Source organism: Nasonia vitripennis, chromosome 2, assembly GCF_009193385.2.
Source record: "Nasonia vitripennis strain AsymCx chromosome 2, Nvit_psr_1.1, whole genome shotgun sequence".
Classification (NCBI taxonomy): domain Eukaryota; kingdom Metazoa; phylum Arthropoda; class Insecta; order Hymenoptera; family Pteromalidae; genus Nasonia; species Nasonia vitripennis.
In genome coordinates this window covers 24,141,350-25,294,782 of record NC_045758.1, presented here as the reverse complement: position 1 = coordinate 25,294,782, position 1,153,433 = coordinate 24,141,350, and the positions used below count along the sequence as shown (strand labels likewise).

Below are 1,153,433 nucleotides of genomic sequence, written 5' to 3'. Positions count from 1 at the left end.
CAGTACACTCAATCTCGCGTACGTATATGCGCCTCCGCATCACAGCCTTAAAAGATTTAAGCGACGGGAGATCTCTCACGTCGCGCGGGAGAGAATTCCAGAGGCGCGCGCCCTGGGCTTTAAAGGATTATAGCCCCGCATCGGTACGCGCGCTAGGCACCACTATTTCTTGCGGATCCCTAGCTGAGGTTCTAGACTGGTTCCTATCAAAAAGGGCAGCAAGCCGCAATCACCGCCGCAAATAACTCCCTTCTTGCCTTCACTGGAACCCAGCCTATCTTCCTCTTATAGGGGGAGATGTGCTCGTCCCTTCTAGCACCACATATGTATCTCACACATGAGTTCTGCAATCGTTGAAGTCGTGTGCTTTGTTGACCTGATACGTCAAGGTAGACAAGAGAGCAGTAATCCAAGTGCGGGGTGGCAAGAGCGCCCGCCAGCTGCTTACGCAGTTCCTCGCTGGTGCAGGATCTAAAGGATCTAAGTCCATAAAGGACTCTATTAACCTTTCGGCTAATCGCATCCACCTGCGGTTTCCATGTCATCTTCGAATCCATTACAACACCAAGGTTGGTTACAGTGTCGGCAAAGGGTACGAAGACGCCATCCTCGATCTCAATGCCAGGCAGCTTTAGACTTTGCACCTTGTTAATATTACTGTCCGACCCAAAAGTAATAGCTTTAGTCTTCCCATCATTGAGGCGAAGCGCGTTCTCGGACGCCCATACCGCCACTGCACGCGCCACAGCCGACAGACGGTCCACACCCTCGCTCAAATCGTCCCTCGCCACCTGCGTATAGGTTTGAAGGTCATCAGCATATAGCAAATGCTCGACACTATCCGATAATTCGCCCTTAGGGCCCTTAAAAGAAGCCAAAATGTCTCTGAGATCGTTGATGTTAAAGAGAAGAGGACCCAGGACCGAGCCCTGTGGAACGCCAAGATTGGTAGTGAGCCAATCAGAATTGCCAACTGTTTTCGTAACCACTTGATGGTTACGCCCTGTAATGTATGACTTGATCCACAGAACTACAGACCTAGAGAAACCCATTCCTATTAGCTTTCGAAGAAGTTTCTAGGGTGAGATCGCGTCGAACGCCTTACTGAAATCAAACATCAGGAGGATAGTAAGCAGTTGTTTTTTGCTATTAATACCCGCCCTAATGTCCTCTGACAGACTCAGTAGTGCTGTTTGCGTGCTGTGATAACGCCGAAAACCCGTCTGACGTGTATCAAGAAGCTTCTCCGACTCTAAGTACTCGGATATCTGGTCGTGATCAATCTTCTCTAGAACCTTGGCAAGAGAACATAACAGAGGGATCGGACGAAAGTCTGAAGCGGCTGATGGAATTGCCGTTTTTTTGAGGGGCACTAGACAGGCCTTTTTCCAGGCTCCAGGGAAGATGCCACTAGACAGAGAGGAGTTAAAAATAGATGCAAGGTGGTGGCCCAGGACCGAAAGGGATGTAGCAATGACATCCTGAGGAATGCCATCCTCCCCTTTTGCCTGTGATGAGAAATGCGCAACGGCCAGGACCACGTCCGAAAAAGTGATTTCACTGAAAGTGAAACCAGCTTCACTGGCCGTCGCCACAATCTCATCCAAGTTCACCTCGCTCTCTGATTCTGATACGGAGACCCCGGCAAAGTGGGCATTGAGCTCGCCTGGGGAGAAACCGTGCAGTTCCTCATTAGTCGTGGACAATAGTCCAAGATTACGAAGCTCAATCCAGATGTTTTTGTTGTTGTTCAGGGCCTCCGAAATTCTGGCCTGAATAAAAGCCTCTCGCGCCTCGATTGTGCGCTGTTCTGCTTGAGCCGCAAGAGACTGGAATTCCGACCAGGACCTCGAGTCGCGGGTCCTTTTAAATCTTCGTTCGACCGTATCACGCTTATCATAAAGGTCTTGAAGTTCTGCGTTGACCCACGGTGAAGATTTTTTATTTTTGGGTTTAAATTTTTTTAAAGGGGCAAGTTTTTCAATGACAGTCATGATGTTACCACTAAGCGCTTCTAATTTACTGTTTGTGGTCATGCCCGGGCAACTGATGGTCGACCAATCGCAGGTTTCGAGAAGGGAAAGAAGCTCCTCGCACCTGATGGATTTAAAATCTCTATAAAAGAATGGAGTTAGAGTAGGAGATTCCGACTTTGGAGTCCGAAACGTAAAATCAATGATGTTATGCCTACTCGGAAAGGTCGCCATCATGTTGTTCGCATTCAGCACTACTTCATTGTCGTCAGCATAGATTACGTCAATCCACGTATGGGACTCCCCGACGTGGTGCGTCGTGCCATGTTCAACTAATTTGAGATTCAACTCACAGACCAAATCCCTGACAAAATTCGCATCCTGAGACGTCGACAACATATTTGCGTTCAGGTCCCCCATGACTATACGATGATTATAGTCATCCGCATATAGTTTTAATTTATCCACCAGGTCAGAGTTGGTCATGAAAGAAATACCTGATGGTCTGTATATAACGGCGACAAAAATGGGGGGCATGCGCCCTTTTGAATTCTACACATAAGGTACTCTGGAATCCCGGGCTTTCTACCATCCGTCGTTGTTGGAGATGAGCACAGTATGGTCGCCTTGTAACTATTGTGGATGTATAGTGCCACACCTCCTCCCTGGGTATTCCTGTCCTGCCGAAGGACAGAGTAGCTCTTTACTTGAGCAAATACATCGTCGACGCTTGGCCCGAAACGCGACTGAGCCACGCCAAAAAGATGGTAGAAGGGACGAGCAGTCACCAGGAATTGACGAAACATCTCCATGTGCCTGTTCAGCGAGGTAGCGTTGACAAAACCCGCCCTCAACCCATCACACCCTGCTCCTCTCACCTTCACTCCGCCTAGTCAGTTTTTCGTACTGTCTTTATCTAGCGATCCTGAGCATGACGCAGTCTCAGTGATCGCGTTACCGTTATGTACCGCTGTCGCATTATTTACAATATTGTCGTTACCCGTCATACAAGAATATGATGCAGCGATAGCTTGCAAGTCAGCTGCCGTTTGAAAATGATGTGACATCTTCCCGTCCCGCATTTTTGCCAAGAAACGACCGCCTCTATGACAGACGTACTTGAAACCAAGACCGCTAGCTACACTTTTAAGACTTTTAAACTGCAAAAACGATTCTTTACTTAACAACTCATTTATGAAGATTTTACTTTGAACCAGGCTATTACTCGTTTCCTGGGATAAGTGCGAGACGTTAATATGGCGCGTGTTTAAGCCGGTTATCTTATGTTTTGCTCGCATAATATTTTTTTACGATCAAGTGGCTCGATAGACGGACAACCCATGGCGATGGGCGCCCGCCGACCGTTGCCACTTGCGTATTTGGACGGAGTAACCTCGTAGACACAACGTCATCCCTAGCGACGGACGGCAGAACAGTAGCGAGGACTGCGTGGGCCACGTCCCCACGTTCTTGTTCCGGACAGTCAGAAATACTAGAGATGATTATCTCTGCAGTCGACTCTCCACTGCTCATCCCGTCCGTCGGACAGGAGCGCACGCCAGCAGAGTGTTCCCGACCCTCCCCTCGACGTTTACGAGCCCGGGTGTGACGTCGACCTTTACTGACCCTAAAGCCATCTGTATAGCCGACGTGGAGGCGCCCGCGCCACCACTCGCGTCAACAGATTCACAATCCCTGAGCGAGACGAAGACTCGAGACGACTCCGCTATACATATATCCGCGCTGCTACTGTCTCCATCATTATCATTTTTGTTACTACTATTACTAGACTAAGACTAAGATTACGACTAAGGTTACGACTAGTACAAGAACCGCCATCATCAGCATTTATGCGAGTCTCTACTCTATGCATCACTCGCATAGCGTCATCAAGACTCTCCCGAAGGGCTTTATTTTCTTGAGAGAGCAGAAGGCGATCATTTTGCAGGTCTTCCAGCTTAGACACCTGTTTTCCAATTGTCTCCTCGAGTAATGAAACCCTCTCCACCAGCCTGTCAATCATCTCCAGTGCTGCTGGGGCAGGATCTGATCTCTGGCTGATGGCATCAAGCCTCCTCACAAGCAGAGTTTTGAGATCATCAACTGATCTCTCAATGAGCTCGAACTGCTTACTAAAGAGAGTAAGCATGGATGATGGCAGTGTGCAATAGCGAAGCGCACCCATATCTACCGGAGAGTTGATCTGGGCGCGCTTCCCATCACTGGCTTTACTAATAGAGACGGCCGGCGTCGAGGCAGAAAATTCTTCCCTCAGGGAAACATTGTTGTTTGTGTCATTCGTAATCGAGATGTCAGTCTTGTTCACATTAGAATTATTAACATTTTCGCCAGTATTATTTACATCAGTAATATTTACATCAGTCTTTTTATTTTTAATGTTATAATCTCCTTTATCTTTATCCTTTTCTAATTCTAGTCTAGGCGCAGATTTTCGTTGCGTTTTTATCGTGTTGTCGTTTTTTTTAATTTTACAAGCTTGACATATATAGTTGCCTTTGTCTGTGACATGCCAAGTCATGCAAACATTGTGAAATATTGCAGAACAGATATTGCAGTGACGAATTATAGCGCCTGCGCGTGTGACATTCCTACACTTTTCACGCGAAGCGCGAGGCATTTTTAATAAATATTTACAATAATAAATAAATAAATAGATAAATAGGTCAATAAATAAATAAATAAGTGTCAGAGAGTAAAACAAAATAGGCAACAGAGTTTCATCAAGCAATAAATAAATAAACAAATAATTACATAAATGAATGGTGACTAGAGACAACTAGGTACTGGTTACGAAACAGTTTTTTTTACGAAACATTTAAAACAGATGGTTTTAATGAGCCCACGCAGATACCACAGAATGTGCAAATAAATCACCGTCAATCTTCTAGTGAAGCTAGAAAGTTATAATCAATTTTCGGAAGATCTAGAGAAAAACTTATATATGGAAGAAGATTCTCCAATTGAAAACATTGCTTCATATCATATTTATTATTCAGACCACTGCAACAGTTCTAGTGAAAGTAAATTTGACAGTGATTCAGTTAATTAATTATTTATAATAAAACAAATCTTTTTTATTGTTTTTTTTTAACATATTTATTATTTTAATTACAAAAACGGGCTATATGTTAAGGATAGAATGAGGATAAAATGGACGCTCATAACCTACAATTTCAAATTTCATTCGCTAGACGGGTTTTTCTCGAGTTTTTGAGTAGTTAACATCGTCAGGTGACGAGGTTTCTGGAGATAATGGCGAGCATAAATTGGCGTAATTTTCTAAATTCCAGATAAACTGGGCAACAACCAGTCAAGATTTCTACCAGGGTTGCGCATGCAAGAATTTAAAATTTCTTGCATAAAATTGTGAATTAAATATATAACTGAAGTGCAAGTGTAAAGGTCAAATTGAAAGATGTGGATTAGAATATAAATAATGCTTTAACAGTAAAAAAACCTGAATAGTAGTAAAATAAATGAATGTATTCCCTGAAATACAATATACGAATTTCACTATCTCTGTATCTTTTTTTATTATTTGCCATGTAACATTATACACAGACCGAATATAGCGATATTCAGTGAGACAAGCAACAAGCAGCGATAAAATATCAAAAACATTGCACGCCCACCTGTTAATTTGGCTGATTTATCAAGGATCGTATATACGGGTCCAATGTTGGGCAAGAGACAAATTTTAAACACCTTCGGGAGAGACTCCCTGGTGAGCGACGCATGGAACGATCCGATATAGAGAAGTGTGGAGGAGCGAAATAAAAGTATAAAGGTGCAGATATTCGTATCGTATCTTGGTGACGATTTTTAAACTTGTTTTAAACGTTTTGACGAATACTTTACAAGTGTGCTAAAATAGCGTTCAATGGAATGCAAAAAGCGAAAGTTGCAATAGGAGGAAATCTTAGAAGATAAGTTAAAATTTAACCGTATACCTTATCTTATACCTATCTTCATATGGATAAAAAAATCAAGAAGTCTAGAAACCCGATCGTTTGGTTACAAGAAACTAACGAACGAAAATTTTTCGATCACCTAGAATCGTCATCCATCGAACTCGCCCGCTTCAATATATCTCAAGTATAAGGATGAAATTTCAGGAGTTCTATATACGAGTGCATTCACTCCATCGACTGCTCCTCATCCTTATCGAGGGAGAGACAGAAATGAGATGCTTCCATATAACCGTGGAACAAACGAGCGTATGGGCACGAAAGGTAAGCCAGAAAAGGAGAAAGAGAAGGAGAGAGAGAGAGAGAGAGAGAGAGAGAGAGAGAGAGAGAGAGACTGCAGTGGTTATAGGTAGATGATGAGACGAGAAAGAGAGGATTCTGGTTTGTGGGCACAACCGTTGCCTGCAGCCCACAATTATGATAATAACCCCCCGAGACGCGAGTCCTGGAGAGTCAGTCTCGTTAGGCCAACGCGAAGTCAGCTCCTTTTATCTATCTCCGTTTTCCTTTTTTTAAACCCCCTCCGCTCGCGTTCGCTCTTATTCTCTCTTCGCCATTCTACTGACCTCTCCCCGGCGCATACGACTGTTCTCTCTTTCTCTCATTCCTATATCCTTCTCGCGCTTTGTCATATCACAACCACTTCTGCCTGTCTCTTTCTCGCACACGTATACTTTTCGCGTGCAGCAGAACGAATGTTATATGCATAATTCCGTCACGCGCTGCGAGGGAAGGAGAAACTCCTCAAATTGATAACTGTGTATAGCTATAGGTATACATGTGTGCGAGAGAGCGAAGGAGAGAGACAGCGAGCAATGTAAACAATGACTCGAGCACCGCAGGCCATTATGAGCTTGAGGATCTTTTTTGCCGGGCCGCTTCGCTGCTGTGTTTATCGAGTTATAATCCTCGAGAAGGATGCATGTGAGCGTGTGCGCGCGCGCTTGGTTCGCGGGGGGAATTACGAGGTTTCGAGATTCAGAGTAATGAGATTTTATTAGGACGCGAGGCATCTTATGCTCGGACTGAAGTTTGCAATTTGTAATTAGGATCGTAATTGAGATCGATCCACCAGAAGAGAAAATTGGCCACGATAATCAGGCAGTTACATAGTATGAGCGGTCCAAGCTATATAGGCTCAAAAAAGCAGGTTTGAAAGAGCTGGCACAAGGCTATATATATATATATCTAAACTCGGCAGGCAGATTTCGAGATGGGAAAGAGGAACGAGCCTACGCGCCACCTATCTTTGCTTTCTAGAAACTGAAGAGCGCCGAAAAATTCAAGTAGTGAGACAAAGACTAGGCCAAAACTATTTTATATTTTGTCGTGGCCCGTATAGCGGCACGCCGTCAGCGAGTGTCGGATCTTTATTCACTGTGTTGATGAAAAAAGCTCTGTATCCAATCTCCGGCAAAAGAAGTACACACACTCGTGATAAAAATGGCGAAAAGAGCGACGAAGACAAACTCACGCAGATCACGCCCTATAAAATCCCAGCAAGAAAGACAGGAAGCAGTTTCGCTCTACTTGTATAAAAGCTCGCCACATATCAGCATCACCCAGATTAAAGCTCTGCGCGCCGCACATAAACGAGATTTCACTCGTGTGCGCGCGTGTACCATCGATGTTCGTATAGGTATACAGCAACTATACGTAACAAAACGTCGTCGTCCATTGAGCTTACGATCCCGTTTCTTAGCTTTCCCATCGCGTCGTCGTCGTCGGCGGTGGCGGTAGGATGAAAAAAAGCCTCATAAAAAAAGGAGGACGAAAGAATGAAAGAAAGGCAAACGAGCGCAAAGCCGCAAAGGAATATCCCGCGCGGGCGCGCGCATCGGGAAAAACACGCGTAAAGGTGGTAGCTGCGCGCAACGTTATAATCCGCTTGGTGTGCCGCGCGGCCCTTTGAAGCCAGTGCTGCGCTGATGCCGCGCGGCGTCTTTCAAAAAGGAGCGACCGCGGTTGCGGCGGCGACGGCGTTAATTGCAGGTCGCGAGATATCGGCCGGAGAAAGAGGGAAAGCCCGCTTTGCGATAAGCTTTTTTACCTATGCACGTGTGTGTGCATGTATGTGATGTGCAGGTCGCGTCCGTGTGATGTTGCGAGTCGCGAGCTTGTGTATACACTCGGCGATGCAAAGAGAGCGCGTTCGCGGTATATGTACACGTGCGCTCTTTTTTATGATCTGTTTATATGCTCTCTTTGGATAGGATCGCGCAAGGTATAGCTTGTTGTCTCGGCGCGACTCCTCTCTGCGGTGGCGGTTGCCTGCCTTTTTTCCTGCCGCCAAGCGTCCCACTGGAAATGTAGGTCTTTATTATCGTCCGGATTAAGAGGTTTACGCTTTTAGATTACTTGTTTACTCTCGTATGTGCGCCCCTGCGCTTATACTTACTATATAGAATGCACGAGGAGTTCTATTATGAACTTGGAATGTGATTACGGATGTCGGAAACTTTGAGCGGATTAAGGAAAAAAGTTTCTGCGCGGAAAAATTTGTAAAGAAAGTCTTATTGATGTTTCTATACCAAAACGATTTCACGACAAAAAAATGACTGCATACGTCAGCATCTGCTCTGGAAAGAATTGTTATGCATTGCCAGCGAAAAATGTTAAAACTTCAAACCCTGTTTACATAGTTCGACAGGCATGAATTTAAAAAAATACCGTAAAAGCGCCAGCTGTGCTCCGTAACATAAGCTCAGATCCATACGCGCACACACACTCTAACGCCGCGCACGCAACCGCCGAAAAAATTCATTTTTCGACAAAAAAATTCACGCTCATCCACATGCCAGCACGCGAACCTAAATATGCATCTCTCTCTCTCCCGTAAGGTACATAGAGGGCCGCCGCCGGCTGGCCAAATAGCTCACGAACAACGAATCCGTGGACTGCACACGTAGCGCAGTTGAGAAACGCGTGCGCTCTCGCGGTAAACCGTCCCTGTATACAGCTGCTATATGTATAAAGTCGGTGAGTCGCAAAGTCTCGTATCCGCGCACGCGAGGATTTCTCCCGAGATGTACTCGCGAGCAGTCGGCTGGATTAGAACCGACAAAGCGCGGGAGAGACTTCCTTCTTGACCCGCTGGAAAAGGGGAGAAGAGCGATGTGCTGGAAGAACCGTTTCATTATTTTTTTTAGAAATTTTTTTTACTGGATCGTGCGATACCGATGGAGTATGCATCGATTTGATTTTTCGAGGCGATTTTATGTAGAATAAGAGCTATTGCGATCTTGAGCACATAGAAGAAGCGAAGCGGGTAAACGAGGAAATGCCGGTGCACCTGCGCGCATAATTCGCGAGCACAGCTACGTTAGTTGACTCGGTAAACGAGCGTCAGGATACGCATAGTGCGTTTTGTTTCTTTAAGGAGTTTGGCGCAATCGCGAAACTGGAGTTACGCGATGAATTATCCTTCGTTCATGAATGTTTATGATTCACCGAGTTCAAAGTCCGTGCGTAGAGGTTTGTTTGTAAGGATAAACTAGAGATTTGGATTTACACTTTTCCCATCGCATACGCGTACTAATCACATAATACTTGTTCGTTATTCTCCTCTCTTAAAAAAATGATGGCCTTTGTTGTGAAGCATTTAATACGTGATTCTGATTGGTTGCTGGTTGGTTGGCACAAATGGCCCAAGTAGGTCGAACAAAGCCTTTTAGGCATAGGTGGTCTACATCTATATGTACATTTCGCGCGCAGGTTATGATGAGGGAAAAGAGAAACGCCTATGCGCCACCTATCGCTGCTAGCCGGAGACAAGAGAGCTGAAAAGATTTCAATACATTACTAAAACAACGATGCTTCTATACTAATACGTGACGACTGATTCTACGTGCTTGTACCACTTTCAGGGTGGCGGGGCTTTTATCTCTATGCGTTTAAAGTGTGGTATTAAGTAAACGGATACTCGTCAAGAAATGATAATTATATGCTGTTTCGAGGAATCAACTATAATTTTACTGATGGATGAAATGCCAACTTCCGTCGCAACGAGTTTTCCATTTATCAGTGCGTGATGGCTCAAAAGTGATTGATGCTTTTTATTACTAAGAATGGAAAAACGTTTGTGAAATTAAATTGAAATTTCTTACATTATATTGATTAGTAGCAATTTTGCATTGCTCGTTAAGGAATCATAAAAGCAAATCTATTTCGCATATTAAAGTCTATTTACAAGTCGTTTTGCTGTTTTGACATAAATCAAATGCGAAATGGCATATAATAGGTACAAACCGCGACGAACAGCTGAGCCATAAAGCGTAACTGGGACTTCATGCGCTACGTTACTCTAATCAAGCGCATCACGAGGCACATTGATTCGCCTCGTTACCTCGGTCGTTACTGTGCACTGTTACAGTTTTGAAACTTTGCTATACCGTCAACCTCGGATATAAAATTAATTATTTTTTTATCAATAACTGAACAACTGTTCTTTACTAAATGTGTGACAGAACGAGAATAGAGTGGGTTAAAAAAGGCTTTTTTTATGGAATTAGACAAAGAATAGTTTTCTCACTGTTTAATATAGTATCATCGCTAAAATAATTCAATCACATTAATTACTCTTGGAGAATCAAGACCAATCTAACTAAATTAAAATTCCCAGCAAGCATGTGAACCTTCCTCCCCCCAGGTATATGAAAAATTAATTATTTCGCATTCCATTAGGTAACGACCAAGTCGTTAAAATTTTATAGACCAGAGTATGTACGCACAGCTGGAAAGTCATCTGGGGAGTATACAAGATTGAAAAAAAAGATCGTAGTAAGAAAAACGAAGTTCGACATGCAAATCGAAAACGAAAGTCAGCAGTCGAGTACAATAATGCCTTCTCTCCTTCGCACAATGTAACGTGAGTAATCCTCGTGAGAGAGAAACCATTCCTCGTTCCATCATATTCTCTCTCTCTCTCTCTCTCTCTCTCTCTCTCTCTCTCTCTCTCTTCAGCCTCGTGTGTATCCTCTGAGATAGGAAAGCGAGAGAGGACGAAAAAAGGAAAAGCAAAGATACGAAGAGAGAGAAAGAGAGAGGGAGAAACAACGCGCGCAGCACACACCTTATCTCCCGGGCAGATAAGTCCTCGAACAAAGAAGCTCACCTATACAGCACAGTCGGCGAGGGAGGAAGAAGGAGATAGGACTCTTTCTCCCTCTCTCTCGGGCGCATTACCAGGCCAAGGAAAATAATGCCCCCATAAAGCAAGCGATTATCGAAATTATTTATGGGGTCGCGTTTCAATACTCGCGCGGGCGCTCGCACGCGTCGCAAAACAAATAAGCGATTACGCGGGGCAGAAAAATGAGCAAGCGCCGAGGAGAGCAGCCTGAAATTTAATTATTTGCATCTCTCTACCCCCCCCCCTCTCTCTCTCTCTCTCTCACTTGACGTATAACGAGCTGCACTCGCGCGGATTGATCGTTCAGCTGCTACAACAGCAGCAACAGCAGCAGCGAGCGCTGAAATTATTAGGAGCGAGCGAGTTACTCTCTTGCTCGCTTCCTCGTCTTCGCTGCTTCTTCTTCTCGTTGCACGGAGGGCTTTAATAACTGGCTTCGGTAATCGAGCGCGTCGTCGTGCAGCGCTCGAGGAAGAGAGATGGTTCCGAGGGATACGTCTTGCGAAGGTTGAGCTGAGGAACGAGGCTCAGACTGAGAGCAGAGAGAAAAAAAGGAGAGCAGCTATAATACACGGGAGTGGGAAAAAGCGAGGATGTTCGCGGGATGTGAAGTTCGACGTGGGAGTTCCACGCGATATTTCGTCGAGGCTAATTGGCGAATTTTTATTGAGGCGCTGCCGCAGCGCAGATCGGAAGGGTTGAATGTGCGTGTGTGTGTGTGCATATTGGGATAGAGAGGCTTTGTATGCGTTATTTATGATTTTTTTCGCTCGCGCTTGAATGGGAATTATTGATCGTTCGTTCTGCTCGATTTTTCTCGTTCGCAGTGGTGCGTCTGTAGAACTCAATTAGAAGGAGATGTAGGTCGCTGAGTGTGTTTAGTTAATTACGCGAGATAATAGATGAATGATTTGTTGTGATTTATAGCTTGATTAACATTCAGAAATGAGCGTTAACCGGGAATGCTCGCATGGGAACCGTTTTGACCGATTTGCATATAATTAAATTTTTAATCCTGATCTGTAATGATAACTTGAAAGCTATTGTAAAATCTAGAATCTAATGATTGAAATGTCGAATAGAAACTATAAAAGTTGCAGCTATTTTGAATCTATCTATATAGATTTAATAACTATAACTGAAATAAATTCCACCATTTAATGTAAAAAAATAAAACGGAAATCATACTAATTTTACTTAATTCTTTGCTGACAGGAATCATCAATAAGGCAATAGGTAAAAAAATATAAATACCTATGAAGATGGATGAAATGAATAAATTTGCAAGGTGTAATAATTCATACAAAAGAAGAACGTTTATAAGAATCTTATCAATTTAAATATAGCTTGAATAAAATAACACTGTCCACTAATAATTCTCTAACTTGACTGGAACGGCGTTCAACACTTACGGACAGGTCATAACCTATACAATAGGGTCAATAAATAATAATACCTATATTAACACGCATCCTGCAATTTTAATCAAAACAAACGTCAGAAGCTCTTTCTCAAACTGTAATCATATAAGTCTCCGTAATCTAATAAGACTGGAAAAACGAAGTCACTTTGCCAGGCAATAAAGTTTCATAACAAATACCAAGTGGGATGAGCTGTAGCACTCACTCTCAGGCGCACGCTGCAGCAACAGCGCAGCGGAGCAGCAGTACTTGATAGTAATATTCGTATATGCCGCGCGGCGCGTCCTCCTCTCGTGTATAATCTCTCACACATCTCCACAACGCATTCATGAATGCAACACGCGGACCGAAGTCGAGAGAACGAGAGAAGAGCGAGAGAGGAGGACGGAGGTATGCAGAGCGAGCCACCCTAGAGCAAGACAGAAGCAAAACCACTAAACCACTCGGGTCTGCGCATACCTTTAAGGCCGTTTCTCCACTCGTCTGTATATAACTATACAATAGGCGGAGGCTGTTGTTTATACAAAAATTCAGGGCGCGATATTGCGGTGCGCCGAAGTTTGGAGAGCATCGCAATCGCCTGGGAGTTTGCAGATCTGACTCGTCAATGATCTGTCCGTATAGACACTTTCTCAATGTTTGGCGATGCGCGATTAAGTATTTCTCACTTAGCGCTTTCGCAGTTCCTTCAGGCTGATCTGTGTAGAAGGATTATCAAATTTTAATTGCGGTTTATACTTAACGTTTAAGTTAACGATTCGGTTAGTCTATTGGAAAAGTAATTGTTATTTCAAGGGGTTTCATCGATCATAAAAAATATACGAACCATCGCAAATATTCATAAATAGTATGGCTCTTTACGAGCCTTATTTCAATATAGCAATATAAACGAAATACAGTAAAAAGTAACCTTCAAGACGCCGTTGCCGTAGATGCAAAAGACTCTCCGTTCAGCACAACTAACCAACAATGCAGCTCCTTCCTCACCTGTTGCGAGAGACACACAGAAAATTCAAGTATATTAGCATAAACGTTCAAACGGCAGCGACAATAGCATAGCAAAGCGCGAGACTTACAATAAAGTTCGTTCTCATCTCTCCATCGTAATAAGACCGGCACTTCCCTCGCTGTATCGCTCTAATGGCATTCCGCCAACTGTCAACGCGCGGCCGTTCCTGATCCTTCGAGAAAATTCACAATGCGTTTTCCTCCCCACGCATATATGTTATACAGCCGGGCATCAGCATCCATAAACCTAAAAACGATATTTATCAAACATCTTTGTCGGCTGTATACGAATGCCATATTGAGCTCGCGCGCGTCCGCGGCACAATACACTTTACCTACCCAAAAACGCGAAGAATAAGAAGAAAGAGCACTGCCTCGACTCTCTCCCTCGTTCCACCTTGGCCGGCTGCCTGCACCTCGTTGGAAAAGATGCATTAACACACCGTAACACAACACATCGTTGCCTCTCGCTCTCTCTCTCTCTCCTTAGCGAGAGAGAGAGAAGCCAAAAGTGCTACAGGCCGAGCAGGCCAGTAGCGGCGCGCGAGACGAGAAAACGAGCCTCCTCTTTCTCTCTCTTTCTCTCTCCTTCGCACGAGAAAAGGACGCAGCGAACACAGCCGCACGCACACAGACTAACGGCCGCTCGATCGGCTCACACCGATGCGGCGCTTCGGGCGTCTTCGGCCGGTTCCGCCGGCAGCGTGGCGGCGACGCCTGCGCGCTGCCGCGGAGGCACGCGGCGGCGGCCGCTTCTCTCGCCTCAGTGCCCTCAGTGCAGCAAGCGACCAGTCCGCCGATGGCGGCCGCGGCACAAGCGTTCCGGGTTTCCGCGAGCGAACTCCTCGTGCAGCTGCTTGGCTTCTCCTCCACTCGGACTCCCAAGCGCACCTAACCTCTACCGAGGCCAGGATGTAAACTCGCGGCGACGACTTAACCTTTATCTCGATAAACGACGCTCGCGAGTGCACCGGAGAATTTCCTCGATTCGGATTTTAGTGCAGACTCGCCGTGTATAGTATAGTGGCCGCTACTACCGCCGCTGCTGCTGCTGTGCCTGCTGTATAGCTGTGTTGTGGAGCTGTCAAAGAAGCCGCTCTCTGCGCGCGGTATACGTGGAGTTCTACCTTTACTCGGACAATCGGGGAATCGCGCTCTCGTTGTTGTTTCCCTTTTTAATCGCGGAGAGAGAGAGAGAGAGAGACCGGGCTCGTGCGCGCATATAACTATATACGCCTGACGCGAGAATAATAATCGAGCAGCGGCAGCTGGAGACTCGCTTTCTCTCCTTCTGCATACAACGCGCGCCAGGCGTAAGGAGAAGAGGAAGGAATAGAGGAGAGTGTCTGCAGCAGGCGCAGGATGCGAGGGAGCAACTCCAGCGTAGAAATACCACGACGACGACGAGGCTTCTAGTGCGTTTTTTCGGACTTCTTTCGCGCGTTTTGACACCGCGGATAATTCCTTGTGTCAAGTTTAAACAGTATATAGACAGTCGTCAGGATGTTGGGCTCGACGAGAACGTGGACGTTGCTGCTGGCCGCGTGTATGCTCGTCGCACCGGCTGCCGGCTTCTTCAATCTCTTCCTGAACCAGGTGGAGGTCCGCAAACTCATGGGTGAGTAGTACGGCTCTGTTGACGTTTATTTGGACTTTGAACGGCGAATGAACTGCGTTTTACGCGTAGTATTATGTGACCAGCCGTGTATTTTCGGATTTGATTGTTTTCACGGGTACGGGGGGGAATGCTGCTGTTTTCTTATTTGGGTTCGGCGATTGTGTTCGACGAGACTGAGATGCGTTTCCGAATCGATTCTCGCTTATTTTCATGCACACGTGGATTTCGAAACAGTATAGGGCGGATTCTGCGCGCAGTTATCTGGCGCATAGCGGTGTTTGTTTACAAGCTCGTTTGCCGAACACTGCCGTCGACTTCTTTGTGTTTATACCGGGAAAACTGAGTTGGTGTAAGCAGTTGCTTGTGCTGTAAGGAATAAAAGTATTCGGGACGTGGAATCCGAAAGATTTCAGTGAAAAATAAAGTCATTAATCCTATCTTTGAATTGCTCTTCATTATCATAAAATGAAGCTTTTTCCAAAGTATCTTACCCATTAAGCAGCTTATAACAGTAATGTCCAGTTGTAAATTTTGCACAACAAAGTATCGTAAAACCAGTTTTTATTTATCGACGAGTTGTCAAAGTGCCCATTGGCTTTAGCTACTGTTTACATTAGCATTTTTGCACGTCTTTCCGTCTCCGCACACGGAATTCGTGACTGATCAAGCAGAACTCGACTCTTCGTATCAGTATTACTGTTTATCGAATAGAGTTATTTTCAAGCACTGATTATACCCATTTAAAAGCTTAATACATCTAATTTTCACTTTCGCTCTCCTCGCGCGCACGCGCCAAACTATTAAGTGCATTTATTAGAACCTCGCGGCACGCGCGCGAAGGTAGTTACTGTTACTGTGCACTAAGTAGTGTACTTTATAACTTTATATTTATACGCATCTATTTAAACGCTCCCCGATGCGCGTAAAGCAGCATCGTAATGTCTCCTTAATGCGGCAATAATTCATTGATCGCCCCACGATCGTTCAATAATTTTCAACCTACTTGTAATACTTTGGGACCTAAATCACCGACGGGAAACTTTTTATCGACAGTCCGTGCTGCCGTAAACCAGCTTATACGCGAAATAAATCCCACAATTACTCGAGAAAAACTTGCCAATTTATAGCCCTCGCGCGCGAGGTGACCGCGGTCGAATCGTTAAATTAGTTCGTAAAACTTGGGAGACACTTGGGCAACATCAGCCCTTAAAAGTGCCTCGAGCAAGCAAGCAACTCCTTTTCCGACCAGCGACTTTTCTCGTTAAAAGTATAGTTTCCTCTCGACAGGGAGAATCCAAACCTGCAGCGAAAAAACACGTCGCAGCTGAGCCAGCTGCAAAAAGCCAAACTCTCTCTCACACAAACACACATTCAAACGTTCTCTCCTGCGCGTAAAAAGGGCAAAGGTCAAGCCTTCGCCGAGTCGTTAATTTTTCGAGATAATGGAGTGCGAGAGGTCCGCGTCATAAGTCGCGCCGGGAGTCGGTAAACGGATAAGACAGCAGCGCTGTGTATATGTATATAGTACGGTGGGTACAAGGCTCAGCAGGCGAAAGAGAAAGAGAGAAGGAGGAGGATAAAAATGCAAGGCGCGCGCGAGCGCGCGAAAACGAGCCGAAGAATTCGAATTAACGGCCGAGCCGTCTGCTGCGCGAGCACGAGAGCACCTTGTCGTCTCGATCTTGAGCAGGCGGTTCGCGAAGGTATATAACGCTGCAGCGATGGGGGAATTAATCGGTATGGACGGCTGGTGTTTGTTTAATGTTCCCCGTGCGTGGATGTAGGCAGTGTTTTTTTCTCGTAAAATGAGATTGATTGATTGTTTCTTTAGGATGTTTATGGCCCGAACGAGGAATTTTTTAAATCAGTCGTTGTAATCTGCTTTTTTTAAATTAACGATTCGCCGAATTCCCTGAAATTCGAATTAATAATATTTATAGAAGCGGCACTCGTTGACTGTACGCTTGATAGAACGCAAACATATTCCCGCTCGACGCTGCCGATGAAACAAAGCACAAACAGACACCGATGCATCATTATCGTGCCCCAACAATCAATTAGCCCGACTCGCTCGCGTATTCCCTCGAAATTAAAAGCCACGTATTGCGATTAGCCGAGCAAACAAGCGCGGCAAAAAGGCGAAAGGCCCCTCCCTGAAATAATTTACGACAGAGAGAGCAGTCCTGCATCAGCGACGCGTATTTCACGTGCGCGTAAAGCGGTGCGTGGGTGCCGCCGTCGGCTCTCTCCTGTTTATTTTTCGTGAACCTCGTCGTCGGCGTATACGGATCTAATAAATAAACCAGGGGATAGCGAGAGCGAGTTATTACACGAGAGAGAGAGAGAGAGAGAGAGAGAGAGAGAGAGAGAGAGAGAGAGAGAGAGCGGAGAGAGAAACCGGGCAACGCGTTTTTCTCTCCTCTGCGGTCGGCCTTAGAATAGTCTCGAGACACAATGAGGCAGCGGAGCGGATTAAGGAAACGCTTTGCAGCCGCTGGTCGTACAGTGCATACCTGAGAGAATCCGTGGGCAGAGGTGGAAATGGAAAGGAAGCTTCTCTCTCCCTCTCCCGGGATCTTTGAAAATCTCTGCTCCGTATAGCGTTAATATTTTTTTCGAGCCTCAAGGGTTGGAAAAAGGATTTATACTCCGGGACGCGACGAAGGTCGAGGATTACGCGATCGGCTGTGAAAGACGCGGGCAATTTTCACCTGAAAGAGATGGCGCGATGATAAACGCTGGGAAAATGGAATTATTTAACGGCGTGAATGATTTACTGCAGCAGTATACACGGCGCGCTCTAAGACCCGAGGCTTTTCTGGTGCAGAGCGTATAGAGGACTTTATTCATTCATAGAACTGGATGAATATTGGAGCGAGAGGAATTTCGAGATTGAAAAAGTTGCAGCGCTTCAATCTCGACGGTTATACGTATACGCGCAGGGAACTAATCTCTCTCGAATTAGCACATTCATTTTGCCCGGAGACAGAGAGAAAGGAATCGCTTTATTTAAAAACTTCCTTCCAGAACGACATTAAAACGCGCAGGCGAGGCTATAATAACGAAGCTACTGCCGAACGCTGACTCAATAAGAAAGCAATGTCAAAAGGAAGAAGACGAGAGAAAAAACAGCGGGTATAGCGCGTGCGGGAGATCGAATATAAAGCGCACGAAAAACAAACCTGTAGAAGCAGCTTCTCTCTCTCTCTCTCTCTCTCGTATTTCGGAAGCAATCGTCCCTTAACTCGATTAATTGCAATTGCTCGTGACGAAGTTGTTTACGCTCCGGGAGCGCAGCTCTATATACACTGCCGTCGCTGCTGCAGTAGCGCACAGTCAGGGCAAAACAAAGAGCAAACTCGCTCCCCCGCTAAGCGGATTAAAAGACGAGAGAGAGAGAGAGAGAGAGAGAGAGAGAGAGAGAGATCGCGTTCGAATCCAGCTTTATTGGAACGCGCTGCGGCGGTGTGTTGTGTTTCCGAGGACTTCCTCGGGAAATATCCGCGACGATATTGCTCCGCGAATTTTCGCGCAATATCGACGCCGTCGTCTGGATGAAGTGTGTGGGTGTAAGAATGGGAGAGAAAGGCGCCGGGAATTCGAGGGGGAGGAATTTTTCCGCTGATGAGAATCGCGCGGAAGGCGGAAGGATAAATAGTGGAGCGGACTACCCCGCGCGCGATTTTAATGGGACGCCGTAAATCAAATTATTTTTAATTTACTATACCGTCGCGAGCGGCAGTGATGAATCTTTGATTGGAGTCGGATGGTGGATCGACCTGTTCCGTAATTTCGCCGATAATTGGTGGTCCTTATGAATGAGGAAAGATGTGCGAGAGCATTTATTAGTCAAGACTGGCAGCGATTAATATTTCGTGCGAATCGTGAACATCTCGAACGCAGGGATGGATCAGCAGTAGTGCCGTGCTGCTATGAACTTAAACTTGTCGGCTCTTTTGTTACCGGCTAGCGAAGATAGGTGGCGCACGAGCATTTTTGCATTTCCCTCATCTTGATCCGTAAGCCCAAGGCATATATACCAGTATGTCACCTATGTCAAAACTACGCCTTCTACTGAGCATACTTGAGCCGCTTAAGCTGTAACTGCCGTTACAGCAATTCAATATGCTTAACAATTAGTGATGCTCGTGATTAGGTTTAATATCGATATTGAATATCGATAATAATCAATATATAAAGAATCGATATAAATATCGTAAAAAATTTTAAAAATATGTTAAATTTTAATTTTTCTTCCTAAAAATAAGTATTATAATAATTTTCAATTTATTTATTATTTATAAATATTTTACATATGCAATTACAAGTTTCATTCAATGTAATGACTGTCAAGTAATTGATTGCTAGTTTTGATAATTTGGAATCTGGACATCAGCCTCCGCGAGCCGCGGCTTCGCAATCTTCGCGTTCGCAGTTCGCACACTGAATATACTTACTTCACAGTTCACTCACGACCGTTACGACGCGAGTAAGAGACGCTAAATTTGACAAAAAAATTGGGCATTGGGTTAACTAAGATATCGATATTTACGTGAAATATATCGATACGTTCAATAATCGGTTAGTTAAGATATCGATACAAAATTTCGATATATCGAATCAAAAATATCGATATTTACAGTTATCGATAATTATCGAACATCAACTATTAATAATACGTTGGCCGGTTTTAAATATAATTAACAAGTTGTTTAAATATAAATTTCAAACTTACCTAGAAAGTAGTATAATTCTTGATATCAGCCACTGATAACCGCGCTCGATCGTGGAGAAAGCGGCAGAGGGAAGAAAAATTAAAAACAAAAACCTACGCTCCCTATAGAAATCGAAAGAAGCAAAGGGATGATAAACGACGAAGCCTGCTACAGCGGAGAAAGAGAGAAAAAAGAATTTACGATCCATTATTACGGGGCGCGAGTTGCGCGCGCTCGCGTATTGTGCAAAAGAAATCCGAGAAGTGCGCGTATACAGAGTCCAGAGGAAGGAAAAGGACTCCGGTGTGCAGCACAACGCATACGCGGCTGCGCCACTATACATACTCTTTTTCTCGCGTTATTTTGTTATGCGTCGTCGCGGCGCTTAACAATTGCCGAACGAATATACGCTCGCAATCCGCGAAAGGAACTCCCTGCACTTTATACCGCTGCTGGTCTTTTTCTTTCTTTGTTTACGTTTCGCGCGCCGCCGCCGATTTGCATGATGATGAGCATGATGCCAGCGGGGGAGGCAAATGAGGGACCATAGAGAGCATGCGCGTCTTGTTTATTCGCGCGTTCGTTGCTTTGCGCGCTGCTTGAATTTCAATACGCTCGTCCTCGATATTCCAGTGCTGTATGCGCGCAAGGAGAAGGGAGATTTGCATGAGGAGTAGTTTGAGAGAAAGAAAGCTTCTTTTTATCGCGTGAACGTAAGGAGGTGAAGATTGAAAGGAATAATAATCGGCACTCGAAAATTAAGCAACTGTACATAACGAACGAGATATACCGGAATATGGACGCGAAAACAAAGCCGGGAGTAATACGTCAAAGAGATAAACGAACTCTCGGCTCGAGGGACCGTAAAAAAAGCAGTCAAGGGCGATAACTCGGGAGAATCACCCAAACGAATTTCTACAAATCTTTCCTCTCGCTGTTCTATCCGGACCCCTCTCTCTTTCTCTCTCTCTCTCTCTCTCTCTCTCTCTCTCTCTCTCTCTCTCTCTCTCTCTCGCGTCTCATTATACGACCTTAGCAAGGTCCGCGCTCATCAAACATACAGTCTTCCGCGCGGGCACACACACACACGCGGGCCCCGGCTATATAACACACCATAACGAGGTCCTTGTTAAACGAAGGAGGCGTGCGGCGGACTAGCCTCGCCCGACTGCTGCTGAACCGGCTCTCCCTCCCTTTCCTCCCAGCTCCTTCTCTCTACACATCTCTTCTCTCTCTCTCCTTCTCTCTCTAGTTTATTTAGACACCGAATAATCGACAGTCACTTCTCCCTCTCTCGCGAGGAGATCGGCCCCGCCGATATATACCGATATATAGCCGGCTACGTTCTCCTGGATGCAGCGGGTTATATAGCTCGACGACCCGGGAGAAGGTAAGCGTCCGAGAGCCGCCGTTGCTCCTATATGTAGCTTAGGTTACGAAGCAGCAGCAGCAGCGACGGCCTAAGCGAAGGAGAGTCTCGTCTTTTCCTCTTCCTGGAAGCCGATACTCGCGAGCGCGCACAGCCTGGCTTTTCGCGAGTCGAGGCGTTCGAGCGACGATATCGTGATGCTCGCGGTGCGCTGCTGCTGCTCCGGGGGAGAGATAAGTGAGTGCGATGAAGCCTTAGCTTCGCGATTATTCCTCGGGAGGGGAGCTCGAGCTCGAGAATTACTTAGGCTTAGAGTTAGCTCCTCTCCAGAAAGATTTCAGTCGGCCTAATCTCGGCTTTTTTTTCAAAAATATTTTCACGCCGAGTAGCAACCCGGATGTCTCTCTTATGTAATAAAAAAATCCATTAGAGGACTGATCCAGCACTCCGAGTCCGACGAGTAAAAAAAAGTTGTTTACAACTCGCAAGAAACCCCGCGACTGAGAGAGAGAGAGACACACACACTCGCGGAAATACACTCTCGCCCGGGAATTCGAGCAAAACTGGCCGCGCGTGCGCTCGGCGTCGAGTGCGAATCCACAAAAGAGCGTTAAAGCCATTTTACCACTTCGGGGAATGTAACTCGAGCAGTACTACTACTACTACTACAACCGCTGCTATTCTTCCTCTTCTTCTGCAGCTCCGATTATCTTTCTCGCACCTCGTTGTGTGTTGCAGAACAGGGCAAAAAGCTCGCGGAGATAGGATTCCTCGCGAGTAATTCTCCCGTGCGCGCGTATACGTTTCCGCCTGTGGTGACTCTCTCGTAGACCGAGTAACTTTCCAGGTGGTCTAAGTAGCTGAAACAGCGCGTGTTTATATACCGATGATCGATTTCGGCTGTCGAAAACCTTGTGAATTTATGAATAATTAATTATCTGTGTATAATAAGCGAGCCGATGCTCGGATAGTGTTTCGCGCGCCCGCTCTGAGAAAAACGTTACAGCGCGGGCAAGAAGCACGTGATAATCTTGATGCTACGCGCCATTAAAATAGCAATTCTGGTAATGCCACATATCCGGTGGCTCTCTGCGCGCTATACATACATAGAGAGCAGAGAAGAGAGTACGTATACGAGTGCGCGCGCAACACTCCGAATGCAAAAACGCATCTCTCCAGGATAATTCCTCCGCGCTTCCGGCTGAAAAATGCAGCGGAGACTCTTCGTATCACAGACGTTGCTCACACGCCCTCGAACGTATACGTAAGCGTGCGTGTAACTGTGCTGTTAACCCGTCCATCGGGTAAAAAGCCCTCGCGCGCGAGCGCTCGGTTTTAAAGTGAGATCGTCAAAAGGGCTCCTCCACTCGCTTTCCAGACGCACTACTACACCGGCAAACCAGTTATCGCCCCACGCGGTCGGAGAGACTTTCGAAAAAAGGTCAGGTATAAGCTCCTTCTCTCTCGCCCCGGCTCTCCTTCGCCGAGCAGACGGCCAAGATTAAATTTCTCTCTCTCCCTCTCTCGTCGTCTTCAATTTTGGGGGCCTTGTCAGTTTGTAACTGCTGCCGTTGCTGCTCCTATTCTATATCTCGGGTTCAGTGTCGGTTGCCCCCGTGTCAAAACACGACAATGCCGATTTTCTGACTGGAATTTCCCGTATAGGGAGAGAGACCAAATCAGCAGCCGTCCTTGAGCTTGCTTTTTTTTCTTCGTGCGGGGATATACGTACACGGTAGTAGGTAGATGGACGTTTCTCCAGAAGGAGCTGTTGTGCTGCGCTGCAACGCAAACTTCTGACAGCCGGATTACGATTTTCGAGCTCGGGCTTAGCTGTCGCTCTGAATGGACGGATGGAAATTCGGTTTTAATGATTTTTACAGTCGGATGGAATGGTTTTCAAAACAGTGGCAGCTGCTCCTATGCGGTGTGTACAAGATAAAGTAAGCGTAAAATTGTCGATTGTGCGTTTACGAATAATTGTATACGAGAAAAATCAAACGTGACTCGATCGGATTAATTTTATTTATTTTACGCTATAAGCTCGTGTCGCGACTTTAATAAAATATACGAATGTATGTTTAAAACAGAAAACAACAACATCGTTATCGCCTCAATTCACTCTCGGCGCAATAAGACGCTTTACAGGCCTTGTTACTCTCTCACTCGAATCTACATTGAAAAAACTTGGTGATATATATTCAAAACGGTTCCCCAGCTCTCGCTGTACCTCTTCCCTCCACATAACTACACACCATACACCTTTTCAGCGACGCAACTGCGGGCACGCGCTTTTGCATCGTCAGGCCCTCGGCCGGTGTGTTTTTTAACGATGCTCGAGAGAGCCGCGCGCAGGTGGAGCTCGAGAGACTCGAAAAAGAGGAGCAGCAGCGAGCGCTTACCTTATGCACCGTGAAAACGCTGTATAACACACTCACGTATACGCGCTCGCAGCGGTAAGGCACGCGCTCTACGAAAATTGAATATTTATCTCTCATTTGAATTTCTCCCGATGTCGCGGATCTTCGACTTACTTCTCTTGCCTATACCATACAGCTCATCCGATGTTTGTTTTTTCTCTTCTGCTCGTTTGGAAATCCCGGTTTGTTTTCTCATTGTTATTCGCCGTACGGGTAGACCGAGTAAATTATCGTCTCCGGACACGACTGACGAGAAGTGCGTGTCTAAGTGTTCGCGCACACCACATGTGCTGCCGGAATGGTGTTTTTTGTTTTTTTTTTCTTCGCTTCGTCGACGACGACGCAGGTACAAATGCGCGTGTTTGAATAACAGAGCAAATATTGACGCCTGGCACGAAATCGTAATTATGCGTTCAGAGAATTTTCGAGCCGTCGTTGACTCGATCACTTAGCGCCTTTCAGATCGAAGGCCTCTACGCTTGTTATTTCAGACCTCTGTACTAATTTCGTGTTTCCGTAACTTGTTTGATGCGCATTTGTCTCTCGAGTTTCGAGCAGCCTATATATAAGTTACGTAAAGTCACAATATAAGGCCGACTGAAGAAAGGAAGAAATTACGTATGCACAAATAATAATCCTCTGCGCCGAACTCCGAGCGACGACGAAAAGAAAATGAAAACGACAAACCAACCGCCAGAAATACAAGACCGTTCGGACGTACGCGATAACGAAAATGATAGATTGTGAGGCTCGACTGGCAAGCGAGGATAGCAGCGGAGCATGATCGATCAGGAGGACGTCTCTTCGCGCGACCGCAAATCCGTCAAGCGGCCGCTCGCCATTAATTATATTCGACTCGTGTGCATGTAACGTCGCTGCTGCTGCTGCTGCACCAGATGAGCGATTTCGAGGGCTGCTGCGGCAGAGAGATATGGGCTCGTCATTGTGCGCGTGAGAATGCGTGAAAGGACGGCTGATTATGTTTTGAAGTCGGAATATACAACGTTTTGTGAGCGTGTTGCATATGACGAGTTATTTATCTCGGGTACATATATGGATCTCTTCGGTGCGACGCGTTACGCAAGAAGTTCGCGGATGTTTTTTTTTTATACTCGGAATAAATAAATCACGAAAAGTTCGTTACATTCTATTTAAATATAACTCGAAGGCGATATGCAAATGACGAGCGTTATTTTTCACGAATAAATCAGCAGCCACCATATCACGCAAATCACCGGCTCTCGCCTCTCTCGCACTCTCTCGCGAAGAACGTATTTACCCACGAGTTTACAGAAATTTATCGACCAAGCGCCGCCGCTAAATCAACTCGCCTTCCTCTCCTCAAGTTTGAAAAATCTCCCTATAGTGTATATACACGCAGAAACTTACATACCCACGGGCTCATTACCCTTTTTTTGCGCGGCGTGTGCAGCTCGTCGTCGCGGGCAACGGGATAATTTCCACTGAATAAAACGTCCATAAATCAGACACAGCTGTCGTGAATCCGCGGAAACCAGCTCCTATACACATACTCGCACGCGTAATCGCGCTCTCTCGGTTTTATATCGCGGGAGAAGCGTATTAATAAAGCTTGCGCGCGCTCGCGTGACCAAGAAGAAAGTGACTAACGAACGCGCCAGAGAGAGAGAGAGAGAGAGAGAGAGAGAGAGAGAGAGAGAGAGAGAGAGAGAGAGAGAGAGAGAGAGAGAGAGAGAGAGAGAAAAATGAGCAGAGAAAGGGAGAGAGAGGGAAAAATGAGCAGAGAAAGGGAGAACGATTACGAGCGCGAGAAGATGCATAAATTCTGCCGGCGAAACGGCTCTCGGCCTCCGGCTCCATCAATCTCGCGGGGCCGCTTCTCGTTAAGAAACGTACACGCGGAGACAACAACGAAGCCGGGAGAGAAGAGTTGTACGTATATGCAAGGGAAAGAAACCGAGAAGAAAAATAAGGATATACACACGCTCTCTCTCTCTCTCGCGTGCGAGTGCGACATTTAAATGAAGAGAGCCGAGCGCGTGGACCCCCGTCGATTTCTATGTAAAAACAACTTTTTCTCGCCTCCTCGCGATTCGTTCTCTCTGCGTGTATGTGTGTGTTTGTGGGTACGTATATCCGAGATACCGCTTAAAAAATAGCCCTGCGAGATATCAGAATTGAGAGAGAGAGAGAGAGAGAGAGAGAGAGAGAGAGAGAGAGAGAGAGAGAGAGAGAGAGAGAGAGAGAGAGAGAGAGAGCTGTGTAGCCGCCTCGCTGGAAGTGTCGAAAAAGGAGCAAGACGATCGCGCCGGCGTCCGATGGAAATCGGCTGCTGATGTTGCTTATCGTTCATTTTTTTTTTCGACTCGTTTCGCTTAATTTATGTATATACTTGTTTCGCGTCATTTTATGTGAGAATCTTTTTAACGAGCTTTTTTTGCTTCTGCTTTTCGTTTGTTGATACAGCGTACCTTTGCCTCGTTTGTTTTTTCGATTTCAGCTCTCGGGCTTCGCAGAATTTTTATATGATTTTAGCCGTGTCGTACGTTCGTCCCAACGATATATTTGCTAATTGGAACAAGCAGTTCGCGAACGTTTCTAGCTCTTTTAAAACCTGAGAGCTGGAATCGCTAATGAATCGACGTTACAAATTCGAGGTGCTGGCCTCAAGTGTATGCGTATTTATATCGAAAAGATGAACTCGGCAGCTGTTTAATTATGTGTTAATTTATTCACTCGCCGATAACGAAAGTGCGTTCCAGATAAACGTTTTCATTTCGAAAATAAGTCATCATTAATCGATTTCGTCCGTACGCTAACCGCCCGATTAAAACTCCGTGCATGAAAGTTTTTCAGTTGTCCGCAGCCTCGTTAAAAAAATTTACAAGAGCTCGTTTCCAGCCTGGTCGTTCTCCGAGAGTACTAATGTCGAAAAAAATCGTTGTAATTTCATACCTGCTCCTCGGAACACACGTCTCGTCATACATATACTTTGCATAATGGCGCATGTAAACAAGAAAAGCGCGAATAATTCGCTGTACCAATCAACCAATCATCGAGAGAGAGCGAGCCAATCAACGGTATTTTTAACTGTAAACGCAGGCTCTCGGATATTACATCCGCAGAAATCTCAATCTCATCATCTACTCCCGTCCAGCTTGTCATTACCTGCTGGTATGTATCCGTCGGTTAATGGATCGCGAATTAGATCGCTGGTAATCGAATTTGCTTTGCGCATAATGAAACTGGCTCACTCGAGACTGAGTACACACACGCGTGTACCTATACACAGGCGCAATCTCGTGTCTCTCCTCCGCAGGAGGGTATAATGGAGAAGAGGAGCTGCACACGGTATCGGTGTCTGTGTGAAGAGCTTAGACACACGACGATAGTGTCTAAGGCTATCTAGAATTCACCCCTCGTGTCTCTACGGAGCACTTGAGAATTTCGATTGTCTTTACACACACTACTTTTCCTCTCTCCGCATTCTCGGAAGTGTTTCGCACATCCATTTTCATGAATGAAAATCGAGGGTGGGATTTTTCTCTGCGCGCCGTTTTTCTAAGCTTTCTTCCCTTTTGATTGATGGGAAGAGTAATCGTCGTGATGGTTTTCCTTTCTCTCTTGAAAGAGCTTGTGGGCCGTTTTTTTTCTATTCTTTGTTGTTTCCCTTTCGAACTGATTGTCTCTCGAGTTTTATATTGTATTTTTCCATTTAAAAGAGGAAAAAACAATCTTAATCACCAAAACTTACTAGAACTTAAGGATACGAGCCAGACGAAAAAATCCATAGGCAGACGCACAATACGAGGACGAAGGGCTCGAGGCATCTGGCGCAATCATTATTCTCTCTTCCGTCGTCTCCCGCTATCGATTGCTCTCTTCTCTCCTCTCTCACGACCGCGCCTCGTCCGCACGCAAGAGACGAGAATAATTTAGACGTGCTGCTCGCGTCCCAGTGAGACCTGAGCTCAAACCCTTCTCTTATAGATATACGTATATAGCTTCTTCCCCCGTGCATTCGACATCGCTCATCCGTCTCTTCGGCTGCATGCCCATCGATATGCAGCGTTTCGACTGCTATCTCGAGGAAAAATCTCTCAATTCCATCGGCGCGCGCACGCCTGCACGGTGACAGGATCTTAACGAGCATCTGACCGAGTGACTCGAGAGTGTATGCGAGTACACGCACCTGAGGCGTGTTTGAGATTTTTGGACGAGAGATAGCGGATAATAGGTACACGACGCTCGCATAGGGACTCGATGATGATTGTTCTCGTGTTCCATCCTTTTTTATGGCATTTTATTAATTATTAGAGGCTCCAGTGCAGTGTACCACTCACTGCTCTCTCGAGGGTTTGATTAATGACTTTTCGACGCGACAGTGGTCACGAAGAGAAGTAGCGTTCCGCTTTTTTTTCAATCAAGCCTGTACATGTTTTCGGTTTCTACGGTCCTCTTTTTTTCGAAAGGTTTTCGTGTACGTGTGCGTTTTGGTCGGAGGCTTATCTCTCGCATACAGCGAAAAGTGATTATTCCTGCGGCGATGGCGAAAGCGACTGATTGAAAGTTGTTCGGTGAATAATTGTTTACGTAATTTCTTCTCACGCTGGAAGATGAAAATAAAATGAAAACACTCGGAATGAGAGATACGTGGATGCGTGTTTGCTTGATGAGGGAAGTTATCGTTCTTAATTAATTTTGCGGACTTCTGCTTGTTTACGAGCTTGATTAATGGGTCGTGCAAAAGTTGTTTCTCGTCTTGATTCTGCGAATATGTATTTTTGATGAACTGTTCTTTTTTCACCCGCAGCATCGATAACAGGATACCACTGCGATCGGAAATACGAGTTTGCTTTTTTGATGGATGTATTTTCGTGTCCTCATTCATTATCGATAAAGAGCTCTGAGAATCGAGAACTCGTTTAAATATGCGCATTTTATCTTGTAACTTTATTTCCAGACCTGTCGATTTACGCTGTAATAACGTTTACTCGTAAGTCTGCAGAGTTCAAATTTCATATCATATTAGTTGAATTATAAAACCGACAGTCGGAGACGATGAATCTATATGAAATTTCAAAAAGTCTGACCTCATTTGGGAAGATGTATACAGGCGCAGAAGAAACAATAACAGAATCCCACACGTTCATTTCGAGAAACAAGCCTCGTTCAGCTCTGCTCCCTCATTCAATTCCCGGCTACAACTTCTCTTTGCCGCGTAGGACTAACCTTTGCATCTAGATCCCCTCGAGTCTCGCGTGTCCGAAGGCCCCTTACACGCGATGAGTCGACGAGAAAATCCAGAGAGGCAGGTTCGAGAGTCTCTTAACGAATAGAACTGCTGCTGCTGCTCCTTCGAGAAATTATACGACGTCGCGCCGTTTTCGATTTGTTCGGCTGCAGCCCTCTGGAAGACTTCACCTTTTTTTCGAGCGTCAGGGAGTTTTATGAGAACGAGAGGAGAGTGTTTACGGAAGTCGAATTCTGACTTGTGAGATCTTTTATTATATTTCGTTGGATATGACTTTGATATTTTGACTGAGTGTATATTACGTAAAATAATGAAACACGCCGTTGAAACCCTTTTATCCAACAACTTGCCAGACTTGGTTCGTTTTGGTCTCGGTGGATTGATTCAAAAATAACTTGATAAGACGAGCATCAATGAAGGTGAGACAATTTTGAGAGTTCATTCTGTTAACGTGGACTCAATACCTACATTCGATGACGTAAATATTGAACGATAACAGGTGCTATAAACACTAGTGCTTCTAGGGAATCGATCGGACGAAAAGTCAAACGTTGAATAAAATCTCAGTAAAATTAAAATCAAGTATAACTTTCAAAAAATCCATAATCTTGGTTAAAAATAAATAATACTCTTCAGCACCTGCTTTGGATAATTGGCGTATCTCAGAATAATCGTATAAACGTAATTCATCGCCGTAAAATACTCATAAACTGAAATCTTGATACCGACCTATAAAATTAACGATCCAAGTTATACTCAACACGGACTAAGAATAAAAAATCCCTCGGTCACAATTATAAATACGAACTGTGGAAAAATTTCAATAGCTCCAGTAGCAATGGGAAGGTTATTATAGAGCATTAAAGTCGCGCAGCTTCCGTTATATCTATAAGCCGTAATCAAAAAGCCTCTCACGAAGTATTCATCCGAGCTCCTGAACTCGACGTTATAAAATAGCTAATTCGTAAAAAGCGCATAATATCGCTCGTTAAAAAACAAAAGATGAGAAAAAATCCGGTAGTCGAGACTCTTAGCCCTCCCCCTCGACAGAATTTCCAATAAACTGCTACCTCTTGTGATGCGCAGATATTGCAGAAAGAATGAGGGCGTACTTCATTTAAATGCTTGCAATGACGGCTCTGTTGAGAAGACTTATTTTAAGAAAGCCGATATTGAAATGCGCCTTCAAACATTTTCAAAGATTTTTAGTACATAATATGAATCTTGTTAACTTGTAATTTTCTTTTTGTTACAGGTAAGTCTTGGTGACATCTCCTACTGCGTCCATTGTTTGTATCCCGTCACGTGAGTTTTATTCGTAAAATTTTGTGCATCAACGCACAATACATCGAAAATTCCATCTCCATTTAATTTCACGTAGATTCAAGCGTCGCAGTTTCCTACATGGCACGTCTCTCGATCAAACTTTCTTCGAAATTTGTTTCGCCGCGTTCATCTCGAAAACTGATGATCTTTCAAACGGCAAGAGATCGCGCGCTGCATCCACAATTTTCCGCTGCGAGAACTTATATTGCGTAGCGGCTTTCCGGAGCCAAGGCGGACGAGCACTTTGTAGTCTCTCGGGAGGAGAAGAAAAGTACCTCTACATGTATACGTGTCTTGAGGACGAAAAGCAGAGAGAGATCGAACGTGTGTATCGAGGAATCGGCGGCTAGGGACGACTAAAGGCCGAAGAGAGATATGCGCCAGCAATGGGACGTGTTCCGAGATAAAGATATTTCGAGGATGTGTGAAAAACACAGGGACGAGAAAGGTTTCGAGATTGCATACGTTATACGAGGTGACGACGAAGTTTTTTTCTTTTTCTTCTTCCTCTTCTGCTTAGTGAATTTGGAAACGGCGTTTGCCGAACGTTTGTCCAGGGTTTTATCGCACCCGAGCTGATATAGATGAAGCGCTGAATAAAAAAAGAAGTGGACACTTTTTGCTGAAAGAATCGAAAATCGTACGTTGAGGGAATATGAAATTTGAACGCGTGTGCGTTTCTTTGAATCGTGATCAGTTTCCATACCAGACAGCCGTATTTAGCATTCACTGCTCGATTTTATCCGTAATTTATGCAGCGGTGTACAAATTGAATATCTTAAAATCATCTATACATTGGTATAGATCCAGAATCAGTCCGAAAACTCACCGAATGCAATAACTTACACTCAGTCTTCAAATAAGAAATGAAAGAAGCAAGCTTCCAAAACACACCAAAACATCATCAATTCCCACCTGAAAATCTGGAGAACCCCCGCGTCTCCTCTTACCTATTATCGTATCGTCTGCGCATTACCTTTTCTCTTCTCCCATAACACGAACCTGGGACATGTTCACGAAGCCACTCGAGGGTATAAAAAGAGAAAAAAGCCAAGAGAAGAAGTCAAACGAAGCAGCTCAGGTGGCGTATAGCAGCAGGAAAGTCCCGCTGAGTCGAAAACACGTATACCTGTATGCACACGCACACAGGATCAACTGCTTAAAATTCGATCTCTCGCGCTAGCTACACACAGCCCGAAGAGGTTGAGAGAGAGAGAGAGAGAGAGAGAGAGAGAGAGAGAGAGAGAGAGAGAGAGAGAGAGTTGGATATGGATGAGGCAGATGGCAGAGATCTCTCGTCGTCCTGTGCAGGTCTCCCGCTGCGTCATCCTGGGACCCGGTCGATCTTTCCGAGGTTAGAGGCCGATAAATCGGTCGGGACGATCTTCGCCGCGGGGCTTCTATATAGCTCGCGCGACACGATCTATAAGCGGGCAGGTAGAGCCCGGGGACATCGAAACACGAAATGAGATATATACGCTGGGTTATTGGCGGAGAGAGGCCGGAGCGTACAACTCGTTCGCGCAGGAAGATGAAGTGCTTTACGGAGGAACGGGATGTATGAATATTCTGCTAGGCTGATTTCGCGCAGTTCCAAGTGAATATCTTCACACTGCTGCGCTTGGCTGGAGCTGAAACAGACGGTTTATGTGTGCGGGTTGTAAATTATTTCGAGAATGGCTCGTATGTGCGATTTGTTTGATTGCAATGGTTTTGCATAAGTTGAGGGACTGATTTGTCACGTTAATAGGCTTTTTTTCAAATTGATTCTCGAGATATTTGAATTTTCATCATCGTTGTAATATGAGATAGTGTTTTCAAAGAAAGCTAACTATCACACTGATAAGCTTCGGTGTATGCTGAAGAGAAGACCAACGTATATTTTTTCTGCGAACTTCACCTTCCTCTGAATGAGATAAAATCTTTTTAAAACGTCGACTGTTCTCCTTCAAGAAGATTCATTAAAAAATACTTGCTACACCGCTCAGCTGGTAAATCCTCCCCGAGTCCTCGCCTAATGGACACAGCAACAAGCCGAAAAAAGGTGCGAAAAGGCAGTACTCGATACTGGGAAACTATACAAAGTGCAACCAAGAGAGAAAAGCCTGGAGAGCAGAAGAAAGTACACATCCTTCCAAATAGAGTCGACTAAACCTCGACGCAGTAGTTCTTCGTGTCGCCAAAAGTGAGAGGACCCCCCGAGGGGTTCAGAAAAAAAAGATCTTTCGCTACTCGACAATGCACCCGCGCGTACACACTGGCAATATTTTGCTCCCGCTGCATTCGTTTTGCGGGACCTCCTACGCAAACAGTGAAGCGAAAGGTATCCCAACTCCGAGGAGGGCCTCTCTTCCTTTCATGGGGTGCTCTCGTCTTTGTGCTTGACGTGTTTACGCCGACGGAGGCGAGAAGCGTCTTTTGAAAGCTTCGGCGATCCCGCTGGCCCTTCTGTTCACGGAGAGAGAGAGAAAGAATCGGATTCCTTCGAGGTGGAAATTTCAATGAGCGTACGTGGGCGATGCGCGACACGCTCGGAAGGAGCCACCGCGTGTTGAGCAGGAATGTATAAATAATCCGATTCCTCTCGCGCCGTTTTTTTTACGAGCGAGGACGATGCTCTTAACGTTGCTTTATCTCTAATTGGCGTATTCACGAGGCTTTTTTCATAAACTTTTCTGCCTGATGTGTGTACAATACACTCAAGTTTGTGATAAGGATAATTTTGAGCGTCACTAAAATATTCAAACGAATCATCTCTCGCCAGAGCGTTTGGTCGTTTTTTTGCAAGCGCATAAAAACGCGACAATGCGACACAACAACGCCAGAAACATATCAAATCTAACGGGCCACTTCACACAGCGCCGCGTGTGAACGGAATTCATCGAGCACAATGGCGTCGAATCAATCTTTAAAAAAAGACAGAAAAGGGGAGCTTTGAAGAGGCGCAGGCATTTTGACGCATCACAGTCAGAACGGAAACAACGTTTCAAATGCAAACTCGTTCGAGAGAGAGAGTCTCGCCACCTGAAAAGGACTCGTCAGAGTTGCGCGAGAGTGGAGAAAAAACAGCGGCAGCAGTCGGGGGCGTGAGGGGGATATGTGTGTGCATAAATTCGAGGCTCAAGAAGCCTGTTCCACGACGATGACGAAGCTGCTTTTCTCCTGATGACGTACTATTGTAGCAGTTTTCTCTTGCGTATTTTCGCGTCGCTCTAACAAGTGGCTGTTCGCCTTATTTTTAGCTATACAAGAGTTTTGCCAAAGCTCTGAATTCAGCTTCATTGAAGACGCACTGACTCACGCGCAAGCGCATAAATCTCCATCTCACTCAAACGCAAGGGAACCTCCTCTCTAAAAAGCCCGGAATCCTCAATCACGAGTGCAAAACCGGCTCCCGACGCAGCAAAAAAGGACACGTGGATTTATCGCGGCAGCAGTCGACAAAGAGAGGCGCGACTCTCCGAATTCCCGCGACTTAATCCTTACATAGGCGCGTGTCCCCGCACAAATGCACACATGGACTGGACCCATATGTCGACGGCTTAATCACTGTCGCATCTGTCGCGTGCGATTGACGTGTAGTGCACTCGTATAAGACGCTAAGAGAGGAGGAGGTGATTATTCGGCCGTATGTGCGGTTGGAAATTATTTGGGCTGACGAGAAGCTGGTGTGGGATGAGGGAAATTGAACTTGGCGTTGCTAGGAGATAGGAAATGAATTTTGGAGTACCCTATGTCGCGTCGCATTTAGCTTCCGATTACATATTCTATAGATACGACCGAGTACATCCAGTTCAGTTATCTCGTCGCGCTTCGGGACCAGAGACTCGTTCAGCTCTAAATCACGATTACAAATGTTTTCTCGCTTATCGCCGTTAACAATCCGAGAAGCGATCGTATCTTAGCCAGTCGGTAGCGCGTCCAGCGTTGCTAATCTCGGATAAACAAAAATGAGCATCATATCGCGCGCGCGAACGGTTTATCTAGTATCCCAAAAAGATAACGGCTTGTATTGTAGGTGTATGCAGTATGCGTAACAGAGAGCAAATTCCTTCCAACGAGCTCTCGTACACGTACGTGTACGTCGGCACGAGAGGCAATATTATTTTAGCCGTGTTCCAATCCTGGAAGTCTCTCCCTCCTTCTCCTTACTTTCGGTTTGTTTGCCGGACTGGCTACTGCATGGCAGCTCAATTTGTTCGGAATGCACAGTTGATTGGAGTGAGAGAGAGAGAGAGAGAGAGAGAGAGAGAGAGAGAGAGAGAGAGAGAGAGAGAGAGAGAGGAGGTGATTCTTCCGAGGTCCGGTGAGCTCTGCAATTTCTCGCGTTTCGCACGCGCGCTCTGTGTTTCATTTCCTTTCTTCGGCTTTTGTTGTATCCGTCGTTTCGCTCTCCCAAGAGGGTGCACGCCGCGCACTTTATTTTCGGCTTGGACAAATAACGAGGACAGTGATCGAGGCTGATATCATTGGGTGAGAGCCAAGCTCTGAAATGTGTGTGTGGGTATGACTTTAATGGAAGCTAGGACTGAGTTTATATACAACTTGGAAAATTTAGAGTCTATTGTGCTCGAATCCTTTCTTGCCATCGTATAGCTCCTATATTACAAATTTTTAGTATAGAGAAAGAACAGATAGGTTCTATGCTAAAACCGAACTCATTATTTTTCCCAGCCGAGCAAACACAAACGATATCGAAGCAATGAAAGAGAGCTTCGTATATCGCTTACAACAACTCTCTCACTCTCTCTCTCTCTCTCTCTCTCTCTCTCTCTCTCTCTCTCTCTCTCTCTCTCTCTCTCTCTCTCTCTCTCTCTCTCCTACGTATACGACAAAAGCGTCAAGAACAGAAACACACAGAGCAGCACTGCATCGTTGCACACAATGTGCCCTTGCATCAACGGCGGCACTGAGCCGCGAAAAATTTTTCGACAGGTTCAACGCGCGCGCGGTCTCTCGCCTCTCCTCCCTTTCATACCATTGACGCCAGTAATTCCGTGACAGGACCCAAACGCGCAGCGGCGGTATATATACAGAACCCGAATAACGGAAAGCAAAGAATCGAACGCCTCGGTCTCATTGTAACGGGGCGTCGGTACGTGTAAATCCAATATAAAGTGCGCGCGCGCACACACACACACACACACACACGTGGAGTATAGTTCCCTCCTCTTTCTCTTTCTCTCCACCTTTTCTTGTTCCCCTCTTCGCGCGAGGACTCCGTCGTCTTGGTCTTTTGTACTCGTATGCGCAGCCCTCGCGCGTATTACAGGCATAAAAAGCAAGCGAGGTCTTCGCATCACCTCGTTATAAGCGCACCTATATGTGCCGGCGTATGCGTGTATAAGAAAACGCGCTAAATAAAGGCTCTCGTGTTCCGCGGCGAGGTGTTGGATTTCTGACCCAAAGGGCGCTCTGTGTGTAGAACTTGAGGACACGCTTTTTTTCGCCTACGTTCTTCTTGCACACGTACTTTCTATCTACCGGATTGGACATGCGCGCGATGCAGCTTCTTGTTTCTTTTTCTATTTTAGCGAGCATTCAATATATCCCTCTCTTATTGTTTGATTCTGGGGTTGCTTTGTTTAGCCGAGGTGTGAGATTCGCAGATTTTGGTTGTTGACCTAAAAACTTTCGAATGCTAAAATTCATCTAGAGGCCATAAACCTTCAAGTTCGGAGAAGACACCCATTTATTTTTTATAATAGTATTTATCAGCGTTGCACAACAGAAGCCTGACTGTGCAATCGGCCAACAGAACAATTATTATCCAATCCATCAGCAATTCGGCAAGCTTCCGCACCCCGATCTCTCTCTCTCTCTCTCTCTCTCTCTCTCTCTCTCTCTCTCTCTCTCTTCTCCCGTCCGATTCGTCTCCTTTTGAGAGCGAACGATTTGCATCTGCCTCATTCTTCGCAAACCAGAGACACTGCTCCCCTTTCTCGCTCCTCCTTCTTCTTCTTCCTTTTGTCGGGTGGCCACAACTGCAGCCGGAATACATGTCTGCTTTCGCGCGTTTCTTCCTGCCGCCGTGTGCGTCTCTTTTGCGAGCACAGCTCGTCAGACCGATTGAATGGCTTATTTTGACAGCAGGGGACACGTTACGCCTGCGAAATTTCGACCGGCTGCTTCACGCCTCTGCTTCTGCGCCAAACAAGGTGCTCTTACTGTCTATAGCAACAGCTTCCGCCGCCAGCAGCAACGGCGGTGTGACGAACACGCTCTCCTTTTCTCTAAATGTCCTTGCGTTTGATTTTTTTTCCTCGCTTCCGCACTATAGTACTTTTCTAGGTATACACGGGTATATCGCGCTTTGTGCGTTTGATGGCTGTTTGAAACGAGGGGGAGGATCCTGCGGTGGTTTTTATACGCTTCAAAGTGTCGGCGTTGACTTTCGTTTCGAGGCGTTGCCGGAGTCGATTCCGCAACTTAAATGTGATTTTTGTTCTGTTTGTATGTTTCCGAACGATATAGCGACGCGGTTTTTAATGTTCGCCGCGTGGCAACAGCGATGCAAAAGTCATAACGGAACTCTCTGCTTTCGAAGAAGTAATTCGAGGATAGTTTCGAAGCGGAAAAAGCCATTGTGCTCTGTGGAGGACAGAAGCCGTAACCGCATAACGAACGAAAAAAGTTTTTCATTACTGCAAAGCAGCGTAAACTCAGATAACTACTTCTTCTGTTCGAAATTGTGCGTTCTGCGTTGCACTGTAGTAAAGCAATTCAAATGTTAACTCGAATCTCTGTAACGTCTGATTTAAAAAAATAAAAATATATATTACCCAATTAAAAATAAAGCATTTCAAAATAAGTATCTTTGAAAATCATCCAAGCCCCGCGGGCGTCTAGACGATAAACGCGTAATTAAAAACTAAAAGCCAAAGCCGCAAACAGCTCTAAAAACCATCCCACAGAGTGAGAGAGCTAGCGCGCAGCATTCAAAGCAAAAAACTCTGGCAGCAGCAGCAGAGTTTCGCTCACGCACCCGCATAAAAACACACGGCTGCAGCAGAGAAATCTCGCGTTGGTTTCCTCTCTCTCTCTCTCTCTCTCTCTCTCTCTCTCTCTCTCTCTCTCTCTCTCTCTCTCTCTCTCTCTCTTTCAATCGTTCTCTAGCTCTCTCCCATTTCCACCCGGCAACAGCTCTAAGTTCAAAGTCCGCGCGCCACGAGCAAAGGGTTCGCGCGGCGCCGCGCAAAAGAAACTCCGCTCCGGCAGAGAGAAACTCTCGCGTTTTCCGCGCACGCCTCCTCACGCGTGTACAACAGTGCAGTAGGCCGGGCTTTGAGCGAGCTTTGAAGTCCTGGAGTAGGCTCTCCAAGCGTCGTCGTCGTCGACGTCGTCGTGGTTGAGAGCTAGCTTTGCCTCCCCCGCGAGAAGAAGCTGTTAGATCGAGCAAAGGTTCCGGCTCTGCCGAGCTTTTGTCTATGCGCGTGTACGTGTGTAGACGTACGAGTCAAAGAAACTTATAGCGGCCTTTCCTTCTCGCTCTCTTTTCGGGGAAAGAGAGAGCAGCGCCGTCGGCTTTTCTAGTAGTCGTCGTCGAGGGGGTGCACGGAGCGAGGAAAGGGCCCATGCACACACGGGGGCGCGCGTTTGAAGCCGCGAGGGGGATCGCGAAAAACATCAAAGGCGCCGACACCCCGTCCCCGCATCAGATTCCGCGTTGTCGTCGACTATGTGTTTAGCAGTATACAGTGGCTCTTTCCTCTCTCTCAGGGATGCGCGCATGATAGCGACTCAAAAAGCGAGAGAGAGAGAGAGAGAGAGAGAGAGAGAGAGAGAGAGAGAGAGAGAGAGAGAGAGAGAGAGAGAGATGGAATGCTCTTTCTCTCTCTCTCTCTCTCTCTCTCTCTCTCTCTGTTTTTGGATTGATTAAAGACATGCTTTTTTCATGCACACAGCGCCAGTACATGTGTACACATGTACCGGCGCGTCGTCGTCTCGAGAGATGCACTTCCGAGTCGAGAGTGGCAATTTCCCTAGGCCCGTTTTGTTGTATAGCCAGCTTACCCTGTGTGTTGTGTACACGACGACGCGTCTGTATACCGCCGCATGTTAATCTACTCTGCACTGGCTTGTGAAGCCAAAGGCTTTTCTCTGCGCGCGCGAGCCTTTGTACATAGCTTATTACGTATATTCGCGACGCTATGCTATGGACGGCTCTGGTTGTTTGGCGTATGCGTACGTGAAATGCAGTTTTGGGGGGGGGGGGGGGGGGGGGGTGAAAAGAATTGCTTTGGTGCAATGTTTCGTTGCCCGAGGAGATGCGAGCTTTTTAGACAATGTAAAATTTGAGCAGCTTTGGTTTGAAATTACACAGCGTAACAAGCGAAAAAATTATTCTTTTATAACAACGTACACTTTATAATTATAAAAGAACAATTACGAACGATGCTACACGTAAAGATCCGAGTATACATCAAGTGTAGTAAATTTTTTTTCGTCCCGACTCATCACTATATAAAGTACACACACAGCATTCTCAAATTATAATCCAGCTGTAGCAATTTAACAACGCTAGCAGACACGATCTCGTATTTACCTTATCCCTCATCGCAACACATACACACATCAGCTCAACAACAAGCTGCAGTATCGGAGATTCGAGTTCCTATAGCTGCAGACATGCGCGCGTATCCTATTTCAATTCGCTCGCGTGTGTGCAGACCGCACACACACGTCTGACTATGCAAATTCAGGCCGCATCCTTAATTTCCGGTTAATACCATCTAATTAAATTAACGAGTGCAAAGCGCAGGAACAAGACGGCAGCAAGAGTAGCCTGCTTACATACCCCCTTGGAAAAAGAAGAAGATCATCTTCTTCTCTCGCTGCTGCGCAGCTCATGTTTTATTCCGCGTCACGCAATCGTCTCGCAGAAATCATCCCGCCAAAATGAAAGCTCAGAAGCGATCGACGCTGCACGAAACAACAGCGAGACACTCTTCTCGAGGAAGAACGCACGCGAGGAGCTAACGAATACCCCTGGGCTATCCGCGAGTCATCGGGTGCCGCTGGGGCTGTTAATTGCGCGCTATCGTCTGCGCAAATCTAGAGGACTACTCGTGATGTTGGCGTTGCTTTCGAAGGGACAGTTTCGTGTAACCTCGACCTGGGCCGGATTTTCTCGTACGATGCATTAATGTACGGCGAAGCGTTTGGGGAGTCGATTATTTTCTAATGAGATCGCCGTTTTGGATTGGGATCGATTCTTGTATTTTCAGAGAACGTCGATGTCGGGCTGCGTTCCAGATTAGTTTTATCGACTCTTGTTAAAATATTGAAAAGCACATAGCATAATTCATTCAGCTGGCATTCAGCATTAATACATTTCAAAGTGCATAGGATTGCTCCATGCATCGATCAGCTAAAAATACATCGAGGTTAATCGAGAATGAGATATTCAATTATTCGCGGAATATAAAATCCTTGAACATCGAAGAATCTCGCAAATAATTCATTATAGGAATAAAACTTATCGCTTGAAATAATCAGCAGCGAACGTACGCTTCCAATAAAATTTCAAATCGTTATACCTCCCGGATTGTGTTATGAGCGCATAGAGAGATCCTCGATGCGCTCACGATAAAAGAGTAAACAAACTCCTAAAGGCGACTCGATTCTCTCTCTCTCTCTCTCTCTCTCTCTCTCTCTCCCAACGACATCACGAGCAGCATCGGCCAAGAGGACAGAGGGCACACGAACTTGACCAAAAGGTGGAGGACGGAGCTCTCTCCCTCCCGAGGCCCGTAATAAAAGGGGTCCGAATGACGAAGAACAAAGTGTATAAGTATAGCTATACCCAGCGTGCGCACGCGAAGCATCGAAGAAGCCAGCAAGAGAGCCGCGCATGGCCAGGGTCGTGGATACGGGATATCTGATGCAGAAAACCGGTAAAGGCCGCCGTAGAGAGAGAGAGAGAGAGAGAGAGAGAGAGAGAGAGAGAGAGAGAGAGAAAGAAAGAGAGAGAGAGAAGGAAACCACCGACCGATCTCCTCCAAGCAGGAACCCACACCAACTTCAAAAGCAAATACACGGACGAACAGAGGAACGAAGAAGCTGCGCGAGAAGAGAGAGAGAGAGAGAGAGAGAGAGAGAGAGAGAGAGAGAGAGAGAGAGAGAGGAGTCGCGGAGCATTGTCTTCCGGGGGACTTAAAAATTCACTCGTGCCTTGTTAACCGTCCTATCAGATACTCCCCGCGCGCGAGCGAACGGAAGAGAGGATATATAGGATGGAAACTGAGCACGGAGGCCGCTTGTGTATGTGCGGAGGTGGAGAAGAAAAAGAAGAAGCAGAAGATCGCGAAGAGGAGGAAGAAGGAAAAAGGACGAGAAAGAGAGAGAGAGAGAGAGAGAGAGAGAGAGAGAGAGAGAGAGTCGGAGGAGGACACGAGGAGGCTGTTGCAGGAAGATAGTCCAGAGATAATGGGAAAGAGTGCGAGGGAGAGAGAAATCGCGCTCGCACGACTATTCTCCCTCGTGCGCTGTTCTATCTTTCTCTCCTTCTCTCGCTCACAGCCCGCACGAAATTTCCTCCGTCTCTTATCCTTCTTTTTTTCTATCTTCTCTGACCCTCTCGTTTCGCGCGAGTCGCTCCGCTGTAAGGATTTATCCCGGCATCGGCTACTGCCGAACGCGACACACGAGCCGCCGCTGGGAGAAAGTGTGGGAGAGCCTTATAAAACGGTGCTTGTGCTTTTTTCCAACGTACAACAGTACAGCGTTTGAAAACGAGACGCTGCTGCTATTTTACACTTCGACATTGCGATTCTGTACACTATACTTTTTCGTGGTGATTAATAGCTTCCTCGAAATTCTGATCATACCGCGCACGAAACTCCCGCGGAAGAAACAAACGCTCGCGAAGCACGCGGTCGCGCGCAAAGGTGAAAGGGAGTATTGTATACACACACACACACACGATACACACCACCTGCCAAACGCTTTCTCGAGACCCATCTCTCTCCCCTTTCGCGATCTGTGCAGCCCTGGCGGGGAACCGGCCAGAAATAATACGATTCCTCGCTGATTCACGACCGTCTCCTTGATACTCCCGGAGATTATATGTTTGTTTATATTCGGCTCTCGCGTGCTCCGCGGGCTTCCTCTCGGATTTTTTTCCTTTTTTTGCGCGCGGAAGCGACGACGGGGCAGATCGAATTCATCATATCTTATCGCTATTCCCTATCTCGCTTGTGCACGTAGGGTTTGTAGCTTGCCTCTTTTACCGAGTCTATCACCCGGGCTCGATCTGATGCGCTCCTGCTGCGATGATTCAGGTGATGCATACGATGTATATATGTTTGCTTTGTGATTTAGTATCGCGATTTTTCGAATTTTTTGCTTTTACTCGAACAAGCAGAGACCACACGGTGCATAGTGCAAATATGTGCTTTCTGGTTCGCGTTAGTTTTGACGAGAATCGATCGCGGAGATATCCAGGTCGGATTCTATTTAGGAAAGAGTTCACCCGGTGACTGAACAATCCCTGTAACTGAATAAACTTTAATCAAAAGACGATCTAAAAACGGAAAACCAAGCGCCAATTCCAGGTCGCTCGATCGATGACCTCTATTCGTTCAAACGTCGCCGCCGCTGCGCTTACGAGAGACCGCGAGAGACAATAGGCGCTTTATTCGCGCCGTCTCGTAGGCGGTAGCTCGCGCGACGATGTTATATTCCGCAAAGACACGACTCGAGAGTTCGATGCTTGACTGACGACCCGTATTACTCTCGCGGTACTTTTGACGTTTGAATTATTGTTATGTACGCGTAGAGATGATACTCTATTGAAACTTTGTGTGTAGGAGACACAATGAGTGTACGCGGCGGTTGCTCAACGAGAAATCCGTCATTTTTATTCGCGGCTAATTGAAATTTATCGCGTCTCGGGAGCGGCGGAAGAGTTATTTATGTGTGCGCGGATATTGTTTGTTTTCCTGGAATATAATGCATACAAGAGAAAGAAAGAGAGAGACGAGGTTGGGTGGTAATGAATATTGATACGATGCACCGCAAGCGGGAGCCGAGGCGACGATAATATAATGGAATCGGGGAAAACAATAAAGCTTTATTTGCGAAGTGTAATTACTCCCTCGTTGATTTTTATTCATTCGACTGTCAGCTCGATTGCGCCGCGATGATGAGACGTGTCCAATTATAAATTGAACGACTAACGGTTCGATTGAATTCCTGGTATTTTCCCAGCACACAGTGTATAGTGAGATTAAAAACGCACATGCGCATCGTGAGTGTAGGCGATAAATTATAAACGAGAAGCCGATCTCGTTCCGCGAATCCATAAAGTACGAACTTCTCGTTCTATCTTTCCCTCTCGCCTACGCGCACAGGGGAGTGAGATCCAGTACATAAAGTATCGCCAGCCCGGACAAACAGCCGAACTTCATAAAGCAGCTAGGAAACGAGCTTATACGGTCGCGTTCTCAGTGTAGCGCGAGAGAGAACCGGTATAGATTTACAGTCGCATTAAAAGTCGCGTTCGCGCGCGTGTAGTTCCTTCCTTTGGACGGTCCTCTCTACGGCTCTCTTTCTGCTTCTCTCTCTCTCTCTCTCTCTCTCTCTCTCTCTCTCTCTCTCTCGTTTCGTCCTCTCTTAATAAAACGCGACGCAAATTAACGAGCGCCAGATAACGATCTCTCCTCTCGTGCGACTACACAACGATTTAGGGCCGCTTAGAGGGGGGAGGATGCAGCAGCGAGGGTCTACGAGACGAGATCTCGTCTGGAGATCTCTTTCTCTCGCTGATGGTGTGTCCTCCCGTGTGTCGTTGCTGCTGCAGCCGAGAGCGAACGATAGATCAAGGCATTAAAGCCTTCGGGAGAGTTATGGCAGACCGTGACTTACCGGTTACTTGGCTGCTGTAGTTTATTCGCGTCTTGTGCCATGATTTTTATACGCTGTGTACGTATAGTACTCGGAGAGTATATAGCGAGTCGTTCCGTCATTCCGGAGAGCAAACTCCGCCCGGGTACACAATACGGCTTGATTATAGGCAAACAGCATGAAAACTTTCGCCCCGACGTGATTCCGAGCGAAATCAATCTCGAAAACTCGCAGCTGAGAGCTGTACAAGCAGTGTAAAGCGAGCTCAGCCGTGCGGCGAAGCGAATAACGCGACGCCCCATCCAATTCATCTAAATAAGGCTCTCTCTCACGTGCGCTTATATAGCCTATATACTCGGGCATATAGCGCGACAAACGGCACCCGGAGGACCTCCGCACCCTCGAAATGGAAATATAAGTGAGATCGAGGGCGCGGTTATGATGCGCCAAACGAGCCGCTTAATAGCCATCTTGATCGATATTCGATTTTGGAGAAAGTCTTGGCGACGCACAGCCAGAGAGAGAGAGAGAGAGAGAGAGAGAGAGAGAGAGAGAGAGAGAGAGAGAGAGAGAGAGAGGTATAAGCTTCTAGGAGAGAGCACGAGGCGATAATCGAAATCGATGGTCCATTACCCGCAGCGAGATGCAGTTTACGCCGACTGAGGCTGCCACTGAGAGAGAGGGATTTTTAAAATACCTTTTTGGGGAAAATGGCTTTTTCACGCTGTTGATATGGCATCGTGGTCTTTTTAAATTTTAAGAGACGACTTAGTCCAGCGTTCAGTACTACTACTCTGATAAATAATGATGTATGCGCGTGGCAACTCTCAATTCGTATTCTAATGGACACATTTTTTTCTCGTCTGTTTCAGGACTGAAGGCTGAGCTGTACTACGTGCGCGAGGGAGTGATTAACGAGTATGCGATGAAGTTTGTGGTGCTTGTGTCAGCGCAGGTTCACAAGCTGCACTTCACGTGGGAAAATCTCGCCGGCAGGCCGGTAAGTTTTAAACAGTTGGCTCGTTATGCTGTTTGTTTGCTGAAGCACGAACGTATACGCGCCAAGAGAGAGAATCATTATTACCCAAGTTATTCAATTATACAAATGCGAGGGTAGCTTCATTTTTTTTCAACTCTCTCGTTGAAAGCTTCTATTCAATTTCCAGACGAATACCAATATCAACGTAAAATTGCAACAAAACGCTTGCACTACTCCCTTATGAATAATGTTAATCGCGCGTTCCCATCGCACGCAATTCCCTTTCAAAAAGCCCTTGCGCTAAAAAATAACCAAGACTTTGTTAGCGTAACGAACTCGCGCGCGGCTCTGCTCTTATGCTAAGCAATGCAAATACCCGCGGAGAATATAATTCGCGCTCCACCTACTCCACCCGTGTATATGTGTGTATTATACGTGCACATAATTTGACTCCTGTGTCTCTCCGGCTCGAAAAACGAGAAGAGCATCGAAGATCGCGCATCCTTGAAACGCTCGACCGAACACAGAGCTGCTGTTCGTTATATGTATACGTTATACACGTGCTGAAGCATCATCATCATCTGCACTCGCGGTAGCCGTGCGATCGGTTTAAGTGTTTTTCTCGCCTCGCGCGAGGAATGACGTTCCAATTTGGCTCGTTCGCTGCATATAGCGGCATGGCAGCAGCAGTGAGAGAGATTTCACGCTCGTAAACGCGAGCCTCGCGCCTCTCGATTATTTGCCTGTCTTATTCATGAGATCAGCCGCTTCCTCGTCCTTTATACATATACACATACATGCCTTTTGCTCTCTTTTATTTTGTCGCTCGTTTATTACCGGAGCTGATTCTCCGCTTTTCGTGGGACACGAGGTAGATCGCGCGGAAAACGGATATATTTCCTTTGTTTATGCGTCTAACCTTATCTTTCGCGCATAATTTGGCTGCCGAGAGTTTATACTCCTTTTCATTCAAACGTGGCGCGATTATTACACTTGAACGAGTTTGCCGCGTGTGAGGATCGAGGGAAAAAAGACAATTTATAAATTGCGCGCGAGCATTTATACGGAACCAGTTTATGAAATATACTGCAGGCTGTACTTTCATCGCGTAACGTAGTGCGACACTACGCGAACAAATTACACGTTATCGGCACTCGATACAATGACACTTCGTACTTAATATGCTAATGACCGTCGTCCCTCCATAAATATGCTAATGTCCATAACAGACCTTATCACCTATACCCACTCGCGACGACGCTACCGCCGTACATTACAAGAAGAACCTCAGCCGCGGGGAGAAAACGAGAACAAAATATACGCGATAAGCTCCCATATACACACAGAGCGCAAAAAAAGCGACGGGAAGAAAAGAAGAAACGAATAAGCGTCGGAATTGACTCGTCGTTGCAGCATACGGCAAAAACTCTCGAGATAGAGAGAAAAGGCGATCGGAGAGAAAGAAGTCAATCGCGCTACGCTGCGCGGAGAGAGAGCAGTCGGACAAAGTGGTCGGGCGACTTGTCTCTTCGCTTCTCTCCCTCGATACCGCGTATAACCAGAGCTGCAGGAATCGGGAGAGAGAATCGCGAGAGAGGAGATCCGTCACTCGCGCGCGACAAAAGTCCGTGTGTGTCCCTCCTCTATATGTATATACGAAAGGTTCTCTCTCGATTCTTCACCGTCCGTCAAGCAACGCGTCGTCCGTCACTCATGCGCCGAGCGTGTGCGCCTATATCCCTTGGGCTCTTTCTTTCTCTCTCTCTCTCTCTCTCTCTCTCTCTCTCTCTCTCTCTCTCTCTCTCTTTCGAGGGGGAGTATGAGATGCGAGAACGATCCGGTCCTTTTACGTAGGCCTTCTTCCTGATTCCTTTCCTCTCCCGTAAAGCGCGAGACTCGACAAATTATATTGCGATGCGCGCGTGATTTATTTAGTCCCTTTTTCTGGACGTGCCTTTGCTTTTTTCTCCGATGGCTTCCGAAGTTTTTGCGCGAGTTTCGGTGCTGCTCTCGGTGCGTCGGAATGAAATCTATTTCGAGATCGAGAGAGTGAGCCGTGTAACGAGGTTGGATTGAGTTGTAAAATTTACGGGGTGGTTGAACTGCAGTTGCCCGGCCGGATGACTGACGTTTTGACACTGCTGTAATTGTAACCTATTCATGTTTGGAACGGACGTATTCGAAGTTCCAGATATAGGTATACATCTTTCATGATGTAGGTACTACATTAGTATTACACAGAAATATACAGTGAATTTCGAACATTACAATATCTCACAAGCTTCCGAACTGCAACATCAACGAGCGCTAATTTTCCAATTAAGACTCTCGTCGTTCAGAGAGAGAGAGAGAGAGAGAGAGAGAGAGAGAGAGAGAGAGAGAGAGAGAGAGAGAGAGAGAGAGAGAGAGAGAGAGAGAGAGAGAGGAGAGAGAGAGAGAGAGAGAGAGAGAGAGAGAGAGAGAGAGAGAGAGAGAGAGAGAGAGAGAGAGAGAGAGAGAGAGAGAGAGAGAGAGAGTAAAGTCGATCTCGTTAGAGTCGAGAGTTGCGAAAAGCTGCGAGTGAAACTCTCGAAAAAGACGAAGAGCAAAAGAAAGCGGCCTCGTCAAAGGCATTAGCGCCGAGATGCGTATCGATCTTCCGCGAACTCGTTAAACACGCTTTGAAAGAACGCGCTCATAGACACCTATATATACATCTATACGGCCCCGCGAGGAAAAGGCTGCGCGTTATCGATGCTCGAGTTGTATTCCGCACACGCTCTGTGTATACATCGTGGCTCTCCTGATTATGATCGGCTGCGGTCGGGCTGCAGCTTCCATACAGTCTGAGAAAGAAGTGAACGTGTGTAAATCTAATAAAAAGTAACGCTTCGCTTTTTGTATAGTAACGATGCATTATCAGCGAATGCCTGCGAACTATCGTTATTTGAATTTTCAATTGTCGTATAGAAACTTATTGCACCAATTATTATTCATGGGCAGGTTTATATACGCGAAGAAACTACAATACACCGTGATTTACGATAGTTCTAAACCATTCCGAATTGAAACTCGCGCGCAACACTATACAGCCGGCTCTCAAAATCGGAATAACAAATTTCAAATTGTTTCCACGCGTATACACATCTCGTTATAGCCGACGCCGTTCTCCGCCGATAAATAACAATCCAGATCAGCCGAGAGAGAGAGAGAAAGAGCAAAAGCAGCGCACAGCGAGAAAAATTAGCATAGACACCGCGAAACATCGAATAAATCACCTGCTCACGGCGCGCACTCACTTTTGACACGGACTACTACCGTTCTCTCTCTCTCTCTCTCTCTCTCTCTCTCTCTCTCTCTCTCTCTCTCTCTCTCTCTCTCTCTACCTCTACCTCGGAACATCCTTAAACGTTCGACAGCTCGTTCGCGCGATCGCTCGCGGCTCCGCCCTTATACCTTCTCTCTCTCTCTCTCTCTCTCTCTCTCTCTCTCTCTTCCTCCTGCTTCGTTCCTCGTTCTTTTCGCGCGGCGCGACGGTTATGCTCGAGAGCTCGGCAAACACTTTTTCGCCTCGTACACACCTGAGCTAAGCGAAAATCGCTTTCCCGGAAAAGCTCGATTATGACGGGAGAGAGCCGTTACCTCTCTCCCTCGGATTTTACGATTAGAACGGATTCTTCCTTCTCTCGAACTGTGTGGAGTCGTAATCTTTTTCCGAGAGTGAGAGAAAAAGCTGGGCGGCGAGAGAATCATTGAATTTCGGTTATTTGATCTGCGGCTCGTCGCGAAGAAGTTTTACGCGCGTCGACTTCGGAGAGAGCGAAAGTTCATTTGCGGAATCCCGTGATATTGAATCGAAGATGCAGATCGCGCTGGTTTTATACGCTTGGTAGATGCTTCCTGGCACTGCTGCTTCGCGTTCGCGATTGGAATATTGAATTTGCGTAATTCGATACTTGGAAACGCCGCGAGAATTCCGTCGAGATACTTGTTACGTGTTGAGTCACGTCTGCGGTATTTCCGGATTATCTATCTTCCACTGTAAATATTAACGTTGACTCCACCAGATATATCTGTGGCTGTTTTTGTTTTCGAAAATATTATTCTCTCAGGGCGTACGTTCGATGCAATCTAAAATTTCATAACATCTCCGAAGAATCATTTTACTCATAGAATTTCTCCTTTCATTCCAGTTGCCGTACACCGTAGCCGTGGACATCAGCAACCCCTCGGCGTTGAGCAGTTCCCTCAACATCTCGGACGCCGGTGAGATCCCAGTGGGCGGCCTCCAGACCTGGGCGGTAGCCCTCCACTGCGGCCCTTACGACGCCGAGATCGACCTGGCATTGCGCATCAACGTCTCGCTGTCCCGACGCAACAACACCTACCTCGAGTTCAAGCGCAAGAAGATCTGTCTGAAGGACCAGAGCAACTATCCCGGACCCGAGGAGGTCTCCGTCGCAGCTTCCGGTACCACTTCCGGCGGCCAAGTCTTCTACGCCGCTGTGGGATGCGCCTGTGCTTTCATCGCCGCCATCTGCGTCCTGGTGCTCGCCTACTATGTCAGAGACAAGAAGGCCAGGAGACACAGGGAACCTCTGCAGTGAGTGTTTCCTTCAGTTCGTTAATCTCCTCGCTGCGCGCTTTATTTACGCGAACGATTATAGAGACAGATTTTATTGCCGGATAAACTGCCTGTAAAATATTCAACGCGTCCCGCGTATTTGCTATTTCAGCCGGTCCCCGCATGTATTTATCATCGCGTCTGCGCGGATAATTCATCCATTCACGAATTTAATCGAAAGCGCGTCCATTAAGTCAGTACAGTGGTATCCGAAAGGAGAGCGAGTGTCAGCTAATTTATCGCCGGCAATTAGTCCGTTGCCGGGCCTGTATATTCACCCACACTCCAAACAAAGCTCCTATTTATACAGGCAGAGAGAGAGAGAGAGGGAGAGACAGACCATGCGCGCGCGATGTTCCCTCGCGCCGGAAATAAGTCTCGCGCAATTTAAAAATGGAACGCAAACAAACCATCGGCCTCGACGCCGTTCATCGCAGTGACGTTCGAACTGAAACATCTCGGCCGCAGAATTGAATTCTCGTATAAACTTCGTTCCGCGAAACCCGATTACCTCTGGCAGCTCGCAATGCGCGTGTTCTCATTTTGCGTTTCCTTTTTCATCTGCCCCTAGGGAGTCCAGGGGACTCGGCTCAGCTTGCAGCGTCGAACGCGGCACCGGAATCGGACCTGCGCAAACTTTCCTCTCGCCGGAGACGCCGCCACCGGCATCCGCTGCCTCCGTTTCGACCTACCGGAGACTCGACGACAGGTCCAACCGGGAGCTCTACGAGAGGATCCAGGAGATTACCGTTCAGAGGTAAGACTCGTTGAAAAATAGATTTTATATTTTATTCATCAGCGATGAATGGACGAGGATAAAAGTGCGAGTTTTATAATTTTCAATAGAAGCTTCGCAAATTGCCCTTGAAGAAAACTGAGCCACCTTAATGAGCATAGTCTCACGGCTCGCTGAATATTCGATCGTTCGCCGAAAAGACAGCCGTGCCGCGCCGAGGGATCTTTCGATCGCTCCACTGAATACGTATGCCTCCGGGAGCTTTGAATCGGACAGAGGCATCGATTTTATTGCTGCGACTTGGCGCTGAAACGCTCCAAGCTCGAAACTTTGTTTTTTATGGCTTTCCGCAGCCGAGAGCTGCAGACGCGCGCCGCTAATTGGCAGAAGTTCAACGCGAAAGCTTTAGCTATCCAGGTATAATAAAACAGCTGCTCAAATTCTCAGCCTCGGAGAATTTATCGGTTATTCGTAGCCATATAGGCGAGCAACCCTTTGATTCTTCGAGCTGAATTGATATGCGCAACCTTTGTGAAGTCTATAAAAAAAATTCCACAAATTTTTCAATAACCTTTTGAATGCCTCCAGCGTTTCCGCACTCGCGGCCTATCGCGCGTCACTGGACTCGTGGCCGAAAAAATAAAGGAGATCCGAGTCAAGTATCGCTGCAACAAAGGCCTGAACTTTCCGCTTAGAAAGCAAACGCCGAACAACTTGGTCGAGTGTCATCGCGCACTTTATCGCGAGCTCGAAAGTTTTGCTCCGCTTTCGATTGCTCGTCACGCAGAGAAAAATGTATACATCTCGTGGGAATTATTATTTCGACGAAAGTACAGAGAACGCGAATCTCGACTGCAAGGAGTTTAAATAAAATAGAAAAGACGCTTTACGATTTCAAGAGCACTTAAATATTTACGGTTGGAATTAATGCTCGGAGTTTTACGAGCTTAATAAAAGCATAAACTCTCCGAGGATACACATTTTATTCGCCAAGAGATTATATCACCGGAGACTCTGCGCAGAAGAGCTTGATGACTTATGCAGTACTACGACTCGAAGTTATAAAACCGCGCATTTAACGAGCGGAACTACTTTAACTTGAGGCATAACGATGTATGCAGCAACGACGATCTTTCCTTTTTCTGCAATTTATTTATTTTGTCCTATACTGTAAATATTTTCCGTTGAAACACGAGTTGTTCTTAAAAACTGATACTAACGTCAAGCAATTGTACCTGTAATACAAGGAAGATTTGGACTGGTCTCTGTCCACCGCTTGAACTTTCAAGCTCGATAAGCTTTTGGCTGGTGAAGATAGGTGGCGCGTAGGCCTTTTTCATTTCCCTCATCACTATCAGCGCGCGCTCGTAGATATATATAAGAAGCGTATTAGCTATGCCAAATATTGCTCATCCTGCTGCTTTGGCCGTTCATGCTATAACTGCCTGAGTTTTCTCAGTATGGTTTTTCAAAAACTTTTCCTTATGTACTCTATATATTCGAAAAAATTGACTCGACAGACTGCACAAAGTAAAATTCATTACTTTACATCGATATTTTTATTTATAAAACAGTCTTCAATATTTAAAAGCTTAGCATCCATCGAATCTCGTGCATAACTCTTTGAAATACCAGGCGCTTCTTTAACTTTAACACCGCGAGCGCTCGAAATAAATCCTTTGGAATCGAGAGCTCCGCACTGTCGACGACCCAACTCACGGATTCTAATTCGAGTGACGCGTCGCGCGCACAGTCGAGCGTTCGATATACACCTCTGCGCTGGAAAAAATGCGCCTCGTCTGGCTCTCCAGCTTTGATGAGCCGTAAAAGCTCTCGGAAAACTCGCTTTTCCAGCAGAAATTGCGCTTCAAAGAGCACACATTATAATAACGCGTGGCTCCTTTTTTTATTTTTATTCTTGAGCGAAGATATAGACGAAAAATAAACTGGACGTTTGTTCCCGTTCAGCATCCTTTCCTTATTTTTAGAGTCGCGGGCGTGTAAGCAAAAAAGGAGCTCGTTTAGCCTCTCGTTCGGTTAGTTAAACAAGCGGAAACTTTTTTCCCTCCCCATTCGCGAGTCGCGCAGTCAAAGTTAATTAAAAGGGCTGCGCGGAGTTTTGTACGAGTTTTTTTTACTTTTTCGCGAAACGAATTTAGTTATACGCTTTTGCTCGCTGGCTTTACTTTGTCGTTCAGTCAATTAGCGGAGGAGTTTGCGGTTTCGAGTAGTCTCCAGCTCGCGCGGGCCGGCGTCAAAGAAAATTACGAAAATGCATATTTTATAACACAGCCAACGATGTAGCGCTTGTTAGAGGGCACTTCGCTGAAGTTATCGGGCTTCGCTGATTGGACAAAGGCAATGTCGAAGCGTAGCGATTTTTTTTAAGTGTACGATAACGACTTGATAAAGTTTTGAATGGTTACAATATTTTTAATCAATTTTTTTCTTTGATTTTCGCAGATGTAGAGTACGTCTGCTGAGCGTGGAAATGGAAGGAACCTTCGGCCGCGTCTACCGAGGCAGTTACCACGAAGAAGGCGCCACGACGCCGAAGGACGTCCTCGTCAAGACAGCCGCTGAACACGCCTCACAGCCTCAGGTAAGCTTCATTCAACCCTACAACAACAAAATTAAAACTTGCGTAGAGATAAATAAACCACGACTAACATTCGAATTGAAATTTCCAGATGGCCTTGCTGTTACGGGAAGGTCTGGCTCTGTATGGCCTGAGTCACCCGGCACTGCTGCCAGTGCTCGGCGTGTCGATCGAGGAGAGGGGCGCACCCTTCCTGCTCTACCCGCACACCGGTTACAAGAACATGAAGAGGTTCCTGCTGCGCTGCAAACTCAGCAGCGAAGGCCCGCCTCGCGCACTCACCACTCAGGAGGTCGTCGAGATGGCCCTGCAAGCTGCCAAGGGTGTCCAGTACCTGCACCGCAAACGGCTCGTGCATCGAGATCTGGCCGCCAGGAACTGTGTGTAAGTATAGAAGGCAGATCTATTGAGGAATGAATGATTCGCCGATAGCTAATCGATTCTTTTTCGCTCTCGATGAAATTTCAGAGTCGACGATGAGCTCCGTGTACAAATCACCGATAACGCACTGGCGCGTGATCTCTTTCCTCAAGATTACTACTGTCTGGGCGATAACGAAAACCGACCGATCAAGTGGCTGGCGATCGAGAGCCTGCTCAGCAAATCGTTTAGCACTGCCTCCGATGTGGTAAGTAGAGATTCGCATTGACGCATCGTCCGTGTGCAGCACACCCTGTGCTGTCACCGATGCTTTATTATATCTGTAAATATTGAACTCTTGTTTGCGCCGGCCCGATGATAAGCTACCTGATAGTATAAGATTCCTCGGAGCTGCTTCTTCGTGCGTGCTTTCTCCTCTTATCGAATTTATGTGTTTATTAAATGAAACTGGCGTTGATAATATTGCGGATATTTTTTTTTTATTTGTTGACTCATCAGTTGAATTGAACGTAATTGATTCTCGATTTTCTTTTTCAGTGGGCGTTCGGCGTACTTCTATGGGAACTAACGACGCTGGCGCAGCAACCTTACGTCGAAGTTGATCCGTTCGAGATGGCGTCCTATTTGAGGGACGGCTATAGGCTTGCCCAGCCCGTCAACTGTCCAGACGAGCTTTTCGCTGTGATGGCTTACTGCTGGGCAATGTCGCCCGACGAGCGACCCACCTTCAGCCAGCTGATCGTCTGTCTGCAGGAGTTCCACGCCCAACTCACCAAATACGTCTGAAGCGATTGCGCACTGGCAAACGCCAAGATTAATCGGAGTAGTGACTTTAGTCATTGTAGGATCGCTCTTTGATCGAGAGGGCCATGCGAGCGTAACTTTTTGCGAATTGACGGATTCAGTGCTGATTTTGAGATTTTTGTTTGTAATGACACTGCTGTATTCTTTGAAAAATCGCAAAAAAAAGAAGCAGCGTTATACTTAAAAGTACGTTGTTCTTAGACGAAGAGGATTGAGATAAAATTGCGTTGCTTTTAAAGCCAAAATTCTTGATAGTGGATATTAAGACTAAATATTTTTTGTCATTCTCTTATTGCAAACACTGATCAAAACGAACGGTGTACAAACAGTATGTTTGAATGTTCGTAGGGTACACTGAATCTTAATACGAGTAAATCGAGTTGTTATTAAATGATAGATCAGCTAACAAAGTATGTTTATTCTATTAATCTTAAAATCAAAATAACCAGCCTAGTGCGAAAGATATTTAAGATAACTTATGACCTTTCAGCAAAGAGTGATTCGATTGTTAAAAGACTCGGGAATGTCGAAGCATCACAATCATAAAACTAAAACAAAAGGAGCTTACAGAATAAATTATAAAAGATGTTATAAAGTAGATCGATAAATATTTCAAGTTTAAGGGAATCATTAAAATTAGGCTAAGGTTCGAATTTTGAAAATGACTTAAACTGGTTCTTTGATTTACTTGAATTGCATTCAATTTTTGCGGTTTTCATCATTCTCGTTTTATTTTAGTCTCTTGTCTGTGTGTAATTCATCTCGAGCTTGTAAATATTTGTAACGTATTCTGACTTATTTACTAATGTAAGTGATTTATAGCATTTAAGATTCCGAGACTTTATTATGATTTAAATATTTTAATTTTGTTGAAAATTTACTAAAACGATATGACGTTTTGTGAAAACGTTGATCTCATCGAAGGAAAGTTAGAACTGATGAAAAAGAAAACATTTTGTTGAGGGCTCTTGCCCGTCTTCTTGGGACCTCTTGTGTCATCCTATTAGAAGGCGTCAAATTCGAGCGTGCCAACACTTTCTTTTGTATTTTTGTATATACTTAGATAAGATTTAATCGCCGCCGTCTAGCCTGTAGTACCGCGAAAGTAATCGAAATTTCCATTTCGTTCAAAAGACTATATGACGTAAAAGAGAAAATCAAATCATTGCTTGCCAAAATTTCAGTTCATAACAAATATTCACGAACTCTCTCTGACCATTTCGAAGCGCACAAGCTAAAAAAAAAAGTAAACGTCCGATTCGAAATAGCGAAAGAGAGTCCATAACTTATTGCTCTCGATAAATATAATATCTCTATGTGAGTTGCACGAAATGATTACCGAACATGCCACTGCACAAACTCTCGCTTCGAGTATGGAGATTGTCGAAACCACGACTTTCGCCTTGTACACCAGCCGATCACACACTGTAAATATCCAGTAGCCTAAAAATAAAGAAGCCTGTACAAAGACGAAGTAATAAAACAAACTAAACTAAACTGAACTGTTGAAATTCTGACATTTTCCGCATCCGTCCTCCGTAGTTACCTTGAAACTCCGCCCAGCGCATCCCGGTGCACCGATAAATCTCGCTTCTCTCTCTCTCTCTCTCTCTCTCTCTCTCTCTCTCTCTCTCTCTCTCTCTCTCCACTTTATATTTCGGTCTAGCTACTCCGCCCTTGTTACTTATACATAGTTCGTCGCGCGTTGCACGTGCCTTCGGCGATAAACAGGAGCAAAAGAAAGAGTTAGGAGAGGCAGCGCGCGTGAGACAGATATTTCGACTTTCCTCGAAATCGTCCGTCAAACGAGGCCTGACAAAATTAATGGGCGACGCGACGACGACGTCTTGTTTAAAATGACTAACGAGCCACCCCTCGTGAAACCGGATAGTGTGTCTTCTCGCCTTGGTGGCTTTGAACTGCACGCGCCAGCGACGAGCGCCATCCAATTATACTGCATTACTCGAATGAGCGGAAGCATTCTCGCTGTTTTGTTTTCTCGATGCTCTTGCCTTTTTGCTCGGCACACTCAGGGCTAGAATGTATTACGAGCAAGATAGAGACACCGAGCGTTTAGATTAACGAAATTCTTCAGGTTGGCTTTCTATTTTTTTGTCAGTAAGGTAAACATTTTAGATTCTAATTGAAAGCGTTACATTTGTTTTTCTTGCTCGCGTGGTTAATGGAACGTCCCTTTTTTTGTCATTCGTTAGAGCTATTTTAAAGCACCATCTTTCTACTCTCGCGTAATCAATTTCAAGTCTGTTCAATCGATTTTACGTTTCATGAAAAACATGTTACGTAAAAAATAATACGAACACGTGCGCGTATGCGTGGAATTGGAAATACCTTTGGAAAAGGGCCGGAATGCAACAGTCAGGCATATCACGCGGGACATCGGCCAGCAGGTAAACGCAGCCCTGCGCTGTATTTCAACCTGTGCACATAAGAGGGGCCCATAGTACCTAAGCCGACCATCCGAAAATGACGTGCATCAGTAGTGCAACAGCGACTGCCTGCGTGTGAGTTTGTCTCTGTCCTCGCGTTACGTTCAAACTTTTAATCAACGAAAAATGCTGTGCTACCAACGATCTTTCATTGTCGTACTTACGATTTTGGCCTTTTTCACAATAGGTACGACGTGTACGAATTTATTTTAAAAACGTCTTAAAATATGCTCAGATTTTTTAATTGTAAAAAAGAAACCGGTGATTCAAAATTTCGTTTAAGAAAATATGCATACGAGGAAAATAGTTGTTGAACAAATAATTGTGTATTTCAGGCAGTTTTGGCATAAAATGCTACCAGTGCAGCAGTGACTCAGATCCGGAAGGTGTGGACAACTGCGGCACCTATTCGAAATTCGACAAAGAGAGGAACGTTCCCGTGGAATGCACTAGCGATGACTCCAAAACGCCCGGCACATTCTGCGTCAAGCTGACGCAGCAGAGCCCTCGTGGATTTATATGTAAGTATATAGGCGAAGAAAGCTACAACTTGATTTCATTAGTTTGCAACTTTGTCAATTTTTTATTTTTCTCACGATTGATTAGAAATTGCTTTGTTACAGTTCAGTAAAAACAAAGTTTTATTAATGATTAGTATAGTATTTCATGGTATTTTTGGTTTTTAGGGGACGGAAGATGGAAGAAGGTGATTCGTCGCTGCGCTTCCGTGGCAAGCACGGGTGTCACAGGCGTCTGTAATTGGGGCGTTTACGACAACGGCGTCTACTGGCAGGAGTGTTCCTGCTCCAATGATTTATGCAATTCGGCTGCGAATCTCAATTTAAGCTTTGTTGCCATTCTCGCTATTTTCGCGACGTTTCTATTCCTCAGATAATATTGAACGAATGTTTGGAAAGAAACGACCCAAGAGAATTATGTGCTTTACTGTGCCAAGTGAATCTCGATTAATCAAGAACCAATGAACAAGTGAAATTTGAACTTTGTAAGCGTTTAAAAAATAATTTTTGATAACTTTTTTAGACAGTTAATGTTATATCTACGAGATTAACACTCTTCTCAAATACTGTGATTTAAAGAAAAATATAGTTTTATGTCATAGATTTTGTAAAATACTGAACTGTAATTTGAATCCTCCCAACTATTATCTATATAATTGTTTTGAATCTTTGGTGTGAATACTACTACTTTAAAAAAGATGTTTCAATTATTATATAAGTGCTCTTAAGCAACATCTTTCCAAAAATATAACGACAGTTGCGAACTCCATATTTACCAAAAAATGTCACAATACACTCCGACAATCCGCAACGACCCACTAAATTCCCATCAGTCCTCAACAAACACCATATAGTCAAGCTGATCAGTCATGCGAGAGGCGAAGCGACGTCCAACCAGAGAAGCCATCAGTCGCAGTATAAATATTTGCGACGCGAGTCGTGCATTAGACGCTGATCGTGTACGTCGGAACAAACAAAAAAAGGACACTCGCAGGAAGAAGCGGATGAAGGAGGGAACATGCGAATAGTAGCGACGCGTCGAGCAACATCAGAGATCATTCGTCACGGCCCATTAGTCCGCCAGAGTCGCTTCCTTCTCTTTTCGCACTCGGCGGTGTATGGTATAAGGGGTAGCACAATGCCCTCGCTCTTTTATAGAAACAGTTATTTTAAAATTCGAAGTGGCATTTGATTTCGATCGAACGAAACGCTACAGATTGATAAAACAGCAAACTAGTTGAGTGGTCGCCTTTAAAAAAACCAAACGCTTATCCGCAGCCTGTCATATACACCTATCTCGAAAATCTCGCAATCGCGGAAATTGCAGAAACTGCGCGCGCGAAAATCCAATTAACCCGTTTCCTCCCTAACAAGCTCATACAGGCGCATGCACAGAGACCGACAGGCGCAACATCTCGCCTCTAACCAGCGTTGAAAAGCCTCAACTGCACGCACTCCGCACGGGCGCGTGCGAGAGCCAGAAATAAAAGCCTCACGCGCGCACGAAGAGAGAAAAAGAGTATACAGCGCACACTGGAGCGCGCGTGCGAACGCTCATTTGCATAGCTGGCACAGCCTCGCGAGTGGATTGATTTCCCCTCAAGAGAGCATCGATCTGCCGACTTTTTTTTGCGTCCGTGTGCGAACTGTTTCGTTTTTCTTATTTGCACGCGATTTCACCTTGTTGATAACCTAGTGATCCGAATGGATAATTAGTGCGTGATGTATTGATGGGATGATTAACGTTGGCTGGAGTGAGTACTCGTGTTTTTTTTCTGCGCGAGTGTCGCCGGGAAGAATGTTGATTGTATAACGAGGCAAGAGATGATGATGATATAATTTGTATTGCTTATTATACATCGTATACAGAGAAGAAACGTGTATCGCGTGCTAGAGGAATTATTCCGATGCGAGTGTCTGGGAAAGGGAATCGCAGAGTACTTTGCCAGTCGCATGAGAACCATGTATGCCTTTATGTAACTCGTTCGTTATAATTTTTTTTTTTCGTCTGGAGAGCGAGGTAACGTTCGTTATATTTAACTTTGTTTTTTATTTGTTTATACGCGATGAATGGACATAGTGATGTCAGCGGTCTATAACCGCTCGTTGATAATGAAATTTAGAACACCTGGATTTATTAATATCTTCCGGAATCGATTAATGAGAGATCCTCGCTTGGCGCGTTTACCTAGAAGCTCATTTTTCCACAAAGCCATTTCCACTTTGGAAGAAAATTAAGCCTAGGGAACAAACGACATCGATCACCGGGCCGGAAAGCTGTGATAATAGAATTTTTCAAACACAACCACGCGCCATTCACGTGGCAACAATAAGCATCCCTCAGTTGTCGATCAATCGTCCCCAATTTATGACGTCATTAAATTACAAACTCATCGCACAATGGCTCGGAGCAGTCAAAAGCTTTATTTCCCGCGTATTCCTTTTCTGTGTACAAGTAGTTATGATCAGAATGACGAATTACGATTGTACGATGACTATAGTGATGGATCTGACGAAAGGTTAGTTAATTGAAACGGTATAACGATTGCACACGCGAATAAACTATTCAATTCAGTTGCGCTCGAATGGGTAAGCACTAAACCAGATCTATAATTTCTGCGTAAACTCTGGTGAAAAATTCAGATATCCCGTTACGAATTGATATTCAAATGAGGCGTTGATCACAATTATCGTTGAATCTCTTTGTTCTTGATACTTTTAAATAAAAAATTGTTTTCAATCGCTTCGTGAAAGCCGTTTGATCTTCCTGAACTAAAACGCTCGGTCTAACTTCCCTCTTTACAACTGCCACTGTACACAGTTTTCCTCAAACTGTACTAATTCCTAGCGATGGGTGCACACTCTTACAATATGCTACTTCGTAAAGAGGTCTTGGCGCACAACTCCGGGGCACTTACGCTTCAATCGAGGGGCTGTACAATCTCTTATGAGAGAGAGAGAGAGGCAATCTCATTGACCCCCTCCCCTCTATTATATATAGTCTACGTCTATAGTCTACAGCATGCGCCATAACTTATTTATCGGCAATTCTCGAAAGCGTCGCGCACGCGAGCGCTTTGTTAACGGTTGATTGTCACGTATTTGGGATCGACTATTTTTGAAAGATGCAATGATTACGTTTACTTTTAACTAGTTACATATTTTTGGAGGCCCTATTTGATTTCAATTGTGGTTGTGCTTCATATGAGAAAGCTATAAACGCAAAATAGTATTTTTATTATCTTATACGTTAAATTCTTCCATGTGAAAGTCTGCCCTCGGTATACTATAAAATAGTAAACACTTCTACTTTTTGTGATTTCTATTATTAAATTTTGTCCTATCGCGTGGAACGAAGAGAATCCACCTATCCACATCCCTGTCAGTCTGAGGTGGAGAAGGACAGGGTGGACCGAACCAGAGTATACATATAATATAAGAATATATTTCTCAGTCGTGATATGGGGAGGAGTCTATTTATATGCAATAACTCATCTTTAACAATTATTGTTGATCTTCCCGAAACGATTGCGTTCATCACGCGTTCCAATAAAATGCTAATGAAATGTTATCTTCCGCCAACGCAATTGTATCTGATATAGTCCTCTAGATGAAAAAATAGGATCACCGAGGTCATAACCATCGTTACCCGCACGAGATTTCTAACGTCAATAGTATCCACATTTCTAATGAGACGGCGATCGAAACGTGATCTCCGAGATCTTTCGATCAGTCCACTGATATAAAATCCACGGTGATCCTGAAACTTAGTTACAGTGTTCCTCAATCCCTCGCCAAAAGCAGTGTCGAACGATAGAACCAACTTTCGCACAAAATGTTTGTCAAACTCATTTTCGTCGCTTTCGCTCTGCTGATACTAAAACCAGCGCAATCCGCCGAGATACTGTCAAGGCTTGAAGTGGACGATTCAGAAACAAGCGTTGCTGAACCAAGCATCGAAGCCGATTCGAATTCAGAGGACGAGGAGTTGACTACGATCACGATTTTGATACCTACCGTCGTTACGGATGGCGAAACAGCCAGTGGGATAATCGATGATAATCCTTCCGAGAGTAAGGAGGAGTTGCCGTTTACGAGCAAGAGCCAGATGAGCAACGAAAACGTAACTGATTGCTAACACCTTATATTCTATAGTTTAGCGGACAAACGCTTTGTTAACACTAGGGTCGATGGCATTTCTATTATTATTCAATATGTTTGATACTACTGATAATTTACAATAAATCGTTTTGAATCGTAAACAACAAAGTCTTGATTTTTTTTTAATTCCTAATTTTACACGCTGTCTGATTGCAAATGCAATTTTAATATTTTTTGTTAAATTTTTGTATACTAATTTATTGCATAATATTTAAAATATACTTATCTTTCATTCTCAATTCAATGTTGAAATGAGTAACGAAAAAGTAGCGTCGAAATTAGCAGTCGCTAATTACAAACGCAAACGTATAAATGCCACCAAAACAGAATCGTTCGCAAAAAAAAGCACCATCCTCGCGTACACCCATAACAACCGTTTAGCAGTTCGACGTTATTTTTCCGCGCGTCTCTTTTAAGGAAGCGCCAACGTATTATTTCGGGACCAACCGGTTTCTCCGTACGCAAATGCCCAGCCCGAACGAGGATAATCAGACTCGCGTGTTTCGCTATTTCTGCCAAGCACGTAATACAAGATCGTTAAAGAATAATCTCACGTAATGCTTTTTCCTGCCTCACGTCTACTCCCGCAGAGCGACGATTTCGACCTGTTGCCGATGTCCCCGATGAACGACTTGCGGCTCAATCTGGCCCGCACGAACGATTCGGAGACACCCGGTGCTGGAAATCTGCAGTTCAGCATCTTCACGAGCAACGGAAACGGCTTGCAGATATTCGACAGTATCGACAGGCAGCGCCGAGGAAACAATCACCCGGACTCACATCTGATCGATCCGCACGAGCCGCCGCAGATGCAGCTTGTCGACAACACCCTACGGGTATAACGAGCGTTTTTGCGGTTGTTATAGTACAGTAGTTTTGGTTAGATTATTGGTTGAAATAACGTTGACACAGAAGAAGTATTAATTTATGATTGTAGAAATATTTTTATTTTGATAATTTCATCGGTCGAGTAAAATAACCTTAGAGAAATTAGTCAATTTCTGGAAAGTTAAATCACATTCAATATCGTATTTTCCTAACAGCTAAATAGGATATTTTACGCGCCGTCTGTACAAAATTACTTAAGAGTATATACTTTTTATCATCGTCGTAATGAACGTCATTCGTTGCTCGGAAAGTTATTTCGTGTATTGTATTGCACGTTTATTATACGAAACTGAATTATGCGTAGAAATAAAAAAAAAATAGCGTTGTACACGTGGCAACGGCAATTTTTATTCGTATAAAATTTATTGCTTTTTAATTTGAGAAAAATAACGTTAAAAGTTCATTCGGGGATCCTTTTTGATTGATTTACCTACTATTATTATGACGCACGATATATCTTTCAATCGCTTGACATTGCAAAGTCAAATACTGATTCTTCTTAATGACTCTAAAATAGCTTTATCGTCTCTAACATTTGAAAAGTAAATTATTTACGAGGAAACTGCTCGGTAATTTAGTTACTTTACAATGGACTGGCATAAAATCTCTATTGCGTAACAAACCAGGAGAGAACTGCATTCTTGCGTAGAATGACATTTGTATGTTCGCAAATTTAGAAAAATTGAAAAGATCCCAGTTACTAAGGAACGAATTTTTTTGTCCTAACAGTTGGTGGCGATAAAGTCATCAGTCGACGACCTGGCAATGAGGTTCTTCCCGAATCTACACGTAGTTAGACGCTCGCCCCAGGATCATCAGTAAAATCAGAACCAATGAACGTTAAAAAAAGTCCACTCGGATGTCAAAATAAAAAATCCGCGAATCTCGCATCGTGTACAATAGTAATAAAAAAAAGAAGGAATGTATGTCTCTCACAATAATCGATAAATACAAATCATAATGTAAAATATATAAGCGTATGTAACGCGCTCCCGTCGATCGAGAGCGCAAAAACTCATCGTCGTCTACTTGGCATTATAATTATATTGAGGAGTATATAACGTGAGATTACGCGCGTACGCAACGGGCATTGGGTACTCAAGGATCGTGGACGGTCTTGTAGGTGACCTTGCCGTTGTCGTTGACACCGATGGTGGCCGACTTGCGCGAGGTTTGCTTGCCGTCTGGGCCGACCGCTGAACTCGAGCTCGAGCTGCTGAAGACGCCGTAGCTGTTGCCTGACGGAGGAGGAATGCTGTCGCCGAAGCGAGAGAAGATTCCGGGTGCGGCCTTAGGGGAAAGAGGAGAATTGTTAGATTCGATTTCACAACGGGAATACTTTATTTATAGCACAGTGTGGCTAAAATCCGCTGTTAAGTCACGAATAGGCGAGACTTGCGGATTTTTTCAGTATGTGCTATAAAATTTTATACGATACTCTTGACTTAAATTTTAAGTCACGCGTATCGTAATGTACAGTTATTTCTCTCGAAGAAAAATTAAATAAAATAATATCCTACCGGGTTGATTTGAGCTGCTTGGAATCCTCCATTTGGTCCAAGACTGGCACTGGCAGAAGCCGATTGTGGTCCTGTGGAGATGGAACCTCCGGAAACGGGAATGCCGCTAGGAATACCAAAATAACTGTCAACGCGATTGCTCTGGTCCCAAATTCTGTTCGATTAAATAACAATATGCTGGTTAGCACTAGCATTAGCTGCGAAAATGTGGATTATATACATGAAGTATGCGTGTTTATTATGCTGTAATCAATCACATGCCGTGAGTGATAACAAACTGAAATATGGTTGCGTATTTTTGCATTGTGCTGTGTTATTGACACTAAACTAATAACTTAGAACTACTTGTCATGTTTCTATAACTAATCATGACAAACGTTTATCTGCGAACGTTTTTAAAAACACAAATAAGCGTATAATGAACACAAATAAGTGTTTTCGCACGAAGAATGTCAGAAATTATCGATGCAAGAAGCTGCTGAAAAAATTGAGTACATCGAATGCAGCCTTGACAGTGGTCGATGATCATGTAACGTTATTAATTGATGCTACATGTTGATTATGAGATGAGAGTCGGTTGCATCGATTTGAGAATCAAAATAGTACCCATCACCTATTATTATTATCATTGCTTGTGAAGGGAGAAGCATAAACTGTGCTTTTAGCGCCACCAAAACCAGAACGAGAGTTGACTGAAGTAGCAGAAGACGCGGAATTCGGCGAACTGTATGTGTTCACGTAAACTTGAGCATTAGGATCGACCATTCCTCGATCGTTGGTTATAAAGGCACCGCCAGAGGCAAAAGTACCACCGCTTTGAAATGGAAAATTACATCGTATAATAAAATCTGAGAGTTCATCGTAAGTCAATTTTTTTTCAAAACTTATTACAACGTGGTTTTATTGTAATCTTTTCCTCGTTTGATAGCTTTTACATCAGAAAAAAAACTGCTGGAATCTTTGAATTCTCGGACATGACGCTACATCGTCAAATCGTCAAATCCAGTGTAACTCTTTCAAAAATTCGAATCTTATTTGACGATGTTAAATATTTCAATCAAACTAAGAATATTTAGTTAGTTTACACAATAACCATAAACCTGTTACCCTCATACACTTAAACGTTACTCACGCTTGTTGTTGAGCCTGGATCTGGGCCTGAAGCTGCTGCTGGAAAGCCTGTTGTTGGGCCTGAAGGTTAGCGAAGTACTGCTGGAAAAGGTTCTGGAAGTCCACGGGGTTGTAAGCGTTGTAGGTAGGGATGGTGTTGAAGTAAGGGTTCGCGTACGGGGTGTTTCCGAACGAGGCACTCGCCGAGTATCCAGGACCGGAAATTGAGCCGTAGTTGGGTCCGGCATTGGTGTAAGCTGGGAAACCTGTGAAATATGAAACATTTGCTTTAGGTGGGTTGAGAAAATTAGGTCTATAAATGATTGTATATACACAGAAAATATATGATTATTTATATATGTGGTACTACTGTACAGTCATATTTACAATGTGAAGTTTAAAAAACTTCTTTTGGTTAGGATATTACATAGATAGTTATGTATTAGTCACTGGTATTCTATAACGCACAGCATGTTGGATTTTGCAATAAATTTACAAATCATGCAACTAAATCCAGAGGTAAAATAATTCCTCTTCTGCAAAGATCGCACACCTGTGCACCCAAACTATATACACACATATTTCCTTAAGAACTAAGAACTACAATCGTTCATTGTTAGATTACAATTAATCACTAACTACGGATAGCTCACAGGATGGTATTGGCGAATACAATTACTTGCAAACAATAAAATGTTTTAAATCCACAGGATATATAATAATACCGATGAATGATGAAGTATGGAAAAACATTCAACGATGATAGTACGAGTCAGAGCCAATTAACAGAAATAATCAAGCGTCGAGTGCACCAAAAATCCCCCGCATGTTACGTTCTATACAGCGACGATTACACAAACTCCGGTGATATCTTCTATTGTTCTAAAGCCCATCTACTCCTTGATTACTCCTTTTTAATATTTCTGCACCACATCCTACCTGCACCAGGTGCACCACCAGCGGGACCATCGACTTCTATGGCGACCGATTCGTCGTCATCGGGGCCGAAAGAGCCTCTCACGCCAATGAACGAGTCCGACACGACCTTCTCGATCTTTCCACCGGGAACCTTCTCGCTGGTGTACTGAGGTGCTCCACCACCAGATCTGCTGGGGAACGACGACGAGGCCGATACCGATCTGTTGGGGAAAGCCGGTGCGCCTCCGGATCTACTGGGGAAGGAGGACGACGAGGCCGATATCGATGCACCAGATCCACCGGGGAAGGCTGAGGTGGAGAAGGTTACTCCGTTGTTGCCGGAGCCGGAGACGCTGCTGCTGCTCGAGCCGGGGAATCCAGAGCTGGAGACGCCACCGCTCGAACCGGGGAAGCCAGAGTTGGAGACGCTGCTCATCTCATCTGATCCGGGGAAGGTCGAGGTGGAGACGGTTCCTCCCGAGCCTCCGGCGCTGGCACTGGCGCTCGCGCTAGCGAAACCCCCGGCGAAGGCGTTACTGGTGCCAACGTTGGAGTCGCTGAAAGCTGGCCCAGACGGGTAAGGATAGTCGTAGGGACCGGAGGGTGAAGCGGGCAGAGGATTGAAGCCCCAGGGTGCAGCGAAAGCTGGATTCGGCGGGTAGAGGTAGGCGGGGGGAATGTTGTTGAAAGGCATCGGTGGAAGAAGATTCGAGGCTGGCAAACCGCCGGCCGCTGGCTTGTCCGTCGGCTTCTCCTCTTCCTCGGGCTTTATACGGTTGAACAGCTGGGGAGCGCCGGGTTTGGGCTTTTTCGTGCTCTTCGGCTTCTCCTTCTCGCTGACCAGCGGTTTCACCGTGGGAGTCTCGTCCTCTTCCTCCTCCTCCTCGTATTCGTAGTCTGGCGACGGCGTCGTCGGGGCCGCGGTAGTCGACGGCCTCTGACGCTTTCGCGTTTTCTTCGGCTTCGCGCTCGTCGTTACTACTGGAGCCGGCGTGGTCTCTTTGACCTCGTCTTCGTCCTCTTCCTCGTCCGGACTAGTAGTGGTCGGCTCAATCGTCGTCGTCGCAGCTTCTTCGTCTTTGCTCTCCTCGTTAGTGTCGCGCTTTCTCAAGACGAGAGTTCGCGCCTCGCTAAGCTGGTCATCCTTGAAATTTTCGTCCACCGATTTGCCTTTGCCGTGCGGAAAATAGAAAAAAAGCGTTGGTCTAATGATTTCGGCGTGGAACACCGCAGCCGTTTAGCGGGCTGTTTACGTAAAGGTTCGTATGTGTATGTGTGTATTGCTGCGATGGTTTTTTCCGTGACCGTTACGACGGTTGGTGCTTTGGATAATTGGCATTGGTTTGGCAGTTATTGCAGAATTGTATACGTCAGTGCGAGTCGTAAAGAGAAAAGTTATGAGAAGTTTTTGGCTGATATTCATGAATAGATCATTCGTAATCCTCGAAAATACTACCGTTGCTCTACGTAAGTATTCGTGATATTCTATGATGCATCACCACGCAGCAATTAGAATAGCTTTTAGTGAAGAAAACGACTTTTTAATAGCTGCTAGTGAATTTCTTTAAAGCAATTTAAATAGTTGAATTCGTTATACACGTTCTGAAGCCGATAAAATTGTTTCTGACCTAAATTATTGCAATTTATCGGTAAGTAACTTTCATAAAATGTTAACTTAATCTATGAACGAACTCTACCATGCAATGAGCAAATTTTCTACAATCTACAAAATTTCTCCTACATTATTGCTATCTATTCACTAAATATACTCTACATCTGTCAAATCAAACATACTTTGCAAACCCCCAAAGGCAAACGAAGAGTGAAGAAATGAAGCAAACAGACGAAAAATCCCATATATGTATAATATATACGTTTCTTGTTTGACTTTAGATGTAATACAGGATAGGGTCAACAGAAATCAAATAGAAGCAAGAGAAGGGACTACATAAACGTCTGTGTATACAGCGTGAAACGAGACAGAGACAGCAAGATTGCCGGGTGTCAAGGTGAGTGTTTGAAGAGGTCGTCGTTGTCGTCGCGGTGGCCTGTTCCGGTACATACGCTGCTGGACAAACGATTTTTACGCGCCGTCGCCTCGACAGTATGTATATATAACCAGCATACGCGAAACTTTATTATTTACTCTGACTCTTCTTCTCGCGAAGCTCGCGCAATCTGGATGAAGGATCTTTTCCCGCTTTTTTGCAGCGGAGCGCGATCTTGAAGTGAATCTCTATAATTAGAATGGCTTCATCTGCACTTTATCGCGACTTCGACGCGCGAGTAATGTATTTACGTAAAGGAATTTGTTGTATCGGCCGAGGCAGGTCTGCGTTTTTTTTTCTTATATATAGTTTTGTTATGTGTGGCGGAGCGATGTTTATGCGCGAAAAATCGGTTTACATAATGGCTTCGCTGCGAGAGCTGCTGGATATACCCAGGCGTTACAATTATCTACTTAACGATATCGCTGGTGCAGAAATAATTAGATTAACTCTTCGTTATGAAATAATCTGAAGTATATTTATGCGTAACTATATAGTTTTGTAATAAGCATTTGCTTATATTATCGGTATAATTGACGGATGATGAATCTACCTGCCCTTGGCTGTCACAAAGGGATTCGAACCGCTTCAGCATACATAAATCATAAAAAGTCAAACGAAGGCATTTTTTACTCGTCAACATCGTCCAACATCACAGATCGGTAATAGCGCGCATCGGTATGAAAAACGATCGCAACGTTTCCGCAAACACTCGTCAGTCAGAAAAAGTGCGTGTACGATTGCTCCCCAAGAATAAAAGCTCAAAGAGCGACAATAACTTTTAATAAAAAAAAATAGCTGCAGTTGAAAAATAAAGCTCTAAAAAGCACACTCACTTGTCGCCAGCTGAGTGCCCACCAGCAGCATCAGCGCCAGCAGATAAGTAGCCCTGATGGCAGCCATGACTATTCCTTGCCTCTTCTATTTCACCGTTAAAAAACAAAAGAGGAAGCACATGTATTCACAGACACTGGGGGCTTTTCGCACGAAAAATCTCGGAGCTGCTGTTGTATAGAGGTGTTGTGCGTTGTACAAACCGTTGTGCGGCGCGCCGGTTCGCAACGGAATGACTAAGTTGCCGCGTCCCGCGATCATCTTATATAGCATTCGGACGCATTCGAGCGCCTCGGGGTATGTGTGTACACACATACACGCGTCGAGCTCTTCCTCTCCGACCGGCTGTATTATACGACTATACGCGTGTATGTAAGTATAAGTACGCGATGATGGGAAGGTGTGGAGACGTAACGAAAAAAAACGGGACTGTTGATTCTTACACGTGGCCGGTGTACAGCGGTGAACTGCGCTGCGGCGAGTTTATAAACAATGGAGACGGTGTTAACAATGGAGGAGTTATCGTTTTGAGAGATGGAGATTATTTTTTTTCGTGGGTTGGAGGGCCATGCACGTGGGTCGTGAGCTCGGAATAAGACGGCTCGGTAATTACAAAATACTGACGAGCGAAATCGGTAAACCGGTATTTCGGGAGCTAGACTTTCCGGCATTCGGAATAGTCGATTTTATGTTTGTTTTGGAATTTTAATTTTATCCAACTCGTAATAGCGGAAAGATCGGGTGCTTTGGATATTTGAAAACTCACTTTCTCACGTGTAGAATTTTTATTTCGGTGTGCGGTTTTTTTTTCATGGAAAATATTTTTTATAAAAGTGATTAAAAAGATTTTTTCAGTGCTGTTTTCGGTACTATATTTATCCACTGCGTGTTTATTTTCTTGAGATTTGCAAGGATAATCAAGATACATCATTGTGAACAAAAAAAATTTTATGCGAATACATTATTGAGACCAATTTTTAATCAAACAAACAATTGGCTCCACTGAAGCTCAAGATATGATCTCTGAAATAAGCAATTAATTTTCATATATCCTTAAAAAAAATTGTTCCGTACAACGCATAACATCATCGTATTGCGGGTGTATACATCGCAAGATCATGGCCAAGGTTACGCAAATAAATAACACATAACGCGGCTTGTTCATCCTCACGATTTTTTTTCTTCTATCAATTGATTTATTGGGCGCGAATCAATGGCTCTTTTAACTCCTGTAAAGTCAACGTCGGAATCAAACCGTGTCGAGATGCAGGAGATAAAGAATATTAAAAGAGAAGAATCATCGGGACAAGTTGCGTTCCAGGAAACGTAGTGGATCTACGTCACGAGTTTCCCGAGTTCTCCCCATTGTCCAGCTTCTCGTAATTTTTTTTTCCGAACGCGGGGTAAAACACTCAGCGACTCGTGTGTGTACATAAGATACGCTGTTTATCGATGACTGATGGGGAATTGCGGCTCTATTCTGAAAGTAATTGTTTTGCGTCATGCTTCGAAAGAGAAAAGTTTGAGTGAGCGCGGAAAATGGGTTTTCACGGCAAGATTTTGGTGTAAACGATTATGCAAAAAATTGAAGCTGAATAAAGGACAGGAAGTTATAGTGAATCATAAATTGTAATAGTGTAATATTCTATAATATGTTTGATTAGTACTGATAAGAAAGTTACGTGAATATATGGAACTATTTATAAGTTTAACTATTGTCTCGATTCACAGAATGTTCGATAAACGCCTATTCACTACTTTTTGCATGCGTATGATTCCTTTAATATGAGCTGATCGTAATTCGATGTACTTCTCGTTCATTTCAGAGTATCGCATCTCATAGCGGAAAAAGTTAGTTCGATCGTCATTTAAATGCGTAGAAAACACCACTATAATAGCATTATGAAAGTTTAAAAAATTGGAAATTAAATATCGAAACGTTTCAATGACTTGCGAAGAAGTAAATAAAATACGAGAAGGAGTAAACAACTCACAACAACTTCAATATTTCCTGCCGATCGCAAGCCTATTAAAAGCAAGAAGCGCGCCGAGAGAAAAAGGATACGCTAATGAAGTTCAATTCTAATCGAGCACGTTTTTTCCGCGGCCACGTAAGACACCAGGCTCGAAAGCCCAGCACACGGCGAGGCCATTATCGCGGCGCGCACATCGATAATAACAAGCTGTACGCGAACCGCCGACGCTGTGCTATACAGCCGCAGCAAGCTGCGCTGTGAAGAGCTGCTGAATCGCGGCGCGAACTGCCGACGTAATCGATGAGGGGCTGTTATAGCGCTCGCGCGAAAGTGCCAAAAGGGCCCGAGGAGATGTTCTCGCGCCGTAGAGCGCTTGAGAACGTGAGCAGCAGCGAAGAGATACTTCTGCGATTTGCTGACTATTGCGAGTGCGCGTCGGTTCGTTTGCAGCGCGAAGCTTCTATTTTATATTATATAGGGTCTTGGATAGAGTTTGTGATGATAAAAATGTTGTTTCGTTATGGAGTGGAAGATTTATCGTTGACAGGGGACAGTAAAATATTGTGTTTTGTGATTGTATCGATCGGAGTGAAGGGTCGGAGGTTTTTCCTGCCTAACTGCAGACCATGATACACATTATGAAATATCTAAATGATGATAAAAAACTAATAGCAATGATGATTTCGAAAAATTATAATGCACGAGGAAACTTTAGGCATGACGCTATCGCGAACCTACCATAAAAATCCGCGTAAACACGCCACGAAAAATAAAACTTTCATTTTTAACAATGACTTTACCCAAAGACTCAGTCACCTCGGCAACATCCTCTGCGCGCATCAAAGAAGCGCAGGGATTTCCATCTTTTCGCGTCATTTATCATATCGCATCCAACGGTTCCCTTGAACGCGCCACGCCGTCATTTTTCGCGCGCTCTGACCCTGACAGTGAGCTCTATCATCTTTTTCTCTTCGCTCCTTTTTTTTCGCGAAATGCGCGATGAGACGCGTTAGTCGCAGAATGATATTTCGACTTTATCAGTCGCAGAAAATCTCGTGTATAAAAGCCTGCGGCGGGAGTTTATCGCGGCTCTCGCGAGGCGGAAGAGCAAATTTCGTCATGTGTACGTTCGCGTGAGTGGAATCGCGGGCGAATGGGGAATCCCCACTTTTGCGTTGGAGAATCTGGATAGGACACGGCGGTAGGTGTAGCTACGGAGAGAAGTAAGTTCATTGATCTTGGGCTAGACCGCGAAAGTCCAAACTCACGAGTTTGTGCAGTTATACTTATACGCGCTGTACATTTTTTGCGCGCGATTTGCGGACGAGAGCCAATGTCGATCGAGTTGCGAGAACGGAATAAATTAAGCGCGGTGAATTTTTTTTGCTAGCGTAGAATTGCTGATTGGGTTTTTTATTGACACATATTATAATTGAGAGGATTTAGGTTGCTGGTGACCGCAAAGACTTAACTATTTTGTAAATGGGTATATTGATAACGGATTAAAAATATTCGGTCATCCGAAAATCTACTTTGCGGTTTATTACAAAATCGTTACAAAATTCCAAGGTGAATTTATTAACATATGAAAAGGACGAGTTGGTTAGATAGCGCGAAACCTCTAAAATATTTTCGTTTGTAATGTTGATTTAAATACTTCTGCCGTTTTTAATTCAAGACGCATTATATACATCAAGATGAGTTTCGCTATAATTGTCGAATACTTTCTTGAACTTTTCCATCTATTTATCAACCTACGCATTGCATGGATACGAGATAAATTTATGCAGATATTTTATTACAAGATATCTTTCGGGGAAATACAGTTCATGGAAGAGAATATTGATTTGCTAAAAAGCTTATATAAGACTGTAATATCATTTTTAAATCAGGAGTTCACGCGGTTGCGTATTTTGATTTTTAATCATTTGTAAAGTGTAAAATACTATGATGATTATCCAAACTCTGATACTTAACCGACTGCCAGATATTGGATAAATTTACAGCATCGGAATGCGCAATTTAATTGTAAATTTTGTTGACATAAACGAAGCAAGCAACAGATAAAAAAAGTAATAACAATTCAAGCCATTTCGAATTCTGGGCCACTAGGCGAACAAAAGGTTCTCCCCATACATCCCCATCAATTATCCCGACACCCAGACGAGCATTAAAAAATCCTCACGTGCCCTTAAGTCTCGTTCCCAACGTACTGCATTCCCGCAGGTATAAAGGTTACCAAGTCGTACATATTTCCAAGCTGTGTATAGCATCTCCCGGAATTTCCTTCGGCCTTTATCTTCTTCGGCGTATTGTAATGAAACGCCGGGAACGTTCCGGAGCGAAGGAAAACCTGCGCTGCCTGCTTAAGTGTTTGGACCCACAGATGGAACCAGCGATACGTTGCAGGGACTGGCTGGGAGTCGACTCCCTAAGGGTTTTCAGTTTAGAGGTGGAAATACTCGTAGGGATAGCTATATAAAGTGTGGATGAGCAAGAGCCAGCTTCAGTCAGAATTCCATTCTCGCACCTGAAACTTGTAGTCGCCACGTTCGGAAGAAAGATGATTGGAAAGACGATTGTACTGCTTTCGCTGCTGTTGCTGTGTGTTGTGTTTACACCGGCTCAAAGTGAGTATTGCTTCGAAGGATTTGCTTGTGAAGTGTAAAATCATGTGAAACGTATACACTTTTTAATCGTAGTTGGAAATTTTAATAAGCTTAAGAAAAATAAATTGGAAAATTTCATTGCAGGTGATCCTTTGCGAAGAAAAGCAGAAGATAGACCTACGACGCTCAACCGACAAGGCCGAACATTCGGTTTCAATTGGTTCGGATCTCGCGATTGGCCACAGTTTCGTCAGATCTGGAGGCTGCCAAGTTTCCCAACGATAAACGGCATGTCGAGCTTCTTCGAGGACGAACAGTTGCACGAGAACTTCCACAAGAGAATCTCAGACCTGGAAAATGGACAGCGACGCATCGTCAACTATCTTCGCAAGCTTAGCGGTGAGTAGTCTAAAAGTCGTTCCTACAAATTTTAAACAAATCCGTGAATTACGATTTATTTTATACACACGACTGACATAGAATTGACGAATTACCATACGCACCTCTAAAGACCCCACAAACACCTAACAGTACACACCGTTTCTCTCTCTCTCTCTCTCTCTAATTACAAAAGCCAGAAAAATGGCGCCTGGCGTATTCTCATGCAAAGCCCATTATATACACGCGCACACTACAACGCCAACAGTCAACGACCATTATAACGGACAAGCTTATGTAAAACCCCCGTGTCATCTGTCTGCGCAGCCGATAAGAATGCAAATGGACCCAGCAGCAGCAGCAGCACTACTACACAGCTGCCGGAGTGTCTCCCAACACCGGTCGCGGATTCCGTTGATCCTCCAGCGGTTCCCATTAACGCCACGGGAATTGCCCCAGAACCGCAAACTTCGACCGCCGCATCCACGACGACCACAGTCGAGACGAGGCCGAAGGACGAAAAAACCGAAGCCGCGACGACCATCGACTACGTCACGACGGAGAGCACGACCAGCGCTGACAAATTCGCTGATAAGAACGTGGAAGCGGTTACTGTGCCCACGAAGGTTTCGGAGGAGTCATCGAAAGGCGCTGACGAGGAGACCACCGTAGCGCCCGAAAGTTACGATTCCGAGGAAACGAATGAATTGTTTGTGTGAGATGGTTTGGGGGGAACTTCTGTATTGACTGATGGTATGAGCGAATCTTGACTGAATGCGATGTTTACTTTTAGAAATTTTAGTTCGGTTTAACTTTTCGATGCGACTTTTGAGACTGCGAACGATTATTGTTTGGATTTATTTGTTAATTAAAACTCAAGACTGACCGAAGAGTTATTTGTAAATTGTGGATTGAAGGGATACACGACTTAGTTTTTAACGATATAGATTATAAGAGTGGATTTTGTATGCTGTGCATTGACTGAATTTGATTACTGAAACGAATAAAAGGATATCATATTGAAATGCTCCTAATCAGTATTCGTTATATTACCCTCAGGTCGTTTTATTTTACCTCGTTTAAAAATTAGGTCACTGTAATAATCCTCATCATAATATTCTCGATCGCGATAAAATTTTTCCAGAACTCATAATTGAAAGTAGGTTTCGAACGTCGTTAAGAATTTCTAAGAGATTAAAACGTCATTAGTCTGCGGAATCGATACACACTAGTACATTTAGGATCAAACTTTGTATTCAATATACTCTTACGAAGGCACTTGAAAATTTTAATATTTTGCGTTATTCAATGAAACAAATGATTATTCACTTTCAAAACTTAAAAATTTCCTTCTACAATTTTCACGCGTAAGTATCCGTTAATTGCTGCAATAATTATAAGAGCCAGTAAACTTTGCCAACAATTTCCTTCGATTTTATGGTTTAAAAATACACGTTGAGTGCACTATGACTGTGCTGGGGTTTTCCACAGCTTAGATTGCAATAGATAGAAACAATTTTCACGTCCGATTCTTTTTTTTTATAACTAATTTATCGCTAATGAATTTCATGTATTACAAAGTAGAAACTTGTTCGCATTGAAACACTAGCCTCGCGCGTTTACAAAGCCTGTGTGAGAAAAAAAATGCTTTGAATACAGCGATATATTTTCTTCAAAATTAACTACATAAATACACGTGAAATCCAGAAATCCGCAACCTACAAACGCGAGATCTATAATTACCATAAATCGTCGCCAAATCGAGTATCCTCGAGAACGACAATGAAAATCGTATCCTGCCCCCCCGCCTGCGATCTCGCGAAAATAATCCGATCTTCATCAGAAGACAATCACATTCGTGGGCGTAGGCCGAGTAAGAGCCAGTTCCGAATAATCGTTACTCAAGCAGATAGCCTTAGCCCAGTCTCTCCTGAGGTGCTTCGGGATTTCTCAAGGACTTGCTCGACGTCGTCGTTGCGGTGTGCTCGCGCGGAATGTAATTTTCGCTCGGCGCGCATCGCCGATCGCGCCTGAACAAGTGCACCTGAACGGTTTTCCCCGGCGGTTGACCGATATGCGCAAGATCGGTAGCAAAAACCAATGCACCTACTGTCTCGCTGAGGGAAGGGGAAGGGGATCGTTTGTGCTTATGGGAGTGCGCGTACAGCGCGAACGAAAAGGAAAGGTGTCGTGGAAAAAAGAGAAGAAAACAAAAGCCGATCGGCCGGCGGCGATTCTCGTAACCCGTGAATGACACGGAGCCGCGTGCGCGCGCTGCGTATGAGTCTGGTTCGCGGTGTCACGAAGTAGGACGTCGCGCGCATGATAATTAAGAATCTAAGGTCAGTCGCAGTCTTTAAAAAAGGGTCGCCGATCGCTAGACCGGCGTCAGAGCGAATTCAGTCATCATGCCGTGCATCCACAGGTGGTGCGTCGTTCTTCTTGCGATTTGCTTGCTGCAGTTCGCCCGGTGCGGTGAGTGTTTTTTTTCTGTTTTGACGATTAACCGGTGCATTAGTGTTTGGTTGTTGTGTGTTGAGTGATTTAAAGTGAATATTTCGTGTGCGATTATTTTTTGATTTCGCAAGATTTTTTGTGTGATCTGAATTTAGGATTCCATCAAGGATTAAATATTGTGTAATTTTGCTATAGGAATAACCGAAGTTCTTGATTACTAATAAACAGCTTCGTTTATTTTTTTCTTTAATTAATTTGTTCGTAGTTGATGGTAATAGTTTATGGCATTACTTAAAAAAAATAAATTTATACATTTAAAAAGAAAATATAATAATATGTGTTAAAATTTTGCACACATCTAAAGTATCCTTGGAACTAAAATAACATAGCTATAAACCACGAGTCATTTTAAATAAGAAAACCAGTGTTGACTCCTTCGGCGGCTTGTACTCTTAGAAATGTAAAATTCACGCAAGCTAGTAAAAGTATTGCTTTAAAAATCATAGATAAGACACTCTCCGAGCACAAAGATATCAGTATTCCAGTTCTCTCGATATAAAAATTCGAATCTAAGTAGAACACACTGCGAAAATCTTTACGACTTCTGTACCGCCTCGAACCAAAAGCTCTTACAAAGATAGCATCTCTAAAAGCATTTCACTTCGGAATCCACTTCCACAAATCGATCACAGCAAAAACCACCGCATCGCGATAAAACAACCAAAGCTATCCTCGCCTATAACATCCTAGCAACAAAAAACCTTCCGCTATGTATAGTCCCGTGGCAAAAAGAGAAAGAAATCAATAACCGTGCGGTCCGACAAAAAAAAGAAAAAAACAAACCACGCCGAAGAAACGTCAAAGCCCGTGTCTATCCGCGTACGCACAATAGAAGCGCAAGAAATTTTTTTCTTCTCTCCGCGCAACAGCGATTTACGGGCGTGCAAACAAGAGCGCCGACAACGCGCGCGAGGAACGAGGTGTCATGAATCGCGCCGAAAAATCTCTTCGACAGCGCAGCAAGGCGCGATGGCAGAGAACCGGTTCTCCGGGTCCATAAACCCGCGCGTATTATACGCGCGTATACGCTGCTTGTGCCTTCGTTCTCGGAGTTCGTGTACTGGCGTAACAGGCTGACGTCAACCAGGTGTGCGTATGCGCGCGTGTATACACACGCGGGCGTGAGCGCGTGCGAGACGAAATTCGAACGAGCGTGCCCTTGTTCGCGCGTATAACAATGCGAGGGGAGGTGCACGCGCTTCGTTTTCGTCGTTTTCTTTTTTGTACGCGATCGAGTTATGGGATTTCATAGAAGGGCCTTTTTTGTTCTCGCTTTGGGGGCCTCTCTCTCTCTCTCTCTCTCTCTCTCTCTCTCTCTCTCTCTCTCTCTCTCTCTCTCTCTCTCTCTCTGACGCATCGTCGTTAAAGTATAGCTTATGGCTTTTGCATTTTTGAAAACTGATGCGTATTATACAATTTATTTGATGCAACTTTTATTATTTTCACAGAGGATCCCCAAAATGCGGAGGCGGAGCGGCTGCGGAATACACCGCCGGAGCTCAGTTCGGTTGGCGGAGACCCGGCGTTACCGGGTCAAGCTCAAGCTCGATTTTTGCCGTTCTCCGCGAGCTTTTCCCTGAGCGCTGGAGGCAACAATGCCCAAACTTTCAGCATTGCCGGGACCCCTGACGGCATCGGTCTGTCTCAAAGCTCGAGCCATGGATCGGCGGGAACCAACGGAAATCCCGGGTAAGCATAAGTATGTTCATTGTTTGGCGCTTCTTGTATAGGTGCGTAGAAGATGTTTTGCAAAATCACGTGTTTATCGAGATCGGAAAGATTCGGGGTTGGACAGTGACTGTGAGAGATTGGCTCGTCATCGGCTTGGTTCACAAAAGGAAGTGATATTCAAGGACCAGGGTGATGTTATTTTTAAAGATTACAATATTGTTATGAAGATTCGGGAGCGCTTGTTTTTGTTTTGTTTTTTTTTTTTGTATACGAATGTGCGGTTTATAGCAGCGTGACTTGATTATTAGATCGGTATCGGGTGCGATGACGTTATTGTGTACGATGTACAGTGTGGGACGCTTCTAAGCGATCAAAAAAACATTATATGGATCTTCAATAGTTTTGAAGTACCCGATGTTACCAAATTTTTACAATTGTTTATTCGAACTTTAGCTCATTCTCGGCGAGTCAGTCGTCGTCGGTAGCAGCCGGTCTCAACGGCATTTCCGCCTCGGACTCGAACGCCTTCGCTGCTAATCACCCGTTGTACGGGCCAACTGCGCAGGCTAATGGCAATTCATTCGCCGTGGGTCAAGCGGCTGCCTCTGCTCACGGAGATGTTGTCAATGGCCAAGCAGTGTCCGGTGCGCAATCTTCCGTTGGTGGAACTCACAGTCAGGCCTCTTCATCGGCTAATGCAGCTGCGTCAGCTGCTAACAGTCAGAATTTAATTCATCTGAGGCCCGAAAGACCAGCGTGGGGTAACGCACAGCCGAATTATGCCAGTGGGAACAATAACGGTAAATTATAATATTAAAAAAATTTAATAAGTAGTTATGATCTTTTAAAACAGCACTTTTATTTTGCAATAAAATTGTTATACTAAAATCTCACCATCAAAAAATCATTAACAGGTGATTATTATTACAACTCTCAAGGCAAACCATCATTGACGATAACCGTAAGCGATGATCGCAATCGATTCGGCACGAAGCCAACGAACGGCTGGTACGAAGTTCCGGAGACTCCTTCTCGCGAGTCCTGGAGACGCCCTGCTTATTGCGATCAGTACAACGGCTGGTACCGCGATCCACGATGCCGTAGTCCCAAGGTTGTTGTTACCAAGCCCACTTACAGGCCAAGCAGACCTGTGTACTTTGAGAATACTAGGGATCCAAGACAGGAAGGTGGAAGGGTTCAGATCTCCGCTGCTTCGGCTGCTTCTTCGGCACAGTCAGGACCCGGTGGATTATCCATCGGTCAGTCGTCGGCACAGTCGCAGAGCTTGGGGTAAGCTTTTTGTGTTTAGTGTGCCTCACCTGATCTAGAAAAAAAAACGCCCGTCAAAAATGACACCCCGCCCATGATAATGACACCCCATCCACCATAATGACACCCCACCCATCATATAGTAGGTATATATACGGCTGTTAACACAATCGTAATCATTTAACATTTGGATCTTGTTGGAGCATCACCAACAACAAAACCTTGAATATGACTTCCAATACTAACAGCCCATCAACTTCGACTAGCCCAGTCTCAGACTTGGCAAATAATTTGAATAAACAAATGCATCTAAAATCGCCATCACCTACACAAAAACGCAGAAAAATAACAATTAAAAGACGCCTGAATCAAATCTGCGAACAAGTATCAAAAATCAAGCTTTCGCCACCACCGCACCAGCAACCGCAACAGAAAATTGTCGACAAAGACGCATTAGCCATGTTTTGCCAAGCTACTACCGTCAAAAAAGGCTCAAAACGCGCACTTACGCTACCCGAAACTCTTGCTCCTCCTTCCCGAAATGTACGCCGAAAACTAAACTTTTAGTTTAATGGGTATCAAATTTTTGCTGACAATATAATGCTAAGTAGTGATATAATAATATATGCTAACACATTATAGAAAATAACCCTCATATATTAATATTAATGTATATTAATGTACAATATACCCTAACAAATTATTAAAAAAAAATGCTTAAGTAGGAATAATTTTTAGCTAAGATCATAAACCTGCGCTCTTTTAGTCTTGACCTTTCGTTTGTTGTTGTTAGTTTCGTCATCGAAAATGACCATCGTTATTAGCAAATGATAGTCCACAATCCAGCAAGGGCCATCGCTATTAAACAATTAACTTTTATCAACTTTTCCAACAACTTTATTCGAAAAACTGAAATCCCAAACCAAAAGAAAGAAGAACTCCAAAAATTACTATTATAAGGCTTCTTTACGAAGGTAGCAATTAACAATTTATATTTTTAAAACACTCAGCGACCGTCAACCTGGTTCCCTGACCATCAATCGCGTCGAAGCATTTGGTAACGCCCAAGCTCACGCTCAGGGTGCCGCTGTACACCACCACCTTGGCCGTCCTGGCAACCTCCAGGCGAGTCTGGGTTCCGGTTCCGCGTCGGCGAGTTCGCGACCTGGTGGTTTTGCTCAGGGAAGCAGTGTCAGCTCCTCTTCGGGAGGCAATACCAACAGCCAGGTCAACACGTCCAGCGGAGGAGGTGGTGCCGCTCATGGTGCCGCCAGCGCTGGATCCGTGGTCACTTTCCCGGGACCCAGCAGTGCGAAGCAGATCATACCCAAGGAGTTCATCAGAAGCAAAAGGCCGAAGGACGAGGATGATTTTGACGAACTGATAACTGACTTCACTGATACTGTTTACGAGTTTTTGGATGTTTGATTGGAGTATATCGGTATTTTTGTATAGAAGTGTGCGATGTAGGAACGAATGAGTGCGGAACTGAATGCATTATTTTGTAATTTATGAGTACAGGCCATTGATTGATTTGCCATTTTAATTTTAAAGAATTGTAAATATAGAAATGTTGTGATTTCTTGAAGATTCGTGACGATTGAAGAATAGTTACCTGCACTGATGAAATGTTCAATATCAGAAAACAACTTATTCAATATATTATGTAGTGTAATTAAATTCTGATATAATATAGTGTATAGTTTAACTCATTTTTAATAAATTATTGTCAACTATCATAGAATTAATTTATTTTGTAGCTTAAAATCGTCAATTGAACAGCATAGATAAAGTAAAATATAAATGCGATGGTTACTGCAAGCTTTTCCTTTCATAACAAAAATACATTGATACGCAAAAATACGATAATTTTTCATACATCAAGCGCGTCAGAGCAACATACACTACACGCATAAAAAGTTTGCGATGACCTGTATCCAACGCCTATTCGCAGTAGGTAAAAGCGCCGCGAGAATCTCATGTATCGCCGTAGTCAGCCTGCGATTGTAATCGCTTCGTGACGTAATTTAACTTTTAATTACACGCGGAACAGCATGATTCTGCTCTCGACAACAAGCATTCTCGGAAACTGATGTCGAAACTGCGAACTTTGCTTACTTGGACTATCCGCCAGTGCTAATCGTTTATATTGAATATTTTCATTGTGGTATTAATAAGCGGTCATGCGAAAAATCCATCACTTTTGATGCTATTAGATTTTCAGATAAAGTCTCATTTCTCATCTGGGCAATTAACTGGCTGTCGTCACTCTTGGGAATTTTCTTATTTTTCGCGAATTATTTTCCTGCTCCGTGTGCCCGTTTTTAATATTTTTGCAAAGAGTGCTGTTAAATTTTAATTTATAGAGCGGTGAATGAAAACAATATTTAGAACAAATACAAATAATACAAATTTTCAATTACGGTTCATTCACCTTCTCTATTATCTATGTTTTTGCAAACAAAGATTTCAAAAAATATCTAAATGGATACATCTCAAATCTCGAGTCACAACAAAGTCATTAAAAAAAGGAAAATCAATCCTGCATCGTATATACATAAAGCGATGAATCATGGAGCATCGCAAAGTCAAAAATATTAGCAACAAAAATATCTTTCCATCGCCTCAACAAGTCTTGATTATACAAAGCCAGACGATGAGCCGACTGAATACAACGTCTTTCTATTAACATCAACAAGCTCGCAGTAGATAAGCCACGCGATTATTCGCGCCTTTAAACAGAGAAGCGTTCAAAAACTCGCTTCTATCTCTACATAGGAGTATATGAGCCGCAAAATCACGGCGAAGGCTACTCGTCGAGGCGAAGGCTGAAAGTGAGGGTCTCGACCTCGACCTTGGACGCGTCGACCTCCAAGCGACATCTGGTGAACTTGAATCCAAGGCGAGTCTCTGCGATGTTGACGGTCGCGGCGAATAATCTAAATGAAGAAATCTTGCTTACCGACCGACGGATATTCTCTTACATCTTATACCTACGGAGCGTAAACATTACGTTATCAACAGAATTTTTCGATATCGTTTTCGCGCCATTCTATTCTTGTTTGAACGAAGATCATTATTTTTATATAGTTTGATAGTTGATTGTAAATATACGACTCTGCACTTTGTGCACAAGTTAAGTCGTGGAAGAGCAAAAATAGATTGAAGTTCGTCTTAGGCAAGAGATCGTATCGGTGGAATCAAGAATTTGCGCGCGTTCTTTTTTTCTCGCTGCAAACGAAATGATGCGCAGTGTTATGAAAGTGAAGGCTATACGCGCACGAGGAGATAATTACTAAACGCAGCGAGAAGATGAGCCGAGGATGAGATACGACCAAGGATTCTCGATGCGATTGAATCACCTATGTGCGCGAATAAAAAGAAACTGTGAAATGATCTTTATTCCTTAAACATTAAGAACTAGCACGACTTACCCTTCTTTTAGGTGCTGTAGGATGTGCTTTATGTCTGAAAGTAGCTAATGTATCAAACTTGTATGAAAACAACATGTTAGATTTTTGTTTGTATTCATAAAATTAGGTTAGGGCACCGCTAAAAGCAGGAGAACTCTTTTTTTATACATGCATATATTATCGACCTTGTTTAATTCATCCCAAGTGATCTACTGTTGATTTTCATTCGGACACCTAAGTGGATATTATGTGCTTCTCGACTGAATACGAAATAACAATATACATATTATCAATAACTAAAAATCTGATTTCATATTTACAAATAGGTGCCAAAATAAGATGATTTTGTATGAATAATATCTCCTACGCGTCTACAACGTATTACAAAACGTTAGATATAGGAGTAATTTTGAATAGATTTGTATAAATTACCTCTTGCTTTTTCCATCCCGCAGAAAATAACAAACAAAATAATTCCAACCGCACGAGGCTGAAAAAGACATCGTGAAAAATTCATAAAAATTACGCAGGATCGTATGCTTAGCTCGTCGAGAAAAAAACATTTTGAACACGCGCGCATTCGTGGCTCTGAAGATAATGATTGATGTTAGCGCCGCAAAACAAAAAAAAAAGGAAAAATATGACTCTGAACTATAAAAAGCCAAAGAGAGAAGCTCTTCCATTTCCAGCATCGGCGCAATACGCGCCAGCTGAAAAGCACAAAGGTCAGAACCGGTTGAATATTTTATCATCGATGATCATCGCGGTGTAACATCATCGTTTAACGCGATTATATAGCCGCGAAGCGCGGCTTTACGGCTGCGAGAGCGTGTGCGTGCGGGATTCCCCTCGTCATTGCGTTAAACGCACTGGGAATATAATGGAGAAAATCGAATACATAAATGCTATTATGATGGCTATACAGGTGGTGGTGTGCGCGGGCTTACGTGTTCTAAGACGTGTTGTTGTTAGAATAAAATATCGATACTGAATTAATAAACTGCAAATTCATGCGACTATATTATACCAGCTTAGGCTTACTGCGAATGCATAAGCCAATCGACACTGCGTGATTAAGACATGAATGTAACATTGAATTGTACCAAGTTCTTCGTCTATTGGTTGATTTGTTATGTTTGTTACAATATTATTCAAATTTTGCGGTAAATTGACTCCGGTTTTAGTGTGATATACTGAATTTGGAAACGTGTTGTTCGTATATATGTTTTTTATTCTTAAGCATTTTACAATTAAAATAATAATTTATTAACCTTCGCACAAAATTACGAGAAAATAAGATGTAACCGTATTTCTTTTATACTGCGGTATCAATTTACAAAATTTTAATGTTTTCACATAGTCAAGTATTTGAAATAAATAATAAATTTAATAGGACAAGATCTACTTGTAATTAAAACCGTTTTAACACTTAGCCAGTGCTTGTCACTTTCCATTACATAGTTTAGGACTTGCTCGACTTTCAAGTTCTTCCAGCTACAAAGGAGAGGAGTGCAATCATTCATTTGTACTTTTGAGAAATAATCTATCAGATAATTAACGTACCTCTCAGCTTTCTTTTATATACTTATATCTTTATGTTTAAAAAATAAATGCCTGATCAAATTATGTTTCATCTTGGTTTTGTATTCACAGTGCGCGCAGTACTTAATGGCTATGAATATATTTAAATTGTCGATGACATTTGGGACATTCATGAAGTTCGCCTTTAATTTTCGAGCCGCAGTTGGATGTAAAATGAGCCGTGATACCACTATGTAATTTGAAACCTAAGTTGCGTTTTTGACATTGGAGTAATAATTTTGTCTTGCATTGTAGACAATAATACCAGTCGTTTCTATGTTCCGAATTTTCTTTTAGTTCGCCGCATTGTTGGTAGAATAGATCGTAAAGCGGACCTAATGAATTGAAAGATGAATTTAATTTCAAAAGAATGAAAAAGCCAGTGCCAGTGCCATTAATTGGTAACATATAAAAAACAAAGAATACCCCTAGAATGGCATAATGATTTCTTTTTTTAACGGGGATTTATAATCTTGTTCGTAGATAAAATATTACAAATAAAATTATTACCTGCGCAGTTTGTACCTTCGTCTCGAATTTTGTCAATGATACTGCAATCATTTTTTTGATGTCTTTTTAAGTGAGCCTGCAAGAAGTCATTACTTTTGGTTTTAAAAGGGCAAAATTTGCAGTGCACATTTTGATTCTTTCCACAATGTTCCCTAAGTTCAAGTATGTTTGAAAATGCTTTTTCGTTGCAAACGGAGCAGTGGTCATTTTTAGAAGTGTTGCAAGTCATTTTGATGCGATACTCAACATTTGTTGGCGACAAAAATTCTTTATTTCACTGTCAACATCGTTAATTATATCGATTTCCACACTTTTTGCAAATACTAGTATCAATTCTGGATCCCTTTTTAACTAACGTTTCATCGCATGTGGAACAGTAGCAAATAGTCGTTTTATAAAGAAGAGCTATAAAAAATCAAAGAAAAACAAGCGAGTCTCTAATATATTTTGTAAACAGAGAAAATTGAGTAATTAATTTTTGATTTTATACCTAATAATACTACTACTGTCCCATATTCTACAAGTCAATATGGCTTACATTTTTTCTTTGTACGGTTACACTCCTTTTTTTGCATCAATTCTTCTGCAGAAATGCCGGTTTCTGGTTGACTGTTCAACTTAGGGGCATGTAATTTTAAATGAAATTGAAAGGTATGGTTCAGTTTTACTCCATAGTCACAAAATGAGCACCAAAATTTTGGAACCTCTGCACAATCATTAACATGTTTAGTAAATTGAACGATATTTTCTAATGATACATTACACTTCGGACAATTCAGTTTCTCCCACTCATCATCATTGAATCCTTCCAGATATAAAAATCTTTTCCGAGATTTACAAAGGCCTTTCGTATTAATATGTCTCTGCATACCTCTATAGGTAAGCAAATGTTTATCGCATCTCATACACTGATATGCCAAAGTTGGTATACATTCGCAGTTTGGGCGATTAATTATATTCCGTGTACTTTTGGTGTCAACAGTTTTATCACATTTTGAGCAATAGTACGTGCATGCATAATTTATAGCGTCGACTATAAACATTTTAATTTCAATTTTATAGAAAAGTGTACTAAAAATTATAACAATAAACAGTCAGAAAACAATAAAATTTTACCGTTTAATCTATAAGTGCAGTCCAAATCTGTTGATTTTTTGGTTAATTTTAAAATTTGCACTATTGACAGACGTTCTAAAACAATTGTTGCTTTTTTCAATTTTGAGAGCAAATCATCTGCAAGAAATTATAAAATGATGAAATTTAGCGACGTCTTATAATTTTTGTCTTAGAATGTACATTTTTCAAATAAAGAATTATCAAATCACCTGAACCAGTATTATTAACATTCTGTATGGAATGATCTTCTTGCGAGCAATTTAATTCTTGTTTAGTTTCAGAATACCCTTCGAAAGAAAAAGGTGTGCTACTTATATGTTGATCAATTTTCTCTAAAAATATGAGTTTGTTTATGACTTAAACAAAATTGATCATTTGCTACTTTAGTATAATGTGCATACTTACCCAACTTTATGTTATTTATTTTTTCATCTATCAACGACAGATTGTCAATGTGAAAATTTTTTTCTATAACAGAAAAAAGTATGACAGTTGTGTTATCGATATTTAGAGAGTTTATAATTCAAATATGAATGTTTAAAATTGCGAAATTACCGGAATCATTGCTTTTGACTTTGTGAATCTCATGACCTTCATAAGACCAATTCAATTCTTGTTTAGTTTCAAAATAATTTCCAAAGTAAATAGGTGTACTACTTATATTGTTGTCAATGTACTCTGAAAATATGTCAACATTTTTATGGTATGAGAAATAATCGTTATTTTCTTATTCTCGTAATGTACTAACCCAACTTTATGTTATTTATTTTTTCATCTATCAACGACAGATTGTCAATGTGAACATTTTTTTCTATAACAAAAAAAAGTATGACAGTTGTGTTATCGATATTAGAGAGTTTATAATTCAAATATGAATGTTTGAAATTGCGAAATTACCTGAATCATTGCTTTTGACTTTGTGAATCTCATGACCTTCATAAGACCAATTCAATTCTTGTTTAGTTTCAAAATAATTTCCAAAGTAAATAGGTGTACTACTTATATTGTTGTCAATGTACTCTGAAAATATGTCAATATGTTTATGGTATGAGAAATAATCGTTATTTTCTTATTCTCGTAATGTACTAACCCAACTTTATGTTATTCGGTTTATCATCTATCGGTGAATGATTGTAAATGTTAACAACTTCTTCTGTAACAGGAAAATAAAATTCGATTGGAATTCTTAAAACTTCTTATTTTTGGCACTGTCATTAATTCTTACAAACCTATTTCTTGATGCCAATACGGCTCTTTTTTAATCAGGATTTGCTCCATAATAAACAACTAATTTGTCGTAAAATGTTTCGCTACCATGATCCAAAAGGTCAATATTTATATAAATGAAACTGCACAGATTATATAAAAATAGAACGAGTGATTCGTCGAGGCGCCCAAATGTATCTGACGTTGATTATTTAATAGTCTAAGTAAGTGTTCACAGTAAGATTATTACCGCACACAAAAGTAACGTAGACTGTCACGATCATAGAGTTAATAAATATGAGACGACGGTTGACAGCAGGTGAACTTTCCCTTCTACTCTAGGCACGACTATTTCTATTGGGTCACTGTCGCTAATCTTTTATAGCGCATAAAAGCCTTAAATTTCTAATATTTATCAATCCTACTATTAATTATTATTAATATTATGTCGTTGAGTCTCTCATAAGTATTTTGATTGCTAAAATTTCTAATATCGAGATAGCATAAATATTTTAGTACGAACTCCAGTGTCTTTTAAAGTCTGCAAATTTAAATTGGAAATGTATAATAAATAATTGGCAGTAACGAATCGTGTAAATGTTAATATCAACTATTCGAAAATCCATGATTATTATTATGTTTTCACAGCGAGTATTGGATAGGTATAATTGCAAAAGACATATGTTTCCATCGAGCTTGAATAAATATTTCTCATTGATTATGTTGCCTATATTTTTCAAAATGAACAATATTTAAAATGTCGAACACCTAGCCAGTCTCGATATCGAGCATATGAGTAGAGATTCTTAATGTCCTTAACCTATCTTTCAATTATGCAGTGACCCTCGCTGTGTTCACCTCTTCAAAAGATAAAAATTGTGGCCGTTGTATTCTATCTATCCTCTATATAATTACAACAGATTTTGAAGGCTCATATTCGACATTCAATGCTCATGATAACGAATCATACAAAAGTAATGTCAAACAATGTTTAGAGAAATGTAAACATTGTTCTGCTCGTCAGAAAGTAAGAAGACAGCTCGAATTAGCAGTAAAGTTGATTTTTGCCGATCACGCGCGCCAGCGCCGGAACGTCTTCGTTTCGCGCGGCTCCACATCCGAGTCGGCGCGTGAATCCTCGAAGATCCGACCAAGGCTACAACGGATTAACATTCCTCGAGCGTCAACAGGAAGACTGGCCACTGAAGGGGGAGTGGAGCGTAATGAGCTAAGCTGTTCGAAGCGCGGCAGATGCGATTTCACTTTTAATTGTCGCGGAACAATGATCTCGAATTTCCGCGTGCTCATCTGTCCGAGCCTTGGCGTGGATTCTCGAAAACATGAACGCTATGTATAGCGGTTCTCGAGGAGATGCCTTTCGTGATTTTCGACGTGATGGGCTCTGCGGGAGAAATTTAATTACCTGCTCAATGTGACGTATGTTACACTGTTAGGTTACATATTCAATGAGGGGGTATTTATTCGTTATTCAATTTTGACGATTTCTTTTTTTTTATATTTCGCACCCTTGAACATGTAAATTAAACTTGAATCACATGAATCATCACAATGAACCCAAACGAAATAAATAAATTTCCATATACCAACGAATGAATACAGCGAAAAAATGTCGAAGTGAATCACACACAGCATTGTCGTCAACGTTCGCCGAGAACAATGAACTCCGATATATCCTTCGACAACATCGAAAAACCACAACAACAGAAAGCGGAGCGCGAATGAACTCGCCTATATCCAATATTCCATTGACACCGCGCGCACGGCTCAGCAAAGAAAAAGCTTCTCGCAATTACGTGCTATACCTCCAGCGGGCGCAAACCGCGCGCAACCGTTAAATTTTATTAGGCAGCTTTTTCATATCCCGCCTCGTTATTATCTCCGTCTCTGCACGCGTGCAGCATCGCACAAAGGAGAGCGAGAGTAAAAAGCCGGGATGCAGCGCGCGGCGACGCGGTCATTATCCTGATGAGCACGGGATAAACGCGGGCTGCTGGTTGGCTGTTGAACCTCGAGGGAGAAAGACTCGCCGCAAAGCTCCCTTTGACCGGATGAATTTCGCCAGTGCCGGCGGGCAAAAGGTGCGCGTTTCGAGGCAGGAGCATCGAGGAGATGCTGCGTCTGCGAGACCCTGCGTGCGGCTGTGTTTTAGGGCTTCGCGCGAGACTTCGCTTTGGTTCAACGACTGCGAGTTGAATTTTAGGATGTTTTTGTCATGCTTGTGGCTGATGCTGTTTTAGATGATTTCTGCATTTCATTATAAGTTTTAGTAACGTTACGAACGCTGTTAACAATACTTTCGATGCAAACCTGGACTTTTACTGCATGTTAAGGAAAATTCTGGCCAATAAAATCAAGGATTGTCATGATAATCAAACGATCCAATCTTTTTTTAACGATTTTTATTCGTAAATGTATGTGTTATGTGTAGATCTTTAGCTCCTATTCATCGCACACACACACGCGCGTTGAGTGTAAAAAAAGTACTATTTTAAAATGCAAATTGCAATAGTACAGTATGTTAATACATGTTTTTGAGAAAATATGTAAAAATCTCAGTTCGAACAATTTGACTGAAATACTTAAATACTGAATACTTGCAATATAATCGAATTATTGAAGAACGATTGTCTTTAAGTACATCGGATTTTCCGTAATGATCAATTTCGCAAGTTCTAGAATCAAAAGTTTTTCATTCTGCGGCGGTATCGCGTTTTCCTATAGTTATTAATGACGTTTGTTATACGTTTGCTGGTTCTCGAATATATGTCTGCTAGTTCTGGAAATAGGAGATAATTGCAGCTGTAGCGGGGATCCTTCGGTAATTTATAGTTTTTGGAATTTCCAAGATTTGTGAAATATGCAACTCGCTATATGAGTCAGAATGAACAGTGTAACTTACTCTTTCAACTTTAATTTACCAGGTTGGAAAATTATGGTCAAAGTCATAACAGCAAGTTTAAGAGGCATAATAACAAAAATTGTTGTGTGCAACGCAGACATTCAACTACAATTTATTATTATTGATGTGATTCAATAAATTGACAATCGAAACACATACAGAAAACCAAACTGCGTAGAACATAATTCGTCATTTTTTTATACAGCCGAATAACATATTGGAGTAACTAAAGAACTCAAAACAAGCCGGTACCAACGATTAAATGCTAATCCCACGCAATCGGTTAATAACTCTCTCGCCGCTTAATTCTACAGAATCATTATTTACATCATCATCATCTGGAATCAGAAAAAAACTTAGTTTTTTTCCGGGTAATCGCGTATCGGATATTCCCGTACACATTCTATATCTGCGCGCTTCCACGCAGCCCGTCTATAATTTCCAAATGAGTTCGGCGTTTTTCACGGCAGCTGCACACGCGAAAAATCACATGCACAGCCGCATATCTACAGTGCCGCGGAAAACCCCGAAAAACTCGCCGCGAGAACAATGCATCATCGAGTGCATATCTGCGTAAGTGTACACACGAACGAACGAGAGAGGCAATATCGCGGGGATGAGCCGTGTGTGGCGATCGGATGCGCGCAGGCGCCGATCGCTGCCTCGAATTACGCAATGAGAGAAGCAGCGATTGAGCGCTATAAAAGCGGTAACTTCAAACGTCAGAGCTCACAGTTCGTTTTTTACCGGATTCCTGGATAGACGCGATATTGTTGGCGAGTCTGTTTTTGTTCGATATTTGATATAGCGTTAGGTGAAAGATGTCGTGGATCACCGTAACCGCGACGGCGATATTCTTCGTCGTAGGCGTCACGTGCTCGCCTATCGATGTTTCCAAGCCAGCGACGGGTGAGTCTTTTCTCTTTGTTTCTCGTTATCGTTTTTTTCCTGATGCTATACATTTTACCTCCTCGATCATACGGGTTCGGTATAGTCAGTGATTTACGGATTTTTTCAAGAACTCGACGTGAAAGTGAATGTTCGGTGGCTCATAAATATTTTAGATAATAGTTTTTATTTCGCATTGGCTGCAAGGGTCAAATTTATGACCTGCTTCTCGAAATTTCACGATAGCTTCTTAATATTTATTAACTGCGAATAGTATAGTCTTTTAATTATAATAATTATAAAATTAACTATATACGAAAATTATTTTTATCACAATGCGAAAGTATACGTAGTGAAATCCTAGAAATAGCTACGTAATAATCATCTTGTCGCTGCGTATGTTATTATTTTGAAACGAGTACGCGATCACTACTTATTACACTTGATGGATTCATCGCTCAGAAAAAGCACGACTCAATCTCCTAAATCATCAAACCATTGATCGACAGCTTCACGATACTATTAATCCGATCCATTTTGGCGCACGCATCTCGCTATAATCGGCCGTTTGATTGATCGACATTTTTTGCTCCTCTCCTACGCAGAACTATTGCCACCTAAGGTCGACAGCGTCCCAACGCTCGCCACTGAGTTGATGCCACCGTCAGAGTCGGCAGAGAAGCCGGAGAACAATTGGCCCGCCACAGATTTGGTACCACCGCCTCTGCCGGAAGAAGAAACGCACGTAAAAAAGGTACCCGCCACGCTATTCCTGATCAACATCTACGCGGTGAAGAATAGCACCGCCGAGGACTCGAATGACGTGTTGCACGATGACGTCATCGAGGAAGTACCCAACGAAAGCTCAGGTACGTTGCTTTTAATTATAGCGCGTGCGTGAATCGCTGTTTTCATCCGTATACGAACGTAGACAGGCTTACGGCCAAGGAGAAGACAATGAAACGGAGTAATTATAGACTCCATATTATGCGGGAGCTTGTTTGCGTACAATAATGTGCCTGGAGAATTTTTGATGATAGTTTCTTTGGAAAACAAGTAATTTTATGTAAACTGCTCGCTGTTTTGTGAAAATTTACGATAATCGGTTCGCTATTTTAATTAATTCAGAAATTAATTAACAATTTTAATTCAGAACCCCTGGCCATGTTCATTCTGGTGGTCGAGGAGGAAGATGAAGATCATCCAGTGAGCTTGGACGAGGTTGCCAAGGATCTGGAAGAAGAGGGCTTCAGCGTCGAAAAGGTCGCCAAGGATGGCGAGACGCGCCTCGTTAAGGTTGACCTTAACTCTGTCGAGTCCATGGTGAAGTTCGATGGTGAGAACAAGAACAACGCTATCGAGCAGATCATCGCTGAAGCCGCAGAGAAGAGGGTCCAAGAGGCCCAAGAGGCGACAGAACAGCCCGAGCTTGACGACTCGAGCAAGCTTATGAAGGTCCGCAGGAAGAGACATCTTTGCCTGAAGTGCATGCTTGATGAGGTCAAGCAGTACAAGCACCACAGTTCCGGTGGATGCGGAGGTGGATGCGGAGGTGGTGGCGGTAACTATTACCAGCGTAAGTTATTACCCACGAACTTATTCTATATTTTTCTGGATAAAGTAACGCCACACATTTTGAAGACATGTCTTTTTTATTTTAGCTCAACCAGTGCAGTATCAACCAGTCGTAATGGAACCAGTACATGTACAACCCGTCATTGTCCAGCAACCAGTCCAAAGGCCCTACTATCCTCAGCCTCAACCTCAACCTCAACCTCAACCTACTTGCAACGTATGCGGAGGAGGGTAAGTTCAAAATAAAATATAGTTTTTAATTTTGCTTTTGTTGTACTACTTGCATCATTTAATAATAATTTATAAATAATTTTTCAATTTTTAGTAATAATGGATATGGTGGACACGGAGGCGGTAGCTCTTATGCTCAAGCATCTGCCCAAGCTTCTGCTCAAGCTTCAAGTTATGGAGGATATTAAATGACAAATATATGAGTGACTGCAAAGGATTTCATGTATTGTTGAGTATTTTTACGAGACACTTGCGAACACGCCAATGCTTCAGACTGTATATATTTTTAAACTTTAGAGTTTTTAATATATATTATTTTCAAAAAAGCATTTTTTAAATATAATATAGTTGATGAAGCTTGTACAGTAAATAATAATTTATTTCGAATGCAGGTGATGCAATAATATTTAAGTGATACTAATTAAGTGCTATGTTTACTGGAAGTAATATTTCTTTTGATATCGCTGTTAAATAAAAAATATTTTTGTACTTGTTGTTTTATTATTCACAGACGTCAATATATAAGTAATATTGATTCCTATTGTAAGAGAAGTAAAAAACAAAAAAAAAATTGAATCCTCAATATCTTAAGAGCCATATGAACGTTACGATTTAATATGTAAGGCTTTTTCTCTATTAATCGTTGGATATAGAAAATTTATTTGTTTTCACTTTTCTATTTTTCACTGTGCAAAAAATAGTCAAGTTACATGAAATATATTTGCGACAGTGACCCACCCCACTTGCCAATATGCTTTTAACTAATAAAGGAAGACAAAATGATAATCTGAGCAATCTTGGAAATTCCAAAAACTTTAAATTACCGTAGGATCTCTGCTATACGGATGCAATTATCTCCTATTTCCAGAACTAGCAGACGTATATTCGATAATCAGCAAACGTATAAAAAACGTCGTTAATAACTACAGGAAAATGCGATAACGCAACAATGAAAAACTTTTGATTCTAGAATTTTCGAAATTGATCAGACTACGGAAATTTCTATTTCATTATAAAAACAATCGATTTTCAATATTTCGATTATATTATATTTTAAGTATTTCATTCAAATAGTTCGAATTCAAGTTTTTACGCATTTTCTCAAAAACATCTATCAACATACTACACGATTGCAATTGACATTTTAAAATAGCACTTTTTATACAGTCAACGCGTGTATACGTAGAATAACTCGGCTCCTAATTCTATAAAACCATTATTTACATCATAGCATTAGGAAAAAACCTTTTGTTTTTTCCGAGTAAACGCTTGCTGTGCGTACGTAAACGAAATCGGCGCCATGCAAAATACACGTAATCAAATGGGAGAGGTCCGGAAATTTCAATTTCGTACGCTATGGGATAGCCTATAACGCTATCTTTTTTCCGCACACAGTAAACACCCGCGCTTTCACGGCAGCTGCAAAGCGAAAAATTACATGCATAGGCGCGCAGCCGTTGCCACGGGGAAGCCCGGAAGAATCGCCCATATCTGCGTAAGTGTACACACTTGCTACATACAAATGAACGAGAGAAGCATTATCGCGAAGATGAGCTGTATCTGTGTGAAGATCAGGTGCGCACAGCCGCCAATTGCTGCCTTGGATTACGCAATGAGAGAAACAGCGATTTACGCGCTACAAAATCGGTAACTTCAATCGTCAAAGCTCACAGTTTGTTTTTTCTCAGATTCCCGTGTAGACGTTACATTATTGGCGATTCTGTTTTTGTTTCAAATTTGATAACGTAAAGTGAAAGATGTCGTGGATCACTGTCACCGTGACGGCTGTATTGCTCGTCGGAGGTGTCACGTGCTCGCCTATCGATGTTCCTAAGCCAGCGTCAGGTGAGCCTTTTTTCTGGTGGTATACATTTTACCGTCTCCAGATAGTCGATGATTGATCGGTATTTTTTGCTTGTCTTCTATGCAGAGTTGTTGCCACTCGAGGTCGACAATGGCTCACTGCTGGCCACTGACATGACGCCACCACCAGTGTCAATGGGGGTGACCGAAAAAAATGTACCTGCCACATATCTGGTATCTCTGCCCCTGCCGGAAGAAAGGACTGATGTCGATAGCAAGAACGAGAACGATGCAATTAAGCAGATCATGACGGCTATGGAAGAAAAGAAGGTTCTTGAGGCGACAGGCGAGCCTGGACTTGATTACTCACTCAAACTCGTTAAGGTCCGTAGGAAGAGGACCTTGAAGTACAAGAAAAAGTACTACGGTGGAGGATGCGGGGGTGGATGTGGATACTATCGACGTAGGTTAAAATTCGAGAGTTGTACCTGCGTTGCTTGCAACATTTCGAACGTCACATGACACAGTTGCAGTTGTCTGTGACCTCTCTCTCTCTCTCTCTCTCTCTCTCTCTCTCTCTCTCTCTCTCTCTCTCTCTCTCTCTCTCTCTCTCTTTTCTTTTCTCTTTTTGATACATCCCTCTGTTTTTGAAGAGAGTAGTCTTTGCCTGCAATAATATTTTTATGGTTCGTTGACATATGATTTTTCTGTTTGGATTCACATTCTGAAATAGATAATATACTCAGTTTATTAAAAAACAAATACAATGTATAATCGTCCATTGTCCAAAATGTCAAAACGATATTTGTTTATAAGTATAGGATCTGAGAGAGACTAGCACTTACATTAATCATAATTTTTACCGGGAATCCTTACGCGTTTTTTTCTAAGAAAAAGTAACAAATCTGATAAAATTCTTTTTTTAGCTCAACCAACATATTATAAAGTTGTTGTTGTACCAGTCGTTGTACAGAAAAAGCATTACTATCCCCAACGTACTTGCAACGTATGTGGACATGGGTGAGTTCAAAATCTAATAAAATCTTTTATTTGCCTCTAGTCACAATTCATTTTATTAATAGTAATGTATAATATAATTTTTCAATTTTTAGTGGTGGATACGGTGGCAGCTTCTCTTATTCTCAAGCATCTGCTTCATCTTTTAGTTATGGAAAAAAATGAAAGACAAAGGTTTGAGCAAACGCAAAGAAAATTCTTAAGAGACACTTGCGAACACATTAATACTTTTTAAAAAATAGTGTATCTTAATACTAATAAAGTTGTCGTTATCTATTATTTTTAAAGAAGCATGTTTTAAATGTATTGTTAGTTCATTGGGGTAGTGCAATAATATTTAAGCAATACTTGAGTGCTATATGAGATAATATATGTATTTTTTTATATTACTATTGAATAAAATTATCAATGTGAAGTTATTAATGTTTTATTATTTATCGACGTCATTATTAATAATATCAATTCTCATCCACGACTTTGCTGAAAAGGACTTACTAATTTAGAATAATAATCACAGAATTTAAGAATTCTATTACCATCATATAGACAATATTATATGATTTTTATTAAAGAAAAACAATAGCAAATAGCTTAGCCTAAAAGCTCATTAAAAATCTACCAACTGAAATTACCAACCTTTCTCAAATTTTTCAGTGTATTAGCAATTTTGTCGACTCTCGTAGTTGTTGGACAAAGAAAATACAATTTTTTAGTTTTTTATTTTTTGTTGCGAAATAAGTCAAATCACTTAAAATTTTTGTGGTAAATAGTTTAACCCATATAAATAGGATTATTTTGAGAGAATCTGATACATAAATTAGAAAGCATGACTTACTAAAATAAATAAGTTTTTTGTTATAACAATATAACGAAACAGTAAATTCGAGAAAACTGTTTTATAAAAATCAAAAATAGTTTAATTACATTATATCTATATTGACAGAAAAATAATATGCTGGTATACATATCATATCCATGGTGCTCTGAGAAACTGAGTCACATTTTTGTATTTTCGAGAGAACTTACGATTTTAATCTTAAATTAATATTGATTAGGACGTTAAAATTACTTTGAGTTATGCCGTGAAACTTTTCTATGCTCTTCGATTAGCATCTTCATGCGGAAACATATTGATGTTGAATTACGAAATTCATTATTTTTATAATGATATCGAGTTTTCCACAATGTGATTGGTTATTGAAATTCCGGAAACTCTATATCCAGAAACAAAAGTTTTTCATCGATTCGGTATTGCCAATTCGTATATTTGTTATGACGTTTGTTCTCAGACAGATATTATTTGATAATTCTCGAATCATGTCTGCTAGTTGTGGAAATAAGAAATAATTGCATCTAGCGGGGATCTTACGGTAATTCAATGTTTTCGAAATTTCCGCGATTCGTGAAATACGCAATGTGGTATGAGTCAGAATGAACAATATAACTTATTTCTTCAACTGCCTTTACTTAATCAGGTCGGAAAATGATGATTATAGTCACTACAACAAGTCTTAAAGGCATTAACGATACTTTTTATGTGAAACTGCAATATTTAAAACTGATGTAAGTATTACTTTTAGAGCATGGCGTATATTCGACCACTCATACAGTTTCGAGACAACGTTTACAGTTTAACGATATCCTATATACGCAAACAGTTAATAAGTCTCTCGCCTCTTAATTCTACAAAATCATTATTTACATCATCATTCATATCTGGAATCAGAAAAAACTTTGTTTTTTTCCAGGTAAACGCGTATTAGATATTCCCGTACAGTTTATACCCGTGTTTCCACGCAGTCAGCCTATAATTGCCTAACGAGTTTGGTGTTTTTCTTATACGGCAGCTGCACGCGTGAAAATCTACCTGCATCGTTGCTACCGCGGGGAATCCCGAAAAACTCGCCGTGAGAACAATCAATCAAGTGCAAATCTGTGTAAGTGTGCACACGAACCAAGCCATCGTAGGGATGTGTTGAGATGTGATCGGATACGCGCAGGCGCTGATAACTTCCTCATATACTAATTACGCACTGAGAAAAGCAGGGATTGAGCGCTATAAAAGCGGTAACTTCAAAAGTCAGAGCTCACAGTTCGCTCATTACCGGATTCCTGGATAGACGCGATATTGTTAGCGATTCTGTTTTAGTTTGGACTTTGTCAAAACTTCGAGTGAAAGATGTCGTGGATCACTTCAACCGCGACAGCGATACTGTTGGTTGTAGCTGTCACATGCTCGCCTATCGATGTTCCCGAGCCAGCGAGGGGTGAGTCTTTTCTCTTCGTTTATCACATTATTAGTTTTTCTGATAGTATACATTTTGCTTTTTTTAACGTACAAGTTCAGTGTAGATAGTAATTTGCGGATCTATTTAAGGACTCTAAAGTAAAATCTTTTCAATATGAATGATGTGCTAGATGAGAAATTACAAAAATAAACATTTACAAAAATTATTTTTGCCATATATAATAAGTAATAATGTTCGATGATTATTGATTGATAAAACTGATAAATATAGCAAACCTATAGTAATCGCAGTATTATATAAATAGTGAAATCCTAGAAATTGCTACATAATAATTATCTTATCGTCGCATAGTTATTATTTTGAAACGATCCGTAGCAAATTTATTAGCAAGAACGCAATTGCATCTTATTACGTAGTTCGATTCATCTAGGCGCCCACATCTCTCGCTAATCGTTGATGATTAATCGGCATATTTTACTTTTCTCCTACGCAGAACTGTTGCCACCCAAGGTCGACAGCGGTCCATCACTAGACACTGACTCGGTGCCACCACCAGTGTCAGTAGACATACCGGACAAAAACCACGCGTTCGAGCAAAACATCGCTGATGCCGCAGAAAGTACAGCCCAGGAAATGACAAACTTTGGCAAACTCATGAATATCCGTGGAAAGAGGCATCTCAAGGGCAAGAAATCCTATGGTGGCGGATGCGGAGGTGGATGCGGTGGTGGATATTATCAGCGTAAGTTATTAGTCATGAACTAATTTTACATCGCTCTGCGAGGTGCAATAGGCATAATACAAGTTCAACACTGAACACTTTTCACTTGCATCAATTCACATCCTTGTTTCTGCTGGGTATACCGAAATGAACACGTTTTTCTAAGAAAAAGTAATACAGACTTTTAAAACATATTATTTTTATTTTAGCTCAACCGGTGTATCGACCTCAACCTGTTTGCAACACATGCGGAGGAGGGTAAGTTAAAAATCTAATTTAATTCTTAAATCTTTTTCAATGTCTCAATCCACATTATTATTAATATATAAAATCATTTTTCAATTTTTAGTGGATATGGTGGATATGGAGGCTCTTATTCTCAAGCATCTGCCCAAGCTTCAAGTTATGGACGATAATCAAAGATAAATGTCCGAGTGACAGAAGAGGATTTCGTATATTAATATAGATTTTAAGAGACACTTGCGAACATGTTAATGCTTGAGACTGTCATATGTATGAAAGTTTGAATATAAATATTTTCAAAAAAGCACTTTTTTAAAATAAATAAAGTTGATTAGGCTTTTAAAGTGAATAATAATTTATTTTGAATGCTGACAACGTAATACTTAATTACTGTATTTATTCAAAACAATAACGTTTTTCATATTCACTAGAAATCAGTATAAGTAATAATTTCTATTTGCTGCTGCTCGCATGAAAGTATCTACTAATTTTAAATAACGAAGTCGTGAGCCCCTGCCAACATGCTACCCGCCCGCCAACAGCGTTACAAACTATATGCAGAATTTTTAAAAAGCATACAACTTTTGACTAATACGTACCAGAAAATCTCTTAGAAATGCTGCAGTTAATTATAAATAGTTTTTAATGTAGATTTAGGTATAATCACAACGTTGTTCCTTGGCAACATTCTAATTTTGATTTACAATTTTAATTTCACAATTCTACAAACTTGAACGTATACCGGGCTGACCTAAAAACTGAAGGAAAAAATTTAAAACTGTAAAAGCAAGTCAATGCTTCTGTAGTTATACTGTCGCTCTTGAAAAAACTGCAATTACCGAGCTACTTTACTGTAAAGTATATCTATACTGCGATAACGGTTTTGATTCTACTGTTTTTTCTTTCACTTTACGACTGGGTGTTTCGGTTGAAGAAACTTGCGAATTTGTAGCTCGCGTTATACTTACTTTACGTTCTTTCCTACAATGTAAATGTATAAAGTACTTTTTAAGCAAACACATGCATTCCATTATTTACAAAAAACAAAATTTAAAACTTTCTATTGAACTTTGCGATAATAGGTTCAACGAAGTAACAGATGTATCTTAAGATTTTATCGTAATTATCACTTAAAAATTAACGTAGCAAATTAACAAGCAAATATGCAATCATTTGCGTAAGTTTTAGTCGAATCGGCAAGGGAATTTTCATTGCACATATTTTATTAGTTCTTGAAAATCCTTATAAACCCATTCATTAAAAGTCAGTTCTAAAGTTAAAATTTTCAAGCTGTTGAGTTTTAACTGATAAACTTAATTGTCACTTAAAAGGAAAGGTTCTATAAGTTGCCTATTAACGTGTCTCGTACAACGATGAAATTTATGGATGCAGAGTCAGAGCCTTAGGATATGTAAGCATGAGTTCTCGGTCAAGATACACGATATGTGGGTTTGCGGGTCATTTGCTCGTTGTTTTCTATACCTTATTTGAACGTAAATAAGGAAGAAATAAATTTTCGTTTACTCATTATGTAATCTATGAAAATGGATAGTTAAGAGCATACAAACAGTAATCTTGCGTTTTATCGAGTACAAGCAGTCATTAGCCGATCAAATGCTAAAAAGAATTTTTCTTTATTTTCTGTAAACTATAATTCAAGCACGCAAGGACTAAGAATTTGGCCAATTTTATATAGAAAGATGGAAGTGATGAGAGGAAAAGATAAATCGTCTACGCTATTACAGCAATAAAGATGTTTTTTACGGCAGCAAAGGGAAAAATGATAGCCTGATCCAGCTTGATCGTTTTTTTATGTCGAGCAGGTGTAACCTAACGATGAATAGATTGGAAATAAAATTGCGCGGTTAAATGAAAAAAAAATGTAAATAAATATTTGGATCTCACTTTTCATTAACGTATCAAGTTTCTTCAATAAGCAAAAGCTTTACTACTAGAAACAATCATTTACATTCATCAAGAAGATTATACGGTGTTGGTCGTAGGTATTTGAATTTATAACACAAACATATTTTAGTAAAATCTATGCATATAATTGAATAAAGTAAAATTTTCATAATTGCAAGCTTGTGCACAGTAAGTATATAATAATTTACTGTGGTATACACGTGTGATAAAAGTCATCACTCTAATGGCATTATTAATCTCGTCAAAGTCGTCATAAATTGTGAAGTGAGCAACGAACAATATTCATACCATTCTAAAATTAAGTATGTTCTATCATACTAAATATTTTACTTCATGTGGAATACTAATCGTTGTAAATGCTCGCCGATAAAGTATATGAGGTGCGGAATATACACTTAGTTTCATATAAACAATCTTTTAACGTTTTGCTCTTCTATTTAGTTATTCCAGGTCGTATAATGGAAGTAACAATAAATTTACAATATTGAATTCATCATTTTAATGTTTTTTATTCTAAATTTAAAATAAGTTTTTAAAAGAAAATTAGTACTTTAGCTTTTTTGCCATGATGCGGAAGCGCGTCATTAATTTAAAGAAACAAAAAAGTGTACATTTTTTAAATCGGGATACAGAACGACTCGATGAACGTATTCTCCCTGAGGGTATATGACATACAAGCGAGTTTACCCCTCCCCTTGACCACAGATAAAAGAAAAACCAGGAGAGGGAAAGTAAAAAAGGAAGAGGCGGCGATTGCGACCAGTATAAAGCTTCACGAGAGCTGGATCTGAAGTTTAGTCCGTATCCAGAGGTGCGACCCACTATCATGATGCGAAAAGTGAATGCGTGTACAGGCGTGATTGTGCCACTTCTTATTTTAGTTATAGTGAAAAATGCTAGTGAGTTTTAATGTTGCGAAGTTTATTTCACTAATGTATCCAAATTATTAGTATGTCATTTGCAAAATTTGAAAGTGTGCTTTAAAAATTAAAAAATTATATTACGTAAAGTGTTGTGAACTGTTTTTTGTTTTATATACATGAAATTTAACTATTTTAAATTAATTCCAATTTGTGAATAAATTTGTGCTTTTATGTGTTCAGATGCACTGCCCATCCAATATTTACCTGAGGTTCCCGGTTTTATACCTGTGTATATAAGATATGGCGACCAACCTTTGGAGGAAATTAATCCCATGCTAGCTGAAGCTTTTCATGAATCGACTGGAATTTCAAAGGTAGAATATTGTAAAAGAGCCTACATACAGATAGATTCGTATAAATAAAATAAATTAATTTATTTTTGCATAGAGTATTGGAGAAAACAAACTGGATGAGTCTGCATCTGAAAAAACAAAGAAAGATAGTCCAGCCCAAGTGATTCCTTTAAAGCAATTAATCTCTGCTTTATCCCAAGATCGAAAGGATAACATTAAAAATCCGTTATCTGAAAATGAATCAATCGTGGAAAAAGTAAACTACATTTATTTATTTTATAAGTAAGAAAAAAATCCCCATTTATTTCGAGAAAGTAATTGTTCATGTTTGTTTGCAGCTGAACGAGTTTTTACCGTTAGAAAATATTGAAGTTAAAATAATTATGGGTGATCAAGCAAAACGATAAAACATCATTTTATTAGCATTGACCTGGCTATAACAACATTTATACAACGGATTTAGCTATATGACTTGATATCAGCCATGACTTTTATTTGAAATGTATTCATCTGTGGAAGATAAATACTTAAAGCTAAAATGCGGTGAGGAAATTCGCATGCAGACACATTAGTTTATAAAAATATGTTTTTAAGTTAGTCGCAATAACGTTGAATATAAATTGAGGTTACTTTCTACGCTGATTTATAAGTGTAAAAGCATGTATAGTTATTTTATGAAGCTATACGTCAAAGATTTACTTGTATCAAGTATCTGCGACGTGCGAAGCTGATAAAACCAAAAAAAGAAATTGTCTGCGGTTTTCGCGGCCAAGTCAATGACTGCCGTAGCTGTAGTTGATGTGACGTCGTACCACTGGCCTTTACCAAGCTGATTCGCTGAAATTGTTTCAGTCTCAAAAATAGAAAACAATGTAAAGATGAGTATGCCAGAATTATCATTAAAAGATTAAAAACATAATTTTGTATATTTTTTCGCATAAAAGTTTTTTCCGCATGGATGTTATTGGATTTTACCATGATACGGCGCAGCTAGTTTATATCGGGATTATATTCATTTTTTAAATAAAAAGCTATCAATAATAGATAAGCTCATGTTAATTTATATCAAAACTTGTGTGGCATTTTATAACAACGAGCAATAAATAATCTTTTGCAATGTTCCGAAAATTCGTTTTAAAATTAAAAATATTTCATTCAGTAGATTTATTAGTATAAATCCAGAAATAAATTGTTGCGCACCAGTGAATAAAAAGATATTTTTTGACTATATTATTATGTATTTTAAATTGCTTCAAAAAATACGTTGCAAATGAAACGCAAAGAAAAACATAATCTTATTCACATTCTGAATCTCAATAAAAATGATGATACATTGATGAATAATCCTCTTTATCGTAAGTTTTCAGCGTAACGTTTTCATCCATTTCTAACTATAATCCATTGCTTCCATCAGTCAAATTTAATCACTTCCGATGAAGCCTCTTCTCACCTGATTCGAACTGCCTGTCTCGCGATTAGCGATAAGCTATTATATACATATAGACAACGCCTGAGGACACACGAGTGTAGGTCTCGGTCAAGATGTCCACGATATCTGGGTTTGCGGGTCGTTTGCTCCTTTGGTATATCTATACAAACGATCGCCTGTATAGAAGCTCGATCCGTTTGCTTTCGAGAACAGACATAAGGAACGGGCTGAGATTCATTGCAGATTGATCGATGTATTTAAAGCAAAAAAGGGATACGCTGATTTAATAGGAGTTATGAGTAACGTCAAGAAGTACTTAATCATTTAGGCTGATCTCGGCTTTAGCTCTCTATTTTGAGTTCTTAATTAACTCATCCTGCAAACTTATAATCATAGAATTATAATAATGAAAAAGAGATTAAACAGATATACCGTATTCTTAACGTTGAAAAGTTTCACGATAATCGAGTTGATAAAATCTAAAAACTGAATGTAATAGTTTGGTTGCTTTTATCTAGTCATGCGAATTTTCAAATCTGCATATGTTTTGATCATAAGTTTCATACTGATTGAAGGAAATCGATTACTGCCAACAATGCCCGCAATCAGACATTAGAATCGCGCAATCTTTATCCAGCCAATGCGTGGAGCATGCAATTATCAGATTCTCATCAAACTTATGATGCACCTAAAAACCTCATCAGCACACACTGCAGAATTAAATAACTCATTTCGTCGTAATTTTTTAATCACCCAAGGAAACGCTTAAATTACTATCATCATCAATGGCCTATTAGTCTTGTGCGCGTATTATGCTGCACACTCTCTTACGAGGAAAAAGGCATGAGTAATTCCTCGCTGGTTTCGCACACGCTCAGCTATAGCTCTCCATTAAAACGAGTTAATAACAAAAGGCCTGTTCATCCGTAAACTCGATCCGCGTCGTCTTCTCCGGTGACTGTACGCCGGCGCTGCTTAGGTAACGCCATTCACCGACAATATTTTGCGGTAAAACAACTACATCTACACTCGTGCGTACACATCGGCGAAGGGCAAGCGCATAAACTCCGACGACGTGTACAACAGAGCGGTAAGTCAGGTGTCGCGCGAATGGAAATTGTACTCCATACGAAGAAGCCTGCTAACTGTAAACCTGCCTTCTAGTCGAAGATTTTGAATTGATATTTTTTCGCTGTATATAGTTAGGAAGAAAAATGGACCCTGTTGACGCGTGGGTAAAAGTTATTTTTTGATGAAAGTAGATCTTTCTGGAATCGTAAAGTGGAAAGTGGAAACGTGTATGGATGATGTTTAACACTTAAATGTATTCTAACAAATTCTATACTATGTACAAAGTTGTGTTCGGAGACCCAGAGGTCTTGTGTGTTCAGAGGTTACATAGTTCTGTTTTGTATCCGTCGGGTAGATGTTGCTGAGGACTAGCGATGCTGTAGTTGGAATAGGTAAAAGAGGGGATGATGGCGGAAAAACGTGCTATTTGCGTCAGCGAGAGGATTAGACCAGGTATGGAGTTTTTGAGAGTATGAACCTTAGAGGGGCTCAGGTAGGCGGAGTAGTTCGGAGTAGTTGTTGGGTACAAAATCCTCGTACTGCTATGGATAATGGCGCTGATCTTTTTATTAGGGTCGAAAAACCCCAGCGACGGAGATATTTTATGATACCTAGAAATGACGGTTGGGAAAACCCAAATGGCGGCTAGACTTTACGCTACCTAGCCCGGTATACTATAAAGTGCGTCATAATGAGCGTCTGTCTAAAGATTAAAGCGTAGCGCTTTACATGTAGGGACACAACAGACCCGTTGGTCTCAATTATGCCTGCGTATACCTTCGAGAGAGGCAAAAAGATCGAATGTACCTTGAATAATGCAGAAGTCTTTCCAGCATCTCCAACAGAACGCATAATGGCTGCGGAGAATCGCACAAACCGTCGACAAAAATCACTACTTAATATCGGCTAATCGCAGGCTCCTCGATTTTGTGATGCAAATTACACGCTTCTCAGTCTCTCTTTTTACCGTTTTTTCATAAAGGGGCGAAATATCAGTAGCAGCCGGTCTCCGTGTTAAGAGCGGCGGATGACCGGGCAATTGGATCTGGATCGCGAGAGAGAACCGGTTTTGCAGCGCACGCGGTTAGTGGCCGATGGATCGATGCGTGTTAGTTGAAACAAAAAATGAACACGTCGTTTCCGAAATTGCTTGGCTCGATACTGCCGTATTACGCCCTGAGGTCCGCTTTCGCATGCGAAAAATAAGCGTGTATGCGACTGCGAAAGAAGCTTGTGTATAGAGAGGTTTCTTGGACAGCCAATTAGTTGGTGCCCAATTTGACAAGACAGTGAGGTAGGAAATTGCTTGTTTTGCAGAGGCGAAACAGAATTAAGTGCACGCTTGTGAATCGGCGGGGCTGCAGTATTTATGTTCGTCTACCGTAGAAGCTTTTTCGTACGGTTTTTCTTGCGTGTTTTTGATGCATTTTTAGTCAAAATATGCAAAATTTTTATTAAATACAAAATGACTTTTCGAAGCACATTGTATTTTCAATAAGGATTTTGTTTGATATTATAAACTATAGAAATTTTGTAATCTTTATTAAATAGCCTTTATTAAATAATCTTTATTAAAAGCAGTCAAGCGTATTAAAGCCCATTCTTCCGTACAAAATTAGATAGCAGGACAAGTTTTCACATGATTTTCTTCAATACGTTTGATAAAAATTTGTTTACAAAAACCTATGTACGCATAATTAATTAGTATTTAATATTTTTTAAGCTATATTCGGTTTAATATCCAAATATGTTTCTTGAATTCATTTTTAAACTGTATTATTTCTTAATATGATGAACCCATGTTATACATTGTATGTATGCAATTTATTATATTACTTTGTATCATTAACGTTTCGATCAATTCAGTAACTTTTTGATATTCCTCTAATTACTTTAAGTTCGGATTCGTCATTTTATATTCTAAATAATTATAATAAATAATTTTTAATTAATCGTAACAATATAACAATAAGCAAATAGTAGAAGATTAAATTAATATTATCTTACGGAGTTTGAATTTCTTAATCAAAGTTAAAAGACCATTTTCCACCTGGATGTATTGGAGCTCGTACAATAACAATACCAATGTAACCAACTTCATTTTGACTTTTACTGTCTGGCCAGAATAGGCGATTTAAAATGTTTCGAAAAGTTGAACGTTGTGGAAATCTTCAAGCTTTAGCAGTTTTAAGTACTAGAAAGATCGTGAAGTAAAATCATAAAAAAACGTTAACTTAACTAATAAACATCTTCTGCAAAGCAACTCAATATTTAAACAATAATACAAGGGATTCGCTGTCAAATGATTCTATAAAATTAAAACAGCTATGGATGTCGATTCTCGATTTCAAAGAATTATGCAACTACCCCTGATTTAAAAGCTTGCAAATACTATATATAAGGCTCCTAAATCTACTAGAGTTTTAACATACTAATAGAACTCTCTAGAGACAATTTTTGCGTACGTAACAAATTTTCTGACATTTTACTCAATTTTTATAGTCTACTCTCGCAAAATATTGAACGGTGCTGTTCACATTTTGCAGTAGTGAATCAGAGCCTTGAATAATCAAACTATAACACTTTCTTAATTAAAAATAAATTGATTCCTTAATAAGGGACCAAATTTTTCCTCTCATCGTACACTTTCTAAACAATATAATGCAACTGACAGTCTTCTACTTACAACGTAGTGTCCCATTGAAAATAAGACAAACTTAGCTAAACATAAAAAATTATATTATAATAGTCAGGTCATTGTTAAGAAATATTCAATTACGTAATACTTAATATGTTCTATCATTTGAAACTAGAAACGTTTTAGAATTAAATATCATACTTTGCACATGTAAGTATAAAAGTATTGCAAATCTATCAATTTTAAAAATTCCAGTATCGCGTTCAAAATCGAAATATATCAGTACTTAAATGCTAATACATGCACATTTATTTGACTGTATTTGAGGTTTAGTTCCCGTTAATCATAATAGTGAACTTTCGCCTGACACACATCGACACCTTTCACCTTTCTAAGCAACCAAGTAGTTTCTTCTTACGTCCATTTAAATTTTCATTTTTAAGGCAATTAAGCTCAAGTTTTAACCTTTTCTCAAGATATCAATCTCCTCCATTGTACGAACAACGATTTTTAATCGTCGTTCCGATTCCGCCTCTAAAACACACAACGATGTAGGTCATACTCGTCCTCCTGCACCTACTTACGTTTACACTCAGTATTTCCTTCTTTTCGAATTTCGAACTAAAGCGGCTCATTCGAGATCCCTATCACACACCAATTTACCTTCTAAAGAACTCTCAAATGTATACAAAGCAAATTTCTCCACTCGCGAAGAAACGTTTCGAAATCAATCGCATCGCTCTACAACGAGCGATGCGCTGCACACTTGGAAGTGAAAATTAGCGACTCTCGCCAAGAAATCCAAAGTAGACAGGTGATGGCAGCGCGCGAACTCTTCCCGCATACATATGGACTCGGGCACACCTGGAGGAAGGAAAACTCGACGTGGATCAAAGAAGACTTTCGCGACTTCGGAAGGAGGATGCGGCGTCGAGGCCGAAAGGGGAGCAGCCGACATATCGGCGTTAAACTACGAAGGCTAAAACGAGAGAGAGCATCCTTATAATCTCTTTGGCAAGGTTATATGGCAGTCGTTCTTTAACGAGTCTATATATCCCGCCTCGCGGACTCTCTTCCAGCATCTCTCCTTCTCTTATTACCCGCGAGAGCGAGAGAAAGAGAGAGAGAGAGAGAGAGAGAGAGAGAGAGAGAGAGAGAGAGAGCTACCGTTACAAGCCTCTTGCTTTTTTGCCCTCCCAGCGTTTCTCTCCTCCTATCGTCTGTTTCCTTTTTTTGCGCTGCACACGCACTCACACCGTCTAGCTCCGACGATTCTATTATGGGATATGGCCGATTTGCGCGGACTTTTAGCCGTGAGCTGCCGCTGCACGCGGTGTAATACCTGCAGCGCTTGTTATTTTGCGCTCGCAGGTATCACACACACATATATAGCCGCCGTGGTATTATGGGTTTAACGGCCGATCGATTATCTTTTGTTGTCCAGGAAATCCAAGAAGTTTGCTCGGCAATTTCGCGCGTTGCGAGCTTCTTTCTCTTCTCTCTGCCGTGTTCGCCGACTCTCTTTTTCTCCCGCGCGCTAGCGCACTTCCTCTATATATCGCTTTTAATTAGAGCAATGGCTGTGTGAGCTTATCGGACGATCGATTAGGATTTTCTGAAAAGTTTCTGCACGTCCGTGAATTTCGTTTACTTTTTCTGTACGGCGCAAAGATAAAACGATTGTAGATCGTTTAACTGTAGACGTTTGCTTCTATGGTACAGATACTTAGAGATTTAGAGACGATTACAAATCGAGGAAAAAGGATTGGACGTTTCGCAGTAACTGTACACCGATTACGCAAGGATTACACTGATTACAATAACGCAATAACGATTGTAATGCCCAATGCTTGGAAATCAAGATGTGTTCTGTAGAATTGAAGTTATAAAAAAATTCCTCGAATCAAAAAGCAGTAAAAGACCGATGCTTAATTTAAATTCGAATACACATAATGACGAAGATGATGACTCTGATCTATTTTAAGTCTCGTGTTTGCTTAACGCGGCCTTTGACCTTAGCTGTCTCGGTTCATCCTTATATTTAATCGCGCATCATCTTCCTGTAACCTTCGATTTCTACTTAACGGTTTAGGAAGTCGTAGAGCTCAAGATATCGTGTACTTTTTTTCATCGCAACTTGTTTCGCGAACGAGCTGTAATAAATTTCATCATAGGGTACACAATGTACGGCTGTAAAAAGGAACAACGAATTCAACCGAACGAATCTTCCACGAAATCTCATGCGTAGCTCTTTCAAAAAAATAAGTAGCGAGCAACAGCACGAGAGCTCAAAAACAAAGAGACTTATTGCGCATTGTTCGAAAACACCTTAAGTCGCGCGGCGCAAGAAAAAGACGCCTTGTGCCGACGCGAGAAAAGCCTTTTCTCCGCAAGCCGCCGCCGTCCAATAACTCAAGCTCTCTGTATATTCCTAGCTAGCTTTGGCGCGACACGAGAAAAAAATCGGTATAATGAAGTCATTATCAATCCCGTCAAACTCCTCCTGAATCATCGCGCAGGGATGCGTCGCTCGCGCATAGCATGAGACAACCGACTAGGAACGCGAGAAACCAGACACGCCGACGTTTCGCGCGCATAGTTACAATATTCCTGTCTAGCGTATACAGTGTGAAATTATTCCTCGAAAAGAATTCGTCGGTAATTACCGATCTCCTATCGGTACGCGCAGCTTCCTCTCTCACTCGATGCTTATTTTTCTTATCGATCGAAGGATCGCGCGACCCTGGAGTTAAAAAATGCTGTTACAGCTGGAGAGACTTTCACTCGATCAGAGACATATAGGTAGACGGATGGTAAGGAGACACCGCGGAATCCAGGCTCGCGATCGATTGTGAAAATTACACGCCGATTGTGCTGCACTTAACGTCTCTGTTTCGCGCGCGCGCGCGCACGCTCGAACTCTAATATACTCTATAATCGATCGTCTGCTTTTTCTCTCCGTTGCGAAAATCCAATTTAAGCGTTATACGACTTTCGGATACCAAACTCGTGGCGAATTTTTTAATTAAACTTTATGGGCCTCGCTACACATGGTGAGCGAGTTTATAGCGTCGGGCTTTTTCTCTCAAGTATACGTGTCTCGCGAGATTGAGAAAACTTCGAGGCGCAGATAAAGAAGTTTTATACTCCTCTCTATGCGGTCAATATTTGAGTAGCATACTTTTGAGTGCTCCATTTAAGCTCGTCGATGTATATGCATACAATTTACGCCTTTCTAGCTTCGGAAAAAGACAACAACTCTGGCACGAGATATATTCTGGTCGCTCGCGGCACAGAAACGACGCGTACGCGTACAAAAAGTCGTTAATAAAATCGTGCAAAAAGCGATAAATCACGCATCGGGGCGAGAGCAATGTAGTCTAACGGTGTATCGCAATCGCCGCTTTTATATAATTGATATACACTAATGAGCGGCGCTAGCCGTATTCCCAACGTGTGTATAGGATTTAAAATCCTGCAAATTACTTCGCGCGCGAGTGTGATATCGAGCTGAATTCTGCTTAGCAACGCGCTTTAATTTGCGGTACAAGAGCTGTGTGCATGAATACACATGGAATCTTTAAAAAGCCCGTAAAACTCAGGCGCAATCGCAGCAGCGGTACTCGTTGGTCGATGACAAAAAGCTTACGTAAGAGTAAAAGTTAATCATCGCGCACACAGTACTTACACACCCGACTCGCAACATAACGCGCCAACTTGTCACATAACTTACGCAAAGTACCGGCGCGCACCAATTCCAACCTTAATTCGTTCTCAGCGACAAATCACGCGGCTAATTAAAGCACACGCGAGAACTGCTCCCCGTCTCTGGAAAACCGTCGAAAAATTATACCCGCCAATTTACATCCTCCCCGAAATCGGCTCGGCGAAACCGGGTATTATGCGCTTGTCGGTCATCGCCGAAAACAACCTCCCTCGAGTCGAGACGAACCAGGCCTGCGCTCATGTGTGTAATAACGTCGAGGATATCGGAGAGAAGAGAGACGAGGGAGAGAGAGAGAAAAAAGAAGAGTCTCTCTCAAATGTCTTTTTGCCGAAACATTAACGGAACTCCGGGGGTACATTATACGCACCGGCAGCGGCAGTCCCTCCTACTCTCCTCTCTCTCTCTCTCTCTCTCTCTCTCTCTCTCTCTCTCTCTCTCTCTCTCTGATGCGCGAAAGAGAAAGAAAGAGCGCGCGCGAGTGAGAGAGAGAGAGAGAGAGAGAGAGAGAGAGAGAGGGCGAAAAAAGGGAGAGACGGTATAAAGCTGAAAGTGCGCCGGTCCAGCGGCCCAGTACGAAGGCATCCCGCGGACAGGAGAGATGCGATCCGGCGGCATGCTGCGTGTGATGGCGTTCTCATCACCACTTTTCGCTAGTACTCTTCTTCTGCTCCTTCTCGCCCATGCCAGTGAGTTTTGGATGCTGCTATGCACCGACTGGATTCGTTCGGTTTTGCTTTCTAATGCTGCGGGGTGTGCTCCTTTGGATTGTGGAGATGCTTTTTAAACGCGTGTTTTGTGATGATTTCTTTATTTTTTCCTTTTTTTATTGTTATTCGTGCAAGGCTTGAGACAAGTGCTGCCTGTACGGTATTGAGTTTGCAGTGTCTGTGAATTGTGGGCGTTCGGAAGTGAATGTAGGTCGAGATGCCGGTTAAATAGGCCATCGGAACGGCTTGGCTTGTGAACGAGATTTGTACATCCGCGATAGCGGAGCGAAACGATGGACGCGATTTTGATATTTTCGCGTTAGTGAATTTGTGCGATAAGTAACTGTTTAACTTCAGTGCGATGAATGAGATTCTCGGTTTATCGCTGAACGCAAAATTTTATTCAAATGGATTCATTATGATGTCACAGTAATCATGATTCTATGAATGATATCACCTCTGTGTAATTTTTCGAGATTTGTCATGCGTTATTGTTTGTACTCGAAACGTGGCATTTATGAAATTTATATTTCAGAAGTAGTATCTAACGTGAGGTATCTCTTATCGTTTACTTAATACTTTCTGCTGAACAGTGAAAATAACTTATGTAAACATCCTCGATGATTTAATGATTAATAACGAGAGGTCAATAACAATGCATTGAAAATTACAATGCGTACACTCGCTTAATTGGTCAAAATAGTCATAGAATAATGCATACGAATGCGTAAGAAATTTTGAAAAAAAAAAATTATAAAATACAATAGCAGCATTTTAAATCTCAATACTAAATTCTTACAACTGAATAAAATAAGTTTGAATTCGCAGCTACTGAAACTTATAAAGCATAAAAGTAGTAACACATTAATCTTCTTCCAGACGCTCTACCACTGCAATATTTACCAGAAATTCCTGGCTATATTCCTGTGTACATAAGGCATGGCGACCAGCCCTTAGAAGAAATTAATCCAGCTTTAGCCGAAGCTTTCCACGAATCTTCTGGCATATTAAAGGTAAACAAATTTCCTGAAAACTCCCCTTCCTATATCTAATCCTCTATTTTTCAGACTTGTAACTTGAATTTCTTTCTCTGTTTGTGCAGAATATTCGGGATGACTTGAACGATAGAAACGACGTCTCGTTGCATTCCAATGAAGAAAATTCATCTCGTGAGAACGCCAATCCACCGATGCCGCCGAAACAATTAATTTACGATTTCCCTCAAGAGAAGAGCAATTTTCCACCAAAAGACAAACCCACTGAAAAAGAATCCGTTGTTATGAAGGTGAAGAATTAATAATAGTTTGAATATAGTTTTATATCTTGTTCTTTACAACAAACGCGTCTTTTGCATTTGTTTCAGCTCGCCAAAACTTCGCCACTGGACAAAATCGACATCAAGAAACTCACGCAAGAGATCAAAGAAAAGAAAGAAAATAAATGAGTTTTATGAATACTAGTCAAAATGTTGTAGTTTCTGAATGTTCTGATATTTTCCAATGTCTATACGTATAAAATCTCGGAAAAAAACTTGCAATTATCTGCGAGTAATTATATATACGAAAGTTATAGCCCATTATACAGTGCTTTATATAGAGAGGTACATTAATACTAAATTAAAATTGTGCTCACAGACTAAACGGCAATAAATTTAGAAGATGTACAAAAAAAGTTAATGGCTAGGACACGTTAGGATATAATCGACTACTTATACGACTCCAGCTTTGCAGCTTCGGGAATGTTTCAGTTTTTACTTAACAGAAGAATAAGTATTCGTCTCTCTGCAAGCATCAAATGTTTTATAAATACCAACGATACATATAATTTAGTACAAAAGTTTTTATTATATTCATCAAGTATGTAATGAATTAATTGATTTGAATGTGAATATTTTGTAACTGATTTTATATATAGTAAAGCAATTCTAAAAGAATTATTTTGATTTTTTATTGTTAACACTATTATAAAATTTAAAATATTTTATCTATGGCCGAAAATCGTTTTTATCATCCAATTCTTCATCATTGGATGTTAACTATCCAGCGCGCTTAATTTATTATTCTTTTTATAAAAACATGAACATCACACTGTAATACAACATATTTGATTCATTTCGATTTTTAAAATATTCAAATCGTATCTTATTACACAAGTCAAATATTAAATAAATATCAAAGCGTTTCAAATATAGGCGTCATTGAAACCATCAGCTTCACGTACAATATCCGATCATTACTTTTTTATAAAGATCGCTTTTTAACTCGCATTTGTATAAAGAAAAGAAGAGAGGTAAAGTAAATTAGATTCAAATAGTTATTCTTCAACACATTTTGAAAATTTATTGCCATCGAATGTTACAACTGTTATCGATTGTAGATTTGAAATGACGAGTTTCTACTTTACCAGTGTTTTTTACCTCGGCCACTGACGCCAACGTGTGGCGACAATCGGAGACTCGAAAGTTACCAAAACACCGACTCAACACCGCTACGTCAAATATAACCTCAAATTTCATTACTGACAGTGGTCAGTAGAATAGTTTGTAATTTAAAGAGAGATTCCATAAAAACTACCTAAAATGTAAATAAACTCGAAGTTTAGATACTTATTAAAGTGGGGGATTGAGGCGTAGCACAGGAAAATTCAATTTTAGTAAGTAAATCGTGCATATTAATCTGTTATACTCACAAAATGATCTGTCCTCTAATGATTTTGTAGCCTGCCTAAGTTATTGATTTTTCTGCTTTTTACGTAAATTTACTTAAAAAGAATACTTGAATTTAATTTGAAATATAGCTTCAGCTCTACATTAATAAAACTTGTCAAACAGTTTAATTTTTATACATGAATTTTTTAATCATAAAACATATCATTCGCAGATTTTCCAATTACTGTCTCGAAATGGCTGGGCAACAGCATCCTTTCCCCACGGGCTTCCCAAATGCCCAGCAAAACACAATGCGTAATCAATTTGGTGGAGGACAAATGGTTTCTGGTTTAATGGGTCCTCAGCAAGGTGATATCAAAGTATACACTTTTGCTTTTCTCATAAAAAGAAAAACTAATGATAAATATTTGCAGGTATGGTGAGTCCTCAACAGTTTGGAGGCGGAGTAGGAGCAGGAGTGAGTCCAAATGCATTAGGCATGCTAAATGCTCAGCAAGTTATGGCTCAACAGCAACCTATGCAGCAGCAAATGCAGCATCAGCAACAAATGCACTTGCAACAGCAGCAGCAGGCTGCATTAGCACAACAAAATAATCAGGTGGTTGGTACGCCCACCACACCTCAAATACCAGTTCCTCAGTCTCAGCCTCCTGCTCCAAGGCCGCCCACCAGAGATTTGAACACAGCCAGTCTATGTAAACTGGGACAAGAAACAGTGCAGGAGATTGTTTCCAGAATGCAGGAGCTCTTTCAAACATTGAAAGTCATTCAGCCTCCTAATGGTTTGTCAATTTTTTGTGAAACTCTAACTGTGATCTCGTGTGTTAATACTAGTCACATATTGAGCTAGATCTAATCCTTCATCAAATTATTTCAGGCACATCTCAAGGGCAAAATCTATCTAATGATAAGAAATTAAAAGTCCAAGAACAACTAAAGACCACAACTGTACTTTTCAAGCGTTTAAGGGTCATATATGAAAAATGCAATGAGAATTGTCAACTTCAAGGCATGGAGTACACTCATATTGAAAGTTTGATTCCTATTAAAGAAGAGTGGGATATGAAGTCCGATGAGAAAAAGGCCTCTGAAGCCTACAGACTTGCTTGTGAGGAGCATAAAGAGGCAATGGAGGTATGTACTTTTTATAGTTTATTTAATGCATGCAACTTTAATTAAAATACCAGCACAGAACTTCTAGTTGAAAGTTGCAAAATTTATTAATCTAGTTTAGCCAACATTTACGTACAATTCATTCTGTAAACCTTATAAGTAAAAATATTTTATACAACTTATACATGAATATATTTCTTATTGCAGCAACTTGTTCTTAAAAACAGACAGCTGAAAGAAATCATCGATCATCTAAGACGTATTATTTCAGAAATCAATACAATGATGAGTATGCGTCGCTCTTAACCAGACCAAATGTAAATAAAATTCTTATTTTAGTTATAATACGTTATGTAATAAAATTTTTACACGATTCTCATAAAGTTATTCAATTGAAAAAAGTACAAATCTATTATTCACACTTTTTCCATTTCTAAAAGGATAACATCATTGGTTCTCAGTACAGCCTCTGGAATTGTACCTAATGGGGTGGTCAAGTTTCTGACATATAGTTCCAAAAAATCGATATCACAGCCTCGGAATTCAGCAGTGACGCTAGTATTCTCATATAGGTGAAACTTTGCTGGCTTACCTGCAATAACATTTATTGATTTGTATTTCTTTTAGGTTAATCGTATTCGTTTGTAAAAACTGTTTTGTTTTCATCGCAATGTGCGATTGGAAAATTGAACAGAATCAATTTACAACAAAAAGAAACGTCAAGATATTAACAAAATGATGCTTACCCACAATGCCGGTAATTACACGCAGGAACCTTTCTCGTAAAAAAGCTCGCGCCTCCTGCTTGTCGGGGGTTGCAAATTCGTTGGCAGCAGCTTCTGCAACTGATCTCAGTTCTTCCTTTACTTCATCATTGGCAGACGAGGAACTTGAATTAGAGTTAGGCATTTTGAAGTCTTCTGATGTCAAAGATGCAAGTGCTATCTGAAAATAACAACAAATCGCCGGCGTGGTCTGCGCCGTGCGCGTTCCGCACGCCAGTGATCGCGTTCGTCTGCTGTTGCAGATGGCGCTGCAATCGTTTTGCGCGCGAAATTTAAAATTCATGAACAAAATTATTCGCGATAGGTATTTACTGATTGAATTGAATGCTTTACGAGAGTCGATTGTTAAGAATAAATCACTAATTCATATTCACGTTTTGTGATTTGTTATTAGTGCAGTAATATCTAATAAGCAACTTTTTAGACAATTTTGAAACTTTTCAAATTATTAAATTGTTTACCCTTAACGGTTAACGGAAAAAGTATTTATCTAAAAGTAATTTGCTTACTTACTCATAAAAAAGTTGAAAATTGTTACTTTGTAACGATCTCATTTCACCGCAACAATATAACTTTAATGTAATATAGATGACCAACATCAACGCGTGGACTACTTTAGAAAAAGAAAAGTAACGCGTGCGCACGTAACTACTGCGACAAATAAGGAAATTTTAATAAATTTATCTTGAGCTATGGTGAATATTTTATCAAGTGCTTACACTTTCTACAAACCTTTTTTTGAACGATGGGGGCAGACGAAGCCCGCATGTTTCGCTCCTTCTCAAAGTGTTCCGCGTTATTTTCTCTAGTTTCTCAGCGCACCTGACAGAGTTAAAATGTCGGCAACCAAAACCTTGTCGAGTTTTTTGTTCCTTGCGCTCGTTTTGTCGCACCAGTTGAGTGAGTATTTCAGTTTGTTTATTTGTTAATCAGATTTGTATAGTATTATATTTCAGGTGAATATACTGTGAAATAGCTTTGAGTTTTACGTATATGTTTGTAAAATCATGCAAAATATTATCTTTCCGAAACACTCTTAATTATGTAATACAATATTTCTTCCAAAGCCAACTTCGTCGACGCAGTGCCGACGTCAAACCATCCCAAGAAACTCTCCACCACTCTCCAGCCGCCGAACAAATCCAGCTACAGAAACGCTCGGTTCCTTGGAAAATTCTCCTTCCTAGCAGGACTGGGACTACCCGACACAGTTCCACTGCCCATAAAACGCGAAGATCTTCTCTACGAAAGAGTACCAACGCGATTCTCGGCGAGTTACAACTTTCCACCGGTGCGTTGGGGTCCGTACTTCGCCGCCGTATACGAACCCACGCCGATCTTCTTCCGCAATCCCTTGAGCTACATCGCTGCCGCCCTGAATCCCTTCAATTGGTTCGCTGGTACCGGAACCACGAGTAGCACCGGCAGACCCGAGACTACCACTTCTGTGCTGTCCACGAGTCTGCCTATAGCCGTGAGTAGTCAGCAGGACGGCGACGTCGTGGTGCTTCTTCAAGAACCGGATAACGAGATACCGAACGAGGATCGGATTTTGAGCAGCGATAAGGTGGAGATGCAAACGGAGAAGCAGGACTTTCACACCGACAAGGTACATAGATAAATGTGATGGATTTTATTTATTAGTGTATTAAATTGTATGCACTGGTCTCACGCGTTAACGTTTATTTCAGACCACGAAAATCATGAGCACCGATGGTCCCGAAACAACCTCTACGTTCGGTGACGTGTCTACGATAATAGCCGACAACGAGGACACGAGTATGGATGATCTGACGGCCGAAGAAACTACGCTCAAACTAAACCGCGGTATTAATCAACGAATCAGTGACGAGAGCCGCCAAACTCATGAAAAAAGGCCTCATAGAAAAAGACCACACACGACTCACAAAGCCACACGTCCGACTACAAAACAGGCAACAACTGCATCGACCAGAGCTACTACTACCACTACGACTACGACCACGACCGAAACAAGTGGAGAGGCAGAAGATGTGACCGACGAGACCTTTTTTCCACCGGAGATCACGGAAAGCCCGATGACGACCGAAGCTAACGAAAACGTCACCGAAACACTTCCTCCGCCAACTAGTTCACCGACCAGTCCGCCAACCAGTACCACCAAACCAAGTCAACCAAGCTTCTATCCAGGCTACTATTACGGCGGACAGCCACAGGACATTTCGAATGTCCAGTTCACGACCCAACAGCCCGACATCATCACCAACGCAGTTCCAGCGAGACTTCAGGGATTCAACAGTGGCAATCCATCCCGCCAGCAGTTCCAGCCCAACTACGACAATTACGATCAGTCGCAGTCACAGTCGCTCTTCGACTACTACAGCCGCTACGACCAGAATCCCGCGGAGAGCAAAGATTTCTTCGGCAAACCTCTGGATTTCCTGAACAACGGCATCAATACCATCGATCAGCTGAACGGCTTCAAGCCCAGCTTTCCGTATTACCACTAGTGTTGAGATTAGTATTTGTACATTTCCTAATAAAAGGGAACGAATTCTCACCTTATAATATTATCGACTTAAAAGCATACGTTTTGTATATTTCAATAAAAAGGTACCAGTAGGCTGCACATGCGTGTTCTTCGTCGAAAAACCTAACGCACATCATGATCGTTATATATATTTGAACAATTGTGTCCCAACGATTGCACAGTTGCCGAGCAGCTCGCTCCCGATAAAAAGCAAACAAGCATATCATCCTACAGCGTCGACTCGTTAATCACAATACACAGCATATCGAAACGCACGCGTGGCTGCCGAGAGAGGAGAAGACAGCTCTCGAGAGTGCGCATACTTAACGATTATTCCTCGCGCCTCCACTCGCGCGATCGTTTTTTCTCTTCTTCTTCTTTTTCCTCTCGCTCTGCACTAGGTGCGCACAGCAGACACTAGTCGCCATACCCCGACGCAGAAATAAACGACGAGAGTGAGCATCGCCGTCGTCGGGAGGAGAAGGAAGAAAAAAGCCGCGGTGAGACGTATTTTTGGAGAAGATCGGCAGCCGAGTCGCTAGAAACTATTTCGGGAGCACGAGCTCTCTCTCTCTCTCTCTCTCTCTCTCGGCATTGTGCGCGCGCGGAATGCTCGCGGTCTTTCTCCTCAGCTCTACATCGCCGGTACTTATACTCTCTCTTGCGCGCGCGTACTTCAAAGCGGGCCATCTTTCACGCGGACTGTTGCTTCTGCATAGGAGTCGCGCGAGTTCCATTCGCGAAGCGTGTATGGTTTTCGGAGAAACGAGTCGATCTTTGTGATTTATCTACAATGTTGGGGTTGAGACGACAGTCTCGGGTAATGGCGGGGTTAATGACGCGGGGATTATTGTAGGCAAAGAAATCGGTTGGATTAATTCTACGCGATTGATTAATCGATCGTTAATCAAACTGCGTATTGACGAGTGTCTACGGCGATGCATCGCGTGAACGAGTTATTTAGCACAGCAGATCTCAGGATTTTTCCAGAAAGCTTCGCGATCTCGAAAATCGGATTAGACCTAGAAGCAGAGCTGCAGAAACTCTAAGCGAGTCTCGAAGCGGGTCCTTTTAAATCTAAATATACGTCTCTCTCTCTCTCTCTCTCTCTCTCTCTCTCTCTCTCGCGGGTGCGCATCAGGGCGTCAGGGTTGAACGGCCTGAGATTTCCGGTTCCTCGCGCTCTTTTTCCTCGTCTCTCCCATATACTCGCTCTCGTCGTTTTGTCACATCGTCGCTAGCTTTTTCGTGGTCGAGCTCTCCCTTCTTCCTTCCTTCCTTCCGTGCCATTCACTTCGGGGTTTACTGCAGCAGTGGCCTCAGACTCTGGAAACCCAATAGCCCTGTATCCTCTAGGATGCTTCAGGACTATTTCCTGTGTACGACGATATCGGCCGCAGTGGTTATATGTGTGTACGACGTTCTCTCTCTCTCTCTCTCTCTCTCTCTCTCTCTCTCTCTCGCACTCGTCGAGTCGAGCCGGATGAGAAACCGCAACTCTCGCGCCCTCGAGGCAAGGCGACGCATACACGGACGCGTGGATGGGTATATTATTATGCAGGAAAACGTATGGACACGTATCCTATATGTATGTATAGTGTGACGTAGCTTTTATTGCCGAGACGACGGCGGCGCTTCTCGTGTTTCGCGCGGCTACTGCTACTGTCGCTTTCTTGGCGCTCTTTCTGGGGTAATGAGTGTTATCGCGCGTTCGATTTTTCAGGTGTCGAGCTGTCGATTTTTCCGCGTGAACTGTGTCAGTAGAGAAATTTCAGAGCCGATTTTTTAAAAAGTGATGCTAGACAAGAACGATATTATAAGCAACGTCCACGAGCGAAATCACACGGTGCGGTTTCTATAAACGAAGCGAAACTCGGTCGCATTGTTCAACAGGTATACAATATACGAGCGTGGATTATCCATATGTATGTGTACCTGGTCGGTCTGGAGCCGGTATTATACAGGCTATGCGTAATTAGTCGCCGGCACGATATACGGCTGTTTTGCCTCTCTTTTGATGTTTCGCATGCGGGGAAGGGACTGTTAGTGCTGTCAATCAGCTTATACTGCTAGCTCGAGAGTGTACTTCGCACGAGTGTGCAGCAAAGACGCACTGCACGCTGCTTTCTTTTTGTTACGTTTTTGCTTCCAAGTTCACTGATGCGAAAGGGAATTGCTATTTATATATTCGAATTGGATTTATAGTCAGGGAGTAAAAGAGAAGCGTTATGGATAAACAGGGGAATTCGATTGACCTGTGGATGAGGAAATTTGAATTTACTGTATAAAAAGTGTGATGAGGTTGAACGATCAATGCCTGAGTAATATTTTTAGATTTTTAATTTCATAAACACTAGTTTGAAACGTGATTAAATTAACTAATTGTCCATTTACAAAACTATAGCGAGTTCTTAAACAGGCGTTAGTTGAAAAAAATATAGTTACAAAACAGGAAAAAAAACATTCAAGGTCAACGAAAAAAATACGCTTAAGCGCGACAGTAGTTCATGGGGTGGTGCGGTAGTTTAAGATCCGCGAACCGGTTAACCCTACAGCTACCCTGATACAGTGCCACTCAGGGCTGCAGCAAGCCGGTGTTACGAGCGCATACCGGGTTCTACTTCTCAAATGTAGAATGCTCTTTGAATTCAGTGTCTTTTCTGTTTTAGTGAAATTTATATTTAAAAAATTGCTTAACATACTCTGCAAGTAACACAATAATTTTCATTCACAAATTTTCTCATAAAATAAAAATAAAAGTGAAAAATTGTTCCAAAATAATTCTGCTGTATGTAAGAATGCTGTACAAGTGAAGTACATCAGCATAAAGATAATGCATTCGATACAAAATGAAATATTTAACTCCTGTCTCTTTTGACAAAGTATATTGTGCGTCCAGAAAAAAATCAATCCTCAATTTTCGTAAGCTACAGAATTCTCAGTAAAATGAAGCCAAATCAATTTCTACGGATCATATCCAACCGAAACGCATGTCCCACATATAGTCGAGCTCCACAATTCCATCGGCACGAAACTGCAGTATAGCGAGTCTTCGCAGCGGCCGTACACACAGAGCAAAGGGCCCATCGGACGGTTCGGCCCTGTTCGCGCGCCGAGACCCCATAGGTTCGTGGCACGCGCACCGTTGCCAGCTGCCCCACAGCTGTCTCTTCATGCAGAGCCGAGAGCTGCCCTCGGAGACAGAAGCTCGGAGAAAGAGAGAGAGAGAGAGAGAGAGAGAAATGCACGCACGTGCACACGCGCCTCGTTTCTCGTCTCTCTACACGATCGTCTACAGCGCGGGCTGTACCGCGCGGTATAAAAATATGCGCGCGAGTTGCAGTGCGGCCCTTTGAGGCCCTTTGCGACAATAATACGGTATTTCATACACGTTTTATACACCGCTCGCGATGCAGATCGCGGCCGGGTATGTGAACTTCATCCTTGGGAGGGATGGGTTTTTGGATTCCTATAGGAGGTTTCAGGATCCGGGAGAGCTGCTTTTTTTCTGGGGGAGGCTTCGAGACGCCTTGTAATAGGAGAAGTGTTATACGCACGTGTTAGCGTTTGTGTATTATATTTGATATTCAACGCTGACTTATACACTAATATTCTAATAGACTGAAAAGCATAGGCTCGCTCTCTGAATTATTGAAAATCGTTGGGAAATTGGCATACACGCCTTTGAAAAACCGCTGCACTCTATCAACACGTGTCCATCTGCTCGTCGATAATTTCAGAAAGTGTGTAGTATAAGTACACGTGAATAATAACACACATACGAGTCAGTCTGGCTTTCCGCGAAAACGCAAATTTTTTACGCGTTACACACGATATTCCCCCGCGCGCTCGTGCACTCCGCACCGACAATAACATATTGTAATGCGCTCGTATCGTCGGCTTGTATGCACCGTCTGTCCGCGACACACTTACATACTCTGCGGTCTCTCGTATGCACGTACGAGCAAACTACTGCCCTTCGCAGTGCGTATTCGTGTGCGTTTGCCCTTGCGCGCATTCTTTTTTTCGAATAAGCGCGGCGGCGGCTGCGTTTTTCTGAATCGTATATATATAGTGTGCACTGCAGGCGCGTGTAACGGAAAATCCGACCGGCTGTGCAGACCGATGCGTGTGTTCGACATCCGGAAAACTTTTTTGCTCTTTCTTTGCTGTGTGTGTGTGTGTGTGTGTGTGTGTATGTAGAGGGTGCCCTTTTTTACGGATGTTCTCGGGGGCGTTGCGGCGTGTTTGGGAATCGTTTGTTTTCTTGATTTTCCTCGCTTCGGGGTTTGTGCTGGGGAAGGAATTTTATATTTTGTTTTTGGGGAATTTTTTCGAATCGCTGTGGATTCATTATTTTGAGGATAACAGTGAGCAAATGTTTCGCGGCAATTTTCGCCATTCTCTATATTGATATGTACATATTTGCCCGGGACTCGCACGCAAATCAATGGCATTGATTAAATATATATTTACGAGTTTCGCGCGCGTCAGAAAATATGCCGGGTATGTAACTTGTATTATTAACTTCGTTCGTAAATAAATAATCGGCTCTGCGTACACAATATACGAACAACAATATCAATTCAAGCTCCTTCCATAAATCAAACAAAAAATCAGCTATAGACGTCAACAGCGAAACATCATAATCCGAACGATTACTCTCGGCAGAAAGATCTCATCTCGAGATCGATCTTCCAAACCGATCTCCCGATGCATCAAGCCGAGGCGTTAATACAGTCAAAAGTATTTCATTTTCGAAAATCATGCAACTGCCCAATACAATTAAGTACAAAGCGCTGCATAAAGAAGCGAACGGAAAAAGGTACACAAGCAGCGCAAGAAACGTTAAAATGTGCAGCGCGAGAGAGAGAGAGAGAGAGAGAGAGAGAGAGAGAGAGAGAGAGAGAGAGAGAGAGAGAGAGCAACAGAGCAGCGGCGCGCGTCCAGGTTGCTGAACATCTGCCGCGGCGGCGGCCAACGATAATACATAATTCGAACAGCTGATGCTCCTTTATAAGAGAAGGAGACCACCACCTCCCGTCGATGAGTTTGTATACCTATATACGTGTGAGCACACGCGCCGAGAGGATCTCCTTGGTCTGTTCTTCCCGTTTATTACAATATTATACTCTCGTCTCCCCTTTTTCTCGTTCCCGATGTGCATCAGTAGAAAGTGATCCCGAGGAGGAAACTCGGATGTGTGTACCTATTTAAAGGGATGGATCCTCATCGGTCGCTGATGGTTTTATTTTCGGAAATCGGCCGACGCGCTGGTAATTGTGTAATTTTTCTTGAACCTTGTGTCTTTTATTTTACTACGGGGCGACACCGCGGCGAGGGAGGAACAGAAAAAAAACTTTTAACTCTTGAAAATATAAGCCATTTAATCACCTCGGAAAGCGAGGCGTCACTCTCGCTCTCGACTGAAGTCACACACACGCTTGAGAGCTAGTCTTTAGCCCAATTTGACGAAGCAAAGATAGACCAGTTGTAAAATGCCGTAAAATTTCTGACGCTCGACTTCGCCGCGAAAATATAAAAAATCGTTCGTAAATTTATTAATAGCGGCATCTATTATTGTGCAGCGAGTTTCGAGTTCTCTCTTGTTGTAGTTTCTTTGAAATTTTTCATATTGATCGACGAAAACTGCTCTATTAAAAAAGACACGTATGGGAAAACAAATAGCTTCGGATTATCTTGACTTCTCTGCGAGAGAGTTACACAATAGACACGCGTGTGTATCATCATCGCGCATAAGCGCTCTATATGTACTATTTGATAAAATGTGAGTTTCTCTAGGATACCTATATCATTTACCGCGCGCCGCAGTTGATTTATTTCCCGGCGGCGAATACGATCGCGTATACTTAAATAGGGTGTATTATAATCGTTAGATACTCGATAAAAGCTCGCTCGCAGCGTGGCTTGACTGCGATTCAATTCAACTTTGCGTATTTTACAGAAAGAGAAGGTAAAGAAAAAATTGTCCAAGCAACAGCGAAGCGTAAGTATAAGAGTCCACGCAGAGCAAAGAGGAAGAAGACCCGCAGCCCAACTGCAGGGCCGCATATTTACAACGTGCATACACACACAGACACACAAGCGCACGTCGAGCCAGGCTTATTCATGAAAAACCTTCGTGCGCAGGTATATACAACAGCGGCAACAGCAGCCCACATTATATCCATCCACCCGAGCGCAGTACAGCATATAACCATAGAGAGCGACAAGCGTGTATAGCTCACTGTACGCGCACGCGAGGGAGAGAGAGAGAGAGAGAGAGAGAGAGAGAGAGAGGGAGAGAGACGGGCGCAAAAGTAAAAATGGAGGAGCCGCTTCGAGCCAATGGTGGGCTGTGGCGGCGCGAAACCGGCAGCGCGCCGAAACTCGGGCGCTCGCAGCAAGCGTAGTCCTCGGCAGCTCGCAGCTCAGCTAATGCTCTCTCACAATCCCCCGGACTGCCGCGCGTGCACATAGCCAAGAGCGAGTGAGCGAACGAGCGAGAGAGACGAGACACGACGATCGGCACTTGCACGTGGAGGCTCGACGCGCTCGCTCGTATACACGCGCAGTATATTCTCTCTGTGCTGCTGCGACACACACGCGCGTCTTCTTTTTTTTATACTGTATAACTATTGTTGATACGTAGAAATCGCCTGGTGCCTTTTGTTGGAAGACGACGACGCCGACACGACAGTGATATAACAGTGCGGGAATACGAGAATACGAGAGAAGCGTCGCTCTGCAACGCACGACATCAGTTTGTGATATTGCCGTGTTCTCGAGGGAGAGAGGGAGAGTTTTTCGAGAAGCAGCAGAAGAAGAAGAAGCCGCAGCCGTCGTTTGTTGGCCTGGAGAAACAGCTGCTTCCGGTGAGTGTGTACTGCTGCGACGACGAGCGCACGAGAAACAGAAGCTCTCGATGCCCCGCGTTGTTCTTCGCGTTGTTCTTCGCCGTGTGTAAGACGTGTGCGGACGGCCGTGTACCGTACGAAAAATGCGCGAGGAGGAAGGAAAAAAGAGAGGATCGAGAGCTTGCGTTGCGATGCTTGAAGTTTCTTGCTCTCGAATCGGTCTGTGTAATGTGGGGGGATCGTATAATTGTATTTCGCAAGCGGAGACAAGTATTTACGCAGTCGCCTTTTGTTTACGCTTAATTGAACTCGTGCTGCACGAATAAGAAGCCGCAGCCCGCCGAGCGTGTGATATCGGCTCGTATACTTTACTCGCTTGCTCGTTTTTATACAAAAAATTGCGATAATGGCCGCCGCTGCTGTGTTTCTCGTATGTTTAGTTTTTTAACGCGCGTATACGGGTTCGAAACTTCAAACGATCGCTCGCTGTTTACCGAACGAATTCGGTATAGATACTTACATCTATTACTCTGAATTTGATTTGGAATAATTCAATGGTCGGCGTGACGCTGTGTTGTGAAACGTCAGAGATAGATGCTAATTGTTTTTGATAGCGGTGTACACTTTTCGCAACGGTATTCGAAGCTCTTGTTTGTTAATTCTAGGCTTATCTCTGTTGGTTACCTCTGACGATGCAACAATCGCCCGATTGTACGTAAACGTAATAATTGTCGCGCTTACCCCCATAAGAACACCCCTATTCCGTTGCATCGCGCGATTTACTCTCGTCCGATTAAACGAGTTATTTATCAGAGTTTTGAAACAGCCGACTCTTCGCGTTGAAGTTTCAGGGAATGACGAAATGAAAAAGAACAACGTTTAACGCGATCGAGAGATCGATTACCAAGCAAATTAATTCAGGACAATCGATCAGCCCAAAGTTTACGAAAAAAAACTCAAACGCCAACAGTAATCCAAAACCCATCAGCCGCAAAGTTCGCGCGCGACAAGCTTGCGAAGCTCTCTCGCACGTCCACTCGAGCGCAAAAATTAGTCCTTGCCTCGTCCAAGTTTTCGCGTTTCTCTAACGTTCGGGGCTGGCTCGACTGCTGCTGCTGCTGCTGCTGACGCTCGAGACGTCGGGGCACGTGTTCCCTTACGACGCGTGTTTATTAATAAACCCGCGGCGGCCTGCCTGCGTCTCGACAATCTCGACCCACGTTGCGGCTAGCGCAGAGAGAGCAGCACACACGCAGAGCTTCTGCCGTTTTCTAGCTGCTGATGTATACATATACAGTCATGTGCAGCCTCATGTCTCTCTCTCCCTCTCCCTCTCTCTCTACCCCCCAGGCTTCGACTATTCCTCACGACTCTCTCGCTCTCTCTCTCGCCTGGTGCCTCTCTATATTTGTGCCGGAGTGATGTTTTAACCTCGGCTTTAACCCTTTAACGGTCAGGCTTGTGGACAAGCTTTGATATTACGCGCGCGTGCATACTCCCTCGCTCTCTTCTGATATAATCGCTCTCTCTCTCTCTCTCTCTCTCTTTGCGGCATCGGCTTCACTCGCTCGAGGATATATGGGGAGTAATTAGGCTTTGGCTATTTTTGCACTAGGAAGTTCCGTTGATTTTTGTCCGGTGCGCCGCCGACCGGAGGTTTGTTTTTCCAAGATCGATCGGCATAAGTCATCCGATTTATGATACTAAAATTAAAACTGGAATCGAAAAACAATTATTCCAGATGACGATTTGGATTTTGAAGAATATGCGTTTAGTTTTTACATTGCGAGGGAAAAAATACCGTCATCAGATTAGTTTAGGAAATAATGAGCTTTCTTATTGGAGCAATTTATATTGCCCGCCTCATGGTGATACATTCTGGACACGTGCTCGAAATTAATTCAAACGACGAAATTCAACGATCATCCAGCTCCTTCGGCTCTAATTCATAAATTTTCTTCTCTATTATTTATACAGCTTTGTAAACTCGGCGGCGAACGATGTCATAGATAGGTCGCGCGCGATACGCGCCGAACACGCGAAATAATTTCTCTTTCCTTCTTCGCGTCATGAAGATATTACGACAGAATAGAATCATTTTTTTCCTTCAACTCGATCGATAGTTCATACGTTCTTTGATAATAATTTCTAGAGACTGTCTTTAATGATGCAAAAAAAAGTATTTCCAAAAATTATCGTGCATAATCGATCTCTACTTTAAAAATCCACTGCAGCAGTAAATGAACAGTCCATCAATCCAGCAGCAGCACAAAAAATCGCGAATTTCTTTTTCTCGAGTCTCGCCGCATCCGAAATCGTATACGCACGCACACATAGTATACATATAAGAAGTAGTCATCAGGGGGCCGAGTCGGCTTCAGAGAGCTCGGAGCCGCGCACCACCGCCGCGGCGTACTCTATTTATAGAGAATTTTGTCGAGTTTCGCGCGAAGTCGTATCCTCCGCGCTCTTTATTTTCATTCGGAAACTCGCGCGAGTCTCGGCTTTTCTCCTCCACCCGGCGCGCGCTCTGCTGGGCCACTTTATTGCGCGTTAAAAATCGGCGAAAATACATCAGATTTTTGACAATGTCGAGTCTGACGCTGCTCTTGTTTTTTTTTTTTTTAACGAACGATAACGTTTGCTAGCGATTGCGATTCTTTTCGGACTAGGATTGTAATTGAATGTTTACGCAGGTGGGAATTCTTTCTTCTATATGGAGCCGTTTGAATTTTAAGATCTGTTGCTAATTGATACATGAGAGAGTATTGGAGGAGTGAAGTTTTTTGAAGAATTGCTTGGTATCGGATGTGGTAGCTTGTGAATTCCGAAATTTCTTCTATCCCACGATTTTTGGTGTGTAATTGGCCTGAATTCGGTAGAAAAAAACGATATCCCAAGAAGCTGAATAGAAAACTTCAAGAGAATGATATTATCCGAGGACCGCATCGAGAGAGCGCAACGGTCCTTTCGCGTTGTACCGCTCTATGCTGCAACAAGAGACGACGCGGTGAATCTTTCAGTATAACACGCGGTGTCTCTTATAAAACTCCTAATCATGCTTTGAATTGAATTTTACTTCATAGCCATTATGAATGTATAACGTTAGCTTCAACCCAATTTCTCACACGCACTTCCATAACAGCTGAGAGTCCAGAGTCCAACTGTCAAAAGCAAAAACAGGAACCAGAAACATCCAAAATGCAAATTCAAAACATCACGCGCGCGAAGCAGCGCATCAAAAACATCCATCCCTCTTCTCGATATCCCAGTTCCATTCTCACAAATTTACAGCCAACCTCGGACTTTCAGCTATCCCAATACCGAAGGGCCCCCGAAGTATATTGCTATACCATCGCTGGCAATAACGGGCCCCACAGCAGCGCACGAGTGTGTAGCCGTACTTATACACACACAGGGAGTGAAAAATACGAGTTCCTCCCTCCTTTCTCTCTCTCTCTCTCTCTCTCTCTCTCTCTCTCTCCCCCTCTCTCTCTCTCTCTCTTTCGCCACGAAGGTTTCTAAGACCTTTACTTCGCGTGATGCGTGCGTGTATACCTATGCGCGTATAGAGCGCACAATGCTCACGCGCGTGCGATATATTGGCCCGTTCGGAGGGAGCGCGCGCACCGGTTTTTCTGCAGCGGCCCGCAGCTGCTCGGCTTTGGGGGATAACGCTCGCGCGCGCGCCTTTACGGTATACGTATACCGCTCGCTCGACGGGGTGCGTTGTTCTCCTCTCGACAGAGACATCGCTTGAGATATTTTTGTAATTTTTTTCTGGAGAGATCTCACTTTGCTCGCTCGAGGATGCGCAGTCGACTGTATTGTTTTTTCTGCACGTAAGTTTGCGACGGGAGGTAATTAGGACTTTATTTATTCGTTACTACTTTTGTCGTCGTGATTTTTCGTTTTTTTTTTAAATTTGTAACGTATTTCTACAGATCAAAAATTGCTTCGGCAATCATAAACCTATAAGATTTATTACTCAGTCTTTGTTTCTGAGAAATTTTCCTAACATTAAAATGTGTGCCCAGTTCGTTCTGGGCAGTACCTCTATATAAATTACGCGCAGGTATATCATGTGCAAAGACAGCTACGCCCGGAACCACCTATATAGAGCAGTACCGCTTCTTCTGTGAACGGAAAAACAAAGCAACAGCGTCCGCAGCACATTGCAGACCGCGCGTGCGTGCTTGGGGAGGGGCAGCGCAGAGGGGCGAGAAAGGGAGAGAGAGGCCTTTCGCCCCTCTGCGGGCGCACAATGAGGCCCCCAATAAACCGGAAGGGAGAGGGTCGTGCTTCCCCAGATCGAGGTATATAGATATAGGTTAATAAATACCAGGGGACGACGGATTTTCGGTATGCAACAGCCGCCGCTCTCTCTCTCTCTCTCTCTCTCTCTCTCTCTCTCTCTCTCTCTCTCCTCTCTCTCTCTCTCTCTCTCTCTCTCTCTCTCTCTCCTCTCTCTCTCTCTCTCCTCTCTCTCTCCTCTCTCTCTCTCTCTCTCTCTCCTCTCTCTCTCTCTCTCTCTCTTCTCTCTCTCTCTCTCTCTCTCCTCTCTCTCTCCTCTCTTCTCTCTCTCTCTTCTCTCTCTCTCTCTCTCTGCCGCTCGCCCCGCTAGTCACGTGCGGTATACCTGAAGGGGACGAGGAAAATTCGGCGCGCGTAGCGTTTCTGCCGGCTGTCGTTGATCCACAGCTTGGCTTAGCTTTCTTGCCAAAAGAGGGAGGGGGGAGGGCATGGTGCAGGCTACCAGAGCTCTGTGGCGTTGAGTCGAGTGTCGACAGACAGTTGTTGTGGAGAGATTTCACGCTGACGCAGGGAGAGAAAAGTTTGGTTAGGGTGCGATCGTTTAGTTTGGTTTTTCCGAGTGTGAAATTGTGTGGTGTGACGCCCGAAGCTGATAATTAATAGTTTGCAGACGACGCTCGACGAAGGAATAAAGTGCGAACGTGTGAAAAGTTGTTAAAAGTGAGTTGGAAATTTTGACTGTGACAAGTTTTGTAGAGGGGAGACTTTTGGTCATTCGCTGCTTTGCGACGCTTTGGCGTAGAATTTCCGAGTGCTCGAATGTTTGGTAACTCATACAGACATCTTTGCGAAACAGCTGATTACGATTGTGAACATTTTGGCGCGGGTGTACGTTTCGAATCAAAATTTAATTTGCAACATGCTATCTACACGGAAAAACTTTTGGCACTCCGGGTAGTCTGAAACTCTTGGAGTCTAAGAGGGGCCCTCATTCTGGCATGCAGGCCGAGACGGGCCGAGATGCAGGCTTCCCCCACCACCGTTTTCTTCGCGTGGTGGGGGAATGGCTTACATTCGGGAATTGGAGAATCTCGGATGTACAGAGACTCCAACTTTGAACCCTGGGAGAGCTTCCAAAATAATATAGCGTAGAGTTAAAACCGCATCGTGAGGACTCCAAATAAATTATGTGTATAATTTTTAGTGCTCCCAGGATACCAAAAGTTTTTCCGTGTAGATATTTAACCGTTTTAAATATAACGTCGCTTCTGTCATTTTCGTAATTTAAAACGGAAATGATAGGCGAACAAAAGAAGCTTCATTTTAATTTGCGAAGCTCTTGAATAGATTCCTCAATTTGAGAAGCAAGATTATTATGCTAAACTTCTGTTATCGATCTGCTAAAGAAAGAAATTGGTTTTTTGCCGCGTTTTATCTTGAACAGGTGACTATTATGGAAATCGAGTACAGTTATAATAACTTCGAGATTCCCTTATCGCGAGAAGAAAACGATCAATTTATAAGCTCGTTTATTGGACTGGAAATCGATCGAAGCGTATTAGATCAGCGATAGATGTGTTACGTTTTTGAAGTCAAGTCGATCATAAAAACCAAAGAGTCATAGCACTGAAAAGAGAAGAATTACGCGAGTTTCGTTCCCTCTTCGAGTTCAACGAACCGTTAAATTTAATTGAATAGCATCTCCGTTGAAAGTTTTACGAGAAGAGGTTCAACGATCCTCCTAAGCTGATAACATGCCTCGATTCATACATTTTCGATTATTTCTTCATTTGAGAAGTTTCAAATCCATTCACTCGATGCACGAATGCTACCATAAAATTTATGTAGCGAAGCTGTTTCAAAATATTAAGTTACCGGTTACGATCAGGATTCCCCGAGATATTTTTAGATTTAACGTAAACACGGGAAATTTTACGTCAAAAAGATCCAGCGAAAATTAGGTCATCCCTATCTCACGTATAAAACTAGACACAAAGATTCGATCGATCCATCAACGTCGGAGTTACTTCGTTTATTAATATCTCCCACTAAGCCATACAAATCGCCGGCTAAACACTTCCGTCACAGCGCTCTATATTACACAAATAGAAACCTTCTAATAATGAGAAAAAAATAACGAATTCATAATTTCTAAAATTTCAGTTCTCGTTGAGGCCTGAATGCCGCAGCTTTCCTAACGGCCAAGCAAACGACACCGTCTAGAGTTCGGCGCTTCGCTCCGTTCTCGCGTGAAGAGTCGGCCATCACAAGCTCAAGCTTGCTACGGCTCGGTGCAGTGCAAGCCTCTGCTGCTGAGCTGGAGGCTAATCGTGCTTACGGTCGAGGCGGTGCCGAGATAGGCAGCGAACTCTTGAGGATGTTGATGCCAGCTGCAGCAGCGGCGGGTCTGAGCGCCGTAGGGGCGCCTGGACCCGAGGATCTGGTCAGCGGCCTTGGCGCCTTGGCCGGTACCACGCCACAACAGAAGGACACCACCTGGACCAAACTGTTCGTCGGTGGTCTTCCCTATCACACGACCGACAAGAGTCTCAGGGAACACTTCAACGTTTACGGAGACATCGAGGAGGCGGTGGTCATCACCGACAGACAAACCGGCAAGAGCAGGGGCTATGGATTTGTAAGTTGAGACTGCTTTTATTCCTTTTACCGTTTTTTTACTCTTTTTTCGTGAGTTTTTTCTTTGTTGGTTGTTGTTGTTGTTGTTGTTGTTGTTGTTGTTGTTTGGTGGGCTGGTAGCAGGAGTTTCGAGTTTGAGTTCGTGTTATTAATGTTGGGGTCATAGATTGAAAGTTTTGCGCTTTTTCTGTTGTTTCTTCCTTTTATTTCAATTGATTTACATACGCATTAATCGTTGGAGAACCTTTGCTTACTTATATCAACTAGTCGATGCGAATTAATAACACACCAAATGTTTGTTCTAGAACACCATACTTGATTTAATAAATAAATTTTCAAGCTCTTCCACCGCATAAAAAAAAACGCTCCGCGCGAGCACTTCCGACATTGAAGCGCCACTCGTACGTGTGGAATCGATCTATCACTCGACGACGATTACAAAAAAAGCCGCGGAATAAGAGACGAAGCCAGCACACGTATATAGGGAAATTAGCGATTCCGAGCTCGTCGTAGACGTCATTGATAACTCGACGCGATAAAGCCTAAAAGGCACCTCGCCGAGGATAGCTCGTCTTCCTGCAACTCTCCGGCCGAATGTGTGTGTGCGTATTATACAAATAGCCGCGTGTAGAGTCTTTGTGGGCCGACCTACCTACGAAGAGACACGCTTCGGCGATTTAAACGAGCGCCGTACTGGATAAAGAGAAATATAAAAGAGCGCGACAACAACAACGGTACACACCTCTGCGCGATGTCGAGCCTGTGTGTATACAGAGCGTATGTGTGAGTGTACCTGTGTGCCCACGAAGGAAAGAACCTGCTCGAGCTTCGCCTTATCGGCCGCGCGATAATATGAAAATTCTGGTTTCCAAACGTGAGAAAGAACAGTCTTCGCTATAGGAATGTATTATTTTAAGGCCTTATCGTATACGCTGCACAGGCAGCTATGTGCAGTAGTGGGTAGAATAGCTCGTCGGTTTATTATTATTACATGGAAGAAGGTATCGCGATTGAATTTTTTTGAAACAGCAAAAAAATAAACAAACAACATCAAAGAAAAAGAAAGAGATAAACACAGATCGCGGAAGTATGAGGCGAGTGAGCTTCGTGGTTAATAAAGCGATGCCCTTCTGGTTGTGTGCTTCTCCAGGTGATCATGGGAGACAGGCCGGCGGCGGAGCGGGCCTGCAAGGATCCCAACCCCATAATCGACGGCCGTAAAGCCAACGTCAATCTGGCGATAATCGGCGCCAAACCCAGAGGCAATCTACAAGCGGGTGAGTTTTTTTATTAATAACACTATACTATACCTCGTGTCAAGCTATACTCACCTTCGTCTACACAGACACACTCAACACCTGTGATCTTCTTCCGCGTGTGCACCGTATATGGGTTACGAGTGGTCATGGTTTGCAGCTTGTCTTCGTACGTAATTCGGATCACATGTGTCGAGTGTCGAAGACGAGTTTTTCTATAGCTGATGGCAGAGTTTTTTTTACAAGACGGTTGCTCGCATGCTTTGCGTATTATTTGGAATTGTTCTTCTCTATACATGCGCCGAATAAAAATATTCCGAGGAACGATGTGAGCAAATATTTTTATTCGGTCGTTCGAGTTTGTCTTTATTTATATGTATACGCTGAAGTACTATATACTAAGGAAGTGATGTTTTTTGAGCAATCTATTTTTCAAGTGTGTTTTGTATACTTTTGTGTGTTCGCGTGAGTATGTATTGGTGCTTAGAAGTGACTGTTTGCGCTTGAAGCTTTAAATGAACTCCTTTTATACTCAATTTTATTAGTCTATTATTGTCGAATCTGAAGTAATAAAAATCGATTAAAAAAGAAAGTAAGGAAAGGGGAATTTCACCTGACACTAACTCTTCCGCTGTTACATCGCTCGCGTTCAGCAGCTGTTGCCACCCAATAACGCAACGTCGCGCGCGTGTATTGAGCTTTATTTTGAAAAAACTCGAGAGCGCTCCGCCAGGCCATTAGCTTTAGCCCGTCTTCCTGAATATTATGTCGCAATCTTTTACTTTGATCTTTCACGCTCTCTCTCTCTCTCTCTCTCTCTCTCTCTCTCTCTCTCTCTCTCTCTCTCTCTCTCTCTCTATCTTTCTCCTTTTCGCTCTTTCGCATAGGGCTCAGAGCGGACAGAGCTACGGTTTATTTTCGACTCTTATCGAGACGCTCGCGTCGGCTATTATAATTATTGCGATGCGTCGTTGACGCGACGCCAAAATCGTCGTGCAGTGAAATCCCGAGTAGTCGTAGTCATTCTGGAAGGTCGACGGTATAAACTTTATACACCGCTGGAAATTTTCAGCATTTTGACTAAGTTCAATTTCACGATTCGAATCGGAATCGAACGAGTGTTTAAAAATTGCCGAGCTTTCTCTTCTTTGCAAGGCAATAAATCGTTCGCGCAAAGCCAAGGCCTTACACAGCACATTACCGCGAGCTAAATCCGCGACTCACATATAAATACTTTTCCCCAAAGCGAGAAGCGCCGAGCGGGAACAAAGAGCGAGCTTCTCTCATTTCGCGCGACTTTTCGGCGCCTCGATCCGCGTGAAAATAATACGTGTTATACGCGAGAGTAAAGTGCAATATAATTTCGTCAGGCTCTTTTTCCCCAGTATCGGGACGCGAGCCAACGCGCTTCTCGCCCTTAGTCTAAAATTGCGACTCTCGATGCGGTGCGACGTCGCCCTCGGCTGAGAAGCTTCCGAGGAGGAGATGAGCGAGTTGCTGAAAAGCCTTGCCATGTCGCGCGCGAGCTTAGAGCGTGTTTTCCCTCTCGTATGCAGATAGATATTACTCGCTTTAGGAAAGATGATGCGCTTTGTGCAAAGACGAGCCAGTATTGTGCGAAGCTGGCGAGACGCGCGTAAGAATTTCCCGGTGATGGATGACTTGTTGATTGAGCACTGATTTATGCATTTTAATGTGAATCGCTGATGGCGTTTTGTGCAATTTGTTTCGAGGTTTGTGCGCATGCGGGAATGCGATGCTGGAAACGCACCGTTTAATTGTATAGTATAAATACGCGATGCATCGTGTTTTTGTTGTATTAATAACTTTAGCGAGTCCTAGTCATTGAACAAATATTAAACAAATAAGAGAGCGATAAATCTCGAAGAGCAATATTATCGCGCGTTGCAGCCATCATACCGAGAAGACATTAATGCACCGACCGCATCCAAATATCATTGATCGAGACACACACACACACACACATAGATAGAGCTGATGCGCACGCGCGATCATCGTTAAAAATAAACCAAAATAAACAAAGCTTTCGCGCGAGTTGTGAGAATGATGTACGACTGTGTGGTGAGTCGAGACATGCGCGCATATTATAGATTATATAGATACGAAATCTCGCGCATCTGACATTAGCCCTGATTTTCGACGCCCAATGATTTTCTTTACTATTTTCATTTGCAGCATTTCCATTCGCCGCTGGCATTCGCGCCGGATATCCTGCAGTTCTGCCTGGACAGTATGGGTAAGTTTTCTATTTATACCAAGAGATGATCAAAGTGATTATGTTACAATATACCAGAAATATTAGCAATTTATTATTATTGATGAAAGAATGTTTCGAGAGAGATGCTCATTTCATTGTATTATTTTGATTCCTTCATTATTTTATGACGAATCACATTATATTCTATGTTCCTTTTTGTTTCTCGATTTATAAACAAAGATTGTTTTCAGAAAGCGTCGATATCATAAAAGGGATAGAATATTTATCTCTTTTTATGTTTAAAATTTTTCAACTATCCCCTTTCTCTTGAAATCAGATCGAATACGTATTATAATATTGAATAGAAATTTTGGCAAGCCCTTGCAAAATTGAAAAAAAAATCCATACTTTTACGATGATTTTCTCAAGTTTGAATCATCTATGATATTTCAGCATCCTGACGCGCAGCGATAATCTCGTTACCTGAAAAAGCTCACCTTAAAACGAAAGTCGAGCGATGATAGTGAGCGCAATAAATTGAATAAAAGAGAAAGAGAAAAAAAAAGTCAGAGAAAGAGGGAGGGAGAGGGACAGGAAAATGTCGCGGCACACGCACACGTATAACGAAGCCAAGAAGTACCTACGTACGAATATTTTCATACTCTCCGTATTTATAACGCCTTATTTACTATATATCTATACATATATATTGCAGTTTCTTACTAGTTGTGAGGATCGTGATTTATAGTTTTTTTTTGGTTGTGTTTTTTTTTCTACTTTTTCATTGTTTATACTTCTTTTGTTTACTTTAATTGAGGTGAAGTGATGGTGATTGATATAATTTTTACGTAATATTATACGACTACATTTACATAATTTACTACAATTATTGACATGGTTGAGATTGTTGAGAGACTTGGAATTTGTTTGTTTCTCTTTTTTTTTTGTTTTTTTTTCACGTTTTTCTTTTTCTTGGTCTTCTTTTACCTTCTTTTTGACATTTGTTTCTCTGGTTTCTCTTATATAAACGTTTTTTTTTGTTCGTTGTTACATGACACACACTATTATTTTTTCTCTCACTCTTAATCAGCATATAATACAAGATGCAACAATGAATAACCAAGAGTAATGAAATAACAGTATAATAATAATAATAACGATTAATACGAATTAACCAAAAAGGCGGCATCAATGGACCGGCGGGCTTGTCTTTTTTCGCTCGTCTGCGCGAGCGCACGCGTATAATGGTAACGAGCCGGAATAAACGTACTTGACCCACTGTCAATACCCAATCGCCCTGCTCTGCAGTATATACTAATCGCGAGCGTCGTTTAACTACCTTTTCTATGCTATACTCTCCTCCTTCGCGTATATAGACATTTTTTCCTCTGTATACCTCATTACTTTCGTTTACAACACACGTTCGTTCGTACTTTTTTTCTTTGTGTATGTTTTCTTCTCTCTCACACCTGCATCTCAAGCTCATATCTCGCACACGTGTTTTATGATACAAGTGTATTATATAAAATATAGATTCATTGTATAATGCGTGTCACACTCATGTAGTTTCATTCGCTTTTATCACGTAGCGTGCTTCGAGGATTGTTTGTTTGTGTGTGTGTGTGTGTTTTTTTTTCTTTTTATCATCATTCTTTCTCACCGCACTCGTGCAACACAGTAGAGACGTATGTACCATTGGATTTCGAAAGAGTGCAAAAGTATGTTGACGAATGATTCAGGTATGTCGCAAGTGCTTTTGATGTTGTTTTCGATACCGCATACAAAAAGGGGCGTAATGTAATATACACATAAATCATACTTTCATCCTCGCAAATCCGGCCCGATCGACGCGGCGTCAAAATAAACTTCGCGGAATTTTCCCCCGGCCGAAATGCGCTTCTCGGGAAATGACGCTCGCGCGCGCGCCAGCTCTCAAGTCGCGACATGTACAACATTGCTCGCAGTTGGCAGAAGCGGACATCTCGTTAATCAGCCTCTCCTCCTCGGGACGCCGTCCGTCACAGACACACATACACACATACACCGAAGAAAGACGGCGCGAAAGTGGCAGCTATACTCCTCCCTTTCCCTGCGCTGCGCTGTATACGTACTAACCCGCGCGCGGATTCTTATCGGCTTCTCTTCCTCCTTTTGGCCAGTAGCCCCGAATGCTATATAGCCAAGCTCAACCGAATTAGAACTAGACGCGACGCGACTCGCTAGACAGGCTTGCACACACACACTCACATAGACGTGTGCGTGTGCGACTGAGCGGCCGGGGCATGTGCATTAATTTTTCAGCGAACCTCCGCCAAGGCTCTCTTCGCGGTAGTGCTGTGTGCTTGCGCCGCGATCGATTTTATTGCTGGCTCTCCTGGTTTTTTTTTTTTGTACAGCCGATCGTTCCTGCTGTCTTTTGCACAACAGATCGTAAAGATGCCTTTTTTCTATTTTTATTCATTATAAAAATTAAGCTCGTTGCACAGAATTTAAAAGCTTCAAAAAAAAAAACTATGACAATTTTTACCGATCGCAAATCCGTTCGGTACTTTCAAAATCGAGCTTGCGCGAAGCACTCTGCGCAAATGAATCCGCGAATCCCAAAGATTCGCGCCTTGAAATCGAATACTTCATACTTCACACGGAAAAATACGACACAGCCAGTAGGAAAGTCAGAGAGAGAGAGAGAGAGAGAGAGAGAGAGAGCAGCAATCGATATCGAACGTATCGGTATCGTGACCTACAAAAGCCGGAGTCCACATCCCCGCGCGCGCGCGCACGAACCTCGATAGATATAGCGAAATTCATTTCGCGAGCGTACACACTACGGCCAATAACTATATTTCCTTATCGGCGTCGGCTGCGGAATTATACACGCCTAACCTTTAACGATTAATAAATACACGTAACAGCGCCTATATGCGCAGCGGCTGAGAGCTTGTGCGGGTAGTCATGTTGTACTTTGGTGTTTTCCTTAACACTCTTATTTTTTCCCGTGAGATTGTTCTCTTGTTGTTGATGTTGTTGTTGGTGTTGTATACGTGGTTGTTTTTTTCTGCTCATCGACACGCGTCTAATAATGCAAATAGTAACCATCAGCAGCTAGCTGTCGCAGGATAAAGTAGCGCAATACAATATATAATATGCGTCAGAGAGAAAGGCGTGCACACGTGGGGTGTAAAATCGAACCGCTATATGCAAGATAAATACACCCCCGCGTTGATGATTTAGCCGTTACAGAACTTGCGTGTGCTGTTTTTCTTTTTTTACAAACTCATCGATTTTCTTCCAAAGCCTTTTAAGCCAATTGAGTGGAGATGTGCCGTACACCCATGTCGGCTATTCGCACGATAATACATAAAGCGAGGCTTGATTGATTTTTCCTCTATTATTTATCGTCTAATAATGATTATTGCCTACTCCCGCGCGCATACACACACACACACACACACACGCTATGTGGGACAGGTAAGGAGTGTATAGTTATTACCGGAGCTTGTAATTTTAATCAATCACTTAGCCTCTATACACGACCGCGTGACACCAGCTCAGTTCACGCGTCTATAAAATATCGATGCGTCGAATAATTTCTAAATTCACCATATCCCGTTGACAAAACCCAGCCGAAAAAAGCTCTTTACAAAAATAACCCACCCACAATAATACATCCAATGCACACGCTCGCGCGTCACTCGCTCTCTTCTCCAAAAGCAACAACGAACTCGCTGAACCCTCGGCAAACAAAAATACACCAGCTACATAAATTACAGAGCAGCGGCTGCCTGCAGTGCAAGTCGAAAAAGCCCAAAAGAAAGCGCAACTCCAGAGAGAATTATTAATAAGCGGCGCGCAGTCATTAGGCTCTTTTTTGGTCGCGAGAGACAGCGGCAGCGACATGGCTCGCAAGTGTAACTCAACACCGGGAACGCGGCTGGGGTCGCGCATCGCTCCCTCCGAAAAATCCGCCGCCATCTTTCCCTCTGGCCTGGGTCCAGCTCGAGGCTTTATTTAGCCGCCACCTGTCCCTGCCGTGTCAACCGCGCTCGCGCGCGCGCGCCAGTGAGCGTATGCTCCGAGAGCATTTTTTTTCTTTAGATTCTCTTTCGGATGCCCGCGTATAAGGGGGGCTTGACTATGCGATGCGCATTGTGTTCAGGGGAGTGGGTATCGAAACGCTTCTGTCCTTTGGGAGGAAGGGGTGAGGAGAAGGTTCGCGAGATCGAGTTTTAATTGATCGTTGTTTATGCCACTGCTGGGTAGAAGCTCGTGTTTTTATTAACGAGAGAAGAGTAATGCGTACGGCTCACTCTTCGCTGCCAGGATGAGGCAACTTTCGGCTGGCGCGGATGAGTTCGTTATTCCGCTTGATTAACTTGCGACAATCTTACTGTTCATTATATACGTTCGAGTCGAGAGGCTGAAAAGGTTGCCTCGCGAGCGTACTTGAAAATTTCTCGTTTTCCAAATTTATTGGACTGTAAACGCTCGCGAACGCGGTAAACAAAACCGCGCGACTCTATTGCATACCGCCTGTTGCGAAAATAGAATCTTACTCTCTCTTTCCTTTTCCTCGCGCGACTCGTTCGAGTTTTGCACGGCGTTTTCCGGACCGTCTGATTGGAATCTCATCGCGGCGATAAATCTTTGCTACTAGAGTCAGATGCCAAATCCGTTGATCCTACGATTCAATCTTGTCCTTGGACTAAGGGTACGAAGATGTTGAAGCCAAGAGAGAGAGAGAGAGAGAGAGAGAGAGAGAGAGAGAGAGAGAGAGAGAGATTACAACGATCTCGTTCACTGCCAAACGGTTTAGAAATATTATTAGCGATGGCCGGAGAGGATGCGTTCGTTAATTTCGTTGTATTTTTACAAAGCTTGTTTTCGAGAGAGATCTTTCCGCCCGGACGTCGCGAGTACTTTACCGGTGGCTTTTTGCGATCTCTAATTTGTTTTTCTAGTTGTTTACTTTGGTCGGTGTGGGTTATTTCGTTACTTCAGGTGATTTGACGAATTAAACGATACGACTCTCTTGAGTCAACAGTTTGCCAAACTTTCTAGGCAACTTGTCGGGCGGATCAAACAAAAAGTTCGAATAACGTCGCGCACACCAGAAATTACATGGAAAAGTAACTTTACAGCTATACAGCCGGATATAAAAAAGAGAAAAAGAAATATCACGAGCGAGCGTGACACGCGTGTCGCGGTTGTAATCGCGTCGCTTACCTTTGAACACACATGCATACGAGCACACGCATGAATCGACGAAAACGGCACGTGCCCGTAAAGACGACCTAGGCGGTGATTGCGCAAGGAAGCGAGCGTTACGTACCACGAAAATTCGTGTACGAATGCAGGAGGAGTAGATGGTTATCGTGGCAAGACGACTACGCTTATTAGATATTCAGGTAGAGCTTCTATTTGAGTTTACCCTCTTTTTTGGCCCGACCCGTTATCACTTACGTGTAAGGTGTAAAAGACGTATCGGACGTTATAAGCGAATTCGATTCCGCGTCGAAAATTCGCAAGCTCCCGAAAAGCTCACACGTGTCCAATCGGCGCTCGAGATGCTAAGCTCTCACACGTCGAGGGTGTTAACCGCGTAGCCGAGGGTCTATTGGAGCTTCAGCACAACGGGGGGCGGAGGAAAGCCGCGAAGCTCTTGCCGCATTGGCGGATCATCCCATTGGATTATCCTCGCGCCGGCGCGCGTCAGGACCCGAGCTGCGCCGACGCGAATCCGAGCTTTGTCCTTACCTCCTCTCTGGGCTCTCTTCAGAGGTGCAGCGATGGATTTTTGACTGTTCCATTTGTACGCGGGCTTTGGCTGCCGGTGTGAAAATGACGTGGAGGAAAAATTGTTTTTAGTGTGGATTATCGATTTGAGTCGTTTTTGGAAATGGACGAACGGAAAATTTTTCAATGCTTCGGGCCGTAAAATGTGGGACACGACTGTCGTTTTGAAAAATACGTTTTACGAGCTTAAAATCAATATAAATACGTCTCTATTTGCGCTCTTGCTCGTTCTCTTTTATTTAAAAAAGAATACACGCACGCTTCGAGGTCGGTCTATTTCCAAACTTTGCCGGTGATGCACAAAATTGATTTTAGTCTTCTTGACTCACATACGTTCTTTAAAAAAATTGCAGCGACGTTAAATCGACAATAATTTGTCACCGCCTCCGAGCCAGTCGATCCATTAAACTGCGTCCTAATTTATTAATTTACGTCGTCGAGCTTGCGAATTTCCAATTCATTATCCAAACGCTCGCAATCCACTTACGAACTCGCGCGCATACTACAGGAAAAAAAGAGCACACAATGAAAAGACAGCCATGCAATACGTGTCGTGCGGTTACATACCCCCCTGCGCGAGAGCGATTACGCGCGACAAGTTCACTCGGACATGCGGCGACGGAGAGAGAGAATACTATACACATGCCTTCTAATCGCGTAATAATTCAGCCGGGCAGGTGCACGCGAAAGAAGCGACTTACTGCCGAGTCACCCTAAAACAAGCGCGGATGCGTGGGTGGTGGAGTCTTTTTTTAGGGTTGATCCCTCGTGCGAGTGCGCTTGATTTTGTTGTTGGGAAAACAGATGTCGCGAAGCAAGGGTGGAAGTTTGGAACAATGTCGCTTCGGAACGAAATTCAAGCGCTGTAATAGAACACAGAAGCCGTGTAATTTACTCGGGATAAAAATAGCCGCGCGACATTTCTCAAACGCTTTTCCCGCGGCGTATTCCGGCTAACAGTCGTTAGACATTAGGCTTAAAACTCCTAATGACCTGCGCCGTCCAACTCCTTCGCTGTACTATATATATATATATATATATATATATATATATATATATATATATATATATATATATATATATATATATATATATATATAAAAGTAGACACAGAACGTTGTGCGCGAGTGTACGCGTGTGGTCGCAAATTAGCGGCCACCCTTTCGCTGGAAAAGGGAGCAAGACACACGTGGGAGATCGTAATCGGGCCGACGGCCACTTTGCGCCGGAAATCGAGGGGCGGCGGCATCACGATGCACTCGACTCGTTCGCAGCGCGCGATGAAGTTTTGTGCATGCGTATCGTCTTTGCGTGTGGGAAGGATTGGAGAGAGAATCGAGGAAATCGGTTTGTCGGCAGGGGGTCGATCGGATGTGTGGGAAAAGGGGAGCTTTCTCTCTCGTTCTTTTGTGCTGCAGCTTTGATGCCTTTGCAATTATACGTCTGCGTGTGACGAATACGATTTACAATGACGTTTATACGTTAACGAAAATCTCCCAAAGTCCGGTCTCGTGAGCGAAAAGCAGGCAGAAATTGCGCGCGGAAAAAGCGAATTGTATGCAGAGAAACGTGCACAGCGAAATAGCCTTCGGTCGGCGAGCGAAGACACGCGAGCCATCCATAATGTAGAGACGAGCGGTGAGATGCGACAGAAAGATAAATTCGATAGAAAAAAAGAGAGAAAGAGTAAGAGAGAACCGAATGCACGGAGCTTGAATACACTGGCGTTGCTTTCGTTGCTACGGTATATGCATCTATACGGGGTCGATTAGGGCTCGCTTCGCGTAATTACTGTGCGCGGACGCGGTGTAATCTTTGCCGATTGAATTCCTCTGTGCCAGAAATTCATGGCGATTTGCTTTGGCCGATACGCGCGGTAGTAAACGTGTTCGGGAATTATTTATGCAAATGATTAATATTGATAGAAAGGGTGGAACGGATGTTATAGGGGATCTAGGGCTATAACTACGGCTACTGCAACTTTTCACATTAGTATTTCGTCGAGGAAACGTAAACCGTAATTACTAATTATACAGGCTTGTACGCTAATGAGCCTATTCTCGCTCGCAATCGATCTACCTCGGTAATGAACGGTGTACGGCTGTATTCAAATTTTTATCCTCAACCTCCGTACTCGAGTGGGAGCTTTTACTGAATTTACAAACTAATTAAAGTTTACAACACATTACCAGAGCTAAGTTTGCCCTGTACACGTATCCTTACACACCACAGCCACAAATTGCATTTCCGCCCATTTCCGCATCGATCCTCCCACTAATATTCTCGAAAATGAAAAAGGAGAGCCGCGCAAAAATCGAACTAGCCTGCCGGAATTCCCCGGTCAGCAAAAGTCCACGTCGCGAGGTCGCAGGACGCACACACGTTGCCTCGCGTGTGTCTCTTTGCCTATATCGATTCGGACCTGCGACCGTCATCGATCCACGCGCGACAGGAGAGAAGAGAATAGTACACGCGCGCGTACGTAATAACGCGGCTGAAATAAAGAGCTCAGGACTGTCCTCGGGAAAGGCATTTGGGGACACTTGCGCAACGAAAAGTACCGCTGGTGAGAGTGAAGGGAAAAAAGGAAAATGTCAACATGACTATGAGAGCTTTTCGTCCACCTGATGTGCAGGACGCCTGTACAACGGGCCGTCCGATTTATATCGACTTGTAGGGATGGACGCGGACGTGGGTGGTGTCATTATGCGACGGTTGGAAATGAGCTGGCCGAAGGGGTATACCAAATATTCAGCCGGGAGACAGTTGTGAGAATTGATTTTTTTTGTCGAGCTTTGAAAAATTGCTGGGGGAAGGGTTATACTCGGTTTTGATTGCGCAATTATTTTTGCTGATATTTATTTTGGTGTGATTCATTAATAACACGAGCGTGAATATTATTGATTTGGAGCAGTTTTTGGGAAATATTGGAAGGTTGATCGTTAGCGTTTGGGGGACTTAACTGGGTTTCGAGCTTTCGGAAGCAGAGAGTAAAAATAAGCCAGTAAATGAGCGGTGAAATGAGGTTGCAGAAAGTATGAATTGCGTTTGACTCATCCGTGAATTTTTTATTATTCTGACCCTGACGATTTTTATAGGTTCATTTAAAAGTTTTGCACTTATTCACTTTCAAATGGCGCTCGTGCAAACATTTATAGAGAATCGAATACTTGAAAATTATTTCTTAAATTAATACGTGTTTGCAATTATAGCACACAATTTGTACACAACTTAGCTCGTACACAGGAAGCCTATTGACATACATCCTGTGCAATACTACTTTTAGGGTTTCTGGAAAAGTGAAAGGCTGCCCGCAATAAAATATGACGTCCACGTGCTGGGAATATGTAGAATCGATACTGAATTCAACTACTTTTAGTAGATGCATGCACTTTCATGAAATATTTCAAACATATTTTTGGTAGACAAATTTTTTGAACATTCAACAAGCTCGATTCGTTCGTAATTCGTTCGATGATACTAGAACCGATTGAAAACAGGCCTAAGAATAAAGCTCATCAACACCATTGAATAGGGATCAATAAACATTTTTGTTAAACAAAACCAATCGAGCTACTTAATCACATGCATATCCAGTAATCATTAACACAATAATCACAACATTTTCATAATCATTAAAAGCGTGCGCGCTTGAAATCACTCACAACAACAAACTTTGAGAGTTGTCTCATACACACTAGTCACCCCCCTGTATATCCATGCCAAGAAAAAAAAATTTTTAAACAATCTATCTAAAATGGCGCTGCACACAGCCCTGCGGCAAAGTACAGCGAAAGAGCCCACGATAAAAAAAGTACAATAAAATTTATCCGTCCTGCCTGAAAGTTATCGCGACTAAGGTACTAACGTTGGTGTTAGATAATCGTGTGTCGTGTGCCGTGTGCCGACAAGTATTTATCATGCAGTACCTACACGTTTGTCGTTGGTTTGCTGTTTCTTGTTTTTTTTTCTTTCTGTTATTTGGCGACTTCAGACTTCTTTGATTGTTTTGGTATTCGCCTATCACAGTGTTTTCATTGTTTTTTTTTTTTTAATTTTTTTAAATTCTTTTTGAACATGCGAGAGAGCGTCGATCACGCAGCCTGTTTTCACGTATGAGAAGCTTAAATCTCTTGTTGCGCTTCAGCACAATAGCTCGCATTCTTTCAATCTTTTATTCCCTGTCTCCCTGCACTTGTGAAGAATTGATCTCATTATATTGTTTTCTCATCGCATCTTTTTTTAATTATCGCGATGCAAAAGTAATTTTAAAATTCTAAAAGCCTGAGGATTACGCGTCAGTGTCAGCGTAAAAAAAGGCTCATACTGCTGCGTGCCCCTATCTGGAATCTGTATACAGTCGTTAAAATACAACTCGGAGAATCGATTAAAGCCTCCGCCGGTACACATTTCTGCCTAAAAATATATATATATATATATATATATATATATATATGTTCATAAAGAATGAGATCAAACACTCGCTGCAATAAATTTTCTTTATTCGGTCTATCTGAACTATCAATCTCGCGATTGGAGACACGAACGGGACTAAAAGGGCAATAAGCGTAATTATCCTAGTAATATCGTACAGTATACCAAGCAAACGCAATACACCGTCCGACATGGAAAACCGGTCAGGATCGACGCTCTTTGCAACGCTCTTTCACTAAAATTTCACGCGCGCTCTACAAACTGTTTGCTGCTTGCTCCGAAAGCCCTTTGCTCGACGTCGCACTCCGATTAATGACAAAAGGCTCACACGTACAAAAAAAGAGTCTAGTCACCTTCGTCGAGGAAAACGGCTCGGAAGCACCAAGCATTTGCAAGAGTCGCAACTACAAAAAAACCAACCCCCACCCGTGATGACAAAAGAAAAATCACGCTCAGAACCTATAGAACTTGCTGAACTAACCTGCAATCGAATCCTGCTAATTTTCAGAGTACCACCAGGCTACATGTACCAGTCGCCCTACCTGGCAGCAGCGGCACCCGGAGGCCTGGTCCCACTGCCGGCGACCCAGCTGAGCCACGCGGCAGCGGTAGCCGCGGCCTCGCAGTTCTACGAGTACCAGAACGCCGCAGCAGCGGCGGCGACCTACCCGGCAACGTCCTACAACTTTGCGGACGCCTACCCCTACACCAGCGCAGCAGCAGCCGGTATGTCGCTCAAAGTGGCGGCCAAAGCGCCCGAGCCGGCCCAGCTCGTTAATCCTGGCGGTCACTTGAGACTCGCTCAACAGCAAGCTCAGCAACAGCAGCAGCAACAGCTAGCTCACCAGCAGCAGCAGCAGCAACACCACCACCACCACCACCACCACCATCAGCAGCATCAGCAGCAACAGAGCAACGGAAGCCCGACTGGGCTGCTGATGCACCATCACCTGGAGAAGGCGCTACTGCCACAGTTTCTGCCCTCTATGCTGCGCGGCAACGGTAGCCTAATAACCAAAAATAGCTTCAGAGACAAATGCTAAACGATTCTCTCGCGTCTACGACTCTTCTTTCACTCGACTGTACTTTCTGCTGTCTTTTACTTTTTTTATCTTACTGGATACTCGTACTGTCTTTATTCTCCGTGTAATGTAATTGCAATATTTTTCTGTTTTTTTTTTTATTTGCAATCTTCTTGAAAGGGTAATACACCGTACATGAATTACTTACACCTTGTAAACTGTACTGCTTTGGCACTATTTTAGTAAAGTATATATTTTTTAATTTTTTTTTCTTCAAATGTAACCATAAAAATTTTATCAAAGAAGCTGATACAGTGTCCAAGTTTAAAACTCATACGTATTTAATAAGTTCTGACAAAAAGTATACTAAGGAAGTATCAAACAATCGTATCCATTAACACATGGTAATGGTAGTAACCCGTCTTATACTGTACAATTGTTATGTTTCTACACTCTTATTTTTACTTACTCTAATTTTTCTTCTTTTCAATGGCTCTTTTTTTCAAATCCGCTATTTTTTTAAAGGGGAGAGATGTTGGTTTGCTAATATTTTTCCAACACGGAAAATATTACATCGGTTTGTAAATATTTCATTATTCATTTGATTTCGGTTTTCTTACGTCAGCATTCAAGTACATAACTATTCTGCTCAGTTGCGCGAATCGATTTTTCAAGGTGGGGAAAAAAGGGGCCATTCGCAAACTTTTATTTAACAATTATTGCATGCACATTTGCACGTCGGAAATACATAAGTAATGTTCCGTCATTGTATGTTTAAGCAAAGCATGACATTATAAATATATTTGGTTTTGTATTTTTACAGTAAATTATCTTTTCGAACAAAATTAGAACATTGTTGGAAAGCACGTTTTACGTCGTGTTTTCGTACTACTCGCTGAAAACATTCACGGCTCAAACGTAAAATGCAAAACAAATACAAAGCTATATGTTTACAAAAATCTCGTCTCTCCCCCCCTTCGCATTGTATTTCCGTACAACCGAGTCACACCAGCATTTGTCTCTCATACATAAGATCGTCTATGCTTTATTTGATTCGAACAAAACAGCCGTCGCTTGCACCTTCATCTGTGGAAAAAAATGCATGTCTTTAACTGAAAAATCGCGATGTAACCATACGTATTCCTAATCTTTGAACGGTGCAATCGAATATGTATACAACTAAGAAAAATTGAAGCAAAAAACTTTTTAACAAAGAAACTACGGCAGACTGAGGAAAAAAAGGCTCGATCGTGCATGCACACATCTCTAAGTTAAAAAGGCTGGCCGAAAAATGCACAGATCGACCTTGTGCGGTTTTCTCCTCTCAGCATCTCGCCTGGCATCTGTTGTTGTTGTTGTGGTGGTGGTGGCGGTAAAATAAAAAAACCAGAATCTGTCTGCTAAGTAAAGCTCCCCGCGGGCTCACTGTATTAATTATGCTGTGTAATGTGCTACTATCCGGTCTTAATGGATTAACTTTCTCTTTGTGCAATTGTCGTTGTACCAGTTCGTGGCTGTGCGGTGAACGTTTTTCTCCGCGAATCCTTTATTTGCAATGTTTAACGAATACTTCTTCATAATTGGTAGCGAGAAACGTTAACTGCGACAGCCACTATCGAACTGAAAACTTCAATCTCATTAACAATATTAGACAATGAATTAACATTAAGACCGGTAAACTGATAATCGGCGAAGAGAGGGAGAGAGAGAGAGAAATAAGTATACGAATATAGTAAACGCGCTGATGGAAAAAACGAGATCGTATCGCACCTTTGTTTCGCTTCTATGCATACGTACGTACGAGTAGTACGCACGTGCACTTTCGCGACGTCATAAGTATTGCAAAGGTTGCACACGCGCATGCCATATAGTACGTACGTGTACGCAGGTATAGATTTTTTCATTCAGTAGATCCACTGTATTTATTTATTTTTTTTCATTTTTTCGCTAAAATCTCGCTGTACATTATGCTAATAGTATTATTGTAATTATCGATAATAGCGTGTACGTAGTATATATTTTCTGTTGCGCTACATAGAAATGGGTGATTCTCTTTGCAACTCTGCATAGTCGAGTAAAACAGTTACTCTTACTTTGTGCTCTCTATTCCTCTCATCGTTTATGCATCGTTAAACTTTTCAATTATATTATTATTATATGAACGATGGTAATATTTGCAGCTAAGTTACATATCATTTTTACGAAGGATGCAACTTCGATCGATTTTTGCAATGTTAAAGTTATCTTAAATTTTGTTAGATTGAGAAATATAAAATATTACCTTCGTTCGAAATTTTTGCTCAGAAAGATCTTGTGTATCATGCAGACCGAAAAAGTACAGCAGAACTTGAAGCAAAATCAAAATATTTTCATACGATCTTTCTCAAGCTCCTCGAATAAACATGTACACCAAACTCGTCCCAAATAACTAATTCCCTTACGTTTATTTCATTTTACAGCAAACGCAGCAGCAGCAGCGAGCTATGTAACGCCGTACACGTACGCCACGTTGCCAGGAGCCGCAGGTCTGCCCTCTGCAGCGACGGCTGGTGCTGCCTTCCCCGGGCTTCCCTACCAGACGACGCCCCAGGAGGCAAGGCTCCAGTAATGTCGCCATCCCGGCGACTCGCACGTCAAGGAAGAATCGCCGCACGAAACGGACCGACGAATTTTCGCCTACTCAGCGCATCGAAGATCTTTCAAGCTACCTGACGAAAAAGAAGCTCTGCGCTGGGAAATGACATTAGAAACGTTTAATACCGAATTTGGAATTTCAACTTCGAAAAGAATCGTCTCGCAGTGCGAGCTTCGACGAAGCAAAACTATTGTCGTCCGCGTTCGATGCTTATGCCGTCGTTTCTTCTAAAGATCGGCAGATTAATTGTGAAAAGGGAGCGCAAAATATGTAAAAAAAAAGATACGTCGAGATGCAAATGAGAAAAAAACGTTCGCTCGCGCACGATTCGGTGTCGATTCTCGTACGCGCAACTCGCGCTCTCGATCCGATCTCTTTCTTCCTCATCTTTGATTTGTTTTCTTCCTTCCAGTCTGTAAGATCCTGATATGAGAACCGAGTCGCCGCAGTCGAGCGAACGCCTCCCAAAGACACCTAGACACTACTTAGTATATTAGGCGCTTAATCTATTTATATACGACGATACGAGGAAAGGTGTTAGAAATAAAGACAGACATGAACATGGATAAAGCGCGTACAACTCAAAACTGAGGGAAACCGGCGCGAACAGCAAACGCGAACGGAAAGAGAGAAGAGCGTTGTGCGAATGTGCGAATGACTGGGAACGAGGATAAAAGAAGAATAACGTAGTTTTTAACTCTTGAAATATATTCGAATAATAGCTGCAGTCTAGACTTTTTATTATTATTACTCTATCTTCCGAATCTCGAGGCTCGCGAGAGAGACAATCGTCTGACAAATCTTATATTCTCTCCTTATCGCTCGTTGAACAGTAACTTTTCTCTCTATTTGAAGATTAACGACGAATACGTATAAAGTTGGATCATTTAAATGTTGTTGCCGATAGCGAATTTGAAATCGCTTGCCTTGGCTTTTTAATACTGTTGAAAGTCAGCCATTATTTTTCATAAATTATACACCACTGTAGACAAAATTGTTAAAATATATATTGAAAAGAAAAACATTTATTACTAATCAGATACTATCGGCAAAATATTTCAACCAATATCCTTCGTTAATTCAATTCTAAATACCAATGGTGCGCCCCATTCATCACGGCAAGGGGCGATTGAAGTTACCTGATGCTTGAAAAAAAAAGTAATGAAGCAACGATGTGTTTGTTTAATTTATCGCTAGGCCAGAGACGCGATAGTCGATTAATTGTTGCCTTATACCGAAGAAAAGAACTGAGCCTCTGTATCCTACTTGATGTAGTATACAAGACCAATCGCGGCTCCTTGCCAAGGTATATACGTCAAAGAATAGGAAACATGTAGTAAAGTGTATACAGAGACGGAAACTAAAATCACTGCGTGCCTGGTAAATATCGTGGGTTGTAGTAAACTAGTCAGTAATGTTGAAAAAATTTCCATTGAAAATATTGAAGCAAGAAAGTTGTTCGATCAGAGCCTAGGAAAAAAAATAAGGGAGAAAGAGAGAGAGATTCGACGATGTTGATGATTGATTGAAAGAAAATATAAATATGAGGCTGTCTAGTCTTACACTTAGAGGCCTTGGTGATGTTGCTACGTTTTGGTGAGAGTTCGATGTTGAAGTCTTATTACTTATAATCAAGCGAAGCAGAATCGTGGAGCTCGATAACCTGTAGCAAAATGAAATTTTAAGTAATCTAGTTAAGAGATACGAGAAAAAAGTAAAAGAACTAAGTAAATCGCGTAGAGCATATTATTACTTGTATCGCCTCGTATTCGTAGATCGGTTCGTTTCGCTCGCGTTTAGCAGACGCGAAAGAACGCGTAGAGAAAAAATTTTTAGCTGTTAAGTATTACATTATACACTAGTGGCGAGCGCGATATCGAGCGAATTAGAAATACTTAGGAATTTAAAATTAATATTTCCTATATATTAATTTTTATTATTATTATTATTATTATTGCTATTTTATAATTCTATTATATTATTGCTATTATTATTCTCATCTTTACTATTTTATTATTATTGATTATTTTATTTCTATTATATTATTTCTATTGACTAATGATAATTACTCTTGTACTTAATAACGAATATAACAGTAAAAAAGGAAAGATTAAGCAACAGAAGGAAAGAGTTCTAGAGCGGAGAAATCAGGGCAAACCGCTGCTAGGCGTCTTTTTCAGACGTCCTATAATCTATTAGGATAAAATAATTATAATATATATATATATATTGCCTGTTATCTACAATACCTATTCACATTACGCAACGAAGCATTAGATTAAAGAGGAGAAAATACGAAATATATTGTCTCTGAGAGAAAAAATTGTGCTGTATTTATTACCTTTTTTATCCTACATCAATATCACCGCTCTTCGAAATTATTTTGTTAATTATTGTATCTTTCATATATTCATTTTATCGCGAATGAAGATGTAAAGGAAACTTTTCTAAAAATACGGCGAGGATGGAATGACAAAAAAATCGTCGAATCAATTGCGATCCACGTCTCAATCTGCGGAGCTTCTCTATAAATACAAGAGTACGAAGTCGAAAATGTTTGCAGACGCGAGACGAGTCACTTTATATTTTTGTCTGTTGATCACATGTGTGCGCCCTGCGACTGCTATAGCGTCGTAGCTTTTTTGCTGACAGTCGGACGCGCGCACAGGAATGACACGAAACGCCTCTTTCGTTTTGTCTCTCTTTGCAGTCATTAAAAAAGAGTCGATAGGACCGCACTGATGCCTCGCAATATATATTTGGAGTGTGTACACGTACCGTGAGCATCAGTCATTCACTGAGCCTTTACGCCTTAGTCATTGCTTCGTGTAAATAAATACATTTGATCCAGACGATTTAGATGATTTTTTAAAAATTTCGAATTTAGAAAGGTAATGTGCATAATAATATCGATTTAACAGAAACGCGTTGATGAGATATTTGTTTAAGTAAACGCATACGTAATATTTATAACAATCAGTATTCAAGTGGTTGATTGCGTTCAAGGTAGATACACTGATATGCAGGATGCAATGAAATGTTTTGGATGGAAATCTACTATTGAAATCGTTATTTCGTATATGGCATAAATAAACGAAAAGTAATTAGTTTATAAAAAATACAACTAATCGGCCTTGCAGTTAGTTTGGGAAACATATTGCTCCTTTTGATATCTCTTATATGATTATATAAAACTAAAATTTCATTCTCTCTCCAAACATTACATCATTGCAACAATACCAGAATCTAAAAATAGCAATTCCAAAGTGCTACCAGTGCAACCACCGGTACCAAAGCTCTCCGCCACAAAACTCATCCAACTCACTCAATAATAAGCTCGTCATTCTATACACAGCAAAAGTTTCCGCCTCCTCCATCGAGATGGTAGCACAGTGCACTCGCTTCGTCCCCGGCAATTCTTGAATGACGCACTCGGCTCATCGTACAAAACGCTCTCGATCGTCCGTCCACACACACGCGCACTGACACACACAAAGAGACTTGCGGTACTCGACATCAGCGTCAAGTCCAGCTATTTCGTGATTATCCACCTAATCGGCTGTCGCCGCAGCAGCATCGGATAGATAGAGAGACGCTCGAGCCGCGAGTCCAGTTTCGATCGGCGCCGAGGAGAGTCGACGGCTCCTCCTTTCTTCCGTTGTTCTTAACTTTTTCACCGTCTCGTCGTTCTCCAGGAGAACGCGTCGGGCGAAAAGCTACAGTCGCGGGAAGGAGGAGACCGATAGGGAGGCGTCCTTGACCGCTGGAGACTCGTTCCTTGCAGGAGTTTCGTGCGCACAAGTGAGGGCTCGGATGCCTGTATGCAGTGCCAGACTTTATTGACGCCGGGAGAGCTGTGAGTATGTATAGGTATAGTTTGCATGGGTGGTCGATCGGACGAGTGTACGTTGATGGGATGTTGATTAACCGTTTGAAAGTGTAGCTCGTGACGGCAGGGGAATCCAGAATTTGTTAACTTTGTGTCGATTTGTTTCGAGGCTTTGAGATTTTACTTTTAACGCAGGATCTTCGAGATCATTCAATAAATTAATTTCAATCGATAATATTTTATCGTGCACAGGTGTTGGCAAGTTTTGAGACCTCATAGAAATTGTATGATTTGTTCTGATGGCATCTCGATTGAATTTTTCCTTTCAATCATGTTAAGTTAATAACAATTATCATTCTTCTCAAATGTTTAAGAATCGAGAAAAAATACAACTTCTTGCCACGATTATACCTTCGCCTACTCTTAAAAGTTTTGTAGACTACTTCGACGAGATAAACGATTTTTCATCAGATAATAATTCGCTAAGATTATATTCCAACTCATCATCATGAACATCGCAAACGCATACGATTCCAATGAGTTTTCACGATTACACTCTTACGTAACACACACCGGACTCATTGTAACGACAATACGCTTCCAATATTTATATCAAATCGCATATAATTCACGTTTAATCGCAATGTTTTCTTAATTATAATGGTCCTCTTTCCTCATTTGTCTGCAATGTCGTGCGGCTGAAGAACAAAAAAAGGCATATCGATCACGAGAAGCAAATTGCGCTCGTCGAATAAATATTAATCTCGGCGCCGATCGCGCGTCAATGAAAAAACATACACTCCAGCCTAGAGATGCACACAAAGATAATTGCAAAAAGCCAATATAGTCGAATACTTATATAGACCTGCACTTTTTCGCAACGCGCATTCCATAAATAATTATAACACACCGGCGCCCACACAACAACACACGTATCGAGACGCTGATGACACATCCTGAAGATATAATAACAAAAGCCGGCCGTAAGTTTATTATCTGGATCCTACACTCGCGAATTTTTATTGCACGACGGCGAATACGTGCGTAATCGATCATCGCGTGTCCAGCGCTTTTATTGTTCGCTCGATAAGATTCGACGAAAATTCGCGGCCCTTTTATGCACGAGCTTCTGACGTCATGCGAATGCGCGTTTTTGAATTTGCGCGCGCGCGCGAGAAAGTTTTCCGGTGGGCTATTTCTGTATATTAATACGTGATGGGGGAGCGCGCGCGATCGGGGAATTTAATGCCAATCGGCGACTGCCGTTATGCAGATTCAGAATGAACGAGGGATGACACGTCTTTGTCGCGATCATTGTGTCGCGACGCGGCAGGATATTTGGGTCGTTGATTGTAGGCATTAATTATTTATTGATCACGGTTATGCGGAAGTTGAGTCAGTTTTTTTGAATCGACGTTCAAGTCGATGCCTGATGCACATTGAAAATGTTCGCAAGTACAAGCTGATGGCTAATTATCATGTCTGTTGCTGTTTACGTGATGCGCCGTTATACGATTGAGCGGATTATTTAAATTTCAAGTAAATTAGGCTAAACTGCGTTCAATTGATTAAGTGTACAAGATGATCCCATCTTGTAAGCAAGCGCTTATACTTTCAAGTGCGTGGCATTGACAAAAAGAGTGTTTTCGATTTAGCGTTTGAATTAATTGAGCCTAATTATCTATTTACTCGCGATACATCCTTAATTGCAACGTATTCATATTATCAACAATCTATATATTCGTCAAAAAAGTATCAATCCACAAGATTTAAAACAGGCGTTATACACTACTGACTGACTGCCTCAAATCCGTATATCATTTACAATCAAAGTGAATTACAGAGTAGCGATTCTAATCGCGCCTAATAAAACAAAAGCTGCATCTCAATCTAATCGCCCAATAAAAAGATCTAATAAGATTGCATACGCATTATACAATTATAGCGCATAAAGTGATAGATACGTCTCGCTCTCTCGTAAAAATGGCTAATTAATCCAAGTGCATCGTATAAACACCCACACGTTCGCGCGCGTAAGTGCTAAACGCACGTGCGTCCGCAGACTGTTTCTCAATGCAGCTATAAGTACGTTACATGCGTATATAGACGCAGAGACGCGGCAGTCGTTCACATCGTCGTTTGTTTATAAATGTTTCGACGTTCGTTTATTGCGATAATCACACGCGCGGATTTCATTGCGACGAGGTGCTCGACTTTTTTCACGCCTTTATCGGGCGAGAGAGAGAGAGAGAGAGAGAGAGAGAGAGAGAGAGAGAGAGAGAGAGAGCTGACGGTTTTGCAACGCGTTTATTGCGCACGCGTGATAATGCGATTCTCACGATAGATATAAGAGAGTATTGTACAGATGAAGAGTTTTGTTACAGTTGATGTTTTTGTAAAATGAGCTTTCGCTTCTGTTAAAAGGGTAAAAAAGCTGGAAGGATGAGTTCGAGCTCGAAATGCGGCTTCTGCGGCTTTCACCCGAAATGGCTGCAGAATTGGGCGACTTCGCGCAGCTTCATCGCGGTCTACGGACTCCTCGGCACCGTACAGTCGATGGCCTTCATTTACATTGTCGTTAGCTTAACGACTTTGGAAAAGAGATTCAAGATCCCGAGCCGAACTACCGGTAAGTATAAGCTCGCGCAGCCTTCGCTCTTATATCGCTTGTATTCTTTCTCGGTGCGAAATTCAGGAATCGAGTCTTTGTATTCGAACTTGTATTGGTTATTTAGATTTTCAATTAGTATAATAGTCCTTTTATATCGTTGTGATAACCCGAAAGTTGATTTGGGTTGACTCACAAACAACCAAACGGTACATGACCTCAGCGCAATAAACAGCCGAACAATGCAAGATACACTGTATCAAAATTTTAAGTATATAATGACGTTGTGGACAAAACGTAAATATTCCATTTTATCACTGAAACATATGCGAGAGGCACTCGTTTTAATGTGACCGCGCGCTCAGAGCAAAGCGCGCTAAGTAGGTAAGTGGTCGGACGTAATTGAAGAACTTAAAAATCTGCCGTGTCTAGCGGCGATGTCCACTACTCTATAAATGAGAATTATATTCCAGGTTAGTTTATCGCCTCGTCTCTAAACTATCTCACACTGCAGCCTTATCAAAATAAAATTTTATAACCGACATTCCGACATCCGCATCAGGTCTTGGAAAAGATCGGAAAAGAATATGCACGACTTTATAAATCTTTTGCTTTCTACGAGCTCACGAACGATAAATTCAATTTGATTCTTCCGTTCGGACAAAGTAAGACGCACTTTATTGCGCGTGACGTTTCCTTCCCAATGCTTATTATGTCGCGAATCCGAGCACTGGGAGAACAGACCGCAAGTGATCGGTTTTCTCGCTTATTTTGTTTATTGCTACACTTGTATTATAGCCTCTTCTGTGCTCCCTCGGCCTACAAGACGGCGATGATAATTCAAAGATAGAATAGTAATCTCGGTAGTACAAAATTTATGATTAGCTGATGTGAGAAATCATCGAAGAATCGTGATAAGCGTTCTCTTTTGTGCAAGTAATTCTTGTTTATGTTCTATAAATAAATTTCAAGGGAATCTGACGCTCTTTTAGTATAGTCTGCATTCGAACCTTCAATCATTAGTATACCTAGATTACAATGCTTTTAACTTTTATTTACGATAACAAACGATAAATTCTAGATAAATATTCATATCAGAAAGCGTGATTGGATTAAATAAAATGAACCCATTTTAAGTTATTCTGAGATTTATTTTTGAAAAAATCTAAATAAACAGCGACAATTGTCACCTTGATGCTGCATTTATTTCTGTACATCACATGTATCTATAATGATCAATGAACAAAGAACTACGATTAATCATACAGTTCCGGCATTTCATAAACACCAGAGGCACATTGCTTCCACATTCCTTGCATATAGCCAGCGCATAACTCATAAATACCGCTAAACCGTCACATCCTTCATTCCACAGGACTGATTCTCTCGGGCAACGAGATCTCGCAGATCCTCTCGGTCCTTCTGATCTACTACGGAGGTTCGGGTCACAGGCCTCGTTGGATCGCGATCGGCGTCGGCTTCAGCGCACTTTCCTGTCTAGTTCTCGCCCTGCCTCACGCGATCTACGGTCCAGGTCAGGATGCCCTCGCCCTGACCAAGGAGTACATGAACGCGACCATCTTGACCAGGGGTAACGAGACCAAAGAGCTGCCGATATGCTCGAGGAACAGTCAGACCGAGAGTTGCAACGACGGCGACCTTACCGATACCAGTATCGTGCCCAGGCTGCTCGTCTTCTTTTCGCAGTTCATACTGGGAATTGGGACGACTTTGTACTATGGCCTGGGACAGACTTACATGGATGACAATACGAAAAAGAAGAACACGCCCTTGCTACTAGGTGAGATGTAATATGATGCTTTGATTTAAAAATTGCTTTGGTATATTTTTGTGAATTTCGTATGTGGAGCTATAATTAGGAAATCAGTTTCTTAAATTCTGACAGTCAATCAACAATCACAAGTTCACTCTGAAATTTTGCAGGCACGAAGCAACTAATTTTCTCATGACAATCAATAGGAACTTAATAAAAATTAGTTGTTTATATCCATCTGCGATACTGTGATTTCCTTTCAACATTTCATTTATTCTTATGATTAAATTCCTGTATGTATTTTTTTGTCGATATGAATTCATATTTTATACACTGAGTATTTATTTAGTAGTAGAGAACCTATGAGTATACATCATTACAGAAACTGAAATGATGTCAATATAAAACTCGTCAGACATGTATTGCCGACGATGCTATCCTAACGGAAATCACAATAGTGAATGGATCGATACCGTTGCACCAAAAATTCTTCTTCGGCGTGCACTCACTTTATATACGACACATCTTGATGTGAGGACCTTAATCCTACACTATAATTCTGTCCATTAGTCAATTAAAAGTTCAGTTATAGATTTAAGTTGTTTTTATTATTAACGATACGTGCTGGCGCGATAACAATGACTTTACAAGAGTTTTTCCCACTGATACCAATCGTAGCTATCTATAGGCTGATCGATTTCTACACATTATCAACCGCTTGTGATTATCGTGTGTCATTTAATAGGAACAACTGCGCTATGAAAAAATCCGTGAGTTTTTTTCTCTTGCTGAATTTATACTTTATTGTAGATAAATTCACTGGAATCTCTTCAAATAAGAATTATGAAAGAATGTATTATATAACTTGCATTCGCGAATTCTGACGGTGTGAACTTAATTATATTTAGTTCAAAGCGGAAACAATATAATGAAACTTTGCAATTCATTTGCTTTATTACGGATGAAAAGAAATCTAATAAGCGATCTTTATGCAGTGCGAATTAAAAAATAAGAACTGCTTATTCGCGATAAGATAAACTGAACAAATTTGAAGTAATCTTCACTGGAAGCCGGAAAACATCAAGCGCAGTGAAATAATAAAATCGATAAGAAACTAAACACAAAAAAATATATCTCATACTCTTATACTTACTTAATTAAGATATTACATAAACTACTCTAAACTTGTCCATAATTATTATTCGATATGCCTGCATAACAATGGAAATATTTTTCGGCAGGTTTCACTTTTGCACTGCGAACGGTTGGACCGGCCTTTGGATTTGTTTTGGGATACTTGTGTTTGAACGTCTACATCGATCCAAGTTTGCATCCTATCATCGAAAAGAAGGATCCGCGATGGTTAGGAGCCTGGTGGCTAGGGTGGATAATTCTCGGTATTACAATGGCAGTATTTGCTGTGCTCTTGTCGATGTTTCCACACGAATTGCGTAAATCCAAGAGGTTGAAGAAAAAAGAAAACGCTTTGAGTGTGAGTTGAGTATCTTCTGTATTCAAGTAAATGGGAGGATAATATCATATAAAATTGATGTTCCTCTTTTATCTAGGAAAGTGAAGTTCCGTTAAAAATCGAGACTTCTCAACCGGAAAAGGCTCCAAGTGTCGAAACGACTTTGACTCCAGTAACAGAAAAGCCATCTCTAAAAGACTTTCCAAAGACTGTCAAGCGAATTTTGAAAAATAAATTATTGATGTTCAACATATTCAGTGGCGTTTTCTACGTTCTAAGTGCATCTTCTTTCATGAACTTCATTGCGAAGTATTTGGAAGTTCAGTATCAAACTTCTCCAGGTGGAGGAACAGTGGTGACCGGTAAGAAATTAATAACGTTCTTGTATTACTCTATTGCTGATGTCTCACTGTTGATTTAGATTTCTAATAATACTAATTTGTAAACAGGTCCACTCAGCTTACTCGGAATGGTGCTCGGTTTTCTGATCTCTGGTATCGTGATCGGTAAATATAAACCGGCGCCACGACCCCTATTATTCTGGAACGTGTTAGTAGGCTTTGCCTTTTTCTTTGGAACGATCGGATTCGTATTTCTGGGCTGCGATAGCGGCAAAATTCAAGGAATCGACTTCGACACCAAGATGTGAGTCTCGTGAGTGCCACTTATAGACGATATAAGAGTGCTCTTAATTTTTTTTAACAAGTATAAATTCAAATATAGTCGTTATGCACAATAATTGCATGAGCATTTATTATAAAATCTAACTTATCAGACAAACACCGAATCCATGTCTAAATCCGACGATACTTTCAGAATAAACCTAACAGCTTCCTGCAACGCTGCATGCAACTGCGAGAACGTTAAATACTCGCCCGTCTGTCATGAAGCTTCGAGGACGACCTTCATCTCAGCCTGTCACGCAGGCTGTACCAGTGTCATCAACGACACAGTCTTCGGTCAGTGCAGCTGTGTCGCCGATCTCGAATCGAGCTTCCGAGAGCGCAGCATCGTCGGCGCTTCTCTGCACCTGGTCGACGATTTCTCGAAAACCTTTCAATACAACGACGACTATGTCGGCGGACGAGTCACGGTTGGTCCCTGCAAGCAGGACTGCTTCGTACCCTGGATGATGTTCGGTGCCCTCTCAACGTTTATAAATATTCTCGGCTGCTCAGGGAGGATAGGCAACGTTCTGCTGAACTTCAGATGCGTTGAGATCAGGGACAAGAGTCTGGCCCAGGGGATCGCTCTGATGATGGTGTCACTTTTTGCACTGATCCCTGGACCGATCATTTTCGGGGCCATCATGGACTCCACCTGTCTAGTTTGGGACTTTTCCTGTCAGAAAAAGGGAAACTGCTGGTTGTATCATAGAGAAAACTTCAGATACTATGTTAACGTGACTTCAGCAGGTTGGTATTTTTTAGAGTTAAATATAGTTGTTTGTCTTTTATTACTTTGACTATAAGCTTCTTTACATAAAACGCTTTCGTTCGTTACAGCCCTGTGTTTCATCGGAGTGCTTTTGGACATGGTCGTGTGCTATCTCTCAAAAGGCATTGACTTATACGGAGACGAAGAGGAAAAAGAAAAACGAAGAGTTTCTGCACTGAAGAACGTCGAATTGAAATTAAACAATGACGATCCGAAGCAATCGTCGTAACGACTGCGTGACTTCGTTGTTTGTAAACTGAAGACTATGTTTTCAACGATATTTTGTACATATTATTATACTGTATTATACTGTATTTTGGATACACTGTGCATAACGTGCAACTTTATGCATTTTACAAATTTTGATAGAAGCAATTTAGGCACAATGTATCTGAAAGTACTATTTTAGAATTGTAATTTTTATCTTTTAAGAAAATATACGAGTAAACTATTTGTTTATTAAAATTATGAGAGTGTAGCATTTTTTACTTATTTTCCAAAAGTTAATGAAAGAATTAAGGCTAGAAAGTTATTCCACGAATGCTCCTTTTTTGCACTTTGATTCGTTTACTTGATTGACCGAGTAGAAGAAGACTGCTTTACCGACGTGCGCCACAATCAGTCAAGAATTACGTCGTAGGTACTCCTATTACTGCCTAGTATCTCATTTGGTCATAATATGTAAAAATTGATAATTCTTCAACTACCCACGAGTATTTATATACAATTATCACTACGGCAAGTTTAAAAGTTGTAACAATTTTTGTTGTAATAATTCTCGACGTCGTTCAAACTTCTAATCTACTCCCCATCTAATTGAAACAGTGAAAAAGTCAAGCTTCCGCAACTTGGCGCTGTTCTTGAAAACACAGTACCTGAAACGTCAATTGAATCTAGCCAACTAAGTCCAACAAGAGGAAAAGCTCAAGAGCAGCAATATCGCTCAATCTGACAGAAATCTCCACGGCCAGGAATTTTCGGTCTTAAAACCGCGAATTACCTCATTAGCCAAGTCAGTCTGCGCGGCATGACGAAATCTATCAGCGGCTTACGGGGGACCGTCTCTCTCTCTCTCTCTCTCTCTCTCTCTCTCTCTCTCTCTCTCTCTCTCTCTCTCTCTCTCTCTCTCTCGGAGAGCTTTTCATGATCTCCTCGAGCTTGCATCGGACGCTGCTGCGGCTTCTCGAGGAAAAGCTGCTCGCTCGCGGAGTCTAACGATCTAATTTCACTCGTCCGGCCTTGATTCTGGCGTTTGCTAGAGCGCACACGCACACGATCAAACAGCTGAATGCCTCGGCAATTTAGTACGGCGTACGGCAAGTGGGTGCTGCCAGGCCGTGTACTGTGACGGCTGCTGGACAGGCGCAAAACCATGCGCTTCTTCGTTTTTTTTGTCCGCGAGCGTTTCTTACGCTGCTCGGGCTTTTCCCACAGTTTGTCAGGTGTAAGAACGATCGGGCTGTTTTGTGTACTTTGCTACTCCCTTATCGCGGAAATCAGTTTTATCGGGAAGGAATTGCATCGTGTTACACGCGTTTTCTAGAATTAGCGCGGCGTCATTGTTTTTAACGTCGTAGGATATAGATAAGAAGTTTAGAAGAAATATTTTTTTCACGCCTTGGCTCTTAAACGACATTTTTCTTCGATTACTTTTGGGTGCAACATTAGTCAGTGTGTATTCGTTCGTTTACCATTATTAGATTTTGTTCTGAGCAGAATCAGATGTAAAATTTTTTAATACATTATCGACAGAATACACAGCAGAATCACTTGTCCCGAGAATGATCAGATAATAGTGTGCGCAAGCAAAGACAGACGATACATTTATCGTGTAAACAACTAGGTGCGATGCATTATTGCACTCGTCTAAGAGCCTCTATGTGTCATTGAGTTCATTGACACGAAAAATGAGAGCTACTGTTTGCTATAATAGAAAATCACAGAAACAACTTTTATTTCGCACTGACCTTTGTTTGTAGTAAAAAAAACAATACTTTTAATGAAGATCAATATCAACGGCGTGTATTTAGTAAGAGGGCAAATAAAAGGCCAATAAACCTAGTATTTAAAATTAATTTTGGTCATTTACTCTCTCAAAAATATTATACAGTATCGAAGTGCAGTCGAATATTTGGAGTCGCAGGTAATTTTTCTAAAAATGTTTAAAACAATCTTTAAAATTTATTACCTTTATCAGAAGTGCGAGCTTCCTTCTTAGAGTATATTTATGAATAAAGACAAACGACGCTGATAAGTGGCATATCGTTACCATCGCGGCGCCGCTCGGAAAAACTGAGTATAAGATCTATCTCGCACGTCTGTGGATATTTTAAATTGAGCAGAGTCATTTTGTTTCTGAAATACATCTTAATTGCTTGTACCGATGCAATGATAATGATTTAAAAAATTCATAACAATCTTTGTGTTTGAGTTTTTATGGCTGAATATTATCTCAATACTAGGGTAAACAAACCTACTGACAACTAATGTTTAAATTTTAGAACGATTTCATCCTCGTAGCAACCCCATCTTTTCTCTCCGAAACAATAACGCCCTCTCTCTTCTTCCTTGCGCTAAAGCGCAGGCGGTCGAAACTCGCTTCATCGCGCTCGTGGTTTCTCACGACGAGGAGACGAGGTGGAGCATCGAGTGCAAAGAGCTACTCATCTGCATAGTCACCGCACCGACGTCGTTGTCGTCAAACGAACGAAATTCCGGCAATTAACTAACAGCTATTAGCTGCTAGCCATTTAATGGGCTATTATAGGAATACAAGAATAGTAGGTGTAGAAGAGCCACCGGAAAGGCGTACGTCTATCTATACAAGAGGTGCGCAGAGAAAAAGAAGACAAATAAAATAATAAAAACAATCAATCAGGCACGAAGTTTGAAGAGACGAAGCACACACAGAAAGAAGTCGACGCGAGAAGAAAAAGAAGGTCCAAGCATGCAATGTATGTAAGAGCATAGGTAGAAGAGAGGAGATAGGCAGCAACGCTTTTCTCGGCAACACAAACAGCAGTAGCAGCTAGAGAGCGCATAGACTAACACAGCGAGCCTCTGTCCGTTCATTGAATCATAATGGGCGCACAATGCTACTGACATACGTGCTCGGCGGATGCAAAGTCCATGCGCGGAGGGAGCCTAGCACGCGCGAAAGAGACAGAAAGAAAGACATGGTTTAGAAACTAGATACACTGTAGTTCGGGCCCCTATGCGTATACATTTTCAACCCTCAAACTATGTGTGCAAAGTGTCTACGTGTGCTCAGCTAGGCCGTTGTACTTTGCAGATCGATTCGCGGCTTATCGATCGGATCGTCATTTTTCATTCCCTTTCTACTGTTTGCTCGCGGCAAACTGTCGTCGCGATTATGATAAAAATCAACAGATGCGTCGAGAAGGCTGCAAGGTTGATGCTTCAGCCTTGTGAGATCTTTCTTCGTATTATTCAATTGCGATACGTCTGATGAGTATAGAAAATCTAAAACTTGCAAGCTTTCAACCCTCTCCGTGTTCGCGCGCATCTTGTCTATATACACTCCTGCGTCTGCGACTCGCCGATGTCACGCGACTCGCTATACCTATACACATACACTGCGTCTAGTCTAGTTAAGAGCCTCTCCATCTCTCTATCTCTCTATCTCTCTCGCTCCGGCCGCCTATCATACGACGATCATCTGCGCGAAGACAGCTACTGCGAGCAGCGCTACCGGCACTGCTACATACTCCAGAAGCTGGTGGGGGCCTTATTCGAAAGCGCGCCTAATCGCGCGCCCGCCCGCGCGCCTTCGCTCAGTCGTCGAGGTGTAAGCCGCGTTTTCGGTCGCGAAATCATCTCCGTGTGTTTTTTCGGCTGGACTCTGGACTATAAGGACTGATAAGTGATCTCGTTGCTGAGACTCGTTGTTGCGATGAGTAGTCGAGGCCCGGCTGATTTAGATCCCGGCGTGAGACGTTGCCTTCGAGACACGTGCTTTCTGTAGTGGCCGACGACGATTTTGTGCCGAGGAACTCTCTCGAGGGCATCGCCTAGATACACGAATATCCGATTTGTGCTTGGAGTTGAATTCATACGAAAACATACAATTATGTAATGTCGTGATTTTTAGTACGTACGTTTCTCTTGTGTCCCGGGATGTGAACATTGGTGTCACGTACGTGATATGAGTTGCTGCTTTTTATTACGAGATCTCTATTTTCTTGATTAATGTGGCCGTAAACGAATCATAAGATTGATATTGCATGAACCCGTTCAAACAGATCTGGATGAAAAGAAATTGATTTTTTGGTTCTATATGAAGTAGACTTGAGTGCTGGATAAATAATAATCAAGATTAAATTCAAGAGTCGCGAGTGTTATCAAAATATCATGAGTTATTGATATGTAAAGGATTATCAAATAGACGGAAAAATATGTTCGTTTCCTCTACATTTTGCACGTTTGTAAATTAATCAAAATAAGTAAAACGGTTCAGAAAAATCTTCGTTCATCTGTTATGCATAACTTCGTACAAGGAAAGCTGCAATTATAAGTAGTACTGGGCGGAACTAGTCAGACAATCCAAACCATTAGAATCTTGTCGAACAATCACTTGATATTTTTCTAAAGTTTGATCGTGCTAGAAAGCAGTCCTAAACAAATAAATATATTCAGAAGGCATCGATTAAAGCTTCGCTGATCATTCCGCAGCATTCGCCAAGGTGCATCAGCGGTCCGATAAAGCGCCCATGCGTCAGAGCATCCTACTAGCGTGCAGTTCCTCGCGGCCCCCAGATACGATGATAATAATTGACGCGAGACGGGAAAAGTCAGAGTCTGGCCGGATCCTTCTAACGTCGAGAGGCGCCGGGCCCTATCAGCGGAGAAACTGGTAAAATCGAGGTGAGTCTGCGCAGTCTGTTACCCCAATGTGTGCGCGCTGCAAATATTAGCAAATATTAGCTCGCACTCGTATACTCTCAATTATCTCCTCTTGCCAAGATTGCGATCGAACTTTTTTTCGTCTTCTCTCCTCTCAAACTTGCACGCAGGCGATATATCGTTGTCTCTCTTACCAGCGATAAAACGAATATTCTCGCGGAATGATTTTCCTTCCATAAATCATTTTTCCTCACGAGACTCGCGCGTAGCTGCGACGTAAGTATTGTACATCGGCATTTTAAAAAGCGTTTTCGACAGAGTCATGAGGAACTCTAACAAGGACGACAGGCCGGCCAGCAACGAGCGTAATGGTCCGGAGAGCAAGAAGCTGCTCAAGGTACCGTCGACGCCGACGACACCGCCTTCGAGTCCGGTCACGCCGACGAGAGCTGTCGACGATCTCTTCCGGCAGCTGCCCATCACCGAGGAGACGTCCTGCGGCATTTGGTGCTTTCGCGGTCCCAACCTCCAGAGGTTCGCCAACAAGAAGGCCTACGTCTTCCTCTACGGCGTCCTCGGCTGCATCTTCTCCGCGAGTTACGCCTACTTCAACGGCACCATCACCACCATCGAGAAGAGATTCAAGATTCCTTCCAAGACTACGGGTTCGGCAAACACTTTCTTACCAGCTTCTTCTTGCGGTTTCATTCCTTAGAATCAATACGATGGATTATCGTTTTCGACAGGGTTCATAACTGTGGGAAACGACATATCGCAGTTGCTCGTGTCGGTGGTGCTCTCCTACTACGCAGGCAAGGGTCACAGGCCCAGATGGATCGCAGTTGGGATTTACACGGTAAGACTTGCACTGTTTAATGTAGGTATAATAAAAATAGAATTTAAGCCCACGACAATGGGACTACTTGCGCATGAGCATTGAAGTACATAGATTTCGTTGCACATCACATTCATATAGCGTTTGTCTTCAAAGTGACGGAACGATCTAACAAGAGATTTTGATAGCTCCATAAATCTTACTCTGTCGAAACTGCGTGTTAACCTGCTTCTACCGGCACGTCGCGCGCCTTTTAGCCGGTTGCGAATTTTAATTTCCCGGTGGGACATCACACATGGAAATTAATCCCTACTTGCTCATACGAATATTATTACAGCCAAATTCAGTCTATTTTCGTCGTACACCAGTCAACGGTCACATACGCACACTGCAGTATCAGCGAATGTAGGTCGGCTATATGCGCGAGAGAGGAACGAAAAATAAAAGAAACATAAGGCTTCAGAAGGAATAAGAGCACTGCAGTGACATGCAGCACGGTATCTGTATACAACAAAACGATATACTCGTCGAGCGCCTCGCGCATGCTATAGACATACTTAATTAAATTAGGGAGACAGCTCCGCATTGACGGCCGGCTACTCTTGTATTATATCTACAGTACTTATAGTTACAACAGTAGCTGCAGCGAACGACGCGACTGCCGCACGCGCGGAACGATAGCGCGATAAGGAGCTCTTAAGCGGGGATTATTTCTCTCTTTCGCGCTAATTTTGCGATATATTCTTGTGACATCAGGAAAAACGAAGTATCCCACGTTTTTCGTCAAACGAAGTAGCGATCGTCATCGTTGCGCGAATGGGAGAGACGTGATTGAAGAATGATTAGAACGAGAGAGTGTAAGCTTATTCAGAGCTGACACGTTACATCATGTCGAGAGAGAGAGAGAGAGAGAGAGAGAGAGAGAGAGAGAGAGAGAGAGAGAGAGAGAGAGTATGCTCTTAGCTCGGATGTCTCCTAAATTATAACGCCATAAATATAAACTAATGAAGATTGCTTTGTTTACATCTCTGGAAGTCGTGCGCTTGCAGCATCTTACTATACGTTTTTCAACTGCTGTACATTAGAGCTCCGAGTTGTACCAGCTATTTTATTCTAAAGTGTTATGTACGTACTCAACGTCGAAATGTGCCAAATGTGTGCCACTCGAAAAATTCGTACAATTTTTCACACGGCGCAATCTTATCTCGCATGACACTGGTCGTTAATTTGACACGCGGTGTCAAATTAATCGATTCAGGAACAATCACTCTTCATCGCAGAAATCGAAATTCCTAGAATCAAGAACTACAGATCTAAAACTTCCAATTTCCCAGGTTGTCCTCTTCTGCTGCCTCACGATGCTGCCGCACTTTCTCTACGGTCCTGGCGAGGACGCTTTGCTCCTGACAAAGGAGTACGGCGCCCAGGCGGCCAGCAATCAGACGACCACTGTCATCCACGACAAGCAGCGCAAGTCCCTCTGCCTGAACCGAACGAATTACGACCACTGCGAGGAGGCGGACGGCAACTTTGCCCCCCAGGTGCTCCTCTTCATCGCTCAGCTGGTCTCCGGTATAGGCGGCTCGCTCTACTACACCCTCGGCGTGTCCTACATGGACGACAACATTCAGAAATCCAAGACACCGGCTCTCATCAGCTTCTCCTACTTTCTGAGGATGCTGGGACCTGCGATCGGCTATGGGCTGGCATCGTTCGCTCTCAAGTTCTACATCAGTCCTACGCTGACGCCGACCATCACGATGCAAGATCCGAGGTGAGTAATTTGGAGGCTTTCCACTGAAAGTGCTCGTGTGCGTTTTATCGTTATCGCTATTATCGTTGTTTTGCTATGAGTGTCGCGAAGAGGTAGATTAATTTATTTCTGTTGATCTTTTTTCCCAACCGAGAGTTATGTGGAACGATAGTGGATGGCGATAGATTAAATTTAGTATGATGCGTTATGAACTTTCTCTTCGAGTGAATAATATGCATTTAAGATGTACATTTCAGAAAATACTCATGCAAACTTGAAATATAATTTCGAAATTTTGGCGCAACAGATGGCTCGGAGCCTGGTGGCTCGGCTGGATAATCCTGGCGATCCTGCTGTTCATCTTCGCGAGCATTCTCGCCCTCTTCCCAAAGACTCTACCCCGAGCAGCGGCTCGCAAGGCACTGGCGCTCGAAAGAAACAAGTCATCCGCCAGCATTAAGGACCAAGAGCAGGAGCCCGAGCTACCCGCTTCGCTCGGCGACATGATGCGAACGTTCAGGCGACTGCTGACCAACACGACCCTCATGTGCAACAACCTCGCCGCGGTGTTCTACTTCATGGGCTACATGCCTTACTGGATCTTCATGCCCAAGTACATCGAGACCCAGTACAAGCAGTCGGCCTCAGTCTCGTCCCTCATCACCGGCACCGTCGGACTGGTCTTCAGTGCCTTCGGCATCCTCCTCTCGGGTCTGGTCATCTCCAAGTACAAGCCCAGGGCGAGGTATCTGGCTGGCTGGAACGTCATGGTGGGGGCGATCTCGGTCCTGGGCATGATCTCCTACGCGTTCCTCGGCTGTCCGGCCAACGACAACCAGATCGCCGTAGCCGATGACGGATCGCTCAAGACCCTGATGCCCTGCAACGAGCACTGCCACTGCGATTACGTGACCTACAACCCGGTCTGCTCCGAAAACGGACAGACCTTCATATCGGCCTGTCATGCCGGCTGCAAAACCGTTCGAGTCAGTCGCTGCTGCTATACTCATTGCTTCGGTGTATTTGTATAGACAAGCTAACCGTCTGGTTTTCCAGGTCGACGGCAGCGGGGCCAAAGTCTACACGGACTGCAGCTGTATCAAACCTAGTCTTTCCCAAGTCTTTGCTCAAGTTTCGACTAACGAGGCGATGACGACAACGACGACGACGCAACGAGCTTTCATCGACCCGTCAGTTCCTTACACGTTAGGTTCCGCCGTTCCCGGTTCCTGTAGCATAGACTGCCTCGACAAGTTCTACATATTCCTGGCGGTCGTATGCCTGCTCAAGTTCAGCGGGGCGACGGGTCGGGCCTCCAACTTCCTTGTGTCCGTCAGATGCGTCGACGAGAAGGACAAAACGGTGGCCATGGGATTCAGCTTGACAATCATGTCTCTCTTCGCATTCATACCGTCGCCCATTCTTTTCGGATTCATACTCGGTTAGTTTTTGCCGCGTGCCATACTACCATTATTGTCCGTCTCATTGTGTGGCTGATCTATGCGATAATTGGATAATTTGCTTTTTTAATAGACAAAACTTGCCTCGTGTGGGGGAAAACGTGTTCCGGCACGGGAAACTGCTGGCTCTACAACGGCGAGACGCTGAGATACCTCATGAATTTCACTGCAGCGAGTGAGTATTCGATTATTTAATTTCTTCAATTGCGAGAGTTTGATTAAAATCTCATTTATTCTCGGTTGCAGCATTCGTTACCATGGGTACGCTATTCGACGTAGGCGTGTGGTATTACGTGAAGGACGTTAAAATCTTCGACGAAGAAGTCGAGCTCGAAGATATTGCAGAGGAGCCCGGCGACATATGAAAAGGCGATTAACATCTAGAAAGAAAGTCAGATCACAAACTTCGATGACAGTGAAAGCAAACTGAAGACTTCAGCTTTCAAGTACCTTAAGGAGACGTTTCTACAACTCCAACACGATGAAAAGAAAGTGCATCTATTTTTCTATTGAAATATTTAGTTTTGAACCTTGAAAGATATTTCAATGGAAAAGTCGTTTTAAGAACTGAAACTCGCGAAATTTTCAAAATCTCAATTGGCCAAGTATTTAGTGTGTAAGTATTGATATATACTTGTTGATTAATGAAGATTTATTCAAATAAAATATAAATATAAAAAAATATTACATTTAAATTATGCGCGTTTATGAATTATTGACATCCGAAGCATTGTAGTTGAATAAAATGGAAATAACATTTCATAATTCGAATACACGTATCCAGAATTAATTATGCCAACGATACAGTTATTGAGAAAAATGCAAAACACTGATAGAATAAGTACATTATCGCGTACACATGAATGTTGAATCAATGATCGTTACTGGTCAGTATACGTTTCGTATAAAAGTAAAAATTGTCTTTAATACTCGCAATGAAATCCTTACGAAAATTTCCCTTACAAATCTGTACAGAGGGGACCTCCTTTCTTCGGCGGTCCTGAGGTCGAAGATTTCGAACTTAAACTATCTCTCGAATCCGAAATCTCGCTAGGAAGTCTCGCTCTTTCGCGCATGTCTTGAAGACTTCCGAAGCCCGAGGAGGCTTGATCTCGAGACGGTGGTCTGGCAGTAGGTTCTAGGTAATTCATCGGTTGCATCAGTTTCTCTAAACGAAACTTGCGATTCTCTTCCATCTCTTCGGTGTTGTGTTTCCTCGAGGGTGCATAGGTGAAACGGGTCTGTTCGAGTATCTCCCGGCTTGGATTTCTGTCTAATTGTGTTATGGCCATCATTATTGTAGGTGATCGTAGAGAACTCATGGAGCCTTTGGCAGCAGTTTCGAGAGGTTCTACTACGGGAATGCCAACTTCGTTGAAGTCGCCCCTTGATGCGGACAGAGGCTTGCTGTCTTTCCGTTTTTTGGAATATTCGAAGCTGTTCGTTTTTGATGAACCGTCCGCGGCAACATTCGGACTGCTGTCTCTGGAACTTCTTACTTTTCTGGGGTCTTCGTAATTTTCAGGGTTTGGGAATGGCTTGTTGCTGAACGGCGCTCTGATCCCCACTTGAAGCGTACCTGGATCATACGCGTTTGGAATAAGTTTTTTGGATCTGGGTAAAGTTCCACTCATCTCACTTTCTACATCCGAGTCCAGCTCCAACGGCTTGTACGAAACTTGGGAGGCTGAACCTTTTCTCAAGGTCTGACTTCCTTCTGAACTATCCAAGTCATCGTCCGTATCGATATGTGGTATACTAGCATTAAACTGGGTTTTAAGGACTCTTCTGTTTCCTGGTCCAAGTGGTCCATACCTCAATCTCGATGGTTCACCTTCATCGACGTTTGCTACTGGACCATTTTCTTTGCCTAATTTGTTACTCTCTATCACGACAACTGGCTCCACCACGTCGTCCACTGTATCTACTTGAATGAGAAATATCGCCATTAGAAAAAGTTGAAAAAATATTTGAAACAAACGCAAGACAGTGTTTTTAAATACGCATACCTGTTCTTTGGTTCGACTCCTCTTGTTCAGATGTGGCTTGCGGTTGAAGCAGTGGCTCAGCTTGAGTTTTGGACATGTCCTTCATTTCTCTCGGTTGCGATTCTTCTAATTCTGTCGGATCGTACATCTCAAGATCCTGACAGAAAAGCCAAACTCCAACTTTGAACAATGCAGCAACGACAATGAGACCAGCCGTTAAGAAGCACAAATAATTGCCTAAGTCTGTCGAATGATGTAAATGGCAAATTCGATCTTCCAAACCCCAGTGTTGACACGTTGATTTAGCTAATTCGTCGTACGATATTTTACCAATGGCATAAGTGAAAAATGCTAAAAGAGTCATACTGTATCCAATGGTCAGAGCTTTATCCTGAACATTTACGCTCCTCAAACTTATTAACAAATCTCCGACTATGGTGGAAGCTGATGCAGCGTAAACTACTATTGTCAAAATCTAAAAAGTTAATAAGTATGTTATATTTATTAAATATTCAATTCCATAAGAAATAAAGAGGCTAATATACCAAACAAATTTTACCTCATAAATGAGCCATCCAACCTGACAACTGTCAGAGCCACATGGGCCTTCTCTAGCTTCGGTGTTTCCCTGTCCTGTGTCGTCTTCGACGCAAGAGCAATTCGAAAAGACTTTATTTGTCCCATCATAATCCATCGCTGTACATCCAGCATGACAAGGACTGTAGAACGTAAGCGTTCCTCTACTATCGCAAACTGGCCGAAAATCGGCGTCTCGAGAACATCCACATTCTCTGTTACAAAATCTGTTCAGTACGATCCTGAAAAAGTTCATAAATTTATAATCAAGTTATTTTTATCCACACAACTCATAAGTGCTGTAAAAATGCTCTTACGATCCTCTGTGAGCGCCGACAATAGGTGGTTTATCGCAGTTATCGAAGGCAAGCCCAAATATTATCAAGGCCGACGAAATTAATGTTATGAGGCTGTAGATAACGAGCATTCTTGCGTTGGGCTTTGCTCGAGCAATGACCAAGCCAGAAATTATTATGACTAAACCAGCTAACAATGGTTTGATGATTGCTAAAAAATAACAAGTAATATTACTCATCGCCCGTCAAACGTATCAAATTTTTTGATAATACTCACTGGTGACTGTCCGCGAAAGTAAAGGATCTCCGAAGCCTAGCAACATTCCTGTAGGACGTGGCGCATAAAATCTTGATTCGAGAAAAATATTTTCGTTCGCCATAAAATTTATCAGAGCAGTTAAGAAAAACGCAGCAGCCAGAACATTACAAATGAGGATCTTATTGGTGAGCAGTCTCAATATCGATGGAAAGAAGTCAGGACTGCCAACTTTCTTCACTGCGTTTCTCTGAGATCCTCTCAAGGTACCGGATTGATCGATGATCGTTGCTGCAGCTTCTTCTACCAGCTAAAACAGTCGATATTGTACGCGATATTCGTGCATTGAAAAACGGAAAATTTTCATCAATTACCTCTGACGGCAACTTCCGAGGAAAGATCGCCATGAAGCCAGCGGGGATAGCCAGCATGACTGACAAAATCGGCCAGCCGAGCCACCATGCTCCGATTTGATCCCTGTACGATCTTATCGAGCTTAAGTCTTCAGCATCTATTCTAAGAACGAATTAAAGAGTAAATGTGAATTTCTGAATCTTTTTCTGTAATATAAATTCGACATCGCTAATAAACTACCGTAAAAACGACCAGCCAAGTATGTATCCCAAAATACTGCCCAGTACTTTCGTCGCCAGTACGACGCCAAAGTAAACAGCCACGTGTATTTTCTTGGTGTTATCATCGAGGTAGGATATACCGAGAGCGTAGTAAGCGACATTGGCCATTCCGGTAACGATCTGCACGGCGATCAGAATAAAGAGAGTCGAATAATGCGGCGGGTCCTCCAGTGCGATTAGTCTCGAGGACATTCTCATGCAAAGGTCCGGACTTTCCTCTGCAAAGAAAGTGGCTAATTTTAGAATTCTGTAAATTAATGGAAAAAAAAGCCTTTCCTCTCTGCGCGATGCCGCAAACCGAGTGCAATGGCTGAGCAAGTGCTCTGAGAGATAAGTAAGATAAGGGCTGAAGATAAGATGTTATTTGGGTCATATAAAAAAAGCAAAGTACAACTCTGTCAATTTCATTACCTACGCTGTTTTTATATCGTATAGTACTTATATTTTTGAAAATTTAAGAAATAATTGGAGGTGAACGATACCTGCGTAAATAGACATGTGAGTCACGTTCACCGGTTCATCCGTCGATGTCGTAATTTTGAGCCAATTGGATCCATGCGGAATCAGAAGTGTCAAAAAAGTTGCGCACTGAATGAGCGTAGTACCACCCAGCCAAGATGCTCTGTGAATCCTGTCGCCCCAGTAAGCGACGGTCAGAGCCACGATCACCAGTACGATTTCTGACGTACACAGAATCCATTCTGAAAGTCATGTATTTGTGTTATACGTAGTGAGCCAAACTTCATTTTGCATGAAAAGTATAAACAGTTTATAAAAAGTTAACCGTAGATTAAAAGGTTATACTATACTGATTCTTATCATACTGCAAAAAAGCTGTGCATATATTTTCGTGCTTACCCATGAGGTAGGGATCGAACTGGAACCTCCTGGCAATGGTAGAGCTGGTGACGTGAAGGTAAGCCTGTGCGGCGGCCTGTAGTACTCCGATGCAGCAGAGAAGGGCTAGAAAGCTCTGGCGCGTCGCGAACTTCGCCAATCGCGGCAGTTGATAGCGACTGCAGCCGCAGTCTATCGATTCCGGAGTCAGGGAATTCGCCGGTCCAGAAAAGCTGCCCTCGACCTCCGAGCGCACTATCTCCTGAGGTCCCAGCGTCATGTTTTGGCTGAAAATAGAGAGAGAGAGAGAGAGAGAGAGAGAGAGAGAGAGAGAGAGAGAGAGAGAGATATTATTTTTAAATCAATGCTTTTTATAGCATAAGTATCTGAATTGTATGACTTCATCCGCGATGGCGTTATCGAAGTTTTTACAATGGATAGTTTCCCGAATTCCTCGACAGGTTTCTATTATCACTATGAATCATTATCGTATCTGTGCACTTCCGTTGAGAATTAGCAGAGAAAGCGAAATCTATAAACACGAGCGATCACCTCGGACACGACGTTTCAAACTTTCCTAGAAGAAAGTAGCCAAAATACGTGTTTTCTAAACACAAGGCTTATACAGCCTCGAAAAAAGTAACAAATACTCATCGAAGAATAAATCGAGAAGGTACCGAGAATCCGTCTATTCACTTTATCTGTATAGCGTCGTGCGTACATTCGTGAGTCACACACAGTCCGTTATGCAGGATTAGAGTTGCGTGTGCGGCACCTTGCGCTTGCACCCATACACCTCAACCGCACACTGTTTCGAGCCGACGATCTCGAATCTATGTACGCAGGCGATAAAAAGCGTAAAGCGGTCGCGTAGACCATCACAATGCGGATCAATAAAATACGCGTAGGGACACAGCGGTTATCGCGACGAAACGATCGATGCTTCGTAATCAAATTCCGTCGATGAAAATTCAGAATTAATAGCGCATAAGTACGCTTTGATACATTATTCGATGAATTTAAATACACTCGCGAGGTTATATCACTCACGAATCGATCGGATCGACCCAAAATCGTTGTATCCATCCAACTCACACTGTATAACTCAACGCAAATCAAATCACACTCCAACTCACTTTCTATGTCACTCGACGTACGAAAATTAATCAGAATCGCACTCGTCACTGTTAAACTTCACCGAAAAAAGCCTCCTCATGTCAACGCGTACGGACACACGCGACCGGTGAAAAAAGCCATCGGCGTATGGCTCGTCGCCTCGTCGGCACCTTCGCGCCGCGCGTTATCTCGGAGCACAGATAACGCGATATATCTCGGACCCGATAAGACCTCGGGACGCGCCTAGATGTATGCGAGCGCAATGTGTACGTGGATTCGTGTGACGACGTATTGCCGGCTAGCCGATCACCTGGTTTTTTTATGGGTTGTAAAGCTGTTCGGTTTTTACTGGCGCATGTGGGTCGTTGATTGTGTCGAGAACGCGCGTGGAAGTGTGTTGCGATTGTGCGACGCGCTTGGGTCGAGTTTTGGTATATTGCTGATTGAACGTGGAGCAGTTATTCTGAAACGATTATATTTTTAGTTGTTTTTATGATGACGGTAATTCTGTATATGAGTGGAATCACTACCTTTACTTGGAACCAGATTAGGTCAACAATAAAATCGGCCGATAGTACCGATTACGTTACAGTGTCTACACCTTCTGATAATCTCGTAGATCGATACAAAAGTGATATGTGTTTCCTATCCAACAATTTTAATTCAACAGTCTCCTGAAAAACCGAGCAGTCCCAAGATTCCTCTTGACACACAATCTCATCGCTGTCTATACCGTTGGACGATCCTCTCGTCCAGCTTCTCTCTCTCTCTCTCTCTCTCTCTCTCTCTCTCTCTCTCTCTCTCTCTTTCTCGCAACTCCTCGTCCTCGTTGCCGTCGCGAGTTACCTTAAGCACACTTAAGTGGAGGTCGTAAGAAAATGACGAATGCCAATTAGCATATGAAAAGCCCCGTTCGGGTCAGCCCGTAGAGTAGCCCAGCTCCTCCGGCTCCTTATTCCTCTTCTTCTTCGTCTTCTCTCGCGCTCTCTCCTTGGCAGGGCGATCACGTTTTTGAATATTAAGGGCGGGATTACGCCGAGGGCTTAGCGCGCAAAATTTAGTCCTCCCGACAAGCGAGGCGAGCTAGCGACTAACGCGCAAAAAATAGCCCTTAAGTCCCGACGAGCCATCTTCGCGTCGTCGTTTCTCTTCGTTTTTTCTCTCTCTCTCTCTCTCTCTCTCTCTCTCTCTCTCTCTTTCCGAAGAGCAGTGTATATACCCCGTTAGGCTCGATCTAAGTCTCATCGGGAGAGCAGAGACGACGGCGGCGGCTCGAGATGAATCTGAAAAATATTCAAACCATCGCGAGCTTTGTTGTGTAAATTTTTCGCTCTTCGCGTGGGCTGAAAAGCTCGCCAAGCTCTTTTAATCAATCTAAAATGACGGAGTAATTTTCACGCGCGAGACACGAGCCAATCATAAACGGCAAAGCTTCCTCCGAAATCAAACTCGCTTCCCGCGCGCAAATGTAATGAAAGCTCCCGCGGGTATATGCCGGCGCGACGTCGAGCTTTTCAAGAAACGAGAGGCGAAATCTCGACGCTGCTCGATGTCCACTCGCTCTCTGTATTTATCTCGATAATTAAAGTCCGCCCTTTCACGCACAGCAAAACAAAGTCTCCGCGACTTTTCGCCCGTGTCGCCGCGAGAGAGCGAGTATATCATATATGTATACAGCGAAGGGCCGGCGAAAAGCCGTGAGCGCAAGACCAAGTCGATATGTTGACGATACAAATATTTAGAGGGCTGCGGCGGCCTCGGCATCGTCTGCGCTGCCCGGGCTGGTCAGCGCGAGCCGATGTTATTAGTAAATTAACCGACATCAAAGAAAATGCGCGCGCGAGTGCGTCGTCGGTCACTTACTCCGCCTAATGGAAAGCTCACATTCGCGTTCTGATACTGTAGACTGTCGTACGAACGTGTTCGATTTTGCCGTTCGGATGTGTCTAAATGATCTGCGGAATTTGTAGAAAAATTCGTTGCTGTGACAGTATACTAGTCGCTGATTAAGGAGAAAATGTTATCGTTACCTGGGTCTCGTGAGATTTCGGAAAGTTCCAAAGTGCAGAAAAACGGACAAGTGGTATCGGACATTTAAGAAGAAAGAGTTTAATCGCAACGCGTCAAAATAAAGAATCCCACTATACCCAATGAATCATTGTTTGTTCCATCCTTGTTCCCCGCAATCAAAGCAGAAATCCCGGTCCGAAAAAATAATGAATAAATTTCCGCTCACCCTAAAATATCCTTTCTCTCTTTCTCTCTCTCTCTCTCTCTCTCTCTCTCTCTCTCTCTCTCTCTCTCTCTCTCTCTATCCCCGAAACTCAAAGAATCACATAATCCTTTGAATCGCGGCATCTAAGACGGACGCACGCGCGCCTCGTCCGTGCGTAAGTACACATCGGAGTAAAAATCCTCGCGTAGCGGGAGATTAATCGGCGCAAAAAAGTTAGGGGCAGCAAAAATGATAATCGGTATATAATACACGCGGGCGTGTTCTCTCTCTCTCTCTCTCTCTCTCTCTCTCTCTCTCCTCGACCCCGAGTCCTGCTCGCGCGGGCTGCCGGAAATCTTCGAGCGAGCTCGAGGGATTACGCGCGGGAATTAAGTCCCGAGAAGGGGCCACTGTACTCCTCGACCCCGTAACGCTTAATTTTTCCCTCGATTTTTTAATCTCCCGGTAAATATCGTCTAGAGAGCCGTGCTTTCTCTCTCTCTCTCTCTCTCTCTCTCTCTCTCTCGATCCATTTTCTTTTCGCGTTCTACTCTTCGCTACTGCGCAGTGTACAGCAGCCGCGACGGCTTCCCTTCTTGCGTCCGTCGCGCGACGCGCCTGTATATATATACGCGCGCGAGTATAAGAAAGAGAGAGAAAGGAGGCATCAAAGGAGAACCCATTTAAAAACCTCATCAATGCCTAAGCCCCGGTGCTCCGCCGTACGAACTAATCCCTCCTATTTTAACGCGGGGGTGGGCCGAGGCGAAGGGGGTGGCGGCACGAAAGGTACGCGCTGCTTTTAAAAGTAAGACTCTCTCTCTTTGCCGCGCGCCTTTGTTGGCGGATACAACGGTTTTATTATTTCGACGGGGGTGGACCTTCGACGCCCGGCGCGTGTTCGCTGAGAGCGAGCGGGAAGAAAAATTGTGGAAAGTTGCGTTGACGAGCTCCGATTATTCTGGAGTCTCTGGACTCTGGCGCGGGGACAGTCCGCGCGATATTTAGGAAATGTATTTGGATGCAAGTTTGGCGGTTGATTTGTTGACTTTGAAGAGATTTACAAGTTATTAGGTTAGCTGAATGTTTTTTGAGTTCATCAAAATCTGTTAGCTGGCCTCCAGAAAATCTTGTTTGTTTCAAAAAACCTGCGCCAAAAGTCTATATATGGAAAGAACTGAACCTTCTGGTTAAACTTAAGTGTTAAAACTTTATAAATATGCTAAAATACGTGCAAAATTACTTAAAAGTGGAGCATTGTTTACACTTAAAAATTCCACAGTTATAGCACGAGTGGTGCAATGCAGACGAAAAGTAATTTTGGCATAGGTGGGAAGCCGTTGAATTTATATGCACTTGATGCGCAGATTGCGCTGAGGAAAACTGGAAAGCGCCTATACGCCACCTGTCGTCGCTGACCAGTAACTCTGAGAATTTGAACTGATCCAAGCAGAAATCGGAATCTAGTTCAGACAAAAAACACCGCAGCTTTGAATATCAATTTCGAGTTCGTATATAAACTTACAATTTTTTCGTCAGTACAACTAAATTGAAGGGATTCAAAATTAATGGTTTTTCATTTTAATATTTTCATTATTTGTAAGTGTTACAATTTCATTGACATGTACAGTTTACAAAAAACTTTCAGAAGATTACTACAAACGAGATTTAAAACAAAAACAGTCGATTGACCCTCTAAAACGACAAAGGGCTTCGCAAAAACCATCCCCTCATCCATATAGCAAACTCGACGCAAACGCACACAGCTCGGGCATTTTTTCGCTTGACGCTCGGCTAAAAAGGCTGTCGCACGAGCGCACCATACTGTGTATAAAAACCGAAGCCTTATACGAGGGGGAGGTCGCGCATCCCACACACGAGTGGGTGGATAAGTGGAGCAAAGGGTAGGGCAAAAAGCGCAGTTTTTGGACGAGGACTGAAGGGTGCGCGCGGGCGGCGAGTGATTTAATCTGAGCCTCGAGCTCCGCCACGCGGGGAGCCATTGTCGACTGCGCGTGAAGGGTGTTTGACTGTCCGGCCACGAATCTCGAGTGTTGGGCTAACATTCATAATGAAATTAATCTGTCCGCGGCGAAGTGTAGGGATGGTCTCTCGCTCGTTTTGGCTATTCGAAAGGTTAGCCCGTGTTTCGTTCGTTTGACCCTGTGCCTCTGCGTATGTGTGTGTATGTACCTGTATGCGATGTGCCTGTCTGTACGAGCTCGATTCCGATAATTGCTTTACATACACAGAGGCGTGCGCGAGCGGTAAATTTCCGATCCAACTTTCGGAGGGAAAGGCTGAGTTTGCGGGTTATTTGGAAGCTGTATGCAGATAACGAGGTTTTTCCCCGAGTTGTGTAATACGCTGTTATGGAGTTTACCGGTGATCGATGCCGCAGAGGACAGGCGCGCATCTGGGAATTTTATGGCATTCGTTAACCCTACGGTGATCGAGTTATTTTTTCAGCTCCTGGAAAATTTCATTTTCCGTCATGAACTCGTCGAATTCGTCAGTGCTATCATCGCAAACTTCCACGTACATAAAAATCGTGACGAGCAAAAAATAACAAGACCGTCAAATTAAGCGTGAATCTCCGAAACGTCCCCACAGCGCAGTTATCGAAAGCTCTCCTTTCACATCTCGACGACGTTCCTTTGAGCGGCGCGTTTTTCAACTGCGTAAGCATCAGCCCGACGACCGGAGAGTTTAAAAAATCAACACAGAGCTATACCCGAGGAACGTTTTTTTCTCTCTTCTCAAGTCAGCTAAAGTACGAAAAGAGCGAGTGGTATAACGCAGCCTTTGCGCGCAGATCAAACGAAGCTGCTATCGATAATTGGTTAAAGATCTTTCATCCTCGGGAAGAAGGTATAGGAAAGAAGGAGCGTCTCTCGTTTGAGGATTACACAGCGGTCGCTCCTCCGCAATGAAAAAGCGTCGCAAGACTCTTTCACCCGTATTTATGTTGTCTTACGGCTATATCGTCGTGAGATCGTCGTTCCTGCTTTGCTTTTACTCTCGGCTTTTATCTTTTTCTTTACCTTTATCTTTCTCGTGATTTTTTTTGCTCGTATTATGTACGCGCGCGGCGAAGAGAAGAGGGAAATTTGCGAGGAAAGTTGTATGGAGGGAAAAAAGTGTACGGCGTTTGAATTTCCGTGCCAAGGTAAAAGCGGAACGATGGCGGAGGAGTGGAGAGAAGCTGTGGAGTAGGAGGGGAGGTTGTGTCAGAGACGGTGCGCGCGCGCCAAAAGTCCTTGCCAAATAACGACGTCTTTTTTCGGGTTGTTTGTTTGCTGCTTATACAGTTTTTATTTCGCTTGTGAGGATTGAAGAATTCAAATTTTTTTAAATAGCTCTATTTACATTTTTTGTTTGCACCTTCAGAGATTAAGCACACACAGTTGAACAATGGCTAGTTTTCGTTGAATTTGCGAGTGGCCGGGAAAGCAGTGTTACAAGGCACTCGTTGTGTGTTTGAAAGTGGCCCAGGTAAGCCTAATAATGAGATGAAAGAATCACGCCACCTATGCGCCATCTATATTTGATACGGTTACCCTAGTGAAAATAAAAAATGTAATAAAGTGTAATAAAATATAAGAAAATGTAACAAATCGTACCATTTTGTACGACAAATGTAACAATATGTAAAAAAGTATAACAAAATGTAAAAAATTGTCTGTAAGCGTAATATTATATAAGAGAATGTCGACTTTTTTATTTTCTTACTTCTGCTTACATTCTTTTACTTTTTCTTACAATTTCTTATGCATTGTTACATTTTATTATAAAATTAATAATTAAAAAAAATATATTGACTATATTAGGCGGTAAAATAACATATGTAATAAAATGTAATCAAATGTAATAAAATGTAAAAAAAAATTAAGAAATCTGAAAATGTAAGAAAGTGTACAAAAAAGGTATGAGAAATAAGGTCCGAAATCCAACAAAAAGATACAGTTTCTTACATTTTCTTATATTTTTTTGTACGTTTTATTACAATTTATTACATTTTTGCTTTCTCCCAGAGGAAGCTTTGTAATAGTAAAATTTTGAGTTTCGTCAAAACTTCTAGAAAATACTTTTTGGTGTGTGAGAAGTTCAAATAACGTCTTTTTAGAAAATGTCCGTATGGATGTGTGTATGTGTGTGCGCGTGTGTGTGTGTGTGGATGTGTGTGTATGTATACCGTAATATTTCTGGAACTACTCGGTCAATATCAATAAAATTTGACATGCATGTATATTTTTGGATTCTCAATTCGGGAAAAACATTTATTTTTTATTTTTCTAACTATCTTTTTTATGGCCAATTTTTGATTTTTGAAAAACACTATTTTGCGTTTTTTCAATCATCCCATCGTTACAAACAATTCAGCTAATATGCATTTGTAAGAGAATAAAATTACCTACTTTTCCCCGTTTGGTCTTCGGGACCGCTTTGTTCGGCAGACAAAATGAAAAAAGTGATTTTTCTTTTTAAATTCATATCTCTGAAACTAAACATCATAACCTCACGAAAAAAATAATGTCGATGGGTCACGTGTCAAACTATATCCCATTAAAAGTGATTTGACTACTTATTTTTTCAGTAAAAAATCGAAAACTCGAAAAAATGAGTTTTTTTTTGTGCCTCGATTACGGAAGTAAAAAGGCTTTATTGCACTTGAGATTTTGGGAAAAAGTAGATATGTTATGTGTCTTGGCTAAGTTCATTGCGCAGCTTTCAAACCCCTATGGTTCTTAAGATATCAAAGTTTCAATTTTTTTTTGAAAATTTTTTGATTCCTCATATCTCTAAAACAATGCAATCAAATGCTTCCAAATTTTATTTGGTGACTAACCGTAAAAAAGCTATTTGCTACTAAAATTTAAAACGATTTTGTCGAGGGTTCTCAAGTAAAGAGCTAAAATGTAAAAACTGATTTTTCTTAAAACTTTTTCTTCCTCTTATAGGTGTGTCGTTGCACGTCGTTAAAGTCCCTCCCTATTAATTTATGTCCAAATGATATATATATATATATATATATATATATATATATATATATATATATATATATATATATATATACACACATCAGTATGACATATAGTACATGAGTACTGCCAACCTTTGTGCAGATGGCTTGCTTAAACGCAGTAAAAATACTTTTTGGAAATATATTGAACTCAAATTATATTTCATTAACATATATTGTATGTTTATTAAAACAATACATTTAAAATTTTTGAATTATAATTTTAAACTTTTTCGACGATTTCATCTGTTTCAGATCCACAAGATTTGGAACCTGACAATTTGATTGATTTGGTATTCGGAGTTCTGATATACGACACTGTGTATGAATAATGCAAATGGTGAATCAACGTTCTAAAAGAAGTGGCGTAGAGTAAAAAAAATTAAGTCTCAAGAGATTCACTTGTTTTTTTTTTTTATTAGAAAAATAATAAAATATACATTTCTCTTTTGTTTATAATCTTTGTTGTACATAATACACTAGTTTTATTATTGAAAGTTTATCAATATGATTATGTATAATTAAAGAGGAAAGGGAACGAGTCGTTGGGTTCTTGAAATAAGAAACACATCAATTTCGCGGGAAAATTTTGCGGAAAAAAGCAATTTGATTCGTCACATAAAGTTTCATGACAATGAGAAACAAACATGCAGAACATGTGGTAAACAAGTGCGTAATCTATAATATAAACATGAGCAAGATGTGCACTCTTCTAAATGGATGAGGTGCGAAAAGTGTAAAAAATATATAAGGAGTGGATCAATGAAACGGCACGTTGCTACTTGTGGTTCAGTTTGTACCATTTGTGATCGAAAATTTACGTCTAAGAGATATTTGACGCAACATATTAATCACAAATATTGACATATTGTAAAATATTAATAATACAATTGAAATATAAATAAAACTTTTCTTTTGTAGTTGCCCTGTACTCAATTCCAACTTATTCAGATCCACAATATTTTGTATTATTTTTTAATTGCTCCTTCAGCAAAATAATCGAGATTGAAAATATTTAAAAAAGCATTATTATTGTATATTTAAATAATGTTTTATCTATTGGAACTATAAATTTAGTTGGAGGAAACTACGTGCCAATGAATTGGCAGCGGTTTTTTTCCACTAGGGTAGTGACTAAAAATCTAACAAGTTTGATCGGCCGAGAAAAGGCCAGTCCAAAATCGCTTGATCTTAATTATTTTACAATATCACAAAACTTTGTAATTCCGTTTCAAAGCTCATATTAGTACATTAGAGAACTGCAGCGAGCAAGCGGCATCTCGATTTCAATGCTCACTCGAGACGGTCCGCGGTACACAGCAGCAACCCCGCTAATTCAAATGAAATCTCCTCCAGTAATCCCTCTTTTTGCGGGAAACTCGATTCGCCGCACGAGAGCAAGAGAGATAGAATGAGAGAAAGCTCCCGCAAGAAGTGAGCGAGCGCGAGACTCGGAAAAAGGTTATATAAGGCTCGCCTAGAAGAAGAAGAAGTAGAAGAAGAAGAAGAAGAAGGAAGGGGTTAGCTTCTAATTGTTTTGTTAAATGACGCGCGAGTAAGAATCCTCCCACGGAAGGACTCGTTGAGCCCCCGTAGCTCCCCTCCTCCCGCTTTTTCTCCATCTCGTCCGTCTTAATTCTTAGCTTTATTCTCTCTAAGACTCTCTCTTAATTTCTTATTTCTCCTGGCCTCAATCCCGTAGCCAGCGCACCGGCAATTTATACTCGCCGCTACGTATACCCCGCGCGGGCAGAGGAAGCTAGAGCGAGAAAGAGAGAGGGAGAAAGATTGGAGAGAGAGAGAGAGAGATAGAGAGATAGAGAGAGAGAGAGAGAGAGAGAGAGAGAGAGAGAGAGAGAGAGAGAGAGAGTGGAGACGAGGGCGGAAAGGGACCACTGAATGCCAGGCTTAGGGCGGAACAATGCTTCGCTTTCAAACGCTCGGCGCGCTCGCGTCGCTATACTGCGCAGCTTCGAGGACCTTTCTTGCCGCGCTGGATACTTTAATTCTTTAAACGTGTCCTTTTCTACTTCGGACGCTTTCTGCACCGCCAAGGATCGTCGCTCTTTTTCTCGCTGCTCTGACGATGTGCTTCGAGACGAGTAGTGCTGAGCGAGCTTCTTCAGAGAGGTCTAAGGCTGTGTCGTTGTTTGTTTTGTTTTTTTTTAATTCTCTTGTTTTCGTAGCTATCTCTTCGCAGACTCGACTTTTCAGTTTACGCGCTGTTTTCGCCCCTCTCGCTGCTAGCGTCGCGATGAAGAATCACACTCGGAGCTGTTGATAGCTCGAGAAATTTAATTTTTAGGATATCTAGTGTTCCGGTCCCTCCTTCAGTTCTCAGAGAATAGATGAATCATATCTCGCGTCAGAGTCGACACCAATCAATTCGATAAATTTTTAACGAAAAGGGCCAACCGATTCTACTATCACATCTGTCCCTTCTCAAACCTGTCAGGCGTAGCCTAGTTTCAGAAAAGGGTCCGCTCTTTCGATACTCTCGCGCGTGCGCGGACCAGCGGAAAAGCAAAGTAGCCGATATTCGCGCTTTGCTCGATTCTCTGATGGCCCACCAAAGACGTTGGTATATGGCGCTCGGTAACTATCGAGAAACTGTCCGCGTTTGCTCTAGATCCAGAAGACTTTCGAATGCGGCAGAGCTGGGCTCTTTCGACCCAAGGGGAAAGAAAGGACGAAGACCACTTACGCTGCGTAGTTTGGAAGATGTGCCCGCAACTTTGAAGTATACCAAGTCGGAGCTTACTTTGCGCCGGACTCGTGCATCAATTATCAGGTGTAAAAGCTTAGGGACCAGCTACGCTTCGCACAACTAGGCACAAAAGCATTACCGCGTAGTGCACATCGACTATACTATGATACTCGCAGTTGGATCTCGCTCAAAAGGAAAAGCCGCGACGGGCCACACGCGCAAGGGCGAAGTCAACCGCAACTCGCAACGAAGAACCTATCCATTCGCGCGCTAATTGGCTCGAATTACTCGGCGATGCTATACGCGCCTCTCGCGGCCAAAGATTTCCCCGGGAGTAGGCACTGATCGAGGAAAACGGGACCGCGAGACCATTAATGGCCACTCTGAGGCGGGAAAGACGCCACTCTTGCCATCTCCTTCTAAAGTCAATCTCGATACGCTGTACTGCTGCGCAGTTGTATGTGTAGTTTGCCTCGACGTGTATAGGTGTATGTACGAGTGCGAGGACAGAAACGGGAAGAGGAGGTCCAGACTGCTAAGTGGACTTAAGTCAATGTTTCATCGGACGAAAGGAGCATACCGACGATATAGCTCCTCCGGCTACTCTCGCGAAATTGACCCCTAATTGGCTGGGATATCAATTTACGGCATCGGCCCGCGTCTTCTTACTCTCTGAGGCTACTCTTCTACGTGTGTGGCTGTGTGTGTGTGTGTGTGTGTGCGAAATCGAGTTCTCTGATACTTACTCGGGAAAATCGGATGAATGCGGCTTCTCTCGGACTAATATTAGTTCTCCTTCGACTAATATTGCGCTGCATGCGCGCGTTTTGTAGTTTATATATCTTCGACGATCTGCGGTTACGGCGAAGATAATTACGTAGGCGATAATTACTCATTATATTATACTACACGCTTTATACACTTCGTATCCGCGCGAGCAGCTTGAATGCATTAGCACAGAGCCAATAAAGCGCTGATATACATCGAATAAAAATCAAGCGGCCCGCACGCTGGCGCTTTTCAAAGCGAGCGACACAAATTTTTCCATCGAATTTGGCGAGCGATATAATGTCCTGGAATTCGATATTCCAAAAAATGAGAGGCATGGCGCGGGCCATTAGCTCGAGGCTTCATCGAAAAAAGCTCGCTGAAAGCTTGCGCGCCAAATCCAATTGTCCGCACTCAAAACGCCTCGCGGATCAACAAAGGCAATGAGGTTATACATGCTGTATAGACCCTCGAGCGCATAAACTACACCGGACAAAACAACGACAAGCGCGGCTGTGTATAAAAAGAGAGAATACCGCATATACGCGTACGAGAGAGAGAGAGAGAGAGAGAGAGAGAGAGAGAGAGACGGCAGCTATGATAATAAATATCGAGCGTTTGGAGTAGGTATATAACGCCGGAGACGCTGCGCGTCACAGAGCTACGGGAGGGAGAGCTAAATGGAAGTGAGCCGCGCGCTGCGAGAGGCAAGGGTTAACTCAATCAGAGGCCTAAGTGAATTACTTATCGCGCGCAGCCGCCGGTACACAGCGCGGGACGACTATGGGTTTTAGCTACTGGCAGAAGAGCAAGTCGCGCGCGCGTGTATATGACGACGTCGACGACGACGATGGGAGGACCTGACCGTTCAGGCTTCGCCTGCTCTCCTCTTTCGCCGCTATGCGACGGACTCGCGAACGATACGACGGAGCATCCTTATTCGATTTATCCTCTCTGCGCGCCAGCAGCCCTTCCCTCACCGATCGCTTCTTCTTGTGAGGCTGCTGCCTGTATAGTGTTTGCCAGTGGTGTAACTCGCGAGCGTTTTGTTCGAAAAAAAAAACGTTTTACTGGAAAGATTCACACACCTAAACGATAAACGTAATTGACCCTGCCTGCTTCATGAAGAGCCTTCATCCGCGAACTCTTTTCGATACCCCTTTCCCCGCAGCTGTCCTTAAGAGAATCTTTGATGGACGTTCGCTCAAGAAAATTCAGTTACCTTTGTGTCTCGCGTTGTACGTAGGTCGACTCCCCTTCCGATGAAGATGCAGATCGAACGAGTGCGCCATGGACTTCGCCTAGGATGATGCTGCTGCTGCTGCCCGAGTCTTTGTCCTCGCGCGCGCGCGTGCTCGACTCTATAGCGTGGCTTTTCAGCGAGCGTCGGAACTTCGTTATAAACGTAGCAGTCCCTGCTCGCCTGATGCTCGGCTTAATTGCAACGAGACGCGGCGCTGCTTCGCTCAATTATACGCCAACTATAGCAAGAGAGAAAAAAAACTCCGGGAAAAGAGCTTTTTCTGACAAAAGTCTGTGATGCTGAGTGATATTTTTTTTTGCGAATAGTAATTTTTGGAGTTTGTGTAAAAACGTGTAGGAAGTGTGTTTTGATGCGTCTTTAGTCGAAGACTAGTGTTTTTGGAAAAGGTCCGTACGGTTGTGTGTGTGTGTGTGCGTGTGCGCCGGCGTATCTTAGCTTCTACTTACTGGATTTGAATCCACTAACTCCAACTCTCTTTTTTTGTTTTTCCTATATCATGATGGGAAAACAGTCCGTTTTTTAAATTTTATAGACGCATTTTTTATAGCGATATTTTAGTTTTGAGATTTTAGTTTTTTCTAATAAAGTTATTAACAAAGTTAGTAAAACTAAATGTCGAACCTTTCTAAAAAAACACGATTAATGAAGGTTATAAGAACTATATATACCACTTTGATTTAAAGCACGTTTCATTGAGCAGATCCGGAGAAAAAATAAAAAACTGAATAAAAAGTCGTTTGTCTATGGAACGCGATAACTGAAGTAAAAAGACAATGATCAAGTTCAAAGTTTGGATTAAGTAAGCAACCTATAGCACCTGAATTACATTATAAAACCAATTAGTTTCAAAGATATTTAGGTTCGAAAATTTTTTTTTAAGAGGGAGAGTGATGTTTTTTCGAGCTTAGTTTCACGATTATAGCTGAGAGAAAGAGAGAGAATTATAATTGATTATCTGTATGTAATTAATTAGAAATAATTTCATCTATCAAACGAAAAAGTATAAAAACTTTGAAGAATTATAAATGAAGTGAAAGCAATTTTGACATTAAAGCAATACATAATGTTGAAGGAAGCTAAGTGCTGAAGAATTGGCAGCGTTTTTTTTTTGCTTTGGATAAGAATTATGATTCAAGGAGTATGCAGCGCCAACATGTATTTGCTATGACTCGAACCTTGATTGGGGATATCTTTTTCTCAACAGTATCGGCATTAGACAAGCTCAACATGCGAAGTCGTCTATAATATTCTAGACGTGTGACGTGTAGCAATTTCTTTCAAAATCACAATGATCTAGATTCAAAGCTATAAAATACGATTTAATGATTAATCATACTGCTTTTCACACTTGTGTTTTCATTACTTTACTTTTTGCAATTGTGATATGTATGAAGAGATCTACAGGTATGAGATTGGGTTTAGAGGAAAGAATTGGAAAATACATTTGATTTATACATTTTACACATCTATTTTTATTTCTATACACATATATACATATTGCATTATACTACATATTACGCTGCGTTGACTGGTAGCGAGTACCGGCGCTCGCCGCCCCAGGCACGTGAGGATGATGCGGCCTATGGTCCGCCGCTCGTGATACGAGCTCTTGGCTGATAGCGATGGACGACGATGCGGCTGCACTGTAATGTCGGTCGTTGAAGTGCTTCTTGAACCAGCCCATGAGCTCGCTGAATCGCGTGAAGGTATATCCCCTAAACTGGAATCCTTTCGACACGACGGCTATGTACTCGTGTGCGCATCGTGTCCTGGGCAGGTAAGACAGAAGAAATTTGCCCGGGTGACTCTTGGACGGCGATAGTATGTAGTGCGTCTTGCTGGCGTCTCTGCTCTGACGATCCCGTAATATCTCTTCGGCTTTCTCTTTCAGCCCCATCACGCGCGGCACGTAGTACTCCCTTCGAAAGCTGATCAATTCGCGAACAGAGGCAGCCATGGAATCGACGTGTCTGGCGAGAATTTCGTCGAGATCATCGAATTCCTCGTGGCCGATCCGCAGAGTGCGACCCAGCGCGTACGGCTGCTCCTTCCTTTCTTCGAGCACGTCAATGTGCTGGTGCACGTCATCCGTGACTTTCCAGGTGACCGTGAGGTGATTATCGCCTTTGCTGGAGGGACGAATTATCGCTTCACCCTGTGACATCGTTTTCAGCAACTCCTCGGCCTCGGCATAGGTTGCGTTTCGAAACGCGGGATGCACGATGAGTCGCCTCGCATACGCTGGCCGCTGCGCTGTTTTCTTGGCTGCTGCTGCTTCCGACAGACGATAGACGTTCTCTGCCGCGGTGTCGTAGTAGCGATCCTTTCTTGGCCTCCATCTGTGACCCTCGTCTGCGAGATCGTTGCTCTTGCTGGTGGCCTCGACGCTGAATCTGTGAGCCTCGATTTTTGTGATGCGACAGCGAATGCGACCACCGACGCGCACTCCTTCCTCTGGATTCGTTGCGTACTCGTCCGACAAATTCCTCTTGTGGATGAAGCCACGAATTCCGTTGTCCAATCGCAACTGGACACCCGCGGCTGTGCCCCTAGCTTTATTGTAGCTGATGCCAGTGACAGTGGCTTCCACGAGCTTGCCAATGTGGAAGCTTTCGGGCGTTTCCTTCGTTAGCATGTTAAAAAGCTTATCCGGGTCCGGAGATCGGTAGGGGCTGCGCGCATCCTTGTACCCAGCGTCGAGCTCACGTCCGATGTCGCGGAGCGTGATGTGCTTGCTGCCAAAACCTTGTTTTTCCAGTTCCTTAGAATATGCGCCTAGATCCAAGTCTTCTATTCTTCGTGAAGATCTCCGTGCATCCGCGGCCATTTTTCTGGCAAATTCGTACGCCTCCGGGTGGACGCGCGAACCATCGAGTTCTTCAACGTAGTCCTCTGTACTGTCGGCCAGACTGTCGGTATCGATTTTTATAAAACCAACACAGTTGGTAAAAACTTTTGGACCCATGTGACAGGCCGTGACGAGCTGGCTGCGGTTCTCCAGGCATTTGTTCTCTTTGTGCTTGACGATCCTTATGAGAGTCTGGGCTTTACGCTCGCCCAAGCCGCAGACGTACTGCAGAAGGTTTTCACCGTGATGCTGCTGGATGATTTTGTTGATGTCGACGCCGACTTCGTTGACACGATTTACAAACTCCAATTGTATGCTTTGTAGAAGCTCCTCCTTGGCTAACTGGTCTTGCAAATCGTGGTACTTTAAACAGAGTATCTCGTTCTCGCTGTTGCAGAGTTGAGAAAACTCGACCAGAGGATCCTGCAATCGTCGGGCTAGTGAAATAGCTTGACGGAGCTCCAGCGGATAGTCCCTGAACTCCGAGCGAGCTTGAAGACTATTGGCGAAGATAACCGCTAGGTGGTTGTCCATGATTTCCACCTTGATCGCAGGGCAGCGTTTCTCAGCCACCAGAGCTGCGATGCATTCCCTTATTTCGTCAGCAATCAGCAATGCATCTTTCGATTCTCCTCCAATGACGACGACGTGAGGCCTTCTACCCGCGATGAAATTTTTTATCGCAGCCAGATCGGCCTCTTTTGCACTTCTCTCCAAATTTCTGTAGATGTTCTTTCTCTTCAGGAGGTGCGGCAGTTTCACGTAATCCGTGCACTCGCCTTTAGGTTCTACGAGGCAAGCATATGCAGCGATGGAAAAATCGGGCACGTAAGCCACACCCATCACTCTTAGCCCTTCGCTTGCATCCCGCTTATCATCGTCCGTCTTCTGAGAAAATAAGTCGCAAGCATACGGGGCGACCTTTATCCAATTGTGCGCCTTGCGAACACACGAACGCATCACACATTCCTTGGCCTCGCTCAGAAGTGTAGAGTGCAATTCTTTCTTCAAATCCGGGAGCACAATCTTTTCAAGAGCTATCTCCACGCTGCCGACACGAAGAGCGTTCCATTCCCGGACGCTCTTACTGAATTCATCCTTGACATAGAGTTGCTTCATCTGCTCGACGTAGTTTTTGCTGGTATCTCCTTCTATTGTATCCGAGAAGGATATCACTATTAGTTTGTCCGCCTCGGCCATCGCTAATTTTAAAAACTGATCGCCGACCAGATCCGCGACGGGTTTGTCCTTCAGGTATTTCATGCTGTAAATCGGGTGGTTTCCGTCGATTGACTTGATGCCCTGTTTGGTTGGTCGTACCGATATCTTCGCCTTCCGTTTGAAAGTCGCTCTTACCGACTTTCTTAACAAGGGCTCCCTCGCCAACTGTATGGCGACCATATGCTGTACAGCTTTGAGCACCTCGTCCGCCGACTTGAAATTTTTACCGACGTACTCGGCTGCTATAGTGCCAGGTTCATTTGGATCCTGTTCAACCTCGAATATCTGGTACTCTTCGCTCACGTTCTTCGAGAACTGCTCAGGTCGTAGTCCGAACCTCTTTGCTAGGTTCTCGAGACCCGCACGTTTATAGATCGAATACTGCCCAGAGCGGCGGACTGCTCGCTTGAGTTTTTCTTCGGGTTTACCCTTTTCCTGCTTAAGCTCGATCTCTTGCATTTCCAGGATCTCATCGGCGTGGTACAGCATGAAGTGTTCATAACAGTCGTTTAGTTCTTCGGCCGTTTGAGCAATTTCCAATTGCTTCTCATGTTCTTCTTTGTCCAATATCACTTTTTCCGACGACGGCGAATCTTTCTGATATCGCTTTAACTTGCGGAAGAGCGCAAGCAGCGCTTGTTTTCGTTGCACCATTTGGCACCATTTAGCATCGAACTTGTACACTTTCCATAGGTCCTCAATGTCTAGCTCCGGTAGTACGTATTCTTTGCGATAATGAGAAATGAATGGCACTTCTAAATATTCATTTCTGATAAAAAATAATGAATTATAGATTTTTGATGCGGTGTGAGGGCCTTTATCGGGGTTTGTGCGATCCTGCTGACTCGATAAACTTCTTTTCTTGAAAGCTTCGGTGTAAATCCATTGAGCCTCGGCGGCTAACTCTTCTTCACTCGCAGCGGTGACTGGCACGGATCTTAGTTGAATCCGCTCAGGAACGTCCGTCCTACGTATCTCGTTGTCTAGGTCGGTGAAATGGCCGCGTTTAAGTTCAATGGGCTCATATATTTCGAAGATACTTTTTTTTGTTGATTTTATCTTGCCTAAATCCCTGTCCTTTTCCGTTTCGTCATAGTCAAAGTCGTCTCCAAAAATTTCATAAGCCTCTCGAAGCTCCGAGCTGGCGAAATCTTCATAGCTACATTCGCCATTATTAAAAATCTCCACTTCAATAGCTTCTTTTTCATCTTCCTCCTCAGATTCCTCGAATCTTTTGACGCGCTTGAACCGCTTTCTTTCGATTTTCGTTCCCCAATTTTCTTCAATCAATTCGTAATCTTCCTCATCCAACTGATCATCTGAGTCACTGATTTTGCGTTTGGTTGAATTTGCATGTCCATCATCTTCTTTTTCGCTCTCCCATGTAGTGTTGTTCTTAGCGTCCAACTCGTCCTCACTCACCTCGGCCATCGAGTCTAGGAAGTTGACTCTAGTGGGTTTCATATTGATATTGCTTGCAATTTAGATGTGCGTACAAGCTAGAAAATAAAAGGGAATATGTATTTTAGAGAGTGACGTGATAATTGGCTTTTGCAAAATAACTTATATAAAATAATGCTTAATTGTAACTTAAAGACAAACAATACTATGCGTCTCTGCTCAAGATTTAAAAAGACTAAGAAGTGAACGCCAGCGTGGCTAAAGATTGACTGACTAGTGACTAGGTCTGTCAAAACTTTCAGCTCGTATACCTGCGCACTACTGCACGTTACTCCCACTTTACTTCCGTAACGTTACCCCCACTTTACAACTATATATACAAATTCACTACATACGTAAAAACATTACTATATTCAATATTAATAAGAGGTTATACGCGTATTATAAACATCTTTACTATTTTTTTGTAGAACTTGTAAAACATGGTTTGAAAATTGTTATATGTGAATAAAAAATTGCTACAGGATGCAGTTGAAATTAATTATGTAATTTTTTTAACGCCCGAATTTGATGTTATGTACGCTTATAAAAGTTGGCCTTTACAATAATCGGCGTTTAAAAACTATAAATTCATGTCCATCTAGTATTATCAATCCACATTTTATTGATTTATCATTATTCTTGACTCTTGAATAATAGTGATTATTTCATTACAGATTTGAAAAACGCTCCATAACATTTTTGTTAAAGTAAGTTCACATCGCACTCGACTATTATGCCTGAGGTCCAGGTTCGATTCCCGTCGCAGCAATTAAATAGCCCTCATCGATTAAAGTATTTTATTCAGAATGCTACCCTGGTAGAAAATTAACGGTTCGAATTTGCTAAGACTTTTAGACTTAGCTAAATGTTTTAACGGTTGCCAAGCTAAAATTTAACAAAAAATGTGGCTCAGGAACCGCTAAGTTTCCAAGATGTCTGCCGGAGGCTAATTTGAGGTTACGAGGTTAGGATAACCACCAGCTAAATGAATCAATTAAATTTTATTAATATTTCAATTTTTTACATTTAATATAGTCCTATTTTACTATCTGAACAAGATTTGTATGATACGCATGCACTGCACTTCATTTTACTTGACCGTACCAAGTCATGAACTGTTATTTCATAATGTCATGCTGTCTGATCGAATAAAATAAATAAAAATGGTTTGTAATAGCCAACTAAATAGTTCAAAATGCCTTGTTCAACAAGGCTAAACTAAAAAAGAACCCATTTAAACATTCATTGTGGTTTTGAGTACATAAGATAAGAATTTCACATTTTTCTTGGCATCGGTGATTTTTGACCAAAATCTCAAATCAATTAAAGTAATAACACAATAAAGATTATTGATGTGCACTCTTTTTGAAAATGCCAAGAGCTGATTAATAAGTTCAAGCAATCTTTATTCTATTATTACTGATTTGAGACTGATTGGCCATTAAGCCAAATAAGCCATTGAACCGTTGACATTTCTACCAGGGTATATTAAATAACAATAATAATATCTGATGGGCGTGTAAAATGAATCAACGAAAAAATAACTCAAATTTTAAAAATGTTATCCAAGTATAAAAATGACTATTATATAGTAAAATTTAATACAGAGCAAGCATGACCTTCTGTTAATTGTCAATATAGTAATTTTTCCAACTTATGTAGTGATTTTTGATTTATATTTTCTCGGAGTATTATTATTTAAACTAGAGGCGTATGATAAACTGTAGTGGCAATGTTCGACGATTGAAGACTACTAAATGCGCTCCCAGCTCTTACTGGATATTTCATAACTATAAAAACTTTACCTTATTCTCTAGTAGACGTTGATGAATCCGGCCTGAAGCTGGTATGGTAAAAATGAAACGAATCGAATAAGCAGGACGTAAAGCAGTGCAATATGACTCTTTGCAAGGTTTGAATAGACTAAGAAGTGAACGTCAGCGTGGCTGAAGATAGACTGACTAGGTCAGTCAGAACTTTCAGCTCGTATACCTGCGCACTACGGCACATTACCCCCACTTTACCTCCGTAACGTTCTCGAAGGCCGGGGCGGGGATGCGGGTAGGTGAAAATTTATTACTTCTGAGAAAATCCCTTTCCAAGTAGAGAGCACCTAATGATACCTAATTGCGTCACCGGCGCCGACTCTGGTCGTTAAAGTTATGGGTTGGGCAGTTTTGGTGTCAGGCGGGGATATACAGGTGGATAGAGGGGTGCGTCCGTTCCAGGTAAAGAGCGCTTAATGACACTGGCGCCGATTCTACTTGTTAAACATGCGCCAAATATGTGTTCGTTTTCGTCGGATTTGTTATTTAAAGAAACATGACAACGGAAACTTAAGTTATTGTTGCTAAATATCGCATTTTAATAGAGTTATTGTTATGTACCGTCTTTCACCTTCACTCAAAAGTTGACATTAATAATTATTTAACGAACATTCATAAATAATAGCAGCAAATAATATATAATGGCTTGATAATAATAGATTAACGAAAATTAATAGTTTTTAAAATCTGATCATTGCAAAAACTAACTTATATAAGGACAAATAACTTCAAGTTCTGACACTGAAAGAAATTTTCAAAATAATTTGTACGGTACACTGTAGAAATTTTTGATTTGCATAATTATTAATGTCAACTTTTGAGTGAAGGTGAAAGACGGTACATAACAGTAACTCTATTAAAATGCGATATTTAGCAACAATAACTTAAGTTTCCGTTGTCATGTTTCTTTAAATAACAAATCCGACGAAAACGAACACATATTTGGCGCATGTTTAACAAGTAGAATCGGCGCCAGTGTCATTAAGCGCTCTTTACCTGGAACGGACGCACCCCTCTATCCACCTGTATATCCCCGCCTGACACCAAAACTGCCCAACCCATAACTTTAACGACCAGAGTCGGCGCCGGTGACGCAATTAGGTATCATTAGGTGCTCTCTACTTGGAAAGGGATTTTCTCAGAAGTAATAAATTTTCACCTACCCGCATCCCCGCCCCGGCCTTCGAGAACGTTACGGAGGTAAAGTGGGGGTAATGTGCCGTAGTGCGCAGGTATACGAGCTGAAAGTTCTGACTGACCTAGTCAGTCTATCTTCAGCCACGCTGACGTTCACTTCTTAGTCTATTCAAACCTTGCAAAGAGTCATATTGCACTGCTTTACGTCCTGCTTATTCGATTCGTTTCATTTTTACCATACCAGCTTCAGGCCGGATTCATCAACGTCTACTAGAGAATAAGGTAAAGTTTTTATAGTTATGAAATATCCAGTAAGAGCTGGGAGCGCATTTAGTAGTCTTCAATCGTCGAACATTGCCACTACAGTTTATCATACGCCTCTAGTTTAAATAATAATACTCCGAGAAAATATAAATCAAAAATCACTACATAAGTTGGAAAAATTACTATATTGACAATTAACAGAAGGTCATGCTTGCTCTGTATTAAATTTTACTATATAATAGTCATTTTTATACTTGGATAACATTTTTAAAATTTGAGTTATTTTTTCGTTGATTCATTTTACACGCCCATCAGATATTATTATTGTTATTTAATATACCCTGGTAGAAATGTCAACGGTTCAATGGCTTATTTGGCTTAATGGCCAATCAGTCTCAAATCAGTAATAATAGAATAAAGATTGCTTGAACTTATTAATCAGCTCTTGGCATTTTCAAAAAGAGTGCACATCAATAATCTTTATTGTGTTATTACTTTAATTGATTTGAGATTTTGGTCAAAAATCACCGATGCCAAGAAAAATGTGAAATTCTTATCTTATGTACTCAAAACCACAATGAATGTTTAAATGGGTTCTTTTTTAGTTTAGCCTTGTTGAACAAGGCATTTTGAACTATTTAGTTGGCTATTACAAACCATTTTTATTTATTTTATTCGATCAGACAGCATGACATTATGAAATAACAGTTCATGACTTGGTACGGTCAAGTAAAATGAAGTGCAGTGCATGCGTATCATACAAATCTTGTTCAGATAGTAAAATAGGACTATATTAAATGTAAAAAATTGAAATATTAATAAAATTTAATTGATTCATTTAGCTGGTGGTTATCCTAACCTCGTAACCTCAAATTAGCCTCCGGCAGACATCTTGGAAACTTAGTGTTGCGTCGCAACACGGCTCACGAGGTGGTGGCAGCACCTGCCGGGCGCTTCGTTCTTGCGCGCGCATTCGCGCCACGTTTTTTGCCATCTTCCCGTGCGGGTGCATGCCGGTCAGTCAGTCGACAGCCATTCCAACGAGCGGAAGTCTTCCTCGTTGTTGACTTTGCTTTACGCGATTACGATTATAAAGTTCAAAACTAATATCGCGAGTTTAATATTCAATTAAATCGCATTTTATTCATAACCGACCCACGAGCGGTTTGCCTTTGTTGTGGCCTAGCGACGTATATACGGGACCCCACGAGTTGCGTGTTGCGTTCATCAACCGACCCACGTTCGGTTTTCTTTTCTTTTGTCAAACTGTGACAGCAACAATAAAATTGAACAATCGTGTGTGCATGTGAATGTGTGATTTGCGTGTACCGCGTGTTGCGTGCGCGCTCAACGGCGTTTTTCTTTGTGTCGACTTCACTCGCAGTTTTGTATTCTTAATCAACGTTTTTTTTTTCTTGTGTTCTTCTTAATAAATTGGGTTTTTTATGTCTGCGGACTTTTTCCCATAAAAAGTGTTATTTTATTTTAATTTCCTTCAAAAATATTAAAATCAGTGAAAATCGTAAAATCAGTAATAATAAAATCATTCGAATCTCAATATAGCTAAAAACTTAATTCGGTCTTGTCTGCTCTCAAGGCAAACAAAGACTTCGCGAAATAACTTCTTTTTTTTGATGTTGAATTTATTTTGCAATTTCTTCATGGTGCCTCCTGTGAGGTCTTTCCTCACTATCGTTCGCGAGTGACGTCACACAAACAAGTGCCGACCCGTTGTGCGCGTGGCAACCGGTGTATCGGTGGCGATTCTGCGAAAAACTCTCGCGTCATAAAGGGCCGAAAGTTTCGTCGAGCGTGACGTCATCCAACTCTATCAACATCATCATTGTCTTGCCGCCGTCACTCCACGACCAGGTCACCTCTCCACCCAGCTGGCCATCTCGTCGTGAAGGATGTCCAGGATTGTGATTAAGATAAGTTTTTGTTTCAATTCTCTCGCCTCTATTAATCATATACTTGCATTCGTTTGAGTTTTCCGCAAGCGTTTTTTCGAATAGTTATCCGATTATTATATTTTGTTTTCCGGAATCGTTTTCTCCACGGTTTCGGAAATTTATTAGGACGTTGCGTTGCTTCGTTATTCGAAAATAACGATTCGCAATTAGTTATCTTTTCTTGGTCAATTTAATTGAATTTTATAAAGTTTTTTTTTTTTTTTTATTTTTTATTGCCTTGTATCATCCTTTCACTTCGTTATAATTTAAATTTTTTATAATAATTAATCAAGTTCTTGAATTTATTCCTTTGCTTGGACTAGAGTAACTTCAGTAAATTAAAATCATTTTGTGTAATCTAAAGGCCAAGCAATTTTTTCGTATAACTAGCTTTTTACGTTATTTAAAAGTTTATTTTCCTTTTTTGGTTACATTCATATTTTTCAACAATGTCTCTCACTGCTGACCAAAGCAAGCGTGTTGCATACATTCAACAAAAATATAAGTCACTCGAATCTCAAATAACGAGAGTCGAAACTTATGTCAAGGGTGCCAACCCAGAGGCAACCAATGCGAAGTTAAGGTTTGATATTTTGTATTCATTACACAAGGAGTACATGAAGTACAATGATGAACTTTCCCAGTTAGATCCCGACAATCCTTCGATAGGTTCGTTTCCCGATCTCTCTGATCGTTATTTTGAGGTTGGCGCTGCTGTTGAGAAACTTCAACGGAGTGTTGATCCGCCAATCCCAATTGCGAATTCCACTCTGAATGCGAGTACAATCGTTCTCGCGGAGCATCAGGCTCTTCCCAAAATTCCTCAGGTATCACTGCCTATGTTTGACGGTAATCGTGAAACTTGGTCCCATTTCAAGAGCAAATTCACCACGCTCGTTCATACTCGTACGGACATATCGGATGCCGTGAAGGCCGGTCAGTTGTTTTCTCTGCTCACAGGAGCGGCTTTAGCAAAGGTGTCCCATTACGATCCGTGTGAAGCCGATTATCAGAAGGCTTGGACCAGTCTTCTCAGTTTTTACGATCAAAAGCGTATCGTCGCTAATCAACATTTAGATGCTCTGTTAGATCTTCCTCGCTTGCAGAAGGCGTGCGATGAGGATTTGTCATCTTTGGTGGACAACGTTCGCCAACGTCTCAATATTCTTGAGCGCTTGGGAAGAGCGCCTAGCGAAGATTTAGTTGTTAGGATAATAGAGAGGTGTCTACCTCCTGCAGTTTCTAGTAGATGGCAAGATAGACTAGAACCCAATGCTTTCCCTAAGTTGGACGATCTTCTCAAGTTTATTGACAATACAGTGTTCAAACTGCAATCTCTGCATGGCACTTTTTCGACTGCTCCCAATAGCAGAAAACGTTCTGGGGAAGCCGTTCCGCAATCGCATTCTAAGAACCCGAAACAGAACGCTCGTTCTCTGGTCACTTCTGGAGTGTCTTCAACTTCTCAAGCTTCTCAAATCACTTGTCCAAAATGCAAGGGCGAACACAATTTATTCAGATGTGTTGATTTTGAGAAGCTGTCCGTTTCAGAACGATGGAAATTCGTAAACAGCAATAAGGTGTGCCGCAATTGTCTCGGAAAACATCCTTTTCCATGCAAGAGTGAACACCGTTGCAAGAAGTGTTCGAAGGCTCATCACACAAAACTCCACAATGATAAGGGTTCTGGATCGCAGTCGTCGAAGGCGCCAGAGGCGTCAAAGACTTCTGAATCTTCAACTAAAGAGGTTCCTAATTCTTCGAATCCTCAATCATGACTCCATGGATACACATATACTTCTGTTGCTTTTCCCATGGACTCTCAATTGATGACAACTGCTGTTGTCAAGATTCAAGATTTTCGAGGAAATTTTATCGTGGCACGTGCTCTGCTTGATACCTGTTCCAACGTAAATCTAGTTTCAGAAAAATTTGCTAAAAAATTAAATTTAATAGAACATTCTTGCCTCGTTAACATAGGAGCAGTTGACCAACTGTGCACTGTTTCAAAGAGTCAAATTTCAACTACTTTGCAATCGAGTTATAACAAATTTCAAGCTAATTTACACCTTTTGCTAGTTCCAAATATCGCAGAAGCCGTGCCTAACGAAGCTTTTCCTCGCGATCGTTTTGACATCCCGAAACATATTCAACTCGCCGATCCTCAGTTTCATTTGCCTAAACCCATCGATCTGCTCCTTGCTTCTAAAACTACTTTGTCCACCTTTGCGGTAGGACAGATTAAATTGCGTAACGAGGAAACTCGATCGGAGATCATCCTACAAAAAACTAGGTTAGGATGGTTAGTAGCTGGAGGTGTAGACCCGCTTACTTCTTCAAAACAAGCTTCATGTAACATCGTTAAAGTGGACAAACTTCTCGAACGTTTTTGGCAAATCGAAGAATTTCCTAATGAACCCGTAAGATCTCGGGAAGAAATAGCTTGCGAAGAGCATTACGTCGCTCACACCACTCGTGACCCTGTCTCCGGTCGATACACGGTTCGCTTACCCTTTAAGGACAACAAGTTTGAGTTAGGTAGTTCTCGATCACAGGCCCTTCGTCGTTATTATTCTCTTGAACGAAGGTTTGAGAAAGATCCTAAGTTAAAGGCTGACTATTACAAAGTTATGGAAGAATACATCACTTTAGGTCATATGACTCCTAATGACGACACCGAAGACGGCTGTTATCTGCCTCATCACGTTGTGGTCAAGGAGTCCAGCGAAACCACGCAGTATAGGGTTGTTTTCGATGCTTCCTCTAAAACTTCGACAGGCATTTCGCTTAATGATATTCTCCTTGTGGGTCCCACTATTCAAAACACCATCTTCGAGCAAGTTTTACGTTTTCGTAGCCATCTATTCGTTGTAACAGCGGACATCGAAAAGATGTACCGTCAAATTCTTGTCCATCCAGAAGATCGAAAATTCCAAAAGGTACTTTGGCCTGATCCAAAAACAGGAAAATTGAGAACTTGGGCATTAAATACCGTCACTTTTGGCATGGCTGCTGCCCCTTTCTTAGCAATACGCACAATTCATCAACTCGCTCACGATGAAGCGAAGGATTTTCCTCGAGCTAGCAAATTGCTTATTCGCGACTTTTACGTCGACGACTTTGTATCCGGAGCGGATTCGTTCGAGGAGATTTTAGCCATTCGTGACGAAATGATTGCGTTGCTGCGTCGAGGCGGTTTTCTGATTCGAAAATGGGCATCGAACCATCGATCTATTTTGGACAAAATAGATTCAGGAGTTTTCGAGTTGGATCACATGGTCAAAGAGACTCCAATCCAGAAAACGCTGGGAATCATTTGGGATTCCGAGAATGACCAATTAAAATATACAGTTGTAAAAATGGATAACGAGACTACTGTGACCAAGCGAAGGCTCCTATCAGAGATATCCAAGATCTTTGATCCTCTTGGATTGTTAGGACCAATTATCTTGTATGCTAAGGTGTTGATGCAAGACTGTTGGAAATCTAAGGTAAATTGGGATGAATCTCTTTCTCAGGATGTCTATACCAAATGGCATTCGTTTTCTATTCAGTTGCCTCTTCTTACGGAATTCTCAATTCCTCGCACGATTTTGATTGCGAATCCCATTAGGAGCGAGCTTCATGGATTTTGCGATGCTTGTATTTCTGGATACGGAGCATGTCTATTTGTCAAATCATCTGACGCTCTTGGACATGTCTCTATTCGATTGCTTTGCAGTAAATCTAGAGTGGCTTCTCTGAAGGGACTTACCATTCCTAAGCTAGAACTCAGCGCGGCTGTAGTTCTTCGAAAGCTCCTTTCTGAGTCTAAATCTCAACTCCATTTTTCCATTGATCAGATCTACCTTTGGTCCGATTCAACCATCGTTCTCTTTTGGTTAAAGAAATCTCCTCACGTATTGCAAACTTTCGAGGCTAATCGGGTATCGTACATCCAATCGTTACCAGACATCGTGCATTGGCGACATGTTAAGTCTGAAGACAATCCAGCTGACTCACTTTCCAGAGGCCAATTACCATCTGAATTTCTAGCTAATTCTTTGTGGAATTCTGGTCCTGATTGGTTACGTCTTCCCGAAGGAGAATGGCCTGAATCATCCACTCCTTGCTCATCGGTAACTCTAGGTCTCAAAAGGGCTGGTTGTTTTCTTACCAAGCCTGCATACAGCGAAATCTATTTGCGTTTCTCGAGTTTTGAACGATTTGTGAGGGTTGTTGCTTTTATTCTGCGTTGGAAACGAATCAGATCTCAAAAGAAACCAGAACGGTTGTTCCCAGAGATCTCCGAATCGAAGGATAGGATTTCCAAGATTCTCCAGTTGATCCGACCATTGGAGGTCTCTGAATTATTAAATTCAGAAGATCAAATCATATTCATGGTTCAATCCGAAAATTTTTCAATTGAAATTCGTCAATTGAAAAAATTTCCCAATCTCAAAACTTGGTTAGGCAGTTTACATCCTTTTATCAAAGACGACAAGTTACTTCGGGTAGGGGGTCGTTTGAAATTGTCGGATCTTCCATACAATCAAAAACATCCAGTTTTACTTCCTAGTAAACATCCGGTTACAGATATGATTATCCGCCAGGTTCATCGTGTCAATCTCCACGCTGGAATTCAATCCACTCTTTCTTCCATCAGATCGAAGTATTGGATTCTCAATGGAAAAAACCAAGTGCGGAATGTTGTTAGACATTGTGTGGAGTGTATTCGTCAACGGCCAACAATCGTTCATGCTCAAATGGCCGATCTACCCAAGACTCGAATAAATGAATCGCCAGCTTTCTCTCATGTAGGAGTAGATTTCTTTGGTCCAATCTTAATCAAAGAAAAAAAGGATCGAAATAGGTCGTTCATCAAAACCTATGGCTGCGTTTTTGTGTGTCTAGCTTGTAAGGCCGTACATATCGAACTGGCGACCGATCTTTCCTCTGAAGGTTTCATGGCTGCCTTTGATCGGTTCATCAGCCGCAGAGGAATCCCCGAACATGTTTATTCGGACAATGGCACTAATTTCGTTGGGGCTAATAACGAACTTCGTGAAGTTTATGATCTTTTTGAAACTCCAGAATTTCGAAAGACAATAGGCACTTATGCCATTGCCAAACGGATAGAGTGGCATTTCAATCCACCTCTGTCTCCTCATTTCGGAGGTATTTGGGAAGCAGCTGTCAAAAGTTTCAAACACCATCTTAAGCGTGTTCTCAAGGATCAGAAACTCACTTACGAACAGATTAACACTCTTCTCATCCAAATTGAGGCAATCCTCAATTCTCGTCCTCTCTGTTCGCTTTCTACTGACCCCAACGATCCTGTGTCCATTACTCCTGCTCATCTATTAGTAGGACGTCCATTCAATGTCTTACCAGAAAAATCTGTCTTTTCAGTTCCAGGAAATCGACTCTCGACGTACAAATTCCTTACCAAAATGCGCCAGGACTTCTGGAATAAATGGCATAAGGAGTACCTGCATGAATTGCAAACCCGCCAAAAATGGCATGACTCTACTGCGGAACTCATCGTTGGATCGGTGGTGATTCTAATGGACGATATCACCTATTGTTCAAGATGGCCACTGGGTGTGATCGTCGAGGTACATCCTGGGAGTGACGGCATCGCTCGAGTAGCTTCTGTCAAGACTTCAACCGGCATCTACAAGCGTAACATCACCCGTTTGTGTATTCTTCCCACGACTTAGATTAACAAATTGTTATGACCGTTAGCGACCGCATCGGAACCTCACCATTAGCGTCGTTTTGTAATGCCGATTTTTGCCACAGATGTGCGCGATTTGGCTTGCCATAAATGAGTTGAGCCACGTCGTATTCTGTGTAGCACCTTATATACCTGGCCCGCGAGAAGTAGATCCGGAATTTCTACTGCCAGAAGCTCAGGAGTCAAGCGCGAAGCTTGGCTTTTGCGACGCGATGCTTAATACGGAAAATTCGGGTATTAGGTTTCAAGATGGTTGAGGTTCCCTCTAGTTATTAAGTAGTATTTTATCTTCATAGGTTTAAGCTATCTCTTGTAAATATTGTTCATTAGGATAATCATCTGTGATCAACAGATCAGTCACTCCAAAGGAAACTGATCTTTTACTTGTCTAGTCTGTTCCTTGTCAAGTAAAATCAAGATTAGCGTTAAAATGTAAGTTTAACGTTTGTAAATATGTTATTGTTCGTCGATATAATTAGTTATAAACTTCATGTTGCGATTAATTAAGCGTTGCTTGTATCTTTTTTGAACTCTATTTGCGTCATCTCGTAAAATTATAACTCCGATTCTGCAATCTTCCCCGGGAGTATGTTGCGTCGCAACACGGCTCACGAGGTGGTGGCAGCACCTGCCGGGCGCTTCGTTCTTGCGCGCGCATTCGCGCCACGTTTTTTGCCATCTTCCCGTGCGGGTGCATGCCGGTCAGTCAGTCGACAGCCATTCCAACGAGCGGAAGTCTTCCTCGTTGTTGACTTTGCTTTACGCGATTACGATTATAAAGTTCAAAACTAATATCGCGAGTTTAATATTCAATTAAATCGCATTTTATTCATAACCGACCCACGAGCGGTTTGCCTTTGTTGTGGCCTAGCGACGTATATACGGGACCCCACGAGTTGCGTGTTGCGTTCATCAACCGACCCACGTTCGGTTTTCTTTTCTTTTGTCAAACTGTGACAGCAACAATAAAATTGAACAATCGTGTGTGCATGTGAATGTGTGATTTGCGTGTACCGCGTGTTGCGTGCGCGCTCAACGGCGTTTTTCTTTGTGTCGACTTCACTCGCAGTTTTGTATTCTTAATCAACGTTTTTTTTTTCTTGTGTTCTTCTTAATAAATTGGGTTTTTTATGTCTGCGGACTTTTTCCCATAAAAAGTGTTATTTTATTTTAATTTCCTTCAAAAATATTAAAATCAGTGAAAATCGTAAAATCAGTAATAATAAAATCATTCGAATCTCAATATAGCTAAAAACTTAATTCGGTCTTGTCTGCTCTCAAGGCAAACAAAGACTTCGCGAAATAACTTCTTTTTTTTGATGTTGAATTTATTTTGCAATTTCTTCACTTAGCGGTTCCTGAGCCACATTTTTTGTTAAATTTTAGCTTGGCAACCGTTAAAACATTTAGCTAAGTCTAAAAGTCTTAGCAAATTCGAACCGTTAATTTTCTACCAGGGTAGCATTCTGAATAAAATACTTTAATCGATGAGGGCTATTTAATTGCTGCGACGGGAATCGAACCTGGACCTCAGGCATAATAGTCGAGTGCGATGTGAACTTACTTTAACAAAAATGTTATGGAGCGTTTTTCAAATCTGTAATGAAATAATCACTATTATTCAAGAGTCAAGAATAATGATAAATCAATAAAATGTGGATTGATAATACTAGATGGACATGAATTTATAGTTTTTAAACGCCGATTATTGTAAAGGCCAACTTTTATAAGCGTACATAACATCAAATTCGGGCGTTAAAAAAATTACATAATTAATTTCAACTGCATCCTGTAGCAATTTTTTATTCACATATAACAATTTTCAAACCATGTTTTACAAGTTCTACAAAAAATAGTAAAGATGTTTATAATACGCGTATAACCTCTTATTAATATTGAATATAGTAATGTTTTTACGTATGTAGTGAATTTGTATATATAGTTGTAAAGTGGGGGTAACGTTACGGAAGTAAAGTGGGAGTAACGTGCAGTAGTGCGCAGGTATACGAGCTGAAAGTTTTGACAGACCTAGTCACTAGTCAGTCAATCTTTAGCCACGCTGGCGTTCACTTCTTAGTCTTTTTAAATCTTGAGCAGAGACGCATAGTATTGTTTGTCTTTAAGTTACAATTAAGCATTATTTTATATAAGTTATTTTGCAAAAGCCAATTATCACGTCACTCTCTAAAATACATATTCCCTTTTATTTTCTAGCTTGTACGCACATCTAAATTGCAAGCAATATCAATATGAAACCCACTAGAGTCAACTTCCTAGACTCGATGGCCGAGGTGAGTGAGGACGAGTTGGACGCTAAGAACAACACTACATGGGAGAGCGAAAAAGAAGATGATGGACATGCAAATTCAACCAAACGCAAAATCAGTGACTCAGATGATCAGTTGGATGAGGAAGATTACGAATTGATTGAAGAAAATTGGGGAACGAAAATCGAAAGAAAGCGGTTCAAGCGCGTCAAAAGATTCGAGGAATCTGAGGAGGAAGATGAAAAAGAAGCTATTGAAGTGGAGATTTTTAATAATGGCGAATGTAGCTATGAAGATTTCGCCAGCTCGGAGCTTCGAGAGGCTTATGAAATTTTTGGAGACGACTTTGACTATGACGAAACGGAAAAGGACAGGGATTTAGGCAAGATAAAATCAACAAAAAAAAGTATCTTCGAAATATATGAGCCCATTGAACTTAAACGCGGCCATTTCACCGACCTAGACAACGAGATACGTAGGACGGACGTTCCTGAGCGGATTCAACTAAGATCCGTGCCAGTCACCGCTGCGAGTGAAGAAGAGTTAGCCGCCGAGGCTCAATGGATTTACACCGAAGCTTTCAAGAAAAGAAGTTTATCGAGTCAGCAGGATCGCACAAACCCCGATAAAGGCCCTCACACCGCATCAAAAATCTATAATTCATTATTTTTTATCAGAAATGAATATTTAGAAGTGCCATTCATTTCTCATTATCGCAAAGAATACGTACTACCGGAGCTAGACATTGAGGACCTATGGAAAGTGTACAAGTTCGATGCTAAATGGTGCCAAATGGTGCAACGAAAACAAGCGCTGCTTGCGCTCTTCCGCAAGTTAAAGCGATATCAGAAAGATTCGCCGTCGTCGGAAAAAGTGATATTGGACAAAGAAGAACATGAGAAGCAATTGGAAATTGCTCAAACGGCCGAAGAACTAAACGACTGTTATGAACACTTCATGCTGTACCACGCCGATGAGATCCTGGAAATGCAAGAGATCGAGCTTAAGCAGGAAAAGGGTAAACCCGAAGAAAAACTCAAGCGAGCAGTCCGCCGCTCTGGGCAGTATTCGATCTATAAACGTGCGGGTCTCGAGAACCTAGCAAAGAGGTTCGGACTACGACCTGAGCAGTTCTCGAAGAACGTGAGCGAAGAGTACCAGATATTCGAGGTTGAACAGGATCCAAATGAACCTGGCACTATAGCAGCCGAGTACGTCGGTAAAAATTTCAAGTCGGCGGACGAGGTGCTCAAAGCTGTACAGCATATGGTCGCCATACAGTTGGCGAGGGAGCCCTTGTTAAGAAAGTCGGTAAGAGCGACTTTCAAACGGAAGGCGAAGATATCGGTACGACCAACCAAACAGGGCATCAAGTCAATCGACGGAAACCACCCGATTTACAGCATGAAATACCTGAAGGACAAACCCGTCGCGGATCTGGTCGGCGATCAGTTTTTAAAATTAGCGATGGCCGAGGCGGACAAACTAATAGTGATATCCTTCTCGGATACAATAGAAGGAGATACCAGCAAAAACTACGTCGAGCAGATGAAGCAACTCTATGTCAAGGATGAATTCAGTAAGAGCGTCCGGGAATGGAACGCTCTTCGTGTCGGCAGCGTGGAGATAGCTCTTGAAAAGATTGTGCTCCCGGATTTGAAGAAAGAATTGCACTCTACACTTCTGAGCGAGGCCAAGGAATGTGTGATGCGTTCGTGTGTTCGCAAGGCGCACAATTGGATAAAGGTCGCCCCGTATGCTTGCGACTTATTTTCTCAGAAGACGGACGATGATAAGCGGGATGCAAGCGAAGGGCTAAGAGTGATGGGTGTGGCTTACGTGCCCGATTTTTCCATCGCTGCATATGCTTGCCTCGTAGAACCTAAAGGCGAGTGCACGGATTACGTGAAACTGCCGCACCTCCTGAAGAGAAAGAACATCTACAGAAATTTGGAGAGAAGTGCAAAAGAGGCCGATCTGGCTGCGATAAAAAATTTCATCGCGGGTAGAAGGCCTCACGTCGTCGTCATTGGAGGAGAATCGAAAGATGCATTGCTGATTGCTGACGAAATAAGGGAATGCATCGCAGCTCTGGTGGCTGAGAAACGCTGCCCTGCGATCAAGGTGGAAATCATGGACAACCACCTAGCGGTTATCTTCGCCAATAGTCTTCAAGCTCGCTCGGAGTTCAGGGACTATCCGCTGGAGCTCCGTCAAGCTATTTCACTAGCCCGACGATTGCAGGATCCTCTGGTCGAGTTTTCTCAACTCTGCAACAGCGAGAACGAGATACTCTGTTTAAAGTACCACGATTTGCAAGACCAGTTAGCCAAGGAGGAGCTTCTACAAAGCATACAATTGGAGTTTGTAAATCGTGTCAACGAAGTCGGCGTCGACATCAACAAAATCATCCAGCAGCATCACGGTGAAAACCTTCTGCAGTACGTCTGCGGCTTGGGCGAGCGTAAAGCCCAGACTCTCATAAGGATCGTCAAGCACAAAGAGAACAAATGCCTGGAGAACCGCAGCCAGCTCGTCACGGCCTGTCACATGGGTCCAAAAGTTTTTACCAACTGTGTTGGTTTTATAAAAATCGATACCGACAGTCTGGCCGACAGTACAGAGGACTACGTTGAAGAACTCGATGGTTCGCGCGTCCACCCGGAGGCGTACGAATTTGCCAGAAAAATGGCCGCGGATGCACGGAGATCTTCACGAAGAATAGAAGACTTGGATCTAGGCGCATATTCTAAGGAACTGGAAAAACAAGGTTTTGGCAGCAAGCACATCACGCTCCGCGACATCGGACGTGAGCTCGACGCTGGGTACAAGGATGCGCGCAGCCCCTACCGATCTCCGGACCCGGATAAGCTTTTTAACATGCTAACGAAGGAAACGCCCGAAAGCTTCCACATTGGCAAGCTCGTGGAAGCCACTGTCACTGGCATCAGCTACAATAAAGCTAGGGGCACAGCCGCGGGTGTCCAGTTGCGATTGGACAACGGAATTCGTGGCTTCATCCACAAGAGGAATTTGTCGGACGAGTACGCAACGAATCCAGAGGAAGGAGTGCGCGTCGGTGGTCGCATTCGCTGTCGCATCACAAAAATCGAGGCTCACAGATTCAGCGTCGAGGCCACCAGCAAGAGCAGCGATCTCGCAGACGAGGGTCACAGATGGAGGCCAAGAAAGGATCGCTACTACGACACCGCGGCAGAGAACGTCTATCGTCTGTCGGAAGCAGCAGCAGCCAAGAAAACAGCGCAGCGGCCAGCGTATGCGAGGCGACTCATCGTGCATCCCGCGTTTCGAAACGCAACCTATGCCGAGGCCGAGGAGTTGCTGAAAACGATGTCACAGGGTGAAGCGATAATTCGTCCCTCCAGCAAAGGCGATAATCACCTCACGGTCACCTGGAAAGTCACGGATGACGTGCACCAGCACATTGACGTGCTCGAAGAAAGGAAGGAGCAGCCGTACGCGCTGGGTCGCACTCTGCGGATCGGCCACGAGGAATTCGATGATCTCGACGAAATTCTCGCCAGACACGTCGATTCCATGGCTGCCTCTGTTCGCGAATTGATCAGCTTTCGAAGGGAGTACTACGTGCCGCGCGTGATGGGGCTGAAAGAGAAAGCCGAAGAGATATTACGGGATCGTCAGAGCAGAGACGCCAGCAAGACGCACTACATACTATCGCCGTCCAAGAGTCACCCGGGCAAATTTCTTCTGTCTTACCTGCCCAGGACACGATGCGCACACGAGTACATAGCCGTCGTGTCGAAAGGATTCCAGTTTAGGGGATATACCTTCACGCGATTCAGCGAGCTCATGGGCTGGTTCAAGAAGCACTTCAACGACCGACATTACAGTGCAGCCGCATCGTCGTCCATCGCTATCAGCCAAGAGCTCGTATCACGAGCGGCGGACCATAGGCCGCATCATCCTCACGTGCCTGGCGCGACGAGCGCCGGTACTCGCTACCAGTCAACGCAGCGCAATATGTAGTATAATGCAATATGTATATATGTGTATAGAAATAAAAAATAGATGTGTAAAATGTATAAATCAAATGTATTTTCCAATTCATTCCTCTAAACCAAATCTCATACCTGTAGACATTTTTTCATTGTTGTGATTATCACATTTTTTAACGTTTTGCTGGCAACATTTTGTTATAAAAACTTGAAACTTAATTTAGAACATGACAGATGACATAACGGAAGGTCACTAAATCTTGATTTGTTTATATATTTGCTTTTATTAATCGTTAGAAGTATATTAATTATTTTTCCGTCTGCTATTTTGTGGCGCGAAATTTAAATTATTAATTGACTATAGGACTTCTCTAAGCAACATATGCTTAAGATTCCTACTATTATAGTTAATATAATACTCTGGTTTTTGGATACACCCTGTCTTGATTTATTCCGGATTTTTCTCCGTAGTTGTTCTCAAAGTGCTGAAGAGGGATGCGGGTAGGTGGATTTTTTTGTTCCTTTGCTATACCGGACAAAATGTAATGGTAGAAATCACAAAACATGGAAATTCACATTATTTCTTATTGAATTAAACTGAATACAGACTTGCAGATAGTAGAATTTACTTAGTAAAAACTACGTATATTATTTCGCATATAATTCCGCATATCCGACATGCGATATATCATAGCCCGGCATCGCGAAAACTTGTCGAGCGTATAGATAACCTACTTGAGAAGTTAGCCCGCGTACATGCAAATTTCTGAATTATTACGCCCTGGCGAAGGAGTATATTACGCTCTCCCTCTTTCAGCTCTCGACTTTTACGAGGAGATGCAGTACGGTTAATACTTATAATTTTTTTTGCACCTAGTAGAGTGAGTCAGTTAAACCTATTTTATAATATATGATTATATAATGCAGAATTAAAACAGTCTGTACGCGTAACAAGGAATCTACGTTATACCGAGCTTGCGAGTTAATGAAGGGTACATACGAGAGTTTCCGATAAGCCGTCTATCAAAGGCAAATGTGTGAGCAGGATCGGAAATTTGGATTAGAGAGTCTTCTCCTTTCAGTCCTCTCCTGAGAGAGAGAGAGAGAGAGAGAGAGAGAGAGAGAGAGAGAGAGAGAGAGTAAAGCAAACACTATAGTATAGATATACGCGGATTGATGTCGCCCTTTTGCACAAGCATACGCACATAAGCGTGTGTGTGCTTGCGACGATTTGCGTTTTCGGGTAATATCTCGGAGACTCTAAGTCTCTCTCTCTCTCTCTCTCTCTCTCTCTCTCTCTCTCTCTCTCTCTTTCTCTCTCTATGGAAATGGAACGGAGTACGAGGGGTTTCGCTGAATTCGACCGGACGCTCGGAGATAGAGACTACATCAAGCTGCTTAGAAGCACGATTGAAGTGAGCGTCTGCAACGGAACTGTTATACTCTCTGCTGGAGCCCGGCCAACTGATATGCCTTTTTGTCCGCGGGTACGCATATCTATCTATCTCCTCGGCTCTCGTGTGTGTGGGCTTGAATAATATATGAGTTCTGGTTTAACAAGGAGATTTCGGCTAGACTATCAGACGGATGTACGTACGTGTATCCGAGTAGGTATTGAAATCGAATGAAGTTTAATCGTGAAAAGTGCAAGTTCTGAATGAAATAAGTTTGTTGTACTAAAATTTGTTGAACTAAAATTCCATTAAAGGTGAGACAGAAAATCTGCTGCGATTTCATTTCTATTTACTCAACTTTCGATTCTCTCTGCTCGCGTCTACCTCAAAGGTCTTATTCGTGCTCTAGTTAGGGATTACGCCTAATAAACTCCATACGTTCTCACCCCCAGAATCTCTCGGTGGGATGGGACAGAGCGACAACGTGTGTTTTGCGACATGTACACAAGTTCTGCGGTTCAGATATGAAATAGTATACATTTCGTTACGGGTGTGGAAGGTGATTATTTACCTCATGTGACGTTTTTTGCGCGAGAACTCGCACTAAAACTCAATTTAAATATCTGCTTTTTGGGTTGAGGTGCAGGTATGAATTCCATTTACACGATTATTTCTATTCGTTTTCATTTTCAAAACTCATCTATAAACAGGTTTCGCATAAGAATTTCGATAAATGCGGGGATAGATAGATGGAGAAGAAAAAAATAAGCGCACAAACGAGCCCAATCGAAAAAGAGCGAATCCCCGCGCAATAAAACAGCGCCGCACGCAGGCTCCCGCTCCATCGCTTCCGCATAAAGATCGAATCCAGCGCGGGAAACATCTGCAACCACGGCTGCGCTCAACATCTCGTGCGCAAAGCTCGCGGCCTGTATCCGTATCAGCGTATACACGTATATACTTTCATAGCAGCAGCAGCGCAGCAGCCGCTCTCGTCGGTCTTTTATGTCTAATGTAAAGCAGCGTACGGAAGAGAGATCCATAACGACGAGGAGCACCCTCGTAAACCCGAATTTATTAACACTTGCGGAGCCGCCTCGGGTCGGGTGGAGAGTATATTCGCTGAATGGTTTTCAATTTGTACCTTAACGCCGCCACGCTACACCCCGAGAGAGAGAGGCTCACGTGTGTTTGCAGCCACCGCAAGATATACTATATGTATATATATATATATATACACATATAGTATATCTTGCGGTGGCTTGTATATATATATACAAGCTACTCGCTTCATTTCGCGAGTTGCGGCCTGGGGGCGGGGGAGTCTATAAACGCAAAGAGACTCTGCCCTGGGTTTATCTATAGAGAGAGAGAGAGAGAGAGAGAGAGAGAGAGAGAGACTGCGACTGGAGGAAGAATGGGAGATATGGGGTATGTATAGGCGACTTATGCGCGCAAGAGAGGGAAAGAGATGTAATAAGCGGGTCGAGAGGTGTGTGTCGCGGCTATTTGCGCGAAAGCGATGATTTGAGTTTTAATGCTATGGTCTTCGGGTATAGGAATGCTTTTTTATAAAGGATTCGAAATTTCGTTAAGTTTTTTTCTTTTATATTCTATGTAAAATTTTTCTATTATAAATATTCAAATCAAGCAGTCAAGTAAAAACTTCTATAAGCAGGATAACTAAGAAAAAAATTCAAGTATAGTCTATCCTATCCGAAGACATTAAAAACTCGAGTAGTAGAGTTGACGTCATGAGTGACGAAATATTTGCACGTTTTATGCAGGTTGGCATTTATTTTACTTTAACGAATAATACAGTGTCATAGAATATAAATGTTTATACATATTATTAAAATTTATCATAGTCTTTGCTGCACGGTGACTCGGTGAGGAGCTAAGCTTCCGAGTGTGTTGGGTTGCATTCTGCAAGGGTCGGCGAAATACCAACATTGAATGCAAACGTCTTTTACGACTTTTTTTATGTAATAATAATTGAAAAAATGGTTAAAGTACATTTTCACGCAGTTGATCAACAATTAAGCGATTTGTGCCTAGTGCTTAAAATATTAAATTGCGCACACTGCATAATAGAAATACTTATACATATTCACCATTCTTATGAAGTACTTTACTATAAGAAAATATTATAACGACGTGTCTTGATGTTTTCAACGGCAACGATCAAATTGAATTCGCCGTAAAACTTTTCAATTGAACTAAAATAAGATCTGATTATGCTCGTTGCAGGGAAGCCAGAATTCTCTGGAAATAAGGGACTACGCTAAAATATAACAACAGTAAATTTCAAGACGAAGTAATGATGCAATCGAAAAAAAGAAGCCGGAAAAGAAAAAAACTGGGACACTCGTATACACAATGCTTGTGGCAAAGCAACGCGTTACACTTTCCGTTCTAAAACTCTTTTTTACGATCTCTTTTGGTTTTATTATATTATACAAGTTATTATGCATACACTACTTATTATTATTGTTTGAAAATTCTGTTTAGTCGTCCAAAAGCATCTGTTAGAATAGAACTTGCCAGTGCATAAAAATTCCGTAGAACAATTTAATAAATCAGAGCAGAAAAGCAATAAATACGGCGAATCTGATAACCCAGCTCAGAACTGCAGTAAAAGCTGCAGCGGGTGTGTACACACAGACACGAGCGTTGGCAATGGCTCACGGCTACGACGCAGGTATACAGCCATCCTCCTCCTGCGCTAAAATCGAGCGAGACAACCTCATCCTCCTATAGACAAGGTATATACGCGGAGCGCGCGCAGCTTTTCCCGAGATTTCGCGACCGAAAGCTCCCTCTATCCTCCGTCGCGGGACAAAGGCGTGCCTCGCAAGCTCCGCCTTGCAAGCTCGCTCGACGAACCGCCTCGAGTACCACGCCTACGGCTCCCTCCGCGGAGGGATACGCAGATATCTCGCTAGAGCTTTGGTGGAGGGAGCTTTACGCGCGCTTGCGATCGGATGCAATCGTTATGCTCGCGCCCTTCTCTCCCGCGGAGCTTTTCTTCTCCCTCTCGCCCTCTCTCTCGTTCGCGAATCGCGCGTCTGGCGTCTTGTATTTGCACGGGTTTTATATTTATTGGGAAAGAGCGACGACGCTTCTCTCTGCGCGTAGACGCGGTGCCTTTTTTCCAGGGGGGAGAGATCGAGCACGAGATGTATCTGTATGCCTCGAGTTTATGAAGACGAGACGAGAGTTTTACCTGCGCGGGAGCTTTTCTTTCCTTTTGGCTCGAGCTTTTTCACGGAGCTTTGCTGCGTCGATCGCGCGAAATATGGCCGGATGTCGCTGCCGCAAGCTTCTAGCGAGGGAGGGAGAAGCATTTTTACGGATCGAACGAGATTCGACGTTTGCCTCCGCGTCTCGCGAGCTTTGCTTCTTTATTGAATTCCGAAAGAGACTAGTCAGTGCGAATCTCATGCGACAGAAGCTCTAACGATTCTCTAATTCTCACCAGCTCTCGAGTTAAATCAGAAATTTTAAAATTTTCCAAGAGTCACCATTTGGAAATTCGACGCTCGTGCTCGATATCTCGTATAGATAGATAGGTTTATGTTTCCAGTGCAGGCGCAACGAACCAGCGAGCTAGAGAGAGAGAGAGAGAGAGAGAGAGAGAGAGAGAGAGAGAGAGAGAGAGAGAGCCGCAGACGACGCACGTCAAAATCCTCGTCAGCTCGTCCTCCTTTCCGCAAAACTCGATAACGTGCCGGAAACGCCGAGAGAAAGAGCCGAGCACGGGATTGCGGACATCATCGGGATGCATCAGCGAGTGACCGCACACACGAAGCTGATACGGCGAGTACCCCGTTTTGAATAGTTTTTTTACGATGTCTTTCTTCATTTTTCTATATTCATAGAGGCACAGGGGCATTCCCCGGTTGAAATGATATCATTTTCAATTTTTCAATCTTCGAAGACGAAATGACTCACGATAATCACGACGCTCAATACCGTTTGTATATTCATACGAATATTCACGAGAATCAATCCACTCGACGTTTATCGGAACATTATCAGCTTTCTTCGCGACAATGTTATTTTCAATCAAGGCACATCGACTTGTTTTCACTGCGCGGCCAAAACTCGCTATACCATTAAGGTAATCTCATACGTAATCCTAATTATAGCATTATTTCAGCGGCGCGCGGTTATTTTCACGCCTCGCGCTCGACATCCGCGATAATACATTTTGTAATAGCCTGCATTCGCGAGCCGCGTTATTTTTTCTGCTCGAATAAACATACGCGCAGCACTAATTCAATCTGCGAATCCGTGCATTTCCCCGGAACCCGTTCAGTTCAACAACGAGCGCTGAGAAAATTCCTCCGCTGGCAGCAACATCCCCCAAAAAAGCTCTTTCTCTCTGCGCGCGCTCCTCCCCCTCTAATCTCTCCCGTCGCTCTGGTGTATCCGGTACACAGAGAGAAGTTGCAGCGCCGGCATCCTCCGCATAGCCGCGGGCTCTCCTCTCTCCTCCGCGGCTTCTTATCTCGGAGGGCAGGTCACACCCCCGGCGTGGCGGAGCGACCAATCCAGCGAGCTCAGCCGGGAGAGGGGCCTGCAGCATCCACCGGACGCCGGCAGATAACCGCCGCGCCTGAGAGGAGAGCGCAGATAGCAGGGCTGGATTTCTCTACGTATAAACGCGGCCGCGGCTCCTGTGCACACATACACACACACACACACACACACGTACGCGAGTATACGCGGAGAGTCACGTTATATACAGCGAGAGGAGAAGAAGCGAAGAGGAGCGAGAGAAGGAGACAAGGGTGGGGGTGGCTCTCGGTCGGTGGCGCGCGCGCGCGCGCGCATGGGAGGCCCGGCGGCTGCACACGCTCGGCTCTCGGGGGATCAGTCGCGGCTCGAGCGCCGTACGCATCGCACCGATGTGCGTGCCGCTGCTGCTGAGACAGTAGAGAGAGAGAGAGAGAGAGAGAGAGAGAGAGAAGCCGACTGGAAGCTGTAGCGCGCGAGATATTCGAACCGTTCAGTGCGATGTAATAACTCCATGGAGCGCGAACCTACCGAAACTCGAAGAGACAGTGGTGCTATCCATCGCTGAGGTGGGGAACAGTATACTGTATAATACAGCAGTGCAAAATAACACAAAGTGCGTTGTATAGAAAGAGTGACAGTCGGCGAAGAGGGACGATTCCGGTGGCGTCGTCGAGTGTTTGATTTCAGGTGTTCGGGCCGCTCGCGTATAAAGACGCGCGATAACGACTCTCTCACACACACCCGCACCTTATAATCCGCCTTATCGAGGCGCGAGCGATTATGAAGCAGCCGCAGCAGCAGCAGCCGACGATCAGCGAATCATCGGGCCGCAGCAGTGATTCGCGAGCCTCCTAAGCGAATGGAGCAGCTTCCATAACGCCGAGACGAGCGAGACGAGCGGGAAGAAGAAGAAGAAGAAGAGAGAAGTTCGAGACGGCCTGCGGGAAGGTGATGGATTTTCAGAGCGCGATGGAGACCTTCGCCGAAGCCTGGGTGGCTGTCAGCACGAAAAACGATCAGGTTCAGGTAAATCGAGTAGCCCCGCGCACCGGCTTCTAAATATACGCGCGCGCTGCTGCACACTTGTGTTACATACTACTGTGCGGGGGCATTGGATCCGTTTTCAAGGACGTTCCGAGATTTTCGGGGGAATATACTCTTTCCAGGGGGTTTAGGGTAACAGGTTGTATCGGGGGATATTCGATTAGGAGTCGATGATGGGGATCGAGCTCGAATCTTGTTCGATAATTCTTTATTATTATTTTCGATCGAGCATCGGTTGCCGGATTAACTGATAAAATCCGACTTCGATCGAGTCGACGTTTGTTTACGCGTTTCCGCAGGACATATGGACGCGCCTATTAATCGCGATCGTCTTGAACGCGATACACTCGTGGAATCGGGAACGGATTATTAACGATCGCGGGAAAAGTACAGCCGACGCTTCATAATTCGCGACTGTACGTGAAACGCGTATTCGAGGATACGAATTAATGAACATAAGCAGATTATCCCCGCGTGTATATTTGTGTCTGTTACGGAGTTGCATGTTTGCGATTCGCGCGAATTATCGCCGCTTTGCCGTTATTGACGATTTACGTGCGCCTCTGTAATCGCGGAATTCTTTCGGACTTCGGAATTATTATTCGGTTCGTCTCGGGAACGTGGTATACTCGTAACTTTTACGCAACAGTATAAGCTACACATGTTTCTGAATAAACCCTTACCCCTCGCCAGCAGCCCTGATAAAAAATTCATCACGCCAACGCCAGCGCGAGAAACAATAATTCCCGAACCGCACTAATAACGATGCCCTTTTCCGTCGCTGCGCCCATTAAAAATCTCCCCGACGCGCCGGTGGGGCTTATCCGCAGAGGCAATTTCGCGGAGCGAGTTATCCTCTCCCTCGCATGGCGATGATCCATCCCCTAAAATGCTAATACAGCAGAGGGGCCAAATTGAGTGCGGTGTGCGATGCGTGTACGAAGTACGAGGAAAGACGTAAGCGAGAATGTATAAGGAGGTAAGCACACACGGCTGTGCTGGACTGCATCGGAAGCCGGTCTGTGTGTAAGGGTATTCGGAGATCAACCCCTTTGAGCATTAAACAGCCAATTGGCCACCCCTGCGTGTATGATTTCCGCGGCGTGTCGTTCTAATAATTCGACGTTATGCGCTCGCTACGGCTGCTTCCGGCCGTAATGTTCTTGTACGCATATTACAGCTATGCGATATCGAATAGGGGGTGATACGCCTGTTTGTTTTGACAGGGGCTGCTCATTCGATCGCGTTACGAGGTTCACGTTGTAAATAAAATACCTCATCGATTCGACAGCATTGCAACCACACCCAAAAGCGCGCGCGAACCTTAAACGCGCCGTAAGCAGTGGAAAATCGTCTCTCTCTGCCCCGCATGAAACAACGTGAAAATTCACTGCGATCCAAAACATCGACACGCGGCGAAGAACGACGCGGTCTGCCGACGTCGAAAACACACGTACACGCACACACGCTGAAAAGCTTCGCGTCTCCACGGCTGAGGGTCCGGATAATCCTCGGTAAAACCGCGACTGGATCTCGCCGACTTCGCGGCGGTATAGGTGCGCATACACACATATATCTACACGTATGTATAGCCTGAGCGGAGTATGTGGGGGGTCACGGGCTGTGACCACGATACGGATGTGCCCCTGCCTTCTTCCTGTGCCGCCGCCGCGACCACGTTTATGGCTTGCGGCGCTGCAGAGGAGGCCGCGGTTTAGCGCACACCTTTCCCGGCCGATCGCCGCCACCGGTCTGCGCACTAACGAGTTGTGATTGTATACATGTGCTATGTTTCCCGGGACTATGGGATCTGGGATTTGGAAGATCGCGAATATTGCAGCTATAGGAGCCGAACTGGGTTAGGCGCGCGGCTGACCGATCCACCTGTAACTACTGATTTCGGAAGTGTTTGACAGTACAAACGTTCCAAAAGCGAATCGACATTCCAGCCGCGAAAGAAATCCGTCCGTTGCGATTCCGAGAGGGTCGCGCGCGTGCATGAGAAAAGAAAGCAGCGAGCATCGCTCGCACAAAGGGCCCCGCGTATACATATATAGCTCTCGGAATAACAGGCGTACGTATACGCGAGCGAGCGTGTGCAGTAATCCGCTAATCCAGTTACCTGCGCGCGCCGCGCCAACGGCTCGTCCCTGCGTATAACACTCTTTCGTGGGTATAGCTCTCCATCTCTCTCTCTCTCTCTCTCTCTCTCTCTCTCTCTCTCTCTCTCTCTCTCTCTCTCTCTCTCTCTCTCTCTCTCTCTCTCTCTCTCTCTCTCTCTCTCGAGGCCTTACGCCGCGTGTGTGCGTGGATTAGGCTCTGTCGGCTGCGTAAGAGAGTCGCGAGCGATTTTTCATAGGATATTAGATCCGATTTTTTTACTATAGAAGGGAGGACATCGATATACATTTCTTCACGCTATTGAACTCCAAAGCGCCTGTCTTCTCAAAAATTCCTCCGCGCAACAGCCGTCACTCTTATCACCGTTCTCTCTCTCTCTCTCTCTCCCTCTCTCTCGCGTGCACACATGTCAGCGCTCAGCTCTTCTCTAAATTCATTTTTTTGTTCTCGCGCGGCATGTGTACACACGCGCATAGCAGTCGTATTTTTTTCTGGCTATACGTGTTTGCCTTATGTGCTGACTAGATTCGAGGGGATTAGGCCGCCGCGCTGACGAAATTTCACGAAAACACTTCCGTTTTTATATTACGCTCTCACTCACGCGCTGCATATACGATATACTATAGCGGGACACGGAGATAATTCGAGCGTATAGCTCTTTCTCCGCAGCAGATGCCATAAATCTCGCTGGTGTCTACCCGTCGCCGGGAGTAAGTATTGTGGATTAGTGGCTGGTTAACGAATCGATGATAAGCGGCGTCTTCTGACTGATTTTACTGTACTACAGTACTGTGTACGCGTGTATTAAAGCTTGCGAAGCAATTTTAACGAGTCGTAATAAGCATGTTTACAATCAATTTTCGGAAGTCGAAACACACATCCCGGGAGAAATCACCGCTAAAATAAGCCTCTTTTTCCGAAAAATTCTCAACTGTGTCCGCAAAGTGGAGCGGCTGCCGCGAAGAATTTCCAAACTCACGTGTGAAAACGCACGCGGACACGCATAAAAGCGGAATCATCCGTAATAATTTGGTGCGATTATCTCTCGCAAATTGCCCCCGGTTAAACGTCTCTCCTCGTGCGCTCCTGTGTCCGCAGGAATCCTGAAAAGAGTCGCGCGCTTTTTTTCTCCTCTCTCAAAACGCCGATAATTGTAGTCGACATATCCTCGCTCGCGACGCGAGGTATCGCGTGCGCGGGTAAAAAAGTAAGCCGCTCATTGAATAAAATTCGAGGAATGACCGCCGAAAAATCCTCGCGAGTGAGTATAACGGATCAGCGATTCTCTCTCTCACTCTCTCTCTCTCTCTCTCTCTCTCTCTCTCTCTCTCTCTCTCTCTCTCTTTGTCCCGATGATCGCGCGCTCTGCAAGTACAATATGCGCGTCGCGTATGGAAATTTTCGCGACGAAAGTTTTACTTTAGCTCTGACGAAATCGGCCGCAGGTTTATCTCATCTGGTCTATTTTGAATCGCCCCGCGCAGATTTGCTCACACAACGTCTTTTATTTCTAACTTTTAAGCTCATACGCGGATCGAATAAACATTCATCGCTCGAACGACGCTTCGTGTATTTGGCGGGTATGTCATTGCTTCTATCCCTGGAAAGAAGCCGGTACATCGCGGAAAAAAGAATCGCGCGCAAAACCGCATACGCGAGCGGAACCACGGCAGCTCCTGGAATCCAGAATTACAGAGAGGATCGGCATCTATAGAGCAGCAGTAGCAGCAGCAGCAGCTCTGCATATAATACGCATGCACGTCGAGTCGTCCTCCTCTGTCGTCCGGCATTGTGAGCTGGGCGCGCGCGGTCACGCTGTTTGACCACCCCTTGCGCCCGGAATGATTGTAATCCATCTATCCGGCCTCCACCACCAGGCAGGCCGGAGGTTCGCGTATGCGTATGTATGCGCCAAGTCGATACGTCGAATCGAACGAGACTTTTTCCCTCTTCCTGTTTTTCCCATGGACTATAGGTATACTGCTGCCTCATGGATGGATCTCTGTTTCGGTTGCAGCTCTCGCTTCCTTTCCTGCCTCTACCACTGAGCGATGCTTTGTTGTGATTTTTTCTTTTGCTTTACACGCTTGGGATCCGCTCGGGAGTATCGATTTGTTTATCTGCGTGGCCTTACGTTCAAGTTTTAAATAAGTATATAATAAACTAAGCTTTCCCTTCCCTTTCAGAAGATTACGCTAATTACTTCCGGCTTCCGAAGGTTGAACCAGCTCGTTTTGTTAAAAAATTTTCTTTGCTAAAAAGCACCTCTCATTTAAAAAAAAAATCGCATTCAAATCCTCGCACCTCTCGCTCCAAAGGTCGATCTCCTCGCTCGATGTATAATGCCTGAGAGCAATCGCGCGCGGACACACACATACGAGGGAATAACAACGCGGCTAACTTGCCTTTCGATTCATTAATCCCTTACGCTCGGAGAGTGTCCGAACCGGACGTGATTTACGTAACGTAATCGCAGATGTTTCGATCCGCGGATTATCTCCGAGCGAGCGGCTCCAATTATCGGCGAATATCGGCCATCCGATATTTTGATAGCGCGCGAGCAAACGCTCCAACCGGCTACGGCTTCGCTTTCTACACACCAGTATAAAGGCTCATTCGTTATAATCGCGGACTTCGCCTGTTTCTTTTTTCGTTCGACGAAATTGAATATTGGCGAATGTCTCTCGAATTTTATCCAGTTCACGAAGAGGCTATACGAACATTATTATGGTAATGACGCTACTGTTGATACTTCCATCTATTAACTTCGCGTCGCTGCGCGTATTATCGCATTACAGTGCTGTAGCTTTTGTTTTGTTATCTCCTTCTCTCTCTCTCTCTCTCCCGCTACTGCACGCGCTTTGGTGGTATAGAGAGATACGCCTCCAACCTTATGATACTTGAGCGATGTCGCCTATCTTAACCGTGACCCGAAGCGTTAAAAACTCAAATATATGTGGGAGAGTGTAATAGACGCATGCATATTTTTTGATCGTTTGCCTGTATCGCGACACACCTCGTATACATGTATGCGGCGAGATAAGATTCGTAGTAATTCAATCGTCGATTTTTGCACTTCCAACAGCCACAGTTTTTCACGATTTTTTTAATTTCAGAAACACGTGGGTCTTATACTTTCCAATCTTTTCAGCGATCGCTGTAAAAACAATAACACATAACAGAGAGATCGAACGATCGGGGCAATGTACGTCAGTGAAAATTCACACAGCAGCCGCAAATAAGACCACTTTTACAAACGCGGTATAGATTATGAAATACAACAATAAGCCGATGAAAAATTTCTTAGGATTTGACGTTCTAAATCCAGCGCGAGAGACGCGTATGACGCACAGAGTCATTCAATTGCCAAATATCAGTGACGCGGTGACGTCTTTTCGGCGAGAGTGAGAGAGACAGCTCGCGCGCGCGAGTAATTTAAGCGCGTTTGCATATTAGATCGTTTGTTTGAATCGATCGGCGCGCACTCATCATTGGCTGGGTCAGGACACTTTGTTGATGTATACTCTCTCAGAACAGTGTACTGCTGCGTCAAATTGAGACTTGTCGATAAATAATTGCCGTCGTTTGAATTTTCGAAAAGAAGAATGTATATACACATTGGATTGCATAGTAACGCATTATTAATAGAACGTCGATAGCGCGGAGACGGCTATTTTTAAGTTCAAAGTTATGATTGCGCGTATAGTCGATTTTACTTTTATGAAGATTTTCAGATATAGAACGCGCGTTACTTTCGGAAAATTTGCGCGCGACGGTCCCCCAAATAATTTCAATAATTTCAATAATTTCAACAAAGCCGGAGATCAACGGCTGCGAACGATTATCAATTGTAATTTAACGAGACCAATAAATCTTCGCAAATCACACACTCATCGTGAAAATCGGAATAATGACTCTCCAATAATGGTCGGTCGGGGAAACTTTCAAGGTGTATGGAAGCTAATCTACCGTAGCTTTAGTCAACTGTTTTATCGCGCGAAACGATTGAAAAATTTTCTATTTCACTAAGTTGTGAATAAAATTATCCCCGAAAAGCCGATCGATCCGAACCGAAATCCGACTGAATGGAGATATGTTAAACATACTCGGCGTGACTGACAGCGGTAGGTAATTAATAGACTTTGGAGAAAAAATTTTGATTTCGGAAGATATAACAGTCTGGAAAGGTTTATCCCTGCGTAACTCGCGCTGCCTTACACGCCGTCGCGATAGATATCACTCGGGGCGTTAGCTCCGGATAAACCGCTAACCCCATCCACCTGTTGCCCCCTTCTTCTCTCGTATACACGTCGCTTCTCTCTCTTTCTCCTCCGGGCATTCTCTCGCTCTTTTTGCGCTTCTCATTCTCCGCTCTTATCTTTTGCTCTCTTTGTCGCTTTCTCATCTTCTCCGAGCTTCTCCTCTCTCTCTCTCTCTCTCTCTCTCTCTCTCTCTCTCTCTCTCTCTCTCTCTCTCTCTTCTCATCAACCTTCTCTTCTTCTCTCTCGGTCCTTCACAGCGAACTACTGTGGCCTGTTAGGGCGAGAGAGAAGAGAAGAGGAGAGGAGAGTATTCCCGTCCTTGTCGAGCCCTTCGGCAATAATTTTGGACTCTCGCTTCGCTCCAAAGGGTTTCCGAGCCTCCGTATATAGATATATTATACGCGTATGGCTCAGGCTGAAAACAGTAGTTAGCGTTTTTTTTCTGCTCTATTATTTCGGCTTATTGAATATCTTGCCGTGGGCCCGATCACTTGATCGAATTGATTATTAATATCAGAACTAGTTTCAGTCGCAGGAATGTTGAATCAAAAAATGGACTCGCTTGAGTTGAAAATTCTTTTTTGCGAGCATCGATTACAAGTTGACAATAACGGATTCTCCGTATCATTCAAAGTAATAACATCTCTCGCAAAGTCTCGAAATCGGTCGCGTCGTTCGAAACTTCAATTCCAAAAAACAAAGACGTCTCAAATTTTTGTCGTTCCTCATGAGCAATTTGAAGAAAACTATCAGCGCGCGTATACCCTCTCTTTGCTGGCTCCTTCATGGCGAGGCCAAATTCAAGGCATCGGTTCTCCTTATCCTCTCGTTCTCTCTTTCTTTCTTCTTTCTCTTGCTCCTGCACTTGCCGTGCGGCGCTCGCGGGCAAAACGGGGGGCTCGATTCGTTCGGCGGTCCGACGTGTTTTTTGCGCGCGCATACCATACGCGACTCGCGAAAGAGAGAGAGAGAGAGAGAGAGAGAGAGAGAGAGAGAGAGAGAGAGAGAGAGAGAGAAGGAGAGCAACGACGCAGAACAGCTCCCGAAACAGTAGCTCCGTTGCCCGGGGACGTACAGTCGGCCGCAAGATAAACAGCTTTGGGAACTGATCGCGGTGGCTTCGGGTGTGGGGAAAGGTCGGGCAAGATGGATGTATGGCAAAATATAATAAACAGTAAAAAATAGGATTTGTAAAAATTTGACATTACGTATTATAACACATTTTTTTATCCTTTACAATTAGGCATTCAGAGCGTTGTTACTTCTTTGGCACGTAGCTTCGTGCAATCTTGTGTGTATAAGGATTAGATTGTTAAATTTTTTAAAGTTATCTGAGCCAATCAATTATTTGAGCGATGGATGACCAGCGCAATATGTAATGAGTTTTGGATTGACGTGTACCAGTGCAAATGAGCGTTTTCGAGGCTGAAAACTTCTCTTGTTTCACGCCGATCTCTAATCCTCAATCGCGAAATTTAAAACCTTGTACGCAAATTACTTACTGCTATCTCAGTAACACAAAATTCGTCTCCTCCAAAAAACGTCCAAATCACCGAAAGCAGTTATTCGCAAAAACAAAATCACCAGCTAAGAAACAATAACAAAGCAGCTCATCCTCTCGCACTCGATCATCGCCGGTGCAATCGCACCAGAAGCAAGGAATAAAGAGAACAGAAAAGTACATCACAGCCTCGCATCGTATCTCTCGCACGCTCGCACTCGTCGCAAAGTCTATAAGCCGCGAGACGTCGTATACGGATTGTCGCATTCTGGGCCCAGTTGACCCCAGTTGACACGGGGCCACGGCTTAGCCGTTAGAGAGCGTTAACGCCGCGCTCTCGCGCCTCTCTCTCTCTCTCTCTCCAATCCTCACCGCGCGCGACTGACCGCATAAATCTAAGTCCGCGAATTGAGCACGTGCCGCGCTCAGATTTCATTCGCTTAGATCATCCGCCTTTAATTCTTTTCCTCGAGAATTCACTCCGCTATACTAACTTCTTTATACTGCTACCGATACACACAGTGTGCGATATCCGCGTGAACCGCTTTCTTCTGGATATTTTAATCGTCGCTCGTGCGGCTGCTTTGTTGATGGAAAAGATTAATCCAGTTTGTATACAGGTTATATACAGTCAATTGTATACAGACTTTATACAAAAGTGATCGCTTATTTTATCCAGTCTGTATACAGGCTATATAAAATTGAGAAAAAACAATATAAATTTTCCTTGGTTGCCATGGTAATAATTATCGTTGATAAGTCGTTGCCAGGGGAACCGCACATCCGAATTTTTTTCTATACAGTCTGTATATAGACTGTATATAGACTGTAGATAGTTTATATACAATAATTTTTGTATATAGCCTGTATCTAACCTGTATACAGACTGGATAAATCTTTTCCACGTGGGCGACTCGTGACTTTTATGACGCGCCTCGTGTGTTTCCAGTGAGGCTTGTTTTTGGACGAAATATATTTCTGAAATTGTTCAGAAAATACTTAATTCGTGGAAGGAAAATCCTTTACGTGATCGTACGCGAACGAAGATTTACAACGGACAGAATTGAACCGAAGGTTTAAGCGGCAAAGTTATCAGCGACTCAAGGAAATAATCGACGAGCGCGCGATTCGGCTTAACAATTACCCATTAATCGCAATAATCGACCGCTCGGTCGTCGTCCATCTCGCAATAAGCTATACACGCATTCATCGTCGTGAGATCATCGCGCGATCAGCTCACTCTCTCCCGATTACACAGACGTACCTATAGCCGAATATGTACATATACCTATATATCAGCCGATTGATCCGACGCCGCGCAAGCTCCCCCACGGCTTTTGTTTTCAACGATGCTTCTGCTGCTGCTGCTGCTGATGCAGAGCGTGTATCTATCTCGAAGCGATTCGCAAGTACCTATATATATATATATATTATACTGTCTACGCTTCGCGAAAGAAGCCGATCTTATAACTGGTGCAACTTATCTTAAGCTGCGTCGCGTATAAGCTCGAGGAGTATCTAATCTTAATCGACTCGGATAGGATTGTGTGTATAACGTATGTATACGTACGTCGAGCGGAGTATAATCGAGTGGATTATTCACAGGAAATATATATATATATATATATATATATATATATATATATATATATGTATAGGCGTTCAAATCACTGATTATTGACTTTTGCGAAATCACTCGCGACTGTAATACCTCGCGCTTAAAGAGTTGTTGTCGTGATTTCGATGCCGATTTCGTCAGAGCTTGTAAGTGTCGTATCATTGGCTGGTTAGTCATGGTGCTTGATGATATGAGGTGAGAGTTCCAGTTCATATTTTAGGCACAAATATAATACATACGGTTTGTGCGATAAAATATGGTGGTTTTCAGCCGAAAATTTTCAAAAATAGACTCCACGTGTATGGCAAGGTTAAACTCTGAAGTATTTATTGAATTGGCCTTGTGCAATCGCCCGCAGATTACGATACGACTTCTCGTGTAGCTATGAATTGTAATGACGATAACAAAGCCATATACGCGATGTCACGATGGAAATGGCATAGAATCAATTTATGTAAATGTCTTACACACTCTCAGTTACTGAGTAAATTAGAAATGGCAATAAGGTCGATAACCCGTATCGATCAAAACGTACGCGAACTCTCAGCTCTTTCGCTAAATTAATCAGTCAGATCTCGATCGATAATCGTCGTTAAAATTAAACTTACGAGTATAACCAAGTTCACCATTGCAAAACAATATATACTTACACGCAAATTACTTATCCGTTTTCAGAGCCAGGCTTTGGCGCTAACGCACAAGGCATCACCGCCCTCTCGGCCGAGCAGCGAGCCCTCGTTGCCGCGCAGTCCACCCTCATCTCAGTCCCAGCAGTCCCAGGCGTCGTCCCAGTCGCAGTCGCGCGAGCAGTCCCAGTCGAGGGAGCAGCGAGAGTCTCAGGCCCAGAACGTTCCGGTGTCAGCGCATCAGCAGCCCTCGTCGGTCAGCGGGAACAACGCTCACCAGGGTCAGCCGACTGTGACGGCCGCGGCTGCCAATGCGGTTGCTGCCCAGCAACCTTACGCCGCCCACAATCAGCATCTCAAGCAGGAGCTGGCCAGTAGTCCGAAGCAGGAGGGATTCGATCTCAGCAAGACTGCCTCTGGTCCCGGTGAGTTTGATTGTGATGATCCATATGTTTTTGTTGATGTTACATATCGCTGACGGTAAACGTGAAAATTTTTAAAAACACCAATTTGAATGAACAATGGAACAATCTTTCCGATACACTAGATGACTGAACACACCCCTTACACCCCGGATAAAAGAAAGCAAACTTTGCTCGGTCTATGGGGTGTATAAGTAGCCCCGTTACTGGTCTACACACACGCACACACACACACACACACACAGAGTGGCGCCATAAATCTCGAGCGCAAACGAATTAAGTCACCTTCCGCTGGCAGCGTTTTAAAGAAGCCGAAAGAGCGCGCGGGACCGTGCGAAAATCGCTTCAGACATCCAGCGCGCCGGATTAGGACTTTTTAAGGGAAAAGCAAACGCTCGGGTGAAAAGCTCCGCTCGCTTATTACGTGCGCGCGAGGATGTTTTGGGCGATCGATCATCGCACGCTGTATTTAACGAATGGGGAGATTATAATCGAGAGTCGAGAAAGCAGAGTTTTTGGAAAAATCAAAACAATTTCTTGCAAACGATCGATTCGTGCAAATCAAGTGAGCAAACGTAAATCAATATATTGACACCAGATTACAAGCGGCTATATACGAACTTCGATCGAGTGGACGCTACGATTTCAAAACTAAAGAAGACGATCACGCACCCTGCCTCTCACATATGCAACGAATCTGGATTACGCACTTCTCCTTTTTCATCCGCATTTCGATCATCCCCCCTTTCGCTCCGCGCGATTGCTGCAGTGGTATAGCGGCGCAAAAAAATAACAGCCCGACAGGATGGCATTAGTCTGTGGATTAAGGGTATTAACGGATTATGGCATTTACGGCTTAAAATCATGCTCGGGGGCTAATTATTGCCGGCGAAAGCTGCGCTCGCGCCGGATTTAAACCCCTCCCTATAGCCTTCGTATAGTCCCGTCCCAGGGACGCGCTCACGATAATCCGCGTGTGTTTTTGCATCAATTAGTCGACTTATTTTGCTAATGACTCCTTTGCTCTTCACTCGTTCTCCCTTTTCTTTTTCATCCCGAGCGTGTGCGTTTATTGCGTGTGTAACTCCTTCGGAAAACTTCAATCGCCACGATGCACTCTGTCGAGCCTGCGTTTATACGATCTTCATTCCACTCCTTTTTATTGGGATTTTGATTTTTCGCCACAGTTTCATCTCCGAATCCCAGCGATAATCAGCCTCGTGAAACAGCTCTGTTTACACATCGCGTCAGCCGTCATCTAATTCTCGCTCTCGGCCGACTGCGCACGCACAGATGTCCTGATGAAAAAAAAAACCTCGCACACACACACGCACGCACCCCTCCGACAATCCTCTTCGAAGCCGACAACGAGGCAGTAGCTCTCTCCCTTCTTCCGTCGCGATTAGCCGATTAAGACGGCTTAGGCATGCAGTAGTCGGGGCTGCACGTGTGCTCAGGCTCTCATTGCCGCTGCGGGCGCACGAGATTTACTTCTACACGCATGTACGCGTGAGCTGTGTGCCTATACCTCCTATAACGTCTCTCAGCGTGTACTGGACATCGACGAGGATGAGCCGAGTCTACATACGCAGAGACCTCGATGTGTACCTTACACGCGTAAGGAGGTTGACGCTCAGGGAGGGTATGTAGGTTGTATAGGTGGGGAGACACAGAGATCGAGGACAAAGAGCGAGAGGAGATTGAGCGGATAGGTATAGGGGGTTGGTTTGCGCAGCCACGTGGAAAGGCACCGAGAGATGCGCTTGCGAGAGGATCGATGCGATTAAGTGGATATGCGTCGACGGAATTTTGAGTGCGTTATAGCCGTAACGAGCGTTGATTATCCTAAATTATGCGCGGACGGTTTATTCAATATCTCGCTCTCGTTATTATAATCGCATATAGTTTCCCGATAACGCGAACTACCCCTCGACGGCCGATTCCTCTGATCCACTTTGGCGAAAGTTGGCCTGTATACTATACTCCAAGAATAAAGCATCGACGCACACGCGCAAGCTCACTCGGGACGCGAAGTGCGAGAGGAGAAGACGCCGTAGTATACCATACTCACATGCACGTCGGGGATAAGCCAAGGGACCGATACTGTGACCCTCGCGCGGTAATCCGGATTTGGGGCTGAATATATCCCTTCAGCCGGAGCCGACTCCACGTATAATACATATACATACGCCAAGGTGTACTCACAGTCTCGCGTGTGTGTTCTTGTTTCGTCACGCGGGGAGAGAGCGGAGTTGTTGGGAAATAATCTACGCGAGTACGTGTGTGTGTGTGTATGTGCGTTGGTGACAAAACTCGCTCTGGTGTTAAGGGATAATCGCCGCGTGTGTGTGTGAGTGCGATGGGGTCGAAGGGATGCGGAACCGAGACAGATGCATTAAACGGATTCGTTTTTATGTATGCGAGAGAGAGAGAGAGAGAGAGAGAGAGAGAGAGAGAGAGAGAGAGACGAGGACCTGCTCGCCGACGACGATCGGATTTTGCTACTGGCCGTGACCCTATATACATACGCGCGTGCTTTTGGATAATCATGATGCCCCGCCGGGTTTATGGGATTAGGCGCGGGAACGTCGACGGTTGAGATTATGACTGTATTATGCTATATTTTTATTTCTCTTCTTTTTATTATTATTTTAACGCTAAAAATTAGATACGCGCCGAAAAGCGCTAATCTTCTTATTAACAAAGAAACCAACGAAGCCATCACACCCTAGTATACACGGAACTCGCGCCTCGACAATCGAAAACTTACAAGGTTACACCATACAAGGCTAATCTCCAAGCGTATAATCTCTCTCGCGCCCTTCCAACCAAATCAAGTCGCCCTCTATCCGCGCACACATGCGCGGGCAAGAATCGTCGTCGCTGACACCGAAGCTGCAGTCGCGTCCCGAAACAAAACGAAACGAAAAATCGGAGCATCAGAGCTATAGAGAGCGGATCAAGCGCGCGAGCGCATCGACGCTGAAAAAAAGACACTGCAAAAATCCGGAGCTCGCCTCGGCATATGCGGAAAAAGGGAGAAGAGTAGACTCTCCTCTTTATACACACCGACAGACACACACACACACGGGGGATGGCATCACGAGGATTATCCGAGCTCCGTGTGTGCGTTGGATTTCGGATTCGGCTCTACTCCCACGCGTGCACGTGTGCTCTCTGTGGAATCCTGGCCAGCCCCCGTCAATAATCCCCGCATTAATCCGCAGCCACACGCGCGCGCTCACACACATACAGGGGAAGTGCGCAAAACACGCGTATCTTGAACAAACAGGGACGAGAGCTCGCCCGCTCTCGCTCGCTTTCGGTGTGTAAAAGGCCCGTTTAGGAGAATTCGCGAGTTTATGGCGCTGCCCGGCCACTAAAGGATTTGGCTACACTCACGCGCGCGCGTGTGTGTGTGTGTGTGTGTGCGCGCGCCCAGCCCGGGAGATAATCCCAGCCGCGAATACAGAGCACGGATAATCCCTGTGCTTTAACTCTCGCCCGCGCACTTGTCCCACTCGTTTTCCCCCGCGGTGTACGTGCATTATATGTGTAGATATGCGTGCATGTGTGTGTGCAGCGTTCGCTCTTTGTAGAGCCCCGGTCGAAACTGGCGGCGCGCTGCATATGTGTGCCGCAGCCGCCGCAGCGTTTGGAGGCTGGAGAGAGAGGGAGCACACAGGGTTTAGAGGCTAAGCGGCTCATCCCTCGGCGAGGCTTTACATCCCGGGGGCCGCCGACGTCGCTCCCAGAGCGCCCGGATACAGAGCGACTATCGCCGTACGCCCGATACGAGGGATATGCAGACTGCGCGATGCGCGACTTTTTGAACTATTTTTATTTTTTGTGTTTTTCTTTTTCGTTTTTAGTTTTGGATTCCGATCGAGCGAGGGGATCCTGGAGTGATTTTTCGAATGACTGTGTCCGGGTTTGATAAAAATATAATACTTGTTTGTAATTTGGTTTTGCTCGCAGTTATTTTAATGTATTCGAAACAGTGTCATTTTTTCAATTAGCAAATTAGTTGTGAAAAATTATCGAACGTTCCAAACTTACTTTTGTACTCGGCCAATTCTTTTTTATCTCAATCCTTCATTAGAGACTATTTTTTAACAAAGGTTCGTTTCAATCAACTCAAACAATCTAAAACGTACAGCTACTATGTTTTCATTGAATCGAGGTACCCTCGTGAATAAAAGTATCTTTCCCTCGCCGATCACATAGGGCAGTGCGCAGTCGCAGAGCATAACTATGGGGCTGAAGAATTTGGTCGAAGTATTCCGAGGCGTCTCGAGAGTTTCACGTGCCAGGGTTGCAGCGACGCGCAAGGGGTGGCACACTGCTCGCGCTCGTATTCTCTCGACGGGTTGTACATCCACGCGTGCGCATGTGGCTAGGAACGGATGTGCTTTACGGATTACGAAGGAACGGATAAGGTACAGTGTCCGCAGTTTATCGTGCGAGTAAGGCTTTGCTATACTTGGAGTTGGTAAAATAATTATTCATTTTTTAATAAAACTGCTAAGTTCCTATAGCAGAATCAAATTGTTGTCTTCACCTGAACATAATCGATGCTCATTGCAAGAACATCCGAATCGTGCCCAACCGATAAAACAGAGCCACTCCGCGCGCAAATAGCGTTTCCACTCCATCGTCTCACCCTCGGCAAAAGCTCTCCATCTCTCTATCTCTATCCCCGCAAGCTCAGCCAAGCACGACACTCGGATTTCCGGCCTCGAGAGCGGATATTCCGCAAAGGCGCGCGTGGGATAAGGAGCGGACTTAGCGATCCGGCGCGTAGACCCGAGCAGCAAGTCGCCCCCTCTCGCGTGCTACTCGCGTGGCCCGCAAGCTCGCGAGCTTACGCTGCCGCGGATATGCCGGCCTGTTCCGCGGGGATCGGGGCGAGTCAGCCCACGCTCCCTCCGAGACACGCTGACGCCAGCGTTGGCTCTCCTACTCCTTCTTCGCTCGATGGCACTGCTGCTTCTTCTATACGCACGCCAGATCTCGCTGAGCTTTTTACACGTCTTTGTTTGGGTGCGGGGCGAGCTGTGTGCGTGTGGCGCGGAAGGTTGGCGCGAACGGAAAGCCGAGGCGTCGCGTCCTTGACACCTCGTTCTGAAATCCTGATGTTCAAGGGTCAGTGGCTACCCTTTTTTTGCCTCTTCTTTAGCCTCGTCTTAGGCGCTATGAACGTTGTTGCGATGGTCGGGTTGCGCCTTGATAGCCACGGTTCGCGAGGAGCTTGCGATGTTGGACAGCTGTTGCTCGCAGGAGTCGAATAACTCGGAGATCTACAACTTTAACCATGCATTTGTTATAAAATTTTTGTTTGTTTTTATCGTTTATTCTGCAAGTATATGATATTTGTGGACTTAAAACGTTTTAAAAGCTTTTGCGCATATTGGACAGTAGATGTGAATAAATTACACTGTTAATTTGAGAATAAATTTACAAAAATGTTTCTCAGTCAACATGTAATCTGCATTCCCTTCTTATTTAAAAAATAATTAATAATTATATATAAATGTAAGCTCTCAATATTTTTACTTACATTCCTCAAACTTGTCACCCACGATTCGCACTCAGCATCGACCCCCTAAAAGTATACTATCTGCATCTCGCTCCTCGCAATCCACAATCCAAGCTCACCCACTGCGACGTGAGTCATTCCTAAAAACGAGCAATGAGTCAACAAACTCAGTACTAAACACCGCTCGCATGTCCTAAGATCCTCATCCTTTCCTAAACCCGATCGTCACTTCCTCGCATTCCGACCCGTGTACGTGCACGTACGCCCACATTCGACGCAATCGCGCGACTATGTCGAAGTCAAAAGCCTTCGAATGCAGTTGGCCGAGGGTTAAGGTCCGATCAATGTCGGATAATTTGTAGGCCTACCAGACGTCTCATGTAACAGGGGAGCAGCTGCGCGAGGAGGTGTATCTGGGCCAAGCGGTGTGCTACTGTGCGAGCCTGCACACATCCGAAATCGCTCTGTATATAGAGAGACTGCGGGGGCGTGTATTGGTGATGGAGACGAGCCTATAGCCGGGATATAGCATGCGGTCTCGTGTACGATGAGTATAGCATTTTTCTTATCTGGAATCGAACTTTTGTGCATGGATAACTTATTTCCGAGCAAAAGGTTGTTTATTAGAAAAAAGTTTTTTTAGGATAATTGTTTTATTTTATTTTAAAGTAATTTTAATTTTTTTTACCATAAGTTTATATGGAAAAAGAGGCATCTTACCAGTAAACTTTAAATAACAATTTTTCTTTTCTTTTTCATCAAGAGTCAAGTTGTATTATAAAAAATGATGCATTTATTGAATAAATCGATAGCTTCGTTTTCGCTCTATAAACTTAAATAAGATCCACGAGTTACAATTCCACGCAGAAGTAATCCAAATCAATTTTTCACAACTTAAACATTTATAAATAAAATATAACAAACAGAAAAAAATTACCTCTCAAAGTATCTGCACAGGTAAAGAGCAAGAGCTGAAACATAAAATCGCAATCACCCACCTTATTCAAAAATTGCTACATGCTTCTTCCTATATACGTTTCACACATCCAACTCTCCCCGCCACCGTCATCCTCCCGTCGAAATATGCAAATCAGCCTCTTTGTTCGATACCTGCCGGCTTATTTTTGCCTCCCGGGTAGCAGGATCGACGCGTAGGTCTTCGAAACTCGCTCCTTGAGAATTGGAGCGTCTGCGTACACGCGGACCCTCGGGATATGCCCCGTGACCCGAATAAGGGCTTTAGTAGGACCCCTACGACCAGGAGACCATCCAACGTGTCCTTACGCACTCTCTCCTCTCTCTCCATCTCCATTTTCGCGTTGGCAAACCAGCTCTTGTCTCACGCGCACGCACACGCGCTGTAACGAACGCAGAAGCTTCGGACGCTTAGTCCTGCGCGACCCTGCCGGGTCAGTCGTCTTCCGCATCCCGCAGGAGGACTATGCTATCCTGCTAGTTGTTTACGCACGAATCTTTCGAAAAAAATGCGAGCGAGAAAAGTGGGTGGTGCTGGCTTAGGCCTACTGTGATGGTGCGGGGAGAGAGGGTTGAAAAGAGTGGTTTGGGGTGAGAGTCAGCTGTAGTCGGCGTAACTGCTGCGGGGGATCGAGTGTAGATGCAAGTTATGTTTTTTTTTAATATAATGTTACGAAATTGAAATTTCAGGTACATTACATCGCAATTGCGGGCGAAACATCTTTTTGAAATAAAATTCCTTCGTCATAGTTATTCATTGCCGAAAGTAAACGTAATAATTGTTGATTTACGACTATAATACAATGCAAATACTTCTCAGAATTCAAGAGCCCGAGCCTCGTCTCCGGTACGAAGTATCGTACCGTAGCCGATAACCGCCTTTATTAAAAAATTCGAAAGACATTATTTATGAACGATGAATAAAACCATAAACAAAAATATTCAAGCAAATGTTGCAAAAAAAAAATCATTTAGTACCTATGACTCATTTTTTTATTGCAAAATAACGCTCGCTTATAGCGGGAACACGCTCATAAAAAAGTACATTCGTATGCGTCGCGCGAAGCTCGCGAGGTGTACAGCAAGTGCAAAGGAAACACGGTAAGATCAGTTAGACGGATTTAGACAGATTTGTCGGGGGTTTCTCGACCAGGATTTCAGGAAGCGGAGAATTTTCGTGACCCGCGAGGAACTTATCCCTCGGGATCGGCTTAAGCGTCTACCGCCCACGCAACGTAGGCACTGCTCACAGGAGCTGATAGTCGGGAAAGCTTTACTGTTCTTTTCCTATGAGGACTCTTTTTGCTGTATTCGCGGTAGAAAAAACGAAGAATCAAGCTTTGCCATAGAATTGTAATTTTCTTTCTTTAGTTATTATAATTGAATAATGATTTTTTGTAAAACAAATGCTAAGTTCGATCCGCTCTATTCTGATGTACTTTTCTTCTTTAATTATTCGTATAAATTAAAAATTTTGTTACTAAAAAATGATAAGGTTACACCATTTTGCGGTAGCATTTGTTAATCAACAATAAATATTATTTTTAAGGGGTTGCATACACCTATATTATAAATTTTGAATTTTCATGCCAAACTACCAAATATTCTTTAAAGACTTGATAAATTATTCCGTTGCATTTCCTTTCAATGCAACTTCTTTTTTTTAACAAAATTTTGCATAATCTGCCTTCACATGTACGCAAGTGAAAGTATACAGCAAGCTCCGAAGACTTGCATCTCCATCCACCCCTCAAAAAGAAAAAGAAAAAAAAATACACCAACTCAGCCAGCGCACACGCTACAAGCGCAACCAGATCCTTCCCTCAGGACACACAGCAGCTCGTCCTCTTTTCACACCGCTCCTGTCAACACACGCCACTCACCTGTTCTCCTACTCCCTCCTCGCACGTATATCCCTTCTAAATCGCCCTGGGCTGTCCCGCTTCGCCCCGCATCAGCGTATCGCGCATCCGTGTACATGTATAGGCGGTATAAAGCGTGAGCGCGAAAAATACGAAGACGGGACACGCGCGAATCCTTCGAGCGCAGCACCCCCATGGGAATGTGGGTAAGGCTGGCCTGTGACCTCTCCATCCCAGGGGAGCAGGACGTTGCCGGAAGGAAGGAATCACGCGGCGCGCAGCAAGCTCAGGGTTTCGGGCCAATATAGACTGCGCGTATACGTTGTTCAGGGTTAGTGTTGGACCGGCTGGATACGTGTGCGAGCGAAGGAGAAGGCAGTGAGAGAGCTGGACGTGAGCTGGCAGGTGATGACGCTTGCGAGATGAATGGCTGTGTACAGGGCTGGATGTATGGTGCGACTGAATTATGGGATGGAAATTGTAATGGCGATGCTTGAAGTATTGACAGGTGTTGACTGGCCGATAAGGATGCTGGTTATTGATTGGGAAGGCGATTCCTAGGTAGCAAAATGCGTTTCGGTAGTGTAACAAGATTTTTTATTTGAATGATATTCCTTACCGACCATTTATACGGTGGATTTTTTTCGAGTTACGTTCATAACACTTAACAGTATAAATGTTGAGAAATTAGTAAATAGTATAGAAGAGTGGAGCAACCCAGTCTTTCAAGATATACACGTATATGATCAGCACTTTTTCTTTTGGACGTGCATCAGATGCAATCTCGGATGACAGGGTTGTTTACTCAGGCATTAGGAAAGCATGAGCTTTGTACGACATTTTTCAGGACGATAGAACGCAGTCCTAAGATATTCCCCATTCGTCGTGAGGATATGATTCTATACATCATTTTTAAATCTGCAGGATAACCGGCTGATTATTGATAATTTATTTACAAAATTTTAGCACGCAATGAGGTAAAATTATTAAAAACTGATAAGCTGTAAAATCATTATTACTTCACACATCGTCATGGCGATGAACCATTTTTGGTAAATAAGCTACCGATGAATTCAGTAAAATAATTGGGTCGGTACCGCGGATAAAATAATTACTTATTCATATAAAAGCAAATCCTTGAATTTTCAAGTCGAGCTTCGTTAATCGTAAATATTTAAACGTAAATCATTCGTAAATCGTTACGATGATTCTCATAAATAATGTCACGATAAATTTTGTAACAACGAAATTACAACAATAGATTATAAACACCGCAAAACATGCTAACTTCTATAATAAACAAATCCCGAAACGAAACAACGCAATCTCGTCATCAAGCTCATCAAAAGCATCCACACCAACATCGAACATAGTTTACAGAAAGCATCATCGCGAGACTCGTCCTTGCTCCGGTAGCATCTCGACTCCTGCTCTCTCGGATTTGGCACATAACAAATTAGGACGTGTGCGGGGGCCGAGAGAGCCAGCCGGCGCTCGAGAGCTCCGAGCGCCTCCTGTTCTCCTGATCACGGTACCCCCTAAACACTGCCGAAATTTCAGGATCGAGGTCATCGCACCTCCGCGTGTGCCGCTGCGAAAAAGGTCGTCACGCTCTCTCTCCCTCTCTCTCTCTCTCTCTCTCACTCATCCCCACCTCCTTTCTCCTTCTTGCGTGCGGTGTATGTATATATAGCTATACACACGGGCAACAGGTTCGGCACACTGCAATGCGTGACGGAGGGGGGAGAGCCGCTCTCGTCCTTCAGCGCCGAAATTCGCCGCCGATGGCCCTGTGCGCTATTGTGTGTATCGCGCACGTATAGACTAGTAGTTCGTGCACGCCGATCGTCCTTTTGCGCGTCTTATGCTCCCCTGCTGCCTCAAGGATTCGACTATCCTTAAAGAGCTCGCGCAGGACCGGGGGATCCTGGTATATTCCGTGCTATGCTATGTCGGCGCTGATCCTGCGGATTTCACCGCGGCATCCTGCTGAGAGGCTTTTTTTATATGCTTCGAGCTATACAAGAGAGAGGGATATCGTTGAACGCGCGTCTTTTGGGTTGTTGTTTTTTTTTTTTTTTTTTTTTTTTGGTCGGGGATTATTGATATTGGGGCGGGAAAACCGAGTGACTTTTCGCGTAAATCATGCGTAACTGCCATGGTTTGGGAGAGGATTAAGGGCTTGGGAAGGAGATGAGATTAGACGGAGGTTTGGCGTTTTTATTCTTTTTTTTTGGATCTGATCTGCTAAATAGAGGATAAAAAATGTATAGGTTGCAATGTTGAGATATTGTGTCGTAATGGGAATTCCACATGCGAGAATTCCCCACTGCTTGAACGTCTCAATTCTCTAGTCAGCCTAGTAACTTCTTGTTGGCGAAGGTAGGTGGCGCATAGGTACTTTTTCATTTATCTTATCGAAATCTGCGCTCCGAGTGTGCATATAGAGGTGTGCCAAAATTGTCTCATTCGGCCTACCGCTTAGGCCGCTTATGTTATAACTGCTGGGCGTGATGATTGTGGAAATATATATCCATTGATCGAATATGTAATCCTATTAAAAAATTTCTTTTGGAAGAAGGCAGAGGGTATTTCGACCACGAACATCCTACTCGGATGAAAACAGCTAATTCATGTATGATAGACTTGTCTGCGCGCAGCATCAAGACCCGAAGAAGATCCAAAACGCACATAAGACAGAGAAGGAGAGATGGATCGAGAGCCGTAATCCTAATGCCATCGGACGATTTCGCGTTAAGCAAGCACTTAATACGGGATTATAAAATGCGTCTTCGTGTATTTTATACACATTGGCGCGACGAGTCAGAAATAACCCCAGCGAGGAAGAGAGAAGCGTCGACCTTAATTCCACGCGACTTTGATATCCTGGCCGTCGACACCGAAATCTTTATTTCAGTCGTCCGGGATTCGTCGTCGGCTCGAGAAGCTATGCCGATGACAAGAAAGGCGCAGGTGATGAGAGATGAGATTTGTCGCGTGATTAGCGAAACTGAGTTATGAAATTGAGATGTTCAAGGTGAATAAATTTGTAAAACTCAATTTTTCATTCCACTCTACTATAATATTATAACCAGCTTCGCAGTTTCACGAGCGATATCGAATAATATAATTCATTAGCTCTCGGTATAGTCGCAGCCGATTAGGCCGCGGCTCTCGAAATCGGCTCTCACTCATCCTCGCAATCAAACAAATAGGAAAACGTAAAAAGATAATACAGAAGGCTCTGGGTCATAAGCCGCAGTCGTCCGCGTATCTCCCCCTCGAGCGGGCTTTTTTCTATTTCCAATCCCGGATCCAAATCGCTCCTCAACTCGATATCCCCGCAATCCAGAAAAAAAGCTCCTCTATTCCGGAGCAGATAAACTCGATGCGATATATGTATCCCGATCAAACAGCAAAATTAGCGGACTCTCTATTTCATTATAAGCGACGTCGCCGCGCTGATGCGTTCGCGTCTATATAATATACGAAAGCCCGCAGTCCTAAAAGCCAAAGGGAGCGTCAGCCAAATCCTTTGGCGTAGGCAGGCCGGATATGCCGAGGGGAGCGGCAAAAAAATCATAGAGAAAAAAGAGAGATGCGCGCGCGCGTACAGTCGCACACATACAGAGAGAGAGAGAGAGAGAGAGAGAGAGAGAGGACTTATCCTTTGATCCAGGATTTATTTAACTATGTCCCGGCGAGCGGCTTATCCCGGGGGAGGATTTCAGCCCTGCATATACAGGGGGAGAGAGAGACAGAGAGGCGTATTGATTTTTAGCTCGAAGATTAAAGCATAGTTTCTCTGTTGCCGACCATCACATACACACACACACACACACACGCGCGCGCGCGCGCGAGTGGACGTCGAGTTTTGCGTATACCTGTATGCAGAGGAAAGAGAGGAGGTATGAGGCTGATGGATAGATTTCGAAAGGATGTGTGGAAGAGAGAAAGCGAAAGAAGAAGGAAGGGGGGTATGAAAGGCTAATCGAGGCTTTTAGTGCCATTTATATTTGACGGGCGTTTTCCAACATTTATTACGCCGGAGCTGCGCCGGGGGGATGAGCTGTCGATGAGCCCTGCTGCGCTCGCGAGCTTTACCCGTATGCGCCGATTTCGAATATTATCTCACGTTAAATTCGCTGCCGAGAGAACCCGCTGATGCGAATTTGCCTGATTACGTCGAGGATCACTTGTTTAGACTTTGAGAATTAATACTTCCATACCGCGTATTATTTGCACAGTAGAATAAAATTTACAAAATACAAGTTTTCTCATCGTCGCACTCGCGCAAGCAGTAAACAGTCGCGGCATCGTTAATCGAGGCTGATGCACTAAGCAGAGTGACGCTGAAAGAGCAACGAACGCTCTCATCGCAAATCGGCGGCGTCAAATCCAAGAGATGTATACAACAACAACAATGCATCGATCTCTCGGTAGCTATATCCCGGGGGTTGATAAAAACCCCGTATACGCGCGCAGGCGTGCTTATAAATAGAAAAAGAGGGACCGACGACTGAAGCGGCTTTGCCGGATGATGACGCTTATCTTCGCGGGTCACCGATCGCTCGGCTCAATCTCTCTCTCAGCTGCGCGCGCGCGCACTTGGATGTAATGAGCGGGGAGGGATTGGCTTTTTCAAACGCATATAGGGTCTACGGTTATATTGTGTTAGCTGTATGGAGGGGTGGACTGTAATTGGGATAAATCGCCTCGCAGTTAAATAAAAACTGTATAAATGCTAAAAATAGAAAACCTGCACTCGGTAAATAAGACACGCTCGCGATACAAACAATCAACTCGTTTCCTGACTTTCTTTCTCGGATTAGCCTCGGAGTTTTCGCACTTTTATCGTCGAACTGCGCAATAATGATTTCTGTATAAACACACACATACGCATCGATCGCCTTTAGCATAATCCCAAAGCCGCTGTGGCCGGTATAATCTCCCGACTAATTTCTCCTGCGCGCGCGAGTATTTTCCGATGCCCGCTTATGGTTCGCGCATATATATACACACATATATATGTACGACGTTAATGCGCCCGCTTGCGCAACCGCGCGCATATAATATATACGCGATTTATCTCGGATTTTCTTTTGCCGCCGTCGCCACTAATCCGACCGGCTCGGATTTGTGTCTCGAGTTTTTTTTTCGCCTCGACGATTGTGGTTTCGCCTGGATTTTTGGGAGTTCAGTCTTTATTTATAATACACTTACGTGTATGTTTGTATAGCTGAGCTTGATTAATTCGTCGGGAGAGAATCATGGTAATGACGATTGCATAGCGTGCTTATATCAGATCTGCATAAATATTGCAGAGAAAAAAGGAAGGATTTATTTCGCGAATCGAAAATAATACACTCGTGTAAAGATACGAAGCATCTAGCAGCTCCTGTGTAAACACTAGCTCAGCGCAAAACAAAAAAAAAGAGCGCAACAAACAACGGCAACACGTGAAATAATCGCGGGGGCACGAACTAGGGCGCAAAAAATCGTTTTCCCTCTCTCTCACACAGACAGTCGGGCAGAGGTGTAAAATTATATAAACGACTTTTCGGATACGCGCGCGCGAAATCGCGTCAGTCGTCCAAGCTCCATGCTGTCAAAAATCGCATTCGAAGCGGGATTATACGAGAGCAGGGGCGGCTTTTCGCGTGCGCGAATCCTTGATTACGCATTTGCAGCGCGCGCGAACGTTATATGTGTGTATATACATATATACACACGCGCAGAGGCGAGATACAAGCGCTCGCGAACGCTCGCGAGCGGCTCGACGAAGCAGTGTAAATCGTATTAGGGATTATTGCGCGATCAAAAATATCCCCGGAGGATAATCCCTCGCTCTGCTGCTGCTGCTGCTGCTGCCGTCCGGTCGTATGTATATGCCCGCGTGGCATTAAGTTGAACCGTGTGTGAGTGTGTATCCTCTGGCCGATCTCTCTCTTTTTACACGCGTGTGTGTGCTCTTAAAGCTCTTAATACAGGCGCGTATAAATTTTAGTATACGCACAGCTGATAACGCAAAAAAGGTGTATTCTTAAATCTGGCGCGCGGATTTAGCTCGATCCTCTCGCTCGCTCACGACTACCCATCGTTGCTTTTTTTTTCATTTCGCTTATATTTTATCGCTTGTTTTCGATGTGGGTTAATCCCGCGCTCTTGTAGATGAATTATGAACGTTTTATGGAAAATATTGTTTTTTCGTTCTGGCATGCAGGAGTGATGTTCGTTCGACCTTTTGGAGGATAAAGAAATTTAGGAGATTAATTATTCATGCGAGTCTCTGCGATTTTTGCGGAATTGAACGTATGTATTTCGAAAAGGGATAAAAAGAAATTACAGCGTCTCCAGGGATCGGTGCATTGTACGAAACAGCGGATTTGCAAAGCAGCAAAAGTTTCAGCTGCCGGAGGCGAGCTCTATCTCTCTCTCTCTCTCTCTCTCTCTCTCTCTCTCTCTCTCTCTCTCTCTCTCTCTCTCTCTCTCTCTGTATGGGCGCATTAACGCGACTTTATCTCTTAATTCTTTTAGAATTCCCGGTCCACATTCGCGAGCTCAGCCAAAGCCGCTGCCAACGATTATCCCCTCCACATACGTATCCCTGATCCTGAGTCATATAACGAGTTGGAAAAAACGCGCGAAATTTTTTTTATTTATAATTCATTTTTCCAGCGTATAATAGCGTACCTACGCAGAATAGCATCCCTCGCTCAAACAATGGCCGCGGGAAAAACTTAAAAGTCCTTAGCTCTCTCCGCGAGTTATTAATCGACGCCGAAGACTCTCCTCCATCATACCCTCATTGTTGCCGGGATATAAATATATACCCCTCCACCACAATGCCGTCTCTCCCGCGAAACTCTCTCCGCGACGTTCTAATACTCTTAAACAAAAATGCAGACATCGCGGCACAAAGAGCCTCCGCGGAGAAGTATAAATATGTATCAAAGAAGAGCCGCCAATCTCTCTCTCTCTCTCTCTCTCTCTCTCTCTCTCTCTCTCTCTCTCTCTCTCTCTCTCTCGCTGTCTATCCATTTTTAATAGGATTTGCCAAATGATCCGGGCGACCCGCGAACTTTCCGCCCTCGGACCTTATATAAAACACGCAGAACATAACGGGCTATTATCTCGCCGCTTCTTCCACGGCGGCCGAAAACAATGACGGTGATAATCGTTTTACGTGGCTGAATTTTCCGCTTGTAATACAAGGAGGCGAAAAGTTTACGCCAAGACTAGGGGAGGAGCTTGCGATATTAAGGATCGCGTAAAAGTTCGAGTACGGCTATTTACGCGCCTTCTGTATACAATTTGCGCAAACTGGACAGTAAGTAGACTCTTTCAACAATTAACGTTTCCAGCGCAACGAGCAAAGATCCTTAACTATACTTAGCGGCTACTTCGTCGACGGTTATGTAAAAAAGTATAGATTCGACAGAAGAACAGCAGCTGACAGCGAGCGTAGAATAATGTATAGACAGTGCAGAGAAGGCCCGTTACGCGAACTAGATCTCGCGCTCGAAAAATAGCAGCCGGGTGAATACATAATGTGTAATCCTCGGGGTATGCAGCGCGCGCGCGACTCGACGTCTTAAGGCTAATCTTGTTAGACGCCTACTCAAGACTCCCGAGCGTTAGGCTGACCCTTAGACGCGCTAGCGCGACGAGACATACGCTTTTTAATCCCTTAACTCGCGAGCGAGCGCTCGGCGTTTTGCATAAGAAAGAAATAGGATTGCAGTCAAGCTGCGCAGGCTGCCGCTCGATGCTCTGCGCTTAGACGGCCTAAGATCGATGATAGCGCGTGTGTGACTATGATTTTGCGAATTCAGTCTTTCGAGATCCTGATTACACTACTACGGCACTTGTGTTTGCTCGCGTTCGGCCGTGATTAACACTTTTATCGTGGCTAATGGTCTATGCGCGAGACGCGAGTTTTAGCTTTCTTTCCAATAACAGTAGCGCGTCGATTTTATACTATGCATGAGCCGAAGCGTCGGAAAACAGTTTTGGAATTCCCTCTATTTAGACAAGAGCGTGTCAAAAGCTCTGATACCGGCGTCTTATCGTCGGCTATAATTCATACATTTCAAACGGCGACGACGACACAGTCGCAGCGACACTTCTCGAATAGCAGAAAATATTGCGTATCGCGCGTCTCTCTCTCTCTCTCTCTCTCTCTCTCTCTCTCTCTCTCTCTCTCTCTCTCTCTCTCTCTCTCTTGAGTGAATGGGAGCTGAGAATAAGAGATTTATACAGTTATTGACATTATAGCCACTACTACGTATGTCTGGTATCTCGGTCGCGTCTTAAGCGCGTGAGTGCATATAATTAATAGATTATTTACGCGAGGCTATATTTAAACCTCGCAATCGTTGCTCTTGCGTTCGCGTCGGCGGTCCTTGCGCTCAGCGTAATCTCGTCTTTCCCGCTCGGAGAGCTTGGTCTATAATTATTGCCCGAGTGTACTAACATTGTCGGCTCTCTGTATCGTGAGAGTATCTTAACCCCTGTGCGATGCGTTTTGTTCCTCTCGCAAAGCTTGACTATTTATTATAACATAGGAAGCGCTTTTTTTAAAATACGATCGATCAGGTAATGAAGAGCCAAGAGCATCTCCAATATGCTTCTAATACAGAAAAAAAAACGAAGAGACAGCGCTCGTTACTCAAGTGAACACCGGAGTCACCGACGAGGGAGAGCTAGCCTTATCTTCCCCCTGACTCTCCTCCCACTTCTCTTCGCGCAGCATTGAAAAGGAGGGAGCGAGACAGATAGAAAGCGTGATGCTTTTAATGTCTTTCGCAGTTTTGATTAAGAGCTAGCTGCAGCGCAGAAGCAAGTTCGGGCGATGCCGCGAACGAGACACGAGAAAGAATAAAGAAAGGGAGATAAGGAGCTGTAGTGCGCGCAGGAAACGGAGATATACACGAGGGATCGAAGGGAATGTGTGAAACGATGGAGGGGTCTTGGGATTATTGCGAGAGGGGGGAGAGATTAATTGATTCATCGACGAGTTTGCGGTTTAGAGCATTTTGGTCGTGGAGTATAATTGTTTGCGAGCTTTGCGTTGGAAAAAAAATTTACTTCGTTCTTATCTCTGGACAGAAAGTCGTAAAAATTAAGAAAGAGATAGAAGGACAAAGACGAAGAGATGAGCGTGCAGATAGAGAGGAAGAATAGAGAAGAGAAAGAATAGGGAGATATCTTTGAGTAATTGTCGGCTTATGGCTGCGAGATCGTTAAAAGCTGGTTTCTCGACTCGCGGAAAAGCGCGCGTATAATACGAGCGTAAAGCGCAATTACTCTCTTTTATCATTAATCTCTTTTATTATGATTCTTCTCCACGTCGTAAGCAAAATATTATTATTCGATCTTCTTTACTATGCGAGTGCTGTTGTATGCTGTAGAGATTGAATTCACTAAGGAGCGACGTTTTCGGAAAAGCCATTGAATTTGAATGTTATTAAATATTTTATTGAAATTATTTGTGTGGTGTTCACGTTCGTACGACCAAATAATGTTGACGAGCGTACATCGGTTATTGCGTTTCAAATTTATTCTTTGATCATTAGGCGTTAGCAAAACGAGCGCAGCATTCACTTCAAGTAGTCCATAACCTATTCGTATAAATGAAAAATCTCTCTTTGGAACAGACGCAAACCCATAGCTTCGCGCTGACGAAACCGCGTATCCGGCATCGTAAAAGTGACCTCTCCAGAAAGCTTCATCCTCCTCACCAATAAGTCTCTTCTCAAGACGAGCTTGATCGGGAAACTGTAAAATTTAGTTTAGCCAACCCTCCTCTGGAGTACACAGCATCCACCTTGGCTGCCGCTACTGCCGGTCGGAGTAAGTGGTGGTTTCGGTAAGTGGGGGCGAGTAGCAGGCCCTGATGCGATTTCACGCTGGATTTGCCTAAGATCTCCGCTAAGGAGCCCCTTTAGCCCCTACGCGCGCAAGCTCGCCCTTCTGCCTATCTCGCGTCTTGCTCGCGCCGCGTGTAGCGGCCGAGATTACGTGCAACGCGGCGCGACGTTGTAAAATTGAAGAATAATTGCGAGAAGAAGCCCGAGGAGGAGCTTGTCGCGAAATTTGGACGGACAAGCGACGTTTTGACAGGGGAAGTACTGCGCTTGAAAGTTCGAACTGCGAGCTTTTGTTGCTTTATACCAGCTGAGATTTACTTTTCCTGAGTATAATATTTACACAAATTCGAACTATCATCACATTTTGCTCTATCCGGAACAGCAACGCAAGCACCCCTTGAGTAGATACCGCCCGAACACGGTAAGACGCTATTACTCCACAACCATCGACGATCTCTCGGTCATCGGCCAAGCGCGAACATCCCGCAGCTATAAACAGCCAACCGCAAGAAAAGACGTCGCGGAATATATACGTGCACGCTCGCGTCTGGAGCACAAAGAAGTAGAGCTCTCCCTTCGGCTCGCGGCCAGAGATAAACGGAATAAACGCTGCAGCGGTGGTCGGAGTCCTCCGCAGGATGACGTAGTAATCCCGCGAGGGGCTAGAGACTCGGCCTTAGCCCGCGGGTTAAGCCGCAAGGGTTTGCATATAGTCTCAGAGCTGGAGGGCTGGACGCAGGGGTGGGAAGCAAACGCGGGCGGATTCTACACTCGTCGTCGACGTCGTCCCGGGACGCTTAAGCGCGGCCTAATCCGAGAGCGGGAGGTCTTATGTAGGCCGAGACTGACCCCTTAGACAATCGAGCTGGCCTGTATAGCTCTGTGTGACGTGTGTTATGCGTTCGTATGTGTGCGTGAAGGATCTGTTGTTGGGTTGCCCTTAATTTTTGAAGCTATACTGTGACTAATTACTCGAGCAATGTGACGAGCTTCACATACGAGTGAGAGTCAAAAGCAAACAAAAATGTGGCACACGCGCGCTCGCACAAAATCGATAAATCAGCCAACAATAGCAGCAGCAGCAGCAGCAGCAGCAGCGACGGCCCCCGCGAACGAGTTTGCGCTTACAATAACTCGTTACCGAAAATCCCAAATTAAGCTCCTTAGCCGAGAAATTTACGAGAGAGGTTCCTTCCCTCCTTACATACGCCATAGCGAGCCTCTCGAGTTTGCCCAAGTAATTTTAATCTTCGAGGAGGCGCATAGGCCAGACGTGACGCCTCTGCTCTTCTCGCGCGATACACGCGCACACGTATATTACACACGGCAACTTCACGCATCGGAAGAACGCTCGCGCGAGCGACAGCGTGTCTTTTCGGCCCCGCGCATAAGAGAGCTTACTTCCTAAGCGTCTTACGAGCCGAGAGAGAGAGAGAGAGTTTTAACCCTTCCTCGTGTGGGAGCTTGCAAGCACGAATGGCGAGTGGAGTCTCGCGCCAAGTTTAAGGGAAAATCGCGAAACGCTCTCGAGGATTTTCGCGCACAGCCGCGCTGCAGAACTGCCGAATACGTATAAGTTGTCGGGAAAGGCTGTTTATAAGCTCGCGACGCAGATGCCGCCTACGCGTAGAAGTTAATTGGATATGCGGAGCGATCGTTTTATTGTAGTTTGATGAGACGGCCGGGCTGTATCGATGTGCTTGCAAGCTCCGCTACAAACTTTTGATAGCTTCGAACGAGCACGACGAGACACTTGGTCAGACAGTACATGCCCGTAGGCCGAAGCTTCGCTCTCTCCGCCGTACATCAACTCGCCGTCAACACATCGAGAGCCACAGCTCTCGAAGAGCTTGTGTACAGCTAACGCCGGGATTTGGAGGGTTTCGTCGCGTGGCCGGTGATCTCGTAAGCTGCCGAAGGTTATCTCATTACGCCTTATCTGGAGCTTGCGCGCAAGCGTTAAAGCTGCTGCTCCGCTTCTTGCGCGCGGCGCAGCTTCGCGCCCAGGCTTAAATCGCACGCGAGGCCCGGTGTACACGCGAGGATGATGTGCGCAGCTATGCACACACATTATGCAGGGAAAAGAGTTATACCTATGCCCCGCAGATTTGTGCTTAACTCGATTGTTCGACTGCGATGTGTCGAGGAATGCCTCGTTATACACCCTCTTGTAGGAACAATTAATTATAAACGAGCTAGCGTGGAACACATTCGACAAAGAGCCGGCTGGATATCGCGTTATCAGCTGGGTATTATGAAGCTCGCGACGTTAATGAGCTCGACCGGGAGAATAAAAGCGAATAAGAGTCCGGAGCAGCTACAAAAATTAATAAAGAAAGTTCGCCGCGCTTATAATATAACGAGATGACGATGAAACCGGGCGGGAAGATAGATATAGAGCAGCGGGCCGACGCGGGCGATAAAAAATCCCGGACTTCGAAAAGAGTTATCAGCGACATCCGCCGGATCAGCCTCCAGATAACGCGAGAACTGCGTACGCCCACGCTTTCCTCGAGTTCCCTCTTACGCTCGGTGATAATCGTTTTTCTACGTTTATTTTTTTTTTTTCGAATTAAGCAAACGCACGACGAGATGTTTGCATCGAAGAATGCATAGATGCACGCGAAACGGCTTCGAGAAACGCGATTAGATTCCGAAAGACTAGACTGAGCAGTCTTAGATTACGAGAGAGGCTACGAAGACGCGGGGAAGAAACCTTAGGAGCCTAAATCCCTCGCCTACATTCTGAGCGCGAGCCCGTCCTTCTCTCTCTCTCTTTCTCTCTCTCTCTCTCTCTCTCTCTCTCTCTCTCTCTCTCTCTCTCTCTCTCTCTCTCTCTCTCCGGCAAACAAAACTCGGCGGCGATAACTCGACCCCCTCGGGACGAATATACTCGAGTTGGGGACGTAAACTGGGTTAAGCGTATATTTGACGTTTTGCGAATTGTATCGCGCGAATTCGCTGCAAAAATATTGACGCGAACGAAGCAATCTCGCCTGGAGGAGAAGAAGAAGCTGAAATTCAGCGACGGAGCGAGAAGCAGCTTATCTTTCGACGGGAACAGCCACAGCGCGCGGCATCGCGTCAAACGGCGCTTCCGTCACGCTTCCCGTCAGTCTCTCTCTCTCTCTCTCTCTCTCTCTCTCTCTCTCTCTCGGCCAGCGATAGATAACGGAAGTCAGATAGAGTCGGCCCTGCCGGGCACCACCAGAAATGAGAAATGTCTTTGGTCTCCGGATGCCGCTGGAGATTAAAGATTCTCTCTCTCTCTCTCCGCGGCAACTTCTCTCGCGCCGCAGACAGAGAGGAAAGTGGGAAAAAACGATGATCGAACTCGCGCTACCCTTCGCGCTTCTTAATAAACTCGCGGCGGCGGAGGAGCTTTTATTGTGTCGGCGCCGTGACAACCTCTCACTTTTTCGATAATGGAAAGACTGGCTGGCTCTGCGCTCTTCCGATTCGCTCGGCTCTTTCTTTATATACTTTTTATCGGATATCGCTTTAAACCAATTGTGTAGATCGAGGGAATATTTATATTCTAAATCGTCGCGTCTGCGCTTGATGAATTCTCCATTACACCGCTATGTACATCGCAGTTCCGGAGCTAAGCTCCTCGCAAGCACGGGCCGTCCATCGACAGCAACTAATAACCGACCAGCGCCACTGCATTATATAAGCTATAGGTAAACATATACACACGCGTATAATACTCGATCGTCTTGACCTCTCTCTCTCTCTCTCTCTCCCCCTCTCTCTCTCTCTCTCTCTCTCTTTCTCTCTCTCTCTCTCTCTCTCTCTCTCTCTCTCTCTATCTCTCTCTCTCTGTCTCGCAGCGCATCCATCGCGAGTATTATATACGCGGGGCGTCCAGTACACCAGTAAAACAAGCTCGCGTCACAAGGTGTTAAGTCCTGCCTAAGATGGCCAACAAAGGATTTAGTGGGTTGGCTCCGGCGTTATTAGGTATTAATGCCTAAACTTCCATCTAATACGTTCGCGGGCTACTATAGCACTACTAGCTTGACCAGCGGCTAGCTGCACACCCCCTCGCGCAGGTAATCCCGGGGCTCGGTACTATAGTTTTCATTAGAGCCGTACTGGCCTACGATCTCCGGAGGGGGTAGAGCAGCACCGTCTTTGTGCCGGGAGCTTTTGCCTTCCGCGGTCAATTTAATCGGCATCTCCTCCTCCCCGACTCGACGCGATTGGATCCACCTGACCGGTGGATATGGTCCTCAGCTTTAGAGGTAATATCTGTCCTTGTATAACGAACGAAATCGCGATAAGAGTTCGAGCCGAAGCCAGACGCTGTAGAGCTATATACTCCCGTAAGAAGCTTTGGATACGCACGCGTGCCTTTGAGTAGACGCAGCGTTTTCGCGTGTAGTATAGACTCCGAGCTCTCTCTCTCTCTCTCTCTCTCTCTCTCTCTCTCTCTCTCTCTCTCTCTCTCCGAGTTTCGGCAGATTCGACGAAGCTGAAGGAGCTGCGCGGAAGGCGAGACCGTGGGATTACAATCGCAGAGTGGGATATACGGCAGCCGAGGCAGAAGACTTAAGTCAGGGTTAAACGAGGATCGTCGCCATTGTGTCGCGAAATGCCGAGGCCCATTGTCTCGCGGGGATAGACGCGAGTGGATCTGCATATGCTTAGCGCAGCCGCGAGGGTTATATGCCTTGCCACCTCTCTTTCTGCAACCCTTTCTCTTAGACTTGCTCTTACTCTCTCGCGGATGAAAGCGCACATCCGCATTACGAGTTTTCCTCGAGTTAGCGCGGCGGATCTCAATCGCCTGTTTTACGCGCGGTTGACGCGAGTATAACGATTGTCTGTTCTGTAGAACGTTATTTATTCGGGCAATTCTGGTTCTCTGATTCCAGGCAAGAGTCTTCCAGTGCACTGTGTGGTCGAGGCGATCCACAGCATCGTCGAGACGCGGCCGAGTAGCGGGAGAGATAATTGGCGACGACCACACGTCGAGATGGACACGTACGTCTTCATCCCCGCAAACATGCCGTTTCAGGTTGGTGAAACTCTCGATCCTTGCCAATCGACTATTACACCCGATTACATCTGTAAAATTAAAATCAATCATTCTTCCACATCGCAGGACTTGGTGGGCGAGGCGCTGATGCGTCTGAGCTACTCGAACGACCTGATCCTGAGCGCCCGAGGAAGCATCGTCATTCGAAACTGGAAGCCTCTGCCGACGGAGAAGGTGGCCGAGGGTCCGCTTCTGACCGTCGGTGACATCCTCGCCGAACTGATCAACGTGGCGACCCTCAAAATACAGGTGTACAGATCGAGACCGCCACCTCCGACACCAGCGTCCGAGGTCAGAGATAAACTGCTCAGGCTGCTACTGCTGCGCAGCCACGCGGTTCTCGTTGCTGCCGGCTGTCCGCTTGACGAGGTGTGTATTCGATACCAGTTTTTGATTCATCTGTGAAAACCCAAAACTTTAAAATAACACCGAAAAATCCAACGAATCTGTAACAGCCCCGCCTGAAAGTCCGCTAATCTCAAAAAATACAAAGTCAGCGATCGACAAAGCTCGACATCCTCCCAGCCACGAGCGAAGTAAGTCCAGCGACTCGGCGCGTATAAGACGCGACCGCTTAAAAATGTATAAAATGTAAATCTAGCCGAAGAGTGTTTGTCGCCGGTCTCGCTTAATCTCATTAAGAAGTCCTCCGGCTCCATCCACTCTGCAGCGGCGGCGCTGCCTAATCTTCGCCGGAAACGGAAACTCGCCTGCGGTTTCCTGATCCCCGGCCGCTTTTGAATAAATGCTTCGTCGCGCTATACCACTATACAGCCTCGTTTTTGCTTTTCTTTCGGAGCACAGTCGTTATTCGACGAACGAGAAATGATTCTTATTTTTCTTTTAGCGCGAAACGAATTATAATTAGACGCGGGTTTCGCGCGAAACGCTCATCCCAAGATTACGAAAAGGAAAGGTAAATCTTGACGCTTCTCGAAAAAGACGCAAAAGCCGTAGATAAGAGCAAGTATATACGTTCCAGAAGCAACACCGTACGCATATCTTTAATTTTTAAGCCTCGCTCTGAATCATCTCTCGCAAACAACGAGACCGTCGAATAACAAGCCATACTTGGAATAGCTCCGTCGATGCGAACATCAGGAAAAAAGCACAATCCCATAAAAGTTAGCATCCATTCCTGAGCGATCGGCAAAGTCGATTTCCCGAGCATTATCATCAGTCCCGTAAGCCAAAATCACAAAAGACGCTCTCCTCTTCCTCGCAGTCTACACACCGCATAGAGACGCATGTGAATCCGAAGAGCATCTGTCGAACCTTGGAATCTTTAAGAGCCTGCGCAGAGGTCTATATAGCGCGTCGCCTCGTGCATCTCGGCGAGATCTCGTAGCGCGCGTGATAGGATTACCCTTTACTCAACCGAATTCGCGGAGCCTTCATCAAAAGCCTCTGCCTCGACGACGATATCAGCTGCTGCTGCTGCGTCTCCGCCCTCCCCCCCCCCCCCTACGGGCATTATCTAAGTGCACTCTCTGTCTCGCTTTGAAGACCCCCCGGTCCGGAACTTTAATGCCGCGGCAGCCGTCTTTCGCTTGTTGCTCTATGATTACCAATTTTCCCCGCAGCGGACCCTTTACTTCTCCGACTATCCTGGGCCACTTTCATGCGGTGTACGGCTCTGAGCGACGAAGATTTGCCGGGAATTTCGGGCCAAGTTTCGCCCGCTGATGGAGCGTAGAGGATCTATTACGTCTACGCTGATGGAATATTACGAGCTCGCGCAAAACTCGCTTATCTACTGTAGCGTCTACTGAGAGACGATAGTTTAACAGCGGTGAGGAAAGAAGTCAGCCGTAACATGTACATATTCTGCATCGGGTAAACAAGGCGAAACACCGGTAGCATCGAATAATTTTCCATCCGCGTTCGCGCGCAATAACAAAGGCCTAGATAATTCGATCGTCGATGAGCAGCAGAAGTAAAAGACTGCATCGAGCGGGTGTTTTTCCTCTCCTAAAAATCCGAAAAAGATTCCTCACCCGAGAGAGATCCGCTCGCGCGCTGCCGATTGATTTACTGTAATAACTCGCATAAATACCTGTAAATCAGGCTTAGAAGCGCGACGCTCTCCCGTGCGCACGTCTCTGTGTGCGAGCGCAAGATAAGCCAGAAAACGCGGCTCCTGTGCTTGTTTGCCCAGTGATTTCTCGCTCGCAAAAGTGTGAGAGAGAGAGAGAGAGAGAGAGAGAGAGAGAGAGAGAGAGAGAGAGAGAGGAGTTTAAGTAACCCGCGCCGCCGCATCGCCGCCGCGACGTTGAGTGAGTGATTAAGTAGAGGGTTGTAAAACTCCGCTCGCGGAAAGAGAGTATAGCTCGCATACGGCTCGATCCACAGATTACCTCGTTAAATGGCGTCGCTCACGCTGATCCCCGCGCCTCGGCAGCCGCATCGCTGTGCGTCGCTGTTTGTTCTTGTAAATCAAGCGGCGATAAGGCACGCGCTTCTTCTTCTTCGCGAAGCGAGGGCGCAAAACTTTTCCGTAATCCCGCGCGACGAGTCGACGTCCTTCTTGCTCTTCTTCTTCTTTTTTTCTCTACACGTTGTGTGCGTCAGAGGCTCGATGCATGTAGTTAGCCGAGAATAGAGAGAGAGAGAGAGAGAGAGAGAGAGAGACGAGGTTTTTTGATTATTGTTAGAGGATTTGCGGCTTTTTTTCGGAGTCGGGATTCTGCGAAGATAAGACGCGATGGTAATCACCGAGCTTTACGAGCTGATAAGCGCGGATTTAGAGCTATTTTTTTAGTTTTGTATCTGTAACAGCGCTTTTGATACATCGCGAGACGTTAAAAATACGAGGATCAATGCTGATAACGCCGAGTCTTGAACCCGGACCGTAAATCAATCCCAACAACGGTTTTACACGCCAAATAACGTAAACGATTTTCGAAATTTCACTTTCAGACGACCCTGTCATCGCTCTGTCGCGGTGGCAACGACCTGACGGAGGAGACGCAGCGCAACTTCGAGTCCTGGCTCCAGCAGCAGCACCTGGGCCTCGGCTTGAATCCTCTCCTGCAACCGAGCGCCAATCACCATCACCACCAGACACACCCGCATCATCGCAGCCAGTCGCCCCAGACGGTCGGCCCGGAAGTCGTGAGCTCGGGCACAGCGGCGGCTGCGGTGGCTGCTGCTGGTCTCGGCCATCATCACCCGGCGCTGCTGCCCTTCTCGCACAAGTCGCGCATGCGCACGAGCTTCGATCCGGAGCTCGAGCTTCCGCGACTTCAACGCTGGTTCGGCGAGAACCAGCATCCCACGCGCCAGCAGATACAGCACTACGTGAACGAGCTAAACGCGCTGGAGTCGAGGAGGGACCGGAAGCCCCTGCACGTCAACAACGTCGTCTACTGGTTCAAGAACGCGAGGGCCGCGCAGAAGAGGGCCGAGACCCGGGGTGTCAACGGCTACAGTCCGCCGGGACTCAGTCCCAGAGGGGCCAGCAACGTCAGCGAGGACTGCAGCGACGAGGAGGAGGACTCGAGACACCAGGTGAGTCGATTGCATCGATTGATCGGAGCTTTTTGAAAATCCACATTTGAACTCGATATAACGAAAACTCCAACCCTTTCCAGTCGACATCGCCGTCGCCTCTGCCGCCAGCGAGTCCACCGGTGGGCCCGCTATCCCTGACGACTCGGCCCGAAGACCAAGCCCAGCAGCAGCAGCAGCAACAACAGCAGCAGCAGCAGCAGCAACAACAGCAGCAACAGAACCAAACCCCATCGACGACGTCATCGTCAGTGAAGCAGGAAGATGTGGTCCGCGGAGGCGTGTCATCGGGTTCGGAGGACGACGAGGCTAGTCCGACGGGTGGACCACTGCCGGGCTTCTCCCTCGTGCCCAGCCCCATGTTTGGCCACAGCGTCATGTACATGTCGCACTATCTGTCGCCGCGAGGACCCACGGGATGTCCCACCAGTATGCTGGACGAGAGGAGGAAGCGCAACAGGACCTTCATCGACCCGGTCACCGAGGTTCCCCGACTCGAAACCTGGTTCACGCATAACACGCATCCCAGCCACGCGGTAGGTCGAATTTTAACAACATAAAACTATAATATATTATTGCTTGATATAAAAACTTATGCATAAACGTTGAAATCTGTCGCCACAGCTGATCCTCAAGTACACGGAGGAGCTGAACCGCATGCCCTACCGTCAGAAGTTCCCCCGTTTGGAGCCGAAGAACGTGCAGTTCTGGTTCAAGAATCGCCGGGCCAAGTGCAAGCGGCTGAAAATGGCTCTGTTCGAGGGCGAGTCACCCCAGCCCCATCCGTATCACGCCGAATAGCCCCTGGGAAGCTCGTCCGCAGCTCTGCTCTCGGCCACTGCAGCAGCGAGATTGTACATTGAACGAGAGAGCGTTAAAGCTCCCGGCCGCACCCTTGATACTTAAAAAGCAGCGCGAGGAGATTAGCCGAGGATAAGGAGAAGAAAACTTATAGCGAATACTCTGCGAGCTATACACACGTACACATTACACATACACAGGCTGAAAAAATATAAACACATAGACACACACGCGCGACGGATACTGCGATGCGCGCGCAATTATCTCTTAGCGGGAGGTATGACCTACTACGCTGTAAAACACGTTACACGCGACGACGATTCGCGTGAGACGAGTATATGATATAATTGTCATGATATATATGTAAATAATGAATATACCAACTATTAATATTTAAGTAATTAATTATTAATTATTATTATGAATGATAAGTAATGATCTCGAAATAAAGTATAAACCATGCTTACTTCGTTCATCCTTTGGTTTTCATTCGACGATCCTATTCCAAAGAAATAACTCCGAAAAGGCAGAGCTAATCAATACACGCATGCATATCTCATTAGAGCCGGTATAGGATCGAGGAAACCTCGAGGCGGGATTTTCTTGAAAAATAAGCCTCTGCCGAGATAACGTCAGCTAGCTCGGCTGTATACAATGCGCTCGCGAGAGAGCTTGCGAGGCCGAGTCAGTATACGCGCTGCGGCGCAATCTCGCGGAGCAGATAAGACACAGAGAGCGAGCTGTCAGCGCAATAACGCCGACACAACAACCCTAACTCGGAACGAAGCGTCTATAGGTGTATGTAGATGCGACAATAGATCTATTCTCGAGACTTTGCCGCGATCTCTCGCATAATGCCGGCTTCGGTACGTCTATTGAAATTGCAGTCCTCGACGTGTGGGTTATTTGCTGCGCGCGAAAGCCGGAAAATTAGCTGTTAGTTGATGTCGTTGAGGAGCTATACGATGTGGGGAGAAGTTGTACAGAGATATTGCTCGAGAAAAGTGGAGCATTTTTTATTCGAGATGCGAGCAAATATAAGCGAGTTAAGCCGGTATACGCGAAAACCTTATCAACGAGATTAGTCGCAGCCGCAGCGAAAAGGCGCCCGGTACCTCGAAGGAAAAGTGGCCGGGGTAGATAAAAAGCCGAGACGGGAATATGATCGAGCGCAAACGAGGGTAAGAAAAGAGACGCAAAGCCGAAGAATCCCCCGCAGATATAGAGGCTACGGCATAAAATACACGCACACACGACACGCGAGATTTTCAATTTGGTACAAGAGAGAGAGAGAGAGAGAGAGAAAGAGAGAGAGGGAGAGAGACGAAAAAGGAGCCACGTGTCTCGAGCGAAGGAAGAAAAGAGAAAGAGAGAGGTAGTGAGCGACAGCAAAAGGCAGAGAGAGCCGTGGAGTTTCTGGATTTAATGAGGATAGGCGGATTTGTCCAATTAAAACGTCTTACAAGGATCCATATTCCTCGCCACGCTCTCTCTCTCTCTCTCTCTCTCTCTCTCTCTCTCTCTCTCTCTCATTCGCAAAACATCCCTCTCCGACTCTCTTCTCCTAATGCGAGGCCACAGCAGCACCAGTCCCTTCTTATCCTTAGAGAAAGAGGGACTATACCTGCGCCGCGCGTAATACCTGCTGACGCTTTTATCCTTATCATTGTTATACTACGGCCGAACGTGTGTGCGTGTATCTATAGCAAAGCTGATCATGCGATCTCTTAGAGGAATATCGCTCGCTTGCGATGTTTCGAGAGATCGCGCTAAGGCGTCTTCTTATTTTACCGCAAACTATTCATAACAATAATAAAAAAGGTAGATTCAGGATCCTTCCTCAAAATCAAATGGATACAGCCACGTCGTGTCTTTCTCGGATAAGAAAATTGAACCAAACTATAATACGCGGCTGAATATATTATAATTTTGTATGTATAAGTAAGACAGCTCTCTCTCTCTCTCTCTCTCTCTCGGCTCACTGCTCGGAATTTAATGCGCGAGGCAGCGAAAAAAAGTCCGAAAGTCAGCAGGAGAGATCATCCCTATATCTGATCTTCATTTGTCAAACGACATCGGCTTAATTTAATCGCGCCGACAAACTTACCCCCCGACGACGACGAGACCTTTACTGAATATAAGAGGTGGGGGAGGAGGAGGAGCTGAGCTCGCTGAGAAGAAAGAAATGCCACTCGGAGATATTTTAGGAGAAGCTGCTGATTTATGCCGCGAAAAGACGCGGAGGCGAGAGAGAAAGAACGAGAAGCGAATGGCGTTAATTTATTTTTCCAAGTTTTCCCGCGGCGAACTCGTCGCCGGATTTGAGCTAACCGAATTCGTCCTGACGAGTCAGAAAGAGGAATCGGAGTCGGCGAGGGGGTGGCTCAGCGGCTTTAGATCCGTAGGAAAATTTCTATTTCTATACCGCGTGCTGACTCTTATTTTTCGTAAAGTCTGATTAAATAATTAATTCGATTCTGTTCTACTTCGTTCAACTCTTAAGCTTCTGACGCATTGACTCACGTGCACAAAAGCGTTGATAAAAAGCACATCAGGATTCTTTACGAGGACAAATGCAAAGCATATAGAGCAACCCTTCTCAAAATTACATCCTGGTCTCGTTCTCCCTCAAATTTTTCATCGCCCATACTCGACTGCACGGAGCAGCGAGGGAAACGACTCTGACGCGTCCCACAAAGGCGAAACGTCGGCCGAGTTTATCATATGTTATATTCCGGCGAGAGCGTCAAAGGCACCGCGAAACTAAACTCTCTTCGACGTGCGATTCGCGCCCGCGCTAGAGCAGCAGCTTCCGCGCCCGGCGAGCTTGCGGAGCGAGTGCCGCCTATATGGCTCTGTGTGTATGTGTGTACGCCGTGTAGCATTGTGCGGAGCTTCGGCATTCAGAGGACGTTCTTATCTGCCTATTCGGCCAGAGCTGTCAGCAAAGTTCCTGAATAACGCGGTCTACGGGACACGACGCTTTGCGATGACTCTACGTTGTTTTCTCGTGTATGTGTGTGTGTGTGAGTGTGTGTGTGTGTAGGTGGAGATATTGTTTTTTGTTGCAGGATGGAAGTTAGATTGTTTGAGATCAGTCCAGTGCGGTGGTGGATGAGGGTATCACGTTTAGCGAAGGTCCTTATGCGAGAAGACATAGATATGATACACGTAAGATTATCCTAAGCTCCTGAAAAAAATTCACACTCATAACATCGAATCGCTTCATTCTAACGCTTTACACCTCCCTCTCTCGCATTAAAATTCAAGCATCTCTCTTACACCCATTCCACCCCCCTCCGATTCCAGACTCTCCATCTCGTAACTCAGACTCCACACAGCGTCTATGTCGGACCGATTGGAACACATACATACTCTCAACTATTCTCTCCGATTCCACGTTCGTCTCGACGACTGCCGGACGCTTCGTGACAGAGATAATGTTCGAGCTTTCTCCGCAGCTGCTGTACGTACACCACAAACACTCCATTCGATGAAGGTCGCTGTTGACATTCGCCGAGACATGCGTGTGTAGAGGAGACGAGCCGGCTGCGTGACAAAAATCCGATTACGCGCCTTTCCGCGCTTTCTCAGCGACAAATCGCGTACAACAACGGGAAGCGAACGTGTGGTAGATATATGCTAATTGGATTTTATATCCGAGATTTGATGGAAATGCGGATGTTTTGCTGCGGTAGAATTAATTCTCCGATTCGCGTCTGATTTCTATAGCGACTTGCGGAGAGAGAAATCAATTGATTTTATCTGCAACGTTCATAGTAGAATAAAACTAAGTCGATATTAGATCTATTATTATTACGAACATCGAAATGCGTAAGAGAGTTACAATTGTGTAAGAATAGGTTTTTTGTGAAGTACTAAAATACAAACTATCTCCATTCGCATCCGTATTCCTACAGTTCCATTCATTGTTGTGTGAGTTGAATTCCCCGACGAATATCGTATTGGTGTTGTTATTCACATTGTCAATGACTAAATTCCAATCTGTCTGTGACGATGTGCTTCCAGGAATTCTATAGCAGACTACTAAGTCCAAGGCCGGTGTCGTGTATTTGTGATTCGTATTCCTGCTGAAATATACGTTGATTGCACTTTAGCATCTTTTAAGCTGTTTCTATCTTCGCGAACATAAGTGCCTTCTGCAAAATCGGTACGTGTATTGGTGCGCAAAAGACAATGCGGCTAAGATGTCATCGCTTGTGACTGAAAATTGAGTCACTCTTTGCAAAGAGTGACTTAATTTTGCCTCTAATTCGAGTGATTTTTCACTCTTTAGAGTTATGTTTCACTCTTTCAGTTTTAAAAAGTGAAAAGACAACTGAAAGCCTCTTATAAGACTTAGTTGCAGTAATAGCACGAGCGGCATTGATAGCAGACCTAACTGTAGGCACTTTTGGTATGGGTGACATACGGCTATATGTGCACTGGGCTCTCAGATAGCGATAAGGGATAAAGAAAAATGCTATGCGCCACCTATGTTTGCTCGCCGGAGACTCGGAAAGTTCAACTGGTGAGAAAGTGGGGAACCAGTCAAAAACTGCTTCATCTTAGAGTGTATTGAGGTCTATATACCGAAAAATATTTTCACGATCAAAACTTATCAACAAAATAAAATGAAACGAAAACTCACGCTGACAAATCAGCATAATTTACAGTTCGCTATTCGATCGCGTAAGTTTAAGAATTACTGCGAGACAGTACGAATCGATAAAGTTTGATAAGCCGATCAGAGCTAATTCCATCGTAATTATCATCAATCCATAAAGCAAAGCGGGCCATATTATATAACTCGGTAAAGCTTGAAAGAAAAATCCTTCGAGCAAGACACAGCCAGGCTGAATTAATGAAAGATCGAGGTTTTGATAAAAATTACTTTACGCTGAAACATGAGCGGCTCCGGGGGAGCATAAAAGAAATCTCGGCAGCGAGGATCAGCACTCGTCTCCCTCTCCATCGGCCAACTCTCTTAAGTGACTTTATTCTCGAAGCCAAGTAAATGTACTTTTTAGAGCTCGGCGACCAGCGAGAGAGAAGAAGCGCCGGCGTGTCTCCTCGCGAGAATCGTGCGGAAGAGAAACGAGCGTTTGAGGGCTCGCAAATTAGCGGCAAGATTGGCCGCACGTAATCTGAGGGGTGAAGCACTGCAGCTTCGGAGAGAAAGAGAGTGTGTGTGAGTTAGCCAAAGAATGGAAGAAATGAGTGACTAAATTGAAATAGCAAATGTATTATGTAAATTCTACTGCAGTCTGTCTCTTTCGAATATAGAATCACAAAAAATCCTTATTTCCAAGTTAAAATTATTCTTAATGTGAAAAAATCATGACTTTTCTAAACTTCCCAAACCCAATAAAAATTAGCTGAAACCCGCACGCGACAAATCGAGCCAACAATAGAGCTCTCTGTTTTGTCGTACACGCAGCGATCGCGTCTATCCGGCGGCGCAGAAGAAAGGCTCGCGCGACTTACCCCCGAACAAATGAACTCCTGACCCCCGGCGCTTTCTTATTCTTTAATCCCACCCCGCGCGGGGGCGATCGCGCGGCTATAAAAGCCAGTCTCTCGCAAAGTTATATAGCTGTAGGGGAGGGAAGAGGCGACCGAGAGCCATCTTCCCTCGGCTGCTGTGCCGCGCGATTGAAAGTAATGAGACATAGCGACGGATTTTCCGCAAAGTCCCCCGCTATACTCGCTCCTCATCTCCGAAGGGATAGGCGCGCCATTTAGGATTTTCTCCGTTGCGGGCCGCCGCCGCGCTGTATGAGCAGCGTTAATTAATCTCGCGATTTATTACTATATTACATTATTATATATTTATATTTATATTGAAAGTAGACTCTCGCAAACGTGAATCCAATACAAAACATTAACCTTATACCAAAAGTCTCGTTTCTAATCGAGAGCTTGCGCCCCGCACACGCGCTCGAAAAAGCTCTCGTAATCAGGTCTAATCCGTGGAGTAAATCACGTGAGGAGATTACAGCCGCTCGCGTCGAAAAGTCCAGTCGGCGCAGCGCGCGCGAGCGACGAGATAGGATCGTCTTAATTGATCTACAGCCGAATATTAGGCTCTTATACGGAGGCTCTTAAGAGCTCGACTCTCCTATATACGGTCATTCGGTAAGATGTATCGCGCGCGCGTGTACCGTCCGTACAGCGCACACTAAGCGCTCGGCGATGGTGCCACTTAGCCCCTTGGCCGGAAAAGATGAGAAGGCGCGCGCGCGGGGGTTGCGCGCGACCGTAAATAAAAGAAATCCTTGTAATGGCTCTCGCCGAGTGGAGCCTCGAGGTATCATCTCTCCTCCGTATACACTCTTATTCTTCTTATATACTCTTCGCCCCGTATCGGAATTCGCATTACAGTCCCCGACGTATTAATTCCTTAACCCTTTTATCGGCTATACCGAATCACCCTTTTTTATTGTTGCATAGAACTTATGAACAAAACTCAAATAACCAAATGCATTTTTCATCTACACGCACAGCAACAGCACATCAATTCCACTAATCTCCCGGCGTAACTCGCTTAAGGAGGGATAGCAGCCACAACTTGTGTAGGCGAGCACTCGGCAAGAGGGTAATTCGCGCGCAAGAGCTCGACGCAGCGCGACAATCTTAGCAGCGCGTGCGCGCGCGTGCATCTTATATTATACCGCGCTCGCGCAGGTGCTCGCGGGATCTCGAGCATCTTACGGACGATACATAATTTATGTGGCCAGGGGTAGGCTTAGGACTTAAGCATCCAAGATTGTTCCCCTCCTTTATATGCCTCGCGCGCGCATAGTGCTGTCTTCCCGCGCATCCGCTTCGGCAGATCCTTAATACTGCAGTCAATTATGAAGTAGGAAGAAATCGAGCCGTATGCGCGTGAGCTTCGTTTGGTTATATGGCGACGACGATGAGAGAGCTTGGACCTATAATTAGAAGCGCGTGGAAGTTCGAACTGTTCGCAGGGGATCGCGTTGCGGCTTTGCGTGCGAGTGAGGAGGCGGATGTGTGGGGTGTAGACTTTATCGGGCGTCGTTTTTGATTTTACGAGCGGGGGGTATCGGTATTGCGAGTTTAATCGGAGCTGGAGTGATTTGTAAGGAATTGTGCTACGCACTGGACGAGTTTTCATCCATTATTTATTTAATACGGGTTAATAGTTTTACATATCAGTGCGGAAATACACTGCATTTTATTTTATACAACTTTTGTGACATTAGAAGTTCGTGTCGCCATTTTCGCTATTTTACTTTTGTTCTTTCGGGGTTAAAGTTATATATCCATCGATTTTAAGTTAATATTCACTAAGTTTTATATTCACACTGGAGTATAGACTATAACTAAACACTAGCAGCGACCCTTGTTTCTCCTCGACATTTTTAAAAATATTTGCAAATCAAAAATGCGTTTTCATAACGATTACTGTTACTTAGAAACCTTTTTTAGAGTTTACAATAGATACATAATATAGAATATACATCAGTATATGATTTACTTTATCGATTTGCATATGCGACTTAAAATATATTTCTCAAAATCAAACCTTATCTTTCCTACTTGAATCCTAAAGGCACCGATTAATATTTCACAACATGCCACAATTATTCCTACCACCCGACTAACTATCAAGATACGAAAAATTCCAATTACATTTTTAATGCAGGTATAGTTATTCAAAACATTATTGTTTATTCAGTTTTTGTTCTCGTAAGTAAGCGTTGACTAAAGTAAGTTTTGCGAATGACTGGCAGTTAAAATGAAACAAAAATTGTCATCGTTGAATATGATGAGTGAAAAAATTCTTTCAGAACAAAAAAAAAGTGGGGAAGCGATCTTGAGAAAATCAATATGATGGACTATTATTGAAAACTATATATTTTGAAGTAAAAATTGCCGTTAAAAAATTTTTTCTATTCATTCTATGTGACTGAATCTAGCGAGAACAAATTCGAGCGCTTACTTTAAAAATTAAAATATTTTCAAAAAGTTTTCGCCAGGCAATAGCTTGCCCATGACACAATCAAGCTCATAAGCAGACGATTAATAGCTCCAGACTGCTCTTTCATATCGTCGAAAAAAGCCGCATCCCATCCAGCTATGGACGTTCGACCAAAGAAAAAGGTCACGAACCGATCAAGGGTACATAAGGCGAAGGGAAAACAGCCCTCTCTCTATCTGAAGGATGACCTTTTCTTGGCTTTCTTACGCGGTCTGGCGGACACAGGATTACAATCGACCGCATACAAAGCTCTTATCGAGGATTTTCGTGGGACGTTCTTCTTATGAATTATACGATTGGTCAGCGTATTATTCTCCGAATCGAGTATATGCAAAACCGATAAACTTTTCTCCAGCTCGTACATTATTATACAGGCTCTCGGAAAAGCGAAAGCTCGCCCCCCAAGCCGGCGTATACAGCACCTCCTCTTCAGCGCTTCCGTCCCTCTTGGCGCACGAAGAGGCTGCATCTTGACGTCGCTGCTGGCCAGCTCGCGATAAAGCAAAGAGCCGGCCGAGCGCTAAATACTTACATAAATCTGTATTGCCGGCGCAGGAGCTGAGGAGCTTACGCTGCAGCCGTTAGCTGCGCCCAAGCGGTCGTTATACACGCCACTACTGTATACGGCGTATATACACGCGCGAGAGGAGGACCGGGACAGCGTAGCTCTGCCCGGGCGAGCGCCAGCGCCGCGAGACATTGCTGCTGCGATCTCGATGCCGGGAGTGTTGTGTCGTCTGCGCGAACTGAGAGAATTTGTCGAGTTTAGACTGTTGCGGGATGATCCACGTGTAAGTTTAAGGGAAAATGTATCCGGAGCTTTCGCGGTCCTACCATACTGGAATATTGTAATCGTGGCAAACGATACATAAGTCACACGCACCTTAGCATAAAAATGAGATCGCGACGCTCGTAAATAAAGCACGTTCGCCTTATTGAAATCCATCCTCCCCCCGAAGCTCGACTTCGGTATAAAAGGGTTGAGACACCTCCCACACCCCGACGGTCTATATCTCCCTCTCTCTCTCTCTCTCTCTCTCTCTCTCTCTCTCTCTCTCTCTCTCTCTCTCTCTCTCTCTCTCTCTCTCTCTCGCGGAGCACGAGATAGCGAGTGCCAATTCCGCTCGGCGAGAAAAGGTGGAGAGAGAGAGAGAGAGAGAGAGGGAGGCGGGGGAGGGAAATCCGAGCTCGGCAGGGCGCGCAGTAGCGGGCAATAAATCTAGCGGGTATATCTGAGCTCATGAATGTTATTAAGATACAACCCCCGCCTCGTTTCTTCGAGCCGAGAGAGAACCCATTGCCGCGGCGTCTGCGGCGCGCGAGAGATCTAGCCGGTTATGTGGACTCGGTTTCGGCGAAAAGCCGAAAAGGAGCGGATAGCTCGCGGAATGATATCACTCGTCAAAGCGAGTAGTCCAGATAAATAACGTAGTCAGACGCAGCGGAAATCTCGCGTCGAAAGAAAAAACACCATCAAAATTAGCCTGCAAACTATACCGCTGGGAAAAAAGGCGCAAAGAGTAATCAGACCACCACCGCAGAAAGCGCAGAGCGCCGTGATATCCTGCCACGTTATACCTACCTGTGCAGCAGTATATAGCGTCGAAGGAGTGTATAAGGAGGACGCCGGCGTGAGATTCTGGGCGCGAAGGCGAAATTTTATAAAGAAATACCGCCGCGGGTAATCCTGCCATAGATCACCGTCGCCTACTGCCGGCCGCCCGCCTCGCTTTCTGACGCCGTGCCGCTCTTCTATATATACCAACTCGCCCGCGAGCGTTCGCGTCTTAATGCCCGGGGACTTAACTCATACTTAACCCGCGCGCGAAGGAAGAAGAAGAAGAAGAATAACGCCCCGCTGCAACGCGCGGATTGAGAGACGAACACGGCCGTCAGGTCGTTGTTGATTTTTCTTCATCGTTCTCTGAGCTTTATACTGCAAGTTTGAGCTCTTATCGAAGTAACGGGTAATGCTTCGAGAAAAGCTCGACCAAGCTTTACGGCGAATTTGATCAAACTCTGCTATACGTCCGCGAAAAGTTCATCATCCGTATAATGTATAAAGCTCGTCCCCCGTCTGGAGAACGAGAGACGCACACGGCATCATCAGAGAGAAAGCGTCTACACACGCGGCTACTTACGCGAGGGTTTTATCCCTTATCAATCGACGGAGAGTCTCATCGCTCTCTCTCTCTCTTTCTCCCCAGCGAACGAAGCCTTATCCTATACTCTCGGATCCGCACCGGTCGAGACGACTGTGCCCTCTCTCTCTCTCTCTCTCTCTCTCTCTCTCTCTCTCTCTCTCTCTCTCTATCTCTCTCTGTATTCCGATATTTATGCTTTTCCTTCTCTCCCGGTCCGTATTTACCGCACGTATGTATAATGCAGGACCGATGCCGCCGTAATACGCGAACAGAGAGAGTAGAGAAATATATATGGGTGTATTGCAGGGTATCGCTCGGCTTCTCCGGCGCATTAGGATGACATAGAACGTTCGGCGTCCCTCATGTGTATACGTCGTACAGTATACCGGAGCGGAAGAATAATATTTTTCTCGCGATTGTCGGAAAGCTGCCGCCGGCGAGTTTTGGGGGGATTATAATTAAGCTGCTGGATATAGGCCGGGTTTTTCCCGTAAACGATGTATTTATGGACGCTTTGCTAATCCCGCGCTGAGCTCACTTGTACCTGCGCTAAGTAGTACAAGACGGGTGTGGTAAGACCCGCTTTTCCATTACTCGATAAAAAAATATCCGTAGCGTACTGGAGATAAAAGAAGCTCCTCTTTACACACCGACATAAAGAAAGTCCAAATGGAAGAGAGCACTCTTCAAGAAAATATAGTAAGTACGCGAGTACAGCGCTAACGAGATTTTCCGTCTCTCGCGCGCGCGCGGTATCGCCTGCACCCTTTTGCTCGCGCGCGGGCGCGCGTCAATTAGTTAATTGGCCTGAGAAAATGGACCCGAGGGTGCGCGAAACATCAAAGCTCCGCGCCGCGCGTCTTTCCGACTCGCGAGAGAGAGACTCGGACGACCAATTAATATCGGGACTTATGGGAGTAGGTATTTGCCGTCCTGGACTCGAGACGTCTTATCCCTGGGACGTAATAGTATGTCAACAGAGGCCATCGGTGTGTACACTCGATTTCGTCAGGGAGGGACGGTGTATCGAGACTATGATACGCTGCGCGACGGTCTTGTGTGTATACTTTGAGGTCGTGATTATTAGTAACATATTATACGTAGGTAGATAATCCAAACAAATATAAGGAGAAATAAATCGCAAGCAGAAACATAAAGTCACCTGCAACGCGGCGTTATCTCGACGGAGCAAAAGGACACTTGCAGCCCGGCTGTACACCCCCGCAGTCTTCTTCTAAACTCGCCCATCCCCCTGTGTATATCTATATACAACAAGCAACTTCTTTACCCGTCGAGAGATAGCGCCTCATACACACAGCCACTATATATAGGCTAAAGCCGTGAAGGGTGGTTTATGTATCACGAGTAAGATATCCGATGATTTAGCAGCGGTTCTTCTCTTTCTCTCGCTCTCCAGGAGACGCCTTATCGCAGAGCAGCGTAACCGCGCCGCGGCGTCTTGTAATCTTTTATTAATTCAGCGACTTAGGAAATTTATCGCGGTCATTGTTTACCGGTGCAGCGCACGGGCAACTGCCCTCTTCCGTACCTTCTTTTCCGGCGGCGTTCGCCCTTTGATTTCCCGTCGCGACGACGATCGCCGTATATCCGCGAAATATTAGCTCATACAGCGCCGTACATCCTCTCCAATCGCTCACAGGCGTGAACTATAGCTATAAGAGAGAGAGAGAGAGAGAGAGAGTTGGCTCGCGCGAGCTCCGCAAAAGAGAAGGAGGTAAGGAGACGAGGCCGGTGGTCGGGGGGTGGCTGGTAGCGCGCGCTATATTATTATTAGAGTCCCTTAAGTCTAAGAGCCTTAAATCTGCGATAAGTTATGGGCGGCGCGCACTTTCCTTCCTTCCTTCCTCTCTCTCTCTCTCTCTCTCTCTCTCTCTCTCTCTCTCTCTCTCTCTCTCTCTCTCGCTCTCTGTCTCTCTCTCGCTCGCTCTTACGCGGTGTATATAGCACAGTGCGCGGCAAAGCCTCCCCCGCAAGCGCGAGCGTCTTATATACGCCCATTTCCCTATAATATCTTAGTCTCCGCGCTCGCGGGCCTTTATCTCGCATACATTATAACGAGCGCGCGGCAGCCGCTTCTTCTTCGGCACACGAGGGTAATTGAAAATAACTGCGCTCGCGGTAAACCGAATTTACCAAATCCGCCAGCAGGAAAGAGAGAGAGAGAGAGAGAGAGAGAGAGAGAGAGAGAGAGAGAGAGAGAGAGAGAGAGAGAGAGAGAGAGAGACGGCTATGTCGCGCGCCGAGAGTATAAGCGTTTAACTATGACGAAGAGCCCGGGGATCATCCTCGCCTTCGTTTTCTTTTTTTCTCTCGCGGGGACGGGTTATTGTTTTTTCTTTCTTTATGAGATCTGCCGAGAGCTTCGGTATAGATATACTCGTACTTACGGGTTATGTAATTTATAGCTGGAGGATCCGCTTTTATATCCCAGATGCTGGATTGAAATTCGTGTTTTACAAGCGCAGAACGCTATGCACAGCGAAAGATTCGAATTTGAAAGAAGAATAGCCGCGAAGCTGATCCTCAGCCGCGCCTACATAATTAATCTGAGACAACACGCCGGCAGAACTTTCCCGTGCGTCGGCTAATTTACAACTCAAGTAGATGCGAGAGCGACTTCGCGAAACTGTCGGATTACGTTGGTCTAAGCCGGCGAAGAGTCCCCGCTGCTGAAAAATAAAGCAAAATCGGCCATAAAAACAGCTTTCGCCCCGGTAACCGCAGCGTCCGATAAAAAAAATCATTCTGTATCGACACCCCAGCCCACAGCCATCCCGGCAGTCGGCGAAACTCCTCCGAGCGCATTACGATCCACCCCCGCGCGCTGCACAGACCTCCCACTCGATTTACGAGTCTCTCCACCCCCTACATAAAGTCTCCGCCGCATAAGAAAGGACCTCTCTCCCGCCGGTGTACAGCGTCGCGTATACGTACAGATTACGCGTGTAAGGCTTTTCGGCTCTGTGTGTGTGTGTGTGTATCGAGAGGAGAGAGTACCGCAAGTCGTTTATCGGTACCGGGCAATAAAGAGGCAGATGCGCGTGTGCGGGAGAGGCCCGTGGCTCGCGAGATAGCGCCGTGAAATATGCTCATCCGCGGCGCGGCAGTGCCGAACTCGTTGCAGCCTGCGCAGGCGCTCTCGTGCAGTCGTGCTGCGATGCAGCTGTGTGAAGAGACGAAAAGTATAGCGTAGGAGGATGGCTCGGGGGTGCGGGCTCTTGTTCAGCACTTGTAAGCGCCCGGCTGTCGTGAGGATGAGTTGGGGAACGGGGTTGTTGTAAATGTCGTTGTAACTGCGTTGTAAATAGTGGTATTTTGTGAATTCTCGATTTGGGGGGGGGGGACGGGGGTGCTTTTCTATTTCCGACATCGTTGTTTGCAATAACCCAGACTGCCTTGATTAACCGCACATGCCATAATCGAATCTACTAATACAATTCAACATGTCATCCAAAACAATCCTTTCAACTAGAAAGAAAATAAAACACATTTCGCTCGCCTCGATCTCGTATTGCCGCACCCCATCTTCTCATCGGCAGAGCCCCAGTATATAATTCCTACTCGGATGGCGGATTTGTCTGACGCGATCCGCAGCGACGAGAGCACAGGCGACAGCAAGGTGTCAGGGGTCGTCTCCTCCTCGCTCAGTGCACACTGCGTATTACTCTCCGATGCGACCTGATGGGTGGGACTTGCGGCCACGATTAGACAATGCGTCTATCGAGACGCAAAGCTCACTTTGGACGAGGAATCGAACTGGGAGAGATGAGATTTCGCACCTATTACAGCATTGTGTTGCCTATGGTTCGGTTAATGCGACGATTTACGATGTTTAGTAACTAAAATTATCGCACAGATTATAATACTTATAGCGGTTGGATTTAAATTGATTCTTTTCGGTGTGTTTTACTTATATTGTACAGGTTACACGAGTTTACTGCAAGTTTATTAAGCAAAAAATATTCTATCTAGGTGCAAACAATTTTCCTTATTTTTACTGTGCAGTAACAGCTTTACCAGTATGTTAAAAGTAATACGTTGAAATATTTACTGGCTTGGCAAAAACCGACGTAGAAAATCGATCGTAAAACGTTGACATAAAAACTTTATGAATGCGCAACGATACTGGTTGACCTTACTACTACGTGTTAAAAGTATAGGCAAAATTTTTACAATAGTAGACGTGAGTACGTTTTTGTCCTTTATAGATACTTGCTTATTTCTATGCACTACTATTACAAAATAATAAATACTGTTCTTACCTTTTCTAAATATGTTATAACGGCGCGATGTTATTCTCCAAAAATGCGAATAAAGCTTACACAGTAAAAACTTTGACTCCTGTTACCCATCGTGCGCAGTCACCTCGTTGTTTCCCGCCAGTTAAGCCTTCGTTTCAACGCCGGCTTTCGCCCCGTCCCTCTCACGCTCCGTTTCTACTTACGCATCTTTCGTCTCCGGAAATCACACGCGCAGTACACGGCGAATCAACAAGGAGAAGCGGGCGAGAGTCTGCAAAAGAGCTTAAGCCCTCGAGAAAGGCACTGCGCGAGAGACAGGAATCCCGTCTCTACTTCCCCGCGCGTGTGTATCTGCCGAAAGGTATAATACGCGAGGCGAACTCGGTTTATAAACGCCGACGTCTCTGTGTGTTACGTTCGTCGGATTTGATTTAGGTAACGCGCGCACATCCACGGCAATTACTCAGTGGCCCTTCAGTCGAGGCGAGAAGAGAAAAAGCGCGACCAAGCGAGCGCGAGCTTTTGACGGCTGTACCTCGCTTTTGTGTGAACGGATGAATGTACAGTCGTCGCGGATCAGCCACTGTTTGAATAATACGCGGGAGATGATATGAAGAGGGGAGTTTCGGTGACGCGCGGGATACGCTTCACCTGAGTTGTGTCGGTTTATTACGTTCTGTGGAGCGAGTACAGCTTGTTATTTCGTTTCGAATATTTGATGTGTTGCAGGCCATGTACAAATCCGACCGTGTGAAAAAAAAATGTTTAATAGTTAACTAACATACTATAAGCTTAGTAAGAACATGTTAGGAATGTGATTTGTCGAATTGATTTTGAGATGTAGGATTTTGATAGCTTTATTTTATGGGATCATTATGAAAAATTCCAATTACGCAGAGAGATGTGAAGTCTATATAAGTTTATTATCTTCAATACACATATACAATCGAGTGTCGCAGCATAAATATAAACGTAGTTTAAAAATAAGGTGACAAGTATCACTGAAGCATCTGATCACGTAAAATACATATCTGTTAGATCATCTTCTTCGAGAACCACCGAGAGCTTTCGTATCGATATTTTATTGGTATTCTGTTTTTTCTTATAGAATAAGATCATCTCAACAACAAACGTTATAGAAGAAATAAAAAAACCAACAGTTATAATAAAAATAAGATTCATGACAAATAAATGATCAATAGGCTGTTTACCTTGATCATTATCAACAGATTTAATAAGTTGCGTTTTGTTGCTCAAATGTTTAAATATACCAGATTCGTACTGTCTTCTGAATATTTCTTCAAATCGATCAATATATGGAGATGCACTCTCAAAAACGTATCCTAATGTAGCACATGCAAATGAAGCTTGTGCAATTTTAAGCGAATTTACACCTTTGACTGCTTGTACGGCATCTACGTAGGAACTGATACAAATAGACTTTTCATGTTTGAGTATAAAGCTAGAACAGTTTACCTTCTCTAAAACCAAAGTTTTTCTCTTTATGCTGTCATAAACGTCATCATCGCCGACATTGTTGAGCGTAATAGCATACATCATTTTATTCGTAATTATTTTAAACTCTACTGATTCACTGATTTCTTTCAGGGTATCGAATGATAATTCATCATACAACACCATAATTTTCATTAAAACGATGCTCAATTCAGAAGAATAGATGGTTGATAATAAAACTATACATAAAATCATAACTCTCTTAAAAGATGTTCTTGGTTGCCTGCGCAAAGAAACTCGAAAAAATATTTTAACGATAGTCAGTTGATTTAATACATCAAATTTCAGTAAAATTATAATGTAATTAAAAAGATGTAGTGTTCCAAGAATTAATATTAAATTTGTAATGATTTCCCATGGTCTATCTAATTTTACGATCGGTTGGATTTTAATCAATCCAACGATTTTTCAGCAATCTTCATTTATTAGTAAACTAAGGTCATCCTCAAAAAACGAAATTGCTGCTGGAATAATCATCATATTTAACTCGCCCTTTATTATTTTTTTGTTGATTGCAATATTTCTTTCATAACTGGTAGTATTTTTTTCCATTATTCCTATCAGATCCAGTGAAAAGTTTATTTTCTTAATATCTATTTGCAGTTGAGGAAAGTAGAATTGGCTGTTAACTTTTTTGTTACCTCTGTTATCCTTAGTTGAAACAATGTAAGGAGGAAAGTTGAAGAATGGTAATCTTAATGAATATCCATTGACATTACGCAGCTTATTAGGGAAAAGCTGCGTATCACTAATAAACTTCTTTTTCCTTACTTTTTTAAAAAATGGATTAAGGTAGTAAAAATAGCTTTGTTTGACATTACTTGAACCCTCCAATATGGTAAGTCCAACAATTTATTTTTCCATGCGTATTTTAAAATGGTATTCAACGAATTTTCAACTAACGAGTGATTACCAAAATAAATGATCAAACATTTAGGTGGTGTAAATTTTGGGGTTAGCTTCACTACAAAATTTATAAAAAACTTCGTCTGTTCATCAGTACTTGCATTATTTTCATGGAGAAATAATACTATTGAATTAGAATTTAATAAGCTGTTGCGCTTTGTCAGACTCAATTGCTATCGATGTTTTCAATTGTCGACAAATCAAACGTTGAACTTGGAAATGTGTGTATTATTTCGTAAAGAAAAAAGCTACTTTCCTTTGACATGACTGTTTCACTACTTTTTACTAAAATTTTCGAATGGTATGGAGATATATTAGTAATTAGCTGTTTTAAACTTGCATTCATCCACATACTTGCTTCACCGAAAATTACAAAAAATCCAGAATGTATGAAAAAAATTTAAACTGTACGACAGCTAATCAACATTTTTTCAAATAAGTTAGGCCTACTTTACAGCTTGCTGCATATTTTTAAACTGAGTAACTCCTTAGCTGTAGATTGACATAAACGCGATATTATACATAATGTAGCGATCAATTTTCTCTACATTATGTTCAAAAATCAATACAATGCTTTGCAGATACTCTAAAATTACGAAAAATTTCACATGCTTCGATTATATTTACGAATACCCTTGAACTTTGTATTTATTTCGTAACAGCACGTGTTTACGACACGTTTTAAATACGTAAAGGAATTCAGAACACACTAATAACAAAATTCATTTAGCATGCTTGGCATTGATTCTTTGGAGTTTTTAATGTTTTTTTTTTTAATTCTGTAAAAAAATTTCAAAAATACGAGATCCTCGACGGCTGTACTATCTCGCGGAGATGGTAGCAGCAACGACGGTGATGGTGAATGTATAGCCGGGTACATCGGGAGAGAGGAATGAAAGAGGAGACCAGTGGGAGGAGGACGATGATAGTGGCGCTGCTGCAGTCCCTCCTCGAACTGATCAATACTTGAAACACCGGTGCGAAGTATATCTCGCGCTTCGCTATTTCCGGCCTCTCCTTCTTATACGGATAGCAGCACGACAGCCGGCACCGCCGGAAATGAAGGCGTTAAAAATATATACGTCTATACGGACCTTGCGCAACTCGCAGAGGTGGATCCAAGAAGAAAAAGATGAAGAAGGGGTAGGGAAGAAAACGAGCGATGACTCTTCGTTTTAAAAGGCTGGGAGTTTCTTTATCGAGGGGGTAGAAGAAGCTCCCGGGGTCGCCGCTCTCTGATCGACTTTTAATTATAGCTATGTAGGGGAGCTTGCGCGGTCGCAGATGAATCGGAGAGCTTTTTCTACCAGTGCTTCGAAGATCATCGACTGCTACTGTATACTCGAGAACAGCGAAGATGGCGAACATTGAAGCTTCGGCTTTATCGGGTGAGGTTTCGGTTTGAAAAATATGTCGAGTAGTTTCATCAAATACTTATTATAAAGAATAGCATGGATCTTTATTTTGAGCAATTTAATTGTTCATATTAAAATAACAGTTTTTCAATCTTCAATAAAGTGGTAAGAGATTTTTAACAGCGTCAGCTATAGTCTTCGACGCTTCGGAAAATGGATAATCCAAGTCGTTCATGTAACTTCCAGATGGATATTTGAATTTGTATATTACAGAGGAAGGAAATCTATTCTGTAGTTCATTTATATCCTGAAATGTTGTTTTTACAATCACACGTCTCCAAATCGGCATTAATTTGAGTGTTCAAAATTAATTATTCATACCTTTTTATACAGAAATTTTTCATCAGGCCCCACAAAAACAGCATGAGGAAGGGTTATTTTACTCAAATCATACTCCTCACCACCCAATCCGTCGTCATATTCCTGAAAACGTCCTTAAAAAAGCAATAATAAACCATAAACAATAAATATTGGTGAGCGATAAACGTTATACAATGTTTAAGTCGAATTCTATTCATTTGGATAATATGAAGTCATATCCCTACGGGTTTTTTTCTGCAAACTACCTGATTTAATGAGCTGAAGTAAATGAATAAGATTTTTCTTTGATGTTCCCGCTGGCATGTGACGCATCAGAAGTGAGCAAGTTGCCTAGATAAAAAAAAATCATTTTATGCGTTAATTCTAATCAGCATAGCATTTTGTGCAAAATAAATAAGCTAGAAATTAACAAAATTTACCGTGTCGATTCTTATATGCAAATCTCCAAAAATAGTTGATAAAGTTTCTCCACATCTTTCCCGCACATGGTAAGCAAAATACGCCATGTACGAAGATAGTGGATAAAGTTCATCAGTGCGAGTATCATCACTGTCGCCTCCGTCAAAATTATCGCCCAGATTCTAGTACATGTGCAATTAAAATTAAAGTATTAAAATACGACTAACAAAAGTTAGCATGACAAACTGTAACAATCATATTAGTCAATTGGCCCACCTCGATTTTCTCAATAATTTCGTCTATTTGAGTATCATCATCGTCTGGTCGTTCCCAAAATAGTAATGGAGAAATACTGATTAGTAAACGAATTTTTTCATTGAATTCAGGGTATTTTGAAATAAGCACATAACTCTCCGTAGCTCCTATTGAATACCCTATGAAACTTAAATATCGTGATTTTGTCTTTGTTAAGACATAGTCAATGGAATGTCTCAAATCCTGGACTCCGACTTCATGAAAGCTAAAATATTATATGGTATTGAATAAAGTAATTTTTTAATCCATAGATAGATCTATAATGATTACCTGAAGTCCCAAAAAGCTGATTCGTTTGTGTTATAAATTGAGTGTGATCTGGAATATGAATTTCCTCTAGCATTTCCTAGCCATACGTCGTAATTATTTTCTACTAATGTATGTACTGAAAAAAACAACAAAATACCTTATAATCTGCTGCAGTGATTTTTCGCAATACATTTTTTTAGTGCTCGTAACGTAAATAATAACGTTTATACAAAGTAACATTGGAAAATAAAGTTACCAAGGTTTTTTTTACGGTTCTGAAGAACATAGGCATCAGAAGACAAAAGTAATCCGTGCTGTATAAAAACTACGCCATTGCCTGTTGATTCAGAAGGCTCTTCATCATCACGTATGATTCTGTGCAGCGTTAAGTTATAGCCATCGTCTGTTTCTACAAAGTGTTCTTTAGCCTTATATCCACTGCTCGACAAAATGGCATTCTAAAATGATTACAATTTTTCACATTTTAGCGTATAACACCCACAACATGTTGTATTATATTTAACAGATGTTTCTAGAAATGTATTGTAGTAATAATGATTATAATGTACTTACAATATCTGCAGTCATCAAAGGAAGCTTGTGATAGTTTTGTTCAGGATCCCAGAATGAAGTCTGATTCTCAAATTTCTAAATTATAATTAAAGAAAAAAATTGTAATTACATGAAAAACATTTCGATGATATTAAAAAAAAACTGAATAAACGTGTAAAAATTTATATACTTTGCGCCTCTCTAATAATCGTCGATTATGTTCTTGATCGTTATTAAAATCCCAGTAAGAGACCCGCTCCAAATCGAACTCTGGTCGCCCATATACAGGATTATTTATAAAATCTATGATATCAGAAGAAAAATTGCGAATCGGAAAAAACACCTCTTCAACTTTCAGCGCGAATGCTTCGGTGAAAAAAAGCAATGCCCAACAGCACAAATTAAAATAATGCATTGCGAATTGTGTCTTGAAGCACTGGCGAATGAATGTGAAAATTTAGTAAGTTCAGCAGTCAAAACGGAATATACAATCTGAATAATAAGGCACGAGCTAGGCGCAAGTCTACATTTACGTCAACTGCATTGCAATGAAAACGCGAAAGTTCAGCACGTTTTGTTTGGTTTTATAGCTAGTTTCACTGACGCGGAGTTATAAAATATTCACGATAATATACAAAGAAAAATATTGCTTCGCGAAATCTAAGGATAAATTTTCAAAAGCATCCGAGAGATATATCGAGACATTGAGTACATAGACAACCATGTGTTTCTCGCATTTAGCACTGTATAATGCAGTTATAAAAAGTAACGCATCAAGAGGTAACTATGTATGGTAATCGTATTTTAATATTTAAAATTCGTGGAATGCTCGAAGACCCCTCTGAGCATAAGTGTATCACTTTGGTTTTAAACGTGCATAAAACATCAGTTAAAAAAATTAAAATTTTACTAAATTCGCGGTGCAACGGAAAACATCTGAATCGCACCCTCACCACTGCGTCATACTAATGCCTTCGGAAATCCGACGCAATACCAAGTAGGCGTGACCATGCAGTCCAGCCTCGGTGGATTTGCGAAATCTCGATAGCACGAAGCGACGAAGGGGTTGGCTGATCAACAGGTAGATTCGCCCCCCCACCGCTCGGATAAGCCGCGAGGCTAAGCGCCGGCGCGAGAGTCGCGGCTAAGCCGTGGCCCCTCCGAGAGAGTGAAAGAGGGTGTGACCTGCGTAGGTCTGTTGGCTCGATTGGCTCAGCTGCTGGACGTGTGAGGATGCTCCTCTCGATGAGGGTGGAGTGTTGGGTTTTATTGTGTCGAAATGTTTTTCTTTCGTGAACCAGTGAGTTATTTTGGATACAGAAATTGAAGCTCATTTAAGTCTGCATAAGAAACTACTTAATAAATAAGATGTAACACTTGAAAAATTATATGACAACATAACGTTTGACGGAAGACAATTGATACTTTTAAAAAAAGATTACAAAGCTTATCTGTAAATAAAACAATAAATTCGATACGTCAGAGCCTCGCTATACAATGCAACATGGTTCGAATGAAGCAACTCATCAAAATTTCATCGGCCGCATCAAGCCAGCTGTAATACATGAGTAATCTTCAAAAATCGCATGATCCTCATCAATCTTTTACTCGTAGGAAGTCGGTAGCCAGTCGCTCATCCTCGATGCTTCGTCCTTTAACCGCAAAGAGAACAAGACAGAGGATAAAAAAAAAGAAAAAACGAAAGAAGAACGAGAGAAGACGCTTCGCTTAACCTCGTCGAGCGCGGAGCCGGCCGTGTATAGCTCGAGCGGATCGCAAGAGGTCGTATTACCGGCGAAGTGGACGACGACGTCGTCTCGAGAAAATATCCGCATGGGTCAGCCCGAAGAGGGGCTTAGACCGCGGACACGGAGAGAGAAGAGGACGCTCCGGCAATATCGGCTTTGGGATACTCGAGGTATTAATCTAATGTCCTGCAAGAGAGATCTGCCGTTTTCCAGCGAGATGCCCCTTTAAATTTTCCTGACGCGCGTGTATGTGATATCGAATGGACGCTCGATGGGCAGCTTTAAAGTCCGATCCTTTTGTTTGATGAGACGATTTTCGTTTGATTTTTAAAAGAATATACTGTATTACATGGTGAAAAAAAGTTTGATGAAATCGAGCTACTTGCAGTATACAAGTGCTAATCTGCGATCGTTATCTCGCGTGCTTTACTCTGTAAGAATAATAAAAAAAAAATTAGATTCGCCTTCTCGGATACATGGAAAGAATGCCGAGTCAACAACAAACACGCCTCCGAATCAACACTACTTCCAAAAGCAAAGAACAGCGTACATCCGAGCACAAAGCCAGAAAATTTCTGACTCAGCGAAAGGCACTGCCATAGAGGCAGTCGTCGAAATAAAATTATCTGAGCGCGATATCTCGCGCTAAGCACGGCCAGCTCGCGCACTCGGTTATCTCCGATAGCGCGTCTGCTCTCTTCCGTCTCTGTCCCTCGCAGTCGCTATCGGCGCCTGTTGACGCCCGCACCTCTCTCCCTGCACAGGTGCGCGCGACTCGTCGTCTCGTTTTTTTCTCTTCTTCTTCTTCTCTCCCGTGTGTACTCGACATGAGGCTCGTGCCGATTTCCATCCGGTGATGCGGCCGAGCTTCTGAAGATCGTTGGATTCAGTGGTGTGCGGGTGCGACAGAGGATGGCAGAAGAGACGTTGGGAAAAAGTGCTGTCTCGTGGCTGGTGGTTGTTTTGCTGCTTTTACTGGAAGTGAAGGCCCGTGGCTGCCCCGCGAGATGTCAGTGCGACCTGGTTCATGTGCCGCGCACAGTCAACTGCGCCGGCTTGGGACTGCAAGCTTTCCCGGAGAACATCAGCGATGTCGTAAGTTTGGAGGGAAAAATACGGTGGATTTGGAAGCCGGCTGATTAGGCGTCGGTTTTATCTCTCGGAGGTTTCCATTAGGACCGGTGATTCGTGGGAAATTCGGCTGTTTGCTCGACGACGAAGTTGAAAAATTACAGCGGAAAATTAGTACGGGAATCGATACGTTTTTTCTCTCTCTCTCTCTCTCTCTCTCTCTCTCTCTCTCTCTCTCTCTCTCGGCGAGAGAGGTGCGCGCGAGCGCGTGAGTAATGCGATTTCTACGTGATTCACAGCTTATCGCGCAGCTACATCTGATCGTATACTTAGTTGTCTGGAATAAACCACAAAAAATTAGAGTCTATATAGAGTAAACCAATAGGTTTCGTTCCGCTGTGAATTACTGAATCTTATATGCACTGATTCTGCGGTCATTGTTTTTCTGCTTGGTAATATCTGTGATTTGCAGATAGTAGAATAAAGAAAAATTACGTAATTTTCGACGCTTTACAACTATCAAAACAGTAATGTTTCACAAACGAAATTCTCTCTCGTCTACATAAAGCCTAGTTTTAAGAACATAAAAGACCTCGATCGCTCCGCACGACACTCCCGCCTATACAAACACGCCCACATATCTGTTGACAGGTGGAGCACCTGGACCTGTCGGGTAACCTGCTTACGGAGCTGCCCGCGGAGGTGAATCGGCTTACGGAGCTCCAGCACCTCAATTTGGCGCGCAACAAATTAAGCTCCTTGCCAGCGAATCTACGGGGCCTGGGCAATTTGCGCAAGCTCGACCTAAGCGAGAACGCGCTGAAGGATCCCCAGCCGGATCTCGCTGGGATCACTCACCTGGCACGACTGAAGACGCTCTATCTCGCGGGCAATCCCTTGACCGAGCTCGACGGTCTCAAAAACGCGGCGCTGCAGTTCCTCAGCGCTGACTCGTGCGGTAATTTGAGCTTTTTTCCAATGACTTCGAAGCTACTTTGAAAGCTGGAGTGGATACTTAAAAAACTTACCGATGGCGTTTTTACTTTTTGCAGGCATCGAGAGGCTTAAAAATACATCATTGTCGGGTCTACCGGAGCTTACGAAGTTGAGTTTGTCCGGCAACCCGCTGAAAGACATCAAGGATCCTTACAGTCTGAAGCTGAAAGGGCTCGATCTCTCGAAATGCCAATTGAAAGTCTTGAGTCCACGCGCGTTTCAGGGCTTTCCGGAGCTTATTGATCTGCGCTTGGCCGAAAATCCGACCTTGGTATATAGCACTAGGTGGGTGCTCTCGGAATTATACTTACCCGCATCGAATGTCGACTTGGCTATATCGCCGAGTATTAATTTGATCGCGTGACTTTGAAGAAATGATCTTATTCGATTGTATTAAAACTAAAAACATGTTTCATGCTTTAAAATTTGTCGAGAGTAAATTTATTAACTATGAATGCTCTACGCTGTTTTTGATGGTTGTTTTTAAATACTATCGAAAGTTGAGTCTGTTTGTACTCTTTTAATTATTACTGAAAATCGACACTTTTATTTAGACTTGTAGTACTTAAATAATTTATATATTCATATATAAAGAAGTAATTTCAGCGATTACATAAAAACTCCTCATTATTTTCAGATACGAGACGCTGCGTCACCAGAAGCTTCAAAAGATCGACGTTTCTCGTTGTGATCTGGACCGACCTGGTCTCCATGGCTTTCCATCCCTGACCTACGCCAGATTATCCAGCAACTCGATTCGAATGCTGCCCGATCGAATCTTCGCCAAGAACCGCGAACTGACTCATCTCTTTCTCGACTACAACCACCTCGAGCGCCTGAACAGGAGCACCTTCGCTAACCTCCTGCGACTTCAGGTCCTCGATCTCTCGGCGAACGGCCTCAAAGCCGTGCCATCTATGGCGTTCCGTGACAACATCGAACTGCAGTTTCTGAATCTTTCGGACAACTACATGGTCGATTTTCCGAAACTGTCCACCTCGGTGATCAGTCTGGATCTCTCGGCTAATCTGATAAGCAGAGTTGATCCAAACAGTTTATCGGGGACCCCGAGCCTGTACCATTTGAATTTGAGCAAGAATCTTATTGACGAGATGCCCAGTGGCTTAGATTCGGGGACTTTGAGGAATCTGATCCTGAGGAGGAACAGGATCACGTCGTTGGAGAACGTTAGCCTGAGTGGTCTTCCTGAATTAGAAAAGTTAGATCTTTCTGGTGAATATTTTGTTTTTTAATGCAACCAAATAACGACAGTATAAGTACAGCTTTCAAATCATAAAATTTACATTGTTTCCAGGAAACATGTTGACCAAAGGCGTGACACCAGAAATATTCTTCGACAATCCCAATCTGCGCCATCTCTATTTGCACGACAATCCCTGGATATGCGACTGCACACAACTCTATCCAGGTTACATGTTTCTGACCAGTTTGGCGGCTAAAACAGAAACGCTGATATGTCATAGTCCGAAAAACGTGACAGGCTTTTCCTGGAAGCTTGCCTGCGCCAACGAATGGAAAAGAGAGATTCTGCACAAAAGCAATAACAAAACCTGGGGACTCATCCTCGTGAGTCTTCTGACCGTGGTCGTGCTCACGGGCACGATTATCTCGATAAGACATTCGATGAAATTAAAGAGACAATCGAGAAACCAAAGACTGGAAGTTGAGAGAGCCGAAGTCAGAGAGAGATTAAGACTTTTGCAAAGGAGGTTTGTACCGTAAGTTCGATAAAAGTAACATAAGTCCCTTCGTAGTTTATTTATTCTCACGTTTCTCCTTAAAAGAAGCCAACGACTACAGGAGGAACTGCGAGAGGTCGCCTCGGAGCCGCGTATCCATCCCATGGAACTGATCGGACCTCCGAGTTACGAGGAAGCGGTGACGATGCCGCGTCTAGCTCGTTCCCTCGATGCCCTGGATACCGTGACCACCAATAGCCGCAGTACGACGGTCATCCGGATGACCGGTTCGTCGGAGAGTCTTCGAGCTGGTAAGAAACGATGCAGACCTCGTCGGTTGCGTTCCCAAAGCGAGGACAACCTGACGCGACGAGAGATGCGTCGTCAGGAACGTCTGAGACGAGCCAGAGAAACGGGTCCTACAGCTGGACAGAACGACAACGTTGATAACAGACAAGAGGATGACCCGGATGACAAAGAAGGCAGGTCTAGGAATAGACCTCCTACACCCACGGCTGCCAAAAGGAAGAGCATCAGAAGGATGTCGACGAGAAATGGAACTTCGACTGACGACGAGGACTCGGAAGGTGGAGGTGAAGCTGGAGGAAGAAGAATCGGAAGGACGGTTATAAGGCATTTGGACAGGGAGCCCAGAAGCGGATACAGACCCTCCACAGACGGCGATAGCTGAACTGCTGAGTCGATTGTTTATCTCTGAAAGATGGTTATAATTATATATTATATATAATTATAAAGGAATATTTGTAGAGTGCGATAGCTGTCGCGTGATTTCTTCTTTAAAGGTTTTGCGAGAAGAAAGTTGTTGCACCTCGTTGGCCAAACTTTGGTAACTGGAAAATGATAAGATGTGGTGCGCAAACGTATTTTGCTATTTCGTTAATAATTAACTTATCAACCGTCATTGTACCAATAAGATAGGTACATTGATGAGATCGATCTATAAAATAGAAACTAATTTTTGAATTCTAGCATAAAAATCGACACTCTTTCTGTAAGCGTGATTATGTATATACATAGCATAAACATTTATTTTTTATAAAATTCAAATGAAAATCATATAATTCAAACGATCATCGACAACCACAAGCAAAAATTATGCAAAAATAAGAACAAAAATTCATAAAGAATGCAAATCATAGAATAAAACTATTTTTAAAATTGATCTACTGCGGTGATAGTTTTCGAAAGCCATGTAATGTGATATGATTACTCAGATATACTGTAGAGTTGAAAAACAGTAAAACGTTTTTTAATGGGAAAAAATCTATGAGTATCTTCTTGCATAATAGAATTAGACTAATGAATTAAGTCTGTTGGAATGCAGCTGAACTATTTTTATTGCTTCCTGGAAAGTTCTAAGTCAAATGGGATTTAAGATGGTAAAAATAGTACAAAGACATCGTTGCGTGTTCATTAGTCATCAGTTTCATTGCCTAATTAAATTCAATCAGTAATGCTGCATTCTTATAAGAGACGTAATTGGATTGCAAAACATTTTATACTATTGAACATATATAAACGCATGGCTATGTCTTTTACTTGTAAAAAAAAATAATTTTATCTTTTTGTATACCCGTATAATATATTAATGATAGATATTGATTATTGTTTTATGAATAAAAACATTTCTAAAAATGTTGCAGTGTTACAGAACGATTTGCGACTATTGTAACGGTTTGAACATTTATTTATTAAAATCTTATAATAATATATCGTTCGTTTGTAAATTTATAATCAATAGTATAAAGAATCGTTTGTGTAAAATAAATAACAAAACACTAGGTGTATAATATGTAGATTATCGATGTTTATGTAAATAAAATATTATTACAAAATTTAAAGAAGTATGATGTATAATTTCTGAAACTATTTAATCTCTAAATTACATTGGTTTTTCGTTATTACAAAAATATCTATAACCATCGTTTTTACGTACAAATATACAGATACATATAGCTACAGTCATTAAAAAATATTTCAACTCTAACGTAGCGTAAAACTTGTATAGTACCTACATTGTCACATACTTTACGTATACATATACATATATGATGTCGCGCTTCTAACGATTATACAAATAGGCCTAGGTGTATACGTACAGCTTACGTATATACGCCTATACCTATTTATAAGAAGATGGCTCACTTTTTCCTTGACGCAATAGTAAAAGCTGCGTGTATTCTGCCTTATCCGATGTAGATACGCCGAACCGATAAGGTCGACGAACTCGATGTAGGCTGAAACGAAGAGATAACGAATGAAACGTGAAAAGGCTCGCTTAGCAACGCACCGGTTCAGCGAGGAATTGGAAAAAAAGAATCTCCATTTGTTTTTTGCAACAAACTAAAATATTGATTCGATTTACTGATTTAAGGCAGCCATTATATTTATAAATTAAAAGCCTTACGTTACATTAATTGTACAGCCTATGTGTTACTATTTTGTTGTTTCTTGGATGAAAAGAGAATCTGCTTACTATTTCTACTTCATTCATGCAAATACCTTCGCATTTTAAAAAGATAATTTTGTCTGAGTAAATAGTTTTTGCGCAACTTTATTCGATTTTCTAGAGAATTAATATAATTAACTACATTACAATTTACAGAAGAATCTAATGATGCATATTAAACAGACAGATAAATGTATAGTCGAATAAGTTAATATACAAATCTCAACCTTACAGTTATGCGCGAGAACTGTTAAAAAAAGTCACAAAAATATAATTGTTATACTATTCGTATTTCTTACACACCTAATGATCTAGGAAGTTTATACCTCAACGTCTATAAGGTAAAGTTACTAAATAAGATTAAATTTATGGAATAGTTGCTTATAGTACATGATTTATTTAGTTTTGAGCACGATTTATTTACATTTGAATAAAAGCAACTTTGATATACCTTCAAGATAGATAGGATGAAGAGGACGAGTGCGCGCGCTCGCGAAAAACATTGTTTTTATTCAAATTTAAACGTGTACTTAAATATATATTTTACATAATTGTAAACTCGTTATTGTTTTGACGTTGTTTTCGTTCCGTAATACCGAAATACGAAGAGCGAAAGATGAATCTTCAAATGTACGTCAGCATCAAAGTATTGCAAACTTTCCTCGTACGCAAACATACAACTTTAACACATCGTCGTGCTTCGTGTCCGAAATCGAAATGATCATAGTCAACAGTGAAAAAGTCTCTATTCTTCCATACGTGTATGCGTATACTCACTAATACAAACTTATCTCTCATATTGGCTCGTGAAAGAAATATATAGAATCGTACAAGGAGTGACTAGTGTCCGCTCATCTTTGACAACAATTAAAACAAAAAAAAGGAGAAGCAACGTCGTACTCGATATTTCTTCTATAGGTGTACAAGTGTACAAAGGCACATATTGCACTGTATATCTATCTCTCTCGGATTACACACTTCGATCATTCGCAGTCGAGTAGAGTTTTCGCGGAACTGAATGAAAAAAATCATCGTCATTTCACTTCACTGTATGTACGAACGTCACTCAAATCCTCGCACGCGGCGTTTCAGGGCGTCTTGACTAGGTTCTCGCCGCCCTTGAGCCGCGTGATGAGGATCGGCGTCTTGGGTACGCTGTCGGGGTTGTCCTGCATCGTGATCTTGACGCGCTGCGCGCCGGGACTGAGAGGTGGCCCCTCGCCGTCGTAGTCCCCACCATTCTGCAGCAGCTCGTCAGAGCAGTTGCTGTGCAGACTCGTCCTGGGGTCGTCGACGGCGTCGATGGCTTCCATGGGTGGGTTCAGTCCGTTGAGAGGAGCCTCGATCTCCTGGCCTTTCCTGGGTGGTTTGACCGGGTCACTGGTGTCCTGGGTGACGCCAACGGCTCTGCCGTTGCCGTTGGTGAGCGGCGCCGTCGGGGTGATGTCGTAGCTGCGCTGGTTGTCCTTGGGTTCCTCAGGTGGAGCGCAGGTCATCAGAGGCACGTTCTCCATGGTGTTGCCGTTGGCCTGGATCTTGGGCGGTACGGCCCCGGCGTTTTGTTCGAGGAGTGAGCGCTGCATGTCCTTGAGCTCGGTGCCGCGCTCGACGTCATTGCGTTTCCGCTTCTTCCGGCAGAAGTCACCCTTGTAGGCGGCGATACCGATCAGACCGGCGAGGATCGCCAGTAGAGCCGCTAGCACGATGTAAGATCCCATGCCCTTCTTGGACTCGGTGGACATCTCGGGACCGGTCAGGTCGTTCGTTTCCTCCACGGCCACGACTTCCTTGGGCGCCTCCAGAGTCCTGGGGCTCTGCTTCAGCGCCTCGTCCGGCACGACGATTTTTGGCGGGAGTACGGGATCCTCGACCACGTCGAAGACCTCAGGCTTGGGAGGCTCTTGCCCCGCTGGGATGAAGCCGTCCTCCTTGATTTCCTCTTCGGCGCTCTTCTCCGGGGACTGAGGCTGTTCCGTCGTCTCGGACGAGCCGAAGGGATTCAAGTTGCTCAAGACGCTGCCCAAGTTCCAGCCACCCCAGATGGAGCCCTCGGTCGTCGTCGAGGTGGACGTGGTCGAGGATGGGCTGATCTGAACCTCCTCCTCCTCGGGGCCCGCGCCGGTCTCGTTAAAGTCGATGGCGGGCATCCGGGCGATCATACCGGAGCCTTCGGATCCGGAGCCTTCGTCCACGTCGGCGTCGGTCTCACCGGAGCCCACGTCCGGCACAATGATCTCGTCGGTTTTCTCGGGCTTCGTCGAGCTGGACGAGACGATCGGCACGTCGGTGGTATTCTTCTTCTCGGCGACGGCGTAGACAAGGTCATCCATGACGCCCTCGGGTACAGTCTCCGAGCTGGACGAGACGATCGGCTCGTCGCTGGCGTTCTTCTCCTCGACGGGTATCGAGGTCGTGGCTTCCCTCTCGGTGTCGTCGAACGTGATGTCGTCTCTCGAGGCGATGGTCGTGACCGACAGGTCCTCGCTCGACGAAACTTCGGCTGGTTCGACCGAGGAGCTCGGCTCGGGAGAGGAAGCCGGGGGCAGCGTCTCGGCTTCGTTCTCACCGATCTCGGGCTGCTCCACGTCCTTCTCCTCCACGTCGAGATCCTTCTCGGCTTCGTCCAGGGTCTCGTCCTCCTCGTTGATGGGCTCAGCCTCTCCGGATCCCTCGTCGATCGGTTGGTCGGCCTGCATCTCCTCGTCCTGCTTCTCAAACAGACAGGTCATCTTCGTGTCGGGCTTGAGGATCGAGGCGTGCTTGACGGAGGCCGGCTCGGCGCAGGTGGTCTTCTTGGATATCTTGACCCCCCTGGCCAGCAGCGCATCTCTGAGCTTCAAGCTCGGGCAGTTGCAGTTCAGCGGATTGCTCGACAGGTCGAGGAGCCTCAGCTCCTTGAGACTCATCAGGGCGGAGGGCAGCTGCCTGATGGCGTTGTTGCCGAGCCTGAGGCTGTGCACGTGCTTGAGTCCGTCGAAGGCGCCTGCCTCCAGATGCCTGAGCTTGTTCTCGGCGAGGTTGAGGGTCTGCAGGGAGCCGAGCTTGGCGAAGCTGCCGCTCTCGATGCTCTCGATCCGACCGCCGGATAGGTCGAGGTGGCGCAGACTCGTCAGGTTGCGAAAGTTGCCGGGCGCGAGGACCCTAGAGTAGGAGGGCGCTCGGAGCGTGTGCAGGTGGTAGGTCTCGATGTAGCGGGCGTCTTCGAGGTCGTGGCATCTCGCCGCGGTTGTCTGGTCCAGGGAGCACAGGCAGCTGACCTCGTCCCAGCTGAGAAGGAAGAGCAGGAGCAGTAGGTGGACCAGCTTGAACGACTTCATCTTGAATCTGACGGTTCTGCAACAGAGGACATATCGTTGTATACCACTTCAATCGGAATCAACAGAGAAAATAAATAAGCGGACAGTCGGGTAAGCGATCGAATTGCATAATTCATTGCATACACGAAATATGCACGATTAAATCGTGCGGGATTCCCGGCTAATTGAAAATTAAAATTAATCCACGCCTCGATACAGTATCGCGCGAGCGCGAAGATGAGGCACGCTCTCGCGATTTCACTTTATCGACCGCGCCTCGGTTATTTTCGTGTACAATCTCGAGCAAACAGATTCGAGAGAGACTTATTCTTCTTCTCGGAATCCTCCTCTCACGCGATAATGGCATGCAAGAGTCGTCACGAGTATAGTCACGCGCTTTTTTTCGATCGGAGAGCCTACGTCAAATATCGTCGCTCAGAAAAAAAAGTGCACGCGAAGACGATAAAAAAAGAGACGGAGGTTAATGCCATGCGCTGGAACTTTCGTCGTCGTGCACGAGTCGCAGCGAACGGAAGGGTACACTGTATATATACTGTACATATAGCACGTAATGCACCTAGACATCATTACGCGGCCGTCAGCGATGATAATTGCAGCCGGCGTTAGCGTTAATTTCCAGCGGCACTATGCCGTTGATGCGCTACAATGCCCCCGTCACCTTTTTCTCGTCCGACACTATACTGCCTGTGATGCTAGACTCGCTGCAAGAGCCACGAGCTGTCGACGGCAGCCAAGACTGTCTTTGTTTTATGCGCTGCTTCGAAGGAGATAAATCGGTGATGAATTTTTCGAGAGAGTTAATTCGCAGGTGATGGTGATCGAGAGCGGCAAAGTGGCTGTTGTGCGGAGATTGATCGGTGCTTTTACATGATTTTGAATATAAGCTGACTGATCATATTTAATGGGCCGAACTTTTTCCTCGACGTTCTTTCAAGCTTCGAATCGAGCAAAAAGATTCGATATATTAAAGAATCCGAGTGAAATCACGATTCAAGAATACACCTCCTTGAGAAGCTAATCTATCCTTGGATGCCCAGCAAATATCACCTCAAAAATACACACACCACTGGCATATAAAAAAAAACCAACAACAACACTCACTGAACTGACTACAACAAAGCCAACGCCGAAAAAAGAAGAACCGCCCGACCACCTTATCAGCCCAAATATTTGACCTGCTCCGAGTCGTACGCAGTTATCACGATAAACCATGAATTACAGCCGGTTATCTCTCGAACGCCGCATATCAACTCACACACGCGCGGAAATCGGCGCCGGGCAACGCGCGAAGCGACACTGCCGCTCACGCGCGCGGATGAAAATAGAAAGCCGACGCTGCAGAGTGGCCGCGAGCAATGAATGGAGAGAGCGAGAGAGGAAGGCTTAGGATGGAGAGTATACAGAAAGAGTCGCGCGCGGTATGGGGATGAATAAAGCGAGGAATGCCGAGGAGGATGAAGATCGCCGTTCCTGGAGAACGATTTCGCCGGGCCGTCCGGGAATCAAAGCGTGAGTGTGTGTGTCGTTAAATGTCAAGGGAACTTATTACACGTACATAAGCTTTGCTTAGATTGTCGCCGCCGCCGCCGCCGCCGCCGCCACGCGGTTCGTTTATTGTTTGCGCAAGTGAACTATCCGCGCTGCGTACGGCGCTAATTGACTTTTGCTGTTTGCTTCGCGGGAATTGAATTATTGCTAACGATCGTGATTCTTCGCCTATCTTTACGACGAGTTAACTGTAATCGCATCTTTGAAATTCCATCGGGTTTCTCCTTTTTAAAGCTGCAGGTGTATGAACGGAGAAAAGAACGGATTCAGAAAAATGAACGCGTTAGAAAAGAGAGACGGGACGTGATTCTATACATAGCGGTCGAGTCGCGCTGGAGTTTCGGCGGACTATTTTCACTGTTTTGCATACTGCCCGCGAAAGCGACAGTGGCGTCATCGGAACGAATTTCGCGGTCATATGCGGAGCAAAAAAAAAGAGAAGAGACGAGACGACGGTCGAGGAAAAAATTCGCGAGATTGAGAAAGCCGGTGTGGTACAAGGGAACGAGAAAAAATGAAGATTTTTAGAGGGAGAGAGAGAGAGAGAGAGAGAGAGAGAGAGAGAGAGAGAATCTGACGGATGATGGATTGTCCCGGTTGCGTCACTTTGCCTCGATTAATGACTCGAAAAATTCTGCCCGTAGATATTATAGGAGGCGAGTTGTTTGTTTGACGCGTCGTCCGCGAATGTCTGTGTGTGTGTGTGTGTGTGTGTACGTGCATGAAATGAGTATCTCATCGTTGTGTGCGAAGGAGAATCGAGCGCGATGATCCGAGAAACGAGTTTGTCCAACTTCTTTTTTCTCGCCTACTTTTTGTTTTGATTCGTCGCTGTGCTAGTTCTTTCGGCCGCGTATCCTCGAGGTATTTAAAATTCAAAGGAGGAAAAATACGTGAGTGTATGCATATAGGTGTAAGAGTAAACTTCTGGTTGGTTTAAACTTACTCGATAGTAGATACCTATGTTAGTTTTGCATTAGAACGCCGACTGTTTATTTAGGAATGGACTAGTGCATATGGATAAGGAAAATATCTGTTGCAAAAAAAGAGCGAAGCCGCGAAATGTTATCAGGATAGGACACTACATTTGCATTAGAGGAAGTATCTTATGATTTTTAGAGGACAACCATTGCGGCATTATGCTTGTTATATTTGTATTGTATAGTATATTTGGCAGAAAATGGACTCAAGTTATTGCCGTTTCCTATAATTAAAAAAAAAAAAATTCAAGCAGCAGAAAAATATTTGAACTCGCAACTAACACAGATACATTCCGGGCCTACCCCTACCGATCTATCTCCGTGTTTCTGACTAGCGACGATAGATGGCGTATAGACACTTTGGGATAACCCTCTCATCAAAATCTGTGTCCGGAATGTATACATGGGAGTGTACTGCCTTTTATTGGACCTGCTACTAATGCCTCTCGTGCTATAACTGTCCGAGTCTCTTATTACTTTTTACATTTTTTCTGTATCGCGTCAGAAGTAGTAGCGGCTACAGCTTTGCGATTTGGTGCAGCGGCACTAAGTAACGGCCTTCTCGTTTGCGCGCGTACGCTTCGCGAGATACTCTCCACGCCGAGTCGACATTGAGATGACTTGGCGCACATTTGTATAGAAACAATATTGACCGCACAATACCTTATTTTGTTATTTTATTTTATAATCGGGACTAGATTCATTTTCCCGGCTTGTTTTCTCCCCTTCCCTAAGTCCTCACCGCGAATACCGCCGCCTCCGCAAGCGTTGCAACAAGCGGTTGCAACGCAAAACTGAGAAGCGGCTCCGCACAGGAGAATACGTGCGAACACGACGTTCGCGAAGCAGCTCTAGCAGCGAGCTGCATTGCAACGCGGGTTAATCGCAGACGTTGAGAGAGTTCTCCGTCGCACCGAGGGATTGTAATCCAGTCGAGTATTGCCGAGTTTTCCCCAGAAATCGAGTCGTTACAGAAGAATTGTAAAAGCTTATTTAATAATAAGTGTCTGGATTCTTCTCCATATTGTACAAAATAATAATAAGGAAAATTCAAAAGTGGGACGATAACCCTGGCTTAAGTAATAATATTTCTAATTTTGTAAGAATCCACCTGATTTTAGAGCATTTGAAATTAAAAATGAGTTGAATTTCTTAGTCCGTCTATTCAATGCTGCAAAAATTATTTTTTTTTTTAATATCGAATGCAGACTGATATTAAGTGAGAATACACAGGATGCAATACGAGTTTTTTATTTTTTTCATTCGCAGAAAGTCGTTTAAATGTTATTATTGAATATGCCTATAAAAATAAATAATTTAAAGCTATAGGCAATTTATTCATTGTTTTATTTTGCAGTATTCAATCCAGACTCCCTAAGTTATTTATGTGTCAAGAAAAACAGGTGTTATATTACAAGTCCAGCTATACATCTCCATGTAAGTTATTTTGCATTTGTCGTGTTTGCACACTTTCAACGTGAAACACATCTTTAGTGTCTCATTCACAGCAGAAGTAAACAAGCCGTCTTTACACTCGTCTATTTCTCTTCATTAGATTCCATAGAACTCTGAATAAGCGTATAGAGGAACGTGTAAAACAGACGTATGCAAAAAAGTGAAAGAGAAGAGTCTCAAGTTGAAATATACTCACGGATTGTTTACTCAGACGTTGGCCTCAGCAGCAACGCGGTCCACGTACCATCTGTAACATATCAGCAAAGCGTGCACATGTTACTCGGATTTTTACAAACATGATCTCGTTATTACGCGTTCTATTAACCTATATTTTAGATTATCTCCGGACCCGAGTCGCAATTAATACCCAATGTATATAGCATCGACGAAATTAGCCCTTCTTAATCAGCCCAAAATTGATTACAAAAATAATTTTTTGTAAAAATCTTGCGATAAGCCATAATCGGTGTGGGAAAAAGAAAGCAGCGCAAAAATTGTGCACAACACCGTTCACACACATCGTGAGTCTTTGAATACTAAAAGTCAGTCATAAACGAGATGCTAACGAGTAGGTGTATCCCGCCTCTCAGGTGTAAAGTTTCCTATCGTCTAGAAGAGTATTAATCGTGAAATACACTGTACACTGGTGCTGAAGTTTTATTATGCCCGGAGCGTCATACCGTCTGACCGACAACACCCCGTTTCTACTGATTTAATGCCCACATGCAAATATACGCAATTTCAATGTAGCAATTATTAAAATTGAATCGTCATCGTAGGTTATTGCATCGAAACATTAAATTGCAGATCGTATACTTGAAAAGTTTAACGCCTGAATAATTACTAAACAAATTATCTGGCAAGTAATACTTTATTTCGCGAAAGCTTCGTAATACACACGTCGAGACAGGCTTAAATATTGCCGCAGAGTCACATTTTTAAATCAAAAGCTTGTCGAAGCATACACTCTCGATGAGAACTTTTTTTCGAAGCTCTGAGTCTGCGTCTTTCGAAGCTGCATCAGAGATGGACTTATGGTTCAAGACAGCGTCGGTATACCGGAAAAAAGAACGCTTCGTACGCGGAAGGAGAAAGCCAACAAATACAGCTAGATTATTGATGTAATAAAGCTTTGATCTTATTGCGGAGCTGATTTATTCCCGAAGCATATCCAAGCCGTCCTTTTTCATCGATTTCGCGTCTTCGGCTAATGTTTGTCCAGTATAAATTTCGAATTTAAATCAATGCCTACATGCGTGACGAAATTACTTTAAATCCATAGCAAACAAGATGGAATGTCCGGCGTGATATGGAAAAGGGCGTTAAATTATGAATCCAGTGGACTTTATCGCAAACTTAATATGTATCTAAAGCCTTTCCGGCTGCTCTCATTATAGAAACATCCTGTATCGAAATTTATTCATGCGCATGTTCGTACATAATATCATAACGATTTCGCTCGCGTTGACTTATTTTTCAACATTACTCTCTCTGCAGCCGCATATCTTATTACCATTCGCTAAGGAGAAGAATCCAAAAAAGCAGCGGGTCTATTTCTGTTTTTTCCGAAACCGAAACAGCTCACTCTTGACGCAAGAGTCGAAGAAAGACACAGTGTAGGAGAGCGGAAATAAAAAAAGTGTATTAGAATATCACCAATATAGCCAAAGAAGAACGCAAAAGCACATAGTCGGCTAGGAAGTTCCAGAAATGCGCGAATCAACAATTGTAATGAGAAGAGCTTCGAACTCGCTCTTTATCGCGGCGCACAGTGTCGACGACGCGAGCTATTAATAAACTCCGTGCCGCTCTTTCTCGTGCGAGCTATCGGTACCGATGCCGCCTTATTAGTGTCTTCGGCTCCGTGAATCGCTGGTAATAATGCGCGAGTATAGACTCTCCGTATACACTTGTTCTCTCGACGCCTGTTTGGTTAGGTCTCTTTTTTAGGGCGAGGGGATCGTCTGACTATAAGTTTTTTTTTTTGCAGAGAGAGAGAGAGAGAGAGAGAGAGAGAGAGATTACGCCCAAGGTCGGCGAAGCGCCAGTGTAATCTCGAGGTGGGATTTTTGTTTCGTTTTTATGCGAGGGACTGACGCAGTTGTTCACCTGCGTGAAAACAATTTTTTTCTCAGTTGACAGAGGTTGTTGAAATAGAGCAGGATCATCGATTCTCACTAGAATACGAGCGTGAATAGTTACGATGGAAGCTTCTCTGAAACATTGATATCATGAGAATAGAGGCTATCTGTTCTATCCGTTATGTCAAGCAAACATCGGAGTAATCGCAGATTACGCTCTGATAAGAGATAACAAAAAATTCTGACTTCTCGGTATAATACCTTTGCACGCGATTAGCCGCTAAAACGCGACTCATGCACCGTAATCATTTCATTCTCAAAATAACTCCACAGCATTCTCACAAACAAGTAGCAAGTAGTTACATTCCCGCTCGGTCCAGACACCGGTACTTCCATCCATCCCCGCGTCTCCATCCCGCACATTACGCAATGGCCCCGTCATATCTTCATCATATAGTAAACCGAACGAAAAACATCCAACAAACAGAACACACATCGCAGTAGAGGACAAGAATCGCGTAATGGTCGTGGACACGCGTCGCTCGACAGCAAAAAGGAAAAGATCTGTCAAATGCAACCCGAGATATAGCCGCGCCTTTTTCGAAAAATCCTCCACACTGCGCTATCACGTACATATACGAACTGCCGTGTGCGATGCTAACGGTACAAGCCAACGACGGTCCAGTTCGCCGACGCCACGTGGGTTTGCCGTATACCCGTCGTCGTCTGATAGATAGCCCGAGCCCACGATACGTACACGCGTTCTCTATACGTCTGCGAAAAATTCAACAGGTTGTCTTGCTGCGGAAATCGTGCGTGGTAATTTGACTTATCGGGAGGCTTTATTATTTTTTCTTCCCATATCTTGACTCGAATGTAGTCGATGTATGGCAGGTGCGATATTAATGACTCGCGCGCGTGGATGTCGCGATAGAGGGTTTTTCATTGCGCAACGTTTATAAGTAATTGGCTAATGAGCCTGTTTGCAGAGAGGAGGAGTACAAGTGCGTTAATTAATACGGATGGTGGGATTTCAATGAGAAATCGGCGATGATTCTGTATCGAGCGGGTACATCCGTTCGGCGACCACATATGTTGTTTCACAAAAAGTTCCTCAACGGTACACCGTCGGATTCATAGATATTCGTTTCAAAATTACAATACTCGAGAAGTTGCGCAACGATGAAACAAACGTTTCATTCAAAGAAAATCCAGAAGTACACACAGATACACACGACTCCGCGCATTATCTTCATGTAATACTCGTGTCTGCCTGTACGTACGTGTATACTTTCTCCGACGGATGTATAGTAGTCAGCACACGATTTGCAAAGAGATACGCATCGCGTGTACAAGAAATGAGCGATGAGCCAGACAGTCTCGGCTGTGCGGAGTACGTAAGTCTCGAGTCTCGGAAGCTGATGCACAGCTTGTACCGACAAAAAGCCGCGTAAGTGAATCTGACGCGAGGCTTTTAATTTGAATGTCTAATAATGTTTACGGTTTTTCAATGCATATATGCGGCGTTCGACAATGCGAAAACGCGAGTATACGTGAAGTCTCGAGTGTATCGTAGAGCAAACATTGTACTCGGCGGAGCTGTCACTCTGTTTTATTATTCGGTGGATTCTTTTATTGTTGATTTTCAGTGTGCGCAAAGATTACGTCTATCAAGCGGACTCTATCAACGAGTCATGCTGCCTAATTACACACTTAGATTGACTATTAATATTCCCAAACGTTTTATCTGCAATAATCTCGATGCCCTACGAAAATAAAAGTTGACGCAAACGATGCACTACGTAAAAATCATTCCTGCGCAGACTCGTGAACAATAAAGCATGTCAGCTTCGAAAAAAAAAAATAAGCAACGCGCACTACTCTCCGCAAGAATTAAAATAATCAGTCCGCGAAACCACGAGAGCGATTTCTTGCGCGCCGTCTGATCGTTCCCCGCGCGTTTTTTCTTCCGCGATTTCATTTCCCGCGCGGGGCACTTATGCGCACGCGCGCACCGCGCGCTTACATAAAAATACACTTACCCGCCGCCGGCGAGAGACAATAAAAGAGAGAAGTTTTCGTTTCTTTTTTATTGCAGCCTCTCTCGCTTATGTATACGGTATTTTAATTTCACCCGAAAACGGGAACCACCGCCTTTCACAGCGCGCGCGAAAAAAGGAGCAGATATATCAAGCGCGGGCTAATTAGCTTTTTGTCGGCGTTCGAGGTTCCGCGAACTTGACCCTATGGAGGAAGTGCGACGGAGCAGTGGAGGAGAACAGAAGATTCGCGATTTTTGACCAACGAGGGAATAATTCATATTTAAATATATACGTTGAAAAAACTCGCGTGTGACGTCGCTGTTGCGCGCGTCACACGTGTATAGCTCTTACTGCGGCGAGCAAGCGAGACTAGACGCATTAATTAAATAGACTTAATTTCACGCGTGTGTATATGGAGAGCTTCGAGATCACGTCGTGCGCCGATTTTTCATGTTCTAGAAAACAGCAAACGAGATCGGGATGATTAATCGAGCCATTCCATCACTTTTATTTGACTTTCATGCGATGATTCGAATACATCAAGATGATTTGCATAGAGTTTTATATAGCTGTATAATCAGTCGTCGTAGTGTCAAGTCACTACAGTAGCTGTAAACGAAAATAGTTTTTGAACTGGCCATTTCCCTACCATACTTGAACTTTCCGACTCCTCGAGGCTGATTACTCGAGTGTATCGATTGCATTATTACGGGTACGTCAGGTTCAACAAAAACAAAAACAGAATTTTAACGAACTGGTTTTACTTGTTCCCATGGGCTACAATATAAGTAAATGGTAATTATTCGGAACTAGTATAATCTTCTTTCCTACGGCTCTTGATAATGTGCTCTAGTGCTTGACATTGACGAAAAATAGTGAAGATTCACGCCGTTGATTATTTTATACTCCATACTATAAAGTGTATACTTTTATTAGAGGAGCAAAAAAAAAATTACGCTGATCATGGTAATAAGCCTTGATCACGGTTGGCTTTCGGGCGCTTCGGAAACAGTGTCATCATTAATTAATCGCTCAAGTCTATCGTCACTAAGAGAGAGAAAGAGAGACTTGAAGAGCCAACTTTTTTTCACCACCTCTCGGACGACAGAATTCTCAGAGTATCAATGAAGCACCGGTTGCTCGTGTCCTTAAAGGGCCACGACGCAAAGCTCTCCTCGCTCCCGTTATGTGTATATGCGTATACCTTATACACACACACACACACATACACTTGGCGACCGGTGGAGCAACACTTCCTGATGCGAGAGAAAAACACTCGTCGCTGAGAGTAGAGGATCGAACTGCACTCGTCCATTATTAATTATACGTATATACACCGCGAAGCATCAGCGGCGAGTGCGTTTCGGTCGACGACGCGTGAATTCTCGCCTAGACGCGGACGATGATCTCCGATGTCGCTGTCATGTCTTTGGGTTTCATAGTACACATCGGCTAAGCAAAGGCGTCTGCGGTATTGAGCGTATAATATAGTGTGAGAATGTCGTGTCGATATGTAGTAGTGGCATAGCGGTCGAGCACGTAAATCAGTATATTTTCTTTTGAAAAAATCGTGTACATAATCAGAAGCAAAAACACAGCCGAACACAAGGCCCCGACACACTCTATAATATTAGCAGCGAAAAGAAACAGAAACCACTGCATGACGGCAAACTTTTTTCCCACCTCTCTCACGAGGAAGTGCGAATTCATGAGCTCAGGGTCTCTAATCCAGTTGGAATATACGTTTGACAAAAACTCTCGCGCTCATGCGGCGGCGCTTTTTAAACGCTTATTTATCCGCCTCACGCTGCACACTTATCCACGTACGATAAATCGAGAGAGAGAGAGAGAGAGAGAGAGAGAGAGAGAGCATATTTTCGTCTCAAGGATCAGACGCGATTTGCTTTGATACCGAGCGATGAGTTTGCCGCGCGTCTGGAGAAACTCCGCCGTTCGCGTGTATGATTACTGTACACATCGTAATTACAGGTGTCCGCGAACTTTTTTGTATTATACATCGAGCGCAAGCGTGCCCGCATACACGCGGGAATCGATTTTCCGCTTCTGTTTTGCGAAATTCGCGACGCCGGGGTGTTATTAGCGATTGCACGGCCGCGCGCTTAATTGAATGATGGACTGCGGGGGTAATATGTGGAAAAGAAACGCGCTGCGCGCATTACGTCGGAGGCAGGCTCACTATTGGGTCGTAATCGAGTGCTACTGGTGTTTTTAGCGTGTATAGCTTGGAGTTTTTAAAAATCGTATAGCGGTATACGAGGTATGTCTTCGTGTTATAGTCGGCACGATGACGTCAAGTTTTTCTTGCATTTTTACACGTTCTCTCTGAGTACACTGTTCTTTGAAGCGAACGTTTATCGCCGCGGTTGAATCGCCAGGCGCTGAGAGCGTATATTTTAACGCTGCACTGTGATCTACGTGGGTGCACAATTTTTGTACAGCGAGTTAGTCGCTGAAAATTATTTAACGATCGTCTGAAAGGCTATAAGTCGTCTATCCACGATGATGCTGAAAAAAATCGGAGAATGAAGTGAAATATTTATGAAGCTATTCCGTAAATACCGAGTTTTTGATACTTCATATCAATAACCTGCCAATCATTACAAGATAATTAAGAAAAATCAAAATAAACTGACACTAATTACTCCAAGTATGTACTTAACTCAACTCTTATTATCGATTAGCAAACATTAACCATCGTCCCGTCAATCAATAAACCGGCGCTTAAATCGGCCTTCAATATCCACTTAAACAGCCGATTTCCCCTTAAAAATCATTGCCCGATCATATCCGGCGAACGAAAAAAAGAAAAATCCAGCCGTAAAACGTAAAGTCCCGCGAAATGAGAAATTCGTCAGCGCGACACATTCGCGCGCGAGAGAGAGAGAGAGAGAGAGAGAGAGAGAGAGAGAGAGAGGCCAAACCAGTCGGTCCGGTATATACCACACCACATCGCACAACGCTTATTATAGTAGCCGTCCGCGTTGGAAGGGGATTAACACATCTTCGCGCGACGCTATTCTACTTTCGAGTCTCCTCTCTTTCTCAACGTCGCGTCGGCTCTCCCGATGATAATCAGCCGGATTATAAATCGGCTGCGAGTTCGTAATGTGCCCGCGTGTCGTTCGTCGGCTCTTGGCTACGGGAAGCGTTCAATGGCCCGCGTTTCGTGCGCGAATCGGGCGGGAAAAGTTTCTGGCCTGATTCATCGACGAGGAAATAAAGTTTTGAATGCTGCAGAAGTGGATTTTTTGAAATTGAGAGAAACAACGGGCTTTACGGAAAAAAATGTAACGACACGGTGTGCAATAATCGTTGTAAGAAAATCCAACGAGCTCGCGGTTGAAGAATTATTCGAAAGCTTGTAAACGCCTTCTTTAATTTACTTTGTCGCGTGTAATTTATCAATCAAGTTGCGTAATTCAATCTTGAACTGCAGAGCTATGCGGAGAATTGAAAAAATTAACGAAGATGTTTCCTCCTGTTCCGCGCGCTATTTTTAAAATCTTATTTCTGTATATATGGCTGAATTTATTTATCGATTGCATCGCAACGATCCTGTTGACTTCAAACGCAAAATTTCAATACTGCGCGTGACAACTCGTTGGAAAAATTTAAAGGTCTCGCTACACTGGCTCGCGAGTTTCAACGCGTGTGGCCAAACCTATAATTATACATATACTTTTCACAAAGATACCTATATCTAACTAGTAATTGAGAAAAAAAGTACGTGAAACAATTTTAAAACCTTTGACCGCATAACATCCTTGCGTAAATAATAACATAATGAGCATACTTCTTTTGAAATCTTCTAATCAGACGGCATATTTCACCGGTGATTTTCACTGTCTCATATCCATTTCTTGCGATTTACAACATTAAGTGCTGAATGGAAACATGTTTTTTTAGAAAATTAATTCCGCTTGAAATGCTTAATCTGCAAATCTTGTGTCATAAACGATTCTGCGTACTACAACGTCTGCAGATTAATCCTGTTTTTCTTTTTAAAAAGGTTAATGAGCGTCTTGATCACTTTATACGTACGCGTGTTTTTTCGCAATTTTCTTGAACATATTCAACACGTAACCCACTTTTTTGTCGTCTCAAACTTTATCGTGCATATTTAATTTCTTTTTCCACGTGCTTATAGAGCGAGAACATCCATACAAGAATCCAACTGGCCTTAGAACATTAACCTTAGACTTGCACGACTCGGTTTCCATAGGTACACGATAGAATGTTGTCACATAAAAAATAAGGTATTTCAGCAAACTAATTGTTAAATAAAACGATTTGATCCAAAAAAAGCCTTTGTATCGCATATTTTTGTGCTGCCCCGAGTGTGTTATAATTTTAAAAATAGAATACAGCTTTTCACGTGGAAGATTAATGGGCCTATAAACATCACAGATATTCAATACAAGATAATTGGATTATAATAGTTTATTGAACTAACGCAATATATGTATAGCAACTTCTTTGTTGAATGGTAATAGTTCTCCTTTTACAAGCCAAAGTAAAAAAATAAAAATATAATTGGCATATAAAAAAACTTCTTGCATTCATACAAGCAGGTTAACTTTACAGACCGATAACCCCTGGTATTTAAATCGTTGTGTACAGAAATTATGTCAATGAAGTGAGTCAACAACGGAAATTCTCCCACCGCCAACGTCGAATCGATTCGAAATCATTAGTAGCTTTAAAAGCAAGAGCGTAGCTTTAAATCCGAACTGTTATTTAATTTGACGGACTACCAATAGCCTTCCCCGCATCAGCCCTTATTTTCCTCATCGCAATCTGCGCGCTAAGTATAGATATAAGGCCGCATCAAAACTGCCAAACTGTTTCTTGGCTACATTTTACATCGATTAATTATCGGAGCTAATACTGAAGAAGAAAAAACTTCGATAAGAAGTATCACATCCAAACACAAAAGTGAATCGAATCATCGCTAAATCGCAGAGCTCAGAGCTGAATGGCTGATGCAAAACGTGTATAAGCAGCGCGTGCTCGCGTACGCGCGGAGATAAAAGGCAAATGCGCGTTGCGGGGTCAGAGGCCATCTTGACGGCTCGCGGGGGCATCAGCAATGCTAATGTGCCTCTGCTGCGACGACCTTCGCTGTCGTGAAATCGAGACGGTGCTCGCGATTCAGGGCCTCTATTGCGGATGACCGATCAAATCGCTTATCGCCACATTGAGAGTGTATGAAGGCGCATTTGGGGAAATACTTTGTAATTAAAAGCTGTAACGACATTCTCTATGCTGTATGAAGAAGAGGACGTTAATTTGAATTGAGTCATGCATCAGTATTCGCCCGAAATAACCGTGATACGCATTTTGTTTATTCTGGTTTTATAATACAGCGGTAATTTATGGAATTAATGCGTGATTCTACATATTTTTCGTGGGAAGCGTCCCCAAGATTTATTGTGCCAGTGTGTGAATGTGAATTCAGGGTCGGGCATTACACGATTTCGGAGCGTGAAACAAGCGAGCAGTAATCAAAACCGAAATCTACCGACTTTGCGATTAATAATATAAAAAATCGAGCAATTACGCATTAGTATGTGTAGACTTAATGTAATCACGAAATTTTCATCGCCATAATTACAGCCTAACTAGACAAGAAAATTATAGTACTCTAAACTATTAAAAACCGTAATTTAATCGCCGATGCCTCCTCGCCGTCATTCAGCAACAGATAACAACTATGTACATTTCAGCTGAAAACATCGAGCGAGCATCCAAAAGCCCCCGATCGATCCACTTACATATCCTCGGTTTTCTCGTTGGCCGAGAACGTGAAACGTTGCAAGATCCCGAGCGGCTCGCGACCGACAGCTCAAGGCCCGGAGTCTCTCTCTCGGCCGATCGACTTTACTTTGGTCGAACCGATTTTCTCCGCGATCCGTCATGTGGATAATTATTAATACTCTACACTATAACCGCGACAATGACTGTAGGGAAAACATTCTCGGCTGCTATATCACAAACTTGTAGACGCTGTATAATATTTTTGGCTTGTGCAATATCGCGTACGTAAATTTGGATTGTGCGCTTTTTAATTTACTCAATTCTATACACGCGTGTAATTAATGCATTATTCAATCGAGGATTTATATTGTTGTTTTCACGTGCGGAATTCAGTCCAGTCGAGTAGATTGAGAGCGTGAATGGCAGTTTTATCAGTTATTTCAAGCGAATTAAGAGAGCTGAGAACTTGGCCAAATTGATTGATTACAATTAATCCGTATACACTGTCTGACAATTTCTCGAGAACATCGCGTTTTGTAAGTATTCCATGAGAATTCGAATATACAGCGATACTAATAAACAAACATGCCAACAGCACGTGCATTTTTTGCAAATCCAATAAAGTTTGTGCAAACGAAACTCTCGGCAAACACAGCTTTTCATTATATCACACACGCGAGGCTCGAGCATAACTCATCGTAAATTTCGTAACCTCCTTCGCCTCAACTACGATGCATCGATAAATTTACAACACACGAAAAGCTGTATTTACCAGGGCAAAAGCACAGCTTGTCCTCGGGGGGGCTGTGCCTCGGCAAAAAGTATAACGCACGCGTAAACGCAATTAAAGCCGTTTTTTCGCGCGTGTAATCGCACGGCCGGCAATAAAACCTCGTGTGCAGTTTCACCGTTTTTTTTTCGACGCTCAATAACCTCGAGCCTTGTGCACATGCCATCGGCAACAATAACAGCCCTCGAAACGTCGCCGATTAGCCAGCCGATGTGTATAGGGATTGCTTTTTGAAAGCACGAGATAGAGACGCGGGCAAATGCACGCGGACGAGATAACGAGGGATTTTTTGTCGGGGGGTATACACTTGTACGCGGACGACTTACTCGGCACTACTGCGCGTGCGGGTATACGGAGTCGATAAAATCGGTACTGGTGCAATGAAGAGTGACGCCGGAACGTGCGCGTATGCGCGAGTGCGGCTAACGACACTAATTCTCCGCTTTTTTCGCGTGTGTATATAAGCCTGCTCTTGAGTTTTTTTTTTGTGAGGGGTTTGAAGATGCTATTTGCAATGGGAGATCGGCTGTGTTCGGTGCAATTAGAATTCGCTTCGGTTTTGCAATTAAATAATTTGAAATATGTCGGTCTTAATCCTACCTTACTATATACGTCCACAGATCCTACACAAGAAACCTACGCCTCGGAGCGAAAGAGAAAGAGATAGAGACTCGTCCAGCCATCCGCCTTTCCATAAATCGATCTCCAACCGAACTCGACGCGACTGCTCTTCGGGAAAGCAGCAACGCGAAAACACACTCGCGACACGGAGTGCGAAGGTAGGCGCCGCGAAGATAGCCGCCTCATCGATCGTGATAGTCGCTCGAAGCTTATCACACGAACCACATGATTATATATCGCGCTGAATCATCCACGTGTGTTTTTTTCGCTCCGCGAGCCTGAAACTCTCGCCTACGCGTTATCGGCACTTACATAGGTATTTTCCCTTATCGGCTCGCTTCTTTTTGGGAATTTCCTCTTTGAGCTGCACTCGCGGCGATTCCGTCGGTGCACGACAATGTGTAAGTGACGCAATAATATTTAAAAATAAGACACGGAGCAGGAAGCGTCGTTCAAGGTAGTCAACAACGTTGGGTCTTTACGCTAAAATTAGCCCGACACGGGCAAATATAGAATTATCCTCTCGTTAACGTCGGAAGATCCCTCGTCGCTTTTTCAGCCCTTCGAGAAAAAAAAAGCGCAGCCGTGGAGTTTTCAATGGAAAGGCTGAAAAAAAGTGTAATACTTGCATACGCGTCAAGAGCGTCATGCTTATACTTTGTATTACCTCGGGAGGAGAGTAAAAAAGCGACAGTCGTCGTCACGGACGGACGCTTTTTATATGTAGCTAACATGTGTGTATTATACCAGCGCACGCAAATCCACTGGCTATGTACACGCGACGATTGAATGACAAGTGTGTTTGGCTTTTCTTGCACTCGCGCTTGGAGTATCGAGGACCGTGTGTGTGTATAAGTTGTGACACGGAGCGTTTAAGTAGTTGAAGTAGTGGCATTTTTCACTTTTTTTGCGGGGGTGTTTCGATACTGGATGAAAGAGTGTCGCTTGCAATAATTGGCGAAGTTTGTTATCGATTTGAGGAAAATGTTTATTTATAACTCCGCGATGCGATCCGAAGTTATTGAGGAAAAATCGCGTGAAAGTACGCGAGATTCGCGCAGGAATACTGCAACGGAAGGACGTTAACATTTCTGAACGATTTCAAGTTCATCGATAAGGTTTCTATACGTATATATCGCAGCGAGTCGTTTATTTATACAGTCGAAATTCAAGGCCTTCGAATTCAGTCTGCGGACGAGAACAAAGTGCATTTACATCCTTATCGCGAGCGAAGTATAGCGACACTTCTTACCGCGCGCGACGATCGGTGAATCGGAATAAAAAATTGACCCCTAAATACACTTTATTGACGTTTATTTTTACTTCGGCTTCTTGCTAGCATGACGTGACTCTCGGTGTCGGTATTCGAAGGCGATTTTTTCGTGACTTGCTTTTTTTCAGATCGTTAAAGCTGCGCATAAATGCATTTCGAATACGCTCAAGATCGATGGGACATCCTTGCGCGCATAGAAGAGCTAAAGTTTCCTAAAATTGTGAACCTTCGTTCTTTCGTTACGTTTCGAGGCATAAGCGCGTGCTGAAATTGATTTGCATAGATTGCGAGGTGAAAATCAATTAACGGTTTCCCGAAGAATAAGAAGAAGAAGAAGCAGAACAAAGCGTTTGTCACAGTGAACGCTTTCAAAACTACTTATTTTAACAAGTTTATCGCCTCTTTCACGAGGCTCCTTTTTTAGCGTTCGGCGCAGTCGAGGAGTACAGTTATTTATTTTTTTTTTTTTTTGCGAAACTTGCATCGGTTCAAACGAGTCTTGGTATTTTTTTTAAATCCGTCTGTGCATAGACACATTTCGTAATAGAATATAACACAGTCGTTATACTTTTGAGATTAAAATGAAAATTGATAAACAAGCCGAGCCCGTATCCCTCGAATACGATTAAAAGAACGAGTTCACCTCCCATATTCTAATGCGAACAATACCTCACGTTGCACAATCGTTTTTCTACAGAATTCAAACTCCCCTATCATACCCTTGCGACACTCTCCTCTTCTCCAAAAATAACATCGAGTCACATCCTGATCCCAGCTGATCCGCGTGCATAACAGCACAGTAGCCAAGAGTCGAGAAGACCCGTGGAGAACAGGCGCCAAGGTCGATGTATTTAATTTCACGAGAGCTGCAGCCGCCACTTTTTTATATTCTCTTTCACCGATTTGCCCGCGCACACGGCGGCGGCGCGGATTACCTACTTTTCCTTATGTAATGATTTGCGCGCGGCAACTGTTCGCAGAAGTCGTTCGCACGAGAAAGAGATGGATTTCGCGAGATTCCATGGAATTTCCGCGCGCGGTTTTTATATTATGCACGGATTATATAGCGCACGGCTGACACGGTTTGTCTCTGACTACTTTGGCGCGACGATGCGGTTTATAAGGAGAAGTTCTGCTCGCGCGCAGGGACTTTGATGTGGCAAGGAGTTCGGAGAGCATTATCTTTTGTGTGTGTGTGTCTGCGCGCGGATTCATCGAAAAATGCGGTTTCGAGCGCATGCAAATTATCTATATACTCTCTCTCTCTCTCTCTCTCTCTCTCTCTCTCTCTCTCTCTCTCTCTCTCTCTCTCTCTCTCTCTTGAAACCCATTTCGCCCGCGCGGTTATATAAATTGCTGCAAAAGCTGCGCTATAAATTGTATAAACGCGACTCGAAGGTCATCTTACTCGAGAGAGTCGTATCGAGGAGATTTTTTAGCGGAGCCGAAAAGAAAACGTAAACAGGGACATAAAATAGCTGTATCAATTATTAAGCCTCTAATAATAAGTTGAGCTCCTGTCGCTGCTGATACAATAACGCATTTAACGAGAATCGTGAGTGTGCGTGAAATGTATCGGTGAGAGTGAGAGAAAGAGAGAGAGAGAAAAGCGTCTGATGACACAACGCTGATAATTTACGAGGATCAAGGCCTCATGAAAGAGGAACATTTTCGAGCTTTCTTAATCTTTTTCTCTGACGAATTACTTAATTATCGACGGATGTCATTTTTGACGATTCTAATGGTACACCTAATTTATACGCGCGCGTTCTGAATGGAAAATCTGGACTTTCTTTCGGGGAAAAATACAATGATTCACCGGAGCGAATCGCGCTGACGTCTGAATTATTATACACGAATCTCGCCGCACAATATAAATATAAATTAACTCCGGACGTCGCGGAGTAATAAACCACTCGCTAAACGTAATGTATGAGGAAATCTGTTATTACATAAACAAACACTCGACGTGAATATTTTTGCGTGATGTGATCCAGATGAATTCCTGGAGTTTGTTGGAGAAACTTGGGCATTTTCCGCATTGCCAACGTTTTAACCATTATGGTTCACTATCCAAAAGATCTTATCTGACCGGTGGTATTTATAATGACGCTTCTAATTACCAAATCCTAATATAAAAAAAAAAACAAGCACATTGATCACGATCTCCACGAATTCTTCCGACATGTCACAACATACACCTAGCGGGGAAACCCAGAGCATTCTCTCTCTCTCTCTCTCTCTCAAGAAGGCAGGAAAAGTGACAAAACAATCTCTCCAGCGACGCATTTCGCGTCCGGAGAAAATTTCTCGACGTTGCGAAACGACACTCCCGGGTCAATCTGATCAGTGGCTATATCCCACGATAACGGCCCGAAGAATGCGTCTGCCCCGAAAGAAAGGATCGGCTGCAGAAGGAAAAAGGCACACCTGCGAGAGAAGGAAGGAGCTGCACCAGATTTAATACACTAATGCGACGAAATTCGAAAGTGTTACGTGACTCGCCGCATGCATCTGCTCTGAGGGAGACGCTAAAGAGAGTACGCGCAGTCGAGATCCCTGGTGTTACCTAACGAGAGTCTGGTTCTCTACACGTATGCATATAGTGCTACATTGAGGTGGTCTACGCTGACGATGGAAATGGATTGATTGCGTTCCGTTTATTGGGCCGCGACCGTGAGTGTCGGATTGGCTCTGATGGGGCGATTTTCCACCGCAGTCCCCGAAACAGTCGACGTCAAGTTCAAGAATACGCTGGAATTCGTAAATCGGTATCCGCGAGCTCGAGATGATTTCACCGCTAAAATGTCCCGAAAGCTCGAACCGAGCGAATATAACTGCAACGACTGGAAAAAACGCTATTGCTCGAGCTATTATAACGATCTCTAAAAATAGAACAGCAAAATTTTCAAATCAGCGCTCTCTGAAAACGCGACTCAAACGACGACGTTGATCCCCCTGCAGCATCAGTCGCGTCCTCCCGTAATAACGGCAATTTCAATCTGGCTAATCGCAGAAGCGACTGTATAGCTACAAAACTACGAGCATTCATGTATAATGACGATTACGGCGTCGGCGACATGTACCGAGTAGCAAAAAGAACATAACCGCGGACACAGTGCAGCAGCGGCAGCATCGATGCGTAAAACGAAAGCCGCGAACAATGGTCGGTAAAAAACGAGGCAAAAGGCCACTTTAGATTACACGCACACTCGCTCGTGTGTGTGCGAGACTACACAAAATGCGAACAACTCGCGCTTTTCATATCGACTGAAAGACGAAGGGAGAGAGACGTTGATCGACGATCGGGCGGACAATGGACAAAAGGGGCGCGCGATAATGCCATTCCGCGAATCGCCGTAAAAGCTGCGGCAACTTGTCACGCTGTTGCATGCCCGCGTAAATCCTGCGCGAGGAGAGGCTTTTCTTTCGATGCGTTTTCATCTGGAGCGAATTCCGCTGGAAATTCGGGTGTGTTATATGGGAGAGAACTATATGTTACTTCACAATAAACAATGCTATCGTCGACGATACGAAAACAAATTCTTTCACCAAGTTTATCTCGTTACGGCTAAACTTCAATTACACACGCCAGCAGAGAGAAAATTAATAAATTAATTAATTAAAAGCAGCTATGCACGTATACAAGTGAAATCTAATTATGCCGGTCAGGTTTCGCTCTCGGCGGCAGTAGCCGATGAGCGGTGGACTTTTTAACGCGACAGTTATTATACGATTTCACCGTCCTTCTCTCGAGATGATGAATGAAGCGAAAACGAGCGCGCATATCGCTCATTTTCTTTTCTCCGAATTTAGAGCTCGTCGCGCGTCCGCGCCGCGAATTTTCATGCTCGAATTAAGCAAACGACCGGTAAGTTCCGTACTGATCATACAAACGAGCAAATTTACCGGAGATATTATTATTTTTGAAATCTTCGAATCCGCGCGTATCTCGACTTTCGCGTGTATGATGGATAGTTTTCTATCTCGACTCTCGAAGACGTATGATTTTTACTCCTACCCTTACGTAACGCAGCGTGTGTATAATCCTCGATACCCATGAAAAAACCTACTTATCGTCTGCTGCTCTTCCTAGTCAATGTCAAAAATCTGTTTGCTAATTATTCGAGGCTGATCGAAGAAGCGCATTTTTGCACCTCGTTTTTTCTTCGCGTTTCGTAACTGCGAGGATAATTAGTCTTTTTATATCCATCGCTCGTCTTATATACGTCAGAGAAGTCGCGCAAATAATTTTTGAAGTTGCCGAATCGTATACGTGTCTTTCCGACTATATAGCGCTCGTTTTAATCGAATCAGCTACTCTCGTTATCTTTTTTTACAACAATAAACGCTAAGGCCATCGCCCAAAAATATTTTTAATCGCCGGCCTATCAGCTCTCATTCCCTGACGCGTGTAATCGAAATTCGCTATACATTCGTGAGATTTCCCGGCGGTTACGTAACGCTGCAAAGCTTTTTAAATAAAGTTGGGGTGAAGATATAGAAGTAGTTATTTTTGAAAATCCGACGATGAAGTTACGTCTGTACAGATTGCAGATAGCCGCGCTATCGTTAACTCATTTTTCCACGTTTCCGAGTAGAATAAATTAGCAAGTCAGCGACGCTAACAAAGCCTGTATCGATGACTAATGAACGACAATAGCGCGATGCTCTCGTCAACCCCTTTCTCTCGTTACAAAGGAAAAGAAGCCCAATTGCAGCTCGAACAGGTATACATAATCACTCCCCGAACGACACACCTCGCCCCGACAACAAGCATCGTTTTTCAGACCGCGTATATATAAGTACGTTATACTCGGAAGCTCGCACAATAAACGCAACAGTCCGAATAACACCTTTCACTCTCGAACCTGACATAATCTACTCGCAACAAGTATGCCGCACATTCATCCGCTTGCGCGCGAGCATACAAGAAAAAAGCGCCGATCGACAACACACACACGCGCGGATACATAGAAACGTGAGATCTCGCGCATTTTGCAATCGAGAATCCCATTCCGCGGGTCAAGACTCGAAAGAGAAAGAAGAAAAAAGTCCCTTACCTCCGTCACTCGCACGAACACTATACAGCCGGCGATTCTCCCAGCACAAGACACTTATCCCCCGCACTTTGAATCTGCCGTCTCCGCGCAGCCCTTCGCACCCCCGCAGAGGGCACTGGCAGTGAAGGCGCGGGAAGGAAAAAAAATTCAAATTTTACAACAACAAAACGCACTGGTCGACTTTTCCTCTCAGCGATCGACGCGCTCGCGGAGAGAAGAAGCTAACGTGTGTGTGTGTGTGTGTGTGCGTGTGCGTCTGTGGGTATATCGTCGCGCGTAATCTATCACAGCCTGAAGTCGAGTTAGGACTGTCAGGCACTTCTGAGGTCCGCCGATGTCTCTCTTTCTTTCTCTCCTCCTCCTCCTCCTCCTCCTCCTCGGCAGTGGCAGTCCCCCCTACTCTTTTCCGCGGAGTCGCTCGTTATACTCGTCGCTCTCGCGGTATCTCCGATCGGCTGTCTCTTTTCTCTCGCTCGGTGTACAGATCCCCACCACTTCGGCTGCGCTGCGTGTGTTTCGCGTTATGCCGGTTCGGAAGATCGGTAGCGACGATCGCGCGACAGAGACGCCGCGACGAGCGGGGAGGATGCGTTGGGAGAAGGTGTTATGGGGTGGTTTACGGATGTGGGAGCGATCGGTTTGGGGAGGATCTGATGAGCATCTCGACCGATTCTACGTATAGGCGATTGACTGCGAATCGACACGAAAACAATATACTCAAGTGACATAATTCGAACATTATCGGCTTACGAGATTACCATCGATCCTATACCGTAAACGAGTTCGACGACTTTTAGGATGCAAGGATTTTTCGAACCGTTAATCCGATTTTTATCCCTCGCAGCTTATTTCCTTCGGTGGGAAAAGCGACGTCTCAAGACGCTTCATACTCGACCTTTTTTACTTACAATTATAACTGCGATGGTACGAAAATTCTTACATATAAGCCCATTGTTTCCCCAACCGACCGTCTCCTTATTTAAACCAAACACCGAAAATCTCTGCCACCATCAACATCACATACCTGCATAAACGCATACCATCGGTCGGATAAAAAACGCGGGCAGCAATTTTTGATCAGCTCCGCGAAGAGTAATTTATTTTAACTTTGCATTGTGCGTCCTCCCTGCTATTATTATTTTCCAAACAATGCGACGAGCGCGGCGCGATATCTCTTTTTGCATACCTACGCCTCGCGCGCGATTGAAAATAGTTTCATTTAGCTTTTTGCGTTCGCGCACGATTGAATTCTCAAACGGATGTTACAAGCACGCATACGCGCGACGTTTTGCGTATAGGGTATAGGAACAATTATTCGGGTTTTAAAACCGATCGCGAGAACAAAAAGCAATTCTGTCTTCGCTACGGAGTCGTAAAATACGCTCCATCGAGTGCGCCGCGCGCTCATGACATAACGCGTCCCTTTTTCGAAGTGAAATTGAAAAACTGCGAAGTGTGTACGTGATTTCTGGGAAGAAAACGTCGGGTGTATATCGAACAACACGTCGGAAACTGTTGCGCAACATCGAAATCTTATCTGCAGTATGCGCTCGATCGATGATTAGAGAATTTTAGAAAAACAAACCGCACCTGCATAGCCGAACTCGTATAGTAAGTAGGTCAAACGCATCATCCATCAAAGATACACGGATGAATTCTCACACGGAATCCCTTCGATCCCTGCCTATAAGCCATAAAGTTCAGAACACACGCACACCTAAACGAGACGTCACAGCAGGAGCAGCGTCGCAGGTAATCCAGCGACCAACCCATCCGTAGAAACAGACGTCGCAGCTGAGACTGACGCGTAGAGCGTCTCGTAAAAGAGAGCAGAGCAGAGGTAAAGAAGTAACGTCGAAGAGGAAGCTAAGAAGCCTTGGGGTCCTTTGAAAAGCCCCGGAGATTACAGTAATCCAAGTCGGCCTTACCGGCGACACGCACACACGGCCCAATCGTTGCGTCTTCGTGGAAGCCAACGCTGCTACTTATATACTACTTGGCCATTGTCACGGCAGCGGCGCAATTATGCAGCGCAGCGCATAATCGAGAGAGGCGCAAACTCGCGCGTCGATTAAAAACGATTGGGCGTCTCCGCTGCCCCCAAGGCTGTGCATAGATGTTTCTGTGTTCGTAGGCGTCTGAGTCGTGAAGAAAGTTATGCTTGTTATTAATCGCGGCTGATGTTGTATATCTATATACAAGCGAGAGGTGCAATAGTACCCGAGTTTCGTGGCGATAGGTGGCGCACGGGCGTTCTTCTGTTACCCGAATGACTTTGATGAAACTATTACGAATACGTTTTAATACAGAGAGAAATCGTAATGGCGTTATAAAAGCCGTTTTGGCTATGTTCGCGAAATAAAAACCACGAAAATCCGAGAAATAAATCATTTCTATACACGTACCGCAGAGAGACATTACTTAATCACTATAATGACTAATCACGATAGTATTCCTCGCTGATAAGATAAGACGTACACACGCTGTTCATCGTCCAGTCGCGCGCACATTTCTCAAAGAGTCTAGCTCGATCCGAATAAGTGATTTTAAATTACACACAAATAAAATTATCGGTCGATCACACCAGCTTCTCTCAACATCCACAAAACCTCGCGTCCAGCGCTGTATTTTCCATCGAATTTCCCTCTCGCGTCTCCTCCCATCATCGACCCCGTCGTTCTCATCCGCAAACCGTGTCTTTCTGGGTCAATAAGTATAACAGACAACGACGACATCGTCTATACACTCCGGCGAACGAGAATCGATGTGACTAAGCCAGCGCGCGGAACAAGTCGAGAGTATATCGCGAAGCAGTAGCCGCCCGCAGCGAAGAGAAAAAGAAAGCGACTCTGTATAGATGTAGTCGAACAGGATTGATAATAAAGCGAGCAGCGCGCGATTGATCGAAATTGGTGGCTCCCGTTTCTTTTTTTCATCTATCGCCGCAGCCGCCAAAGTCGTTACTCTCAACAGAGAGGGCTATTCAGCTGTGTGTCAGCGCGCACATCCTACGCGTTTTCATTGGCTCGTCGAGAGCTGCTGTACATTTTTCGAGAGAGACAGAACGACCCCGTCGGCGACTGATTGAGATTGAAGCTGCTCGTCGCGATTGAGATTTCGTATCTCTCCGTATATGAGTTTAATATACACACTGCTATATGGCTCGATTGATGGACTTAATCGCGGCCTATTGAGACTTTTCGGGCTCGGTCCTCCGCGACAAGAGAATCTCTCGCGTGAGAGAACACATAACGCGATCGCTTTCATTGGCCGGTGAAAGGTGGCGCGAGAACTCTTTGTGATGTACGCGATACATCGATGACGATGGGCTGTTAGCTAAATAAATTTTAAGCGCGAGAGGATAATCGGGCAAATTACGCAAGCGCGCGGAATTTCGCAATTTTGCCGGCGAGATTCGAAAAAGAGTACATACAAGCATAAGAGAGAATGAGATCTTACGCGAGCGAAACTGCAGCCGCGCGAGTAATACGATCCGCGGCGCATGCAAAATGTTGCCGACCTTGGAGATACATCAAAGACTCGATTGACGCTCTATCGACGCCCTATAAGTAGCCCTCGTTATGACGGCGGCAGAAAAAGGCAGTTAATCGTCAGCGTCGCTTCGCCTCAGGGCTCGAATTGTTGTGGTGGTCTAACGCGGAAAAAAGATCGTCTTTGGACGAACGTGTAATTTTGTGGACGACTCGGAAGATTTAGGCGTAGATACATCTTGTTTTCCTCGATGCAAACGTTACGCGACAGAAAGGTATCATTAGCACTGCTTATGCGCATTATGCGCATTATGAGATGTTGGGATTAAAGTTGATCGAGCATACTCACCGCAGTTTTTTGCATGCAGTGGTGAAAAAAAATATTCTGCAAGCTCTCAGTAAATGCGTTCTGCAAAACTTCGGAAGGACATAAAAAATCGTGTAAGTATTCGAATTTTGCTTGCACTCGTTTCCTCTTACTCCCATCTCGGTCGTGAAAACGTTCATAACGCGAATTTAATCGTTGCAATAAAAAGTACGTTAAAAAGAACAGTTACAACCTTAACTGCTCGGCCCGTTGACAGTTACGTGCTAAAATTTAGCGATCAAGGTAACGCGTGATAAGAAATCATAAAATCCCTGCACCGCCTAATCCACCTCATCCAGCAATACGATTGCGCAACGACAAATAAGTACACGCCACCTATACTAAATCTCATTCATCCACGGCATATACCACATACTGGAATACAGGAAAACTGCGCAGACGACCTTCCGCGAAAATATACACCGCGCACTATCAGAACGGATCAGCGCATGCAAATGTAACGAGATCTCGTCGCATAGGAAAAATGGCCAGAGTCTCGCCGAAAGCATCTACATAGCGCACAGACAGTCCAGCGCTGATGTGCCGACTCCTTGCTGCAGTGCATTCGTAATACGCCGCAGTCGCGATTTATATATTAGGCGCGAACGACGCGGCTATTATCTCTCGCGTTGCGTAGCGGCGAGACATTTGCCGATCTCGTCCCTCGCGCGGGTTATAATTGGGCTTTTATGCGGGAGCTTCAGTTTTTTAACCTCGAGACTCAGAATATTTTTAGACGCGATAATTGCGCCCGACATGCTGAAAATCGCGCGCTCGGGTTTACGAGCGCTGTTCGACGCGGTGTGAGTACCTGGACTCGGGAAATTTATTAAGTTGCACGAGGGAAAAAAGCCGTTTACATCGAGTGGGACTACTCGCGGGGCGAATTTATTTAACGCCGATTTAATTTATCGAGCTTGTAACGCGCCGGTTTTACGGCTGAAAATGAGGGATATGAGGAAGTTGTTAAGTTTTCGAGTGAAAAATTCTGGGAAAATCAAGGCGTTTTCGAAGACCTTGATGCGGGTTGATTATTATTGCTTGGACATCGACAAATGTATAGGGAGGATCAAAGTTTGAAATAAAAAATACTCCACTGCGTCCAATTAGTGCGTGTCGATATAGAAGTCCGAGCTTTCTAATACTCGAAATCGGTATATGGATACAAACTGAAAACCGACGCGCGAAGACTGGTCTCAACAAAAACAGCGCAGCAACAACACAGAAAAGATCTCAGCGCAGTATCATAATATTCAATTAAATCATATCTCGCTCTCCGAAAGGGTCAACCCGATATCTCCCAGCTTTCACAACTTACACGCTCTCATTATACAGCAGCCTCACACCGCAGAAATCTTCCATCGCGCAGGACTTTTCAATCGGCTGCATCATCGATATACCGCGAACCCGTATAACCGCCTACATCGCCTCCTTTCTCCATTATAACCGGCGTCGTCGCTCTCCGAAAAAAGCAACGAGAAGCCTCATCGTCGCGGCGTGTCATCGGCCGAATGAGAGAAAAAAGCTAGCGCGAGATATCGAGCGTCCATCCGAGATTGATGAAAAGCCACATCGCGCGGATCAGGAAAGTGGGTCAGCCATATATACCTATATAGAAACGTACGCGTATACACATCTCTCTCTCTCTCTCTCTCTCTCTCTCTCTCTCTCTCTCTCTCTCTCTCTCTCTCTCTCTCTCTTGGCTCTCGGATAGAGCTCGCGCGCAAGTGCTGCAAAATCGCAATTATACGCACAATGTACACGTGACTGCGTTTCAGTACAGCACTGCGCGGCCGGTTTAAATTTGCGGATGCCTGCAATTGGCATCGCGCGCCTGAAGCGCGCTGCTGCACCTTCTATATAAGCAGGCGTAAGCGCGGCTACGTGCGCCGGCAATCGGCACTTATCAAGCGGCCGGTCACTCGGTGCGCTGTAATGCCCCGCGTGCAGTTTGTAATGCGATGCACCTCTGCAGCAGAGAGAGAGAGAGAGAGAGAGAGAGAGAGAGAGAAGGTGAGAGATGACCTTGCAGGGCAGTCCCTAGGTCAGCGCTGATTCGTGGCGACGACTGTTATTGGGAGGAATGCGTCTCCTTGTCTGCGTGGGACGATTAAATTTATGAAACTTTTCTGTACGTCAAACATTTATTTCAGAGAGTAACTTTACACGAGCTAACAAACAATAATTAGCGTAGAGCTAGCAAAACAAAACCGACACCGCTGCCAACTCAGCGTCGGTTCGCACAGCTTATCAATATCAGCCACATAAACGACTCACGTGAACGAGTGCGGCGAATAAAAGCAAAATCATCGTCGTCACATTGCGCACACGTGCATCGCACGAAGGGATAATTCTCGCGGATTCCTCGCGCGAAAAAAAGGGTCGGCGCGCCATCACTTGTGATGTCAACAAAGAGCGGATATCCTCGCGCGCATCAATCGGCTCTTGTGTGTATACGTAAGTATAATGCGTATACGAGCGGACGGACAAAGAAAATCAAAACCGCCGCGCGCTTTGCCGATACACAAATCATACTACGATAATAATGTGTGCGATGCATACTCTCTCGTGCGCGGACAATGACGCCGCGCGACAAAGTTATAGTCCAAGAGGACGAGTGTATGTATATATATAAGTGCGCGTCGCGGCGTGCTTTGCACAACAATGGCTGCTCAGTTCAAAGATCCTTAATTAGATGAGAAGTTATACGCTCGCGGGTGATTTTGTATATCTATATACAAGCGGGAGGTGGAGTAGTATCCGACTAGTGGCGACAGGTGGCGCACGGGCGTTTTCCTGTTACCCGAATCACTTTGATGAGCGCTTGGTGCATATATCCCAGTATGTCCCCGATGACAAAGCTATACCTTTTGCTCATGCTTTTAACTAGACTAAGAAGTATACGTCTGCACAAGGCCATGTAAAATGTAGTCGGTAAATACTTATGCATTAATTAGTTATGCGCTCAAACGAATAAAAACAAAGAATTTAGTTACGCACTTGGCCAAGTGTCACGAATACTCTTTAATACTTTTTCTTGGGACACACTGCTGTTTTGTATTCTAATAGCAGGATGAATAATCAAATACGCGCAAATTTCATCCCAAAATAAATTGTTCAATCGCGCTCTCTTACACTCTCGGCTTTCGATTATCCGCCAAACTCCAGCCAATTACTCCGATGAACCCGTCGGCGCGTCTCCCTCGATGCGTGAAACATCAACCCAAATAGTCATCGAAAGCGAGAGGCAGCTCAATAGGCTACACTCATACCCGCGTCAAAGTCCGCCCGTGCGTACGATCCGGTAGGGAGATTCGCAAAGTCTGCATGCTATGCAGCAGCGAGGCAGCGCAAAGAAAGAGTGCAACGCACGAGAACGGCTCGCACTTCCGCCTCGAGCTCGCGCGACCGTTTAAAATTAGCCCGAGAACGAACAGCACGCGCCGCTGCGATGGAAAAACGTGACCTGCTATGCTGCGTGTGTGGGATGTGTGCAACGACTGTACGGGGGTTATGCCATAGGTATCACGCGCTGTATACTTTTTTAAAGTGTCTATCGCTTGGTTTTCGCGGGAAAATTTGTAGATTTTCAATTTTGCTACAAGTGATACATCTTTATTCTGAATATAGACAACGGTTTACAACTACAGTGGGTTATCTGTCAAATAAATAAAAAATAACTCGCTGCTCGTAGTGTTGCGCTGATGGGCGTTAAAAAGATCAACGTGACCGAACCTGGCACGTGCGTATAATAAATAAAAATCGATCGTATCTCACTTCCTTGATAATATTCTATGAAGCGTACATGCATTATACATCCGAGGCTTCACGAAATAAATTCTCGACTGCATTTGCATTCGTTCATCTGAATAAGTTATCGCGAGGTTTCGATGCTGCATATTATACTGTTCAAGATTGCATTTTCAACAGCAATATTGAAAGAGAAGTTCAAAAGTACCGAAAAGCAATTCGAGGCCATACTAAATATCTCGTTGAAAATTCCATCAGTCCACACGCAAACTATACTCCCCGCTTATCAGATCCACGAAGATCTCGATCAAGGCAAGCTCCATCGCGCCAATCCGCAGAATCATCAAAATGATCAATGAGCCAAAGCTAACAAGCATTAGCTACGTGCCGGGAATGCCTGAGACAGTCGTCTCCTCGCGCTGCGGCGGGGTTCGTTAACTCTCTCCTCTCGACGGGACTTTTTAGACCCGGCGCCCATTGACGGAAAATTGCGCGACGCGACTGCCAGGCGCGCGCATACGCGAGCGGCAATGTCATTGTCATAGAGCGAACGACGTTCACATAATCTAAGCGGAAGAGAAGCGAGAATATTACGTGGGCGACAGACGCTCGACGCGAACTACTATTCCGATGCGTTATATAGCCAGACTGGGAAAACGCTTATTGTGATCGCTCGGTGGACGCGGTGTTATCTTTTAGTAATTCATAATCTTGAATCATTTCCATGATTGATTTTTTACCAAATTACATTATTTAATTCAACATAGAGTGCGTGTGTGTGTGTGTGTGTGTGTGTGTGAGAGGGGAAGGTGTTGTGTAGATCGCAGTAGTATACATATATTTATTTAAAAATAATACTCTGGATTCTCAACTAGTCGTTCTTCTTAATACTGATAAACTTTATATGCGGACGCACCGTCGGCAGTAGTACTACGTGAAGTGTAAACTGCAAGTCCTTCGTGTAACTCACGGGTTCGAGGTAAAAATTGCGCAGAACGCAAGCAAGCAGAGATTTCAGCTCAGCAATGGCAAACTTTTGACCTAAAAGCATGAAAAAGTTAACGCATTGCTTTCGTCTGTGCATCGATATATACTCACCGATGCAGTTGCGGGGCCCGTGACTGAAAGGCAAATAAGTAAAGGGGTAACGCTTCTCAGCTTCTCCTGGCAGGAATCTGTCTGGATCGAATTTCAATGGATCTGACCAATATTTCGGATCTCTGTGAAGAATGTGTATGGGAACGAATATGTCAGTTCCAGCAGGTACCATGTAATTTTCTGAAAATTGAATTGTCAATTATAAGTTGTGGCCTATTTATTTGGGGATCTTTGGGTACGCGATAAATGACGGTTTACTTAGTTGTATGTCCTCGGTTACAGCGCGAACTATGTGTGGTGCAGTTGGAAACAGTCTGAGTGATTCCTTCACGCAACGCTCTATGTATTCCATTTGGTTGATTTCTTTCATCGAAATTTTACCACCCGATGCGTCTAGTATTCTGTTAGCTTCTGCCCTTGCCAATTCCTGAAGTTTAATTAATTCACAAATCATCATTTTAAAAACGTCCTTATACAGGATTTATTTATTTAAATATCTTACCTGCTGATCTTTGTTTTCAGCCATCAACATTAACAAGTAAACCATTTCCATTCCCGTAGTGTCATAACCCTATAAAATGTTTAACGCATGATAAAGTCAAAGTAAAAGAATCAGAGTAAAAGAATCACTGTAAGAATTTTCACCGCTGCTGTGAATGTATCCACCTCCTCCTTGATTCCTTCCTCGTCTATCAAACCCTCTTTTTCAGCCATTAATAAAAGGTCGAGCATGGCCAATCTCTTTTTGCGCCCTAAAATAATAAATATATATACAAATTAATATGACCTTTTTACAGGAGAATATGCTTTTGTTTACCTTCACCGTCGGTACACTCGTGTTCCATGTCGTCATCGACGTATTTTTGGAAGGATTCTTGTTTTGTTTGCTTATGATACTCTCTCCTTTCATCAATTATCTATTGAATGATGCACGAGGAAACCGTTTGCTTTATTCAATTACTTTTGACATTTTAAAAATAAAAAGCAGTATCGTTATACCTTATCTGTAAATTCACGAAGAACTTTAACGGTGGCTAGAATACGGCGTCCCTCGCTAAAATACCTCAGCATCCAGTCTTTTATATATGGCCTAGTCGCTCTGTAATTGTAGGAAGGTATTTGAAATTATTGTTTCGAATAACTTTTATCAAAATGTATAATTTTCAACTTTCCACACCTGTACGCAATGGAAGAAAAATAGTGTTCAATAGCCTTCCTGTATTCTTCTGCCTTGTTTCCAATGGTTTGAAATTGAATGCCCATTGCTGCTTCTATATATTTCAAAAGAGCCTTTGAGTATTTACAGTGCAGTCACTGCAGTAATAAATTGATATTTTCCGCTGTATGTATAAACAATTAATTTACCAAGAATAATGCTTAAAGTGAGATCCGAGCAAACTGGTATAAGACTCTGTACAGTTTCGTCTCCTTGAGCTTTTATTGATTTCACAAACCGTTCTCCTTGTTCAAATGTTATTTTCATATATTTTTTTATAATATGTGTGTGAAACGCTGGTGTAAGGATTTTTCGCCTGTATTGCCATTTTTCACCTACAAGCACACAAAAGCTTTTCAAGCATAAATCATTGCTAATCACAAATATCATACACACCTGTACTCGTAATGAGGCCGGTTTTTGCCATAAGGTGAAAATACTCGTACACAAATCCCTTGGTGATATTAGTTTTATCCGTTAGCAAGATCTATATTGAATCATCAAAAATACTTTGTGTAAGACAATGTTTTTTTTTCAAAGAATTATAAAATGATAAGAAAGAAGATTATAATAATCACTCGGAGATCATCTGGGTCTTGAGTTATAACTACTGCGCATGTAAAAAACCAAATTCTTCCACATGGATAGTATATTTTTATGGCATCTGCTAAATAGTTCCAGAACTCCACTAAAACAAATAGAAACTCTATCTTTAGATTTCTTGCTACGCACTTTTTATTACAGGAAATAATGACTCGACCCACCAGGACCACAGTTAAGAGATAACATATTTCCAAAAATCGGTAAAGCTGGTGGTCCACGCATTTTACCAATTGCTCTTCCGTATTTGCCATGCCTAACATATACGTGAAAACACGCTAAACTGCACAATGCTACGATCAAGAAATAAAGCAACATTGCTGAATTTTCAAAGTACGAATGTACAAGTCCGATTTTACACACCAAGTTGAAACATCGAAACGTACTGATCACAAGCCGAAGGATAAATAGACGCTTCCACGCTTTGTCTTCGAATAAATACCAAAAGGTGCACTGGCATTGAAAATTAAAATATCTGAAAAACTAGTATAGCTAGATGAATATGCAGCATTTCACTTTTTACTCGAGGCTCAAATCATTTGCTTTTTTAAAGATTCACCTCATTAACTCGCACTTTTTGTCATATCCATGTTTTGCTTCCTCCTAGAAGAAGCTTTGTAATAGTCAAATTTTCAGTTTCTACAAAACTTTGTAGAAACGCTGAAAAATGTGGAGGTGTTTAGAGTTCAAATCATGCGTTTTTAGAAAATGTCCATGCGGTTGACTGTGTGTGCGCGTATGTACGTATAACGTTATGGTTCTGGAACCACCCGACTGATTTTTTCTGATTCTGAATTCGAAAAAAGAATGTTTATGATTTTGACCAGTTGATGGCTATATTATAGTCATTTTTCGATTTTTGAACAAATATTTTTGCTTTATTTTGATTATATGTTTTGTACAATATATTCAACAATAGTACCTAAAAAAAGCATAAAATTGCCTACTTTTTCCCGCAAGATTTTCCAGATTGACCGTTCCGTTAGCTTGTAACATAAAAAATAAAAAAGGTGATTTTTATGTCACGTCCGCTGTCTAGCAATAGTATTAGGATCTTAAATTTTTAATCTAGTTTTTATTTATTTATTTTCGACCGTTCAAGGATAGTCGGAATAGCGCTGCCAGCAGACGCGTATCGTGCGACAACCGAATACTAGATAAATTTGCAGAGGCGATCAATTCAAAGAGAGAGAGAGAGAGAGAGCCCTTTTGTTAATTAAACAATTGACTTAACAAGCTATGGTAACGCGAACTTTTATTCTTCGGACGTGGTGGTTACGGGATTGCTTCTGTCTTCCCCAGGGAGTACTCAAAGGATAGAATGTGTTTGAGAAATAATGCGAGACAGATAGGTGTCAAAGAATTGGAGGCGGTCTTTTGCATTGATAAGGCAATTCTTATACTGGTGAAGTAGTAGCCATATTATGCAACATTTTGAAATTGAATCTACACCTCGCAAACGTAATTATAGGCGTTTTTTTAAAGAAAAAACGACAGTAATAGCGTACTATTTTTGCGGCGGCTCTCTGCTTGCTTTAATATGCGTCAACTAATTATCTTGTGAGCATAAAGTAGAGATTATCGTAAAATCGTTAATAAGAAGTTAAATTCCAATTCGTTTGAGTATCTTTGTTGAATTATATATATATATATATATATATATATATATATATATATATATATATATATATATATCGAAATGCCTTCCGATGACAAAAAAGCCTATCGTCACATTTTTATCGCGTTCGCAACCCGGCATAAATTATGTAAGGTTGATAAACCTTTTGAAAAGAAATTTTTCATTCAATATCGCATTCCCTCTGGAAGCGTATACGTGTTTTGTATATCACATTCCATACCCTGACAATAAATTAAGCGTCAAATTTCTCTGACATTCCATCAATTCTAATAATGAAAATTCCTATACATTTGTATAAGGCAGAGTTAGAAATTGAAAATAGACTTTCACTTGATAAAAATAGCAGTGGAGACATGATCAACGGTTAATTTAACGACTTTTGTATCGATCACTTTTTACTGGCTCGATACACTCCGCATCCATAAACAATGACTACGATCATGAAACTCAAGGTTGTCTTTGGAATAACAATCAGGTATTTGTACAAGCCAAGACTAGATAAAAACCTGCGTTTTAAGTATTAAATAAATATTACAATAGGATATAGTGCGCTTATTCTTATTCGTTATTAGTGATCAAATAGAATATTTTAAAATAAAAAAAATTTCCCTTTAATCTTTCCCCACAAGCTCGCGATATGACGTTCCCAGATTTTCCCAATTCCAAAGCCATTGCGCGCGTATGCTTTCCGCGAAAAAGACCTCGCGCTTACGCACACACACAGCGTACCAAAAGGCAAATGAGCGGCAGTATAAATATAATATATTCCCTCACCTCCCATAACGTTGGACAAATCCGGTATCAAGAAAGCGTGCGCTTGTCTCTTTCGAAATTTCAGTCACGGACGAGTCGTGCGTAAATACGCGCGTAAGTGCGGCGCATAGAGGCACCGAAAGAAGGACAAAACGAAGCGCGGGAGTGTATATTATATAGAGGATATTGTCACCTGGACGACGTCGCATGAATCAAGATGAAGTATATGCAACGTAGAAGGAAAATACGATCGATCATATACGAGCAGGTTTTTTCGTGGTCCAAGTGGTGTCAAAGGCGCCGAGATAAGAGCCAGTTTTTTGAACCCGTAGACCCGTAGTAGTTTTCCCGGTGTTTGACATCTCATTTGTACTTCTAATCACGTGTCCCATTCGCGAGATGCAAAGTGCTCTGTATTTAAAGAAGGATAAGGGAGCCTTGATACGAATGTGACAACGGGACACAGTATCAGACTGTGTCAGTCCCGAATATGATGCACTTCGCAGTGCATTTCCACGAGCAAAATAACGTATTATACGAAAGTAGGGTGCGCAGTTGAAAAACACGCGTTATCGGCCGTTACTTGGTTTACAGAGCCGTAAACTATTTGCAGTATGAAACTTTGGAGAAAAAGCAAAGATCATTGATCCACTGGGCATGATCGATAAACCTCGCCACTATACACACTACCAGATAAGTCGGTTGCTCGAACCTGCCTGTCGCTCGGTATTCCGACGACGCCTCGAAAAACGGAAAGCAACGATAAACGAAAGCTCGCATCCGGAAAGTGAATTTCAATATCCTCCCCCCGCAGCGCTTTAACGACAATCCGCGAACAATGCAACCAAGCCGCCGCTCGTTACGCGCTGCATACGTATTATCCCATAATATACAGCCAAACAAATCCTATACTCCGTCCCTCTCGCTTTTACAACTTCCCCTGTGCGCGACGCTTGCGGCCCTTTGTCTCTCTTATACTCCGCGCGTCAGCTCCTTTATATTCCTTTCTCCGCATAGCTCTTTTGCATCTGCGCCTGCAGTTTAGAAAGCGCGCGTATTACGCGGTGGTCTGCAGCGCAACGTGTACACACGTTGCAGAGAGGAGTGTCGCCCCTCTTCCATCCGGTCGCGCGTCGATAAATTCGTGACGGCCATCCTCGAGGCTCTTCCTTCCTGTGCGCGAGCATGTGACACCGTAGGTGCGCGAGTTCGGCAGTATCGAGCATACGTATCGAAAATCAACTACGACGGGGATTTGCAGGGGGCATGCAAATGCAGCGCCGGGCCGAGTTTTTACGTAGGTCCTCTGGATTCAGAGGAAATTTGAATTTTAAAATTTTCAATGATCGCTCGCCTTCTGCAAAAACTAGCTTCTCGTAAGAACGAGAAAAATTATTTATCGATCGACAAAATCGCAACGCTCCTCACGCACTCGCATTTATCTTGCTCAACTATATGTACGCGAGAGCGAGGTCGTGCAGAGCGCTGCACTTTTTCGAATCAAGCTGTCTGCTGTGCCACGGCGACGATGTGGATTAAAAAAACGGCATTAAACTCCGAGAGGGAGAAAAAAACACAACAACATCAGCCTTGGCCAGGATTTCTCGCGCACAAACTTGATTTACACGCGAACTTCAAATCGCCGGAGAATGATGTAAATACCGTTTAAACGTCCTCATAAAACAGCAACTTAGCCGGCATGTAAAAAGGCAAGTCGACCAGCGCGTGGAACGTGTGCCGCATAATCTTGTAAATGTCTCGCTCTCACTCTCCGAAACGCGCGCGCGTCAGATGAGAAAAAGAAAAGGCAACAACAATAAACGCACTCTCTTTACACTCGCCTGAACTCGTATCCCCGAGGGGGTAGAGAAAGAAATCTCTATTCGCGAGCTGCGAGGAAAAATGCGAGTCGTTAGCCGTTTGGGCCTAGAAAGCGAGAAATACCGGCTCCGAGACGGAACCCCCGAAGCGGACTTGCTATATACCGAGATGCTGCCCGTTTAGCGCTTGTACGACGAGGAAAAAGTCGCATCGCTAATGCGATAGCTAGACATTTCTCCGCGACGCGCTTGATCTGTTGTATCAACAAGAACGTTGAAAACGTCGCTGCTACTGCTGTGGACTTCCGTCTGAGTAAACAAAGTGTTTCGATTGGGTTGTTCGGTAGGTTTTCCGAGAAGTTTTTGTCCGGGGATATTCTTCTTCCGTTTGTTAATTGACTGTGGCTCACTTACATTGTATTAAGTCGGTAGTGCAGTTCCTCACGTTAGCCTACTTGACGGGTTATGTGTCCGATGCCAATTGCATATTTTTTTCATGCGGATATATTAGCGGAATGATTAACATTTTGTGTTTTTTAATATAATATTCGGTTCAATTTAATTTCTCAATGTCAAACTCGTGGTCGAAATAACAATTGCTATGAGCCTTTTTTTTGTTTTTTTTCTTTTTTATGAACGATGATGAAAAGATTTAATTAATTTTATATGATTCTAAATTAAGTATACACAATATTCTAAAATTGAAAATTATAGATTGAGATTCCATGCACGCATGCGGAGCTTTATTTTTTTATTACCTGCCTACGCACTATGCTTTTCGTGAGTCGTTTCAACGAACGCAGGGGTTTTTATCGTGATGCACAAAAAAGGAAAACGAAGACGTCATTATTACATTCGGAAGAGGCTTTGACGTTGAATCCGACAGGATTCGTTTTCGTCGAGTCATGAATTTTACGAAAAGAGCTACATAAATAAATTGATATAAGGATGAGCAGGAAAAAGCTATATAAAATGAACTTAAATTTTAACATTACGTGACTTTCATAGTTAACTTCTACATGGACACACGGAAATACATTTAGGTTGGCATTCTTGAATCATGGATGTACTTTGTTAAAATTAACATTTAATATTGCTACGCTAGTGTGCGTACGTGACATTTGTTAAAAACAAAGTCTGCGAGGTGGCGGGCGTCATTACTGAATCTAGAAGCGCAAACTTCCTCTGCCGAGTCATGGTTTTGCGAAGATCCAGACTTTCCGGATATTTGAGAATGTAAACAGTAATCAAAGCGGTTTACTTCATTCGCGTAAAAGTGAAATTTCTCGCGATTTTTCAAATTTGTTTTCAAAATAAAGTCAGATAGTCAGAAAAAATAAAAAAATATCACTCTTATCTCACAAAACTCCAACGTGCAAAGTATCGTGATGGCTTACCGAGGGTTTAACAAACCCGCGAAACTAAAAACAAAATAGCTTTTAATATTTATCCGTCACTATACCCATCCTCCCAAAAAAATCAAACATTCCACGGCTGTAAAACGGGCTCCCCACTGAGTTATTCTCCTAAAAACATAGCATCTAAAATACTACAACATAGACCTTGAGATATACAGCTAATATCCTTCCACTACCTTTTATAGACTATAAGTCGACGAAAAAAAAACGTCGACGGCGGCGACCACCAGGTGTCGGAAAATATCTCATGCGCGCATTATGACATAGGTGTACACAATATATCGCGCACATCATCGGCCATGTGTATTATAAGGAAAAACCACGAGCGCAAACACACGTGCGTGCGGTGATCTTCGTTTTTCACGCGCTTGTGCGTGCATATTTGCACCGCTCGTCTCTTTTTTCTCCCAACGATTTATGCTAACTAGCTTCGCGACTTGCTTTGAAGAAAGCAGCATCAGACGCTTACGTAGTCGAGAATCGAATATTTTTTTTCAAAATTTTTTTTCTTCCGACGGCCGCTTGGAGATTTAACGCGCAAAAACTGACGACGGTTTTCTGGTGCAGCTTTTTTCAAAGCTCCGCGAAGCGTGTTGTTTCGCTTCTTTTTGCTATCGAGACGCATGTCACTCGCGATCGGTATAATCGGCGTGCTGCGATGAAATGCGCAATTTAATTCTGGTGCGTATGTGCCATTCAGGTGAAGTTGGAACGTGATCGGGTATAGGATACGAGAGAGAGAGAGAGAGAGAGAGAGAGAGAGAGAGAGAGAGAGAGAGAGAGAGAGAGAGAGAGAGAGAGAGCGGGAGATAAGTCGCAGGAGCGAAGGATATATTTTCAGCGCAATCGGAGCGATAAGGCTGTTGTTTTTCGTCGAATATGTTTCACCGTGTCAATGATTGTTCGGCTCGATAATGCGAGATATATAAGCGTTGGAAAAAATATGGATTCTATATTGCAGCGTGAAATCGGTATGCGAGACGGATGTTAATAAAAAAATGTTTATAGTTTGAGAGTGATTTTGAATTTTTGTCTAATCTTAATCGTTCAATGGCGAAAGTACAATATGACATTTAAAGCGTGTATTGCATTTGCTGAAGCCAACGATGCTGATAACATAGTGTGTGCACAGGTTGCATTGGTTGGGAAATATTTACCTGGTAGCGAGGTGTCATCGCGGGAATCGATTTCATTTTTAAGTATACTGTGCACATACTTTTATAGCCGAATATACTTATTGATTTCAATAATTATGATGATTGAACAACTTTTTTGAGTAATCTTAAACACTTTTGTCAAAAATACGTATAGTTCTAACAAGAAAGTCAACAGAATAGTTGAATATTAAAATCAACATTAGTTAAAACGATGATAAAAATGAAATTATGAAATAAACATTTGAAATTGAAAATACAGTAATCGACCTTATCAACCGCGTCTCTAGAGCACTACTACCACTCACGCTCACAAGATGGCTATACTTACTCTATACACGGGATACTGATAAGGACTCAGCGACTCTCGATACAACAAGATTCCTTCTTTATCGGAAAAAGATCTTTAAAGCGCAGTTGTGATAATTTTTTAATATATGTAACGTTGATTTTTATAAATGCACATGCTCCATTAGTGTCTTACATCGTTCAAGTACAGCATACAACTACAGATAGCATTTCAATCACTTATCACGTATCGGTACTGAAGTAGTAGTACGTACCGATAGTTAGCATAAATAATAACAATTTTACTTTCACCGCTGCCCAAACTCCACTTATGGCATTGATGTATCAATGAAATAAAATTTGCATGCCTAATATCGTTGCAAAACTACTTCAATGAATTTCGTAAGGGAATTCAAACTTTCTCATCGTTGCAACAGATGACGTTATAGCGAACACCTGTCAATTCATAAAAGCTTCATCAAGGTAAACGCATCATAACAACCAATATTTTTAATCGCATCTATTTTTTACATCGCTCGCAAATGCCCCCTTAAAAAGAATAAACGACAATCCGAAATAAAACACCGGACATGTGTTAGGCGATGTGTTAGCCCCAGTTTCTCCGAGAGCTCAGAGCGATAAGCGATAAGTATCGCCGGTAGAATCTATAAACACGCCCAAAAATCGCTGCGCATCCTATCCAACAAAGCCCATAGAGCACTACCTGTCGTCAAAAACACCTCGCCAACGCGCGCGATCAGCGATGTTGTACAATCGCTTCTCCGCACAAGCTGCTGCAGCAGAACTCACGGTGCACGTCTCGATCCCCCCACCACAGCTATGTAGGCATACACAACAGTAGGCTGCAGCTCTCCTCTCTCGCGTTCTCTATACCTATAACGTACAGTGCGCTCGAAAGCCGACAGCGGAGAAAGAGAGACGGCGGACCCCTGGTCCCTCCCCACCTCCGGCGCAGCCTGGCCCCCGACACACAGTATACACAGCGCTGCCTACGTAGATCGGAAATTCTGGCGCCGCGGCAGTCCCGGACGAGTCTCCTGACCGTGCAGATATTACGTATCGTCCCCGCCGCGTATATTTTCCGTACTACCTATAGTACAGCGTATACCCACGAAGAGACACGCGCGTGCTGTGCGCCGTAGCCAAATACACAAGAAGTTTTTTCGTTCTCCACGCCTCGATCGATATATAATATAGCCCAGCCGAGCTCGTATACGAGGGACCCACCGCGTGTACGAGAGACAAGCTTCGGAGAGGAAATCGAGAGAGGCGCACCTTTAGGTGAGTGCTGCGCTCATGCGATGCCGTGTGTATATAGTTCCAACAAAGAGCGAGTGCAAGAGTCGTGTGCGTGACTGTGCTGCCGCTGCGGCTCTGCGCGCCTGTGTGCAGCGCGCTTGTATAATGCGTGCAATCGTGTACACCTATGCACGACTGCGAGTGTGTAGCAGCGAGAGGATAATCCAGACTCGAGAGCGTACACGCAGCGTTACGGGGATTATCATGTAGCCGCGAGTCGCGAAACGATCTTTCTTGCCGATTTTTTCAGGACTCTTCTGCGCGAAAATAACCGAGTATACGCGATAGTGGAGAACGCCGATATTTATGCAATTAATATTGTGCAAATAGTTTCCGGTTTTTTTTTTTCGTTCGCACACCTACGCGCGCCGAAGCGAAAAAAAAATACTCATTACAATAATGACTCATCGAAACATTTCGGAGCAGCGGTTAAGAAACCGATGCCGATTTTTCGGTCGTTCGAGCGATCGGTTCGAACCTCTCCTCATACGCACCGCTGCATGGCAGATTTTTATCTTATCGACGCGTCTCTCTTTCTCCCTGTGTGTGCGCACTTTTATCGCTAATGTAAATTCTTCGTCGCCGAGACGTCGCGAGCTTATACACGGCTTGTTTTTTCTCCTCTCTTCCCCGTTCATAAACAAGATTGCCGCTCGTGCATTTATTGGCCGCTCGTCCTGCGTTTGTTCAAGATATTAACGATAAACATTCCCTCAGACGACGTGTCCGCGCGTGTTCACGGTCAGGAGAGTTTCCTCGGTTTTACGTAACGCCGAGCGCCGGAGATCGGTATATATATATATATATATATATATATAACATAAATCGGTTCGGTTATCCGATCCCCGCGAGTGTATAATAGAAACGGTATCTGTGTAGCAGAGATGCGCGACGCAGATAATTAGAAGGTTTATCTGGCTAATGGAAATGAATATCGGCGCAGCCTCTCGGGAGGGAGTCCCAGTTAGATAAGGCAAATTAAGGCGACGACGACAAGCGCAAAAGGGGACCGGCTGCGATGCTGCTCCGAAATGAAGAAAAAGTCGAGGAACCCACCCACCGTTATACATGAATACACGCGTGTGTGCATATACTGGAGGGGATTTTATCGACCCGCGGCGCGGCTAAGCTAAGAGCCGAGGCCGTGAACCGTTAATCGGCTATATATGACGAAATATGGCTACCGATCTTCACCTCGAGAAAGAGAGAAGCGCGCGCGCGAGGTATACCTTCCGAGAACGGCTTTCCTCTCTCTCTCTCTCTCTCTCTCTCTCTCTCTCTCGGGAGTGGGCCTTGTTTTAGCGAGTTTTACACGTCGCGAGAAAGAAAGAGACGATTGAATTCATACCGATCGCGGACGTGATGTTTTCGCGATTCGCCATAGGTGCGCGTCGCATATTGCACTATGGATAGCTTACGTTAGCGCATTATCTGTGTGTTTTGGAATTCGGTTTTATCTATATCGGACGTATGTATTCGTACGCGCGCGTATGGGGTATGCGAAGATAGCGGCTTATCGGTTAAACCTGAAAGCATGATTCTCGCAAAAACGATATCTCAAACTATAAAAACCGTACTGAAAAAAAAACATCCTTCCACGCGATTGTCAAAGCACGCGTTGCATCCCGGCTCAACTCCCTCGTGAACAAAAAAAAGTACGACGACACGTTCTCCTCTCTTCCTCTCGACTTTATTGAAAATTGTCCGCATCCTCGACTCGCCCGCGCAGCACGCAGGAGTTCGTGTACAGACCTCCCGAGTACACACACACACACACACACACACACACTCTCCTCTCTCGCCTCCGCGTGTATGTGTACACACACGAAATCGAGAACGGGGACGCGAGGCGAAAGCGCCCGGAGGAAAGTCCCTCTTTCTCTCAAAGCTCTGTGCGCATACATACGTGCATCGAGACAGAACGAGAGGAAAGATTGTGTCTCCTTGGTTTATTTTTTCTCTCTTCTCCGTTCGTTCTTTCTTTTATATCGAGTGAGATGCGTCTTTCTGTGTACGTACGCGGCATTCCACGTCGCATCGAACGGTTCGTATATAAACATACGACTGGGCGTAAAAATACATCGACTACATACCTTATCCGAAAAGTCAAGAGAGTATAAGTAGGACGACGAGAGGGGGTGTGCGCGGTATTTTGTATATTTTCGATTCTCCTCTTTAAATCGAGACGCGAGGACGTCTTATTTTTACCTGCGATCGCATTATGCGTAGCTCGTGAAAACAAGAGCCGAGAGAAAGAATCACGTTATAATACCAGCATTACGCTGCATCTCTCTCGGCAAGAGTATACGGCCCGATTTGTCACGGAATACCAGGCCCGGTATCGCTGGCGCGTGATCTTGAAAGCGGCGACTCACGAAAAATGTTTTCGTCCACATATACATATACCTGCGAGGCGTAGTTTCGTCATCAGGCCACTCTGTACATGTCGCGAGATAAGCCCTCGCCGCGACTGTTTACACGCGAGTTGCGTTTTTTTTTCGAGGCTTCTCCTTTCTTTCCGTGACGCGCCCGGTGCGCAGTGTATATAGTTATAGCGTGTAGACGGTAATGAGAGCTGCTTTGCTGTTTTCGATGCAGCTGCGCGCGAGGAGTTCGGGAAAGAAATCAAGTTTCTCAACGGGAGCCTGCTACACGGGTGATTTTATGGAACGAAAAGCGACGTTTTTACGCTCGGAGCTCTTTACGATGATGAGTATAATACGCATCGGATGTGAAGTAAATATACGGCTCGTTATGCAAATTACGGATCGAGCGCTGTGTAAAATAGAGACGAGTCGTTAAAAAGTCGAGATCGGCGAGATAGCGGAGTATTCAATTAAAATAACGATTCCAGAGAGTATACTATACATTTATCAGTCATTCAACACAAGAGCGCGCGAATTTCTCTGATAAGCAGCTCTTATTTGTCACTTTTGAAGAAAGACTGCACCTCTTTCGTCGCATCTTTCTAGTGTATATGCAATAATGACGCATCAGAAGCAGCAGACGTGTGTTTTACGAAGGATCTCGCGAGAAACGACTCGATGATTTATACATGAGACACGAGTATGTTTCTGCAGAATTTCGCTTAATCGGGGGCAGCGCGATAGCGACGTTGTCGTGTTAAAGGGATAAAAACGCCGGAGATAATTGCGTACATACCGCGAACATCGAGCGCAGCGCTTTTATCGATACTCCATCGAGGAGATACCAGCTACGTGATTTTTCAGAGCTTTTTTTTCGTACCGGCTTTGTCTTTTTCCGGACACGCGTTATCTCCGTGTGTATAAGACCTCGATGATGCTTATCGCTGTGATGTTCCTGATGACGGCGAGATATCGAACTCTGGACTTTAGCGAAAATTGTCAGCTTTTACACGAGGATTTTATAAATGACACTCGAAAAAAAATCGTCCAAGTTTCATATTCTAATACACCGTTAATGTTTCTATATCGCGAATATCCAACGCTTGTACTGTTATTACACTTCCTGTGACCTCCTCCTCTAACGGAATCATCCTGGCGGATTCGAATAGACGTCCCTCGTCGTGCCACCTCGAGATCGCATAGAATATTCTCAAATTATTAATAGCTCACACTAATAATGCATAGAGCAACGAGTGTAGGAAGTCATACCTGCTATGACGCTATAAACGCAGGCGACGTTCTGAATACAAAAGCTTGTACAAACAGCTGTATAATGGATTTATGATCACGCGCGTGCGATTTTCAAAGGATCGATTCGATCGTCATTGCGCGCGTGAAGTGCATCGCTGAAAATATAGACACCCCCGGCTGTTGCAGAAGTATAGAATGAAGTATCAATCATACGCGCGCACGTGAATATAACGGAGTCGTTCGCGTCTATTTGAAGAAGTGTTCAGTCATTCTGTGCTACATAATACCATACGCCTTTGAAGAGCGCAATTAATTGGGTGTATCTGGCACGTTAGCTATATACGAGTGCACAATCGATTATGAATTATATACCGTCGCTTAAAGGATCGTATCGGATCAATTAGCTCTTATATGACGCTTTATCTCGTCTCTCAAAAGTTCGTTTAACTCGCTTCCCCTGCAATACACAAAAAACGCAATCCTCTAAAAAGCGAAGGAAGCATCCATCATCCGCACTAGAAAACGCACTAGAAGCGTCATCTCACGCATCACACACCTGCGTCGTCTCGACGATTTCCGCAAAAACAGGAATATTCCGTCCGCACATCCTATGCACGCACGTCCGATATCTCGCTCGGGTTTATCGCACCGCGTACGACTACATTTTACAAAATAACACACTCGCGCGACTGATGCAGCCGGGACGTTTCGACGTGGGCAGGTGGTAATATAGTACCTCCCCGTGTATAGTATATAAATATTAATGACGGTCAACTATTCTACACGAGAGCTCTAATCCCGTATGCGGGGGGATAGATGCGCGCACGGGAATCTTAATTGCCGGCGCTTTTGGGAGTGTCTCTCTCAGCTAAGCGCTTGGAAGACCGATGGCGTGTCGATCTACAAGCGCGTCCCTCTGGAATTTCGGGAGTCTCTAGACTGTCGACCCGAAACCGTTTTTTTTTTCTACTATGGTGCAGCGATTTCGTATGCACGGGAGCTGTAAACTGTATTTTAACGTTTTAGAATTACTGGTTGACGAAAGCCGCGACGATCGATCTCGAAAAACGGCGCTTTTAATTGGTTTGCGCGCAGAGAGGAAGCGTGACTGCTTGCTAGGAAACTAGGAAGCAATGACGCCGGCAGAATCTCGAAGTTTTCCTCAGGGGATCGTCGAGCGCTGTGCAGAAAGTGGAAAAATTCGGCGGAAAAGAGTGTAGAAAGCCAACTAGAGCTTTGTGTATGACTCATTGTTTGGCCGCGGGTCATCGTGAGTTTGGAGCCTGGTTACACAATGATTCGACGACTTTTCCTTCGAGTCAGCTTCGAGTTGTAAAATCCTCAAGAAAAAAAAACGATATGCCGAAGCCGCTTTTAGAAAGTTTCGATTTTCCAGCAAACGGCGTTTACAGTAATCGAGTGTGTTTATCCACGTAGAATAGTAAGCAGGCGCGCGTTCAAAGCTCGCAGTTGTTCTCCACTCCGGCGCGAAGGAAAGCCTTTTTTGGACGAAATTAACGATCCCCCACACGCGTGACTCACAGCTGCACTGATATTATTATAGTCATAACACTCGCGTCGGTTTCTTCCCTTTAGTTTCGTGCACCGACACTATACACCATTGCATCATCGATCCTTACGCGAGAGGCGTATCGAAAAAAGCGACGCGTTTAATTATTGTTTTAACAGCTCAAGGATAATTTATTCCCTCGACCTTAATGCTTATTTAATCTCTCTCACTCAACTATACATAAAATACACCCGATATTCAATAACGCGAAAAGCGTCAGACACTCGAAAATAAACGCTCACCTCCCGAAAGCTCATATAAATAATACGAGAGTGCAGCATCTCTCTCGCTCGAAAATTCAGCGCGTTCGACAAATTGTAGATTATTTGCCGGGGCTCGATAAGGAGCCGGCTTTTTTCCGAATGAATAATACCCCGCAGGCGGCCGCGGCGAAATGCAATTCGAAATCCCGCGCCGCAGCGCTCGTGTATGAATAAACGTCCGCTGATGCATATGGCCCCGAGCTATCTCGCTCGCGCGCGAGCAGATAGAAAGTCGAGATCTATGCTACATGCATCTATGTATATAACGCGTGCTGTATATAGGCGGACGAGAGCTCCGGGAAAAATCCGCGGCAACAGGCTCTCCCGGACAATGCGCGCGGAGGCTAATATTTGAATAGAGCTGGGATACGCTCGGTGAGTTTTCATTTTTGTTTTCGAATTTTTTTACGCGCGCGTGACTCGTCGTCCGGGTTGTAGGAGTCTGGAAACTAGTTTACAGCTCCGTAACCCAGTTGTGTACAGCCTGAAAAGCAGACACTCGCCGCGGGTTATTAAAATACGAGCGCGCGCGGGTTGGCCTAGAAAGTCGGGTATATAATTTTTCAATAAAATCCTTACCCCTCTCTCTCTCTCTCTCTCTCTATCTCGGCGCACAATCGGATCGTCCGGTGGCACATCGTGTCGCGTCTCGTTGTCGCGCCAGCGTCTATTATGCCCGCAATGAAAACAGGCGAATCATTTTATCAGCATTAGTTATATACAGCGCGTCGTGTCCACTCCGAATGAAAAATAAATCCGGCATTCTAATCCCTTCGGTCAGCAGCAGCGCGTTCCGAGACGTACAAGCGATGCATCATCGAAAGGAGCGAGGAACGTGTATTACGGTGCAACACTCGACGAGGACGCACAGCTTGAAAAGCCCATTTATTAACATAATCCCATTAGGCAGGCCAGGCGGAAGTTGTGTCGACAATGACCTCCTCGACGTGTTCCGCTCAATCATCGGCCGTTTATTTTAATGCTCCTACGCGCACTGTACAGCGAATCTTCGTACGCGACTTTCGAGCGTTTAAATTTTTTCCAACGAGAGAGAATATCGGAGAGATAAATCACTCTCTTCGTTCCGCTCCGCATGTTTAGCAAACAGTCCGCACGCGTCGGTCCCTCGAACTTCCTGCGCGAAGTAGGCATGACTCGGGTGAAAAAAAAAAAAGAAAAGAAACTGCGGCACTGGAGGTCGACCCTCCAAGGCGTCGGTGCAAAAACGCTCGCGCGCGCGTTTACTCGAGTTGTGACAAGCCGGTAATTTACAAGACGCTCCCCGCCAGGCCCAAGGCGAAAAGTCAGGAGGGAGCTGCGCGCGCAGCTGATGACCGAAACTCTCGGACCTCCCGTTGTCTCTGTTTGCCAATACAACGAAGCCGCGCGTTTTCCGACCTGCGGACTTCTTGTTTTCCCTCTGTATACTCTGTATACAAAAGTGCGAACACGACCTTTCCACGGTGCGTCTCGTGCCGAGAGCGAAGCTGTCAATATAGCGATGAAGGCGAGTGTAAATCTTTCGAAAATTTCCTTCGATAATTGCCGCTCTCACTGCGCACTGTTAAAGCTCGTACCGATCCCAAGCCGATCGAGTAACCTCGTGTGTCGTGTCCTCTGCATCCCTTTTTTGCTATACGCGGAGCCGTGTCGCGGTGTTCTCTGCCGTTTCGTGTCCTTTCTCGAGCCCCTCGCGAGCTGAGAACTAGATAGCCCACGACCCGAGATATGAGCCTAGGCTCTCGCGGTGAGGTCCTTTTTGCCGATCCGAATTTTTCTCCGGTCTTGTTAGCTCGCGAGATACGGAGATCTTTTGCTCTTCTGCTCCTCTATAGCATAGGAGAAAAAGAGTTTGCTTTATTATTCGCGTGTACTAGACGTTCCGGGAAACGAGAGAAAAATCGAGAGATAATATACTTACGAAGCATTTGTGTATTTTTCACACAGCTCATTTACCGCGCTCTATACTTAGCCGTACACCCCCGGCAACACTCGATAAACTTATCAAACGCCGCGCGCCTCCACTCGCGTACCCGAAAAATAGAAAACTTAATGGCTCTTGGCGCTCTCTCTCTCTCTTGTCTGTATAAGAAGGCTCTTGAAGCCTACGCTCGCTCGTAAAACTATCCGATCTAAAGCCGCACTCGACACACGAGGCCAGACGTGCGCTTGCTCCTCGGAAATTTGTCGCACCCCATAAAGCCCTTCTCCTCCTCCTCCTCTGCGACGCTAAACAGTTCGTTCGGAAAAAATTCTCACAGTAGAGCGAGAGGGAAAATTTAAAGTCGAGCAGTAGTAGCTCAGCGTGACGAACGGCGCGCAGTTGGAGATTTCTCAAACACGGGAGTCTTGGGGAGAGAGGATACGGGGTATAGGGAAAAAAAACATCGTGGAGCTAGAGGAAGGGACGGTTGCGTCTTTTTCGGAATTTTCGCGTGTGCGGCTTCTTGTTGGCGCAACAGGTTGTCGCCTGAGAGACGGGGGTGCGGACTCCTTTGTTTTCCGAGTTCTATGGCTTTTTTATCGATCCCTGCGATTTATGGAACATTGTGCGCGCGCCGAGACTTTTTGACTTTTTTCTCTATTCGGGATGAATGGCGGACGTTCGAATTGGTCTCTTTGAGTGATGCTTTTCAAAAGCTCGAGGTATCCTCGCACAGAGTATTACGTAGTTTCTTAGCAAGGAATATTGAAAGGATTTCAAGAACACTCGTACTCGAAATATAAACGTAAATCTTTGACTGAAAAACAGGATAATTGAAAAAATCTCTTTTCCAATCCAATTTGCCATCAGCATAATAGTCGCGCAGCGCAGAGACTGACGTCAGTATATAGTATATAGCGTATGCACAGCGCGCGGCGCTAATCGAAAAAGGAATAAATTGCCCGTACACAAACAAACGCGCTAATTGATCAATTACAACTCGACGTGCAAAAACCGCCTGCTCGTCTATATCTCTGCGCAATAAGGCGCAGCGCCAGTGTCTCCTGACATTATTATATAGCCTTTATCTCTCCGCGCCTATATGAATATTTACCTCCGGACACCGACGATAGAGCGGGGGGACAGACTATAGTGTCATAAACTGCGGAGATTAGCATGCGTTGTTAATGAGATAATGTTAGAAAGGAGTGGAAAATTCTGCGACGAGCTCGCGACAATGCGGCTCGGCGTGTGTCATTATTCGCGCGTAAAAATCGCTTTTATAAGTGCATCACTTAATTTTTTTTCTTCTTCTCTTCCTCGTCTCTTTCTTCTCAACAAAACGAGCCGGGCCTTTGTCAACTCGAAGACACGGAAACCATATGCTCCTCTCGCACACGCGCTCCTGTGCTGAACTATGCGCGTCGCCGGCCGCTTTCTCACAATGTATTTTATCGACGATGAAACACGCGAGAATTTCGTCATGCGATATATGGCTGACTAATTTTCGACGCTTGGCAGATGTCGCATGCACTTTGTTTTCACAACAGCTAAAGTCTCGCGTGATACGATTAAAGCGTTATTAACTTTTCACGTCGAGATCGGTGTATGGAAAAATGCTTACAGCCAACGACTTAAAACCCTCCGCCCCCTTATAACAAGTGCGTAATACATAGCCGCCTAGATAACCCTCCATTAAAAGCATCATCTCTGCGCGAGCGCACACACCGAGAGAGAGAGAGAGAGAGAGAGAGAGAGAGAGAGAGAGAGAGAGAGAGAGAGAGAGACGAGCTAGGGGGATTCGAGCCATCAGTCAGTGCAAAATCCATGCAAAAAAGAGCAACAACAGCGACACCCGATATCATCGCTCTCGGCGCGAAATCGATTTTCAATATGACTTATATACGAGACCAGCAGCAGCATCTCACCGGAGCAAATAAAAGCTGATGCTGATGCAGACTCGTTTTACCGCGGCGATCGTCTATCGGGTTTCATTCTGCCACCGACGACGAGAGAGGCTGCACCGCAAGCGAGAGAGAGAGAGAGAGAGAGAGAGAGAGAGAGAAGGGAAGCAACTGCGCCATATGGCCAGTGTGTATAGGCGCAGCGAGGAATGATGCGAGCCGATGTGTTATAATGGCTGGCGTTGCAGCAGCGGCTCTCTCTCTCTCTCTCTCTCTGCGGGTATACAGCGCGGCGTGGGCTTCGCTTTTTCAGTTTCCGAGGAATCGATAATGCTGCTTTTGTCGCTATATGTGTACAGTCGAGTGTGTGTGAGTAGCGCTTTTGACGATAAATCTCTGGAGAGTATTTATTCGGGAAATTGTCTGTCTCTCGAGTGAAAGTTGGATGTTATGGACTCTTGAGTTTCTATTTTCCTTAGGAGTGAATTTTCATACACGCGTTATTTTGGCCTCGAGGAAGATTCGTTTATATCGGCGCGTGATTTGTGATTTCCCGTTCGATCTATTATACATTGTTTAAGGATTGCATAAGAAAGGCCGATCCGTAATGTATGGGATGGATTTTCGAAAATTAGTCTCGATCCAGAGTTAAAAGCCCTATTGAAAGAGAAGCTCGATAAAAAAAGAGCGGAAAAAGGGTTTCAAAGAAGCCTCTCCGGCGATCATTAGGACCCAATAAATCACCGAATCTCCCCAATAGAAAAATGAGAAAATCACTCCTTTATACGCGCACCGATCATATTAAGCTAGACTCGCAACCCTGTACACGCGTAACATACAAAAGAGAAACTTCCTCTCCGCAACACACTTACACATCTCGCGCGAGAGAAGGCGGAAGAGCGCATAAGCAAATGAGAGAGAGAGAGAGAGAGAGAGAGAGAGAGAGAGAGAGAGAGAGAGAGAAAAGGGAACTCCCGCATATAACCGCACGTCCGGGGACCAAAGTCTCTCCGCCTCCGAAACTTCCCTTCTTCGAGGAACAGGACACGCGAGAGAGTATAATAACAACACAATGAAAGAATTTCTATTCTCGTATTGCCGAGGCGAGCTCCTTTTTTCTCTCTTCGGGCCTCCCTTTTTTCCTACCTCGTGTGCCGCCGCCGCTGTGGCTGTGTTTAGGGAACAATATAGCCGGGGATCGGGCCGAGACGATTGTTCGATTTGGCGAGAGACGTCAGAAATGCCTGCTCGGTTGGCCCGAGGAATTTATTAGGAGGCTCAAGGAGTTTTCGACTTTTTCTCTCCAGGCTGCCGTATTTTATCTCTATCGAGGCAAGCTTCCGCGTATACCTGTATATGAATGATTTTTTGAGGCGCTTTGTTGATTTTTCGATGCATAACTATGAGAGAGCGTGAGGGAAAAAGCGTTTCGATATATATATATATATATATATATATATATATATATATATATATATATATATATATATATATATATATATATATATAATTGATGATCGGTATCGTGTCCTGTCCTGTGGGAATATTCGTCTTCGCGCGTGATTCCTCGTGTTTTCTTAGCTGTGTTAGCTCTTGTCACGATGACTGTTCGAGATATTGGATATTTTGAACGAATTACGCTCTGATTGGGGAGATCGCCGGGTGTGTGTGTGTGTGTGTGTGTCTGTGGGGAGGATGTGAGAGCCCGGCGTAGAAAATCGTAACGCGTTTGGACGTGCTCTCGCCGATATTCGACCCTGAAACTCGATACAACGCCGTCTATGCTGACGTAGTTTGGAATATTTTGGTGACAGCCCTGTCTTCTGCGGATAATCGATGCTCTTTGTGGGTCATCTGAAAAAATTGAACACCGTTGCGATCAGTCTAAAACATAAACTTAATTTTCGTCTGAATTATTATTCACGTGCGCGGATCGCTACAGAGTGATATCGATAACCAAAACAAAGCAGTTTTGGACTGGCCTTTTCGTGAGCTCCTTCGTTGCCGCCTAAAGTCTCCGAGCCTGTGGCAGGCGACGATAGGTGGCGCATGGGCACTTTTCCATTTCTCTCATAAACGGTATGCGCGCCGAGCCTTGATGTATAGTGGTGTGCCACCCATACTCAAACTACTTCGGGCGATTATGCTATGTCTGGGGTTCGTAAAAAATGCTTTAATAATTTTAATTCTCCATGAGTTCGGCTAACAATTTCTCCAGGTCTTCCTGATTGATCAGCTGTAATAAAAAAAAACTAATAATTAATACAAAAGTATGCGTTGAACATCGTGATTCACAATTCAATAATCATATTTTTCTCCTTACCCCCGGGTGCACATGAAGCTGTGCATAGAGAAGACTTTAAATTAAAAAAGGGCTAAATTAAAAATCAAGAGCAATCCGCGAGGCAATATAACATCGCTTCGAGTATATACACATGCGTCATTGTGTACTGGCCGTACAACGATCGGTTCGCCGAAAACCCGCGCCATGTAATAAAGCGCGATAGTGGCTTTATCTGTCGTTCTGATTCACCTGGAAATTCGATTGTCCCGACAACGCGATAAACATATACGCGCTTCGCTCTCGACTAACCGTGAAAGCGGCGCATATGTTCGATCTTCGATAATCCGTTCCTCGGCAAACCGGCACATATGATTTGTTCATACATAACGCAGAATCTGTAATCCCAGACGGATAAATTACAATATTCTCGATAAGTTTCCAAGCTCACCGCTCGAAAAAAATATCAGTCGTACGTATGCCTCTCGAAAAAGCACTAATTGCTCGAGTAAACATCGGCAACCGCTAAACTCGCCATTTGCGTCAGAGCCGAAAAGTCACAAGTGCCTTTGATTAAACTCGCTGTATATCACGGCGAAATAAGTTTCACAAGAAAATTAACATCCGATCTTGACCAGCAGCAGCTGCTGCGATATCCAAAGGTTTTCTCGTTCGCGCGCATATTAAAAAGCCAGCATAAGAGGCGAGCGAGAGAGAGAGAGAGACGCGCATAATTACGCGGCGACGAGAGGCTCTCCAAGGCCAGATAGCTCGAATCGCGGTGAACGCGCGTATGCGTGTAGGACAGTGATAGAGAGAGAGAGAGAGAGAGAGAGAGAGAGAGAGAGAGAGAGAGAGAGAGATAAAAATGGAAACGCGTCGACGGCCGATCATCGATTGCGGAGATGGATAATACAGCGCGTTGTGTGTTAGCGGGGAAATTCGAGAGGTTTATCGCGTTCTATGCTTGGACTCGCTTAAATTGGATGATATTTCAAAAAACCTGTGCTCGTCGTTTGATAGAGATCTGGAAACCGTCAGCGCGCCTGACGTAACGCGCTCTTTAGCCGAATGACGTCAGGTCCTCGACAGATTTTCACCGTGTGTATACGGTGCCCGGATTTCCCGCTTATAACATAGACGAATGGCCCAACGAACAATTAGCCAATTAGCCAACTATAAGCATCAACACAACGCACGCGCCCGTCCCCAAATTGTCGCTCGATGACTCACTTCATTATCATCCGTCATAATTATCTCAAGCAGTACAATATACACCTAACAAAAAAAACAGCGTCGACACCTGCACCCCCGCACTTAACATCGCGCAGCTCCATCAATGCAGAAAAACAAACGAGCGTGCTGAACGTTGCGCAAATGCGGCTCATACCTGAACCGCCGACGTAAGCGCGCCTCTCTCGAGAAACACATACACACACTCGTGTCGCGAGGGAAGCGCGCATTCCGTTCTCTCTCTCTCTCTCTCTCTCTCTCTCTCTCTCTCTCTCTCTCTCTCTCTCTCTCTCTCTCTCTCTCTCTCTCTCTCTCTCTCTCTCTCTCTAGGCGCACTTTGAAATCGCGAAAACCGGTCGCGCCCAATGACTTCGTCGCCGAGTCGCGAGAGACTACTTGCATTGCGCGAAAATTGCCGGGTTATTTACCTACGAGGAAACGCGACGCGTATGTGTAGGAGAGTTTGCGCGAGCGGACGTGACGTAAAAGTGTGCGACTGATGCCTTTTTCGGGGGAGGGTTAATTGCGAGCGTGGGTGGATTATTGCGAAGTTGAATTGGGCCCGCGTTTCTGGAGTATTCGCGTGTGTGCAAAGGTGAGGTGAAGCGAACATTTGGGTTATCGAGTGCGCTGTACGTGTCGTTCACCTTCTGTCGTGGTGATACGAGTCTTGGTTTATCGCACCTGGGTTTTCCCGGCGCGCTGCTGGTTTTTCGATGTTTTGAAACTGAGATTGCTGTGTTGTTCGGGTTTGCCTAATTGCCTTTTCACCTGCGAAGCTACTCTAGGTATAAGAGAAAGTAGTTTATACTTTCCAATTCAATTTATATCAAAGCAGCATCGATTTCCTTCGAAATTCAATCCAATTCATCAACGTTTCAATTATCAAAAAACCTACTACTATACATAGACACTCATCGGCACAAACTGCACTTCAGACCCCGATCCAATTTCGCCGATAAACAAAATTGTTCTCTCTATCTCGTCGCACGTGTCTACAGCTCTCGAAAACACGATATCGACGATTTTCGCCGACGAAGAATTACGTAAAACAAAAAGCAGAAGAAACTCGCTTAAGCGCGGGCGTATTATTATAACAACCTCGACGACTCGTGCCGGTTACGATCCTCTATATACTATACACAGCGTCCTTCGCGTTTAGCGCTGTATATATCTAAGCAACGCGACAAAAACGAAGGCGAGACATTTATCGCTCGAAGGCGAAACTCGAACTATTTTTTTGCGTGAATGCCTGCGAAATAATTTTCGAACCAACTCTAATCCGAATCTTTCTGTTCCAGGTGAGTTAGCCGAAAAATCTCCCACAGTCACTGTCGCACGACGTAAGTTGAACAAAACGACATATCTCGCGCCGAAAAACGTGTCTCTTTGTCCGCGAGCCGTAGTCTCGCAAATGTATAAAGCTGATCCCGTATACACCACGATGGTCATATGCAGAGAGAGAGAGAGAGAGAGAGAGAGCCGGCGATCGAATTTCATCTCCTCCCGCGCGCTGCAGCAAATAAAACAAAAGGGGGGAGAGCTATGCTCTCGCGTGTAATTCAGCTCGTATATAAACTCGCGGATACAGAGGGTCAACGGTCCGGCTCTTGCCCCTTATAAACTCGGGGGTAATACACCGAGGAGAAATTCCGGCGATTGACTCGGTTTTCCAGCCGGTGATGCGTGTGCGGAAGGAAAATTGGCCGACGGATTAAGTGATTCGTTATTGGGTAAACTTTGCTGTATAACGTTATTTCTCTCGGGGGAACGACGCCTTTATTTATCGCCTTGGGTTGTATTTCTGGATGTAGCCACGAATCTAATGAAAGACTCCCGCTAACGTTCGTTAAATCAATTAAAACGACCTCCTCGACTGCATCCCTCGCTTCACAAAAAAAAAGAAAATGAAATCGAGAGAACCAGTCGTAGCTATAATCCTCGATAATCTCCAGCGGCTCTTGCACGCATAACCGGAGAGAGAAAAACCGAGCGACATGAGGCGGTCGCGTGCTCTTATATATACACTCGCATTATGTACCAGGCGCAGTCGCGACGTTCGCCACGGTCGATGACTCGCTGAAGGGAAAGAGAGAGAGAGAGAGAGAGAGCTTGTATTTATGCTCCAAAATTGGCGATGCCGAGACGGCCCTGGCTCCGTTCTTTTTCCCTATCCGAGCTGCGCGCGATATCGTTTCCGCGATCGCGACGCCAGCGCCGATTGTCTCTCTCTCTCTCTCTCTCTCTCTCTCTCTCTCTCTCTCTCTCTCTCTCTCTCTCTCTCTCTCTCACCGCGTCGTATTGTACTGTATACGCACGTATGCACATACAGCTGAGGCTCGGTACGAGCCGTCTATTTTTAGCCGCTCGACGACTGCAGCCGAGCGAGAGGTGAAAAAAGAAGCGACGATTGTTGTCTGCCTGTGTATAATGCGCTGCGTGCACATGCCTACGCGAGTGTTTAAATTCGATCGCGGCTCGCGCTTTAACGGTATTATAATACAGGATCGCGATCATCCGCTTCTCTCTGCGACGAGAAGCTTCGGAAAAATATCAAATACATACCTGAGCTTCCTCGGAAAAAAGAGCAATCATCGTCGCGACGCAAATCGAGAGAGCCGACCTCGCAGGAGAGAAAAATATATTATGCTCTCGTAAACCGGCTCCGCAAAGCCGCGCATGTATGGACAGAGCTGCGACGGTTAGTTTTCCACTTGGCATATTCCTCGTTTCCCAGAACACTGATGCACATGCGTACACACACAGAAACGACAGTTTCGCCATTCTTCAAACCGTCAGCTCGCACATAGCCCCGGAAAGACGAGCGGACAGACCGCAGCTTGTGATGCGATTGCAAGCAGTCGTCTCTTTCATTTTGCGCGAATATTATCGAGTATATTGTCTGAAAACGGAGACGACGGAGGATCGATGAGATGAGATTCTCCGCTTATTGTGTATAGCCTTGGATTTTTAGTTTCTGAATAAATTTCGCGACGATGACCTACTTGCGGAGGAGTATAGTAGCTGCTCGCTTGATTTACAAGTTTTTCTGCGCGTATGAAAGAGACAATAGAATTATGTCACTGGCGCTAATGCGAATCGCGTCCTACAGTAGGCTGGCGATATAAATTATACCTACGGTCGTATCTCGTTTTACCCTTGTAACGTCCGTAATTTATCCTTGTAACGTCGAGCTTTTACGAGTTATTCAATATAGATAATAATATATAAGGGAATCGTTTTTTCCATTCGAAATATAAGCTGCGCCGTCGTAAAATCGAGCTCTGATTCGTTATAACCTCGTAAACCGGCTGTCTTCCAGCAGACATAATCAAATGACGCGAAATCCTCGTCGTAAACCTACTTAATGCTTGGAACGTCGTTCTGCAAGTCATCACAGAAACGTACGGTACCTAAAATATGACAGCGATAGAATCATCTCTCGAAGGATCGACGATGCATTAACGCATTGATCGCCCGATTGATCACGATAACGCGGACCACTGGTCTCGTTATTATACGACTACATTATCCTACTTCTTTTGGTGGTCGCTCTTTCGGACGACCGAACACGCCGCGCGGTCAGCCGCACGACTTTTTCGCCCACTTTTGCAACCTATAGTTTCATCTCGCTTCCTGTATATATGTATATATGTATATATGTATATATATATATATAGCAACTATAAAACTATCCGCGAAAAATAAAAGAAAAACCGCGACGTCTACAGTCTCTCCGCAGATTCGCGCAGAGCTGCACCGCAAACTTGCGATGCGCAGAGGAATGCCGGCGTCAGACAGAACAAATATATGCGCGCGACTCTCAACGGCAAACATTCGGAGATATGTGCGCGGGTGTGCAGTACACACTCGCGCGATAAGCGCGATACGTGTGCGCGCGATAACGAAGCGGTGACACGGACTTATGGCTTTTATTATTAAGGGCGGACCCGCGACTGCACAGCGTTATGTGTACACGTGTGCGCGCACCAGGTGTAATTACAATGTGCGAGCATGCTGCGGGATGAATAGCTTTATTATGAGTCGATGAGCGAATAATCGCGGCTCGTCGCTGCTTTTGTTTGGCGTGGGAGTAGGGAAGGGATGTGCCATAGGCCTGATGATGGTTGTGGAGAAAAAACAGTTGGTTTTACCTATGCCTGCAATTTCCTCACATTTTGAGCATACCGTTAGTTTGTGTTTTTTACGTCAAAACACGACGCAAGAGCCACCTGTTCGTCCGAACCTATTCCAGAAAGTAGAAACATCGCTTACACAGCTCCCGCACTGAAATAAAGTCTCGCGACATCGTTGGCGCACACGACGCTTTATTTATCGACGATCGCGCTGATGCCCGTCTCAATCTTTCTCTCTCGCTATATACACCCACGCCATATTATAGACTCAGTCAGTGCAGTAGCCAACGTCGCTAATTGCATAAGCGGCGTTTCCTCGTCAGTTTCTCTCTCGGTGAGTACTTTTTGCGCGCGCAGTGTTTTTTGTTTTTTCTCCGCGGTTATATTTTGATTGATCGACTCTGTTTGATTTACCGCGTGCCGCGTGATTTATTAGGTTTGCGCGTGGCGTGTAATTGGTTTTTTGCCGCGCGCGGGGGCGTGAGGTAAATTTAGCGGCCTGCGGTTTAAAAAGCTCGAGAGCAATGACTTTTTTCAGTGACGAGCTGATGCGGCGCAAAAAGTATATGTCGTTTCATTTCGAATCGTTATCCGATGTTCACTTTTTTGCCTTTGTGTAATGTACTCGCTACTTTTTACATACGTATAGACATAGAACTCTACACAACACTACAACACTATATCTGCGTTTATGGAAAAATGAGAACGGAACAATAAGTTATAGAGCTACTGTTATATGCAGCAGCCTTGCAGTGTTTTACGCGCGTTAACTGTGACCGCTTCATTATGCTTCTGAAAAATTAGCACACTGCTACTTTTGCGTTTTTCAATAAACAGTGATAAATCTCGAGACGAATTCCCTCTAGGCTGTATATCTGGCTAATCGGCGCTAAATCATTTTAATTTCGAACACAGTACGCCTCTCCCGACGACTGACAGTCGACTCAACCGCAGCTGCTCGTTAAGATCGCGCCGATCGAATATGTGTACAAGAGACTTTTTCTCCAGTTTTCTCAGGACCTTCCAAAAACTCGGCGCCGCTCCCCTGTTGTACAACTCAAAGAGGCGCCGCCGCGCGCGAGATTATAAAAAGAAGCCTCGAGAGCCGAGTCCTAAAAGCTACGCTATTAACCGATTTCCCGACTCGGATACGCGTTCCCTCGTCATCGGAGCCGTATACCCCCTTAAACGAGATCTCGACGCGGAAAGTGATTATACGATTTTCTTTTGTTCCCCAAAGTTGTGTGGAATTTCAATCGGGAATCGATCTACCGGGTGCATAACGACGCGAAGAAGTCAAGAATATTACACGAAGAAGAGAATCGGGGCCTCGTCGACGTTTAGGCTGTAGCATGTACGCATTATACACGGACACACAGACACACAGACACACAGACACACAGACACAGGGCAAGGCGTTCCTCTCGAAAAATGGGACTGGAAGGGACCACCTGCTTAGCGGAGCTGCCTCGACTCCCTCTCCTCTCTCGGTCCGGAGTATATAGGAGAGGAAGCGCGCTGATCGCGGCCGCGCAGGTAACTCTACCTGACCGATCTCTCTCTTCTCTCTGCGTGCGCGCAGGCGCGGCTCCGGACAAAGAAAGGGCTCCCCGAGACCCAGCTGGTCCACTTCTCTCTCTCTCTCGCTTCTCCTTTTTCCTCCGGTTCTCTCTTCCTCCCTCCCTTCCTCTGGTCGTTCGCGCTATTGTCTCTCTCGCTCGCTCGGCTTCTTCGAGCTGGCCCGATCTTTCATTACGTTTTACTTCTGATTCGCTCTCTCTCTCTCTCTCTCTCTCTCTCTCTCTCTCTCTCTCTCTCTCTCTCTCTCTCTCGTCGCTCGCTTTTTTCCTGCGCTTCATTACCTCTCCGGTGTGTATCCGATCTCCCGATCGCGCTCGTTTTCTCGAGGAGATCCTTTTTTCGTACACACGGCGCGTTTCTCTCTCTCTCTCTCTCTCTCTCTCTCTCGCTTATGGAATCTTACGTCCCCGACCCTTTCGTGCTCTATGCACATTTCGCGGTCTACTACTGCTTTGTTACCCGCGATTGTTTCAATTATATACGCGCTTTTCATTCACCGCTAGTATGTTTTCGATGTGCACGTTAAAACAGCCGCTGTATACAACACATATTCTCACGATCGCCGACTCGAAATTTCGCGAAATTAAGAGAAGAGCGATAAATTAAACGCTCAAAAACCTGCACGCGCGCAGCGTGAGAGAGTACAAAGAGGCCGTTCTTCGCGCCCGACTATGTCTTCCATTCAATTTGCTCGCCGCTCTCTCTCTCTCTCTCTCAGCTCGCGCAATTTACTCCGCGCGCCAAATCTTTTTTCGCGAACCACACACACACACACATACACACACACACACGAGAGATGATTGTTTCGGAAATTCTCGGCCCGAAGAAGAAGAAGCATCGTAGGCCCTCCGGCAGACGGTAGTGGCTCGGCTACTTTATTCGATTCGCCTTTATCCCGAGACTGCAGCACGCCAAGAGTATAGTCGACTCTCCTTCTTTTTCCTCTACTTTTATTCATCCCGGCATACCTGTCTCTCCACATATGCATGTGTGTCTGTGACTGTACACAGACAGACAAACACGATTGTTCGCGTTTCCTCTGCGCAGCCTCCGGGGCTGTGCAGTCGTGTGTCCGAGAGAGTAGCTGCGCACAGGATGACATAAATAATCGCTCCCATACGGACGCAGGACTCCGCGGCGATGATTATTGTTATTGCGCGCGAGCTCTGTCTGTAAATCGCGCTTTTCTTAATTACCGCCTACCGCGAGCTCTAGGGATTTCGGAGTCCGGCTTCCTTCTTTTACGACACGCCTTCGCTCGAAATATGACTCTCTCTCTCTCTCTCTCTCTCTCTCTCTCTCTCTCTCTCTCTCTCTCTCTCTCTTTCTCAATATTTTATTTCGTGTGCGTGTGTGCGGATGATACGCGCAAAAGCTACGAAGTTATCTAGCTGCAGACGAGGAAAAACGAGGCGACTAATTATACGCACTCGTAAAAGCGCGCGGGGAGAGAGTAAAACCTCGAATAAACGTCGGGGCAATTAAATTTCAGCACTCGTAATAATAATAATGACGTCCTGTATACGTATACACTCTGGGCACCCGGTGAACCGACTACTAAGCCGGAGTACAATTCCATCTCTTTTCTCCCGTGCACACGGATATACCTGCGCGAGTTTCACGTTTTTTTCCCTCGTCCCTGCAGCTATACGGTGGATAATCCTGTTGACTATGGAAAATCCGAAAATCGCTCTCTTCCCCAGGATTACCGCGCTCCGAAGTGCAGGCACGCGTGGAAAAAGATTTTCCCTTCGACGAAGAGAGTAGTAGTATAGTAGGCTATAGTATAGCTGCTATTTTGCGCTTTTAAAAATCCGAAAAGTTTGCACTGCTCTCGGGAGTCGACGTGCGCGCGTTAATTCCTCAGCCTCGCTGAAGTGTTGTCTAGAGCCCTGACGAGAGCAGCTGTGACGGCCGCCGCCGCTGCGATGGATGACTCGGTGGAAATATTAGCCGAAGGGATGCTGCAGCCGAGATGCACCTTGTGCTGCATTATGCTTTTGTGCGGGGGTTTCGGCTGGCTGAATGGTGAAAATTCATTACGAGTGGAAGCTTATCTGAACCGCAGCGATTGTAATTAGCTTATCGAGTTCGTGTAAAAAACTAGTATACGTGACTCGATCGGAATCATCCTTCGATGATAATAACGAGCGTAAAAATTACAATGACAAAACAGCTTTTTTTCACTACACAACACACAACGCGATATGAATATAGATTCTCCCTTACGTCCGCATTAGACAATAAAAAAATTTTATCGCCGCAATAAACTCCGTCACGTCGACGCTTGCGCGTACGCCGTCAAAAGGCGCGGCGAACAAAACGTCGTCCGATCGATCAGACGCCCGCGCGGGGCCCGTATTCGTATAAAAAAAGAAACAAAAGGAAAATCCATCGTAAAAGCGCCGCGAAGAAAAAGTCGCGCGTGACCGGATTGAGCAATGCCGAAAAGGAGCCGGAAAAGGGGATACAAAGACGCGATGCATCCTCCGATTAAACGCGCGTATGTGAGAGGGGAGGAAGAGGAGGACTACTTTTCGCGCTGCGAATTTGCCGAAATTTCGGATCCAACTCGGGTGAATTTTTGAAGGAAAACGCTTCTGTGGTCCGGTGTCGCGCATCTCCCTCGCGATTTTTTCTATAAAACCACACATATCATAATTATAGTATCGCAATTCTAAAATACGCATAAAATTCATCAGCGAATAAAACTCGCGCACACATCAGAATGACGCCATCGCAGTGGAATCCATCTCGACTTTTCCTCCTCCACCTCCATCTCTCGCACAGAGTATATATACCTATAGGAAAATGAAAATACGGATTCAATCCGCGTAAACGTTTCGCACCCGTGCGTCGTCGGCGCTGCAAAAAAGCAGTCGTCCGACCGAACGCGATATGAATATTAACGCGCGAAAAAAGCGCGCAACTTTGCATCGCCGGCGTCTGAGATTCCGCGAGGCTCACGTACGCGCATATAGCTATAGCTGCAGTGTGCTGCATCGCGTATACACAAGAGGCTCATTGTCGCCCGCAAGCGAGAGACGATCTCGAGGGGGATAATCGCGAATTTTTCGGCGCGAATCAAAGCGAAATTTATGACCGACTGCGTATATAAGTGCGGACGGCGCTTTATGTATATATATATATATATATATATATATATATATATATATATATATGTGTGTGTGTATAAGGTATAATACAAGGTGTGCGGGTCGACGAACTCTGCTGAACTTGACGATCTCGCTCTCGGCGTTATCGGACACGACGACTGCGAAACTGCGAGCGCTTCTTATTCTTTCTTCTCTATATTCCTGCAAAAATCACAAAGATCGCCGAACCTCGTGTATATTATCGGCCGAATTCCGCAGCTGCGTTGCGTGAGAAAATTAAAATACACACACGTGCCGCTATCGCGTCGTAAGGGGGACAAAAATTATATAAAAATCCAGCCTCCGAGCGGCTGCATATCAGGTCGCCCAGGTAGAGAGACTCGAGTCATTCTCCGGACACGATAAGAGCGCGCGCTGATAAGGCTGCAACGGCAGAGAAATGAGAGGAAATTCTCTTCGGCGGTGGTTCGCGCTTTTCTTCCTCGACGCTATAATCTCCCTAAACGAATTAAATCTTCCAGCTTTTCGAGCCCTATATGATACAAAAGCTAATTACGCGATTGTTTACACGAGATTGAATTCTCTTCCATAAGCAGAGCCTTTCAAGCTGATTAAATCCTCTCTCCAGCCTCAACTCGGGCTGTGTTCAAAGAGGCGAGCAAAAAAAAATTCTCTCTCCTCCACTCGAAAAAGTAGGCAACAGCGGAGCTCCTTTAAAACTCGCTCTGAAATCCCGTCGAGTGCAGCAGCGGCTCTCTGTTGAGAGTCAGTCACGCGCTTGGATTATCTATTAGCGGAGCGAGAGCTGCAGAGGGAAGAAGCGAAGCTCTCGGCGCTGTAGTCGCTTCGACGCTGAATGAACGCCGCGGCGCCGATGCTGTAGCAGTCGTGTCGGTGAAGTGCTCGAGTAAGGAGTGCGACTCGCGCGTTTTATGCTCTGATGCGCGCTGTTTAGTGGGTAGGCTCGGTTATAGTGTGCGGTGAAGATATAGAAAGTTTTGTTTTTCTACCGACTGGTGTGCTTTGTTGTACGCAGTGAGTTTTGTTTTGCAAATTAATTTATATATAGTGAAGGAATGGGGTGTACAGATGGTGGGCGTCGATGCAGCTGCGAAAAATCATCACGATCGATCGGCGCGTAATTGCGCAATCTCGCGGCGCACAAACGACCCGCATGCGATTCATCCCGCGGGATAAATCAAGCGAAATGCTTCATAAAACAGTCGTCGCGTCGTTGCACGCAAGCGTATTATAAACAAGGCGAAAACCGCCGCGACGAATACTTATACGCGCGCGCAATTTTCAACTTAAAAACCATACAGCCGGCGATGATTTACTCGCGGGCAGATCGCGGCTCTCTCTCTCTCTCTCTCTCCCGAGATGCGAGCCGAGTCGTATTTTACGGCCCTACTCTCTCGCTCGGATACCCGTGGTTCGAAGAGAAGCAAAAAAATAAGGAACGAGCGCAGGAAGAGTAGGTACAGAGAGAGAGAGAGAGAGAGAGAGAAGATATATGTACGTAATGCTCGCGCCGCGAATAACGGCTCGCGCTCGCGCGCCTGTAAGTATCGGCCGATAAAGCCTACTCACCGCGCGAGTAAGTATAGCCGAGCGCGACGAATCGGCCGCGAGCTCGGAAACATTCATTACGCGCCTCGGGATCGGCTGCGAGATGCTTCTCTCTCTCTCTCTCTCTCTCTCTCTCTTTCTCGGATGATAATTAGGGGGCTTTCTGCGCAACGGCGGGTCCTGATTATTCCAACAACGACGCGGTGTGTGTGTGCGATTGTCGTTGTTGGATGACGCGCGTAACGATCGCATCGTGGTGAGTTTTATTGTCGTCGTGGATTTTCAGCGAGTATTTTTCATCGGATAGCCGATTGATCCTTCCCACGCAGTTCGTCTCCGCGGAGAACAAAAGGATCGTCGATTTTTTCCGAGTCTTCGATCGACAATCGCCTTTAATTAATCTCATTATCCCGAGCGTCCCTCTCTCTCTCTCTCTCTCTCTCTCTCTCTCTCACGCTTGACTTGGAAGCTCACGCATATCCACGAGAGACACTTCCTGTTTTAGCGATGCGACGAATCTCCAGTTTCTCAGGGCCCGATACCCGATCGGGGACCGAATTTTAATACCCTGGCGCCGCGCGCTACGTGCGGCTGACGTTTTTTCTTCTAGGAAAGCCTGTGGGAATGCCCGTCCCGATTCTCTCACTTCTTCAACGTCGTTATGTTATCGTTGCTCCGATGGCTTTCGCGGGTGTAACTTGTATTCTTTGTCAACTGCGGCTGATGGGTTTCAGTGGATATGCTTTCGGGGATCTTCGTGTTTTTTTTTTCCCCCGGAGACGATGATCGATGGATCTCTCTGCCGACGCTATTAATCATCGGATGCTTTTTATTGTTGCTGCGCGCGTAGGTGTGACGCGATCAGGATGGATGTGGTGATTTTATATCCTATAGTTTAAATTTTGACTTTTCTTAACCGTCGATTCGTTCGCTTACAGAACAGGAGCGCCAGGATGAAGGGACAAGCAGCCCTGCTGCTAGTCCTGCTAGCGGCCTCCTCGTGGGCGCAGACGAGCGAACGCGTACCCTCGAGCACAGCTGTACCCGAGGTTAAAGCCAGCGTCAGCACCACCAGCGAAGCCGTCTCCTCTATCCTCAGCGGCGAGCCCAAGGATGTGCTCGTCGAGAACATGCACTCCGACGACGACGACGTCGACAACAATGAAAAGGTAATAATACACACTGCACACGTTCTCTCCTCTCTCTCTCTCTCTCTCTCTCTCTCTCTCTCTCTCTCTCTCTCTTTCTCAGCGCGAGCAATTTACTCGACCCAACGACGCGCGCTCGTTTACAATGGTCGTGAAGCAACAGCCTCGCGCTCTCTTACTTTTACGGGCATACGCGGTACAAGAATCACGAATTGAAATGCGAAGTATACTTCCGAGAAGAAGCGACGAAAGTTTTGACGCAACACCGCGTACGCATGGCGAGATGTTATATTCTATAAGTGGAACGCGGAAGTGCTGACACCATTGCGCGACGCTTTTTATCGGCATACCTTCACGATCGGCCGGGGATAATAACGCAGAGTCGACATTCAGATCCAGGAGGAGCTCGCCAAGGTGATCAAGGCCCAGGCGAAGAAGACGACCAAGCCCGCACTGGTGCGCGTGCCCATCAGCAAGTCGAGCACCATCGCAGCGAGCCATGGAAGTTACAACACTACCGATAGCCAGGCACTTAAAGCTCTGCTCGAAGCAGAGGACATGGTCTACAACGAGGACATCGATGCGGATGACGAGGACGACGACGAAGACGAGTACGACGATGACGACGAGGACGAGGACGAGGACGAGGACGACGACGACGACATGAACGACGACGAGGAAGTCATGTCAGGATGCCCCGACTACTGCAGATGCGTCGGACAGTACGCCGCTGCCACCACTGCCAGGTGAGTTTTTCATAATCCTTTAGTTTCGTTTGGAAACGCAGTACAGTATAATACTAACGACGATTCGATCACAGATGCAGCAAACTGCTGGACGACCAGGGCTTCGGCTCGGGCATCGCCCACCTGAAGATCGAGAACGCCGGGGACATCCGGCTGGGACCGCACGCCCTTCGCAAGCTCGGCCTCCGCCAGCTCGAGTCCATCAGCATCGTCGACACGAAGATCGTCGAGCTCGACCGCACCGCCTTCGACGGCCTCAAGGAGCTGTTCGTCGTCAACCTGACCCGCAACGGACTCACCAACATCCATCCCGACACCTTCCAGAACAACTCGGGCCTCAGCCTCCTCACCATCGCCAACAACCCTCTGAAGCTTCAGGCCAGCAAACGGAGCAGCAGCGACTACCTGCTCGATGCTCCGAGTGTCACGGAATTAGGTAAGATATTCTGACATGCCGGAACGATGAGTCGACCGAGTGACGGATGGTATTTATTAATTTGAAAGATAAGCATCGATTTGCGAAACCGCACAAATATCGATAAAGCATAATCGCGCGAATCAAACTGTGCATAACAAAGACGTTTTATATTGCCTATCTGCTCCACGCGCGTCACACGCGGAGAATGCAAAAAAAAATGAAACTTCGTCCAGATTATGTACGCTTTCGCAATTAGCGTCGATACGTTAATTTAATATACGATGTATCGTATATCTCACTGAACAGTATTGCTCTAGAGATTAAATTCAAAGTTTTTCATTGATATATTGCCTTATCTGTCGACGCTTGTGCTTTCCTTTGAATCGAGAAAATTTCGATAATCATATTGTGCAACGAATTAATCGTCGATTTGACCTGCCCAGACGTCTCGGGCAACCAACTGTCGCGCCTGCCCAAACGCGCCTTCTCCAAGATGACGAACCTCGCCTACATCAGCTTGAAGAACAACCGTCTGAACTACGTCGACGAGGACCTGTTCGCCCCGTTGGATTCGCTTGTCGAGCTCGACCTGTCCCAGAACTCGCTCTCCGGTCTGCCCGCCGACCTGTTCAAGGACAAGGGTCTGCAGACTCTCCGCATCTCCGGAAACAAGATCACCAGTCTCAAGACCATCAAGTAAGATCCTAAAATGATCGTAAATACATTCGTGAATTGCCTTGGTCACGATTCCTAATCTGATGTTCCGTCGAATCTTCAACAGGGCATCGAAACTCACGACCTTGGATGTGTCGATGAACCGTCTGAAGCTGATCGTCAAGGACGACCTGGCCGGTGTACCGTACCTCGACCAGCTCTACCTGAGCGACAACAACCTCAAGAGGATCCACTCCCACGCTTTCGCTGATCTCGACCAGCTGACCTACCTCGACCTCAGCACCAACAACCTGGGCAACCTAGGCGAGCACCACTTCCGCACCAACTCGCGACTCCAGGTTCTCCTGCTCAGCAACAACCCGGATCTGGAAACCTTGCCGGTCTTCAGGACCAACGCCCAAGAGTTCGAGAGATACAGCATCTACCGTTTCGAGTGCGAGAACTGCGGCCTGACCTTCATCGAGTCCGGCACGTTCGACGCCATGCCAGCGATGACGCGTCTTAACCTGGCCCACAACAAGCTGACCAACCTGCCGAAGGACCTTCTGCGCTCGCTCTCGTCCCTGCGCGAGCTCGACCTGTCCAAGAACCGCTTCGACAAGCTCGAGGACGACGTGTTCGAGGGCGCCACCTCGCTCACCAAGCTCAACCTTGCCATGAACTCGTTCGTCTCCGGACTCAGGGTCACGCCCTTCCTCAAGACGCCGAACCTTGCCCGCCTGGACGCCAGCTTCTGTAACATGCAGCGCGTCTGGAGCGAGGCCCGACTTCCCTTCAAGAGTCTAAGGTACAGCGATCCCTCCTGTGCTTATACAACAGCTTACGATAACGCTCGAACGTTACAATTACCGATCAAGGAAACGGCGATGCGAAAACGCGACTCGTCGACCTTGTGCCATATTCGCCGACTCGTACACGATTATCGCTACATTAAACACTTAAACTCACTCTTACCTCCAACAGATTCCTCTCGCTCCACAAGAACCGTCTGACCCGCATCACGGTCGAGGAGCTCCGTGCCATGCCCCAGCTCTCCGTCCTGGACATCTCGCGCAATCCTCTGCGTTGCGACGAGGACCTCAGCGCGGCCGTCCAGTGGCTGACCGACAACAACGTCACACCTACCGAGTCGACGCGCAGCTCCAACGGCGAAGGCTTCAAACGCGGCGACTACGACTACGAGGGTTACGCCACCGGCGACACCGACGCCGTCAGCCAGTGGACCGACCTCGCCAAGAAGCTCTGCGACTCGTGGGAGGGCGGCCCACCACCGAGACCGGCACCCAAGAAGCCCGTCAAGAAGGTGCAGTCAGCCGGCGCCCAAGCCAGCAGCGCTGCTGCCCAGGACTCCGCCGAGGAGGGAGGCCTGCCATCCCTGTCCGGACCTTTCATCAAGTTCGACTTCAGCGACGACGTCGTGTTCAGCGGAAAACAGGTGAGTGCAGCAGACTCCTGCTCTGTTGAACGATCTCGATTCCACGTGACTAACCGCGAACTTACGCTGCTTCGCAGGGCGAGTACGGCCAAGGCCACAGCTCGAGCGCCTCGAAGGACGAGGAGATCGAGAACGCGTGGAACAGCGCGGACCAGGAATACGAGGAGCTCGCGAACGTGCACTATCGGGAGTGGTACACGGACGCCTTGTGGCCGGTCGTCACCGTCGTCCTGATCACCTTGGCGGTACTCCTGCTATGTGCCCATGTCGCCGTTTGCCTGGCCAAGCGTCGCGGACGTGGTCCCGTCATCCGCACGCCCATGATCCTTCGACCTGGTCTCATCGACAGCAAGAACTGCGGCCTCGTCTACAAGCCCCTCCAGGAAGAGATCGCCACGCCGCACATGCCGAAACGCGGCAGCTTCTACTCCAGCAGCACCTTCCACTACGACAAGATCGTCCCCGAGAGCGTCTAAGTCTCGTAAGCACGCTGCGATCGTCCTCGTGTACGCCTTTCGAGTCTTGCGTCGAGTCGTTACTCTCTTCCTCTCGATTATGGTTTTTCCTTACTTTTTCATATCTTGCACCCACTGAACAGTTTGACGTACGCGATTCTGCGCAAGATTTCGAGCAGCTATGCGAAGACAAATTTGAAGTGTTGAGGAGCGGTGATCTTCCGATTTACCTTCGATCGGTAGCTCAGAGCTGCTCGAAGACGATGTAGGCGGAAATTTCACGCTTCTGAATTTCGGAGAATCGTGGGTCGATAGGGGCAGACCGGATTACGTTACTTTGACGCTCGCAAAAATATAAACATTCCATTCACGCATAAAATACTAAAGTAGGCATTATTGTTGGTTCTATATGAAAAATCGTCTTCAAAGTGACGCGATCGGTAGTCCAGGTTGGGAGCCTTACGGAAAATATTTATTTGGCGTTGCGGAGGATGCTGTTCGTTACCGAGTGCGCGGTAGCTTGCCGTTGTTTATAATTCTGTAATCGATGCATAGAAAGGCAAAGTGTCGTTAACGCGTAAGCATTGTACTTTAATATTAACTAATAGTATTTAAAAAATAACGATAACAACGACCATCGGAAGAGAGTGTCGGTTTGCTATTTCTTACGGGCGTAAAAGATAGCAAAGAATCATGTGTATGTGTTGGAATAAGGATTTTCCGTAAGGCGCTGTTGTCTATATCGTGCAAGAAGAAATTCCAAATTAGCGATTGTTCCATTGAAAATTCGCGCACTCTTTAAACACGGACCAAACAAACAAATTTTTACGAAGATATATTTATAAATATATTGTGTACATGGTGGATGATTGCGAACAAATTATTTTTTAATCTCGTTGAAAGGTTCTGTCGATCGTTTATATCTGTCTGGATAATTCATGCCGAGAAAAAAAAAATGATAATGATAATAGTGTATAAGTGGACGGCGCAAACTTATCGCTTTACTGCATATTTGCTGATATCGCCATGTTGCGGGATACCTTTACATATTATATTTTAGTTAACTTAATACATACTGTATCAGATAGGAAATCCATTGAGAACGTAATGATTTTTTTCTTTTCCAACTACTTGTATGATATTTTTTAAGTTTCGTGGAAATATAGTCCTGGGCGGGATGAGCAAAAACAGGTTATTGGCAAAGTTTGAGTTGAAGAAATTACATATACGATTCTGTTTCATGTTTTTATCCGCATAATCTTTTAAAAACTAACTGGAAACAATCCTCTTTCTCTGATGTAACACTACTTAATTTTAAATCGAGTATATTGTTTTCTTCAACGCGCAGAATGAATGTAAAGAAAAAGCATCTTGTTGTTTCGGTCATGTTAAAAGCGTTGAAGAGATCGTAAAAAGCCCAGAAATAGTATACATAAAACATAAAGCAAGAAATTCAACTGCAGTTGTTTGTACAAGTCCATGTGACGAGTTCTGTTAAAAAAATATACGGAACATTATATATTATATGGCATGAAAAAAAGTACGGGCGTTCGCACAACGCTTCCCGCTGTAAATAATATTCTCATAAAGTTTTAATAAAATTTTAAATAAGTGAAAAAAGTATCAAACGCTTCTGTTTCTTTTGCCTGTGCCAATACACGATAAGCATTCGTCAATAGTTCTGTTATCTTCGTTTAGACGGATATGTAACGGATTTATTTTCTCTCCATACCTATTTCTATCTACATACACTTGATATACAATATACTACTTAAAACATAATTTTAAGCATTTATTATTTACTTATTAAAGATGATATATGTATATAACTATATGTGAGACAACGTATTGATAAAAAATAAATGTTTTTATAAATTACAGTTGAGTAGAAACAAGTTATTTCTTGAATTATAATTCCTATTAGATTTTTTAAATAAAAAACATACTAGCTGTGAGTAGGAATAAGAAGTAACCACATATTAGAACACCCCAGCAAATACATAACTTATTTCTAACACACTTGTATAAAATAACGTTCGCCACATGGCGAAATGCACTATTTCAGGTTCGCATGAACACGAAAATTAAACGAAGTTTTCTGCAAGAAATTGATAGGTACGGATTATTAGTATAATGGTACAAATTCACCGTGGCAAGCTGCTGTGCATCTGTCATTCGTTTTTCAACTAATAACATTTTACTCGTTTACATGTCGTCCTCTATTCTTTAATGTAAAATTTGTGACATTATTTTTACGAATACCAATAAGTTTTCTAAATGAAAATGATATTTCTATTGAAAAAATTATTACTGCATGTTACTTTCGATAAATAGATTCGATAAATTACAAAAATGTCATCATATCAAAACGAAATAGTCTCAATCAATTTCCTTCTAAAGCAGCGCAACAACCTGTAACATTTTCTGCGCGTTGAATCAGCCGATGGGCTATATACCTATATGTAGCAAGCATTTGTCTATAAGTCAGGTCAGGCTAATGAGCAAATAAGTAAAGAGAACTTGCATATTTTTTTATTATAAAGAAAACAAATGGCATGAACTATAAACTTTTTAGTTTTATTAAAATGTTGAGATTAAAAAAATTGATCTATTCTGAACAAAAAATGGTCTTATCTTGCAACTACCTATTCTACTGAACAGCTATCTATTCGTTATCTCTTCAGCCTCTAGTCATTCACATTATATTGCACGACAAATTCTATCTAATCCTACAAAGGTTTCAATTTAAAAATTCGCGCCATCCCGTGTAGTTTCCGCGAAACATATATCGCGAGGCGCGGCCGTCGCATTGGCAAATCTGCGCGCGCACCCGACAATCGTGTCCCCCCGCCGCGCTTATATCGCCGCTTTGTGCCCTTCAAATGACACTGCTTCTGTGGTGAGCATAGTGAACGGTTCTACTTCGTCTCCGTAAGTACGAAAAAGAATTTATTTCAAACTAAAACTCCATCCCTCGTTTTCCAATTTAGCCGTCGATCTCTAGCCTCGAGCTAAGCCGAAGCGTCGTCAATTTGCGCGAGAATATCGCGAGGTAATATCGTGCGAAAATTCAAGATTTCATTTTCGCTGTTCGAGGGGGCAAAATGCCGGCGTCCGTTTCGCGACTTGCTACGTGCGCAAAATATGGCCGAGGTTTTTTCGGGCAGCTCCTCTCGAATTTACCTATTCGACAATAAGCATACGGACTCACCCGAATTAACCGTCTCATCGATAATCCACGTCAGGCGTAATATTTCCTCTCGTCTCGTTCGATCGGAATTTTCTCGAAGGTCATTTCACGGCGCATGTGCAAATCGTGGATCTCCTCTCAGCTCCTCCCTCTCTCTCGTCGCCTCCGCGTTCGCCTATTGTTATCGTTTCTTCCGTAAAATCAGCGGTTTTCCCGAAAACCGGCTGCCTCCCCGATTTCGTATAGGTTAGGTGCGTACAAGCTTGCGATAGCCGAGCGACAATTTTTCGATCAGGGCCGCGACTTGACCGTGACGAGGTCAAAATGCCGACGAGAGAGAGAAACGAAAAGAAATAGATCGTTGCGTGCAGCTCTAGAAATGAGATAGACTCAAAGTGACGTAATAGCCGTGTAGTGCACGCGTCGTCGTGTGTGTGTATATATATATATACACACTACTTATATACGTGCACTCCGCTGCGTCTCGCGGCCTCGGAATATTCTGCGCGCTTTGCACGGGAAAGAGCGAGATAGAGAGACGAAAGGGTACGGCCGTGGATCGATCCGTGCCCGAAACATGGCGACGTTTCTGTTGGCACGTATAGCCGGGAATCATATTCTTACCTTGAGAGATGTCAGTTTTGCACCTGCATTTTGCACTTTAAATCTTTTTTCTGTAGAGTATTTATCGTTGATAGCTGTAGTACTTCGATTTCGTGTTTATCGCCCGGTTTTATTTTCGGAGCAATTCACTGTAGGCACAGCATACTTGCACTTGTAATTTTTGTTATTTTCGCCGATGCGCTGTGTAGATATGATTGTAAATTATCTCATTGGCTTCGAAATCTCATTTTCAGAGCAATTGAATTTCGTCATGTTTGTTAATAATATGTAGAGACTTGAAGAATTGAGAGAAATTTCAATTCAGACGACATGAAGTTCGGCTAAATAGATTTTCATAGAGGAGTATTACTTATAGCGTAATGTCGGGTCAAGAGCGTTTAAAAAGCTGACGGCAACCTTGAAATTTAGCACAATCAACTTGAATATAAGTATATTGAGCAGACCCAGAAAGTATACTCTAAACAATATAGATTCTTATTTGAAATTTTCTATTTAGCGCACAATGTTTTTTTCTTCTTATTCAAAATTAAATGATCAAAAAACGCGCAAATCATTTAATTTAAACTCTTACATTGTGCAAAAGGAATAAGTACTTTCGTGGTTCAGCTAAGTAGAACGAGGAGTATAACGTTCGAGGTCTGGATTATTGACCGCGTTCTCGAACACGGCCAAGTTGGAGACGAGCCCCCCGCACCGTATCGCACTATTTCAAGGTCGGACGCGTCCCCTCCCTTCGTAACCTTGATTGACCTCTAACGTCGGATCACAGTCTAACAGAGTAATTCTGGGATTCAGTATAGAGCTTGAACTGCTGGCGAAGCAAATTTTTTTATCCTAATCTAACTGTGTATCTATATTTTGTATAATAACATTTAATTAAGACTAGCCGACTTTTAAGTGCTACACACATTATATAAACATTAGTAGAAAAGGTGCGCGTTTGGTTAGACAAGCCGGACGGACTAACACGTTTGATGTCTATTGTGCATCTGGACGTTTAAAATTTGAAAAGAATTCTGATTTATCTTTGCCTCGCTTTGCAATAAAAAAATGCCCTTGTAAACCGATATCCATACATTTCATGCGCTATACCTACTTTATGAAATTTTTCAAGATAAGGCAATATCTTCTCATTATACTTACTTTTTTATCCCGAATTCGTGCATAAGTTCAGAATCCGTTATTCTTTGTAATTTTACGCTTTTGTTTTCTTGTGTGAATGACGGCGATGATAACAATTGAAAAATTCACGTCGAAAATAAACTTGATTTAACGAACAATGTTTTATCGCCAGACAATGGAGTTTCTTAGAAAACATAAAGTTAAATGTTTTTGATATGGGTATGAATGAAGCATCGTTAATCAAAGCATAATTTTAAATGCTTGTTTACTTATTAACTATTATCACTAGGGGGCAATGTATTTCGCATGAACTTGTTTTCGCGGATTTTGTGTACCAATCTATATTCTAGGAAAATAAACTGATAACGAAAAAATTGCATCATACCAACCCAGATTATACTTGATCGAGCACGACACTGCATTTAATTCATTTCCCTCATACACATTTAAAAATACTTATTGAAAAAAACGTTTCAAAAAATAGTTACTTAAAATATACATTTTTCCGCTTTCAGGTCTAACAAACAAACAATATGAGTAAAATCGGAATCAACGGATTCGGCCGCATCGGTCGCCTGGTCCTGAGGGCTTCCATCGAGCGCGGAGGACAGGTAATTTGTACACATTATGAAATAATCTAAAAATCTTCGTAAGGTTGTGCAACTTTGCATAACCCGATTTCCTGGTTAACGTCAATGCAATTTTGATATTTTTTTAAAGTCGGTTTAAAAGGCAAAAAACAGGCTACATTTAATTCAATTTGTGGAATAAACAAGAAAAAAAATAAACCTAAATTAAAATTTAACAAAGGAAATTTTTATAAAAGTGAAATAACAATATTGTATTTCCAATTTTGTCGCAGGTTGTAGCTGTCAACGACCCGTTCATCGGTCTGGACTACATGGTCTACATGTTCAAGTATGACTCTACCCACGGTAGATTCAAGGGAGAGGTCAAGGCCGAGGATGGTCACCTCGTCGTCAACGGCAACAAAATCGCCGTCTTCAGCGAGCGCGACCCCAAGGCTATTCCATGGGGCAAGGCTGGCGCTGAATACGTCGTCGAATCCACTGGTGTCTTCACCACCATCGAGAAGGCCTCCGTAAGTTTTCTCCTTTACTTAGCTCTAAATTAACTTGCGCAGGAAGATCTTGGCAAAGAATCTTCTATATTCGCAATTTTGCAGGCTCACTTGGAGGGTGGTGCCAAAAAGGTCATCATCTCCGCCCCATCGGCTGATGCACCTATGTACGTCTGCGGTGTGAACCTTGACACTTACGACCCAAGCCACAAGGTCGTCTCCAACGCCTCGTGCACGACCAACTGCCTTGCTCCCCTTGCCAAGGTTATCCACGACAACTTCGAAATCGTTGAGGGTCTCATGACCACCGTTCACGCTACCACCGCCACCCAGAAGACAGTCGACGGACCGTCTGGAAAGGTTTGTTGACCTTTCGATACCTTCAAATCTATTGGTAGACAATACTTGAAAATGACACTAAAGCAAAAACTCATTCTTTAACCAGCTGTGGCGTGATGGACGTGGTGCCGCACAGAACATCATCCCCGCCGCCACTGGTGCCGCTAAGGCTGTCGGCAAGGTCATTCCCGCCTTGAACGGCAAGCTCACTGGTATGGCCTTCCGTGTGCCAGTCGCCAACGTCTCGGTCGTCGATCTTACCGTTCGTCTTGGCAAGCCCGCGACCTACGACCAGATCAAGGCCAAGGTAAAGGAAGCCGCTGCCCCCGGTGGATCTCTCCACGGAATCCTGGGATACACCGAGGACGACGTTGTCTCGTCGGACTTCATCGGTGACAACCACTCCAGCATCTTTGATGCCCAGGCTGGTATCCCATTGAATGATAAGTTTGTCAAGCTTATCTCGTGGTACGACAACGAGTTCGGCTACTCGTCCCGTGTCATCGACCTCATCAAGTACATGCAGTCCAAGGATTAAACAGACTGGCTGCGTGGAGACTTAGAGGAGGCGTGGTAAGTTGTAATTCTTACTTTAAACAATACAATATTTAACTTTGCTAAAAATATTTAATGGCGTCAGTAACGTTTTAAAAACATTTATCCGTGCACTAGGCGTATTGACATTTACTTTTGTCATTGAATTTCTAAATGACGGGCTTCGATTAATGCGCTAGATCAAATCAGAAGGTTAATTAGCCCGATTTAGTCCTTTTAGCTAATTTGGGTCAGTCACCTATCTACAAATGCACAATAAATTCGAACCAGGACTATATATAAACAACATACAGAAAATTTTCAAAGCATTAATCAAAACAAACTTTTGCTTATCATTTACAGCTGAATTTTCGAACAAGGGTTGGAAGGAAGAGTCTTGGCAGTAAATACAATATTCATTCAACGTAGAGCTCTTCCCAACATCCCCGACGACGACGACGACGGCCGTTTTTTATTGAACGGGACGCGCAAGTCGAAGTTGTTCGAGATTCATGAAGGCAGCATACAGAATAAAAAAAAAGATTCAATCTAAAAAAATATATAAGTAGCAGTGTTACAGTGTTGTCGAATCACGGAAATGAGGAAAGTGGCACTATATACACAATTCGGATTTAGAGGCAGGCTCTCTAGGATGCTCACTTTACTCGCTATAGAAACGTATGTTGTAACTTTTAATGCTCACGCCTGATGAAAAAATCTTATCCTTCCATTTCCGTTTCGACATGTTTAAAAATGAGTATCCAAAGTATGTAAAGGTGACATCGTTCAATCGATATTCGCCTGCATTCATTCGTCAAAAATAATGTTTGAAACATAAATTATTCGATGTACTCAAAGAACAAAAACCTCTTGAGATGTTTTTTTGTGATTTTAATTCTCGTCAATTTTATTTTTCATTATTACGTTAACTTCAATAAACGTTGTTATCGTCATAATAAATTGTGTAGACATATCTTTTCTTTCCAATTTCCTTCAAGATCAAACACTTTATTTGAAAAAAACTAAATTCTCAAAAAATGCAATCTTATTTAATAATGGAAAATGAATATTAACCAGTATTTAATTTTAACTTATTTTATTTCTATAAGTCCTCCGATTTTAATTATTGTTAACTATAGTTTCGTAAAATGATAAATGACATTCTATTCTCTCATAACATTTATTCATATTTTAATTCTATAGCATTTTGACTTAAAGTTATTTGTGTCATAGAGTGCGTTGAATGACTACTAATATTAATATATTGTCTCAATTTTTTATAATTACAAATTTTTTTAAATTATAATTCTCGCGACTAATAACGAAGATTAGGTATATAATACGAATTAACAATATATGTGTTATTATCAAAATCGCTATTTAACAGTCTCATTAAATACTTTCAGGAAAATTAAGAAACCAATATTTCGATTTTACTTTTTTGTTGTAATGGGCATCAACTTTTTATATATAATACAAATGTATTTATATAAATACAAAAAGGCGACTTGTTTCCATAGGTATTGAACATTTTTAAGCTTGAATACTAAAACGATTCTAACAAATTGATTAATTATAAAATATCGCATCGTAGTTATGGCACAGACTTGAATATATATATATATATATATATATATATATATGTATAATGGATAATTTAAAACGCACATAATTATATTCTTTTCTGTAACATTGCTAATTGATCGCATTTTTCTGCCTATAATTATAATAAAATGATTCAATAAATGATCCAATGTCGGTACAACCAGCCGACAAGGCAGTTGCAATTAGATTTATTTCAGGATTTTGTATAGTCACTTTTGTCATTCTTATTTTAATATCCTCGTCGGTGATCGCTGACGTCTACGTCAAGAATTCGAAATCATGTATATTTACAACAGCGAAAAGAACAAAAAGGTAAACTTAACATGTAAGCACTTAATTCCAACGCATGTATCTCATTTTTTCTTACGAGCTACAGTTAAGATCAACTTTAAACCTTTGCACGACGAAGATTTGATTATGTAGCATTAATTACGAAAATATGATTTTTTGTTTTGTTTCTGCAGCATTGACTGTGAAGTTCTTTAACCGAACTTCACAAAGCATTGAATACCTTATATAAATTTACAACAATATTTTGAAGACTCTGTGACTTTAACAAACAGTAAATGTAGATTTATACGTTTTAATTTTTCTGATATGCAGCTTTATGCAATCTCTTTAATAATAAAGATTCTTATTTTTTTAGTGCCCTCGGAAGAATTGTTTTATTTATTCAAATATTGTTATGGATTATCATTCATTATATATTGTGATAGTGTCGATGACCCAAAAAAGAGATTACGATATTTTTTTTCTGAGAGTTGCAAGTAATAGTATAAGAAAGATTAACGAGCATATAAATATTATTATACAAGGACGACTAGTATCCGAGTTTTAATAATCGATGATCAAAGATGATGTGAGAATGAAAAAATGTGCGATGTTCGCGATTTATAATAAATGAAATAGAATAAAGAAAGAAATAATCAAATTGATATTTTGTGATTTGAAACGTACCGTTGAAGTTATTTTCTCTTTAAGAATTCATTTTACTCCAAATAAAGTATAGACAAATAATTTAATCATAATTATATGTTAAAACAACTACAGATTCCTCGCAATGGTAATTTAAATTTGATTTTAAAAATAAATAAGGAAACACATTTTTGTTCTAATACCAATAATTACTGATTCTCAATAAACTATATTAAATTTTGTTAGTAATCAACAAAATGTAAACTCCCCCGGATTTTATTTTAACATATTACGAAAAAATGGTTAGTCAAACAATAGAAAAAATGATAATCCTGCAAAGTCGACGAAAAATAAAATGTTATACTAAAATTGTTTATGTACCATTTTTTTTTGCTTTCATCAAGCAAAAGCGTTATCTAAATTCTAAAAGAATATCACTTTTTGTATTGTAACTTAAATCACGCATCATAGTTTTATGTCTGATAATTTCGAATGGTACGTTTCAATCGTCCATTGCACGCGAGTGCAGTACCTCAGTACTTGATAACAAGACAGGACAAAGAGTGGGATCATGTTAAAAGTAAAAGCTTTGCCCTGAGGTTTATTCGTTCCTGAAGGGCACCCGCTAGTTCACGAGTCAATTCTTCACAGACTTGCCGCAGCTCCGCATTCTTTTCACGCAACTCCTGTAACGTCAGTTTTTTGCTAATTTCATCCGTCTCGTCTTTTGTCATCTCTTCTTGTCCACTTCCCCTTCCTTAAAAAGATAAAAGAGCATGGATTAATTTGATGAAAACGTTCGATGCGTAATGGGGACTTTTTTTAATTATTGAACTTACTATTACTAGGTTTTTTATAAATATGGAATGCACCGTAAACTCCAGTAAATTGTTGCGAGGGAGGAACATTGTTTTCTACAGTCTGACTCTCTTCTGTTCGTGGGGCGAATTGCGAAAAATCGGCAATGAAACCTGGTTCGTCGTTGTGTATCCTTGGGCCTTCGCCTTCACTCTTTTGACCGACTAATTTTCTCGTTGTACTCGTTGTCTATAAATATTCCAACAATCAATAATATAACTCTCTTATAAAAGAAAAAATAATTTTAAGTGTTATTTGATTTTTTATCAATATTAAATTTAAATTAATTGAATGCTTGAACAATAAACATGAATTTATAGTGATAATATAAAATCTCACAGAGTTACACAGGAGAATACACATGTATACGTAGGTATACATTAAGAAGTATAGAGGCCAGCAATAACAGCGTAAAAATAATTTAAACTTACGATTCCTGGTGATACGCGTGGCGGTACAGTAGGCGGAGCTCCTAGAAAAGTTTGTCCATTTTTTCCTATCATTCGAAATATACATAATTTTAATGCAAAAAAATAAAGAAAACAAAAGTGCGCCAAGGCCCTATAGAACTCGGACAATCCATCGATATTAGAGACTCATTAAGATTTTTAGCAAATGAAGAATAATTTTAGTTTATTGGTAATTCATCTACTGACAGAGCAAAATTAAATAGCCGAATTACCACTGAAAGATAAACAAGCTTTTGTTATTTGAAAACTAATCAATGGGTCCTTTAAAATTTGCATTATTTTAATTTCGATTAATAATATTATCTATTCAGTTCAAAATTTTTAAGAAAAAAATGCTTAAAAGAACTAAAAAACTAGTAATAATGAAAATTAAATCAATTCGATCAGTTAACCAACCTAGTTTGTTTAGATCAAGACTGGAGCTCCTGGTGTGGGTCCTATAGGGTCTAGGCGGTGGCGGTGGTGGCGGCTCCTTTTTCGGCGTCGCTATCACAGTCTCGTCTGGCAGTGGCAGTCCCCCCGGTTTTTTGGCTAAGGGCCTTTGCACCAATCCAGAAGTGAGCGATAAATCATCGTCACCAAGGATCGGTACCACACCGTTGTTGCCGTTCGCATTGGAAGCCAAAATAGCAGCCTCGGGCGTCAGTCTAAGAGGCACTGGGTGGAGAATCTTCGGATCGCGCTCCAGAGCCGCTTTCTGAAAATCAAAGTTCACAGGCTTGGGGCCTGGACTAGTTAGCGAACCACCGTTGCTGCCCCCGCTGCCGCTGTTGCCGCCACCATTGTTGTTTCCAGCACTCGTGCCTGTTGGCGAGTCCACGAACTTCGTCCACTCTTTGCTTTTGTCCTTGCCACCGACGTTGTGGGCTGAGTGCACAGCTGCTGCGGCTGCCGCGGCGGCTCTGTACATATTTATAAAATATTAATTTTTTATTCGTATAACTACTTACACAATTTGTTACTGACGAATAACATTCCATCATCAAAATATTTTATTTGTCATATGTCATATTTAAATAACTATATTCTATTCCAATAATAGAACAACTTATTCATTCTGATAGAAAGAATACACTTTTTCTTGGGCAAATATCTATATGATAACTGGGACGTGACGATTAGATTTTTTTGCATTCACAATAATGTGCATTATATGAAAATTCCTAAATAGATATCGAAAAATCTCACCTTGCGGTTGGACTACCTCTGGGTGCAGGCACTGGCGGAACAACTGCTGGCTGTGGTGGTGGCGGTGCCTGTTGCACCGGTGGCGGGACTTGCGGAGCCACAATCGGCACTGTAGATGTCTGAGGAGTGACGATAAGCATGGCCAATGAGGGCGGCAGAACGTCGGGCAAGGGTACGTGATTTCGACGCAATACTGCCAGGTGCATAGCCACATAAAACTCCTGGAGGCTCAAGGCGCTGTCGCGAGTCACGTCAGCTAACTGCCATATGCGGCGAAGTTCTTCCACCGGCAACCGTGACTTCTCAAAGAATTTGCGTGCCAATGAGCCAGCCAGCAGACCTTCAGGATTCGGTTGAAGTTGAGCGAATTGAGCCGCGTAGTACTCGCGTTGCTCCTCGCTGATCGTCCAGACTTGCTCAGGCGGAAAACTCTCGCCGTCTTCGCCTTCACCTGTATCAAATATTGTAACCGTTATTTTAAAGGTTTATCAAATTGCATTTATGTTTCTGAATAATAAAATGTGAACTTGTTATATTTTTAATTATGAACTAATTTTTTTAATTACCATCATCACTGCTATGACGTTCCGAACTTTCTTCCTCAGTACCCAATAATTGTCTTTGTTCCTCAGAAACAAGTAGACTTTGCCATCCCCCAGTTACTGAATCCAGATTGGCTTCACCACCTAATGCACCATCATTTCTCTCTTGAATCACACTATTGGTTGGTGTTGGTGAGTCTGTACTACCACCTTCAGTCTCTCTCGGTGATTCCGCCTCACTTTCACTTTCAGTTGTACTTTCAGGCATATGGCCAGATCTGATCTTCGAACTTTTTTTAGAGAAGCGCTTTTTATTTCCCTCCTCTTCATCTCCCGTTGAAGAAGGCCATGTAAATTTTGGCAGAGCAAGTTCGTCCACAGAAGCACAAATTAAATCCTTGTGAACTTCGAGGCCAGCTTGATGTGCTGCTACCAGTTTTAATGCAGCATAAAACTGCTTTCTGTTGAGTGTATTACTTTTAGCACCACCGCAAATATCTAGTATCTACAAAGTACAAATATAATTATATTTTTGTAATAATATAATAAATCATAAATATTATTTATGCATAAACTGAAAAACTGGGTGTGTAAATTCACTCCTGTTATGTTACAAAATGATAATTTAATATGCAAAAAATACATAAGATGAATCAATGATGAATCATTCTTCCAGCAGATATCAATTTTTTTTATATAAATATTTTTTTCTGATTTCATTCTCATACCACATAAAGTTAACGATGACATGACTAATCATCATCATTTAATTATGTGCATTATCAATGTACTGATTATTTGGCTTTGAATATGTACAAATAAAATCTGCATAACAACTGATTACAATAATAGAACATATTGATCAAGTACTGCAGTTGGAGTGATCAGGAAGAATTCCAGGTCTGCAATGAAGACTTCTCGATTATGAAATTGCAGATACCTATATTGCATTATAGCACTGTGCAAACATAAGACCAAGCTATGCGTCAGTGCATGAAAAAAAAACATACTGTAAATAATAAGAAAGGGCAACAAATATGATGATGAAGATAAAATTCTCCATGCTCCAAAAATCATAAACTTTGAGACAGCTATAAATTGCAGATTATAATTTTTGGAAGTAAAAATCAATTAAATGGGCTTAATCATAAGATTCATCAAAAAAATTTAGTAGTCCGTTAGTAAGTTAATTATACACAGAAACCAAACCTTATTCCAAGAACCCATTCAAAGGCAGACTAATTTGAAGTAATTACAGCTGCAGTGTTTAGTTTAAAAAGATTCAATTTAAATGTAGCTTGGCCTAACATAATTTCCTGTCTACTTTTTGCTTGAACTTCAATGAGTCAGTGCCACCAACATTTTCTCTATACCTACTTACATAAAAGGCTAAGCAGCGAATCCAGTAAAACTACAGTATATAACTTTAACATAACTGTACTCACATATACGCCCTGCAGAGATAATCAACACAAGGCGTATAGTGAAAACAGAGCAACAAAACTCAGCAAGCAGATTAGATAAACCAGGTAAACAGAACAGGGAGAGCAAGACAGAGAATGAAAGAGTGAGAGAAAAGGTATAGATGTTTCTGTACCTGGAGGGTAACCTCGGAGGGTAGATTAGCAGACCTAAGGAGCTTGCCAACTTTGGCCGTGGGCACGAGGTCGGTGTCGGCGTTCTCGCAGCAGTAGATGAATATATCGCCGTAGTATCTGTGCTCGGGCGTCGTCAGCTGCAGGCTCGACAAAGCCATCGTTTCCCAATCGCCCATCGCCCTCGTCGCCTACCTTCCGCACACCTGCTGTGCAGCACCGGCTCCGGGTAGCCGATTATTCCGTCCTCCTTGCTCTTTATTTCTCTAATCTTATCCAAGAGTCCTGCTCGCTCTCCGGCACTCACTACTCCATTTGCAGAGTCGCACTTCGCCAGCGTAACCTCCAGCTGATGCACCTGACGACACGATCTAGCTTTGGATATATATACACTCACACACACACACACACGGCTTTCACCTCACTCGTCGTCGCGGAAGAGCAATTCAGACAGCGACGATTCCGACGAACCGCCCTCGGAGCATCGCCATTATGTTAGTACGGTATCCTCTGCTGCTGATGGCTATACTTATATTTTGCCCGCGCTCGAGTGAGAGAAACACCTTTTTGATTATCTGCTGGCCGGCCGCGTATGTGTGTTGCGGGGTGAGCTCCGCAAACGTTATATATATATATATATATGTGTGTGTGTGTGTATATATATATTACGCCTGTGTGGGTTCGCGGAACCGTGTTTTTTTTTTATTTTTTGACATATGGCACTTTGCGGCAGCTGCAGCAAGTCAACGACGGCGGCTCTGTAGTCCCGGTTGCCGTCGTTGACGTCGTACCGGTCGACTCGGTTTGTTGCGTTCTCAAGTCGCCTTGTTAAGTATCCATCAACGCCACGAAGTACGTGTAAAAGTAAACGGAGTGGTAAAGTTAGGAACCCTGAGTAGGTTGTCGTTAACAAGGCGAATTGACCTGCATTCGCGTTTTCGCGGCTGCGACGTAACTCGCGGTTCGAATATTGTTTGATGACGGTCATTCCGAGAAACTTTTATCGCTCCGTTCTGCTTCGATAATCTTAATATAAGTAATATATAATTTGAGAGTTTGTTTTCGATAATTTTTGTAACGAACGAAGTTCCAAATAGTTATTTGAAATAAATACTCATAAAAGTGTGTTACCTACGACAAACGCAACAAGTTGAGCTATATAATCACGTGCTCATATGTCATATCCACTACCTATATGTAATTATAACAATATTTCGGTATTCGTTTATAAGTATTTATTTAATATGTATTTTTGCAAAACAAGTACTTAATTTTTCCAATTTATTTAGGTACTTCTTTAACACAAAATCCGAAAGCTTTTCGAAGTAAAGAGTAGTAGAGAAAATGTGTGACAGTCACAACGTCAGGTTTAGTAAGTTGCTTATTGCACAGTTTTTGCAGACAATTATGAAATAAACTACATGCAGTATATATATATATATATATACATATATGTATAAGCGGCTGCTGTCGGCACATGTAGGTATAATACCTAAGTATAATCTAGCTGATACAGTTCGTGGGACAAAATACACACATTGCGGGATCGCAAACGTTTAGGTTAGAGTGTGTTTATACTTTTTGATATTTTTGATGCGTTTTTTAACTTATCACTAATACTTCAATCGTATGATATGATATAGCGAGACTACGGCTTATTATACTTGATTGCAGTTGTGCGGATGTTGCCATTGTGGTTAATGTTACTCTTGACAGTAAATTAGTTTCCACTTTAATTAGCATAACTTTAATTGATTTCTTTTCTTTTCTGTAGGATCCACCTAGTCTATTGAAAACGAGATAAACTGTTCGACAAATAAGAAGATGATATACTAGATTGGTGCTCTGTTCCAAGTTTATTGGATTATTTTTCAAGTACTGAGATTATTACAGTTTGCTTTTTAAAATGTTGCGCTCAGCAAGGATATTTGCATCAAAGCACTTGAGACCAAAGAAAGGACAAACATTTCATACAACAGGAGCTCAGCAGAGTGTCGAGGTATCGCTGAGCCATCAAGATGCGGAAAAAGTACAAGCAGCACCGCCTTCTCTTGGAAGAGCACTATATCTGGATGCCCAAGCAACAACACCCATGGACCCAAGAGTTCTGGATAAAATGATGCCCTACTTAACATCCTACCAAGGAAATCCTCATTCCAGGACTCACATGTATGGATGGGAATCAGAGGCAGCTGTAGATCATGCAAGGCAGCAAGTGGCAGACTTGATTGGTGCAAATCCCAAAGAAATTATCTTCACCTCTGGAGCTACTGAATGTAATAACATAGCAATCAAGGGAGTTGGAAAATTTTACAAAGAGAAAAAGAATCACATTATTACAACGCAAACAGAGCACAAATGCGTATTAGATTCCTGCAGATACTTACAAGGAGAAGGATTTAAAGTTACCTATTTACCAGTGCAGCCTAATGGTCTTATAGATCTCGAAGAACTGGAAGCATCGATGACACCAGAAACTTCTTTAGTTTCAATAATGACAGTCAATAATGAAATAGGAGTGAGACAACCTGTAGAAGAAATTGGTTCCCTCTGCAGAAAGAAAAAAATTTTTTTCCACACTGATGCAGCACAAGCAGTAGGCAAAATTCCTATAGATGTTAACAAAATGAACATTGATCTCATGTCTATTAGTGGACACAAAATTTATGGTCCAAAAGGAATAGGAGCTATGTACATCAGAAGGAGGCCAAGAGTACGTTTAGAACCAATACAGAGTGGAGGTGGACAAGAAAGGGGAATGAGAAGGTAAATATTTTCTTCTAAATTTAAAAGTATGCAATAAAGTAAAATATAAATAATGTTTGATTGAATAAAAATAACGTTTGTTTGTAGTGGTACAGTACCAGCCCCACTGGCAGTTGGGCTAGGAGCAGCTTGTGAACTAGCAAACAATGAAATGTCATATGACCATGAATATATCACAAAACTCAGTAATAGGCTGATCGATGGCATCATGTCTCAATTAACCCATGTAGTACGAAATGGTGATCCAGTTGCATGGTATCCAGGATGTGTAAATTTATCTTTTGCATATGTCGAGGGAGAATCTTTGCTCATGGCCCTGAAGGACATTGCTTTGAGCAGTGGCTCAGCCTGCACTAGTGCTAGTTTGGAGCCAAGTTATGTTTTAAGAGCTATTGGAGCCTCTGAAGATTTGGCGCATTCAAGTATAAGATTTGGAATTGGTAGATTTTCAACACAAGAAGAAATCGACTACACCATTGAAAATACCGTGAAGCATACCATACGATTGAGAGAAATGAGTCCATTGTGGGAGATGGTTTGTGATGGAATCGACTTGAAGACGATAAAATGGACGCAACATTGAATTGCTAACTTGGTAATTGAGTTAAGAAAGACTGTTTATCATTGTTACAACATTAAATAAAAATTTTTAGTTTTACACATGTAAATATATTATATAATATCATCACAGCCTTGTTTGTTTACACTACGCTTTTTAACTATAATGTATGTACAGTAATTAAATAAATTTCTAGAATAAATAGAACAGCATTTCCCAATTTGATTCCGAATTATCAAGGCAAAACTTAAACTTCCCAAGTACGATTCGATTAATTTATGTTAAAAGAATAATGAATATTCCTCCGTTGCGCTTCTTCAACAAAGACTCGGGAGAATATGATGAATAAGCGCACCGATTTGCTAATTTCCCGAAAAATTTGACATTTAAATCGACCTCGCCTATGCACTGACATCTACCGGTTCAAGGCCGAATTTTTCAAAGATTAAAGGAGCACCAAACACGCGTGCAGTTGCAGATATCAGTCAATGTGTATACTCCACATTTCTAGACGGCTTTGTATACATATAGCTATAGGACCCGCCGCATCTGCGCCCAGCGTATAATAAGTAGTCGGAGACTCTGCCTCTGCGAGAGGAGAGAGAGAGAAAGCTATTCGTATGTGTACCCTATACTCTGCTGAGTCTGCTCTCTGATGCTCGGATTGGATTTGGAACGAAGCCAGTGTCGTTTCGCCGTTACGAAAATGATGTTTATACGTTACCCGGAGGAGTAGATTAAATATCCGCAGCTGGGATCATCGAAATTGCACAAGTGAAGCGAAGGTAAAGCCATCATTTAGCCTCTCTCTGACTGACTTTCCCCGTCCAAACTTGGCTCTCGCTCTCTTCTCTTTTTCCTCTTGTAACGTTTAGGTTTGCGTTTGTCAAAAAAAAAGCAGCGACACACAGTGCGCACGTTGTACGCGGTGCGTGTGTCTTTCTTTTCTTTCTTTGTTGCGCGACTTGAATCTATTACAACGCCGCGGCGTGCATTTGCTCTTTGGTGCGTGCGTGTGTGTGTGTATATATATATGCATATATATCTGAGCGAAGCCACGAAATTATGCATAATTCGCGCATGGATTGAATAGGATAATGGGATAATACATCTTCCGTGTTGCTTTTTCATTCAGTTTTCCTCGTCCGATCGTCTTGGCATATTCACCCGCTGGCAGGGCTAGGCTGGAGGCATTCGCGTGCGGGCACCCGACGCGGACAGCGATAATAGCGATAATAATTGGCAGCTGGACAACCGTACTTCTACACCGAGGGAGAACGAGTCGAGTATTGCATTTGGAAAGATGGAAGACGACCGCATCGGGGAAGGGCTTCGCAACATTTTGCATAGGCTCTGGACCATCAACATGAACGGTTGGTTGGATGCTTTTTTGACTTAGTGTGTTTTTATTCTACCTGTATAGATATAACGTAGATTATAGTGTTTTGTCTATAATATACTTTTCTCATTAAATGTGAAGATAGTTCTTATGCGCTTAGTTTCAAATTTTTTCATTATTTCGTAAAATTGTATATTTCCTTGAATATATTGTTGTACTAAGCAGTACAGAATAATATATCACAAAGCAATAGTCTCATGATTCGCACACAGGGATTCAAAATCAGTTCCATAATTAGTTACAAGAATTCTTCACTTATGTTTGTATAATCTCTTAAATTTATACAAGGTTAGTTCGCCACATGCTTTCTTATGCAAATAAGATAAGAATAACAATGTAGCTAGTGATTCAATTAATAAATATCAAATTAATATGATTTTTGAATATTTTACGAGTCATTGAACTTGTATAAAAAAAATGTTCTTAATCAATTATCATAAAAATGAGTACTTTTTATGTATGCTTGTATTATATTTATTACCATTTCATTTTCAGATTTATCACTCTCAGATGATTCTTGCATAGAAGATTCTGTAGATAACATCAAATCTGTTACTGTTGATGGTGTACCAATACGAAAGCTCTTCATTGGCAATATCGCACAAAGGGTAAGTTAGTCATGTAATTTAAAAACTAAATATTTATAAATTATCTACGTGCGTTAATTTTTATTTTGTTACATTTTAGACAACGCACAAAGATTTGGAGAAATTATTTTCTAATTATGGACAATTGGATAGTTGCTACTTGAAAAGAAATACTGGTAAAAGCAACTATGCTTTTGTAACCTTTCACAGTATTGATGATGCTCTCAAGTATGCATACAAAATATTTTTATTGCATGAATATACAGATATGTATAAGTATCAAAAATTATTTGTTTCTAATTAAATTTTCTTTAAATCTAGAGCATCAAAAGATGGTCTTAGAAAAAGAATACATCTTCACAATCGAGACCTAAGAGTAATGCCAGCTGACTCTTGGCATCAACCAGACAGTATTGAAAATCAAAATAAAAAATCACAAAAAAATTCAGATGGTAAAGAAATGTCCACGGATTACATACTAAATGAAGATGCTGAAATACACAAATTAAATGATGATTGTCTGATGCACGTATTCTCATTTCTTCCTATAGCAGACAGAGTCAAAGTAGAAAGAGGTATGACGCAACCTAATTTTACCGTAGCATTTATGGATTAATATTCATCAGGTTTAACATCTAATGTATAGTTTGCAGACGATGGCTAAATGTAAGCCAAGAATCGTGGCGAACTTTTAAAAAATTAAATTTAACCCAAACTACCTGGGGATTTCAGTGTAAAACTTATGGCCTACGAGAAATTGACACACCTACGTTACGAAAAGTTCTGCTGCGTTGCGGTCAGTTTCTTACACATATCGACTTTTCTACATTTGCAGAGAAACTAAGTTCAAGTACTCTGACTGTTGTCGGCAGAAATTGCCCGAATTTACAGTGCATCGATGTTACTGCACTAAACGTTTCACCTGCGGGAATAAAATCCCTAACAGATAACTGCAGTAATATTATGGAATTCAGTCTCGGTCATTGTTCGAGCTCATGTGATAATGACTTGTCACATTTATTCTCCAAAAATAAGAAACTTCGATACCTTAAACTTGTACATAATTCAATCACTGGTAAATGTTTACTAAGTTTACCAGTGGAATCTATAGAAACGATTATTTTAGAAGAATGCACGAATGTATCTCCGTGCCATTTTTCTAACGTAAGTTACTAAAAATATTTTAATTTTTTATAATATAATGACTTATTAAAATTAATTTCATTTTGAATACACTTCTTCTACTATTTTAATAGGTTGTTCCAACATTTGAAAAATTACATACACTCTCGCTTGAAAAATGTGTTAGTTTCAATGATCAGGCTGTGAAAGCAATTAGCTTATGTTCTAAAAGTTTGAAAGTTTTACGCCTCTGTGATTATTATCCAATGATAAAATTAAATACTATGCCACAACTTGCAGAATTAGTTAATCTTGAGAGCTTGGATGTTTCTCAAAATGTTTTAGTACAGGATAAGTTTTTAACTGTTATTGGAACACAATGTAAACTGTTAACAAGTGTAAATATCAGTTGTATGTATACACTTATTATTAAAAATTATTGTACTTCATTATAGTTAACGTTATGGCTTATTTAAAATTTTTTGTATTTTTGCAGCCTGCCATTCAGTCACAAATGAAGGTTTAGCTGCTATTACATCTTTACCAAAGCTCCAACATCTCTTCATTAACTACCTCGGGAAAATCACTGATGAAGTACTCGCGGACATGCCAAATTTGCGTACAATGGAATGTCGAGGTTGTCCGAACTTAAAGGATCAAGGACTCTCTACTCTTATTGAAGAATCGCAACATATCGAGCTTCTTGACCTCTCGGGTTGCAATCACATTTCGAACGAGCTCATTGAAGTCGCTATTAAATCGACAATCAATCGCACAAACAACGTTATACTCAAGATGTTCGTGGGCGATACAAGCGTCCAACACAGCAAAATAACAAAAGTATCACCATTCCTGCAAGTGCTCAATGTCGATCTCTCAGAGCCTTACTTACGTCCGGACTTCGATCATGATGAATACGATTTCTTTCCAGACGACTACGATATGGATGAACTAGATGATATCGATGATTATGATCCCTTTCTCGCTACTGACGATGAATACGACGATGATTGTGATATTTATTTTGGACAAAATATCAATGATGATAATTTTTGAATAGAATTTTAAAGTAAGAAAAACTGAAAAAAGTTAAAGAAAAAATTGCCCTGGATGAAATATTTCTTTTACTTAAACGTGAGACTAAAGACTTGTAGAGAGATAGAAGCATTTTTCAACTTTACTTAAGATTGATATACAACATAAAAGAGTCATATTATCGCTAAAAAATAATCGGTAATTAATAATAATCTCATGCTTTGCTATATAGTTTTCATATTTGAATTTTTCATGCGATTTATAATGTAATATTTTATTTGTTTATAACTTTTACAAACTTTGTCAAGTCACCAATATATTTTTCCTTACATACACAATTCTTTCACGTAGATTTAATAATGTGATTAAATCTTATTTTCGATTAACAAATTGTTGTGCATTAATCACACTTTTTTCCTATATAAATAATGCTTCAACAAACGAAAAAAATTATTAATTTTGACAAAACAAAATGTAATATTTTTAGTATGGTTTTCTATCCAGGGATTGAACAACGAAGACATGAAACTTGTTCAGCTGCGATAATCTAACATTACCGATTATAAATGAAACATTTTGAAGTTCCAAGTCCATCAAATATCCAGTTAATGGATAACTCATAAATTAAAACTAAACAGCATCTATATTTGATTCTCATCTGAAAGAACGTAGATTAATATAGTAAAACTAAATTACAAATTACTCTTATTTTTGATATACGGTTTTTTCATAAGATTTATACAACATTCAGCAGAGTTAAATGGTTTCATTTTTTGTTTATTAATTTCATGAAAATAAAAACATTTTCTTAAGTTTGTATGCTCGTGTAATGTAAATAGTTCATTTAACATGATTTTTATAGAATTTTGGAGACCTTCTTTATTGCTGTTACTGAGAAGTTAACGAATGTATGCGGGTATTTAAGAATATATTAAGCCAAAAACATGAAATTATAATGATTATTTCAAAACAGCGTAATATGTTTTTTTAATTATCATTGTTAAATTTGTGATGCATATTGAAAGAAAATGTAAACCATTAAACGATTTATTAATATAAAGTATCAACTGTACATGTAAGAAACTCAACTTTTTCACGTTTCAAATTTATCGAAAGTATAAGAATCTGAACATTATGATGATCATGCGACTCATTTACGCAATAAAACTATATGAGTAAAAAGTGAAGAATAAAATAATGTTTCTATTACTTCTTTATTTCTGAATGAAAGAAAACAAACTGCAGTTAAAAAAATGTTTTTCCCGCCTCGGACTGCCTAGCAATATAAAATTGGGTATATCTATAAATGCTTTACGCCCGCTTCATAGGTACAAAAAATACAAAAATCATGCGTATTTTACATAACGAAAAGAACTTTTATTCATAAAACACATAGACAATACTTGATCGACGCAACCTCCATAGGATGGTCGTACATCTAGGAATGTGCATGCTTTTCAATAAGTGCCATAGGATTGATGGTGATTTTTAACTCTCGGTTCTCTCTACATATAGTATCTATGTGTTTCTGAGAAAAATCATGTATCTAAAATTTGACTTATTGAATTTGCTTTGAACAAGTTAGTAATCTTTTCTTATTCATTAAAAAAAAACTAAAGTTGTGCAAACACATTTAATAAAATGATATTGATGTTCAAATGCATATATTTTCCCAGGTATTCTTTAAATTTAGCACCTTTATCGTCATTAAAATATAAAAATTACACTTGTAACGCTTGAGAGTTAAAAATTTGAGAGGATGATATCTTTATGGTTTGTTTTGGGTATTTACTTCGCAAGAGGCACATCAGCGGGGATTAGATCACATTGCATCAGAGTCGATTACAAATTATCCTCGACCTTTGTGTCTTGTAGTGATAACGTTATTTTTGAGACACGTTTTAGTAAATTTCATTATTTTCTGTATACATATCGCGTACAATAAGATAAGATAATCTCTCAAACGTAATTGATGTACTTATTGTATATCCATTATTAGTACACTAAAAGTAGCTTGAAAGAAAATATAGCAGAAAAAAATGAAGTTTATTTCGGTGAAAAAGTTTTAAAATGTAATATGTTATTATACAAATATTATTAAAAAAAATACATGTATTTGAATTTGTATAGATTTAGCATTGCATTTTAAAAATATATTTCAGTCATAATCAAACGTAACTCATGAAAATAGTCTTATTTAATTGGATATTATATTACAAAATATTTAATTTTTATGTAACAGAGTATAACAGTGAATTGAATGACATACATTTTAACACTTCTACAAAAAACTTTTAGAACCTACAAATGGGCTAATTATAAAAACAGTAAATATTTTTTACATGTATAAAATTTAAATTCTGAAGATACTAAACTATTCTTCTGAACATGCAATTTGTTAAGCTAGCAGAAAATTAAACGTATTTCTATTAATTCGATATATTAATTAATTAAAAAACTGCATTTGTATATATCAACAAATATACCTAGCATATATTTATTTATTTCTTCGCCTGCGAGCCACTTAATAATTACATTTTATCAATTATTTGAATTTTTGTTTGCCGTTTCCAATATGACATTTTTTAAAAACATTTTGTATACAGCACATTGCAACAGTCAACTTATAGTTGACATTTCTACATACGTACATGATCTTGACATGTGTACGAATATGATAACATATATAAAATGATTTGCTGCCGCAAATACTTTTGAGTGATGAAGCATATATATTTAGAAGAGTTGAACTCTTTAATACCTTTTCACTATTTGTGTAGCACGATGAGTTTAAAACGTTTCAGGATGAGAGGCCACGTTGAAATTAATTTTTTTCAACTTTATTATTTTACGTATGTTTTTACAATAAATTGTATTTTTAAACAAAATTTAATTAGATTAGAAAAAGTACGTGATTACATTAAATTATAGGAATATAAAGTTTAATCGACTTTCTTTATTACATTTTTATACAAATTCGCGTCGATTGAAATAGTAAATTTTCGAAACGCAATTTAATTTTTGTAAGCACACCTTTTTCAGTATAATTAGTGCAGTAAAATTTATGCAAACTACTACAATCATACTGTTAATTTCTTATTGTGTATGCTTCATATTTTTCTTTGTAAATTTAAGTATCATGGCAGAAATGTATCGAACATGCTACACTTTATAGCTACAAATCGCATAGATACAATATTTATATATAATAGTATGTATACGCACAAGTCCTAAATTCAGTCCTTTGTCGTGTGCTTGTGAAGTTATATCGGAACGAGAAAGTTTAGCACTGACGTAGTTAGGTATATTATAATAACGAAAAATGACGTCGTACAATTTTCAATTGATTTATTTCGTCTCAAAGATACGAAGCTTATACTATACAACATTCAGGTACAAATCTCAGAAAATCAACTCATTTTTCAATGCATTTAATGCCTTTATAATTATTTATTTTTCTCTATTTGATGTAGGTTTTAGTAAAGTTTTCACAATGTTATTCATGTTTTTGAATCTTAATCTCGTTTTTAAGGAAGAAACGTTGAATATTCATAATAACACTAAAACTATTCTAGAACGATTCTTCTTACATACTTTAAAAAAACCTCATGGTAAATTAAATTAAAATCACGAAAGAACTGAAATTCAGTGGCGAGAAATACATATATTTATCATAGAGGCCGAGTAGATCGACGGTTCGCATATTTGATTGATCCTTTTTCTTTTTTTATTCATATACAGCGTCTGTTTCGATCGCACAATCTACTAAGTTTTCACATTTTTTCTTCTACATATATATATATATATATATATATATATATATATATATATATACACACACACATATTAAACGGATAAGACATCACATACTGATTAACTATATGCATCATTCTGACGATAATCATATTTGTGTACTAACTATGCCATCATCACAAAAATTGACATTATCTACGAAGCTCCCACACCTTGACTTGCTACAATTATCATTTGTTGCTTTCTCCGAGAGAAGGCTTTGTATTTTTTATCGTTACTATTGTTAGTTCGCGCATTTGCATTATGGCTTATCCGTTTGTGGTTCCTCCTCAACTTCTGTATATTTATAAAGAAATCATGAAAGAGCTTAGAGAGAAACGATAAAAATAAAATAATTCGCCACTGTAGTACAAATCGCGTGGGAACTAAAAGCGAAACGTAAATGTTACTCAAGAGTACTGAACGTGAATGCAAGTGGTCAAGTATGTAAGAGTGACATTTATTCAGGATTGTACGTTCGCTAAACGCGTCGGAGTTGTCGGCTGTATATCCATTGTTCGACAGACCCATCCGGCAATGTCGACGTTTTCAGATTCTGCCTTTTTAATCCATTCATGGTTCTAAATGAAAAGACGAATTATTTAGTCACGTTATGCTATTAAATATTAACGCGATCAAGAGAACATATCAATCTGGGTAAAACTTACGATTAATGTTTTTAAATCTGCCCTTTCTGCAGGATTCTTTTTCAAGCAGCGATTCACAAAATCGGTAAACGCGTCGCTGAATATCCCGGATGGCAGTTTCGGAGGTGGCTCGTTCACGATGTAATCCAACAGTTCGAAAATCGCCATTGGTCTAGGACTGTTAGGATCTAATGGTAAAAGTTTTAGTATCTTTCTCATTTCAATTATGATTCGATTTCAAAGAACTGGATGAAAGAATGAGTTTAACAATGAATAAAGACAACGTCGACTTTCTTATTCATGCCAGCGGTCGATCACATAAAGCTACGAATAACAATTAGAGAAGCGCAGCTTAGTGAGTAGAAAACCTCAACGCGAATTCAATGATTGATTGTTAACAATTCAACATGTTTTTCCGTTCACAAAATACTTCACAAGCCCAACAACAATTGAGAATAGAAAAGCGTAAAATCTGAAATCAACAAGATGCCCACATCACAACAACATATTAGTATACAACTTTGATCATTACCCTGATGACACTCGTACTCGAACCGGCCGGGATGTCGGCCTTGAAAGATAAAATGAAAAAAAAAACCGAGTAAGAAACGAGAACGTTTTAAGGTCTCCGCCTGTACTACAAAATATATTACAACAGTATCATCAAGCTTACTGTGCGAGGGTGACTGAGTCGTGGGTGTAGACACGTTATTGCCGACGGTGTGGTCCGTTGTGGAGCCCGGTTGCACGCCAAAAATCGCCGATATTGTCTTGTCATCGGGCGGCGGTATCGGGTACATGCCTATGGCCATTTCCACCAAGGACAGTCCCAACGACCATATGTCACTCTGCACCGAATAGTGCGTGCCTTGAAGCCGCTCCGGCTGAAGATTTTTTATTATATTCATCACAACATAGCATAGAAGTTACCAAATTAATCGAAGCTTTCGCCCACTCACCGACATGTAACTCCTGGTACCGACGAAAGAGTTGGCCATGGAGTCGATCAGCTGGCCCGAAACTCCAAAGTCGCATATCTTTATCTCCCCCGCGCTGTTCACCAGGATGTTGCTCGGCTTGACGTCGCGATGCATAATCGCGTGTTTATCCCTTAAGTAGCTCAAGCCTTTGAGAACCTGGAAATTACACGCGAGCAAATTAAATTCGCAAGAAAGCACTCTGCGAGCTCAGTTTAAAATAAAGTTACACGTTGTAAAGGGTGACGCAAAAATACAACGGCTGCATAGATTTTTATTTATGCTACAAGATTACAAAAGATTATTGATTATCGATAGCTTTGGTGGGATATAATTGTAATATCGCGTATCATACATTTAAGTGGAAAAGAGCGAGTTTGGCCCGACACTTGTCTCGCCTTGATGTACATCGTCAGACAAAAAAAACAAAAAAACAAGCGAATCCGGCAAAATAACACCTCCTAACCCCGAAAGTTTCATCGAGAGAAACACCATGGCGAAGGACATACGGAACAAGCTACCGTTGGTGGGCAAGCAGCCGTCGTCGGGTCACCTGGGCCCAAAAAAATACACGGATGAGCAGATCGACGACCTGTACCACGAGCTCGAGACTCAGGACCACGTGATCCCGATCCAGCGGCTCTGCGAGAAGCTCAACACCAGCGTGAGTCAGGGCATGAGCAGCGAAAACGCGGCCCAGGTCTACGCGCAAAACGGACCCAACAGTCTGTCACCGACGAAGGCCACCCCGGAGTACATCAAGTTCCTCAAGTGTCTGTACGGTGGCTTCGCGGTGCTGCTATGGGTGTGCGCGCTGCTCTGCTTCGTCCTCTACGGGGTCGAGATTATCACTGGACACGAGGAGGAGGGCATCGAGTGGTTCGGAGTGATCATCGTCGTCATATGCCTCATATCCGGAGTCTTCGCCTACATCCAAGAGAGCAAGAACACGAAGGTCATGGAGTCGTTCAAGAGGATGGTGCCGGTCATAGCGACTGTCGTGAGGGACGGGATCAGGTTGCAGCTGCCTGCGGAGGAAGTCGTCGCGGGCGACCTCGTGGAGATCAGACTGGGGGACAAGATCCCTGCGGACATCAGGATCATCGAGTGTCACGGACTCAGGGTCGAGAACTCGAGTATCACGGGTGAGGATGAGTGTGCAGAGTTTTTCGAAGTTTAACAGGCTGTGCTTTGTACGCGCGTTATCTGGAGATAAGGAACGAAGCGACGAGATTTATTTTACGAGATTTATTTTACGAGATTTATTTTACGAGATATGAAACTACGTGTGCGAATAATTTGTAGTATGGCTAATCGGACACAGACACTGCGCAATGGTAGATTGAAAGAAAACAAATTTGACAGGCGAGAGCGAGCCGACGACGCGTACAGACTACCCGACGGACAACAACCCTCTGGAATCGAAGAACGTGGCCTTCTTCTCGTCGTACGCCGTGGCAGGCGACGGCAAGGGAATAGTCATAGCTACGGGCGACGACACGATGATCGGCCGACTGGCCGGGCTGACGACCCACCTCACGAAAACGGAAACCCCCATCGCCAAGGAGATCCGGCACTTCGTCCACTTGATCATGTTCGTCGCGATAATCTGCGGCCTCGTCTTCTTCCTGCTGTCGCTCATGGTCGAGGGTGACATCATCAAGGCGTTCACCTACCTCCTGGGCATCGTCATCGCCAACGTGCCCGAGGTCCTGCTCATCACCGTCACCACCAGCCTCACCCTCACCGCCAAGAAGATGGCTGACAAGAACTGCCTGGTCAAGAACCTGGAGGCCGTCGAGACTCTAGGCTCTACCTCGACGATCTGCTCCGACAAAACTGGCACATTGACCCAGAACAAGATGACGGTATCCAACATCTGGTTCGGCAACACGAGGTTTAACTTTCCCGCCAACACCATGCTGGGCGTCGAGAGAGATCTGCTGCTCGAGAAGCCGGCCTTCAACAACTTTGTCAAGGATGCCACGCTGTGTCTCAGGGCTGAATTCAAGGATGACTCCGAGTCTGCTCAGTACACGCTCATAGAGGATCGGGTGGTCATGGGAGATGCCTCGGAGACTGGTGATTTGCTGCGACTTGTTGACCGAATTAACGAACGATCGCTGCTATGTTATCGTCACCGAAACTGTGCAGGGATCCTGAAGTTCTGCGAGCACATACATCCCACGAAGAGCTTCCGCGCGGCGTATCCGAAGGTGGCGGAGATCCCGTTCAGCTCGGTTACCAAGTACCAGCTGTCGATCCACAAGGACGTGAACGGCTTCATCGTGATAATGAAGGGTGCGCCCGAGGTCATAATGGACTTCTGCTCGACGATGATGACCGCCGAAGGAACCACTAGGGAAATGACCCCGGCGGACCTCGAACTCTCGAGGAAGGCCTGCACGGAGATGGGATATCTCGGCGAGAGAGTACTCGCTTACTGCGACTACGTTCTTCCAGGTTATTTTTATTGCTGCACCGTCTGGTTTTCAATTATTTCACATTGAAGTCTCGATGCAGTCGATCCCTACGACTCGGAGTACGTCTTCAACACGAGCAGCCCCGAGAACTACAACTTTCCAACGAGCGGCTATCGATTCGTCGGTCTGGTGAGTCTGCAGGATCCACCTCGACCCTTCGTCTACGAGGCTGTGCACAAGTGTCGCACAGCCGGCATCAAGGTGATCATGGTCACAGGGGACCATCCAGTCACCGCTATCGCCATCGCCAAGAAGGTTGGAATCATCGGCGAGGGCCACGAGACGAGGTACGAGCGAAACCTCCTGCTCGACAAGACGTTTTCCCAGAAGAGCGGCTCCGAGGAGGAGGCCATCGTCGTCACTGGCAGTGAGCTCAGGAACATGAACGAGGAGGAGCTTGACTACATCATCAGGAGCTACGAGGAGATCGTCTTCGCTAGGACCTCGCCTCAGCAGAAGCTGCTCATTGTCGAAAGCTGCCAGAGACTCGGAGAGATCGTCGCCGTCACAGGTAAGATAGGCAGAGATGATAGAGGTTCGGAGTACAATGCGAACTCCGATGACAGCGGTTCTTGTGCCTCAATACAGGAGATGGAGTGAACGATTCTCCAGCCTTGCGGAAAGCCGACATCGGAGTGGCCATGGGCATAGCGGGCTCAGACGTGGCGAAAAACGCTGCGGACATGATCCTGCTCGACGACAACTTCGCCTCCATAGTAACGGGTGTGGAAGAGGGTCGACTGATATTCGACAATCTCAAGAAGTCCATCGCCTACACTTTGACCTCGAGCGTGCCAGAAATGTTGCCGATGCTGGCCAGCATCATCTTCTCCATACCACTGCCATTCGTCATAGAGCTGGTCTTGTGCATAGACATCGGAACCGACCTCTTGCCGGCTGTGGCACTAGCCTACGAGAAAGCTGAGTCGGATATAATGCGTCGAGCACCAAGGAATCCACAGTACGACAAGCTCGTCAATAAAAGGCTCATTTCGATGACTTATGGGCAAATCGGCATGACTCAAGCCATGGCCGGGTTCTACACGTACTTCAGCATTCTCATGTATCACGGCTTCCTGCCTAAGGATCTCTTCGGTCTCAGAGTTGATTGGGAGAACCGGGCGATCAACGACTTGAAGGACTCGTACGGGCAGACTTGGGACTACCAGAGTCGGATGGATCTACTCAACGAAGCGAGAACCGGCTATTTCCTGTCGATCGTCATCACGCAGATGATAGACTTGATAATGTGCAAGACCAGGAAAAACTCCATTTTTCAGCAGGGAATGGACAACTGGTCGCTCAATTTTGCCTTCGTTTTCGAAGCGATATTAACGAGTATTCTGCTCTATGTACCCGGCACGGAGAAGGTGCTCAAAACCATGCCTCTGGATCTTTTTTGGTATTGGCCTTGCTTGCCACTAGGGCTCTTTCTCTGGACGTACGACGAGTTAAGAAGATTGTGGATACGAATGCACCCGGGCGGTTTTATTGAACAAGAAACGTATTATTAAGATATAACCTTCGCCTATAGATTAATGTTAAGTTACTTAGTGTTGGAGAAGAGTGTAAGAGTTGAAGTATACTTTGACTGGGTACTTACTGCAGAAGTTATAGTTCCCAAAATAGGTTCTGGTATCCGCCCAGCTTTCTTCAGTATAAGATCTAGTGATCCACCATCCATGTATTCCATACATATACTAATTTCTCCATCACTGTAAATTCAGAGGCAATAAATATTTGCTGCAATACAATTATGTTTGAATAATATGAGATACTAATGATTACCTGTAGAAAGCGCCATAGAAACCAACAATGTGTGCAAAATTACATTCGTGCAAAACTTTGAGTTCTCTAATTATTTGCTTCTTAATAGCAGGCTTGACTTCTAAGTGGATTAACTGTGAAAAATGTGTTATTATTAGAATATGATTTAATGCTAAAAATGGAGGCATGGCTCAGTGCTGCTTTAGTCCTTGAGAAATATAAATGAAATTCCTGACAATGACCAAATCAGTGTGGAATAAAGCTTTGTAATTTTCTGTGAAACTTAAAGCTGTGTACCTTTCTTGCCATAATAAGTCCATATTTTTTATGTCTAACTTTCATCACTACACCACCATTTCCTGCTCCCAATTCACCAAGTTTCTCAAAATCTTCATCGCAGAGTTCACCAACTTTTTCTTTTTGTCCCAAAAAGCTCTCTAATCTCTTTCTCTGCTCCTCATCCATGCCCAGCTCTTCGAGTCTCTCCTGGATGGCATCAATGCTCATTTTGCCCATAACTCCACTGTGAGAAAACAGAAAACAAGAATTTCATGAGTGCATATTTGCAATACGTTGAAATAGAATAATAATAATAATATCATAGAATGTAGAGATGCATTGATTTCACCACAAGTAATTTGCCATGTTAAAAGAGCATGTAAAGCTTGCAACAGCTCTGACAACGCACTGTTATCGAGAGCTTGTCGTTTCATCTATTTACAGACCCTTTTTCCACAGGCAGCCTTGAAACTATAATAAAATCAATGAATCAATTGAAAGGAAAGCGGTAAACAGAGACTGCATACTCTGGTATGACCGGAGGCTCCGTATAGGTTGGTATGGGTGGCACAGGTGGCGAAGGTGAGACTGCTGGTGCAGGCTCTATCGAGCCAGGTGGCAAAGTCAAGTTCAGCTTGTTCTTGGACATGTTTTCAGCTGATTCGGCGTCCACGGCAAATGCTGGGCAGCGAGCGCAGGCACGTCCCGAAGAAATCGTCGTTCCTCACGACGCACGCAAAGAGCACCTGCACACAAAGACCAGTTCAGCAGTGGTCGTTGCACGGATGCACTCAGGTGCACAACGAGGGTTGCTGCTCCCGGGTTGACTGAGTTTGCGAGTGCGCGTTTAGAGAGAGAGAGAGAGAGGAAGAGAGGAGGCAAATATCGATCGATTTCGAACGCAGGATTCGCAACGGTGGTCCACAACACGTCGGGTGGCCGACTGCAGCACACGCACGCACACTTGATGCAGCGTCTCGCGCCTCGCTGACGAGCTCCTCCCCCTGCTATGCGAGAGAGCGCTGACTCAGTTGCTCGACGGCCGACGCCGTGTAGTACCTCCGCACGACGACGACTCATTGACATTTCAGTCTCGCGCGGCGGCGCTATCGGCTCTTCTTCGCCAAAGGAAGTTCAGTCGTGTGACGTGTGCGCGCGCCAGCAGCTAAGCTAAGCGAGAGGAAGGTTATATTATTACCTATACTTATATCCGCGCGCGGGCCAGCCCGGGCAGATATAAGTTGCTCTCTTCTAAGTTCTATACCTATTAGACCTATATGTGCAGACGTCGCGCAAAAATGATATAGGCTCTGATGAGAGCGATGTCTTTGAGAACACAATGTTGATCAACGCGGCTATTTTGAATGTTCGCGATAATGCCCGTCTCCCAAACTCATTGTATATGTTACTGATGAAAGAGTGGTGTTAAGGGCGTGACCTTGACTAGGGAGATCAAGTTCTCTCCACCCAAATGGTGTGGGAAAGCTCTGCGCGGACTTACAAAAGCATCATTTTGGACCTACGCCCTCGTAAAAAATCGATCGTCGGGCCTCTCAGCCCCGGATTTTTAATTTGAGAAAAAGAATCGTAATGAAAAATCAGATTCGTCCCTCGCCGCATAGCTCGCCTCTCCCGCCTGCATGAGTTGCCGGCTCTGCGGCCGTGCGCGCAGGCTGGCCAATCCTTATTGATATGGCGTCGAATATATTCAAATCTGAAGAGGAAGAACGGCGTGAAATATTTAGGCCTCCTGACATTTGCAAATCTTTCTCCATTCGAGTCAATTAATAAAGGAGTCAGGACGGCCGGTACAGTGAATAAGATCGCACGATGCTATCCAACGAAAAAGCCCAAAAGCAGGGGGAAACGCCCACGCATCTTGCAAATGCAATCAAAGGAGCGGCCTGTTTTACCGGCGGGCCCTTGCTCACGCGGCCTTTCCTCCCCCTTGACCCTCCCGCCCGCAATCGTAACTAGTTACTAAACGACGGCGGCGCGCCGCCGCCAGATCCATTCAGTGCGATCAGTCTCGTCTCGTCTCAACAGTGTTGTCGTCACTCGTTGGTTGGCTGGCTGCGGCAGTCGTGATAGTTGCGTGCGTTACATGCTTGGCGGCGGTGCAGCTGCAGCCTTGGAGCAACCGGGTGACCGATAGAGATTAGAGTGATGTCGTCGCGTCGAGAGTGAAACTAGCAAGCAGCCGCTGGAGGAGAGAGTGCACGAGGACATCAGCTGGAGCTGGATAATCGTTTCTCTCGCAGCGAGAAAGTGTTCAGCGACGCCGACGCGTCGCCAACTCAAGGAAGTAAGGATGCTTCCCATGTGTCTCGCTCTATACCTATATACTAGCATACCCACTCGTATTATGCACGTCCACCCTCGCGCGCGGCTCGCCCCTCCCTCTTGCCTCGCTGTACAAACAATGAGCGATCTTATCTCTCTTTCTCGAGGGGTCTTTCTCTCGGTACAGTCTGCGGCTATGCGAGAGCGCGTCTCGGGAATACGAATCGCGTCCTGCGCGAATTTATAACGATGACGGCATCGTCTTGAGAATGCTTTGCTTACTTAGCTGTCATGTGCAGCCTGTCGGCCGCAGAGACTTTCCGCCGGCTTTTTTTGGGCTCCCGTCCGCAACTTTATCACGTCCGCTCTTCTCGAGCTATACTTATTATAAAGTTTGATTTGGAGTCGAGGGGCAACGTGGAAGAGTATAAGCGCCTAGCGCACACATTACTTCTATGAAACTCAGATACGAAACGTAGGACTTTTCGACCGCACCTCTCGCGAGTTCGCTGAACCCTTTTCTTTTTCATCGGTCGATTTTTTTTTATTGGCTGGGGGATAAATAAGTAGAACGTTTTGGGATGCATATATACAGTTCAAGGCTGTTGATAGCTATATGGAACGCGCGACGATTGTGAGAAAGGAAATCTCAAGTTCATACAAACTATTGGGTTACAAGGTTTCATATTGTTTTTTGGTCTAAAAGATAGTTTCAAGAAAAATGTATATTTGGTGGGTGAGAGATATAATGATCAATATTATTAACTCCAAAAATACATGTTCATTAGTCTGGTAGCCTTTAGTAATTACTAGATGTTCTGGTTAATAGCTGTTTCTGGCCTTCGTGGTACTTAAAACTTCTTTGCTACAGCATCTTAGTATTTTAACACCTACTTGTCTTTAGAAACAATTGTTTTTTCCATTCTTACAACTAGTCATGCTTTCCTATCTCTTTTGAGAAATACACAACTCTTAGTCATCAGGATTGTTTGTATTTTTTTATTCTATTCTACTAATTTTTAATAATTCAAATTTGTGATCCTTCCAAAAAACTAGAGCAAACTATGCATTGATAGCTATTTATAAGTTTCTTTCTTACCATAAGCTTTTTTTATTTTGTCAAAAATAGTATTCGTATCATTTTATATCATACTCTTATAGCTTCAATTTAAAATAAGTGGATGACCTTATTATGATAAATATAAGCCAAAAGTAACTCAGATATTTGTATATATTCCATAATCTTTATCTTTATCACAATTATTTTGCATTATGCAAGCTGTTAAGAGGAATTTCACCCGCTCAGCAATGTGTTGTACTTACAACGTGTGCACTGATAAGCGCTTACTCTTGTAACTCCTTCCTACCTATATAACACACGACTAATTGGTAAAGCACATTCGTACCAAATATTTTACTTAACTAGATTAGTTGAAATTATTAGATTATAATCCAAAAATATATTCTCATATCAAGTTAGATTATATCTAAATAAATCTAGATGCAATATTATAAGTTTTTACTAACTTTTATGCTTTATGAGTAAAAAAAATATTATCATAAGTTAATTATATTTATATGCATTAATGAATACCCATAAATAATTGATCTTTTTTTATTTTTCTAGAGATGATTATTACTTTGAGATGGAGCTTTGCATTTCTATTAGTAACATGGTCAACAACCAGTTTGGCTGTCAAGACTTCATCGGAAAGTAAACTAACTGGTTTGAATGCTTGTAGCAGCAAGCAGACATGTCATGACTGTATCCGCACGCCAAGCTGTGCTTGGTGTTCAATGCCCGTAAGTTTGATCCAAACACAAATAATTTCAATGGTATAAAAAATTGGTTGCACGTGATTGTATAAAAATATCTTTTATATTTCTTGTAGGGATATAGTGACAAACGATGCTTTCTTCCACATATTAACAAAATCTCTATGGAATGCCCAAATGATTATACTATCAACCCAGATAATGAATATAAAATGGATAAATACAAGGAATTAACAAAAGGAAGTTATAATGCTGTTAAAGGTTTGGAAGAAAAAGTGTCGACTGAATCAAAGGGACATGAATCTTCAAGTGCAAGTATACATACAGAGACGCATAGTAGCAGTAGTACAAGTACTAGTAGTAAAAATGAAGCTGTTCAACTTTATCCACAAGAAGTGACCTTAAAACTAAGAATAAGTACGTTATTCATGTATTAAACATTTAATCTTTGTTATTTTATGAGGCTCATTCTCATGGAAAAAAAGAAATAAAATTAAATATTTATTCACCATTTTAGATGAAGTTCAAAAAATTAAAATTGAATTCGCACAAGCAGAAGATTATCCTGTAGATTTGTACTATCTTATGGACTTAAGTAATTCCATGAAAGATGATAAGCAAAAGTTATCAGACTTGGGCCAACTCCTTGTTGAAAGTATGAGTAAAATCACAAGCAACTTCCATTTAGGGTTTGGTAGCTTTGTTGACAAAGTTGTCATGCCTTACGTTAACATGGCATCTGCAGCGTAAGTAACTTACTATACAAATATCACTGAGTTTTTTCAAGTAAATATTAAAAATTTTTTATACTTAAAATTTTTTAATTACAGTCTTAAGCATCCTTGTGATGGTTGTGCTGCACCATATGGATATCGAAATCACATGCCACTGTCTAACAATTCCACAGATTTTGCGGTAAATTAATCACAATCACATTTAATTACACACACACACACACACACACACACACACACACACACACACACACACACATATATATATGGAAAAAATATTAAAACTTTTTTATATTCAATTTATTGCTAACCCTCAACAATTTTTTGCAGAGCAAAGTGCGGGAGGCTCCAGTTTCCGGTAATCTTGACGCTCCAGAAGGTGGATTCGATGCTATAATGCAAGCAATTGTATGTCGTGATGAGATTGGTTGGCGTGAAAAGGCGCGTAAGCTTCTTCTATTTTCAACGGATGCAAGCTTCCATTACGCGGGTGACGGTAAACTTGGCGGTATTGTCAAGCCAAACGACGGCTTGTGTCATATGGATAAGGAGGGATTATACACCCATTCGACTCTTCAAGATTATCCGAGCATTTCGCAGATAAATCTCAAAGTCTGTATTAAAAGAAATAAGTAATGCTGTCCTTCAAGTCATAAATGTATTTGTTCACAATTTTAATTTGATTTTATTAGGTAAAGGAAAATTCAGTGAATATTATTTGGGCCGTCACAGAAGAACAAATAAGAATTTATTCAAATTTAACGAACCACATTCAAGGTTCATATGCAGCTAAGCTCAGTAATGATTCCAGTAATATTGTCGACTTGGTTCGTGAACAGTACAATGCTATTTCGAGTTCTCTGGAGATGAAAGATACAGCAAGCAACTACATTGATTTGAAATACTATTCTAATTGCCTAAATGGTGGATCATTGATTGAAACTAATAAATGTGATGGCCTTAAAGTTGGAGACAAAGTTGAATTTACGGTTGAAGTTGAAGTGAAGGCTTGTCCAGAAAATCGTGCGGATTGGAAACAAAAGTTTATGATTTATCCCGTAAGTATTTTATGCCATCAAATGTGTCAAAGCTTAATTTTTTTTCGTTTTTGTACAATAACATTTGAAATAAAAATCAAACGATTTGTAGGTGGGCATAAATGAATCGCTAACTGTGAATCTGGAGATGATTTGTGATTGTGAATGTGAGCGAGCCGATTCGATAAACCAAGGTTTCGAGCCTCATTCCCAACAGTGTTCTGCTCGCGGCGATTTGAGCTGCGGCATCTGCGCCTGCGATGACGGCTACTTTGGTAAACAGTGCGAATGTGGAACAAATGATCGAGGTATAATTAGTAACAAAGAGTTCGCCTGTCGTAAAGAAAATACAACGACGTATGACTGCAGTGGTAGGGGTAGCTGCGAATGTAACGTGTGTCAATGTTACCCAAGAGAGGATCCAAACGAGGTAAAGTGGTTTTTTTTAAATTCATTCAAATACATTAACCTATAAATAACTACATTACATCACATCTGAAATATGTATGATGATTATAATTTCATTAAGTTTATCATTATTATTTACTTATTACATTGTATCTCATTTGCCTTTAGACGGTTTGGGGAGATTTTTGCGAATGCGATAATTTTTCTTGTGATCGACGCAACAAAGAATTGTGCTCAGGACCGACACATGGAAAATGCAATTGCGGTGTCTGCGAGTGCCAAAAGGAATGGTCTGGCAAAGCTTGCGAATGCAGCACAAAAAGAGACAAATGCGACGTTAATGGCGTTGAATGTTCTGGACACGTAAGTGAAAATTCGTTCGTAATATAAGTCACCATATTCAATATTTTTTTTATAAAAATTGATATATTTTTCAATTGTCAACGTAAAATTCTATCTATTTTTTTACCGCATTCGATACATGAATACAGTACGCTATTATATAGCTATAATATAAGAATTTACAAATCTTTGATTTAGCACTTGGTCGCTAGATGGACGCATGATGTTTCATAATTCGTGAAAGTGATAGAAACTCTCTTTGATTAGTATATAAGAAACCGAAAGCACTATGTATACTACGAGTATTTATCAATGAATTTGATTTCGTTGTGGATAATTCTCATGTGTGTACGATGCCTCTCAGAGAAAAATGTACTTCGCTTATACTTCGCACACTGATCGCATTCTCGGTTCTTCTGAAAAGCGGAACCCAGCTGTAGAGGCGGCTTTGACACACTTTTTGCTACTTTTATTTAAATATTTGAGATACAATTTTATTCGTGATTATTATTATTGTTTGTTATCTAGGTATAATTAGTAGATTCTCGTGATTCTTGTAAACTACATACATCGATTAGTCTGTAATTTGTGCAGTATAACAATTTTCACCCCCCAATGATGGTAACTAATTTTAGAGAAAAAAAAATGGTTGATCTAATATTTTATACTTCCTACTTGAAGCTCGAAAACGGAAAAATGTAGTGCTTACTGTCATTCACATCTCAGTCGCTAGGTGGACAAACGATGCTTCATATGATTCGCGCAAGTGATGAAAACTCTCTTTTATTGGTATATAAGAACCGAGCGTAACTCGCTTTCGTTGTCGAATTTCGCTTGTGTGTACGATGCCTCTCAGAGAAAAACTTTGTAATCTCTCTCAGATTCTCTCTCTCTATGTCCTTCTGAAAAGGGGACACAGCTGTAGAGGCGACTTTGACACACTTTTGCTATTTTTGTTTTTATACTTTTATAATAATTTTATTAACATGTTTGTTCACAGGGTGTTTGCGAGTGTAACCAGTGCAAGTGCCAACCAGACGGTGACACGCGTTACTCAGGGACGTTTTGCCACATATGTCTGACTTGTCCCAACCGGTGCGAAGAATTGAAACCTTGCGTCCTGTGTACGGCTTTTAAGGCGGGTAATCTGACAGAGGTCGAATGCAACAGCACTTGCAGCCAATACGATTATGAGATTGTTGAAACGATTGATGTCGATCTTGACAAAGAAGAGATCGGCTGCCATGGCTACGACGAACAGGACTGCAAATACTTTTTTGCCTACATACATGACGTCTTAAACAATACCATGTTAGTACGTATCCAGAAGCAGAGGGAGTGTCCGCCTCAGGTATACGTACTGGGCATAGTGCTAGGCGTGATTGCGGCCGTGGTGCTTATTGGCTTGGCGCTCTTATTGCTTTGGAAACTGCTCACGACTATTCATGATAGAAGAGAGTTTGCCAAATTCGAAAAAGAGAGAATGATGGCTAAATGGGACGCCGTAAGTGTCCTTAATTTAAATTTTTATGTGACTATTTTATAAGCGGCCTTCTATAATGGTTTCTCTTTGTATTACAGAGTGAAAATCCAATCTACAAGCAGGCGACATCGACTTTCAAAAATCCGATGTACACAGCCAGTAATATCAAATGATTGGATATGAAGAATCAAAAAGTTTTCATTGTTGACAGTTTATATAGAGTTTTTTAACCAGACTTGGGCAGCTATTCAAGAGTTGGTCAAGCTATTATCAATACACATCCAAGTGTATCGTACACATGTACTGCCATAATACTTACTTTTAACTAATGACTTTTATTACTTAAATTGGATAGAATAATAATTATTATTTTAGCTTGGCTAACTTTTATATAGAATATATATAAAAAAATTATGAAAATATTGTGTTAGTATAAACAACAATGCGAATTATAGAATTAGAGTTTGCATTTGTAAGTTAGATTTTATATAATTATTACAAGTATTTTATGACTCGAATATTTATGCAATTTTACTGTGACGTTTCTATTCTTCCTTTTATGATCTGATAAGAGAAAATAAGCGCAAATTTATTTTGTAATTTTAATTAACATTAAAATAATAGGTATAAGTATATTTTTCCAAGAGAGAAGAAAGAGTTGGATAGAATCTGTATGTTAGATTGTAACAGTGATCAACTTCAACTGAATAACCTGTGTAAATATCTGATTCTTCGAATTTGTAAAAGTGCCTATAGGTTCATAATAATCGAAGTGTATTTACATTTTAATAGTGCACAATTGGCTGATTGACTTTCAGTAAAAACTCTAAAATAATATCAGCCATTGATAAAAAAAGTTCTTCCGAATGTACTTTTTCCAAGAGTTTGGAAATGATGTGTTACATATATTTTTTTTAAATTAGTATATAGTATATTACAACGATACAAAGCCTATTAAAGAGACTGGCCACTTTTTAAATAGTTATAACAAATTAAGAATTACAACGAAATGATGTCTACAAGTAATCAAATGAATATGAGATCTTTACAAGACATACTTATATTAACATTTTGCGATACTTATTTAAAAGTGTTTACAGTCGTCCCGTCTGAGTCACTTTGATTTAGAGAATATTTTTGTACTAGTTTGAATAAAAAGTTTTATACTGTATACAAAAATTCCATAAACGCAGAATTCCATGTGTTATTAAAATTTTTATTTTTAAACACAAATAAAAGGCTGTAAAGTTCTTACTATTATCTTGCATTTTTACATATTGTAACTCGTTTAATGTTTTTTTACCTCCCATTTTACCTCCCATAGTGCGTATACGGTTTTACTTCCCGGTCCTGGGGTACGTAAAATAGTATACGCACCACGGAAAGAGATTTGGACAGTGCATATCTCGTGAAAATTATCACCCGAGCCGATGGCTAGTTTTTTCCTCCCGAGGCTCGTGATATACTATTATTTATATTTTTTAGATATTCAAAAAATCATTTGTACTTGTGTATATTGTCTTAACTGCATTGAGATAATGCAGCTTATGTATTTTAAATATTTTTATTTATAATTTCGCAGTTTAAAGATGCAGAAATAAGCCAGGAGAATTGGACCCCAAATCTTTGAAATATGGCTGTGTCGTGACGTAGCTTAGATATTGATTGGAGTCGCTCGGGAATCATCTAAGAAAACAAAATATTAACGTCCGCCAGCTGAAAAAGTTGTGCTAGTTGCAAAAATCGCTCATTTTTTTCCGATATTTCTTAATATAACTCCTTAAATATGCAAAATAGAGAAAAAAAGTATACATACGAATTTGTTCTTTATGAAATTCTCTACAAGATAGAATTGGTATATTCAATTTTTTCGTTGAAAAATGGCCATAAATGAAAAAAAAAGTAGGTAAAAACGAGGTTATTCTAAAGTGTTTGTTTCGCAAGTAAGAAATCATTCAATCACGCTATAAATTGGGATTTAAAAATTTTATTATAGTATGAAATAATACGCCAAAGGTCGGTTAAATTGGCCTGATAGTTTTTGCTGCAAAGAATTGTTAATTAATTCCCGCGAAAAAATTAACGTCATTTTCGCGTTCATGCCGGGCTTAGATTGTTGAATTTTAATTGGCGCCAATTTTTGTACACCTATACTTAGACCTCCAAACTATAATACACAATAGTTATAATAAACAATTTTTCAGTTTTTATCAATTTTTTACGAGATTTCTAAAAGTTGAAAAACTTCGTCTTATAAATAATTAATTTTTAAAGTGGATTTGGCTACCGGAAAAAGCACTCGAAGTACCGAGAAAATGTTATCGGAAAGACGCTTCTTTTTAAAAAAATGCGTTCAATTTGGCCAAATAGGTGCTGAGATACTAAACGTTAAAGATCCAGAGTGTTTGTGGTATAATTATTAATGTTGTAACAATAACAAATATTCCACCAGATAGGTTTTTCCGAGAACTTTTTGTATGCGTGCTTTGAGATATAAGATCGCCCTTGTGCATGAAGTAGGAAAATTCAATGAATGTTGTAGCAAGCATCAGCTGCAGTATATATATATAGCGTTCGGCGCGTCAAATCTAAGGAGAGTGGGGATAGAGTGCGAAACCTGAAATCGAGCGCGGCTCTTAAAGTTACTGTAACTCGGCTTCTACAATCAAAATCAGAAATTAGTATGTATGAAGATAATAATTCAACCTACTACAAACATTTTTTATGTAAAATGCTTTTATATATACGTCAATTTATTTTGTTAAATTAACTGTAGAAATCAGTTATGACAGCTAAAAATAAATTTATCAGGCAAAAATGCCCTCACTATCATTGATCCTTGTTAAAATTCAAGTTGCGCTACAACAATGCTGTTCTTTATATAGCTATATACTCATTGCTACACTATCAAATGTTTTTGCTGCGTTTTCTTTCACAATATATAGTTCACTTGATGACGCACGCTGCGCAGCATAAATACTGCAGGTTATAAGTAAGTATATAAACCGTTGTTTATACTTATTCGCGCATCAAAGTTGTACTAAAGTTTTGTTTTAACCGAGAATAGATGATATGTTTGTCATGATGTAAATGCTACATATTAAAGTATACGTTTAGTTGGGATTGTAAAATAAAAACTGTGACAAGTATACTTATAGTTGCTTTTCTTAATTTGCTGCAACCATAAAATATGTTGGCCTGGGACGACTACTACGACTCGTGGACACCAGATCGGGTAAGTCTTAAAACAAAAAAAAAAAAACGAATTTAGATACTTTAAATATTTTTAGAAATTCACATTTTTGTAAACTAGGTTATGTTTAAATAATAATTTTGGATTCAAAGTATTAAAACGTTTTAAAAACTTCATATACAAACCAGAACTCTTTGTTTAATTCGTTGTATATCCTGTTATCGTGTAATTAGCATTTTTCTTAATATTCAAGTCAAGAAACTATAAAATTAAAAATATATTAGAAAGAATTGGGTAATAATTTACATATACAAACTTGTTGCATGTGTGTACATCATATTTTATGTGTTTTGTTTCATGTAATGTGAAAAAACTCAGCATAGGGAGCGTGTATATCATACAAAAAATTTTAATACTGAGGAAATTTGTGTGTATCATGGGTCACAAGAAACTTATGATCATTTACCCATAAAGAAAATTCTCATTGCAAACATAGATCAAGAGGTATCAAAACGAATATACATATTAATGTTAAAAAAATAGTATATCATCATTATTATGAAATACTAATTCTTTTACTTAATACTTAGATCACTTATAAAGAATTGAAATCAACATTTTCAATCTATGGAGAAATAGTAGACTGTATTTTAAAAAAGAAAAGTGGTAAAAAAAAAAGTTATGCTTTTATTACTTATGATTGCGATTCTGAAGCTCAAAGGTATAAAATTAAAATCTTTTCTACTCGTATAAATGTATGTACATTTAAAAATTTTTTAAACAATTGTATGTTACAGCGCCCTTGATGCTGGATATAAAAAAGAAATTCGTTTGAACAATGATTGGGTAAGAGTAATACCTGCTGCTTCATGGAATCAACCAGATAGTATTGAAAATCAAGCTCGTAAAACCAAACACTTGAACGAAGAGGAAAGCAAAGATATATCTATTTATAATATTATTGTAACAGATGAAAACAAAGATACAATTCATGTACTAAATAATGATTGTCTTATGCACATTTTTATGTATCTTCCAATAGCTGACAGAGTGAGAATTGAAAGAGGTACTGAAATGAAGTTTTTCTTAAAATTTGTTAAGACACATAATGCATACATATAAAATTACCAATATATCTTTTTAATACTTTTGCAGTTTGTAAACGTTGGAAAGCTATTTGTGAAGAATTTTGGCGTTGCAATAAAAAGTTGGATTTAAAGCCCATTACTTGGGGTTTATCAGAACAAATTAAAGCTCATCATGTTTATAAAGTTTTACATAAATATGGAACTTATATTAGTAATATTGATTTATCTAATAATGAAAATACAATAGGAAATGCAACACTTATAAGTATAGCAAAGTTATGTCCAAACGTTCAGACTGTCAATATTAAAGGATTGAAGCATTCATCTTCAGGAATAAAAGCATTAGCAGACAATTGTATAAATATTAAAAAACTGATTATAAGTCTATCAGACGGACAAAATTTTACTAACAAGGGAAAATACTCAAATACTCCTACAGCAAATGATACTTATATAAAGGAAATTTCTCGGTTATTTTCTAAAAATCGTGAACTTCAATATCTTGATCTTAATTGTGATAGGCTAAATGTAATAGAATTTTTATTATGTCTACCTGTTAAATCTGTCAAAAAATTGATATTGAGGAATATAAGTTATTTTTACATAAGTGATGTTTGTACTGTAAGTAAATTTTTCATCTATCCATTTATGTGTATATTTCTTGTGGTTAATATCTTTTTATATACAGGTGTTACAAAAATTACAATTGCAACTACTATCCATAAATAATATCCCTCCAAATAGCTCAATTATTGATGCTATTATGCCATCAGCAAAAAATTTAAAAATATTACAAATACCCGGTTATAAGTGTTTTAATCCGTCTGATGAGAGAATTCAGTCACTTTCATTTGACTTAACACGTATTTGTGAGTTTAATAATCTTACAGTATTGAATTTAAAAAATAACTATTATGTAGATGATGATTTTTTGATTAAACTAAGCGATAAGTGCAAACTACTTTTGAAAATCAACATAGGATGTAAGCAACTTTTGTTTTTAATATTTTGTATACATCATTATACATCATAATAACTTGTACTTTCATATTGCAGTTTGTCATTACATGACTAACAAAGGTCTTAAATGTGTTACTACTCTACCAAAGCTTCAAGTTTTATTGATAGATGGCATAAAAAACATTTCAGATGAGGTGCTCACTAATATACCAGAATTGCAAACATTGTCTTGTACTTTATGCGATAATATTCATTATGCTGGGCTTACTACATTGATAACAACTTCTGAGAAACTGAAGAATCTCTATGTATGTTTTTGCAAACTTATCACTAATGATTTTCTTGATGCTGCTTTAGAAGCTACTAAATACAGAAAAAATACTGTATTAACAGTATTTGTATACGGAACAAGAATAACTAAATTTACCGAATCATCATTTTTAAAAATATACAAATATGATGAATTACCCATGGATGAATGTGAACTTTTTGAACATGAAGAAATTTAAGATATGTTTTTTTCTTTTGAGTCTCTGATACCTATACAGTGTATAATAATACCAAATGAATATAAATAATAATTATATTTTGTTAAACGATAAATGTATTTTAGTAAACTCGTTAAAAACAGAATAGAATGAAAAATGCCCTACAAGTATTGTATATTCCAAACGGAAACGCGCCTGCGATTGAGCTAGTTCTGTAAGTAATTGTGATATCTAATATTTCAGAAACATTTGTATTTTATTAAAAATTTATAAATAAATTTTTCTACAATTTTATCTGTCAAGCGAAGAATTTTTTTTAGTCCTCAATAAGCTATTGGTTGCATTACAAGCGATATACGTGCATTAAAAAAATGTATTCAAAATGACTATATCACGTGGTTTCCAGCAACTGCTGCCACCTCGCGCCAAAGCCGGTCGAAGGAAGTCGACTGTGGGCGCCCGCTTCCGTCCTAGCCTTTTTCTTTTCGATCTCGGCTTTCCGAAGAGGTATGGTATAACCGTGTCTCGACCTTTCGCGAATCCGTTTGCATCGCTTGTAAAAAGCCCCGAATCCCGTGAATTTCAGTGCAACCGATGATTCGCGAGTCCGACTCACCGATTTCCGCCCGAATTTCCCGGACCCAAGCAGTTATTTGCCCGAAAATTGAACTACGAAGTCGCGTGACGTCTACGGCCGTCCGCTGAGTCGGCCCTGTGTGTCGTGTCCCGCGAATTATCTACGTACGCGAAAAATCATCATCGGGGCTTTTCTGGCCAAAAGCAACGAACAGCCTTATCAAGATTTGTATTTTGTTTTGCAGGGCAAAATGGGCCGATACTCGCATGAGGCTTCGAATCCTGGCAAGTCGTGCAAGGCGCGCGGCTCAAACCTCCGTGTCCACTTCAAGGTGAGTTCTTTTTATGGTTATAAACAATGTGCCGCATTGAACTGAGTTAGAAAAAAGTGCTTTGCCTCAACCTGGTCCTCGATGCATCAGAATTTTTTCAGTTCAATTTGAGGCTTGTTCCTCAAACCACAGATAATTTACTGCAGTCCACTCTTGCATGTAAACAAATGCTCCACTCCGAAATCTTCAAGTCTAACCTTCAAATTGGGAGTGTCGAGCACGTTTTGATTCGAGCAGATGGTGTTTCGCGATTTTATCACTGCTATTTTTTGTGCTGAAAAAAAACTGATTCGGAAAATTGGTTTTCGTTTGTAAAAAGTAGATAACTTTTAACTGTCGAAAGTTTTAACTTGTTGATTCAAGTAGCATGCGTGTTTTCATGATATTTGATTTATGAATCTTATTAATAAATTGATTTTGTTTACAGAACACCCATGAAACGGCACGAGCCATCAAGAACATGGCCCTCAGAAGGGCACAAAAGTATTTGAAGAACGTTATTGAATTCAAAGAGTGTGTTCCCTTCAGGAGGTTTAATGGTGGTGTTGGAAGGTGTGCACAAGCCAAACAGTTTGGCACAACTCAGGGTAAGTTCACTTTTTTTCTTTTCTTTCAAGGAGTTGCAAATCTTTTTATCAATGCTTGACTGTACTTGTAAATATTTATTTGTTGTGGAGATTTACGGTGTTTGATTTATTTAATTTCACAGGTCGATGGCCTAAGAAGTCTGCAGAATTTTTGCTTCAGCTCTTGAAGAATGCAGAAAGCAACGCTGACCTCCGAGGTCTTGAAGTTGACAGGCTTGTCATTGAACACATCCAGGTGAACCAAGCGCCTTGCCTTCGCAGGAGAACATACAGAGCTCACGGTCGTATTAACCGTAAGTGTCTAATATTTAATTTTATAAATTAGTTTAAGCATTTGAAAACACAAATCACATTTAAAATTTTTTTTTCAATTTTCATTTACAAACACATTTACATTTTCATTGGAATTGTTGGGATAAAATAAATCAAGGCCCTGATGAACTTGAGATATCGTATCTCTTGGATAAAATTACAAGTCTCAAAGGGCCTTGATGAATTTATTATTATTATTTTTTTTTTTATTAGCTTTGAAAATAAAGATATAAAAGAAGGCTTTTTTTAATGTCCTAGTATTTGTTATAATTTTAGTAAAACTATTTTAAATCCTAACAAATTGAATTTTTTCAGCGTACATGAGCTCCCCATGCCACATTGAAGTCATATTGACTGAGAAAGAAGACGTCGTTGCCAAAGCAACAGAGGAAGAGCCTTCCAAGAAGAAGTTGAGCAAAAAGAAGCTTGCTCGCCAAAAGGAAAAGATGATGAGGGAATAATTTGGAGGTACATAATGCGAGATCTTATGTATTCGGAAATAATAAACTTTAAATGGTTCTCTAAATTTGGTTTATTAATCACTTATTTATGATATATCCATTAATTCAACATCTTTTGACAATCCTTATATAATAGGATAAAATATTCAAGAGATAGATCTTTCATTTCAAAATATTTTTAATCGTGCTTATTTAATTATAGTGTGTATTCTGGATGTATGTTATTTTCTTTTGTTGCAAAATTTTATTTACAATCTTTAGTTCTTTGGTGTGATGAATTAAGGCAGTTCAAAATGTGCTTTTTCGACTATGAAAGTCTTCATTGTTTTATTTTCAATTGAGTATTCTAAGAATGAGTACAAATTAGTGCAGATATACATAAATTTGACTATTTTAAGTGGGCAAGTTTGTCCCTTATTACTGTAATCGTATCTTCTTTCTTTCACTTGAAAACATTAACATCTTACAAGGTAACTACAAAATTTCAACGATAACAAATATTTTACATTCTATCAAATAGTTTAAACGAGATTGTGCGCAACCACTATTGAAGTTTCTACGCGAGACTCGAATGTAACGTAATACTTCGTTTCAGTATATTTAAAATTAATGATCCCATATACACGCTCGCATACGTCTGCTGTCCATCTGTCAACTTTTCATCAACCAAAAATACTTTTACAAAATTTTGTGAAAAAACAACGATTGACAAAATTCTGTGCATCTAAGATAGGTAATAAAATTCATTTTTTGTTTTGTTGCTAATCCATACATCAGACATTGTGCTGCATGTGCACTTTAAATGTGACATGTAAAAATACTCGTCGCACAGCTTTTAAAGTGAATTAGAGTAGTAACAAAAAATAAAACGAAAGTAGCTAATAAAATAAAAAATACACTAGCATACGTTTATAAATAACAGTACACATGCATAGGTAGTATTAGTACAATGGTCGAGCGTTTCACTGCGATATACTCAATCCATGAAGAGAAGCTTCTTGCTGCACGAATTTTTTTCAAAAGTACACATTTAAAGTAGCGGCAGATTTTTCGCTTACAATCACACGTACAGTTCTACTACTCGTTCTCTGTGTCGTTGCGATCACATAAGTTTGAAAATTCTCTATTTTTCAGGATTATAAAAGGTTAAATATGAAATGTACCATTTTAACTTGATTCTTTGGTTCATTGTTGTCGATTGAAAAAAAAAAAAAAAAAAAAATTAATTTACACTAATTGTCGATTTCCACGTTAAATCAATGAAATAAATTACAGAGTTTAGCTTTAGCTGGAAAGCAAGTAAAATCTATTGTGCAAACTATGATAATCGAAATAACAATTGCAACAACCCAACAATTTGTTTTCTTTCATCGATGCACCAATAGTCAACAACGTATATGCCATTGCATTCTGATAATGTTCATTCTTTTACGCACTCAATTCGTGAAATATCAAAGACTTTTATAGTAATTGGTTTAATGAAATATCTGAACCAGGATAAGCCGAACGCGCTTGTGGATTCGCATCTTAAATAGAAAAAAAGATATAAATTAAAAAAATGTCGGGAGGGAAGGACGATAAAAGTTGGGCTTACAAGATGAAAAGTTATTCGCTGTGTGTCCGTGTGTTTGTTCTAAAAACTATAAAAACGTCTACTCGTTCCTCTTTGCGGCTGCAGCAGAAGCGCGGCGAGCTGCATCGAAAATGAGGCTGGACGCGAGACTCGTTCGACGGCATCCTGCTTCGTCGTCATCATCATCTTCTTCTCTCGGCGCTGTCAAGAAAGTGGTTCGCGCGTGGTATTCGGTAAGAATAAGCAGAGAAGTCCGCCACCTGTGCGCAGGATAAAAGAAAAGGTGGTCATAGAGGTACATATTCGTTATTCTAATTATTACAACTGAGTGTGGCGTATAGCTGCTTACCGATGAGAAGGGCGGCGACGATGAAGGTTGGCAACGGACAGTAGAGGTCGAGCAGCTGAGCGATGACGATGTTGCCGATGATACCGCCAAGACGAGCGGCTACCATAGAGATGGCGATGCCAGTGGCGCGCAGATGCGTAGGAAAGACTTCGGTGATGAGGCAGTCCAGAGCCGCGTTGCCGCAGCTTATGACGCCGCTGAAGACCGCCGAGACTGTCAGATTTTGCATCTTGTTTCTCACGAAGTACAGCCCACTCGAGCATGCGCCTGAAGAGAGCGTACTGAAAACTGAATGGGACGCAATTAGTATCAGAAGCGGCTTAACTTTTTGTAAAGCGGCAACAAAGAGAGCGCGCCTCTTACCCAAGAAGAATTTGCGACCGAGTCGATCCATGAGAAGGACGGCGACGACGTTGGCCGGTATGGCCGCGGCGACGGTGATGAGCGACTCCTGGAACACGGAAGCGCCGATCTTGTCCGTGCAGAAGTTCTCGTCGCTGTGCGAGCCCTTGTTGACGACGTAGTTGGTCACCTCGCAGACGCTGGCCGATTGGCCGGGATGCTCGCGGTGGAACTCGTCGAAGCGGTTGAACAGCTCGGGGAACCACATCATCAGGCCATAGTAGCCGATGTGGAAAGTGAAGTTGATGATGATGGAGATGACGGTGAAGCGGAGAATCGGCTTGACGAACAGCTGTCGGCTGTTCTCCATTATGTCGCCGAGTATCACCTTGTACTTGTTCTTTTCCGGAGCGCCGGGTTTCACCGGCTCGTTGACTTGGAACTCGTCGAGTATGAGTTCCTTAACCTGCGAATGCGAATGCGAACCGCGAATGAGCGATGCCAAAAGAATAGAGGTACGTTCAACTTTCTGTAAAACAACGCATGCGGCTTACTCACCGTATAGGTATCGCGGGGTTTGCCAGTGTTAGTGGCGTAGATGCCGCGGAAGATATCGAGGGCCTCGTCATATCTTCCGCGAGTTATTAGGTACTTGGGGGATTCGGGGAGCAGCAATAACAGCCCCGCCACGATGAAGGAGGGAGCAGCGCAGATCAGCAGGAAGATACGCCACGAGTTGTACGTGAAGGACGCGCTCTTGACGCCGATGTCCGTTGGGATTATCAGCCAAGCGAGTCCTGTCGAAGATCGCATTGTTATGAGCACATTATTAAGCTTCGATCATTCGCGCGTTGACTTACCGGCCACGAAGAGATTGCCCAAGGTCCAGAAGGCCGCCATGAAGGACAGCATCGAGCCTCGCTTCGATTTGGGCTGGAACTCGGCAAAGTACGACCAGATAACCGGTCCACTGCCGCCAAGACTGCCGAGAAAGTCGAATCGATCAATCGTCGTCGCGGAAATGCGGAAACGTAGTCATAGTCGAAATTGAAATAAAAGTACTCACGCGGCACCGTTGAGGAAACGGAAGAACATGAACAGTTCATAGGACTGGCTGAAGCTGGAGGCGACGATGCAGAGTGCGTTCATGAAGGAGATGGCGATGAGGACCTTGCGGCGTCCGAGTGCGTCGGCGACCGAGCCCCAGGCGTAGGCTCCCGCCATCATCCCGATGAAGATGATGGAGTTGAGCCATCCTTTCGCCTGGGTATCGAGCTTTAGGTCACATTGTGCGCTCGGCAGGATGAAGGACATGGAAATCACGTCCATCTCCTCGCTCGTGCTGACGAACCCGCAGACCGCCAGCAGGAAGTAGTGGAACTTGCCATAGTCTGCGGAGAGAGGGGGAAACATTCAAAAATTTACTTGCTGGCCTCGATTATATTTTAACAAAACAATTTCGATGCGTGCGACCAGTTACTCACCGGTTAGTTCGATTGCCTGCTCGAAGTCAGCTTTGATGTGTGCTTTTGTGTCCGGTGATTTCTCGGGGTCTAGGGTTTTGCCCTTTGACCCAATGCCTGTGTTTCCCAAAACCGATGAATCGATGAATCAGATAACGTGCATTCGGATAAGGTAAAATTAAACTATAAAAAACACTCACGTGCGAGCTCTAGGTCCTTTGAACCGCAGCCGTTTAGGCGATCGTCTTTTACATCACCCTCTGAAAATGAGAAGTACGTTAACTTTTGCCGCAAACTAAAACCGACTCGAAAATCCTTTGCGCGCGAGATCGAGACACTTGCGGCCGTCGCTCGCGCGCATCCTCGGCTCTTGCAACAATTAACGCGCGACCCACTTGTTGAGAGCGATTAGTAGAAGAGACATTGCAGAGCCGCGAATGGAACGATCTGGCTCTCCTTTCTCGGAATCACGCGCCACTCGCTTTCACACTTTTCTTTTTTTTTTTTTTTGAAAAAGTCAGTCTTCCAGCCGAGACTCCAGAGTAAACAAACACCGATCGTGAGGCGATATTTTTGCGGCGAAACAGAGCTAAATCAGCTGTACACACAGACCATCAGGAGAGAACGATTCCACAGCTTCCGACATATCCCAGCGAAAAGTGTAAAAATTCCAGGAACAACAACGAACCTCACAATGACCGTCGAGTGTGACGAAAGAGCCGAAACTGCTGCGAAGAGATGCACTTTCGCCCATTGACTCATTAAACGTACGATAATATACGTACGTAAGAAGCGTCGAGGCTCCTAATCTCGGATTAGTCCTTATCTTCTAGGTACAACGACTCGATTGTTTGGAGAATCGAGAATCGAGCTTTGTCGATGTTATCGGCCTTGTCGCGCGCCGTTACACGCGCTAATGCGATTAACGCCCGTTGAAAACGTGATTGTTTGAATTACTGCCGGCGCGGATTCAAGGAAACTCGTAAAACATCGATAACAATTAGCATATAACAATGTACTCACTATGATTTTGCTTTGAGTCGGGTTCACCTTCTACCATCCTACGATGTCGGCGCGGTGGAGTGAATCTGGCTTGGTAAAACTCGAGATCTAGAGGCTTTCGGCTGGTCTCGATCGGCTGTCTTGCGCGACGAGAGCTTCGGGCTGGCTGGCGCTGACTTTGTCGTTGAAAGAGCTGCTCTGGCTTCCTGCTGATTCTGCGCTGCTCTCCTCCTGCTGCTGCTGCTGCTGCTGCTGCTCGACGGCGGGGCTAGGTTTTGCGCTCACTCGAAAGCTGCAATTTTTTTCATCGTCATCGTTCGATTCGTGTACGGTATACGTATCGTATTATTATGGGGACAGAGAGCGAGGTGCGAAGAACGATCCGAATTGCGAATAGCGCCGCCGCAGATCCTCGTAACGCGGAGCTCAGCTAGCCTTGAAGATCTCGTATCTTGCGGCTGCGCTCGAGACCCTGAGGAGACGAGCTCACGTGTCCGAGAGCGAAGTTCTCATCGCTGCGGATTAAGCGCAAAAGAGCGAGTACTCTTATAGGAGGAATATATTGCGCCTGTCGCGTGCAGTCGCTCGAGCGAGACACGGGCTTTCGAGAAGACGAGTAGCGCATCTTCCGGATTATATGATTATGATTCGAGTGGATTCATCGAGAGGTGACGTGTTAATGTTCGAGATGATATGGATTTTTTGCGATGCATAGGTGCGTCGTTGCGCAATCGCTAGACATTATATTCGCGTATCTGTGGGTACAATCGCGATGCACGTGTCGTCGATTAAAGCGCGCGGCTATATATATTCTCGAATGTTCATACGCCAAGTGCCATAGCCATATGCAGCCGAGTGTCAATAATACACCGCGCGAGTGTTAAATAGGGTCAATTTGCAATGAGGCTGCTCGGATGATCGAGACGCGCGACGATTTGAGAAGGAGGGTGCGCGCGAGACGCGTTTGGATTTCCATCGATCGACGATTATTTCTCGCGCTTTCTCCGCTCGTACGATCGTATACTTGACGGCCTGAAATCGAATGTAAACGATGCCGCGGCGAGTTTGCTGTTCTTTCGAATTTTGCTCACTGAAACAATGATTTCTTTCGAAAGGATGCGTGAGGTATAGCGTAATAGTTAAAAATAGCGCGTCAACAACGAAAAAGCCTCTCCGGAGTACAGAGAGTCGGTGCAAAAAAGTTAGCCGCAAAGCCGCACACTTTTACGAACGTCCAATTACGAAGGATTGGGATTCTCACAATTCCGCAGCTTTGTGGAGGACGGAGCTACTGCGCGCGAGATGCGCCGCACACGTAACTCAAAGTCTGGAAAGAGTATGTTTGTTGACTTTTGTATAATAGGAGCTGGCTTTATTTCGACATTGCACTTCAAAAAGGTTCGGTCGTAACGAACGAGACGATTTCTTCGTTACCGACGACTTCGATCGCACATTAATTACAATGTTGCGAAATCTTGGTGTACAGCTTATTTAGGCGATCAAGGTAGCAGACGAATACGCACGTATATTCCTAGCATAAATTAATAGCGCGCTTATCTGATTTCTCACGTCACACTTTGCGCGGATCATGCGATCGTTTCAAGTGGTTGAAAAATCATCTTCTCGGTAATAATTCATCCGTAAACAAATTACGAGAATGAGCCGATACCGTGAAGTCGCGTAAGCCTGCAACTTTGCTTATTATTTGAACTCATAAAATTTCAGTATCCTGAAAATATAGTTGTAAAATCGCTTAATATTTATGCGTTTATTTATTTATCGTTATATCTGAAGACATTAATGCGATGTATTTTATGGATTTTACGAAAAACTATCCGCAACTATGCGGGAAATCTGGAACGCTCATTATAACTCTCTCGAAGACAGATTATTTTTCTCGCAACGCGCGAAGAGGCGCGCGCGCATCTAATCACAGGTTTTCGAACTCGCCTCGACTTTCAAACGACTTTTGAAAAAATCCAGAACAAACAAATTCAACACTGTAAGCGGAATCTTCTAACTTAAGCGAGATTATAATAAAAATCAAAATATATTCGCATATTGGTGCATTACGATATAATGCAGCTAAAAATAACACATCTATAAATTGATTAAAATGCAAAAAGTGTAACTTTGTGAAATTCAATTAAAACATAATACCGCGGATACTATGCAGAGTATCAATGTTACTGCTACAATTGGCTGAAAAAATTCCTTTGTACGATGCTAACATAGTTTCGGGAATAATTATCTCGTACGCTAATTCAAATTCTTGAATGCTGATGGTTATACAACCTCGTGTATGCGCTTGAAATGGAATCTCTTCGGTATATTAATTACAGCCTTAATTGAATTTTCCGTTCACGAACGATATCCTAATTTAATTAAATTTATAATTGCGCGATGTATCCGAGCTAAACTTAGCGCTGTATTTCCCCTCAAAACACGCGAATATAAAAAACAACATTTTTAATCGAAATTCGAAAAAATAAGCCGGTCGTGAAACTCAAAAAAAAAAAACAAAGTCCGGTTCATGGCTACGGCTTTGCGGGATTCGAAAGCAAAAAAGAAAAAAAAATTTTCGACCGTGACAGGACTCGAACCTGCAATCTTCGGATCCGAAGTCCGACGCCTTATCCGTTAGGCCACACGGTCGCTGTGAGGGTAGTTTCCCCACGGCGAGTGTAGCGGCAAAAGCAGAGGCCACCCCTATCGATTATTACCCAGCCGCTCGCGGTCTCTATGCAGCGCACGCCGCTAGCCGGGAGATTTGAAGCGCTGCAGTCGACTGCACCGGTGCATTCGAGTGGATGCGTTTTCTGGAGTGCATTTTTTTCATACATTTTTTTTCTCTTTTTAGACGTGGTCGAAGACTGGGAGATTTTTTATACTGTTTGCTGAACTTGCTACAATATAATATAGCAAGGCTAAAATTAAGGTTGTGAATATTGTAGGCTAATCGTCTCTCTTTCTCTCTTTTATTCATGGAATTAAATAATTATGCAACTAAATTTATTTTTATACAGAAGCATGATTTGTGCTTACGATCATCGAATAGAATTTACAAAAACTACAATAGCTGCTCGGCAACGTTCCTAAAATATCATTACAAAAAACAATGCGCATAGGCCGGCATACATTTATAAAACAATACAATATCGTATAATATACCGACCAAAGGTAATTTTCTATTCTCTCGTGACCTATTCGCTACATTTAATTCCACCGTTGGGCGATACTCGCGCACACAACAGAGAGTGGCGCGCGTGCCATCGGTGACGCATCCGAATTATCTCGCTTACGTAACGGAAATTCGTCAAACGTTGGCCAGCAGTCATCAGGCCTATATAGTGTCTCGGCATTCTTAAGAGTATCTTATCTTATTATGTATAGTCCGGAGTACACACACACACACACACACACCATGACCATCGCACGTAACCCAATACACCGCGCGGGCGATTCTTCAACTCCGAAACACCGAAGCACTGTGACCAAGAGAGCAACAATTCAGCCGAGATTGTTAATAACGCAGGATGTAGTTTGTTGAAAATGATTAGCGAAAAAAAGTGGCTTTTAAAAATGGGATTATGACGGCCAAAGTCTCTCCGCGCTCTCGTGATTTGTTATTAGAGATAATTTTCTCAAGTGTATGTGTGTATACGCGCGGAGTATTTACGTTGGATAAAAAGGCTCGTAAAGTTGAAAATGGGTCGAAGTTGGCATTAAAATTTCAAATAAATCCTTCCTTACCGGTCTGACAAACGGAGAAAAAAGAGCGCGCGCGCGAGTTGAATAATATACGGAAAAACAACGCGGTATAATCATAACGATCGATCGTTTGTTATTTATCGTTATTGTTTCAGCGCCGAGTCCGAACGAGAAAACAGGTTAAGCGAATCGTTCGTTTTATAATTAAGAGAAACCTGTCTATTATACTTATACAGAGTCGCGGAAAAACATTTTTATCGGGTTTTATTTTTGGTAACAACCCGACACCAATGTAGGAACAGTGCACAATTGCGGCTTCCGAAAGCTCGGGCTTATAACGAGATAATGGACGCAGAGGTGGGCGCGGAGAGTAGTCGCGTCTGCAGTTTTCAGAAAACGACGAGAAGCGCGCGCGCGCGGACACGTTTAATGGCCTGTAGAGAGCACATTGACGGACATCCTGTACTAAATACCGACTAACAGCCAGGCGTCACGCGTTCTCTCCTTCTCCGCGATTCCAACAGCGAAAAACTACATTTTTTTTATAGCGAAGGTATGCGCTAGCGACATCGCGTGCGAGATCGGAATTGTCGGCAACGAGAGCGATAACGAGGAAAATTGAACGAGGATTATTTTAGATTGTGTATAAGGAAGTTGTTCTTTTAATTATAAAGCTGAGCATAGGTAATGAGTAATATTCGAAACTTTCCTCTGTATATGTATTATTATTCTTCTTCTGTAACGGCAAGTGTGTCGGCGTTATTCGACGATTCGAAAAAAAGCGCGAATCAATCGTCAAAACGCAATTATCTCTCGTATGCGTTGTTATACTGCAGTCTCTCGACGCGGCGTCGGTGTGTCGCGATTAATTAAAGTCTAAAACGTTCTCTCTTGACAATTGCGCCGATCGCAATGGAATCGAGTTCAACGATCCGCTTATATAGAGGCGAGTTCAATGAATGCGTGCGGCGAATACGGGCACCTATATTTGGGCTTTTCGTGCTTTAATTTGCAATTTTCGTAACAGTTTGATTTACAATTTTAACGCGAATGAGCGCGCTCCTTTTTTTATACCTGAAGCTCCTCGCGTGTCGTCGCATCTGATGATTATAGTCGATCGAGAGTGATACATCCGATCGGGCCTCATCGATGTTCAATCCACCGTCGATCGGATGTGCACGTGTTGCACAAACCGCGCGTGAAATTCTATAATGTTTTCTTTGGCGATGGATTTTTGAGTTTTTACTAACTTATACGTACAGTATAAAATTTTTTTTTGTACATCGTCACTAACTGGATTTTATGGATAACGCGATTAGTATGCATTTATGCGCGCGACTGATGTGGACTCTATCGATTGGAATTTCTTTTTACAATGCGCGAACGTGAGTTTATTGCTTGTTTGCTTGAGCTTATTGTTCATGTTATTGCCTCGCGTTGGAATGTATAACGAATGGACATATCTATGATCAAATGATCAAACTTTATTACAGGTTTTTATTACAGGTATAATGATTTCACTGTACTGGCAAATATACTATAAAGCTAGTAAAATAAGCAGGAATACGTATGCGCAGGGCTTTAATAGCACGACTGGCCCAAGCTGCAGGCCCAGAAAGGCAGTTTTGGCATAGGTGGCACATAAGCTCTCTCAATACACAGAGACTATCATAGCAGAAAAGCTGACTGCTGAAGCGACTGGTGGGCGAAAGGCAGCAGTCCAAAAGTATGTTTAGTTTCACGACTACCATAACGTGTAACAGAAATCACATAATTGCACATTATTAATAATTTCCTCCATCATATCGCCGTAACAATCTATACACCGCTCCGTGAGCTGATCCGTCTAATCGCTGGAGTCATGCGATAACCCGATTGTGTGCTTCAAATATAATGAATATTTATTTGACCAAGCTTATTATGTAAATTAAAACAATTGTTCTTCCTCGCATCGCCGCAGATAATATCGTGGATGATTTCAACACGAACGAACAAGACATGTCGCTCCTCTCGGATAAGATAATAACGAGCCGCGAAAATGGCGCGCTACGACACGATAACAACGTCAGAAAGGACGCGTCCAACACGTTGTACCATTACATCCAGCCAGTCGAGATTAAGTACGAAAGATTATTCGGATCCAAGTCAATAATCGCAACAATGAGGCTATGGACCTCGCAGACGTACACACATAGATTTCAGAGGCGCGCAGTGCGCCAGAAGGCATTGAAATCACCGCTAATTCAATCGTTTAACCAGATCTGCAATCAGACCAACCCCTCGTGCTGGCGGACGCGTGCGCGGCATTACAAGACGCAAGAAAACGAGGCTGATGCTGTCCTCGCGTAATGAGCCAATCAAAAATGCTGATGAACTACGAGAGAGAAAGTATGTAATAGTCGCACTTGCGGCAATAATTATAGTATGAGCTTTATATGCTACAGTGATTGTTAGCCACGCCCGTGCAGGCGTATAGGCTCAAATGCGCCAAAAAGTGAGCAAAAAATCCGAGCAAAGCGCAGGAAAGATGAGAACGGAAGCAGGAAGGTCACACAGAGCCAGCGTAATGCCGGAAGTGCGAAAGAGCCGCGCGAGCTCGCCTATGTATCCTTCGGCTTATTACTGCCTCGATACATTGTATTTTTCACGAGGAATACGAGACGCTCTCTCGATTTGGAAGAAGATCAGTATAGAGAGACGCTACCGTGTGTATGCCATGATGCCGAGATTACTCGCGTCTCAAGGCTGGCAAAAAGTAAGCGCAGATAACGGAAACCAAGTGGAATAAAGTCGAGAGAGTAGTCGAGATTCGAGACAGTGCCAAGGCGTCTGTTTACACGTGATACCGTATACAATCGTCGTGATAGTGGTTCCGCTCATTTGTTTGAGTCGAGAGTGCAGGCAACGAACTCTATCATCTCGAATACTTACGTCGACCAAAAGGCGACCTCCAAGTCCAGAAGGCGGAAGTGCGCTAATCACAGGAGGAAGCGAGCTCGCAAATTTTCGGCGAAACTGAACTTGAACGGCATCGGACTCGCACTCGATCAACGATTTATCGTTTTGATCTTCGTTTTTTGGCTTGTAGTCCGTAAGCGACGAGCAATTTTCAAATTCATGCAGAATACTACTACTTTCACGCCGATCTTAAGACCGATTGCTTTTACAGCAGAGCTTATCGATTTATCTCTCGATCTAGCGACTTTGGTCAAACAGCTGTACACACTTCACTTCGATCGTGACCCTCGCCGCACCACAAGAGCGATCGATCGATTCCCGAAAACGGAAAATCGCTACAAGAAAAAGCTCGACTTTCGCGCACACTTCACTTCCGACGAGTCGCCCGCGATTTCCGGCTACGACTACGATGACATATAAGGGATTGCAATATGCGTTTAAGCCAAGAGATCAGTGCGTAAAGCTTGACCCGCGATTGCCGGCGCTCGGAGATGAAGTGAGTGAGTCGCTCGGACGTCGAGCAGCCGGCCAAAAGCCATCACCTGCCACCTCCCACTATATGGCCTTCGTCCCTCCGCGGCTACTGCATGTATACTGTGTACAGCGTATACGCGATGCGATGCTGATGTACTGCGGCGAACGATCGTGTACGCGTGTGTATTATTGGAGGAAATTTTTGGAAACCGATGGAAAAGTTCGACAGGAGGAAAGTGTGATTATGTATTTAGGGGTTGAGGCAACGTTCGAGAATAGAGCTTGCATTACTTGAAGCTTTATTTCGAATTTTTTTCGTGAACTTTGAAGTAGACCGTAAAGATAGGAAAGGCTCTAAAAACAACGTTATGCAGCTATATCGAAGATGTGAGGTAATTAGAGTCGAGTGATGTCACTTATGCAAAATAAAAATGACACCTTTCGCGCTGCAGTCGAGTGTCGACGAAATTTTCTATGTTATTGAGACAGCGAATAGTATGTGAGAAACTAATGGATTCGCAACCGGTCGCGCAAAGAAAAGGCTTTAGCGAAGCTGCGTATAAGATTTTTTTTAGATAGATTCACTGCTATCATCGCTGGATATCTAGCATTTTATTAGAGAGGAATCGTTAATAGGTAAATTAGAATACCGACATTAAAATGAGGCGAAACGAGATTTATTATGCAAGTTATAAGCTCCGGCAAAAAAAACACACACACACGCTGCTTTGCTGCCAGGATCGAGCGTTTATTGTCCGCTGAGTTGTACACTTATCGGTTAGGAATATTTATCGACTTTTAAATCTTCCTCTAACCTCTAACGAGACTTTTTACGAATTCGCGGAAAACTTTAAGAGAGTGTGCATTAAAACGTGTTATAATCTCTCACGTTACTACTCGTATACTGGAAGACAATTCAAAACAAATTAATCATACACGTCTTTGCGGATTTTTTTACTTTCTAAATTGAACAATGAAGTTATTACTTTTGTATAAAGTACTTAGCAATAAGGATATAATAATAATGATGTTACTTTAGTCGTGCAAACCTTCGGACACACGCTGCCAAGATATTGCGCAATAACGAAGAAGTCAATATTTATCCTGTCAATACACATTCCTAAAGTAAAAGAAAAAACAGCTGTCACTTCCGCAAAACTTTGATTTTACAATCCATATCCCACACTGGTTATCGTCGGTTTCGATCAGACTCGCTGCTTCAGTTTTGTCTCAAGCGCGAGCGCAATAAAATTAATTGTTACGAACTACCGTGATCCAGTTTAATCCCAGGGTCCATATCACCGCCCTTGAAATATAAAATCCGACCTTCCAGAAACCGATGGCAAAAATAAAATCGACGTAAATAAATGCGACGACTTTCTCAACGATGTTTTCGCACAATCGATTTACGATACCGATCATTTTCTTTATCCATCGTTCGTCCACCTGGAAATTGTTAACGCTGATTGCGCTTTTTCTCAAACGAATTTCGCTGGAATTTTTACGAAAAAAATGTTTGATTCATCCCCCGGATCAACGTGGTTGGGTATCAAGAAACTTTGACATCGTAAAATTGAAACGCTCGTTTTTTCGCGCGCACCGATCGAAACGTATATGCGCGCGAAATGCAGTGCAGTTTAAGAGCTGTACGTAGAATCAATGTTTTGCGAGTTTCGTGCGCGAAATAAAAGAGGCCGTGAATCATCTCTCTCTCGCGGTCGGTGTAATTCTAGCGTTTCGCCTTTGCGCGCAGTCGAAAAAAAAGAACTTGAACAACTGGCTCTCTCGAGAAGACGAGCTTGTGCGGCGTCAACATATCAATTGAAACTCCAAATAGCGGAAGATTTTTCGATCGACGCGAAAGTCTATAGAATCCTCATAGTAATCGCTGAATCGATCATATTTACGGATTCGCTTAGAGAGTGTGCGCTGCAAGTTAGCGTGGATACTGTAAATCGCAGTTATGTAAATTTTGCAAAGGTCAAATTACGTAATGTCCGAACGGAGAAGAAAAATCAGAACCTAAATTTTGTTAAGCTTATGTTCAAAAATCGTAAGCTCTCGGAGCTACGAAGGTTACCACCGATCCGATCGTCAATCGAACAAGCGATCTTTATACGAGATCATCTCGTGCCGGAGTATAGTATAGAAACGTACACTTTGCGTAAGCTATATACGGCAATTACAATCGCCGGCGCGAAACTCGCGAGCGCAATAGGAGAAACATCGAAAAAAGGATTACGATCCTCATACTCGCAGACGAGCTCGAACCCGGGTATAACAGAGCGATAAGATACGTATATAATATTCAGCTGCGGCAGCGCGCGAAACACCATGAAAGGACGCCGCTATTTCGAATCGATCGAAGCAATTGTTCGAGCTCGTTCAACCCTGCGCGCGGCTCTCAGCCTCGTGACACTCACGAGATCATGTATTTTAGAGAAGCGGTTCGAACCGGTTGCGTCTGGATTCTGTTTTCCCGCGGCGAGAATTTCAATGGCATCTTTTTTTTAAACCGTCTCGGAAAAAGCTCCAGCTCGAGCTTTCGAGAGAGCTTTCAGCGAAATCCGGCGATGGAAATCTTTGGTGCGTGGGTGTATTAATAGACGGATGTAGATATGTAAAGCGAGCTTTGGGGTAGGTCGCATAAGCTCGAGCTTTCGCCTTGTTGCGCGTGCACTTTCGGCCGAATAGCACAAGCGCTAGCTCGAGATAATGATTATCGAAGTTCAGAGATTGCGGAAGAAAATATAGAGGCGTTGTTGTAAAAATTGCTGGGCGTATTGAGCAAGCGCTGTGTTTGCCGAGCGATACGCGGGCCCGTATTTGAATAGTTGTAAATGATGGCTTATTGAGACGCAGTAAAATTCGAAATTGTGTACAGCGAATTCCGAGCCGAACGCTTGATTAGTTTGCGTCGTGTCGCTCGACTGCCTGATAAGGCTGACATCATCTCGATGTGTATTACTGACGAAATATATCGTCCGAAGAATGACCATAGGAATGTAGTTGTCTATAGGAGTAAACAAACTGTAATCTGCATAAACGTTACTCTTCTGTTTGGACGAAATAAATGTACCATGTGGTTTTCCAATTCGAACATACCTGTGTACAAAGACACTTGGGGAACTCGTCATCAGCACACGAGGAATTCGTAAGAACGAAAATGACGTTTAGATTGCCCAAAATGTCGCTGTGCAATGCTAAACCTATTATGACTTCTGCTGAGTAATTAAACGGCAGTTACTCATTCGTAACGCAGTCGATGCTTTGAAAAATCATGGTCCAAGGTTTCCATGGTGCAACTGTTTAAACTCAGCCGCACCGATGAACTACAACGATGATACTTTTGTACTTTCGCGCAAAGCGATAAACGAAAGCAATGGCGCATCATCGGCGAGATGCGATTGGGAATATCAAAGCGACGTACACACAGACACGCTCAACTTCATTGTCGTTGATTAGCTTCGAGTTGTAGAGAGGCGGAGAATTATGCGGACGAAAATAAAAACGATCGCGCACACGTGCCTGACTTGTTTTTTAAGAAGATGAGAATCGTGTTTTCAAACAACATATACTCGATTGTTTTTAAATTGAATTATAGGCCTCGCGATTGAAGTGCAAACAGCGCTACTGTAAAATTACGTCGCTGGATTATCAGTAGTGTATAAAAAAGCTCTATTTTCGCGCGCGCGAGCATAAATCTCATTTATAAGTGCAAATAAGCTCCCACACTCGAAATGAAACCTCAAAAGACTCCTTCGAAGAAAGCGGCAACAAGTATAGCACCGACACGCGCGAGTATGAACCGTATTCCGAAAAAGAAAGGCGCATAAAACAGGTGGCAAAATTAGAAGAACGCAAAGAATCCGACCGAAATTTCTCGCTGGAGATGCCCATGTCTACAAGGCACTTATCACCAACTCGCGCGCACAAAAACCAGCCTCGAGTGTAGTCCGCACTAAAAGGCATAATAACACACACACACACTCTCTCTCTCTCTCTCTTTCTCTCTCACACAGACTCTCTCACTCTCTCGTGTCAAAGCACTTTGCGCTGCGGTAATTCCTGCAGTCTACGGCCTCGGCAAGGCCGCCTCGTGATAGTTTTTCTTCTCTCCCTTTCTCCCGCGCACTATATTACGAGCGTTCGAACTATAACAACAAGGACGGCGACGACGATCACGAGGAGTAGTAACACTATAAACTTAGCTCTAAGCATGTATGACGAACACAGGTCGATGACGATAATGATGAAGCGGAAAATTGAAGATTGACTTACGGAGTGCGGTTTGCCAAGTCTCGGGAGAGTTGCCCGGATGGGGAACAACCTAGAGTGAGACGAACCGAGCCCGAAAGCTTATATACCCGAGCCGACGGCTGTGCCTCGGGGTTGAGTCGCGGAGACTGATGCCGTCGCTGCTGCTGCCCCCCACTTCCAGCCGAAGAACCTCTGTGGCTCTCTCTCTCTCTCTCTCTCTCTCTCTCTATCTTCGTCGATCCGTCTGTGTTTAAACGCTCGGCTCTCGCTCTCTTTACACTCGGAACGATACGTGTACGCGTGTACACCTACATACCTATATATCATCCACGCGTCAACGCAGCGAGCGGATCGGCGACACGTTATTAAGATGCACGTATACGTCTTCATTCTGGGATCGGCGTGTTTAATTACGCTTATTCGCTTTTTCTCGCTCTGTCCCGTGTGTTTGCTCGCCGAGGCGTAGGCTCGGTTCGGCTCCAGCGGATTGGCCGACGATATGCGCGCTGATTGTTTGCCGCCGGTTTTGTTTGATCTCCGACGCGATCGCGTGATTGAAAATTCGGGCTGCGCGAGAGAGACTGTCGCCTGGGCGCACGTGTGTGCGATTCGACGTCAGAGTGATCCCCAAACACGCGCAGAACGCAAAAAATCGATATAGCTGCTTACGACACATCTCAACAGCGGCATAAATCAAAGCGGCCCTATAGGTGCAATCCCTTCGCTATCAGCTGCCTTACGCGCAAGACTTCGTTTTCCCAGTAAGTATAGCGTCGACGGCGAGGAGAGGACCACGACGACGGCTCTCCTCCACGTGTTTTATCGGCCGAGCGCGCGCGACGCGTTGCGCAATAAAGCGTAATTTCGCGGGAGTAGAGCAGCGCGATCGGAAAGGCCGTGCGCGCGGACGGTGATCGTTCAACGAACCCGAGCTCGGCACTGCTGCGTCCTTGTTGGTTGCTGCAGTAGAGTCTTGTTATTTTTTTTTTATTTGCTCTCGTGGGGAAAGTTGCGAGAAGTTCGTCATGGGGAATTTCGGTGATCTTACAGGTGGAGGGATTACGTTGTTACATAAAAATGTCGCGTCACTTGCGCCGTTGTGCAAGTCGCTGTGTATACTCGATACTGTACACTGGGCTTGATAAAAGTACTTTGCTCTGTTTGCACAGTGCATGAGATGGGAAGAATGTTCGAATTCTTAATTAACCCCTATGTACAATTTCATAATTTTTCTATTTATTTGTTATTTTTTTCGAAAAAACTTGTTTTTTGTGACACAAATAGATTTACAACGTTTCGTCTGCAATGTCAATTAATAAATATTCATATTTAAAGACGTTCGCGTGATACTCACACTTCGATGCATTAACGACGGCGCGAGCTTTTTTGATAAGGAAGAGAATTTTAAATTTATGCCGTACAACGCATGCGTCTTTGAAAATAAAATTAATTTCAATGATCACGTGTGCCGATATCGTTGTTAATTCAAATTAACTGACTGTCGGTCGTTATGCAAAAAGTTTTTATGACGATTAACTTACATCCACTTTTAACATTCTCCTAATGATAATGTAACGCGATTCTTATACATTTCAATTAAAATCTTCCTCGATAGTCTGATATACGGAAACCGACGTTTCACTTCATTGCACAGAGGTCTTTAATCTTTTTTCACACTTGAGTAAACAGATAATTGGCCTTTACTCTTCATATGTACGCTGTAAGTCCGATTGGGATGTGTGACTACGTAGGCAATTTTTAAGTGCCTTAAATAATGATTTGCTTGTGGGTCGCAAAAATTATAAGTGAAAAATCTGAAAGGCAAAATTTTTGTCTCTTTACGATATGTGTACTTAACAAGATACGCGAACTGAATATTTGAGTCGATTGGAATCTACCTACGTTATAAAAAACGCATTTTAATTATTTTTTTTTTAACTTTGAAGAACTGATATAGTTTTTGATCCATAAAGGGCTCAAATTACTGATCAAATTTTTTAATTTTTACAGAGACATTCATTGAAGTTGTATCAAATTGATTTTGATTACTCATATTATTTTCCGTAGAATAAACAAACATACATAATTGATAATTCAAAGAATAAACTAATAATTATAGTCCGTGTTTTTCCATTGAATTGATGAGTCTGATTATTTAATAGATACGATTTTAAAAATAAACAATAATATTCTTTAAATAACCATGTAAATTATGATAATGAGTGTCTATGGAAATATTAATGTAAGTTACGCATCAAAATGACTCTCGCTACGTTAACAGGCTATTTCTCGGCAAGTTTCAATTCATTGGGTACCAGAAATCAGTTTCCAAAGTTTCGATTTTCGCAGCCATAATTCGTAAATCAGTAAACTCTCAAGACCTTATCCGCTGTGCTTAGAGTCGATACTAAGGACGTGTTTTTTAGTTGGAAAAACCGTTTGCGGTAAAACCCGGGGTGTTTACTATCGTCCACGTGTGTGCTTACTTTAAAAATGTAGATCGCTAACGAGTTGAACAAAGAGGTCATTTACATTTCGAATGCCGTTTTTACAATAATAAGATCGAGATATGCGAATCCTTGCTCGCTCGATTCGCAAACAAAAAATGATTTATGGCCAACTTGCACGTGTGATTTTTCAATGCAAAAACTTCGCAGATGCGGAAAAGCCTTAATTGCCTATAAATTTCACCTTACAATTATGGAGTATTTTTATACATCTTAATGACAAATGATCATTGAGATAATTTATTGCGCCTCGAGTTGCGGCGCGCAAAAAAGAAACTGGAGCAGTTATGGAAACAACAAGGATTATCCTAGAAACGCAGGGATCAATCATGATAAAACGAAACTTTTGCTTGAAATTTGTCAAACGACTGTTACAATCCAAAAATTGTAGAAAAATACGTTACAATCGTAAAAAATCCAAATATTCGTAATAAGACATATATACGTTTTAATGCCAAAAAAAGGGAAAAACAATTTTTAACTTAATAATAATACTGATGTGGTATGATAGATACGCATCACTAAAATATTAGCAATATTTTAATTTATTTTTTTACATTAAAATTTGATAAAACTGGATAAAATTAAACTTAACTTTTACACGAATTTCAACCGTTAATTTTCTACCAGGGATCACTCGTATATTAGAAGACCATTTATTACAAAGTCGCTTACTGAAATCTTATAATCGTGTTGCGATAATCTAACGCTTGCAAGGCCGTAAATAAACAGTCATTAGTCAGAGCTTTATTTCAACAAATTGAAATAAAGCTCTCCTCCTCGCACCCAGAGTAATGACACTACTGGAAATGTTTGTCCCCCTGTAAAACGCGCATTTTTCTCTTCCATCTACTCGATCGTTTTCCGCGCGCTCGCCCTAAATTAATCGGGATTCGGGATCGAGGCGCGCGTGTAGCTGCCTATAATTGCCGCAGCGCGCGAGGCGCAGAGATACGCGTGGGACTGATTCGATTATGAGCCTGAGGGACTACCGTGGCTTGTTTATTGAGGCTGTTTGGAGGAGCGCGATCGGAGAAGCGCAGGTCGCACATCCGGCCGACGAGAGGAGGTATAGACCGGATGCGAGCGCTGACTAAACGCAATAATTCGCGCAGAGATAAGGACGAGGAGGAATGCGATACGCGATACACCGCGCCCTCGGAGCGATTTGTATAGAAGCCGAGAGGGTCATCGGACACTCGGGAGAGAAAATCGAGAGGCGGAAGAATGCATGCTTTCGGAGAGAGTGCGATGATGCGTTATCGAAATGACGCTGTATAGTGGAATATTTGATTGGACGCTAAATCATCATGTGTAAAAAAAACACAAAACTCATCGTGAAGCCATTCGTCACGCCGAATGTTTCGCTCGTACGCATACAACGCAGAGAGCTTTGGCAAAAAATCGAAAATTTCGCACGATAATATCACGATGTGCATCGCGATATTATACACTATATTATTCGAAAATAGAGAAAGAGAGAAAAAAACGGTCGCGCGTGTCGCAATGATTTATGAAAGAGTATACGCGGCGATAGAGCAGCGCGCAATTGAGCATGATTTGTTATAATTTATAAGCCTTGCGAAAGAATCCTAGGCTCTGAAGCATCGAATTAACGCCGGGCGCGGGAGCTGCCGCCGATCATTAGCGCGCGGTTACATATGGCTGCGTGTATTTTCGCTGCTTCGACATGATGCGCGCTCGATATGGTCTTTGAATTTCAATCGGATACGTATGCTCGGTCTGTAGTGTTGCTACAGCTAATGCTTGACTATGAAAACAAATTTTCGTGAAATACATCCTGAGATTACGGATTTGCTAAAACACGCTCATCAATGCGCTGCAGCTTTATCGCCGCGCACAAGAACGGTGCACGCTTGTATATACTTACATGGGCAAAAAAATTATGCAAAGCGCGAGAGTCTCCGCGTGGATGGGAAGAAAAGGTCGCTTATCGCATCGGCTTAGCTGCTAAAGCGCGAAATGCGGAATTGCCATAACTCGAGTTACGCGCAGTTACGGCTGCGATTATAAGTCGATGAAAATCCTGTAGAATCAGGCTTGATATAGTAGTGAGAGAGAAATTTCCGCGCTTTAACGTCGTTATCTCGAAATTATAATTGAATCGTTCTTAGAAGCTTCGAGGAATCACCTTATCTCGTTGATTCGGGATCTCGGTGTGCTATAATAAGAGGCGACGAACGATGAAAACGTGATATTTTTAAAATCCTTTGACAAACAGCAGACTTGACTTTTTTTATTCTCATGACAAACGGTTCAAACGTTATTGATGAATGTCAGTATGAAACCTTGTCAGAATTTCATTTAACAAGAAAAAAATTTCATTCGATTCCAATGGAGAATCAATACATGAGCGGAGAAGATATTTTTGCAAGTTGATGCAAATCTGCAACCATGTTTCAAAGCCGTTTTTCATATATTAGTCAACGATTATTTACTAGCTTCATCCGATTCCAATTATAATTATAGCTTGAATTGTCAGAAATATATGCTATATAGAGGTTGTAGTGCACGCATATTTTTCAACAAGTTCAGAAGCAATTAAACCGTAAAAAAAAAAATAAGAAGAAGAACAAAGCCGCGAACGAGGAAACTTTTGGCTTCGGTCCTGTGACGATTAATTTTCACATCACATCGTGTGTCCAAAGATATATAATTTTCGCCGACCAAGCGGATGTTCTTAAAAAAGGGCGCGAGAGTCGATGGGCTATATCATTAAAACCGGATCGTTCCCGTTGCCCTCTATATAGTACTCACACGCGTCTCGTGAATTGCTCGTGGCGCATTAATTGAGCCGAATGTTATTTGACATTTTCATATAATGCGTCCTATATAATGCGTTCTCTTATTGGTCCGGATTTGACTTTTTACACATCCCGATTATACACCTACACGTATAGATTGTAAATCACGAGCGGAAGATAATCTGACTATGCAAGAGAGCCGCATGTACGCTTCTAAAACGTTGACTCTTCAAATTGTAATTGTCTCGCGTATGTATATGTGTGTGTGTGTGTGTGTGTCTGTGTGTGTTTATGTTAGTGAGCCATACACGCGCGTGGATTACAAGCGCCGCGGATTTCTTTCAGCTTGTTTAACGAGCAGGCCGTCGTTACGTTAACAGCGTGACAATATATCCGCGACTAATTACTTATATTAGATCTGCAAGCCGTCGTTCCACGAGTCTATACAGCCGCCACTGCTGCTGCTGCTGCGGTGTATAGGAAAACATTTGTGACAGGATGTAACGAACATTTTTCCTGCGATAAATTTGACTTGAATATGCAACTCAGGAGTTTGTAATCAGCTTTTTTACGACATTATTTAAGGAATGCCGCGTTCTTTTTAAAAATCCATCGGTGATGGATTAAGTCGCGGTTAATTTATTGATCCGGTATTATCTTTTAATGAAAATCTCAGTTAATTATTGCGTACTACATGTATGTATCCAGATAATAATGGAAACATACTTTCAAGCTTTCTTCACGTAATGGCAGAAATCGAGATAGAAAATTCTTTTAAGGTTTCGACGAACGTTATTGTTGTTCTTCTTCAATGTCCGACTCTGACTTATAAAATTTCAATCCCGTACTTCCACAACGCGCGCACACACGCAGATTAAATACTCCTAATTTGACATCCAAGTAGCCACGTAAGAGGGATTCCCAATCTGTAACTAAACAGCATGTACAAAATACAAGTCGCCAATACTTGGATATCGAAGCGCGGCACTATAAAAGCAAGCGCTATATAACCGAAAATGTATAAATCAGTGATGCGTACGTCGCGGCGATGTGTTACGCGGGCTTCTTCCGCAAACATGTCATACTCGCAGATGCTGTTTTTCACGATCATTTTGGTCGTAGAGAGTTGTTTTATATTGCTTTTGTTGAAAAAAAGTTAGCTTATAGTTGCGCGTATAAATCGTTTAGTAGTAAAAGGCGAAATCGACCAGACCAGTGGAGACTTATATAATTTGTGATAACGATTTTTTTTATTGCGGTCTTTTTTTAATTAAGGACAGCTGGAGGTAAAATCCACATTCGTTTGTAAAAATTCTTTTATATGCAGGTACCTCGTATACGGCAGCAAACGTATGTAAAACGCGTCGTTTTTACGACGTTTCCTTAATAACCGATTTAAGCTAAGTTTAAGGTCGAATTTGTCGATCAATCCTTAATATCCAACCGAAATAAACGCGATGTCACGTTTAGCAGTGGCTGTAAAGCAATCATGCAACTTCTTTCTACTCTGATTATTGCTCCTGCTTGCGCCTATGCAGTTATGATATTTATCGTTTTCGGAAGATACGACGCCGCTTATCTAACCGCGACGATCATCAATGTTGATTATTATTGTATCTTCTTCGTGGCAATAACGATTTTGCATGTAATATCAATCGTAAGCTAATTTTCACAATCTATATCAATCAGCGTAAACAAATCAGACCCGCCGAGGTGTGTTTATTATGATCAGATTCTCAGAACTTTGCTATAATTAACCTACTTTTTTTGTGACAGCATTAAAAACTAAATATTCTCAGGTAGCTTTTCCTCGATCCAACAGCAGGCTTCTGACAGTCTATTAAGATCTCGTTGGCAGTAACGCATGTGTTTGCACAAGCGTTCGCGAACTTAATTTTGTCGCATGCAGATAAGAAGACACGGCACAGAGACGTCGTAATCGTGAGACTTTCCTCTTTCATCAACGCCATCAAGTCGCAATTCGAGAGAGGGAGATTCTCTCAAGGCTGCGCGTAATTATAATACACAGTAGAGCGCAATAAAGTTAAAGGAAGTGAAGAGAGAGAGAGAGAGAGAGAGAGAGAGAGAGAGAGAGAGAGAGAGCGAGCGATCACGTTACGAGCGAGAGATATGCAGGTGTGACACCTGTTGATTCAAGCCCGGCATCACGTGCGCCGCCGCGCTCGAAATAAGCGTCGGTGGAGTACACAGGCCTTTTAAACGCGCCGCCCATTTGGATTTCGCGCGCGTCGTCATTTGATCAAACATTGCGATGAGGTTGAGATTTTTAAACAATTTCGCTCGCGTGAGCCGTGAAGAGGGACGAGAAGAACGACTTGCTCTCCCGTCAGGGCAGCGATGAAAGAAATGACGGAAAAAACCCTCGGAGCTATCCGACGAACAATGCGCGCCGCGCATCAGGGAGAGAGAGAGAGAGGGGGGGGGGGAGAGCATAAGAAAATTAGAGAGAAGATAAGCGCGCGACTGATGGACCTTTTGAATGTTTGAGCAGCATCTCGCCGAGATTGCCGATTAAATCTCGGCCGTTCCCTTATAATGCTCTCCTACTGCTCCAATCGACGAGAGGAGTCACCAGCGCCTCAGAAGACGGGGCGGCGGCGGCAATCAGCAGCCTTGACCTCCCCGCGCGTCGCTACGAGGCACAATATAAACACGTGTAAAGAGAAACGAGTTGTAATCGCGAAAAACGCGACATCCTGTTTCGATGCCGAGCCCGCTCTTTTTGTCATGCAAATTATCGCAGCCGAGCAATTGGACGGTGCTGCCCCATCAGAGCGCGCACGTATATAGCATATAGCCATTGTGGCGCTGGACGCGGCTCTGATGCCTTGTTTTGTTCACTACTGTGATGCTGCTGCTCTCTTTTTCTGTCTCTCGCCAGTGCGAGATGAATAACGTCGACGACACCGTGGCCCCCTTATAATGGGCCCGGCTGTGCTTCTTAAGTCTTGCTCAAAGTCCATCAGTCGCCAGGGCTGCGAGCTTATGTGGATTAATAAAGCGTACTTGCGGTATAGATAAGGCCTCCATCAGGCTCTGCGCTCTTTGGAGGAGGCGAAATTTGATTCAATGGCTGTTACGATAAGAAGGATAAGAAGACAGGTACAGATAAAAATATTTGTACGAAAACTGCAGCAATTTCGTGATTAAAACCTTATTACCTCCATATTTTTACTTAAAATTCATATACTATATTTCCGCAGAATATGATTACACGTGTTTTTGTCTTTTTTTTTTTTTTTTTGTTCCACGATATTACATTTTTTACAGCGAAAATCATGTGCACTTGTTCCGCGTCGTATTATCTCTAATAACATAATTGTGCTAATAAAACACAATTCATCAACGAAATTTACTATCTTTATATATAATCGTTAAAGTTCATACACGCACATCCGGATATGCTTAAATAACAGCACACACCGTAAAACTCCCACTAAGCCATCAGCTAAAACGGTAAAAAGCGCATAAATTGTACAGAACAATGGACCATCGCACAATCCGCTATCGACTTTCCACGCGGTACAACGCAGCGATCGATTACCATTTTATCGGCGATCACGTCGACTTATTCCATAGACATATGATTTTTTTTCTCTCCCGCACGCATAGTTCGCTCGCAGCGCGCGTTGAACACCTTGAGAAGGTCGTTGGAAAACGTGCGCGCGAGCGAGCGCGAGTTTATTACACCACTTTTCATTTTCTCGGACGAGTTCGGCTCTCCCTGCGCGCACAAGCCTGCGGCGCATATTCCGCGCTCTTTTTTCCCCGTCACAGCCCCGCGAACGTTAGCTGTATGCAATTTATCTCCTCTATACTCCGCATCGGCATTTATAACGAGGACTCGCGCGATAGCGAACAGATAAGAACGATCGTAAGGATACGGGAGGGAGGAGGGGGGGGGGGGGGGGGGGAATTGTGAGAGGAATCGGATTGATTTACGACTGTGCTTTTGCGCTGGACAGTACGTTCATTTGCATTTAATTGAGTCTCGAAGTCGCAGCGAAAAACTAGAGAAAAACTTTTAAGGACTTCGTGTGGAATAAAACTTTACTGACTAAGATTCGCGTTTTAACGAACGTTTTACGGATTAAACGACGGTAATAATTAGTTAAAAATACGACGATACATTCGTATGGACTGCATTAGAAATAAGGACGAGTATAGTACACGCACACACATAGCAAGGCTTTATGGTAAAAACATCAAATTAATATTTAAGGTGTCAATTTCGTGCAATTGTATTATAATGATTGAAAATTGTACATTTTAACGTCCGTCTGCTTTACGACAAATTAGTTGCTTCTTGGATTCCTGTACTTTTTCAATTGCTACAAACAAGTACAAATCACCTATTTCCGCTTCTCACTTTCGAGTCTTCCGACTGACATGTCGTCGCTCGAATTATTATTTCAATTTAATCATTGGCACTCCGCACGTCACCGTTACTTGCCACGGAAAAAAGTCAGATTTCAACGATTTACGTCGCTAAATTATCCATTTAATAATGTAGTTCGATGTGAGAATTAGAGTAACTTTTCATCAAACTATTAAGACTATCTTTGATTTTTTTTTCACAAATACGAAACTAGATTTTACTTATTTATCAGTGCTTTTATACTGTTCTTCTTTATATACCCCTAGCGAATTGCCTCAACGGTATAAAAGAAAAAGAGTCGCACTTAGCTTACTAGAAAAATGTAAAATCTAATATACATCGAGCCTACTCGCACTCGTAAATAAGGGAAACATTCTGAAAATTGGCTGCAAAACGCGGAAGCGTACAATTTTTGCACTCGTTATTTTTTACAGCGCATGACGAAACAATACAACTATTTCGTAATCCTTTTGAAAATCGCTGCCTCCCAACGCGAGAATTCAAAGTTAAAAATGCAGTTGTCACAACAGCGGGAAAAAATGTTCATAATACGTTTCCTAAACATCTCAACCAATAGAGAAAAAAAATATAATACAGGTAGCAAAAGATTGACGATAAATCGTACACTCACCTAATCATAATATCACACCTGGGCTCGATTGGCTCTTCAGCAAAAGCTCACTTCGACAGCATCCAGATAAGCGTCAGACCCGAAAAATCGCGACTCACTTCCGGACTCTCGTTCGGGCTCCCCAAGCCTGTCATTCAAGAAGAAAAGAAAATCAGCAAACTCGGATGGATAATCGCAAAAGGATTATCTCTGTATATCCCGAGGATATCGCGCGGATTGAGAGAAAGAGAAAGGAGAGATGCGACTGCGCGAGGTGATAAGAGTGTGTATAACCGCGGCGAGCTGGACAAGTCGGTGGATGTAACGATAACTAAATAAAGCAACGGGCTGATCGGACTGTCGAGGGGTCAACGCTGGCGCGAGCGGGCGCTGCTGTGTGCGCAGCTACTCCCGCGCGCGAGCTCGCCTCGCACCGTGTCAATCTCCGTGGTCACGGCTGCAGTATTAGCAGCGGCGACTCGACTTTACGGGCTTAATTATAGCGCGAGGTGTTTTTTCGCTACCTCTGTGTGTGTGTGTGTGTGTGTGTGTGTGTGTGTGTGTGTGTGTGGATTATTTTTCGAGGTTTCTTTTAATGGCCGACTTGGAGTGGGAGGGCTACAATGCACTCGTTTTAATTTTTCGAAAATTTAAAGTCGATGAAAAGTTTGCTGCTATGCTTGTTGATATTCGCGAGGAATAGAATCGGTATTTGGATTTATTCTGTTTGTTAAATTTTATAAAAACTATTAAAACAGTATATCGCACGACATATCATCTTTCTCCTTCACCACTACGCATGCACACGCACAAGGTAACGAAACACCACGAGGACGTGAGGAATCAAGCGTGACTCTCTCGTCATCTCGCTACAACATCGAGATTCGCTCAGGTTTTCGGAAGACCAAAGTATCAGCGACGATCCCGAACCGGATCCAGCCGGTCTTCGGCGGAACGCGTGCGTAGGTGTACGCGCACCAGGATACGCGTCGACGGAGAGAAAAAGTGCGATAGACAGCAGCAGCTGTAAATCAAGAGCGATTTGCATAAGAGAGACAATGACACTTGTCCCTCTCTCCGGCCGTTTCTCGCCCCGAGCAGGCGAGCAAGCCGTGGCAAATTGGATAATACGTTGCGCGACAGTTGGAAAGGACTTGAGATTCGCGTAACGCCGCGCGCACGCCGACTGCGAGACCTTATCTGTTTTCTCGCTCTTCTTTTCCTCTTTAGCATTGTACGGGGAGGACAAATTCGTCGCGACATAGTGATGTGCGAGCCATATAGCCATATAGCAACCGCAATTGGACTGTCTTTTCCTTCGACTTTTCGACTCTGGCTATCAGCGATAGGTGGCGCATAGGCAGGTTTTCTATTTCCCTCATCGGAATCTACGCGCCGAGTCTATAAGACATGGTGGTGCGCCAGCTATAGGCCTTGTTCAGCCTAGTACAGCTTGAGTCGCTCATGCTATAACTGCCCGAGTATATTTATACGTGTGGATTGAGCATTTTTGAAGCTATTTCTCGCTCTCTATTGCTCGAAAATAAGAATTGCAAACAAGGATAATTCCACAGCCGAATGAATTTAACATCTGCTTGATTTCGAACGGATGCGTTTTATAGCTGAACGAGATGAGAGCTTTACTAATTCTGATGATGTTGATGTACTAGATATAGAGACGATGCCTGGAAAGGGAATCATAGCTCTCAAGCGACACGGAATAATTGTTTATAGAGTTCATAAAGGCCTTCAAATTTGATGATCATATTCAACCTCCTGAATTCCAAGGGAAAATTGAGAAAACGACCATTAAGTTTTCACGGTTGTAATAGAATTACACGCCAGTATAAATGTGGCAGTGCGCGAAGAGAGGCGTTATAACAATCAGCTTTATAACTTTCAATTTCAACCCTGTGTGTGTGTGTGTGTGCGAACTTGCAGCGAGATAGTTGATTACGTCGTATACAGCCAACGTTTTCTGTGATCTCACTAGACTCGGCATTATCCACTTCCTGCGCAGATCTACTTTATTCTCTGTTCCGTCTTTGATAGAATCGTCATCAAGAATATCGTAAGCATCGACAAAATACATCAAAAGTCACTGAGGAATCGTCGGGGAAGAAAAAGCATCTTTGCAGAGATCCTCATCCTCGTGCAGCCCGACGACAACGTATAAGCTGTGGCTCTCGACAGCCGAGTTTAAATTACATATACACTATAAAAGACTTTATCCACTTGAACGGGCAGAGGCGACCGTCGGGGGGGGGGCAATCATCCTATTGACGTGCCATAGTACATCTCGCATGAATGGCCGCGTGTGCGCTAGCGAACCAAGAAAAGCACACACCACCGGAGCAGCGTCTCTCTTTCTAAACGTCTTTGTCTCATCGCGGTTATCGGCCACGATTATATTCCTCGGAGCCAGGGATTCCCACGGCACGTCACACCGCGAGCTGCGACTGACCAACCGTATGGGGAGTGAAATTTAACAATGTCCTAAACCTGTATGTTCCGGATAGATTAATCCTCGCAACAAAGTCAACTTTCGACACAGGTCGTACTATTAGTACTCGAGTCATCTAGGCGGACCATCGAGCAAGCACTCACTTCCCCTCGGTAAAAGCGGCAGCGCGCGGCGGTCATTACCTAATTACCAAAACTTGAACAAAATAGCAGCAGCAGCAGCAGCGGCAGTACAAAGCGTCCGGAATTATGTCTCGCTTAAGAGCCTTTCTACTAAAGCATCACCTTCAATTACGCCCGGCTCTCGTCGTCGTCGTAATATAAATCCAGCGCGCGAGATAAATAAGTGGTCAACAAAAAGGATCCTTGAGAGGATGTACTATTCTCTTCCTTCTCCCCCTCGGCGTAATAATACGCGACTACTACGACAACGCTGTACACGACAATAATCGCGATAGCGCGAGAGCGTATTACGTATATAAGCAGAGCGAGATATCAGGCAGCTCGGAAAGGCGTCTTTGAGAGAAGCGCACAGCATCCAGCGAAATAATGACCCACTTAGGTGTCGTTTGCACATGAGGTACAGTAGTACGCGTCCACGCAGTAGTGACTCACGGATAGCTGGTTGTGCTGCTGCCTGCGCTGCGCTGCTACTGCTGCAATTTGCCTCTGCGAGTGCATAGTGCGTATGCGCGTCCGGCAAAGCTGCCAGAGCCTTCTAATGAGCGATTCCGTCTGCGGCGATTATCGGCGCCGCTGAGTTGAGCTCGGCAACCTAAAAGCATAAGGATTGTGTGAGCTTTTCATTTTCCATGGGACGTGTGTCGTTGACGGATATTTTAATAGAGCCAGCAATTTGTACATTTTGGCGAGGGATGATCGATTGGATTTTTTCGAGAAATATATCAGAGCGCGTGAATGAAACTTTGGCTATACATGAGAAATTATTTATCCTCGGCTTGGAATAAAAGGGACGGCAAGTTAAGTCAAAGCGATCATCAGCAGGATTTCGACGCGTGCTGCCACCTACTGGAGATAGCGGGCCCTAAACTCACTGCCTTATCTTTGCGAGTATAGTGCACGCGACGCTTTCTTCGAGCGACATACTTAATCCTCTCTTCCTACGCAGTCGGCGTCATCTACAATTGCACAAAAGTTACGCGATCGAGCCGTCGGAAAAACAAGAAGAGCATAGAGTCGCCGACAAATTAACGAGCCGCGAATATAGAACAATGCATAAACCACTACGCTATACCGACAGATTTATTACTCGTCTCTTTTCTTCCATCGACGCTTTATAATCGCAGCGTTAAATTCCTGCGGGAAAAATTATACAATCCCCCAATAAATCCTCTCCCGCTTGCGCAAAAGTCACCTCGCATTCCGCTTTTCATTCATTTCCATAGAGTCTCTCTACAGAGGAAAAGTGTCCCTTCTCGCTTTAATAGACGCATACGCGCACACATACACGCATGGGAGAGTCGCTTGCGTTTATGAATGAATCGTGACCGCGGCGGCGGCTGGAGGAATTTTATACGCGGCCGGCGCGCCGCAAGCAGAGCGCGAGAGAAACTCCCGGGGAATGTGAATTTTTTCACCGGCATCAGCCGTTCATTCATAAACGCCGCCGCCGCCGCCGCCGCCGCTGCTGCTGCACCGAGTATACCTTTCTCTTTCCTTTCCTTCGTTCCCTCCTTCGTCTGTACATATAGTTGCGCGCGGAGTCTGCACAGAGAAAGAGATACTGCGCTTGTACAGAGGTAGGGAGTACAGTCTGTTGATTTCTTTTTCTCTTTCAGGCGTTTATTTTCTAGCGACGCGGTATGCGCGATCGGCAAGGACTGTCGGCATTCCTTGCGAGGATATATTTATGCCGAGATTGGACTCGAGATAGTGTATATGCAGGATTGCCGGGCTTTAGTTGCAGTGTGCATGTTTTTTTAGAAAGAGAAAGTCATAAAGAAATGTTCTCGCAACGATTTCTCGCCCACAGCGCTGCAGAGAACTGTATAGCTACAACAAACTTCCTTCCGAGAGGATACGAGCGCGAGCGCAAGCTTTCAAGGATCGAGAACTGGTTCAGTAGACGACCGGCCGCATACCTTCGCCATCGGTGCAGCTATATACAATAGCCCCGCGCACACGAGCCTCTTATCACTATGTGCGAGAGTGTACGCGTTGTTCGCGTCGCGGTGGTGCATTACTGCACACATCCGGCGGCTGCACAAGAAGTCCTTCTCTCTCTCTCTCTCGCTTCATTCACTATGGCGCGCATTCAGCGGCCTTTGAAGGTTGCAGCCGAGCTATGCATTGTCGGTGAAAAAAGAAGATGAGAGAGAGAGAGAGAGATGCAGATAACGAAGGTCGGATCAACGGTTTTCCGAGAAACCGCGGGAAAAATTGAAATTCGAATGGCTGTATGAAAAAGGAGGAGCAGCCATTGCTTTGCATAATTTATGCCGACGCGAAACACACATACAGAGAGAAAGAGAGCCGAGATTATCAATATACGGTGTATTGCCTGGCCGGAGAAACAGTGCGCAAGAGAGAAAGACCGCTCTGCGAATGCGCGCTCACGAAGGCAATGGAGTATGTCTGGTACATATCGGCGAGCCTTCGATTACACTGCGAGCGCTTTTTCCTCGCGGCCTTCCTGGCATTGCATAAAATTACGGTGCGTTACGTGCGCTTTTTTTCTTCCAGACCGACGATGTCGCTTTCTTCTGCTGCCGAGCTGCTCTCTGAAAATTCAATGGACCAATTAGACCTATAAGTAAACCACTGCTTGGAAATGCGAAGCGGACGGATATTAAGAAAACGTTATAAGTAGTACGGCTTCAGCGATTGTTGTTTGCTGAAATGTCTCTCCGCGGTCATTAAGTATTCAGGCGATCGAAAAAGGTTCGGAGAAACGAGCGTTTAAACGGAGAGCCAGGAGGTCTTTAAATTCGTCCCCAGAGTTATACGCGCTCTCGCGCCCACGCTGAAATTTCAGTTCCACGAATCGACTCCTCGCGTACCGATCGGTACAACGTGGGAAAAGCTTTCCGAGCCGTTCCGATGCATATCGACACGACTTTTTTATGCGCCAAACGTAAAATTCTGGAATTTGAAATGAACTCCTCCAATACACAGCAGGAGCGAAGAAAGATTCGCCGGGCGAATATAATGCACGGAGGCGGCTGGTGCGGCGCGACTCTCCGTGCTCTCGCGAGAGATGTCAGTGACCCAGAACTTCTTGTGCAGCGCGGCAGCGAGCGCGGGAACGACGACTTTCACTGCGCGCAGCTCGCTGGTTCATGTTGCGAGAACTGCTGCTCTGTTGCTGGGCCTTTTAAACGCCCGAGCGCGGCCGACAGTTCGCCAGATATCTGCTTGCGAATCGACTCGATGGCTTCTTTTACGAGCGAGCGAGAGAGAGAGAGAGAGAATGTGAAAATCTGCACAGAAAGTTTTTTTTTAATGATATGAGAATTGTTATACATATGTTCTAATGAACAATCGAGTATACAGATCACCTGTTGCGTTGCTATGCAGTCCTGGTTTAGTTCTGCACCGCGATATGATCGTGAAAAAGTAGCTACCGGCAATTATCGCGAAACCGCGCTGCCCTTATAAAGCGACTTCTCGGCAAGAATGTTTACCTCCGTGTACATAGAAGCCCCGTTAGGACATAAGAGCCTCTTACAATCGATTTGAGACCATATACACACACGCAAGGCTCCTCCTTCCCTTCACCCCGATGCACGGAAAACGTCCGAGAAACTCAGTGCGCTCAGCAACTGGTATACGTGATGCAACCGTCCTGCGAACCTTTTCCGTCACTATTATCCCCTCATTTTTCCCTCGTCTTCAACAAGTCATATGTACTCTCGACACGGTGTGAACTAATCCACGAGATTTTCGGCTCGACGTTTACTCATAACGATTTAATTTTTTTTCTGCTTCCAAACGGCGAGAGTCACCTTGACTCATTGCCTCTATTTTTATGCAACGTAAGTCGGGCTATTTTAAGAAAATATCTCGCGGATAGCATTGAGAGTATATGCATACACGGGTAAAAAATGTGTTTGCGCGAGTCATTTTTTTTCAGACCGGCGCTTTTTCGAGATTTGCTTTCTGCACGGCGGATGGACTGGTTTTTTCTTGATGCTAAAAATTGCGCAGATTTCTTTTTTTTCACGCTGAGTTTGGATGTGATGTGTGTAGGAAACTGTGCATCGTCTCAAAAAGATCGAGGTAAGCACAATTCTAAAAAGTACATACAAAAATAATAAAGAAGCGCTTGCATATGAGTATGAACCTATTGTGGAGTATATAGCTAGTTTTTTTGGTGTAAAATTTTATAATTTGTGATTGGTTATTTCAAAACCCCATATAACGAAAAGAATTATTGAAAAATTAATACTGCATACATATACTGTATTAAAATATTAACTTTTACTTTTGCGCAAGATTTTAATAATATATTTTAAAAGAAAAAGAATTAAAAAATCTTGGCTAGGCCTTTTCTCTATTGTAAAACAAAAAGTGAATATGCAAAAAGTACTACCTAAAAAATTACGCTTGATTTCTTTAGAACACAAGTGTCGGTGAAATTTCGTACCTAAAAGAACAGAAAATCCCAGAAAAGATGGAAGTTCAGAGCGATCTACATGTGCATTGGTTGATGATTGTCCAAAAAGTGGGCTAAAAATAACATCCCTGCAGCTCAATAATCGAACGTTTCTTCATCACTCTTATGGCCGCCTCGGGCAGCTTTTTCGATATAGTCTCGCAATCCTCCAAGTAGACGTTCCAGGGTTTGGGACTCCTCAATAAGCTTTACAACCCCAGTGTTCCGCATATTCATCAAATCCCTGCAGTCCGTCTCTTGGAGTGCATGGTCATTAATGTTTTTCAGGTACAGGACGAGCAGAGATTCTGAAGCAAAAAAGACACGATTGAGGTGCCGTTGAATTTTGTTTGATACACAATCATAGATAAAGGATTGAAGATTTCTTACGGTAACAGGTGACCTTCTTAAGAGGCTTGCGGTTGGTGCCGATTGCTACCAGAGAATTCGCATAGCCATATGCCAGAGTTAGATACTTCAACACGCTTTTGCGGTATGAACTGATGTCTTTCATGAAACCTTCGTCTAACGAAAAATTTTCTTCCAGAACCAATGGCTCCGTTTCACAAAAATCTCTTATCACCTGTGAACAGGTTTCAAATTGATTATACCACAGAAAATGCAAAAATGGCCATCTTTAAGTCAAGCGCCTCACATGAAAGTTGCCCAGCGTTATCATGGGACAGTGTACGAACACGATGCTCTCAATAGAATAGCAGTACAGATTATTTAGAAATTCCCCAGTGACATTTGAGGAAAAGACGTAGAGCCTCTTCAGTTCCCTATTCTTTTCGAATAATAACGAAAGTTCGCAGTCCGTGCAGTCGCTCACGGCAAAAGAAACGAGTTTACTGCAATTTTCGTACAAGGCACTCCAGCTCCGGAGCGATATCTTGAGACGCCAGACGTCGAGGTGCTGAACGTTGGGGCAGAATCTTGCCACGCTACTCACAACGTTCTGATCCAGTCTTTCGTTGAATTTCGAATTGAACTCTATCGAGATCAAGTATTCGCCGCAGCGTTTCAAAACCTTTTCGATAATTCTGTGGTTAACTTCAGCCAAAGTGAAGGGTGCACTGAATCCCCAATACTTGTTGTTGAAGTTGAGCTTTTTGAAGTTGTGCCACGCATTAAGACTTACCGCCTGCCAACGTTTACAAACTGAAATGAAAAGATAGCGTTAAGTTGAGGAACTTTATAAATTTCATCATTTTTGCGTAAACTGGAATACCTCGTTCCATTCTCACTCTGTCGACAATCGGCAAGTACTGCATAATGAACGTCAAGCAGTCGTCGTTCAACGCGTTTATTCCTACTTCCTCAATGGTTCCAACGTGTTCCTCTAAACTCGCTAGAGATGAATCGAGCGCCGGGCTCATTTTTACTCTGAAAATTAAATGAATCGATTAAAAAAAAGCTTCTCTAAAAAGTGTAGCAGAATCCAAAGAGAGCAGATGACGAGCCTCAAAGCGCGGCCTCCCTACAGCAATATACGTATGCGCAAGTAATCCCGCACGAAACTATCCGCAAGCAATCTTTCGCGGGCCGAAACAAGCTCGTAATCTCCTCTCCCCGCACAACAGCGCGCGCATCTCTCGCAATCAAGCCGGCTCTTCGCGCAAGCATCAAAGCCCCATAATCTCGGAAGCATATCCTCGGCGGCGGCCACTTACGCGCTCTCCTCATAGAGACTATACGGTAGATCCCGATCGGCTTCACTGCAGCCCAGAGGCTAAAGTGCGCTGCTGCAGCAGCAGCGTGAGAAAGAAGAGCCGCGGAGGAACTCGCGGTTCTATTTCTGGCCTTTCCCTCGCAGCAGTTCCTTGGCTCAATGGGCTGCTGCGCACGTATAGGTGGCTATAGTATGGCTATAGTATGCACTCCCACCTCCTCGCTATACACTCGCGGACACTGGCCGCGAAGGGATATATTATGCGCCTGTGTATACACAAGTATATAAGAGTGAGTCTGCACTGATGCAGCTTGCGTAGAGGGAGGTGAGAGAGGAGATTCTCTCTCTTCCGCGCGTCATGTTGTTGTCTTCGTTGTTTTGGCTGATCCGCGCTGCAGCGCGGATGAATGAAAGCGAGCAGCGAGCTGCTGCTTCTTTTTTACGTTTGTTTAGTGCAGCGCTCTCGCGATGAGTCACTCGAGGATAAAGTATATGCGCGTTTTGATTTTACATATAGGATATATACTCGTGGCACTTTCCGTCTATCTAAATTACATTTTTAAACATTTAACCGGTATCGTTCTTGAACCCTCGATCGAGACAAAATTCTCACGTCTCTCCCGCTCTTGCGATCTTCCCCGAAATACTCCTCGCGCGCGCATAATCCCTCGTAGGTGTCTCGTATCATCCCCACCTGAGAGACATTCCAAAGTTCCCCTCCGCGTGTACCGAAAAGAAAGCTAAAAATCCCTCGCGCGTAACCCATATGATGGCTTTTGAGAGACACGGCCGCCGAAAGCCGTATTATTACCCACTGCACTGTTCAGAGAGCCCGGCGCTCGAGGGGCGCATACGCGAGGAAAAAAAGAGCCGGCGCCGCTCTCTCAGGTGAAAGAAATGCTTTTCGGCGCGTGTCCGGCCCCGAGGGACTCGACGGAATTCGCGACGGACGCGCGCGCGCGCGCGCGCGTGTGTGTGTGTGTGTGTGTGTGTGTAAGTGCCAGACTGGCACCGGTCTGCCCTGTTACGGACACGGGAGAGGGTACGAGGCGATTCCGCGAATTTCTCTTGCTACGCTGGCGATTTTTCTGCAGTCGCAGTTGAATCGAATAAATCCATTGTTTTGTCTTTTTGTCGCCGAGATGTAGACGCGGTTGATTCTGGAATACCTGTTGCGTTCTGCAGAGTCGTGACGATAACCGTTTTGCACTGCACTTCTCGAAGTAGAAAGGTCTGGAGATAGCTCGTCACTGAAAATTCTCTGTCAAAAATGCATTGTAATTAACAAATTAAACGACTGCGTTTCTCTGCGGCAGTTTTCTCACACCGATATCGAATGACAGCCGGTTTATTAACCAAGATATTCCAACGGTGCATCGTCTACCGCGGAAAAGCGCCAAAACGCAAAAAGAAACCAAAATCTCTCCATAAAAAAAGTTAGGTTAAAATCCTCCCTCGTGCGCGAAGATCCCGCCGAAACCACACCTGTTTACGAAAACAAAGCTTCAGAGAACAGCCGAACGTCGATCCATTATACACCCACAAATCAGCACACATTCTAACATCATACAAACCTTCTTCTTCTCTTCTAACTGCACCCTCGAGCGATGAAAAAATGTGAAAAAGCCTCCGCGAGTAAGTATAAGACTGTGCATGCCGGGGGTTTCATGGGAAAACCAAGAACGTGCACGAACTCGCTATATAGACGAGCGAGGCGGCGACATATAGGTATACCCTCTTATAGATGAAGAAAGAAAGAAAACGGCGCTGGTTCCTGCAGTAGTGGGGCGCAAACGTGAATGATCCATAGAGTGAGGTCCGCCAGGTTGAAGGGAGACGGAGAGCGAGAGGACAGTCTTTCTCTCTCTCTCTCTCTCTCTCTCTCTCTCTCTCTCTCTCTCTCTTTCTCGCGTAGAGCAGCGCCGCCACCGTGAACGGCTCGGAAATGGCCGCGGGAAAGTAGAGTGCTGCTGCGCGCCGCCGAGCCAACACACACATCGCGCGGCCTCCGCTTCTCTCTCTCTCTCTCTCTCTCTCTCTCTCTCTCGTTCTCTCTCGTTCGTCGAGCGTCAAACTTGTATTGTATGCTGTGCGAGAGTGGCAGCAGCCCAGGATCGATCCGTCCCGGGTTAGGTTATTATATTCGAGGACAAGACCGTCCGTCTAGACGTGTGTGTGAGTGTCGCGATTGCACTGTATACTAACTGACGCCGAGTGCATCGCGCCGGAGGATGATTCGGCTGGACGAGCTGCTTTTGGGTAGGTACTTACGTTGCCGCGCTGGAATGCGCCTTTTTCTTCTGCATGTGCACGGGTGCGCGAACGGTGTCGAGCTGAACTCGGGCTATACTTTCCGAACTTGGCTCTCGCCGTGGCTCGTCGTCCTTATTTCGTGAACGTCTGTCCTCGCTGAAGTTTTACGTATTATCAACCCCTCGTGATTTTGAACTCTGAAGATTACACCGACAAAAAGACCGCCGTGAACTTTATCTAGGTAGACGGCTTTCCCGAGCAAGTGTTGCTGGCTATATAGGTACTGCTACTATCTGCAGTATACAGTGCAGAAAAGCTTAACGGTTTATGCACGGCAAACGAGTTTCCGATCCGCGCCTTTCAAAACAGTTGGATTTTCGAGCTCACAGCTGATCAAATACGTAACGTGGTACTTAGTAGTATGCGCTTTCGCGAGCCGCTATCGACTCGCAAACGACCCCCGACGTGCATACCTATACGACAATTAAAACTGCATAAGAACGCTGCAGAACGTTAAAAAAATGCTCTCGTTTTAGGTTAGCTTCAGCGTTCATTTCGGAGCAACGAGGGGCACGCAGGACAGCAGAGGAGTCGCTAGCTACCCTCCTGCAGGAAGCGGACTCCCCCTTTTTCTGCGGAGCGAAACAGAATGGAAGGCGCCAGCTGTGCGGAGAGTCGACGTTTCCCCAGGACCCCAGGCCGACGAGACTTGAGAAGCTGAGCGTCGCCGAGAGAGGATTGGGGAAGAAAAAGAAGTTATAGAGGCGAATAAGAGAAGAGAGAAAGCCAAGCGGTCGACGCACTAGGTCGCGCGGTTCCCACACGCGCCACACAAGTCGCCGCCGCTCTAAAGAGAGAAAAGAGAAGCAGAGAGCGAGCAAGAGAGCGAGAGAGCTGCAAGAGAGAAAGAGCGATAGGTAGGCGCAGGAGAGGATGGCCGGCGAGCGAGCGGCGAACAATGCGGAGGGCCGCAGCGGAGGAGGCAGCGGAGCGCGGACCGGGCCGACGATGGTGGAGGGGCTGGTGGCAGTCGCGCGGGGGGAACCGCATTCCAGAGTGGGCGGCATTCTGGAATGCGACCCGGCTGCGGCTGCGGCGGCTGCGGCGGCTGCCCCCGGTAACAGCACCGGCAAGAGCACCGACGAGCAGCAGGAACAGCAACCCGCGGCGGCGGTCGTCGACGGACTCTGCCGGTACGCCGCTGGGGCGACCAGCGGCGGCATGTCTTTCGTCGAGGTCTGCCAGGTAAGAGGGAGACGGAGAGAGAGAGAGAGAGAGAGAGAGAGAGAGAGAGAGAGAGAGAGAGAGAGAGAGAGCGAGAGAGAGAGAGGAGGACTGCTTTATATACCTATGTATCGAGGGGATGGGCGGGTGGGTGGCGAGGGGGAAGCGGGTCGCCTGCACGCGCGCGCTTTCTCACGATGGCTTTTTTACTCGCTTTTGAATGCCTGTCCCACTGCCGGACACTCCGGTTGCGAGCTACAAGGGGTTTGTTTTCGGAGGTACTTTTCATGTGTGTGTGTGTAGGTAGCGCGTTTTCTAACAATATGTTTTAGATTACATGGTACGTCGGTGGTCTGGCTGAATCTTTCAGTTTTCTAGACTATTGATTTATTAATTGCTAATGCACATACGTGAGGATTGCTGGTCTAAAAAGTAGCATTAAAATCTAACAGTATACATCTTGTACTTGTTCTCAAGCTGCTCTACTGTTTGTTCTTTGGGAAAGGAAATTCATTGTCTAGATCAAAGTTGTGTGAGATATTTGATACCATTTATGTACAGCTTGAGAATTTTTCTTAAACCTGATTTCTACACAGCAATTTTAATAATCAAGCATCAGAATATAAATATACTTTAGTATATTTTTATAACAAGAAAATTATTTGCTCTGCCATAGATTCGATTGCAACAGCTGTTTCCACAATTGACACCACCTCCAAGATCCAGTCTCTGCGAGGATTCCATAGAACTGACAGCAGAGTGTCTCGCTAATGATGTGATCAGATATCTCTTAAAGGAAGATATTTATATGATATCTAGAGATCCTATATCTCGCAGCATGCGTCACAATGTTTATCAGATGCTCAACAAACATAGTATACTCTTTACAAGTATGGTCAATCGACTAAATGTGGTACCAGATACAGCTTACGAAGCATTTATGGGAGTGGCAGACGAATTGTTCCACCAAGGCATTACATGGGCTAGGATAGTCTGTTTGTATGCTTTCATGGGCAGGTTAGCACTGTGGGCACGAGATAGACGAATGCACAGCTTGAAGCAGAAGTTGCCAATGTATGTTTCCAGATATATTGGTGAAGAAATTGCACAGTTCATTAAAATCTGTGGAGGATGGGTACGTATTGCATAGATTTTAATTTTCATATTGCTTCCTTTAAAACGGAAAATATTTTGATGGTGCAAAATTAACGAACTATTTTCCATTTCAGGAACAATTATGTATAGAATATCCAGTAGCTGAAGAAGTTAGTGGTGCAGTTTGGAGAAGTTTACTGATGACTGGGGCCACGCTTGGGCTGGTCGCCACAATACTGTCAGTAACGTCTTGATTCACAATCTCGAAAGATTTTGACGAAAAGAGCGAATAATGTTTTCGTCGCGTACTTACATCCTGTGATCCTACGATAAAAGAAGTGTGCTCGCTTTTTAGCATCGAGAGACGATTCAGTATTTTCCCAAGACTCGTGCTCGCTCGAACTATAGAAATGGAAGATATGTAGCGTTCGTTAAAAACGATAGTCTTTATACAATTTTCTGTCTATTTTGCATTCACGAGAGAATCGCTCAAGTACTTCATGTGCGATAATAGTACATTACGATACGTGTGACTTAAATACTCGCTGCGCTCGGGTGCTAACTGCGCCGTGTAAAACTGAACCATTTAAGTCAAGAGTATCGTATAAAATTTTATAGCACAGACTGCTAAAATCCGCAAGTCTCGCCTATTCGTGACTGAAGTAGTCCTTATTTGCACCGAGAGGTTAGCGCACGAGCGTAGCGAGTGTGATAAACACAGTGCAAAAAAGGACTGATTTAGTCACAGATAGGCGTGACTTAACAGCGGATTTTAGCCACACTGTTCTATAAAGCAAATTTAAAACACGACAATGCAAGTTCCCTATTAATGTAATATCTTATACCACGTATAATCGTCTAGTTCAATTCCTAAGATGTCATTATTTAAACTAAATATTGCAAAGATATTCCAATTAGATTTGGAAAGAAATACTCGGAATCAATGTTTAGACGTCTATACTCCAAAAAATTTTGAAATTACGATAAATTTAGGTAGGCGCAAACTATTTTGTATTTATTTATAATTTATTTTAGGTAGAAAATAAATAACAAATTTAGCTCATACGAGCGACAGTTGCAAAAGCAATTCTCAGAATTGAATGACTATAATGTACTATAGTCCTTAAATTTTCACTACAACACAAAGTTACTATTTTAAAAATTGACAGCTGCAAACGAATTTTTAATCTGGTATACGTTTATCGTTTTTTTGTACCTTTATACAAATTTTGTACGAATTTCTGGTGATAATAAATATTCTTTAAATAATTGCTCTCCAATTTATTTACAGTTTTCTGGTATTAGAATTAAGAAATCGTTATTTTTTTGTTAGTCAATATTTATTTTTTATATGTATAATCAGCCAATAAATCTACTAAAACTAAGAATTTTTATACACTACAGCATCGGAATTATTAAGGTATAGAAAGATCTACCAACAAATTTGCATTTCTTTTTACGCGCTATAGTACAGCACCTACATGCAATGTTAATGTATACGCATATGCTGAATAAAACATAGTTAGTTTGAAACTGAAATTAATTTTACACGTTATATGATACAGAGTCAAAAATTATGTTACAAAATGCTTTGCATCAAATACTCGTTACTTGTTTACTCGCTGATGTTGAACGTACAACATCTATAGGTACTCGCTATTTGGTACTAGGACAAATTAGAAACCGATCAAGTGGTCTTATAGCTCTAGCGTGCATCGATTGGTTCAATTAATATAGAACTATTATGATTTATGGAAATCCAGGAAAAATAAATTGTCCGTGATGATTTTTCGCTTATTTATTCAAAACCGGTTCAAAAAGCTATATGTACATAATTCTATTAATTTTCATATAGATCGTCGGATCTGAAATATATTTTTATTAATATATATAGTCATATTTTTCTTCTATATATATTTATGAAAACTACAAAGATTACAGATAATTTAGTATGACTATATATATATATATATATATATATATATATATATATATATATATATATATATATAAAAGAAATACGACTATGTAAAACTTCTTTTCCTCTGGAAATCCAAAGGCATATATAAATAGCTTGCGTACCGTTCCTGTGTTTGCAAGAACCGTAAGCAAGATGCGATATAATTTTAAGTTAAGTAAAATATACAATAAAAATACATTTTACTTATTAGATAAGTTTTTTCACTGTCCAAATTCCTTAGAATATGGTCCACATTATAATCATTGGCTAGTTTTCATTTGCTCCAATTGCCTACATATTACAATTCATCAATATTTTTTACTGAGTTTTACATAACATTCATCATGCTGAACGCCTTTACGGTGATATTAATTGATATCATTAAAAATATACACGAAATTTTACATGTTTTGTTTTTCATTTTATTCTAAGTTAAGTAAAACGTTTCTTTTTATTACAATTACGCTTATAGACATATTATGAAATGTTAAATGGACGTATCACGATTTCAAAGTTATTAGAATAAAAATGAATGACTGGATTGTGCATGATAATACACTGTGAAGTTTAGCTAGTAAAAGGAATATATCAACTACTTTGAAATAGTTTATGGAAACCTTTCATTACAGAGATGCAATACGAACAAAATCAATTTTGTATTATTATGAAATATGATATAATTTGACGCTATAAAAATAAAAAAAGGTATTTCTCTAACTTAGACGTGAAATAGTCCCTTTTTTATACCTGAAATTAGTGTAGAAAATCGTACGTTCCGAGCAAGTTTCAAAAAGTGTTGCAAATTTTTTAATTAATGTAGGAAGTAATCTGAGATTTCATTGGTTCATGTTTATTATTTATTATTTATAATAAAAAATTTAAAAACGAGAATTTTAAAGTATCGTCATGCACGATCATCTGTTCAACTTGTAACTGTCAAGCATGAAAAAGACTATTTCGTGGCTTGGTTGGAAAAAATACGGTGCATAACGTGGGAAATCACTATTTCAGACGCGGGTTAAGTGTTTTCAACACTCGTCTAAACGTTTTGACTCCAACTTGTGATGAACACCTTACCCTTGAAATATCTTATTTTCTCCCCGTGTCGCACAATGTACTATTTCATGAGCTTATTTTAAACGCGATGTTATACAAGATATTGTTCTCTACGAAAAAAGCGGTACCGATTTTAAAAAGTCGAAGAAAATAAAATAAGTGTCAACTTTAAGTATAGCACTTGTTGAATAATGACCAAGTAATAAATATATTTTATAGTATACCAAATACTGGTAATAAGTCCTACTGAATTGGCTTTAAACCATTACGATAACGTAAGATCCGTTCATTAGTCTCAGATTCTTTTACGAAATCGTACGATCAGAAGAAAACAACAACAAGAACGTGTTTTATCTTATATCAGTTTTTTCTTTAGACCATAATCAATTAATCAAACAACAATTTTACCAAGTTCTAATGGAACTTGCGCTGTACCAAAACAATCTAATTTTCGTATATAATTCTGATTTGCTTAAAGACAAAGTAATAATACGAATCAACAATATTTATTTCGATCAAGTTTTACAAGCTTTAATTTTTATTCAAGTCTTTTTATTTTTATATCTCGACGCATACCTTTTTAGTATTATGCATATATATACGCGTAAATTGTCATAAATACATATCTATATTTTACTGTACACGGAAACTCCGTCAGAGTTAAACTTTACATCGACGATTAGCCTGTCGATTATTCACAAATACCGTGAGTTGTTACATTTTTTACCTTTACTATTCGCTCGCACCTTACACAAATTGTCAACATCATGTACTTAAAATTTCATTGCAATGTTTAAACTTATAATCTTTTAGTAGGCACATTTACAAACATTTTTAAAACATACGAGATGTAGATTTTATTGAGTTTGTTCTTAAACTTTTCCAATTTCGTTCATTTCTCCAACATTCAAGCTCAAAATTTAACATAGAAAGCTTGTTTGCTCAGAAATATACGTATCATTTATGCAACATCTACCACGTTACATATACAACAAATTTTCATGAAAATAACTATAACAGAATTTATATAAGTTCACTGGTATAGATTTTTCTTTTTTTGTTTACTCTACTGGTTGAGTATTATTTTCAATTTCAATTTTTAGTTGTACAAATCATTCAAACATATACTTAGAAACTTTTATATAACTGCCAGTCACTGTAATAAAAACTTAAATTATAGGCAAATAAATAATATGAATAGTAATTATTCTGAAGTATCTCAATGAGCTACTTAATTATCTAATTAATCTTTAGATAGTTGAATTCAAATATTTACTAATAAAGAAATTGTTGTAGAGACTCCATTTTTTATGCACTTTTTTTTTGCGCGCGTGAGGCCTTACTTTACGCACATGTGTGAAAATAGTAGTTTTCGATACTAGTCGAAAGGGAAGTCAAAAGATTCATTTCTGAGGGGAGAATAATCTTTTGCACGTGTATCGAACACTGTTTTTCGATCCAGGGTGCATAATTGCAAATTTGAAAAATTATAAAATTTTGCACACTGTATCGAAAAGGTAGTTTTTGGATCAAAGACTTCTAGAAGTACAATGCTGACAGTTTATCAGTAATCATCGCATTTTAAATGCGAGTTTTGTTTCGCAGTCGAAGCCTAGACGTAATCTTGTCCAATTACAAAGACATTGCTTACTAAGTTATTCAGCCACTGTTTATTCGTTCATTTATTTTTTGTCAAATACCGTAGAATTTGACATTAGACAAATAACAATTTTTTTTTAGTTTTGTTTGTTGCACGTTAATACACCAATCGGACAAATCCCATGCGTTCTTAAATTAAAGTGGTTCATGCATAGAAAAATGCAATTCAAAGTAAAATGTTATCGAAATCTAGACCATTGGGACCATCACGGAATATCTTACTATTATTAGAAGAAGCATCTATTTCTATTTTCCGCTTTAAAAAAGTGATGGTCGAATATTTTGATAAAGCGATTCAATTGGTTGAGAAACAAATATCAGGTCTGAATAATTATAGTTACGATTTTAAACATTTAACCTTAAGAAAATCAGCCGCGCGAAGCTCACGCTGAATTTAGTTAGTCAATAAAATTCAACATTATCAATAAATAGTACATTGTGCAATCAGGGAAGAATGACATTATTGCAGATGTATCAGACCGAATTTTTTAGACGCCACATTTCTCTGTTGGTACATAGTGATTTTGTTTAAAAGCATAAACAGATCTTTTTTAAGAATAAAAGGTAAACGGTGATTCGGAAATTTAAATATTATCAAATTTCTTTATCTTTATAGGTATTAATAAAAACTCGCTACGCTCGTGCGCTAACCTCACGGTGCAAATAAGGACTACTTTAGTCACGAACAGGCGAGACTTGCGGATTTTAGCGGTCTGTGCTATAACATTTTATACGATACTCTTGACTTAAATGGTTCTATTTTACACGGCGCTTAGCGCTCTCGCTACGCTCGGGTGCTAACTGCGCTGTGTAAAAAAGAACCATTTATATCACACGTATCGTAATGTACTATTTATTCCACTTTCGGCCGAAAGTCCACTATTTGAGCCAAAAAGCGGGGCCAGAATTTTCCATGATTAAAAAAAAAAATTCAATTTTTTCCCGCAAATTTCTCATTTTTCTGCAAATTCCATTTAAGTGGGTGTCGTCGCTAAAGCTTCGCAAATCTACCACGGGGTATTTTGTATTTCTAAACTTTTAGAAAAACAAAAAGTCCGATCGAAATTTCCTTCGGTAGAATGATTTATTAAACCTAACACGAGAGCGCTACAAGCTTGGTTTTTCATTAAAAGCTTTATTTAAAAAGTTATATGTAATAGAAAAAAAGTGTTTTTAGTGATGACATCCCCTTAAATATGCTACTTTCACCCTGCATTTCAGGGACAAAAAGTGGCCATTTTGGGCGAGTGTAGGGTACTCAATACGTTTCTTATTTTCTAATAAACCAAACTCATTCGTCTGGAGAAGTTTGAAAATCTAAACGTTTTTACACTAATGTTTTTTCACAAACTAGGCGGATACGGTTTTAATTAAAAAAAGAATGTTGTGCTGATTCAATTGTTTTTAAAACATACATGAACCACCTTAGAGAAAATAAAATAAGCCATTTCGAGAGTGTATAATAAAAAAACTTCGCAGTTCGTGGTCTTCCGGATTACAGTATCATCCATACGTGTTTAAAGCATCTTTTTAAATTTTGTAATTATCAATTTATATACTCTCATAATAGAAAAACCGATCAAATTAAGATTATTGCGATAAGTCATTAAATGATGCATAAGTGATTGATCGTTATTACATTTTTACTTTTAAATTTATATTATAATTTGTCCAAATTGAAATCACTGTAGTAATGAATGAATTACGTTAAATTAGTGAAGGCTGATCACCGCTTAATAAAATTTCACAATTTTAACGGTGTTTGTTTGCAGCATGTGTAAGAATATTGAATTCAATGTATTTTTTCAAATCGGTTGAAATTTTTATTGTTATATTATTCACTAATATAGTAGTTCCGCTTCTTCGCCAGTCAAATTAGCCTCTGGAGACCTCGTTTTCTGCAAAAATTCCTGATAGCAATTTTATTGTTGGAAATGGTCAGGAACGGTATGCAGAACAATAATATCTGGAAGAAAGCTGCCAATTTTGTACGCTAAATTTTTTATAAACAATTAAAGTTCGATTTCGGCACTTTTTTTCACATTTTCCTCGGCGGTTCGAAAAGTATTGATTTTAGCGTAAAAAGTTTGCGAAAGAGTTATATTTCAATAAACTCTTTCGAAAACCACGAAATTTTAATTAGGAGCGCCCCTGGATGCTAATATTTATAAAGTGCTTAATTAACTTTCCTCCCAGAGACATGATTTAAGTCTGATCAAAATCGAATAAAGTCCATTCAAAAGCACCGATTTTTATCTAATTTAAAAAAAAGTCGTTTGTTTACGAGCATTAGGAGCCAAGTTACGTTTTTTTTTATAGCAAGCTATTACTTCGTGAATAAAAAAGATATCGTCATGTTTGAAATTTGAAAATGCAGTTAATGATTTGTAGTTTATGCATAATTATTAGTTGTTGCTTTCATGTGGATTTTCAATTGTCAAAACTGTAATGGAAAAACGTGATCGGACAATTACGCCCGACGGCGCCGTGGGAAACGGAGTGGGGGTATGCTCGCGCGCTCACAGTTCGGAACTGAAAAGTAAGTTTCAAATCAGGACGCTCGGAAAAAAATGGCGTAATTTAGCCAAAAATGATTCTTTTTTCATCTTTCTTTTTTTAATTTGGGGTAGCGTAACAAAAAAATAACTATAGCGCCGTCAGATATAAGATTTGAATTTATTTAAACAATAAAAAATTAGTTTTTTCCAATTTTTCATGTTTGCGTGCAATTAATTTATTTATTGCAATTTTTAAATTTGAGAAACGTCTTTTGTTATTTAAGTTATTTTAATAATAGACAATCAAAATTCAATATCAACTACTTAAATATTATTCGTACAGTTTACTTATTGAAGGTATATAAATTGGCACCGAGGTGCTTTCACTTTAATCACAAGCTACGGCGCCTAATCAAAATAATTTTTTCACATCCAAATCGTATTGTGAAAAAAAAAATTTTTTGAAATATCTATTTAACAAAAACTGTATTTGATAGAAGCTTGAAACTGGGCATGCTAGTTTGGACTATAGAGTAGTACATTTTCCTAAATTATCAATAAAATAAAGTAATTTTTTCAAAAGTTATTAACAAATTTTGATTTTGACGAATTCTGTTTTTTTCCAATTTGCAAGTAAACTAATAGACTTAGAGGGGCGCTCTCGCTGACTTTTTTTTAGAGAATTAAATAATGAACAACTTTTACTTCAAACTTTTTACGCTAAAATCAATACTTTTCGAACCGCCGAGGAAAATGTGAAAAAAAGTGCCGAAATCGAACTTTAATTGTTTATTAAAAAGTTAGCGTACCAAATGGGTGGCTTTCTTCCAGATATTATTGTTCTACATACCGTTCCTGACCATTTCCAACAATAAAATTGCTATCAGGAATTTTTGCAGCGAAAAAATCTAATTTGACCGGCCTATTCTCAGAATAAAGTGAACGTACCGTGAACTCATGTTATATTTACTAACATAATTAATATGTTAGAATGCACATTATCTTTTTTTGTTTGGTTATCTGTGATGCTTTATAATGTCTCTCCTCAGCTTTTATGTTTTATCACAGCTGGATTGAAGTGTGGAAGTTGTCTTCTCATTTTAAAGGACAGAACGGAATTAATTTAAAACTATCTAGTCCATATACTCCCACCATTCTTTTTCATAACCTTCATGCACATGTTCTGAAAGCAGTTTCCTTCGACTGTCACAGTATCTGTTATTAGAAAAAGGAAGATATGTTAAAACAATTTCACTGAGTTTTGTTTTATAAAATAATAAATGTATTCTTACCTGTACTTATCCTGAACCTTTTGCTTAATATCTGCCAAATTTTCACTAGTGATATCTCTTTCTAGATACTCCGAAAGAGTTTCAGTTGCACTTTCTAAATCCTTTTGGTTATCTTCAAACATCACAGACTGATTATTTTTCTTCAGATAATAAGCAAAGACATAGGTGTACATTAGTGTCTGTCTGCACGAGCATAAAATGTCTACAGCCTTCTTTAAAAACTGAACCTGCAAAGAAATTCGTTAATATTAAGTATTATTTAAATATCTACATCATTGCAGATAATAAAAAAAAAAAAATACCTCTATCCAAGACATATTGTGCTGCTGCATCTCTTCCATCTTTTCTTTCACGCTTGCGTACAGCTTGTTTTCGAACTTGAGCGACTGCATGTGGTTCATGTATCTGTTACAGTAGAACAGATATCTTTGCAGGGCTGCTCTTGACTTCTCTTGGGCGTCCCTGGCCGTCTTCGCATCTTCCGCGTCGTATCTGTTGCAATTGTACCAGCTTGAACCATGTGGTTCCCATGGTCCAAGACAAACCCAACAGAACTCAGTCTTGCAGTTCTGGTTCTTGCAAATCATGTGATTACACCCACCGTCTTTCTCGATTGTTACTTTACATTTAATGCACTCTTTTGTGTTAGCCGCGATCCAGTTAGATGTTTCCGAATCATCGTCGCACTTCTTTATCCACTTGCGCAAGAGATGGCACTTTACTGGGTCATGCCAGTTTTCGCCGCAATGGAAACAGAAGGTATGATTGCACTTGCAGGTTACAGGCTTTGGCTCCACATACTGAACTTTGATCGCATTGTTGCAATCCGGAGATGGACACCACCTTAACAGTCTGTTACACTGTGGACAAGTAATGTAGGTGAAGTGACTGGTAATCAATTAAAGTTGATATTGCAAAATTTTGCACTAATGTACTTACCTCAACAAAACTATTTGTGATAAGATGCTGATACTTTAATTTAACTTTTGAATCTTTCACTAAGCGCATAACGCTGGCATCATCTACTAAAATGTCACAAGCGTGAGCAGCACAAGCTATCGTTTGACCCACTCCCTCTTCCATGATCTTAGTTTGAAGGTATTCACCCCAACAACCGGTACAGAATCTGTGGCCACATTCTAACCCAGTCATCATCTAAAAGTAAAAGAGAATTTTTAATATTTGCTAACTGTGTAGTAAGTTATAAAAGTTAAATATTAGTATTTACGTATGTTGGTAAAGTCATGAAACAAACTCCACATTCTTCTGTTCCATTTGTTGAATTATGCCTTGACTGTAAATTAGATATTGTTAGAAAACTGGTGTTAAAGTATGAACCTGTAAATTGTTAAATGATAGATACATACCATTAAATTTTGGGAAGAACGATTTCTACTAATTACAGGACCTTTTCTAAAAGGATTTATAACATGAGCTTCTGCAAACAATTTCTCCTGATCTCCATCGTAAAATCTCTCCATTAATTTTTCTTTGTCCCACTTAAAGTGATTTAGCAAAATTCGAGTTGTTGTGGCTGGAATCTGAAAATTGATCATTTGTTATGTTGATGTTCAAAAGCCGTTTTTTAAATCTTTCTTTCAGGATTATCTTTTAACTTACTTCTACTACTGTGTTAACTTCTTTTATGGTATCTACCATATGTTGAACAATTTCTTCAGTTGAAAGAACTTCGAATGGATATTCATCAGCTTCACTGGCTCTTTCACGAGGATTGTTCGACTCAATTTCCATGGCAAAGTCAACGTCATCTCCGCTGGATTCATTGCCAGAATCAACGTCGTCATAAAGTGTTTCCTCCTCGGAATCCATTTTTTATCTATATTAGTTTGGTCAGGCTTTTTTATCTCCCTCCTTGAAACATAAAAATGAAAAATCACATTAATAAGTCTACTGCATTAAAACAAATTGCCTCCATGGAGCTAAGTTCTTTACATAATACACATTCTCAGGCATTTGCACTGCAGTTTCATAACAGTTTTTACATACTTGGCTAATAATCGACAAACAAAGCTAGAAGGAGCAAAAGATCCAGAAGCGTCCAAAGTAGAGCATCCAGACCTTGAGCAGTCGAGTGTGGAAATATACCAGAGAGCAGAAGCAGTCTCAGTGAAGGTTAGAACGACGTGGAAGAAGCTTTCCAATATCCGAGAGGAAAAAGAGGAACGGAAAAACGTCGACGAGGAGTAATAGTATATATACAAGAACGACGGGAGACGCGATTTCTTATCACATAAGTAAGCCGCAGGAAGAGAACGAGAATACAGACGATTGATTCTGATACTAGTCAGCAGAAAGCGACGTTATGGACACAACCGAGTGAAAGCGATTTTTTTCTCCTTCCCTCTCACGGCCCACTGTCCTAAAAAGTATACAAGTATATCTCGTTCGAGGAGATGCACACACATGTGCAGTAAGATGCATATACGAACAGACGATCCCCGTACCTTACACTTTAATTTCTACACAGGGTACTTGTACCAAAGCTTCCGAGCAAGCATCAGAGGCTCTAGCCAAGACACTTTATTTTCCACACTGCAGTAAGTATAAAGTACTCGGCCTCGGAAACCCTAAACCGTCCTCCGACTGAGTCACGCTCGACGCGCGTTACACGAGACTGCGTCGTCCTCGAGCACTCGCTTCCACGGGAACAGCGAGCCTGGGGAAAACCAGGAGCGCGACTCCGAGCTGGACTTTCCGAGAGGCTTCGAGGACGAAGGAAGACTGCTCTCCAGCGACTATGAGTATACCTCGCGCTCGCATCGGTGCGATGCGCGCGCGCGCCCGATCAACTCTTCCACCATGTTTGCTTTTTCTCCGTCTCGCTCGCACTCCCGCGCGCTCGTTCACTTGCGCTCTTTCTCTCTCGGAAGTCGGAGTCTCGGCGTGCATGTGGATATACAGCTATATAACGCTCGAATCGTCTTTTCTCTGTGTATAATAAGAAGGGGGATCACTCGCGGGTTTTCCGCTGACTTTCACTTGCGCGAATCCCATTGACGAGAAAGCGCCGCTCTAATTCTGCCGGGGTCTATGTTTTGTTTTTCTTAATGAACTCAAGATACTATATTAATTTTGCATATCAAAGTCAAAGCAAAACGGCCTTTCGGAACCTTCTGTGCTATACTTATACTCGGTACGCGAAGGCTTTCTATACATATAGGTATAGTGTGCAGCTTCGATGCACGCGTACGGCCCTGCGCGCCACCAACTGCACTATAATATGTGCAAGGCGAATAATTACAATCGCTTCTGGAAATCGGTATAACTCTATAGAGAGCGAGTCGAAATTTCGAATTTTTTTATAGAAAGGACGGATATTTCCGGATGATTAAAAAAGCCGACGAGCGGGTTATTTACGTGCGATTCACCGTTGTAATACTCTCGTCCTCTCGTCTCGTTGCTATCAGAGTGCAGGGTCGTCTCATCGTCCGAGTTTATTGTTCGCTTCCGTTGTTAATTGGCGATAACGCGTCGTTCATAAGTTGATTCCGTATCGCGGTGGCCGTCGCTTCATTGAATGAAAATATGTTAGTCATACCTCAACACTGAGCGCCAATTCGTCCAAGTACTATATTATTATCTGCGAAAAGCTTCAGAAGTAAGTAAGTATTCTCTTCTTATCTCGGCAAAACTTCACGCGCACTTGGCAACTCGCGGTGATTCACAGCCGATTTTATTGCAGTAAAACAAAAGTGTTGCGCTCTCGCGTTCGCTGGCTCGACAAAAGCTCCGCAACAACGAAATCGCGCGCGATATTTCAGCAACACCGTCGGCTCAAGAGAGAGAGAGAGAGAGAGAGAGACAGAGAGAAGCCTTTTGTCCGAGCCGAGCACAAAGGAGAAAAACTTGAAAAAAAAAGACGAGAGCAGCAGCACCGAGTGCGCGCGCGTTCTTTGATGAAAAACTGCGAAAACGACGATGACAACAACAACGGTATAGCAGAGAAAAAAGCCGTGATGGTCGAATCTCAAAAATAAACGATGAGAGAGCGGCTGATGCACTCAAAGCGCCACCCAACAATGCGCGAGAAATTTCGTAAATAGCGGAGAGGCTAAATATTGTGCTTTGTCGGCGCGCTAGCAGAGGCCACTGCCTGTCCCTTTAACCGCGAAAATTAGAGAGAAGTCAGCGAAGACTCCTCCGCGCTCCTATTCTCTACAAGTATATCAATTATAACCTCCTTTAGCGAGTGCGCGCGACGAGAGAGATGCACTTGATACGAATGTATAAAAAAGAGGCGCGGACGAGACTTGAGCCAAGACCTACTTCTCTCGTTTTTCCGATCCACGCAGGGCCGCGAGCGCCTCGATTTTCAAACTATATACTAAGTATTACAGCATCCAGGATTTTCTTAACCTTCAAGTGCGCGCGTGAAAAGTTTTCGTCGATCCCTCTTTTTCGGACCGCGAGGCCGACCCCGCGACGACGAGCCTTGACCGCCTTTTGGGTCCCCGAGCTCTCGAAAGAATGCGACCTTTTCTGTGCTCGATGTACGTACACGCAGGCTGGCCTACCTACTTACTCGAGCAGCTTGTGTTGCTCTCGAAGGACTCGAGCGATATCTTTCGAATTTTTCTTCGCGACCACTAACTTCGATGATTCACGAAGGAGCAGAAGAGTTTGTTTACGTAATCGACCGAATGAAACGTTTGGAAAGTCGTCGTTTTATATAGGCTACATCCACGCAAACCGCCCGTAAACATCGAACGCCAGAACTGCAGCGACAGATGTGCTTATTCGAAAAGAGTGAGAGAGAAGAAGTAAAAAACACAAACAACCCGCACCTGACTTGAGCTGTCCAATCTAGCAGACTCTTTTCGACGATAAGCTACACACAGCTTTGCAGAGACACTTTCTCGTTTTGTTTTCTCTCTTTCTCTCTTCAGCAAAGTATCCAAGCGCAATGGCTGCGAGGATCGCAACGGAACAAGTCCATGATACCGTGTAGTGTATACTTAACGCGCCCGACGACGAAGACGACCACGACGATGGTTCACAAGCGATGCAAGCGATGGACTCGCAGCTAACTTCAAGGCGCTAACTGTCAATATCGGCCGCCCCTGCGCATGCTAGTGTGGCTCGAAGCTTATACACGCAAGAAACGCAATAAAAGCAACGCGGACTACTTATTTATTTCTTATCTCAGTCGATAATTCGGAGCAGAGCCTCGACACGTTTACGATTCTCTCTAGGTTTCGCTCTGCCGACCGTTAGCGTAACTCTCACATATGCGCACGCTGAGCTCAAGTTCAGAAGCAGTATTTCCGTTTAACCTTGACTAGACGCACGCATACACAGTACACACACACACAGCAGACACTTCTGCGCGATATCCTCGGCAACTGGCGAAAACAATGCGGATAGAAGTCTGGAGAGCTTACCTTGGCTTATGCGCTTATCTGCTCCACTATAATACTCGCTCGGGCTGCAGCATGCACAAAGAGCACGAAAGCGAGAGCACTTCCTCGACGTTGTAGTGCACACAAAGAAAACTGCGAGAGAGAGAGAGAGAGAGAGAGAGAGAGAGAGAGAGAGAGAGAGAGAGTGCTGAGTGTCTCTCTTCTTTAGGGTGTACACTGCGGAGCGCTCAGCGCCCTTGAGTCTCGGATGTGCGCCTGGAAACAGATCGAACGTCGACTGCGGAGCTGATGCCTCTGACGATAGGTGCAACCTAACACTCGCGAGAGATGCTCTGCTTCTTCATGGCTATCCCAGTGTCATACTGGCTCTCTCCTCGAGTCAGTCCTCCGCCTCCCTCTGTCTTCCAGCAGCGCCTGTATGTGCAGAGAACAGCGAACACAGGATTGAAACTTGGCTCGTCGTGCGTTATTTACATCGAGCTTTTGTCTCCAACGGCGACGGTAACTAGACTCGAGGAAAGTATAGGACGAGTTATACACACCGAGCGAGCGAGCGAGAGAAAGAAATACACTGCGAATTTTGTTGTGGTGACCGCGTTGAGACTGCGTGAGCTGCTGCGCTCTCCACAGTCCACACTGGTAGTCGGTAGTCTGCAGCGTCTCGTCCCCCTCCCCGCTCCGCTCGCTCTGCGTGTGGTCTCCCTCTCTCCCTCTCTCTCTCTCTCTCTCCCTCTGTCCCTGTCTCTTTCTGGCTTTCGATTTTTCTTCCAGGGCCTGTGCCTGTATGATGCACACTTGTGTACTTATGCGCAAGCGTAGGTATATTAGTATATACGGGAGACACAGGGAGATTTATCGAATCTGCATGCAGTGTACGTTGTGTTGTTAACGGGCTCTCGTATAATACGTGTCGACGCGTGTGTGGAGTCTGAAGTGAGCTGCGAACAAGCTCTGGGGCGTATCTATAGATATACGAGTGCAGGTATAACGCTCAGCTGATGGAACAGTGGTGTAGTCGCTTGGGGACTGGGCTGGGCATTTAAACTCATTTAAAGCGTTCTATTTTCGAAGCAACGATGCGATTCAAATTCTCAACGTTGTTTTAAGTTCTAAGAAAAAAAATTTCGTCGAATTAAAAAAACATCGATAAATAGACTGCAGATTTATAGAAGCAAAAGCAAGCTTTTATAAAGAAAGTTACAACTCTTGCGCGAGTATACAGGCTATTCACTCGACAAATCAGTGCACTATTCGAGCACTCAACAACGAAATCGATTTTAAATCACGTGAAATCGGCAAATCCACTTGAAATCGCTTCGATGCAATCAGGTTCGACTTGTGCAATCGGACTTTTTGTGCGAAAACTTGGTGGAACGCTTCATACCACATCGGATTTTTCGCGAAGTAGTTAGATTCTTTTTTTTTTCAAATTGACGAGAGGCATCGCGGGCGTAACGAGCCGGAAGGAGGACTAGAAAAAAGCTGTGCGTATCGAGCTTCTTCGATTTTTTGCTGAGCGCATTGCATATTTGTGAGTCAGCGAATGCATAAAAAACGATGTCAGCTAGTACAATGTGCTCTTATGAAACCGATTTAGCAGAAAAACTGTGCACGTTTAAATACAAAAAAAAAATCATCCTAGCCAAAACCTTACATTCTAAAAGCTCACTATTTGAATTTTCAATAAGTATGGTATTCTTTCAAGCAACTAATCCGAAGTTTCTACTGACCGCAGACTGTAAGAAGAAACCGAGCATATATACTATATACTTCCTGATCTAATTATAAGATATTCTTTCTTCGAGTGCATTCAACTCTTAGATATACCAGATTTTTAAAATCTGAAAACAGCGGCGTACGGCAGCTTCGAAAATGTATGGTAAACGTTATTCCTCTGAACAGTCTCCCGCAAACCCTGAACAAAGTCCCGGTAATTTTAATTCATCGTCGACGCTTATAAAATTTAAGCACGGAAACAAAGAAATACCGCGATCGTTCACAGCCCTGCGGAAACGCAGTCAGTGCCGACGACACCGCACGGGCGCTGCGAGAGTCCGAGAGAGAAAGAGATACAGTGTGTATAGCGCGAGAGCACATTGCACGATGATCCAAAGAGGCGCGCGCACCTCTCGCCTCTGCAGCTGTCAGCCGTCGCGTCTCTCTTCTGAAGTCGCTCTTCTTGCCCGTAATATACACACTCCGATACTGTGATATATCAGCTAATTTGTAGAGTCGTGCTCGTGTTTTCATTCAAGATTCGCGGGTGAAAAATGCTGTAGGGAAAAAGATGAGTCTGCCCAGCGTCAAGGACTACACACTGCTGGAGAAAATCGGGGCTGGCAGCTACTCCACGGTGTACAAAGCCTTCAAGAGGGTGAGTCGACTATATTTTGCTCGTTGTTTATTGCGCCGAGTTGTTCGTTTGAATGATAACGCGTTCGCGGTGTTTGTTTTGAACGATAATTTTAATGGGTTGCGACGACACGTGGGAGTCGAGTGTATACGAGTGGGAAATGTTCGATGTGTTGGAAAGTGCTCGTAACTCGCGTTAGAGGTTAGAATTCGTGCCGTGGTCTATATTTACATCTATTCAGCCGGGGTGGACGTGTACGCTATGTCTAGGGTATCGATTCGAAAGTTGTTTTTTTTTTCATCGGTGAGTCATAAAGCAACGGGGTGCATATAAATTATTTGGCGATCGATGATGCTTACATTTTTTTTGTGTTATAAACCCATTCGTTGATGATTTGTTGAATAAAAACAAGTGTTGGTTTTATGCAAAATGCGAATAATATGCACTTAGCGAGATTACGTTCTTAGTATCGAAGCATTAAAGTCGTATTGTTATACAGTTAAAAACGTGTAACTATTAATTTGTAAACATACTGTTTTGTTTACGCGCTACAGACTTCATACATTTTACCGTCTGATTAATTTAATTTTGAACTCCTACATATTTGGAGTTAATACATGTAGAATGTTGCATACATTGAATTTTATAAGTAGCTCGATTCGAGAATTTCATTAGCGAGAAAACATCCCAGATAAAAAATTCAAGGAACTCGCGCTGACATACCGACAGATTCCTGAGCCTCGCATACCGTACAAGGTTCTTGTTTTACTTGAAGTTTATTATCGTTCTTGCCAGAACTCCACTACGCGCCGTTCTAACAAATTCAAAATGAATTACGAACAATAAACATAAAGGATGCAAAGGGTGCACTTATGATATGTATTTACAGATACGATAACAACACTTTAGTTATGCACCGGTGTTTTGTTTTTTTTTTGTCTGCAGGATGGCTCTCGCGAGGTGGTGGCGATCAAGTGCGTGGACAAGTCGACCCTCTCGAAATCGGCGATCGACAATCTCATTACGGAAATTAATTTACTCAAGATACTCAAACACGAGCACATCGTCGAAATGCGCGACTTCTTCTGGGACGAGGGGTGAGTTGAGTGATAAAGTGGACAATCCAGTATACGCGAGCCCCCGTCGCGTATATTAGGGTTGATGTAGGTATCCGATTCCTATATCGCTTACAGCGGATAATTACGGAATCGATCCATACGATTTTGAATAAATTTCCTAACGAAAAACTAGTTCCACCAAAAAGTTATTGTAAAGCGATGCGTAATGCCTTTGCCAAGCCGTCACTCAAAGTATTGATTTTACAACGAAATAGTTCAACCGCGGATATTATTCGTTTTCGTTTTTGAACTAAAAATAATTTTAATACAGCGTACACGTTTATTTGACAAGCCATATGAAGTATTGATTTTTCAAAGTTATTATTACAACGGACTGCAATTACGTGGAAGATATATGTGTGTGTGTGTGTGTGTGTGTGTGTGTGTACTGTATTTTGATATAAACGAGTGTCCATTTATAGGCACATCTATATCGTGATGGAGTATTGCGACGGTGGCGATCTGTCGAACTTCATCAAACGAAAGCATAAGCTGGCCGAGCACGTCTGTAGAAAGTTTTTGCAGCAGCTCGCGCTAGCGCTCAGGTACCTGCGCAACCACAATGTCTGTCACATGGATTTGAAGCCGCAGAATCTGCTGCTTATCAAAAGGCCCGCCCTCGTGCTCAAAGTTGGAGGTTCGTTAACTTTTTTTCATCGGTTAAAGGAAAACAATTAATTTAGTTTATATTGATTTTTAACTTGGCAGATTCTAGATTTTGTTCGATTATGCGCATATTGTAACGCATTCGCGCAAAGCTAACGAACGACGTTCATAATTCACTAGCTGAATTCGCCCGTCACTTCAAATTGCATTATTGTAATAAAATGCACAGTCTATAGATTTTCGAAAAGATTCGAATAAATCAATTGCCCAAATTTAGTTATAGCCGGCGAGAATAATTGAGTAAAAACTCGAATTGATTTTTCACATCCACAGACTTCGGTTTCGCCCAGTACCTGAGCAGTTCGGAGACCAAGTTTTCGATACGAGGCTCGCCTCTGTACATGGCACCGGAGATACTGCTGCGGCACAAGTACGACGCCAGGGTGGACCTGTGGAGCGTCGGCGTCATCATGTACGAGTGTCTATTCGGCAAGGCGCCGTACTCGAGCAACAGCTTTCCCGAACTCGCCGAGAAGATCAAAGACATGAGGCCGATCGAGGTGATTATGACCCTCTTCTCGCTGCTCCTCCCCTAATCCACGTAACTGTATTGTCAGCTGCTGCTCGCTGCGCGACTGCACAATGTACCTCTCGAGCCCTTTCGTCTTGATATGGTTTCGCGCGAGCGAAACGGCTTTACACATGGCGTACAGCGGCTTTTTCTTTTTGAGGAAAAAAAGGACGCGGCGGGAAATTTGGAAATTCTTGGAGAAAATTTTTTTTTTCGATTTTACATTTTCCGCAGCGATATTTTTTAATGTCCTCTTAAATCATAAATTTTACGACGCGAAACAACAATAATTTTGAAACGATAAACGTGTAAAGTGGACCGAACACTCCGATAATCGATAATTTTATCGCACTTCCTCCGCTTCCCATAGATCATACGTTCGGCATTAAACGATCGCATTTCAGTGTACAATTTCAACGGAAACCTGAGTAAACTCATTAAAAATACAACTTCACATATTGCACTCGTATCTGCGTTGCAATTTGCATTCATCCTACGAACATTTTTTCCCAGTCGAGTCGCTTGCGGTTGCGAAAAATACCAATATTTGCCTTGCTTGACGAATAGCTCCTTTTTACGCCATCAATGCGGCAATTTTAAAATAGACCATCACGTCATCAACGTAAATGAAAATCAGCTCGGAATCGCTTTTAAAAATTAAAGAAGCCGTCTTCGAGACTATAAATGCAATGCAAGCGCGAAGTATATAGCTGAAAAATAAAACAAAGAACGAGCGTCATATGATTTGCGTGTGTGCATGTGTGCTTCCGTCCAGCGTAGCTGCCCAAGGGATGTCACATATCCGGCGAGTGCAAGGACCTGCTGTTGCGGCTCTTGAAGCACAACCCGGACGAGCGGCTGACCTTCGACGAGTTCTTCGCGCACGACTTCCTCGACCTGGAGCACGCGCCGACGCGCGAGAACTTGGACAAGGCCGTCGCTCTCGTCCACAAGGCTGTGAAATCCGACGCGGACGGCTGTCGCAGGGAGGCCTATCATCTCTACTGCGAGGCTCTCCGCTACTTCATTCCTGTACTCACAAGTAACTATTCACACTGTTTACATTATGTATAGCTTATGTATAGCTTTCATGAGCGTTAAACAGCGGCTAATTTACGTAACGAGGCGATATTTCGATTTCTTTCTTATTCCAGATGATTAGATTGTGCTCTCGTTTCGAGGCATATTTTATCTGCGGTGTATAACCGGCGTTACATTCTGCTAAAAATCTTATATAATACAGATCTTCTTGAAGTAGAGGTCAAAGTCCGAGTCTAATTATAGGACTGAGTGTGTTACAAAGTGTGAATATTTGCGAGGTATCAGCGAATCGCTGCTCTATAGTCGCTACTATAGCATGCTACTCGATTTCGGAAGCGCGCTCGGCCGATATATTGATTTTGAAGAATCAAAATGGCGCAGTGTAAGCGTGCAATAGGCTAAACGAGAAAAATTTCGTTATCTTATCTCGCCTTATCTTTTATCTTTAAACAATGATAAGATCGTTTACGACCGAAAAGATAACGAGTGGGAATTTTCCGTGTATTCAAATTTGCAACTCGACGTTTTCATCGCGTTCGAGAGCATAACGATTCCTATACGGCTCACATCACACATCCGACGTTTTTACAACTTTCACTCGGCCTGCAGCCCGCGTTTCCATACTACACCGGCTATACAAATAGTTGGCCAAACTATATAATTACAAGCGATTTCCACGAAACAGCAAAATATCAGAACAGTACACAAATTAATTATTCCACAACAATGTGCGCGTGATTGCCCGAATGATAAGCGTTGAATATGCGCGCGAAATCAGAAAATTCGAAAGTGGCAAAATGCAGTTACGCAAATAACGCTACTTTCCAAAAAAGCGAATCTCTGCATGCGCTTATACGCAATCGCCTGATTTTTTATAACAGCCGCTCGAATCTTCCGCTACCCTCGAGCACGTAAATCTCCGTGTGCATTTTGGTTACCTATATAATTGCCTATCTATCATATTTGCTATAAAATCCTTTTGGGCGCTCGCGAAGGCGAGACTGATTTGCAGAAGAAGGAGGCGCTGAGACTGAGGGTGAACGAGTACATCAGGCGAGCGGAACAATTAAAGGACACGTGTGCGGAGGCTGATCAGAGGCGGAAGAGCGAGAACGGGGCGCATCAGGCCGCGGAGACTACCAACTCGCAGCAGCCAGTCTCGAGGTGCGACTCGCTCGAGAGAAACGCTGCGATCAATTTTCTCGAACTACGTTAGTATTGCGCTGCCTTGTTTTTTATCGACACTCTTATATCGCGAGTTTTTTAAATTTTATTGCTAATTTTATACAATCCTAGTAAACGGGTTGCACAATTCAAAAAATTACCCATATTAAATATTCCATATTACTCGAAAAGAAATATTCGGAGAATCCCAAGGGATTAGGCTAATATCGAATAAGAATAACATGCTTCTGTGCGTAGAAGCGCGCAGTAAAAGTTGGGCACCCTCGCTGTATTCCTTTTCACTTCTCCAAGTCGTAAAACGTTATTGCTAAGCCACAATAAAAGGGCCCCAGTCTCAGTCGAAACAATATAAGAACACAATGTTCATCGTCTCGGCCAAGGAAACAGCGGTCGAGCCGAGTATAATAAGACAATGGAGGTAAGGTCTGCTGGCAATACATATGAAATGACTCCGCGCGCAGGTACGCTAAGCAAGAGCACGACGGGCATGTCGGCGGCGCTAGAGATCGGCGAGTCGGCCGAGCAGTACCTGGCTGAGGGCAACTACGATCTGGCTCTCGAGAAGTTTCAATCCTGCCTGAAAGTCCTGGTGCCGCTGCTGGGCAAAGAGCCGCCGGGGCGCAGACGCGAGCTCCTCTCCAAGCAGGTATAATCTCGATGATTAATAACTCTCCCTCTCGCTTTTTTCTCGACATTTTATTGTATATGCTCTAATTTCCAAGGCGGCGCGCGTTTGAGGCGAATTTTTATTCTCGGCATTTTTTTTTGCAATTTGAATGATTAAAAGTTTCTTGATAGGGTCCGGACTGGATTACACGTATTCCTGCTGATTCCACGGCAGCCGGTGTAATGCCGTTAATTGAATTTAGAAAAGAAGTTTTTATTTACGTTCGTTGTTACGGGCTATGCTCGCCTGAATGCGGAGTAATTGCTTTTTACGCCTTTTGTCTACTCGAAGTACGCACGTACTGAAGAGGATTTAAGGAAGCTCCTGTAATTCAAAAGCTTTTGAACGCTAAATTAAGTCTGCATAGGAATGAGTCGAAATTGCAAATTACGCAACACTTCATCTTGCGCGCGCTTTAGTTCAATAGTGCCATGAAATTCGCGTCTCGCTGACTTGATAATTGACATATTAAAATTACTTAGTTTCGATGCACATTCCGAGAAGTAATGAGTATCACAGAATTTCCACTAGCATTATGAATCATGGATGACGGAAGTTTACTTGTGTACGTGTGTGTATATTGAAACGTGTGCTTTCTATAATTTTTTTTCCACGCGCAAGTGCATGAATTGCCGTGTAGCGGGGCATGTTAGGCACATAATTTATGCCTGATTATTCACGCGGGTTTGATTATTGCGTTAACTTAATTTTTCGACGCCTCTTCTTGCAACGATTGTGATCAATAATTTTGGTAGTGATTAAACGGAAATTGTAATATTCAAACGTACGCGTGCTTCGCTAGCACACTTTTTTCCGAAAAAAAAAACAACTGAAAATAAGGAACACGTTTTGCATTTGATCAAACAGGTTCACAAATGGATGAAGGAAGCAGAAAGCACCAAGGGCCTTCTTATCACGAAAGAGATGGAAAGTAACGCGCAGCGCACCTCAGAGTCTCAAGAGCAGTGTTCATTACAATGAGAGCTTTTCTTGATCTTTAATAAATTTTTGATGATTCTTAATTTAGTTTAATAAATGTTTTTAAGATAAATATATATATACACGATATAGATATTTTTTTACTCGATACACAAACTTTTTTCCATTAACGTTATTACGCATGAGCTTCTATTTCGATTAGCAATTTTTTGAAGTTACGAAAGTTTCAACTCAAGTAAAAGCGAAGTTAACAACTTTAGCGTTGACTTTTTTTTCCTAATTAACTGATAATACATTTTGTATTCAAGCTCGAAGTGTTGTCTACGTTAAGCAAAAACTGAACACCTATATAATGCGCATTTATAAATTTCGAAGTCGATGACGTCACCATTTTGTTGCGTAACAAGAAGGTATGTTTCGTAATAAAGACTTGAGTGTTTACACTCACTCTATTTTCAGCTTGCAAGAAGTACACATATATTCTCTTTTTATGTAGTAGAAGAATAAAAAAGTGAAGCAAAATGCATATTGTTTTTATTTTTATGATACATGTCCTTGAAATAACTGCGATGATATATCATTTATGTGCTTGTTCTCAATAAAACCAAAGCAAAGAATATTAGTTTAAAGATCTGGTTTATTATGTAAATGTTTATTTTCAATGTAGCCATCAGATTGAAAACAAAATATAGCTGTAGTTTCACCTTTTTACTATTTCTTGGATTCATGCTATATTGTACACAAGTATTTTTGACGCGGAACGCGAACGCCATCTAGACAATGGCAGAACGGAGAATTGTTCCGAACAAGCTATAGCGCATTCTGCCATCCCTAAAACAATACTTTACTTACTTACTTTTATTAAAAAAAAAAAAAATGAAGGTACCGAAAAAGGGTGCTAATGGCTGCACTTATCTAAGTATGAGTGTGTGGTGAGAGTACTAAGTACTTATAATAAGAGAGATTTATACTTATACATGAGTTTCAAGCTGTAAGGCGTCAACACATGAGGTTACCGCTAGACGGCGCACAACCATGAAATGGTTTCCCGCAGTCGATTTCTTTGATTACTTGAAATAAACTTTTTCATTAAAATGATTTTTAGATAATTGTTCAATACTTGTTGATGATGTTTTTCGAGTTTCTCTATCCGATGTATCCTGATCAACAAGGATCAACATTAACACCTCAACCCATACCGTAACCGTTCACAAGTCCAATATCAAAGTCATGTAATTTACTAGAACAAAATAAGAAAAGAACTATTGATAATGTTTAAGTTAGTTTCACACACAAGCATCATCGAGCCATTACGTAAGTTCCAACCGGTTCCGCTTGGTTCATTAACTTCATTTTTTTACGCTCGCGAATAAACACATATCAGAGAGCTGGAACACATTTGAGTATTCCCATGAAATCCAATACTTAGCACCGATACGTCGAAAAACGTTACCAAGATTCTTCGAAGTACAGTCGTAAATATTCCTTTGTTCTTTAGTACCATGGCGTCCCTCAAGATCTGAGTGGGGCGCTAGCGTCGCGCTCCCCGCGTAATGGCCACCGCGTCTGCACGGTTGGGATAATATAATCGCTCTCTCGGCACCGACTTCCGGTGCTCGTGCTCTATGTATAGGCACCCGTAAAAAGGAGTGCCGACCTAACCTAACGCGAGCCGTGGAGCAAGCGCACCCACACTGGCGCAGGCAATGCACACGGACGGCACACGCACAGCACACACCCTCGCGCGAGCACACAAGGCCTTGTGGAAATTTTCCACTCCCCAGAAAGAGATGAAGCGAGAGAGAGCGCCCGCGGCGAGAGCCGCCCCCTCTCCATCCTGTTTCCCGAGTCTCTCCCCCCACCAGAATGCGCGGCCCCGCTCGCTCACGCGCACACACACGCGCGCACACGCACGCACCGGGCGAACACGTGACATTGTTTATACAAAGACTGGCCACCCCCACCACCGGGCGAAATCGCTCGCCACTCGCCGCCGTCAGTTACCGAACCCCCCCACCACTTTAGCCACGGGCGCTTCAACCGGATGTGCGGCAACGTCGCAAACCGTTAAGTACATAGGTGCTATATAGCCCGAGCTCTCGAGGGTGGGGGGAGAGGCGCTCGAGCGAGACGCTGCAAAGCCACGGACCACGAGCGCGACAGAGACAGAGTGCGAATCTGCGAGGGGCGGGAGAGAGCGAGCGCCGCCGAGAGAGACAGAGCGATGTGGCAACGTTCCACATTCAAAATCCTAAGGCCTGCAAGAGAGAGATCCAGTCTGCCTGCTTCGTCGCTCGCTCACTCAGCCAGCGCGCGCAGTGGCTCTGCTCCTCTTTTTTCCTTGCCGCCACCACCGCCGCCGTCGTCGCTTGCCGCTCGCTCTAGCGCGGGTTATTATAAGGTAAAGCCAGATACCTTCGTTCTACGCTCGGAAAGACGTGCGGGCTGAGAGAGTGCAGTGTAAATAAGCATCAGAGAATTCAGAAGAAGATAAGAAACGAACGACGGTACAAGCTAGTTACTACTTATATACATCGCAAGTTTTGAAAACTTCGCAGAAATAGCACGAGCTTTTGTGCATACAGATACGCCAAAAAAAAAAAAAAAAAAAAGTACGGATGCAAAAGTGTTGCAGAACGGCATGACATGTAAAATACACAACGTGCGGGAAGGGTGAAAAGGTGCGCGCGCTTTTTTTTCCACGAAAAAGCCTCGTTTCAACGTGTTGGTGCTTGCACGCGCGAGTGTTTTGTTTCTATACAAGTTAACGCGCGCTCGCGCCGCATTCGTCGTTCGTGTTTTGTTCGAAACCTTCCAGTTGATATATACAATCCAGCTGAGCGTCAGTGAAGTCTCGACATTCGACGGATGCAGGTGGAGTTTTTCAGACGAGTGCGCGCTAAAAAAATACAAGTATCCAACCGGTCTGCAGAGACAGAAGTGACATGCGAAAGCGGTGTACACAAAGTGCAAAGAGCGCGCGAGTATAACTATTGACGTCCAGAAGTCAGACAGTAGAGAAACTGTAAGAGCATCAGCGGAGGCCGCGAGTGTAAATGTTAAATGTCAAGGAGGCGCGACAGAGGTTGGCCCGTTGAGTGCATTTCGTCCGTGGGAAATTATGTGCATGGACGTCCAGACTAGCGAGAAGATGGGAGACAAGAACAACGTCGACGAGGATGTACAGATAGTGGAAGCACACATCGACAAAGGTAAGCAGGATTGCACGGCATCTTTTTTTGTAGGTTATGTGCGCTCGCGCCGAAAACTTTTCCTTCGCTGTTTCTCCCGCTTGGCCAGCCCCTCACTTTCGTACTTCACGACATGTGTGCGCTGACTTTTTTCGTCGTTTTTCGTCGCTTTCTCCGTGTCTCACTCTTTCGCGCAGCTGCAAAGCGGCTCCGGGCGCGCGCGTTCTCGCATTATTACTGCAGCCTGTGTTTTCGATTAGCCGCGCGCAGCGGCGACTGCTGCAGCAGCGATCGGAGCCCGGCCGCGTGCTGTGCACGCAATGAGCGCACTGGCGCTCCCCCCGGCAAAACGTGGCTTTTCCAGCTTCTAACCTACCGTGAGTTTCGCGCCACGCCGACGCTATAGCGACAGCGACGGATGGATTGCAATTTTATAATGCGCGGAGGAGAGCGCGCATACACCAAGGCGGCCTGTCAAAAGCACGGCTATATTATTATCAAATAATTTAGTGCTCGGTAGTGTTGCTTTTTCTGTCTTTATATCCGGCCGTAAATACTTAAAAATGATAGTTGTTTTTTTGCTTTTATGAATTTTTACCGCTTTCATGTCAATGCTGTTGCGGCAGTAAAATTTGACGTTTCCATGTGTTTAAGGTTAGGACATTTATTATAGCTTGCGTTCAACGATGATTCCACACAATTTTTTTTCTCATTGTTACTCGTTAATAAAAATTGTTTTCATTTCATTGTTACCAAATAAAATGTCACCCGTAAACATTGATTTTAGGAATAACATATTGTATTTCGTCTACATCTTAAAAACATTTATTTTGCAAGTTTGGATTTACTTCTTAGCAAGTTTATGTAAACATATTGCGGTATGCAAAAAGAATGTCCAAGTGAAGTAAGGTTAACAACCTTGAAAATCGCAACCTACTTTCTAGACATTTCTTTTGAGAAATAAAAAAGATAAAGTTTTGTTGCGCTGCACTAAAAAGTACACATTATATTTTTATATTTGATTCAGATATTGTTATTGACTAAGAAATGTATTAAAGCAAAAATTTTTTCCTAAATTTTAGCATTTTCCACTAGTTCGTGGTTGATTATGGCGCTGCAAATTCTTCACAGATTATTAAACATATCGACGCTTGAGAGAAATAATCACGTATCTTGGAGCCTGCTCTGAAAATTCCGTACTTGTTTAGAAGTCGGCTCAAGCCGCTTCAAGAACCCCGTATCTCAAGATCAGCTTCAAGAAGGTAGTTTTGGTACTAAAGCGGATTATGAAATACGAGGTTCATGAAGTTGATCTTGAGATACGGAGTTTTCAAAGCGGACGCTGATATACGCGATTATTCTAATTATTCCTCTCAGGCGTCGATATGTGAATTTGATGTTTACGTCGCGATTAATAGACTTGGGTATGCCTGAAATCCGATGATTGTTAAAACATCAACATTCTAAAAAACAATTTCTTTCAAATTTACTGAGAGTCAAAATCGATGGAACAATTAAAAATGTATGAGTTCTAAGTAACACTTTTACATTATAACTAGGTTTCACATTATATATGCGCAAAAAATTTTAATGATTTCACAAATTATATTTATACTAGTAAATCAACGTTAATAATTAACTCATAGAAACATTTATTATGTCTGGTTAAACCAGATTATTTAGTACGAGTTCCGTAGACTTTGACAGAATACACAGAATAAGAAAATCGGAAATAATAATAATAATCGCAGTTAGTGCGCAAAATGACTAATTTTCACACAAGAAAAAACAGCTCACAAATTACCTTGCGCACGAGATTGTGAAGTTCATAGTATGATAACAAGCAAGATCACAAAAATCGGCCATTATAATATACTGATATTGATAATAATTTTCGCTGATTGCCGTGCAATAAGTATACACATAGTCTTCACACGATGAGCCTCTGAAGCTACGAGACAGTTAGTAGCATTTGGTGCCCCGCTTGGCACAGCACATGGCCCTCTCGCGGCTGTCAACTTTTTCATCGATACCTCGTGTTGCGAGGTAGAGGTTATGTTTTCGAGTAGTAAAAGGCATCTCTAACGGAATTTAACACGTCTTAAGGGAGTTCTCTTTTTATTGGTTATTTTGATGTGTGATTCTTATTTAGTGTACTGTAATTTGTATGGCTTCTTAAATAAACTCTACTTCGTAAATAAACAAAATACATAAAAAGTCTTCATTTTGACTAGTTTAGTATCGAGAGAACTCGCTTAAGGGGCGGTCAATCAAGGAGCAGCCGAACGGTGCCACCACAACATCCAAGTATCGCTCCGGTCAGGTGGCAAACTTCCGATTAACTAACGAATACAACACAACCGGGCACTTTAAAGTAAGAGTAACTCGTGCAAAACATGGTCTTAAGTGCATATTTTTTACGTGGCATTGGAATTACGATATGCCATACTGAGGCGCAGTGACTGTATATAAATTCAAGATGGCCGCTTGTTAGGCTGCTCTGTTGTCCGCCCCTTAATATGAAAGAAAATCAGACGCCGTTCACCAAAAGTCTGCTGTGCCCTGCAGAGGGCAGCAGAAGCGCGTATCCTTTGTCCTTTGCCCATCTCTCAAGGTGACGTGCATGCAGACGACTGGTACACATGTCTGCTGAGCCTACACCTCGGTCCGCATTCACGTGGATTCTCTTCTAAAAGCAGACATACATTCCAAATGAAAGGGCAAGTATCGAATTCTAGTAAGAGTAGATTAGTCTATTGGCTCCGTGCCCATCGCGGACAAATCACGAAGCTTTGGTATGCATCCCATATAACCGCGTGGAAAGTGGCGCCATGATGACGTCATTGCGCACAGAGCGAATAGCGCCAATCTTCTTTTGAATGTTATGCTTGATTGTTTGTGTCCACACAATGTGAGTGCCTGAGCCTCGGTCTGTGGTTAAAGAGAGCGTGAAATATTTTGTATCGCGTTGACCTGGGTTTTAGTGCGAGAATCGAGTACTTAGTGCATAGAACTTTATTCAAGTATAAACGGTACATCGCAAACAAATAACGGCCGTCTAAATTTAGCGACAAGAAACCAACTGTAAATATGCAGCTAATTACAAATCGATTTTCACATATCAATCAAATTCATTATTGTTAACATTATTTTCATCAAGATTTCTTTTTATATTACTCTAACCAGATTTTTTAATCTTATTTTTAAATTGGACATCTTATTTATTACAAATAATTTCTATCAAGGATTTGCCAATTTTAAGAATACGTATAAGATTTATCTAATGCTACGTGGTGTAGATGCGGTAAAGGTAAAACGCCTCATGTAACATGGGCTTAACTTAAGCGCGCACCGGTGCTCCCACTACCTTCTCCACCACCACCACCACTACTACGGCTACCACCACCCCTCTGATATGCGCGCGCACTCATAAATGTGCGGAGTCAGACGCTCAGCCAGCCTAGTATATAATACCCAATACACAACGACAACAGCGAATACATCGGATAGCATGCGCCAGTACCAAGCGTATCCGCTGTACATACATACATAGCCGAGCGTTCACTTGCGCCAGTACCTAACGCATAGAGAATGTGATGTAACAAAAGAGGCAGTACACGAGGAGAGCCGAGTATATCCGAACAAGCTTTCGGGCGATCGGTATAAAAGGCGCTTTATGTACAAGAGTGAAAGAGATGGATGCCGAAGTGTAGTGGCTTGCTATGCTATTGCCGTTGGTCGACGTGTCAGCTGCAGCTAGGCTGCTGGCTGCCATCTTGTGAATCCGTGAATGGATCACCTAGATAAATGACCGAATACAATTACCTTTACGTATGTCTTGATTTTGCACCCACATTCATTTGATTTTTCAAAACTTTCATTATTTTGTATCTTCTTTCCGTTACTTTGAAGAATATATTAAGAAGTTTCGAGATTCTTCCTCAATGGCCTTGTTTGTATCAAATGGCGCGATCAAAGGATAAGAACGCGCGAGAGAGATAGATGCATCAGTATACGAAGACGTAATTGTTATTGTTATCTCAGTGAAATATTCCTCCAGGCTTACGTAAGCTCTGTCTTGTGTTCATATTGGTCACTAATTTAAGTATAGAGTTTATAGCTTAAACATTTTAAGGATTTATAATTGTATCTAAAGTGCATATTAAGTCAAATAATACGTTAAGAATTAGCAGTACAGAAAATGTATTGAAATTTGTTTTCCTGAGCCGCCATCTTGATGGGATTGGGTAATCTTTTCCCACTAACGGCGCAGTAGCGGCTGCGCACTCGTCCACTTTTCTGCGTAGCAACCGGAATTGTGTATCATCGAGATATAAATATATTTATTGTAATATATGGATCTTTATACTTTTCTTATGAAACTGACGTGTACTGTTAGCAGTATAAATAAATTAGAAACTAAAACTAGTTTAGGATCTGTTTAAGTTAACTCAAACGGCTGAGATGAGTCACTCAAAGAGGGCGCCCGTTACGCCATAGCAACAGTTGCTGAGTCATGTGACTGTAATCCCAAGAAAGTACCTTGTCCTTACAGTGTACAATTAAGGTCAATCAAGTGTAAAAGTTTCTATTGAAGTAGCCATTAAAAGAGAGGAGAGATGTAAGAAGCAAATATTTCGTATATAAAAGAATAAGAGTAAGGTATGCGTGTGGGCGGCGCTTCGCCAAGACTTTCGGAAGAGATCTGGCAACAGCGCGCAGTCGTAAATCAACTTTAAAATAATCCGTATAATATGTACGCTGGTCCAGTACATGGGACTCGATGTGGCGTACCTCCCAGTACGTGAAGTAATGCGCAGAGTTGTTGTCAGTGGAGGCTGGTTGGGTTCTGCGCAGCTTCGGTTCTCCCACCACTCTCGCGGGCTTTTCAATCCCCCTATAAACGCCGACAACTCCCCCACCATTCGGGAAAATCTCATTTACCGAGGATGTCTGGTGGGGATGAGATGGGCGAGAGAGCAAGCTATATCTATATGGCTCACGAAACGTTTGCCAATCTTGGCACTTTGCCTGAAAGAGCATATCGACCGTGCGACGTTGTCACATCGCGGCAGCGAACGTGGAGCTCGGGCTAGCGCTCTTTCTCGCTTTCTCTCGTTCTCCCTGCCTCCCTCCTTGTCGCACTACCTTGTTGAAACCTAGTCGCTCTTTGAACTGTATGTACATGTATCTTCAGGCAGGTCCATGGCACACGATGCGGAGTCGATTTAACTGAAATAATCGACAAAGTAATATCGAATGCGAAACACACTGTTATTTTACACAGCAACTCTTAACATGCATTATTTGAAATTTTCTTTTATAATAAAAAAAAAATTCAGTTGAATTTTTTAAGTCATGAGTATACTTGCAATAGCCAGAACGATGCTCTAAAACTGGTTGAAATTTGATTAGCCATCATAAAATGAAAACTTAATTTAATATGTTGAAGATACAAAATTTCTTATGTACCCATAATTGGTTATATACAAAATCAATAACAGTTGAAAAACAAATAAACAATTTCTTGTTTCTTTGTAATGTTTATATGGAATTTTTCTTGAGTATTTAAAGCTATATTACAGATGGCATGCTACGAGGAAACACTTATCTATCTTTAGGACGAAATGACCTATTTAAAATCAAAATAACTCAACTTTATTATTAACAATATTATTTCATGACTAAATCAATATGCACTACTAAAGTAGGCCAATTTGAAATGTTTTTATGCTTTCATTGCCTCAATGTTGTGGTTTTGGTGATGCAAGTGGTTTCTTAAAGTTTAAATGACTTTTTGTTAGAAAGGAATTATCAGCCGATAATTTGACAATTACCAATTACTAAAAAGTACATTGCAATTAATATTTTCAAATTTCCTCAAGTGTCCATGTTTCAAATTTTTGCGTATCTGTCCCATAATTTTTTTATTTAACTTGGTAATAAGCAAAACTAAAAAAGTTAACTTTTATGACTATTAATAATAAAGTTTTCCGAGTATAGTCCGATATTGATATTTACAATATTTATGAACATATAATTATAAATGTTTGAAAAATGCTGTAATTGTTTGCTTTTATCAACATCTATACAATGCACTATAGCATTGAGCGTAATTAAACTTTTCTCAAAACATTTTCAACATAAAAAACAGTCTGTGCTGGGCAACCATAACTCGATTTTTATGAATGGGCAAAAACATCTTTCACTACATTTGGCGCTGCATCTGCAAATTTGTAAAAATCGAATCAGTATGAATACATAAAAGAGCTTACAAAATTACTCTATTGGGCAGTTAACATTTAAGATTTAAAGATATAGTGCAACAAGCTATATCAAAAGTTTCTCATTAGTAAACATTGAACGAGATCAATGAAACCACTTTTTCATTATTAAAACCGGTTTATCTATCCGTTCGAGTATTTTTCCATCATTTTAAATTGAAATCAGCCTAACGGACTGTGCAAAAATACGGCAGTTGCAAATTTCTTCAGATATCCTTTAAAAGCGCTCGGGTACGGAAGCCCAGTAAAGCCAACGAGGAATAAATGGCTTGCTGCGAACAAATGTAAACAAACTGACAAATCGATTTTACTCGTGATGCAACGAACGGGAAAAGGAGGGGCAGAGGGAAGGGAAACCCAAAAAGCAGGAAAAACGCGTAGAGCGTTAACAAAACATATGTTTCCCTCATCAGAGGGACGAAACCGTTGTAAAATTGTTATATCGATGCAAATAAGTCATTTTTGAACTATGAGCTATAAAGTGTCTTAAAAAAAGTACAAGTTCTAAAAGTTCTCTGGTTCAACAGCTGCATGGCTGTTCCAGCGCAAGGCACACTTATACATACTATTACTTGTAGAGTGTGTACGTGAGTATGCTGGAAATCTGAATTGAAGGTCACACTTGGCATTTAAAACGACATAGCACGGAGCCACCCTTTTGAATGTTCCGACCGAATCTTACCCTCGTAGATTCTGTATATCTAATTAAGCGCCGAATGCTCGGGGAATAGGAAACAAATAAATGCGATAAGTCTAGATCGTTCGATTGTGTTTATTATTTATTTGTCCCTTGGCATATTCTAGTATACATTTACAATTTTTTCCACATCGATCCAGTATTCAGTTGTTTCACATCACAGTAGAACACACGTTTTTTACTCCCAAAATAACAATACATTTTTAATCAGTTCTGAATGTATGCTACTATTTACGATTCAACACTTTCAGTGGTTTCTGCGGTTACTGTAGCGAGTAAAAGTTTTCCGTTTGCGTTGTTTGTGCTAGAATATAAAAGAAAAAATTTTGAAAGCGGATGAGTCATGAAGAAACACGCAAGAGACGACTTCGTGTTCCATTTCTTCTAGAGTTGATTCGCGAATCCATAGTTAATGCAACGACTATCGAAAATCTAATTTTAAATGGGGTCGATTCGATCTATGTTGAAAATATGAAAGAGTTCGTTTTCCCCTCCTGCTTCATCGATTGCACGCATTGTTAAAACAATCTGGTTATTCGCGAATCACTCGCACAGTCGTGGAGAATAGTGGGGGGATCATTACGACTCACCCCCTACTCCAGGCGTTCCTAATGGCGATTCCATAGTCCCCCCCCCCCAGCGAAGCCTTCTTTTTTCTCGTTCCAGATTGGCGCAACAGAATTATTCCTCGTTTTGACGGCGGAGCCGCGCATGCTCGGGACTATGTGTCGAGCAAACGTTTTACCCCGTTTCGCGCAGGTAATAATAAGACGGAAACGACGCGTGTCTACATATCTATATGCATTCGAGTATGTATACGGTGTGTATAGCTTCATCTCTGTCCCATTATCTGCTGCAAAACCGGAAAAAAGGACAGTTGCGCGGGGTGGGGGGTGGAGCTTCAGGGCGCATGCGCATCCGTGCCTCTCATCCTCTGTATTAGTAGAACGGATATAAGTGACTCCAAAAAATTTGCGACATTCGATCGCGACCGACTTAGTATGCGAATTTAAGGAAATGCCTTGTATAGACGCCTTAATCTCGGCTCTACGGCTGCGGGGATCGATGAACCCGATCAAACAGCCCCGCGGCTCTCTCGCTTACGCCTCCACAGCGGCCGAGCGACACGAGTACAGCCTTGTACATACAGAGTTATATATCTATATATAGAGCAGATTCGCGAAGATGTCCTGCGTCGCGAAGGAGCGAAAAAATAAGCTATAGACGAGATGAAAGCGCAGCAGCGGCTCGACTGCCGAGAAGGGGAAGGGGGGGGGGAGAAAAAAACGGTACAACTCTGCAAAATCGGCCAGCGAAAACATGCCAAGAATCCTCATGAGTATAGTTGCGCGCGCGCGAGAGAGAGAGAGAGAGAGAGAAAGAGAGAGAGAGAGAGAGAGAGAGAGAGAGAGAGAGAGAGAGAGAGAGAGAGAGAAGAGAGCGAGCGAGCAGCGCTGTGCGCGAAAAAAAGTCCGGAGAGAAAATAAAAAAGCGGTGCTGTAGGTGTAGTAGTAGTACCTACACGGCACGCGAGAGAGCGAGAGAGAGAGATTGAGAGAGAGAGAGAGAGAGAGAGAGAGAGAGAGAGCGCTAGGCGAGGTGTGTACCCGCCGGGACAAGAGCGTGTGTATGTACCGCGCGCACGCAGACACGAACGCGCGGAGAGCGCGGCGCGCCAGTACCGTGTGTGTGAGTCTCTCTCTCGGCCGTGGCCGTCGTCGCCGTAGCCGCGATACACAGTCCGCGCGTCGCGAGAAGCGAGGGAGAGCGGCCCGCAACGCGAGAAACGCCGATCAGCCTTCTGCACCGGGAGTTGGCGGTCCTTCCGATCGTTCGCGTTAACTTTCAAGATCAACTCGCTGTCTCGCGTTCACCTCGCCTGCATCACTGGCCCCCCAAGGTGTTTACCTCCGCCGCCAACTGCTGGCGTGGCTCGCCGCAGCCCACTGTGCAGCAGCAGCAGCAGCAGCAGCAGCCGTCCAGCGCCGTCCGGGCGTTATAACCTCAAAGCCATCAGCGCAGGCATTCCGATCGACCATCTCTCTCCATCTCTCTCTCTCTCTATCTCTCTATCTCTCTCTGTCGGTTGGCCGCTCAGCTACGCTACTACTCAGCAGAGTCGTGGGTGCGCTCGAGGAAGGTGTGGTTGTGCTCGGGGGCTAAGAGGATGGCCCCGTACTGCCGTCCACATGTCCACGGCGAAGCCGAGCGACCCGGGTAGACGAGGTCACCGGATTTGACGCTTCGGAGCGGAAGATGTACTATTGGTTCGGAGCTGCGGACGCGAGCTTAGGATCGCCCGGTGCGGCCCAGGAACGGCGAGACGACTACTACCACTGCGCTCGACACCGAACTCTCTGCTGCTGTGCTCTCTCCTTTCTCTCTCTAATTGAATTATCATACGCTTTCTCGGTGTAGTGCGCGCTTTCTGCCCGGATCTATCTATCCGTCGGAGGCTGATTGTGCGCGCGGGGAGTGTGCACGCACGGGCTGAAACGCACGGGCTGAAACGCACGGTGCTCCATAAGCATCTCGCGGTTGGAAGAGAGCGAGACGGACAGAGACAGAGCGAGTGCAAGGGTTGACTCGCGGACGGACCCGACGCTTGCACGCAGCGCGACATATACCTACGTATGTAGGTACCCCCGAGTGTATACACACACTGACTCTCCGCTCGGCGGATAGCAGATACATCTATAGACGAAAGAGTGAGTGAGAGAGAGAAAGAGCTATAAGGCGCAGGAGAGCGAGAACCGGAGTTTGGGAATAAGCAGATCGCCGCAGCCGCCGTCGCCGCATCCCCGCTTTCCCGATGTATGTTACGGATGACGGTACGTTTCTCCGGCTCCATGGGTCCGTTTATTTTTTTCCCCTTCAATCCAGCGTTTCCTCGCTCGCGATAGAAAACGACGCGTTGCGAAAGAGCTCTTGGTGAGTAGTTGCGCGGCTGGCGTTTCTCTGCCTGGGAGCCGGGCTGCTGGCTTTTTGCGCCATCCCCGAGAGCTGTGGCGAGTCGAAAAAATTATTGTGTATATAGAGAAATTATACTTGGACATTTGGTCCACAGGTGATGATACACATACTGTGTATCTCTTGTTGCTCGCTCATTGCTTTGCATAGGTCACTCTGCAAAAGTTGATTGGCCTTTTGCTACTGCTGCCACGATATTTTTGGCAAAAAGGTGCCTAGAGCGAATAAACTTTTGGACTTAGGCCTGAGCATGCTGACCAGAGTCTGATATCAAATACGCGTTCTTCTATAAGTACTGGTGTGCTATGCACTTTCCTCTAAATTCACAGTACAACTGAAAAATATAGCCTGTATAGATTTGAAAAACATTTTATCATTTTGAATAAATCCACATTAACTTTGTGTACCACGTGTACTGAAAAAACTTCTATGTTGGAAGTTCAGGATTACAGTTTCTTATTCATTAATTTTATCTAGTTCTGTTTCAATACTTAAAAATATTTTCCAATCCCTATGCACATTATAGTCTTATTTTTTTATAATAGCAATCATCGCTCAATAAACTAATATTCAATTTTTGTTACAGGAGCATTGAACAAGGTAGCTGTAAAGCAAGAACGTCCAGATGAAGCGGAAATCAGGGAATTGGCTGCCAAAATGGTGGAAGCACACAAGGCGAAAATGGGTACTGCGGCTGCCCAAGCAGCAGCCGCAGCAGCTGTTATTCCAAGATCGCCTGGGTGCAATCAAAATCTATCAGGACTGCTTGGATATTTGAACAATGTCAGGCGTCCAACACCAGAGACCACCGTGGTCAAGCCTGCCCCAGAAGGTAAAGCACCACTGGACGACGAAAGCCAAAGAGGTCGGTTTGGATGGACAAGCTTCGGCGACAATCACATACCGTACATATTTAGGGCCAGTGAAAAATACTGTGCGGTTAGGATTCTGGAATCCAAATTATTAAACAAGTACCTCAGTTATCTTCATTCAGATATTTACAGCTGTACATGTATACGAAGCTACTACATCACTGAGGCCGAAAGCAAACTTCTGAATGAAATCAATCTGAAACACTGTGAAAATCAGTTTGGTCGTGAGCAATTCACATGTAAAGATTTAGTAGTTCGTTTAGCAGATGCTAAAGAGTTCTACACCTTCTTAGATGTATGTTACACAAAGTTAACTGCTGGATCCAGTCAAAATGTGGTAGTTGGACACAAACCAGATAAATGTGGATTTATACGCATCAACAAAGAATCTGTAGTGCCGTATACCATAAAAGCAGGCCTCAAATATGTCCCATTGTTTTACTTTGAAGGAGAAACTGAGAATTTGAAACTTAAAGCAGAAAAACTGGAAGGTTGGGACCTATCGTACTTAAAGTTCTGCTGTAAGGTACAGGGTATACGCAATGAACTGTTTGCTAGTGAGACGTGTTCGGTGATCAGTTTAAATGACATTAAGAGTTACTTCCCTCCGGGTACGGGTTTCGAGGACTATTGGCCCAGTAAAGTGATGGACTCCCAGTTATTAGTGAATTGCAAAGGTAGCGGTAGTGGTGGAGGCTGGACAAAGCAGCCACCGACTCCACCGGTTGTGAAACAGGCAGTGCAACAAAACAACGTCTCCAAAAATTCCATAAATGCGCGAGGCGCGTCGTTACAGAATATGCTACCGCGAAATTCGCTACCCGCAGCTACTCTGCAAAGAGTCAATCAGAGGCCTGTGGTCACAACACACCCAGTGCACTCCTCTCCCACAGCCGTGTCCTCAGTGAGAACCAACCAGGTATCTCAACCAATGATGAATGCTGTTCAGGCTGCTACAGTCAACGGATGGTCTGGACTTGTTGGAGGGCAACCAACTTTTCCAACACCACTTGTTTCACAGGCCAATTCTATCATAAGAATGAGTGCAGCTAATTTGAACATGCATAATGTAAGTTGGTTTTTTTTTTTTTAATTACTGATAAGTTGACTTTAAACAGTTCAATGTATAACTGACTTTAACTTATCTTAATAGAGATAGAAATAGATAAAATCCATAAAAATTCAAATTAATTGTAGTAGTGCGATTTATGTATGATTCGATATCAAAACATATCTGTTACTAATTTTGTTAACAATTCAATTGTAAAGTTGCATAAAAGTCTAGTAGATTCCTATGTTGAATGATATTTTATAAAAACAATTGCTATTTACAGCAGTTATCATCAGCAACTAAAACGTATACACAACAATCATCTAGAAGTAGAGGGAGCTCGGGCACTTCTCAGCAGTATCCAGTTTATCCCAATACAACTATGCAAACAGCTGTACCACCACCTCTTATTCGAGCAACTGCGCATTCCAGTCAACCCAATCTAGGGTAAGGAAGAATATTCACATTTTTGTTGATACTTTTTAAGATTACAATATATCCATAGTTCTTTACTAGCATACTACACATTTTTGCATTAATTTCAAATAATTTATATAGTTTATGTACAATGTAGTTTATATAATATGGCAATGGGAAACAAACATAAACTTGTATATTTGTTATGTGTTTGATATTTCATGAGAAAATTATAATTGAAAGTACTCCTATTTTGCAGAAGCATTATTAAAAAGTTTATTGTATTATATTATAAATTAAAATATTGTTTGTTTGAGGAGAGTGATCTTTTAAGTGTCTCTTTAATAAGATTAAAAACACGTAGTGGTTCTCTTACTGGTCAATTTAATGGTTACCATATCATTATAAAATAAACATAACATGCCAGTGTATATAACCCATTTCTTGAAATTTTTGTTTCATTGAAAACCTGTTTAACTTTCATTTAAAAATTGAAAATTGGAAATTGGATTATTGATAATTAATAAAGTGTATGTCTATTTCCTATGAATATTTAATATTCTTTTTTATTGCATACATAGAATCAATGAGTATTACTGTAATACACATAGTTACCCCACTGTACATTTTTGTACCTTGTACATACAATATCATTTTTTTTAATATAGTTATCCAACCTATGGGAAGGATGACTGGTGAGTCCCCATATGATGTGTACTAATTATACATATATGAAGCAACAAAAGCATGGATGGCCATATTTAAGAATATTATTTAGTAGCAGAACTTTTGTACCTGTTTTCTTTTACTATATAGTGTTATACAAATTAATGTTTCTTTGAGGGAATGATTTAGTAAAGATGTATATTTTTTCTTTAAATTTTATTTTATAAAACGGTTCTGATGATCAAATTTCCATTTTTCTTATAAAATTACTGAAGTTTAAATTAAAGTTTTCCTTAAAAATGTTGCATGATATGTGAGCTCATATCTCACGTTGAAGATATAAATTATTTATTTCGAAGTTATATTATTTCGGAAGCTCATCAAAGTACAGCCTCTGGTTTAATTTTAATCTAAAAGTACAAGTTGTCTCTTAAGTACTATTGTTGATATTAGACTTTATGTATATTGATTTATGCTTGGACATATTTATCGACACAAGTCTATTTTTATTATTGATCCATGCTATGTATTCAATAATAATTGGAAAACTTTTTATAAATTCTTTCTCAATTGTTGTGTAATAAATTTAATTCTTTCACTTTCAGGGTATCTACAACATACACAACTCCAAGTTTAGGTGTACCTAATCCTGTAACAGCAAGCACATATCCACAAATGCTTGGTCTGAGTGCAGAGCAGGTCCAAGCTTTGATGCCGCCACAGACGTCGGCAGCTTCGCTGATGACGCACCCTCAGAGACACACGCCACCCATTTTGAACACCAGTCACGCCGGTCATACAATCCACACAAGTCAAAACACAAGTCACACAAGTCATGCAAAGTATCCACCTCCTCTCATACCAGTGAACGGCAGCAGCAATAACAATAGGTGAGCCATTGAAAATCGTCATCGCTGTTTGAGAGTGGTGGTTGAGGAAGTCCAAATAGTTTTATTTAAATTCTGATTTTATTCTATTGACTCACTAAAATCAGCTCTTTTTGTTCATTTTTGTAATGAAGAGTATTTGTAAGCTTGTTGTAAAGTCTAAATATTGAGTTGCTTATTGAAGCATTATTTATGACTATGGCATTGTAAATAAAAAGCTTTTAATAAAGAGTAAGATAAAAGAATTATAATTTATTTGACTATTATCAGTACTGTTATGAACGCTACGCATGTGCAAACTGTAAATTAGCCACCATGAATCAGCATAAAAACATGAAAAAAGTTATCTTATGATACATTAAATTGCTTTTAGGGATGCCAGAGGTAGAAAACCTTTAATACCCATAGTTGAAACGCACCCTTCTATCAATTGCCACGTTCAGCCTTACCAAGTGCAAAAGGCATTAGTTGAGGATAAACTGGTACCTTGCATCAATTTCAAGCCATACGTTTATTCAGAGCTCTTGATGACGTTGCCTGATTTTGTGGCTCAGTATTTTCCTGCCTGTGATGTTGATGATTGTAGGCAAGTTCTGACCGACGTTTTGATGGTGGAGCTTTATCAAGGAAACAGGTAATTATAATGATAATTATCAACTTATTGACAAAAATACTATTATTATATTATTAAAGTTAAATTGAATGGAATATTGTACTTTCGACCTCTTGAGGCAAAAAATAATACGCATATTATAACCTTTACTTTGATTTGGTCGATAATTTACTAGTAACCTAGACTGGTTAACTCTTTTTCTCGTTGCATAAGTTACTAGTTTTCAATTTCAAAAACTTAATCTTTCAAATAAGCTTCTGATTTAGATTAGGTGCAGGAGTAAACAAATTATGACTTTGATCTTTTTAAGTGAAATTTCAGTGCAATATAAGCTGATATAGGTTCTAGTGTTTATCAAAATTATTTAGTATTAAGTATTTTACGATCTGTATCATTGCAGTTTTTTATTCTTATAAAGCAACTTTTGAACTAATGAACGAATGATTTTTTGTAGACTGCAAATGGAAATGCTGATGAAGAACGGCAAGTGTTCTTCATTGACGGAAGAGCTTCCATTGATTCAAGTACGCAGTATCATGAAGTACATGCCACAGCTGAAGTATATGTTAAACAACCGTAACATGGGTATGCCTACGACGCCGCAACCCGCTCACTCGTCCGAGGAGCATCCGGCGAAGAAACGTCAGCGTACCAGCTAGGATTGGCTACAGCCTTACTGGCCGACCTATGACTATTATCACTCCGCCTTCTAGAATGTTCGAGGGCCTGGAGCATGCAAGGAAAGAGGCTTCTACCAAGTGGAAATAAACGGAAAGAGTGTAGAAGTGCGGGATTTCTTTTATTTGTGTTTAGAGAAGTTCTTACGTCAGTGTCGAAATGAACGATATATTCGAATAAAAAAGGAGGACCCTGTCAGTGCAACGAACATGCCCGTTTTATGTTCTTTTTATTGCATTGGAAGACAATTGGCGGTGTATTGCACAATACTCGCACATTCGCGTTGAGTTATCCATTAGAAACGGGGTAAGAGGTATTTATATCTCGAAGGTGAAGGTGTGATAGTGGAAAACAGGATGATGAGTATGGAATAATGTGCAGTCTTTCCTCCTCTTAAAAGAAAGATCCACTATGACAAGAATGTAAATAAAGAATGAGAGAAAAGAAAAAGCAGAGGCTGAGTAACGGACCCTTTGAATCTTTACTGTTCAGTTTGAATTTGAATATCAAGATTTTGTTAATTGATGGTTAAAATATCATTCATTTTGTTTGTAATAGGTCTTAAAATTATATCAGAATTTTTGTAATCAATGAGTGCGATAGCGCTCCGATGGCAAGTCTAAGTATAACGTATCTTACACTGTGCCATTGGTAGCCATCCCACGTAGATAATATTTTGGTTCATTATTACAAAAAAAAAAGAAAAAAAAAACGTTAAAATAGTTTTCTCTGCTGATTAATTCTTTTATTACGTATAAATTAATTAGACAACTCGTTGTAGTGAATTGAATTGAACGGATTCTGATTCAAAGCGCTGTATGCCAAAGCCTCACCAAGTTCCTAGTTATTACATATGTAATCCGATTCAAATGTCACAGGCATTTTTCTGCTATCTGCTCAGATGTGCAGTGTATTATTTATACGCGTAGATTAATTGAACGGTTTCTTCAAAAAGTAAAGTTTTTCTCAAGGAAAAAATTATTGAATTTAACGACTTAATCTTGAAAACTACATATGTACTGTTAGGTACCAAGTGAAGTTTACTGTAATGCGGTGGCGTCAATTTTTATTTTATACAATAGATTACAGTTTCAAACAATTAAATTTTGATTTATTTATTGAAAATTTAATTAACCACATTTTAATTATTTATTGCATTTTAATAGATTTTTGACTACTGTAATCAAATTGATACACTGATATGATCATGGTAATTAATAGCTGAACGTTAATATAATGTTCTGAAGCTTCAAATTAAAAAAATGAGTTGTATTTATTATTTATTTAACATGCATTCGTGTATATTAAATATTAGTAGTCTTCCGCCAGAATCGCGTTGCATTTAAAAGCACGCGAAGACTAATGATTGGAATCCATAGCTTTTAATAAAGACCACTTGAATTGAAGAAACCGTTGTCAAAAGTTTTCCATGCTACACGACCCTATAGGTAATACTGAAAAAAAAGATTGCCTGATACAAAGAGGCTATATTGACCTGTCATAATGAAATGGACTATTGCAAACAGGAATGGGAAAGAAGACAAAAAGTATGTAACTAATGTCGACTGACAGTTTCTGAAGTTCGCTAAAGAAATTGTAAAAAGCTCTAAATATGTATATTTCGAGACGAGAAATAAGTGTATATATAAAAACTTAGACTATGGTATTAAATTCACGCACGCCTCGCGCGCCTGAATTCTATATCTGTCGGTAATAAAGACAAAAAAAACAAAAGACACTTGCTTAGTAAAAAAAAGAAGATAAAACAAATATCCTGTTACGGTGAAAATGGTATATTTTATTTATAATTGAAGTCAAAATGTGACTTGAAAGATTCTATTTGCCATTAAAAAGATTACAGGAAACGGACTGGCTTCGTTGGAAAATTATCCGCGTCGTCGATCACACCATGTCTTTTTATGTATCGTTTCACCTCATAGTTGTGTTTGCATAATTTGAAAATAAGCAATTTACAAGGTTACACAGACAGAGTAACAAAATAAATTCCTTCTTTTATTATTTTGTTACTTTTAAAGAAGCGAAGAATCTTTGAAGAATTTCCTTTGGATTAAATAACAAAAAAACACATAAAAATGAATCAGAATAAAAATAACAGTTCTCGTTTTTTATATGTGAAAATAAAATTTGCATAAATTTGTTTGATTACAAAATTATTTTAAATGCAAACCTATAGTACAGAAAAAAAAAACAGTTTTGAACGTGTACTACCAGCTACAGTTTTTTAACCAAGTTAAGAAGAATGTTTACTTTTTATAATTGAATATTTGAAATTGTGTGACTGAATAAAATTAATAAAATCAATCGGTTGATGGAGAAAATCCACAAAGACTGCTAATAGACATCAATTATATAAATCTTGCAAAGTGTAGGAATTTCTTGTGTTTCTACAATTTTTTAATTTAAACGCTCAATTATAATCTATCTATCTCTGTCACTCTTATCCAACTTTATAATATGGTATTTCGGTTATCGGCTCTATTTTAGCTTAATACTGTCATAGTTGTAATTGAAAGAAAAAAATAAGTAAATAAGAAAAACGAAGAAGGTGCGATAATAAACGTAGAAACCACTAAAGGTATTTTGTATATCACTGAATCTCGAGAGAACAGAACTGTGCGAGGCCCTTAAGTCCAAAATTTAGATTTTAATTGTAATTATTAAGTAACTCGTTAGTTTAGAGCATTTATTTGTTAAACGAAACTTGTTAAAATAATACGTGTATTATAATTTATCACTTCGTCGTCTGTAAATATAACTCATAAGAAGTAAACTAGAAATAATAGATATTTCAAATAAAATCGTGATAAATGAAATTCTTTTTTTTTTGCTTTTATTTTCATCGCCGACAAAATACATTCCTGTTGATGACGTGTGCAACGATTGCTTAACAGTTCCCTATATTATGCTAGATAATCGAAAAGTTTTGTTTGTTCCGCAAATGATATGATATGATAATTAGCCTTTAAACATAGATACTATAAATTTTTGTGTAAGAGCCTTGATTTTATACATTTTGGAAAAAAAAATTTTGTTTAAACTGGGCATTAACCGAGTATATATTGTTTCGCAGACAGTTATAGGATGATTGACAAATAAATTCGATTTGATATTATTATTGAACATTTGTATTTGTCATATTGAAAATAACAAAATTTATCAGTACGTTTCACTACTAGTCCGAGAATATAATTTGTTTCTACACTACGTGCAAGGTTCATACATTTCTAGCGATAGCTAAGGCGCACACTTCACGCTTGGTGTGAAAAGAAAAATTGCATATATATGCACCGCGAGAGAAGAGAGGGCCACCCAAAAGCATGTATTTACCAATTTACGCGAGCAATGAATTTCAGTAAACATTATTTTATCGTCATCTGGCAATGGCAACATAGAAAATGCGTGGGAATTACTGTGGGTACCTGCGTGGAGGCGTCTTTTTTTTATAGTCGATCAACTCTCGCAGATGTGGCCATATGGAAAACATGTGACGCCCGTCTGTTAATTTATATCGCTAAGAATCGTTAATTTCAGGGGTATACTGTTTAATGCTACGTTCGTGACATTTTTCAAATTTCTAGGATTACTTTTTTTTTCAGTTTACGATGATTCTAGTCTACAAAAAATGTGCGCGCTGTACTGAAGCATGACGCACGTGTATGTACGTAGTTACGGTAGTAATAAATCACATTTTCATGCAGTGATACTTGCAAAAAACAAAATTGGAAAACAATTACTTAAACCGATTTGTAATTCGATTTAGTGGCAAAATTCCTTATGCACTTGGACTCTTTGACTGACTGCTTTCCAATCGTTCAAGCTGACTCGAATGCCGCAAATATTCCAGCTTTTCTCTATGAAATAATAATAGTAATAACGTAAGCCGTTCGGGGATTTAAAAATTTAAAGGGACCCTATAAGCGTCCACGGTACCACACAGCTTACCGCGTTTTCTGACGTCAGCAGTCCCAAGTTTCGCTTAAAACAAAAAACAAATTAACGTCAGAGCAACAATTCAAACGAACCAACGAAATCCCTCCAGAGACAAGGAGAAAAAGAGACCTTGCGCGAATTTTTGAAGGAAAAGCAAAGTCAGAATCATGCAATGGATTCGGAGCTGTACGCGTGGAGCGAGTAAAACTGCGGGTCAGCGCCATCTGGCAGAGAAACAGGTCTACGAGTGAACCTGCGATGCGGCTCGCGAGTCGCGGTTGCTGCTGATCAAAGAGCTGAGGCCTGAGCGAGCATCCCTCTGGGTTGCAGAGAGCAGAGTGATCAAGTCGGCGGGCAGGTACACATCGGCTGTACCGTGCGAAAGAGCACACGCGCGACAGTGGAGTAACAGTTCAGCTCTCGGAGTCGTACGAGGACGTCCGAAGCAAGCGGTTGGCCGCTGTAATATCGCCCTAGCTATAGCCTGGCGACTCACGCAGTCATCGGCCAGACACCGCTGCTATACCTCGCGGAATCGTACAGTATACGGTGTTGGTGCGGCGAGTGCGCGCTCGTCGCCATTTTCCTCGGCGCTCTCGTTCACTGTTCGCGCAGCAGCGGCCTGCGGCAGCTACTACTTAGACAGCCGAGTACCTACTTGGCACAAGGCGACGGGAGCGTAGAGAACGAGCCCGCGAGTCGAGCAGCCGAGGAGTTAAATCCGTTTACGGCTCCTAGCCGAGCAGCGCAGCGAGAGGCCAAGTCCGTTGCTTTGCTGCTGACGCGCGCGCGCGCGCGTGTGTGTGTGTGTGTGGGTGCGTGCGTGCGAGAATATACATAGCGGAGTAGTGCCTATACTCTGTAAGTTCGGAGTGCAGCGAGGTGCACCGATGTGCTGCGGCAGCGAGAGCAGCCCCTAGCAGAGCCGCGAGAAGCAGAGTAGGACTCGGCCCGGTCGGCGACACCTGCGTCCAGCCGTGGACGGGGGTCTCTGTGTGCGGAGCGCCGGTCACGGCGGCTGCGGCGGCGGCGACGACCCAACCCAACAAACAACCGACGAGCTGAGAGGACGACTGGGACAACGGGAACAGCAGCCTAGCGGTTGAGCAGCTCCAATGGCTTGTCTCAATACCCTCAAGCAGGAGATCAGGACTCTCGAGTCCGTCTTTCCCAAGAGCCATGAGCGCTTTCAGATAATGTCGGCGAGCGTCGACGAGCTCAGCTGTAGGTTCGTCGGCAAGAACGGCAAGAAGTACGAGATTCACGCCAATATCACAGTGAGTACATAACGCATGCATCTACAGTATGCATGTGTGTGTGTGTGTGTGTGTGTGTGTGTGCATATATATCTGCCCCTATACGGCGCTTTTATTTCTTCCTTTTGGCCCGTTCTCTCGCTCTCTGCTTACACGCGACGAGAGATGTGCGCAGCAGAGTATGGGTGTATAGTGGGAGTCACACAGACGTGCTCTGCTGCTGCTGCTGCTGCTGCTGCTGCTGCTGCTGCTGCTGGGCCTTTGTTCGGCCAAATCGCGGTGAAAGAGGGCCGCCGCCGACATTTCCCGTCGATTATTTCCCGTCTCTTTTTCGCTCCCTCTCTCTCCCCGTCTCACTTTGCGAACAGCAGCGCCCAAGTCGTTCGCGTGCAGCGATACTCTCCTTGGCCGTCGTCTCGGTGCAGGCTCGTCCCCCGCGCGCGTGTGACGCGTGTATATAGGTATATAATATATAACTCTCCGTGTCTCTCCGACACGGGACAAAGACGGGGCCGACGATTTCGACCGAGACGCTGCTGATGCTGCTGCTGCTGGCTGGCTTCCTTCTCTCCTCTCCTCTCCTCTCCTCTCCTCTCCTCTCCTCTCATACTCCCTTTTTCTCGCGTTCTGCATCGGCCTGCCTTTCGTTCGACGACGTCTGCCTACATGCACGCTGCGCGTCTGGCGCAAAGTTTGCGCGAGATTTTCGCGAGGGTCGAATCGATGGGGTTCGCCCGCTTTCTCTCCCCTTCGCCTCTCCTGCTCTCTCCCTCTGGATATAGCGCCCAGACCGCCGTACGTGCGCGGCGAGGGGGTGGTGTTGCGCGCGAACTAGAGGTCAATGCATGCCGTCGAGATTAGAGGGTAAGGCCCTTCCGAGACACGAGCGAAGAGAGCCGCGCGGATATTGGATTTGAGTGGATGAGCAAGTTTCCGGGATTTCGCTGGGATGTTTTTTTTTTTGGTCGATTGATTTACGTGCTCCTGATGTCTACAATGGAGCTTTGTTTTAATGTTTCTTGGAGGGTACTGATAACTGATCTAGTTAAAATTTCGCCAAATTGCAATGTGGTTTGTGTATAGGATATAGCAAGAGAACTGCTGGAACTTGGGAGAAAATGGCTCTATTGTCTAGGCAACCTGTAACCACAAACTTTGTTCTAGCTGATATCGAGCTTCTATACTCTCTTGCAATTGGATGGATATTATTAATTTTTTTGGGAGTGCACCAATTTAAATTCATGTCTCTGTTTATTACATAGTTTGCTTCTAATTTTGTACCATCTATTTTCATACATACAAGTAATACACTCTATATTTATAACATAACTAGAATCAAGACTGATGCTGCTCAAAATTTATTCATATCATTTCGTCATTCATAGTTTAGTTTATATAAGTACTGCTATTATAGGTGCTTCCTTAATCAAGTCCCTTTAATCAAGATTCCTATGTCCAAATACATATTTGACACGGTGTCATTTCAAATTTTAGACGCTTGGTTTTGCGTTGTATATTCTCAATAACTGTGATTGATGATTTCTTAGGATTGGGTCACTGCATTGCCAAACCAAAAAAGTTTTGTCTCTGATCGCATTGCATTTTATTAATGATCAATACATTTATCAAGGTCAAGTCAAGGATTAACTTTCTTTTCTATTTGCCTACAGGAAACTTATCCTTCAACACCTCCAGTATGGTTTGCAGAGTCAGAGGAAACAAGTGTTACAAATGCTGTACAAATATTGAGTAATACTACCGGTCTTGACAACCATGTTATAAATCAAGTAGGGATCCTCCTGAAAGAATTATGTCGACTCCATTCCTTACCCGAGCCTCCAGATGTTGAACGCCTTAGAACAGCCTTTGACCCACTCAGATTGGGTAATGCAACAGATGCAGTACCTCAGCGAATGGAGGCTGAAGATACTGAAGATCTTGATGAAGATGAAGAAAGCGAAGCCGAAGAAGATCTTCATTTAGATATGGATGAAGGAGAAACCAATGCTAAAAATAAGGTAATTGAGTAACCCTGCTCAAAATTTAAATTCATGAATCAAATGTTAGTTTTCCAAACACTTATTCAATATGATATTTATATTATTTTATACCAAAGGGAGATGAGATGGCCCTAGAACACCTAGCAACACTGGAAAGGCTGAGACAAAATCAGCGACAGGATTATTTGAAGGGTTCCGTATCTGGAAGTGTACAAGCCACCGATAGGCTTATGAAAGAACTGCGTGACATTTATCGAAGTGACAGTTTCAAAAAAGGTACATCTTTATGTGACTTAGATATACCGTAAAAACAATAGATTACTTAATACTAACTATTTTCTTTATCAATATTAGGAATGTACAGTATAGAGCTTGTGAATGACAGCTTGTACGAATGGAATATTAGGTTGAAGTGCGTTGATCCTGATTCACCACTGCACAATGATCTAGTACTTCTAAAAGAAAAAGAAGGAAAAGACAGCATACTTCTTAATATGCTTTTTAAGGTTTTCATTTAATTTTTCGATAATGAGTATACGATAAGACTTTACATAAATATATTTAGATAAAGAATAAAACTGTCGAGTAGCAGTAAGCTAATATTGTATCTATTTTCGTAGGAGTCTTATCCATTCGAACCACCATTCGTAAGGGTGGTTTACCCCATGATATCCGGTGGATACGTCTTGATTGGCGGAGCCATATGTATGGAACTGCTGACAAAACAAGGCTGGAGTTCCGCATATACAGTGGAAGCTGTAATAATGCAGATATCGGCGACGCTGGTGAAGGGAAAGGCACGCATTCAGTTTCAACCAACCGGCGGTGGCGGCAAAGTTTGCAGCGGACAGGGGCAGTACAGCCTTGCACGAGCGCAGCAATCTTTTAAATCGCTCGTTCAAATTCATGAGAAAAATGGTACGGACTTTATTTATCATAAACCCTTTTATTTTTGCTAATCATGCACCAATGATTTTATGTAATTCGTCAGTCTTTTTAGTATTGCAGCTTATATTTTTTGTCAGTTTTTTTTATGTTAATACATTGTAACTTTGTTTAGTGCTATATTCCATTTTAAAATTGATGCATCTTTGAAATTAATTTAATATATTTGGAAGTAATATAAAATTATTATATATTATGTTGCAGGTTGGTTCACACCACCAAAGGAGGATGGCTAATGAAACATAGTGTGAAGGAGTGACAATATTGACGCGTGCTTATATTTGAGACTTTATCGGTGATCCGAAAAAATAATAGTTACGATAAATGATTTGATACACAAACACAACATTAACTAGGTAACTTAAAATTTAAGATACTGAATTAATCGTATGTATAATTCCTTTGATCGCAAAAGGATCGTCGCGCAAAGCAAAGTGGTGTGTTTGATTTTCATATCTATTATACTTTCCTTAGATGAATATTGGGACAGTTAGTATTGATCGATCTAGCAATTTCTGTTGGGCGGGAACAGTTTTATGTTCGTGAAAATTGTGATCGCTTTTATTATTTTCATGAGTTCCAGTCAAATGTGCCCGCTCGAAAATATGAAATTATAACAAAAAACATGAAACTGCGTGTATGCAAATGTGCTTCCTTTTTCACCGAAATGTAGGCTTTCGATAATAATTTGTAGATTATATTGTGTAGCAAGAGCGAGTATCTTTCCGTTTATAGGGTCTTTTTGACCAATTGTAGTTTGCAGAACAAGTTCAAGCGAGTGCTTATCGTTTTTCGGAGAGAAGTACTGCAAACAATACTTGATGAAGAGCTCCAGTCTCGCTCTTGGCGTACATACAAATTTTTGTAACACATGTGATGATTTTTGCATTTTTTTCATACGTGGGAAGCAGACGATTTAACTAACTTTTTAGCGGGTCATCATGAATTTTCACCGACTGCTGACAGTTAGTTTTGCTTGGTGGTTTGAATAGATCATTTTTAAAGCCCGCTACGTTGAAATAAAAGTCTCAAAAATCATAAATGCGTTATAAAAATAATTTTTTTTATTGTTATCTCTCTTTTTTTAATTTGAATTAGATAAGTATAAGCACTACGATTTATGACAAGATGAAACTAACCGCGTTTTTAGTAAAATTTTATAATCAAATTTCTGATGGGTAAACAAGTGAGTCTGATGAGATATAGTGGACGTACATTTTGTTGCATTATGGCTCTTATTTTCACGTTTAGGGTAAAGTTGATTTCGCTTGTATATGTACGATAATATTGTATAAGTGATGGCATGAATATTTGTGTGTATAGCTCCAATATATATATATATATATATATATATATATATATATATATATATATATATATATCAATACATATATAATATAACTTTTGATATAAATGGATCTAGCTGTATTTAATCAAATACACACATAAGTTAAATTCCAGGTGCCTTTTTTGAGTTTTGCAGAATTACAGAATTTAATGTCCATCTTAAGTAAAATTTTTATTAAAATTCATTACAAAATCCGGATTGTGAATTTAAAAAAAGCTGTACAGGTTGTTCAACCATTATTTTAAGAATACCAAGCTTTAAATTACACTCAGTTGTAATCATTAGGTAACAACTTATGACATTGATTGATGATAAATATAACATATATTTTGCAATCAATAGTATAATTGGTGTAGTAGCATAAGTACATAAGTATACTGTAAAATACAATTTTGCACAATTTTAAAACAGGATGTGTTAATCGTTTTTCTTTCAAAAAATAATACAGTTTTACAGAGACTACAGATGTATATTGAATTTTCAGTTAATAGATTTTTTTAAAGTTATGAAGTAGCAGAAAAATTGATCACATTGTATGCTCTAGTGCCGTTATACAAATACAAAGTTCAGTTCTTACTTAAACTTTTCAATTATTTGTTTTTTAATGCTCACTGCCTCAAACCATATCCTTAATCTCTGATGAACTTTTTTTGAAAAATTCTTTTAACTCCGAGTGTACAGCTTAGTGCAATATAATTAAAGCTTAACTATAATATTTTCTCAGAATGCCAATTATATAAAAGTTGTAGATAAAATCAATTATGTTACATTATTTCTTCCTTAATTTCGCATCGTATTAGATTATTGTTTAGCTTTTATACATCGATGGATTTTCTATATTATCAATTGGCATATTATTGTGAATAATTAGTCCTAAAGTTTACAAAAAAATTCTGATGTCAATATATAGTGTAGTCAATACTATAAGAATTAGAGTACACGTGAATAGAGCCATTATGCATCATTTATCTTATAAAAAAAAAAGAAGCATTAAAGAAAATGTCGGTTTATGATAAATAAGATTTCTTATATTTTTTGCGTCTTAAATAATTTCCGTTGATGCAAAATTTTAGACTTAGAAAATTGATATAATAACTTGAAATTGTTTCTTGATAAAATGCTGTACTATTGAAAATATGAATTTTGAACTAATTATAGTTTGTTGTATTTGTAAGTAAAATACATGCACTTCATTCTATTTAATTATTCTTATTTCAATTTCGTTCCATGCTAAAATATTAAGCAGAATTGTTCTGATTAGCTATTCAAAAACTGAAAAGTGTTAGTAAAAATCAGTAGTAGTCGGATTGTCCTTATTCATGTACGTTGTAAATTCCTTAAAAGTAAAATTCGATTCAGAAGTAAAGAAGGAATTATGTAAAGGGCAAAGCATATCGAATCTCATGAACTGTTAGAAAAAAATTATCACTTGACATAACACGAGCATTATTTTTTGTACGAAGAGTTTGCCGGAGCATTGTAAATTTTTAGCGGAAACATTTTAGAGAAATAAAAATATATAACGATACAAAATAAAGTAAAACTAAATTTCGCGTTAGACAAGACAAGGGTTGGTGCAAGCTTATTTTTTGCTATACGCAGTGATTCTAAATTTCGTAAATATTGTACAGAAGAAAAAAGAGGAAGCCCATGCATACATTAATTTCTTGCAATCAGTTAAAAATGTAGACAATTGTCGCAGTCTTAAAGTAAAATAAACATAAAAATAATGAAACTAATTATTTGGCGTAATAACTATGGCTCTATGATAGTATATTACGCAGCAAAAGAGGGAAAGAATTGACGAGTCCGCAGTACATGTAAATAAACCGTGGCAAACTCGTTCTATGGGCTTGTCATTTTTCCTCTCGAGTGCGGTATACTATTTTTCGCAAAGACTGGCCAAAAGCACCACATTCCCTTTTGGGTGCCCGAAGAAAATGCGGTGCTTTCGGTTCGACGTTGCGAAAAAAGTTTAAAGCTTACCGACATATAAATACATGAATTTGTTCCTTTTTTATTGTTAAAGTGAAATATGAATCGATAGCGATTTTAGGAAAAGGTTTTTACATAAAACTTAAATGTTACAACACAAAATGGTGAACAAAGCGTAACAGATCCGAGCGTAGTGGAAACTTGACATTTTTAACGACACAAAAGATTAAAGTACCGCCGTTCATTTGTATTGATATAAACAATATCTATAGAGGTAAGCTGTCTTTGATACGCATTTTGACTTGTAATGGAGATTATTATGTATATTTTGTATCCACCAGTAAAACGCGCTGAGTTATATAAATTTGTGAGAGACGATTGGAAGTTTTGTTAATTGCGTTTTCCTTGGCTAAAAAGAGTAAATTTTAAGTATGAGCGTATGGTCATTTCGAACTTGAGTAATTTGAGTGTCATTACAAGTATGTGAAATTTTCAAATCCAACCATTTCGATATTTATAGTCTTCTAAAGTTCCCTATACTTGAATTGAAAAACAAGAAAATTTTCATTACATTTTTACTTTATATTCGTGGTTCTCAAAATGCCAAAATGATGATAACCGTACATAGCTTTAGTCACATGGATGCTAAATGGAGTTATGCGCCCGTGTGACGCTCGACGTACATCCGAGTTACAAACATTATTTTCTGATCTAGTGGATGTATATAATATTCAATTTAACGCCTGCTTTGTGGGTGTAAAATCAATTTCCGCATATGGATCAATAACAAAAGTTGTGCTAAAATTCTACCTAAAATTACTCTTTGTACAAAATTCTCATTTTACGCGCCGGTGTGCGCAAGATTGTATTAAAAAAAATGAATTTTGCGTTCAGGCTGATTAAAACCAAAATTTTACGCGATGCCTCATAAACTACAAGTGTAAGGCCGATGTTTTCCATTTGTAAAGTGTACTGACTTTGAGAAACATTTCAATATATATATTGCAAAAAATCTGCCAAAAAATCATCGTCACTCTTGTCAGCCGTCCCCGTTGCAAAAGAAAAAAAAACTAAAATCTGCAAACAAAGTTAAGAGGCTTTTTTATAATATACTTTGGATTAAATACATATTACATTTTTTTTTCAAGTCCTTGTAAGCGTGCGTACGTATGCCGGTGACCGAAAAGACGCGAAGACTGATAACAAAGAAGCCAGAAGGTAGAAGTTTAAAAAAAAGGTCAACGGAGAGCGACTCCTCTTTTCCTTTTTATGAATATTTGATCGGTGTCCGTTATTAGGAGGATAGGAGTGGAGTCTCGCTATTATGTAATACTACATGCTGAAGATGTATGTTTTAGATAAGATAGTAAAACAAAAAGTGATTGTAAAATGAGAGAGAATGATCAATTGATTTATATGGATGGAGAGAGTGCAATACGATTATTAGATCGTGGTGTTTGTTCGAAAGCAGCCGCACAATTATTGACCACATACGTACGCGTACATTGTGTATATGATGCAGCGTCGATCGGCTTTTTGTAACTTCGAAGCTTTCGCAGGTGCTAAGATGAGACATTCTTCATTTTTTAAGTGTACAGAAATGAATTGTCGCTTCTTTATGAAATTCGAAATTCGCTTGGAAAACAACAATAAACTAGCATGCAACATATTTATTTGAGTTAACAATTGTGAAATTTGTGTAAGTCTCAAACAATGTAGAGATAGGTTTGACAACAAAGTAGAAACGACACCAGCGTTTCTATTCTTCCTATACTCTTCGACACTGAGAAAAATTACTATCTCGGATAATAATTTGGTAACAGACTTGGAAGCTAGTAATTTTTACTATCTTTTATAGTAAAATTCACTATAAGAGATATTAATTTTTACCATCTCAGATAGTAAAAATTGTTACGGCTTTCAAAAAACTTAATTTTTACTACCTAAGATGGTAAAATGCACTATAAAATGTGGGACAAATTATAATATTCTCAGTCGGTAAGGTTTAAATTTAATTTTTTTTTCTGCGGTAATCAGTATTTTAATTGACATTTTACGTTTATTTTGTTATAATGAGTTTCTGTGTCGATTGATTTAACTTTATTATTTATTACTCGTCGTTAATTTTTATTAACTTTAGTTCGTACGTCAATTAATGCATCAGCTAGATCTGAAATTTTGTACGTAACAGATCTGTTTAGGTAAATGGTCAGCGCACTCGACTCTCATGCCGGAGCTCCAGGTACGATTACCATCGCCGCAAAAAATTTAATCTCTTTCTTCCAAACAGCATAATAATAATCAATAAAAATTATAAATAATAAAGTAATAACAGCGCAAAGTACCTAAGAGGTGTAAAATATAGAACTAAGCGAAATTGAAATTAAATTTTTAAAAATCGATTTCATCAAAAATTACTATCTTTGGATAGTAAAATTTAATATCTTAAAAGTCTGTTACCAATTTATTATGAAAAGCAGTAAAAATTACTATCCCAAATAGTAATTTCTACTATCAAATTTTTCTCAGTGAATGTTCCGTTGCCTGGTATGTGTCTATATTGTGTTTCCATTCACTTATTCCTCTGAAAAAACGAATTGCACAAGCGAATGTGCACTTGTGTGTGTGTCAGATTTATCAAATCGAAGTCTATAGTAAAGAGCAAACTATCGATGTGATTGTAAATTTTTTTCGTTTGTAAGCGCACAGAGGGCGAGAACGACGACAGCGTGAGTGTAAGTAAGCACCGACTATACCTTTTCTTTCGTTTTGTCTTATAACTTCTTGAAAACTATACGGTAAATATACTAGACACAAAAAAGGGCCGTAAAAATTCGCGAAAAAAGAAAAAAAGAGAACGGGCGGCTTCGCGCAGAAAAGCCAATCGAAAAGTTGTAAAAATAAGGATAGTTTTGTGTATAAAAAGATATGAGAGCGAAGCAAGTTTTTCGCGATGCCGTCCGTCTGAGGATTGTTCTTTTTGCATCGCATAACATCGAACATCAAGATGAAGATCGAAGATAAGGCAGCGATTGAAATGCAAACAGAAACGTGGCCCGATTTATCAACGACGTATGCAAAATAAACTCATGGTGGACTATTATTGTTATGATTATTATTATTATGATTATTATTATTATTATTATTATTATTATTATTATTGATTATTGATTATTAATAATTATGATGAAAATAATAACATCGATGCACGAGTCAGCGTTTCAATGATTTTTCCAATCCGCCTTTACGCAACGACGAAATAACAAATCAAAGAAAAAACCTGTGGCCATGTCGGCTCTTTGGTAACTGTAGATTTCATATAGAACCTGGAGTAATGCGCCGAATGTAATTATACGATATTAATATTTTTTGATCCAACGTTCATTTACGTTTTTATTTTCTTAGTGATTTCCGGAATGTTGCAGCATTGTACAGTTGCCTAATTCAAAAAATTTGAATTACCTTTTTGTACTAACAGACGAAGCACCGTATAATAAAGTAAATTATTAAAATTATAAATTTTTTAGATTAGTTTTATATCAAAGGTCTTAACATTGTCACTGATGGGAATTTTTTTTTTTTTGATTCATTATATTTGAAATAAAAATTTGCAACCGTTAAGAATGCGGATTTCTATTTTATTTATTGACAAATAAAATTTCCTACTCTGAAGGCGTATTTTTTTTTTTTTGAGTTAGGGTATCAATAACAAACGTGTACGCTCAGCTGGAATTCATATAAAATTTTAACAGCCTCCTTATCAAAGCGCCATCAAACACTCAGCGGGCGCAAAAGCAACAGGTCTGCAGCTAGCTATATATACCAAAGCATATACACACATACATACTTCTGATGTGTAACAGAGAACAACAGAGTGTTGGCATCTCTCCGTAGTTCGCGCACACATTAGCTAAGTATTTATAGGATGCAGAGGACGATTCCCCTCGCGTCAAAAAACTTTAAGGAAAAGCAGTCTCGTTACGGTATTTTGAAGGTGAAAATTTTGCAAGAACTAATATTAAAGTCAAAATGTTCAAAATTAATTGTTATGACATTTTCTTATTAGATCCGTGCTCAAAAATCTGAGAAACCTTATACGTGCATACAGTTCCAGAATACCAATTTAAAAAATGAGAATTTTTCATGCAAGTTCTCTATTTCACCCCTGGGAGGGCCTTTAGCACACTCGATGTATGTACCATCTGCATGATTTGCTATGTACAATCGATGCATTGGGTTAAATAGAGGCAAAATAAAAATTGTAGAGTGTACTAGCTTCTCATTCGTTATCAACTGACGCAATATGAATAATTTCCAATTATGTATATTATAATTCATTTTATTAGCTTTTCAACTGACACAAAGCAAAGATCCACGCAAAAAACACATTTTGGAGTACAACGCCTAGGAGATGTCCTCAAAGGAAGTGCACATTCGTTTAGGCAATTCGTTTTTTTTTCAATGTAAATGAGAATACAACTTATACACATACCAGGTAGCAGAACATTATAGGAAGAGTAGAAATGCTGCTGTTGTTTCTTCTTTATTATCAAATCCATCTCTACATTGTTTATTGTTAAAAGTTTTCCACTTAAGTAGGTGAGGTTTATCTGGAAAAATAGACCGGTATTTTTCACGGACATTCACATCGGGATCATAATAATCAGTTATTGTCATTACTCGGTAAGACTTCCCCGCATTTAAAATTACACGTTACTGTTGTTACTGAGTGAAAAAATCATCCTAATATCTCAGTTTATTACAAGTATTATTGTTTTACTTATCATTCTTATAAAATTTAAAATACGATATACGATATGACAATCCAGACGACAAATAGAACTCCTTCAAGACGGAGCGATCGAAACATAGGAGGATAAGCGAGCTGAAGCGTCGTCTGACCTTACGCGGAACGCTACTACTTGACCAGCTCGCGCGAGTTTTGTGCGTGATGTACCTATATTTAGGAAAGTCGCTGCACGAAATAGGCGAAATAACAAACGTTCGTGGGCACAAAGGGCAGTTGCACGCCGCACCAGTAGAAATCCTCACCAGTACTCGTAAATACCCGCGTCGACGAAACATCAAAGCGCGCGGCGCAAACTATATTACTCGTGGAATAAAACGAGCCAGAAATTTCGCGCAGCCGATCGACAGCCACTAATCGGCCTCGCGCGTGTACCGTTACATCGGAATTAAAGCAAGAGATATTTTCGAGTCGAAAACGAACGGCTTGGTTCGCGCATTATATCTAGGTATTGTCAACGCGAGGAGCGAGACAAGTCAACGGTAAGAGTCGAGCAGCTGAGTCGTACTGCGATGCAGCACTTCGGATGCATCGTAGACGTTAGCTCAGTGGTTAGAGCACAGGCCTCTGGCTCTCGGGTCCGCGAGTTCGAGTCCCGTCGTCTACTTTCATCTCGCTTTCGACTCTGTCTCCTCTCCGGTTGTAACAGTATGCCGGTTATACCGGGTAGGGGGGGGGGGGAGTCCTAATTCTCATAGCACAGCTGCTAGCTGCGCGGCAGCCTTATATACGTTATAGGTACATAGATATACAGAGAGGGAGCGGGGCGAAGTGGACCGTGGCCCGGGCATCTGTAATAATGAATGGATGAATTCCATCGGCGAGCGCACGCGCGCGCATCTGCACTTCCGCCGGATTGAACGTTCGTTCGTGCTCCTGCTGCAGGCGTTTCAATTTGTAAGCGTTTCGGCGCTCCAAGCTCTCTCTCTCTCTCTCTGCGCACTTGTTATCGCTTGGCTAATTACTATGAAGCGCACTTGTAAGCGGATTTATACCGGCGGCGGGGGAGAGCTGCGAAATTCACGTTCGACGTGAGTCATTGTGCGCGCGATGACGCCGAGAGCTAGCGAGAGATGCGGCGAGAAAGGGGCGGGGGGGGGGGGGAGGGCGAGATCGTAGTTGCGGACACTATGGTGCAGATGCATGGCCTCGATGCGCGAGGCTTATATAATTATGGGCGGACGCGTTCGCCAATGGTAATAACGCGGATCGACGACGCGCGCGAGTGCAGCCGGGAAATTCGCGAGGTTTGGTAATAATATGCTCTCTAGTTCAATACCCGTGTGCCAAGGGATTTGTGTAAAGTGTGCGATGAGAGTTGGCAAAAAATGCTATATTGCTATTCGCGTTGAAAAGCTTAACTTATACACATTCTGGACATCGCATAGAAGAATCATAACGTAACGGAAAAAATATTTTAATAATTGCATAAAATTCATTAGAATAATTCAGTCGTATGTGCAATAAACGAATATCTCATACTTAATTATTACCTCGTTAAAAAATGTAAATTAGAAATAGGATTACCACTGCGCATGCGCCGCAATCTTGGTTAGTCGCGCGAGTCGCGGCCGGGCCGGCATATCCGGCGACGCGACCGTTACGTTTTAGAACGTTCGAGTAGTTGGTCGCGTTCGGGTTGCAACTCGCGTTTCTTCCCGGCCCTCTCGCTGATATCGCAGTAAGTTATACTCGTCACTCATCAGTTATACGCTTATAGATATCATCTCGCGAGTTCAGAACAAACAAATCATTCTCCCAGACCGCGTATTGCACGCGTTATATCTTCATTCCGTTTCGCAGAGCGATAGTCGTCCGTCGGTGTCGCACTTCCACTCTCACGATTTTGTCGAAAAAAGCGCTGCTGCTACCTTCATTGGGCACTAAAATGCCAGACCTGCATCTCAGGTCGCAGCTGCCAACAGCGGGGCATCGGGTGAGTATAATTTATCATTTACACCGCATCCCGTGATATTGCCAAGGCAAGAACGAGTCGACGTCTGTTTCTCTGCCGTTTTGCAGTGCCCGCACCTGGACAAAGCGCGAAGCGCTCGGAGAGCGAATTACCATCGGGAGCCGAGCTACCTAGTAGCTGATAGCTAACCTCGCTTATGAACAAGTTGTACTCTATCCAGCGTCAACAAGCGCCTGTTCGGGTATGAGCGGCTAAAGTGGAACCGATTACCCTGAAAGGAAGAAAAACCCTGCCGAAATCGTTCGAGCTGGTTTATGGGCTTACTGAAATCCAAACAGTCTTGAAGAAATGCAAGCTTGTCCCAACCAGCTGAGTCATTAAATACTTGAGAGTTTTCAGTATATTTACGTCAGATAAAAAGATAAAAGAAAATATATTCGAATAAAAGATGATTTTGGTCTATAGGTTAAGAATATGCTATGCAGCATATAAATAAAAAAATTAGTCAATAGAAATTCAACTAAGAGCACACGTCAGTTTAAATAGAATACTGTCACTTAATTTTTTTTCATTTGCCATTGCAATTTTAATTTTCTTTTTTATTGACTTGTGCTATACGAAATCCTTTATTATAATCATTATTAATTCCAAATGTTTTATTACAGTATCATATTGAATGTTACCATCACGATTTTAACGATTCATATGAATATGCCAGCATGATTCCTGAACCATTTACATCTTAGGATTTTGTAAGTTGAATATTTACTTTGATTCGATCAAATTTATTTCTGAATATGAAACTCGGTGCCATGTGTTCATTATTAATGCTATTGAAATAGTCACAAAATTTGAAACTAGAATTCAATTTTAGAATATATAATCAATTTATTCTCTTAATCAAATGTTCAGAGGGCAGGAAATGTCATTGCATCAGTTGTACATAACTTGACAATTGTCGCTTCTCTGGAATCAAAATGGAAATCATATACACTATACTTGGAATGAAGTTATGGGTTGGAAAGCTGTTAACAAAACTAGCTTTTTATAGACTGTCTTTTAATAGTCTTTAATAGTCTTCACCTTCACCTAGTCTACAAAAACAAACAAAATATGTTAACAATTTCAAAGTCTCAATAGTTACCTCGGCCCATGATTCATATAACTGCGCCGATTTCTCTGGCCATGTTTACCTGATGACTCTGCGTGTCGCTTTGCCCCTTTAATGCGCAGATTTGCTTTGAATCTGCATTCTGCCGCGTGAGCCTCCCGTTGATTAATCTCCTTAGGCTTGACTACCTTCTGACGCGGAAGTTCATTATTCCAGGCTGTGGCTTACACTTCTGCAGTAACTAGATACCAGCTGTGTATAAGTCTATATGCGCGCCATGCCTCTTAAGCTGTTCATTAAACTCGACTAGCCGTGTCAACGACTTTTGTTTTGTTTCCAAGCTCCTTGTGCCTAAGTCTATACAAGAGTCTTGTAACTGCGCGAAAACGTAAATAACTTCGGAACTAATCTGCTTGAACGTAATGAAAATCCCTATTAGCGATAATACATCAAACAAAAAACGCCTTTTCAAAAGAAAATGTTTTTTTTCTCGAAAAAGCTGTCGATATCATAGTCGAAAGCTAGACCTCTGTCCGCGGATCGGTTGAAATCTTAAGCCTTTCAAAATCATTCAGGGATTCTCCACGTAGATTATTATGAGAACGTTTCTCTAAAATGACTGGACTCCTTTTTTCGATCACATAATCCGCTCGCAATCTTATATAAATTCGCTCCTACTGCTCCCCGAGGCTTTCGCTGTGAAAGCGGATAAAATCTTCATTTCCTTTTTGCAATCTTCCGCTCTCGGGTCTTTAGTCTCCTCTGCCAGAACGAAGATCCTAATTAAAGGTGGAATCGACTCGTCGCGCTTTTCTCTAAATCTCCGCTACTTTGTCGACGCGTCTTTGTCCAAGTAGAAGAAGCATAAGAAGATTATGAAAAAATTCTGCAGAAAGCTTCGAACTCATTCGAAGGAGCGTTTGGTTACGCGTATAACAATTCCGACGTGCGAGCGCTTGTCGGTATAATTGCGTTTGAATATAAAGGCGAAGTATACAGAGGCAAGGAGGATCAAACAAGGCTGATCACCGCTATTGAGAGTTGCGCATCTCCATAATGCGAGCTGGGAGCCTGCCGAGCGCTACAGCGCAAGTCATCGACTGCGCTATGGGCGCAGAGCAGCAATCAATCTCGAATCGCTGCGCGCTTATCAACTTCTCTGTACACAGAGGCGTGTATCACGATATCACGAGCGAGCTAGGGGATTCTAATCCCCCGTCAATAATGGATTGCTCGCGAAGCTTTACCTGATGCAGCTGTATGGCAAGAGAGAGAGAGCCCTAATGATCTGCATCTCGGCGTAATTTTGAGGCGTGACGTATTGCGCTCGCTGAGAGGATTTCGCCGGTTCATCGCCGGCAACTGCATTGCACATCGAGTCTCTCTTCTTACTCGGCGCTTGCGTGTTATATACGTGTATGTGTGGATATTATAGCTAGCCTCATTACGGTGCGAAATTTATAGCGCGTAAACGGCTGTATTAAATCTTGAGCCTGATGATGAGAGAGGGAGAGCATAGCTATGGCTGCTGTGGTTCTATGCCTGGATGTGTATAAGTATATGTATATATATACCCTCGATCTCGGCTCTGCAGCCTTGGTTATGGATGCATGTATCTGGCTGGCTGCTATACTGCTACCGGCAAATGCGATGGATTTTGCATTGTTACGAAGCCATCGTTCGCTCGTCTATATAGCAGTTTCGCGTACGTATAGAGGCGGCTCTTTGCAGTATATACGTGTAGTGCTTTATCGTGTGTTTGAAGCGGCTTTTTTGTGCGCTCGTTCAGAGCTGTACGTTGCACTGCGCATCTCGCTATTATCGTTTTGAATGCTAAGAGAGACAGAGTTTGATCGCTTTCGTCGATGCACGTACGCTGTACGTATGTATATTGAACTGTACTGTACATGTATGTATATTAAAACTAAGTTTAATTTAGACTCGCAACAGTACCGAACAAAAGTTGCTACTAGCGATTCACCCCAAAGTTTATCCCCAAACTTATAACGCAAACCGTTATTGCGAATTTGAATGAGTACGAAGCAATTAGGATAAAAAGTTTTCACACGACTTCCCTTGAATTATGGTTTTAAATTCTTTGACTATCTCAATATTTTTCCTTTGACACTACACAAATGACTAAAACCATCAATAACTATGTGCAATATAATACGTCCAGCACGCAATCATGATGATGCACGAAGTCATCAGTAGCTACCATCCTCTCAAAATCGCCACCTCAGCAAACGGTCAACTTCGTGTCATGAAAGCTTTTTCATATACTATCGCGAATCACAAAGGGGCCGATGAACGATCAGCATCAGTCGCGGCGACGGTAACACCGCCGCGGGCATCGCCTATATGTATGGATATGCGCGCGCGCGCACCTGCGTCCCCTCTTGCTGATCTGCATATCTATATGAGAGTGAGAGAGAGAGAGAGAGAGAGAGAGAGACGCAGCACAAAGTTATCAACAGGTGCTGTCAGACGGTTGTTTCGCTTAATCGCCGTCTATCTGCCTGGCCCTCCTGACCCAGATTTCTACCCGACTAAATTCTCTCGTCGCAAGAGAGGAGCTTTCTCACAGCCTGCAGCCGCGTCTTACTCAATTTTGTACACCACCCGAGATGTACTTTATTCTCGCAATCGCGACAGACGCGCGTAAATATATGTATTCAAAACTGTCGCGCTATTTTTAACGGCGGAAAATAATTCAGAAAATCAATCGCTGCATGCGACGAGTCGGTCGTCGCGAATAAATTACAGTGAGATTCCCTTCCGACAACTGACTAAATATCCCGTCGTGTCTTGCGCTGCCGTGCGCGACAAAAAGCTCGTCACAATCCCGCGTGCGCAAAATAGACTCGCGAGAGATGCTTTATTAAATTACATATTCCGCGGAAAACTCACGCGGCGATTTCATTAAAAGCTGCTCCGTATGCCTGCGGCGCCGCGGCAGAGCCTAGAGCTTGCTCGGCACACGTGTGTGCTCGCGTGTGTGTCTATGCAGAGGAGTGCGGAGAGGCGCGCGAGAGCGGCTAAGTTGTTTGGCATCCATTTTGGCAAGCTGCAGCCCATTCCGAGATTGAATCCCGCAAAGCTGGGCACCAGTGGCAGAAGAGTAGCAACGGCAGCACCACGACGGGGACGTTATAATTAATTTATAATACCCCTAATTGCGCGTAGCCTCGCTACACTCCTATGTCCGCGGGCATTTAATTTGTCTGCTAATTAAACGAGGGCCGCGCGCGCGTACATAGCCTCGTGCAAACACTGTGAGTCCGAAATTTCCCTGCGCACTCGTCTTCTTTTTCTCTTCTCTCCTTTTTTTCCGCTGCTCTGCAGCAGAGCCGAGGCTTTTTGTCTCCCGGTTTATGCACGCGGCGCTAGTCGAATTATGCGACCGCTGACCGTGTCTATGGCGCAAAACGAGTTTCCTGCCGCTGCCACCGTGTCGAGAACACGCGAGAGAGAGAGAGAGAGAGAGAGAGAGAGAGAGAGAGAGAGAGAGAGAGAGAGAGAGAGCATAACTTGATGCCCGGCCGAGCGTGATTTCGTTTGATGTTTCGTTCTCTACTACACACAGGCCGCGGCTGCAGAGCGCGAGCTGATTTCCAGGAGATTTTTCACGGGTGCGCTGTGAGGAATTTCACGTTGAGATTTTTTTCTTCTCTATTTTTATTTTCGTGGACGGCTCGCTGATGGGCTTTTATTGCAGGAAACGTCGGCGTGTCGCGGGTTGGCTGCTTCTCTCAAATTAACTGGCCTCTTAATCCCGACTTTCTCCGCTGCTGCTTTTGCGGGAATAAAAAGCACCAAGCTCGCCCAACCAGCTGAAGGATATGTGTGCTTTTTGGACGGCTTGGCATAGTTTGCTTTGAAATTTCCGTTATCAGCATAATTTTTGTCTTGATTTGTTATTTTTTTCCATCCCAGTATGGTACGATCTGGTACTCGATAGGTATTTTGATTCTGTTATACCTGTATGCCAAACCCTTTTTTACTTAGGGTTCGTTGTATTATATATGTTATTCTATCGATCGCACATACTGAAGTGAGTCTATTCGATAAAATCTATACCGGCTGAAGCGTTTTGTGAAGCGACGATGAGTTTTAAACTCAGCGCTGTTCAATTAAGTGTAACGCAAACGCATACCCGATAACCACCGCAGTGTTAATATTTCTCTGATTAACAGTTTTTCGATTTGGTTCAGTTCGAGTTTCGATAAAGAAATATTTTTAATCCCGTCAAATATAATCAGAATTATAACTGACACGAAAGACATTATTCAGTTCGACCTTCAAAAAAAGCCATTGGATTATCCTGTACCTTTTCTGCGCATTACTCTTAGAACCAGCTCGAAATTTTGCTCTTTATACATGCATATGCATGTAGGCTCCCAACGAGCCTTTCATGTGGATTTATGTGGCTGGAATTTTTTTTAGTCAAACGCCGAAGGTGAAACTTGAATCTTTCTAGCCACCTGCGCTTTATTAATCGCCGAGAGAAAACCGAGAAATACTGCGCGAAACGTGAATCAACCCTGAAATTGTCATTTTCGCGCTCGAGACGACGACCAATCCTGAAATAACCCACGATTTTGTGCTCAAGGCGGCGTGACCAAATATAAAAGGTTATGTGCTTACTTATTAACTTCTCCGGAAACCACTGCAGAAAACTAATCTTCGGGTTTCTGAGTAAGACAAAACTTAAACACGAATCACGAAATCGAGGATATTGGAATTGTGCATTTAATGCACGAATTGAAAATGTAGCAAAACTTAGTAGAAAATTTAAAATAGTCGTTTCTTCTTTAGAACATATAACGACGGGATTATATCAATTTTTCTCGTCGTCATATGGGCCTAGAAGTAGCAATAGAGAACTCAATTTTCGCATATTCAGAGACAGCTCATAGTACAGTAGTAAATTTAATGAAAAATGTCTCTTTTTTTAGAGAAAAGATTCAAGCGACACGTAGCCTGTGATATTAAGTATTCTGGGGTTCTCGCAAAAAAGTGCCTTTGTCTTTGAGCCTGCAAAAAGGGTAATTCACTTTTATTAAAATGATAGCCGCAGTAACGCCGAAGGAAATATGATAAAAAAATTCGGTCATACTCTTATATATTCTGAATTCAAAGTAAGAGCTAATGGCAATAAATGCAATAAATTTGCTTTTATCGATTGAACAGATTTTAAGACTGCGGTATGGATATAAGACTAGATTCGAGTTCTATTAGAAGCGAGTGACAGAAAGTCGTAGTAACTTTAAGAATTATACGGCATAAACAAAAATATTAGCTATTTTTTCTGTGCAAAGTCCTTGTTGTTGGCCTGATTTAGTGATGAATAGACTATCATTGTTACCAAGATTGACATTTACATGTGGAACTTGTACAGAATATTATAGAATAATATAGAAGTAGGCGACACCTGAACACATAATAAATACACGTTAAAATTATTATTTATATTTATAATCTGACCACAAGCTCGACACCCCACACAAGTTTTTTAGTATAAATCGTATTGGTGTCACAAAATTAAAAAATGGGCATTGCTATAGCAGCAAATCCTCGCCAATAGTATATTACCACCTGTGACAAAGGTTATCGTTTAGCCAGAGAACATACATTCATTCAGTCGTTTTCTCAGCGCATCCGCCGAGCAAACACTGCGCAGCACAACGTTTTACTCGTTAACAACGCAAGTGCTCGTCAGGAGAAACGCGTGCGGCAAGACAAGAGCGTCGCGGTGCCTTGGCAATTCCATTACGTCGCCGGGGACGAGTTCCGTGCTTGAAACCCTCTCAAACGCACAGCTGCAGCCTCTCAGTAATTCGACGCGTTTCGCGGTTGCGTCGCTCTTTTAGCGGCGTTCTTTTGATACCGAGGATGAATGAGGGCATTGTTTTGAAAATGCGGAAAAGCGTTGGTGACATTAGAATACGGTTTAATGATGTCGATCGATTTCATTTGAAGTACAGTATTCTTAAAGAGTCGCTTACTTGTTACTAAGTTCGATCAATACTTGTTAATAAAGAGCTCGCAGCTCGCTTGCTTTTTCACCTCGACGTTCACTCAGCTGCAATGCGTATAATAACGCACTTGTCAATCGCTGCTCGACTATACATCAGCCTGACGACGCGTCGACGAAACGTTTCGCTCCTCCATAGCTGTATCTATATACATATATGCGCGCGCATGAGCAATGTATACTGATTGACGGGCGACGTACGCGAAATTCAAGCTCGCGCGCGGAGAGTGCGCTAAAAGGAGCATTGCGCGATGCGGACAAGTTTTCGCCTTGACAGCTTTCGTCAGCTAGCGCTGGGCAATAAATCCCCGATATACCATATGAAGCTTGCTACCGAGTTTAATGTATACACATATCGATGGGTGGACTCTGACGTTGTTTCACGCTACGATGATTACCGCTTCGTGTGGCTTCTGTATAGGCGTGATATTATAATAATGAGATTCGCTCAATAATGTATAACTGATGATGCAGTCCTGTCATCAAAGGTGATATTTTCTCTGTGTAGCTGGATAGTCTAAATTTCTAGGTTTATAATGCTTATGTGCGTTTACTTAATACCCACCAATTTCCAATAATTTAAAAAGATGAATCGTTTTCGACCAACAATATCTCCGTCATGCCAATATCATCAGCAAGTCGAGAAACGACTCGATTCTTCAAAATACCGAATGCCAGGCTAAACAAAGAGAGACGCGGCGGGGAAGCAGCCAATCTCGATATAAGCACGACAACGGCCCCAATAATCTATAAATAAAAATACATACGAGACGAGACGAGTATTAGAGTAGAAAGCCGAGCAAAGTGGAGCCAGAAAGATAGAGAGGGAGAGACAGGGTCGAGTAGCCGGGTGCTTGTAAAAACGAGAGGCAATAAGCCTCAAATTAGGCTAAGACATCACGCACTCGAGTGTGTACCCGTATATATAGACCTCCCCCCTCTCTCCCTAGCAATCGCTTATCGACTTCGGCGGAGTCGATTCCCCGCCGCCGCTGCGCTTTATTGCCTCTGTGTAGTCTCCCTTTCTCTGCGCTGTGTGTGTGTGTGTGTGAGAGAGAGGGGGGCGGAAGTATCGCACGAGGATTCGCTTATATTTCCCGGGCAAACCGCGTGTCGGTCAATGTCTCTCTCTTCGGCTCTCGCCCTATGTCTTTCGTACTGAATGCCGTGCTTTTTTCGCCGCTCTCGTTCTGTCTCGTACTTTACGTTTCTTCTCATTTTTTTTTCTCATCTCGCCTAGCCGTGTATCCCTGCAGCGCCGGGAATTGGGAATATTCTCTCTTTCTCTCTGTGTCTGTTTCGGCCAAGCTCGGATGTAATGAGGCGAGTGCTATATAGTGCTGTTGGCCAGAGTAATAGCGCGATGGCTTTGTTAGTTATTGCATTATAGTTCATGCTTGTGAGCTTCGATAGTGATTTTGTATTTTCGGCAATTTCTTTGTTTTTTATAGTAAGTCAGATCGTGCTCGGCTTGTATCTACTTGAACGCGTATTGTTGTTTTGAGAGATTCGCTTTCTTGCAAGTAGGTCAAATTTTCCGAGTATACACTTCTCATTAGGATATTTCAAATTTAACAAGCTCGGCAATGCAACGTTCGTCAAGTCGATTCAAAAAGCGCAACTCAATAATGAAGCTATAAACTATCGTTTGTTGGAAAACGTTGGGAATATGCCACCGATTTCTAAGAATTGTTTATTTACGAAAAAAGAAATCATTCGCTACGACCACGTACAACATTTGAAACAAGAGTTGCAGCTCAGCTGCGCGACTTAAATACTCGAGTCCGTCCTTTCTCTCTCTCTCTCTCTCTCTCTCTCTTGTGTCTCTCGCGCTCGACGCGTCCCTTTCTTCACGCAGCCAGAGCGCGTCCGCATCTTTTATCACGTCTTTTATCGGGCTCTCGACGCCGTGCGCGGATTCCGCCGTAAACCCGCTGCCGCGAGATGAGCTTCGTCCAGCAGCAGCGGCAGCTGCGGGAAAAACAAGACTGCGCGCGGGCAGTGTCCGAAAAGTAAAAGCCGTAGCCGAGAAAATACAGCCGCGTGTCGCTGTCGGTCATCGCGTATACGCCTCGTTTCTCCTCATTATTCCGCCGAGGATGTAATCTGGTGCCGCTGTTGCTTCTTCCTCGTGGCTGTATACAGGTACAGAGGGAGGAGAGTGGCTGTCATAGCGGCTGATGCGTGCGCTGCGGATTTTCGCGAAGATGGACGGCGTATGAGATACTTTTAGGACGCGAATTTTTTCCCTGATGTGGGCTCGACGTTCCTACTTTCGAAGGTATTCGACCAAAGATCCGCGCAAAAAACGTACGCGTTTTGGAGTGTAGCAGGACCTTGGAGACGTCCTCAAAGGTTTAATTAAGTCCAATGGTTGGCGAAACGACCGATTGAAAAGGAAAGATTAAAAGATTTCGTAGAGAATTGAGATTTTCGTTATACTAGTAACGATGCGCCATTTTTTACTCGCACCTTTCACCAACGATACCGTGTCTTTTCAAGTGTCAAAATCTTCTCATTTCGAATTCCAATATAAAAAAAGATCGATTTTAGCGAATAGCTTCGAACGATATCATTTCGACAGAGCAATCGCTAATTTATATCCATAAAATCATGTACCGCTCAGCGGAAAGGGCCGACATATACCTTCCCTCAAAAACTGAATTTACTCGCAATGTTTGTGTTCAATTTCGGAAAATTGATTTATGCGGCTAGCTTTGTTCGCCATCGCTCCGATTACCCTGTTAATCTAGCAGCTCGTTCAAAATCCGCGATCTCATTATCCCCGCGAGAGCAGCGCGCAATAATCCCAAAAATCGCCCAAAATAACCAGATTCCCAATCACTTCAGCCCACGCGCGCAGCTCTCGCGATCCACTGTACTATACGCAAACGCGACAGCCTTAAAATCATGATATCGCACACGCGGACAGTCCATGATTTCTCTCGGAAATAAATCCAGTACAGAGGGCGGACGCGTGCGGCTGACGGCGGCGGCGCGGGCTCGCATTCTTCTTATTCATATATATATATGTGTGTGTGTGCGTGTGTGTGTGTCGGCCGGAAAAACATCGACGTGATGGAAGGGGTTATGCCCGAAGACGGCCAATAAAATTCGAAGCCGCGCGGGGCGCTCTTATCGGTATTCCTCTCACGACACGTCGAGCGGAATGATGAAGCGTTTAATATTATATAACGTCGATGCATTTTATCCGACTTGGTGGAGAGGCACCGGCCGCGGCGAAATCTGATCGATAGGCCGGAGGCTCGATCCGTCAAGTCGTTTGTTTCGTGCCTGAAAATATGGCTTTTACGTATACGGGGATTTTTCAAAAAGCTCTACTCCTGCCGCAAAAGCTTTTTTCCGCTATATTTGCTCGAGCGCCGCGCGAGATTTGATACATCGCGGCGTTTGATGGAATTTAATCGGTTTTCTGTGTAGCAAGCGAGCGGCCATGCGGTTGGTTCACGCTGCGATGATTTTTGAAACGTTGTCCGGTTTTAATTCGTTTGAATGTTGCTCCTCGTTTTGGAGGCTTAAAATTGAAGTTTTTATACTCTGCGTTCCTCGCGATTAACGGCCGGCCCAAACTAATCTTTGCATATCGATAGCCCAGAGCGTAAAACAGCTCTCGCGAGCCAATGCCGTTAATTCCAGTGGGTCCGTCGGCAGCAACTTGTCACAAGGCGCGCAATCATGCTCTAAACACATCGGCGAACGCGTACATCACGACGGAGCTCTGGCTCGTGAAAGACTCGCACTCGGCAAATTATCATTCCAAATCACTCGGAGTCCCCGCGCCGAACGTACATATATACACGCAAACTGTTTGTTTGCAAGTTAGTCGGGGTAATTGGATTCGTTGCGCGTCCGGCGTAATTTGTTGTCGTTCGCCTCCCCTCCCCCTACTTCCTCTCTCTACGCACACAAACATAGAGAATCCTCGCGCGTATGCAGTCGTATAAGTGAAAAGGTACACACTGCAGCGCGCGCATGAATTTGGCGCGCTAGCTTTCTGCCCGTGCTTAGCATTAGGCGCCGCCTCGTGATAAATCGAGCCAAACTTTCGCGCGCGCGTGTGTGTGTGTTTGCGCGCTTGACGTTTTCCGCAGGACACGAGGGCAGCTGCAGCTCTCCTTCTTTCGCATCTGGAGATGCTGCGTCTGGTAGAGTGATATATCGAGTATACAGTGGAGGAGAGGAAACGAGATTCGTGGCTAAGTATAACTGCAGTTTCTGCCTCTCGACTTTCTTCTTCGTAATGCAGTTCGCCTCTTTTGTATGTATACCCCAGCAGCAGAGCGGCGTCGGGGGATCGTTTTGGGGGGGGGGGGGCAGAGGTTTCCTTTTTTTTATTCCGGTCTATGCTGTCTCCGCGATGCGGAAACCCGGCAACTTTCGAAATCGAGCTGTGTCGGCTGCTTTGTTTACGACGTATTCTTGATGGGTTATCGATAACTCGGAGGATATATATACGCGGAGGAAATCCGAGCTGCACCTTTTATTTATAGAATATATGTGATCCAGTGCTATGCGCTCCGATGGATTGTTTTGAAACTTTATATCCGCGCGCGAGAGCGCTGATCTTGCGCGATGATCTGCCCTGTCTGTCTTGAGCGGCTATTACGATTGAATTTCTCCGATGTTTTGGAAAGCAGCTTTTTTACATTTTTTCTTTTATAACGACTACAATTATTTGTCTGTCTTGTATGAAATTAATCGTTTACCAAGTGACATTTTGACATTGGCACTTTAACATTTTCCTCGAAATAATATGCATTGATAATAAACTTTTACATAATTTTTGCAGAATCCATGCATCCTCACAATAAAATGTGTAACTTTTCGTCGGCACATCTTTTCGCTAAACACATATCGCAAAGTGTAGGCGCAGCGGCACACCTCAGCCTTGCCAAAAAGCCAATGAAAAACCAAAATTTACTCGCACTGACAATTTCCAAAGAACATGCAACAAACGCAAGCGCGATATCCCCCGCATATCCTTCCTCTGTTCCCGTGCAAATCGCGAGAGCGAGAAGCGATGCAGCCTACACCACTACCGCCCGCGCGAATAATGCGCGCACGGCTCCTTAGCGCGCTGCAGCACGCCTGCGTCATTGCGTTTATTGCGGCCGTTCGCGCGCTTCCCATGCAACCTCGCACACGCTGCGGCGCTTTTATTCACGGGCCGATGACAAGTCGGCCCCACCGCCACCGCAGTATACACATACACAGGGCAGCGTCGGATTGTTCGCGCGTCGGTGCGCCGACTGTAATTTACGTGCCTCAGTGCGAGGGTTGAGCTTGTTTTCTGCTTGATCATGCTTCGGACGTGTGTGTATGACATGAAAGAACTCGTTTTATGAGAGGATCATAATTGTATTCGGTTTATCAAGAGATAGCTCAGTGTGACGAAGTTTCGTACGTATCGTACACACCTGTAGTTTTCTGGCTGACTCAATTTCAGCTCACTCTATCATGCACGAATTGTCAGCGATACAGGGCTTAATAGTCCGATCGACGACTATAATGTGATTAAAATGCCCGGGCATAATCCGCCCGAGCCATCATCTCAAGGAATAAGCGACTTATTGATAGTCCATCGGAGTATCGATCGCCCCATCGACTTTAAAATTCGCGCGAGGTCATTCGATTATACCGCCCGCACTAATTGAGCGCCTTTGCGTTCCTTTTCCCGCTCGTGTCTTTAATACCTGTACCGAGGATCTACGAATTTTGTGACTGATAAGTGCTGAAGTGCTTCTTTGGTCTAGGCTTGTTCGTCCAGTTTGAAATGTACATGTAGTACACAGTGAGATTTTTTTTGCGAAAAAAAGGACGACCATGCGCTCGATCGTCATTCATCGGATGCCAAGCGAATTTATCGAAGCAAGAGTAATTCGATTGCGCGCAGCTCGTTCATCCCTCGCGTGATATTCCATCGCAGTCTCGGCGGGCGGCGCCGTGCCGTCGATTTTTTTTTACGGCTGATCGGGGGCCGAAGCGAAGGTCGTAAAGGAGACCGACCCACGTCTTTGACTTTTTCTATTTTTTATGGACTACTGATCGACAGGTGCTTATCGCGAGACAGAGTCAAGGTGACTATACGCGCCCGGCTGAAATTTAATACAGCGAGAAGTGGGTATTGTTTTTTTTCTTCTCGTCGATGATAGACAGTGTATTCTGCTGGATATTCTTTGGGAACGTCTCGTGTTTTGTAGCTCGAGTGTCTGACCTTGATGAACCAATGTTTGCCCGAACATTTCGTTGAATCATGGAAAATAAACTATAATCAACGAAGAAATAGGATCACTTTTCCCGTCGTACTCGCTCATCACCTGATCGCGCACTGCTGTCACCACTTAACAAACTTTTACAGCGAAGCGATCGATCCAGTCTTTTTAATAATCACTCGTAATATCCACCTGGTAGCTCTCAACACAGCGCAGCGTAGGTAGAGGTGGAGGGGGGAGATATAGGACCAATCAACGGTCCGTAACGCACGTGTATAACGCATATCGGAGCTTCAATGGCCCGTGCGAGACGCAGCAGCTGCTGCTCCGGCTAGCCGGGGCTGAAAGAGCTTCCGGCCGGGATCGTTAAGGGTAATTGTCGCGGTAATTATTGGCAATATAGCCGTCCAACGCCGATATGAAACTCACTCGACCCATATACAATGCGCGGGGGCGTCCGCGACTATTTGTAAGCCTGTGTGTGCTTTTTTGAGTGTATATAATGATGCTGCCTGCCCCTTGTTTTATATATTTTTTTCTTCTGTCCAGGACAGCATATTTTTGATGTTATTAGAGCAAGTGTTTTTATGATCAAATGAAAAATCCGAAAATTCTGCGTATTCCCCATTAGATTAAAGACGAAAAATTAAAAACTTGGGACCTCTTCCTACCTGCGCTGATATTACGTTACACGTTTCATCCCTATGTTAACTTTCCTCATTTCGTTTATGAAAATTTCAGCGAAAATACACATCAGCATCCGTTATGCAACGCATCATCGCTCATTATTCTCCGCTCGCGATTATTCCTTCCCGAGAATTCGCGAGGCATTCGAAAAATCCGAAATCAGACACGGCGCGCGCAGCTTCCTGAATATATCGCTCAGCCCTAAACAAGCTTCTTTATCCTGCTCCAAATAAGCCCCGGGCCGCCGCGCGCGCGCGCGCGCACGCTTATGGGAAACGAAAGGCAAAACACGCGGCGGCGGGGGCCGACGAGGGAAAGTTGGCGATATCCGCGCGCTAATGAAGAGAAAGTGTCCTTACATTAAGGCACGGATTAAAGCGGCCGCCTCTGCACATTCCCTAGGCTTTATCGTTGTGCGCCGCCGCCGAGAATGCGGAGGAATTTACGCGCGCGCCCCTCATGCGATAATTCGTGCGGCTGCCTTTCTCTCTTCTTGGCGAAGCGGCTTTGCTTTTCTCTTTGTTTACGCTCTCGTTTGCCGCTTCAACCGTCTAACTTTACTTCCGCTCACGTCGAATTGACGCGTTTATCGGTGGGCTGACCAAACGCCGACTTGTACTACTGCCGGGCGCATCGAATCTTGTGTTATTGACGGAGCAGAGGATCGTAAAAGTGTAGTCGAGTACGTCATGACGTGCCATCATCGGCTTTTTATACTGCTATTATTCAAAATCAAATCCCGTAAGGATTTTCAGTATACGAGGTAGTAGGCGGCGCTCGATTATGTACCGCGTCCGTATAACGCTCGAACTGTTTCATATCCCATGATTTTCGCCCCGCAGTGTCGTAAAAACGTCATCGCTAGCGTACGGCTGGAGAGATAATTTCGAGCCAGTTTATAGGAGACCTTTATCGAAGAGGAAAAATAACAAGTCGCGTCTATTATTATCATCGGTTGCGCTGCAATTGACTTTTTAGTGCGCTGAAAACAAGCAACGATTATAACTGAGCAGCGGCGGTCCAGGCTCGCATGTTGGTCACACGAGAGAGTATACATATAGATGTATATAATAGGCAAAAGCGCGCGCAGCCCCTCTCGAGCAGGCGCGCGGAGCAGATGCGTCGGCGTGTTGCGCGATGGGCCGCGGCTGAGCGAGCCGCCCGGCAGTCCTCCGCCGATGTTCCAGCGAGGCGCTCGCGTGTTCGCTCGTAAAGCCGAACCTCGCCCCCGCGCTGTACGTCTGTATGTATAGTGGATTTCGGTACGGTTACCGATCTCCACTGGACAACGACCCGTCGTCCGTACTGTGCTCGGCCCACACGTGTCTCTGGACAAATCAGCTGTTCGCCCGCGACCGATAGTTCAGGATTTTTTTCAAACGGAGTGCTCCAGTGCTTTATGTTATTAATTTTTGTTCCATCTCTATTGCCTCGATCTGCTGCGCGAGGATAACAATGGTGTGCGCGATGTTGATGGTTTGAAATAGTGAGATACATACGTATCGTGGAGGCAGACGGTTTTCACGTTGACGAACTGCCGTTGAACCGAGATCGAGGATAGCGGATGCCTCAGCCCTGCACTACTGTCTCTGGAGGCTCGCGATAGTTCTTACAAGGTAGGCGCGCGCGAGCGATGTTTTTGGTGCATGTGTCGTGACGTACTGGCGTTTACGTTTTATTTTCAAGCAGCAAGTTTCTCATGTGCTGTCTGAGAAAATGTTGTTGTTTATACTTAACGGTGTCGATGCGACAGTTCGTTGAAAGAGATAACTCCTTGTAACGACTGTTTGCGAAGCATTTTTCTATTATGAGGTGCGGGTATTCGTGTTTGTATTTGCAATGATTGATGAACTCATCATTTAGACGCCTGGCAATCTAATACAAACTCTAACTGCAGTGTCTTACTTGCATCTCCGTCTTAAGGCCTATACAGAGCCTACGAGATTAAATTACAAGCTGCTCTGCCTCTCGTCCTTTGTGACTGGCTAACGCCTCACAGAGAATGATCAAAGCCCATAATTCCAAAGTATGATCCTTCTCTAGTTAGCGGGTTTCTAAGAAAATTAACTTTTTAAATTACGGTGAACCTGAGTGTCTTTGAGCAACTTTCGAGCGTATAGCTTATATAGCCATATTATTCTATCAGATATAATATCAGACTTAAAAAACATCACGTTATGACGACGGCGACTAATTGATGATACTTTTAGCGTTTTAAGATCCAGTTTTGGTGATCGTTGTGTAAAAATTAAAAAACATTCTGGTGTAGTGTTTTCCCAGTAATTCCAAATGCACTTCAAAACGTTTACATATGAACTGATGTCTACGCACTAAAACCAAATAAATTCATATTATGGAACTTTATTGTTCAAAGAAGAATGCTTGAGCACGTTAATCAAGAATTCGTCACTTTATGAATGTTTTCGCGACTCTGAGGCAAAATAAAATAAATTAACTTTTCAAGTTTCTGAAAAAAAAAATAATTTTAATGCTCAACTCATCTAGTTTATGAGGTTGCAACAAACAAGATGCGATTTCCTTCTAATCGCTAGTAAACATCTTAAACTAGTAGAAATAGGCGATAAATGGTCCTTTTTAGCCCCGTGATAAACGATTTTTCAAACCATTTTAAAACACTTTTTAGTAGCAGAAATAATAGCTGGTTAATATTAGTAGTAGCTCTATGTATAATCTTACTCTGCATTCAATACACAATACAAGATTTAATATTAATAGAATGGTTGTAGAGTTATGTTTATCCAATCCATAGAACTTATTTTAAAATACCTGCAAAATACATTACATCTATATAAGATGAGCATGCTTTTAATTAATAATAATACGAATTTAAAATGCAATAAAAAGTACACTTGCACATACTTTAAAAATACTGTTTGCAATAGACTCATGAGCGTAAAAGTCTTGACCAACAACAAATAAGCCAGTAATAGACTTGACTTTGCTTGAAAAATATTTTATGAGATATTTTAGTATAATAATATCAGATAAAGTATAGCTCAACAAGTTAATAAATACCGGCTGTAGTTTTCCTACATATCTAATTGCATGCCTTCGAGTACTCTAATTAAATAATGCTATAAATCAGCTCCGAATGCTCGGCGTTACTTAGCATCAGCGACGACACGTACACACACACACACACACACACACACATACACCCGAAAGTCAAGTAGGCGTTGTAAGCCTCTCTTTCATTCAAAAAAGGCAGCATCAATCCCCGGCGACGTGTTTACGCTCTCTTCCGCCTCCACAGTCGACTTTTTATTCCGGACGTCATTTTTCCCTCCCTCTCTTTGTTTATTATATTTTCTCTGACAGCCGCAAACACGCGTGGAAAGCTCGGCGCTTTGTTTTGACGCGCTTCATTCAATTGCGCGTCGAGAAGAAGCCACTCGAGTAGTAGTGTACAAACACATATTCTGTCAAACGCTACAGTCGTCGCGGCTCTTCATTCTTTTTGTCGACTGTCAGTTCGCGTGTAATTATCAATTGAAAAGTTTCGAGCGTTGTTGTTTGCCGTGTGCGCGCGGTGTCGCGTCCGACGGATTTCGTTTGTTTTCACACACTCGCATGCAGGGGGACAAAGAGCTCGTTGATTTGATACGGCAAAAGTTCTGATATCCCGCGGTGCGCGGATTATAAACGGGGCTGGTGCTTTGCGCCTATGCATATAGTCGTCGATGTTTTCGTTTTGGTCGCTTATTCGGATGTAATTAACGAGTAGACGCTCTGGATTTCTGGCGTTAATTAGTTGTGTGTGCGTTCCTCGTTGTAAAGGGTATGATGAATTCTGAAATTCCGTGTGCAGCTTTTGCGTTCGCAGAATTTATTTGTTTCAACTCGAGAGCCGGCGCTACGCGACGAAAAGTAATTAGCGCTTCCGGAAAAGAGCGCGGGGGGGGGGGGGGGGGTACAATGCAAAAATTAAAATTGAAGATACCGCTCGAGTCTGCGGCCGCTTATTTAATTTTCTTCAGTGCTACTTGTTAGCGTCACAGAGGGAGCTGGTGTACATCGTAGGAAATTGCCGCAGATAAATACAGAACGACCGTCCAATCGGACTCGGCTGCGTCTTTTTAAATTAATTTTTTCCCCCTTTAATACGACTTGATCTCCACACTGAGAGAAAAGAATCCTTGTCGCAAAGGATTCGCGACTTAACCATAGCTTATTTTTCATGTATTTGTTGCAAACGAAAATTTCTTCATAGTAAGAGTAGAATTCTTAACTATTAAGGATTTAGGAATTTTTGAGCGAATGTGGCGCACTGTCAGTAAAAACTTATCGACCGAGTGCAGCAACAGAGCGACTCGTCGGCACGCGACTACGCGAGGCGTCGAAACGTGTCGGCTGCAATCGGAGACCCGTACCTGCGTTTATATTATTTCACGCGTGATATGCTTTTTTACCTACCTGGAAGAAAGCATATTGATGCACAACATTTAAAATATCATAAATACTTTTGTGATAGTTTCATGCACAGAGAAAGGCGGGGTTATGTGTAAGGTTATATTCGTATGATACCTATCGTGCTACCATTCGAATATATTTTGCAAAAACAAAGAATCTTTTAACATCGAATAGTCTCAGAGCGATACTAAATGATAATAAGAAGTGAAAACAAGTAATTATAAAGTGCTAGTGATTTTACGTCGATGGAAAGAAAGTTACGAAAATTCAAAAATCTGAAAACCTAACTGTTAGGACGCTTGGATTTCTCCATATTTTAATCCAATTTTCTTAACAGTTAAGAATTCTTTTTTCTCAGTGCACGGCGGAATAAAGTCACAGATCTTAATGTCGCTATAAAACGTTCACACTTAACTATAACCTTTGACAAATGTTTTTACAGCCGATGCGACGCGCGAAAGGGAAAAAAGCCTTGATAAGCTGGTATTCAGAAAGCAATAGACACACAGCACCCTTCGACGTATTTTATTCATAGCATACATCCGACTTTTGTTTCTTCGACGCGCGAAAACAGAGCCCGCTTGCAGCTCCCTATACAATTCTCTAAAAGAAAGAGAAAGAGAGAGAGGTAGAGCCTCTAAAGAAATCGTATGCGCTGCACAAAAGCCTCGGAGCAATCCGAAAGTCACGAGATCCTCCAGCAGAGCTATACGCATCGTGCTCCTTTCTCTACGTATACGTATAACGAGCGGCAGCAGCAACGCCTGCGCGTCTATCGAAAGTCACGCTGAATAATTCCGCGGAAAATATCGCTCCTCTCTCTCTCTCTTCCTCGGAGGTTGTCTCTCCCCCCCCCTCTCTCTCTCTCTCTCTCTCTGTGTACGTACGCGCGGGTGTGGCGCATCGACATTCGATATCGAGCTCCTTTCTCTGTCTCTCGCGGAAGTATTACTGCTGCAGAGGAAGATTGAAAATGAAGGCTCCCCACGTGGTATTGGTCTCTCTCTCGCTCTCGATTATCGAGACTGCTTTTCTGCTGTGTCGGCTGATGCAATTCTGCAGATCTTCTTTCGGCGGGCTTAGACAATCGTGTAATGCACGCAAACACACCTCGCCATCATTTGTTCGTTCAAAAGTCCTCGTTTGTCTTGAATCAAGCTCGTTGATCATCATCTCCGCTTAAGTTACACACACACACACATACACACACACACACACACGGTGATAAATGGCTTTTGACTTCGTTCATGATGGATTAATTAAGACTTTTATGGCAGCAGGCGTAGTGTGCGTGTGTTTCTACGAATCCGATTATACGTTGCCTTTTGTTATTTTTAATAAAAGAATACGCGGCGTGCTACCTGCGTGCGAGTTTTAATACAAGGAAACGCGAGCAGCGCGCACAGCCTACGTTCCATACAATTGATTTTATCAATTTATATTTCAGCGCTTTGTCTTTTCGCATTATAGAGCCGGCATTCTGTGACTGCAACACGCCCTCGTTGCGTTCGACTCTTTTTTTGTCTCTCCGGTGCTGTCCAATTAATTTTGAAATTCAAATGTTCCGATCGCTTAAACCTCGAATAAGAATTTTCACATTCCGCAGGGTCAATATTTGTCGGGTGCTCGACGTGTTTTCGTCATTCGGTGATCTTCGCCGTCTGCCCTTCTCCCTCTTATATTCTATTAAAACATCGCCGTATAACGAGGCCATCCGAAAGCTCGAGTGCTATATCTTTGTTGTTCAAGCATTCAAGTTCAACATCGACGTACACGCGTACGCGAAAAAAGCAGCTTTTCCACGTTATAATCACACTTGAAGACGAGTTTTCGAAAACTCCTGCGCGACGCCATTTAAATCCGTAAATTGAATTTCTCGAAAAGCTCCGACACTCGTTCAATCTCCCGACGCCAGCAGCATCGGCTCCGCAGTATTACACGTCGCGGCTATAATCCTATTTCCGGCACATCTCTCGGCTCTCTCTCTCTCTCTCTCTCTCTCTCTCTCTCTCTTTGACGATTGACTCGCGAGACAGACGGCAAAACAAACAGACCGTGCACGCGCGCGAGCTAATAAGAACGAGAGCGAAAGGACGTGCCGCTGCAGTTCTTTCGGAATAAAAGCGACGGCGAGGAGATCCTCTCGTTTCGTTTCATTATCGCGGATCGCAATCTTCATGCGTCGCTTTAGAAAACGAGAAAGCGAGAAAGAGAGAGAGAGAGAGAGAGCTGTGTGTGTGCCTCTGCGTGTGGGCATGCATACAAAAGCGCCAGCTTCTTTGTGCAAATGAGATGGCTTTCGTTTTTGAGGGATCGGGTGCGAATATTTTTTTCCCTCTCCCGCGCACGCTTTTGCTTTTAGGTAATTGGCGCGTGATTTTTTCATGCGCCGAGCACTAGGCGCGAATGTCTGCATTTTCATGCGCGTTGAGCCGGCGGTTTTTAGCTTCTTTATTTGCAGCCTAATGCTTTTTTGATGCCCGCGCAAATAAAGCCGCGGTCAGCCAGTCTTTTTTTGTCCGAGTGGCGACAGCGGCGGTGAGGTGGCGTTGAATTATTCGAAAGACCGAGATATAACAATTGCGCGTTCTTAGGTAATTCTACAAAGGCTTTTTAAATATCTTTTTCTGGAAATTAATCCAACATTGAAACGGTGCTTGTGGGAAAAATTTCAAGCAGACAGTTTATGCTGTAGGATAATAAATGAGCAATGACTTTTGTTAGCAAAAGATCTTTGTTCAAGGACACTTACATTCAGCTTGTAACAAATAATCAAATGAAAATCAAATCAAACCAGTTTTTTCCGTCGCTACTTCTGTATGCATAAATCCGTTTTAATCTCGAGTAAAGTGTAAACCGAACTAAACTTTCTTTTGTACTCCATTTTCACGTCTTCATCCGCTCAAAGCTCTTATTCCCGTCTTCATCCCCTAAAACTGAAAAGCATTGCAGGCGATATAGCTTCGAGAATAAAGCAAAGCCGATATGTACTGCACACTGTATTCCTCTCGCCTCATTCTCGCTGGCAAATCAAACAGCCAGACGGACGGGGAAATTCCGTCCGAAGCTAGTTTCGTGGAAAAAGCAGGTTGCTAAGAGCGAGAACGGAGATCACGGCTCGAGGGAAGAAAAATAGTCGCGGGAGGGGATAATCGCGTAGAAAGGATGAGAGGAGGTATCGAGGAGGAGGCTTCTGCATTGTGCACGAAAGAGCCGAGAGAGAACATTTGCGTCGAGCTGCTATTAGATGAATAAGGGGTCAATGCAAATACCTGCGCTATAGAATAAGGCTGATGATACCTTGCAAGTCATAAACGAGTTGAAGTTTTCACTCCTCTTCGGTACATAATACTCAGTCTTACTACTTCGGTCTTATTTGTGGTTGGCTAATAGAAAAGTATACCTACTTTGTAAATTCTACGAGGAATCTGTTATATGTTTTTTTAATCTCTTTCGCCGGGAGACGTTTCTTGCTGAAACTGAGCCAAAATTCGACATTTTAGTTTTTCCCTCGTATGCTGATCTTCCGCAAGTGAGTAGCAAGTCTGGTTGGCCGAAGTTAAGTACCCTTGTCTAGGGAACGTATCGAAACGTTTCAATTTCGACGAGGAATTCGTTACGCCATCTATTAGTATCATTATCACTCGGCAACACCAGTTTATAATGTAGTTTGAATAATTAAATTAGATACGTGCCTGACCTAACCGAGACTTTTCTACTTGAACCGAGTTTATCTAGGCTGCATCCAGAATCAACTATAGCCGTTAGCGCGTAGGTAGACGGTAGCGTGTTGATTGCAATGGTTGGATGCAAACTTCCAGCAAAAGCCAATTTACGATGGCAGCACTACCAGACACGGTTATCGTGGACCCTGTGGCTTTTTACGTGCACTGAGAGCTTTGCTATGATTCCGCGATTTTTACACTTTTACACTTTTACACGAATGATATACTGTGTCTAAATATAGTTTCTGCTTTTGTTTAATTGCGTTTACGGCACACAAACATAATCACTTACAACACAACCATCACGTGTATACAGCATACAAATGACCGGACCTATAGTGCGGCCCAAATGCAGCTTCGCTCATTATGGCTTTGTGATTTTTAGTAATGAACAATATACTTGTATCGATATACCTCCGAATGCCGTGAATGCCATTCAGATGCCTTTGCACATCTAATGTTTTAATTAATCGCGTGCAATGCGCTGACCAACTGCGTATTAATTAACATCGGGGCCGAGCACACCGTTTGGATGATACCGAATAGCGGAGTTTTTCATTTTCAGCATTGCAACACGTCATGACTGTAACAATTGTGCTCTAAGCCCAGCTGGTATTCGACTTATGATCTATTAATATAGTATATAGACTTGCTTTCACCACTAAATTCATAGAAAAGAGGTCTCTTCAGCTCACATCACTCGCCTCCCTTTCTCATCAGCCAATTAAATCAATACCTGATTGCTCACTTTTTTTCTCGCAACGACAAGCAGTAAAAATCCAGCGCGAAATAAGCTATTCGGCCAAACGGCGAAATTTTGTTAAACATCGAAAACCATGAATCAGCCATTTGGCCCTGTTACACCCGCTGTCCGATCGTCAAAGAGACAGCCCTGGCCTACACAGATGTATGCAGCAAAAGGGGGCGATTCGTTGCGGCAGTCGGGCTGTTTAACGAGCTGCAATTAACATCGCTACCATTAGCGATTGCGGCCGCTTTGCTGTAGCGGCGAAATGACCCGTGTGTGACCGCGCGCTTTTTACCTGCCGCCGTTGCGCACTTGTTATCTTTGACGCTTGCTGCGCTCTTTTTTCTTTTTGCTGCGCTAGTATTCCTGCTTTTTTTATGTTGATTGCGCCAGATGGACGTTTTGAAGTTTCGGCGGGAAATTCGAAGCACTCGAAATAGTCTTTGTAATGATGCGAGTATATAAAAGGTTATGGAAAGGAAGTAAATGGAAACTGAAACGAACAGATTTTGTCCTGCTCTTCTCTCGTTTATTTCACAGCGGGATATGTAAGTACGGTCTTTCTTGCATCCGCATTTTACGTGAAATTATACATATCGCGGCTCATCCGGCAAAACGACGAAAGGAAAAGAGCACAAACAAGCCTTTCGCGCTCATCGAGCACCTGCTGCAGCGAATGCCCCCGGCCACTACTCGTTTCTCCCCTTATAGACGCAACTCTATCGTAAAGAGCCCTCTCGCGGACATTACAAGTGCTCTTTACGACTGACGGGGGGATTTCGTATACGCGTGCGCGCGAGCGAGCGAGCGTCATAAAAATGCCGCCGTCCCCTCACGGACTGAATATTTAAGGGAAGAGCAGCAGGGGCTATGATTTTTTAGAGAGATTCCGAGAGAGCTTTTGCGCTGTTTATGTATGAACCGCGTAATGGTCGAGTAGGATTGAGTTGCGCTTGTTCGGGGGATGGTTTTATACTACAGAGGATATCTCGCTTTATTTTTCAATCTGCGCTATACCGCTGTACTTTCGAGTTCAATTTGAATAAGCTGCCACGAAGAATCTCGTTATGCAAGTCTTGTAACTTAAAAAGTCTCTGATGCGCGGCTGCACTTTGATGCTGTGTCGTAACGTGTTTTTTCAGTTTTTGGAAGCTTCGGCTTCACGAATGAATTTTTGTAGAAGCAGCAGGTGCAAAATATGCGTAATTAAAATTTGAAAGAAAAAAATGTTTGCGTTTCTCGAGAAGCGTATATAAATAGGTGCAGCGCCAACGATTCGTCTGCGATTCGATGGTTTTAGACCCATTTCCGCTGCCGCGAAATTCGAAACGAAAACAAAAATATTTGCGAGTAATATACAGCGTAAAGGTCATCGCGCGAGCCATTGGAGCGAATAGATATAGTATACCATTATATACCTATATACAGCAGCGAAATAATGCACGGGAGTGAGCTTTCAGTATAAAAGTCTCGCACGCGAGAGAAAATACAGAGCCAGATGTAATTTACAACATATAACGCCGGAGCCGCCGGTGGCTCCGATAATGTTGCCATGTGCATTATTGTGCGCGTCCGAGGTCTGTCGTTTGGCTGCGCTTAACAATGGGCTAATGCGCGCTTCCGCGCCCAGCGCCAGCGTTGATGCATCATCCCCGCGCTAATGCCTGCCTGCGTGAGCCGCCGAAGAGATTCTTCAGACCCAATTTTCTGGGTCAAATCAATGTTGCAGCGTGCGTATAATGCGATGATCGCGAGTAACGAGCTTTTTGATATCCGAGCTTCCGCGCTGTTATGCGCCTGCTGTATCGAGTTTCATTACGCATTTACGCGCAGTGTGAACGGAAAAATGCACTGCGATTTCGAATTAAAAGAACCACGCTGTTATGCGTAGCTGTTAATGTGCTTTGCGGAGATTATAATTATCCACGCGCGTGGGGGGGGGGGGGGGGGCTGAAAAGGTCAAAACTTTGGCCGTTAAATTATTTACAGCTTTGAGTCGCTGTAGAATAGTCACTTTAACTAGGAAACTTCTCCCTTCTGACGTGTGTATACGCATGTATATTGCGAAATAATATAATGTCGGATTGTAGTAAAACGCGCGACGGTACGTATCAAGCACAAGTGCACGCGAGCTGGTGCGGTAAGTTTAAGACTGTTAAATTCGCCGCAACTTCGACACTCGGTGCTGTAGTTTCGCATCCGCACTGAGTAAGGTTTTAAATTAGAAACTTGGCGCGTGTAATTTTCTAAATTCACTCGGAGAACACCTACTTTGGCAGAGCTAGTCTGTAGCAGTTCACTTTTGTGCAAGGATGAGTTTAATACGTGCAATATTAGATCGGCTTATAATATAATATTTACTACTTTTAATTAAAGAGGCTTGTCAAGTGAATGTTATCAAGATATCGCGCGCGTCTGGTTGCCAATTAAAAATTCGCCGAAGCTTGAACTCATTCCTGTAGCGCCAAGTATAAGAAATGTTGAAAATAAATCTAGAGCTCGCTGCCGAATGCGCTAATTAAAAGCTGACAGGGCCATTTAAAGCGACGTCGCCCGTAATTACTGACTTTTGAAAGATTTAAATAAAATAAATCTCGATTCATATCGCGCGATGAATAAAAACCGCGCGTTTTAATATCAGTCAACAGGATATTCAGATTATTAGCAACGCCTATAATCTACCGACGCCACCTTAAACTGTCCTTAGTCGACCAAGCATATGGCGTAACGTCTGCGACATATTTATCACGTCGGGAAGTGCAGCTTAGATCGAAAAGAAGGAAATTCCAGAATAAACGCGTATCACGTTGCATTCTTGAAAAATGGATCACGGCTGGGCGCTCACGCGCGATAAATTGCTGAATGCGCTACTCGAGCTTGCACTACGCGCTGCGCTGCGTTACCTCTGCCTGTCTCTCTTTCTCTCTCTCTCTCTCTCTCTCTCTCTCTCTCTTACCCCCATTCTCCCTGCCTTTTACCCCTTGTGCGTCGTTTGTTTGCGTCGTTTGAAAACGCAGTCTTACGCGCGGCAAGACCGGGTGAGCTCTTGAAGTTTTCGTACTTACGAGAAGGAAGATTGAAGCTTCAACTTACAGAGTACATTTATTTGCGCAATATAGTGACGCGGTTAACTGTTTTTGCGCATGATAAACGTCAAATTCAGCACTGCGTGAAAAAACCTTTGGAATAAAGCTTCATATAGCTCTGGTGCTCGGAAGCGTTGAAAAAGCTAGAACGAGCGATGCATGGGTTATTTTGAATTATATTCACGCGAGCGAAATATGCGCGTAAAAAGCAGGGACAAAGAAATTCAAATGTTCGTAAACATGTCACGTTCGACGATTTCAATTTTCCAGATTCTCGTGTCGTGCTCCGCATCGCTCGAGTTGATAAAAATTAATCCGAATTATCGTGCCGTAGTGCGGGTGCGATAAGCGCTATATATATATAATGTAGATATAATAAATTGATCATCGTGCGAGTAGAATCAATCAAATGAAAAATTGTTATAATTTCATGCGGATCTTCTCTCGATTCGTTAACTCGCTCATTTATAATATATTCGTTCAATATATTATACATTGCAGTTTAACTGGGAAAAATCAGTGTGCGATTGATTGAATTAAATTCGGGGTTGAGTTCGGAATTTTTATGTTATGCATTATTACATTATAAAATCATTAATTATAATACAGCTGCTCGTGTAACTTTTGCGATCGTCGTATTTTCGATTGAGATTCGATTAAAAAGCATAAAATATTTACTGTGCAACCGTTATCCATCCTTCGGAGGCGATTTGAGCGCTTTATTAGACGATTACGCTCCATCTCAATATTGTTGTATTATAATAAAAAAGCGAGCGTTTTATCGATTATCTATTATGGGTATGTAGGTGATTGAAGCTTGGCTTACTAACACATTTCCGCTTATGATCCGACGTAAAAATACCCGCCAATAACATCACCGCAGATATTGATGAGAATTTTTTTCGAGAAAAAATGTATACATTTTCGTCAAATTTCTCGTTTTTGCGCCTATCTGCTCGGCCTCAATTTCCATCGCATCTTTTTTCACTTGAAAATGATTAATTTTTTTGCAAGAAAACTTTAAAAAATCGTTCGTATAACAAGAAAATGCACAAAGCATCATATTCGAGTGAAAAAGCGTACACACGCACACATACCGCGTATTTTGACTCCACCTCTCCTCTTCAGCGCCATTAGATCGATCAGCCGGTCAGCGCGGCGGGCTTGAAAGCTCTGCTTTCGCAATACACACGCCGAAGTTTACCGAGTGCAGCCCGCCCCTCGGCTACTTTGCCCGTAATAAGAGAGGAGGAACGGAGTAGAAGGAGAGAGGGCAGGAGCGAGAGGTCCGATTTGCGTTTTCCGGGATTTAACCGGAGCGCGAGGTGATGCCCATTTTTACGGGTCGCGCTTTATTGTCTAATTTTCTTGAACGCCGCTCGTATATTCTCCCGCCGGCTACCGAGTGAAATTGCTTCGACTTTTAGTGCCTCTTCGCTCCCAACTTGACGTGTGGCTTGTTAGACTACGACGACTATGACTGTACTTGCTGTTTTTAACATTAGCTTTTTGATACATTACGCGCGCAATTATGACTCTCCAGGCAATTGCGTCGCATGAATTTGCTCTCGTTCGAAACCGACAAGTTCCAGTAGCTCGATTGTTCGCGAAACAGTTGAGGCGTCAAGCAATGAAGCCGTATCATATTAGCGTTTCGGGCAGGAGGTCTCCGCAACTGCCGTACAAGTGCCTTCAATTTTCAAATTTCAGCCGAACAAACGCCAGGATAATTGATCCACACGCGACGAGCTGAGCATTACTGTTTCTCGGCCGTCGGCGAACTTTTCTCGCGCCGCGCGGTCGCAACACCTCGCGAGTGAGCGGAGGGATAGAAAAAAAGACGAACTATCCCCCGCAGGAGTTTTCATTGCGCGTTCGAGAAGAGTCTGTTACTTCTTTTTCCGGAAGAACTAGTCGAGCTGCGCGCGAACTTCCGCGGAGCTTTTCCGTTATGCGGACTCTTGCGCCGCGGCTGCTGAATGGAAAGTTTTTTCTCCTTTAATACGTATTATGCGTGAGCTCACAGTGCAGCGGGGATATTTAGTTGGAAGTTCGTCGGTGAGAGCAGGGGTACATCGATGTGGCGCCGGAAAATTTGCATTGTTGCTGTGCGCAGTCGGCGCGGCTGGATTCGAGACGATGGAGTTGTGTATAGTATACGGATGTGCATCGGCCGCTCCCCGCAAGTTTTTAAGAATACTTGACCTGAAAATTATGACGGAGAGAAGAGTCCATTTTCCAGGCATCTCTTGATGCAGTAAACTTTCAGACGAGCAAGTTCGAGAAAAGAGAGAGAGAGAGAGAGAGAGAGAGAGAGAGAGAGAGAGAGAGAGAGAGAGAGAGAGAGAGAGAGAGAGTAGAGCTGACTGCATTATTTATTATATTTTCTCAAGCCGTACTTCTCGCGGAGAAACTATTCCGCGAATTACTCTCGTGGCATTTTTCCTCAGTCGGGGCATAAGATTCATGAAAATCCGTCGGATATAACGCGTGCTCTTTATAATTAATACCGAGAAGCTCTTCGTCGAGGCGGTATAATACAGCGAAACGTTAGAAATAACGTGCACTTCGCGATCGTGTAGCGCGGCGAAAAAAACGATAAGAGCATCAGCCGCCGAGAACCACCGAGGGAGACGAGTTTGAACAGCGTAAAAGCCTTTTAAAGTATTCTCTCACCCCTTTCGTGCCATATCTCAAAGTCGCACCGCTACTGCTAATCGGCTTCCTCATCGCGAGCCAATGATCCACTAAAGTACCAGTCAGTCTCACGCTAGAAGCTAATTAGCTCTCGCTCTCGCGAGAAAAAAGGAAAAATTACGCGGGACGCGGCGCGAATTAATTTAAAGCGAGTTAATCTCGCGCTGCGCAGGTGCAGGAGGAGAGGGAGGAAAAGGGAGCAAAGAGACTTTGCGAGAAACGTAATTTCTTTCCGGTCGCCGTGGGAGAAAAAATTTCGCGTCACGCTCTGCACGGCATGTAATCGCTTCAGCGGAGAGTTCGCTCGACTTTCCGGATGATAATGATCCGGCTGCGAGAGACTTTGAAAAATTTACGCGGTACACCTGCGTGTTTTATTATGGACAGGGCGCGCGTTTCAATCCCGGAGACCGTCTCGCTGTCGTGTGTGCATCTCATGTACTCGGTAGTGTAATCGCGAGAGTCGTCCGTAAATATTCAGCGCCGAAAATTTATTCCGGCGAGTATTACTCTCGGTCGCGAGCGAAAAATTTCGAGGCCGAAAACTGAAACTCGAAATTCCGGCGAGAGAGAGATAGCTCGTTTCCCTCCGCAGAATCTAATCTTCATCTCTCTCTCTCTCTCTCTCTCTCTCTCTCTCTCTCTCTCTCTCTCTCTCTCTCTCGGGAAGAATTACGATCGAATAAAAAATTAACATCTCGCGCGTGAATTTTCCTGGTGGTTGTTTATATCGCGTTGCGAGCGAACGGGAGAGATTATATTGCGCTGTTGCCTTATACGAGGAATGTTTGATGGAGCAATACAACCTATTGCAGTGGCGGAAACTCCGGAGTCTATGCGTAGAAGAAAGAGCAGACGTGTTTGTACCGAAATCACGAGTAATTTATATCGGGCGAAAATACAGACATCCGCTGCTGGACTCGACCCGCGTATTTTTGGCAATTTTTAGATATCGACGCACTCGAGTCCTCGAATTGGCTCGGAGTGATCGATTAGCAGAAAATTTCAGCGTGGGAGCGATCTGAAGTGCTCCATACGATTTTCGACGATTAATTCTCGCACGGAGTACACGCCTCCTCTGCGTGTACGTGTGCGTATTATCGCTTTCAGCGTTAACTCCGCGCGCGTTATCCAATCAATCGCGTAATCATCGCTGCACAGCCGGGATTTAATTATATTCCGTCGTGCTACAGAGGCTCCACCATATACTGGCGCTTTTTCCCTCGAAATCATATTGCCGTGACAAAAAAAGAAACGGCCATAATTCTCTCCGCCGCGCGCGCACTAATAGATTCGAGGCCGTAAATCAGTGGTGGTGGCGCGCGCGAGCGCTAAAAAGTACATAAAAATAACGCGCCATACATCCGCCTCAACGTCGCCGCCGACGATTCGCCCTCGATGCCGGGAGCCGAATTCATCAAAATTTATTCCCGATATAAAAAAGAGGGGCATTCGCGCGTGCGCGCAGCGCAAGAGTAATGCCACCGCCTATCTCGGCGTCGTATTATAGATGTATGAAAATCACTCCGGCCCGGAGGCTGTGAGGAGATCAGTAGTCGACTTCGCCTATTCATCAAATTGAAAGGATGTATCTGTGGGTATACCGGAGATTCTCGGGTTTGTCCTACAAAGTTTCTTTGCGTGTAAGGCGTATCGTTTTCCGTTGGGGGACGCAAAGAAGTGGTAAGAGCCGTGGTATGTCCAGACCACGCGATTCGATTCGAATATGAATTTTGTTTCATTCATTTCGTCATTTCGTTTGAGTTATTTTATTTCGTTTGAGAGTCAAAATGTCCTCATTTTAAAAACATCTTTCGCTCGTAATCCCCGAATAAACATCGTTTTCGACGAATATTTAAAAATATAAAAAGAGCGAAAAATTCGTTTCGAAAACGAAATATATTTCGCCATCGTGCTTGAGTTGACAATGTCACCGCAGCGCATCGTTTACATTAACGACGAAAAAACGTTGATTTACGAGCGTGTTTTTGCCCCAATACAAAGATTGTCAAACGGTTTCTACCGGTCGCCCGTAATTCTTTCGCATTTAATCCGAATCCTCATAAATTTCGCTCGAAAAAAAATCCCCCCCCCCTCTCCACACTCGTCCCGCCCTCGCACATGTGCGCCTCTCTCTCTCTCTCTCTCTCTCTCTCTCTCTCTCGCCATTAGTGGACAATGGACAAAGAAGCAGCAGCAGCAGCAGTAGCGGTGGCGAGCTTTCAAGTTCAGCTTGCAAAAAGGACGCTTCGAAAAACGTGTAACGTTTCCTCGCTCGGCGTTTCTTTCTCCTCGCATCGAACGGCTTTCACAGCCGAGCTCTTTATTCGCGAATGCGCGGCACGTGCGCGAACTACTGCACAGCCCACGGCTCCGATAAAAAAGGAGTCGGCCGCTTTTCGAAATTTGGTTTGGCGGGAAGAGAGCTTTTGGAAATTCTACACGTCGCGATGGGAAAATAGAGAGAAGATATCTCGATGCAGCTAAAGTTCTAGTAAGACCCGCGGCGTCAATTAGTCGATCGGATATCGTTCCTGCTGATCCTCGGAGTGAGTCTCGGCTGTCGGAGATTTTATCTCTGGAATTTTGAGAATTTTTTCAGGTCGTAGGTGTGCATACAAAGCTTTAATTTAATTTAACCGTTGCCTTTGATTAAAAATTCCCTCGTTTAATTAACACTTCAATTTAATTTGTCTCGATTTCGCTGAATCAGCACTGCTTGAATTTAACCTCGAAAAAGTTTTAAAATTGCATTTTATTGCTAGTCCGCGTGAGTAAAATAATTATCTTACGTGGATGAAATGATTCGGTGATTAAATTAGGTAATCGAATCCGGCAAAAAATTCGAACATATCACTTTAATTTATTCGAATATGCCAAGGGTCATGATCTATATTTCATTGTACGTAATCGCTTGTCGATACCCGATGAATTATTCATGCGAAACGTCCTCTGCGAATCCGCAAATAAAATCACCGCGCGCAATTTCGAAATTTCCGAAAATATCAAAAGTCTCGACGTGCGCTCAAAATATCGCAAAAAGAAGAACAGAGCCGCGATGCGCGTCGTAACGCCGAAACAAAACCGCGTATTGATACCCCGTTTATTCGACGCATCTCGCGCTGACGAAGCAACAAACCAAGCGTTCGAGCATTCAATGAATGTATCACCTGCAGGCGCCGCCGGGTCTTTTTCTTTGAATCTGTTCGCGAGAGCCGCGCCGAGTAAAAAAGAGCGGCGGGAATATTTTCACCGCCCTCCCGAGTACGATCGACCCTCGATATTCTCACTCACGGCTCGGCTCTTTTCTACACTGCCACGGCTGTCTGCGCAAGAGCAGCCAGACGCCGACGCTTCCTGAATTGAAATTAAAAGGGCAGCAGCGACGCTGCCGGTGTTATACAGCAATTACATTGAAATTAGACCGGAGACTTCTCCGCTGAGAGAGAAAGAGAGAGATGGAGAGAAAGAGAGAAAGCCCCGCGAGATAATGGCCGGTCGCATTAATGCAAAAAACACGAGCTCGTAAAAACAATTTCCGGGCTAATAGAGTGAGATGGTATCGAGCAGCTGTTGCCCGCGTGATAAATTTCACCGCGCTGTGCTTTTTGCGCGTCGGAGTAGTAGAGAAAGGGCTTTTGCAGAGAGTGCAACGGGACGAGAAAACGCGAGCGGGTTCCTCGCCTCCGCGCGAGACTATTTTCCCTTATTTTTGCACTAACGTACGCTTTCCTTGCGCCTTTCTCGCGCAGCCTCTCTTCTCTCTCTCTCTCTCTCTCTCTCTCTCTCTCTCTCTCTCGCTCACACTGTGTGTGCATATAGCCTCAAGGCGCGAGTCGTATGCAGGAAATGTGAATATCGCGAATATTTTATACGCGTTCTCGGTGTTGTGTGCGCCTTTTGGGTCCTGTTCAGCCGCGGGAAGCTTGACTCTTTTGAAATTTGCCTCTCTCGGATGCTTTTACAGGAATTTTCATGTTAAACTCCTTCGCGTTTCTGTACGTTCCCGGAGTTTGCGGTGCGTGGCTTGAGAATGTTCATTCAGCTGTTTAGGATGAATGGCTAATACTGTTGTTGCGTGTACACAATATTTTGTTTTGGGGTCGCTTTTTAAATCTATAATGTGCGAGCTGAGCGACAAAGATCAATTATCCGATTGACAAAATTACCCTTCGCTGTTACAAAATTGTTTTAGAAAGTCTTCCCAAGGAGATATAAAATAAATAAAAAAATATTAACGTTTTGCGAATGGCAAAAATTTACGCGGAATGCGTGCACAAACGACCAGCTAGTTAACTTTCGCGAAAAAAGCTTTTCCAAATCGAATCACGTCGGCCATACACGCCTAGCAGCTGCAGCTCGCGATTGTAAACAAATTGGCTTTCAGGACCATCGATTCTCAGCGAAAAATTCACACGCGAGGCACACGCGAGAGAGCGAAAAAGGGACTCGGGTAAGGAATTTTTTAAATTATATCCCATTGTGAGGGGGAGCAGAACGGCGGCGCAGAAGCCAGTCATCCGGCTCGCGTCTTCATTTCATTATCTGCGGAAAAGAGTGGAGAAAAGATAGGAGAGTGCAGTGGAGGCCGGCGGAATATAATAGGTGGCCGGGGCGAATTCCCTTAAAAGTAGTTGCGCAGAGGAGCGATGCGCGAGATTAAAACTGGGCCGAGCCGTCGATATTATTCTCGCGCGAACTGACATACCGTCCCAAAGCATAAGATCGGAGGGCTTCCAGACAGCGGGACTTGTTCGTTGGTGTAGTGCTGGGATTTTGAGGAGGTAGTTCGTTTTTCTTTTTATTATAGGTATAAGTACTCCGGCTTGTCGGGGAAATTCGGGAAGGCCGGAACTTTTCGAAAATTTCAAATTAGCTGATTGGAATGAATATTTTGACATTAAAAACTTCCAACTGGACGGAGCTCTTGGATCTTTTTCACGTGACTTCGAACTTTTAATAAGCTGCTCGAGAAGCTAGTCAATTTTATACATACTTAGGCGCTCGAATTAAAGAAATTCGAGTGGAGAAATTCGTCGAACGTTAGAATACACCCTTGAGGGCAGTATCAGCGATTTTTATTCGGGTTGGTCTGTACAAAAGGTCTGATTTTAACAAACTTGCCACAAATCGCTCAAAATACACGAGTCATAGCTGCTGTTAAAGTCTGTCATGTCTCAAAAAGGAAACGAATCGAGGGTAACTGTGTAATCGATTGAAAAAATGTGGTGATGAAATACGGCCACGCTTTGACGTTGGATTTTATCCGTTTCCTCTCGGACAACGATCATCAACAATTCATTCATACTCTGGCGCCGCGGTCAATGAGTTAATTCCATTAGGTACACAGTTTTTGAATATCAAACTCGAATATCAACTCCGCTATTCGCTTCGTGTCCCGGCATCGTTATTCCATATTCGTTCCATGTCATCATCGTGCACTACATTCCTTCAATCTCGGAAAAGTGCAATATTATATACCCACTAGTACCATTGCGTACTACTGTAATATTATATCTGCGTTCTCTGCAAACAATCTCTCGCCGAGTGAAAATTTCGCATCCGCTGTAAATGCACTCTCGCTGCGCAAAGGCGAAAATTCTCCTGTCCTTCGCACCGTCACTCATTCCTTGCCTCTTTCCGCTTCCTGCAGGCCGTCTATATGTATATACCACACCGGACCGCACCGAGCGAAAGATGAAATGGTCGAGATAGCCGACTTTAATACAGTTGCTCCTTTTTGCCGCCATCTCTCCTCTCTCTCTCTCTCTCTCTCTCTCTCTCTCTCTCTCTCTCTCTCTCTCTCTCTCTCTCTCTCTCTCTCTCTCTGCTCCCGACACTCGATGCTCGGCTTAAGCGCGCGACATCTCAGTGCGCGAAAGCGACGGTTCTCTTCCGTGCGAGAGTCTCTTTGCTGCTATACGTACTATACTGCGCTGCTTTTTGAGCTTCACTTTCTCCGGAACAATTTACGCAGTTACTACTACTGCAGCTCTCGGCTGCATCTCGCCGACGGTTTCAAATTGAACCGACGCTGCAAAGTGCCGAGGGCGAGTTTCTTGCGCGAGTGCGCGGGCCTGATTTGTAGCCCGATTAGACACGGGCGCAAAGAAGAGCTCGTACAACTCGGGGGAATCGAGTGGTCCGCGCTGTTTTTTGCTGCTTCGAGATCATCATCGCGCAGCGAATCAAGTTGTCGGGATTTATTCGCGCATTAATATTTAGCTCCGTGGAAACTTTTGTTTATTCTTGTTGCAAAAGTAGGTCGGTTAGCGCGCTGGCGTTATTTCTGCTGCTGCTTTGCGAACAGTTGGCTTTGTTTCTGAGCGCTAGAGGTCAACAATATTCACGTACACGAATCGCTGCTGATGCGTCGATGTAATCCCCGCCCATTAAAATCACGGCTATATTGAAATCCCGGAATTTCGTATACGATCGCATAGAGCGACCGACGATAAACGACGGAAAATAAGTATATCGTCGCTCGTACTCGTCCAATATAGATTATGTAATTGCAGCTAATGGAATCTGACATTGTGATACATTTCTGTCGTCGTTCGTCGGCAAATTGAACACAAAAGCCGAACGATGCATCAGCCAGTCGATTAATCACGCTATTAACAAAATCAAAGCGAGATTAGTCATGATGCGTCTCATTCGGGAGAAAAAAGCGTCTATATCTCGGAGACAAGCATAATCGCGTCGATCTCTCAACGGCAACAAGCTCGTGCATAATACTCCTCGTCGTCCCCAACGTCGTCATCTCGTCCGCGACAACTATACGAGTCAATCGGCTTTCCAGAAAAAAGCTAGAGAGAAGAGAGAGAGAGAGAGAGAGAGAGAAAGAAAAAGAGAGTAGGACACATAATCCCCTTCTCGTCGCCTATATACATGTGTGTGTGTGTGTGTGCGTGTGTGTGTGATTGTAAGAACGAATGATTGATATCTGATTCCGCCGCGCAGCAGGAGATAAAAAGAACGTGCGGGGAGGAGGCTACTGCCACGCTGACACACGACCTCCTTTCCAAGAATAATGATGGCGGCCTTCTAGAGAGAAGAATAAAGAGAGAGAGAGAGAGAGAGAGAGAGAGAGAGAGCGAGAGAGAGAGAGAGAGAGAGAGAACTCCGGCGGCGATTGAAACAAGAAGGATGGCTCCTTTTTTTGACGATCTCGCGGGATCCGTAATCGAATCGGAATTGCCCTTCGCTACGCTTCTCTAAGAGGGTTTTGCATGCCGATTATTCTTTCGATTGTTTAGCGCGATAGATTCGCTGCGACGACGACGACTGTTATTCGATTAGAAGCAGCATGAACAGTAAACTTCCTACTATACGCTGTATAGAGGCTCGTTAAAAGACAAAAATTTTCCATTCGTACACGCGCCACCGACCTACCGCTCGCAAGAGCCACGAGCGTATCGCAAAATTAGCGCCTCGCGCCATTCGATTTCCGCCGCGACGGAGAGGGGGCTAGAAATAATTTATGAGTCCTCGGCGAGCTCGCTATATGCTATAAAAGGCAAGAGTTTATCAGCCCAGGAGGAGCCATTGTGCGTTCGATGGCCACGATCCGATAAAGCTTTTAAAGCCGCGCTGACGTGAGCGCATCTCTCCGGGGCGAGAGTTGGTCTCTTTATTTTCCGTTCCGCCCATGATTCCGCGATGCTCTTTGACGATTGCTCTTCATAGAGGTGAAATAAATTCGTGGTTTTGTGCTTTATTGGAGTATCGGTATAGACTGCCCGATCGTACGTTGACTGAATCCACTGCGACAACTCATTATACCGCTGCTCGCTTTTTTCGCATCGGGACACAGGCTCACGTTTAATCAAAGCGATATTTTTTTTTTCAAATTCGTGATATTCTCGGCTTGCTTTAAGCGCATAAAGTTTGCAGATTAAACAGTGCATCCCGCACACCTCGTGCTCGCAATATTTATACAGTCGTAATTTGCAATATAAAGCGTTATCTTTTTACTCTCCCGCGCAGTGCTCGCGAGATTTCGGCGGGAATTGATGTCACATATCTAAATTTCAAATTTTACCGCTCGGCGCACCATAAAGTACTTTAACGTTGCAACGTCTACATTGCGCCGCAGAGATGCGCGCGCGAATATTTTTAAAAAAATATTCGAGGCTAAAAGGGCTGGCTCGAAATTGCTAAAGCATGGCTTGTACTCTCGGTTCGCGATACTAGCGAGCAACGCGTTTCGAAATTTTCTCAACGTTTTCGAGGGAGTGAGACTTTATCAAAAGAGCAAAACCGAGCCATAATAACTTTCCTTATAACGGTCTCATTCCCCCGACAAACCTGTTACGAAAACTCGATTACTTAACTGCACAGCCATAACAGTTTTGCGCTGCAAAGTTAATTCTTCTCTCTCCTGCCTCTCCGCGTAGTCCCGCAAAAGCGCTTCGCGGTCTTCTGGCCCGGAAAAAAATTACTCGGAAAAAGCTTGAAAGCTTATGCTTGTAATTCTTACGGAAAAGCAAAAAAAAGAGCAACAATATTATCGAATAGCTTCGTAATAAGTAACTTTAGCGGCGGCATCGATGCTCTCCTTGCGTTTTTTCCCTCTATTTTTAATACCCGAGAATTTCCTCTAAAAGCCACTCGTTCCAACCCCCTCGAAAAGTGCAAATCGCTAGACGAACAAACAAACACGCCGAAGCACTTCGTCCTGGCTCGGAAGAAAGATTAGTAAATGAATATACGCGAAGCGCGCAAAAGGGAAGCAACTTATTATTATACACACAGAGAGACGAACTCTAGACTCTCCCATGAAAGTCGCATTTCAGCCCATAGTCGGCAACTTTCACGCAGCTCCGACCATTCAAATTCGACTCGAAGGGTTCTCTCCCCCTCTTCTCGCGAAGAAAGCGCAAGGGGGAAAAAGTTAGCGGCGGCCGACCGCTGGCTCGTAATTAAACTTGTATCAAACAGGCGGCACGCGATAACAAAGAAGCGCGAAAAAACGAGCGCGGTTGCAAGTTTTCAGCGGCCGAAGTTGCTACCGCCGCTGCTGCTGCTGCTGCTGCTGCGCGCGTGTATCGCACGATGAAATATTCAAAAGTTAAGTTGCACACCGCGTTAACCTACGACTTTAGCGCGCTTGTATACGTATACGCTTCTGGTGTTGCGAAGCTTCTTTGCCTTGCAAATTTCGTTGTTTACATTTGTTGCTTCGAAGGACTGCGCCCTATGGCTTCTCTCCTCTTTTTTTCCTTGCCCGAGCGTTTTCGGGAGCTGTTTGGAGTATGTTCTCTCCGTTAATTTAGGAGCTCGCGACAATTACCATTTTCGTGACGTTGGCGTGGATAGCGAGTTGGAGTCATGAATGACTTTTGGTGTAATTGAGCAATTTTCTCAGCGGGGTCAAAATTTTTGCAAAGCCAATTTACCCTCTGTCGAGAAATTTTCGTAAAAAAAATTAATGTAATATCCTATCATTTTTCCACGCGAGTGTTTTTTTTTCATCATGAAAAAAACTTACTCATCGTACCTCGAGGGTGAGTTAACCGAACCCAGACGAATTAACAGCGTTATATATACGTATTATAACCGCGTAGCCATCAAACTCGCGTAACCATCAAGTCCAGTATAGCACTCGGCATTATTCCCGCGAGCGCGCGTATCGTCAACGCGTCGCCAAAGTCATCCGCGGCCGGTGATTCCCCACATAGATAAAACCCACCGCAGTACTCGCTCAGTTCAAAACAAGCCAGTGCGTCGCAGTGCCGCGCGCAATTCCATCTACCCCTTGCACACATTCGTCCCCGTCAAACGGCCCTTTAACTTTTCAATCCTCGGCGTGTACGGCCTGCGGAGTGCATATAGGCGCAAACAGCGCGGAACGAACGTATGCTGTCACTTGCCGTTAATTCGATTCAGCGCGCCGCGATGGCTAAGCATATACCTTTCGTTAACGCGACAACTCGATTAACTCGGACGAGCCGTCTCTGCGGCTAATTTGCATTTTGTCGCTCGGCCGGCCGGCTTCTTCTTCCTTACCTTCTCCTCGTACACTTGTACTATGTATAGATAGTATTCGCCCGAGAGCCTTTTCTCTTTCGCGCGGCGGCACTTTGGATCGAGGGCGGTGGCGGTGGCGGTGGCTTCCCTTTGTTTTCGGGACATCTTAGTGCGCGGCTTTGTGCTCCGGGCTTTTTTTCGCTGCGCTGCAGAGAGGCCGGAGCGTGTTTACTTAGTTTGCCGCCGCCAGAAATTAAAGTGCGCGCGTCTGACCCTGAGGAACTGCCGAGGTATTGTGCTTCAGCGAACGAAGGTTATTGTGAGCGCATCAGGTAAGCAGTCGGTGCTTTTGGGAAATAAAGAGGAAGAGAGTCAGTACAATGTCTTCAGCTATCCTTCGTTTTCTTTGAGAAGCAGAGGAAATCACGGTATAGCGATTACGTAGAGCTGCAAAGGATAATAGTATATTGTGTATCAAGGGCGTAGAGTGGGCTTTTTTAGGCCGAGTGTGGATTTTGTAGTACGAGCCGCAGACGAGTACTGCAAAATCCACGAGGCCAAAAAGCCCACTTAGCCCTTGGTGCACACCATATTTTATGTAACGCGCGGACGTATTTTCGCGTTTTTTCGTACGTGTTAAGAGGGACTGATGTGACTATTTTTTGACACGGCAACCGTGCTCTTGTCTTGTTCAAACATTATATAAAATAAATAAATAATGCAAATTTATCAAAATCAACTTTTTTTTTAAATTACAAAAAAAAATTTTGCGGGCAATAAAGGCCATTATTGCCCGCTGTTTGAATATGCGGGCAATAAAGGTTTTTATTGCCCGCTAAAATAACTTTTTTGCCCGCCGGTCAAAAAAGAGTCACTTTAGTCCCTATTAATAGGTACGAAAGACGCGAAGATATTTTTATAACCATCAGAGATATTTTCGGCATGACAAAGTGAAAGGCGCGCACCAGCATTTCGAAAACTCCGAAAGCGTAGTACGTGGGCCCGGGAGGCACACGGACTTGGTAAATAGCGCATATACGGCTTTTCTGAAATTCACTTCGAAAAACTCTTAGCCCATCGAAATTAAATATTCCCTCGCACTTTTCGAAATGGCTACGCGTCGTTGCTTTTTCGGCGTTTTTACGCTCCTGCCTTTGTGCGCGTGTGTGCCGCACTAAAAAGGCTCGGCAGTTCCTGGAATAGAATCAGCCAGAGTCTCGGGGAGGAATAAAAATAAGTAGAACGAGCGCTCGTTTCGTCAGACTCGGCACGCGCGCATAACTTCGGCCCGTGTTTGCTTGTGTATCCGTTCGCGCACTCCAGTCGCTCCTTTTTTTCAGAACGAGAGAGACACATCGCGTACGCATACGACGAAGAAGGGAAAGGAAAAATTGCGGGCCGTCGCCTGCGCAGCGAGCCCGGTGAAATTTTTATTAGCGAGCTGTAATTAAGACCGGCTGGGCTCCCCTATGCGCCGCATGCATACACTCGCTCTGCTGCTTACTTTATTCCGAGGCGCGAGCCTCGGTTATATACAATCACACGAGTGCGGGGAGTTATAGCGAGGAGGAGACGACTACGTTGGAGAAAGAAATTTTTCCTCGCTTTATGCGTCATCTAGTTGGAAAAAGTTTCAGTTGCGCCAGCTCGCGCGAGCCGCTGTATTTGCATTTAATTTCGGTGGATGGTGTTTGCGTTGATGGTTAAGGTTTTGCCTGCGTTTCAACGCGTTACTCAGGTGCCTCATCGACATTTTCTAGCTTATAGACTTTGTAAACGAAATCTTGTTATGCAGCCAGTGTGAGTCTGTTGAGATATTTTATGATGTGATTTATCTTAATTAATGCGTCGTTTAATCGATAATTGCATGATTTATTTGTCAATTATGTGACTTGCAGTTGATCATTTATAATTAGTAATTATTGATTGGAAATATAATGATTAATCATTTTTTTATAACTCTAAAGTTCTGTTGTACCGCTTTGAAATCAGTATTATTCTGTATCGCCCCGGGGTTGATTATCCTAATTTTAATTGTACATACGTATTTCCAAGTGTATTCAATTTTACGATAAAATAAATTCAAAGAAAATAGCCGGCTTTAAGCTAACTGTTTCGTTCCAGAAACAACGAACCAGTAACCGCTAGCGGGCTCAAATTAATTCTCCGTTTACATCACCGTGCGTGCGCATATTTCCACAAAATATCAGTTCCAGCTCCCAAACACGAACCGCGCTCGGCCCTCACAAGCAACCAAGCCCGATCTCTCTCGAAACTCTCAATCGCGCGCGCAAAACGAGCATAGAGCGAACACTGCGGCAGTCGTTCGTCGGCTGCATTACAGAATCCTTCTATCACAACGGATTAACGGCGCAGAAGTGCAGCGTAGCAGGCTCGTCCATTCGTTTCCGTTTCTGTCGCGCTCACTCACGGCCAATTCGTCACGTCGACGTCAAAATCACGTCCGACACGAGCCGCCTCGCGACCGCCAATATTTCAGTAGGTCTCGCGTGTACGGCCGCCGCGCGAGCATTATAACGCTTCAATTAGCCATTTCTCGCGCGTGTCCGGCTCAAAGCTAACTTTTCGCGCGCGAGCAAGAACGATGTCGGCGGTTAATTATCCTTGAAGCAATTAGGCCGCATCGATCCGTAGCAGAAGTTCCTATACCAGCGCTGCTGCGGCGGCTGCCACTGTGATGCTTTCTTTGGAGGAGCCTGATCGTTAAGTGATAATGCGCGGCGATACGAGGAGCTGCCGAAAGGGGGTGAGATTAGCTAGCTCCCAGTCTGAGAATGGCGCGCGCGCGCGCGTCCGGGGAATCTTGCAGGTTTGCGAGCGGCTGCTGCTAAATTCAGCGTTTATAGCGAGGATGCCTGAGCGCGAACAATGTTATGGGGTAGTAATGCAGTGTATTATGCGCCGGACGTGGAGAGGTGGGTAATGGCTACGAGCCTTTATACCTTTATACGTTGGAGTATGCGCTACCCTTCGAAATGGTTTATTTTGTTAAAATAGCGCGAGGTACATGTATTTTGAGGAAGGGCGAAATAATCTATCGTATAACAACGTGCGGAATTTAACGAGTGTTCGGGAATTGATTGCTCCACCGATAGGTGAAGTAATCGTGAAAAAACGTTATATAACTCTTGATATTGTGTACTTTATGCTGAAACATAGATTCATTTTCGAGAAAGCCAGCAGCACTGGTCTAAAGATACGAACTTTATATTGATATTTGTTAAATCGTGTCTCAACCAAACATCCGCAGTTCGGGAAATCCGTTTCTGATGTATACGTTCTTCAAAAGCACCTCACGTTTGTATGAACGTTCGAATTCAATATTAAGGTTATACACTATTCTAGCTCTGTTCCCGGAAATCACGAATTTCCTGCTTTCCGAATTCAAATCTCTGACGGCTCTGTAGCTATAGCCTTCAGCGAGATCTTGTCCTAGTTACGTCCCGTGCACGGATCCATAACCGCTATTATATAGGTTCGACGCTATTCCACAAGGAAATCCGTGAATGATGAGCCATTGTAATTATATATTGACCCCCGCGTGCGAAGCACGCGTCTATGCATAATTCAACTTACACTATACGGTCGTCGGGTAAACTTTATGGACTGTAAATACAGTCGAACAATGAGCGTTGAATCACACACCTTGCGATATAACGCCGTATGTGCGGGAATCGCAGCTGCGTATACGTCACGCTGAGCGACAGATTATCGCATGACGTATGCCGGTGACCGCGATAATAGCTATCGTTTAATGTTCTCATTTAAATTTATGTCAGTTCAGCAGCGCTAAATTGCAGAACAAGGCGCAAAATTGAAAGAACTTGCTTCCCCCGGTACTGCACTCGTCCTCTTTCTCAAGATTAATATCGCTAGGGACAGTTTTGTCCGTTCAGGTACGGAGTGAGAGGGAGCGAGCGGAGAACAAAGCCCGTCGATGGGAATCGAACTAGAAAGAGGGGGAGAGAAAGCGCCTGAGAAGATTAATATCGCGGATAGTCGCGCGCTTCCGGGCCGCAGGTACGGAGAACAATGGAAAACGAGTCGGCGCGGCGCTAGCCAATATCGGCTTCGAGTGCAGCGCAACCGAGATCTTCATCAAGATTTGCCGTCGCCGCTCAACCGCGAAAGTTAAGGCGCGCGTCGAGCGAGAAAGAGAGAGAGAGAGAGAGAGAGAGAGAGAGAGGCTTTTCCAGATCGACCAGGAGTTCTTTGTGTACGGTATATCCTGTATATACCGAGAACTCGCCCGGGAGACGAGTGTTGTACAGGCGCGTTGAATATTCAGAGGCGGAAATCGCGCAAATTGTTATTGTTTCGAGTGCGCCGAAGTGGAGTTGGAGAATTAATTATCGGGATGCGAAAAAGCCGCGTCAGCAAGATGCTCATCCTCGCTGATAATGGATATGTTACAGGACTTTTTACTTGATTATGTGTGCCACTTTAACTGATGAATAACAACTAATTTCGAAGAATCATCGCGCGACGCGAAAATTATACGAGAGATCGATATTAAAGCGCGCTGATTTATTCATCAGCACTCGGCTGGGAAAGAGAGGAAAAAAAAGCAAACTTTCGACACTGCCCCGTCGATTTTTCGCGGCTCACTAGTCAGCTCGGAAACTTATCTAGCGCGGCGTAGTAATTAATGAACACTCCGCCCCGGCCATCAATTAAAAAAAAAGGAGACAGCGCAATCGGCGCCGCGCCCTCTTGGCGGCGGAGAAGAAAACATAAGGAAGCGGAGGAAAAAGTTAGGCCCGAGCTTAATTAAGAAAATACGATCGCTTTGGGAAGTAGGGAAGTGTGCCGAAAAACGCGTGTATAACACGCGCGTGCAAGCCGTCAAAACAACAGTTGGGGAAATTAGTTTCCTGCTGATTAGTGTCCGCGTATAGTTTTTGAAAAATCACATGTTGCACCCCAAGAACAGAACCGAGTTGGTGTGAGAAAATACATCGAGGTCCTGTGCATGGATCGGAGAAGGTGCAGGAAGCGCCAAGTTCGGCTTGAATTCCTCCTTGCCCGGGCCGCAGTCGACGACTCTATTATTTCAGTCGCCCTGGGGAGGTCTTGCGGCCGCGTGATTAGCAATTAGCCCTAACAAGCCGGCGACGTCTCCGTCCGTCGCCGCTTAGTTTTACCGGAAGCAGTGGGCAGACGTCGAGTGTATTTACTTACTTTCATGAATATTCTCCGAGCGCTTGTGGGGCGGCTGTGGTCGGCATTTTCCTCTCGTTGTTGCAGCTCGAGTTTCCAGTTGATTTGAATACGTTATTTTGTTCGGCGTTTTACGCGTGGGAGCTTGGTTGGCTGCTATGCCGCGCGATTTGTTGGTTTTCGCGCTGATTGTAATAGCATTGCTTTGTTTTCGCTCGCAGTGTGAGCTTGGAAATGGGATTATTGACCTATTCACGACCGAATTGTGAATATTTGTAATCCAGAGCATTTATTTTACGCGGAATATTCAGCATTAAGTTCTGGTCCGATAGAAAATTGGTTTATTCTACTGATTGATACGTATCTGAATGGAATATTCACGTACGTTAAAGTGCACGTTTCAATTGAAACACGGAATGGTTTTAGTTGCGACCGTGCGACGAGTTTCCAATTTTAATAAGACTAATACCGGGCGGATTAGATTAAATCGAGTGCGGATATATAGATGTAGCGGATTGAAATATTGATGACAGATCAATCCTGCGTGACGTATTTCCGGCTCCGGTTTCGCGAGAACTTTCGATGAAAGCCAAAAGTTACTCCGGTAATTAAATATTTACTCTACTGTTGTTCCCAATGAATATAAATTACAACAAGCATATTCAAGCCCTATCTTATTCAATCCAAGCGTCTCTCTCTCTCTCTCTCTCTCTCTCTCTCTCACTCTCTGCCTCTCTATTCACTTTGTAGAACCTTCCCTGTTATAATACTTCTTTATCCCCATAACACATCACGCGCATTAAAAGTCAAGTACCCCCCCCCCCGGCCTACGAAGCGCGAAAGGGCCGGATGGCGGGCCACAGAGCTACAGCCTGTGGTGGAGCGAACTGTACGAGCGCTGCTGCTGCTGCCGCTGCTGTTGCAGCGGAGGACGAGTTTCGCGGTTGGCCAACTTTAAAATTACCCGCTGGTGTAGCGGAGCGCGGCAGCGGCACGTACACACCTCGGCTGATTAAAGTTTTTAATTAACGGCCTTAATGATTTATCAGGTAAAGCGCGACGCCGCCGGAATGAAGAAGTGCGGCCGAGGAATAACGCGATAAATCTGATTATCGCTTTATGCCCGCGCGTGTACGTATATGTATAAATCCAGAAAAAAACGGACACTTTTGGGGGTCTGAGTGAACGAAATTGAAATTTGAGGGCACACCTCCCAGACCAACTTTTTTGGGTTCTTTAGGCCACCCAGAACCCGACAAACCTTGGGTTCCCGCGATTACGAAATACTTATTTTTTTGCCGGGCACTTAAAATTCTCTTGTGGGAATTTAATATAGGAAAATGAAACGAAAATTCGCCATGGTTCAACTTTACCCACTCAGTGTCTGAAGGTACAATCCAAAAATGTGTATTACTAGAATCGTAGTATTAGAAGAGAGCTTCAATTTGAGGGTTGGCGAGTTAAAAATAATTGCCCAGGGAAAAAGTTGTCTAAGCTTGGAAATAGGGAAAAATCATGAAAACTTGGATTTTTTACGAAGATCAGTAATTATTCCCATTTTTTAAATCCTTATAACTTTTGATCCCAGCCGTCAATTTCAACCATCCGGGGCTCAAATTAAAGCTTATTAATTCTACTTTTGTTTTAAAAATTTAGATGAACCTATTTGGTGTTTGATCAGTTTTATATATATATATATATATATATATATATATATATATATATATATATATATATATATGCCCATCAATTATAGCTGTTTTTTGATCTTTTTCGTTGTCATATATATAGCTGATGAAACCGGTAACATGTTTAATCTGATTTTTGAAAGCAAAATTTGAAGAAAATAGCTTTAATTTGAGCCCCGAATGGTTATAATTGACGGCTGGGATCAAAAGTTATAAGGATTTTAAAAATGGGAATAATTACTGATCTTCGTAAAAAATCCAAGTTTTCATGATTTTTGCCTATTTTCAAGCTTAGACAACTTTTTCCCTGGGCAATTATTTTTAAGTCACCAGCCCTTAAATTAAAGCTCTCTTCTGATACTTCGGTCCTAGCAATACACATTTTTGGATTGCGCCTTCATACATTGAGTGGGTAAAGTTGAATCGTGGCTTGTTTTCGATAATTTTCCCCGTGTTAAATTCCCATACAAGAATTTAAAGTGTCCGGCAAAAAAAATAAGTATTTCGTAATCGCGGGAACCCAAGGTTTGTCGGGTTCTGGGTGGCCTAAAGAACCCAAAAAAGTTGGTCTGGGAGGTGTGCCCTCAAGCTTCAATTTCGTTCACTCAGACCCCCAAAAGTGTCCGGTCTTTTCTGGATTTGCACATATATATGTATATCGCGCAGCCCTGCAGCAGCGGAGGAAGATCCATCTCGAGTTTCGCGTTGCAGTTAGAGCGACGGCGTTTAATGCGCGCGATTAATGATTACGGGAAATTGCAGATGGTACTGTCGCCCTTTTGTACGAGAGAAGGACGGAAAGTTGAGCGCGTTTGTGAGAACGCTCACTTCAAAGGTGAAATCCCTATTTCAATCTATTTTTTTTTCAACCTGCAGTGTGTACACGATTTAGATGAAAGTTTCATTCGGTTGTTCGAAAAGAGAGAAGATATAAATTTTTTTGCTACGGGACTGTTTGCCTCCTTCTATGCGTAATACACTTCTAATATGAAGGATCTAGTCGAACTTTTTTACGCGCGTTATAAAATAAAATGCTGAAGCATAAAAACTTTTCACGCTACAACCTTGCCTCTCCGCAGTAAATCCAACTTTACAACGCTTGTTTTTTCCCCTCTTTTTTAATAATGGTGAATTTTATTTCTGTTACAGGTATGTGGTGTTTCGTTGTCTGCGGATTTTCCTTTCATCATAGCGCATCGATCAACGAGTGAGTTTGAGCAAAAGTTCAGGATAAAGTAATGGATGTATGTGTGATGCTTGGACGCGTAATTGAAAAGGGGAAAATCCTTTTGATCTAGTCGAAGTGTGTGTGTGTGCGGTAAGCCTTTGCTTGAAAACGGTGGCGGTTTCATTAGTTACATCACGCGCTTCGCCGCAAGCGAAATCCCTGAACAGCTTTCGCCGCGCGCGCGCACCAAGAAATTGCACTTGAATCCGCACCAGTGATTAGAGACAGTTGACGTCGCATTACGTCGACCCATCAATCTTGCGCTACTTGTTAGACTGTTTCGAGACGTCTTCGGGCTTTTGGTACACATCTATAGTAAACAAGCGTTTGAAAGTGGGTTAAATTTTCCTAACTGTTAGAATACGAAAATTGTCTGTGTGTGTGTGTGTGCACGTTGTATGTATCTACATTATTAATCAACTCCATATGCACGTGATTGTTAAAACATGATGTTTGAATCCGCTTAAGGTATTACACAATTCCAGGCCATTTCGCCCGGTAAACCGCAAATATTAGTGGTGTATTATTACTGATTATATTCATTATTACTACAACGAGCAGAGTAAACATAACGCCTAACTGATTTCGATGATACTAGAAAGCCAAATTAATTATGACCCTCCTTCGATGATACTAGAAAGCCAAATAGCACAATGACCCTCCTATAAATAGCCCTGCATTGACTCTGAGCTTTCAATTAATCGTGAACCTTCGAAAGCAAAACCCGCTCTTGAAAGTTTACGATCAAAATGGACTCCTTCCATCAACTGATGACCCTCATCAACCAGATCTCCCCGGACAACAATCAACCAGACCTGGACATCCTAAAAAATCTCCCGGTAGAAATTTCCCAAATAATTCTGTCCAAATTAGACAACGACTCTCTGCTTATAATTGCGCCCTAGTCTCCCGCAAATGACTATCCCTTTGCAAATCCAGCCGGTCACTGCGCCGAAAAATCCGCTTACATATTCGCTCCAAGCAAAACGTTTGCTCTTTTCATACATCCACAACCAACGCTCCGAGTACCTCAAACCAAAGCATCTCCCAGCCTAACCAGGACACCAGACGATCCTCATACCGTCCAATGCCCCCACAGCGACTACCGGCAAATCACCCGACGACTCTTCTATCTCCAGCGATACGAACCCAACTTCATCTACCCCCAGCGTCTCCCAACAACCTCCTAGCCAACGCCGCCGATTTTCCTCTACAAAATCGGTACTGCAAAAGACTAGCCGCCTGCGATTGTAATAAGTAGGATAATAAGTTCGATCGACAAAATATTATTAAATATAACATTGCTGATATTAAATATAAGTATTAGTGTTAGAAATTAATTTGACAAAATATTCATGAAATATGACTACGAATCGGAAATTCTTTAAAAAAGATAGGATAAGTATATTGACAAAATAGTTGTATTTAGTATAAGCAAATATAATATGGCTCATAATAAATATGACTATTCAAGTAGAAATATAGTTTGACATAATATTAATAAAATAATATCGCTAACAATTTTCAACAATTTTTTTTGCAAATAGTAATAAGAGAAATAGTGAACAAATTTTACACTCGCTTTTTGTCAGTCATCAAAAGATACTAATATTATAATCTCTAGCTTTACACTTCAATCATCAATAAAGCCTCGTATTCATAAATATTACAGCTGCGGCTTCTGTATATATGTATTATGTTTATCCATCACCACGAATACCGCACTCGCGAGTTTCCTCGCTCATTTTTCATTGGTTCGCGAATTGAATCACCGTCGCTACAAACCGCTCGGAAATGGAAAATCGCGCGTTCGGAAGATATGTGGACTCGGGGAAGCGGCAGATAAATAGATTTAGGAGAGGGTAGAGAGTAAAGTACTGACGTAATTGGTTGTGAAATGTTTTTAAAAATCTTTTTATAAGTACAAACAAAAACTCACATTACTTTCGTACTAAAACACTTCATGCCATCAAACAGCCGTGAACTTTGTCGCAAAGATGCGAAAGTAGAGCAGATAGCTTAGCCTACTCCGAGAGATTAATCAATCAAGTGAAGCAAATCATCCTCTCCTTCGGCTTTCTAAATCCCGCTTAAGAACCGACATTTTTTCTCTGCTCGTTTCGAGTCTTCCTCCTCTCTCGCTCGAGCCAGAAGAAAAAGACGGCGGGTATATTCTTCGGAAAGGGAAAAAAGAAAGGAGGACTCGCGCGCCTACCTTTGCCAGAGCCGCCCTCGAGCTTTCTCCTCTTGGAGCCCGCCCCCAGAAATTACGGCTCGCGCTCGTAAAGTTTATAGGGTTCTTCGCTTGCCTATCGTTTGCGGCACATACGCCAGTCGCTGCTGCTGCTGCTGCTGCTGCTGCAGCAGTAGCGGCCTTCGGTTTATTTCATTGAACTGCGCAACGTTCGTTAAGTTTCTCCCGGCGTCATTACCTACATCTCGTTCCTCTCCGAGCACTTAACGGCCCGCGAGAGAGACACACTCCGAGAGGGGAGGCTTATGAAGGGACGACCCCCGCGAGGAATTCTTGACTCAAGACCTTCATCTCTTTCTCTCTCCCTCTTTCTCTCTCTCTGTCTTTTTTTTACGGGTAAGCGCGCGCTACTCGTGCGCTATTATTTACGGTGTACGCGCGGATTTCGCGACGCATTTCTCTCTCTCTCTCTCTCTCTCTCTCTCTCTCTCTCTCTCTCTCTCTCTCTCTCTTTGCGACGCCGCTTTATGCTTATCGTTTTCGTACCGAGAGAGGCGTATCCCATATGCGAGCGCGGGGACTCAAAGTGCTTTTGGGCGGTTACGTTGGTTATTTACGCATGGGTTTTTTGGTCCGATTTTTTTTCAGCTCGACGGCCTGTGTAAAACGTTTTTCCCTGCAGATATTTTTGGAAAAGAGAGCTTGAATTCCGGATTGCAGTAGGATGAAAGATTTACGACGCGCGCACTGAAGCTGTGAAAAGCGTCAAAGGGAATACGAGCATCTATTTTATGCCAAAAATTCTGCCTTAACGGGAATTTGGAAAATGGGTTATTTATGCGAGTTTCTTAATGACAAACAGATGTGCAGAACGAAGTTCCGAGCCAATCTAATTTAATCGAATATGAATTAAAAATCCAAAAGCTGTTTCCACTATGTTGAAAACGTATTACGGAACAATGCAACAGCGAAGCTCTCAAGCGGAAACTTTGATGTAGCAGCTCTGTCGAGGAAAAAAAATCACACCGCCATTCTCACCCCGTTTTTTCATCGCGCTAAGTGATCAGCTCTTATACGCGAGGCTGCAAGAGGGCATTAAGACGTTTCGCGGCCGCGCGGTTATTACGCGTCGCGCAGTTTACGAGCGAGGTTCTAATTCTTATCGCGCTGCAAGGGCGTGTCTCACGTCTCTGATTCTCCGTGTTTCCGCTTTGTTTTGTTTGATGACCAAGAGGATCTTCTGCAGTCGAGGTTTTAAGTGCTGTTTTTTATTTGTATTCCTCGGGCGATTCTCTTTTACGCTTGGCGGCTGCGAAGTAAAAGAAAATTTATACGGATTTGTTGGAGTAACAATCACCGAGTTTAATTTTTATGCAAGGCCATCTTTCTTTTTTTTTTATTTTGCGTGTGCTATTTTAGTGCTTTATTGCGTTTGTAAAATTAAGAGTGTGGTAAGAGTTGTAGAGGGGAGGAAAAGTTTGATAACATCGATAAAATCGGCTACTTCCGTAATTCGGAGTTGGGCAATGAAAAGTGGAAGATGTAACGTGAGAAGTTGCATCGCCCTAAACGGAAACGTGCGCGGGACGAGCCATTACCGTCTGTGACATTTTTTCACCAGAATTTATTTTTCTGCATCAAATTCTTGTTATGGATAGAGAACCATTTTTGTAATCTTAATTGGACAAGAAAAAGACATAAATATAAGAGGTCCGCAAACAAAAGTGCTCGTCGCAAATGAAAAGTTCTTTGAAAACGCAGAGCTTTTGAAAGCTTTCTACTACGTATTTTATTTCAAAATGAAAACATACATATAAACAACACGAAAAAATGGTTAGTCATAGGAACGAACCGCTTGGATATATACGCTTTAACTATATTTTAGTCAATCTTTTACCAAGAACTCGGTATAAGAATAATATAAAATTTTTTAAGTTACCAACTTTCTTCGTTCAAAAGTTACAAGCAATTGAAAATACCATAAAAATCATCTTATACAAAGTCTGCATATACTTATATATCCCACGAAAAAAATCGATCGTCGCCGCAGCGTTTATTGATAATAGTTTATGCTTTGGCGTTCGCGCATCGGACTTTCGCCGAACGCGTGTCTGAAATAAAGCGAGCGTATCACGTATAGGGAGGTGTGCACTGCGGCTGTACTCCCCTCGCCGTCGATGACGTGATGCGAATTCTCTGAGCGGAGCAATGTAATTGCGGTACGTGTCCTTATGCGGATCATTCATTCGCGTCTTATACGCCGGTACGTATATACTCTGCAGTTGGGGAGCTTTCCCTGTTTGTGTGTGGGTGTGGGGGGATCGCATGCAGCGTGTACACGGCCAAAGACCACAGGTGCACACGCATGATGAACAAGTACAAATATTGAGGCTGCTGTATAAGGTGTATTGGTCTGTGTGCGTGCGTGTGCTGAGTTATATATAGTAGGATGATAAACGTGGACTGCATTAAGTATTCGTGATTCAATAAAATTGACGATTTTCTCTCGACGTCTTTGAATTTTACTCTTATAGACAAACTGTATTTGAGAAGCTTACACCTGTTGGTTTTACGGTCGAGTATATTAGATTGTACACGTAGGCTCGAGGAGTGGGGAACAGCGGCACTAATACGCGAAGGAAGCTGCGGGACAGCAGGAAAATTAATGATCACTCGACGACGCAGAGTCACGCTGCTCGGTATATATAGATATACACACGGCCATACCTTATATCACTTCATCCGTTTATCGAATCTGTTTTGTCCGCTTATCCTTGCTGGCGGGGCGATTGACTTTTTCCTCTTTGCTCTCTCGGGCCAAAGGACTTAATGGAAAAGCTCCAGTTTTTTTCCCGGTCACGTTCTCTTTTAGAAGGATGAGAGGTAGGTATATGGTCGGTATCGATTCTCTTTTATGCACTGCGTTGCAGGCTGGTATTTCGATTTCGTGCGGGGATTCTGCTGCTGCAGGTATGTGTAAAGTATTCATTTTCCTGCATTTTATCGACGCCCGCGCGTATGTATTTGTAATTTTAATACACGAATACAATTTTAATAAAGCGATGCATGATAATGAATTTTCCACATAATCACCGGATAATTTCATTAAAGCAGAGGAAAATTACAATGTAAGTTGTAAAATTAATTTAAATAATAACACTGGAAATAATAATCTAACTCGAAAAATGTTTTCTGTGTCAAAGTGTCATAAGGGAGTGAACCCCGGTAAATTTATTATACAGTGTAAACGTAAAACCTCTCTACATGTGCAAGCCTCTACATAAAAAATTCACCTCGAGGACCAATTTTAACATAGAAAATATTGTTCGAGATGGATGATTCTTGAAGCAAATATGATTATGTTCTTCTTCTACTTGGTCATCGATACGATACCGCGATTCAACAACTCTTATCCATGGCCAGCAAAGAAAGCCCTGGTGCGTGTGCAGTTGCTCATACACATCGCATGCCTCAATCGATCTCCGAGTGAGCACGTAGTGTCCGGCAAAGCACTCGCTAGCCCGCGGCTAATTGAATTAAACGACAAGCTCTTGAGCCGTTCTCGCGTGCGGCTCGCATAATCTGAGACAATGTTCGCGTAGGACCATCATATACTATATATGCGTATACTCGAGTCCAGATCTATACATCCACCTTCATTACTTTGGTCTATCGATCGCGCGCGGCTATATATAAGCGCTGGATTACACGAAGCGGTTATAGGTACACCTATAATGCCCAATCAAATTAGACATCGTGTCTGCGCTGCGTGTGTGCCTTGGTAAAACAGCGCATGACCGGCCTAAATAAATCGAGTTCCGTCGAGCGATACTCTGTTTGAACGAGCGGTTTGAAGCTAGCTGGCTTCAAACATGCTCGCATATATAGGTGAGATCTGCTGTTTTTTTTTTGCGGCGATGCCACGATTGAATAGGCATATTATTTGTGCGCTCAGTCCAGCGGTAAATCAAGGGGTAAGCTGCAGCAGCACGATTTGCTATTTTAGCGCGGTAAATAGAATTTGGAATTCAGCCGACGGCTGCCAGGCTGCTTTATAATTCAGAGCAGATAGCTGTTGATATAACTTAAATTTCCGACACGATGCTTCTACTTGTTTTCTCTCGAATATGTATACAACCTTGTCGATTCATTAAAGGTCACTCCGTACAAAAATCAGCCGCGCTCGATCTCGTGCGTCACTCTCGCGATCAATCGCGTGCATCCCGCCTGATATAATTAGTCTCGCAAACCTGCAGAAAGGAAAAAAAGCGCGCTCACGTATAACGACGGGAGTATACGCAGAGTCAGCGTCTGAATACCTCGAGCACATGCGCGCGTGTATGACTGGCTGGCTCTCGTATTAATAATTACAAGTACCGGGACATTACGCGCGGAGATACTCGAGGGGTTCAAAAGAAGTGGCGACGCGTAAGCACACCTGGTGCACGCGCGCGCGCACGCTGGTAATGCAATATTAATTCCGCAAAGCTTTTGAATATGAAATAGAGTGGATGCAGGTAGCCAGAAGCGCCCCTGCTTGAGAGAAAAAGCTCTGTTCTCTTTACATACCAAGTGCGCAGCGTCGACGTTTCTTTTTGAGAGCAGGCTCGCGGCGCCCGCGCACGTGCGCGCAGGGCCGCAGAAGGAGCTAACTTTTATGACTCTTTTAGAATTAAGATGTACGAGCGCGAACTCGGCTTGTTTGCCGCTCTTGATTGCGCGAGTTTTCCTTTTTAATTGCCGAAATTCGCGGCTGGCACTGCGGAGAATATAAAGCTTTTATTGGCTTTGTTCGAGGCTCTATATAATAAACATACGTGTGACTATAAATGTCGAACTCGACTGTATACGGTTTGGCAGTTATAATTCATAGAATTGGGAGTACAAGCTACGTATACTCTCGGTGTACGTGCATATTTCACGAGGCAAAAAGGATCGACTGAAAAATTCAATTCTCGACATTAGCCACGTTATAGCGATATTTTTTTGTAAACATATACTTTAGCGGCAATACCGCGCGCTGATCAAACTTTCAAACGCGCACGGCTCGCGACAAATTCCGACGGAATAATCACTTCAGAATCGTAACGAGATCGAGAGCCAGAAGAGGGGTAGTAGGACTGAATTAGGGTGCAAGCACCGAGGCATGTAATATGCATTATAATGGGGAGTAGTATTCGCTGACGCGCTGAAAAAATATGAGAGCTTCTCTTGTGGTCTGAGTAGAGACGGCGGCGCGTAATATCGATGGCAATTACCACCGCGGAGAAATCGGATAACGGTTGCTCGCGGTAATGATCGACCGGGGAAATTAAGTTTGCCCCGCGCGCGAGCGCTCTACTATCTAATATCTGCTGATTGATCTGAGAATATAGTTCGCTGTGTCGAGCACACACAACAATCCGAAGCATCCTCCATCAAGCAGAGATAAATCAGCCGCGGAGCAACACACAGACCGCTGTTTAACGTTAATTAAGTCGCGCATTTGCAAAGCTGCACTACGGCCGCGAGAGAGGCAAGCTCGAACGAGACCGGACAATGCATTCCCGTAAAGAACAGTGAAATATATCGAAGTGGCCCCTTACATGCGGCTCCGCTGCAGTATAGCGGGCTGCGCCGGAGTAGGAAAATAAACGAGCGAGCGATTTCGTTCGGGGGAAATCACGAGCCAGTAATTTGCTGGGCGTAAGGAGGCTATATGTAAATTCCGCGTACGCCAGCTTCCTGAGCGCACAGCTGTATACTCTATGCAGAGAGCGAATGCGCTGAGCTATTTCGGGCCAACGGACGGGAGAAAGCGACGCAGATGCGTGTCCTAATTGTGATTAAAAGTTCGGCTCGATCCCGTTGCAACGGGCGGCTAATTCGTCTACTAGCGTATGTGACTTACTGCGTCGTTTTACGCACGCCGGCAATCGATACCCGAATTTCGAAGCGAGCTGCCGTGGTGCTGGTTTTCCGAAAATTTGTCGACTCGCGACTCGTCGTGATTAAAAGTTGCTTGTTTATTATGGACTGCACGGACGTCTATATGCGCTACAGTAGAATATCAAAGGTTTGTATAGGTATAGGATCTGCGTATTTGGCTTTTTTCTATAGAGCTTCGTATATAAAGCCCTAATGAACTGGGCATACACTTTTTTTAATCAGAAAAACAAAATTTTCATTTCAATGTTAGTATACATCCGCAAATTGAAAATCAACGGATAACAGGAATTTCCATGGTTTTGAACATTTGAAAAAGTCTGCAAACAAATTTCCCTGGAAATACCCCATCGACGGCTCCTGGAACTCTCCGAATTCCAGCGAAACTCCCTTTGTGCGACCACAGTTTTATCACATTTTCTCGAATTTCGCAGGCACGCTCTGATTAATCAATGTCTTGCGCGTGTGCGTATGTGCCGGACCTATACACGCGCGCGAGGAAGGAACGAGAGCGAGCGACAGTATCTGATTTACTGGACCATAAATATCTCTAATCTGTGTCTCTCGCTTTCTCTCTTTCTCTCCCCCCTCTCTCTTTATTTCTCCGTTCCCCGCACTGCCCCGGCTACCGGCAGCGAGCGTACTCGTTTCGCGAAATCCGAAAGAGAAGTGCGAGAGGCGGCGGGGGTGGGCTGAAAGTCTGAATTATGATTTGGAAGTTTGACGCCCGCTCGGGCCAGTGATCTAAATCAGGAAAAGTTTTCTTTCAGCGTCCGGGCTTCCGTTGGCTGGCGTCCGGATACGTTTCTCCTTTTTTACGGGGCCGGAGTATTTCTGCATAAAGTGCGGCTGCACAGCAGAGGAATAGTGTACAGCGCGCCACGGTGACGCGTTGACTCATTTGTCGAGAGCTGACGTTTGGCGTGGAATGTATTTTTGTTTTCTTTTCGGGAGAATAGCGCAGGCTTTTTCGATATGAAAATCATGAATTATATCAAAAGGATGTATACACGAGTATACGTCGTGCGATGGATTGAAGTTGTCGCGTTCGTTATTATTTTTTTGTGTGCATTACTCATGGCGCGCTTGGAAAAAAATGTGTTTATGCTTATCGCGTATTATGGACCCTGAAAGGGTTAATTTTCAGAATTAGACCCGGTAGCGCGCATCAGTTTTGACGAGGTATTTTTCAATTTTAGTTTGCGTGAAACTGGGTCACGCTTGGTCACTCATTATGCATAGAGAAACTAATATCGAATGAGTCGCTTTCCATTTTCCATACTGTATCACAATTTCGACACAATTTCGCATCCTTTCGTCGAAAGATTAAAAGTTATTCGATAAAAAAATTTCCGTATCAATCGATTGTTTCGCATAAGGCCGCTGTCGACCCAATAAACTCGAAGAAAAATTTTCCCCTTTTAAAAGCTCACCCCTTCCTCTCATAAACACTCAGCGTGTCCTAATATACTTCCAAATTCCAGCGAGCCTGTCTTTGACACGCGGAACCTGCAAACTTACGTAACCGCGGGGTTATAATTCGGCCAAAATAAAATGCGAAAACGATAAATTCGGCCGTGCGCCCAAGCTCGCGGCGGAAAGCAGGTCTCGAAAAATACTCGGCGGCGACGCCCGAGGAAAGTATAAAAGGGCACACACAGCCCGTGGGATCATTTACGAGTGCCCTGTCACAAACACGCAGCGCGAGCCCGCGCGCGCCAGAAGATACACCCCCGCTTGTGTGTGTAGGTGTGCGACTGCAATATTCGCCCCGTATTTATCGCTTCGCGGCGGCTCCGCGCGCAGGTATTGCGGTCGGAGATAACACCGCTACAGCGTAAGAGTTAGCTGGCGGCGACCGAATTAAAAATAACATTTGCTAGCTGTAAATAAGGCAGAATTGTTTATTGCTGGGACGTGAGCGCGTGGCTAATTAAGCAAGTTTTTTGCGGTCGTGGGAGAGAGACGAGGGCTTCCAAGATGTCGGCTTTTCGTATTCCAACGGTGGCTTGAATTCAGCAGTGTACTTTACTTTAATTTCAATGTTGATGATTGATATATTCAAGGCGTTCCAGCGGTGGCTCTTAACTCTTTTCGAGTTCCAGCTGACTTTTCTTTTCAATTCTAATGGTAACCGGCATTCAGTAGTTGACCTATTCTGACTATTATATTCATTATAATGATATTAATCGTTGTTAGGAAGTAAATATTAGTTTTTACCAGCTCACAACTCTACGCTCGCTTTGCAACCTTTGTGCTGCCAAAAAGTTTCCTGGTATCCGCGGACTTGCACACACGATATTATAAAATGAGTAATTACATACAACTTTTCGCGTTGTTAACTCATACATTCGAGAATTTTCTCTGTTGTTGTTGAGCTACTTCTCTAGTTTTTAATCGCGTACAAATTTGTGGTTACAGAACTATAGCTGTACGACTTTTGCAAGAGAGAAAAAAAAAGAAAACAAAACTTTCGCGTAATGGCAAAAGTCAAATCAAAATCCTCTCTCGACCTCGCCGCGCTCACCTTCAAAAGCTCGCAAACCTCAGCAGTAGCTCAGCACTTACACAAGTTAGAGCCCCGCGGAAAACAATTATCCACCCCTGGCCCTCTACAACCAAGAGAGAGAAGAACCACGACGACTACGACGACGAAATCTTTCGTCATTTCCGGCGGCACTTTGAATTGCTAATAGCCCAGCGGGCCTGAGCACGCCGCCGCCGATGCAAATCTTTCGGCTCCCAGATACAACGCACGACTCCTCCTTCTCTTCCTCGCGTGCATTATGCAAACACAAAAGAGAGAGAGAGAGAGAGAGAGAGAGAGAGAGAGAGAGCCCAGCCGCGAGCGTTCGAAAGTAGGCCGGCGAGCGCTCGCTCGCGCGAGCTTTTAATCGGCCAACTGGATGTATATATAGTGTGTACAGTCGAGCTGTGCGCGCAGTAGTTCTCCCGCCGGTGCTGCCGCGTCTATATATCTGTATAGGTAAATAAATGAATTCCCCGTTAGGCGGACTCGATCAAAAGTTCGAGGTAAGACGCGATGTAGGGGGAAATCGCTCGTGGCCCATTATCGCGGTAATTGCGAAACTTTAATTCGGCGTAAAATCTCGCGAGCGCTAATTAACGGTAACGACATCCGCTGCCGCTGGCGGTTGACGGAGAGAGGAGGGGATATAGAGATAAAAACGAAAGTTGAGAGATCGGCAATCGCTTATTGGCCGCGGCGCATCGCGTATTTATCGTTCGCGCGGCGTGCGATTGACTGGAACTCCCGCGACGATTATAGCCCGCCGGCTCTTTGTCCCGGGGACGTCTTCCGAGCTAATTCGAGCCCCTTTTTTCGTTTGATTTATCGTTAGGTTGCATGATGCGTATATTTTTTCCTTTTTGAGGTATATACGAGGGGACCATTAACGATCACGTCGTATATACAAAACGTTTATTGGCGTGCGCGGCCGCTCCATTTTTGTCGTTGTCGCGCGGGGATAGTGAAGAATTGCGTCATCCCCTGCTCGTATACGAGCCTCTCCCGGACACAATTGTTACGAGACATGTCGTTGATTGAGTAATGCGCCCGGGCAGCCGAATTGATTTGTGTAACGGGCGTCGTTCGTCAACGTTGAAAAAAAGCCCTTCTCGTGATCATGAACAGACTTTTCTCGCATATAGATATACGCGTTCGGCCCGATGTATTTACGGGCTTGACATAGTATACATATAGCTTGCGCAACGATAACCGAGAATCCTGTCCGTTGCTCTTTCGCTTTCGACTAGATTTCATTAAATCGGAATTCACGGTATAAAAAAAGCGCGACGAAATGAAAAATCCAAGGTAAAACTATACACAGAGAGAGAGGGGCTCTGGCAATCGCCGGATAAAACGATCTATTACTCGCGCAATCGCGTAATTACATCCGAAAATTGGAAATTCCAGGCTCCGACCGCGGCGTTGGCAGCGCGAAATCAAAGCTCCCCCCCCCCCGCACAGCGGACGGTTGAGCGGAGGGAGGCAGGGCCGGATTAAGGTTTTGGAGGGCCTGGGGCTGCGATCAAAAGGGGGCCCCTTTTGATTAAGGTTGTTGGGTTATTATTAACGAATTTTCATAAACCCACCTACCCCGCGCAAAACGAGTTGGGAATCTGAAACGTACAGTTTGCGACTCGCCACAAATAAATAGGAATTTCTGTATATTCCTCTTATACTCCAGGAATAAGAGTAAAAAAATAAAATTACTATAATCTTGTTTAAATTATTATTTCATATTTATTTCTTATTTACGAAGGAGCGCTTTCTGACTTTCGTCGTGGCAAAATCGTTTATAAGAGAGTCAAAATCAAGCGTTCGCATTATCTCGGATTCGATGGACAATGTTGCCAAGGATGATAATCGTTCTTGTCCCATCGTAGATCTGTACATATTTTTCATTCGCTTTAAAACAGAAAACGATCTTTCCGACTCACAGTTCGCAATTGGCGCCGTTACAAACAAACGATATGCGATAAAAACATTTGGAAAAATGTCTATTATGTTTTTATCTACCATCCAATTTAAAACCTTTAAGGGGCACAAGGAATCACCCGTGCTGTCTTCACACAAAGATTGTTCTTTCAATAGCGTAACAAATTGCTCCAATTCTAATACGAAAGTATTTTCTAAATCTTTTTTATATACTTCTACTAAATTTTCAGCACTCTTTTGCAAATCACTTTTTTGCATGCTTTTAAGATCAGCTAGAAAACCAAATAATTTTATAAAAGATTCATAAGCCGAACTTCGTTTTTTTAATTCTGCAATCAGTTTATCTATAATCACATAGTAAGTGCAAATGCGAAATTTATCAGTGCCTTCCAAATTCTGTGTTTGTGTTTGAGAATCCGCAAGCCTTTGAGTAATTTTTCGTTTTCCTGAATCAGAGTATGCCTGAGTGACAAAAGGACTCAATTCTTTTGCTTTACATTCTATAATTGCAAAATCTTCGCGCAATTCTTGCACATATGTGACCAACGATTGTAACATATTATTAGCTGTATTTAAATCCAATTCTACTTTTTGTAAATATTTACTAATTCTATGAAATTGATTTAGAACCCGATGCCAAAACACAGCCATGCATGCGAATTCCAATTTTGTCATATTTTTTCTTAATGACGCAGCTTCGAGTCGAGTATCCGCTTTTTGATTATCGTCATTTTCTAATTATAAAAGAGCATTGTGGATTCCATTATAATCCTTGACCGCATCATTTACTGCATCTACTTGACAGGACCATCTTGTAGCTGACAAATTAGTTACTTTAGCACCTTTATTTTTAACTAGAATATTCCACCTATGTGTCGATGCAACAAAGAAACTGTAAAGTCGCTGAAGTATACCAACAAAATTCACCGCATCAATACATTCGCTTACACTATTGTCACCAACCAAATTCAGAGAATGTCCAACACAAGGTACGTAGACAGCCAGATCACACACTTCTTTTATTCGTGCCTGCAATCCCGAATATTTGCCGGACATGTTACTGGCATTATCATAAGTCTGCGCTCGGCAATTACTTATGTTGATTTCGACGTCTTCAAGTAATTGCAATATTTTTGTACTAAGCGATTCGCCTAGCGGATCGCGATGCATATGTATGTATGACATTTATGAGAAAATACATTAAAAATAAAAATATCCAAGACATAGAATTCATTAAATTAGATTGGATCAGTTGGAAAAAGCTATTTTTGATTGATTGATATGCATACCTGATTTCGTTGAATCCTCAAGTAAATTAGAACAATGCAATCTTGATTGCACTGTCATATGATTTGTTTCTTTGTTTCTTTCACTCCCGTTGGAAACATCTTCATCTCTGTTTAACACTTCACTTTCAGAAAGATCAACAGTACCAACACTGCTTTCTTCAGTAATCGGAGGAGCATCATCCGCAGTACTCGTTGAAGGAAAAAAATTTGATAATTTAGGCAGCTTCTTTTCAAAATTCTCTCTATCTGCTTTTAATTTCCTTTTCACATTACCACTAGCATACTTCCTTGACATGTTGAAGCATTTGTGAATTATATCTTTCAAGTATATAAAAGTACTGTTACTATTATTTTATAGCGAACGAATTATAATCTATGATCATACGTCTCGAAACACTCGAACTTGTTTTGACAGGAGCAACCGCGTGTGCAAAAAGTCGCTGCCACCGCGTGTAGCGCGCGAGCCTGTATGCACATGAAAAAGAGAGAGAGAGAGAGAGAGGGGGGGGGGGAGCTTATGAGGCACACACGTGCGCTAACACAGGGACGTTGACCAATCACAAGCGAGATCGGCTCATACGCGGCAACGTTTGAAAATTTGACTGTCTATTTCTTTCTGATGAAATTTGTATTGAGTGCATTATTGCATTCATACAATGAGATTATTTTTACTTTTGCAGTACTTACTTACAGGACTGTTTACAAATTTTTGTTTAAATTTTTTTCAATTCTGAAATCTCTGTGTGTGGGTTATTTAGTTTTTAAAATTTATTTTGGAAAATTTGGTATTGAAAATTTTCGGTTTGAGGGGCCCCTTGCAAGACCGGGGCCCGGGGCTGCAGCCCCTAAAGCCCCCCCTTGATCCGGCACTGGAGGGAGGGAGAGACTGAGCAAGAGAAGAGGCGACAATCAATTCCATACTTTTTCCCCTTTCGAGATGCAAATCCAGCGCACTCCGCTGTACAATCAGCTCCCGCTTTCAGAGTCTTTAGCTCGTGCGCTGCTGCTGCTTCTGCGGAGGAAACGGAGAGAACAAGAGTGAGAGGGAGAGAGAGATGGGGCGGGAACGCAGTTTGTTTCCTACTTTACGGCGTAATCTATGAAGTTCGCGTGGCTTAGTCTCACCGAGAGGGCAAAGTATGTTTCTCCGTAACGCTGCATTAACCTACTACTCCTCGGAGAAGCTGCGCAGAGCCTGCGCACGCGCGCGCGGAAAAGTACTAAATCTACTTATGAACTTTGTGTATTTTTAATAATTTTGCGCCTGTTATTCTCCGCGCGCACACGGCGATAATAAAAACGCTACGCGACGAGCTTCCTTCGTTGCTCTTGTTCCGTCTCCCGATGGACTTTATCGAGCGCGCGCGACTTCTCGTCGCGTGTCTCTTGACAAGCAATTTTAGTTGCGTCGTGCATGCCGCCACGCTGTCTTAGGTTTAATAATGCTGTTGCTGCATTTAACGAGGATTATGCGGAAAGTTTGAAGCGGCCAAAGTCGAAAGAGCGCCTAATTTCCGATACCGCGTGTATTAATGAAAATATCACCCCTCCGCGCGAGACTTCTATCGATTGAATAATTTACAATCGCATTGGAAGCACCGAAATCGACATTTTTCGAACGCCATCTTTATAATTGAATTCTCGCGAGTTATGCATATTATTTTAACGATTGCCCCATCATCGTTGTAGAGATATTACAGAAAAGCGGACCGAGTTCTAATAATTAAACAGCTTCGCTGTACTGTCGCTTTTTCCTAATAAAACTCGTCCTTCAGATCCTCCGCCCTGTTCTCCAGCCACTGCTTCTATACCTATAGATATAGAAAAGATACATACACGCCTCAGTGTAATATAACGTTCGCATCGAGTGCGATTCAGCAGCTCTTTCTCTCCTCTCCTGATACAGATCCATACAACGGATTCTCTCGCTTGATCCAGGCCCTTTCAAACGTATACGCGCGAGAGATAAGGAGAATAAAGAGAATAGGCGGCGCGCAGAGAAAGAGGCGGATTTCGCCGGTATAGATCGGCGAAAAGAAAAGAGCCGTCGGAGAATGATTCAGGAGTGAAATTCCAGCGAACACGACGTGTGTGTGCTGTATTATGACAGAGAAGGAAGTGAAGGATACGCGGATAAATAGACGATCGCGTGAACGCTGAGCCTTCGGTGCGGTCAGTCAATCGCGGAGCAGCGTTTTCTCGACTTTCCGATCGTCGCGATTTTTTGGCTTCCCACAGCGAGTTGGCGTCGCGCGGTGGATGTTTTATAAATAAGATGCAAGATTTACTCGTTGCGCTGCGGAGCTGGGAACGCGAGACAGATAAATTCATGCGCGCGGATTCGGAATCCCGGACTTCCGACGGCATTATGTATTATGTATATACATAAACACGACGTGCTGTGCTCTGCTTTCCATTGTCAAAGAGAAAGCTCTACGTATAATCTCGGGAATATCGACGCGAGGGAGCCGTTATTCATTTGAGATGATGAGTTGGCGCGACCGAGCGAGAGAAGATAAAAGAGAGAGAGAGAGAGAGAGGGGGGGGGGGTACACGATATCTTGATGCAGCAGCAGCAGCAGCAACGCATATATGTATATGTATACGTAAGAGAACGACGAAGCGAGAAGAAAGCGGTGAAGTCGTCTGTTATATTGTCAAAAGCAGGCCTCTCTTCTCGCGGGTAAGCTCCGGGGTTTAAATAGAGCGGCTTCTCTCTCTCTCTCTCACTCTCTCTCTCGTGCGCTCGGGATATATATCCTAAGCGATAAAAGAATTATTCCCTCGTTTCCGCGAGCGGCGGCGGGCTTTGATTCTTCGCTGGAATGGAAATCGTTTTATTAAATAGTTCGTCGCTGTACAAAAGGCACACAAAAGGGCCGTGTCTCTTCTCTTCGGAAAATCGACTTGAAATTTTCCGCTGCATGGCGACGAGCATTGCTTTCATCGCGTAATTCACTCTTACAGCAGGCATTGTCAGAATATTTTTAACCGAATTACTATGTTTACAATCAAGCAAGCCGTATATAAGTAATCAGCAAACTGCGGTTTTATAATTAAAAATCGCAGCGTTCAGTATACGCTTTCCGTATTTCGGCACGTGAATGCTTTATCCAACGTTTTCGTTGTTTCAATTTAACATTCATAATTAAATTCGAAATTCGAAAAAATGTTCCCTCCTCGCGTACAATCCGAGAGCGTGTAAACAAATCCGGCAAGCTGGACGTTCAACAGCAGTATATAGCGCTGCAGGTTAAAACACAGCCGCAGCGCCTATTCACGCTGTATATACGTATATTGCGGTGGCCCTCGCGCATATTTGCCGAGCGCGCCACAAAGCTCGGTTCTTCGCTCTTCCGCGACAAAGCTGTTTAGCGGCCCCGCGGAGAAAGACCAAGAGAGGAGTGCAGGGTATCTCCGCGCCGATGTTTGCCGCGAGTGTAAACGCGCCGACACTTCTTTCTCTCACTCTCTTGGTGTATGTACCCATACTTGTAATTAATGCGGCCTGTGTCTCTTTGGGACGACCGGAGCTTGATGAATTTCCGCGAAGCTTCTTTCCACGTTGACTGCTGGCGCTACAGCCAGTAGATTGATGGGGACGAATGCGAAGTTGGGCGATGAAATTTACTCGCGGCGCGGCGACGGCTTTTCATGATGCCGCGATGAGAGTAGAGGGATTATTTGGAGTGGCTTTGATAGAGAAGTTCGTGCCTTTGCATATTATATGCGCTTTATGCGCCGAATTTCGGTAGAGGCATTGATTAACTCTTTGATTATAATCATATAAGCTCCCGGAGCATAATATAACGTTTAATTAATGTCTGGCGCAGTATTGATCTGTACTACTGGCGAGTGGCTGTGCTATACGCCGGTAGCGCTGTAGCGACGATTATAATTAATAACTGCCCTCATGCGCATAGTTAATCACTGGTACGTAGTGAAGGACCTTTGTAAATTTGACAATAACAAGTACATGCACTGCACAATAGCATAAGACACGTGCGAACCTCGGCTCTCTCTGTGGAGACACAATCACTAGGTGCGACAGACGACGGCTTTTCTTCTTCCTTTTTCGTACAACGCAATCCAGCCATCTTTTTATCCCGCATTTGCAGCCCGCTTGCGGCGCGCGCCCCTTTAATTAGCGGGCATTTGCCGATCGCCTTCGCCTGCAATTACACGCTGCCGCGCGCTATCGAGCTTTCGCTTGATTGTTAATCACGCGCTTTTATCATTATTTTTATACGAGATAAGATGGTTTCTAATGATGGTTAAATTCTGGGTTCTGGGTCAAGTTTATTCCGCGAAAAAAAATCTGCATAAAAATTGTTTGCCAGTGCGCGGCTTTTCTCTTTGAAAAACCGGGCGCTGTCGAAGCAGTACATTTCGCTGTTAAATTCCTCTCAACGCAGAGCGTATTTTAGCGCTCGCGGCGAGTAATTGTACACAGTCCCCGAAATTAACAGCACGCGCGTCCGAGCGGCTAGTGTAAATTTTCGCTCATTTAAAGTCCGAAACAAAAGAACCTCGTTACATCGAAAAACCACGCGACCACTCGACTCGCTCGTGTATACATCGGGCATCAGCGAGCGCGGAAAGAGAGCCCAGCGCGATAACGCTCCCGGGACTGCAAAGGCTTCTAGAAAAAAATAAATGAATAACTCGCGGCTTTAAATTCATGAGAGAAGAAGGGAGCAACAAATGGAATTGTCCTCGGTCTCCGGCAAGACGCGCTTGTTAGCGCGCGCGCTTTCAATAACAATTATACGAACGCTGCGGGGATATTCACAGCATGGAAAGTGTCGCGCTCGCGATCTCGTCGATGTTGCGCCCGGTTATTAGCGCGAAATCGTCGCTGACAAATCGGCCGTTAACACGTGAGCAGGTGACTGGGCGCACATGCGACGACGATGATCGCGAGCGACAAATTCGAGCCGATGCCCGGATTTGCGAGTAAGAGGGTCGCGCCGTTTGATTTATGGCAGAGATTAGCACTGCTCGGTTATTAGGAAGTAAGCTGTTGCTTGGGAGGCATGTATTACATACTGCTTTCGGGACTTTGAGAGCCCGAGCGCCGCTGTTTTATGAATATGCGCTGCGATTGTCGGTCTTTGTGTGGGAAAAGAGAAAATTACGCGAACGATTAGCCGATGGATAACGCGATAGCGACGCGTGCTTGCGGTCGTAATGATCGGATTTTACGGTTATTGACATTGTTCTGCTTTCAGCCCACTTTTCGATCAGCAGGCCTGCATACTTATTTCAGGATGAATATTCATCGAGTGCAAAGATTGGAAATCAATAGGTTTCGAAATAACCGTGCGCATTTTTTCGATGTCATGCAAAACGCGTGTGTGTACTTTGAGTGAAATTCTCCGGGGGATAGAATTATTTGGCGCACTATAGGAGCTAGTAGGAGATAAAATTATATTATTGATATGAAATTTTTCAGAAGTTTTTCCAACGCAGCTGCAATTTAATCTTTACTGCTTGTGTATATGCGGCACGAAATCGTAGGGCGAAAAGACCGAGCCATTTTTTTTCAAAAGCTATTCCAATTTAGAAAAAGAGTTATGACAGTTTAAAAACTTCTGCAGTTCGCAGCCGCTCGAAAAAAAGAAGGATAAAAAAAAGTACACTCGGTTGAACTTGCCAGAATTATAGTTTTAGGCGAAGGCAATGTATCTTCGCCGCGATTCATGCAGTTGTAAAGTCTAAAATATCGTACCTGCGAGCAATTTGTAACGGCGAACATTACAATCGGTTCTATCCTCGGGCCACAAATATTGCTTTTTGTAATTTCCACTACTACTATACCACGAGCGTAAGCAGAGATAATCCCTGTTGCGAAACTCGTTTCGGAATTCACGCGCGTTCATCATACGTATAATGTATGTAACTCGCGCGCGGGCGCGTAAATGATCCATCCGTTAAAATTTCAAGAAGCGGTTATTGTTTGGCATAAAACTGGGCGCGTTTTCGCACTCGGCCGTTTATCTTCTCTAACGAGCCGTAAATTTAATCATGGCTCTGCGCGTTTGTGTTTCAGGTGAGCAGCGCAGACCTCGTCAATAAACCAAATGCATCGGCAGAGTTAATTTGCGCGAGTACTTTGGAAACAATTACGCGGTGTTCAGAAATTCATTAGCACTCAATGAAGCCTGCATATTCCCGACTGAATATTTCAAACTAAACACGTAGATCGCGCGCGGATCTGTCAAAAAGTCAATAGAACGGCACTTTTCGATAAATTCTTCGCCTGCGAATTGAATTACAGCCTCGACGTAACGTGAGCGGATACGCGCGTGTGCCGATATCCGAGCAAAGCGTCATTTTGCTCTGCCGCATCTCGCTGCTCGGTTCATTTTCATAACTAATACCGTTATCGCTCTCGCAATGCGAGCTATAGTTTCCAGCGAATATCGATCGCTTTGTCGTGATAATCAGCGGCCGCGGTTCTCTCTCGCGAGATTCATTTAGCATTTTGCGTTTAAACGCGTGTGTACGGACTCTCGCGGCTGAATTTCCTGGGGCCGACTAGGAAAAGTGCGTTTGGTATCCATATTTGATGATATCAGCGGAGAAATCGATGCTTTCGATGCTGCGTTTGATGACGCGCGCGCGGATTGATCGGAATACAGGCGGCGAAAAATAATTGACCGCGACGAGCGAATCGACTGACAAATCGAGTAAATTGCTAGCTTGCGTCAAACTCGCGAGAATGATCGATTGAATTTGTTATGGTAATGCCAGTTTGGGACGCGAAAAGTTCACGGGCATGCGAGCTATAGCAAAGAACAAATAAATAAATTAAAGGAGATTACATTAAGGTTAAAAAATAAACTGTGAAATCATTGTTGATCAGATATTATGACTTTATTGAAATCTCCTAACGATCAGGTCCTTGTATGACCTTCTCTCACAAGTTGTCGCCGAGAACTGACGCTCTACTCATTAAACGCCGCCGAAAACTCGGGCCCGCTAAAACAAAGACGCTTTCCCGAGGACTACCGAAGGGACTCGAAGCAGTCCGCGCGCTCCTCTATATCTATAGCTATACACACGCAGTCATGTGCCCGCGCGAACGCCTCTCGCCACTCGACTCTCTGGCCTGGTAGTCACAGATCGGCCCTTTAGCCTCTCCGCACTGGAAGTGACCTTCAAAATCCGTGGAGTAAACTCCCTACTGAGATCGTGGCAGGCTAGGAATGATTATAAAATCACTCCTAACCGTATAGGCCTGAAGCCACGAATCGCCTTGTCGATTCGCGCATATGAGAGCCAAATGACGGAGAAACGTTCGCTAAAACTACTAATAGGTAGAATATATTATTGATAAAGAATAAATACGTCGCACATGCTTTTATCCCTAGCAGCCCTCGGTTACGTCCGGAACAGAAACAAACATTTAAAATTACAAAATGATGGATCTCGTTGCAGGCGATGCAAAGCCGTCTGCTGAATAGAAAGTACAAAATTGAAAAATCCCAGAAAAGAAGATCCTTTCGATGAAAGTGGTACAAGTCAAAGAATTGCACTACGGGGAATCCGAAGAGCAGGACGTTACCATACCTTTGATATCCTACGAAATTATTCATGTACGTATGAATAATTTTCCATCGTACGCGTACAGCATCGCTTTGATTCCACAAATTTCATCTCCGAAACTTATGCATCTCAATTTCTCTGTTGCGCCTTGGCGCGAAATTGTTTCCTCACCCTCTCTCTCTCTCTCTCTCTCTCTCTCTCTCTCTCTCTCTCTCTCTCTCTCTCTCGATGCTGCATTATCGGCTAAAACATATTATATAGCGCTGTATACGTATGCGCGACGAGAAGAAAGCGGAAAAAGAGATACAATGAAAGCCACGACTCGTCATATCTCTCTCACTCGAGAGTCGTCGCATTCCAAGTACGCGAGAGAGCAGAGCCATTGTGCGTCGCCAAGCCGGACTATATATACGACCGCGGAAGCCAGCCCGAGGGCTATATTGATTCTCGTCGGGTATATATCGGACGGGAATGGAGTGACCGAACGAGGTGCCGGTTATATTGGACGTTGCTGCAGCCGGCGGCGGCTCCACACTATGCCAGCTCGCCGCAGACTCTAATTGCGCGCGCCCTATCATTCCGAAGTCGGCTGGCAAGCGATACATAGTTCCTGCGGAGTCGCTTTCATTCCGAGGAAACAAATGTAGCGGACATTCGGCTGATCATCAGGCCGGACTCGCGAGTACTCCGTCTTAAGGCAGCGATGAAGCGGACCTGCGTGCGTACACTCCGCCGGGATGTGCGTGATCATCGTCGTTTGTGATGGCAGTAGTAAGCGGTGATAGCTTCTTTCCATGGATGAGAGATGGGAGGATATTTTTCATACTCGATTATTGTTTTTGTGGTCATGCACGAGAGAATGCGAGATTTGCATTTACTCTCGTCGAATCGGATGGAATATTGATATACGTTGAATGTCGGTCACTCGCCAGCTCTGTCGTATTCGTGATTTGTGATTTTCATTATTAAAATATTTTTTTTATTCCATGTTACACGCTGTGCTTATTCTATTTTAACCCGCAAAATTTTTGAATAATTTCGAACGCATTTTTATATTTCACCACCATTTCGACGCAAGTTGCGTGTGTTATCGTTATTATTACATTATACATCGTTTTAATAATAAAGCCTTAAAAGCTGAGTAATAGCATAATTTAGAACGCGAACGAAGAAAATAACGACCGCTTTGATATTCAAAGTCCACAATCCTGACATCGTGATTAAGGACGCGTATGAGTATAGCGCTACAGCTGACCCAAAACGACATCCTCTACTTAGGCGACCTGAAATGATTAACTAGCGTGACACGCAGTCTGCGTGTAAAGCCAAACACCCCCGCGCAGCAGCAGCAGCTGACTCCTCGATTCATACGCTTCGAATTATAATCTTCCTCGCAACGTCCCGCGCATATAATGCAATGATAATATAGGTACAGGTATCATATCCGCGGTCGAACGGTATACCCAGCGAGGAGAAAAAAATCTATCATCCCGGGCAATCTGCAGCGCAGGAGCTTTGGAAAATCCAAATCCGAGCGCACACGTTGTGGGTATTACCCAATGAATTAATTCCGCAATAATGTATAACACGGCAGCGTGCGGCCCCTTGTATGCACGCGAGGAGGCGTAAACGCCGGCAGTCACGCACGCGTCAGATGTACATATGTATACGTATATAGTGCCGACGCGTCGCTTTGTTAAAGGGATCCAATTACGCGCCGGCAGCGGAGCGATGTAATGACGGACGACACGCGCGCGCGCGGCAATTTTTCTCAGCGCCAAACGGGCCGCGTATAACTCGTGCAGAGGCAAATATGATCAATCACGATTAGCGCGAGAGCTGTAGAGCGATACTTATACCGTACTCCTGCACGCGTCATCTGCGTTTATTCGAGTGTGCAACTGCGCGTGTGCACACGAATGTGTGTCGTTTGTACGAAGCCGGGAGATCGAGCCGAGTATTTAAGCGCGTTCATTTTTGCAAACGAGCGCGAGAGGGAGGGAAAAGCTCCGGGGAGGCGATAAGCGCTCGGGAGTTTAACGAGCTTCGGCCTCATCCGTCTCTTTCTGCTGAGCTTCGCAGACTTTTTCGATGACCCTGTGCTTCATCTGTTTTTCGAGAATCGAAAGCGTTGCGTGGGATGTAGCAAAAATACGGCTGAACTCGTTATTGAACGTATGTAGCTTGATTACTTTCGCTGAATGTGCACTTATTAGCGGAAAACGTTATCATTGCTGAGCGATGCGAGTTATGAGTTATTGAGTCGCTATTAAATATTAAGCGAAATCTTTGCTGACAGAACGATCGGTTTTGCATGGCGAGCTTTTAAATTAATCTTGATTGGGAGTGAACAACGGGTATAAATAATCGATTCGGCCCAGTGAGCTCGCACTGGTGTATAACATGATAATCAAGATCGAAAATTTGTTCCGCAGACAGAGCAAACAGCGTTATAGATAATTTAATGGCCATAGCCCATTCAGTTAATTATACGTTATACGTACTGATGTTTAGAACGGTGAAATATGGCTATTTTGAAACTGGAGTTAATTTTTATAATTGATAAGCGGTCTTATAGAGAGTATGTAACGAATTTAATAATTCAGCATACGCGTGATTGATTCGTAAATTTGCTTTTATGATAAAATTAAGAAATAAATTAATAATGACTTTATCTACATCATGCTACGCTACTTTTCTCTTATCTCTTCTACTAATAAGTTTTTATTTCAGTGCAACCTATTTAAAAAAAAAATGATTCCAGGATGAAGGGAAGAAATACAGACAAGCGTGACATCCATCCAGCACTGCTCTCTTTGCCATTACGCACTCCTACCTCCTGACCAAGCGTCCATCCATCCCGAAATATCCAGTCAGTTACACACTTTGAAACAACAGCGGCGTGGCCCTATATCAACCTATGTAAATCGCGTGGCCGCGCCATGCACACCGGTCTGCTGTGCACAAGAGCCGCCGCGCCGCGGGAAAGAAAGGAGGGACGGAGAGATAAATGGAGGCGAGCGAATATTGTTCGCGGCGCTGGCGGGGCCAGTCATAATTCCGCGCAAGCTCGATTATATTTCTCCGAATAAGAGCGAGAGCGAGAGACCTAAATCCGACCTGCACCGACGCGGACGTTATACCTATCTCTCGGCGATGATCGATTACCCTGACCAGTTCGCCTGTTTGGAGGAGAGCGAGAGGGACAGAGAGAGCTCGCGCGAGTGTCCACAGAGGCGGACTCTATAATTAATTACAAATTTCAAGTGATATATAGGGCCCATACTGACGCGAAGCTCGCGGCATAAATTATTTTTGATTTAGGATTCGCGAGCGATCGCGCAAGCCGCAGAATCAACTCTGGCCTATCTCTCCGCTCTAACCCAGGGCTCTCCATTAAAGTCAATAGGGGCCGCCGCGCGCGAGTGTTCGCTTTGTTGCAGCATTAACTGTATATAACGCTTATGCGCTTCTTTGATCCCCGGTGCTTTTCCGCGAGTCGAGCTTAAGTTTGCGCTCTGAGTATAGATGATCGTGATAATGACGATAATGAGAGATGAGAGTGGATTCCTTTTGACTAACGAACGTCTGAATATAAACTGATTCTAATTCCATCAGAGTTATTCAGTAATTTCGGCTGATCGATATCGTCTGTTGCATTGATTTTCTGTCGTAATCTAATTACGAATACATCTATTTAACGCATCAAATTTCATTTGTCTGGATTCCTCTTTCGACTTGGCTGCTTGTTCTAATTTTATGTCTTCACTGTCAGTGAGCTCACGAATCAATAGAGTAGAGTAGTTGTATATGCAGAACGGTATTTTCGTTGAATTGACAATCGAATGATTTTAGGACATCAGATTGTTTAATGGGATTGTTATTACTCCGAGAGTATTCTCGCGTAATTTGCGAAGAAAGGATAAATAATTAAAACACAAATAAACTCAGTAAAATAAGAACTATATTCAAATAAAAAATAGCGAAGCGCACTGCTCGGAGTTCAGCTCTCGACTCACCCGCCGTAGCCGCCCTCGCAGACGATCGACGCTCGACCCCGCCGCTAGTCGCCGATCGTTTTACAGTCGCTGGGAAATCCCAAATTTCCCTTCTTCAATGCTCATCCACACAAAAACTACAAAACAAAGCCGCTCAACGCACTCGTTGTCGAAGCTGTCCCCGCCGCCCGCGCTAATCCGATCCGCCATAAAACCCGAGCCTAACGTCCGCGCCGCACAGCTCGGCTCAACAGCGCGGGCCCACGCTGGAGCCGATGTTATGCTGGCCAGATGTACGTACTCGAGATTCGGATTCGAGCCTACGTACTTTTTTTTCGAGGAAAAGCCATAAAACTCGAACCCGAAAACAGCGCGGTCTCACGTGCGCGGTACAACTCGACCTTTGTCCTGCACACTCTCCGCAACCGAAAAAATATACATAAATCGCGCGCTTGCCGTTTCCACATTTGTCCAGACCGAAGTCTGTGACGCAGGAAAAACTCAACGTATTGTTTCACGAGGAGAAAACCTGCGCCGAGATCAGCAATTACAAATTATATTACTACTATCCGCGAACACTGTCAACCAAATATAACCCCACGAAATTTAAAATGCTTCCTTCGTACGTTAGCTGTCCCCGAAATACAAGCGAGCCACTTCTCGAAGCAGGCTACCCTTCCAGACGACGCATCTCCCTAGGGCAAACTGGCCACAGAGAAACGCTCCCAAGTTTTCATCTGTTCCGGGCCTCACCAATTAATCAGCCGTAACCTGCTGGGGGTGAGGAAAGCGGCCCCGATCGATCTCATTTAATCGTCGTGCACGCAGCCTACGCTGCCGGTTTCCAAAACCGTAGCGCTGAGATGCTCGCCTTTAGAAGTTTGTATTTCAGCTAACCTACGTCGGTAACAGGGATATAATGCATCGCATTGATTAATTCTATGAAACAACGCGAAACATTATAGTGTAAATGTAAAATATTAAATTTTCCATTCCAACAATGAAATCGTATGAATTTTAATTTATATAAATTAATATCAAAATATTGCATGTTTCCGTTATAATTCAGATCACGTGCAATTATCCGGTTATATGCGAAAACAAAGCTTCGAGTTATAAAGAATCTCACCAAAAACCAGCCTCAAGGCCGCAAGCAGCAGAGTCTACTCTGAATAACGGCAAGCGGCTATACACGGTCCCGAAATTCATCGGCATCAGAATCGCCGCGAAACGAAGCCCGCCGAATTTTTCCGGAAAGGAAAATACCGAGAGCACGAAGTGATTCCGAGGAAAATAGAATTTGCAACGCGCGCTATTGAACTTTGGCGCCAAAAAGAGAACGAACGAGGGGCTGTGCGGGCGAGTAATCCCGATGCCGGCTTCGCTCCTCGCTTATATTCAGACTTTTTCTTCTGCTCGCTCGCGCGCGCTTCTATCTATATGTGCATAGACGCGTATACACGGATCCGACGCGAAAGAGCCGCTTTAGCCCGACCGGGATATAGAGAGCATTATTTTTGACGCGTATAGTAAACATGATGAACGACGCGCGATATATTCCAGGGGATTTGCGCGCGATAAACATTCCCGTGCGTAGATCCTTGTATGTGCGCGTAAAAAAAACAAGTCGGAGAGAGAAGAGGAGTGAACATCGCCTCTGGCACTGATTTTCTCTCCCGGAAATTGCCGCGTTCGCGCTCGAACGATAGTTGAAAATTAACGACGGCAGTTTTCACTCATGCTCGCGCGAAAATTCAGCGCCCGAGTCGAAGTCATGGGATAAATAAAAGACGCAGTAGTGCACAATGCTCGCGCACGCGCGCTAATAATAAATTAGTGCATTTCGCTGCAGCCCCGCACTCCTCGCGGCGAGCCAAAAGAACGAGCGAAGACGAATGCTCGAAAGGAAGAACAGAAGAGGGGGAGGGGAGAAGGGGGTAAGATTTAAGCCTGCCGGACCGACGCCTTTATTCCGAGATCGGCGATTTATCGCGTGCGGGAAACGAACCGCGAACGCACTACTAGCCGTGCGCTCCTTGTGCATCGCCCTGTGTGTGTGTGCGAGGCGAGAGCGAGAGAGAAAGAGGATAGCAGCAGACGGTCATATCTGAGTGGGTGGACCGGATTTATGGCTCGATCGCGAAGTTTAAGCGGGAGCCAGCCGCGTTGGATAGCTCGCAGCTCTCAAGCTTGCTCCGCGGTCTGCTAACCCTTGGCTTGGGCTCGAGAGCTGTGCTGGTGGGCGACGTGGCCTTGAGAGGAGATTTTGTGCGCGATGGAATTTTTCCGGGGATCCGATTGTGCTCGGTGCTAATGGCGTTCGACAGCACGGAGTCGCGGTGATGTTTTCGAATGGGGTCGCGGGCTTTTCTGGCCTTTGTCTTCTTGTATATTTGAAATGGATTTTAAGGGACCTTTGTTTTAGCAGATGTTTTCAACGGCAGCATTATATACTTATCTGTACGGTCGGCGATGCACTTTGGCCATTGTACTCGCACTGGTTTGATTGACTTTATTTCAGTTTACTCTTCTGTTTTCAAGTCGAGCAAGACGCTCACAAGATTATATGGAACCTGTTTCATATTTGCACACTTTGTCCATGGTTGGCAGAAGCAAAATCGATGCGCAAGAGATGAGTATATAAAGAGAGGATTAAGAGGATGTTAAGGAAGAGGGGAATAGATAGGTGGAGGTGGTCTACCTCGCTACGATTTTAACCATCCTGTGCCGAATTTCCCCAGGGATCCCGTGTGTATAATATGCTCTCGCCGGATAAAGTAAACTCGCTCGTACATACACACGGTATCTTTTTTGAAACGCTTTCAAAATCCTGCACGCTATGATGCATAAGATAAGCAGACGTCAAAGTGACCCGTGTTACGTCCTTTTGCAACTTTCGCGCATACGCATGTGGAAAGGGGGATATCAGTGGTGCGATATTAAAGGTTCAAACGATGACGTACACTTTCGAGAAAAAACACGTCTATTCACCGCGAAAAAATTGCTCTTTGAAGACTTCCTCTGACGGGCATGTAAAAACTTCCGCGAATACACTTTTATAACGAGACCTGCACACATTTTCCATTTCGGAAATAACGTCTCTTTTTTAATGAGTTGGATTTATCCTACTTTCGCAAGCGCTGGGAGGATTTCGGACGTGAAACCTGGTTTTGAAACACTGCTTTCAGAAAAAACTATGATTGTGAGCTGATGCACTAGTCAGATTATTACATGCTGATTTCATCGTGTAAAAGCACTGCTCTGCTCAATGCCAACACCCGTGTCATACGCTTCAAACCCTTCGCGAAAGCAAAAACAGTGGATATAAAAGCAGGCTTGAGCGATTGAGATACTTTTTGTCCGTCAGCTTACAGGGGAGGATCACCACCAGGCAGATAGCGACTGAAGGACTAATTTACCGGGGCTACAAGTGTAGCCTGTGTTTGCGTAATACAACTGCTGGGGGGCCGGTTGTAGTTATCCGCGGGACTCGCGCGTGTCGTACCTGACCATAAAGTGTGTGTCGCGCAGCTCGTTGGGCGGTCGTGTTCTGCGGGGGGCTTTATTGGCTATACTATCCTCCTGTGCAGTCGAAGCGCTGTATAAGCTATAGTATCTAGTGCAGCCCCGCAGCCTTGGATTAGCTAATATCTGCGCGCGATGTCGCCGGCTTTGTTTTCGCGGCTTGTAGCCCCGTGAATTTCCCGCGAATTCGAATTTGAATTTGTACCGATCGAGCGCGGGGTTACACGATGTTTTTGGCCGCTCGATGTATGTTGGGGCTGACGAGGATGCAGCCGGTTGCTGTTCGCGGCTTGCGGGTTACACCCTGTTGAGCGTTTGATAGATGATTTGAGTTTCGAGCTCTGCGGTGTAATGTCGGTGGCTATGCTTGCTAATATTGAATTCGCTTTAAAGCACTAGAGTATTGCTGCGGTGTTGAAGCGCAGATTTTTCACCTCGTGATTATTTGCTTAGAAAGATCCGCGTTCAAAGAGTCTTTTCATAGGAATATTCGGTGCAATATAACGTGTACGATTATACAGATTATTTGACAAATTCAAAGGAAGGGGTCATTACCGATAAATACGCAATCTCCTCGTTAGCGATGTTATATGAATGTGTGCTGCTGCTGCACATTCGCTTGGTCCGCTTAAAAGAGTTAACAGTTGTATAAGAGCAAACGAAGGAGGATTATTCTAACTATGCGATAAACGAAACACTTAGTGAGCGAAAATTGACGCCAATTCATACAGTTATCCAAATGTTTATGGTAACAAAATGAGAGGTTAGGTCGAATTAGGTTGATCGTCGTAGAGGAAAGATTTCGTTAACTTGTGCTATTTAATTGTGTAGCTTTCAAAATCTTTAAAATATGCTTCCGGGTCGATCCTCTGAAGGTAAGTCGTTCCAGCCGATATATAAGGCATGGGAATTACACGGGGTTGACCTACTTTGGGCGGAATCTGTAATTTTCGATGCCCAGCAGCTTTAAAATTTTAAAAGTTTTAAAATTAGTCCGTTTATATATTGAATCGCTGGACATTTGCGATGTTGATGAGTCCTGCATGCTCACGACAAGCTGATAAAACCGAATGAAACGTTATTAAGATTCTGATTCAATAAGCCCTTTCATTATACAATGACATCTATATAACTACAATAGCAATTTGAATAATAAACTGACGCGAATTTGTATCGCCATCTTTAAATATTTAATGCAATTCTTTCAACATAAAAAGTACGCGATTGATTTCAAGTCTGTTTATACTTAGTCGACCTTTGCCGAAAGGGTTTGTGGTAATTCGATACTAACGCCGGGGGTATAACTCCGTATACACATAAGTATACATCTGGTGAACCGGATAATCAAGAGGCTAATTTGATCAACTCGAGCAAGTAAACGATCCCGCAGTCAGTGTATAACAACTGCGGCAAGCGATGCATAGCTTATCGCAGAGAGTATATAACAATGGTTCGAGCATACGTACGTTTGAGACGCTTTTATACATGCGTTCCTTGGTTTCGATTATTCCGCTAATAATTGCGCAGCGTTTGTGGTTCAACGAGCCTTTGATAGGCCAATTGCGACGCTATCCGTTTGTAATGTTTGAGCCGCAATCTAGACTCCTACAGATAATAGGATTCGAATATATCGTTTCTGGATTACTCGTATACCTATAGCTCAATTACCAACATCGATTAAGTGCACAACATCTGCGCGCATGATTTCAACCACCAGCTCCACCAGTCGGAACTGCCCCAACAATTTTCGATCTCCAGCAAATATTAGATCAAGGGCTTATAGATAGAGCTGTACAGCTGGAATATCGGGTATCCGCGCTGGTGGAAAAAAGGGCTCCGGAACATAACGCGCCCGCGAAGTGAACGCGATCCGGCAAAAAGTATTTGCTTTGAGCACAGTCTGCTGTATACGTACATACTGGCTCAACCGACGCGATGCTACGCGCAGCAGCAGGTCTATATCGGCGGCAATTCTTGGAAAAAATGTCGCTTTTCTGCCAGCGGCCGTATATAGTAGACGCGCGTATGTCTATATAGATACGTTCGAACGGGACGTTTTGTCGGGATTAACGAGCGTCGAAGGCCCCTTGTTCATCCTGACAAAAGATGGGGCTCTGGTTCTCGTTTTCTCCTGGCCTTTGTCGCTCTACTGGCGCGCTGCTGTTCCTAGCTCTTGCTCTATCTGCCTTGTTTATTTCCGTGACCTATAGCGCGCGGAGTCAGCTACCGCTTCCCTTTTCCACTGGCTTTTTCTGCGCTCCTTTATACATATATATACATTTACTGGCACACGCTCTTTTTTGCAGCGCCGCGTAGACATCTGGCTTTAATGTAACTTCCTTTGTCTCTTCTTGCTTCATTCCCTTTACTTTGACGAGAGAGCTTTCGAGTGTGCGTTGTCATGGTTGATAAATCATCCGCTGATTCCGTCAGTCAGCGTTATAGTTTGCTCGTATAGCTTTATTGATTGCTCGCTTTTCGTCGGACGGTAATTGACGATCTGGTCTCGTTTGAGTAAAAAAAAAACATCTTCACGATTTCGTTCTATTTTTCGCTTTTGCACGTAAGCCTTCGAAATTCCGGCGTCGGCTCGAAAACGCGAAAGCCGCTCCGAAATTCAGCCTACCCGCGACATGCAGCTGCGGAAGCCTGCATAATTAGTCGGGCTCGCGTGCGGTTTCACCTCGCGCTCGCGCGCTCGTTCGCCTCGATAGTTGGGCCACTCGTGGCATCAATTAGCTCCTTAAAATTCAATTTCCCCCTCCCCCCTTTGCGCGCGCCTATGTGCACGCACTACCGCACGAGGACCGCCAACTGCCGGTGTAATCGGCTACATTCCAGCGACTTGGTTCGCCTGAAGCGCTCCACACCCGCAGAATGTATACCCATACTGAGAGGCATGGCTACACATACACACTCGCGAATACGGTACAGGGCGGATACGAAATTCGTTCAGCGGGGCACTGCGCTCGACGCGATAAGTGGATCCTTGCGCGAGAAGGGGGGAGGTGGTGGGGGGAAGGGCGTTTACTGAAAATTTCGTCGGGCTGCAGGTCGTTTCGTTTTATTTCGTTCGGCTGCGACGACTTTCTCGAGGTGGTGCGCGGGCGCTCTCTCTCGCGCCAGTTTCTTTCGAAAGGAAAGTGGATGCATTTTTATTTAAAGTTTTGATGGCGCGCGAGCGAGCACCTCGGAGAAAGAGACGAGAGTCGAGAGCGAGCGCGCGATTCAATTGTGAAAGTGAAAAACTTCGACCTTGTTTCGCGCGGCTGCTTTGAAAGGCCTGACGACGTCTACTACTACTACTTCCACTACTGCTGCTGCCGCTGCTGCTGCTGTGCATTAGAAGGCGCTCTTTTTGTGATGCAAAGGAATGCTATTACCGACGCTGCGAGACTCCTCCTTCGGCCTCCTTTTTTCGCGCGCGCGCGCGGGAAAGCCGTGGAAGCCGTTTTAAAGCGCCGCGTCTTCTTTCTCCGAGTGAGAAGGCGCGAGGTGTAGTAGTCTCGAGCGTGCTGTGATCGATTTGTAAGTTTTCAAGGGAATCGCGGATGAATGCTGTGTAACGACTCGACGCGCGAGGGTCTTTTAATTGCGATCCGCGAGCGAAATCAAATATACTGTGATGATGATGATGACGTGTTTGGAGCGTCAGCTAATAGAACCTTGCATAATAGCTGCGCCGCGACGACTGATTGTTCAATTACTCGCAATAAAGGATTAGGTGTAGTGCGTAAACAAGAAACTTGCCGACAGTCTCGAGACTAACTTCATTTGCATTATGGCTGAATGGAACAAAACTACTGCGCTAATGCTAGAACTTTGCTCGGCACCGCTACAAACAAAGAAACAAGAAGCTTAGTCTCCAGCGATTATGACGCGAACTACTGTTTAATATTTCAAGCTGCAGCGGCACTGCAGTGGCCTCTTATAGAAATCTTAATTGAACAGCTCGACGGGGTTTGGTATACATTAGAAGTAAAGAGACTCCAACTAGTATTATTTAATAACGATATGATATCCTATACTTTTAGAATGTATAAAAGAGTTTGAAATACTTTAATCTTTTTAATTCGAGTCGAAAAAAAAGCGCATAGGCCATTCGAAGCTTAACGCCAAGCCAAACATCAAGCCAGTCTGGAAAATCCTCGGTAGAATTTTCCGCTCTTAAGTTTCCGGAACGATTACGCGAGCGGCCGTGTCCGATCGTTAGCGCTAATTTCCTCTTCCCCGCGGGTTAACCTGAAAAATCATGGCCGCGCGCTAGCACTGGCCAAAATGATTCTTTGCTGCAAAAAATCGATCTCTTTCGGTGCTCCTTTCCTGCCCGGCTTCGCGCAAGCTCGTGTCGTGCTCGGCTCTCGCCTGTCAATCTGCACTTGTCACGAGCTTAACGTCAGCAGGTAGCTGCGAAAGCGGATTCCCCATGTAATTGGAACCGATTGGATCGACGTTTGAACGACGTTTCAGCTCTGTCTTTCTCGCGGGAGGGAGCTCGTCTGTACCTTGCTTCCCTTTTTTCGCGCGCTTTTTCCCCTGCGTGCGCGTTTAGCTGCCGCCATCTCTCGATCCGCTTTTTTTTCGTGTCAGAGCGCAGTATAGGAGCAGCCGTGTTTTCGCCGGCCGTAACTGCCTCTTTTCACTTCTTAAACGCCGTTTGAATGTCCGCAGCGCTGATTCTCCGCGAGTTGTGATTTTTCGAAATCGCAGCTTTCACGTTCCTCTGCATATGAAAAGCTGTGTACACACTAGCTCGAATTGCACTTCAATCCTTCTGAAATATCGCGAACATGCGGCGCAGTTTTCCAAACGAGGGAATTCTAAGGATCGACAACAAATCAAAAAACGAAACTCGCCCTGACCGCAAACTCTGACACAGCATCGGGGCCGCTGAAATATTTGAGAGTCCTGCGCGCGAAAAAGCATCGGCAAAAAAGCTCGGCCGCAGAGATGCGCGCGTGCGCGTGGCGAACAGGGCAGAGAGAGGCAGCGAGAGATATAGATATAAAGCGCCGAACGCAGCTAGGGAAACACGTACGCGAACTGACGCAACTTGTTACCAAGAGTAGCACCTGCGGAAGACAAGCGAAATAATTCGAAACTTTTGCCGGCGGCGGAAGAGATAAACGGCGGGACGGCTGCAGCCCACGTTACAGGATAGCGTTTTCTCCTGTCTTTCGTCCGCTCGTATTTCCTCGTATAACCCAGCCGACCGACCCATATCCAGCCGGCCGCGGGCGCGTTGCGCTGGCTTACACATCTCTGGCTTTATCTACTTAAACCGTTGCTGAAAGACGCGGAGAGAAAATTCACCGCGAGAAAGAAGTTCCCGCTGGATTTTCCGAGCCCGAAAAAATCTTATTAATCATCCGCGTCCGAGGAAGAACGCTCGCTCGCGCTGCGAGAGTTATTAACCTCGATGGAGCCGGGGAGTTAATTTTTCGATTCGCCAGCAACGCTGTAATATCGTTCTTCGAACCATGTGAAGATGGATCGTCGTTTAATACGTACTAACGGTTATACTTTTTTTTTATTCCCTTTTTGGGTATAATAAGCAAGCAGCGAGGCTTAGCTCAATTTTCATAAAAGCAATCTTTTACCTCTCATTTCGCGAAGACTTTCAGCGCGCTTAACTCATCAAAACTTTGCGTCTATCGCGGCTGCGGCATCTCTCTCGAGCGAGCTTCAGCAGCAAAGTCTTCGTTAAGCAAATTTGTTTCGAACTCTTTTTTATATCTTTTTTATCCAGCCGTTGTTCGGCTTTTTACGGTCGCGCCTGAAAATTTACAGAAATAACAAGTTCCTCTCTGGACGCTACGTCGTTTCCGCATGTATAGTCAAACCTAATCACACTCGAGCCGTAGCCTGAGCAAGGATCGTAGCTGTTTGAATTGGAGCTGCTAGGCTGATCGGCTCTCTATCCGTGACTATACTTGCGCTTCCCATATATATTCCCTGATATATGTGCCGCCGCTGGATTTCTGACTACGGCGGAATGCAGATTGAATGCAATATTGGTTTTGTGTCCAGGGATTTTGAAAGTGAATATGTATCGACTTTTGAATTTTCCACGGTCTGAATGTATTCCGATATGGTTTAACGTTAGGCTCTGTTTAAGGAGAAGTTGTACTGCTAACTTGAAAAATGCTGCTATTCTCAGTGTAATTATTCATTGGCAAAACTCGATTCCCCTTTTTTAAAATAACTTTCTGTATTGATCCGATTAGTGGTATAATAATTGACACTTGACAGAACGCCGTAATTCTGTTAATTTCGCGTAATACGCGATACGATTCTCCGAAAATAAAAATCAAACAAAAGCTTGAGCAAAGCTAATCAACCAATAGGAGCGGTCCCTGTGATGTACATACTTATAATTTGTAGCAATTATACCGATTTCGATTAAATCGTTCAATCGCGCCTTGTGCTACTGCAGCGCAGCCGTAGCTTTGCAGGGCGAGCTTTTAAAAGCGACTTCATTAGTAGAAGTTAAAATCACACAGAAAGCTATTGCGTAAATTTTCGTAATCCCTTGTCAGAGCCTCGCTTTATTTAAGCCGTAACTTTTCCACTGCTGAACGATGTGGGCATAGGCGTACCGAGTTACAAAGAGACCTACCGTACAAACAGCCGTTACGAGTATATAAGGGTCGTACGAGCTTGGCCTTCGACATTTTGCAATTAGGCAAATGATATGGATTTGTCCCACATACAGTGGGCCGAGCGGATTTAACTCACTTTGAATCATTAACCGGACTCTGCTCGCCACCCTGTCAAACAGTTCAATAAATTCGGAGAGAGAGCCGCTGATTCCTGCTGGACTTCAAAGGCAATTCTAGCGGCTCTCCCTCTCCCTCTCTGTATGTACTCGGTTTCTCTTGGGCGCCGGATTGCTCTTCTATATACCTTCCTGTGCCTCTGTTCCTCGCGGCGTGTGCATGTGTGCAGAGGCTATAGTCTCTGTTCTACGTGACTCGTTCGCGGTGGGCGGCTGTGTGCATATTAGCGAATAAGTCCAGAGAGAACTATCGACGAGAATTGGAGTAGGATATAGTAGAAGAGGAAAGGCTTCTTTTATGATTATTCAATTGCTTCGTCGGTCGTTATTAATTCCGAATGTAATTCGAAGAAACGTAATGGCATATTCCAGTGATACGTACACCATGATAATAAAAATTCTAATATGTATAAAAAAAGATGAGCTTCAATGGAAATTAAAATTCCCATTATTTTTCAGTTGCAGGATAACGTTGCTCGTGCAAGAGGCGCTTTCAAGAACGGAAATGAGTTGAACACTGGATATGATGTTGAAGAGACTCACGGCCATGTTGGCCGTTCTTTTGATGCACTTTATCGGATTATCGAAAGCCATAATCTCCTCAGGTCAGTAATCGACTTTTAAGCCGTTTTGAAATTTTTATTTTTAACATTATCGATTATCTTATCGTTCGCAGCGTTGAAACGCTTTTTCACAATCCCTTTTTAATCGCAGATGGAAAACTATAACGAAGAAAGCGCTTATGTTTCTTGATTGCGAGAAACACGTTTTCTGAAACAGGCGCGTTTCTCACAGAAAAGTTCGCCGTTACTCAGTTAATCTTCATCGACGGAATTTTTTCAATCCGATCGGCCGCGCGCCGTTAGAGTGGCACTTGGCTTTATTAAAACTTTCATTATCACTTTCCACTGCCTCTGACTCGGTCATTCGGTTTACACTTCTCTTCCGATTCATAAAATTTTACCGTTCGACAAAGTTTTTCGCAATTTTAAAATCCGCGCGAACGCTTTTCTTCTACGACACACCCTCGCGCGAGGTGGAGTGAAATATGCCTCTTTTAGTTGAACTCGTTCACTCGGCTCAGCCGAATAAGTTGCGTAATTGCGAAACACACGCCAGGATCCGCTCGCTGCAATAGCTTCGCGATACTTTAATTCGCGTCGCGTTCAGCGGTGTGCTCGTCAGAGGGTCGGAGAGAGAGAGAGAGAGAGGAGAGAGAGAGAGAGAGAGAGAGAGAGAGTAGTAATTTTCGCCTAATTCGCAGCTGATCATCCGTCCGTACGGAGCACGGAGCGCGCACCAGTGAGACGCGGGTCTGAATTACCGGAGGCTGTCGGTGCAAATACACGCGTCGAGCTGTGGCCCCGTTTTCGTTGATAATGTTGAGAAATTCAGTCGCCGAGTACGCTTTCGGCGTGATTTCAACTAGGCGCTTTGTAACGTGCGATGCTTTTTCTGCCTCTGACGCACTCGATCACTTGTACGGGGCTTTTATCTTTTATCTCGTTAATACACTCGACTGTGTTTAATGTCACGCGATCTCGGCGTTGTACGCGATACAGTGCTGCACACTTGTTTGCTCGTCAAACATTGTCGTCGCATTTTTCAATCGGAGCTGCGCGCACATGCTTTTCGCTGTTCAAACGATCCTTCGAAACGTTTTTTATACTCAATTAGCTGCGAATACATCGTGTTAAAACTTTAAATAGTCGCGAAAGCGGTGCTCGCAAGACAAGCCCTGCTCGAAAAAATCTCCGAAATTCCAAATCTTTCAAAGTATATACCTGTAGGTCGTACCTTGCCTTATCTAAGTAATACTGGAGAGCAGCAGCAGACGCCTCTCTCTTCCGAAGAGAGAAGGAGAGGCGCATCGGTTCAGGCTGCCGCTTGCCGATAAGCGCCGGCAGCTGCAGCAACTCCGCTCGCTATACATGTATACAACTGATGCTCGACAGAAACGCATATAGACGGCGTATCTATATATATATATATATATATATATATATATATATATATATATGCAGTAGCTCGAAGCGTTTGCTTTTCCGATTCGAAATCGTCTTTCGGTGTTATGCTTGCGCTCGTCTCGGATTCGAGCTGTTCTCCAAGAGAGGCTTCATGTATATATCTATACGTTGACGCTCTGATCGGACTGGATGGAATTGCGAAGACGGGCGGACCATGATTTCGGCGCGGACGTTAAGACGTTACTCGAGAATGCAGGCGGTGCAGTGTAACTCGACGCGGCTTCGTTTTCGGATGCATAAAGCGCTCGATAGATTTTCCACCGGGGCGAGGATCGATAAGGAATTGTTTACGAGTGTAGGGAGGAACTTCGATACGCCTCCCTCGGCAGCTGCTGGCTTCGATCTCCCGCACACTGCGATAACATTCGAAGATGTTCACAATTTATTTCTCGAATACCCTGTAAGGTAAAATGCCCAATACATGGATAGATTTTGAGGAAATTTTAGAAGCTCATTTATTCCGCACGGATAAATTGCGAAGTATCAAAATCCTTTAACACCAACGTTTAGCCGACACAATTAACTTTCTTTTTAAAAAAACCGTTGTAATTAAACGTGTCCAACTACTGCCTTATGGAAATTGCGTTTTCGGTAAAGTTGGACAAAAAATTTCTTTTATGGGACTCGAGAGAAGTCTTTCAAATCATCCTTGACAATTGAGTTTCGTTCAAATGTTATCCAGATCATTAGTGTAGTATTAGTAATGATGTTTACAATGCTGATCCAGTTTAGTTTTTGAGGTTACGTTTTTTATTTTATCACAATAGCAAATATTCGAGTGTGCAAGTATAGGTCTAAATTTTCATTTTGTCCAAGTATTGGGCATTTTACCTTATACGCATCCGAAATTCATTAAAGCATCGGCTTGGATACACCATATCAATATACACACGGGGTTCGTATACAGCGAGCGAAATCTTCGTTTATGCGTGTTCGACTAGACGCGCTTATATATATATATATATATATATATATATATATATAGACGTGAGCAGGCGTGCGTTCAAGCGTGTGTATACACGCAGAGCCGCGTCTATATGTTCAACTGGGATTGATGATCGGATGGGAGTCGTCACCTACATGCGCCAGCTCCTGAGCCATATCCTCATTGCTTTCCCGTCCTATTGCCAACTGTCTCTCCGCCTGTAATAACGTATCGGGCTGCGTTTCCCGCGTAAATAATCCGCGGAAGAGTCTGTTTTCTCCGCGATGAACGAACGCCATTGACAGCTCTGTTTATAAGCCACTCGAACGCTGAAAAAAGTTTCTTCCCCCCTCGGCCCGTTTCCGCTGTTGACTCGACGAAAAAATCTGTCCCGTCACGGGGCAGAGAAAAAGAGGGGGAGAGATTGGCTTTCTGAAAATTCTGCTTGCATTGCAGGTGGCAAGCCATTTCCTGGACTGGAAAATCTGCCCAGGTCCTTTTGGCACGAGCTGAGCTCCCCTTTCACCGAGGTGAGTGATTTAAAGCGGCAATTTATTTTCTAAAACGCGCATCGAGAGTAGACGAGAGAGCGTAATGAAGTCGCCTGCGCCGCCACGTGCCCGCATGGATTTTCGGAAATCCGGCTAGCGTTGTACGCGGAAGCCCAGGGAAAATGCGATCGTGCTCGGGCTCGAGTGACGCGGGATTCGTGGAATAATTTCGCGGTTCGGATGAGCTGCTTGGTTACGGCATTATTGCCCCCGATATTAGCATCGAGCGGTCATCGCGCGTGGAGGCTCGGAGTCGACGAAAAACTGCACTTGCAACGTGTAAATACGGGCATTCATTTATTCCGTTTGAATTAACGGATCGGTTGACCGAAGAGCGTTATTCAAATAATATGCTGCGTAAACTCCACGCGTATTTCGGTAATTTGGCGCAGTGTACGCGCGATGACTTTTTTTTCAAATCACGCCATTCGCGTTCGCTGTGCGCGACAAGCTAATTAGCGCAGTCATGCTACCGGAGAACCGTGAAAACTTCGAAATAATTCGACGGAAAATTCGCTCGAACAACATGTTGCCCACAAACACCGCCGAGAAAGGCTCGTGTTTGCTCGCGAGCTTTAAGGAGGGGGCAAGAGGCTAGCAGGTTGCGCTACTATCGCGCTGAAAAGTGGCTCCTCTTGCAGGTCTATGAGGAGGAGAGCTACGCCACGGAAACTGGATCGACGCCCGAGCCGAGGCCTTTCTTCGAGGATCCCGACAGCAACATAACTGTGCAACTCGGGGCTCAGGTTTACCTTCACTGTCGAGTGCAAAACCTTCAGCAGCGTACGGTGAGTCTTCAGTACTGTATGTTCTATTTTGCTTTTTTTTTCTCAAGTGATTGTTGACCTTGGTTGTGTGCCGTTAAACAATGGCTGCTTTTAAATGAATTTGAGTGGCTCAGATTTATAAAATGCGGCCTAAAAAGGTCATTTGTCGTGAAAAGATTCGCGAACAATTCCCTCAAGATAGCGGATGCCTCACGTAAGCTTTTACTTTTATAGAAATTTTTTCTTTTTTGTCTACCCTCCATGATATATATATATATATATATATATATATATATATATATATATATATATATATATATATATGTATATATCCATTTTCATAACATGTCATTGTATTATATAATAACCGGGCTATAATTGTATGCTTAACAACAAACTGCCCTCCCAACAGGATGAAATATCCGTGGCGTCTGTGTAAACGGTTGCAAATAAAATATAATTTCTCGCATATAATTAAACTGTTCTGATCATTTGACGTTATACTTGGATTAACAGAACAAGTTTAATTAAAACAATCGACGCTGTAAGTAAATATACACACGCTCTGCTTATAATATAATTCTGCGAGAAATATAACAATGAATCAATATGATAAAATATCCATGATCCGTATATTACATTGTTGAAAATGACACGATTTCTTGGAACTTCAATTATTATTCTGCGCGTACTGAGAGAAGGACATGTTAGCGGTTAATGGATTTATTAATTGTTCGAAATTGGGAAAAATACGTTTTTATTTAACTGTTAATGCATCGGCAGTGCGCAGTTGATTTGTGCATTCTTTGTCCTTTGGATTTAAATGTTTATTAGACCTCGAGACTGCAAACGGCGTGATATAGGACTTCGAAAATCGTAAAATCACCAATTCGCGGATCTCTATGCAACGCGCTACTCCCCCCGTTGTGCTTGTAATTCAATTCTATTCCATATTCTGAAAATGATACGCAGGTTTATTCCATGGACTACATCATAGTTCAACTTTACGGTTCGTAGAATCCGCTCGAAACCCCGAAGCTCGATACTTTTTCGGAGTGCAATCAAACTTTTTCAAGCCGACCCCATCGATTCATCTTCCAGAGAATCGTTCCACATTTAACGGAACAAGTATCGGAAAGCTCTGGGTGAAGCGTTCGCTCGCCAGGCTGAATTCCCGCGACAAAAAGGGTTGCACCGTAATTAATAATACGTCGCCGAGCGGATGACTTTTTTATTTATATGTCTCGCAGTATGTGTGTGTGCGTGTGTGTATACGCCGATAAGAGAAAGAGAGAGAAGGAAGCGCAGTGACCCCTTTTCTGGGCTGCCGCGTCGACTGCTCTTTTGTCAGCGCCGAGGCGTGCAGCTTTGTTTTTCCTTCGATCTAAAAGCTTTTCTCGTGTACTACCGCCGCGCACTCGCCCGCCCGACAAAATTCTCCTTTCCCTCTCCCCGCATGTGCCGTGCGATCTTGGCTTTTTATTCTTTTCTCTTCCGAGCTCCTTCGTTGTCTGCCGTTTTACCGATGAAGTCGCTTCGCCACGAAATCGCTATATAAGCAACGCGTAGTCGTAAATAACCGAGCGCCAGAACGTTGGCTTCTTTTAATTCTACCTATCACTCGTTCGATGCACACTCGTATTTCGCTAAATGGTAATTGTCATTTTTTTCCGCGTTGCGAATATAGTATAGGGGATATGCCACTATCAATATTAAATGACGTAACTAATTATAAGATTGCGTAATCGCGCATTGTGTAATCAATCAATTGATCCTGCTTATTAGTTGCTTGATTGGCGTAATAAATTCAAGTATTTTCAATGATTATATTTCCGACAACCGGATTCGCATATGAAGTAGTGTGTAACGATGTTATATCATTCATTAATTGCTTTTTCAAACAGATATTTGATGAAGCTTTCGCGATAATAAACGAATAAATAGCAAAACTCTAGTTTTATTAGTAATACGCACTACTCTGGACATAGTTTTTCCAAACTCGTTTTTTCAAAACAACTGATCATACATTTTCGCCGATAACACATCTTGTTATACGTGGTGTATTTTTATATAACATAACCGATCCGAGTAAACGTGTTTTTCAAAACCCATCCGCCGCGGGCAGCTCGTCACTTCGCGCGAATTGAAAATCCGCGCTAATCCGCAAAATAGCAGTGAAATTAAATAACCCAGTTTTCGCCTGAAATATCCCGCAGCAGAGCGGGATGGGAGGACATAAAAAAGCTTTTTTCGCGGACGCGCAAAAGCTTGCAATGCAAATAGCGTGTGCTCGAGCGAATCATCATTCAAAAAGCGCCGCCCTGCACATTCAATCTGCTTCACGCTCGCGTATCCGATGTGGCGCGTATGTAGAGCTATATGTGTACGTTCGCTAGATTATACATCCCGCATATGTGCGCGCGAGGGCTCGCCCGTATATAGCTATATACAATAGCGACGATTTTATGCGCGCTATCCCGCGCATGTACGCGGCTTCGGGCGCGAATTGAAACGCGCGCCGACGACGGCCGATTGACGCGGTGATTGTTACACTCGCAGCGGCCTCGCTTCATGTTTCGTCATTATAGCCGGCGCTTTTCGCGCCTCGCCGGAATGGGAGCCTTTGAAATCGCGCGCGTCGAGCTGCCGCTATGGCGCATGAGCGTTATACTCGTGGATTAAAGCCGAGTAAGCGCTTAGGTGCCGTGGCCAACAATTTATGTACTTAAGAAAAAAAAACGCTCTTCACCGCCCTTCCTTTTTTCCGAAAGTAAAAGTAACTCGTGCAAAACATAGTATTAAGTGCATATTTTCGACGTAGTATTGGAATTACGTTTCAGCAACAGAGCAGCCAAACAAGCGGCCATCTTGAATTTACATATCACCATGCCTTGGTAGGTCATACCGTAATTCCAATACTACGTCGAAAATATGCACTTAATACTATGTTTTGCACGAGTTACTTTTACTTTCGGAAAAAAGGAAAGGCGGTGAAGAGCGATTTTTTTTCTTAAGTACGCGGTTTTGTTGTATTTGTTGTTCAATTGGGATTTGGCTACCTGACCGCAGCGACACTTTTTGGCTGCTCCTCCGACAGCCCCTTAAAGGTGTTACCATACGATCTTAATCGAGCATCTGAAGTGAGCGTTGTTACTTTGTTGGGAACGCTCGCTTGGTGGTAAATATCCGATAAAACTTGTTTATTGTTGTTAATCGTACACTACTTGGAATGCTATGCTTTTTCTTGGATCTATTTGTTAGGAAAGAAGGGCATACTTTGCAGCAGTACTATCTTGTCCAATTGGCATTCAATAGCTGTGATAATCAGCTATTGAATGCCAATTGGACAGTACAAACTGCGATACTATGTATATTATTAACTGCGATATTATGTATATTTTATTTTTTCAATCACGAAAAATAAAACTTATTCTATTCTATTCTATTCTGTATTATGCCTGACCGTACGACGGGCTATTCTACTTGAATGCTTGATTTTGCTTCGACTCTGACAACTCAGCTTTTGCAACTATATCATGTTTTACCTGCATATATGGAACGTGAACATCGACGCACGAAAAAAAGAAATCGGAAAATATCCAAAACCCTCGCGGTGAAAATTCAATCTCAGCCAAATTCCAGTGCACGCGCGAGTTTTTGCCGCGTCATCCTCTCGACCCGACTCGATTCTGTTCTCTGCCGCTCTCTTGTATAAAATTTTCGAGATTCCTCTGGCGCGCGCGCCCGAGTTCGACAACTCGATTAAGTCGTCGGAGTTAATTTCAAGTAGCCGAGCTCTCTTCAGCCGGTGACTGTGAGGAAAAGCTATGACGGGAGGTAGGTCGTTGGCCCACGCGCGCGATTAGACTCGATCTATACACGCGTGAGCGAATCTCGATGTGTCTCGTGCCTGGCATATGCCTGCAAACTTGCGTCAGCTTCGCCTATTGGAAAGCCGTTGTGCAGCCGCGTTGAACGACTCATTAACGTTATCGACAGGCTCCCGTTGAGTGACTTGGATCTGCCGGCTCATCATTGTTCTCCAGCCAATTTGCGTCGTCGTCGTCCTCGTCGCCAAGGGACGACGTTCTCCCTTTTCTCGACCGCTCGGCTTTTGCTTGTCTGATTTTATTTTTTTCCTCGACTAATTATTATGTTAACTAATTATAAGTTTCCAGACGATGCCGATGGCACCGTTATCCAGAAGTCGCTCATTTTGCGTCTGTCTCGAGCCGTGGCGGCGCGGAGCTTAATGCATTCAGTCCTCGCGGTAATTACCGTGTACAAGTATGAATATTCCTGCTGAGGAGAAATTCTGTTACTACTTTTATGTGTAGACTCAGTTAATCGAATTAAATAGTTCACTCGAAGCAACCAGACAGACGACGCAATCGAGAATCAGAACTAAAAATTTACATAAATCAGTTTTTTATTCAACGCGCGTTCTCCTCATTAACTTATTTTTAATGAATACACCGAACACTCGCAGATAATTCTGCCCTTCTACGTGCAATTAAAATTTTTCTCCCCTCATTCATACGAACGCTCGTAACCGTCTCCCAACGTCACTTCTTTCCTAATTGCTCTCGCATCTCAAAAATCTATTCTCCCTCTATCTTAGCAGGAAAAATAGGTTAAACACCGCGGCATACAGCTTCTCATCGCGCGTATGCTACGCATAAAGAGAATTCTCAAGTGTTCTTAAGCCCTGGTGCGTACAGTACGTATACAGCGTACTCGCGCCTCTCTCTCTCTCTCTCTCTCTCTCTCTCTCTCTCTCTCTCTCTCTCTCTCTCTCTGTTAATACTCGCACGAGAGTATTCTCGCGCAATTTGTGAGGAAGGATGAATAATTTGAACACAAATAGAAAAATAAAAAAATTGCGAAGCGCACTGCTCGGAGTTCAGCTCTCGACTGACTCCACCGCAGCCGCCCTCCTAGACGATCGACGCTCGACACCACCGCTAGCCGCCGATCGTTTACAAAAACTGGGAATTCCCCAAAATTCCCCTCTCCACACTTATACATACAAAACTGTAAAACACAGTACTCATTGTCTAAGCTGTCCCCGCCGCCCACGTTAATCCGACCCGCCATAAACCCCGAGCCCAACATCCGCGCCGCACAGCTCGGCTCAACAGCGCGGGCGCACACTCGAGCCGATGCTATGCTTTCCAGATGCGCATACTCGAGATTCGGATTCGAGCCTACGTATTTTTCCTACAAAGAAAAGCCATAACTCGAACCCGAAAACAGCGCGGCCTCACGTGCGCGGCACAATTCGTCCGTTGTCCTTCACACTCTCTGCAGCCGAAAAAATACACATAAATCGCGCGCTTGCTGTTCCCACATTTGTCCAGACCGAAGTCTGTGACGTAGGAAAAACTCCACGTATTGTCTCACAAGGAGAAAACCTACGCCGAGAACAGCAATTACAAAATATATTATAACTATACGCGAACACTATCAACCAAATATTACCCGCGACATCTAAAATGCTTCCTTCGTAAGTTAGCTGTCCCCGAAATACAAGCGAGCCGCTACTACAAGGCAGGCTACCCTTCCAGACGACGCATCTCCCTGGGCAAACTGGCCACAGCGAAACGCTCCCAAGTTTTCGTCTGTTCCGGGCCTCATCAATTAATCAGCCGTAACCAGCTGGGGGTGAGGGAAGCGGCCCCGATCGATCCCATTTGATCGTCGTGCACGCAGCCTACGCTGCCGGTTTCCATAACCGTAGCGCTGAGATGCTCGCCTATAGAAGTTTGTATTTCAGCAAGCTTACGTCGGTAACACTCTCTCTCTACCTCATCTGGGGGTAACGGCATTATACGCCCTCTACTCTTCCTCCTATTAGTCCCGAGAGTTTTATCTCGGCGAAGTTTGTAAGATTATGAAATTTATATTCCCGCGGGAGCCCGTGGGATCAGCAGATGAGGGGATGACTTGCACAAGAGCAGGCGTAGCGAGAGAGAAAGAGGGAGAAAGAGAGGTAAGAGATCGGATCGTCCCGACTCAAAGAGGATTCCGCGCTTTTGTTTGCCAGTGGATAGACGAGACGTTGAGTGGGAAGAAGAGGCGTCCCTCTTTTCCTCGGCAGATCCGTGACCCTGTTTAATTTCGAAAAATCTTTCCTTTATTCTTCTCGAGTGGGATCGGGAGTGCGCGCGCGCTTCTCTCGTCGGCGGGGGATTATAAGCTGGATTTTTCGGATTTCGGGACTGCATATCGCGCGGGAGTTACAGCTGACACTTATCGATTTTTCCCTATACGACGGGGTCGCGCTTGCGTGTCCCGCGCTGTATGTTTGCGAGTCGAAAACGCGGCGTCGAACCGACGCGCGCAAATTGAAAAGGTGACAAGCGGAGAGATCTGCTCTGTAGATTTTTCGCGATCAGCCATGCAGCCACTAGTTTGGTTTCTGGAAATTGTTTTTCCGACTTTCGTAATTCGCCGGAGAAACGTGTGTGCGCCCGGAGAATCGATTTGGAAATGTAATTTTTGAGCCTTTGCCGCGAGAAAAAGAGAGGCTGTACGCGTCGAAACGTTGTATGCAGATGACACGTGTGCGCAAAAATGTACTGCACGCGCGCGATGCTTTTTTTCCCTCTCGCAGCTTGACACGTATTTTTTCCATTCGCTTCGGCCTGAAATCCTATGTGAAACACGTTAACATTGCAATCGCGCAGTGGACGTCGAGAATTTCGCGCTCTATTATGTGACACATATAGGTGAAATTTCCGTTGCATCATGTTTGAACGAAGCTTTTGATACCGACCTATCAGTTTTATCAAAGTCTATGTCGCTTGACACGCAGCGTTGAATATGCCACCGATTCATTTCGCGTCGAAACACGCGACATCGTATTAAAGTATTTGCCTCGAACATCGATCGGCTTCAATCTTCGGCATATAAAAAGAAGCCAGATCTATAATCTTGGAATCACTGCGAGCATTTCGCGAGTTTGTTTTTCCATGTGCAACCGAAATCGAATACGAAAAATATCCGGGGCTTCGGAGCGCGTTACAGTAGGCTGACCGAAAAAGCTCACGATCGACTTACGCTCCGCGTCTGGAACGGGCATACAGAGAGCGAGAACTGACAAACGGTAGCAATTTTCACGCGATACACACCGGCTCAAAAATTCGCAACGGTTATTTTCAGGCGCGACAAAGAACTCGCGCAACGCGAGGCTCCGCGTCTCTGTGTGTTCCGAGGCAGCTGCCGTTATTTGTACCGATGCTCGCCTGTATGCAAGGCTGGATCGAAAGATGAGCGACGCCGAGTCGTTTCATATTTACGAGATCAGGGGAGCGAAGCTTGCGCCGGGAATCGAGTCGGAGAATGAGATGGTACGCGAGCGCTGCTGGAGGAGCTACTGTTGAGAGAAAGCTGCAGCGCTGCAGAGAGATGCACCCATTGAGAAATGCATCGTCGCGGATCGTTGAATTTCGACCCAAATAGCTCCTCGACATTCGATGGAAAATTCGATCCGCTTTTTATCGAGAACTAGATTTTTGAGCTTATCATGGCCTTCTCGATCGTCGCAAGCGTATGGTAATCGTCTGTGCAAGCTGTTTTGCGTTTTTTTTTTAACATACAACCAATTCATGAGCTTACCTTCCTTGAAATCCACGAATCACGAGAACTCCGAGTATATGCCTTATCTTTGTACAGAATAAAATTTTTATCAATGTCTTTTTGAATGATGTCCTGGCGAGCTGCCCGGTTGAATTTGGTCTGTTCCAGCGAGAGAGACTGGCTCCTCACTTATTTATAGCTTTTAGAAATACTCTTTTATCTGCATTGTAAGTCGCTGTAATGGCTTTTCGATTGAAAAAAGAGAACCGTCCTTCGTAGTCTCATACTGTTCTGCTCTTATAGTTCATTCCTAATTAATTTTTCCAGATGCTCAAAACGTTGCTTTCGAATTCCAATTACCACAAGAATGAATACGTCGACGGGCGCAACAATGGCTCGACGGACTATTCCGTCGCAAAATGGCCTAGAACGACCCCCCATAGCCTGCAAAAAAAGAAAAGAAAAAATATAACCAAACAAGTTGCGCGCAATCTAGATTAACTTTACGGCTAAATTATACCGAAATTCTCTCTCGCGCGCGCGAGCTTTCGGAGATTGGCGAAGCCGATATTCTCCTCGCACCAGCTCACCCGCACGCGCGTGTGTGTCCCGCCGTTTTGCGGTGGGAAATTGTTAGGCGCAAATTTAAATCTTTGGTAAGCCTCGCGCGAGCCATAAAAGCTCGCTAGCCGCCCTCGTTTCGCGAATGAAAGAGGCGAGCTTCGTGTGCGGGATGAATACGATTTCGGTGTACGTGTGTGTGCGCGCGTGGATATAATTCATCGTGGCTGCTGTATTTTTTCTACCCCGATGAACGATGTTGTTTGATTTGCCAGCGACAGCGCTGTTTTGTCGCGAGTTAATGGAGAATTTCTCGGCCGCGAGGTCCGGCGTGAATGCGTTATTTTCGCCCGAACAGAATCGCTCCCGGATATAGGCTGACGGGGCGAAGGTCGAATATTAACATAATGGAGAGCCGCGGGTGGCCGGGTCTAACCCGTTCTCTGGGTTATATTTAGAAAATAACAATCGCGACGATTCTTGAAAGCTCTCGATATATAATTCATAAGCGCAATGATTAGATTCCAACGCACGAGTGATCAGGTACCCGGAAGCAATCCAATCATTCCGAGCGATATCTCTGCCGCGACGAGTGAATTATCGGTACACAGAAACTGAGGCTCTAGATCAAACGGAAATTCGTCGGCGTCCGCCCTCTACATATGCTCCAGGTTATCTCGTGTAAACCATGCCGTCGCTGTGCCCTCTCTCTCTCTCTCTCTCACTTCGGACAGAGATTAAGGGAAGGGTTACGCGGAGATGTAGAGAGGCAGCGGCGGCGGCCGGCCGAGGAGCTAAACTTGGCTTAGCGCGAAGTCATTTAGCCGAGGGCTTACGAGGGAAAAGCTCCGGAGGGCCGGCCGAGAGTTGCGGCTCGCATGAATTTCAACGCAGAAATGCCTCTGCGTCTCTCTCTCTCTCTCTCTCTCTCCTCCGCTGTATGGCTAAGTCGCTGCGGATTCCTCGGCGCTCTTCTTTTGCGCGTGGGCTCCTCTATTGTTCCGAGCGCTATCCTGGATTTGGAAGAACGCGGTGTGCAGGAGCCGCGAGCTTTTTTCTTCTCGCGGATTAGAAGACGATGAGTAGATTTTGGCAGCACGCTTTGCGCAGATAATTCTATTGTTTTTTTAGTTATGGATCATACGCCGCTTGTTTTCCGGAGAGAATAAGTTATCACTTTTTCTCATTGGTCGCTCGCGCAGGCATTACACCGGCTTACAGTAGAGCGCAACGATCGGATAACAACGCAACCAGGCTTCCACGTATAAGAAGAATCGTCAACAAAGCCCTCGCCCCCCTGCATAGCGAATTACCAACGCTCTTGGCGAAACCAATGCAAACAGCTCAGCTCTCGCACTAATCTCCCCCGACGGATCGCTGATTATTTCCACACACACACACACAGACACACACACACACGCGCGCGCACGAACATAATACCGTAGCCGCGTCACGCACACACGTATATAGTTATACAACATCGTGCTCCGCCGGCAAAAACGCAGTCGAAATTCCATTGCTCCGCATATACACAGGCCGCACATCCCATGTGTAATCAACGAGCATATTCTCGATACACACTCCCATACGTATACAATCGCCCGGGGGTGTCGTCGTCGTCGTCGTGGCTCTGGTGATAAATCAGCAGCGCTGGTCGGTCCCTGGGTTAATTAACGTCACGCTCCGCGCTGGGGAAAGAGCGCGTTCCTCCCACCCCCGCTTTGTACACATACGTGCCGCGTTGATGCTGGGGGGAGAGACGCAAGTTTGCAGACGCGCAATACACCTGCGCGGAGAGGCGCTTGCGCGCGCGATCTGAATATCAAGCTCGCTCTTTGATATGCGCTCCTTATCATCCGCGTGCTGCGAAAGACACACTCGCCCACGATCCGCCTTCGTGTTTGTCTATCCCGTCTATTGCGTCTTCTTTTTCACCGACGCAGCATGCGAAGTCGTCGGAACCGTGGGAAAGTCAGATGTTTGCCAAGTCGCCGCCGATATCTCAGGATTTGTATGTATACCCGCGCACCTTTGTGTAATCCTGCAGCTGCTCCGCGGCAAATTCTTCCGCCTTTGCGTTATTTTTTTGCTTTCGTATGCGTATAATACGTATACAACGTCGTCGTTATTTTGGATACGCTGTCCTGACTCGATGCCAAGCCGCTATCGTCCGGCGATGATCCGACGTTTTTATGGCTTAATCTACTGCGGTAGGCACTGGCTCGACTCGCCAATTTTGCTTTATTTTTTTGTTGCTCGAGACCTATAATAGAATTGTTCTCCCTTCGGCTATGCATATGGATATCTGCGCACGCTTTCATGGAAAAAGTAGCAACGGCGCTGCGAAACTTTCCGAAATAAAAGGGATTATTCGCGAGCTTACTATAGATACTACGCGGTGCAGCGATGGAAGTTGCGGTTGACTTTGAGGTTCGACTGAATGTTTCGTCGTTAGCACTTTTCAGTAGTGCGTTAATTATGGTAAGCCGCTTTTATTTTTTTTTCTTCCAACTCCTGTATGCCGAGCCTATAATTAACCGATAAGTAATTTCCTAAAAACACAATGGCTTATTACAAGGGAGACACTATTTAAACTTGACCACGGGCGCGCGCGCGAATTATGACACAGTCGATACAGCGCATAGTCAGCTTGTTAACTGATTATTAATTAAAACATAATTTCGATATCCGCGATAGAATACACACACACACAGAGGCCTACGGGGACAATATCGTTCTCATCTAAAACTATTAGCGAAACATTTACGAGCCGCATATTTCAGCGGGGCCAAAGCTTGGCCGATAAATCGGCCGAATTTTAATTTCCGCCTGAGAATGCGAGCTTCCCTCGCGCCCTACATACGCGTGGCGGCCGGCCTGTTTATGGCGCGAGCTCGCGCGCGAGAGGGGACATTAATTTCATTACCGCAGCTAATAGGATTTTAACAATCTACTGATTGCATAGTCATCCTCGCCGCTGCTATATACGCGTATCGGATCGAATTTAATATTCCCTCCCACGCGTGAATTATCAAATCAGCCGCGAAATGTATATGGCCGTCCAGCGCGAGAGCCGATGGTGTCCGCGTGATATAGGACCGATCAATGCGTGATCTCCCCCGCAAACAAGCCGTTATCAATAATATATACTATTTAGCGCGCCGAGACGTGATTGTAATTAACAGATTGATATAAGCCAGCGCGAGCTATGAATATAGTGGATTATCGGAGTCGAGTTTCTATGGAATGTGAATTTCCGCAATATTCCGATAAATCACACGCAGAAAACTTTGATCAACTCGTTTAGCGCGATGTCGATGCGGAGCTCGAGGTGCACAGTCGACTGTAACGATGAGTGCCGGTGAAAGGATTATACGGAGCAACGACTGTAGTAACAAAAATTTACGTATACCGAGTGGCTCACGCATTGGAGCAACGCGCGCGCGCGTTATCGTAAAAGTACACGAACTGTAAAATGCATTTTTTATCATAATGCGTTGCAGCTTTCACGCACGGCGACTCGATGTTTTTTTTTTCCGCTGGCTCGTACACTCGCGTTTACGTTTCCAAACAGAATAATATAGGCGAAAAATCAAATATAACGCGTTCGTGAATATTCTCTTCACTGCGATGCAGCCGATGTTTTTTCCAATAGTGCGTTTCATTTATCAAATGAATCGCGTATAACATAACAAAGTTAGAAAGAGTTTACGTTGAAAAATCTGAAAGCAGGCACATAACGAATTCAATATTCCCCGAGCATCTTCTGCAGGAAAGAAAGCCGCAGGGGGAAGCTCCGCGATGTTTGCCAGCGAGTCTTCCCTCATACACATCCCGGAGGTGCAGTCGGGTGCATAAACTCTCGGCGAACGCGATCAGCAAGTCGCAGAAAATTAGGTTGCTGTGCCCGGAAGAACTGCGTTAGTATGTACCTACGGTTCCAACGTACCTATATACAACACGTGTATGTACGAGTCGTCTGAAACGTCGTGGGCAATATAAAACACTCGACGACGCGAAGGAAAATCCGTTCGCAAGACTTAAGATCCTTTGTATATCTCTTAGCGTATGATGCAATTTATATTACACGCCTCGCGAACACACACACACCCACGTATACATGTATGTATACATATAAGGGTCGCCGATGCATGCAGCGAAGCCCAGCGCGCTATCCGAGACGACTTATCTCTCGATTCCGCTCAGGTCTGATTTCGAATTCGCCGAATCCGACGACTTATATCTCCCGAATCTGGTCAGGTCTGAACTCGTATTCGCCGAGAAGTCGATTTCGCCTCCGCGTCCTAGTGTACAGACATATACACGTGACTTTGCATGTGTGCCGTGGCGTCGGCCTGGAAATATAGACGCGCGCGAGCCAATATAATAGAAGCCAATTTCACTTGGATATAATAGTAATCATAAATACGGGTGACACTACTGCTGCTCGCAGAGCCGACGTAATTCGGCTATAGACTTTAATATACTGCGAATAATTTTCTATATACGCTCGCCCGACTGCAGTGCAGGCCGCCGACGGTGCGATCGCCTATATCTAATATCCGGCGAGCGCGCGGCTCGCTTTTCTGAATTATCCCGGGCTCGTAACGTCAAATGTAGCCTCCGGCGAGCGGCGGGATAATTTAATTTTATCGAAGAATGCCGACACGCGTAATCGCGTGTGTGTGTGTGTGTGTGGGTTTCTCTCCGCGGCTCTCTCTGTATTCGTTTGCGCGTGTACGGCACTGAAGGGAGCTCGACTCTACTGTTCGATAAGCGTCGAGGGTTCGTTGAATCATTCCGCGATTTGACGACCAAAGCATTTGATGGTATTAAGCTCGATTAGCCGAAATTTCAGTCGGAGTGTTATTGGTCCAGAGTGTGTACGTCATTGAATCTCTGCTATGGTTTCGAGAGTGCGGATGTGGGAGATTGGCCTTTGTGGAATTATAAGCTAACGTAAAAGATCGCCGTATACGTTTGTGTTCAGTTCTGGTCGACGTCCCTGCAGCGACAAAGCAGTGATTTGCGTCTGATCAATGGATTCATGTCACGGATCGTAATATAAGGGCACTATATGCTGCGCCGATCATCTCTATACTGTTTGATGCGGCAGTATCGCACGATAATACGAAACGACCGAAGGCGTCAAAGGAGCTAGATGAAGTGGGAGCTTTATAGTTAGCGCAGCGCATTAGCATAGAAAAAAGAAGCGACAAGCTCGGATGCCAATTAACGTCGGACTAGGAGATGATGATTAATTGCGCGAACGTGTGATGCGTCTTTCCTAGAAAACACGCGCCCGCTGCTGCTGACTGAGTAAACGCGACGCACGCGCTTGACCCTTTCCTCGCGCGGGGCAAACATTTCAACGGCAGCTTTCATTAAAGCACTCGGGCACCTCCCACCCCCATACAGCGCTTTTCGCGACTATTTACGTCCTCCCCGTGCGACCGTCCCTTCCTTTTCATCTGTTTCACTTTCTCTCTCTCCCTCACGCTTGTTTGCGCGGCGCTTTCTCTCGTTTTTTTTCACCGGAGCCCTGCAACGCGCTTTGTCTTTGTGCCGTGCGGAATATTCTCTCGCCTCCGCGCGCTTTGTTTCGCCGCGTGCTTTATCAAACATTTTTTCGCGAGAAAAGTTGCCGGAAGTATTAGTGCGGGGTATAATTAAAATGAAGCATCGGACTGCGCTTGCCCCTAATTTTGTAAACACGTACTGCGCGTATAGTCTTTTCGCGAAATCGCGTCGTTCTATTAAATTCGAGAGTGCTCTGCATTGCGCGGCTAATTTTTAATCTTGAAACTAGAGATTACTCCAGCTTGAAGCAACGCTCCGCGCGGCCAACTTGGTACTTCAATCGAGTATTCGCCGAAGCTCGCGCAAACTTCTGCCCCTGTATACCTGCGCCGTCCATTAAAAAATACTTTAGCAATCTATCATGCGATTTCAAAGTATTAAAAAACTAATCTAAGGAAGCGAAGCTCCTGTTTTCCGGAAGTTAGGGGGCAACGCAATATCCCGAAGTAGTGCTACTCGGCGTCAAGTAGAAGCGACCGGGTGTGGTCAGACGACGGTTGCATTGTATCTTTTTTACTGCGTCTAAATCTCGTAATCGTGGTAAAAAAACAACAAACGCTCGAAACAAGTTGAAGCGACGAGCACACGATGACATCCGGAGTGGTATACCCTCTCGACACTCTCGCACTTTTGCCCCTGTAAAGGACAATGTTGACACACACGCACACACTCTGGCGCGATGTTCGTCCACAGCTCGCGTCTGTTTCGACGAGGCGATGCCACACGCTGCACACGGACGATATATAGAGAAGCGGAACTCGAAGGCCACAGGACGAGCTTACCAATTGGCCTCCGGGGCGAGCGCGAACTTTCGATGTTGCTCTCGGCCCCAAAGTTTCGCTATAGCCGACTACGCTCGGTTAAGTAGATAGAGGGGAGAATTAGCAGGCTTCGCTCGATTGCCATCCCCTACTCCTGTATGCTGTTTCTAGGAATTTCACAAGTACTGACTTGTAGCGCTTGTGTGTGTGTGTGTGTGTGTGTGTGAGTGTGTGTCGACGTTGTTTTTGTTACAGTTTTTTCTCGTAGACGACTGGACCGTGTGTTTGAGTTGTTGGATGAATCTCTCGAAGCCGAACGTCGCTTTGATGAGTTAAGGGGACCTAACCACCTTAAAAGAATGTTTGTTATGCTTTCATATTAAAAAAAATAAATAAATAAATAAACTGATCGATGTTTAAAATACATTATAATATATGTTATATATAGTAAAATAAAAAAAAAAGTTTACAGTTTTAAATATTTTTTTATGGCCTTATATGCTCAAAAATAGCTATGCTAATAAGCATGCTGTTTTTTTACTGACCGCAGGATTCAAAAGCACTGGAGCATCATATTAAAACAAATCAATAGTTATTTTGTTTGTTGTGAGTGTTTTCATGGTCCGAGTGTGGGATTTTAAAAAAACAGCTAGTCGTAAAAAGTTTAATGGAATGAAAGTCAAAATTTTTGTATTTTTCTTGATTTTATTGAAAATATTGACTATCGTTCCATAAAATTTGTTAAGGTTAGCATCTTTTTCAAAATCCCACACTCGGACCATGAGAACACTCACAACGAATAAAATAACCATTGATTTGTTGTAATACGATGCTTCAGTACGCTTGAATTTTGCGGTCAGTGAACAATACTTAATCATCTCAATATTAATTTTTGTCAAATAACATTAAATATCACAGTTATAAGTATTTTCACTATTTTTTTTATTAATATTACATTTTTGTTCAATATATATCACATTATTCACTTTTTTACACTTTTGCAAACTTTTGTGTTCATTACTGACTGAGACTATTAATAGCGACTGGTATAGTTCAATACTTTTTTGATAACTTCTCATAATACTTTTAATTATCTGACTTCGTCTCAATACTTATTAGACCTCTGAATACGCCAAGCCAAATCTGTAAACACAACATATAATCTTAGAATGAAAAATTACAATTAAAAAATTTAAAATGTTGTATTTGTGCTTTTTATACACGCCACTTACAATTAAAATAAAATTTCAGTATCCGCCACTGACATATTCATTATCAGCAGTGGGAATATTCAATTGCCTTCTCAATCTTCGTGCTTCTTTTGAATTAATTTCTGTTTGTTTTTCAGCTTCCTTGATACGTAATTGGTCCTTTATCACTGCAGCAGATAATGCAATTTTGCCAGGTTCAATATCAAGGTTAGACATGAGAAATAATAATCCTTTCCAGCCAGTCAAAAACATAATCCACGCTATATATGCTGATATTTTTAATGTTTCAAGTCCAACAAAATCAGTCTTTGGTGCGATGTCCCATAAAACATTACTGAAGGACTCGTTAGCATTCTGCGTCTTTTTAAGACATTTTTTAAGAAGCTCCGGCTCAGACAGTTTTTTAAACACATCTTCAATTTCATCTAAACTTGCTTTTGGTATTGCTGGAGGATGGACATAATCTTGTTCTTTACCTTCTGCTAATGCCTTTTGATATTTGCACAAAGATCTGGATCCAGTAGGACAGTACATATGTTGGGGATTTTCATCAGTCGAACCTTTATGAAAAAAATGGCCCAAATTGCTCTGGTTATGTCTTCTAAAGAATCAGAATTTCCTCTGATAGCATTTCCATAATATGTTTGTAGTTCGTCTATTAGTTTATCTGTCAAGCGCCCTTTTCCACCAATTTTCTTTTTATCGGAAAGAATCTTTGATTTAATTTTTTCTTTTAATGTTCTGAATTTCTTGCCAAAACGTTTCTGCACGTGGCCACAACACTCTTTCATCGTAACTACTACATGATTACCATACGGCTTTGCTTCCAAAATTTTTGAGAATGTTGAAGAATCTCCATCGCCCAAGTAAGATACGTATTTTACATCATACTTTTCTACTGAGCGACAGAAAATATCCACAATGGCTGAAGATTCCATTGATCCGGATGAGCCAATATGATTTTTAGTGCACGATGGTAAGTGCGCACTAAACCATTCTTGCCATTCTGGAGTCTCTTCAGATCCATAAATTTTTTCATATAAATTGCACTGTAAAGAGTATGAGGAAAGCACTTCAATATCAATGATTTTTCCACTTTCTTGTCCAATAATTGTAAAAACAACATTGTAAGATCTATGACCTCGACGCTGCCATGTACCATCACCTTGAACACCTATGTTTTGCGTACAAGCTACAACTTCGTCTGGAGTATTTGTCAACTCCGATTCATTCTCTGACATATCTTCCTGTTCTAAATTTTCGATACTCAATCGACGAATAGCTTCTTAATTGGAATCATCAACTTCAACAGTTTCTTTGCTTGAATTCTGAGTAAGTTTGATTTCCTCTTCAACGACATCAGTCATGAATTTATAAGCAACATCACAGGTAACGTTTAATAGCTGTTTTCTGATTTTAGTAAAACTTGAGTTTTGCACTGGAGCAGGAAAATCCATCACTCCACAAAAACTTCTGAGGCTTTCAAGGCCACCCCCAACTATTCTCATGGCAAGAACACTACGTTTGTTTAGTTCATAAATATTTGACTTTTTACCAATTTTCTTGCAGTTAAAAAAAAAGTATAATGACACTTATCACAAGAAATACTATACTTTCCACCTAATCCACTACAACTTTCTTCATACATTTTGATATTTTAACCACATTTACACACTAAATTATTTTCAAGAATTGTAAAAAGAAGTCTCATATCAAAAATCCTATAACCTTCAAAACTGACTTCTGGATAGTAAACAGAAGATAATTTATAAGCGGAAGAACTTTTTTTTTATAATTCGCATTACAGACTTTTGGACGTTTTTTTTCTCTGCCAAGAGATCTTTTTTTAGCAATTTTTGTATGACGGTATCTTGAATACATTTTATATTTTTTATTAAAAGCAGAAGAAACCTGTAGCATAACATAAGTATGTCAACATTAGGCTACGTATGCATGAAAAAAAATTCCGTAGCTAATAAGCTAATTCTACAATAGCGCGCTATCTATGTATGTATGTATACACACTCGCACACACACACACACACACACACATATATATATATATATACACACACACGCGTGAAATCAAAAAGAATTTGTACATGCAGTACTAAGGCAGAGTCTACAATAACGCGCTATGTATGACATGCTTATTAGGTGTGTATGTGTGTGTGTAATATATATATATATATATATATATATATATATATATATGTGTGTGTGTGTGTGTGTGTGTGTGTGTGTGTGTGTTTGTATGCGTATAATTGTGTATAAATTATTCTTTTACTAACTTTGATCGTAAATTTCATATTTACCGGAAAAACATTAATTTTGCAATAAATAATTTCCCTAATTTTTCTAAACAAAATAATTTTATGCAAATCTGATAGTGAAAACGTGATCAGCGACCCCAAAAACAGTAGACAACCGATCTGTTATCAATTTTTTATTTGATTTTCAAAAGTTGGTTTAAGGTGGTTAGGTCCCCTTAATGAGATGGCCGTGTGAGAGTTGCGTTATACTCAAGTGTATCATTTGGGATTTTGATGCACGTGCGCTTGGGAGCGGTGTAGGCGATGAATTTTGATTGAATGCCGATTGAATAAAGTTCATAGATTTGTAAACATTTATTTTTTATCCAACTAATCGAATTCGCTGGATTTTAAATCAACTATTTATACCAATAAAAAAATTAGATAAAGTTGAATAAAAACACTTATGAAGTTATATTCTGCAACAAATATCATCGCAAATAGTTTTCTATGTGGTTAATATCTACCAAATTAGGGTCTACGATGTCAAGATCTGAGCGGAGCTACCGTTTTCATAAGGCGCAGCGTGGAATTCGCTGTGGAAAAAAGAACACGCGCTCCATCAAAATTCAGGACCAAAGGAGTCCTTCGGACCTCGGATAGCCTCGAATAGGCTCCATAAAATTCCTCTCTTAAAAAAATGATGGCCTTTGTTGTGAAGCATTTAATACGTGATTCTGATTGGTTGCTGGTTGGTTGCCTAGGCAACGAGATCAGAACCACGCTTTAAATTCATAACCCTCAAAACAGTCATAACTCATATTCCTGGTAGAAATGTTTAAGGTGTTTAAAATGAAATATGGAAATCTTGATAACAGATGAAATATATGTAATATAACTAGCAAGAAATTTTAGTAAAAATTAATCATTACCAAGAGTGTGTAGTATTACCCCTAACCCTATTTGAAGTAGTAATAAAGTGTGTGAATATTATTTAGTTTTTTTTTAATGTCAGTGAGAAGTTCAATTAAAAGAATAAAGAGTTTGAAGATATACTGTGTCTCTGTGCCCAAAGTCGCCCCGGTGAGGTTTGAGAGGTGAATTTAAAGAAAAGTTCAGTATCCGAGTCAGTAAGTTTAAGTCTATCATTATACAATGCTCTTTGAATTGTAAAAAGGCTACTAGACAACTAAAATATGACACTGCCACTTCCAATGTTACCTAGAAATATGTAACCTAGATGATTCTGATTTTTAAACTGTTTTTGTTCATATTTTCACATCCAGGCTCATGCGAATTTTTTAATTGAGCAGGTCAAATTTTACTTATAGCCAGTTACGCAGAAACTACTATCTCTAGCACATTGTATTTCTGGTTTCTAGCATATTTTTACATGGAGAAAGTGATAAATGTTTTGGCTTTTTTGTTAAGGTTTTAGGTAATTAGAATTTTGACTTTTAATAGTTGTGAGAGATTTTGAAACCGATATCTGTTTTTTCATTTTTGCATTTATTCTCATTCAAAAACTAACAGGTCTAGAGAGCTCATATTTTGCATATAGATTACTTTTGTGATTGTGGAAAGATATTTAAAGTTGAATCAACGTTAACTGAAATACTTTTGTGTTCGACTACAACACTGATGTGAATGCAAACTCATGCCTCTAGGACTAAATAATTATCATGGGTGTTGTAGTCGAACACAAAACTATTTCAGTTAACGTTGATTCAACGTTGAGCAAAATATGAGCTCTCTAGACCTGTTAGTTTACGAATGAGAAAAAATGCAAAAATGAAAAAACAGGTATCGGTGTCAAAATCTCTCACAACTGTTAAAAGTCAAAATTCTAATTAATGCCTTGACAAAAAAGCTGAAATACTTATCACTTTTTTCATGTAAAAATACACTGGAAATCAGAAATACAATGTGCTAGAGATGGTAGTTTCTGTGTAACTGTCTACAAGTAAAATTTGATACGCTAAATTAAAAAATTCATATGGGCCTCGATGTGAAAATATGAATGAAAACAGTTAAATCATAATCATGTAGGTTACATGTTTTCTAGGTAGCATAGTAAGTATCTGTGTAAAATTTCAGTTGTATAGCTTTTTTATAATGCAACTAAATGGCATTGTAACGATAGACAAACCCACTGACTCTTATACTGAACTTTTCTTCAAATTCACTATTCGAATCAATGATGACGACATTGAGCATTATTAATATATTTATTAAAAAATAGTTTTGAGGGATTTATTAACATGTTACATGCTTATAAAATATTAGCAGACGTTAGTGTGCCGCACAACGCTTATAATAGATTTTCTACCAGTGTTATTAGACAGAGATAGAATCAAGAGCGCGTGAAGCGCGCCTTCATTCCTAGTTCGTTAAATTTTCTATGAAGCTTTTGGGAAGCTAATGAAGTTCTATCACGCTTCTTTCTCATATCATATAATACAGCTTCGTTTATTCCACTTCAACGGATGAGCTCTTGGATGCGTCAAATGAAAATCAGTTTGCGAGTGGCTTTGATAACTTAGAAATGCCGAGGTATTAAGAAGCCTACTAAGTAAACCCCAAATATACGCGATTGCAGAGACTGTCTTGAGACTCACTCGGCGGAGATTTTCGTGTTTTTCCGCCCTCTAAGCCTTCGTATGCATGGAGTATCGAGCAACATTTCATGACCGCAGTTTTATCGAAGGCATTTTTCGGCTCTTAATACGTCATGTTGTATATCGTATTTTCCAATAATACGTACGGCTCTTGTATCGGTTTTATACTGAATTATTGAAAAAGCTTCAAGAGCCCTCCTCACGATTGTCACATAGTTTCCGATAGCGTTTTTGCGGTAAATTCTTCATCATCATTCGATAATTTCTTAGAAATAGTAAACAAATCCAATCGATTGACGATAAAATGTATAAAAAAAAACAAAGCTCGAGGTTAACGCAGCAGCCGCGAGAAGTGGGCAAACTGTTTGTACGGGAGTGCAGTCAGGAAGCAAAGTTTCATGGCTGACGAGCTTTCCGCCTCTTTCTTTTTCTTTCCATTAGGTGAAATCTTTTTATTTCCTCGCTCGGCTACGCAAGGGAGAAATCTCGAGCCACGAGGCGACATTTTCGAGGACGGCGAAAATGGAAAGGAGCTTCAAGTTAAGTTAAACTTACGAGAGAAGCGTAGGAGCCCACTTCGAAGAGTGTAGCCTAACTAACACGTCCGCAGCTAAGTCCTCAAAAATAACATTGTGGAGGGGGCTCGTGTTTTGACAAGCTACTAGTAGACCATGATTTCGAAAAAGTGAATTATAAAACATTTCCAAAAGTCCTATCCCGCATAAAAGCTCTGTTCATAACGATTCATGATCATGATCACACTATTATGTCACTTTGTGCCAATAACTAATATACCACCGGCGATATTGCGTACACGCCCGCGCTGGGTCTGATATTACGAGAATTCATTGAAATTCGAATGAGAAAGTGAAGAGCAAGCGAGACTTTTTCCAATAAAAAGCAATACGATATACGCGGAGGGAAAAATTGTGTCGGGAACAAAAATTTGCAGAAATACGCATATGTCTATACACGGATATCGGAAAGTTCCGTCACGCATAGCCAATAATCGCTCGGTCGCTCGTTCGCGGCGCTATTCATCCTCGAAGAAACGCGAGGGCGCATTAACGCGGCATTTGAATCCCGGTGTAATATCTTCTCTCCAGGCGTGCGTGTAGCAGTGAAAAATTTCGCCCGAAGCAGCCGCAATAGTTCGTGACGAAAATTCGAATATCGCGCTGTGCGCGTGAGGTGATTTTTCCTCCTTCTCTCGCTGCCGCTGCGGCTTGGAAAAATATAAGAAAGCACTTGAAGAACAAAAGAAAGGAAGAAGGAATAGGGAAAAAAGGAGGATAAACGAGAGAAGCAGCAGCCGGTGTGGCAAGGCTGCAAAATCGAAAATTGTTAAGCGCCCGTAGAACTGGGCGGCGCTGCGCGACTATAAATTGCCGCGAGGACGGCAAAGACTCTTTTGCGAGCGGTCGACACGAGAGAAGTCGGATTTATTACCGGAATTCTTGCCTTCTCTCTCTCTCCCTCTCTTGCTTCTACTCCAAGATCCTGGGCACAGCAGCTTCGTCGCGAGCGTTTCGTCGCTTTTCTCTCTCTCTCTCTCTCTCTCTCTCTCTCTCTCTCTCTCTCTCTCTCTCTCTCGCACTCGCGTGCGAACTCTCGACGCGGACAAATGGTTCATAAATTAATTCGCTGCTGCAGCGGCCGGAGTTAAACCTTATCCAAGGCCAATTGATTAATCCGCTACCCTCTCTCTCTCTCTCTCCTCGGCCTTTCTTCGTTCAGTTCGCGCAGCAGCTCTTCCTTTCCTGACTCGAGCCTTAAAAGCTGGCTGAACAGTCGCGCGCGTACCTACGCACGCATACGGGAGTAGCTTGTAGCTAATTCGTTATATTGTACAACGAATGAGATTACGAGCAGACTGCCAGGGACTGAGGGGGACGGAGGAATTGTTAAGGTTTCGCACAGGGGCCAAATTAGGGAGAAATTTGCGTACAATAATATAGCGTATTTAACGTGACACTAGTATCTACTCAAAAGCATGAATTTCGATAAAAATCAGCGCTACCCACACGAGCGAAAAGAATATCAGAAAAAAATACGAAAATCACGAAGATGTACCGGAGCGTACCGTTATAGTACACTCTTTATCTCTCTCGCTCGGCGTTGCCGTAAAAAAGTTCGTTATAACTTAATCATCGTAACGAGCTCGTTATCGCGCGCGTACACATAGCGATGAATTTTTAATACCGAAAAATAGCCAAGATTGCAGTACCTCTACCCAAGAACTGTTCCGCTCTATTTCCGCATAACTCGTCCGTGACTATCCGAGCCAATTTCGAGACAACTCATTCCGTTGTATACATATTTATTATACCCTTGCCAAACAACAACCAGCACGCATTCTTTTTTTTTTGTCGCCGCAGTGGATGTTATACCTGACTATTGCGCAACGCATTTTCTTTTTACGGCCGAGCGTCGAATTCGTCGATGAGACTCGCGCGTCGTTATGAAATCGCTCTGCCGCGTTGTAAAGACGTTCCGAGCTTTGTTGACGATTTATCCCGGCTTTTATTAACAGTTTTACGCTTTTCGTCGGTCGCGGGAACTTTTTCATTGCCGGAGCTCGTAAAGGCACCTTTCGATTATAACGAAGTGTTGTCATGAGACGCTTGCGCTAGGGGACAATCGCCGAGACTTGCGTCGTTAAGGCATGTTTCACTTTCCGCGTTTCGAATGCGCTGTTATATTGTCTAGTGTCGCAAGCGGTTGTATTGTTCCTTTTGTTTTATCGATTTATCAAATCTACTGCGTTTGTTAAGAAGAAGTATACTGACTTTTGTCAAAGTAAAAATAATTAAGATAAGAGATATTCTTCAAATCCCTCAAACGGAATCCTCAGACTCCGCGTATCGTAACATTATTAAATAATTAAGTCTTTTTAATCTTAAAAACCTCCTCCCTAATTCGAAAGACGATTCTCTGCACGATCGCGGCACCCGACAAACTTCCATCTCACGTCAAATTATCAAGATTAACCATGCAGCATCCCACTTCCATACGCACTTAATAATTCACGTCCTCGTATAGGCGCGTAAGCCTTTTTTCCAGGCGCTTGCTCGCGAAACTTTCGTCACCCCCCCCCCCCCCCGATACGAGATTATTCATTCGCTGAGCCCTTTATAATAGTGACAAATGGTTTCGGCTGCTGCACTGCAGCGGACCCTACTGCCGCAGCAAAGCTGTGCTCGCCGGGCAAAGAGAATAGTGGAAAAGGTCGAGTTGGAGAGAGAGAGAGAGAGAGAGAGAGAGAGAGAGAGAGAGAGAGAGAGAGAGAGAGAGAGAGAGAGAGAGAGCGAGAGAGAGAGTCGAGCGAGAAAAAGACTGGGCGCTCGAGATCGGGCCTCGACTCGAGCTAACGATTCTTTAAAATTCGCCGCTGACTGAAACTTTAAAACGCGTGATTCATTAGGTGAAATTTCATAAAAGTGCGCCTGCCGATAAAGCCTGCCAGAGCGTATAGCCCTGAGCGATGGTGCGGCTATATCTGAGTTTTTTTTTGTTCGGCGTCAAAGTTGCCTGCAGAGTCCGTAAATTTTGTTTTTACCGACGGCCCGAAGGCTCGAGTGTTTTTAGGCGGAGAATCGGTATAGAGCTTGCAGAGGATGAAAGCATCAATTTTTCACGTTCGTTTATCAGGTAATTTTCGTGAAAATTGGCTCAACAAGTGGTCTTCAAAGAGATTTAATTGCCAGGTAATTTGCACATCTTCAATCGAGCCGTAACAAGAAATGAAAATTTGAGTCATTGTCGTTGTTCGACCTAATAAATTTTCTCGCCAACCTAGTCGCACAAAACGATTCCATACCCGTATATGCGCATGCAATATTATACACGGCGCGTCGTCTCTACAACGAATCGCAATCGTCGCGCGAGAGGAGCTTTTCATTCTCGCGACCACACGCGGATTTGCATGTCCAACGCGTTCGTCCCGCGAGAGATGTCCATCAAAGCGCGGTATTTTATTGAAAAATATATTACCTGGTAATTCAATATCTCTCGGATTCGTCTCTTTGTCGTACGTGTGCGACTGCCGGGACCGTGTATTCGTCATATATATGTTCGGAGAGACGCTGTGGCGCTATTTTTCTCGCTCTTCTTTTGGCTGGTCAGAGACTAGTCGACAATGCGGTTAACTCTTCCTTTTCGCGACGCTTGATTTTGTTAAGGCTGGATGGAATGTCGAAGTTTTAATGGATAATTCGATATTGGGCGGTGAATTGTGTAATTCGATGAAGAATTACACGTATTTTAGCCGACGTCGATCGGGAGAAAAACCGAAACAGGAACGTCATAAGAGTGCAGTTTTGATTACTTAACATTTTACCTTTAAACGATTCATAAAACTAAAAGTCGTTTATTGAACATGTCAATAAAATATCGGAAATCTCGTGTGATTACAGGTTTCGTGGGTGCGGCGACGTGGCGAGGAGCTGCACCTGCTGACGTTCGGCCAGCAGACCTACTCGAGCGACTCTCGATTTTCCCTTGACTCGGAGTCGCCGAATAATTGGCGGTTACGGCTGAGCTCGGCTACCGAGCGCGACTCAGGAGTCTACGAGTGTCAAGTCAGCGCTCATCCGCCGCTCATAAGGACCGTCCACCTCATGGTTTCCGGTGAGTACTCTACATGTAGTATTTGTCCACTTGTGTGCTCTCGACTTCGAACAGATGCTTGATTCGGCAATCGTTTGTAGAGCGAAACTCGATGCCTCTATAAACAAGCCTATTGTTGACACATAGGAATTAAAAACGACACCTTGTAATATTTGGTTACCCCTTTGATGGAGCATTTTTATACATAAAAATAATTGTCTAAAAGCTTTGCGCAGGATTTTTCGCAAATATTTTTTTACACTCGGTTGGATGCAGAAAGCCAAAATCACGTTTTTTTGTGCAAATTTTTACATACTGCACATTACATAAAATTTTGATAAAGCATGAAAGCCTTTAAATAAGCCAAAAACAGGCGACCATCACTTAAAAAAAAAATCACAAAATAAAAACGAGAAAAATCTCGAATAAAGAGACAAAAAGCAGAAGCAAAGCATCGGGTCAACAACGCGGCGTAACGGAACACTCGAAGCATGTCGAGGATTCGTTCGAGTCGTAAATCACGCGGCGCGGTTAGGTCGTTAGGCTAGTCCATGGCGTATAACGACGCATTCGAAGCCCCGTATAACGATATTCCCAGCGTCGTGTGCGTCCATACGTGTATATACATATATATATATATATATATATATATATATATATATATATATATGTGTGTGTGTGTGTGTGTGTGTATTCGTACTCGGCCCCAGCCAGGCTTGTACGCTGTAATTGGCTCTGGCTGTGTGTCACTTTGCAATCAATAAAAAGACCCCGGCTCGCTGGGGGCAGCAAAAAAAAAGACGCTGTAAAAATAACTTTTCCGACCTGGACCGTTAACTCGGCCGGCCGGTATACAGGCAGGCTGCCGGACAAAAAACAGAGAATGCAGCTGCTGTCAGATTGTTTTTTAATTTCCTGCTGCGCCCTGTTCGTCGTCGTCGGCGTTTAACGGGATACGTTTTATGATCGACTCCTACTGCTGCCATGAACCGGAGTGATTTCATGTATTTTTTACGGGGAGACGGGGGATCGAGCCTGGGTCTGCAGAAAAATAAACGTGCGTTTTGATTCTATTTTTTTATATTTTTATTTTCGCTGTACTATCTATTCTACGTGGAAAATTTTATCTTCGCTAGAACCGACCGCGCGAACGTATAGCGCGCGTTCGGTCTTGTGACGACCCATTAATATTGCGCGCGCGCGAACGAAATTGTTCTCTGGAAATAAACGCGTTCGCGACGAAAAAAAAAGTAAAATGACGCGATTCGCAAGCGCTAAGCTTCAACGAATCAATTGTTGTTTACTCCGTCGACGATAATTGCTCTCGGCTTTCAAAAAGCAGGCCATGACGCCCGCGGCAGTAGGTAATACAGAGTGATGTATAAATTGCTTACCCATTGCGAAATCGCCCGGTTTCATTAAGCTCCCGCACACCGGGACAACAAAGCGGTCCTGCCCCTTTCTCTTCCTTGTTCTCTTTCACTTGTTACGCGGAGTTACGCGGTTCGCGTGTGGTTCTCGCGTCGAAAACGCCGCTGTCGCTGCGGCTGCTGCTGCGGCAAAGTTTGAATTGCCGGGACCTTAAAAGCTCTGCCCGCGCAAAATGAGCGAGTGCTGCTCGAATTCTCGTTAGCGCATGATATATTTACAAGCGGGAGGATATAGTTGGAGCCGCGAGGCGGGATCGACTCTGTAGTCTGGAGTTCGTGAATTTGACGCTCGTGAAGTGGTTTATCATGACTCTGTGTAGTGACAAAGAGCAAAACTTGCGATTCGTACAAAACAAATTTATTAGTTCGGATTTCGAATTGAAATTTGAGTTTAAATTTATGTAAGAAAAAGATCGAATGTAATTAATCAAGCGTATTCGAAGCGAACGCGAAATCCTACACGCGCGCAAGCTTTCATCAGCGTAATTTTTTGCTCCTCGCTCGGAAACACGTATACGCAGTAGCAGCGAGCGCTTAAAATATTCGCGCCTCCGTTTCCGATCCACCGGAATCCCGATATACATTCGCCGCGTCGCGTCTTTTTGAGAAGACGAGAGGCAAAAAAGCTCCCCAGATGCGCTGCCGCTTCCCTCTCCCAGCCATTCTCCTGATCCGCGCTTTCTCTCGCGCCGCTGCCGGCGCTCTATGGGTATCCCGACAATCGTAGAAATGGATTCGCTCTCGCTCGATCGGAATTCCTAGAGATGACTGGGCGCGCGCGATTTTTCCCATACCGCCCGCACAAGCCGGCAATAAGTCGAAAGCTCCCGGAATATTTTTCGCTCGTGCTCGGTATACGTACTACAGAAAGTTCGCGTTTGCCCGCGCGTGTGTGTGCATACGACTGCGAGTGTGCGGAGGCGCTTGCTTATGAAATATCTGACCGAAATACGGGAGACGCGTGCACGAATGCTCGAGTTCGCCGCAGAAGAGTCGAGGTACATCTACGCCACATAAGGAAACGAAGTAATGTAGTAATAGAGCGAGTTGGCAAAACTTGGCGAGTCGACGGGAGAAAGGGTATATCACTTCCCTCCGCAGTTGCGAGAGTGGAATAAGACGTCGCTCGGACCTAGATCTCCTTAATTGTTCTGAATCGGATTAATATTTATGAGAGGAGAGAACTGGATCGTGTATAGGTTACGCTCTAATTGAACACTTCATTTCATTCCGTCCATTGCTATACGCGTGATTGTCGTGTTAATCCTATTACCTGCTGGGCCTGATACTGTGAATTGAGCAATTTTTAATTAAAAATGTATTCGCTCGAAGCTATAGTATGTATTGAGTAATTAAGAGGTATTTGGAATCGATAGAATGTCACGGAAATTAATTAAAAATTCATGCAGAGAGTCCGCGGTGGCAGAGTATAAAGCCGGATTAATATCGCCCTCATTCTTATACGTACCGATGAAATGAACGTGATCCGGAGTTTTTAATTGAGCGTGCTTATCTATTTTCGACTCGCGCAGAAGATTCTCTGATCCGTCATTATCTTGTGCCATTAAATTCATAACGACGGGAATCGTCATACCTCAAGAGAACGTGCCGGTCGAGCTTCGAAGTAACAAGACTCGTAGTAAGCCCCGAATACGCCAAATCTAGTAGTTGGCCCAAAATAGTCGTTGTTTGTGTGGATTCATTTTGATAAATTCCAACAAAGAAGTAAATTTACAAAAACTTTAAGAAAGCAAACAAACTACATCGACAGCAAGCTAAAGTCCGAGAGTTCATCCAAAAAATGCACGTAACGGAACCATCCTACTGAATAACTCCTCGGAGCAACTATTCCCTCAAGTAAGCGGCGGCTTTCGCGAGCAAAGAAAGAAACTCGAGATCCCAAAAGAAGCCATCCAGAGGACGGCAAAGAAAGCGCGAATTCCCCAAAGAGAGCTGTAATTTTAATGTTTTTGCAGTAACGAGGCCAAAAGTAGTCCGAAAATACGTGGGAGAGAAGCGAGAGCGCGTGATATCACGCCTCGGCCCTTCATCGTGGCGGGGCTTCTTTTTTCTCTCCTCCGGCGATGGCGAACGTGACGCCGAGACCTGGACGGTTAGTGCAATTAAAGGATTCTCAATCTGCGAGAGCCAGTGGCGGAGGACGAAACTTGCGAAATAATTTCTCCCGACGAGGGGAAGCTGCTGGAAAATGAGTCACCTGGTTTGCGAGCTCTCTCTCTCTCTCTCTCTCTCTCTCCTCCGCCTTCTTCACTGGCATCCGTTCAAATAGTTACGAACTTAATTTCCGGGTTCCTTTTTCCGAACTACTGCAGCCAGTGGAGATTCCTATCGCTCTTTCCTCTCCCGCTTCGCGACTTCTGGCTCTTGGATTTTTTTATTTCTCTCTTCTTCTCTCTTCCACCTCCGCTTGTCCTTGTCGCCTCGTTCTGGAGTTTATGGTATCGATGTCTTCCTCTGTGCCATCGTCGTCCAGAGTGAGAGAGAAGGAGATGGAGGGGCGGGGGGGGGGGGGGGGGGGGGGAGCCAGCAGCTTTGCCGTGCGAATGGAGGCCAGCGTGATTAAGTGGAGTCACTTACAAAACCTTTAAATCAATTTATCGACGCGAGGCTTCATTATGTTAGAGAGCTGCTGTAAGAGCTTGCGCCGATGTATATATAGGTATATCCTATAGTTCCGCGTAGTTGGCTCGGGCTTGATCCAGAAAAAAATGACGAGGAGGACGAGCGGCTCTAATTATTATTCGGAATCCTGATTATTTGTCGTAGTCGGGATTAATTTGCTGTTTTCTCTGGTAATCTCTTCTGGCGCCCGGGGAAAGGCCGAGCGTTGAAAGCATTAATTTTTATTGGATCGTGCACCGACTATATAATAGAGAGATATCTGTCTGTCCGTAGTTGCTTTTGATGGATATTCATTTTTCGAGACTCAATAATTTTTTTCTCTTTTCAAATGTCAACTTCGTCGACTATCTTATGAAAACCGGACTATTTCGAGAGTCAGCAGCGTTCTATCAGAAAAATTAAAAAATCCAAAAAACAAAAGCGTCGAAGCTAACGGCAAAAAAATTAATCTACGTAGCACTCCGCCGACATTCCCCTAAGTGCATAGCGTAACGTATCGACTCGGGTCTACGCGCGATAGAAGGAGGGAATTGGGGCACAGGCGGTGCACTATTTCGACAGTCGCCTGCACGTCACTCGCGGCAGTGGTTGCCCGAAAGGGAGCGCGAATAAAAAAAGAAAGAAAAAAAAAGAAAAAAGCCGAGCACGTTGACCTCCTGGGCTCTCCCAGGGCTTGTTACGCTTTCCGGAGAGCTAGCAGCGTGACACGTCCGCTCTCCTGGGCTACGTACGTACACGTTGTTACCGTAGCTGCCGGGCTGTGTGTATATAGCGACAAAGTCTGCCGCGCGGCAAAGGAATTCTCATTCCTGGGCGATTTATGCTCGTATAAAGCAGCTGCCAACTGCGCGGACTCGTGACGTGCGAGAAAAATTCTTGAGGGGCCTTCAGGAACGCGGCCACTTTCTTCGCGGAGCAGTAAGACGGAATGTTTTTCCGTCGGATTCACGCATTCGATTCTCGTCTAACAGTCTTTACGGCGATCGGGTGATACATTGAGCGACGAAGCGAGGGTTGGAGAAGCAAGGTGAATTCCACAGTAGGTTCCGTAGTGGCCCCACTCGCGCGAAACTCAAAAAGTTTTCAAGAGAAGTGATATCCTTCTTCAGAAGTTTGATCCAAGAACCGCAATGATTTTATGAACGTTAAAATATCTGTGTCGTATGAGAAATAAGTAAAAACATTCCATCGATTCGTCCAACCATAACAATTTCCGAAATCCTCTCAAAACTCGGCAAAGTCCGAAGACTCGAATAAGAGATAACGATCGGCCGGCGAACCGCATCTAGCGGAAGAATAACGGCAAAAAGTCGGAGGTAGGAAATATCGTGGAAACGAACCGTCGGTCCGACCCTTTCGATTCGCCGCAAAACCGCTTGCAATATTGCTAACCGCGACAAGCCCGCGTGACCTTAAAGCCGCGGGCCAAGAGGGGACTGTACAGCAGAGAAGCTGTTGGAGGCGCGAGAAAGAGGGAAAAGGCCGGTACGGCGCAAAGAGAAGGAAAGAAACGGGCGCGCGTGCGCGCGATACTGTAACCGCGTAACGCCGGGAACGTGACGGGACTTTAAAACCGGCCCTCCTCCCGCGGCAATATTCACGGCGCGCGCTCCCCTTAACAAGGTCTATATGGCCGCCGAAGTTGCTGCAGCGAGTCGAGCTTTGCTGCACACTAAGGTCAGATCGAGTGGCGGAAGTATTTCCGAAAGTCGGACGTGCAAAGTCTCACTTCGCGCCGTGTGGAGGGGCTACTCTTTCTTGGATTCTTGCAGGCTGGACCCTTGGGTCTGTTTTTCCAAGGTGTTAGAATTCGCGGATAAGTGGGTTAGTTTTCAGACTTGATTATCAGCTTTTTCTTTTGGCTGAAGAAAAGGTAGCGAGTTCGTTTAGAATCAGATTTCAAGGTGCAGCTGTAGACTTGCCTTCGTTTGCCTTTCGCGTAATATTTTGGAATGATTACTGCAAAAGTCGTAAGTATAAAAACTGAAAAGTCCCGGAAAGATTTCGGTTGGCATAAAGAACGACAAACATTGCTTGAGATTTAACGGCGGAGGAATTATGATTTAATTAATAAGATTACGCCGTTAGCGCTTTCATTCGATCCATTGTTTGCAGTAAAAATGTAAAAAACCTTACGCGAACAAACGGCACAAAAGCGAAACAAAAATTTAGCGAGCAAACGAACCTCGTTACGTATTTCCATCAGCGCGCGAGTTCGCAACTTGCATATTATCCTTCGTCCGCGATTCTCGGCATTACATCGCGAGAGAGAGAGATAGAGAGAGAGAGAGAGAGAGAGAGAGAGAGAGAGAGAGAGAGAGAGAGATAGAGAGAGAGAGAGAGAGAGATAGAGAGAGAGAGAGAGAGATAGCCAAGAGTATAATTAAATTCACCGGATATCTCGGGCGAGAATTAATGCAAACGCAATAAAGTTTCATCAAACAACAGTAGAAAAATATTTTTGTATTCAGCCAGCTCTCACAATGTAAAAGTTTTTTGCTCAGCTCGCTTCCGACCCCCGCGTACTTTATAATCGAGTTCGCAGCTCTGTTTTCATAAACTCCTTTTCCAAGCACTCACATCACACTCGAGGTCGCAATCAAATTTTTCGCTTCCTTCTTTCTCGCCCCGTAGTTTCTCGTTCTGAAAGCTACGTGCGCACACCTCCCGCTCCGACGATCTGCGTTTGCACGATACACAAACTCGTCCGCCGGATAATCTTCGTGTGTATTCTTATCCAGAGCGAACGTTCCCCAATAAACAGGATTCTCGCGCGATGTAATCCCGCGAATCACGATATAGCGACGTCCTTATTGAAGCCCGACACGCGACATTGCCTGCTCGGCTCCGTATAAAGTCCGAGACAGCGCAGTAGCCCAGGAAACGAATTTCCAGACAATCCGGTCTATCATTATTTTCAGTTTAAAAATGCCGCGCGTCCGGGGGCCGTAAATTTCGAACCGGCTACGTGGATAAGGAGTATCTCCCTCTCGCACTTGCGCGGAGAAAGCATTAGACGTATAGGTAGCAGAAGTAGCAGAACTAACGCGGGGCGAACTTGTCGTAGGTGTAAGCCAGGCGAGAGAGAGAGAGAGAGAGAGAGAGAGAGAGAGAGAGAGAGAGAGAGAGAGAGAGAGAGAGGCGCGAGAGAAAACGAGAAATAGAGCAGGAAAGGGGAGTATGGAGCTGCTGCGGAGAATACGTGCGCGTCCTTCAATGCTGCACTCGGCTTGGGGATAAATCAAGGCTTGCCAATACCGGGCGTTACGAGCTTTTATTACACACGCTTGCGCCTCTCCCTCTACCTCGCGATCGGACTGCGCGCGAGCTTTTATATTTACAGAAGGATATAGTGCGCACGTGTGTGTATATCTTCTTACCAGATCCCCTTTCGCACGCGCGCTATACTCTGTATATCGGGCTGTTGTTTTTTTGCTCGTTGCGATGGAATTTTCGGATTTAGCCGTCAGTCTGTCGGGTGATTATCGGCTGTGTTATGTAATCTTTAGCGACTGGTCGGGATTTTCGCCGACTGGGAGAGAGGAGTGCGCACGGGAGAGCTGTGCGGCTGGCGGCTGCCGACAGAGAGAGAGAGAGAGAGAGAGAGAGAGAGAGAGAGAGAGAGGGGGGAGAGAGAGAGGGAGAGAGAGAGAGAGAGAGGGAGATGGAGTGTAGAGGGAAAAATGAAAAAGCGGAGGGATTAGCGGGAGCATGGATATATAGATGAAGGATGTTTCAGCGGGTTGAGCGTTTACGCGATATGGGTGCATAAATCATGCTCCTTTTTTGTGTTATTGAGTCGGTTTATTATAACGGGCTCGCTGCTATAAATTTCGTTCTGTCGGTGTCCTTATAAATTAAGCGCACCGCACGCACACAGGCTATCTACATTGATTTTCTCTATTCACCTCGTCGATTTCGGGAAATAATTGTGTTCTGTTAGCGAGTTTAAATAATTAAGGAGATAATGCCGAGTGTGACAAGACGCGGATGCATTATTGTCGTTTTCGCACCGCGTGAATCGTATAATTATTTAAATTGCATATAGTAATGTTAATGGGCTTGCCCTATATCTGCCGATATAATTATATCATAATGTGATGATGTAACAATTCTGTAGCAGAATCCCTGGTAGAAATGAGTCTAAGAACAGGCTAGTAACTGGCCAGTTCTTAGGATTTAACCTAGTTACTACCTAATAAATGGCCAGTCGTAGGGTCATTTCTACCAGGGATTCGTAGATAATTTATGTAACGTAATTAGACGTTCATTTATTTGATACTCGTGTAACTACTGTTTAAGTTATGATTGAAATGTGCGAAATGTGCAGTATCGAGTGCAGGTTTCGATAAAGCAACACTTGTCGTACTAAATTTTTTATAATACCTTCGTACACCAGAACTCATAATTATCAAGATAACAATAGTAGTTTAAAAATTGCTATCAACCAATTCCCACCAAAGCATCGTCTGCGCCCGAAAAATCATCTAGGTGAAAACAACCCCTTTCCTTCGCCGTCTCGGTAAAGCGCGTCTCATTCCGGCATTGAGCAGCGACGTTACACCGCTAATCCAGGCCGGCATGTAAAAATTACAGAAGATCCATATCCCGCTGGAACAGACTGAGCAAATCCTTCGAGACACACACTCTCTCTCTCCCTCTCCCAGCATCATCGTCAACCCCCACAAGCCAGGCTACCTGGCCTCCTTATCCTGGCTAGAATCACATTATGTCCGAGGCGTGCGCCCGCGACAAAACGCTGTCATCGTTCGTTATTATGCAAATTCATCGCGCTCGTCGGGGATCAAGGTGAGCCAGTCGATGTAGACGTAGCGGTGCAAAGGGCTTGCAGCACAGCCACCTCGGTGTATTAAGCCCGAAGTGGCTGGCAGCGTGGAAGGGAGCACAAGGCGGAAGCTCTATGGGCTCGAAAAGCAAGAGCAGAGAGAGAGAGAGAGAGAGAGAGAGAGAGAGAGAGAGAGAGAGAGAGAGAGAGAGAGAGAGAGAGAGTCTTGCGCGGGAGGGGGGATCGGAACGTGACTGTTATCGCAGCACGGGGATTTGACGTGCTTACCTCCGGGGATCAGTGTGATCGCCGACGAATGTGTACGTATATAGAGATCGTGCTAATGATAATTAATTAGACCAGCCACGCGACGTACCCACTCTCGAGTACAGTAGGCGGTACATAACTGCGTCCCGAGAAGAATGACGGCGAATCATACCTGCCCCGGTGTCGTTAGGCGCTTCGATCGCATCGTCAGCTATACCACGCCTGAGAGAGAAAGAGGATCGCGGATGAAGATTACGCCGGAGAGATTTACGCAGCCGAGTTTTACGGGCGCGTTTATTTTTAACCCGTTACCGGCTGCCGAGATAAGGCCTTGGGAGTCTTTTGTTTACACGGAAATGAGAATTATTATGGTCGATTTGAATGGGGGGGGGGGGGGGGCCGCTTGGGAAGTTGTGTGTGTGCGTGTGTGTGGCGGGAGAGGCAGCTCCGATGATATCGCGGGATGGGGTGGCCGAGGGAGAGAAATTGCCGGCTTCGGAAGCGCCGCGGCTCTCTGTCTCCGATATGGCGAGAATAAATTTGCAAAGTTAAGGATCGATCGATTTTTCCTCGAGACTTTTCTGTAATTAATTATTCCGACTGCGTCCGAGATAATGGTATTAAATTTCGTGCCCGGGCCGAGTTAATGGGCTTGCGCGATCGCTGATAATGGCTATTGCTTTAATCTGTTATTAAACACGCGCCGCGGCTGAAACGGTGCCTCGTTATATGGGAGACACGCCGAGTTGATCTCGTCAAATTTTACGCGGTCCTTCGTGTATATTACAAGGGACGGCGAATGTATAGAACCTACTTCTCCAAAATATCCCAGTCACATCTCGAATTTTATACGCGATGATTTATGCGCATTCGACTTTGATGTGAATTTCGAAGTCGAAGTTCTGAAAAGTTTATCTGAAAGTTCCGCGAAAGTTACTGCACCGAAGCTGACGCGCACCATTAATTCTAGTTATTTTATTGAGCTACATTCCGAGTTAGTACGAAAATTTGCGATAAAGTTTTCATACTTGACGAATTGCTTTTTTACACGTTCACGAGCACCGCCATGGTATACAGCTCCAGGTCTTTACATCACATCGATTCCCGCGGCAAATTTCAAACCGCGTAATCGCATTTACATCAAATGATATCAGCAACATCTCCAAATAAAAAGCGCTGCAAGCTCCTCGAGCGCTCGTATCTCGGAATAAAATTAGTCTCTCCGGCGGCGCTTACCGTAAACATTCCGCACTCCACCTCCTCTCGTTCCTCTCCGCAAGATGCTCGCGCTAACGCAGCAGCAGTAGCCAGCCGGGGGATGATGAAAGAAAGATAGAGTAATCTCGTTGTATCGTCCCCCCCAACCGATAGCCCGCATTCTCTCGCGCGGCGCATATCCGCGCGTCTGAAAATTGCCAGACGTAATTTTGCGTTAACTCGGTGCACACGGCCGTATACGCTACTGCACAGCAACGAAGCAAAAGGAAGAGAAACGATGAAAAAAGGAGGAGAGATAAAGAGCGACGGATAGACGATAGGCGGATAACTCAAAGGTAATCGGAAGAGCGCGTTTCAGTTCCTCCCTCATCGCTTTTAGTTCCATCCCGGTCAGTTGTCCTCGTTTCGAGCGTCGTTGATGCGTCGCGCTACTATTACATCGATAAACGCCGGCCGGTGGCAAATGTATGCAAAAACTGCCTTATACACATACTTTATGCGGCGAAACTCGCGCGCATTTGTAGCCCGCATATAAAGTTATAATACGTTCGGGATTTACATGTAATTACGCTCTCACGTGCTAAATGATATAAATGCGGGGCCCGGCGTGTGCTTTAAATCGTTCGACCAGCGCTGCCGCGGTAAAATCTGGCGGCAAGTCGCGCGCCGGGAATATGATCGGCGATCGCCGCGAACCGAATAGAAATTGCCCGAATTAGGACGGCGCAGACGAGGGCTGCCCGGCGCAGAGGTCGACTAATCAGTTTTTATTGGCTATTATTATTCCGGCTGGGACGTTCAATTTATACCTTAGTGGTATTATACGAGAGAGGACTTTCCGAGGATCGTTCTTTATTCGTAATTTATTTTATGTAACACGCGAACGATTTTCGCGTTTTTCGTACCTATTAATAGGGACTAAAGTGACTCTTTTTTGACCGGCGGGGAAAAAAGTTATTTTAGCGGGCAATAAAAACCTTTATTGCCCGCATATTCAAACAGCGGGCAATAATGGCCTTTATTGCCCGCTAAAAAGTCTTTATTGCCCGCAAAAATTTTTTTTTGTAATTTAAAAAAAAAGTTGTTTTGATAAATTTGCATTATTTATTTATTTTATATAATGTTTGAACAAGACAAGAGCACGGTTGCCGTGTCAAAAAATAGTCACATCAGTCCCTCTTAACACGTACGAAAAAACGCGAAAATACGTCCGCGCGTTACATAAAATATGGTGTGCACCAAGGGCTAAGTGGGCTTTTTGGCCTCGTGGATTTTGCAGTACGTAGTATCCACACTCGGCCTAAAAAAGCCCACTTTACGCCCTTGGTACACAATATACTATTACGCTTTTTTTACGTCGCTCATCGCATAAGGTGGCTGCTGCGAGTTTTTTAATATTCAGACTGTATACTGTAGAGTCTGACTTAACCCTGATTCTTACCACTTGGAACATCTACGAAACGTAATTGGTACTTGTTCCATTCATTTGCGCTGTGTTTTCTTGTTCATAAATATTATCAAGGATTAATGTAAACTATTACAAGAAATAATAATTTAACTTTGTTGATATTGGACGAATATTCAGCAGAAATCTAAATCCAAAACGCAAAAAAATTTGAGATTAGCCCATTCAGACCTGTGGGATTTTAACCAGTCTTTTCGAAACAAAAAAAGCACCAAGAAAAATGTTCTCCCATCCGGAGCTTTCTCTCCAAGAAAGGAAAAAAAATAAAGGGATTAACGTCTCTAGCGTATAAAGACGCAACAAGAGGAGAGAGAGAGAGAGAGAGAGAGAGAGAGAGAGAGAGAGAGAGAGAGAGAGAGAGAGAGAGAGAGAGAGAGAGAGAGAGAGAGAGAGATCAAAAAGCTCTATATCGCAGAGCGATAAAATCAGAAAGCCGAGTCTCCTTTGAATATTCAGGAAACACAGCCAGCGGGTTGAAAATGTACGCACGACGGCCTACGATCCGCAGCAATATACCCCCGTGTAACCCGCATATACCCGCACGCTCGCGATGAAATCGGCTTATTGGGATAAAAACTTTAAGCACATAGCCGTCTTCTCTCTGCGCACGTGTGTGTGCGTGCGTGTGCGTATATATATATATATATATATATATATATATATATATATATATATATATATACGGGAAGGGAAAGCGCCAGCTAGCTCACTCTCTCTCTCTCTCTGTCTCTCGGTTGCTCGTCGACGTGCCCCCATAAAAATGCATGACTCCCGTGTGCGTCGCAGCGCAGCGCCTTTCGATATTGTATTTTTTCCATTTCGTCAGGTTATCGTTACGGTATTTTACATAATATCCTCGATGGTATATATAATATATGTATACATCGTGCGGGCGAAACACACGGGCGAGAGCTGGCTGCGTACGCATTAAATTACGTCACACGCCGTGTCGTGTAAACGAAAAGTAGACTGGAGAGAGAGAGAGAGAGAGAGAGAGAGAGAGAGAGAGAGAGAGAGAGAGAGAGAGGCGTTTTATGATGGCGCGCAAGACCGCATCGAAAATCGCGGGGGCGAAAATAGCTGCGTTATATACCGACGTTGCGCCGTAAATATGCATGCGCGTATGAATTTTTGCGCGCTCGCGCTCCGGCGAAGGTGTTAACGCTCATGGCTTCGAGTGCCCGCCGCAGCGGGAGCTTTTAGTCTAACAATGCAGATGTCGGCTTGAAAGATTTTGGGGTGCTGGAGTTTGACATTGGAATTTTTCCGCGGGCTGATATCTTATCATACACTTGAATGTTTTTTTTTCGATTTCGAACGTTATCAAATGAAGCGAATTGCTTTCGAAGTGGTGAAAGGATCTCATAATTGATTCTCTGATTCTGTAAGAGCCTAAGACCTCCATCATTCTCTTACAACAGCCGTCGTCGTCAGCCATAACTGCTCCAGCTCCCATCAATCGCCGAATCCCCTCACGTATATAGCGGAGCAGGAGGCATAATAACGAGTCCGCGGTCGATTAGAAATTACGATTGCAGCACTCACTGTAGCGCTGAGTGCTCTCGTGGTGTCATTATGAAAACCGAGTAACGTTCCGAGGAGATTTTGTCACCGAGCGATAATCGTTTCGAGATGGGGACAAGGAGATTGAGGGGGTGAAACTACGAGTCGTCGATAGTTGAATAGATGTCCCCAACGCGTGTGCGATCGTATAAGAGTCCATACTCACTCTCTTTGTATATCCATGCAAGTCAAGATTTCCCCGCGTAGGCTTACGAGCGAAAAAAAACCGTCGATGCACAAGAAAAAAAATTCGTTAATGACTACTGCACGTACGCCGCGCGCGCGTTTAACGCAGAGTAAGAATCAGAACAAAGCAGTTTAGAAGCGGAAGTGTATATATACACGCGGTGGTTGCTCGGCGCGTCCTAAAGTGGCCCTTGCTAATGGCAGATGAAAAGTCACGAGTTCTCAATTAGCACGAGCGCGCGCGCAAGCTCCGTACTCCTCTCGCGGGAGTACAGCTAGCTCAGTCGTTCCGTTTCGCCTATTCCGAATGTCTCTGTGATACACATAGTTGTAGCTATGAGCTTGGGATACGCTTCCTGTTAGCCTGGCATTTCTAAGTTGAATACTATGCCGCGTGACCTGGCTTTCGACGGCGGCGCGCTGGTTAAGCGCTTTTAACTACGCTGCTGATTTTGCGGGCAGCAAAGAGAGTATTTTTTTAATGAGCTTTGTTAGAACTCTGGCTTAATTACTGAATTTGTGGCTATCGCTTTGATTTCTTTACTGCGCTGCGTTGGTGTATTCATAGATTGTTTTTATATGCCAGATATATTATGTCTTAAATTTACATCGTTTAGTTGCAACGCTGTATTTGAGCTGAAGTATACAGTGATTAAGTTAACGTGCACACACTTCACATGCCATTATCAGCTAATAGCACTAGTACCATCTGAAATAAACATTCCATACAAAAGCAAATTTAGGATCATAAATCATTTTTCCTCAGAAATAATCGGTGAAAATAAAACTAAGATTAAAACTTGCCTCGATAATATGGACGAAAAGTTAGTAACAAGCTCCTCACTCCCACTTCATCCTCTGTGTACTCCTCGTCCGCGTCGAACAATCCAATCTCGGCTGATTCATTGGGAGCCGGTAATTCGGGCATACTGCGTGCATGAAAACGCCGCGGCATTCTGATCCCGACCGCATTCGACGCAAAAGAGATCGTCCCGCTAATTGGCTAATGTAATGAAATGTGACCTCGTTGAGAGCTTGCGCGCTGGCAGGGGTTTCGCCAGATTGAGCGAATGTCATAATCGGTCGCAGCTAATAGATCGCCGTACAGCCGCCGAGAGCTCGTTAAGTGTTTCGGACGCGATTCCACGGATTGACCGAAACCGCAATTGACGATGAGTGTTGCTAACGAGGCGCGAATGCGTTATGGCTGTATGTGCGTTTACTGTTGACCAATCCTCGTATGGGCTCGACAAGGAGTCGTTAAGTGGATGAATGAATTTTGGGTTAAAAAAGTAAATATTGTGTTCGATTGCCGAGTATGTTATTTCAGTAATCGTATCATACGACATACGTAGCTTATTTTGACAAATCGATGATCATTCGATTTCCAATGATTTTCGTGCAATTACACGCGGTTCAAGTGCGCTCAAGGCAATTTAATTACTTTGCAATATTAGTACGGTGGTACGCGGTGATTATATGACTAATGATTGTAACTATGTAAATGGGGTTGTTTTGCGTGTAGAGTACAATATTATAGAGGCTATATAGCAGATGATACACAAATGAATTAAATGATTGATTAATCGGATAATAATTTTTACATACACACGGATTGTATGAATATCATACGTGTTGAATACATCAAGTGTGGCGCATCTATTCTAAGTGTTGAAGCTACGTCCGACTGTCTATGAATTTCAAGCATGAACATACTGTAGAGACAACTTCAGCAAAATGATCGATGTAGCCGATATAAAACTCGGTTGATACTTTAGTCGTAAAAATAAATCAGCGCTACGAAGCTTGGGGTCATCAATCGACAGAATGTCATTGAAGTTTCTTAGAAAAGTCGAAATGTGCATTCGCGAGTGCTATAAAAATGCTATCGCAATCGCTCCTGATCCAGGTCTACTTTTTACATTAATCCAGATCGCAGTGTGATTCAATTTACTGCTGGGAGAGAAAGAGAGACATTTATTGGACATCTTTCATCTCATCTGCGTCACTCTTCATTCGACCTACAATTTTTCTTACGACCTACCCCATCTCGCCTATGCAAATGACGCTTCAATAGCAAATTTCACCTGAGACACGGAGCCAGGCAGTAGCGCAGTCGTCGCCTTGCATCGGTACGTTGTTATTCGTGTCACGTCGAGTCTCGCGCACGCATCTCTTTCATTATTAAAACAGCGGGATATGCTCGCACAGGCTTTTCGCGTGTGTGGCGCCCGGTGCCGAGACGGTAAACTGCGTCAATTTCCTCGGGGAATTCGCGCGGCGCGCGTTCATCATCCCTTATTAATACCGGCGTATTTTTTGCCCGCCACTCCGTCGGCGCGAAGCGGCTTGTGTCGCGCGCGCATTAATTCACTCTCGAGTCGATATTTCTCGGGGCGTTTCTGATGCCCTGGAGATGCCGAGTCTCTTTCGTTCGAAGTTATGGATGGCTTTTGGAATTTTAAATTCATTTCGAGCTCCTCTCGTTGTCGCGACTGCTGCGGAAAACCTCGAGCCATCGGTGCGAAACTGTATTACTGTTATAATACAAAATCAATATAGGATCACGGGCGGGAGAGAGGTAGGCAGGAAGGAAGGCGTAAATCATAACGACGCAAAAGAAAGCTACATCCATTACGGGATATTAAAAGCCCGTTTATTCGACTTAACACATCCGAGCGACCCTTATTTATCGGCAAACTTATAGTGTCGCCAGTAGCAGCGGACGACCAGTCGGCTCCCACTCAAGGATGCAAAGACTCACCCGGCCGACGAAGGAAACAAAAAAACGGGGGGGGGGGGGAGAAGAGGAAAAACCACCCCTCTCGGCCTATAAATCAGCCATTCTCCACCGTAGGTAAAATCACGCTGCTGCCGGGCGGACTCGCGTGTTGTGCAGAGCAGTGGCCGTGCGCCCGTGAAATTGCCTTAATCTCCAGGACACAGCGCAGCGACATTGTCGATTCTACTACACGGAGGCGGCCCTCTACACGGGCGATTCTTATCTTACTAAAGACCGGACTAGCACCTCTCGCTCTCTCCCGCCGGTATATATGCCCCGATCAATCCCCTACGGCCATTAAATGCGACGCGCGGCGCGGGGAGTAAAATCGCTCTCGCTTTCCCTCCGGAGAAACGCTGTCACGCTTGGGTTAAAGCGGAGCTGGCTCGGGAATTACTCGCTTCGCCAGAACCGAACGCGCGAATACGATTAACTCCTGCGCGTGCCTAGCCGGACTATCGGTTACTGTTGCTGCTGCTGCTTCGGGATTAGCTACGATCGCGCGGTGGGTTAGACATCGGTGCAGGGGAGCTTCCGCGCTGGAATGGCCGTGCCGAATGGATGATCGGCGGTCTTTCAGTCGCTGCGGCGCTGCGGGTCCGATGTAAGCATCGCGTCCGAGTGATTTCGAGGGGGCGATGATGACTGCTGACAGTCGGGAGTGATTTACATCAGTCGCCGGTTGTAATTAAGCTTCGTGTGGCGGGCAATGATTATATCGTCAGGTCTCGTTGGAATTATGCTGCAAGTGAACAGTAGGAATCCCCCGTTTGATTGATAGCGACTGTACGTGGAACGCAATCCGATGTTAAAGTATTTTCGATTTGGAAAAGTTGCGTCGATAATTCCGTTTTTATTTTACGTGAATTTTTCAGAGCAGTCAATCAGGATGGGAGTTATTATTGGAAGGTTCTGATCAGGCTATATCTGTCACAAATAATGACGAATCATGTTTAAGACATTAAATCGATACTTACAAAATATTGAATAGTTCTGAATCCTACTTCATTGTTTTTACCCCATTGTTAACAACGCGATAATACTATACTTCTAGGAAGCCGGAATCAAAATTCTCCATTACAATTGTCACGCACGTTCATATTATATTCAACAGCATAGCCGTAAACCATAATGCTAATTCAAAGCAGGGCTTTAGAAATTTCCACGAATCGTGGCGCTTTGTGCCGTGCAAACAAATACAGCGGGTATAAGCAGACGGTCGGTTGCAGCTTAGACTGTGACTATATACGGCGCGACCACGATAAGAAATTCCGTGAATTCTATGCCTCATCGTTGGGCAAATACCTCTCATCGTGTGCCCCCACCCCTCTCACCCCTTGCCAACGGAGTAAAGCCTTGTACCGGCGAAGCTATCAAACTCTTGCGTCGGCCGGCTGACACAGTCCCGGGCAGAAAGTTTGTCGCGAAATACCCACTGCCCCCGGAGATATAATCGAGCGAGGGCAGAATGGAATGTAATACATGTGCTCGCGGGAGCTCGCTCTTTATGGACGTTGGCAAAAATGTGTTTTCGTGTGCTCTCTTTAGTTTTTTTTAGGTAGAGTTCGCGATCGCATATTTTGTAAAGCGCGTGTAATTACGTCAGGTTTGCGATTACCAACTGAAATTTTTTTATCGCTGATATCAACGACTGCAGATTAGAGATCCGATGCAATTCAACGGAACGCAATACTAATTTAGACGATACGCGAACTCGCAAAGAGTATAGCAAATCGAATTGTTTGAAGGTTCGGCGCAACAGTGACGATAACAGGAACAATACGTCAACGCCAAAATCAGTATCAGCCCTCGAGGCGAACGGAGCTTTCCTATTATACACACACATACAAGCTCTAAACCCAGCGCAGATCGGGCAAAACTCGCGCACGAGAGCCCGCGTTCGCAGCTATGGAATTAAAGCCACAGCGACTCGCGCAGCACCGAGAGGATTTCGGTTTAAAATAAATAGGACCATACGCGAATCCAGCCAACCTCTTCCTCGCCACATACAGGTATACGTGCATAGCAGTCTCGAAGTCTCTCGGCTTTTCACCTCTCGTCGTCAGTCGACGCGAGCTCTCGGTAGAGTTTAGTTCCTCAGCCGGTCGTCTCCTCCCTCCCCCTCACTCTCTTCGTGCAGCGCAGCCCTCTGTGTACAAGCGTTTCCCTCCGTTAAGCCGCAAAAGTTAGGAATGTAAATCCGCGACAAGCGGCAATGGCCGGCTAACCGGCAGCGCATCTGGCGACTCCTGCGGGGATCGAACCATAAATAAATGCATGAGCGAGTAGCATATGCGTATACGCCGATGTTTATGAGCCAAATATACAGGACGAAACGTGCGCCCGACGACGAAATTAATATGGGCCACACGTTCACACTATTATACGTGCGCACGCGGTGCGCGAAGGCATTTCGCTCGTATGCATAGTTAACACAGCCGCGCGCGCTGTTGAAAAACTGAATCGAATTTCACTATGGATAAACAATAGCCACGTTTACTTACATAACAGCAAGCGTGCTGCTCTATGCAGTAGAAGGTATAGCTCTGACGCACTCGTAGTTTACAATAACACCGAGAGAGCGCGGCACGTTGAAGAATCAAGTTTTAATTACATAATTATTACCGCAGCCTGCGCTGCTGCCGCAGTCTGCTTCAACTTATACGCGCGCGAGAGGAAAGTTGCGCTCGCGCGGAGAGCTGAGGTGAAGTTTGCCACGGATTGGGCCAGATACATGTAATAAGCGCTTTCCGTTCGGAAATCAGGTCTTCGGCTGAGTGAAGTTACAGCGCAGCCTTAATCTTGCTGAAATTCGCATCGCAGAAGACATAAATTAGCGGGAATACCCCCGAGAGAGCAAAAACAAAGCAAAACTGCCGCCGAGCTCTCTCGTCCACTTCGCGCCCGCGCGCGAGCGCGAGCATAAATAAGGCGACGAGATAGGAACCCGAATATTCTCGAGTGCGGCTATGAATAATTGGCACGAAAGTTGGATGGGCGTAAAAAATTGCGCCGCGGCGACGACGACGTCGACGGGAGAGGAGAGCGGAGAAATACGTTGTAGTCGTCGACGTCGTCGAAAACACGGTGACACGTGGCAGATATATAGGCGGGCTACCAAGAAAGCTTAAAAAAGTTACGCGAGAGTTACAGATTAATTGTTGTTTATTGCCGTGTCTCTAAATAGCTGCGCTAGAATTTGGCTTTTTAGAGGATGCGTATTCAGAGTGCAGTTACGTATGATTGGTTGGGATGAGAATCCGATCGCGATCAATTACTCGTCCCAAAATTCCGCGTCCCTGTATACAAGCACACGTTTATTTCAATGAAAATAGACAAGCTAGATGGACGAAGGTTCGTGGAAAACGACTGCTCATGTAAAGTCCTATACTGGCATTTAAAAATAGTAGATTGAAAATACGCGAAACAATTCTATTGAAAAGGTCGTGAATCTCGATTTCCAGGTATTTTTGATTAAGCGAGAAGTCAATAAAATATAGAGCTCACGTCAAACCTCAAAAGATATTTTGAACGAAAAAATTGTTTTCTCGTGGTATAAACGGAGTTCAAAGCTATATTTTGTTCGTATTGCCCTTGTTAGCTAGAATTAAAATGTTTCTAGTTATTTGAGAATCTTATTTGTTGAATTAAAAAGTTAATTGAAAATATCTTGTAATATAATAGATTCCATAATGAGAAATCTTGCTGCAAACATTTTTAACAAGGTAAAAACTCTCAGCGCATCAATAATTCTCGGCAGATCGTTAGCAGCTCTAGAGCTAAAATCAATCATGGATGCTACATTATCATGCAGGTCTATAAAGAACTAAAAGAACCGATAAAGCAAACGAAACAAAGTAGAGCTTGGAGATGGAAAAAAATCTGCCGAGCCAAATCCAGAGAAAGGACGAGATGGAAGATATAGAGAGAGTTAGCTAAGCCGGGAAGAAGGAGAGAACAAGCGCGGACGCGAGAGTGGCAAAAACAGCTGAAGCATCCGAGCGCGCGTTGTTTTGTCGGGGCCGGCCGGCATTTTTCACCAGTTGACGAAGAAAGCCGGAATTTCGGCTTGTCGGCTGATTTTAGAAATGAACTCGCTCGCTCATTTTTGCTCCCAACCGACAAAAAACGAGCCGGAGCTGAGTGAGGGAGAACACAATTGAAAACAGCGACACTCCGCCGTCGTCTGGCCTGACGCCACTTAACCCAATGCTTTATAGTTGTAGCTACTTGCGCCGTAGCAGCAGCAGCAGCAGCAGCAGCAGCAGACTGAGAGCAACAAAAAGCGCGACGCGCTCTGTGCTTGGTTAACTTGAATTTACGGTTCTCGGCTTTATAATTAAAATGGGCTGGCGCTTGGCCTTGTCGTGAGGAGTGGAATTTGTTTATTGTTTCATCGAGTAATTTAGGCGCATTTTTTATCTATTTTCATCACAGCCGGTTACGTTTCATCGCATTTGCAGGCTCGACAGTTAATCGGAAATCATTGTTGTAGAGCCTACACTTCGATCAAAGAGCAACTAATACATTCGACCCGCTTGTGTTTGAGGTCGTCATTTATTTCTGATCCGGGATATTGGTGACAGGTGAGAGGCGACGCGTCCTAGTGGAAAATTGGAATTATGCAAAATCATAACGCGAAAAGTTCGAAACTCCAGAGCCGAGCATTTTTCAATACACGGATTATAAGTCAACTGTCAGAAAGTCGCGCGGCGAGAATTCGTCTGCTAGGGCAAATGACAAAGTTTTAAACAGAAAGTATGCATATAGAATTTTTTTCTTCTTCTTTTTAATCAAGTCGACATAATTCGAAACTATTCCATTTTAAAACTTGAGATAGAGAGACAGACAGAGAGAGAGAGAGAGAGAGAGAGAGAGAGAGAGAGAGCGAGAGAGAGAGAGAGAGAGAGAGAGAGAGAGAGAGCGAGAGAGAGAGAGCTGCACGAGATGAACGCATTTTCAGTATCATACGTATATCCAGAGCCAGGAGTGCGAGCAGAACTGTCTTCTTGCACAAGACATCGTTATACGCGCCGTACCTGAAGTGAGCCCGTGCATGATGTGTTCGAACACTTTCGCCCCGCGGCGCGCTATGCGACGCCGATTCGCTTCTTACGTCTGAACGCCTCCCTATAGGTATATACCTTATTTATTACTCGGTCTCGTGCTCTTCTTCCGCTCATGCCGCTCGTGATCTTTTTCCGCTCATGCTTCCCGGAGCACTTCTCCCTTTCTCTTTGTCTCGCTGCGCTTTTTTGTTCCTGACAAGTGCGAGCTTGGGTAGAAAAAGCGTGTGCGCTTCTTTTTTTTCTCCTCAAGAGGCGAGAGAGGATTGTTTTGTTTCGAACCTCTATACTTGAGAATATCTTCGGAGGGGTGAATTACAAAAAATGGCGGAGATGCTTGTGTAGGCGTGGAAGTATTATTAATTTCTTAAGGCATTTTTTTTTACGTGGCATTTGGAACTCGAAAGTTCATCGCCTCATTTACGCAAGCCTTCCACGCTGCCCTATCTTGTGTCAACCCCACCCAAGATGCACCTCTCCGATCGACACCCACCCGTCCTATTTCTACTAGATCCGCTTTTACGTTGTCCTCCCATCTACGTCTAGGTCTACCTAGAGGTCGCGTTACCATCGGCCTGCCCTTCATGACACGCGCTGCCGTACGGTCGTCTCCCATTCTCGCTACGTGCCCTGCCCATCCCAATCTGCACGATTTTATTATTCTGTTAATATTTGGTGACGCGTATAGATTGTGTAATTCATCATTGTGTAGTCTCCTCCATTCCCCGGTTTCCTCATCTTTCTGCGGCCCGTATATTTTTCGCAAGACTTTATTTTCAAATACCCTAAAACGGTTGTCCGCCTGCTTAGTGAGAGCCCACGTTTCGCACCCGTACAGAACCACCGGCAGTATTATTGTCCTGTATATTCTTATTTTAACGTTTTTAGACAACAGCCTCGACTTAAGTAAATTACTCACGGCGTAGAAGCAAGCATTAACCGAATGGAGTCTCTTATTTATTTCGACATTAATCTCGTTTCTATCATTTATGGTCGTACCCAGATACCTGAATTCGCTAACCTTTTCAAAAGTAAAATTCCCAACTCTGAGATCTTCCTCCCCTCTGCAGATGCCTAGCTTATCCACAATCATGTACTTTGTTTTTGATTCACTCACTTCTAACCCTGTATACTCCACCGCTTTTATGAGGATTTCCGCATTTCTTGCTACCGTTTCCCTACAATCCCCCAGTATATCCAAATCATTTGCGTAGCCTAATATCTGCGTTGTTCCATTAAGCGTTGCGCCCAGCTGGCTAACCTGCATTCTTCTAACGGCATACTCTAACGTTAAGTTGAACAGTACCGTAGAGAGCCCATCCCCTTGTTTTAAACCATCGCGTATCATGAAGGGTTCTGATACATTGCTTTTTTAAAATCTATAAATAGTTGGTGTATGGTTTCGCAAAATTCCCACTTTTTCTCTAACAACTGTCTTATGGTAAACATTTGATCGCTCGTCGATCTGTTGCGCCGAAATCCGCACTGATAATCTCCTATATCTACTATATCTTCCGCGAATGGAGTGAGTCTAGCTTGTATTACGTTTGACAGAACTTTGTAGCACGTTGCTAAAAGTGAAATACCCCTATAGTTATTGCAGTCTGTCTTATCCCCCTTTTTAAAAATCGGTATAATGATAGATTCCTTCCAATTTTCGGGTATTGTTTCATTTTTCCAGATGGCACATACTAGTTTATAGATTTTGAAAGTGAGCTCGACGCCCCCATATTTGAGTAACTCAGCTGGTATAGAGTCATTTCCCGCGGCTTTGTTGTTTTTTAGTTGTTTAATCGCGGCCTCTACTTCTTGGTAGCTCGGTTCCTCCACGTGGGGTTCAGCAGTGTGAATTTCGTCCCCTAATTCTTCGCTATTTTCGTGCACGTTTAATAATTTATCGAAATAATTTTTCCACAGCGACAGTAATTCGTTGTCATTTGTTACGAGGTCCCCGTTTTCGTCCTTCATCAATTGCGCTCTACTGCTAAAACCCTTTCTGATGGCGTTAATCCCTCTGTACATTTCGCGGGGGTTATTTTCCTTACTGTTAGTTTCTATTCTCCTAATAAGATTCTTTTGATACTCCCGCTTCTTATTTCTGTAGATCGCGCTCGTCTGTTTCCTTACGTTAGAATACTCTTCTACGGTCCTATCGCTTCTATTTTGGAAGCTATCTAATTTAGCCTTTTTGCGCCTTTCAAACCAGAGTTCGCACTCTTCGTCAAACCATGGTTTGCTCTTTGGCTTTTTCTTTTTACCCAGTACTTTGTTCGCGGCCTCTTTTACCGTTTTTTCGATGTCCCCCCCATAAGCTATTCGGTTCGTCATTCCCCTCCGGCGATGTATTTGCTTCTTCAAGTGCCTGAAACCTGTTATTAATTTCTATCTGGTACGTAATTCGCTCTGTTCTATCTCGTAGCTTCTCAATATCGAAGCTTTCTACCTTGTTTGCTCGCTTACTGTTTTGATTCGCTACTAGTCTAGCTCTTAATTTGGCTACTACTAGGAAGTGGTCCGAGTCGCTATCTGCCCCTCTGTAAGCCCTTACGTCAAGAACATTAGTATGACGTCTTTTTTCAATGAGGAAATGATCAATTTGGTTCTGTGTGGCCCCGTCCGGCGATGTCCACGTTGCCTTGTGTATGTTCTTGTGCTTAAAACACGTAGCTTTGATTATAAGATCTTTTGCCGCCGCGAAATTTATGACCCTAATACCGTTATCATTGCTGGCTTCGTGCAGGCTTTCCTTCCCTATAGTAGGCCTAAACATTTCCTCCCTACCTATTTTAACATTGAAATCGCCTAATACTATTCTTGTGTCGTAAGACGCGAACTGGTCGATTACCTGCTCTAAAGTTTCGTAATAGAGATCCTTAGTTTCTTCTTCTTTGTCCTCCGTAGGACAGTGTACATTAATGAATACATATCTATACCATTCACCTTCGATAATGATGTACGAGAGCCTATCATTGACGGATTTGAAACTTTTAACCGAATGTATGATGCTTTTGCTTACGAGAAATCCGGTGCCTAGAGATCCCCCACTCCCGGCCCCATACAGGTACGTGAAGTTACCCGATGCTAGTACTCCGCCATCTGGCCACCGCGATTCCTGTATTGCTACCAAATCTAGATTGTACCTATCAGCTTCCTTTACGAGTTCTTTAAACGCACCTGCTCTGTATAGACTGCGAACATTCCAAGTTCCGACCCTTAAGTCCCTTTTGGTTCGGATTTGATTTTTTTGAGCCATGATATTATGTTAAACCCGCGCGCTTCGGATCCTGTTCCGATCGCAGGTGAGTCCACCGTTCTAGAGGTGATAACCCCCATACCTCTCTAGAACTAAGTATGAGAGCTTTCCGACTTTGACGAGGACAGTGTTAACTCGTCGTCAGACACACTACGGTTTCATTCTCGCATCCTAACGCCCCCCCTGCAAGGCAGCGCGCCTTCGCTGGCATCGTTACCGCGTAAGACCAGGTGACGAATCATTCTACACATCCCCTTTCGGGGCAGTTGTCATCGCTCCCGCATCCTCCTCGGCAGCAGGATTTTTGCCCATTTTTATAATTTGTGATGAAAGAGATAGATTGAGAGATAAGAGATAATGTGAAGTGTTTTTGTTGTTGTGGTGCTTGCGTAATGTTTCTAGATGAATGCGTTCGACAGTGTGGGCTCATCACACCACGCCTGTTCCTATCGGCTGTCCGCGGCTGCTTATTCAATTTATTCGCAGCTAACCTCTTTCTCAGGGGCTGTTCCTCTATCCGCAACCTAAGGACGCGCTGTGTAGTGGTGATAGGCACCCACCCGTCCGATCTGGACGACAACGCCCAAGACCCGCTTAGGGTAGCGGCATTGTAACAGCAGCGAGTATTGCAGAGAAAAATCTTAGAACATTCGTTCGTTCTGGTAAAATATTTTCTTATATTTCATATCTTCACAACATGTTGCACAAGAGCTTTTAACTGTATATAAGCTATACCAATATAATCCGCAACCTAAGGACGCGCTGTGTAGTGGTGATAGGCATCCACCCGTCCGATTTGGACGACAACGCCCAAGACCCGCTTAGGGTAGCGGCATTGTAACAGATTTCTTAAGGCATACACTTGAACATTTTAGCTCGAGACGTGCGCGCTGTAATTTTTTCAGACTGCAAAGTTTTATTGCGTAAATCGATGCCTCTAATAGAGACAATTACATTCACGACGAATTCGTATGCAACCATTCAATTCGGCAAAGAAGGCATTTTAATTAGAGAAGTGCGTGCTTACTGAAAAGCATTTTGCCAGTTACTGATGAACAATTTAAAATAATTATACTGAAATATCAGAATTAAATTTGCATTATTTTAGAGACAGCTTCTGGGAAACATGATTATTTCACATGAATTTGTATGATTCAGTTTCTCGCATGCAATGTTATTAACATCCGCACCGACGTACCTGACTCTTTTTTTATCGAGATATGTTTGATAGCGAACTCTATTGAAAGCATCATCCTTGACGATTGTCTGACCAAATCGAATCCGTTCTACTTTCCGCGAGCACAGAAACCTAACTCAAAGCTTAAAGGGCCTCCGCAATCGCGAGAAGTAATTCGTCACGTCGGATCGGCCTTGAAGCTCCTGCCTTCGGAGAGAAGCTAGATAGAATGGCTCAAGCAGCTCACAGATGCCGAAAGCAGACGATGCGAGAGCGTGACGAGCCAGTACTACTGCTGCTGCTGTGCGATAATTCACTGCCACTTGGCGAATCCGCGAGAGCTGTACATGCGAGGCGAGCTTGCTCTGAAATAATCCAATCCATTTGCTAAGATGGCGTCAAGAGAACGCGCGCGAGTGCACGTGCAAGAGGATGGAAAGGAGTGCAGCGGAGCTCTACTGCCGGATTGTTGGGGTACGGGTAGACGTGCGCGAATGAAGCGAAAGTGAGCGCGCCCGGTTAGAAAAAAGGCGGCGGAGATCGAGATTTTTTCGTATGATGTAGTCGTGATTAATTGCTGAAAGCGCTCGTATTTTTGGTGTACTATACGGCAAATGGAAAAAAAAACAAAGAGGAAAATCGTAAACATCGGCTTTTTTCATTTTATCGGCTTTTGCACCGGCTCCTATAGAATTGCGGCGACGCATGCGCACTACATGAGCCAATCATATTGACGCATTCTTGGCTTCACTTCATCCGGTCATGACTTTTTTATATAGGGACTAAGCGAGCGTAATCGGGACGCGCTCTCGCACGCGACACGTGAGTTTCGTCGCGTGGGGAGCAGTGTTCACGGGATTGAGGAATCAATCAGCCGACGATTGGCTTTCATGATTCAGTGGCACTAAAAGCGCCGGGATTTGTCTAGGTTTCTCTCACGACTCCCTCGGCTTCTCTCTGCATTTAGTAAAATAGCTTCTGCGTATAAGCGAGAATCTCTGTACTATCTGTACTATAGCTGCTCAGCTCCCGGCACAAACGAAATGGTCGGTGCTTCCGAGCTGAGATTACCGTTTCAATCTTAGTCGATATATGCACGCGTTAGCATTCTCGAGTCGGCGCAGGGGGAAGCCGTCGTCTCGCTTGTCTTTTCTCCTCGCACAGGAGTCGGAGACGTGCAGTTTCGCTATCTCGGCGGACTTGCTTTGTGCGCGACGCGTCGGATCAGGCTGTGTGTGGCTTTGTGGTTGAGGGAGATGCACGACCGCAAGGACTCGTGGTTACTTGTGAATTTGTTGCGGGTCGTGTAAGAGAATTGCAAAGAAATGTGGAGAGCTTTTTACTTTGGGAACTTTGTCATTGGATTTCATTTGGGAAGGGTTGAAGTTTAATGCATAATCGAAATCTCTCTATAGTCTCTTAAAGGGCTTATAAGACCGTTGATGCAGCTGTTCTGAATCATTTATCTCTGAAAGGTTCGTCGCGTAGCGGATTCCTATATTTTTATAAAGAATATTAGTATCTCTAGTACATCACTGCGTTTATGAAAGCAGAAACTTTTTATAGCCAAAAAGCCAGAAAGAAAAGAAAATCAGGACTAAGCCGCGCGTTCCTATACAAATCTGCCTCCGAAAATTAACTTATCACCCGAGTATATTGGACATCCGGAAAATATCACCGAACCTTCTAATCCAGCCCAAGCACCTCCCTTCTCCACCTTCACTTCTTCATCCTTAAGCAAATCCAAGTTTTATCCACGTTGTCTCTCGACCGTCGCTTACAACCCTCGTCTCGTCTGCTCGCTCCACTTCACCTACGCCAAGGTGTCGTCGGGCGAACTTTTTCCTCCGGAAAAAAGTGCTAAATCAGTCGGCCGCAAGACTGTATACGGCCCCGGACCCAGGAAGCGGCGGCGCCCCTTATTCGATTTTTCGAGAAGCCATGGTCTCTCTCTCTCTCTCTCTTTCTCGTTTTATCGAGGATTTATCAGGCCGGAAGCCGCCAGTCATCGATTTTATCTCTCGATAGTCTGCTCCTTTTCTTTTTAAGCGGTAGCGCGCACGCGGCAGTGAGATTAAATCGAGCATCCCTTGCGGGCGCCACTTTATAACCCGGGCCGCGGGGTCTATTACTCGCGCGCGCGCGCATTTTCCATTTGCCCTGTATACCGTCGAACCCTTATTTACTCCGCTTACATTTTTCACTTTTAAGGGGACGCCCCTGTCGGCAACGATCGAGAGGTGTTGTTGCCGTAGAAGCGCAGCGTAATTGACCGTGCGCGCGTGGCTTCTTTTTCCACTCGAGTCATTTTCGAAAATCCGAGCCGGATTTTCTAGATAACCCAGCTGTGGAGTGAAATTGAGTTTTTCTTATCCCGAGCTCGCGCTCTATCTCTCGATTAATTTACGACGTGCGTTCGACGAGCGCGCGCGATCTGATCGTTCTTTCGCCGGAACGAATATCGTGATTCGATTGGAATATCCCGGCCGCTGCCGATGTGTGCGCGGTATTGTATTAGTTTTGGTTTATTAAAAGCGCGCAATAAAATGCAAAAGCCGAAGCGAATGAAATATTTCCATTTGCATAGAGGCTGCCGCTATGCTCAGGGGGTAATACAATAACTAATTTTACAGCCCCTCTTCGAATCGAGCTTTTATCCGTGGCCGGCTTTTACGAGGGAACTTTATTTTTTCGGCATTTATATCTGCATATGCATAGAGCTCATAAAGTCCGAGCGTCATTCGATGGGCCGAGGATGTCCTCCTTTGCAAATATATCCGGAGCAGCACTAATTGCGGGCTCGCCGTCATTCATCGCTGTTTCACCTGTCGAATTCGCATTAGTGGCGTATAAATAAAGGACCGTAAAATTCCGGCCAAAAATCTCCGGCTTACCCGTATATCAATCCCTCCGCCATCAGCTTCTGTCGACTGGAGGGCTGCATTTCCCCGTCTCCTTGTTTCACCGGCGAGAAAACGAAGTTAAGTCACGTTGAGCCTTTCGGGATCTCACCTCGGAGGGCCGTCGACGAGTTGTCTCTTATCTTCCGTACGTGCGATTCATCGATTCGAGAGCTGATGTGGCGCGTCACCGATTTTGACCCTTTTCTCGAGGACGACGGCTCAGAAGTGTCTTTCGCCTCCGAGAAAGAGGATCGGGATGTGCGAATTATGACGGCTGGACATGTGGCGAGTAGTACAGTGGGTCAGGGTTGACCGGAGAATTAGGAGGCTTTGCTGGTTGATTAGGGTTTTATTTGGTCGCCAGGTCCTCATTAATTGGATATGGTGAAGACGTTCTCGTTATTGGGGCTCGAGCAGTGTCTCTGTTGATTTGCTTATGGTCCGCTTGCCTCTGGGTCGCGTCTGATTAAACGCGGAGCGTTTCTACTTGCGATCGGGTTTTCTGATTCCACAGTCGTCACTCGATCGCCTGATTGCAATCCGTTACTTTTCTTAATTGCGTTAAAACCCAATGATATCTGATTTCAATTTACCAACTTATGCTCCCTTTCTGCCGTTATAAAATGCCCAAATCCTTCGTATTCAAGCGTCTTGTATTTGAATACAAACATTACTCGTCCTACATTCATACTGTCGAAATTCACGAGTCAAAGCAGAAGTGCAAAGAGACCCGCGTCAAGCAGCTCGAAATCCAGGCTGACCTTAGCTCTCGAAAAGCACGACGTCTTCCCTGGATATCCAGAGCTCGACAATCTCCCGTCGACAATGCTTCTCAATTTTCTCTCGCTCGAGCTGGCTCGATTAAACAATCAATTAAATCGGTGGCATCGAGAGAAATATGCAGCTGACGGCAAAGTACACATCGTGGCGTTGAAATCCCGCAAGGATATGGTGCGGAGGAGGAGGAGGAGGCCGCCTTGGGAGCGACACAATTGCGCGAGCGAGCGAACGACGTGCGCGCGAGGAGTTATGTGCCTTTTGGGGCTCGATAGCTGCGTTTAGTCGAGGCAAGAGACTGAGAGAGTAATACACACACACATATATATATATATATATATATATATATATATATACACAGCGGCGAACTTCGGCCGGTGATTGATTACCCTCGGCGACCCCTTTAACAAAGGAGCCTTAATCATCCGACGAGCCAGGTTGGATCAAGCCGCCAGCGCTCTCGATTGTTGCGTTCATCTCAAGCGCGCGCGCTGTTGCTCGTCGGCTTTGTAGCTTTTGTCTTGTCACGTGACGCGCGGGCGTGTGTGGGTGTAGGTCGTACGATTGTTACTTCTTGGAGTGTGTTTTCTGCAGTGGATGTTTGCTACGTCGAACTTCTTTGGCGAGAAGACTCGGGCATTGAAAAATTGATTGGATTGCCGGCAAAGACTGTTACGAGATGTCTTGCACTCGGAATCGCATTCCAGTCTCTTTTTGCCTCGTATATCGGTTTTATTATGGGTTTAAATATTCAACGTCAAGTTTCCGGGAAATAATCTGCAATTTTCTTTTCTACACGACGTCGCAGCGTTATTATAACGCCAACTTAGATTATTATTCTAAGTTGAATCATTTCAGAGCTCGTCGACTCATTAACGCGCGTGAAGCGCATGAGGCAAGTCATTATGTTCGTTCAATATTTACCTGCATTACCACCGCGACAAGCCTCTCGTTTTATTTTAATTTTTAATTCGCAGCCGCACTTAACGCACATAAAGCATCCTCGCGCGCATGTAGGAAAAAGCTTGCGTCGCTTTACGAGCTGCGCGCATACGCGTGTATATATACTCAGCGTCGCGTCAAGGCAACGTGGAAGTGACAAGTGTGGAACTCATTTTTCTAGCTCGAATGCTGCCGCCGCCACTACGCGCATGACGGTTCATTACTTCCTAAATAAAACGTTCGATAGCTACTCGCTGCCTGCGCTGCACATCGACGTGCGCGCATTATATTGTGTGCCAAGTTATTGGCCGCCGTCGACTTTACGAGCCCTTCGATAGCATTTCATTCCGAATGCTCCGCCAAATACAATCTGTCTAATACCGGAGAACTCGCGATTGTATGTATGTATAAAATGGCCGAGAGTCGTCCCTCATAAATTTTTACTTCAATGACAGGGGCTGTACCGGTGACTATACAGACTTTTCCAGAGTCTCGATTATCTCGGCGGGGCAGCTTTTTTCTTCGTTGAATTTTTATGACCGCGCGAGCTCGCGCCGACTGTTGTTGTCTCGTTTTGCCGGAGCTTTTTCTCTCTTGGAGTGGGGGAAAAAAGAAGCACACGGCTCCAGGGTGAATTTCTTTTCGCTATGCTGACCTGCTGAACAAGGAGACAGCGCGAAGAGAATATGCTTATGATGGAAAGTAGATGTTAAATGATTCATGTATTTATTTCATTCAAGAGGACGTGACTTTTTCTTTTTTCTTCTTCGCTCCTGCTAGCTCCTGCCTCGCTGAGGATATGCAAATCAGGCGATTCTGCTATGGAAATGTAATTCGGAAAATGTTTTTATTCAGAAATATCCTCTTAAACACCGAAAAAGCCGAGATAAAGAGGAAAGCAGGAACCGTTGCGAATTTCAAGCGTAATAATCAAACTCGACACTGGTTGCATAACAGACGAAAGAGGGAGAGTGAAAAGCGTGCGCGACAATTATCGCGAAATTTCAATCGCGCCTCAAGAATCGGGGCTTTCAGAGCTCACGACGAGTCCGTAATTTGGCTATTGCAAAAGGCCAGAGGAACTGGGGGGAGAGAGAGAAAGAGAGAGAGAGAGAGAGAGAGAGAGAGAGAGAGAGAGAGAAAGAGAGAGAGAGAGAGAGAGAGTGAGAGAGAGAGAACGAAAGCTGCAACGCAAGCACGGCAGCGAATACCTCGGCTGTCTGCCATTTCCCGATGCGCAGTTTCATTCACCTGATCGTCGAACGGACTTCTTGGGATTCCGCTATTCTCCGAGTCCCGGCTTTTTTCGGATTATTTGCAGCCGAATACTGCGACGGGCGCGGCCAAAATTTTTGAAGCGCGCTGATTTTCCGAAAGCTTCATCTGGTTTAGTGCTTCGATTCTATGCAGGCTGCCTATGCCTTATACTTTCCAATCTAATACCAGAGCGACTACCAACTCCATTCACCGCGGGGGACGTACTTAATTTACCCGGCGACAAAAAAAAAGTCGCGACACAGATGTACCAGCGTGATCGCGATTACCGCGAAACGCGCGACACGAAATTTCATCTCTCCGGCAAAGCTCAAGCAGGTTGCGCCTGTACATAGTTAATTACTGAGCGCGCGATCGTCTGCTCTTTCCCCGTGGCGTAAAATAAACCGGGCACGTCTGTTTATCCGGCCTCGCTTCGTCCTTTACACGCCGACATTTTTTTCCTGTGATTTCCTTCTTCCACTCGCAAACGCACGCCAGCGCGCACATGCAAACACGTGAACTCGTGTGCGTCCCACTGGGAATAGCTAATAAAGCGAAGCCTGCTGCACTCGCCGTGACGTGTCTTTGACTTTGGTAGTAGTAGTGGTAGCAGTGTACACGCTGGGAAAGATCGAAAAGAGGAAATGGCTCTCTATCTCTCGGATTGAGGGCACAGGGGTCCGCTTCGCTATTCGGCTTTCCCGTCTCTCTCTCTCTCTCTCTCTCTCTCTCTCTCTCTCTCTCCCGCTCTACGTGTGTATCTCTCGAACGAATTATTCGATGCGCGCGCCACTTACGTTTTTCTCTTTGACGTTGACGCTTCCGGGTACGCGTGTGCGCGCAGCGATTTTCCTCTCGACTCCGGCGCATCTTTTATCTGTCAAAGGCTGTGAAAGCTCATTTTCGAGGGCCGTCGATACGCTTATCGCACGGATGGATAATACAGCCAAGCCTTTCGACGCGTTTTCAAACTTTCGGAGAATGAAGTCTTGAGATGCCGCGCGCAGTCTGTACAACTCTTTCCGCGAACAATGTATAAACAGACTTTGTAATGATGCTGTATAAGTGCCGCTGAAAGCTTAATTAATGGCTCGCTGCAAATACTTGAGCTGACGCCACCATCGTTGCGCAGCTCAGCCGTCAGCTCGTTATAGAGGGTTCTTTATGCAGTTTGCGGAAGAAATTAAATACTTTGCCTTTCATTAAACTTTATGCTCATGCCCTTTGTAATTGAGCGATCTCACAATAACCCCAACTTATACCCTGTATATACTTCTTCCTAAGTATCGGAAGTTATTCTCATTGCCGTATCTTATACGCGAAAGCGAGTGAAATTCATCAATCCTTGGAAAAATAAAAAAAATGATAAGAACACAGTGTACGTCGCAATAATGACCCCTCGTGCGACGGCAAATTGCCAGAGGCGCGAGCTCATCGCCTTTGATAAATAACAGCTGCCGCAGGCGAATGGCGTTGTGCGCCGCTGGTTTTTGGCATCGGTGACGCGAAATAAGCGAGAAAATCACTTTGCCCGTCGAAAGACGAGCGGCTGCAGCGCCGGCAGCAGCAGCAGCAGCAGCCCAAGAAAATTGACTGCCGCGTATAACGGCTCGAGGGGCTGGAAGAGAGTAGGAACGAGGAAATAAGTATCGAGGTAAGGATTTTCCAGGCGTCGCGTGACGCAAGGGGGGGATTCCGAGCTCGATAGATTTTCTCGCGGCATATAGCGACGAATTAATTGGACGATAAAAAGACAGAGATCGAGTGTCGCTTCGACGGCGTCTGGTTGCTAGCTCTCGAGTATATATAGGCTTACGATGTTAGGGAAAGTTGTATCGGCTTGCGAAAAGACTATGTACTCGAGCTTTTTAACTCGATTATTCGGGTAATCAAAGCTTTTTCGTTTTCCGTGTGGGCCATTATTCTTAGCAGGAATTTCTCTTCGTATAAATTATTTCCTTGGTGAAACGGGTAAAGGGATTTTAACTTTCGTTCGAGATCGTAATGTTGACGTAACTTTTATTTGAAAGTTAGCTTGAGCTACTTATTATGTACAACGAGAAAAGGACGAAAACTGCAAAGTAAGCCTCACGAGCCTGTTTAGTTATTCAAATTTTATTAAACCGATTTACTCAACGTATGCACCACTTTTGAAGCGAGCTTACTTCTCATTATTAATACATTATTAATTAATAATAGCACTGATCGTAATTTGAAAGGAACAAAATGTACAGCGCGTTATTTAAGATATTTTCAATACTGTATTTCAGATAATCCGCAATGCACTCAGCCTGTTTTTCAATGAATATTTACGAAAACCACTTATTGATTTGATGAGCCTTCCGTATATTACTAAATGCAAATCGATATAATATTTTTATTTCCGTTTACGTCAATTAACGTATTTGGTCCATGGCGTATAACATACACACCCTCTCTCAGTTTTTAAATAAATTTCCTCTTGCATTTCAGCTTTCCAGAAATATTCGTGTTATTCCACTCCCGCGTGAATGTGCGAAGGCACAAGTAAAATCAAGTTACAGAATGAATATGCGTTTGAGTTAGTTTTTTATTCTAGTATATTTCGAACATAGACTATTTTCGAGTTGGCACACTCTTGGAGAGAGATTTTTAAGTTCTTTCTTCCTTGACGGTCCTGTCGAATCTGCCGTCTCCCTTGTCGCCTCGACAGCACGAAGTGTTCACGAGGACCCGTGACAGAGAGCTCGATGTGGGCGAGGCCTCCGAATTTGTAACGGAGCTTCGTATTGGGGAATCGAGCTTATAGGTGGGACTGGAAAGGGAGTAGGAAGGGCTTGGAGGTGGCAGGTATTTTCAGGAACCGAGCGGCCAGGTATAGCGCCATAAAGGTATTAGCGTAATGCTCAGGCCGGTCGGGGGTGTAGTTGTTGCGTCACTGCGCCCGGCCTGCTTTGGAAAAACCCAAGGGCCGTTGTCTGCTCTACAGATGGACTGTTTTATTGCCGGGTCGGGAAACGTGCCTGTGCCAGGCATGAAGGGAATTAAAAGATTAGTACGGCTTTTTCGGCGATCTTCCTACTCGAGCCGCACTTTCTACGCAGGTAAAATTACATCAATCATGCATTTGCTCCAATTACAATAATTGAACTTATAACTACGCGGCGCGACACGTCGTCAACTTCGCAATTTGGCGCGGACTTAAAATAACACACGGCCTGTCCAGGACCGCGAAGGGCTGCTCTCTTCAGAGGCGACCACACTCCGAGCCAGTCCGCTCGACTGAGGGTGAGAAAAAGTCGACCGCGAAACGAGTCTCTCAATCGCCGCGTCGCAGCCATACGTAGCAGCTTTTGATAGGTGCTACGCTGGAGTGTCTGACTATCAGAGCTCACGGCCGTGGACAAGTTTCCGTGTGTGTCGGTAACAATTCGATAACTCTGACGATTCGTAACAAGAACGCAGCAGTTTACAGCTTCTCGCGACCGCGCATGAAAAATCACCTCCCCTGAAATATCCAGCAACAATTCACCTAAGTCCCGGCAATTACCAAACCGATTACAACGATCGTACGACATGAACATTCGATTGATCCTGCGAAAACGCCTCCCGGACGACACTACGTTCCTTTCCACCGTCCGAGATTCCTCGCACTTTCTCAGAAGTGAAACGTTCTCACAGCAATTCCGAGCGGCTCCCCGCATCACTCTCTTGCCCTCTCGACTCGTGCATTCTATTATCGCGCGGAAAATTGAGATCCTCTCGGCGGAGTAGCCTCACTTCCGTCAACCCGAGAAATGGCTAGTCTCTCTCTTACGTTTCTTCTTCTTCTTCTTCTTCTCTCTCTCTCTCTCTCTCTCTCTCTCTCTCTCTCTCTCTCTCTCTCTCTCATATACATTCGAAGCGCGTCTCTGCGTGCGTGTGTATACGTGGATGACGTTACAATTCAGCGTCGTCGCTCGCTCTATTTGTCAGCCCCTCGGCTTCACGAGGCGCGAGGCCGCTTTAAGTAATGTCGCCCCCGAGCTCTTGTGAATTCACGCGAGCTCTCTCGCTTGCTTTTTTCCTCGCGCGCCATTGTTTAGCCAGTTGGTCCGTCATATTTTTTTCGAGACGAAGGAAATCAGCTTTGAATACGGAGCGCGCGCGTGTGTGTGAGCGACGGGCTGTACGGCTGTCTCGGCGGGGTTATCTAAGATTTGAGGGGACGAAGGAAGGAAGGAGTAGGCGGTGATGGAGAGCAGGTCGTCCCTCTGAGGACGCGCGCGAGATAGATCAGTTCTGATTAGGACAGCGGAGACGGTTTTTAATCCTGGGGGACTGACAGCGGAGCGTCGCCATTTTTTAGGCTTTAAAATCTTTTTATTTTAAGCAGAATGTATGTGGTAATATGGTATAGCGAGAGAGTAACGGCTTAATTATGCTTCTTCGTCGTGCTTTGACCCTGAGCCGTTAAAAATAGAGCCGAGGTTGCAAGGCGGAAAGAGGGGAAGAAGAAGAAGAAACTGGCGATCATCCGATATGTATCAAGAGCTGGTAGTCACGCTATAACAATAAATATATTTTTTTCTGTCCCCAGCGCTCTCGAGAGGGGTAATTGCAATATCTTATCTCGGGTGCCGATAATGCTCTAATAGGCTATTTTTGCGGTCAAGCCGAGCCGTTCGATCAGACCACCGGGTATCTATACTCTTTCTCCCTTTTTCCTTTCCTCCTCGTTGTCGTGTCTGCTTCTCGTATTTTCAATTCGAGCGCTTTTCTTACACCTAGCGAAAAAGGGAAGAAAAAGGAGAAACGCCCTCTTAGCTCTCGCATTGGAAATTGGCAGTTTCACTGAGCTTGCTGACCTTCTCTCCTCTGCGAGAATCTCAGCTTGCGCTCGCGTGTGCCAGATTCTTTTCTTTGCACCTGTAACTGGAGCTCGAATTATTTAGAGCGATTTTCGTCGCTCCTCGACTTCCCAGCTTTGGGTGTTTTTTTTGTATTTTCTTTGCAAAGGCTCGACCAACTCTCTATGCTACCAATTCTTCGTTTACACGTGTAGTGCTGAAAGGACTGAGCTGGAGTTTTTTCATCCCTTTTTCGAGCTAGATCGAACGAGCGACGCGATGAAAGAGATTTGTTTGCTGGTGTTTGTGTGCGTGGCATAGTTAACGAAGCTACTTTTAATTTGCACCCTGAGTGTGAAAATTTACTTTTTAGAACAATGCATTTAACAAAGAAACTTGTATGATCGAGGTTTTAATAAGGAAAAATGAAAACAACGCTTCTGCTTTGAGAGCAGCTTATTCTTGCAAGAATAGACCGAGAGTAATTTTTTTGTTTATTGCTACACATTTTTTGCAAACAAAAGAGCACTCACGCGGGCTCCGAGAATTATAAATACATACACGTTTTTACGAGAAAACAATAGGTCAAGCGTCATTGCAAGCGAGAGTAAATCAAAGCTTCGCGTCATTCTTGTCGTTTCGCAGTTTCTTTTCTTCAGCGCGAGGCAAAAAAAAGGCGACCGACGGCAATGAGGACGCAACGATTTTTCAAAAGCCGGAAACAGCTTCCCTTAATACCACGAGACTTATTCTTTCGCGCGTTCGCGGAGTCGACCGACAAATTGGTTTATGACCGGAAGCATCTCTAGATGGATCGGAGTTGACGCTGAGGGGAGAAACAATCCTTCGGCTAAATGGACAGTGAGCGCACGCGCTGGAAAGTCGCGTTGCTGTCGGGATGGTGTAATAACGAATAGCTATTATAAAAAAAATTATTTTTTCAAAAGTTGTAAACAAACAGTCGAGCGCAAAAAACTCTATTTAAGAGGGGCAAACAATGTAACATCCCGTAGATTCAAGCTGCTCACACGTTTGCATAAACAAAGCATTAACATCTGCTTGAATTATACACCCGGTGAAATCCTCCTAGCATACATTGCAGCCAGAGGACACACTTGGTTGTAAGCGCTTGCAAAAGCTCCCTAAAACAGGCCAAGAGCGAGAAAAAAAGGGCGCGCGCGAGCGTAAATTAACATAAAATATTTCACGCGCGAAGAGTCGCGCACAAAGTTCGCTGGGAATTAGGGGGAAAAAGTCTCGCTACTCGTTCTTTCTCTCTGCATAAATCCCGGCCTCTTTCTCTTGTTTCCTCCTCCGGCGTGGCGTCCGCCGCGCGACAATCGACCCTGTAAATAGGTTCCAACTCGCGTCGCGCCGGATCCTTGGCGCAGCATAGACGCGGCGACAAATGCCGGGGCATCTTTTCGGTGCGGCGACTCGAATTACGCTCTATTTTTCTCATCTTCCCTCGTGTGCGCTGCTCTCTCTCTCTCTCTCTCTCGCTCTCGTCCTCCTATTCTCTCTCCACTAGCGTTTTTTATTGTTGTCGCTTTTTCCACGTCTGGGGACAGCCGGAGAATTTCTCCGCTCCGTTGGATTAAGCACTTTCAATTGTTCTAAGTGACTGCGGCCCTCGATCGAATGGATCGTCGCGTCGGGTTTCATAAACAATCGCATCGGAGCGCCAAGCACAGGCCCGTTGAGGGATGATGATATTTCGAACGAGCGCGATAACTCCTTATATTCAAAATTCAGCGACCCAAAACCGAGATCATAAATCAGCAGCGGCTGAATTACATTCCTCGCGGCGGCTTGGCACCCTAAAAAGCATGTCTAATGTTATTACCCATCAGCCGGTGCGTACCCAAACAGCAGCAGCGGTATCCGTATCCCGAGGACACACTCCGTCTACCGAATTCACGCTCCACCCGGCCCATATAATACACAGACGAGAACACGGCGTAGTCTCATTCTCGCGGCAATTTTTCTCAGCTGCGCAGGGGCTCGTTTACTCGAGTCTCTCGGCGCACGGTCACGTACGACTCTCTTTTGCGGCACACGTGTGTGCAGCGGCAGCGGCCCCGGATCGTTCATCGTCCTCGAGCCCGCGCCCTGCGCATTTGCAGTCGGTATAGGGCGTCGAGCTAAAGGAATGGGGAAGAGAGGGAGAGAGGCAAGGACCCAGTCGTCTCTCCGAGACGCGAATGCTAAAGCGATGAGTGCAGGGGAGGACACACATCCCTCGACGGAAAGTTGCGCAACCTCTCTTGTGTATGTGCAGTCGGGGGAGGAGATACACGAGATGCGCGACGAGACGACCCTCCTTTCGTTACGAGCGAATGGATGAGTCCGTCTGTAGTGCGCAAGGGACTCGACGACGGTGTATAAAACAGAATGTTCAACTGAAGAAATCGGATTCGGTACATTTTTTGCATGGCAGTTGTAGTCGAAAAAAGAAACGTTGTGCTCTTTGTAGGACACGCGATATGGTATGATTATATTTCCTGAAAGATGGAACAGAAAGCTTTACGTACCTGCAGATGTCGTTTAAATCTGGGTCGGAATATACGTATAAGCTCCGTTGCGCTCGAGTCGGACTCGAAAAGTCAAAAAAGCGAAAAATAAAAAGGAGAAACGACGACATCAGCGACGGGAAAGAGCATCGCGGGGGCTAAGCAGGAAGAAGCGAAGCTTGCTCTCCCGGATAAAAGGGGGCAGGTGACTGCGGCGCAACGTGACGCACTTATCGCGGAAGCTGCGCGCGGGCCGCGTTCGCCTTATATTTTCCGCGAGCCCGCTCTTCCGTTTCGATAAAGCGGCTGCACGTTGTCTCCCCGGGCTGCTCTGTGCAGCGCTGCAGTATCGCGTATACGTTTCGTCGATTTCTCGTGGCGCTGTACAAATTGCCGGGGAATTTATTGCCGGATGCGCGTTACTTTTTCGAATAGCGCGCGCGCTACCCCGCCTCGAGGGCCGGCGGGCTGCTGTATACTTTTTTCATTCTTTATTTTTGAGCTGATGCTTCGTGATGCCGATGGCTCGGAATGTAGTGCTGAATTATGGTTGCTATTTATTATACGGTGGGAATTATTGGCTTTGATTTCGATAATTTAATCGTGTTCGATTCATTTGTTGCGAGATAACCTCTGAAAATTACCGACGAAATGCCCTGGTAGAAAATTATCGGTTCGGATTTGCTAAGACCTTTAGACTTAGCTAACTGATTTAACGGTTGCTAAGCTAAAATTTAACAAAAAATGTGGCTTAGGAACCGCTAAGTTTTCAAGATGTCTGCCGGAGGTTAATTTCAGGTTAAGAGGTTAGGATAATCGACAGCTAAATTAATCAGTTACATTTTATTAATATTCCAATTGTTAATATTTGATACAGTTCTACTCCACTATCTGAACAAGATTTGTATGCTACGCATGCACTGGACTTCATTGCACTTGGCCGTACCAAGTCATCAACTGTTTCATTATTTCATAATGTCATGCTGTCTGATTAAATAAAATAAATAGAAATTGTTTGTATTAGCATGATAAAAGTGTAAAATGCCCTGTTCAACAAAACTAAACTAAAAATGAACCCATTTAAACACTCATTGTGGCTACGAGTACATTGGATAAGAATTTCACATTTTTCTTGTCATCGGTGATTTTGGACCAAAATCTCAAATCAGTCAATTAAAGTGATAACACAATAAAGATTATTTAAACTTATTCATCAGCTCTTGGCATTTCCAAAAAGAATACCTATCAATACCTTTCCATTTGCAGTTCAAAAGTTATTGGAAAATTCTTATCATCCAAAATTGAAAACCACGTCCCAAAGCATAAAATACTTTTGAATCTTCTGAATAGCTTCTAAACTGCAAATTGAAAGGTATTGATATGTATTCTTTTTAGAAATGCCAAGATCTCGATAAATAAGTTTAAATAATCTTTATTGTGTTATCACTGTAATTGACTGATTTGAGATTTTGATCCGAAATCACCGATGACAAGAAAAATGTGAAATTCTTATTTAATGACTATATCAAATGTAAAAAATTGGAATATTAATAAAATCAAACTTATTCATTAAGCTGGTAATTATCCTAACCTCTTAACCTATCTAAATATAACTTGAATATATTTTCTACAAATTGTTACATGTCCTTTGTATTTCCTAACCTTTTTTCAATTTTAATCAATTATATAGGTAAATTTATATTTATTAATAAAAGTTCTAACCTCACAATTGTATACACATGACTAGTAAACTGAATTTAAGCAAATGAACTGTAAGGAGCTATTTATAAGCTTCTATTACAGTAAGCGGTTCATTATCGTTATTGGTTAAATAAGCCATTGCTAAGCCATTGAACTGTTGACATTTCTACCAGGGTGTCTGTTTGCATAATTAATGTCGATGTGTGCATTCACTGTGGATGAATAAATTCTCTTACTGTTTGATGAACGCGCGATTAGCCAGTAACTCGGTGGTAACTTCTAAATTGCGATGATATATAATTCAAACATAATATCAATCCGCACTCTCTGATTACAATAAAGCTGAGCCGACGTATAATTATATAACGACCAGCAAACTCTCCAACTTCAACAGAATTTCCCATGGTATTTCTGCGGCCATACTTTGTAATACTTATTTCCGTTGCCGAAAGTTGTTTGCAATAAACATGACTCGCTATAACTTTCGAGAGTGCATGCACTAAAAGCACTCCGCGAATGTTTAAAATTCTCTTGCACAAGTTACCTTACTAATCGACCCACTACATAGGTACGTCAAAGTTTTGAAAGAAATTATGGAAAAAAGACCGCGTTAACAGTTCCGTAAAGTATTTCTTCAGACTTATAAAAATCTCTGCTCCTTCTAGCACGTCATACTACGGAACGATCCTCTTCCGAACAAAAAAGTTAAATCAATCAAAGAGGGAATGCTGGAAGAAGAAAAAAATGCGAAACTTTGTTCACCTTGAGTAGTTCTCCGGTTACGCGTCGAATGTCTATCCCGCGAAGCCAGAAATTTCTCAAATTTATGTCTCCAGCGAGTATCACAACGCCAAGCCGTTCCAGCGGCATAAATTACGATTCTACCTCGTCGTCGCAAAAGCAGCAGCAGCAGCAGCAGGAGCAGCGCGTCGCCTAATAGTTTCCTTACCTCCGGAGCGCGTGGGCGCGGTATAAAGCCATTTTATCACTGAAAGTCCATTATCGCGTCTTTCTTGCGCGCGGCGCGCGCTCCATTCTTCCGCGGCACTTGCTACGTACGAGGCAGAAACTGTGCATTACCCGCATAATTTTAAATTTACCGCCGCGGGCTAACGCGCCCGCGCGCCGCTGGGGAGAAAGGCTCAGCTTCGCGCAGATCGCAAGCCTGTATCATAAAGTAGATAGCTCGACCTTATAATGCGGCCACGGCTGCTGCTGCTGCTGCTGCAGTGGAAGGTTTTTGTTTTGGAGCACAGGGGACTTTTGTCTTTTGTCTTTTGCCGGCTGGCGTCTTTTAATCGAACTCGCTCGTCTGAGATAAAGAGGCTGAATAATCGCTGCTCTCCAACTGCTGCGGAGATGTTCTATTGACTTTTTTATTTCACTGGCTTTGCATCGATGTCGAGGAAATACTACAAATTCGTGTAAAATGTTTGCTTACTACGAAAATACTTCACCAGCACGTGAGCTAAAGTATTTTCATTGCATGAAGGACCAAAGCGAAATCCCGCATTATTCCGGTTTTATGAAGAAACGTCTCTATATCTGCTTCTCGAAATCCAAATCCGGAAGCCTGTATAAGAGGATTTGCAAGAATAAATCCCATAAGAGAAATGACATTTTTTGCAGATGAAAAATCTGTTTGCCTCTTCTTTCTTTTTCGCGATAATCTACTACGTTTCGCTTTATGCTCAGGCAACGCGTTCAATTATTCGCGTACGCGTCTGGATACTAGTCGAGATAGCGATGGAAAAGTGACGAGTAAGTTGAAGTTTGCAGCTTGTTACCATATACATCTAGAATAATGCCAAAGCCGTTGAATTCGCTAGGAGTAGAAATTCCATCTCTGATATAAAGCAGATTGAAAAGTTTCTCGTTGAAAAAAATGTCCTCTCCATACCTGTGTTGTGGACCTCATTGTATTATTAACTGAATTTTACGATTCCATAAAAAGATTCAACTTCGTTGAGCTAGTTACCCTTTAATTCCATAAAAAGCATTTTATAATCGCTGCAAACTTTCCGACTAGCTCTCGTGCCCAAAACGATTTTTTAAAACTCGCAATGAATTTCATACCTGACTCTCTACCCCCTCGGAACTTGAACTAACAAAAGCTCAAAATACGAGGGGTAAAAACTCTGACCTTTTGCGCGGATCCTCGTTGCGGTATACAGCTCGAAACTTGACTCGAGTGCATGACCGCAAGTGCCCTAAGCGCTCTTAAAGACGAATTTATCATATCCATCGTCAGGCTGACACACCTGTGTTGAAGCTAGTCGTTAACGAATATAACTTCATTAAAAGCCGAGAGCGATCGATCTCACCGCGTGACTATACAGCGCTTAGGTCGTAAAACGCAGCAAGATGTGCGCGAATGAATTTTGACGAGACCTGCTGAGGCCTCAACTTGAGTGGGACGATATAGTACATTACGCAACTAGTGCGAGGGGAACACGATTTACGCACGCGTGGTAGTTCGCTGAATACCTACTATACTATTTTTCGATACTATTTTTCATAACAAGTGTCGCGGAGCTCTACATTATACTAAATTAGTATATTATACAAATTGAATTTATTTCATAATGCGAAATAGGCCACGCTCCTGTGAAAGCTTATTCATACAAAAAGTTCGTTAAATCACACATTGTCGCTATATACGAGTGTAATTATACTAAACTAAAATATTTTTGCAAATTTAAAAATGAATTATTACATTTTTTATCACAAAATATTAAACTAAAATACAAATATAGTGTATCGTACATTGTAGTTAATTATGATGATTATGTACATTAATTGTAACATTACAATTATTAAAATAAAAAGAAATATTTTTGTCGATGCTTTCAATAGTAAATGATTGTTCGCTTTTTTCATCACTGTTTTTTCTATGTTTTTTCAACGGCGAACCACATGTAGCTTGCTGTGTTTCGCTTAATCGATAAAATTCATCCTCAGCGTGTGGTTCATTATCATCATCTCGACCTTCTGAATCAAATCTGGTTCTTTTTAACGAAACTGTTACAGATTTTTTGGGTTGATCAACTGTAATTTCTGCTCCAGAAGTAGATGCTACTTGATTGTCACACTGCGGTATGCGATTTCGGGTGAAATTTCATTTCCATAATCGGATATATCGTCTGTATCACAAGAACTGTTATCACTCATGTTTACTTATCGGTTAGGTACCAATAGGTTATAAACAAGACGTCTTGCACTAATGATACACAATTTCGCAATCATACATATGTAAAACAAATGACAGCGACAGGATAGGTTTCCCCACGCACGCTTCAAAAGTTCCCGCGCACGCTGTGAGAGAGCGTGCCTAAGTCGATGACTTTAGCGCCAAAACAAATGACTCTAAAGTCGAGCTCCGCGCACGCTGTATGAAAAAATTTGTTTCTCTCGATTGGAGCTACGAATTGATGGATGTCCTTTCTTCGCAAGCCTAACACGAATATGTATAACGTCGTAAAATTAGCTTATACAACGTGTTGGATTATAAGAAAAATAAACGGATTTCAAATTCGGCTAATCATATGGAAATATTCTCGCTTACGGTATCGGTTGCAGGCACAAGTTTGCACATATCTACAGTTTGTATAAATGCTGAATGACAGTTGAAAATAATTTTATTTTACTTAACATTTCATAACTGGAATAAATACGGACACACTGACCCGGGAAAAAGTATGCGGAGAAATACAGAAATAATATTTGCAACGTAATTGCACCATAAACATTCGAGAAATTCGAAAGGCTGAATTGCAAATAAAAATAATTGAATTAAGGGAAAACATTTACTACGTGTAAGTCGGAATCGTGTTAAATTTTTCATGTATAATAAATATAATAATTTTTTATGTAATAATATTTTTACTTATTAAATTATTTAAGAGAAAATGATTTCTACAATAATATTTACAGAATCGTCATCTAATGCATTCATCGGGACTGTATTGCTACAATTTTTAGGCGATCGTTACAGAAAAGAGAGTCGTAATATTTTAATCATTCACACCCCTCTGATACTATGTTGAAAATCGTTGATCCCAGCCAATGATGTCATTGACAATATAGCAATCCTTTTCCATGCAAACCCAAATATTTCTCTATCCTGCAGCAAACTTATTACGCTCCAATTAATTTTTCCGGCAATCATTCAAGTACCGTCGCTCCGCGGCAATTTCAAAATTAATCTTCCGTACCACCGCGTTGTTCGCGCGAGCGCCGGGCAACGCGCAAAGACATTGATTCGGACAATCTGCCGTTATTAACAGCCCGTGTGATTCAATAAAACGCGCGCGCGCACGCGTTCTCAGCGAAAAATCAATCAACGTCAGCGATCTGTGTGTGTGTGTGTGTGTGGGCACGCGCATGTGTGTGTATGCTGGCAAAAGCAAGAGAGAGGGGAAAACAAACCAAGACATAATTTAATACACTCGAGTCCGACGCCGCTGCGTTTCTATGGCGCATTTATATAGGGCATCCCAGAAGAATTACCGTTAACGTTTAATCTTGCGTGCGGAGCGTCGACGGAGCGGAGACGTCGGTTCTGCTGCTCGAAGCGTCTTGTCGACGCGCGAAGAGCTCGACGTCGAGGGCTAACAGCAAGAGATATTAGTTTTCCCGGCTGCGGACGGACAGGCTAGAAGGATTCTCGCTGTTCTTTGCCTCGCTTATAACACATGTATAGGTATATGCGCGCGGACATGTTGTGTTTGGCGATGTCTAATTTGATCGGCCGAATTGCTGGAAGTGAAATGTTTCGGTTATTATTAGGGTTGGATTTCACGCGGGGAATACATGAATAATTCAGATTATGAACATTTATTCGCGCTGCGAAATTGCTTTTTCAAAAACGTCAGCGCACGCTTGTAAATCATGCGGGCGACGTAGGAATTACCTTTTAAAAATAATCATTTTCATCATATAAAATCGTGCACTCGTATCAGGAAGCTCTGTATATACATTATGCGCAAGTGAAACCTCGATGGCGCGCACTTTCCAAGTCATTTGCGTCACACATCTCATTAAGTTTGATATACACTTTTTCAAATAATACTATAAATCTGCGTTCATTTAGCAGTACTGCGGGCGGTATTACATAATTTAACGTTTCATTCCCCGCGGATATTTCTGCATCCACTATATATAGCGCATCACTATCGCTGCGCGGGCGCAGGGCTTTATTCATTGCGCGAAATGATTAAGAATTTAGTCGCCTACTGTTGAAATTGAAATCCACTTCTCTCGCGGAGCTTCGGCTTTTAAAGCTCATTTTTTATTAATACGAGATTAAATTTCTAATTGATGAATGCGCGAGTACTCGCCGATTTGACTGTATAATATATAACGCGAAGTTAATTAGGAAGAAGAAAAAAGAGAAATTATAAATTAAACAAAATTTGAATGTCTTGTGGCGATTTAATTCATTTAAGACAGAGCCTGCAACTCTTCTGAACCAATTAAAAGAAAAATAGAAAAAAAGGCATCGGAGCGAGCTTGTCTCTTGATCTTTCCGCGCGTGTAGAGAGCTGTGACAAAGCAGTAACAATTAAAACGCAGCGCGAGGAAACGAGACTAAAAACGAGAAGAGAGAGAGAGAGAGAGAGAGAGAGAGAGAGAGAGAGAGAGAGAGAGAGAGTTGAAAGGACTGGCGTAACGCGAGCACATACACGCAGACACAGAAGAGACAGACAGGCGCACTTGGCCTCTCGCCACATGGTCCGTTTCTAATGCCAGATATTAACCCCGTTCTCAGAAGGGCGCTCTGCTCGTCGCGAAGAATTAAAGGAGAGGTTACTCAAACGCGATTATCTCGAGATTCACATTCTCTCTCTCTCTCTTTCTCTCTCTCTCCTTGATCATTTCTCAGGACGGAAGTGCAGATTAGCCGGACGATCGCTTTGCGCCGATGAGAAACGCGACAGAGAGCTGCGCGGATCCGAGATTTCGCGAATGGATTAGAGGAACGAGAAGGAGCCAGAGATTGAGATGACGCGTCTCGGCGGAGAACGGGGTAGGATGTTTCGCTGATTGATTAGAGGCGTACGCGGGAGTAACCGAATTCGATAGGGTAGTCCTAGCGCATCTGGAAACTCGTTAGCCGCGGCGTTGTTTTAGGAAATATTTTTGATTGAGAACAATCGCCGAATAAACGAAAACTGCGAAGTGTATCGAAATTGACTCGTTGAGAATGGAAAAACTAATTTTTTTTTATTTTTGATAACTGAAAAATATTTTTGGTAGGGAATATTGGACAGCGAATTCGTACAAACAGAACTCTTCGTGGGTATCGAAATTTAAAACTCTTTCAATTGCGTGGTTTGAAAAGTGGAAAATATTTTTGAAAATCGATTTTCCACGCTCTATATGAATTTGCCACTCTATTACTCATCCCGTTCAGTATAATGTCATCTCCTTTTATAGAAGCTTTTTCTTCTGTTATAGCTGCTAAGCCTCGACACTCAACGGCGTTTTAATACATTATTCCACGAAGCCATAATTAAACTGTCGCCTACAGATTTATCCGAACGTACGCGCGTTTCTCGCATAAACATAACACTGTTCATAAGACTTTCTGACGTCTCCGCCTATATAGCTTCATGTTCGCCGGATTAGTTGAATGTGTTTTTGTTCGAGCCGAGGAGAGCGCATTTAACTTGAGAGGCTTTATAGGTATACCTACGAAGTATATTTATACCTACAGCACATAATGGACTTATACGCGGAAACGACGTTCCACTCTAAGCGCTTTGGTAATTAATTAATTCAATTAGTCGGTAACTTCCTCACGCGAATTCGCGCAGAGTTCGAGCTCATATTTCCCGGAAGGGGCAGTGCTGTTTGGCGGAGATATTGAAATTTTGAGGACGAAATGGAATTGTATAGGTACACGCAGCGCGCGTCACGCCGCCGTATAAGAGCTTTATGCGCTTAACACGATAGTGCGCTGTAATTCATTTTAGCGTCAATCGCGTCGTACACCCAAACTATGGACTTTTTTTGCGGCTAACTTTTATTGACTCTAATGCTATTTGGGCCGGCGTGTATTCGGGCGTGGAACACCGACCGCGCGCGCAATTTATACCGCTAAAGTTAATTCGTTATACACTCCCCCCTCCCCTTCTCCTGTAGTCAACTATGTGCCGAGTTTTACTTCGTTTGAAAGACAATTGTATTGCTCAAACAAATGCCCTGGTAAAATTTACATTCCGATGAATGGCCGCGTATGATAATTGAAAGATCGATAAAACTACGCAGTGTTTCATGAAATCAGTTTGCCGCAGCTGCTGTTAAACGGGAACAAACAAAACGTTCGCTTTCGCGGCTTGCGAATTTTCAATTCTATTTATGCATGCGCTGCAGCATTAAATTGTCAGCCCATTCATTTCTCCTCTTTTAGCAGAACGTAAAAGTAATATCTGCATATAAAGTTGACGCTCTTAACGATGCTTAATCTCATCTGCCTGATGTAAATGTGTTTTTATTAATTATGTACTGATGTGTATAATCTTACTCCAGCACTCGAATTTTGTACGTTCATCGTTAATCCTATTTGTGAAAGCTTTTTTTATGCAAATCGGATGAGAAATCATCTGTTAAATTATACGTAATAGAATTGTTTCCATAGAACGTCACGATAACTACTCAAGTTTTCATAATTTTATATCTCTTCCACTCGGCTTAACCGGCAAAAGTAGTCGTAATAACGTTGAGATATTCCAAAGAAGCTGCGCAACGAAGAAGATGCCTGCATTGCAGCAGTCTCTAATTAAATCGCCGTTTTCATTAGCGCGGCGCACACGGGACCGCATGAAATTCAAATATAACTCACGGTGGCTGCGCACTGCGTGTTCGCTTGCGCTTCCTTCAAGGACAGCAGTCGTACATATAGCTATACGTATACTTTCAGTTGGATGATTCTCGAAGAGTAAATAAAACGCACTGCCGGCGACGCTGCGACACTGCTAACCTAAGTTGCATTAATTTCGTTCCAATTTCACATTCAATTTCGTGTTTTTCACCAAAAAGAGCTTGTCGCGCCAGTCAGAAGGAGAGAGAGAGAGAGAGACGCAGTACACACGCGACGAACTTCTTGTTTGTTCACGCTCTTGACAAGCGAATGCTTAATGGGAACAGTTTCATTTGTCTTTTGGACGAATTTCAATTGTTGAAGGGAGAATATCCTATGTATTATATTATATTGCGCGTTTCGAAGCGCTGAGACTTTATCGCAGCCTTGAAAATTTGTAACTTGATGTGATATTCCGTGTTTTACATAGGGGTTAACAGCAGCATGAAAGGCGCCTCAACAGATACGCCAACCTTTATAATGATCAGCGACACCACTCAACGTTAGTTGCTCTTTAAAAAACAAACTCGAGTAGCGCATCACTGAGAAGAGAAAAAAGTACATACCGTGATTCCACGGTTGGACGCTCAGAAGCGTGCGTCCAGTCTCGAAGCTTTACGAAAGGGAGAGAGAGAGAGAGAGAGAGAGAGAGAGAGAGAGAGAGAGAGAGAGAGAGAGAGAGAGAGAGAAAGGAAGATACTCCATTTACGTGATTTTGTGATGCTTCGAGCGAGCGAGGAGGAGAGACTAGCGGATCCCTAGGGAATAATAACAAAGTTTTGCCTAGTAGCTAGTCGTCGTGAAAGAGAGTCTTCGAATCTGAGAGTCGAAATGAAATAAAGAACTAGAGACAGCAAAAATGTGCGTGTAAAAAGATCGTTTGAAACATTTTTTTATGCCCGATGTAGTTGGATCAAATTGTGATTTTGTATAAGAATACTTTTGATTAAATGGAATCTTTTTTTCGGTATAGTGTATCGAATATTTTTATATAATTATTTCTGTTACATCGTAGGGTAGACAAGCATCGTTAGTAGAAATAGGCAATTATGGTCAGACGCCAAAGAACCGAGCTTACTTCTGAAATAAAACAGTCAAAAAGAACTAGATAAAGAAAAGAAACAGTCGGAAAGCTCACCTGGCGACATCGAGCCCCAAGGAGTCGTTAGGAAAGTGATCGCATTGCTTCCGACTGGACATCATAAAGCGCGTCTCTCCCCCCGCATTGACCACCGTTGCAATAGCTCAGGCTCCCAACACCGGAAATTACAAATATCCCGTGTTTGCTGCTTCTCTTTCTGCTTTACTTCGTTACTGAGTACTACGGCGAAACGACCGTTTCTAGTAAGATAAGCGTTTGTTTCGCTTTGTTGCGCAAACATTTTTATTATTTTTGAAGATAAAATATGTGACGAATACGCAACCGCGTATATCGCACTAAACTGAAACCGTAGTTTCGTACTTGTCTGCCAGGTGGACACGGCGCCGCCGAAGTATTGCGTGCTGGCAACTCGCAACCGATGTAGCTACCTTAGGATAATCGGAGCGAGTTGCCGGGAGCTAGAGCCTGTGGATCACGACTTTTTGTACCGGACTTACACTCGTGTAAGTCGCAGCAGCGGTCTTCCGTCTCTGGTTGGCACGGTACAACCTCCTCCTCGTAGAGTTAGGAGGTGCGACTCCGAGCTCCTAGGGAACTATCTGAGTTTTTTAAAGCTTTCTTGAACTCCTGGCCGATCATCTTTGGTAAAGTTTCTAAAATTGATTCCTCTAGGAAGCCCAATCCATTCGCAAGAGCTACATTCTGTTTTTCAAAGCATCCGATTAGTTGATTGGCTGAGACGAGATCAGTTCTACGCCTTTCTCCTCGAAAGCCTTCAAAAAATTGAGATTTATCACCTGTGATGCAATAACAAAATTAATTAAGTGAGAAATTGTTTAATACACATCAGTTATTGGCAAAAATGTAATTGTAAGCACTATCTACACGGAAAAAAATGGTTAGTTGTGGTAACCAAGTGATAATTGGTTAATCAAAAATTGGTTCTGAGAACTAAGTGCTTGGTTTATTTAACCAAGCCGATTTTTTTAGAATGAAAAAGTCGGCTTTATAGGTTACTAACCAATTTACTTGGCAAGGACAACAATTTTTCTGGTACATCATTGTTTTCATAGTGGGTCAACCAACATTTTTGTTGTAATTACCAAGATATTAGTTGAAATCCGAGTTGCAGCTTATATTTTCAAAAATTTTCTTATTTACTAACTGCATCGCTAGCGCGACGACAGAGTCTCCGCCTTGAAGGACCCGAGTTCGATCCCCAGTGAGGAAGAAATTTTTTTCAGATATATTAATTGTATTAATAAAATTGCAGACATGTAAATTAAATGTAAAAAATAACAGCACACTTATGAACGGGTCTATAAAATAAATCTGTATGTATAAATAAATAATAATAATTAATAATAAATAAATAAACAATAGATAATAAATAAAAAAAAGTAAAAAAATCAGAAAAAAAATTTTTCTTCATCGTTCTGGAAACAAACTTGACTACTTTTTTAGTAATCAGAACTAAATTATTTCTTGAACCAACAATTATCTTGTTTGTACTGACAAATTAATTATCATTTTCGATATATTTTGTTTGTAATACAAACCAATATATTGATTAAGATAACCAAGATTAAATAGTGTTTGTCACTTCGCGACTACACAAAATACAACTATATAGTTGGTTATAGTTACCAATTTTTCTTAACTAAGTCTACTTGGTTAATGATACCAACAACATAGTTGGTGCGTATTTTCCCAAGCAATTTGGTTATCCCAACCAAGTACTTGGTTATCGCAACTAACCATTTTCTCCGTGTACTTTTTGCCATTCTTTTGCGGTTTTTACGTACTTTAGTGCGCCCTAGCACTTGGTCAGAGCTTCCATCCTTTCTTCTAGCATCTTGAATGCGACGATGGTGGCCGTGTCACTTGCTCCGAGAGATGCATGAGTCTCATTGAACGTGTTGAGCGCTTTTGAGAAAGCCAAGCGCTCAACCTTTCTTCTCTTCTTTATTCTATCCATGTTTAAAATATAACAAAACCTACTGAACATCGCTTTAAAATCAACCCGCATCCTGTCACGTCGCCAAATAACTTACTCTGGACTGTTGCAAGTAGAACAGGTCAATGTATGCCAGGACAAAGCTGATTTTGATTTTTTTCTTAACGCTGCAAGCACCGATTAAAATAGCAACGTCGTTGAAAATCAATAATAAAACGCACAATTTTGGAAGAATACGTGTCATTAGTTTCTTCACACCGAAGACTGGTAGCGAAGGTAAACAGAAAAGTTTGAGCGCTTGAAAAGTTTCGTTCAACGTACTCCCCGTTTCTGCTCGACCTGAAGAAAACAGTCAAGAGTCCATCGGTCGAGAAGAAAGCAGCAAGAAAAAGATGGAGAAGATGCGATAAGAGAGGGACAGAAAGAATTTCGCGGATTTTCGATTTTGTTGCCGCGTGCGCGTGACTCCGTGAGCTTCGCGAATTATTTGGGAAATTCGAGATTGTTATCGGTGATTTATATCTGCAAGTGGTCGCGCTCGTCTGCTTTTCCGTATGAGTGTGCTTACGTGTATGTATCTAAGAAAGGCAAAACATTATCAGAGATTTTTTTGTGAGACGTTGTTTCGCGCACCTGTGTGTGAACAGAAGAGTGTCTTAGCATCTGGTTCCGAGAAAAAAGTTCGTGACTTTTTTCCGCACGTCTTTTGGAAGAGGGTACTCTTGCATGATATTGGCTTTGCGTTTAAAATGAATGAATACAAAATATTTTTTGAAGACAGGATTTGTGCATGATTCTTAACTTATCGAAAAGAAAGTTTTTCTATGATTGCTTATAAAAAGCATTCGCATCTTTTTACCAAATCGTTTTCTCCAACGGTCTATTTATCCTATGCAAAGGATAGCAATGAAAAGCACTGCGCTTCCATGAAACTCAATAAATAACGTGTATACAAAAGTGATAATTCGTTCAATAAAACGCTGGGACGAGAGCAGGTGCGTTAAATGTATAAGCAAGTAGAAAATCGAGTGCAAGCAAATAATCTCAAGGAGTCCATTAAGGCTGAAGCGCACTCGGGTGGTAGAGGGATGCGGCGGCAGCTGGGGTTAAGCAAAGTCTCTTACGGCCTCGCTTCTTGTGTTCGTTCACGACGATGGAAGACCGCCGAGAAGCCGATATCTTTAAAGGCTGGTTTTAATCAAATTATCGACTCCCGACACTCCTTTATCACAGCCGCTGGTCTATGCCTCATTTTCTGAAGTGCATCTACAACGACGCTGAACTTCTTGACTTTCCGGCGTCGATGTACACATAGCTGTCGTGTAAACTTTTTGTTATTGGCGTCATGAGCAATAGAAGGTTAATAACGCCTCGTTAATTAATCGTGTTTTTTTGTGGTCGATTAAGCTGATTTTTTTTTTTTATGAATTCTGTTCTAATATTGAGATCACGCGTCATTTTTGAATATTTAGAGTTAATGATGCAGCTCGAGCTCTTTCAACGAATTTTTCAGCCACTGATTCAGTCAACTAGCAAGTCATTACGACATATCCTTTTCTCTCACATTCGCAGCCTCGCCTACGAGCTCATACATGCGCGGAGTAGGAATAGAACTGAAACAGGAAGAGGAAGAACCGTGAGGAAAATGCATCTCGCGTAATTATGAAGCTGTGAGCTGTGCCGCTGGAGTGCCGTCGCATCCTCGCCGCTTAGCTCGAGAGGAAGACTTTTGCAAGCTCACGAACCCGCATGAGGGCTTTTAATTAAAATATGGAGATCAAGAGTCCGGAGCTCATGGCAGCTACTGCATTGTGCAGTTCTCTCTCTCCCTCTCGCTAGCTTCCTAGCTGGGCTATAATAGCGGGTAATATATCGCGCGGGAAGTGCTTAGTCGTGACCAGGTCACATGCGGCTGTTAGGGAGATTTTTTTTTACATTCCTTTATAGACGCCAATGGGAAAAACGAGCTTTATAAGTATTATACCCCGTCCTGGGAGAGTAATTGTGACTGAGGGTGACGGTGCGAGCCGATTCTTCTGCAGTACTTCAGATGACATCGGCATGTTTCAATTAACACGTCGATTTGAGTAAATTTATGGACGTGTAAACTATTAATTCAACTATAAGATTTTGCCAATTGTTAAATAGTTTCTTGGAGTATTTAAAAAGACCACTTGAAAGTTACAAACGCTCGATCCAACGCGTTTGTATAATTATATTATCCATATAGTTTCAAACAGTATAATAATATAGCATCCCTTTTCCTCATTAGCGCTCGATATTACGCCGTATAATTATATATCCGATCGTCATCTCATCAAAAGGAAATTCCAGCTACCCGCGATTATAAACGATGCATCAAGCATGTACCCTCCGTCATTAAGCTTTTATTCCTAGAATTGATCCAGCCAGATCCTCGGATTTCCACTTCCTGCTTCTCCGATTTTATCTACCGCCGGCTCCATTTATCTCCTCTTTCTCTCACCTGCGACCCCCCGACCCCACCACTCTTACAAGCGCGCTTGTTCCCTCATTCACGATTGAAACAATGAATATCAAATCCACTATTCGTTATTGTCGCCGCGAGAACAATGATACCCTCTCTATGTGTATACGTACTCTTGCGGAGCGACTCGACAGAGTCATTGTCGCTTCGCGGGATGTACATAGAATACGCTTGCAGTATAAAATTTCGCGCATACAAGGACGAGGATTAATTATGCGGGCTTTCTCTCTCTTTCCGTCTTCCTCGTCGCTTGGCACAAAATTAGCCGGATGTGGATTTTGAATGGATCACATTGTTGGTCGTGCGAGCGCATCCGATGATTACAGGACGAGTGCATTTTTTCAGCTTCTTGCGCAGTTGGAAAAATTGTCGGAGGGAGCTTATTACCATTTGCATGCCCGACAGAATGCAATCGTTAACAGTCCCTGTTTTGCATCGTAGAAGTGGAGATTTTTAAAAAAAATTTTCAATTAATCCTTCGAATCGACAAGGCAATTCGTGGCTTCAGGCCAATACTGTTAGGATTGTTTTTACAATCATTCCTAGACTGCCACGACCTCAGTTAGGAGTTTTACTCCGCGAATTTTAAAGGTCACTCACAGTGCGGCGAGGCTAAAGGGCCGATCTGTGACTGGCAGGCCAGAGTGGTGGGAGGTGTTCGCGCGGGCACATGACTGCGTGTGTATAGCTATAGATAGTCCTCGGGAAAGCGCCTTTGTTTTAGCGGGCCCACGTTTTCGGCGGCGTCTAATGAGTGGAGCGTCAGTTCTCGGCGACGACTTGTGAGAAAAGGCCACACCAGGACCTGTTCGTTGGAATATTTCAATAAAGCCATAATATCTGATCACTAATGATTCCATAGTTTATTTTTGAACCTTGAAATCTTGTCCCGTACAATTTTTGTATCCCTAGTAGCCCTTAGTTACGTCCGGAACAGTGTTCTCATTAGCCGGCTGACCAATTGAGTGACCAGAGAGCGCGGCCTGGCTTGGCTGATTGGTACGTGTCAGTCATTATCTCCATTTCACGCCTCGCGAAGCTCAGCTCTCTGTCGTCGTCTCTCGCGTGTCTTCTCCCAATCACCAAAAGCGACAACGCGACGCTCAGCTATATAATGTACAATTACATGTATGCCAACCAAAGGCCATCGATCCTCTGTAGATACCGTCGACCCACCGACTACTGTTTTATTATTTTTGTTTTGTTGCGTTGTCGCGGCTAAGGAAAAATTGTTCAAATTAAAACAGTATTTTTCTTTCTTCAAAAAATTGCAAACACAGAGACGATAATCCTATGCGCCGCGAGAACGAGCTTAAAATCTGCGTACCCATCCACCCCATCAACCCTTTCGCCACTTCTGCAATCTTGTCTCGAAACATTATACATTACACGCTCCATTAACCTAACACTGTACCGGCGGGCAGCGCGAAAGACTGAAGGACACATACACCGGTATCGCAGACGGCAATATAGTCTAGACTCGAAATCGTGCCCAAACAATCCGGTACACGCACTTTCAGGGTATATATACATAAATAGCCGGAAATTTCCTTCTCGGTGAAAAGATAAAAGGCGCGCGCGAGGCAGCTTAATAGCTCCGGCTCAAGGCTGTAAAGCGGCGGCGAGTATTCGCGTGTGTTATCGCGATGCCGGCGGGGCTCGTCGTCGGCGCGATCTGATAAGCCGCGTAAGGAGAGCTTAAATGGACGCGATAAATAAGGCGCGACACCGGGCCGAGATTGAGAATTACCGGGGACGCGAAAAGACGCCGGAGGTGTGAGCTTTGAGCATGTAAGGGGAAATTGATTAACCCTTCGCGAGTAGTGGCCGGCTTTTCGCTGCTGTGAGCTTTTCCTGGGATGTAGATAGCTTTTTAGATTAGCAACAAATCTTTTCGATGGCTTCGTATAAATCGAATTTTCCACCGAACATTGTGCAGCAGTGCGTGATTAAAACGTTCTTAGAATTTTTTTATAAAAGCCAAGAGCTTTTCAAGCAGGAATGCAAAAAAAGAGAAGATATAATGATAAAACTTTGCGTTTAAAACTAACTAAACATTTCATCGAACCCAGTTCTCGGTTGAATACTAGACCGTGCGCGAACAATAGCCATAACTAAAGCGCGAGACGCAGTAACGGGAATGCAGAAAAAACGCGAACGCAAGAAAAGAAAGACTTGCTCGAAAGAGAGTGAGTGTCTTTCCCTGGACTCGTCGGAGCGCTTTGCGACCGGAAAACACGTTTTCTCTCTATTCATCGCGCTTCCGTCTCGCGCTTCCGTCTTGGCCTTTTTACCCGCGTCTTCTTCGCTCAGCGTTTATCCTTTCTCTGCAGACAGTGTACAACGACAAAATACCCAGTCGACGCGTCAGGAGCCGATACTTGACGCAACCAAGGCCAATGTAGTCTCTGTACGAAGCCTGACTACGGCAGCTACTCTCGTAATGGTAAATATGCTCTTTGATGGGCTCCGCCGAATCTTCACTTTCCTGCGGCAGTAGGCGACCGAGAGCGAGAGATAGAGGGAACCGCTGCCTTGGCGCGTGCGGCGGCAATATTTATCGGCCCATGCCTCTGTGTGTAGCGTACAGTCTGATGCGCTGCGCACGGGAAAGTTTTGCTTTCGGCTAGTTCCCGACTGCTAGAGCAACTTGTAAACCAATATCTGCATCGTTGATGGCGTTTATTGCGTGGAAATTTATTTGGGGAATGGCGCACAAGTCGACGCGCTCTCGAGAAACTTCGGGGTGTTACGCGCACTGCCAAGTTTTTGTTTGACTCGACATATCGCTAAATATTCAACTGCCCGTTAAATATTTACTCTGTGAATATGCATATTCATGGGGATTTGCAAAATCTTGTATAACTATGATACCGGTCGAACTTGATGCGAGATAAACTTTACCTTACATCAGAATGTCGACGTACTTGGATAAACAATAACAAAAGTAACTGTTATTGTTGATCCAACTCTTATCGTATATACCGACAACATCCAGCCAAGAATATAATATACAGGGAATTTCAAAATATACACAGCGAGTAGGAAGGTCATGCTTTGACGTAAACTGTAACGTTGATTAAGGATTCGCTGAAAATGACTATGCGCGTCAGCAGCTATGAAAATTTGGATGTAGCAGATAATCACGAGATTACTTAATAAAGGCTGCAATTTTTGTGTTAATTTTGCACTTTCATTGTTTATTTTGTATTCAAACCAGTTCCAAACAGGACTATGCATTTGTTCATTTCTTCAATGTATAATCCAGAAAGAAAAAAAAAATTACTCAAGAGACCTCTTCTCAACCTTTTTTCCAAAACTATTAAGCCCTCTAAACATCTCTCACAGAATTCCAGATATTTCAAACCGATCAAATCCCCGAACGCGTATTACGAGATCGTACGAGCGATTCATCCCGGCCGTTGGAAAAGATCGAGCACATAGCATTAGCCCGTCGGCGGGAATAGTGCCAATATGCGGGCCGAAATTGCACACGGCTCCTTCCGGCACACGTGTGCACTACACGCGTCCCGATTCCTCGTATACATCAACAGCGTCATTCCCATGCATGCCAGCCCCCTCCCCTGTTCTCGAGGACGTGCCGCCTCTTCGCTTGCTACTGTGCACATACTTACACGCACACCGACGACGAAACTGCGGTCGAGATACAGCGAGGAGTAGCTCTGTGCGGCCGCGCAATTACTCGGAGCTCGGGTATTGGACGCGGCTGTACGAAGCCCTTTGACGCTCGAGGTTTTTTCGATTTCGAGAGTCGCAGTTTTCGGGATTCGGCGGGCTTCGGGATTATCGGAACGCGCGGTTTTGGTATAAAAAAAAGATACCCTCCCCTCGGTTCGTTTGTGGCGGTTTCAGTCGCGGTCTAGTGTGAATTTCGTCGCTTTGCAAATTAAGGTTGAATTTCTCCGAACGATGATTTCTCTCTGACAGCTTCATTTTGACGAAGTTGTTGTACTCTCATACTGCTATCACGATAGTATTATTAATCGTTATACAACGAACTTATCCGTCGATAATCTCTACTCGCCTTTCCCTCTCGGCACGCAACCCTCTACGACTGCACATTACATCATTTTCTCAGTTTTTGCGCGCTTTATTCACGCGACCGCTCGAGAGCCGCACTTCGAGTAATTTATTACGCAATTATCCCGACACGTGTCGCACTTATGCAGAACAAGCTTCAGCTCGAGTGCGGCGCGCTTGTACTCTCTTGGTTCATAACTTCGGAATCCAACTTTTCACTCATCCGTATGTACTACGCGCATATAATGTACATGTCACCCAGTGGCACCGAAGTAGCCAACTTGTGCGCAATGACTTAACATACGCTATAGTTGGACACGAAGAAGAAGAGCCAGCAGCAGTTCGAGGCAAGAGACGTACACGTAGAATAATATGGACTACTCGCGTAGCGTACACTACGTATAGTATAGTCGTGTCTGTGTATACAAACTTAAAATTGGTTTTCGGCCGCGGGCACGGTTTCATCGTGCGCGAGGCTATTTTCAAAACTGCTCTCGGAAGTCCGATAACACAGGAGTCGACGCCGAGGCTCAGATTACACGCGATGCGCGCGCGATGACCCGTGCACGCGGGCTACATATAGCTATAGCCCCGACTGTACTACTTTTACGCGGGCTAGCAAAACTTGCGCTATAAATCGCGCCGCAGCGAATGTTTCGCGCAAACAGCCAGATAGAGAGAGAGAGAGAGAGAGAGAGAGAGAGAGAGAGAGAGAGAGAGAGAGAGAGAGAGAGAGAGAGAGAGAGAGAGAGAGAGACGCGCTTTATCGCCTACGGCCCAGCAGAAATATGTATAATCGCTAATTGATTGCCCGCGCTGTGTGCTGGTTGGTCGTTGCTCGAGGTGCGAGCTGGTAGTTTCGCCTGCAGTCATGGATTTGATTATTTAGAACTTCGAATTCGAGACGCGGAAATTCGTCAACTCGAGAAGATCATCGGCTTCGGCAGCCGAACGATATAGGCGCCAAACTTGCCGACTCCAAAGCCGAAGCTCGGAACTTTAAATTCCTTTTGACGCGTTCGTAACTTTGTGTACACGAACGCATACATACGAACTGAAACAGAGGACAAACATGCTTGACTACAGCTGTTTACGTTCGTTGAGTCAACACTGCGGAAGACAGCGGAAAACTGTTCTTTGTATAATCGAAAAGTGGACGACTTTGCTGAGAGAAGAAGGAGGAAAAAGAGCGGCGTGCGAGCACAATAGGAGAAAGGCGAAAGCGTGTGTGAAGCAGTGGAAAAGCAGCAGCGGGCTCTTGTGCATGGCAATTTTTTTTTCTACCCCCTCCCGTGCGGCATATCTATCGAGCGTCATTTCGCGACATCAAAGGGGAAACCGGCCGCGCTGCCGGGCAATATCGCGACCAAGTGAAAGACGAGGCAGCCGGAGAAACAAAAGAAATTACAATGTCAAGTTTATTCTTCTTCTTCCTGCTCTTCTTCCTCTTCTTCTTTGTCTTTGCCTCGTTTCCCTCGCTTGCTCGCTACTTTTTTCCCCAGCTCTCATCGTCTCGGGCAGCTCTCTCGCGCGTAATGGCAGAAAAGAAACACTTTGTCCGATGAAATCTCCTCGGGCGCAAAAGTAGGATCGAAAGTTTATACCGCTACGTCGCTGCAGCAGCAAAGCTTTTGTCCCGAATGAATTCGGAGCTTAAAAGCTAGGCTTGCGAAACTGTGGGGTGTGTGTCGGTGTATCCAGGTGAGCGTGAGCTGACAAAAGCGCAAACTCGCTGTACAGGCCGAAACTTTTGTTTGCGAAGGAGCCCCGCGAACGTGGGATTTTTTCTCGACCATACACGAACTTATCTAGAAAGCGAGACGTCGGTAAATTGCTCGAGTTGGGGGAATATGAACGATTATCGTAATTATCGTGATATGCAGCAACTTGTTTAAGATGAATAGTTTATTTTTACAGTTTTTACAGTTTAACTTGCCTTGTGTATCAAAAAAGTACTATGAATTTTGACAGCGTTGAGATCAATTGAAGTAATTGTCATTTAGTTATCTTAATTCAGAACCGCATTACACCACATAATGTTTCGAAAAAAAGAAATTCGCGCGAAACACACTTCGCGACACTTTCGAAAAGCTCACTCATCGCCCAAAGCGAATATCCCCTTGTCATAAAGCTGTATGCATAGGCATCCCTTGGCTCTGCAATGGCCAGACAGCAACCGCATTGGCGCGGCCGGCCCTGACCCAGTCAGCGCGGATATTTAATTACGCGTTCGGTTCGCCGCAAAACTGCAAACGCACCTTTTCGCGTGTAATCGAGCGATTGCCGCTTGTTTGTGCGGTGCTACCCTGTGTGTGTACACACGCCCCCGGCACCTCGCAACGACGAATTTCCAATTTCTGAGGGAGTATCGGGGCTGCCACTACTACCACTGTGGCAGCGAATACATAGTCCTGGTCTTAATAATTTTCATGAATTGTAGTTTACCGGGATATCACGCTGATGGATATAACTATCTATTATTTTGACATACTTTATCGGTTGTTATTTTAGTTATCAATAATAACGTGTGAACGTTTCGAATGATGTTTATGCGCCAACGGCGCGGTTGGTATTGTTTTTACTGTTTCAAATACAATATTGTATTCAAAGAACTAAAATAATATTAATGTAATGTGACTTTCGTTGGAGGCGAAATTTGTTTATATTAATGACCCAAGAGGACAGCAAGTTTGTTCTCACTTTACTGTATTACTGGTTTACAGCTAATTGAGTTGGGAAAGGTTAAAATATCACTCGTCCTTGATAACTAAATAAATAACTTTCGATCCCAAGCTATAATCCAAGCAAACAATGAAACTCTCATCAAGAGTACCTATTCAAAAACTAACAGTCAATAAAGCCCGAAAAAGTAGGTTAAACTGTCCTCTTTAATTCATTTCAAATTTGTCGCGAGCATCGCACTTATAATACTGCAGATCCGAGCTACTACTACAATAAATCCACTGCTCTCTCTCTCTCTCTCTCTCTCTCTCTCTCTCTCTCTCTCTCTCTCTCTCTCTCTCTCTCGTGCATTCGTATTCTCGTATAATCCGATCAAAAAAAGAGCTTCCGTCGAAAATGTGGGATTTTCTCCGATTGCCAAATAGTACTGTTTAAAGTACGGCCAGGAGCAGTGCAAACAAATGCAGCTCTCGACAAACAGAGAGAAAGAGAGGGCGAGGCGGGGCTGAGCTATATAGTGACGCAAGTCAGCAGCACCACGCACCCTTGAACAATCAAAAAAATTCTCTCGGCTGTTTTTAATTAAAAATGTGTGTGTGTGTGTGTGTGTGTGTGAGAGAGAGAGAGAGAGAGAGAGAGAGAGAGAACGATATCGACCGCTCTGATTTCTTCCACCGCATGCTTTACGTCTCATTCGTTGCTTTTTTTAGATATTTCGTTTCGAGCACTCGTACGCGGCTCGCGTTCGTTTGCCCTATACCTTTCTCTCTCCGGGACGTTATTTTTTTTCAATGCCCGCTGGAAGTTCAATACGCTTCGGAGATCTCGTGACAAGACGTTTTTAATTAAATTTTTAACGGGAATCCAGTTTTATAGTGAGCGATGCAGCGTGCTATTTTGTTGCATCGAGTATATACCGAATACGTGTTCTTATTTTATAGAGTTGATATTCGAAATCAGAGTTTTGCCGAGATTCGCATTTCCGGACTAATTGCGCGAGCGTTTTTTAGAGCGAGAGAGAGAGAGAGAGAGAGAGAGAGAGAGAGAGAGAGAGAGAGAGAGAGAGAGAGAGAGAGAGAGAGAGAGAGAGAGAGAGAGAGAGAGAGAGAGAGTGACTTGAACTTTGCTCTCGGTTTAGTCGTTGTAAAACAGAGTTAAAATAACATCATGAAACTGTACTACGTGGAAAAGCAGAAAATTATCAACTCCTGAATAGGACCAGCAGATAGTTTTATGGAGATTAGTTTTGGAATACTGGATATATTTGCCCTAAAGTATCCGTACGAATGAAAGTTTGTTGCTGAGAGTTGATTATAAACTTCCAAAGCCAAGCACCAACGATTTTTTAAACGTTCAGTGCGTTTGTATTTCTCCGAGCACTACCATGATTCAAGAGCGACATATTACAATCATTATGAAATGTATCAAATATTACTGGTGAATCTATATGGAAAACAAATCTGAGCAGGCATAATCCTTCATTGTTTCAGTGCCAAAGGTGGAGATAGTGGACGAGCATGGGGCGACTGCCGGCGACAAGTTTTACAAAGCCGGCAGTACGATAGAGCTCAAGTGTGTGGTCAGCAAAGTGCCGCATCCCACGGGCTACGTGACGTGGATGCACGGCTCTCGAACTCTCAACTACGACACGATTCGAGGCGGCATAAGGTAAGTGCGCTGCTGCTGCCGCAGCTGCTACAGTTGTAGTTGTCCGACTCTAGCTTCCTCTCTCTTCTGCCTAAACCGCGGACACCCGCAAAACGCGGAGCTCGCGAGAGAGCTCTGACCGTCGGGAAATTAGATTCGGCTGTGGATTAGCTGAATTTCGACAACATCGCGCTCGCGCGCGGTTTCTCGTCACGCGCCGAATATTATTAGTGTACCACTCCTCGGCGCTTGTGCGGCTGTGTATAGCAGTTGCGAGCTGCGCATCATGGACGCGTGTAATAGGATTGATGCCGCTATGGTTAATTCAATGTTGCACAGTGCTATTTCTGACGCGCTGTAATAACGTCCCCCGCACGCGAGCTTGTAATAGACTATTTATGATAATGATGGCACTGGCGAGATGTCGTTACTCTCTCTCTCTCTCTCTCTCTCTCTCTCTCTCTCTCTCTCTCTCTCTCTCCCTCTCTCTCTCTCTCTCTCTCTCTCTCTCTCTCTGGACGTGTGAATAAATAGCTTTACGTCGTGATATTGGGCTGCGGTGCTACACGTTTACATTGTATACTCCATCGTGTATACAACGGTTTGCATTTTGCACATCTGCGCCGTGTCGATATTTGCTCCGTGTATTTTGTCACTCGTGAAATATTACTTACGGATGAGGCGAGACTTGTCGTCGCCTAAATAGCGAGATATTTTAAGCTAATTAAAAAATGGCGAAAAGAACTGTCATTAATAAGTAAGGTTGAAACAGGTTAAAAGCGCTTTAGTTCGAGCTGTAACTCAAACAGACGCTCGGTTGAAAAGTTTTAAAATATAATGAAGAATTATTGAATTTCCTGAAAATCGAAACTCGTGTATAGTTGCTCGCTAGTTTCAAACGCAAACAACTTTTTAACGGAGTAAGTTAATTTTTAACGATAGCCATGAGAACTTTCATCAAAGCTCTTTGTTTGTTCTTCTTCTAGGAATATAGAGTTTTTGCCGTTCAACTGTAATAGGAACTTTTTAATACCCATTTCTCTTGCTTCTCTCATAACAAAACGCTAGAAAATATCCGGACTTTTCACTGATAGTTTTGTATGAAAGTAATTCATTCTAGAATCAAAAGTCACCTATACTAAAGAGAGCGAGAGAAGCTAACGCACTCCGCAAGTGCAATTTACAATGCCGAATACCGGCCCGGTAGCCATTACAAAGCCAAGTCCTACCCCTATAGATCTCGAGTGCTGCGCTCTCTGGAAACTCAACCGACGGTTAACTTGGATAATAAAGGCTCGCGCATCCGCTGCGCAGCTGCGCGAGTCCGCGCACTAAATAAAAACGACAGCCTTGTATATCCACCTATAGCCCACGCGCGAATTCTCGATCGCCGCGCACGCGAGACCCGTGCACGGCTGCAGCCGCCGCGGCGATCAATCTATTTGTCCGGCGAAGAGAGCTCCGAGCGATCGGCTAAAGTTCTCTCCGTCTCTCTCCTCCTTGGCATGCAGCACGTCCGAGTTGAAGCTCTATACATACATAGCGCGAGTAAGGGAGTGAGCGAGAGAGAGAGAGAGAGAGAGAGAGAGAGAGAGAGAGAGAGAGAGAGAGAGAGAGAGAGAGGCCAGGTAGCATGGCTCGGGGGTACATATCGACGAGCAATTTCGTACGCGCCGCCTGCAGGAGGCGGCAGCTGATAGTACTTCATGCGGGCTGCGATGGGAATCCTAATTGGGCCGATAAAGAATGGTGCGCCCGCTGAATTTTGAAAGGTTTTCATTAAAGTCGCCTTGCGCGCCGAGAGAGAGAGAGAGAGAGAGAGAGAGAGAGAGAGAGAGAGAGAGAGAGAGAGACTGGAGAGCGCGCGCGTCGAGGAAGCCGGCTTACCGCGTGGGTGACCTAATTGGTTATGTATTAGAATTCATGAATTTAAAGTGCCCCCGTGTGCGATCTCTTTATATCTCGCCTTCTCTCGTCGGCCGATCGATGATCGCTATTCCTCTTTTTTCGTACATGCGCCGATATGTGCTGGTGGCGAAAATTTTAATCGTTTCGCCGAGAGCGACGTGTGCGGATAAAGATCGTTTTCGGCGCGATGCAGTGAATTTTTACCTCTTGATAGTGGATGTCGAGGTGAAAACGACGGTGGGATAGAGTTAGATGTTGAAACTGGATAGACGAAGTAGCGTTTGAGAGCGTTGAGAGACAAAAAAAGTGTTGGTTTTAGTTGCGTGAGAAGTTCCAGTGTGTGGGGCAGTTGAAATAGCGATGGATCAAAGTAATAATATTTTGAAGGAACGAAGATGCTCATCGCTCACAATCTTTTATTTTGAGCGATGAGTGTTAGTTTGAAATCAAATAATTATTTGAATTTTATCGTATGATTCAACGAGCTTTTAAGCAGATGAATAAATAGTATAAAGAACAATGCTCGACTTTTTTCCGGGTATTAAGCCCACAACAAGAAGAACCGACAGAGCAGCACCTCAATTATCAACGCAATTATTGTTGTTACGCAGCACACGAGAGCTTTTATCTGCAAATGCGCGGCACATATAGTGAACGATATTTCACAAAAAAATGCACGTATCAACAATAGATCTCATTCTACACTTCGCTGTATCTCTTTCTCTTTCTCCATTGGGTCTTGTTTTTTCTCCATATCTATCGCTCATTGTTCGACGCATTATGATCCACTGCTGTATTCATGACTGTTTTCAGTAGTTCACATATGCAAGCCTGATTGACATAGTTGTGTATGTGTACCTGCTTTCTGTGCATATGGAATTTAACTCATTGCGACGCTGTGCCTCCCAACACAGGTGCGCAACACCTAGAGCCTCGCATGCACTAGGATTTTTCTAAACGTAGGATTTGACCGCGATCATCACGTTTGGGAGAACGCTAGGGAGAGGGGAAAATGATCACACACAATGGTTAAGTTTTATTGCACATGTATTTCGCCCAGCCCTTCCCTACAACACGGTGGCTGTAGTGCCTCTCGCGCACAGTTTAGCCACGCAGGGCTTACGCTGGGACGCTCAAACACGAGCCACGCTCGTGCAGCAGACGGCGGGCCACAGGCCCAGGTCCAGTCCGCTGACGGCTGACTCTCTCTCTCTCTCTCTCTCTCTCTCTCTCGCGTCTGCACGTTAGCCCCCAAGCCGTAGCCTGTAGCGTCACGTGGTACGCGCTCGACTCAGCTCTCGCAGGTCGCCGCACGGTCAGTGTGATCTCTCTCTCTCTCCCACTCTCGCACACTCGCACAACCTCGGGAGACTCTCCCAATTCTCCTCGTAACAGAGGAGGCCACGTATCTCTCTCGCACGTCGACGTACTCCGTCGACAGTCGTGAGAGAACTCCCCGATTTCCCGCTCGTTCTCGCGCTCACTCTCCACTCGCGCTCGTCGGGCCCGCGCATCTTCCTCGCGCCTGATTGGCTGGCAGTCCGCGCGGATAGCGAGTCGCACATCGGCGCCCGCTGATTGGCTCGCGACATGCGGAGGACCAATCAGCGCGCGCGCCGTCGAGGCTCACTCTCGCGCCAACGATGCTCACTCTCACGCTAACGTGGACGGTTAGCCGGCCCGTTCCTCGAACTCGAGGTCAGGCTGGCACCGACAACAACAATCCAACTCGCTTGTTTCTTCCGCGCACTCAGAGCTTGGCCGCATCGAACGAGATTCCTCGTATCGACGCGGCTGCGACGTTTGCAACGTCGCATCGTATAATAAGTATGATAATAATAATAATTGCGGGTATTTTCGCGTAGCTGCGGCGCAGTACCGGCAGACGAGCGCCCGAATGAACGCGACAATAGCACACAACGGTACTCTATTAGCTTCTCGAAATCATTTTAATGAAGGCACTCTCTTACAATATTTTCATCTTACGAGTGATTTTATAAAGCGTGCCAATTGGGCACTGTTTTTATTTATTTATGCATTCGAAGATGAGTGTGTGTCGTTGTTCTCATTATAGGAATGGCCTTTCGCGCAGTTATTCGTATCGTTATTTTGTATTATAAATGACGATTTGTCATTTTTGTGTATACGATATACCAAAATAACAAATGTGTTAAAATAACTATCCATAATTTAGGAACGAGGATTGCATGACGCACGAAGATAGCAATAGTAAAAATAGCTGTTGGTTTTCAGGCACGACCGCGACACGGAAGTGCCTTATAGTTTCGTGTGCGAAAAATGTGTGAGATGCGATATCTCACGCAATTTTCAACCGATCGGGCTGAAATTTTAGGAGAAGTCTCCTTTTGCAAAAGCTAATAAACTATTTTTTTTATCCCGATCCTCTACGTCGTTTTGAAATGCGGGCACAATTTGTTCGATTTTTAAGCGTTTTTTAATAAAAATTTTCCTGTGATGCGATTATCTCGGAAAGACCTTAATCAATCGGGCTAAAATTTTGTGTGCGAACTCCTCTCGTAATACTAAGCTAACAGATTTATTTTGGGCTTGATCCTGCACGTATACGCTGAATTCGGTCACCTCGAAAAATCGCTAAAAACGGGTTTTTAGCTTTAAGTCGAATTCTAAGCATTCTACAAAAAAAAGTTAAATGGAAAAGTTATAGATCTTTGAAAAATACAACTTTTTCCCCTTAACATCAAATCATGAAAATGCTTAGAACTCGAGTTTACAGCTCAAAATCGATTTTTTACAGCTAAAAAACCAATTATTTGCCATAAAACATTACGGATTTACGTTTTATATTAAAATGTTAAATATAAAAGTTGTAGACATTTTTAAAAAACAACTTTTTACCGTGGCAAACATTTTTTAAAACACTTTTTGACATACACAACCCTAAAAGCGATTTTTTGATACATACATTCAATAATAACTTCGGTGCAACATGACCCATCCAACCCAATTATTTTCGGCAATTTTCCTATATTATTAAAAGCTGACAGTTATATTTTGGCCTTTAGCATATATACAAAATTAAACCATTTTTTAAATTAAATTATAAAAAATGCATAATTTAGGAAATACGTAATCGCCGAATGCAATCCGTGTAACTTGGCATCATATAACGACGTACGCTATATTAATTAAATCTTTTAAGGTGAATCAGTACAATTCACTTTCAAAATTCAAGTGTATATACGGAACTAGAAAAACCTAAACTCAATAAAGAAAATTGCTTAGATTGAAGAAAAGCTCTAAGTAGCTTACTATATTCCTCTAAGCTATGCTAAATACCTAAACAATCAATTTTCTAATATTCTTATTGAAATCCTACAAACGAAATATCATCCTTTTGTTTACTTCCTCTTGAAAACTGCGATACAAACGTGTTGTATTATTTATCTGAAATTACAATGGAATAAAATTAAAATAAGATATGTTTTAAGAATATCTACAAACAAAAATAAATAATGATACAAATACAAATAAGTTACTAATTTTCCAGTAGTTTTGATGATAGTGTTGATGACCGCCAGAAGAATACCAATCAAAACTTTGACAATAATATAGAAAAAAAAAAACAGGATAATACTGTGTAAGCACCGACAGGCATTACGAACGCGAAGCGCGAGCGTCAGCGGTCGTGCCTTATGCGCAAAACGCGAAGCGCGAGCGTTCTGCGTGCCTTGCATCGTGAAAACAGTTAAATTACATTTATGAAGGAAGTGGGAAGAGGAATGAGTAGTCGGGTTCTTAAATAAAAAAATGCAACAATTTCGCGGTTAACCTAAATATAAACAGTAACTTGCTTAGGCATAAAAACCCTCACGGAACAGAGGGAAAAGCCTGAGCAAGCTAGTGAAATAGAAATTATTTATTGATCAAGTAAATTAATGAATTTATGTAAGCATAAAATACAAAAGTCAAAACTTATTATCTAATTTAACTTACGCAGTGGATAATCGATCCTTATATTTACAGAGCGCTCGCTTAACTAATATTTCGGGGATCAGCCCCTACAATAACGCCGCAAATCGCAAATATCGGTGCGCTGTACGTGACGGACCACCCTCTCTTCTGGGTAGATTGTCGATCGAGAAGATGGAGATATCCCGGGGTGGCAACGCCCAGCACGTCACAGGGCCCCGACGTCTCGGGAACGGGTCCAGCCCTCGCTCCGTGAACGACTTGAGACGACTCGTCGAGTCGTCGCGACCGGGACCTATAGCGAAGATTCGCTATGCGATAACAGCACGCTTGTGTCTCGCCCACACGGAATTACAGGCACTTTATTTACACGAATTATAGAAATAAGGGAGGAATCACACGCGAGTGATTCACTAACAAATATAATTCAAATTACAGCGATTACTACAGGCACAATACAAAAGCTACACGAGAATAGAGGTAGGCTTCGGATCACACTGCTCTCGATCGATGCCGAAACGAATCTGACGCTCTCGCGCGCACTAATCGATCTCAGACCGCAGAAGGGCTTACGCATGCGCTCTTTCTTTTCTTGGCGCGCCATAATTAACTCGTCATCAAGAGGCGCGAGAATCAAACCGTGCTAGGTGATACATATTTTATGCGGAGACGTATAATGCGCGAACATTCCGCCCGCCTTCGTTCGCAGGACGAATATCACTAGCAAATCCATCGCTCGCACACCACCCTTTATATGCCATACACACACTCACTTTTCACTAGTCTTCATTTGTCTTCTTCAAGTCGTCGGTTGTTGACAATGGGCAGAGTCGAGCAATATGACGTTTAAGAATGGTGGTAGCAGTCTTCACCATAGCTACTCTTACGAGACCGTCTGAGCCGAGATGTACTTCTAGGACTCGCCCGAGAGGCCATTTCGCAGGTGGATAGCGATCGTCCATAACTAATACTAACTGGCCGACGGCAAAGTTTTCCGTAGGTTCCCTCCATTTGCCTCGTTCCTGTAAATGTTGGAGATACTCACTTGACCAGCGCTTCCAAAAATTGTTGCGAATGCGTTGTAACAACTGAAATCGGCCGAGTCGATTTTCTGGCACCGTTGGTGGCTCTTCATCTGGGATCAATCCCAAAGTCTCACCGGTAAGAAAGTGCGCTGGTGTTAAAGCATGCAGATCGTCGGGGTCTGAACTCATAGGACAAAGCGGACGCGAATTAAGGCAAGCCTCAATTTCGGCTAGGAGGGTAGATAACTCCTCAAACGTATGAGTATGCTCGCCGATTACTCTTTTTAAATGATGTTTTGTTGATTTAACTCCAGCTTCCCATAAACCTCCATAGTGCGGTGCACTGGGGGGTATGAAATTCCAATCGGTACCGTCGTTGGCAAGAAGAGAAGCTGTATTCTTGTAGAAGTCTGAAGCCGCGTTAAACATGCTTTTTAACTCCTTATCTGCTCCATGGAAAGTGGTCGCATTATCACTAAATAGCTTACGGCAGATACCGCGTCGACTAACAAAACGCCGATACGCTGCGATAAACATTGCGGATGTACAATCACTTACGAGTTCCAAATGAATGGCTCGAGTAACAAAACAAACAAACAATACTATGTAACCCTTATAAGATTTATGACCGCGACCCTTTGTCGTACGCACTTGAATTGGCCCAGCATAATCAAGGCCTGCAGTGGAAAATGGCCGCGCAGGTGTCACCCGAGCCGCAGGGAGATTACCCATTAATTGATGCGCCATCCGAGGTTTCACACGCTGACAAGTAATACAGTTACGAATGGCTGACTTAATTAGACGCTTTCTACCTAAAATCCATGCTTGATGCGTTACAATGCTCGCTGTAAGTGTAGGTCCACCGTGAAGACAATGACGATGCGCTTGACGCACGATCAACTGACTAAGCGCCGAGGAATGCGGTAAAATCGGTGGATTTTTCGGATCACACGATAACTCGGAATGTGCAAGACGTCCACCTACCCGTAATATTTCATTTTTGTCTAAAGTAGGGCTAAGTTTACGCAATACGTTGCGCTTAGGTAAAGTTTTTCCGGACTTTAATATATTAATTTCTTTGTCGAAAGCAGCTGCTTGGGCTAATTTAATGATCGAATGCCGAGCTGTAGTAAGCTCTTCAGTTGTTAAAAACGGAGGAAGCGCACTCATATTACGCTTGCGTCTTCGCAAACGTAGCAGAGGGCGTAAACATCGCGTCACGACACGAATCAGTCGTGTAAGTGAGGAGAATCTCGTAAGAATGTCCGGTTCAGCCGGAGATATTCGAGAATGCAGAATCTGTGCGCTTGCTACAGCGTGAGGCCAATTTTCAGAGGGCAACGAGAGCCAAATTGGACCGTGCCACCATAAATCGTTATTGACTAACTCAGATGGTTTAGAACCGCGAGTCGCTAAGTCCGCTGAGTTTTCCTTTGTAGGAACGTGAGGCCAGATAGCTGAAGGTAATTCGATCTGTATATAGGACACACGATTCGCGACAAATGTTTTCCAAGATCGCGGATGCTTGCGCAGCCAATTGAGAACTACCTGACTATCGGACCAGGCGTGCACTGGCAAAATTTTCAAAAAATCTAATTTTTGTAAATGACAGATGAGTTTAACGAGGAGTACAGCTCCACATAATTCCAGGTTAGGAATACTAACTGTTTTAACTGGAGCTACCTTTGTCTTGGCCGCTAGAAGTGAGACACGATAGTTGCTGTCGCCTGCTTCAATTCGAATATAGACAGCGGCTGCATAGGCACGCGAAGATGCGTCGGAAAAGCCATGTAATTGATAGGACTGGCCAGAAGATGCTCCTAACCACCGATCCACCGATAATTCCGAGAGTGATGCAAGTGAATTACAGTACTCTATCCACCTGTCGCGCACGGAAATAGGTAAAGGTGTATCCCAATCACATTTTAGTATCCATAAGTCCTGCATCAAAATTTTCGCCGTTACTGTAACTGGAGAAAGCCAGCCGAGTGGATCGAATAAACGTGCGATATTTGAAAGAACAGCTCGCTTTGTCGCCGCGCCGGCCAATGTTTTGAAATCGACTGTGCTAAATGTAAACACATCGCGCCTCGGATTCCAATGCACACCTAACGTTTTTACAGCCGCGTCTTTATCAATCTGCTTGTCCGTGTCATCGAGGGATTGTTTTAAGCGCGCCGGAAGAAGATCGTTGTGATTCGCGGCCCATTTATCTAATTCTATGCCGGCTGATTTAAGAATCTCAGTTAATTGTTCTCTCTTTGAGACAGCGACTGAGAGTTCATCGGCCCCCGCAAATATATCGTCTACGTAAGTATTTTTCTCGAGACATTGCGAGCCGAGAGGAAATCACGATCTCTCGTCTTGTGCCAATTGCAACAATGTGCGAATCGCGAGATAAGGCGCGCACGCCGTTCCATAGGTTACGGTAGTCAATCTGTAATCGACAGGAGGCTCATTTGGGTTGAGGGCCCATACGATTCTTTGATAATCCAGATCCTCTGGGGCGACGCGAATTTGACGAAACATTTTAACGATGTCGGCTGTGAAAACGTATTGATATTTACGCCAATTGAGTAGTATCAAAGCGAGGTCACTTTGAAGAGCCGGTCCCGACATGAGAAAATTATTCAAACAATGTTTATCACGTGTCAGCCTAGAAGCATCAAAAACGACTCGTAATTTTAAAAGTAATAGAATAAACTATACAACTGCATAGTGCGGCAGATACCATGACCTGGGATTGTCGATCTCTCCTGCAGGCACGCGCGTCATGTGTCCGAGTTGTTCATACGTACTCATAAACTCGCGATAAGCTTTAGCGAGATTAGAGTCGCGTAGAAAACGATTATACATATGAGAAAGCGATCCTAACGACATACGTCGTGTCTCCGCTCCCACTGCCGGAGGATTGGATTTCAAAGGAAGGCGAACTACGTACCGACCATCAGAGCTGCGCGTATAAGTTTCACGAAAAAGTGTCTCGCACGCCTCGTCTTCTGGCTTTAATTTGTGAGTGGTATCCGGAAATTCTTCGAGATTCCAAAATCTTTGCAATGAGTCGTCAACATTGTTAGCCGAAACGCAGTGCAATGCTTGCACTGGAGCGTGAGCAGAGTGCTCCGCCCGCCGTGACGGGCTTGTTTGAACCGATCCCGATAGAATCCATCCGAGCGCTGTGTCTTGAGCAATCAGTTTTGAATCGGGAAAACTGCGCACTCCAGACCGCAAAAGTTGACCGTAAATGTCAGCCCCTAAAATCATATCTATCGAATCTCTAATGTAAAATTGCGGATCAGCTAAATCTATACTCGCGTACTGGACGAGATCTATTTCCATGATGTTGCGCGCTGGTAAGTGTGACGTAAGCCGGGAAAGTACGAGGGCTTCTGTTTTTATTTGAAATTCTGGGTTAATTATCGACTGCAGCGTAAGTGACGTAACCGCATTAGCTATACCCGAAGAACTCGCACCGAGCCCCGATAACGAAATCTTGACCGGGCGTTTTGGTAATCCGAGCAGCTGTGCGATTGCTTCTGTAACGAATGTCGCTTCCGAACCCTGGTCGAGCAGCGCGCGTACGCGAGTATGCCTACCGCCCGGTCCTCGAAGAGTAACTTGAGCTATGGCGAGTATAACTGCGTGCTTTGACTTAGAAATACTAGCAGTTAGCGCGTTTACCTTCTGCGGCGATGCACCATTGTTCAGATCGGGTTTTTTATCGGAATCGTTTGATGACTGCGGAAAATTCGGCGCTCGTTTAGAATCGAAATGAAGAAGAGTATGGTGTTTCTCTTGACACGTATTGCAGCGTCCCTTTGAATTACACGCGTTGAATTTATGGTTGCCAAAGCAATTAAAACACAATTTTAAACGTCTTATCTCGGAACGACGCTCATACGGCGACTTAGCCTTAAGTTTATAGCATTTCCACAGCTGATGCAAGCCAGAGCAAAGAGCGCATTTCGCAAGTGATTTAAGGCCCTACTGCGTGTGAAATACTTTTCGCGAACCATGATTCTGTTTGACATTGGAGAACGATTTCTTATCAATATTATTTTCGGCCGCAATCATACTCAGCGTCTGTGAGCGCTTCTCAAGAAAATCTGCGAATTCTGAGAATTTCGGAAAGTGATGCAATGGCCCGGGTTCAGTTGTACTTGAGGAAGAGCTTCCTTCTACGCTCGTAATAACAACACGATCCTTTGCGCTCAGCTCCGATTCCCAAAGCTTTCGTGATTCTGGATCTAACTTTGCGGATAATATATGTGTAAACCATATAGTCCAATGCTCTACAGGCATTTTTAAATTAGATAAAGCGCGAACGATACGCTGTGCTTCGTCAGCAAACGCGCGTAAATCTACGGCCGATTCCTTTTTCAAAACAGAAATGTTCATCATAGCATTTAAAAGATTATTTACGATAAGCCTAGGATTATAGAATCGCTGTTTTAAAGCCTGCCAGGTAGTAAGATAATTCGCGTCCGTAGTAGCGACGTCTTTAACTAAGTCTGCCGCGGTTCCCGTTAGACATAGTTTCAGATAGCTTAACTTGGTAGCATCCGATGCCTTTTTTGAATGTACCAGCGAGATAAAGAGATCAGAAAAACTCTCCCAATCCTCATAAATACCGGAAAACTTAGGAAGATCAAGTTTCGGTAATTTTGCCGTATCCAATTTATCGATTGACGCGTGGTTGATACCCGGAACTGGAGGAGTAGGTGGCTCAACATTGGTCTCAAACTCCGAGAGCCTAGTGAGTAGTTCGTCTAAAAGATCTTCATATAAATTTTGAATTCTAGGAAAAATATTTTCAGTGATGTAAGGATCAGCCTCAGCATCATCTCTAACAACTATCTCCGAGTGAGTCTCACGGGCTTCTGACCAAACACCATTGAGAGCATCGATACGCGAATCAACAATGTTTTTGTTAAGAGAATCTGGTAGTCTCTCTCTCAGACGGGCACTCATGCGTTCTATCTCCGACATACGCGCATTTTGCAATGCAGTAAGCCTTCTAAGAGGTGTAGGCGCCATTATGCTACTTCTTTAATCTATCAATAACAAATTACAAAAATCTACGAATCCAGAAAATCTACTACTATAAGTAATTCAATTAATCTAATAAAGTTAGGCTAAATTATTATATAAATTAAAGCGAAGGTTAATAAAATAAAGCAAAGAACAATCAGTGCGAATTCTAAGAGAGGAGAGAACCACTGCAAGTTTGAATTTCATTAAACCGTTGGTATCGAGTAGCGTCTGAAACTAAACAACGGAATCGTTTCAGTACCTGCGAGTGTAACTTACTCGCCGAATGCTCAATTCCACGATATCGATGACGCGTCTGCACGCGCGTTTCAGATCTAAGCGGCGCTGGGCCGCAAAGGCGCGCAAATACAAAATAACGCCGAAGATAAGCGCGCCGTGGTGGACCTACTTGACACTTAAAGTAATGCGATCTGCTTCTTTGTTCGCAGCCCTTTTCTACTTCAAACTTATAGCTAATCTAAAAATTGGCAAAGATTGCGCAACTTTCCGACGCAATTTACAGAATACACTTGATATCACGCACTTACAATAATGTATAGTATAATAAAGCAAAGTCTCTTACTAATAAGTTTTGACTTTCTTTGCTAGTTTGTAAACGATTATAAAAATAAGTTTAAGTTAGAGAAACAAAGAGCTTCAACCACTCAATCCTCACCCGGGGCACCATGAAAACAGTTAAATTACATTTATGAAGGAAGTGGGAAAAGGAATGAGTAGTCGGGTTCTTAAATAAAAAAATGCAACAATTTCGCGGTTAACCTAAATATAAACAGTAACTTGCTTAGGCATAAAAACCCTCACGGAACAGAGGGAAAAGCCTGAGCAAGCTAGTGAAATAGAAATTATTTATTGATCAAGTAAATTAATGAATTTATGTAAGCATAAAATACAAAAGTCAAAACTTATTATCTAATTTAACTTACGCAGTAATATTTCGGGGATCAGCCCCTACAATAACGCCGCAAATCGCAAATATCGGTGCGCTGTACGTGACGGACCACCCTCTCTTCTGGGTAGATTGTCGATCGAGAAGATGGAGATATCCCGGGGTGGCAACGCCCAGCACGTCACAGGGCCCCGACGTCTCGGGAACGGGTCCAGCCCTCGCTCCGTGAACGACTTGAGACGACTCGTCGAGTCGTCGCGACCGGGACCTATAGCGAAGATTCGCTATGCGATATCAGCACGCTTGTGTCTCGCCCACACGGAATTACAGGCACTTTATTTACACGAATTATAGAAATAAGGGAGGAATCACACGCGAGTGATTCACTAACAAATATAATTCAAATTACAGCGATTACTACAGGCACAATACAAAAGCTACACGAGAATAGAGGTAGGCTTCGGATCACACTGCTCTCGATCGATGCCGAAACGAATCTGACGCTCTCGCGCGCACTAATCGATCTCAGACCGCAGAAGGGCTTACGCATGCGCTCTTTCTTTTCTTGGCGCGCCATAATTAACTCGTCATCAAGAGGCGCGAGAATCAAACCGTGCTAGGTGATACATATTTTATGCGGAGACGTATAATGCGCGAACACATCGCTTCGCGATACAAGGCGGTAAGCCAACGCGGCCGTACGGCGGCGCGTGGCTCGCTAGTTTTGATTTGCATTCTTTTTTCGATAAAGTTTCTGAATTCGATATATGTTTTTGTCGAAAAAATTCATCCTCGACTAATTCTTTTTCATCTCATTGACGTGTGAGAGATTGAAGGGGCAAAAATATTCTCCAAAAGCTTTACAAAAAAAATTGAAAAACAATCTGCGCTACAGGAGTGACGACGGTGGACTATAAGTAATCGTCTCCCAATTCGCGGTACACTTCCTGTCACTCGAGCCGCACTGGCATATATAGCAGCTCCTCGATCAAGGAGATTGGCTAGTGAACGTACGACGAACTAGATCGACGAAGTTAGTTAGCTGTATAACGTTATTAGAGGCCTCACGGAGTACATTGCATTACGCGTTCGGCTCCTCTCCCCTTCTTCTTCTTCTGCGTTTGGTCTCGCTCGCTTCTGTACATGCTGTGTCTCAGTACTAGGCACATACACCAGTACAACTTGGTCAAGTTGGTCGGAGCAAGAAGAGTAGAGACCCGCGCGTGTCATGAACAGCCAAGTTCACTAAAGAAAAAAAGTAAAGAGAAGAGGCTCGTGAGGACTATTGATAGCTAGGCTGGGATACTAGAGACGGGATTGTGTTTCGTGCAATTACTGTATCTCGATGAGTTCATTTTTCAAAGATTTGTTCGGCAACATTTTCAATATAGAGATATTATGTTTTGTTCGTGTCAATAGTAGTTTCGTTATGCATTGCATTGTGTACGACTATGTATACCTTCTTGAGATTTCAAATTTCTAACATGTTTTCCACAGTACGAATATTCGTAACGTGAAGCTCTTTGATTTTTAAGTTGAAAAAATGTAATAACATGTAATACTAGAACTAGATCTTTATGAGTTTTTAGAGATTTGTCTTATTTTAAATAGATATTAGCAGTAATTTACGTTGACACGTACAAAAATAGTCACAAATTGAAAAGGCAAACTAAATTACCTCCCCTTCCACAGAGTTAGTAGCACTAAACTCTAACGGCACAAGCATAAATCATTCTATTGTTAGCGCGATTTCGCAAAAAGTAATGGTGCGACATAAAATACTTGGATTTGTCGCACGTTCCTGTGACGTTCTGGGTATGTCGCTGTTGCCGCCTCTTATATAGACAGGAAAGTTCAAAGCTGTAAATAATATATTAATAAATTTGTTGATTTGGTGGATCAGTTATAGAGACATCAAACTCGATGGTCGCAAAATTGTATAGTTTAGGTATCTTGAAATGATAATGAAAGTAAGGAAATTTGTTTGAACGTATAAATTATGGACTTGCATAAATATGATAATGGCTAAATCAATCGATTATACATCATAATACTTATTTTTTTAAAATCTATGTTATTTCTCGAAAGCTCACAAAATTGCATCTTATCAATCAGCGCTTGTTAAAGTTTCCATCCACGTATATTTCCTCGCGTTAGCGTACGCGCAAAAGAGCCAATTAAAGTGGCCCTTAATTGCCTGACACCTTTCGCTCCGCCTTTCATTCTCTTTACTATTAATCCTCAATTACAGCGATGTCAGTTGCTATGATCCCAATTAGTATAGATTTCCAAGGAAATCGACCCGAAATGCTCGACTTGATAGGTGCTTTTGTAATCTTGTGCCTTTATGAAGCTACTGCCGTTGGAACTGCTAGTCGAGCTTTCCAAAGTGCTGAAGCGAACAGACGATGTTTGGTGATATTCTAAGATGTCAAAGGATACATTTAAGCACTGGCGTATCGTTGATGGCAAATTGATTTTTTTCCGTAAATTTGACACGAACTTCAAATATCCACTCTGTAATATTAATATAGAGCGCTTGCAAGGATGGTGCAAGTGACCTGTTTTATAACCTAATTATTTTGTTTCCTCTTACGCAAAACATGTCACCTTGCATAGTTCTAATCTTATCTACCTTGGCTATAATATGGCGAAACTTAATATCCAAGTTATAGTAATAAACTACTACGAGACCTACTATAAATTGTTTTCAAAGTAGACTGTAAATGAAATAAAATCAGTTTCTAATTATATTGATAAAAAGTTTATTCCAGTTTATTATTTATTAATTTTTCAATTCAGTCATATCTCATTAGCAACGATGATCTATTTCATACTTGATAGAACGCTAATTATCAGCTTTACGTCTAATAATACGAAATCTCGTTCTTAAAGCTCACTCGAGAATACAATAGTTTCCTCATCGAAACTTCTCGTGCAGCCGCAACAACTATATAGTTTCCTATAAGTCGATTCAGCTTATCTCCGAATGTTTAATTTTTGTATCCAGTCCAATACGATAAGCCATTGAGCAGGCAGTTCGACTCCGTTCATTAAACATTTCCGACTATAATAAGCACACTTATTGCACAGCAGCTGACCAATCAAAAAGATTGAAGCGCAACGCGGGTATTATGAAAATCTTCCGCTCGGTGTTTCTGAATTTTGCCTCGACGATTGCGAGGCATTATTAACCGCTAACGCAATTGTTATAAGTTATTAAAACGCAAACAATGAAGTGGCTGTAACCCGAAACAAGGACTGGCTGACAGGAAGGGTTGACACGATCTGCCCGCGTCAGCGGATTTCGCGCTGCAGAATAAATGCGGATAGCGGATCGATCGGTTGCTACAACAGCTATCGATGAGTTTCGGCTCGCTGCAGTTTTTGATGCGATGTTCGTTCCTCTCTCTCTCTCTCTCTCTCTCTCTCTCTCTCTCTCTCTCTTGCTCAGTCAATAGATTGCTATTTGTAAATGGCAAGCGAACGTGTAGCAGAATTTTAGCTTTGTCATTATCAGATAGACAATCTGATTGGCCGTGCAGAGAGTTTTATCGGGAGTGACTGAGGGAATAAATTCATTTGAGGATAAATTAATTTATACGTTACAGTGAATTTAGCTTTCAATACAATTTATCAAGATTATCAGTGTAGCGTTCTTATTCAAAAGTTGATTTAATAATATTGTATTTGCTATATATAATACTATGTATAACATCGCGTTCTTCTAAATTTAGTAGTCTGTTTATCATATTTCTTGTCAATGAGTAAGTACGATTTATAACTTGAAAAGTTTTTAATCAAATAATGACAGGAATAAAGTATACAAGTGTAAGCAGCTGCGCGAACAGTTTTGCGGGGTTATACGTCAGAAATTAAATTGATTTCGCGTTCGCAGAGAATGAGCATGCGGCGAAAACAATAAAGCCGTTATTTCGATATTGTTTCATAGGCGGACAATCACTGCTGCTTTACCAGCATGCCCTGATATTTTATGTTGACGGGATTTCGTGGTCGTACGCTTGATCGTTGCTAAGGGAAATTCTTGTCATTTTCCACGCTAGCTTAATGAAAAGCTTGCGACTATTATGTAATAAATTGTTTATGCTCGAATAATAACAAGTCTACATTCAGAAAATTTAATGAGAAAATACTTTCATCTAAAAAAAATCTAAACGATCGACATGCATCACGTCATTTTTAACGTCATAATATATGTACGAAAATATAGATCACGTGCATTACGATAATCATGGCTAACACTATAGGTATAATGGATACCGGACGATGCAACTACGTCGAGAGGTGCGCAGCGGCCAGTAGTGACCATTGGCGCGTTTTCGGGCTATTAGATTCGCATCCTCATTTGCCCGTTCGTTTCGGCGGCGACCTAATGGCCCGCGCTCGCCTATCGCTCTATTACAGTTCTCTGAAGCGCCATCAACGGAACCAAAGGATGGAGCACCACGCACGCGGCCGATCGTTATTCCATATGTACGTAGGAACGTACTGAAATTACGTGCGTCTGCGCCTTAACCTTGCTGATACACAGGCGTTTTGCAGAAATTAGACGATTTTTCGTGCTGTCCAAAATTATAAATTTTTGACACATGATTCTTGATAAATGTTATAAAAAAACAAAATGACGTTGGCACGTAGATGCTTTGTAGTATAATTCGATACACCATTGCTTGTTCTATTTTCAACGTGTAAAATTCTTGTTTTATTCATGAACCCTGATGCTATGCTAGCTGAAAATATGATTCACAGCGTACGCTGAGCACGAACTTTCACGACTGCTCAAAAAATATTTTCGGCGTCGAACTTTTACAGGCAGAGAGCCAACGCAATTAGCAGAATTTTAACGTCTGTACAGAATCGTACATTCTGCGAACCCATTTTTAAGTTCACTTTTCAGATCGATTGAAGCTCGTGTGTACTGCATGCAATATACCGGAATATATAATAGCATATTTTATTCCAGAAACAATTGCACTCGAGCCCGCCGACGACGTTTAATAAACGAGCTCACAAATTACGGTTTAACTTCTTTAATTTACCTCTGGCGAAATTTTGTCTAAACATTACTCTACTTTACAGTTATTTACTTCCGCGTAATTGCTACCAATTTGCTGCGACTTTAAACACTCGCGATTTAATTCCGTATACTGGCCCCCACAACAGCCTCAGTGTCCAAGCCATTTAAAAAAGCATATGCGCTTGTACCGAGTATGAAATTCATCCCATTAATTAACATCGCCATTCTTGAGTCTATATCACAACCCCATCTCGAGTAACTCTCTCCATGATAGTTTACCCTAGCGTGAAAAAAAGGCCTGCGAACAAAGAGTCATCGCGCGCGATTCCCGTAGTGAACTCCTCCCGCGGGAGGAGGAGAAAAATGACTCGATTCGTCGGAGTCGGTGCGCGCAGGTGCGGAAAAACGCGAACGATGCAGTCGCCGCGAAACAAAGACGCAGTGGAGGAAGGAAACCAACTGCGCGCGCGGCGATGAGCTCGGGAGAGGTATATATAGACGACTCATATAATTCCGCGACGAGGATATGAACAGACGAACATTCTCGGGCATCATCATTATGCGACGGCGTATATATCGCCGAGTCTTTCACACGTATACGATACGCGTTGGAGAGTCGCGCTTATAAGGAGGAGTGACTCTGTACTTTCGTCGAGCGCGTTTTCTTTTTTAGATGCTCGATTTCTTTTAAGCTTTTCTGAGAAGCGAGAAGGTGTATGAAATGCTCTATATGTGTGATACGGAAACCCCTGAAGGAAGGGGTTTTCATTTCAGGGGCTGCGCGCTTTTAGAAAAATAAATTCATCGACTCACGATGATTGTGTGGGAAAATTCGAGGGTGTCCGCTTTGTGTGATCGGGAATAAAATGTATAGAGATTATTGTTCGGGATAATAGTTGAAAAGAAAGCTTGTTCTTTTTATTTTCGCGCGAATAACTTTGTCATTAGTTTCATTTTTCAAAATATTGAACATCTGAAAAATACACCTGGCCATATCTGAAATGCAAGACTTTTCATGCGCAAGCATATTCGCGCGGGGTTCTGTATCTATCCAAATAAAAATGCTTTCTCTTCGGAAAATCAAAGTATTGGAAAAAGTCGTATACTACTTTTTATTCCTCTCTAGAGCGTCGTACGAAAAAATGTGTACATGCAGAAATGTAAAAAAATGTGCGTTCAAGTATTAATAGTACATTACGATACGTGTGACTTAAATGGTTCTTTTTTGCACGGCGCAGTTAGCACCCGAGCGTAGTGAGTGTGATAAACACGGTGCAAAAAAGGAATACTTTAGTCAGATAGGCGTGACTTAACAGCGGATTGTAGCCACACTGTTCTATAAACATTTTTTAATCCTTGATGTATTATTTTTCTTGTTTATTGCATACCGAGTTGTACTTATATGCAGTTTGCGTATTTTCAAGAATTTTTGCTTTGGTATTCGGTAGAAAATATCTCATCAGCAAAGAATTCAGAAGCGCCGAATGACGTCAGCGGGTCAGAGAACGAATATAAACTCTCCATTCCGTGAACAAAGACCTCATTAAAAGTTACAGCTATTAAAATCTCATTCCTCTCAACCTGCCCCCTTCCAAGTCGATTTGGCATAACAAACAGGGTAACAAACAAAGAAAAGCGCAGAAAGAGGTTACGAAAATAAGAAAAGGGAGGGAGGGGGGAGGGGAGAAGTCTCGGCAAAGGAATGAGATAGAGTAACAAAGGTAGCCGTAGATTAAGCGAGAAAGAGAGAAGGACAGCAGAGCCGCTCGTGGCTCGTCGTATAGCAATCACGAATTCCGTGAGCTCGTTCAGGGCGTCTGCGCTCACCGGAATCAGAAATAGGTTGAATTGAATTAGAGGAGACGAGCTGCTGACTCCCAAAGCTGATGCTTCTTCTTCGACGATACGGCTAAGTTGGCCGTCTACGGCATTTGTTGCTCCTCGCGTCCTCGGGACATGTTGCAGTTTTTTGTTGAAACGGTATACCTGCACCTGGTTCGTGCCCAGGAAGAAAGAGTACGAATTCAAGGTGGATACGAGTGAATTTCATGTGGATGACGTATAATGGTAATAGACAAGATAGTATTGCGAGTTACCAAGAAAATAAAAGATTCACGAATTTTTCGGATGCAAAATTGGTTTTAAATAAAGAACGACTAAAGGTTTTTAACAAACATTTACGAAAGTCTTTTTGAGCTCTATATTCGAAGTATCATATCAAAGAAGACAGTAGCAGGTTTGATGTCACAGAGGCACAAAGCGACAAAGAAGTTTTATGTCATAAACAATAATTTGTTCAAACTTATTTTTAATAGAAAGCGTTTCTCCAAAAAACTATCACAAAATTGCATTCTAATAGAAAAATATATTAAAATGAATAATCGTCAGACTTGAATCGCTTGCAGATTATTAAAACTATAGAATTCCATCCATGTTATGTTTCGCTCATGTCCTTCGCACATGCTGCAGCCAGCAATTTTTCCTTATCGCTCCTCGTTAGTGCCACCTACAAATAGAATCTACCCGGGCTTTTTTTCACAACCCCGCACGGCGATTTCTCTCTAATTATACGCTGCACTTGACCATTAACAAGAAGAAATCGCGCAACTATGCCTGGCTACATTTCCCGACTGGCGTTCGCAGTGCAAGTATGCGCATTACTCGCTAATGAATCTGCTTAGCGAGCTTGAACTCGAGAGCTGCAAGGGAAGGGGGGAAGGGCGATAAAAAAAGGGTCGCGTTCGGGTCATCCTGCACATGCTCATGTAGATTCTTTGGTGTGCTTTGCAAGCGTTCGCCAAATTACTTTTTGCGGTCAATGGGAATTTCCGCGTACGCATGAACGGTTCTCACGAATTCCACCAGCCTCCTTGCGCCGACAAATATTGGCCGGACGCCATCAGGACTCTCTACACCCCTTGCTGTCGACCTCTGAGTTTGTGCTTTTTTTGCCTCTTTCGATTTTTTCGATTCCTTTCCTCATATTCGCACTTTCTCTTTCTTTCTTGTTTGGTATTTTTTTCGTTAGATCGAGATATTGTTATTTTAGTTGTAGCTATAGAAAGAGTAATGTATCGTAAAAACATTTCAGTTTATGGTATTCGTAAGATGCAGCTAATCGCGAAGCAACGAATGATAATATTAATCGTATGACGACGTACTTTTTATATAGATGGATGAAACATTTTTTAATTAAATTTGAAATATCAAGTTACCTTCTGGGCTAAACGTAGAATTTCTACCATTATTCAAATTGAAATTAGGATTAACACGAGCTTTGTATTGTGGAATGCTTATTCACTTTTTTAGGCAGGCAGAAATAAGTTTTCAAGATGAAATACTGAAATGCTTAAGGCAGCCCGGGAGCCAAATGAACTTTAAAATGATCCTTGTAAAGTTAATTATACTTCCACTCTTGTTAAAAATAGTAAATAAACATATTTTTGTGAAAATATAACACAAAGACTTCTCTGTTTTAAAATTCTGTTGATTACTCGAAATGTTTTGATGCGCGTTCTTTTTATTTTAGTAACACAAGAACTTGTTATTATGTTGCACTTTTAATTATGCATTCGATTATTTTTAAATATGTAATTATTTAGTTTGCAAAGGATGTCGGGGACAGGGATTATACATTAATTTTAGCAAGTATAACGAGTTTTTTTCTGAAGTTAAATTAATATCAAAATCCCTTTTAAATTAATTTAATTTAAATCTAATGCGATTTCTTTTCGATTTTTACAAATAGAGCAAGTCTCATGATTGAATTTCCTTTATCATAATACAAAACGACAATAGCAGAGCGCCTCTCCGGCATCACTTCCGCATCGATTTTCCCGCAGCCGCAGTCGACATTCCCGCCGTGCTTTCCAGTCAATTTTACGCCGATCACTCTTTCGTTATAATTAATTTCCAGATGAGCTTTTTGATTGTAATTATTGTTGCTCCAGATGTGCCTAGCGGACGATTTCACCGCGACGCAGAGACTGCATCGACATTTTTTTAATCCTATAGCCTTATATCACTCTGTCTCTACCTCTGACTTTGGCTCTAGCATTTTTTTTTGTTCCTTGGTCGAGTGGCGTGCTATAAAAAAGCTTTTATGAGCAAGGCTCTTCTTCGAGTGCCCGAGTCGACGCTTTTAACGTATTCGCCTGTAAATTCATCAGGGTCTTTCTTGAAGCGCATCGACGTTGCGATGCTGGTTTCCATCAAATAACTCCGGAGCTTTGAGTGAAACTCGAGTCATTGCGGGCAGCTTCATAAACACTCACACCGTAAAGCACAGGTGCTGTCTTAATTATATTTTTTTTCTCTGCTGCTTTGCGCAATTCAAATGGAACTATGTAATTGAAACGTTGGTTTGATATACATTTTATGCGCTGCGCGATCACAAAGTGAATTTCTTTTTATGCTTTTTGCTTTTCGCGCTTTTGCAAAAGTCTTGTTATATTTTTTTACAATGTTGCCAGGGTGATTTTGTAAAAATGTAATTCATATAAAGATAATATTTTACGTACGTTTTGATGGATATCTCTTCTATTCCAAAATACTGGCGGAAGTTCTGTGATCTATGAATCTGTGATCTCAAGAAAAAAGAGAATGCTCGCACTTGCGCTTTTCGTCACTGCAATCGCATTTCGTTGCATTTCCTATATATTGTCGGCTGGTATAAGAAAATGCAAATGTGCCCGTAGCTTTCGAGCTCGTTTACGATGAGTGCATAATATCGTCGAATAGCTTGAATTAAAAGTGTTATGCCTCGATTTTCTGGGATCTCGAGGTATGTTTTAGAAAGTAACAAAAAAAAAAAGATTTCTATTTTATGAGATTAAATTTATGACGTGGTAAGGCTTGGTTTGACCGACCTGTCTTGGCATTGATGTGGGCGAGAAGCTGGCCCTTCGTGGCTGCTCTGGCTGGTGTCGGCGAATTACGGAATTCCGATTTGGTCCAACACCTGGTCCTTGGAGCCTCCCACCTTGTTGCTCACATCCGATCTAAGGGCTTGCGTACCAAAGGCTGGGCAGGTGGCGCTTGGTTAGATATATTTGGAAAGGTCAACATAAGTGCACATTACAACATTCCCCTTTTCAATGCGAGGAATGAGGCTGTAAGGGCTGAAGAACGCCGCATTGAAAACCAGTCAAATGGAGGCTTCATCTTTACATCCTTCTCTTATTTACGCCAATGTCGACCGATTAACACCACACAGTGACCACCTCACGAAACTTCTTCATTCTTGAGTCTCATACACACATACAATACAAATATAAACAAAGCATTCATACACACGCAAATCGTTAATATATCGATATTACACATTTATGTCGATTATTACTTATAGTCATTTAAGAATAAACAATTTACTATAAAACATATAAATTGACATTCAAATACACTATAAAGATAAAACACATGGTACCGATACATTTGTTGAAATGAATAATAACGATAAGCAAAGAGAAAAGCAAACGTAGAATGCAAAAAAAAACTTTATATTTATAAATATTCTACATAACGCACGCATGTAATGTTAATATCTAAACGCTCGCATCCTTCGTAAAATATATATATATATATATATATATATATATATATATATATATATATATATATATATATTTCACTTATAATAATAATGGTCTTACATATAAATACAATAATACAAGAAGTCCTTTATTAAAATTATACAAATTAAAAATAGCGCAGGATCTTATAACGCTCATTGGAGCACGGGATCGCCATAATAACCACAAAATAATAACATCGCTTCCATCAGTCATTGTTGTTCTCTGGCTGTATGTATACGCGCAAATCAGCCCTATTATATCGGCCTACCAGTTTCTGGGGATCATCTTTATCGACTAACTCGTATGCATTTTCATTGAAAGAGCGAAAAACGCGATATGGACCGTAATATAAGTGAACAAATATAGCGATTTTCTTTTCCAAGAGGTTGGACTGTTTCGGAACGCACAAGACTACGAGGTCCCCGATTTTTATTGGAGTTTTGCTCCAAGTTGCTTGTTTTTCTTTTTGCCTTTTATGTACCTTATCAGTACGTGCGTTAGCTAACTCGACCTTCACCTCGTATGGCTCAGGTAATTCGTTTGGAAATTTAATCATTTCGCGGATTTTGTTTTTAGGAGGCATTACGTGATGTAGTTCATACGGAGTGTATTTTGTCGTCGAGTGAGTGGTATTATTAAGCCAATAATTTATTTGCGGAATATGTCGAGCCCATGCCGTGTGCTTATCGCTACAATATAACCGACAGAATTTTCCAAGCTCGCGCATCACGCGTTCCGATGGATTCGCCTGCGGATGACGAATGGAACAATAGACCGGCTGAACTCCCGCCTCGTTGAGAAAATCACACCAAGCTTGTGACATAAACTGTGTTCCATGATCGCTTAAAATCCGCTCCGGCTTACCGGCTTTCTCAAAATACACGCGCATTCGATTAATTGTTGCTTTTGTAGTCGCCTTTTTCAATGGATAGAGCATTACGTGTCGCGAAAAAACATCTAAAACCACAAATATATATTCGACACCGCACGTTGAACGAGGAAGCGGCCCGAAGTAATCGACAGCCACCAGTTCGTTGCTCTTTGACGCTTTTACCTGCAAAAACCGACCGGCCATCGTCTTATTCAAATACTTCGTTCGCTGGCATAAATCACAACTCGAGGCAAAATTCTTTACACGTTTCCTCATATCTTTCCACCAAAAACACTTCCGTAACTCACTTAATGTTTTATATACACCTCCGTGCCCTATACGTTCGTGAGTTTCGCATAATAACTTTTCTCTCATCATCTCCGGTACGACGATTAACCACGAGCACCCCTTATTTGATTTATAAAAAACTAGCCCTTCATGTAACTTATAGTTTTGTAGATCATCGGCGGCGAGCGTCTCTTTTAATTTAACGATCTTCTCATCTCTCGATTGCATCGCGGCCAGCTGTCGAAGCTCTGGAAACCAAGTCGTAATGAGACGAGCTGCGGCTATAGCACTACTTATACGGACACGCCCTTCAGCATCATTATTTGCCTCGACGCGAGAGTTACTCTGGTTTGGCGATACCTGACTAAAATAGTCCGCGATGATATTGTCCTTGCCGCGACAGTGCTCAATATCATACGCGAACTGCTGCATCAGACAGGTCCAGCGCATCAGACAGGTCCAGCTCATCAGTCGCGACGTATGGTGTGAAGTTTTCAGCAAAAACGTAAGCGCGTTATGATCCGTCTTTATTTTAAATCTCCGACCAGCGAGGTAGTATCTTAATTTAGTGGCTGAAAAGACGATTGCCAATAGTTCCAGCTCGCACGTCGTATCATTAGATTCGTAGGCAGTAAGACATCGACTCACGAGCTCGATTATTCTCATGTTGTTGTTATCGTCGTATTGATAGAGTACTCCGCTTACGCCGTGCTTGCTCGCATCAGTTTGTAAATAGAATGGTTTATCCGCATCATAATGCTGAATCATTACGTGTTCCGCGAATTGCCATTTTAATTCACCGAATGCTCGAGTGTGTTCCTCGGTCCATTCAAATTTATTTTTGCTACTGAGAAGCTTGCGAAACGGTTCGATATAAGCCGAGTATTTAATAGAAAAAATACGGTAGTAATTACACATACCAATACAGCGCTGTAATTCTTTTTTGTTTCGCGGCTCCGGCATATCCAGTATAACCTGAATCCTCTCGGGATTCGGCCTTACGCCTTGGGCGCTTATTATAAAACCCAAAAAAAGGGACTTCTTGGCAACATAGTCGCGTTTTATTTAATTTCAACGTCAAACCGTAATCACGCAGTTTCGTAAAAAAATATCTTAAATGTCGAAGGTGCTCTGCAAACGTTCGTGATCTAACAAAAGCGTCGTCTACGTACAACGTCAAAAATTCTCGGCGATCTCTCTCATTAAAAATCGTCGATAAAGCTCGCATAAAAACAGAACGGACACGGAAATTCCAAAAGGCACACGACAAAATACATAAGTATTCCCTTCAACTGTAAACGCGGTATACATTTGATACTCTTCGCTTAAGGGTATTTGATAATATCCCTCAGTCAAGTCAGTACTCTTGAAGTATTTTCTTCCGGCATTATCTTGTATTATTTCATCGATTCGCGGCGGGCTTTCGACGTCGGGCTCTAAAAAGGGGCTTAATTTACGACCATCCAAGCATGCGCGAACTCTCCCGTCCTTCTTTACAACGACACGTATGGGGTTACAGATTGAACTTGGAGCTCTTTTAATAATACCGAGTGCACAGAGCCGTTCTATCTCGTCGAGAAATGGTAGCTTATGTGCAAGAGGAATTGGATATGTCCACCGAATTTTCGGAATCTCGTCTCTGAATTTAAATTTATATTCATAATCTTTCATTTTACCGGGAGTATTTGAGAAAACGTCTCTGTATTCCTCTAGGGTAGCGCGCAACTCATTTATTTCGCTCTCTTTAAGATGTTCGCACTCCCTCATCGCGAAATTCATCTCATCCTCGAAACTGTCGATCGACGCGTAAGAGCGATGACCATTCCCCAGCCCACCAGAATGACAAACGTCATCCTCATGGTCCGAAATGGATCCGCGGCTCTCAGACAGTGTCGAGCACTCAACGCATTCCTCTACCTTAGGATGCGCGTACGAAGCGGGAACTTGATTAGAAAAGCTGACGAATTCGTCTTTTATAAGTAGCTTGTCAATCTTGACAGCCTTTTCTTTACCATTGATAATAACTTTATTCTCGATTATCCAATCAATCCCGAGGATGACATCATAGACGAGATTCCCGACTACCAGTAAGATTGTTGTTATCCCGAGATTTTGTATCATTAACTGCACATATAATTGTTTTTTTATTTTACCCGAGCGCTTTCCGAAAGCGCCGGTAAGATACGTGTTGGAAACCGGAAGCACTTTAACATTATTTTTATCTTTGATGCGCTCAAAAGCCGCCTGCGAAATTAGAGTAGCATTACTACCTGTATCGAGCAAACATTCGAAATGACATTCTTCGATCGAAGCTAGTAAGCGAGGGCATTTAATTATTTCTTTTTTATCACTATTTTTATCTTCATAGCCCTCCGAGACATCATAAGCCAGGGCCTGCATTTCAATATCGCAACTCGCAATAGGACCCATCAATCGCGAATCGCACTCTCGTTTTCCGATTCATTATACTTGTTATCGTATGACTCATGATGTATTTCGGCCACTGTCTCAATCGCCTCGACAGACTCATTCAAATCCGCTCTGTCGATCTCTACAGTCACGACGTTCTTACGAATGTTATTGCTTAGATTTTGATTAAATGGTGAGTTTATTTCCTTATTATGATTTGATCCGTAATTAGCTTGTTTATTCGGCGCGTATTGACCGGTCTGTTTGTGATTGTTACGGTAGGTGTTATTAATCGAATTTATATGGCCAGTTTGTTTGTATTTTTCAGAGGAACCGTTACGATCATCGTGACGATCTTCTCGGTAGTCGGTGGATATTTTTGTGAATACGAATATTCTTTTACGCGCGTTTCATGCGCACGAGTTAAAGCCTCCACGAGTTCTTGCGTATTCGCGAGATCACGCCCGATCATAGCTATCTGAATTTCACGTGGCATTTGACTCATGATGACGCGATTTCTTTGATATTCAGTGTATGGAGGCATAAATTTATTGGATTCACTCACCCGCAAATAGAAATAATTAAGAAAACTTCCCTCTTTGTACTTTTGCGCCTTCCAAATATCGATTGCGCGATCGATCTTTTCCTACGTCATATAAGCCCGTCGAAAGCAGTTTCCGAACTCTTGGAAATTCTCAAGTTGTTTCTTTACCACTTGAAACCACGAATACGCTTTTTTCTTCAACGCTCTCTCAATGATTTTAGGTTGATATTCGTTAGGTATGCGTTTTATTATGAAGTATTGCTCAAGGTCGTGTAAAAATTCACCAGTATCCTCCCACGATTCTCCCGAGAAACTTAGCAGTGCCATTTCGCGTAACAAATTATTCGTCCAAACATTTTCTTGAGATGTACACGATTATTTACCGCGTTATTAAACGATCAATCACGTTAATTATTCCCCGTTCCGGTGGCACATCCCAAAGATCCGGTAGCGACCCTGCTCTGATTCCGTCCATTTTGTCAATAAAATGAATAAAACCGCTATATATTTATCGCACTATGAATTCTACTAATTGTTTCTACTACTTAAAATTACTCTTTGTCTACACTACAAATTGTTATTCTACTTATACTAATTACTTTCAATCGTCAACACAACCCAGTCGTATATTTCCTGTCGAAGTAGATATTACGCTGTGTTATTCTTATTGCTATTTAAAGGGAAATTCACGCATCCATTCTTAGGTCTCGCGTTGGGAGCCAATTGTTATGCCTCGATTTTCTGGGATCTCGAGGTATGGTTTAGAAAGTAAAAAAAAAATGATTTCTATTTTATGAGATTAAATTTATTCTATTGAATTTTATAAGTGAAAGGTCGTAGATTCCCTAACGATGGATGCGGAAAGTTCTAACGCTATTGACTAAACTAATAAAACTTAAAAACTAATTTTCATACCATTCTACACACACACACGCTCATTCTTCAGGATGTCCTCCGGCCGTTGATCCTAGGTGGTAGTTTCTTCTCGATCGAGGATGGTAGCCAGGAGAGTCCAGAATGGACGTGGCAGTGGTAGACTGTCGGTTTATGGTGAATCCTTCCCGCCCTGACTGACGTGGTAAGGCTTGGTTTGTCCGACCTGTCTTGACCTTGATGTGGGCGAGAAGCTGGCCCGTCGTGGCTGCTCTGGCTGGTGTCGGCGAATTACGGGATCCCGTTTTCGTCCAACACCTGGTCCTTGGAGCCTCGTATGTCTTCTGAGATCCCTCTTGTTGAGCAGGGTCTCTTAAAGCTCGTCGACCTCTCTCCCACCTTGTTGCTCACATCCGATCTAAGGGCTTGCGTACCAAAGAATGGGCAGGTGGCGCTTGGTTAGATATATTTGGAAAGGTCAACATAAGTGCACATTACAAAAGGAAAAAAAAACGTTGGGTAAGGTAATCTCAATCGAGTATGGGATGAAAATTAAGCCTGGCTCAAACAGTAATGAAAGCTCTTAACCCAGTTGCACAGTCCGTCGAACGTGGACATTGAATCGGAGCTCTTTCAGGCGACAGTGCTCACAATGTGTCATTCCCTCGCTTATAGCGTAGAGAAAATGCAAAGAACACTCTTGGAAATTTCAAAAGGTCGCGACGCCGGTGGAAAAAGTAGTGAATGAGCGCGGCGTCAATAACCGAAGCAAAGAGAGAGGGAGAGAGAGGGGAAGTAAAGACAGACCGATGTAAAGAAGCCGAATGAAAGGAGCGGGAGAGAGAGAGAGAGAGGGGGGGGGGGAGAGGAACGTAGTGAGAGACTCACTTCCTTGTTCCCTCAATTCCGCGCTTTCTCATACTACGCGTACACATATAGTTATATAGATCACAGAAGAAAATCCATACGCCCGGGCCATTCAGAGCTACTCACGCTACACGGCCAGAGGCGCCGGGCGGCGACGATCTTTTCACACCGAGGGTCGTCCCTGCTAATTAGTTTCCTGTGTCTGCTGTTCGCTCGCTTCTCGAGCGTGTGCGGCGGCGGCAGCTCTTGTTCCTTCTTAACCTTCTTAAGTCAGTCGCTCCACCTCTCCTTCCGCGCGCGCTCCAGTCGTTAAAAAACTTCAATGACAACTGCAGCACAAAGTTTTTGCCGAGATGAGTGTTTGCTCGCCTTCGTGAGCAAGGGAGAAAGACGCGATAATGGCAAATTGTAGCAAAGGATTCCCGGAGAGCGAGTTCGCGTCGTTAACGCGCATTATGCTAATTTTCAATTGAATTCCGCACCTTGTGTCGAGAGGGTTGTGTATAAGCTATTGTGCTTGTTTGCCGGGAGATAGAGAGAGAAAGCGGAAGACTGAACTTTTAGCCGTGTTCTTTGTAAACGCGTTGTCGTTAATTTACTCGGGACGGAAGGAGGCGAGCTTTTCTTGCCGTTGATGAAGGAGGCTGTCGGAGCCGCGGAGAGGTATAAAGATGTGGATTACGTTTGCTGGATGGCTCGGGCTTTTTTGCTGCAAGAGATTCTGGTACATATATCCTGCCGGCTTAATAAGACACTCGCTGCCTGCCTCGGCTACATTTTAGACACTCGTTCAAGCAAATCTTGATTGAAAATCGAGTTCTTCTTTCTGCTAAATAATCGAGAAAGCGCGAGTTAGATTAACTAGCGTCTATTTATACGGAAATGCACGCGAAGCTATACTCGTGAAAATTCCTGGGTTTGAATGAAACGTACTTTACCTGTGCAAAGCACACGTCAAAATCTGGTTCAAAAACGGTCGTTTATTCGCGTGGTGCATCGAAGGGCCGAAATCCAGCGGTGCCGCAAAAAAAAGATCCATCTTCCTTTGTCCGCGCTCACGCCGGGTGAAGAAGCCTCGGCGATAAAGCTCGGGCCTCCCAACGCGCTTCACCGAGCCATTATTACGTTATTTATTCTTTCGATCTATCCCCCTCTCTCTGTCCGCTTCGCAGCCTCGTGTTTTCCTCCCGTATAATATTAATCCCCGCGAGCAGGCCGGATTACGCGATTAAAAGCTGCAGTCTTTTTTCCCGCCGCCTCGACACGCGCGCCCGTGCATCAGCGCGATTCAAAGGGCCGCGTTGTTATCGTCCTGCACGCGGTATTTGCATCGCGATACGCGCGTATACGTTCGATCGTGTGTATACGCGGCTCGATTGTTTTTGCCAGGGTGTAAACAAGGTCGCGTGAATAAATTCGGGCTTAACGCCGAGGCTTTAAAGCTCTTAAAGCTCGCAGAGGCGGGCTTCCGACCTTTTGCGGCCAGGCGTGAATGCGAAAGTGCAGCTCGTCGTCGGCGCACAAAGGTTGATACATCTCTCGCCAGCGGTGTGTGAGCTGGTCTATACTCAGTCGAGCCTTGAGTGTGTGCATCAGGGCGACGGCCACGCGTGGATAGTCGTTTTGCGGCCTTTTTTTGGCTGGCTTGTTCGTGCGGGTTTTCTTCGCGGTTCCAGCACTCTTCTTTTCTTTCGCTTCCTGACCCTCTCTCTCTATTGCGATGCTTTGATCGCTCCGACAATAAAAACCCTGATGAAGTGTACATACGTCTCCCATTGTTAACGCGAAAATACTTTGGATGCTGGTTGATTGAAATTGCTGCTCGAATGAGATTTACTTAACATCTGCTATTGTGATATGGGTATTATGATTTAATTTCATGCGCGTTCTCTGCAAAGAAAGAGTGGCTACTTCGTTCTGCAAAAACGGGCAATGTAGATTCAACTCGATTCACCAGAATATTGTCTTACTCTTCTTTTCATTATATGACGCTGTCTTTCATTTTTCTCGTCAGACGTAATTCATAGGCAAATACTTAAGTGCACAGCCAACCCCATTGACAAAACATATCAAGTCTTCTGTTAATTAGGGGAATTTCAGTTACCTTGTTTTCAACTGAAAAAGCACTTCACGTATACGCCTCCGAAAAACATTAACAGAAAAAAGTCGCTCCGTCCGCGGAATAAAAAATGACGCGTCGTTTGATTCTGCGTCCCTGCGTAGCGTCGCGGCTGTCCCATTGGTTAGAAAAGTCCCCGTGGCGCGAAGCGTCCAGGCGGAAGAACCGAGGCCATCGCCCCCAGCCACTCGACGAAGACGAAGTAGCGGAAAAAGCGCAAGAAGATGCCGGCGCTCGTCGCATTTGCAGCGTTGAAAAAGCAAGGAGTTGCGCACGAGCTGCTCGTCATCGGCGCTCCACGGGATACCGTCTCGCAAACTGGGGCAGAAGATGTTTGTTTTAGAGATTTTGCGTTGCCACGCTCTCTCTCTCTCTCTCTCTCTCTCGATCGCTCCCTTTCATATCTCGCGCGCGAACGGACCGAGGACCAGCTTTGACGAGTTTTCTTTCCGATTTTAAATTACTGCTTGTCGTGCAAACTTTTTTCTCTCCTTCGTTTCTTCTTCTTCTTCTTCTCTCTCATCTGAGTCTCTGCGGTTTGCATAGCGGAACGGCTGGGATAGGCGATCGTCGCGCAAACTTTTCTTGCCATTGATGCACTCTACGAATGACCTGTCGAACTTTTTCTTCCGGTTCTTGGACGAGAGCTTTTTTTCTCTTAGAGTTGGCAGTTTTTTCAGGTGCAACAAATGAAACCTGACCTTCGTTTTGCATGCTTTCGATGTTACCTTTTTTTTTTTTCAAAAAACGGACTGGCTTTCGCACCGCGTGAACTTCAAAGCTGATAGCTCGAATAAAATGCCGCGAGAGGTGAAATTCGGCTCTCAACAGCGACGCGTCGTAATTGTCACGCGTAACGCGAAAGAAAATAAATCAGTGCATCCGAGTTGACGAGAGAGAAAGCGCGGGGGCGAAAGAGCCCTGTCGGCGAGAGGCCGTGAATGTAAATTCGCCGGCGTAGCGTTAAGAGCCGCAAAAAGCCGGCTGTCGACACGTGTCCCTTTAAATGTGATTAATGCCGAGTGGCACTGCACGCTCTACCGGGGGCTGCATTATTCGCGATACGAACCAACGAACGACGTCGTAATTAATCAAAACGACGACAACGACGCAGCGAGCGCCCGGTGATGTGGCTCGAAAGAGAGACTACGAGCTGGGAGATGGAGGGCTTGGTGCTTGTTGAATTTTAATACGTGCACTTCGGCGAAAGCCTCCGCGACTCGATTTGACGGCCTAGGCGATGGACCTATGGTGTGATGGACCGGGATAGCTTGGATTTTCGGAGAGATTGCAAAAAATATACTTTCGTACATTTTTTTCAATATTTGAATAAAAGCAGCTGAACCATCGTGATCCTTTAAATCGTAATCTCATTATTTGGTATAAACTTTGGTTAAGATAAACGACCGTACATTTTTTTAAAACTTACCGCACTATGCGCAATATCTGACTACCTATATACTATACGATGCTCAACGTCTATCTACACTTGCGCAATGTCGTATAAATCAGACAAACCTAATACGCTACCGCAAAATTGCGACATTCCTCTATCAAAATATACCCTATATATTGACACTTCGCACTTATTAAAATAGTTTGTGCACCGCCGAGTCAATAAAAACACTCGACACACGCCTCAACTCCTATGTTTGCTCGGCATCGATTCCTAGTCGAATTACCATATTTCCCACACGCGGCTTCCGTGTTTGTAAAAGATCATTGAATGTACGCTGGCGTACAACGAGAACACGCTGTGCAAACGCGCGAAATTGCGATCGCGCGTAATTTTCACGTCTGCAATTCACGGCGAGCACTTTAGCGGCGTTTTCGCATCCGCGCCAAGCCTGACGTTCACTCCAGTGTCTCATGCACGCGCTGCATTACGAGCGTTTACTCCTGCGGAGACTATACCGCCGCCTTTGTCGCAGTGAAGTCGTGCTGAATCCTTCATTTCCTAAACAACAGGGAAGCGCTCTCACTGACGCGCCGGGCTGCTGTCGAGTGTCTGCTTGTGCCTGTATTTTCGACTGCAACGATGTTTACTTTCTTTAGTTTACTCAGAGATACCACGAGGGAAAATTCAATTACATACGAATAGCGTTATCTGCTGGATAACGCATTTGAGAGATTTGCGCTGTTACGTGCAAGAAAGAATAGTCGTTATTGCTTTTTTTTTATTATCTCGCCAATTATCACTTGGCTCTCCTTGCTTCTCATATTACGATAAAAAAGAAGGATAATTTTCCACGTTCCGTGTTTAAGAACGTCACACGCATCTGCGAAATTCGCGAATATATGCGAAAGCTTGGGATGCGGGAATATATAGCGACTGCCGAGCGGTATATATAGCACTCTACATTATCCGCGACTTAATCGTCTGGGCTTGCGAACTTTTTACGACCTCGTAATTCAAACTTTTCGCGGAATATTCTTCAGCGGAGGCAAATGTACGCCTGCGACTTCCTCCCACTTTCCCGTAATTCTAGCCGTGTTACCCTGCACACGCGAGAGTAGCTTCTGAGATTGGCTCTCGAGTTTTATTTGTACTAGTCTGATTCTTGATGATGATATGCGACCAACCAATTAGTTGGAGCGATTATCTGATGAGTGGAAGAGAGCTTTCACGAAGAGGCGTATGTGGGTTAGCAGGTCTGCAGAATTATGTGCTTTCTTTTTAAATGGCTCGATCTAACGATGGATGGTTGATGAACAATGGGCGAGCTTGAACATTTTGAAGCACTGCAACGACTGTCATTTACGGAGAGAATGAACGGTATAAGAGGTTTGAGTGTTGCGTAGTCAAACTGTACATTCATAGTAAAAATGGTTAGACTTATATTAAAATTTGTTACGTGTTTACTAGAAATTACTATATTATATAGTAAAAATTATTTTAAGAATTTCTCCGTGTGCCAGAATTTGAGGTATAAAGTTGATTTATGCAGTAAACAGGGACCAAAATCTATAATTTTTTGTTTATCTGGTATTATTAAGTGATAAAATATCATTCACTGCTATTATTTATTGATTTTAGTAAATTTATTATTAATATTAACCCATGAGTAAATGTGATTAATATATCAGATTTAAAATTTAGTACTAACAATACTGTTTGGGTAATTGGTCAGCGCGCTCGACTTCCATTCCAGAGGTGTCCAGGTTCGATTCCCGTCGCCGCAAAAATTTCTTTCTCTCGTTTATTTCTTTCACTTAACAACATTAAATATCAATAATAATAATAATATTCGAATAAGCGCGTAAAAATGCCCAGCAAAAAAAAAAATTAAATTTCAAAAAATTTCATTTCAGTATAGAAATTACTATCTGAGATAGTAAAATTTAATACAAAGCAAGTATAACCGTCCGTTGCTATATAATATAGTAATTTTTCCTGCATATGTAGTAAATTTTAATATCTAGTTTTCTCAGTGTATATCGAGCTCGAAACTCGACTCAATATTTATACCACCCATAAACGCAGAGACGACTCTCGATTCAAATATGCAAAAAGAGAAAATTCCATTAAATTCACACATATTTGAACGACGCATTCCAACAGTACATATTTTATGAAGTATTAAGCGGATCGACTTGACTGAATAAAAACACCATCCAGCCTATGCGGTGCATCGGAAAGTTATCGAAGAAATCAAACGGGATTACAAATGCATTTTCAAGCTCGTAAAAGGCGCGCTTGAGAAAAAAATCGCCGATAGCTCGCTATACTCCCGCGGTAAGAAATATGGATCCGTGAATGCGCGCGCGCGCGTAGTTGCCCGGGATTCATTTCGGAAACGTAAATTCAACGGCTGCGACTTTTTACGCGATATAGCGGGCGGCGATCTCTCTCTCTCTCTCTCTCTCTATCGCTGCCGCGTCTCTGTTTTATGAAACGCCAGAAACTATGTGAGTGTGTGTGTGTGCGTGCTGCTGGTATCGGCTAACGCGTAAAAGTTCGTCCCTGCGCTTGTGCGTCAGCCCACGCGCTCAACTTTTATGCGATATACGTGTTCAGTCGGCGCTTGGCTATGGGTATCTCCGACCTCGCGGATTCGAAAGCTGCATTGACACGCCCATCGTAAAGTGCGTTTAATGCTGTCGCGAGAATAGCTGGAGGTGATAAATGCTAACCGAAAGGGGGGAACAAAGAAGCCGGAAAGAGTGGCTGACTGACGAAGTTTGGATCTAAACTCGCTACGACGCCGAGTGTGCGAGTGAAATAAATAGCGAACCGAGTTTTTTATTCGATGGTGGTGTTGTCGGCACGAAGTATCCGAATACGATGAAACGTATACGATGACGTTGGGATAGGTCAGCGACGACGTGTGCATCCCTTCGCGTAATTAAGTTCTCTTTTGTTTTGAACATCACGTTTAAAAGCAAAAAACTGCTTCCTCTAAAAAGAAACCGTTGTGCTAATCTTTGTCAACGCTTAATCCAAAGCGCTCGTCTATAACGCAATTAATGATCGCTATGCTTAAATCAATTCGGAAAATTACGCTTGTATTGTACAGCACATCCGCGGTTTGCGCGCACATAGATACTATACGTGCATCCATTATTGGCATCTATACAAAAGATATATTGAACCATCTAGTTTGTTGACTGTATTGCAAACCGAAGCAAACTTATCAAATGCAACTTCTTCGCTCTGAATTCTATGCTTGCAGAGCAAGAAGCTACTGCAAGGGAAAGCGCAAACGCACTGCGTTGGTTTATTTACGTTTACGTTGAGGGATTGCGGTTCTGCGGTTACGCCGGGGGGCCCTTGGTTTGCTCTGGTTATGTGGCTATCTTGAAAGAAAGTTATGAAAGCGGATATTGTTGTTTCAAGTAACGCGATTCCGGCATTAGCTTGACGATTGAATCTGTACTGGGAAATATGATAGCGACTTATAGAATTTAAAACTTATCTTTTGTTTATTGAGTTCTTGACTGATAAATTGCGGACTGACAGTAACACTGATGCCCATTATATACTTTTATACAAATGAAAATTAATCAATCTTTTAACATTTACGTTTATTTTTATGTTGCAGGTGAGTTGCATCAGGAATACGTGAGTTTTTCTATCTTTGAACATAAGCCGTAAGTATGTAGGGATGTAGGCTTCGATAAATTTAAATCCTATTAAGTTTTTAATACGAGCGTCATTATTTTAGTCCCTTAGCCTTTTTTCTCTTTCTCTGTATGAGCGTGGGCAACGTCAATGTGTACTCATGATTTATTTTTCTTTTATTATTAGTGTTACAACATAATTACTTGCTTACAAAATAACTCAATTAAATTCCCTACTGTGGAAACATTTTGCACAACTGCAAGCTAAAAGAATAAATAATTTATTTGTTAACCTTGTTCAGATTTTTGCTTACAAAGTAGCTGCAGTTTCCAATGCAAAAAACAGTTAAGCAGCCGCACACGCAAAACTCTTGTAAAAGTGAAAAGTGTCGAAAAAATCAGCCGTCAGTTTGGCAAAAACTTACAGCATATCCGTCAGCTCGGGAATTTTGCGCTATTCACCAAAAGTAATTACCATAACGGAGCGACTCTAGCTCGACGTTTGCCTCTTTCTCTCAGTTAGCAAAATGAAGGAAAAGCCCGGCGAACAGCGCAAAAATCACGCTAAAAGTCCACGCAAGTCCCGGCGACAACGGTATATTCTAATTTCGAGCGCGCGTCGACCGAGCTGTCGTCGCAGCGTCGCGCGTCGAAAAATTACTGGCGCAAATTGTCAGTTGTATGCGCCCGAGCTGTCGACAAAAAAATTCTTTCATTTTTCGGATCCTTTTTATACTGGCGGTCTACTGATCACTGCAGCCAGTGTCGCGAGACCGACCATCTGGCCATTCGATCTTTTTCGACCAAAGAGAGAATGAGCGGGCGGAAAATGAGGAGTTAAGTTATGCTTCTTCGTCGGATGGCGTTGTGTCCGTTACGTCTATTTGAGCGGCGGCAAGGCTAAAATTAGCGTTTTTTTTCTGCAAATGGCCTTCGTTCTTGTTTTGTTTCGTTCCGCTGGTCCGAATGAGAGAAATTATTCTCATTAGCGGATTTTCAAATGGCGTTGAAAAAGTGCGCGCGGAAGTTGTTTTAGTATTTTTTAGATTAACGCCAAGCCATCTTCCTGCAGGCATTCATTAGCATACAGATGAGAATTTAAATGAGAAACATTTTAATAACACTTTAATTCCGAGCAGTTACTTTCTTTCATTCGCCATCGTTTTTGCAATTATTATCCGATATCTTTCCCGCAAAAATCCATCAAGCCGCAATTCCAACCTCGATATCCAGCGCTGAACGTTTTGGTTCCACAGACGTAGCATCGCTCTTCGATTTTACAGCGGAATCATGCTAACTATCCCAATTTCGTGGTAAGATCCGTCCGTAAAAATTCCGGAAAAACTGCTGCCAATCGGGCTGCCAAAACTAAAAAGCCTCTCCCATAAGAGCCGATTTCTTAGCCGCACGTCGAAAAAGCATAGAAAAACTGGCTCAGTTCGATTCGGCAAAACTTACTCTCCAAGATGCGGATAATTCATGGCCGCGCATCGATATCGACGGCAAAAAAAGCATCGGCGAAAAGCTGCCGCACGGAGAGGTTAACGCCCGCGCGAACGGAAGGCATAAGAAAGAAGGAGAGTCGCCGGCGCCGAGAGAATGGTGTACGTAGCAGGACTCGACGGGCGTCCGGGAATATCAGCGCGAGCAGCATGCATATTGGTTCTGCATACAAAGAGGATTCTAATATGATCCTCTCCGCTATACCGCTGCGCCAGCGAAATGCACCACGCGTTGGAGGACACGCGGGCAAGATACCCCCTTTGTGAATGCGGGCAGGTGCCAGCTGCAGAAACGTGTGTGCCTGTCTCTGTGTGAGTGTAGCTGTACACGCGCGTATGCACGTAACGTATACTTATTTTTCCCAGGCGCACACGCGATAAATCGTGATCCGCGGCATTTTTACTTCTGAATAATGCAGAGCCCGGTCTACTCCTGCTGCTGTTGCTGATGCCGTTCGTCTGTGCTTTTTGCGTATGCGAGAGCCCGCTGGCTGACGCGCGCGGATATGTACGTCGGCCCTTTGAAAATGCGACGAGCTTCGGACGCTTTGATTTAATTATGGAAAGCTTCGGGCAATAGGGAGCGGTTGTGAGGCAGTTCGCTGCGCGCGCTCGCGCGGAGGTGCATGTTGAAGGATTGAAGAGGACGTGATGAGGACGGCTCGCATCGTCTGCTAGACGTGTAATTTTAATAACAAGAGGCCAACAGGCTGTTGCGTCGAGCTTTTGTGTTTAATGAATTTCGATTGCGATGGATCAAGCGCAGAAATACAATACCTTGATGAGGGTTAATATTTTCTTGAAGCATTATTGAAACTTATGTTTGAAGGAAAATATTTTTTTCTTAATACGTGCATGAAAAGACCCGTTTCCATGCCTCTACACTGAGAAAACTAGATATTAAAATTTACTACATATGCAGGAAAAATTACCATATTATATAGTAACGGGCGGTTACACTTGCTTTGTATTAAATTTTACTATCTCAGATAGTAATTTCTATACTGAAATGAAATTTTAAAAAATTTAATTTTTGTTTTGCTGGCCAATTTTACGCGCTTATTCGAATATTATTATTATTATTATTGATATTTAATGTTGTTAAGTGAAAGAAATAAACGAGAGAAAGAAATTTTTTGCAGCGACGGGAATCGAACCTGGACCTCCGGCATGGAAGTCGAGTGCGCTGACCACTTACCCAAACAGTACTCTTATGTACTAAATTTCAAATCTGATATATTAATCACATTTACTCATGAGTTAATATTAATAATAAATCACTTAATAATCACTTAATAATACCAGATAAACAAACAATTATAGATTTTGGTCTCTGATTACTGCATAAATCAACTTTGTAACCTCAAATTCTGGTACACGGAGAAATTCTTAAAATAATTTTTACTATATAATATAGTAATTTCTAGTAAACACGTAACAAATTTTAATATAAGTCTAACAATTTTTACTATGAATATAGTAAAAATCGTCATGGAGCGAGTATGACCCGCCGTTTTTTTTTTACATGGCATTTGGAACTCGAAAGTTCATCGCCTCATCTACGCAAGCCTTCCACGCTGCCCTATATTGTGTCAACCCCACCCAAGATGCACCTCTCCGATCGACACCCACCCATCCTATTTCTACTAGATCCGCTTTTACGTTGTCCTCCCATCTACGTCTAGGCCTACCTAGAGGTCGCGTTACCATCGGCCTGCCCTTCATGACACGCGCTGCCGTACGGTCGTCTCCCATTCTCGCTACGTGCCCTGCCCATCCCAATCTGTGCGATTTTATTATTCTGTTAATATTTGGTGACGCGTACAGATCATCATTGTGTAGTCTCCTCCATTCCCCGGTTTCCTCATCTTTCTTCGGCCCGTATATTTTTCGCAAGACTTTATTTTCAAATACCCTAAAACGGTTGTCAACCTGCTTAGTGAGAGCCCACGTTTCGCACCCGTACAGAACCACCGGCAGTATTATTGTGCTGTATATTCTTATTTTAACGTTTTTAGACAACAGCCTCGACTTAAGTAAATTACTCACGGCGTAGAAGCAAGCATTACCCGAATGGAGTCTCTTATTTATTTCGACATTAATCTCGTTTCTATCATTTATGGTCGTACCCAGATACCTGAATTCGCTAACCTTTTCAAAAGTAAAATTCCCAACTCTGAGATCTTCCTCCCCTCTGCAAATGCCTAGCTTATCCACAATCATGTACTTTGTTTTTGATTCACTCACTTCTAACCCTGTATACTCCACCGCTTTTATGAGGATTTCCGCGTTTCTTACTACCGTTTCCCTACAATCCCCCAGTATATCCAAATCATCTGCGTAGCCTAGTATCTGCGTTGTTCCATTAAGCGTTGCGCCCAGCTGGCTAACCTGCATTTTTCTAACGGCATACTCTAACGTTAAGTTGAACAGCACCGTAGAGAGCCCATCCCCTTGTTTTAAACCATCGCGTATCATGAAGGGTTCTGATACATTACTGCCTACTCGGACCTTTTCCGTGCTTCCGTTCAGACATATTTGAATTAATCTCACGAGTTTTTTCGGTATACCGAGAAGTACTAGAATTTGATACATTTTGCTTCGCTTAATAGAGTCGTACGCTTTTTTAAAATCTATAAATAGTTGGTGTATGGTTTCGCAAAATTCCCACTTTTTCTATAACAACTGTCTTATGGTAAACATTTGATCGCTCGTCGATCTGTTGCGCCGAAATCCGCACTGATAATCTCCTACTATATCTTCCGCGAATGGAGTGAGTCTAGCTTGTATTACGTTTGACAGAACTTTGTAGCACGTTGCTAAAAGTGAAATACCCCTATAGTTATTGCAGTCTGTCTTATCCCCCTTTTTAAAAATCGGTATAATGATAGATTCCTTCCAATTTTCGGGTATTGTTTCATTTTTCCAGATGGCACATACTAGTTTATAGATTTTGAAAGTGAGCTCGACGCCCCCATATTTGAGTAACTCAGCTGGTATAGAGTCATTTCCCGCGGCTTTGTTGTTTTTTAGTTTTTTAATCGCGGCCTCTACTTCTTGGTAGCTCGGTTCCTGCACGTGGGGTTCAGCAGTGTGAATTTTGTCCCCTAATTCTTCGCTATTTTCGTGCACGTTTAATAATTTATCGAAATAATTTTTCCACAGCGACAGTAATTCGTTGTCATTTGTTACGAGGTCCCCGTTTTCGTCCTTCATCAATTGCGCTCTACTCCTAAAACCCTTTCTGATGGCGTTAATCCCTCTGTACATTTCGCGGGGGTTATTTTCCTTACTGTTAGTTTCTATTCTCCTAATAAGATTCTTTTGATACTCCCGATTCTTATTTCTGTAGATCGCGCTCGTCTGTTTCCTTACGTTAGAATACTCTTCTACGGTCCTATCGCTTCTATTTTGTAAGCTATCTAATTTAGCCTTTTTGCGCCTTTCAAACCAGAGTTCGCACTCTTCGTCAAACCATGGTTTGCTCTTTGGCTTTTTCTTTTTACCCAGTACTTTGTTCGCGGCCTCTTTTACCGTTTTTTCGATGTCCCCCCATAAGCTATTCGGTTCGTCATTCCCCTCCGACGATGTGTTTGCTTCTTCAAGTGCCTGAAACCTGTTATTAATTTCTATCTGGTACCTCATTCGCTCTGTTATATCTCGTATTTTCTTAATATCGAAGCTTTCTACCTTGTTTGCTCGCTTACTATTTTGATTCGCTACTATTCTAGCTCTTAATTTGGCTACTACTAGGAAGTGGTCCGAGTCGCTATCTGCCCCTCTGTAAGCCCTTACGTCAAGAACATTAGTATGACGTCTTTTTTCAATGAGGAAATGATCAATTTGGTTCTGTGTGGCCCCGTCCGGCAATGTCCACGTTGCCTTGTGTATGTTCTTGTGCTTAAAACACGTAGTTTTGATTATAAGATCTTTTGCCGCCGCGAAATTTATGACCCTAATACCGTTATCATTGCTGGCTTCGTGCAGGCTTTCATTATCTATAGTAGGCCTAAACATTTCCTCCCTACCTATTTTAGCATTGAAATCGCCTAATACTATTCTTGTGTCGTAAGACACGAACTGGTCGATTACCTGCTCTAAAGTTTCGTAATAGAGATCCTTAGCTTCTTCTTCTTTGTCCTCCGTAGGACAGTGTACATTAATAAATACATATCTATACCATTCACCTTCGATAATGATGTACGAGAGCCTATCATTGACGGATTTGAAACTTTTAACCGAATGTATGATGCTTTTGCTTACGAGAAATCCGGTGCCTAGAGATCCCCCACTCCCGGCCCCATACAGGTACGTGAAGTTACCCGATGCTAGTACTCCGCCATCTGGCCACCGCGATTCCTGTATTGCTACCAAATCTAGATTGTACCTATCAGCTTCCTTTACGAGTTCTTTAAACGCACCTGCTCTGTATAGACTGGGAACATTCCAAGTTCCGACTCTTAAGTCCCTTTTGGTTCGGATTTGATTTTTTTGAGCCATGATGTTATGTTAAACCCGCGCGCTTCGGATCCTGTTCCGATCGCAGGTGAGTCCACCGTTCTAGAGGTGATAACCCCCATACCTCTCTAGAACTAAGTATGAGAGCTTTCCGACTTTGACGAGGACAGTGTCAATTCGTCGTCAGACACACTACGGTTTCATTCTCGCATCCTAACGCCCCCCTGCAAGGCAGCGCGCCTTCGCTGGCATCGTTACCGCGTAAGACCAGGTGACGAATCATTCTACACATCCCCTTTCGGGGCAGTTGTCATCGCACCCGCATCCTCCTCGGCAGCAGGATTTTTGCCCATTTTTGTAATGTGTGATGAAAGAGATAGATTGAGAGATAAGAGATAATGTGAAGTGTTTTTGTTGTTGTGTTGCTTGCGTAGTGTTTCTAGATGAATGCGTTCGACAGTGTGGGCTCATCACACCCACGCCTGTTCCTATCGGCTGTCCGCGGCTGCTTATTCAATTTATTCGCAGCTAACCTCTTTCTCAGGGGCTGTTCCTCTATCCGCAACCTAAGGACGCGCTGTGTAGTGGTGATAGGCACCCACCCGTCCGATCTGGACGACAACGCCCAAGACCCGCTTAGGGTAGCGGCATTGTAACAGGTATGACCTGCCGTTACTATCTAATATAGTAATTTTTCCTACATATGTACTAAATTTTAATATTTAATTTAATAGTTCTCTCAGTGTAAAGTGAATGGCAAGCTGCTCATTTCGAGCGTGCGGGAGGGAATCATTCCCTCCCGCTGCAGCGGGAGAGAATGGCTATTCCCTCCCGCTACTCATAAACACTCAAAAATAATCAAATTTTTGAAAATTTTTGAAAAATATTGATATTTTTTGAAAGAGAGTGGTTTACGACTCAAAATGCGCAACTTACCATTCACTCTATATGCATGAAAACGAGTCTTTACAGGCACTTGTTAAAAAAAGTACAGTGTGCAACAAGGGCTTTCAAGAAGGCTTTCGGCGCCCTCGACTCCAACTCGTGCTCAAATCTCACCCTTGTTAGAAATCGCCATTTTCCCCCCCTAGTTGCACAATATACTGTTTTTCATCTCATAATTGCTTATACACACTTATGCACACTTACTCCTTGCTTAAAAAGTTGAAAAATATTTTTCCCTTTGAGTCACAGTTTAAATAACACGTGAAATAAGAGATAAATTCAGCTGATGCATCGCTCCGAGATTCTTAAAGCAGCTCAATGCTGACATAGAATATTGAGTATACGCAACACCGTTAGACCTACTCCATGCATTCGGGCGGGAAAAAGTAAAAGACGAGGAGAGAAAAAGAGAATGAGCGAGTAGGCTTGTGAATGCTCCGAGCGCTTTGAGGCGTCTTAAAAGCGACACGGGCAAAAAACTAAGAAAGTGCGCGCGACTCGCTATAAACTCAAGATGCTGCTACTACTGTGTGTTTGTGTGTGTGTGTACTGCAGAGTGGGGTATTGGGTCAAAGACTCGAACCGGAGGTGATCGATAGCCCATGCTAGCAGAAGTGGTTCACCTCGCTTTTGGAGATTGTTTTCAAGGGAATGCGTTGCTTATTCACAAAGTTGATTTTTTAAAGCGAAACCGATATTCTACAGGGACAGGTAAGGTAATTAGTCGACCGAGCGATTACCTTTTTTTTTAAAATCGTTTCCATACTTGTTTTTAACATGTCATTTAACACAAGGTAGTTTCGTTATCGCATAATCTCGCGTAACAGTCGCAGCACGACGCAGTGCATTTCAATCGGGCATTACGCTTGTTTTTGTACACAAGAGCGACTAGAGCACGCGCGCGTACACGCTTAAGTGTCGCGCGTCTCCCCCGTCTTAGCGGATTTTCGTATACACACGCGAATAGCTAATGAGTCGGTAAAATCCGAGAGGTGCGAGCTTTATTCTAGATCCTCGACGCCTGTTCGGTAAGCTCTCGAAATCGTGGTGAGAATTATATTGTTGGCCTCGAATTTCGATGCTGTTTCTATATGCGTATAGTATATGCAGAGCGTAAAAAAGATTTAATGTGCTCGTGATAATATTTGTAAAGCGGATGAGTTGATAAGACGGAAAAGGTCGCGTTGTTTGCGTTATGAGAATAGCTTGTGGTTTTCGGTCAAACAGTCGAAATTCGGTCTGGCGGAATCGTTTTCCATGAGAATTCGAAGTGGGCAAGTGGGGAATTTCGAGAAGGGCTGTATTCTTGCGGTAAAGGCTAAATACACGGAAAATCAGAAGTTCTGACGGACTATTCCGCGCCGAGCTTGTATACGAAGATGAGAAGTTAAATTCTGCGAATTGCCCAAGTGGAAAGATTATCATCTTTTTAAAAGTAGTTCTTTCGAATAACAATATAGAGAGTTCAGAATTGAAAAAAAAAGAAAAGGATGTGCCGATGGGACTGGAATATTAAAATTTTAATTAAAGAAGCATTAGAAAATCCAATTGGCAATTTCATTAAAATTCTCAACTCAACAAGATCCCGTTGGGCTCGCGGCGGCGGCCGATTTAATGAAATCACTCTTTTCCATCCGTAGCGACCGGAGTGCGCAAAGCAGGTATAATAATTTCCATATCATTAAGAAGCTCTCCTTCGTCCATCAAGCTCGCCGGGCATTCGAGACTCCCAACGAGAAGTGCAGCCACAAATCTAAAACGCATCCCAGCAGTCTGACGCTTCCAAACAAAGCCAAATGGATTGCATAAGGATTGAGATTACCATGTTCTCCCCTTACCCCCTTACTTTCAGCGGCGCATCCTTATCCCGTTTCCTCCTCCTCCTCCTCTCAGGCAACAGCAGGGACAGGTTTACATCCCTCAAGACGTGCCGGCTGCTGCAACAACAATAACAACAACAGGTGAATAGCAACGAGAGACTCGTCGAGGACGACAATGAAACTTGCGCGAATTGTATGCTTAATGAATTACGCGAGCTTCGCGCCAAGAAACACGGCTTCCCAGCTAACGGTACACGAGTAGTACACCACAATATATACAGCGACGCGGGTTATGTACAGGGAAGAGTGTCCGCTTTTTACGGACCCGCGTCGCGCGATAATGTCCCGCAAGAGATTGCGTGCGATCGTTCGCATCCGCCATCAACGATTATTGCGTCGCGCTGGAAAGCGTGAGCCGCCGTATCCGTTGTAATTCTGCGCAAGAGAGGGGAGAAAAAAAATCTCGGCCGACGTATACGTACCCTCTATATAAACACTGCACTTTCGCGCGCTGATGCATGCATCTCGCTCGAGAGAGCGGCTTTATTTAGTTATTGTTTTTTTCTGCACTTTTTGCAGCGGACCTATATCTTTATACACACGATACGTGCGGCCTACTTTCTTCGGTGAGTGCATTGGTTTTTTTGTAGTTTCTTCTTCGCTATATATGTACATAAATATTCTTGTTTTATTTCCTGGGAGATTATTTAGGTTTGGCTCGACTGGGCTTTGTTATGCTCGCTTTTCTTGCTCATTTCGATGATGCGCCTTTAGATGTGGGTCGCAGGGAAAATTGATTTCGAGAGGCTGGTTTCTCTTCCAACGTGCATCGTGAGTTGATATTAATTTTTTAACAAACTTTTTCACCGCGGAATTCGATTACGTTAAAAGCATACGTCTCTCTTTTTTACATGCTGTGCGTAGGTATATCGCTCATAAATGCAACACACATCGTTTTTCGACGATATATCGCGTGAATTCGCCGCAGCTGCACTGCCTCACAGCCGCTCGAAATTTATCATCGCCGCAACAATTATCTTTTTCATTTTCCACCGCGTGTACATTAATCGGATAGAAAAAGCGCGTAGCAGACCGATATTTAATTACATCAAGAAGCCGTCTCTAAGATTAACGGCGCGAAATAGCAGACACTCGCTCAGCCCAGCTCCGCACGCTCCAATGCTGCAGAGACAACATTGCACAGCCGCCGGAGAAAATCACATTTTCCATCGCTCGCCGCGTTGGAAGTAATTGGTCTCTCCAGGCGTAGCATATAGCGAGCTCATTCGTCCTCGAAATTTCATCTTCTCATCATTCCTCGTATTCTTGCCGCTGTACGCGTATACGCGTAGCTATATCTGTATACCTTTGGACGCAGTGCAAAGGAAGAGGAGAGCGCCAAGCTCGCGAGTGATAAGCTATCATTTACCAGACGCGCATTCGCGCTTTCTTCGTTAGGATCTGCTGCTGCTGTCGAGCAGCTAGCAGAGGAATGCGGGTAAAAAGGCAGCAGGAGTCGGAGGGGCGAGCATGTATGAAATGAAGATTCCAGAAAGTGCGAGGGTTGCGAGATAGACGTGATTAATTATTTTTATCGAGATATCTATTGAACGCGGTGTTAGGAGCGCATATGTCTTCACGATAGTGTAGAGATGGGTTTAATTTATTTTTTGAAGTGAATATCTCTATATAGGCTCGCCCCAGGGTATTGATAGAATTTGCATTTACATGTTCGAAAATCGTAGTTTTAACAAATACTATAGTTGTATAGTTTACAGTTATTGTACTTTAATTTTAATAGTAATAGGCTTTTAGGATGAAGTGAAGCGCTGTCGTCTACATAGTTGGGTTACGACCGTAATAATTTATAACCTTTATAGTCCAACACAGGATAACGGCGAGTTGATGTCCATCGTAAAATCGTTATAATTTTGTCTTATGACGACGACGACGAACATAAAACTAGCACGTGCCAACACTAATAATTTTTCAAGATTTACACCGCAATCGTTCAAAATTAGTGAAGATTTGCTCTTTCGAGTCATTCAATAACAGTGCAAAAGCGATTTGTTTCTGATAAGAAACTGAGAATGTATAAGCCAGAGTAGATAAAGAAAAAAATGATTCCCTTCTTTCGTATAGAAAAAAACTTGTTCAAATTACCAGCGAATCATAACCCTCGCGCGTATACGATCTCGGATCTCGGATAATATTTTTATGGCTGGCAGAAGAGACGACTCGCCAGCCGCGAGAAAAAAGATAACGAGCTCACTCGAAGAGTATTGCGCGATAACTCACGTCGCGCCTCGTATCGTTCACTCGTTCGAGGAAGAGAGAGAAGGAAATAAGTTCAGCGCGACGTGACCGAAACTACTGGCGCTGCTACTGCTGATTCTTGACCAGCTCGCAAGCTGCTAAGGTCCGATGGACAAACGAGCGTTTCAGCTACCTAAGTGAATGCTTCGGGCATTTCTCTCGCTCTCTCTGCTCTCCCTCTTACTCTCATGCGAGTGGCTGGGGTTTTCTTTTTTTATTCATCTGTTGAGTTTTATTTCGAGAAGCTTGGAGAGTTATTTATCTACGTGGGAGATCTTAAATAAGCGTCTGGATGTGCGCAGCTTGTGCTTTAGTGGACTGTTTTTATTGAGTTGTTTCGTTGTTTTCGTTATAATAAATAAATTTTTCAAATTCTTAGAAGTTATACGAAGTATGCTCACCCGAGATTCTATACGCAGAAGGGAATTACTATTGATATAAACAAAATTACTTTATCAATAACAGAATTACTTTCAACCGTCTTTTAAATAAAACTCATGCACTTTAGTGTAACGTCGAGACTCGCATGAAGACATGGCAATCATAGATGTTTAAATATTTGAATCCCATAATTTCATAAACTTGTTTCTCGTCAGGATAATTAACGTATAAACAGAAGATTTGATGCGTTTTAATTTTTATACCAAAAAACTTGCCCGAAATTCCTTTAACCATATGCTCGAACTCGATAATGCCACTTTGCAAACCACTAGTCGCATTTTTTCGAAATCGAAGTTCTCGAGCCTGTGAAAAGCTCGAAGGAAACCGCAGGAAAGCAGAAAGTGTGGATTACAGCGCGCTGTCACCTGCTTGCTCGAATTTTTCCATCAGCCCTCCTACCAAATTACGGATTTTACGATTTTAAAATGTCCTCGAGGACACGGTTCTAAAATGTCCTCGTCGGATAAAAAAGCGCCGTCAAACACACCGGTGCACCCTCCTTTTTATATTCAAACTTAGATTCGGTCATTACGCCGCTGCTTTCACTCCAGCCGCGGCGACAGCGATGGCGGCATTATACATATATACACGCGAATATCCCAACGATCTTTCGCGTTCGCGGTTCGATGGCTCGCACGTGGCGAACCGAGAGCAGTGGCGATATTCTCTCGCGTATACATGGAAAGTTTGCCGTGTTCCGGGCTCTTTTTTTTTTACGATTGACCCAGCAGCTGCAACTCGGGACTGCACAAACTCGATAAGGACTGTGTGCGTATACGTACAAGTGGGGGTGGAGCCGCTACGCGACGACGTTCGGCTTCGTAAAAGTTCTTTTACGTTTACCCTTTCCTTGCGCCGCTTTCTTTTCCGCTCGGCCGTATATTTTTTTCTGCTTCGTCCTCGTTTACTTGGCCGGGTTCGGCTCCTTGAATCTCACGAGACGAGAGCGCGTGCGCGCACTGGGTTGAGGGTCCCGTGACACATTATCAACGTGAGAGCTGGAAGCTTCGCTGGACTACGAGATTGTCGTTAATAAGGGATGGAAGTATGTTGTGCGTCTTCGCGAGTGTGTGTTAGATTTAATGCGGGAGTAAAGGTGTATAAATGTTCCTTTTTGGTTCTTAGACGTATACTGAGAATATCGTCCGACTAAAGTCGGGCTTTACTACTTGATCAACGTCGGATTTCCTTACTGATGCTTCGTCTATTTCTCGCCTGCAATCTTTCATTTTTGAAAGCTGAAAAATCAATCGTTGTATAGATCGGAAATATTTTTGTTCGCTTTTACGGAAATTGCATTACTGAAATTGCACGACCAAAGTATTCTTTGATATAATAATTTAGATTATCATCGGTTTTTTGGAAATTATTCAACGTATCTTTTCCAAATTGGAATACAATTTTTGCGCTTAATCATGCTTTCTATTTCATCGAAGATAAATATATAGACAGCATGAGCTTCCATGACGAATTCTGAGATAAATTTTCTATAGCACATTCTCGGATTGAAAAGAAATAACTGCATTGTGAGCTCGAGATATGTCTCAAGTATAGTTGCATGAACGCGATTGTGAGTGGGGACTCCGCGCGCATACTTAGAACAAGAGAAATTGTTTATTCTCCTAGAGCGCTCTGCCTCCTTTTGGCCGAGAGCGCAAAAAGATCGCGCTCTTTGAAGAAATTAAGATCGTCCAAAAGCAAGAGATTAAACGGGTCAGCAGGAAGTGCGAGGTGAGAGAGGAAGAGAGAGCGGGACTGAGAAAGGGAATAAAAAAACGAATCTGGAAAGTAGGTCGTACACGGCTGCTCTCCTCTGTTTCTCTCGCTCTCTTCTCTCCTTGCTTAACCTCCAGTCGAAAGAGGCGGAGAAGGAGAAGGCGAGAGCTTTTACGACGTCTGCATTGCGTGCCACCCAAAAGACTTAGCGGGCGGCGGCGATTCTCCAGGCCTCTGATGTCCACGCCTTCTCTCATTGTGCGAAGCCCAGCTCGTCTATTCTCATTCGGCGCCCTCCTCGGCTGTCCCTCTTATCTCCTCTCTTTTTTTCTCGCGAGGGCTTTTTCGCTTGATTTTGCGCGCGCGAATTTACCCTTTTTTCGAATGCTTCTATTTACTCGGGCCTCGCCGTTGTAGATTTTGCGCGAGTTATTGTTTCTTCTTTTTCTTGATGAGATTTTATTTTACTCTCTCGCTAAGAGTTTCATTCGAGATCTCCTGCTGTTTCGTAAAAAGTGATTTCAACTTGATGCACTGCTGGAGATAAAACGTTTTAAAATACGTTACTGCAAGCTCTTTGTCCAAAACCTGGAGCCTGCCGAGATAAGCATTTCCATTGTTTTAGTTCTTCTTCTCCTTTTGAGAGATCTCGGGTCGCAGAAGAGAGCAAGTCCAAAAACGGTGTAATTTTCTCAGACTTATCTTAATGCTGATCAATCCAAGTAATTAACCGTTCCGAGCGCTTAAATGATGTTTAATTTAACTCGTTTATATTTTTTAGACGAAGGGTTGCTCAACAAAAGCGAATCAAATCAAAATATTCATCATGCGTGCACCTCGGTTCCCCGCATCTCATCTTTTCCACCCTTTATCCACTCATCACCGTGCACCTGCCAGCACTTTACAACCCTCCTCCCCTAGCCCTCGTAGATCACGCGCAATTTCGCAAATCGAGCTGCGCCCCCTCCCCTCCGTCTCTTAGCGTGCCTCTCAGTCTTCCATCGCAAATACGACCAGCCCGTCCACTATCATTCTCTCTCTCTCTCCGTGTTGTCGCGTGTGTCTCGGTGTGTGTCGCGCAGAATGCGACACGTTGCGCCGCGGATAGGAGGGTCGCCGTGTGCCGGCTGCACATATAGCCAGAGACTGCGGCGAGAAGAGCTGGACGGAAGGAAGGATGTGAGAGAGGGGAGCGGGTAGAGAGGGAGAAAGGACGGGTAGACATCTGAGCTTGCAAGCTGCAACTTTTCCCATCAGCGCGCACAGCAAGCCCTCCTGAGCTTGTTATGCGAAGCTTGAAGCATGTAACGCCAGATGCCGCATATTGGTTCGCTGTGTCCTCTTTCCCCCTCCTCTCTCTCCGGCCACCGCTGTCGTCGCTTCTCGCTTTGTCTCTCCGCTGCATCGAGCTACGTGTACAGTCTTTGAAGCGCATACAGCAGAGGATTGCTGTGGGATGCGATATTTGTTTCTTTCTTTCGAGTCGGGGAGGGGTGGGGGAGGGGGGAGAACGCTTGTTCACTATTAATTTCAGACTCGCCGCGCGAAAATTAATTCTGTCCCAGGTATCGGTCGTCCGATGCGTGAGGCGATATTATACTTTCTTCGGGGGAGAATGAAACGTGAGATTTGCATTTAGAGGCAATTTCGTTCCGTGTAGTCAGCGAGAGAAAAAGAATAACGTGTGGGATTACATACGCTTTTTTGCAGGAACGCCGGAGAGGATATTTTTGGGTTTTATCGCAAAGAATGATTCGGGTTTTATTTTTGCTTCGCTTTTAGTGCAGCACCTGGGAAGTTTTTTACGTTAAAAAAAAATGAAAATACGTAAAAAAATCGTATGTGAAGCAGTACGAAAAGTATTAAATATTTATAAGACATAGAGTATTTTATACTTCTGCATTTGAAAGTATATCCTAAAATAAAAGTACTTTTGTAAAATAGTTTGCTTTTACATTCTCGGAGCTACGACTTTCATTTGGTGATTGCCCGTTCAATTTTTAGTCATTCAAACGGCTGATTGAGCTCTGGTTACAATATACATTTTTGAATAACAACCATTAAAGAGGCTTTCGCAAAATGCAAAAGAAAAAAGTATACGTCTGAAAGCCGGAAGACGATCGAGTCACTCTTGGCTAAGGGAAGCCAAAAGCTTGAAATTAAAGCAATTCTCACTCTTCTTCATTCCTAGTTATTCGTGATTTCATATCCTTTTTCATCGTACCCTACTTTCGTAGTTTCCGTTTCCTCCTTCCAACAGGCTTTTTCTGATTTTTCATCATTCTCGGTCTTGTGTGGTTCTCTTTTCACGGAATATCTTATTTAATTTATGTTTCCTTCGTTCCTCATTTATTCATGATCTTATCCGCCGTTCGTTACTCTATTTTTCACGCTTTCTGCGAAGAGCTTTTTATTGCATTTTAAATACTGCCCGCCTCATCACACCCATATTTTCTTACTTGATTTTCAGTTTTTTAATGGTCAATTTTATTTTTCTCAAACTTTTATACTAACTCGCTGTACAAGGATTGTTTATTTTTTAATTATTGTTTCGCATTTAATAAGTTTCGACTTGTATTGCTTTTTCAATAAACTTTTTCACCTTTGTTACGTTTCGTTTTGTAGAGGAAACTGCATACAAGGTAAAATGATATCGTATGTGTGATCGATCTATTATTTCTGTGTGCCGCAGTACAGCCACTGGTTTTTTGAAAACGCAAAATTGAGCTTGTTCGTTCGAACGTGATTCGTATTCTTACAGAATGTACAAACTCTACGTTTGTAAAGATTTTAATGTATTTCTCGAAATCACTCAACGGTTTTTTTTCAGTTCGCAACAAGTCACTTGATTTCCTCAATCAATCCTAAATTTCGTCCAGAGTAACGATCGATAAAAAAATCGCCTAATCCAATCCTAATTCTTCCATTCTCAGCTCGTATAACTTTCTACATTCCTCTCTCCGCGGCATCTTCTTCTTTCCGACCAGTTTCACGCTTCTTTTCTCCCCGGCATCCGAAGAGTATTGCAGCGCTCCTGCACCTTCGCGCATTTGGCTTGGCATAGTACTGCTGCATCGAGTCTAGTATCTCGCGGATAATAGAATTCCAGTGTCGGCGAGTTCTCCCCATCTACCTCATATAACTGTGCACGCACAGCCACACGCGCATTCACCAGCACACTCTCCGGCATCGGTCGCTGGCTTAGTTTGGCGCGGCTTTTTATTTTTATTTACTTAGGCGCTGGCTGGTAGCAGCCAGTCGTTTACCGCCCCATCGAAGAATTTCATTCCGCGGCATTTTTCCGCCCGCCTCGACGCGCTGCTGCCGCCGCCGACGCAGCCTGAAACGTGAGCGTGCAATATTCGCGGATCTCTTTTTCTCTCTGTCTCTCTCTCTCTTCCTCTTTCTACGCCCACGCCCGGATGACCTACAAAACTTAACTCGCACTTTTCTGCTTCGGGCTTCCCTACTAATTTTTTTTTCTAGGTCTATACGTCTGTTTTCTTATTTATCTTCATTTGTTTTTTCTTTCGCCCTTTTTATTCCTTAAAGTTCGGCATCGCGCTCGGATATTCAATGGCCGCAAGTAATGATACATGAGTTCCAAAGGATATGGTTTCATTTTCAAGATTCGTGCTTTTGAGATCTATTTCTCAAATTTTATCTTGGAACTTGTATTATTCAGAAATCGGTTTATGATCAAATGGAATAATTACAGTTAAGGATTAGAATTATTGATAATCACGAAGAGTAATTTTTTATTTCGCGGCTAATAAGAGTTTATTATGAAAGCAGCTAGATCAACAAGATCAACATCAGAGACTGCGTTGTTGTAAAAGAGGAAAATTTATTCCAAGCGTCAAAGCAAGTAGACAGCCAGATTCGTCGTCATTTCAGTTTGAATCCCTTTTTCGTATTTACTTTCCGGGTCGAGGTTTTTCATTACGACCTTCTCTTCGGTGCAAGCGAGAAAATTGCAGTCGAATGATAAGCCTGCGCGCCAGATGAAAAGCTATGCCCTCTGGCTCGCTCCTCTGTAAAAGAAAATACGTGTACGACATAATTTGATGATTCATCTAACTTTTGTTGAAGGCTTTAAATTTTTTCAAAGTCTACCTACATTATTACAATTTAATTTTAATGTTACGCTGACATATTTACAAGAGAAATTCTTTATTGAACTTTATTGAACCAATGCGCATATTTTATTCACACTGATAGATTTCTTTTTCTTCCACAATACAATAGAAATGCCACAAAGCTTGAGTAATCGCGTGCTCAACCAGGCACATCTATTTCAGGAAATCCGATTCACCGCCTCGGCATCAAGGATAAGGAAAACTAAGCCGATATCCAACAGTTCGGTGCAACCTACTTCCTCAAGCTTATAGCCAGAGCAAGAACGTTTATAGGATAGTAAATATTTAATATCTCCAGAGCAGACTCTCAAGTAGCTCAGTGCTTGTCGAGGGCGACGATTCCCTCTTATTTCAGTCGGCCAATCGAATAGCCCCCGGCGCATTATATTCTCCGAAGCCCAGCAGCTTCGTTCCGTCGAGTGACCGCAACCAGCAGTAGCAGCAGCAGAGACGTGCGATCCATTCAATCCCATCGTCTGGACTATTCGCTCACCAATAACGCGCACATCACGGCCTGTGTTTCTCTAGGTTGACATGTATACGCGTATACGCCTTGACTATCTGGCAAATATCCGCCTTCACTTCGCAACGGCTACGACCGTTCATTCGAAGCACTGCACAAGCACAGACAAGCTGGCCGCGACCGTCGCACACTACTGCAGTGTATGCGTATATATATATATGGATACGTGCCCGTAGGCGACTAATGCGTTCGGCCAGTGCGAGAGTACACACACAACGCTGAAGCACGTGCGCCACTGCTATTGCCACTGCGTCGGGCTGATGTTTGTGTGTGGCTACGCTGAAATCGAACTGAGTGTGATGGAATTCACGTGTTCCGGCCGCGGCGAGTACCAACGGTCATTGTTTTTTGAAGGCTTCGATGCAATTACTGCTTGGAGTCTTGTGCAGGATAAGATTTATAGTAGGGATGATTAGAGGGCGAGTGAGCTTGCGGATAAGGTTTCGAATTACAAAGGACGACGTTGACGCGATACATCGAAGCTACGTTGCTCTCCTCATTGGCTGCTTGAGATATACGATGAGCTATCTATTGTTAACCAAAGAAGCACGAGGAGTAAAAACTAAGTGTACAATATATTTTAAATAAAGCTCGCATAACAATGCCTTTGTAGATATCATCGGTATACTTTTTAGGCGAAAGCTTCGCGTCCTGCTTTGAAATTTCGCCAGGGAGTTTTTGCCCTGCAGTAAATCCTTTTCAGAAATGAAAATTAATCGTCGGAAAAGGGCCCTTTTACGCAAAAAACCATCGCTGTATAGTTTCTTCTTCGACGAGTTTAAGTGGAGTGCTTTTGTTCGTACTTTAGTTATTAATTCGTTATTAATTCGTTCGTACGACATTTTTGACAATCAGCTAATCGGAGAAGTGGAAGAAAATATTTTAGCCTATATTTTTTAGTTGAGCACATTTTTGATAGCTCTCAGCAACTCATTTCTCACCATTCCTCCGAGACTTTAGAATTCAGCAGACAGTCGCATCCCTCGGACATACCCGTTGAAAACAGTCGGGCGAGTACAAGAAGGTAGCGAATGAAATCCGCGAAAAAAGCTCGGATTCTCGCGCGGAAAAAACTGCCAGAATGAGTAAGGATATACAGCGAGCTCTAGCTCGAGACAAACGCGAATCCTCGGAAAACGAGAGAAGGCAGCATTGAAACTGGGTGAATTTAAACCATGAGATAGAGGAAGAGAGTGAGATAGCGAGAGATGCCGGAAAAGCTAGCCGGAAAATTTCGAGCCTCCGCAGGAATGAAATTCCCTTTCGTGGAAGAGAAGAGAAGAAAAAAGTCTGGCGCCGCTGCTCGGACGTATGCGCGGCCACGTTCGGCCTCGACGGCTGAGCAAATCTTCGCCGTGGCGCGCGCGTTGCAGCTGTACGTGTACGCTAGCCGAACGCGCGCGGATTTAGAGACCCCCGTGTTCGCCTTCAAAAGAAGTTACTACAGCGAGCTCGAAGAGAGAAAGAGAGAGTGAAGGATTCGCGCGGAGAGCTGGAGTTGCTGACGTTGATGAGCTCTTTAAATTCGTTTCTTTCTTTGTTTACGCTGGAAAGCGCGGAAATAGATTTGCGAAGCCAGGCGTTAAATAAATTTGGGTGAGTCTTCTTTCGAATTGAGCTGCCGACGCTGCTGAACCTTGTCCTGAATTCTAATTATTATTTACTGTTTATTCATCCATCACAAAAGGACAAATGGACCTGGAGTTTTCTAAAATGATTTTTTTCTTTTTTAAAGACAAGAGCTGTAATAAAGAACCAGGAAGCTCTGCTAGACGCGATGCTGCATTATAATTTCGGCGCGTTTTTTCCGGTGGTCTGACTTTCCTAATTTGGCTCCGACCTCGCATTTTTTTCTCTCGAAGTCCGAGAACAGAGGAGGAAATTCATGAGAGTATCGTTGACGTCGCAATATGAAATAGAGAAGAGGCTAGAGGCTGTTTTATTAAAATTTTTCTCTTTTTTATCCGGCATTATCGGACCAACAAGAAGGGAAGGTAGGTGATAGGGCAAGGAAGAGAGAGTGAAAATGAATAACAGCGCGAAGAAGATTGGAATGCGTCTTTCGAGCGAGACGAGGGAAAAATCGCTATTCACTTTCGAGAGCACACGAGTAAAAGACTTATGAAAGCTTCTTGAGCTACGTGAAGAGTGTTCTTAAAGGCTTTGCGCCGGCGCGCTCTCCCCAGTATAAAGGGGAACGCGATAAAACGTTTGCATGCACCCGTCTTTTTTCTATTTATTTTTTTTTCTCTGGTGAGTGCGCGCTCGCACGCCCTTGAGTTTGATCCGATTCCTCGTAGAGTATTATGCCGGGATTTCAGCCATAGTTTCCTTTGTTTTGCATTTTGCGTTATGCAATAATCCATGCAAGTGCTTGATTCGGAGGATCGAGAAGTATTTTTTTCAATCATTTGTTTTAATAACTAATAGTCAGTGCTCGTGGTGTGTTCACACTTATAGCAGGTTGTTAGTTTTAATTAATTTTCTTATAGAAGTTTTCACCCAATAATAATTAGATTACATCGCAAAAGAACATAATTAATTTTTGCACAAAAAACAGTTCAATTCCATACAGTATTCCTATTCGAAGAATTCGATTTAGCCGGTACGATCTATTGTAACAGTAAATTGATTTCCATGGCGTTTCAGATTGTCAATTAAGCTTCTGTTACGTAGTTAGTTAAGCTCTTCTCGTATTTTTGATTCTTTAATATACGTAACCGAGTTTGTTATTCTATCCAGAGGCCTTGCACGTGTATGCGTCAAATGAGACACGTGCGAATTGCCACAACCAAGCAACAAAAAGTAGAATAATTAAATACGTAAAATTGAAAAAAAAATAATAATAAGAATATTCCGTATGCGCTTACAACGGCGAGGTGGAGCAAAAACATAAAAGGTATCGCAGCTTTTTCATCAAGCCATTCACGAGGATCAAGCCGCACAATGAAATTTTTTCATCGATATCGCACGCACAAAACATCGACCCCATATGCAATTTCCATACACATTTTTTTCATCCGTCGACCAGCCGACAAATATCATTTCCGCAAGAGCGAGCGCGGCAGGTACAGCACAAAAAGCCCGGCGCCGATAACTGCCCCGCAAAACGGCCTTTTTGTGTACCGGCGCGAGGCGCGCTCACCGAAACGATAAATACGACGGCTGATCGGCTCACGCGCAGACAGCGTTTAGCAGGCTCCCGCACCACAAGCAGACAATTGCGTGGCGGCAAGGATGGCAGACCAAGATGCCCCCCCCCCCCCTGATAACGTTGACCAAGGTGTGTGCGTGCGCATATATTGCCATGCAATCACAGGCCACGTCAGTTCTATGAGACGTCTGCCAATGTTGAGTTTCGTGTTGGTAATAAGCAATTAGGGTGCTTTAATTTTCATAACTGGAACTTGAATGCTATTTATCTGAAATTCCACTAAATACAGTAACGTACACTTCAATGGAATAAGGATTTAAATATCTTTTTTTTTTCTTTGTACTGTTGCTTTTCCCGTGTATTTAATTTGCATTATTAACGAACAATAATTTTGCTGCATGGTAGAAACAATTACAAGAGCAATTTTCATTTAACTTTTTAAATCGTCAGAATGTTCGCAGAATTCATGCGATTTACATGATAAAAAGTAATGTGTAGCATGTCGATTTAAAAGAAAAAATTATGCTAGCAGGAATACAGAGAAGCAAAACAGCAGTCACAAAAAAATCATTGCTCATATAAATTCATAAAAAAATATCACCGCAGCTATAAACAAAAAGTTCCATTAAATCTATGATAGTAGTCATAGACAGCAGTTTCAAAAACAACAATGGCACCGCAGTAATAAAGCTTTCAAATATTCGTCTCAGCTCCGAGCATAATCGACCTTTTGCACGCGACACTTCGTGCAAACTTCCCGCGATTTCAGTCGCAGACTCGCGACTCGGGGATTATCGCGCGAAGTTTAATAATCGTGGCTTTGCGCGAAAGCGACAACTTCGCTAATGTTTCGCCTAAAGTCGCTGTGAGCGACGATAAAACTGACATTTACGGCGTAAACTGTTGCTACTTCGTGTTTTATTTTGTTTTTCCTTCAAAATTAACCGCGGCGAGTGTACCTATATTCATACTGTCGGCTCTTCTGATGTCTACTCGCATTTTTTTTGCCCGATTGATAAGAGAGGACAGGGTCAAAAGTTAACCAGTTTTATGTAGCTGCATAAATCTTCGAACGAAGCTTCGCCACTGCTACGATGCTTCAGTGCGATAGGACGAAATGACGCGCGATAAAGGAAACAATGTCACGGGAATCGGCCTCGCTGAACAAGGGGTATATATGCACGATAAAGCGGACAGGCGATATTGCCGTTGTAATGTATTACACGGCCCGTAACAAAATTGAGTTATAAACCTTGTAACTTTAATGTAGACTTCCGGTTTTCCCCTTAACAAGTTAGCTACGGCCGTAATGAGCTTATTTTCAATCGCACGATTTATAAATTATTCGTAAATCATATAGCCTTTTACCCAATGAATAAGAGTCAAATTAGTTTGAATCAACGTAGAGTGATGAAAAGTTCTGATAATCGCACAAACATTCATGAAATGGAATTTTAATAAGTGCATACTATTCCGTCTACGCGGGAAAATTGTTTATTTTAATCGAGCGCGGAGAAAGGGAACCCCTTTCAGGCTTGTTTTAAGAGCCCGCTCGCGCGCTCGAAAAACGCATTCCCTTTTATCTCTCTCGTTTCTGATAATTCAGGAAGACTTCTGCATTATGCAATTTCCAATGCACACAAAGATACTCCGCTCGCGCTCTACATAGCAGGCGAGCGTTATACCGCAGCTTACATAAAGAAATCAGATATGGAAATGGAGACTCGTCCTTTTACGATGCCGTAAACTTACGTAATCATGACTCGCGAGCATTTTTCAGTGTATTCGACGCGCTTCTTGCGAGGTGCACGACTACGGCAATGGGAAGAAAGGACAATTATTCGCTGAACTGTCGCGGTGTCGCTGTTTAGCGGTAAGGTGGAAGTAGCACACAGTGCATACCTATAATTTAAAGTGACTGAAACAGATACTCGGTAGTATGACGATTTTTTAAATATATGTCCCAACAAAATTTTTCACCTTGTTTTGTGAACATTTCACCATCAAATAAAACTAAGTCATTTTTATAGCTCCTATTCGACACGAGTGCGTATACCCATCCTCGCGCACAAAGGAAGACTTGTCACCCAAGGCTAAGTATGAAAAATAAAAGCGAAGAAAGCCCTCTCGAGACTCAGTACACCGTCGGTACTTTTTTCCGCGAATTAGCCAAGGAGCAAAAATGAAGCCCCTCCTTCTTACTCGTCGCGGCGCTCGAGCGATCTGCCAAGCCCAGGAGTTGTGCTGCCTCTGTCCTCCGCTTGGCGGCAGTGTGTCCGGCTTGATTCATACGCTGGGAGTACTTTTAAAGTCGGCCAGAAAAGCGGCATCCACCCTTCCCTTTTCCTAATGCTGTACTGTGAAAAAGAGGGACAACGACGGCAAATACTCGCGTTAAAGTCGCATTAAAGTAAAGGTAACGTTTTTTACGGTTCTCGTGCATTGTATTATGAGTATGGCAAACTGAGTTGCCAAGCATTGGTATTAGGAAAAAGTAGGAGCAAACAAGCAGAGCATTTGCAAAAATTTGCATGAGAACTTCAGGAGGGAAAAATGCTAGATAATGATTTGCTTTTCTTTCGAATGTGGTTGAACTTTAACGCTATATAAGTTATGTTAAATTTATAATTATCATTGTGCGCAATGAAGGTATGAAGTTTGTACATTTAAGTAGAACGAATGAGATATAGTTAGAAACGAGAAGATCAATATTTTAAACATTTGTTAAAAGCACACATGATGGAATTTTTGAGAGCATTCGATTAGCAAAGCAAAGAGACTAAAAAAGGAGGAGGAAGGGGGGGGGGCACCAATTAGGTTGTGCAATACAAATAGACTGCAAAGTTCAAATATTTACCAGTTTTACTCGTTAACGAAAATTTACCTTCTGCCGAAAGCAAAACAGGAAAATTTCATATTGCTTTATTTTTACTTTTGAATCGCGTCAGTTGAAAAAATAAAATACAAATAATGTTTACTTCACAAATCCCCATTTCAGCGCAGTGTGACATGATTCATTATATTTATAATAAAATCAATCGCCAACGACTTGCTTTTATAACATTTGACAAAAACAAAAATTTCCAACGTTATTGCTGTAATACGCTCGTTAAAAAATGTCGACTATTTTTACCTGTATAACACTGACAGCGAAATAACATGCCATCAGCGTGCAAAGGTATCAAGTATTTACACGTACATTATAAATATAACGTCGACTGGCAGGCCGTAACGTAGCGTCAACGTCAAAGAGAGCAGAACATTGCAATGCTCGAATAATTAACTTGGAGAGTGGCAACGAGCCGCTATATATATAAGTGCGTGTTCCTGTGTCGCTCGGCTAACGCATTTCCGACAAAGCGACTGCGCGCATTGGCGCTGCGAAACACGCGCGAAAAAGAATGGGACATCGACAGAAACATTTGTATAACTAAAAACATAGTGCGTTTTAGTTATTCAATTTTACGTTGGATATTTATTTTCAATCAGAATGTAATTCGCTTTAAACTGTAGGAAACAGGTTTTAACCAACTAGTCGAAATAATCATTTGCACATTTAGAATACAATTCATGTAACACTCTATAGTTGTTCAAAACTTACATTATACGTTTCCAACCTCTGCTATTTTGTATTATTGCGTAGGTGAGTCTTCAGTGAAAGCATGCCAGTTATGCGAAGCTCTGCTCACTCCTCCCCTTTGCTTTCTGTTGCAGCGTGAAAACTGATATGGGCGCCGAGGGGGCGGTCTCGCGCCTCTACATCGCCAACGCCAACAAAAAGGATAGCGGCAACTACAGCTGCGCGTTGGCGGACGTCGCCGCCACTACTGTATCCGTCCACGTTTTAAACGGTCAGTAATACCACTTGCTCCGCTTATCTCTACTTGTCTCCCGCTTTGAAATAATTTATGCTTCGAGTGCTCCTGAAATGTGAAATAAATTTCGTCGAGATCCCTGCCGCTTCGTTCCACTCGGCCGGGGTTGACACATCTTTAAACTTAAATCTCTTTTGTTATTCGCAAACTGGAGTTTAAACTTAAAATTAAACGAGATATCCTCGTGATTAAAGAATTGCATCGTGGATAATCTTTTGGTAAAGAAAAAAAAAGACCTTTCTTAAAAGGAAACCACTAATTAAGTTAAAGCTAATAAACTTCACGCTTACGTGGCAGCACAAAAGCTCCCACTCCCGGTTAAAAAGCACAAAAGAAAAAAACTGACCCCGTCAGCCGCTCTAACGACTCGAGTGTATTTTACGCCAGCTTCGCCTTCGCCTCCCACTACTGGTACTCAGTGCGCTAACGAACTACAGGAATTGTGCTCTCGATAAAATAGACGATAGCGCAAGTATATTTCTTCTTCCTATCCCAGCCCGTGTACACAGGTAGAGCCTGATTCGAGCTATGTTTACGGTATCATTTTCCGCAGGGGGGTACAGTGAGGTAATCGTTGCGGCTGGGTGATATTGTATAGCCCGGCCGTTATAAAAGCTGCAAAAGCCACTGCGCTTTTCCAAGGAAAGGTCCGCGACGCGACCATCGGCGTTTATGCACCGCAGTGCGGAGCGAACGATACGAGACGCGTGCTGCAGAGACGCGATGCTGCAAGAAGATATGGGACTCGATTTCGCGCTGAGCTCTCGAAGGCAAAGATCATTTCTCCGCTGGTTTTATTTTTATCGCTTGTATAAGTACGACACGGCACGAGGACAAGCGCGGCCATAATGCAGTCCCGGACGATGTCCAACTTCGCGGAATGTTCGGTGATTAAAATTTATGCATTCGGTGCACTCGCGATAGGTCATTGGACAACTTTTGAGCTTTTATAGTGCTCGTGCAGACTGTTGCCAGAGTTTTGTTAAAATTTTCAATCTACATTCAAAATACCATCTATTTTACAGTGGATTCTACTTTTTTAGCCAATTCTATTATATTATGCAAAGCCATTACTTAATCTCTTGAAAATTCCTTCATAAAATAGTCAAAAATTTTACTTGAAATTTCTGTATAAAAGAATATGATGTTAGAGAGCAACGTATTTTACTTCTAATGATTTTTCTCAGAAAGCGTAATAATGTACTCTGGAACTTTGAATCGTAGCAGAACTCCATTGTTCGGTCGAATCACCTGCAGCCTTAGTATTGAACTAGCTAGTGAATAAGATATTGTGCGAATGCTATTTTAACAAAGTATACAATACGTCGTATTCGGAATTTGAAATATGCAACCGTACTCTAAAGAAAGCCTAGATCTATTTACTCGTTGCATACAAATATTCCAAATAATCTATAACGAGATCTCCGTGAAGCAATTAAAGATTTCTCGAAACGCGAAACCTCTGACGTTCTTAAACTACTTCATCGATAAGTTCAAAACTATAATCCGATGCTCCAATTAGTCATAACTCAAAATTTCCTAAACTCAACGAGGGATCGCAGCAGTCTCGACAAGCCATTTCCTCGAAACGCAATTCACTCCGCAGACTTTCGTAGTTATTTCTTTCGGTATTCGTCGGATCTCAGAAATTCATATCTCACAGTGTATTGGAAGCAAGTGGCGAAATATTTCCAATACCGCGCATTACGAACAAAAGTCCTCTGGCCGAAACTCTCATCCGGTTGGACTATACCTCTCTTCGCGACTCCTAAATTTCTCTGCGCGCACGACAAACGTCCGATTTATTCTGCGTGCTTTGCTCGAATCTTCGGAAACGAATACAGCGCTGCTTTGTACACATAGAAATTCCTCAGCATCGATGGCTTTAGACTCGAACTCAGGCATGATCGTTCGCCTCAAGCATGCATTTATACGTATTATATTGCAACGACGCTGAGCTCGCTCTTGAAAAGTAGGTCTCTCTCTTTCGTAGATTGAACGCAGCGAATTTCTGATCGCACTTGGTATATACCAATATTTACCGTCGACTAGTATCGCTATGTCGAGATTTCAATGGAACTTGGCGAATTTATCAGACAAATAAGTATTCTTACCAATCAAAGGAATTCATTTGACAAAATCATTCTTTGCCCCGAAGATTCTCCAATATTATCACAATTCTGAATGTTGTCACCGATCCATTTAAAGACACATGCTCTACGCATGTGTGCGCAATGCGTACCGTACGCTTTCTGTATTTATTCCCCCTACGCGCGGGTCGCCAGTCGTTTTTTAACAAACTGCGCACTCCCTCTCCTTTGTTTTGTTTCAGCTTCATCTTCTCTAGCGAATCCTTACCGCAGTGTTTCGTATGCTGCCTGCCTGCACGTATCGCCTCGACTGCATGGCGTATTCATAGAAAAGTTCGCCTTCTGTATATAAAGGCGACCCATTTCCTACCTCACCCACCTCTCGCTGCCACATTCTCGTATATATGCACCTAGAGTCTTTGCCATGTCGCGCACTCTTTCTCTTGCTGCTTTTTTGTTGTGGATTGTGCATAGTTTTTGCCGCATACGTATACGGCATCGACAGTGGGGGATGAAATTGTCAAGCGGGAAACAGTGATGTTTGTGTTGTGTTGCACCGTAGCCACCTTTATATGTAGGTTATATGATTAGTGGAGTACGCACTGCATCGGTATGAGACAATTAAAATTAAGATTTCTATAAAGGCCCGCTGTAGTGAAGAAGATATAGATGAGTCTTAATACTATGATCAATATGCAAATATGTGAGTATTACAAACCAGCCGTGTAATTTACGCTTTTTTTTTAAATATTATCGCGTAAACCCAATGTACTACTTTTTTTATTGACTTCCAATCAAACCTGGCATCTGCGTTCATGCACACGATTTCTTTAGAAATATTGCCTTTAACCTCGTAAAGAGCTCTCAACACGCTGTTCGAGATTGACGAGTACTCTTAGCTCGATGATCGAAAAGCCTTTCCAAATGAGCGACCAACGGATATACAGCAGCACCAACGCTGCAAAGTATCAAGGAGGCATGCAATAGGCTCTGCACTTCCAGAGATTTATTGCCAACGGAAAGCCATAATACCGGAACTAATATAAATTTGCTTGATAAGTAGCTGCCAATCGCGTTTGGTATATGATGATAACCATTTATTTATTTTAAAGGTTCAAGAAACGTAACATTTAGGAAACTTTTAAAAAAATATTCGATCAGCTTCTCTCGGTCTCAGCTTTAATTGAAACGATCAACAAGCCTAATTTACCCCTGAGTAATTAATATTACAGAAGAGCTTTCCGGGCGCTCGTTTAATCTTGCGATACGCAAATCGTTAGGAGAAAAAAAAACGCCCAAACCCGCTCTACAACGGAATATCAATCACATTCAACAAACAAGAGGTAGAAGGCGTCGCGCGTAGTAAGCCAAAGAAAAGCACAGGAAGCGGCGCGAAAGCTCGTGCAGAAACGAGCAGCCGTCCGCGAAAGTTCTCAGGACGGCGCACATTTAGCGCAAGCGAGCTTCCGCAGACGCGCGTCTGAGTTATTAATTAGCGCGATGCGGAAGCAAAGAGAGACGGCTCGCATCTTGAAACTCTTAGCGAGATCCCCCCCCCCCTTTCCTCTCTCAACCGTTTCCAGATCTTTGCACCCTCCTGTGGCTCTCGCATGTGCGTAGAGAGCGCAAAGAGAGACACACAGGGTCACGGCGTGGCTGGTTATTAATTAAATGTGCTCTCATGCTTGAGCGAGAAGAATTCCACCAGCAATCAGCTTCTCGTTGAAATGTTAATCAAATATAATTTTCGTTTGTTCCGTTGTAATTATGCGCGGGATTTAATAAGCTTTGCTTATTGATTGTTGACCGTGTGGGTACACGCGTATATACTGATTAAACTCACAAATGGGCCCCCGCACGAGATAGCCACCGTGCTATTTTCGCGTTGCAATTAGCTTCAGTGGATCTCTATACAATTGAGCAATGATATTCCAAAGTTAATAATGCTGTTTATTGTAACGGCTCTAATTTATTCTATGCACTGGCTTAATTGAACTGAAATTATGCAACTGTATTCGAAAAGCCAACGTGGCCGTTTGAAGCATGCTATAATAATCTGGTGAAGTATTAAAACAAGCTTATTTCAGATTTAGAGGCTAACACCCTTCCATCAGAATGGAAATCAAAGCCAACTCTATAATGTAATTTCTCTGCTTTTGGAATTAGATGTTACAATCATCCTAAAAGATTCTAATGAAAGTCAATATTGTTTCAGTGTCCTGACAGCTGCGCACCAAATATTTAACAAAACTGTTCATTTTTAGCTCAAAACCCGTCAATATTTCCACCAGCTGATCATCCATAAATTCACCCCATCGTTATATTCTGGCTATCATAAAAGCTCTCTCAGCTATTTAAAAAAAGACGGGTGGTTCAATCGCAATAAATTTTAAACTTCACCCACTTAGTCATGAAAAACAATAACTCTAGGGCACTAAAGCTCATGGCCGTCGTTCTGCTTTAAAAAAAAAGTGCGCGATTCCCCAAAGTCACCTAAGCAAGAATATACATACACATCGCGTCCAGACAGCAACTGCGGGTAAGAGAAGGAGTGGGGGCGTACACATAACAGCGTCAGCCTCTCGCACGCTCCATCGATTGTTAAGCGTGACGTCGCGTCATTCGGCTAATTCGCCGCTGCTGCGATCGACTCCGCAGCCCGGTCTGCATTAAACGTCTCTGTCTGGGATGAGGATGGTATCTCTTGACTTGGCCCCCGGACGCATTAAAACCGAAGCGTTGCTCTGGGCCCCGACGTATATACATAGGTATACATCGAGCAGAGCAGTACGAAACTTGTCTGTGCGACCGAGTTTCTCGCGGCTTCCAAGGTGCCCTGGGCCCTCTTATCCGGCTCGTTAACGCTTGCGGGGGCGGCTGGTATAGCTAGCCCGTTATCGCTATCGGCCGTTTATGGGCGAAACTTTCTACGGGAGAGGGAGAGAGAGAGAGAGAGAGAGAGAGAGAGAGAGAGAGAGAGAGAGAGAGAGAGAGAGAGAGCGAGAGAGAAGAGAAGACGGCGGCAAGTGGCTGTCGGGGAAAAGAATCGCCCGACAATGAGTGGACCCGCTAGCTATAGTCGATAGCGAGAGCGTATAGGGCGCTGATAAGAGCTATTGGCTGTAAATTTGTTTATTAGTCCGAGAAAGAAGGAAAACGAGCGAGAAGAGTTGTCGCGCTTGCACTTTGAAATCGTCCGCGATTTAATGAATACTTAAAGTCGCGACTGCCTCGGAGGCACCAATACGGGAATCCTTTGTTGTGCAAATGCTCGACTCTTGATTGTTCCATCGTGAGAATCAGCGAGTGGAAATCACGCTTTGTCGAGTGATTATTTTGTCATTCTTTTTTTCTCAGAACTTTCACCGCGTAGTCGACACCAAAGTTTTGAGTTCGTGATCACTTGAGCGTGAAATCTAAGGAAGTTGTACGAGAGAAAAGCAACTAAGCCCAGAAGAATATCGACTAGTTAATGATTCAGAAAACGTTGAAGCATGCAGGAAAAGTTTTGATGAGCACTAAATTGAGTTTTATATCAACGATAATCGATTATGGTTCATAAGTCCGAGCCTTATATAACAGGGGGGCTTGATGGCAAAAGTTTCACGAAAAATTCAATCGTTTTTCTGAAAAATAAAAAAATAAACGATGCCAAGTTTTTATTGTAATAAGAGTTGGATTCTGCTTTCCCGATAAAATGCGGAAGATTGCCCAGCCTAGTAGAACGTGGCAGCTAGTTTGCCGTGAAAAAAAGGCAGGATAGGTGGTATAGAAAACAATAACCATTAAGAATTTGAGGAAAAATAGATCGTCCAAAAACAGCCGCAGAATCGGTTGAGGATACCTTCTTGCAATTTCTATAAAAGAAATGAAAGTTTCAGGCCGTTTAGCGGACGGCAAAAAGGATCTCGCCAGCTCGTACCACGATTTTCCGCGGTTATATGCGCGCGGCTCGCTCGCAGGATAGAAATCCAGGTTATTTCAGCGGTTGTCACGCTTGGCACATTAATAACTGCGCCCGCAAGCTCCTTCTATCTTCTTCTTCTTTTTATCTCTTTTCTTACTTTTCCTATTTCTCCGTGCCGCCGCCTGCCTTCTTCTCCTTCTCCTTCTTCTTCTTCTTTGGCGACCTGTGCCGCGAACGTCCTTATACGTATAATATGCGCACTTGCTCTTCGTCGCGAAGCCGTGAGCGGAGTTCGCAAGACGTGCGCGAGCTTTCTGTCGCGCCTATGTGCACTGTATAATAGAAGGGGTAGCTCCGGAATTTCGCCTACACGAGACACACGGGCCACTATACGGGAGTATCTCGCGGTGGCTTATTTTGCATGTACGCGTCGTTCGTGGGAAGAACTTAATAAGGAGAAGCGCTGCTGTATAGGCAGTTAGCTAAAATTTTAAGCAATATTGATGTGTGGTACATCGAGAGTTTAAATTTTGACCCACTCGCTTGATTTGTTTTTTGGGATCGATAGCCTTAACTGCCGCCTAATTAATGGAGTAAGAGGTCTGTTCGATCTTGAAATGTTATAAGAAAGAGGAAACTTTATTGGTGAACGGCATCAAAATCTTCGCATAATGGATAATCGTAATAAGGAACAATTCCTGAATATTTATGATGAAACGTTGACACTATGGAAATTGTTTCTCATTTGGACAGTTTAATGTTCCATCGGTATTATGCTGTTTCATGGACCTCATTATGCGCATGGTCTCATGGGCAGAATTGCCTGTATAACAAGACCATTTTGATCTGGACACTACGTACAGCACTTAACAACACGTAACAAAATTATACCACGCAAATGTTTAGGACACAATAAATTACAAAAACATCCTTATTCTCACATTAATGCGTAATATTCCAAAACATTTAATCAATGTTAAAACGAAAAAAAAAATGAAACTAAACGCCGCATACGCGTATTTATGTGTTCGTATAAATAAAGCGCGCCGAAAAAGAGGGGAAGATTTAGCATAAAATGAAGCAGAGATGGAGACAAAGATAGAGAGAGACAGAGAGGTTCGCATGCAGCGAGCTACGCTTTCGTAGAATCCCGAAGCACTTGGCAAGCAAGTGGCCGAAATCCATTTGAGCTCCCGGCAAGTCTACTACTACTACTACTACTACGCCGTTGTTACTGCTGCGGTGTGCTTAGCTCTCTCTCTCTCTCTCTCTCTCTCTCTCTCTCTCTCTCTCTCTCTCTCTCTCTCTCCTACGCTCCATTCTCCTCTATATACACCCACACAGTCACAATGCGACAAAGTGGAGGCTCGCCGCGCTAACGCTAGTCAGTGTCGCGGAAAGATGTTCATCGGCGTTAAGGCTGCAGTATAGAGGAGGTGGAGGCCTGGACTCCCGGGATAATGTAGGTTTGTTCGGCAGAAGTTGACCGGTATCGCCCCGGCAATAAACAATTGTAATCGCGTCGGGCTCATTGGCCTCGAGCCAGATAGCATTCTGTCTCTCTCTCTTTCTCTCTCTCTCTCTCTCTCTCTCTCTGGCTTCCTCTACGTATACAGCTCTTTCGCCCCCTTCTCTCTCTCTCTCTCTCTTGAATCCTCACTCTTCTCTTCTCTGGGTTGACTCTGCAGCAGCCCGCAGAGTTGGAAGCGATGTGCCGGTTAAAATTGCCGGAGGTCTCTCTTTTACATGCACGTGACTGCACACGCGTATACTCTCGCTTCGCGCATTCGAGTTGTGTCATTTCACAGCTTTCTTGTTATCTACGTTGTTTGCCTTTTACGTCGTTTGTCTATTCAGAAGTTGTTTTGATGATGTACTGCACTCTATAGGAAAGTATAAAAAAAAAAACAACGTTTCCAACGTAGAGTTAGAAATGCCAAGCATACATACCATGGTTTGCAGTAGTAATACATGAATTAGGTCAGCCTATCGCAGACGTAAACTTGTGGTATTTAAGATTTGTCGTTACGTGTCGACTTAACATGATCAATAAAGTACATAGAATAACAAATAACGAAATTCATATCATCTTCTTTACTTTAAAAAAGACATGGTAATCCTATACCTGCTTCTCTACGTGAATCCATCAATCTCTGAAAGCTACAACGATCATCACCTATGACTTTTCTTAAATCTGCTGCTAAGGCCGCACTTGCTATGACTGACTGAGAGCATATAACGTATCATTACATAGAAGTGCGAAATGTCGTGACGCACAAAATAATCATGCCAGCATAGCTTCATTAGCAGCTCATTCAAGCCAAGTTAGCCCTAGATAATATTCGTCCATTTTCCCCTACCCGTTGCTGCAGTGCGCGCAATGCTTACTGTCGCTTATCCGAGACCAAACGACGTCGCAGCCGTGCGGTTATCTGAGCCTCGCGCACACATTTACACGTACAAACACAGCAAGAGAGATAGAGAGTCGAGTTACGCGCGACACCAGAGAAAACACCCAGGAGCGGCAGCAGCAGCGCTGCCCGACCAAGTGTTGCCGCGCGCGCGCCCACGCGTTCAAAGACGGAAAATGATGAGAGGAAAAAGCCCGACGGGTTTCTCGCCTCGGTGGCTTTCGTAATACACTGACCTGGAATTCAGCGAATGCGCCTTTGAATTTTCATAACACACGGAGCAGGAAAACGATCGTTTTTCTCACTATCGAGAGCGCCAGTTGGAAAAGACGATGCTCCAGTCTCGTAACTTTGAGTAAACTGGGCTAAGCCGATATAGATGACATTTCGAAGGGCTCGATATACAGCGTGCTTGGGTAAACTTGGATAAACGATCGTGTTCATCTTATACCAACATGAAGGGCTTATTACTCGCTGCAATTCGCGTAGTTAACTGTTCCGGAAAAAAATAACTTTCTCCCAGAAGAAACAGCGGAAGCGGACGTAGGATAATTAACTCTTCAGAACGAACGGGCGAGTCGGGGAGATGCGGGTGGTAGCAAAAAATCGAGTGTCCGCGAAATCGAATGTAAATCGTACCGAGAGTAGGACCGGCAAAAAAGCTCCCACTCTAGCTTCCGGAATCAAGATCGGCCGCGAGCGGCGGCTATGGCTGTTACCGGTCGAAAAAAGCGACAGAGGAATCGCTCTCGGGGCGCTGCCTCTGTTCCTCTCCCTACCTCTCCGACTCGCTTGACTCGTGCTCTACCACTCGACGTTACATTACTGAATACACACGCGCCGCAGTGGTCGGTAAAAAAAGCGGGAGCAGCCGCGGCTGGAAGAAGGTGAAGCAAAAGCGGTAATCGCTTTTTAAGCCCCTCTGAGCCCCTCACTCCACTTCCTCTCCCCTGGGAAGTCAGACTCTTTTTACCTTTTGCGCGAGCTCGCGGACTATTTGCAGTAGTGGACGTTTAAATGCAGATAATTGTGGCGAATTTACGCACACATTCCATTAATGCAAAGGTATACGACGCGCTGGATGTAAACGCAGAAGCATAAACGCAGCAGCGCATTTGCGTGATAAAAATTTTAAATTGGCGGTTAAAACGATAATTGTCTTGAGTTGATTTACGTTTATTGGTATCTTTCATTTCGTGTTATACCGAGTTCATACTTGGTTCGTTTTCGTTTTCGCGTTTCATTACTATTTCTGAGGATTTGCGATAGCAGCTTTTTTAACAGTACATTTTACTTTTTTTATATGGTAAAATTATAGTTTTATGGTTTGAAATATGTTTCAAGTTACATATTGTATGCTTACGGTTTTTTATTTGTATGGTTTTTGAGACTGATGTTGAAATTCCGTAAACCCTGTTTACCAAAATCTATCACGATGTTCAGTTATATGTGCAAATCCAGAAAGAACCGGACACTTTTGGGGGTCTGAGTGAACGATATTGAAATTTGAGGGCACACCTTCCAGACCAACTTTTTTGGGTTCTTTAGGCCACCCAGAACCCGAAAAACCTTGGTTCCCACGATTACGAAATACTTATTTTTTTGCCGGGCACTTTAATTTGTTCAATTTTCACCATCCGGGGTTGAAATAAAAGCTCTTTTCTTCTAATTTCGCTTTCAAAAATCAGATTAAACATTTGACCGGTTTCATCAACTATATATGTGACAACGAAAAAGATCAAAAAAGAGCTGGATGGTTAAAATTGACCGCTGAAATCAAAAGTTATAAGGATTTCAAAAATAAGAAAAATCGCTGATTTTCGTAAAAAATCAAAGTTTTCATGATTTTTCGCTATTTTCAAGCCTAGACAACTTTTGTCCTAGTCAATTATTTTCAACTCACCAGCCCTCGAATTAAAGCTCTTTTCTAATACTTTGATCCTAGTAATACACATTTTTGGATTGCGCCTTCAGACACTGAGTGGGTAAAGTTGAACCATGGCTAATTTTCGTTTATTTGTCCCATGTTAAATTCCCATAAGAGAATTTAAAGTGCCCGGCAAAAAAATAAGTATTTCGTAATCGCGGGAAACCAAGGTTTTTCGGGTTCTGGATGGCCTAAAGAATCCAAAGAAGTTGGTCTGGGAGGTGTGCCCTCAAATTTCAATTTCGTTCACTCAGACTCCCAAAAGTGTCCGGTTTTTTCTGGATTTGCACATATACGAGACACTTGGAGTAGTGTTGCCTTAATTAAGATTTATTCGCCTGTTCCAAACAAGTATTTTTATGCACTGCAACTCTAGTTACAAGTTACTGCTCACAGTTTACTCGAAATCGTTAATTTATAGCCGAAACGCTCTTCGTTTGCGTAAATTATCCATTCCCGATTAAATTATTCTAAGCAAACAAGCAAAGAAAAAGCAGCCGTCAAACTAGATCTCGCACTACACCACGCTGCAGTAAAATCCTCTCAAGCATCCTCTTTAGCTTAACCATCCCTTTCATTCAATTAACTCCCGAAGAGAAAGAGGTGGATAGAACAAGAGGCTGAGATAGAAGGAGAGAAAGAGACACGGGAACCCCTGCCCCCTTCACGCCTATCCCCTAAATTCTCCGCTGTTTTCCCACTCGGACGTTTTCTTTCTCGCGCGCAAATATGCAAAGTAGCGCGTGGGAGAGTGGTACTACAGCAACGGTGCAGAGGTCGGAGGGTTGGGGGTGGTAGGGGCGTAATTAAAGCAGGCGGGCTGCTCGTATAGCAGTCGGAGGGCGCTTCACAAAGCCTGCTGCAGACAATCGGCGTTGAAAGGCCGATTTACGAATGCGTAAACAGAGCCGTAAATTTTTCTGAACGCGAGTGACGCTCGATTCAATTCTTAATTGAATCCCACGGGGTTACCTTGCGCACTCGTTTTGCTTCTCTATTTCTATTGCGCTCTGTCTGCGTTGTAGGACTAAGCTCCCTACCCCTTTCTCCCGATTGTTCGATTAATTTTCTACTATAGAAAATGGAATTGTTAGAGGACTCGACGAGAAAGTCTGCTCTTGACATAAATAGATAATTTTTACAGAATTCCGTAGTCGAGATTTTATAATATTGTAATTGAGTTATCAACGTTCTTCGATTACACATTGAGTTGAAGAATAATAGATAAGGCGGTCAAAACATTAAAAGTCTGTTGAAAGATTGATTTGCAGCTGGTATTGCCAAGAACAAAATCTTGATTTAAAAAAATAATAAATAAATCAACTCTTTTTTTGTGAGTTTTGTTTATTTTATTAAATTATTTTACTTTTACCTCTCACCGTTAGATAAAATTTGAAGAAAACGAACTCGTCCCCAAATAAAGTTTAAATTGAGAAGGTGTGTGAATGTTTCATGAATATATATTTCAAGCTGGATATTCAGAAAAATTTCCCGGAAATCCGCATAAAGGTATGATTTATTATAATTACGAAGTACTGTACCGGATGATTAATGCGCGCATAAGAATTAACGTATGCATACTCTCATCAGGTGTAGAGCTTCAGAAAATGGCAGGGCAAGCGCCGAAAATGGACCGAAGGTAGCGAGGCGTCGAAAATTGCGCGTAATTAAGATTAATTTCAGCCAATAATCATTTTACGGACCATTAACCCAGACACGCGCTTTCTCATTCGCCCTCCGTTCAGCCTCTTACCGCGAGGCTTAAATATCAACTACTCTTGAGGCGTCTTAGCATAAATATTTATTATCTGGAACTACTCGAGCATCAAGTACTATTTGGTATTCATAAGATACGTGGGAAATTGAAACTAGAGCGCAAGTATTCTGAAGTAAAATAAATATTCAAAAGCTAATATAACATTATTACAGTTTAAGCATTGTGATGCAAATTCACATTTTATCTGGGATCGTGTATAGTTAAGGTTGCAGTTTTAAGTTTGGAAATAAAACGATATTTTGCTTAAAATCCGAATTAATACGCCTATGAACGAAGGTTGTCGTGTTATTATTTTTTAACAAAATTTCTCTCGATTCTAATTAACTTCACAAAACGTCTATCAAGTGAAAAGCTCCAGATTAAAGCAACAGTGCATACCAGCAGAATAGGCTGCAGAATAGAGACACGTTTCCCAATTAGCCATCTTAGCTAAATCCCAATCCCTGGCTCTGTGCCTCTCTTCTCGGCCCGCTGGATTCCTCGTCTTTCGCTGTCTGTCTCTCTTCTCTCTCTTCTCTCTCTCTCTCTCTCTCTCTCTCTCTCCCTCTCTCTCTCCGCACACAGCTCTCTGCTCTTCACCCCTCTAATTTGTCTCCTTGCACTCATCCCTTGAAACACTTTGCACGGCGTCACGCGCGTTTTACTACATCCCTCGGTTGATTTACGACATCATCTTTTGCCCTACCTCTCGAGTAAACAAGCTATAATTATCACGTGGCCTGTCATAAAAATTCTATGAGAAAATGCCTCATCCTTCCGAGATCACAGGATTTTCCGGGGCTCGCTAGGATTACGAGTATCCGTACATCTACAGGCGTCCACACGTACGAGAATTAATCGGTCAAGGCGATTTTAATCAGGATGACGTCAGCAATCGTTCCGCGGAGCCGAGAAATCGAATTAAAAGTGCTGTAAGCCCCACTGGCGCAACTCTTAATTGAGAGCTTAGTGACATATCAAAGATAGTTTATTAATCCTATTGGAGGATATCAAGCTGCTTCGGATTAATCGGTTTTCTTTCATCTTCTTGCTGTTGACCCCAGGGATTATTTGAAATCAATTATATTTTCTTTTAATCAGTAACAGAATTCGTCTTATTTTTGAGTTTTCAAAATGTTTATTTTACTTTATCAGTCCATATTGCTTGTACATTTTGTAACTTCAAATAAAATATACAGATCTTCAGTGCAAAACAACCAAGCTAAGAAATCTTAGCAACGAAACAAGTATTCCAAGACACAGGATCAAAAACCGCGTCCAAGTTGAAAATCGTATGTTTTCTTCGATAAGAGGTCATCCACCCTTCTTCGATCGTTCTGGCTCTCTCGAAACGACGGCTGTGCGCAGCCGACCAAAGTGATAAAGTAATAGCCCTGAAAATCGCCGGGAATTGCGTGGAAAACTTTACTCTCCCGCGACAGCTATGATGGCCATTTCGGGCCCAGCTGTGACGCTGCTACACGAACGCTATATCGTATCTGAACGTGGGGAACCATACCGCGGCTTTTTTTGCACAGATGAAAAAAAAACAGCAATAACTGTAGCTCGTTCTTATTTGGCGTTAAAAGTAGCGCAAATATAACTGCATCAAAGAATAAACGTTTTATTAAGTTTATTGTTGGCCGAACGTGCAATTATATAAAACATATCAACGGCAGAACTACACCCTGTACACGCAAACGTGTGTAAAACTAAGAGAAACGAAAAAAAGACAGCGGAACGACGCAAATAGAATGTGCGAAAGTGAAGTAAACGGCTGTGCGATGTGAAAATACGGAGATCGAAAGAAAAGCAGCGGGCTTCTCTCTCTCTCTTTCCCGTGCCTGAACGCGAAACTTGGAAGCGCGTGTATAGTCTCCTTGCGCGGCGAAGTTTGAACGAACTTATTTGTTCGGCAGCCTGTAAAACGGATTACACCTGTATTAAGGTCTGATGACTTTGCCGCCGCGAGACTACTGGAAAATTCGCTCCCCCTTTCCTCGATCCGGCTCCTGCAAAATTCTGTCAAGACGCATTGTGCCTTCTTCTTCTTTCTCCTTTATTTTTCCCCGCTCGATCGAGTTTCTCGGGAGAATTTAGAGGCGAAGTTTCAGGGTTAGAAAAGCAGACGCGTGTGAGCACGTGTGATCTGTTTGGAAATTTCATTAATTTTATCTGCATGACAATTCGATGCTATGCGTGTAGCAGTGATGTGCGAAATTTTTGACATGATACCTTTTTGTTATTTTTGGAGCTCAATAAGCAAATATTTCATTACACTTGCAATTTGAACCTCCTTGTTTTTCTCGTAATTAAATGAAATTTTTGAGTTGAGCGCAAAAATCGTTTAAAACATCTTACTCGGTCGCTTCCGTAAACTCCAATATCTCTTGTCATAAGTCCTTTATCTTTAAATGACCTGCAGAATGACCTCTCGGCTATATCTCACGGCTACCTCGCACTTAATAAGTAATATAAAGTGGACTTTGCCAGTGGAACTCTCTCTCGCTCTGAGTACTTCCTCCTTCGTGCACCATCTCTCTCTATACATATAGCTGTATACGCCTGGTCCTTGAATCTGTCGTTGTCGTCGACGACGACAATGAACGTTACCATTTAAAGTTAAGCCTCTCACAGTGACCGCTATATAGTCCCTCCGCACACTTCCTCGCGCTAAGCCCGGGACACACTGGCGAAGTACTTAGCGCCGCGCACTGCAGCGAGGAGCTTCGCACACGTGAAATCGATACCCAGTCATGGCGAGAAAGGGACCACACGTAGTCCCGCTGCAGTGCTACCGGAGAGTGGGAGGAAAAACGAAGCTGTGCAGGACCGTATGAGAGACTTACGAGGCTAACGTGTCGGGTGAGAAGCCGCAAACGTGATTGCGCTGTGGTATACTATCTTTTTCATTGATAACGAATGCGTACATTTTTTACAAGAAAGGAATTGAAATAAAAAAACGATTAAAAATTGCACGTGTATGAAAATTAATCAAGCAACAAAAATACATTTTAAAAGATTTCAATTTCATATCTAACGACTTTTATATTTCTGATCACAGGTGAAAATCCAGCAGCGATGCAGCACGGGGCAAGCAGAGGCCTGAGATCGACCTTTCTTCTGACGGCTCTTTTGACTCTCACCTCGGTTCTCAGGTGACCACGAGGCCTCGATGAGCCTCACTTGATCTTAGCTAACTGAATCATTTTCAAGACAGACTACGCGAGATAAATAGTCACAACTGCGTTTTTAATCCGTCGCGTAATACAAAGTCACATGTGCGTGTGTGATTCTAGAAGTATGGAAGTAATATAATGGGATGAGGATGATGAACAATCTTGTTTTCATTCTAAGAAAAATGCGACGTATTCGTTACTTTGTTAGCGTTTGCGTACTTTTTCTAGTAAAGGAATATTGGAAAATGTACCTCTCGAAAAAGAACTAAAGTGAATAATACGTAGAGTGATCACGTATAGGAATTTTAGATTTCTTGAGAATATTTTCAGAAATTTTGAGACCGAAGAATCGTCCTACTATACATCAGTGTTGTGAGATGGATATGTTATGGGATGCTTGATTCTCTCATACCGATGCAATTACAGTTTCAGTTTCGAGCTTGGAATACTATAGCGAGATCATATTAAGTTTGTCGATATCATCGATCGAAGCCGCAAGAAAGATTCAATTTTATGAGGACAAGTGATGCAAAATGTATTTCTCCCTTCTGAACAAGACAGTAAAATGTACAACTAGAACATTTTCTACAGATCTAAATTATGTAAATCGGTGTGATGAATCATAAAAATATAAAGTTTACATCAACTTCAATAATAAAAATGAAAAAGCATAAAGCTAGCACTTCGTGATAAGACATAGACTTGGAACAGCAAACGTATTAGCAGCTAAACAATCGATCAAATTCTTTTTTAAAAAAGACATAAACTTTTAATCTTAAAGTAATCGATAAGGATATAAATACTCTTGTAAATACGACGTCGTATATAAAGTTAAAGTAATAACAAGAAGAGAGGGAGAGAGGATGAGAATGAAAAAGAAGGTTTGCTCACGAAATCTTGTAAATATACTATATAAACGCGAAAAATAAAGCTGTGAGAAAGAAATAGGCATGTAGGGAGATCTCTGTTGCTCTTTTTTTCTTTTCCTTTTAAACGTATATAGATACACAAATATACAGACATAGTGAGCGTGAGCCACAGGCCAATGTTTCTGCTGAGTTTTCGTCGAAACTTTGTTCGCAGAACGCGGTCGTTCTTATAGGTAGGAAAAAATTGCTTGAAGTAATTTTGTCGAAAGTATATGTACGAGCGGAACAGAAGGAAAAATCTCCAGTTCTTTTGCTAGGATGTTTGTTTTTGTTTATAATTTTTTTTAATACATTAAGGTTTGCCATCCACATTTTTAAATTTTAATCCGTTTTTATGAGATAAAACATATCACAATTTGTTCTGTGCACGCTTTTAAATCATATTTTTTACTATTTGTTTTCAGCTTCTAGAGTCGGCTAATAACCAATGTCATTTCACATTAATTTTCCTTTTAAAGAGAGTGCCATGCTAGGCACCGATTTTAATTTGAGTTTATATGCACATCTAGGGATGTTGCTTTGGAAACGTGGATGAGTGAACATAAGATTTAATATGTTAAAATCCATGTAAGTTCATCCAAATTTGTTTTAAACGTACCTGCATCATATACTTTTTTTAACAGTCTGATTGTTTAGCGATCTGCAAAATTATCATTACACTCTCTTATTATTTTGGTAGAAAATAGTAGGTAACACATTTGAAATTGTAATTCCTAATTTATTACCTACTGAATAATTTTTAGAGGCTATGATAACATTATAAAAGAATGTCAATAGTTTAAGTGTTGTATAATACGCGTTTATACCATTTATTACAAATATCTATTTAAAGGAAAAAGACTCGTTTATGTGGTCACGGTAAACAGAAGACGATATTTGTATAAAGTTTAAAAAACGAATGGATAAGAATGAAAACGAAGGAACACGAAAAAAGGACGTATATCCTTACTAATAGCTTTAAGCGTCAAATCTTAGATTTTAGGAAATAAAATAATTCAGATTCGCCAAGCGCAAAAGCGGAAAGAGGCGACATCGAATATTTTCAAACGAGTCTCACGATTTTGAGTGAAAATAATGCAAAGAAAAATTTTTCTAGCAATAGATACCTTTTGAATGCCCTAATTGTTGAGAAACTTTTTATTTATATATTATGTTATGCAATAATTTTTCACTGGCAAAAAAAATTGTTTCAATGTTCTACTGTTTTATTAGTAACAATTTTGGGCGGTATTGGTAATCACTGTACTTCTATAGCGATTTAAGTAAATTTTTAATTAAATATTGATTAATGGATTAATACACGAATAAGTTACAACAAAAATAAAGTAATAAATAATTCAATAGACAATCCATTCTACACTACTGCTAACAATCACAATGGTACTTTTTGCTAAGAAATTTTTCTTCGGTTACAAAAAAATTAATAAATAAATAAACAAAATTTATCTTACGATAAGCCTAGCGTTTATTATCATATTCATCCTCTCGCGTGTGTTTCTAATTTGATTGAAGTAAGCTATTGGAAGACGTTAAGTATACACTAGAGGAATCGAGTTATGCAAAACGTTTGGCTTTTTTGTAAAAATACAGACCGTGTACCATATTCTTTAGTTGATTTCTTTTTCAACATCACACCTTTCATATAGCAATCCATTCTCATAACGTCATATTCAGTCATGCTCACATACTTGTATATCCATGAAATTTACCGTAAACGATGCTCTATAAGCGACTATTATTGATACTAATAAACACATTAAAGTCGTAAGTTAAGACGAGTGTATGTTTACCCCTGATGTGATGGGAGACGAATAAATAGCATAAGAAGCGATAATAGAGCAAGAAGCTGTCGAAAGTGTAAATGCGTTTCGTCGCGTCGATGCCTATTGTAAACAGGAAATCGAGTGAGCTGAGGGATGAATAAAAATGTTGCGTGGAGATGGAAAACACTTTAATGTCAGTATTTGCTGTTTACTGTTTGTAACGATCGAGAAAAAAAAATACAATAAAATTCATAGTACGCACGGGAGAACAGAGAAAGACTGTTTTATTTTCCCCACCGGATCACTAAATCCATAATCCGAAAAAAAGAAAGAAAGAAGTTATAGGACTAGAGGGATGTATCCGAAGCGGCATGGCTTTAGATGAGATATCCTAGAGATTACGATATAAAAAATGTGATTCAATCAATTGTTTGAGAAAAAAGTCTACAGGAGTGATTATTTATTTTAGGCGTTTTAGCTGTATGCTGTTTATTATTTATACTTTATTATTTATACTTTATCCGATAAAAATGTTAAAGGTGTATTTCAAACTTTTCTTGCATGCTTTTGAACCTTTAAAAGTAGACTAGAATAAATACACAGTATGAAAAAGTGCCGATAGAGATGGAAATAAAGGAGAAATCGAACGTGATTAATTCGAAAACACATTGCTCCGTGACAAAGATACAGTAGTACGCCTTTATATGGTAGATTGGTTTCCGTCTCTAGTGCCTACGCACTACACCGTATTCCGAGAAAATGTGATTTTACGCTCTGCGGCATTGAGAATATTCAAATCGATACATCGGGTGAAACGATGCCTATCCACTTCGACTCAGCTTGTCGAGCGTAAGCAAACAAACAGCTGTTTATTATACGATGCGGGAAATTCCTTTTCATAACATTTCGAATAAATCATAAATTTTCGAATTATCGTTATTAACAAATGCGAAGCCCGAATAGAAAAGCAGGCGCTCACAGGTACGCGTAGTTGAAAGTTCAAATAACCAGTAGTATTTTTTTATTCAACGACGAAGCCACCTCCTACCAGCTCTGCGACCACGTCCAGAATTTCCCGGAGATTTCGCTCCTCTTTAGCGTAGCTATATATACGCGAGAGCGAATTTCTGTTTTTAGCCGTTATATATGTTTTTTCGTTTTTAGTTCTCGCTATGCCGCGGTCCAGGGTATCTGCGCACGACAGACGTTAGCTGAATTCTATGTCCATGTGTACCGCACCAGCCTGTATATGCACGCGCAGCGCAAGAGGAGCAAAAGCTCGTTCGTCATAATTTTCCATGTTGGACGGTGCGTTGCGGAAACTTATATCTCCCTCTTTCTCGCTTTCTCTCTCTCTATCTCTCTCTCTCTCTCGCTCTCTCTCTCTCTCTCTCTCTCTCTCTCTCTCTCTCTCTCTCTCTTTCTCTCTTGCTCTGCATAATTCGCAAAATACGAAAGCTAATCTAGCTTTGTTTCTCCGTGTTCTTTTTTGCGTTCTCCATCTAATCTGCTGCCCCAGTGCGCCTCTCTGAATTCACCGTGTGTATACGCATCTGCGCTCTGTATGCTGCAAAAAAGCTCCCTTAACTGCGTGATATCTCGTGTTTTCTGTTTTAATTGGAGGAAAAAAAATTCTACTCGCAGTTCGCCTATTTATCTCGAGCTTGTTTCTTTTTTATGCAAGCTGTGCATAGCATAGTGCTTTCATCAGTAGCAATGCGAACGACTTCAACAAGTTTCAACACCGCCATACGACAAAACGAATGGTATTCGTTTTTCATTCAGTCGTATGTAGGTACAGCAAATTGCTGTAATTTGCTCAAGGGTATGTGCGTATAATGCATGCGTACAGCGGCTTTTCTGACGTCATTTCATAACGTGGGTCATTTTGTTTCGTATAGTATTCATTAGTTTATTTCTGTTTTATGAAATAGCAACAAAGTTGCGTTGAACATTTTCTAATAATTTTTTCACTTGAAGATATTAAGAAGTTTTGCAGTTATCTCCCCCAAAGATCTTCTCTGTAATATTCAGGCGATTTCTCTTGGAGAAGAAGAACACAAAGGATGCGTGAGCTATTGGAGGGCTAAATCGCGTGACGTAGGTGCAATTGAGAGAAGGCAAAGCCACAGAACTGTAGAATTATCGATACCGCGGTTGCATTGCGGCTTCGTATCCATTAAATCGGCGCTGCTGCGGCCCTCCGGGAATTCGTATTATTAATCCATGGGCTCTCGTGTCCATTAAAACAAAATGCGATTAAATCACACTGCAGGCATGCACACCGCATGGGAAAATTTGGTTCCGCACCTTGGCTCCTGCGAGCATTTTCCTGATTGCTCTCGTGCATCGGTTAATTAAAACTTTTTGTCGTGCCAAAATTATCGAGCAAACATACGCGCGTGCGCGCGAGATTTTGATTGCGCAATGAAAATGTATATCCGTGTATTTTTTCAGATATTAAAATACACAAGGTATACGAATGTGGAACGAAACGCAGAAAATATAGGTTGTTTTTCCATCAAAGAGCGATCAAACATTCGTAACCACAGAGACAAAGCTTTGGGCATCCGCATTATTTTCGAATGAGCAATTAAAAACGTCAAAGCAAGCAGCGCCTGTTACAAAGCTACGCGTCGTAACGAATATCAGAGCACGAGTACCGCAATCAGTGGAATAAAGAAGGACGGGCTTACGGTAGCCTCTCGACAAAAGCGCCAACAATAGCATTAGTAGCACAACGTCTCACGCGTGCGTGTCTGTGTAGGTACAAGCGAGAGAGAGAGAGAGAGAGAGAGAGAGAGAGAGAGAGAGAGAGAGAGAGAGAGAGAGAGAGAGAGAGAGAGAGAGAGATGCTATCGCATTTGCGGACGGTCAAAGGGTCAACCTGTTTACACGTACAAGTGTCGTTGCTATATAACTACATCCCAGTAGTGGAAGCACAGATTGGCGCTGACCAGTCAAGTCGACACGTGTGTCTAGTACGTGGTATACACTCGTGCGGAAGAGGCTTTGGAAGTTTGATGAAGTAATGGACGTTCCCTGTCGACGTGTTGACCCAAGCACTGGCCGGACAATGCTGATGTGTGCAGCCCCGAACTGCAGTCCCCGAGCGTGAATTTCTATCTCTGTCTCTCTTTCGCCCTCGTCGCTGCGCTGCTCACCTGCCGACTCCTTTAGCTGCACTATGGCCACGCGCAAATACGCGACCGTTTGTACGTGTGTGCACGCGTTGATGGCTTTAGCGAGGAACGTCCCGGCCTGATGACGACCTGAATAAACTTTGAAGCTCGGGAAGTTCTGGGCCGACGTCGCCGGTGCTACGCTGCTCCGTCGTTGCTCCTTCGTACAGTCAATCGATTTCGCATTTGAAAGAGCGCTGCTCGATTATATTCTCTCTCGATTCATCGGATTGAACGGGAACTCCAGGTTGCGCAAAGTAATTGTGGGTATAAAGGCGGATGAGAATGACGAGCAAGAGATGTATAATTGTAGTTGATAGAAATTTCTCGTGCCTTACTTACGTATCATAAAGACAAAGAAACTCTATTCTTCAAAATCGACTCATAACTCTAGTCTCAAGTAGAACCACTACCCGATAATTAAGCTTTCGTGGATTGAATTCTTACTCCGCGTCAATCAATTTTCGACGTCGCCTACCACCGCAAAAGAATCAAGCTCTCTTAATCGCGATCGCGCCCTTTCAAAATAAGTTCTCCCTTTGTGGTGGATATTCCAGCAGCTTGCAAAGACGGGCCATTTTTTCGACCACTCGTCTCTGCATCAAAGCCCCTCGGGTATTTTCAGTTTACCTGCCGTTCTTCTCTTCCTCGAACTTTCCCTCTTCGTTGGATCTTGTAATCGGCAGCTCGTGTCCTCAACAGTGTGCGCCTCTTTCATCTTACGCGGTCCTCTGGCTCGAGCACTTTACGACGACGGTTAAAGCTCTCGCAAGCTCTCTTTGCTTATCTGCTTGTACTCTTCTTCTTCTTTGACGTTTTATTGTTTGCCATGGGGTACGTTGATTCTCTCGGTGCGATTGGTGCTCTTGTTGCTAGAGTGTCGCGGGTTTAAGGTGCCAATTTCACTAATCTGCTGAGTTCGAGAGCAGAGAAAGAAAGTAAATAAGTTAAATAAATGTATAATTAATTATAACGATAAAAGAACAGGCTTTCGTAGCAGTTCAGTTAAGCTCAGTTTATACAGGGGATGAAAATTTCTCGATAATAGAAGGATCGGGCTCATCAAATATCTGGTTCCTGCTTGCCTCTTCAGCTCGTGCCCGCGAAATTTATCTTCCTTCAGCGGCCGCGCTTTTGCATGCAGCTGATTACATTTTGATGCTAAGCACACGAGAGGCGAATGAGAATTAAAGACCGTTATTGAATCAACGACGTTTAATATGCGCTGCGAATTTCCCCTGCTCGAACGACTGCGTCACTCCATGCGCCGTTTGAAACGGATTACCAGTGTAGAACAATGCAGTAGCGAAGGTAAATGATAAAAATGTATGATTGACCTACATCGTGTTGCGAGAGCTTTTTATGTTAATTCGTTCTGATTTTGACGCTTGACTGTCAGAACGATTCGATTTTTCTCAGCCCTTGTGATAAGTAGCGTTAGATTACCATTAGAACAGGAATTTGATATTGCTGAGGGTCATTTTTGTTATATGCAAACATTTTTAAGCTCTCAATCTGTAGGGAAAAAGCTTTCAAGCTTGATTCTTTTTAAAATAAAAGCTCGGCGGTTAAAAAATGTTTATTTTCCACTTAGAATTGTAAGTTGAGCAAGTTTTTCTTCAAAACTTGAGAACTATGCTGTGCTTTATTATTTTTTGCTTCTCTTCTTTATTCTTCGCTAACTTTGCCCTGGCGTTTTAAAAAACCAAGAAGTACTTATTATTGCTTTTACCACTATTTACTTTCTCCTTATGCGCGAAATTTTTGCCTCGACAAGTGCGGGAAATGTAAAGTACTCTTTGAAGTTCTCCCTTAATGTATTTATTTATTGCTCCTGTGTCGTATTTCTGACTGTGAAACTAAATTCGTTTCCCGAATAATATAACGTGTATTTCTTAAAAAGTGTTGTGGCAGTATTTTTCATAGTAATCTTTCAGAAGCCCGATGCTTCGGAGTTTTTCAAGCTATTTGACTATTGCATACATGTATACAACTGACTGAAGTACAACAAAGAGTTTGAAAAAGCTGTCGCATACGAAATATTTGACGGCTTTTCGATGCATATTTTCAAAAAAATGTAAATATTCATCATGCATTCCACTCGCGCAATAACATCGCATTATACCTGCGGCCGCGTTATAGTCGTCAAATATAAGTCACATTAAAATGATGAGCGCATCGCGTTCCCAGCATTTAGTACCGTCCAGCGGCAGAAAAAGTGGCAGCAGCGCCAGCGAACGGAACGGAATAAATTCCCCGAGCGGATTGTGTGATTTATTGTCTGAAATGATATCACCGCTAGTAGTTAATACGAAATGTCGGAAGAGAAGCCATAAATACATCGAGAAGATGGAAAATTTGTGTCCGTTCGTTGTCGTGAAATGACCGAGAATGCAGCGCCCATCTCGAGCGCGAGAAGCGATAAAACGTATATACTGCTAAACTTTCAACTGAAAACTGCGCTGGGAAATTTTTTCGAAAGCATGGTTCTGCAATTCAATTCCATGGAGTAATTTATTTCTTTGTTTGCAATTTCGTTTATAAGAAAAAAAAGAACACGTTTCGATCACGTAAAACTCAAACTGCATTATACAAGATAACGTGAGACCAGCTCATAATTAAAGTTCTAATGTAAGTTAAAAGCTAGAAAGATCGTTCATTACTCGTTCGCAAAATGTGTGCGACGAAAACGGTCGTTTTATACCTCGTAATAAAGAAGCCCCGCACGTTTCACCTTCTCACGGTAGCGTCTCTAGCGCGCGTACGTTTTTCCGCAAGCAGCCGGCTGGTAAACCACTTAGAGCACTTAGCGCGAGTGCAGAGGCAAACCCAAGAACTTTTGGCTACTGAGCGAGAGTAAGAGAGAGCGGGAGAAGGAAACGCAAAAAACGCGACTGCCGGACGAACCCCGAGTGCGAGCTGCTTTCGTGTGCCAGTGCTCTGCTCGAGTCTTTCTCTACTGGAAGTATATTAAAGTTTTCATTTTTAATTAATTAAATTCACACGTATACCATCTCGTTAATTCATACAAAAATAATTCAGTGCACAATTCGCATCAACTTTATTCGCGCGCGAAGTGTACAATTTTTCCGGCAAATAGTACGTGCGCGTGCATAGCACTGAATTTCATATTGCGCAGCGGCGCTAAACGAGCAAACAGTCCGCGTATCCATCATCATGACACAGTGCGCGAAAGCAGCAGGTGAGCAGCGATAAAACGGAATATTAAGCCGCGCGCAATCAAGCCTTATTCGAAAAAGCTGCAGCGATGCAGAGAACAAAAATTCATCGACTCTATTATTGCTCGGTGAGAGCGATGTATAGATTTACATGGCTTGTTGCATCGTGTGCCAAAGTTCTATGAGTATCGATGTCGTATACATCGTTTTCCATTTTCCGTGTCTCTATCTCGCCCTCGAAGCGCGCGCGCGCGTGCTTTGGTATTATCTCACGCGTGCGCGCGGCCTCGATTAATGGTGGACACCGGCCGGCTATTTGTGAATGAACAATATTACATCGGAGGCGCGAGCGCGTGAAATCAGATCCCTCGGCGCCATGTGGCTGTGCACTTTATTTGAAATACGAGCAATTTCGCACAGGCGCTAGCGCCGTGCAGTGCAAATGCGGCTGTAGAGGGCAAGAAAGGTAGGAGATACCAGGTATGGCAGGATGTGAATAAATAGTACATAAGTGCAGGGAGAAATTGAAAAATGACTAAGAAATATTTTAAAAAGTATATATATTTTATATATGAATTGCATGGCTCCTTGATTTTTTTTCATAATAGGTGTATTCACAAAGCTTTTTTTAAATATTGTGTTTTTCATTAAGCCTTTGTAAATATAAAAAGTCCTGATTAAATACAGTAATCTCAATAAATTTGTAAACCCCAAACACGTTTTATCCCTAGCATTATTTTATTATTTCTTTTGCAAATGTTTTTACTTTAAAACCACTTTAGGACATTGGGTAAGTTATAAATCATATGCGACCGACAATTATAAGAGCGGATCATCGGCAGCTACTTAACGAAGCAGAGTTCTATGCGAATAATCGCTCCGTAATATTCTCGGTAGTATTAACGGGAATTGCAATGGAAAGTAAGCGTATGGAAATTGAATCGATTCGATAAAGGTGAAAGGAAGAATAATAATCGAGGCCATAGATCTTGCGAACAGACCTAAAAAACCTCTCGTAAAAGGAAGGAAGATGAAAACAACGCGAGGTGAGAGCAGCATACTAATTGTTAGATGATGCTTTGCGAAGCGCCTTCTTATGTATATACGCTATCTGACCGGGGAATCCCACTACTGTGGATCGTCCTCTGCCCGAGTAGAAATTCATTCACGGGTAAATTCAGGACCGGATAAGGTGCCTGAAGACATAAGAAAGGTCCGTATCCGGCACCGGTTCCGGCCCGTAATCAGGCATAAGACCCCGCGGCGATAAGGACCTGATTTTATTTCAGGCTTATACCAGGCAATGATCCGTCATGCCTGATGAACAATATTTTTTACTTCGCCATTTAAAATCAGGACTATGTCAGGTTCTTATACGGGCATTTTCAGTAGTCTTAAAATCAGAGCCAGATCAGGACCTGATCGGGACCTGAATGCTTGCAGTAATAATGGAAAACACTATTCATAGGGTGTTTTAACAAATAAGTCAAACAGTGATGTTGCATTAAACATTTTATTTATTTATTTTTCTTATATTATGTAAAATACAAATTTTCGATTGAAATAAGGACAACTTATACAAAACTTTGTTACAGAAATACAAAACTTTTAAAAAAAACTTAATTGTTTAGTCTTTGCCTTTTATGCCTATGACCTTCCCAATCGTAGGCATTATTAATGATAGCCCCAATTATTTTACATAACACCTCATCTTCTATAACTTGTTTTCCCGAATACACATGCATAAGTGAATCTAAAACAAATCATACACTTATCAATCAAAGTTTGACAAAAAGAAAAGATAAAGATAAAATATTTCGTAATTTAAAGTAACAATTTTACCTTTCAAACATATATAAAAATTAGTTGACTTAAAAATAGGTTTCTTTGTACTACTTAATCTTTGTGCTGTGTGAGACGTAAGTATTTCCCTGGACAAACAATAATTTTGTTAATTCATTCAGAAATTCCTTATTATCTGCATTAACAGTGCATATAAGGTGAGCTTTCTGTAAAAAATTATAAATATGTAGTTAAATATAATAACAGTTTAGTTGATAGTTACAATTTCTTAGTTTCCTGCTCTGTGCAACTCTATACATAATGAATGTCCGTATTTCCTCTATTATCAAATATACTTTTAATATTAACAATATTTATTTAGCTGATGCTATCGATGCACTTACTCACAGTACTATGCTATGTTACACAGGTTATGTTACATTTTTTAAGGACATGCTCCGGCAATGATATGGCACTAATACGTGGTACAGAAAACTTTCAGCATCAAGGGAGTGTTCCGGCAACTGTACGGTGCTGATTAGAAAAAAATTTTTTAACAGAAAATCCGGAGCAGGACCGGATCTTGGCGGGGTCTTATGCCTGATGTGGCGCCTGAAGTTTTATACAGGCGAGCCTGATCAGGGCCTAATTAAAACTAAGGTTATCCGGATTGGCTTTCTACTCGGGTGGTAGTCGATAATGCAATGCGTGTCTTAGCGATACTGTTCCTGCAAATCTCTCCCCTCCCTTACCCACTAATCCGAGGAACGAATTCACGTGTTCTTCATAGCCACCCGAAATAAAACAGCGACGCGGAGTTGGCTCGTTTCGTCATAACTGTCGGGATTCCCCACTCTCAAACGTCAGACGAGGCGTCGAGTCTTTTTCGCGTGTGGTAGTCAGTTTTGACACGTTTAATGCGGTTCATATTCTGGTCTCAAGCTCGAAAAATACTGCATCGCGCGAATAAGTGCGATGCAAGCGAACCTCAAAGTTTTTTCACTGTTTATTTTTTAAGGGAAAGGGAATCCCCGGGAAGGTGCTATAGGACGGGGATCCCCAGAATGTCGAGAGATTTCTTTGTGCGTCGCGTGATTAACTAGCGGAAATGTAAATTATGAAATGTTTTTATTAGATGTGTGCTTTATAATGATAATTAAAATTGACGAGGTAATCTATTGGTGGAAAGTATATTCGATTCAACGCATCGGATAAGCATGAATGAAATTTCATTTTAGAGCAGTCTTTGTGATGTCATCAAATAAATTCCCCGTGTGAATGCCAGGGGCAACTCTTGTCCTTAAAACTCGATTATCATTACTTATTGAACTTGTAAATATCAAGAGTTTTTGAGTTTCTCATACATCCGCCAGGAGCGTGGGCCTGAAGAAATGCACGACCAAAAATTGTCATCAGTCGAGGCACAGCTTCGTAGTCGGAAGCATTGTGCGTGGGCCGCACCTCGAGTAGGATAAAAATAGCACTGCATTTAAATCAGGATCCAACGAGCCTCGCATCGATTCGAAAGTTTCTCTTAAACGTGAGTATATTATTGCGTTCATTTAAATGTGATATAATAAGCTCTTTCTTTCGCCTTTTAGTGACGTTGATGCGCCTTTGTTTATCTCTCTCTTATTTTTCTTTGTGATTCAGTATTATACGTGGAATTTTCGGGCTTCGTTAAGATGCCGGGAATGAAAGGAAAACATACAACAATAATAATAATACATCAAACACTGGACGAGACAGTTAATTTACAAGTTCAAAAAAGAAATTAAAAAAATTAATAATTTACTTTTACTCATAGATGTAGAATAGCAAATAATTAGCCGTATAGAGTGTTATTCCCGGTTAACGAGAGCAAGAAAAATAAAAAGACGTGCATCGACCGCCGTCACTTGGAGGGGGACCGCGAAGCGGGAGAGAGGGATAAAGATGCGTTTCCGTTGTCGCGCTGTCGCAGATCCTCATCTCGTGCACTCTACCCTCGCCTAAATTTTTTAGATGTATGAGAAAGATGGATATAATCAAGAAGTAGCTAACGTATATATTGCCCTTTTACACAATAAATATCAGTTTACGCGAGGCCCCACTTATCAGTATTTTATAGAAAGGGATCGAATCATTATTTTTTAATTTATATGATTAATTTTTTAAAGAACTTAAGCAGTACGCTTATTGTTCCAGTTTATTCTTGTAACTAGTATCAGGACAAAGGATTCTAGCTTTGCGCAGTTATTTTTGTATCATCCAAGACATTTTTGTTGGATAAACAGCCCAAGCTAAAGATGAAGAAAGGCTCATTAGTTCGTAGCAAGTACTCATCTCATACCTGTCTCATATTTATTCAAGCAACACCTTTGGTAAAAATGTAAACTAATAATTTTTTATTTATTGCTTAACTCGCGCTGACCTATCTAACGGTTAAGTCAATCGGTTGAAATTCTTGGTACTCTCGTAGACGATGAGCAGGTGTTCGGCAATGGGAAATCGAGTTGTTCATATAATATCAAGTCCACGGTACACCAAAAGATGCGTAGTAAATTAAGTAAAGAAAGTGGTCAGTAAAAATTTTCGTAAAAGCACGAAGTGAGTAGATTTAATATTTTTGTATGACTTGCAGAAAACAGCAGTAGCAGCAACAAAAAGAGTTCGTCTTCCGGTGGCAACAATAAGCAACAGGCGGAAATTCGGACACTTCCTTATGCTAATGCTCGTCAGCAGGTATGTATCCTTCAGTTGATTTTTCAAGTCAACTATTTTTTGGAACCTAACTGATAACGTATCATAGTTACTGTACTACTTTTGTTTGAATTTTTTTTTCATTTTGCAGGCTAAGGGCAACAGTAGGCAAGGGCAGAATGATCGAGAGGTAATAACACTCGAGACCGATGATGCACGGGCCGGATCTTCTCGCTCCAAAAGTGACGACATAATGAACGATGCTTCACAAGCAGGACCTTCTCGTTCTAATGCCAATGGTATAATCAATGACGAATTCTTTTGACATTAAAAATTGAATTTGATAGCATTTACTCAGTTTGGTTACTCTCGTAATTATCAAAATAGGTGCTGCTGCTGGTGCAACCACCACCTCTTCAGCGTCTGCATCGGCTGCTACTCGAAGAAGTCGCGCTACAGATGACGCCGGTACAGAAGTTAAGTACTGCTGCTGTCGTTGGTAGCCATTTAATCCCATTAAGTTTCAATGCAGCTGCTGATTTTAATCCTCCGTGTGATTGCTGTTACTCAGGTGATGCAGTTCATGCCGGTGCTACCGGAGCAATGTCAGAGAACATTTTAGCCCTAACAAACTTAACGGTTTCTAAAGGCATCAGTATTACCCCTGTTGTTAGTGCAGGACAGTCCAATAGATTTAGTGAAGGAAATCATACTCAGGCCCAAGCGGATATCCATAATATTACAAATGTTTCTGAACTAAATCGCGAACTCGAACAATTGAATTGCTTGAAATTTAAAGAAAAAGGATTAAAGAAAGAATTGGAGGAAGTTCAAAAAGTAGGTCTTATTTTTTAATAATAGAAGTGCAATATAATTCTTTGAATTCTTAAACATATCAATTTATTCCTTGTTTGATGCTTGTATTAATTTTGTAAGCAAATTGTCAAGCTTGATGAAATGTTGCGATCAAAATTAAGGCTGACCATGACCAACTCAAATCAGACTCGTCCAATAACTAGTGCACCAACATCAGGCCAACTGCAAAATTTTTACCCACTTGCGTTCGAACAGGAGCCAGTTCAAAGGGTAGGTGTAATTTTTCAAATATAGTAGCATAATCTATATATTTGAACACGTAAAAATATGAATTAGTTTCTTTTTTGATGATTATATATCAATTTTTTAGAATGCTCATGAGCCTCAAAACTCATCGCAGACAGCACCAAGGCTAGCACAGGCACCAGTACCAAATCAAATGCAGACACAGAACCCAACAACTGGAGCGCCAGCATCAGGCCATGCAAAATGTCTGCCAACCAGCGTTCGAACAGGAACCAGTTCAAAGGGTAGGTATTATTTTCAAAAAATAGTAGCATAATTTATATCTTTGGACATGTAAAAATATGTATTTATTTTTTCATATCATTTGTTTTTAGAATGCTCATGAGCCTCAAAACTTATCGCAGACAACATCCGGGCCAGCACAGGCGCCAGTACTAAATCAAATGCATACGCGCCAACCAACTGGTGCGCTAGCGTCAGGTACAAAATGTTTGCCAGCCAGCGTTAGACCAGGAGACAGTTCAAAGGGTAGGTCTTATTTTTCAAAAATAGTTCGAAAGTATCCAGAGTGTAGGTTCAGATCACGATGATGGGATGACGAACTCACGACCTTTCGGGTGTAAGGAAGGTGGTTTATCACGAGCCATCGCCGCTCTAACAGTCATACTTATACCACGAAATATAGCAACAGATTTATTATTTATTTAAATTTTTAAGAAAATATTGAAATGGTAGTTGCATTTTTTACATAATTACTTATTTGATACGAACTTCAAAATAGTTATAAAATTAAAAACTGAATAATTATTTAGATAGAGCTCAACCATATTCAAACTAAAAAATCAAATCAATATAAAAAGTTCTAAATATAAGCACCATTCGGACTGAGTTTTTATTTTTCAACCAATTAAAACGCTTTATTAACGACTTTAAAACATTTAATCATAGTTTTTAAAGAGAGGGTTGTGCCACACAAAATGAATTTAATAACGTCATAAAATAACATCATTATTTGCAATAGGACCAATTTCAAAACTCATTGCAGACAACAGTAACGCCAACATTAGTATTCCTGCCAAACCATTGGCAATCACGCCCAACAAATACTGGAGTGCCAACTTCAGGCCAGCAGCGAAATTTCTGCCATCAAACGCCAGGTCAGATTTCTACACCAGTGCAAAATCAGTATCAAACACACTCAACAACTAGTACCTCAAGATTAGCCCAGCAGACCGCGACAGGACAAAATATCAGTCAAGCACGGCCGATTCGCATTATATCCTCAACACCATACCCACAAGTAGCGGGACAAAATGCGTTGAGACTATCACCAGCTACCGTACCGAACTGGCAACCGGTGCTGATGTATGTACCAGGGACAGCACGACTCTCAGAGCTTTGCCAGTATTTGGAAGGACTACCTACCGCAAGCACCACTGGCAACCTGCAGAAGCACCAGTGGATGTGCATCAATCTGTTCAGATGTTTGCATCTGCTCAGACAAATCCATCAGCTCATTCGCAGACTAACTTGTACTATGATCAATCAGAATCAATGATTAGTCAGCCCCCATTTTAAGCAATTCTAAGTAAATCGCATAATATCGTAATGCTTGTTGGAATGTAAAGCAGTTCATTTTTCCGTAATGGACAAGTTACGACACCAGTATCGTACGCTATTTTATAGTACTGACTAGCATAGATTCGCTAGTGTCTAGAAATCATTCCCACCGAATCTACCCCTTGCCTATTCATCCAAGAAACAAACTCTTTCGATCCCGTATAACTATTCCCCACTCTCAAACGATATGATGAGTAATCGTGTAGAAAACACGCCAGAGCTCAGTCTGCATCTGAGCCTCCACACATGGAGTCGATAACTTTCTCTCGCGTTATAGTCAGTTTTAATACATATGGTATCAAGCTTTAAGAAAACTGTACCGTGCGAATAAACGCGTCTCCTACAGTACTTCCAGCTGTTTGTTTTTCGAGAGAAGGGAATTCCCGCGAGTATGACGTCATAGGACGGGGATCCCCAGACTGATGAAATGATTCTTTGTGTCGCGTAACTAAGAAGCAGATGTGTATTTTTAAATTTTCTTTAAATAGCAAAGTGTTTTTACATTTTATATCATATTATTAATAATGTAAGATAAAAAAGTGTGATATTTTAAAACTCGGCATGACGACCTCCAAATTCATGGTTGTGACATGTGTTGTTTCAATTGCAAAATATTCCTTATTTGAACTTATTCCTTAAATATTTACAATATGATACTAATGAAAAATGGCAAAAATTTAAAAAATGTTCACTCTTTTTATTTGTACAATTTTAGCGTATTAAATAAACGTAAACACCAATCATTACTTATCAATCATAAAATCGTGAAATCTTACTATTATTTTTATCTGAAAATATTTAATTAATACAGAAACGGTAAGAAAAGGTCGCTGTAATACATATGATGACTCAAAGAAGTATAAACATCAAATAAGCAAAAGGAACAAAGCATAAGGAGAGAAAACGTCGTTAATAAAGAAAGTCAGTTGGTAACAAAATTTGTATGAATACAGTTCATAAACAAATACTTAATGATAATCTTCCACACATTCGAATGATCGTGAACGCTTGTGCGTGACCTTGATAAAAACTAGTCAAAAACGAGGATCGACGCGAGCTGTGTACCGATTATACCGGCTAGTCGTCAAGATATAAAAAATATATTCTTGTCCTCAAAAGTTGATCACTATTTATTACGGAACTTGCGAGTATTGCGAGTTGTTTAGTTTCTTCTGCATCCGCCAGGAGCGTGCGTCTGAGAAAATGCATTGGACAAAATCTGTTGCCAGTCGAGGCACGGCTTCAGAATCGGAAGCATGGTGCGTGCGTTCATCGCGACCGCGCCTTTCACAGAGTGTGTGATGATACATAAAAACAAGCTTTTTAAAAAACCTCGCTTTATTGTGTGAGTATACTCGTATTCATTCGAATGTGATTCACTCAGCTGTTTCTTTCGTCCCTGACTCTCGTGCTTCTTTGTTCATCTCTTTCGTGCTTTCTTAAGCTCAGCGTAACTTATATGCTTCATCGAACGCTGCATCAGACAATAAATTTACGAGTGCCAAACAATATTATAAAAAAATTAGCCAATATAATTTACTTTTACTCAGATAGATGAATGGGTATAAATAATTTGTTTATTTTATGCGTGCAGGGCCTGATTCCCGATTATTGAGAGAGTGAGAAAAAGAAAGAGACGCGCATTGGTGGCTGGCACTTGGTGGGGGACTGTATAGGACGGGAGAGAGGGAAAAGGACGCGATGCATTCCATTGTCGCGACGTAGCAGATTTATCTTCCCATTCATGCGTTTTGCGCACGCTCCAATCCTCAAAAGTAAATGTTTTACATGCTAATTTCATGATTTTTCCACCAACTGTTTCTAGTATTAATGTCTAATATAATTATGTCCATTATTATGTGTTATAGTATTAAGCGAGAGGACATTACAGCAAAATCATAGCTGAATTCTTTGAAATCCGCCAAAATTACAAAAAAAGCTCACGTCATTATTTGAGAAAGCATTCTGAGCACGCATGCTGAAGTCGCTAGTTTGTCTTTTTAATTCATTTCTAGAATTAAGGATACAGGGCTTCAGCGTTAAGCAGTGATTCCCTCATGTTAAAAGGTATCTTGAATAGGTACACATCAGGGCAAGACATGGTAAGGGAAGGTTTACCAAGAAATGGTAATTACTTATTATTTATATTATATTTGTTAAAGCTGCACCCCTATTCCCTAGAAAAAAATGTAAACTTACAATTAGTATCTGTTGGTCAGCTAGCACTGACTCATTTAAAATAACTTTAATTGCTTTGAACTACAGTAAGCCTTAAATGCTGCTTAAATTATCACACTACCTCTGTAGTTGGGCAAGTCCCTAAAATAATCTTCTAAAAATGTGAACATGGTTTAACCCACACTATGTTTTTTGAAAAATACGTTTCGATGCATATTCGAGAATGTGAATCTCATTTCTTGGTATACTTTGTAGAATGCGAAACTAGGAGTCTATCTTCCACTGAAAGCAGTAAACAACAGACGGACATTGAAGAAATTCCTTGTGCTATGGTGAGTCAGTAGCAGCCAGTAGCACTGTACATAGAGAAACTTAATCTGTTATCGGACAACCCCTACTATATGTCGATATTAAAAATACTGTGTCTATAACGTAAAGTTGGTACTCCCTTATTCGCCACGCTATAGTTTTTACATCTGAACGGTTTCAAAAAATGATACTTCTTATTTTTTACAATAAACTGTATTTGAAGTTACTTTGACGTGCGACAAAAGAGTGGGAAGTAAGAGCCTCGCCTCTTCGAAACATGATCTAAAAATTTTAGGTGTCCATGGAACTGGCTATGTTCTTCTATTGATTTGGGTGTTTTATTTTACAGACTACTAGAAGCAGCAAGAGGCAAGGACAGATTGCTCGCGAGACTGATAATTCACAGGCAGGTCCTTCTGGTTCTAATGATAACAGGATAAACAAAGACGAAGAGATTGCAGATGACTCAGAGTCTGAAGAAAAGAAACGTCTTGAAGTTAAGAGACTTCGTAGAAACGAGTACAGGAGAGCTCGTTACGCTAAAAGGAAAGAAAATGTTTCTGCAACCAATACTGGCGCTACTGGAGAAACTCGCACTGCAGATGTCCGTGGTATAGAAGGTAACGTTGTCGTGTCATTGATAGGCATTAAATAACATTAAAGTTGCTGATTGTGGCCCTCTGTGTAATTATTACTGTTGCACAGGTACTGTTGTTGCTCCTCCCAATGCAATGCTTGCTGCTTGTGCCCGTGAAAGTGGAATAGCTCTAGAGAACATTTTAGCTGTCAATACAGGACAGTCCAATCATCTCGGCGAAGGCCATCAGATTCATGGCCAATCAGAAACCCATAATGGTATAGATATACGTAAAATGTATCGCGAACTAAGCGGTATCTTACATCACAAAGAAAAGCAGTTGAAAAAAGAATTAGAGGAAGTTCAAAGGGTAGGTCTTATTTTTCAATAATATTAATGGAATCTATTAAATTACTAAATTTATCGATGGTGATGTTAATGTTCTAGGGTATTCGACAGCTTCAAAATTCATGGATGACAATAAATGGGTCAGCATCGGTGCCGGTGCCAAACCAATGGCAGACATGCCAATCGACTGCTATACCAGCATTAGGCCAGCTGCAAAATTTCAGCCAGCTGACTCCAGGTCAGGTTTCTGCATCAGTACCGCAAACGATTGGTGCTCCAACATTAGCCCAGCTATCTGTGGCGATACAAAATTTTTGTCAAGCTCTATCGCAGCAACAACCGCAACCAGCACAACCAGTTGCACAACCAATGCAAATGCGGGTGCCAACATCAGCACCAATAGCAGAACCTTGGCAGTATTTGCAAGGACAACTGCAAGCACTCGTGGCAGCACCGAACTGGCAATCTGCAGCAGCAGTATTGACACCAGTGAACTCGCAACAATCGGCTCAGATGTTTGCATCTGCTCAGACAAGCTCATCAGCCCAACCGCAGGCTAATTTATTTTTAATGGATCAGAATCCACTATTAAGCAACTTCCATCTTAAGTAGCTTGCGTTTCCTAATGTTTGTAAAACTTTTTTCTAAGCTTCTAAGCTTTTTATTTATTTTTACTTTAATTACTATACTTGCCAGAATCTTAAGTTGCTCGACGCCGATCTTCACTGCTCGTTTCAAAAACGCGTACATCTCCCATTTCGTCTTCTCACGGATACAATAGTTTGACTGCATTGTGTGACAAACAGTGCGCGCCACTTAGCCTGCAGACTCAACCGTGCGAGCCTTGTCCGTATGCCCAACTTCGTATTGCAGATACTTATAATTTCCTTTGGGGAAAGGCCATAGAATTGACTCGGCATCTCGCAGAGTCTCGCATTCATCTTTACCAACACGTTTGCTGCTCTCGCATTCGCTCAAGCCGAAGCCTGTGACGTGGTAAAAAGTCTAGTTTAGTTTCACGAGAAGAAAACCCAGTCGGGAACAGTGATTACATCTTCGAATTTACTTAAAACTAAACTAACGCACTCGAGCGTTGCCAACCAATATCGCTCACAATCATACACGCTGCATCGTACAAAAGTCAATGCAATGGACTAAGGAAGAGAAAAGCGGCACTAGCTCTATTACTGAAAATTGAATTAGTCGCTGGTCTACACTGCGGTGTCTATAGATCCGCAGTGCGATGCGCCTACCCGAAACTGTGCGTATCGGAACAGTAATTTTAAGATAATTTATGTATAGCATTAAGGGACAAGTATGTACTGTAAAGATCTGATTTTATATCATCATTATATTATAACAAATTAATTGTATCAAACATGTTTAAATCATTATTCTATGGTATATTATTGAATCCCGAATCATATCTTCTAGGCTTATCAGTACATTGTTGGACATAAAATGATTAATTTAAATGAAGGTTATACGTATATATGAGAACCACTGATTCGTTGTAGGAACAGAAAACTCATCCATCTGTTTGGTAGATTCTTTATAGGGAACTGATTAGCCTACCGAATATTCGAGTAAAGATGTATGTATAGATACAAATGATAATCAGCAGTAATGAAACGAAAACTCCACTATTGAAATTGAAAAAAGTCGTATCGAAACAAATCTTCTAAAAGTCAAAGTCATATAGTAGAAAAAGTTTTTCTTTTCAGATTCATTCAGCGCGTTGCAAGAACTGGCACAGGGGCATCTAATTAAGTCGTCATTAATCTCGTCTACTGCGAAAATTGCCGGCGTCTGCGCGCGATGAATATTCATCAGAGTTCGTCTCAAAGAGCATATATCATATCTATACACACGCCCTCGAGATATAAATATATAATATGCAAAGCCAGTGCGATGTCTGGTCTAGGGGGCTCTTCCCCGTCTTCTCGCGGCTGGTTCCTCGTCGCGCTACCCAAGAAGAGCAATAAAAGTGCTGACTGCTCGCCCATGGCACAGTGATAAATTATTTCCTGAAATTTAACGTTCCAGTGCTACTGCAGCGCCGCACTTCTTCGCCCGCGTATAGGTATATGATAGGGAGACAGTGGAACTCTTCGTGCGACGCACGTGGAAACGTCCTCGATATAATAAGAAACTTGGGGCTGAATAATGCCGAGATCTATACAGTTCTTTCTCGCTCCGCGCTCTCTCTTTCTTTCTCGAGGGCGTGAGTACTTTCTGGCCGAAACTTGTTTCGCTATGACTGTACCCGAACTCCGACTTTCTTGCGATGGTTCTTCCTTTTTTCTCTGCTCTTTATGAGTCTTCGCTTGTCTCCTTTTTACGCTGTTCTTTCAGACGCTGGAGCGTCAGTCCGCAAGTTCTAATGAAGCGGGAGTTGCGGTGTAAGTGCGCGAGGGAGAGACGGAGAGAAAGGGCAGTTTCCGTAGCTCTCGGAGTGTCCGAAATTCGCGGGATCTTCCGCGGGATATAAAATATTGGTATGTTCGGTATGCATCCGAAATTAATGCTTGTTTGGACTCTTTTATATTCAAATAGTCATAAATCACATAAACTATCTGAAAAATGATTCCGTCGTACTTTCAACGTCAGCTCAGATACTTTCGAAATTCCAAAATCATCTTGAATGTACGCTAGACAACTCCATTTCTATAATTTTTTCATTCCGTATTTTGCGGAAAATCCGGACGTAACCGAGGGCTGCTAGGGATAAAAGCAAGTGCGACGTATTTATTCTTTATCAATAATACATTCTACCTATTAGTAGTTTTAGCGATCGTTTCTCCATCATTTGGCTCTCATATGCGCGAATCGACAAGGCGATTCGTGGCTTCAGGCCAATACGGTTAGGAGTGGTTTTATAATTATTCCTAGACTGGCACGACCTCAGTAGGGAGTTTACTCCACGGATTTTGAAAGTCACTTCCAGTGCGGAGAGGCTAAAGGGCCGATCTGTGACTGCCAGGCCAGAGAATCGAGTGGCGAGAGGCATTCGCGCGGGCACATGACTGCGTGTATATAGCTATAGATATAGAGGAGTGCGCGGACTGCTTCGAGTCCCTTCGGTAGTCCTCTGGAAAGCGTCTTTGTTTTAGCGGGCCCGAGTTTTCGGCGGCGTTTAATGAGTAGAGCGTCAGTTCTCGGCGACAACTTGTGAGAGGTCACACAAGGACCTGATTGTTAGGAGATTTCAATAAAGTCATAATATCTGATCAACAATAATTTCACAGTTTATTTTTTAACCTTAATGTAGTCTTGTCCCATATACGAGCACGATATGGAATATACAGCTCTCTTCATGCCTCCTCTATTTATCGCGGTTCGATTTATTTTCCTTGTCAGCCACGATTGGAAAAATCCACGACAGAATCGAAAATAGGGAGAAGGAAAAAAATCAAAGAAAAGCCAGAAGAACCGACAGGCATAATAGCTTCGTCATTTTCACCGCCATCCGACTCTCGCGATTGCTCGATTCCTGGTTTTCTTTTCGCTCCACCGGCGAGCGTTGCGGCGTTTGCCCGCGACTAATATTCCTCAAGCGCTCTTTTTACTTCGCGGATTTCCGCGAGCACACAGCTCGGAGCAATAAGCTTCTTTGCTCTTCCGCGCGCTGCTCGACATTTCAACCGAGCCCTTACAGAATTGGAATATGATATTCGGCGACGGCGCGATTGCTTGCGACTGCAAAAGTCCAATTTCGGAAACAGAGAAGTATATTTCATCGAGAATCCATTACAACTTCGGCACACAGCGGATCGTATATTGAAAACTCTCGAACTTCCTCGGCTGATTCATCCAGCGATGCACTAGCGTGTATAGCCTATATAGCAAAAGCTTCCCGTGAGCGCCGCCTCGACGACTGACAATCCGCGTATTTGCCGGCTCATTGCGCGGCGCGCGTCTTTGCAGCCTGCTTGATGAATATTAATGAGCGAGCTGAGCGCCGTAAACTGAGAAACTAGGAGCGAGAGGGAGAGAGCCGATCTCAACAACAAGCCCTGATGAGTACAAACGATCATTGCTTCGCGAAAACTATACGACGTCGTCGGGGCAACGAGTATACGCGAAGCCCGCGACGCGTCGAGTTCGCTTGCCCCGGCCATCCTTATCTATTTTATCTCGCGAGGGAGCCCTGAGGCTATTTTTCTTCGTAGCCTTGGGGCGAGATGGAGCTTTGACTATCGATTTCCGTGAAGCTTCGCGAAGGGCGTTCTTCCTGTTATTGATGATGATTGTCGAGCAGAGCTTCATACTTTACCGAGTTTGGCGTCGCGTTGTATTCCTTTCATTTCTTTTTCTCCCTCTTTATAATCCGATCCGGTTACTCGGTCGCAGTGAAAAATGACGTGGAATTCACTGGGTAGCATTACACCTGATTATTTTCCCGGAAAAGCGAGGCAGGCATCTCATTAGAAATCCCGAGAACGTCGGAGTTCAGAAACCACAAAAGAAAGTCATTAACGAAATTCGAAATTTCCCATATCCATAGCTACTTCGCTTGCCTAATTAGCCAACCCCCTCCTCGTAATTAGACATAAATCACTGGCTTATATTCAAACCCCCGCATAGCCTCGGTGGCTGACTGCATCTCTCCTTCTCCTCATCCCGCTGCTCTCACAGTGTGCGCGGAAAGGGCATTTTTATAAATCGGCTGCTCGCGCAGCTTTGTCTTGGCGTGATTAACTACGATGCTCGACTCGGTTCTCCAGGCATCTCTTTCTCGCTCGCCGCGCTGTGTCTTGGTATCTCGTTAGCCGATCGCTGGGTCAGCTCTTATGCGTATGTGCGCTGCAACCGGGCGATATTGCGTTTACGTGAAATTCAGTCTCGCATAACGAATGGATTTTCGAAGTTTCGTAATTAACGGTTTCCTGAATCGGTAATGAACGGAATCATAACGAGATAGTTATACGCGAAATTGGTACTACGTGGGTGGTGGAATTCGTTGAATACAATAGGATGCGAAGGTAGTGATGAGAGACTTCAAAACTGAGGCGTGTAATCACGAAATGCGATTATGTTATAAAAATGAGATTAACCCGCTTAAAATTAAACGAGTCCGCCTTCCCTCGGAGAATCATATAAACATGGCATTTGTATAAGCTACTCGAATTGAAAACAAATGCAATGCTGTGAAGGAATTAGCCTCTCCTTTTTTATGGAAAGCGAGAAAAGCTAAAGAAAAACGAAAAGATCAAATCATGGACCACTTGCAGCTGAGTGACGCGAGTTAAACGAGAATTCAGCAGCTCCTCTCTTGCAATGAAATAACAGAAATTTCTCTTCTCTCTGGTGCGTCAACGAGCGTATTCCTGGAAATCTCCCTGTCCCTCGTTTGTCGCGCAGAAATGCAACGTGCCGTCGTCTCAGCGCTGCGGAAAAGATCGCTCGCAGGGCTCCTTCTTTTTATACGTAGGAAGCCGACTCGTATAGTATAGCAGCGGATGAAATAAGAGAATAGCATCCCCCGAACGGGTCGTTGTCGCACCTGCACGACGATAGGCGGAAGCCGGAATCTCGACGGGAAGTCAGTTTCGAAGAGAGGATTCCGCTAGCGTGAAGGGAGCCAATATTAAAAGTACTCTGGATTTTTTCTTCTTTTTTTTTTACGAAGGCTGGCTTTTCTTTCTTGAACTGTCCCGTCTTCGATTCACGGTGCTGTCCTTTTTATCAAGAATCGTTATTTTACCTCGCTGCAGCATAACGCTGCGTTTGCGGTGTGATTCGTGATTCCTATTTTGAAATTTCATGTTTAAGATAGTTTAGGGCTCCATTTTTTCGGTGTATCATGAGAAATATCTTAAATTATGTAAGATTATTTTTACCCTTTACTCATAAGGCATAACAATAAAAGACTTGCGATTCTTCCTATTTCAGTACAAAAATTAATTATCGCATTTGAATAATGAATGTACATCACATTTTTAAACTCTTTACTGTTATCCGTTGACGCCATTCAGCAGTACATTTCAAACCACACGCCTCGCTGTCGATGGTTATCGGAAACGTATTGTTCTTTCAATCAAAGTCAATTTACCGGTACGTGCGCCTCGTTGATTCGCCGCATCCCTGACCATATTTCTCTTAGCTTCAAGTTCCGAGTTTTACGACTCTCCTCGAATTCACGTCATGCGCTCGAGTTTCGTTAACTGTTCGCCGCAGTTACAGCGGCTACGCATCCGCATTACTTTGATCGATAAAGTTACTTCTGCAGCAGTAGCAGCAGCGGTGGCGGCCCAGGTAATGCTTCTATGCGCTCGTAAACGTGGACCACGCGCGTGTACGCCAACTCTTGAATATTCTGCGGCTGGTGTCCACTGGAGAGTGTATAAACGAGGGGACACCGGGAAGCAGTTGATAGGCTAAGAGAATGGCGAGATGGTTTTGTGAGCTTATGAAATCGCTGTCGTTGGGTACATTCAAACGCGCGTCGTGGAAGATCTAGCAGTAAAATTGAGATTAAATGAGAATTTCATTGAGTCGATATAGAATTATTTCACCATAATAATGAAATAAACCATGAATTCTTCACCGTGCTACAACGCTATACATCGGTTACACTGCGAAACGTTTGCTCCGAACAGCCCTCAAGGGAACGAAACGGGTGTAGACGAAGTGGGCATGTTAAGACGAATCCCAATCTATTTTGGTTAAACGATATATCTAAGGTATTTAACCTTGGCTACTTGTTGTCCAACGCCCGTTTATCCTCATTTATTTATCTTATAGATACAACGGTAAAATAAGATAAGAAGAATACAAAAGTTTTTATTGTGGTCGACGACTCGAAGTCCAACGCAAAAGTGATTTTTCCAGTGATTCTTTTATACGAGCGATTCCCCGGCCAGAGAGACGCAACACGAGCCACTTTTCAAGACGAACTTTAAGGATCTGCGACAAGAATAAAATGGGCTTTTAACAGGTGCTTTTAGATTTGCTTTTATTGTGACTCGCAGCCGATCCGAGTCTTAATACTCGGTATAGATAATGGAATTTTCTTTTGTTCCCCTCTTTCTTTCGAAATGAAATTCTTCGAAAAAACTTTTCGGAGGCGAAGCGATGTGGTTCTTCTGACGATGCCAATGTCTTTTTTGCAAAGAACTACTTGGAATACAGAGCTTTTTTCCGAAATCCAATAAGGTAAAAATGCCACCATCAACGACTGCAATGCGAATTCTAAGCGTGGATGCCAACATTTTTTCGAAGTCAAAGGGATATTAAGAGCTCGAAATAGAATGGAAAAGGACTTGTTCCGCGAGGAATCGATCATCTCCACTCTGCACCGTGAGTTCAGAAATTGAACATTCCAGCGTTCCCTTCCGACTCGTCGACGTCTCTCGCGCACATTGCGCGCGCTTACATGCCACCGACGAGAGAAAGAGAGAGAGAGAGAGAGAGAGAGAGAGAGAGAGAGAGCGAGAGAGAGAGAGAGAGAGAGAGAGAGAGAGAGAGAGAGAGAGAGAGAGAGAGAGAGGAAGATGGAGAATAATGCAAAGTGCAAAAGTCCGGCTCGGGCCGTCCGGTCATTTATACGAGTCAAAACGTAACCGCTCTGCCAGTCAGCAGCTTTTCGTCGGCGACTTGAATCCGCCATGATTGATAGCCACCGCGCGCGAGTGAGGGGAGGGACGAATATGTACATATGCGCGGGAGAGGGAGAGAGAGAGAGAGAGAGAGAGAGAGAGAGAGAGAGAGAGAGAGAGAGAGAGAGAGAGAGAGAGAGAGAGAGAGAGAGAGAGAGAGAGAGAGAGAGAGAGAGAGCGAAGAGCAAGATACACTGGCAAAGCGCGCAAACAGGAGAAGGTATTGCGAGCGGGATCGGAAAGTCGGTCATCACAGGAGCGGCCGAGCGTGAGCGGCTGGTGCTGTTTTCACTTGGATTTGGGAGGATTTATTTGGCTGGCTGCGCCGCCGAGTTGCTAAGAGTTATGAGACCGGGATGATGCTGTTATTATTGCGATGATGCAGACGGGATTCCTCGCGGATCTCCACTTATTATTGGCCGAAAGTTTTACGCTCCGAGAAGTTTTATCACTTTGTCAGCTGCGGGCGGAATAAGCTGATTGATACATAATGGAATTCCGATAATGTTTGTGTTCGCGCGATTGTCACAATCGCATGCGGAGCTCGCAGTTTTCCCCATACCCGCGGAATTAATTTATTCGGACGTGCGCGTAATAATACTCTCATTGAAAATCAGAATAATGCTGAATATGATTGCTATTTGTAATTCCGAATGCGTTATACGCTGAATATTTATCGATCGCTTTTCGCGAAATTCGATGCATAAACAAGCCGGAAAAAGCCGTCAGTTCGCCAAAAATACAGCTCCATTTTCCGATACAATCACAGTCGCGGCATTCCGCTGATCATTTTTCTGAAAGCGCGAGATTACAATATTATTCTATTGAATACATCCGCAAATCGATCCGCGGCATCCGCGGAGTTACAGCGACGGAGTATCTTCGACTCGAGCGCCACCGACGTCTCTTCAAATCCAGAGCGAGAGAGCTTGCATGCAATCCCGGCAGCAGATCGGATATCCGCGTCGATCGGGGGAACGATTTAAGTCGAGCCGTGGGGAGAGGGGAGAAAAAAGCCGGGAGGGAGGAAATCTCGCCGTCTATTTCTTTGGGAATCGATGCAAAAGGACAGATGAAGAAATGAGATACACATCGCTGGAAATGCTATCGGGAAGAAGACGCAAGCACCGACGGGATATGTAGGTATGTGCACGTGGAGCTTTTTTGTTTTACGACGAGATTCAGCCAAGCGAACAATAATGCGTGGATAAAAATGTTGCTACGATGTTTGTGTACTCTATTTCTTGGATGCTTGATGAGATGCTCGGTTTGAGTATTTCAGTAAACACATTTTTATTTGTTTTTTTTCTGAAGGAAGAAGTCGATGCGTATTTTTATTTGGAATTTTACAAGCAGTTTTGTGCCGATTTGACTTGTTGCTTAAGCGAAAATATGGTATAGAATGGTTTAAAAACTTCACTTGAGAAGTCCTAACTTCGATCTGGTAATTTTAAGTGTTGGGGAACTTTGTTTTCTCCATCATCCAAGGATCCTATTTACCTCGTTGCCAACTTCGTAGCGCACTTCCAAAGGTTTGAGTAGTTATTTTTCAAAACCAGCTTATAAGCACTGCTTATACATTTTATCAGAACAGTTTGATCATATCTCTTCTACACTAATTTAAGCACAACCGCAAATCAAATAAAAATAACAGTATACGAATAATTTACAACACCAAAGTGTCAAAAGGCTGCAAAAACTCTCCCGACCTAGCAACACACACACACACACAAACACACATTTACAGCCACAAGAAGGCAGGATATTTTCCGCGTTTGCATGGGAACGACCAAACAAACTTGGCCTGCAAACTCATGTGCTTATTGAAAGTTCCCTCCCGGTATCACGCGTCAGTGGACGATGCAGCCGGATAAAGAGCCGTCAGGCTTTTTCTCACGCCTTCTATTTACAATTTGGAGATTCGATTCTGCAAGCGCAGCTTGTCCCACCACCGAGATCCTTTAAGCTGGGATTTCTCGACTCATGCTTGCCAAATTTATCGTTAGTTTGTGATAATGCAGCGGCTGCTGCCGCTGTTTCAGTTTTGGTTTTCGATAAATGCTTTTTCAAAATCTCGCCCAGCCAGAGAGATCCCTCCGATATCAACCTCACACCTCGCGCGCGGCTTTGCATTTATTCTCGAAACGAAAGAGAGGGAGAGCGCGGCGAAATGATAAAAATTCTCAAAGTTTTGGTGTGTGTGGGTGTTTTGTTATTCCGAAGTTTCATACACACGAGGTAAATAATGCAAGAGGAAGTGTATGTCGCGAGAAGGAACACACAGAGTTTATAGAAGTAATTTTCTACTTTAAATTCCCAATCCACCGTGATTCGAAAATCCGCGCCCGGTATATTCGATGCCAGAGAAACCGTGAGCTTGTACACACGCCAGTACAGATCAGCGTAGAAATACATCCGAATAGACGCTCGCGTGCATATAAAAGCTGCACGGTCGAGATAGCGGAGTATCCAAACAAAATGAGAAACAGCGATCTAACTTTTCAGCAAGCCGAACGTGCGCTCGCGAAACTACCTATGCGGTCCTGCCTCATTGAACGAGAGAGACAGCTGTTCACCGTCATCGACAGCAGCAGCCAGTATAAAACACTCGCGCGAGAGCGATCGGCGATTCGTTCGAGTCCACAGCTGCCGCGGACTCTGTCTCTCTCTCTCTCTCTCTCTCTCTCTCTTACTCTGGAGCTGCTGCTCCATACCCCGTGACCTTTAAAGTACTCATTTTCCCGCTGCAGCATAGCGGCACTGCTTTGACACGCGGGCCACGTAGCGAGCGCCGCCTCTCCATTTCGAGCAAACTTTCGCCTGGCTGCTGTCGCTTCTTCTTCTTCTTTCTTGCGAGGAAACAAAAAGCCTGCAGGGTATAACACTTGCGGATATTCGAGGATACGCAGTCGCGCCACGTAAGGTGGAAGGAATTTCCCGCTGGTGGATATCTGCTCGCAAGCTCGAGCTGGTCTTTTTTTGAGGTGTAAGGGAGGGGGAAGCTTCTGTTCTTTTTTTTTTGCCGACTTTGGCGTGTGGCGTATGTTTATGCTAAGTTTAGGCGGCGCGGATTTGACGCGATGAGCTTTCGAAATCTGGGTCGCGTTTGAAAGAGAGAAAGAGTTGGGCACGTGTTCGAGCTGACAATGAGATGGAGATTTCTACGAATCAGGATACACGCGTATTATCGAGGGTGATGCATTTTTTATTTATTGATTGGATAACGATACGTAGGAGGATTATGTTGGGAGCTGTGCTTTCGACTGGAAATTTTTGTATGCGCATGGATGGATTTTTCGTGAAATTGGAGACCTTTCATTTGGAAAGACTGTGAATTGTAAGTGATTGGATTAATGAATTAATAATTCCGGATTTCGCATTCCATTATTAGCTTCATTTTTAAAATGCGCACATGTCCATCGAAGAGAACAACGTTTTTAATCAAATATGTCTTCGTGGAATCGAACGCATACTGATTTCCTTATATTTCATTACACTGGAACTGAAAAAAAAGAAAAAAATATTTCTTCAATTAAATTTTACCTTTTCTCTATTTACTGACTTGCCATGGCAAACAGCTTGATTAAATTCATCAAAGCTTACTTTTTATTATTAAAAAGATCGATATAAAAAATGCGTGCCATGGAATAGTACGCCACACGAGAGCACCCCTTCTCTCTCTCATCCCCGTCGCAGGCGACATTTTCTCCGGATAAAAATCGCTATCAGACTCAGTCTCCTCTCTCGAAACACGTCGCACGTTACGCAACACAGATCCCTTCTCGAGTTACCTACACCAGGGGCGCGGTAGCGAGCTTGCAACCGAACGAAAGCCAGAGATAGAGAAAGAGAGAGAAACAGCTCGGCGAACGGCAAAGAGTACATGCACACAGCTGCAGCGGCCGCGACTGAGAAATGGCTCTCCTTCGACCCTGCGCCGTTCGCTATACTCCGGCCGTATATCAAATCGCGCGCCGACCAACTTTTGTCCAATAACATAACAGGGTGCGAGCTGTAGCAGCCTTTGAGCTTTTCCTCTATTTCTGCGCTCAAACTCTTTGCCACGCCTCCGATTTTCGATATCCTCGCACGCGTTTCCGGGCTCGCCAACTTGATCTTCATCCGCGGAATAACACGGTTTTCGGTAACTCGATCATTTACTTTTGCGCGGAGTATCAGTAGCTCCTACCGCTGCTGCTAGTCTCCGGAGAGATTTATCGGTACGGAGAGCGCGCGGCCGGCCGAACTTGTGATTCATTCATGAGAGTGATTTTTTCGACCTTTTTGCGGGAGTATCGAAGGACTTTACCGATAGGGTTGAAGGTTTCTGATGAAAATTTTAATTAGTTGAGGGAGACAGAGAGAAATAGATCGATTGCGATTGAATCGAGTTTATCTTCAACTTGGGGTTAGACACTTGCACCTGGCACTGAAAAAATTACAAAATGACTAGGTATAGTTACTTGAGAAAAGTTGTATAGAAGAGTCTTAAACTAAAATTTACAGGTTTGAACGAGTCGCAAAATGACAAATAAAAAGTTGGGATCAATCGTTTGGTGGGATTCAGTAGTTGTGGTCAACGAATGGTCAGACATCGGTATAAAGAACTTAACTAGAAGATTACTTAAGAAGATAACATGCGTATAAAGCATGATTCGACCATATTTGTGAGGTAAAAGATCGTTTTAAAAGTAGAAGGAAGAGAGAATTGAGATTATGGAATATGTTTGTATTAAGACGATTATATTATGAATCAATTTAAAAATAGTAAAAAATTAAATTAAATCTATGGTTGAATTCTAAGTATGTCATCGACATTCACTGCTAAACTCCATCGTTTTTCACGTTTTAATCGCAAATGGACGAGAAGCTTACGAAAAATCACTGAACTACGCTCCTCTCTTTTGAATCTAGGCGATTATTCTATCAACGTTAAAATAGATCGTCGACTTTGTCGTAGATTAATCGCCAATGGAATTCCCTCTAGTTTTTCGATGATTTATTGCAGCAGGTATTGAAGAGAAGAAGTGTGATACTTTATCTTGGTATTTTTGCACTTTTTGTCAAAGTTTTCAGAGAATTGCTCTATTTATCAAGTTAAATTAACATAATCAGTGCTCTATTGCATCGTCTGTCTTTGGTTTTATTAGTTGACATTAACTGTTAAATCAACTGATATTATGGAAGGGTATATAACGTGAATTCAGTACATTTTTTCGGTTCCTATTATTATTTATTTCAGTCAATATAAGGGTGACTTGTTGAGAAGAGAAATTAAAAAAATGTAACAATGCAGCATTATACAATGAGTTTAATACTTCAAAATATTCAAACAACTAGTTCTTTCGTACGGAAAACTATGCAACGCAAAAATTGTTCTACAACCAACTTGTAACTAAAGGCAAAAACGTATTCCTCCGACGAGATCAAGTCCCGTCTTTTGAATCCAAAGCTGTTAATTCCATCAAAAGACACTAATACCGCTGTAATCGTCCAACCTCTAATTTCACGCCAATAAACTTCTTCCCCCGCTTTTCCGTTCTGCCGTAAAAGCTTCAACCGGCTCCTCCTCTTCGGTGAAAAAAAAAGGACAGCGCGGAAGAAACGATCACAAGAACCAGAAGCTACAGCATCTCCCAGAGGAGCGTTCCGGACGATAAAGAAAAAATCTTATAACGCGCGCGTGAGAGAGGAGAGCAGAGTTCGTGGCCACCTTCCTTATAGGCTCCGGCACGCGCCGCTTCTGCTTCGGCTCCTCTGGGAAAACGCTAGAAATGATATAGGTTAAAAATACGTGAGCGCAATTGCATAGGCGTGGCACGCCCGCGAAATAACGGATAAAGCGCCTTCGGGGTTAGCCGCGCAACGAGAGAACCGAGCTTTTGCATATATATATATATATATATATATATATATATATATATATATATATATAGAGGGCGCTATGTTCTTGAGTATTCCCGCTGCATATTCCATGTGGATGAGAATCCCGGACACTGCCAAATATATCTAAATGTAATCTGTAATTTTCTGAGCTGTGGCTGCGCGCGCTCTAAGCTCGCCCAGGGTGAGAAGGAATGGGAAGTATAGTATAGGGAATGATTTTCAGGGTACTGAGGGTATTATAGTCGATCGAGTGACGTTGGGTCAGCAGAGAATTTCGTGGAGGAATTTTCGGATGCAAGATTTTAGTGTATGCGTTTGTATTGCATAATTATTGAGAATAACGTAATGCAAATAGCTAGAGAATTCAATATGAAATTTGAGACTTTCAAAGGTGCATTTATTAACAAAAATCGCGATTACAGTAATTACATAATGCATCTAATGTCAAAAGTCCTGATAATCAGTACATTACTTTATAGCAATATTTACTCAGATTGCATTAATGACTGCTAATGTGAACAATGTAGGTGATTTAATCCATACAAAAGCACATACTCAAATAATTATGTCACTCTTAGTCAGAATTGTTTATTTGATTTCAAGCTCTGCTGGTTCATATTTGCTTTAATAACGATGTAGCCATCGCAAACATTTGCATATTTTCTAGAATTTGCGTACACGTAATTTAAAAGATCGCAGGAAATTGCATATAACGCAGACTAATGTGTTTTCTCTCGACTATATATACGCGGCTATTTTACGCGCGACAGCAACAGCAATGAGTAATAAATAAAAAGAATCTACGAGGGAAAGGTATAAATTTAACGACAGGTCTGGTGCGACAGGATGAGAGACGTGGGGCGAGTCTCTTGTACGATTTGTGAGAACCGGGAGGAAAAGTCGAGGGAAGAAAAAGAGAAGGTAAAGTTTATCACTTTCTAAGAAAAGCAAACAAAAAGAGCGAGTTATTTTTAGGCACGACCGCGACACGGAAGTGCCTTATAGTTTTGTGTGCGAAAAATGTGTGAGATGCGATATATCTCACGCTATTTTCGACCGGTCGGGCTGAAATTTTAGGAGAAGTCTCCTTTTGCAAAAGCTAAAAAATTTATTATATTTTTTTTTATCCCGATCCTCTACGTCGTTTTGAAATGCGGGCACAATTTGTTCGATTTTTAAGCGCTTTTTAATAACAATTTTCCTGTGATGCGATTATCTCGGAAAGACTTTAATCAATCGGGCTAAAAATTTGTGTGCGAACTCCCCTAGTAATACTAAGCTGACAAATTTATTTTGGGCTTGATCCTGCACGTATACGCAGAATGCGCTCCAAAAATCGCTAAAAACGGTTTTTTAGCTCTAAGTCGAATTCTAAGCATTCTACAAAAAAAAGTTAAATAGAAAAGTTATAGATCTTTGAAAAATGCAACTTTTTCCCATTAACATCAAATTATGAAAATGCTTAGAACTCGAGTTTACAGCCCAAAATCGATTTTTTACAGCTAAAAACCAATTATTTGTCATAAAACATTACGGATTTACGTTTCACATTAAAATGTTAAATATAAAAGTTGTAGACATTTTTAAAATACAATCTTTTATCGTGGCAAACATTTTTTTAAACACTTTTTGACATACACAACTCTAAAAGCGATTTTTTGATACATAAATTCAATAATAACTTCGGTGCAACATGCCCCATCCAACCCAATTATTTTCGGCAATTTTCCTATATTATTAAAAGCTGAAAGTTATATTTTGGCCTTTATCTCATACATATATACAAAATTAAACCACTTTTTTAATTAAATTATAAAAAATGCATAATTTAGGAAATACGTAATCGGCGAATACAATCCGTGTAACTTGGCATCATATAACGACGTATGCTATATTAATTAAATCTTTTAATCTCAATCAGTACAATTCACTTTCAAAATTCAAGTGTATATACTAAACTAGAAAAACCTAAACTCAATAAAGAAAATTGCTTAGATTGAAGAAAAGTTCTAAGTAGCTTACTACATTCCTCTAAACTATGCTAAATACCTAAACAATCAATTTTCTAATATTCTAATTGAAATCCTACAAACAAAATATCATCCTTTTGTTTACTTCCTCTTGAAAACTGCGATACAAAAGTGTTGTATTATTTATCTGAAATTACAATAGAATAAAATTAAAATAAGATATATTTTAAGAATATCTACAAATAAAAATAAATAATTGATACAAATACAAATAAGATACTAATTTTCCAGTAGTTTTGATGATAGTGTTGATGACCGCCAGAAGAATACCAATCAAAACTTTCACAACAATATTGAAAAAAAAAAACAGGATAATACTGTATAAGCACCGACAGGCATTACGAACACGAAGCGCGAGCGTCAGCGGTTGTGCCTTATGTGCAAAACGCGAAGCGATGCAAGGCGGCAAGCCAACGCGGCCGTAAGGCCGCGCGTGGCGCGCTAGTTGAAAATTGTTCTTATTGATAACCTCAAATTGGAAATATATAGTATCCTTTTGTGCGGATGTGTAGAAACGTAGGGGAAGCAATTCTGTGTTCGATTTACACAGATATTTCGTATCACTATTTTAATTAAAAAATTTCAATTCTGACTTTGAGATGAAAAATTCTCGCGCTAATTGGATAAAATATGCGAAATTGGCATGAAAAAAAAAAAAAAAATGAATATTCGGAGTTTTCATCGAAATTAAAAAATATGCTCGCTATTCCTGATATTTTTAATAAAAAAAGGGGAGCCCAAAAAGATATGCAAAAAGTCAAGTTATTAAATTTCCAGTGTAGAAATGAACTAATAAGTAGTAATACAGGAGCCCTTCATGATAAAGGGAAACGAGCAGCGAAGGCAACAGCAAAAAAAAGGCAGAAAGAAAGGGTAGTAAAAGGGTGAAAGAGAGAGGGAAGGAGAACAAACGCTGCTCCATGTCTTCCGGACTTACCGCCAAGGGTGTGAGTCTCGTGTAGCGGCTACTGTGCAAAATAAATGGCGCACCGAGTGTTGGGTATTAGTCCTCTACGGCTTACTCGCTCGTGACCTTCCCTTCCGACTAGTTGTTTTCTCTCTCTCTCTCTCTCTCTCTCTCTCTCTCTCTCTCTCTCTCTCTCTCTCTCTCTCTCGAGCTTTTGTCCTCGCCTAAATTGTTTCGGATTTGGTAAAGTTGTAGCGCACAAGGTCAACGCGTTGTTCCGAAGCATCTAGCATAAAAGCTTATATTACACCCATCAAGCATTCGCATCGATTGCTTTATTTTCCCTCGAATACTCGGCAAAACAAAGGTGTGCGTATTTCTGCTTTTTTCGTCGCTTAGATATTAAGGAGGCAACCAGGACCATAAATTACTTCTCTCGTCTCTTATCAGTTTCAAAGTCTCGGCGAATCGCCTCGATCTCCTTTCTATGCTTCTCTGCCTCTCTACTGTTTGTGGAAAAGCAGGGATAATACCCGGCGCAAATATTTAAGATCCTTGTCGCCCGGTATTTTCTCTTTCGCCGACGAGCTCGCGTTCGGCTGTTTGAGCGAGGCTCTGCGATGTTGCGCCGGCTTGTAATCTCCTAAGTACCGTTTGCCGACCTAACTGGGATGAGAACGACGAGGCAGATTTTTCGACGCTATTCATTATCCCAGCCAAGGACATTTATCTGGAGTCGCGTTACGCTGGTAGCATCGATCGATCATCCGACATGTTCGCTCCGCTTCTCGCTGCTCCTTCGCTTCGCGCAGATGCTTTGGTTTTGAGAAATTTCGTTTATTAATTGTCCCTGACGTCGTATCTCGTTTTAATGTTGGTTTGAGATAGAAGAGTTGGCTTGCTTTTTATTGAATAATAATGGTGTGCGAAAAACAAGAGAATAGGAGAGCTTGAAGTGTTAAAAAAGTAAATAAAGAAAAGATATTTTAGGTGTGAGTGAAAAGTAAGAAGTAGTGCAGTAAGAGAAGAAAGAAAATATCAAAGAATCATACTAACTTGGCGACCGCTTTCGTACAATTCTGCTGGTATCGTGGTTACTTTTCCTGTAGCAATATTGTTCATCAGCTGATCGTCGGTATCTTCTTGGCAGTCACAATCTGGCAACGCTCCTTTGCGGTCTTCCCCACCGTCACTCTGATTTGGCATTCCTGTCGCTAACTGTGAATAATAATGGTGAAATCACTATGCAAATTAATCAGCTATGATTTTGTTTTCCAGGTCTCAAGAAATTATTACTGCAAAATTCAAAATCACACTATACATGAAATTGGACGGCTTTATAAGCGAACTTCAACAGTGAATCGCGTAAAAAGTATCGAATTTAGCAAGCAGCTACTCAAACCCGAGAACATAAACTTAATTTTTCGTTCTAACATAAACAAACCACGGAACATCTCGATCTAGAAGCCGATGCATGTTTACCTCTTGCCAGTAGCTGAGCAGCGCTTTTTGCATGCTAATCAAAGAGTTCTCGCCATGGTGTCCGATGCCCTCGAACAGCCGGGCGATCAAAAAGCGGGCACGTCGTTGCCCTGGCACCGAGCTGACGCTGGCCATGAGCGGCTCGTCGTAGTCGTCGCTGTTGTCCGTTGATTCATGGCCGAGGCGATGCTTCAACGACGGTTTTGCTTTTGGAATCTGCGCGCGGATGCATTATTCAGATTGTCGCATACATTTTCATAGTGCGAGCTTGTATGGTTTTTTTGTCGATGATTTGTATAAGGGTCGACTGCCAGTGGGAGGGGTGAACATTGAGAGGAAGTGGGTTGCGCGTGCTGGCCGAGTAAAAAGTGCTTGATTACATTGTGCAGCGTTATATTGTAATTGTGTACGTTATGAGATGGATCGGATTTTGTAGAGTGGTCTTCAATACCTGTCCCTTTTGGACTGCCAGTTTTAATGTAATGCGTAATTTGGTACGAGATTGCGCGAGTTTCTATGAAAAAAAAGTACTTGTTAATCATGAGATCGATTTACTTGATAATCCAGCGTCCAATTTTTTTCAACTCCCAGCGGAACCAGACCCAATCGATATCCCATCTCGGACCGTCCTTGAATAGGTCGTTGGATCAGACTGGCCTCTTCGTGCTCGGACATTAGCTTCTCCGCGTACTGCCGCCACACTGATCGATGATGATACTCGCAAGCCTCGCCCTTTCTATTCACCACGAACAGCCTGTAGCTACTTCTCGCAGCGTCGTTTTTCTTTTTTCCACAGCCACAAACCTCGGTATTCGTTGAAGTTGGGCTGATCTGAAAGTCGATGTCGTCGCGTCTTACCGACAGGTAAGTCGCATTGTCGCAAAATGTCATGAGTAACCGCTGGTCGCGGTCCTTTGAAGATGGAGGATTTGTCATTGACGAATCGCCGATTAGATGGAAAGTTGTCTTGGAGGTGGGATTGTCATTATCACAGTCACAGGGACTGTTGCGGATTACCGATACTACCTCTTCGGTGAGCTGTAGAGAAAATAAGAGAAACTTTTAAAACAACATTCTATTTTATTACTGATATATACATCAGATTCATTTTGCACAATTTATTCTGCTCAGCCGACTGTGGTAGTCGGAATTTCAAATTCAAATTAATACGCAAGAATATCGTAATAAGAGGGTATACTGCTTTCGGACTTACATCAATCCGGACTCGATCCTCGTTGCAAGTAAATCTACATATGCCTCTTGGCTCCAGTTCCATTTGCAAGCCGCCGCACATGGACAAACAGCATAGGTTTCCAAAATCATGAGATACCGTAGCGTAATTTGGATGCTCCACACGACTTGAAACTAATACCGATACGAAACCATCAGGCTGCTTATCGGCTCCAAAGTATAGCGCAAGCTCATTTGGACTCCAGTCACAGTGTACTAGATTGTCTTCAAAGCTGCAGCTGCTACGGATTCGTGTACCGTCTGCAACGAATTGAATTATTGAAAAGAAAATCAGTCGATCGGCAGTACTTTGTCCTAATTCGGAGAGACAGACCTAAATGAATTTTAACATTCTTAGTTGCAGTAGTAGTGAGTAAAGTATAATGAGCTATTATATTTAATGCTTAAAAGATCCTTATCTATTTTTAATAAGAATTCGAATACATCGCAACTATTTAAAATCAATATTACAGACAACCAAGTCATGTTTCAGCGACAAAATTTTTACTAAATTTCGATTAATATTCTAAGGTATCCTTTTTTTTAACACGCAACGCAATTTTGGCCCAAACACATACACGTCTCAGTAGCTTACCAGGAAAGCAGACGATAAGTTCGGCATCGGCGTTAAACAGTGCATCGGTACCGTCAGCCCTCCGCGCGAATTTCTCTTCCGGACTGTATTCCTCGGCGACGCTTGCGCGCAATCGATCGAGCTCGCGCTGGCCGCGGCCCTCGAGTACCTCGTAACGCCGGCCGTCGAGCTCGAGCGCGATGTACCGTAGCGGCGTTGGGCAAACCGTCTCCGATGACGACTGTTAATCAAGCGAATGGAGAGAAGTCGTAGCGGTGCGCAATCGCGCGGATAATGTTCGCGTGATTGTTACATCATAGGAAGCATATTATGGCTGGTTTAGTTTGTCTTCGTATTCAAGTTATGAGATTCTATTTCTATACGTCTGTTTATTCGCATTGAGTAGTCCGAAGGTGTTTGAACGTGCATGTAATAAATACCTCACAGATGACGTGAGCGGTTCGTCGGGAAATCATTTCCGGCAAACTTTCATCGCTCATCTCGCTTTCCGATGGCCAATCGCTGTCGGCTTCAATGAAACTTTATATCTGTTGGTTAGGAATAACGACTCGAGTTTGTGGAGCCACCTACCTTCCTCGAAATTCACTACGGTAATTACAGTCCCGTTGGGCCGTAAAACAATGATCGAGCCGTCGTAGAAAAATTTTACGATGTCGCCGTTGTGCAAGTACTTTCGGTACTTCTCGTCTTTTATATTCTCACGTCTAGGTCCCATCGATGTGTAATATTGAAGGATATAAAATGGATGATCCGCTGCTTGATGTTCCATCGGTTGGATTATTAGTCCAGATGGCCAGGAAATTTGAATTTCGTAAAGCAACTCGTTGGGCTTCGGAGCGGCTGTATTGAAGTTCAGTTAACTTTATTATCAAGCTTTCGATTAATTCATACTTTCTTCTCACCTCGTAGCAACCTCGAAAACGCAACGGTGATCTCGCTGCTCGTCAGTACGTGAAACAAGCTTCTCGCTTCCTCCCCCTCGACCTCGTGATACTTGAGGTCCCAGCCTCCTCTGCGTTCGGGTATCGTCACGCTTATGCTGGTGGTGCTCGGCATTTTGCCCACTCCCAGATGCCAGCTCTCGCGCGCAAGACGTAAGCGCGTGCCGTCAGCTCGCGACACCCAGCTCCTGCAGAGATTGGAAACCTGAACTCGTCGTCGACGCGACTCCTCGCCCAGATCGTAGCCAATAAAGTCAAAAGCCGCCGTCGGGGCCTTGGATACGCGACTACTGGAATCCGAGTAGGAGGCCGAGAGTCGTCGCAGTCGACTTGCTCGGTCGGATCGTCTTACACCGAGCTTGATTTTCAACTCTGAGCTCGAGAGGGATGACGATACCGAGGAGGCTGTAGTGCGAGCGTTTTTCTTCTTGTTCGAGGAAGGCTTTGCTGGGTAGGGAAGTGATTTTTCAGCTTCTAGAAACGCATTTTTTATATCGCCGTGGTAATAAAGCTATTATTTAAGAGACGAGATACTAACTATCCCTCTTGGCATCTTCGTTTTTCCCCATCGTTTTCTCACTCTCAGCTTCAGCATTGCTGCTGTCCAGCTGTTCCCTGAGTTCGTGCAAAACGCAAGCTTTTAACGATCCTGGCAGCAGGAAATCCTCGTCCCTGAAAATCGCTCGAGTTTCTTTGTCGCCTTCACCAAGAATTTGTTTGCGACATCGTTCGTTCAGTCTGGAGGTCTCGGATCGCCTTTGGCGCCGCTTTTCCAACCAGTCGCTCTCTTCCTCGAGGATGAATTCGCTGAAGTCGCGCAGACAGACAGGCGTTCGCAGGGCACAAGTGACATCGCGTATGATAGTTTCGCCCGGACATCTCGACTATGCCGGGAGAAGAAGATGTAACTTGTTGAATTTTTCTGCAATGTGCTGATTCCTTTTGGATATTTTTTTAGCGCTCAAATTTGAAAATATAAAATTTTGGAGCGAGAAGTGTATTTGTTACGGATCGACTTTCTATTGAGCGCAAAGGTACTGAGCAAACGTTTGCTGTCTTTTGCAAAAAAATAGGTGTATGAAACGGTCGTTTCGTGAATGGCATATAAATTGGAAAGCGCACTCGGCATGGGTCAGAGGTGAGACATTTTTTGTCGTTCTTCGCCGACTTCATGCATGGACGCGCAAATCGATACTGTAATTCCGAATGTCCCGTTTATTTTGCTCGAAAATAAAATTACTATTCTTACTAACCCACTTTCGAATTCTATCACGCGCGAGAGAGTAGTTCTTTCGAAGCTCTTCCCGGTCACCTGCAGTGGTTTTTGAAAAATAAATTCGCGCACTTTACTCTCCGGCGGCACGAAGCCAGAAACTCCGAAGGTATATATTATCAGTGCACGTAGCTAGGAAACAAGCAAAATCCATTAGCTACACTGATAAACAAAGCCATCGTGCGGCCCGCCCTTTGATTCGCGGAAGGCAATCGCCGCTCCCTCATTGACAACCAACACAAAACTCAGCTCCGATGGTCGCGGCCAAATGAAATTATTCCAATCAGGCAGAAAGACATACGGTTCGAAAGCCAACGCGACCATACACATAGAACAGCGCGAGAGAGCCTTCTGCGCACTCACCTCGTCGCCGAAGAGCAGCAATATCGAATCGGTCGGCGTGAAGTGCCTGGCTTCGGCAACCAGATCTCCGTCGGCGTACTCCTGAAAGCAATCCCGAACTATTTGTAGAAACGTGGAGGGCGCAAGTAGCTCGGCGTCCTCGAACTCCTCGAGTGCCATCGGACATTGCAGCTGCCCATCCAGAGCCACGACCGTCGCGTCTATAAGTCCAAAGAGGCCGGAGCAGCGCTCGAAGGATCGGAGGATACGACTGGGGTGGTCGCAGGCGCCGCTGATGTCCTTCATGGATGGTGACAAGTTTAATGAGGAAACTCTTGGCGGGACTTCTGACGTATTTTCGAGCTGCTGCTGCTGATCAGAAGAGGACCCGATGCTCTGCGGCTTCTCGTGTGGTCGCTGTTTGGTTTCAAAAGTACCCGAGGCTGGTCCGATGATGGTCGAAGCGGGACAGCGACAACCGAGGCTTCCAAAAACTGAAATGTTTATCGAATATCGCTTGACGAATTTTGTTCGAAAAGAAGCAAATAGCTTTGATATTTTCGAGAAGCCAGGAGATATTTTAACAGGGTGTTTTTCCAAATAAAACGCTTGCGAATTCGCAGAACTACACAATTTTTTCAATGTAATGGTATTTTCAGGCTTACCTCTGTTTTTACTTGCTCTAGCCAAACTCGGAGTTTTTTCACATTCTGTTTCGTATATAAATTCCGAGAAATCGTTGAAAACAATATTGCGTTGCTGCAATTCAGGATCTCGGCTCGCCTCTGAATTGAAATCGTCCAAAACATGATTTGCAATCTCCCGAGATCCCCGGGTCTCCGGGCTTCTAGAATTATTCTCGGGCAAATTGGTAACTCTATCATTCGTAATTCTATCCATTACATGCGCTCCATTCTTTCGGGCGCCAAACCCTTCGTCACTCGGGCGGTTTGTAGTTTCTCGCGAATCAGTTTCAATCTTCGGTTGGCTAACTTTGCGCCTGTTCCTTGGAATTGCGAAAAGTTTTTTCTTCGCTTCGCGTTTTGATAAACTAATTTCCGACTTAGCGCAACTAGAATAATGAGATTCTAACATGCTTTTGAAGCCAAGCAGATTGAGCAGGTGCTTCGCTCTGGATTCGTCGATGCCTTGTTTTTCACTGCACTGAAAAATTCTCGGCAAATGCATTGCGCAGTGCTCCATCTGAAATTTAAGTTAATAATCGAATTCACGCAAAAAATTTTTCTCATCTCGCAAGTCGAGTTCGCGCGAACATCGTCTCGGGCGGGAATCAGCCCGCAGAAAGCACCGCTATCACATCCTTAATTAACTCGGAAAAACAGCAATTTTCCGTCACCTCTACAAGCCCGGCTCGAGTCTTCCTCCAAGCTTCAGCAATCCTCGGCTCCTCTTGCGGCAGGCTCACTTGGAAACTCGGCAACTTCCATCCGGGCTCTTCGCTCCTCGTCGCAGCTTTCGGGGTTGTCGAAGCAGACCCGCGATGTTCCTCCTCGTCGTTAGCGCGACACGCATTTAACCGCAGCGAGTCCCCATGAAGAATTAATTCGGGCTCGGGGCTGGGGCTTCGCAACGACGAGTCGTTCGCCCGCGAGACGAGCTCGTATTTCAAATTCAATAGGCGAAGTTTCTCTGTAAGACGCGCGAAAGCCGACGAGTTCACTTTGCTTAACGAAGTCGCGGTGGTGGTGGCTGCTGCTGCTGCTTCTGGCAGTGTTGAGGGCTCCTGTCGTGGAAACGTCGTCGAGGCGACGAAGGAGAAGGAGGAGAAGAGACGCGGTTCCTCGTCATAGACGTCATTCGTGCCATGTGTTTGCTCCCGGAGATAACGATCCGAGTTGCGAGAATGCCGCGGAGACGATGCGACCGCCGTCTTCGCGGCTGAAAGTTTGAAGTTGTGGACTTTTTGAGGTATGCTACGCGGGCTTTATTGGAAAGCTGACGAAATGCCTTGAAACAATTCACGAATAGTTTGGCATAACGTTTGAAATCATCATGGTTGCTATTTCCGACACGTTCGAGGGCGTTACTGTTTCATCGATCTTAAATTACAAGCTCGAATTCGATAATCTACTCACCACCATGAGTACTCAAGTACATTCTGTCATCGCCTTTCTTGAAGTCATCTTCTATCTGACGGAGCATCGCTTCGAGTAGCTCCGGTACAGTCATGGCTTCTTCAAGCACGTGATTTATGATCGCCTTGTAGACTCCCGTGTGCTGTTCTCCCTTATCCGGTGGTACATGCTTCACTTGAATCACCCTCATGCTTGCTAAATATTCCGCATGAGCTTGCAGCATATCGTGCACGTCGTAGAGCGTATAGGAGATGCCATCGTAGAGGTCACTAAGATCGGGGTCAGCGTGAAAAGTAGGACAAAAGGAACGGACAGCTACGTCACAGAGTTCTTCCGAGTTAAAGTAATTCCAGAAGTTTTGAAGGGTATTCTGGCTTTCTGGAACACTGTTGGGTGATAGTATAAAATGTATTACAGTGGAATGACGTGGATATTGATTCAATATTGTTCGCGTTGTTTAATTGATTTTTATTTTAATGTATTGAAAATAACTTTTCGAGGCGATGAGCAGTTGAAAAAGTAGTTGAAGGTTCTGCAGAGCACGTTTTGTCTTCAGAGATAGACTCGCAAGCTCGAAAGTTTTCAAGCCTCAAAATACAGCTTAATGGCACTCCGATGTTAATTAAATTACGAGGTAGTTCAGGGTTGTGGAAACCCGTGAGTAAAATGTACATATTAGGACCTTCGGCGAAAATAAAATTCGATTTTAATTAATTGTTAAATCCCATTGCTCGAACCGGTGTAGCGTTAATAAAATTTAAAGAAAAAAATCAACCATATTTTGAAGCATCTTTACCATCCGACGGAGCATCGTCTATGTAAATTCGATCCCTCCACTCCTCTCCTCTCTTTCTTAATCTCGAGTTTGCTCTACGCGCTGACCCGATGCGCGATTCCGTTGTAGCAATTTTTCCACTTTTTGACTTTTTCTCATCGCGCATTGACACCTCGGGCAACGTCAGAATTTCGCGATCGCGAGCAGTCGCTGCTTCGCTTTCTGCACTGCTCCGCCAGATTGACTCGAGTCGTGCCTCGTAGATAAGCCACTTGATCAGCGTGGCTTCTACGAGATGATCTGATAGGGACTTTGATTCTAAGGAGTTTGCGACAGATTGAATGGTACTTTGTGCGCACTGACGAACTCTTTGGAGAGAGCGCGATGGGCTGACTGTAGATGGGTAAATTAATATTGTTGATTAATTCTTATTATATCACTGATCTTGATCATCAATAGATGATATTTTTGATTGTTCAGAACAATTATATAATCATAAACTATTTGCAGTAAGTAAATCAACAGTGTATCGATACATGCGGTCAATGATTTACTATTGTTGACACGAATACGCGTTATCGACTATCGAGTCAAACACGCCTATGTTAATCATGTACCGTACTCTTACCTGCGAACGTAGAATTGCCAATGATTATTGATTGTGCAGTAGCAAGAATCGTTTCTTTGCTAATGTGATAAATCACCTTTCTGGATCCTTCTGCACAGGCTTCAGTTAAAATTGACGTATATTTTTCTTGACTCTTTGACGTCTCAACTAGCATAGTTACGACACAACGCCAGTTCTCATCGTTTACGTCGATGTCACGAACCAGCTCCTCAAAAGCTCTTAATCCAGTAGAGCTTTTTGAATTTTTCCTGGATAAGATAGACATATTCTCTCAATCGTTGAACGTCAGACTGTAACGTGTATTTTATAACCCCAAGCAAGATTTTGTTTATTCATTGTTTGTATACAAATGCCATAACCTTTAATCTGATACCGTCATTTAGAAAAAAAGATAGTGCTGCGATTCTTTTTGATTTAAAGTATTCTGATGATTTTACACATATATTTTTAAAGGTACATTATTTTGTTTAATTAATATTTGAAAAATTCTTTGGAATAGGAAAACATATTATTCATTCATCTATACCGCATTTAAAAAAGTCGGGCACGTTGAAAATCCAACCTTCAAAACGTTGAGAGGTAGCAGTACAGTATATGCTGAACCGCAAGCGCTTTGCAGCATTACCCAAATTAAAAGTAGTCGTACATCAACTCCGCAATATACAACCAAAAAGAAGCGAGAAAAATCGACAGAACGAAGAACAAAAGTGCAATTAGCCAAATTTCACGGAATGACGAACTCGTAGCTCGAATTTCGTTTTCGCTTGTGCAGCCACACAGCTATACACGACTATACGCACAAGTCAAAGAATCAAGCTAAAAATAAATACGAAAGGGAAAACAAAGAAAAGGGCCCGCGGAGTCTATGCGCACAATAAGAGAAAAGAAACGAAGCGGCTGCGGCCGGACCGACAAGTATACGCGCACACACAAATGAGCGCAGCTGAATTTCGCAGGTCCACTTTACAGCAGACCTCGTCGGTTTTGTATAAAAGGAAAGATTGCCAACGGATAAGAGTAAGCAAAGTGTACATCGGGTGGATAAAAAACGGGCCGCTTTTTCTCTACACTTACTGTAATGCATATACGCGAGGAAAAGTTTTTTCAGAGTTTCTTTACCGCGAGGTAGGTGCAAGTTTTTCCTTCAATTTTACGATTGCAGCAAGTTTTCACTTTTGCTCTCAACGATAGATAAGAGCTTGTTTTGATCGCGATGACGCTGGCTTAGAAAAATTTTAAGGGATGTCGCTGAGGTACGATCTGGCAAGCGCGTATATGGCTAAGTGATCGTAATTTTGTTGTTGGTTGTGTGTACAGTAAGTTTACTTTTGCCTCTCAAAGCGTAGCATATAGACTTTTCTTATTTTTCTCACCATATCTTACAGGCTCAAAGGCAATCAGTTAGAAATATCTATAGTCAAGCAAATTTAAGGCTTTCCTGACTTTGTAATTCGATCCAAACCCTGCTTGTTTACAGCTTGCAGAACGAATTTGAATTCCGACTTTGAGCTAATTCGCAAGCTACTGCATCAACTCTCGACAAAAAAATGAGGAGCGAACGACGTCCTTCGCGCTTTAGGAATCTGTTTGTCCGCGCACGGTAATAAGTAAGTACGTACGTGTAACGAATTCACGCCAAGTTTATCAGATGTAGGATGTAGCAAATGAGGATAAGGAGGAGAGAGGCGCAACTGGTTTGCCGAGTTTCAAAGTTTTCTGTGATTTTCGTAAACGTGTCACTCTCGAGAGGGATATGTAGGTCGGGGACGCGCGCTGAAATCTTTGAACTTATAATGTGCGAACAAAGTTTAGATGAATATGTGTACTTAATGTACGTGTACGTGATACATATATTTCAATCTTTTAATAATGAGACGGCGAAGTAGAGTAATTCATTTATCGGAAGATTTCTCATCAAGTATCAAGTATTTATAAAAATGTCATGAATTTTCGCAATACAATATTATTCCAGAACATAGAAGAATATTTATATCGTTATTATAAAAGGAGTTACACCTTTTCTAAGGGATACTTTGCTACAAAACTTTTGACCCAGCACTGTCATCAATCGTAAACTAACTTAGAGCACACGCGAGTTCGAATTTCCGTCGATGCACGACGGTCCTTATATACAGACAGGATGTGTAACGACAAAGGCTAAGCCCTCCCTGTACACTGTGGCGATATACGACAATTTTCAGTTTCACAGAGTCTATCCGTGGCTGCAACGACGACGACGTCGACGAAGCCACTGTACTTATCTGCGGGGTTCCCGCTGTTACAGCCAACGCCGCAGGACCGTAGGTTTCCGCCATAGCCTGTGGTAGTTCGTGAAACTGGCCTTGTGTGCATCGCTGTGGGGTATCCCATCGGTATCACGATGCTCCTCGAAATACAAGAACTTTATCATGTTTTTCATACGAGGGATTTAAAAAATTTGTATTTATGCGCAGCTTTAATTCAATGGGCTAGAATTATGAAAATTTAATGAAATCTCGGCAACATTTCCAGGTACAGTTGTATATTTTAATTACCATAATTTATTAGAGAGTAAACTTTATATTAACTCATTTAAACATGATTATGTAGGTAAATGTAATACGAAATTTTGAAAATTAATTCTACAATCCTGTCATTTACTTGAATTTTAGTAAAAATTTTGCTCATTAATAATATTTTTGAGATAAAATACGACCTAAAAAATATCTCCTCTTTCTCTCCCTCTCTCTTAGTCGTAAAACATTACCATAAAATTCAAAAAGCTCCAAAAGTTAATAAAGGTAAATTCAATTTTAATTTCACCTTTGTCCATATTCATCTCGCTCTAAATCCCTCTGTCTCACTCTGAGCTCCCATCCGGCGCGACCTGGCTGCAAACCCCTTTTTAATGCTCCAGTCTTGCGCTGGCCTCGAATGTCCTGCAGACTCCACTAAACTAAACAGCCATATCTGCGGCACAGGGGTAAAGAGGGGCAGGAGAGGGACGGCGAAGGGAAAGCTCGTTTCCTCTCTGCAAGCGCCACGTCTTTAACGCATTTGAGACTTCGAAGCACAGGACAAAGTCAGTTGACGATGTTCTGCTTCTCTCTTCCTCTGGTCGTTTCACCCTTTATCTCCTGCAAAAAGCTTCGGCGTATGCGGTTTTTTATTTTTAAAGACATTTACGTTTCACTTGAGCCATTTGCGAATTATCGAATCATCTACGAGTGAATATCGGAGATTCTTGACCTGATGGTTTTGATTAGTTTTGTTGGAATTTATTTACTTTTTGAGTTGCTTATAGCCTGAAGCTGGTCGTTTGGCTTGGTTTCTTTTAATTGAGTTGAAGCAGATCCTTCGCGTCGGAATTTCTCATTAGATATTCAATAATTAAAAAAGATGTGCCGACTATTGATTAGTTGTCAGCCCGCCGACTCTCTGTGTTGGTTGCGTCATCCGTGTTTACTTAATGAGCTTTACGCTTTTGTGGGAATATTATGAGCAAATTTACTGTTTAGTATTTCAAAGTTTTTATTATTATTTATTTAAATAAACAAGACTGTAATTAATTAAAAACGAAATAACGATGTAAGCACTTTTTTCAATATTTTTTTTAAACACATGTTTAAGTTGAAGAATTAGTTATTTATATGCTAGCTTACATTAATCACATATTTTTCCCTCTGCATACAATAATTTTGAGACATTCTCAATCCCACGGATTATCGTTTTCTGAAATTTCCTGAGAGAGAAAGCAAGAAAAATCGGCGTTTTATCAATATAAATGAACAAGAGTCTCCGCAAATATACAGTACCAAACGTTTTCTTGGCATTTTCCAGGATTGCAGTCGATGCCTTTGTTGGTACTACGTCATAGAAGTCCTCGTTTTTCGATCAAGTGGCGCGGGAGCGCCACGAAGGCGAGTTTGAGAAGCAGACGACGCCTCGGCGCCCGTGACACTATTTACTTCTATATTGGTCTCTCGAATTTTCAATTAAGGAAATAAATTATTTATCATTCATGTAACCAGCTAATTTTGATAAATGTTTATACTGGTATGCCAAACTATGATTTTAAACCAAAATATCAGCAATAAACCAGCTTTAACATAATAAACAAGTATGCAGGTGAACAAAAATGCTGAAATCACTTGCTTAATTTTTCTTCAGCCCAAAAAGTGGTAAGACCGTTAAGTTAGCTGCGTGCAGTTTGACCGAGTGGTTAGACTGTGAAGTTGGCCGCACAAGCTATTGAGCCTACATTGTCTGCTCCTCTGCTTAAATTATAAATGTGTGCTCCGTAGTATTCGGTGTTTTGGTGTAAAAATCTTTCAAGGAAGGTGTCTAGATAAATAGGGTAGCTGATGACGACGTCTAGGTGGTGCGCTCCGTGATTTTTGGTGTTTAGATAAATAAATCATACGAGGACGGCATCTAGGTGTACAGGGCGGCCGATGGCGAGGTCTAGGTAGTTCGCACCGTGGTTTTTGGTGTCTAGGTGTTGAAATAATTCGAGGGCGGTACCTAGGTGTACAGGGTGGCCGATGACGAGGTCTAGGTAGATCGCTCCGTGGCTTTTGGTGTTGAAATAATTCGAGGGCGGTGTCTAGGTGTACAGGGTGGCCGATGACGAGTTCTAGGTAGTTCGCTCCGTGGTTTTTGGTGTCTAGGTGTAAAAATCATTTGAACGCGGTGTCCAGGTGTACAGGGTGGCCGATGACGAGGTCTAGGTCGTGCGCTCCGTGGCTTTTGGTGTTGAAATAATTCGAGGGCGGTGTCTAGGTGTACAGGGTGGCCGATGACGAGGTCTAGGTAGTTTGCTCCGTTGTTTTTGGTGTCTAGGTGTAAAAATCACTTGAACGCGGTGTCCAGGTGTACAGGGTGGCCGATGACGAGGTCTAGGTCGTGCGCTTCGTGGTTTTTGGTGTCTAGGTAAATAAATCATACGATGACGGCGTCTAGGTGTACAGGGTGTCCGATAACGAGGTCTGGATAGTTCGCGCCGTGGGTTTTGGTGTCTTGACGTAGAAATAATTCAAGGGTGGTGTATATCAACAATCAGTGATCTCATGTTAGTGATAAAAATGTTACAAAAAAGCTTTGATCTAAAGGTGCTAAATATGCTTATATTTTATTTCTACGACGTCGAATATGAAATACTCAAAAAAATTTACTAAAAAGGATTGAAATCTCTAAAAAAAATAACTTTTAAAAAAGTAAAAAGTTAGGCAAGTTTAATATATTTCGCAACAAAATTACAGATTGAAAAGTACTAAGATCAATCAAACAAAGTCAAGTTTATTATATTTAATCGTGATGAAGCAAGGAACAACTCTCAAGATAATTACTACGTAACTTACCATGCCCGTTTCATTGTACTTATGGTGTTTGTATGACGTTCTAATACATAAAAGGAAATTTTAGTTGTTCACCAATAAACAAAATTAAACGGGCATGGCAAGTTACGTAGTAATTATCTTGAGAGTTGTTCCTTGCTTCATCACGATTAAATATAATAAACTTGACTTTGTTTGATTGATCTTAGTACTTTTCAATCTGTAATTTTGTTGCGAAATATATTAAACTTGCCTAACTTTTTACTTTTTTAAAAGTTATTTTTTTTATACATAGTTTTCTTGCTTGTTGCATATGTTGTCAGTGACGCTATTGTTTTTTATTATTCTTTCCAAAAAACGTGACTCATCTTCCGCCTTGCTTTTCGACACTCCATCTACGTCCACGAAATTTTGATAATAGTGGTCATTGTTCACATAAAGCATGATGTTGATGTCCCTAGTGCGTCATTATCATAGACCGAATTCTTGTCCTTTCTACCTTTCTTGCATAATATACATATGATCGCAAACTGATATATTAATGGGAGTAAGGAAGTATCCCCCGGATAACCCTTCGAGCGCTATGCTCGTAGTATAATAAGCATCCGGACGATTGAACGGTAGATGAGAACCACAGTTCGTGTTATCGACCAGGATTATAGATCAGAGAGCGAATAACTCCGTCCGTGCAGTGGAGCTCTTTATATGCCCGGGGCTACCCCACTCTCCAATACTTTATACTCGCATGACATCTACCTACGCTTAGGTAGACTATTACATTGTTGATGCTAGTGCCGCATGGTCGGTAACTTGCCAATGCCGATTTGAACTCGAGCAGGGAAAAATCAGGCCATTTTTCTCCGCTGTAAGCTTCGACGCTCTCGACTCCGACTCGTGCTGAACACCTCACCCTCACTTGAGATAGCCTATTTTCTGATTCTCTTGATGCACAATGTACTAATTTGCATGTTGTATAGTATTAGTATTTTGAAGTTACTGAAATATTTCTATGTTGTTATACTTTAAATATGTTAATTTTATTGGCGAGAAAACAAAAAGGAAACGCACGAATAACATTTTGCATGAATAATAAAAGCTGAAATGAAAAGAGAATAAACCAGTCAATGCACATACAGTAGTACATAATTAACCAGCTACCCGCGTACTAATTACTTATCAATCGATGTTGTATTTATCATACATCCTCAGTGCGTGAATAGTACAGATATACGACCGACGAGTATACATATAATACGCGTAGCATTCGCACGTATACGGCAAAACGAACGGCTATAGCAGAGTACAATGGGCGATTTAATTAAAACCCTTGATATTGATTGTTGCGAATATTTGGTTTACGCCTTTGTAGGTTTTAATTTCTTGAAATCGGCGAATCCTGCATCGGCATCTTTTTTTCTCTTTGTGCAAGTCCGTGAAAAAAAGCGAGTAGGCACCTTGTTGGGCGCGTTCTGAAAATAGAGGCTCTATCTTTTGTGAAAGGGCACGGTGGCAGAGAATCCAATCAACAATATAAAACCGTTAGAAGGCCCTTTAAAGCTTTGGCGAATACATTCAAAGTTATTCCCGCTGATTAGATTTGTTTTTGAGGTTTGGACGTTCAAAGGGGCTTTGAAGTCGTTGATGATTGTTTGAGTACAGTATCTCATTTTTTAAAACAATTTTTAATATTCATACTGTACTCAATCATCTCTTGCTCAAAATTAATGGAGATTAAAAAATAAATGGAAATATTTTCTGTACTTGTTCCAACTCATTAAGTCTCAAAATAAAAATTTCAGGCTCTTCAAACCACTCTCACCACTTCTCACCACTGGTATCATACCACTCTGCTTCTTGAAGGATGATCAGTTACCTGAACTAAAATAAAACATCTCCCCATCCGTCTTCTTACTTGCGCCTTTAAGCCGTAAATAAAAGAAATCACACAATGAAATCGCGTCGAAAAAGACTGAAAATCCTTGCGCGGGAGATCTACGCGATTTAACGTCTTTTAAAAGCGCATCCATTCAAGTTCTCTGTACAAGCACGTCAAGACAATCGCAGCGCAGTGCGGCTTTATTTTCTCCGTGTAATAAGGACGAGTGTTCTAGCGCCCCGGTAGATATAGTCAATGGCTCCATTTGGCGGGATTAGAAGCCAAGAGGTGGGAGAAACGGAGGGTGCATGAGCGAGAGACAGAGATATCGGCATACTTGCGAAAACGACGCCGATATTCCTCACCCCTACATTTTCACTGCGGATAACGATGATTTAAATGGTAGGACGATTATATGCAATTAACTGTTGAAAAAATGAGAGTGTTCATTCTCATTTTCAAAAACAGCCCTATTATATGGAGTATAACGTTCTGGACACTCTAATACGCCGGTGTTGTCATTCAAGCCTCTAAAATTTAATCTATGCAAAAAACTCTCCATTTACATGCATCTCCGATATTCTACACCCTTTAAATGATTCCTGCGTTACGCATGCATACACTGAAAAAAACTTAGCCATTTTAACTAAAATCGCACCAGTAATCCGTCATTGTACGAAGATTCGCCAAAAGTACCGTAGAGTTCAGTAGTTTTAAAGAATCAGTTCGGTCGTTTTTGCTGGTGTCCCGCGTAAGCGACCAATTTTACGAGTCGCGACTCGCCAAAACTATCAGTGGCACACCGCTGTTCTTACTGAACAGTCGTTACGGTGGCAAAACGGTTAAAACTACCGGACTTTACAGCAGAAATGACTGTATTTTTTTTTCAGTGTAAGGTGGTCGGACGTACGTTTACGATGGCTAGAGCTTCGGCACTATTTTAGCGCTATTCCAGGAGACGATGACAGGTCATAGCGATGACCAAGCAGGCGCCTTGATGGACCATTGGTGGTCGTAAAATCGCGTCCCGAAACGGCTGACTTATCGATTTTGTCTTAGCGCAAGCCCCTACAGTCTAGTCTATCTTGATACACTTACTCCACAACGTTTAAGTGCAGCCCTTTGAGATAGCTCAGAAATTCTCTGTGTCATCAGCCAACTTCATCATACGCTCTCCATTCAAAATTCAAACTGCGTCCGAATATTCGGTAAAATCCCGTGATAACTTCACGTGTCTTCGAAGCAAAGCATACAATCCCTCAGGCCAAACGAATTCAATATCGGCCCGCGGACACGCATAAGCCGTATAAGCGCCAAACTCGCTTCCGAAAAACGAAACGTTCGCGTTTCTCCCCGCACGGCCTAACAAGACCGCCGCACGTCAGTCTGTAACCCAGGCCTGACGCGATATACGATGCCTGTTTCAGATGCAGGCAGCGAGTCGCGGGAGACGAACGACGACGCCGGCTCCTACACTCTCGCGCGTTATATTATCGGAATCGGATTTTATGCGACACTGAGCAGCCAGCGGTATACCAGCCGCACGTGCGACTGTACCTATCGCTCTCGCTCGCTCCTTCGCTCCGTACCTCTTGAATACGTATTTCAGAGAGGTATTATTCTTCAAAATCTGAACGCGATAAGTATTAATTCCGCGGAATGCGTCTTCCCATCGGAATTTGAATTTTCCTATGGATTTTCGACAAAGCTGCAGCGCGATTACAATAAAGCCGAAAATCCTGAACAATCAGAAAGCCGCGCGCGCTCGGCATATTGTCGATTCGTTAATTTCCAGGTCGAAAACGTTCGCCCCATGCGTGCAGCCGTTTATTCGACCACATTTTTCGGCGCTTTATAACCCAGTTGCGCAGGCGGCGCGTGCGCGCTCTATTTATCCATTGTTACATCATTTAGCCGCGTATCGAGTTTTCGCGAGACCGGCGAGTGTGCAATTGCTGTTGCGCGTCGACGTGCGCCGAAATTATTGCCCGCCGGGGTTTCGCAAGCACGCATGTGTATGTGTGTATACAGGACAGCTCTCTGTGTCTCCACATTAGCGAGCGCGAGCGAGCTTGCGCGGATGTCGGAAAATGCGCGCAGTAAATATTCGAGCGAGCCGCGTAAAATGCGAGCGTAGGTAAATAAGAGAGCGAAAGCGTTTGGAAAATGTACATACAAAGAGCGAGTGCCGTGCAGTATGTGCGTGTGTGTGTGTGTATTGAGAGGACGAGGGCGAGGATATATAGAGCCAGTGATTTTACCGTCTGCTTTCGAGAGAGATTAGTCCAAGGAATTTACTTTCCACGCTGGAAATAAAAGGGACGAAAGCTGAGAGAAATATTTTCGCGCGCGCTAGCTCGGATCGTGTTTATCGTGCTTATGTAACGAAGAGAAGTTGTCGGAAGCCGCTCGACGTGTATGTGCTCAGGAGCATACGAGAAAGTACAATGTTCTGCATTCGACTGCAGCTACTACTCTTTTTTTACGGAAAAAATGTATGCGCAAGGAAGTTACATTAAATTTTCAAGCGAACGAATAAATCACAGCTCTCGATGAAAAGGCAGTTACCAAACCATCGCTGATCCTTGCACGTTTGTCTCCCAGTCGATTTGCACATTGCTGCTCTCCATCTCTTCCTCGGGCAACTCAATACCCAAAGCGCTGACTCGTTCTCGGCGGGCGGCCCGGAAGGCCTCCGATATCTCGAGTGCCAGCGGAACGCATACAGTTAGTAGTAAAAGTCGTCGAGTCGGCCTACACGCCGGGAAGCAGTGCGGGGCCATTTGTAAGCTAGCTTCCCTCGCTAGAGTGAGAAGGGGAGAGAAAGCTGGATGGCAGATTGCCTCGGCCGGATACGAGCTGCGGCTTACCTTCGCGGGTGCAATTGAGCGCGGCCAATGGAGAGCGAGGGAGAAGTTGGCCTGTCGCCTATATGTGCAGTACGTCGCTTTGGGAGCAGATTGCGAGGAAAATGAGTGGAGAGAACTGTATGCTGGCGATATGCTGGGACTATGGTTTCGATACTTTTGGAATCGTGTGCGTGTTGCTTTGGGATGTTTGAGATACTGAGATTGGGTACTGACAATGTTGCTTCTTCTTTTTGTTGTTTGTTAAATTGTCTGTTATTTTGAGTGATATTTAATGACTTTACTGTGCAAGGAGCAATTTGCAGAATGTTATTTTCTTTAGCTGGGTTGAGCTCCTACTAATACTTAAGTATGCATGGACTTTGTACATTGAAAAAAAGCATTTATTCAGAAAAATCCTCTATTTAAGCTCGCATCAACATTATAAAAACATTCATTTTTAAATCCCGGATGATGGACATAAAGCTGACTCCACAGGCTCCACTTCATCGAAGCATTCGCGCAAACAGAGTGCTCCGATCTCGTTAAAGCCAAATTCGCTTTTGCGCCGCTTTCATATTCGCATTTTACATCGACGTCTCATTTTTTTACACATTTTCCATCGATGTAATCACCACGTACAGAATCCCCAACGGAAATCCTGTTGCAGTTATAACATTAATTTTTAATTACATCACGCGAGTCTAATTAAAAAGCAATAAGCGCGTGCATCGCAGCGAATAAAAACCAACGCTCTCCCATACATATCTCGTGAGGTCAGGTGAGGTCGAAGTCGCGAGCGATGCGTACCGCGATGACGAAGTCGAGGCACAATACGATTGTCGCGTAACGATCCTCCGCGATCGAGTTATACAACTGCCACGGAGCAAACGTAATTTACCAGTTTCCGCTCCCCCTTTTTATTGGCTTTCAATTTAGCCGCCGCGCGCGCACTGATTTAACGCTCGAGCTCACAAGCGCGAGACTCGTAACGCACCTCTTTCTCTCTTTCTACACTCCGGAGGCGTGTAGCGAAGAAAAAAAAACAGGAGCGAGGCGAGAAGGGAGTGTTCGCACAAAGAGAAGTCGTCGATCCCGAGAGGATTGAACTTTTTGTCGGTTCGCGCGCGCTCGCGCGAAGGTACTCGAGACGCGTCGAGCGGCTCACGCCTCCGTAAAATGGCTCTAATTAACGAAAAGCGCCGGCAGAGCTATCGGAATTAATTATCGCATTCCTGCGCGCTTTAGCTCGGCTGTCTCCAGCCAGCTCGGAATCTCCCTTCGATGTTGTCGGCGCTGCTGTGTGCCCACCTGTGCCTCTCGGAACGCTGCCAGTGTTTTTTGCGCTTTGTTTTTCCTCCCGCAGCGCCTCTATGAATATGCAGCGTGTAAATTGAAGGCGCCGCTGCGGTGTGTAGCAGCAGCTCGCGCTTCAATATCGTAAAACAGACTGCGTTATGCCCATATAAATATACACACGCGCGCAAGAGGGGAACAGAGTGCGTATACGCATTTTTGGCCGTCTATGTACCGCGTCGGTTTCATAGGCAGGTGGCTCTTTACTTTTGAACCGAGGGTGAAAAAAAAACACGCTTTTATTGCGCGATGCTTCGAGTCACGATAGAGAGGATAGGAAATTTCAGCCAGCCGTCCGCGAGAGCTGTTATATTACGCGTGCTGGCGTTCGACGCGCAATAAAACTCGTATCGTGGATCGTAAAACGAGACTTTTAATTTATGGCTATCGTGTTATTGAAAAAATACGCGTTTAGATTTTTTTTTCGAGGCTGTGCTGTACAATGGGTCTGTTGACAAAATTAATCCGCGACGGTGTATACGTGACCATGACTGGTTTCTTTTATCAAGCGCTTTTGAGAAAGTTTGGAGCCGAGTTGATGATTAGATAAACTCGCACCGAATGTAAATTGTATACTCAAAGGCTAATTAATTACTCGGATAAGAGAAGGAAAGACTCGCAATGATTCGAATAACCACAGATAAGGCGAACCCTTTGCAGATAGCGAGAGCTCGAGTTGTCTCTTGGAAAGCGCCAGAAGCTGTCTCCAGTCCCTCGCGAGGAGGCTTTTCTTGCGTCGGTGCGCGTCTCTACGTATAGCTCAGGCTGCAAGATGTACGCCCACCTGAGACGCCTGATGCACGTCGTGCCCCGGCGGCGTGTTATCGCGTGCAGTGGTTAGCAAGCGAGCTTGTGTCACACGCCCGCGCAAATATATAGAGCTTGTTTGCATGGTAAACTTTTGCCTTTTCCGGGATCCCACATTGTTTCACTGCCGCAGAGGTTATTGTTTTTGTCGCGAAGACGATCGGTTATCTATACGTAGTCTCTCTTTCATCCTCATTTAGTTAGTGGAGGATTTAAGATGATGATCGCTATTTTTGAAAATGTCGTCAGTGATGAATTTTATTTATTTTTATGGCTTGAAGCTGAGTTTATACGTCGTGCAATTAATTTGCTTTAGAATTTTAATAAGGAAACGAAGTTAGCTTTTGAATTACTTTTAATTAAAAATGAAGTACGATAAAAATCATACTCGGAAGCTGAACGAATTAATTTTATAATTAATCGTATTTAGTTTTAACATCCTGCACATTTAAGACCAGAGTATTTACAGTCAATCCACAAAACAAGCAGCGAAAACAGCCTTGCAGTTCTATCCCGAAAGCAATCACGGCGTAATCAGGCGCGACAAACGCTCATTTGTCCGCCGACGCAAATTTCACTTATAAATTACTCCTATAATCTAATCTGGCCACTGCCTCCTCCTCTTTCTGCTCATTTTCTCTCCGACTAGCATTAATAAATTTTATTTCCCCGCGCGTATAGCTGCGCTCTCCCCCCTCCTCTTGCGCTATCTCCATTATTCCAGTTTCCCGTATTCCTCCCTCTCTTTCACGCACTCCGTATACCCGATAACGAAGCGACAACTGCGCGCATTTGCGTTCGTTTGGCGCACGTGCGCGCTCGCATCTGCCCGTGCAGCCTTTTAGAGCCCAGCCAGCGCCCGCGTACACCGTATCAAGCCGCGAGAGAGATAAATTGCGGAAAAGGTGCTCCAACGTTGCGCCCCCGTTGGCTCTGAAAAGCTTATTCCTATATACGAAGCCAGCGGCTGCTGTGCATACTTTGCGGTGGAGCGAGAGAGAGAGAGAGAGAGAGAGAGAGAGAGAGAGAGAGGGCAAACTCTCGCGCCGCTGGTTAGGGGTCTTATTTTCTCGGTTCTCTCTCTGTTGCAGCGAACATAATTACGCTGCTTCAACTACTCGTTCAACTGGCTCGCGTAATGACGGAGGCTGGGATGAATTTTCGTAATCCGGCGTGTTTAGCATCGTCGAATTTAGTCATTTTTGCATGTGGAATTGATGGATTTTTTTCACGTTTAATCGATGCTTAATCGGTACAATATGTGCGGTTATACTAAAGGGGATCAGTCGAAACAACTGCCCAAAAAGCGAGATCTTCCGAGGCCAAGGGCTTCGAAGGCCATTACTTCGGCGTTTATTGGTCTGAGTCCAGTGCTAAGTTCTGTATTAATGTCCATACTTCTTCCCAATAGACCAGAATTGGGCCAGGTGATTCCTAGCAAGGGATCTGCCGTTCCGTTGGGGGTTGGATTTCTTATGTTGAAAAATGAAAGTTGGAGCGTTCGTTAAGTTCAAGTGTGATAAAGGAGATGATATTGAATAAAAATAGATGCTTTACTCACCCGTATTTCACGAAATTCGTTACAAATCTAACCAATCTTCTGCTCGTTTTTTCAATGGCTGGGTCACTCGGCAGTCCAACTTCAGAAAAGTAGAATAAGTAAGCTAGATCATCGGCATGACCAGCACTGAAAAAAGATGAAATGTCAACAATTTTATCATTCTTTTGATATTATTTAACTGAACGACGTATTCACCGGTAATATTCAAGTGGTTTTTGTCGGCTATAAATCCAGGGTATTCAGAGCTATCTTGAGAAAATCTGTAGTAGTAGATCGGATGTCTATTATGAGTTCGCAATAGTTGTTGCTTTGTATCGATTCCAGTGATGAATGCTAAGTCGGTAACTGTCTGAAATACAAAAAAATCAAGGTATTCAACAATAGTTATCAACGTACGTTTTAGCAGTATAAACCAAATTTTAAAAAGAATGAACGACGAATATGTATACAATAAATTTACCTGTATTAACTGCTTGGCAATAACTTTTGGTAGTGCAGAAAATGAACCTGCATATATCAACTTCTGTAGTATGGGACTAACAAATGGAATGGAAGCGTTAGCTATGGAGTCCAAAGCATTATTAACCCACAGAGGAATATCAGTTGTAAATAAAATTGTATTTAGAAATAATTTAAATAAGTTCAGAATAGGCATATAGTATATCATTTATTTTTTCAAGACAAGCAATGTATTATCCGAAGAAAAATATACAACTTACTTTCAGAAATTGCCTTTGCTTCAACGTTTACGAAACCCATCATGTGCGGACCTTTATTATATTTACCAGAGTTGTATTTATCAACTGGACATTTAGATAGAAACTTTTCTTGTCCTATAGCAGCCAACCAGGATTCGATAACAGGACGGAATGGCAACTTGAAGAAATTTTAACAATCGATGCTTTGATTAAATCATTGTGGAATATTCAAGAAACAAATTTTCATAACATATAAATTAATTTTTTAATTACCAATTTCATTTCATGAGCTTTCTCAAGAATGTCTGCTGCTGGAAGTTTGTAAAGACTTTCTAATACTTTATCTTTATTTTTAGTAGTAATTCCTAATTTTGAAGCAAGCTCAAAGGCTTTCTTTTCTCCTTCGTGTCTCGACTGAAGTCCCCATACAATACAGAGCGGCGATCCGCTCATCGCTATGGATTGCTTAAAGAATCCTGGAAATAAAATAAATAATTATTTGGTAATGGGACTTCATCTTAAGCAATTTGTTTACTTATAGTTGAAAATGATACATCAATATTTATACTCCTTGATGATTTTTAAAATAGCATAAAATAATAAGTCAAATGTAAAATAATTTTAATAATAATAATAATCAGTGAATGTAATGTAACTATGATTATTTATGTGCCTGCAGACACATCTGACAAAACATGAAAATCAACAGCTACGGATCCAGCACTTTGACCAATAATCGTTATTTTATTGGGATCTCCGCCAAATTTCTGAATGTTGTTGACCCATTTTAAAGCCAAATTTTGATCCTTGAGACCGGCATCTCCAAGAGCATTTTTATTATTTAAAGTAAGAAATCCTAAAATTTATACAAATATAAAAATTGAAAAATTAGCAATAAATAATAAATAAAATGAGTATTATACCAAGTGGTCCAAGTCGATAGTTAAAAGTAACTAGAAGTACGTCATGTTCAATGATGAAGTCCGGTCCGTATGTATGCGCATTTCCAGAACCTCCAAGAAATCCTCCTCCATGTATCCAAAATAAAACAGCTTTTAAATCGGATTGCTTCACGTTCGACAAGTCAGTCTACAATGTATTATTTATTTAATAATTAATTATTTCTTATAGCAGTAATTAATGAGTGATATATTCAATTCTTATTACCAATGGAGTGTGGATATTCAAAAATAAACAATCTTCTGCTCCAATATGACTATCGTTCGATATTAAATATTGAGGACAAACATTTCCTTCTTGAACAGCATCTAATACATCGGTCCATTTTTCTTTCTTAACAGGGGGCTGAAAATTAAAAAAAAGATTGTTTTATGATTTATTTTTATTAAAAAAAGATGATATATAATAAACGTATTATTATAATAAATAAAATATAAGTTTTATCATAGTAAGAACAGACAGTACCTTGAAGCGAAGTTCTCCGACTGGAGGTTCTGCATAAGGGATCCCACTGAATGATGCATAGTTTACTTTTTGTCTCATGGTTGACAAAATTTTACCACGTACTGGGCCATCTTCAGTTTGTACAACGGATGTATACGTTGTTGCTTCCGTTAAAGTTCCAATAATAAGCAGAAACGCGATAATATATGCCACCGAAGGCATTATTGTTGTGATGAAGAGTCTTTGGGGAGATAATTATCAAAGAAATAAAGTAAAAAATGACAGTCGTACAATTTATTAACTAAAGATACAATTTATACCTATTTATACAAATCTTATTTAAATTTCTAAGTCAAGTACGCTCACTTTGCTAGAAAATCTGTTTTGATAACCATCAAAGACTGCACGATTTTTAAGCAAGAGAGTCGAATAAAATCTTTCAAGTTTATCTCGGTATGTACATACATTATCTATTTGATCAGATTTTATGCGATTAGTCATTTTATAATATCCGCAAGCGAAAAACAATGTAAATGTTTGATTCGACTGCGTATCTTTGTGAAAAGACGTGGATTTTTTTTATTATAATTTAGTAGTTAAGGAGCGTCGTATGCGTAATATTAAAAATAACGCGAACTTTTTATATGTTTTATTTTGTATGCTATCTAATTTACGTCTATTGGATAATTTCAAACTCAAGCTTTTAAAAGAATATCTTTTAAAATAAAAACTAGTTTAATAGTACATTAAATTAACACTATACGAAATTGTCGAGGTATCGATAAATGGTATGTACGCGCGCACTGTCGAAAAAAGATTATGCTTGACCGCACTGTATATTTGTATAGAATGTATATTGCACTGAGAGTAGCATAATATTTTTTTAACTCTCAGTACAATAATTATGCGACCAAGTTTTTTTCAGAATAAATAAAGTAGTACTTACGTGAAGAATTTAAAAAAAAAACATCGGTAATTTTATTAACATAAATTCTTATGAATATGTTTTGAATAAAATTTTCATAATATTATTATGCTTTTAAAGTGAAATATTCTTTTAAGTACAATTGAGACGGTATTATTCAATATTTGAGGAAAAAAGCACCTGATGATTTGTACACTATATATCATCATAGTTGAACGTTATGAAAAGTTTATATAGAAGTATGAATGACTTGCCAAGATTATCAAATTTTCTGCCTCGATTAACTCTTTATTTAGTACAAACTTCCAGACGATGTTTGCATATTTATATAATTAATAATTCTATTACTGTTATTTCCATAAATAATAACCGCTTTTTGATATATTTTACGATTGTAATATTCGTCCTGATATAAAAAGTTTCTTAAATAGTATTACTAATTTTATATGAATTCATTTACGGTTGTATTTATATTTCAAGACAAAATACTTTTTCAAATGATACGTGACTGTATTCATTCACGCATTTTTCTTTTTTTGTCTCAGATATATTGTCTTTTATTTTAAGACTGTATCTTGCAATTTTTACACGTTTTCATTACTTTTCCTGCTTGTAGATACAAAAGGTATGGTTCGATGTATAACAAATTTTACAAAAAAATACAATTAACTTTCTTCAATTAAATTTTCAGTAATATAGCGATTGCATTTGTCAACAACGAAAAATTATTTTGTATACAATTTAAATATCAGATAATAAATGATCGTTAATTGCAAAAAAAAATTTGATCTTTTTACCTCAGCGGATTACAAGGAACTAAAGCAAATAACTTTATAAAACAAAATCAAAATGTTGATCAAATATGATAGACTTACGATAAATTGAAGATCTTTACTGTATATGTACTAGTTTTATACAACTGACGATAAAACACAATTCATACTTATTTATATAGCGTCTGCTTTCACCTTATGAAGCGCACGTTGGCAGTACGATAATGTCTAAATCGTGCATTTAGATCACGTTTGAAAATGCTTGCATTGAAAGATGCTTTTTTCTATAGTCTAATAAAAAAAGAACATTGCATTTTTTTACATTTTTAAATATTTTACATATTAAATGATTATCATTCTTTTATGAATAACGTTTAAAATGCATAGATAATATTAAATACTTATATGTATATATATTCGTACGAATGACAATTATTTCAAACCAGTAATTGAAAGTATACATAAGTACTAGGATTCCTTATATTCCGATGTTTTGAACAATAGGTGGGTGATTTTTCCAGAACTTTTGTGCATGACGAATCCAGAAAAATATTGACTTATTTATTTTATAGCCGTCAACTGTATCCTTATTGCGTGAGTAAAAATAACAAACATATAGTGATTCAGAATGCTACGTGTGATTGCATAACGAATTATGTAAATCCAGTACAAATTTTGCTTATAAATAAACTCAGTTGTATATATATAGTACTTAAATTTAATAAATAAATGCAGAAAGTTTTTCATGTTAAAGATCGAAAAGTATAGAATTCTATTAACTTTTTGTTGTTTTAGAGTACAATTTGTAGTTACTAAGTAGCAGTTTTGTAACTGCAAACTTCTGTCGTCTGGTATAACGTTCGGGGCATATATAACCATCGGCACGTATGGATTTATATATTACGGAAGCGGCTCTTTATTAGCAGTACTATTTTTAAGTCGCGACGCTGCTATTGTACATTTTTTGTAAACTTATAAATACCTGGTGATGATATCGTGATGATCTCTCTATAGTACCGGTAATGCTTCCTTATATGCAGGAATATTGAATAAGTTGTATTTCAATGATTTGAGTTACAAAGGTTTACTTATGTAAGTTACGAACGTTTAATTTAACGGTATTGTTGCAATGTATGCAAGTCATGACTGGTAGCTCTGTCAACCGCCCGGAGCGTCGCAAAACAGCTCAGTCGTACTTCTCAAATCCGACTACAGCTTATCGAATCCAACGTGTACTTATGTTGACTCCGTACTGCTGCGCTTCATTTTTGTAGTCATCAATTTTCACTTGTTTACACAATCTTGTCAAGGCGCAACAGCATCGATCAACAGAGCTTAGTTATAATTCTCTTTGTATCACCTGCATGTGAATTTGACTTTCAAGTCTGGTGATTTGCAATATATTTGCACTCTATTTTCAATTATCATAAATCGGATACTATTCGAAAAACAGCTCTTACATATTTGAGTTTTCTCGAACAATAAAGTATTTTCTCTAATCACCGCGATTCTCATAATTATTTAGTGCAAATTTTGTTCTTTACTTCTATAAGAACTTTTCCAATAGTAATACTTTTACCTCCCTGAGTTTAAAAAAAATATCTGTAAGGCCGCATGGCTGGATATGAGTGTGCTTATGTCTATTGAAATATTAGTCAAGATAATCTCATTAGAAAGAAACGTCGAGATAAGATGACATGGAAGTATTCTTAAAAAAGTTCGAGGCCTCGAACTTTGTAATGCGAGTCAAACGATTTATAGACTTCCAACTTCGGTGCGCTCTTATGCAGGTACCTATACGTAGACCGCTCAGAGAAGATATCCGGTCTAAAAAGCGTGCACGAACACGTTGAGAGCAGTGGCGCTATAGTGCCACTGCGTCGGCAAGAATCAATTCGTTCCACTCGGGGGCGGCGATGCTGCCACTGCTGCTGGATTCCGGGCGATAAAACGCCTTAGGCACGTTCGCCGGAAGCTTTTTTCCCCGCAGGCCGCGACTACATCCATCGCCGGGCGCACACGAGCGCGCGCCAGACCAGAGAACGATAAGGAAGCGGCGGCGCTGCGTTCGCGATTTAACGACTTTGCTGCCGACCGCAGTTGGACTTTTTGCTCGTCGGATGCTCGACGCTTCGAGTTTTAAGCTGCCGAGGGATAGGGGAGTCGGTCAATTAATCGAGAGCGAGTTTGCGAGTCTTGCAGTGCAGGTCATTCGAATGAGTTATGGTAACGATCTCGATTTAACATAAAGGCAATCGTGACTTATGATTCGATTCATTTTCGAATTTCGTAAAGTTCAATACTTACTTGAGCACACCTTTATTAATATCGTTTAATATAGAGCCAACGAACAGTAAATAACGAAATAGACGGAATAAAAGGTTTGACGAAAAGGCAACAAAAGCATCGAAACGATGAAAGATGGCAGAGGCACGGCCGCGAGTAATTACCGATATCGATCTTCAGCATTGGTGGGCGCTTAAACTTGGGTACAGACAACCAGAGAGGCGAGAGCGATCACTGCCTTATTGCAGCGTGTAGATGTAGAGGCAAAGGAAGGGCTCCGAGGCATTCCAACTGAAGAGCTTCTGATCATTCGACACCGTTCCCATTTTCTTCCTTCGAGCCTCGCAGCAGTGAGGGAATCGGGTTAGACGAATCCGATTAACCACATCGCCTCCATTAAAGCGAATTGTAAATTCTCTGCTCCATTGCCGACGCCTTTTTTCTCGCCCTCGATCCCTCACTTCGAATCCACTTGACGGCTTGTTTTTGCTCCCACTTCCGACACGCCTGAAATGCCGCATATGAATGAGGCTTCATATCAGTGCGCGTTGAGAGCTTCGCACGTGTAGAGAGTCTTGTCCGATGAACGTATATCTGGCAAGTGTTTTTGATGTATAGAAGTATAGCATAATTTATTAATAATACGTCTCGCATAAATATTGTAAAAGATATTTAATTTTGAAGCCTATAAGTAAAAACTATAGTATACTGCAAAGCACGGCGTCAGTTTTGAACTGGCCATCCCCCCACAGCTCCATTCTTTATATCTCTGGCCAGCGAATATAGGTGGCGTACGATCCATGATATAGTTTTTACATCAGTTATTGTTGGAGTATCAGGAATCTGCGTGGAGTGTGTGATAATATAAAGATGCTTTATTTGGTTAATAATTATTTAAAAAGTGTACAAGAATGAATATTTAATATAACTGGTATTTATATATGGATGGACCGGGTGCAAAAATAAGGTGCTGACACAATAAATTTAAGATACATAAAAAACTAGAACTTTATTCAAGGTAAAAATATTGAAGAGAAAAGTACACAAATGACACATTGATCAAAATATACGAGAGGTTACTTCTCGTGTCGATGCTCGTGCGAGACTGCCCATCTGGACAGTTTTCGTCTACAGAACAAGTCCGGTCGCCGCAACAGCTGATGCTCGCCAGGCATACCTGCTTGCGAAAAGACCGAAGGGTCCTGATGGAACGCCGCTGTGTGGGCCATAAAATAGCGCGCCAGTGCTACCTTCTACCTTGTCTAGGCACAGCCCTTCTTTACGATGGATCTCAGTGTGTACCCTCAAAATTACAACAGTCCGATTTTTCGACCGTAAAGTGTCCGACTTTTCGTAGAATAACTCATATGTATTATATATTGGCGTATTCCAACAGTTATGCCAAAACTGTATCCTTTTTTTAGGCCTGTTGCTTGATGTACCGCTCATGCTATAATACGTATTAATAATTAATCCACGAATTATACAATAATGAAGGAGTCATCGTATTTTATGATATTACAGTTCGTCAGTCGAGTTTTTGTGCTTTCGAGCAATCATTCGATTTCAGGAGCCATAAAGTATACAGTAATAATCGATCGGCAACAGATAGCCGGCGAAAATCAGCTCCACAGGAGTATACACATATCGATGGAATACCCGGCAGGCAATGGACCGAGCACAGAAGCTCGCCGCAGAAACTGGAGCGGTTTCGGTCTCCGCGACGGTGACGAGGGTCGACGACGTTGTACGCTTTATCGCTAGACAAAAGCAGCGTAATTGTATCGCGATTCGCGATCTTAGCAGGTCAAAGTTACTTTCCAACTCTAGCGTATCCAATTTCCGATTGAATCGGTGACCCGCGGGTATGAGTCTTTCGTCTGTGACTTCGCTCAAGTGTGATCACAAAGTAGCGAAAGCTCTTAACAGCCGTAAATTCGGAATGGAGTTTTGCGGGAAATTCCATCATTCCAGCAGAGCAGGTGGAATATGAAACTCAACGTGGTGAACTGTCGTGTTCTCCGTTTCGTGTCTCTTGAAATAACTCTATAGAAACGAGCGCGTAACAGGAGCTCGGAAGCACGTCTTCGCTGGTGTCATCGCTGCATTCGACGTGTATTTCCTCTATTCAACTCCGTCGTCGGCAGATGTTGCTTTGACCCTCAGCTGCGAGGGGGAGAGTTCCTCACTGCGCTACGGAAGCCAGCTACGAGTGTAACAGCCCACACTGGCTGACCGCAAAACGTGCTCACTACTTAAAGGTTCAGTCTACCGTCTCGGCTGTAGCGCATGTCTTAGACTTGATTGTACTGAACTGGCTGCTCGATACTGGTAGTTGTACGCAGGCCATTTTCTACTCGCTGGAGGAGTGATGCGGCTGCAGCGGGTCGGTATACGTTTGACTAGACGAGAGAACGTTTTCTGTTGTAGAAAATGGCTGCTGGATGCTGAACTTAGTACTTTTATGGATCGATGGTTAAGTAATTTAACAAATAATAGCTATCATTGGAACAAATGGTTTGTAATGATTTCTAATAATCTCTGTAGCAAAGCCAGTAATATTTATAAGTTTATACTTCTTCATTTATTAATCAACTAGATAACCTTGCATTTTGCTTATACTCCACTATATAAACTTACTTTTTTTGAGTAATGAGGCAAGGTGAATTTTTCGAAATGTCATATTACCTATCTAATTCCTTTCCCTGACTATAGCTCCCCTTGAATTTGGATTTCCACCTCCAGACCGTCTCATGCACTTACTCAGCCAGCCAATCCTTTCGCCATCAAATGACTCGGCGCCAGAGCAACCGGAGGGTAAAATAAAAATAACGGGCCATAGATTTGCGCCCAGTGACTCTACATATACTATACGACGAAAGGGCAGGAGGAACACATAACAATAAGGCGCAGGAAATCTCGCTTCCAGCCGAATCCCACATCAATCTGGGTCAGATTATCGAGGGGTATAGGTACCCTTAACCCGAGTAAAAGAGTGAGAGAGAAAGAGAGCGACATTCCATCGAACTAGCGGCTTCGGAAAACTTTGGAAATTGCCTTCGAGTGAAAGGGAGGAAGCCATGGGAGCCAGGATTGCAGGAGAAAAATCGACTACGTTAATAAGACGTTTCACCGGCGGACGCGTCGATAAATAAACGGATGAAGCGGCCGGAGATAGAGCTATTGGGGGATATTCGTATTATGTGGGAGAAGATACCGAGTGCCGTTGTTGCAGGAAGCTCTCGTTTACTTCGACGTTTTTCTTCGGGGACTCAAGGAGAGAACTCAAGAGAGAACTTTAGAAAGATTGATTTTTGATCATTATGCAAATCCATTTCAAATTCAAATATATCCGAACAGTTTCGATGCATTCAGCCAAATAATGAACTGTCGCTTTCAAATCTAGTCGATCATCGCACTGTCAATCGACAATATACATTCCGTTGATGGTCTGATGGACGTATATAATCCTCGTAAAAGGTGAAAATCTCAACTGCGAATCGCAGTCAACACGCACACGAGCGAACGCATCAGTGCTCAATCAGTCGGCAGCTGTACTGAATACACATGCATCGCATGAGCCAGTACTCATTTCCGTCACACGCCGTCATATATCGACTAAAACGCGCGTCATTCCCAGCCGCATATCTCGGCGGCAATCATCCGCCGCCTGTATATGGTGTCGTTCTTCCTTCCCCCAGCCGTTTCCAAATAATCGTAATTTCACCTGCGCCGCCGATACTGCGTGTTGCAGCGACGGCGATCTCCATACGTCGAGGTTTCGGGCTCACATTCCGGACACGAATTCACCTCGAAATGCCGGCGCGTCGTCCCCCCGATGGATGACCCGCAAGACTCGAAGCGCTATCTAAATTCCATCGCGACTCGGTGCTTATTGACGTGTGCTACTCCTATACATGTACCAAGGCTTCGTCTCGCTGTACGGCTGCTGCGGAGTGAAAGAGCTGGAGAGCATGATCGGATGTTGGAATTAAATTCGGACGTTTGGCTGAAGCTGCTTGGCGATCGATAAAACGGTTGACGAAGAAATGAAAAGACTGTAGTTGAAATCGAGGCACCGATGTTAACAAACACTTCAGAACGAAATTAATAGACTTTTAACTCGATCAAGGTTGACCGAAAGCTCTGCTTTCCAATCCAATCGCGATTGCACTTTTCAATCTGTAGATGACAAAAAAAGTAAAAAAAGTTCTCGCGCGCGGCGCACGTGGCCTGTGAAAAAGAGGTCCCTCTCACTCACTCAAGCGGTTCCGCAATCGGAAAATCAACGAGACGAGCCGAGCGGGCTTCGATGAAAAAACTTTCCTTTCGGAAAAGCTCCTGCAGCTGTGGCACACGCGCTAGAGCGCGATAAAAAAGTAACGGAAAAAGTCACGGCGTACACGTTCTCCATCATTAAAATGGACGCGCGCACGTCCTTCTCTTTTCTTCATTCGCAAGCCTTCTCGCGCTTTCCTATACTTCCGCGGGCCGCGAGCGCACTGCCGACCAACAAACGTGTGCGAGTCGACGCGGCTGGCTACCGAGGTGTTTAGAGAAGTTGAAAGATTTCTAGAATGTTGCCAATCACGGGCTCCAAATCGAATAAACAGTCGTGCACGTTTCGAGAAAATGATTTTTTTTTTAATGAATAGGAAAAAGTCGTCATGGCGAAAATCCGGATGCACAGTTCCCCGTAAAGAAGCTGTAAAGCTTTTAGCTACAAAGCATACCTAATCTTCTGATTAAAATTTCTCACGTGCACAGCAAATTTTGCAATTTTCAGAAAACATTAACCTTTATGCAGAATTAAAAGTACCAACCCAGTTTGGTCCCACAAAAATACTCCGCCAAGGTTTTTCGTTTCTACGGCTTTCACTCACCGACGATTCTTTTTGTATTCCTTTTTACTTTCATAGCGACATCGCTCGATCTCTCTTTTTTTCGCGACGCTTGGCGTGAAAATTACAGTTTTCCCGGAGTTTTGTCGTTAAGTACAGCCTGCACATCCGCGTTTTAATGTCCCGCGAAAACGCGCGCGCAGGGGAAGTTTCTCGGTATCCCCCCTTTCCCCTCTATGCAGCTACACACGCGCGCTTTATAGTGTGTGCGAGCGACGAAACTTACGAGTCCGGTAATACGTTTTCCATTATGGTCGCAGGCGGCTGACGCGTTTGGCTGCAAATTTTGCAGGGGGTGTATAGGAGGGACAGTAGGAAGTGTCAGGTGGACGCACACGCCTTGGACAGTGAATTCTCGTTTGTCGGGGGACTCGCCGAGAGATCTTTATGCTCGTGTTTGCGCTATTTGGCAGTTTCTCGTATGAAATGTTTGTTTCTATTTTCGTCCTCACTAGAATCGTGAGCTTTTTTTAAAGTTTATATTCATGTGGAAGCTTAAAATAACACGAGAACGTACTATATTAATTATAAGTCAGAATAAGTGACGATCTTCAGGAATCGATAGCAGTGCGCGCACGGGAAGGGATTGGAAATTCGGATCAGCTCAATTTTTAACCGACAGAGACAAAGAGAGAGAGAGAGAGAGAGAGAGAGAGAGAGAGAGAGAGAGAGAGAGAGAGAGAGAGAGAGACTTCTTCGCTCGAGCTTTTTGAGAAACATGAATTCAGCAGGAAAAAGACAATCGTCATACACGTCGCGAAGGTAAACTAGAGAGAGTCGAGAGGATCGAAGAGAGACGAGCGCTGAATTCCATGCAACTTTCAGAATCGCTTAAAGAAGCTTAAGCGAGCGCTTCATCGGCGAGATGGAGGACGTCGATTACGCTTTCCGTCTCTGCCTGCGCAGAGCTCAACCATCGATCCATAAGAGAGATAAGCCGATTTACGTACGAGTTGGGCTGGGGGTGGGCAGGGCATCATCAAAAGGTATAGCTCGAGTTACGTCTATGCGCGCGGACGATCGCGAGTCCGATTGCTGTTCCTGAATGAAGTCTTGCTGGGTCGATCGTTTTCCGAGCGTTTCAAGATTGGATCTTAGAGAATTTTTGAAATTTTCCATTGATTTTAATTTCTAAAATAACATCTTTATTTTCAATGTGTAGACAGTATTTTTCAACATTTACAAACATAGTTTACTTCATTATCGATATTTAATTGCTACCCTTCCCCAATTTTAAACATTTTAATAGGATCTTTTATAGTGCTATCCTCCTCCTTATTATCAAAATATTTCAATAAAGCATTAATATTATGTATATCTGAATAGTATCCTATCTATTGAAATTATTGGCAGTGATTTTTTTCTTCATCCTCTCTTCGATGGGTTTCAGCGGTCTGTTGTCGAATGCGCGACGTCGATGAATGGATGGTCGAGAAAAGAAAGACTTTATTCTTACTAACACGGCTTCATTCATGACTGAAGTGTAGAGCTAGATATTTTAGGCGGTATTATAATATTAATGTCTTGTGATGATGCAGTTTTTTCTCTATTTTTCTCTTTAGAAAATTCGAATTTAATTCAGGGAATTGACATGTTTATTGCAAAATAAATTGTTGAAAATTGTTAGCGAAATTATTTTATTAATATTATGTCAAACTATATTAATACTCAAACAGTCATATTTACTATGAGCAATATTATATTTGCGTATAGTAAACCAACTATTTTGTCAATATACTTATCCTACCATTTCTAAATAATTTCCGATTTGTAGTCATATTTCATTAATATTTTGTCAAATTAATTTCTAACACTAATACTTATATTTAGTATCAGCAATATTATCTTTAATAATATTTTGTCGATCGAACTTATCCTACTGATTACAATCGCAGGCGGCTAGTCTTTTTCAGTACCGATTTTGCAGAGGAAGATCGGCGGCGTTGGCTAGGAGGTTGTTGGAAAACTCAATAAGGCATTAGAAAAGTGGCATAGCGCAAGGTAAATGATTTCATATTAAAATTATTCTAAAGTTCTACTCAAAATTGTTTGATGCATACTAGGTGAATTCTAAAAAGATCCAAACAGAGACTTCAACGTTTAGCAAGCTTAAATAAGTATCGCTGGCAATTCCTCGTCTAATTTCTCCGTGCATACGCAAGTATACACTTTCATATTTTCTTAGCCTCCTTTTTCATCCACATACAGCCAGTCAAGTAAGAGACTCTCTTTTCTCAGCTTCGTTCCCTCTCATATTCTCCGAGGTCTTATATGGAAGGCGGAAGCTTCTCCAGCGAGGCCGAAGCTCGCAAGCGTGCTGTCGGAGCGCGACCGCAATGCTCGGAATGTTTAATACCGACACACAACTATACGACACGAGCCTGAGTAATGGGCCGCCTCAGCACCGGAATAAATATTGGGACGAGGCGTCATACGTCCTTCTCGCTCGGCTGTCGCGTGTCTCTGTCTCTCTCCCTCTCCCATATAGTTCACGCTAGCGCGCATGTCTACGATACATCGTGCGAGGGCCGGAAGTTCCGAAATTACCTATACCCTCGGAGAAAAATCTCGCAGCCGTATCGACGCGTTCGCAGATTATTTGCGGAGCGACGTGCGGGTCGTCGATACGACCCCCCGTCGATGATGTGTATTGTAGAGGTACGTATGCTGGAGAGGTTTGAGTGATCGTTCCTCTATTAGGAATTCATTTAGCTCGATGAGCGAGATTCTCCGTGTACGATGTGCGGGTAAATTGGTGGGATTTGGATGGGACAGAGAGATATAGAAAGGAGAGATTAAAGCTTCGGGAAGTTCGCGAAGAGATCTCCTATATTCTTTGGGTGATCGAGGGACTTGACTATTTGCTCGGTAGATTATGTTGTACGTAGGATTATTTCCGTGTGTACAGCATATACAGCAGAATATACTAGAATTAGGAGAAGTGCTTGATATGCATTATTATCAGTGTAGCACTAATGATACTAATTGATTATAATTTTTTATTATATAAGAGGATAAAATATGTATAAAAACTAAAAGTATACGCATAAATGACGATAAAATTTTTTCAAGCTCCTGATTAATTAATTAATCATCAGTGTTAATACGTACTACACGTTATATATTAGGTAAATTGATAATGTAGGCACTTACAATTAATGTCTATACTGAATAAGTTATTAACGTGTGACATAACAGCAGATTTAATTGGGTTTTTAGCTTATACTCAATTAGTTAATTTCGATCCCCGCAAATAAAATAGATTCGTCGCAATAAAGAGAATATACGCAAAACCTGTCTGCATTGCAGAAATCGCATCAATCTAGGTAAATGGCGATCCCGCAATATCGCGCAAAGTGAGCGCGAATCGAATGAAATTATTAATTTTTGACGAGATACTCGCCGTATTTAGCGTAAGCAGGAAAATACGTATAAAAACTCGTATACGTGCAGCTGAGTATTTGCCGCGTGTTTCGCTGCATAAAGTCAGGCGCGTCGTTTAGCATATGAGACACTTCGTTATTAAATTTGCCGCGGCACAGATTGCACTCGCCGATGGGGGTGTTTTAATTAAGTGCATCATTTAATTAAAGAAATGAAGGAGGCGCCGACGACCCCATATACATTCAGAAATACAGCGCGCGCTATAGAGACAGCGAAAAAGACAGCCGAAGAAATATTACGCGCTTACGTTGGCAAATGGTATAATTAACGATGGGTGGACGACGATGGCGCTAACGTATAACCTCCAGACTGTCTTAGTGGAACGTAAGGATTCGGAATCTTCCACTGTGAATATCGATTAATTAAGTACTATAATACTCGTGAAACATTTATAATAATTAGTTATATTATTCTCGTGCTTTCATCACGAAATGTATAGGAATTTCTGAAATGATCTCAAGTTCGCCAAACTTCGATCTATATGTATAAGTATATAGTTTAATATTGATAAAAGCCTCGTTTGATTGCAAAGTGCAATTGCAGTATCGCTGCCTTAGAATGGAATCCGCGTTAGAATTTCATTAGAGCTACCGTAAACGCGAGCTGCTTCGTGGCTCTACCGCCGACGCTGAGTACAATTATTCGTGGCGGCTCGTCGATTCTGATAGCAGCCACCATTCAAGTGCCACAGGTTATAATTGACTCGTGCGTAGATTTTCGATCTGAATTTTTGATGTTCTGCATGCTTGCTCTGCAAAAAAAATATCCTTTATCATCTAGTCAGTGGTATCGCATGTCATTAGTTTTATTATACTTTTGGCTGGTAATAATAATAGAATTCTGTTGTTTTCTGTAAGAGTACAATAGCTCCCTGCATTCGATGCAAAAGCGTTAATTGACACAATTAATCTTTAACATCCATTAAAACAACATTTATAAAATGCACAGGTAGCAGCGTGCACAGAGCCTGAAACGAATGAACACCCGATGCCCAAACGAATTTTCCCGGTCAGTTTCAAATGCAGTAACCTATACGGTTCTTGGAACACACCGCGGCATATTCGACGCAGCTGATGCGTCCTCTTCGCGCGCTTTATTTTTCCCGCGGGCAGTGTCGGCGTCGCTTCTATTTCACGTCGTATTTTCTTCTTGTAGCCTAGTTCTCCCCCTCCCCTACTCGCACCCTAGCCGTCCTTCTCGCACTTGCTCGCTTTATTTTGCTTTTCTTTTATTTTATTTTAACAGAGCTGAAAATCCCAGAATGCGCGTGCTATATGCGCTGCGAGAAATCGAGCGCTGACCTAGATTAGTTTTTTTTTGCACCCTCGTTTTGTTTCACAGTTTTAACGATGCACGGGTGACAAAAAATACGCGGGCTCCTGATGGGGGATTTCGTAAATATTGGTGTGTGCGGTATAGGAAGTAAATTAGCGTATAGGCGTGTGCTGCGTTGAGCAGATAAATTACGATGACTTGCGAAGTTTTCGATGATTATTCTGCGAGTCTTATTTTTTGTTTTCATAAAGAATACACCTGCGGTCGGTAGTCGGTAAAATTCACGGCGTTACAGGCGACGCGAGTGACGCGATCGATGACGCTCGTGGTGAACTTGGACCTGGAGTCGCAGCCCACTGGCCGCCACTTGTTCCCGGAAGTCTTCGATTTCCGAATCTCGTACTCGTCGCGATACGGCTCACTCGAGTACTTGGGAAATCTATCAAAACAGCCCGAGTTCGGACCTTCGGCTGGGCCGGGAAACGCTACGTGGAAGCGCTTCCTGATGCCAGTGCTGCTGGTCGGTTCTGATCTCGAGCTGGAGCGTCGACCCGGGTCAGCTTTGTAAGGGTTGGCCTCGAAGTACTTCTGCGGGGCGCACGTGGTCACGTAGCGACGCCTCGAGCCGTCGCCTGCAACGAAACGTTCTATACCTCGTGTATACACAGCAATTCAGATCCTTAATATCTCGAGCTCAAGTTAAATTTGCCGAAAAATTGGAGCCGAGAGTTTGCTCGCTGCTTAAAATCCGGTGTACACTCTGCACACAACGACTCATTAAAAGCTCTCCTGCCGCTCTTTATTTCACTTGCCAGGTTTCGACATCATACCTCTCGGTGATCTCTCGTAATCCGGGTCATAGGGTTCGTAGCCGTTGTAGAGAGGCAGATACGGGTTGAGGCAGATGTCGACGTAGCCGGGGCCTCCAAGAGGATTCGGGGCCGTTTTGAAATTCGCCGGCTTGCTCGTGGCTCTCTCCTCCACCGTCGGCTTCACCGTCGGACTAAAGCGCTCCGGCTGTTTGCCCAGACAGCCATGCCAGTCACCTGGGGTGGAGTGCTGCTTCGGAGCGCCTGGAGGTTTTATCACGCCTAACTTCTGCGACTGATATTCGAGATAGAGCCGTGGAAAGAACAGTTTGCGTTAGTTCTTCTCGTGGTTTAAAAAAAGTGCTTATACTCTAGAATCAAAAGTGGCGATACTCTCGGAATTTCTTCTGTTCTTCTCTAGACTCGAAAAAAACCCAACAAAGAATCGCGCTCATTTCACAAACACTGGATTAGTGAAATTCTCGAGAATACGGCCGCGCGCGCGCCTCAACAAAAGTGTACGAAATTTCTCCCTCTCGCGGAAAAACAGACGCGCGGACGAGGAAAGCGCTTGGTCTTCCGGCGAGAATCTGTGAAATACTCTCTTTCCCTCCATAAAAAAGCATATACACACGGAGGGGGAAAAAGCTCGACGCAAAGAAATATGCAAACAGCGAGTATCACCTTGGCTCTTTTTCCGCGGGCCGTTCCGTGCAATTGGCGACCGAGCTCGGGCAGAGCTTCTCCGCTAAAGACACGCTTGAACTCCCTTTCAAATAAATCGCCCGGTTGCTTGCAAAGTATTTGCCGGCGTCCTTTTGCGAGGCCCTCGTTGCGCTGCAGAGTCCTCCTGCTCGCGGCATATTCGTCGAACGGTCCAGCCGGCGAGTCGTCAAAGAAGCCTTATGCACAGCAGCAGCAGAAGCAGCAAATGAAAGCGGGAGAAAAAGCTCTCGCTGAAAAATATACGACGGGTCGATGCTCTTGCGAGACCGTTACCGGTTACTTTCGAATGGATACCTTCTTAAGATTGCGCGAGGCTCTTTTTTTGCAAGGTGCATGCAAAGAGAGAGAGAGAGAGACAGAAACAGAGAGAGAGAGAGAGAGAGAGAGAGAAAGGGATGGTTCTGTCAAAGGGACTGAAATGTCACTGATGCGCTGCGGTTTTTAACTCGCGCGAGTCAAAGTTGCTTACATTTTGAATGTAGGTTGGGATTTAAATTTTTCTGAGAGTTGTTTAAAACGATTTATTTTTTTGTAAAACTCAGATCGGTATTTGCGAGGCCGTGTGTATTCTACAGAGATGAAGTGATAGTGTAAGATCGCGGAGGAAGAAAATGTAAGGTATCCCATTTCGAAGTAACGTGACAGTAACCGTATCAGTATAGCCAGACGCCAATGAAAGGCATTTTCTCTCTTTCTCTTTTATCGATCGCTGGCGTCTGAGGCTATGAGCGTCTTGTTTAGGTTTATACCGACTCGATCGAGGTCCAGTTTGCCGAAGTGCTTGCCGTATTCTCCAGCTGGAATTGCCGCAATATTCTTTGCCATTTTCGTTGATTTCACTTTTATACGTGACAATTTGTTTTTTCCGAAAATTAAACTGCGAATTTGGGGTTTCTCTCTTTCTCCACGAATCTCCTTAACCTCAAAGCTTTTATTCTTTGAAGTTCGCTCATGCCTCTGCTGCAGCGCAATTCACTCGATATTAAAAATTTCGCTATAGCCAACGGGTATTAAACTTAATAAAGGTTTTCGACTCGAGCGTGAAAATAACCAATGCAAATCGGCACTCATATCCCTGTGCGGTTTTTCCGTGCTCGCGCTCACGCCTCGGCGCCGCCCCAGAGAAGGCGATAATTCAAAGCAGCAGTACGGCACCTCCACATTCTTCGAACAAAAGGGGGTGGGGGTGTATATAGCGCCCGTGCGCGTCATGCGCGAAAAATTACCGAGGACACCGTATGAATATTTATCGGATGGTGTTTCCGGCGCTGCAAGCAGCTCTAACTCTTGTGGCTTTTTTTCGCGCGGCTACACGCTCTCGAATGAGGAAGTATCTTCCGGACCTTCTTTCCACGATTTCGCGTTTTTCTCCGCCGACGCACAGCTTTCGTGTATAGGAAAGGAGCCTCTAATGAATAATTTAGGTAGCGTGAAATATACAGTGGCGCGTAACTATATGTTCGCGCGACGCGAGCTAAGTTATGTCTTCATACAGCCGCGGTTACGCTGAGTTTGCGAAAATGCAAATTCTTGCCCTGATCACAGTAGATATTTAATAATTTTGAAATATTCAATAGTTATAATTATAAATATTTTTTAAAGAACTTTTTATACTATTTAATTAAGCAAGACAACAACGTTCTATTCTTTTTTACATTCGAATAAAAAATTAGAACTTCATACAATTTGTTACAATATTCACATCGCATTCTGTTATTTCAAAACGATCTGCTCTTCGCAAATCATAGAGAAATACAAGCCCAAGAATAGTTAAGTAAACGTCATAAAATCCTTTACCTGAGCGAGTATAAACGGAGTAGTCATCAGGCGTAGAGTTAAGAGGGTAGGGATGAATGGGCGGAGCAGATATAGGTGCCCTCTTGTGTTTACCTCTAGTGCGTATAAACTAAGTGTCAGAAAAACTGCCTAAAATTCATACACAGGAAAATGTTGATTGGCAGATGAATGAGGAGGCCCGTTACCGGGATCGAGTGGTTCAGTAAGTACCTGCGCAAAACTACAACTTCGTCGGTTGCTACGTCGGTTGCTCCGTCAGTCTTGTTTCGCCCGTTCAGAGCGTCTAACCAAAGAATCCAGTTTATCGTGAGTTGACCAAAGAACCCAGCTTGTCCTGACGTGCACGAGTTCAATTCAATGTAAGTTTTTGCATCTTAAAATTTCGTAGAATCGTCAATGAAACATAACTATCAATGGCGTGATTATGTATGTAAAAATAAAGCTAATCATCCATATTTTCAACAGCTAAGCAATATGGCAAATTTGGAGACTGAAGATTTTCGAGTTCCTTTCCCGGAAAGCGACTCGAGAATCGTGAATGACTGCACCAAGGTGGAAACGCAATCCGAAGAATATACCGTCAACAGCAACTACGTTTGGCGGATACAGAATTTTGATTGGTTGAAACTACAGCAATCCGGGTTCATCACGTCGGACATTTTTTACACCTCCGACCCGAGGGATGATTTTATGTGGCGCATGTCCATCGAAGTCAGTAAATTTGATAGAGATCAGCATGTGATGTGCGTACGCATTCTTCTGCAAGATAACTTCAAGGAGGTGGTTGACGCCAATTACTCGATGTGCATTCTTGATAAAAACGACGCCAGAACGTCAGAAGGGGTTATGCCAACGGCGTTCAGTAGCCACAAGGGCCGTTCAGCGATATCCGCTATAAGCGTAAACTATCTTCGGAATCATCTTGTACACGATAAGCTATTACCCGACGGCCACTTGAACATACTTTGCCAAATAAAGAGAGAAGTGAAACCGTACAAATGTGGTATCCCCAGGGACCTCGGCCTCCTCTTCGACAGCGCCAAACTGAGCGACGTGACGCTCGTAGTCAAGAAGATCGAGTTTTCGGTGCACAGGAGCATACTGGCGGGTCGCAGCCCCGTGTTTGCCTCGATGTTTGATCTAAATATGATCGAGAGCAAGAAGGATATGGTAGAAATTCCGGACATCGAGCCGGAGGTTATAAAGGAACTGCTGAGGTTCATCTATACCGATAAAGTCGAGAATATCGAGGTGTTAGGTCTCGAAATATTCATTGCTGCCGATCAATACGCCTTGGAGGATCTCAAATTCGAATGCGAGAATGCGCTTTGCAGCAGTATAGACACCGAGAACGCTGGGGTGCTGTTGAAGTATGCTGATATTTATGGATCTCATCGGTTGAAAAGTGAAGCTCGAAAGTTCTTATTTGAAAACGCTAAGGATGTAGCCGAGGCGGAGGGCTACGATGCTCATGTTGATGGATATCTCACTTTCTTGATGAGAATTCTACCATTGGATGATTGATTTTCAAGAGAGTGAATTTTTTGCAGATTTATTCGCCTCTGCTTACATTTTGTTTTCCAACGTAGTCGTTAATTTTGCTCCTTTTTAGATAGTCATGGAAAGAAATAATTTTGAATATTTTGTTTTTATAGTGCCGTGTGAAAAAGTGCAATAAGTCGATCAAATATTTGTAAATTTTTTTTTTTAATTAAACGCTTTACAACTTATTCTGATCCTTCACATTATTATGAAATACATCCTTATTACTGTACCATTATTTATCATTATAGTATACATACGCTGTGCAAAAATTAATGTGACACGGTATTAACTTTAAGCTAATATTGATAAACGCAAACTGAGATGTAACCTCTCTTTTAAAGTAGCTTCTGTTCTGCTTACTCGTTCGCTGCAGTGTCATGGGTTCTACGGAGGAGTGATAGAAAAGTTCCATAGTAAAGCACCAAAAACAAGATGCAGCCGCGAGCGCGTTGACATGGCCTGTGCTGAACCGTCGGACAGCGTCTAGGTTTTCCCAGACCCTCATTAGTGCTTGGCTTGGATCTCTGTTTTATTGATACTTTGTGGCTTTTTTGTGCATTATAGCGGTTCTCTGTTTCTCGAGTTTTTAGGTTCCGAAAATTTTATATTTTGCGTTTTGAATCTCTGATGTGAAAGTTGCTAGTCTGCTACCCCTATTCGTAACGATACAGTTTGCTTCAAAGGATATACTTAGGCAACATAAGATTTTACAGAATTAAACGTCATTTATTTTCGACATCGATTTGTAATAGTATCTGTAAAAAAGTTTGCAGTTTATTTCTTTGTTAGATACTGACAGGAATTTCAATAGAAAATAATAATATCATCTCTTCTGATATCGATCAATAAGTAAAAATAAAAATTATTCTCAAAGTCATGGCGCATTAAACTCGCAAAATAAATAATACTATTAACTTACATTACTAATATAATGATTTGATAATATACAAACACTGCAAGAATATCTTTATCAAATTTTATTTAACTTCATTATATACAACTTCTATACTGTTATAAGAAAATCTATCTATTTTAAGATCAGTTTATATAAATGCATAATTCAAGCTTGAACTAAAATTTCAAAATGCCATGCGATCGTATCCTATGCAGCCTCGGTTATACGTTATAATCAATTTCAATATCAAAATTATACTTGAGTTAATTTGATTTTGTAATTATTATCTTGTATTTGATTGCCTTGTGAAGTCTATTTTGAAAAGAAGGCACTCTATAACAAATTTGCAGATTAAAAGGTCAAGATATCTTAACTCATATTATGATAACGACTATATTTATTTACAATCATGTTATTTTTTTAATTTACATTGCATTTTACTACTCAAATCTCGAATATAAACTAATTAAATACAGTTCGATATTGAGTATTGTTACTATAAAGGCGATCAAGGTACAAATAACGCTTATAATACCTAAGAGTTATATTGACGATAAGTACTAGCGTGGATTTTAAATAATATTTTAGGAATAACTAACAGTTTATAAATACAAAAATGAATATATGAATAATAAAATAAAAGCTGATCATTGTTATAATATAAATAAGAGAAATAAGGCAAATTTTAAAAGAATAATAAAAACAAATGTAGTTATATCATTATCTTTCATTATTAATATTATTATAAAAGAGCTAGCGTAGTATTTTATTTTTCATGCTTGCAGTTACAGAAAAATGTATAAAATGTATGCTATTATATTTTTTGCTGTAAAAATCCATTATAAAAATTTTTATTTTAGGCAAATGCGAATTCTTTCCGCAGTTGCAGACTTGGACGGTTAAAAAAATAATAGCTTCAAAAATCTCATAATGTTAATGGTAAAAGAAGTACTTATACAAACACTATATAGTAGACCAGTTAGAATCTACATGGTTTATCAAAGATTTGAGCATGAGCATTTTTTTCAATAATCGTACATGTCATTAGTGTTCCAGTTGAATGCATATGGCGAAATGTATGAATTCTACTCTATGCATGTGTGCAGTTAATTATTCTTTTAAAGAAAGTAATGTCGAAAAATCTTTGATTAATTGCTCCACATTACCTTATCAATAGTCCTATAATAGGAAACAATTTTCAAGCTTGAATGCTAAAGGCACTTTAACAGCAAGCTACACAGTAAATAATATTTTCTCTTCACATTCAACATTCGACTATAAGTAGAACTTAATCTTTAGAGATTTAACAACTATTAAAATTTTTCTAATTTGTATATGCATACAAACTTTTTTTATAAAAACAAAGTAACAAAACGATATAGAAATTTACTGTGCATCTGCGAGCGTTTTGTTGAATAACAAAGATTTCGGTCTTGTCAACTTGCTTCACGAGTATGACTTGTCACTGGTATGTACACATAATTGAAATGTGAACTTCACCACCCGTTGCAGTCTAAGTATTATGGCAGTATTTTTAATATACTTTAAATATTTTCAGTCTCTAATAATAAATTATACCCTGGTTAACTCTTATATAGAGAATAGAAATATTTTCTTAGTGAGTTAAACTTTTCTGAGCTGCCTTAAGTATCACTTTTTAAGGTTTTTCTAAAATTATATTAATCTTTTAAAATGGAAGGCACTCTCATCTTCCTTCACTTGTGCATTGACATGTGTGCTCCACTTGCTGTGTATGTTGGATTTTTGAAAGTTGAAGTAGCTTGTCTGTAGATTGGATTTTCACTCTGTAAAATAAGATAAACACGAGAATTGAGTAAACTCAATACAGTTTGTATGATAAATTACACGAATCAGTAGGCGAAAATTTATCGCATCGAAAATTTTGATGAATCATCGCATAGCAGATAATAATACGACTTAAACTTACAGCATCCCATCTGGCCATCATTCTCTCCTTTTCGAACCTCGCAAATTCTCTTCTATCGTGAATCGACGTCGCTACCTTCCAAACAAGCAGTAACGCCAATCCCACGAGTACGACAGCCGCGATTACACCAAGCACTATTCCCAGTACATAGACCTGAGGTGGACACTCGCGAGCCTCTTGTACTTTTACTTGCAATTTGTGGGTGGTCATATTGAACAAGTAACCAAAATAGTATTTGCAGTCCTGCTCGTCGTAGCCCCAGCAACCCGTTTCGTCTTCGTCAGCATTGATTTCCAACGTCTCCACGATTTGTATGTCATATTCGTCGCATGTACTGTTGCACTCAGCTTCCGTCAGATTGCCAGCCTTAAAGACTGTGCACAAAACGCAAGGCTTCAGTTCCTCGCAGCGATTTGGACAGTTCGTACAAATTTGGCAATGCGTTCCCTTATAAATAGTTTCTCCTTCTGCATGGCATTTACATTTGCCGCACTCGCAGGTTCCCTGAATTTTTAAGAAGGTAAATGTAACGTCAGCTCGTATCAAGCCATTTTCATAATATGCTAAATATTTTCTAAACTTACGTGTCCAGAACATTCTAGTCCAAATTTGATGCAAGGCGTTTTATCGGTATTGCAGTCGCAAGCAGGCCCGGTCCAATTTGGATTGCATTCGCAGTGACCACAGTTGCATTTACCGTGACCAGAACACAGCGTTTTATTTCGACGATCGCACGAGAAGTTGTCGCATTCGCAGAATTCACCATCGACTATCTGAAAAATGATTTTATTTCTCATTTACAGAAATTCTATTATAGTATAAAAGATTATCAAATATTATAAAAAGAGAAATTACCTCATCAGGATTTTCTCTGGGGTAGCAGTTGCACTGGTTACATTCGCAAATACCTCTACCGCTACAATCCACTGTCGATGTATTATCAGGACGGCAGACGAATTCATTCTTAACCGTTTGAACTTTGTCGTTTACTCCGCACTCGCATTTTTTGCCAAAGAAGCCAGGTTTGCAAATGCATATGCCACAGCTCAAATCTCCGTTGTAGTTGCACTCGAATGCATTTGGAATATAGCTTGGAGAATCAGGATTTTCACATCCACAATCGCAGATCATTTCCAAGTCCACAGTTAGCGATTCGTTTATGCCAACCTGAAATAAGAAAATTGCAAATGCTCAATTACAAATGTTCAATAGCATATAAAAGGTGCTTGAAAGCATTTTGTGTGTCTAAGCTTACCGGGTAAATCAAGAACTTTTGCTTCCATTCTGATCGATCCTTTGGACAAGCTGGTATTATGATTTCTGCAGTAAATTCGATTTTATTTCCTACTTTGACTCCTTCACATTTATTTGTTTCGACCATTTCACCACCTCCGAGACAGTTCGAATAATAGTTAATGTTCACCCAATTGCTGGCTGTATCTTTCAGCTCAACCGTGCTCGAAATAGCGTTGTACTGTTCACGAACTAAGTCGACAATATTACTGGAATCTTCGCTGAGCATTGCAGCGTAAGATCCTTCGATATGATTCGTAAGGGACTGATATATTTTCAGCTGTTCTTCGGTCACTGCCCAAATAATATTTACCGAATTCTCCTTTACTTTCAGATTGATCTGTGAAATACTGGGATAATCTTGTAATGTTGAATGAGTATACAATCCATTATGATCAAGATGACAACATCCGTCGTTAGGCTTGACAATACCGCCAAGTTTTCCATCGCCAGCAAAATGAAATCCAGCATCAGTTGAAAAAAGTAGGAGCTTCCGAGCTCTTTCTCTCCAGTTGATTTCATCTCGACAAACGATTGCTTGCATTATAGCATCGAAGCCACCTTCTGGGGCATCTAAATTTCCAGATACCGAAGCATTGCGTACTTGTTCCTATGGTGGAGCAAAAATATTACATAGTGATGATGATTTTAATATAATTTCTACTCCTATGTAAAATAAAATCGTACCGCAAATTCTTTAGGCTTTCGTGAAAGGGGCATATGGTTTCGATATCCGTATGGCGCTGCGCAACCATCACAGGGCGATTTGAGACTAGTGAATAAGAAAATTATTTTTAGTTTATTATTTATGAACTGAATGCATAGAAAAAAGTTAATCTTAATCGACTCACTTATCGCCTGACATGCTAACGTAAGGCATAGCAACTTTGTCAACAAAACTACCAAATCCTAGCGCGAAGTTGCTTGTTATATTTTTCATACTCTCTACAAGAAGCTGTCCTAAATCAGATAATTTTTGTTTGTCATCCTTCATTGAATTACTCAAGTCCATAAGGTAATATAGATCTACAGGGTAATCTTCTGCCTGTGCGTACTGAATTTTAATTTTCTGAGCTTCATCTGCAAATACGTGCACGTATTTTTAATTACAAAAGTATGGCGTATAAATATGTTATATATTAATTACGTAATATAAACTATATACTCACTTATCCTAAGTTTTAGCTCAATGTGTTGTGGGTAAAGTTGTACAGCTTCATTTTTACCTCCAATGACGGAAGATGTTTTAGTTCCACTTGAAGAATTTATGTTAAAACTTCCACTTGATGAATGTGATCCACCAGCTGACACTTCAATATGCTCCTCAATTGCAGTTCCGACAGTGTAATTTCCTTTCCAAATCTCCTTCGCGCGTCTTTTTATATATACGTTATCTGGATTAAATGCGTCGGGACATGCTTCATCGATTTTTTTGCTGAGATATGGCGAGAAACATCGATTATACTCGAAGTTCTGTAAAAGATCAATAGTTTTTATAAATATAGTAAAGTTACAAACCTTATACTATCAAAATTATGATTGATCTTGGATAAATTTTACGAATTTAAAAAACGATCAATTTATCATAAAATTTTTTTAACGCTACGCAGCATCACAATTTTCCTATGCTAAACTATTTTGAAATTGAAGCAGAAGCTTTCTTATGATGGTATAGAAGAGACCTGCTATCAATTGATTTTAAGAACACCGCATGAATGGTCGGCAAGGTAGAAATTTACACTTGCACAATAGCTTTAGTGAAAAAAAGATTAACTTACAGGCCTCGAACACCAAGCACAAGTTGGTGTTTGTATGCAGTCATGGCACGACTGTTTGCCAATGCAAGGATTTGCACCAGTCGGTTTCGAATATTGGGCTGCACTGGATGATATCCATGTTAGTAATAATAGAATTAAACCCCACCTCGAGCTGCCCACCATCTCTGAAAAATAATAAATGTATGAAATAAATAGCAATTAATAAATTCCAATTTAGTCAAAATTTATTTCAATACTAAATTAAATTATTGGTTTCCAAATTGTTATAACAATTATTTTGTCAAGAATACTATACATCGTTTTTATAATTATCAAGTGACATTTACAACAATAGCTACAAACAGTGAAGATCCATATTATTTATACACATTACGTACTACAATTTCTATACAGCAATAGAAAATTATATGCATTTTACTAACAGGAATCACTGAGTGCTCTGTGTAATAGAACAGGCTATTTCAACTACTTGCAAGCGTGTGAATATGTCAGCGTAGTGCGTGATTGTGACTTATTGAGCCTATTTATGTTACAATTGGTTAAGTGACATATTGACAAAATAGTATTATACTAGTTGTACAGAATTAAAAAAGCCGATTACCTTTCCTTGCTTGTGTTAGTGACCATGCTGCACATTACTGAACGAAAGTTTTACAGTAATTATTTCTTTCTTCTTGAATAAGGTTTGCGGGTTAAAGGTTAAAAATATATATTCAAGAGCATGAGTAAAGCTAGTTAGTCAGAATGTGAGTTGGTTTAAAGATAAATCTTATGCGATACTAGACGATGTGTCATAAGTAGATATTTTGAGCGCTGAAATATCTTTCTTAATATTTAAGCTTGGGATTTTGTTTAAGTTAAAAAAAAAAACTGATTTTTTTTTTAATGTTAGTTAAATTTCAACAGCACATTTCTATAAGACTATGTAACCATTGAAATATACGGCAGAGTCTATAATTAATACACTGACTCAGATTTTCTTGGCAAGTTCCAGCGACTTAGGTGTTGGGCTATTATAAAATCCACGCGAGAAGAAAGCCAAAAAATAATATGAGTAAGATCTGAAATCACCAGGAGGAAGTATCAGATTTAAGTCAAGATGAGATAATCATTGTGTATAAAACAGGTTTTCAACAATCGTGGGAGTAATCGGAAGTACTAAAATAGTAAATCTCAGTATCAACTGTAGGAGTCACCTAAATATGTTTGAAAAGCATCATCTTCTAAAACAACCATCATATTAATATTTACAGTTCCTATATTTTACCAAAAAGTGTTAAAAAAATAATAAATAAAACTGTGCACACACATATGTACATATTTCAATTGAAGATTTACGACTTTTTAAAATTAAAAAAAAAATAAAAAATGTATGTACATGTAAAAAGCCGCACGTTTGTTTTTAAATTTGATCCAATAGATGCAAAGCACCGACACTTTTTACAAGATATATACACATACTGGGCGCGGTAAACATAGCGAAAACAAAGCCAACTTTTAAAGCTTGCCCAGCCGAAAACCCGCAGGAAAGAGACTTCTTTCGATCAAAATTCCTAGCAATTGTCTTGCGTCACGCGTTAAAATAAAATCGGCCCATATACTGAATACAGAAAAGTTAAGCATTCGATCAAGTCCAGCGCGAGAACACGATCTCCCACGCTCTCCGTTGCTCAATAAAACGCGCACGCGCACGCGTCTCTTTCGAAACTCGTAAAAACAGAAAAAGAAGAAATCCGAATAAACGCGTCGACTTTTCCGAGAACTATACTTATATATTCGGAAAACTCTGTTGACAAGTGTCAGCTCTACGAGCACGGCCGTAGCTGCAGTCATCGGTATATTTACTCTTAGCGCTGACGAGCTGACAGACTGTATAAACGTTCGAATCAAAAACAGAAGCTCCGCTATGTGCACACGCATCTCGACTCCGAAAGTAAAACATGCACTCGAAAAGAAGAATAGAATGAGAGAGAAGCAAAGTCTATCGGGCGCAGTGGAGCGCGCTTACGTTCGTTCGTCGACGTGAAAAAAAGAAGAAATTAAGGCAGGGTTAAAAAGAGAATAGAGAGAAAGAGAGAGAGAGAGAGAGAGAGAGAGAGAGAGAGAGAGAGAGAGAGAGAGAGAGAGGTATGGCCATAGGTGAGCGACCCGCGATATTACAAAAACAACCAGAGCAACTGTGGCGGACGTCGGGCTTACTTCCTGTCTCGTCCAATTCTCGCCGGGTACGTGTGTAACTCGTCCGCTCCGAAATTTCTACAGCTCCGCAGGGCGTCCGCGGTTTCGTCTCCTCTCGCTTCTCTCGTGTTTCCCTTTAATTCTATCACAAACAGCGTGTATAACTCAGTCGCGAAGCTTTTCACAGAGCAGCGACATCGCCACCAGCACAGCAGCGTCTCGGCGCGTAAGCACTATTCACCGCGCGAAAGAAACGGCAAGATCTCTGGCGGATCGCCATAAAAGGTAACCCACGCGCGGCTGGCTCACTCTCGCGCGGAGAGGCTATACAGTCTCCTCTCTCGGAGCAGCGGCGGCGACCAGACCGGAGGAGAGCGAGAGATAGATTCGAGTACGCGCGCTCTCCTCTGCACACACACGCGCATACGGGAATGAATGAACATAAGCTGCGCCTGCGGAGGCTGCGTGTGGCGTGGCTCGCGCACTCGCGCGCGCGCCTTACGAACTATCCGATGGCAGGTGTGGTGGGGACCATCGAGCGGGGGTGTTATATGCATCGTTGTTCGCGCAAGTATATATATATATATACTTATACACACGCGTAAACTTGCATTTCAGTAGCACTACGGCTACTGATGCGGCTTTCGTGCGAGCAGTTGCGAACGGATGGTAAGGCTGATTTCTATACGGTTTGAATTTTTGCCGCGAGGTGGGATCTGATTGTATGTCATTAAGCGTCAAGGCTTCTCATCTCATTTTTTTTTTACGGTAGGAAGATTCGTCCGGGATTGCCGATGCAAAGAAAATTGCCGTAATTGGTGATCGACTGACGTTTTGTTTTTAACGACGTAAATACTCGCCGGTGGTATATGCATCGTGTAATTATTAATGCAAAGGTTATATGGCGAGAGATTTTAGATAATCGCATGTATGACTGATTTGAATGTTAAATTATGCAGTTATTTAATCGCGATCCAATAGGATCGTTAAATTGTCTTTTAATAAAAATCGATTTCCGTACAGCCGGAAAGATTTTTATTTATTTTATCAGATAGAGGCCTGATTATATTTTCGGTATTGATCCATACAAAACCTGCAGTCACTTTCAATCTAGCCACACCTTAGTTTTCTGGGTGCAATCAACCTCTGACACGTGAAGTTTTCTACAGGAGCTTCGGCCTTATAAAGTAAAAAAAAATAATCTCCACTACTTGCGTAATATTAACCATATATGTATTATTTTGTGTTGGACATTTTATTTCAGTCTTTGTTCTGATTTTTCAAATTGTAAGGTCTATTACATTTATTAAAATTATAGATATAGTTTTCAAAATTGAAATGTTTGTCAACTTAGAATTAATCCGTGAAATCACCAAAAACTTTTCTCTCATTATACTGTAAGTTTTTGAATGATAATTTCACGAAAAATAATTTAAATTTTACATTGAATTATATTTTTTACAATAATTAAAAATAACTGTAATTCTGGCCTATAAATTTGTGAATATTTGTTGTGTCACTAAATTATAAGCGTATATTTCTAAAACCTAATTTTTCGTGCAATTGTCACAAAATATACTTTCAATAAAAATTCACTACAGCAAAGTAAAATTGTAGTACCGACTGATACCTGCAATGCCAACCGATGAGTGAGTTTCAAATGTATTTCGTAGTAAGCTCTACCTATCACAAGGTGGCGCTGCCATAGCCCGTAGGTGACCGTACTGTACAATTATGAACAGCTATACTATCATGTCCACTGGTAAATCAGTTATCATTTCGCATCGATATTTGTTTACATATTAATCTGAAGCTATTCAAAGCAGTTAAAAGTAAAGTAATTCGTATAGTTTAAATTTTAAGACAAAAATGGATCAAGCATCAACAGCCAGTTCGTTTTATGAAGCGCCAGTTGAATATGACGAGGAAAAGACGAGAAGTTTGTATGAAAAAGTCAGAACGGTAGGTATAGGTTAGGAATTTAAATGCCGGCGTTATTTGCACAGTGTAACGCATAACGATGTTTTCTTTTTAAAGTCGCAATTTTCTTATACAATTCGTATTGTTTTATTTTAGAATTTTCATGATATTCAATGTTCGTTGGAAAAGGCTAAAAAAGATTTACAGGATGTTCAAAAAGAATCTTTACTTACGATGAAGCTAATCCGTAAAATCGAAACTGCTAAAAGGGATTCCGATAAATCAGAGGAAAATTAGTTTTTGATGTACTCATCCATTGTTTGATACGTGTATATATTAGAATTTAACTTAAATAAAGCGTTTCTTCTACAAATTTCAAATCATTGTACGGTTTTCATTTAAGTTATTCCAAATTATTACCAACCAACGTTATATGCAATTTGTATCCACCACGATCAGCAGGTAATGCATCCGGATGATATCTGACGTCGATAAAGTAGCTGCACGAAAAATGTATGAAAATTTGTTCAATCTTCGATCAATTCTAAAATATACGTCTAAATACAGAATAAATGTTCGATATAATAACGCACGTATAGTTATTTGGGAGCTTGGGACTCTCGCAGAGTTCAAGCTCCAGTTGTACGACAAAGCGGCGGAAAACCCGAGAAGGGGTGAGTTTTAAAAGAAAAAGAAAAAGTTGGCATTATACTGTGTCAAGCGAGTCTAATTTTATTATCGACGACAGTTTTCCGTGTGGTCCACAAAGACGTCGACTGCAGCGGCGTTTCATCAATAGAAAAAGACGGCCGGCCGAAAGCTCCACAACGAGTATCCGTGCACGGACGAAGGCCATCAGAATCAAAGGATCCTGGCGATACTTGGAGCAAGAGACGTCTAGACAAGCTGTCCAGGGGAAGGTTAGCGTGAATGAGCGTGTGTGTGTGCGTGTAATTTATTTAAATTTGTAATAACGACCGGACGTGTCGGATGCGTTTCCGCAAGCTTTTTTCAAATTCAACCCGCAAGCAATCGAATCCTGTCTTCGACTGCGCATTTCTCTTGTAACATCGATATTGCTTGAAATAAACATTTTTTTTTACATGAAAGGGGATAAACACATTCTATTGTTCTCCGGCATTTTTACAAGCTGACAAAACGCATCAGATTAAACTCTTCGTACATGCCTAATCCGACGAGGATTTGAGCAATACCGCACGAGGTCTTGACGCATCAGAATGGGACAGCTAACAACGACAGCGTGTTTCCTCTCTCGCGGTCCTTAAACCATCGATAAGCCTGGCTTCGATAAATGGGGGTAGCCGATCAATTCACCGCTGCCTGCATGTATACAAGATCGATATACACGGAGTCGCTCGTTGCAGTTGATTAGCACGCTCACGCGCTGACCAAATAATTACGCTTGCTGTTGTTTGCCACTAACGAATCCTACGCGCAAGTTCAAATAATCAAGCCTCTTTCCGCCGATGCATCGTTAGTTGAGTATCTCATTATCGATGAATCGGCTTGTACATTGAGCTCTGCCCGTGTATACGATATTCCATTTTTGTTTGCATTGCAAGCACTGCTCTTATATAATTATCGTTATACAAGACACGCGTACTATTCGCAAGTACATTCTTAAATCAGTTTTCGATTGATATTATGTGAATGTAATTTTTTTAAAGTAATAGAAAAATAAGAGGGATTTTTTACTGATTGAGATTGAATCAAAAAACGTTAGTAGAGGTAGCGTTAATTAAAAACCTATTCCAGATATGGCTTACAGGCTTGTGATACACATGCCATGCAGTTTCATAACTTGGAATTGATTTCAACCATTAACAAATATATATACAGATGAAAAAAAAAAACTTAAAAGGAATGAAAAAAAAAAAAATAAATAAAGCACAGTATAGAATAATATTGATGAAATTTCTATTTTTTCGACTTTTAAATGTTTACATACGCAAAATGAATTACGTTCTATGTATACCTCTATATATAGGGAACAATTTTTAAAATGCACTTAAGTTATGTATGGCACCGCAATAAACTGTAAACAACATCAGAAATTTTGGGTAAAGGACGTTTTGAGCACCGTTGCTTCATATAGTATTCAAAGAAGTGAATTCGTTGCTTGGTTTACATGCACATAGGCACTGCACAAACGCACCAAGTCGTTTATATGTATGTGTATATGGTCATGTGAGTTCTAGGTGGCATGCAGCTGACAGGGAAGTAATGCTTTGGCTAAACTGCTCTTGCCGCTGCCCTTTTACCTCCTTGACTCGCTAAGTTATAATGGCGTGCAAGCGGACGTGTGCGAGGCATAGTCAGGACGAGTAATGCGTGAGCTGCTAAATCTTTAAAAGAACGTATATGGAGAAAAGGGGTGCAATTCTCTTTTTGACTTTTCAAATTTCGCGCGATAGTAAATCTTTGGGCTCGACAATTGAATTCACAACTCTGTACACATGAATTATAGGCACGATACGTAAATACGACATAAAAAGCTTACTGCTAACTTTTTGTACCTTACTTTACCTTGAATTTCTATATCGATGGTCAAAATGCCCGTATCATTTTTTTAAATATATTTATTTTTAGTCTTATTTCGATACAGGAATATTTTCTATATATTCCCTACTACGCGGCGTAAAAGAGGAGGTGAACGATTTGTAGTCTAAGTATAAAGTCAAGCTTTACATAAGGATGCTTAAGCCAAGCTGCGGAAGAGGTTTGCTAAGCTCAAGTGCAGATGGAGTTTTTATTATGAATGAGGATGCAGTACGTGTGATCGATTCGATAGAAAATTCTCCAGTATTACGGATGAGGTAAGAAAGGCCAATGCTGGGTCAATATTTTCGATATACCCAGTTGTCTAAATCAAATGTTTGAAGATTCTATTAATTTTTTTCTTATACGTGCATAAAAAGGACACTTTTTCATGCATGAGAAATTAATGGAAAATCGAGTTTTTCGCAGCAGCGTGAGGTAACATTTTTTTTTAAATTATTGCAATTGATTTTTATTCTTGGTGATTATGCTAAGTTCTTCCTCTTCAACATGTACTATCATAGCTGTTCAGTCTAAACACCATTCAGATATAATAATTTATTTATTTATATAATGCTATGCAAATAAGAATAGTGTCAAATTTTTTGTCCGCAAAGTACTCTTTAATGAAAGAAAGATATTGTAACGGTAAAAACAATATGTAGCAGATGGAAATATTGGTTTATTATATAACATATCAGAGTTTCAATTTGTCGATACCTCAAATAACGAGTAATCTTATACTTCGCAACGAAATCAATGTTGCAGTATAAAAAGTAGATTAGTAAATACATTTTATCGAGTTTCTTCTGTTCGTGGCATATTCGTTTTACCACTTCTACTGACTATAATTCACCGTGAAATCCTCTTAGCCGTTTTCATTCACTAGATTGGCGAGTTTGATTTATTTTTAATTATAAATTTGCTTTTCTATAGTTATTTACTTCTACAAAAAATATACTTTTTCACCTATATAAACATAGCTTAAAACTGTACTTCAATGAATCATATTTACATCAATAAGATGATAAATCATTCTATTTGTTTCTTGATTGGTATGATCTCTACAAACGTATCAATTTCAAAGCTTAAAAATATAAAAAATCTCATAAAAAGGGTGTATTTTGTCATTGACATCAGACGTTTTACGTAATCAAATATTACCTCCACTGCTTAAATTCTCAGCGTCTCTGATTGCCAGTGTGAATAGTTGGCGCATAGGTACTTTACTACTGTCCTTATTTGTATGCCAAAACAGCTTTTTGTTGGCCCTGGTTGGGTCACTTATGCTATAACTGTAACTGTAACAAAATCACTATATTCACGTTGCTTTAGCATAAAAAAATGTCAAATTCATAAATAATCAAACCTCAACCAAAGTACTATTACGAAAACAATTCGTATTTATGTAATACATCCTCTGGATATTTATGGATACATCCTCTGGATATTTATGAATACATCCTCTGATATGAGTGGAAAACTACTTGTAATACGTGCTTGTAGATGTTTTGATCCAACGTCGGAACAAGAGTTGAGTTTTAAACGGTATATATCGACTATAGCTGACGTAACGAGCTTACTCGTGAGGATTTTTCAGTGAAAATATCGATATTTTTACCCGACTTTTTAGGCACGACCGCGACACGGAAGTGCCTTATAGTTTCGTGTGCGAAAAATGTGTGAGATGCGATATCTCACGCAATTTTCGACCGATCGGGCTGAAATTTTAGGTCTCCTTTTGCAAAAGCTAAAAAACTATTTTTTTATCCCGATTCTCCACATCGTTTTGAAATGCGGGCACAGTTTGTTCGATTTTTAAGCGTTTTTTTAATTTTCCTGTGATGCGATTATCTCGGAAAGACTTTAATCAATCGGGCTAAAAATTTGTGTGCGAACTCCCCTAGTAATACTAAGTTGACAATTTTATTTTGGGCTTGATCCTGCACGTATACGTAGAATGCGCTCCAAAAATCGCTAAAAACGGGTTTTTAGCTCTAAGTCGAATTCTAAACATTCTACAAAAAAAAGTTAAATAGAAAAGTTATAGATCTTTGAAAAATACAACTTTTTCCTATTAACATCAAATTATGAAAATGCTTAGAACTCGCGTTTACAGCCCAAAATCGATATTTTACAGCTAAAAACCAATTATTTGCCATAAAACATTACGGATTTACATTTTACATGAAAATGTTAAATGTAAAAGTTGTAAACATTTTCAAAATACAACTTTTTACAGTGGCAAACATTTTTTTTAATCACTTTCTGACATACACAACCCTAAAAGCGATTTTTTGATACATAAATTCAATAATAACTTCGGTGCAACATGCCCCATCCAACCCAATTATTTTTGGCAATTTTCCTATATTATTAAAAGCTGAAAGTTATATTTTGCCCTTTATCTCATACATATATACAAAATTAAACCACTTTTTAATTAAATTATAAAAAATGCATAATTTAGGAAATACGTAATCGGCGAATACAATCCGTGTAACTTGGCATCATATAACAACGTATGCTATATTAATTAAATCTTTTAATCTCAATCAGTACAATTCACTTTCAAAATTCAAGTGTATATACTGAACTAGAAAAATCTAAACTCAATAAAGAAAATTGTTTAGATTGGAGAAAAGCTCTAAGTAGCTTACTACATCCCTCTAAACTATGCTAAATACCTAAACAATCAATTTTCTAATATTCTAATTGAAATCCTACAAACGAAATATCATCCTTTTGTTTACTTCCTCTTGAAAACTGCGATATAAAAGTGTTGTATTATTTATCTGAAATTACAATAGAATAAAATTAAAATAAGATATATTTTAAGAATATCTACAAACAAAAATAAATAATTGATACAAATACAAATAAGTTACTAATTTTCCAGTAGTTTTGATGATAGTGTTGATGACCGCCAGAAGAATACCAATAAAAACTTTGACAACAATATTGAAAAAAAAAACAGGATAATACTGTATAAGCACCGACAGGCATTACGAACGCGAAGCGCGAGCGTCAGCGTTCGTACATTATGCGAAAAACGCTCGTGCTTCGCGTTCTGCGTGCCTTGTTGGGTATCGGTACTTTAATGCGCCTTGAATGCAATCGAACATACGGGTGAACTTTTCTCGAAGCATAAACATAAGCGGTACTTTTCTGCTGTGAAAGCCGCTCCAATATAATTTAATTTCAGTGCATATAAGGGTAAAAATACTGAAGTCCGCATCGCCGTTTCGATAATTATGCCATATCAGGAATTAAGTTATTGTTACGTCAACGATTGCATTGTACAGTATATTCTTAGCTTGGACCTAATATAATTATATGCCTAGTGAAGCTCATCCACGAGAAAAGCTATATACCAGTTAACGAATTAAATCATTGGCTTCGAAATAAGCTTAATATTCCCAAATCGGACACTATTATTTTTATCCGCGATCAACAGGGTAGATTGCGCGAAAAAATAAGCTATTTTCAACCAGGTACAGTTTTCACGCAAGTATACGCCGACTTATTATGCAATACGTCATTAAACGCCGCCAGCCCGAATTATTTATCAAGAGCCGCAAGCGGCCTACGGCCATCCTTCAAATTATTTACACGCATTTCGCATATACATATACACACACTCCGCAGCATCAAATGTATATACACAGGCGCATAGCGTATATTCGCGCGGGCATCGAAAATTTCTGCTCGTGAAAAGGACCGCCAACAATAAATCTCGGTTGCGCTGTGGCATCGCCCATACTGCGCATACGCATGCACCTATGCGGGCTGCACACACATATCCGTCCAGGGCGAGCCTTTGCAGCTCGGCAAACTGCTGCTATCGCTCGCGATTCCTAATGTCGAGCCGCTGCGCTGCAGAGCGCCGGACGTAGCGTTACACGATTAATCAAGCAAAAACTGTCAGCTGCCCGGTACCGGCGATTCACGCAGCGCGCACAGTCGACAGCCTATATCGACCGCAAACAATCCGTGCGCGAGAGACTTGCGCTGCCTCGATTTCGGTTCGTTCGCGCTTTTTGCCGACTTTTTACGAGCCGCGAGGATGCGACGCGCTATAGGTGGCTCGACGGCCGAGCTTATTTTTTTTTTTTTTTTTTTTTTTTTTTTTTGAGAGAGAGAGAGAGAGAGAGAGAGAGAGAGAGATTTTTATATTTGCTTCTAGGGCTCGGCCAAACGAATAGGCGTAGATGTGTAGGGATGAAATTGAAAAAAAAAAACGATTTCATCGAAATAAGCATCAGCCGCATACGCGACTGCTATTTCGGAAGGGCGATTCTATATTGCGATTTTTTTAGAGTGAATGGAAAAAGCGAATCGAAGACCAATAAGTGCGTTGCAAAGTTTTATGTTGCTTTTTAGAATTGTCACTCGGTGTTTGAAAGGTTACTAGTAGCTCGTTGAATTGCCGAGACTCTTGAAACTGAGTATTCTGGCTAGACGTTATTAGCAATAGAAGAAAAAGCGTAAAATTTGTCTGCGACGGTGCCCCTGCAGAGCATTCATTTATAACGAAGCTCAACTTAGCAGACTGATCCAATTGGAAAATTGAAATTTTCGTGCAATGGTATCATGAAAAATCATTTAAATTTCATTTACGAAAAAAGTGGATTAAAAAAATATGATATTCCCCTAGAATGTTTTATATTTTATCCAGTTATAAAATTCATTGCAATATCAAAAGAAGCTTTCTGTGTCGAATAAAGGAAAAGAATATAAGTAGTCGCATAACGAGAAAGGTAAAGGTGGACGATAAGTTAGATCTAGGTATACAGCACGATGCCGCTGTACACATACGATACCATATACGGGACTAGGGCGATGGCTACATACTCGTTCGGTGAATGTGGACCTGTCAGACGTAAAGCCCTTTCCGCATTACCGGCAGTAATACACCGACGCTATTTCATCCCAGCTTGCCTTTCGCCCCCTCTGCTCTCCCTCGTCAATCTTTCGAGTAACTTTCGACCTTTGTGGGTCCGTCACTACTGCGATAAACATCACGCCAATATAGCCGTGAGTTTGGCAGCCCACATTATACTCTATGCATCAATTCGCACCTTCGTCACTAGCCTTATTACCAATATATATTGCTTCAGGATCGAACAGATTTCGAAAGTTAATTAATCCGTTGAGTAATCGTCTGTATATAGAGTAGTTGATGAAAAGTAAGCGATGTAGAATCTTATTCACTTTGAGGTAGCGAGTCTAGCTTAGTCGACTGAATAAGATTGCTCTTCCCTACTCTATGGTTTAGGTTGATTGAAAACAAAATTGCTGTTTCAAAGTTATACAGGCGCTGTGTACATCTATTTGAGATACACTCAAAGCTGCTAGATCCATTCGCTTGGGTAAACTGTTAACCAACATTGAGGTGTGAAGAAGTTTCGACAATTGATTAATGGTAAGACGATTATATCTGCGGTTGCTAAGCCAGCTTAATCCGGATTGATTGAATTGAATTAATTTAAAATTCTATGCAATGTTTGATCGAATTGATTAATATGTTTATACCTCCAGTGAGTTTTTAAGATATCAACGCAATTTAAATTATATCGTATAATTAAATTGCAGTTTAATATTTTATGATCAAGTTGTTCATTTGTAAACATGATCGAAGCAATTGATTAATCCAGATTCTTCAAAAAGAGTCATACAAATAAAGTTGAAATTCATTCTGGATAACTTGATTTCATACATAAACAAATATAATATATATCTATAAAAGGAGAGCTTGAAAATGCAATAATTTGTTAAAAATATAACCTCACTGAAAAAATAAATATTCAGTACGACAATCATTTAAATATAATTTACATTCATACTGCCGAAATATTTTCTCATTTGACATACAGCAGATACCAGAGTTTTATTGCAAATCTCGTAAAATAAATAGCCCTTTGAACGTATGCGCGATGATTAAAGTGCCGATAAGAAAAACGAGAGACTGCAATGTGCTTGCATCGTTGGGGCTACTGTAAACGCATGAAGCCACAAATTTTTTTGATTTTACGAACGTCAGTTAACGTGTATTTAGCTTTAATTGTGAGGTTCTTCTTGATCTTATCAAGTATAAATGTATAAAATAAGCAAACATTTACAATCAACGTGCATGTTTTCAAGATGAATCATTGGATTGGTTTATGGTCTTGAAAAAATAGTAGAATTCTATTAAGATAAAAAATAATGTGTATTTTTAAATCATACAGGCATTATTTTTCATTATTACCCTCGAAGAAAATACGCCATAAGATATATACTACTGGCCATATTTTTCTTAGCATAATATGTCAACATAATATGTCCACATATGTTGAGACTCCACCAATGGCTTTATAACCTAAAATCCATAAACTTAATAATCAAATTTCTTTTAACGCAGTAAATTCTAAAATCATTTACGTTTAAAAAAAGGATTTTATAATAAATTTTGAAAATACAAGGCAATGTGTTAAGAGCAGTAACTTAACCTTGAATATTCATACATACAAATTTACATATAATAACACTCAAAACTCACTAACATATATGTATACTATTCTGGCATGCATGTTTTTATGTAAGTGTGAATATTAGAAACAAAATCAGGTGAAATTTGTGTGTTTAAGATTATCAACAATGAAGTGTAAAAGTGATGATATTGACAGATATTCTCCTAACTCAGTGTTCGAGACAGTCGCAAGCAGTATCTATCATTATATAGCCTTATATGCAGTGTATTCATGGAAGATGTTAAATTCGTGATGTAGATGCTTATTTTATTGTGTAGGAACAGGCTAGCATAACAATTTTTGCTTGTCGTCTTCGCTAGCTGATCCACACCGAAGCCCATGGCTACGGGGGCAAAATTTACACATGGGTGTTTACATGAGAATTTAAACTACAGCACTTGAGATAAAGACAAGTGGATATATTGTTTTAACAGAAACAAATCACCATGCAAAATTTCAGCCCTCTAAGTATGATAGATTTTAATTGAGAGCAAAATCAAATTCTCAATGATTGTACGATTACTTTTTTCAATTTTTCTTTTTGCTCTCAATTAAAATCTATCATACTTAGAGGGTTGAAATTTTGCATGGTGATTTGTTTCAAGCTGTTAAAACAATATATCCACTTGTCTTTATCTCAAATGCTGTAGTTTAAATTCTCATGTAAACACCCATGTGTAAATTTTGCTCCCGGAGCCATGGGCTTCGGTGTGGATCAGCTAGCGAAGATAGACAAGCAAAAATTGTTACGCTAGCCTGTTCCTCCATAATAAAATAAGCATCTACATTACAAATTAAACATCTTCCATGAATACACTGCATATAAGGCACTATGATGAATACTGCCTGTATGGGACAAGACTACATTAAGGTTCAAAAATAAACTGTGAAATCATTGTTGATAAAATATTATGACTTTATTGAAATCTCCTAACGATCAGGTCCTGATGTGACCTTCTCTCACAAGTTGTCGCCGAGAACTGACGCTCTACTCATTAAACGCCGCCGAAAACTCGGGCCCGCTAAGACAAAGACGCTTTCCCGAAGACTACCGAAAGGACTCGAAGCAGTGCGCGCGCTCCTCTATATCTATAGCTATACACACGCAGTCAAGTGCCCGAGCGAACACCTCTCGCCACTCGATTCTCTGGCCTGGCAGTCACAGATCGGCCCTTTAGCCTCTCCGCACTGAAAGTGACCTTCAAAATCCGTGGAGTAAACTCACTACTGAGGTCGTGGCAGTCTAGGAATGATTATAAAACCACTCCTAACCGTATTGGCCTGAAGCCACGAATCGCCTTGTCGATTCGCGCATATGAGAGCCAAATGACGGAAAAACGTTCGCTAAAACTACAGGTAGAATATATTATTAATAAAGAATAAATACGCCGCACTTGCTATTATCCCTAGTAGTCCTCGATTACGTCCGGAACACTGCCTGCGACTGACTTGAACACTGAATATCTATCAAGATCATTACTTTTACACTTCATCATTGATAAAATCTTGAACACACAAATTTTACTTAATGTTTCTAATATCTAAACCCACATAAAAAGTGTACATTTCAGTGTGAGTGTTGTCATGTTTGTACATATACATAAATGTGTGCAAGGTTAGCTTACCATGTATAAAACATTCGCCATAATTTTATGGCATATTATGTCCACTTACCGTCGCCTGTTAACAGGGACATATGGCCACGATATGCCACATAATCTGGCTACTGGGCATAAAATTTGGCATATCGTGGCCATATTAGCCTCAATTTTCTACGAGAGTAATAAAAGAATATTTTTTTGAAAATCTACTTTTAATATCATCGTTACTATCACTTGCAAATAAATAATTTTCATTATTTGTAGATCAACGCTGTGAATTCATTCTTTATTCGTCTTAAGATTTCCACAGACAACTAATGTATACGCCTCCTACATATAGCCATAAGTTTGTTCTCTACAGTATTCGCAACGACACAATTTTCTTGGTCTTTAAGAGTTTCCCGGATCTCCTACATAACAAGAATCTCATCTCAAATATACAAGAGGCTTTCGGAAAGTGCTTTCGATCCGTATAAATGTCGCCAATACAAAAAGTTGAAGTATTGATCGGTACTTTTTAAATTGTTAATATTGTATATTGCACAGCTCAACTCATAACATTTACCAATAATTATAATATTGGTAATGAAATTGATTGAATTATTTTATTGAACATTTATATAAACTTTAATAAAAGCAGCATTACAGCAACCAATTTTTAAATAATTCATAAAAGCCTTTTATAATAATATTACATTTAAAAATAACTTCATTCACACAGCTTTATTAAAAATCACTTGAACAATAGGAGGTGACTTTGATATGTGACGTGGCTTATCTTATGAAAAGAAATGTATATACGTTGCTATTTTATTGAATTCACTTCAATGCTTTATAAGTTTAATTAATAAAATTTTATTATCTTTAATATTATTACATTTCTCAAGCTTCGTAAAGAACACATAATCATATAATTCGTTAAAAAATTGATAAAGCAATTTTCAGTTCTTCGAAAGTCAATAATCAACGCAACAATTCAGCGTTGAAAATCTTCTGAATTTTCGAATTTCACCAAATCCGTCGCAATGAGAGCTCGATGACACACGAAACGTCCAAAAACCAACGCCCTTCAACTCGGTCCGGAATTCCGCATTCGCAAAATCGGCTATTCCTCTCTGGCAGCTCTCATCAAGCAGCGGCTCTCCTCTCGTCGATTAATGGGCACACTGCACGCGAGAAAGTTTTCCCTGCCCTGATGCGCACACTAGAAGGCTTAATTCGCGCGAGAGCGCAAACGAGATAACTGATACGAATATACAAGGCATTAGAGTAACGGAATTAGCGAGATAATCCAATTAGGCACTAGCGAGAGCTGCTATATACACTGTCGGGTGTCGCGTCGTCTCTGAGAGCAAAAAAGCTGGTCATCCAAGTGACATGAACGCCCCGAGCTTTATCTGCATGATTTCATCCAGCTGTATTATACAGCGGCTGATTACTGATGTACCTGGGTATTAGCAATCTCGAAGGGGCGATTCGTGCTCAGAGTCAGATTATGTACAAATATCGCGAGTTTTCATCGATTTCAGACAGAAGTTATCTCATTATTAGTCTTTCTGTGCATATAGATGTTTGACAAAGCCTGTTCTCAAAGAGCGCGCATATACTGTGCAAAAAAGGGCATATAGTGAAGCATAAAAATTCGTTAGATGGGGAAATTCGATACGCGCGTTTAGGAAGCGGATCAAAGTAATCCCATATCGATGATCGACAATTCAAATTTACCCTGTAAAGGGATACAAAACGGCTCCGTTGACGTGCAAGCACCATCGGTACGTGCACACGCGCGTATATAAAGTTGTTCCGGACTGTGTGTGTGTATATATATATTACAAGAGTCGCTTCTGTGCACGTTCTCGAATACAGTCAAAGTGGATTTCAAAGTCGCGAGATCCGCTTTTGCCGTCTTTTACCATTTATATACCTATACTCCCATTGACGTCGATGCAAAAGTACGCAGCCCGTATAAACGTATCAGAGCTACTCACAGGGGCAGGGTATAAGTGTATCTGCTTTGAGAATATTGCATTTCGCTGAAGATTTGAATTGTTTATATTGATTTACGACGATATTCGAGGGGAATCAAAGTATTGTGCTTGGAAAAACGTTTGCATTTCAGTTCGAAAAAAGTACAAAATATTTTTACAGGTATACAGGATTAAAGTGAATTGCGAATAAACCGCACGAAACGCACGAGCATCGGAACAATGAATTTTTCGCTTATCCGAGTACCTATATAGCGACCGAATTACGATCTGCACAGCTGCACCTCTTGATTTCGTTTAAATTTGAAATTGAGGCGCGAAAAAGTGTGACAACGATCGATATTGCACGCTACAAATTTATCACCTCATCGTGTTTATGACAAATATATACCTCACGTGACTCGGCCTATATACACTTAGAGATTATCGAGATCTTGCTGGGCGCGTGGCGCTAAAATTTTCACGATGACTTTTACAATTACCAGACGCGCAGCAAAGGCATATTATAGACTGACTTGCAATTTTTCATAGAATGGAAAGGCGGTTTCTTTTTCGTCGAATGTGGTGGTTCATATCTTTGGGAGGTGTTGCTCGGATGGAAATTAGGTAAAGGATCGAGTCATTCACCAGTTAAGTGCTCATGATCGTTGCCTGTTACTTAATTTATTCTTATATGGATATAAAGCATTGAATTTTAATAAAGATACGTATGAAAAGCTCCATTATACAATCTTTAAGTGTACATTTCTGATGAAGCAATATCAGTTTTATACTCCCAGTTCATATCTAACCTAATTAAGATTCGCAAAGTCCGATTGAATGTAATTACAGTTAATTCCAAGCATTAACGCACATGGTTCGCTGTGCACAGTTTTCCCTTTTATAGCTTTTTTATTCGCCGCTGTAAGTTAATCAGCGAACGACCCCATTGGGCTTGTTCCGACAAAGCATACAGCTATCGCAGATACACGCGCTGCGCAACGGACGAGAAAATACGCGCAAAGAAAGAAAAAATTGTAATTTTCTCGATCATTTTAATACTGAGCATACGGTATCTTTGTTATGCTGCAGCGCAATCTGATGAGAAAAAGACCATTAGCACGTGTACTCGGTTTCCGAGAAAATTCTTGGAATTATTTTTCCAATAATTAATATTTTTGTTTGAAAATCGCTTCGTTATTCCTTCGAGCACGTAATCAAACTGGAAGAATTGTAAGAATCGATGTACCGATAACGGACGTCTCATGAGCGATTTATCCGATGAATGTTTAATCAGTGTATATTTATCTGTTGGTTTTTTAATAAAACTGACAAATATATGATATATAACGTAGGCAGCAATACAGCCAATGGCACAGCGGCTTCATTCATTATATACACGAGCTTTAAACAAAGCCAGTGCTATATACGCAACGTCGAGCTAAGAATTGTAAATGAAGATCGGTTAACGACAAAAGTTTCACGATCGGCTGCTGCTGCTATGCCGCGGAGTGCAACTTGCTACGGAAATGTATCTTAACGACTGCTCGTTAGAATCGCGAACGATAAAGTTATACTACCGGGACATATTTGCACGTGATGTTCCGGACGAATAGTTAATTCAGTTCTATGTTACTTGCTAGCTTCTCTCTGTGTGTGTATATATATATCCAATGTAATAAAATCTATTTCGTGGCAGTCTGCGCTGCAGGGCCAGGCTTTGGTGCGCGGGACTTTTTGGCTTGATTTTGTATTCATTGCATTGAATATTCTGCGGCAACTTTGCCCCTTCCTATATGTATATGCTGCCCTACAGTGCCGTCGATGTCTTTACTTATTCAAATCATGTTTGGAAACAATGAATTTGTATGATACGTTGAATATTATTTGCTGACGAATCGATAAATGTGACGTTTCAAACACGAGTAATTCAATACGTAAAACGTAATAATGTAATCTCTGTTATGTATTTATGGCCAAGTATGGATAAGCTTTGATAAGTAAGAGTTTCTTTACACGAACTATAATAAGTGGAATCTCGACTACAACGTAAATAGAACGATTTATGCATCGATCTCGATAAAAATAGCCGAGGGTATTGATATACAGGCTATTTTCAGTAAAAATGGAATACCTGAGTCTGCAGTTCTAACGGCGAATGAATGATGCTCGAACATTAATCCATCGATTGTAATTGAAAACGCAAGTGTCGTTGTGCGGCCCAGCCGAGTTTTACGAATCGTCAGTGCCGCAGTCCAGTGCCCGGTTTGGGTTTTTTAGTTCCAGCGAATTTCGCGCACAGTCGCGCGTTGAACGCTCGTCGTTCGTCATAAAAATTGGCGCCTCCTATGCCGCGTAGAGAGGCTGGCAGGGAGGAAAGGCAGAAATAAATCGGTATACGTTCTAGTGAAAAAAAAAACATTTTTTTTGTACATTTACTTTTGAACATACTTTTAAATGGATAGTATAGTTCATCACGTCTGCTCTATTATAACGTATAATTTTACTGTTTTTATGATTCATAGTAAATAAATATTAACTTTAATTATATGCAGTATAAAAATATATGATACACGTCAGCAAAGTTAGTAGTTAAATGCAAATGACTTCTGTAATCGAGGTCAATCCTTCATATAGGATTCGATGAATTATAAAGTAGATGGAAATGTCAGCTTTTCAGTATTATTATTTGATGCGTCCCGATAAACATGAGCAGTTTTTCGATAATTCGCTCACTGATGTAGAAAGCTTTTTTGTTGAGGAATTAAGAGTATTGATTTATACAGCTTGCTAATGCTGTAGATGTGTCATGTTGATTAGGCTTCATTCTGCTATGAATAATTTTTTTTTTTATTCCGGGCGTAATAATATCAAGGCAATTGTTATATATTTATCTACAATTCACGTACATATTTTTAGAAGAATGCTTTACTCTAAATATATAAGAAAGCTTTATCATCGTGTCAACGTGATGTGATATACGGATTTTTAACCATAAAAAACAGCACAAAAACCATGAATGGAAAAAACACAGATAAAAGAGAAATTCACATTCGAGATTACGTAAAATCCGAAAAAGCGGTATTAAAGTGTTTCATTTAAGATCGATTTATCCCACAAATGCACACATAGATTTTGTAAATAAAAGAATATATATTTAAAAAATCAAAAGTATATTTTTATACAAACGTTACTTGGGAAAGTATAATTTTTAATATATACCTAAAAAGAATAAAAAAAGAAAGATCATCTTCAATATCGGCTACATCATGCTGATATCGTATTGAGAAATCACTAAAGGTATATTCATAAAAGTAGCAAGAGAGAATCATCATAGATTTCGAATAGAGCCAAAATTTTCATCCGATCTCCCCCTTTAATGTCCTCATTATAATTCGATCACACCCTAAGCAAGTGACTTAGCTAAGTATAAAATTGAACTATAGAAAATCAAACATAAATACAGTGCTGAGATAATTCTCTCTTCAACGACTTCAAATAATTGTTAAAATCATCGTAACCTACGGCATGATCCAGCATCTCCAGCACGTACGGAGTACGGATGAGTTCGCAGAGCACCGCAGGAGCACGTGTCGTTGCGTCGCGCATCCGAGCCGCCTGGCCGCTCGCAAGCTCGCGCGCGGCTTACGCCGCGGCAAAGCAGTCAGTCACTGGACGACCGGCGCATCGCACGCGCGTTCGCCCGCGCCTCCCGTGTTTATGCTCAGTGCCAAAGGCTTATGATTCAAGCTCACGTGTGCTTACTCTAAACTATGGACGAATCTAATATGGTGACTGTTCTTTTCTGAGAGTTTGGTCGATTTTACCGGTTTTTGCTGGACTGATAGCAGTGGTGACGCTTAATTGGCTCGGTGCTCGGGATATTTGAGGGTGAGTTTATTTGCGTTATTCGCTTGCTGTATTTTTGCGGTCGTGTTACATAAATATGAGGGTTATTGGTTTATGAGTTATTGTAATAGGTCTGTTTATTGACAAAACTTTCGGTGAAAGCTTTAATGAGTTGAAAGTGTTTTTTATTTCAACGCGTTCTGCATTTTATTGCTGATTTTTTTTATTTCTCTGCACGGGATTGGTATATGCAAACGAGAAAATGTATTAATTGACAGGCCTTATTAAGTAGCTCATGAATAATATAAACCTGTAAAAACTTCATAGTTGATCGAAATCGACTAATTTATAGTACTATAAATAAATAAATAGAATATGCATGTGCATCAATATTCAATGTTCGTGCACACGGTGGACGGTTGCATCGTTTATTAAAAACAATATTCATAATACAGGAACTAGCTGATGCAAGAAATGAAATACGCATTATCAACGTAATGAGTAGATTTTGGAAAATTAGTTGTCCGAAATAACTTTAATAAAATGTAATTTCCAGAGAGATCTGCACATTTTTATCTATAACAAGTTCAAAAGCTCGTGAAAGCGCGTAAGCCTCAAAAGTAATACGTATATAAGTATACAACTTTCCGGAACTTTTTTAATCTCTGTCCTCGGTCTATTCTTCCCGAGTACTTGCCGAGTAGCTAAGAGTCTTTTTTCAAAAGAGAGGTATAATTTAAGACTCGCACCTTTTCTTGTTTTCTCTTGTGCACATTCGCGCTCTTTCTCCGCCTCGTTCTCTACGCCTCTGTGCCTTTTTGCCTTCACCCGAACTTTAGGTGGATGATGTCATGAAATTAGTGAGCCGGGCAAACGGAAACGGGGTCAGTCGTTCGCAAAAAATAATGGAATACTGATGTGAACTTATGCGCTACCTGCAAAATAATTAGTTAGCCCACCCTTATTTGAACAATTTTATATGCATATAACTTGCCTTGAATATGCCACCCATTATGTTATCATTAAATTACCTTTGAAGAAGTGAGAGCTCTTAAAAAGGCTTGATGAAAATAATAAACTAATTCAATTATAAATAGATATGATATTAAGTTTTTTTTTTAGCTGGCATCGTCGGAATTAATTTCTTAAGTATACGCAAACCTCCTCTTTATTGAGGAGTGTGCTAATCTAGTAATCTATTCAAGTTGGATAATTAAACTGAATCTTTTAATTCTATGATTATATATATATATATATATATATATATATATATATATATATATATATATATATATATATATATATATATATGACATATTCCTTCTGTGACTCAAAATTCATACTCCAACGTTATGAAGCATTTAATCTCAGTGTTCGATAGCTTAATTCCTTACGTTAAGAAATAATTCATGTTTACCAAATAACAATATCGTTGTAAAGAATGTTAGTATTCAATTCTATAATAAATCAATGGAGCAAATGAGGCCTGACTGATTATTGTTGTAGAAGAAGCGCATTTTTCGCAATGCTAACGTCTCAAGTGTACTTGAAGTTCTCTTTCATGACGAATTTGAATTTGAATATCAAGTGATGTGTATTACGCTGCTTAGTAAAAAGTTGTAGGAGATGGAGACCTGTAGGGATCGAATCTCTTCTTGCTCCACCCAAGAGGTAATTTAACATATTTTTGACAAAACTGTGCAATGTGCAGTGGTTCCATATTCAAATTGAGATTCGCTTGAAAAAGAGCGTCAAGTATACTTGATACGTTGACTTACACATGTTCACAGTGATGCGAGTTGAGTCTCTACAAATTTTCACATTAACTTTTGTCTTTAAAGAGAATCTAGCGACAATGTGGCGGAATACGCCTTTGTCGTCATTTTTTCAACATTCATTTTTTTGATAATATCGAACAGCCAACCAGAGGAACGAATAAAATAATTACTATGTGCCTCCTTTTTTCAAAACAGAGCAAAATAGAGAATGGATTGCTTGCCTAAATATAACACGACGCAAAATTAAACACATTCTAATCATGAAGAAAAGTAAAACACGAGATAAAAGAACCAACACCTGCCACGGCAACGCAGCTACGCGTCAAACAGACTAACGCTACAAAGAACTTCACTATTTTTCAACGCCTCAACACTCTCATCTGCGCTCCAAGAGAGAACACCTCTCCCGCGCTTCTAAGAAGTGTGATCTTCAACCCTCCACGAGCCTTTCAGAAAGCTCCTCTCCTTTACACTTATAATTACACAAAGATACACACGACACCCGCCGCGGATCGCGCGCTGCATCCACTTTGATTCCTACGACGAAGTCTTCGCAAAACGCAAACTTCAGTTTTAATATGCGTGCGACGACGCGTCTAAAAAAATGCGAACATATACCAAGGAGAAAAAGCAGAGGCAGATGTCTCTGCGACAATTATGCCAGACGTACATCAAGAGTTCTAAGACTTGGAATATAATGGATAAAAGAGAATGAGTCTGAGGGCAACGCACAATTGCTGCGATACGCGACAAAGGCTGTCTAACGCATGAAAATAATTACAAAGTTGGGAGAGAAGAGAATTAATACGACATGGGTAGATTGGTGTGGGGTCGTACAAATGAAAACTCGTTTATTTTTATTATGATTAAACGTGGAGACTTTCGCAGACTTTCGCACACCACCTTCCAAAAGCTCCTGTGGTCGCAGACTGTTGACTGGCGGTATATAGTTGTTGCCATGTGCTGCGGCTTGGTCAGAAATGACGGAGTATACGCGTTGACGTAATGTATATAGGTACGCGTTTCGGCATTTGTTCTGTAAGTGAAGCTTTCAATACATTTCACAGTTTTGATTCTTAATTTACGCTTTTATTTATATTTTATAATAATTATAACCTTCATATAGTATGCTTTGTGTTATTGTAAGTAAAGGATTGTGTTTATTTTGCAAATTATTAGTCCATCCATTTGATTGGCACTATAATTATAACAGCTCAAGTACCACGCCTATCCCTGTCGTTGAATAAGTTGTTCAGTAGATTTGTATTCATCGACTTCAAGTGTTTTTCAACATTATACGCGTTATAACCTAATTTTACGTTGAACAGAATACATTAATTCGCATAAAATGCTATGGTAACCATAACAACGCGTGCATTGTTTGAATGCGTGTACTAATTTTGAAATTTCAAGCATAAAAATTAAATTGTTTTCAAATGTAATTATGTTTGTCGGTGCAGACGAAAAGTATAAGTGAATCTGATAATGAATCTTTACCAATGAGACTCGCTGTGAAATTTATCCGATACTAAAGATCAACTTTTATGGTATATAAAATTTAGAAGAGTTATATAAAATAGAATTCTGTAGACAGCACATGAGTTAATGTTACAACTGAAATTCGCAATTATTTGAGTGCGTATCGTGGGATTAAAATAAGTCAAGCATGTGTTACGATTACTTTGTGCTTTATTTTCAACGTAGAGTTTGCTCGATAATTCTGTTTCATCCTTTTATTTCAATATAAAAATACGATTCAGTTTGGCATTGTGTAGCGAAATCAACTAAGTGTGCTGTTGCAGAAACTGAATTCGTTCAGCGAATTAAAGTATCAAGCTTTTAATTGAAAATTTAAAATGAATTAGAAAATAATTACTGTAATTAAATCCTTGATTAGATTACTAAATGCGTAAAAAGTCCAAAAAGAAGTAACAAAGTATTGCGCGAATTTGAAATTTTTTTGTAGAAGAAAAAAGCTAGTTTAAAATCTCGCACGTACGATTTGACGCATACAGGGCTATACCAGCCCCTCTTGCGCATGTGCGTTAATTGCCTCGGTATACGCAGCACAGACTAAAGCCTCGGCTCCTGCACGACCAGAGGATTCCAAAGAAAGCGCGCTTACAAAGGCAGGCCATTTTCGTGAATAACCATTTTCAGTAATGGAAATTCTCCGCAGGATTTTCTGTCTCTCGGAGAATTCCGCATATGCGTGCGTTGAGGCTGCGGATGGAATCTGTCAACGAATTAATTTGTATGATGGAAAAAATTTGTCAATGTTTCTCTTCTATGATGATTCAAAAAAAAAAATCTTCGCTTCCCTATCACTCGCCATTAAGGTAAGTGTGGTAGTTCCATTACTGTATACACGACAGCAAAATCGCACGACCTTAACTATTCAAATAACCATTCCCGGTCGACACGCCAGTCACGTCGATAGCCCACATTCTAATCCGAGGGTCTCCAGCTCGTTCACACGCATGCCCCAGTCGATGATCCTTCGCGCTTGATTCGCGCGTAGGAATAGCGCAGTGCTAATACATCGCTTCATTGTCCGCTTTGGAATCCAAAGTTTCGCGCGTTATTCCTCCAAGTTCGCGCGCGGCGGGAGACTGAGAGTCGGTCAACCGAGTGTACAATTACTCGAAGGCCATATATATATGCGAGTCAAGTCTCAACTGGTCCCTCTCCGTACATGCGCTCTGGCAGCTGCTTTTGGTCGAGGATTCCGGTGTAAGTTGGGCCGAGTGCACTGAAGAATAAGTGATTAGATCGGGTTAATTAATCGCCAAGACGATTGTTGGGAATGAAGCCCCCTTAGATCGAGCAATTTAACGCTTTCACGCGCTTACTTCCGAAGAGGTGTATAATTGATAAACTTGGTCTGTATGTATAGAGTGATTTATTCCTCGGAGATTAATCATATACATTGCGGTTTATACATGCAGTCGATATTCGGTGAATATAATATATTCGTTACCTCGTCAAGTATTCATCATACGATGGCCGGATATCAAAACGGCAAATCACACGATTGATTCTATTTTGCCTTCAAATAGACCGCGAAAACACTCATATTGCATTAAAAGAGTAGCGAAGAAGTAAACCAGTATAGATATCGAAGCTCTCGGATATACTATTACGCCGCGAGCAACGCACGACGACGAACGTGCGCGTAAGAGTCAGAAAAATAAGACACTTCAGCCTTACCAGGAAGAAATCGATGCGAAAGTTCACAGGTGGTGGCTTCTCGCAGCGTCGAGGGAAAGAGAGGCAAGCAAGGCACGCGAAAGCTCGGGTGTAACGACTCTCGCGTTTCCTGACAGGGCTCGAGGCGCGAAATGTTTCGGGACCAGCGCGTGGAGAATGCACTCGCTTTTCCGCCGTTAGTGCCTCGCGGTCCATTACCGCTTGCTGTTGCTACTGGCCTATAGCTTTACGCGCGATTTCGCGTGCGGGCTCCATCTTAAATGGCCCAGAGAGAGAGAGAGAGAGAGAGAGCTTTCGTTGCTTTTGTGGATGTGCTTGTAAAAGCCTCGAGCTTTGAATGTTTAGAATTGGAATGCCTATCGAATCGTCGTGTTTTTCGTTGCTGTGAAAAGTGCTGAAATTTGAGTGCTTCAGAGATGAAGGAGTATCACGATTTCGAAGTGGCATCAATTTAATGTATACATAGACTTTTCTTCTCGGAAAAAGAAGAAAACGCGAAAACACAAGAGTCAACCAACCGACACCTCTGTCGAACGGCGAACAAAACTTTGTTCCGTCGAAAGAAGAGGAAGAAAAGCTCGGCGAAAGTTCCGAGCCCGGAAGAAAGGGGAAGCACGAGAAGAAAGAAGCATCGCACGTAAATTCGCCAGACTACGTGTGCGGGTACGCGTCCGGCGTTACTGACCTCGGCGGGCCTCATCTAATGATCTCCCGCCCTTGCCGCATCTCCCTCCGTCTGCAGAATGCTAATTGTCTCTTTAACAAAAGCTCCGAGAGGGGGGGGGGGTGGGGAGGGACGAAAGCTCGCGAGAAGGTTGAGCAGTCGCTTTGAGAATAGGTACGTTTTTTCCCTCCTCACCCTCCCTCTCCCCAGAGAGAGAGAGAGAGGAAGTCCGCGACGACTCAGCCGTTCATTGTACGACCTCCTTTTCCGCGCTTGGCTCCGTTAAAGACAGCGCTCGCCATTCATCTCTTCACGCGCGGATATGTGTGTGTGTACACTCGCGGCGTGGAATGTGCAACAGTCGAGTATACTGTGCGCGCCAGTTGTATAGCCGAGAGCTGCTACTGTAAAATGATTGCCGTCTTCTTAATTACTTGTGGTGGCTGACTGTACGGCTATGGTGCTGAGCGCTGTCTGTCTGTTGTTGACTTTTTTCCAGCCCTTACCTCGCTCTCGTTGCTTTCCTTGACGAGGGTTTTGCGCGAGCGCCTTGGGAATGAGAGTCGCAGTTAATGGACTAGGAAATATGTTTAGCAGTTGTTTTTTTACGCGTAATTTTTACAAGAGGCTTTTGTTTTGTTGCCGCATGAGTGAGTCGGCAGCGGCTGAACCGTTTAATTTTTTAATGCGACTTTTTTGCAGACTCCGCGGCCCGCAAGCGTGAGTTATAATAATGCGTGAGAATAATTTATTCGCTCGGAGGCCGGGCTTCAGCCGAGGAGCTTTTTCGGAATTAAATTTGTAAAATAAGCTCTTGCCTCTATTTTTGTAGATGTTTGTAAACTGCTCGTCTATTGTTTATCCTCTATTCCGTGATGTGTTTTTTCGAAAGAGGTATTGCAAGAAAACTATAATTGAAAAAACATGTATGTGCGTGTAGCGTTGATTATATAACGTCTCTTAAGAATACAAATCTTCAGTTTGTGATCGAATATTTATGGTATAACAATATAAGTAAAAAAGAAAACTTAAAGTCATTTATCTGAATTCCAGAACCTGTCGGCCGAAAACAAAGCAGTTACCGAAGCATCGACTCGATGATCGCGTGCAAGGAGGCGAGCCTCCTGCGCGGATGAATTAAAAGGAGTCGCGCGGAGATTGTGGCGGTAAGCAAGCACAACTATTCGACCAGCCTTTCGCAGCGCGAGAACTTTCCCTATAGCCTGCACCTGCAGCTTATTCGTTCGCGCGACTCAACTCGGTAATTACTAATTAGCGATGTTACGAATGGATTAATAGCCGGGGAAAAAAGAGCATAAATTATTTCCCAGAGAAGTTTGGCAATTAATTATACGCGTAAAAAGATAATCCATGGATTTAGCCAGCCTAGTTAAATTGATGAATGCGTTATATTAGTTATATTGTCAAATAGCTTAGATGTTTTTGCACTGTCTGTCTACTAAAGATTATAATCATCTTCACCCGCTAATTTTTTTTTTCAATATTTAACATACAAATTCGGCTAATATAAATGTCACTCGATGTCAAGAACCTAATACATCTCTCATGAATTACAACTCATGTCATTCCTTGATTACCGGCTACATTCTGATAAGTGGATATTACTCAGACTTTAATCATACGAGAAAATTCTTGCGAGTCTCGCGGTTTTCGGTATCAAAACGGCTGGCAATCGCGAAAACGCGCTTTGATTTTAGTCTCAGAGTTTGCCTTCCTCTCCTATACATCAGCGCTGCAGCAACGAGCGACTCGACAAACGCGTAACATTCGCGAGGCAAGAGCCAGCACGCAGGTACCTATATGATGAGCCTATGCACTCGGAAATTTCGCGTAATTCCGGACCAGAGATGGTTAATTAACGCGTCTAGCTGAGACATGCTAAAAGGCTTTATGATTTTGAAGGAGAGGCGGATAAAGTATATACGAGCCACTCATTGCTCTCTCTGTGTATAAAGAAAAGTGAAAACGTACGTTCGCGATTTTGTAGAATTATGGCGGAACGAAATTTAATTTCTACTACGCTAGTTTCTTTATCTGCTTTTCAGCTTGAAGATTAAAATTTTATTGAGTTTACGCTCGCTCTCTCTTTCTTCCCCTGAGCGCGCGCATGTATTCGCGTAATTGTTTGATTTAAAGCCTCGAGTGACTTTTTTCAACTGCGCGTGCGTACGATTCAGAGGAAATCTTTTTCTAGATTATCGCATGTTTTTTTTCATACGGGAGAGATAACGCGCGTTTCACAAGAGAGAGAAAGAGAGAGACAGAGAGAGAGAGAGAGAGAGAGAGAGAGAGAGAGAGCACACATCGAAGATAAAAGGTCATCAGAAAGCTTTTCAGCGACGAGCAATTTGTGCAAATCAATTTTTTCCTTTCAAAAACGGTACGATCGCACAGCAAATTAGCCGCACTAATACACGCGTCGTGGATATATTTCCAGCCTGCATTCCACGGCTCGTTGAGTACAGCCGCGGTAAAATGCAGTCTCTGCGGGAAGAGGGGTACACCTTTGACTACGTATACAGCAGACAGCGCAGACAGCGCGGAAATTCAAGCTGAATGCTCAAATAAAGAGAAAATAAATTCATCTTTCCAGATGGTGCTCGAAATGAGAGTAACTTGTTCTCACTCGTCATCCCTCTCTCTCTTCCTCTCTCTACTTATGCGTCCCACTCGACTCGCCGCAATTCATCCGAGGATCCTTTGCGCGCCGCGCCTCGCGCTAATGCGTGGCTCTCAAAAGCAAAATGCTGCGAAGCGTCCAAAACTGTCGAGAACGTGCATTAGGTTCGTAATTCTCATTGCTGCTACCGGCTTCGCGCTTACTACCACCTATACGAGTGCATGCGTGCGTGCACTGTGTACACATTTATATTACCTAATGCGCACGTGTAACCCGTTTGCGGGGAGGACAGCAAATTAGGGCTTCTCGACGTGGGTGTGTGTGTGCGCGACTGTCGGAATTACACACTGCTTTTTTTCGAGGTTGAAGACAGACTCGGTTTTCTCTTAATTTCGTTTCGTGTACGTTTGGCGAAAAAACACATCAGTTGACATGCCATAGGGAAATCTTGTTTGCGCATGTGACGAGATCGATTCGGCGGCGAGTGTAGGTCGCGATGTTTCGCAGAAATCAAACTTTCCAATAAAGCTCTATAACAATGGGCCATCGATAGACCGATATAGCGATGACCAATAGAGCCCGTAAAGGCATAAAACCGAATTCCGTAAGAGTAAGAGTTGCGTCATTGTGTAATAAGACGCCTGTCGTTCGCCAGCTCCAATTTACCTGGTTCTTCAACAATGTGAAGACTCGAAGAAAAAAGAGGAAATCTCTCACCAAAGTGGCCTCTTCTGCCTTTTCTCTTTCTCCCTCCGATGCCACTCTTTCCCTCGGACTTTACTTTCGAGTGTTTTGCAAATCAAAAAGAAAGATAAGGAAGAAATTGAGAGACATCGAATCGGCGAGCCTCAGTAGCGCTCGGTGCGCACACTGTCTTGTCGTCTTCATTCACCGATTTCTTGTGTACGTCCTCTCGTAAAGCCGCCTCCAAGTGCATTTCCCTCGAAGTGAAGCGAGACGGAAAATATATACATGTACACGCGGGCTCCTAAGGCCGAAAGGAGTAGTTCTATGTATAGATATATGTACATACGGATACAAGCGACCGAGTCGTGTCTCGAGTGCAGGTAAAATCGTGAAACCCGAGAGATAGCAGCGGATACGGCCCATGGATTTTATTATTTTTTCAAGGTAACAACTGGCCTCATTCAAATTGCTTCGCTCCAGCTTCCGGGCTTCATCCCTGTTTATACTGGAGAAACAGAGTGCAGAGCCGCTGTCGCTGCTGCTGCTGCTGCAGGAGAATAACGTATTATCCGAGCGCGAGTTCGAGTCGCGACTGTGTGTAAGGACGACTGTAGTTTGAAAACCGCGAAGAAAGACTCGACGCGTTTCGAGAATATTATATTTCGGCTCTCTCTCTCTCTCTCTCTGTCTCTCTCTCTCTGTTAATGCGCTTATGCTCTCTGGGCTCTCGCTGGGCTGGATAGGAGTTTTTCTTCTTTTGTGCGTCACGACGCGATACGCAGAAGGAATTTCTTAGTTGGATTATAAGCGGAATTTCTATGGCTATCTCTCTTGGTGGGTGTATGCGAGCGTAATGGCATTACTGTCCTTTTTCCACAAATTCGAGTAGTTTTCGTTCTGAAAAGTGAAGAAAAATTGTGATAAAGCTAGGGTATTAAATTTACACGGAGACTGAGTGAAGTAAAGTTTGCGCGAATGGAATAAGTTAAGTGTTTTCTTTTTATTCTGGGTTAAGCTTGAGTTGCATCTCTCGTACTTTATGAAGACGAAAATTTCGTCTCAAGTTTTTTTAATGCAAGAGAATATGCACGATGTTTCGACAAAAAGTAGACGTCTTCATATTTAATTGCATTTTTTTTTTGAACCGCGAACTGGAGTAATTTGTGTGTCACATCGATTCCTCTTCTACAAATTATTTGCATTGATAGGAGTTGCACGCAGTAATCCGGTCTTAGTGTCTGTGCACTGGATTATTAGTGACATGAATTTTAATTCACCCGATATAACATCATTTTACTTTTTCCATAGCCAAAGAGACGCCCAAACTGTTCACCAATTCCTTTTTTTTCAAATCATAAAGAACACTCTGTAAATATCTATTTCGACACAGCATTTGCCGCACGAATTCATCCAGACGTTCCCGCAAACGCAGTTTAATAAAGAAGGACGTCCTTCACGAGCGATGCATCATTCCCGCGCGGAAGCGCTTATATACGGTACTCTCACTTAGCGGCGACGCTAGAAAATAATCATCGCCCGGCAAAGTCTCGGTATAACTGCGGTGGACGTGATATATATTCCGCGAAGAACAAACGAAAATTAATCGGACGAAAGCGCAGCGAGAGATCATAAAGTCCATTTTGCCTAAGTTCCAGTTACGCGGTGTGTGCATCGGACTTGGCTCTCTAAATTTTCGATTAGATTCGCGGCTATATAAGGAGCGAATCGGGGGAGTAAATGATTAGAAGCTGGAGGATCGATAGAGAAGATAGTTCCCGAAAGGAAAGTGGAAAAGAGAGGAGAAAAAAGTTTTTTTCGGTCTTCCGTAAATTTAATTAACCCGCCCCACGCGCGCGGGGCATGACTTCTTCTTCCTAATTAAAAGTTAGCCTACTTTCGTATTTTCTGTACAAATACTTTCCGCTTGCAAACCAATTATCCATTCTGTTAAATAGTTATTTTCCATTAGTTTACGCACTCAACGCGAATCGTTTGATGCACAGATTTATACTAAGTACAAAACGCGAACATTTATACGATTAAATTGACGATTTAATTTTTGAATCATCAATAATATTATCCCAAGGAAAAACAGTGAAAACAAACTAAACTTCGACACGTGCACATACCGATGGTTCGCAGGATATATCGATGACAACAAGCGTAAAGGGTATCGCGAGAACAAACGTAGAGTCGCTCGCGCGCATTCGTATGCATCAAAAATTTGAAAATCCACCGCAAAACTTTTTCTATTGTCAGTAATTCCGCAGCTGCCACGTGGTGTATACCTCGAAGCAGTGAGTCGGATAAAAACGCATCGCATCTGTATAGAGTCGCGCGTCCGACTCGCGCTAACGGATATACAAAATACGCATACAGAGGGAAGCCCTATATGGTTCAAGGATCGTCCCCGAAACAATGAAACTTCGGCGTTACTGTTGTCTCGAAATATGTGAGTCTGCGTGTATAGATATCTACGCGGATTTATTCGGTTTCAATGCAGAGCTTGCGGCTGCAACCAAATAAGTAAACAAATATTTTTAATCTGATTTTTGTTAAAACAACGGATCGTCTATATTTGAATAAAAGTGAAGCGAAAGCGGACTAATATGCGTACGAAAAAATTGACCACTAATCACGAAATTCTCTCGAGCTATACCCGCTTAAAATACAATCACGACGATACGGGCCTACCAAGCTCTCCTCCATCCCGACGAATTAGAAAACGCTTTGCATTTTGAGTGCGGCACAGGAGTCGATGCACGCAGGATTTTCCGCTCGTTCGCTCCACCACGTATATGCGGAATTCTACGGGAAAAATTCCATTTTCTGGTTGGAGAAACTGAAAAAAACAAATGTTGGGGCACACTCCCGCAACTTTTTTTCTTATTGTACATGTTTAGAACCATGCAAAACCACGTTCCAACATCGAAAAAATACCTTGTGACACTGTTTTATAGGCCCTTCAAATTCGTCGAATAATAGCCATTGTTCAAGGGCATGCACCTAATGCATAAGGGCATAAAAATTGCAGGATTTTTCAAAGGCAAGAAATTTGTATCTTTTTTCATGATTTTTACGCATTTTCAATCGTGCGTAACTTTTGACCAAAACAAGCATTTTCAACGCATTTTTTTTAAATTGAAGCTCTTTTCCCGATCTTTCATTCTACCATAATACATTTTCTGTTTATGCCCTCATGCATTAGGTGCATGCCCTCGAACAATGGCCATTTTCGACGGATTTGAAGGGCCTAGAAAACAGTGACGCAAGGCACTTTTTCGATGTTGAAACGTAGTTTTGCATGGTTGTAAACATGTACAATAAGAAAAAAAAGTTGCGGGAGTGTGCCCCAACATTTGTTTTTTTCAGTTTCTCCAACCAGAAAATGGCATTTTTCCCGTAGAATTCCCCATATATATAATAGCCGGAGCTCTAATATATATAGAAAGTTCAGCGCGCGCGCACTTCAACCCTCGATCATCGATTTGCATGTATATACATATACATCTGTGCGAACTCGGCGGGCCAGTATAGAGCAGACGTAGAATTAGACAATTACAGGTGTTTGCGGTTCTACTGGCTGTACGCGAGAGGCCTAATGCTGCGAGCCAATCGAGCCGGCCACTTATTGTCGGAGCTCGCTGGCCGCTTCTACGGATTAAGGTTTATAGAGGCAGCCCGCGTATATAGAAAGTTCGCCTGCGCGCGCTAACGCGTGCGGAATTCCATCAGCCGCTGCTATTCCGCTGATGGCTTCGTCGACGTGATTGCCAACTAGCCGCTCATCCGACGCTAGAACTAGTGTGAGAGAGAGAGAGAGAGAGAGGGAGGGAGAAAGAGAGAGAGAGAGAGAGAGAGAGAGAGAGAACGTTCGCTTAAAGCTGTTACTGTTTTTACAGCTGGGGCACTAGTTTTGCGGACAAGTGCGCACTACCTACGATCGAGATGGACGTTACGCGCGGGATGTCACCACTCGTTTAGCTTGGCCAAATGAGACTTGTTGCTTATTCGAATATTCGCGTGGCTGTGTATAAGTAGTTTATACTGTGAATTATAAATGCACTACTGAGCGTAAATCGTCGGCTGAAAAGAGACTGTTGCGAATTCCAAGCGACGGTGTGTTTGCGAGAGCTTAGTTTGAAAGCCGAGCTTTTCGCAGTGCTTGCTGGATCAGTTGATTCAATTTCAAAGCTTTCGACAAAGAGCAAGGACACCTGACGTGTCACCCGATAGCCATCGAAAATCACTGACGCCACCTTGACTAGCTCAACAGATATATCTCCACTAGGAAAACCAACACGGCTGGGGGTAATGGGATGGACCGAGAAGAGCGACACTCGATGATTCGGTCGAATTTGACCATCAGAATTATTCGAATTTTAATTTAGACTTGGATAGTTTTTGTTATTTATGTTGTGTTTGAGAAAAAAATGGCTTAATCATTGATTGTCAAACTTAAAAGCAGGAAATGGTATGTGATAATACCTCGCATTGCAACGCCTGGCATATAAACATTGACGCATTATTTCGTTCCGTTGTGACTTAAAAGGGAAGCTTACGATTATTTCGAACGATATATAATGGATTCGTTAATCAATTGTTTGTTTGCACTGTTTGAAGTAGCGCGGCTTCGAAGCAAAGCAATTGGGCATTTATGTAGTAGCGTTGTGCATAGTTTCTTTTCATTAAAAATCTATCGCTATGAGCGTAATTTATAGAAAGCTCAGTTGCAAGCTTCATTCAATAATCATAATATTGGGCTCAACATACCTATGCTGTATTCCGGATGGAAATCACATGATTTCATACGGAACTGAGTTTTCATCCAGCAATATGTTAAAAAGGTAATTTTGAAATTATTCCATATTTGTAAATAAGTAAAAGAGATATGAACTCCTTTTTATCCTCTATAACAACTGCGATCACTCCGAATTTCCAACCGAACGCCATTCGTTAATTAAAAACGTCGATCCCAGGCCGTCTGACTAGCGCGCGATCACGCGCGAGTTTCAAAACTATGTCATTCCTGTATGGCGATTAAAAAGGAATTCTTCAAATGCACTCGAGCGGGCTCATTCAAACTAGCCAAACATTTCGTTACAAATCCGCGATACGAATGAAAAAAAGAACCTCTGCTAAAATAAAAGCTGCCCCGCATACAAAGAGCTCATCCATCGGTAAACTTCGAAACTGATCAGCACACACTCGCGTTCCGTCAATCAAGCTAATTTCTTTGGCCTCTGCACTCTCACCAGCGTGTATACTTCTGTAAATGGGCGGCTCCTGCAAACACATACACACACACACACACACACACTCTCTCTCGTATGTTGAATATCCCGTATAGTCGCGTGAATATAAAAATCGCATATCTGCCGTGCGGATCCTCTCCTTAATACAGAAACGCGTGCGTGCGGCGGAATCCGCGCGCACTTTGTGTGTCGCGCGTGTGCGCTCATGCATGAATGCACGGGATATTCTGCGTTCTTCAAAGCCGGGGATGAAAGGCTGCGGGAGAAAAAAGCCGCCTCCGTCGTATTGGAGCTACGCGCACGATCCCAATCGCTCGTGGATAATGGCAAGAGCTATGCGCGCCGTGTTGAAATACACCCAAGAGACGATGACTGTACTTGCATGATTTTTCAAAGTCAAGAAATTTGTATCTTTTTTCATGATTTTTATGCATTTTCAATCGTGCGTAACTTTTGACCAAAACAAGCATTTTCAACGCATTTTTTTTAAATTGAAGCTCTTTTCCCGATCTTTCATTCTACCATAATACATTTTCTGTTTATGCCCTCATGCATTAGGTGCATGCCCTCGAACAATGGCCATTTTCGACGGATTTGAAGGGCCTAGAAAACAGTGACGCAAGGCACTTTTTCGATGTTGAAACGTAGTTTTGCATGGTTGTAAACATGTACAATAAGAAAAAAAAGTTGCGGGAGTGTGCCCCAACATTTGTTTTTTTCGGTTTCTCCAACCAGAAAATGGCATTTTTCCGTAGAATTCCCCATATGTACGGCGGCGACGACGACCTTATTGCGCGCGCGCCCCTGACGTTTCGATTGGAATCGGCCGGATGGTCGGGCTTGTAACGGATTTTTTTTTCTTTAACGCCGAGATCGTTTGGTCTCTTTTTCTGAGAGCCTCCACCATCACTCGGGCTTTGCGAAATTTGAGACGTTGTGCGTGTGCGTTAATTTGCGAGCCGATTGTTAGGGACAAGACGAAGATAGGATTCAACAATAAATGGTGAACACTACTAATGTTGGAAAACCAGTACTTTATCGACAAGCCTAATCAGAAAAGGTCAGCGCTTGACCTCCTTATCTGGTGAGTCGTCGCCGGTAACTGTCGCCACGCTCATTAATCGTCGCAGAAAACGTTCTTGATGACGGCCAAGAAAGGGCGAAGAAAGCCGAGCGCACATTTCGTATTGCATTCTTTTTATCTCGCTTTCTTCGCGATCGCTTCAGTAAAACAGGCAACTGCGATTATATATACGCGATTCTATTCGTAACAGCGACTATCGGGGAAATATTGTCGGATGCTTTTTCTGCATGACTAGAGGGAGAGAAAGAGAAAGAGAAAAAACAAATCGACGTAATTCTCGGGTCAATGGGTCAAACGCGCAATACTGTCGAATTCCGGGTAATCGCTGATTGAGGGAAATTGATATAACTGGTATTAAATCTCGTGGAAATACATCAGATGAGATTTTCCTGTTTTTTTTTTGTTTTATGTGATACGCAGTACACGTAAAACAAAAACGTAAGGGAGTTTCTAGCTATTTTACAATGATTTCCCTAGCTCAATCAACTTCGTTCCCAAAAAATGAGTTTTCACGTTATAAAAAGTATAATCAGCGCGAGTAAGGCAATGGTTAGGCCGTTGTAGCGAGAAACGCAATAACGCAGCTACGTATTAACGACCCGCTTCCTTTCGTTCTCTCACTCTCTGCCTCTCGCGTTTACCGCAGTAATAAAGCACGACGAATTCGAAATCGGACTGCAAAAAGAGTGAAAAATTTCAAACTCATTAAAATTTTGTTTCAATTACTGCGTGCATCGAGTGCCGCACATCTGCGCAATTTGGGCGCATGTCCTACCTAAATGTGGCTATGTCCCGAAGCCCAGAGGCTCGGGCTGTGCCCATTTTTTCGTCGCTCTTTTTTTCGCACTCTACCACTCGCACGGTCCGCAAAGTTAACCGTACATACATATACGTACAGTGTCGCGAGCGCACAAAACGCGTTCGCGTTTTCGCACGTGCGCGCCTTCACGCCCTGCTACCTAGTTCATTTGGTCTCAAATGAAAAGCACAATAGAGAGTCGCGGAACGAAGAAAAACGAGTAGAGACGGCAAGCGAGACGAGTGTGAAAAACAAGGAGGATAAATGGAAAAAGAAGGAAAATTAAAGTGAACGCGTGAAATGCTGAAATATGCGAGGGAAATTAAATTATCGAGGTGAACGAAAAATTCTGTATTATATTATATTATTGCTATTAATTTACTTCATCAAGGCGAGATGTTTTTTAAAAATTCAGATATAATAATAATCCTCATTCGAATGACCCGGATTAAAAGCGTTTTAGGCGAGAAGCGGTCGGAATTTTCGTGAAATCTGAGCTCGAAGAAAATCGTAAAACACAAGGCAAGGTTATTCAAGCGAAAAGTTAATAAAAGACATAAAGCTCCATAGGGCCATGTGAATACCGCGGGCAACGAGAGAAAGAGAGCAGTGCGCGTATTCATTTTCTGCGGCGAATTCAGTAATGCTTCGCCGTTCCACCATAGCTTTATGTATGTCTCACCGAACGACTCGCGGACTAAAACAAAATGGAAGAAACAAAAAAAGCAGCCCAACAAAAAGAAAGCTCATACGAACCGAACAACAACAATGAAAAAATAAAAGTAGGAGACGCGCGGACAAAAGCTAAAGGCAAAAAAGAAAGCCAAGCTCGCACGTACTGAATGTTTAATGCACTTGTGTCTTCAGAATTCGCTATTCTTTCTCATTCTGCGGGCTAACCTTAACATGTATAGCGCACTTAGCCGTGCAGACATATACGCATACGGTTTCGCGCGCTGAATGCCTCGGCCTGGGCCAGCGCCGCGCGCCTTTTATATTCGATGCTAAATGCGCCGAGCGTTTAACTCCAACTCAGCCGTGGGACAGCTACCCTCTCACCCCCTGTTTCTCTCTCTTTCTGACCAGCGCTTAATTAGCACTTAACCAAGAGAGAAGACGCGAGCGCGCGTTACCTTAATTACGTCCACTTGGGTTTTGCAACAAACGCCAGCCTGCCAAGCTTCCGTTGCCTTTTTTACTCTCTCTTCTTGCTATACGCTTTTTTCTATCCTGCAAGCTCTTTTGAAATAATAACCCAAGAGAAGAGCGGAAGAAGAAAGCGACGGCTAGAGTAGCGACGTCGAGTGCACGAGCCACCGATCAAAGAGGATTTTGACTTACATTCCGTTGCGAGCGATGCTGGAAATGCGCAGGAGTTGTCAGGGAGCATTAATTTTGAAAAGGAACCGTGGTCTAAGTCAATGCTCTTTCGAGATTGTCTTGATGGGTCAAGAGTGACTTTTCGTATTCGAAACGACATCCCGACTAATTTCTCTCTTCAGTAGCAAGTTTAATATTTACCTCTGGATATTGTATACCTATGAGTAATGACACAGGATGCAGCAATATTCGCTGGCTCTTTGATCTTCGATTGGTTATTAGGGTCAGGTTTGGAGTGCTTGCCTTGGCACTGGATCAATTAAGCGGCTTATGTTATTGATTTTCAAATTATTCATGCAAACATAGGAGTGTATTTACTTACAGGCGAGTAGTGCATAATTTACTGGGTGGATACTTTAACATATTACGCTCAGTTCAGAAACAACTGTTCTACATTCGTAGTAATCATGTAGTTTTCTAGCGACTCACCAATTCGTCTACAATCAACGTGAAAGTATTACGTCCTATAAATTAAGAAATTACAGTGCCACTCAGTGATCGCATAGAATCGATTTTTGAACCTGTTCTGTGTGATGCAAGTCAGGTTTCAAGGTTCGTGCCATATGTCTAAGAATGTGTAATATTAGTTCCAACTATTCAAATCTACACAATATGCCAACCAAGTATGCAAAACTTGCTCCGCTGTAACTCTTACAGAACTTTTTATGAGCATCAATGCACACGAATCAATTCGAAATAAAAAAAGCATCGCAGTGTCGTGAACAGCAGCTGAACATCGATGTCTAGCGTTTGATGAATCAGAAACAATCTATGTCCGAATTCTGGTCCATCGTATAGCCAGTTGGTTAACGGCTGCTCTCAGTCGAATGCTCGCTGGATAGCGTGAGAGACGCGGAATCGGCATTACTAGCATATTCAGTAGCTATAGCTTCAGCACCCTGCAGCAGTGGCAACTTGGCCCTGCCGAAGTTTCTATTCACTACTCTATATATCGATGGTTTAATTCATTTGGGCGGAGGCTTTCTACCAAGCCTTGCCTCCCCCAGTTTCTGCCAATATGACAGAAGGCCGTCGGTTGAGTGCTACTGCGCGCTGCTCTGCTTTCGACTGCTCGTTTCGGAAAACAAAGTTCACGAGTCAAACGATAAGTTGTGTAAGTGCGTGACAGAATAATTCGAGAAAGAAAAGTTTGTCGAAGCCACGACTATTTTTATACAGAGCAAGTTTGCTTCTCGCTGAAAAATCTGTAGAGTAAAAATCGTGTTTTCTTGCGAGTTAGGTGAGGGCAAAGATTTTGAGCTTTCATTATGAATGGGGTATACCGCGAACAGGCTCGCTGAAAAAGTTTCGAAGTAACGTAAATAACCTTTTTAAGATGTTAGGCAACACAAGAATATTTTCAAATTAATTTTTTAGTTTTTTTATGTAGATTGCTGGAAGTATAATAGTTTAACAAATTTTAGCAAACTAGTACTACGCAAACATTTAAAAAAAACTTTATTTTTTACAAAACAAATTCCAATAAAAAAATAATTCCTCTTAAATGACTCTCAAAACTCTAGTGTAACATTTTAAATTCCGAAAAATAAAAATCAAATGAAAGAGCTTGATTTTTCCGTGAATTCTTTTTCCGAATGTGTATTCAATATAACTAATGAAGTTCATGTTTTGCAGCGATCAAAAGCTTTCCAATAACATGAACATCGAATTCGATTCCTTTTACAAAATTCAGCCAACATACCAGTAATTAATTTCAGTATTCCCTTAATCATAAAGCTGGATAAAAATGTTTCCTCCACAGTAGAATACGCGCGACCCTTGATTCAACCTCGATTACACAAAGAAATCTCCTTGACATCAGAATCCACACAGATCCCCGAATATCTCAATTAAAGCGCGTAATTCAGTTATACTCGCTCTCGTTCCTTGCGGCCTCTAATGAAAAAATTTTTCCATTCTCATGGTGACACAAGCTCGCCCCCCTCGGTGTGCCTGAATATAATAACGAGATATCCCGAGTCCTGCGCTCGAAAAACACGGACCAAAGCAGCGCCTGAGAGGAGAGGGAAGCAGAGAAAAAAAGAAAGCTAGGCAAAAGTGTTATAAGCGCAGCCGAATTAGCGCACGTTAATTCAGGGTTATTCCCGGCAGGGGCTAGCACACTTCGAAGACGCGCACACGCTCGGGGAATATACAAGTGCGCGAGTATAGCGGAAAAAGGCGTAGAGCGGAAAAAGGCTCGGTGGCGCGAAGAATGGAGGACGCTGGAATGAAGACCACGGCTCTCCTTTCTATGGAGTTTTTATGCTAATGAACCTACCACCCGTTCGCCCGAGTATGTATATATGTAGAGCTGAGCAGCCTTTGTCTTAACGCTGAATCTGCAAGCTGTCCCTCGAACGTAACCGAGAAGCTGCTGCCGCTGCTGCTGCTGATTCTTCAGCTCGGTTCGTGTCACGGTTTCATTTCTTTCTTCATAGCGGTAGCGGCGCGAACACTTGGCATTTGAGACGAGGGCAAATTGACAAAAATTCTCCTACAGATTAGGAATCAATAATTTGATTTCTGCAGGCTTGACTTTAATTTGAGTCGAAATCTTGGCGAAATCTAATTGAGGCTGGAGTCACGGTGGATTTTAATATAGCTAAATTGTTAATAAGATAATACGATAAAAAAAAATTAAAATGCATGTGCGCAGGAAAGTTGGCTGTTAAAAAATGCTGAAAACGAATTCTTGTAAGTTGATTCTGAAAATTACGAAGCAATTTTTGACATAACACAATTTTCCTTACACGATGTCGCTTAAATTCCATCAAATTTTTTATAATTATTCTTGTAATACGTTTGCATGCATTTACGACAATAATTGTTGTGCACGGATTAATTTTTATCATGCGCTACACGAATTTTATTTAAATTGTAAAATTAATATTATTTGTACGCGTACATGGGCAAAAACAGAAATGCGCCACAAAATAAACACGTCAAAGAGAACAGATGGACCGTATAATATATCCCGGTATAAGAAATATGCGAGTCTCGTGCATTGTGTGTACGGTGTCCCTGTATTATAAAGTAAAGCGGCATTTGCAATGCAAAGGGCGAGTGAGTGAACTCATGCAAACCCTATAGAGTAAGTGAGCCGAGCTCTATGAACAGCCAGCGCATTTTCTCTCCGTTGCGAATAAGCTGGCAAACTTTTAAACAGCCGCTTAAAACCTCCTGACTACTTGTATATGGCAATCGTCTGTCTCCTCATCACTCATGTTGTCGTTGCACCGCGTCGACGTTCACCAGCCTTCATTTAAATTTCTGACCGTTTGCCAGACGTACATTTTTTTTTATAAAAAAAAACAGCAAGTTAGGCCTAAATTTGCATTCTATTAAAAGTCACTTGTGCGAGAATATTTTCGTAGAAAATACACAAAATTTTAAAAATAACAGCATAATTAATTCTTTATGTCTTGATTTCAAAGCTTTTTCGTTATTCCCGCTTTCATCAACGTAAGTGCAGTGGTAGGTGGTCTTGAAGGTTGGCAAAGACAAGTTAAAACTCATATGAATTTTTGACATTGTAAACTCCAACATTTTCTTACTCAGGGTCCTTTAATTTCCTGTGTGACCTTTGCACAAATTGTCACTAGCAACCTCGATCAGAGCAATTTTAACTTTCAAATTTTCGGAGTTAAACTTTAAAATTGAAGATGCCTCTAATTCAAACGTCTCAAGTAGTTTAATATTGCTGATATAAAATGCAATCAACGAAACGGGCACTGCTCTTTGGCAGAGCTAAATATTTTTCTTTTAAACTAAATACGAGATAATTTTATAGATGAATAAATAACTTATCTTCGAGGGGCTGCCGAGTTTCTTGATTAAATTGGCAGTGTTCGTTTGCATAATTTTCTCTTAACTCCAAACTCAACAAAAATGTTTATAGAAGTATAATTTGCATATAGTATTTTACATTCTTCTGGCTACACGAACCATAATAATTCAAAGTCAATAGTATGGATAGAAATAGTTTACGTGTCTCATTTAAATAAAAATAAAATTTCTTACTTTACCCATCGCATGATTACAGATGTTTTTAGTTGTAGTTCTACGTCTGCTATATTAAGAAATTTGAAAAAATATTCTGTTGGAGCGTTCAACACTGTTTGAAAAAATGTGCTTTATTTTGTAGATAACCTTTTTTCTTGTCCTAGATTTTCAGAACATTGTAAAAATAGTGTTCTCACGTAATCGATCATTAAAGTGTGAAAAGATCGAAAATCACATAAAATGTCAGGATTATCGAAGTCAACTAACAGCTCTTCTTTTCCCACTATATTTTACTTTTTTTAAACGTAAAATTCCTCTTTTTTTTTAACTCTTTTCCTGTACAGTAATATTCATAGTGATATGCATATTCTGTTTGCGCTTCCGGATATTGACAACATGCAGCCATATAGCGATGCAGCTACATTATACGTTTAATTTTGATAAGGATACATAAAACAAAGCCAGAAGATCGTTTTCCGCGTCCTGTGCATCCTGCAAAGTAAAAAAAAAAAAGAAAAAAATTCCCGCGTGCTGCAGTCATTAAAATGATTCTGAAAGCTCCGAAGCAATGTTTTTTCTCAGATTTCCTCGTGTATACGCAGAAGCACTTATCTGCACTGGAACAATTTGGGCTCTCCGGTGCGTCGCGTGCACGAAATAACGCAAAACGTGTTCTTCGCAGTGCTAATTCAGACCCGAGTGTGCGCATGACCACCGAAAACTGTCCGGCCGATGGGAAGAAGATAATGAATGCATTAAAACCTGGCCAGTCCCACAGGCTCTGCTGTGGGGAGAGAAAATAGTCGTCGTGCGCAGATAACCGAGAAAAACAAATCCCGCGCGGTTCGCTCTCGCAACCTAAATGAAGGATTCCATCCCGTACATTTCAGCTCGTGCTCTACAAAAAAAAAAAAAAATAAAATAAATAAATAGGAGCATGCTGTCTGTTTCTTTTATGGATGACCGGGTTCACTTTGTACGTGCTGGAAGGTCGTTGATTCCTCTCCGCTTTTTTTGCAGTGCTATTTCGAAGCCGATACGTCGTGCAGGCATGATCTCCCTTGCTATGTGATTTCTACAATATTTCACCGCAGAATTTTTTGTTTATTTTGATAAGGAAACGTTTCGTGCTCGGGAGCGATACAAGCTCCACAAAACGTGATTGTCCTGGCGGAGGGTTGGACAGGGTTGGAAATATTAATTGTCGCATAAGCATTTTCAAAAATTATCCATTCGTTTATTAAAGTCCAAAGTTAAGACTATACTTCAATACAGCTCGTTACAGCTTTCGTGAGCTTCCCTTTCGCAAAAATCTAATTATACGAAGAAGCATCGCTTTCATGTAGCGAATGACGAAATGCCGGCAGTTTTCACCCGTCTAACTTCCGACTCGCTAACTAGAGTCCTGCGACAATGATCTCTTAGTCAAATCTATTTACAGTACTATCCTAGCCTCGCGAGCGTCATCTTGCTACATTAAACAAAATTTCGCTGCATTTAAAATTTTGTCGCGCGCGCGCGCGAGCTTGCGAGCGAGTTTTTGTTTCCTCGTACGCTCAGCTCGTGAATCTAATAAGCCTAATTAGTATTCGTGACAAGAGCGGCTAATGAGCTCGAAACATCCGCGCGCGTGGAGAGACACGCGATCATCCGTGGATAATCATGCTACTTGGCTGTAAAAGCTCGCTTCTTACTTCGTTGTGTTTGGGACCTGCAGCTAATTTTTAATTAAAGCAGCAGCATCCTTTGATTAAAGAAATTATTTAAAATTAAAATAATTATGTGTATGTGTGTATTTTTACTACAAAGTAACGTCGTACCGAATATATTTTAGCCTAATGAGATCAAATTTATCAATAAAATTTAATTTTTTTTCAATCGTTGACTAATTTAAATCGATTTCAGAATGCAATATGATACAATTCAATCGTTTATACATTTTCAACTTTATGAAATGAAAATAATCTCAAAATCGAGTAACGACGATGACGCAAATCGTCCTTTTGTCAGAAGACCTACAATAGCATCGGGGGCGCTCTATAAATGAGCCGATGAGTAATCACACGCGGTATACTTGAGCGGAGCAAAACGATAACAATCCACTGAATCAACTTACAAACGCGTTTGCCCATTAAGTTCTCGCGCTTGCAGTGCCGCGAACACCCCCGCAATTTGAATCGAATCTGCAAGCTGCATCCTTATTATACCAGAACGCGAGGCTTCGCGATCGTAACATCGAGCTCTATCAGGAGTAATTTCCAATCCGAATTGGTAGTTATAGCGAGGACAGCCAAAGCGTTTCCCCCAATACCGTCCATGGTCCACCTTTGACAGCTGGCGCGCGCGCGCAAGTAATTGGATGGGAGGAGAAATGGAAGGGGTAACATAGTGCTCTTGGCCGCCTCTTAATCAGCGCCTATACACACGACGCCAGTTCGAATTAACTTGCTCAATATGAAATTTCATTGGTATTAGACCGTGAGATGAGACTCGCAGTTTTTCATTGATGGCTATCGGGTCGCCGTTTCTACCGGTTAATCGATCGCTTGGACGTGAGTGATGCCGGTGTTCAGCGAATGTGAAAAAGTAATGGCAGGAATCCAAACACATTGATAAGTTGTGTGAGAGAATCGTTACGTCTGGTTTATTTCGAACTTTTCAACACAGTATAATATTATCTTCTGCATAAAAAATTACGTTGGATACTTTTTTATCGGATAATTATACAACAATCCATTATTTATGCAAACCATATGAATTGTCAATCAACAGACGAACGCCACTTTCCAATCTACGATCGATTCTTTTAAAAAATGCATAACCTGCTGTGAGAATATAAAACCAGGTCATTATTTTAAACTTAAACTGAAGTCAGAATAAAATGTAAAAATAGGTAAGATAATTAATATTTGTACTAAAAGACATTGATTATTATAGCCGCTATTGTAATTTTGCCGAAAATCTGATAGAATACATTATAAACTTGTACATTGGATTTTATTTGTTATATAGATGCCTTACCATCGAAGTCTATACAAGAAATTCTAACGGCCTTCGAGTAGTTCAGTGCTGAAATTACTTATCTATGCACGCGGTTTGCATACGCCTCGCATTTGCAGGCAAACATAAATTCACATATCCCCGAGGACAACTGAAACTTGATCAGTCCGAATCACGGGGACTGCATTGACTTGCTCACTTTGTGTCTGTTCACATACGCGCTAATTAACACTAGGGATAGGAGAATGTCGCTGAGATAGAGGAGAATAGGATGTACCCGTACACATGAAATTCGATCATAGACTTGTGTAAGTCGTTACTTGTTACAGATTTCTGTAACAGGTAACCAGTAACGTAAATGATAACAAAATTCACGTAATAAACGACTTCTTTTTTCTGCAATCATTACTTGAGTGACAATCTATTTGATTTACAACATGCTGTTGGTTTTATCACACTCTGCTGACGCTTATTGCAGAGATTTGTCGAGATTCACGACCCGCATCCCTACCCTTATTCCTGAAGATACTGAAAAAGGGTTGTAAATTTCACAAGATAAAGTAGAACGAATGACGTATACTATCGAGCAATAAATAAGCTTCTGCTTGCTCTAACTATTTAGTAAATCTGCTTAAAAAATAGTATATCAGGTCGAAAGGATTCGATAAACACCCAATACAATCACGCAAATGATGTAAAACTCAACCAAATCCTCCAACTCTCAAAATACGTCTCATCACGTATACGCAATTAAACCTTCTGTGAGGAAGACCGAAGTGCATGCGAGGTCAGTTCGTTTCGTGGAAATTATCATCCGTCAGTTCAAACGGTACAACTGCATACGCCATCCGTATACTCTGTGCTATCTATGTGGCACGCATTTCTCGTAAAACGCTATTGTTCACCAGCGACTGGTCATTGTCCGGCTGGCTAAATTGATGGAGGGAACGAGCATCGACGCTCGAGCCATTTTGCTGATGGGAATATGCGGAACTTCCTTCGCGCGATTTCCATCGTCGCGTCGATCGAGGGAAGTAATTAGCTGATTGAAACGGGTCTGGCACTGTGTTCAGAGATTAATGCGCGTGTATCAGATGTGTATTTCGAAGTTTAATTGATAAACTCTGGACGATATATGCAGCGTGAATTAGAGTGTGGATCGAATCAGGGATTTTTACGTACACACAACGAAATTAGTTTGAATATTAATAACCACTGTTTTCGTTCGTCAATTAATTAATTATATTTCGGTGGAAAAGTGAAGCTATATAATATTCATATACCTAATTGTAATCCCCTTTCAACCTTTCATTTAATCGAAATTCCTAGAATTATAGAATCCACGTTATAACTCTGAATCAACAAAACTTCCAAACTAGTGAAACATCCACCGCATACCAAATTTCAGGAATTCGACGGCTATACAATTAAGCGAACCCGTAGAAACTATTTTTTTCAATTCATTATCGAGCATCTCCATTAACGGGCTCACGTTCAAAATGTTCCATTGGCTAACGCACATTCGCAAACACGCACGCAAATAAAGCTCCACCGAATATTTCATTTGTCGGTGAAGCGATTGCGCAAACGGCTCACGATTTTTGCCCCAGCGCAACGGGCAATTAAATTCCGGGGACTTAAGCAGGCCGTTTGCTGGCTGACGGCGCGCGATCGCCTCGTCCTGATATAGAACAATGGAAGGCGCGCGCGAGTCGAGCTTGTAAATGCCGAAAGCAACAAACGCCATGCTCGCGCAGCCACAAAAGGCTTGCGCTTGCATTCATCGGGCCAACCGCGTGTACGCTGGTATAGTCTCGATTTTCTTTCTGCCGGCCAGCTTTGATCGATTTTTCAGCTGCGCCGCTAGTTTTATTCCAGCCTTCGTTTTGTATGGATCCTGTTTAGCCAGGCGAATGATTCGTCTTTCTTTCTCTCTCTTTTTTATTACGTTTCGCCCACCGCGCCGTCGGTTCGAGATATGGAAAAGTTCATCGATCTTTCGAAAGTTCCACGGTTTCGCTGCGCAGAAGGGGAGGAGGAGATGATTGCGTGATGAATAAAGTGAAACGAATCGCTGGAAAATACGGTGTGAAAGAAGCGTGTTATATATAGCGTCTGATGGTTATACGTTCTCCAGTTGTTGTCTGCTTTAAGTATGATGAATGACGCACACAGTCGACTGCATTACGTCGCGAGATTACGAGACTCGATGAATTGATAATAATGTACTTCGATCGCGGAAAAGGTAACGGAAAATTCTGCTGTACATCAGTTATGAAACCGTATATTATAGCGTACAAACGCACAGTCACGTGGAAGAATAAACACTCTGGAATGCTTTGTTTTCGATTGAGTAGTTTTCCGTACTTTTCCGTCACTCGAAAGCAGACATGAAACGACTCAGTGCGGCAAAACAGAGAAGCTAAATCTGGCTTATTTACAACAAAGCTCGTTTACAGTAACAGAGAACGAGATGACCCGCAAAGCGAATGCAAACAAAGCGAATACTCCCTTTCTGCGTTTTTACAGCGCTCCGATGCAATGCCCCCACACGCGCACGAGAAGTTTGCGCTATACAGCTGCGTTTATAGTTTTCAAGGCAGTGCGCCGCGTGCATTCGCGAAGCGCATCCCGTTTCTTTTTATGTAGGGTCATGAAACACGAGCTTATCCAGCCATCTAAGCACACCGACACTCACACACACACGAATATAAAGCTGCGAACAAAGCTTCGGAAGCAGCGACGACGACGTCGCAGTGCGTTTTTAATTAAAAACTCGCAACTGCAATATCTATCGCCTCGGCAATATCTGATCTGTCCACTGTCTCGCTCGCTCGCGCGACTTAATAATTGATGGAGCTCGTAGGTTGACTCAGTGTGTATGCGCATACGGGAGGTATGCACCGGCATGCAATATTGCCTGCGAATGTGCTAAGGATTTATTTATTGATAAGCCAGAGTGAGCTTGCAAACGGCGTATTGGTTCGACGTGATTTTTTTTCTATCGTCAGCTTTGCGGGCAGTGCGATGCATTTCACCGAGCGTAAACCGGTTAATGATCTTTTGCACAGGCAGAGAATTCCTGGAGCTTCTTATTTTTCTGAGCTTCAACTTAATGACGAGTAATCGGATAACTCACGCAAAGGTGGAGTGGTTTTTCAGATGAAATAGTCAAGAAAGCTCGTGTGGATTAACGGAATTTACTTTGCGAAGCTGGAAAACGAGTTTTCAACGAATTAAGCAGCCGTATTTGCGGATAGATATGTAGAAATTCGTTTATTATAAATTTTATCAGATTAATTTAAAATGCGTAAAAAGTAAAGTAAATCATCACCTCGAGCATAAAACACTCAGCGACGCGCGCAGCCACTCAGCAATCACTCTAAACTCGTGCGCGCGTCATCGCGGCTCAGAGCTCAGCCCCGAAACAAAGCCAATTCAATCATCGCGCGCATGCTCGCCGGCTTTTATATCCTTCATAACGAGTCTCTCTCAATTTTTACGCACGAACACCTCCCGTCGATTTTCAGTGCAACGTGAGCACCTAAACACCCTGCGTGCGATAAAAACGCTCTCTTCCCTGATGGACGTGCGCAATATACCGAATCGAAGGCAGTAAACCGCGGCGCATCTTCCTTCCATCGAGAGCACATCCTTGAGAGATAGAGACGGAGACGAGAAGCTGCGGAGATATAGGCACACATATGCCCGGCTAACAACTAGATTACCCATCCCAGTGAATCGAGTAGTCGGGTTGAAAGCAATCAGTGGTGGATATCACGTGCGTTCACTTTATTTGATGGTGATTGAATGAGCTTGTTGATGAATTGGATGAATGTCATTATGCGGTGTTGAATAAAAGCGTGTGATATTTATTATTCAATATTATTTATTGGAGGCTTGATAAAGCGACGTTGCCGCAAATAAATGTCGATGAGCTCGGATGGATGAGTAAATGTTTAAGTAGAACCATTCTCGTTTGGTCAGACGGTAAAGTCGATATTTTTATACATAAAAGTAGGAATAATAATGCCACCGCAAATTAATTAAATGAAAATATCAATCTGATATCGACATAATGACAGGGCTAATTCAGTATCCAACTCATTAAAATAAATGTATTTAAAAATAAGTGTGCTTGATTTAATATTCGTTATAACAGCGTATGATATAAAATAAATTATGTTATTTTATGTTCTTCATAAGGCAGTAACAGAAATCTACAGAAATCGATATGAGAATGTTTTTGTCAGCGTAAAAGGATAAGCTTGCATACGCATTTGCAGTAAAAGTCGCGTTACTTTAAATGTATAAAATATGTTAAATAAGTTATTCAATAAAGTGCACTAAAATATAGTTAACATAAAATAATTTTTGCTCGCCAAAAATATATACGCTGTATTACTCATCAATCAATGCGCAATAAAGCTTTTAAATCCGCATTAAAGCTTGGACGTAAATACAATATTTACATCAATAAACCACTATCTACAACGAACTCTAAACGATCTCACAAAAACCAAAAGAAAAACATAAAAAAGCTCGCACCAGTGCTGTAAATCATCAACCAACAAAAAAAAAGAGAGCTTGCGGTGACCCGAACAATACTCTGACCTACAAACATTCGCATTCATCCTCAGTACTGCTCCTTTCACCCTTCGATCCCTTCCTCTCTAGCTCGACGAGCAGAAATACGCACAGATACGACAATGAAGAAGATACGCGCGGGTATCCGGAGGTCGCGCGTTAAAAGCCGTCCTTCTCTCCGCGGGAAGAGAACACGAATGGTAGCAGAGCTTTTGCTAGTTTCGTGACGGACGCTGATACTACCTATACACGAGGTTTCGGCTCTATCGGACGGAAAGGGGCTTGTTGCTTCCGTGAACACTTGTCTCGAGTGCGATACGCGTGAAGAAGCGACAATTCTGGCTGTTTGGCTTTCTGAAGGGTCGGTGGCCTCGATCTTTGCCCTGACGTGGAGCAAGATGAGAGTTTAAAATTACCTCGGGTCGGATGTGAAGATAAACGCTATATATAAAATGATATATTGTATCAGCAGGAAAACAGTTCCAAATTTGTGTTATTATTATGCTTATTTACAATTTAGCGCAATATGACTTTTCTTTTTTCTCTGATGAAAATGTGTGAAAGTTTTGTCTTTTTCTGCAATTTGTTTCTCGAGGTGTATTTTTCTCAAATTATACGGTTGCTGTTCTCATAGTTTCACCTCGCTGGTGCGACAATTTTTTCTAAAAGTTTACCAGGAAGGAGTCGGACTTAATGCAGTGTGTAAGGCAGCTTTTTCTTCTATCGCATCACAAATTTACTGTCATTTGCGGTTAGCAGATGGCAGAGTTAGCGAAATAGCATACGAAAGAATGATGTGCTGGTTTTATTTTTCAAGTGTAGTTTTCTTTTCTGAGAATATCAGCTACCGCGTATTTTGTAGAATATAAGCAAGTTCGATAGGAAGACATTTTATTTTAAATTATTCAAAGTCTACGGATACATACTAAAAGAGTTTCTTTTGTGCTGTCGATCTTGAAATTATATAGTGTTCGCAGTTTGGTTCTATATCAATTGCTACTATCGATCAACAGAGAACTATAATTGACTTTGAGAGAGTTAAAATATGTATAAACAATTGTATTTTAATGTGAAATAAATAATATCTTAATTATTAAATGACGACAATTTATTACCGTCATTCAGTATTTTACTAGAACATAATTCTTTTATATACTTTTACGTTTAAAAAATAATCTTTCATTAAAGCTAACCCTATTCTTCGGTCAAATAAAACTCCCTGAAGGGGTATGAGAGGGTTAAGAGTAATAGAATATGCAGGTGAGCATCGCATTCGGCAACAGCTTTTATACGAGCACGGGGTAAGAAAATACGACAAGATGTCCGGCCGAGAACGAGCAGCATCGGGGACGGGGATTGCGGAAAATTTACTGTGGAACATGTGTGTCGGCACGTAAAGCGCCGAGTTTATCGTCGGGCAGAATCCACACGCTTGGTGGTAAGCTCTTTTTCTCATCGACGTGATCCCCAAATGAGATGCTTCGTTGGAACATAAACAACTTGGTCCGGCTAGTTCGCAGGTGTTTTTATTTCTGTCAAATTCATGTTCGTCGCTGCTTTTTACGACTTGAATTGTGAGTAGATGTCTGCTGCGGTTGTTTTATTATCTTTATTATATAAATAAAGTTAAAATCACTGAATCATTTGAAATTACCATTGTGAGGAGTTTCTACTGTGTGTATAGATAAAAAACCGAATTTTAAACATTACGTCTCACGTAAACTTGTTATTATAACGCATCAAGGAACAAGAGCCTGCTTTTTAATTACATTCCATTCGGAATTGCTCATGCGTATGACACCTGTCTACTAACAACAGTCACGAAAATCTACTCAGGCGTATGTGACGTGATGAAATCAGCGTCAGAGCAATTCACGGTAATGGGTATGGATTGAAAACAAGGCGCATGCACGTATCAGTCGCGACGCGTTCCTATTGTTCATTAATGATATTGCTAATGGAGTGAAGCTTTTCAGCCTTCAGTACAACAGCCGAGTCGTGCACTGACCGAGAAATTTGCTGAGCTATCGATTGGCAGGTCTGCAGCGTATTCTCATTCCAGCAATCTGTGGGATATTGCACGAGGAGAAAATCGCGACCGAGCATGAAAATAAGGACTGAAGGGAAAATTCAAAGGTGGAAAGTGGGAATGCTCGGTGAAAGACTATGCAGAGGACGAGAGAAAGAGAAAGTAAGAGGTTTACCTCTGGTAAGGGGTGAAATCGAATCACTAGCGTTGGTAGTCGTTCGAAGAATGTTGAATTGCGTGTTGATCTTGAAAGAAAGAAGACAGTAGTACAAACAGATAAACAAGTATTTTACTTAGAATATCTCGAAATAAACTGCTTATAGTTAAGACTTCGAAAAATTGAATCTTGAATGATTATCTAGGATATTGATATAATAATTTAATTAAGATTCAATACACATTCAATTAGAAGAAATACTTTTAAGCTGGGAACTTGAAAGCAAACGTTTTGTTTTCCGATGATAAAAGACAGCTTCAATATATCCTTTGTAGAAAAGTGAGTGACCTAGAATTTTCATTTCGAATTTAATTTCGACTAATGACAAGATTTCCTCGAAAAGATATCAAACATAGAGTGTACTGAAAAACAAATGACGCTATTGATATTTACGTTTACAAATGGTGTCATTTTCTGATGTAGGTTATATTACAAACCAATAAATTTTTAGAAGTGCATACAAAATGTCTCACTTTATTAGGTAAAATAAACGTTGCCTGCGTTTTACCACCTTAAATTAATGTTTTTGTTCCAGACGAAATGTAACTCGTCATAAAGAAATGTTTGATACATTTTACATCCATCGCATTAATCGAAAGAAATCTTAAATTGAATTAATTATGCAATAAACGTACGTGATTTAATTTACAACTCTCGACATGTATATCATACAAGTTAAAGAATACGCATGACACTTTCTTCAATTTTAACGTTAAAAGCTGCGATTATATAAACAATCCAAGTGAAAGCTATAAATTAACGCAACACCAAGCCGTGCTAATCATTTGACTGCTTCCATGATTCCAAATCACTGGCTCCTGGTGAATCCCGTGGAACTACAATTAACATAAAGTTTCATCCACAGGATGTAACAACAATCCCATCACCGGGCTAACCAGAATGTATTGTGCACTACAGCCCATATTCCGAATCGAGCGGATAAATACTACCTGCAAGCTCTACATACGTATACAATATATATATATATATATATATATATATATATATATATATATCAAGGCTCTCGCTTCGAGACTGTCAAAGCGGTGCCGCGACAACGCACCACCTTAACCGCGGATTTCACGCGCTATTAACGGCAAATGGCAAATTCTCGGCATCCACACGCAGACGTCATGGTGTCTGGTGCGAAGCCTTGATAAGCGTGCATAATTAACGATCCGATGCGTACGCGTCCGTGCACGCGGAAGCAGTCGCGTATGCGCACACGTCAACGTGCTGGTGTTTCCGGAGCTACGCGAGACAGAGAGGGAGAGAGAAAGAGGAAGAGGAGGAAGGGAAACGCTGAAGAGGAAAGGCCGAGTGGGTATTATGATAAGTCGGCCGGAGGGATGAAGATGAATACTTCGCACGATGGGCCGAAGAAATATGATACGTTTCTCGTCTCGAGGTACAGGACGAGGCGACGAGTGTCGACTGGACACTTGTAGATGTGCTTGTTCGCTGGCGCGAGTGTGGGAGCGCGGGAAAGGGATTTTCGAGTTTCGCCGGTCGTTGTAAGATGATGCGCTTGTCTCGCGAGGAGAAAGGAGCTTGCGAGAGCTTTAGTGGGAAATTTTCTCTAGATTGAGATCGGAAACGCTGTCGAGCGTGACGGTTGTCACGTGGCTTTGTTGGCGTGGAACTGGAACGAATTTCCGTGGATACGAGCGTCTTAGACGAACGAGAGTATATTGAATAATGAACTACTCTTCACGTGTAATAGGTTGATGTTCGAGTTATTTTAGTCTCGTGAAAGTCGTTTTGACAGAAGTTACTAAATCTATTTCTCCACGAGTATGGTTCTTCGAACGTATTCTGACTGTTAATTAAAAGCTTGATTTAATTTATGTTTCATCGGTATTTAATTTCAACTCTGATAAAATTATTCAAGTAGTACGCCGAAATTTATGTCAGACAAGGCATTGAAATTGAGTTTCAACAATCTTTTTTCATCGTATTCGGATAAGAAACATGTAATGCAATTCAACTCCGAAGATTTTGTTGCATCTGTCCTAGAAATTAACGCTTTCATCATAAAAGTTCGTTCCAAGTTACGAATCTGCGAATAAACGGCCAATTTTATTGAGTGTTTCGCAGCGGCATCAACCATTTCACAGGAGTAACTTGAGCTAGCTGTAACTTTATATTCCATCTCCAAGCCAATTAATCTTCGGTACATCGCCAAATTAGACTGTGCCTCGGGAGGCTTGGTGAACCTGGAGCCGTCGCTGCGCTGGCCGTGCAACCGTAGCCAAAACAAATAAATAGCAAGAAACATGAAAAAGTTAAATTTGGATTTATAAACAGGCTGCCCGCGCATAAACTTCCCGGATAAGTATCAAAGAAAAGACTGGCGAGCTCAAGTAGAAGAGAGAGAAAGAGCAAAAGAGAGAGGGAGTCTCGCCATTAAACTCGCCCGAAACTTTCCCCTAGTTTCCCACGGCGTGTGTAGATATACAGCGAGCTGAGGAGCATTAATTCACATCTGACTCACCTCGCTTATCCTTCTCTATCTCTGGCGCGCGCGAGAGAGCGCTCTTCGCGGCCAATCAATTAAAAGTAACTCATTCGTAATAGCATCCGTTGAAGTCCCCGAGCACCTGCCCCCGCGAATTAGCCTCGTTAAATTGACTCCTGTGGAAGCTTGAGAAAAGGGTGCAAAGACCTGCCGACGGCTGTAGCCCGTTGCGATTTTCTTCGTTGCTTGCTCAGCTTTATCGTAGAAGCTACGAACTTTGTGGGATTCCGTTTTTAGTTTACTTATAATACACTTGTGCATACGTACCGAAACCGGGCGATGCACCAATATTACAAATTGTAATTTATATTAACGTCGTTACGATATCTAAATTAAAATAAATCGTTTTAGTTACCATTCATACGTATACTCATATCATTGTCGAATCAAATCATGACGAGGTCGTATCTTCAGATATTGTTTCGTCTTCGCACTAAGCAGAACCCTTAAAAGCAGCTAAGTTTAGCAAGCATAAGCGTATTAATAATGCAAATTAGTTGGGCGAAGATCCCAGCATGTTTCCTCAGGCTTCGGGCACGTTATACACTTCAGTCAGCTCGAGCTCTCGGATTACAAGCCGCGACGAGTCGTGTATGGCGCTAGATGAGTAGGAGATTACATTGTTTATTTATTTATACGTTCTGAGTAATGATTTTATCAAGTTACCTTTCCTTGTGAATCTAAAGGATCTCTTTTTCATAAAGGGGTGTTTTTGTGTTTATTAGCTCTGTTTGCGCATGTAATCCTTATAAAAGATACGCGCTACTTTATTCGCATCTGCTTTATTATGTCGGATTCCTATCGTTGCTTCATTTATACAAATTTAGTGTTGTTGATGAAAACTCTGTACATAAATATTTCATGATAAAGATAAAGTCGAGCTTTTATGAAAATATCGTAATGAGATTTTCATAATATAGTTTCCAATTAATCGTTAATTATCGTTTGAGATCTGAATACTATAATAACGAAATAACGAAATTTGTAAAAAATTATTTGATACAGTAAGCCTGAAAGGAGCTTTGACGGATGAAATTGAGATACCAAGTATCTAGTTTCTAATCTCGCAACATTCTCTTGAAGTATTATTAATTCCCAGTAAACGCGAGCATATTTGCGTTCCGCCGCATTATCCACCAAGATTCAAGCACCCTATAAATTAATCCGCCATTATCTTAACCGGTAAATATTCATAAAAAGCGTGGAACGCATTATAATTTTTTCGCCCAATCGTATCATAACATTAACCCACTTCTGGAGGCGAATAGGTAATTTTTTTACGAGCCCTCTAATTACGACAGCATCGTAAAAGAAAAAATGAGATCGTAAAAATCATGATTCTCGGGATGAAATTGCTTTAGGCTAAAGCGTATATGGCGCATCGAGCTCTTCGAGAAAAGACCGTTTCGCATAAAATCGGCTTCGCGTAGCCATAAAAAAATATGCTGGATTTGCATCCACTCGCCGCTATTCAGTGTCTCCTGTAGCGCACGATGGAAGAAAAAACTGGAACTTCGAGCTTGGATATTCTCGATGAATCGTCCATACATATGTATATCTGTACGCATCTACATATAAAATATGCTCCCGTCACAGATAAGCATCGATTGACATAGGGCGACCAGGGAGGATAGCCGATAACCTTTTTTCCCCATTGAGACTCCGAGGGCATTTGGTTACCTGTGGAGGTCCGTAAAGCCTAGCTCTTCCCTCCGATCAAAGAGCCGATCCATCTTATCGTATAACGAACCCAAGTCTCGATGCAGGCCAAAGGCAGCGCAGGTTGAATTTCAAGCACTGCTCGCCTCGCCTCTATTACTCCCTACCTATACCTGCCCTCCTATTTCTCTCTACTCTTTGCCCGGTGCGCTCACTTGCCGCCGCCGCCGCTCTCTGTCTGCGCAAAGTTCGAGGGAAGACTTTGAAAGTGGACATGTGTGTATGCACACGTGAGAGTTTTCATGCAAAATCAAAGACAGCTGAAGATTAGAATCTTTATTAGTCTGAAGCCCTCAGAGAATTCAACTGACAGAATGAGTCCCGATTCATCTAATGTTTCTCTAGTTTGAAAAATATACTAAATAATCCTCAATACTATCTGTTACGGTAATACTGCATTATTTTACATTAACACATTTTACTCCTGTTCTCGAAGATCACGATATAATGGATTCTGGCTAACGTCATTATTCGGGTATAACAAGATTCATCACACCATTATCGACACTGTCAATAAAGTTCCTTGAAATGGATTAAGGCTCGTCTTTGATGATATAGCTATATAGAGGAATTATCGAGACACGCCTATTAAAGGCTCCATTTGAGCATCGTCTCACCCGATTGATTTTGGCGATACTCCATGCATGATGTATCATGGCTCCTCTCGGACCTTAGCCCTCAGCTCTAGCTTGTCGTAATCCATCCTCGTAGTCTCGAAGGAGGTAACGTACCGTATCCGTGTGCTCGTGCACCGGTGTGTATAGTCGCCTCTTTGTCGTGAGTAAGTTTGCACGTCTAGCGTGAGAACGAGAGTAAAGATAAATGTTTAAGTTTTAAATTGGTAAAGGAGCATTAAAAACGATTCTACTAAATAACTTCTAGTTGCATGAAAAATCTTCAGAAAGATAACCTTACAAATGGTTTTCTCATCTAAAGATAGTTGTATTTTTCCGCTTATTGCTCTTCATCAAAATTTTTTACTGAATATTTGAACAATATTTTATCTATTAAAACTACATATTTGGTCGTAAATCATCAATGAAATATTTCATTCCTGATGGTAGATATCTAAAAATAGAAGGAAGAACAATCGCTAACGACAGAACTTGGAATTCTCGCGCGTATCGAAGATTTTTATCTCCTGCGCCTCAGAACAATGGATCTCACGCCCCTGTAGACGCGGCATCGACTACGACGCTTCGTTAATTTTTTATTTGCGCCTGTCTCTCTGCGAGCTGGCTTCGCATCGCCGTACTTCTTTTGTTTCCACTACTTTTCTTCGTTCTTCTTTCTATATCGCTATAAGTGACATTTGTCGCCAAGTGTAGTGATAAAAGAGCTCGCTCAATCAGTCGGGCGTTCGTTGTCTTTAACATACACAAAAGCATTTTTGTATAATATTGCAATAAGAATGTACGTATCAAAATTAGATAAAAAAAACGTATACTGTATACAACAGGATCGCCAGATTAACTCGTACAAGTTTCATTTAATCAAGAAAGAAAATAGACTCTTGTTTGGGTTTTCATTAAAGGAACTCTACAAAGATAATTCCGTTGCAAACAAGGCAGTAGAAAAAAAGCTCGCCCACTTCTATCGGCTTATCCGCGTCGAGCATATTATTTACCATTAACGCTCAGTAGACTTGCGCGCGACTTCCTTCTGATTGGATCATAATGCAAATGAGCGACATTGATGAGCCGCTTGTGCGCTGACTTCGTTATTCGATATTCAAACAGCGATTTTCATTTAAATGAAGTGGTTCTGCCTCGCTAATAATATCGATCGTGCGCGGGCGCCAAGTCGACCGAACGCCCACCTGATTTTAATTATTCAAAAGAGCCGATCGCACCCGCGCTAATGTTCGGTGAGGGAGATTGATTGATCAGCGGAAAAATTTCGTGCGGTGATCCGCTCGTTTTGCTTACGTATAACGATCTGTACTTTCTCTTGATCGTTCAGGAATAAATGATTTTTTACGAATATCTAATCAAGGTTAATGCAAAAGTTCCATCATCGCGCATGTATTACAGAACATCCGGCGAAACATTATTTGAATCTAGAATTGATTTGATAGAAGAAGTATCGGATGCCAAGTGTAAACAAGATTTCTTGTAACTTTATTCGCAATGACATACGGTTTATTCAGGCGATCTCACCGGGTTCTATTTGCCGTGGACGGGGCTGTACAAGAGTAGAATTTATTTACTTTCATCGACAAGCGGATCGATGGATAAATGAATTTGTGGGGATGGGGAATACGATTTCCCGGCAAGACGAAGAGTAATAACTTACTGTAAATGTGCGATGAAAAGAGAATGAGTCGCTCTCTGATGGTAAGAAAAATTGCCTCTCTTGTAGAATTCTTTCGACTTATTATCATTGTTATTATGTTCTGTGTATTATAGATTTTAATGATATGAATGGAATGAACGAAACGTGGGCTTGTTTTTATGTGACAAACGTGAAATGCCCATACTGCAAAGGTTTACGAATAGAAACAATGAAAAGATGCAAATACTCCGTACGCGGATTATGGTAATACAACAAGAATCGATAACGTTGATTATCCAAAACAGATGATCCGGATATTACTATCCTACACAAATCGATGTTCAGCGGTTACACATAGGTCAACGACGGCCTCATAATAATGCACGTATATTAACCAACCTCGCGTACATTACAGCATTGTCTGGGGAATCTCTAGCTTTCAGACGATTCATACGTAATATGCGTAAATACACCTTTCTAGTGCTATTGCGCAAGAAGATCTAACAAAGCGACGTTTTATTAGTGACTGAAAGGACAATTTTTCATTATTAAAAAGTTCTTTACTTTTGAAGTTTGCTTTGCTTCTGGCACACAATTGAATTGCTGCTGACATATCGCGTATTTTTCTACTTGCACAACGCACAAAAAGATGCTCCTTCCAAGAGTTTCTTATACACATTATAATGAGAATAGACTTGAAATTCCATGAAGTTTTTGTTTGTACATTTTTAGATTTTTCTCCACACAGTATAAGTATAATTAATATATACGCTGGATTACGATGAAAAGAGCATGATAACCATTTTTGCAATGATAAAGAATGAAGCTTCACTAATTCATCAATATTAAGATAACGGAAAGCGATATGCCTTTTATTTCGAGTGATAAACGATCCATTTCAAATTCATTTGGTCAAATATAAATGGACGTTTTACTATAATAAAATGCATATCTTTTTCATGTGGTAATCGTAATAAGTAAATTAAAAAAGTCATCTGCAATGACCGAGCTCTTGATAATCGCAACCTTCAAAACTCTCATCCATATAATGCTCGAGTAATTATAAGTAACGAAGTTTAAAACTTTACACGATTAAAGGTCACTAATAGCGTAATCGCGTAAATTATCGTTACAGAGAAGCAGCAGCAGTACACAGCATCAGAAGCATAGATCGTCCGAGTCCGCAATTGAGCGTTTGTTCGTGGCAAATTGAGGCTGAACCGCAGGGGATGCGAGTGCTGAGGGAGGAGAATGTCTTTGGGCCGAGCTTGGGGGTCGAGGCTCATACTGACGCTGGCGACCGCCACGATCGTCATAGCGAACCATCAACATCGACATCGCTACGCCTTCTCATACTTCCACGACAGTTATACAGATTCTCGTAAGCTGTCGAATAACATTACGCGATCTTTCGGTGAGTTATTACCTTTGATCATGATTAAAGAAAGAAAAGTTTATTGTATACGGCGATATTTGTTGTTGTCGTTGTTGTATTCGAAATTATTCAAATTCCGAATACGACAAGCATATCAAATATTAACACATTTGATTAAGCGAGCAAACACGGACGAAATTTCACGTATTCGTAAATCGTGAATGCTTAGCGTGTATACCTGCAGCTGTAGCCAAGCGAGTTCAGCTGTGAGCTGAATAAACGTTCACGGCGCGTGGGCTAACAGGCTTTCCATAGCGAAGCAAACTTTCGGCCTCGATCACTTGGCTGAAACAGCCTTAAGGTATTATCAGCGATCTAATGCAACCCTTCTATCTTCCTCGTCGCAATAAAATTAGGACTATCGTCAATCCGAACCCCGTCGTATCGCATGATTTCACGTGTACAGCCGATCCTCCTCGCTGACACTCTCCAAAGACGACCTCATATACTCTGACGGACTGCAGCTCACGTATCTCCAAGCTAGAAAATTCGAGCGCGAGGCGTCTTGAGGCCAACCCCCGAAAGCCGTCGTATAGCAACAGCAGTAGCAGCTCAAGAGAGAAAGCTGGCGAATTTGGTTGCACGCGGAGTTTCCTCGAAACGCGATAGGGACCCGGAACTTTCTCGCGAGTTCGACGATAAAGCAATCCCCCGGCAATCCGCCAGAGTAGAATATTCCACGCGAAAGTCAAGGGTCAATTTGCCATATAGGCTCTGTGTAGAGCATCCTGTACACACGCTGACCAGCCTATATATGCGTGTATAGCCACTGTGAATGCACGCATGATGCTAGCTCTGGAGTGCACTTGTTTACCTGGCGATGCTCGAGAGACTGTGAATAATGATAGCGTGTGCGCATGGAGTTGCCAATTGTATACGGTGTTGTGTTTGATTTGCTGATGATATGTCGTCATTTCGTTTAGATGTACGCGCTTTTGGCGGAAAATGGAAAAATGCCTCTGTTATTTATTCGTTAAACCTAATCTGTCATAAATTGTCGTAAACCATCGCCATTATCTACCAGCAACCATAGCTATCAACGATAAGCACTAACGAATCCCATTATCGCGTGAAAGCTCGAAATCAACGGGCCACTCAATTTCAATGGCATCACACCGCTACAAACATTACCCAATTCTCATCGTCTCCGGCGTAATTACCTGCAAAGGCAGAGAGAGAGAGAGAGAGAGAGAGAGAGAGAGAGAGAGAGAGAGAGAGAGAGAGAGAGAGAGAGAGAGAGAAAGAGAGAGAGTGAGAGAGAGAGAGAGAGAGAGAGAGGGAGAGAGGGGGAGAGAGAGAAAGCTTCGTCCCATTCAGCCAATTCCTCGCGGAGGCGTCCAAGTCCTTGGAAACGCTAAACCGTGCCGCGTGTGCCGAGGCGAAATTGAGACGTGAGTCGTTTAAGCCGAGAGGTGTGCGCCGTAATTAGTAATCAAATAAATAAGGTGCGCGCGCCGCGACGTGGAATCGCCTCCGACTGCTGAATTTCACCCCCTGCTAGTTCTGGAATCCGTTTCGCGTTGGCTGAGCTAAGGGATGTGTATACATATACGTATATGTAGCTATAGCTATACAGACTTGTGCAGTGCGCCCTTGCCATCGTTTATTTTTGCGGCGTGTTCGGTCGCTATAATATAGCTGCAGCGCAGCCTGTGTATATTAAAGCGTTGCTACGTGAGTTGATTTCGCCTCGTAATACGCCTTAGATTTCGGACGTTTACGGATATGAGTATCTCGCGCTTGGGTTCTTCTATCCGCGTTTATTGACGTTTGGATTCTTCTTGGCTGAAAATATTATTCTTTCGTAGACGTATTACTTTGGAAATTCAGCGGTGTTTACAGGAGGGACTTGAGACAATGAGAATGTGAATTTCGAATGGTCCAAAAAAGATGGCCAGCTACAACATATATGATTATTGTGTAATATCCGAATCATCTGTATTTCAAATGTTCCTGAGAACGGTAAAATTCATTGCGAGTACACCTCAACCCAAGATTATCGCTGATTTACGGCAATTTTTATGGCATTTTTTACGGCAAAATTATCTCAGAAAAGATATGTCATGTTTCAACATAGATGACTTTCTATTAATACATGCAATTAAATGCATTACAAATAGATATTTTAAGCATGAATAAACTCTCACGTATGATTATCTCTGTACTTCAGACGATGCGAATTTCATGGATTTCATCCCGCTGCATAGTATTATGCACAATTCTGAATAGCAACGAATTAACAATCCTCTAAATTCATTTAATGCCCTTGTATGTACATAATTTCCATGTATTATCTTGATTTTGTGATGTATAACAATGATTGCGTGTGGAATTTTAGATGTATAGCAAATGGGAATATTAAGGGAACTCGCTCACATATCACAGTACTTATTCTCATATATTTAAATCGATTAATTCATAATATTAGAGAATATAATGCACAACATAATACAATTTCCATCCAAATCAGTTTACGCTATTATAATAATAAAATATTACGAACCAAGAAGTCGATCGCTTCGATGAATTCATCGACAATTTCCGACCGAAAGTCCTCGTGAAAATTCAGATCTCTACTCTTCAACTTCCATAAACAAATTGCAAAACGCAAAGGCTGCTCTGACACGAAAAAAGTGATATTTTTTTCCAAAACGAGGTATCCCTCTGCTGCTATTATCCAAAGTATTGCTTTCGCTTCATCTGCCCTTCGCGAAAAAAAAGCAATGAAACAGCATATCACACGTGCGCGCGATTGATCAAGTACTTGGCTCTTCCGTATCGATGCCCGCGAGGCTGATGCGAGTTCGAAAAAATACGCGTTATCAGAGTATCAGGCGTGATAGACGTCAATGATGCCGCATGAAGCTTGGGTAGTAGACTGCTGATTATCGAAAGTATACGTTGGAGTATATAAGGGCGTTGCTATGTATAGCCTCGTACGGAGAGTAGTTGAAAATATCGAGCTCGGGCACTACCTCGAAAATCCTGATTTACGTCCTGCAGTGAGTAGGTGGCGGTATTTTTTCTCGCCTACTCTGATCTTACGCTAAATGAGGATTGGTGTGCATAGGGGTAGGGTTCGTTATTACACGTAATTCATGGATTTTACTCTGAAATAATAAATTTCTTTCTCGAAGAAGATGCGCGCGCGAGGGATGAAAACGTATTTTAAAAATCGTCGAAATATTTTAATGCCGGGCGTTTTCGCGATAATATTCGATCGGATTCTCCATACGAAAATTACATCCAAATACTTCATTAAGCTCTATCGCGATGAAAGGTAACTCGTTAATTTTCCATTCTGCCGAAACATTTTGAAATTCCTGTCGATGCTGAAATTACTTTTACGTCACACAGCCGACTCGATTCCCGCTTTTACGAGCGGCCGCAACGTCGCGTCCACAACGCCTCGGCCCTTCGCTCGCGGCAGACGTATAAAATCGTAAAACTACAATTCCGCAGGCTGTCGATAAACAGCTGTCAATGGGCATCCTCGGCTTTCTCTCTATCCCTTTTCTATATAACACTTCTTTCCTTCAACCGGCAGGGCAATACGTGCTTACCGTTAAAAACGTGACTCACTCGGTTGAGTTCCTCTGTAAAATTTTCTTCGTGGCCTTGCTCACGCAAGCGCTAAGAAACGGAAGTTTAATGGTTGCAACGAGGAGACTGGAAAACATCGCGAGTTGAGGTGGAGTTTCTGTGTGGGAAATTTAAATTATGGTTATATCGCTGTCTTGGTTTTTCACTGCTATCGATGGTACTAGCGCTTGCCAACGATGATGAATTTCAAGCGAAAATTTTCATAAAAATTAAAACGGCTTCTATGAGATATATCAAACAGTATTATAATTCGCCTTTTAATTAAATTCGAACGAACGAGCTTGTATTTTACGAAGCAATATAATTACCCGATAAATCTTTCATCGAACCTAATTACAGTATCGCATATTCGTGTAACGCATCAGTAAACACGCACGTTGCCAAATGCTAATTTTCATGCGCGACGCATTACATTATTTTCGCATCTCTCGCGATCAAAGAAAATTTTCATCGCAAGCCGTCGCGCTTCCAGTTCATGAATACATAATCGCAAAACCCTATCCAACTTTATAAAATGGAGCAAGGAATGCTTTTTTCGTGTAGCGCGCGGCAAACTGAAAAATCGATAAGCAATATGCACTTTTTTTCACCTACTTGTCCGAATAGCCATCTCCCGAATAATTCAATCGAAATTCGATCGCAGACGAGCGTTGTTTTCGTTTGCTTATATTCGTATTAGAATATACTTTTCGATATCGGGCGCATTTTTCCACGCGTATCGAGCGGACATAGTCTCGTAAATTTCAAAGAAAGCTTTATCGAGCTTTCGCGCTTCATCGAATCGTATAATGTTTAACAGCCAGTCACGAGCCGAATAGTTTCGTCCGCCCCGGGGAGCATCTGAGAAGTCATTTTGCCAGGCGCTCGAAAATTCCTTGCTCTCGCCGTTTTATGCCGAAAACACGGCGCACAAAAGACGACGGCGTGCAGTAGCTGGAGGAAAAAGTGCGGGAACCCGAGAAGCGAGAGCTTTCGTCGTATTTTTACGAGGAGCTAGACAAACAAGAAAAAGTTGAGCAAGCAATCGAGGAAGAGGGGTGAGAGTTAGCGCAAATAAGGCGTAACGTTTTCTCTATTAAAACACCAGAGGATTTCGATATCACGTTTGTATAGACTCGGGGAAAAGTTATGGTAGGTCGTAATTATATCTTGCCGCGGCTCTACTGCGTGCTGTTTAACTTAGTAGTTTTATGATAGCCATAAATAAATGTATTTTTAATGCCGTGATATCCTCGGAAGTACACGAGGGGATTGAAAGTTTACGAACTTGGCTCGCCGTATTGCAACTTGGAGTAAAATTTAATTAATCACGCAACCACCGAAGTAACCTAAAGCGTCTCGAACTCTATAAATCATCGTTTTCGTTATTTAATATTTCAGACAGTGCGCAACTTTGTACTTTTGCGTTCTTTTATAATTATAAACGCGTTATTCAAGTTTGGCACGTACAAACCTATATAATTTATTGAATTAGAACAAACAGATGAAAAAGTATTTTCCAATATCAAAAAATGCTTTTATAAAACGTTTAAGGCAAATTATTTTTAATTTTTACCAGCGTAAATCTTTCTCAAAATATCATCAATGATTCAGTATGTTCTTTACAATACATCGCATTTTTGATCTTCTATGCCAGAACACGTTGGGTCGCTTTATTTACGTTCACCAGGCCGAGCGCGGCATTAACAAATCTTCCCCTTGCTTCTGCTATCTGGTAGCTGTAAGAAAAGCCGCTACAACGCAACCACAAGTTTCGCGGAAAAGTTTACCGTGGCTATTTGTATTCTTCAGGTGTACACGAGAGACTTGCAACGGCAGCGCGGTAGTTCGGACGGTCGTTTCTCTTTCCCTTGATTTTTCATCGATTTTAGAGTCCCGCGCTGCTGATTCGGCGTTAACGTTTGCTTCTTGATAAGCTGCTGTTAGGAAACGATTTTGGGTGCTTTCGCTGGATCCTTATCAGTCATGATCTTTTGCTCAAAATTTTTCGCAGCTAAAATTCGAAATAGAAAATCAGAAGAATACGAATGATTTTTTAGTATACCGTTTCGATCTTGGCAACACTGTACGATTGGATCAGGTCGATTTTTTTACTGCCGCTTGCTATCGAAACTCTACAAAACAAACAACAACCTTTTATTAAAACTACACCAAGAAACCAGAAAAATTGTTCCCGTCGCGCACTCGATACTCGATTCAGCAAAACCAATAAACAAAAAACGGCGGAAAACAAAGAACAAAAGAGGGCTTTCATCGCTCGGCAACGCCGCGTGCATTCGGAAAAATGAAAATCCTTTCGCCAACAGATACGTGACACGCGTAACTCACTGCGTCGCGGAAAAGTCAATGCCATGCAGGATGGGCTTGTAAATCAGCAACTAATACCCCCTTTCTCTCCTCCTCCTCCTCCTGTCGGTCTCTTCCACAGCGCTGGCGTGAAAAGACCCAACGTGAATACATTCAAATCCGTATAAACGTCACGGACATTTATACGGAGGATGCTTTATACACGGGGGCGAACGTCCACTCGGCTACGTGAAATATCGTCGACGCGGCGTTGCGACAGCCGGCCAGCTCTAGTGCGCCGCCATATATGCAGTACGTATACGCTCGATCGTATGCGAACGCCACGGCCACGTAAGTGACGCGTTGATGCATATGCATTTTTCGGGAGATTTTAAGAGAGAATCGACGTAATGAGGAATTGCGGGTTCGTGGGTGTGAAGACAATGTCTTCGTAGGTTACGTCTTCTTGTCGACTTGTCACTTTTAAATTTATCACGATGTTATGGATGTTGGAAGCTAATGAATTTCATGTATACTTAATAAAAGCACAGTTAATTGATCATTTCATATCATTCACTCAAATTAGTAGCCTGTCGATAAAAATATCTTAATTAATTCTTCTGATTCGAAACGTTTTACATTTAGAAAAGTCGTTATAATCTTTTCACTCATCGTAATTACTCCAGCCTACAATATATATCAACTTCATATACAGTGTATTAAAAGCGTGAAATTAATAAAACTTCAAAGCCACAATCGTGTAATCGACTTCTTCTGTCAAAATTTTTATCAAATTGCTTTTTTACAATGTAACAACGGAATTTGAAAGAAAAAATATCTAATACGTTCCGGAATTTGAATTTCAAAAGGCCGATGGCCTAGCCGCTTCATAGCGGTCAATCTCCCTCACGCAGAGAATATTGGCCGCGCGTCATCGAGACTGGGTTATTTTGTCATAAACCAGCGCGGCGACGCGCTAATTGGCTCGGAAAAAGCTAAATTACAAGCTCACCTGAATAATCCAATATATGGCCTATCAACACGCACCCGACTTAAAAGCCAATGTTTTTATTAATAGCTACAGACTTTTCCTTCCAATCTGCTGGGCTATTTCTGGTATGAATTCACGATTCGCGAAAATCCACGCGGCCAAATATCTAGAGTAATGAAATCACAGCAGTAGATTTTCGCATCAGCTCTTTGCCACATATAACAACGAGTTTATTTTGCATCAGTTCTCTTAACTTCCAAATAAAAGATATTATTTTACTGCGTTCTCGATAATAATCTCAAAGAAACGATTTCAACATAATATTATGATTTCCCAAAAACAAATCCATCCCTCCAGCTCTCAAGCGCATTAATAGCTCCGCCGAGTAAAACAAATCCAGCTGCACAAACTCAAACCGGAGATACTCTATCTCGATCCGAGCGCGTCGTGTGCGCAAGAAGCAGGGAAGAATCCGCGCGCTGCTCCCAGCTTTAAAAATTCGTATGCATAATCGAGCGGGTGCGCGCCGGGTGAATTCCTCCTGCAGCTGCGTCTACAATGCGCGTCGCGCGCGCGCGCGAACGAGATGGAAATATGAAAGATGCAGGATCCCAGCTAGTATACACGACCGAATGTAATGGAGGAGACGCGACGCGTCAAACGTCGTTACAGCGCCAAGACTCGATTTATTTCTCGGGGAGGCGTATCGCAACAGCCGGATGAGACGCGATAACGTTGAAGAGAGGCGTAGACGCGTCGCGCGGATATCGATCCGTGCGCTTAACTCGTTTGTCGTCTCGCTTTCTTTGGCGAGGCTCTCGTTTTGTCGCGTATAATCACGCGAATGCCCGCGACTTACCGGGACTTTTTCTCTCTGTTCTCCGCGCGCGAGATGCTGAAAGAGCGAAATCCATTAGCAGGTAATCTGATTTCAGAAGAGGCGCTACTGCAGTATACTTTTTATTTCTCCGCTGACAATGCTTTCAAAAAGATTATGCTTCTGTTATAAATGGAGAAAATAATCCTCTTACCGAAGAAGTACTTAAAAAATTAGTGTCGGTACTCGGAAGACTTTGACTTTTCGTGTAAGGGCGTGGTTTCGCAATTAGTAATCTGCAATTTTGCTACGAATCAATAAAGCACATTTTTATGCTTTAAATATGCAAAACATTTTCGCATCAAACTCATACCCTATCACATCGGCTGAAAATCTTCCAAGTAGTAAACCCCAGCATTGGTCAGCCACATCTTCTAAACATAAAGAAAGCTATAAAACACCGTACAAAGCGCAACAAAATATATCTCCTCTGTCTTCGTTCCCCTTGGCGAACTCGAAGCAGTTTCAGCCAGACACATCATGCAGACTGCACAGATGGCGTCTCCCCCTGCGTAACAAGCCGCATACACACATGCCCGCAGAATGCATTTCCTCGATCTTCGCGCTTGTTGAACTTGCCCGCGCTCTCGAAACTCCAGTGGGCGCGAACAATTGTCCCGCGAAGGAGCTCAACTCGACGCGCGCTATGTATAGCACCTTCTTATCGACGGCTCGCGTTCACTGAATTTCAGGCAATCTCGTCAAAGTTTGTCGCGCCCACAGGATATGAAGCTTTGCCACCTCCGTATACACACATATACAAGCGAACGAAATGAAACTTTGCCGTCGCCGGCAACTATGACCGATATACCACTTTTCCCTCTGTTCACTTTTTTCCCGATGTGTACACGAACGGAAAGATGCAGGCGCAGTGCAGTCAATGGGATGCTTCTTCCGAGCGTCTGAGTCCATTTTGCTGCAAGCTCGGATTGCGCGCGCGACTCTAGATATGACTGCAACGACGACGATGGGGAAAGTCGATGAGTTGGAAAAGTTCGAGTGCGGGACTGCTATCTTTGATCCGGTGCGAGAGGGGCGGGTTTTGCGCAGATCTGACCTTATTTTCTAGTTGTAAACTTCCGCAATTTTTACGTGTTGTGCTACGTGCGGAGCGAAGATGGATAAAACGCCTCTCTCTCTCTTTCTCCAGTGGTGCGACTGACTTTGTCTAATGTGCGCGCCTTCTGGACGTGTGCGTTAGTTTTCCCCGAGTTGTAAGTGACTTTTCTCGCGCTTTCAGTAGTGAGAATCCACTTAAAAATTGAAAGAAACTTGCTTATCCGTTTACGCGGTGAAAGATTGAAGGACAAAGGAACGTGGTTCAACTTTGGATAGTGCATTCTTTTAACTTGCTTAGAGTGCGCATGGAGCGTAATACCGAAAACTTCATTTCTTTCGAAAAAACAAGGTTGTTATCCAACGTTATTAAACAAACGTACGCTGTAACTTTTTCAATAACGCTGCGTGCGAGCGACTGTGACCCGCATATGCTTGGGTGTACACCTACGAAAAAAAAAACAATCGTTTCGTTCGCCCAACGCGCTATTTATACAAACTAATTTTCTCCGTACACACGTACGCCTCAAACAGCACGGCGAAGTTATTTGGAGTTTTCATTCGTTTTCATAACCGCGAAACTCCGGCGCCACAAAACCGCATCGCGCCCCGTGCTAGTATGGCGCTGCGCTGTGTCGAGCTCCGGTTTCCCTTATACTCTCTCTCTCTCTTCGGGTCATCGGTTAACAGCGCCGCTCGCGCGATGGCTTTCTCTCCCCCTCTTGGCTCGGCCTATAGGCTGAATAAGGAAAATATTCTTGTAAACAAAGGTTTATTCATTGCCGGGGCTGCTGCTGCCGCCGTGAAAGTTGCGCTACTAGGCTAGAAGAAGCCCGAGCAGTACCTACCTACAGCGATACAGCGTAAGGCCACGACAATAGGCATTGTTGCGCTCGCGTTCTGAGGAAATTTAATAAGGAAGTTGTGCACTCTCATCGCTTGCTGCAAGCATGTGCAGGTTTAATACACGTGTATGTGCGGGTGTGTTTGTGGTAAGGAAAAGGATGCCTTTGCTGAAATCTTGTTGGCTTATTTTCAGCAAATTTCCAGCTTATTGGAGAAGTCTTTTTGTGGAATAAAGGGTTTGCGAATCTTTTGAGGGAGAAGAGGATGGAGTGGGTTACGTCGCGAGTTGAAAAGTCATTAGTATTGTATCTTTTTTAAAATTGGAAAATATAAAGGGCCAAATGGTTCTGGAAAATGATATTGTACAATAATTTTAAGTGATGTTAAGTAACTCAAGTGAGAAAGTGCTGTCTCCGTAACCTAATAATTCTTCTTTGAAGTTTATTTATCGATTACACTTTTTAGATATTTTCTTGATGACACGCATATTACGTTATATTCAAATAGATTCTTGATGTACTCCTATATTAGTACGTAAGCTGCACGTAATGCGCAAAGTGCAAACAAATTTGTACATCATTCCGCAAATCCGTGATAAGAACAAAATTATTGTAATATTTCTTTGTGATGCAACGAACGTAAATAAATATGCAAATGAGCAATCGTTATTTCAAAATTTAAAAGCGATAAGTTCGTCAGTTTCAGACGCAGTTTCAGACTAAAATTTATCACCTCAAAATTCATTGCCTCTCAAGAAGTGTTACTTTGGCACGATACCTACATAACGGTACCATTATTTACTCAGCGCGAGCTTTACACCCTATAGAGCTAAGTATCAACAGCGCATTGAAAATGCTTTCCAGACCTATTTGCACGCAAAACAAGCCCGTTTGAAACGTACGTCGAAATTATTAACGGCTTCCTGAGAAAGGCCAAAAGAAAGTAGGTCATCGTTAGCGCGTGGCAGGCCGCAAAAAGCATCTAACGTAAGCACGCAGAACACCCTCGTGAACAACAACGAGCGCTTCCCTTAAAGGGTTAATAACAAACCGGGTTGACGCAAGCTCGCACTCACTCTCGCATACAGCCATCTCAAGCTCTAGTCTCTCGTTTTAATATCCTGTAACTGTGCGTGTAAAGAAAGTTTCGTCGTTAGACCGACGAGCTGCCGCAGCAAGCAGCGGCTCTAAGGCTATAGCTGAGCGTGTCAACTTAGCATTAACGTGTCCCTCTCTCTCTCTCTCTCTCTCTCTCTCTCTCTCTCTCTCCCTCTCTCTCCCTCTCTCTCTCTCTCTCTCCCTCTCTCTCTCTCTCTCCTCTCTCTCTCTCTTGCTCACTTTCTCTCGGAGCACACAGCAGCGCATGCGGGGCCCTTCAAAGTTATTCCCGCGGAGCAAAACTTTGAGCGCAGATAAATTTTCTCTGCATTACTGGAACAAAGCGACGACGGGAGAGTAGGCTGTCGACTGCGCGACGCTGCCAAGGCGCTATCTAACTTTTCCCAGGATCTAATGAAAACGCCTTTTCTCCTCCGAGAAAGGTGAGGCCAGTGACTTGGCTCATTGAGGATGAATCTGATATGTTCTAATTATAATCAAAGGACGCGCTTCGGTGCATTTATTGCGAGTTTCGAGAATAGCGTTTAATTTCATATTTGTATTCAGATGGAATATATAACGAATATAAGTACAAGCAGCATGACAAAATTGTTTCGTAACATTGATTTCATTTTGTAGCTTTGGCGCGTAAAGTTATACGCATTTCCATCGGAAGCTGAAATATCAGTGTCATGTCATACAACTGGAACATTGTGTTTGTCGTAAACCAAATTATATTTTGCACACACATTTATTATAATTAAGGAAAGGCCACGTTCGGTATAATTCGAAAGCTGGTAGCAGAATGCGAGTTCGTGGTGCACGTATAAACACTGCAACTTTAGCTAATTATAACTTTGCGCAATAACGCGGTTAAAGAATCAACTTTGAATGATAAAATTAAAAGCTGCAATGAATATTTCAGTATTGTTGATGCCACTTGTCATCGCGAATTTTAAAACTATGATTGATATCAGCGCGATTAGTTTGTGCTTATCAATTTTTAATGTATCCAATTGACGAACTGCATACCATAATAATTTATAGCTGCTGTTTATCAACAATGCATACAGGCACGAAATCACGCAACCATGACATTTCATATTTAGATTGACGTATATGACGTTGACCAATATTGATAAAAATCTTATTACCAGAGTTGGTTCAGGAGTCCAGCAAACAACGAGAATTCCGAGTATTTAAAAGCCACCTTGGAAGTCTCAAAAGCAAACGCGATCATCTCCGGTAGCGTTTAACTGTCGCCTCGACTATACAGTGTGCCGCACAAAGCTCAACGCATATTCAAAAACTCGTTTTCAATAAAACTGAGAGTCATTAAAAAACTTGCCCTCGATGGCGAGCAGCTGGAGTAGATTAAAAAACTTTACGAGCCAAACGCGCCATCGAGACCGGGATCCAGTGCTTCGGCGAATGCTCTCTTCCGTCATAAGCTTTGTACGGCCAATCGCTGTGAGGAAGTTTCCCCTTTATTTGTCATCGGACGTATATTTGCTTCGCGCGAGCTCATGACCCACAGCGTCAAAGCGAAGACGAGCTTTAATCAGTCACTCGCCCAGCGGAATAACACACAAATGCGGATAGTTGCTCCGTAGTTAGTTTGGTGGACGCCGCAGTTGTTAGGCTTGTTAAGAGCCGGCCACATGGAGATGGCTATTGTGTTTCTTATGCGACCTGTAACGTGAACACCACGATTGGCCGGCGGTGGAATATATACGGTATGCTTTGACCTAGTAATTGCTATTTGTTGGATTTTGACTTTTTAAATAAAAAAAAGGTTTGATCACATGCAATTCGTTCAGTATAAATGCATCTCAATGTTGAATAAAATAAATCTGAAGCGAGAATGTTTCTTATTCGATAACTATAGTATTCAAGATTGCTATAAATTACTTAATTGCTGCATAATTTGCTACATTTGCTACATTTCAAATTTATAATCAATAAATATTCAGTGCATCTCGCTTAAAAAAAAAAAGTTTCATCTTTGGACTTCTTGCTGTTTAACTTACAAATCTACAGCAAGTTTCTTAGCTGTAAATATGCTATGTCCGCCGAGAGAAGATGGTCGCACGTCAGGAGAAACTTTCCCCCAGCATTTTTTTCGTATACACGCATCGCCGAACTGATTAGCAAGCAGCTTTATTTTTCCCTGTCTACTCGAGTTCTTTTTTTCGTTGAGCGTGAAACTTTTCCTCGGCAGGACTTTTTGCGTATAATACATACGCGACTAAGACTGACGCTTTCCTTTTTCTTTTTCGTTCAGGAACAAAGTCGTTTTAATTTAGTCTTCGCGCAACAACTCTCGGTTTTCCGACGAGAAAGTTAACGCTGAGTCGGTTCTAGATTCGATATAACAGGAAGAGACGATTCGACCATGAGATGTGGAAATAGCAGTTTTAATTTATCTTAAAATATTTATTCAGATACCCTGGTAGAAGAATTATCTTAGGCGTTGGTTTGCTTAGTAAGAATAACCTTATTTCTTTCGTTAAAAATAACCCAATTTTTAACCAGTTTTAAGCTTATAATGAGTTAATATGCGCGTCGAATGCGATCCTAACCTATATAAAGTGCAGTGAAAGAGACAATAAATAAGAACTCCATAAATATTTATGGAAATAAGTCCAGTTTTGCTACTCAGGGGTTTTTTGCGGTCGCAGAACACGAATATCGCGACGGCAACGCTCTCCTAGGTACCTGGTGCCCAGGGTGGACAGTATCACCTCGTCTTCTGGAGTTTTGAGAGATATTGAAACATAATCAGCCATAACTTGTTACTCAATTTACATTTGAGGTTATGTATCTCTTCTTTAAAAACAATATGGGCAAAAATAACCTTATTCTTGCGTTAAAACGATGTCGCTTTTAGCCAATTATAACCCAATATTCTTGGCTTAGATAAGCTAATTTGACACTTATAAGCTTATTTTTGGGTTAAAATTGGTTGCGATTTCTACCAGGGTATAACATTATACAGGAACGAGCACATCCATTTGCTATTCCAAATATTCATACACTTCCAGCCTTCGGCCTTAAAATCTCTCGCAGAAATACATCTTTTCTCCCTGTACAATACGAAAAAAAAGACAAAGCCCCCCTCAGACTCGACTCCCCGACCCCAGAATCTCATCATAACGACCGCGCGCTGTACATCCTAACAATACGCGTTGAATCGGACTCACTTGTGCGCGAGAGCCGAAAGAAGAGAGGAAAAAAAAGAAAACGACGACCTACGAGAAGAATGGCGATCTCCGCGGATAAAACAATGCCTGAAAATAAATGGCCGAGCGCCTGAAATGTATCACCTCAGGTGGAGATGCCTTGACTCCTGCCTCGCTTTAGTCAGCCAAGAACTCGAGGGGAGGTCTCGCAGGAATTTCAAGCTTCGGTGTGCAGGGGAAAAACGACCGACGATTTGTGCTCGAGTTTTGAAGCATTCGACGGGTCTATTACGTACAAGAGACACGTGCGATGTGTATGCACAAGTTTGGACAGCTGCTGACAGAAGTGTGGATGGAAATGTCATTTAGAAGTAGTTCGAAAAGTCGACGGTTTGGAAAGTTCGAACAAAGCGCGAAGAAATATATAGACGCGAGAAGGAGCCGAAGCGATGGTATATACAAAAGTGCTCGTTTTCGCCCTGTAACTATTGTTTTCTATCAATCCGCTCGGTTAATTGGGCGAATGTTCGATGTATTGTTTCGGAAGGAAGTTTGCATGTAGATTATTTTGAAACTTCTCTCTCACCCTCGCTTGCACTAATTTTCCAATATCCCGAGGCACATTGATTGGCGCGTATGTACCGCGTAAACATGATCCGCAATTTTCTCCCTTCAGCTCGCAGTGTTTGGGCATCAGAGAGAGGGTATAGCCAAGCCGCACTTGGCACGAAGAAAAAGCGCCGGAGAGAATTTTCCAATTACGATCCTGTCGTATATGACGACACTCTGGTCCATTAGGCACTGAAAAATACCCACCTGCGCTGTCTCTCTGATGAGCGGGAAGAAGAAGTAGCCGCGGAACGAAAGCGAATTCGCCGTTCCGGAGTCCAAGCGCGTGCTCCATTGTCGGCGAGTAAAAAGAGAGCGCGTTTTCTTTCTCCGCACACTTCGCTCGAGGCGCATTTGCCGAGCCGACGTACGTACGTAGGATTGGATTTGTCAATTCTTTTTAACTCTTTGCCTCGCGTTCATCACTCGAAAATCCGGCCACTTTTCGCGCACTGGCTTTATGTAGCGATTATCGCGAGAGAAGAGATGAGTTTTTCGAAATGATGGCCGAGCTGAGAGTAGTTAATCGTCTTTAGCCGTAACGCTTGAAATGTGTGACGAGAGAAAGATGAGGTGGATTTATAATGCAGTGTATCACTGAGATTTTATTCTCTATAGGAGAATTAGCTAAGTAATTTTTTAATAAAATGTTCTCATTGTAATTCAGCGCAGAGCTAAAATGTTAACGTTATATATAAATACAGTTCGCGTACCCTCTTTAAAGCAAGCGCCATACTTCTAGTGGAATGTCAGAAGGAGGAAAAATATGGCTCTCTCGCGATGCTTAATCCTTCATCTATATTTCTTCCTTTATTCACTCCTAATTCACTCGGAGATTCTTCCCTGCGCCGTGCGAGCGTCGCATGTGCAGAGACTTTTGAAGCATTCCCGCGCGGGAATCGGTTATATATACCCATCCCTCGCATTCTCTGCGCTGAAGGAGGAATAGAGAGAAACGCTGCTGCCACGAGGATAAAAACTTTTCCGGGAGCTTGGCAGCCTACATTTATTGCCCTCGTCAGCCAATTACGGCTGGTCTTTTATAGCTGCTTCCGGGCCCTCAATTTCTACTTCTCTAGCCGGGCGAGCGCGAATTCTCTCTTCCTCGTAAATTCTATGAAGTCCTTTCTCTCTCTCTCTCTCTCTCTCTCTCTCTCTCTCTCTCTCTCTCTCTCTCTCGCTCTCACTCTCGCTCGCTCGGCGGATGAATGACATGCTCGCGTTCCTCCATGGCTGATCATTAATGCCAGCCGGTCTTGGGCTGCGCGCTGTAGCGTCGGTCCTGCACGTTTCCCTTCGCTTTAGGATTTCCCGCGGAGAACTCGTTGCATAATAATTTGATTGCTTCCTGCGCGAGTGTAACCCAGCAGTTTTCTCGTGAGAAGCTGAATTGGTTTCAAAAGTATAATATATCAGTTCGAAAGGATTTTTTGTTGAAGTTGAGGCGAAACAGGAGAAATTAATTACACTGTACGCACGAGCTTGAAAATGAAGAGGCAAAACATTTCACTCGAAATCGAATATGAAAAATATAATGTAAACGGCGGCTGTTGTGCATTTATGAAATACTAACTGTGTATTGAGAATTCGAGGTACTGACAACCTCGAGCAACGTCGAGTATTTTGAGTTTATGGCGGTGGCTGCTACAGCTGTGTGCATTTTATTGCTCTTCATTAGAGCCGTATATCAGTTTCAATTCAAGAGATGACGGTTCATCCGTTCTTAAGTCGGAACGCATTCTATGGCCTATAAATATCAACGCTGGCATGTATCTAGCTTTGTGCTTTCGAAAACATTCGAATGAATTTGTAAAAATGGAGAACGTTATGAATATTAAATTAGTCCGTGGCGGTAATTAACTGGAATATTTACAAGAAAACTTTGCTGCAAAACCGGACTGACCTAAATTACGCTTGTTATTTCCAAAATATAATAAAATATTACCAATTTTGCATGAACCAGGAAATCAACGAAAATTAAGCTTTAATTAATCGGATCGAGAGCATTATTTTGAGGGGAAAATCTAAATGCGAGAATAAAATACTCATCAAAATTGTGGGCAAAAATAAGCATGTTTTATATCAATTTTCTTTTTCACAAACGGTTGCAGAGAATTCAGTTAATACCGTCGGATTATTATCGCAATTCCTACATATTATAAATATATGATAAATACTTTCATTAAAATATGAATAAATATACAAAATTAGAATTAGAGTCATCGTATTTGATAGCTCGAGGTGCATATAAGGCGCGTTAAAAAACTTCCTGAAGACACTAAAGTGACAAGACACGTCGATCGTTAATGTAAGCGCGCCTCGACGTTGCGGCTTTATGCACTTTTTCGTACTCCTCTAGAGAATAAAGAGTACCTTTGTTATAAAACCCCATAAAGTTTCGTAAAAGATCTTCCATGTCGGTCTCGCGTGCGCAGATGTGTTTTTTTTACGTTTCCGTTGAGCTGCTTTTATGATTTCCGTCAACAACTATGCCAAGTAAGTTTTGTACAATGGAATATTACAATAATAGGTCTAGTTAGTGCGGTTTCAGGTGTTAGTATCGAATGTTATTGTTTATTACCCACTCTTACGCATTGATCACATGATTCGTTTAGTCTATATTTTAAAAAATTATTAAGAAACATTTAAATTAAAATGAAAGAAAATAATGTGGTTTTATTCTTTAAATTAATGTGTGTAAGACCGAAAGACTTTACTTCCAAATAGATTTTTTACTTCACCACGAATCATTTAATTTGCAGTAAAACAGCCTAGTCTTAAACGCGTTCAAGACATTTAGCTGCAGTAAAACCAAAAACATTCGCGGCTCTTCTTCACTTCTTCCACTTTACGAGTTTTTCGCTCTGGATTCACCTATTCTTCATTCCTGTCTCATTCTCCATTTCTTTCCCCTATATCCCTTTATTTCTCATTCACGACATCTTCAGCGCAAAGGTCTAACCTGTTCTCACCGCTACGAGGATTCACCAAATTATTGCCAGCACTTAGTAGTCGACTTTTTCTTCCGGTCTTGACCCAAATAATGTGTATTAACGAAGTTGTGAGAGTAATTTTTCGTACACTCAAATGATGAGTCGTTTTCAGTAGAAATGTCAGTGTATGGTCAGACGTGACTTCTAGACCGAGATCAGACTTTTCATCAATTTATAACAAAGGACCACGATGCCAAACCAAAATATCAGAAGTATTTCCAAGGGGTGCAGCGATGTTATCGAACAATCCGCTTAACTCCCAATTTATCTCGCCCTCCAGCAATGAAGCCCGACCGCCTCGTCAAAAAGCTCGTGATATTTCTCTTCTCGTGATCTTGCCACTCGCACACTCACTTCTTCTATTCATTACGTCCTACTATTTCTCCCTCTCTCTTTCTCATCTAATCTCGCTCCTCAATGTCACTCGACTTCCTCTCACTCTCACCGTCGCAGGCGGCGCCCTCCTCCCCGTCACTTTTTTCCTCCTAACGCCGCGGAGCGCCGCGCTGCGGCACAATCGAATCAGCAACGGGTGGGTAATTTCTTCCCTCAACCACACGAGGCAGAAAGAGGGCGAGAAAGTCCAAGAGGCAAGCAAGAAAGCAGACGCGGGAAATCGTAATTCCGTCGCAGGTGTGTGCAAGCGAACGGTTACCGAGAACATCGTCGCCCCGAGGAATCAACGAGTCTGTGGAAAACTTTGACGCTTGCTCGGCCGCCGCAAGGAGAAAAAAAGGAACCGAGGAAGCCACGGCAAAAAGCAAAATAGCGGGTTACCGGGGATGCATTTTTATTGGGTCTTCTATATTGTACCTTCCCCCCTCTACTAAAGCTTCTTTTTTTCGATTCGAGGAGAGTAAACTCGTGCCGCCGCAATTTCTTGTATTCAGCGAGTCTTCCGCGCGTGCAGCAGAAGGTTCGGTGTTTCGTGAAATTTTTCCACGGGAAATAGCGTAGCGAGCGGGATTAAGGAGAGAATACGATAAGACGAGAGGGAGAGAGGAGAGAAGATGAGAGATTGAATATTTACATCAGAAATCGATTGCGGCGCTTGATAGATAAGCGTATACGCTTTTCTTCGTTTGGGAATCAAGGAAACGCTTTCTTATTACGATCTTCGCAGACGACAGCGCTTCTATTTCGCGTATATGTTTGGATGTTTATTTTGAATCAATTTCCTGATTCCGAAAGCTCCGAGCTTTGTCCACTTTGCAATTCAAAGTTATGGGTATTATTATTGATCTCGGGAGAGTATGCGATTAGTTATCGAATAAGGAATTTTCATTCCATGGTTCGATCCTGCAGATAACGAATTGCTACGGCGTATTATTATGATTATCATAAGGCATATACCGAATAAGCGAGTTTTTGAAATATGGAGCTACTGTGCGTGAAAGCTATGGAAGTTCAGAAGATATGAAGCTCTTTTTATCGAGCAATCAATTATTCAATTACACGAGAAATCAAATGCATACCGCGCCGAAATCAAAGGGATGAATTCTTTGTTTTTGAGTAAGTTAATTAATTACGAAAAATAAGTAAAGTTGATACAAAAAAGGTGTTTTTTTCGATTAATTGAACAGTCGGAGGACTACATATTTTAATATAACTCATAATGAAATCTTGTGTTGGTAATCGTCCGAATCGACTCTAAATATCCATGAAATATTTAGTACGTACTCATAGCTGATAAGTACGCTTTGCATTGTAGTGCATCATTGCAGGTACCCTCGAAATGCAAAAGCGATGATTATTCGATTCCCTATCGGCGCATCAAATCAACACAAGCATCACTGCCAGTCCATAAACCGTTACATCAAACATTCAATTATAAACTCTCCAAGCCCAACTGATTTTCAACACAGCATAATCTCCAGCGTAATAATTGAAGCTAATAGCCATGGGTCCAGCCAACGTCGAGGCTTCGCAGGCTAGACTGTACAAGACCGCGGGACGAAAAGTTTTAAAGGTTCATGATTGATGCTCCCAGACGAGTTTGCCGATGCCTGGGCACAACGAAAGTTAGACTGAAGAGCCCTAGAAACTCACCGGCTGCAGAGGCTGAGCATAGCCCGTCGCGAAGAACAGTCAAGAGGGGCTGTGACTCCGTCCTACGGCCGCGCATAATACGCGCGCATCTCCATAATCGAAATACGCGAGGCTTCCTCTTCCAGCGGATGTACATAATGCCAATTTTTCGAGTTCGAAATGCGGATAATGTTCCGACCTTTGCTGTCAGTGCGGACTATCGATGACGCGACGCTTACACACTGTAGAGAGCAGTTTGAAGCGCGTTCCGAGAGAAAATTATCGAACTTCAAGCGCGGTACCGCGCGCGCAAGCTCTCTCTCTCTCTCTCTCTCTCTCTCTCTCTCTCTCTCTCTCTCTCTCTCTCTCTCTCTCTCTCTCTCTCTCTCTCTCTCCCTTTCTCGACATGGCTAATGGATAGTTCGCCGCCACTGGATTATGACGAGTTTGCTTCCGAGGATTACGGGCTTGCCGGAGTGAAAGCGTTTTACGTGTTTCAGAAATCAATTGGACGCGATTGCGGCGAGTCGCGTACGACTTAAAGACAATATAACTAAGAAAAATACTATCGAAGAGTTGAGAAATATCAGGAAAATCTCTTTTGAAGCGTTAAAACAGCATTGAAAATATTTTCTTTAAAATAGAAGAGATTTAATACTGAGATTTAAGCAGGGTTATTTAGCCTATTAAACTTGATTCGACTTACATTGCATTTTTGACGTACGCCAGTTCAAGAGGATAATCAACAGCATCCTGACCAAAAATACGCTCTTAATTCTGAATTATTAGTCTCTCAAGCTTGCGAACGGCGATATCTTGTAATCTGGGTTAAGAGTTATCTGAAACTTGAAATGGAAAACTTGATAAATAATTATGATATATAATCCTTCTTTGACAATTACTGCAAACAAATGGTTGGTAACAGTAACAAAATGCCTAATAAAATACGAACCAAAACTATACGCGTTGAGTTACTCTTAGCAACTGAAAATTTAGCTTGTGTGTATTCTACTTGCTAATGGGCATGTTCCATACTATATGATCGATCAAAATTATAGATATAATTATTTATAATGAATATTGATTATTTAAATTGCAATTATATTCAACGAAATTTCAAACTCGTGGAAGCTGGCCCTCGCAACGTGCATCACCAAACAACTCATTATCGTTGTTACTACTACCTGATACCTAGTATAATTGTAAATTACAATGATGAATAAACGTAAGTTCAAACAAAATCATTTCTACTGCAGTCTCTTATGTCAGCTAAATATTTCTCCACTTTATACACTAGAAAATTAGGTATGTACTTAAACTCCAAATTCTTTCTTTATTTTTCTATCAAATCTGTCACCGCAACCAAGATTTTTAATTCTTAAAAACCCCTTCCGTGACTTTATTTCCTGCTATCGCAATGAGATACAATTTTCCATTTCCTGCACTACTCTATTCAGCACAATTATATCAATTACAAAACCCTTCCACACACAGTCCCATTCGACCGGCTTCCGAAGCACTATTCTCATCAGCTCATGAATTATGCAACGACGGCCGTTTGTAAATAGCCGGTTCATTTTTTTCCGCGTGCTAGCTCGCGCGTCTTCTTTTTCTCCACCTTCTTCTCCTTCTTATTTCTGCGCAGTGGCAGAGCAAGCCGTTCGCGGTTGTGCTGAGTGCAGCTAAGTCACTTTCCGGCGGTAACCTCGTATCTGCGCGCAAAGAAAGTACAGCCTTAAACGAGGTATAATGCACAATAAGGTTTTCCATGCATAATTTATGAGCCTTGCTCCCTTCTCCTGCTCCTTTGCCTCGCGCGGCCCCTCTTCTTCTCCCTCTCATGCACAAAGGGAAGGGGGTGACTCTGCCTTTCGCTTCGCGGCTGTGAGCTCTGAGCCACTAACTGCCCGCGCATGAATTTACCATTTCGTTGACTTATTGCTCCTCCACGCGATGCATAATTGAGACTTAGGACCAAATCACTTTTGTGACCCGATGCCGTTGCGCTCGCGCTGATGTACATATCCGCTGTGCCGATTTTGGAGCTATTCGTTTTCGAGGGGGAAACAGCGGTGAAGCTGCGCATGCAATGTATTTTAAGTGAATTTTCGTGCTATTCCAAGTTGGAAATGAATATGAATTTTGTGGACTCGATATAATATACTGTAGCGTTTGATTTAGGTACTATTATAGGCCACCGTAAAACGAGTTCGAACTTTAGTCAATTTATTGGTCCATCAACGGAATCGCGTCAAATGCAGGTATACGGCCGCAACTTGTGTGTAACTTTCGATGAAGACTGAATTTTGAATGACCGTGTAAACTTTAAATTAGAACCAAACGCTCGCTTTAATTTAGTTTTCGCCGTGACTATCGCACACAGTATACAGTGTATAGCGCTGTAAGACGCGACGTTATGGTCTTCTTCTTTGAAAAATTTCTCTTTCCTATATAGCTGTTTCATAAAAAGCAGAAGACACATACCGAGCACTTTCTTACACAAGTTATTTTCTACACTTTGAAATTCCCCTCCAAATACGACGACCTCAATCCCGTATATTATATTTATTACCGTCAGTACATTTTCCCAGAGAGAGAATTTGCGGCTCTCTAGCAAAAAGGCGGACATTTTTGAAAATCCTTCGAGACGAAAGAGACAGAGAAGGAGAATTGCGCAAAGCAGCTGGCAGCCGATCTCTCTCATACATTATCAAAGTGAAAATATATAGCCTCTGGATTTGTCGCGCGCGCGTGTGTGTGTCTGCACTCGGGAAAATCTCGAGTTTGTCTCTCGGGGAAAGGCGGCTGCAGCTACTCCCGGAATCGCCGCGGACACGTTCCCTAGAGCGGCCCTAAAACAGATCCGAATTGGAAGCGTGACCGAAGTTTATTGCAAATAGCTGCGATATAGCGCCGCGGAAATTGAACGGGCTGCCGTAGCTGCCTTCCTTCCTTTGCTCTCTATATACATCTATGTATGTATCTGTCTCCGCGTGCGTGTGTGGATTTTGGCCTCTCGACAATAGCGTTGTCGACGACGCGCGGAAAAGTCGATTAACGGAGGCTCAAAGGGTCAGCGCGTCGCTACACTCGTCCTGTCTCCCCCTTTCATTTTGGCTGCTTTCTCGCGCGCGACGCAATGTTATTCGATAAAAGCCCGACTCGAACGTGTGTGGATTGAGACGTGACGAACGCGACAGAGAAAGGCTGCAGAGAGATGCCGAAGGTCGAGAGCTGTTGAAACAACAAACCGTACGGTTTAATTGTTGCGTTTGCGTTATTGTTACGTAGCAACAAATTATTTTTGAGTGAAATGCCTAAAGCAAGTTTTTTTATTTGCATGTGTTGAACGAAAAGTGAGAAAGCCGCTTTTATCTTGAGTTTTTTCAAACATGTGGGCGAGAAAAAACTGTATGAACATTGTATTAAAAAACAATGGAGCTCGTTAGTTAGAAGACAAGTAGAAGTCTTGCAACTTTTTAGAAATTACAAGCAAACAACAAAAGCTGTTTTGAAAATAAAAGCTTTACGTAGTGCTACTATGCAAGTAATAATGAATCAGCTCTCTTTTTTGTGCGCTGCTTAAATCTATAATGATAATTCAATATAAATTTCAAAACTGGGTTGAAATGCATACTCGATGATATTTTTCTCGCGGTTTATTTCACCAGCGTAACTGTAATTGGTCTCGAAATGTAGGCCGACATATCCTCGCAGTGATCATTAATTTCAGAAAACATCAACGAATACACTCGATTCCACAATCTCCCCGAATATTCCACCCAAATAATTCAAACCCGATAAAAAGATACCGACCACCGCGCAGACTGTATCGAGTGAGAAACAATATCCAGCTCATTCCCGGCGTCATTTCCGTATACATTAACTCTGCTCACCTCAAAGAGCAGCCGCTACTTTTTCCTCTTTCCTCTTTTGCTTTCCTTTTTTCCTGCTTATACGCCGAGGTCACCCTTATGCGGTGAATTCCCGGGTGCGCGGTCGCGGGAATATCAGCCGCCGGAGCCCTTGAAGCTAGGAGAATCTCGACTTTTCCAGCTGCTGCGCCACTCAGCGCCGGATATTGCGCCATTGACTTGAAAGGAAAGCTCCAATCTCAAGGTGGTGTGCGCGCATTTAAAGAAGTCGTCGCAGGCTGCTGAGCTAGTCGAGAGTGTCCGTTGATCATTTTTAACAACTCCGCACATCAAGACGAGACTGGCGACTTCAGCGCGGACGATAAGAAGTGACCGAGTGCTCGAGTCTCGGTGGAATTTCTAGTTATACATTTTTGTTGAAGGGTTAAGTTTTTTGTGTATTTTTTACTTGGAGCAATTTTCCGTAGATGTAAGCTCGATTCAAAAATTTTTTACGTTGCGAAATTTGTTGAAATACAAATTTCTGAAAGTAGACGTTGTCACAGTACACTGCGGAACAATTTGTAACTCTCAACAATACATACTAGATACAGGTCGACGCAAGTACAATCTATCATTCGAAAAAATTCAGAAAACTTCGTAAATACGTATATAGAATAAAAAAAAAACAGCTTATTTTTCATTTCGAGCAACTCAGTTTTTCATTCGCCTTCGACTTTCATCGGCGAACGAAGCTCGCGTTTTCATGACTTTACCGCGCGCGAAAATCAGTATTCCGGGAGTTAGCGAGCGACGCTGTGATGTACGAGGTAACGCCGTTGCGCTCGTTAAACCGGACGGTAGCTTAGGCTTTTACACGGGGCGCCTTTCTTTTTCGCCATGCAGTGCAGATAGTGTTTATCGCAGTATTACCTGGGGTCGGTCGTGACTCTTTTTAACGAGCAATACGCGATCATAATTAAGGAGACGCGAACTCGGCTCCCTTTTTTCTCTCAGGATGCTCAGGATATTTCCTATAGTTTCATGGCGGCGGCGAGCTAACCTTTCCGACGCTCTTATTTTATTTATACTCCGTCCTAAAAAGTAGGTCAGTAATTTTCAATTGATTTTTCTTCGTTTTGAATAAGGTGAAGATTTTACTGAATTAAAAACAGAACGGCACTAAGTATTGAATCTCGATATTCCAGTGTAATCTAATTTGCGGAAGAGAAGACTTTTCTTCGATCGAAGAGCATGACCACGTATCATTAAGCATTCAAATTTAATGGACTTCTATTTCGAATCTCTAGCGGGGAAAAATAAGCTTAAAACCAATAATTTTCTTGAATATTCGAATTTTCAGACGTAAAACAGCCGCACAGCTTGCGAAAAAGCTCGCGAGAGTTTTTCTTTTTATGGGCTGTGAAAGGTGGTTAAGAGTTCCCAGAGAGCAATCCAGAGTATAAAATAAAATCGTGAGCGAAGAAGTGACGCGTCGCTCCGAAAGATGGAATTTGAACTATGAAATTGCAATTTATATAAAACCCCAAAATATGTTTCGAAATCTCTATCCTCCGTTTACCAATGCATTAATTATGTCCGCCTCGATACTCGAACCTGCCATCGAATAGCGAATCTTTCAAAAATTCCGAGTACCACTGAACTCCTTTCTTTGTAACAAAGAGGAGTCCTCGGAAACTAGGTTACATCGCGCGCGCGACTCATTTGCATGGCTCCTTCTCACTCGCTCTCGAGTACTCTTCCTAAGATATTTTCCAAAGCTCTGGTAAAAGCCTGATAGAAGGGCTGAATCTTGCTCGTCACTGATAGGGAACGTCTTTTCTCCTTTGTCGCAGATGACTTCAAATCCAGCAACTACCATCACCAGCAGCATCAGCAGCTCGGCGGCGTCGGTCCTTTGAGAGTTCCGCACCTGAGGCACCATCACACCGTACATAGAGGCCCTTACTTTGAGAATGCCGAAGGCCAAGAGATCAATGACTCGCAGAACGTCGCGCATCTTGGTGACACCGCTCTTCTCGATTGTCGGGTCGTGATGCTCTCTGGTAAAATGGTAATTATGTATTTTTACTAATACTTTTTCTACTCACAAAAAAATTTCTTTTATAAACGATGAAGGATGTGGGTGTGATAGGTGAAATTATTAATAATCTCAATTAACGAAGGTTGAATTAAATTAAACTTGGCCGTTAATAATTAGAGCACAAATTACCAAAATCTATATTTTCGCAGAAAAGGTTATTAAAATTTCGATGGTAAATATACGTTTTAAGTTATGCCAAAATAAATTAATCAAGACAATTGTTTGCTTTACATTTTCCATTGTTAACTGATCTCCTATCGCTCAGGTACAGTTTAATTAAATTTCACCCTGTTTATACAGCGTACATATGCTCAAGCATAGCACGTATATCCGTACTAATTATACTTTTAGCATTTCAGTATTGTATCACTTTCCTATGGAAATACGAATAACGTCAAATAAATGCACAAACATTTTCACCCAATCAATTCGAACGCAATGACGTCATTGCTATCATAATATAAGTGCCAATTGAAATCGTAATTAAACACAGACTGTCTCAGTCAGAAATTCATATACCCATGTTAATAAAGCTTTAATTCACTCACAGGTAATGTGGGTACGACAGAGTCCGGACAAGGCCCTCCTCACTGTCGGCGAACACACGCACATCGCGGATCCGCGCTACGCGGTGCGTTTCAAGTACCCAAACAATTGGCGACTAGCGATCTCGGCAATCCAGAAGGAGGACCGTGGCTTGTACGTCTGCCAAGTGAACACGCACCCACCGAGGATGCTCGTGACTAACGTTACCATTCTAGGTAAATCGAGCGTGCCGCTCTTATTGACGACCTTGCGACGACTTGCGAGAGAGGAGAATGAGCTAGAGAATTAAGGCTGAATGAAGCTTGCGGGTAATGAAGGGCCTCGTTGTTCGAGCTTCATTGAAAGAGAAGGGAAAGGATTTATGGAAAAATTTTTGGCTGGGTTGGCTATCAATGCGATTCGCGGAAAAGCTCTACGCGCGTTATTAAAACTCGCGAAACTCGGAGCAGTTTTATTTGATCAACGAATGACGATCGAATTGGGAAGGTTAAATTCGTAAGAATTAAAAGAAATCGTTAAAAATTTCATACTTCTTTCACTGCTTATCGAACACTAAAATTTTGTTGCTGTTATCTTTATAGGGAGGTTAATCAGCTTTATTTAGAAATTTCCAGCTGGACACTCGAAGAGCGATAACAACTATTAAAAGCATTAATCAACGCGAAAGTGGCGTTCGTTAACGAGCGCTAAAGCTCGCTGATGAGCTTACGACTCGAAGGCGAAAAAGAATTCGTTTAATAAAGTCTCCCGCGTCTAACTTCGCGAAAGATAAAGAAGAAAAGTAGTTAAATGCGCGCCGTCCAGCAATCTTGTCAATAAGGAAAAACAACGTTTACCGAAAGAGTCGTTAGAACTCTCGCGAAAAGGAGAAAAGCTTTGAGCTCGTCCACGTCGCTGCGACGCGTAACTTTCTCTCGTCAGTTATTCGTCAGAACTTGGCCTGCAGCGACGCAACGCCAACAGTAGCAGTAGTGTAACTGAAGCCAGGTTAAAGTTAGGCCGGAAAAAAAGTTTCTCGTTAATCCGTAAGTAGCCGAAACTTTGACGCCACCGCACAGAGATCAAAAGTCTACATCTGTTATTCCTATTCTATATTATAAGGTGTGTGGTAAGTTATCATTTTTGATTCGGCGAAAATCAAAGATTTCCCTTAAGTTGATTGAAAAACTTTGAATACAAGTAACAGTGACCTAATAGTAATTTCACTAAACTAAAATACTTTTGATTTTACTGGTTTGTTAATAACTTTAAAATGACATGATTTGAGAAGCTTTTGTGATCAAGACTTCAACCCAGACTTATGACTTTTTAATCAAAAGTCCTTTAGTAAAAGTAATAAATCGTTGCGAAGAGACTTATTTTGTTCGGTAGAAGTTTACTTTCTTCGATGTGAAAACTATAGTCCTTATTAAATGAAATTTTAATTGGGGATTAATTTTAATTAAAGCTGTATATTTTCAAAGATTTGCTGTAGATTGAATCCAAGCACAAGTTGGAAATTGAAGTAAGCGTTAAACAAGAAAGATGAGTACGATACAGATATACAAACGTGTTATTATTTTTTTTACAGTTTTATTTATCTGCTAAATTTTAATTTTCTATCGACAGCGATAATATAATGCGATTCTGACTGTAATCATTATAAAATATTTATAAAACCCCAGAAGTTTTAGTTAACCTCCATCGACAATAATTTTTCCATTAAACTCTCTAGAATTTTCCTCGATGTCTATAAAAGCCTCTTGTTGCAATCCGCTTTTAGCAAGTCCACGTCGAGCTTCCCAGAACCAAAAAGAACAGAACGAGATCTCATGATTGAGCGGATCAAACGTTTATACGTAATACCTATATGAAACGACCTACTTTCTATAGGGGGGAACAAACAGAAGTGTCCGCAAGCTTGTTTGTCGTTAAAGGCTCGACCATGCACTCACACAGCATCGCCGTTCCAGCTTATACATCTTCTCTCTTCACAATTTCAGCGAGTGACAATATTAATTGTTCCCGAGTGCTCGGGACGCCGCAACATACATACGTCGATGTAGCCTCATTCAATTAGGCCTGAATGCATGTGCTTTTCTCTCGGTGGCACTTCGCGCAATCCATCATTTTTGAACGGCTTGGCTCTCTGGCGAAGAGCCCATTGTTACTTACGATCGCGGAGGGTATACACAGGGGAACGAGATGCGCGAGTCATCGTTTGTTAAATTCTTTGCGCCAAGGGCTGCATGCACACAAGGGATGATATTCTTTTCGCATTTTTCATAGTCGCAGCGTTAGGTGTTGGACAGTGGGTTTTGAAGTTTGTGGGTCAATGAATATTGATAGTCAAGATCAGGAGGAATTGAGTTGAAATTGTGCAATCATTAGTTGGTATACATGGTGACTTGATTAAACTTATGGAGCTTTTAATTTTAAACAAGGTATATTTGTCGAGATATCGTATCAGCACTACACACTATTAAATTTCTATTTGTTCTCGTACAATTAACTGAGTGACTATGTATTGATTAACTGGTGTTTCCACATCTACTCTAATAATATTATCGTCCTTCATCATAATTATTACTATTGCTGCATAACTTAAGGACACAAAGAAAACATTACTATGTTTCATAAAAAGAAATTTATTTAAATATCTATGCTACTCGTACTTTTATAATTTTATGCGTCATGAAAAGTCCGCTTCGCAACGTGTAAAAAGCAAGCGTCAACTTTTCGTGAGTTAACCTGCTCGTTAGAACGGAAAAAGAGTGAGAGTATCCGGCTATGCAACTACCCCTCGACGTTGTTGACCGACGTAATGGAAAACACCTCGCAATCCCTTCGCTGAAAATGTTCTCTCTCAAAAACGATGACGCGCGACCCGGCTCGCCTACGACTCGTTTGCTGCACAAGGAGGCCCTTGATTAAAATTCTGCGGAAGTAAGGATTCAATTACAATGAGAAGCTTTCTCGCGACTGTTTTTTTTTTACAGTATCGCGACTGCACAGCGCTATCCAGTTGTGCGAGAGCTTGCAGAGCTTTGAACACTGTGCTCCGAATGCCTCCGGCTATACGCGAGAACTGTTTGTTTCACTTCAGATGTAATTGTAACGCGTGATATAACAGGACGACCTTTTTTGGAGCTTAGGAGCGCGAGAGTAAGGGTGTTTTGAGTAGGAAATATGATACCATTACATTGTTTCTTTAGCTTAGTGAAACCATATCCCTTCAGCGTTTTTGAGTAAAAAATTTTTCCAATGAAGATTGTCCGAAATTGAAACTTTATTGATCGACATTCACACATTGATATGAACACCAATCTGGTCGAACTATACATACATCCCATCAGAATAGAATTCGAGCAGCCTTAATACCAATCCATCCCGCAAGAAGAGCATACATGCACGCACCCGGAGGCAAATTTACGCAGACGACATCCACACATATTTACCCACCCAAATGCATGTGCGACCAGAGATCTGTGTACACACATCTGCATTTCCAAGCACACATGCTCGTTCTGTCTCTCTTCCTCACTCCCGAGCAAGTTACTTGCAATATACATATCCTGTCACACGAACCAGGCGACGATCGCTCGTCGAAACGAAACCGAAAACCGCTTCGAACAAAGCATCATATTTCACATGATAGATTTGAAAAAAAAATCGTTGCGAGAAGAAACTACGCTCGGAAATTACCTATTTCTAGTTTATATCCGAAACGGCACGGAGCACAAAAAAAGGGACAACCGATTGAGATTCGATTTCGCGAATGGAAGTGTGCGGCGGGGCTTACGTCGACTACGTGTACACACGTATGTACGACCCGAGCCAGTAGACGATATAACGCGCTCGTCACAGTCCATTAAAAAACAGACGAGCCTCTCGAAACCTTCAATATTTGACCCGCGAGTGTCGGCGTCGCACGCCGGGGAAAAAACGGAAATTTCGATCGACAAGATCAAACAGGCGGAGGCGTATAGCGCGAAAAGCACCCCTAGCTGCTGCCGCTCTGACGTGTGCGTGTACTTTGCGCGAATCGGTTTCGCGTTCCCTTTTTCCGTCCCCTGTCGTTCTTTTGTCGACGCTCGATGTATCTTTTTTTGCGTCCAGGCAGCGGTTTTTTCCCCACTACTCTCGACATCGGCAGCTCCCAGAAAATTTATGCGCTCGACGACAGCCGACGCCTGAAATGCGCTTCGATAACGTTTCCAGTGGGAAAAGCAATCGTTGAGATTTTTTCTGTTCTTCGTCTTCGCTACTTTCTCCAATTGCTCCGGAGCGTTTTACTGTTTTACTGTTCGTCGTTCTTTTATTCTTCTTTTTTTATAGTAATGAAAGAAATGTGCTTTGTGTCGCATAGGGTATGTGGGACAGAAGACGCGTTTTTTATGTAATCCTTTTTCGCAATTGTTTTCTCGATCGGAGCCCGGATATACACGGGAGAGATTCTTGCAGCAAGTTCTTTGAAAACGAGCAATCTTGCTTATTGCTATAAGGTTGGCTTTATCTTTGTGTCTTCAAGAGCCCTGCATGCGCCGAGATCCTTTGATCCTGATAACGAGTGTAGCATAGGAATAAAAATAAAACGGTTGTGTTAATATTGATAAAAGCCACTAGAAAGAAACGTATTTTCTAAATTTAAAAAATGATAAAATTTTTAATTTGGAAAATTTAACAGTGTATTTTCACAAAGTTCGTTTTCTTTGCACAGCACCGGACATCAGAATTGTGGACGAGGCGAACCACGAGCTGCGTGACCGCTATTATAAAACTGGAAGTATCATTGAGCTGACGTGCATGGCTCGGCCGTCGCGGCCCGGCTCAAAAGTGCCCCATCCAGTTTGGAAGAAAAATGGCGAAACGCTCCCAGATCACGTCAACGTTTATCATACCAACGGGTGAGTTCGAACGTCGTAAATCAAACAATGGGCAGCGGCATATTTCCGCGCTCATTCTATATTTCTCTCTTACTTTGAAGATATGAAGAGAGAGAGAGGCAGAGCCTTTCTTCCTTTTTTGCAACTTAATGTTTTATAAAAATGCAATGTGTCTTGTATCTATACACTTTATTGAAATATTTGATACTCACGAGATTTCTAGTAGAGTCTACTTTGTAACAATAATTACGTTCATGTATAAACTCTTCAAAATTTTTTTAGAAAATGTTTACATTTAATTCGTATATTATTGTACACTAATTTTAATTATACTAATTCACAATCAAACAGTAAAAATACACAATTAAAATATTCAGCACAAAAAGAATTTACCCTCTGTTAATGAAGTTGAAAGTTAACGTAATAACAGCCAATGCGCTCGCAGACTGAAATAAAAAAAAATATTTACCAAACGCGTGTGCGCTCAAACGATCTATCAAATGCGAGCTCGACTTTGGATTACCTGGCGCTTGTGTGATATTCGCTTGTTTCAGAACGGACAACGAATTATTGACGAGACTGCGAATCGAGCACGCAAAGAAGAGCGACAGCGGTGAATTTTCCTGTAGCATTGGCCAGTTCAGCACGACGGTGGTGAATATTCACGTGCTCAATGGTAAATAAAATACTTTGTTGCCTCGCTCCATTGTCAAGCTTTGAAAGCCGTGTTTGGACTAGCTGTTGATTTCCCTATATAAATAAAACATAATCCTGTAAGTGCTTCAAACTAACTCTTATAGTCTGTACATCGATTGAATTTGCACAAAGTTTGAATTCATCAGATTTAGTAATGCCTTATAAGCGATTTTTGTGCACATAGGATTATAGTTTTATCGTTCGTATTCGTGATCACTGATTCTTTTTACGGGCCTTTGTTGCCAACAATGGTCTCTGTATCTGAAATTTAAAAAAAGCAGGATATTTTTATTTCGATTCGTAGCTTTGAAATCAGAGCATTTATCAGCAAAAAGGGATTATTGAACGTGAATAACGGTAATTCACTTCAGTTTGAAGTACCAGAAATCAGGTGCTAAAATTGTATATAAGGTAATTCGTTTCCGAAGGGTTATGAACTCTGCTTGTGAATTTTTACTATTGTGAGCATTATCGATCCGTAATGTTACAAACCTATGCTATCGAGTCTAATCTTGACTCGTTTAAAAACGTATGCGATCTATATTTTTCAAAAACCACACATTGATTATATTTTCCGACTATCAATTTCCAAATTCCAATCTAAATTGACATAACTTATCGCTATTACATCGAACAAAGTAGGCATACAATTTTCCTTGAATAAATAACAGCATTAGGGAAATAACGCTCAGCTATGACGCAAGCGCATCACCTTACGCATGCATACCTATAACTTGCGTTGATGCTTTATCGAAAAACGAATCGTGCCATGATTCAGCCGGTTCCGGTCAATTTTATCGGTTATTAGCGCGTAAAATATACAGGGCGCATCGTATATCTGCTTGTGACACACATACCTAAACGCGGAACGTTAAAAAAATATGCATATTTTAACGTGCATGCGTATATGTATGTGCCATAGTAAGAGACGACGCCTTATACCGTAGACACTTTGCGAGGAGTCACGATGCTCTGTAGTGCAGCTACTTTATTCAAAGGGAAAAAAAGGAGCAGCGCGTGTGTGATGGGAAGGAAGAAAGGGGGGAAGTATAGAAGCGAGAAAAGGTGTATGGCTTTATGTGGCTTATAAAACGTAACGGGAATGTGCCAGGGTATATGCAAACAACCTTTCGCCGAGTCTTTATGCCCAGCGCCCAGCAACTCTTACGATGGTAATAGAGTATGCCTTTAAGCGTAGAGGTTGTATGTGTACAACGCAAGGTGCTCGTACTCGCATTACTTTCTATAAGGGACGTTAGGAGCGCTAACCTCTAATCCATGCAATCGTTGCACCATTGTGAAAGAGTAGAAGCCTTTGTAATTATTGATTTTAAGATATTAACGCCAAGGTTCCTGTAATTATCTTAGTAATATGAGCATACGCATAGTGTTATAATATCGATTTTCTGCATAATGCCGAAATAAATTACTAGTGATCTATATTATTTAAAATCACCTTCACAGTTTGGATGAAGTTGATTGTAATTAAACGTATTCTCAGTCTCGAACATTATTTTTATGTTTAAATTGAAGAGGAGTAGCATTTGCGAAAGCTCTCCGGAGATTCGCCTGAGCCTTAGAAGCACACCCTCGCAGCTTTCTCAAATCTTCCTTTCCGCGCACTGATTCGTAATAAACTTACTCTGTGCATTTGTTCGCAGGCGAAAAGCAGGCTGCTGTGCATCACGATCAGTGGAATTCAGCGAAATCCAGTCTCAGCCAAGCGCCAATGCTACCCAAACTTCTCTCCAGTCTCGTCTTGCTGCTGTCTACGCTAAATGTCTGTTGTGAACTCTCCTAGATTAGAGCTTCGCGAGAATAATTAATGCGTTATGAAGACGGCTCGTTATAATAAAGGATACGAATTCGCACGGCCTATGTGCAGTGTGATGGATGAGAAGAGATGACAAAGTTGTGGAAAAGATGAGGATTTGTCGTGCGTTAAATTAAAACAGTATTATTATTTACACATGGCGATTGTGAGCTGATTCCGTGTAACCATGAAAATTTTAATATTAAGACATATCATGTATCGTCTCCCCGAGGCAGTACTGGCGTTTTTGAATGAATACGTCGTTTACACATTTTTGCCAATTACGTAATGACATTGTTTGTATATACCTTTTTGTACCTTAAGTATACTGATAGTTAAACAGAGAATTATCCTAAGACCATCTCGAGATTATTAACTACTATAAGTTATAACTGTTGTAATGTTAAAAGTACATAACTATAAGCTTTGCAAATTTCTTTTCATGTTACGAATTTGAACTGCCATAAATGTTATAACGCATTTATATTGTGCAGGTACCTTTGTAAAAGCAACAAAAGACTTTATTAATCTTATAGATTAAAAATTTTCGACATTAATTTAATATTAAGAAGTATATAAATATCTTTGATACAACTCGTTCTACTTATATTTTAAATACTATAATTTTGCTGGATATACTTATTGAATATTGTTTTCGTATTATAAAGATTCAAAACTATATTTTCTTTTAGTATGAATTATTTTGATAAATTGCAAATGTGGATAATTAATGCATAGTTAAAAAAAAACATTAATTCAAAGACGACTGCACTGCCTTAATTGGAACCAAGTATGATTCCTGTATAATGAATTGTAAATATAAAAATTAAGAATTTCCGTAAATGAAAAAAAAAAATCAAGATTGTGCCGATGGATGATTGAAGTTTATGTAAAATATTTTCTTGAAACCACACTTTGTCCGGCCATGTCCGCCTGTTTATAAAATACTAAAATATATATATATATATATATATATATATATATAATAAAATATTGGTGACTGCATTACTTTTTGCGTATATTATTTCGTATTGATTTTCTTGAAGCAAACATGATTTTCATATTATTGTATTGCACATACATGAGTCAATTTGAACTTTTCTTTAAAATAATAATAGGCTTTTTACAAAATAATTACTTAATTATCAACACATTTAAATTAGTTTATAATATTTTATCATGTTTATGATACCTGGTGATACAAACGGTCTATCATTGAAAACTAACTTTGAACGTACCACAAACTTCCACACATACTGACAGAGGGTTGTTTCACCCTACTAGGGTTTACCATTGGAAGCTAACTTTGAACCGCTTACAAACTTCCATACATACCGACGGAGGGTTTTTTCACCCTACTTAGGGTAAAAGTGAGAACACTTTCCTCGCAATAGCGTTTATCATCGGAAGATCAGAAATTTAGATATTTGCTTAAGATAAAGTTAAAATCTAAGTTGATTATTAAGAATATCATAGAAAGATAAGAGGTAATTTACCAAACGTTATGAAAAATTTCCGTACTTTCCTGCATTGCCGAATAGTTGATTTAAAGTCGTTTATAAAAATAAACTTGTCAGATTACGATCTGACTTTACATTTTATAAATGTTTTTTATTTATAAATGTTAGCGAAAATTGTAAAAGAAGTACATTCACTATACTGTATCTTGACCCACAATTGAAGAGCAACTTATTAACGTTCATTTGATGAAAGTTATGAAAGTACATGACCAACGTAAGTAATTTAATTCATAAAACTGTCATTGCTTATTACGGTTATTTTCAACAAGTTTACAATTCAATAAATTTGTATTTATACATATTGAGTATATGTCTATTGAGTATATGCCTTTAAAATATCAAGACATAAAATAGAACTAAGCATTATTTACAAAAACTTTATTATAGGATATTTAATGGATTATTCAGAATGAATAGTATTCATGACATTTTCATGTGTGTATTATAAACCATATAGCTTTTATCAGTAAATTAATAAATAAAACGAATGTGAATAACACAATATCCTTTGCTGACAGTATGAATATTGTATTATTCAACACCGAGACTAATGGGGTTCAAGCTTGAAATCAAAAGGACTTATACAATTAACAAATTTCATGCAAATTATTATAGCGAAAATGTGCATCAGACTTTCCTCTCGGCGTAACGTAATTCAATTATCCTTCATCAACTGCATCTTTCGGCTCAGATCTTTCCATGATATTAATACATTTCAAGTATTACGCAATATACCGGTCTTTAGAATTTGTGAGCATTCTGGTAAAATTTCTTGTTTATTCGCAGTTCTTCATTAAAAATACATAATAAATATTCGTGTATTTTATGCTATATTAATACGTACGTTGCTTTTATGATTTCCAAATCGAATAATAATTGTCATCAATTCCGTAACTGAAAAAGTCGCCTACGCAAAAAACACGCAATAAAATTGCGTGGATTCCATTCTTTCAATCACTCATATAGATACCGTTTACTCAGAGCCCAGCCGCGGAAGTAGTTACGCAGCGCGTGAATTGCATGCGCGTGCAGCTCTCGTATCTCTCCAGTCCTATCCGTTTCCCCAAGTACTGGGCTCCAGGTCACCTGTGCGAGCGAGCCAACACCAGCAGTAGCAGCAGCGGCCGCGGCAACAGCAAGTAGCGCGGGTGTTTAGCTGTAATGAAGGGGCGTAGCAATTACGCAACGGCGCTCTCGCCAGGGAGCCATCTCCCGATAGACAATACTGGATACGGATGTAGAGAAGCGTTCTCTCTCTCTCTCTATCCCACACTCGCTCGCTGCCTCTCGTCCTAATAAACTAAACAGGACAATATTCCGGCAAGCTCGGGCCGAATGAATCACCGCGCGCCGGCAAAGTGTGTTCGTGTGCACGCGGGCTGTCCGTGAGAGCAACGTTTTGGACGGAGCTCACTCGGACTCGACGGCTACTTTGTAATCGATGCGCACGGATCGCCGAGCCACGATTGACCAACGCCGTCTCGCGTGATCGAGTCGCGCTGCTGCGGAACTATACTGCTCTCGCCTGCAGTGCGACCAAATTGCAAGAACTCGCTTCTCTGGCAGCTGGCTTACTCTGTAAATCAATGAGATTTAAACGGATGCTTGATTTTCGTTCGTTAAAAGTGTATATCGGTTACATTATTGGATTTAAATGAGTCACTTGAGGTTTTGAGTGATTGGGCGATCATCGCCGTCATGGAATTATGCACCATATTATTACTGGTGATGTACTCGTGCTCTCTCACGTAAAATTTAAAACAATGTAAAAAAGTACGGATATAAACTGTTATATCGATTTTTCAGCTTCAGCGATGAGTGGATTACATCAGGCTGTCGCTGTAACATACGTCCACACGGCTGAAAAAGTTCGTTGAACTGTATGCGAACGTCGGTTACAGGTTCCTTTTTGAGCCCAACTCGACCCGCTTTTTTCGCTCTGATAAGTCGCGGTTATTCACGTGCTTTATCACAGTTTGTTAGAGAAAAAAGCGCTCTCTTATGACCTCTTTCATATTACAGGGTTGGCATCCCGAACGGCTTCTTACTTCCGACTACAGGCGGACTTAATAACCGGCTATTGGAAATCTTATCTCTCTGTCTTGCTTTATCCTCCTAAATATAGCTTCTTTTTACTTCCACCCTTTGAAGCAGGTTCTAATCTTTCGAGTTACCAAATGCCAAAAGATAGTGCTCGTGCGATCGTCCGAGTGCGTGTCTTGTCTAATAAGAGTTCGTGACGCCGGCTCGAATATATTCGTTAAAATTTTTCCGATCTATTCATGTAACGCAAAACGTTTCGATCACGAAGGTAGGCACACTTTCGGGTGTTGTGATTTGTCATGTGGGGAGTGTTTATTTTTGGATACGTGACGTTAGGAATATCGAGGTCACGTATATCTTTGAAATTACACTGAGAAAAATTTGACAGTAAAAATTACTATCTCGGATGATAATTTGGTAACAGGCTCGGAAGCTAGTAATTTTTACTATCTTTTAGAGTAAAATTCACTATAAGAGATATTAATTTTTACTACCTCAGATGGTAAAATGTACTATGAAATGTGGGACAAATTATAATATTCTCAGTCGGTAAGGTTTGAATTTAATTTTTTTTTCTGCGGTAATCAGTATTTTAGTTGACATTTTGTTGACATTTTGTATTTAGTTGACATTGATAAAAAAAAGACGGTCAAAATCGATCATAAACAAAAAAAAATACGATTTTACTATTTTTTTAAAATATTTTGCGTTATAATTTTTTTCCCGTAATGTTTATTATAAATATTTGTTAAGATATCGATAGAGAAATTTTTGATGCTCAAAATGAGAGGTGTTGAGTTGAAAAATTTGGAATAGAACCGAAGTTATGTGTTAAATAGTGATGGAAAAGGTGAATTATGCAAGTAATATTCACTAATTTTGCAATAACTCGACTTGTAATTAATTTTTTTGATTTCTGCAAATTTGAGACTATTTCTACGTGAAAATGAAAGGTATTTTCAACGTTAGAATTTAATTTTTGTATTATGTCTTCTTGTTACAGCGTTTTAAACAATTAAATTGTTAATAACTTTTTTAATTTACACGTTAATGCAAAACACCCTCGAAATTCGTGATCAGCGGGCCAAAATACACTTAGAAAACTTTGGTGTCTGACTGGACCTCCGTCGGCCACGAAAACCCCCCTGGCTCCTAGACTAAATATAGAACTAAGCGAAATTGAAATTTTTAAAAATTCGATTTCATCAAAAATTACTATCCCAAATAGTAATTTCTTCTATGAAATTTTTCTCATTGTAGTCTTCGGAATAATGCCATGCTGGACCTTTTAAATTCAGGGCAAAATCGATTCTCGTCATTATTCCAGACACGAGAGGACGTAATATTCATGAGTGTAATATTATTATGTAATACACCTTCATATTCCGTAATATCGGAAACTGTATGGAAAACACGAGATATCATCAAACTTCCATCCAATATACATATCTATCTCCGATCCCTGCAGTAGTCCACTAACAAGCCCGCAACGCGCAAGCTTCACGCGCATTCGTCATTCTTACCACAACATTAGCGTCAATTAACGGCGCACCTCGGCTCCATCTCGATCCTGCAGCCTACGCGTCGACTCTACACGCTCGGATTTATAAGATTCACGGTATAGAGGTGGGTGTACTCACTGGAAATTGCTCAATATCGACTCTGCGCGAATGGTTTACCGGCACGATGAGAGCCTCGGCCCATTACCAGCGGAGAGGGCCGCAGCGAGATAGCACGCGGCCCGTATAACGGGCAATTAGCGGTGATAGCGATCGCGAGAAGGGAGAGATATCGATGTCGACGCCGGTGTAGATGAGACACGCGTGCGTCGATGGACGAAATTCCCCGTTGGTTGATTTCTCGGAGAATAGCGGAAAGGCACGGATATGTGCCGACGAGGCGAAGTTTCGTGGAAGAGGTTTAATGAAGGGAGGGGGAGACAGAGGCGTGGTGACTTGCGGGCGCAGTGAGTCTCGTTAGTCGAGCTTTTCGAGAGGGTTTGCGAATTCGAATGTCCGGAAAAGCTTTGTTGGTCGGAAGCTGGTCATTACGACCCGACTCGCCTCCTGTCGCCCACCGCGGAACGGATTTGCTTTGTGCGAAGTAGTAATCGAGATGTTGAGGCGATTTTAATTCGCTATATAGGTATACATTGATTGCGTTTCATGAAAGTTCGATTGTCCTCAGATAAAGTCGAGTTTATTATAATACCAATTTGTACTTTGGGAAAACTGATATTAAAGGAGAAATTCTTCGCAACCTAATATTTCATCGCCGGGACATAAAATAAAATGTTCGTTTAACAGCTCTTTCATCCGCTCCCGTTTATTAAGCTTCGCACTTCTACTCGCCCACTGAATTAACGAGACCTTACCCCGTTTTATTAAAACTCGAAACAATAGCACCAAAGCGCTACGAGCTAACTCGTACACGAGCTCGAGTCTGATATCGAGACGAAAAGGTGAAAAGTAGTGTACTGCCGAGGTCTCGCCTAATGTGCACAAAATCCCAGCCCACGTGTCGTTGCTCACAAAGCGACACACGGCCGGAAGTTTGGAGAGTCGAGCCCTCGCATGTCGCCTATACCGTATTCTTCGGGAACGTTAGTTAGACGACGCGTCTACGCGCTGAAAAACGCGGCGGAATAAGGTCGCGCGTTCTTCCGGCTTGTCGCAAAGAACAACTTCTATTCGAGCTTTCGTTCGTTCGCCTTTTCCGCTTCATTCGCGCGCTCGCACGACTCGGAACAAAACTCGTCTTGTACGGTCTCAAAATTATATGTTTCGCGCTGCTCTTGCACGAGGATTGAAAAGAGGTGGAATAGCAAGAGAAAGAAAGGGATGAACAATGAGAGAATAAACGCGCGAAGAAACAAAGACAGCGAGAAAGAATGCGCGCGCGCACGAGAGATAGAGAGGGAGGGACTTAAAAGAAATAAGAAAAAGCTAGTGCGGAGATGGGAAAGAATGGGGCAAAGTAAACGCGTTAAAGTTTAGAGCGTAAAGTGAGTGTATTTTGTGCGAGATTACGAGGCGAAAGTAGATATTGCTGTAAGTGGTATCATTCGGAATAGAAGTTGATTGACTTTATTTAGAAATATAATAATCACAGGTTATTATTACTCTCGAAAATATGTTGCTTTTTTAACGTTTGTGAGTGACGTACGACTGTACCAATATAATAAGTCACTCATAGTTCATACGATATCTACATCGACTCGCTGAATACAGACGAGCCGCCGGAGTAGCAAGAATAAAGAGACTAGCGTACGCGATTGTAAGCGAGCAGGGAAGCGAGAGCGGGAAAAACGTAGAAACAAAGAAGGCCCATGCAATCACCCTACCGGTACCTTTTGTCCCTCCGCTTTTATTAAGCGCCATTTTTCAAGCTTTTCCTTTCATAACACGAGCCGACTCAGTAGACGACGCGACATATGCGGCAGTGCTCGACTCTCGCACTAACGGAATCTCTGATTCAGAAGCTCACTTTGCAGTCGGCGCAGATTAGAGAACTTTTTACCCGCTTGTTCGCGTGTCACACTTCTCCTCATCGCAATGTTCGAGTTCTGTAAAACGAGAAATGCAGAGCAAGGGATGCGTGTAAACTGTTACCAGCGAAATCGATGGATTTTCAGCACAGCATCTAAAAATTGCAAAATAATGTTAATTTAAAACTGTTTTTTAAATTAAAATTTAAGGAAATATTTTTTATTCTATCTCACTGACAAAACGTAAAGGAAAAAATTATTGCAAGATACATGACATTTATATTGAAAATTTATTCAAAAACTATTTAATCAACTAAAAATAGTACTTATGCTTACGCCAGTAAAAGTGGAGCTATATGCATGAAGGAGTTCAATGAATTAATATTTGTACAACGTTGTATAGTTTTATTTTTATTTTTATTGAAAAATTAATTTTCAATTTACAATAAATTTTGGTATTGAAAAAAGATATAAGAAAAAAATTAGCTTTTCTTCGTAGTATATATTGTATTTTTACTAATCCTAAAAATATTTGCATAATAATTGCATTTTGGATTAACTAGTTTAAATCTTCTCGCTTTTACTCCGTCACTTTCACTGTAGACGCGTTCCTTCAGTCGTTGTCTAATCACTCCCTAGAGGATCACTATCCTGTCTTAATAAGTAATTTCTAAACCATATTCTTTTACAGCTGCGCGATTGATTATAATTTTCAGCCCTAAAGAGAGCTGATTTGCGTATAATTAAGTATTTTATTTTATACTGTGGTCAGATAGAACAATGACAATGTCATCTTCTTCGTCCGAGCTGTTGTCAGAGTCATCAGCGGAGCTGTTCTTATTTTTGTAATCCAAGTTGTTATCGGAGCAATTTGTCGAATCGTCTTTGTTACTGGTGTCGACGTCTTTAGAGATCGTTGCTCGCTCACGTAGAGGGACAATATTCCGCATTGCTTCTAGTTCTTTCTGGTGTTCTTCTAATAGCTTATTCCTCACAGCTAAACAGCGTTTATGATGATTGGATTCCACGACCATTCTCCACAAGGAAACTTTGTTCATTTTAGACATTTTTGTAAAAACACGATTAAAATGCAATGTTCGGTGATTCTTTGTTGTGGCTAATAGCACACGCACGAATGATAAAGAGCGAACTGATGTATTTCTACGAAGGTTCAAAGATCAAGTCTTTCACGAACCTATCGTCGTCCAAGCGATTCGACCATACAATGGCTTTTTAGTATTTCGAAATAGCGCTAGACCTTGACAGCGCAGCTAGAGTACTCGATGCAGACTGACCAAAACTCTTGCTGTGGTGCGTCCTTACACTTTCATAATATACCGGACTAGGTATCATAAAGTCTAGCCGTCGCTGGGGTTTCCCTAATGAGGAGGAGCAGCGCCATAGATGCAAATCCAGAGCATTAGGCGATTTTGTACCCAACAACTACTCCGCCCATCTGCCTACCTGAGTCGCTCTATGGTTCATATTCCCGAATATTCCGTACCTCGTCTCAAACAGTTCTTGACAAAATTATCCTGCTTTTACGCCATCATCCATTCTTTTACATATTCAGACAACTGATTGAAACCAGAACTAATGTAACCTCTGAACATACAAGACTTTTTACTACTTCGTAAATAGTATAGAGTTTGTTAGAATAAAATTAAGTGACAAATAACCTTTACCCACGCGTCAACATGCTGCTTCTCTATTTTCTATCGATGGCGGTAGACGGAGCTACTTGATTACCTGCGCATGCTTATAATTGCACGACGGCATGGGTAGCGAGGGTGAGTGGACCTATTCGATCGATTGCGCATGCGCATAACTAGACGATGACAGGGGTGGAGTGAACTTACTTGATCACCTGCGCATGCGTATAACTGCACGATGACAGTGGTGGTGGAAGTAGGTGTGTTCAGGATTAAAAAGGGGCTTTTATGAGGGCCAAGCGCTACACCGCGATCGAGGCGTGTGACGCTAAGCGTGGCTGTCCGACGGGGCGAGGCGCGCTAATGGCCGGCCATATGGAAGGTCCGAGCCGGGAAAAACCCAGAGGCCCGCAATTGGAAAAGGGACCGGTCATAAAGCGCGTCCCGAAAGAAAAGCCGCTCGGAAAGCACGGTGCGTAAACGACGCTGACAGCGCGTATGTAAGTATGGATGTATGCATGAACGAACCGTAAGTCGGCCCGTAGAATTGGATGCTGAGGTAGGAGCCTGTTCTTCCCGGAGCGCGCCCTCTCACATAGCACGGACGCAAGCCGATCGACTCGCGGACGCGGCGCCGAACAGCTCGTCGGCAACTCCACGAGGCTTGTCGACCTCACGAGGGAGCTAAGCTCCCGGCGCCCAATGCAGGTCCGCCTAATGCTCGGGAGTCCGACGAGGCTTTAGACCACACGAGGGAGCAGAGGTTCCCGGTGCCAAATGTAGGTTACCTGATGGCGTCGCGATAGGGCGCGAGTTCGAAGATGGCGTGCCGTTGCTCCGGTGGTGGGGTCACGCAACGAGATCCTTAGCACGAAGCTACGACCACCCCCGCGCAGTCCTGCAAGCCAGGCAAGGAGAAAGAAACGACCCTGAAGAGGGGGAAGAGCAGGGCCCAGCTCGGCGGAAAATTAAAACGGACCGACACTTTGTTCGCAGCTCTCGTCAAGAGTAGTAGAAATAACCTAGGTTATGGCGACACTGCAAATACAACTTTGTATTAGTGAACTTGTATTGAGACTTATTCTATACCGAAATAAATTGTATATACGGACTCCAAGTTTTAGCCAAACTCCACACACCCACACACATCATTCTTCCGCTCCTAACCCGAACAAGGTGAGTCTACTTGATCACCTGCGCATGCGTATCCGACCCCAATATAATCAGCTCTCTTCAGGGCTAAAAATTATGATTAATGGGGACAACATTTTTTTTTCAATTTTATCTGGAATAACACTGTTATATTCAAAATTAACATTAAGAGGACTCGCGACTTTTCACCCGTGATGCAGTGCATCTGTTCCGGACGTAACCGAGGGCTACTAGGGATAAGAGCAGTGCGACGTATTTATTTTGCCTAGTATTATTTAGTTTAGCGAACGTTTCCACGCTATTCAATTCTCACATGCACGACAAGGCAATTCGTGGCGACAGGCCAGTACGGTTAGGAGTGGTTTTATAATCATTCCTAGACTGCCACGACCTCAGTAGGGAGTTTTACTCCACGGATTTTGAAGGTCACTTTCAGTGCAGAAAAGCTAAAGGGCTGATCTGTGACTGCCAGGCCAGAGAGTTGAGTGCGAGAGGCGTTCGCGCGGGTACATGACTACGCTTATAGCTATATATATATATATATATATATATATATATATATATATATATATAGGAGCGCGCGCACTGCTTCGAGTCCCTTCGGTCGTCCTCGGAAAAGCGCCTTTGTTTTAGTGGGCCAGGGTTTTCGGCAGCTCGAGTGCTCGGGTCTGCAGGGGAGCGAATCTGCGACGCGTCGTCACTTCGCTCTAACTCCTCATCCAGTTAGCTCGAATCCTAAATCCATTCGCGTTCTATTGCTCATTTTTTAATTAAGTTCTTTTTAAGTTTGCGTTTTAGTTATTACTTTTTGCGTAGTCTATTTTCTCGTTTTTTTTATAGATTTATAGTTTATTTCAATATATATTTTGTAATTTCCACTTACTTATTTGATTTTTATTTATTGACCTTTTTACTTGACTGTATTCCTGAACAGCATGTTTAAAACATAAAAGTACCAGCAACAAAAAAAAAAGATATGCAAGAACGTAGGACCAAGAAATAACTACAGTCAGGACAAGAGAGAAGAAGAAGAAGAAGCACAATGCGGCCTTTCCTCGTTTCGCATACACCTCGTCTTAGTGGCAAAATATTCAAATTTCCACGATAACGCACACGATAATGAATAATAAAAAGTGCAGCTAGCGGTCGCACGACCGCATGGTAGTTGAATAAGTATGAATTGGGTAATTTATCATTGGTGTAACGCTAAGAAATAAAGGAACAGGGAGATTACGCCGGCCGGCGAAAAGGTATTACGTGGAATTATTCAAAGCGCGGCATTAAAATTCGTCTGATATACAAAAGGCTCGTCGTGTCTTTATTAAAATCGCCTTTTGTGGCGAAGTGGTATTTTAAGTGTGCGCCGGCATTTCCCTTCTGTAGTGGCATATTTGGTTTGCATGCTGGTTCTATAACACCTGAAAGCGTGCTAATCGAGAGAATATATCAGAAAAGGCGTGTTTTCAAAAATATTAAGATCAAGAAGAATGTTAAAGATAATCAAAAAGCGCAATAATTCTCCGTAATGTTAAAAAACGTTGATTAATAAAAAATAAATTCAATGCCGCAAAAGCAATATCTTTTTAATTTCAAAATTTTTTAAATTTGGTTAAACAGTATTACAACTATAACTTTAGTAGACTTCATAATAATTTCGCTAATTATAAATTTAAGGGTTGCGAACATTTCCTAAAAATTTTCCGGAACAAGTCCATCACCTGCCACTTACAGCACGGCTGAGCTCATCCGAACTGGCCACTATCGAGAGTGAGCGTGACGGCGGCGCGGCGAAGCCTTTATTTTCGCCACGAAAATCGAATGCAAATTCGCTAATGGGTCGCGCGCAAAGCTCGACGTATTATGAAACACACCTGCACAGGCCAGACATCCGAGCACTGACTCGTCGGTATATGAAGTCAAGCTATGCTCTCGTGGACGTCGGTGGCCGTCAGCGAGATGCGCCTAATTTCCATAGTGCAAATATCAGCTTTGACCCCGCGTGCGCGAGCTTGTCCTAACGACTTGGGCGCGCCCCGAGATATTGCCAATTTGTATTTGCGTATACAGAACTGAGGCGGCTCTCGGGGCATCGCCCAAGTTTTTAACAAGCAGCGCCAAGCGGCGTTTCGCTCTTTCTCTCTCGGGGGATGGCTCCTGTTAACGTCGCGTTGCTGAACCGTCCGCGTGAACGTCGCGAATTCTTTTCGAGGCGTAGGCTGCTTTTAATCGGCTTTAATGCGACCTGTTTTCCATCGAACTTTTCTTTTTAAGTGTCTTTTCATTTAGGAAAGATATTGCTTTATGTGAAAGCTTAACGTCAGGATTCCTACACGAAGAATATTTTATATTGCCTATAATATTTTAGTAGAATAATTTTTAGGTAAAATACGAGTATTTTTATTTAAAAAATTCAGTCTCTGAAGCCATATTCCTACAATAGCTGGAAAATATCTGCTTGTGCTCTTATCATTATTTGTATCAATGCATTGCACATTCTATCGCATACTATTCAGTATTCAACCACGACATCTGCACGTGATCATGTCTGCTCGAGCACTTAAATTCTTCCCATCCGCGCGTGTGTACCGCCAGTCGTCTCTCGTGAATAACGAAACTATGTGTGCGATTCCCCCTTTCAGAACTTTTGCCAACAGATAAATACCCCGGCTCGCGTATTGGTCTCTCGAAGCACACACAGAACTAGTTAACTGGCTCGCGCGAACGCGGCTTACTCCAAGGCAAGAGGAACATCGAGAGCGAAACTAACGAACACAACAAACACCGCCGCGCCACCGCGACCGAAAATTCCCCAAGGAGCTGAAGAGAGACTGCAGCGATGGACGTATGGCGTGACGAGCAGGTAGCAACAAGGCGTGACGGTAGCGGATAAAAACTTATGCTCCTGTGGTTCGAAAATAATTAACGATTTAAATTGGAAGAATACGAGCCGATCGAGGATATACGAATAAAGTAATCATCAAAGTGGCGCAGCATCCCCCGATGACGACTCCGACCAATCTATATTAATTGCGCGTAGCAGTCAAGAAGCATCTTTCCACGCATCTCCGCCGACAGCGGCAGATACGTCCCGGTACATCGAAGCGGGATGAGTATTTCCACTCCGCGAGTGCGCAGCGAGCCCCCCAGCAGCAGCACCCTACACGCGACTAGCAAAGGCAGCGGCAGCGTCAACGGAAACACACGAGGTCGAGCGAATTAATTACCAGTATCTGAGGCTGCTTTTAATTAAACTTCTCTAGGGTGAGAGCTGTTTATGGTGCGAGTTGCAGCGCGGAAGCGCCGACTTTGCTCAAAGGCAGCGCTGGGAGACACATTCCTCAGAAAGCTCGCGTGATGTGTATTTCTCTGCGGGGAAGCATGTATATGTGTATATATATATATATATATATATGTATATATATATATATATATATATATATATATATATAGCACGTATAGCAGTGAGAAAAGCTGCGGGCTATGCGAGCTACGGGAACGAGAACGAGCAAGGGCTTGTCAATGGTTGCGGGCACGCGCTTGATCTTGAGGCGCGAACGAAACCGCGCTCTGATGGAAGGTTACCTGCAGCTCAGCCAGAGATGGATGGCTGGATTGCGAGAGGGCGCGAAATTAGATGAGGGAATAGCATTGTTGCTTGGAAAAAAGACTTTACCCTGGGAGCTTTTTGCGCTGAGATGAAACTGGTTTTGTTTGTATTCGTTTTTTTCTGATTCTTATTTTTACTTTTTAATAAATAATGACAAATTTTGGCGATGCGTATGGTCTGTAAATAAGTTTCATTCAAATACTGTCTTAGAAACATTGATTCATTTTTTCCGAACAACATATATTCCTGGCAGTGTAGAAATCTCTTAATTTTTTCTATTTTTATAGCGATTTTTGCGATATCGTAGTCGCGACGAATGTTGTCATAAGTTTCAAACAATATATGATGTACGTGCGATTTGAAATGCAGGTTTTCCATCTGCGGAAGTGCGTGAGAGTATATACAAGACCAATGACATAAAAAGAAGGAGGCATTGAAGTGCAGCAACTCAACGACGTCGTAACTCTGCGAAAAACTTGCTTTTACTCTGGAGAATATGTAATATACGAGAAACGCATCGACACATATTTGCTTGACTCACTATTATTATTAACTTGATGAATAATATGATACAAGAACGTTTCAATCTCTTTCCAAAATATCGTGAGGTAACAAAAGAAAAATATTTACATCAGAGCGATAATCTTGTAGGAAAAAATGTACTCTAATTACATACGTCATCATCACAAAATATAGCTTGCCGAAATTGTTTACGCGCGAAAATAGCATTCGGAATGACAACATGTTTGTCCACACTTCTGAAATTATATTTCTCGGAATCTCTTACTCCCGTCAAATCAAGCATAGTATTTTCCACCGTCGGCTGTGATCAGCAAGAGATGCACTTTGAGAGGATAACGTCTATATAAGGAATTCATTTGCCACTCACGCGCAAGCTCAGAAAAATGAGAGAAAGAGAGAAAGGTGCATCGATCCGTCGCTTCGTACGGGATAATGAAAAGATGGTCAACTCTCGAGAGTGAGATGAGAAAGGAGGGACAGAAATGGAAAATGATAGAAGAGTGCGAGAGTAAAGAAGAGAAAAGTCCGGGGATCTTCATCGCGCTGGAGACACGGTATATATGGAATGGCAAGGAGCGAGCGAATCTATGAATTAAACATTAGACCGTGTCCAATATGAACGGAGCATAAAGGCCTAGGCTACGACTAGGAAAATTCAGGCAAAAGGAAGTCGGGAAGAGAAATGAGAGAATTTTTCCTCTCGCTCCCTTTCTCTTTTTCTCTGCAGGTTGCTGGTGTCTCTGAATTCTCTCCAGAGGATTTCATTCGCCCCCGTAATCCCACGACAACTGCTTTTATTCGTTCATCGGTTCTCTCTCGCTTACGATAATTGATGCGATCCACGATATCGCTGATACCTATGCGTTAATATTCGGAAGTGTTATTCCGTTCTTCCGTTTCTGCATTATTGTATGTTAGTCATGCTTTGAAAGCTTGCAAAACCTGTATTTTATCCATTCACTTACCTTTGCACTGATATAGTCGAACAGGTATTTTGGAATTATGAAAATTAACACAATCCATCAAAAACCAAAACCTTGAAACTGATAAAAGTAATGTATTTATAGTTGTCTTCGAAGTTCGATAAATAATAAAAAAAAAGGTAAATGAAAACTATTAATATGTATTGTATTTAAAGTGTATATAAAAAAGTGATAGAAATAATTCATCTCTTCGAGTTTATGATTTTCTTTAAATAAACAATGGTTTATTTAATATATTTTTCATTCATCACATGAATTTTATACAAGTCAATATTTCAGTCAATATTTGCCAATCAAAATTCAAAATATTCTCTGTATTTTTTAATTTAATTTTTTTATAAATGGGATTATTATCATATATAATTTTGTTTTTAACTCATAAAATTAACTAAATTACAGCGTTTGCTTTTTAGGTTTTACAGGGTTATCATATAATATGCTTACCTAAAGTCATTCGCTCAACTTCCGGACGGAAGATTTTCAACTCTCACTCAATTGTTATTATATCCTTACCATTGCATACAAATATAAATGCGTATTAATCAATTTGAGCTTAGTTTGAAATCTTATTGGCCAATTATGAACACGTAGGGACAAACTACGCGGATTATGTGGAAAATTAGACATAATTTTTTCATCTTGAATATAGGTAATATTCCTAAGTCTGTTATTGATATGATCATCATTAATTAACAGATGAAAATAATTTTTGACTAATTGTTCTTAAAAGTTTAAATAATTCTTGAACGTTTTAAACTATTGACGATTATTAAATTATCGGTCAGATGGAATATTTAGTTGTAGAATAAGAAACAAACTTACTATTTCCAACAGTACGATTTCTTTTGATATAGGTAGTTGGATACGCAAAAAAGTTTATACTATATATTATAATATGTTACCTCATAAAATGATTTAATATATTTATAAGATTTTCACATAGATTCTGATCGATACATATGAGCTATAATTGTAATATAAACTTTGTATTACTTATGGACCAACACAAAATAATGATTTTAATTAATACATCGTTAAACATACACATTTGATTAAACGTTTAAACAAACAATAAATATGGATTTTTCAAAATATTTTGAAAGTTCTATTGTGGTGTAATTAAAAGATCATTCGTATTTTTCTATGGCAGCAGTGTATATAAATCGAAATCGAGAGTTTATTTGCATATCAAGTTGGGTAAACTAAAGATAAACATTGCGTCGCGACCGCTGGTCCCTTTTGTTCATAAAAGAGTCAGAAGATCATGTGAAAATTCTAAAGTGCCATACACTTTGCTCTCTCGTGAAACTTATTTACATTTAAATAAAACGATAAACCAATTTAAAGCCTTACTCGTTCCTTTTCTTACATTTTAAATTTTCTTTCATAATCTCTAACCAATGTGTGTGTTCATGTAATGAAAAATCTAAAGTACATTCGTTTTTCTAGACGTACAATTTTTCCTTGCTTTTAAAAACACGATTCTTACTTATATTAACATATTGCATATAATATTTACACTTTTTACACTAATAATTGATAGGATTTTTTTTCTTATTTATATTGATAAATATTTTAATATCAATGTCGATTATTGTGACGCTTAAAGCTGGATCTTTTAACTTGTGATGTTCAATTTTTGATAATATACTATCAACAAAAGCGTTTTAAAATATACAGTAGAATAGTACAATTTCATAAAGTTTCGTTAATTAGTATTGCAATTATTACGTGGGAATGCACGATATGAAATCAAGTCTGTTTTTTTATGGAATCATTTATTTTTTCGTTTTTTCAACTTTGTTATTAATATTTTTCTTCGCTCATACGAAATTTTATACGTTTCGAAGACCTTATGTTCTTTGCAGTTTTTTGGTTCATTTTATAAGATGAAGGATATTAAATAATTTGTTTTCAGTTAAAGTGAATCAATAAAGAATATTAAAATTTAATTTCTCAATCATAGATTATATTGTATAACGGTCTCGAATAATAAAATAGAATATAGAAAAACAGATAATGTATGTTCACAGTTTTTATAATTGAGAATAAACCTATACAAAGTATCCATCCAACATTGTTATTTCAAGCCAACAATCATTCGATAGTTCTTGCCCAGTAATTCCATCAGGAGTCAACCCGAAAGAATCCATTAAGCATCCGTGAATTAAGGGCAGAGTCGTTGGCGTTGCCGAGAAGCGCTTTTCTCTTTTATTCTCAAGAGCTTTGTGGCCACGAGATGGGCGTACACAATCATGTGCGCGCGAAAAAGAGAGAGAAAGACGGCGAGGAGAGGGAGATAGACAGGAAAGACACAAAGATTCCCGTGTGTTTCAGTTCGACGAGAAGACAAAATGGTTTTCTTTTCACAGCGCTTACGCACCTTCTCTATCTTCCTCGCGGCCTCTTCTTTTAGCGCAAAGAAGCAAAGTAGATCCCTGTCAATATTGGAGCTCTCGTTCAAGATTTATTTACAAGGTTCTTCGGATTCTTGACAATGAACTACGATAACTCTTTTGTCCAAGAATGCCCTGCCTGAATCCTCCATACTTTTTGTATGAAGAATTAATGTAACCACATAAATTATCCTTCGTTATGATCAACAAATTTAGTGTGGAGTCAAGCTACCGGAAGTTACAAATTAATCCCGTAAAAGTTGTACTTTCGTGAATAGCAAAATCAATCCTATTGCATAAAATAAACATGAATCAATATACAGGCATTCATTGTGTATGAGAGACAAACATGAACCATAATGTCTTCGAAACGCTATTTTAAGCTTATCATACTTCTATTCCGCGCTTCAACGAGAAAAAGTTTGAAATGAAAAATATAGACCAAATGAATGGCAATCGAATGAGCTTGACGTGTTCGCCCTCTGTCTGGGAGTTTTTCCCTTCAATGTGCTTTGTGTATGCGCGCAGATTATATATAGAGTATCCGTCAACGAAACAACGTCATACTTTTACACTGATAATTTTCACAGCAGTTTTCAAGGTCTGCTGCCGACTTCGACACAAAGCGGCTTGCCATTGGATCGCATGCGCGCGTGTGTTAAATGTATATACATGTATAATATTTATATAAGTTTATATATATGGAAGCGTCCACTCGATTTATCTTCACGCCATACAGAGTATTTTATCGACAATGTTTTGCGCTATACAGCGTAAAAATTGGGATCAACAGCTAATTTCAAGTGTGGGCTGCATAACTACTATCGAGATTCGAAACACTTCTGTATGAAAGCAAACCTCAACGTTCTCTTTATAAACAAATAAAAAGTTCTACACGCATTTGAGACTACCTCAAACATTCCAAAGAATCTCGCGACATCGGACTCCCTTTATACGCACTCGTGCCTTCTGCTTATCGTCGAACGTAAATGCACTAGCTTATACTCGTACAAGTGTATCAAATTATACGTCTCTCTACACTATAAGTTGTGTCTGCATCATTTTTACCCGAAGATCCCAATCTTTTTAACGACCGGTAACGCCGTACTTTCCCCTCCATACTTATAGTTTCATACTTATAGAAAAGTCTCTCGGGAAAGACAATACGCTCAAAACACGTTTCTTTGACACTTCCTCTTGTGCTCGTAAAAAAATTCGCGTTCGCGCATTGTGTCGGCCTTCCTTCTTCTCTGGGCTGCTGCTGTACAGCAGCTTTCTTCTATGCGCTGTCTGCGCCGCGATGGCGATCGAGTAATCGTGTCTGGACGCTGGTCGCGTCACCGCCTGGCGGTTCTTCATCTCGGCACGAGGTTCCAGGCGAGGAGGAAACCAAGGAGCAGCAACAAGGTCGAGTTGCCGCTCACCTCCAGTCGTGGATGATTCAGGCTGGATCCTCTGCCGTGATGCAGCTCGGCTAGGCTTTCTCCTGAAACAAAGTGGCGCACTGAAAAGACACTGAACTTATTTTGAAAAATATTGGGACTTAATATTTTGGTTAAGCTTTGCCTGATGAATTAAGCCATTTATCGTTAATAATTATTTATGATTCCATCCATTTTTATCGAATAAATCTAAGGGAGAAAACGAATCCTTAATCCCGACAGTACGGCGATGCGTAACGAGGGTGAAAATTTTATACGGGTCTCTGATAAACGATCTGCATAAAGAGGCTCATTAGAAGCAGAGAGTAGAGGTAGGCGTATTCTCGCATTTTCACTCACCATTTAAAACGTGTACGTGTACGGTAGCTGGCTGGTCGGGCATTGTCGTCAGGGCGCACGTGTAATTCCCGCTGTCCGCTGGTCCGACCCTCGCTATGCTCAGGGTAGAGTTGGCCCCCTCTTCCATTAGGTTCGTTTTGACGCTGCGAACATAAAAAGAAAATGAATGTGTCAGAGCGCGGGGGAGAAAGAGAGAGAGAGAGAAAGCCAGTCGAGCTGAAGCGATATTTTCTCGGTTGCGTGCATCCGCCCACTGCATTACACTAACAGAAAATCGCGGGGCCCCAATTGTTTTGGTACGCCTATAGTAGCTTGGAGAATATGCATGGTGCTTTGTGTGGCTTTTATCGCTTACACGCAATTACTTGGAGTGTTATTTTTATTGCGTCGAGTTAGTTGGATGTTTGATTTTAATAGTCTCCGAATCAGTTTTTGGGTATTATTATTCTTTGCGCATTGCGAAATTTTTCTAGAAATGCTTTGAAAATTATTCTCTATTTTTAGGCACGACCGCAACACGGAAGCGCCTTATGGGGGCTTTAAAAGTACATTAGTTATGGTATGAATGAGGGGATTTGGTTTAAATTTCATAGAAAAAGTTTTATAAGCATATTACTGATTTTTTTATCAATTTGTGATTAATTTTAACATAACTATCATGTAACTTTTTTTCTATGAAATTTAAACCAAATCCCCTCATTCATACCATAACTAATGTACTTTTAAACAATATCCTAGAGTTTGAGCTCATTTGGGCCATTCGTTCCTTTGGAATCTTATGGTCAGTGAATTATGGACTCCTTACTATACGTAGGTATTATAGAGGTATATAGAAGGTCTAAAACCATCAGAATAAAGGTAATTATGTCTAAGAATAGTAAAAAAAATTTGGTTTATTTATATAAGCATTTATAAATTTTTAATGAAAAATTTTGATTTTAATTTCAAAGGTGGTGTGCCCCCTTATAGTTTTGTGATCGAAAAATGTGTGAGATGTGATATCTCACGCAATTTTCGACCGATCGGGCTGAAATTTTGAGATGAGTCTCATCTCGCACAAACCAAAAAACTAATTTTTTATCCCGATCGTCTACGTTTTTTTAAAATGCTGGCACAATTTGTTCAATTTTTGCGTGTTTTTTGAATAAAAATTTTGGTGTTACACGATTATCTTCGAGAGACTTTTATAAATCAGGTTAAAAATTTGTGTGCGAACTCCCCTCGCAATAGTAAGGTGCAAAATTTATTTTGGGCTTGATCCTGCATGTTGCGACGTTGCAAACGTCGCAGCCGCGTCGATACGAGGAATCTCGTTCGATGCGGCCAAGCTCTGAGTGCGCGGAAGAAACAAGCGAGTTGGATTGTTGTTGTCAGTGCCAGCCTGACCTCGAGTTCGAGGAACGGGCCGGCTAACCGTCCACGTTAGCGCGAGAGTGAGCATCGTTGGCGCGAGAGTGAGCCTCGACGGCGCGCGCGCTGATTGGTCCTCCGCATGTCGCGAGCCAATCAGTGGGCGCCGATGTGCGACTCGCTATCCGCGCGGACTGCCAGCCAATCAGGCGCGAGGAAGAGCGCGGGCCCGACGAGCGCGAGTGGAGAGTGAGCGCGAGAACGAGCGAGAAATCGGAGAGTTCTCTCACGACTGTCGACGGAGTACGTCGACGTGCGAGAGAGATACGTGGCCTCCTCTGTTGCGAGGAGAATCGGGAGAGTCTCCCGAGGTTGTGCGAGTGTGCGAGAGTGTGAGAGAGTCATAGGTGCAGCGCGTTGGCACGAGCAAGTGCCGACACCCGGACGAGCCAGCAACCATCCGCACGAGAGGAAGGAAGCTAGCCAGTCCGCCATCATTGTCCGGAGGACCAGAGCAACCAGCAGCCTTGGCGTGGGAGAGCCGAGGAAGCTAGCCGTCACCAGGTCCACGAGAGTCAGGGAGGCGCCGGCGGGAGCACCGACGGACGTCCACCAGGGAGAGAGCGAGTAAGAAAGTATTAGAGAGAGAGAGAGAGAGAGAGAGAGAGAGAGAGAAAGAGAGAGAGAGAGAGAGAGAGAAAGAGATAGAGAGAGAGAGAGATCCGAGAGTAAGACGAGTGTGGTGCGGGCATACTAGAGAGAGAGAGAGAGAACTCGAGAGACCAGGGTGTTGGTGTGCAGTGCGGGCGCACCCCAAGACGTCTTCTGCGCGAGGCGTCTGGCCAGCGCACGCGAGAGAGAGAGAGAGAGAGAGAGAGAGAGAGAGAGAGAGAGAGAGAGAGAGAGAACAGTGCGAGGAGACGCGTGTGCGTGAGATAGAGACAGCGCAAGAGAAAACCCTATACCTGCGCGGCTGCAGCAGGTCGGGCTTGCCACAAGCGGGAGGCATAGCCCGCGCGCGAGAGAGAAAGAGAGAGAGAGAGAGAGAGAGTCAGCCGTCAGCGGACTGGACCTGGGCCTGTGGCCCGCCGTCTGCTGCACGAGCGTGGCTCGTGTTTAAGCGTCCCAGTGTAAGCCCTGCGTGGCTAAACTGTGCGCGGGAGGCACTACAGCCACCGTATTGTAGGGAAGGGCTGGGCGAAATACATGTGCAATAAAACTTAACCATTGTGTGTGATCATTTTCCCCTCTCCCTAGCGTTCTCCCAAACGTGATGATCGCGGTCAAATCCTACGTTTAGAAAAATCCTAGTGCATGCGAGGCTCTAGGTGTTGCGCACCTGTGTTGGGAGGCACAGCGTCGCAATGTATACGCAGAATGCGGTCACATCCAAAAATCGCTAAAAACGGCGCGCACGTTATATCATTTAGAAATGTGTTAATATTTTAATATAAATCAATAATTTCGATCTTTATATAATGCAATAACAAAATTTTAATTTCACTAAAATTTTCCTAATCAAGACATGTGTTTGAAACACGTGTTCTTGACAAGGTTTTACTTTTTTGTATTTGATAACTTCAGAATAAATTTTGTTTATGCTGATTAAAACAAATACAGATGACTTCCTATAGCATCTACAAGATACTATTATACTATTGTATTTGAACTCCTCATTTTAACTCGCGAAGGTCGCGATCAAATACATTGAATACATGCACGCATTCTTGAATGAATACATATATATTTGTTGACATTAAATTGATAATACAGGAAACATAAAAAATGTACTTACTTGTAAATACTTTTTACGAGAACAACATTGTCAAAATTTCAATGAATTGAAAACAGGACACCTACAAGGTTATATTGATTCAAATTTTGTCACTGTGCTCTGTGACTAACCACGTTTTACGTATATATATATATATATATATAGACCGTCTAAGAATCTATCATTATTCACAAGTCTCAACTATGATTGTGAAGTGTCTATTTCTTGTACTGTTGGGAGCTGCGTTGGTATTGGTAAGTTAATTTTACTACTTTTAAAAATACATTTTAACTAAATTTCTAGATTTCTTTTTCTAAAATTGAAAATATCGTGTTCAGGCCAGCCCAGTCCCAGCAGAAGATGATGTACCCAATGGCGTCGCTGAGGACAAACAGGACTCTGAGGTATATAAAATTTATTTTATATGTTCCGACATATTTATTTAAAGTTTGAAAAACGACTAAATGAGGTAAAAGATACCTGTTCGACACTTGAAATATCTAAGCCTGGCACACATACAACTGTTTAGTTTTTACGGAACTATTCAAAGTTTTTATCTGTTTGTTTGTTTTTAAATTGCTTAACTCTATCTAAAGGTAGAAAACCATTTACTAGTTTTTTGCTATACAGTTTAGAATTAGTATTAAGATCAAATTTTTTATAGAAGTGTAACTATATTTTTTGTATTAATGTTGAAGCATAACTCCGGCGAACGTGTTCTTATCGATGATGCCGACGATGAACAATGGAACCTCTTAAAGCATGAGTGGGATATGCTGATCCAGAAAGGTATGAATAAAAAAGTCTCCAAGAGGACCAGAGTTGGGGATCGAAACGAGGATACCAACAAGGATGAAAAGAAGGACGACAACAAAGAACTTGAAAAAAAGTGTGAAGAGCTACGAGAGAAAGGTGAAAAATCCGTCGATGAGATTAAGAAAACGTATCAGAAAATAAAGGCTCAGGGCAAGGAAATTGCTGCTGATGCCAAGAATTTATTCAAAATCGCTAAAGAGGCTTGGATTAAGATTAAGAAAAATGGCAAAAAAGCTTTTGAGGATGTTAAGGAATTATATGGCCACTTAAAGAAAGCTGGTAAGAAGTTTAAAAAATTCTTTCGTTAAATACACGGTTAGATTTATTGGCAGCGAAACACGTACAATTGCAATATATGTAATTTATATATAAATCAAGTATAACTGTAAAAAAAGAATATTAAATAAAATAATCTCCTTTTTAACTACATTCATGATCATAAATATATCTTCAGTATATTGACTCATTTAACCAGAATAAGAAATAAACAATTATATTTCTTCTCCTGTAAATATTGACCGACTTAGTTTCTTACATAACGAAGAAGCCCTGCAATTACAATAAAATAGTCTTATTCAAGGATGCATTTTGTTTTCAACGCTGCCTATATAAAAGTATAAAGTACGTTTAAATTAGAAAGATACAAATTGAGTAATCCAGATGGAATTCTTTAGTTATGGCAATGACGAAACAAGCAACTTTCGAAGATAGCGATATAAACTACGAAATGAAGTTTCCATTGACTTAATTCCCGACTTGAGCGCAGAAAGACGAAATTGCGGACTCGCTTTATGGCTCTACTTTGCTTGATGGGACCGCGCGTACAAGGGAATGATATCAAAGCTGCGTAAGCAGCACTATTAGAAGATTCAATAAGCCTCGCAATTTAGAGAAATATAACAGAACAGCCTCATTTATCGTTAAGCAGCGAATTGTAAATATGTTCGATGAATATAAGTTGAAACTGTGATGCTCCAAACAGACAAGATTATAAACTTTACAAAGTATACCTACTTTTTTCGCTGGATATTGTAAAACTGTATAAAATATGATACGTATAAAAACCGAGAGCCAAGCAAAAAGTTAAAAAGTTAAATTATATCTAAAAACTAAATAAACTCTCAAGTTGCGCAGCAGGGATAGGGAACTATCAAGTCACCGTGCCACAAAAATGCAAAGCTAGAGCAGGAGAGAAAAAAAAAAGATTCCGCAGCACCCCTCTTCTACATCACAATAGTCTTCTGCGAAAGATTCCGCGGCTCTTTTTTCCTGCATATCCCGGGCGTCGCGCGGCACAGCGGTGGCATCTCACTGCCCTCGAAACTTTAATTGAAAAAGTTCGCGCGCGCGGCCAGAGCAATTCGCTCGTTCATTATCCGGAGTCGGCCGCGCGCCGCCGCCACTGCCGCGGTCAAAGATAGGCCAAGGTGTTACTTATTACGCGAATGCTCTCTTCCTCTTCTTTCTCGAGTTCTCCAACTCCCTCTATCTCTTTCTCTTTTTCTCTCTTCCCCTTCCCCTTCTCGTCTACATACAGATGCTCTCGCGCGCACACGTAAAGTCAAGCGTATAATGCGGAGAAGCAGTGCATAACCCACTGGCCCTTCCGCCTCCTTGTTTATCTACTCAGCTTGAGTGCCAGCTAATTAAGTTGAGATGCCCGTGTCGCGATAAACGTTACATTTACATACATGCGGCGCCTTCGTGTATGTATATATGCGCCAGCAATAGGGCGCGCAAATGGTCCGATGCCTACGTGTGTGTGTGTGTGTGTGGCTGTGCATGAAAGTATAGCAGGCTCTTGTCGCGTGGGGTTGGCCCTCTGGTCATTGAAATAATTCAGGGGCTGGTAAGTGGAGTACGATTATAGTTTTATATATGGAAATTGTCGAGTGTCGAGGACTTTATTTATGATTTTTAATTATGCACGCTCGCAAGACTCCGCGCGGCTTACTCCACCTTGCATATACGTCGCGACTTATAGTACATAGGGGGTTAATTTATTAGAAGCATTTTCTGAAGCTTCTGAAGAGGAGAATATGAATAAGGGCTGGTGTGTCATCGTAATTGCGAAGAGATTGCCACGGCTTTATTACGGCCATAATACGCGAGAGAGAGAGAGAGAGAGAGAGAGAGAGAGAGAGAGAGAGAGAGAGAGAGAGAGAGAGAGAGATATCCTTTGTCGGGCAGCGCTAACGGTAGTCATTATTTTTTGTTAGAGTTCAAAATAGCTGTGGTTAGCTGGAGGAGTAATAGCAGCGGAAAATTGAAGATTGCAATTTTAAAAAACTTTGATTATATCGCGTATAAAAAGTTAAAATTGCTCGGTTAGGATTCCAAATGAAACTCTTTCTCGATTCTGTTGACAATGAAATTCCTCGATGATGTTTTAGAAACTTTTTATTAAAAATGTTTGTACACCGCGCAAATGTGGAGTCCGACTCTGAAAGTACGGAGCACTGCGGAGAAAAATTAACTACGAGCAATTAATTATGCTTCTTGGCATGCGTAGGTAGCTCGAGTTAAAGTTATTTCATACATCCAGCCGCGCGCACGAGTATGCAGTCATAAACTCGATTTCGCCGTAAACTTCTGTATCTTTAAAGGCTGCCGTCGCAACGTCAAACACCCCCTCAACCTCGGCGCGATGAATTTTCCTTCCATTACCGCAAGGTAAATGTTGTCTCGAGCCGTATGCGACAGTGCATCTCGAATTCTTACTGTCGACCGACTTGTATGCACACATATACACGCACAGACGTCAGACTGAAAAAGGCTTCTGATATCGTATATCAAAGCGTAAAGCTGACGCCGGAAGATGTGGAAAAGAGAGTAAACGGGAAATGGCGATGAGGAGGAGGGGAAAGCGAATCAATATCGTGAATGTATATTTACAAAGAAATGGCCGACGATAATATAGCAAAGGGGAAAATAAAGTTGGAGAATAAAAAATGTGAGCTTTTTTCGCAGTCGTATGATGTTAAGACAATTTTTGTTTTACGCGTTGGGATTTAACGATTTCACGGTTATATGAGAGACGTAATCAATTTATCTTTGATAAAACTTTCACTGCATTATGTAAAAGGTATAATAATTTATCAACGCTTACGCATTTCAATGCAAATTCAAAAATCGTTACTGCTTAGCATATCGAGATCATCCGTGTCACGAATTATGCATCGATGAAGTAACGATAATGAGGATCGTAATCTTGCTGGAACATAGTAGTGATAGTCCGTTCTATTTTTCACGGCATAAGTACATAAACTTCTGAGGTGTTCTTCTGAGTGAAACAAGAAGATAAACCGGCTACTTAGCGAACAGTCTTCATAGTTAATGCGACTAAAAATGCCTCGAAAATGTTCTCATCCCAAGCCGAGCAAAGGTGCGAGAGAGCGTCTACGAGATAAAGCGATAGGATACGAGCTGGTAGTGGTGGTAGTGCGAACGAAAGCATGCGAGCGCGCAGTGCGGAGCAAGAGACCGTATAAGATAGCGGAAGAGAAACAGAGTCGTGACGGAGGTTAGTGTACATAGCCTTGTACATACACTAATCCTACTTACCCATCATCGTCTTCTCTCAACTGCTAACTTTACTCTTAACCACACTTACTACCTCCTTAACCCAACCCCTATATCCCCGTCTTCTAACCCCTTCTTTACCCCCTTCCTACACCTGTATAATCTACACATATACTTCCACACATACTCCGTCACTCATCAGTTCAGTCTAGCACAAACGTTTGGAACGAAACCCCTCTCTTACTCGCTCCTTTTCCTTTAAGGCCGTTCTAAAGTCACTTTCGCGTAGACTAGCGGCTGGAATTGTTGATACTGGATTATAACTTTGGCTTAGCGACCATAACTCGATCGCATTTCGTTAGCTCCTCAGCCTTGGAAGGTGAGCGCGATAGCGAGGGGCTTGTGAATTTAGCTCGTGTGTAAGCGAGCAAACTCTTAGGCCGACAAATTATTTTAGTGAGGGAGAGTGAGGAGAAACTCTCTCCCTCTCTTGTTGCCTTCGTCAGCTGCTTGACTTTGCCGTCGTTCACCCTTCATTTCCTCGGCTCAATTTTAATGAAAGGTAAGACCTACATCCTTCTTTCACAGTTTGGAAACAGTTGAAAATTTTAAAAATAAATGACATACTTCGTGATCTGAATTTTAACGGATTGTCTTTAATTTTCTAGGTTGCTATCCCTGACTAAATTCCTATTTGACTACACTTCTTGCAATTATGATCCAAGACTGTAACAACGGTCAATAATCGATTGCATCTCACAGTCTAAATGGACACAACTGATCAGTTACAGATATGGACAAGATAGTCTAGGAGGAATATAGCTTACGATAGTTCAAGTCGATCACGGTAATGCACATCGAGACGACTTGAGAGCAGAGCACTGAAGATCACTCAAGCATTAGCTTCAACAGTAAATATCTTACGATCTTGGATTCTATGGGTATCGAATAATCAAGACTGGACTAAAATGAAACACGAGTGTTCTAGATACCTGTACCCTTTGCAACAACATATTAATTTTCAATTCCAACGATTGAATAATACATACCCGAATAATTACATAGAGGATGTTAACCATCAGATTATTCATCACTCCGTTGAAACTCAAAATCTATCGTTGATAAACTTCCCAAAATTGTTAATCGAAAATTCCCCAATGATTATCGTAACGCAGTCATCTTATTTCGGCCAACCCGCAGAGAACGAGACTAACAAACTGTTGCGTCGGCGAGCGGCGCTTATCGTGTTCCGAAGCTCATTTATGGGTTCTGCGTTTAATTGTGTTTATCGGCGAGCAACGCCGAGTGCGTTCAAACACACATCGGCGCGCAGCCCTCGGCTTGTCCTAGGCTTTAGCCCGGGACTCGGGGGTGGCACAGTAGGGTCCCGAGTGCATGAGAAATTTATTTGCGTTTACCTAATTCCTCCTCTGGTGGTGTCGTAATTCAGCGTCCGGTTTCCATGGAGCCACTGGACGACGCTGTACTGCATTTGCATTGCTATATGACGCACAACGCAGAGCAGCTCTATGGTACTGTCGGCCTCGTAGTATTTGTCCCGCAATGGCTCCCCCATGGCGTCTATTATCCTCACCGAGGGCGCTGCAAGCAGAAAGATGAATTTTTCATTTTACATAGAAAGTCCTCGGGCTGTAGACTCTATACTCGCTCGCGATATATATATATATATATATATATATATGCAGGCCGCGCGCGGGCGCGACTTTCATTAAGAGTATCCCTGCATGGGTGGACGTTATAAGCTAGCGCATTCGAGGCAACGAGAAGAAATTTAATTAAACAAATGCCTTGGATTTTCTCGAGAAAGCTGCGGCCGCGCGTTCTTAATTAGTCTATCTTAATTAATTGTTTGCAGTCGCCAGCCCGAACGTGCGTCGAGCTTTTTGCGCTTACATAATGTTAATGTTACTTATGGGTGTATCTATTTTTTTATCGCTATTTTGCAACTTAAATTGTCGCTAAGGAAATATCGTCAAGGAATTAATGCGCGAAATATAATGATCGCGACGCGAATAAATGTTTCAATTTAAATTTTCCCTTTTACGAAGCATAATTATCTCTCGTACATTTTCATATTTAAAATAAACCTGCAGAGTATCTCCTTTGCATTATCATGTATATGCGAATAAAAGTTGCATCCGCTGTTAAAAAGTTTTTGAATATTTCAACAACTTTTCAACTACGTACACAGCATAGTTTCAATTTCGAGAGAAAAATTTATTTTCAATCCTGGTAGATAATTAACGGTTCGAATTTGCTAAGACCTTTAGACTTAGCTAACTGTTTTAACGGGTGCCAAGCTAAAATTTAACAAAAAAATGTGGCTTAAGAACCGCTAAGTTTCCAAGATGTCTGCCGGAGGCTAATTTGAGGTTACGAGGTTAGGATAATCACCAGCTAAATGAATCAATTTAATTTTATTAATATTTCAATTTTTTACATTTAATATAGTCCTATTCTACTATCTGAACAAGGTTTGTATGATACGCATGCACTGCACTTCATTTCACTTGACCGTACCAAGTCAACTGTTATTTCATAATGTCATGCTGTCTGATTCAATAAAATAAATAAAAATTGTTTGTATTAGCAAACTAAATAGTTCCAAATGCCTTGTTCAACAAGTTCAAGCAATCTTTATTGTATTATTACTTTAATTGACTCATTTGAGATTTTGGTAAAAAATCACCGATGCCAAGAAAAATGTGAAATTCTTATCTTATGTACTCAAAATCACAATGAATGTTTGAATGGGTTCTTTTTTAGTTTAGTCTTGTTGAACAAGGCCTTTGGAACTATTTAGTTTGCTAATACAAACAATTTTTATTTATTTTATTGAATCAGACAGCATGACATTATGAAATAACAGTTGACTTGGTACGGTCAAGTGAAATGAAGTGCAGTGCATGCGTATCATACAAACCTTGTTCAGATAGTAGAATAGGACTATATTATATGTAAAAATTGAAATATTAATAAAATTAAATTGATTCATTTAGCTGGTGATTATCCTAACCTCTTAACCTATCTAGATACAACTTAAATATGTTATCTACAAATTGTTACATGTCCTTTGCATTTCCTAACCTTTTTTCAATTATAATTAACCATATAGGTAAATTTATATTTATTAATAAAAGTTTTAACCTGACAATTGTATACGTATGGCTAGTAAACTGAATTTAAGCAAATTAACTGCAAGGAGCTGTGCATAAGCTTCTATTACAGTAATCGGTTATTTAGCGGTTTTCTAAGCGGTTCATTGGCGTTATTGGTTAAATAAGCCATTGCTAAGCCATTGAACGCGCGAACTGTAAATGGGTTGTTAAAATTTTGTACTATCTGAATAACATTTAATGAAAATTTAAACTGATGCACAACATGCTAGACATACCAGATTAATCGTAATAGCCAAATAGTAAAAAATGTTGTAATTCAAGTATCATCCCACATTGCTCAAAAACAGGTAGTCTAAATAAGACTAAAAAATACCCTTGATACAAGTAACTGCCATTACTACGACTTTATGAACATTTTAAAAGTGCATTTATCAAGTATAGCTGAGCCGTCCCGGTGACCTCGAGAGCATACGTATCCGCCCGCGTAACGGCGCGGACTTTGAAATCCATTCGCGCTGAAAACTTGGTAAATCGGCCGCTACTCGCCGTTCGTCGCCTCCCAGCGATGTTGTGAATTCTTGTTGACTTTTGCAGCTGTTCCGCGCTTCCACCTGCTTACCATTCGATCCCCGGTGGACTACACGTATATATATATATATATATATCTTCAAGCTGACTTTAAACAGCCGTCAACAAGTTCGCGCGCGATTTTCTTCGGACGAGCAAAAGTTTTTCCATTCAGGGAGCTGTATATAGAGCTGCACCATAAACGACGACTGGATTTTGATGCTGGATCTTGGAAAACATACGCGAGCTATAGAATAATTGATTTTCTATGTGTATTCGCGCACGACGGAGAGTTTACTGTTATTGAGTTTTGTTTTGTGTAGATCTAGTGATTTTCTGAAAAATGATACAACAGTTGTTGAATAAGTTCGCGAAAACCTTACTCTCGAGTTTCCATGTATGTAAATCTATAAAAATACGTGCACTTCTGCAATGTCGCATCCGTCATTCAACGATATGTAAATAAAACTACTACCACCATGAAATTAATTCCGCACGCTGGCGTTGCCGAAAACGCATTACCTCGAATGCTCGAGTTTAGCAGCATATGAGTTTCGCACTCGCAGCTCTCGAAACAAGTAAAATATTTGAGTGTTAATTTAAAATCCTCTTATGTGATATTGCGCACGTATACTCAGTGTGTTATACGCGCGGTAAAATATGAATTGTGCAGAGGCAAGAGAAAGAGAGAAAAAAAGAACGAATGAATATCGGCGACACGCCAAATTGCATTCTTTATATCGCTCTACTACGGCGAGTGAAGCGCATAGGCACAAGCGCCGCTTCATTTTCGGAACATTATTTTGAATGCGGGATTACGTTTGTTAGTGCGAGGCTACTCAATTATTTACCTAATTCGGTATGCGTTTGTGTGTTCCGCCGCGTTTCGCGCACCGTGCCGAATGATAATAATACTTTCGCGCGGCGGGGCATTATGCACGGTTAGTTTATTCGCGTAAATATTTATTAAAATGCATATTCGCTGCTGTCGCCGCTGGGAATTAGGTCAATTAGGCGAGGTACATACTTATACGCGGAAACCCACATTCAGAGTTCATTAAACGTTTTATTAAATATTAAATCGACGAAATTTATGAATTAAAATTTTTTTGTTGAATATGCGAACGTTGGATTGCCATTGAATCTTATACTTGAGTACCGATAAGCTAATTTTGCAGATTTAAATAAAATGTGCACTAACGTTCTAAAATGGACAAATGCAGCGACCTTATTGTGTAAGCCAAGTAAAAAATACAGAAGAGCTGGCTATAGAAGCTGATCGAATTTTATCTTATTTCGCAGTACCTCGTAATATCCTTGCGACGAGTGAACGCTCGCGCTTTTATTTTCCATGCATGCAAAATGTGGCAGCAGTTTCCGCGTGTATAAGCGACACGATTACAGATATATCGGCCTGCTGTGTGGCATCGATCGCGAAATGCCGAGTGCTGACGCGAGCTCTCGTGTTTCTACTCTTCGACAATACGAGACTCCCCGAACGATCTTTACGCTGGTTTATAGAAGGAGCACAGTCCAACCGGAGAGATTTCTCTCAGAGTATATAAAGAGAATATGCCGAATCATTCAAATGCGCGTAAACGATCGGTGTTTCAGTTCGATAGCGTCGATATCCGCTTTTTATCGAGCCGATGTTAACGTTGCGTAAATTGCTTCATCGATGGTTTTTAATTCATTCGATCACTGACTGCAAACTCGTGAAAAGTGTACGTGGTATGCCAGTGATTCGTTTCAATTGAAAATGCAACAACTAATTACAGCCTCGACTACCGTTCGAAGTCGATTCAACAGAAACATTAACGCGCCTTCCATCAATTTCGAATGTTACGCAAGCACTTCAGAATAATTATCGCCGATCGCATAGTGCATCAGCGTTTACCCGACCTAATAAAGTGTATTTTTCATCCGAATCGCCAATCGAGAATCGAGCTGATAGTCTGCGCTCTCTGGCGCAGTCGAGCCAGTTTTCGCAACGCATTTTAATCTCGTTGCCATGCGAGCGAGCAGCGGGGCATATAGGTAGGATAGCGCTCGTGCTACTCGACGAAATGAAGTGCTCCCTCCACTACTTTGCCGCGTCATTGCGAATCGTGCGCGCGGCGACGACGACAGTTGTTCTCTCTACGGCCATTACTTCGTTTTCAATTATCCTACTAACGATCCCCCCGCTCGCTCTTTCTCTCCGCGAAAGCAAAGGCAATTTACCCGATCGTTGTTGGAATACTTAAGCTTTCTTTCTCATTTTGAGATCTGCGCTACGTCTTCCTTCGTCCGCTTCTGCAGTCGGAGAGCGCTCATCAGTTTGCATGATTCCGTTTTCGTATTATAAAGAAAGCGTTCTCCTTTTTTGCGAATCTGGGGGAAAAAGTGTTAAGCTTTGCTGAAATGTTGGTTCAGTGCTTTGTTAAAGCCCGTCGTGATGAGGTTTTTGAAAGCGAAGCTCGGTTCACTGTCTAAGACATGACGTTTGCTTTTCTTTTATATCGATCAATAAAAAATTGAAATTTAATTGAGAACAATTCCTATGACGTCGAGAGAAGCTACAATTCCGATGTAAATGTAATTTGTACATAAAGCTTATTCTGATCGAATCTCAGTCCGTTTAGTTCGATTGTCAAGATATTTCTAGGTAGAAAAATTGGATTGATTGCTCACCATTGATGTGCAGATTAACGTGAATGAATTTGGGCGGATGGGTGCTGATCTGGCATTCGTATTGGCCCTCATCACTGCTGTTGACGTTCTTGATTTGAAGGCGCCAGTTGTCCGGATACTGAAACTCGACGGTGTACCTCGAATCACCGGTGTACGTCTGTTGTCCTACGGTTAACAAGTTCATCTTCTCGCCGTTGTCTTGCCGTCTCACCCAAGACACCTGCGCACACAGACAATACAACGCGGCAACGTTAGACGTTGTACAAAATCATCGGGGGAAAATACTGGGGCTGGTTTCTACCTTCCTAATCAAACTCGACGATTCTTTATTAGTTGATTAAATAAAGGTGGGACAAAGTTTCGAAGAAATATACTCGGAATCGAAGAGGGATCCGGTCCGTCGGAAGTGTGTAAGAGAAAGAGAGATGGAGAGATCAAAAATGTTTGCTGTCGGGAGCGTGAGGACACATCGAATGAAAGCATCGTGTCGTCGACGTTGTTTTAGAAATTAAAGATTTGTTGTTTTAAGTTGTGCAGATAAAAATTTTAAAATTTTATGTAATCAAAATAAATTTATACTGAGTGGGTAAAAAGTGTTACAATAAAGATTCTAAAGTAATGTGGATCAACTGTATCTTATGTGCGTTTATTTTTTACGGCTATTTCGGAGAATCGATTGTCTCTTAACGGACCAGCTAGTAGACCGTATAATCGAACCCTTCTTTTCAATTAGATTGGTCTCTATATGTGCGTTTGTTTTGTTGGTTTTCGCGCAAAAAAAAAATAGCGAACGATAAAAAAGAGTCGACAGGGAACTCGAATTAATCAAGGCTGAATTGGCGAAGCGCGTCGGTCTAGCGTGAACGCCGTTGTATTCATTTTGACCATGACTGTGGAATAGCGTGATAATAAAATTTTAAATGATAAAAGGTTAAATCATAAAATAAGAAGTTATCTCTTGTTTTCACGCTTTTATGCAGTCAACGCTTCTGTAAAAAGTGTCTTTTGTTCACTCTAAAGGCAATTTTTCGCTGTGACGCAAAGATTTATATCAAAAGTTTCATGATAAAGCTTTATAAATAAGTAGAGTTATATAAATACAACTGACACATTATGTATGTTCACGCGCACAACTTCACTAAATTACTGACTCGAAGTGTTAAACAATTAACGATTCAATTACCGGAGGAAACCGTTAAAGCAAGGCGAGGCAATTGAGTTGTAATTTAAATTCACTTGTACATTACACGTCATTCTCAGTCTGTAATAACTTTACTTGTTTAGTGGGCTTTTAAAGGTAGGCATACGATTGCTTACCGCAACCTACTTGCACGTAACTTTGCAACAAGAAATCATTTGTTTGAAAATTGAAATACTGTTTCTTTGACAATATTCGTATTATCCTAAGAATATCAAATACATTGTACCAAGACAGAAGCTATTCTTTCTTTGCAAGATAACAAATTTTACAGTAAAAAATTCAATGAGCATTTACCTGTATAACTAATGCATCACCATTGCCTACTAAAGACGTACTTTCGTAGCGATTACTTAATTTGTAAGGAGATGTAAGCACCGAGCGTCCCAACTTCGATTATTTACGGAAACAGCGTGGGTTACGCGAAAGAGAAAGGTTTGCCTGATATTCTAAAATGTATGACAATAAATGCGTAGCTATTTCGAGGAACGATAAGAAAAAGCATAAAGAATACATAACCGAACAAAAATAATAAACATTATATGAAATGATTGAATCATGTATGATAAAGTTCAATTATGTTATAGAAAAACTTACGGTTTTATCCTGTAAGAGTGATATTCGGCAGTCGAGCGTAACGTTAGCCCCAGCTTGAGCCGTTATGTTCGTACTTTTGCCTTCAAAGTGCGGACCCCAGCGATGATCGTGATAGTGCTGATGTTTATTATGACTGCTGTGCGAATCAAATATATAATTGAGCATTGGAGAGTCCGTTCCACCAATGCGTTTCGGTGTTACGCTCTTTTTCGTCGTCACTTTAACTGTCGTCGTCGTCGTCGTCATCGTCGTCATCATGGTTGTGGTAGTGGATAAATCTGTAACAAAAATCAAATTTTTATTGCACTTAAAATATAGGGCGAAAAGCTTTATACAGTACTCAAAGCACATCAGACTGTAAACAGGTTACAGTCTAGTTCGAAGGTTCCTTCCATTAGCCGTCGTATTGAGTGATATCAATGCAGCTAATCTCGAGCAAAATTAGTGCTTGACTGATATTTGATGAATCAGTATTCATTGGACACTGCCGTTATATTTCCTGTTTGATGGCGAATGCAAATTCCATTAACTCGAATGCTTGCATAGTAATGTATGCAAGTTCGCGTGGGCGGAAGTGCAATAGAAATGTAGTTATTAGAATCGGCCAACGCAATGTAAAATAAATGAACAGTTGAATAATTTAGAAATTTAGTCATCACGAACCAAAGCACGCTCGCTTTCGCGCCTTTCAAGATTACGAAAAAGGATTGTATAGTCGATCCTCGATTCGTCTTTTCTCCCTGGCAACCACAAAGTCCCAGTCTCTTTCGTTTCAGCGTCAGGAAGCCACCACAGCAGTACGTCGGTTGCTTTACTGTGCATCGTCCTGTTTTCCTTTTTCTAAAAGCTCACGCGAATGACCCTCTGTACATACCGAGAGTACACACAGTGACTGCAGCGCGCTTTAACATTAGATGGAACCACGAAAAGCAAGACAGAATACTTCGTTACAAGTTTTCCACGAAGAGATAGAAAGCAGTGCAGCTGCCACACGTTTTCGTACAGAATTCCGAGTCGGAGAAAGAAACATCCAGCGGAATTCTAAACCACCTCTTACGAAACAAAAGAACAAGGAAAGGAGAGCATTGGCCTGATTGAATGATCGAATTCCAGCTGGTGTGCAGTTCCTCATCCTCGACTCTCATAGAGTGGATATAAAACAAGAAGACCATTAGGCGCACACGCTACCGGCGCTGTGTGTCTATAGCTGAAAAAAAGCTCCAAGACTGATCAGTGCGAAGCTCTTTCCTTTCTAAATCGAAAGAGAGAAAAAAATACGCGCCTGAAACGTAAAAAAAGAGCTGCCGGTTCTCTAGCAATAGCACTCTTATATCGCACGGTGGTAGGCAATGCCCAAGAGAGATGAAGGCGAGCACGGCAGTAAGGGCTCCAGAGAAATCGCCCGCACTTTCCAAGCGGCTGATAAGGAAGGTGTATTGCACATGAGGATCTAGTTACCCCAATAACCGTAAAGCAAAAAAAAACTATCAGCTTTATATCGGCGCGCTATTGCTTTCGGTGGGAGAACGCCTTCGCGTGCAGCTGAGAAACGATTTTTTTCCTTTTATTAGAAAAATAATTTATGGCCGTCGAAAGATGCAATTTTCCTTGGAAACGATATTGCATTGTTTGCACCTGGCATTACGGTACCAGAATTTATTAATTTTGAAGTGGGTTTCAAAAAAAACTGGAATTGATCGGTAGTTTCCACACAGAGGTGCTTCAGGCGTACTAGAGTATGAAGGAACCATTAGACTTGCGATAGGCAGAGACTTTCCAAGATAATGAGTATGAAAGGTCTGTTGAATGTAATTATATTCTCTAAAAGTTCTCTTTTAGCATCACTTATACTCATACAAAGACTTCTTAGAAAAGCCAAAAATAGAAAGCCAAACTGATCCTCAAAATAACGTCCGCATCACATACGCGGAAGGACGACCCTATTCCTTAGCGCAAAACGAGGACCTCTTTGCAAGCTTTTCTCTTCTGCACGAAGTTTTTTCGGCATTGTACGAGTACAATATGGTAGCACAATGCCTCACCAAGGGGAAAAGTAGACATACGACGTTGACGGACACTCAAACCCGGACAATAAGTTACACTCAGGAGTAGGCCACGCATTGCGTGATCCTCAGCTGCAAAAAAAGTCTTTTTAGCTTTCTAAGGTTACGCGGTATATAAAGACGATTTTAGTGAGGGTTTAGCGACGATATGATGAAGAGCGTATTGTTGGGATTGCAATATTGCCGCAGGAGTTACTTTCGCCGACGGGGAGGAAAGAAGATTACGAACAGTTTACGAGTGCGCGGAAGAACAGTCGCCGGGGATCAAGTTTTTTATGGCCTCGTAATTTTTATTTCGTAAATGTTGCCGTACTTAAACAAAGTTATAAGTACATTTAATTCTTAACAAACTGTTACCTTAAATAATTTTTTATTATGCAAATGATTCTAAAAATCTTATTGAAGGAAATGAAACTGCCAAGTCGTTTCTCTGTTTAGTTGTGCATACAGCAAAGAAATAAACGACTTGGTAGAAAAAAGTTCAGTTCATATATGCTATTTATGAAAGCAATAATCCAGCAGAACCTACTACAAATGAATTTCGCAAACTCGAGCGACTCGTGCAATAGAATAATCTTAAGAATAATCTCCCATTCATCGCAAATTCGCGCTTCCCTTTTTACATTGAGCATACTCCACATTTCCGCACGGTAATCCTTCATTTCAGCTTTCGACCTCGCGTATTACTTCAACAGCCATTTGTTCTCCCAGCATTTGTTCTTTTCATCGTCCACGAAAGTACATCTTCTTGCACCATATGCATTATATACATAAGCATACTGGCAAAGTATTTTCTCAGCCCATTATGCATTCAGAAGCTCGAAGAGGTAAAAATTATAAGTGCAGAACTGGGACCGAAAAAGGGAAAAACGCGAAAGCTTGCTTAAAGTTTCAGCGCATCAGCATATATAGCTCCTCGCAAGATCGTTCGAGGAACATTTTACGACGAGTGAATACCGCAGTAGGACTATATTATGTAGCTATACGTATATGAGCAAGACCTGGAGAGCTGGTCAAATAAGATTTTTCCTTGACTTAACGTGGCGCATGCCGCTGACTTTTCAACTCATACGAGATGGCAAGCTTTTCCTCCTATTTTATCCTGTGGTCACTGTAATGCTCAGCGGCGCAGCAACGAAGAAGCAGCTCGAGAATATCGTCGCTGTGTATGCATGCATGTATGTGTGCCGCTTTCGCTGCGTCTCGGAGGGAAAGTTTCTTCGGGAAGGGGTATTTAAGTTGCTTCATTTGAATGGGAATTTTCGTGCGTCACGCTCTGAATGCGCGCTTAGGCTTTTTTGCTAGAGATAAGATTGTAAATTTTTTTATGGTTTAATAATGTAAGGCTATTTTGCGACGAGCGCTTGCGAGAGAGAGAGAGAGAGAGAGAGAGAGAGAGAGAGTGTGTGTGTATAACGGCTATACTGATGAGCGCAAAAATACTAATGATTTGTGTAATTTATCTTGGAGCTGTTGGAATAGAGGCAAGAAGTCGTTTGTGATTCTTAAACACAATGCAGCGCAGTTCATCACCATGCAAATGTAGAACGAAAAACATTAATCAAACGATGATTAATTCATCGGAGGTTTTCCATTTTATAATAATACACTACGTTTGCTATACTTGCATCGTCAAACCCCTACCTGTGACAACTCTTAAAAAAAATACAGTTGAGACTGTGGCAAGTGCAATATCAGCATCGCCCGCGCGCACGCGCTCCAGAAGGAGAGAATCCCAAAAAGTTCTCCCCGCGAAAAAAAGTAACTTCCCAACCCGGAGCGAGAGCGTAAAAAGGCATTTAGACCCGCACTCGCGCGGGGTCGTAAGCTAAATGAAAATAATTAAGCAAACAAAACGAAGCCGTTGCGAGACTTTTATATACGCGGTGTCGAGTGGGCTGACGCACTCTCGAGTTCCTCACTTCTTGTCGCCCTTGTCCCTCGTGGGTTACTGCTTGGTTTCCTTTTATTAAGCTCCGGCCGCAACACTGCACGTTTCTCATGCTCAGTTCGCGGTTTTCTTTCCTCCCCCGACATCCGTAGGTTTGCTCTTCCCACCTTCTTATAGCCGCTTCGAATTTCTTTTCCGCACAAGGAGAATGAGAGGGGAAAAATGTGGGTGGGGGGCAAGAAAAACTGATCAGAATTCAGGTGCAGGTGCCGGGCGCGTGTCTGGCTTACCCGATGCGGAAATTCCCGCTCGCCTCTTGCTCGTTCCTTCCTCTACCTCTTTCGCTCCCCGTTCGCGCCTCCCTCTCATTCGAAGTATATGGAAATGATTGTATTAGCATTGCCCGAGCCGCACCCCCTCGCTCTGCTTTTTCTTCTTTTGTCTCTCGTTATACGCGCTCCGTTATATAATTCCCACGATTCAATCGCGGTCAGCGCGAGAAACCGAATGAGATATGCTGACTGCATAATGAAGGTTGCAGGAGAGAGTTTCACTCTGTGTTTTTGGTATGTTTTTCTTTGTCCGGCGAGCGCGCATGAGGCAACCAAGTTGATGAGAATTCAGGTCTAATTGAAAACAAAATTGACCATGGGATTGAATACGAACGCTTATCAAATAAACTGCGTGAGTTGAAGAAAGGTTAGGCTGATTATTTCGATTAACTGATTTGAGATTGTGCCTGTCGATGGATATGTAGAATAATTGTCCTGGAACAGTACGTTCGTTTTATTGCCTTTGATTTAAATAAGGTATATGCGATGGATACTATGGTAAAACGATTGATTTCATTAGATGTTATGATTTGTTCAATATAGTCAAACGTCAAAAGGGCATGTGTTGTGCTCACAGGTATATTTACGATATGTATCACTCAAACTCCCTGGAAAAGACAGTTAATAATTATTCAGTGTACCATCATTTTTGTATTCAGTGTATTTACGATTTTATGCGCATGCAAATATCCATAAAATAAAAAATTTTCATAATTTATGCGAATTACGAACGTTAACACGTTTGCTTTATCCGCGTCAACAACACTTGATAAATATCACGCTCGTGGCTGGCTAATTACCGAAAAAGTGTTTGTTTGTTCATCAAAAAAGTGGGCAGTCATTTGCATCATTTCCAGCACGCGCGTCCACTCGCACAGAGAAAACAGGGTACGCGATTACTTTCGGCCGTGGAAAATGAGTACGAACGAGTGTAATTTACGATATCGTATATGCTTGATTTAAAGGGCGACACTCCCCATGCGTATATCGCCCACGCCATTATTCGGCCAAGCTTCGGCTGGAGAAATTGAAAAGCTTTTCAAAATTTATAATTGCCGATGGCCCAAAGAGTCGCGTCGCTGGGCAAAATTAACCGATCCGTTATGGCCCGCACAAAAGTTTGGCGTTGTGCTGTACTCGCGGCTTTTCATTTTCTGGCTATCTTTGCCCCTCTAGAATGGAACAAGTGTAGAGTAAAAACCGCATTGCGCTATTTTGTGTTTCCGCAGACTCGTGTATTTTTTCAGGTTGTACGGCGTGGATTTATTTCGGGTTAATTGCGGTGCAGACATATTTGTCCAGTAACTTATAGTGAGCGAAACAAAGCAGAAGTTCTGGATTTTTTTAAAGGCGATTAATAATGAACCACGAGCTGTTCTCTTTTACTATACTCAGTTACTTTGTAGCTTTAAATAAACTATGAAGTGATGGCTTAAAGTATATTCTTGGAAGTTATATCGGATTCCGAGTTTGCGAATAGGAGACGGATCAACGTCTAAATATTTGACTCTTCATGATAGCTCCGTCTACTGCTAGAAAAAAGACCTGTATATACGAGAGTATTTTTTCAACATCTAAAAAGATTCTCGACAGGAAAAGGACAGAAAAACCTCTTACCCATCGGAAAGCAACTTATCTCTAAGTGAACGAGTATCGGATTACACGAAAAGAAATAAATAGATTTTAAAACCTTTTAAGGGTGTTGACACGGCAGGTATCACGATCGATCTTTTTTCAAACTCGAGATTTTTCAGTTCATTTAGTCATTTTCAAAAATGTCGTCACCGAGAAAAGTTCAGTGTTAAGGTAAAATTGGACTTATTCTGTGAAGTAACTTATTTGGTCTTATCTTAGACCTTCCTCGAGAAAAAATTTCTCATTTCGTTCAATACGTACGGCTCAACTTTTTCTTGAAAAATGTAATCTCGGGATTTCCTTGTTTACGAGGCTAAAGTTCTAAAGTCTTCCAAAAAGTAATCGGGCGAACCCGCTTCAGCAGCCAATCTTTTTTACGCCCACACCTTATACACTGATAATATCGACAGTGCAGTCCTGCTAGGAATTCACACGCGAACCGTATAATTTCAAATGCACGAGGTAACAAAGAAATAAAAAAAGGATTCATCCGATCCATAAAATTTTACAACCAGCGCTATACAACGAAGTCGACGTTACAAGGCGGCGGCACATCGCTCACAGTATGACAATTCATGGCGAATTTTCTAGCATATGTGGTAAGGAAAAGCTTCCGCGCACTTGCAGCTAGGTATAAAAAGAGACATGGAAAGACCCAAATTGCCAGGGTAAAGGAACACTCGAGCTTTTTTATTTTTGAGAATAAAATCAAAACATAACGCTTAGCCATCAAATTAGTTTATCACGTGGAACAGTTTTCACTGATGATAACCAAATTAGAATAAATGCATGCATATAGTTGTTTATTCTTTATATTTTCAAGCTCAAAGCTCAACAATATGGAGAACCTGAAAGGCAATAGATTGTTGTACAGAGCTTGAATCAATTAAATTACCCTATCTTTGTTCTCCACTTCGGCGGTGCGATCGATACAGCTTTCAAGAATTAAACTCCTATCCATAACGTCAAGGAGCGCACATCCCACGTACAATTTCCGTTCCGACGATGCGCACAGCTTTTTCCGCCCGGGTTAACTCGCCTGCTACGCGATCCTCTTCACTCGAGAGCAAAGCCGTGACGCGATGCAACACCTGCTGCACGCAAAATCACGATTTGCCTCTATCTTTCTTGTGCACACGCGCAAGCACCAACGAAGCTCGTTGCTCTTTTACTTAACTCGATTTAATCTTCATCGCTACTGGCTCAGCGGCGCTTAGATATATCGTCCAATTATGTTAATTCACGAGAGATGCTTTTTTGTGTGTGAGTCGCGGGTTAATCGAATTAGAATAGAGCTTTAACTTGTTGCTAGGAGATTGGAAGTAGTGAGTTTTCTACGCTTTCTGATCATGTCTTGCTAATTTAAAATAGAAAGTCTTATTTAGTTCAAGAGTTTAAAGCTTCGGTTGGTACAAAACTTTTATAAATTATATGCTTCTATTGGATAATAATATGAAGAATCTACATATTAGACTCGAAAGAAGAATGCCGTAGCTTTCCACATTTTAAATCAAGCGATTGCAACCGCGCTTATAAAGACCACCAACGAGTGCAACTTTGCAATCGCGTTGAATTAAAGTATACATTTCCCCCCTGACCTGGATCCCGCGTAACCATGATTAGAAGCGCAGTCATAACAAAATCAGTTTCTCGCGCTTTCCGCGGGCCGACAAATTTCTTTTCTTCTCGACCAGTTCTTCCTCGGCGCTCGGCAACAAATCTTCATTTTCAACGCTACTCCAGCCGTAAGAAGCTCGTCTCACTACTCCGCCTCACTCGTCGCGGCCCCGTGCAGTTTCGTTGTCGGCAATCTCGTTGCCGCGTATATAATTTTTCTCTTGGTGAGCGCTGGCTTTAACTTCCTTCTTTTGTTCGCGCGTCTTTAGCGCAATTTTTACGAGCCTCGGCAGCGTTAACAAAGTAGATCTACGCCGGTGCTCGCGCGCAGGCTTTAATATTCAACGACGGAAGTTGCTTTGTCTATTGCAGGAAATGACGTTTCTCTGGTGCGCAAAGGAGACGACGATTGGCGAAGTGGGTGGAAGAGGCGGAGGCGCAGATACAAGGCTATCGATTGATCGTATACCATTCGAAGCTCTGCGAGTTATGACTGACGTGCCGACTATGAATTAAGCTGAGTGAACTATTAGGGATATTACCCGCTATAAATGACGGACAAAAAAGATTGACGCGTTCATGTAAGAATTGATCGTTGCACATACGTACATGCTATTTTCAAACCAGAAATAACGTCGTTTCATTTTATGCTGCTTTTTTGATCTACTGATTAATTGCATTTTTGGATAGTGGTAACGGGCTTTATTCATATAATAAAGATAATAAAAAACCTTTAATTTGTTTCATATGAGAGATTTTTCATAGACTTTCGAGTTGACAACAATTATAATTTACTGCTTAAAATTACGCAAAATCATCCGTATTACCTCTGAATCATTCAATCTTCAGAAATCGTATTTTCTTACACTGTTAACGTTACGCAGTACCATTATAACGTGTGTATCTTCTTTTACTGTTTTTAGTCGCCCTTTAGCGTAAAATTTCTTACTCGTGCGCATCGAACAGCAAGAAAATTCACACTAAAAGAGGAAACCCGGAGCTGAAAGACGGTGTTTAAACGAGAAACACACAAACAGAACGAAAGAAAGAACTAGAGAGGGAAAGAGGCATAGCAAAAGAAACAGCAGTAGCAGCGCAGAAGCCAGAGAAAATATTATCGAGTCCAGGCTCGTAAAGTTGCCCGTAACGTAGGCATTATCGCAGCAGAAGATCGGAGAACGCGTGACGGTATAACCCCCTCGGTAAAAGACGCTTTTCACGCCGTGCAGAGCTCGTAAAAGAGGCCACGATATTCCTTTGAAGAAGAACGAGAGTCGAAGAGAGAAAGATGCACCACGTGTCCGCGCTTGTAAAATCATCCATGAATGTAAAACTCCGCGTGGCTATAGTGTCGCTGAATCGATGTCTCGAGTACGATTTTAACGCTTCCGCGTCGTCCTTTAGTACATCCCCGTCCTACGTACCGAAAGAAAAACCGCTGCCAATTCATTGGCACGTAGCTTCCTCCAACGAAATTTATTGTTCCAATAAATAAAAAGTGTTTTAAAATACAGTATGTGAATGTATTTTATGAATGTATTTCTATTTTAAATATTTCAAAGCTTAATTATTTTGCTGTAGGAGCAATTTTCTTATAGCAAAAGATATATAATAATCAGAAAAATCCGATCAAAATCTCTCAAAATTGTGAAAAAGAAGAGATTGATGAAAGGATAACTCTGTAAAAATAAAGTTATCGTATTAAGAGAATAAGATTGTAATCTAAAAAAACTTACGTATAATTTTACTATAAAAAAACAAATATATATTGTGCCGTATAATTCTACTCTGAAAACATGTTGCATAGGGACAATTCATAAGGAGAGACTTTAACGACGTGTAACGACACCCTATAAGAGGAAGAAAAAGTTTTGAGAAAAATCAGTTTTTACATTTTAGCTCTTTACTTGAGAACCGCTCGATGAAATCGTTTAAAATTTTAGCAGCAAATAGCTTTTTTTATGGTGAATCAGCATATACAATTTTGAAGCATTTGACTGCATTGTTTTAGAGATATAAGGAATCAACAAATTTTTCATCTAGAAAAAGTATTTTCTAGAAGTTTTGACGAAACTCAAAATTTCACTATTACAAAGCTTCCTCTAGGAGGAAGCAAAAGAAGAGACGAAAGAGAGAATCAATACAGCGAACGCTGCGAGACCGTAATTCTTCCTGCCGGCGCGTGTAAAATGGAAGGAATTAATTTTTTTCGAAGAGCTCGTAAAATTTCCTTTTACGGGCTCCACGCGCGTCGGATCGGTCCCGTCTTCTAAAGCTGGCTTTTAAAAAGCTCCGCGCGATGTTGGAGAGACTCCCCGCCCCCGTCCCCCTAACGCGCGCGCGCATGGATAAAATTGCGTCTTTATGGGCGGAAGATATTGTTGCAGAATGACCGACTATCCTTTTTTACCTTTTTTGTAATGCTCCGCGGGGTAGAGAGAGAAAGTTGAAGCATTTTCGCTCGTTGAAGCCAATCGTGAACAGACTTGTTCGTGTAATGGGTTTCTTCAGAAGTAGGATTTTAGGTTGTGCTAGTTTTGAGAAATTTAGTAATAGTAATGTAAGTATGAGAAATTCTGTTAAATAAAATTGTTGTACTCGCCAATGAACATTCGTTTCTCAACACACACTCTAATCCTTCGCTTAGACAGACAAAAAAAGCTATCGCACAGCTAAAACGAAACATCATTTAAATTCCCAGAAAACGATCCACCTCGACAATCGACGGGGGCAAAAGTTACTTCAAACTAGTATTACAAGCACACGGGCGACGTCTAAATTTACGGGTACCTGTGTGCTCAGGTGCACCGGAGCTCTGCCTCATCCGGCATACGCAAGGAGGCAACCCTCTGATACGTGTTCTACATGACTGCGAAATGCATCGGGACGCTGTTACGCGACTCCTTGCTACTCGTCTTCTACATGCTCCCTTGGCTCCCTGTATATACGTTCTATATACAGCTACCGTCGTGGATCAAAAATTTTCGAATGCTCTGGAGTGACGATTGGATACTTTTTCGTCACGTACTTCGAGAGATATGGATTGCCCCACTTTGTACGCTGGTACAGGGGCAAACTTCTTATTGAAACGTGGACGGCGAATCGCTGTATAAAATAGACGATCTAAACATCTTTTTTTGCTTTCTTTTACTTTTCATCGCAGAAATAACAAATCCAAATCTCGATAAAGGCCACTCGTAAGCCTGCTCGAGATCACGGTTTATGACTGGTTATAATTTCGCATTTATTGGAGGTATCGGCAACAATCTGAGATAGTAAAAGAACGATTATCCCGCGACCCGAACTACAATCGGTACCAGAAGCAGCGTCAGCTTTCCTCCGCGCGGTAGCAGTGTATCGCGCAAATACCCAGATAATCCAAATCGATGAAAGAGAGAGAAAAAAATGAAAATTCTCTGCAGCTACTTCAGTCTTTCGCGGCGTGAAAAGCGAGCGTGCAAAATCAAGTCGAGAAGCGAGACAGAAGGCTATAGCGCAGCCACGAAGGCGTCGTCGACGGCTCGGCAAGGAGATAATACGACGCGGAGTCATCGAGATTCTTAGAACAAAAGCCACCTCGCTTCACCGCCGCACGACGGAGCCATAAGTCACGCGAAAAAAGTTACACTGCCTGGCTCGACTCCAGCCCGGGCTTTTGCCGCTTGCATTTGCAAAGGGGATAAATTTATTACCGCGATGACCTGATAAACGAGCCCTTCCTCCCCCCTCCCCCCTCCTCTCTCGCTTGCTCGCGCTTTTGCCCGGGCTATATAGTTGTCTATTCATCTTTATTTGTCCATCGGCATTTTCCACCGCCTAGTTTTTATCCGCCGCGCTTATCCAGCGCGATGACGGAGCTGCGAGTAATGAGGAAAGTTTTTTTCTCCGAAAGAGATACAAGCTCGATTGGCTCTGACTATAATAGGCGGCGATATCGTCGACGTGCTTGGAGTTGATGGTGTGTGTATTTCTACGAGAGGCTGACCATAGTCGACTATTACTACTTAAACGCTTAATGCTCTGGAAAAAGGACTTGCTATTCGTTTTATATACTACGATTCTGTGAATAGAGTGAATCGAATAGAAATACGATAAACTGTTTATTGTTAATTTAGACGAGTTCGATGTATCGGTTGTTGTTCGCGTATTATACGTCTCCGCATAAAATATGTATCACCTAGCACGGTTTGATTCTCGCGCCTCTTGATGACGAGTTAATTATGGCGCGCCAAGAAAAGAAAGCGTAAGCCCTTCTGCGGTCTGAGATCGATTAGTGCGCGCGAGAGCGTCAGATTCGTTTCGGCATCGATCGAGAGCAGTGTGATCCGAAGCCTACCTCTATTCTCGTGTAGCTTTTGTATTGTGCCTGTAGTAATCGCCCTTATTTCTATAATTCGTGTAAATAAAGTGTCTGTAATTCCGTGTGGGCGAGACACAAGCGTGCTGTTATCGCATAGCGAATCTTCGCTATAGGTCCCGGTCGCGACGACTCGACGAGTCGTCTCAAGTCGTTCACGGAGCGAGGGCTGGACCCGTTCCCGAGACGTCGGGGCCCTGTGACGTGCTGGGCGTTGCCACCCCGGGATATCTCCATCTTCTCGATCGACAATCTACCCAGAAGAGAGGGTGGTCCGTCACGTACAGCGCACCGATATTTGCGATTTGCGGCGTTATTGTAGGGGCTGATCCCCGAAATATTAGGTAAGCGAGCGCTCTGTAAATATAAGGATCGATTATCCACTGCGTAAGTTAAATTAGATAATAAGTTTTGACTTTTGTATTTTATGCTTACATAAATTCATTAATTTAGTTGATCAATAAATAATTTCTATTTCACTAGCTTGCTCAGGCTTTTCCCTCTGTTCCGTGAGGGTTTTTATGCCTAAGCAAGTTACTGTTTATATTTAGGTTAACCGCAAAATTGTTGCATTTTTTTATTTAAGAACCCGACTACTCATTCCTTTTCCCACTTCCTTCATAAATGTAATTTGACTGTTTTCAGTTGTCTATTTTCTCTATTCGTTTATGTTCTCAACGTCTACGTTGTCGGAAAACACGTTTAAACCCGTAACAGAACGTTGCCATGTAACGAATCTCGAATAAAGATTTTACATCTCGAAAAATCGATTTTTTCAATCACTGCTGCGCTACGTCGCTCGAGTAGCACGTATACAAAGATAGTCAAGTAAAAGTTTTATACGTCAGATATACTTCGGCATCTTACCTAACAGCGTTAGCATCTTGTCTCGTGAGAGAAAACGCAGCCGCAAGCTCCGCGTACATACTCCGGTACACCATCTCTTCACAACAAGTATACACTTACGTTGCCTCGCTGTTTTTCTTCCCTCTTTTCTCTCCTATCCTCATGCATCAGCGCCAGCAGGTAGCGCAACATCGTCGTTGCCGTGAGCCTCGCCGAAGACAAGCTACACATCCTTGGAATTCTATTCAGCGCGCGGCAGTGGTAGTCGCGTCTGTACGCGAAAGGGAAATCTCCGAGAACACGTTTTCCAGCAGCGTCGCGGAGAGAAAAGTCTCGGCAAATCCGACGGCGTGTTTGTCTAGCGCCGATAGCTGCACGCGAGGCTAATGTTTGTCGAAAGCGGAGCGATAACGCGGTTGAAAAATTCGAATGTTATTGGTATTATGCGATAAGATGTGACGCTTGTGGGATTGATGTTTTTGTTGTACATGTATTTGGAACATTGCAATGGATAAACTGTCGTATGGATAATGTACGGTTTACAAAGAGTTTTTGTCTGCTTAAAAATGCAGTAGAAACTCGATATAATATTGAACGCGAGATTGATTATCGCTATTTCGCCAACGTAAGCGTTCCTTGATACATATTTGATGGTTTGTGAGCGAGCCATTTTCTTGAAGATGCTCTTCCAAATTTCTAATATGTATCTTACTTATCTCATGTAAAGCTTCGAGTTAAACATATAGGATATTATCTTATCGATACCGCACAAACTATAGATTATTATTTAATGTGTTTTTCCATAACTTTATTTCTGCCAGCAGTTATACTACATTTAGATTTTGGAGGGATACACTACACTAATTAATTTAATTAAATCAGCAGTGAAGTTTGTAAGAGACTTTACTGAGAAACAGACCAACATTTGCAGTGTATATTATAACCGAAATTAATTAACATATTTCTTCGAATTATATATGCAAGTGATTACATACAGCAGAACTTGAAACACGCCGGCGAAGCTGTTTCGGTAACGTTGAATATTCCTTATTCGACGCCCGATAATAAGTAAATTGAATGAGCGCTACTTTGGGGAGCATAACATGGTTTTAAAAGCCGCTGCAGTGTAGCTCGTAAAGCTTGCTCCGTGAATATTAATCATATAACGACTCGAAATTATTCCAGCGCTCTCGTTGTTCCACGCAAAAATGGGAAGCGGCTCAATGTTGATGAAACAATGCGCTGTATAGCTATAGGAGCATCTAGCGATTATCCTGTAAATTCGCCGCTTCAAAATGCGATCTTCACGCAACGATGAAGCCTACCTATATATTTTGACGTGCGCCTGTGTTTTTAGCCGACGAAATTTTGGTATCGCGAAATTGGTTGTGTATTATAAAATAAAACTGCTAAAATATGAGCAGTAATTAATGAAGAAAGGGCAGCGAGTGATCAGTATAAATAAATTAATTGATTTATAATTGCATATAATAGAATGTCAAGGGTAACATATTGGTTACACAATGTGATAACCGTACCCATCTATAATAAAATATGTATACCTACGCAATTTAATACGAACATCCCACTTATCTCGATATTTCACATTAATATTTCCATAAATTAAATTTCATTCAAGAGCGATCCCATACATACATAAAAGAAAAAAAATTAACGAGAACCGCACGGCACATAACGAATTTTGCCGGAAATCGAGCTCGTTCGTTGAATTTCCGCGTTAACGAATTGAAAAATCTCTTCGTCACATGTAATTTCGAATTAAAATTTTAAGGCTTTCAACGCTTTCGATCGCTGCGCGATATTCCAACAGCGTATTACGAAAAAAAGGAATCGAGTCCGAATGAATATTGGTGTGTCGGACAACAAAGAGCTGACTCTGATGAAACGCAAATGGCACCGCGTTCGCATACACGTGGAATGTGGAAGCGCGAAAAAGCGCCCCGGGACAGTTAGCACATACCTGTTTGCGATTGTGTTGCCGATAGTAGAGCGAGGCAGCCATACATCAGTAGCCACATGGCTGCTGCCTCTCGGTAGCGACCCGCGGCCTCCTCGACCGCGCCCTTCTCACTCTCTCTAGCCCCACTCCCGGACTTGCGGAATCGTTGAAGTCATCTGCAACAGGAGAGTAGATTTTCTTTCTTTATTTGTTGTATTGCATATCTTTTGTTCTTATATCATTATACACTTTCGGAGAGTCAAGAATGATGGGGTATTTAGTGGGTAATTTTTCATCAAAGTGTCGCCTATATTAAAAATTGCTGGAATGTTGAATGGCACGACGACTTTTTACGCAAAATTTTTAATATACGCAAATGCTTTTTACAACGCGCTATACATCGTACGGAATGAGTGAATACGCTTGACAACAATTAAATTCTCACAGAAACGGCATTGGTCATCGCAGCAATGCCAATCAGTTCAATTATAAATGATCGTTCAAAAATGCCAGAAACAAGATCGAATTCAGTAGTAACGTCTGGGTTTGGTCGGACATGCGAGTCTCGTGTCAATCAATGATTAATTTCAGTACATCCGCAGACTTTTATCAACAACCCAACGTCATTATGGTAAAAACGACGCATAACCCAGAAAGTTTTAATGAGCAATATATTCATCGTTGCATAAAATAACATATCAATAACGGCATCGAGCGAGCGCCATTCGCGTTCTCGCTCGCTTTCCGGCACACATTGCGCGTGTATACATTAAAACGAGCCCCCTCTCTTGTAAAAATTCAAATTGATAGCCCATAGCATTACGCGGAAACGTAGCGAGATATCCGCTCGAGTGCGCTCGATTTCCCCCGTGGAATTCGAAATATTCAATGTCTGCCAACTGCTCCTGCGCCGAAATCACGGACGCGTGCGCGAAAACGAGGTTTCGGTGTCGTATATAGATCCTCCTTAACGGCCACACGGGAGACCGAAGCTCTCTCGACACACGACACGCACAGGGCTCGGCGCAGCTGTTACCTGCGCTGCTGCGCGAAAATAGAGGGTAAAAAAGTCGACGCGAACTCGCTGGCTGTTGAAAAAAAGGAAGAGAAGGAAGAAGTGTCGCGCTGACGGGTCACAATAGACGATCCAGTCGAGGAGCGGGGAAAAATGGTCCCTCACCTCCCTGAGGCAGATATTCGGGCCGAGATATTTACGGCGCGGTGTAGGTCTCTCGTCGTCGTGTTTCCTGCGCGCACGCGTGAAAACGACCCTCTACACACACAAGTGTAGGAGAGAGACTCCCCTGCTTCCAGCGGCGGCCAAACAGCCGTGCAAGAGCATAATAACGGCCTGTCGTACTTGTCCGGGCGTCACGCGCTCGCGTAGAACCTCGACAATGCGCAAGTCGTCCGGCACGTTCTCTCCTCTGTACTACAGCCTCTTTTCGTTCGCGAAGCTGCAGGGCTTGTTTACTTGTGGTGGTTCGTCGTCGTCGTTGGAGTCGGGCGCATGTCGTGTCATGAAAATTTCCCTCGGCCTACTTACACCACCGCGCGCCGGGTTAATGCAGTCGAAGAGGAAGGGCTAAAGGTGTGCGACGTGATAAGCTGGAGAGATTCTTGTCTGGATTTTAATTTATTACTCGAGGCTCATTTTCGTTGACGTGTAAAGGGGAGAGGACGATTTTTTGGCGCCAGGTTCGTAATTTTAATGAGGCTATGTACGAGGGGGAGTTTCTGTGTACCCTGTGTGAGATAAGCTACTTATTCGCTCTGCTGTTGAATGCAGGCGATGACGTTTCTACGAAGATTAACTAGCTAGAGCTTGCTTTTGCTTACTTATTAACGTGTAATGAATTATCAAAAGTTTCCCTCTTCTCGGCGTAAAAAGCGCGATTCTCCGAGTTTTAAAAGTAATATTTGTTGCGGAATAAGAAAAATCCCTATCATATAAAATCTTCGGGAAACTTGGACCATGAAAAAGTCTACTTCAAGTACCGTCAACTGGAAGTTCTTTGACTGTGGAAAAAAACTTCAGTCTTTAATAAATCTTCCTCCATAATACTCTACCAGAGATTCGTGAAATTACAACTTCGCACCACAATACACTACGCAGCAGAAGGCATCAAAGTCTAAACGTCAAAACAGCCTCAAAAGCTCGACTTTCGAAAAAGCTCCTGGCAACAGAGCAGTGGCAGCACAGAGCAGCTGATATAATTTTCCGGTGCAAGGCACAGGCTCTTTATTCTCGGAACCGGAGAGCGCGAAGGATGCTCTCTAAAACAGCGCGTTTACGGCCCTACATTTATGCATATCGGCATCAGCCCGAACTTTCATCAAGAAAACACGAGTGTCTCGCCGAGGGCGTCACCTGCGAAGCATATCCGCTGACCCGTTTACGCGGCGGCCTCTCGCTTAATCTATCCGCGGCCGGGTCTCGTCATCAGTGTCTGGCTTCTCTCGTTAGGAGAAAAAAGGAGTAAGAGGCCGTAAAGACAAAAGCCGAGAGCGAGAGAGAGAGAGAGAGAGAGAGAGAGAGAGAGAGAGAAAGAGAGAGAGAGAGAGAGCGATACTGTGTTATTGTTATTACTATTTTATGCAGATTTTACGGCGATATTTTAGAGGCGAAATTATACGCACCGATGCGTGCCGCGGACATAATCTTGCTTTTTATATAATTATCGTAATTACGCGACGGGCCGAGCCGGGGCATGAATATTCATGTTTTCGAGTGATTAAAAAGTTACGATCCCTTTCTCGCGAGGCTTTATAATTTTACGTTTCAGAATTTCATTTCGCGTACGCGCCTCGACGCTCCCTGCGCGATCAAGACACGAAATTGATAAAAATGGTCGCTATATATATATATATATATATATATATATATATATATATATATATATACACGGATTTTGATGTTTACCTTTTCTTCAACCGTATTGAATACGCGGCCAGAATACAAAATCCAGTAAAACTTTATTGGAAATCTAAAATTTTTATTTCAACATTCCGCGCGCTGCGCGATTTCCGATAAAAGTCTTTTTTTACCCGTTCTTCAATTTTACCATAATGGAGAGGAACACGTCAAATGTACGTGAGCGTTTCGAATAGCAAAAAGTTCACATTCTTCTGTATAAAATAAGCGAAATGCCAAAGTATGAAATATCCCAGAGAAAAGAAGTCGTTATTTATTTTGTTTATAAAAATCGTGAATATTTCTCGTTTAGCTAATTTGTAATCGGTCATAAATGTTTACCAGCATATTCACGTTCCAATTTCGCCTCTGATACCCACACGAATGCAACCCACAGTTACATCACACCCCACGTCCTTTTATTTTTCGTCAGCAGAAATAACTCTCGCACCAGCTAGTCGTCTCCTCTTTTTCACTCATCAGTAAGCCATAGTATCGCGTCTAATTATTCAATTCCAGCGCTAATTACGAAGCCACGCGCGAGTGTGTAGCAGCATAGTGGCATTATTATCGCCGACGAGTCGCTCGCGCCCGGCTCGTCGAGCGTAAAAAGTGCATTCGCGCTCGGCCTTTAGGTAATTCGCACGCTCTGCGCACTCTCGAGGCATGTGCGCGTGAATATTCGAGTGTTATATACTTTTGGCGCGTCGAGCTTTGCTGTACCGGATGAGTTTTAACGAATTTTTCGTATGTAACGTATACACATACGTGCTTATCAATGTTAAACCTGCGGACAGGGTTTTGCCATCAGGTATATGAGCGGCAAAGATTCGCTCGCGCGCGATGTTTTTTCTTTTTAATCCCGCGCCGCGCTCGCGTATACGCGACGGACGAAAAGAGGAAGAGGACGGAATAAAATTTTGATTAACCGACGCCCGCCTGATGGAGCGATGTATTGTATGTGTGAGAGTGTGTTTCAGGGAGGTAAATAAATTGAACGTATACACAAACTGTTTCCGTGTTTTTTTTTCCACGCGCGATGTTATGTCCGCCCAGGGAAATATTTCCTGGTCGAGAGAAGTTTATCGCGCTCGCTGTACGTTAGGAGAGGGAGAGAGAGAGAGAGAGAGAGAGAGAGAGAGAGAGAGAGAGAGAGAGAGAGAGAGAGAGAGAGAGAGAGATGACGAAGGCACTTTTAATTGGACGTATCTAGCCGACAACTCTCGTAATTATGAATATGTAATTGAATGAAGAAATTAAAACTCTGTGGTGCCTGAAACTTCTTGCGGACTTTATTAATTAGCTCGAGTTTCCCCGAATGCAAATGCGATATATTTGCGTGAAAATATTTTCGAACAACTTTCGCGAAGCAATCGAAACGATTAAATTCCCCGTTTCAATACCATAAATCTATGAACGATATTGATCCTCCGTTATTGCATGGTTTTAATTATCTGAAGCATTTGCGTATAACAACAACAACTAACGCGAGCCAAACAAGTTGTCAGCGGAGCAGCATTAAGAGTCTTAATTACCTGATCTATTCACGGTGTTTTAGTATAATATAGTACGTATACATTTATTTACTTTTTCCCACCAGGCAAACCCTCCCAGAACCAGTGGAAGAAGACCCGTTAAAACCGCACAGTATATACACACACATAGCGCGACTTAATCGTAGGGAGGACGCGAGCAACTTTTCTCCCCATCGTGCAATTTCTTGCGCGCGGCCCGATGCAACAAACGAAAAGTCCTCCCGAAAAACATGGTTCAATTAACCTAAGTGCTCCCCCTCCTCAAGACGCTTTCTCTTTCTCATCCCTCGCGCTCGCCACTCGTTCATCTCCACAATTCAGCACCTCTTTCCGCGACCCTTTTTTGCTGGTCCCTCTCTCGCACTCTTTCTTTATCTCGGAATGTCGTCGAGCGGGAAGAAAGAAGGGTGTACGCGGAGGAGAAAGGGGGGGGGGGGGAGAAAGTCGAGTGGGTAACCGAAAGCACACCCTCGCGAGGGTCCTCCATTGTGCATAGAAAGTTGGAGCCGCTACTGCAGCTCTCCTCTAATTCGCGGCCAAGCCTCGTTACACTCCTTGAAACCTCGACTTTATATGCGAGCGCACTGCGTGCTGCTGGCGCCACCGTGGCTAATTCGCGTGAACAGTTTCGCCGAGATCTTCTGTGTACGCGTCTTTATTTCGTCATTTTTGCTTTTTTGTTGTTCGGAAAATTCGTTCGAGCTGTACCTGACTAAACCGGCCCAGATGATTTTTAATTCAAATTTCTAGGCAAATCCGATTTGACATTTTTACCTGGTTTTTCCGGTAAAACAAAATTGCCTCGACTACAATCGATCGATCGAATCGAAACGATTGTTTTAATTCACGTTCGGTCGTGTAAACACGAAAAATAAAGCTCGAAAAAAATCACGACGGGCATCATTCTACAAACTCAGCTCCGTGACCAAACGCGACATAAAGGGCTGCGTGTGTAGGACTCGACGTGGCAGCTCGACACGACCACATAATAACAAACACGCGCACCACAGGTCTCTCGTTTGGTTCTATTCAACGGTCGTATCAGAAAAATGGACTTTATCGCGACCGCGACGGGATTACAAAAGCCTCGTATCGCGCTACCGCGCACAGAGGACACGGCCTGCTAGTTTGACCGTCACTCTTGCCCGAAGCTAATTTTCGTTTTTTTTTTGTTTTTCATATAGATGGATGCGTTGAAACATGGAGATTTGAACTGATTTTTATACTCGTTCGATTTGTAAATAAAAACAAATTTTAGGTTTTAATAATTGGCATCGTACGAACTTTATTGCTAAAAGAAAATTAAAAGTGAAAAGTAAAACAAGGGAGGACCTAATAAAAAATTTCGATCTGCACGAGAATAATATAAAACTAAAAAGTAGAACACGATTAATCAATATTTGATTAAAGCGATCAATACACATCGAGAAACGGGCAAAATTAAAGTCGCCAGGTAACAATTCGACAATATCCGAGTTCTATATCCCAGCAGCAATAAATAAACATTACACCTCAAGGACACACACAGTACACCTCAAGGAATCGCCGTCTGATTTTCAGCCGCTAATTCTTCGCAGAGCTTGCGGGCAATTTTAACAATTCAAAAACTCCCATCCCTCACCGCTCGCACCCGTTAATCCTCAGTACAAACCAACGGCGTCGCGTATAAACAGTCTCCTCACGGTCGTGCTCTGCACGCCAGTGTCGGGCTGTCCTTCGTAAATTAAATCTCCGCAAGCTCCGAAAATTCCTCTCCTTCGCCGGGCATAGCTCTTTTACCTTTTTGCACGACAGCCTTGTCCTCCGCGATGTTTTCGTCGCGCTGCGCCACTGTCTCGCGAAGAAGAGGAGAGAAAAAACAGAGAAGGGAGATAGAGGGTCGCGCTGCTGACCAGAGACCGCGTGATTAATGGCGTGTCGAGGTGGGAGGAGGAGGTTTGCCAGCAGAGGATGTGGCAGGCCGTACTTGCGGGAGAAGGAAAAGGGCTTTCGAGATAGTCACGGCTGCGGCAGTGAATTTGTTTAGTCTGGACTCTATGTGCGGTTTTGGCTTTTTCGGATAGTCCCGAGTTTTCGGAGGATGTGCTCGCGTTGCTGACGAGTTAATTTACGGCGCGTTCATCAAGCGAAGATACTACGTGCTGCTTTCGGCCGAATTAATGAGCGCGGTTCTTCCTGATAGTGCGGTTGTAAATGATAGCTCGAGCTTTCGAGTAGGCAGATCTTGATTTTTTATAATTATTGAACTAATTTTCGTACTATTTATTAAGTTAAAAGCTAACGTTTTCGATGTAATGTACGTTTTTCAAGGAAACACATCGATAACGATTTTGTTATCGTGAAAAAAATTTCATTTGATAAGAGCTTTCACTTTTTTTTTTAATCAATGAAATCATACCGTGTGAAACGAATACAATACGACTTCAGTTATAAAACTCGCGAGCTGTCGTCACTGCAGTTCCGTACGGACGTCCGATATGCCATATAACGTATACGCTTTTCATCGACTCCGCCGCGACAGAATTATCGCTCGGCAAAACGTATTGGCTTTTAATCTCGCGATCTACACTCGACGCCCTCCCTCGATACGACTCGATGAACACGTATACACAGACAAACGGCTCGGTCCAGCGTTATCTGAGTCGCCGTCCAGGGCGAGCGTTCGCACTTTGATGTTCGCATATTTTCATCGCTCGCTCTACGAAACAACTTTACGCAGCTCTCGCCGCAGCCCAAGCCTGCGGGCGTGCTGAGCGGGAAAAAAACTTTTCAACGGCCTAAAAATAGCCAAGTGTGCTTTAATTTTTGGGTTTTATGCTCCAGTGAATTGAAGGATCGCCGCAAACTCGCGTGCGAATCTAAAAGGTGACACGGCCAGATTAGCCCAATTATTTTCCGAAAAGCTTTCAATACGAGTTGCGAAGGTTGTGCGTTGCACAGATTCGTAGAATTTCACAAATGGAGAATGTTATCAAAAGTCCTTTATGCGGGGATAACGAAGATACGCGTATGAATAACGAGAAGGCATCGAAATTCATATTCGTTACGAGTTCGCGTGCATATCATTACTGAAATGGAGTCGCGCTGCTTTTCGTATACTCTTGCAAGCACAGGCGTAATTCCTTAAACAAGAAAAATACAGTATTAAGTGCCGGTTACACGGGCCATTCGGTCTCACTAACGAGTTTATTGTCCTTAATTACATCCGAAGTTTAGCGAAAGTTCCGAGTCTCTTTATCCGAGACTACAGCGAGGGCGAAGAGACGCACGAGTGCTGCAGCTCTTGTATTTTTTCATCGGGCGTCTGCGCTTTGTCTTCCTTTCTCTCTCCCTCTCGTGGGACACCTTGGCTGTAATGCAATAAAATTTTACAGTCTGTTCGGGTCGCGCGCGCGCAGCTTTAAATGGGATTAAGCGGGAATTCAATAAGGCCGCTTAAATTTTTCACGAGCCCACGGCGAGACGTTTTCCTCGTCGTCGTCCTTTTCAATGAAGGGAAACGGAAAGAAGAAAGGCGGTATTCTCCTAAGGAAGACGCTGCGTTTATATAGCGATAGCCGATTAGCGGGAGAGAGGGAGATGGAAAAGTGGAAGTTTCGAGAGATTATTAATCGCTGTTTGTGTTTTGCGCCGTTGCTGCACACTCGCATCACCTGCGAGATTAACGCGCTGGATGTAAAGGAAACTCAGCTGGGAAAACTTCACGGCCCCGCAGTGTTATTGTTGTAGTAAAGTTTTGTTGATATTAATTTTTCTGCTCGCGCTGAAGCTGTGAAATCATATTTATAAAGTTCGAACGAACTCTTTCGCGTTTGTTTAGCCGTGTCTCGTAATAATTAAGTTATAAAACGTGAAACGTTAAGGGTGATTCTCGGAATTTTTTTTCATACGCCAGTATTGAGCGTTGGATATGAAAATTGATCATCGATAAAAAAATACTACGGGCCCTTTCGCGAATATAAAAATTAAATATCGATAAACGTCTTAATCGTCTATCAATGCCTGTCCATCGCAATCGTCGTTAATTCTGCGTAATTCCGTCACTTTTATCGCCCCGTTACAATCGCTCACAGTTTTACCGGGCGTAGCCAACAATTTCCGATAATTGAAAAATTCTCCCATCCCTTTTAGCTAATTCCAATTGATGCCGTCGAGAGGAAAAGAGCGTCGTCGACGGCTCACGGTTTGACGCGTGTAATCCAATTTCCGACATTCCTCTCCCATCGGATAATGAAACTCTTTCACATCTTTCTCGCGCTTCATCTGGCCCATCGGGCAAACTTTTCTCGTCGATCTTTTGCATCTGCGATTTCTCCCCCTTCCAAGCGCTCGACTCTTTCATCCCTGATTTTTTGTGCTCCCGAGGCGACCAACTTGTCGCTGAATTCGAGAGCGCAGCTGAGTTTCATATTCGCAGATGGAGGAGGAGTTCCTCCCCTCGCGATATTCAGTGGACAGATATTAGCATGTAGAGCAGCGCGGCGGCGAGACCAAGTTTGGCCGAGCGGGTGCTCTCTCTCTCTCTCTCTCTCTCCTCTGTTCCAGCCGAGCGACGTCCGACAACGGCTCGACCAACTTTTGCTCCTCGCTCTTGCTCTTGCTCTCAGATGCGTTGGTTCGTGTTCGCGAAACGAATGGTAATGCCTGCGAGTTTTATCATTCAAATTGTATAGTTATTATGTATACGGACGTGATTTGTGGGCCGAATTCGGCGCGATAAATATTAAGGGATGTGACAATTAGGGCTCTGGGAATTGTTTGAGTGCCGCTGTATAAAAATATAATTTAGGAAAAAAGTACATTTTCCATCTCGAGAAAAATGACATTCGTGTCTGACGCCATTGTTTGGCTATCGATATGAAACGGCAATTTCGTTCGTTGCTCGCATAACTCAATTGAGCGCCGACGAAAGCTCGGGGTCGCGAAGAAAAATAACGCGCAACGTTTATTGAATTTAGAGATAAAATAATACAACGAAATCTCGATCCATAGAAAACTCCGTGTTTTCTCCTATATAGCTACAGCAGAGGAAACAAACAAGATACACGTTATTCCAGTACCCGTGTACGCGCATTTAATCTATGAAAGCTCGGAATCGTGAATTATCGGTCTAGCTGGGAGGAAAAAAGGGAAAACGAGTTAACTGTACGAGAGGAGCAAAAGAAGTCATGCAGCAGCAGCCACGTGCGCAACATCTCTTCCGCCGCACGACGGCGGCGTCGCGCGCGATCCACACACGCGCTTCAGCCCCTTTGTGAGCAATCGGATAAAGGCATCCGCTCAAACCGCGGATATTGATTTTGCAATGCGAACACGTAAACCAGAGCAATTCCTGCGGTTTAGCGCAGATTAATTCGAATGCAGCGAGAGACCCGTTCTAACCGTCCTTTGCCTCAGCAGCCCGTGTGTCTCTCGCTCGCAATGACCTCTTTCGTTTCGCTCGCCCCTTTTTTATGTCTTTCTGCCCTGCTTTGTGGATGTGGTGTAGCTCTCATTTGTTTTGTTTGCTTGGCTGCTGAATCGACTCTTTCTCTTGCGTTTTTTCAGATATTCGTTTGCTTTCGAATTCGTTGGACTTTGGCTGGTATCGTTTTGGCGCACTGATTTCTCGATTTATCATAAGGATACGGTAAATTATAATGCGCAGTGTATATCGAGTAAATTTAACCGATAATCATCAATTCGTGCACAGAATCTTGTGAATGCTAAGCACTATTAAAACCAGGATCTCCAACGCCATACCAAAATAGCACGAATCCGCGCAGTTCTGCCTGCGAGATTTTTTCTCCGCTCCCACTAGGCAAATAACGGCAAAGCAGATAATCACATCAGGTCGTATTCTCGCTTCAAGCTGGGTGAGTGCAGTAGAGCTTATATTGCACGGGCTGAAAAAGGTGCGAACAAAAACAACGAAATTTTCTGCTTATAATACCGAGAAAGAAAGTAGATGAGAGAGAGAGAGAAAGAGAGAGAGAGAGAGAGAGAGAGAGAGAGAGAGAGAGAGAGAGAAAGAGAGAGAGAGAGATATTAGATTTTTCTTTAGATTAATTAATTTTATTTGCGTACATTATGTTGTACGATTCAATATGTACAGCAGAGTAGTAAAAGTACAAAAATAATAAGTTTGAGGTATCTGTTTTAGTAGGTGTGTAGTGTGAAAGTATACTGAGGTGGAGATGGGTTAAGCGAGAGTGAGCAAGTGTGTGCGTGTGCGTGACTGTGTACACGATTTTTATGTGTTATGCGTTTTCGAGTTCGAAAAAGTAATCTTTAGCTAGTTTCTTGAATACTGCGATGGATGTAGTGTTACGGAGGTGTGGTGGCAGGTTGTTCCATAGGTATGAGGCGCTGATATGAAACGAGTTCCTCAGCGTCTCCGTCGCGAAAGTAGGGATATCCAGAGGTGTCACCTCCCCCCTAACAGGCCGGAGTGCTACGCGAAAGTCGAAATAGGCCAGTACGTATGATGGTACGGCAGTGTTAAACATTTTTCGTAAGAAACAAGCAGTGAAATACTTCCTGCGCCCGGCAGTAGTAAGCCACTACAGCTCCCGCCTGTATGGGGAGATGTGCTCATCTCTCCTTACACCATAGATGTTCCGAATCCCCGTGTTCACGAGCCTCTGTAGTTTTAAGTCGAGTTCCTGCGTCAGGTCACAGTATACAAGAGAACAGTAGTCTATAAGGGGAAACAGGAGCGCTTGCACTAAGTGCTTGCGCAATCTGAGATTGGTACTTTTTCTGAAAAAGTAAAGCTTGTACATTAGCGAGTGAGCACGCTTACACACTTGTGTAATGTGCTCCTTCCACGTGAGTTTAGAGTCAAGCACCAATCCCAGATTACGCACAGAAGATTCAAAGCTGACCTGGGCACCCCCAATGTTGATATAGGTGTTAGCTATTGAAGGTAGTGCATTTATGTAGTAGGTGGAGCCCAGGACAATTGCTTTGGTTTTGTTAACATTGAGTTTTAGCCTGTTCTGTGCAGCCCAGCCCATTATCCTCTCGGCATTAGCACTCATCCTGTTTGATAAAGAATCGAGCTCCTCAAGGTGGCATTGACTGTAAATTTGCAAGTCATCCGCATAGATGAGATGGGAAACATCGTTCGCTATTGTCACCAACGACGGCCTGCTCTCTCCCAGAGAGGTAGGAGGCAAACCAGCGGATGACCTGCTTTGAGAAGCCGAAGGTGGATAGCTTTCTCAGGAGCCTGACGTGACACACAGTGTCAAACGCCTTGCTAAAGTCAAAGAGAAGGAGAAGTGTTACTTTCTTTTTGTTTATCCCGGCCCTGGCATCATCAGTTAGTTTCATTAGGCTAGACTGAGTGCTGTGACCAGTGCGGAAGCCTGTTTGAAGATTATCTAGTAGGAGCCTTGATTCAAGGTATTCTGAGACTTGCCTGTGCACCAGCCACTCGAGGGCCTTGGATAGAAAGCAGAGAAGTGAAATCGGACGGTAGTCAGTCACGGCTGTTGGTGAACTGACTTTGTTGAGTGCGCGCACAAGTGACAATTTCCAGGCAGATGGGAAGCAGGGTTCGCTCAGGGACAGGTTGAAAATATGACTTAGTAAGGGAGCGAGAACCGGCAAAGCGTGGGATGCCGTCACTTCCCCTGGCCTGGGTGTCAAAGTGCGAAACCGCAGCTGTTAATACTCCGAGAGTATTCTCGCGTAATTTGCGAAGAAAGGATAAATAATTAAAACACAAATAAACTCAGTAAAACAAAAACTATATTCAAATAAAAATTGCGAAGCGCACTGCTCGGAATTCAGCTCTCGACTGACTCTGCCGCAGCCGCCCTCGCAGACGATCGACGCTCGACCCCACCGCTAGTCGCCGATCGTTTTACAGTCGCTGGGAAATCCCAAATTTCCCTTCTCCAATGCTCATCCACACAAAAACTATAAAACAAAGCCGCTCAAAGCACTCGTTGTCGAAGCTTACCCGCCGCCCGCGCTAAACCGATCCGCCATAAAACCCGAGCCCAACATCCGCGCCGCACAGCTCGGCTCAACAGCGCGGGCCCACGCTCGAGCCGATGTTATGCTGGCCAGATGTGCGTACTCGAGATTCGGATTCGAGTCTACGTACTTTTCTTTCGAGAAAAAGCCATAAAACTCGAACCCGAAAACAGCGCGGTCTCACGTGCGCGGTACAACTCGACCTTTGTCCTGCACACTCTCCGCAACCGAAAAAATATACATAAATCGCGCGCTTGCCGTTCCCACATTTGTCCAGACCGAAGTCTGTGACGTAGGAAAAACTCAACGTATTGTTTCACGAGGAGAAAACTTGCGCCGAGATCAGCAATTACAAATTATATTACTACTATCCGCGAACACTGTCAACCAAATATAACCCCACGAAATTTAAAATGCTTCCTTCGTACGTTAGCTGTCCCCGAAATACAAGCGAGCCACTTCTCGAAGCAGGCTACCCTTCCAGACGACGCATCTCCCTAGGGCAAACTGGCCACAGAGAAACGCTCTCAAGTTTTCATCTGTTCCGGGCCTCACCAATTAATCAGCCGTAACCGGCTCGGGGTGAGGAAAGCGGCCCCGATCGATCCCATTTAATCGTCGTGCACGCAGCCTACGCTGCCGGTTTCCAAAACCGTAGCGCTGAGATGCTCGCCTTTAGAAGTTTGTACTTCAGCTAACCTACGTCGGTAACAGCAGCCAACACGTCCGATTCCGTTATAGTGCTGAACTCGAAGTGTTCCGGGAGGTCAAGACTTTCTAGGGTGAACAGATAATCCTCAACGGCAGGGGCCAACGGATCGTTGGAGATCGCAATGAAATGCCTGTTGAGTTCATCTGTGGTAAATCGAGATTGTAATGGGGCCATCCATAGAGATAGAGAGAGAGAGAGAGAGAGAGAGAGAGAGAGAGAGAGAGAAAGAGCAAAAGCGAGACCGGCCGTGACCGTTGCCGCACACGTACACGAGACGACAGTGCTTCAAATTTTCTCGGCGAGCCCTACTGTTTTATATTCAGAGCCCGCTGATGCTCTCGCGTAAAGCGATACGCTCTCTCTCTCTCTCTCTCTCTCTCTCCCTTCTCTTTAAAGCCGCACGGGTATGGAGGGAGCTTTTACAGCGGGACACGTGCTTTTCTCCGTCTCTTGCTTTCCCCGTGTTTTTCTTGCGCTCGTTTCTTTTTTCTCCGAAGCTTTTCGCACCGGGATATACATCCACTCTTGCTCTTTGTGTACAACCGTGCGCTCGCGTGCGGCTTTGGAAGCCTGCGTAAAATTCTCGATTTTACCCGGACGTTTTTGAGAGATAAGAGCTCGCCGAATCCGCTTAGATTACCCACTCTTTAAGGGATACGCACTTGCGTGTTCCGCGAAATTTTCCTGTAAATTCACAGCTCTCACGTTGCGCGCTGTATATTCTCATCCGGATGAAAAATTAATTCAAAATTTTGCGAATGCATCTCAAAAATACAAATAGAAAAACATGACTCTCGAGCTTTCATACGCTTGAATATAATATTCTCTCAGAGACAATAGAACATTCGTATTTCGACATCGATGTGAGTATGCTGGGGGGACTCTCGCAATAAATAAGCAATTTTTCCGCGCAATTACGCCGCGCGCTGGGCATGCTTCGACACATCCACTCTTTTCCATTCGCTCGCTCATTCATAATGCAGAAGCGTCAATAATATACGTTATATTATTCCCCGGCCCTATAACCGGCAAGATTTACGACCGGCCACACACGCACTCGTCTTCCTCTATACGCATACGTACTACTGATTTTCAATTTCGAGGCTGTACCTCCAGCAGCGCTCGCGTGTGTTAAACGGAGCGAGACCGCGCCGATAGGATAATGCTTGCCGCTCTTAGCTCTTTCTCTTTCCCGCTCCCACTCGGTCGGCGTTAGACTTTGCTGGAAGTTTCGCGAGGACGAGCGTACAGCGCGTGAAACTGAGAACCCCGGAGATTTTGACTCCGGTCGCTCGCTCGCTTCATAGGGATTAGTATCTACTCTGTTTGGGTATGTGTCTGTGTGTGTTCGCGGGACGCAAAACTCTGGAGCCCTCTCCTGTTGATTATTCTAATTTCCAAAAGCTAGAAGCGAGGGGTGAGCGGCTTGACTTTCCAGGAATTCGAGCTTGCACGCGGGGGCGGCTGCGGGACTAGTTGAAATAACGGCTTGTTTCCCCGGTATAATCGCGCTGCTAATTATGTTATCAGCGTTTAAAGATTACACGGGATAATGGCTCATTATTTTACGTCGTTCTGTGCGCGTGTGATGTAATCAGAGTATAAATAAACGAATGCTCGCTTTTATCTCGATCGTTGCTGATATTAGTGTAAACTTTATAATTTGTACTATTATATCGATGTTATGCAGTTTAATTGTTGGTATGATAATATAATATCGGATAAGTATATACGAAGTAGTTTTCGGCGCAGTTTCACAGTAATATCGCGTATGTTATATTTGAGCCCTAGTAATGAAGCGCAAAGTGGACTTTCCACTTCGCTCCTCTCCGCATCGAGCGAAGACGACGACGACGACGACGAGGTCGGCTAGCAGTGGTAGTCTCTTGGGAGCAAATAGCTAAAAGTAATTTCTTACGGAAGATGAAGTCATTTAACGCTGTGTTTTTCCCTTACGGCACGGCGTCGATGACTCCGCCCGAGGTGGAGGCTTGCGAAACTTTTTGCGGGCCTCGGGGAAATGTTATTATTAACTTTAATCGCGAACCACGCGCTATATATCGATAGGAGTTTACGCTGTTTTTGCACACGTTCTTATTTTGAAGGGAGAAAAGTGGAAAAACGTGATGTTTTTTATGTAAAAAGTGGATGATAATAAAACTTCTAGTGAAGAGTAGCTTTTCAATTAGAGAAGCCTTTCCCCTTTTCACAAATCAATTGAAATCCACGAGCAACTCAACAATATATCGTGAGCATACAGGCACTCCACAGAGTCACGGGTAAGCAGTCGTCTTGCATACAAGTGGAATCGAACCGCATAGGTACAGAAAAAGACGATTACGAAGAGCCAACGGACCAAGCCATGAACAATCGTCGACTAGCTCGTCGAGCGAAAGCACTACTTCGAGAAAGAGGCAGTCGCAACGAAGCGACCCCTGCGTAGTCGTCGTACAAGACTGTTCCCCGCTGGGACTCGACTACGTGAAATGACTGCGTAACATCGTCAACTAGGGATTGTACGCATAGCGCGCACACTTGAAGGCTTTATATTATTCTCCCACGTGAACTTGAATCGAGACGGTACCCGCTAATTATTTGCCAACAAGTCCTTCGTCTCTGTAGTCAACTACACGATCGAAGGTGATCGATTGAAGTAATCACTCCAGACGCTTCGGATGTTAATTCAGCGCTGAATTACGTAGAACGCGCATAGGGTGAAAGGCTTTTGAATGAAACGTCGTTGTGACGCGAGAATAAACTCACGTAGGGTCGTGCGTGTACGCACACACGCGATGTTGCTATATTCGAGATTTAATTAGAAAGTTTGCACTGTGTAGTAATTAGTATTTTTGTATGCCGTTTTTAACAGAGCTGTAGTTTTTAATGCACATTTTGCTCGAAAGAAATATGGTCGTCGCTGCCGCTACCAAAAGTGGTGATTATTTTTCAAGTACCTTAATTTAAATATATGAGCCGACAGCTCTTTTTAAATTATATGCGAGCCACAGCACGCTGTACTTTATTACATACAGAGTAACTAAAGGCTCCAAAGCTTCTACAGCGTTATTTGAATTTGTAATTGAAAATTTGCGATTCAGTCTTTTTCTTGTTTGACGCGATAATAAATGGGCTTTTATCGAATAAAAGCACGCATTACGCGACCTAACGAGGATTACAGCGAAAAAGAGCATTATTTTCACGTATTTCAATGTCAAATTAGTCCGCGTAATAGATTTTTAAATACCCCTTTAGTCACGGGAGACACACCTTAAACGATTAATCAATGTTCAACAATGGTCGCTCCGCTGTTGGAAATAAAAAAAAAAGTTGACGGCCTGAAAGGGGTAAAAACGCATCACGCTAATCCATTTGCTTAATTAGTGCCACATGAGTTTGCTGTGCATGCGATGTGCTGATCAAACGCGTAATGCGTATCATTTCATTATGTAAATAAACGTATAGCGAAGAGCTGCACGCAAAGCTTTTTTGCAATTACGCAGACAGATTAAAAAGGATTGTAGGTAAATTAAATCTGTAAATTCCTAAAATACGTTTACTGTCGTAATCGAATGAAAACTTCCAATTTTCATTGACCATAAAACGTTTGCATGAGCGTTTTTATTTCACTCTCTGCATTTGGTTTCAATCATTCGATTCGAACCTATATATTTCGCGCAGATGGTTATTTCAGCCGATATTTTCCGATGCGGGTTACAATCACTTTTAGAACAATTTTTTCGTCAAACAAGAAATATTGATACTCCATTTGACAGTCTTTTCATTTCCTGTGTAGTTTTTTAAACGAGTCAATGTACAGTATGGATGAAATCGAACTGAAAACCTTCCAATCTATTCCTGATTAGTTCCGAAAAATAAAAAATAGCCCGACAGTGAGGATGAAACACGCACACCCTCAATGCCATAAGGCGCACTCGATCCAATTATCCAGATTAAATTGGAAGAAAAACTTCAAGCCCAGCTAGCTGCGCTGCAATTATGAAGAGCACAGGCAATATGTGTGGATGCTCATTAAGAGCTCATTCCAGAGCGTGGCCGCGACGACAACGACTACGACGGCTCTGGCGACATGCGCATTTGCCTGCTGTAGAGGTGACAAAAGTTTGTACGTGTTCGTGTTTGTGCTATTCGCTCATTCTCTCTCTCTCTCTCTCTCTCTCTCTCTCTCTCTCTCTCTCTCTCTCTCTCTCTCTCTCTCTCTCTCTCTCTCCCTCACTCTGCCGCTCACTGGGATGTTCGAAAAGGAAATAGAACGGGTCGAGGCGAACAGTTTCATGAGTTGTCACGTGAGCGAGTTAAGCTAATGGGCCAGCTGTGAACAAGTCGTGCATCGGGCGCAGACAATGAATCGTAATTGACTGAACGATTGGTCGGTGCGCGCGAGTTGCTGTAGGAGTATAATGAATTGCGGGCATGCTAGGTATGGCTATGCGTGGAGCGAGTGGATTCTTGTTCTGTTCGTTTCCCGGCGACATATCGCAAGGCGAGTGTCCCCCGTTTTATTGACATTCTGATCGATAAACGCATGGTCGAGTGCCATTCTCTCTCGAGTCCTTTCATGCCTCGATGCTTGTTAACTGTTTATTCTCAGGCATGGATTATATGCTTGAAAACTTGTAAATGAATTTTAGTTTTGAAATTTGAACTCGTTTAATTTCTAGTAAGCTCATTGCGAATGATTTACATAATATAGATTGGGATTTTGATATTATGATAACATGTATGATATAGCTTCTGTAAGCGGATATCCATGATGATTATCAAAACGAAAAATTCATACAACAGTATTAGTTTGCCTATTAATATTGGAAGTTGATCGTACGTATTATAAGTGTGCAATCGGTTATTGCAGTGATTTTAGTTATAATTTTATATATTTGAATTATTTATCAGATTATTTATTAGCAGTTGTTCAAATAACGATCATTAAAACTAAGGTACCCTCTTCTCGCTGTAAAAAAACGGTAAATATTAAATCATTTCCTATAATGAAAATATTTTACCAAACCCTATAAACTGACATTATGTTCCTTCCTGCAATATGTCAGGTTTCATAAAAGCAACATCAATCACTTCCATAACTTTTTGTACCCTGTACTCGTGGTCTAGACGGGCAGCACATAATCATCTAAATCCATCTTCCGCGATCGAATAACGCACCGCTGCATTCTTTGCACATACTACCTACCAAGCCGAGCAATAAAAACCAGCACATCCGAGAATAAATTGTCGAATAACTCCATCGGCAGTACCACGTTCTCAATTCTCAAAATCGTGTTCAGCTCTGCACCCTTCGCACATTCCTCCGAGTTCCATTGAAACTTCGCGCTATCTCGTTGCGATATACCTTTCACGAATCATGCCTCCAAATAATACCCAACGCGAGAAATGCACTTTGCGGAATTCTCGAGGCGCGTGTACCGTAAGGAAACTGAATTTGGCACGCTTGCAGCAGCACTGATACATCCTGATGAACGTTCCACTTAACGCGCGGCAAGACTCGTCGGTGCGAGGAAGATAACGCCGGAGTTGAGTAGCGGAGATCGTTTTGTGCGGATGCATACATGCGTGCTGCCTCCATCGCTGCTGGAGAATGCGATTGAGGCGTTGGAAGAGAAGCCGCTTACGGGTGCCGAGGAGAGCCGAAAAATATGGGGCCACGTCGGAATTCCGGGTACTAGAAGACACTTTATTGTTTGGGCTTGTTCAGCGAAAGGACAAGCCGTTAAATACGAAGATACAATTGCAATGCGTTTTGATGATGGGTGAGGTAGGTAAAAATAAAAATGTTCGAAAAAGAACTAATTACTTAGAAGGCGTGGATACCGCTGCGGAGGTTCAATGACTTTTAAATTACAACACATGCGCGGACATGTAAGAGATCGTCTGGTACACGGTAGAAAGGAAAAAGCAGCAGTAGCAGCAAACGCAGAGATGCGCGAGGGAATAGGAGGTAGAAAGACTTTTAGGAAGTAGATAGAGACGTTGCATTGGTTGGCTCGCCCGCGCGCGTGACTGGAATTCCTCTGCGTCTCTCCTCAGACTTCTTTACTTTTCCGCTCTTCCTACTACATGCGCGCCTCCTATTCCGTGTCTCTATTTCGCTCTTCTCGTATGCTTCGACGCTGCCTTCTACGGGGGCTCTTTATTTCTGTCTCCTGCACACAATAGGCGAAATCAGTTGCTTCGCGCGCACCGCTATCCACTTTGAAAATCGAGCAGATTCGCTTTTCATTCGCGTCGTTTCCGAAAAGCCTTTTACATCCCTTGAAAGCTTGCAATCGAAAATCACTTACGTGACGGTTTTAACCTTGTGCCTACGTGGCAAATCCTACCGGAAATTTGAAATTTAAAATGTACACTCGATCTTGAATCCTGAATTATAAATTGATTCGATTGATTCATTCATGAGCAGTTTATTTTTACATTACGTGAGATCTAGATACGTAGATTTCTCAGTGTGATAGAAACAATCCATATGAAGTAAATGGATACATTTAAAAATATTTTGATATCTTTACCGCATGATCAATAAACCTATGCTTTCTGATTAAGAACAAATCAGAAAGCACGTAGATTGGCAAATAACGAGGAGCGATGCGCAAACTGACCGCTGGAATTGAACAGTTTACCAAAGTCCGATCGAGGCATAATCAAACTGTTTACAGATTCTAAAGTAGGTACTGCGCGGCTAGCCCCTAAACCAAATCTTGAACGATTCCTCGTTTGGAATCGCAAAAGCACATTTTCGACTCTAGTTACGACACAAAGCAATGGAAAGGGTGGGAGGGCCAGGATCTCTGGAATAAAATATGGGACTAGCATACATACCTACTAAAAGACAAAGACGTACACGAAGGAAAAAGAAGGAGAGAAGCGGCAGAGAAAGGGTTGGAAAGAAGAAAGTGGAAAATACAGGGAAATAAAAGCGTGTGGAATATTGAAGGGTGAGGTGGTAGAAAACTAAAAGAAAGAGGTATAGAAATCGAGCTCCGTAGCGAAGAATGAGAATGCAATATTGCCATGGTTTCCTTTACTCAACTCTGATGCACTGTTTTAGTACATCGTATTGTGCCTTCGCAAAAAGTTCGATACCACTAATTGAATTTTTCACAAAACAATGCAAACAGTCATGCCGTTAAATAAGTAAGCGAAGATTCGTTTGAAAAAATAATGAAAATATTAATGCACCTTCCAGTAGTAAAATGCAGAGTATTCAAATCTCACGAATGCGTAAAACTTGGAATAGAATGTTTAGCCAACAAGATTGAACAATATTCTCGAAACTGGCGAATCTCATGCGAAACGATATTACGGCAATATTGCATTATTACCGGCTGGGCGTATACGCCGAGACACATTTACAGCCAGAAAGAGCCAAGGACAGGGAGAAAAAAGAATTAAAGGGCTTGGAGGGGTTAGAGGCGCGAGGAAGAGCCAAGAAACGAGAAAGCCAAGAAGAAAGACGAAAAGAGAAACATCCAAGATCCCAGAGTGACCCTTGCGCGACGACACAATTCCCTTCCTCCCCAGCTTCTCTATACACACATACGTAAGAGAAAGTGAGAGCAGAGCGCGAAATTGCGCGCAAGCCTCGTATGACAATGGCGGGGCGCGCGGAAAAATGCCCTAGCAATCTGCTTTTCTTTCTCTGTCTTCCTACATCCGTGTGTAAGGCTTCGGTCATTGAGACACACACATGGCCCTGGAAGATTTTCCCCGAGTCGTTCAGCGGAGAATCTCGCGCCGAGATGGGAAGATAATGCTGTATGGAATTGTGACGATAAAATTATACGATCAGTCGCGATGATTTTTGCTTTTCGAATGCGAAACGTGTCAATGGAAGCTCCAGAAATGATGATTTATCTGAAATCGACAGATTTTTAATTTCATTGGTTAAAGGTAAATTTGGTTGTTTTGTGTATGGGCTATCACTCATGAAAATAAATATTACCGCGAATATGAGTGAACGACTCGAATGAGTTTAACAGCTGCACATTTCAAACGTTCTAAAAATTGTACAAACTTTCAGGCACTGTTTGAGTGTTCTACTTTTATTCTACTTTGCATTTTATGATGCACGCATGAAACGCGAAAGTAAGAAGCGCCTTGAGTATTCATAAGTTATGTAGATCTTCAGTTTTTTTCTGTTTGCTTTGCGGTGAGGTAGAATGTTTTTTAAGTCAATTTTGATGAAGTTCAAAGAACTCTTTCTGTTGATACATAAATACACTTGCAGATTTTGAAACTTTAAAAAAGAATTACGTATATTAAAAAATTTACATGATTTGCAACCTTCCGTTGTATCAATTTATAGTATAAAAATCTAACCAACAGTTGGAAAAATCAATATAAAACTCCGAGCAAGAGAACGAGAATCAGTCTTAATGATAGGGCTTTCGGAACAAATAGTCTTTTTTTCGTCTATGAAACTGTCAAATAACTTTTCCCGAGTCGAAAGACAAACTTCAGCAATTCCCCTTTTCTGTTCTTTCAGCATACCGAGTGGAAAGCCGCAAACGAGATGGTCGGAAATTGCCTACGTGTATCACTTGTTCTCCCTCCGAGTGGATTCCTTTTTTTTTTCTACTAGATTCCAGTATCTAAAATCGCTTGTTCTAGATTCGGGAGACTGAATGTCAGCGAGTTTACATTGATAAGAGTCAGGAGAAAAGAATTAGTTTTACATTTTCCCGTTGTCTGTCAGTAGGCTGACAAATGACGCACGGTCGCACGGTAAACAGTCAGACTGGAGCATTATGTCGACGGATTGGATGTTGGAAAGTACTCTTTAGGGTGAGAATATAGAACAAGGACAATAGAGATTGTAATTGGTTTAATTCTGAAGAGATTTTTTTATTGATTTTACAGAAATGAAAATCAAATTCCAGCTAACTATATTGTCTACTAGTAACGTATTTTCTTCAATATTTGTAGTAGCAGAAACTTATTCGAATAATATACAACTGAAGGATGTTTGAATACAAATGGTGTATATTATAACGTTATAATATTATTATATGTACGTACTTTGATAACAATAATCTTCAATTAAAAGAGTTTGCAGTTTTAATTTGTATCCGCTAGTAGTTTAGACACGGTATGGTCATACACTATAATTGACTATTTTTGTATTTTGTACTTTACAATTATTACTTCCTTTTTTAAAAATCATTTTAGTTTCCCGTCTTATACGACAAGTTTGTTGAAAATTTCATGTCATTAGTAAATAATAAATATTGCATACTTCTTAAAAGCAATGTTCTTGGCGTCTATAATTTTGCGTCATCAGTTCTGCAGTTAAAAGTACGACAAAAAAGATATAAAACCACTTGCACGCTACAATAAACGAATCTTGAAAATAGAAAAGATATTTTTTTTTGTGGCGGGTGAAATGACTCGGTAAAAACTGCGAGAGATGCATTACCCCCGTAACGACGGTATTCAACATTTAAGTGTCCGTTTTTGCCGTTGCTCTTAACGCTGCCATTATATAACCGAAAAATGTATGTCTTATGCAATCTTTTCATGAAAAGAACTGCTGACTTACTTTCTTACGTGTGTTGACTCTGATATATTTTGTGCATCGGAAGGTATTATTGAGAAACTTAATGGTATTTAAAAATAATTAACATGATCATTGTCTTATAGCTACTGTTAATTTAACTAAATGAGTTGAATAAATAGTGAACAAATCAAAAATGCTAAAACTAATTATTAGAAATATGCAGCAAGTAAAAAATACAAGATGATGATAGAGCTAGGTAATAATTTAACGCTCGAAAGAAATAAATGAAACATCATTGATCAGATGAACTTCGCCGCATAGACGGTGATAAAGAGGCCGTAATAAAACCAAGACAAAGCTGTTCATTTTGGGAACTGCGTTGCGGTTGACGATAGTTATAGGAAAATGGGGAGAAAAAATCTGGAGCGCAGTGAGAGTTTAGTCGAAAAATAATGGCTTGACTCTAGAGATGGGAGGAGTAAAAGAGAGAGTGAAACAGAGGGAAAACAAAGAGAGATAAAGTGGAAAAAAGGATCCCTAGCCTTTTGCTGGTGACAAAAAAAATTTGCCGAGTCTAACGGGTCAACCCACTTCCATCGACTTGCAAGTTTTTCCTTGACAAATAGTTTTCTCGTTTTCGCGGCGAGTTTCTGCGAAATTTCCTTAGTGAGACGACGAATCATTCATGCGAGGTACTTAGTGCATATTTATCGGTGTTCGCTTTCTCGACTTTTTAAAAGTGTCCTCGCGAACACGTGTATTAAACAAGTAAAAAAAAGAGGATCTTTAGCTGCGAGTTTGCACTTCTCTCGGCGCGTAATATGAGTAGTGGAAAGTGATGAGACAAGCAAACCGCCGCGAAGAATTAAAATTTTGCTACTCCTTTGTGTGCTATCAGAGGATTTTTCCCAGAAGCGATAGGGAAAATGTTGAATTTTTGCATTCATTTGAAAATATGGGTTACACGTGTACCAATTATTCAGCGATTTGTATCATCATTGTAAATCCATTCGATTTATTTATTTTACAACACCGAATGACAAAGTTCTGCGGCATTTCCATCATTAAATACTCGTTGCGTTCTGAGGTGAAAAAGAAACACGCAGCGCCATAAATTCAGTCACTCAGAGCGCAAAGATCTTTACGCAGCAAAAAATTTGACCTCCTTTACCTCCTTACCTAAAAGTTGGGAAAATAGCCATTAAAAACGTTAAACTTGAAAAACAGGATGATGCGAGCAGCGGCAGATATAATCAGTTCAAAATCTTTTCGTCATAATCGTGTCAAAAAAACTTGCGAAGCGTTTTCTGCCTTTAAAACTTAAAGTCTCGAAGAATGAATAAAACTTTTTATCTTTGATATACGCTCCGACACGTATACTCTTTCAACAATATAACTCAAGAAGATGAATTACAATTCGGTTTAATTGCGGGTATTTAAAATTCTGTTACATAATTATTTAAGTATAACGAATAATTTCTCTTCGAGTATTAATTTACATCAGAGCTGACGGTTTCCTTGAACACGTGATCCGAAATCCGTGTTTGTTCTCAACTCGATGGATTGATACCAAGACAATCTTACTTTCATCTATAAGTCAAACAAAAGTCCGCAATAGCTAGTTTAACATAGAAGAGAGAGGATATCACTTCGAAAGTGCGAAATCGAAAATAAGTAGTTCTCCTCATCCGGAACAGAGCCGCAGTATTCGTCCCGCTTTCAAAGGTCACACATACCAAACCGATATATCTCGCGGGTATAGGCGAGGCAGTTTGCAAGCGCGAGCACAGTGAGATACCTAGAGATCGATTATATATTCATCCGGGACTTTTTATCGCCCTCTCTCTGCTCTCTCCCTTCGATATACTCTCGCGCCAAGTGGGATTCCTCCCGCGGCGTTACATTCCGAGCGATTACTCCATCCAATATGACGACACCCTCAGTGCTCCAGACAATGATACGTGTTTCCTCCTCGCGATTCTCCTTCCTTCGACTCTGTACACACTCTCCGAGCTCTTGAGCGCTAGACGCGATCGACTATATACGAATACATGTACACAGATGGAGAAGCAAAATCGTGAGACTATTTCACTCTCTTTCTCGGGACAATAATGGACTTTTTTGCGCTCTGTCTCTCCCACGAGGTTCCCTACATTTTTTTCTCTGCTTTTCATATCCGCGCGGCGCCACTAACAAAAAAAAAGCTACGCCTCAATGAGTGGCAATTTTTCCATCACGGCTCTCAACGACGAGGTCTTTTGTTACCACCATCAGACCGAATCTTTCTGCGAAAAAAAAGAGTCCTCGCGCACCGCTGAATATTGCCGATGAGAACATATTGCGACTAGGAATATTTCTCCTTTCAATTTGTAAAAATGGAGTTTTTTCGCTAGCTCGGTTTCATTTCCTATTCCGACGACCGTGACGTGAACTTTCCGCGAGATGAGGCCGCGTGCAGCATGAAACATTTTTTTAATAAACGAAAGTTCGTCAACGTCGATATGCGCGCACAGTTTGAAAGACTTCCAACACACGTGCAGTCAGCGGAGATGCGTGCAGCGACAAGGACTGGCTGCAAAAAAGCATCGAGGAGCCCGAAATAATGGAGCCGAGATCCGCGAGTTAAGCGGAAGCGGTAAAGCCGGGACCACTCTGCTCTCATTATCCGAATCCATGCCTGCGATTCTAGCTCGGTTCTCGGGCAAGTTGCGCCCAGGGAGATGATAGTAATCGTTGTAATTTCAGCTCTATGCGTTACGCTACTAGTCGCTGCCGCGACTGTAATTATTCGCATTATAACTAGTCGTTATCCCCGGGTCGCAAAGTCTGACGTTAATGATGTCTAATGCCACACGACGGAGAGCGATATCGCAAACTTGCATTTACACCAGCCCCATGCGCTCGACTTGGCACCTACTACGTGTGTATTTGCGTTTATCAGCCGCTCGTCGTTGGTGCAGTGTATGCGTGTGTGTTTTTCTAGGCAACCTACTTGCGCGCCAGCGCTACTAGTTGCAGTTGCGTGAAATTTTAATCAGCCGTCTGAATCTTCGAGTCCGAGCGCCGGCTAACTCTCTCGCGCCTCTTTCCACCGTATATGCGCGCAGCACTCGCTCTCTATACCTAAAGCTCGTATCTTTTTATAAGCGTGCAAGCGCGCCCAACTCTTATGAATATTTAGACGCGCTGGACTGGCTGCACACTCGGGCGCTTTTTTGCCCGCGCGATGCACCACGTCCCGTTGTATATAGTCGGCCAGGCCGGCCCCCCTATCTACTTACATCGCGCGTACAACGAAGCTATATCTCGTCCACTCTCCCTCTCTCTCGTCGCTGGGTTGTACCGCTCTGTTTTTTGCATATTTACATCGTTTGATGATAAAACGCTACTCTTTACCACTCAACGATTGACCGCTGGGTTTTCTCGGTACAGTCTTCCTTTAGCTTGTCTTTTTATTGGTTGATTTATTAAGGGGTTCTTGTACTACTGTCATTAGCTACGAAGCTGTTTTATCGGCCGTACGCCTAATAAACTCTTTAGTCAATATACTTCATTACTGGGTGCAAATTACAAGCTCGCTAATTGCTCTCCAAAATGCCGTTATTAATTTATTTTCACGGCGATTCTGAAAATTATCATTAAAAGGTATGAATAAACTAATTTTCGTTGCCAAGTTATTTTTGTGGTTGACGTTGATGTATCAATTTCATACTTTAGCAGTTCATAACCTGATTATGGAACGCAATCAAGTTTGATTATTTATTTATTTTATTTTTTATTTATTTATTCCAGAAATGTACAGAGTATAACTAGTTGATATAGTCACTCAGTACCTTGCAGAGGTAAACAATGTTACCTGTTCGCAAGCACTGGCATTACATAAGAAAATACAAAATTAAAAAATACTTAAAACGAAAAATTATTGAGTAATAAATAAATTACTTAATGCACTTATAATCAACCACATAGTTTTGAGAATCGTATATAGTGAGGAGTATGTATACCCCTAGAGCTTATAAAGAAAACACACATAGAAACATCTTCAAAACCTTTAATTATCAAAGTTACTTATTGATTTCATTAAGCAATAAATCATCTTACCTCAAGAAGAGAAATCGTATTATAAACTCACCTGTAACAAAAAAATAGAAGAATGTCTATTATTTGCAATGCTCATGTAATATCTAGATGTATTTTATTTTTGTTAAGATGTCTTATACGTATATTCTCATAAGTATCAGAAAAAAACTGATCAAAAATAAAAACATTTATTCAAATGTCCAAATACATATAATGCATCAACGCGTTTTGCTTCTTAATGAAACAAACGGAAGGCGTGTGGAACTTCAGGTATAACACGTTATCTCGCTTTATTGTTGTCCAGAGTTAAACGACAAAAAAGAGACTTGTAAGCGTTAAAAAACTGAAACGCCTATGAAAGGCAATTTTTTTGCGATTTCTTGCTAGCTTGATTTTAAACAACATAAAAGAAACGCTGACGTCCTGCCTCAGTCGAGATTAATCGTCCTTCTTAATCTTTTCATGGGGTTCGGAACTATTCAAAAGCCATTAAACTACGTTGATCTTTCGATCGGATCGCAAGCTCTTTAATGCGCATTAGTTGTATTTATCATTTCTCCTTCACTTTCTTCGATATGCTTAACGACCGTATTTTGCTCCTGAAAGACCATTATTCACTACTTATTTTAATTCACGCCAGGCTTGCTGTTAATGAGATTGACACCGAAAGCTTTCACAAAGATCACATTTTCATACTTATTTATAGTCTCTCGAATTTGATAGAGACTTGTGGATCAAAACAATTAATGTGGAAATAATAATAATTAATGTGAAAATAACACGCTCTTTAAATTTGAGATGAAAAGGTATACTATGTATACCGTCAAACTATTGATGCTTATTGAAAAGAAAAGAGTGTGATTACAAATGTATTGACTATGGAAAATTGAAGAGTATTAGAAGAGTGTTAGAGCACCGACGCGTTAACAAACGATATTGTTTAACGGTCGAAACTGTGAGGCGAGTCCTCACAGCGCTTCGGCAATACGAAAACTAAACAACACAAATCAGCGAAAGCGGCAGAAGACCGCTCGCGAAACAGGCGGAGAGAGACAGAGTAGAAGCGAGCGAGCGCGCGTTGCCATGGCAACCTCATTGGTGCCGTGCGGGCTAGCGAAAACCGTCGAATTTGAAATTAAGATGACAAGCTTCTCGAACCTTCTCGCTCTCTCTCTCCGCATATCAAACTAATTTTCGAACAATACTTGTCTTCTAGATTTCATTTTACATTTTGTTATAATGTAAAACTTAACATTCATTGATAAAAAGTATCGTTTTAATTAATACAGAAAATGAAAAACTTTGAGCAAGATTGAAGTTCTGCAGATAAATTTTATTGAATGATTAAATTATATTAAGATAAACATTTTCTATTTTCTTACAAAATATATTTTTGTAATTAAAGTTCATTTGAAATTTTCAAGATGTTGAATTAGAATGACAGCAAAGGAAGAAGAAGCTTTGAATTAATAAGAGACGGAAAGTTAACTGCTGCAGTAAATCTCCGTAATGTTTTAATTTTATTAGGACGACGGCGAATTTCATTTTCTTTATTTAATCTCACACAGTTCGTAGCGAAACTTTTTCGTCATATTTCACTTTGCTTGATGTCACCTAATCCTAGATGCTTTTCTAAAATATTGTCCAGGAATACAGATTATAAACCATAACCGCAAAAGGCACGTAGCTAATAAGTATTGTCTTACGTCGTTACCAAGAAAATCATTTGCTTTAGTAAATGCCTTAATTAAAAGTATTCATCGACACACGCAGTATACCACAAAAGATACCATTATCTGAAATATTATTAAAAAAACAATCAAATTGTTAACTATGCACAACCTTTAATTGAAAACTCACTTAGCAAAATAACACTTTAAGAGAATAAAAATGGTTCTATTTACATATCCTTAGCATATGAATCACACTCGTGAATAAGTGAAACGAAGTCTCTATACATCACTTCGTATTTCAGATTTTCCATAAAATGGAATATTAAAACAATGCTTCCACGCGACGAATATGAATTTCCCAGTCTAATTTGTTTCCATCTCGCAAAAGAAACACCGAGCTGCGAATGAAGTTAATGAAAGCTAGCGCGCGACGCTTTGCAATAAAAGCTCCGTGCACACGGTTCTCTCTCGTTCTCTCCACTCCGATTACATATTTCGTATCTTTTATTGCATAGACGCATCCAGCACTCGTATACCCGCTGGCGATCTTGCTCCCGCAAAGCCGTTCCTCTTTCATTTTCCTCGCACGAACGGAGAGCCGTGTAATTTCGCGGAGAAGAAAAAAAGCCGAGACGCAAGGAGAGAAGAAGGAACTTAGGGCCAGTTTAATCATAATAATTTTAATTAGGCAGGAAAAAGGCGTCCGAACGTAAGCTACGCGCGCAAGTGAGGCAGTGGAAAAACGTACGTGCGCAAGTGGAGTTGCGGCTCTGAAGATTACACGTATTCCAAGCGCACGTTTGCCTAGCCTTCATTTCTCGGAAAAGTGCCGTTAAAGCTTCGTACATAGTTAGGAGGTTGAAGTGCGGCCGTTTTGCTAATGCGAAATATTCATTTAGTCAAAAGTTGACGAATTTTATGAGACGTTACGATCGTTAGGTAATGATTCCCTTCAGTGTTAGGTGAACAGCATTTATATTCCATTCCCTCTTCAAGAGGGATCACTGCGTTTTTATGTTTCAATGTATTATCCTAAAAGAAGAAGTTCACTCACGGACCACTAAATGCTTTTCACTTTTCACTTCTTAAAAAGCGTCTGTCCTTTAAAATCAATAACGCGAATAAATTTCCAATAGCGACAAATTTGAATTTCCCGATCTCATTACAGATGCACTTGCTTGAACGTACACACCAATTTCCAGGTGGTAAGGGACAGCGGTTCTCCTGCATAAAAGAAAAGCTCGGCAGTTGGGTCACAAAGCTCTTGCTGTAGCCTCTTAGCCTGACCAGAAACAGCAGCGGAAGAATAGACTGCTATACGCAGACGAGAGTAGAGCGCAAGAACGGAAACGGAAAGATCCTTCACGATGTCCGTCGCGCGCGGAGCGGAAGACGCGGAACGAGCGAAAGCTCGGTCTCTCAAGAAAAAGGCGCGCCAAGGAGAAGAAAAGCCAGGCCAGTATAAGAAACAGAGAAAAGAGAGAAAGAATAAGAAGAAGAAGAAGGAAGTGAAGATCCTACTGGCCATTTTAACACACACACACAGAACTGGAGGGGCAGAGTGGACGAGAGAGACCGATCGATTCGCCCAGTCGACCGATGCTGCAGGGACTTTAGCCTAGTGAGCTCGAGACAAGAGCGAGAGAATGGAAGTAGGAGATAACACATAGCTGCGGCTGGCGACGCGTCTTAAAGGGGAGCGATTTGGCCTTCGCGTATATGGCTTTAATATATGGATGTGAGGCGCGTGCGTATGCTCGAATAAGCGGGAAGTCACTGTCTGTTGTTCGAGGTTACCGTACGCGCGAGTGAAGGGCAGGGGATGTCAGTGGGAAAACACATACAATGGGCTTGAGCTAATGCGGTGTGAGACGATCTAGAGAAATGGGACAGTCAACTTTGAGTACTTTATGAATAAGTTTTTTCGAAGAGTACGTATTGATTTAGGGCTTATGAAATATTGAGATGGTCAAGCAAGACGATTTTTACCATTCTTTTATTTATTCTTTCTTGTGATTTATCGTTGCGTTTGATATTTTTGAATTTACGCCAGTAGCTTGGTACAAAGGAAGGAACAGTTGCAATTTACGAGAAGGACCGAGAAACACGATTTTGGTGCGGTTGGGATGGTAAACGGAATACTCTGCAAAATTGTTTATAACTTGACAAAAATGATGGTGCACTATCACCATGAAAATTTTTCCACGAGCAAAACTTTGAAAATTTGTTTTCATAAAAAAGAGCATGAAGAGCAATAACCATACGATCGAGGTCGTGAAAGCGAGCAACTCGCATACATGCTTCTTGCTTTTCTTCACGTCTCAAAAGCAGAACTACAGTAAAGCAAAGTATGCCTGACCTGCGTCTCCCCAGAGGGACTCCTACCTCTATATTTTTCCCCTCTGAAATCTCGGCGGAGATGAGTGGATGCGCGATTTAATTTAGCATTCGTACACCTTCTATGCCCTCTCTCTCTCTCTCTCTCTCTCTCTCTCTCACTCACTCTTTGTTTCACCTGCTTATGTATACGGACGAGTCGAGCAAGAAAAGGTGCAAAGTGGCGACGAGACGAGCAATGCGAGCGAAGCATTTAAATGCTAAGAAGCAGTCGGCTCGTGAATAATAGCCAGCACTGAGGGAGAGGCAAACCCGGAACGCTGCAGCATCAGCAGCGACAATCGCTTTAAGTCCCTCGACAAGTGGAGTGTTCTTTCGAATCCGGTTGAAATCTCCTTCAACTGCCTGCAGCTCTTGGTATAGTTCCGCCAACACGAATACGGGAAATCGTTTTTCTTCCGGTTGATATAGGGCAAGGATTTTTTTACCTCCTGGATACGCTAAGTAAATTTCTATTAGCGAGAATGCATTTCTTTCGCTTGAAGGGCGTACGTGGATCAAGATGCTTGAGAAATAGAAGAATTAGCGATTGCTATAAATAAAGTAAATCCCTTTCTATTTTGCTCATGAAACCTTTTTATAGAGCTCTTTTAGAAAGTGTAAAAGATGATCATAGCAGTTTGTATGAATAACAGGAATTAGAGATAAGATTTTGAACTATTTTATATATATTAGAATAGCACAACATCGTCATTATGAGAACTCGCTAAAAATACATGGCAAAGTTCGCAAATAACGTTCGGATATAGAGTCTTTATCGCTTTCCGATATCCTAAAATGAATATGTCAACATTCACAGTTGTTTTTCCATACATGAATTTGAATTTCGATGCTTCCGTTTCTGCACCAATAATTTAAATAACTTGTTTTTTATATTGCGTTAAATTAAACATTTTGATGAAAGACATTGTTAAAAATTTCTCGTCAAAAAGCTAAAATTATTTTATTCATTTGAATCAATAATTTTGCAGATGCACTAATACTTTTGAACTCATCAAAACATTGAAATTTCTGACCATAATATATGCATCCTCAAAACAATCAGGGATTTCACCAAAATAATACTTATGAATCTTTACGATATAGTTGAAAGTCATCTATTCAACCCTTAAAACACAGTCGTTCAACCCTACCCGCAGCTACTTTCTTTCGCGGTGGAACCGCAACTCACTTCCACCTTCCGGCAAGCACCATAAAAGTGGCAAACACGATTTCTAAATCCGATTTACGATAAACTAAAAAAAGACATGCTCGAAACAAGAAAAACTGAGAAGTCCAACTTTCAGCTTTTTCGATCAGTACGAAAGTGGAAGGACGGGGTCTGGGAGGGGCAAAGGTGTACGGCATCCCAAGTAGATCCCGTAGAGGCGCTCGCGAACTTCCAACAATGCACCCACGGCGTCTTCCTAGTCGTCCCTCTCTTACTCCTCCATGTCTCCTCCTCGTTCTCGTGGACTCGGTAATTGAGAGGCTAGCGAGGGAGCCATGGCTATGAGCGCCTCTACTAACCAAGCTCTCTTCATTGAGTCACTGCGCTTTGGATTTAATTAATTACAGGACGACAATGAAGAGAAAATGAGTCCGGCTTGCGGTTTAAAGGCGCATTGCTCGGTAAGCCGACGCGTGTAAGCCAGTCGTTACTCGAAGATGGTTTAGACGCGCGTCTTGTGCAGCTGTAAGGAAAGCCCAAGGCATTTATCGGAAAATTAAGGAGATTGACCGGTGCGACTTGAAGGGAATTTCCTCGGCGAAGTGGTGGTATGTCGGATAAAATGTAGGAGACTTAGTGCTGTTTCGAAAACATTAACTCTGTCTTGAACTGTTCTAATTCTTTCGAGTGGAAAGTGTGGTAAATGCCATTGAATCAAAGAGGAGTTTTCAAAGTGTATGATTTATATCAAAATAAATAGTAATCACTTTTTATTTTTGTTAAAATTTCGCTTAGCTGAAACTGCGTAGTATACATCCCTTTGAAGCAAACGAGCTTTACGTGCGCACGTTAAACAGACCATTACACGTTGAAAGCTTTAATTAACAATGAGTATGATGTAAGGATAACGTCAATATCGTTAATCTCTTTGTTTTCACGCTCATCAATGAAATAGGGTTATTGGCGATGATTCTGTTGGTACATAGCTAATTGCTAATTAAAATCATATTGATAATAGTTTAGATTTTATTGGTTATTCTCCGTAATACATCAGCTTATACGTTTATTAGAATTGTCTAACATTATTATAATTATAATTAAACATCTCATCAACGTTTATTCTAAATTAGCCAATCGATTTACAGTAGCAAGTTCAATAACCCCTCGTCTTCGGAAAATTCACAACTCAATAAAAGTTAAAATTATCGCCACCTCAACTTTATCCAACAAAGCATTTCCGCGTCTTTCTCGTTGATTGTACAAAGGAATTTTCGGCATTCCTATAATTACTTCGCGCGCGAAAATGCTCTATTCATCAGAATTCATTACGTCGCGACAGCTCGCTCTCTCCCGGAGTCGTAGCAGCAGTTTTGGAATGTGCAAAGAACCTCGCGCCTAGCGAGACAGCAAGTTCGAAATCGAAATCGAATCGCTATTATTATTTACTCTCGCGCCCTTTCCCCCAAGTAAAAAGACGAGGTGCGCCGCGCAGTCATAAAGTTGGGGAACGCGAGCTTTCGCGGTTAAATTAATATGCCAGCAGCAGCAGCAGTAGCGGGAAACGCGGGGACAAACGGGCGAAGGACTCGTGAATAACATTATGCAAACTTCATTAAAACCGGCCCCTTGGACCAGTGCGCGCCGCGCGTCCGCAAGAGTGGTTCGTCTCTGGCGCGCCTCGTTCTGCATTGCCTTATACTTTTATCCCGCTGGCTTTTCTCCTCTTTAATCAAACTAACGCCACTTGCTGGATTTCAATATTTGCCTCGCTTGATTTGCTTACGCCTGTTATTTGTTCAAATTCGCTGACGCAATGCATTGTCTGCTTGAATTCAGAATGATTACTTTTACTATTGTGTGTAAAGCTATCAATTGAGATCATACTATCATCTTCATATTACAGTTTAGTCATTCTATTTAAAAGATAAATATCGTGCTCTTTAATATATTCATATGTACGACCTTTCGATGTGCTATTCACCTCTGTACGCGTATTTTTTGCATATTCGGTATCAGCAAAATACAATAAGGTTATTTACATTCTAGAAATCGAAATTCGCGCGACACTACTTGCGACAAAGAACAAATTTACCCAACTCTCGCACGCTTCATCTCACCCTTCATCATTCCTCCTCGCTTCTCCTTCGCTCCTTCACCGAAGACGAATAACACTTCTTGGTGCCAGAAGGCGAAGCTTACACTCCACTTGTGCGAGTCTTGCTGCCTCTTTCCTGTGCTCTTCACGAAAATTCATGCGGCGCACGAGAGAAATTTTGCACCGGTATAGCGATGACACGAAGAAGAAGAAGAAGACGAAGCAGAAGCAGAAGCAGAAGCAGATGAGAGGGAAACCGACGACACGGAGGCGTTCGCGAGTTCTCTTGCAGCCAGCGGCGGGGCTCGAGAGGATGCACAATATGTGCATTGATATTCCAGGCTTTTTCCCTAACTACACCACGGGTGCTTTGCATATTTCCCCTATTTTGCGTGCTCGCGTTTTGCTACGGACCTGTGTAGGTAAGTGGAAGTCGTACGAAATTTTCGTAGAATTTGTATAATGCGCTGGTGCAATTGATATTTCTATTTATGAACCATTCGATCTTTTTAACCTATTTATAAATGGTTTAGATCGAGGTGGCGTGTGTTTCTCTTTTATTCAATAGCGCATAAAAGAGACTTTCACCTAGTCAGAGCACAAACGGTTGGTGACAGTAAAATAGGCCGATGGTTACGAATATGCAGAAACTTTCTCAAAAACAACTTTTATAGTTGCTAAAATTAGATATATTTCCAGTACATTAAATCCACAATTTGTTCAAGTCCCTAAGAGATATTTTAGAGAAGAATGAGATAAAAACCTTAACCGCGTTGGTTTCACACCTTTTTTTACAACCCTTGAAAACCATCCAGCCTTTGTTTCACCCTTTCCCTGCCAAAAAAAAAACTTTTCCACCACCAGCTTCGCGAGCACTTAAAAAATGACACCTCGCATTCTCTCTCTTTCTCCTCGAAAGAAAGAAAGGAAATGCGGACATAAACGCGCCGTCGGCTAATCACGAGAAACGCCGACGAGCTTCGCCCCCTCCAGCAGCAAAAACCAAAGGTATATACAGAGGCGCTCATTCGCGACGATGAAACGCTCGTAAAAGAGCCTCGTGAAGTTCGCGGGCGTTCTCGTCTTAGCGAGTACTCGGAAACGCCGCATGAACCTATATACGCGCGCTCTGGGAGACGCTTCTTTGTTTGCGCGGGCGAGAATCGCAATGCATGCATCATGGCACAGGGAAATGATGAGCGTCGGCGCTAGAGGATGGGGTGCGATAGGAGGAAAAAATTTAATTACGCTCCTACTACGCCCTCTACTATCTTCTTTTCTTATTGTCCGATGGCGTTACTCTGACGAGCTTTGCTGTTGTTGTTGTTGCTGCTGCTGCTGCTGCAGTCGTTGCTTTTATTGCCTGCCGTCCCTGCAACATCCCGTCTCAACAGTTTAACTCGCGCGTCGGGCGCGAGCACGGTGAAAATTGCAATTAGCGACCGGTACGTGACAAATGCAATTGTAAATGTTTATTCTTCAGCCGAGAGCTTTTCTCGGTGTTTTGTTTTCGTGGCACTCGGCGTAGCGCGTGATTCAGATTTCAGGCGGGAAAATCTGTTGGGTTTATATTAAGCCGGCGCGTGCAGTTTCGTTACATGTTATACGGATGTTGTTTTACAAATAGATTTGGTAACGTCTGCAGGAAGCGTAAAAATATCAACCATGTATGAAATGCTGATATTTAATATTGATTTAGAAAATCATTGCAATCTACAATATTTCAAAATTGTATCAAGAATTGTCTAATTAAAAGGTTATCATCAATCTCTGTTTAATCACAGCGTTTGTCAAAAGGAAAAGAACGCAATTAGAGAGCATATTTCGCCTATTTAACCTTCCGACATTGCTTGTCTGGAGGAGCGAAAGTCTGTCCGGCTAAACGAATTTAGCTTTTCCTTCCTACTTCGCTCACCCTCTCTCTCTCTCTCTCTCTCTCTCTGTTTCGTGAAAGGGGTTTTCGAGTCGACTAAGTCACGCTCTGGTGCTGAAGACCGAGGCGCGGCGGCGCTTGCTCGATTTTTCTCGTTGCTTGCTTCAGCTGCTTGTATGCAGCGCAAGACTACGTGACGTCTTTCGTGCGCCACTACTGCTGTGCGGGATTTTCTAATCGTGTCACGCCCGTAATGTGACAGCGCGCGTGCCCAATAACCTGGCCATTCCGCTTTTCGTTTTACTCCTGCTTCACCCGCTCCTTCTTTTTGTATCGTAGATCTGACTTTTTGGATTAGAGGGAATACGTATAGCTTGAAATGGGATATTGGATTGTGGAATTGTGAAATGTGGATAGATATTGGAAAGTGCGTAATTGAATAGATTAGATTAGAATAATTAATTTTATTTGCGTACATTATGTTGTACGATTCAATATGTACAGCAGAGTAGTAAAAGTACAAAAATAATAAGTTTGAGGTATTTGTTTTAGTAGGTGTGTAGTGTGAAAGTATGCTGAGGTGAAGATGGGTTAAGCGAGAGTGAGAAAGTGTGTGCGTGTGCGTGACTGTGTACGCGATGTTTATGTGTTTATGCGTTTTCGAGTTCGAAAAAGTAATCTTTAGCTAGTTTCTTGAATACTGCGATGGATGTAGTGTTACGGAGGTGTGGTGGCAGGTTGTTCCATAAAAATGTGTTTCTCAGCGTCTCCGTCGCGAAAGTAGGGATATCCAGAGGTGTCACCTCCCCCCTAACAGGCCGGAGTGCTACGCGAAAGTCGAAGTAGGTCAGTACGTATGGTGGTACGGCAGTGTTAAACATTTTTCGTAAGAAACAAGCAGTGAAATACTTCCTGCGTCCGACAGTGGTAAGCCACTGCAGCTCCCGCCTGTTTGGGGAGATGTTCTCATTTCTCCTTACATCATAGATGTACCGAATCCCCGTGTTCACGAGCCTCTGTAGTTTTAAGTCGAGTTCCTACGACAGGTGACAGTATACAAGAGAACAGTAGTCTATAAGGGGAAACAGGAGCGCTTGCACTAAGTGCTTGCGCAATCAGAGATTGGTACTTTTTCTGAAAAAGTAAAGCCTGTACATTAGCGAGTGAGCATGCTTACACACTTGTGTAACGTGTTCCTTCCACGTGAGTTTCAAGTCAAGCACCAATCCCAGATTACGCACAGAAGATTCAAAGCTGACCTGTGCACCCCCAATGTTGATATAGGTGTTAGCTATTGAAGGTAGTGCATTTATGTAGTAGGAGGAGCCCAGAACAATTGCTTTGGTTTTGTTAACATTGAGTTTTAGCCTGTTCTGTGCAGCCCAGCCCATTATCATCAGTTAGCTTAATTAGGCCAGACTGAGTGCTGTGACCAGATTCAAGGTATTCTGAGACTTGCCTGTGCACCAACCACTCCAGGGCCTTGGATAGAAAGCAGAGAAGTGAAATCGGACGGTAGTCAGTCAGGTCAAGTCAAGCCAGGTGTCAGAACCCTGTTTGTGGTGCGTGGCACCACAGGGAACAGACGAAAGGGAGTTTTCATCAATGAAGGCCCTGATGAAATTGGCGTCTTTAGATGAGGAGAGTTGGTCGGAATTAAAGTCTTCCATTATAACCTTCGTGGAGTAGTTGTGCATGTGGGTTGTTAGCTGGTCTATAAAGTTAGAGCCTTGGAAGAAAGGAGCATGAGGTGGACGATACACAACCCCCACGAAGATGGGAGAAACTCCCTTTGCCGATACCTCACAAAAAAGATATTCAGGCTTGCCTGGCTTGCCAGACCATTCACCGTCAGATGATGAAATAACACTAACCGTCAGAGATTTATGTATATAGAGGGCCCACCTCCTCCGTTTCTGTTTCTGTCACGTCTGTACAGCAGGTAGTCATCCAGTGAAGGGATAGATGATACCTTGTCGCTCAGCCAGGTCTCAGTGACAGCTATTACGTGGAATAGAGAGCGAGTGGATAAAGAAAAGCCTGATCATCTCAATGTGACCCGTGAGTGAGTTCGCATTGAAATGACAGACTCTTAGACCTTCGAACAGAAGGTAGAGATATCTTTGAACCTGATGAAGACATGGCAGATGAGCTTGATGGTGTGTGGTGGAATAAAGCGTGTGTGTAGCAGCTTCATTGTTGAACGATGTTAACGGTAGACGGAATCCATCGTTGCAGCGCATAAAGAGTCTCCCTTCTCTGACGAAAGTACGGCAACCCTGACTCTTCTTGGCCTCCAGCCTAGCCCTGGAGCGTAGCTTATGAACGTCTGAAGGGAGCAGCTCATTAATGTTTATGAGCCCATGATGTTCAGGGCTCAAGGCTTTTGCCTTCTCCAGTAAGGTTGCGTCCAACTCGCTGGTGTGTAGCTTGCGCTTACGGGCTTCAGCGACAACAATTGAGCGTGCGAGCGCGCTTGATGAGAGGGTGACAGCTAATGGTGGTAGTCTGCCATCACCCCTGGCGGAGTTGTTTGTTGCATCTAGCCTCCCCATGGTCCTGACGTATGCTACGTCTCTTCTTAGGACCGTGGGGTCAAGCGCGTTCATAACTGAAAAAGCGAGGAGGTGCAGCGAGGTTACACGGGTATGATGTAAGCCCGTGACAACGACAACACTGTTCGAGGTTTGCTCTTGGCGCCTTTTGACCTCAGACAGTTCACTGCGTAGACTACAAATCTCCGCAGTGTTGGGCACAGTGCTGCCGTTATCCTGCTGCATTGCCGGGCTCCTCGATGACAGGTCTTGGATTTGTGCCTGCAGCTCGGTGATGGTGGACTCAGCATTGTGTATGCGAGCCTTGAGTGCAGGCAGCTCATCAAGGGCCTTAAGTCGCTTCTCCAGCGGGCCCAGACGCTGCTCAATTTTAGAAATCCTCTCCGACACGATGTTCTGGGTCTTGAGGGATTCCGTTTGAGTGTTGCGGATGTCGTCGAGACGGTGTCGATGTTGTTACGTCGGCCGAGCGAGTTGGTGAGGGGTTCCGCGAAGTGTTGGCTGATGGTGGTGCTGACTTCGTCTTTTTATTCGCCGGCTGCTGCTGTTGTTGCAGTTACTCCCCTTACTAAGGTTGCAGCAGAGGTGGATTTATTCCTCACTTTGGAACCCTTGGCGTTGTTGTTGTCTGCACATGAGCGACAAGCAATAATCTGCTTGTCGTTCACCACGATAGCATTGACGTTGACGGTGTTCTGGCACTTAACGTGGTAGTACAGACCACAATATTCACATTTCTTGGGGTCTTTGTGCTGTATAGGTTGTCTACAGCTACTGCATTGATGATAAGGCACTTCCACGCTCTTCTCGCCGTTTGCACTCATTTTTCGTCGATAACTTACTCGAACAGTGTGAAAACGCCTTGCGGGCGTTTTCACACGCGATGCAGCAGATGTCGTCACGATGTTGGTTGCGGAGAGAAAGAGACGCCGTGCAAGTGAGAAAACAAGTCAAGCCAAGCCAAACAGATTTGCAGGTTAGGAGCCGTGTAGAAAGTTTACAGTTGAAAAGATGACAGAAAAATTGCAGCCTTCGGCGATTTATGTTTCGACGTGAAGGTTGCAAAAAGGAGCGTGCAACTATCTACAACAGAAGAGGTCCCGAAGGCAAGAAACAGCAAAAAAGCAGTACAAAAAACGATAGAGCAGCAGAGCTGTCAACTGTACTCACCAGAGAGAGAGGTATGGCATATATGAATAGCAGAGAGTGGTTCAAGCGACAGATTGCTGCAATAACTGGAAATGCAAGTTTAAGAGTGATCCACACCTCTAGTGACCCGCCACCTAACGGAGAAAATGTTTTGCTTCCTCCTAGAGGAAGTTTTGTAATAGTAAAATTTTGAGTTTACATGCAGTCAAATGCTTCAAAATTTTATTTGGTGATTAACCATAAAAAAGCTATTTGCTGCTAAAATTTTAAACGATTTCGTCGATCGGTTCTCAAGTAAAGAGCTAAAATGTAAAAACTGATTTTTCTTAAAACTTTTTTTTCCTCTTATAGGGGTGTCGTTGCACTTCGTTAAAGTCCCTCCGTATTAATTTATGTCAAACTGATATATATATATATATATATATATATATATACACACATCAGTATGACATATAGTACATGAGTACTGCCAATCTTTGCGCAGATGGCTTGCTTAAACGCACTAAAAATACTTTTTGGAAATATATTGAATTCAAATTATATTTCATTAAGATATATTGTATATTTATTAAAACAATACATTTAAAATTTTTGAATTATAATTTTAAACTTTTTCGACGACTTCATCCGTTTCAGATCCACAAGATTTGGAACCTGATAATTTGATTGATTTGGTATTCGGAGTTCTGATATACGACACTGTGTATGAATAATGCAAATGGTGAATCAACGTTCTAAAAGAAGTGGTGTAAAAAAATAAAGTCTCAAGACATTCACTTGTTTTTTTCTTATTAGAAAAATAATAAAATATACATTTCTCTTTTATTTATAATCTTTGTTGTATAATTAAAGAGGAATGGAAATGAGTCGTTGGGTTTTTGAAATAAGAAACACATCAATTTCGCGGAAAATTGTGCGGAAAAAAAGCAATTTGAGTCGTCACATAAAGTTTCATGACAATGAGAAACAAACATGCAGAACATGTGGTAAACAAGTGCGTAATCTATATAAACATGAGCAAGATGTGCACTCTTCTAAAAGGATGAGGTGCGAAAAGTGTAAAAAATATATAAGGAGTGGATCAATGAAACAGCACGTTGCTACTTGTGGTTCAGTTTGTACCATTTGTGATCGAAATTTACGTCTAAGAGATATTTGACGCAACATATTAATCACAAACATTGACATATAGTAAAATATTAATAATACAATTGAAATATAAATAAAACTTTTCTTTTGTAGTTACCCTGTACTCAATTCCAACTTATTCAGATCCACAATATTTTGTATTATTTTTTAATTGCTCCTTCAGCAAAATAATCGAGATTGAAAATATTTAAAAAAGCATTAACATTGTATATTTAAATAATATTTTATCTATTGGAACTATAAATTTAGATGGAGGAAGCTACGTGCCAATGAAATGGCAGCGGTTTTTTGTTTATTATAATTAATTGACTAACTTTATCATCGTAAATCGAGTTTCAGCACTTGCAATAAGTATTAAGAAACGTTTGAAAAAAAACTAAGCAATTTAAATTAAATAATAACGACGTATTCCGTCGAAAATAGTCAAATTGTAATGGATAAAATGGTCACTGCTTCTTAAAATCTACCCGACGAAATAAAATTATAATAAAAACGTTTATCTAAGAAACTTAATTGCGTAATATCTTTGATACCTACTACACGTGCTGAAACTCACTAAAACCCACTTTTCGACTGTTAAGTTTTTGTTTAAATCATTAATGATTATTGAGGTGTATCGTGGGGGCACTGCTAAAAATTTAAACTTCCAGCATAAAAGTGGAGCACTCTTAAGAACAACTGTCAGTTTACGTAATTTAAAATATCTATAATTGCTTTCAGTCACTCTAACAGAAGATTCCCATTTTTAATACCCACAAGAATGCATCTTTCTTATTCGAAATAAGAAATCAGCCAGCTCGCGTCTCTGCACAAAAGCTCGCACATCACCTCGGAAAAAGAGAAGCAGTCGCACGAAGAAATAAACGCGTGCCCCAAGAACACCATAAAACTCCACTAGAAGAAAATTCTCTCGGGCTATTAAATAACATCGGATAGTAGTTTTGCTTTCACCACTGCGAAATCTTCTTATAGGAAGAAAGCACGTAGAAGTGCGAAGGCTAGACAGGCTCCCTGCTAACTCAAGCAGCTGACGTCGTCGTCGTCGTCGTCGGCGGCGGCGGCTGCTACTGCTGCTGGAAAAATGTATGAGGTCAAGTAAGAGCTTCTCGAAGCAAGCACACGTGGGAGAATAAGCGGTGCAGTGCAAACTCGTATTATAGACGAGACGTTAAGTTTCTTCCAAGTGCCGTATAGCAGTCTAGCTTCGCGATAGACACAGGAGAGGAAAATTCGCTGCGAGCTAAGTGTTGCTGCACACTCGCAACTCGCCTGATTTGAATCAATAAGTTTACTTATAGATTTCCTCATTGAATTTTCTCATTCCAAGCGTAGTGTGTTTTTTTTTTCTTGATCAAAATTAGCACTTCAAAACGAAATCTCATACTTGTTACGCCGAGTTCTATCGTATTTGCATTTTATCGATTTCGAAACATGAGAAAAACTGTATGAATAATTGAAAATTTCAATGCACACGTATGCACATCCATGATGAAACTGGATTTTTAATATTTACATACAAAGAAAGTTAGAATCGTACACTATGGGGGTTTATACAAAGCTTTTAATACAGAAAATGTGCATTTTTACAATATGCAGCAGCAACATGGCAGTGTGGCTTACCCGTGGTAAGGACTTTCAATTACAGCACAATAGTTTCCATGCGAAAAAGTTAGGTAAATGTGAAAATTTAAACTTCAATTTCGATAAAAGCTTCTGTATTTTGCAATGTATTTTGCTTTGTATCAAAATGTACCGAAAGAAGACGGGAGAAAATGAGACAGCGAGATGCTATTTCTAAATGAGGTACAAAAAAAGGCAATAGCACTCATAACAGGGACTAGAATAGACACGCAGAAAGCGACATTTGATATGCCTATCCAATATCTGAAATAAATAAATTCCTATACAGGAAATTTTTATAGCGACATTATAACAACATCTATATTTAAATCCAATTCTCATACTAACTGCTCTCGGCTGTCCACAAACTGACTAATGAAATAATAAGTTCTTTACTGTATCTTTACAATAGTTGAACGAGTAAAAGGCAAGTCATATTCGAAAAATTAAGTTTATCATTTCCAAAGCTCTTTCATCGTAACGAAATCATACGTTTCTAGGACAATTCCGTAACGTATTTCGCTTGAAGGCAATAAACGAACGAAGAATCAAGAATAAGACCCAATTCGTTTACCAGGAGTTAAATGTTGCGGACGTTGTGCCAACTTAAAGTTTCGCTCTTCTTCGCTCTCTTAGCTCTCATTCGGCGAGATAATCGATGCAAGAATTTATATGCCGAGTCGTTGCAGTCCTTCGGGCTCTAGCTCGAAAGTCTGAAGAGCCTGTGAGTAAGTAAGAGGATGAGAGAAATGTTGAAAGGGTACTTTCAGTCCGAAGTGAGCAGTGCGCGCGGCGCATATTGCGATATTTGATTTAGGAAACGATTAAGTCAGCGATGTAAATGCAAAAAAGGAGAAGGAGTATGCCGAGAGAGAGAGAGAGAGAGAGAGAGAGCCTTGTTGCATAAATAGAAACTCGAGTCGTAAAGTCGCCAGATGTTCCGAGCGCGCCCGTGGATGTTTTATCGGCGATAATCCCGTCCTTCACGCTGCTGCGCTTCTTCACTTTTTCGTACTTGCGAATTTCTCGGTAAGAAGTTGGGCATGCTTTAATCTTGCTACTTTTTAGAACGTCGAATAAAGTCAAGCTTGATTTGCGCGCGCTGTGAATGGGTTTATACGAATGCATATAGAGGGCGCTATGATCAAGAATTTGAATCCTCAATTTTGGGTATTTTATGGTTTAGATTGATTCTACACGCTGCTTAGTAAGAAGCTTTAATTTAAAGACATTTCATTCCATTGCCTGTAAAATATAAATGTTAATATCGAATAAGCACGAAAACATCGTGGTCCATTTGAAACACGAACGCGAGAGGGAAAAGTTCTGGAAAATGGGCTTTCCACGCGAATCCCGCGAAAGTGCACTTGCGCTAGAAGTTTCAATTCAATCGTTATCGCCAGCGGTATAGTATAGCTCATGCTTATACGAAGATCGGAATTATGACGCCAATTACTCACACGCTTCCGTCGTATGAAGCTACGATCGAACCCATCGAGCTATACAGACTGTGCCGCCTGACGTTAACCATCAATTACGAAGATCAATAATCCAATACAAACATCTTCCACTCCCATACCCTGGACTAGCCTGCTTGCTCATCAATGCACAAGAAGCAGAAGAATCGCGAAACGGTTTAAAATCGCCAGAGGGGGGGGGGGATATTTTTGCGAAAGTTGCAGTGCGCAGCTATCGTCGCCAATTACCCCACGCCCACGACCTCCAAATCCATTTGCCATTGGTATACGGGAGAGAGATAGAGATAGAGATAGAGAGAGAGAGAGAGAAAACGCTAGCGGCGTGCCAGCAAATGCATTACCCCGATTATATTGTCCGGGGACGCGACGCCCGATACGCTAATGCGTTCCGATCATCCACTTGCGAGAGAGCGCGTGGTTTTACGAGCCTCGGCACTTTACAAGGCCGAGCTACATAATGCATTCGTAGAAATTCGGTATCAGGGTGCAAAAATTAATGGCTCAAAGAGGCTCTTTCGAGACCTTCTCATGGTTGGCTTTTCGAAGATGAACAAAAAATTTACCTGTATTTAAATTGATGCAAGGAAAAATCGCTAGTTTACTATTGGTTTAATCAGGCTTTTGCATTCGCTAAGAATCACTCTCAAATTCTTATAGTAGTAGCACGATCTATTAATTGATTTGTGGCAAATTACTAGTATGATTTTAAACCGAAGAGGCGCAAGCTAGATTGTAGTGAGAATATCGATGAAACAAAGTTTCAGATTAGTTTTCGAAATCATTAGTCCGTTAATATGCGATTGGCTTCGCCATATGCCAGATGACTTTATTTATTTCGACAGCAAACTTTAGATATGCATCTATCTATCGCAACTTCAGAAGTAGAATAATTTATGGACAGTAAAAAGTATCAAATTTTTGCAGCTAAAGTTACAGCTTTCACGGCGTAGAAACATTCGCGTAATAAAATTTTTTATTACTTTAACCGAATGGTAGAATCTTGTTTTTATGGTATGAATTTTGCTTATATGAAAGATTGTATCGATGATAAAAAAAAACCGCTGCCAATTCTTTGGCATGTAGCTTTTTCCAACTAAATTTATAGTTCCAATAGATAAAATATTGTTTAAATATATAGTATATTAATGATATACTTAATGATTAATGCGTCGTCTTACGTGGACATCATAGACATAAGAGAGATAGACTGCGTGTGAAGGTTACTAAAAGTGGCCCCCATTGACCTGTGTGTAAGACAAAGACACCATACCTTCTATCCGATGCTTAGTATATGGGATATAATGGATTCTGTCTTTCTCTCACTGGGTGCCACTTTTGCTAGCCTACACACGCAGTCTATCTCTCTTATGTCTATGGTGGACAGTAACCTTTTTTTTACTGTCTTCTAGTGATTCTTCTCAGTGAATTCCATAAATATATCCTGTCTCGGTGGTGTGCATCAAGTTCGGTATGAAAAGCTACTTTTTCCTGAAGTCACTCGTGGATCTGACGTGCAGTATTCTGAAAGCCCACAACAAAGCTCTAATTTTTCAAAACAGACGTGCAGGTCTACGCGATGGAGGATGCCAAAGGCGACAGTTTCCAGGACAGTTCCTTCCTTCGAGAACAGAGAACGAGTCAAGGTATCGTTGAACATCAAGGATATGAAGATGTGGAGGGACGAGTTCATCGAAAAGATCGACAGACTCTACGAAGTGTTTTCTAGGAAGACGATCACCAGGACGAAGCGGTTGGAGAAGGCGATGCACGCCGAGAAGGAGCCCACGATTGGGAAAAAGCTGATTGGTTTTTTTTCATACTCGATTTTTACGTAATATTTGTGTAAGTCAGTATACATAGATCACACATTTTATAATCATATTCAAACATATTCGATTTGAACAAACATATTTTTTTTAATAATACTTTTTACACACATGCGTGTGAAATTCGGGTCACATTTTAACCTAAATCCATAAACACATACTTGTTAAATAAAAAAATAGACTTTAAAACCTGAACCAAAACGGAGGCAGAAGATGGCATGACACCAATAGTTAAAATCAAACATCTGTAATAATTTTCATTTTGAAAATTTCATCCAAAGTCACTCGGTCATGAATTATTTCGTACATCGAAAATCTAAAGTACACCGGAAAAATGCAGACATGCAAGTTCCAGGCCATTATCCTGCAGTCGCCTAAGATCGGCTGCCTTTTCCAATGCAATTTCGTCTCCTTCCCAGAAGCAGGCAATTACGGCGGCACAGAGCCGAGAATCTTGATATTCCCTATGGTTAGGAATCCGCAGTATTCCAGTTCAACCGCGTCTCAGCTGCAATTGGGAGCATGTAAGACATCTAGTTAGCATCTTCTTCCAGTAGCATTTGGTATGAAAGTAATGTTTTAAACTACTTCCTTCGATCGAGATAAACCTATCTGAATTACTTAGATCCGGTAACAATTTAATCCGAAACCTTTGCTCAAGAAGCGTCTATAATCCGATAATTTATTCGAAAGCGTAAATTCTCGCCTCGTAAAGCAGATCCAGAGGTTTCGAGAATTTTTTTTCCCGACCGCCGTTCGCTTACTTCCACTTTGCCTCCCGCCATCCACGCCCATTCAATTAATTTTCTATCTTCCGGCTTGATTATGGTTTAATTAAAATTCGCTCGTGAGGCCACTGCGAACCCGTGGGAAAGTTTGAGAAGTTAATCCCCGTGGACTCAGCGATACATTCACATTAGCCGAGCACCTGCTGAGCCTCTGAATAAAACGGACTTAATTATGTTATCGCGAGGCTCTCTCTCACACACACTTGCGATCCGAGAAGAGCCTTTCCTCCGTTTTTCCACTTCTCCTTTTCCTCCAGTATTTCGCGATCTTCGGAGTAAGAAGCTGCCGCGTCAGTGGAATATTGCAAATTGCTCTTGATATTCTTCCGATAATTCGACTCGTGAGTGTGCCATCAGCCAGCATTTTACGACCTTAACTGCCCGTAATAATCATCTGAATTCATCTGCTTTGCGCACCCGAGTCCGTGTATACAACGAGCGCTTGTGTTTATGTTGAGGTAGTGTGCTTCAGTGGACTGCTCAACACAACGAGGTTGGCTAAAAGTTTCGCGCTTGGCATTCTCAGCGTAATCATTCATTTGATGCTCGTTCGTGCTCGTAAAATATGCAGCCTTGTTCGAGCTGATCAATACTGTGTACGCATTCTATGCACGATTAGCGTAATGTGCGATTGATTGATTTTAGTTTCTGATGGGCGTAATGAATGAAATGTTGTATTATTTAAAATGAATTAAATCTGCAAATCATCGGACCTCGTTGTCAGGTATATCATAAAATGATTTTGTGATATCCGCGTTTATTAGACAGCGGTTAACGGATCGGCGAGGCCAAACGCGGTCAATTCCAGCGCAATATTTCGGATTGACAACTGCGATTGTTTTATAATGAACGGAACGCACGGTTTGTCATGCGACGCCAATATAAATTTTCCGTCGAAATTGCACGATACGCTCATGACTCACTCGCGTTAGCATTAAAAATAAAAAATAAACTTTATGTAGTCTCGTTTTATGACAGGTGTATTATGATATTATCACTCTCAATGCAATTAGTGCATAGTACTATTTTCATATTTTACATGAATTCGGAATTTTTCATCCACTAAGCTGCACGACAACGCCAGGCCATTGTTCCAAGTATATGTATCTGCTTTCGACTATAACAAGAGCGCAGCGTCGTCACACCTGCGCGAACTTTGCGCTGAAAGCAATTTTTCCCCCTTTTCAATTATTTACTCGGGCCAGGCCGGCATTGTTTTTCATTTTCCTTTAGCCAGCCGTCTTCGCTCATCTTACGATGAATACATCTACGATGATTTCCCGCCTTAGCATCGAGAGCGACAAAAAGAATAACGCGAACGGGTTAGTCCTAAAGTTTTAATTAAATTTCGTATGCTTAATGTAGCGGGTCGCAAGCAGCGTAGCGAAAGGGTGGGAGAGCGAGAGAGAGAGAGAGAGAGAGAGAGAGAGAGAGAGAGAGCGAAGTTGGATGGATTTTTCTTCTCTCTGGGTGGAGTTGACTTTAAGATGCCTCTGAATTACACAGTTTCCTGCGTCTTTCTTCGCGCTCGCATAATAAATGTTATGAGTCGAGAAGGAGCGAAACTGAATTTTCAAGTACAGGTAAGATCGGCGAAATCGTTGACAATTCATGGATTCAAGGATTCAATGCACTGTGCTTAAATTTATAAAAATAATAAAACTTATTTGTTTGAAACGTTTTAATTGATGAAAATACAGTATTATTTAAATCGAGCGAGGCTATGTATATCAATGCAAGCTTTGATACACATCACTGTAGTGGAAGCGATGGGTCATAAAGCCGAGACATAAGGTGTGTGTATATGGTCCCCGTTACATTTCCATATGTCGGAATAGCCATTTACAACTGCAGCGGCATCAATTAATCAACTAACTGTCCATTTTAAGCCACTACGAGATCCACCACTAGTTTATAGTTAATGCTGTAGTCTATAAATGACCTACGTACTGTTCGATCTACATGTACTATTTTATTATTTGTTTTTTCTTTTAGAGTCATTTTTTTAAATCTGCTTTCTAAGTTCTTTTTAAAAAGAAAAAGTAAGTACCGTAGCTGGGCACTGCTACTTCTGTTGTAACAATCACGTTTCGTAATGGTGATTCCTTCTATTTTTTCAGATACAGATAACAATATCACCAATATCGATCATCAGATGAAATCGCGTACGTGTTGTCAGTAACTATACATATTACAGCCCCCTTAGACCCGCAAGATCATTTATAAAACGCACGAGCCTCGTGACACGCGCATACGTCACTGTCAGCGCCCCGAAATCATTCCCCTATTCTTTGTTTATGGTTTCACGTTAATGAAAATACCTATAATCGACGATCGCGAGTAGGAAAAAATGCGTTTCGGTGGCGCGAATATGAATAAAAGGATCCGTTCGCACTTACCGAGATCGAGCTCGTAGCCAGCAACACTGGCGACACCGGTGTCATTAAATCAAAAAATTCGATGCCGTGCTTTCATCCTCGTCCTTCATCGGTGATGCAGAGCTTGCACGCGAGGTGATCGACGTCGATACTTGTAGGCGGCCAGGTCGTGCGACAGCATCGAGAGAATTATTGCCGATCGATATCCAGCCCCGTGGAGTCCTGTAATAAAATTACTTTCGTCACACAATATGCGTATTTTTTCGCTCGAAGGGAAAATGTACGTCCGTACATGGTACGATCGCGAGTTAAAACATCATACTTGGAAAATTTTAATGAATGAGCTTTTGCCAAGAGGTCGATACAAAGTTAGTGCAATTTGAATGGCGTATCCGATTTCAACCAGATGCCTTATGTAGGTCACCAGTGTAAAGTTTCTATCTCGATGAGAACGGGCTGTATTTAAAACGAATTAACTTCAATGGCTTTCTCTTACCCAAAAAGTTGTACAAACAGTATCGCCTCGTACAATGTAACATCGCAAAATCGTGTGCATTAAACGTTCCCAACGTACTGACACTGCGTTGATAATTACGCGCAGTGGTAGAGAGAAGCCATAATTCACCAACAACTGCGCAAAGTCAAGCGCAGCCATGCGAGAAAATCCATCTTCCCGGGTATAATTCCCACCACCTTGCCAGGACGAAAGTCGATATACGGGCGGCCGTTCAAAATTATGTAGAATCATCGGAAAGCAATTTTAAACTCAAATGCAGCAGCGGGGGCTGCTCGCGTGCGTCTCGACGAGATTAAATCTGGCAGCTATTCCATCCGGAGGCCTCTTGTCTAGAGAGAGCGAGAGGTTGACGCGTTCGGAGCCACTCTAGGCATATCTCGCAAACAAGGAAGCACTATCGTTCAGTGGCAACTCATTGAGCCTTGACGTCGATAGCATCGATGACGACAAGGCATGCAATAGAGCTGCAGCATACGGCTGCGTGCGCGTATGGCGCTAGCGGGCGTGTAATTTACGTCGCGCGTTGGCTCTTGTCCGGCGCACGTAAGGCACGTCCTAGGAATTCCCAATCTAGCGCTCGATGAGAGGCAGAGAGAGCGAGAACATACGCTCATATCCCCCTGTAATGACCGGTGCTTGTCTCTCTCTCTCTCTCTCTCTCTCTCTCTCTCTCTCTCTCTCTCTCTCTCTCTCTCTCTCTCTCTCTCTCTCTCTCTCTCTCTCTCTCTCTGTGCACGATGATGATCGCTTCCTTCGTGCGTGCTGCGAGGGCTGCGCTGCAGTGTGGGCGCGTGCGTGCGAGTGCGGCCAGAGAGCCGTCTGTTTCTATATTTGAATCGTTAATTGCAGGAACTATGCGGCCCACATCCTCCCTCCTCTCTCTCTCTCTCTCTCTCTCTCTCTCTCTCTCTCTCTCTCGCTCTCTCTACCATCCATTTTGCATAGCGTTAGCATCTCAAGCAGGTGTGCTCGCCGGATTTGCTGCACGTTTGAGATGCAATTAACGAGCTCGAGTTAATGAGCGATGAGCGCCGCGCTTCAAAGCCTGTGAATTTTACAAAGTGCAGGGCGAGGACAGCTTTGCAATGAGCTGCATTTTCGGGATGAAATTTCGATTAATTTACCCGGGACAATTCTCAATTTGCGTCGATGCTGATAATACGCGCACGTGCGAAGACTGGTAATACGAACGAGAGGTATGCGCGGATAAAATAAGTAGATTTAACTAATATTGCTTTTCTCTCTCGCTGTGCGCATTATGCCAAGGTATACGATGGCACATTCTGAAGCCGTTGGATTTTTTAATAACCCTGTAGGTGGGCCATGTACGCGAGCGATGCTCCGGCGACGATCGATGAAGCACGAGGGCCGATAAAATTCGTTAGAGGCTTTTCGTATATATGGAGATTTTATGATGGCAGGGGCACGCTAAAATCGCTGACACATACGGCTGTTCGTAAAAGTGAATTTTACGACTCTCATATGCCGACGCTTTCTGTAAGGTTACCTAAAAAGTTTATGAAATTCTTCATTTGCGCCCGTGATGACCTGTTTATCAGCGATAAAACCTACACGGAATTCATTCAGTTAGGTACGTTGATACTATGCAGCTGTGTTATAGAGCAAAAGCTTGTTCACTCGTTGGATATCGACTATACGGGAACTCTTCATCGACGTTATATGCGAATAGACTCATAAAGCTGTCACATCTGTCAAATGATTTGATACTATAGAAACATATAGTTTATTAACAACTGCACGTAGGAGTTAAATGGCTTATTAATAGTATTCCCAACCAGTAATCTTCAGTATTTTGACCATTGCATATTTTTTATTGCTCTTAAGCATCCTAATCCTGTACATGACCCTTAATGGACACCAGCACTGCTCTGCTTTAACTAAAGACTCCATACTCCTTCTTTCCACGTAACCTTCCACTCTCACTTTTTCTCACACAAAACGTGTACCAAAAACCAAGCACTAATCGCCGTTGATAATTAGGGTGTTGCAAGGTCATCCATCACGTAGCCGACTAACCTCTTCCCAGAGAACCTAGTTTCTTGCTGCGAATCAACGCTGCGCGCTACGTGGCATCCGTTTTGCAGAAGGAGAAGGGAAAGCATCGAGGCAAGAAATTTCATTTGTCGCTATACGCCACGCTGTCCACGGAGAGATGATCTTGCTGAGCGGAAACGTAATGCAAAACGGGCTACTGGCGCAGGTACACAGTAACGGCTCCTCTTCGAGTTTGTGTCGATACTGGCGAAGCGCGAAATTCGATCAAAGTGCAAGAGACGCTACCGAATCAATTTTCAAGAAGATGACTTTGATTGCGCGCAGCTTGATTCAAAGTTCGAGTAACTTGACGTTTATATAGTATTGCTTACTGTACTGCGGATGAAGCTTTATAACAGTAGAAGTTGCATCAAAAACTTATTATGAATTTATGTCCGTGAAATGACGAATAATGAAGAAGGATTAAAGTAATTTCCGTCCATTTGATGTTTATTTGATAATTAACGAATAAACAAATGAAAATTACACAACTCGACTTAATGGAGTGCACAAAAATTTCAAATACCACTTTTCACAGCAGAAAATACCATCCATAGCGTATAATAATCCCTAGAACGAAGAAAAATTTTGGGATTAAGGTTGAATTCGAAATATTTCTCGTATATAATCTTCTTAGCAGTTAATAATCGAAACAAAAACCTTAAGCAGCTTGCAAACAGCGGTACAAACCCTCGGCAAACAGACAAATCGCAGGTATTGGCCAAGCGCATACATATCTTGCGCACCTGCGTCAATCGATGCGTCGCGAGAGAGAGAGAGAGAGAGAGAGAGAGAGAGAGAGCGCAGCAGGTATACAGACAAGGTATAGATATAGTCGATGTTTGGAAGACGCTCGCGGCCTCGCGCGCGCACGAGTGGCTACCAACAAGATCGATACGTGCAGCCGCGTCTGGCCTCGTTACCGGCTGCATCCTAGACGACGATTGTCTGGCTGCTCATGATGATCGTGCTTGCCTGGCCCCTTGAGAGGGATACGCAATCTGTCAAGGCTACGCAAATGTATGTCTCCTGTCTGGCGCGCAAACGCAGAGCTAGCTCCATATCCGTATATGCTGGAGTTCGCCGCTGATATTCGCTCTCGCGATGAATCCCACGAGGGGACGGAAGTATACCCGCGCTGGGACCTCTCGGATGGAACATCTTTGTTTGGAACTGGCCTTCGGTCATTCGGGTAAGAATATACGTTCTATCGATAACGAACTATAATATAACAATTTTAATTAATTGCGGAATTGTATTATTTGTCTCTATTCAGGCGCTGTTACTTTGGCACTTATCTCTATGTTCGCTATCAACTTGAAATTATTGGAAAAAAATATTTATGCTACGATAACATTTCAATTCGTGTTATTATCACACTTCAATTGAGAAAAAAAGTTTAGCGAGACATACAGCACGAGATAAGAATCAAAAATGCCGATCTCCATCCTTTCAATCGTACTCCGCATAGGTGCAGAGCTGCTGCTCGGTATGAGCGCGTCAACGTGTCGATGCCGCAAGCCACAAAGGGAGATGCGCTCGGCTCAGCTCTCGCTTCGCAGGCTTTGCGTGTGGCCCGCTGATCGAGATTTACTTATGTGTATTGGGAGCAGCTGACCTATATTGTCAGTAGCGTTGAACGCGACGCGCTGAGATCTCTGATGCCTGACGTGGCACGAGTCAGCATTATATGTTGATTGATTCGAGGGTGAAGGCTACATTTTAATTGCCTTGGTTATTCACTGCAAGACTCGAATAGCTGATGCAGACAGATTTTATTTTTTAGCACGGATTTTTTTAGCTCGGCGTTTGTCTAGGTTTTCTCATTTGTGACGACTGAGTTAACAATAATCAAGGTTTAAGTTTAAATCGATTGACGATTTAGACATTATTAAATTGTTGTTTTTATGAAAATTCAACACATACACTTTATGCACTTTTGAACATCCAAATTCATAAGTTATCCGTCCCCAAGCCATCGAATCATTTGTCACAAGTAGTCCCTCCATCAATACCCAAATTTACTTTGCCGATCAGGAAACTCTCAATTGTTTTCATTACGATATTTGGCCCCGCAAACATTAGCTACAGCAGTCGCAGTACGGCTGTACTTCAGTCCAGTCTCGCACCGCCACAAATCCCAGCCATGAATCTCGCTTGAGTTTCGCGAAGAGTTTAACGGCCCAAGCCTCCGCGCGACTTAAGACTCTCGTCGTCGTCGTCGTCAGCGGGTCGTTAACCCGATTTAACGTTGTGATCCAATATGAGCAAACCTCTAAAAGTCCCGCAGTTTCACGCGTACAGTCCGCTTCTATTTGCGATGTGTGGATTTCGAGAGAGTACTCCGGTAACGTACTTTTTCTGCCTTGCTCTCGCGCGCGCTCTCATCTCTTCGGGGCATTTTCTCTCGTTTTCCGAGCGCTTTTTTTCGTTGCGGCTATGTATACCCACACACTCCGCGGCAATATTCGTTTTGCACGCCGGACTCCGCGAAGGCGGAGTCGAATGACAGGACGTCGATACGTCGATACCAAAGTCTAGTAACACGCTCGAATGGAAGAAATAAATCGGTTTTCACGGAGAACCCGTGTGGTCGTATAGTGGTGACGCTGAGCTGGTATTCGAAAACCGTAGGAATGCTGTGTATGCCTTCTATACATTTACCGGATTACGGGGATACTTGTGTGTTGAATGTCTTTATTTAGCACAGGGAGTGCGTATATCCGAGCGGCTTCGAGCATTCGATACGTGATTTACAAATGTCAGCGCTCCATTTTACCCATAGGTTTTTTTCTCTTTCAGGAGAAAATGTGGAAATTGCATTGAAGTCGATGTCATTATTGACATGCAAAAACGTATGTTAAATATAAACACTATTATTTTTCCGCTCGATTTACGGTAGTTTCAGTTGTACAACTTATAAACGTTTCCGTCCCATCAACTCACTTCCTGTGAAGCGAAAGCGCAAAATGCGTCAAAGGCGTACTATTTAGATGCTGTTTCTCTTCCAGTGACAGACAAATACGTGAAAAATGCCAGACTCTACCCGTTAGTATAGTTCTTTGTGAATCACAAAAGCGAAGTGCGCGAAAAAGTTGCCAAAGCTGTTTTAAAGCTCGTAGGGGTGACGCTAACGTACGCTTTTTGAGTCGCTGCCGAAAGAAAAACAATGTGCCTTTGGAAGCGCATAGGCCAAAAGATTTGAAAGAGGAGAAACAACGGTAGAAGGAGGACTAGACAGTGAGCAACGACAGCTTGACAACTGGAAAGAAGACTGGGGTAGTAGTCTACTTTATAATATTATATTATATATTATTCAAGTACAAGAGATTATTACACTCCAATTACGCTACTTGCTGTTTACTTTGTCTCTTTGATATAGACGAGTCACTTACATTGGGCAGACGTTGGGTTTGTTCCCCTCGTTACAAAGAGACAACCATGCTTTGAAAGGTCAGATGTTTGCCTGATTGCAACTCAAAATCCATATCCATATAATAATTATTTTCATAATTATCGAAATCTACTATTTGGATAATTTAAAAACGTATGAAAATTAAAATAACTGAGAACGATTAATAAAACAGTCACTAGTATTCAGGTCAGGCATCGTATCAAAATATTTTTTTTATTTCTAAACACAATGCGCGTATCTTCATCCGTTAGTCCATATATATTTCTGCTGTGTGATCTCTCTCGTACTTAATCCGCTTATCGATGGCAGTCGGCCAACAAATTTACTGCTCAAAAAAAAAGAGTCTGCGATATTGGCTCACTATATTTTACTGACAATTAAACTGTTCCCATCAGATTCGACAGAAAATATCAAATATTTACCGTTAAATTCAAAATACGTATGCACGCACAATCTATTTTATTAATGAATCAACTTTAAGAAATATACTTCCAAAGATTCACAACTCCTATCTGATATAATTACGTAGACATAAAGTAAAACGAAGAAATTATTTTGAACCAAGATCAATATAGTTCATCCCTTTCCGATAACAGAATGTCCCGAATTTCCAGATAGCTCACCGGCGAATAATAAAAAAGAAAAGAGAGAAAAAACAAGCAGGCAATAACGTCGCGCGCGCACGAATGGAAATGCGTCGCCTAAAACTTGGCAAATAAGACTTATCCCGAAAGCGTCTCACGGCTATTGGATCAGGGAATAATGCGCGTTCATAATGTTTTCATAAGTGCCAGCGCTCCGCGCGATCGAGTTTCCCTGCTGCTCGATGACCTCCGCGAATATCGGAAAATTTTCTGAATACCACGAATACCTTCCCGATATCGCCGCTTTCTTGGCGACAGAGAACGAAGAAAGAAGAAGAAGAGCAAAGGGAGATGAAGAGAGAATGAAGCCTTCGCCAGTACATGAGGATTGAGGCAAGACTATCGATCCATTTAAGCCTATCTATGTCCGCGTTACATCACTTGTCGACGATAGCATAGTTTTGTTCGTTCCAATTTCCTTTTATCCTCGCCTTGTTTTATTTTTGGCAGCTAATGAGGCAGTTTCATAAAAAGTGATTTATTTAATAATCTTATATTCAATCAACGCACAAAATGAATAAAACGCAGCGCGGCCAATTATAAATCGGGATCGGACTCCGTATGGATTTATTGATTAAAACAATTACTCGATACAAGATCAGCTAAAGGCAAATTGAAACTCATCATCGTTTTAATTAGAACGCGCGAAGCCGACGAAATATTTTTATGCAATGAATAACTCATCGTGCACCGTACACGATATTATACAATTGCTCAAACAAAGAAACCTTATTTCGCAAAGTGAAAATAAATTAAACCACACATAAGTTCCTTCCTCACTTTTACCGCTGCCACGCGCTATATCCACTTACCACCGATTAAGCAAAAGACGATTACAAACTAATCTGAAAATCCCGACGAGTAAATTTTCCCTTAATCCTCCCCCAACCATCTTTCGCGCATTTTACACACACGCGCGAGTCTAGGTATACGCTTCTCACTCCAGAACCGACCGTCGACGTGCGAGCCTCGCGTCGTCCCGCGCAATTCCCGCGTATCTCGAGCCTCGAAGCTTACACAAATGTGGTTTCTCTACTCTCGTGAACATATAAGCTCATAGCATATGCGCGACGAGAGAGCGCGTGGGATTCGTGAATATAAAAACGATTGATACGCGTGCCTCGTAAAAGCAGTCCATAAGGATGGGATGAACGATGCCTGGACGCGAGGATAAATGTGCGTAGCTGGCTGAGGGATGAGTTGGTGGAATACGAGGTCGTGAGATTGAATTAAATTTTAGGGTGCGAGTTTCTTTATTTTGGAAAAATTTGTGTTAGTTTACGGTCAAGAATCTAACACATAATGTGTGGATATCGTCTCTATTTTTCAACGATACTCCATGCATCGATCAGTCGTTGAACGGGGCGCATTGACTTCGATAAAAGACTCATAAATAAATACGATGACACTTTTATTCACGATACAAAGTAGGTTATACCGAGTTGCGATAAGCGCGCGTTGAAATGTTTATTTTCGCTGGACGTACACGCATACATACGTTGACTAGTGTATTACGCTTGCGGAGAATTGCCGGCGAATTTTCCGCTCTTTTGATTTCAAATATCGCCCTCGCTCGTGTCTTTCATACACATCGGGCAACGCGAAAATAAATAAACTCGCGAACCCACTCGATGATTCTCCGCAAGCGGCGTGGCGAATATCAGCAACCGAATATGGCGCGTCGAAACTCACCGATGCGCCGCGCATGTATACATCGATCGCGTGTGTAAATTTTTCTCTGCAGTTCACCCGATTCAACTTTATATACGAGCAGGAATCTGGATTCTTTGCCGAACGCGCGGCCGAGAATTATAATTGAGCGATCTGTTTTCCTCCGACTGTGTCTCTGCGGTACGGGATTTTCATGCAAAGCTGACTTTTGCGAGGGAAAACGGAGATTCTTTTTTAGGGGTAAAAACAACGTTGTTTTTTGAACGTGTGTGGGACGCAACGTATGTAGATGCGGGAGAGAGAAAGAGGTGCTCGAAATATAGTCATGAATCGAGGCTCTCTTTTTCAGTCTCTATATCGAAGCGCCGTAAAAGGATCCTATTTCGCGAAAATATAACCACTCAAAACTCTCGTTCGGTTTTATGCCCAACCTGAAATTCTTATCGAGAATAGATACCGACGAGCTCTCGAAGAAGTCGTCGCGCGCGTAAAATCAAATTGCTCGCGAATCTTTTCAGCGTCGGGAATACAAACTTATGTGTGTTTGTACTGCCTTCGGCGTAATTGCTTTTAGGATTATTATTTCGAATATTTCTGCTGGTTATGCAAGCTTGTTTCCATCGATAAAAACACGGGCTGGTAACTTTGTAACGAGCTTCGTTTGCTTGGTTGCGAATAGTATGTTGATGTACAACTACCACAAAATACAACGAACAACCAAAAATCTCTTTTGTCCTCTCGACAAAATGCCAGCTACGCGACCGCATTAAAAGAAGACGGAGACTCTGAAACATATACCTGTCGAAAATTCTCCTCTCAAATAGCCGTGAAAAAAGGAGAGAAGGTGCCTTATACCTCCTCGTGTATTTCCGAAAAATGTTCGCCGGGTGAACAGTAAATCGCACTCTCTTTCTCTCTCTCTCTCTCTCTCTCTCTCTCTCTCTCTCTCTCTCTCTCTCTCTCTCTCGTACGCGCGCCGGGCGAGCGCGGAATCTCCGGAATTCGGAGATATGAGATTGCCCTTTTTATTTGACTTGTGCATTTCATATCTTGTCCGCCCTCTCTTCTCCCTGTATATAGATATAACACACGAGTATATCGCGGACTTTTGAGAGAAAGAAAGCGAGAAAGAGAGAAAGACACACCAGGCGAAAGAGAGAGTGGCGGAATAGGGCTGCGCGCGCGTTCTCTTCTGGGAAAAAGTTTCTTAGTTACGGAGAGGCTTATCTCCGCGGCAGTTCTTTTATTTCGCCGTATAATGCTTCAAGCTTTTTCAGTCTTCTCCGGTGGTTATTAAGGTAATTGAAATTTTACCTTCCCGCGCTGCATCATCGCTCTCTACTTCGCTCTTCCTTTCCCTTTCACTCTCGAATGTTTTCATGCTCGCGGCCTTTAAGAATAGGGTGCAAGAAACGCACGGAGCTTTAAGTAAGCCGCTCGAATCGCAACAATTGCAGCCTTTGCCCTGCTCGCTTGCACTCGCGCCCGGAGATAAATTGTGTATTTTTCCCTCGCTTGCCTTTTTCTTCTCTACGCGCGGATACACAGTGCGCTGCTCGTGAAGGCGATGCCAGGAAAAATTGCTCGATGGTAATAAGCTCCGGTCGGCAGTAATCGCGCGTGTATCATTAGCACCCACGGTAGCAGCAGCTTTTGCCTCGGCTTCGGGATTTTTCCAAGTCTTTTTTAGAAGCGAGTATATTGCTAGGGAGTGGGAGCACCTGCAGGCTAGTTAATTGCGCGCCGCTGGCTATGCAAAGCCTTTTCACGCTCGCTCCCCCCAGTATACGCTCGTGTCAATTTCTTATTCGAGCGAGCGAGCCACTATACGCTGAGTCTAGAACGTGAGACGAGCTAATGCTGCCGCCTGACGAAGGCCACCACTGAGTGCTTCGTGAGCGCTGAAAGGATATTCGAAATGTATTTTGGGTTTGCGCTAGAGTCGCGCTCCTGTGAGTTGTCCTGGTTTTTGCGGTGTTTTTCTCGCTGAAATTCAAATTCTTTTTTAGAAATTTTTGTGTAATTGAAAACATTGTGGTGAAAACGTTTTATTATCTTTCCACAGCACCTCGAACATCACACCGCAATTTGAAAAACTAACGGAATTATTTCTAGCGAACACATCAATCTAGCGAAGCCCACTCCATCAGCCGTCAATCATCTTCAGAAATATCATTCTATAGCTTTTTCATTCCACTCCGCATCACGCTGAAATAGCTGACAAGCAAGCACACTTTCATTTTTCAGGCTGCGATATTTCGACGGATTTCGCATGACCTATTAATACAATCCACTCTCCACGGCTAAGCATCTGCACAGAAGTATCGAGGCACTCCAGCGAGAAAAGCGAAGAGGGACGCATCGCAAGGGGGCATAAATGGGGCGCGAAAGTGTTGAGGGCAGATGTAAACATCCGCACGCTCACGAAGGAACAGATCCGTCGCCATCCACCGAACCCGCACCCCGCGTTGACCTGAACTGGCACCTTTCCGAGCCACTGATCCGAAGATCACAGGTATCTCTATATCACTGCTTCTCTCTCTCTCTCTCTCTCTCTCTCTCTCTCTCTCTCTTTCTCTGTCTCTCTCACACGCTTCCACTTGCACATCGCTCGTCACTGCGACAAACTCATCTGAAAAATGTCAAAGGCTCTGTACGTTGTCAGCGAAGTGCGCATCAAGAGCCTTATTACACGACGACGAGGATATTAACGCGAAAATGTGTACCAGAAGCTGCTGCTGGCGCCGCTGATGCTATCGTGCTAATCTCATGCACGGCGAGCTTTCCATCGGATTGGATTTAACGAGGTGATCCCAGTATACTTGTGCCACGTCCATTGGAAAAAAGATACATTTTTTACACAGCTTTAGAGACTTGCATAAGTATATCCTACTTCATTATTCATGTAGATCCAGTGACGCTGTCGCTAGTGAGAGAAACGGATTGACTATTCTCATGGAAACAGATCTGCCATAATTGCGTACATTTTACTTAGTTATTTAAGCTGTTCTGGAAATCCAGCATCGATTATGAAAATTTCATAAATATTTAATGGAAACTATTAATACAATCTACTCTCATAAATTATACGCGTAATTTTCGATTATTGATATTGAACATTGATTTTGTACGACGTAAACGTATATTCATTTCGCATTGCAAGAATAATAAGTCCGAAACTATATATCCATATCTCGGTAAACCTTCGAAAGCTACTCCAAGTCATTTCGAAACTCCATAATCCTTCTTGTCAAAAGCCTCGCTTATTCTGCTATATGTGTATACAGTTCTCGTCTACGAACTCAGCCTTAAAACAACAAGACATCGGCACGACGCTGCTCACGTCCGGCTCGGCGTGTATCGCGGCAACAATTAGTTAGTTTGGCCATACCGATCAGTCGAGACGTGCGCTGGCGCGTCGCAGACCGACCGTGACGAATTTCGCATTCCGCGAGAGAAGCTCGCGAAAGTCCCACGCGCGCTAACCCCAGACCCTGGCGCGCGCAACCACTGTCGCCAACTAAACTTCTCGCTATCAAATAATCCTAGCGTAGTTAGGTCGAAGAGACTCCTAGTTTCGGACACGACGCTCAGCTGCATGGAGCTGTCTGTACGCGCTATATGTACTCGAGCTCTCTGCGTTCGTACGTGTGACTGCAGAGGCTGCCACTCGGTTAACAAACTTAACTAGAACGCAAGTCGTCCAGACGCGGGATAGAACGAGCTATGGAAACGTCAATGTGAGCTGTAGGACCACCAGGGGACTGCATAGGAGTGAGATAGTAGTGGCGTCGGCTTGAGATGCATCTGTTTAGGTCTTCTGGACGACGGAGTTTTATCAGGTGGTATTGTGATGTCTGCTGTGACTGAAGATTCTAGTGTTATACTTTTGAGAGAACTAAGTTCGTACCCATCGATTTTTCGAATTAATTATTCTGAGTTGATTGATAAACGCGAAGTCACATGTATAACCTGTTCAAAATGTTTTACCAAATATGATAGATCTTTGCCAAATTCGTCCTCAGCCTAAGATGTCAACTCATCAATCAACTAATGATTCCAAACTAAAAAGAACTTTTTGTTCTATTTTCATCAACGTTTCAATTTATTGTTTCGAGGCTTTCAATTTAGCTAACAAATGACTCGGATAATAAAACCTTCTCTCATTTCTTTTAGCTTGTCTCTCTTCTCCTTACCTTCCGTCACCTTAAACCTCTAACGATCCGTCGACACTTCATTCGCGCGCAACAACTACTGCACAAAACTGCCCCACCGTAAAATTCCACTTGACGGCCAGTGACGGAAACAGCCTGACAAGAATGAGGAGAACGCTTGAGTTTAGTCTTCGAGAAGAGATGCTTCTTCTCGAGAAGAAGCCTTCGACCCTCGAGCGTACAACAACGCCGAAATTGATGCTAGGATCCACTCTACCGTGTAGCGCTTCTTTTCCTGCCTCTTTTGGTTGCTCGTTTCAACGAATAAGGTGATGGCGTGCTTCGACGCGTTTCAGAGTATCATCCCGAACGCATATGCATCGGCCGAACTTGAAAGCCACTTTATCACAGCTTTTAAGCATCGACGATGAAACGAAGGGGATTTTTGAAATTTTGCGCTTGTTATACCCTGTGTAATAGTTTAGTATCTATATTTAATCGAGAATTCTATAAATGCAATGTAGACTAAAACCAGTATAGTTTTATAACCCACTTGAATTGGAAAGCAAATTCAAGCATCAAGTATATTTAATCCTTTCTCACTATTTATTCGTGCGTCCATTTGATTCTGTAGCTTCTCATTCTCTTCGCTCTTTTTCTCTGTTTGGCTTCAGTAAACTTTTTTTCTTTTCATCGCCGATCCATAGTGCCCACCCGTAGCGTCGAACTCTTTGAGCCGAACCACGAGCGTCGAGCCGTCCCCTTTGACAACGAAATGACGTTTATTCTCTACAGCCGAGCAGCAACTCGTGGACGACTTTACGGCTGTGCCTATGCAAATAATCAGTGTAATGCAATTTTATTCTTTGGAGGGTTTTCACGAGATATTCGAGGAAAATAAAATACGCGGACGAGAAAAACGATTACATCGAGAAAAATAGGAAAAATCACGTGGCTATAGAACGGTTCTTTTATCTAGAAACCTTTTCATTCTACTTATATTAGTTTATAGTTTCTAATTTATATTGTAAACGCCGAATTTTGAAACGACGAGGTATTCTGATAGGTCACGTCGAGTAACTTGAGATACATCAAAATATTCTAAGAAAAAGATATGAAACCATGCAATGTTGAAGCTACGTTATTTTTCGCGACTTTTGCAAGCTTAAGCTTACGCAGTCGAATTAAAACTTAATTACAACTCGCTGTCACTCGTTTACTCTTTAATCGACAAGACACACACACACTCGGTTCAACAACGACGGCAATTGACCTGATCACTCGCGGACTCCCAGCACCTCTTTTCCGCTTTCACTGCAGTATTCCATTTATTATCTTTCACCGTCTCGTTTCGTTTTCCTCCCTTACTTTTATTTTTCTTTTCTCGCCGGCAGTGTTATCCCTTTTACCGCTTTTTCCTTTTTTGAGCACACTAGAGTTTCTCTTTTGTGTGTTTTGTTTGGCCTTTGCCGTCTTTTATCGCTTTTAAACGCGTAAAATTTCTTTTGAACTGTTTTATTATTCTCCAGTGAATTTACTTTTCTAGATTGCTTCTTTACAATTGACAGATTTTAATTCCTTTCGAATCTCGGTTCATTCAATTCAAATATTGTTTGGTATTCAATCGACTTCTGGCGCAATTCAATTACTTTGGTTTCTTAGAATGTTCGATTCATTTAAAAAGTGAAGTTGCTTCGATAAATCTTGACTTTTATTCTGAGACGACATTTTATTCTTTTAATTTTTACAAAATGTCGCAGAAAAATTCACTTTTTTATTTTAAATAAATAAACTCCACAAGAGAATTTGAGGGGTGTCGATAATAATTCGAGTATTTTAAACCATAAATTAACTTATCCTATAATGATATTAAGTTTATTGCAGCAACGTGGATTACACGATATCTATAAATGATTAATATTATCTTTGCTCCTTTGCGTTTCTACCTCTTTCGATCATTTTTTCTTCTTTCGCTTTTGCATCGCTCTTCTCGTTTCAAGTTACAACCGTACTAGACTCCTTTCTCGATCTTGATGCTCAACTTCTTATTCATTTATTCGCCCAATACCTGTCTCTGCATTGTTCTCCATTCGCTTATTCCGCTGTTTCCACTCCTTCCTCGCTATTTATTTCCTCTTTCGCAACTTTCCTCCTGCTTCAACTCCCTTTCGTTTTTACTTCTCTCCTTCTATTTATCGTTTTCATTCTTCATTTTTTTCGTGCCGTCCGGCAAAACGATACAGCGCCGAGGACTCGCAGCTCGGCGTTTCCTCGAGTGCCGGGGAAAAAAGGAAGAAAGAAAGACAGAGAAAGAGTCGCGCGCTCGGTACTCGATTATTTTTGCAGCGCTCCTGCTGCTGCGCTTTCTCTTTCAGCCCGCCACCGTCGACGTTGTCCTTTTTACGAGCTACGAGAAAAGACTTCTTTTGATACTATTTACTGCCGTCGTATTCGATGTATACCTCGTGTACGTGCGTGCGTGTGTATACATTTTTTTCTCGCTGGTGTTGGTATAAAAGAGAAAGAAGGAGCGAGGAGAAAAGAGAAAAGTCCTTTCATTGGTATTGTTCTCGAACATCCAGTCGGAAGATACAATTTATTCGTTGATGCGCAAACGAGGTTTGTGAGATTTTAAATACTCGAAAGGGTAAGATTTACTGCTCTCTTTTTCTTGCTGTTCATTTGTGTTTATGAATTTCCAATGTTTTACGCAACGAGTTTTTTTCTATCACGTTTGTTCAATTCAGCATTCTGCATTTAGCCCATCATTAAAAAATTCTCGTATCAGCAGATAACGTTGCTCGAGCATCATGCTGAATCAACAGAACGGCAACACGTTTGTCGAACTATTTGCAAGATTTTAAGTAATGATGTGCATTCTAAATGAAACGATGACCACGCAATTCGGCTAATTACAGCATCGAGGCTAGTTTTAATGAGCAGATTTTTGATACTTTGCTATCATTTTTCAGACATTATTGTACAGTGCTATTTATCTCTTTTTTTCCCCTTTCTTTAGCGAAAAAATGGAAAATCTCATTTCGTACAAAGAGGGCTTAGCAGAAAAGTATATAGAGGTTGTTCGCTCCTCGACTCGTAGTCAATAGTTAATCCTGCGACGTCAGCAACCTACGCCCTTAAAACGATTAATGAGATTTCTTTAAAAGTGATTAAACTTTTATATGTGCATCATAAAGATTACTAAGCACGTGTGCACAAGAAAACGTTAAAGGATTCAGAATGTGATTTTTCTACGACTTTTTCTTATCTTCACAAATTAATTGTTTTTATACTAACCAAAGCTTCCATATCATGATTTTCAAATAAAACGTGCAAACTCACAAGCTGTATGGTTAGATTTTAGATCTTATATTACTCGGTATTAACCAAAGAAATTGAAGTATTTTACCCTATTAAAAAGTTAAAATTCATAAAATCCATGTTCTTAGCTAGTTCAATTTCTCTGAAAAAGAAAATATCTTTGATCCATTTTTCTTGAGAAGCATATTTTACAAAGTAGCGTTTACGAACTTATTTAATCCAAGCTGCTGCAGGATACGCAGAGGCCAGAAGTAAATTTGCTTAGTCTTAATGGTAGGAGCGGTAACCGGACATATATATGGCCTACCTCTTAGGGGAGTTTCTCCACTTAGCTGAACCAATCTTCATTCATTAGTATTAAGAAATTTAATTACAATATATAATCAAAGATTTGACTCTCGAGGGAAATGGTTTTTTTAACAAAGTAAAAATTGAGCATAAAATCCATCCTTTTGATTTGAAACAGATGAAATGAAACTTAATGAAACAAAAAAACGCATCATTTGTGATATTTTTCACTCCAACTATATTAGGGATAGAAAAAAAACGTTAATAGAAATGCGCGAAAGTGAATTTAATCTGATAAAATAAGAACTCACTGCAATCTTGCATCTTTTATGCTAAAATCCGCAGTAAGCCGGTGTGTGTGTGTCTGATCCAGTTTTGGAATTGCTTAGAATCAAGAAAAGAAGCTATGCATAACAGTTTTGTTAGGGTATTCAATGAGATAACATTTTCTTAACTAAAAGCCTTTTTAATCAAATAGTTAATTCATAGCTCTAGCTTAGTTTTTCTTCTGATCTTCTAACCAAGAATCTATGCTAAAAAATATTAGGCTTAATTCTAATTCTCATGTACAACGTTGAAAGACAAGCAATGATGATCGCTAAAGCTAAGTACATGGCATCAATCGCTTACGCTGTCTCACTTTCACTGTTCAAATAATCGATCATCCATACCAACTCGAAGAGCGAAACGATCCATAGATAGAATAAAAGAGAGAAGGGGAAAGTCGGAGAGATAGATAGAGTTTATAGGGGTACGCGCGAATCCCCGAAATCGATTGGATCGCTTGGCACGATGTATAGATATCGGCTCGAGCATCAGAGGTAAATAATCGAATTAAAGAGCCTCGCGCTTTCACCTTCTCGGAGGATACTTCAAATTTATGCTCTTGCGCTCATGTTTTATGTAAAAATATATTGTTTTATACATTTTAATTAAGTCGGAGAGCTCATATAGAGACGATAGCTTTGGATTCGTGAAATATTACTAACTACAGTATTTTCCCAAGGGGTCTCTATTCCTATTTTTCTCTCTTCTGCGGGCACCAACTGAGTATTTCAGTAAGATTCACGTGACTGCAGCGACTATCTTTTCTGGCAGCGGTTCAATTTTCTCGTTTCCTAAATTTTGCCTTTGCAATAAGATGCGCATGCATTTCTCAACCTTGCACCTGTACTGTTGCAGTCTGGAGTCACAGATGCTTATTAACTAAATTTTTCCAAAATACAATGCAACATTTGATAAATAACTGATATAAATCTTAGCTGCAAAATTAAACTAATCCCAAGATAGATCAATAATGTTTTGTTAACAGAATTATAATGTTTACATAATTATGTAGCGCTAATGGAGTATAATAACTTATTCAGACAAATAAATCAATATTTATTAAAATAAGTATCTTTGCTTGTATCTCTAAAAAACTGTAATTATTCCTAAATATTAACATTAATCTTTACTAAGCAGCTTATCCGATTATGCGCCTCACTGTAATTAGCACTTATATTTGTATATTAATGGTCGTAATAGATTTATTATTGTGAAACAGTTAATCTGGCTAATTTTTAAGTCAGTGTATTAATGATATGAGCTGCGTTCAAAATCCAGGTAGTCGAAAATGGTACATCGGCCGAGATTCGTATTGTGTATACAAGCATATTCTTTTTATTTATCATAAGTAATAAATACATATATTGTAGTATACTAACACCTACGTATATTTACAATAAATCCATAGGTATCTTGATAAACAAATTCAACAATGAAATGCGCACCTACATTTTTTTGCAATTTTTCACTTTCCTCTGATATATTTCAATGCTAACAATATTTGGAACAATTCTGCCCTCACGCCACTTTCAACTGTCTAGACAGTAAAAAATTTACGAATAAAGAAAGATAAAAGCCGTCAGCTCATAGAGAGGCATAGAATGCTTGGCGACGGGCGACCACTGAGCGATACACACCAGTCGGGCAAAGCCAACTTCGGCTTTAATACAGGTTGGTAATCTGTTTAAAGTGTACCGGGCGAGAGAGTGAGCAGCACCGACAGACTGCTGGCACTACTGCTGCCATAAAGCTCAATGCGATAATGGTTGATTTTGCGTTTACTCTGCGGTTTCGTTTGAAAGGTCCCATCAGCAACTAGTGCATGAGTCTACCGCGATATACCTATGAGTTTGGATCATTCTCGTCTTGGCACACACGATCGTCACATATTTCTCTGAAAGGCTTTCGCCGTGCTTACTTTTAATAATATATGAAAACCGAACATTTAAACGACTTCGATTCCTTAACTTAGTAATTAATATAATTAACATAATAACCTAATAATCCTACCTTCTAAACCATTAGCATACATATAAATAAACAATCTTGGTTCCATGCATTGAATAACAAAAAGACTGTCAAAATACTACTCTAAAATTCACTATTACGAAAACCCTGCCGCTTCCCAAATAATTAGCCCTCTTTCGACCTCACTGCGGCCGTAGATAACCGAAATGTGCGCGACAACGAGCCGAAAGCTCGAGCACTTTGCGCGTCTCGAGAAGCCGAGTGCAATTGAATGGTCGTAAAAGGTCGGCCGCGCGCGACCACTAGATGGACGGCCTGCTGTCATCAGTAAATTAAAGGAGGGGGGTCACGCCACACGCTATACCGTGCGCTGCTATGGCTCAGCACTTGATTTAAAAAGGACCACCGGGGCGTGATTTCTCGAGCTACGATTGCTACAATAGAGAGACGATAGCTCAAAGATATCTTCTCTGAAGATAATCAATCACCGTGTAAGAAATTGAATATTTTTATCGTATTTATTATTTTTATATGACAAGCAGTTTTTCATCGGTATATATCGGAAAATTTTTATCCATTGGTATACGAATCTGGAGAATATATAATACCGTTAAATAATTCATCGAAACTGTTATCTCAGCAACATAAAGCAAAGAAGCCACCACTTCAGCGACTCCGCCCACTCCTCGAAGCCTCGCGGTGGTATAGCCTCTCGAAGCTGCAGCCTCTCTTTCTCTCTCGCCTCACCGCGGGCGACCTCTTACACTCACCGGCGCGCCGCTGCACATCTACCCTCGCACCCAGATAGTCTCCTGCTCGCGTATATCGGCGCGCGCGCCGGGCGAATAAATAAATTCGCCGGATGAAAAGTAAGCCTCGGGCGCGATACATCACCGAAGCGTTCCTGTGCTCTCTCGCGCGCCTGTGCGTTTGTCACGTACTCGCGCGCACTCCGGCAGGATACCAACATTTTATCGCCCCTACTCCCCCCCTCTCTCTCTCTCTGCCGCAGCTTTTTCAGTCGTACTTTTGACCCCCGCGTGTCTCTATATGTATATATATATACGGGTACACGCGAAATCCAGGCCGCGAGGGATGCACTTCGTGGCGGCTGTTGCCGCGAGATATTGTCCAGAGTGGGCTGTTTTTTTCAGTGCGAGCGTCCCTGTATTTTTTAAGGTTTGTTGCTGGATTCTGTTAGATAATGGCAATGTATGGTCAAGATGGGCGCGGTGTCATGTTTTTGCCGGCTTTCTGGATTAGTTCATGAGCTATTTCTGAAACGTGCGCTTTTCCAGCTCTTGTTTTAACCGCCGAGAGTTATGAAGATGACCTTACGCAAAAAAAAGGAAATTTTTGTAATTATGTTGGACATTAAGCTTTAACGTGTATAAAAGAATACGATTTTTCAAAATAAAAGCTGCAATTAGAGTTTCTTGGTTGATGGACATAATTAAATTAGTTCACATTATTATTTTATTTTTTGATAGGTGTCTTATGTTCAGCAATCAATATTGTGTTTGCAATATTGAATTAAGTTTCAGTAATTATATTACACAGTTTCTACTCGTTGTGAATCTCTGCATTTCAAACCGAATATTCAAACATTACCCTTAACGCTCGAAAATCCGCATAAAAAATATATTAATATTAATTTCAATTCCCAACAATTTCACAGTTCTATCATTCTTTATATTTATTCGATTATACGCTCTATAAGTTTCTCGTTGCACATTATACATCGTTGCACATTCACGAACGTACTGCTGGGACCCTGGGATACGGCACGAGGTTGCAGGTAATATCAAGCAAAGTTCCTGGAACTCGGAGCGCCGCCGCACGCGGTTAAACGTTCCGCTTTGTTTCGACTCGTGTTTTGCGGCTCGCTTTGCTGCCTGGATGCTTTAGATGCGCCGCTCTCTCGGCTTCGCGCGATTAAAATTCACAAGTGCTACTGAATATCCCAGTGGCAATGTTAGGCACGAGATGCCGGATGTGTTGTTGATGTTGCGAAATAGTACAGGGGACTTAATAGTTTCGCTGATAGTAATGAGATGTGAGAATTAGGCTCGGATGCTAAAGTTAACTTTCCATAACTTGGATGGAATGTGTGTTAAAACGGCAGTATATCAAATTGAATGAAATCTGTGTTAATTTCATATGTGAGGTAATCCACTTCGCAATTTATAAGTTATTGAGCTATCTGAAATTTCATTGACGCTACTACCGCACATCGCATTTTCTTCAATTTGGGTCCTCTGTTTGAGTAAGATCAAACTCACAATAAAAATAAAATTGTGTCACGAGTCCATTATTGAAAATCCAATCCTTCGCGGTATGTTGTCCGCAGTGCCCTCGTTTCCTAATTGAACAAACCACTTGAGCACGCAGCCTAACGATTCCACGTTTTCATCCCCCCGAACGTCGATTAATACAAGCTCCTCGTACTTAGAGAACGCATTGCGCGCAAGATTTCACGAACGCATGCAAATGAGTTAGCTCTGCCAATCGGACCGCGTATCGAGCGAACTAGTTGTGCTGTCCCGTCTCTCGGTCACGCCCTCGCTTCGGAAAATTGCACCGCCAGGAATTCGAGCGTGCGGTTAAACGAGAAAAAAGGGACGCTGCAGATCCTGAAAGGGTTATTTAAACTTGCCGCCGCCGCTCGCTTACTGTTCCCTGGCCTTAGTTTTTTGTTAAATAATGCTAAAGGAGTTTTTGCTGGTGATGGCTTGAGTTGTGAGAAAAATTAGTTTGTTAACTGCGGGTGTATTAAATTGCGCACACGAACTGCTAGGAGCGAATAAAGGATTAAAGAAAGATACACATAGTGTTACAATATTTCTCAAATTTAGAACTTTTACCGATTGCACATGGGCGACAAATTACGATGTGTAAATAGTGGAATTATGAAAAAAGTTGTGACGCGAATAATTTCATGCTCCCGTAATAAGCAGAACAAGAACAAATGATTGACCTTAATTCATATTTATGACCGTCCAGTGAAGTTTGTAATTTGTCTGCCAGCGTTGTGTATCTTTTTTCGAAACTTTATTTAACATAAAATTTGAATAAGAAAATCTTGTGATTAGAGTTACTCACGTTTTGCAAGATGGAAAACTTGACCTTCTGATCTAAAACAAAAATAAAAATTTAGTTAATTGACTGCTGATTCATAATAATTTAATAAACACTACACAAATGGTCCACAAACATTCCCTCGACCCAGCCCTTTCGTAAGAACCCACTACCATTATTGCCTACATTATCGTCTGACCTCTGGCTAGACGATTCTTGTACAGTTGCGCAAGGTATCTAGCCCGCCTCTAACCTATTCTACAGCAGCAATAAAGAAGTCTTTCCATCTCGAAAGTGTCTCCATTAAAAAGTTTTCGAATACAATTTTCGAGTACAGCGCGCGATAAGTCAAACGGTTTCGCGCGCTCGTCGTCTCTCCACTTTACATGCTAACTGCAATCCTCCAATTTTCCTCCCGCGCGCTCTAGCCCATAAATCAGAAACTCGGAAAAGACAGGGCTGGGGGGGGGGGGGTAAAAAAAAGAAGAATTACCGCTCATCCGACTTCGAATATCGCGCGAGCATACGTAATATCGCGCGACACACTCGCAAGTTTTTCGAGTACGGAGGAACGGATCGTTGCCAGACACTGCGACGCTGCGAGCTTTTAACCGCAGTCGAAACTTTTCGTCCTTCCTCCCCACCCCCGCAGCTTCTCTCTAAAACTCGCACTGCGTCTACTCTCCAGACTCTATATATCGCTGTCTCTGTCTCTGCCTCTGCTCTTTAACTCTCGCGGATGCCATTGAAATATGCACTTGAGGCGCTCGGTTTTTTCTGTTTGGAAATTAACTTCATTGCTGGTGGCTGGAGTTTCGTTAGTTTCTTTTTTTTTTGGCTCGTTATTCTGGAGCTGCTACAAAGTTAGGAGTGGAACTGACCTCGTCGTCAAAAAGTTTATGATGCCGGGGTCATTGTAATTCTGACGGGAAATCGATATACTTTTTCACTGCACACGTGGAGTGCAGTTTCTGCTTCCACAAGTGCACGTACGAATGTTATCCTTCTATTTACATTTTAAATCAGTGTCGAAACGTATTTCAAAGGGAGTGCTTTAAATTAATATGACGAACGAGAGAGGCAGGATCTGTTGAAAGCATAAATTAAAATTTACAAATGAAAATAATCTCTTGAAGTGATAATTCCGAAAAAGCGATTTTCAACCTTTGGCAATCAAATCTCGATGACCTTTTTCCACTCTCATTAAAAGGCATTGGATGAGCGTCGTCGTGTAGAGTAACATCCCGCTGTTTCCATAAGAAGATCGACTGATCAATTATGTAAATCAATTTTCGCGAAGCCGATTCGCAAGAATTGCCAGTGAAGGGTGCTCGTCAAGGCTCGTGTCCGACCATTATCGGTTATTCGTTTGATGGATAGTGGGATGAGAGAGGCTCGACACGGCAGTTGACGTTCCGATGCCGAGTGCCACTGATTACAGGGACTTAAGGGCGTACAAGAGAGAAACGGAACGAGTGCCATCGCGATTTGCATGTATATATTTGTGCACTGGACGATCGAATTCTTTCGCGGGTGATGTTGATCGGTGGAAATTGCACTGCGCTGCTTCGTTAGTGATGTTGCTGCTCTGTGGGAATTAATCAGGGTAAAAGAGATCGATCCCTGTTACAATACCGCTACCCTAAGCGGGTCTTGAGCGTTGTCGTCCAGATCGGACGGGTGGGTGCCTATCACCACTACACAGCGCGTCCTTAGGTTGCGGATAGAGGAACAGCCCCTGAGAAAGAGGTTACCTGCGAATAAATTTAATAAGCAGCCGCGGACAGCCGATAGGAACAGGGGTGGGTGTGATGAGCCCACACTGTCGAACGCATTCATCTATAACACTACGCAAGCACCACAACAACAAAAAATACTTCACATTATCTCTTATCTCTCAATCTATCTCTATCATCACACATTACAAAAATGGGCAAAAATCCTGCTGCCGAGGAGGATGCGGGAGCGATGATAACTGCCCCGAAAGGGGATGTGTAGAATGATTCGTCACCTGGTCTTACGCGGTAACGATGCCAGCGAAGGCGCGCTGCCTTGCAGGGGGGCGTTAGGATGCGAGAATGAAACCGTAGTGTGTCTGACGATGAGTTGACACTGTCCTCGTCAAAGTCGGAAAGCTCTCATACTTAGTTCTAGAGAGGTATGGGGGTTATCACCTCCAGAACGGTGGACTCACCTGCGATCGGAACAGGATCCGAAGCGCGCGGGTTTAACATACTATCAAGACTCAAAAAAATCAAATCCGAACCAAAAGGGAATTAAGGGTCGGAACTTGGAATGTTCGCAGTCTATACAGAGCAAGCGCGGTTAAAGAACTCGTAAAGGAAGCTGATAGGTACAATCTAGATTTGGTAGCAATACAGGAATCGCGGTGGCCAGATGGCGGAGTACTAGCATCGAGTAACTTCACGTACCTGTATGGGGCCGGGAGTGGGGGATCTCTAGGCACCGGATTTCTCGTAAGCAAAAGCATCATACATTCGGTTAAAAGTTTCAAATCCGTCAATGATAGACTCTCGTACATCATCGAAGGTGAATGGTATAGATATGTATTTATTAATGTACACTGTCCTACTGAAGACAAAGAAGAAGAAGCTAAGGATCTCTATTACGAAACTTTAGAGCAGGTAATCGACGAGTTCGCGTCTTACGACACAAGAATAGTATTAGGCGATTTCAATGCTAAAATAGGTAGGGAGGAAATTTTTAGGCCTACTATAGGGAAGGAAAGCCTGCACGAAGCCAGCAATGATAACGGTATTAGGGTCATAAATTTCGCGGCGGCAAAAGATCTTATAATCAAAACTACGTGTTTTAAGCACAAGGACATACACAAGGTAACGTGGACATCGCCGGACGGGGCCAAATAGAACCAAATTGATCATTTTCTCATTGAAAAAAGACGTCATACTAGCGTTCTCGACGTAAGGGCTTACAGAGGGGCAGATAGAGACTCGGACTACTTTCTGGTAATAGCCAAATTAAGAGCTACACTAGTAGCGAATCAAATAGTAAGCGAGCAAACAAGGTAGAAAGCTTCGATATTGAGAAGCTACGAGATAGAACAGAGCGAATTAGGTACCAGATAGAAATTAATAACAGGTTTCAGGCACTTGCAGAAGCAAACACATCGCCGGGGAGGAATGACGAACCGAATAGCTTATGGGGAGACATCGAAAAAATGGTAAAAGAGGCCGCGAACAAAGTACTGGGTAAAAAGAAAAAGCCAAAGAGCAAACCATGGTTTGACGAAGAGTGCGAACTCTGGTTTGAAAGGCGCAAAAAGACTAAATTAGATAGCTTACAAAATAGAAGCTGATTATTAATCTTGGAACGAGTGAAAGAACTCAGAGTGAGTTCCAACAAAAGGAAAGGGTTGAGTGAGTGAAGGGTTCTTTTTAATTAACACACACGATTTCGCGGTACACAAAAAGCACTTGCTTTGGCGTAAAAACCCTCACGGTTTAGAGGGAAAAGCCTCAGCAAGTGTAAGCTTTATTGAAAATAAGGAAAGGGAAACTATACAAATAAAAGAAAGAGAACAGTGACTCTAAAAGAGAAAAAACTCAAGTGAAAGAACGCACGCAAACGCAAAGACGCGAGGTACCTTTTCCGCACGCAGAGAGAGCTCTCTTACCGCAAAGACGAACGCAAAAACCGCCGCTGAAGAGGGCGTTGAGCAGGCCTCGTCGTAGTCCGCCGCTGCTTCCGTCCTGGCCTGGAGGTCTGGAAGCCGGGCCTGGGGAGCGAAAGGATGGTCCGCAACCGTGCACCAAGCGCGCCCCGACGTCTCGGGGAGCCAGACGCTTGGTACGAGGGCAACAAGGGGTGTTGCCGCTGTTCGCTCGCCCCGAAGGAGTCACGTACAACACGTGGACACCTTCGCCAACAAACCTTAAGACTATCGCCGCGAGGCACACTCACACACTCGCACAAATACACACACGCGAACGACGCGATCGCGAATTTTCCGCTAAACACTACCAACACGGCGCAGAACGAGGTGAACAGTGATAGCTCTGAGAAGAACAAGTCACTGGCTCACCGTCAGAAGACAAAAAAAATCGAAAAGCGTAAGGAAGACAAACGTGCGAAGCGCTAGGCAGTCCGAACAGGAATCCGCGCGCGCGGGCCCTTCGCGCGCTCGCAAGCGGGGCCGGCGGCGCGCAACTCGACGCATGCGCGCGCGCTCTCAACGTCGCAACGGAGAGCGAGCAGCGGCGCGAAATTCAAAAAGCCTAAATTTACACCTACACTACTTGAACGAATAAAACGAACTGAACAGAAGCGATAGGACCGTAGAAGAGTATTCTAACGTAAGGAAATAGACGAGCGCGATCTACAGAAATAAGAAGCGGAAGTATCAAAAGAATCTTATTAGGAGAATAGAAACTAACAGTAAGGAAAATAACCCCCGCGAAATGTACAGAGGGATTAACGCCATCAGAAAGGGTCTTAGGAGTAGAGCCCAATTGATGAAGGACGAAAACGGGGACCTCGTAACAAATGACAACGAATTACTGTCGCTGTGGAAAAATTATTTCGATAAATTATTAAACGTGCACGAAAATAGCGAAGAATTAGGGGACGAAAATCACACTGCTGAACTCCATGTGGAGGAACCGAGCTACCAAGAAGTAGAGGCCGCGATTAAAAAACTAAAAAAACAAGAAAGCCGCGGGAAATGACTCTATACCAGCTGAGTTACTCAAATATGGGGGCGTCGAGCTCACTTTCAAAATCTATAAACTAGTATGTGCCATCTGGAAAAATGAACCAATAGCCGAAAATTGGAAGGAATCTATCATTATACCGATTTTTAAAAAGGGGGATAAGACAGACTGCAATAACTATAGGGGTATCTCACTGTTAGCAACGTGCTACAAAGTTCTGTCAAACGTAATACAAGCTAGACTCACTCCATTCGCGGAAGATATAGTAGGAGATTATCAGTGCAGATTTCGGCGCAACAGATCGACGAGCGATCAAATGTTTACCATAAGACAGTTGTTATAGAAAAAGTGGGAATTTTGCGAAACCATACACCAACTATTTATAGATTTTAAAAAAGCGTACGACTCTATTAAGCGAAGCAAAATGTATCAAATTCTAGTACTTTTCGGCGTACCGAAAAAACTCGTGAGATCAATTCAAATATGTCTGAACGGAAGCACGGGAAAGGTCCGAGTAGGTCCGATACGCGATGGTTTAAAACAAGGGGATGGGCTCTCTACGGTGCTGTTCAACTTAACGTTAGAGTATGCCGTTAGGAAAATGCAGGTTAGCCAGCTGGGCGCAACGCTTAATGGAACAATGCAAATACTAGGCTACGCAGATGATTTGGATATACTGGGGGATTGTAGGGAAACGGTAGCAAGAAACGCGGAAATACTCATAAAAGCGGTGGAGTATACAGGGTTAGAAGTGAGTGAATCAAAAATAAAGTACATGATTGTGGATAAGCTAGGCATCTGCAGAGGGGAGGAAGATCTCAGAGTTGGGAATTTTACTTTTGAAAAGGTTAGCGAATTCAGGTATCTGGGTACGACCATAAATGATAGAAACGAGATTAATGTCGAAATAAATAAGAGACTCCATTCAGGTAATGCTTGTTTCTACGCCGTGAGTAATTTACTTAAGTCGAGGCTGTTGTCTAAAAACGTTAAAATAAGAATATACAGGACAATAATACTGCCGGTGGTTCTGTACGGGTGTGAAACGTGGGCTCTCACTAAGCAGGCGGACAACCGTTTTAGGGTATTTGAAAATAAAGTCTTGCGAAAAATATACGGGCCGAAGAAAGATGAGGAAACCGGGGAATGGAGGAGACTACACAATGATGAGTTATACAATCTGTACGCGTCACCAAATATTAACAGAATAATAAAATCGCGCAGATTGGGATGGGCAGGGCACGTAGCGAGAATGGGAGACGACCGTACGGCAGCGCGTGTCATGAAGGGCAGGCCGATGGTAACGCGACCTCTATGTAGACCTAGACGTAGATGGGAGGACAACGTAAAAGCGGATCTAGTAGAAATAGGACGGGTGGGTGTCGATCGGAGAGGTGCATCTTGGGTGGGGTTGACACAAAATAGGGCAGCGTGGAAGGCTTGCGTAGATGAGGCGATGAACTTTCAAGTTCCAAATGCCACGTAAAAAAAAAAGAGATCGATCCTTTAGTCACATCTTTCAGAGTTTTTATTTCCCATTAGACTATGTAAGGTTTCCCGCTTATTTCTTTATCCGTATAACAGACGCCAAAGCAAGAGCGCTTTCGTATCAATTGGAGCTGAAAAAGTATCATCAATGAAAACTATAAAAAATCATCCCTCTGTTATTTTTCGACCTAGCAGTCATTGCTCAAAGCCAAGAATCGAAATTTAATATCCTCAGAATGGAAATCCATCCGTTTCTGCTCCAGTCCATTTCATTATCAAGGCTGTGCATTTTCAGTAGGCAAAAATTTCGAATTGCAAAGAAGCGATAACTTCTGACCCATAAACTTCGTCCTCAGCTCCACTCGCTCCGAGTCACTTTGAACAAGAGCACAGTCCTCGACGCTTCCCCTCGAATGTACCGTTATGCGCCAAAGACGAGAGAGACAGAGAGAGTAAAAAGGGAAAGAGCAAACGAGGACGACGGAATAAAGAAACTTTTCGCTCGCTCGCGAGTAACACCGCGTCATTTTTCGCTCCTCCTGCGACGCTCGTTCGATCTCCGCCAATGCAGTCGTACGTATTTCCATTTTCATTATTCGCCACAGTCGTGGATGTTACACACACGTTGCGGGAAAGGTCAAAGGGCATACGCTGAGTCTCCCTGTCTTTGATCAGTGCCAGAACGATCTTCAAGCATAAGCTTCAGCGACGACAATGCGCATCGCGGCATAAAAGAGTGATTGAGAGCAGCTCGCTGATTGCGAAACGGTATGCGGGCCGCTGCTGCTACTGCTGCTGCAGCGCAGTGCCTTTTATATAGCGGGATACGAACGTCGTCGTCGCCGTTGCGAAATAAAGAAGAAAAAAAAGGAAACGAAGACGGGAAAGACGTTGATTTTCCCAGTGTTTGCAGCCGAGATGGAAAGCAGAGGAGACGTTTCCTTTCAACGGCAAGAGTTTCTCTCTCTCTCTCTCTCTCTCTCTCTCTCTCTCTCTCTCTCTCTCTCTCTCTCTCTCTCTCTCTCTCTCTCTGGTTTTTATTAGTCGCGCGTTAGAAGAGAAACGATCTTGAGGGATATTTCGTTCTGGTTTCGCGAACGGTTAATTGTTCTTTTCGCATTTCGCAACCGAGGATAAGTAAGCAGGAAGAGATTTTATATTATTTATACCGATATTATAGCTCTGAAGAGGAAGCTTTTTATCTTGTTTTACTTAAGAGCTGAAACTATATGGATCAATGCTTTGACAATCATCTTTAAGAATTTACCTTACGTATTTTATATGCAGCAGGAGCATCCGATCAATTATATAAATTATTAAGACCATGTGAATTGGGTATTCGCAAAAGTCTGTACGATTTCTTAAATTCCAACTTTGAACTGCACGAATCCATGGATCTAAATAATCCACCGTGATTGATTTACTCGCACACACACTGCGCGCGGACGTTCTACCCTCGTACAAAGTCGATTGCTTGAGTACACGCGCTAATTATGTAATGACCGAGAGACCACCAACACCACTTCGGCTCTCCGTTCTTGCATTATCAAACTTTCTGCTTCCATGTGTCCCGCGCACAGTCATCACGCGCATCATCGAATTCGCCCTCATATCCCTCCCTCCTTTTATCCATATACAGTCGTCCGGTCGAAGTACGCAGCTATATACCGGTAATAGTGGCGCATTGCTATTGCCCTAGTCGAGAGCGGAACGCATAATGCGATTTCTGACCGGTACATGATGAATGTGCTTGCGGCCTGATGAATATTCAAGTGTCCCCAGCTACGGGGCTTAAAATGGTACTCGCGCGCTGTAATTTAGGACGGGACGGAATAGCCGTCCGTTAGTCGGGATAGAGGTTGGAAGGAAGCTTTTTTCTCGATTACAGTAGCCGTGTAATAGTTTGCGCGCGGGCGCAGCTTTCGTCCGTTCGTTCGATCGGAGCAAAACGGAGCAAACAACACCTGAGCCTCGTTTTCGCTTGTAGTCACGTTTCGGCTTAGTTTACAAGAAACGCGCGCCCGCGCGCGAGACGAGGAAAATTTGCTATATTACTTTGGCTTCTGTATTTTATAGGATTGCTCGGCTAGCTGGGAAACTCCACTTAGCTGCGATATTTTTCTCGTCGGCTTAGACTGCAGTAAATTGACGGGATGAAGTTAGCTGGCAGCAAATAATTCGTCACGAGAACAGTCTACTCTTCTTTTTAAATTTTTATTTTCATTTTTTATTCTTCTTTAACAGTCTTGTATTTAATTTCATTAACTGTGAAAGGAAATAAGATCTTCTATTGAATCAAAGTTTCGAAAAAACACGGTCTATCCATGAAAAATCTGATGTAATATTTTGGAATGTTTCGTATTTATTATGATTTTTCTTAAAATTATCAATTTATATTCTATATTTCTATCTCTAAAAAAAATTAACTTTTAAAAAGTAAAAGGTAAGGCGAGTTTGATATATTCCGCAACGAAATTACAGATAGAAAATAACTGAGATCAATCAAACAAAGTCAACTTTATTATACTTATTATATTGTATTACATATTTATTATATTACAACTCTCAAGATAATTACTACGTAACTTGCCATGCCCGTTTCATTTTGTTTATTGGTGAACAACTAAAATTGTCTTTTTATGTATTAGAACGACATACAAACACCATAAGTATAAAACACCATAATATATCAAACTCGCCTCACCTTTTACTTTTTAAAAGTTAATTTTTTTTTAGAGATTTCAATCCTTTTTAGTAAATTATTTGATTATTTTATATTCAACGTCGTAAAAATAAAATATAAGCATCTTTAGCGCTTTTCGACCACAGCTTTTTTGTAACATTCTTATCACTAGCATGAAATCACTGATTGTTCTGATATACACCACCCTCGAATTATTTCTACACCTAAAAACCACGGAGCGCACCACCTAGACCTCGTCATCGGCCACCCTGTACCTCTAGACACCTTCCTCGAATGATTTTTACACCGAGACACAAAAAGCCACGGAGCGCGCCACCTAGACATCGTCATCGGCTACTCTGTACACTTAGACACCGCCCTCGTATGATTTATTTACCTAGACACCAAAAACCATGGAGCGCACTACCTAGACATCTTCATCGGCCACCCTGTACATCTAGACACCGTACTTGAATGATTTTTATACCAAGACACCAAAAACAACCTGAACCTTGCCATCGGCTATCCTGGCAAGCTAGTTACTGTTACTGCTCCGGAACGCCGAGTATGCGCCGGCAACCTCTTAATTCTAAATATCGTAATATATTATTATATTTTCTTGAGAAAGCAATTCCCATCTGTATATAGCTGTGCGGTCAACTTCACGGTCCTAACACTTCTTGCGGCTAACTTAACGGTCCTAACACATTTCGGGTTGAAGAAGAAAAACGTGATTTCAGCATTTGTGGATTATACACTCACATATTATAAAAATAAGCAGCCTTTTCACTAATATTTTTGTTATAAATCATAGTTTAGCTCAGAAAACATTCAAATAAGCCAAAAAATCTTACCAACAGTAATGATAAGTAATTTTTTTTTTGTATAATGGAAAGTCCGAACACCAATATAGAAGTAAATACTGTCACGGGCGCCGCGGCTTCGTCTGCTTTTCAAACTCGCCTTCATGGCGCTACCGCGCCACTTGATTTTATGAATTTATAAGCTTTTTTATTCGACGAATAAAAAAACTTATAAATTTATAAAATAGAAATATAGAATATAAATTCGTTATCGGCAAGTATTGTGAGGTACAGATTTATGCATAGGTATATAATATATATGGATTCCTATTAATATTCCATATTGGTACGTTTTCCGATTTTTGTATTGTTCGAAACACGGTTTTACGCAACAATTTTCGATAACATATCCTTTTTTTCTGTAGTAGACAAAAAATATTCAGACAATAAGTGCCGAAAATCTCTCCCTGTAATAACCTTCAGTTAAGGTCACTACCTTATCGCACTTTAGAAAAATGTCGAACAGAAACCGAGTGTTATATCATCGCTTTATATTCTATACTATACACAGCATCCCACTGATCATTGCTTTTCAACTGACAAAAACATGAAAGTGAGATAAAAGAACATTTTAAACCCACACTGCACTGTAAGAGCTGAATTGGAGCGATATGAGAGCTTCGAAATCACAATTGCTTGGGTCCTTCAGATCGAAATCAAATAACGGCAGATGATATAGATTCAATATAAAAATCTTCGATCTAAAATCGTTTACAAGCAACTTTATAAGCTCTTACCTAGAAACGTCAAGCTTTCCCATCTCATTTCGTTAAATCTTCAGTCAAACGAATAAACAAAAAGCTTTCAACCTAATTAAGCTGATCGATGTGTTTAACGCTTAAAGCGCTAATTGGCAAGGCCAAAAATACCTATTTCTCCAACGGCCTTTAGAGCCAACAACTCATCAGCCTATCCCTCGCAATGATAATAGACCCATCAGTCCAACCTAATTCACAGCAGATCACGCAACCACGAAGCCACCAACAGCTGCTGCAGTGCATCAAGACCACAGCTCTCCGCGAGAAGCATTATTTTTGTGACTACCTCACTTCCAGCCATTATACCTCGTCGACAGAGGGGGTGAGGCAAACAGAGATAAACCGCGACTAGCGCGCCGAATAAATTCCATCGGCGCTTGCACCTGTGCGCCACACTCTCTCCGCTCTGCCACATCGTCCCAGCATTATTGCATTAAAGGGACGGCGCGTCGATGCTCTGACAGCTCTCAAAGCGCCCTATCGGCGATTTGCATATTCCAGAGCGTCCCTCCTACATAGCGACAAAGCAGCGTCGCTACGAGAGAGACGTAGAGAAAAGCCGCCGACAAAGCGGCCTCGACGCACGAGAAGTATACATGTATAGTGCATCAGACGCCGGTGGCTACGCATGGAACTGCCTAATTGCTGCGCAACGGACCAGGGAGAAAGAGAGAAAGGATCCAGGGGGGGGAGAGAGGGCGATGTTGTAGAAAGGTGTTTGCGCAAACAGCCGCGTGCGCTCGCTGCAACGCGAGCGAAATTACGAGAGACTCGACGCGACGCGACGAACGCGCTCTACTGGCGCAGTCTCTGCATGCGCTGGCACGTTCAAGTTGACAGTTTTCGAGTAGCTGGTACCTATTACGAGCGAAAGTATGTAGGTAGGTGGTTGGTCGAGACTGACGAGCACGTTTTAGGAGTCTGAAGCAGATTTTTTTCAGAAATTATCGATTAGCTGCCGGATACACTTTATAGGGTTGTTCCAAAAATTTATTTTCACTTGTGAGTGGTACCATTGAAAATAAAAGTTGCAAACCTGTGACCTGCCACTACATCGAAAAACTTCGTACTTATAAACCTTTCAGAAGATAAGCTCGCAGCAAAGAAATTTTCATTCTCCCATAGTGCACCGGCAACCTGCCGTTATTCTGGTCGCTTGCGCTTCAACGCAGCTATTTGGCCCATTTCGAAACAAAACTCGCCCCGCAGACATACGGCAAATAGTTAAGGTCGATCGGCGACTACATCATCGCAGGATGTGGGGAATCTCTTGTCTACTGGCTACCGTAGAATCTTATCGGCGTCATACAGCGTATGGAAGTACGAAAACTGAACGGGGCTAAGTGCGCGCATAGGAATCCACGGCACGGGGATATAACCATACCGCGGGATAAAAGGCGAAGAGCCGCGATCGAAAACCATTTAAGCGCTCAGACTACCGCACAGCCACTGTTATACTAGCTGCTGCTACTGCCGGGATGTAATGGAGATAAAATAAGCCGCGGGACATCGATGCTGCAGCCGTAAACATTTGGAAGCTGCGCCGAACGTATAACGTTTACGGTTAAGCGGCTGCAGAGATGGACTCTGCTTTTATATACGCATATCGAGTGCGTATTTTTGACATCGACGCTGTAGTTTCGCGGAGAATCGTTCAGCTGCGACTAATTTTAAATTATGAAGCTACTTGCCATAGTGTGCACGTATCGATTATGTTTTTCGCGTGTTCTACTCGCTAATGAGTGTGAATAGCAAATTTTATTGTCAAAACTTTTACTCTCTCACGCGAGTGAACCAATTTCAAAAATCGTTATGCCAACGCTCCATCGCGAATGTTCATTCGCAGTGTAACTTCACGAAACTAGGCATATGTAGGTCAATCGCATTAAAGTTCGATGTAAGGTATAACGATTTTCAAAGCGCAAGTACGCGTTGAAACGATTAGCAGAGGGTGTACTTCTTGAAAATTACCGCACCGATTCATCGAGCGCGGTCCGAGAAAGAAGGTTGAACACTCAACACAGAAAGCGTAAAAATTCATTGAATATTGAAAGGCTATCGACGTATTTCTCAAAATCTTATCTGCCGCGCGTAAAACTTTTCCCCGATTGACCTACTTCTGATTCGCCTCATTGAATTTCTTTGGCCGATCTGCCGCGCAATATTCGCCTGAAAAATTTCTCCCCGCGTCGGATCCTTTTTGTCATAGAAAACTTTCCTCGGGCTAAATGCCATAATGCTCTCTCATCTAGCAGAGACGACGGGCCAAAAAAAAAAACAAAATAGATAAAATCAGGCGAGCGTCTCGGAAATTTTCTCGTCGGCTCGCGTTACACCCCCCTTGTATTTTCTCCGAAGCGGCGCAGGTATACATCAGCTATTACCCGCTGTCTGGCTCGTTCGCTATTTCATCCCGAGCCTCGCTTGTATGTAACGCTCTTCTCGCTCGATACATAAGCGCGGCGCGATGTCGAAGTAATGGCCCTCCTATATTAAAGTCAGTACTGGGGGAGCATTATGATGCAGGCACGTCGTATTTTTCTTGGGCCTCGCTGTGTACTATCTTCGCAGGTCTGACGAGGGGCAGCTCCGCAGTGTCGTTTTGCTCGGCGAGTCTTTTACGTAAACTGAAGCTAGCTTCGTGTTTTACGCGGATGAAGGGGTTGTATTTGCCTTTGATGAAGTAGAGGAGAGAGATCGCCTAGAGTAGGCAAATCGCGCTTGCCTTGAGTGTATTATACTTTAAGCGTCGTTGGGCTTTATGGAAGGCTTACGCTTTTGACGGGCTGCACGCGAGGGGTTTAATCGAATTAGCTCTCTCTCTCTTCTCTCCTGACATGTTCTCTTGTTTATGTCGTTTGGTGGAGAATGATATTAGAGGAGGCTTATGTGTACATGGATGAGGGGCGTTTGTTCGATGGAAGAGTACCTACGAAAAAATCGTCAAGATGTATGGGTTTAGTAGAGATTTTTCACGTGCACTTTCTTCCGCATAATTTATTTCTTGCATAGTTCGAAGCACTGCGCTGGATATAAATCTCGTGCTGCGGGATATTAAAATTGTATTTTCCGGATTGATAGCGATATAAGATTCGGCCTTTATCTCAGAATCCCGGAGGAGACGTTATTGAAATACCGTCACGAACTATGAGTATTTAAGTAGACCGAGGCACGATGGAATTCCAATTTCAATCTCTCACACATAGAACTATTTTCCGATGCTGTAATTCTGATTTAAATTATAGAGCATTGTTTGTTTATTGGATTTGAAATATAAATTTAAACGTACTTCCACAGTGGTATCTTATTAATCGATCAGATCATCAGAGTGTATCAGCAACAGATGCACATCTAAATAGAACTCGTGATTCCTCAAACGATTCAAGACATGAACCACAAAGCTATTGAAATTTAACCAGTCAAACACATCTAGTTTACGAACGTTTCCAAACATGAGAACGTGTGTAACCAAATTTCCGGTAGATGATTGTGTATACAAATACTAACTGATTCCGCCTTTGAGAAATCCGTTGCACTTCCAGCTAATCCTGGTAGAAGGACTATATCCTATCAAATTGAACACAAGCTTACGCTTAGATAAGTTAAGAATTGTACAGCACAGTCAGAGTGGAGAATACGCCGGAGGAGTTTCGTTGAACTGACCAGTTGCAAAGCCTTCGGGCAGTTTGGCGAGTAAAGTTTCTGAAATTGTTTTTACTCTATTTGAGATTTGTGAAATTGGGTTATAACAACAGATACAAATACAAAAGTAGAACATCAGAACGTCAGGAGCTATTTACAGTGCTACGGATTCTTAAAAAGTGTTTAGGTTTTTTATCATACAACTTACATCTCATCTATGTCGATGCACCCTTCAAATAAAATTAACGATAATCATCGCATCTCTCATTTATGACTCATCCTTTCGTCTGCACTAAGCCACACCCATGTGATACCAGAGACTACAGCTACAGCCTCACTTCTCCACGGCGGCGAAGCAGAGGCTCGTCTAAGCTGATTGCGGCTTCCGAGCTACACTGCACGTGCAACTGTGTGTGTGCGCTCACGGGTGCGCGAGTGTCTACAGCGTGTTTTGCCGGAACATAACTTCGGCTCTAAAGTCTGACGTAATTTATGGACAGGGTCCGTTATTGTTTTTCCAGTCCCTCTTGCTTACACTGTATCTTTTTTTCCTAGACCGCGCGCAGCGGTAGTCTCGGCCGGTTTACGTCAAACTACTGATTGTATCTTTATAGGTGGTCCAGCTCTTCCGAGCAATATGTTGCAGCAGACGTGAAGTCTGCTCTTGTGAGCTCTTGGGAAACAGGTGGATGTGCGCTTATTACGGCGTTTCGGCGCCAGTGGCGTAGCTGCATGTAAGCGTATTGTTCAAAACGACCTTTTATAGTCAGAACTTTGAGAGAAAGAAAAAAGTTAAAAATAAATTATAAGCGTTGAAGAACTAATAACAAAACACGCGGGAATTCAATCAACGAGTTAGCTTCTTGTCCGAAGTAAGAAGTTTCAGCAAACTAGCGCGTGCGCTGATTAGTTTGTCCGATCAAAAGAATTTACCGTCTCGTTAAAATCCCATCAATTAACAATTCAGAAGCGGGAGGTAGCTTACTCGTCCAAAACAACACGCATCAAGCTCTCGCCCGCAGCCGTCGTAATTACGCAGCTTAAAGCAACAAAAGTTTCGCCATCAAGCCCCGCCGGACCGACGTAGACGAACGGAAGGTGCAGGAGCGAGCGGGAAAATAACAGCAGCAGCCAAGGAGACCAAATCCGCTCTCACTTACGCTGCGCGCATGGACAATACAGCACACAGTGGCTTCTCTCACCAAGTTTCCTTTATATATGCACGACGGGCGCAGCGGTGCTTCAGCCACTCTGGCTGATGAATTTATCATTTGAAGACTTGGCGAGTGTTTAACTCGTTTGGCTCCTGGGCTCTCGCGGCCACGAATCTTGTCTCCGCCTCAACTGTCCCCATGAGGATTTACGAGCTGGGGAAACCTGCAAAAGTAGCTCGCGTGCGCGCCTAGATGCTGTTTCGCTGCGGCTGCTGCGAGCCAAGAGTAATTAGCCCTGCTGTTGCGCTAGAGTCTTATAAGGTTAGCTGGTCACCGCGAGATGTTGTAAGATTTCACATAGTCCTGTGCGTTGGAGCTTTGTTGTGAGGACACATTGATGGTCAAATTTCTACAGAAAATAAGTATAGAAATGGCATTAGAGGTACGTTTTTACTAAAAATAGTACAAGCAATTACATACTCTTTACAAAAGTAAGTTAGTGACGCTAACGTAAAAATTCTTTTATTGCATACGAACGAAACTGTGATCCGCGTGAACATTTTCGAACAAAAGAATGTACACATGAGCAACGAACTTACGGAAAAAAATCAGGTGTCAGCGTTATTTTCGAGCCATTTCAGAACAGGACAATCATACACGGCTCTTGAATAGAAACGATTAACAGAGCATCACCTCCACGGCAATGGCACAGAGCTATGTCTATATACGCTCCCCGTTGGGAGAACTGGTACGAGCGGGTGAGGTAGAGGCAGATTACAAAGGCTCGCGGATCGCCGCAGCCACCCCTTTCTCTCCCGTCGATGAACACCGACAAGCGGCTGCGTACACATACGACCGCGCATATAGTCGGCCGTACACAGAGTCCAAGTGCGCGAGGGCTTACCCGCGCGACAAACAATGCGTTCGAGAGAATCTAGCTCTCGTTTTTCATCGATTCAGCGTAATATCGTTTAGTTATCGTTGAGCCGATAACCGTTCGAGGGCCATTAACTACACGCCGGAGTTACGACTCGCTCTTTCTCTCTCTCGCTCCAGCTGTCTGGGGTTAGCGCTGTATTTTGTCTTTCTATGAGTACGTCGGAAAAACCTTTTTTGTAACACGTCGCCGTACAACGCTGGCTCGCAGACTCCGTGTATGTGTGGGTGGGTTAGAGGAGCAACGAACCCTTTCAGTGCCAGTCAGGTTAATCCACGAGCGCGCCGTCGGGATCAAGGCTATTCATCGATATACGAGACTCGTTTTCGCCCTACTCTTTCCGCGAGTGCGCGCCGTGCGGTCGGATCGGAAATAAAAGGGAGTAGCAGACCTGCCCGAGTCCGAGGCGAAGGGTATTATTCAATTAAGCGCTGTTCGCTCGATGCAGTTTGTTATTTCTGGCGGTCGAGTTTGAGCTCGATACATGTGGTTCGGGGCTTGTTAGCGGAACTGGAACAGGCACCTCGAAGGATATCAAACGGGCGTTTGTACATTTTATATTTAATATTAGCTGCGTTGGTATAAAATTGTTCCGCTTTTGCGCTCTTCGCTAAATAAAGTAGAATGGAAACTCTGCGCGTGACGCGGGATTCGAGTAATTAGTTTCCCTAAAAATTGTTACGCCTGTCCTTTGAAAATTAACTTTATACGCCGCGGGTAGAGCAGCGGAGTCGAGTTAAAATTTTAAAGCGAATTACTACTTTGCTCGAACAACTTCAGCTTCTCTCTTTCTTTCTCTCTCTCTTGGGCGTCTTTTGTACATTAAAGTTTGTTAAATGAAACTCCTGATTTTTTTACTTTTGTAATTCCAGTGATTTTCATATATCTTATCGAGCACTAAATGAATTCTGCCGTCGATCGAATGCTCGTGACCGAGAAGTATTTGATTTAGAATTAATTAAATGCGCGTTGAATTAATTAAAATTAAGATAAAAATTTATTAATTAAAGTAAAAATTACATGTAAAAATATGCAAATGAACGTAAAGGCTAATTTATCAAAGAACATTAAAAAAAAAAATCCGTAACTGACATTAATTAAAATACGTTGAATATTCGAGTTGATTACAATATCGATTTTGGAACACGTTTCAAATACGAATTTAAAAGAGATCTTATCAAATTATTTACTCCGGTACATATTTTTCACAGAATATTAAAATTATAATACCAACGTGTGATGCATATTCTCTGAAAACCTCGATTTAATAATACTAACGCGCTCGAGAAGCTCAAAATATCCGGTCTCGTGAGCGGCCCTCGCCAGTCGGTGTGGTATCGCCTTTCAGCAGCCGGCGATTACCGGCATGAATATATGCGTATTATCCAGTAGTGTAGCTGCATACAAAGCCTCGAAAGTTTTAAGGACTAATTTGCTCTTCGCGCCTACCTATACCTATATTCGTTCTTCCCTGCTCTAATTACTTCGTTTCTCCAGTCCAATTCTGAATAGTTGAACTTCTTCTGCCTCGGCTCTCATTTCAGGCAGACCGCTATGCGAGCGAACACTTGCGCTCGGCCCGGAAAAAGCGCGTGAAGGGAAATTTAAATCCACTTTCCGGGAGAGGGCTGGCCGAGTTCAATTTCCAGCCGTAAAGGAGAATTTTCGGACCCGATTGTACGCTTTGTAAAGTCTTTTCCGTTTAAGCCTGGTCTATGTCTGTATCCGTCCATATCTCTTTCTCTCTTGCCGTCGTGTGTTTCTCGCTGTTCCTCGACTTGGGTTCCATGCGGATTGGATTTCATAACCATAGAAAAAGGGGGAGGGCGAGTATCGGGATTGAGTTTCGAATGTCCGTATTTATTTTCACCGAGCGAGATGAAATATTTCGCTTTTCTTCTACGGATGCTGCTGCCACTGCGCTGCTCTTTATACTGCCTTCCATTCCGCGTGCTACCGTTTACCCCTTTTTTATTGAATAATTTTCGAAACATTTGATGCCTTTTTTACGCGTATTTGTATAATGCCGAATCATGACAAAGCATAGCGTAAACCACTCTTACGTGGGGGCTTGAGCAGATACCTAGCATTACTCCGTATTTGGTATTAATTCTACGTCAAAGGCAATTAATCCAATACAAACGTACATCAATCAACTTTGATCGAATTATTTCCGAACAAAGTTAAACTAATAATCCTAGTTTTATAACGAACGAAATCGTACAACTATTATGGGAATTCAATTCAACTCGATCGAAAGCGGCGCGATATTCTACGCTGAATTAATGACTCGCTCTCGGCGCATAAAACAACACATGGACTTATTAATCTTGGATAAACGCGAACGAACATCATGCGCAAATAAATAAACAAACAAACATAGTTGACGTTGCATGACAAATAGTGGCGGACTTACGCTTGCAGCGTTAATTCCTGCCATTGGCTCTTTGAGGCGCGCAGTGCGTCGAAGAGACGCGCAATTTATTCACGGGATGTTCAAGTAGCACGCGAGAGAGCACTGCAGCTGCCGAGCGCATTCGACTATATGCGTGTGCATTAGCAATGCATAGAGAGACAAGAGCTCCAGCTGCTACATCCTATTGCGTTCCTGTTACAGGTAGCTTGCTCTCTTTTGGACTGTCGCGGATGCAGATGTATACGGATCGAGTGACGAGGCGATATGTGACGACGCTGTTTGGATATTTCTGACGTAATATCGAATGGGAAGCGATGGTGCGAATGCAAAAAAGTTTCTTATGTCGCGGAGTAGAATAAAATAGAAACTACGAAAGAATAACTCGAGTGCGGTATAAAGGAGTTGTCTGGCAAAAGTCGACTTATACTACTGAAACAACTTATGTCTTTAGAAATAAAGCTGCTCTTTCAATTTTGTAGGAAAAATAAATGGAACAGACGACTAACGATTTCTCATAGCCACTTCTCGAAGGATCACTCGTACAATCGCAGCGAACCGCCTACTTTCCGCTTCGTACTCCTAAAAAGGAGGGAAGGCGTTAAAAATTTTCGGTACCTATAAGTGAAGCGAAAGCCGGCGGTAGCGTCTCTGTACACATACATACCAACGCACATAGCGCACGTATACTCCGAGCTATGCACACGAAGGAGGAATTCAAAGCCGTAAACTCGACTCTGCCAAACTCCGACCGACGAAGTTTACAAACGCGGAGCAGACTGTGAATGAAGAATAGAAAGGATGGAGGAGAATAGAGAAAGAAGGGGGGCCAAGCAGCGGGGAAGCAAGAGAAAGAGACCAAGTTTCAAAAGTGCTCGACATCGAAGGGAAATCTTTTCACGCGGCCGACGGACGCCGCCGATGCAGTTTGACTTTTGCCTCAATTTAACCCCGACGCGCGCGAAACTACTTGTGCCCACATTGATTCGGAATTCAAGCCGTTTTTAACGTCGGAGAGCAACTCTCCTGAGCTATCGCAGTCGGCCACGACTTGTAGCTCGCTCGCATTCGCGCGAAAATCGAATTGCTCCAGAGAAGTTAAAAGCTGAAAATCGACGAGACTATTCGGAGGGTAAACTAGATTCGCTGATTGTCGGACTTTTTCATCGATTTTCCATTTGTGAGTACTGATCTTAATGGCGCGCTCTCCCGACGTATTGATGAATACCGGAAAATTTGCGCCGTTAAAAAGAAGCTTTGAGGATTTTTCATCGATGCAATATCTCCTCGCATTAACAGAATGACGAACGCTTCGCAGGTTCCATAACCGTAGATTCAAATTTGGACAAACAGCGAAGTGGTCATATCCAAGTTTCGCACATGTCCTCGTAGTTGAATGTAACTGCGCTGTAGACCAAACTTGCTGGAGATGCTTATAACTTACGGCTTCCGCGGAGAACATTCGTAATCGCCGAAGATTAGCCCGAACTAAGTTTCCGAACAATTACGACGTATGCGCCGAAACTAAAACGTAAAACAAACGATCAGTACCATATCTCCTCCATCTCTCTCTCCCGCCATAAACTCCGCCAAGGCGCATCATTCACCCAGCGCATCGCGGTGCGCATAATCCAGCGCGCATGAATCATGCATCCACGCAAACAAAAATGGCGCAAGAAAACGAAAAAGATGAGACACTCGCCGTCAAGCGACGAAAAATTATTAGCGCGTTGTTTCCGCCGTCGTCGTCTCGCATGTGTCAAAGCGAGGGTATGATGCAAAAACGTGGGGGAAAAATCGAGGAGGAAAGCTCGCCGTCTTTGGAGACGCGCCAGAGTCGCTGCTGCCGCTCAGGAAGCGGGTTCCGATTATCGGAGGACGCAGTGGAAGATTCTTTGCCAGAAGTGAGCCAACAAACCTTTTATCTCTTCGGCCAGAGATAGTCGTGGTTTGTCGAAGGCTAAGTAGCGTTATGACCGGACTGAAGTCCACCTCGAGTGCGTATTGCGCTGGTTCCGAGTGCCGCTTTGGCTTTGGCGAGAATTATCGCTCGCGGGTATTAGACTGCGAAGGAGTAACGTAATCTTTAGAGCTACGATGGCGAGTCGCGGAGCTGAACGTGGGAATGAGTCAGCGGTGTCGTCGAATTAGACTTTGAAGATTTAAAGTTTCGAGTTGGGGTACAGGGGACTCTTAATTCAATTATGCTAATTGAGGTTCAGTATTACGGGTAATCTACTAACCTCATAATTCTGATATACTCTCCCCTAACGGCGCGAGATTGACTTTCAAATCGTAATCATGTTGAGTGAATCTATTTTCGTAAGTTTTTTCACAGGGCTAATGCGATGACAATATGAATTTCTTCCCTCAGTGAACGAATAGAATATATAAGCCTTGCATTTTCCCAGCCCGCACATAAAAATTCCTCGCGCACACTCAAGGATCGCCATCCGCAGTATATTAATCCATCCGCAGTCCCGTCCGCAGTCGGCTCGATCTCAGATTCAAATCACCATCCCGAGAGCACAAAGCGAGTCTCAGCTGAGTCACTTCCGGTGACCCGTAGGTTGCTTTCCCCACAGCTGCTTCCGGCTGATTTTGCCGATGATGTCTCCGGAAGAGGCGGTGAAAATAAAAAAAAAGAGGAAGATAACCATACAAGTGCGCCGACGGAAAAGAGAGGAAGAAGGAGAGACGCAAAGGGCAAAGACGGCTTCTGGAAGCGAGCCAGAGGCCGCGCGCCGACGTTGTCTCGGAAGTGGGGCTCGCGATTGACGAATGTGTGCTGTAGTAACCCACATATCGTTCACGCGCGCATCAGACGTAGTCGCGAGAGTCGGGAAATCCGCGCCGCGCGTCTTTTGATGTTCCAAGGTTGCATTCATCGCGACGTGCAGCGAAGCGCGCATGCGAAAGCGGATGGAAAATCGGAAGTGCGCGAAGCCGGATGCGCTGCTGCTGCTGAAAGTCAAAGGATTCTTTTGGCCTTTTTTCTGCCTTGAGAGCTTCTTCGCTTCTTGAAGGGACCGCGAGGGAGGAAGTAGAGTACAATACCACTGCGCTGAGTTTGTCTTTTGCCGAGCGAGCTCTCGTATAGGTGTATGCGTGTATGTGTAGACGTGCCGGAGTGCGGCGGCAATGCGTATTATGGAAATGCGGCGAAGATTTTAGAATGTCTTCCTCAATGTAAGAAGGAGAAATCGCTGCTGCTGGAGGAATTTTATATATGTACGTGAATAATTTCGAGGACTCCTTCATGGCTTTTTTTCTCTTTCGCTATATTCATACCACGAGAATCGCGTCTCGGCTCGAGGTGAGTGAGAACGTTCTTGACGAGAAAAAATATCGCTCATTTCTCTTTGTCTCATCTGAGTTTGGACGCTTCGTTGAAGTCGTTTTGAACCGAGCTATCGATGGTTTTTAAAACTTTAAAAAATCGATACTTTAAAAAAATCCACATACACGCTAGCTCTTCATAACTCGGAAATACTTCATAACACTGGAGCTCTCGCGCGCATAATCGACGTGCCTCCTCGAAAACTTTGTAAAACAGCGGTGGGGCGCTAGTCCGCTCATGGACATTCCTCGCGCCGAGACTCGTAGAACTTTCGCAGTAGGTATTTACGAGGTCATGCCTGCCGAGGCCGATGCGCGCCGCGTGTCGCCGATAACTCAGCCGGTGATCGCACGCGGTGATCGCAAATAACAGTCTCCTCCTTTCGCCAGGCTGCAGCTGTTATCATACACACACGCGCTCGTATCATATACGTCTTTCGAGTGTTATGGCTTTATTTCCGCGGGATCGACGAGCGTGAGAGAGAGAGAGAAGATGCATCGCGTGAATTATTAAACTGCGAGTTCTCGAGTTGATTCGTAAGAGAGCGATTTTCGTACACGTTCGTGATGGAGTGTTATTCGTATCCGACCGGTATACGTCCGAGTCTCGCGGGGCTGCGGACTATGGAAGCGCGCGAATCGAACTGCGTTTATCATGATTATAGAGCCGAGATTGCGCGCTGTGTAATTATTATGTTCCGCTGAAAGCATGATTAAGTGCTATCGCGCATTAGGAAGAATTAGTATTAATGGGAGTTTTAAGTTGCCGTGGGAAGGTATAGGAGTCATTTGTTTCGGCAAGGGTGTAGTGCCAGCTGTTTAAATCGCGTATTGAAAAGTAATAAAAATTTATCGATCGCTGCAATGTTATACTTCTCCTCGTCGACACTTATTAATGATCCTACGGGAAGTTATAGAAGCGTTTACCACTTAACGCGTGTCAAACCGCTGCCAACGTGAAAAACATCGGGTCACTGCGGTATTTTTTCTCTAATAAGACACACTTTGTCCAGAAATCCACGACACAAGCCTCATCTTACCGTCGCCTCAATTCCCTCTACACCTCATCCACGCCGCAGCATCCCGCAGCGAGTCCCACTCACGAGCCATCAAAGAAGCTTCTGCGCAAGCTACGAGCCGTTACTCTCTCTCCCTCTCAGCCGCGAAAGAATCGCCGCTCGTACATCGCGCGGCTTGTCGTTTTTTTTTTTTCGTTCCGCGCGGCCCTACGGCTACCTGAAAATTGCTCCTAATTGCGGTGCGCGCGCGGAGCGCTCGTTTGCATCCTCATTTGCATCGCTCGCGGCTCGACTCGGAGGTATTAATAGCCCGTAGAGAAAGAGCTGCAACGGCGTAAGGATGGAGAGAATCTTAAAAGCCGACTTAATCCGCGACGCAGAAGAAGCCTCCGAGCTCGCCTTCTTTTCTCTTTCTTTCGAGGGATACCTTTACGCGCTTTTTATCGCGGCTACGTGCGCTCAAAGAGATGCCTTTGATCGATGTTTCTTTCGCTCGGTCTCTCTCGTTTGCACGATCGTCGATTCGAGCGCACGCGCGTTAATTGCGATTAGGAAGAGCCGCGCCGGAGGCCAGCGCTGAAAGGACCGAGCGAGTACACGCGCGCGGGCGCCGATTAACGACGGATTTTGGCGCGTTAACGAGCGAACCACTTCTTCGCCAGTGATTAATGCTGGAGTGTAAGAAGACGGCGGCAGAGATAAAGGAAAGGTTTAATTATTGCCGGGGCTCCTTTTTATTCGCTCAAGCTCCCGCGCGCTGCTGATGAATTGTTATGGGTATGAAGAGATTGCGGAAGATAAACTTTGCGGCTTCGAAATGGCGCGATCCGATCGATATGGAGAAGAATCGCTCCCGTAAATGAGATTTTTGCTTCAATTCGGTAAATCTTTAATTTTACCTGTATTTGCTAATCGATGGATTAGTTTCTGTAGTTGTTACGTATTCTGTATACGAAAAAATGGTGAAATATCATTTCTCTTAACCTTATACCGTAATTGAAATAGTTAGTTCACAAAGCAGCCGTAATTTATCCTTAGAATCAATCAAGGCCAGAACAATGCAAAGCATAAACAACTCGAAACAGCACTTCAGGGGCAGCCGACGCGAAAAACACCGAACACGCACAATAGGCGGTCATTGCTCCGGTGCTTTATTGTTCCGTACAAAGTCCCGTCACACTCCTTAAATCTCATAAGCATAGCTCGCAATCGCGAGTCTGCTCTATTAAGCGCTCCTTCAAGTGTCGGCCCACATAAGCACACGACGAAGCCATTAACGAGCGAACTGCCCCTCGGTGATTAGTCCCGTGGCACAAGACGTTTTCGAGGATGTATACCTTCCGGCTAGAGGCGCACTACCGGCCTCGTATCTGCCTATAACGAAGCACTCGAGAGTGCGGCTGGGAAAGCTTAATCGCGTTATCCTCCCGCATTGACCATTGGCGACGCTCGCGACCATTACATCGAGGACTACTGCTGCCGCGGGCCAAGTTTCGGGGCCAACCGAGAAACTTGGAGAGTTTGCTCGAGAGTTCGCGGAGACTTTTTTAGAGCTATGGCTCGAAAAGTTAAGGGCGATTTTCTTTCGAAAGGGTTTACTGAAGCGTGAAAAAGTTTCTCAGAGACGCCGAGTGAAAGGTGCGAGTCATCAAATGCGTTTTTAACTTTGACGCGCGGATTTTCATGCCGTCGCGTGTGATAACGATTTTTGCGCATTGGCTGTAATTTCAGAGTAGAGGATTTTTATACAAGATTTTAAACATTGATTAACGTTTGAACTTCAGTGTTTTCTTTTCGTTGTCACGTATTCTCAATTCTCACTTTTTTGAGGTTAGAAATTCATGCAAGTGTATAGCGATCACGCGAGTTAACGAATATCCGAACAAAGAACGAAAGAAATAATTACCATGCTTTTTTTTTAAGTAGGATGTATTGCAAGTGAAATCTAATCTTTGAATCGCCGAGTAAATAGATCGCAGATAGTGAAAGAGGGAAATCGTGTTTAACGAAAAGTAAACTGCTTCTGCAAACCACGAATAACACCTTTACGTAAACCGTCAAAAAGCTCGCGGTTTTAATTTAATCTTGATTGAATCAAAATATTCCTAGAATCAGCATACCACTGTAAATAGGTCAGGTCTTATCTGGTCTTTGTGAGTATTGATGCTCAGAAAAAAACTCTTTCCCCTTCGAACAAACAGTTATTTTCCGGATTAGGAAAACAACCGGGAGAAATTCCATCATCGAGAATCCAGCGCATCCGCATCCTTGCACAGCTTTCAGCAAGTATTTATCTTAGACTTGGCGAGAAGCCGCCCAAACTATTGCCGGCGCTATACAAGGGGGTCACGAGAGTGTACTCATACCCCGCACGGCGACGGCACGGATAAGAAAGCCGCACCGTGACGGCTCGAGGGGCTTCCTTCTCTCGAGGCAGTCAAACGTTCTTGCCCTCTATATCGGCGCTGCTCCCGCCATAAAGCCGGAAGAAGAGGGAGTAAAGAGACTTTTAAACTTATCCTATAGCCTCGGCATCCATCTAACCCACTCAGTTTCTCGGCTCTTACTCTTCGCCTGCTCGTTCTCTCTTCAGACTTTCTCTCTTTCTCTCTCACTCCCACGCGCTTATTCTTCGAGAGGAGATCTTGATGAATTCTCATTCAGCCGGTGTCAATTTATAAACGATTCTCCGCACGGGAGCTTAACTGATGGCGGTTGATTTGAACTAAAGAGTTGCGCTGAGAGGGTCTGATGCGCGAGTCAGCTATAAAGTTTAGATAGGGATCGCTTGCTGCGCCCTGGAGATGCGAGCACTACTTCCTTTTGCTCTGAGCTGATACTGGAGTGGTCGGACTGAGAGGGAATCAATTAAGAACTTAATTTGAGAAAATTCTCCTTGAGAATTTTTGCTTGCTCGATAAAACTCGCTCGGATAAATAAGGGCTTTCGATGAAAGCAGTAATTTGACGCTTTTTTTTAGCTTGAAACATCACAACAAGCTTTTATTGTGCAAGCTTCCAGACTTTCTATTTTATCTATTTCATGAATTTATACACCGAAATGGTTCTGTAAAAAATGTCACCGTCCATAATCTTATTGCACAGTAATAAATAATTTAGAATTAAGCATTTATCGAGGAGATCATGAAATTATTCAATTCTACATATCCGACGACTTAGCAGATCGAAGAAATGGAACCTCGATTTCCAGGTGGGTAATGAGAGCACATACCAAAGGGTTCAATCCAAATATATTATATAAAGCTCCGGTAATCCTTACTATGTCTAGATTTACGTTTTCATTATGAGAACGGAAATTGAATCTATGATTGCGTAAATCTAGACCTCAATTTACTTCGAAGTTTATACACAAAATTAAAAACTTGGTCAGTCGATATTTTTTTTTTTTTTTACATGGCATTTGGAACTCGAAAGTTCATCGCCTCATCTACGCAAGCCTTCCACGCTGCCCTATCTTGTGTCAACCCCACCCAAGATGCACCTCTCCGATCGACACCCACCCGTCCTATTTCTACTAGATCCGTTTTTACGTTGTCCTCCCATCTACGTCTAGGTCTACATAAAGGTCGCGTTACCATCGGCCTGCCCTTCATGACACGCGCTGCCGTACGGTCGTCTCCCATTCTCGCTACGTGCCCTGCCCATCCCAATCTGCGCGATTTTATTATTCTGTTAATATTTGGTGACGCGTGCAGATTGTGTAACTCATCATTGTGTAGTCTCCTCCATTCCCCGGTTTCCTCATCTTTCTTCGGCCCGTATATTTTTCGCAAGACTTTATTTTCAAATACCCTAAAACGGTTGTCCGCCTGCTTAGTGAGAGCCCACGTTTCACACCCGTACAGAACCACCGGCAGTATTATTGTCCTGTATATTCTTATTTTAACGTTTTTAGACAACAGCCTCGACTTAAGTAAATTACTCACGGCGTAGAAGCAAGCATTACCCGAATGGAGTCTCTTATTTATTTCGACATTAATCTCGTTTCTATCATTTATGGTCGTACCCAGATACCTGAATTCGCTGACCTTTTCAAAAGTAAAATTCCCAACTCTGAGATCTTCCTCCCCTCTGCAGATGCCTAGCTTATCCACAATCATGTACTTTGTTTTTGATTCACTCACTTCTAACCCTGTATACTCCACCGCTTTTATGAGGATTTCCGCGTTTCTTGCTACCGTTTCCCTACAATCCCCCAGTATATCCAAATCATCTGCGTAGCCTAGTATCTGCGTTGTTCCATTAAGCGTTGCGCCCATCTGGCTAACCTGCATTTTTCTAACGGCATACTCTAACGTTAAGTTGAACAGCACCGTAAAGAGCCCATCCCCTTGTTTTAAACCATCGCGTATCATGAAGGGTTCTGATACATTACCGCCTACTCGGACCTTTCCCGTGCTTCCGTTCAGACATATTTGAATTAATCTCACGAGTTTTTTCGGTACACCGAGAAGTACTAGAATTTGATACATTTTGCTTCGCTTAATAGAGTCGTACGCTTTTTTAAAATCTATAAATAGTTGGTGTATGGTTTCGCAAAATTCCCACTTTTTCTATAACAACTGTCTTATGGTAAACATTTGATCGCTCGTCGATCTGTTGCGCCGAAATCCGCACTGATAATCTCCTACTATATCTTCCGCGAATGGAGTGAGTCTAGCTTGTATTACGTTTGACAGAACTTTGTAGCACGTTGCTAAAAGTGAAATACCCCTATAGTTATTGCAGTCTGTCTTATCCCCCTTTTTAAAAATCGGTATAATGATAGATTCCTTCCAATTTTCGGGTATTGTTTCATTTTTCCAGATGGCACATACTAGTTTATAGATTTTGAAAGTGAGCTCGACGCCCCCATATTTGAGTAACTCAGCTGATATAGAGTCATTTCCCGCGGCTTTGTTGTTTTTTAGTTTTTTAATCGCGGCCTCTACTTCTTGGTAGCTCTCTGTTCTATCTCGTAGTTTCTCAATATCGAAGCTTTCTACCTTGTTTGCTCGCTTACTATTTTGATTCGCTACTAGTCTAGCTCTTAATTTGGCTACTACTAGGAAGTGGTCCGAGTCGCTATCTGCCCCTCTGTAAGCCCTTACGTCAAGAACATTAGTATGACGTCTTTTTTCAATGAGGAAATGATCAATTTGGTTCTGTGTGGCCCCGTCCGGCGATGTCCACGTTGCCTTGTGTATGTTCTTGTGCTTAAAACACGTAGTTTTGATTATAAGATCTTTTGCCGCCGCGAAATTTATGACCCTAATACCGTTATCATTGCTGGCTTCGTGCAGGCTTTCCTTACCTATAGTAGGCCTAAAAATTTCCTCCCTACCTATTTGAGCATTGAAATCGCCTAATACTATTCTTGTGTCGTAAGACGCGAACTGGTCGATTACTGCTCTAAAGTTTCGTAATAGAGATCCTTAGCTTCTTCTTCTTTGTCTTCCGTAGGACAGTGTACATTAATAAATACATATCTATACCATTCACCTTCGATAATGATGTACGAGAGTCTATCATTGACGGATTTGAAACTTTTAACCGAATGTATGATACTTTTGCTTACGAGAAATCCGGTGCCTAGAGATCCCCCACTCCCGGCCCCATACAGGTACGTGAAGTTAATCGATGCTAGTACTCCGCCATCTGGCCACCGCGATTCCTGTATTGCTACCAAATCTAGATTGTACCTATCAGCTTCCTTTACGAGTTCTTTAAACGCGCCTGCTCTGTATAGACTGCGAACATTCCAAGTTCCGACCCTTAATTCCCTTTTGGTTCGGATTTGATTTTTTTGAGTCATGATAGTATGTTAAACCCGCGCGCTTCGGATCCTGTTCCGATCGCAGGTGAGTCCACCGTTCTGGAGGTGATAACCCCCATACCTCTCTAGAACTAAGTATGGGAGCTTTCCGACTTTGACGAGGACAGTGTCAACTCATCGTCAGACACACTACGGTTTCATTCTCGCATCCTAACGCCCCCCTGCAAGGCAGCGCGCCTTCGCTGGCATCGTTACCGCGTAAGACCAGGTGACGAATCATTCTACACATCCCCTTTCGGGGCAGTTGTCATCGCTCCCGCATCCTCCTCGGCAGCAGGATTTTTGCCCATTTTTGTAATGTGTGATGAAAGAGATAGATTGAGATATAAGAGATAATGTGAAGTGTTTTTGTTGTTGTGGTGCTTGCGTAGTGTTTCTAGATGAATGCGTTCAACAGTGTGGGCTCATCACACCCACGCCTGTTCCTATCGGCTGTCCGCGGCTGCTTATTCAATTTATTCGCAGCTTACCTCTTTCTCTGGGACTGTTCCTCTATCCACAACCTAAGGACGCGCTGTGTAGTGGTGATAGGCACCCGCCCGTCCGATCTGGACGACAACGCCCAAGACCCGCTTAGGGTAGCGGCATTGTAACAGGGTCAGTCGATATTAGCCACTTAAAAGATGTCTTCATAAGAAAAAAATCAATCAACACTTGTGAAAATCTGTACACAACTTCACCTTCCTCAGAAAAATCTCGACAACGCCGAGCTTATGGGACATCCCTCTGGTCTTTCCCAGCGATATCAAAGTGAATTCGCGCACGAATCTCGCCTGCAACGGATGGATGCTGCGCTCGATGCCATTGTCCGGTTGCGGAGATTTATATCGGCCACTGCCCCGGAGAACGAGAGCTGGCCATTTGGAAAGCGGCCAGAGGTGAACGTCGGCTTTTCGATTACACTCCGGGAGTAATTTCAAGCTCGAAAAAAGAGTGAGACCGGCTCTCCTCGCACTTCTCGCCCACACGTATCCGATGCGGGCGTTAGTGCGGAAAAGGAACGTGTGCAGTGTGGGAGTGAGGTGACGAAAATTATGAATTGAAATTTGAATGTCTTTGTGTTCACGGTGTGAAGATGAAGTAGATTTTTGCTGTGGTACTGTAGAACTTTTGGCTACGTGAGAGCATTCATTTGAAATTTTAAAATTGAAGATTTAATTAAAATCATAAAATTCTCATCACGCTCAACCTTGTTAGATATATATCCATGCAATTTTGGCGCACTCCAGTATTAAAATCTAAAGCATCAAGTGCCGAATGTCAAGAGACGTTTCATTAATGATATATATTTTTAGCAGCGGTATTATTAACGATACCGGGACTTTTTTTTAAATATATTTCTCGTTGAAATATAAAACCGATAATTTTTTAGCAATAATTTATACCTCCTCGACAGTGTTATAAATTTTATAATGATAATTGATGATGTATCACGCTAAAATTGAAAAAAAATCATTAATATGATTTATCCCTCAATTATTCTAAAATAAATTCACAGCTATGCACACATCTTTCGCGCGTATATCTCGAGAAGGAAGGGAACACGGAAAAAATAAAACCACTCCCGCATATTCACGAGTTCGAAACAAATCTCTTATTGGCAAGTAAAACTTGGGCCGCGCAATCGACGCATCGACCCACTCAACGAAACTTTGCCAATAAAGCTTCCGCTTCGTTCTCATTCACATATTCGAGCATAAACGCCGCATAAACGAGCGGCTCACTCGGAAAAAGAGACGTCCTCGTTCATTCCCTCTCTCGATCGATCGATCAGTCATTTTCCTTCGAATATACGCGCATCGAAACGAAATCCTTCGGCTCTGCCGCTCTCCGGAAGTACTTCCAGTCGCGCGAGGGTAGAATGACGCGGACGAGGCCTACACACATACACGCGTATACTGTGGTTGGCTAGCGGTGCTATATTTTCCCTTGGCGCACGATAAATTTCCCGGCTACGCTATCTAGCGCGCCGCTTGACTCGACTCGCCCTGTGCTCGTTTGCCAGAAGGCCTCTTTTCGAGATACCTCTAACGAGATACACACACATGTTTGCCGGGAGGGAAGGACGTTTTATTCTTCTTTTCTGTCGCGTGCGCCATGACGTAGTGGTTCGGCGAACACTTGTCTGTGTGTGTTTATGTTTTGCTGACTTAATTATGTATTTTCTCAGTTTTGATGAATCTTTTGCGGGCTGTGCTTTTTCGCCGACGGTAGAGCGATTGGAGGCGAGAATGTTTGTTCCGGAATCATTTTTTTTCTCGGGAAACATACTTGAAAAGAAGTAAACTAATCGAAGCAAGTAAACAATTTTCGTAAATCCATGAAAATCTGTATTTGAAATTCGGGCCGTACATTTCGGCCGATGCTTATGCACGACTGACAATAAAATTATGATGTTGCATCAACACTGCGCACTACTTCGAAATTACGGACTGCCAACGAGTAAACATTTTGAAATCTGGCACTGTTATGTAAAACTTGAACGTTTATTTAAAAATTCTTAAAACTTTTATAATTATTTCTCAAAATTATTAAATTTTTTTCATTATATTAATTTAATAATTTCAGCAGTGCATGCAATGAGTTTAGTCAAACATCTTTTGTACGTATTTTATACGTATACGGTATTTAAAAATGGAAAAAGCTGAAAAAAAACAATTATTTCATTGTTGAAAATTCTTAGCCGTTAATTCAAACTTGTAAAAGCTTATAACGATTCCAAGAATTAGAATAAAGAACAGTCGTTAGAATATTCAAATTATTTTACTGTATATTATCAGGAGTACGATACGAGTTTGGTCCGACACGTAGCATAACATCGAACAAAACAGAGATGAATTCCGAACAACGATCACATAATCTAAATCACAACGTCCGCACAGTCTTCGCGTTAAAAATTACCGCCAGTCCCTTTAATCCATCCTCGATATACCAACAACAACCCTTGTCAACTCTACCAGTTCATTCATCGCAAAGTTCACCAAAGGCACCTGCGCGAGCTTATCGTCGAGCAAGCTCGCGCATATTGCAATAAAGCCCAAGTGTCGAACTATCGCGCGTTCGTGGATATATTCACTGCTCGCATAACGCGGAGCATGATTTTGTGGCGTTGCGGCAAATGTGATCGGCGCAGCCGTTTGTCCGCCTTTGAAAATACAGCTAGTCATCGGGGGCCGCTGCGTTCGAATAACTCGATGTGTCAATCTGACTGCACAATGCTGTTCGCGAGCGCGCGCAGACTTTTATTTGCTATATGACTCGTGCGCGCTGTTCGCGATTCGTCATGATGAAGTTTTTTGCTCAAGCGAGATTATAAAATGTTTGCACCGCGAATTAAAAAGAGGGGAAAACCGCGCGCAGCTTAGGCAAAAAATGAATGCAAACCGGCGAATCGCGAAATGACGAATGGAAAAGGACGTTAGAGGATTATTGTTGTTGAGTTCATTGTTTAAGGGTGCGCGCAGAGGTGAGACTGGATCGTTAATCTTTCTCTAAATAAATCGTGATTGACAGTCGGCATTTTTTGCCTTCAATAGTGAATGGAAGTTTAAATTTTTGTTTGCTACAGTTACAGGTCGGTATAAAAAAGTACTTTGTATTAATAGTACGAATTCTTTGAAATATTCTCGTTTCACAAAAAACGTATACGACGATAATACGCGACTCGTAATAACTCATTTTCATCTGGGCTCAGACCAAAATAATTAAAAGATGAAACAATCCTACCGCACGTTATCTAAAAAACAAACGTACCACAACCCCGAATACACACGCGTATACTCGCTAATACGATGGCAAACAATTTATTCTAAGCTCTCGCGAAAGCTGTGCAATTTCGCTTATCTTTCAACGGGATCCTGGCGAGTATTAAAAACGCAAAAAAGGGAAGAAGGGCAACGCGATCACCCTCCCGTTCCAGATCGCACCTGAAAACAAATCCAAAAGCTACGCGAAAAAATCATTTCACAGCTGGAGGAACAATCCTGTTTGATCAAAGGCTGATGGTTACACGCAGAGCGAAAAACAGCGCCAAGCCCCGAATGAAAAGCAAAAGAACACCGGTCAGCCAGGATGCGGAGAAAGCAGAGAACGCATGCAGTATACCGCAGCGCTCATAGCTCGTTCGCGGCCGCAAACATGCTGCGCACGAAACTTTTCACTTCGCGCCGCGGCAAAGCCGACGCAACGCGCTATAAACGACACAACGGCTTCGTACACTCGCAAAGTGGGATTTCGCGCCGCGCGCTCGAACAGACGCATATCGCGCGCGCAGTTTCTTCCGAGAAGCTGCAGCGACGGCAGCTCGTTCATAATCTTCAAGGGCTTAATTAACTCGGCGAGAGCGGTGAGACTCTCTTTCTGTGCGCCTCGCTGTATAGCGCACCGGAAGGCCCCGGCGACAAGGCGGTCGTTAAGACGGCCCTAATTAAAGCGAAGCTCGCACAGAGCCGGGGAGAGAGAGAGAGAGAGAGAGAGAGAGAGAGAGAGAGAGAGAGAGAGAGAGAGAGAGAGAGAGAGAGAAGAAAAGCGAATACGGTGACGTGGTCGCTCGACCGAAACCTTACACCCGTCGCGCGCGGACCTGCATTTCGGGGGACGAAACTCGCGGGGGGCAATTAGCGCGCAAACGTGTAGGCGCATTATAACGGCTTCTTGCGGATCGCAGCTCGCGGACTCGAGTCGTGAAATGGCCGATGTTGCGTAGTATGTAACGGTTGTTACGGCGGTTCCTCTGTATAAGCTCGCCGTTGGCTCTTTCACTTGTGTAAACGGAGAATGTAATACGTCGTTGAGTGTGTGCGCTGGTGTATGTTGGCGGTTCTCGACGAGACGAAAAGTGGGACGATGGCCAGCCACGTCGGTCTATACTGAAGACCCTTCCGTAGTGTGTGCTGAATCTAACGAAGATGTCGAGATAAAGGGCTATGTTTGAATACGCTTCTATTCAAACATCCGCGCTAATTGATACATGTACTTCAGCGCTGTACTGTAATCTTCTATTAGCGGTCTGCGAGCTTTTGGTAGAATTTTAGATTTTGATAGGGAAAAAAATGTTTACGTTGGGATACTTTTTAGCTTTACCGCGGCGTTGATGGCGAGGGAAACCGGACAAGCAACATTGAAATGTTGGCTTCCTGCATCCTACACAATTTATTTCCACAATGAAGGGGGCAATTATTATTCGCGATACTGAAACGCTACGACTTTGTATCTGCGAAACAATTTGCCGAGTTTCAAGGTATCTTGCTTAAGCACGATGCACTTTGTGAGAAACTCGCGTAATTCGATGTAGCACAGTAACTTCGAAGACTCGTAATGTATCAAGTCCTGAATGTACTAGCTGTTTCAGCGCACGTCGTCATGTTAATTGCTCAAACTCTGAATGAAATGTTTCGAAAAGTTTTTCCTCGTTACGTACCCCCCTCCAACCATCGGCTTCCAGCGCTGAAAAGAGACGTTCTTTTGTGTGTGTCTCTCTCCCTCTCTCTCTCTCTCTCTCTCTCTCTCTCTCTCTCTCTCTCTCTCTCTCTCTCTCTCTCTCTCTTTCATACCACCGTAATACAAATTTCAAACACGTCTTTCGAAAAAACGATTTCTTATTACCTCCGCGATGTCATCGCAGTAATACGCGTCTACATTGTCATGCGACGCGATATGAATTTTCGAAGAAAGGCAAACCTATATCCAAAAAGCGAATCGCGTCGCCGAGAATCTACTTTCCACGGAAAAAAATCCACGCGCTGCCACTGACCCAAATTGCCCTCATCCCGTCGAATTCAATATTCCGCCTAATAAAAGCAGAAGCGCACACATCTCGACGCATCAAACTCGATGACTCTTCGAGATTCATAATAAAAAGCTTCTCTGTCTTCGAAAAATCGCTCGCCGGGCAAGCAAAGACGCCGAGAGGAGGAGGCGAAAAAGAAACGCGCAGCCATCCTGGGATTAATCGAGCGATTTATGCAGCGGCAAGCTCGCGAGGTCACGTTCTCGGCTCCTTTGCCACTGGGGACGTATGAGCGCACGGCAGTGCCCGCGACTTTTATGGCATCTCTCTGTGGGTGCGCGCGAGAGAAAAAGCCGCCACCATATGTCAATGCTCGCTGCCGGTGCTGCTGACTACGTGCCAGCTGGACGGCTTGGCCTGCGCTTTCCTTATCGCTACTCCCTCGCCCCCGCTATAGTCTTGGCCTTTGCTACGGTGGTGCCTTTTTTCTTTCTTTTTTTCAACGAACCGACTTTTGAGAGGTTTTGCCTGATCGATCAAATCGAGACACGGGAGAGAGGGGGGGGGGGGGGCTTTGAATCCTCTTAACGCTGTAAAGTCATTCTGGCTGGGAAATTAGATGGGCGATGGAACAGATTAACTGATGCATCATCTTCAAGTTGAATGATGTTCGCGCCGAGGTGAAACCGAGTGGAGTTGGCAGTTTTCGTTATTTTTATAACCTCTTTTTTCGAAAAAGTAGAAAAACATATTCGTACACGGACGTATAGTGTGTATTTTGATTTGATTGGATATTAGACAAGAAAAATACATTTTTTCTCGAGAATATATAGTTTTCCTGTTTGCGCGTTGTTCAATAACATGCGTGCCGAATATTTACTTTTCCAGCTCACATGCGGTTATTTACGAAATTCTGCGCCGAAGAAATTAAAATGGGTCAGATATGCAGAAGATTGCGGATAATGTTTCCATCTTATCGCCTCGCGTTCAAAAGGGATATCGCTCGGAGGACCTCGCTCAATCACTGTAAGAACCAATTTCATTTATAACTTTTAATTGGGGATAAAACTTGGCGGTCCGATGTCACCAATCACTGCCTTTCTTCCTCAAATTGCGAGGATCATAGAGCTTAGCGATCTACCGGGATAGCAGGCGCTCATAAAGCAATCAGAAGATATTTTGCAACCTAGTCCATAAATTTTCCATCATATAACTCACAGTTATTACGTTGAAATTTAACCAAAATACTACTCGAACAGTCTTCCGTGCACCAAAAGCGCAACGTTCTAATCCCTAAAGTCGCGAGTAAAACCAAAGGAAATATCCGCAGTTCATCGTGATACGCAAAACATTAACTCTTGGGGACTCGTAAAGCCTCGCAGTAATGCGCATTGTAAAGCTTTTACATCGGTCATCTTTTCTCAGCTGTTGCGTTTCGTTCGCGGATGGCGGACACGTATCTGCACTTTCGCCCATGCGTGTGCACCGGAGCAAGCCCGTACGTACCTATACAGCCGCGAGTTCTTTATAGCGCCGTAGTCTCTTTAAAGTTCCCGCATCGCAGCGAACGCGCTCGTGCGACTTTAAGGCTACGCAGGCCATCGAGCACGAATACGATGCGTGTTGAGAGACGGATACTGTGATTTCTTTCAGTGCGGATATATTTTACATCGAATGACTCCGAGAGGCGCGTTAAATGCTCGGCCAGGGATTGTTTTCATTGTTTTTGCCTGGATTCGAGGGACGTGTGGAGTGAGAATGTTAAAGAGATTAAAATTGAGCTCACCGTGGTCGTCAATGTTTCCAGAAGTTTGTTCCTTGGATGGTAACTGTATCAGCTTCCGCGTTCCGGGACATATCTGCAACGTAAAAGGTTAATAATATCTGGTTAGTTTCACTGTCATGCTAAGCAAACGCGACTGGTTCAATAAAGTTATGACAAAGCACCAAGATTCATTTCCACAAACAGTCCAAAGAATCATTACGGAATTTCCAGTCGCACCTCCGCGCACAGTTTAGCGTCCTTACCACTAACGACTCAATCAAAAGCGAACCTCCCGCAAAATGCTCAGCTCGCGGAATCCGGCGCAGCACGCGCGCAGCCCAAATTACCTCGAGGAGCGCAGCTCTCGAGCCTCTAATAACAACAAAGGACTTAGCCGTCTCCGATGCACTCGGCGGGGAGAAGTTCGCTACCTCGCAGCCGGACACGCTTGACAAGCAGCAGCCCGTGCGATAGTTCGATATAGAGGGGCTTAATTTGCAATCTCGGCGTCTTGGTGGCCGGATTATCCGCGCCCTTTGTCGCCGCGAAGGATCTGGCTAGCCCCCTCAGGGCCTTCGTCGCTCGACTGTAAGCTTCGCTACGAACGAGGTTACGCGGGCTGGCGGGCTTTGGCGACTACGAGTTGTCTCTCGAGAGGATGGATGGACTGGGTCGAGAGAGCCGAGTGTATTTATTGTGCTGGTGTGGGAAAGAAAAGTCGAGCCAGGTGTGCAGATTTTTCGAGGCGTACCTCGAGAAGTGGGTCAGACATTGTATATAGGTCAATTCAATCGGGTAATTATCTTCCGATAAAATTTCAACCTCATTAGGTAACATATTGATGGAATAGCTTTTGCCTTTTAAGCTGCAGAGGAAACTTACGCAAGATAGAGGTTCATTGTTTAACACAGCAAAGAAATGATGTATCCTTTTCTTTTATTTAAGTGATGACGAAATGCTGAACAATTATTTCCGATACAGCAAACTATTATACTTGAATCTTGGCTGACTGGATAAGCAAGCACGAGTTGCCTGACCACACTGTGACTTTTCTACTTAATTTCGACATTTAAGTTTTTGACATACAGCGATACAGTAATAAATATTTAAAGAGCTTAGATTCCACTTTGATTCTCCTCCCTCAACAATCCAGATAATCCCGCAGACTCTCTTTCACAGCAGTATATCCCATCTTACCTCACTTCCCTATCTTTCTTATCTTCGCGCAACACTTCCTTCTGGCTTCCATCCGAGCCCCATCTAACCTTTTTCTTTGGTACACCCACACATGCACCCTTTGCACTCGGTCCTCTCGCTGCGCTGAGACTACAGCAGCGGCAACTTTATCGAGGGGTCAAATTTATGGTTTCACGGAGTGAATAATGCCGAGCCGAGAAGGCTTTTTCTCTCTCGCACTCTTCTCGGCCTCTCGATAGCGCACGAGCGGCTCGAAGGATTATAAAGGCCTCGGCAAGACTCGCTTCATCCGGCGTCGACGGCTCCTCGATTGACCGTCCGCGGAAGTTAACCTACCTCGCAAGCGGGCGAGTGAGCCTTCTCGCGTTATTATACGACCACTGAGAGAGAGAGAGAGAGAGGGGGGGGGAGGGAGAGGGATGATGGAGGGCACTTTCGAGCCTGCGAAGTTTTCGCTGCCGGACGAGTTAATCTTGACAAACGACTTCCTACGGCTCGCCAAAGGGTTAGCGCACGAGCGCGCGGAGAGTTGAAGTTAGCACTGTTTGACTAACCTATCCCTATCTCGAGATTCCAGTAATTTAGTTGTGACTGATTTGTCCGGCTGTGTTTGCGGCAAAGAGGGTCGGAGCGTAGGATCTAGGCCGGTGTCCAGCTGTGCAACGGGGAAGGGGAGGGGGTAGATCAATCTTCAAGAGACGGATCGGTCTCGCGAGTGATGTAAAAGGTGAGATTTCGAACACTTGAGTTAGCACGTTACAAGATTTTTTACATCGAGAAAGTTTGGGCGTTTCAATTGATATGGCTTGCGGTTGGGTTTTGATTGTTTTTACAGTACATGTAGCAAAAACAAGATTAATTGGCTTCACCGGCAATCGATTGGTTTGTAATTTGTATAACATTTGATACTTTTTGTATGTAACGTAACTTCTCGCCATTTATTCATAAAAATATCCTTGTTCTTCCTATTTTTATTAAAGAATGTTCGTCCGCAATACCAAACTTTATTTACAAATGGCATCCTTGAGAGCTTAGAGAGCAAAATAAAATCCACGAGCGACTCGAGAAAAATATCGAACTTCGCGAAAAAGACTGTATAGAAACAGGAGTTGCAAAAACTTCTGTACCTCGAACAGCTCGACTTGAAAAAAGGCGCATAGCGTCGATGCCGACGCCGCGGGCGATCGGCGCGTGTCCTTTTTGCGATAGAAATCATATAGCCTCTCTTTGAGCGCCAACACAGCGGCGGATGTTCCTTTCTTTTTAGACTTCTTTACTCGCGACGAATAAAAAGACGATTCCGCGAATATTTCTGACTTTACATTATTATCGCCGCGCCTTCGTCTTATAACACTTCGTTAGCGAATGAATTGCGAGTTTGCGAATTTTAAATAGAATATTAAGCTCCGCCAAATAATTCGAAATCGCAAGTCATATCTTCGTTTAGAAACTACGATGTAACAACTTACGTGATTGTCATTCGCGTAACAACCCTTCCGCGGGTAAACTATGAATTTATCGTGTCCCGTGGAAGGAGAGAACCAAACGCTAAACTACCAAAGCTGCCATTCCACGCCACACATTCCACAAGAACTTTAACGCTCCCGTCTTCAACATCAAAACACACACATACACACATACACCCGAAGTTTGTACAAAGCGGCCTATCTCTTGCAAAACATACCCTCTCGCGCTCGCTAATGTCACATTTCCCCTCGGCAGCCTCCCGGCGCACACTATCTCTCTGCCAACACACGCCGGCGTAGATACAAGCAGGACGTGCGCGGTAATGCAGCTATACCTTACGTATACGGCCGATTTCTTTAGAAAATCTCTCGGTGGCCCGAATTTTATTATAATTACTCGCTGACTTTACGGCCGCCGCGCGAGTCTACCGCAGGACCTGTCGTTGCTGCGCCGGCACGAGTTTAGGGGAGGAAGTTCGCATGTAACGTGTGCGGGGGAGGCGAGAGATGCTGGTGAAAGAAAAAGAGTCACGGTATGTATAGCTCTCCAAGAGGGGAAGAGGGATATATTCACGATTATCGCGGCGGGATGAAAGAGCGAGATGCAGCACACAATGGGGTAGAAAGAGAAAGAGAGTATGTATGAGACTGGGGAGGAGAAGAGCAAGTGACAGAGATAAGCGACCTGGAAAGAGTTTAACGGTTATTTTTTAGCTCCCTTTAGGGAATATACCCGCGCGAGCGTGCGCGCTTCGGCTGATAATATGCAGATTAACGTAATTATGCAGCGTAGTTTCTTAACGGATCTTTTGGGATATTTATTTGCGGAATCGAGCAAGCAAAAGGGATGTGGTTAGATGGAGTAAAGCTATTATGCATTATTTTCCTATAATATTCCTTGATTTTAAATAAAGTTCATCGGTATTATTCAAGTGGTAACAGTCAGATCCAGTCAGACGATCAAAATATCATCATCAGGTCTCTCGTCAAGCTTATTCATGCAGACATGTTGCAGTGTAAAACCAGCACGATAAATGCATTACCACAACCATTCTTGAGGTCTGAAGTAAGCGAAACTCATGAATGACTCCACGAATGACTGACAGCCAGATGAATATGAACATGGTACCGACGTATTTTATCGAACAGAAAGTTTACGTATAAATTAAATCCCCACACATCAAGTAAGACCCTCTTGAATGTTTAAAATTTACCTGCAGAAGCTGTCTCATCCAGCAAGCCTGTTGAAGATTACCGTAAATTAAAAGAAGATGAAGAAGCAAAGCCTTTCCGCAGCAAAACTACTGCCCCAATGGATATCCAAAGAACATATTCCTCTCCTTTGACCCACATACCCTAACGCGTCGATGTAAATCGAAGAGTCACGCTCGCTGCAGCAGCAAGAGAACCTCTCGCCCTCTCTCTGTCTCTCTTTCCGTGCCATCACGCACAAATCGGCTGGCCTCCTCGCTTTCGTTTCATTTTTTCTCCCCTCGCGCGCAAACAGCCGCCGCACGAGCGTATACAGCCATAACATCGGTACACACGCAGAGTCCGATATCGACTTTACGTCGGCGAGTTGCTGGCTCGCTCTCTCTTTTTCGCGGCGGCGGAGCGAGACGCTCTCTTGGCTTGCCGCCAGGCCTGTTTCCATCAGATAACAAATTCCTAAGCTTTGAGAGAAAGAGCGCAGCGAGAGGGTGTACACACGCCGTAAGCCTATTTGTGCCCGGCCGCCTTCTCCTTTTTCCCTCTTTCAGTCTCTCGCGGATAAAGTAATCCTCCACGTCTTTTTCCGTCTCTTTTCTCCGTGCTCGCTCTCTCTTTCCGTAATGCGTCTCTGTATAGTGTACTCTCTCTCTTTCTCTGTGTCGTATCCGCGTACATCCCATATACCCTCACACTGCGTAACAATCGAAAGCCAGTCAGCTGATGTCCGGAGTATTGGACCACTCCAACCTCGCGTTTCTTTTGTGTCGCCGCGAACTCTATACATATTCAGCTCTGTACGCCAGCGTGGTTTCGTTTATTTTTAAAAATCTTATTAATATTGAAATTGAATAACCCGACCGCGCGCTCGCGCTAACTACCGTCCGCGTGTGTATGGAAATAGCGCGCTCGAAATTTTCAGGCCTTTCTTTTCAACTTAGATGGAGAATGCACACACGCGTGTTTTGTTTTCTTTCTGATTGGAGACGCGCGCGAGGCTTTGTTTTTCGATGTGAATTTTCATCTATTTTTCGCTCGCGCAAGTCGCAGAAGTAGTAGATGCAGCGGGAAAGCGAGAGAATCGTCGGGTTTGCTAAATATTAAGCGCGAGAGTGTGTGCGCGCGGCCGGAAAAAAGCCACGGACGCCAGCGCGTTTCTTTATTTTTCCTCCGCTGACGCCGACTTGTTTTTCTTTTGACGCTCTCTCTCTCTCTCTCTCTCTCTCTCTCTCGGCTGAGCGCACTTCTTTCAGATAATCGGGGGAAATAGAATAATAAGATTAACTACTTTGGCTTATGCGTGTGTATTTGGAAAATATATCTTTGCCACATGACACATATTATTTTAGGTGTCAAATGTTTCTTGGAATTTGGGGTAATACTTATTTTTCAGTACGAACGTGGTGATAAAATATTTCAATTAAATTGTACAGACTGTAATTTCTCCGATAACTTTGCACTCTTTCACTTATTCATTTTACTGCACGTAGAAACAATATCGCGAGCCTATTAATAACCTCGGCGCTACTTTATTATTCTCATCGCGATCTTCTGTCAGATCTGTCGCGTCAGATGAAAATGCAGCCCTGTCGCTTCCGTAGCAATTTGTTGAGACTTACAACAGTGTTACATGTTCGCCAGCATTCATTTATCACATTATTCACTACTAATTTAGTCTGATGTTCGATCTAACTTACGCTGGCATCGCCACTAATTCGCCAGCGAGCTTTATACGAGCAAGTTGTGCACGCTGTGTCATACTATACTTGCGCAGCTCATTATGGCTATTCATTAACTCTGTTTCCTTCTCAAAATTAATTTCCCTTGCTTTATCATTAATGACACTTCCATTCGAGTGTAACATTGAATGTATCTATTTTTTGAACCAGCACACTTTTCTCTTCCGTCAATGCATTATTTGTATAATCTCTCCGCATATCTGTGTATGTGTATAGCAGCATCTATTCGAACTTCTCGTATACGATTTCATTTTCAAGCACAGCACTTCCGGCAACTTTTTTCTCTTTCTGCTGAGCAGCATGAACTGAAACTCGCTGCGACATTGGCACTCGCCGTAGTAGTCTCGACATCCTTGCCTATTATCCCTCTTCCAGCGACTGTCCTGCGTATTGTGTATGTTTCTAGACGTGTATTCCGATGTTTCTCTCGACTCTCCATTTTACCGGCACCACATTTTTATAAGCCCCGATACAGCCCGATCTCGCCTTCGCCTGAGATATTACACCTGAGATAATCGAGGGTCCGCGTATCCGCTGGACAGACTTTATCTGATGGGACGAGGTCTGTATACGTTACCCCTAACGTGTTTGTTACGTTTATACACCGGTAGAACACTATTCGAATAAATCTTTAAAAGAACAAAGAGAGCATTGCAGCACGTCGATTCATCACTCAGAGGAAAAAAACCAGGATCGTTAAAATCGTCAGCAACTTATTTCGTCGACCGCGCGCAAAAAAGCCGCAACGAGCAATCGCCTTAAGTATATGGAAAACTTTATTTCCACCTCGTTGAAAAATGCGAATCAGCACTCGCTCGCTACTTTTTCCGGCGCAACGAGATACGGGGAACAAAAGCGCGACGAAACGACTTCCTTCTTCTCTTTTCCTCCCTCTCCAATGTAATACCAGGTCATATACGTGGCTCGTGAAATTACGCTCCCGTTTGTTTCGTATTTTCGATAACATTTGCCCGACCTCTCTCTCTTCTTGGCGCAATAAGCGCGCGCGCCAATTCTTTCGATAGCGCCGGGCGACAATTTTAAACGTCCCAGTAGAATAAGGTCGTCGTCGTCGTCGTTGTCTAGCGCGCCCAGACATAATAAAATTTTATTGCCAGAACGGGCTATAACAATCTTAGCTCCGATGATAGCCTGGATTCCGCTTTTGCTCGGGGAAATATTTAAAATTTTCCAGATTGTGCTTATTTGTGTCCCTGTGTATCGATGAAGAAGATTACAGCAAACAGAGAAAAAAAGCACGAGCCTGTCCACAACTGTATCAACAGCTCGCACTGTGTGTACACGCAGCTCGAATACATATCGAAAAATGTGAAAAAGCCAGTCTACGGCTGGCAAGCGAGCTTTTCTCCCTTCGAATCGCGGCATATCAAGGTAGTTTTGCGAAAGCTCGCGCACAGCGCATACAGCAATCTTGACTTTCCGCTGAGGCAGCGGCAACGGATATACACGCGGCCGACGACTCGTGAATGGGGTTGTTAGCAAGTGCCACGATGCCGAGAGCCCAGTGCATCTCTTGATGCGAACTCCCTCGCCGTTCCCTCTCTCGCTTCCCCTCACCCCCTACTCTCTCTCTCTCTCTCTCTCTCTCTCTCTCTCTCTCTCTCTCTCTCTCTATTCCAGGCAGATAGCAGGGAATGTAACTTACTTGAGAGAGAGAGAGAGAGAGAGAGAGAAGGAGGACAAGGACGAGTAAGTGTGTGCGAGTGTGATTAATTTGCCTAATGCCGCGAATTAGCGGAGACACGGGCGAGACACGTGTAAACGTGACGTGTCACCCCCGCCCGCTAGTATTTACGTCTCTATGCGAGGCGCGTGCTCTCAGCGACCTGACTTTGTCGCGAGAGCGCGCGGGTCGATTCTATAGTCTGAGCAGATTACGCGCGATGAGCGCTAGACTCGGAGCACGATTCGATCTGCTCGATGTAAATGGAATAATAGGTCTTTGAGCTGCTCCTCGTTTATATTCGGTTCATTTTTCGTATACGCGAAACGATTGATTGGAACTTTTTGAAAATTCGATTCGCGTTTTATCCCCGCGCGAACGCGAATAGGCTATTTCTGCAGTGTGGGGAGGTATTTTTTTATTCCACTCATTTCTTCTTCGAGAAAAGCATTTTTTAGTACCGAATCTCGGATTCCGGTTACGCTAGGGATTTTCCTTTCATTGTTATTCAATCGGCGCCCTCACAGTTTGCATAAACTATGGATGCGTATACATCCTCTTTTCACCCTTCGCTCTTTGTGCGCGTATGAAAGCTCCTCAAAAAAAAATCGTTCATCGAACGAGCTCCCATTGTATCGAAGCCGCACAACGAAATTAAAAGGAATAAATAGCGCTAATGCTCGCCATAGATATCACTCCGGAAAAAAAGTACAAGATCGTCGTGGGGCCATATAATAAGAACAGTAGCCGACTTCCGCAACAGCGATAAAATGAACGATCGTCGCGTCAGGCTCATCGATAACTTCGCCCCCGTTATAGCGTAAACGCGACGCTTTTCACGATTCCGAGCGCGCGCTTCCGACTAATATCGGCCGGGCTCTCGCGTTTTAATTGCCGCGCGGACTCGCCAGCCTCGATTACGCGCGCGGCTCGCGTTAATTTGTCCGAGGCACAATGCAGCGCTCGTACGTGTGTCGAGAGCTCGCGGGACTATTGCCGGGCACACATAGAAGAACGACGGCTTCCTTCTAATTCGAAAATCTGCGTGAGAAGGGTCTGATGGCCGAATGATGCTCCTATAATAAATACGGTTGCTGTGGGTGGGATGGGTAGATTGATGGCGAGGAATCACGATGAGTTATTATTTTTTTTTTTATAGACAATACTGGTGATGGGAAATTTTTCATCTGAGTTTAATATACCAACGGTTATAAGCTTATGTTTATGTTTTACCGGAAAGCTTTTTGGTAGAATTATCGAATTAAAAAAATTGACAAACATTTGTATTTGTTATAACAGTGGTTTTGTTTTGTTTGTGTTGTGCTCGCAAATCTACTTTTATGACTGGATTGTACGAATTTTATTTTGAAATTGTTGTTATAAAATCAAATCCAAATAGTAGTTATTTTAAAAATAATTTTAAACTTTACCCACATCACTTATTCAACAAAATCATTTGTTCCACACATCACAGTCAAGTCATAATCTTGACGATTTTCCAATGACATTTATATTCGAATCATTCGATATGAACCTCTGATATATCCTTTAATTAATTCAAATAATTCATATAACCAAGCTCATATTGATCCGAACATAAGTCGTCAACAGACTTTTTCCACGGGTTAGCGACCTCGTCTATTACTCTGTCCCCAATCACTAAAATAAATCCTTGATTAGCATATATTTGCCTAAAATATACATCAGTTTCTTCATATACATACACACACATTCAGCGCACGAAATCCTTCGCATCGCGGACAGCAACTAAATTTAGCAATGATACATTAAGCAAACAGAATCCGACCGCGCTATTTACAGACCATCGACGTAGAATACAATAGCCCCATCGTGCAATCAACCGCTGAACAATATCGGACAACCGTATAGCATTTACAACTCGAAAACAGAACGAGGTGGACTTACCAGCGGCAGAAGAGGGGCAGAGCCGTCTACCAGCAGAGATATAGCCAATACAGGACGGAGAGCATTCTAATTTGCATGGTAACTAGCTCGGCGAATTTTCTCGTTAATCGTCATCGCGCACAGCCGATTTTCGCGTCGAATTGAACATTACAAGCGGTTTATCATTAGAGGGAAGCGTCAAGAGTCGTCGATTAATGCGATTACTGGGGATAATTCGATGTCTATAATTGCGCAGTTGGATTTACAGTGCGGGCATGAATCGAAGGAAGCGATTGTTTCTCTGCTTTTCGAGGCTATTTTGGATTTGTAAATAAAGCACACACGCGAGAGAGATTCGCTTATTATTCGCGGGGTGGAGATATTTCATAAAGTTTGATAAATCATTTTTAATTGGACAGTTAATTAATGGCCAAGCGCGCCTCGAACAACGGCAAATTGCCCGACAGCGAGTGTAAATTTTCGTAATTATGACGTCCTTTTTTGGAATGGCTTGACGTGTCGCTCATTCTGAACATTGTATACTCTGTTCTCGCTGCTCTCGGAACAAAACGTTTCTTCGTTAAAGTTTGATAAACATCATTGTACGTTCCTTCTTTAAATTTTTTCCTATCGAAATGCACTTCTGATCCTCACAAGTATCGAAAACGGCTCACGCAGCGCAATTTCGCCGTATAGAATCCCCGTCACCCAACTTGAATTGCTTCTCGCTCAAACTGTCGATGTCGCAACTAGAGAGAAAAAAAACGAAGCTCGCTGCGAAATCCTACTTTCCGGCTTATCAGCTTATTAAAACACTACGTCGCCAAGAAAAGCAAGAACTACAAAGAAGACAAAAAGAAAACCCACAGACTCACCAGCGTAGAGAGAAAATAGCTCAAAGCGACGGCGGTGCAGGCATCTCCGGAAAAGAAAAAAATTGAGGAAACGAGCCAATTAAACCGCGAGTGTAAACGACTCATTACCCCGGACACTTGAGCCTGTGGTGCAGAGCTCTCTCGAGAGTAGCTATACATTTGCTCGCGGGTACGTGCGAGTATACAGCTTGTCAGCGAAAAAATAGCGCCGATCGACGTCGAGTAGTACAGTTTGGCATTCTCGCGGCGATCGCGGCCTTTCAATATTGACGGAAACGAACTGGCCTCTATTCAAATGTTTGCGCACAGCCTCGCGGTACTAATTTTGTCACGCGCGCGTTCGCTTTTTTTTCGACCAAAACGAGGGACGCGAACTGATGCGGGAAATGAAAGTGTAATCGGTGCGATAATTGCCAAGAGTGAGCGTCCGATGAGCTTTGATGGCGAGAGCGGATGTAAAGCGCGAGGTATGGACAAATATGGAAATTTCGTTTATCACCCACAGTGTGTACGCTGGAACACGTGTGTGCGGGTAGCGAATGGGACTGTTAATGCCGTTAGATGTGTGCGGAATAAAAGAGAATATGGAGGTGATGATGACGGAGCGGTCGAGATTAAAGAATTTGATTAAACGCTAGCGGTCGTTGCCGACTCGAGATTGGCATTGCCATCGGAAATAAAGTTGCACTTTGCCTGCCCATCGCATGAATGAATACACCTTCAAAGCCGTGACTTCTATGTCATGTCAGAAATCTCATACGCGAACGGCTCGCCAATCGAATAAAATAATGCCCACATTCGCCCGAAGCGTGAAAACTTCTCGGAAAGTAATAATTTTCGGGGGCGCAAAGTCGACAAAAACGGCTGAAACTGCCTTTAAAACCGGCGCGCTGAAACTTCCGCGCCAGGCAACCACCGGCAACGCGACCTCTCTCCCTACGGGCTTAAAAGCGAGAGCCATCGTTATGCCGCAATACAGCCGCGCGACGATACAATATCGTCCTGCCACAACTTTAACTCCCCGTAAAACTCGTACGTATACGCCGCGAAAAAAATCCCACACCGAGCAAAAATAGCGAGAGGCGCGTGGTATTCCAGCGAGATAACGACGGGAAAAAAGGAAGACGAGTCGAGCTATAGGAAGAGCTTGCAGCAGCAGCTGCGTACATGCACACACACATACGCGAGCGAGAAAGAGAGGAGCAAACGAAACTGGGCCATCGATTTTCCATTGCACCCGCGGCGTCGGCGGAGAGAGGGTTATAACTTTTCAGCGGCGGCGATGACCGGATGAAAACCGCGCCATAATCAGCGGAGCTCGCTCATTTCGAGCGATGCGTTTCGTTCTTGGTATAAGCAGCTGTGGCTCTGCGCGCGAGCGCGGTATACCTCTATACTATAAGCGTTTCACTGATGGCTGCATCGGCGCTCTCGTGCCTCCCGCAACAGCTCAGTGGAGAGAAGTGCACGGAATGAGCGCATCCGAGCCGGGTATAGGTATATATAATTAAGCGTTTACACACGGCTGAATGCGCTGCACGATCGTCGACGCTTGGCGTGGGACGCTTGCGATATTTTGATAGCTGAGCGCAAGCTGTCGGCGGCTGCGGAGAGATCGGAGATTTTTTCGCTGTGATAGATTTACTGAATAGTTGCGCTTGTGATTGTTCGAGCATTAAATGAGTATTTGAATAAGGAAAACTGTTTCGTCGATCGTTTTTGAACGAAATCACTTTTCATTTTCAGGCTGTTATTTTTAAATATAAAGTAGAGCATGCAGACAGTGTTTTATAGTGTATAAGTGAAATATTTTCAGACAGACTTGGAGTGCAAAATAAATATTTGAATTTTATAAAATTGTTTTGAGAAAATTTTATTTTTGTTCTAAAAATGAAATGAAGTGAATATATATATATATATATATATATATATATATATATATATATATATATATATATATATATATATATATATATATATATATATATATATATATTAATAAACCAAATATGGTTACTCAGCATTTAAAATAGTATTTAAGCAATCATAATTTTTTGTTCTAATAGAAGCAGTTTAACGATATGAGTTAAAATTAAATTAATCTTGATAATTATTTCCAACTACCTAAATAGCTCATCCAATTATCGATACATGTTCCCGTTGGCAAATTAAAGCGAAGCTTTCGTAGCTACTTCCAGATGACTTACTCCGTTGTCATAGTTACGCAGAAAAGCACAAATATACTTTAATTCACCTGTGCATAATTATTTCAACATTGACCACGGACAAACGCTAATTAAAGCTGTTGAACTCTGGCTAATTGATAAGAAGAATTCCACAGGGTGAGCGAAAATCAAGTATACGTACTTATATATATTCCTTTTTTCCTATATTTGATAAAGCTGATTTAAAACCATACCTCATTTCATTAAATGGTCGAAAACGAAGTATTAAGAAATTCTTTTAAATAAACCAATTTAAATAAAGTTAAACCGAATTTCAAAATAGCATAAATTCCTTTTCAAAAATTGACGACACACCTTATATCCACATTATTTGATCCACGCTATAATTACAAGTGCATCGCGTTCGTCGAAATGATTATTTCAGTCTGCAGCCATATCCAACCGATGAAATATTCACTCGTAACGCAATCGATCAAACTTCACCCAGCAGTGCATTGGCTAATTCATCGGCGCGTTAATGGCAAGCTCGAGTTAAAAATTAACGCCACTATTCGAAAAACGATCTAATTCAGCTCACCCAGTTCTACAAATACCCTTTCTTGCTCTTACACACCGACCGCATCGTCCGTCAAAAACATCCCCGCCATTAATTCACGTCAGCCACGCAAACAACGAAAAAAATAGCGTGTAACCCTCGTTATGCACATATTGCGCGCTTCGCGTCTGTTTTCGCAAGATTCACCTAAATCACAGGCATGAGCGTGCATAACGTCATAAAAAGGAAATCCAAACGGCATTCCAAACTCTCTTCTGCACACACAAGAGCAGGTAGAGTGAAAAAAACGCGCGCGCGCACGCGCGTAAAGGGGGCCGGGATAGAGAATCCCGAAAAAGCGAGAGAGAACCACGCGCCGAGGGAGAAAGATAGAGAGATCTGTTCCGTTTCCGACTATCTAGCCAGCCAGTCAGCCTTCTGAATATTCAACGGCACTCGGTTCCCTTTTCTCTCTCCTAACTCTGGCTCGATGCTCGAAATCTTGTGTCGGAGAACGGCGTGTGTCCGCGCGATCGTGTTGATTTTCCGGATCGAGTTTTGATTCGGCCGGGGAGCTGAGGTGCGGCCCTTTTTAGGTAACGATTTCCGCCGACGTATCTATAGCATGCGGGTTTTACTTTTCGAGCGATTGGCCGATGCATCTTTAATGGGCGGAACTTAAGCTGCAGCGCGACAGTTATAAATTTAACGCGACCAAGCCGGCAGGATTACCGGTCGTTCGAGTTCGGCGCTGCTATATAACGCGTCGGCTGGCCTTTATATGAAGATTATGAACTTAGGATGGATTTAGCGGGCGAATAAAATCGGTTCTTTTTGGATTTGTCGAGGAATTTTTTGTCCGGATTTTTTCCCGCTCTCGTTCGTTCCTCTCGATTTTCATCAATCCTGCGCATTCGTCAGAGGAGCGAGGAAAATTGTTACTTCGTAAAAATATCAAAGCCGCAATTTCCACGCGGACTACTCTCGCCTCGCATCCGGGTATTTGATTTTTAATGCCCGAAACTCGACCGACGGATCCGCGAAAGTTAGCGGGCGCATCGAAATCGCGGCCGCCGTAGCAGTGCTAAAATCCCCGCAACTCCAAGGCAAAACGCAAACTACTAATTTCAAAGTTAACGCGCTCGCACTAGCCATCCACGCCCCCGCGACTCTCTCTCTCTCTCTCTCTCTCTCTCTCTCTCTAGCTGATTTACAAATCCGACGTTTTCGCTCTAACTTCAAGCGCCGCGTCACGCGAGCACAGCTTTGTAAGCCGGACAGCAGCGCCGAGCGCAAAAAGTACTGCTGCTGCATTAAAACTCCATCGTTAATTAACACGACGCGCTCTACTGTATAGCATGGCGAGTATTCCTCGAAGCCATATGTGACGCCGGGCCAAAAAGGAGACTCCAAAATCGCGATCGAGCTTCGGCCAAAGCGCATCCGCGGCTTTGAGCGCGCGACGCACAAAGCAAAACCGTATACAGCTCTCTCTCCCCATTGCGTAGACTTATGCTTTAATCGGGCAATTCGTCCGGTCTCCCGGGAGCGAGGATCCGCATGCAGACGTTCGAGGGAATAATTTGGCAAATGCATTCCCTCGATGCACGTGTACAGCGACGGAGCTTTCCTTCGTTCTCCTCCTCATTTACATCGTGCTTACATAATAGCCAGACTTGGGGTATTACTCGCCGCGCCCGTGTGTACGCGAATTCGCGCTACACGTAGCGCGAGCTTACTTTCCGCGAAGTGCCCTGCCGCTATGCGGGGATGTCGTTATTTTGTCCTCGCCGTAGCCGGGGGAAAAGCGTAATCGGGCTAAAGTCGCTAGTATTCTCGTATACCATTGGGCGAGAGCTTGTGTAAGGTGGAAACTTATGAGCTAGTAAATTTCGTTTAGTTCGACGAATTGATTTTTGCTCTTATTTTATCTTCGATAATTGGGCTTCATGGATTTTCGAGGAATTTGATCGAAATTCGAATTCGTCAGAGAAATAGTCGGCTAAACTTCCGTTTGAATTATAAGGTCATTACCAAATTTTTATTTTGATAAATAAATACGCTTTGTCGAACCAAATAACTCCAAGTCGTATAGCATACGAAAAGAAATGATACAAAATAATATCCGTCGTCGAAGTAAAAGTTTTCCATGCGCGGCTTTACACTCCTGAATAATACATTATATTCCATCAATGGTAAAAGCTCAGAAATATCAAAAAATTCAAAAATATCCAGGACTTCATCTTTCAACCAAGCGCATAATATTATTCAGTCAGCGGAGCCATTAAAATCTCCCTGTGTATGCGTCACTGAAAAACGAAAAAGGATTCTTAATCCTAAAAGTCGCGTAATAAAGCCAAACACGCTCGTGCAAGCGTATGCGCGCATTACTTTGCGCTTTCCATACACTGCACACCAGCGTACATCCACGGATATTATTTTACTCGCGACGCGCGACTCTCCCCCTCTCTCCCTCTCTTATTTGCGCGAAATGCACGAGCATACACGCACACGTGCAACTTCCGCAATTGTTATCCAGTACCGTAGTCCCAGAGTCGGGCTGCTAACTTCTTTCGCTCCGCAGCTGCATTAGATGTTCATGCGTTTTAATCTCCTTTGGGTGTGGGCATGCGGGGGGCTGAAGCGACACTTATTTTCCGTCGCTTTCAACGCGCGGAGTGTATGAAATTGTGATTAAAAAGAGAGTGCGATAAAGAACGGTTTGGTTATTTCGATTTTAATCGAGATCCGTGGTATGATCCATTGACTGATATATATTTAATTAAATAATCATTTAAATTCATGTCAAGTGCGTATAAAATTTAATGCTTTGCGTGAACGGATTTAAAAGATAATTAATGATTACTAAACGGTATGAGTTTTAACGTTGGAATGCGAATGTTCCATAATTACATATTATGATGACGTTTGAAATAATTTAAAAACGGCTGTTGTTTTTCGAATTATTAAATAATTAATAGGCTTTTAAAACTTTCCATAGAAAAAATAGATACATAAACGAGCGATTTTATGTAAAAAATGGGGTGCTCTACATGTCCATTGTGTTCATCTTCCCCTGAGGATTGAATTTTCAGCCCCTTTGCATCGCGGGTAAAATTGTGCACACCCTCTCGTAAATGCAAGCTGATCGAAAAATTATGAGAATTGGAAATATGAGGTTACCACCTTTGGTCTTTTAAATTCCATTCCAGCCGCTTGTTTAGCCTGTGAACGGAACAAGGGATTAATTTACGCGGTAAAAATAATCTCCTTGTTCGCAGTCTGGAATAATCGAGAGGCGATTTCAAGGGACGACTATAGCCAAGGGGTTAGAGAGAAAAAGAGGTACAACAGGTTCGTCGCAGCTAATCAGCTTAAGAGGTAATAACGGCGAAATGAATAATAGAAACTACCAACAGAAGGGCGATGGCGAAAGGAGGAAAAGCGAGAGACGAGAAAAAATATGATTACTTCGTTAATGAAGTTTTGCGTGCTTTTTGTCCTCTTCAAGCTTAGATTAACGAGAAAACATTTCAAGGTATCGAAATAGCCTGATAAATAACCTCAGAAATGCATGATTTTCGAGAGATAAGCCTCTGCGCCTGGACTCAGACCTGCGTGGTTTTTTGTGGATAACATTTCTGACATATACCGTAATGATAACGACATATCGCTTGAACAATAATCAACAAGGGCTGCATTAACAGGGGGTTCAAATCTAATAAATCGAAAGAATTATATTCATTTAAGTCTCCACAGATTATCTACGATTGAATCCAAGTTTAACTGCTGATAAGCGTCATTGCGCGTGACCGTGTTAACAGCCACGTAACAGGTACAAAAGCCTTACTTTCCATCTAACTGTTTCCTAACGCCGGCTCACGAAAGCTACGCTGAACGAGCTGGTCGGGCTCGATAATATCAGTTCTTCGAAATTTCTCCTACTCCACGTACCTGCGCTGTTTTCCCAAGTTCTGCCAAACTTATTTTTACTTCTTTTTCCGCATTTCTTTGTATATCTATATGCTTCTTTATACCAACGTAGAAGAAAGCCAAACTATTGTTAAATGCATTTCAAAATGACTCTTCTATGAAAAGAAGGTCGTTGGCTTTCGATGTCAATTAAATTTGTTTCTAGTAATAACATCATAGGATATAGAAAGATTTGCTCGATTTCCCACTTGTGCCCGTGTAGCACATTTCTTTTTTGACTCCTATGTAAGACGACACCATGTGTAAATACAAGAAGGCTTTTACGGTTTCTGTTTCAATTACTACGTTCAAACATAGCAAACGCAACTTTGTTCACATCATGCAGTTTCCAATTCTAGAACTTTTTCTCCCCCGAAGCTATACAAACGTGCGCCAGATAATTTTAAACCTTAACTCACGTAACTCGATCGTCGCGCGCAGCGAAACACATCCTTTGTCGCGCTCACCTGCAACAGAAAATGAGAGAAGAAAACGTCAATAGAACAGCAGCAGAGTACATCGAACCTGTACAAACTCCGGACAATTTGAATATCAAGCCAACACGCGACATCATGAACCGGCGGCCTACAGCTTCACATCTGACGCGTCCAGTTTTCTCTCTCTCTCTCTCTCTCTCTCTCTCTCTCTCTCTCTCTCTCTCTCTCTCTCTCTCTTCCGATGCCGCGTTGTGGGCCTATGCTCGCGCGCGGGGCGTAATTAGTGCGCGCGACGCGCTGCGTGTATTTCGCGACGCGATCCCTTAATTGAAACGGCCGCATCGCCGAGGGACAGGCGACTCTCTCGCGCATCCATAATCCGAGCAATCGCGAGCGGCGTTGTAGCTGGAATATGGGAATGAACGCGCGGCGCGGCTCTCAGGCTCGTAAATTCTTCAGAGGATAGGAATTAATTACGTTATATGCGCGGGGGGCCGCAAATATTCTCTACAAGCCCGCGCACACTATACTGCTCCGAAGTGTATAAAGATGAATGCGCCGAATTTAAATGTAAATGCGCGCCGGCTCTCGGAATATTGCTCAGTTTTGTTTTTTACGTTTGCCGACTCGACGTGTTGCGGGATTTATTTCGATTCGCGGAAGATCCGGACACTGCCCCGGTGTGACCTATTGGATATTGATGAACATTTTTTTTCTGTACAGCAGCAATCGATCAGATCGAGCGAATAAGTCGGGGGCTCTAGTTTTGACTTTATTGACAGGCTTATAATTCATATTTTCGTGTGCTGTTATCTCGTGGTTGCATGGGCTTCGATTCCTGGAATATAATTGCGGTTTCAAATTCTCGTATTTGTACAGGAGATTTCTGAGTAGAGGACCGAGCTGGTCGTGTGAATTTGTTGTAGTCCGGGCGCTGGTGCCGTCTGAGTGTAAAAAAAATCAATAATAAGTTTTCACAAAATACGATTTGCTGCGATTCTTCGAGCTGTTTTTCCCGTTCACTCTCGTAAAATCTGAAATTTCAACGATTTTTAACTCAAAAAGTATGCATTTTACGAAAAAAGTTGTATAAGAACACTTTCGATTCGAAAATACCTAAATAATGTAACGCATAGTTTTTTTCAATTGTCAATAACGATTATTTATTTATTGCAAATCAGTAATTTGTTTGTAAATTTACACTAAGATGGCACCAGCGCCCGGACTATTGAACGACTGGTTCGCAAAATTTTCGTTTAATTAATAAGCTCATTGCCGAATTTGTAAAAGGCGTATACAGTTTCAAAGAAGTGTGTTGACGAAAACATTTAGATGACGTGTCAGTAACAGAAATTTTCCGATTCGAAATCAAAGTAAAACCTTAATGGAATATCCGTTCCACGGGGATATGGGAGAAAAGCACAGAAATAAATCATGGAAATACGTCCCTCGTGAAAGCAGACGCATCAATAAACAGCCGTGTCCAGGCGCATAGGAAAAACACAAATAACGAAAGAACGAAGGGTCAATCCTCCCATGAAGGCTACGTTAACGCTCTGCCAATGTTCAACAGCGCTCGCTCGCATAATCCCACCCCACGTGCCGACTGTACAGGGGTCAGGAGAGAGAGAGAGAGAGAGAGAGAGAGAGAGAGAGGGGGCTGGAGAGCACAAGCGAAACGTGACGGGCTTGCGTAATCTCATCGATTTCCGTTAATGCAATTAACGCTTATCGAAACGCACGGCGTGTAATGTCTCGGCTGTAATGCTCCGACAGACACTCTCGCCCACAGGGTGAGAACTTTTCGAAGCGCATCCAGCAGAGCTGCTGTCGAGCTGTTACGCTGACGCGCTCAGGTTTGTACCGTTTCCGTGTGTGACTATATATATATATACACGGCTACACACACATATATATATATACACACACACACACCCACATACAGAAGCGCCGTGTACACAATTGCGAAAACAGGCGTGAAATTTAGCGCTCTATCCGCGTTCACTTCGATATGCGCGACGTCGGTTGATTCGCTAGAGAGAGAGAGAGAGAGAGAGAGAGTGAGAGGGAGAGGGAGGAAAAAATGCGTAAAATGAGAGACAACTCACGCAACGCGAGTAAATTGTGTTTAATTTCGCTGCGTGCTGCAGTGGTCCATTTATATCGTGGGAGTGACCGGCCGAGTGCGCATATACACGGACCAACTTTTTTTGTTGTGCTCAGAGCAGCAGCAGCAGTAGTTGCAGTATATAGTTCAGGTTACAACGGAATGCCACGAGTATACCCACGTCGCGGTCACGAAACTCGGTCGAGTTTAGCGGCGCATCGCGCCGGTAGTGGCGATCCTCGAATTAATATTGCAGACTTAATTTTCCGCCAGAGCAAGAGAGAGAGAGAGAGAGAAAGAGAGAGAGAGGCCGGACATCGCCCGCAGGACTTTCTCTGTCTTGCTCACGTGCGCTCGTGTGTGTGTTGAGATTCTCTTTTTCAGTCTTCTTTTCGAAAGGGTCGTGTATGCACATATACCTTTTTTTTAGGTCACAGATACAGTCGGCGGAAAAAATTGTACAGAGGCGTTTGTTTTGTAGTTTTTTTTAGGAGGGATTGCGTGCCTTTCGGGGGGTATTAGACCTGAGGGATTTGCCGCGGTATTTTCGGGGAATGAAATATCACGGATCGCCCGAGTTTCGCCGTTAACTTGCGTGAAATCCGTTCGGGTTTTTTTCTCTCTCTGATTTTTCCCCTCGTTTTCATTTGTTCGCGGTTCTCGTTGCTGCTGTGTGTACCTCGTAAAAGTTGCTTTCAGCTTTTTAATCTCACTTACGCGCTGAGTATTACGACGCTGCATGGAGAAATGGTAATTAGCAGATTTGTATAATGGAAGAGCATCGGGACGCCAGGGGATAAACAGAAGGTATCCGCGGCGCAAATCAACCGTAAAGGAGTTTACTTTGCTTTAGAAAAAAGCTTTTCATCCCGTATAAAATGTGCGAATAGCCTGGGGCTACGCGAGCATAATATAATGGTAGGTGGTCATGTAAATTCTTCCATTAGCATATAGTAGTGAGCCTCTTAAGCGAGCCTTACAAAATAGTAACTTATGCGGAAGTTTACGAACGCGATAAGAGAAGCTCGAACAGCTATGTATGGTCAGACAGTTCGACTTTTTGTAATGCCAATGAATGGCCGAATTTTATTTTGTTCCGGAGGAAAACGCACAGGCTCGCAAATAAAGGAGTCGCATATAACTTGACCATACCGAGAATTCTCAAGCTCTTCTCGTGAATAACAAGCTTGCCAGAGAGAGGGAGAGAGAGAGAGAGAGAGAGAGAGAGAGAGAGAGAGAGAGAGAGAGAGAGAGAGAGAGAAAGAGAGATATGGCGAGAAGAATTCCGCTAAAAATGACCAAACATTACCCGAGCCTCGCAAAAATTACCATGACTAACTAAACTTCAGCAGCGCGGCAGCCATAAAGAATTTCCCGCGCCGCACACATCTCTCCTCGGCTGAAAATTTCTTTCACGCGTGACGTGCATGCATGGAGGAAAAAGAATCGCGCGCTCTTTATCGCGAGCGCGCAAAAATTGCCCCTGTAAGTCCGTTTTACAACGTCGGTGGCTCGAGGCCGACCAGAAAAAAAAAATTGGAAGAAATAAAAGGGGAGAAGAAGAGCCGCGCGCGTCAGGCGGTATAACCATTAGGAGGCACTTGCGCGAAGAAAGGGTAGCTTCACGCATATTGCGCGTCCGCCATTAACGGCCGCCGAGTTGAAGCAGTAGAGAAGGGAGGAAAAACAGGCTCGAGGTGTGTGCGTCTCGTTTTGCCGCACTGTTTGCCTCCGGGCTATGCACCGGAGATGCCGAGAGGAGCAGAGCTAACGGTCGCGATAGAGAGAGAGAGAGAGAGAGAGAGAGAGAGAGAGAACTTGTATTTTGAGATGGAGTAATTAAAGCGCAAAACTCGCTGCTTTCGTTTTTTTCTACCCGAAAAGTGACGCTGTTAGAGTTTGGGGCGATGATAATCGACGCCGACATTTTACGGTGAAGGTGTCGCATGTTACATTGGTATTTGCATTAGTTTGTCGGAAAATTAAATATGCGTTAACGCGTCAATCAGTGATGCAGCTGCTGATGACTAATTTGATGTAGGCAATCCGAATGGTTGATTTTCATTCGGATCGAGTATTGATGTTGATTAATCAATCCAAATAAAGTGGTTAGTAACTACACTCCTGATTGTTAAATAAACATTGTTTCAACGGATTTAAATAAAACCGAACCAATCACTTTGTGAAAATAACGAATTTTTCCAAGACCCTTGTACAAACGAATTACAAAATAAGTCGTTCGCCAGCAAAACTGAACTTTAGCTGTCATTATCTCAAACCAGATGGCCCCTCTCTAATGCGCTGTGCAGCTAAAAAATAGGTTAGCGTCAGCCTGTGGACGATGGTCAGAACGTTCGCGAGAATTACCGATACTCGTAAAAATAGCTATTGCGCAAAGTGCTTGGCACTTGCTGGCCGGAAGAGTCGCACTCGACGAGCTCGATTTCTCCGAAAAACAATGAGAACGACCGGCGGCTGCCCGCCTGAAAAATTAGCCGGTATTTGGTGATTCGAACTGACGTTAATGACGCGCGAAGGGGCTGATGGTTCATAAGATTATGAATGGGTGGCGTTTTGACGATTTGCGATTGACCCGATGAACTTATTTCAAACAATATCTAGTAGTAATGTCTAAGTATAGTCAAACCAGTTAATTTCGGCAGACGACACTTAATATTGATTATCGGTTAATACTTTATGCGTATGATAATAACGGGACGAAACTTGATCGTTAAGAAATGAGTAATTTAATACCAGGTTGCAAACTCAGTTCGATACCTATACAAATTGTATACAGAGATATAATAAAATCGACCCAATCCAAATTCATCATGACGCAAAAACGATAATAAATCTCGAAAAACTAAACCATAAAAGCACCTATACACAATCCGTCCGTAAAACCTTTACATCTATCACAGCCAAAGCATAAAAGAGAGCTTCACAGGATCATCCGCCAGTTTCCGTTCGGCTCTTGCATGTACGAGAGCGACCGCAAGACCGACCCTATACGTAATTGAATTGACGCCTCATGCGCATAGAACGACTATACATACATACGCTCGCGCGCGCGTCAAATCTCATAGACGCGTATCCATATTCCCGCTGCTGGCAATACGTCGCGTCGACTTTACGGCTGATATCTCGCTCTTTCCTATACCTACGCAGGCCCGTACAGTGTACACACATACGCAGGCAGGCAACACTCAGAAACTGTCGGAAAGCTCGGCCAAGCTATATCCACGCCGACACGTCGCGTGACGGGCCTATATACATATATGTATGACGACGCGCGAGTGCGCGCGCGAGCCCGGCTCGAGAGAATATCGCGCTTTGTGTCACGTGAGATTATCGTTGGCCGGTGAAACACTTCGTGACGCGTTCATACATCGAGCCCGTGACGATGATGCGTCAAGCTTCTCCCCTACGCAGAGATGGATGTGTCGTTCTTGTTGTTGTTGTTGTTGTTTTAACGAGATGCTGGAGAGGGATATATAAGCGCACGCGCGCGTTAACCCGACTTTCGGATTTTATAGTGTTAGCCGGGCTTTTCGTCTTTGACTTTCTCGCGAGTGTCAGGTCGAACTGTGAAACTTTGTCGCAGTCGCACGCGCTCGTTCGAGATCCTTTTTAGAGATTTTAGACTGTATAGAGGATGCAGTGCCGATGTTCCGTTTTATGTATATGGTGTGATTGACTTTTACAACAGCTGGATCGTTTGTTTCGAGCTTCGCAGCGTGTCTGTGTGTTTATTTGTTACTTTGTTGAATCGAATTTAGGATGAATTATTTTCAAATAATTGCGCGCGAACTATGAGTTACAAGGCTTGAACTGAAACATCGAAAATTAATTTACTTCTCACATTGCGCGTACAGCAACACCTCTACATACCATATTTAATGGTTATAAAAACTTTGAATACCCAACATACCGGCACAAATGAATATTTATGTTTGAAAGCCATAAATTCGTATAAATTATTCGTAATATATAATGCACCTTTGATTTACGCAAAATTTTATGCAAAAATGTTGAGCATTAACGAACACCGCGGCAACTGCGTGTAAACATAAATATGATTGAAAGGCAAAAAGAGCGGGAATTCCGAGAAAAATCAATATTTATTAACTGACAAACATTACGTAGTACCAGTCACGACGATTAAATAATTTATAAACGTTAAAGAATAAAGTTTATTCGTCTCGTATCGCGATTCGTTCATATTTACACTCATATTTTCGAACCACCGCCAGTGCGTTTAAAAAGTAAACACACGTTTTCATAGCGAAGCCCCGGCATTTCCAAGATTAGAACGTACAAATAAGCTACTTAAGCACCGAATTAGTATTCACTGCGCCGGCCTGGCGTAAAATTAAACAAAATTGTATATACGAAAAGCCGGGCAATGTTTGCCATCCGAAACGTCTTCCCGCTCGACTAGCGCCTTAACGCGAAGCAATCTCCCGCGCTAATTAAATACCCCGCGCAAGCTCGCAAAAACTACCAGTCCATAACCTTCCGGCGCGTTTACTGTACACTAAAACTCCCGTAACGCGTCAAAGTAACGCCGTTTGGCCTCCTTCTTTTCAATATAGCTTGCTTTGCGCTCGATCATCGCGTTAAGATCATCCGCGCGATATAAAAACCCGCCGCGGCGCGTACGTGGATGTAGAGGCGGTCGCGCAAGGAAAAAGAAATAGCGAAAAGTAGTTTAGCGCGACCACATCCGTGTGTGTGCCTGAGGGGAAAATTAAAACGTAGCCTTTGCTTCGCGCCGTATAATCCCGTGAGATCACGCACCTCGCTCGAGAAAGATGCTAATTTTGTTCGGGGAAAATTGAAAAAGCGCGGCAAGTCGATGTACGCATGCAGTTTTAACGGCTGCCCCTTCGTTTTTCCGCGCGGATGATGGGTAATGTATAAGGGAGAATCCGCTGCTTTCGTATACGTTCGGAGCGTGGTTATTTCAGAAGCTGGTTTGTGTTTTACGCGCGCGCTCTGTTATCAGAAGAAATATCGAAAAGTTTGCACGCTCTCGCTTTGACTGAGGGCAACTTTGGACAAATTCGTTTTCATTCGCGTTTGAAAGCACCTCGGAGGGTGGATTTTATTTTTGTAATATTAACGGCATATTTTAACTCGCCCTTCGATATTAATATGTAGATCGTATATTATCTTTTGTGTATTTATAATTATGCGATGAAAACGAGCTCACGACTGCGTCATCCATTACTCTGCAAAGTCGTACATTCGCGAGTCAACCAGAATCATGTCACACGGCAGAAAGGCGGATCGCTCACGGTGAGCCACGAAACAAAAAAAAACGAGGACGATCGCGTTTTGTCAACGGTAAACGTGCGCAGCTGGGCTTCGGATTACCACGTCGAGTGGCGGCCGATTTGTCAGGTGGCACGCGGCGCGGAATCTCGGAGATAGCGAGGCGCGCCCCGAAAAATGAGCGGGATTCGTCGCTTACAAATGCTGCCGCTTGCCCACTGTTGTGCGCGTATCCTAAGGAAGCGGAAGTTCTTATACGTGCGGGCTTCGTACGGATGCCGAGTTATATGCGAAATATGATAAAAAGTAACCGGCCTTCGTATGAGCGCGATTCTACGTGTTTGCGCTGCTGATTGCGAGACTTTTGGCATTGGAAAATATTTCACTGTGGCACGGTATGTTTGGCTTAGCCACTGAGAAATGAATTTCGAATTAACGTTTGGTTGTTAACTTCGTCATTCAGAGGTATGCAGATTTTTAAACAAATAATTCGTGTAACGCAAGCATGGGCACTTTTATATTGTTTGCATTTTTCGACGATGGAAAGTAAACATCAAGCTCTACACTGAAATTGATTGCATGTTTTCTATGTCATTTTTTTGCCATTGACAATTATTTCAAAATAAAACAATTGTTCCATCAAACAGATACTTCAAACTATTTGCATTGACAAACAAAATAAACCAACTTGGGCGTACTACTGCACAACAAAAATCACACACTTCCTGTGTACATAACAAATAAACTGCACTTCTGTATCTCCCACTTCTCTACTTAACAAATTACGCAGAGCGGAATTTCGCGCCGCTGTACAACTCGAGGTTTATTCAATTAAAATTCAAAATATAACTGGCGAAATTGCTGGAAAAGAAAAATACGGAAACGCTTTCATGTTCGATTTCGAAACAAGTTGAAAATACTTTATAAGCGAACAACATCAGCGCAACATGACCGCAAGTATACCGAATAATCGAGATAAGCAATTCAAATCTCTCACCTCATCCGCGCGCGATGTTCACCTCCGACCAGCTCCAGCTCGTTCGCCGACTTTTACGAGCGAATTCCCTCACGCTCAGCCGTAGTAATAGATTCCTCTACAAAGCATCTAACACAAAGCATCAGTGTATACCACCGCCGCCACAGCCACCACAACGGCAACGCTATAGCACACACAGCAACAGCGGGCGTGTCCGGTCTGTAACGCAGAGCGCATTTTAAACAGACTGGTCGCTTTTATTACGGCCGCTTCTATATCTCGCTTGCGAGGCCGAGAAGGACGAGGCGCGTGCACGCGCTAGAATTGCCTCGTTTCGTTACCCCTCCCCCCTCTTGGCGAATGGCGTCTCATTTTTTACGCTCGAGGCTTTTCTTTCCCGCGCCGCCACTCATTCATCTCTTCGCGCTGCTACTGTCCTTGCTTCGCGGCCGTGATTTACTTTGCTGGCTAGATATACCGGCCTTATACGGCTACTGCGCCCGGACTCTCGCTATACTGCAGTTTTCTAGGCGAGTCTTATACTGTTCGCGAGTGTATATCTGTAGCGCAGGACTGGAGAGAACGTTTTTGCGATATAGCCGCTGTTTTTATGGGTCGTCAGGGGTAGGGATTTTGTAGAGTAATGCCGGGATATTGTTTGACAAGTTTGATAGTGGCTGGACGACGTCGCGTTCGATTAAGTCCGACATGTTAAGGTTTACGGCGAGCGTGGGCGTATTGTCCAGCTGGAGTGAATTATTAAGGCTTTTAAGAGGATTGGCAGAGTTATTTGTACTTGATATTGCAGTATAATGGCCGTCGACGAAACGGAAAATGAATTATTTTTCTTCGATTTTTTCGATCTTAGATATGGTATGACAGTCTGATGATGTTTTACATCGAAAATATAAAATTATTGAGGCTGTTTAAAATACAGAAGTTTAGGCAATGTGGCTTTTGTTGAATCCCATTTGCGAGGTTGAATAACTAATCAGAGAACATCAAGGAAGTAAGGGTTGTGAATCAAAAATTGAATTCATAGACAAATACAATTTAATTCATTTTGCACGACAGCATTTATCTGCAATAGATAAAGGTACGGACTTTCTATCAGTAGTACAACCTTGATTTCTCAGACTTTCTATCAGTAGTATAAGCTTGATTTCTCAGATTTTCTATCAATAGTACAACCTTGATTTTTCAGACTATCTATCAGTAGTACAACCTTGATTTCTCAGACGTACTATACTGGGAAAAGTATATTCATCAAAATTTAGCTTAGTGACATTCGCAACTTCGGAATACTTTTCCAGTAAGTACAGCGCAAGTGCAAATATAATTCCTGTAAATTTAGACGTCACAAAACGCTATGAATCCCTATAACGTTGCTATACAACCCTCTCAAAAACCAAAAAATCTCCTATCCGTGTAACCGTACGTTTACAGCGCGACACTCAATCCTATACACGAGCTCAAGGGTGGAAAAAAAATGAAAACTACCACAATAAAAAAAGGAACACGCCCTCGCGGCGAGAGTAGAGCACAACAGCTTCTGGCGCGCGGCATCTCGTGAAAAATGAAAGACGCCACTACGTGACGCTTGTTTGTAAGGACGCCCCTACAGCCGTGAGCCTACCGCACACGTAGCCCATTATCACCCTTCGAATATCGTGTCTCGCGTACGCGGGCGCGTATGGGATGGATTTTTCTTTCCGCCTCGCTTTTTCCGCGTTCATTCAACCCAGTCGAGGCGCGGGGGCGATTTTTCATCGGTGATTGAAGAGAAGGAGCTGTGATTGCGCGAACTTCGGTGAGGGAGCAAGTGTGTATCTGGAACGGAAGCTTATTATGCTTCCGGGTGCATTTCGAGACACGTCTACGCAGACGTGGCGAGGGATGTTGACGCGAATAAATTCAGTTAACGATTCTGCGAGCGTGAATATTGAATAGCCGCGCTTTCCATGCAGGGAATGTAGACTCGTTATATTTTTCACAGGAAGTTTAATCAAAAGGTGCATAGAAAAATAAGCACATGTTATCAAGCTGTGTATGGGGCCGGTGAAAGAACGCATTAAAAAATCCATCGCTCTATATAATCGAGAACAATAACGCATGAGCGATCGAGTAAATGTCCACAAAAATCCATTAACCCGCCAACAAGAAAAACCACGCCCCCCGCATACCCTAACCGGATATAATCTATCCGGCATACAGCGCGAACTTGCCGCATATCAAGCTTATTTAGAGCACGAGCTACTCCCGCAGAAATCTAAACAAAAACAGTTATCTGTATATACGAGCAGACGCTCGTACGCATCCCACCCCCCGGAAGAAAAATAAGCACTTTATCTCGTAGCCCCAAAATCGTCTGCGCGACCTCTTTTCCCGGCCAATAAAGACGACACACAAAACCCACAGAGACACACACACACACAGACACACAACGAGTTTTCCCCGTGGCTTCTCTCCCCCCGCTGCTTGTGTACGTATCATTGGTACACTACTCCACTTGAGACGCCGACGTCGAGAAGCGGCTGGTGTCGCGAAAATACAGGCGTATACGCAGAGTGCCATCGACGCTGGGACAAAGTGCGCGACGTACGCGGGGTACGAGATTGAAAAGAGTTGCGAGCCGCCCTTTCCTTATTCCAACACACGGTTACTCTCCTAGGGGTATAGGAGACTATAGACTCGCGCGAGGATGAAATGCGACGTAAAATTTTTAGAATTTTTCGTCTTTTTATTAAATTTTCAAAGGCGCGCTATGCACGTATCCTCCTTTTTTTAGGGTCCGGATGGGTTTACGCCGGGGAGTCGGAATAACTTGAAGGTTTTAAGATTGCGACTCGGCTGTCGAAGAGAGAATCTCTGCGCCAGACTCGCGCGGAATGTATATTCGGGCTGATGTCTTATATTTCGGATGTGAGGGGAATACGCGAATCTCGGGTATGTGCAGTAATGTATGCGCGAAAGCTTCGAGATGATTTTCGACCGAATTGGGTGATATTTCTTTTTACTGTTTCGGATTCATCAAGACACGTTACGCGCTTACGTAAATTTTGCGAAAATTACTTTATCTTCTCTCGTATAAAAACTATGTACGTAGAAACCTCGTTGGAGTTTACAAGCGTAAAATGAAATTCTTACACATTTTCCAGATTCTTTTTTTTTACGTTACAGGGCACAAACGTGACTTTTCACGATCAATAAAAGCTCCTCCAAAGTAAACCTGAAATTCGTATTATTTTTGGAAAAACCGCACGCTCGAAGGCAGTGAAATTTTTTAATGGGTGAAAATTCCGTCCAGAACTCTGAAGCCAAGTGAAACACGCTGAAAAGTTTAATCAGCGAAGCTTTTCCGCGACGGGTATTACTCTCCGCGTATGTTTACGCGTGTACGCATAGCACGAATTTTTTCCCTGCCATCTCCAATATCAGCCTTTCTCTTTCCATCCAAAAAAAGCACACCTACTGCGACTCCGAACCACTCGATGAAACAGCAAACGCTCAGAACTTTTCAAAGGAATAAGCAGTAAACAACAAGCATCATTCACTCGCATCTACATCTCTGTCCAGACTCAATGACAGCACTGCGTGTCCCCATTTCCACCCTTTCGCCAAAGACGTCGCGTCCGAAGCAGCGCAGCTTCTTCAGTAGCATCTGAAGAGACGACGCCCTGGCGGCGCCCGTACACAGCGATCGCAAAAAAGAAGTCATCTTGCAGGAGGCATCTCTCTTGCCCACCAGGGAAATAACTCGCGTATTACACGAGCAGCATGTTTCACGAGGAATACGAAAAGAGAGAGAGAGAAAGCAAAGGAGGCGAGACACAGAGGCCTGCATCTTATGCATGTAAGCTCGCTGGCGCGCGGCGGTAGTATACTCTCCGATTGATTCTTCTGGCGCGCTTTTATACGTTTCTCGCTTTCTATATCGCGGCGGCCAAGGGGCGAGAATAAAAGAGCCGATTCCGCTGCGCTGCTTTGATTTTGGATATGGCTCTCAAGGTATAGGTGTATACGCTGTACGTTTTATATGGATGATACGTGAGCGGCTTTTGCATAGCCGAGCTCGAAATTGTTTCGGGGCTTTGATGTGCGCCGTTGGAATGATATACTCTGTGGGTCGGCGCCACGCTGCTGTTTGTACGAGAAAGATTCCGCTCCGTACCTAGCGTTCTCGTTGTAATAATTGTGGCTTTTGTTGATAACCCTTTCGCGTGCGCTTGCTCGCTACTCCCAAACGTTTTCCGCAATCAATTAAATTCGTTGAGAACGAACGCCGTATGCTAATGGGGAGAGAATCGGAAATTAAAATTTTCGAGGCAACGTTGTGCGAGTGGTAGTAACTTTTTAACACCATGGAATCTCGTATTTGAACTGTCGATTTTCTCATAATAATAGAGATCGTCAAAAATACGAAGGGAAATTTATTACGCGATTGCAGATCGTCACCCACAACACTCTCTTATATAATCTTAAACGCGCAATATCATCTCTCCTGTATATCGTCGATTATCCGCAAAATAAAGCCAACGCTTATCGTTACAGGCACACACTACACAGCGCGCATCGACAATCGATAAAGTTTATTAACACGCGTCCGTAACCTTGATTGCAGAAGAATTTAATATAGCCAGCCATAGTCCCGATAATTTCCGCTCTCTCACGATCGTCATTACCCGAATAATTTCTAGCTTTCCGGCTGAGCGGCTCACGGGACATCCTGTAAATGAAATTCCCGGAGCAAAACTAAGAGTCTCGGAATCGATAACGAGCATCGCGAGAAGCGGAAAAGAGAGAGAAAAAACGCGCAGCGAGCCTCGAATTCCCAAGCAGTAGTAGCAGTGGCGCGAAACTTTGCTCTCCACTTCTCTACATCTCCATCGAACGTCGTCGTTCTCGCGTCCCTTATTGTTTCCGCCAATCGTCGCGCGGCGAGTCGGTCTCTCGAATTTCATATCGTTCCGTAGATACAAGTATACGAGAAGCTCGCGCGGTAGTCCTCGAGAATTAACCGAAAAGGAGAGGCGTCAACACACGCACACATGCACACACACAATACAGAGAGAAGACCGGGAAGGAAGCTCGGGGCCAATTAGGGGAACTAGGGCGGCCCGGCTATAAAACAAGCCTCGTTAAGCAAAAATATTAAGTTTTATCTGAACTGGACGAGAGCCAGCATTTGAATGCATATCAGTGCGCGCGCACGGCTTGCTCTCCCTCTTTCTTCTTTCTTCTCTCCTCGCTCGAGCTTTGTCTCGCGCTGCTCATCTCGAAAGTTACCCCTCGCGTACCGAGCGCGTGATACCAAGTTTTGCCCCCTCTCTCTCTCTCTCTCTCTCTCTCTCTCTCTCTCTCTCTCTCTCTCTCTCTCTCTCTCTCTCTCTCTCTCTCTGCACTTGTCTCTTTTCTTTTCGCGCGCTTTTCGCCCCGCACTTATTCTCCGCCCTTTGCGTTCTCCGCGGGGAAAAATTGTAAGGGCGCTTCGATCGGGGAACTATATGCCAATTCGTATGTACTTAAACATCATCGTTCGCTTATTAGCGTAAGCTCTAAAACATGCAACGCATGCGTATTTTCGGACAATTAGCGCGGGTAAGCCGGTTACGCCAGGCGGTTTCCAGTTATATAACCAGGTGATGAATTTCGAGGAGAATCCAAAACACATCTGCTACATATGTATTACAAGCGCTCTACGATGTACATACACCGCTATGCCTGTGCTTTACCACCCCCGTTATTTTAATTCATGAGCTTCCTCGCCCCCACCACACACAGCACGTATGAAACCGTTTCCAACGACCCATATTTACACGCGTTCTACAGATTTTTCAACGATCTCTCAACGAAAATCACGTCGTCGTGTTTTCCTCCGAAGCATCGCCGCGCGCAGTTTCATATATAAAAGGCCCTCGTACAACTCGGCAATAACCCAAGTCAGCTCAGCTCCTAAATCTTCGCGAAACGAGAGAGAGACTTTCGTCTTCATTGCCGGCGAATCAGCGACGGCGATTGTGCGCGGAGCCATTCCAGTGTACACCGCAGCGATCGTATAGGCCGAGCAGAGAGAGAGAGAGAGAGAGAGAGAGAGAGAGAGAGAGAGAGCCGAGTTTCCGAATTATCGGCGATATATAAATGGCTCGTGCGCGAACCGATCGTATATACGTGCGGTACACGCGCGCGCACTAAATTCGCGAATCTCCGATCACAGCAGTATCGCTTTCACCCCCCAGCTTCTTCTTCTTCTTTTTTCAAAGGGGATAAGGCAAGAGCGCGCGCTGTACTGGCCTCTCTCTCTCTCTCTCTCTCTCTCTCTCTCTCTCTCTCTCTCTCTCTCTCTCTCCGTTATTGCGTACATTCCGGCTTATTTATCGCAGCGAGCGAAACGAGAGCGAGAATTATTGCCCTCGAATTGCTGCAGTGCATATGTTTTTTCGACCCGGCGCGCGCCCGTAAAAATCGAACGCCGCGCGGTCGTCTCTTTCGCCGACCGCGGCCGGGATTTGAGAGTAGACCGTAAACGAGCTGTGTGCCGCTGAGAAGATAGTGTGTAGCGTGTATAATATACCGGGGAGAAATATACCACTCGATTAGCTGGGTGAGCTATTGCAGGCTTCGAAATGACGAGGATAAAACGAGAGTTATGTGCGGAAGTTGCGTCCCGTTCGCCGCCGCCGGGGGAGAAATTGTACCGTCGCTGATCCGCTGGTATGAATTCTCGAGGAGGCACTTAAAAGTTTTGCCAGTTTTCGCATTTTTTCCTCGCAGAGAAAGAGAGGAATGGCTTATTATCCGCGAGGAGCTTTTCGCTAGGTATTACGCCGCGATGGCATTCGTCGTTGTCGTGTTTGTTAAATTCCTCCTGTGGATTTGTCGGAAGAGGGATTATGCGTTTCTTCTTTTCGCTGCTGCGGTAGATGCAGTTGTTGCCATTGTAGCAATGCTAGATAGCAGCGGTATCTGGACAAGTTGTGAATTAACATAAATCTGGCTGGTGAGCTAGATTAGCTCGAGTCCCGGCGAGCCGACCCTGTAATCCTAGTGGCGAATACGTTGATAATTTCGGGCCTCGACTCCGCGCGCTATTAATTTACCCGAAACTCCGAGTAATCCTGGCTTTGTTTATACTTTTATAGATAGATTCGTTCATATTTTACTAAAAATAGCTATTCTGCCGTACCGCCGCGTTTATTTGCACGCATACACGGCCGCCCTTGTATTTACTCGAATGAAACCGCTTCCTTGAAAAGAAAAAAAAGTATCGAAAAAATTCTTCTTTTTCCGAAGGAATAATACCTATCCACGTAGCCATTATTGCGTACATTCGTTTAATTTATCGCGAAGCTTGCATATACTATACAGTCACGCGGAAGTATAGAATAAAAAGAAGCGCGGGCGCTCGCGCATGCGAGACGAAAAATGTGAAATACACGGGTTCTCTTGCAGGAGATCATAGTCGGTCGCGCGCGCGCTGCGAAGGGAAATTTACAATGAAAATCGAGGTTACGTTCTATTCGCCCGTCGTCGGCGACGGCTCCCGGCAGCAGCAGCTATATGCGATGTATAACCCGAACCAACGTCCTCTTCGTGTCGAGCGAGCAAGCGAAGAAAACGGATGGATTCGGTTCGACGTACCCGAAGCGAGCTACTATACTACTGGCCTATCTCGAGCTGTTATCGCGATTCCTCTCCCCCCCCCCCCCCCCCCCCCCCCGCCACCATCCTCTCGGCTCGCGCTGCTTCTAATTTAAATAAAAATACCAGAGGCACGTGGGATTGTACGTAAGAGAGGAGCGTCCTCCTCTTCGTTTTTTTTTCTCCTTCTTTCTACCATCGACTGTATACACCCTCTTCCGCACTTTTTGCGCGTAAGCGGCTTTGACTCGACGCGCCGCCCGGTATCTGCTTGAGGAGTTGTCGGAAAGAAAAATTGAATCCGGTTTTGAAAGCCGCCGGATCTTCTATACTGTGGCTGTGTACAACTCCCTCGTAGCCAAGAAGTCATTCGAGAGAGTGAAGAAGAGCACCGAGTATAACAATCCAACTCGTTCTCCCGAAGATTTCTGGGGAAAAAATACGGGTAGCTGGTTTTTCGCGGGTGATTTATCATTCTATTACCGCTGCACAATAGAGCGAGGCGCTCGATTCTTCCGTGAGGTTTTGTATACCCTGCATCCGCGAGAGGAGGTGTCGGCGCCAAGCGAGTCGAAAAAGGCAGTCTCGCAGTCTGCGCTTTCTGAGGTGAGGTTTTTTATTTTACAGTTTCGAGGTGTATTCAGCTTTCCCGAGGAAGAGTTTTTCGAGCCAGAGGTCTCTCTCTCTCTCTCTCCTCTCTCTCTCTCTCTCTCTCCTCTCTCTCTCTCTCTCTCTCTCTCTCTCTCTCTCTCTCTCTCTCTCTCTAAACGAAGCGACTCGAGGTCGCGAGATACGATAACGAATGGTTGCGAGGAGAAAGTTTGACAGAAGCGAGTTGGCATTTTCGAAATCAACTTACGATGCGATCTTCCATACAATTACCGCGGGCAATAATGAGGTTCGTTAAAACTTTTGATTAAAAGCGGGCTTGCAATAATTAGCTATATCTGCAGAGAGAATCCATACACTCTATTTTACAGAGTGCAGAGCATGAATCGCGATGGAGTTTGACAGACGCCACTCGAAACTTTGGAAAACAATGTCGACGGCGAGTACACACCTTCGCGCTGATCTTCGATCCCCCCCCCCCCTCCCGTTGCATTTCAAAACGCGATGAAGTACTCGACGACAGAGGTGACTGACACCGATATTGACTCAACGAGTTTACGAGAACACTAGTCCGCAGCCCTGGTGTGTCATCCCTTTGCCCTATCCGACTTCCCCACGAGACTGTCTACTTAAGAATGCATCCGTCGCTTCTATCAGCGCAGCCGTCTAGAGAGATGCGAAATTTGAAGGGCTCTGACTCCCAGGGGAATACCCGGACGACAAATTTTTCTCGCTCGTACACTGCTGACCCTTTTTTCTCGCGCTGCTGAAACGAGAGCCGGATGTAAGCGATGATGCGGTGTTTGGGATGTCGACCCGTGCGACGGGGGAGAGATAAGCGAGTCCGACTGTCCGCAAGTAGAGAGAGGGAGGATCGTTGCTGGTCTCTGGTTTTCCAGATGAATTATCTCGTCTTCGTCAGCGCAGCGAAGGTTAATTAGGGGCGGGTTTATTTTTCTCTCGGTTGGTTGAACTCTCGCATTCGCCGTACTTTTGATTGGATCCCGCGACTCGTGCGCATTTCGATATCGCGCTATTTCGCAACTACTTGAGATACTTGTTTACTTCATCCGGGAACTGTCGCAAAAAAAGAGCGCCGTCCTCAATTTACCGTCGAAAGGGCAAAATTCATAAATTATACACCGGTGGGAGAAAAATTTAAAGAGCAACGTCGAGCAACACCAAATTACACTTCCTAAAAAGGCTCGCCATAAAACATTCAAAGCTCCGCGCGCAGTAGTGGCATCTTTCAATTAAACTCGCAACACACGCACGTCCTCCTCTTTTACTTCCCGAGCATATGTGTGAGCCCACAACTTTCTTTCCTGCAAAAAAGCCACTCAGCGCACGACGGAATTATATGCCTGCACGTCCTGAGGTACCTGGAGGTACCGAGGATTCGCGAATCTTTCCAGCCGACACATACAGCGCATAAAACATTCAAGCGCCTTTCGAGATTTGTGCAGAGACGCGCAGCATATCGGTGACTCCGCCGAGTGGTAATATTCCACGGGCTTCTAGCGCTTTCTCCCCTTTTTCCTTATTCGATTCGCGGCGCTCTTTCATATTCGACTCGCCCGAGCTTCGCTTAGCGCGAAAAGATGCATAACGTGTGCCCCGGCACACACGCTTGCGTTCTCTCGCGGGAAGAAGAATTCAATGTGGTTTATTTACTCAGGGGACAAGACTGACTTATGTATTTTATAGAGAATTCTCGAAAGATTTCGAAATTTCGCGGGAGAATCGATTTTGGCGATGCTCGCACGCGTATGTGCTGCTCGACTGTGTCGTATTAGGTATTTTACGCAAAGGACGCAAGTGCTTCGGCTGAAATGTGTCCTGTATTTTTACGAACTACTTGTCGAGTTCGCTGCAGCGAAGTGTGCTTCTTTTCAGTTTTCAAAGAAAAGTATGGTAGCACGAGTAGTTTGCTGCACAGCAGCATTTTTCAAACTTAGCCGGTACTTTCAGCCTTTATTTTTTTCCGAAAAGCTCGTAGAACAGCAGTAGAAAGCAGGAAACTATATTTGCGTTGAAATCCGCTCGATGAGTTGTCAATATATAGTCGAAACGCGAAAATGCAGATATCACTGCGCATTCAAAAAGATTGCAAATTTCAACGAGTGCGTAGTGTAACCGAATGCAGTTCAAACGTTCACGCGCTTCTCGAGAGGTAGAATTATTAACGAGCAAAAGCTGACGTATGAGCACGATGTGACATACTAGTTTAAGCAGCATTATTTTTGTCGAATCAGCGCTTGGCAAGCGGTAGATTCGCATATTTCAAACTTTCAGCGAATGGCTCAAGTTTCGATTGATATTAATGCATGGAAAATGGTGAAATACGATAGTTTTCAAAAAGTCGTTTTCCAACGATCAAGTGTGCCTGCCAAAAAATGAGTCCGAAATTAACTCAACCCCAGAGTCGAAAGAAGAAGCACACTTTCACGATCGTACAAGTACCCGTTACCATTTCCAGCTAATATTCCCGGCCAGAGCCAGAAGAGCCGCGAGCCCAATAAATTTCCGCCTAATCTTCTTATACCTCAAACCAGCCGAGCCCGGGTTCCCTCGCGCGCGACGGCATCGATATCCACGTCACGCGAAAACTAAAAGCCCACAAAAACGTGCCGAATCGATCCCTCGGCATTATACTCTTTCTCGCCTCTACATACCGCCCCCTCGGGTGTCGCACCGATGGCCGTTTAGAGGAAAGACACTTCTCGACTCGTCTCCACAAGACGCGCTGGGTTATATGGGGGGGGGGGGGGGTGAATCCGTGAAGATCGATTTATTATTCATTCCCTCGCGAAAAAGCCAATCGTCTAAGACTGAGAGAGAGAGAGAGAGAGAGAGAGAGAGAGAGAGAGAGAGACCAGGAAAATTCCGCTACTTTGGATCGGATTCAAATAGACGTCAGCGACGTGTGTCGTCATCGCGCGTCGCTCATTCGCGCGAGTGCGGGCTGCATGCATATGTAACGCGTGTATAGAGCGTTGCGTCGGCTGACTTTATGTGCCGTATGTGTCTTGCTGCTTGCGATGTAGCGTATAAGTACGGCAGTGGAGGAGATGGAAGACGTCTTTTCAGACGATTTGCTCGCAGCTGGTACTGCTGTGAGAGGAAGGCTACGTGATTCGATGAATTTGAATGAGGAAGAAGAGTAGATGACGTGGAAATATAAAGTTCAGGGTTGTTAGAGCTGAATTGGTTGTAAGGAAACAGCTAGTTTGGATGGCTATACAAATTTCTTTTGGTGATGCTAGTAACATCTTATACCATAGAACTGGCAGTTGTATTTCCTGAAAATATTTTTCTGCGAATATTACTATCTTTTTATCGTCTGACCAATACTTTTAAATTTAACTGATGAAATTTTCATTTTTTATGATGGAACATTGATTTTTCAATTATTGTAAATTTTAAAATTATAAGGGAAAGAGCTCTGTTACAATGTCGCTACCCTAAGCGGGTCTTGGGCGTTGTCGTCCAGATCGGACGGGTGGATGCCTATCACCACTACACAGCGCGTCCTTAGGTTGCGGATAGAGGAACAGCCCCTGAGAAAGAGGTTAGCTGCGAATAAATTGAATAAGCAGCCGCGGACAGCCGATAGGAACAGGCGTGGGTGTGATGAGCCCACACTGTCGAACGCATTCATCTAGAAACTCTAGAAACACTACGCAAGCACCACAACAACAAAAACACTTCACATTATCTCTTATCTCTCAATCTATCTCTTTCATCACACATTACAAAAATGGGCCAAAATCCTGCTGCCGAGGAGGATGCGGGAGCGATGACAACTGCCCCGAAAGGAGATGTGTAGAATGATTCGTCACCTGGTCTTACGCGGTAACGATGCCAGCGAAGGCGCGCTGCCTTGCAGGGGGGGCGTTAGGATGCGAGAATGAAACCGTAGTGTGTCTGACGACGAGTTGACACTGTCCTCGTCAAAGTAGGAAAGCTCTCATACTTAGTTCTAGAGAGGTATGGGGGTTATCACCTCTAGAACGGTGGACTCACCTGCGATCGGAACAGGATCTGAAGCGCGCGGGTTTAACATAAAATCATGGCTCAAAAAAATCAAATCCGAACCAAAAGGGACTTAAGGGTCGGAACTTGGAATGTTCGCAGTCTATACAGAGCAGGTGCGTTTAAAGAACTCGTAAAGGAAGCTGATAGGTACAATCTAGATTTGGTAGCAATACAGGAATCGCGGTGGCCAGATGGCGGAGTACTAGCATCGGGTAACTTCACGTACCTGTATGGGGCCGGGAGTGGGGGATCTCTAGGCACCGGACTTCTCGTAAGCAAAAGCATCATACATTCGGTTAAAAGTTTCAAATCCGTCAATGATAGGCTCTCGTACATCATTATCGAAGGTGAATGGTATAGATATGTATTTATTAATGTACACTGTCCTACGGAGGACAAAGAAGAAGAAGCTAAGGATCTCTATTACGAAACTTTAGAGCAGGTAATCGACCAGTTCGCGCCTTACGACACAAGAATAGTATTAGGCGATTTCAATGCTAAAATAGGTAGGGAGGAAATGTTTAGGCCTACTATAGGGAAGGAAAGACTGCACGAAGCCAGCAATGATAACGGTATTAGGGTCATAAATTTCGCGGCGGCAAAAGATCTTATAATCAAAACTACGTGTTTTAAGCACAAGAACATACACAAGGCAACGTGGACATCGCCGGACGGGGCCACACAGAACCAAATTGATCATTTCTTCATTGAAAAAAGACGTCATACTAATGTTCTTGACGTAAGGGCTTACAGAGGGGCAGATAGCGACTCGGACCACTTCCTAGTAGTAGCCAAATTAAGAGCTAGACTAGTAGCGAATCAAAATAGTAAGCGAGCAAACAAGGTAGAAAGCTTCGATATTGAGAAACTACGAGATAGAACAGAGCGAATTAGGTACCAGATAGAAATTAATAACAGGTTTCAGGCACTTGAAGAAGCAAACGCATCGCCGAAGGGGAATGACGAACCGAATAGCTTATGGGGGGACATCGAAAAAACGGTAAAAGAGGCCGCGAACAAAGTACTGGGTAAAAAGAAAAAGCCAAAGAGCAAACCATGGTTTGACGAAGAGTGCGAACTCTGGTTTGAAAGGCGCAAAAAGGCTAAATTAGATAGCTTACAAAATAGAAGCGATAGGACCGTAGAAGAGTATTCTAACGTAAGCAAACGGACGACCGCGATCTACAGAAATAAGAAGCGGGAGTATCAAAAGAATCTTATTAGGAGAATAGAAACTAACAGTAAGGAAAATAACCCCCGCGAAATGTACAGAGGGATTAACGCCATCAGAAAGGGTTTTAGGAGTAGAGTGCAATTGATGAAGGACGAAAACGGGGACCTCGTAACAAATGACAACGAATTACTGTCGCTATGGAAAAATTATTTCGATAAATTATTAAACGTGCACGAAAATAGCGAAGAATTAGGGGACGAAATTCACACTGCTGAACCCCACGTGGAGGAACCGAGCTACCAAGAAGTAGAGGCCGCGATTAAAAAACTAAAAAACAACAAAGCCGCGGGAAATGACTCTATACCAGCTGAGTTACTCAAATATGGGGGCGTCAAGCTCAGTTTCAAAATCTATAAACTAGTATGTGCCATCTGGAAAAATGAAACAATACCCGAAAATTGGAAGGAATCTATCATTATACCGATTTTTAAAAAGGGGGATAAGACAGACTGCAATAACTATAGGGGTATTTCACTTTTAGCAACGTGCTACAAAGTTCTGTCAAACGTAATACAAGCTAAACTTACTCCATTCGCGGAAGATATAGTAGGAGATTATCAGTGCGGATTTCGGCGCAACAGATCGACGAGCGATCAAATGTTTACCATAAGACAGTTGTTAGAGAAAAAGTGGGAATTTTGCGAAACCATACACCAACTATTTATAGATTTTAAAAAAGCGTACGACTCTATTAAGCGAAGCAAAATGTATCAAATTCTAGTACTTCTCGGTGTACCGAAAAAACTCGTGAGATTAATTCAAATATGTCTGAACGGAAGCACGGGAAAGGTCCGAGTAGGCGGTAATGTATCAGAACCCTTCATGATACGCGATGGTTTAAAACAAGGGGATGGACTCTCTACGGTGCTGTTCAACTTAACGTTAGAGTATGCCGTTAGAAAAATGCAGGTTAGCCAGATGGGCGCAACGCTTAATGGAACAACGCAGATACTAGGCTACGCAAATGATTTGGATATACTGGGGGATTGTAGGGAAACGGTAGCAAGAAACGCGGAAATCCTCATAAAAGCGGTGGAGTATACAGGGTTAGAAGTGAGTGAATCAAAAACAAAGTACATGATTGTGGATAAGCTAGGCATCTGCAGAGGGGATGAAGATCTCAGAGTTGGGAATTTTACTTTTGAAAAGGTTAGCGAATTCAGGTATCTGGGTACGACCATAAATGATAGAAACGAGATTAATGTCGAAATAAATAAGAGACTCCATTCGGGTAATGCTTGCTTCTACGCCGTGAGTAATTTACTTAAGTCGAGGCTGTTGTCTAAAAACGTTAAAATAAGAATATACAGGACAATAATACTGCCGGTGGTTCTGTACGGGTGCGAAACGTGGGCTCTTACTAAGCAGGCGGACAACCGTTTTAGGGTATTTGAAAATAAAGTCTTGCGAAAAATATACGGGCCGAAGAAATTTGAGGAAACCGGGGAATGGAGGAGACTACACAATGATGAGTTACACAATCTGTACGTGTCACCAAATATTAACAGAATAATAAAATCGCGCAGATTGGGATGGGCAGGGCACGTAGCGAGAATGGGAGACGACCGTACGGCAGCGCGTGTCATGAAGGGCAGGCCGATGGTAACGCGACCTCTAGGTAGACCTAGACGTAGATGGGAGGACAACGTAAAAGTGGATCTAGTAGAAATAGGACGGGTGGGTGTCGATCGGAGAGGTAAATCTTGGGTGGGGTTGACACAAGATAGGGCAGCGTGGAAGGCTTGCGTAGATGTAGATGAGGCGATGAACTTTCGAGTTCCAAATGCCATGTAAAAAAAAAGGGAAAGAGCTTCGTAAATAAAAGTTCGACAAATCAATACTACTAACATATTTAATTTTATTTTAAATCGATGGTTAGTCATACATCGTATATCCTCATCTACTTCTATCTGTGTGTCGATCTGTGGGAACGACTAAGGTTAGTTTGATCTTTTTCTCTTTACATCCAGACGTTTTTTATATTATATCAACAAAAGTCTTGTCGAACGACAAAAAATTTTGCACATAATGCATGTGTCCTCGATATTCTTGTTAATATCTGTGGTAGTTTCAAGTCAAAATAATTTTATCAATCGTTTAATCGATATCATGATCAACGATACAAAGATAGAACGTATAACGTTCGTAATATCGTCATCGAATGACATGTCGCTTGTAACTTCATTAATTATGCAAAAACTGATGAATCAATTCAAAACTTGCATCTTACAACCAGAAGAAAAGTTATTAAAAATAAAAGATTCAGAATCACGATATACTGAACATATGTTAATAATCAATTATTCACGCATATCAATAAACGTAATGTTCTTAGATACGTGCACTAATTTCACAGAAATTCTTTTAGCTTTGCGAAATAATTTTAATTTCTTAAATGAATTCTTAATCGAAGGTCCGAGACCTTACGTGCTTATATTCTTCATAAACAGAAATAACGTATTTGACATTCAACACTTTCTTAAGCTAATTTGGACAGCAAAGTATCTGTACGTGAGCATAATAGAGATAATTACCGATCAAGAAAATTGCAACAAATTGTTAACTGCATCAGTACCCATAAAACCGGCAAGTAGTATCTTTGTTCACCAATATAATCCTTTCAATGAATCTTACGACATCTTGACACTGACTAAAAACAGCCAACTGTTTAATGCAAAGTTAATAAACTTACATGGATACACTTTGACTGCTGGCTCTTTTGCAAGAGACTATTTTACGATAGTAGATGCGCTTTCCCCAGAAACCATCAAATGGGATACTTTTTCTGGCAGCGACTTTTGGTTGATGGAATGTATAGCCCAAGCTTTACATTTCACAATCAACATTACAACAGCAAGTACGGTTTTTTCAAGCAGTCATCTTTTTAATATCGTTGCAGGATTAAGAAATGAAACCTTTGATTTCTGCATGACTAGTTGTTTGAATACTTCATTTCTAGGCATACCAAAAGTTTATTTTTTGTACCCTTACAACACGATTCATTTTCTTATAAAACAATATGGATATTACAAGCTATATATTCGATGGAATTTATTTGGAAGTATTAGCGTCATCGTGATTACTGTGGGATTTACGACTGCTTTAATGTACTTACTTCGGTTTCGAAGTAAATTCACGTCAGCATATAATATCGCTATGATTCTCGCCGGATTTTCGTCAACTGTTGTACCACGTAAAGTAAACGAAAAAATTTTATTTTTGTGTCTACTTTTTATCGCTTGGACGTTTTCAGCCCATGTTCTTAAATACGTATATCATATAAATTTGGAACGTAAACACAATTATACCCTTAACACTTTACAAGATATCATTGATTCAGGTATTCACCTAACTACTGATAATGTAACAAGTTTTATACTATCAAAATTTAAACTGCTACTGTCTGAAAATATTACGGGTATTCCGAGAACAGATAGTAAATCATGCATGGATATGATGATTGTTGACGATATGATCAATGTATGCTATGAGTATGTAGATGAAGCGTATGCAATTGCTCGAGAATTATCTCAACCAGAAAATGGATGGATTTTAAGTGTAATGAAAGTACCTATACTACCCAGTTTGTCAGTTGTAATGCTGTCAAAGTTCTCGCCTTATGTCAACGAATTTGATAAAATAATTAGAAATATACAACAATCTGGGATAAATATTTTTTGGATATCCGATGCGCTCAGAAGCTACTGGAAAAATAAAATAAAAGATGGAGTCAATGCTACTAATGCTGGAAAATTTTACGGAATTATTCATGGCGAACAAACTATTGATTTTAACACAAACGAAGATGATATAGTTACGAGTAAATTAATTTGCGTATTGTTAATTGGTTACGTGTTATCGTCTTTCACTTTTATGGTAGAAATACTTTATACCTTTATATAAAAATAATAAATTATTAAAATTAAAAAAATGCACGTGCATAAGTCTTTACTTGCATAACTTATATTATAATATACGTTTAAAACTGTATAAACAATGTATAAAAATAATAAATTCTAAAACTATAAATTATAATAATTGTTTAACACGTACAAAATCAATAGCAAAAGCATATTTTGCTTCCTCTTCAGGTAAGCTTTGTAGTAGTTTTTAGAATACTTTTTTCAAATCTATGAAAATCTAGCAGCAATGAACTGACCTTGTAAGTAAACATACAAAATCTATTTCTATACAAAACTTAGCATCAAACATATCACGGATATTACTATATTAATCAAGTCTAAATATTAGCAATCTTGTCCAGACAACAATCACACCAGAATGACCACTCTGATGGAAACTACCTTACCAACAGCTGCATCGGACAGTACTTAAAGATTAATTTATGCTTTGTTAAATTTTACTCTTGCAACATTTCGTCCTGGTCTCTTTTACCTCAACGAAACAGCTGCGTATTTTCTTCACTGCACTCAAAAACGTTGAAAAATTTTTGAACACATCAAATCAGCTGCAACATACTTTGTTTAAGAGCGCTCTCAAAAGGCCATCTCGCAAGATCGACCAGTGACCAAGCTCCTATATAAAAGAGCACGCTCCGCATGTCAAGCTCGCGAAGAGGGACTAGTTCGCATAACTCAAGCTCGCCTCGCGAGAGCCTTCTCTGAAAAGGGAACGCCCAGGAGCAAGGCAGCATCCAAGCGGGACATCCTGGGCGGCGACGTGTTCGACGAGGCTTGAACGAATACCCGGCGATCGGTCAATCCCCGCGATCTTGTAGCGATATGTCCTCGAGCCCTGTCGAACAATCCACGGGATGAAATACCTGCAGTGCACTCGCCTCGGCGCTCGTGTCCGATCTCGTCCTCTCGATCTCTGTCTCCCTTGCTCTTTTGCCTTTGATTCTCCTATATGGAGGCCCCGCGGGCTTCTTATAAAGCGCGGACATGCATGAAACCCTGTCGGTCGTGCGTTCCTCGTATAGAAAAGATGTGTTTGCCCGTGAGGTGAACACAAGCACGGGCCATCCGGCGATGCAGAGATTTATTTTCATGTCACCTTTTATTAGGTGGAGATCTAGGTAAACGGCCTTTTATGAATATTCGAATATTTTGATCACGCGTTATTGTTGTTGTTAGTGGTGCAGAGTAGATACAGCAGGTGATTAGGAACGTGATTGCGAAGAAATTATAATCATGTATGGTTCGAACGATGCAATTGGACCCCGTTACAGTCTCTAAAATCTGCATGAATAGGGGTGAAATAGTCTGCTGTTCTGGACACATAAACGCTAATCAATTATCTGCTATACCAGCTAATCAGCAGCGTTCGGACTACGGTACAACAAACATAATTAGAACGTGCGTCTATTATTCAAGTCTTCGTGGAAAATTTCCGACCGAAAATACGATAGTTTCTAAAACCAACTGAAAAAACCGAGCATGTAAATACGCGCACGGCAATTCTTAAGCGCGACGCCTGCCTTTGAAGATTTTTCATCGAGTCTTTAATTCTAGCCGCAAAGGCTTTAAAAAGTCAGCTTTAACCGCGCAAGCTGACCTACAAATCAAAGCCTCGCTATAAAGAGCTTCGTCGTATATAGCTCTAAAAGGGTAAAAAACTGTCGCGCTCCGCCTCGCCTCCGTCTCCGATTCCACTCTTTCCTCGCCTACAGTTTCAACGAAAGAAATAAAAGTTATATATACTAATTAACGCCGCGGCACAGCGCATCGCGTGCACGGACATAATTCAATCGGCCGAAGGTTTTCAAAGGCTCGACTTTTGCGAAATCAAACGAAATACTCCCCCGCACAAGCGCGGCACTTTATAACTCACAGCTAACTGCGACCGGCTATATTCGTTGCCGCGAAAAACTGTACACGTTCCTGCATACGAGCAGATCGAGCGCGAATGTTCCGCTCGTTCGAAAGAAGCGCGAACTCAGCGAGTCTCTTTTTCTTCTCTTCGCGCTGCTTTCGCACAGCAAAATCGAGAGAGAGAGAGAGAGAGAGAGAGAGAGAGAGAGAGAAACACACAAAAGTTCAAATGAACTTTCACCCGACGGCTTTTTCTCTTTCGCGTTCCTGTTGCTAAAAGCCTTCTCCGAAGTCAATTATTTGTATTGGAAAATGAAGTGCCCGGCGCGCGTCTTTATCTTGCCGCGCACATTCTTTTATTTGCATTTCAACCGGGTAAATACCTTTTTAAATTGCTTACCGAGAGAGAGAGAGAGAGAGAGAGAGAGAGAGAGAGAGAGAGAGAGAGAGAAGTTTGTACGAACACGGATAAAATGGAAATATTGTCGATGCGGTTGCGGGGTACCGTGGGATAGCCTATAGATTCTCTATTCAAATAGGCATCAGATATAATTATTCAACAATCAGTGAATATTGTAATTGATATTGCGCGGGACAGAGCTCTACGTGATAAATAAATACGGGTAGGATAATACTAATGACGCCGATGCAATTCGTTGTTTAATAATTTAATAATACTATTATCAATCATATTAGAGATAATTAATTTCACCAAAGAGGATCAGATGAGAGTGGATGAAGTGAAAAGGGTGAGATTTAGTCAGGCGCGAAGTGATGGGTACAAATTACAATCTGCACGCTTAATCGTCGAACTCTTCAGCGCGATCCAACAATTCGAAACACAATAAAAGTCATCATCTCGCACTCGCCGCTGTATAATAGTTACACCGAAACAATGAACCACTTTCGAGCGCGGAAAATCCCGGACCGACTTCAAAGCCATCACGATACTGCTACGACAAAAAAAAAGAGAATCCCCGCAGAGAGAACCACTCAGCGATGTCACGCAATCGCGCACTCAAAACATTCAGCCACGTGAAATCTCGCAGCAACCGCAGCTATTAAAAAGGCACGCACAGAGTCGCGCGCACCGCATAAAAACTCGATGATATCCGATCCGAGCCGCAAATGGAAACATCCCGTAAAAAAAGGGGGGGGGGCGAAATGGAGGAAGAAGAGTCGGCCTTATCGAGGCAGTCCATCGAGTGCCTCTCGGCGTTGGCACCTCCGTATATCTATACATATAGACCGAGGCGTGTGTGCGCACAGCCATACTCTCTCTCTCTCTCTCTCTCTCTCTCTCTCTCTCTCTCTCTCTCTCTCTCTCTCTCTCTCTCTCTCGAACCGATACCAAGTGGACTGCGGCGCGAGAGCGCTCTCGGCCCCCGTTATTCACCGTCGCAGTAAAGGAGCTTTCGGGCGCAAGCACACTATGGCCGCAGTGTATATAGCCACTCGCGGGAAAAGATAAACGCTGGAGCAACATGCACACGGCTCCGCGCGCGAGCATCAACTTTTCCGTATGATGCATCGCGCAGCCGTGTGTATCGAACTGGATCTTTCCAGGAGAAGAAGGACCTCTAGCCCTTTTGAGAGTCTTGCACCACGTGTATATATCGTGTGTGTGTGTGTGTGTGTGTGTGTCTGTGCGGCTCCCAGCGTGATTTACGTCTGAGGAAGGAAATGCGCGCAGCAGCTCGAGGGCTTAGAGTTGTTGTGAATTTCGAGTGGATATGCTGTGTATACTCTCGTTTTTGGAGGCGAGCCCGCGCTCGCGCGCTTATGAATTTAATTACCGAAAATTACCGACTGTTAATTTGAAATTCGCGCGCGATATTCTTGCAGGGCCCAGCAGCAACAATTGGCGACGAGTTAATTAAAATACGCTTCAATTTGCTCAAAGTACATTCCTCTGGCAATTTGCGCGTCGTTCGTCAATTCGAGCGTATGTTATGTGTCAACAGTCGTATGGACAAACATAATGTGTGTATGCAGGTATACGCGCGCAATATTGATATCGGCCGCTCTGGTGGAAAAGGTCTTGGGACAAACAAATCGCGGGAACGTTAACTTCGGCTAATGAGAGCATTGATTAGTATGGCGTGCGTTTTGTAATGCGAAACGCGTGTTTATTGCAATTATTTCCCCTGTTTTAAGAGCCATATCGATACGGTTATTACATTGCTTTTAATTAAGTAAACATTTTGAAAAGCTATTTAACCTTTGATAAACTAGTGGAACACGCCGGATAAGGTCAGACATGACGAACCATAGTCATATCGATGCGGCTGTAATTGCTTTTAATTAAGCAAACATTTCGGCGCAAGCTAATTAACGTTTAATGAACTAGTAGAACATGCCGACTAAGGTCAGACACGGCGAACTACAATAACGTTTCGCCTCGTTGCTTCCAACTACCGCTAACTTAAATGTGAAAATATTTCACTCATTCGATTCACTCTTCGCGGTAAAATCAAGTAAACAGACGCCTCTATCTATACCTCTAACGGAGAGTACAATCAGGAAACCCAGAATTTCGCCTCCTCATTCAGCGACTCCGGTGCTTATTCCAGGACGCAATTGAATAGCGCCACATTCGCCGCAAAGAAGTGCATACACGTATACGTCTCCCAATCACGCTCACCTCGAGCCTGCTCACGCCTTAAGAAATTCACAGCCACGCAGCGCCTCTCTCTCCTTTCAGCAAATAAACCTCGCGAGCGCAGCTAGCGCGAGCTTTTAACAACTAATTAACCTTTCCGTTTATTCTGCCCGGAAGTTGCGCCGTGTTGCCGCGTTGGCTTATGCATGCGGGTCTCTCTCAAGTTTCGTGCCTTTCCAGCTTTTTTCCGTTTATAATACACGCACGCTCGCTCGCATTTTGATCGCTGATGCTGCTTGTCGCGGTTCAGAGATGTGCGCCATACTTATTCTACCGCATCATCATAATTCGCTTTTAATTAGAGAGCCGCGGTAGAGAGTGTATTCTGCGGGCTGAATGTTTTTACGCAGACGTTATACTCGACGTGTGTGTGTGTGGGTGCATAGAAGAAGGATAAACATTTGCGTAAGCCCGGGTAACATTCCGACAAGAAGTTGCGTAAGCGCGGCGAAGTCGTGGAAAATCTGGCGGCAAAGCTGTTTTTCTTTGTGTGGATTTTCGAGAGATGTGATGCTCTAGCGATATTTAAAGTCAATAGAAAAAGTGTGTGGCATTGGTTCGCGGGGAAAAATTTTACCGTAAGAGTTGAAGATGATAGTCATTGCGTTGGAATTTTTAAAAAATCATACGTCTGATATTTTAATAAGGTTTCATATTTAAATTTTGGTATAACAAAATACTATTAGCAAAAATGCAAGATCATCAAATTTCTACAAATACATAATCATTCCCTCATCAAATCGCCACAATTCTCAAAAAATTTTCCGAATTTCAGGCAAGTGCGCGTGGCATGCCATCAAAAACCACTATATGCAGTCCCTAAAAGCCAGGCTGATAATTATCTCTGAATAATCCAAGTGCTCGCCCACGATTCAATTTCATATTCCCTTGCAAGCACCGAAAAAGTTATCCTCGCGCTGTAGTAAATCTGCAGCGTAATACAATAAAAGCTCGCAGACGATGCGACGCCCACTGAATAAGTGGCGGGCGTGCGACGCGCCGAAATAATTTAGGGCTCGCGCTCAGTCGACTTCTTTTCCGTCTTATTTACCAGCGACTCTTTCACTCTATTTTCATGGGCGGCTTCGACATTTTTATTCAAAGTGCGCGACGGTTGCCTTCGCGCAGGTCAGCACCGAGGTTTACGTATTCTAGAACCACAGACCTCTTACCGACAGAGATTCATCCATCTGCGGCGGTGTACCTTTTTGTAGGGCTACGAGCACGCCGCAAAAGATTTAAGATGACGCTGAGCAAAATGCTGATGTCGTTGTATCTTTCGATCGAGATTCAAGAGTGGATTTGATATGGAAAGGAAATTCAAACACGTAGAATATACAGCGTTGAATAAGAGAAATTGATGTATCCATTTTTTGCGAGAAAGATATTCATACCGAATGCTACAAATTCAATGGCAAAACCATCCATATACATGAATGATAAAAAAACATTGCAAAAAACCCTAACTCTTTCAGCTACGTGACCTCGATTCAAAGAAGATCACAAGGGAAAAACCAGGCGCTGAAAAAAGAAAGAAAAATCGCCGGCGGTTAGACGGCGAAATTATACGGGGCAAAGCACTGTGGCAAGTGCGTATATAGAGGGGGAAACCCTCGCGAGGCGTCGGCGCCGTCGCAGTTTTTCCCGACGATTGGCTCCGAGAGCGTAGTGCGGCCTACAAAATTAGCCGCTAATCGGCCGTTCCGCTTTCGTTCGGGGAGAGAAGTGCAGCTGCAGCAGTGGCCGTGGACAGATTGAGATATTGCCGGCCATTTTATAAATTATTTATTTAATGGCGTGTTACGCGAGTACGACTAGCACTGTTAACGTCGACGGCTTCTCTTTTTGCCTTTTAACGCTCGTCGAGGGCCTTTTTTTCATCAATGCTCGATTAGACGATCAAGAATACGTGCTTTCGACATGCTTGAGTGACTGAGAGGATGTAGCGCTGTTAGAGTTAGTAGAGCTGTTCAAATGGATTTGAAAATTTTGTGGAATTTTAGAGAATCCTATAATAGCCATATGTGCGTTTAGGTGATTCAAAAGATTACTTTTTACAAGATTTCTATAAGTGAACGTGCCTTTTTTTGAACGGCATTGTTTAACTGATTGGAAAAAAACTCATACCAAAGAAAATTAAAATGCATTCATTCTAGCTTTTATACAACCGAATTAATTCATTATTCACAATAAAATTCATTTTCCCGCGCGTAAACGAATGAAAACCTTATCGATCAATAATAAATTTTTACTTTACAACTTCCATTCGATCTCTCCTTCGATCGGGCAATATCGAAACGAAGCAAGACATGCGATGAACGTTACCCATTCAGGTGAACACAAGCGTCAAACAGTCCATAATCAAATAGAAAGCCAAGAGACCATCATCACACACATTCACACATTCACCTCTCGGGGCATTAAAATTTGCCGAGACACTTTCATCTTTCGTCGCGCTGACAGCAGCAGCACAGCATAGCGGCGCGTGTTTGTTACGCGTGTGATTCTTTATTCCGTTTCAGGCCGTTACATTATCGCGTCGACCTCCCTCCCTCCCGAAGCGCGAGTGCGGCTTACTGTGCTTCTTTTTGCGCGCTGCTTTATGGCACTTCCTTACGGCGCGTTTGAACCCACGTGTATTACGGGAGTTCTCGCGCGCAGCTGGAAAAAGAATGTGTTAATTTACTCGTTTTTGCAGAGCGTGAACGTGTCCTAATTTAAAAGCGTCTCCTATTTATACTCGGTGTCCTTTTTGCTAATGCTCTTATTGCCTTTTCCGTTTAATGTAGTATACTATAGGTGTGTGTGTGTGCTTTGTTTTTGCTAATAGAAAAGCAAGTAATAATTATATAACTAAATTTAATTGTTGTTTCTACATCTAATATTTATTTATTGTATGTGTAGTACATGATAAACTTTTATAGCGAAAAAGAAACATTCGCATCGCTTGATTTTAATCCTGATCGATCTCTCAATCCCCTCTACACTTTGTGTAAAGTATACATGAAGTAACTTTTATATAGTATTAATCCTCAGTGTAATTCTAAGCTTTTATTAAAATCGTTTTATTACGAGTTTCTGAAATCATATATTTTCTGCGTATTAGATAACAACGCTCTTTTGATCTCTCGCAAAAAATGTTCTGTGAGCTGATTTTCCTAGTAGCATACATATCTTTAGAAGTAACTGGCATACAGTTGGCTATAAAAAAACAATAATAAAATCTCACTGCTTCAATTAAACAAGCGTATATTTTTCTAAGAAACAGCGAACAGATCATTCCAAAGAAATTTTTTTTTCTCGAAAACTGGAACCTCGTTACAAATTTTCACGCATCGAATCAGCAGCTAGCACACGTCGGAATCAATACAGTGTAAGCAATACTGATTAACGCACAACCCCGTATACGAGCTTTACGCGGATAATTCGATGGGGAAACTTTGCCGACGATTCTGGTCGAAAGAAAAATACGAAAATTCCACAGCACGACTAACGAACGGACGAAAAGCGAGCAGAAGCAGCGCTGAGTCGGGGGATCGATCACCTCGGACATACGAGGGTAAATATTGATGGATGAATGAACGAAGGGAATCGAAAAAAGAACGCATGAAAAAAAAACGAGTTGTTTGTTATTTCTGCGTTATGATCCCGATTTCGCTACGGCGGGACTTCCGACTCTCTTTCAGGCTGCGTTTGCATGTATGTACGCGCACCTCTATTATTTACCATCAGAGCGCGTGTATATGTGTGCAAGGCTTGAATTACAGAGCCTGAGTTCTCGCACGGAGCTTACGCGTACGAGCTCTCTCGCGCTGCTCTAGTCAAACAAAAAGTTTTTTGCCTTAAGTGGAGTCGGTCGGGGAGAGCTGAAAAAGGAGAACCCACCGCGTTTGTGCAAGAATTTTCGTGAACAACGACAATTTTGAATTTCCCGGAACTCCGACAAGTGAGGTCTACGGTCTTTCGTAGGCATGGTAAATTATGCGGGGGAATTACTTTGCCGGGGCTTTAGCTTTTTTAGCCTTTGAATTTCTTGTGTCGAAAATTCTTTGCGATTTCGTTAAAAACTTAGATGGGTGATAAATAACCAGAGAGCATTTAACACGCTATTTCCACAGAAATGAACTTACGAGAGCACTCAAGAAGTCAAAGCAACATTTCTGCTCTTGAAACATCTATTATTTCACTCGAGTGTAGCATGAAAAGTATTTCGAAGAAGGTACGAAACCGCAGTGATGTCATGTTATTTTTCTAAGAATTTTCCTCTTTTCATTACACGTGCGCGAGCATTCAGTTGAAAATCCCTGAATTTTACAAACTCTACCGCAATATCTACGAAAACACAATACTGCCCACGACATTCCCGTTTCACTCCATTTTCTAGTAAACAAGCCCACGCCTGAACCGTCCTCATGTTCCGTCGACGACAAAAATAGCGCGACAATAGACACCGGTTTCCAAAGAAAATTCGACAAGCGTAAAGCGATCGATCATCGCTAACGTCTGATCCACGGAATCAGTCGGCTCATAATGGACAAGCCATAGAGTTTTTTTTTTCACCCGGCGCCGCTGTTCTCTCGAAAGTGAGATAGAAGTGATCGATCGCGCTACGATGTACCCGGTGTTTGTTTACACGCCAGCGATTGTGTGCGTCGGCTGCATTCTGCAGCTTCGTCGCGTTGCGACATCTTCTTTTTGCGTTCGCGACGACAACGAGTATCTCGTCAGAAGTGCCGAGGACGTGATTGATGAATATATTTTATAGTATAGTCAATCAGACGCTGTACTGTATTTTGCTGACCTATTTTCATAAACCACATTTAGAGTATTGAGACTTTTTTGTCGGAACTATTAGTGCTGCGATCAATAGGGCATCGGAATGTAGCGCAAGAATTTGATAACGAGGGCGATAGCCGATTGGGGAATTTCGAGGCATCGTTGTTTGCCGATATGATCGAACGGTTCAAATTGATGTTTCAAATTAAAACTGATGTACAGGGTTTGAAAATAAAATTGGAATTTCGCTTGTTTGGACTTTAATTGCTATCGATTTACGAACGATGGAGAATAACTCTGCAGGCTCAGAATAGTTTTTTATCGTGAATTTGTTGCTAGTAGGAAAACTGGTCTGCGTGCAAACTTCCTTTTTCGAAAACGATGTTAGTTAGAGAAAAAGCAATGATGAAATTCAATGGATTTTATTATTTACAACGAGAAAGTCTCTTCCATTCGTAATTTCATTTAAGCTCCTTTAGTGTCTCTGAATATTGGGAAACTTATTGAATGCATAAGCTGTAAGCTACGAATGTTAATAACGACCCTAATTAGGGTTGTTCAATATTTCATCCGCATTTTAGGCTATCTGTTAGTGACGACTCGTCGCGCCTCTTCGTTAATTAGTTACTAATACACTAAGCGTGAGCGGTTTTTGCTCGGATACTATATTTAGGGCTAATTAGTACGCATTACAGCGGCATCGTCATTAATGCATGAAATTGCCTCCCATATAATGTGAAAAATTAATAACGGGACGCCAGGTCAAGTTCTGACGAGTAACCATTCTTTTTTTCCGGATCCATTAAATGCAATGTAAATCAAGTCGTTTTAATTAAACACGTACACAGTAGCTTACGCGCATTTTTCATGAATGTTTGCACTTGTATTCAGCTGAGATTCCCCTTGGCTCGCAAGCTGAAGTGAGCTCTTTGAGGGCGCAAAAACCCGATTATTAATTAAAGCTCTGTTGCCTACAACTCGTACCTACATAATAATAGCGCTTTTTGCAGCGTAAAGTTGAAGCTGAAACTTTTAGCTTTTGAATACAAAAACGCTAATTAAGTGTAGCATCCTCGTGTTTACACCTGATTTTTTCAACCAACAACTAGAAACAAAAAAGTTGGAAATCACCATCGCACGTTCAATGTTTTGCTATTTTGTAAATGTAACGATGAACGACTAGCTTTACAATCTTTAAAGACCACCGAGCACATCTAATTTCTCAGAAAATCCAAGCAGCTTTCAGAAAAAGCTCCGCACTGGAAGCTCCAAGACACTCCCTGTAAGAAATCGACAGCCAGAGCGGAAGCTCCGGAGACATCGCGTTGCAGAGGTTGCGCCGCTCACTCACTCTTTTTTGCCGCAGCAACTGATGCATCTTACGTTTCATCGGCACGAGCCGACAGGTGATTTCCGTCGTCTGAACCACATCATCCGTCGCTGCCATCGCGGTGTACACAGATCGGCTTGTACATCAACTTATACATATACGTATATCTGGATGAAGAGATCAATCGATTTGTAGGGATGTATGTAGAGGAGGCAAAGTTACTCTGGTTAATCTCGCGGGTGGATTGATTAATGGTTTTTTGAGACGAAGCGGAAAACTCGCGAGAGCCACGCGCGGGCGCGTGACTCGCCGAAATTATTTCTGAATAATCGACCGCGGAGATGCCGGATGATGCGTGAGTACGACAAATGGGGATGAAGGTGTAGCTGCCTGCTACGGGCTTTACTAGGTGATTGGCGAATTTTAAGAGTTTCGATAATGTGTGCCTGCGCGGACGTGTGCGTGATGGATTGATAAGATTTTTCAAAATGTAAGCAAATTAGCGCTCTTTTATAGGAGAATTTTTTTAATGGAAGTTTATACTATATTTCGTCGCTCCGTATGAAGACTAGCACAGTTCAAATTTTCAAACGAAAACTAGCACAACTCACGATTTGCCGCGAAGAGTAGCACAGTTAAAATGTGAGTATTTTACGTTTTTATTGGATTATTTTGTTGGTTAAGTTCATGAAAACCTTGGACAAAGACAGACAAACCTTAAAGTTTAAAAATGTTTCGGAAATTTTAGAAGGTTTCTAAAAAAAATGAATAATTTAAAAAAATGTTTGTAAAAAATTATTGTATTTGCGAAAATAATTTTAAATTCGGGGAAAAGTTGTAAATTGGGAATATTTAAAAATGTTCATTAGGGACAGTTTCGCAAAATCGGGAAATTTTTATAGAAATTCGTTGTTTAAGTTGTGAGAAAGTTCGAGTTGTGCTAGTCTTCGTGGGAAATTTTGCGTTGTGCTGGTCTAGCGTGCGCGAAATGAGTTGTGCTACTTATGACGGAAAATTTGAACAGTGCTACTCTTAGTAGGGAGCGACAATTTAACGTTTAATATTTAGCTATTTTTATGCAGACTAAAATATTGTAATGACAACGTGTAAACATTTCCGAGTATATGCACGACCTAGTTTACGATAATTTTTAACGAAAAACCATCATAGACGTTTTAGATAAAAATATTATTTTTATCGATCATTACGTATCCTACATTCAAGTGGTTCTATCAAATTTTCAAACGCTATAAAGATGCTGTTACTCTTCGCTATCATTAACGAATACATTTTCATAAAAAGTTTGCCTCCTGTACCAATAATATAATAGCAACCACACTCGTTAAAGCTGTGTTTACGCTTTCGAAAGCTACACATTTGAAATAATTGCTTTGCCAAAACAGCCACTTGAACATGTACACGCTCACATTACATGTGGGAGAAAACTGTCTGATTATCATTCTTTATTCTCCCAAGTACAGTATCATCGAAGCAAAAATTCAACCCTCTTGCACATACCCCAATAATTAGGTCAAACGCCTGAGCTTCGGCAGCAAAAAATTCATATCTCCGAGCTCCCTCTCTCTCACAATGAATTCCCAATACACCCGGCAAACTTTCCATTCTCAAACAGCATACAGCAGTAGCGCGGAACCTCCTCCTCTCGCGCGAGTGTTCCTGCGGGAAAATCCCGTATTCGCGATACTCGATCGAAGATGACGTTCGCTCATAAGGAAACTTACTCTCCCTCTCTCTCTCTCTCTCTCTCTCTCTCTCTCTCTCTCTCTCTCTCTCTCTCTCTCGGACCGGCAAAACTTCGAGCCGGTCCCGCGCCGGCGCTTAAAAGCTCGTTCTAACTTCCTCGCGACCGTCGACTTGCATACACACACACACACACACATAGCACACATTCTTTATTAAGTGCGAGCTGATCGCGAAAGTCAACGGCTTTTTTCATCTGCGCGCGTTATGTATACGCGGACTCGCGACACTCGTTAAAGTGATTTTTTTCGAGCGCGCAACGTCCTATTTAAACTTGGCTCGTTTTGCGCGAACGAATAGTCGCCCGAAGTCGCATCAAGCTTGACTGTAGACATGCTATACACACGACTGGTTTGCCGCCACTAGCCGTCGTGTCGTCTTGCACGCGCGGATCCGAATGAGTTTCTCTTCTAACTGTTGGCTTTTCAACTGTGTACTATGTACGTACGTAGCAACCGGTCAAACAGTTCGTTGACTTCGACGTTTGCCCGCCGGTTTTTTCTTCCTCCGACCCTTGGACGTTTACTTTTATCTGGCGGCTGGTAGAGCGACTGAATTTTTGTTGCTTCAGAATTTGGATTGAGATTGAAGAAAATGCTTCTGTTTTTCTTGACCGAATTCGAAGAATTTGGGTTTTGTATTTTTTTTAGGTTATTCAAGTGCGCAAACGAAATATTTAGTTAAAGTGGATCTATTTTCTTTTTGGGCTAAAATATTTTGTTAATCTTTAGTTCGGGAGTTGTATCTGTTCTTGTTAAGTTTGTCACAAGTGTACATTTACACAGGTACGTAAGCCGCAGCACTGCGCTTTTGCCAGAAATACAAACTGTCGGTGTACAAAACGAAACTTTGGATGTAATAAATACAACCGGTAAGCTGTAGCTACGGAAACTTAGAACTAAGTATTCTTACTCGAGACTAATTGAGGAAAGGACGCTCTAATTTCGTTTGAAAAATTTTCCTCGTTTCATAATCCAATTTACATCAGCAAATTTTTTACTTCTGTACTAGAGCGAATTTATTTCAGTTACAAAACTTTTGGAATTAAAAATGTTTGATGTAGTTTTCGAATGTTTCAGCTGTTTTTGATTCTGTGGAGTGGAAGCGTTCGTACTAACAAATACGCACGACATTTTAAATTATGAACTCACTCCCATAAAGATGTCAACAGCGAATAATAATACGGCTTTTATTAATTCGAAATTTATTATTACAGCTTTTGAATTTTTTCGTCATGATCATACAAATGCAGCTCAAAGGAGAACATGCATAAATACAAGTTTGCACGATATTTCTCGTCATCAATCTTCTGATAAAGAGTATTTATTAGCAAATAACGATCCAGCATTCAATTTCAAATTTATTTTGTTTTTTTTTTACTTTTATACGCCCGAGTATTTGATTTTTTTATATTTATACAATTCAGTAAGTAATAAAATTACTCGAATTCGGGTCTCGTTTGCGTAAACCGTAGAAGTATATTCCGCACTCTAATAACGCCGATTTCGAGAATCCGCAAAAAATTGCAAAACAACGCCCAAGTCCCAAAATAAAATATCAAACTCTCTCGAGTGAATTTACCTGTAATCACTTATAAGACTCCGCGAGGACGCCGCGATAGCTCCGGGCCGTCCCTCGCTGTCCCCGACGCTCCAATGCCAGGGATCACTCCTATATACGATTATCCTAGAAAAAGTCCACACATCATCTCTCAGCACTACCCACTCACTGGGTCCCACCAGATCGTTTCCAACGATCGGACTGTTGGTAAACGCCAACCGACACTTGGCTTTTTTTCTCAAACTATACTTATGCAACGATCGAGCACTTTTGCCAGATGACGGAGAACGAGGTTAGTTCATCCAATACCGTTTTCGTTACTCCACACGTAAAGTACGTCAGCAACAACACTACCGCGATTATCGACTCAACGACTGTCTTCATATTGGTGTTCTAATACAGATACCAACCTATTACAAAACCCGCGAAGAGACTTTTCTCTCGGTACAGTATAACATATATAACCTCTCACGAAACTCTCCGACAAGCGTATACTATTAACCCACAAACTCGCAATCACCAGTTCGCACTTGCACTCTATGACGAGAAAGCACATCAACACGGCGGTCCATACACACCGGTATTATAAGTACGCGCGCGAACCGAGTATACGAGCAGTGTTATACCGATCGCAAAAACAGACCGGCGCAGAGGTCCATCCGGAGGCAACGCGCTCGTCGCGAGGGGCGCGGCGTAACTGAAACGTTGTGCTTCAGTCGGTCCGCGAGGCGCCCGCCACTTCCCACCCTCGAGTCGGAGGCGAACGCACGCGCGTCGGTTTTATCTTCGGAGAGAGAGAGAGAGAGAGAGAGAGAGAGAGAGAGAGAGAGGAGACTGGAGGGAGTTCGGAGAAGGGTCGAGAGGAAAAGGGTATCAATGAAGAGTGCGCAAGTGTATGTGTGTGCGTGTGCGTCTGTGGACTCTCGCGCGGGGACAATCAATGAGATTCCGTTTTGATTTATCGGGATAATTTATGAACGTGGACGGACCTCTGCTTTTTTTAGGAGAGGATCTTCAGACGGACGCTGCGAGATTTATATGACGTCTTCCAGTTTGCGTACAATGCGTATATTGCGAATACAGACATGGGCGACGCGGGGAAATCTTCGTTTTCGTTGTGCGAGAGGTTAGTCGGTAGACTATACGTTTATTCTTTGATGATAACCATTGCAATATTTAGTTTATTGTAAAAATTTGCTAGGAACATTAGACCAGAAAACCGTTGGGTTTTCAGTTGAATCTGTCGGTAAATTATTGACTGACACCGGCACTGTAAACACCGTGAACAAAAGCTAATGAGTTCAAATTATATATATATATATATATATATATATATATATTAAATTAAAATGGTGGAATGAGTGAGGGAAGTTTGGGTGAATAAATCAACGCAAAACACAATGAATTTCGCGGGAGAAAACAGACGACTTGCCGCGACGTAAAAACTCTCCCGGAGTAGAGAGAAAAGCCGGGACAAGACTATAGCTTTATTTTAGAAATAAGGAAATTATACAAAGAAAAGTGACTCTAGGATAGACTAAACAAAAAAAGAGAAACGCAATTATAATGTACGCTTATACAAAAAAGAGAGACTCTACTATAGACAACAACAGAGAAAGAAACGCAAGTAGCTTAATTCTATCGCCGCGAGGTAACTTTCGCACGCTAGAGAGCTCTCCTACCTGATTCGCAGAACGAGACGTGGACGGCGCGACGTAAAGCCCTGGCAGCACGTTGGTGGGATGTACCTTCCTCGGACGCAGGACGCCTCGACGTCTCGAGGGAACCAATCCTGGACCACGGACAGGTCTTTTCAGCCCTGCCGCGTAGGTAGCAATCGCCGGGTGGAGATCGTCACGGCGAGGAAGCTCACACGTGACCAAAATCCCGACACTCGAATTCACACAATCCGCATACCGCACGCAAAATGCACACACACACTACGCAACGCACGGTGATACAATAAAGAGTGTCGATCGTCCTGAAAAGGACGATGATGACGACTCTATTCGCACGCAATTTACAAAGAGGCTTTTGCAATTGCAAGTATAAAAGCGCAAAATGTCAACTGATTACTCGAGAGGAGCTGTCAGAACTGAACTGCACGTGCTCCCGCGCGCCGGAGCCCGCGCAAACGGGAGAGGCCCACATCAGCGCGCGCGTGCGCTCGACCGCTCTCGCTGCAGCGCTCGCCGAAATTCAAAATTCACCCTCCCGCTCTTACATAACCCGAACACACCGTAATAACCGCTTCTCGCGAGAAGAATCCTCTTACAGGTCACAGTGTGAGCGCAAGCTGCGACGAGTAAGTAATAGATATATGATCGCGGCTTCAATGTTTCGTCTTACCTCTTCACAAGTGCCAACAGCATATTATGGCGGCGTCCATACCTGTCAAGTGCACGTCCACAGAACACAACCAATAAATGTTAAAGTCTCTCAATATTCCAACGTTTTCAACATGCCTCGCTACAGCATTTCTATCAGGTACGTGAGTTAAGTACCATCAAACAAAATCAGCACTTTTTCTCGACCACTCGACCACGCTGGTTAAAAAATAACGCCCACTGCGCACGAATACCGCAGCTCTTCCAAAGGGGCTTCTCACGGAAATCGGGTATAAATCTGCGCAAATAAATACTGCATCAGTCAGCCTGCGCTTTGGTCAGGCCATTAGCCGCCTATCGCGCACGCGCGCGTTGTCTCTTTTATTTACCGACCTCGGCACAGACTCGCGTGTCCATCCTCGACCGCATCAGTTTAAAACCAATCGTCAGCACACTCGAAAAATGGTCAGCCGCAGGCAGCGCGCGCGTTATTGCGCGCGTGGAAAACAAAAGCCTAAACCCTCGCGGTGCTAGCGTCACTCTACACGTACACGCGGCCTCGAAGAATTGAATTACCCCACTTGTTCGAGCGCAACGCGATAACGCGCTAAAATCCGGGACAACACTGCGCTTCGCGTAGCGCGAACTCTGTAGATTACACTTCTGCGCCACGTGTATACGTGTAGATCTTGGAAATCGACGAACGCAGCGTATATATATACAGCTACTCGGTCGAGGGGATAGACGCCTTTGTTGCCAGTGATTTCACGGCGGCGTTGCAGTGGCAGGTGGCATTATGAGGAGCGGCTGCGATTACGTCTCTATAGCCGCAAGACTGATGTTCCGTAGCGTATAAAGCCAGGGAGCAGCGCTACCGAATTCGGCGGTCTGGCTTCGTATACTTATAGTATATATAGCAGAGAGCTAACCATTTCGGCAGACGACAGAGTGCGGGGGTATATGGAGAGGAGCTCCGACGCATAAATATTTTATGCTCGCAGCAGCACGCGTGACCAGTTCGCCAAAGCAGATGGTGACGGATGCTCTCGGTACAGAGAAATATAGTGTCTTGCGAAGACGTGTACTGCTGATTCGAGGCGAGGGGGTTTATTGAACTTCTTCAGCGATTATTATGTTTGGCTTATGCCGATGGCGACTTGAATGAGGGACTGCGGGGGAGGGCTATATAATTTCATTACCACCTCGTGTCCTATCTTTTTTATTCTTTGTGCTCAGTTTATGATAAATTAATGAATGGCGATGACGTTTTTATCTTTTTAGAAAATTATCGTTCTTTTCTTTGCTGCTCTTACATATGGGTCGTTCTCAATTTTCTAAAATTTTGATCCAACCGCGTATGCTGCCGTACAATTTGAGAATTTTCAAAATTAAAGTATTGTCTGCTTATATAATAAGTTTTATTACAGCTGATTTTGGCGTCACGTTATTGGAAGAATTTTACAGCGTTTTCGTGTATACGGACTGCTTTTACAGCCGCAGCTTTAGAGCATATGAACGGAAAAGACACGTGGGAACACTGACGAGGACGCGCCGGTGACGCGCTTCTATCTTATGTGATATGCCGGGGTCAACATGGAGCACCGCGAATTTTCGCTACAACCGCACGTAGACGTTTTATATGAAAGATATAAAGCCCCGACGTGGTCCCCATAATATGCAACATATTCTATTCTGATTTTGCGAGTTGTACTATTTTAAAATCAAGGAGTTTTATTAAAAAATGTCCCCCAAAATCGAATCTGAAAAATAAGAAGAATAGCATTAGCTCCGTATTTTTTTTTTTTTTACGTGGCATTTGGAACTCGAAAGTTCATTGCCTCATCTACGCAAGCCTTCCACGCTGCCCTATCTTGTGTCAATCCCACCCAAGATGCACCTCTCCGATCGACACCCACCCGTCCCTATTTCTACTAGATCCGCTTTTACGTTGTCCTCCCATCTACGTCTAGGTCTACCTAGAGGTCGCGTTACCATCGGCCTGCCCTTCATGACACGCGCTGCCGTACGGTCGTCTCCCATTCTCGCTACGTGCCCTGCCCATCCCAATCTGCGCGATTTTATTATTCTGTTAATATTTGGTGACGCGTACGAATTGTGTAACTCATCATTGTGTAGTCTCCTCCATTCCCCGGTTTCCTCATCTTTCTTCGGCCCGTATATTTTTCGCAAGACTTTATTTTCAAATACCCTAAAACGGTTGTCCGCCTGCTTAGTGAGAGCCCACGTTTCGCACCCGTATAGAACCACCGGCAGTATTATTGTCCTGTATATTCTTATTTTAACGTTTTTAGACAACAGCCTCGACTTAAGTAAATTACTCACGGCGTAGAAGCAAGCATTACCCCAATGGAGTCTCTTATTTATTTCGACATTAATCTCGTTTCTATCATTTATGGTCGTACCCAGATACCTGAATTCGCTAACCTTTTCAAAAATAAAATTCCCAACTCTGAGATCTTCCTCCCCTCTGCAGATGCCTAGCTTATCCACAATCATGTACTTTGTTTTTGATTCACTCACTTCTAACCCTGTATACTCCACCGCATATATGAGGATTTCCGCGTTTCTTGCTACCGTTTCCCTACAATCCCCCAGTATATCCAAATCATCTGCGTAGCCTAGTATCTGCGTTGTTCCATTAAGCGTTGCGCCCGGCTAGCTAACCTGCATTTTTCTAACGGCATACTCTAACGTTAAGTTGAACAGCACCGTAGAGAGCCCATCCCCTTGTTTTAAACCATCGTGTATCATGAAGGGTTCTGATACATTACCGCCTACTCGGACCTTTCCCGTGCTTCCGTTCAGACATATTTGAATTAATATCACGAGTTTTTTCGGTACACCGAGAAGTACTAGAATTTGATACATTTTGCTTCGCTTAATAGAGTCGTACGCTTTTTTAAAATCTATAAATAGTTGGTGTATGGTTTCTCAAAATTCCCACTTTTTCTCTAACAACTGTCTTATGGTAAACATTTGATCGCTCGTTGATCTGTTGCGCCGAAATCCGCACTGATAATCTCCTACTATATCTTCCGCGAATGGAGTGAGTCTAGCTTGTATTACGTTTGACAGAACTTTATAACACGTTGCTAAAAGTGAGATACCCCTATAGTTATTGCAGTCTGTCTTATCCCCCTTTTTAAAAATCGGTATAATGATAGATTCCTTCCAATTTTCGGGTATTGTTTCATTTTTCCAGATGGCACATACTAGTTTATAGATTTTGAAAGTGAGCTCGACGCCCCCATATTTGAGTAACTCAGCTGGTATAGAGTCATTTCCCGCGGCTTTGTTGTTTTTTAGTTTTTTAATCGCGGCCTCTACTTCTTTGTAGCTCGGTTCCTCCACGTGGGGTTCAGCAGTGTGAATTTCGTCCCCTAATTCTTCGCTATTTTCGTGCACGTTTAATAATTTATCGAAATAATTTTTCCACAGCGACAGTAATTCGTTGTCATTTGTTACGAGGTCCCCGTTTTCGTCCTTCATCAATTGCGCTCTATTCCTAAAACCCTTTCTGATGGCGTTAATCCCTCTGTACATTTCTCGGGGGTTATTTTCCTTACTGTTAGTTTCTATACTCCTAATAAGATTCTTTTGATACTCCCGCTTCTTGTTTCTGTAGATCGCGCTCGTCTGTTTCCTTACGTTAGAATACTCTTCTACGGTCCTATCGCTTCTATTTTGTAAGCTATTTAATTTAGCCTTTTTGCGCCTTTCAAACCAGAGTTCGTACTCTTCGTCAAACCATGGTTTGCTCTTTGGCTTTTTCTTTTTACCCAGTACTTTGTTCGCGGCCTCTTTTACCGTTTTTTCGATGTCCCCCCAAAAGCTATTCGGTTCGTCATTCCCCTCCGGCGATGTGTTTGCTTCTTCAAGTGCCTAAAACCTGTTATTAATTTCTATCTGGTACCTAATTCGCTCTGTTCTATCTCGTAGCTTCTCAATATCGAAGCTTTCTACCTTGTTTGCTCGCTTACTATTTTGATTCGCTACTAGTCTAACTCTTAATTTGGCTACTACTAGGAAGTGGTCCGAGTCGCTATCTGCCCCTCTGTAAGCCCTTACGTCAAGAACATTAGTATGACGTCTTTTTTCAATGAGGAAATGATCAATTTGGTTCTGTGTGGCCCCGTCCGGCGATGTCCACGTTGCCTTGTGTATGTTCTTGTGCTTAAAACACGTAGTTTTGATTATAAGATCTTTTGCCGCCGCAAAATTTATGACCCTAATACCGTTATCATTGCTGGCTTCGTGCAGGCTTTCCTTCCCTATAGTAGGCCTAAACATTTCCTCCCTACCTATTTTAGCATTGAAATCGCCTAATACTATTCTTGTGTCGTAAGACGCGAACTGGTCGATTACCTGCTCTAAAGTTTCGTAATAGAGATCCTTAGCTTCTTCCTCTTTGTCCTCCGTAGGACAGTGTACATTAATAAATACATATCTATACCATTCACCTTCGATAATGATGTACGAGAGCCTATCATTGACGGATTTGAAACTTTTAACCGAATGTATGATGCTTTTGCTTACGAGAAATCCGGTGCCTAGAGATCCCCAACTCCTGGCCCCATACAGGTACGTGAAGTTACCCGCCATCTGGCCACCGCGATTCCTGTATTGCTACCAAATCTAGATTGTACCTATCAGCTTCCTTTACGAGTTCTTTAAACGCACCTGCTCTGTATAGACTGCGAACATTCCAAGTTCCGACCCTTAAGTCCCTTTTGGTTCGGATTTGATTTTTTTGAGCCATGATGTTATGTTAAACCCGCGCGCTTCGGATCCTGTTCCGATCGCAGGTGAGTCCACTGTTCTAGAGGTGATAACCCCCATACCTCTCTAGAACTAAGTATGAGAGCTTTCCGACTTTGACGAGGACAGTGTCAACTCGTCGTCAGACACACTACGGTTTCATTCTCGCATCCTAACGCCCCCCTGCAAGGCAGCGCGCCTTCGCTGGCATCGTTACCGCGTAAGACCAGGTGACGAATCATTCTACACATCCCCTTTCGGGGCAGTTGTCATCGCTCCCGCATCCTCCTCGGCCGCAGGATTTTTGCCCATTTTTGTAATTTGTGATGAAAGAGATAGATTGAGATATAAGAGATAATGTGAAGTGTTTTTGTTGTTGTGGTGCTTGCGTAGTGTTTCTAGGTGAATGCGTTCGACAGTGTGGGCTCATCACACCCATGCCTGCTCCTATCGGCTGTCCGCGGCTGCTTATTCAATTTATTCGCAGCTAACCTCTTTCTAAGGGGCTGTTCCTCTATCCGCAACCTAAGGACGCGCTGTGTAGTGGTGATAGGCACCCACCCGTCCGATCTGGACCCGCATAGGGTAGCGGCATTGTAACAGGCATTAGCTCCGTATAAACACTTTAAAGAAGACTCGACAGAAATTAACTCCCTCAATCGCATCCATCTCGCAAAAAACAATAATCCCACCGCTGTCACCGTCGAAATTTCATCGAAAGGAGCAAGCGACCATAAAGCAATATAATCCAACGAGTCTTCGCTCGCACAAAACACGCGAACAAGCTCGAACACACTTGCGGCCGCAGAGAGGACCCGGAACGCTCAGGCATGTATAGCTATACATAGACGCATAGAGGCTACTCTACCGCGCAAAGAAAAAGCATCCAGCGATACTTAAGCGGCGTGGCTCGCCTCAAATTTTCACGGATATTCCTCGGCTGCGGTGCAAAGTTATTGGCGAGCGCGAAATATTGTATGTGTACACACCGCGGAGGCACGCGGCTTACCGAGAGTGTGAGTGTGTGTGCGTGGGTGTGTGTTTTGTGTCTGGTGCGAGAGACCAGCGGGAGTAAGGCAGCTATATACATACGGGAGTTGTCTTCATCCGTTGCCAGGCATGTGTGAAAATTAGGTCGGGTGTGAGCGGCCGGATGAGGGAAGAAAGCTTGAGGAACTTCTTGCCGCGGTGAAATGAGGTTGTAGTTCCGCGGGGAATTCAATTTTTTAAAAGCCCCGCGGGAGGAGTCAATATTCCCTCCTTCCTCCTGGTCTCTGCAGGTTTTCTCGAGTCGCTGCGCGTCGATACACTGGCTGACGTCGAGTTGTATGATAACAGCAGTTTTTCAAGTCGGTAAATTTTTGCGGTCACCAAATACTAAATGTTACCCCAAAAACTGATGGATCTAAAAAAAATTCCCCGTACATACCCTGTATACATTAAGGAGCAAGGCCGTTACGCCAGTCAATCATGTCGCTGCGGCTTTCGGGATTTGGCGTTTTCATTAAGGTTTTTAATGATCTTTTTGTTTTCAGCGCGCGAGGCAGAGCACTCGATGTATACACCTGTATATAGATAGGCAGAGATAGAAGTGCGGCCCTGAGAGCGCGCGTCCGCTGAAATGAGCTACTTTAACGAGCTTCGCTCCGACAAATGACGCGTCCGTAATTACCCGACGTTTTTTCAACGGTTTTTACCTCGCGGTTTCGTTATTAATGGCCAAGTTCTCGCGCTGCGTGAATTATTACTATCCTGCATTTATTGTGATTTCCTTCTGCAATTCGCAAGGGATGGATATTTAATATTCTTCCCGCAAGAGAGAGCCTCTGCTCGGACGAACTTTTAGCGAATCATACGCTGTAGTAGTCAAAGCGCTCGCTCTTACACCTTTACTCGCCGCGGCTAATCAATCATACGAGATTACGCAAAAAATCCTTCGTCGTATTACAAAGCATCGATTTTCAATAACGAAAAAAACGCACTATGTATTCAATATTTTTTCTCTCCCAATATAACGCGCCTTCTCTCTCTCTCTCTCTCTCTCTCTCTCTCTCTCTCTCTCTCTCGCATTGTACATCAATGACATCGGTTTCTGCCTTGATACCGATGTTTTCCATCTCATCTACGCGGATGACTTGCAAATTTACAGTCAATGCCACCTCGAAGAGCTCAATTCTTTATCAAACAAGATGAGTGCCAATGCTGAGAGGATTACTGGTTGGGCTGAACAGAATAAGCTAAAACTTAATGTTGCTAAAACTAAAGCAATTGTCCTGGGCTCTCCCTACTACATAAACGCATTACCCTCAACAGCTAACACTTTCATTAACATAGGGGGTGCCCAGGTCAGCTTTGAATCTTCCGTGCGTAATCTGGGATTGGTGCTCGACTCTAAGCTTACGTGGAGGGAGCATATTACACAAGTGTGTAAGCGTGCTCACACACTAATGTACAGGCTTTACTTTTTCAGGAAAAGCACCAATCTCAGGTTGCGCAAGCACTTAGTGCAGGCCCTCCTGTTTCCTCTTATAGACTACTGTTCCCTCGTATACTGTGACCTGACGCAGGAACTCGACCTAAAACTTCAGAGGCTCGTGAATACAGGAATTCGGTACATCTATGGTGTAAGAAGAGATGAGCACATTTCCCCATACAGGCGGGAGTTGCAGTGGCTAACCACTGCCGGACGCAGGAAGTATTTCACTGTTTGTTTCCTAAGAAAAATGTTTAACACAGCCGTACCATCATACGTACTGGCATACTTTGACTTCCGCGTCACACTTCGGCCTGTTAGGGGGGAGGTGATACCTCTGGATATTCCGACATTCGCGACGGAGACGCTGAGGAACTCGTTTCATATCAGCGCCTCATACCTATGGAACAACCTGCCATCTCACATTCGTAACACTACATCTGTCTCAGGTTTCAAGAGACTAGCTAAAGAGCACTTTGTTGAGCTTGAAAACACAAACACTTGAATTCGCTTGTACACATTCACTCAAACGCACACACACACGCCTGTACACACTCACGCAAACGCACACACTCACACAGTCTCGCTTGACCCATCTTCACACTATCATACTTTCACAATACACATTTTTACTGTACTACTATTGCTGCTGTATACATTTTATCGTACAACATACTGTACGTTAAATAAATCTAATCTAATCTAATCTAATCTAATCTCTCTCTCTCTCTCTCTCTCTCTCTCTC

General features: G+C 42.7%; 52 protein-coding genes, 9 long non-coding RNA genes and 1 other non-coding gene across 161 annotated transcripts; 36 read left to right on the top strand and 26 right to left on the bottom strand.

The window, feature by feature from the left end:
* Window positions 1-12,405: 12,405 nt before the first annotated feature.
* On the bottom strand, window positions 12,406-14,264 carry LOC107980743. Its single transcript, XR_001728901.3, has 4 exons — window positions 13,862-14,264; window positions 13,591-13,769; window positions 13,425-13,501; window positions 12,406-13,212 (listed from the first exon to the last, which is right to left on the bottom strand). It is a non-coding gene; the product is annotated as an uncharacterized LOC107980743 (long non-coding RNA).
* Window positions 14,265-14,269: 5 nt separating this feature from the next.
* LOC100122409 (tyrosine-protein kinase Drl) lies at window positions 14,270-54,648 on the top strand. Its single transcript, XM_031924267.2, has 8 exons — window positions 14,270-15,140; window positions 43,922-44,049; window positions 48,201-48,610; window positions 49,203-49,388; window positions 51,831-51,969; window positions 52,058-52,350; window positions 52,435-52,594; window positions 52,885-54,648. The coding sequence occupies exons 1-8, from the start codon at window positions 15,026-15,028 to the stop codon at window positions 53,131-53,133; spliced, it is 1,680 nt and encodes a 559-aa protein (XP_031780127.1). The 5' UTR covers window positions 14,270-15,025; the 3' UTR covers window positions 53,134-54,648.
* A 77-nt stretch (window positions 54,649-54,725) lies between these two features.
* Window positions 54,726-56,887, top strand: LOC103318135. Its single transcript, XM_031924268.1, has 3 exons — window positions 54,726-55,785; window positions 55,934-56,119; window positions 56,285-56,887. The coding sequence occupies exons 1-3, from the start codon at window positions 55,725-55,727 to the stop codon at window positions 56,491-56,493; spliced, it is 456 nt and encodes a 151-aa protein (XP_031780128.1). The 5' UTR covers window positions 54,726-55,724; the 3' UTR covers window positions 56,494-56,887.
* A 2,998-nt stretch (window positions 56,888-59,885) lies between these two features.
* LOC107980729 lies at window positions 59,886-62,137 on the top strand. Its single transcript, XM_016982893.3, has 3 exons — window positions 59,886-60,239; window positions 60,868-61,113; window positions 61,895-62,137. The coding sequence occupies exons 1-3, from the start codon at window positions 59,952-59,954 to the stop codon at window positions 61,985-61,987; spliced, it is 627 nt and encodes a 208-aa protein (XP_016838382.1). The 5' UTR covers window positions 59,886-59,951; the 3' UTR covers window positions 61,988-62,137.
* Window positions 61,198-67,845, bottom strand: LOC100678777 (nuclear envelope pore membrane protein POM 121). 8 transcript variants are annotated; one of them, XM_016982889.3, is made up of 6 exons: window positions 67,598-67,845; window positions 64,735-65,889; window positions 63,818-64,061; window positions 63,299-63,499; window positions 62,686-62,839; window positions 61,198-62,455 (listed from the first exon to the last, which is right to left on the bottom strand). In XM_016982889.3, exons 1-6 carry the CDS (start codon window positions 67,662-67,664, stop codon window positions 62,264-62,266), a joined length of 2,013 nt encoding a protein of 670 aa, XP_016838378.1. In that variant the 5' UTR covers window positions 67,665-67,845; the 3' UTR covers window positions 61,198-62,263. The 8 variants fall into 8 exon arrangements, with proteins under 8 accessions (XP_016838378.1, XP_016838379.1, XP_008217803.1 ...); XM_016982890.3 differs by having other exon boundaries at window positions 62,686-62,791; XM_008219581.4 differs by having other exon boundaries at window positions 64,735-65,883.
* Window positions 67,846-70,666: 2,821 nt separating this feature from the next.
* LOC100122461 lies at window positions 70,667-73,586 on the top strand. The gene is made up of 3 exons (XM_001606017.6): window positions 70,667-72,201; window positions 72,325-72,579; window positions 72,886-73,586. The coding sequence occupies exons 1-3, from the start codon at window positions 72,135-72,137 to the stop codon at window positions 73,275-73,277; spliced, it is 714 nt and encodes a 237-aa protein (XP_001606067.1). The 5' UTR covers window positions 70,667-72,134; the 3' UTR covers window positions 73,278-73,586.
* Window positions 73,587-73,740: 154 nt separating this feature from the next.
* Window positions 73,741-79,727, top strand: LOC100678814. Of its 2 annotated transcripts, none has more exons than XM_016983196.2 (5): window positions 73,741-75,033; window positions 76,524-76,764; window positions 77,200-77,546; window positions 77,685-78,036; window positions 79,026-79,727. In XM_016983196.2, exons 1-5 carry the CDS (start codon window positions 74,967-74,969, stop codon window positions 79,441-79,443), a joined length of 1,425 nt encoding a protein of 474 aa, XP_016838685.1. In that variant the 5' UTR covers window positions 73,741-74,966; the 3' UTR covers window positions 79,444-79,727. The 2 variants fall into 2 exon arrangements, with proteins under 2 accessions (XP_016838685.1, XP_003425211.1); XM_003425163.4 differs by having other exon boundaries at window positions 77,661-78,036.
* Window positions 79,728-83,257: 3,530 nt separating this feature from the next.
* LOC100678845 lies at window positions 83,258-86,134 on the bottom strand. Of its 2 annotated transcripts, XM_008219586.3 has the most exons (11): window positions 85,865-86,134; window positions 85,726-85,788; window positions 85,533-85,655; window positions 85,384-85,446; window positions 85,191-85,313; window positions 85,041-85,103; window positions 84,845-84,967; window positions 84,636-84,752; window positions 84,010-84,552; window positions 83,520-83,924; window positions 83,258-83,344 (listed from the first exon to the last, which is right to left on the bottom strand). In XM_008219586.3, exons 1-9 carry the CDS (start codon window positions 85,911-85,913, stop codon window positions 84,044-84,046), a joined length of 1,233 nt encoding a protein of 410 aa, XP_008217808.1. In that variant the 5' UTR covers window positions 85,914-86,134; the 3' UTR covers window positions 83,258-83,344; window positions 83,520-83,924; window positions 84,010-84,043. The 2 variants fall into 2 exon arrangements, with proteins under 2 accessions (XP_008217808.1, XP_016838629.1); XM_016983140.2 differs by lacking the exons at window positions 85,041-85,103; window positions 85,191-85,313 and having other exon boundaries at window positions 85,865-86,133.
* Window positions 86,135-89,157: 3,023 nt separating this feature from the next.
* On the top strand, window positions 89,158-91,944 carry LOC100122494. The gene is made up of 5 exons (XM_008219589.4): window positions 89,158-89,670; window positions 90,255-90,518; window positions 90,803-91,225; window positions 91,311-91,455; window positions 91,550-91,944. The coding sequence occupies exons 1-5, from the start codon at window positions 89,583-89,585 to the stop codon at window positions 91,641-91,643; spliced, it is 1,014 nt and encodes a 337-aa protein (XP_008217811.1). The 5' UTR covers window positions 89,158-89,582; the 3' UTR covers window positions 91,644-91,944.
* A 1,056-nt stretch (window positions 91,945-93,000) lies between these two features.
* LOC100679009 lies at window positions 93,001-94,691 on the top strand. Its single transcript, XM_003425134.4, has 4 exons — window positions 93,001-93,300; window positions 93,386-93,721; window positions 94,185-94,278; window positions 94,371-94,691. The coding sequence occupies exons 1-4, from the start codon at window positions 93,213-93,215 to the stop codon at window positions 94,438-94,440; spliced, it is 588 nt and encodes a 195-aa protein (XP_003425182.1). The 5' UTR covers window positions 93,001-93,212; the 3' UTR covers window positions 94,441-94,691.
* Window positions 94,692-96,036: 1,345 nt separating this feature from the next.
* LOC100679082 lies at window positions 96,037-101,758 on the top strand. 2 transcript variants are annotated; one of them, XM_003425135.5, is made up of 7 exons: window positions 96,364-96,542; window positions 97,018-97,266; window positions 97,455-97,503; window positions 97,595-100,313; window positions 100,518-100,651; window positions 100,725-100,886; window positions 100,969-101,758. In XM_003425135.5, exons 4-7 carry the CDS (start codon window positions 100,241-100,243, stop codon window positions 101,035-101,037), a joined length of 438 nt encoding a protein of 145 aa, XP_003425183.1. In that variant the 5' UTR covers window positions 96,364-96,542; window positions 97,018-97,266; window positions 97,455-97,503; window positions 97,595-100,240; the 3' UTR covers window positions 101,038-101,758. The 2 variants fall into 2 exon arrangements, with proteins under 2 accessions (XP_001607352.1, XP_003425183.1); XM_001607302.5 differs by lacking the exons at window positions 100,518-100,651; window positions 100,725-100,886; window positions 100,969-101,758 and having other exon boundaries at window positions 96,037-96,542; window positions 97,595-97,875.
* An 8,238-nt stretch (window positions 101,759-109,996) lies between these two features.
* On the top strand, window positions 109,997-112,135 carry LOC100122515. Its single transcript, XM_001607307.6, has 4 exons — window positions 109,997-110,181; window positions 111,082-111,215; window positions 111,305-111,487; window positions 111,566-112,135. Exons 1-4 carry the CDS (start codon window positions 110,094-110,096, stop codon window positions 111,644-111,646), a joined length of 486 nt encoding a protein of 161 aa, XP_001607357.1. The 5' UTR covers window positions 109,997-110,093; the 3' UTR covers window positions 111,647-112,135.
* A 479-nt stretch (window positions 112,136-112,614) lies between these two features.
* Window positions 112,615-114,384, top strand: LOC100122530 (mediator of RNA polymerase II transcription subunit 30). Its single transcript, XM_008219591.4, has 5 exons — window positions 112,615-112,854; window positions 113,082-113,218; window positions 113,284-113,652; window positions 113,748-114,004; window positions 114,191-114,384. Exons 2-5 carry the CDS (start codon window positions 113,104-113,106, stop codon window positions 114,287-114,289), a joined length of 840 nt encoding a protein of 279 aa, XP_008217813.1. The 5' UTR covers window positions 112,615-112,854; window positions 113,082-113,103; the 3' UTR covers window positions 114,290-114,384.
* Window positions 114,385-114,399: 15 nt separating this feature from the next.
* Gemin7 (gem (nuclear organelle) associated protein 7) lies at window positions 114,400-114,892 on the bottom strand. Its single transcript, NM_001134448.1, has 2 exons — window positions 114,730-114,892; window positions 114,400-114,575 (listed from the first exon to the last, which is right to left on the bottom strand). The coding sequence occupies exons 1-2, from the start codon at window positions 114,890-114,892 to the stop codon at window positions 114,400-114,402; spliced, it is 339 nt and encodes a 112-aa protein (NP_001127920.1).
* A 219-nt stretch (window positions 114,893-115,111) lies between these two features.
* LOC100679232 (salivary glue protein Sgs-3-like) lies at window positions 115,112-117,376 on the top strand. The gene is made up of 2 exons (XM_016983103.2): window positions 115,112-116,377; window positions 116,460-117,376. The coding sequence occupies exons 1-2, from the start codon at window positions 116,342-116,344 to the stop codon at window positions 117,255-117,257; spliced, it is 834 nt and encodes a 277-aa protein (XP_016838592.1). The 5' UTR covers window positions 115,112-116,341; the 3' UTR covers window positions 117,258-117,376.
* Window positions 117,377-123,624: 6,248 nt separating this feature from the next.
* On the top strand, window positions 123,625-150,706 carry LOC100122565 (RNA-binding protein 24-A). 8 transcript variants are annotated; one of them, XM_016982824.3, is made up of 6 exons: window positions 123,625-124,152; window positions 130,552-131,026; window positions 132,176-132,302; window positions 134,478-134,538; window positions 145,235-145,452; window positions 148,208-150,706. In XM_016982824.3, exons 2-6 carry the CDS (start codon window positions 130,766-130,768, stop codon window positions 148,354-148,356), a joined length of 816 nt encoding a protein of 271 aa, XP_016838313.1. In that variant the 5' UTR covers window positions 123,625-124,152; window positions 130,552-130,765; the 3' UTR covers window positions 148,357-150,706. The 8 variants fall into 8 exon arrangements, with proteins under 8 accessions (XP_016838313.1, XP_031780907.1, XP_031780910.1 ...); XM_031925047.2 differs by having other exon boundaries at window positions 123,685-124,152; window positions 145,235-145,728; XM_031925050.2 differs by lacking the exon at window positions 123,625-124,152 and adding an exon at window positions 128,192-128,450 and having other exon boundaries at window positions 145,235-145,728.
* LOC116416417 lies at window positions 131,208-133,004 on the bottom strand. Its single transcript, XR_004226852.1, has 2 exons — window positions 132,895-133,004; window positions 131,208-132,502 (listed from the first exon to the last, which is right to left on the bottom strand). It is a non-coding gene; the product is annotated as an uncharacterized LOC116416417 (long non-coding RNA).
* Window positions 150,707-151,822: 1,116 nt separating the features above from the next.
* Window positions 151,823-159,970, top strand: LOC100122577 (solute carrier organic anion transporter family member 74D). Of its 2 annotated transcripts, none has more exons than XM_001606139.6 (8): window positions 151,823-152,239; window positions 154,637-154,841; window positions 156,196-156,621; window positions 157,836-158,086; window positions 158,163-158,427; window positions 158,515-158,710; window positions 158,882-159,480; window positions 159,571-159,970. In XM_001606139.6, the coding sequence occupies exons 2-8, from the start codon at window positions 154,655-154,657 to the stop codon at window positions 159,729-159,731; spliced, it is 2,085 nt and encodes a 694-aa protein (XP_001606189.2). In that variant the 5' UTR covers window positions 151,823-152,239; window positions 154,637-154,654; the 3' UTR covers window positions 159,732-159,970. The 2 variants fall into 2 exon arrangements, with proteins under 2 accessions (XP_001606189.2, XP_008217818.1); XM_008219596.4 differs by having other exon boundaries at window positions 151,833-152,243.
* A 3,178-nt stretch (window positions 159,971-163,148) lies between these two features.
* LOC100122590 (solute carrier organic anion transporter family member 74D) lies at window positions 163,149-169,111 on the top strand. Of its 8 annotated transcripts, none has more exons than XM_032597155.1 (9): window positions 163,149-163,241; window positions 164,195-164,386; window positions 164,684-165,030; window positions 165,112-165,221; window positions 166,535-166,974; window positions 167,261-167,939; window positions 168,010-168,394; window positions 168,487-168,588; window positions 168,660-169,111. In XM_032597155.1, exons 3-9 carry the CDS (start codon window positions 164,688-164,690, stop codon window positions 168,776-168,778), a joined length of 2,178 nt encoding a protein of 725 aa, XP_032453046.1. In that variant the 5' UTR covers window positions 163,149-163,241; window positions 164,195-164,386; window positions 164,684-164,687; the 3' UTR covers window positions 168,779-169,111. The 8 variants fall into 8 exon arrangements, with proteins under 8 accessions (XP_032453046.1, XP_008217823.1, XP_008217822.1 ...); XM_008219601.4 differs by having other exon boundaries at window positions 163,203-163,594; XM_008219600.3 differs by lacking the exon at window positions 163,149-163,241 and adding an exon at window positions 163,282-163,612.
* On the bottom strand, window positions 169,048-174,432 carry LOC100122601 (solute carrier organic anion transporter family member 2B1). Of its 4 annotated transcripts, none has more exons than XM_016983063.3 (10): window positions 174,138-174,432; window positions 173,023-173,288; window positions 172,647-172,865; window positions 172,124-172,382; window positions 171,904-172,045; window positions 171,551-171,839; window positions 171,295-171,484; window positions 170,961-171,219; window positions 170,423-170,876; window positions 169,048-170,337 (listed from the first exon to the last, which is right to left on the bottom strand). In XM_016983063.3, the coding sequence occupies exons 2-10, from the start codon at window positions 173,279-173,281 to the stop codon at window positions 169,373-169,375; spliced, it is 3,036 nt and encodes a 1,011-aa protein (XP_016838552.1). In that variant the 5' UTR covers window positions 173,282-173,288; window positions 174,138-174,432; the 3' UTR covers window positions 169,048-169,372. The 4 variants fall into 4 exon arrangements, with proteins under 4 accessions (XP_016838552.1, XP_016838551.1, XP_016838549.1 ...); XM_016983062.3 differs by having other exon boundaries at window positions 169,048-170,340; window positions 174,097-174,430; XM_016983060.3 differs by having other exon boundaries at window positions 169,048-170,340; window positions 174,138-174,430.
* A 13,169-nt stretch (window positions 174,433-187,601) lies between these two features.
* On the bottom strand, window positions 187,602-191,885 carry LOC100122614 (transcription elongation factor SPT6-like). The gene has a single exon (XM_001606176.2). The coding sequence runs from the start codon at window positions 191,625-191,627 to the stop codon at window positions 187,602-187,604; it is 4,026 nt and encodes a 1,341-aa protein (XP_001606226.1). The 5' UTR covers window positions 191,628-191,885.
* Window positions 191,886-197,234: 5,349 nt separating this feature from the next.
* LOC116416326 lies at window positions 197,235-198,563 on the top strand. Its single transcript, XM_031924200.1, has one exon. The coding sequence runs from the start codon at window positions 197,235-197,237 to the stop codon at window positions 198,561-198,563; it is 1,329 nt and encodes a 442-aa protein (XP_031780060.1).
* A 36-nt stretch (window positions 198,564-198,599) lies between these two features.
* LOC116416327 lies at window positions 198,600-202,487 on the top strand. Its single transcript, XM_031924201.1, has one exon. The coding sequence runs from the start codon at window positions 198,600-198,602 to the stop codon at window positions 202,485-202,487; it is 3,888 nt and encodes a 1,295-aa protein (XP_031780061.1).
* A 2,008-nt stretch (window positions 202,488-204,495) lies between these two features.
* Window positions 204,496-208,779, top strand: LOC116416328 (transcription elongation factor SPT6-like). The gene has a single exon (XM_031924202.1). The coding sequence runs from the start codon at window positions 204,754-204,756 to the stop codon at window positions 208,777-208,779; it is 4,026 nt and encodes a 1,341-aa protein (XP_031780062.1). The 5' UTR covers window positions 204,496-204,753.
* Window positions 208,780-215,020: 6,241 nt separating this feature from the next.
* Window positions 215,021-254,338, top strand: LOC100122637 (hormone receptor 4). Its single transcript, XM_008219602.4, has 7 exons — window positions 215,021-215,692; window positions 225,888-226,263; window positions 249,389-249,531; window positions 249,619-249,921; window positions 252,472-253,062; window positions 253,146-253,598; window positions 253,687-254,338. The coding sequence occupies exons 1-7, from the start codon at window positions 215,618-215,620 to the stop codon at window positions 253,861-253,863; spliced, it is 2,118 nt and encodes a 705-aa protein (XP_008217824.1). The 5' UTR covers window positions 215,021-215,617; the 3' UTR covers window positions 253,864-254,338.
* A 17,791-nt stretch (window positions 254,339-272,129) lies between these two features.
* On the bottom strand, window positions 272,130-274,496 carry LOC100301996 (lipase A-like). Its single transcript, NM_001161519.1, has 9 exons — window positions 274,140-274,496; window positions 273,971-274,045; window positions 273,654-273,855; window positions 273,419-273,533; window positions 273,110-273,353; window positions 272,854-273,015; window positions 272,680-272,764; window positions 272,435-272,547; window positions 272,130-272,360 (listed from the first exon to the last, which is right to left on the bottom strand). The coding sequence occupies exons 1-9, from the start codon at window positions 274,362-274,364 to the stop codon at window positions 272,208-272,210; spliced, it is 1,374 nt and encodes a 457-aa protein (NP_001154991.1). The 5' UTR covers window positions 274,365-274,496; the 3' UTR covers window positions 272,130-272,207.
* Window positions 274,497-274,627: 131 nt separating this feature from the next.
* On the top strand, window positions 274,628-282,669 carry LOC100122673 (chondroadherin-like protein). 2 transcript variants are annotated; one of them, XM_008219603.4, is made up of 8 exons: window positions 274,628-274,729; window positions 275,564-275,867; window positions 276,462-276,792; window positions 277,420-277,726; window positions 277,821-278,049; window positions 278,402-278,997; window positions 279,080-279,503; window positions 279,570-282,669. In XM_008219603.4, exons 3-8 carry the CDS (start codon window positions 276,610-276,612, stop codon window positions 280,153-280,155), a joined length of 2,325 nt encoding a protein of 774 aa, XP_008217825.1. In that variant the 5' UTR covers window positions 274,628-274,729; window positions 275,564-275,867; window positions 276,462-276,609; the 3' UTR covers window positions 280,156-282,669. The 2 variants fall into 2 exon arrangements, with proteins under 2 accessions (XP_008217825.1, XP_001606284.2); XM_001606234.6 differs by lacking the exon at window positions 274,628-274,729 and having other exon boundaries at window positions 274,747-275,867; window positions 279,080-279,494.
* LOC100122685 lies at window positions 281,271-308,679 on the bottom strand. 3 transcript variants are annotated; one of them, XM_032596866.1, is made up of 3 exons: window positions 308,473-308,679; window positions 289,431-289,481; window positions 281,271-285,267 (listed from the first exon to the last, which is right to left on the bottom strand). In XM_032596866.1, exon 3 carries the CDS (start codon window positions 285,249-285,251, stop codon window positions 283,023-283,025), a length of 2,229 nt encoding a protein of 742 aa, XP_032452757.1. In that variant the 5' UTR covers window positions 285,252-285,267; window positions 289,431-289,481; window positions 308,473-308,679; the 3' UTR covers window positions 281,271-283,022. The 3 variants fall into 3 exon arrangements, with proteins under 3 accessions (XP_032452757.1, XP_003425187.1, XP_008217832.1); XM_003425139.5 differs by lacking the exon at window positions 308,473-308,679 and adding an exon at window positions 306,883-307,207; XM_008219610.4 differs by lacking the exon at window positions 308,473-308,679 and adding an exon at window positions 300,526-300,728.
* Window positions 308,680-310,489: 1,810 nt separating this feature from the next.
* On the top strand, window positions 310,490-355,490 carry LOC100122714 (insulin-like growth factor-binding protein complex acid labile subunit). Of its 4 annotated transcripts, XM_016982768.3 has the most exons (9): window positions 325,498-325,778; window positions 339,890-339,931; window positions 349,929-350,159; window positions 350,532-350,884; window positions 350,959-351,320; window positions 351,746-351,998; window positions 352,084-352,764; window positions 352,941-353,412; window positions 353,490-355,490. In XM_016982768.3, the coding sequence occupies exons 3-9, from the start codon at window positions 349,944-349,946 to the stop codon at window positions 353,886-353,888; spliced, it is 2,736 nt and encodes a 911-aa protein (XP_016838257.1). In that variant the 5' UTR covers window positions 325,498-325,778; window positions 339,890-339,931; window positions 349,929-349,943; the 3' UTR covers window positions 353,889-355,490. The 4 variants fall into 4 exon arrangements, with proteins under 4 accessions (XP_031780757.1, XP_016838257.1, XP_031780758.1 ...); XM_031924897.2 differs by lacking the exons at window positions 325,498-325,778; window positions 339,890-339,931 and adding an exon at window positions 310,490-310,814; XM_031924898.2 differs by lacking the exon at window positions 339,890-339,931.
* On the bottom strand, window positions 315,223-317,814 carry CYP4AB14 (cytochrome P450 4AB14). The gene is made up of 12 exons (NM_001172510.1): window positions 317,569-317,814; window positions 317,383-317,492; window positions 317,201-317,291; window positions 316,954-317,139; window positions 316,766-316,859; window positions 316,588-316,687; window positions 316,406-316,505; window positions 316,234-316,340; window positions 316,091-316,159; window positions 315,847-316,015; window positions 315,589-315,768; window positions 315,223-315,531 (listed from the first exon to the last, which is right to left on the bottom strand). Exons 1-12 carry the CDS (start codon window positions 317,720-317,722, stop codon window positions 315,362-315,364), a joined length of 1,530 nt encoding a protein of 509 aa, NP_001165981.1. The 5' UTR covers window positions 317,723-317,814; the 3' UTR covers window positions 315,223-315,361.
* Window positions 355,491-356,655: 1,165 nt separating the features above from the next.
* On the top strand, window positions 356,656-361,717 carry LOC100118170 (glyceraldehyde 3-phosphate dehydrogenase). 3 transcript variants are annotated; one of them, XM_001607424.6, is made up of 6 exons: window positions 356,656-356,798; window positions 359,319-359,414; window positions 359,666-359,905; window positions 359,990-360,244; window positions 360,330-360,796; window positions 361,121-361,717. In XM_001607424.6, the coding sequence occupies exons 2-5, from the start codon at window positions 359,337-359,339 to the stop codon at window positions 360,759-360,761; spliced, it is 1,005 nt and encodes a 334-aa protein (XP_001607474.1). In that variant the 5' UTR covers window positions 356,656-356,798; window positions 359,319-359,336; the 3' UTR covers window positions 360,762-360,796; window positions 361,121-361,717. The 3 variants fall into 3 exon arrangements, with proteins under 3 accessions (XP_001607474.1, XP_016837397.1, XP_032452763.1); XM_016981908.3 differs by having other exon boundaries at window positions 356,725-356,802; XM_032596872.1 differs by lacking the exon at window positions 356,656-356,798 and adding an exon at window positions 357,226-357,308.
* Window positions 361,718-361,836: 119 nt separating this feature from the next.
* LOC100122724 (ralBP1-associated Eps domain-containing protein 2) lies at window positions 361,837-368,599 on the bottom strand. 2 transcript variants are annotated; one of them, XM_016981909.3, is made up of 7 exons: window positions 367,933-368,599; window positions 366,360-366,840; window positions 365,794-366,244; window positions 365,002-365,507; window positions 364,567-364,607; window positions 364,117-364,324; window positions 361,837-364,034 (listed from the first exon to the last, which is right to left on the bottom strand). In XM_016981909.3, exons 1-7 carry the CDS (start codon window positions 368,107-368,109, stop codon window positions 363,847-363,849), a joined length of 2,052 nt encoding a protein of 683 aa, XP_016837398.1. In that variant the 5' UTR covers window positions 368,110-368,599; the 3' UTR covers window positions 361,837-363,846. The 2 variants fall into 2 exon arrangements, with proteins under 2 accessions (XP_016837398.1, XP_031780761.1); XM_031924901.2 differs by having other exon boundaries at window positions 364,567-364,631; window positions 367,933-368,382.
* LOC100122735 (cysteine desulfurase, mitochondrial) lies at window positions 367,689-371,462 on the top strand. 5 transcript variants are annotated; one of them, XM_032596868.1, is made up of 4 exons: window positions 368,708-369,127; window positions 369,220-369,490; window positions 369,705-370,696; window positions 370,784-371,462. In XM_032596868.1, the coding sequence occupies exons 3-4, from the start codon at window positions 369,837-369,839 to the stop codon at window positions 371,277-371,279; spliced, it is 1,356 nt and encodes a 451-aa protein (XP_032452759.1). In that variant the 5' UTR covers window positions 368,708-369,127; window positions 369,220-369,490; window positions 369,705-369,836; the 3' UTR covers window positions 371,280-371,462. The 5 variants fall into 5 exon arrangements, with proteins under 5 accessions (XP_031780762.1, XP_032452761.1, XP_032452759.1 ...); XM_008219613.4 differs by lacking the exon at window positions 368,708-369,127 and adding an exon at window positions 369,574-369,626 and having other exon boundaries at window positions 369,289-369,490; XM_031924902.2 differs by lacking the exons at window positions 368,708-369,127; window positions 369,220-369,490 and adding an exon at window positions 367,689-367,864.
* Window positions 371,463-371,730: 268 nt separating this feature from the next.
* Window positions 371,731-376,593, top strand: LOC100679569 (F-box/LRR-repeat protein fbxl-1). Of its 3 annotated transcripts, none has more exons than XM_008219620.4 (8): window positions 371,731-372,040; window positions 372,391-372,628; window positions 373,150-373,262; window positions 373,342-373,469; window positions 373,563-373,816; window positions 373,888-374,405; window positions 374,498-374,774; window positions 374,860-376,593. In XM_008219620.4, the coding sequence occupies exons 2-8, from the start codon at window positions 372,559-372,561 to the stop codon at window positions 375,417-375,419; spliced, it is 1,920 nt and encodes a 639-aa protein (XP_008217842.1). In that variant the 5' UTR covers window positions 371,731-372,040; window positions 372,391-372,558; the 3' UTR covers window positions 375,420-376,593. The 3 variants fall into 3 exon arrangements, with proteins under 3 accessions (XP_008217842.1, XP_008217843.1, XP_032452758.1); XM_008219621.4 differs by lacking the exon at window positions 371,731-372,040 and adding an exon at window positions 372,061-372,260; XM_032596867.1 differs by lacking the exons at window positions 371,731-372,040; window positions 372,391-372,628 and adding an exon at window positions 372,758-372,942.
* Window positions 376,594-379,251: 2,658 nt separating this feature from the next.
* LOC103318128 (dual specificity mitogen-activated protein kinase kinase dSOR1) lies at window positions 379,252-386,637 on the bottom strand. Of its 5 annotated transcripts, none has more exons than XM_032596871.1 (10): window positions 386,542-386,637; window positions 385,871-386,089; window positions 385,362-385,587; window positions 385,086-385,198; window positions 384,901-385,012; window positions 380,797-380,973; window positions 380,511-380,721; window positions 380,370-380,408; window positions 379,859-380,025; window positions 379,252-379,771 (listed from the first exon to the last, which is right to left on the bottom strand). In XM_032596871.1, the coding sequence occupies exons 2-10, from the start codon at window positions 385,990-385,992 to the stop codon at window positions 379,655-379,657; spliced, it is 1,284 nt and encodes a 427-aa protein (XP_032452762.1). In that variant the 5' UTR covers window positions 385,993-386,089; window positions 386,542-386,637; the 3' UTR covers window positions 379,252-379,654. The 5 variants fall into 5 exon arrangements, with proteins under 5 accessions (XP_032452762.1, XP_016837400.1, XP_031780764.1 ...); XM_016981911.2 differs by lacking the exon at window positions 386,542-386,637 and adding an exon at window positions 386,306-386,408; XM_031924904.1 differs by lacking the exons at window positions 385,871-386,089; window positions 386,542-386,637 and adding an exon at window positions 385,693-385,755.
* A 727-nt stretch (window positions 386,638-387,364) lies between these two features.
* Window positions 387,365-394,679, top strand: LOC100122781 (integrin beta-PS). The gene is made up of 11 exons (XM_001606334.6): window positions 387,365-387,648; window positions 389,254-389,429; window positions 389,519-389,819; window positions 389,920-390,148; window positions 390,233-390,317; window positions 390,467-390,748; window positions 390,829-391,194; window positions 391,286-391,603; window positions 391,750-391,944; window positions 392,924-393,427; window positions 393,505-394,679. Exons 2-11 carry the CDS (start codon window positions 389,256-389,258, stop codon window positions 393,577-393,579), a joined length of 2,529 nt encoding a protein of 842 aa, XP_001606384.1. The 5' UTR covers window positions 387,365-387,648; window positions 389,254-389,255; the 3' UTR covers window positions 393,580-394,679.
* A 1,324-nt stretch (window positions 394,680-396,003) lies between these two features.
* LOC100679040 lies at window positions 396,004-399,437 on the top strand. 2 transcript variants are annotated; one of them, XM_016981912.2, is made up of 9 exons: window positions 396,004-396,087; window positions 396,183-396,398; window positions 396,474-396,641; window positions 396,978-397,103; window positions 397,190-397,320; window positions 397,397-397,665; window positions 397,755-398,308; window positions 398,376-398,670; window positions 398,744-399,437. In XM_016981912.2, the coding sequence occupies exons 3-9, from the start codon at window positions 396,597-396,599 to the stop codon at window positions 399,154-399,156; spliced, it is 1,833 nt and encodes a 610-aa protein (XP_016837401.1). In that variant the 5' UTR covers window positions 396,004-396,087; window positions 396,183-396,398; window positions 396,474-396,596; the 3' UTR covers window positions 399,157-399,437. The 2 variants fall into 2 exon arrangements, with proteins under 2 accessions (XP_016837401.1, XP_008217853.1); XM_008219631.4 differs by having other exon boundaries at window positions 396,018-396,398.
* A 104-nt stretch (window positions 399,438-399,541) lies between these two features.
* Window positions 399,542-401,468, top strand: LOC100118206 (60S ribosomal protein L17). 2 transcript variants are annotated; one of them, XM_008219633.3, is made up of 5 exons: window positions 399,542-399,642; window positions 399,957-400,043; window positions 400,471-400,630; window positions 400,753-400,923; window positions 401,258-401,468. In XM_008219633.3, exons 2-5 carry the CDS (start codon window positions 399,963-399,965, stop codon window positions 401,401-401,403), a joined length of 558 nt encoding a protein of 185 aa, XP_008217855.1. In that variant the 5' UTR covers window positions 399,542-399,642; window positions 399,957-399,962; the 3' UTR covers window positions 401,404-401,468. The 2 variants fall into 2 exon arrangements, with proteins under 2 accessions (XP_008217855.1, XP_008217856.1); XM_008219634.4 differs by having other exon boundaries at window positions 399,582-399,876.
* On the bottom strand, window positions 401,457-428,217 carry LOC100122803 (synaptic vesicle glycoprotein 2B). 4 transcript variants are annotated; one of them, XR_513201.4, is made up of 11 exons: window positions 417,557-417,778; window positions 406,154-406,424; window positions 405,331-405,390; window positions 405,152-405,247; window positions 404,734-405,058; window positions 404,528-404,649; window positions 404,226-404,464; window positions 403,689-404,133; window positions 403,326-403,613; window positions 402,998-403,236; window positions 401,457-402,929 (listed from the first exon to the last, which is right to left on the bottom strand). XR_513201.4 is itself a non-coding variant. In XM_001606356.6 (10 exons), exons 2-10 carry the CDS (start codon window positions 406,188-406,190, stop codon window positions 403,181-403,183), a joined length of 1,668 nt encoding a protein of 555 aa, XP_001606406.1. In that variant the 5' UTR covers window positions 406,191-406,424; window positions 417,557-417,778; the 3' UTR covers window positions 401,457-403,180. The 4 variants fall into 4 exon arrangements, 3 of the variants coding, with proteins under 3 accessions (XP_001606406.1, XP_016837402.1, XP_016837403.1); XM_001606356.6 differs by having other exon boundaries at window positions 401,457-403,236; XM_016981913.3 differs by lacking the exon at window positions 417,557-417,778 and adding an exon at window positions 427,838-428,217 and having other exon boundaries at window positions 401,698-403,236.
* On the bottom strand, window positions 408,715-408,787 carry TRNAR-UCG. Its single transcript has one exon. It is a non-coding gene; the product is annotated as a tRNA-Arg (tRNA).
* A 2,686-nt stretch (window positions 428,218-430,903) lies between the features above and the next one.
* LOC100679720 lies at window positions 430,904-439,226 on the bottom strand. 5 transcript variants are annotated; one of them, XM_031924908.2, is made up of 7 exons: window positions 438,141-438,419; window positions 437,894-438,051; window positions 437,736-437,827; window positions 436,126-436,280; window positions 435,550-436,055; window positions 435,285-435,477; window positions 434,605-435,202 (listed from the first exon to the last, which is right to left on the bottom strand). In XM_031924908.2, exons 4-7 carry the CDS (start codon window positions 436,271-436,273, stop codon window positions 434,991-434,993), a joined length of 1,059 nt encoding a protein of 352 aa, XP_031780768.1. In that variant the 5' UTR covers window positions 436,274-436,280; window positions 437,736-437,827; window positions 437,894-438,051; window positions 438,141-438,419; the 3' UTR covers window positions 434,605-434,990. The 5 variants fall into 5 exon arrangements, 4 of the variants coding, with proteins under 4 accessions (XP_031780768.1, XP_031780766.1, XP_031780769.1 ...); XR_004226841.1 differs by lacking the exons at window positions 437,736-437,827; window positions 437,894-438,051; window positions 438,141-438,419 and adding exons at window positions 430,904-431,054; window positions 438,838-439,226 and having other exon boundaries at window positions 434,886-435,202; XM_031924906.1 differs by lacking the exons at window positions 437,736-437,827; window positions 437,894-438,051; window positions 438,141-438,419 and adding an exon at window positions 438,838-439,226.
* Window positions 438,533-442,407, top strand: LOC116416403 (bcl-2-like protein 2). Of its 2 annotated transcripts, none has more exons than XM_031924910.2 (4): window positions 438,533-438,825; window positions 439,356-440,064; window positions 440,720-441,178; window positions 441,273-442,407. In XM_031924910.2, exons 2-4 carry the CDS (start codon window positions 439,753-439,755, stop codon window positions 441,390-441,392), a joined length of 891 nt encoding a protein of 296 aa, XP_031780770.1. In that variant the 5' UTR covers window positions 438,533-438,825; window positions 439,356-439,752; the 3' UTR covers window positions 441,393-442,407. The 2 variants fall into 2 exon arrangements, with proteins under 2 accessions (XP_031780770.1, XP_031780771.1); XM_031924911.2 differs by having other exon boundaries at window positions 438,552-438,829.
* Window positions 442,408-447,197: 4,790 nt separating this feature from the next.
* Window positions 447,198-455,624, bottom strand: LOC100118236 (potential E3 ubiquitin-protein ligase ariadne-1). 5 transcript variants are annotated; one of them, XM_031924915.2, is made up of 9 exons: window positions 455,527-455,624; window positions 455,006-455,398; window positions 451,224-451,475; window positions 450,971-451,144; window positions 450,832-450,897; window positions 450,543-450,758; window positions 449,906-450,463; window positions 449,604-449,830; window positions 447,612-449,526 (listed from the first exon to the last, which is right to left on the bottom strand). In XM_031924915.2, exons 3-9 carry the CDS (start codon window positions 451,431-451,433, stop codon window positions 449,445-449,447), a joined length of 1,533 nt encoding a protein of 510 aa, XP_031780775.1. In that variant the 5' UTR covers window positions 451,434-451,475; window positions 455,006-455,398; window positions 455,527-455,624; the 3' UTR covers window positions 447,612-449,444. The 5 variants fall into 5 exon arrangements, with proteins under 5 accessions (XP_008217859.1, XP_016837633.1, XP_032452756.1 ...); XM_008219637.4 differs by lacking the exons at window positions 455,006-455,398; window positions 455,527-455,624 and adding an exon at window positions 454,409-454,629 and having other exon boundaries at window positions 447,198-449,526; XM_016982144.3 differs by lacking the exons at window positions 455,006-455,398; window positions 455,527-455,624 and adding an exon at window positions 453,163-453,619 and having other exon boundaries at window positions 447,198-449,526.
* Window positions 455,625-456,733: 1,109 nt separating this feature from the next.
* On the top strand, window positions 456,734-463,593 carry LOC100122815 (serine/threonine-protein kinase ULK3). The gene is made up of 8 exons (XM_031924917.2): window positions 456,734-457,358; window positions 458,283-458,434; window positions 458,878-459,092; window positions 459,395-459,621; window positions 460,413-460,674; window positions 461,669-461,884; window positions 462,320-462,504; window positions 463,393-463,593. The coding sequence occupies exons 1-8, from the start codon at window positions 457,272-457,274 to the stop codon at window positions 463,504-463,506; spliced, it is 1,458 nt and encodes a 485-aa protein (XP_031780777.1). The 5' UTR covers window positions 456,734-457,271; the 3' UTR covers window positions 463,507-463,593.
* A 2,043-nt stretch (window positions 463,594-465,636) lies between these two features.
* LOC100122828 lies at window positions 465,637-484,624 on the top strand. 7 transcript variants are annotated; one of them, XM_031924912.2, is made up of 7 exons: window positions 465,637-466,676; window positions 477,193-478,547; window positions 478,816-478,976; window positions 479,615-479,641; window positions 480,218-480,502; window positions 480,873-481,133; window positions 481,567-484,624. In XM_031924912.2, exons 1-7 carry the CDS (start codon window positions 466,586-466,588, stop codon window positions 481,769-481,771), a joined length of 2,385 nt encoding a protein of 794 aa, XP_031780772.1. In that variant the 5' UTR covers window positions 465,637-466,585; the 3' UTR covers window positions 481,772-484,624. The 7 variants fall into 7 exon arrangements, with proteins under 7 accessions (XP_031780772.1, XP_016837634.1, XP_032452753.1 ...); XM_016982145.3 differs by having other exon boundaries at window positions 478,813-478,976; XM_031924914.2 differs by lacking the exon at window positions 465,637-466,676 and adding an exon at window positions 475,278-476,467 and having other exon boundaries at window positions 478,813-478,976.
* On the bottom strand, window positions 473,701-475,081 carry LOC116416404. The gene is made up of 2 exons (XR_004226842.2): window positions 474,227-475,081; window positions 473,701-473,940 (listed from the first exon to the last, which is right to left on the bottom strand). It is a non-coding gene; the product is annotated as an uncharacterized LOC116416404 (long non-coding RNA).
* Window positions 482,767-485,966, bottom strand: LOC116738504. The gene is made up of 2 exons (XR_004344588.1): window positions 485,754-485,966; window positions 482,767-485,662 (listed from the first exon to the last, which is right to left on the bottom strand). It is a non-coding gene; the product is annotated as an uncharacterized LOC116738504 (long non-coding RNA).
* Window positions 485,967-486,024: 58 nt separating this feature from the next.
* Window positions 486,025-490,984, top strand: LOC100118272 (ubiquitin-conjugating enzyme E2 Q2). Its single transcript, XM_001607571.6, has 6 exons — window positions 486,025-487,018; window positions 488,668-489,015; window positions 489,114-489,273; window positions 489,352-489,503; window positions 489,618-489,915; window positions 490,147-490,984. Exons 1-6 carry the CDS (start codon window positions 486,857-486,859, stop codon window positions 490,176-490,178), a joined length of 1,152 nt encoding a protein of 383 aa, XP_001607621.1. The 5' UTR covers window positions 486,025-486,856; the 3' UTR covers window positions 490,179-490,984.
* An 8,587-nt stretch (window positions 490,985-499,571) lies between these two features.
* Window positions 499,572-500,467, top strand: LOC103318136. The gene is made up of 3 exons (XR_004226808.2): window positions 499,572-499,713; window positions 499,836-499,968; window positions 500,055-500,467. It is a non-coding gene; the product is annotated as an uncharacterized LOC103318136 (long non-coding RNA).
* Window positions 500,468-515,181: 14,714 nt separating this feature from the next.
* On the top strand, window positions 515,182-754,064 carry LOC100116904 (peroxidasin). The gene is made up of 8 exons (XM_031924211.2): window positions 515,182-515,631; window positions 582,953-583,098; window positions 585,902-585,975; window positions 586,638-586,784; window positions 611,743-611,956; window positions 674,315-674,492; window positions 735,665-735,801; window positions 750,981-754,064. Exons 2-8 carry the CDS (start codon window positions 583,017-583,019, stop codon window positions 751,076-751,078), a joined length of 930 nt encoding a protein of 309 aa, XP_031780071.1. The 5' UTR covers window positions 515,182-515,631; window positions 582,953-583,016; the 3' UTR covers window positions 751,079-754,064.
* Window positions 696,000-703,262, bottom strand: LOC116416330. Its single transcript, XR_004226776.2, has 2 exons — window positions 702,932-703,262; window positions 696,000-697,579 (listed from the first exon to the last, which is right to left on the bottom strand). It is a non-coding gene; the product is annotated as an uncharacterized LOC116416330 (long non-coding RNA).
* Window positions 754,065-761,647: 7,583 nt separating the features above from the next.
* On the bottom strand, window positions 761,648-762,550 carry LOC116738520. The gene is made up of 2 exons (XR_004344660.1): window positions 761,991-762,550; window positions 761,648-761,901 (listed from the first exon to the last, which is right to left on the bottom strand). It is a non-coding gene; the product is annotated as an uncharacterized LOC116738520 (long non-coding RNA).
* Window positions 762,551-762,924: 374 nt separating this feature from the next.
* LOC116738521 lies at window positions 762,925-764,876 on the top strand. The gene is made up of 3 exons (XR_004344661.1): window positions 762,925-763,470; window positions 764,554-764,654; window positions 764,764-764,876. It is a non-coding gene; the product is annotated as an uncharacterized LOC116738521 (long non-coding RNA).
* Window positions 764,877-766,063: 1,187 nt separating this feature from the next.
* LOC103315563 lies at window positions 766,064-772,100 on the top strand. 4 transcript variants are annotated; one of them, XM_031924435.2, is made up of 8 exons: window positions 766,064-766,202; window positions 766,720-768,639; window positions 768,889-769,069; window positions 769,163-769,396; window positions 769,728-769,804; window positions 770,131-770,401; window positions 770,487-770,728; window positions 770,806-772,100. In XM_031924435.2, the coding sequence occupies exons 5-8, from the start codon at window positions 769,802-769,804 to the stop codon at window positions 771,316-771,318; spliced, it is 1,029 nt and encodes a 342-aa protein (XP_031780295.1). In that variant the 5' UTR covers window positions 766,064-766,202; window positions 766,720-768,639; window positions 768,889-769,069; window positions 769,163-769,396; window positions 769,728-769,801; the 3' UTR covers window positions 771,319-772,100. The 4 variants fall into 4 exon arrangements, with proteins under 4 accessions (XP_031780295.1, XP_032453364.1, XP_008203277.1 ...); XM_032597473.1 differs by having other exon boundaries at window positions 769,163-769,421; XM_008205055.4 differs by lacking the exon at window positions 766,064-766,202 and having other exon boundaries at window positions 766,699-768,639; window positions 769,163-769,421.
* Window positions 772,101-787,445: 15,345 nt separating this feature from the next.
* LOC103315564 lies at window positions 787,446-793,204 on the bottom strand. 2 transcript variants are annotated; one of them, XM_031924538.2, is made up of 11 exons: window positions 793,015-793,204; window positions 791,917-792,262; window positions 791,340-791,852; window positions 791,008-791,277; window positions 790,857-790,945; window positions 790,438-790,657; window positions 789,826-790,103; window positions 789,168-789,650; window positions 788,613-788,828; window positions 788,187-788,348; window positions 787,446-787,945 (listed from the first exon to the last, which is right to left on the bottom strand). In XM_031924538.2, exons 1-11 carry the CDS (start codon window positions 793,171-793,173, stop codon window positions 787,838-787,840), a joined length of 2,844 nt encoding a protein of 947 aa, XP_031780398.1. In that variant the 5' UTR covers window positions 793,174-793,204; the 3' UTR covers window positions 787,446-787,837. The 2 variants fall into 2 exon arrangements, with proteins under 2 accessions (XP_031780398.1, XP_031780399.1); XM_031924539.2 differs by having other exon boundaries at window positions 791,340-791,825.
* A 16,697-nt stretch (window positions 793,205-809,901) lies between these two features.
* On the bottom strand, window positions 809,902-815,284 carry LOC107980480 (esterase B1-like). Of its 6 annotated transcripts, XM_031924493.2 has the most exons (10): window positions 815,159-815,284; window positions 815,036-815,082; window positions 812,377-812,596; window positions 812,119-812,256; window positions 811,875-812,040; window positions 811,225-811,807; window positions 810,973-811,129; window positions 810,714-810,760; window positions 810,449-810,602; window positions 810,265-810,379 (listed from the first exon to the last, which is right to left on the bottom strand). In XM_031924493.2, exons 3-6 carry the CDS (start codon window positions 812,575-812,577, stop codon window positions 811,617-811,619), a joined length of 696 nt encoding a protein of 231 aa, XP_031780353.1. In that variant the 5' UTR covers window positions 812,578-812,596; window positions 815,036-815,082; window positions 815,159-815,284; the 3' UTR covers window positions 810,265-810,379; window positions 810,449-810,602; window positions 810,714-810,760; window positions 810,973-811,129; window positions 811,225-811,616. The 6 variants fall into 6 exon arrangements, with proteins under 6 accessions (XP_031780352.1, XP_031780351.1, XP_032453571.1 ...); XM_016987317.3 differs by having other exon boundaries at window positions 815,036-815,284; XM_031924494.2 differs by lacking the exons at window positions 815,036-815,082; window positions 815,159-815,284 and adding an exon at window positions 814,156-814,387.
* Window positions 815,285-825,076: 9,792 nt separating this feature from the next.
* On the bottom strand, window positions 825,077-828,610 carry LOC100117098 (UPF0602 protein C4orf47 homolog). Of its 7 annotated transcripts, none has more exons than XM_008205061.4 (5): window positions 828,244-828,610; window positions 827,453-827,670; window positions 826,790-827,063; window positions 826,218-826,591; window positions 825,077-825,435 (listed from the first exon to the last, which is right to left on the bottom strand). In XM_008205061.4, the coding sequence occupies exons 1-5, from the start codon at window positions 828,317-828,319 to the stop codon at window positions 825,301-825,303; spliced, it is 1,077 nt and encodes a 358-aa protein (XP_008203283.1). In that variant the 5' UTR covers window positions 828,320-828,610; the 3' UTR covers window positions 825,077-825,300. The 7 variants fall into 7 exon arrangements, 1 of the variants encoding a protein (XP_008203283.1); XR_004344633.1 differs by having other exon boundaries at window positions 825,084-825,435; window positions 827,453-827,751; window positions 828,244-828,434; XR_004344629.1 differs by lacking the exon at window positions 825,077-825,435 and having other exon boundaries at window positions 826,131-826,591; window positions 828,248-828,445.
* Window positions 828,611-829,180: 570 nt separating this feature from the next.
* On the top strand, window positions 829,181-831,065 carry LOC100117135 (speckle-type POZ protein-like). 10 transcript variants are annotated; one of them, XM_008205073.2, is made up of 4 exons: window positions 829,181-829,337; window positions 829,456-829,493; window positions 829,570-829,650; window positions 829,757-831,065. In XM_008205073.2, the coding sequence occupies exon 4, from the start codon at window positions 829,766-829,768 to the stop codon at window positions 830,813-830,815; it is 1,050 nt and encodes a 349-aa protein (XP_008203295.1). In that variant the 5' UTR covers window positions 829,181-829,337; window positions 829,456-829,493; window positions 829,570-829,650; window positions 829,757-829,765; the 3' UTR covers window positions 830,816-831,065. The 10 variants fall into 10 exon arrangements, with proteins under 10 accessions (XP_008203295.1, XP_008203294.1, XP_008203293.1 ...); XM_008205072.2 differs by having other exon boundaries at window positions 829,438-829,493; XM_008205071.2 differs by having other exon boundaries at window positions 829,181-829,366.
* Window positions 831,066-832,110: 1,045 nt separating this feature from the next.
* On the bottom strand, window positions 832,111-839,361 carry LOC100117172 (integrin beta-PS). Of its 2 annotated transcripts, XM_031924326.2 has the most exons (11): window positions 838,950-839,361; window positions 837,352-837,388; window positions 836,751-836,914; window positions 836,142-836,445; window positions 835,824-836,052; window positions 835,660-835,744; window positions 834,935-835,582; window positions 834,535-834,846; window positions 834,264-834,452; window positions 833,680-834,183; window positions 832,111-833,536 (listed from the first exon to the last, which is right to left on the bottom strand). In XM_031924326.2, the coding sequence occupies exons 3-11, from the start codon at window positions 836,910-836,912 to the stop codon at window positions 833,447-833,449; spliced, it is 2,523 nt and encodes an 840-aa protein (XP_031780186.1). In that variant the 5' UTR covers window positions 836,913-836,914; window positions 837,352-837,388; window positions 838,950-839,361; the 3' UTR covers window positions 832,111-833,446. The 2 variants fall into 2 exon arrangements, with proteins under 2 accessions (XP_031780186.1, XP_001601489.2); XM_001601439.6 differs by lacking the exon at window positions 837,352-837,388.
* Window positions 839,362-857,146: 17,785 nt separating this feature from the next.
* On the top strand, window positions 857,147-931,034 carry LOC100678545 (zwei Ig domain protein zig-8). 2 transcript variants are annotated; one of them, XM_031924349.2, is made up of 8 exons: window positions 857,147-857,375; window positions 864,039-864,151; window positions 896,316-896,594; window positions 921,894-922,111; window positions 922,692-922,902; window positions 927,387-927,573; window positions 928,107-928,228; window positions 929,910-931,034. In XM_031924349.2, the coding sequence occupies exons 3-8, from the start codon at window positions 896,432-896,434 to the stop codon at window positions 930,047-930,049; spliced, it is 1,041 nt and encodes a 346-aa protein (XP_031780209.1). In that variant the 5' UTR covers window positions 857,147-857,375; window positions 864,039-864,151; window positions 896,316-896,431; the 3' UTR covers window positions 930,050-931,034. The 2 variants fall into 2 exon arrangements, with proteins under 2 accessions (XP_031780209.1, XP_008203297.2); XM_008205075.4 differs by lacking the exon at window positions 864,039-864,151.
* LOC116738513 lies at window positions 901,746-902,419 on the bottom strand. Its single transcript, XR_004344636.1, has 2 exons — window positions 902,288-902,419; window positions 901,746-902,211 (listed from the first exon to the last, which is right to left on the bottom strand). It is a non-coding gene; the product is annotated as an uncharacterized LOC116738513 (long non-coding RNA).
* A 14,195-nt stretch (window positions 931,035-945,229) lies between the features above and the next one.
* LOC100117285 (obscurin) lies at window positions 945,230-1,143,807 on the bottom strand. Of its 7 annotated transcripts, none has more exons than XM_031924322.2 (11): window positions 1,143,130-1,143,807; window positions 1,103,349-1,103,396; window positions 1,086,183-1,086,255; window positions 1,049,871-1,049,902; window positions 1,028,430-1,028,630; window positions 979,564-979,718; window positions 964,842-965,119; window positions 963,047-963,266; window positions 958,085-958,268; window positions 949,205-949,347; window positions 945,230-948,909 (listed from the first exon to the last, which is right to left on the bottom strand). In XM_031924322.2, the coding sequence occupies exons 6-11, from the start codon at window positions 979,619-979,621 to the stop codon at window positions 948,779-948,781; spliced, it is 1,014 nt and encodes a 337-aa protein (XP_031780182.1). In that variant the 5' UTR covers window positions 979,622-979,718; window positions 1,028,430-1,028,630; window positions 1,049,871-1,049,902; window positions 1,086,183-1,086,255; window positions 1,103,349-1,103,396; window positions 1,143,130-1,143,807; the 3' UTR covers window positions 945,230-948,778. The 7 variants fall into 7 exon arrangements, with proteins under 7 accessions (XP_031780182.1, XP_031780181.1, XP_031780185.1 ...); XM_031924321.2 differs by having other exon boundaries at window positions 1,103,354-1,103,396; XM_031924325.2 differs by lacking the exon at window positions 1,103,349-1,103,396 and having other exon boundaries at window positions 945,230-948,906.
* Window positions 1,143,808-1,153,433: the final 9,626 nt, after the last annotated feature.

Coding starts and splice junctions, on each gene's coding strand:
- LOC100122409 (XM_031924267.2), top strand. CDS start 15,026: ATGTTGGGCTCGACGAGAACGTGGACGTTGCTGCTGGCCGCGTGTATG. Junction 44,050..48,200: donor AAAATCTCGCCGGCAGGCCG/GTAAGTTTTAAA, acceptor CTTTCATTCCAG/TTGCCGTACACCGTAGCCGT. Junction 51,970..52,057: donor AACACGCCTCACAGCCTCAG/GTAAGCTTCATT, acceptor TGAAATTTCCAG/ATGGCCTTGCTGTTACGGGA.
- LOC103318135 (XM_031924268.1), top strand. CDS start 55,725: ATGCTGTGCTACCAACGATCTTTCATTGTCGTACTTACGATTTTGGCC. Junction 55,786..55,933: donor TTTGGCCTTTTTCACAATAG/GTACGACGTGTA, acceptor TGTGTATTTCAG/GCAGTTTTGGCATAAAATGC. Junction 56,120..56,284: donor GAGCCCTCGTGGATTTATAT/GTAAGTATATAG, acceptor TTTGGTTTTTAG/GGGACGGAAGATGGAAGAAG.
- LOC107980729 (XM_016982893.3), top strand. CDS start 59,952: ATGTTTGTCAAACTCATTTTCGTCGCTTTCGCTCTGCTGATACTAAAA. Junction 60,240..60,867: donor GCCAGATGAGCAACGAAAAC/GTAACTGATTGC, acceptor CTACTCCCGCAG/AGCGACGATTTCGACCTGTT. Junction 61,114..61,894: donor TTGTCGACAACACCCTACGG/GTATAACGAGCG, acceptor TTGTCCTAACAG/TTGGTGGCGATAAAGTCATC.
- LOC100678777 (XM_016982889.3), bottom strand. CDS start 67,664: ATGGCTGCCATCAGGGCTACTTATCTGCTGGCGCTGATGCTGCTGGTG. Junction 63,500..63,817: donor ATCCAGGCTCAACAACAAGC/GTGAGTAACGTT, acceptor TCCATTTCAAAG/CGGTGGTACTTTTGCCTCTG. Junction 62,456..62,685: donor AAGCAGCTCAAATCAACCCG/GTAGGATATTAT, acceptor CTTTCCCCTAAG/GCCGCACCCGGAATCTTCTC.
- LOC100122461 (XM_001606017.6), top strand. CDS start 72,135: ATGATTGGAAAGACGATTGTACTGCTTTCGCTGCTGTTGCTGTGTGTT. Junction 72,202..72,324: donor TGTGTTTACACCGGCTCAAA/GTGAGTATTGCT, acceptor ATTTCATTGCAG/GTGATCCTTTGCGAAGAAAA. Junction 72,580..72,885: donor CTATCTTCGCAAGCTTAGCG/GTGAGTAGTCTA, acceptor CTGTCTGCGCAG/CCGATAAGAATGCAAATGGA.
- LOC100678814 (XM_003425163.4), top strand. CDS start 74,967: ATGCCGTGCATCCACAGGTGGTGCGTCGTTCTTCTTGCGATTTGCTTG. Junction 76,765..77,199: donor GGAACCAACGGAAATCCCGG/GTAAGCATAAGT, acceptor TTCGAACTTTAG/CTCATTCTCGGCGAGTCAGT. Junction 77,547..77,660: donor TGCCAGTGGGAACAATAACG/GTAAATTATAAT, acceptor AATCATTAACAG/GTGATTATTATTACAACTCT.
- LOC100678845 (XM_008219586.3), bottom strand. CDS start 85,913: ATGGAGCAAATCCTGATTAAAAAAGAGCCGTATTGGCATCAAGAAATA. Junction 85,447..85,532: donor AGTCAAAAGCAATGATTCAG/GTAATTTCGCAA, acceptor TTTTTGTTATAG/AAAAAAATGTTCACATTGAC. Junction 84,968..85,040: donor AATAAATAACATAAAGTTGG/GTAAGTATGCAC, acceptor TCATATTTTTAG/AGAAAATTGATCAACATATA.
- LOC100122494 (XM_008219589.4), top strand. CDS start 89,583: ATGTCGTGGATCACCGTAACCGCGACGGCGATATTCTTCGTCGTAGGC. Junction 90,519..90,802: donor AGTACCCAACGAAAGCTCAG/GTACGTTGCTTT, acceptor ATTTTAATTCAG/AACCCCTGGCCATGTTCATT. Junction 91,226..91,310: donor TGGCGGTAACTATTACCAGC/GTAAGTTATTAC, acceptor TTTTTATTTTAG/CTCAACCAGTGCAGTATCAA.
- LOC100679009 (XM_003425134.4), top strand. CDS start 93,213: ATGTCGTGGATCACTGTCACCGTGACGGCTGTATTGCTCGTCGGAGGT. Junction 93,301..93,385: donor TGTTCCTAAGCCAGCGTCAG/GTGAGCCTTTTT, acceptor TCTTCTATGCAG/AGTTGTTGCCACTCGAGGTC. Junction 94,279..94,370: donor TGCAACGTATGTGGACATGG/GTGAGTTCAAAA, acceptor TTCAATTTTTAG/TGGTGGATACGGTGGCAGCT.
- LOC100679082 (XM_001607302.5), top strand. CDS start 96,455: ATGTCGTGGATCACTTCAACCGCGACAGCGATACTGTTGGTTGTAGCT. Junction 96,543..97,017: donor TGTTCCCGAGCCAGCGAGGG/GTGAGTCTTTTC, acceptor TCTCCTACGCAG/AACTGTTGCCACCCAAGGTC. Junction 97,504..97,594: donor TGCAACACATGCGGAGGAGG/GTAAGTTAAAAA, acceptor TTCAATTTTTAG/TGGATATGGTGGATATGGAG.
- LOC100122515 (XM_001607307.6), top strand. CDS start 110,094: ATGCGATCCGGCGGCATGCTGCGTGTGATGGCGTTCTCATCACCACTT. Junction 110,182..111,081: donor GCTCCTTCTCGCCCATGCCA/GTGAGTTTTGGA, acceptor ATCTTCTTCCAG/ACGCTCTACCACTGCAATAT. Junction 111,216..111,304: donor AATCTTCTGGCATATTAAAG/GTAAACAAATTT, acceptor CTGTTTGTGCAG/AATATTCGGGATGACTTGAA.
- LOC100122530 (XM_008219591.4), top strand. CDS start 113,104: ATGGCTGGGCAACAGCATCCTTTCCCCACGGGCTTCCCAAATGCCCAG. Junction 113,653..113,747: donor AGTCATTCAGCCTCCTAATG/GTTTGTCAATTT, acceptor AAATTATTTCAG/GCACATCTCAAGGGCAAAAT. Junction 114,005..114,190: donor AGCATAAAGAGGCAATGGAG/GTATGTACTTTT, acceptor TTCTTATTGCAG/CAACTTGTTCTTAAAAACAG.
- Gemin7 (NM_001134448.1), bottom strand. CDS start 114,892: ATGCCTAACTCTAATTCAAGTTCCTCGTCTGCCAATGATGAAGTAAAG. Junction 114,576..114,729: donor TGTAATTACCGGCATTGTGG/GTAAGCATCATT, acceptor ATGTTATTGCAG/GTAAGCCAGCAAAGTTTCAC.
- LOC100679232 (XM_016983103.2), top strand. CDS start 116,342: ATGCAAACGGAGAAGCAGGACTTTCACACCGACAAG. Junction 116,378..116,459: donor AGGACTTTCACACCGACAAG/GTACATAGATAA, acceptor CGTTTATTTCAG/ACCACGAAAATCATGAGCAC.
- LOC100122565 (XM_031925047.2), top strand. CDS start 130,766: ATGTTGATGCCAGCTGCAGCAGCGGCGGGTCTGAGCGCCGTAGGGGCG. Junction 131,027..132,175: donor AGAGCAGGGGCTATGGATTT/GTAAGTTGAGAC, acceptor GTGCTTCTCCAG/GTGATCATGGGAGACAGGCC. Junction 145,729..148,207: donor CTCTATGCTGCGCGGCAACG/GTAGCCTAATAA, acceptor TTCATTTTACAG/CAAACGCAGCAGCAGCAGCG.
- LOC100122577 (XM_001606139.6), top strand. CDS start 154,655: ATGAGTTCGAGCTCGAAATGCGGCTTCTGCGGCTTTCACCCGAAATGG. Junction 158,087..158,162: donor AAAAAGAAAACGCTTTGAGT/GTGAGTTGAGTA, acceptor TCTTTTATCTAG/GAAAGTGAAGTTCCGTTAAA. Junction 158,711..158,881: donor ATCGACTTCGACACCAAGAT/GTGAGTCTCGTG, acceptor CGATACTTTCAG/AATAAACCTAACAGCTTCCT.
- LOC100122590 (XM_032597155.1), top strand. CDS start 164,688: ATGAGGAACTCTAACAAGGACGACAGGCCGGCCAGCAACGAGCGTAAT. Junction 166,975..167,260: donor ATCACGATGCAAGATCCGAG/GTGAGTAATTTG, acceptor TTGGCGCAACAG/ATGGCTCGGAGCCTGGTGGC. Junction 168,395..168,486: donor TCTTTTCGGATTCATACTCG/GTTAGTTTTTGC, acceptor CTTTTTTAATAG/ACAAAACTTGCCTCGTGTGG.
- LOC100122601 (XM_016983062.3), bottom strand. CDS start 173,281: ATGACGCTGGGACCTCAGGAGATAGTGCGCTCGGAGGTCGAGGGCAGC. Junction 172,866..173,022: donor GTTCGATCCCTACCTCATGG/GTAAGCACGAAA, acceptor CATGACTTTCAG/AATGGATTCTGTGTACGTCA. Junction 171,485..171,550: donor ACTTTCGCGGACAGTCACCA/GTGAGTATTATC, acceptor GTTATTTTTTAG/CAATCATCAAACCATTGTTA.
- LOC100122614 (XM_001606176.2), bottom strand. CDS start 191,627: ATGAAACCCACTAGAGTCAACTTCCTAGACTCGATGGCCGAGGTGAGT.
- LOC116416326 (XM_031924200.1), top strand. CDS start 197,235: ATGTCTCTCACTGCTGACCAAAGCAAGCGTGTTGCATACATTCAACAA.
- LOC116416327 (XM_031924201.1), top strand. CDS start 198,600: ATGGACTCTCAATTGATGACAACTGCTGTTGTCAAGATTCAAGATTTT.
- LOC116416328 (XM_031924202.1), top strand. CDS start 204,754: ATGAAACCCACTAGAGTCAACTTCCTAGACTCGATGGCCGAGGTGAGT.
- LOC100122637 (XM_008219602.4), top strand. CDS start 215,618: ATGGATTTTCAGAGCGCGATGGAGACCTTCGCCGAAGCCTGGGTGGCT. Junction 215,693..225,887: donor CGAAAAACGATCAGGTTCAG/GTAAATCGAGTA, acceptor ATCCGTTTTCAG/AGCCAGGCTTTGGCGCTAAC. Junction 226,264..249,388: donor CAAGACTGCCTCTGGTCCCG/GTGAGTTTGATT, acceptor CTCTGATTCCAG/GCAAGAGTCTTCCAGTGCAC.
- LOC100301996 (NM_001161519.1), bottom strand. CDS start 274,364: ATGCATTATTTTAATTTGTGCTGTTGGGCATTGCTTTTTTTCACCGAA. Junction 272,765..272,853: donor TGCATATAAGAATCGACACG/GTAAATTTTGTT, acceptor TTTTTTATCTAG/GCAACTTGCTCACTTCTGAT. Junction 272,361..272,434: donor AAAAATTTCTGTATAAAAAG/GTATGAATAATT, acceptor ACAACATTTCAG/GATATAAATGAACTACAGAA.
- LOC100122673 (XM_008219603.4), top strand. CDS start 276,610: ATGGCAGAAGAGACGTTGGGAAAAAGTGCTGTCTCGTGGCTGGTGGTT. Junction 277,727..277,820: donor CCTCAGCGCTGACTCGTGCG/GTAATTTGAGCT, acceptor TACTTTTTGCAG/GCATCGAGAGGCTTAAAAAT. Junction 279,504..279,569: donor TTGCAAAGGAGGTTTGTACC/GTAAGTTCGATA, acceptor TCTCCTTAAAAG/AAGCCAACGACTACAGGAGG.
- LOC100122685 (XM_032596866.1), bottom strand. CDS start 285,251: ATGAAGTCGTTCAAGCTGGTCCACCTACTGCTCCTGCTCTTCCTTCTC.
- LOC100122714 (XM_031924897.2), top strand. CDS start 310,776: ATGCGTTCTGCAAAACTTCGGAAGGACATAAAAAATCGT. Junction 350,160..350,531: donor ACGTCGACAACAATGAAAAG/GTAATAATACAC, acceptor GTCGACATTCAG/ATCCAGGAGGAGCTCGCCAA. Junction 350,885..350,958: donor GCCGCTGCCACCACTGCCAG/GTGAGTTTTTCA, acceptor ATTCGATCACAG/ATGCAGCAAACTGCTGGACG.
- CYP4AB14 (NM_001172510.1), bottom strand. CDS start 317,722: ATGTTGCTTTATTTCTTGATCGTAGCATTGTGCAGTTTAGCGTGTTTT. Junction 317,140..317,200: donor CGGCCTCATTACGAGTACAG/GTGTGTATGATA, acceptor GTGTGCTTGTAG/GTGAAAAATGGCAATACAGG. Junction 316,688..316,765: donor TTTTCTTCCATTGCGTACAG/GTGTGGAAAGTT, acceptor CTACAATTACAG/AGCGACTAGGCCATATATAA.
- LOC100118170 (XM_001607424.6), top strand. CDS start 359,337: ATGAGTAAAATCGGAATCAACGGATTCGGCCGCATCGGTCGCCTGGTC. Junction 359,906..359,989: donor CCACCATCGAGAAGGCCTCC/GTAAGTTTTCTC, acceptor GCAATTTTGCAG/GCTCACTTGGAGGGTGGTGC. Junction 360,245..360,329: donor TCGACGGACCGTCTGGAAAG/GTTTGTTGACCT, acceptor TTCTTTAACCAG/CTGTGGCGTGATGGACGTGG.
- LOC100122724 (XM_031924901.2), bottom strand. CDS start 368,109: ATGGGCGATTGGGAAACGATGGCTTTGTCGAGCCTGCAGCTGACGACG. Junction 366,841..367,932: donor CCTCCGAGGTTACCCTCCAG/GTACAGAAACAT, acceptor TGTACTTTGTAG/ATACTAGATATTTGCGGTGG. Junction 364,632..365,001: donor TCTTGATCTAAACAAACTAG/GTTGGTTAACTG, acceptor TTCGAATGATAG/GAAAAAATGGACAAACTTTT.
- LOC100122735 (XM_031924902.2), top strand. CDS start 369,837: ATGTTGCGCTCAGCAAGGATATTTGCATCAAAGCACTTGAGACCAAAG. Junction 370,697..370,783: donor CAAGAAAGGGGAATGAGAAG/GTAAATATTTTC, acceptor GTTTGTTTGTAG/TGGTACAGTACCAGCCCCAC.
- LOC100679569 (XM_008219620.4), top strand. CDS start 372,559: ATGGAAGACGACCGCATCGGGGAAGGGCTTCGCAACATTTTGCATAGG. Junction 373,817..373,887: donor CAGAGTCAAAGTAGAAAGAG/GTATGACGCAAC, acceptor TCTAATGTATAG/TTTGCAGACGATGGCTAAAT. Junction 374,775..374,859: donor AACAAGTGTAAATATCAGTT/GTATGTATACAC, acceptor GTATTTTTGCAG/CCTGCCATTCAGTCACAAAT.
- LOC103318128 (XM_032596871.1), bottom strand. CDS start 385,992: ATGTCCAAGAACAAGCTGAACTTGACTTTGCCACCTGGCTCGATAGAG. Junction 385,588..385,870: donor GAGCCTCCGGTCATACCAGA/GTATGCAGTCTC, acceptor GTTTTCTCACAG/TGGAGTTATGGGCAAAATGA. Junction 385,013..385,085: donor TTCTATGGCGCTTTCTACAG/GTAATCATTAGT, acceptor CTGAATTTACAG/TGATGGAGAAATTAGTATAT.
- LOC100122781 (XM_001606334.6), top strand. CDS start 389,256: ATGATTATTACTTTGAGATGGAGCTTTGCATTTCTATTAGTAACATGG. Junction 390,149..390,232: donor GTTAACATGGCATCTGCAGC/GTAAGTAACTTA, acceptor TTTTAATTACAG/TCTTAAGCATCCTTGTGATG. Junction 390,749..390,828: donor TTTCGCAGATAAATCTCAAA/GTCTGTATTAAA, acceptor TGATTTTATTAG/GTAAAGGAAAATTCAGTGAA.
- LOC100679040 (XM_016981912.2), top strand. CDS start 396,597: ATGTTGGCCTGGGACGACTACTACGACTCGTGGACACCAGATCGG. Junction 397,104..397,189: donor TTGCAAACATAGATCAAGAG/GTATCAAAACGA, acceptor CTTAATACTTAG/ATCACTTATAAAGAATTGAA. Junction 397,666..397,754: donor CAGAGTGAGAATTGAAAGAG/GTACTGAAATGA, acceptor ATACTTTTGCAG/TTTGTAAACGTTGGAAAGCT.
- LOC100118206 (XM_008219633.3), top strand. CDS start 399,963: ATGGGCCGATACTCGCATGAGGCTTCGAATCCTGGCAAGTCGTGCAAG. Junction 400,044..400,470: donor ACCTCCGTGTCCACTTCAAG/GTGAGTTCTTTT, acceptor TTTTGTTTACAG/AACACCCATGAAACGGCACG. Junction 400,924..401,257: donor AGCTCACGGTCGTATTAACC/GTAAGTGTCTAA, acceptor GAATTTTTTCAG/CGTACATGAGCTCCCCATGC.
- LOC100122803 (XM_016981913.3), bottom strand. CDS start 406,190: ATGGTAGAAGGTGAACCCGACTCAAAGCAAAATCATA. Junction 405,248..405,330: donor AAAGGACCTAGAGCTCGCAC/GTGAGTGTTTTT, acceptor TGGGAAACACAG/GCATTGGGTCAAAGGGCAAA. Junction 403,237..403,325: donor CGTCGCCGCCCTTCTCATCG/GTAAGCAGCTAT, acceptor TCCTGCGCACAG/GTGGCGGACTTCTCTGCTTA.
- LOC100679720 (XM_031924906.1), bottom strand. CDS start 438,872: ATGCAGAAGAAAAAGGCGCATTCCAGCGCGGCAAC. Junction 436,056..436,125: donor CAGAGTGAGAATGGAACGAG/GTATTCCAGTTT, acceptor TTTTCATTTCAG/TTTGTAAACGTTGGCAGGCG. Junction 435,203..435,284: donor TAAGAAGGTCACCTGTTACC/GTAAGAAATCTT, acceptor TTTTTGCTTCAG/AATCTCTGCTCGTCCTGTAC.
- LOC116416403 (XM_031924910.2), top strand. CDS start 439,753: ATGGCCGGCGAGCGAGCGGCGAACAATGCGGAGGGCCGCAGCGGAGGA. Junction 440,065..440,719: donor CTTTCGTCGAGGTCTGCCAG/GTAAGAGGGAGA, acceptor GCTCTGCCATAG/ATTCGATTGCAACAGCTGTT. Junction 441,179..441,272: donor TTAAAATCTGTGGAGGATGG/GTACGTATTGCA, acceptor TTTCCATTTCAG/GAACAATTATGTATAGAATA.
- LOC100118236 (XM_031924915.2), bottom strand. CDS start 451,433: ATGGATTCCGAGGAGGAAACACTTTATGACGACGTTGATTCTGGCAAT. Junction 449,831..449,905: donor ACAATATGTCTTGGATAGAG/GTATTTTTTTTT, acceptor ATTTCTTTGCAG/GTTCAGTTTTTAAAGAAGGC. Junction 449,527..449,603: donor AAGGTTCAGGATAAGTACAG/GTAAGAATACAT, acceptor TTCTAATAACAG/ATACTGTGACAGTCGAAGGA.
- LOC100122815 (XM_031924917.2), top strand. CDS start 457,272: ATGAGTCTGCCCAGCGTCAAGGACTACACACTGCTGGAGAAAATCGGG. Junction 457,359..458,282: donor TGTACAAAGCCTTCAAGAGG/GTGAGTCGACTA, acceptor TTTTGTCTGCAG/GATGGCTCTCGCGAGGTGGT. Junction 460,675..461,668: donor CTTCATTCCTGTACTCACAA/GTAACTATTCAC, acceptor GCGCTCGCGAAG/GCGAGACTGATTTGCAGAAG.
- LOC100122828 (XM_016982145.3), top strand. CDS start 466,586: ATGTGCATGGACGTCCAGACTAGCGAGAAGATGGGAGACAAGAACAAC. Junction 466,677..477,192: donor GGAAGCACACATCGACAAAG/GTAAGCAGGATT, acceptor TTTTTGTTACAG/GAGCATTGAACAAGGTAGCT. Junction 478,548..478,812: donor CTAATTTGAACATGCATAAT/GTAAGTTGGTTT, acceptor TGCTATTTACAG/CAGTTATCATCAGCAACTAA.
- LOC100118272 (XM_001607571.6), top strand. CDS start 486,857: ATGGCTTGTCTCAATACCCTCAAGCAGGAGATCAGGACTCTCGAGTCC. Junction 489,504..489,617: donor TTCTTAATATGCTTTTTAAG/GTTTTCATTTAA, acceptor CTATTTTCGTAG/GAGTCTTATCCATTCGAACC. Junction 489,916..490,146: donor TCAAATTCATGAGAAAAATG/GTACGGACTTTA, acceptor ATTATGTTGCAG/GTTGGTTCACACCACCAAAG.
- LOC100116904 (XM_031924211.2), top strand. CDS start 583,017: ATGATGTTGAAGAGACTCACGGCCATGTTGGCCGTTCTTTTGATGCAC. Junction 583,099..585,901: donor GAAAGCCATAATCTCCTCAG/GTCAGTAATCGA, acceptor CTTGCATTGCAG/GTGGCAAGCCATTTCCTGGA. Junction 611,957..674,314: donor CGTCCACCTCATGGTTTCCG/GTGAGTACTCTA, acceptor TCATTGTTTCAG/TGCCAAAGGTGGAGATAGTG.
- LOC103315563 (XM_032597473.1), top strand. CDS start 769,352: ATGTTAAAAGGTATCTTGAATAGGTACACATCAGGGCAAGACATGGTA. Junction 769,805..770,130: donor AAGAAATTCCTTGTGCTATG/GTGAGTCAGTAG, acceptor TTTATTTTACAG/ACTACTAGAAGCAGCAAGAG. Junction 770,402..770,486: donor AGATGTCCGTGGTATAGAAG/GTAACGTTGTCG, acceptor ACTGTTGCACAG/GTACTGTTGTTGCTCCTCCC.
- LOC103315564 (XM_031924538.2), bottom strand. CDS start 793,173: ATGGCACTCGAGGAGTTCGAGGACGCCGAGCTACTTGCGCCCTCCACG. Junction 789,651..789,825: donor AGGATCGAGTCCGGATTGAT/GTAAGTCCGAAA, acceptor TTTTCTCTACAG/CTCACCGAAGAGGTAGTATC. Junction 788,829..789,167: donor ATTGGACGCTGGATTATCAA/GTAAATCGATCT, acceptor ATCCGCGCGCAG/ATTCCAAAAGCAAAACCGTC.
- LOC107980480 (XM_031924491.2), bottom strand. CDS start 811,404: ATGAGCGGATCGCCGCTCTGTATTGTATGGGGACTTCAGTCGAGACAC. Junction 810,815..810,972: donor AGCAAAGGCAATTTCTGAAA/GTAAGTTGTATA, acceptor TGGACTCCATAG/CTAACGCTTCCATTCCATTT. Junction 810,603..810,713: donor TTGCCAAGCAGTTAATACAG/GTAAATTTATTG, acceptor TTTGTATTTCAG/ACAGTTACCGACTTAGCATT.
- LOC100117098 (XM_008205061.4), bottom strand. CDS start 828,319: ATGGCAAAGAATATTGCGGCAATTCCAGCTGGAGAATACGGCAAGCAC. Junction 827,064..827,452: donor CCCGCGGAAAAAGAGCCAAG/GTGATACTCGCT, acceptor CTCGAATATCAG/TCGCAGAAGTTAGGCGTGAT. Junction 825,436..826,217: donor TTACCGACTACCGACCGCAG/GTGTATTCTTTA, acceptor TTTTTTTTGCAG/AGCAAGCATGCAGAACATCA.
- LOC100117135 (XM_008205073.2), top strand. CDS start 829,766: ATGGCAAATTTGGAGACTGAAGATTTTCGAGTTCCTTTCCCGGAAAGC.
- LOC100117172 (XM_031924326.2), bottom strand. CDS start 836,912: ATGGTGGGCAGCTCGAGGTGGGGTTTAATTCTATTATTACTAACATGG. Junction 835,583..835,659: donor GAAAGCCTAAAGAATTTGCG/GTACGATTTTAT, acceptor GCTCCACCATAG/GAACAAGTACGCAATGCTTC. Junction 834,184..834,263: donor GACTAGAATGTTCTGGACAC/GTAAGTTTAGAA, acceptor TTAAAAATTCAG/GGAACCTGCGAGTGCGGCAA.
- LOC100678545 (XM_008205075.4), top strand. CDS start 896,432: ATGTCTTTGGGCCGAGCTTGGGGGTCGAGGCTCATACTGACGCTGGCG. Junction 896,595..921,893: donor TAACATTACGCGATCTTTCG/GTGAGTTATTAC, acceptor CCTTTGTCGCAG/ATGACTTCAAATCCAGCAAC. Junction 928,229..929,909: donor GAATATTCACGTGCTCAATG/GTAAATAAAATA, acceptor ATTTGTTCGCAG/GCGAAAAGCAGGCTGCTGTG.
- LOC100117285 (XM_031924322.2), bottom strand. CDS start 979,621: ATGTGGCTACTGATGTATGGCTGCCTCGCTCTACTATCGGCAACACAA. Junction 963,267..964,841: donor CACTCTTACAGGATAAAACC/GTAAGTTTTTCT, acceptor CTGTGTGCGCAG/GTGTCTTGGGTGAGACGGCA. Junction 948,910..949,204: donor ACACGTACACGTTTTAAATG/GTGAGTGAAAAT, acceptor ACTTTGTTTCAG/GAGAAAGCCTAGCCGAGCTG.